We start from the raw sequence: 1,135,000 nt of genomic DNA on the forward strand, positions 1-1,135,000 counted from the left end.
TCCCTGTTTGTCTCCCTCTCGCTCCCTTTGTCTCACTCACTGTTTGTCTCCCTCTCGCTCCCTCTGTCTCACTCACTGTTTGTCTCCCTTTCACTCTGTCCCCTCCCTCTCTCTCTCTCCCTCTGTCTCCCTCCCTCTCCCTCTCTCCCTCTGTCTCCCTCCCTCCCTATCCCTCCCTCTGTCTCCGTCTCCCTCCCTCTGTCTCCGTCTCCCTCCCTCTGTCTCCCTCCCTCCCTCTGTCTCCCTCCCTCCCTCTGTCTGCCTCCCTCCCTCTGTCTCCCTCCCTCCCTTTGTCCTCCCTTCCTCCCTCTGTCTCCCTGCCTCTCTCTCCCTCCCTCTTTTGGTCTCCCTCTCTCCCTCCCTTCCTCTCCGTCTCCCTCCCTCTCTCTCCCTCTGTCTCACTCACTGTTTGTCTCCCTTTCTTTCTGTCCCCCTCCCTCCCTCTCTCTCTCCCTCTCCCTCCCTCCTTCTCCCTCCCTCTCTCTATTGCTCTCTTTCCCTCTGTCTCCCTCACTCTGTCTCCCTCCCTCCCTCCTCCGTTGTCCCTCCGTCTCCCTCCCTCTCCCTCCCTCCCTCCCCCTCTGTCTCCCTCTCTCTCTCCCTGTCTTCCCCCCTCTCCCTGTCTTCCTCCTCTCCCTGTCTTCCTCCTCTCCCTGTCTTCCTCCTCTCCCTCTCTCTCCCTCCCTCTTCCTCCCTCTGTCGCACTCTGTCTTCCTCCCGCTGTCACCTCACCCCCTGCTCTCACTCCCTGCTGCCCTCCATCACCTCACCCTGCTGTCCTCTGTCACCTCACCCCTCGCTGACAGCTTCCAGGGAACGCACACGGCCGCCGCACCCAAGTACTTCACAGGTCTTTTAAAGGCCATTTACTTGTTAATGAGGCTTTGTTGTATTTCACCTCTTCTTAGCGCCCCTGCATCTCCACTCATTCAGAGGGGAGATGCAGGGGCGCTAAGAAGAGGTGGAATACAACAAAGCCTCATTAACAAGTAAATGGCCTTTAAAAGAATCGCCCGGCCTCACAGCTCCGCGCTGCTGTAACCGGCGGTGTTCGCTGACAAGCACAGTGCACAGGCACTATGTCTGCAAGGTCCGCGGGCCGCCAAGGAAGGCTTGCCGGGCCGCTGACGGCCCGCGGGCCGTACTATGAGTACCCGTGGGTTAGGACCTGTGTTGGGGCTTGCTTCAGAACTATGGGCTCTGTGGTTAGTAGGGGATAAAGTGGATTTAGATAGATGTGGGCTGTTACTCTTAGCTTCGGAGATTCTGGGTTCCATTTTCGCCTGTTGGTGCTCTGTAACAGTGATGATTTCTATCTTGGCAGGTTGATTCTTGTGTGGGGAGATTTATTATTTGGCAGGTTTTTTGAGAGAGGGCTGTTGAGAACGTGTTCTTTTAAGGTTGAGAAATATTCGTCGAAACGTTCCAAATCTTTGTTGGCGGCTTGTGTGAGAATCGTGCCGTTCTTGTAGCATGTTATATTCAGTGTAGCTCTTAGTTTTTTCAAAGGTGTTGTTAGCATCTTAATGCCGTAAGGAATGTTTCTCACTTCCTGTACCTGCGCCATTTAGCAATTTTAGTAGTGAAAAATATAGGTCGTTAATAATGGCGCCTTTTTTTATATTGAAGGAGGGATCTGAGATTAAGTTTTCTGGGTTTTTTCTAAGTAAGTTATGTTTAAAGGATTTGGTGGCGTTTTTGGAAAGATTAGGGGGGTATGAGAATGTATAGGAGTTCCTTCCTTCCAATTTCAGATAGTTCCCTGTCATGATTATGAATAATGATTATGGTCTTTATTATTCTTGAGTCCTCTAATACTATGTCTGTTTTGTAGCAGGAGGAAGAATATAAGGGTATCTTCGATTATATATTTCCTCGGTTGTTGAGTGTTCTGTGATGTGGGATATACACTATAAACTGGTACCTCATTGAGTGGGAGCTAATCCAACAAGCCTGTCTTAATGTTGGTGCTTGAGGCATAGCTCTGTTTTAATCTTCATTGGTTGTATTTGATCTCTCCGGGGCAGGCCTGTTTCAGTGATCATCTGGATTCCTAAGGGCAAATATGTTCTTTCTTGATTAGTCTTATTGCGGTGTGTGGTTGCTCTTAATAATGTGGGAATTGACAATTAGTGACCAATCCAAGATGGCTGCCATCCTTATATGAAGATTGTCCCCTTTTCCTATTTCCGTGGATAGTGAGTTAAATACCAATCCAAGATGGCTGCCATTTTTGGAAGAAGGTTGCACCCTTTTTATATTTCCAAGGATAATGTGGTGAAGATCCAGGGAAGAGGGCATAGGTCACCTCTTCTATTTCTATTAGCGCTTTAACTCCCAACTGGACGCTCACAAATGACAAGTTTAAAATGGGCGCCTGTCCCTGGCAAATCACATGTTTAAAATGGGCGCCTCTCCCTGGCGCACAATTCACCTTAGCCCCACACGTAAAAGCGCACTTCAGTCCACAGCATCCCCGCTGTGCACAGCCGGAGGGATCCAAGTTAGGCTAGCTAAGTAGCAAACCTGTGAGGAGACAGGGAGGCAGCACATAGTTTTCCCCAACACGCTCCAATGAGATCGAGTAGCCTCTGCTCAATTATTCATGACCGCGCGATGCAGGCACCAGAGTGGCTCCTGAGGGGCAATGAGCACTCAACCCCCTAGAGTCGCAGCACTTGAGCACCCATCAGCCCAGCGGCCCTTCCAATATTCCTCAGCATAGGTGTGAGGAGACACAGCCCCTGGCGGCGGTTCCCGACAATGAGAGATCCGTAGCCTCGAAGCGGAAAGCCTCACCTTTGAAATTGGGAGTTGTGCCTCCATTCACTCACCAGGCAGAGGGGGATGGCTCCGCAGCAGCAGTGCCAAAGGTCACAGTGGTGGCACTGCCCTACAGGAGGGATCCGCTGGCCAGAAGCGGATCGCCTCGACCTCCTTGGATGGGAGCCGCTCTTCCACTTCAGCTTGGTCCAACTGGCAGCGCGGCAAGCAGGGCAACCAAGGAAGTTCCAGCCCCAGCTACAAACACCTCAACGGCGCCCCAGCACGCACAGGGCACTCCGCCAGGTCGCAGGGGGTCCGACACCAAAGACCACCAGGATGGGTCAGCGGACTTCGGAGCACCAGAATCCAGCGTCAGATGAAGAACCCGAGATACAGGTTCCAGCCTAGCGGTGAGAGGAAGGTGGGTGGATGGCTTGGGCATTTAGAGATATATACTAAAATGTGATTCCTGCCCTCAAGAGCTCACAGAGAAGCTCCCTCTCGATCGGCCATCTTGTGTGTGTTCAATCTCTTCTTCAGGGAGGTAAGCCTCCATCAGGCTGTCCCAGACTCATGACGTGGATCTATAATCCACCCAATTTTTAAAAGGGGCAATAGAGGTGACCCACCCACTTATCGATTAGTAGCCCGACTCGACATTGATTCCAAGCACTTTGCAAGTCTAGTACTGCACTTATTCTGTGGAACCAAATAGGATTCTGTATCGGTAAGGGTACATTCTGAAACCTGGCAGCCTTAACACGCTGTATTGAAAAGGCCTTAATTGAAAAATTAACACTTCATATTTGTTTTGTTGATTTTGTGGCGGCATTCGACAGGGACCCTCAAGACCTACTTTGGGAGAAACTCGAAAGTATTGGGACCCCACTGAGAATAATGAGAGCTATCCAACTTCTTTACACTGTAGCTTGGTCACATCTCATACCTGTAGATGGTATCAAACTTTCTTAGAAAATCCACACTTCAGTTGGATTGAAACAAGGGTGTGTTCTTGCCCCCCTATTGTTTAATATCCACATTTTAAGCATGTGAACAGAATTGGAACTCAAAATGCACATCCTCCAAATCTAGTGGACCGCCTCCTTACTCACATGCTATGCAAAGGTGATTTGCTTTTGTGAGCATGTAGATGGTACCAAGCTTTCTCAGAAAATCCACACTTCAGTTGGATTGAAACAAGGGTGCGTTCTTGCCCCCTTGTTGTTTAATATCTACATTTTAAGCATGTGAACAGAATTGGATCCCAAAAATGCACATCCTCCAAATCAAGTGGACCGCCTCCTTACTCACATGCTATGTGTCAGTGATTTGCTCATGATGAGCATGACCCCTATAAGATTTCAATGGCTTCTAGATGTCCTATCAGGCATCACAAAGTGGCACAAACCTGAAATCAATAATAAAAAAAACAAAAGCTGTGAAATTCAGCAAGAAATTATATACACCGGTAATGTATTGAATCAAAATATAAAAATCTTAGGCTAGTATTAGATTCAAGAGGCACATTTACTCCACATATGGACGTAATGAAATCTAAGGCCTCCTCCTTGTCTACAGACTCTCTTTAGACTTCCAATTTATACATCGCAGACACAACTCTGCCTAGAGCTGATTTTAATAAAACAATAACTTGCCATAAAATATTCTTTTCGAAATATGTGCCACAGATTCAGACTGGCAGAGAACAATTTATTAGCTGCACACACCTGGCTTAAAAAAAAGTAAGCAGAACTCAAAATCAATATTACGACACTGCTTAGACGATGCTCTGCAGGCACTGCAAGCCACTGATTTATGGATCACTAAGGCACCAACTGCTAAGTTAAAAAAATCTTCAAGAGAACCACCAAATCACTTTCCATGCAAATAGATAAAGTGACTCTGCCGAAGCATGCCTAGGCCAGGCAAGTCATTAATACCAACAAGTCTCTAAAACCACAACCCTACTTCGACTTTGGATTCTATTCCATATCAGGCTCAAGCTTATGCTTCTCTGCCTAGGAATCCAACCAACTTTGGACCAGTTACCCACCTAAAATCTGCCAAGACAGAATGCAGACTCTGCGGTGTGGAGAAGGAGACTCTCTTACACATTATTTGCTTCTACACGGCAATGTTATCTGACCGTAGAAGCATGTTGTGCAGTGCTTTCATTCAGGTCACCATTTGATCATGTAGGCAAGTCCTTATAACTGCACTCAACCTGGATCCTACATGCCTAAGCATCCAGGTGTTAAAGTCCATAGAAATGTTCAAAGCAAGAACAAAGGCCATCATGGGCAAAAGAAAAAGCACAAAGGTCCTAATGGTCACTAGCATATAGTGGGACACTGGTAGCTACTAAAAGCAATGTCACTGTAGCAAAATTTCCACGCCGGCTGCTACCAACCTATCCACTTGAAACCTGGAAATGTATAGAGGGATGGCAGCTTTAGGCCTACATGACATCAGGAGGATGACAGTGACACTGCGGTCAGTAAGAGTTGTGTCTGGGCACCGACACAAACAAAGTTTTGCACAGCCACGCCCACAGCAGAGCACTGGCATAGCCTGGCCCACGTCCTATTATCTTTTTTGGAGGCTAATAGCCGTGCTGCAATCATCATAGGATGCTGCGGCTGAGCATTGACACTCTAGTAAACTTTACAAAGCAATGTCCACGGCCGAGCAAGGAAACTTTATTATAATGTACGCACCACAGCCCATGATTAATTATCTATTGAGAATATGGTGAATTTTAAATAGCATTTTGGGATGTTTTCATTCAAGCAAATGAGTAATTATCATGCATTTGACTACAGTAGTCCTGAATATTACTAATTGTATTATTGTCTCATTGCTTGAAGGTGCAATGGCTTAAATTAACTATGCACTCTAGAACTAAACTTGAACTTAAACCTGAACTTAATAAGCTGTAATTTCTAAATGGTTAGGTAACCAGTTCATCTATGTTGTCTTTAGAATTGTAAAATTCTATCTTATGGTGAAGTCAGATTTTGAATTACAATTTAAAAAAAAACACTTTTAGAAAGTTGGCATGTTCCTGCCGTAACCATTTGGTGCCTGCAGCCTGTTGCTGGGTCACATGACTAGGTGTAGTTGACAGTTGGGCTTTGTGTATTCCTCCTAGACAGCCACATACAATACAGAGCATAAGTTTGACTGGATAGACCATCACAGGCAGAATGGGAGTCTGGAGCTGGGCATAGCCCTACTTACACTTGATTAGGCTGTGTCCTGCCTCCACACAAAGAGTTGCATACCCTTTGTAGTTCATCTGGAACCAGGGAAGGCAGGTAGCCGGTGGACTTCGAAGAGAAACCTCTAGAAGCTTTTCCCACTTCAAAGGGGTATAAATATAGGACTGCGGACACCAACTCTTCAGTTCACTTCTGGCCTGTAGAATACTATGTCAGGAAGAAAGACTGCTGTGCTGTTGAAAGGACTGCCACTCTGCTATACTGCTGCTTTAGAGGACTGCTGCCCCGCTGTGCTGGCCTGCTTCCTGCTGCCCTCTTGCCTGGTTGGGAAAGACAGGACCCACATCTGTTGAACCCAGGACCCCAAAGTGCCTCCCAGGGCTAGTTGGCTGGCCTCCTGACTACAGCCTCAGGGACAGAAAGCTTCAACATCTTTGCATCCAGCACCTGGACTCTGCCATCTGTGAGGCCTACCCTGGCAAGTGGTGCTGCCACAGTCTTAGGCCTTTGGAAGTGGTCTTGAAGGTGACTGCCAGCCCATCTGTGAGTCCAGCAGATCTGACACATCTCTACTGAGCGGCACAATTCAAAGCAGAAGCGACTCATGGTCTCTGCCATGAGGTTTCTCTGAGTGCAAGGACTCCTCATCGACCTTGCAGCCCCCATTGGAACCGCCACTATGGAAAGCTTCCCTGATGCAGGGCTTCACAAATCTCTCATTCATGGCAGAGTCGATGAGGACACAGGTTCTCGCATCGCAGCCTCATAGCTCCTTGGAACCAACTCATCACCTTGATTCTACAAACATCCTCGAGGCTGACCCTCTTTGACTGGATCCTCAGCGAAGATGCACAACCTCACATCACAGCTCCACAGAACCGATGTAAAGTCTAGGCCGTGAGGTGCATCCTCAGCGCAGGACCTCACAATGCTTGGACACCAGAATTTAATGTACTCTTTTTCAGTGGGCCAAACTGATTCGTTGAATGTGGCCTGCACTCCATTGCAGTCCACATTTTCCCGGTCCAGTGTGACCAGATATTCACAGTTGGCGCATAGTGCTTTTGGGTGCTATTTCCACTAAAATCTTTAAAATTGAATATATATCCGGTTCTACTGATTTTTTGATTTCTTGTGGTTTTGGTTGTTTATTAAAATCTACTCTATTTTTCTAGCCTGGTATAGGATCCTTTCGCTGTGTGTTGCTTATAGGGATCATGTTTAATCTCTATTTTAATTTCCCCTAACTTAGCAGCTTTTTATGATGGTGGTTTGAACATGTTTTTCACTAACACGAGAAAATGTCACGAACACATTTATTTTTGGTAGACAGTGATGTTCTTCACTCTGCACTGTTAGTTACAGGGGCACACACACTAGAATGAAATGTTTGTGCTTTATTTTATGTTTGTGGGAAGCAACTCTTTTTCCATTGACTAATTAAAGTGGTTATTCTGGATCTTCAGCAGAATGCGATAAGATCAGTGTTTTTATTATTTAATCAGTGTCCATTTGCAATTCGGTAAGAGGCACATCTCATTTGAGTTATCATGATTGCTGCAGAGAGCTGTGAACGAGAGGTAGCTCTACAGGCCCTGACACACATCCTAAGAAGGAAGATAGCTGTGCAGGCAGGGATGTGGGCAGGCTGCACACTGAGATGGAGAGCATTTGTTAATGCACTGAGACTGGCTTCCTGAAATAGTACACAAAGGTATAGGATTATATCATTCCAACTGGGTATGGCCAAGGGGTACTCCCATCATGCTCTCGCTAGAGTACGAGTATCAGTGATAGAGTGGAGTAACATTAGGAACAAATAACATGATTGAATTGTTTATTTTTCATCATTCTAATAATGCTTATAACAATGGTGTGTCTCATCTGTCTAATTATTGCAGTTTATGTTTTACTTACAAGGATTAGATGTTTTCAGTAAACATTTGAAAATCTACAATTGTCTCTTCTGTTTGTAAAACTTTGGGCATACGAAAGTGACAAGCAAAAGGGTTAGATCTGTTTCCACTAATTCCTTTGGCATGGTTGAGGTTGCCAACAGCATCTGTGACTCTGGAGGTTTAGATGCGGTACTGTGAGCTAGCCAAACCACCATTTACTGAAGACTCAGTCTTTGTATTATGAAGTTTTGATGATCTAATACACAGTCCTACTAAATTGTTAGGAACCATATAACATGGTGACACCAACATTTTAGGTTTGGTACCTGTTTAATGGGTCTCCTGAGCAGTTTCCACAGTGTGACAAGGCTCCTTTATTGCCTTTATATGGAGACATCTGTGGGGATAAAGGTTTATCCTCCTCAGTTTAATAGAAAGTACCTATTTATTTCTGTAGGTTCATCGAGCTTGGTCTATTAAAAGGATAATCCCCTATAGTGTTTCTTTCTTTGAATGCCATTCATTCATTAATATAGCTCAAACAGTGGTTATTGCTATTAATTGCAGACAAGCAGCAATTAATCATTTAACTAGTTAGTTGATGGTGGTGGTGGTGATAGTGGTTATGTTACCTTTGTGGCTGCGGCTCATGAAACATATAAATGCAACTTTTTGATATTCCTGGGTTGATATTCCTGCAGTAAATGCAAATTCACAAACATTTCACACATATACTGAGGCTACTGTTCCAGCTGCATATAGACCTTATGAGCATTTAGGAATCCCATGAACTTGCCATGAGCATCATAATTGGTTCCAACGCACCATCCCACATACTCAAAGGAATTTAAGAATGAGCCGTCTGTATAATGAAGGGGCTACTTGGCCGGTCTTACCAGGCGTTACGCTTTATCCAGATGCCTATCGTTTAACACAGTAAGAGACGCTTGCTCTCTTGAATAATTCAGTTAGACTGCATCAACGTCTGATGCAGTTCATAATGCGTACCTTAAATACTGCATCGGACTGAGAGCTGGAGAGATGTCTTTTCACCAGATCATGTAAAATTACTCGACTGGCTTTAAAGGATTTAATCACCTGGCAACCCTCCCAGAGGTCAATTCATACCGACCTTCGTTAATTAGAAGCCCAATTCACGCGCAGTGATTGAATTTTGCGCAGGGCTACACTTCTACCCCTTCGTCCCGAGGAAGACCCGCCGTGACGCTTTTTAAATTTTGCGCCTAACATAGGGTCGAAACGTCGATGTACACTATGAGTCCACACAACGTCTCAGTTCCAAAACCAATTAATACATGAACAGGATGCGTATGTGATCAAGCATATGGACTCAATCATCAAAAATTACTTCTACCCAATCGTGTTTGTTATATTAAGTGTATTAAGTGTATCGTTTGTATTCACCTTTACATGTCCCTTCTTCTTCACATTTCTATCAATTGTATTTTTGTAGCCCTAATTATTCATTATTCTTTCTTAAAAATATCGATTCAAAAGTATTGCTTGGGTGTTTTCATTCCTTTTCCTAAATCATGGATACATGTTACATGTAATGCATTTATATTGTGAACATCCCAAAGCAATTGTAATTCCCCGACAGAACCATTGTATCCATATAATAATTAAATACTGTCCCAGCAAGAGTTTCTCAAGCAGGACAGGCACTGCTAGCTATACCTGCAATTGGGCCAGTTACTATTAATCCCATTATGGGTAAGATCCCAGTCAAACGTGATAAGATTGCATTTTGGATAGCACAAAAACCAAACCAGCTTGAGACAGTTTTTCCCTATACGGGACAACAAGATAATTTTAGAATTCTCACTATGTGTTTTCCACTTGGTATGATTACCCCAGTCGAGGAGTGTAATGCGTGGGGTACTGTATTTGCTTGCCTCTATACCATTACTCATGGTATTCCTTCAATTGCTATTTTGCCTGAAGTGCTTAAACAGATTCAAACTGAAGATGAAGCCGTCCCTGCCCTAGATTTGGGGATGAAACTCATTGGAAACCTTGCTACAGTGTTCTCAGCTATTTCACGTAATATTCCGGAGGAGGCAGCTTTTTTGGCGATACGCCAATGGCTAGCTTTAGTTCCCACTACAGATCAGGAACGCAAGCTACCTAAAATATTTCTGAAACCTATACTTCTATAGGTCTACAAAGTTTGGGGACCAGGCCTAAAAAGCCACAATTTAAAGGCAAGTCAGAAGCTAAAAATACCAAGCAGACACCAGGGTCCTCTAGAAAAGCACTGGGATAATATTAAAGAAAAAACTGCAACTAAAACATGGACTGTATCTCCACAATCTGGGTCTTCCCTGAACCATTAAAATTTACATGGCCATAATAAAATTAAACAGCCTGATAGGTATCAGTATTCTTATACTCGTCCTTCTCATTTCTTGCAGGACTCTTCAGAGACAAGCAGTCAGAGAAAGTGGGTCAAGGCGATCGCAGATAGGAAGAGTATGTGAAACCAAGGACGGACTCACAACGCTCCCCTGGAGTCATTCAAACTTCCAAAACTAAAAGCACAGTTTAAAAAGAAGCAGGTGGCAGGTATTTCCATTATAAATGCAAAAAAATGTCAAAACTCTTCTTCGGAATAAGACGTGGCTGAGAGCTCTTCTCGACAGTGCAGCAGAGGTCACAATAGTTTGCCATATTCTTCAAGAGTTTCGGGTGGCAAAACCAACTGAAAAATATGTACAAGTTGAAACTCCTGATCAGAGGCTTAGCCCTCGAGATAGAATTTATGATTTGGACATTCAAATTGAGGACAATATACTGCATATTAATAAAGTAATATTCTGGCAGAATTTGACTGCCAAATATGACATTCTCTTGGCTGAGATTGATTGGCTGCTGGAGTTTGTTAGAAATGATTTACAAAGGGAGGATATAATCATACCTTCCTTTTCTGTTCTTGTTCCAGAGCTGGTGAAAGCAGCATATGCTGCAGAATGGGCTCCTGTGCAATCCCCAGCTTCATCTTATTATGTTATACCAATAAGGTCAAGCCCGCAGGTTCAGGCACAATATCCTATTAAACGTGAAGCTAAACGCGCAATGAGAGAGATTCTATCACAATTAGCATATCAAGGTGTGATTAAGTCTCCCCTATGATTAATCCATTATTTCCTGTGATTAAACCTGCTCATTGTTTTCTTATAGTCTTAGAATATCGCCATTTAAACAGTCATGTAAGGGCTTTGGGGCTTAATAAATAATATAGTTTGCAAAAAATGCAAAACTACAATAGATATTTCCAATGTTTTTTTCTGTCAAAATGTAACTCCCGTAAGCTGGAATTTGCCCACTTTCTCAGCATTGGGAACACAACAAAGGTTTTATCACCTCCCACAAGGCTATAGGAACAGTCCAGGTCTGTTTGCTGTCCGAGTGATGTTAATTTCACAAGAAATTGACTCAGGAGCATTGTCTTACGCTGATGACATTGTCACCACGGACAATGATTTAAATGCACATTTGGCCACAGTGGATCGCATTATTTAGGGGTCGTTGAACATGGCTATTAATTTAATTTTCCTAAAATTAAAATTGCTATTCTCAGTGCCCTCTTCTTGGGATGCGAATTATCAAATAACAGCAAAAGCTTAGCACCGCATTTCTTAGAGAACCACCAAATACCTTAAAAAGCTTCAATCGCCAATAGGATTTCTGAATTTTGGTAGAACATATATACTGGATTATGCTCAATAGGTCAGACCGTTGTGCAAATTAATTTGTCCAAAATTTTCTAATAAACAATATGGGCCATATATATCAAGCAAAATTTCGGCGTCTGCGATCGCAATTTTGCTAAGTGGTATGTATGAAGGCACATCTGCGTGCAAAATAAGGAATCACAAAATTTGCGATTCCTTATTTTGCAATTGCATTTAAGGAATCTCAAATTTTGCGATTCCTTTAATGCAATGTAAGAAGCACCAAAAAAGGGCAATTTGGCCTTAAGGAATCGCAAATTACCACCAACTACAGGTTGGTGGTAGTTTGCAATTTCTTTCAAAAATGCATATTTTTGCATTTTTCAAAGTGGCATGTGGCGCACACACATGCCCTTAGGGCATATATGTGCGCCACATGTGCACCCATGCTCATTTCAGGGGTGCAACAGGGTGTCCTTTTGACATCCTGACACACTTGAAATTGCATTCTCAATTTGCGATTCTCTAATTGAGAATGGCAAATTGAAAATGTCTTCCCATTCATTCCTGTGGTCCTCTAGGCCCATATGAATGAATGGGGAGGTATTCCTTAATTGCGAATTGCAATTTGCAATTCGCAATTAAGGAATAAGTAGGATTCGCAAAATGTATTGCAAATCCTACATACATAGCGTTTTGCGATTCTCAAATAGCGATTCCCAGAAATTCGCTATTTGTGAATCGCTAAACCAAACATTGATACATATGGCCCTATATGTTTTATTACATGAAGGAAAACAGGGTTGATTGCTTGTACATCACATTTATATTCCAATGCAGAAATGAATTTTGCATTGAAAGAATATTTTTGGACTGCAGTTTCGAGCGGCTGCATTGAAGGAATGCCCATTGGCACAAGTAAGACATATAATTGTAGTGTCTCCTGTTACAGCTTTAGAAGCCGTCATCAAGGCCAGTATCCCAAATGAGAAAGTCTTGAATGCTAGATGGATCCAGAAGGCCTCTCCTTGACAGCTACTGAGGCAGATTATATTTTTGACCCTAAACACAGGAATTTCTCCAGTATGAACGGCAACACTCAATGTCTCTTGGAACTTTGTCTGCAGATTAATATGCTTTCATAATCTATACTGATAGTTCAGCCCAGTCAGCAGTTGGTACTAAGTGCAAGTACTCAGCTGCATGGCCTGCAGTGAAAGGGTCATGAAAGATGGTGTATTTCAAGCACAAAAAACATATACAGAAATGTGAGGTGACTGTACCGCTCAGCTGGTTGAATTGAAAGCTTTGGTTCTGAATTTGCAAAATACGATTCAGAATTCTCCACGCGTTTAGTGTGTGATTCCTATTACTATGTCTAGGCCTTCAACAATAACTTATCTTATCGGTGCTTAAATGGATTCAGTGATTCTAAAGGAAATACTTTTAAGCGTACACTGCTTTGGGGTAAAGTGGCAGCTCTGAAAGATGCTTTGTCACAGGCTGATGTGATTCCTACATCAACGTCTTGGTGTACATGTTGCAGGGAACTCATTGACTGATGAAGCTGTCAAGGCAGCTGTTCAGACTGTATATGTGGTTGTGATTACTCATTCACATACGAGGCTAGTTGATGACATTATGGTTCAGCCACTGCCTCGACTGGTGGCGAGCCCTTGCCTAAAGTCTATTCAGATTAAAACTCTTACCTATTGAGTCCTCAAAATGTTCCCTTTGCCTGCATTCCTGGGGTGGGAGATCGAGTGATATCCAACTGGGACCATAGGTTAATAGCTGCTCATGAGGGTTTGGTGTCTGCTCTGTTTTTTTACAGAAATGAAATTGGTGGTACAGTCTTCAAACGCAGACAAGAAAGTTTGTAATTTCTTGTGACACTTGTAAACAAATTAAATTTTACACCGTTGCACGCCTACCGCAGACAACGCTTTTATTATCAAATGAGTTATTACAATGTGTCTATTTACATCACTGTGGACAACTCCATAAGCATGATGCCTTTAAATACATATTAGTGGCTGTTGATACTTGTTTTTGATTTCTATAGGTGTGGCCACAGTGATAGGCTGACACTCAAACTGTCATTAAAGATTTGCAAGTCTTTATCGGTACATATGCAGTGGCAGCATTCCACTTTTACCATGGCCCTGCTTTGCCCTCCTAGAATACCAGGGCACTATGGGCGCCCTCGGTGTTGCTGTGCATTATTCTGCCCCCTATCATCCTAAAAGAAATTAGATAGTGGAACGGAAGAACCATGACTTAAAGCAGTCCTTAACAGATAGAGTATTACGTTTAGGTCATAGTTGGATACATTACCTGCTTGTGTACAGAGATCTTTAAATATTCTGCCAGACCTATGTTGGTTGATCAGACTACAAATGAAATAATATTTGGGTTCCAAAGTTTGTACCAGATCTTGATAACTAACAGTGGCAGAGGATGCGACCTTTGACATCAATCAACGTATCACTGTCTTACAGGAATTACAAGACTTCCGAGATGAAAACTCAAATTTAAGTTCTAAACAATCTGCCACTGATGAAGTGAAGGTACAGCAAGCAGTTTCTGGCTGGATTCTTAAAGTTGGGGATCTAGTCAGAGAGAAGATTGAAGATGAAAAAGAGTTTGTCCCATCCTATCATGCACCGGTGCCTGTCCTTCCCATCACATGTACTTGAACTGAGATTTTGCCACATCTTGCTGGTTGTAAACAAAAATGACAAGGTTTGATTGCTTTGTTACAGTTGCACCATGTGACTACCTCTCCACAAAAGGTCATTAAGGTTTCTAGGTAGTTCAATGTCACCTCTCTCTTCCCTGCATGAAGTTCATCTACATGCAATTAGTAGTCCTAATCCTGCAACTAAAACATGGACTGTATCTCCACAATCTGGGTCTTCCCTGAACCATTACAATTTACATGACCATAATAAAATTAAACAGCCTGATAGGTATCAGTATTCTTATACTCGTCCTTCTCATTTCTTGCAGGACTCTTCAGAGACAAGCAGTCAGAGAAAGTGGGTCAAGGCGATCGCAGATAGGAAGAGTATGTGAAACCAAGGACGGACTCACAACGCTCCCCTGGAGTCATTCAAACTTCCAAAACTAAAAGCACAGTTTAAAAAGAAGCAGGTGGCAGGTATTTCCATTATAAATGCAAAAAAATGTCAAAACTCTTCTTCGGAATAAGACGTGGCTGAGAGCTCTTCTCGACAGTGCAGCAGAGGTCACAATAGTTTGCCATATTCTTCAAGAGTTTCGGGTGGCAAAACCAACTGAAAAATATGTACAAGTTGAAACTCCTGATCAGAGGCTTAGCCCTCGAGATAGAATTTATGATTTTGACATTCAAATTGAGGACAATATACTGCGTATTAATAAAGTAATATTCTGGCAGAATTTGACTGCCAAATATGACATTCTCTTGGCTGAGATTGATTGGCTGCTGGAGTTTGTTAGAAATGATTTACAAAGGGAGGATATAATCATACCTTCCTTTTCTGTTCTTGTTCCAGAGCTGGTGAAAGCAGCATATGCTGCAGAATGGGCTCCTGTGCAATCCCCAGCTTCATCTTATTATGTTATACCAATAAGGTCAAGCCCGCAGGTTCAGGCACAATATCCTATTAAACATGAAGCTAAACGCGCAATGAGAGAGATTCTATCACAATTAGCATATCAAGGTGTGATTGAGTCTCCCCTATGATTAATCCATTATTTCCTGTGATTAAACCTGCTCATTGTTTTCTTATAGTCTTAGACTATCGCCATTTAAACAGTCATGTAAGGGCTTTGGGGCTTAATAAATAATATAGTTTGCAAAAAATGCAAAACTACAATAGATATTTCCAATGTTTTTTTCTGTCAAAATGTAACTCCAGAAAGCTGGAATTTGCCCATTTTCTCAGCATTGGGAATACAACAAAGGTTTTATTACCTCCCACAAGGCTATAGGAACAGTCCAGGTCTGTTTGCTGTCCGAGTGATGTTAATTTCACAAGAAATTGACTCAGGAGCATTGTCTTACGCTGATGACATTTTCACCACGGACAATGATTTAAATGCACATTTGGCCACAGTGGATCGCATTATTTAGGGGTCGTTGAACATGGCTATTAATTTAATTTTCCTAAAATTAAAATTGCTATTCTCAGTGCCCTCTTCTTGGGATGTGAATTATCAAATAACAGCAAAAGCTTAGCACCGCATTTCTTAGAGAACCACCAAATACCTTAAAAAGCTTCAATCGCCAATAGGATTTCTGAATTTTGGTAGAACATATATACTGGATTATGCTCAATAGGTCAAACCGTTGTGCAAATTAATTTGTCCAAAATTTTCTAATAAACAATATGGGCCATATGTTTCAAGCAAAATTTCGGTGTCTGCGATCGCAATTTTGCTAAGTGGTATGTATGAAGGCACATCTGCGTGCAAAATAAGGAATCGCAAAGTTTGCGATTCCTTATTTTGCAATTGCATTTAAGGAATCTCAAATTTAGCGATTCCTTAAATGCAATGTAAGAAGCACCAAAAAAGTGCAATTTGGCCTTAAGGAATCGCAAATTACCACCAACTACAGGTTGGAGGTAATTTGCGATTTCTTTCAAAAATGCATATTTTTGCATTTCTCAAAGTGGCATGTGGCGCACACACATGCCCTTAGGGCATATATGTGCGCCACATGTGCACCCATGCTCATTTCAGGGGTGCAACAGGGTGTCCTTTTGACATCCTGACACACTTGAAATTGCATTCTCAATTTGCGATTCTCTAATTGAGAATGGCAAATTGAAAATGTCCTCCCATTCATTCCTCTGGGCCTCTAGGCCCATATGAATGAATGGGGAGGTATTCCTTAATTGCAAATTGCAATTTGCAATTCGCAATTAAGGATTAAGTAGGATTCGCAAAATGTATTGCAAATCCTACATACATAGCGTTTTGCGATTCTCAAATAGCGATTCCCAGAAATTCGCTATTTGTGAATCGCTAAACCAAACATTGATACATATGGCCCTATATGTTTTATTACATGAAGGAAAACAGGGCTGATTGCTTGTACATCACATTTATATTCCAATGCAGAAATGAATTTTGCATTGAAAGAAAATCTTTGGACTGCAGTTTCGAGCGGCTGCATTGGAGGAATGCCCTTTGGCACAAGTAAGACATATAATTGTAGTGTCTCCTGTTCCAGCTTTAGAAGCCGTCATCAAGGCCAGTATCCCAAATGAGAAAGTCTTGAATGCTAGATGGATCCAGAAGGCCTCTCCTTGACAGCTACTGCGGCAGATTATATTTTTTACCCTAAACACAGGAATTTCTCCAGTATGAACAGCAACACTCAATGTCTACTGGAACTTTGTCTGCAGATTAATATGCTTTCATAATCTATACTGATAGTTCAGCCCAGTCAGCAGTTGGTACTAAGTGCAAGTGCTCAGCTGCATGGCCTGCAGTGAAAGGGTCATGAAAGATGGTGTATTTCAAGCACAAAAAACATATACAGAAATGTAAGGTGACTGTACCGCTCAGCTTGTTGAATTGAAAGCTTTGGTTCTGAATTTGCAAAATATGATTCAGAATTCTCCACGTGTTTAGTGTGTGATTCCCATTACTATGTCCAGGCCTTCAACAATAACTTATCTTATTGGTGCTTGAATGGATTCAGTGATTCTAAAGGAAATACTTTTAAGCATACACTGCTTTGGGGTAAAGTGGCAGCTCTGAAAGATGCTTTGTCACAGGCTGATGTGATTCCTACATCAACGTCTTGGTGTACATGTTGCAGGGAACTCATTGACTGATGAAGCTGTCAAGGCAGCTGTTCAGACTGTATATGTGGTTGTGATTACTCATTCACATGCGAGGCTAGTTGATGACATTATGGTTCAGCCACTGCCTCGACTGGTGGCGAGCCCTTGCCTAAAGTCTATTCAGATAAAAACTCTTACCTATTGAGTTCTCAAAATGTTCCCTTTGCCTGCATTAGTGGGGTGGGAGATCGAGTGATACCCAACTGGGACCATGGGTTAATAGCTGCTCGTGAGGGTTTGGTGTCTGCTCTTTTTTTTACAGAAATGAAATTGGTGGCACAGTCTTCAAACGCAGACAAGAAAGTTTGTAATTTGTTGTGACACTTGTCAACAAATTAAATTTTACACCGTTGCACGCCTACCGCAGACAACACTTTTATTATCAAATGAGTTATTACAATGTGTCTATTTACATCACTGTGGACAACTCCATAAGCATGATGCCTTTAAATACGTATTAGTGGCTGTTGATACTTGTTTTTGATTTCTATAGGTGTGGCCACAGTGATAGGCTGACACTCAAACTGTCATTAAAGATTTGCAAGTCTTTATCGGTACATATGCAGTGGCAGCATTCTACTTGGACCATGGCCCGGCTTTGCCCTCCTAGAATACCAGGGCACTATGGGCGCCCTCGGTGTTGCTGTGCATTATTCTGCCCCCTATCATCCTAAAAGAAATTAGATAGTGGAACAGAGGAACCATGACTTAAAGCAGTCCTTAACAGATAGAGTATTACGTTTAGGTCATAGTTGGATACATTACCTGCTTGTGTACAGAGATCTTTAAATATTCTGCCAGACTTATGTTGGTTGATCAGACTACAAATGAAATATTATTTGGGTTCCAAAGTTTTTACCAGATCTTGATAACTCTGGCACAGTGGCAGAGAATGCGACATTTGACATCAATCAACGTATCACTGTCTTACAGGAATTACAAGACTTCTGAGATGAAAACTCAAATTTAAGTTCTAAACAATCTGTCACTGATGAAGTGAAGGTAAAGCAAGCAGTTTCTGGCTGGATTCTTAAAGTTGGGGATCTAGTCAGAGAGAAGATTGAAGATGAAAAAGAGTTTGTCCCATCCTATCATGCACCGGTGCCTGTCCTTCCCATCACAGGTACTTGAACTGAGATTTTGCCACATCTTGCTGGTTGTAAACAAAAATGACACGTTTTGATTGCTTTGTTAAAGTTGCACCATGTGACTACCTCTCCACAAAAGGTCATTAAGGTTTCTAGGTAGTCCAATGTCACCTCTCTCTTCCCTGCAGGAAGTTCATCTACATGCAATTAGTAGTCCTAATCCTGCTACTCCCTATCCGTGGTCTTCAGATGCTGAACATTTTATCCTTCAGATTGATGGATTTGCCGTTTTCCACTGTTGCTCCTTGCAATGAAGTTCTGTATTATCAACCTCCTGTGGAAGTGCCTGCTGGATCTCCTTCACATGATGAGGTCCCTGTTTTTTCTCAGACTTCTTCTGGTTATTTGGTCAACATTGATGGTATTTCATCAGACCCTTCACATAATTCCTTGCATGGTGTGGTGGACTATTCCTTTTGTTGAAAAGGACATATTTGATTCCTCCTTGGTACTATTGTTGGATTTTTCTTTCATTATGTTTTCTTCCTTTGGATTTTATTTGTTTCACTCTTCTTTTTACTGCTAAATGGACAATATATCCCTGATTGTACTCCTCCAGAACAAGTAGCTGAGGTGCTTACACCCCATTCTTCATCACATAAGGTCCGAAGATACTTGTCCCTTGTGAACATTACTGCATTCCCTGTTAATCATGGTATTGCATGAGATAATGTCCCCTATGATATTTGTGGTCCTACAGAAACATTGCAAATTCTGTATGCATTTAAAGTTGCTATGGATGACATTATTATCCCAGGTTCCATTTCTGATGAATGGGACGTTATGAGTGTCACTAAAATTCTATATGATTTAGAATTATACCCCATATTTGAAAATGAGTATTTGTGTTTGAATTCTGCAGATTATGGTGAAATCTTTTTTATTACCATCATTATGCCCATCATTTTTTACACAGAGCTAGATTTCCTCATTCTGTTTTTAATTATACCCAGTTGGAAAACTGTTTGACACCACCTGCAAGTAGTTCGAATAAATATTTGAAAAAAATCTTTAATTTTCTACTCATGTTCCTACTGTCCTTTTAATATTTTTACCACCTTATGCCTACCGAAGAAAAACATGGTCATGGAAACAAATTTGATGTACTCTGACTAGTTTATCTCACATTGAAAAAATAATATTGAGCTTAAATCTGTTTAGGGAGCATACAATTGGCAGGTCCAGGGCACTGACTCTTTATTTAGAGCTTGTCTGATCCCTACACAAATACATTTTTTAAACAAAACAGTACATGTCTAGGATTAGGTGGTGTTTAAAGCTTCATGAAATTGTGCAGAATGGAACATACAATTCTTCGATTTCTGGTTCAGATGGGTGGTTATTATGGCCACTTGATACCAATGGTTGTAATGCTTGTTTTTTTAACTCTTCTACAAGTTTAAGGCAAAGGCGTTAAAGTGAATTGACTGAGTATGCCGGAGTATAGTCAGTCACTTTACTCTGGGATTGTCACTACTTATATTGTGGGTAACCTGTGCCAGCAATATTTAGAACACTCAACATTGTCAGCAGTTAAAAACCACTTATCCCTCCTTTCTATGAATATGGATTTGCAGGATTTTATGTTGGAGCTTAGATCTCCTCAGCCTAAACGTTTTATGTATGCCAATATAATTAGGGCTCCTGGTTTTATGGTATTTATTTTTTAACATTTCCATCTGTATTCATCCATATTGAATTTTTGACCATTTTACTGGTATTTAGCCATATTTATTTTATGTTTTGAAAATAACTGGAATTATAAAATGGTATATTTCCACATTTAACTGATAAACATACATTCATACTTTGATGTCTGTCACGTTTTAGCAAGTTAAGCAGCCAAATATACCAAAACATTACATCAACGGGTAAATATTAGCATTATATACAAATATATGTTGACATGCCTGCATTTAAGGGAATCTCATCCTGTTTTAAATCCCCATGGTGTCTCTCTGCTTAGCAGATAGTCTGTAATTCATAAAGAACAAAGAAAGTCACACACAAGAAGCACAATTTTCTGCATTTTTCCATATTTAAAAATAAGTACAGAATAGATTGTTTTCTGCTTATATTAATCTGTAAAAATCGGTTAAAACTGAAAACTGGAAGCCTTAATTATAATTACATTTGGAAAATTTCTCAACAAGAAGCTGCTGAACATTTGAGACAAATTAATATAGATAATTTGGAAAATGGTTTGGCTGTTGTTGATAATGGGACAATTGCATTGTCAACTTGTATTTATTCATTAAATAATATTGTTTCATCTCCATTTGTCTCGATACAAAATGACATGTCTATGCTTCTACATGGCTAGAGTCAGTTGAGATCAAATTTGCAATTAAGTTGGACTTTGCAGGTTTTAAAACTGAATAGAGTGTCATAAAATTATTTCAATGCAACTGAGTTGTTTCTGCCTTATCATTTGACACGTATGCAGAGAACAATGGCTAAAAAATAAGTCACTTATACAATGCTTAGTATCGAATGTTTAGAAAACGTCCACTTTTTGGTTGCTGAAACTCCCTTTGCTGTTTAGTTAATTCACGGTTTAATTTCTCATCCGATCTCCATGTTTCATTTCAAATCATGTCTGAGGCATTTTCTAGTAGGCACATATGTGGAGATGGGTACACATTTTTTACACAAAGCTTGGTTCCTTCCTTTGCAGTACAGATGTGTGCACAAGAACAAAGAGGCTTTTTTTATTGTACGTGAGTGTGGGGTTTCCTTATGTCACTCATTGGTCTGAAGTGAGATTACACACTATGGAGTTTGTAATGCTCTGTGGCTTGGTATTTGAAAGGTGTTCCCAGAGAATTCGTCAACCCAGATTTTTATAACTTTCTAATGGAAGCTATCTAATTTTAATTGATCAAATATGTGATGGAATGAAACCGGTGTCCTGTAAGTGGTTGCTGTTTCCAGGGTGGTAACTTGCTGTACACATAACATCCTCCTACACATACCACTGGAGAAGTTACTTTGGGGCCCAAGGTCCCAGTGTATGCCATCTGCTTTGATAGATTAAGCCGACTCAAAGCCTTGTTGCTTCAAACTGATGTGGATTTTACATCTGCCCAAGAAACCTTTGATATCTAAATAGCATGTTTCTCATCAGAAGTGCATTCTGTTTCACAATTCAATTGACACATCATTTTGGTGAGTGTGTACACCGCATTTTTATTGCTTATAATGCAGCTGGAGTGACACACTTTTATAATGTGATTGGGTCTGAAATGGTTTCTACGTTCCAGATTTTACTTGAAATTATTCAGTCCTTTCTATAGTCCCTGTTTTCAAGCGTTTTTGGAGCCATTATGATTGTATTATTTCTCCTTGTTGTGTTTTGGTTCTATTTATATTGCTCCGCAATGGATGTCCCACAATAAAGCTAAATAGGAATTGGACTACCACAAGTCATTTTGTACATCCCATATTACTCAAACTGAAAGAGAACTGGTCTTTGTCCTTCTGGCTTGCAGCCTGCATTTTGTTGTCTATGGAGCTCATTCGAGTGTGAGCTCAAGTCATGTTTTGCTAAACAATTGTCGCAGTTTCCTGATGTAAATCTGCTTGTGCATCTCTTGTAGTCGCATCGGCTGTGCTGTCAAATGATGCTGCTTCCTTTGCTGCAAGATGACTCCTACGAGTTGCCTTCATCCATGCCAGATGCTCCTTCAACTTCAGCTTTCCTGCCATCTAGGCACTCTTCTGATGCTGCACTCCTGGCACTGTCATCTTTGCCATCTGCTATATGGGCTGGTGATGACTGTTTCCCTTGCTTAGATCTTGATCTTCAGGCCTCCTTCGATGTGATGTCTGGGGTTACAGGTTCCCTCCTGGACCCTGCTGCCATTCAGGAAATGGATGTTGTGGACATTTAGGCAATGCTGTCCTCCACTTAGGATGCCTCTTAGGTTCCTAAATTATCATTTTTTGAATTTGTCTTTTCTTTTTCATAGTATTGTTCATTTTTATTTGGCAATTTATACGGCCTTTGAGTCTGCTTGTGCTGTTAAAGTGTTCTTATGAAATGCAATGCTTTTTATACAAACTTAGTGCTATTGCTATTTTCATATAGTTGTATCCTCCCACCACAGGGATGGTGTTACAGGGATTATATATGGTCTTCCTTTAAGTTTTTCTTTTTAACTTATTCTCTTTTTAAGATGGTGGCTTGAACATGTTTTTCACTAACACAAGAAAAAACACACACATATATTTTTTGTAGACATTGTTGTTCTGTAGTTTGCACTGCCAGTTCCAGTGACCCACATACTAGAACGCATGTCAATGCTTTATTATATGCTTGTTGTAGACAGCTCTTTTTCCCCAGACTATGTAAAGTTGCTTATGTGTCTTTAGCAGAATGCAATAAGTCGGGTGTTTTATTATTTAAACAGCATCCGCTGTGAATTCGGTGAGAGGCACTTCACACTGTAGTTATCATGAATGCTGCAGAGAGCTATAAATGAGAGGCAGCTCTGCAGGCCCGACACATCCTAAGAAGTAAGATAACTACGCAAGCAGAGATGTGTGCAGGCTTGCACACTGGGATGGTAAGCATTTGTTAATGCGCTGAGACCGGCTTCCTGAAACATTACACAGAGGTAAGGGATTAGATCATCCTAACTGGGTCTGGCATAAGGATACTCCCAACATTCACTTGCTACAGTGGGGGTATCAGTGATACCTAGGAGTAATATTAGGAACATTTAGCATGGTTGAATTGTTTGAGTTTTTCACCATTCTAATAATGTTTATAGCAATGATGTGCCTCATCTGTCTTATTATTATAGTTCATGTTTTACTTACAAGGGTTAGATCTTTTCAAAAAACGTTTGAAAATGTACTATTGTCTCTTTGTAAAACTGTGGGCATGCAAAAGTGACAAGAAAAAGTGTTATATCTGTTCCATGACTTCCTTGGGAATCAGAGTAGTCATGTTCTATGTTATATGTTTAGATGCGGTACTGTGAGCTAGCCAAACCAACATTTGCTGATGATATAAGAAGACACAGGAGTATATTTACTGCGATTTAGCACTGTGTATGCATCACAAAAGTCATGCAAATCAACACAAAATCTTTTTTTTACTAATTTACTTTCCAGCGCTGGGAAATCACTTGAAAGTTGCATGAAACAGCACATAGTTCTGGTTTACATTACTTAGCGTAAAAGTATATGTACCTTTTGGAAACCGTTCTGGAGTCACTACTTCATACAACACAAATATACACATCCGTACTTACTCAAAACCACACTTCACTTAACATGTTTGAAGCACTTATCAAAAGACAGATTTATATAAAATATATATATTTTTAATAAATAGCAATTTATATTAAACATCAAAGCATCAAAAATAAGAACAATACTGATAAAAACACAATTATTCCCGCATGGAATCAATTATGTACCTAAAAAGGAGAATACAAAGAGACAAACCCTGTGTCATACATATGTTAATTTGGGTACACACTAGACGGTATCAGGCATAAGTCTCCAATCCCTGTCTATGGCTAACTAATAGCTAAACCAAATTTAACTGCCTACAAAAAGGGGCGTCAACGCGTTTCGGTGGCAGAAATCCCAATAGGGCCACCTTCTTCAGGACACAATAATATTTCTCTTTAAGATGTATATAGAAATATGGCACCAGTTCCACCTGTTAAGAAGACATATTTATATATATGTATATACACATAGTGATTTCATTAAAATTCACTTGATTCAATGCATACAACTCATTATTCATCAAAACGTTCAATGATCATAAAGATGTGTTATATCTAAATTAAAATCATAAGTGCTCCAAACATTCCAACACAACCATTATAAATTTTAGAGCGAATACCCCCTTCCTTTAAATCTACATTCATTCACCATTCAGCCATCTTGCATGACAGTATAGGTTTTTTTTTTTAAAACTCACCGGTGCAACTGCACTGTGGTAAGAATGTCTCCTCGCACTGGGAATATATGTATGGTGCTTCAAAAGAAGCAGAAATGTTACATTAATAGCTGAAATGATAAAGCAGTAGGGCCAAATACTTTAACTATTATCAAACTTATACTGACCAGAATGACCTATATCTAATTACACATTTTTTAAATTTTATCGTTAAGTCAGGGATATTTCTATTAATAATATTAAGCTTCTGTTTCATTCTCATACTTTGCATTCCTATTATTAAAGAGGAATTGTGTCCAATGCAGGTAGTTTTTTGTTTGTCCCACATATTAACTTCCTATTAGTGATAAAAATTATTTTACATCAAATGATAACTATATATCTATATTTGTGCTGGGGGGTTATACCATATACTTTATCTATGAAACCCACCTTATTATTGATGAATGGAGAGTTCGTATTTATTTCACAATGATTATAATGGCCGGATTCGATCTCGGTCTCTAAAAAAGTATAATCAATAAGATAAAACCATATGATTCCTATTTATGATGTTTATAGCAAACTCCTCTAAGCAGTACCCCTTGATAAATTTCCCATTGTTAAATATATCTCACTTTTTTTTTTTAATCAAACGCAATCGTTCTTTATTTAAAACAATTTTTTCCAGAACAAATCTCGGTACCTAAAATGTATAATAGATTTATTAGAACCACACCATTCCTATTTATAAAACTTTATAGAGAGAATAGCAAGGTACCCTATAGTGTATCTCACCTTGTTAAAAACAGGAGCGATCATTCAATATATTGTCTCCCTGGATCATCTACAAAGCAGAACAACAAATGTGTATATTAACCACTATATTTCTAATTTTCTACGTTACAATTACTTCATTCACCCAGTAGTTCTAATTCTATAACGTATTCATTATCCCAGGCTGTCATTGTACACCGGGTTCTAAGCTGCTGTATTATAAGTTTCCTATGTTATGGCGACTTGATTTACCTAATAGTGATCATTCTATGACTAAAGCAATGTGCCCCCCACTCTCATTATACTTCTGTTTGTTGTGCGACTATTTTAGGGTTCCCAACGTCATTTCTTACTTATAGGTGCAGCTTATCTGTTTAGGTTTTAGCGTATGGTCGTAGTGTATATATAAACGACCGACAACTGATAATTCACGTTCTATAACTACTTATTTACCCCCTCCACCCAAAATAATACCGTCATAGAGCAGGCTATTTAGCAACTGTATCCCAGTACCCAGGGTCACTCACCGATCATAGGCACAGCCTTTCTGTCCCGGTATTTTACGTCTGGTCGTGATGTGTGGAACCGACCAATTCAAAATGTCTCCATTTTATCTTGTGACGTTGCGTCACGTTCCGCTGTATCTACTCTCTGCGTGTTTGTCACCTGATCTTGGCGTACATCGACGCCATATTGGGTTTGGTATCTGTATATTGTATACTAATTACGGTCTAGAGTACGTCGCCGCCATATTGGGATAGGTATCTGTATATTATATAGTGATTGCGGTCTAGAGTATCACTATGACAGAGTCTATCTAATGTTGAAACCCGGTCCAGTTCCCCATTATCTATAACTTGCGATATAATCGCCTGAAGTTGGTATATGTCTTAATTGCAAGTTTACAGATTGCATAACCACTAATCCTAACTAGGTTGTAACCCCTTGTTGATACAACAAAGTATCTGTAGGAGAAAAAACTTAAAAGAATTCATCACCTATCGCTGTCCCATTATTGACAACATGTTCGGGTCTATACCACAAAAATCAGGCAGGTAAAGGAGGTTCTATGCAGCAAGTTTCATCCAATCCTCTTTAGAATTGAGTCCCTTTTGTACAGTGTCTAGGGTAAAAATGTACCATTGCTCCCTGTTTTTTCTTTTTACTTCAAAGTTCCCTCCTCTTCTGTTTATGGTTATCCGTTCTATAATGAACCATTCAAACTCTGTATATTTATGCTTCAGTGCATTATAGTGATCTACAAGGGGGGCATTTGGTTTGTTGGTTTTTAGGGCCGATCTGTGTTCTAACAGCCTTAATCTTAATTCCCTTCCTGTTTCTCCCACGTATGCCAGCCCACATGGGCAGCGTAATAGATACACCAAATTCTTGGTTCTGCAGTTATTTAGATGTTTAGAGACCATTGTGTATCCATTGTGGGTTAAGGTTTTGGTAACCAAACAGTTATTGCATATGAAACAATTACCACATTTGTGGTTACCCAGAGCCATATTGCCTTCGATAGTTTTCTGTATCAACGAGCAGTCACCAGGCTTTTCTGTATGTTGTCATTTCGTTTAAAGGCAAACAATGGTTTTGGTAACTTGGTTTCATTGCCTTCATTTAAAATGCACCAGTTGGAGTTGACTACATTTTTTAATGTATTACTTATTTTGGAAAATTGTGTGACAAACACTATTTTATTTTCTGTGCCTGCTTTCTTTCTCTCTTTGTCACTTGCATTGGGATTCAAAATGCTGTCAGGGTTATAGAAGCTAGCCCGCTTAAATGACCTTTTTAAAAGTTTTTTTGGATATCCTCTATCTAATAGTTTACTTTTTAAGAAGTCAGAGTGTTTATAAAAATCATCCAAGGATGAGCAGTTCCTCCTTAATCATAGGAACTGCCCAAACGGGATATTATCTCTCTGTGTTTGAGGATGGTAACTCGTATAATGGAGCAGTGTACTTTTGTCCGTGGGTTTCGTAAATAATTCCACTTCTAACACTCCTTCATTCACCTTGATTGTTATATCCAAAAAATTGACTGCATTGTTGCTATAATTTGCCGTAAATTTAAGGTTGGTGTCACCCAGGTTCAGCCATTCTAAAAATTCAACCAAAGTCGATTCTTCGCCTTCCCAGATTAAAAAAATATCATCAATGAAGTGACGCCACATACGAATATTCTCAAAGAAGGGCGCCGCCTCATTGAAGATATGCCTGTCCTCAAATTGCCCACGTACAGGCATGCCAGGCTGGGAGCACAGGTTGATCCCATGATGGTCCCTTTGCACTGAAGGAATAGGTCCTCTTTGAATAAGAACATGTTATTAGTAAGTACTAGAGTGACACAGTCCATGATAAACTCTTTATTCGCACCTCGAAGGTCATCCTCAGTTAGAATATCATTGATAACCTTGATGGCATCTGGCTGGGGGATATTAGTGTAAAGTGCCTCTATGTCGAGGGTCACCAACATTTGATTCCTAGTATCGAAGGTGATACCCTCGATCATAGAGATAATATGGGCTGCGTCACGTACATACGACTGCTGTTTATGAACTAATGGTTTTAAAAAAACATCCAAGTATTGACTTAGGGGTTCTAACAATGAGCCTATACAGCTAACTATAGGTCTCATTGGTGGGTTCCTTTCATTCATATGGACTTTAGTCCATAAATCACTGGGGTAATTGCATTATCGTTGTTTAAGAACTTGTATTCAGCCTGACAAATCCACTCATTCTCACTGGCTTTTTTCATAAGTATCTCTACTTGGCTTTTTAATTCCTCCATTCACGAATTGGGAACTTTCATATAATTTTCTTTCCCCTGAAGGAGTGTAAACATCCTCATCTCGTAATCTTTAGTGTCAAAGACCACGATTCCGCCGCCCTTATCGGCTGGCTTTAGAGTTAAACTCAGGTCATCTTTTAATATCTTCATGGACATTCTATGTTCATGAGACATGTTATTCACATCAGGATGTGCCTCTCTTATAATTTTCCTGACCTTTGATTCTACTACCCGTTCAAAAATTTCCACGTTCTTACATACTTGGGTAATGGCTGGGGTAAAAGTAGATTTAGCCTTCAGGCCTGAAATATTTTCTGGTCCGTTATATTCACTATTCTCAAAAAACCTATTTAATCTAATTTTTTGAAAGAAGGCTTTCAGATCCTTTTCCAACATAAATTTATTGACCCTTGCTGTAGGGGCAAAAGAGAACCCTTTTTCTAAAATTTCTATTTCTGTTTTACTCAAATTGTGTGAGGAGGGATTTATAATGGGAAATTCTTTCTCCAATCTAGGGGCTGCGGCCAGTTCCTCTGATTTCTCGTTTTTAGATATTCCTGGGGCTGGTTCCACTGATGTTGACCCCTGCCCTGATTCTGATTTGGATTTTGGTTGGGTCTTGCTCCTCTCCTTTGGCGGTGGTCTAAAAAACCTCCACCATAGTTACTGTTTGAGGCATGCCATCCCTGTTCACCATTAGATGGTCCTTCCTCCTCACTGCTGAATCCCGAAGTATCCGAGAATGTAACCCTCTGTCTCCCACCCCTCGAGGATATCGATTTTTGGTCATAGGGTCTATCTCCTCGTTGTTCCCTAGGTTGTGAAAAATAGTCTTTATTGGTGTATGGATAAACCAACTCTAAACTAAATGTGTTCATATCCTTCTTGAGTTTTATTGTTTTTTTATTTACAAGGTACTCTTTATAACCATTTACTTCCTGGTTTAGTTCTTCTAAACGTTTTTTAGCGTCTTCAAGTACTGACATATCTTTTAAAGCTTGTTCTAACGTTTCAGTCTCTTGTTTTTCTAGGATTACCATTTCTAAAGCTATCTCAATAATCAACAGGATCCAGTCCTGACTACACCTATTTGCAATGTGGGTCCATAGTTCTAGAAATTGTTTATTCTCTACAAAGAGCCTGGTTCATTACGGACTTGTAGTCCAATGGGGATCACACCTGCCTTGACATACTCAATCAAAAACTCGACATGTAGCTCGGTTCCTATTAATTTTTTCTTCAAGTTAAGGGCTTTCCCCCATTTATCTTTATTTCCTGTCACAACCGTAATTTTACTCCCTGTTTTGGACGAATTACCAATAAGTTTGTGAAACTGGTCTTCTGTGAACCCAAAGGTTTTGAATGGGTCCATATTAAGTAATTTATATTCGTTATTAAGCGTCGTTAATTAACGATCAATGTCAGAAATACTCTCCAACCCGAAGGTTGTACTTAAACCTTGAAACCAAGGAGAGGGGGCTCTAAAGTCCAAAAGGATGGAGCTACATTACTTAGCACCAAGGAGGGTGCTCCATGGGTGATGCATGGGCATTCCCATGCAACACCCAAGGTTTCTGATGCAAAGCCCTATTTACTAAAAAAAGTAGATAGCGTTTCACGTAAAAAAATAGCGCCCACTTTAACCAGGCGCTATCATGGAGAAATGCTTTCATTTCTCCTTACTTTTCTCACTTTGCATGTGTGCTGCACTATACAACACACATACAAGGTGGAAAATGTTTTAAGTTTAGTCTAAGCATGGAATTTAATTTTGTACTGTAAGTATATCCTTCCAGAACAATACCTATGCTAGACTCATGCAGACACCCTTGCAATATGGTGCAAAGGTGTGTGTGTGGCATTTGGCAGCACATTCCTGAACCGGCACTTGGGAGAGGGAAGGAGAGTGCCATATTTCTGTAAATATGGTGCTCTTCTGCTCTCTCTTGCTCACACACCACAGAGCCGCATTTGTGACTGCTGCTTTGCACTACGTGATAATTTAGTTAATCTGAGCCATAGTCTATGTATTATGAAGTTTTGGTGATCTAATACACAGTCCTACTAAATTTGTAGGAACCGTATAACATATTTTCACTGTGTTACTATTTGAAGTGTTGAAGTCTGGGGGTTGGGTTTTTAGTGCAGTCAGGAAGGATGGCGCTCGGTCTAGTACACATAGTGTTATATGTGAGCCTGATTAGGTACGGTACTGCCAGGTCGGGGGAATTACCCAGTAACCCCTGGAAGTGTGTGAGTTGGAGGACCCACACTGAGAAATAAGCACAGTCCCTGGCACACGTAGTTAGGGTATAAAACAGGTGTGGAAGTCGCATGTGGATCACAATTGTGAAGGTCGACACCAGTATACAGTTGAAGAGTTATCTAATGAAGCAACGGCTGAAATAGAAACAAACAACCAGCCGACGTGTTTCATCACTAGGAGTGTTCCTGTGACTCTTCAGGGCTGTATGGCGTTTGTGAGGATGAGTGAAGCAGGCCCCTGCACAGAAATAATGATGAAGTCAAAGTTAGCTCAGGGGCGGAGATAATGAGTAAGGAAGAAGATAAAGCGGCAGTCAATGGCGGGATGAAACAATGCTCACCATGTAGCCGGTGATAATTCCAACCCGGCCATGGTATGCAGTGAGATGCAATGAGGGGGGTGAGGCGGTGCTCTTGTAGGTGGACAGGCACGGTATGCGTGCCTGATGGTCACGGGTGGAAGGGGTGGTGGTAGGTCCGCGGGCGGTTGTAATCCCAGTAGGTGTGGTGAGAATGGTAGATAACGAGGCGAATGCGCCGTTCTGGAGGTAGAGGCGGGTAAATAAATAAAATGCTACTAGTAGGCACACAGCTCTCACTGTGACACCCACTTAAGTAGCCCTTCAAAACATTCCTCAGGCCTGCAATGACAGCCAGTGTGTACAGCTTGAAACTGTCAATTTGACCAGGCCTAAACCTTCCTTTTTAATACATATGCATTACCCGTAGAGTAGGCCCTCAAAAGCCCATAGGGAAGGGTACATTGTACTAAAAAAGTTGGACATGTACTTTTAAGTTTTACATGTCCTGGTAGTGAAAAACTCTCAAATTCATTTTTTACTATTGCAAGGCCTACCTCTCCCGTAGGGTACCACTGGGTTACCTTATTACATTTAATAAGTGGTAACTTGTGTTTGGGAGCAGATAGAAATATCATGTTAGGTGCCTGAAGAATTGTAATTTAAAACCCTCTTGAATGGCAAAGTCAGATTGTAAGTCACAATTCTGAAAATGCCACTTTTAGAAAATTGCAAAAACAGCAATTGATGGACAGAATGCAGATCCATGTCATACATTCACCCCAGTACAGAGATCTGGGCCTACATCCATCGTTCTTTTGCTCACCATACCGTTACAGTTTGAACCCAGCCATATGCAAATCATCATGACCCTGTGCCCAATGGGAACAGTCCAGCCTGAACTGCCAGGCCAGGTCTTCCCTGGACTGGAAACAAGCATCCTAGGACCGGTTTCGGGGTGTCACCCCTCTTCAGCCAGGATAGCTTAACTCTAGTGGCATGGAGAGCACGGGACCCACGTCTGGGCATACCCGTTCCACTCGGGGTGACAAATGCAAAAACAATTGATGGACGGAACGCAGATCAATGTAATACATTCACCCCAGTACAGAGGTCTGGGCCTAAATCCATTGTTTTTTTGCTCACCATGCCATTCCAGTTTGAACCCAGCCATATGCAAATCAGTCTTGACCCTGTACCCAATGGGAACAGTCCAGCCCGAACTGCCAGGCCAGGTCCTCCCTGGACAGGAAGCAAGCATCCTAGGACCGGTTTTGGGGTTTCACCCCTCTTCAGCCAGAATAGCTTGACTCCAGTGGCATGGAGAGCACGGGACCCATGTCTGGGCATACCCATCCACTCGGGATGACAAATGCAAAAACAACAATTGATGGACAGAATGCAGATGAATGTCATACATTCACCCCCGTACAGAGATCTGGGCCTAAATGCATCGTTTTCTTGCCCACCATGCCATTCCAGTTTGAACCCAGCCATATGCAAATCAGTCTTGCCCAATGGGAACAGTCCAGCCTGAACTGCCAGGCCAGGTCCTCCCTGGACTGGAAACATGCATCCTAGGATCGGTTTCAGGGTTTTTTCTTGTCCTAGACATTTGGTGCCTGCAGCCTGTTTCATGGGTCACGTGGCTATGTGTAGTTGTGTATTCCTCCCAGACAGCCTCACTATAGAGGACCTAGGGACTAGATATTGGCAGAATGGGGGGGGGGTGTACAACCCTACTTGCACATCAAAGACACTGCCTCAGCTCATGCACAAAGACTTCACACTAGCCTGTTGTGACTGCAGACAGACTGGGACCAAGACAGGGAGGCAGGAAATTCCAAACACCTCTGTGGGGGGAACTCCCCAAAAGCTTCTCCAGTTTCAAAGCTAGCACCAGGTATAGAAATGGGACCCTGAGGCTCACTCTTCAGTTCACTGCTGGACCTGTGGAAGACTCAGAAGAACTGCTCTACTGCTGTAAGGACTGCCCTCCTGCCCTGCTGCAAGAAGGACTGCCCTGTGCCTGAGAAAGGTAGACTGGACCTTCTACTTGAATTCAGAACCACTAGAGTGACTCCAAGGGCCAGCTGACTGGACTCCTGTTCTGAGCTACAGGGACTTAACAAGCTCCAGAGACCTGCCCTGCACCTGCCAAGACTCAACTGGACCTGCCTTTGTGCTGTTACTGGCCTTTGCTGCCCCACAGGTCATAGACCCCTTGCTGGCATCAGAGTGGCTTCTGACCTTGGCTGGCCTTCTGGCCCAACTGTGGGTTTCCTCAGAACCAATGGAACTCAAAGCAGCGGAATGCAGTACCCCACATCGCATCACCTCACAGCTCATCGGAACTGACACAGTGCAACACCAACTCAACACAGGTTCTCGCATTATAGCCTTCGCAGCTACTCATCAGAACCAACGCTGCGCTACAAAAGTAGACGCAGGCCCTCATATCGTAGCTCCTAATAGGAAGCGATGCAACCCAATGCAGCCCTCTCAGCTCCTCACAGAGACCAACGCAACGCTCTGCATCTGGGACATAAGATGCAATTCTCAGAGGGATTAACCTGGTCCCTGTATCCCGCCTGCATTCCATAGTGGTCGGTCTGAACTTGTGACTTTGTACCGGTCCAGGCCAATCAGATAACCCCAGTTGGCACTTTGCGCTTTTAGGTCCTATACTTACCTTCAAATATTTAGAGTAAAGTCTTTAGTAGCACCAGTCTTTCATCTGTGTTTGAAGAAACCATGTGCGTGTGTGGAGCTACAGAGCTTGCTGCTCACTGATCTCTCTAGGGAGCACCGGAGAGGCTTGGCTCAGCCCAGGGTACAGGAGGCTTGGCTTGGCCTAGTCTGGCTTGGCTTGTCCCGGTAGGCTGTCTCGCCATCATCCGAAGACCGTAGAGAAGAAAGCCATGCACAGATGGATGGGCTGCAAAACAGGAGCATAGCGAGAACGGGCGTGCTGAGGTCATGCAGCAATGAGTTAATTAGGCAACATGCCCCCAGGAAAGCGTGGAGGTGGCCAATTTGGCTGGTGTGGCTTGCGTAGACTGAGGGACCTGCACACCCACTTGTACGACACTCCTGCCAGCTAGCTTAAGCACTTTGCTGTGACCAAACTTCATCCTTGCTAAATACCCTGCTTCATCACTGCCACATTCTTGGATTGTCAGCTCACTTTCTTTTCCAATTATAACCAGACCCTCACCCCTGCTTCCTGTTGCAATTTGCCTGTCTGCATACTCCTGGGCCCGGGTGTCACATATCGCCTACTGCCTACCAACTAGTTATGTTATTTAGATTTATAAAGCGTGTTATTGCCCTGAGGCGTCTAAGCGCTGTAACAGATTATGGATGCAAGTGTCAAGAAGGGGTAACAGGATGTGTTAAATCCTGAATAACCAGGTTTTTACCACTTTTCTGAAAGCAAGGAGGCTGGGCGCTCTTTTTATAACGAGAGGAAGTGAGTTCCATGTTTTAGAGGCTTCAAGCACTATGCTTTTACCTCCCCATCGTGCTTGTTTTAATCTAGGCGTTTTTAATAATTGTGCCTTTGCTGACTGAAGATTTCTGGCAGGGAGATACTGTTTAAAACTTTGCTTCAAGAAATCCGGACCAAGATCATGAACTGCCTTGTAGGCTAGACATAGTGCCTTAAAGGTAATTCTTTGTTTGACGTGGAGCCAGTGTACATTTTTTAGCTCTTTAGATACTGATAAGAATTTGGGAATTTCCAACAAAATTTTGGCCGCAGTATTTTGCAGGACCTCAAGTTTGTTAATATTATACTTATCAGTGGTCAGCAGCAAGCTATTACAGTAATCTATCTTAGACATGATTAGAGAAGTGACTAATGTCTTTTGCAGATATAAAACATAACATTTTAAATAGTTCTGAGGGTGTTAAACGCAGAGGAAGTATGTTTGTTCACGTGATCAGAAAAGTTGATTTCATTGTCAATAATGACTCCCAGGTTTCGGGCCTTTTCCAATGGAAGGGGGATGGGGCCCAGATTCGCTGGCCAAACTGACAGACCCCAAAAGGATACTTGTGGTCCGAAAAGTAAGACTTCAGTCTTATCTGCATTTAATTTAAGGCAGTTGTTATTCATCCAATCATGGACAGCCATCATGCAATCATGGAATCTACTTCCTGTGTCATTGTCATTTTTTTCCATGGAGACAATTTGAGTATTATCGGCATAGGAGGTAAGCGAGAAACCAAAACTTATCACGTCTGCTAATGGGGAGACATAAATGTTAAAAAGAGTGGGACTCAGCGAAGAACCCGTGGAACTCCACGTGGAAGAGAAAATGGGTGTGAAGTAAAGTTCTCCAACTTTACTATTTGCTCTCTGTCCTTTAAATAGGATTTTAGCAGATTCCAGTCCTGATCTGTGACCCCACAGGTTGTTAATTGACTTAGCAGTACTTCATGATTTACCGTGTCAAACGCCGCCGAGAGATCCAGCTGGATAAAGGCAACCCCTTATCCATTATCTAAAGCCTGCCGGATCTCTTCGGTTGCCTTGAGCAAATCTGTCTCCGTACTATGCCCCTTTCAAAAACCAAACTGGGTAGTGTCAAAAAGTTTATTGGTTTCGATAAAGGACACCAATTGCTCATTCAAGAATTGCTCAGCTATTTTGGCTGGTAGTGGGAAACAGGAAATTGGACGATAATTACTCGGATCATTCTTATCCAGTGAGGCTTTTTTTTAAAAGAGGTATCAATGCTGCTTTTTTCAGATATTAGGGAAGGTGCCTGTTTCACACATTACTTTATAGATGGGTCTTAGTTTGGATGCGATGACTTCTGATGTTAACTTAGTTATGTTAGGAGGACAGGGGTCATATGGTGAACTTGAGGTGGTAGCTTCTAGTAAATTTCGAATGTCTTCAGCTGATGGGGCACCAAATTCAGCCATTAATTTATTTACCTTCAATGGCAGTTGAGTAATAGGTACGATTAAGATAACATAGAGCAAGGGCTGGCAAGGCATGGGTGGAGATTTGACAGGCTAAAGTATACACCTGGAGGTGGATTAAAATCAGCGAAGGACAGAAGAAGCCTTTATAGTCTCTTGGAGGTATGAGGTACGGATCTACAGAGCAAAAAGGAAAGGAAGCTGGGCCTGGTATGGACAGGTTAATCAACTAAGACAAATAGAAAGGAGAAGAAGTTAAATAACTTGGCCCAAAAGGATATCGTCACTCACTCTTTGTACGTACTACGCAATGCATCGTTAGAGACCATAGACCATAGGACTGGGGAGGTTCCAAGACCAGGAGTGCTCGTGCGCCGTGATTGTTCCTCTTAGAGGAGGACGGGAAGGGATTCCACGTGAAGGCAGCCCTGAGGGGGAGAGAGGGTTTGAGTGATGCAGTGGTCACAGATTTTAAAACACTACCTTACTCTATTTGGTGGCATACGGTAACTGGGTTGTATTATTCCTCTAGTGAATTTAGTCTGACCCAAGCGTTTTCCCGCCATTAAGAACGAAATTCAGTACTCTGTTATAATCTTAGTCATCAAGTTCAGGGTTTTCATCATGAAGACCAGATCTCGTAATCTGGTCTTCTACTGTCGTCATATTGCTCTTTTGTTGTGCTATTCGTGGTACTGTAATTTATACCTATGTCGCACCTGGCACACCACTTCTCACCTTAGTTGTAAAAATAATAAAATGTCTTTTGAAAAAAAACAAAAAAACAGAATCCCATCATAATCAAGTCCCTACTGAGGCAGCCAATTCGACTTTTGTCCACAATACCACTCTGAAGACAAACATGAGGTTTTGAATAGCCAAAACATAGTGAAACTGATAGCTGCCTTTGATGATCTCAAAGGAGTCACTTTGTGGGATTTATTGAGCATACACAATCTAAGCAAAATGTATGCTTTTCATTTGACAACACACGTACAACATGGAGATCACAGGAGCTTGCGGATTTGATTTGGTCGAAGGAAAGACATTTTGTTGATTGGGACAATACACTCAAATCGGTTGTACAGGAGAAATGCCCATCTTTTTTGAGGCACTCAATTCCTGCATATAGTGTGTCAGCAGTAAAATCTTCTATGGTTAGTAATTCATTAAACACAGTTGTTAAAAATGGCTCTTTTTGAGGAGTTACCCCAAACTTTTTGCCTTCTTCCTCCGCTGTTTTTGACTTTGTTTTTGCTGGCTACAGGACTCTGTGTACTTTTTTACTGCTGACCTGCGGTAAAGTGCTTGTGTTTTGTGTCTAAAAAGTAATGGTATTTGATTTTCCCCTGATAGGCATATTTGATTTACTGATAAATCCCGAGTTCAGTATCTTACATGTGACTAGGACCTGTAAATCACATGCTACTAGTTGGCCTGCAGCACTGATTGTGCCGCCCACATGAGTAGCCCTTCAAACTTGTCTCAGGCCTGCAACCGCAGAGCCTGTGTGTGCAGTTTTAAAACTGCAATTTTGATCTGGCAAGTTCACCCACTTGTCTGATCCAAACCTTCTCTTTTTATACCTCCAAGTCACCCCTAAGGTAGGCCCTAGGTAGCCCCCTGGGCAGGGTGCAGGTAGGACATGTGCTTTTGAGTTTTACATGTCCTGGTAGTGCAAAACTGCTACATTTATTTTTCACTACAGCAAGGCCTACCTCTCTCAAAGGTTAGCATTGGAGCTGTCTCGTAACACTTTACAAGTGTAACTTACAATTGGAAAACAATAGGAAGAGTAAGTTTGGTGTCTTAGGACTCACGATTAAAAAACAAATATTTTAGGAAAGTTGTAAATTTGCAGGTCTGAAAATGCCACTTTTTGAATTTGGCATTAATCTACTTTTACAATCCTGTCTCTGGAATACAGGTCTGTATTGGATGACAGCAGGACTTTGTGCATTCCCTCTAGAGTCTAGAGTCTATACAGTCACAATCAAAAATATCTGAGGTGTGCCCTGCATATCCTGATGGTCCATCACCAGGCTGATGGATATCTCTGAGCTAGAGTGAAATGGAGGAGATGGCACTTTCACCTGAATATGACTGTGGCTGTCCCCACACAAATAGTTGTGTACCTCTCTATAGTGTGTCTGGATTCAGGGAAGGGAAGGGGCAAGTCTTGTGCACTAGAAAAACCTTTCTTTGAAGTCTCCCTGCTTCAAAGGCTAAAATGGGTATAAGTACTGGACCTCTGACACCATATACTCAGAACACTTGTGGAACTGTAGACTTTCTACCAGGAAGAACAGCTGTTGTGCTGCCAGGAGGGAGTGCCACTTTGCTTGTTGTGCTGCCAGGAGGGAGTGCCACTTTGCTGCTTGCTTTGCTGTGTTGGCCTGCTGCCTCCTGCTTTTTGCCTGGGAGTGAGAGGCCTGGACTTCACTCTCTACATCCTGCATCTCTTAAGGTTCTCCAAGTGCTTGTTGGGCTTATCTCCTGTTTCTGAAGTCTTGGGGATATCATAGACTTCACCTGAATTGTGCTACTGGCACCTTGGCTCCTCTACTGTGGGTCCTGCTCAGCCAAGTGGTGCCAAAGCCAGTTCTGGGCCCTTGGAAGTGAATGGTTGATGTTACAAACCAAGAAATCAATGCATCGACACTGATGGGTCATTCAGAATTGGCAAACTTCTCTGAGATATTGACTCATCTCCGCTGCATGCACCAAAGCCATGAACACCACTCACTGACATCTTGATGCAACGACCTCGAATTACAATGCAGCCCTAGCTTTTCCAATGCAGCATCTCTGAATCACTGCTGCGTGAATCTCGGACACCCCATCGCCGACGTCTGCAACGCACCATCCCCAAATATGATGCATTTATGGCCCTGTATTGCTCCGTGCCAATGCATCGCCTACAGCCCAGCGGTTTGACATCGACACTTTGGAAGAGACACATGGCGCTCTTGACATTGATGCATCAATGACGCCCAACTTTGGAACTGACTCATCGCCTTTGACAGCGACGCTTCCTCTCTGTTTTTCAAAACATCATCCCTGAGCTTTGAGGAATCCAAGGTACTGTCAGCTGGTCTGTGAGATTCCTGTATCTGGCCCATGCTCCATCATGGTCAGACTGAACTGAATTTGACATAGTCAAGCGCGACCAGCTACCCCTAGTTGGAGCTATTGACTTCAAAGCACTGCATTTTGATTTAAACTTACAAAATGCAGAGTACCTTTGCAGTGTTTTTACTCTGTTATTTTGTGTGTGTGTGTGTGTATGCACACAAATACTTTCCACATTGACTCTTTAGTGTAGTCTGACTTCTCTGTGCCAAGCTACTGGAGGGTGAGCACAGGTAAGCTTTTAGTGTATACTACACTTACTCTGATTAGGATTGTGGTTCCTGTTTGGACAGGGTGCATACTTCTGCCAATCAGAAACCCAGCTTCTAACAGCAGTGCATAATTTAAAGATACAAATAGCTAATGGAGGTCAATCAGCAAGAGGAGTTATACTCCCATCTAAAGCAGCTTCCACAAGTGTGTGGCCACTCTGGGAAACATGAGAAGTTGCACCCATTAGTTTTCAGTCATATTCCTAGAAATCAAATCTCACTCAGGAAGTTATATGCAAGAGAACTAAAACTATGATTGAAGAATATTGCTGATCTAAATAGCTCAGAATAAGTGGAGTGGATCTTCTCAACTTTCTGAATCAGCATCATATAAATTGCTTAAAAGAAACGTTTGATAGACACTAGTTTAACCTTATTGAATTATTGTGTTTGATTGTCCTGCAACAGAATCTACCAGAAGCAGACCAAGAAGAGCACAAGCTACCTCAGAAAGGAGTGATTTAAAAATCATTCATATCAAAATTATTCAGATGTCTAAATACTTTGTTGCTACCTCTATTAGATAACACTTTTAGCCTCGTGAATATTTATATACCACCTAACTCTATCAAGGCCCAGAATCAAATTCCACAATTTATCTCAGACTTTGAAGTGGTAATAGATTACTTCTGTCATACTTCCTCCTTTTAATATGAAATTTTAACTTTTAACACAAACTTGCATGCAGTTAGAACAAGAAGATTTTTATCATATTCCCACAGCAGGTTGCTGTTTGGTATGGCGGGAAACTTATTCAGAATGCATAATGGAACCTTGGCTTTCGACAATAAAATGGAAGATTTAGCTCTGACCAACCTGTAAATTATACATTTTGTTCTGCAGGCAACTTTACAGTTATTGACTATACTTTGATTAATGTATCAAATTTCCATCCCTGCTCAGATTTTCAAATTACTAAAATGTCGGAGAGTGACCATGACCCTCAGAGTGTTCTCTAGCCTTGGATGTCTGCCTGCATAACAACAGGAAAAGGCTTGAGGATAATACTGAGTTAAGGCAGAGAAAAACCATCTGGAGTTATAACTTTTCAGTTCGCCTAACTGAAATTTGGAATGAATACAACGTCCTGGAAGCAATGATAGTGATTCTTTCCTCATTCCCATTTGACATAAACTAGAGTAAAAGATGGGATGCATTATGGTCTACAATCTTTTCATTTCTATCCTCAGTGGTCAATCATAAAACATGAAAAATATAATGATATTGGCAGGCTGTATGTGAATGAGAAAAGGTTATATTAGGAAACTTAAACATTGGGCCGAAGTCTGACTGGCCTTACAGACGGCAATTAAAACCAAGAATAGTTATACATTTTGGTCTATAATAGCATTGGGCCTAAAGCAATGCAGTTATAACTCTGAGTATCCCATACCTTGTGGCAAATGGGAATCCTTCCATACATCTCTTGAAGGCCAAACCCCAGATATAACCTTGAACTCATCTGGACTGAAGGACTTTGAGCCTATGATCATTACTGCTAAAGGTGTAGAATCACTCATTTTGAAAAGTGGACATTCTAAGGCTGCTGGCCCCAATAGCATTCTGATGACAGCTATTAAATACAACCCAATGCTTTGGAGACATATTCTGGCGTTGCATTTCAATGAATCTATCCTTCAGAGGCAAGTTCAAGCGACTTGAAAAGGCTATAATATTCAAACCATTTATAAGAAAAAGGTCTTACATTAGAGGCCAGGGGTTATTGGGTTATTGCACCGTTAGACGCTGATGACAACTTATTTGCCAAGCACCTCTACAAAATGTTATGAGCTTAGACTAAGGGAAGCAAACATCTTCTGGTTAATCAAACTATCTTTGGACCTACTTGCTACACTATGGACAATATATGTGTTTTAACCAATTTAATTCATCGTATATTGAAATTAAAAAGAACTAATTTGTTTGTCTGTTTTGTGGATTTTTCTACAGCTTTTGATAAGGTTCTAAGACACAGGTTATGATTAAAGCTGACACAATGGGCAATTGATGGGGCTCTTCTGCAGTTATTAATTGAACTCCATACAGATACCTGGATCCAAGTGAAGTTAACCAGAGCCCATGGGTTAATATAAAAGATACAAGCCAATAATGGCCTCAAACAAGGTTGAATATTGACACACCTGCTATCTGCAATTTATATTGCAGACCTAACTCCAATACTCAGTCAGTATGACAGGAATCCTCCAAAATGTGGCAACAAGAACATTTCACACTTAATTCAAGCTGATGAGCTTGTTCTAATTTCGACGACCTAGGTGGGTCTCCAGAAGCAGTTACTATGACTAGGAAAACATAGAACAGATAACAGTTTACCTACTAGTTACAACTAAAAGAATGTCATTTGGTAAACAAATCAAGATCCATCTGGAAATTGCACAAGGTAATCAAACAGGTCACAGAATACTCATATTCAGAAGTGAACTGCGATCCTAAACTCACATGGTCATTACATCTGGAATGGATCAAGAATAGATTAAAATCTACTGCAAGAGCCATTGTATGTTTTGCACATCTATATGTAGAGTCCTCAATGGGTTTGATGACCATGGTGTTAACAATGAAAATATATGTAATTATTTTCAATGAGGCAATTGGATTTTACAAAAGTACTGGGAAGGTTTTAAATATACCTTCAATTCAAATCATATGACAAATATTTACCTTCCAGTCTTCGACTCTACATACTATGATCAAAAGGACAATTTGATCTTACTCAGCTTACTGTTTTAAACAATGTAAATATGGTTAAATATTTTTGTGACAGTCAAAATTCATCATTGATCTAAAGGGTCGAAACAGATAGGATTTGGAAATGTACCCTGCTGATCAAGTGATCGCAATGGATATGGAACTAAAACGTCTACCAGAAAATTATCAGCTTCGTAATATAAAAAAACCTTTGCGGCAATTGCTAAGATGACCCGTAAACTGCTAATTACAAAGAAGATGAAATTGGTATCGTATGAAAGTGATCTACTTGCCTTGGGGAACAACCTTTACAACGCAACTTTTACAACGCACTACACTTACAACGCATTTTTTACAACGCAAAATCCATTACAACGCATTCCATTACATAGCTTGACACTACAACACATTTTTAAAAACTACCTTTACAACGCATTCCATTACAACGCATACTACCTTTACAACGCATACCATTACAACGCATAATATTACACTACACTATCCAACACTTACCCTACTGTTGCACCCCCTGGAGTTAGAATAGTAATTTTTACCCCTATACTATCCAACACTTACCCTACTGTTGCACCCCCTGGAGTTAGAATAGTAATTTTTACCCCTATACTATCCAACACTTACCCTACTGTTGCACCCCCTGGAGTTAGAATAGTAATTTTTACCCCTATACTATCCAACACTTACCCTACTGTTGCACCCCCTGGAGTTAGAATAGTAATTTTTACCCCTATACTATCCAACTTACCCTACTGTTGCACCCCCTGGAGTTAGAATAGTAATTTTTACCCCTATACTATCCAACACTTTCCCTACTGTTGCACCCCCTGGAGTTAGAATAGTAATTTTTACCCCTATACTATCCAACACTTACCCTACTGTTGCACCCCCTGGAGTTAGAATAGTAATGTTTACCCCTATACTATCCAACACTTACCCTACTGTTGCACCCCCTGGAGTTATAATAGTAATTTTTACCCCTATACTATCCAACACTTACCCTACTGTTGCACCCCCTGGAGTTAGAAAAGTAATTTTTACCCCTATACTATCTAATACTTACCTTAAATGCAATTTAATATTATGCGTTGTAATGGTATGCGTTGTAAAGGTAGTATGCGTTGTAATGGAATGCGTTGTAAAGGTAGTTTTTAAAAATGCGTTGTAGTGTCATGCTATGTAATGGAATGCGTTGTAATGGATTTTGCATTGTAAAAAATGCGTTGTAAGTGCATGCGTTGTAAAAGTGTGCGTTGTAACGACATACATCCACTTGCCTTAACTAAATGAAAACATTTTCATTATACATGTGCAACTTTTATAAATGAGAGACAAACCTATTTGATTCCAATATAAATATGTTGGTAAAAAAGGCTTTAATGCTTTGGACTGTTTCATATCCCATTTCTGCAGTTTGAGGGGTCTTTGAATAAGATTGCGTATAACGAAAGACAATGCCACTTGTGCAATCTATTCCAAGAAACAGTAGAAGACACCCTTTGCTTATATCACTCATCCAGGATTTGAGAAATACATTTTTGAAACCCCTTTTTTAACAAGCAGGTATAGAGACAATTAGGGACTCTATTATCTATGTTTTGCCGGGTGCTCCACTAAAAGCATTGGATGTCCTACTAAATGTATCTCTTTAGTAGAGCTGCAACTGAAGGCCCAGATTAAATTAGGGGCAACGGACACAACTTCATGACTTTGAATTTTAATGGACGATTGTGTGCAATTTTAAGGATGTCTTATTATTATTTAAGTTATTGTACTGTATTGATTAGCAAAATTAATTACACAAAACATTTTTTACCTACCTACCTTAAAAATTTTAAATTGCATGGGGCGCAGCCAACCAGCTTGGCCAAATGGAGCTGAACCACGCAATCTCTGCGGCATTCATCTTGGAAATCAAGGCAGCAAGGGGCCTCTCTAGTTAAATTGAACAAATTTTGCATGCCACAGGAGCCGTGACATGGAATCGGTGTCCAGAACTAACCAAAGCGTACTGGTCAGCCTCAGTAATGGTCCAACCATCCGATGCAAGAGGAGAGTGCCACAGCGACCACTGCACTGCTCAGCAAGCTGGCAGTGAGTGGAAAGCTGTGCATATGAGGCTTTGGGCCCCTAACCTTCCAACTCACCTCTGCGTCAACTGGACAGCACTGCACCCTATGGCCTGAACAGGAAATGCATTTGTCCCCCAGAAACAGAGTCAGGCAGGCTTGCCTGAGTTTAAAATGAAAGCAGCAAGGAACATTTACCCAGAAACAGAGTCTGGCATGCTTCCCTGACTTTAAAATAGGGCCGCGAAGGACATTTCCCAAGGTAAAGAGAAAGATGCAGCTCACCGACAGGCCTACTCAGGATAGATGTTTTGAAGGGCCTTGAACAATGCCTCAACATGGGCCTCAGTCTCCCATAATGCCACTGACTGGCTTTGCCTGCCACCCAGCTCACAACAGAGCAACTGAAACCCTCCATCAGCATACGGCCCATCTTGAAGAGGCTATCGTTCCTACAATACTGGAAAGAAACCTCAGAGGAATAAGGACTTCAACATTGGAAGCACTATTCCCCCAGCAGATGCTCATCATGGGCTGCCCTAGCTGGTGGACAACCTGAACTGGTTGTGAGGCTTTGAATAAGAATACAGGCCTAACATTAACCCTGGGCGTAGTTCGCGAAGTAGCGCTTCACGTAGCTATGCTAAGTGCACTTCGCACTACGCGAGCTACGCGTAGCACTTCGCGAACTGCGTAGTACCTTGTTCGCACTGTGCAAGATGTCGTTTTCAATGATTGCACAGTGCGGATAAGCAACCGGCACTGTGCAATCATTGAAAACGGCATCTGGCACAGCGCGAGCTGTAGTTTTCTGCTGCTCGAGCATATTTTTACTCGAGCAGCAGATTTCTCAACGCGGACTGGTAGTTTCTCATCGCGAGCGGTCGCGAGCATACGCGGCCACTCGCAATGAGAAACCTGACCTCCTCGCATTGGGAATCTCGCTGGGAGGTTTATTTTCCATGCTCGCGATCGCCAACTTGATGTTGCTGATCGCGAGCAAGGAAAAAGTCTCGCCGGGATGTCATTTTGCTTGCTTGCGGTCGCGAACTTGACGTTGAGGACCGTGAGCAAGCAAAAAATGACCGCAGCACTACGCAACACTACGCTACGCGTGTTTGCACTGTGCTAAGTGCAATTCGCGTAGTGCGAAGTAACGCAAACTTCGCAAACTACGCGAGCGTAGCGTAGTGCTTTGCCCAGGCCTACCTAACATCTGTTTGATTAGTGGTGGATGGCAAACTTCCTGACACACCACCCCAATTACTGCATCAAGGTATTTTGAAGAAAGCTGCACGTGAGGATGACAGCAACTACAAGGGCTCCTAAGCCTTTGTTAGCCCTCTTCAGAATGTGCTTCAAAGCTTTACTCTACAACTTACCTGCCTAAGTCCTTGGCCGCTACATACACGCCTCCGAAAGAGATGCAGCAGACGCAGCATAACAGTGTGCAGCTACTTCCAGCCGACGTGCCTCAGTGACATGCACCCTCCCACCCCAAGATACGGTGCCATGGCGTTTACCAAGAAAGACCTCTTGGCCTTACTACAGGACTTCCAGAGAGAGCTACGTGAGAAGCTGAAAGCGGACCTGTCCAGCTCTCTAGATATTGTTTGCTTGGATCCCACTACCAGGCTTTTGAACCTGCAGCAAAATCTAGACTCTGTAGGCGTCCGCACTCTGAACCAAGAAAGGAAATGCCAATCCCTAGAGCACCAAGTGAAGCTGTTGGAAAGCTCCTCTGCCCAACTCCAGGACCAGCTACAGGCTACGCTCTTAAAATGTAAAGACCTAGAAAACTGCTCCAGATGGGATAATATTTGTCTATGGAACCTAGAGGAAGGAGTGGTGGGTCAGACCTGGAAGCTATCATGGTGAGTATGTTCTCCAAGCTTCAAGGGGATTAACAAGCCAAAGTCAAGGTAAACACGTGCATCGTGTAGGTCCACCCATAACAGGTGAAGGCAAACGACCCTGAGATGTTCTCTCTAAGCTGCACTTCTTGAAAGTGGAAGAAGCTATCTTACAAGTGGCAAGGAAAATCTCCTTTTAAGGGGCAACATGTTTTGTTTTCCAAGACATTGCCCCAGCCACCTTAACCAGGAGAATCAAATTCCAACCAGTTACAGATAAACTGCGCCACCATCGCACCAAATACTGATGGACCTACCCCTTCGGCGTCGTGTTCAACTACCAAAATAAATCCTATAATTTCACGGAAGTGACAGAGGTGGGGACACTAATGGGTATACCACCCCCTACCAGTAGAGATGCCGTGAGCCCCCGAGAGAGACCCACCACAGACTCCGAGTTGGGAGCTGAGAAAGGACAGTGGCTTACACAGACAATCGAGCTGACTGGAGAAACTCTGGATCAGGTCTGATTCTGGTCATCCACCCTGATAATCGAAGGAATGCCATTATGAGCCTCACATTGCAATACCCTTTGATATGTTTGGCCTTCATTATGGCCCATCAATCATCTAAAGCCCTTTACTGAGGCAGTGTTTCTTCATTCACTCATAATCTCTAACTGCTCCATTTGAAAATGATTGTTCACCCCCTGTGAAGGGGTTACCTTACCTTTAAGTAGGCGATATTTAATACTGCCATTATGCCTTGTATTAATATCTACATTACAGGAATACCAAAGTGGTAAATGACCTATACGCCAATATTGATGCAAGTTAAGCCTACTTTCTACCACAGTTCGGTAAGTAGGTTCACAAATGTTCCTGTTTGTTTTCTTTGTTTGATATCCATGAGTGGGGTTCCTTTGACTTGTGCTGGGGGACGAGGATCTGGGACTGAGGAACAAACAGCCTTCTATTGTCAAACCGGGGGGACTGATGAGGCTGTGGAGTGCGGGGACCTACACCTATGTCCCCTAATTGAATACACCAATCACACATCGTCATGGTATTAACAACATTAACTTGAAATGTAAAGGAACTGAACTCCCCAATTAGGCTTCATAAATTTTGGAAATACACCTAGGCAAGAGGCATGAAATGGTAGCTTTGCGAGAAACCCATCTTAAAAGGAGCAAAGATCACAGACTACGCAATGAAGCATACCCCCGATATACAAATCCTCAGCCCTTCACAAACACAATGCGGTAGCCCTTGTCTTTCACTCATCTGTTAAATTCCAACCTACCAGCTGTAAATCTGATAAAGAGGGTAATGTTAATGGTTAAAGGTCGAATGAACATGATAGCTATCATCTATGCCTCTAATAAAGCCCAGACAGCCTTTCTAGAATCATGCCTCATTCTTCTTGGGGAATTTGCTGTAGGGGTACTAATCCTGATGGGAGACAACATCCTTATATAGCACCCAGATTTGGCCAGCACAAATCCACACTGGGCCTTCACTGGGAGCTTTCCCAAAGTCCTGAAACAAACATTCCATTCCCCTGGCCTTATAGATTCTTGGAGAACCACCCACCCAGAAGCTGGAGACTACACTTTCTCTTCCAATTCGCACTGCACATACTCACTTATCGACTATGTCTTTGTAATTCAATCTTAGAACACTCTATATTACATTCAAAAAATCACCCTATATCCCTCTCAGTCCATGCTCTAATGGCTTTGACATTGGAGTAGGCCCCTCTGACACCCAAATACCACAGGTGGTTCTTCCCCAATGCACTTCTACGAGATACCCTTTTCTGAGACGAACTGCGCAAGTCTATCAAAGACTTCTTTAATGTAAATGACTCATGTGATACTGACTTATGTATTAATTGCGATGCCTTTAAAGCTGTTATTAGGAGGAAATGAATTTCCCTCTTGGCCACTTTAACCAATCAAAAAACCCAGGATAGGTTAGCACTGGAGGAAGAACTACGACAAGCAGAAAAGGCTCACAAAGAAAATCCCTCCTTATCTCTGCAATGGAAAGTTACCGCCTTGAGGGGCAAGTTGAACGTCATATATATGAACAGAGTTGAGTTCACTCTGCTCTGTTTCAAATTTGGGACCTTTGACCAGGGAAATAAGGTGGGAGCGTGCCTCGCTCGCCAATTGCGAGTTAAACACCAAAAGTAATACATTTGTCACCTCAGCCTAGACGGAGGGAGAGTGGCAATAGATGATGCAGACAAAGCTGCAGCCTTATGCGGTTTTTATAAACAAATGTACACGGCTGAGTCATCTGTGACAACTGACCAACTAAAATGCTTCAATGCTATAACTCTCCCCCAGGTGACCGAGGACCAAAATTAGACTCTGCGATGTCCGATTAGGAACAATGAGGTCTAGACCACCACTTCTGCCCTTAAACTTCATAAATCACCCGGACCCGATGGCTTCATGGCCCAATTTTTTATGACTTTCAGTTTCAAGTTGGTACCCCACTTGACTACACTCTTTAATCATAAAGCCACCTCTCAAGAGGTTACACACTTGGTGAGTGAAGCCCTAAACTCTGTCTTGCCAAAGCCTGGGAAAGACCTACTTTTTTGTGCATCCTGTCGGCCCATTGCTTTACTAAACTTGGACTCAAATATTTTAGCGTCAAGACTAGAGGACTTCATGCTGGATCTGATTAATCCAGATCAGTCTGGCTTTATCAAGGGGAGACAAACGCATGATAATTTTAGAAGGGTGATCCAACTGGCTAAAAAAGCTACTAAAAATGTATTTCGGAAGTTTTTACTGGCACTAAATGCTGAAAAAGCATTCAACCAGGTGGATTGGCCCTTCCTTTTTCACACTCCCTGGAATTTTGGTATGTGCGAACAATTTATAAAGATGGTCAGGCTAACTATGCAAATCCACTCTTGTGAGTATTTGTAAATGGGTTGGGGACTGACCTCTTCAAATTAGAATGGGGAACTCGGCAGGGAAGCCCCCTCTCATCGCTCTTATTCGACCTCAGCATAGAGTCCCTTGCAGCCAAGGTGAGAGAAGAAAGAGCGATCCAGGCCGTATCCTTTGTATCTATAGACCATATAATGGCACTGTTTGCAGACGATGATCTGCTCTCCCTGACTTGGCCCACGACCTCCCTGGCGGTCTCGCATCAAAATGAACACTTTTTGAGAAAGTGTCAGGATCCCGTATTTATCTCCATAAATCTTTCCTCTTAAATTCGACTCTATCCATCTGAGATGGAGGCGCTAGCAAACAATACCCCCTTCCTTTGGGTAAAAAAGGAACTTACATACTTGGGGATTAAAATCACTCCTAAGAGATCTGACCACTGTAGAGCAAACTACCCTCCACTTTTCCAGCAATTTAAAACAGACCACAAACAGTGGGCTCCCATGTTGCTGTGGTTCTTATATCTTTTTCAAGGCCTTCCAATTGAAGTATAGCAAGGATGCTTCACAAAACTTTGCTCACTGGTGATTAAATTTACTTGGCAAGGTTGTAGAGCCCAACTCCCATATAAACTGTTGCACCTTTCTAAGGAGAGGGGTAGACTGGTCCTGCCAGACTTTCACTCTTATTACAAGGCACCTCAAAGGAGAGTGATCTCCGAATGGTCTCTGAGGGAGTCAGATAAACACTGGCTCCATATGGACCACGCAATGGTGGACCAATATATTTGGGATCTACTATGGAAACTGAAATTGGGCTGTCCTCCCAAATGCGTACATTAGCACACCTACAAAAACCACTCTTAAAGCCTGGGACAAGGTGAACCATTCCACAGCCTGGACCACATTTCCTTCCCCCATTCACCCACATTCATTTTAATCTGCCCTTTCCCCCAGAATTTAAGTCAGGCCCTTTTGATCTCTGAAGGGAAGGTAGATGTCTCACTGTTTCAGATTTGTTCCCTGGATGGGATATTCTTACTTTTGAAAACTGTCAATGCAATTTTAACCTCCTGAGCTCAAGGCTGTACCCTTACACACAATTGAAATACTGGGTACTCCAACAAGATGTGCAAGAGCCACCAGAGAACTTTCTCCAGTTGAAAAATGTGTATGTCAAGCGGAGGAATTAGACCACAACATGTGTATTAGTGGGGGTCTTGGAGGACGCTATCCCTAAGAACAATTACAGAAACTATGGTGCAACATACCTAGGTTTAGCCACTCTGTGAGGATGAGAGAGGCTCACTACAAGTTATTATATGATTGGTGCTTGTACCCTTTTAAACTCAAAATCATCTTTCCAAACACAACTGACCTTTTCCGGAGAGGGTGCGGGCTGCCAGGAGATTTCCATCAGATTTGGTGGGATTGCCCAATAATATGTCCATTCTGGTCCAAAATCTTAGCACAAATTAAAGACATACTGAATATCTGATCCCTTTACACCGGGATTCGTCTTATTGAGGCTCCCAGACAAGACCCTTACATACCTAAAAAAAAGGTGACCGCTCAATCATATGGCAATGTCTAGGAGCAGCTAAGACAGCACTGGCAGCCACGTAGAAAAAAGACAACACCTCCCTCAATCACTCAGTGGCATGCTTGCCTCTGGCAAGCTTTGACAATGGAACAAATGGCTGATAAACTCCTAGACAACTTTAAACATGTTGAATATATCTGGGGTCCTTTGGTGTCCTTCTTGTCCACTGGCCTAACACTATGGCTTGCCCAACTTGAACATACATCTTTTTCAACTCTAACATCCTGAATGGGTGAATGTACTGTTGGAGACCCTGAGATTCACTGGCACCCTGGGGAGAGCCCCCTGGACCGGGCTCGCCTATGCCCACTTTACAAGCCATGAAATTAATGATCTCACTCATGTTTCTATAGTTTTATAGTTTACAATGAGTTTGTTGGGGGGAAAGGAGATCGCTGTTGGGCAAGACTTCAGATTTTCTGGAACAGACAACTCACAGACAGTGTTATCATTGGAGTTCTTGACCACTATAATGGTGTATCAGTATACATGGGAAACTGCTTGTCTCCATAATGTTCTATTGTGGATTACTGATGATTCTCTTGCTAATTGCTGACACTGTCCACTGATGTGCTCTATTAAAACTCAATAAAGGAAATCGGACAAAAATAAACTGAAATGTCATATCTACTGTTCTATCATCTAGATTTCTGTTGTTTTGGTGCCAAATAATTTATTCATTCTACTCTATTTTTCTAAATTGATGTGGGATGTTTCTTGTGTTGTGTGTTCACTTTATTACCGTTTGTGTGCAGAATAAATACTTTGCACATTGCCTTTAATTTAAACCTGACTTTTTTGTGCTAAACTACCAGAGGGTTACGCACAGGTCAATTTAGTGACTGTTTGTGGTTCACCCTTACAAGGATTGTGGTTGTTACTTGAACCCCCTCAACCAACAACCTAATTCCTCACAAGCCTTAACAAAATTGCTGACTATACTCTTTAAGTCCATGGGCTAAGTAAGTGGTGGCTGTGTAACTTGGTAAATGCAGTTAAACGAATAAAGAAATATAAATCATCATTTTATTTGAAGCAAGATAATTCTGAATTTTATATACAAGACTGAAAGTCAGTTCTGAAATGTACTAGAAACTGTGTGAGGATCCTGCTGCCGGTGCTTCTCTTTACCTGGTGATGTACCTGAAATAAAGTCTGGAACTGAGCTGCTGCTGAGCTTCTTGGATTGGCTAGACAACCTACTGAGTGGGGAACTGGCGGGATAAAGCATATCAGTCCAGTAATGGAAACACCAATTTCTCTCTCCATCATGTGCCAACCACATTAGGTACAACCGTCTTAGCAGAGGCCTTCTGATGACACATGTTGCACAAGTAAGACATTGTTTTTCTCTTCCACCTAAAGGGTCTTGCATGCTTCTGCCTCGTTTAACGATTATTTCCTTCAATGGCTCTTGCTTGCCCTGCCATTTGCCACACGTTAGGTCCTGTACTCATGTTGGCTGCACCCTTTTCAGTAGGCTGGGAACCCAGATGCCCCTCTCTCCTCACAACCATTCATGTAGTCAGTCAGCCCTGATGGCTGAAAACTATCCAAACAGCTTCTGATTTACCTTAGATCTTACAGACTCTAATGATGTGGGCACGTATCTACTTTACTGTACTATTATACTTTAACCTCCATATAGGTGCAGATAACAAATCCTGTTTACATTTTCTTTACATGGTTTAGTTTTTGGTTGTCCTTTTCTAGTTCATCCTACCTTGGGGATAACATACATATTTTTTATTATCTAACGCCAAGTTTATATTCACCAAAAGTAGAAGTTCAGAGCCTGTAAGAGGGGCGCCTTATTTATTTTCTGCATTATCCTATATTACTTTTTCTGTTGTTTTGTCTAACAGTTTTGCACTGCCTCAGGGTTGCCTTCCTTATGAGGAGTCTGCAGATTCCTTGGGCCTTAGCTACTTTATCTCAAGTTAGGAACACTTCACATATCCAACACCAGGGTTGAATACGCAACAATCTCTCCTGGAGGCATTATTCTTTCTGTTCTTTCTAATCCTTTCTTCACTCCCCTATCCTTCTCCGGGCCAAGCGTTCCCCAACGAATGCCGAGAACCTGCATGCCACCTCTGAAATCATTAACATAGGACATATGAAAGAATAGAGGAAAGTTTAGGAAAAACAGAAACAGCATGACACGATAATGGACAGAATGGTGTCTAGAGATGTGCTTCAGCCTAAATGGAGGAAAGCTATTTTCAGAACTTTGCGAAAAACCATGTCTTTACATGAAAGAAAATGTTTTGTCCGTGTAAAGGGGAATACTTTTGACAATTATTAGGGGATGGTGAGGATTTTCATCATTCAAAATTAAATAGCTGATGAAATTGAAGAAAATGGCTCAACAGATAGATTGGTGCCTAATGCAAACTTATATTATTACAAAGTAAGTTTGCAGCTCTCAGCTTAGTCTCGACTATAGAATGGGACGGTGACAATCCCCACTAAAGCCTTGGCTGCAGATTAGAAATCAAAGGGACAAAGGACTATTTTCAAGGTCATTTCTTTCTCCATTCATCTCGATGATGAGCAATAGAAAGCGTGGTGAATCTGTTTGACCAAAAGCCACAAGAATGCAGTCAATGGGAAACTACTACTGTATGTGAACTGTGTGTGTGCCTGCCCACCTATGGCCTAGAGAGCCATCTGTATTCCATGCTGTTAGGTAAATGCCCCGGTTACTTACCGGTAACCTTCATTACTCCGAGTATAGTTTTCTTCGCCACATGACTAACAAGGTGAGCTTCAGCTCCACACCAGAACCCTCCAAAGCAAAAAGTCAGCCTCCCATGCCTCTCATCCCTTCCCAATATGGCCGACCTATTACACCCTGACCTCTATAAGAGGCGGGTCAGCCCAACCCATCAACCTGAAACTACCAAGCATAAACATGAAGCCTATAGCCAGACAGGGAGGGAGAGATGGGAACTCATGTGGCGAGGAAGACTATACTCGGAGTAATGAAGGTTACCGGTAAGTAACCGGGGCATTACCTCCTCGTTAGTCTTCCTCGCCACATGACTAACAAAGTGAGCACATACCAAAGCCAAGCGGCTTCATGGAAACTCACAAGAAACCAACAGACCAGGATGGGACCCCCACGGAAGAGGGCAAAATCCAACAGGCGAGCAAGTGGAAGAACCACCCAAGAGAGAGGCAACCACGAGCAGGAAGAACCAGCCCGAGACAGAAAGACACCAGGAGGGCCGAAAAACCAGACCCCAAAGACACGAAGTGCCTACAGAAAACGTGCCCCAACCAAAAGAACAAAGGAGGACAGAGAAGGCATGGCAGCAGACCACACGGATCCAAAAGGCAACCGCAAACAGGCCCTAAAACAGAAAGCAGCAAGCTGGTCCAAAACGCCAAGACCGCCCAATGGACAGCCCAAAGCGAGAGGGGAGCAAAATCCCAAACAGTTCATGAGTCACCGGAGCTCCATAGGAATTGAAGAAACAGAGGGCAACCCCATCACAGTGACCCAACAAAAAAGGCTACAGCAGCAAGAGACTCAGTCCGACCGAAGCCCATCCGCGCGCACGGTGGACCACCAACAGCGAGAGAGTCGAACCACCCCCAAACCAAAGACCGGAGGGGAGAAGAAAACAAAATCCACCAGATCCGGCGGCAATCAGGGGCAGAAGCAAAAGGAACCTAGACCAGCAGGAGCCGCAAGAACGAACGGAGGCACAGAAAAGGAAACCAGCACCTCACCCGAACAACAAAAATAAAGGGCACCCAAGCCCCACCAGCAAGGAGAGGCAGGTGGGACACGGACCACAGCCGCCCAAAGGATCCCTGGATGGGAGCGTAACAGCAACGAGAGAACCCAGGCAGGTGCAAGGCAAAACAGACCCCGGGGGCCGCAGGAAACCACAGCAAAGTGACCCCCTCATCAAGGTTAACGAAGAGGACCAGGACCAAGGCCAAGCCCCAAACAGGAAGGCGAACACCCACCAGGGGACCCATGCACAAGAAAGCATAACGGACCCAGAAGGAAGGGGAATGCAGAACGAACGAGCAAGACAGCCCAGCGCAGAGGACAAGCAAAATGCCCCCGCAACGTTCCACACGCAACAAATGAGCCACCGAGGCAAGCACCCAGGAGGCAAAACCAACAAACCTCGGGACACAAACTCATGACCCTAGGAGGAAGAGACTGCTAACCGAACCACTAGGCCACAGTGACTCATACCAACACCCAGGACCGACCCAGCCGAATAACGGAGATCCGACAGGAACTGGAGTGAACACAGGGGCAAGGTCACAGGCAGCAACCCACCAAAGGCGAGAAAGACAGAAGAGCCGGGCGGAATGAGCCCGAGAATGGCCACACCCCCAGGGATAAAACCCGAGCCAGAAGAACCCAGTACCCCCACCAGGGAATAAGAAGAACAGGATCCAAACCGCACAGGAAGCGTCGGGCCCCGACCGGGGAAGAGAACCAGGAAAACCAGCAGCACCGGACAATCACAAGCACAGCGTGAACAAAAAGTCCCAAGGGGTAATAAAAGACCGGGGCAGGATACAAAACCCCAGAACCGAGTGAGCCAGCGCCCACAGAGGCACAACAAGGACCACTGAGCAAACCCAGAGCCACAATCCGCAGAATCGGTAAGCACCCAGGCGAGCCCCACCAACAGGACAAACATCCCGGCCAGGCCAACAACCCAGGCGCGAAGCTGGGTACCCAGACAAGAAGGCAGGAAAAGCCAGCACCTGGGACACAAACCGGAAGAGAGTGACCGAGGCAAGAGCGACAAGAAGCCCCTGCGAGGCAGGGGCAAAAACAAGCCAGGAAACGGCCAACAGAAGGCAGACGAGAAACTGCCAAAAAACGGGACAACTGACCCAGCGTAGACCCAAGCAGGCCCCATAGGTGGAGAGGTCGCCAACACCCGGGAAGGGTAGACAAGAACACAAAGACCACCGGCTGCACTGGCAGACCGGGAGGGGAGCCATTTTTAGAGTTAGGGGACACCCGGATCTGAACCAGGGACCTTGATCTGCAGTCAAATGTCCTACCTGAAGGGACACCCATGGGAACAGGCGAAATCTGGAAAACCCACAGAGCACCGGGACCAACCAGACGGGGAGGACCCCCAACAGACAGATCAGGCAAGCACCAACAGTCACCCAGGCACAAGGAGCCCAAAACCCACCCTACGGAAGGACATCATCAGGATAGACAACCCAGACATGAACAGCCGGGGGCCACACAAAACTAGATGAAGGGGGACAGCCCCACAGGTAGGAGATCAACCACAGAGCCACAGCACGTGGGACCAGACCCATTCAGCCAGGAATGCAGGAAACCAGTGGCAAGAAGAGCACGGAATACGGACAGAAAGCAGAACGACGAAATACATCCACCCCAGCACAAGAGAACTGGGACTAAATCCACTGTACACTTTTGCACACCATGCCATTCCAGTGAGGAACAGTAAAAATACCACCAGGTAACACCTGCCACAACTTGTGCATGGGAGCGTGTGGGGAATACAACATTGCACACTACTGGCAAACTGGTATCACCAGAGCCCTCGGAAGGAGTCAGTAGAAGTGAACACGCACCACTTGCACCAGCTGATAACCATGAACACACGACGAGGAGGAGGGCGCAAGGGACGCCCACTGGGCCATGGAGCAGGAGGAGGAGGGGACACGACCGCCGCGGCCCATGGAAGACAAGCCAAACTGCAACAACAGGAGCAGAAGCTAAAAGCCTACCCGGAGACCAGAGAAGCAGCCCGAGAAGGTAGAACAGGAGCAAACAGAGGACCGCCCCCATCAGACATGCAGGCGCCCACAGCCCCCGGAAACCCCGAAGGACACACCAACCAGGACCGACCAGGTACAACAGTGGAGAGCAGGCGGGGACAGGAGTACACAGGAAGGAAGGACCGCCGGACCAAAACCCGGAGGTGATGCCTGGGAAAGGGAAACACACACCCCACCGGGCCAAAAGCCCAAGAATGCGCGAACAACTAGCACATACATGGCAAAACACACAGCTCAACAAGAGGAATCGAGAACCACCATGTCTACAGCACCTGGTACTCCCAGGCGGTCCGCCATCCAGGCACCAACCAGCTCCGACCATGCTCAACGTCTGAGAACAGACGAGATCAGGAGCTTACAGGGTGGAATGGCCGCAGGGCCACGGCGGAAAGACAGATCGCTCGGAAGGGCCCAACACTGTGTCAAGTAGAGCACGTAATACGGCATCAAACCTGGGAACCCGACGAGCACGGACACATAGAAGGAATCTGGGCACCAAAGAACAGAAGACCACTGCAACCCAAAGGCCCACAATCAACTCCCACAGACGAAAGAAACGCTGAGTGGCACCAAGAGAAGAGCCTGAGACCCAAGGACACAGGCCTCCACAGCGAAAGGCAGAGAGAGAACACCCCAACAATGACCCACCATACTGGGAGAATAAGTGAAGTGCACAGAGACACGGAACATCGAGCGCTGGAACCGAGACTGGAACCCAGTCTCACAGCGACAAGGATACCCAACGCAGTCATCACTTAACAAATGAGCGAGGCTCTGTCACTGTAAAAGAGTGCAGTTAACCACTCCCGTCTACCAGTGTCAAACAGCGCAAACTTGACCCGAAGGCAACAAAGCGTTTTACACCAGCCCAGGGAGATGCAGTGAGTTGCCCAGAATCACAAGATGACGAGTGACACATCACAATGAATGAAAAGCCGGGAGGGAATGGAGGAATGAACATAGAACACTCACCAGAGGAAGCGTACTCGCCGTCCAGCACAGGGCCACTATGACCCTAAAAACAACGTAATCATGGGGCCCCTGCACACCACCACTGCAGCCACAAATAAGGCAGTCCGGGTTGCCGGACACGCCAAACCTGATGGAAACAGCCCCGAGTGAAGTGCACAGAGACCAAAGCCGGGGGAGCTAGGACCCGTCCCTCGGAGGCGGACCAGCGAGGAACGCCCACTGCCAATGGCCAAACCAGGAGGAGAAGCCAACAGCCCGGCCCCATCCCACAGAGGTCTCGGGAAACGGCACCCGCCGTGTCCGGCACCCGCCGTGTCGCAGACCCCTGCAAAACTCCCGAGCGGACCCCAGAGTGCCGAGGAATGCACCTGCCTCGGCACCCGAAGGTAGGCTGTGGAGACAGGGACAAGAGGGCGCAGCTGCGAAAATGGAGGTGCGCCGCCGCCAACAGGAGGACGCCATGCAAGGGAAAACCCCCCAGGAGATGCCTGGGCCGTAAGTTTCAAAGGCTCGCTTGCATCCAAATACAGTGAACCTAATGGCAGTTCAGCTGAGGGAAAGTGCCGGGCTTCCAACCCGTCATAAGGCAGCAACCCGGCCCGCTACACAGCCCAATCGAGACGGGCCGAATGGATCAATAGATGCCGGGGAGAGAAACCCAGACGGGCAGGCTGGGGCTTCAGACACCCAAGCGTGCGCCCAACCACAGCAAAGGTGGTAGTAGAAGATAGCGCATAGTGCCAAGTAGAAAATCAGGAAGCGTAAAACCAAAAATGCAGGGAAGGGCATGATGCATAAGTTCTAAGAGACAGCAAACGCCTACCCGGAGAAGAAGCGAGTCCTAAAGGAAGCCCGCAGCCACCTGGGAGATGAAAGCACACCCCGCCAGAGCCCGTCAGCCGTCCCACTCGGTGACAGCAGGGCCCGAATAATAAAGCCCGCTAAAGCAGGGCAGAAAGCAAGAAATGGAGGGGGCGCAGGGCAGAACTCCCAAGAGCCCGCAAGCACCAGGAGCTCACTAAAGCAGAGCTGAGAACCCAAAGGGTCAGTGCGAGGGCCAGAAGGTGGGGGAACCAGAGAATGAGCCCGCTGGAACAGGGCCTTCTCCTCAGGGCACCGGGACCTGCTGGAGCAGGACCTCAGCGCAACTTACCTGATCAGACGCTCTGGAGAATCTCCAGCGCAGAACTAAAAAAACACAGGAGGCTGATGGGTTGGGCTGGTCCGCCTCTTATAGAGGTCAGGGTGTAATGGGTCGGCCATATTGGGAAGGGATGGGAGGCATGGGAGGCTGACTTTTTGCTTTGGAGGGTTCTGGTGTGGAGCTGAAGCTCACTTTGTTAGTCATGTGGCAAGGAAGACTAACGAGGAGGTAATAGTATATCCAGGCTATTCTTGCCAACAGCAACCGGAGTCTGCATCTAATCAGTGGGTTAGCATGAATGGACAGGAAGTCAGCATACTTACCATATGTTACCTGCGACTAAATGGGGTGTGTAAATAATTAGAAATCAAGAAATACTTAATGCCTTTTTCTATACTAATCTTTCTCTAAAGCATAGAGGAGGAGGGGACACGACCGCCGCGGCCCATGGAAGACAAGCCAAACTGCAACAACAGGAGCAGAAGCTAAAAGCCTACCCGGAGACCAGAGAAGCAGCCCGAGAAGGTAGAACAGGAGCAAACAGAGGACCGCCCCCATCAGACATGCAGGCGCCCACAGCCCCCGGAAACCCCGAAGGACACACCAACCAGGACCGACCAGGTACAACAGTGGAGAGCAGGCGGGGACAGGAGTACACAGGAAGGAAGGACCGCCGGACCAAAACCCGGAGGTGATGCCTGGGAAAGGGAAACACACACCCCACCGGGCCAAAAGCCCAAGAATGCGCGAACAACTAGCACATACATGGCAAAACACACAGCTCAACAAGAGGAATCGAGAACCACCATGTCTACAGCACCTGGTACTCCCAGGCGGTCCGCCATCCAGGCACCAACCAGCTCCGACCATGCTCAACGTCTGAGAACAGACGAGATCAGGAGCTTACAGGGTGGAATGGCCGCAGGGCCACGGCGGAAAGACAGATCGCTCGGAAGGGCCCAACACTGTGTCAAGTAGAGCACGTAATACGGCATCAAACCTGGGAACCCGACGAGCACGGACACATAGAAGGAATCTGGGCACCAAAGAACAGAAGACCACTGCAACCCAAAGGCCCACAATCAACTCCCACAGACGAAAGAAACGCTGAGTGGCACCAAGAGAAGAGCCTGAGACCCAAGGACACAGGCCTCCACAGCGAAAGGCAGAGAGAGAACACCCCAACAATGACCCACCATACTGGGAGAATAAGTGAAGTGCACAGAGACACGGAACATCGAGCGCTGGAACCGAGACTGGAACCCAGTCTCACAGCGACAAGGATACCCAACGCAGTCATCACTTAACAAATGAGCGAGGCTCTGTCACTGTAAAAGAGTGCAGTTAACCACTCCCGTCTACCAGTGTCAAACAGCGCAAACTTGACCCGAAGGCAACAAAGCGTTTTACACCAGCCCAGGGAGATGCAGTGAGTTGCCCAGAATCACAAGATGACGAGTGACACATCACAATGAATGAAAAGCCGGGAGGGAATGGAGGAATGAACATAGAACACTCACCAGAGGAAGCGTACTCGCCGTCCAGCACAGGGCCACTATGACCCTAAAAACAACGTAATCATGGGGCCCCTGCACACCACCACTGCAGCCACAAATAAGGCAGTCCGGGTTGCCGGACACGCCAAACCTGATGGAAACAGCCCCGAGTGAAGTGCACAGAGACCGAAGCCGGGGGAGCTAGGACCCGTCCCTCGGAGGCGGACCAGCGAGGAACGCCCACTGCCAATGGCCAAACCAGGAGGAGAAGCCAACAGCCCGGCCCCATCCCACAGAGGTCTCGGGAAACGGCACCCGCCGTGTCCGGCACCCGCCGTGTCGCAGACCCCTGCAAAACTCCCGAGCGGACCCCAGAGTGCCGAGGAATGCACCTGCCTCGGCACCCGAAGGTAGGCTGTGGAGACAGGGACAAGAGGGCGCAGCTGCGAAAATGGAGGTGCGCCGCCGCCAACAGGAGGACGCCATGCAAGGGAAAACCCCCCAGGAGATGCCTGGGCCGTAAGTTTCAAAGGCTCGCTTGCATCCAAATACAGTGAACCTAATGGCAGTTCAGCTGAGGGAAAGTGCCGGGCTTCCAACCCGTCATAAGGCAGCAACCCGGCCCGCTACACAGCCCAATCGAGACGGGCCGAATGGATCAATAGATGCCGGGGAGAGAAACCCAGACGGGCAGGCTGGGGCTTCAGACACCCAAGCGTGCGCCCAACCACAGCAAAGGTGGTAGTAGAAGATAGCGCATAGTGCCAAGTAGAAAATCAGGAAGCGTAAAACCAAAAATGCAGGGAAGGGCATGATGTATAAGTTCTAAGAGACAGCAAACGCCTACCCGGAGAAGAAGCGAGTCCTAAAGGAAGCCCGCAGCCACCTGGGAGATGAAAGCACACCCCGCCAGAGCCCGTCAGCCGTCCCACTCGGTGACAGCAGGGCCCGAATAATAAAGCCCGCTAAAGCAGGGCAGAAAGCAAGAAATGGAGGGGGCGCAGGGCAGAACTCCCAAGAGCCCGCAAGCACCAGGAGCTCACTAAAGCAGAGCTGAGAACCCAAAGGGTCAGTGCGAGGGCCAGAAGGTGGGGGAACCAGAGAACGAGCCCGCTGGAACAGGGCCTTCTCCTCAGGGCACCGGGACCTGCTGGAGCAGGACCTCAGCGCAACTTACCTGATCAGACGCTCTGGAGAATCTCCAGCGCAGAACTAAAAAAACACAGGAGGCTGATGGGTTGGGCTGGTCCGCCTCTTATAGAGGTCAGGGTGTAATGGGTCGGCCATATTGGGAAGGGATGGGAGGCATGGGAGGCTGACTTTTTGCTTTGGAGGGTTCTGGTGTGGAGCTGAAGCTCACTTTGTTAGTCATGTGGCAAGGAAGACTAACGAGGAGGTAATAGTATATCCAGGCTATTCTTGCCAACAGCAACCGGAGTCTGCATCTAATCAGTGGGTTAGCATGAATGGACAGGAAGTCAGCATACTTACCATATGTTACCTGCGACTAAATGGGGTGTGTAAATAATTAGAAATCAAGAAATACTTAATGCCTTTTTCTATACTAATCTTTCTCTAAAGCATAGACAAATGCCTTGACTATTAAGCGATGGGACTAAAGAGTGGTATTTGCAGCACTCAAATACGGCAAATACATCTTATGCCAAGGCAAGGTTTGACACTGGAAAAGAGAAGTACTTAGTGCACCGAAATCCACATTTTACTCTTTTACCAGGCTTTTACCCCAATAAATTCTGCTAGGTGTTATCCTGAGAAATATGTCAGAGTAAAAGGGCAAGGTGTGATAATTACCGCACAACCCAGAATTCTGACCGGTGGGCATTAATGAGAGCGTGCACGTGTGGTGTGATTTACTTCTGTGGTACCCCTTACCTCAGCAGAGTAATCCTCCCATTCTGATCAGAAGCTAATGTTAACAGCATGTAACGCTAATTAAAGCACACCTGGGCATGTTTTGAAAAAGCAGCAAGACAGACCACTAGGAAACATTCATCATGTTTAATTCACACCAGTAATAAAATTGCAATACATTTTCATAAAATAAATGTTCCAGTTTATATACAGAAAACAGACTGTACAGACCCCTCCCGAGTTCCCCCAAAAATCACAAACATACAGGCAAATGCAGTGCTCAGCTAAGCAGGCACAACTGTACATCTAAAAGTGTAACTTGCTTTGTGTTGGAGGGGGAAAAAGTACTACAATGTTAGCAGTCCTTTGCGGACCGAGACTTAAAAAAATATTGCAGGCAAGCCAACAGACGCTCCTCGCTGCTTGTGCGCAGAGCACCCGTCCCGCTTTGCTTCCGGCAGGCAGGGCTTTGTTATTGAACCTGGGAATCAAAACTTCCGTTCAGCTGTCCCTCCTCATAGTCCATCTGACACAAGATCATGTTGTTCTTCAGAAAAAATTTATCTCCGACGCAAAATCTGGAAGAAAAAAAAACAAGTGAGTTTAAACGTAAAACTGGTAAATAGTCCACGCTATTGCTTTTTGGTACTAAGACATAATGTTTAAAGTCAAGCAAAATATGATAGCCCACATCACGACTCCGATGTTAATGGCGTTGCGGTAATACCACACGCCATATTATTGATACAGCAGGTATTGGTAATTCCAGGGTTCTGTATTACTGTGGGCCACATATGGAGCAGGGAATGGACTGCTGAAACTGATTTAGCTGCACCCTTTTCCACAGGATATTTCTGACCTCCGGGCCCTTTGGAACAGGGTTGGATTGGGATGCAAAATTGGCACGGGCACCCTAAAAAAGAGTGGCCCACATTTGCGGATTGCGCACTTTCGCAAAACACTATCATTATGTGTCCCTCAAAGCACCCCATCACTGTGTGTGCATGAGAGCTGGGTGTAGGATACCTGACCGACTTCTTAGCTCTCCGCTCATTGTTTGGTTGGGGTAGACTGCATTTAACAGTCCGAGAGATGCAAAGTGGGTGACATCAGGGTGAAGAATAACTTTCTAGAAAGACGATACTTATATAGAGAGGAGTCTGAATTATTGAAGCCCACCGTTCGTAGATATATGCAGGTGACAGCGACACAGTGGACGGAGCCCTACCTTGCCCTAGTCAAAAACAATTACGAGAGATTTTTTCTTACTAGGTTCAGTTTAAATTTTCTGCATCTATTGTTAGCGTTTCCCAGAGGATGTTTTGACCCGGAGTTTATGGGTCCCTGAGGCTGCGACAATGTGTCCCCGGAGGACTCACTTCATTTTGCAATGTTATGTAAATGTTTTATTGAACCTAGACAAACTTTTATCATTCCGATATTGAAGGATAAGGGATTTGTACAAGTTCACCCCACCCTCATCTTCTTACAGATGTTACCCGATGAATTTTTAATTTTTAATGTTGCATGTTTTTTAAAATCAATCATGAGTCTTAGAAACTTGAGGAAAGATGACCTGTTGTTTAGACTTTTAACTCGCACCTTCTTAGGGGCATATTATCAAGCCAGGCGATAAAATTATCGCCGCTTTAGCGGCAGAACACTGCCGCTAAAACGGCGATAATGGGCTTGATAATATGCTCTATGGAATTCCAATTGAAGCCCATGTTAGATGTGAAGGACATCTAACATGGGCTTCAATTGGAATTCCGTAGAGCATATTATCAAGCCCATTATCGCCGCTTTAGCAGCAGTTTTCTGCCGCTAAAGCGGCGATAACTTTATCGCCTGGCTTGATAATATGCCCCTTAGTTATTTGTTCTGTGCCTTGTGATTTTATATTTCATGTCTCAATGTTTGCACTTTTATGGATTGAAAAGATTCAGAATAAAGATATTTAGAATTTGAATTTCACTGTTAACTTTGTAATTGTCCATAAAACCTTTTGCAGATTTCACTTAAAATATATAGTGATTCATTACCAGGGTGCGCCTGCTCCTCTATTCGATCCTGGAAGACCTTGGGCTGAGAGTGGAGCCCAAGACCACATGGATGGACTGGCTTCCAGCCCTACTAACACTGCTATGTGATGGCACAGGAGCCAGCATTCATATTTTCCTTCCTGTGAATGTGTGAATGGGTGGTGATGGCGGTGCGAGTGCCGTTCACACCAGACACAGGCACGGGAGCAGGGAAGGCATACTGTGGTGCTCTCTGGCCCTGGGCTCCCTGGGAGCCCATGCTGTGGGAGCACGGTGGCACTCAAATCTCTTTCTGTTCTGTACAAAGGAACTTGCATCAGACCACACCTCAGGGAGATTCATGAGCTCCCTAACCAGAAACTAGCTCATTTCACACTCCTCACACAGATGCAAAGCACTACACAACTTAGGCCTTACTTACCTGATCAGTCGTATCCCCTTCCATCAACCATCCAGAATACTCTTACTCGTACACATCCCACGCAAACACAGAACCAGATCAGGAGGACAGGTGTTTTCTTACATCGCTCCTAAAGCCTGGAACGACCTACCACTCCATGTCAGAGCTTCTTCTTCTCTCAGTTCTCGCTGAGGACTTGGCTTTTCAAACTGCCCTAGGCAGGGCTAAGCACATATCTGCAAAACACACAAGATGATGGACGGAATGTTGCACATTGGCAAAACATTCACCCCCAGTCACAGATCTGGGTTTAATCCATCGTTATTTTGCTCACCACGCCTTCCCAGTTCAGACATGGCCATATGCAAATCAGTCTTGACCCTGTGCCTCATGGGAACAGTCCAGCCCGAACTGCCAGGCCATGTCTTCCCTGGACCAGAATCAAGCATCCTAGGACCAGTTTCAGGGTTTCACCCCTCTTCAGCCAGGATAGCTTGACTCCAGTGGCGCAGTGAGCACGGGACCCACGTCTGGGTATACCCTTCCCACATAGGGCGAACAGCAAAACACACAAGATGATGGACGGAATGTTGCACATTGGCAAAACATTCACCCCCAGTCACAGATCTGGGTTTAATCCATCGTTATTTTGCTCACCACGCCACTCCAGTTCAGACATGGCCATACGCAAATCCGTCTTGACCCTATGCCTCATGGGAGTGAGACGGGTATGCTCAGACGTGAGTCCCGTGCTCTCCATGCCACTGGAATCAAGCTATCCTGGCTGAGGAGGGGTGAAACCCCCGAAACCGGTCCTAGGATGCTTGGTTCCAGTCCAGGGAGGACCTGGCTTGGCAGTGTGGGCTGGACTGTTCCCATGAGGCACAGGGTCAAGACTGATTTGCATATGGCTGGGTTCAAACTGGAATGGCATGGTGAGCAAAAAAACGATGGATTTAGGCTCAGATCTCTGTACTGGGGTGAATATAGGACATTGTTCTGTATTCTGTCCATCAAATGTTGTTTTTGCACTAAGCGCATATCTGCTTAGCGCCAGAATACCCTTGCAGGTGATGGCACAGTGTAGAAATACACATATTACAAATGTGATTTAATCCAAGGCATTTATTTGGTTACTGTACGAAAACATTGATTTCTTCATTTTCCTCGTGGTGTCAATGTACAGAGCTCAAGTAATGGTGTGGTATTGGAAGGTGCACACCTAAAGCGCAAGAGGGAAAATTATTACGCTGTCCATTGATCCAGCGATTCATCCATGGAAAATACACTGAATAAATATAATTCACCTCATCACTGACCAACGACAGGAGACAATCCAGAACAGAACACACATTTAGATTCTCTCCTTCCTTACAAACGCTGCAAATAAGGCACATGTTTTCCAGCACAAGGTTCGCTGTAATCAAATTATATTTGTTTGCAAAACAAGATTGCATTTCAATTACACATTTATTTGTGCTTAGCGATTAAAAGAGAACCGGAATTGCGACTTCCCTTGCACTTTTCTCAGAAAACCTAAATGTAGGTTGCAGTGGTTAGACTATAGCCATCTGCTGTAAATAGACACTGGATAGGAGGCATTAGGAAAAGCTGCCACCGTCGCCTCCTGCAGTTGGACCCAAGGGGTATAATAACAAAGGTGCATTTTCAGCAAGACATTAGTCTCTAATCCAGTTCTTCTAGGAGCCCTCAATTATTCTTTTTTTAAATAGATGGCTCTGCTATCAATGGGATATTAATCAGTGAAACTGAAAATGAATAAACCTCTGAGAAATTAAGATCTCATTTGAATTAAACTGGCAATATCCTCGTGGATGATATTTCCCATTATCTCCTACATGAGGTACTGTTCTCCATCAAAAAATAGCTTAATTCATTGTGCTAATTACCTATGTAATGAAAATGGTTCTAGGTGCATGCAGACCACCGCAAAAGACTTCAGAGTAATTCACGATGAAGCCGGTATGTGGTGAAGGGAGGCATGAAAACCCCAATCAGCATTTAAATGATGGCACTTCGGGGACATCAGCAGGAGACTGTATTTGACAGGGAATGTTGTAAGGCGCCCTATCATCCAGGCAAAGACTATGCGAAAACATTATAAGGTACAACAGGCTTTGATAGGAGTATTTTCTAGGGAAAGATTTGCAAGATTGTTATAGTTGTAAAATGAAAAGAGCAACAAAGACATTGTTAAATGCTTGCAACTATTGAACAATATAACATAAAGACAATATAAAGCTTCCGATGACCTTACAAATTCTTGTCACAATAAGAAATATAAAACTAATCGCATTATCATAATTTTGACAAGCCATGGTGATCACAAATTATGGTACATTCTTGCTTATAAAGTAATCCGTCCTAAGGGCATGGACAAACTTGTGACCTGATAGTAGCTAAAGTCTGTTGCTAGAGTCACATTATTTGATCTCTTTTTAGGTCGCAGCCCTACAAGACAGCGCAGCTGTGTGGCATCCTTGGGAGCTTCAGAAAGTTGACCTGGGAATGCATTATGCCCGTTGCTTGCCATTGGCTTTGTGGTTTGTAACTCACATTTTCTGGCTTTCAATTTGCTGCCTTTATTTGCTTTAGGCTGTCCAGCTCGAGTTTGTACCTCCCCATGCTAAAGCTGTGTTTTCAGTAATCTTCAACAAACTCGTTTTTTGTACAAACAGGCCTATAAGTGGTCTTAATGCATCACATTTGTTTTGCATTAAAACACCGAGGTCAAATGTCAAGCTCTCTCTTGGTGGGACCCTGGTGATTATTTTGCTTTTGGCTTACTTCAGAGAGCATTTACAGGAAAGAGGAATGCAGTGTATTTTTTCCATGGAGCCTGCTTGTGCCATTTTTATTTTAGACATCGCCATCTCAAAAGGTATCTTGTTTTTCAGCAACACAAAACATTTGCCGTTCATTCGATGGCCATGAAGTTCACTATTGGCATTGTCTGGGTGGGTGGATCCACAAATGTGTCTAAAATAATGTTTGAAAACTAATACAAAAAAAATCCTGCAATGATTTAGTCTGATGTACTAGTTACTTGTTTTCTTTCACATTGATTAACTGGTAAATATATGCTTGCCCGTTATCAACTGGGTGTCACGTGCAAAAATCAGGAGGGAGCATGGAGACTTCACTGATTTAGTCTGATGTGCTAGTACTCCTAATATGAAACAGCCCTGCATGTGAATGAAATACATTTTTGGAATTTTTGCAGAGACTTTTTCGTATTTTAACATATTTTGTACAACCTTTCTCTTCTTTGGTGAGATCATTTCATTTGTGAAACTGCCTATTTAGGAATAAAGTACAAAACTTTATTTCAGTCTCAGCCTAACGTATGGCGATCTTGGGTAATTTACACTCTTTATAGCCTATTCACTGCCAAGCACAGGATAAGATCTTTTCACAGGAAAAAGCCAGCCACATTCTAAAACAATTTAATAATGTTTGGTTTTCACTTTGATGTGTAACGTATATGTATTTGGACATCTGTGGCAACTCATTTTGGAGAAGTTTAACTCCTTCAGTGCCCATGACGAGATGGTCTCGTCATGGAGCGCGGTTGCGCTGTGCCCATGACGAGATTATCTCGTCATGAACCCCGCCCGCTAATGAAAGGCCCGGCACAGGGCGGGGAAAGGGCGGGGCACTGAAGGGGTTAAAGGCACTTTTATGAAAGCTTCTGTGTTTATGTTTGCCTACATAATAATTATGTATTCCGTCTGCAACTGTGCCTTTTTCGGAACACATATATTACTGGATATAAACAATTTCCTCATTTATCACTGCAGGCACTAGGGTCATGATGTAAATGTGCAGTGGCCCAGGGGCCAAAATGTTTAAGGAACTCACTGAGCACTGATTATTGCTATATTTTACTACTATACAAGCAGTCACAAGTGCGGCTACCTAGCAAGCAGTAGGGTCATGATTTAAATAGTGCAGCAGGTGTATTGGCACAGCAGCCAAAAGGTCTAGGAAACCACTGAACACTGTTTATGGTTACCTTTTACTACTAAACCAGCGGTCACAAGAGTAGTTACCTTGCAGGTACTAGGTTTATGATGATTTGAATGGTGCAGCAGGTGCAGTGGCACAGGGGCTAACAGCTCTACGGACTCCACTGACCACCGATTGCTGATATATTTTACTACTACACAAGCAGTCACAAGTGCAATTACCTTGCAGGCACTATGAGCAAGATTTGAATAGTGCAGCAGCTGCAGTGGCTCAGGGGCAAAAAGCTTTAGGAAACCCACTAAACACTGATTATTGCTACATTTTACTACTAAAAAAGCAGTCAAGTTCTTTTACCTTGCAGGCACTGTGGGCAAGATTTGAAAGGTGCAGCAGGTGCAGTGGCACAGGGACCAAAAGCTCTAGGAACCCCACTGAACACCGATTGTTGGTATATTTTACTACTAAACAAGCAGTCACAAGCGCACAGGAGCCAAAAGGTCTAGGAAACCCACTGAATACCAATTATTGCTATCTTTTACTACTACCCCAAACCATATCCAGCGCTGGGTGATATCTCCCCGCCCCCTACCGACCACTTGTCGTCCCAGTGCTCCTGTGGTGCAGTGTGAGCTCTGCCTCCTCCACCGCCACTGCAGCGCTTCCTAATGCTTCTTCGATCCCCTCATAAGTACTGACCTCGCAAGCTTCCTCTTCTTCTCGCCTAGGACACTGGCACACCTTGAAAGTGTATGGATCACCTTTTTTCACAGTATGGCCAGCTTTTATAAAAAGCACCTAAAAGTTCTATAACTTACTCCAGAGCTTTATAAGAGCACCAGTTATTTTGCACAAAGACACCGTTTTTATGGTACTGGGTAGATTTTATGATTTGGCCAGGATCACTGGATGTTGAGCCACGCCGATGCTCCAACCCAGTTCCCCAACCAAGCAGATCTTTCTGTTATTTCACATCTTTATTATAGTCATCTGCAACCTGTACAAAAACAGTGACAAAGACAATAGATTTCACATAGGCAAAACCTATTGGCTTTGCCAATGCTTGCTCTTTATTATTATATATAATACGATCTTGAAATACATACCTTCAGGATATGCATTGTACAAAAACATCTCCAACATTTGATTTTACTAAAATGTTGTCTATGTAGAATAGCAATCCAGGCCATCCAAAGGGGGCACATAATTGTCTTCCTCTAATTTCACTATTGGCATTGTCAGGGTGGGTGGAAGCATGAACGTTGTGGGCCATCTCTTCCATTGGGGGCTGTGTGTGTTTTACCCATTGCATAACAATTTACTGTGACTGAGGTTACCCACTCTACCCCCTGTTATTTCTCCTTGCAATGGAACCTCAAGCAGCATCAGTGTGCCAATCAGATCGGATAATAGGTATTCCAACGCCCAGAGGTCCCTGGACATTGTATCTATATGAAGATTACATTTAATTACCTTTTCAGCCTTTCCCTCCTCTATCCCTGTGGTGTTGGAGACTATCGATGACTTTTCAGCAGTATCCGGCTACAAAGTGAACTGGGGAAGGAGCGAGGAATTACCATTGCTGCAGATCACCACCTGTGCTGTCATAGCCGACTACCCATTTCAGTGGAAGAATTCCCACATTATGTATCTGGGCATTCTAGTAAATAGGGGCCTAAAACGCATTGTGGCGTATAATCTGGACCCTTTTAATGGAGCAAATGCGACTGGACTTCGCGAAGTTGTCCCACTGAAATCCCTCTAACTGGAGACAGACTCAAGCTGTGAAAATGGTTATCCTTCCCTGAATCACATATGTATTAGCCATGCTTCTCCAATTAATACCCCTCTCGACCCTCCGTCAGATAGATAAGGCCATTGAGGCCTTTATCTAGGGCTCAGAGAGACCTCGTCTGGCAATTTGCAAGCTTATTGCCGACAAATCAGCAGGTGGATTAGGTGTGCCCTCTGTGGAACATTACTGTTTAGACCTGCATTTAGCACACATGGCATACATGCACCCCCAGGCCCATTACCATCTGTTGTGGTTTATCATAGAATGTAGACTCCAGTAGGCATCAATTCGATTACAAGATCCCAACCTACCTAGGGCTACGACAAAGGTGCGTACTAGCCACAACTCTTTTCAACCTTTTTTTAGCTGACCTGCCAACCAGCTTAGCCTAAGTGAGCTTCTATGCACTGAAACTGGGAAATGCTATACTACCATGCCTTATGTACGCCGATGACCTGATATTGCTTAGTCAGACATACATTGGTCTTCAAAGGCTTTTAGATACTACAGCTCAATATTCTACTGCTCACACAATGCCCATCAATTAAAAAAAGTTAAAAACAATGTCACTCAAAGTCTTTGTGGCACTTTAATCAGTGGCACTTTAATCAGTGGCACGTGGGCGTCAACAAAATTGAGGACATACAGGGATACAAGTACTTTGGCGTGCTTCTGGACAGTAAAGGTACATTCAAACCACATTCAAACTACATCTAGAGCTGATACAACAGAAGTCCGTCTTCCTCACAGCTGTATTAAAGCGCACTAACGTTGCCACCAGATGCTCTACATACTTACTCTTGCTGAAAATAATTCAGGCAAAACTAATTCCCACCATTGTATATGGAAGTGAAATCTTGAGGGAAACGGACGGCATCTATCTGGACCAAGTTATTACTAGACTCTTGAAATCACTGTTTTCTCTACCAGCCTACATGTCTTCAGCCCAAATACGACTCGAGTTTGGCCTAGTCAATCAATAGCAAGGGAGGGCACTTTCATCAAGCTTTGTTACAGACTAAAGGAGGCACCTTTTGCCATACTTTTCTCGCTCCTCTGGATAGATATGAATGGAAGTGCCCACTTCCCAGCCAGGTCATACCGTGGCAACTCCCTGGCATCCTTAGCTTTAACAGACCAATGAGAATCCTTCAGCACCTACCACCAAATTAAAGCAACAGTAACAAATCAGCCAAGATTTGCTCGTTGCTTGTGGACAAGGAGGACTTCGCTAAAAGGAGGCACGCTTGGCTCACACTGTCGTCTTACACTGAATTAGTTCACCAGCCATACTTGGGCACAGCAGTTAAAGCGCAATTGAAAACAGCTTTCATGAAATACCGAATGGGCTGCATGCCGACACGTTGGCGTCTCCCAACGGAAGCATGCAAATAGGACTGGCTCTGCCGGCTCTACAGGTGAGCCCCTGAGACGCTGATCCACCAGATATGCATCTGCAAAGGCAACATGGAAGATCAAAAAAGTATACTGCCATCCATCTGGAACCAGAAAAGTTTTCGCAGCTGCAGGCCAGCAGTTTTAGATTGCTTTAATGGGAAGGACATGCAGCTCAGCTGCAGACTCACAAAATATGTGGTTAAACTTGACCAGAAAAGGTCAATCGCTGCAGGGACTCTGATCATAACAGACCACACCACTTCAGAAGGATCTCTTTGTGCCACAGACGTGACAACGGCCATCAACCATCATGAAAAATACAAGAGACTGTAACTGAGTTTCACACAGGCACGCAACACCCATTGGGCAGAACGGGCTTCAGCCCCCTTGTCAGCTGCGTCGGCTGGGCTGTTCGGGCTGGAGTTGGTGCGTGCCAGCCACACCTTCAAGTTGATAGGGTGACCAACCATCTGTAAATTTCAAGGACCGTCCGTGATTTGGATCTCACGTCCGTCGTCTGTGATGATCCCTTTTATGGACGCCTTTTGTCTGTATTTTGTGCATTGGGGAACAGCACTGTTCCCCTGCGAGAAGCCTCAACTCCCTGATGAGGCCGCTTCACACTCATCCTCTGAGCACAAGAGCAGCCCCACCCCGCCCACTGTCATTCTGTATGCCGGCTGTTTGTCACATACAGAATGACAATGGGCCAGTCTGGGCTGTTAAAGCATGTGGTGGGCCTCCTCCTGCCTCTGTCTAGGTTAGGGCATTCTGTTTTAACTGTACATAAAGAAAAATGTTGCACCTCACCAGATGGAAGGAAAGTACAGAATCCAGTTCATGTATAGTTCTTTCACAGCCTCATCATTTTAGAACTGATACATTTTCAATATTATATACAAGGAAGACATAGTTGCTGCTTTTTTATTTTATGCAACTAACAACCATTGACAAAGCCAATAGGCCTGGCTTGTTGTAGGTGTGATGTATTATATGGCTGGATGCAATAACAGAAGGAGCAGAATATCAGTCGGCGGAGCATACTATGCTAAGCACAGATTTTTAGCTACTGTGTTTTAAGCCACACCCCTAATTACATTTAGCACGCCCTTTGGAGAGACCCCTAAGTTTTTTCAACTACCTAAAGCCCTGGAAACAACACCATGTCACAGTCACCTCAGGTCCTGGAACTAGGCATCATGCATGGCTTATGACTTCCACATTTTCAGATTGCCTATGTGCTGGGGCATAGTGAAATGGGTAAATGGCTTGGTGGATTAGTGAAGGGATGAATGGATGAGTGAAAGGGTGAATGGATGGATAATGTGCGAAAGGATGGATGGATGAGTGAGTGGAAGGATGCATGAGAGAAAGGGTAAATAAATAGATGTATGGGTGGAATGGTGGATTATTGGGTACAAGGGTTGATGGATGGGCAAATGGGTGAATGGATGGTTAAAAGGGTGGATGGATGGACAAACAAAATATTAACGTCAAAAATAGTTACAAAACTAAATAAATAAGTAAATATATGAATATGTTAAAATTGAAATACAAATATATTGAATATTAGACATTTTAAAAAAACATATCATAATGTTAAATGCATATGACACAGACCTACTCATATTATATAAAATTAAAATAATTTTCAAACAAATAAAGATTTTTAATTAGAAATTATTTAGAAACAAAAACATTAACTATTACAGAAATTAACTTTTTTTATTTCCTACTCTATAACACCACACAATTCACAATCCACATCTAAATTAAAAAAAAATATGTACTAAAAAATTAACATAATTAATTACCATTTAAAGAATGATTATTGATTAAAACAATAATTAGAACTCACAAAAATTATTAAACTTCCCACACTTTACCCCTATAATCCCCACAAACCACAGCTAAAATTAATTACACAATTTCCATAATTAATTTTCAATTAATTCATTAGTATTAATTAACAACTTAATTAAACATAAATTACTTCCCATCCTTTATGCCTATAAACCCCAAAACCCACAACTAAATTAATTACACAATTTCCATAATTGAGTTTCAATTAATTAATTAATATTAATTAAAAACGTATTAATTATTTAAAAATAAATTACTTCCCACCCTTTACCCCTATAAACCTCACAACCTGTACCTAAAAAAATTACATATTTACCATTATTAATTAATTATTAATTGGCTGTTAATCAATATTAATTAATTGCTAATTAATAATAATTTAATTCCCAAAACGTAACACTATAAAATGTCAATTAAATAAATATTAATACATAAAAAATAATCATTCATTTATTATTATTAAATTAGTTCCCACCCTATTCCCCTATAAACCCACAACCGGCTACAGAACTAAAAAACACAACATTTAATTAAAATAAAATTGATAACTACAAAAGATTTAACACATATATTAAAAAACAAACAATTCTTATACAAAAAATACATCACATACATCTAAAATATATACTAAAATACATAACACTAATTAGAAAATCGATATTTCAAACAACTATATTTTTGCAAACGATACTAATGACTTCTATAATTTTTTTAACAATATTTCTTCCCTTAAAATCGATATTTTTGACCACAATATTCTTGATGTCGATATTTCTGACGGACTCGATATTTCTGTTGGTAGACATTTCCAACTCGATATTCTGTCTGCACACCATTTGCATATATGGAGATCTGTGTTTCTCTGATAACCAGTCCGTCTGCCTGGTCTCATATCAGTTTCCACTTGTTGTGAACCTAGGATTTCCAACTGACGGCAGGCTGACACTGGTGCCTCAAGTAGATGCCCTTATCAACACTTGCTTTTTTCACTTGAAATGTCCAGGCAGATCTTTCCCCACCCTCACAATTCCCATGGAAAGTCATTGTCACTGCTCTTTAGTCATTCACTTGCACTACTGGTTTAAATATTCTTTGGAATGTCAGGTCTATTTATTCCAACGAAAGCAAAGACTGCAAAATGCAGTCTCCATCTTCAAACTGGTTTTAAGAGGAGTTCCCTCTTGACTGAGCTCCTCGGGGCCATCCTAAGTGAAATGCACATCACTCTCTTGTGCCTCATTACATATATTTCAGGTCTCACGCATGTCAAGTAGGCTTGGATTGCCATTGTTCTAAAGTGTGTAAGTGCCCCTGCTAGATTTCCTAAAATCTGCATCAATCTCACTAAATGCCGTCTCAGTCACCAAAAGCCTCCTTAGATCAGGGTCTTCACACATGATACCTCGAAGTGCTTTAATATCCCAGTCTTGTCCTGTGCAGCAAGAGGTGCCTTTATAGATGGATATCTGACTTGCTATAACAACGAATGACATGAGAGACATATCACTGGACATATCAGATTGGAACATCAGACGCTATGTGCTGCTTTGCATACAGAGAAGGCTGTGTAGGCTTGACAAGAGTTGAGGGTGGCATGGTCTTCGTACAAGGAAGAAGGGTATGTTCCACATCAAGGGATTACACTATGGTGCATGAGTACTTTGTAAATTCTTAAACTGTACCATTCATTTTCTAATTTGAATCTTGTAAATGAATTCTAAACACCACATATGGACTCTTCTATGTATCATCTCCTTAAAAGTTTGTTAAATCCATTTTTCCATGGTAGGTTTTGGAAATGTCCACGAGTTGCATTGTAAGTACAAAAAATACAATTTCACATGATGGCACTTTTAGAGACCAGAATAAGTTCAGACCACAACTCAGATCCCAACACTAGTAAAAGAGAATTTGCAATAACTTATTTTCATGAAGAAAAGAGTGCTTTGCAAGGATTCCTCTGTAGACACTTGACTTGTATATCACAAAAGCCAAGGAGATTCAGGAATGTGTAAAATCCCATATTCCAACAACTCACACAATACAGCAGTGTTCATACCCGATGTCACTGAGAAGTAGATTGGCAAAAAGAAAGTTTATGGCTAGAAATTTGCCAACTCGGCCTCCCTGTGACAGTCAGCCTGGCAACAATGCTAAGGTGCCACTTATCATCCAGCAAAACTGTGAACTGTCCTTGGGTTAGCCCAATAATTTTCTTCTTCCATCTTTTAGAGCGCTTACAGAGCCGCCACTGAGTCTTCTGAAGCCCTCTGAAAGACTAGTCATATCTTGTGCAGGAATGAGTTTCCATTTGAGATCTACGGCAACCCTGTTGACAGTGAACAACATATTCTAGTCTTAAATCAACAAAAATACTGATGGTGACATTAATACTTGGGAGCTCATTACGATGGCGGGCATCAGTCCGCCCGCCAACATAGCGGTGCTGGGACCGCCTACCAGACGTGCGGCGGTCCCACCACTACAATTAGGATGCGCCCCCCATCCTGGGCTTTTAACATTGAGGACGGTGCTGCTGTCTGCAGCACCATCCGCAATGTTAAAAGTGCTAGCACTGCATTTCCCTGCACCACGTGGCAGGTACCAAGCGGTGCCTGCCACTTGGTGCATGGAAATGCAGGGGGGTACCATGGATACCCCCCCCCCACACAGAGGTGGCCCACAGCGAGCCCCCAAATCCAGCCTCTGCTTGTCTTTTGTGGCAGGATGACCGCCGCAAAAAAACAGGCGGAAAGGGATTCCGTTATCCCTACGGCGGTGCCTTCAAGGCACCGCCACAATGCTGCCCTGTGCCATGGTTCCACAAGGCGGGCATAAAAGGACTGCCTTGCGGAACCGGGGCGGACGGACCGCCGCGTACACATTAGGATTCCCACCTCCATCCTAATTTGGAGGTGGGAATTTCCTGTGTGATGGCGGAAGGACCGCAACCGTCGGCCCGGCTGTGGCGGTCCTTCTGCCATTATAATGAGCCCCTTAGTATTGGAAAAAATCCACAAACGTATCTGAAACCCTGACCACATACTTAGAAGGTCAAGGGTCAACAAAACAGAGGTTGGGCTATTTGCACTCTACTTTTCGGTGCCTAGTCTTTCTCTGTATGCACACCACTCTTTAGAACAGTGACAGTCGCCAATGCTTTTTCAGTATTTTTTATGCGCCCATTTCGTTTTGTCTTAGCAAAATACCCTGTCAATGGTAAGCATGCTTACCTCCACTCCTTGGTTCAGGGATGTATCCCTGTAATGATCTGCTCCTGCATCTCTTCAAGTGGTCAGTAACCAAGCTCTTACGCTGCCTTGGCACGAGGCGGGGCGCTGTGGTACTGTAATTTGAATTCTCATTGGCAACGTTGCGTTGATACCATCTGTGCATTAACCTCTGACCACGTGGCTCCTAAACTCCAAGGATACGAGCCACTTCTTGACTGACACTACAGTTCCACACTGCTGCTTCTGAGGTAAAATGCCCAAAAGAATGTTTCGGTAGCTATGACGAACTGATTAACACTAAATTTAGTGTGCCCAAAAGTTGACTGAAAAACAAAGCTCTAAATAGCACAAAATGTAAATAGTGCGTTGTAAAGTAGCTTTATTTACAAACAGCGCTCACAGCCCAGAGGTCTGGCGGTCAGAAACGTATCCCCAAAAATGTTGGGAGAAGATGATTTAATGCACCAACTCCGTTCCCAGAATAGGTAAAGGAATATGCTTAATCCCCCTGAGCTATTTCGCAGTAAAGCTATTATTCAACGTGCTATTTTGATGCGTCGCCATTTTATAGAAGCTATTTTTCAGTGAGCTATTTTGGGTAAGTTCCTAAAAGTGCACTCCTGTGCAGATGTGAATTAAACACACAGGAGGAGGTTTTCGCCCTAAATTTATTAGCGCTGTGAGCATGCTGTTCCCACCCTGGTGATATGCACTTTCTAAGGTAAAACACTTTTCATGTACAACCCCCTAAAACACAACACACTTCAGCCCACTGCCTGCCGCTCGTTGTGCACCATATGCTCTTCAAACACCGCCTTATATTCCCTTCAGAAACATGCTTAGAAAGAAACCCTGCCTGCAGCTAATTAATCATCCTATAAGCTCCCAGCGCCATATCCTTAAGTGCAAGAGGCAGGAATAAAAATAAATTCCCTTGTCATGGAAAACACTGCACAAAACAATGGAGCCAAATAATAAAGTAAGGGCACTTAATTGTCTAAACTAAAACCCCTTCAGATTGAGACGCCTCGCGCTTAAACGATTTAAAGGGCACAGTTTAAGGCACAGCAGAAAAGCATCTCGCGGCTGAAGAGTGAGTTATTGATTTATAAAGTGCTAAAAATGGACACCATGACTCTCCACTCTAAATGTTAGAGCACCGAGTCGAGATGCTAATGGAAGGCAAGAGTGAAATGTCTTATTGTGGCCTTCAGATAGAGTTGGAGTATTTCGCTTGTCATTTGTCACCTGGGGAGAAAGACACTGCAGTTTGCTTGGGCCACTAGGAAAATGCACATATTTCCACAAGACACAAAATGAAGTACTTAACAATTGATGTTTGTGCCTTTACGTTGTAGGACATACTCTACGAGCTCGCCAAGTTCTGCAGGGAATCCCCATCATATTGCGTTACGTCACTGGGAGTCCACGGCATTTGTTCTGTGGAATTGCATTGTAACATTTATATAGCGCTTACTACCCCTATCTGGGGCACTGAAGCACTTCCCTACATGAGTTACATGCTACACCCTGAAGTGTGCATGGTTGGCAGCGTGTTGTCTTTGTTTTGATCCCATGTGGCAAGTGTTTTCATGTCGTGCGTGATGACCACCGAAATGCAGTAAGCGTATTGTTTGATGAAACGCTTAGCAGAGTGATGGATGAAGTGTGAGAGATAGGCGTACGGTTTATGTTTGTTTTCAGTAAGCTAGCAGCTTTGAGCATCTCTGCAGGTCCCTTTATGGTATTTTTATGATCCTAGTCCACTTGGATGGTTACTGCACTAGGTTGCCCATTCTGAGATATTTTATGTGAAATTTATCACCCTGAGCAGGCATAGGTTGGCAGAAGTTGTCGTGGAGTGATCTGCTGGGATGAACCTTCTTAATATCATCCTCTATCTAAGTGTCATATTGAGATGTTAAAAGCGGTTCTATTATGTGGGTTTTTCAGACCTGCAGCTGTGAACTAAATTCAATTCCTCCATTGGCCACCCGCATGTGGTAAACCTCTTCAGTTATTCCATGACTGTTCAGTTGGTGGCAGGTGGTGTAATTGTTGTGAACTAGTACAGTACTGGGTGATGAACATGACCTGTAGCATTTTTTCCTTTTCCAAGTGTGTTTGTTAAGCAGTGTAACAAATTACTATGTAGCCTGCATGAACTACAATTGCCTGACCTGCTGCAGAGTGTCATGGCATTAGTAAGAACGTGGACAAGGACGGTTATATATTGTATTGACTTGTAGTTGCAAGCATATAGTGCTTACTACCCCTGATGAGGCATTGAAGCACTCTATGACAGGCAGAATGCTGCTCCTGAACACAAGGTTAGAGGGTTTTTCCAGCCGTAATTACTTTCCGATCTGGCAGACACCATCAACCCCGAGGTCAACTATTTGGTCAACCAATCGCTTAGGGAAGCTCTTGTTCCCTCGGCATGGAAACATGCTCTAATTCTGCCACTTCTTAAAAAGCCCTCCCTTGATCCTCTGCTCCCAGAGAATTATCGTCCTATTTCACTCCTGCCTATTTTGGCCAAAGTGTGTGAGAAGGCAGTCACGTCTCAACTGACTAACCATGTTGAGGTGGCTGGCATGTTTCATTCTGCGCAGTCTGGATTCCGGCCTCCTACAGTACCGAATCCGCTCTGCTGGAGGTCTCGGAGCCGATTCGCGAGTGTCTGGACGCCGGCGGGAGAGCGGCACTTATACTGCTGGATCTCTCGGCGGCGTTCGACACGGTGCCCCACGCCAAGCTCCTCGACCGCCTCTTGGACATTGGAGTGTCAGGGAATGCGTTGCTCTGGATCAGGTCTTTTTTGGAGGGTAGGCTTCAGCAGGTCTGGCTCCCTCGGTGCGCTTCGGTTCCCCTGAATGTCACCACGGGGGTACCACAGGGGTCGTCACTTAGCCCTCTGCTTTTCAATATCTATGTGACTCCACTGGTTTTCCTGGCGGAGTCCCTGGGGGCTAAAGTGATGGCCTACGCCGACGATACCCAACTGCTGTTTACCTGGAGCAAAGCAGATGACTCGGTGGTTAAACCTCATCAGTGTCTGTCCTCGGTATTTCAGTGGTTGGCCAATGCACAGCTAAAATGCAACGAGGCTAAGTCAGAAGTTCTGCTGTTCGGCTCTTTTCCCTCCGAGTTTAGAACAAGACTTTGGCCCTTGGGCTTTCCAGGCCCCCCAGCGATCATTGGAGCCGTTAAAAACCTCGGTGTTTGGTTTGATGATAACCTGAACTTTGCCTCGCATATAAAAAAACTTGCTGGCACATGCTTTGGGCTTTTGCGGAGTCTTAGGAAGTTTCTCCCCTTGCTCCCAGACAGGGCTAGAGAAACGGTGGTGCGCGCTTTGCTTTTATCCCGTTTAGACTATGCCAATGCCCTCCTGGTAGGGAGCCCTGGTTACCTTGTAACGAAATTACAGGTGGTCCAGAATTCAGCAGCTAGACTTCTGGGCGGATTGTCCTCCCGGCAAAGTGCCCGGGACCAACTGCGGGCACTTCACTAGCTCCCCGTTCAGTCACGTCTTAAATTTAAAATGCTGTCAATTGTACAAAAAGCCCTTTATGGTCTTGGCCCCAAGTATCTTCAGGTCAGATTCTCCTTATACATCCCTAGGAGACAGCTGAGGTCTTCCTCACTGCTGCTTATGCAGACCCCTAAATTTGAGCGGGCCCGCTTGGGGGGCAATTCCTTCGCCCGTAGAGCTTGCCTTGCCTGGAACGCTCTTCCCCTGTCTTTGAGAGCCATTCGTGATTCTCTCTTGTTCAGGAAATCCCTGAAGACCTTGCTGTTTTGATGAATTTCGTGGGATGGTTGCCTTTTTCTGTTGTTAGCGCCGGGACACTCCCGAGTATCTGTGAGCTCAATAAATTTAAATAACATAACAATTGTTGGTTACTGGGATTAGACAGTTTTCTATGCATGTACTTCAGTTTCTTTGTGGTGGATTAAATTAATGAATCAAATCTCATGATTACCCAATATGGTTTAGGATATCAGTGTTCATAATCAAGCTTGAGGCCACACATCGTTCCCTTCTCACTAATAGATAAAAAGATGTTTTAGGATGGTAAGTGTGTGCTGATAAAGTGTGCCGCCTTCAAACATTCAAGTCCTATCGCGACTGTAGTGCAGTATGTGCTGTGTGCATTGTTTTAGAAGTGATGGACATGGCAACAGCACATTAGCCAAGAGTTGTAGCCGACCACCTCATTCAATGGAAATTCTGCCATCTGGAACACAGTGGGCAAAACTCTACCACCTGGAAAGATGAGGGCAGATAAAGAAAACTCAGATAACTAGGATGAAATAGTAAACTGTTATGCTTTTAAGGCATCTCATGCCTTGTTTTCTATGAACTATGTCATTTGGAGCCTCATGGTGCGTGGATTCCATTTGTGTCAGTTGGATCTGTGCTGGCAGGAGGGAAGCTATCGGCTAGCATGAGTTGAGTGGAGTGCGAATCAAGAGGAGTGTGCTACCGGCACAATCAGCCAGCGCGAGTCACGAGAAGCGCCTGCACTAGACAGAGCATGGCCACAACAGCTGTTTCAGCGCAAACCACTTACAGCCTTTGAGAAAGGCACAGCAACCCTAGCCCGGCACAAGACTGAGCGCTGCCGCAACCTTTATTGAAAGATCCGCTTGGGGGGCATCTCAAGTTTGAGGTCTTGTGGCTAGTGCCTCCTGCTCATGTGCGGCCTGCAAATGATTTTACTATATGTAAAATACATTGCTGGGAAGTTCAAATAAAGAAAAAAAATTAAAAGGGAAAATAGGGAGCAAAAGGAATTAAACTCACCAGTCCAGCTCTCATCTTGTTTTGGATTTTTGATTTGAATATTCTTACAAAGGGAGGAACAGCTCACAGGAAGCTCACAGCACAGCCCACGGCAGTGGACCCCACAGCTATCAATTAAACATTAGAGGAAAGTACCTAAGAAACCTTATTGGTAGTGACTAGAGAAGAAGTTAAAGGCATTATGTATATGGAAGCCAATTCCATAATAACGCCTCCAATCTTTCTGGCACATCAAGGTTCACCTCCAATATTGTGAGAGGATTTGATAGCTAGCTTTGAAAATGACTTGTTAGCCCCGGATGGTCAAAATTCTAGGGCGGAAAGGAAAAAAGCATTGCTATTGGGTGTGTTGGAAAAGGAGGGTCAGCACATTTTCAAGTTTTTGCCTGATGTTATAGATGCTGAAAATCATCCTCTACACAATGTCTTTAAAGAAGCAAAGTTATGTTTCGAGCAAAGGTGTGCTAAAAAGACTAATATAGCAATGACAAGATACATTTTTATACCCACTTGCAGAAACCAGAAGAATCCATTGATGACTTTGTCAGAAGATTGAGAAGGTTACCTAATAAGTATCAATTTGGGCAGATGACAGATAAACTAATTAGATACCAATTGATAGTGCAATGTAAGAGTAAAAAGAGTCAAGAGAGGTTGTGGATAGCAAAATATCCTTCATTGAAAGACGCAATTCAAATTGCAGAAGTAGTAGTAGAATCAGAACTTTGCATGCTTGAAATGAGTAAGAGAGATATAGCAGAAGGAGAGATAAGAATGTCCACTGTACATACGAATGAAGGGGAGCTTAAGAGCTTGAGGGTGTTGAGTACCAATGGAAAAATTCAAAGAGATTTTAGAAAGAACTATAACTCAAAACAACCAGCTAAAAGTTGTTTTAGGTATGGTAGTAATTTCCATTAATGAGATTCCAAATCCTGCTTCACTACAAACAGAGTTCATGAAGTGCAGAAGTAGAGGGCACTATGCACACATCTGCACAGGTAATGTTAGGTTGAGGGTAGTAGTGACAGAAATGGGAGAGTTCTCTCAAGAGAACTGCAAAAATCGTATTATGAGTTGGGGGTATGATGGACGTGACCCATTGCTGTGTTTCAGATCATGAGTAGAGAGGTGGAACTTATGGTGGATTCATGTTCCATGTTTACTATAATTCCAAAAGCATTATTTCAGGAAAAGTGGCCTGAGGTCATACTGTTGCCTAAGGATATTACTACAATGAGATATCAGGGGTAATCATTGATATTCTAGGGTATTTTTCTGCTCTGATAAAGATTGAATCAAGAGAGGTGATGGTCAAAATTTACATAGCAGAAGAGGCTCCACTGATTTTAGGATGGATTCCACAATATGACCATCATATTATCATAAATCCTAGGGTGTCCAACAAGGTAATGGTGGTGGAAGAAGTTGGTGTTGAGGGAATACTTGAAGAAGCCAAGGAGGTGTTCAAGAAGGAGTTGGGCCAATTGAATGGTTATGTGCATGAGATCATACTCAAGAAGGGAGCTATACCAGTAAAACATGAATTGAGGAGCGTGCCTATAGTGATAAGGAGTGAGGTAAAAAAATGCTGTATGACATGCTCAGTGAAGGGATAATGAAGCCGGTGGAAGCAACTAGTTGGGCGTCACATGTGGTTATCATGGCAAAGGCAGATGGATGATTGTGGTTTTGCATATATTTGAACCATGAAATAGTTACTGACAGTTTTCCATTACCAAACATAACCAAAATTATCTTGTTATTGAATGGGAGAAAAGTTCTCTAAATTGGACCTTAAAAACGCATACCATCAGATTTGCTTACATGAGAAGTAAAAAAACCTTACCGTGTTCATAACTATGGAGGGAACGTTTCAATTCACCAGGATGCCTTTTGGCCTCTCCTCGGCTGCCTGTGTTTTTCAGGAAATTATGTCAGAAGAATTCAAGGGAATAAAGAATGTCATCTATTTTCAAGATGACATTCTGTTTTTTAGCAGGACAGAAGAAGAACATAATTGTGTTCTCTAACAAGCTTTGATAAGGTTATCTGAGCCTGGTCTCACCTTGAGAAAAGATACATGTGAATTCCTGGTGCAGGAGACCGAGTATCTGGGGCACACTATAACTAGTGAAATTGTCAGGTCAATAGAGGACCTTCTCAAAGTTATAAGAATGGCTCCTACTCCATGGGACATGGATCAATTGTATTCCCTTATGGGTGAACAAAGCAAACACAAGGAGATGATGGACGGAGCGCTGAAACTTTTCAGGCACTTACCCCCAGTCACAGATATAGGTGAATCCATCATCGTTCGCCACCCCAGTTCAGACACAGCTATATGCAAATCAGTCTTGACCCTGTGCCTCATGGGAACAGTCCAGCCTGAACTGCTAAGCCAAGTCTTCCCTGGACCAGAAACAGGCATCCTGGGACCGCTTTCCGGGTAACACCCCTCATCAGTCAAGCTAGCTTGAATCCAGTGGCAAAGTGAGCAAGGGACCCACGTCTGGGCCTACCCTGGCAACTTGGGGCGAACAAAACACAAACAAGGAAATGATGGATGGAGCGTGGAAACTTTTTAGTCACTCACCACCCCCCCTCACAGATCTGGGTTGAATCCATCATCGTTCTTTAGCTCACTACGCCACCCCAGTTCAGACACAGCTATATGCAAATCAGTCTTGACCCTGTGCCTCATGGGAACAGTCCAGCCAGAACTTCCAAGCCAAGTCTTCCCTGGACCAGAAGCAAGCATCCTGGGACTGGTTTCCAGGTAACACCCCTCATAGGTTAGGCTAGCTTGAATCCAGTGGCAAAGTGAGCAAGGGACCCACTTCTGTGCATATATTGCAGATTTAACAGTGGATGCTAGTGCATCTCCCATTAGGGTCATCCTGTCCCATTTTCAAAATGATGTAGAAACAAAAAATAGCATTTGGCTCCAGTTCCTTAACTAATACACAACGCAATTACTTAGTGATAGAGAGGGAAGCATCAGCTGCCGCCTGGACTGTTGAATACTTTAGAACATATTTGTGGGGTTTGAAAATTATGCTTCGCATTAATTACAAACCCTAACTAAAGGCTTTGACACCAGGGGTGTAGGAAAGGGATATGCGAGGCTAGTAAGGCTAGCGGCAAGACTACAAGTATACTGACATAGGGTCGAGTACATTCCAGAATGGAGGAACGCTCAAGCAGATTGCCTGTCATGCCTTTCCTTGGATTGGTATGATATAGATAAGGGAGCAGTAGAGGCTAAGGAACAAGAATGAGCTGTAGCGTGGTTGGCACATATTGAGAAAAACAGCGATGGGGCATTTACAGTGGAGGAGTGGAAGAAGGAAATGGAAGGTGATGAAGGGTTAAAGGAAGTGATAAAAAATATTGTAAAGGGAGGTAGAAGAGAAAGCAGTTGTCCCTAGTGTGAGGCCTTTGGTGAAGATTCTAGATGAATTGTCTCTATGTGGCCAAGAGGTGGTGATGAGAATAGACACACACAAGGCATGAGGAAACAGGTTATAAAACTGGCTCAATAAGGACATCTGGGGCACACTCTGATCAAAAGGAGAATTCCAGGAATGGTTGAGGAAGTCACAAGTTAGGTAGTTGGGTGCCGGTAAGCACAGAGAGCAAGAAGAGATTGAGGGCTGGGGTTACCATCGGAAGGAGTTCACATTGAGGATCCTAGAAAGCCATGGTGAAACGTTTGCATTGATTTTATAGGGCCCATGCAGGGGGTGAAATCTGATTTGAAAAATGCTCTTCTTATGATTGATGTACATTGAAAGTGGATGGTAGTTAAATTCATGAGGGAGGTGACAACAAGAAGTACAATATCTGTGCTAGAGATGGTGTTTAGAGAAGAGGGATTTCCCACGATACTCATTACAGACAACGGCACTCAACTTATGTTGGACCTGGCCCTTTTTGCAGGATTATTTCCAAACTTTTTGCCTTTGTCCACCAATTTATTCTGATCTGTCTTTATTGGCTTTAGGACTCTGTGAACTTTATCACTGCTGATCAGTGCTAAAGTGCAAATGTTCTTAGTCTAAATTGTGATTATACTTGATGATTGGCATATTTTATTTACTGGTAAGTTGCTATTAAAGTGCACTGTGTTTGCCCAGGGCCTGTAAATCAAATGCTACAAGGGGGTCTGTAGCACTGATTGTGCCACACACATGAGTAGCCCTGCAAACATGTCTCAGGCCTGCCACTGCAGTGTCTGCAAGTGCGTTTTTTAACCAACATACGTCACCCTGGCAAGGGCACCCTCTTGTCAGGGCCAACCCTTCCCTTTTCTTACACATATGGCACCCCTAATGTAGGTCCAAGGTACCCCCATGGGCAGGGTGCAGTGTATATGAAAGGTAGGACATGCACTGGTGTGTTTTACATATCCTGATAGTGAAATACTGCCAATCTTGTTTTTAACTATTGCAAGTGAATATCTCTTCCATCTTACAAGTGTAACTTTCGATTGGGAATGGATAGAGCGATGGAGTTTGGGATCCCTGAGCTCAGAATTTAAAAATACATCATTAAGTGAAGTTGGTTTTTAAACTGTGTGTTTGAAAATGCTACTATTAGAAAGTAGGCATTATCTTGCGTTACCCTCCTGTGCCTCTGCCTGCCTGTGGAATGAACGTCTGGTTTAGACTGACAGCTGGGTTGTTTGTGCCTTCACTCGAGATAGTCACCTAAAGGGAGCTGAGGTGAGACCTGCATATCCTGATGGTCCATCACCAGGCTGATGGGCCTTCCTGATCCAGGGGCAGATTTACAAGCCCCTTGCGCCGCTGGTGCATCACGTTGCGTGACGCACCGGTGGCACAGCCTGCTAAGCGATATTTACAAGAACAGATAAAGTCACCCTGCGTGACTTAACCTGTGCTTGTAAGATTGCCACTGTTCATGTAACACTTTGCGTGTTAGGGACGTGACATGGGTGTTGCTGTGGGTGTTCCCTCGCAACACCCATGTCCACTGATGCATTTCCAGATTTACGAGAAAACGAAAATCTGGAAATGCTTCAGAGGTGCAACGAGGAGAAATGTTTTAATTCCTCCTCGTTTCTTTCCTCTTTCAATGCGTGCTGCATTCCACAGCACACATTGGAAGAGGAAATCACCTCAATTGATTGTTTTTGTGCAGGAAGGTGCCCCTGTCTGCACAAAAACAATCTCCCCATGTCACAGGCATCCTTGCACCATGGTGCAAGGGTGCCTGCGCAGGCACATGGCAGCAGTTTGTGCACCAGTGCAGGGGGAAGCACAGATGCGACATATTGTTGTAAATATGTCGCATCCCTATGCTTCAAAACTAATGCAGCGCTGTGCAGCAAAATGACTTGCGGCACCGCGCTGTGTTAAGTTTCTTGTAGATGTGCCCCCTAGAGTGGTGGAAGTTGTTGTCACTGACACTTGAATAGGGCTATGCTGTCCCCCCGATTTAGTGTGTCTGGAGCCAAGGAAAGGCAACGCTTTCCTTGGAAGTATGCCTACTTCAAAGACCAATAAAGTATAAGTATTGGACCCAAAACCCCAGACTGTTAGAACACTTGTGGACTGAGGACTCTGTCAAGAAGAATAGCTGAAGTCCTGTCAGGAGGAGTACTGCCCTTTTGCTGTGTGTTGCATTGCTGGATTGGCCTACAGCTGCTGCTTCTGTCTGTAAGCAGTTAAAGGACTGGACTTTGCTTTCTGAAATCCTGCTTTCCAAGTTCCTCCAAGGGCTTGTGTGTGCTTGCCTACTGTTGGAAGTCTCAAGGTCAGCACAAACTTCCTCTGCAGCACCTGGACTCCATTGCTGGGTGTCTTGAACCTGCCAAGAGGTGCCAATTCCCGTTCTGAGCCATTTGAGGTGTTTGTTGACCTGTAACTTCAAGAAAAACATTCCCAGTGCCTTTACTGATGCCTGTACTGACGCCAAGGTCACCACTCGCTGGATGAGAGCAGTACCAAACTCGACGACATCACTGCCCTTGTCTCACTGACAACAATGCTTCTCACTGACATCCACACCACTGCCTGCACCATGGCCGTGAGTACCCCCTCGTTACACCGACTTTGACTGTACCACAGCATTGGTCTCACCAATGACAACGCCTAAGCGCCATTATTGACCAATGCACCTCACCGCACTGCCCTCGACGACACCACAGCCTTTGGTTGGTGACGACAGTCATCGACTCCGACCCCAGTGCTCTGCACCAACACCACACCAATGTCTGCACCAAAGCCACGGACACTGCACTGTGAAGTGTGCAACGTACCAACCACGACAACACCGCAGCCCAGGCACTGCTGGCGTCAGCACTCCTAACTTCGATCTCATGTAGTGTGATTTGCAATGTGTTTGGCTATAAGGACTCCCATGGAGTGTGATTTGCAATGTGTGTGGCTATAAGGACTCCCCGACTTCTGCACCGACTTGCAGCACTGACGCCCGTGACGCCTCACCACGCACTTCACAGCAATGCCCTCGAAGCCTCTTCAACTCTACTGTACTGTTTGAAGTTCTTCCCAGACGCAATAGCCTGTCCTATACTCCACCAAGGTCAAACTGAACTGTTGATTTGTTGGCCATAACACCGCGATAGCCCCGGTTGGCGCTATCAACTTCAAGGAACTGTATTCTCAAGATACTCTTTTAAAATGTATATCTTTACTTGTGTATGTAGGATTTTGTCATTTTGGTCTTGTTTTGATTAGATAAATATTAGATATTTTTCTAAACTGGTGTAGTGTCCATTTGGAGTGTTTTCACTCACTGTGTTCTTGTATGTTTTATGTACAAATGCTTTACACTTTGTCTCTGAGATTAGTGTGATAGCTCTTGCCTAGCTACCAAGGGAATGAACAGGGGTTAGCCTAGCTGTGTATTCCCCTTACCCTGACTAGAAGGAAGGGTCCCTACTTGGACAGGGTGCAAGTCACTGCCAACTAGAGACCCCCATTTCTAACAACTTACATCACATGAGATGAAGGTATTTTTAGAAAGGTGTGGCATCAAACACAGGTGTACTGCTCGATACAACCCAAAAGCAAATTGTCCCATGGAATGGCTAACCTGACTTGTACAAGGTACTATTTTGATGGGACTCCAGAGTGGAGAAGATGTGGAGAGAATGGTTAAGGAGTTAGTGTAGGAATATCGCTCTGCGGAGAATGGGGCAGCGAAAATGTCTCCCTTGGAATGCATGCGGGGAAAGAAACTGGGTACCACGTTACTTCCAGCATGGTTGAAAATGCATAGGGGTATGGTCAAGCTTGATGATTGTGGAAGAATATCATGAAGAACAAGGTGAATGCAGGTGATTGGGTTAAGATCAAGAAAGGATGGGTGGAGGCAGGATTGTTTAAGTTTTCGAGACACTTTAGAGCTAGGTCAGTCCACGAATGGCATGCTGTACTTGAGAATGAGGATATATGGAATAAGAGGAGAGTTGAGTTAGACCAGATGGGTGGCTAGTGTGATTCCACCACGTGCCATAACAATAGTGGCATTAGTGGTTTTATGATGATGGAGGATGGAAACATGATAGGAAGCAGGAGAGAGGGGAGAGGGAATGGTTATGGTGGCGGTTGCAGAGAAGGTGAAGAGGAAGCATTTAGTAAAAATTAGAGAATTCACAGACTGCAGTTGCACATAGGGACTATTTAAAAAAAACATAAGTGTTAAAGAAAATCTATGTTTTTATTGTCACTTGAAATTGCAATGAACTTTTATGAAGTTTTTGTATTGTATTGGATGTTTAGTTCTGTGCATCTTCTCGTGTTAGTTTATAGAAAAGTTTGGTTTAATAATTTTTCCTTTATCTTTTATTTGATCTTTTAAATTTGTGTTTTCTCTCTTCATCTAATCTTGGATCTTTGTAAAGGAGGGAGCATTTCATGCCTTGTGTCCCATGAACTATTTCATTTGGAGCCTCATGTTGCATGGATTCCATCTGTGCCAGTGGGATCTGTGTGGTCAGGAGGGAAGGCACATTCCAGGCAGGCTATGAAATAAAGCTCAGTCTCTTCCTTAGCTGAGACGTTGTTGGTCTCATCACTACATAAACAAATGCATGATTGTTTTGAGAGGTGCATTGAGTGACATTGAGTGACTCAATTTCCGACATTTAGCATAAGAGGAATCAATGAGGAAGATGATTGAGAAAATGAAATGGAGCCTAGAACATCACAATACACTCAGTGAAAAGCTGTCAATTAATTAAATGTTTTCATATGTAAATGCATATTTAACTCTGTGATCTAGATATGAAATGGTGCCACTAGATGTCACTCTACCCTTAGCATGGAGTGAAACCTTTTTTTTTTAGAATTAGATTTATCACTATTTCCAGTGTACTGTCAGAAAAGATGCCATGAAATGCTGTGCAAATGATAGGATCCTATTCAAATCTTTCTTAATTTGTGACATGTCTATGGTTACAGAACCTAGAAAACTTGCACATTTTTATCAACAGAACTTATTTTAAAGCTTAGTTTGAGCAAGTTGGCGCAAGCAAACCTAAACTCTAATACCCGTTTCCATGCTTGACCAATTTCAGTGATCCATAATGTTAGACCCGACAGCCTTGGAGCGGTATTTCCCCAATTTTTTGCCTGCCTCCCTCCATTTTTCTGTACACATTTTTGCTGGTTTTAGGAATCTGGGCACTTTACCATAATCAGTGCTAAAGTAAATGTCCTGTTTCCCCTGAACATTGTAACATTAGCTCATACTCAATTGGCATATTTAATTTTCTTATCAGTCCCTGGTAAAATGCACTGCATGTGCCCAGGGCCTGCAAATTAAATGCTACCAGTGGGCCTGCAGCGCTGACTGTGCCACCCCCATATTTGGTCCCTTAACCATGTCTCGGGCATGCCATTGCAGTGCCTGTGAGTTTGCAGGTTACTGCTAATTCGACTTGGAATTTAAAACTATTCGCTAATTTTTTTAACTTCCCTTTTATTACATGTCACCACTATGGAAGTCCCTTGGCAACCCAGAGGGCAGGCCGCTATGTAAGGAAAATACAGGACATGTACTTCTGTAGTTTACATGTCCTGGTTTTGACAAACAGCTAACCTAATTTTTCATTGCTGTGAGGCCTACTCTCATAAGTTAGAATTGGGAATTCCTTAAAATAACTTTAAGCTGTAATTCCTGATCAGAATAGGAGTAGCATTTTCATGTTTCCTATCTTTGGAAGGGTAAAGATAAATCTTCTTTACTGGTAAGGTCGGATTTAACATTACTATTTTAGAAATGCCACGTTCAGAATGTGGACATTTCTCTGCTCATACTGCTCTGTGTGCCTTAGAGCTTGTCCCTGAAACACATCTGGGATAGGTGACAGATCCCTTTGTGCATTCCTTCTAGACACCCACAGACACAGGAAAGGGCTGGATGTGATTTAGCACCCATTTACATTCATTGGCATTCCGATGGGTCTTACTGAGCAGATGGGAGGAAGAGACTCACCCTTACCCTTCAAAGGGTAGTGGCATGACCCCATACAAAAGACTGATAAACCCCCACTGGTATCTGGAGTGAGGGCTGGGATTTCAAGGGATACTTGTGCACTTCAAACCCCCACATAAAGGGCCCAGTTGGGTATAAATCAGAGACTTTCGTACCTCCACAGAATGTCAGTCAGAAGCAGTGGTGGCTCTTACGCTAAGGCGGAGGAGTGTCGCCCCCTGCTTTAGGCAATGTAAAAAAAGGAAAAATAAAATGATAATAACTCGAGGTTATTATCATATTATCATTTTATTTTTTCCCGTTGCAGCATCTTTGTGGGGTGGGCCTGCTCTCAGAGCAGGGGGATGAGTGGTTTACACTCCCCTAGTGAGCAAGAGTGATTGGCCGCCCTCTCGGGCCGCCCAAGACACTCATGCGCACATAGCATGTTATCCATGCAGGTTGCATTACAGCCTGCATGGAGAACATGCTGACCCCTCCTGCCCCTAGCTGAGCGCTGTGTCATGGCACTCAGACCAATCACAACGCATTGGCTGCGTGGAGCGTGGAAGCTCTGGTGCTTCCTGCTTCCCAGAAGAAGCCAGGAAGAGGATGCAGGAGAGGCAGCAGCCCGCCAGCCGGACAGCCGAGAGGTAAGTGATTTATTTTTTTCCTGATTTCTCTTCCCCTGCCCCTTCCCCCCACACTGCCCCACTGCTGCTTCAAGGTAGCAGCCACCGCTGGTCAAAAGAACTGCAGTGCTGGAAGGACTGTGTTTGTTGTGGGCCTTTATAATGTTTATCAGATATTTGCTATGTTTGGATCATGTTGTGCCATGGTATTGCCAACGCAAAACCATAATAAAGATCCCGATGACATCGCACTTTTTTTTTGGCAACAAATTTTCATTCGTGCTTTCTGACTTTAGCTTAACGAATTCTACAGAAATTAAAGGAAAGCAACATTAACAGTAGCCAAGATGGACTGCCTCTTGTAAAATGACAGTAGCTCTGAAGTACAGAACACATCACAAAGCAACAAAGGTAAAGATACCGCACTAGGTGCGTGTGCTGGAACGTACGTAAAAAGATGGTAACCAGGCTGTGAACATCCGTTCACTCCCAGAACAGCAGGACAATTTTCAACAGTTTCTCCACCTCCGTTGTCCTACAAACAGCATCAGCAGTCCTAGATTGGCTTGGAAGCAGATCTTTTTGTGTGCTTTTTAAATACTTATTTAGGCATGCCGCTGCTCCTTATGCTGTGCTCTCCATTTTGCATGTTTTCTATTTTCCATCATCTGAAGAGGAGGATCTGAAAATTCCTCCCTAACTACATAGAGATATGCCTCTAGTAGGGACGCTAGGTGGTGCACTAGCGAATGGTCGCCTTCGTGTAAGGCTCCCGCAGTCCGGCGACATTTATCCTTCATAAACTCCTTAAATGGCGACCCGGAGGGCTGCAATCACACTCATCGAATACCTGAGAGGTCCGGTGCTGGCTGTCCAAGGTATGGCTTGCTAGCCACTACAGTGGGGAAGATACGAGCTTCGGATGCCCTGGCGACCTGTGCGGCTGGAGAACAAGAGACGGCCTGCTGGGGACGCCTACTAGGCGAGATCGGGGCTGCAATAACTGCCGCAGGCCGCTGACGGGCGAAGGGCGCAAAGCGGACTCCGACGACCGGCGCTGGCGAGGAGAACGGCGCGAGCCCCCCCCCCCGGGGTCAAAGGTATTACCGGAGAGACAGGCGGAGACCCTTCCCCCCCCCCCATCGGAGACGTGGTAGCGGAAGACTATCTGGGGGTGGCAGCTGAGGGCACCCCGGCTGACTGCGAGCTGCGGGGGGGAAGCGGACATTGGCAGAAGGACCGGGTGGGCTGAGAAGGGGCCCCACTCCGGCTCACCTCTCGGGCGGACCTGCAGCGACGCACAGAGGCCAAGACGGAGCACGAGTAGGCGGTGGAGGGTACCGCTGACGTCCGTATCGCTGCCGGGGGGGGTCAGGAGGCAGCGCTGGCCAACTAAGTGATGCCTCTACCCAGGCTGTACTGCCGGTAAGGGGGAGCCGCTCGCTGGGACAGGAGGGCTGTGGGTCCTTAGAGGCCGCCTGCACGGCGCTTCCCGCTGCATTAGACTACCTACCAGCTGGAGCTGGGTATTGGCGCGAAGGGGCGCAGCAGTGGCGGATCACATGCCCTGCCTCTGGAGAGGAGACTGCGCCACGTGCAAGGTCGCTGGTGGGGGCCACCGACTGGACCGGCCTGGGCACTGGAGTTGCTGCCGTCAGGGAAAAGCTGAGGCCTGACGCGGGGACACATCTGGGGGTTGGTTCCGGCACTGGCGAGGTGCCCCCGTCTCCCCCTTGCACGAGCCTTCTGATTGAAGCGGGCCTGAATCTGAGGCGGAGGCGACTGTCGAGCGGCCGGTGTGACGTCCTGTCCTGCCGGCAGATCGCGATGGGCAAGACAGACGCGAGACAGCCCAAGCTGTCGTTTGAATCCGGCAAAAAGGGGAATAAACCTTTGGAAGCGCCGCACGTCCTGAATGGAGCGAATGGAGCTGCGGGGGACTCCTCGGCTGCGTCGGCGGACCTGCAGGAGGTGCTGCGTGAGATGCGCCAGGGATTTGCGACGATCGCTGACAAAGTGGATAGGATATCGTCGAGAATGGATGCAGTGGTGCATAAATTAGATGCGCACGAGGAGCGACTGAAGGGTGCGGAACAACGGATATCGGACACAGAGGACACTGTTTCGCAGCACACCTCGCAGCTCACCAGAATGGATAACCTGCTGCGCATCATAGCGTCCAAGAACGAGGATTTGGAGGCGAGAAGCAGGCGCATCAACGTTCGCATCATAGGGATACCGGAGACGACCAATGTGGGCAAAATGGAGGAGTATGTGGAAAGGATGCTACGCACAGCGATTGGTTCGGATGTGTTCTCTCCCCACTTTATAGTGGAGAGGGCACACCGCTCCCTGGGCCCTAGACCGAAACCGGGAGCGACTCCCAGGCCCATCATTGCCCGGTTACTGAACTACCGGGATCGGGATGCGGCTCTGAGAGCAGCGAGGGGCACACGGTCTCTCTCTTATGAGGGCAACTCATTCACGATGTTTCCGGATTTCACACCAATAGTCCAGGAGGAGCGCAGGAAATTCATGGCGGTGAAGGCCAAGCTGCGGACACTGCAACTGGACTACGCACTACTCTACCCAGCGAGACTGCGGGTCACATAGCAAGGCCGCCAGCTGTTTTTCACGACTCCGGAGCAGGTGGAGGACTTCCTCAAACACTACAAACGTGCCCACAAACCGGGTGCGGAGGTGGACGATGAGCAGGTACCGCTACCCGGGGAGAGGCTGGATGGCGAACTGTAAGTAGAGCAGATGAACAATATACACTGTCCTCTGGGGGCGAGTAAGTGAATTGTTAAACCACTTGATGTGGACACTGCCTTGGACTGGGTACTCCGTGTCCCTCTTCAGGGCTGCAGGGAGGGGAGACATGGGGGGGACCGCGGAGAGGGTTGCAGTTTTGCATGAGATGTTTGTAGAGAATATAGATGTGTTTCCTCCATAAATTGTGAATTGCGGTGGGGCTGGGTTAGCACTCTAGGGTTGCCAAAGCTTATAACACCGGACACCCCCTCTGGGTCCTCGAGTCAGACTACCATATTGGTGGGAGACTGGAGTAGATGAGGGGGAATTAGTGGTGCCACCTAGACGGATTCCCCGAAGGGAAATACCCGAGAATTCATGGGGAGCTATGGGAACTGTTTTCGCCCTTGTTCGGGGGGTAATTGGGGGAGGGATGGGGAGGGGACATGGCTGGCAGGTTGGGGTTTGCTTCAGTGGGTGGGGGGAGGGAGTGGGGGGGGCGGTGGGGAGAGGTATGTTCAGAGTTCGAGGTTGGGGGAGGGAGGATTGGGGGTGGAGGGGGTATTTCGTTCATGGAGAGTACTTGGGACGGAGTGGTTGAGGATGCCTGTGCTGCTTGCCCTTTTGGGGTTGCTGCTGGTGCTGCGGTGGTGTGATTGGCTGATTACACAAATGCATGTGAAGGAGCGGTGCTGGGAGTTGGGATGCTGCCGGGAGAGTGGGTGTGGGCCGAAAGATGACTGAGACGACCAGGAGAGAACGGATCACGGTGCTCTCGTGGAATGTTCGGGGCTTAAATGACGCTAGAAAATGTAGAAAAGTGTTGGCTTATCTAGAACAGCACCATGTACAGATCGCATTGTTGCAAGAGACACATCTTGCCCCCCGACCGCACTATACGCTGGCTGGTAGATGGGCGGTGGTCCGCAGTTTTTCGTCCTACTCAGGGTATGCTAGGGGGGTTGCGATTTGGATCAAAAAGACGGTACCTTTTGTGAAGCTTGGTGAGCGCGTGGACACGGAGGGAAGATTTGTGATGCTATGGGGCAGGCTGGGCACCGACACCATCACGATCATGAACTGTTACGGCCCTAATGTCGACTCGCCAACGTTTTTCACACAGTTATGGGGGCAGATGCTCCACATTGGCTCTATGCACATTTTATGGGGAGGCGATTTTAATGTGGCGCTGGCCCCGGGATTAGACAGATCGGATGGCAGTTATCACTACAATAGGAAAGCGCGAGATGCGCTGGCAGGTATCTTGGAGGAAGGGAACTTAATAGATAGCTGGCGGTTCGTACACGGTGGGTTGCGGGAGGGCACGCATTTTACAGCGTTTGCTAACTCATGGGCTAGACTGGATTATTGTTTTGTGTCCCGGGGCATAGCGGTAGATTTGGGGAAGGTTGTGCACCTGCCTCGGACGTACTCGGATCATTGCCCGGTCCTTGTCCAGATAGCACTCCCGGGGTATGGGGTGGTGGCCACAAGATGGCGTATGCAGCCCACAGCCCTTTTGGACCCTCTATTTCAAGCAGAGCTGGGGGAGGAGATTGCAGAGTTTTTTCCCCGCAACAAAGATTCGGTGGATAGTGTGGAAACCATCTGGGAGGCATTTAAAGTGACGGTCAGGGGCTACTATATTGCGAAGAGCTTTGGGGTCTTGAAAGATATACGAAAAACGCTTGCGAAACTAGAAGAGGAACTTAAAGGGTTGGAGACCAGGATGAACCAGGGGCCGATGGGTCCCCTCCATGGGGAATTCAGGGGATGTCTTACACAGTATGAAAGAGAGGCGGATAGGGAGGCTCGATTCTGTGGCAAATATTGGCAGGCTCGCAGATTCTGCGAGGGGGAGCGACCAGGGCGCGCACTAGCGGAAGTTACTCGGCCGCCGCGTTACAAGACACACATATTGGAGATATGCACGTCGGAAGGGGTTACAAGTCGTGATACCAAGGGTATTTTGGAGCAATTCACTGCACATTATAAAGATCTTTACACGGCACGCAGCGTGGGCGAGGTGGATTTTGGGGGGTTTCTCGATGATGTTGCACTGTGCTGGTTGAGTGATGACCACAGACAGTTTCTAGGGGCACCGTTCGAATTGGATGAAATTCGGGAAGCCATTATGTCTCTTAGCAACGGTAAGGCGTCGGGCCTGGACGGGCTGCCGGTGGAATTTTATAAAAGCTACATTGATATTATGGCCCCTGTTCTCAAGGAGGTCTACGAGGAGTCTCTGGAAGTGGGAGTTTTGCCTGGGTCCATGAGAGAGGTGTTGATCACCTCGTTGTTGAAACCAGGCAAGGATCCTACTGACTGCGATGCGTATAGGCCGCTCTCACTGTTAAACTGCGACGCTAAAATATTGGCGAAGGTGCTCGCCAATAGATTATCGCTACTGATGCCCAAAATAGCTCTCCCAGACCAATCCGGGTTTATCCCGGGGCGATCCACGGCCAATAACCTGCGTACTCTTTTCTCCCTGATGCATACTATAGCGCCGGAGTTGCCTGTGGCTGCTATATTTCTCGATGCTACCAAAGCATTTGACTCCGTGGAGTGGAACTATCTATTTGCTATTCTGTATAGGATGGGGTTTCCGAAAATATTTGTTGCCTGGGTGCGATTGCTGTATACGGACCCGAAAGCGAGAGTCTTAATCAATGGGGAAATGTCGCGCCCGATTTCATTGACCAGAGGCACCAGACAGGGGTGCCCACTGTCCCCGTTGTTATTCGCTATTGCGATTGAGCCATTGGCCTGCCGTATTCGACAACTAAACAAGCAAAGCGCTTTTAAATGCATCCAACGTCAGATAGACGTGTCATTGTATGCTGATGACTTGACTTTGTATGTGGTGGATCCGCTGGCGCATCTCAACCCATTGCTTCGGGAGTTCTTGGTTTTTGGCCGGATATCCGGGGTACAAATTAATTGGCAGAAGTCGCAGTTCTTTCCCCTGACCCCTGCGGTGCGCCGCTTCTCACTGGATTATCCACTCGATTGGTGTGATTCCGATTTGCGGTATTTGGGGATACAGATATCTAAGAATAGGGAGGAGACCCTGCGTTTAAATTATGGTACGGCCATCGCTAAGCTAACAGAGGATGTGACACAATGGATTTCCCTGCCTTTCACCATGGCTGGGAGGGCCTCACTTATTAAAATGGTAGTGTTGCCTCGGTTTTTATATTTGTTCCAGAATGTCCCTTACTATCCGGGCGCTTTTTTCTTCCGTACACTCCGCACGGAATTGATAAGATTGTTCAGGGCTGGAAAGCAGCCTCGATTAGCATGGTCCATTATTACCCAGCCCTATGGGAAAGGGGGATTCGATGTCCCTGACTTTTTGGCCTACTACATTAGCGCTCAGGCCCACTTCGCGTACCACTGGTTTGCGCCTACGCCATTTATGCCGCAGCTGGCTGTGGAGGACTGGATTGTTCGGCCGCTGCCACTGAAGGGCATTATCTACGGTCCAACCAAGGTGCTCGACACTCCAGCTGCAACGGTCACGTGCACGTTGGATGCGTGGCAGCGGATCCTCCGCAAAATTGCGCTCCCGTTTTTATACGCGCCAAAATTGCCACTAGCTTATCACCCAGATCTATCCCTGTTGCGGGAGAAGGGGTTCCAGGAGATGTGCGCTGGTCTGGGGGTTAGCTCCTGGGGAGACCTTTTCCTGGATGGGCGGTTTAAGACGAGGGAGCAGTGGTTCCATGGGGTTCAGCACACCCCGTTGGAGGTCTTTTATTATCTTCGGCTGAGGCAGGGACTGAGGGCCATCCTTCCGCACTTTCCAGAGGAGCCTGCGGTGGTGTTGCCTCTACAAGTGGTACTCACGTCAGAGGATGGCAAACATCTGGTCTCCCACTTGTACCGAAGTATTCAAGAGCATAGTGGTGGCGGGGAATGCAGAGCGCTCAGACAGTGGAGTGCGGATCTAGGGAGGGACATAACGGAAGCGCAGTGGGCGTACTGCTGCGGGTTGACCTCACAGATAGCAGCTAGCTGCAGATTACGAATGATTCATTATAAATTCCTGCAGCGAATGTACTACACGCCTGCGAGGAAGCTGCGGTTTCGCTTGGCAGAGGATGACAGGTGTGAGCGTTGTCGCATGGAGGGGGCGGATTTTTTACACTTGTCATGGCTGTGTCCGGCGGTGGCGGAATATTGGACACAGGTCCACAAGGCGCTAACGGTCATGATAGGAGACACGGTTGACTGTGATCCGCTAATGATGCTGTTGGGCTATACCATGAGTCTGCCTAAGGCGCATCGGAAATTCGGGGATATCGCACTTTTGATGGCGAAACGGAGAGTTGCTTGTTGGTGGGGAAGGGGCCGTGCGCCGAAGTTTAAGGAGTGGATCGCCGACCTACTACACTGTCAGGAACAGAGTCTACTATACGCAGAAACACAACCAGCGCGTAATAGGGCCAAGGACATTTGGGACCCGTTCAGAGCATATTTAGCGGCTGAGGGCACTTCAGGGCTGGACGGAACTCGGGAGGCGGGCGGGGCGAGCCCGGGGACCGCTGTGTGCGGGGCGAGATAGTGTGGTTTGGATTCGATGGGATGACCGGCTTGGGTGGAGGACGACTGTTGACAGGGTGGGCTGTGCTTCTAGCGGAGGACCTTACAGCTGCGAGATGAGAGACACTGCTGCGGAGATGGCTTGGTGTGCTGACCAGTATGGAGATGCTCTAGGAGTGGAGGAGGGGAGGTCTCCTTACGCGGCTGTGGCAGGAGGAACGCTGGCATGATGGTCCGGTATGTGAGGGAGAATGGTTAGGTGGTGGTGATTGTGGACGCACGGCTGGCAGGGAGGCCTTTCCTTGCGACTCAATACTGGGGTCGCTGTGGCGGGAGCTGCGGAAGAGTGTATTGCCGCAGGACATGTTCACTCGGACTAGGGGGAGAGCACTGCTATGTATCATGCATAACTATGACGAAGGTGCCTTCCAGGTGCCAGTAGACTATTGACCGGATTTCCATTAGACGGACTCTGCCGGCCCTGCACAGGGTGGACATGCGAGATTAAGCTAAGTGCACCTGTACGACCCCGAGCTTAGTAGGCACAGGACTGAACTGATGCGGGAGATGAGTTGTAGCTTCTCGCCACCGGGCCTCCGGGCTGTCGGACAAATGGCTGTGTACCTTACAGATGATGGCTAGAAATGTGATGGACAACAGCCGGCCCGAGGGGTTGTAGGCGTGAGGCTGTAATGTTGATGTACTCTCTCAAATAAAGGTTTTGAAAATTAAAAAAAAAAAAAAAAAGAGATATGTCTCTAGTAAATTAAAACCAGCTGCAGGTGTTTTTCAGTGGTCTTTTAAAGGCATTCCCCCTGTCAAGATTACTTGATTACTTCTCATTACTCCTCGTTGGAACCCTATTCAACATCGTATCAATTTATTTCTTTATTTCTACCCATTGGTACTCTTCAATATTCCCCCTCAACGGCTTCATTATCTATTATCCTGTTTTGCACCTTCAGCATTCACCATAGATCTTCAAACACCATCCACATCTAAGTATATTACGGCTCCCATTCCATCAACTGGTCCTAGAATATAACAATCTGAACACGTCAACAAGAGAATTGAAAATGGCCCGGTATCTAAGTGTTCTTTGCCTCTTACATGGGACAACCTAATGAAGGAAACTAAAAGCTTGAAACCTTTTGTAACGGAAACAAATGTTTCTCTTCAAAGAATAGAAGAAAAATGGTTCAATCTGGACTCTAGAGCAGGGATACTCAAAGCGGTCCTACTAATCTTTAATTGCAGCCCCCTGGTGAACAGCAGCACTGGACTACTGTTCACTAGACAGAGCTGGAACATTCAGAAAATTGTGAAAGAAATGGGTTTCCTTTATTCACATGTTAACTAAAGTAACGGATAAGAAGGTGTCCTGGACAAGTTATCTTTGGGAACAACTTTAATTTTAAATACATTTTTCACTAAACATGTAAAAACATGATAAACTCTCTGTAAACGTTAAAAAAGTGTATTTTATCAACATGCATCAACGTTACTTTGACTTTAATTCTTGGTGCATGCGAATAGATAGTTGGTGGCAGACAAACATCGCATGAAAGCTCGATTTGTTGTCTAGACACCATGCATCTGTTTCAGGTCCCTCTACCTTTCATCACACCAGACCGATCCTTGCCCTGCTGGCATTGGTGCGGCCCTCTGGCATGCCACAGACAGTACTTTGCGGCCCCCCGGGATATGTTTGGAGGAGTACCCATACTCTAGAGTATCTGATATTGAACAACAGATTAGTGATGGTCAAGATGTTGCAACACCTGTGGATCTCATGTCTAAGGAAACACCGCGAAGATTTGGAAAATTGTAATCAGCAAAATAACCACAGAATCTATGGCCTTCCAGAAGGTCTACATGGATCAGACATGATCAGCTTCCTATAACTTTATATTACAGAAATCATGGGTCTAAAGGATTGCTCCACCCTCAATATTCAATGAGCACATCGAGTTGGTCCACTATCGAAGTCCGCGGCCGTTTGTCCATGAGGTATCATTGTCTATTTTTTGCAGTACTGTGATCTAATGGCAGTGCTCTCAGCTTCTAAACAAAGCAAGAAAATTATGTTGTATAGTCATAGGATTTACATCACCCAGGAAGTAGCTCTCTCAACGGCTCTCAGAAGGAAAGAATTTCTTGATTTACGCCCTGCTCTGAGATATATGAACGCATGTTATGGTTTTATAAATTCTTGCCTCTTTAAAGTCACATATAAAAACAGGTCAAATACTTTTGAAAATCTGGAAGACTAGGGAAAATTCATTCATTTGCATAAAGGAGAGGCTAATGATCTCATCAAAGCTTAATCCACTTTGCCATATTATTATATTGACATATATGTTCACTAATGTTAACTTGTCACATTGAGTTCTGTTATTTATAAGGATGTAGGTCGTCTTCTTCTCTTTTACAGGTTTCATATATGATACAGATTCTGGACAGCTGTGTTCTGTGGTCCCTTGTCTTATCAATCCCATATGTTTACAGTAAAGAGTGTGTATGTACTCAATTGTTGTTTCAGTATGTGTTCATATCTTTTTTTATTGTTATGTTCACTTTGTATGTCTTGTTCCCCTCTCTTCTCCTTCATTCTATAGTATTCTTTAACATTAAAAGATTTGCCCTCCTTATCAATACTGCCTCATTTTATGTTTCTCCTCTAGTCCAGGAGTACTGGCCCTGGCTGGTCCTCCGCTCTTCCACTAGGCTACTTGTATTGCTTTTTGTCTTTATTCATAGTTAAAATCCTTGTACTTTTTACCATCTATTTTGCAGCTATTATGGGGACTTGAGTGCTCCCCTTTGTTCCCCTCTTCCTGCTTGCTCTCCTTGATGTTTCCTTCTTATGTCTTTCTCCCTTTTCTTCATCTATTTTTCTTGGTTCTTTCCTTTCCAGCCCATTCATCTGGTATTTTGTATGTATACAATGTTTATCGGGCGATCTTTATCTGTATCATATTATTGACCTCTTTTTATTTTTATTTTTAGTATACTTATTAAATGTATATATAAAAAAAGAGCATTAACTAATTTATCTAGTCTGAAATGTCACACTATGTTATTACTGGAAACTCACCTTCTCCTGCTACTAATCATAAAAATTGTGTTATTATTCTAGTTCATATCCTTAACCCTAGATGACATAGCTGTAGTGAAAGATGAGAATAGTGGATAGTTACTTCAGACCCATCAAAACTAATAATGATCTTCTATTTATATGTAATGATTATGGTCCATCTGGAGTGAATTTCCAATTTTGTGACAATTTTTCTGCTTTACACCAAACACGCTCGCAAGTTAGTCTTATTGTGAGTGGGGATTGCAATCAACTCATGAACCCTTTTATAGACCGTCATTCCATATCCAGATATGTCCCTAAAAAATACAAAAATCCTTTATGAAAGCACTTCATTCTAGAGAGCTTACTGATCTCTGGAGGTTTCTTCACCCGGATAGAATGGAGTTTACTTCTATTCACCTACTTACCAATCCAACTTCAGCATACACTTCATATTTGTGACACATAATATTTTACACTTGACACAGGCTAAAATTGGCTCCATCATCATATTCGAACACACTCCTGTCATTGTTTACATAAACTTATTCCTTAAAACATATGCTTGCTAATAAATGGAGATTCAACAACTATTACAAAATAGTACATTTGTAGACAAATTCGAACAAATCTCGACTGAATTCTTTGCTCTTAATATGACCGAAGATGTTCAAATTAGTTATATCTGGGACGGTCATAAGGCAGCAGCCAGAGTCTTCATCACTGTTTAAATCACCTCTAAAAAACAATACTCCTTCGCTTTGAAGCACATCAAAGCTTTGGAACATGAATATTTTACTTCTGAACGTCTGGACACATTATCACATCTCATCACTGCTACATTTCAATTAAATAAAACTTCTATTGAGCACGCACAAGGTTGCCTCTTAAGAATCTGTGCCTAATACCATGGGCAATGTAATAAAATGGTAAACTTAGCCAATTATTTAAGAATCTAAAATCTAAAATTATCATCAATGAAAAAGACAGAACAAACCACCATAAAGACCTCAACATTTTAAAATGCTTCCAAGACTTCTACACTAATCTTTATAGTTCTGACATCTCCCCAAAACAGAAAACTTTGATACATTTTTGCCTCTATTCCTAGAAATCAAGACAAATCTATTGATCTTTCCTCCCTGTATAAGGATCTTACAGTTGCTGAGCTCCTTGGTGAGTTATCAAAATTAGTCAAGGATAAAGACGCTAGCCTGGGTGGATTTTCAGTAGAAAGTTACTCTAAATATTTTAACCTACTTATTGCTAAACTCCTCTTACTTTTCCAGCACTTTCTCTCTGTTAAGAAAGCTCAAAGATACTTTCTCAAGGCTATGCTTTGTTTTATTCCTAAAAAAAGACAAAGATTTAACACTGGGTTGAAATTATAGACCAATTTCTGTCATTAATAAGGACTGCAAGATGCTTGCAAACTGCTGGCTTTGAGCATTAAAACATAATCCAAGACCTTATTGGCAGGGAAAATTTGGCTTTGTCAAGGAAAGTAATATTACGGACAAGTCCAGAACTTTCTTAAATATTATACAACTCACCTCTAAGTTCACAATCCCAGTTGCAGCCACCTCCCTTGATGAGCAAAAAGCATTAGATCGGACGAATTGGGATTTTATGTTTCGAGCTCTCAACTAGCATGGCTGGGGCCAGCTATTTTATAAAATACATATGTTTGTTATACTCCTCCCCTTCCACTTTTATTTTTCTTAATGGCCATCAATTCTCTTATTTTCAATAGCATAGAGGACCTCGACAGGTTGCCCTTTTCCCCTTTTCCCCTTTTATTGTTGATCCCTTCTATTGAATCATTTTTGATAAAGATGCACCAAACAAGTTCATTCTCAGGCTTTAAACTTAAAGACACTGGGGTCACGTTTATGCGTACGATTTCCTTCTTTTCGTTTTTGATCCTATGCAAACTATTCCAGACTTTTTTTACCCTATTAAAGGAATATTCATTGACATGAGGTCATAAATTGAACATTGATAAATCAGAGACACAACGCCTTAATACATACTGTCTTATAGGGATGTTTACAGACTCTAGTTGCACTTGGTGTTATACCTCTATTCAATGATTATGAATTAGATACCTCCCTACTTTACATAAAACTATACGGATCAACAAGTCAACAGCTAAGCAAAAATGCTTAACCTCTCAGAGCAATGGTCACCATATTTTTATCATGGTGGGGCTGCTTAGACACTATTAAAATGATGATGCTGCCTATAATCAACTTCTGCCTATCCATGTTGCTGGTGAAGCTCCCTCGGTCATTTTTGCAATCTATAAATAGCTCCATGAGAAATGTTTTGGGGAAAACAGAAATGACACATTTCCACGCTCAAACTCCAACAGCCCAAAGATCTTGGTGGAGTGAATTTCCTCAACTTTCAATCACTTTGCTTATACTCTCAAACAGATTTGGACCTCTTTACATTCAAATTCTGGCTCCATCACAAATATTTGGCAACTGCTAAAAAGTACTTTTTATTCCACCCTTTCCTTTCCATCATTTGAAATGTATTTTACAACATCCCAAATCTTTCTCTTGACCTCTCATTACTTTCTCTGTCTCCCTAACAAAACAACTTATCACACATTCAAATTCGGACAGCAAGAACTATCCTTTGCCCTCCATTTGGTATAACAAAAATATTAAAATAAAAAATAGAGGTTTATTTTGAAGGGACGGTTCCAGAAAGGTATCTTTATGGTAAATCAGATATTTTCTAACTACGGTCTTCTCCCTTTTTTTACACTTCAAATTAAATTTGGTTTACCCACTTCCTCCCTTAAAATATAACCTGCTTAAGGACCATTATTTACAATCACATTTATTCACTATAATCTCAACGCAAATTCCAGACAATAGTCCTATAAAATTCGATATTACAATTTCAACAAAGGCGTCCTTAATTTATAAAAACGTTGATCGTTATCTTAACAACTTCTCTGACAGGCCAAAAAGTAATCTCGAAACCCAAGGGGAAGCTTATCTCGAACAATTTATCTCAGTTCAGCTATGGCACAAACTTTGGGCTAAAATACATACCCGCTCATTCTGCCAGCACCACATAGACATTCTTTTTCTTGTATAACAGGGTATTTCTCACCCATCCTCTTTAAACAAGTGCAAACTATCTATTGATAACCACTGTTGGACATGTAAAAAAAGACAATAGTGATCTTGTTTATATGTTTTTTTGACGGCCTTTCAATTAGCCACTTTTAGTCAAAAACATGGGCCACCCTCATTAACATTTGCTCAATCTCCTTTCCATTTGATAAACTACATATTTTTCTGGGTGGTTCCTCTACTTTATGGAATAACTCTGTTATGCTGGGGAAATTTGTTGACATGTCAATTGTAGTTACTTTACTGGTCATCACGTCTAGCTGGAAGAATGATCAGGAAGTTACCTTCATAAAATGGTGGAATGTGCTCTGCAACCACCACAACTTGACTATGTTAAAGCCATTAAATCAAAACAACTAATTAAATGAGATTTACTGTAGATGTCACTTTGCTCTTTTCTTTCACAACAATTGAACACTTCCCCTGCTGTTCCTCATCAGTTAGACCCCGATAATAAATTTTGACTTCCTGAGATGTTATAGATCGTCAATATACAGCTGTACCTTATATGCTCCTTTTCTCTCTAATAGGCTTTTTATTTTTCCTCCCTTTCCTTCTCTTCCCCTTTCTCCAATCCATTATAAAAACTATGAAATGCTGCGTTATAATAATTTATTGTTCACTAGAATATCTAATTGCAGGATTTGCATATCGTTTTAAGTTATCTGAGTTATTAATATCGCACTTTGTTAAGGTATAATGATACTTTCACTTACTCTATTCTAGTGTGTTTTATATCATTCATGTTGTACTTATACTGATGTAAGTTTTGCCACTCTTCAATAAAGCATTTTTAAACTGAAAAGAAACAGCACTGCACCGGTGAGACCAGGGGAAGAGGGAGGGAGATGAAGGACAGCAAAAGCCGCAGTCACATCAACACGTGCAAACTCCCCCAGAGTATGGGCCATGGTGTCTGGCACACCAGAGGAGGAAGGGGGGCAGAAGGGAGACAGAAATGCAGGGGAGGGTGGAGGGAGTAGCTCTTTTAATGCATGTGCAGATGGTGCTCAGCAAGGCTAACCAGAGCAGTCATCTACCCTGCGGGGAAGAGGTGATATGTCAACAGAGCAAGATAGCCATGTCAGGACCCTACATCCCATCAACGGAAGTGCCAGACAGCACATCTGATTGTACAAGTTGGGATAGATTATGCTACTGGATGGTGGGGCTAAGGTATCGCAACCAAATTTGTGACAGTTGAAAGGATAGTGTGATGGATAGCTCTATTTTAGGGGTGTAAAGTTCCAAAGTACCATCTCCAAGTATTTAAATTATACCAAGAAAAGATGCCTTTGTCATTGACCAGACCGTGAGCTGTACAGCATCATGTTTATTCTCTATGATTCCCAAAAATGTCCCTAGATGCGATCAAAGAAATGTACCTGGTTACTGAGGTTGTAAATCACCCTCTCACAGGATGCGATGCGTGACATTTCCATGAGTCATTGGTCAATAGTGGGCAGTATGTGGGATCTTTAATGTTGCGGAAGGCATAGCTTTGCTGCTGGCAAGGACGTTGTTATCCCTTTAGTCTGTGATTCGTCATGCTGGTCAAGTCACAGGTATCATGAAGGAGCTCTAAGTATATCAATGAAACTACAGGCAAGTCAGTGTTAAGAGAAGCTCTTACCAATTGGCACTCCAGTCACAGGATATTCTGTGGAAGGTCCACAGGATGTGCAGCAGGTCACAGTCAATATGCTGACACTATCAACATTTGGTGTTGGCAATAAATCCACCCTGCACAGCTTACGGGAAGTCCAATTCAACATACACAGCATTTTAAAATGAAGGAACTTGGGGCCCGATTCACAGAACTAATCTGAGACAAAATCCTAAACTTACTACTTTTGGTATTCACAGAAGGCATTTAGTAGTAGTAAAGTTAGGATTTTGTCTTAAGTCTGTCTTAAGTTAGTCTTAAATTTGTCTTAATCAAACTGAAGACAAAATCCTAACTTTACTACTACTAAAAGTAGTAAGTTTAGGATTTTGTCTCAGATTCGTTCTGTGAATTGGGCCCTTGGACTCAAAGATACACCTGTCTTGGGCATCTAGTAAGACTGTTGAGGCCTCAGTATAGTCTGTTCATTGATGTCTGCCAAAATATTCTAGAATTCCATAACGTCTCACAAAAAAGATGTTCAGTGAGCACACTGAATAGTCCAAAAGTGCCCCAGGTCATAATATACCGTAGAATTGGAGATTCAGGCAAGAACAAATGCGTTCTCTGGAATGTAACGTGTATGGAGGCAGCTCCAGGCATGGGAGCAGGTGCACTTAATTCGATACAGCCTATGCCACATAATATGTATGCATTTGCAGTGGAATCTTCAAGCAGCCTGAGGAATTTCAGTCTTGGTCAGGCACCATTCCATACGAATGACCGAATGTCCCCATAAATCTGTGTCATCACATAGGGACGTATCAGGAGAGCAGTGTGCCAAAAACAAAACTGTACATAGTTGTATCAGGGTGCTACAGTCATCTTCAATATTTGGATCCTACCCCAGATAGAAAAGTTGAAGTGAGTCCACAGTAGCATGCCATTTTGTTTTTTTCTGTCTGTCAAGAGATTCAGATTGTCCTCCACTATAGACTCCTGTTAAGTTCTATCTCCAGGGATGAGATACTCTTATCCTGTGTACACTATGCATGCCAAGGCTGGCTTTGTTAGTGATTTGTGATATGGGAAAGTCCTCACACTTTCCTCATCATATTCAATATCCTAACAAGGTTGAGAAGAAGTCAATCGCCACCATAAGTATAGAGCATTGCCTCAAGTTAGGTGACTGTGAGCAAAATATCATGTCAATCACTCTTATATCATAAGTCATATGTATCATGAAGGGCAAAGGTCCAAGAGCCAAGAGAAACAAAAATGAATGGTAGCCATGCATCATGCAAACTTTGATCAGGAATGGTTAATTTAGGAACCCTATGCAGTTGACCTCTGCCATAGGATTCATGTAAATCCACCAGACTTTGGAGATGAATTCTTTTTCCACTCCCGCCATTTTCTTGTTGTGAAAGAGGTACCAACACTAAGGCCGGTTGGAAGCTTTCTTTGCATCAAGGGAGACTGCCAGCATTTCCACAGGACTACACTACCTTGGGTTGACATGAAAGATGGTCACACGACTATAGATGGTTTCTATACCACTGACCTGATGCAAATTCCTCTTGCATATTGCATATACGGGAAGGAATCACCTTTTGGATCCTTGCTGGAAAGACGTTGGCCAAAATCTTGACATCTGTGTTTATTAAGGATATGGTATGGTACCTCCCACAGTAGAAGGAGTCCTTGCCCTCCTTGGGTAACAAAGAGATGATTGTCCTTTTCAAGATGTGGATCAAACGGCAAGTCCATCCAACCTCTTAATATGCCTCACACAGTATGCGTACCAGCAAGTCTTTGTTTTATAAAACTTGCCTGTGTACCTATTTTCCCCAGGGGATTTACAATTGGGGAGACCCGCTATGGCTTAAGCAGTTTCTTCAACAGCACTCTCTCCCTCTAAGAAGCTCATCCATTCTGGGAAGAGAATGGGGATTTTCAGGTGTTTCTGGAATCCTTCCTTCGCGGCTGTGGTATCCTCTTTATCAGATTGATCTAGATCCCTACAGGCAAATGTTTGAGATTTCCATCAGGTGTGTTTGTAACAGGTGTCCAGGGTAACTTATAACTGCCACCGGTATTTGGGATCCACACCGTCAGAGATGTAGTGCCAATAGTGTCTCGGCCTTGTAGTTCCTTCGGTAAAGGCACAGTTTCAGCATCACAAATGCCTATTCAGCTTGAGTTAAAGTGCGCATTCAGAGATTATTTCATGTTCTCCAGATGGCAGCCAAGTGCTGGTGATGCATCAGTACTGCAATGTTTTCCATAATGCATTAATTATCATTAGCCATTTCTAATTAGCTTTCCTAGTTACCCATTACAACTGGGCCAAAGATAAAGAGCCTAAATTGTCTGCCTTTTATCTACTAATGTGGAATCGAAGAAGCTTCTTAGATTCGGTCTGTTTAGATCTGTTGGTGCATTTGTCATAAGGAAGAGGAAGGGTACAAATGTCCAAATTCCAATTCAATATCCATGGAAGCGAATGATCAGAAAGGCACAACTCCAGCATATCACAAGAGGATAATGCCAGAAGTAATGAGACTCAGATTGGGAAATCTAATAATCTAAGCGTGAAGTTAGACCATGAATACCAGAAAAGAATGTACAGTTGTGATCGGGCTGGTGTAGTCATCGTCATATATCTAAGAGGCCATGGTCTGTCATAACATAATTAAGGGTGATGGTGTCATTGTCAGTGCACTTATCAGCTGGGCTAACCTTATTTAGTAGGCCAGGTGTCAGGCCTGACATTCTTAGCATGCTTTTCCTCCAAACATTTTGCCTTCCCTCTTCCTTTTATGCTCAATTGGTTTTGTTGGCCTTAGGACTCACTCTGCACACTCTCCCTTTGCTAAATAGTGCTGAAGTGCTTCTCATCATTCCTCTCAACATGGTTAAATTGGCTCACACCCAATTGGCACATTTAATGTACTTGTAAATGACTAGTGAAACAATACTATATGTAACCAGGGCCTGTAAATTCAATGCTACTAGTGGGCCTCCAGCACTTGTCATGCCACCCACTTAAGTAGCTTTGTTAAACATCTCTGTTGCCTGCCATGGCAGCCTGGCTGCAGTTATAAACTGCCATATAGACCTGGAAGGATAATAAAAAGCCTAAGCCCTATTTTCAAATCATATATGTCATCCCTAGCTTAGTCCTTAAACAGTCCATAGGGAAGGGTGCATTGTATTTAAAAAAGGGACAAGAACTGTTAGTGTTCATATTTCCTGGAAGTGAAAAACTCTCCATAGGATGACATTGGGTTACCATATTAAATGTACTATTTGGAACAGGTAGAAGTGTTGTTTTGGTCTAATTTAAAATCGTCTGTAATGGTAAAGTCACATTTTAAGCAACAATTCTGAAATGGCTTCTCGGGGGACACCATGGTGGCCATGGAGCAAGGGCTAAGGGATCACGGTCTGGGATGAAAAATATATCTTAAGGAGAATGTGTAGCATGGTTTTCCAGAAAGGACAGTGGAATAGACACACAGTGCAAGGAAGTTGATTGATCACTAAAGACAAAGACTGTGGTGAGAAAAAGCAAACAATTAAACTTAGAACTGTCAGTAAAATGGAACATGGAGCGAAACAGGCATGGTGCTAGAATACACAATGTATATCAGTGCAGTAACAAGATAATTATCTCCCCTAAGGAAACACTGAGCAATGTTACAGGATTGCGTAATTTAAGGTATTGAATGAATATCCTATGTGTTGAAAAATCCAACAAAACTGTTATCCGTGGGCTACTACCCAGTACCAGAGATTGATTTAAGCTGGGCACCAAACCAATAAAAAAATTAAATGTGATCCCAAGGCAAATGGAAAGCCAGTAGTTGAACAAATCTAGGAAGTAGCAGTGGAGGAACAACAGGGGCTGTTTGAATGGGGGGTGGTCATACTGGGATGAGTATGACCTATTAAGGGGTGCAAGAAGATGTTGCAATCATGAAACCCACAGTAGAAAGGGTTGCAGATTTTGCCAAACAAAGAGCCAGATTTAAAGTCTACAGAAAGGTTTTCGAAAACATACATGAATGTCAGAACACTTAGACGTGTCAGATATATCAAAACATTACTCAAAGCAAATAGCTCATGTGGGTGCTGCAGGGGGAGTAAAAGAGTAGGAGTATAACATATGGAGAAAATGGATGCAGATGATTGAATAGTACAGCAAATGGTCTGCAGGCAACAGAAGACATTTGGAGACACCTAATTTAGGCATGCTGCCCATGTATCCCAGATGGACAGAGTATTCTCTCCTCCCTCGTCATGAAGTGGGAGTTCCGAAAGGAACGACATCGGGTAGAAAGTATGTTTGGGATGGTTCTCCAGTCAGACAGCATTAAAAAGAAGAAAGTGAAAAGTGAGAGTTCACTCAGCTTCCGATATCAATGTCACTAATCGAAAAGGAGCGAGCAAGCTACCAAGTTCCTTAAAGATATCCCTCACAAAAAGAGTGTGAAAAAAACAACTTTAGGCTTTTTGAAAAGACCCCTCAGCCACCAACCTGTTTGGTGGTATGCTTTGTCATTGAAGTCCCACCCAAGACATGAAGCCAGCCCGTCACGGTGTGTTTCGATGCCTGTTTACAGCAGAACAGGTATTTTTGGGGATGTTTCTATACCTCAAATGAGACAAGAGAGTGAATTTAAATTGTCTTCTTGGTTGCCCACCAACATGGTGTAGTATTTGTAAAATAATGGCACCCTTAAACAAGGAATTAAAATAAGTGGTGGATGTGTGGCGAGGAATTAGTGACCTCTTACATCCTTCATAAAGGTCGACATGTTTCAGCTATAATGTTTATATCACCCTAGGGGACCAATATGTCTTTCCTCAGGGCCAAGATTGTGTGAGCACTAAGGCAGGCAATAGTTTTACATTGCGTAGCTTATGGATTTCTGAATTACTCCATTGGAGTTCCTGTGTGAAAAAAAAGGAGAGAGACACATCATTTTGTACTTTCGTAGAAAATACAAACAAGAGTTAAAGACTAAGCACTCACTGCGCACTTACACCATCATGCAAATGGTCCCATTATAAATGAAACTTATGTGCCCTTGAATTGAAATGGCAGCATGCTTCTGTACATGAAGTGCTCTGAGTTTAAACTGTCCCGTGGGGAGCAGGGTCGAGACAGATTTGCATATGGCTGGGTCAAAACTGGAATGGCATGGTGAGCAAAAGAAATGATAGACTTAGACCCGGATCTTTGTACTGTGGATGAATGTTTGATAGTGTTAAGAATTCCGTCCATCAACTGTTGTTTTTGCATTTGTCACCCCGAGTGGGAAGGGTATGCTCAGACGTGGGTCCCTTGCTTTCCATGCCACTGGAATCAAGCTATCCTGGCTGAAGAGGGTTGAAACCCTGAAACTGGTCCTAGGATGCTTGTTTCCAGTCCAGGGAGGACCTGGCTTGGCAGTTCAGGCTGGACTGTTCCCACGAGGCATAGGGTCAAGACAGAATTTCATATGGCTGGGTTCAAACTGGAACGGCATAGTGAGCAAAAAAACGATGGATTTAGGCCCAGATCTCTGTACTGGGGTGAATGTATGACATTGTTCTGCATTCTGTCCATCAACTGTTGTTTTTGCATCTGTACATGGTTCTGCATTAACTCTCATGCAGACTATTCAAATGTGCAGGTGGTGTTTCGCAACGTGATACTTTTTGTGCAGGGCCTAGTGACTCAACATGCACTGCTATATGTCAGCACGCATTATGTCTGTGGCATACATTGATTACAATAACAAGGCTCATAAATAGAAATTAAACAGTGATGTACACAGTGGTAGCTCCTCCGCTACGGCGGAGGAGCTTTGCACCACTGCCCGCAAAAGCAAACTAAAAATAAAATGATATAAATGCAGATCATTTTATTTTTCATCCTGTGGCCCAATCTTGGGTCCTGGGCCACAGCACTGCAGCAGGGGTAGGAGGAGTGGAGGGCCTTGCTGTCAGTGCGCATGATGGTTTGGCTGGCCATCTTAAGATCTGTGATGCTGGGTGGAGAGGCCAGCAGGCACAGGCTCCCAGCTCCCAATGGAGCCCAAAACCAGTGCGCGCCACCCAATCCCTATGCTGCTCTCATGGTGAGAGCAGCATTTGGTATTGGCCGCAGGGAAGCTGGGAGCTTCAGCCTGTGCCCAGGGGAGGAGAAGACCGGCAAGTAGAGCGGCGAGCAGGAGGCTGGCATGTATTTTTTTTAATTGTTTTAGCTCCCCCTCCCACAACCTGCGCTGCCCCCCCACATATTCCTGACACCAGGTGCTACAGGATGTACACACACATTTCAGCAGAGATAAGAACACACATCGTGCTGTTTTTGCACAGTGCCAGGTGAAAACAACATACACTGCTATGTATCGGCAGGGAGAGGTTTGTTTTCTGCCCTGCTTTTAGTAATAAGGCTTGTGATGAATGTTATAACTGTGATAATCACACACAATGCAATATATTAAAAAGACTTGGTTAACATACTTGTCATTGAGTAGTCTCTTACTACCTGGATACTCAGAGGGTGAGACGTGCAGTCAGACACTTTCGAAATCACACACCAATTAGTGATCCCAATCAACATTGACGTATTGTCAGAAAAACGGCACCCCTGTTAAGCCTCCTATCACCGGCACTTACTTTGTCAAGGGTGATCGCCCAAATCCAAACCTACATTGAGGCCTCCACAGCTCTGCATCTTCCCTCGGCCCACAGTCGGTGTCGACTAATCAGTCAGAGAGCAGTGGCCAAGCCTTACAGTGCAGGTGGGCATGTTGGCTGCGTCCAGGGAGAAGCCTTCCAGCATGCCTCACACATTTGGGAGCAAGGCTATGGCGAAAGCAGCACCATGAGAACGGAGGCGGCCGAGAGCTGGAGCTGCAGCATGTGTTTGCAGCTTGTGAAAAGCACAGTGGAGACGAAGGACATGGTTTAGCTGTTGGCGGATGGGTTACTCTGTCACAGCGGTGATGGATAGTTTGTATGCCAAAATATAAATATCATAGTCTATAATGGGATTTACACTTCGGTGGATGGGATATCCGTCACCGCTATGATGAAGTAACCTGTCTGCCAATATCTAAACCAGGCCCTAAGAAAAGACTACGTTTGAACATTATTTTGTACATAACTGTAAAAAGAGAAAAATATCAGCAAACTCCTCCTTGAGGAAATATTTCCATCATGCTGATGCGGTTTGTATAATTGACATGTTTCTTCATAGTGTGCCAAGGGAATCAGGTATAGTGAAATATGTCCCCCCAGATTAGACCATTACAGGGTAGGGTGCATAAGGCAAATTGTGTTCATAAAGAGGTACTATCTCAGTATAAGCTCATTCGAGGCTCAGAACATTGATTCTGGAAAATGAAATATATCATGTAAGGATAGACCATTAGAGAGCAAAAGATAAGAGGCAAGTTATGGTCAGCGGGAGACATTATCTCGGTGTAAGCTCCTTGGAGCCAAAAAGCACAGATCAGCGTGTGTTCCCATTATAGTTGGACACTGTTTCATGGGATGTTGTCATTCAGACCTGTTATTTGCGTGGAGAGTCGATAAATCCAATGCTGTTCCTTTTCAAACCATTTCCTTTCAGTGTTGACTTTGTTGCCTCCAGTTGTTCAATTATGACCCATTTCATGTCTTCAGGGGTGTGGCCTTCTTTCAGAAAGTTATCAGTCATCATTCTGACAACCTTTTTACTTATTCAGGACTGCCAAGGAAAACCTGGCGAGCCAAAACATGAAAACTATTACATTACCCTCACACACTGGGAGCAACATTCAGTGTGCCAGGCACATTTGTTTTTATTCCTAGGTTTGTAAAACAAACAAAGAAACGTTGATGTGCATGCATGTTGAAGGTGGTGCTCATACAGCAAAGCTGCAGTGCTTTCAGCGTAGCACTCGCAGCCGCGGCTCCTCTGAAGGCATAGAAGTCTCCACCAGGTAGGTGGAGAACTGTAAATATGTGGGCTGTAGTCCATCAGACCCGTGGAGTACATCCCTCCACTCCCCTCGTGTAACAGGTCCTAATTGTTGGTATAAAAGTAATGTATGCTTTAATCAGACATCTAATACAGAGAGACAGTTTCGATAGTTGAGTAATAGTATCCTCTGTTATTTGCCCACAGTGTTCCAAGACCACTTCGGTGTCAGACAAATAAATGATTATTGTTATTACTATTATTATTATTAGTAGTAGTAGTAGTAGTAGTAGTAGTATTAGGCTGTTCAGAAGAAAATCAATTTGTGATCTTAAGCGCTATATTTTTCATTTGCATTTGAGGGTAAGGGCGCAAGCTTGTGAAACTCAACCAAGCACTGGTCCTGAGAGAGGGGGCTCGCTGGGCATGCACATTTGCAGTGTGAACCTTTCTGCTGATAGCCCGTGCCTTTCACTGCAGCACTGCACATGTGAACAACAAACTGAATCAAGTTCAGCATGTGTCTGAGCATCAGTTTATTTTTACAAACTATCACACAAATGACACATTATTTTCATGATGGAAGTTCCTAATGACAGGTTTGTTTTGTATATAGTATAGGGGAGAGGAGAGACTATTTCATTCACCACACTCTTCATCACTGGATGATGATGCTAGATCTATGGTGTGAAAGGGGGAGTGAACCATGAGCCTAGTAGTACATTCCACCACAGATTCTAGCTGTTTGGATTTTGAGGCCCATAGAAGGATCACACTTCTTTATGGAATTTACTAATTGGTCCGTTAGGAATGCTCATTGTAACCCATATCATTTTCCAAGCAATCGTTATGTTTCTGCTTTTTTCAGCTTTCAGATGAGCTATGTCTTGAGGGTATAATACACACTAAAGAGTAGCAGTAGCAGCTCACACAGGCAAGAGCGAGGAGGTGGCGGGGCAGGGTGGGTGGTGGGAGGGTAGTGGAATTTGACAGATGACAGGATCAGTAATAATAAATAAATAAATAAATAAATAAAAACACATACTTTGCACTCACCACATCCCCGCGTCGGCGATCGCCAAGAAAGTGGTTTTATTTATTTATTTGTTTAATATTACTTATCCCATGGTCTGTCGACTTTCAATACCTCCCACCCCGCCCCTTCCCCGCCTCACCGCTCTTACCTGTGCGAGCCACCACTGAAGAGTAGGCACAGGTGCTTTTGTGCACCACCTGCATCCTGCAGCACCTTCAAGGAATTGATGGCAAGATATCTTACAGAACGGAAATAGACATGTCATTAAGGTGTGGCTGGGGTTGCAACAGAGCCTTCCATGGTTCACCTTTGGCTCGGTTGCCTGCCTATTATTGGCTTTTGTATATTTTAGAAAATATTCACCCACTTGATACATACTGTAGAATTTTAATTTAAACCTTCCTATGAACTGTTCACGGTCAAAGGCTGTTTGATGTCACTTCATGTGATGTGATTAGGATCACAGTTAGGATCACAGTTGATGGGGTTACCCTCTGTGACATCCTCCGTGTCCGCAGCTGTGTGAGGCGACACCTTATTCTGGGTAAATGAAGACAGGGAGGAGCTTTCGAAGATATGAATATCGTCCTTGTCTTTGTCATGTTTAAAGGCAGAATTACCGTGTAATAGTGATGGCCCTGAGGGACAGCTTTACACCGCCCGCAGGAGCGCAGCCTGGTCACTGAGCCCAGGGGGCGAGAGCTTCAGATTTTTCAACAATCACTCGGGCATGGAATGTTTAAAATATCTTATAGACAAGGAGGACTCATGAAAGGGGCTTTAGAGGCAGTGGAAAGAGAGAAGAATACTGAATGGTAGGGGAAATAGGTGGGAGAAAACACAATATTTGGTAAACAAAGCCAAAACTTCTAAAGACAGAGGGGAGTGTGTATGCATTTTTGTCTGTATTTCTGTAAAAAAAGTCCTTGTGAAATCCGACAGAGTCCTCGCCATACCGTGCTAAAGCACCTGTAGCCAACTAATTACCAGAAAATACATTTGTGCAGGTGCGGGTGGGGGGATAAAACCTCAAATACCCCTCCCTCCCCCCCCCCCCCCCCCAACACCTCCTTGAAGCTACGCCACAATTGATCCACGTCAGCATTTCTGTATCTTGCCAATGTGCTATATGAAAAGGGCTCCCAGCAAAAGACATGTGGAAACACACGTTGGTTAATATGATAATGGGCTGCATATAGCACTTTAGCCCAAGTTACAATGGGGCTGGGAAATTCTGGCCGCTGTGCAAACCCCTGTGTGCACTGGGGTTGGAATTGTGAGCTGTGCAGAATTTAGCACATAGACGAGTACCGAGCGTGATAAATGTCGCAGCCCAGCGATTTCCTCGTGTGCATACAGCAGGTCAAACCTGACACATTCTACCGAGGTAAAAAGCTCGGAAAATACTGGAATATGCAGATTTTTGGTACAGAAGTCAGCAAAACCTCCATGTTATACACGATTCCGAATGGCTTAGCTTGTAATATGCAACAGTTGTGGCCGCCGATAAATACTGAGATCGGCTGTTGTCGTTTGTCATTAATTTTAATGTCGCATCCGCCCCCGGAGCACTCGTAATCAGAGACACGCCTGCATACTAATCATTTAAAGATGGCTACAACTGTATATCTGCACCGCATAAGCAATGAAATACGCAAACATTCTGAGGTGTGGGAAACTGAAGGTGACCTTCGTTCTAGGTTTAGCACAAACAATCAGGCTATGATTTGCATTGGAAAATGCCCATCTATAGCAGGTGTGTGTTTAAAGCCCTGATCTCCACAGGCTCTGGCTAATGGCCTGCACGTGGGCGATCGGTTTCCGGTTCCTGCGGGTGACAACATAGGCTCGTTCTTGTTTTTGAGCGGGAGTGGACCTCGGCGTTCTCACCTCTGGTTGCAGAGCTGGCAGGCGAAGCAGTCCAAGTGGTAAACATTATCTCTGGCCCTCATCACCATCTCGAAAGCAGGGATCAGTTTACTGCAGGCTGCACAATTCCCAGTGGTACCGAAGAGCCTGCCAAGAAAGCATATTCATTAGAAACAATTTTAATTAAATGGTGGAAAGACTAATTAAGTATAATTAGCAGCATCAAATACTGTATTCCAGTAATAGGCGTAGCAATCTCCATTTTGCTGACCAAACTGAAGGGTGTGAGGAGGGGGAGGAGAGTTACAGATTAGAATGCACCACTGTGTAGCTTGAACACCATCATAACATCTATTTTGTCCAGCAATGAGCTGCAGAATAACATTTTAGAGGTGTCTTATAATAAATATCGTTTATGAATTGTATGAGACGGACTGGAAACAGTTGCCACATTCAAGCCTCGGTCCCATCTTTTGAATTTTACGGATCAGATCTGTGCCGCTTTCGAAACATGGTGCATTTTTTGGTTGTTTACTGTATAGTGCAATGGTCTGTGGACTACACATTCTGCCTCCACCCCCAACATAATTCCACCTATCAGAGCCCTGCTTAGCACCATCACATGACATGGGTGCCCTGCTTCTCCTTCCACTCACACGTTGTCGCTTACCCTCCCAGAGGGCCGCTCCTGTTTCTTCTCCTGTCCTGACATCTTTTAATGATTCGCAAAGGGCATTCAGCTTGGGTGTCCAGATAACGGACGCGGAGTTGAACTATGTGTTACTTGTATTGACCTACCAGGTTCTGGAAAAAGCCTATGGCCATAACCTCTGCATGGACTGCTCTTCTGGGCTTCTGGGTGAATACTAGCACATTAATCCTGCCTGCATGAAACCAGTGCCCGGTTTGGGTTGTTCCTCTGCTGCTCTTGGGTGGATCCTACAGTGATTTATCCTAGCTGTCTGTAACAAGCACATGTCGAGAGCTGTTCTTCACGCTCCTGGATGGACCCTGACAGGCATAGTCTGAAATCCACTTGCCACTGCTAAATCTCGATGATATAAGGATGCTTGCTTAATGTACCACCTGGCCATTAGGTCGTAGTCTCCTAGATCTGCGACTTTCCACATTTGTGCGTCTTGTTTGTATAGACTATTTCTTAGACGACCTGCACATCGGGCGGTGGCGTTTAGAGCCCTGGCTGCTTGTAAGCTGTGCATGCCTGCGGATTACCCCTCTATTGCGCCTGGGTAAACTCTAAGGTGCATTCCCTCTGGCTGAATTGCCCCCATGTAATCCTTAAACTACTCTTCAACTCTCCTGGAGCTGGGATGGATGCTTGTATACAGTGCATGCCCATAGTTTGTTCTCCGATCACTCCTGTATGGAACCGACTGAATGTTTACCCCATCTACCTGCACCCAGCGCATTCCTCTCACTCACTCCCACTTCCCCGCTAGTAAGCTTGTACTACAATTGTGTTCTGTAAATACCTGTGGGTTACTCCTTCTCACTCCTGAATGGACGCAGATCATTTACCATGGATGGCATCATGCAGTGTTAAAGGCCCGAGCCCATGGCAAGGGCCTTTAACAAAGAAGCAGGCCTTTAATGGCATGTAGAGCTTGATATGGAAGGCTCTCAGGCTATTAGAACATTCCATCCGTAGAGGTCAGAATGTTCTAATTTGTAAAACAAAGGCCTCACTGAGCCCGAGGGGATTGAAATCCGCTCCTACTCCGTGAGGCCTTTGTTCACAGCATCAGCTGTGAACAAACATTGGAATGTTGATGCTCCAGGCTTCTACTGGCCATTAGAAGCCCGGAGCACTCCATGGTCTTCAATAGAGCTCCCAACATTCCAATGTTCTAATGTATGGTAAACACAAGACATGTAAGGGATGTAACAGAACGACACAGACTACAGTGCATGAAGTAATCATGGATGAGTTGCGACAGGTGTTTACTCTTTGCGTATTCCCAATTAGTTCATCCTCATTGGGTATGGAGGGTACATCTAGTGTTCATCCGCATCACAGCTCTGCTGAGACCGCTCCTGATGAAACAAAATAAAGAAAGCCCAGACACAACCGTTTGCACTGTAATAAATCTCTTTCCCGAACCCTGCACGTGAAAATGCTCGGCTAAAAGGAAACTGCGCCATTAACTATCCAAACAGTCACCCCAAGACCCATAAAAAGGATGGCAGGGGCCGTGTACACGAGGTATTTGGGATGCAGGGATGCAGCGTGCACAGTGGAACAGCTGGCAATGTTTGTTTGAAACTGAAACCTTGTTAGTTTAGGTAGGTGGACAAAAGGACCTCTTCTAAACAATACCCGCTGCCCCATACCATGGCCTAGATGTCAAAAAGACGCATGATCACTCTCAGCTCACCACCTGCTTCTTCTTTGTCCAGTGTGCAGAGCTCAAGGGCCGAATAAAGTTGCTTAGCGCAGTGTTATTAAACTGGGGGGGCTTGGGGCCCGATGCGCTGTTCTCGAGTCAAAGTACCCGCACTTTATGCACAGTGATTAGCTTGCCACTCAAGAATATGTTTGCTCTGGGACAAATATACTGATCCGTCACAGCGTAAAACTGATATTTGCAAGGGCTTTAAAATATAGTGCCTCGTGCACATTAATGAGGCCAGAGGAGGCCGGTGAGCACCTGCAGAGCTCCAGTCCTCTATGAGCCTTTGCAAAATGGTACAATTGAGCCCTTGTCCCTTAAGGAGACACTGAATACCATCACAAAAGTAACCTGCAAAAACTACAAAACAGTGGAAGGAATGCTCAAATGAATGTCAGCCACTAGTGATTGCCCCGGGCCGCATTTCAGACAACATTTTTCACCCACTGTGCCATTCTAGACAGATAACCACTTTGTGCAAATCTATCTTGGTCCTGCTCCAATGGTATTACAAATACCTGTCATAATTCAAAGGGCATTGGGGGGAGCATGCAGTAGCTCTTTGGACAGCTGTGCGCCCCCCCATGCACACAGCTGAACTTCAAAAAGTGGAAACAGTCCTCATGATCATCTTATACTTTGTGTATGTATACCATCCCCTTTCAATTATGGACATTCCAGTAGCAGTGATGCACACTGTCATAATTTGTGTTAAAGGTTAATCCTTCAAAGATGTTCTTTCCATTACAGATGCAGTCAGTTTGGACGAGACCCCACTGATGCCCTGGCTCCCAGGATATTGCAGACTTTTCCCCACTAACTTGGTGAAAGTGGTTCTTCCCTCACACCAGAGGGTGGACAGGCTGTCAGCCAAAGTATAAATATGGCCAACTGACTATCCAAACGCAGTGTGCAGCAAGAGTGCAGAGGATTTCAGAACCAGGGATACAATAAGATAAACAATGTAAGTCTGGCTGAGAAACCCAATGGTGTAAAAAGAGCTGTGCTTTTTTCAGTCTCCTAATACTCATGACTCCCATTCATCTCATAACAAACTGATTCCTTTAGGTTTTATCCTGTTTCCAAAGTAGCCGTAGGCCACATAGTCATGAAAATTAAGTCAAGAAATGTTTAACTCAATAAAGCTCAAAGATTAATCTTGTACTCATTCCATAAGATGTTCATACTCGAATTTATTTCCCAAAGTGTCACATCTTCATGGATTCTACTTTGAAACAAGCCTTTACCTTGGTAAATTTAACTAAAATCAAGAGAGCCCAGGTAAATATTATCCAATTGCTGGGTCAGCTCTGTTGAATCAATTCCTGCAAAATGTTCAACCTGCTCAGTCTTTTCTCCATGCCAGTCACGCTGCAGAAATAGCCCCCTTTGATATAAAGCTCAAAGCTTTTGTGACCATTGATAATGGAGATATATCTACAATGATCATACTGGGCCTCTCCACCATGTTTGATCAGGAAGTTTCCCACACACTACCTGATCTTCTCCAGTCATTCTGATAAGCGCCAGGGATATAAGTAATGGAGTTTAAACATTTTCCATCTTTTATGGCAGATCAAACTATCATGACTCCTGTTGTCCATGTCTAATCTTTGCTCAGCTGGTACAATGCTCATGAAAAGGGCGTTTCTGGGTACAGAGGCACATGAAACTAATTCAAACCAAACTGGGCAATGACAGCACCCCAGCTGTCCATAGGCCTCCAACGCTTCCTTTGATTTCCAGTGGGCAGCACTGTCAGGATGAAATCAAGCTAAGTTCTACAAACTCAGCTACATATTGAGAGAGGGTGAGGGATTTGATAAACCTGAAAAAGCTCCAGACAGATGATTTGGGTTACTGGTTGAGGGAGGTGTAATCCTACTAAAGCAGCAACCACACTCTCTCTCAGGGTAAAACACAAGCAAATCCCAAATTAACATGTGCTTAACCCTCTGGTAACTTGGCACAAAATTAGTTAGGCGTAACGCAGAGGCAATGTGCATGCAGCACTTCAAACAGTAATAAAGTGAAAACATAACACAAAAATAATCACACACTAATTTACAAAAATAGAGTAAAATTTCATAAATTATTTGACACCAAAATGATAAGAATCCAATAAGTAGAACCGGAGACATGCAATTTAAAAGATTTCAGGTAACTAAAGTGCCTAAAGTACAAAGCGGGTAGAAGGGTGCCTTCAAGGGATTTGTTTGGTGAATAGTTTGTATAGTTTTGATTCTTAATTGAAGGTAGGGTAGTTATATACCTACCGATTTATTAGTTGTCACTTTTTGAATACTTAAATCAGCTTAGTTTGTCAGAGTCAGGATTGATTAATGTGCGAATGAATCATCACATATTAGCCTGAATACAATAAAATCAATAAACCAAAAGGAGGAGATACAAGCGGGTGTATATGTAAAAATTGAATTTATATTTCTAGCTCAAAAGGGTACTTCAAATTACAACAATTATTAATAAGGTTCGCCGTCTAGACGTGTATGCAAGACTCAAACCTTCAGAACAGCCAGATTAACTCGCTGACATCTTTATAACTACTTGAACATTTAACGGTGTCGGTAAACAGACACAAGAGTAGGTCCGCCACACAGAGTTTTTTGAGATCCAAATAACCCACAGATTAAGACGTGGGCTTTTTGACAATCATCTGAACTTTATTGACTACGATATACCGGGCAGTTACGAATTGAGGACTCCACGTCCCGTTTGATTTTCATTGGATAAAATAACTCATAGTGATTTGAGATAAACACTACAATATTCTTGGAAGAACGAAGCAAAAAATTCTGACTCTTTGCACTGGGATATTGTCAAGACATTAAGGGGTCAACCTTGTAAATAAAATTGTCCGGAGGATGGTCTTGGTAAAGAAAACCTAAAGACCGAAACGTCGACAATCACACTGTTTTCCAGAGAAATGACTATATATTGTTGTGAAAAAGTGTTTGATCAATTTGAAAGTGAAGGCATCAAATATTGAAATATTTCCTTTCATTGTATTAATAATTGTTGTAATTTGAAGTACCCTTTTGAACTAGAAATATAAATTCAATTTTTATATATACACCCGCTTGTATCTCCTCCTTTTGGTTTATTGATTTTATTGTATTCAGGCTAATATGTGATGATTCATTCGCACTTTACTCAATCCTGACTCTGACAAACTAAGCTGATTTAAGTATTCAAAAAGCGACAACTAATAAATCTGTAGGTATATAACTACCCTACCTTCAATTAGGAATCGAAACTATACAAACTATTTACCAAACAAATCTCTTAAAGGCACCCTTCTACCTGTTTATTCATATTTGCCCGAGCCGTCAAGGGTATATTGGGTTGTCCACTGCACTTACCTTAAAGTACAAAGCGGCACTCAAAGTTATCTGATCGTGCAAGACCGGGTTAAAATCACAAGTTAGGGCCGACTGCGATGTAGCTTTGGCCGAACACAGGGACCAGGTTAGTTCTGCTGAAAGGGTTACCTTTAAAGTCCAGAGCAAAGAGTTCCATTCATGGTAGAAGAGAACTCTTTGCTCTGGACTGGACTGTCATTGCTGGAGCATCACATTGGGGGTTACCGTGAGTTGTGGATGCTGTAGTTTGAAGTGCAGATCTTGCATATCAGGGCGTCGCTGGCAGTCACTGTGACTCGAAGAATTGGGTTCACTAGAGCTCCGCGTTGGTGGGCAGCAAGATCCTGGCGCAAATAGGCCCATTCGAGAAGAGCCCAAAACCTCAGGATTTCTTCTTTTCACTGAGGAGAGAGCCAACCTGAGCCATACCAAGGGTCTAGGACCTGAGGGGCACTTTTTTGGGGTCAGGAACTCACTTCAGTAGAGGCCAGCAGGGCTCAAGCAGGCCCAGTTGCAGGTCCAGGCAGTAGATCAGTTAACCAGCTGCAGGTAGCCTCTGGCGCTTGTTATGTCTCTGAAGCTCAGAAGAGAACATGAGGTCAGTCAGCTGAGCATTCAAGCCACTTCAGCTTGGGATGAAGGGTGCAGGTCCAGTCTTCCTTCCCAGCATGCAGAGCAGCAGGCAGCAGAACAGCAGAGTACCAGAGCAGCACGGTGGCTGTAGTCCTTGCAGCAAAGCAGCACAACAGTGCTTCTTATGCAGTATTCATAGGTTCAGAGGTGTACTTAAGAGTGGGTGTCAGGGTCCAATATTTATACCTGGTGCCCACAATGAAGTAGGAGAAGTTTCTAGAAAATCCATTGAAGTTTCCTGCCTCCCCTGTCCAGGCTGGATGCATGAACTATGCAGTAGTGACAAGTCATGTGTGTGAAGGCAGGGCACAGCCTATTCCGTTGCAAGTGTGGCAGTAGCCAGCTCCGCCATCCTGCTCCCATACTGTCAGGTGATAGTCCATCCAGGCACACCTAATCTCTCGATTGTGTGGCTGTCTGGGAGGAATAAAAACAGTCAAACTGCAAAGTAAACACAGTCATGTGACCCAGGAACAGCCTGCAGGCACCAAACAGTTAGGGCAGGAAAAAGACAGCTTTCTAAAAGTGGCATTTTCACAATTATAACTTAAAATCCAACTTCACCATTAAAGAAGATTTTTAAGTACAGTTTCTCAGACACCAAACATGAAAGGTTTAACTGTTACCAATCAAGTGGTAGCACTTATTAAATGTAATACAGCAACCCAATGTTGTCTTATGGGAGAGGTAGGCTTTATAGTAGACAGTAGTGAAAAACAAATTTAATTTAAGAGTTTTACTTTACCAGGATATAAAAACTTAAAAGTTAATGCCAACTTTTTAAATACACTGCACCCTGCCTCCTGGTGTGTAGGGTCAACAGGTCAAAAGGGATGATTAAACCACACATACAAACTGCAGTGGCAGGTCTGAGATGTTTAAAAAGGCTATTTTAGTGGTTGTCACATTTAAAGAGGACGGCTTCCTAGGATCATTTAATTTACAGGCCATGGGTGCATGTAGTACCACTTTACTGGGGTTTTACAAGTGAATTAAAGGTCCCAATTGGATGGAATCCAATGTCCACATGTTTAAAGGAGAGGGCAAAAGCACTGTAGCACTAGTTAGCAGTGGTAAAGTGCTCAGAGTCCTAAATGCCATGAAAAACGGATTCCAAAAATAGAGTAAAGGCAAATGTTTGGGGATGACACTGCAGAAAGGACAAGTACAACACTGACCAGCAAATGTTCCTGTGTTTTCTAATGAAATATTATTAGCAGTGAACTTTAGATGGTAATGCTGTGAAAGTCTGATGTGCTCACCCAGACTGTAACAAGACAAAACAAAACAAGAAACAGATGCCGGACACGTTGCCAAGATACTGACAGGTCTTCTTTGCTAATATACAATCTTGCAACCTGCATAAATCCGCACACAAACCGCATCACAGACAAACGTACAACAGGACTCAAATATTTTGACTATCTGTAAACAATGTATATTGAGTAGCAATCCAGCCCTTTTGCATGAAACTGTGTTGGTTTACCCACCAGGAGTAAGAATGTTTATTGGTCACAATTTCAAGGTGGTAGAAATTGGGTTATTAGTCAAGAGGGGTGAGATCCCCAGTCAAGTAATAAACACAATCCTTGTTAGGGTGAATGTCAGAAATGGGGCTCTCCAATTGGCAAGGGTTTGCACCTTTGTCCGAATGAGGACCCTTCCTTCTAGTCAAATTAAGGGAGTTGCACTCTTAAAATAACCCCTGCTCACCTCCTTGGTAGCATGGTATGAGCAGCCAGGCTTATCTTAGAGGCAGTGTGTAAGGCATTTGCACATTCCCAAGTGTAATACAGTGAAGGCACTACAAAAGGACACCACACCAGTTTAGAAAAATATCCAATATTTTATATATCCAAAACAAGACCAAGAACCCTAAAAATCCACCATACAGTTCTCAGAAATCTTCAGTAATCAAAGTAGATATGAAATTCAGTTCCTTGAAGTCAATAGCTCTGTCTGGAGGTATCACAGCATCGTGAACAACAAATCCAAACAGTTCTAGCTGACCGCGGCATCGCAGGCCAGCTACGGTGTCGGGAAGACCCGTAAAACAGTACCTTTAGAAGTGCAGGGCATCGTCGACCTCTCGATGAGCCACGGTTCCGGAGGTCAGTGCAGGAGTCGTCATGCCCTTGAAGTCACATGTGTTGCAGATAGAACTCCTCGCGGTTGAAGTCGGGAGTGCTGGCATCGGCAGGCATCGGGGTGTGTTGTGAAGTGCAGCGGTGCGGCGTGTGGTGCCCTCAGGTCACGGTGCAGGCAGCGGCTCGGTGACGGGCATCCAGCGGCGTCGGTAAAACCCGGGTTGTGGTGCGAAGTGATGCTGTGCTCGTCACGGTGCAAGCAGCGTCGTCGTCGTTGCTGAATCGCTGTCTTTGGCTGACGAACTGGAGTCAATGGTGCCGGAATCGGTAGGCCAAAGCTGCGGTGCTGGGTGAGGACAGTGCATCATGTAACTAACGAGCGGTGTCCCCGAACCACGGTGCACGCAGCAGCGTCGATGTCGGCATGGAGCGGTATCGTTGGAGATACCAAGGCGACAAGGTGAAACAGGTCGCGGTGCAAGCAGCGGCTCAGTGGTGGAGTCAGGTGGCATCGACGGTGAGACCAGGGTTGCGGTGCAGTGTACGGAGGTGCCCTCTGCAGTGCCTTCAGGACACGGAGCCAGCAGCGGCGTCGTAGACGGCGTCAGGTTGCTTTTTCTTCTGTTGCAGCACAAAACACACAGTCCCCAGTGCTGGTGGCAGAAGAACTTGAAGTTTTTGCTGTTCCCGAGACTTTTTGAACAGGGGGCAAGCTCTACCTCAAGCCCTTGGAGAAACTCACAAAAATAAATTGCAGGAAGTTGAGTCCGGTCCTTTCACTGCCCAAGACAGAAGCAGACACTGCAGGCCAGCACAGCAAATCACACAGCAAAGTGGTAGTCCCTCCTCACAGCTTCTTCAGCTCTTCTTCCTGGCAGTCTTCTTGGTTCCAAAGAGTTCTAAAGTTCTGGGCCCCAATATTTATACCCCAAATTCCTTTGTCCTCTTAGGCAGAGAGTGTCTGTGCTTAGTCCAAACCACTTGGGTCCTCTCTGACCCAGCTTCCCAGCAGGAGACAGAGACAGCATTGTCTGCTGAAGACAAGGCCCATTCTGATGCAAGGAAATCTCCTTTTACTACTCTAAATGCAGCCCAGGTCTATACAGTCCAGCCTCGACTCATCCAGACTCTCTGGAGCTACTGCACATCCCCAGGCGCTGTCACTCCAAAACAAGACAGTCAATGCACATCCTAGCAGAGGCACAGAGGATGGCTAAGGAAGAAAATACCTACTTTCTAAAAGTGTTATTTTCAAACACAGAATGTAAAAATCACCTTTACCAAAAGATGAATCTTTAGATTCTGAGTTCAGGCATACTACATTTTATTTTCCTATCTGGTCCCAATGGGAAGTAATATTTATAAGATGTTATAAATTAACTCCCATACTTTCCTATGAGCCAGATAGCCTTTCAATAGTGAATAACTAAATTGGCAGTATTTCACTATCAGGACATGCCACACATATCAGGGCATGTCCTACCTTTCACATACAATGCACCCTTCCCACAGGGGTACCATGAACCTACCTTAGGGGTGACTAATATGTAAGGAAAGGGAAGGGTAGTGCCTGGCAAGTGGGTGCACTTGCCAAGTCGACATGGCAGTACTAGACTGCACATAGACACTGCAGTGGCAGGTCTAAGTTACCATTGAAAGGCTGCTTGCAGGGGTGGCACAACCAGTGCTGCAAGCCCACTAGCAGCGTTTGATTCACAGGCCCTGGGCACACACAGTGCACTGTACTAGGGACTGAATAGTAAATCAAATAAGCAATCATGGAATCACCAATCCATAACAACAATTTACAACAGGAGCACTTGCACTTTAACACTGAACATCAGAGAGAAAGTACAAAGAGACACTAAACCAGCAAAACAGAGTCAAAACCGGGAGGTCAGAAAGCAAAAAGACAGGGGAAACACGGCAATGATGCCAAGTCTAATAGTGAACCACAAAAGTTACTAAATAAACCTGTGCTCAATCCTCTGGTAGCTTGGCATTAAAGCAGTTAGGCTTAACATAGAGGCACTATGTGAAGTATTTATGCAGCACTTAAACAGTATTAAAGTAAAAATGACACACCAGAAAAATCCCACAGCGATTTAGAAATATAGAGTGAATTTTAAATAATTACAATGTCACTGAAATGGCATAATTCCCATAGGTAGAACCAGAGTCCTTACTTTCTAAAATTTTAGGTAAAAGTAGCACTAAGCACAAATTGGCACTTGCGGTTATCTGGTCGTGCTGACCAAGTCAAAGTCGCAAGTTCAGGCAGACTGCGATGGAGTGGGAATCAGATTCTGGGACCAGATTAGTCCCAGTAAAGAGTTTATCTTCTCACACAGTACATTTACACGCAAGGTGGGTCAATTGTTGCTGATGCGAGCACTGGCAGGAAACGCGGGTGGCTGTTCACAGTAGTGAAGAGCCCAAAACGTCTGGATTTTCACCTGGAGTCCAGTTCTAGCAGTTTTGAAGCAGGAAGAGTACACTCCGACACCAGCCAAGGGTCCAGGACTTGTGGAGGGACCTCCTCAAGGTCATGAGTCACTCCAGCAGAGGCCAGATGCAGGGCTCAGGAATGTCCAATTGGTGATAGCTAGCTGAGCATTTGCAAGCAAGGCCTCAAGATGCTTTTGGTGTCCCAGTAGCTTAAACAGAAGGTCAGCCAACTGCCATTTAAGTAACTTCTGGGGATCCCAGGTTCAAGTCCTTCTACTGAGTCTTCCACAGGTCCAGGAGTGTTTTGGTGAGAGGTTCTGAGGTAACCACTTTTATACTCAGTGCAAGCCTGTGTATGACGATCCCTTTCTTTGTCAAGCAGGGTTTGGCTCCAAATTGTCTAGGGGAACAAAGGGCAGGCAAGCCCATGTGTCACCTACATTTGCTAATGACAAAGCTTCAGCATCAAAAGTTAGGGAGGGGGTGACTACAGCTCTCAGGCTACCCTTTGAAGGCCAGGAAGGGCTGAGTACAACAACCAGGCCACCCTGCTCAGGAGTGGAACACCCTTCCAAACACCCAATTCCCTTTTGTCCCCTGTCTCGAAGGAATACACATCACACCACAGGATAGCCATTAAAAGTCATGTAACTCTTGTGGCTTCACAGGCACATTTTGGTTAGGTAGAAAAATGTCAACCTTCTAAAAGTGTCAAAAGGTGGGAAAATTTGATAGATTTGGAGGCGGGTCCCACTCAGCCTACACTGCCCTTGGGGCAAGGCAGGTGATGTGAAACCCTCTCCTGAAGTCCACCATCTTGGGATGGTGGACAAACAGCCTATCAGGAATACAGTAGTGACCCTTCCCACTGGAAGTGGTCACGAGAGGGTGAAGACACCCCAAAGGTAGGCATCTCATTGGCTACTACCTGTCTCCTCTTGTAACACCCCTAAATTCAGCATTTAGGTGGCACGAACATCAGATTTGACGGACAAGAGAAGGAAAAGGACAAAAAGAGCTGCTGCCTGAAGATTGATGCCATCCTGCAAAGGAAATTGGTGCCAAAGCCTGCCTGCTGCATGGGAAACTCCAAGAAACCTAAAACATCTGCAGCCTTCAAGAAATCACCAAGATACTCCCTTGGAGTGAAGGTATCCCTCTCCTGCACCCCGCAGGCACCAATCCGTGAAGTCCGGTTAGTCGACTTGCTACTCCTCGACAACCTCGACACAGTACCGAAGCAAAAAAAGGTACAACAGCTCCCAGCTGTCTCCTTAACAAGATTGGAGACACCAGGACCGACCGGAGCGGCGGAGTACCAATACCCGGGTTATCGGACCCCCAACAGCAAGCACCGAGAAGAAGAGTCAGCTTTGGACTCCAATGACTCCATTGAGGGATGTTGAGATCCTTGAGACCCACTTTGTGAGTGGCCCAGTTGTCCTGAGATCGCCTCTCCAAGTTGCCTGCTCCTGACCGCAAGGACCTCAAGATGCACGATTCCCGGCTGGCCTATATACTCTGCACGTGGCCCCACCAGCCCCGGTGACAACGATCCAGCTATGTTCCCTTGGTCCCTGGACTCTTGCAAACCCTCCATCCAAGGAGACCCATCGGACTCGCCTGCAAGTCCTCCTGTGCAGTGTGTTTTCAAGTGGCCCGCTTGGTCTTTAAACGCTAGCTTCCAAGAATCTCAGCACTCTACTGAACCGGAACACTCCAGAACTTCTCCTGCTGGAACTTTGGACCTGGTCCAGAAATTGACCAAAAACAAGAAGGTGAACTATGTGAAAGCATTATCTGTTTTTATATGCATTTTTCAGTTTTTTTGACAATTGTTTTTAATGGTGAGTAATGGTACACAAACATGATATATTTTCCCAACTTTGGAAAAGTGTAACTCTGAGAGTAATTACCTCGGAACTGTGTCCTTGGTCTTAAAAATTACATAATAATAAATATAATATTTATAAATTGGTCTCGGATTTATTCTTGAGTGTGTGTCTCATTTATTGACTCTGTGAGTACAACAAATGCTTAGCACTACTCTGATAAGCATTAAACTATCACAAAAAGAGCATGAATATTTTGGAATTTTGCCTCTGTGTACCAGTAAGGCATCCCCTGGACTCTCTGCACAGTGGACTTTGTTTTAGTACACTATATAGGGAGCCAGCTTCCTACAAAAAGGATTTTTATTTACAATTCAAATAAGTGGAAGAAGTATGCCTCTATCTGCTCCCAAACTGAAGTTATAATTACAATAAGGTAACGAAGTGTTAGTCTATAGGAGAGTTAGCCTTGCTATAGTGAAAAATGACTTGAGGAATCTTTCACTTTTAGCAGATGTACAACTTAGGTATATATGTCCTACTTTTAAACAGCATGCATCCTGCTCCATGAGACTTTAGAGACTACCTTAAGGGTGAGTTAGAAGTATTAAAATGAAAGATTTAGGCTAGGTAAATGGTTTATTTGCCTGGTCGAATTAGAAGTTTAGAACTGCACTACAGGCTGCAATGGCAGGCCTGAGACATGTTTTACAGGGCTACTTTAGTGGGTGACTCAATGAGTGCTGCAGGCCAACTAGAAGCATTTAATTTACAGGCCCTGTGTACAGGTAGTTACATTTACAAAGGACTTATAAGTAAATTAAATGTGCCAATTAGATGTATACCAATGTTACTAGGTTGACAAGGGAGAGCACAAGTACTGTACCACTGGTTAGCAGGAGTAAAGTGTGCAATGTCCCAATGGCCACAAAAACGTCTTCAGCATAAAACATATGGTAGTGAAGGGAAAAATCTGGGGAAATAACATGCAAAAGATTTCATTTCATCTTCAACACAAGGCCATTACTATCGACCTACACATAATCAACTCCAGAATATCAGCTGCCAACATATCACTAGGTAGGCATAAGGAAGGAAGTATAGATTTGCTTTTTCTAAATTCAGATTTACTTAACTTGACTGTATGTTGACAGTCAATATTGTGGAGTAGATAAATGTGCAGGTCTAAAACAAAACTTTGATTTTATGGTAGAACACTATACGGAATTACCATCAGTAAGTTAATTGTGCAGATATATGATGTAACCAGCAGCTGATCTACAAAAGATAAATAATACTATTTTCTGCCATGACTGGGGCATCAGCAGCCCATGCAGGTAAGAACGGTGGGCGGTGTGGCCGGGTGGTGTGGGGATTTCGACAGATGATGACGAGGGTAAATTAATTATTTATTTAATTTTTCCTCGGGGTCATCTATCGAATCCCCCCCAACCTGGCCCCACTGCTTTTACCTGCACGGGCCGCATCTGGGCTGGGGTAATCCAAAACTGCAAGAAAAACAAATTGTGTAAAAATAATAAACAGCTTGCTCACTGTTTATTATTTGAAAAGCACTACAAGTTTTACAAAGATGGGATAGTGTAGCCACATAAACGGAGTCTTTTGTTCCCCTGTCGTACACAGGAGATCACAAAGGTTTGTAGAAGCAACAAACAAAGAACCAACCTAGAGAGGCTGACAATATCAGGCAATCATTCAGCAGCAGCTATAGAAAGATAACTTTTGCCAAGAGGATTTGATTTCCTGAATTTATCCTGATGACCAAAACAGCACAAACACTCTTGTGAAGTGCTTTTGCAGAAGCTTTGAGATTATTCCACTTAAGCTGTTTTTCCTCCAGAAAAGAAATCAAATCTGACTGTAATTTTACTCAGAAGGCCCCAGTCACCACCTCTATGTGATGACCTGCACTCGTGAGTCAGTTTCATTTCTGCCAAGATTCCCTCGAATGACCCGGTTTGAATGTCATTTTTTTCTGTTTTTTCCCATAGACTTCCAATGGTTTTGTGGGAGCACATACTGACGGCTGCTCTAACCGACTTATCTAGGTAAGTGAAACTGATTTTTCCTTCACTTTTCACCAGATTTATTCAGCATAAAAGCTAATTTCTTTCTAGTTTTTATGAATGTAGTTTTGCCATATTTTCTTTTTTGTTTTTTTATGCTGTTGAGTGGTTGAAGACTAGTGTAATTCCTAACATTTACTGAGAGAAAACACTTCACCCCAGACACTTTACAAATGAGTGACGCTATGCATATTGTAAGGAATCTTTTGTTTGTGTCAGGAGGACCACCCTGAATGGGTTGTTGTTAAAGATCCGGTATATCCTTGGCTATCCTCTTGCTTCATCAGCCAGCAAAGAGTATTTGTTACAGTTAACTCTAGTTTTCAAGTGAGTCTCATGTGTAAATATTCACCTGTATTGCTGAATGTGTCTCACGTTTTGCCCAGATGACTTGTGATATTGCACATTGTTTTGAAGTGCAACGGACAGGCACTTAATCTCGTTTCTCCGATATAGTTTAGAGATTAGAGTATTTACAAAATTGATCTCTGTTGTTGAAAGCTGAGCAAGCAGGGATGAGCAGCATGCGAACTGAGGCAGAATGGATGGGGTAGAGGGAAGCATGCCTTACATAGTTCTGTAAACTATAAAAAAGCTGGGTGGAATTGTTGGGCTGGCAAAAGGGGAAAATCTGTATTAAAAGACCAGGCTAAAGTTGAATTAAAAGCCTAGTACTGGTGACCAGGAATCACAATAAAAAAGTGTACATGTGGTATTGGAACAGGGTCCTCTATCAATGGATACAAGAGCATAGTTTTGGCAGTATCTTAGTACAGTCATTGAACTGTGATACCTAGGTGTCTGGGGCTTTAGCCGTAATGGGCGTGCAAGAGTTTTTTTGTAGTTAACAGAAAAGTCCGCTAGGTCCTGCTTGGTTTCCTCTCTAGCTATGTTGGCAGGTTATTCCGCTCTTTTAAAAAGCTTTGAGGATGAAGCTGGGCTTAGAATAACCTGATATCATAAACATTCTAGATAGAAGTGAAAGACGAGCTTCATAAGGACATGGGTTTCTGTCCAAGTGTTGGGTAACTGTGTAGAACACCCTGATGCACAACAGCAATGTGCGACACAGCACACTGAACTTCAATTGGACTACTGAGAAAAAATACTCTTTAGAAGGTACAAAAAGTGACATGTTATGCATGACATACCACCTCATGGTTATGGACAGAACAATACGGATGGTCTTTTTGTATACGGAAGGCTAAGTACCAGGCACCATCCAAGCGTCACCATTACCAACTTCAAAAGTTAAACTTGATACACAGGACACGAATGATCATAAGTTTGCACCTTCTTGATCAATACAAGGTCTTATACCCTAAGAATGCCAAGACTCACTGATCCCTTCGGCCAGAATGGTATCTTCTCCAGCTCGCATCACACTCTGGTTCTCAACGTTCCTTGGAAAGCGGGCCCTCACAGTAACAAGTGACATCCATTCCATTACTTTTAACTAAAAAACAGCACCATAACTGATGACCAATGGCGGTTGGCACTCAGTGTGCCGTGCAATACACATACCATCACCGTTTGTTCATCCCATTACAGCCCAACTGGTTTTTCTAAGTATGCAAGATTACATATCAGTAGCAACACATTTTATTTTGTTAGCATGATTTTTCCATAGGTCCACGAGAATGTAATTTCTTGTCTATTGAAGTTCTGCCACTGTAATGCAACAAAAAATGTCTATGCTTTCCTATAGATCCCCAATAGTTGATCGTATACTCGTTAATGTAAATAAGTCAAAGTTTTAACAAAAACAGTTGCTTGTGGTGATAATACCACTAGAGAACTTCTTTTTTATTTAAAGATGAGGTTTTTCAGTGAGCTGTAGGGACTATTTTAAAGTTTGCCTCCGCACTTCATAAGAATGAGGATAAAAAGCGTGGTGACCTTTTTATGTATTGTAGATTCGATCGGAATCATTAAGTAGTGTTATGCTAGAAATACACCTCTCTGCAATGATGCACAAAACATATTTCCATATTCGTGGTGAAACGATATGAATTAATTTAAGCACAGATATGCGCTTATGTGCTTCTCAATATTTTTAACGTATGGCTAATCAGGGAAATATTGTCTTCATCTCTCATTGTCAAGCAGAAATAAAAACATGCTCATGTGACTAGTATCCAGGATCGTTTGCTCCATAATTTAAATTCACATTTTTCCAAAACATTGTTAGGAGTGAATATGTGCAGACATTGTAGGTCGCCAAGAATACCATATTCAACAGAATCTCAGCATATATTTACACATATGAAATGGGAAATAACTGCATGGACCCAGATTTACTGTGCAATATTCCGTATGGTATTCTCTTTTCTTTTTAACATGCCCATGCCTTGTCTGAGGATCATACATGTTCCAGGGAATGGGTCTGCAGGGGAGCAATTTCCTGAAGATGCTCCTGTACATGGGCAATCTGAGTGCCGCACAAGAGTCCACTCACGATTAAGCAGAGTGTAATTCAACAAAGGAATTCCACTATGTTTAACTCATAATCTGGGCCTATCAGTGTTATTTAGAGTTTACCAGATAGGAGACAAGCTGTAAAAAGTATTGGTGTCAAAACTATTTTAAGTGTTTATGCAGGGAGACACTCGGAATACGGCAGAAGGTATATCTCCCAATTTTTTGCAGAAGTCTTGCATCTTTTAAACTCAGAATAAACCCCTAAAGTTTGGAAGAAATTCACAGCTTCTCTAATGGGGGAAATATTTACATGTGCACATCTTTACCTGCGGTGATATTCCTCCATTCAGTTAAATAGTGAGCCTTGCAGAGACTGCATGTTATCGATCAGACAGTCTCACATCACATACAAAGGAAATAGGTAAATCTCTTTAATGAGTGATTGCTTCCATCTATGGAATGGTGTTTCCAAAAAACGGAATCCTCAAAAGTGATGAAACTTAATTCTAATTATTTTTTTCCATCTAGAGATACAGATCAGGCTAACCAGTCCAGCAAAAATTGAAAGCTATGAGCTGTATGTGATGGACTAGTCTAGCAAAGGTTGACTCTGAATTTTAACGTACTGGACAGACAAAAGTAAACACTTGCTGCGTTTCTGGATGAAAAAAGTAGCCTGGCAAAGTATCTATCCAGTGAGGGACCTTCCTTGGGTGCAAATTTCAAATTCCTCCCACTCAGAGCTTTCCCACCAAAAGTCCGCAAAAAGTCAATGGCATCACCGGGACATCATCTAGTGGCTATTTGATGACATAGAGTCCTCTTTGGCCACAGACTACTGCCTTGCCTGCTGAGGATTTTTGACTTCCATTTTAGAGACTAAGTCTGAAGGTAAAACTTCTGACCGTGTTGAACCTGGTTTCTGTATCTTCTCTGTGCCCCATCTAGTTCAGCCTTACCTAGCGCCTAGGTACAGGTCAAGCCAACCAGATGACTGTGGATGGCTTTTGGCACTATTTTTACATTTAACCTTTAAATGTTCATAACTCCAGTTTGCCTTACTGGATTTTTTCCATTTAGGTGTAATATTATTTATTAAAATGTACCCAATATTTCTAAATTTGGTGTTTTGGCTTTATTACTGTTTTGGTGCTGCATAAATACATTACACATTGGCTCTTATTTAAACCTATCTGTTCTGTGCCATAGCTAGCTTACGGTTGAGCTCAAGTTAATATAGTGACTTTACTGCTTCACTCTGGCAAGGGTTGTGCTTATTACTTGAGATGGGTAGGCACCCTCTCAACTAATACCCTAATTTCTTACAGCCCCCAAATATTTACCCAATGTTTAATACTGTGCAGATCTAAAACAAAAGTTGATGTAATGGAAAAAATGAACAATTAAACTGAGAAAGTTTTTCTGTGAACCATCATTTGACAAGAGAAAGTGATCTGGAGAGTAGCAGTATTAAAAGGCACTAAATCATAGACTAATTCTTGTTTCCAAATCGATGTCACCCAAATGTTTAGTCAACCTCTAGTTAGCACTGTTAAGACATATATAGATGAATTGTATTTCTCCTTTAAATGGGTCCACCTCATAGCTGTCTAGTTTTTAAAGGTAAGCAAGCAGATAATCGCCAGTGAATGCTTATGATCCATCATCCTCTAATGTATATTTGGCAGAAATGAAATGTCTGGCAGGCCAACCTGCAAAGTGATCATCATTTGTCGTAGTCAATGATGGTAAATGGCACACTTGGAGCTCCATTCCGTATGTAAAGTGTGCAAATACTGACAAATAATGGAACCGTTGATAGGCCCTTTTTTCTGATGTTCAACTGTCACAGAACTACAACATAAGTGCATCAGTGCAGATAAAATTGGCCATGACTGTTTCCTGGCACTCAGGTTTTATTGATATGAACAAAACTCCTGGACATCTACATCATATCTGTCTGCTAGTACAGTTTGCGAATCTTCCCAACCTGTAGTCTGCTATCTTAATTTTGAAGTTTTTGAAGTTTAATGGAAGTACAAGAAGGACCTCCACCGTAAATAAGGATTTGCACCATGCCACGTGTCATCTTCTCATCTTTGTTCTATGCCCCGCATTCTTCCCTCTGGAGTTGTCAGTATACATACACAAATATTTACTGAAATCCTCTAGAAAACCTGAGCAAATGTCATGAACATTGCAAAAATACACCAGCTATCTATATTTATAATTCATTCTTCAACGTAGTTTAGTTCATGTATGGCTGTCCCATAAAGTCATATGCTTGTTACAGATGGAGACATGTAGACAAAATACATTGTTCTGGTACACTGGGAGCAGGATACACATGCAGAGAGGAAATAACATATCTGTCCCAAGCCGGGTGCACTGCAGTTCGCTAAGAAGACCATGTGGGAGTGGTAAGGTTGAAGTTAGTGCACATGGAAAATTAGGGTGCTGTCACATAAAGTGAGCACTGCATGTGCTACTTTAAGACATGGTCTCTGCCACTGTTTTCCACTTAGTGGGGTCTTAAACAGTTGAAGAGCTGGAGTATTATGATTTTATCACCTTAGACAATGGTAAATGGTTGCTCGTCATGGGAACTTTAAAGCATAGTTCTGCTTTTGGCATTAAATGTTGCAACATTTGTTGACGTGTCTAAAGTAAACAACAGAACATAACAATAACATAAAAAGAGCAACATAACAACAAGATAAAAGAATAACAAGGAACAACACAGCAAAAACATTCAAAACAAAATGCAACATGATCATATTAAGACACAGACATCACATGACTATAATGCACGACAAAACACAGCAACACAAAAACCAACAGAAGAGACCACCACGACAATCAAAGGCCACGCAGCAAAAAGCATGAATGTTCTTATTGCATATTAATGCTTCCACAAACCTGCTTTAAGAATATGGTGGCAAAAGATGTCCTCACCAAGTACTGCATCAATTTACCAGCAAAGACATGACATTATGTCAATCAAAAATGATTTATGATCCTTCCCATTCAGCCTGGTCTGAATCTCCTGTTGGACTTAATAATTGAACATCATTTGCAGCAGGCTGCTTTTTTTTCAGCATGCCTGTACTCCTGCTGCACATGGGTCAGGTTAGGAGGTAGATCTTGTCCCACTTTTTGCTTCAATGAGTCTCCTCAGTCTTGCCAGCTGTGAGGTATCTGTCGCCACATGGTCAACTGTCTTTTTGTGCTTCATGTTCAGATTCTATGATCATTGATGTGGTATGGATCAAGCTCACCTAATGTTCAGTGTTTTTACAATGTAGCTACGCTTCATCAAAGTGTGCCCACCAGGAATCTCTGCGGAATTCTGAAAGCCATAAATGAAGGTATTTCTGGCAGTAATCTTATATTTATGTTGAATAGGGCACACAAAGTGTACTACAAAATTATCAAAACTATTTTTTTTAAACTAGAATAGACAAACTTCAATAATAAAGTATCAGAACAATTGATGGAAAACTTTAACAAAACTAATAAAATATCCAACCAAGCCAAGAAGAGCCACATCATAGCATCTCCATACTCAACAACATCCTCTCCCTACTTGAAGCTACCACTGCTTTAGCAGAACCTGCAACGAAGTCAGAGGTCTCCAGATTGGCACTGAGGATTAAAGCAATAGCGTTCTAGATTTTAAACTGATGTCCAGCCTTTGCCAAGGATTTTGGTCCAGCATTCATTCCCAAACTGGTTAGATGGAAGTTAGAAAATTCCCACAAATTAGCATTTTAGTGTTCCCAAACTTTCAAGGCAAACTTGCCTGGGAACGTTCATTTCCCATCCCTCTAGTGAGATTTACTACTACAGATTTCACCGACATCGTGTCGGAGAAACTGGCAATATCAAATGCATTTACACCTGCCATGAATACCTTTAGGAGCTCCTAGCAGGAGTAAAGGTAGATATTTGTGTACAGACATGTTTCTTTATGGTAAAAAATACAGCTGTGAATAAAGCCTGAGTGCCAATAAAAAAGCAATAGTAAATCTCACTGAAAGGGTGGGAAGTGGGTGTTCCAAGGTATGGTGTGCCTTGGAAGTTTAAGAGTACCCACACACATGAGCATTCCCAAAATCATGTCTGACACCTTTCCACTCTGGCAATAGTCATAGATTGGGTGACTCCTCTCGTAGGATCTGAATGGAAACATATCACCCCCAGATTGATAGGGGTGCTGGGGAAGATCTGCTGTTATCAATGCAGTGAATAAAACATGCATGTGCACAGGAGTCGAGTTCCATTTCCATATCTGGACTTCTACTCAATGTAGAACTCCCAGAGCAGAATATGAGCCTTGAGATGTCACATTATATCCTTTTTTTTTTTTTTTTTTTTCAGTTTCCAAAAACCTTTATTAACAAATATAAAATGGACATATCAATACACCGTGAAGTAACAAAGCCATCAGTTGGCCCCACTAATCAGCAGGGGGGGACGGGGGGGGTGCAGTCATCGCTCACACAGCCATTCAGCCGACATCCCGGAGGACCGGCGGCGCTTCAGGAGAACCCTCACCGGTGGTGAACCCGTCGTCTTACTTCTGTAATACAGTACCTGCACCTGACCCCATACCGCACCCCAGCCCGCTCTATCTTAAGGCAATCCTACCCGTGCCCCCCAACTCCTGCGAACCTGGTCTAGTCCCTGAGAGTCCGTAACCATGTCCCAACGCCCCCCACCCCCCCGCCCCCCGCACACACGTCATCGCATCTCTCTCACATCCACTTGCCACCTTTCCACAGTCCCTGCATCTAGCAGTGAGCAACCATTGCGGCCCTCAACATTCAGATCGCCGGCGATCCTGCAGCACTCCGTCGCCGTCCACCCAATCACCTAAGGGGCGTACCCAGCCCCCCCGGTCAATCCCCAGCTACCACCTCCACGCAAGGGCGCACCTTCAGACTATCACACCAACATCTCATCCGGTCTCGCATCCAGTGGGTCGTGATCCTGTGCTACCCTTCCCTCCGTCCCACTGTGTGCATTGGGTACGTCGCCCTGTGTCTCCCCCTGGCCGGTCGATTCAGCAGCCCCTGCAGACAGGTATGTTCTATACAGCCCCCAGAAGTTCTTGGGGCGGCTCTTCGGGGGTAACAGTTCACTGTAGATCTCCGCTTGTGTGCTGCAGTACAGCATGTCCCTAGCCCATTGTTTCTTTGTGGGAAGCGGCCCCCTCATCCAGCAGGCCGCTACAACGCGCCGAGCCACTAACAGCGCCATGTCCGTCAGACGTCTCAGCGCAAGCGGGAGAGGTCTGGAGTAGCCCAGCAGCGCCAGCGCTGGGTCTGGCTGTATGTCGGTTTCCAGCATCTGGCTCAGTTCCCGAAACACCCCTGTCCAGAACCGAGCTATACCCGGGCAGTGCCAGGCCATGTGTATGAAATCCGCCACCGGAAAATGGCAGCACTCGCACTCTGCCGTTGGGCGAAGCCCATACCTGTGCAGTCTCTCCGGGGTGTAATAGACCCGTTGCAGGTACTTAAAATGTGTCAGTCTATGCCTACCGTTCAGAGAGATCTTCTTGGTGCTGGAACAGCAATATTTCCACATCTCGTCCGTAATTTCCATGTGGAGGTCAGCCTGCCAGCCGCTCCGTGCCGCTTAACACTGGGGCGCCCGGTGCGAATCCCCAAGTTTCTTGAGGGTCGTCACCAATTTGGCCAACGCCTTTGTTTTAATAACATAGGTGAGTTCCGGGATGTCCGGGGGTTCTACCAGTCCCGGCCCCAACAGGGCCAACAGTGCACTGCGGACCCTGTGGAATTGAAAGCGCTGGAGCAGAGTAGCTCCAGGTCTGGTCGAGGCGAGCTGCTCCCATGTCTTAACGATCCCGTCTTGAAACAGATCCGCCATCGTAACGACCCCCAAAGCGTCCAACGCCTGCCTCACCCCTGTTTCTCGCAGCGGGGGGAGCCAGACCGCCCATTCCACTCGCATCAGTGGGGAATACAGCAGGTCGCAATCCTGTGCCCTCCGCAACGCATGCCACGCATGATTCGTGGCTTTAAGGGAATCCAACGCACCCACCCGGCGGTCCACCGGCTGGAACACTGTCGCTGGGAGTGGGAGTGGGAGCGGGGCCGCAAACAGCCGCTCCATCAACACGTGAGGTATGTCCGGGTTGGCGTGCACCCATGTGTGCAGGTGGGCCGCCTGCGCCACCCTGTAATATCTTTCCAGGTCGGGGGCCCGAGCCCTCCCATCTCATAAGGGAGCGTTAGGACCTTCCATTGCACTCGAGGCTGCTTACCGCCCCATGCTAGCCGCACCAAGGTCTGAGTCAGCCGCGCGAAGAAGGCCCTAGAGAGCACTATAGGGATGTTTTGGAAGAGGAACAAAAATCTCGGCAGGACCACCATTTTCATGATTGCCACTCTGCCCATCAACGACAGGGGGAGTTTAATCCACACCTCCACATCATCGACGAGACTGGAGTAGGCCACCCCGTAGTTTTCCCGGAGCAGGACCTCTGGGTCCTTGTGAAGCCGAATCCCCAGGTATCGAATTGAGTCAGTCGTCCACTGTAGGGGGTATTCCATTGGGAACGGCTCCGTGACCGGGGTCAACGGGAATGCCAGCGACTTGGTCCAGTTCACCTTGAGACCCGACAGGGCCCCAAACCGGACCACCTCTCTCAAGACTGAAGTGAGATTCTCCTCCGGGTTGCGGACATATAGCAGAGTATCATCCGCATAGGTGGATATATAGATCCTGTAGGAGGGGAAATTAATACCTTCGAATTTGTGATACTCCCTCATCGCGCACGCCAGCGGTTCCGCCACCAGCCCGTACAGGAGAGGGGAAAGGGGGCATCCCTGCCGGGTACCCCTAGAAATCTCAAAGGCGTCCGTGACTCTATCGCCTATCCGCAACCTGGCAGTAGGTCGGAAGTACAGTGCGCCCACCATCTGCAAGAAGGGCTCTCCCAGCCCGAGTTTCCTTAAGACTCTCACCATGAAGGGCCATTCCACAGAGTCGAACGCCTTCTCCATGTCGAGGAAGATAGCTAGAGCCTTACCCCCCGGACGCACGTGTTGCATGGCCCCAAGGACCGTGCGGATATTGTATGTGAGGTTCCTGGACGGGATGAAACCTGCCTGTTCCGGGGCTACGAGTTCCGGCGCCAGCAACGCCAGCCGAGTCGCGAGGACCTTTGCATACAGTTTGGCATCTACGTTGATAAGGGAAAGCGGCCTGTATGAACCGCACAGGTCCGAGGGTCTCCCGGGCTTTTGAATGGTGACTAACAGCGCTTCTCGCATCGTGTCAGGCATGCTGCCCTCCTGGCAGATATCATCGAAGAGGGCCATGAGGTGTGGGAGGAGCTGATCCTGAAAGGCCTTGTAAAAGGCCACCGTCAGCCCATCCGAGCCGTGGGCAGAACTTGCCCTCATGCTCCCCAGGGCCTCCAGTATCTCGTCCTTCTGTACAGGCAGCGCCAGAAATTCCCTCTGTGAGTTAGACAAGAACGGCATTTTTATGTAGCTAAGGTAGTCGTCTATTTCCCCTTCCATTTGGGAGGACTAAGATGTATAAAGTCTAGCGTAATAGTCCCGAAATTCGTCAATTATCTCGGTCTCGTCAGTGATCACCCCGCCAGAATCAGTCACAAGTTCATCAATAACCAGGGGCCACCTGGCGTTGCGAAGTATCCCCGCTAGTAGGGAGCCCGGGCGTTCGCTCTCCCCGTAGGAATGAGCCGTGGCATACTTGCCCATATGCTGCACTTCCCTGTCTGCTTCGCTGTTGTATTCCGCCACAAGCGTCTGTATCTGAGCCGCCACCTCAGGGTCCGCAGACCTCCCATGCCGCTCCTCTAGCTGTGCTAGTTGCGTTTCCAGTGCCCCCATACGCCGCCGGATGGACCTCAGGACACCGGAGTGCTTTGCCATAGCCACGCCACGAATAAATGCCTTAAACGAGACCCATACCGTTTGAAAGCTCTGAACCGACCCCAGGTTGGCCGCAAAGAAAGTGTCGATCTCGTCTGCTAATTCCCCCCGGAACACCTCGTCCAACAGGGAGTATGGTGGCATCCTCCACGTGAACGGAGGCAGTCGCCTGACCGGGGAGGCCAGCACCACAAGGAGGGGGGAGTGGTCCGACAGGGTGCGTGGCAGGACCTCGCAGCCCCTGACAACCGCCAAAAGCGTCCGGGATGCCAGCCAATAGTCGATCCTGGTATGCTCATCGTAGAATGCAGAGTAATGCGTAAATCCCGCCCTCCCAGGGCTCCTGTGCCGCCAGACATCCACCATGTCCAGTCTGGTTAGTTCCGCCTGCATACACGAGGCAGCCGCCGCCGGGCGGCGGGCCCGCCCCGAGGAGCGGTCCAGGTCTGGGTTGAACGTGAAATTAAGGTCACCGCCCCACACCATACGGGCGTGCGCGTATTGCCTGCACTGTGCAGCAAGTGCAGTATAGAACTCTGGGGTGTCGTAGTTGGGGCCATAAACATTGACTACAATGAGGTCATGTCCTTTCCCGGCACACCGGGTAATTAGGTAGCGCCCGTCCGGGTCCGCGGCCAGCTTCTTTAGCGTCAATTTTGATCGTGGGTTTACCCAGGTGATCACCCCTCTGGAGTGCGAGGTAAATCCCGCCGCCCAACTGTTACCCAATAGCCCTTTGGATGACAACAGTTTACCGGTGAGAGGGAGATGGGACTCCTGTATGAGCGCCAAGTCAATGTGGTGTCGTTGCAGGTAGCTCAGCACCTTCCTCAATTTGCGGAAATCATTCAGTCCTCTCACATTCCACGTCAGCGCTCTAAGGGTCACCTCGCTGCTATCATCATTCATCTCGCTAGGCTCGGGCATCCCTGCATTCACACTCCGTAGCTACAGCGGGCAGTGGCCCATCATCGGACTCCCCCCACCAAGAGTCGCCAAGCAGCGGACCTCGGACATGCAAGAACAAAGCAAGGGACGTGGCGGTCCATAAATCGTGCGTTTCCCAACCTCCAACCCCTGAACAACCCCTTAACTGCTCAACCCCCCTCCCACAGCCGACCGCCCCCAACCTGGCCAGACAGGACCCCATCCCACCCCCCCTCCCCTGATCACAACAAACTAAGAAAACCTTAACCGAACCTGCCCCCAAGGGGGCGATCTGAGCAAGGCAGCGCTGGGGCAGAGGCCACCGGGCATCCGGCGCCCTGACCGTTTGGGGGACCACTGCACAGGCGTGCCCCCGCACAACTTCCTCCATGCATCAGTACAGCTAGAGCTGGCATCGTCTCTCGTCTTATAGGACAAAGGGAGAACCCCACCGTCCCCCCGCAGGGGCATGACGCTCTATCCGGGAAGACAGGCAGGACTGTCCAGGGGAGCTCCCACATAACCATCCAGTTCAGCGTCCAGTAGGAGCAGAAAATCGACCCACACAGTTAAAACAAGTAATCACCCCAGGGAGGACTCCTCAGTGATGGAGCCCCAGAGGTAGGCACCGTCAGCGGCGAGCAAGTACAGGTTAGCCCCCCTCCCCGAGCCCCTCCCGCCCAGTGTTGCAGTGTTAGGGTGCCCTCAACAAATCAGAAAGGCCTCACCCAGCATCAGCCGCGCCATTCCCAGGAGTAGTCGTCTCCTCCTCCACCAGAGCGTCAGTCCAAGCGCCAGTCCACCCGCAGGGCAGCGGGCATCCCCGCGCGGAGTCCGCAGGTTCAGTCGGCGCAGCAGCCCGCAGAAGCGGGCCGCCTCCTGTCGCCTAATCCTGCCCATCCAGATCGCCGGTCTCAGTGCCACGGTCCGCGTGGTCCCGCAGGCCGCCCCGCTGCCCTCTGGTCCACTCCTTCAGGGTGCGTTGCAGTTCTCTAGGATCCGTGAAGAAGTGTGAGTGGCCCTGCCTGTTGATCCGAAGTCTCGCCGGGTACAGCATAGCATAGTCCAAACCCAGATCTCGTAGTTGTTTCTTATAGGGTGCGAACTGCCTCCGCTCCTCTTGGACCTTTGCCGTGAAATCCGGGTAAATGGAGATGTCCATTCCTTCGAACTGCAGCTTCCCTTTTTCTCTAGCTATCCGGAGGGCAGTGTCTCTGTCTCTATAGTTCAGCAGCTTTGAGATAATGGGTCGCGCAGGGGCACCGGGCCGTGGGCGGGGGCCCAGCGAACGATGGGCCCTCTCGACGACGAACATGGGGGAGAACACGTCCTCACCCAGCAGGGTGTGAAGCAGTTTTTCCACGAAGGGTTCCATCCGCCCTGTGTGCGTCGACTCAGCCACGCCCGTGATGCGGATATTCGACCTCCTAGAACGGGCCCCTAAGTCCTCCGACTTGTCCTGGATGACCTGCAGCAGCTTACTGAATTGCTTACGGTCTGAGTCCCACGCCGTCTGCGCCTCCTCCACCTGCGCTATTCTTTTCTCGGACTCGTCGAGCCGCTCCGCGTGCTTGTCCACCCGCTCCGACATGCGATCCACGCGATATGAAAGCGCATCAATCTTGGTGCCTATCGCAGCCAGGCTTCCCTGCAGCCCCTTGTCCATGTTCACTAGCATTTCTTTGAGGTCAGCACACGTAGTGCTTTCCGAGGCGGCCGCGACATCGGGCCCATTGCTCTTGCGGGGGTCAAACGACAGTTTGGGCTGAGTCTTGTCGCCTTTGTCCATGGCAGCCAGCCGGGGGGGGGGGGGTACCACCACTCCCCGTCAATGTGCAATCCGCTGGGCTGACCGGTGTGTCCAGGCTGCAGGGGGACCGGAGCCCCCGGGTCCAATCCGCAAGGCCAGTCCCGGTTCTTCGCTCAGATTCTACGCCAAGATGGCCCGCAGGAGTGCCGCCCAGGTTTCACCCCCAGAGGATCGCGGCGACCGCCCCCGCAGGGCACTCCACGTCTCCCCACGTCTTCCGCCGCTGTCCAGCTCCCCGGGGGCAGCAACAGGTCTCAGCCGACAACTAGGCCTCAAAGCGCAGGGCAGGCGGCATCCACGCACCACTGTCGATCTGGGCCCCCGAGTGTCCACCTCAGCTCGCAGCCAGAACGGGCCCGGCTCCGCAGAGGGCTCAACTCAGAGGGATTTGGCAGCCGATACTCTCCCCCCAGCGATCCACACGGACCCGCAGCGGGGGCCAAACGAGGAAGTTGTAGTCTTTGCCGAAGGGGGGGGGGGGCAGCTCCGTCCACCGTCGTCCTGCAGCCGCCTCCCGAAAGGAGCACCCCTCCCACATGTGGCCGCCGACTGATACCCCGCCAGGTAGGGCTCTCCAATAGGCTCCGGGGCTCAGGGGGCCCGCCCGCGGCCGACCACCGCTGCCGGGCAGCCAAGGGCACGATCCAGCCGGGGAGGGGGGGGGGAAACCCCGGTGCCACACAGCCCCCGCCTCCTCAGGACACACGCACCTCGAGTCTGCCCGCTCTTCGTACGGCAGACGCTGCTTTCCACCAACCGGGTCCGCCCCCTCACAGGCGTCCGCACGTCTAGTGACGCTCGCCGGCCAGGTCCACAGGATAGGGTGGGGATGACGGCCCTGCACGCCGATCGGAGCGTCCTCCGCGGCACCGCCGCCTCTCTGCGCCGCCGGGCGCCGCAAATGCTCCCCGTTGGGACAGTCGGGTGCACGGGGGGATCTCCTTGTCAGTGTGCCCAGATACTCAGCCGTGGAGGATATTTGAACGGATCTTTGGAGGAACAGTGCAGGGAGCTCCTCGCTCACGCGTCCGCCATGATCCCCGGCAAGCTCCGCCCCCCCGTCACATTATATCCTTAGACGTACGCCAAGAAGCCTGCATATGGCAAAGCTTTCCACACTTCAGGAAACGTTTGTCTACCATAAAAATACAAACTACGTAATAAATGTAAATGTCCACACAAACTTCTATGTTGTTTTTTTTTTAAACAATCCCCTATTTATTTTGAGCTGGCTCCTATTGACTCCAAACTTTAAGCAACGGGACTGGTACTCCAAAGTAATGCCTAATCTGCTTAGGTGAACTAATTCTGTATTACACTATGTGAGGATGCTTTGTTTTCTAGATTCTCTTAAACCAGTGTTACGGGTGTATGGTATTAACGTTTCATTTATAACTAGCGTTAAAGAGTTAAACAAATTGGTTTCCCATGGTTTTCCATAGACTGTGCTGTAGATTTATAGTATCTCTGCCCTGTTTCCTACCTTGAAATAAATGATTAGGCCAACCTCAACTTGATAACAATGAGGTGTAATCCATATTGGGAATTATCAGAGGTCAGCTTGCACAGTTTGGGTATGTTCAGTGTAAATATTATGCTGAGTGTGTGGGTGATAGGGTCCAAAAGGCCACTGAAAATGTGGGAGAACCCCAGGGCACTGCGATTCTTCCCTGGATCATTCACTCCCTAATTTCCACGTGTTTTCTGCTCTCTGTGATAGGGTTTGTAAAGATAATGCTAGATACAGATTTGAAAAAATAAATTCTTGCCACAACCTTGTCAAAGCCTGATGGCAATATGGTAGTTCAATAACCAAGGATGAAATGGGATCAAAAACACATTAAACAAACCAGGTACATGCGATTGCATGTCATTCCAGCCCCCTTGCCTTATTCTGTTAGTCATGGAGCTGCTCTGAGTCCTTATGAGATGTTCAATGCAAGTCCAGTTTTCAAATGACCATCCAGGAAATGTTTCTCACGGATACTTACACCAAGCCTAACTATGAAAGGCTGTGGTATTTCTAAAAAGGCTTGAAGGTTCATCTTGTGGTGCATGTCCCTGAAGAACAAACATAGTTTCTGTAGCAGACATGACTGACCGAAGCTGCACATATTTCTATGGTACAGGGATTTTAAAATTCTGATACTGAAATGCCAGTGTAAACAATGTGCCTAAGAGATTGTGAAGCTTAAAACTGGCGCGATAGGTTACAGTTAAACGTGCATTGCACATTCGCAGGTTTTGGAACGATTTTCAGCTTTGTTGTTTAGACTGCCGCGATGCAAGGTCAAAAAACAACTCTTTTGTGTAGCATTTTCTGCTTCTTTACATGTTTTGATACAAAATATTTCCTTTGTTACAGCCCATTTGATTCAGTTTGCATCTCTCTAGGTCAACTCTATTTGCTGTTGCCAATTTATTGAATTCTAGTAGACAAAGCTTCCCTTGTTTAGCTGTACCCAGATAGAAAACATTTGTGCAGAAATTCAAAAAGCTATCGAATGCTAAAATCCTGCCGAGGGGAACTTGAAAAGTATCTTTTCAGAACACTGTGATATGAATTGGCATCGAAATCAGCCCACACAGATGAAGTGGAGTTTACAGAAGTTATGGAGGACACAATATGCTCCCTTTGTCCATGACTCTATCAGATCCTCAGCGCAGTGAGTGGGCTATAGACATCGTATTTCCCTGGTATATCCATACACAGATGTAAAGAATATGGAAGAGTAGTGGCGGAGACACTTCCAGAGTCAGCACTTAATGGAAACTAAACAACCAAGAGGATTTCCTTCACTGGCAAAGCTGAACTGGAGGCCGTGGCCTTTATAGTTTTCACCAGAAAAAACAAGTGTGCTTTGTTTGTAACAAGATGACAGTACTAATCCAGGAGGAGTCTTTTTAGAATATATGACGTTGCAACGCATACCTTTACAAAGCATGCCTTTACAACGCAACTCATTACAACAACTTGCTGTAGGGGGCGCTGGAGTTTGGAATAGTATAATTTACTATTCCAACTCAAGTCTGTGGAACAGTAGGGAAGGTTTTGGATTACAAATCCAACACCTAAACCCCCCACAGCGTCATTATAATGACTTGCTTTTTAATGGTATGCATGGTAACAACGCGGTCAGTGTACCAACAGCGTTGTAAATGCTGTTTCCCATCTTTTTAGAGGTCATTTTGTGCCCATATCCCCAATGGGTGAGCTCAGATAGGATCACAGGGATAACAGGGACGGGGTAATGTGGATCTTCGAGCAAAGCTCAAATGAACTACAGGCCACCAGGGTTGGAAGAAAGCAGCATTCATTAAGGCACATAGCCAAACTGTTTGTCTTGCTTGGATTTCCTACTGTATAAAAGTACAATCTTTGTTATAAATCGATTAAGCTGCATGTACACATTCACCACTCATGTCATTCTGCAAAGGTTGCAGCTTTTCTGGCAGTGAGCTTCATTAAAAGTAAATGGACGTCACAAGCATGTTTGTGAATAAAAATCTCCGGCTTGACTACTGGAAACGGTCTCCTCCCTGGTGGCTCCCAGAAATACATTTCTGGCCCTGCCTATTCAAATGAAACCAAAATAATGAATTTATTAAAGTAAAAACTTCAGGAAAACCTATGCTCATGAAAACATGAAAAGTTTAATACAAAATTTGGGGCACATGGAGCATTTGCAAATATGACCTACAGATGACTTGAGAAATAATGAAGGCCCCTCTGCTGACGTATTTTGCCACAGATGACAGCGAAACACCCATGCATTATAATTCATAAAGATTTGCCTGGCTCAACATTTTCTCTCTCTCCCTGTTAGTTTAACAAATGTCATTGACTCTCTCACTATTTCTGAATATCTTCTGCTATTATCCTTTTCAACTTCCCTCTGGAATAAAACACATCTTAGAGAAGCTTTGCTTTGATGAAGTGCTCCGAATTTAAACAGTCCCGTGGGGAGCAGGGTCGAGACAGATTTGCATATGGCTGGGTCAAACCTGGAATGGCATGGTGAGCAAAAGAAATGATGGATTTAGGCCCAGATCTCTGTACTGGGGCTGAATGTTTCACATTGTTGAGAATTCCGTCCATCAATTGTTCTTTTTGCATTTGTTGCCGGAAGTGGGACGGGTGTGCCCAGATGTGGGACCCATGCTCGCCATGACACTAGACTCAAGCTAGCCTGGCTGATTAAGGGATAATATCCTAAAACTGATCCCGGAATGCTTGTTTCTGGTCCAGGGAGGACCTGGCCTGGCAGTTTGGGGTGGACTGTTCCCTTGGGGAGCAGTGTGGATACTGATTTGCAATTGGCTAGGTCCAAACTGGAATGGCATGGTGCACAAATAAACAATGGATTTAGGCCCAGATCTCTGTACTGTCGGTGAATGTTTGACATTGTTCAGCATTCCGTCCATCAATTTTTTTTTTTTTGCATGTGTGGCCCTAAGTGGAACGGGTATGCCCAGACATGGGTCCCGTGCTCGCCAGGCCACTGAAGTCAAACTAGCCTGGCTGATATGGGGTGATACCATAAAACCAGTATCAAGATGCTTGCTTCCGGTCCAGGGAGGACCTGGCCTGGCAGTTTGGGCTAGACTGTCCCCATGGGGAGCAGGATTGAGACTGATTTGCATAGGGCAGGGTCCAAACTGGAATGGCACGGTGATAAACAAAACAACAGATTAGGTCCAGAACTTTGTACTGGGGTTGAATGTTTGACATTGTTCAGCATTCCGTCCATCAATTGTTCTTTTTACATTTGTCGCCGTAAGTAGGACAGGTATGTCCAGACGTGAATCCTGTGCCTGCCATGGAACTGGAGTCAAGCTAGTCAGGCTGATGAAGGGTGATACCCCGAAACCAGACTCAGGATGCTTTTTTCCGGTCAAGGGAGGACCTGGCCTGGCAGTTCAGGCTGGACTGTTCCCATGGGGAGCAGGGTCGAGACTGATTTACATATGGCTGGGTCCAAATTAAAATGGAATGGTGAGCAAATAAATAAGGGATTAAGGCTCAGATATCTGTACTGGGGGGAATATTTGATATTATTCAGCATTTTGTCCATCAATTGTTCCTTTTGCATCTGACTTTAAACACAGTGTGTGGCCCAAGCCCTTAATATGGTCTCTTATTGTTCAGAAATCCTACAGTGAAATAGGAAGATTTAGGCACTTTGCTTCTTATATGATGTCCTTGATACTCTCCCAATTAATCCACAATGCTACCATCTTTGTGTATAGGCAGGTGGGCCCTCACTCAAGTAGTCACAATGGAAGCCTACCTTCAGACCTGGAGCATTGGTAGCCTAGCCCAAGCCACCATGGGATGTGTCTCTTTGCCTAGCCCTCAATTACAGACATTTTTGCATGAAGACATCTCTGCCCTCATGCAAAACTCATACTTTATACAAATGGGAGTGTTTCTACCCAGGCGATCCATAGTCCTGCCTGTTCTGAACATTCTCCAATGTTTGGCTCTGCAGATAAATGTATTGATTTGGGAGCGGTACAAAAACTGTCTTTTCTTTGTTGCCTTCCTGGGCAGCAATAAACATTTAACTATACATGCCCAGGACTGAGAGACTCTTAACTTAAACACTGTCATGAGTACACTGACTAGAACTGGTTGGAAAGGACAAAGAGTTCAGCTTAGTCAAACTAAATAAAAGAAGCCCCCCAGTATTAAGCGGACTCAATACAACATAAACTTTCTTTCTGAAGTTGAAAAAGGCGAGAGGACACTGCAAATAAATGTGTTGCAATAATCAAATACATATTTTGCATAACAATACCCACAATGCCCGTTCGAAAACAAGGAGAACAGCAAACATCAAAGTTAAGCTGCAGCTGATTTCACACAAGTTTGTGTGCCCAATTCTCTCAGAGAACCAACCAAAACTGGCACACAAATCTAAAGACACCCATTGATTGAGTTGGTATGGACATGCACACCATGGTTGAAAGATGTCTGTGTAGAAAAACATAGAGGTGAACTAATACCACTATAAATTGAAAGGTCTTATACAAGTATACTAAGTGACTGGCTCAATCACTCACTCACTCTAATAATCACTCTCTCGCTCTGTTATTTTCTCACCCACTTCCTGCAGACAATGTTCATGGTTATGGGGAGCATATAGATAGCAAAGGTTTGGATTTCCTACTTCCATAAGAACCATGGACATGTGGAGCAAGGAAACACTAGGTTAGCAAACATAAAAAACTTCCAGGTCTGACAGAACTCTGAGATTAAATGTAAAAATAAAGTGGAAGGTCAAGTGATCAGACCCTCCAAAGGATGACTCCACGGAAAAACAACTATTAACCACCCACTCTATGACACTGATTAGCACAAAAGGGCCTTAGAATTGGTGTATCTAAACTGATTTACATAATGTAACAGGCAATTCAAGCATCGGAGCACCATTGTGTTTAGACAGTTACTCCACTGCTTTTCTACAAACTCAATAACCTAATTGGAGAAACCTGGTTCTGCTGGCCTTGTCACTATAGTAGATCCTAACTGATCTTTTTCAATAATTTCCATCCTTGGACACCAAATTCCATTATGAATTGCGAACTTGATGGTTGTATTATCAGGATGTATAGTAGGTACAGTTCAGGGTGGCCCTATAAATCTTAGGGGCGGTAGTCAGAATATAGCACAATTTAGGGAGAGCTGAACCATACTTAATTAACATATTCTATACAATGGAGTATGTTCCATTAATTATACTCTATTTTTAGTTCTCCCAGACAGCTTTAGCTCTTTGTTGTCAATGACATATTGCCTATACAACAATAAAGTAATAACGAGAGTAGACTAAGTCAATAGATTATGATTGGATATTGGATAGTTATCTTTTCTATTACAATTGTATGCTCTTTAGTCAGTAGCTGTCCTCCCTATTCTTGTGTTTGTCCCTCCTCTTGAGCATATCTTCTTTACCATAGTCTTCATTTCCACTGCTGACAGGAACTCATTTTGTGTTTCAACACTACAAAAAGAGCATGTCTTTCCTAGCTCCCTCCCTGTCTGCTCACTCTCCCATACATCCTCACTCCCAAGCTCTCTTTACAAGTTTTGCCCCTCCTCTGGTCCTGTCCCACAGGGCTTCTGCTTCCAATACTGCATGGGATTTTTTCTTTATTTTTTATGATGCCCCAACACCTGCACACTACAACTGAGCTGCTTGCTTCTGTTTGTTTGTGTGGTATCACATTTATATTTATTTTTTATGAATACATTTAAAATGGGCAATAGTCAATTTGTAACAGTAAATAAAGTTTACAAAAATATGACAAGATAGCTGCCAATACGTCATGATTCCTGCATGTGCGTGCACGCGCATTGGGGGCCATTTTAGAATGCCTTTTCTTAATTTGAAAACCATTAAAACATGGTTTCCCAAGTGTATGCATGCATCATGATGCATTGGTGGACATATTGAAATCATTTTTCTCCTATAGAAATGTTTTTCTATGATTGCAGCCCATGCCTGCGCATGCATCACAGCACAGCAGGAGCCATTATAGGTGTTTTTTTGCAAATGGAAAACAGCAAAGCCATAGTTCAGGAATCACCTTTAAAAGGTGAAACATCAGCTTGGACAATGCTTATTCACTTAGGTGACGATTCCGATCCGTGTCGGAAAGCGCTCCAACCGAGCCGGATCCGGAGTGTTTTCCGACCGATCCGGAGTCCTGCAGTCCGACCGAGCGAGTACGATGCAGCCGTATGCTGCCGGACTCGGTTCGGTCGGACTCCCATTGAAGTCAATGGGAGCCGGATCTTACGACGCGTACATGTGCTCCCATTGACTGAATGGGTACGTCTCGCGCAAGGGCACCCCCTACAGTGGGTACGCGTCAGTGCCATCCATATCGTACATGCCTGTGTTGGGGAGACTCTTGGGTCTCCCCCTGTGTCCGAGACATAGGGCTGCGGGTGACAGGGGGTCCGACGCGGACCCCCAAAGGCAACCACCCAGACGTTTTGCTAGCTGGACACTCCGGCTCGCACAGGCTGTCCGACGCGTGCATCGTACTGACTCGGTCGTAAATCGCATCCATTGAACGCCACGGTTAGCTTACGACCGAGACGTACAGAGCGGTTCAGAACCGGAGACGACTCGGTCGGTGAATTCCGCGTAGTTCGCATCGTACTTGCTCGCTCGTACAGCTGTACGAGTCGGGCGGAAAACACGCGTGTGCGGCTCATCGTTTTTCCGGCCGGATCGCGTTCGGTGCCCTTCTGACCCGGATCGGAATCGGCCCCTTAATGTTATACCTACTTCTTATCTTGTTTCTTTGTTTTTCATTTCTCCAACCATGGTGGTTAACAATAGGCAAAGCACATATTAGTCGACCTGCGAGTAAAAACTAGCTCAAAAGAGCCAAAAGCATAATTAAATGCATTAGCTGGAAAATAATTTACCTTACCGCTAGCAGCTAGGGTATTAGTGTCTGCATGTTTCCAAATTTTTGTATCTTTTTTCAGTCATACAGATTGGAAATTAAGTGTTTCCAATCTGTAAGTATCCAAACATAAACATGGAACAGCGAAACCCCTAGTCATGGGCGTGACGGATGTGTATGAAAAACGGATTATTATTTTTGTGTTTATTTCGTGCATGTTGCAACTCAAATCATCTCTAAGAGAGCGCGAAGGAAGAAAACGAGAACGAAGACCGGAAATTCTAACTCGAGTTGCATTTGTATTTAATTCATAGAATACATTTGACCTTTTAAAGAGCCCTTTTAAACACCTCATTCATTAAGATTCCGTTTGTTTTTGCCAGAGAATAAAAAGTGTTAGGCTCCATTAGACGCAAAAGCAGAGAGAAGATATGCCCTGTACAGTCTTGTTCTATTTGTTAAATGTTATTAAAAAATGGACTAAACTTTCGAATTCATTGAACACAGCCAGGCAAGAGGAAATGCTACCAAACTGTAATCTCCGCACAGATGTTTTCAACTGGCTCAGAAAAGCTGCATATTTTGTTTGGAATAAACATCACTCTCTTTGCAGAATCCTTTTTGCGTTCCAAAGTAGTCACTTATGAATACCGGAGCCGCATTCAATATTACTAATGGACCGCTGACAGGTCAGCTCAAGATTATGGTAACTTTGGCACACGAATGTGCTCGTTTAAGAACGAATCTCCAAGAGTTCCAACGGCGATGGGGCTCTTGATTGTGCGCCATTTGCTATTACCAAGACGTAAGAGCCTTTTCGAAAGGGTTCCAGTCAGGTAATGTGCTGTAGCACATCTGCTTCTGAGATTATATGGGAATGGAAAATGTAGGCCTACCAAATTTCAGACTTCTTTTTTATGTTAGACTGCTACTTCTCAGCAACTCTGTGCCTGATGAGCTGAGATTTTTATAGCTCTGCTTCCCTCGCTTTATTATTGTACACATTAGGGATGATTTGGAATGCACCGTGTTGTTTAGTACAGCACTAGCATGACTTTTCAAGCATGCAACCACTTTGGAGCCTGGTGAGAATGCCAGTAGTCAAAACCCCTCCGTTCGAAATGTGTGTGAATAGATTTTGTATTTACAGGACTGTAGTGGTGATTAGAGCATCAGGTTCACTGGCACTGTGTCTTTATGTACTCAAAGGAGTACAGAAAGATGGGTGCATATTTCTAGCTAACATTAGGACCCACCTTAACACGCTATGACATTGTGCAGTAAGGAATTAGGGTAAAACATAAATTACTCATGAATAGGGCACATGCAACGTCTTTCGGGTGTTGCTTGGAAGTCATTTAAAGTTTTCCTCAGCATCTTCAGTGTGTGGAAGCAGGATGCTGTGACAGCGTTGCCATGAGCGGTCATGTCCCATCTGTTCTCAATGGTTTCTAGTGTGGGTGGTAGAGGAGGGTGTGGATCCAAGCTCAAACTGCCATCAGGGTTTGTCCCATGATGAGGTGTTCTTGCCGAAGATTCGGTCTGATTAGTGTTGAGCTTTGAGCAGTTGGACTTCATCCAGTGGGTGAGTTCGGTCATGCAGGTGGTGAATTTGTTTCTAGTGCTGGAGGTCTTCTGCGTGAGGGAAATTATGATTTGTATAACGTCAGCATAGGGGAGAATGTTGATGGTGTGTGCATGAATAACGTTGACCAGAGGGGTCATGTAGGCGTTACAGGGATTGAATTGAGTGATGGACCTTGGTGCACTCCACAGATGATTTTGATGGCTTCTGAGGCATAAGGGGCCAGGCTGATGGCTTGGGTTCTATCTGTCAAGAAGGTGCAGATGCAGAGAAAAGCAGGTCATTGGATACTGATCTCATGCACGTGATAAATGAGGATGTGTGTGGGACCATGTCGAATGTTGCTGAGAGGCCCATGAGGATGAGGGCCACTATCTCTCCTTTGTTCATGATCATGCAAATGTCATCAATGGTGTTGATGAGTGCTGTTTCTGTGAGGTGGGTGGGCTTGAAGCCGGACTGCATTATGTCGAGGAGTTGGTGGCTGCTGAGGTGGTCAGTGAGGCATCTGTTGATGAATTTCACTGTCGGCTGAGAGTGATGTTGTGCTCCTTCTCCGAACATTTTGGCCAGTGCAAGCCTGAACTCCCTAGCTTGTGAACTAATTTCCACTCGGGAGACAGTAACTGAGCACTGATTCTCTCCTCATACCTTGTAGCTGGCGTAAGCCTGATGTTTCAGGTTTTAGTAGTGGGTGCAACACAGGAGGCTGACTTCCTCAAGCAACCCTCATGCTACTCGTTTGGCAGTCCACCTTCCAAATAGGATTCAATTATCATTGTGCCTTTTGTTTTTGATGTCGGCACTCAGTAAAGTGTCTGTTGCATTTGTACCCTATACAATGCATTATCTGCACTTTATGGTCATTACTATATGCACCACTTATGAACAGGAGCGGCTGGTGCAAATAAGAGCGGTGGGCGGGATTCAAATTGCCATTAACTCTTTTAGCGCACACTTTAATGTTGGTTCAGTATTAGGAATTGATGTCATCTGATGCATTCCATGATTTACGTGAGCTTTGGAAAGAATAAATGAAAGTGTTTCTATACAATTTGTGTATTTCCACGTTTATGTGGTTCCGCACACTGGGACATCGTGCACAGTCTGCTTGTCCACCGGTTTATGTATGTATGTATACTGTCATATGATTTACGCTTTTGATATTTGTTTTTAAATTATGGTCTACATTAAATCATCACTTGTGCAGTAGTGTGTCCTGTTTTTATAACATTTAGTTTTTGCCAAAATGTGTTTGGCCCAGTAGTAATAGGGATTTAAATTAAATCAAGTAGAACCACTGTTTTATGTGAGCTCAGGTTCTGCTGATTCGAGGGCAGCTTTTGCTATGTGAACTGCCTAGTGAAGCGTTGGCCTACATAATTCCATTGTTATTTCTCAATGAGGAGTAAAAATGAAACAGGATGAATTTCCCTGGATGCTCACTTTATAGGCCCTACAGGAAAATGCATTCACACAGCAATGATGTTGGAGAGCCCTCATCTTGTTGACATCCGCAGGCCTCTGTCACTCCTCATAAGATTCATGGAAGCCAGAGCACAGCTGAAATGACAACAGCTGCATTTGGATGCATGAATGGCCAGGCTGTATAACAGGTGTACATCCTGCCAGGACCTCTCATGTCCGATTTCTGAAATGGGAGCTTTAAATGTGAAATAGTTCACACACATGAGATAAGGAAACTGGTTGTCACAAATGTTCATCTTCAATTACCAAAATCTTGGCTATTGTTTCAAAGCCATAATTATAACACGTAAAAGAAGATGTATAATTTGGAAAGATAAGGGTGATCACCATCCTCCCCCCGAAGGTTAGTAGATATGACTGTGGATTGAGAATTTACAATTGGAGTGGGTTCCCACACAGGATTCTCTCTTCATCTGGGTGAGTAATAAAGAGGTCATAGAGGAGTATTTTCCCTCCTACATGGCATTTCCACTCAATCATTGAGTGGACTGCTGGGTGGAGAAGTCACTGCTTGGTGGAGGTGGGCAGTGTGATGTGTACAATAGGGAACAGGCCTGATACTTCTTCACCTTTGGAGAGAGCGAAGTCCCCAATGCTAGCTTGACTCGAGACCCTGTGAGCTCCTTGTGAGACAGACATATGCACCCTCGTAAGAGAGCTCAGAATATGAACAGCAAAAGCATGGTCATATTCGGCAGCGTTTCTCTACGCACAGCTGGGCTTGAAATTCAAAAAGATATTGTACTGCTGACATCCAAATATGTGGCCCTCTTTTGCATAGAAAGTCCCACTTTCCCACCCAATAACATAAGGTCTGTTAGTGGATGGTAACCCAACAGAGTGGTCTTCTAAGAGATTTGTTTACTGCTGGTTGGGCACTCTGCCTAGTATCATGGCCCCCCTCGCAACCATTGTCAGAAAACACAGGCTCAACATAGTCTCATACGCTGCCGACACCCAGCTCATCATTTCCCTCACCAAGGAACCCAACATCATCAGGTGCAGTAGATGAGAAGGGATGAAAGACGTCCTATACTAGATGAGCTTCCGCTGCCTTGAGCTCAGCTCGGAGAAAACAGAAGTCATCATCCTCAGCTCCACACCCTCCAGATGAGACAACACCTGGTGGCCCCACACCCTCAGAAACCCACCCACCCCAACGGACCGCGCTTGCTCCTCGGCATCATACTCGACTCTTCACTCACCATGAACTGCCAGATCAACGCCATGGCCTCCACTTGCTTCAACACCCTCCGCTTACTTCGCAAGAACTTCAAATGTATTCCCCCAACATCAGGAAGACTGTCACCCATACACTTATCACCAGCAGGCTTGACTACGGAAACGCCCTCTATGCCGGAATCATCAAAAAACTCCTCCGCGAACTCCAGACAGTCCAGAACGCCACAGCCAGACTTATCCTCGACATCCCACGACATGACCACATCACCCAACACCTCCACTGGTTCCCCGTTGAAAGAAGAATAACCTTCAAACTGCTCACATGCCTACAAAGCCCTCCAAAACACTGGACCCCAACACTTCAACAAACAAATCTCCTTCCACGCCCCCAAGAGAAAAAGCGGGTGGCAGATCATCTCCTACCTCGCGGTTAAGCCCTGGAGCAAACTCCTCCACCGCATCCGACAAAGCACCAATCAGAAAGGCCCTCAAAACCTGGCTCTTCGAATGACTTCTGGAGCTGCTCACACCCCACACCCCAGCACCTTGAGACCCTCATTGGTGAGTAGCGCGCTTTAAAACTCCTTATCGATTGATTGATCATTGGTTGTTCTTTAATGGGCACTATTACCATTCGCGGCCCGGGAAAGTAAGAGCGATGGGGTGGTGAGGCCCGGTGTGGGGGGATTTCGACGGATGATGAAAAGGGAAAATTAAATAATTAATTTTCCCTCGTCATCATACGTCAAAATTCCCCCCCCCCCACCGGGCCCCCTGCCCAGCGTTCTACCCTACACGGACCGCGGCTGACTATTACCAAGCAATATCTTGGATCCAGCAGTAGGCTACTGCCCTTTCTGCCTTTAGTTCAAGAAATTTGCTGTAGTTGAGGGACTGAAATGTGTGGGTCTATTGAGATTAATTCAGTGTAAAGTTGAATTTTATTTTCTTGAACATGCACAAAATATTAAGTGGTAGCGCTAGATTTACCTTACTACAATATTAAAGTCTTCTTGACACATCTGGTGATATCTCAATCAAGACTACATTCGAAATAAAAAAGTCACGTAGATCTTTGACTTGTTCTAAGGGAGAGCCTGTGTTTGTACAGATGAAAGAGATCCAATATGCATCATTCAATCTCTTTCACAATATGATATTTTGAGGGCACATGTTTCCCTGGCATTGAATATATATACCCAATATTGATGTTTTTTGTACTCCACTCCTTAGAAGATTTCCCTCGATCTTGAGGACATTCACACAACCTGCAGCTCCTCAACTTGCACATTGCACAGAAAAGGCTTCATTATAGCCGATGTCAAAGCTTGGCTCAACTGAAAGTGTGTCTATGTGCATATGTTAAAGTTGCATGTGGTACGTTCAGTACATATAGATGCACATTGTACTATATCAATATTTTATGGATAAGCTTTGCACATATAGCTCATACAATTTCCAATACACTTGTGCTCCCTTAGCCTAATAATTCAGCAGAGGTTTATTGATTTGCTATAGGTTTATTGATTAGGTGAAGGTAGGGTTTGTCGATCTATATTTAATTAGTACATTTTGGTAATACTTATGTGCTTAAGTAATTTAAATATTTTTTTTTTCTTAATAAAAGATTAAAAGTTTTGTTTAGTTTATTTACATTTATTATTAACCTTTTAAACTAACAAAATTGTGATTTAACTATTATATATCATTATATTTAACATATGTAAGATATACACACACACACACATATATATGTGAGCTTCGTGGAAACCTAGGTCTGGTTAAATATGACAATTATGAACTGCCCAATAAAAGACATTGGTTACTTGTAAATGGATAGAATTGGAATTTTTACACAGAAAGTATAAATCAATATGGAGTGTGTTTTTTAACAACGACAAAGATATACCTAATGTCAGAGATGCTACATGTACCAGAATTCCCGCTCAGGGATATAAAAAGGAAGTAATCAACGTGGTAATTGTAAGATGTCATATAGAAGGAGGGAATATAGAGAGGCTATTGCCTCAGTTGAGGCGGACCTGACTAGTGCACAGGCTGACATTGATGCCAACTTGGCTTCCACAGAAGCTGTTTTAGCTCCTTTGCGGGTTAAACTATTGACCTTAAGAGGCCAACTGACCTCGATCCTTAACCGGCGGCTTCAGGAAAGATGGGAGGCCAGTAAAATCGCACATTTTCAGTATGGGGAGTGTGCTGGTAAATTATTGGCATGGAAAGTAAAAACTGATCAGGTTCGTAACAACATCAACCAGATCTATGTAAATAATGTCCCTCTTTCTTCTGATGCAGATATTAGAGCAGCATTTAAAGATTACTATCAAGATATTTATCATGAAGATAAGAAATTGGATACTGATATGATTAATGAATGGCTTGGGAAAATAGATCTACCAAAACTCTCTGTTGATCAGTCAGCAATGCTAGATAGTAAAATCTCGGAAGAGGAGGTAAGGGAAGCCATTCGGGATGCCAGGAAAGGCAAGGCCTCTGGGCCTGATGGGCTGCCTGCTGAAATATATAAATCTTTGGAGCAGGAACTTGTTCCTTTCCTGGTTACATTGTTCAATCAGATACTGCTAGACGGAGTACGACCACCTGTGTCATGGGATAACGCATCCATAACTGTTATTTTGAAACCAGGGAAGTCTCCAACCGCCTGTGGCTCCTATAGGCCAATCTCTGTTTTGAATGGAGACTATAAGATCTTTGCCTCCATTCTTGCAAATAGATTGGCCTTGGTCACTCCTTCCATTTTACATGTCGATCAGAAGGGATTTATTAAGGGGCGACAGCTTTTTGAACTAACTTTTGATTTGATTGGGTCAATGGATATGGCATGTTTGAAGTCTTTGCCCTTGGCGGTTCTCACGCTGGACGCCACCAAGGCCTTCGACAGAGTTAATTGGTTGTATCTGTCGGAGGCCTTGGCAAAGTTTGGCGTGGGGGGTAGATTTCGTCAGGCGATTAGTCTTCTTTATAGTAACCCTAGTGCCCGTGTCTTGGTTAATGGTATACTCTCTGACTCATTTGACATCTCGAGGGGTACCAGGCAGGGTTGTCCTCTCTCCCCGCTCCTGTTCGATTTATATGCTGAACCCTTTGCCCAGATTTTGAGGGATAGTGTTAACATCAAGGCATTTGCGTACAGGGGCTGGGAGAGAAAGGTGGCACTTTACGCCGACGATATTCTCATTTTTACCTCTGACCCGCATGAGGCCCTCCCAGCAATATTCAGGCTGGCATCGGAGTTTGGGATGGTCTCTGGATATGAGATTAATGCTCTAAAGACTGAGATGATGACCTGGAACATCGATCAAAGTACCTTCGATTCGGAAATCCGGCCGGCGAGTCGGATGAGATACTTAGGTTTGGATATTGTATCTGACCTCGATCAGATTACTATTATTAATTTTTTTTAAATTGCAAAGGATTGTCGTAGGTTGCTCCAGTCCTGGGCCCATCTTCCACTCTCCCTACTGGGCAGGGTCAGCCTTGTCAAAATGTCCATCTTGCCTAAGGTTTCTTTTTTGTTTAATGCGATACCTTTATGTTTTGATCCCGCCTCTATCAGGAAATTACAGTCGGATATTAGCACCTTTATTTGGAATAAACATCTGCCAAGAATCTCCTGGAAAAAAATTAGGAGCCGTAGGGAAAAAGGAGGGCTTGCTGCTCCTGATCTCCAGGCTTATGCCTGGGCTTTCCAGCTTTCACGTGCCAGGATTCTATTAAAAAGACCAGTAGGGGTTGGAGTGGGTTCCCTCTATTCAATGTTATTGGATGTAGAAGGTGTAAGTCAGTCAGGGTTTCTTTTTAAATTTGGAAACCCCAAGTTTTTCAAAAAAATTAAATTGAAAATTTTAAGGGGTATGGCAAGAATGTGGGCCCAGATGTCTAAAGCAATTAAAGTTGGTTACTATGGAAGTAGGACACCGTTGTGGGGCCTTCCTGATGGTCCAGCATGGTTAGGGGATGCACTAGCTACACCTATGAGAGAGGCAGGGCTGGAGGAGTGGGGTAACCTATTTGTTGACGGGGACTTGTTACCCTGGGATTATCTTTGTACAAAAATCGGTCCACACTTCTCCAGGCTTAAATATCTTCAGATGTTGAGCTGGTCTCGTGCATACTCTGTTCAACCTCCACATGGTGTTAAATATCCCTTGGGCGCATATAGTTATCTTATAACGTTTTTGGCAGATAAGCCACCTGCCAAGAAGGAAATTTCACTGTGGTATAATTTAATCTTGGAGGAAATGGACGGAACTTTTTCACTGCCAGAGGATCTTTGGTCTCAACACGTCATCAATTCCGATTTACAACATCTTTGGAATTCGTCTTGTAAGATGTTGTGGGATATTGTCAAGCCTGCTTGGTTACGCAGGAACCATCTTTTCACCATTCATCGAGCATACTACTCACCCCTTCGTCTTTCTAAATTTACTGAGGGGAGTAGTGTGGCCTGTGCGAAGTGTGGTTTGGTGGCTGCTTCTGACACTCATATGTTCTTTGATTGCCCACATTTGTCCCCATTTTGGGATGCCATTAGTAAGACTCTTTCACTTTCTGTTGGAGTTAACATTACCCTAGATTTAACATCAGTAATTTTTGGTTGCTACCAAGGGGTCCCCTCCTTGGCAAAAAAGCTTATTTTTTATGCTATCCTGCTAGCCAGGAGGGAGATATGCAGAAAATGGAAGGATTCTTCATCTCCTTCTATTAATGACTGGTATGCTTCTACTTTGCTGGTCTCTAAGCTAGACCTGGCTAGATCTGGTAATCCAGATACAAGATCTTTCTGGCACCTCCTGAATTGGGTTCATTGAACATCTGGGTTTTTTTTTTTTTTTTTTTTTTTCCCCCAGGTCCAATGATTATGCCATCAACCTCATTCCGGGGGTTACTTGTTTCATGGTGCTAAGTTTAGTACCTTGGCTGGACTTTAGCAATTGCCTGTCTGGTAGCAAATTAGTGATCATTGTAGGTTGAAACATGTTGCTGAGGGGTGAGCTTTCCGTTCTATTACTGCCCCAACCAGTCTTGGCTACTGAGGCAGCACAATGTGTGTAAACCTACAAGATTGCATATTGAAACTTGCCTGGCAGATGAGGACAAAAAAAGAAAAAAAAAAAAACGTGGTAATTGTAAACAGATTTTCCACTATGACCAAGGCCGCAATGACTGAAACGCGTAGGTGGAACAGTAATTAAATGAATCTGGGACCCGAAGCCCGCGAGAGTGCAGTGTCGTTTTTTCTTTGTTCTGCAACTATCTGTGGGCGCTGGTCACACCCCAAATGCTGGTACCAGAAGTAAGAGCACGCCGCCTCGACCGCTGATAGATAGATAGATAGATAGATAGATAGATAGATAGATAGATAGATAGATAGATAGATAGATAGATAGATAGATAGATAGATAGATAGATAGATAGATAGATAGATAGATAGATAGATAGATAGATAGATAGATAGATAGATAGATCCCTCCCATGCGCCCAACCCCATGCCTCGCATGGCCGAAGGCTGTGCACGGCGGCAGTTGGCTACCCACGGGGGTGGTGGTGAGCAAGGTAATGAGATCTTACATTAAATTAACATTTTTAAAAAACTGAGAAATTCACTGAAAATCTAAAGGGTAACATGACGTTTTAGTTCAGTATGGTATTATTACCTTACCTTGCATTATAGTCTGGTGAAAATGTCAGTAACATTTTAAAATAAAAAAACACAGAAATTCACAAGTTACAGTCTACTGCACTAACTAGAACTTGCACCCTCACCATGCTCTGCTTATGCCTTCACAGATTGTATCCCTCATGACATATCCAATAACAGCATTAATGACAATACTCGGCATAGTGGAGGCATAGGTTCTAGTGAGCTCAGTAGACTATGATTGGTGAATTTCCATTTTTTTGTTTAAAATATTACATTGTAACTGACCATGAAGATATATAACTTTCCTGATGTTATTGAGGCCTTAGACTGTTAATCATTGTACAATGCAAGGTTGAGTCAATTAGAAATGCTGTAACAAAGTGTGGTTGTATCTATAGTTTTAAGGATGTACATGTTTCTTGTCATCTCTGCAAAGTGTATTTTACCAAAAAATGAAGAGTTCTCCATACAGACTGGCTGGCGGTGCCTTCTCAGGGACAACTACATACATGCCAACTTCTTCATTCAAAATGTGGAACTCATGTGACATATCTAACACACTAATTAATGTGAACACAAAGTTATCAATTTGTAGGGTGCTGATTTAAAAGGTGGGTGACCCCACTAGTTTGTGGAGGCATTTTGTTTCTTAGGTAACTGAATATCAGTGACTTCCACCAAATGTGGATGAGTTCACAGATGTTCTGCGTGCTAACAAATGTTACGGCTATTTTCACTTGATTTATGATAGAAAATTGGGTAATTATGTACTCCTCAACACCCACAGCACTTGTCATATTCACTGTTAGAAATTGGGTTTCTGGTTGGCAGAGGAATTCACCCTGTCCAATGAGGAACCCCAATCACAGTCAGGTAGGTTGGAAACACACCATAAATTAACCTGTGCTCACCCTCTGGTAACTTGGCACACAGCAGGTAGGCTTAACTTTGTGCAACACTTCAAACAGTAAAATAGTGAAAACATCACACAAAAAGATTACACACCTAGTTAGAATAATAGAACTTAATTTAATGAACAAAACAATACTGAAATGACGAAAATCCAATAAGTACAAATGGAGATCTGGATTATTAAAGATTAAACTGAAATGTAGTGCTTAAAAGCATAAAGCGCCAACCGGGGCTATCTGGTTGAGCTAGACCAGGTCAAATATGAAAGTTCAGGCTGATCACGATGGAGTGTGGGTCGTCTACAGGGACCAACCTTGTGCGACTGCAAAGTACCTTGCTGCGTTATAGGCGAGGGACCGATGCCTGGAGCAGAGGAGGCGATGCGTCATCATCGATTCCTTTGGATGTAGGCAATGCGTCGCTTCCGAGTCGTGCATGTGGGAGCTGCATCGTCATCGAACCCCAAGGAGTCACGCTAGATGAGGATGTGTCGAGAACTTGGGGCGATGTGCAGTACAGTCGGCGTTGTAATGTTTTCGGTGCTTGGGGTAGCGGTGAAGTGCTGCTGTTAACAGAGATGGGTCGGTGCCAAGCCACGCAGTGATAGTGATACATTAATTTTCACTGAAGCAGCACTTTTTACCCACTTCTAAGTGCACAGGAGTGGATTGGAACCACTTGGCAGGGCTAGACTCTCAGATGGAAAAAGAACTATTGATGGACAGAATGCAGAACAATGTCATACATTCACCCCAGTCCAGATATCTGGGCATAAATCCATCGTTTTTTTGCTCACCATGCCATTCCAGTTTGGACCCAGCCATATGCAAATCAGTCTTGACCCTGTACCCAATGGGAACAGTCCAGCACGAACTGCCAAGCCAGGTCCTCCCTGGACTGGAAACAAGCATCCTAGGGCCGGTTTCGGGGTTTCACCCCTCTTCAGCCAGGATAGCTTGATTCCAGTGGCATGGAGGGCACGGGACTCACGTCTGAGCATACCCGTCCCACTCGGGGTGACAAATGCAAAAAGAACTATTGATGGACTGAATGCAGAACAATGTCATACATTCACCCCAGTACAGAGATCTGGCCTAAATCCATCGTTAGACTCTCAGATGGCACAGTCCGGGTGTTGTAGGTGGATGTTTGGAAGTCTTTGATGTCCCTATGACTTCAAAACTGTACTTCAAAACAGACAAGCTCTTTGAGTCACTTTGGGTTTCCGGGTTGGCAAGATGCAGGTACATTCCTTCTCACTCCCAGGCAAGAGGGAAGCAGGCAGCAGATGAGCGCAGCGCATGTAGCAGCACAGCAGTCCTTTTCCCTGGCAGAGTATCCTCAGGTGCAGAAGTAGGCCTGGGTGGTGATCTTCGCTCCGTTCATGGAGATGCCCACACTCAACAAAGCAAAGTGGACTTTTTCTCTCACTCATGCTAACATTAACTTGGTGAATGCAAGCGAGGAAAAACCAATGCTAGACAACCTCCTAGCAAGATTTCTCAACACGGGGAGTCGCGTATGGTTGCTACCGCTCATGTTGAGAAACCATCTATTTCTGATTGAGGAAGCTTATACTTGAGTAGAAAATCTACTCAAGCACAAGAAAGAAGCAGCACCCCCTTGTGCTGTGGAGGGTGCTGTTTATGCTGCTTTTCCAGGGTGGGACTAATACCTAGCGCTAAGAATCAACACAACTGGCACGACTTGGCGCACTCTGCATAGAGCGGTTGAGTTTTTGGGTCATTTCGCGGAGTTCCGCATAGAAGACCTCCGCAAACTCCACCCAGGCTTTCCAGAAGTGTACGGAGTTGGTGATATCAGAGTCCAGTACTTATTACCCAGTTGTGCCTTTGAAGTGGGAGAGACTACTAAGAGTGGCCTTTGAAGTGCACAGAGTCCCGGCCTTTTCTGCCCTGGCTCCAGACTCACCAGTACGCAGGGGTATGCAGCTCTTTGTATGGGGACAGGAAACAGCATATTCAGGTGCATTTGTCAGCTCCTCCATCCCATCCTGCGCAGGATGGCCCATCAGGATGTGGATGGCCCATCAGTCACACCTAAGCTCCCTTTGTGTGTGGCTGTCTAGAGAGAATGCACAAAGACCATCTGTCACCCCCCCCACATGTGTATTCAGGGACAGGCAGATATCACCAAATATGTAATTTAACATGAATGAGATTGTGTAATATGTTAGGTTATAAGCAGTGCATGAGCGAGGCACAAGTCATAGTTAGTTGAGTAAACTATAACTGGTAAATTTCTGTTGTATTTCATTTTTTAAATGTTAGTTGTTGTCTCACTTTGTCACCTAACTTGAGTGTCAGTGAATGTATATGTGTTGCTATAGTTAGGACCATTTTCCATAGAAAATTAATCTTCTGATTTGCTAACTCGTACCTTCCCCAAACACTGCTTATTCCTTATCATATTTCATCACTTTAAGCATGTTTAATCACAGCATTCATAAGAACAGCCTTGATATCCAAAATGACATCCTTTATGTGAAGTCTGTGCATGATAGAGGAGAAAGTTATAGTTATTGTAGTGCGGTAAGTGAGATGACAAGACTCTGTGTGAGGTGCGCAAATTATACTAATTTTAGGCCTGAGATTAAATTATAAATGTAAGTTCTAACTATAAAGGTATGACTATAACTTTTAAATTTTTATGGTTTCTGTAGGTTTTTTTTGTCCTCATATCACTATTATCTGCAAAACCAAGCAATTTCTGTGATTCCTGTCCCGACCTCAGGCCTATTGCATGCTTTCGCTGACCCTGCTGACCCAGTCCAACCGTTTACCTGAATTCTGGCTTCGCCCAGGTGTAATCATAGGACCCATCTTTAAATTGTTACCACTCCACTCCATCTTTGGAAGTCGACATACATCCTACTTCAATTGCCCCTCCCCCCCCCCGGGCCTACAGACAATATCCATTTTAAATATGCATCTTACAGCCAGGAGCCAGTCCAGCGGACTAGGGGGTACTGGATCCGTCCAGCTCTTGCAGATCTCCCTCCTAGCTAAAAGCATCAGATAAAACAGCAGAGCCCTTTGCGGTCTTGTTAGAGGTTGACTGGGACAGGCTTCCACATCCATCATAACTAGTGTTAAACTTAGAGTTATATTCACCTCAAAGATGTCCTTAACCTCATTCTCCACCTCCTGCCAATAAACCTTTATCTCTGCACACCTAAAAAACAATATGTTGGTCGTCAGCTCTTAAAAGACCGCACCTACGGCATCAAAGATTTGGCGCTTGCACAAACTTTGCTATCTTTTGAGGCACCCGATACAGCCTGTTGATGGTAAAAAAGTGGTTACGGTAATGGTTAGCTGATTTTGCCACAGAATACAATAGTTTTAAGAAGTTTTGCCATACAGTTTGGAGCTCAGTCCCCTGAATGACTCCTTCCCATACAGAATACGGTGCCTTCAGTTTCCTGTCCTCAGCATCATGCAGCATCCAATACCACAAAGCGCCCTCCTTATTCCTAGGGGATCCATCCTGCAGTTCTAGCTCGAATTCCCATGTGCCCCCAATCTCCTGTGCATTAGCTCTAACCCAAGAAGACAACTGGAGATACTTAAATCTGGGGAGGGAATTGCCAGTCTTAGCCGCTAATATTTCCTAGGGCAGCATACCCTGCACAGTTAACAAATCCCCCCCTGACTTCTATCCTAGCTCTCTCAACCCATCTTTAAGAAACTTTGAGGTGCCTGGCAAATCGCAGATTGGGGAGAAATCTGAGTAAAAGACCCTACTCAAAATCCTTCTAACTCCAAGCCAGAGGGTCTATGCTGCCTTTAGGATCTTCAGCCGAACTTGTTTTTAAACTTCCTTCCGCCAAACTTGTACAGTCCCACTCCCTTACCATTTCTTCCAGCATGCCTCCCCAGGTTAAGGGTCCCGGTTTACCTAAGAGCACCCTACAGTTTTTAAACTGGAAAGTCATGCAGTACAGATTTAGATCTGGAAAAGCGAAACCATCCTCTTTAAGCCTACTCCTCAGTTGTTTTTTTCATGCAAGCTGAGCTCCTCTAGATGCCCAAATAAAGCTGACTATTTTCCCCTGGATCTTATCTATTGCAATTCTCGGAAATGCCAATGGCATACAATTAAAAAGGTATGCCAATTTGGGAAGTATCACCATTTTAATTAAATTTACTCTCCCAAATATTGTCAGGGGAAGGTTCTTCCATCTGGCAAGCAAAGGTTCAACCTTCCTTGCTACCTTCTCTAAATTATTCTGCGGTATTGCCTCGGAGTTTAAAATAGTAATACCTAAGTGCCTAATCTCAGTTTGAAATTCTCCCCTCCAATCTGTTATGTTCCAACACATCACCCAGACTTCAGATTGTTTACTGAATGGCCTAATAATGCCCTAACTTCCTTCACTAAAATTTCCACCGTGGGGATAGATTGGACAGGATCCAAGTAAATATCAATAAATCATCTGCATATAATGCAATTTTATTTTTATAATAACCCGATCCAAAAGGGATAACCTGACCATCTCCCAGAAAAAGCTGGGCAAGCGGCTCAATATATTTGTCAAACAATAGTGGGGTAAGGGGACAACCCTGCCGGGTGCACCAAGTGACAGAAAACCTCATTGTAAGTGAACCATTGAGGAAGATCCCAGCCCTTGAATGCTCATACAGCCCATTTAACCTTGAGATAAGTATCGCCAACACCTCCCACAAATAAACCAAGCAGACGTGGCCAAAAGGCTCTGCTACGTCTAAAATAGCGACAGCCAAGGTATTTGACCGAGCAGAGCCAAGATCTATACTACCAATCAACTGCTGGATAAGTTTGTGGATATGTCTCCCTGGAACAAATCCCTTCTGGTCTGGATGTATAGGCTGAGGGGCTAGTTTGGCCAATCTCCCTGCTAAAATACTTGCAAATACCTTGTAATCTGCATTTAGCAGGGTTATTGGATGATATAAGTCCACCTTCCTATGAGCTTTTGCTAGTTTTAGGATCAATACTATAGTAGCTTCCTTCCATGACCCGGGTATCTGTGTCTTTCCCTGATACACCATATTGAACATGGTCTCCCAGACAGGAGTTATTTCCTCCTTTAGGAGTTTATACAATTCCGAAGGAATAGCATCCAAACCAACAGCCTTCCCACTCTTAATACATGATACAGCCCTTCTAATTTCCTCCTGGGTGATCCGAGCTTCTGTACACTCTTTTCCTTTTTCTGTAAGCTCAGGAAAGCCAATATCACCCAACCATTCTCTAATCTATGAGGCTACGGGAAGATCTCTTTCTTACAGAGTGTATCAAATAAGGAGCCCATATGCCTCTGCATGTCTTCTAATTTATCTATTACATCCCCCTGGGGACCTACTACCAGTTCCTTTATCATGTTCCTAGATCTATTCACCCTTGCCTTCCATGCCAATAGTGCCCCGGCTTGCTTCCCATACACAAACTGCCTCATACTCCCAGACTGCCACCTCTCCCTACACTTCGAGTCCAGCTTGATTTTGTAGTTAAGCTCTGCCTCTGCAAGCAGTTTTAATACCATTTCCTTATCCTCCCTTCCACTCTGCATCTGCAGGGAAGCTTCCAAAATGCCTATATCTTGCTCCAATTCGGCCAATTCTGCCCTCTCCTTCCTATTCTTTAAACAACCCCGACTGGTTGTGTAGTATACGTTTTTCTATAGATATAATAAATCAGGTTTTCCTAACTATAATTAATATTTAACCTTTGTTTTTTAATTAAATTAGATGTTTTAAAAAAGTTTTTAATCATATAATGTTGTTAATTATGGTATGAAATTGCGGTTGGTCAAAGTTCTTTATGAATGTCAGCTTTGTCTGCATGATCGTTGTGCTATTACTTGTGGTTATGTGAAAGTACTGCAGTAGCTTGATACATTCTTTTAATTATATTTACACCAAATAGTTATATTTTATTTAAATTATGGATTTTGGGTTTCATGCCAAGTTAGGTTTTTAAATCATATATGTGTTAATATTGAAACTATAGGTTGAGGTTGTGAGCTTTACTGGTACCGCAATAGTATTGAGATACTACTGCTATACTTTAGCTTTTGTTAAACCACATTTCATTGGCTTCAAACTCTATCCATAGTAGGAAACAGAAGTGTACTCCCATTTTCCCCATTTGAATTGAGATTTTCAAAGGTGAAGGTTGTACTCTTTCCCAAAGGGAAAACTGTGTCTTTGCAAGCCAGCTTTGAGATTTTGCTGCACTGCAATGGTTGACCAACAAGATCTCTTTCCAGCTGTAGGAGGAGGAAGAAGAGTTGGAGTGTAGGATGCAGGAGGCAGAGCATAGGAAGAAACTGAGGGATTCAATTGTGTGGGAGTTTTTCTCATTGCCACCTAGAAGGAAAAATGTGAACTCCAAATTGGTAACCTGCAACCTATGCAACAAGGTGATTTCCTGTGGCAACATCAAACAGTACTCATTTGGTACGACAGGAATGAGAAACACTTGCAGACGATCCATTCTACCAGATTGATCTGGGCCAAAAGAAGGCATCAGAAGGAATTGGAAGAGGCTATAGCAGGAATATTGACAGCAGCCACTTCTTTGGCTACTGCAACAACTTCAACTTTTTCAGTGTTGTCAGGTCCTCTACCAACACCCACTGCATTTGTTACTCCAGCACCAACTTTGACTTCCTCAGCTCCATCACCACCTCCACCATCGCGCGGTGCATCTGTCCATCCACCAGTACCTGCGCCTGGTACCACAGTGCCTGTCTCAAGAGACAGAATAGAGAAATTATTATTCAGTATGGCAGTATATCTGTGCCATACTGTGTTTGTTGAGGGAGAGAGAGAGAGATCTCACCAAACACTGGAAACATGTCATGGCTCACCAGTGTCCTCCCCAATAGCCTTAGTTGTTTTCCCTTTTTTCTCCTTTTGTTTTCTGTTAAGACTTGTTTTGTTGGTTGGCCATGTTGAGTTTAGAGGAAAAAAAGAAAACCTACAGAATTTTTTTAACAAAAGTTATTTTCAGAACTAACCAAATATCTAAAAAATTAAAGAGCTTCCACCAATATCACCCATATTTTTTCAGGTATCAGAAATAGAACTTTGTAATTAATATAGAGATAAATGGTAAATGAAAGGTAAATTATAGTGGCCTCATAAGAGATGGTAAGTTATAATATGCTACAGTAATATCTGATTGTATGTATAATGCAGTACACTGTTGTAGAATGGAGTGGCATAGAGTGGAGTGTTGTAGAGTGGAGTGGTGTAGAGTAGAGTGGAGGACAGTTTCATCAAGTGGAGTGTTGTAGAGTGGAGTGCCGTAGAGTGTGGTAGGGTGGAGTAGAGCACAGTGGCATAGAGTGCACTAGAGTGTTGTAGAGTGAAGTGGTGTACAGTGGAGCAGAGTGTTATAGAGTGTGGTACGTGGAGTAGCATATTGTGTTGTAGAGTGGAGTGGCACAGAGTGTAGTAGTGTGTCATCAAGCAGAGTGGAGTAAAGTGGCATGGAGTGGTGTACAGGGAGTTGCATAGAGTGGAGTAGAGTGTGGTAGAGTGGAGTAGAGTGTGGTAGAGTGGAGTAGTGTGTCGTACAGTACAGTGGTGTGGTGTCCTATAGTACAGTGGAGTGGCGTGTCAGAGTGCCGTAGAGTGTTTTAGAGTGGAGGGGAATAGAGTGGCGAGGAATAGAATGGAGTGCCATGTCATAGAGTGGAGTGGTGAGTTGTTTAGTGGAGTGGTGTGTTGTAAATTGGAGTAGGGTGTGGCACAGTGGAGTGGTGTGGAGTGTTGTAGAGTGAAGTGGTGTGTCGTAGAGTGGTGTGGTGTATTGTAGAGTGAACTGGTGTTTCGTAGAGTGATGTGGTGTGTCAGAGTGGAGTGTGGTGGAATGATGTGCGGTGTCGCAGAGTGGAGGGAAGAGTTATAGATTGGAGTAGGATGGAGTGTTGTAGAGTGTAGTGAAGAGTTGTAGAGTGGAGCGGCGTGTTGTAGAGCTGAGAAGAGTAGCATAGTGTGGAGGGGCACAGAGTGGAGTAGAATGTTGTGGAGGGGAGTGGAATAAAGCAGAGTGGAGCGGCCTGTTGTAGTGTGCCTTAAAGTGGAGGGGCGTGGAGTGGTATTTTAATAAGTGGAGTGGCATGGAGTGGAGTGGCATGGAGTGGAGTGCCATGGAGTGGAGTGTTGTACAGTGGAGTGGCGTGTCATCCAGTGGTGCGCCATATATTAAGTGGAGTGGTGTGTCATAGAGTAGCATGTCGTAGAGTGTTGTGGAGTGGAGTAGAGTGGAGTGGCCTCTCGTGGAGTGGAGTGGCATGTCACAGAGTGGAGTGGAATGGCATAAAGAGGACGGCCATTAAGTGGAGCAGAGTGTTGTAGAGTGGAGTGGTGTAGAGTGCACTGGAATCTCGCAGAGTGGAATGGCCTTTCGTAGTGTGGAATGGTGTGTCTTAAAATGGAATGGCGTGGAATGTTTTAGAGTAGAGTGGCATGTCGCAGAGTGGAGTGTCGTGCCATAGAGTGGAGTGGAGTGGCATATCAGAATGTCTTAGAGTAGAGAGGTATATAATGGAGTAATATAGAGTGGAGAGGCATGTCTTAGAGTGGAGTGGTGTGTCATACAGTGGAGTGGAGTGACGTGTTGTAGAGTTGGAAAATTTGGAATTTAATGGACTGGATTGTAGAGTTGAGTGGTGTGTCATAGAGCGGATTAGCATCTTTAGAGGTGAAGGTGATAATGTTTAATTTCTAATCTCTCTGCACTGTCTTTGAAGATGTAATACAGCTGTATTGCTTTCCAAAAGACTCTATGGTTGTTGGTGCTATTTAGTAGTATTGGCATGTGTTTATAGTACACTTTCTGTTAATAACCAATCACCTTATGCTTTACTTCTTCATTGCATTTCTTATCTACTATTCAGTTATTGGTTTGCATAGTCATGTGACCAGAAATGTGTGTTTCTGTGACTAGTTTATTTTCTTACCTCATTTTGGGTTTTGGTTGCATTGTGCTACATTAGTTCTCCAAATTGTATTTAAGCCAATAATTGTTCTCCTTTCAAAATAAGTTTTTGATATAATGTACTCTCCTAATGGCCACTCATCTAACTCTGTATATATTTGTTTGTTCGCCTCTGTGTTCCTCATTTTTATATGTCAGTCTATCTGCAAGATATTGATTTTTTGGAACCAGAGAGCATGCCAAGAAAGCAGATGTTGAAAATGATTGAAGTTTGAAAGGAGTTGAAATAACATGGATTGGTTAATGAGGTTTGATATAGAATCAGTTACTCCTACTTTTCTCTGTTAGTGAATGTGACCATCTCCACTTTATGGTTATCCACTGTGGTGACAATGATATACGACACTTAACTGGATTTATATTGGAAATTGAGATGACAGAGACATTTTCCACCTGAATGTCTGTTTCTGAACACACATTTAGTGTTCTCAAATGTCTGTCAGAGACAAAAGTGGCAAATGGTCTACTCAAAATGCTGCTAAGCTTGAAAAGACGTAAAGACATGTCAATAAGCCAGTCTCGGCATTCCTTCGAGATCATCAAAACTCTTCCTTTTGACTATCACATTTTACAATGCAGCACTGTATCGTGCTGATGGGGTACATTTTGCAACTTATTTAAGCCATTGTTTTCTTTCAAACCTAAAAATTTGGCTTGACAAACATATTTAAATGTGTTTATTTTAAAAAAAAAGTCTCTTTTTAGAGAGACCATATATTGTGTTTAATTTTATTTTATTTAAGGTTTTTATTGTATTTCAGTAAGTTCTAGTGTACGTTCAATAAACATTTGCAAGAGTAACAAAGTACTCCATGAATGCTTTAAAAAACAAATACGTCGATAAAACTACTCTCCCTACCTCTACAGAATTTGTTAACAGACTCATTCCTTCCTCAACATTAAATCAATAGTAATAACCTATATTGTAAATCAAAACACAGAACAAAGGTAATGTGTGGTCTAAACATTATGACTGCCTTTTCATTTTTCAAGGGCTTTCATCAACAAATCATACTTTGTTTCATCACTGCCAGGTACTGCGGCCCAAAATATTTCGCTAAGTTTTTGTCCCTTATTAATTGAAAACAACTGAACCAATTTAGATCAAATAACAAAAGGACCCTATCCACACCATAATGTATATTCCTACCAAATTTCATGAAAATCCATTCAGCCATTTTGCGCTATGTCTAAAAGGTCTATGGAAAATTAATTTGTGGAAAAACATATTTCGAGATCCCCCTTTTTCTTTGCACCCCCTTAACTAATCACCACAAAACTTGATGAAGGAATAGGTCTGCGAAGGAATAGGTCTGCAAAGTTTTGGGGAGATACGTCCAACAGTGACAACGTTATTACCAATCAAATAGTTAAGGAATTCCTATCTCTCAGGATCCTACTCCAGAGTGGCGTTATCTATAACTGCCTACCGGGACACTGTTAAGATTTATTGTGAGCAGATGCACTTTGGCATGTTGCCTTCCTCAGTAGTCATCAAAACGGCACCATGAATTGCACATGCTTAAATTACATTACACGTTCTTCCATTAGATGATTCGCACTGCATGTCCATCAACAGGGGACTGATAGTGTTTGTGGTTCAAATAACAGTTAAACTGGCTGCCATATTAGTGTATCTTTTTCACACTTACAACTATTGTCTCTCATTTCATTTTTCCATGATTTTAGAAACACTTCTCAGATGGATGAATATATGTAGCAGTTTGTCTTTGCATAGACAGGAAAATGAAATTGTCTGATGTAACATACACCGGCGAAGTCTCTTAGTCCTCTGGAAAACATATCGCCCCTTTCCAAAAAACACTGCTTTAACAACAGTTTCTCTTTGTCCCTCGCCGCTGCCACAATATAGAAATTTCAGATAATCACTGCAGGTATTGGTCTGTATGACTGTTCACCATCAATTAAATAATTGACAACTTTTTCAGTCGACAGGATAATGCTTACATTCAAAGTCCAGCGGCTCTGGCAGTAATTCATACAAGCTCCAAAGTGTGACCCAACTGCCGCACTCTGGACGGTTGCTTTACTCCGCATTATATATCGCTGAACGGTATTACATCAAATATGGAAGAAAGCTAGATCTTGGTCCAGAAAGATCTCTTTTTGTAATTTGATGTAAATCTGTTCAACATTTTGAGAGTTATTAAAGAAGGACATTTATAGATATCTAGGGACTCGGATCCTTCGTGGATCTATCCGCGGGGGATTCCTGGGTACACATGGGGAATCTGGGGATCCAGGAAAAAACGCAAGGCCCTAATTGGCCAGCTGCAACCTGAAAGAAAAGTTGCAGCTGCCATTTTATTTGTCAAACTAAAAAGTGTCAAAACACATAAGGGGTCAGTATACAGGTATCCTGACCCAATTGGACACAAAGAGGGGTCCCTGTGACCACTAGTGGGACTACATTGCCCAAAAAGGTTTTTGGGGCCTGATTCAAGGATCCAATTGGAAGACCAATGGGAAAAAAAAACACACACTATACCCGAGACGTTAGGGCACGAGTCATAGTTTTTTAGATAAGTATAACTATAGCTATAACTGACAAATTTCTATGGTTTTGTGTGGGTGAAAGGTGAGCCTAACTATAATGTCCCTGCAACCTTTGGCTTTTATCAGTGAATATATATTTATAGATTGACCTCCTCCGGTTTATTGGACCCCCTCTCCGCAAGTTGGCTCAGTGGCTGGTGGTCTAATTCTTCCGGGAGCTTCAGCATACCGGCGTTGTCGGGTCCGGCGTCGTAAGGTCCGACGGTGGAGTTGCGGCTGTATCCGGAAGTCTCTTCAAACAGTTCCGGGTCGGGAATCCACAGAGCCCCCTGTGCGTACGGAAGACAAACGCAACGAGGAAAACCAGCCGAAGGTGTCGTGTTTAGTGGAACAGTTCTTGGACACGCCAGCAGTAGCTCGGACGAGCATAACCACGTTAGAGACTATCCCTGAAGACGCCCGACGATAAAGGTACCATTACTGCGTAATAACTATCGCACGGGTGTGGGGGTGTCAGCTGTAGTTTTCAGCCCCTGGGACATCCCGGTGGGCTGTAGGCAAAGCATGCAATTATAGCATTAAATCAGCAATCACCATGTCAGCCGCAGCGCTTAGAGACCGCGAGTCCGCAGCGGAGGAAATGTTTATGGACAATCCTCCCCAAAGGCAGCAGTCAAAGGAGCATGGGGCCATGGAAATAACGACAGGCATAAAAGGACTAAAAGAAAATTATAGCACATTAGAAAAATTAATGCGACAAGAAACTGCAAAATGGTGGGAGGCTAAATCCCTCCAGAAATATTTGGATGCCGGTAGAATACTGAGGGGACTAAGAATTATGTTAGCCCCTAGTTATGATACCCCCAACCCACGCATGATGGCAGAGTGGGCCGAATGCAACCTCGACTCCTCCCGCAGGCTAGTTCAAAATCTTGTAAAATATGTGGAGGTGGATCAGGTAGAGCTTCAAAGCAAAATCGAGGCTCTGAGTGCAGAAATAGAATTACAAGGGGATACACAACAAAGGAAAAAATACCATGAGGAGATGTTATCAAGGCTAAATAAGGAAGAGGATAAGATAAAACAAAGGAAAATTTACAGTTTCCAAAGAGACAAAGATGACTACGTCAATGGGCAAATATTTACGTTTGCTCGTAAATACGATGCCTTCAGAAACAAACCAACTAGGGGCAATAGATTTTTGCATGAACGCAATGAGGAACAGGGAGGAGCGACCTCTACTTCAGCATCTGACCTCAGCTCGGCCATTGAGAGTGAAACAGATGAGGAAAACACAAGGGGAAGGCCAGCTTTGGGAGGAATAAAACCATCCCTAGGAGAAGAACTGGACTACCTGAGAAGAAGCCGCAGGGAGACCCTCAGACCGAGGGCTGCCAAGCCGTCAAACAACAAAGGACAAAAAGCAGGCGGCAGCGAAGGAGGGCTGCAAGAGAAAGGTGGCAGCAGTGGCAACACAAAGCCGGTAAGAGAACGGGGGCAATGGAGAAGGAAATAGAACCAGGCCCTGACGGCCACGGGGCCATTGAAATAGACAGTATAACCAATGCGAATAATACCATCATCAACTTAACAGATATTCATCTAGATGCATCAGAACAACAAATCCTCTCATTAGGATTTTCATATTGCCCCGAAACAGACTTCGATTACACCAATACCTGTGCAGACGTCTATAAGTTTGTTAGAAAATTGAAACTCCATAAGTTCCACAAACTGAAGGCTAGATTACAAGGGACAACACAGGCAATAGATGAACATAGTCAGCCGATGATTGAGACTGGAGACCGAAGTTTAACAGTGGCAGATCTTAGCGCATTAAAAGACTTATATAATTTAGGCAATGAGGGCATAATTAGCGATGATTCAAACACTGATCAAGGAGAATGCCCGGAACTTGAAACACAAGATCTCCTATCTCCTAGATATGAAACATGTGCAAAACCAATTACTAACTTCAAGAAAAAATCTAAATTTATACCCATTATGCCCCGTGACTCCCTAGATCTATTTAATGAACATGTGGTGGCGGAAATCAAACAACTATATGTGGAAACCAACAAAACCCAACGCAAAATCAAGAATCAAGAACGGAAATATCAACAACTGATGGAAAAAATTAGCAATAACAAACAGGTTGTAGTGAGAAATGCAGACAAAGGGGGTAATGTAGTGTTATGGGCCTTAAAAGAATACACGGAGGAAGCAGCCAACCAACTCAATGATGTGGATTGCTATCGACAAAGCTCAATGCAGAAGTTCAAACAAGTTCAGGACAACTTCTTTGGAAAATTATTGGCGTGGAAAAGTTTGGGCCTGTTGAACCTACAGGAGTATAAATATCTTAAAAAGGAAAATCCAACTATTTCCCTTCTATATTTTGTTCCTAAGGTGCATAAATCAATGAAAAAGCCGCCAGGCAGACCTATCATCTCAGCCTGTGATGGACCACTTGAGAACATGTCGGTTTACATGGACTCCTTTTTGCAGGAACACGTGACAAAACTTAACTCATATGTGCAAGACACCAGTGACTTCATCAGAAAAATTGCAGAAATCAAATGGCAGGAGGGCTACTGTCTTATAGCCCTGGATGTAACAGCCCTGTATACCTGCATAAGAAATAATGATGGAGTAAAAGCAGTGGATCATTTTCTGGCCAACAGACCAATGAGTTACGCCAAACATAATCAGATGTTGATTGATTTTTTGACATTTTGTTTAGAGAATAACCTGCTTTTATACAAAAACCAAGTGTACCGAAAGATCCAAGGTGTGGCAATGGGGGCCAGCTTCTCTCTAAGCTTTGCCTGTCGCTTTATGGGTTGGTGGGAGGAGCTGGTCCTCATGAAACAATATGCCCACATTTTCTCTGAAAAGATCATTGTTTGGTTAAGATTTATTGATGATCTCTTTGTTGTCTGGAATGGGTCAGTTCAATGTGCACAAGAGTTTATCGCAGACATTAACACAAATAACCTGAACCTTAAGTTTACATATACCATCAGCTGTGAAACAATCATATTTCTAGATACACAAGTATACATTTCCCACAACAGTTTGGCAACCTCACTTCATATAAAACCAACAGCAGGAAATTTGATACTGCACGCATCAAGCGCACATCCACCCCACCTTATACGCAGCATCCCCTATTGGGAGATGCTATGAATAAGGAGAATCTGCAGTGAGGATCATGACACCCAAGTCAAACAACGTGAATGGAAGAACAGATTCCTCCAGAGAGGATACAATATTCAAACCATTGAAGCGGCAATATCTAAATCCAAGTGTAGAACGAGGCAGGATTTGCTTCAATACAAACCTAAGCCCAAAGCTCCAATTGGCATAACCCCCCAATGAACCAACTAGGCTGATATTAGGGCACCCCAGACAGGCAGGACAGATAAGGGCCATTATACGCCGCAACTGGCCAATTGTACTGGGGGACCCCGTTATTGGTGGCTCCACACCAAAACAACCTGCTATCACCTTTAGAAAAACTGCAACCACGGGTAATGCTTTGGTGAAAAACAATCCAGAAGAAGTTGATTCCAGTACATGGCTAACATCCAGAACAGGCTTTTTCAAATGTGCCAATTGCAAGGCGTGTCAATTTGGCATCAATACGAGGACGTATCAAACACCATTCAGCCAAAAGACATATTCCATCAAGAAATATCTGTCCTGCAAAACTGAGTTTGCAGTGTATGTATTAGCATGCAGCTGCAATTTACTCTATGTCGGCAGTACTAAACCTGCAGTGCACAAAAGAATTTAGCAACATACACGTGCTATTGTCAATAATGATCCAAGCTACCCTGTGGCAAGGCACTTTAAGGAACACCACCAAAGTAGTCTCAAACATTTCAAGTACTATGTGTTAGATTCTGTGCCTGCTAATAAAAGAGGGGGAAACAGGGAAGCCAAACTTAGACGCTTGGAAACTATATACATTCTAGAGCTGAACACCAAGCAGCCAGGGGGTTTGAACACCAATGAGGATATGTATACATATTTGTGAGAATCTCTACTAAATAATTACTTATTTATTTATTTATTTGGAGATATCTTCATGATTAATTATCTACTGAACATGGGTTTCCACCCATATCTATTTATTATTAATCATGGATATGGTGGTATGGTCTCGAGGAACATGCTAATCCTATCCATCAGAGATATAATGTTAACAATTGATCCACACTACTTATGAATAGTAATCACTACCTCGTGATAGAATACAATGATTTTTAAACAATTTTATAAATCATTAACATTATGAGTTTTTAGCTAATTTATTGGGATATTAGGTTGAAATGATTTTATACAATTCTTATATTGTGTATTCATTTGTGGGTATCAACCTGATGATTTTCTCAGGTATTAGCCAATGAACCTCATCTCCTTGGTAGCAAATAGTACAGCTTCCTTATCCATAGGCAACAAGTATTTTGGCGCTCACTCAGAAATAGGCATTCGCCTTTATTATGTGGCTGCCAGCAACTCTTTGCACATAGGATATATTTTGCACATTTAAGGCACTGGTTTGCAGTTGCACAAACTTGAAACTTCTTTAGAGGGACTTGCACTTTAGGAAAAAACATAAGAGGGGATTCATATTATACACTTATCTCCTTTCTATCACTATAGCAGCAAGATCGACTTAGATCCACAACAATGATATGTATATTTGCATTAACAAAGGATACTTGATGTATTTATACAAGTATTTATTCCTTATTTTATGAACATCGAATTTTAGGTTAATGTATTTTACTGTGATTTATTTACCCTGGATGATACATTTTTAAACATATTACTCATTATTTATTTATGCATTATGCCATAAATTATATCATCAATGTATTATGTTTACTATGTCTATTGCTGCCATCACTAAGCACTTGCACTTTAAAAAGAGGTAATCCTGCCCAAGGCACTGACATGTGATCAAGGCCGTTCTTTCCGGCTGAAATGCGTCATGGCGACATGGTGATTGTTGATTGCTTATTAAATCATCATTGCAACGAATATGGGTCTACTCTTGCATTATTTCATGCGGAAGTGAATTGGTGGGCAAGTTTGCAGTCATATATATATATACACACACACACACACACACACACACACACACATATATAAAATTAGGAGAACAACACTATTGTGCCTTAATGAGAGAACAAAGAATGAGATACACATGATCACCTGTTACAATGCCTACAATGCCTACCATGGCAGGGTGAGAGACTGCCTAAGTAAACATTGGCACCTGGTGAAAAGGGACCCGATACTCAATGGTGTGATTCCCCGTAGGCCACTAATCACCTTCAGGAAAGCCAGCTCCATGAGGCAAGATCTGGTAAGCAGTAGCCCAGAAGTAGGTTCTGCTGAAGGATGGCTGAGAGCCAGCCCTTGGTTTTACAAATGTTCAATATGTAAGGCATGCAAGATCGGGCACAATACGTTATGTCACCTCTAATGAAAAGCCCATGGAACATAAGGAGCTTCCTGAACTGTAAATGTGACTATGTAGTATACATATTACAGTGCACTTGCCTGAAGGCATATGTGGGCAGCACCATACACATGGTGCACATGAGAATACTGCAACACGTAAGGGCAGTAAAAAACAATGATAAGAGTTACCCTGTGGCGAGGCACATAAATGAAGTACATGGGGGAAATGTCAATGATCTTGTATACTTTGCAATTGATCAGGTAGCCAAAATGAGGAGAGGTGGAAATCATGAACCAAGGTTGGGAGAGGTAAAGTCAAGGTATATTCTGTTTAACACCAAAATCCTGTTTGGCCTAAATTCAGAAGAGAATTTATATGTACATCTAGAATTCTAGGTGTTCCTACTCTATGTTTTCAAATTTAATTTTTAACTTGAGGCTGGAACCACATGTCGTAAGCATACGAATTGATTAGGTTGAGAGGCAGAGGGTTTGGGCACCAATGAATCACAATCGACTTGTATTGTTTTTTATGGAATTGGAAACCAGTGAGGCAGTCAAGTTTTGAAGTGAATGTAACTTGTCCTTAGGAAAGAACCTGATCAAATAATGATTCCCATGCAGTGAAGTGAAGTGACCAGGTCTGTCACTCGACAATATGCGTACTACAGTGGTAGCTTAGAACTTGACAACATATGTAGCAGTGGCATAATAAACACTTGCGTTTTACATATTGAGAGTCAAGCCACTTGGTTAGAGACAATGCTGCATACCAGATGATGAGTACTAGAAAAGAGTATTGCACTTGCACTTTGCACTTAGGCACTTTATACTCAACCTTCCATTACTGTGGGCAATTCTGAGATTATATTAATTAGCCCTTGATATGCCACTGGTTCTTACAATTCAAGTTGTGTGGGTTATAAGCTGTGTCGTACTGCACTTGCACTTTATGCCGTGAATAATCGACATCCTCATCAATGTGGCACATAGTCTCAATAATAGGCAACTGAAAACCGGAAAACTATACATGCAATAGGAAATGTTTTTTTTGATTTAAAGTTTAATTATATTTAACTTTGTGATTGTTGAATTATAATCAAGCACTGATGTAAGTTATCATTTGTGTCTTTCCGAGTGAGGGAGACTTGTGAAATGGAACAGTCCCCTGTAGGAGCGAAAGGTATTGAGTCTTTTTTCAGTACTTACTGAAATAGAGAATCATGTGACCGGTGGTTTTGGTATTTTAAAAGTAGCAATTCAGTAACGCTCTTTGTGTGAGCAAGGCAGAAATGCCGGAACGTGTTACAGCGATGAAATAAACACGCAGGCGTCTGATCTCTATTGGGAGAGTCGGAAGTGAGGTGCTGTAATAAGGTCCACACAGGTGAGTAGGGATCGGCCTCAATTTTATTGAAGAAACAGCGGTGTCAAACAGCAGACTGTCTCGCCATAATTCCATGTCCTGCCCAACGCGTTTCATGCACTGGAGCACTTTGTCAAGGGCTGCGGGCATCTCCCAAGCATACAAAAGCATGGCAGTTTCTTGGAGCACTTTTGAATATATTATCTCCGCCCTTGTGGGCGTGGCCGTCAACGCGGCCCGATGGTCCGTGTAGTGCCTCTCTCTTACTACTGTGAGTCACCAGCCATTGGGCTCAAATAATGTCATTAAAATCCCAAAGTGGGTTGCGGTGAACACTCACGCCATTAGTCCTGCACATTACTTTCTCCAAAGGGCTTCACCCGTCCTTTCAGCTGCGCCGCCGTGGGGCGTCACATAAGGGCTGCATCGAGACACATCTCGTGGCTCAGGCTGGGCCGCTATAAACAATTCAACAAAGTTGCCTGCTGTAAGAAGGTCCACACAGGTGAGTAGAGTTCAGCCTCAATTTTATTGAAGAAACAGCGGTGTCAAACAGTGGACTGTCTCGCCATAATTCCATGTCCTGCCCAATGCGTTTCGTGCACTGGAGCAATTTGTCAAGGGCTGCGGGCATCTCCAAAGCATACAAAAGCACGGAAGTTTCTTGGAACAATTTTGAATATATTATCTCCGTCCTTGTGGGCGTGGCCGTCAATGCGGCCCGATTGTCCTTGTAGTGCCTCTCTCTTACTACTGTGAGTCGCCAGCCATTATGCTCAAATAAGGTCATTAAAATCCCCAAGTCGGTTGCGGTGAACACTCATGCCATTAGTCCTGCACATTACTTTCTCCAAGGGGCTTCACCCATCCTTTCAGCTGCGCCGCTGTGGGGCGTCACAAAAGGGATACATCGGGACACTTCTCGTGGCTCAGGCTGGGCCGCTATAAACAATTCAACAAAGTTGCGTGCTGTAAGAAGGTCCACAAAGGTGAGTAGAGTTCAGCCTCAATTTTATTGAAGAAACAGCGGTGTCAAACAGCGAACTGTCTCGTCATAATTTCATGTCCTGCCCAACGCATTTCGTGCACTGGAGCACTTTCTCAAGGGCTGCGGGCATCTCCCAAGCATACAAAAGCACAGGAGTTTCTTGGAGCACTTTTGAATATATTATCTCCTCCCTTGTGAGCATGGCCGTCAACGCGACCCGATGGTCCTTGTAGTGTCTCTCTCTTACTACTGGGAGTCACCAGCCATTGTGCTCAAATGATGTAATTAAAATCCCCAAGTGGGTTGCGGTGAACACTCACGCCATTAGTCCTGCACATTACTTTCTCCAAAGGGCTTCACCCGTCCTTTCAGCTGCGCCGCCGTGGGGCGTCACAGAAGGGCTGCATCGCTGCAACAGGACACTTCTCGCGGCTCTGGTTGGGCCGCTATAAACAATTCAACAAAGTTGCCTGCTGTAAGAAGGTCCACACAGGTGAGTAGAGTTCAGCCTCAATTTTATTGTAGAAACAGCGGTGTCAAACAGCGGACTGTCTCGCCATAATTCCATGTCCTGCCCAACACGTTTCGTGCACTGGAGCACTTTGTCAAGGGCTGCGGGCATCTCCCAAAAAACAAAAGCACGGCAGTTTCTTGGAGCACTTTTGAATATATTATCTCCGCCCTTGTGGGCGTGGCCGTCAACGCGGCCCGATGGTACTTGTAGTGCCTCTCTCTTGCTACTGTGAGTCGCCAGCCATTGTGCTCAAATAATGTCATTAAAATCTCAAAGTGGGTTGTGGTGAACACTCACGCCATTAGTCCTGCACATTACTTTCTCCAAAGGGCTTCACCCGTCCTTTCAGCTGCGCCGCCGTGGGGCGTCCCAAAAGGGCTGCATCGCTGCAACGGGACACTTCTCGCGGCTCAGGCTGGGCCGCTATAAACAATTCAACAAAATTGCCTGCTGCAAGAAGGTCCACACAGGTGAGTAGAGTTCAGCCTCAATTTTATTGAAGAAACAGCGGTGTCAAACAGCGGACTGTCTCGCCATAATTCCATGTCCTGCCCAACGCGTTTTGTGCACTGGAGCACTTTGTCAAGAGCTGCGGGCATCTCCCAAGCATACAAAAGCACGGCAGTTTCTTGGAGCACTTTTGAATATATTATCTCCGCCCTTGTGGGCGTGGCCGTCAACGCGGCCTTATGGTCCTTGTAGTGCCTTTCTCTTACTTCCGTGAGTCGCCAGCCATTGTGCTCAAATAATGTCATTAAAATCCCCAAGTGGGTTGTGGTGAACACTCACGCCAGTAGACCTGCACATTACTTTCTCCAAAGGGCTTCACCCATCCTTTCAGCTGCGCCGCCGTGGGGCGTCACTAAAGGGCTGCATCGCTGCAACGGGACACTTCTCACGACTCAGGCTGGGCCGCTATAAACAATTCAACAAAGTTGACTGCCGTAAGACTGTCCACACAGGTGAGTAGAGTTCAGACTCAATTTTATTGAAGAAACAGTGGTGTCAAACAGCGATGAAATAAACACGCAGAAGAATTGAAAAGAGTCGTGTCTTTGTGTTGGCGTCTGATCCCTATTGGGAGATTCAGAAGTGGTGTGTATGTGTGTATATATATATATATATATATATATATATATATATATATATATATATATATATATATATATATATATAATCTACTGGCGGTCGCCAGTAGATAGTTATAGTTAGGACCGAGTTTCCATAGGAAATCTCAAAATTCTATTTTGAATAACTTTGGCGCCGATTGATGAATCTTCGCGAAATTTTCAAAACTAATGGGGCGCTCCGCTCCGCTCCTACCCTGAAAGTCTCGGGGTGATTCGCCCATAGGGACTTTAGTCGCAGCTACAGCCCGAACGGCTGAACAGAATTACGTGAAATTTGGCAGAGAGGTAGCCATAAGGTCCGTTTGGTGCCTTTTGCAGGTTTGGTGTAAATCTGTTCAGTATTTTCTGAGAAAATATCATTTAAATCAATATATATATCTGTACGCGCGCAGCGTGCGCGCAGAGTGCGCGCACTCGGCCGTCCGCGAGCGCACTTCTGATTGGTTGTTACATCTTAGTAAACATTCGAATCGGTCGAAACCAGGAAGTGTCGGTCGCCATTTTGTCTCTCGCACTGAGAGGGTGTTGAAACATAAAGGAGAAAAACATGTAAAGGGGGCAAGCTGAACAGTTCCTGACCCCCTAGCAGGGGTCAAGGGGTCCCAGGAGGTCCCCCTAGGGCAGTTAAAAAAAATAATTTTTTTCGGAAAATCGCCGAGTGCGCGAAGCGTGCGCGCACTATCGAAATGAAAAAAAATCTGCAAGGTTCGCGCAGCGTGCGCGCACGATATATATGCTTTAAAAAAAAATGTCAATATCCACCCCCCCGTGTGCACATGCTGTGTGCAGCACAGCATGTGAGCATGGCTTAACGTATCAGTAGCAAAGTATACCACAACCCTTAACAACAAAGCGTATCATGTGTCCTCCTTGTGCGGATGGAGCGCGAAGTGCACCGTGCGTACATGGCCCATTAAGCGTAACGTGGGCGCGCGGTGCGCGTAGCGCACTGCGTGCCCACCGTGCGCGCACGGTGCGCAAAGTGCACCGTGCGTGCACGGCACTAACTGCGTAAAGTGGGCGCGAGGTGCGCAAAGCGCACCGCGTGCTCACCGTGCGTGCACGGAACGAACTGCGTAAAGTGGGCGCGCAAAGCGCAAAGCGCACCGCGTGCCCACCGTGCGCGCACCGTGTGCGCACGGCACGAACGGCATAAAGTATTTTAGCATTTAAAAAAACGTACAAATTCACTGAAAAAACCATAGGTTTCACACACGTTATAGTTAGGAATTAGCATTTAAAAAACCTTGCAAATTCACTTAAAAAACCATAGGTTTCACACATGTTATAGTTAGCTGGGCATTTTCCTCATGAAAAACCAATGAAATTCCCCCGTTATAGTTAGTGCAGGCAACTATAACTCACGCGACCGTAATCCGCTGCTGATAACGTCAGATATTACATCACTGATGACATATGTGTCTTTCTGAAAAAAAAAAATATATATATGTATAGCTAAAAAAAAAAGGAAGAAGACATGGGTATATAAATGTGTAAATACAGTGATGTAATATCTGACTTCATCAGCAGCGGATTACGGTCGTGTGAGTTATAGTTGCCTGCACTAACTATAACGGGGGAATTTCATTGGTTTTTCATGAGGAAAATGCCCAGCTAACTATAACATGTGTGAAACCTATGGTTTTTTAAGTGAATATATATATATATATATATATATATATATATATATATATATATATATATATACACGTTTGACCAAGTTCCCTCGACTGCTGCTGGTTGACAACGGGACACGGACACCAGTTAAGTGCAAAATTGCTTCTTTATTAGCGGACGCTCAGCATAGCACATCACGCGTGTCGCCCATCAACTGGGCTTGATCACATAACGAGATAAAAATCCATTGTCGCTTTTAAGCACCTACACCATGCATACAGCACATGATTGGTGAAAATGAAAAACATACTTATATTCATATATTCCATTGTTGTTTGGGCAATCATAATTTGTAATATTTCATTCATATTTGTAGCAGCAAGGACTAAAATATACAAAAATAATTATGGGTTAAATCCATTTTAAAATTTAAACCGCAAAGTGCAATTTGACAACACATAAAACTGGTAATGACTCGTCTGAATACAAATCCGGATATTCAACAGATTACAAAAAGGAATTGTAACCATCCCAAATGGTTGTGCATGATTTTCAGATACATTATGTCTAAGTAACCTAAAACCTGATCATAAATACAATAAATATATCAATTGGATTCCTATTGGTAAATGTAATCCAATCCTCAGGTCCATCCATAGAAAATATAAAATCTACTATTTAATAAAGATATATATGAAAAAACCACATCATTGAGTACTGTCACAATCTAAAATTATAATCATATAATTTAATGCTGGAAAGTGCATTAAATAAATACATACAATAAAACATAAGTGTTAAGAGATTGAGGGGCGGTATCTTATTGATAGTCTGTTTCTGTCTAATAGCTTGGTGTGAATAATATCTAATATTCATAACCTTAGATTAACTAAATTTAGGTGGATACAGTTCGGGATTCGTTTAAGAAAAAGGAGAACTGGATAAACAGCCATAATATTGTGTTTGAAATGAAACGGAGAACTAGATAAACAGCCATAATATCGTGCTGATAATGTTTGTCATGAATGATCAATTTGGGGGACCAACATCAAATCGATAAAAACATTTGAATTAGAGACAACTTATATAGTGGGGGGAATTCTAAAACAACGTTGAAATCAATCATATATATATTCCATAAATATCCATAAATAATTATAAATATCTATAAAAATCTATAAAAATCACAAACAATTGTATAATTCTTCCCCATTGTTTAAATCATTTGGTGTGCAGGCGTCTAATTCAAGTATAAATTTGGCCTCCAACTGTCTTAAAGCCTTCTCCCTGTTCCCTCCCCTTCTCATCGGTGGTACTACAGATATGACAAAGTATTTCAGATCATCGAGTTTGTTGTGGTGCACTGCCTTGAAATGTCTGGCCACCGGATAGTTCATGTCTGAGTTGACGATGGCTCTGAGATGCTGCAGAATGCGCACATGAACCTGAAGTTTGGTGCTGCTCACGTATTGAAGCCCGCAGGTGCAGCTCAATACGTAGACAGCAAATTCAGTGCGACAGTTGTATCTGGCTCTCAGTTTATTTGATGCAGGGCCAAAAACAGTAGTGTATTGGGATGTGTTGGCCCCAAACTTACACGCTCTGCAAGTATTACACTTGATAAATCCATTGCGAGGTGTTAACCACATTGAGCTAGGCTGAATTACAATGGAAATCAAGTCAAGGCTGGACTTTACAAGGGCATTGTGCATCGATTTGGACTTTCTAAAACTCACTGCTGGAGAGGTTGGGAATAATTGGTTCAATATCATATCAGTTTGAGCAATAGGCCAACGTTTATTGATTATGGTCCTGATTTTCTTGTGTTGGCTGCTAAATGTAGTTATAAATCTCATCTCAATGTTAGCCTCATCTAGGTTTGAATGGGCCGGATTCTCACTAGGGGATGGAGTCTTTCTAGTCATAAGTAGCTCCTCCCGGGACTTAATTCTGACTTTAGCCAAAGCTGAATTAATGATATTATTGCTATAACCCCTTGCTGTGAATTTGAGCTTGCTTTCTTTTATACAATTCTCAAAAGCTGTTTCAGTGCTACAGATTCTACAAAGCCTTAGGAACTACCCGTAGGGGATGCTACTTATCAAGTGGGTGGGATGAAAACTCGACGTATTATATATATATATATATATATATATATATATATATATATATATATATATATATTCAATGAAAAAACCATAGGTTTCACACATGTTATAGTTAGCTGGAAATTTTACTGATAAAAAACCAATGAAATTCCCCCGTTATAGTTACTGTAGGCAACTATAACTCACGCAACCGCAATCCTCTGCTGATGCTAATACTGTATTTAGACACTTATTTGCCCATGTCTTCTTCCATTAAATTTTAGCTATACATATATTACAAATATTTTTTTTTCATAAAGACACATATGTCATCAGCAGAGGATTGCGGTCGCGTGAGTTATAGTTGCCTACAGTAACTATAACGGGGGAATTTCATTGGTTTTTTATCAGTAAAATTTCCAGCTAACTATAACATGTGTGAAACCTATGGTTTTTTCATTGAATTAGCAAGGTTTTTTAAATGCTAATTCCTAACTATAACGTGTGTGAAACCTATGGTTTTTTCAGTGAATTTGTACGTTTTTTTAAATGCTAAGTTACTTTACGCCATTCGTGGCGTGCACGCCCACTTAACGCAGTTCGTTCCGTGCGCGCATGGTGCGCTTCGCGCACCGTGCGCGCACAGTGAGCACGCGGTGCGCTTCGCGCACCGCACGCCCACTTTACGCAGTTAGTGCCGTACACGCAAGGTGGGCACGCAGTGCGCTACGCGCACCGCGTGCCCACGTTACGCACCGTGCGCACATGGAGGACATAATATGCGCTTCCTTGTGATAGGTAATCTGTTAAATTTAATTTGTAAGTGATGACAATAATATGCCATGCACAGAGAGTGTTTTTTTTTTTTTATTAAAATTTTTAGCGTAAGCGCACCGTACGCGTACGGTAAGCGTAATCGGCGAAATTTTCAAAAAATAAAAATTTACCGTTTTTGGCCTTGGGGGATCTTTGAGGACTCAAATAACATGGCTATGTGCATGGGCGCTGTCTAAACAGCCCCTTTATATGTTTTTTGCCTTTGTTTACAGCCCCCCCCTCAGAGTGCGAGAGAGAAAATGGCGGCCGCCGCTTCCTGGTTTCGACCAATTCGAATGTTTACTTAGATGTAACAGCCAATCAGAATCGCGCTCGCGCACGCCACCGTACGCGTACGGTAAGCTCACGGTAAGCGTACCGTAAGCTGGCTCAGATATATATATTGATTTAAAGGCTATTTTCTCAGAATCTACTGAACAGATTTACACCAAACCTACAAAAGGCACTTCCTTGACCTGAGGACTACCTCTCTGCCAAATTTCTAGTAATTCTGTTCAGCCGTTCGGGCTGTAGCCCTGTCTAAAGGTCCTATGGAAAAATGCATGGGAAAAACGCGTTTTGGGACCCCCCTTTTATCTCAGCCCCCGCTTGACGAATCCCCCCGAGACTTTCAGGGTAGGAGCGGAGCGTAGCGCCCCACCTATTTTGAGAAATTCGCGAGGATTCGTCGACCGGCGCCAAAGTTATTCAAAATAGAATGTTGCGGATTTCCTATGGAAACAGGGTCCTAACTATAACTACCTACTGGCGACCGCCAGTAGGTAATATATATATATATATATATATATATATATATATATGTATATTCCATAAGACACCGAGTCACTGGGTTTCCCAGCCGTTTGGCTGTAGTGAGTGTGCGGCGGAGGTAGCGAACCCCTATGTACACCAGAATTCCAATCCCCAAAAAGATCCCCCATTTCAGAGGGTAAGAATGAGCTGGGTCACCACTCCAATGCAGTTAACCAGCATGTATTTATTACCACAAAGTAATGTCAGAAAACAGCCCAATGCGTTTCGGAGACCAAGTCTCTTCGATCATGTGTCAGGTTTCGCTTTGTACCATAGAGTTTAAATACAATCATATGTTCAATTACAAAATTTCATGAACAGTGAAAGCAGACTTTCCATTGGAACCTTAAAATACACTACATACCTGTCCCTCATTGTACCTTCGTTGGCACTTGGCACACAATGATATCATCATTTCCCTTTAGGATCATTTAAATGCATTTGTTCATGACAGAGTCCACACCCAACCATCAGCAGACATTAGTACCACATTGAGCATTAACCCCTTCCATGCTGGGCGGATTCCCCTGCTGTGCTGATCTTTTCCTGCGCGGGCGTGGTCATGACGGAACGGTTCCGTCATGAGCACAGCTCAACCGACGCTCATGACGGAACCGTTCCGTCATGAGCGTCGAAGGGGTTAATGAAACATAAAGCCTTCTTTGCATGCAATTCACACATGTCCCTTATGTTCACTGTATAAAAGTGACAGTAAATCAATGGTGTCTGTTTATCACATCAGAGGCACACAATGCATTCTATTCATACAAAGTTGAACACTAAGAGCTCCATAATTCTACACGTCTCATAGTGTAAACATGTAGTCAAAACATCCTAGTGTGATACAATCATTTCACAGGAACTGTATATGTATTTCTTTCCTTGTAAAAAAAATCATGTCTTGTTCGATTTGGTTTATCACCTCACGTGTTAAAGTAGATTCATATTATAACTGAATCTCTTGATCACATCATTCTGACATGCCACATTGGCAGAATTGGCACTTCAGTTGTGTTTCACCCTGAGCATTTCACCGTAAGGAATACTAGCTTTAATATGTTTAAAGTGAAAGCTTGATGCATGCAGTGTGGTATCTTCTGCAGTCTCCTTCCCATATAGCTTTGTCTGTATCTTTTTGTCTTTGACTGCCAGATCTAGAAAGTTCACACTAGTGCTACTTTTCTAACGGGTGAAGTGCAGGATCAAATTATTGATGTTTATCTCATTGACAAATCTTATAACACTTTCATTTGAGCCCCTCCAAACAACAAACAGATCATCAATGAATCGTGACCAAATATCCATATGCTCGTTACACATTGTTTTGTGGTCATTGTGGGGCAGCTGTTCCTCCCACCAGCCCAGGTGTAAACATGCATAGCTGGGAGTAAACAGGTGCCTATCACTGTGCAACGCATCTGGTGAGCTAATTAATTACTAAATGGAAAATAATTATATGAATCATGGTAATCAACATATGTGTGTGTTTATACAATACAAATGGGTGGCCTTTCATGAAATGCCGTACTGCACGCAGACCATCACGAAGGTAGATGCTAGGGTACAGAGTTGTTATGTTGAGAAACATTAGTAGATATTGATTGTCCCATGGAATGTCATAAACCAATTTTAGAAAGTCACTTGTGTCACAATGAGATAGCCATGGGCCCATATTATCGGTCTTCCTGGTGGCATATCTGGATTCTTGTGGATCTTTGGGATCGAATAATTATATATATATATATATATATATATATATATATATATATATATATATATATATATATATATATATATATCTACTGGCGGTCGCCAGTAGATAGTTATAGTTAGGACCGTGTCTCCATAGGAAATCTGAAAATTCTATTTTGAATAACTTTGGCGCCGGTTGACGAATCCTCGCGAATTTTTCAAAATAGGTGGGGCGCTCTGCTCCGCTCCTACCCTGAAAGTCTCGGGGTGATTAGTCAAGCGGGGGCCGAGAAAAAAGGGGGGTCCCAAAACGCATTTTCCCCATGCATTTTTCCATAGGGACCTTTAGTCCAAGGTACAGCCCGAACGGCTGAACAGAATTACTTGAAATTTGGCAGAGAGGTAGTCCTCAGGTCAGAGATGTGCCTTTTGAATATCTGGAGTCAATCTGTTCAGTAGTTCCTGAGAAAATTTCAGTTAAAAGTACATATATATCTATAAGCGCGCACGGTGACGTGCGCGAACGCAATTCTGATTGGTTGTTAGATGTCAGTAAACATTCGAATCGGTCAAAATCAGGAAGTGTCGTCCACCATTTTGTCTCTCGCAGTCTGAGGCAGAGAAAAACAAAGGTGGAGAACGTGAAAAGGGGGCAGGGTGGACAGTTCCTGACCCCCTAGCCTTTGTCAGGGGGTCACTGAAGGACCCCCAAGGGTGAAAAAAACATTATTTTTTTTTACGAAAAAGCGCGGGGTGCATGCACCGTGCGCGCACGGGTCACGCACAACGCATCGTGGGTGCTCGGTGCGCGAAGTGCACCGAGTGCCCCATGCGCGCGCGGTGCGCGCACGGTGAAAAACCTAAAAAAAAAAAATATTATTAAATACATAACTTAGCATTTAAAAACCGTACAAATTCACTTAAAAAACCATAGGTTTCACACACATTATAGTTAGGAATTAGCATTTAAAAAACCTTGCAAATTCACTTAAAAAACCATAGGTTTCACACATGTTATAGTTAGCTGGACATTTCCCTCGTAAAAAACCAATGAAATTCCCCCGTTATAGTTAGTGCAGGCAACTATAACTCACGCGACCGCAATCCTCTGCTGATGACGTCAGATATTACATCACTGTATTTAGACACCTATTTACCCATGTCTTCTTCCATTAATCTTTAGCTATACATATATTATAAATATTTATTTTTCAGAAAGACACATATGTAATCAGTGATGTAATATCTGACGTCATCAGCAGAGGATTGCGGTCGCGTGAGTTATAGTTGCCTGCACTAACTATAACGGGGGAATTTCATTGTTTTTTTACGAGGGAAACGTCCAGCTAACTATAACATGTGTGAAACCTATGGTTTTTAAGTGAATTTGCAAGGTTTTTTAAATGCTAATTCCTAACTATAACGTGTGTGAAACCTATGTTTTTTTAAGTGAATATATATATATAATTAAAATGTAGAATTTCTTAAGTATCCCTCAAGCCCTCAAACGCCTTATTACTTTTCACTAAAATCCTCCCATGTAAGAGAGATCTCCGTCATTGTGGCAGAGATCTCGGCACAGAAAAGATAAGAAGAGATGGAGGTTTCCGCATGTTGGTTAGTGAGTAGCATTTTGGAGTGCTTGAGTAGTGCTACTGTAGCGCTACTTTACGCTCGCTGCCTGGCCTGATGAACTGAGATCACCGCCTAAAGTATCGAAGGAAGTAAGAAACCTCGGAATGACCATGGACTCCAAGCTATTGATGTAAGCCCAGGTGGACAAACTAGCAAGATCAAGCTTTGTTACTATAAAAACTCTGCAACAAAGCTTCCCCCATTTGGGATTTCCACACAAGGTCAAAGCTACCATCTCCCTTGTTCCATCAAAACTCGATTACGCCAACAGTCTTTACCACGGATCACTTTTAGCAACCATGATAAGACTACAACAGATTCAGAACTCAGCTGCCAGACTACTCTTACATACTTATAAACAACAGGGGTCCCTAGGCATGATTTGAGTAAAAAAGGGGGAGTAAATAAGGACCCAATCAGTTCTTATTTTCAGAGACTTGTCCAGCCGGACAGTGGTCATAAATTTTTACTAATAAGGTAATGTAAACAACACAATACAAAAGAATTCTCAAAGTAGGACACAAGCCTGTGTACCGTACAGCAGATAAGGAAGAAAGTTTTTTACAGAAAAAGCTGTGCAGGCGAAAAAATGTTTGTGGCAATGAGAAAAAGGTTAGAGAATAAAATTAACAAACATTACATAGAAACCCTTATGTACATAGTATGATATCAATAGGAACATATAGGGTATATGCAATTGTCGACGACGTTTCGATCCTCACACATAATACTGGGATCATCATCAGGACAACATAATCAAAGCCTGTGCATATGACCGGAATCGGAAGGATTGGATCCGAATATTAGGGGTCCAAGGATTGGCGCCGAGTCAGCAGGGCAAATTGGAAGGAATGGGTCCGCAGAGACAAACAGTATTAGACCTAAATAGGATTAGTTAATCAATAAGGATTGTCTCGTACGCTCGGGAAGGCGCGCTCCTAGGGCTAGGGAGGGGACACAGTAGTGCTAAGGATTTAAATTAAAGAAACGTGCTCGGCGAGTAAGAGCTGGCAAAATGGGTTGGTCCGCGGCAATGCGCTGGAGGCGGATGATCGCGGGTCCGTCAATGCGTGAGGCAGAGACCGGCAATATGGCAGCCGTTGTTTATAAGTACTTAATTCCCATGGTCCCTAGTCGACCTTAGATGGGTGCTCTTGTTGTGAATTACATATAGACTACTCTTACATAGCAAACCGCGAGACCACATCTCCCCTGCCTTGAAAGCCCTGCATTGGTTACCAGTTGCCAGAAGACCCACATTCAAGTTGCTTTGTATCACCCACAAAGCAATACATGGAACGGGACCACTCTTCATCAGGAATAAAATCACCAAACACATTCAAACAAAGGAACCTCTGCTCTAGAGTGGCACCTCGCCTCAAAATCCCAAGATACAAGAAAAACAAACATGGGTGGCACAACCTTCTCTGTTTAAGCAGCCAAACTATGGAACTATTTATCCCCAACATAAGATCAATGGACAACCATCTTATCTTCAGAAAACTACTCAAGAATTGGCTCTTCCCACATAAGCACCATAAGAAAACAGATAGAAATATACAGCATATCCCTCTGTATATAAGCATTTATTTGTACTATACATAAGTACATATATATATGTATTGCTTTGTATAACCGTGTATAATACTTATGTTTCAAAACAAATAAATAAAATACATTTTTAGGTACAACAACATTTGAAAGCCTGAATTTATTTAATGGATCTTTAATCTTTGGATACTTACTTCTTTTATACATCTATATATCTTTCATGTACTTGGATCTATATATTTATTACTTTTCTGCTAAATTACATATCCACGGCACTTCCCTATTTCTCACCCTATACCTCTCTAAATATATATCCTCTACCTCAACTCTGACTTATCTGAAACCTCTTTCTACGACTCTTTCCAATGCACTACCCGAGTTCTCACCCTATACCTCTAGCAATATATTTAATCAACATATACTTACTTTCTTTATGCATCTATATATTTTCTATGTACTTATAGATCTATATATTTATTACTTTTCTTCTAATTAGGCATATCCAATGCACTACCCTATTTCTCACCCTATACCTCTATAAATATATCCTCTACCTCCACTCACTCATTCATCCCAAACCCCATACCACTACTATGATCCCCAAAATAACCCTTTCTACACTCTTCCCTACTCTACCCCTCCTTGCATCATCCTATACCCTTTTTACTATACTGATGCCCCAAAACAAGCCTTTCTAAACCCTTCCCTCTGACTCTTCCCCTCCACATCCCTTTTACTCACCCCAAGCCTCCTCCTACTGCTATGAACTCCAAAACAAAACAAGTCTAAATCCTTCCCTGTTCTCTCCTTCCACTATCCTCTTCAATTCAAATAACAGACTAACATGTCCACCCATATTTCACAATACTAATCCTTGATAGGTTCCAGAGTATCGTGCTACTTGACGAAAAAGCACTTCAAAACCTCATGAGGGGTAGCAAGCGCTATATAAATGCAAACCTTTTTTGCTCTTCCATTCCTCCGCTAACCTTCTCAATCCAAATAATTGACTAACATATCCACCACTCAAATTACTTTCATATTTCACTATACTAATTCATCACTAATCCTTTATGGGTTCCGGAGTAGCGTGATACTCACCAAAAAAGCGATTCAACACCCCATCAGGGGTAACAAGCGTTACATAAATGCAAACCTTTGTCCCTCTTCTATCCCTCCACTATCCGTCTGAATCCAAATAACTGACTAACATTTCCACCACTCAAATTACTTTCATATTTCACTATACGAATTCAACAATAATCCTTTAGGAGTTCCAGATTATCGTGCTACTTGCTGAAAAAGCGATGTGACGCCTCGTCAGGGGTAGTAAGCCCTATATAAATGCTATTATAATACCATACAATACTTCAAAATGCAGTTTGAGAATAGGCCCCACAGCAAAGGAAAAAAGAAGAGTGTAAATAAATGTTGCAATCTAAAGACTAAATTACATTGTTTTGAAGGAAATCTCTAGACAATATGTTCCAAACTTCTAAATCAAATTTACAAGTGTCCCACTGTTCACCCCCTGCTGTCCGGTACTTAATGTAAGAAATAACTGAAGCCCCATATAGAGAAACTGAACATTTTAAGTTGTTTTATGGGCACTAGAATGAATTTCATTGCTGCTCTAATGGTTTTATCCCGCTCAAGCATTACAAAATATAGCTCCAAAAATATCCGCCTGAAGGAAGGTTAACAAAACTCGAAACGCTTCGTGACGGAGCCTGCTACGTGTGCGAGGCAGTAAACGTGGGCATGTGTTTGATAATGCTCTTCGAGGCATTTAAAAAACACCTCGTTGTCGATTCTTCGAGGGCGCGCCAGCAGCACAAAGCCATGCCGCTAATAGACAAGGATAAAAACGCACTCACTGCCGAAAGGTCGCTAAATGCTTTCGGCGGCACAAAAAATCGTGTGGTAAACACAAGGCCCATTAGGTCGTGTCTCCGAAGAGCCGTTTGGGATATTTCGCGTTTTATACTTTATATGTGCATTTTAATGATTCCAAAAAAAATCCATGTTAGAAGCACCGCTACACCGTAGTTGTGATGTTCTACACATACGAGCCTTTGAAACAGAAACGAGACAGGGCTTTGTGTCTGACCCCCCAACGTCTCGCACAAGTTTCAAGGGAACATCTACAATGTTCATTTAGATGGAGAAAAAAAAGCTTGTTCAGGTTGAGGCTAGTAAAGGTGTGACCGAACCAAAAGGAGCCGGATGAGTAACTTTCTCCGATGCGTCACTAGTTTAAAAACAAACGGGAGAATGAGACATTCTTTTTCTCAAAAGGGAATAATATTCTTCCACAATGGCTTAGGAGCGGAGGAGAACAAAGATGGCCCGAATCAGACGTTTCGTGCGCACAATGCCGTAGTCGAACTCACGTGGTGCCGGGAAACAACGCATCAACCACTTTACCGACACACACGGCAAATACAATTAGCAAATGTGAGGGGCATACTGTTTCATTGCAAGGCCCCTCCTGTGACCGCCTCGGGTTCCCCTTCCTAAAAAGGAACACCCAGGCAAATATACAGAGCTGGTAATTGCATTCCACACAAGCTAGCATCATTAGCCTAGCGACAGGCTGGGGCAATGTGCTGCCGTGTTAATGTGTGCTGATAGACAGAAATCAATATGGTGCCACCCAGAAGGGGTACAATGGGAGCTACTAAAACAAGAGAGGGAGGCGCACCTGCGGATCATAAAATGAACTCATAGGGAGTGAAAGTAGCCCCGATCCTATGCGTCTTGGGTGAGTTTGCCAGTGAGGCTTGCAGGCTAAGTAGCACAGAAAGAATCAGCCAGTGGTAAACACACACAAACGCCTGTTTCCCCTGCACCACTGCAGTCCATGGATATGTTAACCTGTTGTAACCACTTTGCATACGTTTTAATATTTATGATTTATTTTCTAAAATAAATTTATACACTTTTGGTGTTAAATATTCACTTTGAAATCGTCCCGATAGCTGTAATTGCACTGCCTAGTTGTATGTGACATCTGTCTGTGACCCATATTGTTTTAATCTTTTCCTATAGGGTGGGTTTGACATAGGTGATGGCACATCTGTTCAGAAATTGGTGCAGGCACCCATTAATTTTTTGTAGTGATTTTTGGAAGATACTTATCAGCTTGATAAAATTGGCACAGCCATACCTTCAACACACATTGCTTAACCATTCCTTCAGCAGTGCTGTGTTTACTGAAGTCCCACCTTTGTGTTTAGTACTCTGGGTGTCTGTGAGAAACAAAGAGAAAGGGCATTTTCTTTTTCGTTTTCCTTCATCAATTTGTCCTGATGCTTGCCAATAATTTTGAAGTAAATGGGGTTCAATAAATTACTTACAGAGTAAATGTTTCCAGGGAGCACTTGCTTTTCATCTTCTCATTCTCTTGTCCCGATCAACATTTTGGGATGCTTCAGTTGAAATAATCTACTGAGAGAATACCACTAGATCTAAACCCAATAGGTGGGTTTTCAAGTTTAATTAATGCTCTTATCCTGACTTTCCCCATTTTTGGGTCTACGAAGACTGTATTAAGGCTGCTTAAACGTTAAAAGGCTATTAACAATAACAACTTCCACTTTGTCTACTTTAAAAACAGGCAAATTCAGTAAGTGGATTACCCTCCAATCAGTCTCCAAATGTTAGATTAGTCCATATATATTTATATTCTCAAAAACATTATCAACAGACACATTGTTGTACTGTGAGATTTAATCTCTTTGCATTTATATAATGTGGCATAGTCCAATTGTTGGACCTGACCCCTTCTGCAAGGTTATTCCCAAACTTCTTAGCTTCCTCTGCCTGTTTTTCTGACATTCTTTTTGTTGACTTTAGGACTCTGGGCACTTTATCACTGCTAATCAGTGCAAACGTGCATGTGCTCTCGCCTCTAAGCATGGTATGATTGGTCTACACCTTTTTGGTATATTTAATTTACTTGTAAGTCCTTTGTAGAGTGGTTTCCTCTATACCCTGGGCCTGTAAATGGAATGCCACTAGTGGGCCTGCAGGACTGCTTGTCCCACCCACAGAAGTAGCCTTTCAAACCTGTCTCAGACCCGCCACCACAGGGCCTGTGTGCGCAGTTTACTGCCACTTTGATTTGCCATTTAAAACTACCTGCCAAGCCTTAAACTGCCCTTTTATTACACATAGGTCACCTGTTGGACTTGGCTCTTTTTGGCAAAAGTTCCTTAAACTTTTGCCTTCCTCCTAGACCTTTTCTGACATTATGCTGCCGACTTAGATACTTTGGGCACTATGCCACTGCTGGTCAATGTCAAAGTGCAAGTGCTCCCTGTATAAAGTGTTATGGTAATTGCTTGTCCGTAATTGGCATGTTTGTCCTACTGGTAAAGTCCCTAGTAAAGTGCACTATGTGTGCCAGGGCTGGTAATGCAAATGCTAATAATGGGCCGGCAGCACTAATTGTGCCACCCACACAAGTAGCCCTAAAAAGAGATCTCAGGCCTGCCACTGCAGTGCCTGCGCACAGTTTGTTAACTGCCTTGTTGTCCTGACCAGTGCACCCACTTGCCAGGCCTTACCTTCCCTTTTTATGCACATCAGACACCCCAATAGTATGCCCAAGGTACCCCCTTGGGCAGGGTGCAGTGTATGTGAAAGGTGGGACAAGTACTGAGGTGTGTACCATGTCCTGACAGTGAAATACTGCCAATTTCGTTTTTCACTGTTGCAAGGCCATCTTTCCCATAGGACAGAATGAGCAATGCTGTGTCCCATGTTTCCAGCATATCTTCCCATAGTCATAAGATGGAGGGATGGAGTTTAGTGTGCCTGAACTCAGAATTTAATAACACATCTTTTTGTGAAGATGGTTTTTAAATTGTGTGCTTAGAAACCACGCTTTTAAAAGTGGTTGGTTTCTTGTCTTAAACCATCCTGTGTGCCTCTGCCAGTTTGTGTATTGGCCATCTGGGTTTGGATGCCACAGGGTCTGGGAAGTGTCCTGACCCCAGGGAGGAGAAGGTGAGACAGCAACAGGCTGGCCTGCATTTGATGTAGGGGGAGGAGTAGACCCCTGGATGTGAAGAGGGCTGTGTTGCTGCCACAAAAGGATGGCTCCACCTCCTGCTGAGCGTCTGGGCCCCAGACCCCCACTATCAAAGGAAGAAGGTGTGCCCTGGCAGGAAGTCACCCAGAACTGGTTTGGACCGGGGCACAGAGCCCCCTGAACACAAAGACTTCAAAGTCATTTAGGGATATAAATGAGAGCTGAAACCCCTGAACTCAAGACTGAAATCCAGAATGAAAAAGTATTTAACCTACTTTGTGATCAAGAGGAACCTCTGCCAAAGAAAAACAGCTGAAGAGACTGAAGAGACTGAAGAGCCCTTGCTGTGTGTTCTAGGGCTGGCCTGCAGTTTGCTGATTTGACTAAGGACAGGCCAAGGGATATTGCTGTGTGCTGTGTCCCCCTGCTTGTGAGGACTTTGCTGTGTGCTGTGTCCTGAAGTAGTGTGTCTCCAAAGGCCCCAGGAGAGCTGGTTCCCCGTTGTGGAAACTTAGGAACATAAAAGTTTCCAACCGTGATCGCATTACCCCGCAGCGTGAAACATCATCCACGCTGCTGTATTGCTGTTTGTGGCCCGAGCCGTCATCGTAACTAAGGCTGTGAGTAAAGATCACCGGTGCAGGCCCGAGCCGCAACGTGCTAAAGGATTTCTTGAAGCTAAGAAATCTAAAAGTGAAAGGGATCGTGATCGTTGTTCACCAAGATGAATCTGTCCAAAATCGTCAACGGAGAAGTCAGCGCCATAACCCGTCTGGCTACAGCGTCGCCTAACAACGGAGCTGCAAAGTCATTGGGGCCCAGCAGGACGTCCGACGAGTGGGAAGAGAGAGAGAGCGAGGCAGCGCACACCCCCAGGTAAGGCTTGGACTCCGGTCAGGAGCCGCAAGCGTGTGTGGCCTGGAAAGGTGTGCAGGAGCAGTACAGGAGTGCTCCAAGCTCTCTCCCACTGCACAGCGTTAGATGTACTGAGTCCCCGAGCGGCCCTTACCTGCCCAGCAGTACCGGGGCCACCCCTTCAAGCTTATGACCGTTGTCTCTGGTGTTGGGGCCTAGTGGGGGCCCAAGTTGACCGCGCAGATTGGCGTACTGCATTACTCGTACATTACGAACTACCTGATTCTTGCATTATGAATCGCATTACTCCTTGCATTACGAACTGCCTGATTCTAGCATTATGAATCGCCTTATTACTGCGTTACGAACTGCATTAGTGCGTGCATTAAGGACTGTGTTATTACTACATTACGAACTGCATTACGAACTGCATAGCATTGCATTAGGACTGCATTAGATCATTGTGAACTGCTCATTAATACCGCAAGAACCTATAAGTGATTGTTGGCCTAATAACCGGCAAAGTGAGAGATTATAAATACGCATGTCTTGGATTTCTATTGTTTGGTCTCATCGTATTCCTTTTGATAAAGATACTGCTATTTTTATAAAAACCAGTGTGGTGTCCATTTGTGGTGTTATCACTTTGTTACTGGGAGTGTGGTTGCAAATACTTTACACATTACCTTGGAGATAAGCCTGGCTGCTCGTGCCAAGCTACCAGGGAGTGAGCAGGGGTTATCTAACAGTGTGTCCCTCCTTACTCTGACTCGAAGCAAGGGTCCTTATTTGGACTAAGGTACTTACCTCAGCAAACTAGAGACCCCCAGTTCTAACAATATCCATTCCTTCAAAAAACATAATCGTGAATAAAAATGTAAACATAAATGTAAAAAGCTCTCCATTTGCACGAATCACTAAATATGCACACAAATAAACCTTCGACACTCTTGGTCTCCTTTTTACGTGGGAACTGGTTCCCTTTTGCGTTGTTGCTCCTCACTGCCATCACCCTCACACATTCTGGACCATTCCTTTCCTTCCACCTCTCCACAAATAGCCACTCTCCTGGTACTCCACCATTTACCATCTGATAATTTGAGGGTGTTTCCCCTCACCTCAATCACAGTCTATGGGGAAGAGAGTTTGGAGCATCCCTTCTTTTACACACCACCCATGTATACTTTGATCAACATTCCCAGGGTAAACATATTATCATTTCTATTAACTCGTTTATTGTATCTTAGTCTGTACTTAGCCTGATACTCCTCCACTTTGCTACATATACTGTGATAGTTAACCTTGGGTGGACCAGCCCTAGCCATCCAGGCTGGAACCGCCACAGTACATGGCACCCTGCCCTTCAAAAGACAGGACCGAATTTCCCCCGCCGTCGAATGCGCCGTGGTGCGATAATTCCTCTACATATCCCTCACTTACTTCTTCCAAAATTTGTTACTGGGAATGGCAATTTGAATGCTCTACCCCAACACATGATTGAAATGTTCCACTAAATCATTGCCCCATAGATAATAAACTGGAGTCTTGCAGTGATTGATACCCCACTTTAAAAAGAATGAACTAAATTCGAAAGACACGAAATGGGGACGATTTGACATTGATATTGCCACAGGGCAACCCTCCTTTCTGAAAATGTCTCCACAAAAGGTATTACATTGCCAGATTTCACTTCACTCATAAATGCTACTTCAGGCCATTTCCAAAAGTAGCCTATCATCACAACAGCATACCTTTCACTCACACCCAATCCCTTGAATTACTCACAGACTTTCATCGCAACCTTTTCCCATAGGCGTTTTGGCAAAACCACAGGATTAATTTGTTTCAGACATCACATGTGATTTGTCGCTACAAGCACTAGAGATGCAATCACAAACATACCTTTCCAACTGCTTATCCATGCTTGGCTACCAGAAATTGACACGGGCTTCCCTCTTCATAGGTGACATTCCTCTGTGTCACTCGTGAAGCAAGGTCAGCAACTTGTCTCATAGGTAAACTGGTGCCACCAGACTCTCATTCTTCCTGATGATACCATCCTCCACCGACAACTCATCCCGTAGATTTAAACATAACCAGATCGTCCTCACTGGCCCAATTTTGTGAGCATGGTAGGGCCTCTATCAATTTTACTAAATTGGGATCGGTCAACATGGCTTGCTTCCACTCTTCTTTTCCAACAGAACCATAAACATACGACACCCCTGCCACCATCCATTCTTCATCATCACCCTCATTCACACCATCAGTCGAAAACCTGGATAAACTGCATTAATATTCCCTGTACCAGGAACGTACTTTACAGAAAACACATAATCTTGGATGTGCTACAACCACTTAGCAATGAAGGGTGTGGCTCTCTCAGCCCCTGCTTTTGTGCACAGATACATCAGCAGATTATGGTCTATACTCAGTTCAAAATGTATTCCCAAACAAAAATTTGAAAGTGTTGTACACCCCACCAACAGGCCAGAGCCTTCTTCTACACCATTGAGTAGGTGCTCTCTGCTCCTTTCAAGGTTCATGATGCAAAGGCCACCACTCTTTCCTCCCCCTCATGCACCTGCATTAGCACAGCATCCAAACTATGATTGCTGGCATTGGCCACAATTATACTTTTGTCACATGGATCAAAAGGTCTGAGGGCTACCACCTTTACAATTGCTTCTTTCACCCTTCTGAACGCCAACTGGCACTCCATGAAACAATATTTCACCCCTTTTTCATTAATTTACCCAAAGCATTCAGCATGTCTGTAAAATGGTGAACAAACTTTGCATAGTATTCTGCAAGACCAAGGAACAAACTTAATTGATCCCTGTCTTGCAAGCAGGAGAGTTCTCATTCGCCTCTCAAACCCACGTGTGACCCAAGTAATCCACTTCCTGTGTGCAAAATTAAAATTCTTCCAAACCTATAGTGAGCCCTGCATTCTCCAACCTTTGCAACACCTCTTTCAAAATCACATCATGTTGGTCCTTGCCCTCGCCCCACACCAACATATTATCTTAGAACACCAGTACCTTAGACATGTCTTTCAACACACCTTGCATGGCCCTTTGGAACACCACGGAGGCCAACCCGAAGGGCATAGTTATTACTGAAAAGCCCCCTCCGGGGTTATGAAGGACGTCAAATGTCTGGATCCCATTTGCAATCGTACTTGATGATAAGCATTGGACAAGTCCAGCATGGTGAAACATCTACCCCACTTCACGCTCGCCAACATTTCACTTGTGCGGAGAAGGGGATGTTGGTCGACCCAAATACAGACATTCAGGTCCTTGAGGCCCATACACATGCAGATTTTACCACTTGGCTTCCTTGCGATTACAAGCAGACTTAACCACTCTGAAGCCTCAATGGGTTTTATCACACCTTTACTGCATAGCCTCACCAATTATTCTTTGAGTAAACCTCTTAGAGCCAGAGAGACATTCCTCACCTTATGCACCTTAAGTAGGGTCTAATTCTTCAACACAATCCGGTGCTCAAATTTCTTCAGACACCCTAACTGCTTTCTGAATAACTTTGGAAACATGCTAACCCAATCATTCTCTACACGAGAACCAGTCAACAATACCTGCCTAGGATGATTAGGATCTAAAATCATCCCAAACACATGCTGCCCATTCCAACTCAACAGGAAACTTCCCTTCTCCACAACACACACATTTCTTTCAGCTTTTCTGTCTCAGAATCCATGTTCCATACACAATACCCTATGACCCGTAATTTTTTCCAACAGTAACTTTCAGGTTCTACATCTGCCGGCACAACTTCCCAAGATTCAATTCATCCCATGTGGTTTTATCAATCAAGGTAAATGGGGAACACAAATCTGCCCACAATTGAACCTCCTTCCCATTTAGGATAATACAACATTTAGGGTGCCAATAAGCTTTCTCCCTAGTCTCCACTTTGCTCAGCAAAACTGGCAATTCTAGCCCGGAGCTCTATTTGGATCCTGGCACTTGGAGCAGGCACTTCTCACAGTTATATTCCGACACTGTTCACCATATGCCAATAAAACTTTTGTAAATCACATATGGGATAAGTTCTCTTGAATCGTCTTGGGCTGTATCACACATCCCTTACTTTTGTCTAGAAGAGACAAGGGTATCAATAGAGCAGTAAAGCCAAGAAAAGCCCCAGGCCCTAACAAATTACGATGTGACCTTCTGAGACATGACAAGGCAGTATGGGTACCTTAAGTAAATTTGCTCTGTAACCTGGAGGCAGCAGGGTCCCAATACCTGAAACGTGGAGAAGAGCTGAAATAATCCCTATCTTTTACAGGGGCAATCTGCAAGATCCTGTCAATTATAGACGGATTAGCTTAATAGACACTCTGAAAAGGTCTACGCTTAACAGGTCTTAAGTAAACGTAACTGGATAGATGAAAACAATATCCTCCCACAGTACCAAGCAGGGTTTAGAGTAAATACAAGCACGATAGCCCAGGTTTTAACGCTGCTGTGTATAGTGTGGAAGTACACTAAATTGAAGGGAAGGCATCTGTACATAGCCTTATTGATTTGAAGACCACATTTGATCTTCTTTCCAGGATTTCTCTGCCTGGTGCAGATAGTAAGACTCCATCAAGATAACTATGCCAGAATTAGATGTGGGCCTGGCGGTGAACTCATGGAAGCAATTCTGATAAAAAGGAGAGTAAGACAGGGATGCTTTTTGGCACCCACCCTTTTTTCATTCTACGTAAATGATGTTGTGCAATACCTTTGGGGTTGCAAACAAAACTCCCAAAATTAGGAGGGGTGCCAATACCGGCATTACTATTTGCAGAGGATACCATCCATATCTCCCAGACACCAAAGGGATTACAAAGGCTACTGGATTGTTTCAATGCAGTTTTCACTGTAAAAGGCCTTGAATCAACTCAACTAAGACTAAGTATATGGCCATAAAACCACACACGTTTTTTAAGAAAAACATCTGTGTTTAGGCAAAGAGTTTGGGGATGACCCTGCAAAAAGAGCCAAGTTCAACATTGAACAAAAAAGAGAAAAACATAGGTTTTGGGCAAAGCCTGATATTACAGTGCAATCTGGTTTTGCATGAAATCCTAACCCCAAATGAAAGCATGTGGAAGCAAGGGTTCAAAAGAGATGTCATCCGATACACCAACACGTAACATGTATACCATACCCTAAAGCATCTTAAATTCACAGTACAAATCCTAAATTTAAAAACCCTGATTGGCATAGCTTTACACAGAATAGCCATTTGTAGCTCAAATGTGGATGGAGATATCATGGGCCGACAATTCTGGCCAATTCTGGTACTGCAGTATATTTTGTCCTTTCTACCCTTCAAATTGTCTCCAGCACTTGCAACATCCCCATCAACTACCCTGGAATCTAGGTTATTCTTCAACTCAGAAATGTCCTCGGTTCCACAAATCAGTGTAGTGATCAGAATGATCAAACAGTGGATTTCCATGTTCTTTAAAATTCTTCCACTATTTCAAACTGACCATGGGTTAGAACTGGACATAAGATTTGTATTGTTTTACCTGGACTATTGCAACATCGTATACACAGCCTTCCCTCAAGCACACGTAGCCAGGTTTCAAACCCAGGAAGCCAAAATGTTTTTAAAGAGGAACATATCATGTCTTTTCAGAAAGACCTTCACTGGCTACTGGTCAAAGCCATGATCAAATTTCTGCACCAGCCACAAAGGTTTCTGGAAAAAGAGTCCCAAATACTGGCAGAAACCATCCACATGCTATTCCCCAGCACGGAACATCTGATCATCAGCATCCAATCTGATCTAGCAATTGTCATACAAAAGGACGAAACATGGAGTAAGGTACATGGGTGCGCAAAGCCCAAAACTGTGGAACGTGCTTCACCCTGGTTTGAGAGCCCAACCCAACCATATTCATTTCAGGAAACCCCTAAAAACCTAACTGTTTATATTCTAATTCTAATGCAAAAGACAAAACAAATAGGGGCATTTCATCACAGAACACCTGCTATGGAAGATTTACCCTACCTGATCGATCACTCTCTATCCTTCATTTTCTCTGTGTTTCACAGTTTTTCAGTTTTGCACTCTGAAGTAACCAAAAGATTACACTTAATGCACAAAAGAATCGATGGATAAATAAATATATAAAAACTCGATAGCAGGCAATGAATCGAAGACTTTATTGTGACAGTGCCAAGCACACAAATGACATAGCGCTTGGCAAAGTATTGCCCTACAAGAAGCTAACCAAACAGTTCTGTTTTGAGGTGCTAACAAATCACACGAACACCTTCCTCACTTTAGAGGTTTTTTTCCCGTTTCCCTCTACCATGCGAGCTTTTCTAATAGCCTCTTCCATTTAAGCACATCTGAAATTCAGGTATAACAGACTGCTGCCTCCATGTGTGCTCTCAAGGACTTTTTCAAGTACTACTAATTGAAGAAACGTGTTTCCGACAATTATTTGACCACATGGCAAATGGAGGAATTGTGTACCAGAAAATAAGTCACTCTTTCGCCGAGTGTCCTCTCTGCTAAATTATTTATGGCAACCCTGCATTAGCGCGCGCTTCTGAGTGTGGGAGCCACTTTAAACTCACGAGCAGAAGAGCTGATTTCATCACGGTTTGATGGGAAAAAAAAGTTTAAAAGCGTGTGATTGATTCATAAGGTTGTCTTTAATGTTTCATTTGATACTTTAAAACGTTTGCAAATAGCAGCGAATAGAGTGGCCCTGGGCCTCACAAGTGTGACGGGATGAAGTTAAAATACTGCCATGTTAACACAGCCCCGCAGGCAAGAGCACAAGCTGCCCAGGGCACGCACGGCCTTACACACAAGACGCCATTTTTACAAGATGTATGACGTCTTCCCACACTGCAGCCTCTTCCCTGTCTCTCTGCTTTGCTGGCTGTCTCTCTGAGTGCAGGAGCTCGTACATTAAATGAGTCCACTCTCTTAGATTGTTTCCTCGTGACCTGTCTATGTAGCTCGTGAAGGATGTCTAATGGCTGTGGCAGTGGCGTAACGAAATTTGAGGAGGGCCCCTCTAAAGAACCTGGAGGGGACCCTCATGCTTTGCACTCAGTCAGGATTTCTTAGGCCAGGGGTCCGCCGCCCATGCACAGTGCCAGGGATGGGGGTTTGGGGCGGGGAGGGGGGTGAAGCTCCAGCCTCCAGTCACTGCAGGGGATGTTGTTACGCAGCTGGGTTGTGGGTGCAGTAACAGACAGCTTTCTCAAGATAATTTATTTCCCATGGCGCTTTTGCGAAGGAAAAAAAAACATTTCCTGAAAATTCAGAAAGAGCAAAGATTTTAGGAGAATTTCCCATTATCATGAAAGCTACAATTCATAAAATATTCAAACACAAACATTGAAATGTTTGTGATGTAGTAGGATTGAAAAAAGCTTTGTACATAGTCATAACACTTTTGAAATGGAATTGCTCCTTTGCTATATAAATACCATTAGAGACATTAATGCAAAAATACGGCGAATGGATCTCTGTTTAAATGCACACATAAGAACTGAACAAAGACAGTTTACAAATGGCAACATCGTCTGAAAGTTGTACTTAACACGGAGGCACAGGAAGGGACAGTCACAGGGAGCACCAATGAGGCTGCCCTAAGAGAGGGGCCACCTTAGTGCACATTAGGCATGACCCTGTCTAGAGTCATGGACCCCCCATGGGTCCCTCAAGTCTGGCCCAAATTCATGCAACATTTCCAGTGCGTGTGCAGGCGGGGGCATGGTACTTATACCATCCCCCGCCCATCTAGCCGTCCTTTTGGTTCCTCCTGGTCATGCCGTCTTCCTCCCTACCGCATACCTGGAGTGCTGGCTGGGGTGAGTAGCCAGGGAACGAACATGTTAACTTGTTAATTTGTGTTGCAGGTGGAGTTACAGGGCGATCCGGAGGCTGAATGGTACATAGGGGTACCCTCTTCAAGAGCACAATATGGGTGCAGAAGCCAAACAACACCAGGAGTCTTTACGGCAGGCCCATGGAGGAAAGAGACAGCGCCCAGCTAGTCCTTCGGGCGAGTGTAAGCTTGAGCAATCAGGGGCTTGCCTGGACACGCGCCACCCCACAAAATGCTATGTCTCCATGTTGGGGTGAGTTGCCTATATTGGCATTAAGAGTCACAAGTACAGAAACAATGTTGCACTAGAAGATGGGGTCATAAATTGGCACACAACAACATACACAGAGAGACGAATAGGCCAGCAATCCCGCACAGGCAATCAGCAAACACCCAGATGCACGACAGAACCAGCAATAAGGTAGCTTTACACAGGCTATAGTCACCCCAAAGTGCCAGACAGTCCCATAAACACCAGTTGAAGACAATCAAGACAGTCAGCAACGGACAAGATGAACAATCACACACACTTCAGAGACCGGCAGTCACATTCAATGGAGATTAGCAGCCAGTTAGGAGCCAGATTCAGGCAATTTACAGTCGAAATAAAGATCGGTGCAAATAGACTAGAGGCAGGTGGTTTCTAAGAAGTCACATGCAAAACAGTGACACTCCTAGGTTAGTTCCTTATAAAATTGTCATAACAGTTGTTGTGTAAAACAAAACTGGTTGACCAATGGTAGCATAGCAAACATTATAGAGTTGCCTTATAGGCAATGCTTTAAAAATCAGCATCACTGATCATGCCACTGCACATTTATATAATATCCTTCATTTTTAGGTTACTCATTTCACTTCCAGGCATTGAGTTCCACCCCAGATTACCACTTTGGTCATCTTTTCCTTGTAGGCCGGGGACACTTCCAGAACTGGTTGGAGGTCAGTTATGCGGTTGTTCAGTGCCTCCTCAACCAGCAATGAGCTGGCGTATCATCACACTCAGCTCACTGAGCTCAGCTTGAGCCAAGCCAAGCTCTCACCAGCCTCTCCACCTCAATGGAACGCCAAGACGGTTGGGAATTGAACTGCAACTACTTGTGCGCATTATTTTGGTGTTTGCCCTTTATTGTGTATGACCTCAACTATAACTCACTCAAGCCTAATGGGTGTCTCCTGCTGACCAAAGGCCTCCTCTATATCTGTTCTGTTAGTAGATGTCCCTCAAAGGCAGCCTCCTTCCCCTACTGCTATTAGGATACGCAAGAGAAAAAAAATGATTTATTGCATTTTGAAGATGAACACCAAAAGGCAAACTTAGTTCATTAGGGGGTCATTCGGATTGGCTTTCAGAGTAGAAGCCCTGGTGGTAGATGGTTTCTCTGTGATCAGGGACAAGTAGCTCCTGAAGGAAGATAGCTCTGAATAATTACTGCTGTCTGAGACTTTTCCCCAATCAGTTGGATTTGTGAATAAAATGTTTTCAAATTAAACCAGTCCCGGAGAAAAATTGTTTCAAGGTCTCTCTCATTTTATTATTTTATTTGAAATAAGTAAAACAATTAACAAGCCAACTAAAAATGCACTGTATCTATGAAGACACTACAATCCGAAAAATTAGAGTTAACACAACCAATGTCTGAATTATTGACACAGCAAACCTGATAACACAAGACATAAGATATTTGAAGAGTAGCTTACATATGTTCCACTCAAGAAGCAACAACGGGTGCTGTGAAAAACCTAAATGAGTCATTTCTGGCTGTTCAGCACATTACTGACCGAATTATTCCCAGACTCCTTTAGTGACGATGACTGCCATTGCCAAGACTTAGGCCTGTCTGATAGAGCATCAGCGCAACTATAGAAGCAGACAGAGATGCAGTCAGCATCATTCATCAAATGGTGACAATCAACCATGTCTAAGTGGAGATCAGTAGTTGAGGACAATGAAGAAGCGGGCCTGAGTAAAATGCATTCTGGTAGGAATTGTTGCACCATAAATGCATCAAAGAAGGAAAGGAAGCACCAGCATGGAAGTCATTAAGGTGATGCTAGGCCAGGGGTCGCAGCTGTGACTCCTGACTAACCCCCCCTTCTACACCTGGCACTGCCTTTGTGACCTCTGGCATCAGAGACATTTTAAGGCATGGGCAAAGTGGGCTGTGGCCCAATGCCACAACCTTTCTGCCTCCCCCCCCCCCGGCCCCCCCCCAGACAGAGCCAGCTCTGTTCTGCAGAGAATATTTCCCTGATGACCTTGAATAATTCTTAAACAGATTGTTTTAAAATGTTGTTTTCCTTTAATTTATTTTTAATGTGGGCGATATGTGAAAGTCTAATACAGACAGTGAAATGTTGTGTTTATGTTTCATGCCTAATCATAGAAAAGTTTATTTTATATCAAAACGGGAACTCGCATATAAGAAATGGGAGGGGAGGTCACTGAGATCATTTGCAGTAATATTGGCGCGCTGCTGCTGTGTTCCAATATTGAAAACACACTTCACTGTCCCTGAATATTAGATGGAAACACATTTAGAATTTGGACCAGGGTGCCTGTGCACTGTCAGTGTTCTGGCCAAAGAGGGCTTGAAAGAGCTGAAACTGGAACATTAATTCAAAGCTGCTCCGAACAGGGGCCCTCAAAATACGTGGTTCGAGGCCCCCACAATCCTGAGGATGTCCCTGCCTGGCATCAGATGTCCTAAAGGCAACGCAACACAAATTAAACAGGCGGCTCTTGTGAGTCCTGTTTACTTTCAGTAGCCAGCGGTTATTTAGACAGACTGTTTATGAGAATAAATGCGTGGATAAGCAGAACACTCGGCTACTGTGAAACAAAATGTTTCCATGTGAAACTTGACAATGGCACCATCATTCGTGTGCTGCGCGTTCTGATCTGAGGTGCACCTTCGCTAACTTTGCAGTCCAGGAAAGCATGAAAAACAATCTCATGGCAGAAAGCAACAATTTTGCGATTTAATTAATTCATTTTCCTGGTGGAGAGACCCGAGGTAAAAAGACGTCTCCATGTGTTTGGCTGGCTGGAACTCATGTGGGGGGAGAAAAAAAATCAGTGTATGAGAAAGTTGAGAGAAAAAAGATAGTGAGAGACTGAATGAGAGAGAGAGAAATAGGGGCAGATGACCAGGAGAAGCAGAAAGAAGACAGGACGAGGACACTGCAGAGTGGCAGATTAGTGAGAGAAAGACAAAGACAGGTATCTGCGTGTGTGTGTGTGTGTGTGTGTGTGTGTGTGTGTGTGTGGGTGTGTGTGTGTGTGTATCCAAGAGAGATAGTCAAGAGACAGCTGACAGACAAAGAGAAAACCAAATGCGATAGCAACAGACATCAACACCTGAAATAGAGATTGAGAAAGGCGAGGGAAAGACACAGGCTATAACAACAGATGATTGAGAGACAGTAGAAGTGACAGAAAGAGAGGGTGAGACAGGTGTGATAAAGACGTGATGGAGACGGATGGATGAGAGAGACATGCAAAGAAAAAGATGGCTGACAGATCATAAAGAGACAATTCAAAGAGCAAGAGAAGGGGAGGCATGGGAGGTGATAAAGATGCAGAGTGGAATGACAGATATCTCAGAGAAAGAGGGGAGAGAGGTTAAAGAGGGGATCTAATGAGACAAAGAAGAAAAAGGGTGAGATAGATGATAAAGCAGTGCAAAATAGACAGGTGAGAAAGAAACAGCAACTGTATGAGGTGGGTGAGATAGGGGAGAAGTAGAGTTATGATAAGAGACAGATGCAGGGGAGAAAGAGACAGATGAGGTTATAGGACAGAAGTGGGAGACAGGCAATAGAGGCTATGAAGAGGTAGTCAGGAAAGGTCATATGATGTCATTTTCTGTTATGCCATTGCAGACAAAGGGCATGTGATGTAACTTCCACTATCCATGTCATTTTGGTGAATTGATGTCTATGAGCACCAGCAGTGTGTAAACAGACGAAACACAGATTTGGGGACTTGAGTGAGGTTCTCTTTTATGAAATTGTGCAGAACGTTTACTTCTGCAAACAGTAACCGTTTTAAAAAGTATAAAACTGTGTGACAAAAAAAAAAAAAAAACAAGTCCCAAAGGATCCTCACAAATTCTGCTTTTGCGACTGAGAGTTTCATTTGATCACTTCTGGCCACATATTCAATGGTTCGGTTATAATTTGGTGGGATTTGAAAAGAACTGTGCAATGTTGTTATTGTTATGTTTGGGAGTTATTCAACCAATACAAACAGATGTATATGGTGTTATGTATATCCATCACAATGTATCCTCCAGGCCACGTCCCGGTATATACCATGTAAAATCAATAAAATATATTGTTAAAAAAAAAATCCTGCCTTATGAAAATTCTCAGTAGAAGTGTGGAAATCACTTAATCATGAGTTATGTGCAAGGTCTTAGCTAGTTGAGAGAATGTTGAGCACTGTGAAATATTGGACACTATTCTAAGAACAATTTATTTGACCTTTTAGAAAAACTGCAGAGAATCATGTATAATATGTCAGTTAACGTCCGAGATTTTATACATTTAATGTGATATTTATCTAACACCAGACCTGAGATTTGTGTAACTCTCTAATTATGAAGCTTGTTTTTAGAAATGTATATGACACTGACAGATTGCAAGGCAAAAATTCATATCATGACAATGAATATTTAAATTTAAAATACCCCCTCTCTTGGGTTGTGTAGTGTTAGAATAGTGTATCTAAAGTATTTGTTTAGAAGAATTAATCGGTCTCCCTATCCTACACATGAAACGTATAATATCACATACTGGAGAGCTATTTAGAACATAATTGCATATGGACTATCGACATATATGTAATATTAAAAAGATCTGCAATAGTTCCAATTTGCTATGATGTATCATTTAGCAAATATAATTGACCGTGAAATTGACCAAAATTTAAATTGAGACTATATCAGCATCAATTTGTATTTTTTCTGTATCATATGCCTTAGCTGATTGCATCTGCGGTTGTGTTATAAAGCAGAAATTTAGCCGTCTTTACAGAGCACATGCCTTTGTCTTCTGCAAGTGAATGAAAACATGTCCAATGTCAAAAAGCCCAGACATTGATATAAATGACAGAAGACAATCCCCGAACTATGAAACTTAAATTACAATAAAAACACCATATGCAGCCACTCATCGGATATGGTATTCCACTTACGGAAGTCACATATTCCTCAATAAAGCAAATATGACTCAAAGCAATGTGTCCTGTTGTGGTTAAGGAAGTTAAAATAAGTTAATGGTTAGGTTGACTTACATTTGTGTTCGACACTTGTCATGCCTCCATATAAATTTAGAAAGCTGCACTCAGATTAGAAAGAGTTGAAGAGAAGAGGCGATGAAATGAGGAAACTATCTGAGTGCTGCATCATGAGGTGCTTGTGATTATTTCACATGGCTGCCATCCCCTGCTCCGCCACTAGGAGTATATTGAACACTTGTCAAGACGAGATGTACATAAACTGTCCTACATCAGCATAAGTAGATATTCAACAGATTATTTCACTGACACTACGCGTCCACCTTCAATAACAGTAGGATATCATGGGCAAGATGTACAAACCTACCACTTTGCGAGTTGCAAATTGCAACATTTTGCGACTCGCAATTTGTAACTCGCAATAGGAATGTACAACAGTGTCTAAGACACTGTTTGCGATTCCTAATGGGGTCACAAATTGCATGCCTCATTAATAATCATGTGTCAGGTGCAATTTGCGAGCACATTAGGAATGGCTAGCACTCCTAGGGAAGGTGGACTGCTGGGGTTAGCAGACCACCAGGTCTGTGACTGCATTTTAAATAAAGCTGTTTTAAAAAGAAAATCCTTAAAGGAAAAAGGAATGCATTTAAAAAAGAAAAATGAAACGTTACTGTTCATTGTTCAAGAGTAGGCAGTGGTGCATGGGACCACTGCCTGCTCTTAAAAAATATTTTCAATGGCAGTCACAAAGGATAAGGGGGTCCCCTGGGGATCTCTTCCTGTTTGCGGGTGGGTTGTCACCCATTTGAAATGGGTGGTAAACTGCAAGTGTTTTGCGGCTGCAATTGCGGCCGCAAAACAATCTTACTTTGAAGTGCGAGTCGCAATTAGGAAGGGACGCCCTAGGCCCACCCCTTCCTAATGTCGAGTCGCAAACCCAATTTTTGTAATAATCATACAATAAACATTCAATATTCACGAATTCCTATTAATAAAAAAAAAAAAACTATTTTGCGAGTCAGTAATAGGTTACCGACTCGCAAAAGAGGGCTTGTAAATAGGGCTGACCTATTATTTGGTCGCAGTACTTTTTGCTTCACTAACATGGTCATGTCATATATACATTTTGATCAGTCTCGTTTATAGTAAGTGGATACATGGACGGATCTCATTGAGACCACCACCACTCTGACTGACAGGTAAGGTATGCTTGTTAAATGTTTGCATGAGAGTCCACCCAAGCATTCACCACTTTCATGATGAAAGCTCTTGAGGCCCTATTCAACTTTCATAGCTAGTTGACAATGTACATAGTGGAATAGTACTATACGGCAACATCCAAGACTAGTTCATGCTAAGATGGGATATGGGCCAAAGTCAATCAGTTTGGCATGTGTCTCGTAGGCAACAAATAAAAATAACTTGTAGGCTGTGGTCAGTATTTCAGAAATGGTTACACATTCAGAGAGGAACTAAATTGGTTTTGAGGATAGATATGGCCAGTCACGTGACCATCCAGGTGCTTTGGTGTCTGAAGCCTTGGGAACAGTAAATGACAGCTTTGTAGAGTGTGATAATGCAGGGGAACGTACTTGTAATTTGTGTGCAATACTGTTGCAGCTGTAGAGTTATTCTGTGATTAGTTTTTATCATTAAGCATTGTGGTTATAGAAGTGTGAAACAGCACAATTGTACACATATTTTTTTTAAATGCTTCATTTATTGAATTTGTGTATCAAATTGTCAATTTAATTCTTAGCAAATTACTAATCTCATTTACAAACTGTGTATTGCATCCTGCAGGCTATGCAATTTATATCATGTTTATTGAATGCAGCAGCCGCGGCCTGTCCTAATGAGCTGAGGGGCCATGCCCCCCTCACCTTTTGACCACCATCAAGAGAATCTGCCAGGCTGAGCAAAGGTCAGCTTGACAGACACTCCTTATTTTGAGGTTTGGCAACCAGGAGCTAGACAAGAGCTAAATGCACAGACTCATGGCTGAACTTTGCCAGGCTGAAGAAGTCACATCTCCTGTAGGCGTGACCTCTTTAGCTAGGCAAAACACTTCAAGGCCCTCCCCCTCATGATGAGGGGGATCGTCACTGATTGCCTCAGACCTGGGCGCTTCAGTTGTAAGCCCTGAAGTGCCCAGGGCCGATTGTCAATCACTGACACCTTGTCACAGAGAAGGGTAGGGTCTGCAGTCTCACTGACCCCATCCCACTCTGTGACGATTGAGGGACTGCTGCCTTCCCTCAATGGCTGACCAGCAAATGACAGTGTTGTCATTGGCTGGCCTCACTGGTCAGCCAATGAGGGAAGGCAGCAGTTCTAACCCTCCTGGGATCTCTGAAGCAGAGCTGCGCAGGTATGATTTTATTTTTAATGTCTGGTGTATGCGTGCATGCATGAATATTTGGGAGTGTGTGCGTGCGTGTGTGAATGCATGAGTGTGAATGTTTAGGTTTGCCTTTGTGCCCCCAACAGCCCCCCTCCCTGCTAAAAGTACAGTCCACCACTGGAATGCAGAAACAATATTTGAGGTAAATGGCATTAGTGACATTGCAAGTTTATCATGGGCATTAATACAAGTAAGAAACATTCCACCACCCGAAGTCCGATAGTGAATGATAGCCATGTTTATGATGCATGGCCCTTCTCACACATAAACCCCTGTGCTGCCATACCTGAGCACAAATTACACCTAACAATTCAGCCTACTTTTAAATTATGTTCATGTCACCCACTTTCAGCTGATAAAAGAATACCACTTCCTGTTTAAAAAAACTATTTCAATCTGCTGTCGTGATGATGGGGACATTGCCCAAATCAGGGATAGGAAATGTAATCTAAATGAATATTTTCAGTGAGTAATCATGTAAGGATTTAGATTCTGGCCAGCCAGGTCCCTCCAAGTGATTCCAGACTTAGTAATAACTAAAGTTTTCGGAAAATTGTCACTAATGATAGCGACAGTGAAGATGTACTGTAGCAAAGGTACAGCTTATTTAAGAACACGCCTTGTAGATAGTCCTTTACACCTCCCTATATAGGACAAAAACTATCTGGGTTAGATTAAGTCAGTTAACCCGCTAATAATGTCATAATTTAGTGAACGTCATGAGAGTGCACCATGAATGAAAATCATAATAATAGTAAAGAGAAGATAGAATGGGGTGTTTTCCTTCCAATTGTATGCCTTCTAGAAGATTTAGGACCAAAGAGGGGCATCTGTATGAATAATTGATGGTCCTAGGAAGCAGGAGAATGCATTCACCACTGACAAAGGAGGCGTCTAAATACTGAGGACAAACAATATAAGTCGGACATGTTATCTACAGTTTCCACTCAGCTTGAAGCCATCCTACCAAGGTGCCTGAATAGAACACCATTTGATCTGCATTTGTGCTTGATGTCGGTACATACTAGGGGCCTGATTAGGAGTTTGGCGGACGGGTTACTCCATCACAAATGTGATGGATAGCCCTTCCACCATATTATGAGTTCCATTACATTCCACTGGATATAATGGAACTTGTAATATGGCGGATGGGATATCCGTCACATTTGTGATGGAGTAACCTGGCGGCAAAACTCGTAATCAGGCTTTAGGTGTGGACCAATGTTCCTTATTCATCGCAATGGCCACCAATGACCATTACATGTAACTAAGATTATGCCCAAGTGTAGAAATCATATCCTTGATGTGGAAGGGTGTTCAGGATCTATAATACAAGTAATTGCTTTTGGAGGTTAGCATTAGGGGGTACCCTGAGGTGAGGGATCTGGGGCTTCATACTGTGCACTATCATTTTCTAGATCCCCGACCACCCCTGGACTCTCTCAGCAACATCGCTGCATCATAGCAAGTCCAGTTCTCGAGTTCCTTCCGCCATACTGCCACCCAAGGGCCTCTCTGAGCTTTCCAGTTTTCAATAATCTCTTGTTTTGCCAACAGGAATGCAAGGTCTTGGAATCTGCTTGTGGCTTTATTTTTAGCTGCATACGGGAACCAGTCAAGGAGGCAGTGTCTTGGGGTGCATGGGACCTGTTTCTCAACAATGGCAGTGAGTGAAGCATTTATGTTTTTCAAGTAGGGTGTGTGTCGTGCAGGCTAGTTACATATGCATAAAGTCAGAGCTCTCCTCCCCACATCTTGGACAGCCGGCACTGGAGGTATCAAAATATCACTTAATGTGTACCAGCATCAGATATGTTCTGTGGAGTATGCAAAAATTTATCAATTTTAAACAGGCATTTCTTGCCACCTTAGGTACCCTTTCTAGGATTTCTGTCCAGTCTCTATCAAGTTTGGGGCATCCCAGATTCATCTCCCACTTCTATGGAAGGATTGTCAAATGCAGTAGCATATCTCCCTGCACTGTCCTATATAAACAGGCAATCGCTTTAAAAGTGCAAGCTGGTGTAACAATGTATTGATAGGTGTTGTGTCCCTTTAGTTATGCAACTTCTGTACCCCAGTGCTTACAAACTGCTTTCGTTGCAGCCCTATGCAGCAAGAAGTGCCCTCTAGGCAGATCATACACCGTACGGAACTCCTCAAAGGGGAGGATTGCCTAACTTTTTAATAAGTCACCCAGCCTGGTTGCTCTTGCCTCCACCGACTCTGTTAAACCCCTCCAATTCTCACCATGAGGTGGTACATCCAAGTATCGCACAGGCATGTTCAGCACATATGGAGTTTTTGTCTTAATCTTCTGTAAACAACGAACCCAACATCGGTTCAGTACCCTAAACTCCTTTGAATCCCTTGCGTTTGAGCACTTAAGAGTTATAAGCACCTTAAGGAGTGTGCAGGCGTCTGGTACATCGGGTCTATTGATACGTCCAGTTGTCAGTTTCCCCACCATCCACGGTGATAGTCACTGTAGCTGCGCTGCCAGATAGTAAGTCTGCCAGACCTCCGTCAGCTACTGGCCTCTGCAAGGTGTGTAAGGCCACTTGTTGGCAGCCTGTCCCCCATACGAAGGCTGTAGCGATGGAATCTATGTTCTGCAACATAGTCCGGGATAGCCATATTGGCAATACTATGTAATAGAGAACCCATGGAAGCATTATCATTTTCAATAGCGCAAACTTACATGGAACTGAGAGGGGTAGCATTCCCCATAATTCAGTGCTCCTTCCAAGATCTCTAATCACCTTCTTTATGTTGCCTTGCAGCAGGTCTGCACTGTCATGAAATATTTTGACACCTAGGTATTTGAAACACCGGGATTCCCACTGCAGTCCCAGCACATCTGGTGGCTGGCTACAGTCCGCTATAGTCATGAACAGTTGTGATTTTTGTCAATTAACCCTCAGTCATCAGTGCTGCTTGAAGTGATCTAAAAGCTTGTGGGTGCCCACCAGCGTCGTTTGAGGTATCGTGCAAGAATATAGGGAGATTTTCAGCATATAGGGCAATATGATGTGTCTCACCTCCACTATCAATGCACCTATAGGCACTTCCCGGTTTCCCCTATAGGCACTTCCCATCCTAGCATGGGTGGTGAGTAGTTTACTCGCTAAAGCAAATAGTAAGGGAGAGAAGGCAACCCTGTCAGGTCCCTCTATTCACCTGATAACACTCCGAGACACAGCCTACTGTACACACCCAAGTCACAGGATCCGTTTACAGGCGATTAAGTTGTCACCTAGCTGAAAGCGTCTCATAACTGCGTAGAGATAGGCTCATTCCAGCCTATCAAAGACTTTCTCTACATCTACCACGAATGTTGCTGTCTGTGTATGATCATATGTGTCATCATCTAGTAGTGTCAGCAGCTGTCGTATATTAGTCGCGTTGTTCCTGCCTGGAATGAACCCCACCTGGTCTGTGTGTATTAGCGTGCACATGCGGGTAGGTCACCTAGTAGCAAGTATCCTGCTGAGTATCTTGTAATCTACGTTTAGCATTGAAAGGAGGTGACTATAAGTGCTTCACAGGTGGAAGGTAGCAGTAAGCCTGCGACCTTGACCATGTTACATAGGTCCACCAGTTTGGGAGCCAATTCTTCCACATAAGTGGCATATAGCTCCACTGAAAGGCCATCAGTGCCCGATGTTTTTTCTCTGGCCAAGGCTTGTATTGCAGCTCAGACCTCCGGTAACGTGATCTCCCTTCACATGAACTCTGCCTCTTCAAAGAGCAGTGTTGAAAAAGTCAGGGGCAACAACAAATTTCTATGTCCATCACAGAGCAATTTAATGAGCTGCGATTGAGTGCAGAATGATAATCCTGAAAATTGTTATCAATATACACTTGCCTGTATTGTTTGCGACCAGTATCGGATTCGATTTCAAAAATCACGGAGCCTCGTTTAACAGCGTTTACCAGCCAGGCCAGTAGCATACCGGTACGGTTTCATACTGCATGGGCTCTGATCATATAGGTCTTGTCATCGAAGCGCCAAAAGCACTCCACTTGCTACGCCACTTTTTCTCTGGCTTCTAATAGTTTGCACTCCCGGATTACCTAGTGTTCTTAGACAGAGTTATGTGCACAGTACAGAAAAACTCTGTCCTCCTGCCAGAAAGTTGGCAAGATCTAAAGGGCAACCTCTTATTACTGTATGTCTTATATGTCTTAGTGTAATGTATTTATATGGCTGAAGTACTAAATATCTTGCCAGAATTCAATTTAAAGCATCTGCCTGACGTCCTTCTTCTGTGACAAATTGTTTTACATAAATGTTAATATTTTAAATAAATATAATGTTTATTTTATTCTTTGAAAAGTATGGGTTTCTATTCATTATCCACAACCACTGTTCAAATGGCATCTAAGGTGTGAATTTCTCAAAGTGACCCTTAAAAAGCACCACAGCACACCAACTAATCTGTTGCAAACACCAGTATGAAAACCGATTCATCAGTACAGGCAATTTGGTGTGAAATTTGTTTCCAGGGGATACCAACATATCTCCAGTATGTGCGTTGCCATACAATATGTCAATATTATGTCAATACAATTAGGCATCTATTTAGGGCCCTATTAGGAAAGGCAAATTTAGTTATTAGTTTCAGTTTTTAACCAAATTGACCTGTTGTACTATTGCAAGAAATTAACAAAGGGATTCCTGGCAGAATTAAACTCATTTACGGTTGCAGAGATCAATATCAATAGTGCAGAGTTCTCTGCACCTGTAAATCCCACTCAAGGGGTGGGAACATGGGAAATTCAGTGTGTTCCAAGGTCAGCCATGGAAGTTTGTGAACACCCAGAAACAAGTACAATTGTTGGGCATCCACTTACTCCTCTCATTCCTCTTTCCACCTTGAAAAAGGTCAGATTCTTGAACCAGTCAAGAGAATCTCTTTACAAGTTGGCAAGGCAACCCTAGAGTTGTCCAGGATGCTAGGGGAAGGGGGTCTCCACAGGCAAAAACATTGTTTGCACAGTGAAAACATTTGTCCTTTACATAGGCAATATTTCCCGTGTGGAGTTCTCCACTATGGAGAACTGCACAGAAGGGAATATAAGTTTGAGAGCAATGTCACACAACATTGTATTGTACAATATTGCAACATTTATATAGCCCTTACTACCCCTATGTGGGGCGCTGAAGTGCTTGCATGGATTGGTAGCATGCTACACTGTGTAGAGTGTATGGTTGGTAGCGTGTTGTCTTTGTTTTGATCCTATGTGGGAAGTGTTCCCATGGTACGCTTGATTACCACTGACTTGCGGTTATCGTGTGATCAATGCAGTGCTTAGCAGTGTGATGGATGGAGAAGTGTGAGCGAGGCACACAGTTTATAGTTTTCAGTAAAGCAGCTTTGAACAGCTCTGCAGGTCTCTTTATGGTATTTCTTATGGTCGTAGCTCACTTAGCAGGTTACTGCACTAGGTTATTTTGAGATATTTTGTTTAAAGTGTATAATCCTGAGCAGGCATTTCACATTCCCAGGAATCCACCTGAAAACCTGCACCTGGCTTAGCTTTCCATGTAGTATACTGGGAATGTTTGTGAATCCTCGAAATTCATTCATTTCCCATTGCACATATATTTAAATCTGCCAGAGCAGACTTACAAATTACTTATGAATTGAGCCCATCATTTCTTTCATTGAGGCCCTTACATTAATATTTAGTTATTTAATATTTTACATTCTCTGCGGCACAATGATACCATCATCCCTCCTTTCCAGACTCTTACACATCCTAAGATACAATTTAAATAAAATGCTTCTAAATGGAATTCACTAATATATAGTGATAATCCTGTAAGCAAGGTATGGATCCAGCCCCAATGCAACCAGAATCTCCTTGTGCCTTAGGTGCATTGTATTTATTCCTATACATGTTTGAGGAAAAGGATAAATAAGCAATGATATTACCTAAGTCACACTGGGCCACAGTGTTACAGGAAGAATCATATTTTAAATGTGATGCACACAACCCGAGCTACCTTTAAACACTGCCATTCTATCACGCTGGTACATCTTTTATAAATAGATTTTTACTTGTAAAAGCACATTTCACAGTATGTGGGTCCTGCCTCTGCATCCAAGTTGAATATCCGTTCAATTTCCTGCAAGTCACCGCAAAGCAAAATGCATAGCCAATGCCGTCTCTGAGATTGGTTGCCTGCTGCCTCCTGACCAAAACATTTTAGATCCGGAGAGAATTACAATTGTTTCACAACAGTAAACTTAGTATGTCATCTTCTTAGACTGGACCTACCTTAAGTAATCTCTGCGACAGAGAATAAGATTTGCTTTTGTGTACAGAGTGGACCCAACCTCTCCAAGACGGCAGTCGCAACAGGCGCATTTTAGACAGTCTTCATGCCAGTACTTATCCAAGGCCTTCAGCAGGTACCGGTCCTTGATCTTTCGGTTACAGCCAGCACAGCCCTTCTGTTTGCCTTTTGGCTGTACAGATAACATTGGCACACCTAAAAGAAAAATATTATATACCTTGAATGTTGGGTGGAATTAGCTTCTCTAAATTGATGGCTTGACATGAAATAAAATCATGCTTAATCTGCAGTCATTCGTGAGATCCGTCGGCTCTATAGAGTGTAAAACGCTCACATGTCTTATCCACAAACTAGAGACCTTGTGTGAAGAAAATCAATGGTAGTGGCAACATCCAAAACTAAAAAACAAATACATTTTAACTATGGTGACAAAGGCCAACTCAAGCAATGTGTGTCTCTGCTACAAAACAATTTCTGAAGATAGGATAATTATAATAGACTTCTATGCATGGAGGTATGTCAGAGATATTATCTCACATAAATATCCCATATTAAATATAATTTACAACACATATCTTCCCATTGGGTGTAGAGTTTCTAATATCAACCTTCCAGGGGAGCTAGTTTCACACATGATATTTGGGAGACAATATTTATGTCAGCTGATATTCTGATGAGGATATCCTGATACCACACCATCACAGTTTTTACATTCTCTAAGCACTCTAAACAAGTTATCTTTGGTAACGTTCTTTCTGGTAGAGATTATAGCTAACTGCAGAATCCTCATCTTTTGAATATTTCCCCAGAAATCAGACTGTTTCTGAAAAATCTTTAGCAGTATTCCTTCGTATCAGTAGGTGGTGCTCACGGCTCCCCACCAATGTCGCTACGCACCATATGAGACATGTGTCTGCCTATATAAGCACCACCTATCTGCGATGATAGTTACTTTTTGACTCATCCATGCCCACAGATGCATAGCTAAAATCAGATCAATCATGACCAGTGTGCACTTCTCTAAAATGGAATCTTATTATATGAATGAACCCAATTGACAGACCAAGGATGTGAGGGGAGGCGATTTGGAGTCTGCAGTTAGAGGCTCTACCAGAAAGAGCATTACTGAAGGTGAGTAACTTGTTCTTCTGATATAAACGCAGATTCCTCGCCTTCTGAATAGATACCAAAGCAGTACTTTCCAGGAGGTAGGTCTGTAAACTGGCTCAAACAGAAAAAGTCCTGAAGGACCAGGCAGGCAAAGACCCCTTCCCGATGGACCTGTCTGTCTAGACAATTGTGCATGGTGACTATATGGAGTGACACCAATGTACCAGTTTGGCAACTGTCCAGAACAAGCACCACATGCACAACTCAGTGGTAGCAGCCTTGGCTCTGATAGAATGAGCCTTCAATTCTTCAGGGGCCTGCTTTTGGGCAAGTGCACAGCAGATCTTACGTGCAGAGCAAGGCAGAGATGTTTCCTCCCAGCCTAGCCTTTCTTTGATCTATTGAATCTGATAAAGAGCTTATCATCTTCCCATTGTTCTTTAGGGCGATCAATGTAGATGCTGAGCACTTTTCGGATCCAGCTGGTGAAGTCTCACCTGCTCCTTAGAGGAGTAACGTGGAGCAAAGAATGCCGGAAGAGTGATGCTCTGGCCGACATGAAAGGGAGTTACTACCTTTGGAAGGAAGGAGACCTAAGTTTGAAGAGCCAGCTTGTTTGGGTAGGAAGTGGTGTAGGGTGGGTTGACCGACAGAGCCTGTAACTCAATCACCCATGACTCAGATGTTAAACAACTACAAAAACTGTCTTGAGGGTGAGGAGCTGAAGAGGACAGCTGTATAGGGTCTCAAAGGGCACACATGAGAAATGTGAGGACTACATGTAAATCCCGTTGGGCATACCAAAAACAGAGAAGGAAGAACAGAAACTGCAACTCCTTGAGGAAGCGCATCGCAACTGGTTATTTGAACAACAAGGGCTGGTCTGGCACCTTAAAAAGGCTAAGAGAGCCAACAGATACCTTTTCCAGTGCCCAGAGCAAGACCTTCCTGGGCTAGGGACATCACGACAATAACCCTTCAGATAGTCTGCCATGTAGTGAGTCGATGTTTAGAACGGTACTAGGCCACAAACATATCCCAAAGGCAGGCATATACAGATTTGGCTAAGGGATGCCTGCCTGCCAGAATTACATTGATGACTTCGAGAGAAAGGTCAAAATCAATCAGCTGCCGCTGCTCAATCTTTATATTATTAACAAACAAGAGAACCCAATAAGATTGATCAGGGACAATGGGTACAAGTATGCTAGAAACAGAGTGGTCCCTCACAAAAGGAATAGGAGAGAAACATTAACTATAGAAATACTATGAAATCTATATTGTGTTGTCCAGCCGGACAAGAATACTTTTAATATTAGGAGAATTTATAACACAACAATAAAGTCGGAACACAATCTCTGCATCAATCAGAGTACAAACAAACAGAAAGGCTCAGGCATATTTTAATGCTTGGAAAAGAATTCCTCAAATTGGCAAGCATAAATGAAGAAAAACACCATAGCACATTAAAATGATACATATGATTGTGTTAAGGTGTCAAGGAGTCGATAACGTTTCGATCCCATACATGAAATAGGGGGATCATCATCAAGACATAAAGTTACATGCCTGAGGTAAATGCCTGTGGTAAAAAGAAAAATAGGGGACAGAAAAAGAGATGGGGGAAAAAACATAATAATAAGTACAAAGGTAAGTAATTTAAAATATTCAAGAAGTTGACCATATAGTTTTAGAGTCCACGAAGACATGCAACTTGAGTGGTTGTGGGTTCCTCTGGTTAAAAATGCATACCGGTCGTGTGATATGGGGATTATATCCTAAGTCAGATTACCTAGAAGTGATCACTACAATTGCGAATGAATCTAGGACTAAGAACGTCTGACACGGGTGGTTAATTGGAATTCTGGAGCTATGGTGCGCTCTGTGGATGACGGAAGAGAAGGTGAAGAACTAGGCGAAGTGAAATTGAAATGGCCTAAGGGATGGTCAAGGTGAACTTACCAACTGCAAGGTCAGCGGGACCTACAGTGGATCGGTTATAATAGGAGGTGAGCAGTTGCTGCCCGCAAGCCTAGAGTGAGAAAAAAGGAAATTGCGGGTCAAGGACGAATCGGATGTGAAGCTAGATAAGGGCTTACTGAGAGGGCGTTTCCAGGTGATGTGAGTTAATTAACTCGGATAAGCGGTCTGTGGGTAAAAATGACAGGCGAACATTAGGGGAAGTGAACAGGAGTTGACCTTATGTGGACGAAAGCCAGAAAGGGAGACTTACCAAATTGGAGTACAGGCGGAGATAATCACGCCTCGGCGCTGGCCGCTGTGATATCGGCTTGATGAATTCGGCAGCCGTGTGGGAGATGAGTGCAGGAGTGATCGTGCTAAAAGAAGGACTATGTGAAGCGTCATGTGACCACAGTCACTAGGTGTGTATGATAGTGCATGCAGTTTGAGGGGATTAGGGGAGTCAGTGGCAGTCACCTTGGCTGCTCAATCATTAAGCATGGAGATGTTGATTGCACAGGTTCTGGTGCAGAACCCTGCCCTGCTGCTGTGAAAGAAGATTCACCCAAAGGAGCAGCCTGCTCAGAGGATGGATACTCATGCCCTTGAGTTAGGGATACCATACTCCCTGAGCCCAATCTAGGGTCTCTAGAATGACTTGTGCTCAGTTGGTCCTGATTGCCTTTGGAGCATGGGACAGGAGAGTTATCAATGGAAAAGCAGACAGAGTCCTGACATCAACTCTACATGGAAAGTGTCTCCGGGCAAGAGACGCTTTGGAAAACCTAGTGTGAAAAAGTGCTGACACTGTGCATTCTCAGCAGTGGAAAAAAGATCAAGGAAGGGTTCTCCACATTCGCGGAAAATATTCAATGCCACCTCTGAATGTAAATGCTATTTGTGATCCACAAGGCATTGATGGCTTAGTTCATCTGCTCTGGAATTCAGGGAATATGCCAGGTGGTGCGTCACCAGATAATTCTTTGGCAGTCTAGCCATGTCCAGAAAAAGAGGTGTGAGATATCCCGGGATAGTCCAAGTTTAGTGGGTAATATTGGAGAGAATTGTGATGCTCCAATGAGGAACCTAACACATTAATGCAAAATACATAGATTGTAGGAAGGACAGAGCTGGATATCTAAATCATCTTGTTTATTCTGATTTCAAAAATGGATAGAAAAGTCCAGAGTAGCCAATGCTTGTTTATTATAATAAGTTTGTTTCTCTTGTGGTTGAAGAAAGTTCTGTTAGAAAAGAGAGCCAACACATGTTTCACCCCTTCATGACATGCAAGTCTGTCCAGAAACACAAAGCCTCCTGAAACAGGGTCCGTGACCCCAATCCACCCTGCTTGTTGTAGTACCTACCACATGACCACCAGCTTAGCAGGAATAACAACCACAACCAACTCAGTTGACCCATTACTTAATTTATTAACCTTAGAAAAATGAGAGGCTGAGTAGCCTTTCCAGAATTTGAACATGTAAGCTTCAGGTCAAAGCAGATATCGTAGGTGAACACTTAACTCACTGAGGCATCTTTCAAGCCAGGAGCATTGTGTGAAGTTTAATAAAATACTCCAAAACCCTATCTGTTCAGGGGGAGGACTTACAGAGCCTTAGAGATGCTGATGAACCTGACTATGCTGCAACACCAAGCTCTATAACCACTTGTCTCCCCAACTTAGCTTATACAAACCTCTTATTCAATCCCTCTGAGAGTTGGTAACAGCCTGGGAAGGCTGCGGGCAAAGAGTTTGATGAATACTCCCATAGCCCAGTGACAGTTTTGACTTTTATAATTCAGATTTACAAAAACAAATTGTACTTGAGACAGGATGGTAGAAGCTAAAAACCCCTAGCAACCATTGTCTGCTGGACACTCATTGCACCAGACATGGCCATTTGATTTTTCTCCTGAGTGGGACATCAGACCTTGCAACAACAGGCCTATTGAAAGTATGGTGAATGGAGGGGAAATTGCTTGGAAATGGCCATTTTATATTTGCCATTTTTGTCGTCTGCAGAATAAACTCTGCTCAGAGAAGCAGAAGAGAGAGATTGTGCAAACTGACTCCACGTAAGACTTATCAGACTCAAACGCTTATCACAGCCTCTTTATTGATTTAAAATCATAGATGGAATCATATTGTCCTTCAAAGATATGAAGTTCAGGTTCATAAATGTATATGGTCTTACTGACGCTGTCTTTCGTCCATATCAAGAGTGAAAGAAGGCTCACAGGGTAATTAGCAATATTACTCATTTGAAGTGAGAGAGGGAGAACAATATAGAGGAAGAGAGAGGGCAAAAGGGAAAGAATTACAGAGAGTGAGAGATCGAGAGAGAGAGAGAGAGATAAATATTATAGCCACTCTTCTAGACTGACACATGAAACCTGTATTGCTAGAGGTACCAAATTAAGGGTCTGATTAGGATGCCGCCATCCTCTCGGTGACGGGACCGGCCACCATACGTGCGGCGGGTCTCGCACTGATAATTAGGATACGACCGCCACCATGGCGGTCGCATTCCGCATATTTGACATTGCCATGCACAACGTGGCAGGCACTGCACGGTGCCTGCCACCTTGTGCATGGCAATGTAGGGAGGTATGCAGCCCCCCCACCCCCCAGGGGCCCGCAACGGGCCCCCAAAGCAATTCCCTGCCAGCCTTTCCATGGCCACGAAGCCACCATGGAAAGGCCTATGACACCCTGCATCCTCATATGGATGGCGGTGCCTGCAAGGCACTGCCACCATATTGAGGCCCAAGTCTGCCCGGCCGGCAATCGGAACGATTGTCGACCGTCGGAGAAGCGGCGGACGCACTTTGCATCCGCTGCGATACCCCCGTCATCATAATATGGCAGGGGGTATTTTGGGTTGGGATGGTGGGCAAATCGCCAGCGGTGGCGATCCGCCCGCCATCCTAATGACCCCCTAAATTGGAGACATGGGCTGGTCAGGAAAACCAAATGCCCCGGATAAACAGGTGGTGTCAAAGACTGGCAATCAGAGCAATTGATGGCACTTTGCAGAAAAGATTAATGAAACTCTTGTCAAAAACTTATGAAAGCACTTCTAAGGTCAGGCCATAGAGTGATGCTCAGAGGTGATCAATTGGAGACCTGTAAGGAACTGACAACTACTTGTGTCATTGACAGCTACTGCTGATCCTAATGCTTTCAAGAAGGTGCCAAAGAGTTTATCCTACTGAGTAGAATTTTCCAAACTGTTAGTCAGGACTCACTGGTGGTGTGCAAGCTGATTTATGGTTGGCCGCAAAAGTACTAGTTTATATGTAAGTCGTATTTTAAAAGATAAGCCCTATTTGTGCACCAGGGCACGACTGCTGAACAATGTGCCTAAGTGCAGTTTTAAAACAAACTCTTGCAAGTATTCCCAAGCAAGTCTTCAGGTAAACCTTCCATGATTGTTGCGCTGTTTATTTACTTTACAAAGCCATTACAACATGGAAGTGTGCTCCCTATACATGATTATGTACAACCCAATCCCTTTTGTATGACTTTCACCCGTGAATTGTAAAATATGGATGTGGCCTAATAGCCAGAGCTGATGACTTTGCATTTGGGGAACCAGAATCAAGAGCAGCGTTAGTTCAACATCCTTTGATTCTGATCCAACTACTTAATCGCCTACACTTATTATAAAATGAATCTGACCTTGTCCAATGTAAGCATGTACTCACGTAAATTCCAATGCCCCTGGGCCATGTTTGCTCTATATAAAACTGGAATATATATATGGCTCCTGAAGATTAAGGCATCTGATGAAGGCCGATTGTGGCCGAAATGCATTATGCCGCCTCAACTCCAATAAAAGTGTTTCCTACTCGTCCCCCGCGTGGCCTCCGCTCTTTCCTTGGGAGGAGGTTTTTTTGGATGTCATTCACGCTTGTCAGCGGCGTGATACGGAGGGCCCTGCTTCAACAAGTGGCCACGGACTTTGCTGGCTGCTGCTTCGGCAGTTTCTGTTTGTTGGTTCGAGGGATCGAATGTTCCGCGGCCCGCCACTACAATCCAGGACACCAGAAGACAGCGAAACGTAGGGCTGGATGCATTCACACTCTTGCCTATGCCTTCTGTGGTACCTGGAGCGAGGGGCAGAAGCGGAGTTTGGGGACTCGAGGAGACGCTGGGATTTTATTTTTTACAGGAATTTGGCATAATTGCACCACAGTATGTCCAGCATCCTGCCATTCCATTGGGACAGCATATCCCCCTTGCAGCACCTACCAGGATTACAGATGTATTCTGGGACCCGTAGTTCCGATGAACTTCGATCTGGTGAGCAAGCATTCAGGGAAAGGGGGCGGAGCGGGTTCCCACCTATGGGGAAGCAGCTGGACTTACTTATTCAAGTGTGGCAAATGGCTCCTGAAGATTAAGGCATCTGATGAAGGCCGATTGTGGCCGAAATGCATTATGCCGCCTCAACTCCATTAAAGCGTTTCCTACTCGTCCCCCGCGTGGCCTCCGCTCTTTCCTTGGGAGGAGGTTTTTTTGGATGTCATTCACGCTTGTCAGCGGCGTGATACGGAGGGCCCTGCTTCAACAAGTGGCCACGGACTTTGCTGGCTGCTGCTTCGGCAGTTTCTGTTTGTTGGTTCGAGGGATCGAATGTTCCGCGGCCCGCCACTACAATCCAGGACACCAGAAGACAGCGAAACGTAGGGCTGGATGCATTCACACTCTTGCCTATGCCTTCTGTGGTACCTGGAGCGAGGGGCAGAAGCGGAGTTTGGGGACTCGAGGAGACGCTGGGATTTTATTTTTTACAGGAATTTGGCATCATTGCACCACAGTATGTCCAGCATCCTGCCATTCCATTGGGACAGCATATCCCCCTTGCAGCACCTACCAGGATTACAGATGTATTCTGGGACCCGTAGTTCCGATGAACTTCGATCTGGTGAGCAAGCATTCAGGGAAAGGGGGCGGAGCGGGTTCCCACCTATGGGGAAGCAGCTGGACTTACTTATTCAAGTGTGGCAAATGGCTCCTGAAGATTAAGGCATCTGATGAAGGCCGATTGTGGCCGAAATGCATTATGCCGCCTCAACTCCATTAAAGCGTTTCCTACTCGTCCCCCGCATGGCCTCCGCTCTTTCCTTGGGAGGAGGTTTTTTTGGATATATATATATATATATATATATATATATATATATATATATATATATATATATATATATATATATATATATATATATGTGTATATATATATATATATATATGTGTATATATATATATATATATATAGTCACTGAAATAAACAAAGGTTACAGGGACATTATAGTGAGGTTCAGATTTTACACACAAATCCACAGAAATTCAGCAGTTATAGTTCTTTAAGTAACTATGACTCGTGCCCTAAGGTAACTCACGCCCCCGCCATGAACCGTTTTCTCATCAATAAATTTGCTGCAAATGTTGCAGTGATTTTATCAACAATGTCATAGAAGATGTCATGAGTAATCTAATATGTGGGGTAATTAGCAGTGCTTGGCGAGGGTGTGAGTCATAGTTGCCTTAGTGCATGAGTTAAAGGTACTTGAGATAACTATAACTATAGCTGCTGAGTTTCTATTGTTTTGTGTGTAAAATCATAACTATATTGTCCCTGCAACCTTTGGTTTTATTTATTGAATTTCTAAGGATTTTAAATTTTATTTCCTAACTATAACGTCCCTGTAACCGTTAGTTTTTTCAGCAAATTTATAACGTTTTAATGCTATTTCCTAACTAAAATGTCCCTGTAACCTGAGTGTGTGAGGGTGAGTGAGAGTGGGTTTGTGAGTGGTTGTGTGGGTGTATTAGTGTGTGGTGGGTGTGTGAGTGCATGTGTGACTGGCTGTGTGAGTGGATGTGGGAGTGGCTGTGTGAGTAGATGTGTGAGTGGCTGTGTGAGTAGTTTTGAGGGTCTGTGAGTGAGTGTGAGTGGCTGTTTGTATGTGAGTGAGTGGGTGTGTGAGTGGGTGTGTGAATGGGAGTGTGAAAGCTGCATGGGTGTGAAAGTGGGTGTGTTAGCAGTTGTGTGGGTGTGTAAGCTGGTGTGGGAGTGAGTGTGTGAGTAGGTGTGTGGATCTGAGTGAGTGTGTTTTTTTTATAATTGGGGTCTTTATCCCCAGATCCACTTGAGTCCACCTGAATCTGGGAGGATACGGGGAGGATAAGCTGATTCTCTCATGACAAAACAATTAGATTTTTAAACAATTTCAGGCCCATGGGGGTCCCTCACCACCCCCTCCACTAGTCCCATGGGGCCAGGGTACCTCTACCCTGACCCCTTTTATCACTTTTTAACTTATTTTCCCTACTGGGAACAGAGTACCAATGAACAAAATGGCAGGTGCAACTTTCCTCTCAGGTTGCGGCCAGTCAATCATGGCATTGCTGTAGGTGCTTGTATCTGTGAATCCTAGGAGGATCTGTGTCCCTAGATATACAGATTTGGATTTCAGTTCATATTTTAAAAACTACTGAACAGATTTACACCAAATCACAAAAGGTTGCTTTCTGGACCAAGATCTACCCATCTACAAACTTTGGTGTAATTCTGTGCAGCAGCTCGGGCTGTAGTCATGTCTAAAATCCATATGTGAATTAACATGGGAAACACACTTCCCCCTCTCTCTTTTCTAGGCCCCCACTTGATGGATCACCCCAAAACTTTCTATGCATAACTAGAATCAGTGCCGACAGTAGGATATATAGATATATTTATACACATACAGATATACATATGTGTATATACACATACATAAACAAATGTATATGTGTGTCTATATATATATTTACTTTTTTAGAAGCCTTGTGATTTTAGTGAATGAATACCACAGAGCAGCACCCTCCTCTCTGAAAAGTGTTCCAGCTCCAGACTCCAGTGCAGTTCAGCATCTTCAATTTTTTGGGCCGATCAATATGTTTCCCACAATCCAATATTTAAGGGCATCGTCAGGGTTATGACCTTTACAAAAAATTGCTGTCATAATTTTTTTTTTTTTTAAATCATGTGGTTGTAGTTCCAAAAAGTTTGGAAAGCACTGCTACAGAGAGTTTGAGTTACTGTTGCAATAGAATTGGTGACAATAAAACTATAACCTTGAAAAGTATTTGGCGTCTTGAGCATATGTGCTGAGTGAGAATAGGGAAAACTGATGGTCAAACAGTTGCAATTGCCATCTGGACTATGCACACACGATTTAATCAAGGCTGAGGAAGAAAATGTGGGGTCAGGAGTATGTTGAATTGATGAATGCATTTAATATATAAAAACCCAAATACAAAAAGGCACACAATTGCAAGTGCTGTGATCTTCATTTATTACACACATTTTTCATAACACAAGCTTTAATCAATATTTATTTGAAAAACATATTGTCAAATTCCATAGTTAACAATTTTTGTAAAATGCTCCAAAATATGTAAAATTAAATTTCATATGGTACGTCAAAGTTATCAACATAGTTTGGCGCATACTATTTTAATTTCCATAGACAATATATTGGGTTCAAATTATTTCAGTTTCAGGGATAAAATCGATTATGATGATGATCATGAGCTTGTGAATATTTCTCTGAACAATCCTAACTTTTAGTTGCCTATTCAGAAAATGCCTTTTCTTGTAATATTTACTAGTACTACAATAGTACTATTAACATACTAAAAAATGTTATTCATGAACCACTTGCGAAGTCCCCACCTCCGCCTCTCCTACCTTTTATGCGTAGATCTTTGCCTGACTGCAGAGGTCTCCACACACATATGTATATGTTTTAGCAGTAAATTTAACAGGGGAGCGGCTGGAAATGAAGAAATATTTATGACTAAAGGTGAGGGGGGTTGGAAGGAGTAAGGAGGAGCTATGGGAGGGCTAGAATGGTGTATGGAGAAGGACATGCACCCACCCACAAAAGAGCGATCTGCTTCCTATTAATCAACTTCACTTCTACAGTTACTACGATCAAAAAAGACAGCAAAACAGTTGTAAATGTCCAACAGCACTCTGGCCACTCAGAGGTACTGCAACATTATCCCATATAAAATTAAGGAGCTAGGAACGTAAAATAACACCCCATATGAAACAATGTTAAAATGTATTTCTTTTTTAAATATATAAATTACAAAATAAACATTTTATTGTAAAATAATTTAATTCATCATGTTTTCAATTTTAAAATAAATGTAGCATTGTTTATAAAATAAATAATGTAATTTTATACATGCCTTTCTAATACATAAAAAATAAATATAAATATCTCACTTTAGGTGGGTGTTACTTTTTAAAATAAAACTTTAAAAAATCATTTCGATTTATTTTACTATAATTACATCAATTATTTTTTGTATTTCAAATTTTGCTAATTACTCTGTTGTATTTTAAATAATCTACACTTAAAATACTTCCATATAAAATTAATCTATATTAATATTCAACTAAAAAAATGTTTTCTTTACCATACGTAGATCTCCTCTTTGATTGCGAAGGTGTCCACCAGGTGTGTGCAACTTTAAATATGGTTGCAAAGTCACTACACCAAACGTTGCTGTCATATGACTTTTTTACTGACTTCCACCCCCCACTATTTATGACTAAAGGTGAGGGGGTTGGAAGGAGTAAGGAGGAGCTATGGGAGGGCTTGAATGGTGTATGGAGAGGAACATGCACCCACCCACAAAAGAGCAATCCCCTTCCTATTCATCAACTGCACTTTTACAGTTACTACGATCAAAAATACCAGAAACCAGTTGTAAATGTACTCCAGCTCAGAGCTGGAGTAAGTCCAACAGCACACATTGCCACTCAGAGGTACTTCAACATTATCCCATATAAAATGAAGTGGCTGGGAACTTAAAATAACACCCTATATGAAACAATGTTAAAATTAATTTATTTTAACTTTTTAACAAATACATATAAAATTAGTTTCATTCAAAAAAATATATAACTTACAAAATAAACATTTTATTGTAAAATAATTTAATGCCATGTTTTCAACTGAAAAATAAATGTAGCATTGTTTATAAAAATAAATAATGATACATACATACATACCTTTTTGATACAATATTAAATATAAATATTTCACTTTAGGTGAGTGTTACTTTTTAAAATAAAACTTTAAAAAATCATTAGGATTAATTTAATATATTTGCATCAATTATTTTTTGTATTTCAAATTTTGTTAATCACTCTGTTGTATTTTAAATAATCTACACTTAAAGGGCCTCATGTAGGTAAATAAATGTTACCGGTTCTTAAATACCGAGCCGTACCGAATCGGTAAATTAGAATCGGTAAGTTATATGTAGGTAAAAATTCGGTAACAGTTACCGATTCGGTAACATTCGGTAAATACGAATCGGAATTCACCGAATCGGTAAATACCGAGGTGATAATTACCGATTCGGAAAATACCGAGGTGGTATCTACCGAATCGGAAAATACCGAGGTGGTATCTACCGAATCGGAAAATACCGAATCGGTACGTACGGATTCGGTAAATAACATCACATGACTTGACGAAACAGCTAATCCTGTGCAACGACAGCCCACCCAACCAGGAACTGCCCACACCCAGGCAGGTGTACACAAGTAGCCGAAGTGGCCACACCCAGGCAGGTGTACATAATTAGCCGACCCTGGAGAGGCTCGGAGTGCAGAGGAGAGGCAGGGAGCAGTTGCATGTGCGAGCGGGAAACGAACAGCATGTCCAGCCAGAGCACACAGAAAGACGGAGGGGAAAGGAGGAGGAAGCTCAAATTCAGCCCCAAGGAACTCCAGGTGCTGGTGGAGGAGGTGGTGAAGCAGCACCAGAAGCTGTTTGGGAGGCAATCCCTGCAAGTGCCTGAGGCCGAAAAGCGCAACATATGGCTGGCCATCCAGGCGCAGGTCAATGCTGTGGGAGTGACCCACAGGGAAATTGAGGTCCTCAAAAAGCGCTGGTATGACCTGAGGATTGTGACCAAGAGGAAGATGGGCGACATCCAGAAGGAGGCCAGCCAGACCGGAGGTGGAACCAACAGGGCACCTGCCCTCACCGAACTGGAGGAGCTGGTGGCGGCCACACTCGAGCAAGAGAGCGTCGTGGGTCTTGGGGACGCCGACAGCTCTGCCAGAGCCGCAACACACCAAGGTAAGACGAAAGCACAGCAATGTAGCCGCCCCTACCCCTATCCCACATCCCCCATTGTGAAACGAGAGTCACACTGCAGTCCACACGTGTCAGTGCAGACAGGCAATGCATTCCGGGAGATGTAGTCAGGGCAACACTAACCATGACGTAAATGTCACAGGGCAACAAGGCATGTCACGCACTCGAGGCACAAGGAGACAGAGGACAGATTGGAATGTGAAATGATTTATTGTGACGCTTGCAATGCAGCCCTTCGGGGACACTGAGCCAATGTTGTTTTTCTGTCCACAGATGTGACATCATGCAGTACAGGGCATGCTGCAGGGGAGACGGCACACCGGCCACAAAAATCACCTCTAGCCACCACGAGTTCAGACCAGGGAGCAGGCCCACTTTCAGCCGCACCACCTACGCAGCCAGCCGCGCCGCACACAGAGCCACCATCACCTCACCGAGAGCCAGCATCACCACCACCAGAGCCAGCATCGCCACTCATGTTCGATTCACCGGCCACATCTCCGCTTGCAGGTGTGAGAATGAGGAGGCGTCCAGCAGCCAGGCTACGAGCCTTCGACACCTCGTCAGACGACAGCATGGGCCCAGAAGACCGCACCGGGCCCCAGGAAGGGAGCCATCCCACTGTGCCCCACACCTCACAGGCAGCACAGACGGGAGCAAGAGGGCGCCGCAGGTCGCGTGTCCAGAGTCCACCAGCACCCACTGACGGCCATGGTGTCTTCTTGGGGCTCGAGGGCCAAATGTTGAAGCAACAGCGCCTGCAATCAAAGGCAGTAATGTCAGTCCAGAGGCACATGCGGGTGATGAGGACAAGCTTAGTCAACATGGACACAAACATTGGCGGCATGGCTGCGGGCATTCGGGACATGTCCCAGTCAATCCAGCAGTTGTGCAGCAAATTAGATGCTGACATCGAAGCACGGCGCCGGGAACGCCAGAGAAGGGACACTACCAGCAGGGCACTCAACCGTCTGGCAACTGCGACTTCCCTACTTTGCCGGCGCTCTGTGACGATGCAGGAGGGCCTAACACAGTGCTGCAGCGACCTGTCACGGGGGATGGTGCAGGTGACAAGTGCACTAGGGGTGCTATTGACAATCAGGCGTCGACAACTGCTGCAGGGGATGCTGCGGAGAGCATCGACACCAGCAGCAGCATCACACCCCCCGTCCCAGAAGCACGCAGGAGCAGCAGGCGGCTTGGGGTTGGCTCTAGTGAGGATGCACAGGCCGTGCAATCCACCACTGCAGCGCGTATGCGCAAACATTGATGTGGCCCTGCTTATCCACTTGCCATTGGGTGACGTAACCCTGGACATACTCATTGTATAGATGGCATATTGCCAGATTGGCCTGTTCATGTGTTCATAGCGTGGTGCCACATTAAACTACGTCATGACTTCTCACGACTCGCTGTGTCCCCTCACTTACTCAGAAATAGTTGCATGTGATCTCTGCCCGTCTCTCTCTCCCATCGATTGCAGTTGGCACTCTAGCTGCGCTGCCCTCTGGCTGGCCTGACTCATCCTCGTTGTCCTCAAAATATGTTAGTTCCACATCTGTACCTTTTTTCGTGGCAAGGTTGTGCAGCATTGCACAAGTGGCAATGATCTTGCAGCAGGTGATGGGTTTGTACTGGCGTGCACCTCCGCTCTTGTGGAGGCAGCGGAACCTGCTCTTCAGCAGTCCAAACGTGCGCTCCACCACATTGCGTGTAGATTTGTGGGCCACGTTGTATCGTCTCTCACTCTGGGTTGCTGGGTGTAGGTAGGGAGTGAGGATGAATGAACGGCATGCATATGCACTGTCGCCTGGATGAGTAAAAGGGAACCATCAGTTACATGCCTCTATACACTCTGATTTGCAGGTTTCAAGGGGCGTCACTGTTACTTACCCAGCAGGTATCCCTCTCCGAATTCTCCGGCTCTCAGTCGTGTGTAGATCCCACTATTCTGGAAGATGTAAGAGTCGTGGGTGCTCCCAGGAAACTTTGCAACAATATCTGTGATGATGTTCCCTGCATCACAGATGACCTGCACATTGATGGAGTGGGTGGACTTCCTGTTCCTGTAGATGTGCTCTGTGTCAGCTGGAGGACAGATTGGGATGTGTGTACCATCAATACAGCCGATGACATGGGGGAACTGTGCCATGTGATAAAAGTCTGTTTTTGTTTTCTGCAGTGCAGCCTGTGTGTTTGGGAAGCTTATGTAGTGGTGCATTCTCTGCATCATGGCATCCAGGAACTTCCTGAAGAAACGTGACAGGCAACTCTGGGATACCCCACCCACCGCAGCTATCACCACCTGATAACTGCCGGATGCCAACAGATGTAGGCTGCAGAGCACCTGCACATGTGGGGGTATGGCGTGCGCCCTTCTTATTGGCTGGTCCAGGAGTGGGTGAAGGTCCCTGATTAAGTCCATGATGGTTTCGGGGTGTAGCCTGTACCTCTCATGTATCTCTGCATCAGTCAGCTGGAATAGTGTGATGCGGGATTTGTTCCTCCCGTAGCCACACCCTCAGTCCTGCTGCCTGTAGACGTAGGCGCCTTGCAATGACGTACATGGCGGCCATGTTGTCCACGCAGTTGCATTTTGGGATTGCTTATGTGCATTGTTGATGGTTACCACCTGCTTTCCATCCGTGTTAATTACCGACTCTTATTTACCGATTTTCCTGGATTTCTTAATTACCGACTGCTCCTACATGTCATTTTAAATTTTTACCACTTCATATTTACCACTTCATATTTACCGATTCGTTAATAATGTATTCGGTAAATATGAATCGGTATTTTAGAATTCGGTAACTATGAATCGGTATTTACCGCCTCATATTTACCGAAAAGTGGTTTTTGGACTCCTACATCTCACTTGTCTGAATACCGGTCGGTAACGGGATATTTACCGAATTTCGGCCGTTACCGACCGGTATTTGGCTACCTACATGAGGCCCAAAATACTTCCATATAAAATTACTTTATATTAATATTCAACTTACAAATATTTTTCTTTACTATATGTAGATCTCCTCTTTGATTTCGAAGGTCTCTACCAGCTGTGTGCAACTTTAAATATGGTCGAAAAGTCACTACACTAAACTTTACTGACATATATGACTACTTTACTGACTTCCACCCCACCTCCCTCGTTTTAGTGGATGTAGACATGTAAGTTTACACTTTTGAGCAGGCGCGCAACACCCATTGGACTCAAAGGGCTTCAGCCCCCCCCCCCGTCGTGAGTGGCAGCCCGGGATGAGACAGCTTCCCGGGCACCCACACAGCCGCACCCGAGCACTTCAAAGGTCTTTTAAAGACCATTTGCATGTTAATGAGGCCTTGCTGTTGTTTCACCCCTGCTAAGAGCCCGTATAGCTCCACTATGCCTATTGCTTAAAGATTCAGCCCCCCCCCCCCCGAAATCAGCTCCACTCTGCCTATTGCTTAAAGATTCAGCCCCCCCCCCGAAATTTTTTCTTAGCCCCCCACCCCCCGAAATTTGGCTCTAGTTACGCCTCTGCTTTTGAGTAACTTTACACTAGGTAACTAGACAAAAGCAGTTATTTTGTTTAGCTCAAAGACCTTTTCCTCATTACTTGGCTTGTTTTTCAGCTCCTTTTCACCATTTCCTGACATTGCTTTTACCTACCTTATGCTTCTTTTCCTTACCTATTTTCCATTTATAGTCCTTTGCCTTCCTCCTTTGTATGGTGGTATATGATATCTTCCTAATTGGGCTTTCTCACAAATGGCAATCATCAAAAAACATGTTCAATATTTCGTTTGCTTGCTCTTTGAATTTCTATAATAGTTTTTTCCCCTATTAAAGTACATATTATATTTTCACCCACTTTACTGCACAAATACTTACACATTTACGCTAAATGAGTGTTTACCTAATTTAGCAATATTTGGGGACTTCTGGAGTTATTTGGAAGGATTATCAAAGTACCTACAGTAAACAATCATCGCTAGGGTTGTTTTAACACAATTCGGTAAGTGGATTTTATGAACATTACTTAATGATAATTAGATGTTAACTTCTTTTTGTATACACGTGTATGGTGGGAAATTTGGAATTCCTGTCATACAGGTAGTGGATGTAGTTTCTCGAGTTGCACACAACTACGCAATGCATAGCTAAAAAATGCTGTTGCTGTTCTACCCAGCACCTATATAATGTCCATTAAAAAGTGCAATCTCCATGCCTGCAAAAATAGTTTGATGACATCCTTGAACAAGCAATAGTGGAAGATGAAGTGGGAGTACCTGTCTTCCCTATCCCCCATTTTCCAGCATCAATCTGGGCGATCAGGTTGCATCCTCTCCTGTAGCATGGGACGAACCTGGGCATGATAGTCCAGACTTCTGTGTGTGGGGTAGAATACAGAAAGGGTGGGCAGGGTTCACCTAGGCTGTTGTTAGCTGCAGGCAGCTGGGCAGTCCGAGCAGAAGTAGCTGGTGCAATTTGGGAAGCTTTTGTGCCATCTACCCACAAATCCCCATATAAACGGGTGAAGGGCTAACAACAGTGGTCACGGTAGAAAGTGACAAGTGGCAAGAATACACCAAGTGCCCCAAATTGGCCCCTCATTAAAAAAACATAGCTACATACTTTGCTTATTTATCCAGAGGTTGTATTAAAGTATGCAGAGTTGCGAGCCGTAAAGCTTTGAACATGCAAACACTCTTGGTGGTAGTATGTCTTACAATAATCGTTCACTGCAGTATGGGCTGATCTATAAGAGGATTCAATGCAACAAGATAGCCAGTAAACAACAAGGCATGTATCGCAGCCCCACGTACACACAGCAATTTTTACACATTTTAACTGAAATTGCACTCTGCTCTTCCTTGCGAAGGTGACATTGTCATTTTCATTCCTTTTTTCTGTTCATAGACCAAGGGAAGGAAGTCAGCATTACCAGTGCTTTAAATGGGCTGGTAGTGCCTGGTACGGAGTCCCGGTACTTTTTTATTTTGAGAGGGAGAGTGCCTACTTTTAATTGGAGAGTAACGGCACTTCTCAGAAAAGAACAGGTACTCTGGTACAGAGTACCTGCACTTCTATTGTTTCGTTTCAAGTACTGTTTATTACTGAATAACAAATCCACATAGAAGTCTGAAGGGAGAGAGGAACTTATGAAGGTGAAATGTAAGGTCATAGAGCCACAACAACCTGGCCATTGTGACACTCCAAAAGCAAAGCAAAGATTTCATAACAGATTTCTTCTGTTAAGAGGTGTTTGATGGGAGCAGGGGTGTCTGAACAAATGCAATACTAACGACAAAAAGAAAAGAAAGTAATGTCCAAACCATTCCAGAACAGTAAGAGGAATGAACGAACAAATAATCGCAAATGTTCAGAGGAAAATCGATATAGGGGATGTTAATTTAAATGATAAGCCATATTCATGTCAATGGAAGAAGATATTAAAATGTCCGCACCTGGAAGTAAATGAAAAATACATGGAAAAAGTAAAATTGGAGAAAAAAAAAACATGTGCAGAATGAGAGTTTGGTTTCCCTAGCGCTTTACATGGGATGAAAAAGTGGGTGGGGTGTCTCTGAAAACGGTGTGCTCTATGTAATTAAGGGTGTAGCTTAAACACTAAACTTCAACACACTAAAAGAGGAGATACCCTGAGTTTTTCAGAAAGTGCATGTATGTAGTGCGTCCAAAATCGGTAAGTAATGGCACCCAGGTAAATCGGTGCTCATCTTACATTTATCTCAGACCTATTTGTGAGACCTATCTGTTTTTAGATATAGAAAAGAGTTTTTATGAATACATATATAAATGTATATATATATTACTAGGGTCCTCACCCACAGGTACCACCCGTGGCATGCTTTGGACCCTCACTCACACATATAAAATGTGTGAGTGGACTCAACACATTTGCAAGCGAAGTACTATGGTAACTGTGATTGTAGGCAGGGAGTGACGGTGTGTTAAAATAACCTCCTAAACCTAAAATAATTTTTAATGGTATAGGTTGAGGGGCTAGATTAAAAAAGAAAAATTGTGACATTCTTAGGTTTTGATAATCCTAGGTGTCTGTTTGGTCGACATGTTTCAGCCAATTAAACTGCCTTGAGAGGTCAAATGGCTTTCTTCAGGACATTAGTTTACCCTGCTAATTATAGTGAGCAGCTTATTAGCTATTGTGCAATTGTATTATATTCAAAATTCAAAAGGGATGCAGATTCATATACAGACCAAACATGAACCTTTTTCTCGTCTGGTCAAAGATGTCTAAGTAGGTTTATCAACATTATAGGGAGTTTCAGGGATGGTCCGTCCCTGTAGTCACACATTTGTCAAGGGTACAGGTCAACTCAGCACTTGAATCGTGTCCCTGTCTCTCTGCATGTTAAAAAACAAAAAGACCTTGTCCCTTTCTATCTCAGCGTAGATGGCACTGTGCTAATCCTACACTTAAAGACTTTGATAGAAAAGCAGACATTTGAGGTGAGCAAATTTAGAGTGTCACTGGTATTGGGAGTGCTTTATACTGGAGCTGCTTTTCACCTAAACTTGAAAACTACCCAGAGTTCTCTGCTTCTTATTTTTCATAATTTATGCATCACTCTATGCCTGAATGGGTTTTGTTTTTGACTTATACAGGGTGCTCCCTTCTGTCTGGACAAAGCTATACCTCTCCGAAGAGCTCTAATGAGAGTGAAATACATGTCAGGGGTTGCTTTTAATAATTTCAGGTTGGCTTGGATGGTATTTTACCAATCCAAAGCTGTAATACTGTGCCTGGAGAGGTTAAAGGCTCGGCATGGATAGCACTGTGCTAATCCTATGCTTAAAGAGTTTGCTGTAGAAATGGCAAAATACTTTCTCCCTCTCTATTTCGGCATGGATGGCACTGTGCTAATCCTACACTTACAGACTTTGTTAGAAAAGCAGACATTTGGGGTGACCAAATTTAGAGGGTCGCTGGTGTTGGGAGTGCTCTATACTGAAGCTGCTTTCCACCGGAACTTGAGACCTACCCAGAGGTATCTGCTTCTTTTTTTGCATAATTTATACATCACACTATGACTAAAAGGGCTTTGTTTTGATATATATATACACATATACATATATATATATACATATACATATACATATACTTATCTTACTAATACTTGCCATAGTTAGACTGATAATGCATGGAAATGGCATGCAAGGTAAAAGCATATGCATGCTAAAACAATGTGAGATAAAACAGGTGTTGTAAAGGCATGTAATGTTTTTACCTGCGTTATTCCATCATACAACTCTTTAGACTCACATCTGGGATTACATCAAGGAAGGTGCTGGGTGGGAGACAGGAGATAAGGGTGCTCTCCACTCATACAATCAGTCAATCAAATAATCCCCCCTGCTTTAGCACAGCACTCAGCTATTGCTTACTTCTAATGCCTGCCACAGTTACCTTCTTCATCATGTCACATCCCTGCTCAGTTGTGTTTTTTTGTTCCTCTTTTCAAAGACATCCTACACTTTCTCTTGTAGGAGTTTTAAAATGTGTGACAGAAATCATCTATATTTTCTTTTTGATATGATACTTAAGTGTATGGGTAAAAAACACTTATTCATGTTACAACCTGTGAGTTACATCTGGCTAGCATGTTCCATTGGTGCATCTCCACATGCCACTTTCATCAGGGCCATAGGACCAAAGTATCCTCCGTAGTCCACCACATCCCGTCTGTCAGCCGGGTGAAAGCCTACCGGCAGAGAGCTTAGTCACTGTTTTAATTGACCACCGGTGCCGGTGGTCTCCGGCAACACATTTGCATGGCGTGAGAAAACATATGAGCATGAGCTCATGAACTGTCACGGAAGATGGTCAGGAAGTCTAGGTCTAGCTGACTATGTATGATGAGCAAAAATTCTTATACATTTTTGTTACGGATTGTTAATGGTTGTTTCGTTAAAAATTGGTTTTCAATCGTATCCTCGTTAACAATGTTTTTGAATAAATGTGGCTTAGGAAGAATTTTTACCAACCTCAGAGAATGGTCTTGCCTCAGAGTGGTTTGTAACTGCTACTTTCCCTGGTCGCCTCAGCACTCGACAGGTCTCCCCCCCTATCCAATAGAGGCACTAGCTACTTTTGCAGTCCATGACTACCAGTGTGATCATTCTGCAGTGAGAACTTGTTACGAAAGACCAACCAAATAATAGGCCAAGTGGACTGAAGACCAGGGAGAGCTCTTACATCTAATTCTTCATTATTGCCTCTGGTTTGTGGATATAATTTTTTCTACTTCCTTGCATTTTGTATTTCATCAGTCACAGGAGCTGGAATTCTTCGTTTAGCATAGGTGTGGGTGCTGCCTACATCTGAAGTGGGGCAGCCTGACCCTGCCTTTGTTTATTCCACACAGGCACATTTTGATCTAGGCCCAGGAGCTATGATTAAAAGCAGGTTGAAAGCAATTGTTTTAATTTTGTTTGAGTAATGTACCCTAAATGTACTTCACAAAGCACAAAAGATACTAAACAATGCTATCCCTGCCTTCTGGGACTCGTGTTCTACTTTGCTATAGATGAATGAACAAGCACATGGAGACCTAATTGGTAACCAAGTTTCCACAGTCATTACCTAAGAATATATTTATAAGTCAGTGACACATATACTGGTGCTTTTGCACAGGGACTGTAGGTTCCATGATTCAAAATTTATCTGGCTTCTGTTCATGAAAATACCTGTTCGCAAGCACTTATAAAGCTGGTTACAGAATTAAAATAGGAAGATGAGAATGCATGATTTTTTAAACATATCGTCTCAAATAAATGCAGAGTCAAAGGTAAGTTTGTGGATAGATGTTGCAACCGTTCTGGTAAGAGTAAAAAAAGAATACAACGGTGTAGCTGTTTTTTAGCACAAGTGCATACGAAATGAAAACAAGAAATTCTTTTTTTTCTCTATGAGTAAAACAGATTTCCCTACATAGAAAGCTTTTCTCATACACCCCCAACAAATCTGGAAGAGGAGTTACTACAGCCATTATTTGTAGCAACCCTCCGACCATTTCGACGGTGAAAAAGGATTAGATCAAAGTTTGAATATGCCCACAAACGTACGAGTGTATGGGCAATCTCAAACCTACAAAGGCTAACCCCTCTTTGTTCCCTTTTCCCCTTACATTGGATTTAGTGGTGTGGATTTCTCTGCACTCAAGGCGGCGGGGAAATCTGCAGTAGTAAAAGCTTTGAAGCCTGCCAGGAATCCCTTTGTGATTTCCTGGCAGAGGTTTTTCGGCCACAACGGTACATGTACATTCCTAAGAGGCATATCAGCAGCGAGGCGATAGGAAGTTATCGCCGCTTTTGCTGCCATTTTCGGCCGAAAAGCGGCGATAATTTTATCGCCTAATTAGCAAGGTCACGCTAACGCGTGAAACCTTGCATTAGCGCACGAAATCTTAACGCCCAGCGTTGCATCTCTAATGAGATGCAAAGTGGGCGTTCCTGACATAACATGACAGGAGAAATGTCGCTAAGCAACATTTCTCCTATCATCAAGCCCCACGCTATGAAGCATAGCGGCAAGAAAAGTAGCGATAACCCCTGTTATCGCTACTTTCCTTACACCTGCTTCAGGACTGATTTAGCCATGATATCCGATGGAGGGTGGATATCATGGCTAAGTTTGTGAGTCCCTATCAACAAGCTAACGCCACATTTCGTGAGATTATCGCTGGGTTTCCAGCGATAATCTCACGTTTGGCAGTTAGCCCTAGGATTTTTATTGCTTTTGATAGAAGCGTTGCTAATAACACGCTATCTCAGCAATAAAAATCCACGCTAGCCAGCGATAATTATCCTAGCGCTAAGTGCGCTTAGCGATAATTATCGCCGGTTGTTGTTGATATGCCCCTAAGTGACTTGGCCCCAAAGGGTTCCTGAATGACGTGTGCTGAAGTCATGCAAAATTAAATATGTGAATCCAACACAAAGCACCCTATGGAGGGCATCTGAGGGGTTGTTAGATCATGGCAACTCAGGAATTGCTGCACCTATAGAAATCACAATTTAATTTGGATATCAGCCTCCTCCAGTACTCAATCACAGAATGTGTGGGTTTGTATTAGAGTTGCGTAGATCACAACTAAATGTACTTGTTTATTAGAAAGACGTATTCCCTTTACTTCCCAACAGTTGGTTACTTTTAACTTGTGTCTCCAGGAAATTTAAACATGAACTGCAAATAGTTGATTTCAATTAAATAGCAAACACAAATTTTTGGTTCCCAAACCCAACTGGCACTTTAACACCTCTATATTCTTATCCTAAGGGAGTCCAGGGCAATTCTCTAAGAAGTCGTTAATTCCAACAAAGTTGATTTTCACTGCCATGTTCATCACTATGGTGAAAAATCACTTTCACAGATTCACAAGGGACTTACATCATCTCATTTATCGTGATCTCAGAAAGATCACAGGCGGTTTAGCAGCTAATTCCTGTTTAGAATATATAGACTATTAGTCTGCAATGGGTTAGCAAAAAAGTTTTTCTGGCTTTAAAAGGCATAGAATGCAGCTGCCGGGCTCATCTTAGGCCTATGAAAATGAGGCAAATTTAGTAAAAATGTACGCAGCCTCAGTTGGCTCTCAGTTCTCAATGTCTCTGTGGCCAAGCTCCTTTGTACAACAGTACTAACTAGAGATCCTCCCAACAGACTGCATTCATAGCCCCACCGACAATTCTGCTGTGTGCCCAGGGGAAGTGGAGCAACAACCATTGTTTGCCCCATCCTTTCGAACTCTATGCTCACTGGCCAGGAAGCGGCCCATCTGAAGTTAATAGCCACTCAAACCTTGTCAAGATCTCTTTGGGTTAAATATTCCTGCAGGAAGCAGTAGCATGTAAATCCAACAGATTCCTTTCTTGAGTCTCAGTGAGAAAATCAGGGTATTTTGCGTTCCTCTGTAACCAATGACCCACTCATATGCCTTGTTAGTCAACATGAGGTGCCTCTTAGCTGTCCAGGAAAGCAAAAGCCAGTCCACCAAGACTAGACAGGCATTTTAGCCAAAATGACATGCTGCCCCATAACCAATAGGACTGATCGGAATACAGCGGCCATTTCATTCCGTCATAATTAGTTAACACCTCTTTGAAACTTGCTGCACTGGCTGGCTTTCACTCAGGGCATCGCCTCGTTAACAGACATTTGTATCTGGCCCAGGCAGAATGACATCAGGAAAGTCCGAATACTACCAAAATCCACCTATGTCAGGGCACTCTCGTCGCCCTTTGCCTCTGGAGCAGTTTAGATGAACACTTTGATATGGGATGAACCAGAAATCTGTCATTATTCATTAAGTTTACCTTCTGTCCATGCTTCAGCCCACCTTGTGTCAGGCCATCCATCCATCCATCCATCCATCCATCCATCCATCCATCCATCCATCCATCCATCCATCCATCCATCCATCCATCTATCCATCCATCCAACTCCCACCCAACCCACCCATCCAATCATCCCTCCCTCCCTCCCAAGAAATAGGCAAGGCATAGGTTCATGAGCCACCTCTGTGGTTATTTAATTGATACTATATTCATTCAGAAACAGGCTGCCACTTGTGTTCCTCTCACAGAGATGTGTGCGCGTGCGCACTTGTGAGAGCAAGCATGCATGTGCACGTGTGAATGTTCCTTTTTTCTGTCCATGTAAATGTATGTGCCTGTGTGAACTTGTGTTTTTCTTAAGCTGTGGATGCAAGTGTGTGTGTGCACATGTATGACTGTATTTCTGTATGTTTTGTGCGTGGCCCGCTTGGCCTATTATATGTGTGTTAGTGCGTGAGTGAGTGCATCCATGCATTTGAATGTGTGTGCGAGTGCATATACACCTTTGTTTGTATGGCCATATATATTGGGTGTATATTTATGTGTGTCCGAGAGCCTGCGTTTATATCTAGCTGTGAGAGCGGAGTGATTAAAGAGCGATAAAGTTTTCCATGTTGCGGCATCGACTTGAGTAGTTGCAAAACTGCGCAGCTCATTAACTTGCCAAATGTTAAATTGACCTTCATAAACGGCTAACAGAATTTGCATTTGCGAAGGGACCGTGGCAATTACATTATATGGCCAGCAATAGTGGTTAAACGCATCTGCTGCCAGGTCTAAATGGAAGACGTTTTAGAACATTTTAAAGTTTCGGTCTCCTATTCATTATGCCAATTCTCCGTCAAACACTTTATTTATATTTTATTGCGGGGGAAGGGGAGGGAGCTGGAGAAAAAGAATGCTGTAAATTCGTTTGGTGTCATGCAACTTCCTGTCTAGATGTTCTTTTCGGACCCTGAAAGGACAAATAAAGCCTATTTAATCACTGCAGTAAACACTAATAGACTCTCTCGAATTGACATTTGTAGTTCTGCCAAAAGCTACCATAGAGCTGCTGCTACCACATACCCGCACACACCACACGCCATCGGGCTGATGCTACCACATACACACACACTGCCATCGGGCTGCAATTACCACATACACACTGCTTACCCATGCCAAGTTGGATTGGGAACAAAATTAGGCCCTGGCACTGAAAGAAAAAGTGGCCGACATCTGTTGTTATGACCTTTCATGACACGTTGGCTTTGTATCAGGAGTAATTTTCAGAGAATTCTCTGATAAATTAAGCTTTCTAAACTCGTGGGGTCAGTAGCATTGGCCAAGACTAGACGCACCACTAGAAACACCATTATTCCACTGCAACTCACCCATCGGACACCTCACCTGATCTTCAGGCCTTTACCTTTCTCTACTTTGGGTGCCTGAATGTTAGTCATCTATGGGTCCCTTAGTCTGTGCTCCACCCCAAAGATGCCTGAATATCCTGTATTATATCAGGCCATGAGTCAGAGAACTATCCACATCCTTCGTGCCTGGAGGTTTCTGTTCACGCTCAAGGAACCAGGGGTCTTCCTCTTTTGGTTGTCTTTGGAGCCTCACTGCAATCGATGTCTTTGGGGATTGCATTCAACTTCGGACTTGATGTCTTTTGTATAGTGGGTAGACTTTGAAGCAAGAAAAACTGCAGGAATTCACTCCAAATGCCTTTCTTTTTTTCTGTCTCTATACCCCTTTCTTACTTGCTCTGTGCATCTCTCTCGTTCCCCCTATCACTTTTTACCCCTCTCTCTAGTTCTTCCTTTTTCTCTCATACTACTTCTTTTCCTCTACTTGGTGTCTCTCATTACACGTATGTGCTTCACTCAGTCTCTTACATTCCACTATCTCTTTTTCTCTTTCTCTCTATCTACAAATCCTCCTCTCTCTCTGAATCCTGTTTTCCCTGTGGGCTCTTTATTCAGTTATTTGTATATCTCTCATTACTCCTGTCATTTTGTATCTCTCCTCAAAGTTTTATTTCATTTCTCTGTGTTGCAAACCTTTCCCTTTTCTCCTGTCTTGCTCTCTCCTGTCAGCCTCTTTCGCATCCCTCTGCCCCCTGAATTTCTCAGTACTATTTCTAATGTTATATTCTTATGTGTCCCCTTTATTGCTTTGCTGCAGACAGCAACGGAAAGTCCTCCTGTGCCTGGAGGCAGCGTGAAAACCAAAGGAGAATCTACAGGTAGAATTTCCTTTACCATTCCATCCCTTTGATGAAGGGAATTCCACTGCTGGATTGTAATCTACATTTAGCACTACCTCCAGTAATGCCCACAACCTCTAACCTATGCCCTAGACTGAGGGAGAAGATTAGGATAGTGCATGTGAGGTAGTGTTAGCGCCCAAGGATTGGCCAGGATCAGGTCCTAAGTCAATCACCCCAACCTTACAACTGGAATCCTCAATATCCTGTGGCGCTTCATCATCAGGTCGACAGACCTTTATTACCATTTTGGAATGAAACTAAAATAAAGTACAAGTCATGCATCATCAACTGCCATATTCTTAATTAGCAGTCAATGACGAGAAATTAAAGAGGTTTCTAAAACCTTTATTTATCTTTAAAGGGTTAGTATGGTTTAGTCATTTTTATTCAGATTGTCTAATTACAGAAATATTGAGAAAAGGCTTTGACTAGTGACAGCATAAATCAGCAGAGTGTTCCATGAAGGAATCAGTCCCCATCTCATCTAAAGAGCCTAACCTAAGCCACAGAATCCCGTGAAGAGTCTCTTCTGGAAAAAGAAAAAGATTAAAGTTAAAGGACTGAATTTCCCATAAGGTGTAGTTCTGGAAACTCAGCTGAGTTCCCCACAGCTGTACTAGCAACCATTAAACTAAGATCAGAGATAGAAGAATGATTGCAGCAGTAGCATTGATCAAATGAAAAAAGAAACTCTTCCTACACAAAGAGTGAGGGTAAAGGAGGGTAAAATCAATGAAAGCAGTAGCTTTCAGTAATAAGGACAGAGGACTGAATGGGAAAAGAGAAAATAATTTTCCTCTCTAGCTAAGAACACTCGATTATAATATGAAATACACAAATATCGTATCGAAAATTAGTAGGTTTAGATCATCTTCGACCAATGGACACCACTCGTCCGATGTGGTGTCGCCAACCGCTGTTTCTCCTCCTGTTTTCCATGGTAAACATTCACACTGTTTCATAGTTAAACTAATGTTGCAGTTTTAGGTATACGGGAGAAAGTTCTCATAAGAACCTTCATGCTTAAGCTGTTAGCTGCTTCAAATATCCCATTGTGAAGACAAAGGGCTAGTCAGGTGTAAGGCAACAATTCTAACAGCAGTGTCCTAGTTAAGCATAAACATTATACATCTAATTCTTTATTCATTTAAACAACAGCGAATAAATTGTCAAAGCAGGGTGAGTTAATGTGGTGTGATGAAGCAAAAGAATACGATCTTAAACTTAGCACATTCTTGGGTAGGGATGCCGGTGCTAGGCAAAGAATTCTACAGAAACATCTATTTAGCTTTGAGCAAGAGTCGGAGAAAATATGCTTTGGGCCCAGTTACTGAAGCACATTGAAAATGATAGCATACTGCATTTTATTTTTTTGTGTTTAGTTTTCCTACACGTTATAAACAAGCAAATTTCCCACATGTGTTTATGCCGTTTTTTTAGCAGTGTTTTAAAAGTATTTTAAAGTTAAATTCCAATACGTTTATGCAAGTCTCGTTTGATTGTTCATTTATTTCTAACAGTAGTAACGATCCTTCTTTTTTTCTCATAGACCAGGAAATGTTTGACACCCTTTTCAGCTTTCCTCTTCTCTCCATTAATTCCTTTGTCATTCACTTTTGTTTGTAGTTTTATTTAAGCGCTTTACATGGACACATTCTTTTTTTTTTTAGGCACGAGGAGATCAGGTAATTTACCTAGAATCACAGGATGTTGATCCAACACTGAGACTCAAACCTGGATCCCAAGTTCCAAGGTCGGCAGCTCAGGCTCTTACACCACATCCTCAACCACTTTCCTGTCTCCCTCTTCTCCACTTTTGATTTCCAGCTTTCTCTTTTATGCCCTTCTCTCCACTGTCTTCCATCACTTCTTCTCATTAATCTCTTCCTCCTCACTCCCTCCATCTGTCTGCATCTCTAGCGTTCTTATCCTCTCTCTTCTACCTTTCCTTTCATCCTCACTTAGGGGCTCATTACGATGGCGGGCAGATTTGATCCACCCGCCACTGTAGCGGGGATTGTGTCCGACCGCCATGCATGCGGCGGTCTCACCTATTCAATTATGATGGGACCGCCACCGCTGCAGACGGATTCCGGACCTTTAACATTGTGGCGGTTGCTGCTGACAGCAGCACCGCCGCGATGTTGAAAGGAGCATGTGTACATTTCACTGCACTACGTGGCAGGCACTACACTGTGCCTGCCACTTGGTGTAGTGAAATGTAGGGGGGTACCATGGGTACCCCCCTAGAGCACCCACATCTCCCCCTTCCCTTTGTCACTTTGACCCAGAATGAACGTTTTTCACAGTAAAGTTTAAAAAAAATTGTTTTGTGTAGTCAAAAAGAGTTTGCTTTTTGCTCATTTTGGGTGTTTTGTATTTTATTTTCGTTCAGTGGTGAACCCGAGTCCCCTCCCAGTTTTTAGGATGACAAGGTGGCAGCAGGCACCTGGGACTCATCCTTCTGCTGCTGGAGACAAAAGTAGAGCCTTTTCAATGGCCACCACACGTAATCTGTCTCCCTGCACACAGCCCCATTTTACCTCAACCGTAGGTAATATTAGTGCTGGCTCTGATGCTCAAAAAGAGCACAGCCACCTGGGAGACTCAGGACAGAAGGAGAACCACCACATGCTTTGCCTGCTAAATTTTGCCCATTGTCCTACTGTACAAGACAATGAGTCTGCCATTCCCTGTACTTGGTTATAATGAGCTACGATCTTCGCTCTAAGGCTACAGCAGCCTTTAATGTCAAGCACCAGCGACCAAGCCGACCCAGGAAATGTGATTTTACCTACAGCTGAAAAACACAGACCACTAACTTGCCTTTGCCTCAGGCGCCGAGGGCAATGGCCAATTGCCCGCCCTACCAATGTGACGTTGATCCATGTCACGCCAACACATGCTCGCACGGACCGTGCGCATATGCAAATTATTACAGTAATAACTGCCCTGCCTGATCTGAAAGCACATGACAACAACACTTAATACTGTTTCACACAAACTGTAATGTATTGATCCAATTTGATAACAAATAGGCTTGTTCCACAGAGACAGGCCGAGTCACATATTCAAAAAAATCCTTTCAAGGCTTTCCAAGGGTCTTACTCAAAAGCTTTTGTTCAGCAGAGTTAAGGCCTTGGTGTAGTGTTCTTTCATAACTGGTGTTAGCAAAGCATTATCTTCTGGAGATGTTTCCATCAGCGGCATAATTTAATATGGTGTTGGGGTGCATCGGGATTTACCAATAATTTAAACAAATAACCCTGGAAGTATTTACCTCAAATCTGGGCAAGACCCCCCCTGTGCGCACCTGATCACTAACGGCCAATGCACCGAAAGCAGGTCCAGTCGGCTGCTACATCTTAAATCTCCATCAAGCGCTATAATCCATCAGAAATAAATATTCTTTGAAAATTATATTATATGTAGTACACTCCTCTCCCGCCGCCATCTGCTGTTGCTGTGCACTTCACAATGTATGAAAAAAAATCAGTAAAAACCCATCGAAAGCAACTGTTCATTGTTTTTTTCTGCATGCAATTAATTGAAAAATTACTGAAAAAGTAATAATCATAACAGGAAACAGTTGCAAAGAGAAATTTCTTCTAGTATTACAGTTAAATGGAGAATAACTGGACCCTTTATTTTGAGTGCCCGCAAAGTATATTGGTGAGATAATCTGATTAACACATATTCAGTACCAAGGGTGTATTTAAACTAATTCAGTGTTACTATGTAACAGATGCGGCAATACTGCTTAGTCTATGAAAAAACAGGCAGATGAATAATTTAAAATGAGTGGTGGTAACTACTTGCACATAAAGGCATACCTTTTCCAGAAACCACTTTAGGAGAACATAGTCCTTAATCATAAAGAAAATTCTGGATATGGGGTAAAATTGTTGACCGTGAATAGTTTTATCATTATAGCATTGTAGTACTTCCCGTGATTTAGAACGCCAGTCTAATTGAGGGTCTTCCATTTCTTGGTTACCATCCCCCAGCCAGTAACACAAAGAAGAAATCAACAAGGAATTCATGAGAATCTCTTGAAAACGAATATTGCATCACGCAAATTTACAGGCACATCAATGCTGCGGAAAACCTTGACGATGTTTAGTTTGATTAGGAACAACTTCCCAATGGCCAAGTGCTGGGGGTGAGAGATTAGCTCATACTGAAAAATACTTGACTGAATCAAATTGTTGCATATATATGTTTTTGACTAGGCTATACACAAAGCATAATATAGAACTTTTTTAAATGTACGGTCATGGAACTAGGAGCCAAAAGTAGCCCTGGGCAATTGGTAATTCCAGCCCTATCTGCAGCATGCACAAACATATATCGAGTTGAACCCTCACCAGATGGTTTTGGAGATGTCTGATTCTCTGAAAGAAGTTTTTTTTTGTAAAAACAAAAATAGGGCCCGATGACTACTTTTACGGCACGTTTTTCAAATATAGTCCATTTGAAGGCATATACTTTCCAGGCTGTTTTAAAGAGGAAGCCATAAAATATCCTCATATCCTGCGGTCTGGCAAAGTACCCAGGTGTAGGGTCTTGTGTGTTATAGGGCACGGGACCCCTACGGTAGCTAATGGACTCCGTAGTCTTATGACATAAGTGAGTGAGTGTGGTTAATAAAATTCACGATGCAGTACGTGCCAATTAACGGTGACACTGAGAAATTAAGACGAGTAATACTGAGCTCAGTGTGTGGAATAATTCATTTGCATGCTACAGGGCTGGAGAGGATGCTACAACTGGTGATGAGATAAGGTATAGATAAAACCTGAAGAGCGGAGAGTGCTCTCCTAGAGAGTTTGCCGATGCGCAGCAAACTGCTCATGTGTGCCACGTGAGCCTCAGTCAAAGTGAAAAATCGATGGTAGCCGTATGTGGAGTCAAAGTGTTTCTCCAGCCAGTATGAGGCCTTCAAAGAAAGTGAAGACCCCATGGAAAGTTTCATTTATCATTAATCAGAAAATTGGTAATATGACCAAGCTAAGAAGTGCGATGCCACAACTTAACACAGAGCAATCATTCATACAGTATGGTAATGCTAAAGCCGGTGACCGCTAGGTGCAGAAAGTGCAACAAGTGGTAACAGCCAGATGCACAAGAAGGCTGTGAGGGGAAGCAGATAAACACAAAGAAAGGCTAAAGGCAAAGAAAGCCAGGTACAATCCAGAAGTTTGAGAGTGGTGAAGAACAAGAGACAAAACCGCTACTCACTATCAAAGAAGAAGTTGGTGCCTCACCACCTTCGGTTGGGCATGACAGTCCAAGCACTAGTCAGCAGGCTGATGCTTGCAGTGGTGACATCGGGCCAGAAGACGCTGTAGGTCAAATGTGCCTGAACAGCATATAATCCTGGCAACAGCTGCAGAAAACAGCACAAAGTATGATGTCACTGTTTTGAAGCAGTCTTGGCGCTCGAGGGACTGCTTGGACAGAAACCAGTGGGTTTGGGTGCGATTCTTGCCAGACATAGTGGACATGCAAATGCCCAAAGGCGTATTGTAGCTTATGCTAGCCAAAGTCTGTCACAGACTGAATCAGCTTACTCACAACCTGAGAAGGAAAGCCTAGCTGTTGTGTGGATTTGCAAACATGTTCATGTGTTTCTGTATGGAAAGCCTTTTACTGTTGTTTATAATCAGCAAGCGCTGCTCACTATTTCTGGCAATCCAAAAGCCAAGATGCCTCCTAGCATTGAGAGATGGGAAGATTGACAGCAAGACTATGACTACACCATTGCACTCCAGCAAGGGAAAGGACAAATTTCTGCTGACCACTATTCTGGAGTGCCCATACAGTGTTAGGGTACCCCTTATAAAGTGGCAGAGGCCTACATTAACTTCATTGTGAGATCCAGCACTCCTGTAGCTGTGTCTGCGGAGCAAATAAGAGCTGTTACCAATGCAGGTAGAAATATGTTCATCCCCAAAGACATTATTATGCACCTATCCTGAGGAATACATGATCATCCTCTTGATAATGACAGTGAAAATCAGAAATTCAATAATGTAGACAATGAACTGTCAGTTTCACAAGCAGGGATTATCTTGCAAGGGTCGAAAATTATCATTCCTGAAAGCCTCTAACAGCAAGTCATTGAAGTGGCACAAGAGGTACGTTGTGTATTTGTTGCCACAAAGCAAGCTCTCCGTGAACGTGTTTGGTTCCTTCATCTTGATGAGCGAGTTGAGAGAGAGAGCTCCAAACTGTATATCTCCCAAAACAACACAACATCCTTTAAACATGTCAGATCTTCCAAAACACTTCTGGGAGAAGATTGTAGTTGACTTTTTTGGGCCTCTTGAAAATGTCCATTACCTCATGGTAATCAAAGATGAATACTCACAGTTTCCTCTAGAAGACCTTTCGTCAATTACTCATAATCGAGTATTGGAAAGTCTAGAAGGCCAATTTTCAACCTGGGGTGCTCTGTCCATTAAAAAATCTGACAATGGTCTGCCATTCAATGGTCAGGAATTTAAAGAGTTTCTTACTCATTTGAATATCAGGCATCAAAAAAGGATACATCTATGGCCACAGACTAATGGCATTGTTGAAAGGTTAATGAGCACACTGAAGAAGGCTGTCCAGCTCGCTGTGCTAGAGGGACTTGAGCTCAAGTTAGTTCTTCATTTTACCCTTCATGCCTACCACCCTAATCCCCCTCCCCCCATTCTACAACTGGCCAAAGCCCAGCCACTCTGAGGTTCGCAAAAGCCATGGGCACCAAGCTGCCCCAGTGGACCACTGAAAGAACAACTAATGCCAAGAAAGTTTGACTCACTGATTCATCTCACAAGTCCCAAATGAAGACTTATGCAGACACGTATCAATGTGCTTGAGACATAAGGTTACAGAAGTGAGATAAAGTGGATTTCTGTTGCATTACCTCCCCCACAGTATTCGCTTCTTTGACTGAATGTGCACTGGGTTCCTACTTACCAGGTTCCCAGTGCTTGTGCTCTTTCGCAAAAGTGTACCACTGTTTCCAGAATTGGCACACCTCTGGCTCACATATATATCCCTTGTAAAAGGCACCAGTGGTACCAAGGGCCTTTTGACCAGAGAGGGTCTCTGAGGACTGCAGCATGTATTGTGCCACCTTAAGAGACCCCTCACCAAACACCGCCATACTTCCACTGCAGCCTGCGTGTTTTGGTGCAGATAAAAGTGAAAAGTCAACCTGGCACACATCCCTGTGTGCCAGGTCTACCATCACTGCAAGAGGCATAGGTAAGTCACCCCTACAGCAGGCCTTACAGTCCAATGGCAGGGTGCAATATACCTCATGTGAGGGCAGATATGCCCCTATAGTGTCTAAGTCCATTTTTAGATATTTTAAGTGCACAGTGAAGTCATACTGAATCCATGGGCTGGGAGCTTGTTATCACGAGTTCCACAGCTCCATGATGGCTTCACTGAATTCCAAGATGTTTGGTACCAAACATCTCAGCTTAATAAACCCACACTGACACTAGTGTTGGGTTTATCAAGAGATGCACCCAGAGGGCACCACAGCCGTACCCCCTGAAATCCTACCAACTCACTAGATTGTGCCTGACTGGTCCCCACCAGCCTGCTACGTCAAGGCATGTTTCTGACCCCCTGAGGTGGGAGCCTTTTGGTCTTGTGGGTCAGAAACAAAGCCTACTCTGGGTGGAGGTACTTCCCACCTACCCCCAAGCAGGATCAGCATAGAAAGGTGGTGAGCCTCAAAGGCTTCCCATCCTTTGTCATGCTAACGAGGGCCTCTCCAGCTAGTGGAGCTGGCCGTTCCCCTGACCAAGGCCGATTTTTGGCGGCAAGGTCGTAGGAAAAATTAGTAAGCAGGAGAGTTGCGCCCCTCTTAGCCAGGACCACCCCTAAGGTGCCCTGAGCTGAAGTGCCCCCCTCCTTTTAGACCCCTCCATATTGTTTTGAAGGACTCTAGCCAATAGGGTTAGGGATTTGCCCCCTCCCAAGAGGGATTGGGCATACAAATGTTATATGCACCCTAAAGGTAAGAAGTCCATTGGCTACTACATTCTGACCTCTGTAACACCCCTAAAACTAGTATTTAGGGGCACCCCTGAACCTTAACCCTCAAATTACCGATGACCTACGAAGAAGAAGACAAAGAAGAGCTGTGCAGCAGCGAAGATTGAAGACATCAACTGACTTTGCCTCAGCCCTACTGGCTCGTCTGCAGCCCTCAAAGACCGTGCTGAAGAAGATTGACTCGCTCCGCAGTCCAGCATCCTCCAAAACCCTCGGAGGACTGCCTGCCTTCTAAAAAAAACTCCCAATCTCCAGTGGACAGCGGACCTGTACAGAAGAAAAACAACTCTAAAAACAAAGTGCTCCGCCTACAGAAACGTGAAACCGACCACTGCTGCAACCGACACTCACTGCTTGAGTTCCAGTGGCTCACCAGTCATGTAAAGGTTCCCCAGCACTTTTGAGCAAGAACACACCATAGGCTGGTCCCTGCCAGATTCCACGTCGATGCCTGCAGCTTGTGCACTATGTCCCCCCAAACGCGACCTGCCGTGGTAAGCTGTTTTCCACTGCCAAAGGACATCCCTGCACCCGAAGCCCCTGGGACTTGGGGAGATCAACCGATGGTGACTCAATGCTCCAGCACATCCCAACTTACCTGTGCAGCTGTAGGTCTCCATTGATTGGCCTCCTGGCCTGAGCCTGCAGCCTTTTTACGACTTCGAGGTTACCTATTGGTTTGCATTGGGTGCCCCGACGCTGTGTTGGCACTTTGCAACTGGCCACCACTGTGTCACTGGAAGTGTAAATTTGGTGTTGCCTTGCAGCTCCCCTGTGCTTACCTTAACCCCCAGAGACTGGGTTACAAAACTGTGCTACTTACCTCTAAGTAATACAACATTGATTGCCCCCTTTCTCCATTAGAACCAGATCCTGAGTTTGACCACTGCACCCGGCTGCCCCAGTGCTGCTCGTGGTGCAATTTTGTCACTTACCTGAACCTTACCTGTTACTGATTCTTTATCCAGAAACTCAATATTGTAAATCTTACCTGCATATTGCTGATTGTGTTTCCTCCCATAGGATAACATAGTGTTTTTGAAAAATGCACTTTGTCCACATTTTACATTGAAAGTCATTGATATTGCAAAACGTATTTACATGCAACAAAGTATCTTTGGTTCTATAAAATTAATATACTAAAAGTAATATTTTTACCAACCATTGGTCTCGGATTTATTCATTGAGTGTATGTAATCATTTCTTGCCTGTGTGTGTACAACAAATGCTTAGCACTGCCCTCTGATAAGGCTAACTGGTAGCCCACACTACCATAAAAGAGAGCATTAGTATTATCTACTTGAGCCTCTGTATAGCCTCTAGGGATCAACCTATGCACCCTATACCACATTTTGGGGTAGTATATACAGAGCCAGCTTCCTACAGTGTCCTTGTTCTGCAGAAGCAAAAACGGAAATCTGATGCTCCGTTAGATGCAATCCATCGCAAGTTGTGACTAGTAAGAGACATATAGTGACATCTGACCATCCTGGAAAGTCAATTGCGAGGAATTCTCCTATTTCAAGCACCTGCCTCAGAGTTTAGACATCCAGAGTGAGAGTTTGTCATGTGAGGGCCAGGACAGCCCCAGGACTGAATCAGTATCTAGATCACCAGTGCCTGCTGCAGTTGTTTTGCCTGTGTTTCCTCACCCTCACACCACAAAATCTGTAAGAATGGTTTGAGCACCTCGATAACTCATTAAGGAACTATGATGTACATATATACCTTTTTTTGTTTGTACTTTATATTTAACAAAGAGGGAGAAGTATTGTCTTGTGCAATATAGAGTGCAGGACCTCTATGGTCCCTAACAGACTCAGTAGACTTGTGATGTAAGTGATTGGGTGTGGTTAATAAACTTTGTGACACAGTATGTGCTAGTTAACGGTAACACTCTGAGAAATAAAGATGTGTAATACTGAGCTCTGTGTGACGTCGTACATTTTCATGTTACTGGGCTGGGGAGGACGCTACACCAGGAGCATTCTTTCTCTGCCACAGTAAATTATGCATGTCCCTGTAAGCAAACTGTGTGCTGCTCCCTGAGTGCCGGTATGGCTCAATGACTAAAGGATCATTTATCGCTAAAGGCAACGCCTTGTCTTACAAATTACCATAAGTTTTTACCCTGTACCTCAAAGTGTACAACACAAGATAAGTGGGAGGATATTGAGATGGGATGTGCTGGTCACAGATACGATTTGTTTGTGTTGTCTAATTTCTGACATGGCTCTCGGGTTTTTGGCTTTGGTGCTGGAAGGGGTCTGATGAACTACAGTGATTGGAGGAATTTGCTGGTCAGTTGGAGGAATGTGACACCCCTGAAATATGGCAAAGTCTAGTTTCAGAGTTCTCTCATGAAAGCAAGAAAATGTGGTTTGTGGAGTGACCTTAATTTTTTGTTTGTGTTGGAATCGGAGTTTGAGGGTCAAATCAAGGGGACAGAACAAGAAGCTCAAAAGGCCTGAGACAAAATACTCTGTTCTGGTGGCTTGCTTCATTTCAAGAATAATGCCCAGACCTGCTACAACTGTAGCTGAATGTGCCGTGGGATTCAAAACAGACGTCATCTAGTCTACCCTATCGTCCTGGGAAAGAGGCACCACATGCCTTATTCAATGCTTTATCATAAATAAGATAACAGCCTTGTGTTCTTTTCAACTGTTACTTTAAGAATTGCATTGCTTGTATTTCCCCAGTGGTTAGATCAGCGCCAAGTAGAAAGATGTGGACAGAGAAGTCTAGTGTAGCACAAATATGGGACCTAAATGGTTATCTTTATTTCCATAAGAGTACTCTGTTCTAATCCAGTTTCCTACCAGGCGCGTTTGCAAAAAACACTGGAAAAGCATCCAAACCAGAAAAGATATTCCATATACTTGGGTATCAACAAAACACTTTCCACTAAAAAAATCAAATTAAAAAATATCAAACACAGCATATTAGAGCGACCATACCGCACACAACCAGCTCTTTCTGTACTGATATGGCATTTATTTGGCATCAACATGATCTGAATACCATTTATCTTTATACTCACCAAGCCGGACTATCTGAACAGCTTGGTCAGCAGAGACTTGTGTAGAATTATGAATGACAAAATGGTGGGCCTCGCTGGTCAACAGAAGACAGATTTTGCCAAACAGGAAAAATTGCAGCTCTCCATATGGAGCAGGGTTCAGGGTTCAAACCGTGAAGGTAGTAGTGGCTCCGAGATTTATTTACACTTTCAGCATGTCACCAGTCATGATCTTAACCTCCACCTTAAATTCGATAGGCAAACAGATAAGCTAGTATGTATATGATCCAAAACCAGTGAGATGTGTAATATCTAAACTATTTGCTCCCAGCACCTCTGGAGGGCTATCTCTGCCCCATATGGAATTTTACTACATGGCCCATTACCTCATCTAAACCATTTCACGTCTGCTTGTTTTGCAACCATAAGGATAAATTCTCTAGAGGTTTGAGATCTCCATTTGCAAGCAAGAGATGAATATCTAATGTTTGTATCAGGACAAAAAAAGGTTTCGAAGACAGGGTATGCTTGGCTAGAGATGTGGAGTACTGGCACAATTCAGCATTCCTACTCTATGCCGGCAGTTTTAAATCCCATCCGGTGGTGCTCAGGACTCAAACTCCAGGGACACTCAGACTCTCTAGTTGAAAAGGTTTGACGGCTACATCAGCTTAAGGTTTGAGTCACAGTTAGAGAAGATTTGCAAAAAGTTACCTATGTCTAGAGTTTAATCCATTTAAGGGCAGGCCAGCACATTGAGAAGTTGTGAAACATATTGACAGCCTTATTTAGAGCTTGGGATAAGTAACTTCCACCCCCCCTTAGTGTGCTTACAGCATCCATACACTCTAAATAAGGCAGACTGGACACCCGTCACTATTTGATGGATTGCCCGCATCCGCTAAACTCTAAATAAATTGCTTGGCTTCACCTAATACTAGCCACGATTCGAGTGCTGATTCACAACCTCAGCATTATGTATGATCAAAAAGGGTAGTTACATTCTCCTTGATCTCATACAAGTAAAATACAATCATTTTATTTTAAAATGTAAGCTTTGCTGTATGCACATTATTGACACTTAAAATAAATATGAAGAAATAATGACCTCAAAACTCTCAAGGTCAAAATTATAACCAAATTGATAGTAATGATTGATTCCTGGCCCTGGTTTTATTTTGAATCCATCCTAATTTTGATGATGTTATGGGTCACCATCACATTGTATATGCAGTATGCCCAATATTAGAATTAGTCTTTAGGACTGAGTAATTGTCTACTAGCTTCACAAATGCTGATTGATAAATGTACAACAAACCAATATGGGATCTGTCTTGAGTAACATTCCACATAAAGACCAAGTTTGACTTCACTCTGTTCAGCAGGTTTTGCTCTAGCAAAGACCAACATTTCTGATGGTAGATACTAGCAGAACCAAATCAAACTTCCAATGCATTGGGCCCAGTATGGACCTTGGGGAGACGAACTATAACGGGTTGCTCAATTTTACACAAAGTCGTGAAACAAGGTGAAAATGATCAGTAATCTAAGTATTCTTCTCCTGTGGACAAAGCATGTCAAACATAATCACAGAGTCACTACTGTCATCTCGGCAATCCCTGGATAGTCTTTATTTGAAGCGGTAGAAACGTTGTGATCTCAGATGTAAAACAACTAAAGTGTGTCTGTTATGGTTAGGAAAGCAAATAATATTGTCATTCACATCTTGTTGCTATGCCAGATGACAAAACAAATTAAATCATTGCGGTCATCAATGTTGCAGTATTAAATTAAATTTTTTCAAAAGGCCTTTGTCCATGTCAGGAGTAAGTTACATCTGGGTATAGGTTGTCTGTGTGTAGGGTGTAATGGGCGTGTGTGTAACAGATGCGGGCATAGGGTAGCTGTGTGTAGTACACAGAGAGCACGTGCCTGTAAACACAAGAGCTTAGCACGCAGCCAGTGACTGAGTAGTGTATGATACTCACAGAAGGAGTGGGCTTTGGCCATGCTGAGTGAAAGCAAAATAACAAAGCAGCTGATACACCCTCATATAGAGCACACAGCATACGGCCTTTAGACAAACAGAGGACTCCATGTACAGGAAACGGATTGACTCACTGATGATGTCACTGGCTACCTATGGGGTGGTATAGTCCATGTCCTTGCTTGGCTTCTTCTGAACATAGCCTCTGAGGGCATATTATGTGACACAATCTATGGCCATCCTCCTCTTGTTCTGGGCCTAGCCATAACAAGGCAAAAACTCTAGTCCGAATGTAGCCACCTTTTTAGATAGCTGTATGAATTTTCAACACAAACAACGTACAAGCAGCACAGCTTTCTTCATCCTAAACTGGGTGATTTATTCTGCAATTTTGTTAGCAGCCTTGACTACATTTTCTTTTTGGAAGCTTGAGTAAGAACGCAACTTCGAGTTTAGAAAGGTGTGTGCAGAACCCTCAAACAGCGAAGTTATAAGAGATTCAGGGGGCATATGTATCAACCGATTTTGTATTCGCAAACGCTGCCAATCGCAAAAAAACAACGTTTGCGAATACAAAATCGCAAAAGGAGATGTGTGAGGCATTTCAGCCTCGCAATCTTAAGGAATCGCTAAATTTGCGATTTCTTAAGTTAGCGTAAGCATTTAAGAAATCGCAAATTGCGATTTCTTAAATGCAATGTAACACGCACCCAAGTTGTTCGATTTCTCCTTAAGAAATCGCAAATTACCACCAACTTCAAGTTGGTGGTAAATTGCGATTTCTTTGAAATATGCACTTTTTAGCATATTTCAAAGTGCCATGTGGTGCACATACATGCCCTTAGGGCATGTATGTGCGCCATATGTGCACAGATGCTGATTTCAGGGGTGCATCAGGGTGTCATCATGACACCCTTGCACCTTTGAAATTATTCTCAATTTGCGATTAGCAAATAGCGAATCACAAATTGAGAAGGACTTCCCATTCATTGCTATGGGCCTCCTGGCCCATAGGAATGCATGGGAAGGTATTCCTTAATTGCGATTTCGCAATTTGCTAATCGCAATTAAGGAATTTTAAGAAATACCAAAAGTTTTGCAATTTTTTAAATACATCCCGTTTTGCAATTCTCAAATAGCGATTCTCAAAAAATCGCTATTTGAGAATCGCAAATGGAGATGTTGATACATATGCCCCTCAAACAGCTCTCTTTCAATGGTAAATGAGACTGAATCGTAACCGAGGGTGCAGCTGTCAATGGTGCAGCAGGTGCAGTGGCACTGGGTCCCGGAATCCTGTGTAGCCCACTGAACCCTGATTACTTCTGTGCTGTACTATCCTACCAGAGGTCAGGGGTTAGGGTAATTTCCTTTCTTGCAGTTGCACAGAGACCATGGCACCCATTTCTACGCCACTGGCGTAACGGAAATTGAGGGGGCCACCCTGCAAGGTACATGGAGAGGCCCTCTCTGGAGTTAAAGCAGCTCTACGGCCAGAGTGCAGTTATGAGGGGGCTCTCAAGCTCCAGATAGCCTGTGTTACGCCCCTGTTCTACGCCACATAACTGCATTGCCGCTGTTTTACGTTTGCGTTAGCAATACCAGCCTACTCCAAATCTCTCATCTTCCTGTTCTTTATCTTACAGCGGAATCAGAGGTGCGTTTTTGTTCTTCCCCTCCCTGTAGCTGGTATTGATGACTTTCTTTTCACAGCATCGGGGAGCAATTTAACCTCGTGTGGTCAGTTTTCAGCGGGGTGTCCGAGTCGGGGAAAAAAACATCTAGCGTCCAGAGATTAGAGGACGTTCAAAGCCGCGGTTCCCACTGAGGTAATAACGAGCGAGGTCAGCACGCGCCGCTCGGACTCGGGCGCTTTGAAATTACGCACCGGACAGGGTGGCTTTCATCCCAGCCACCCCCGCCAGTCCGCCGAGAGAACAAATACAACTGCACAAAGTTTTAATTAGCTGGCAGGGTGGCGTGGCAGGTGAGGTGCAAAACAAATTTGAAGCTGCCGAGCCCGGCCTGCAGGGGGTCGCAGTGTACCTGTCATGACGTTTTTACAAAGAGAAAATAGCATCTCCATAGAATTATGGCCCTGACGTGAAATCTCCGGAGGTGAACACGGCCTCATACAAACAGAACTGAAGAATGCGTTTAGACTTTCTTTCACTTACAAAGAAATCAAAGCGCTCTGGTTCAATAGATACAAATGTCATCCGTATATCGCTTGCAAAGCGAAGGGTCCCTTTGAATTGATTCAGGGGCAGTTTCCGAGTTTATTGCATGGTTAGAATGAATGCATCACGAGAAGAGGGGAGAGACCGAACAAGAGTCTTCTCCTCAAAATAGAAGGCTTTCCACCGGACACAGCGGGAGTCAAGACTGAACAAGTGTGCCAGTGGTACTACTATCTTGTGCACTCAAGAGGCCTCTTTTTGATCTTGGCTGCAGACAGCTGCAGCTGTTTGTTGGCAAACAGAACTATTGCATGTTACAATATGGAATTGGAGTGAGCATTCTGTCCATCCCATGCTCTTGACTGGCCATATTTATGGTCTATCTCACTTCCTTGACCCTGGTTCAGTGGCATTTATTTGTATTTGCGTGTGTTGTTCCTCCCGAGGGGCACTTAGATCTCATCGTGTTGTCAGAGGATTAATGTATTCTTCCACTGCTGACTTAAGACCTTGGTTGCCCTAGGGACTATTTTCTCCCCCTCAATTTGTACCTCTCCGCTCAGGCCTGCTTCTTTTCTCACCCATTCCCTTTATTAAAGAATGAAGCCTCTTGCCCCATCAGCTGAATGTCTAACAACCACCTGGTGCTCTTTGCAACACCCGATCCTCTATTGAAGGGTGGCCATCGTTAAATGGCTATTTAATCATTCCAAGATGGCCATACATGTGTGTGCATGCATGTGTAGCTGCCATCTTACAGTGGCTTTTCTTTTAGTTTAAGAAAATCCATTATAAGTTGGCAAGCCACACGTGGGTGTATGCATTGTACATGTGGGTGAGACCACAAATTACAGGGAGAGCCGAGCCAGAGCCAAGCCAATGACCGGCTCTGACTCTAAAAGCCCATGCACCAGCCAAGCCTTGTAAATATTGAAAAAACATGTTAGAATATGAGAAGGTGTCTTTAGTATTCACAAAAGTGTACTTCTTGAACACGCTGAAGCATTTATGTATCTCAGCATTGGGAGTCATTTATTAGAAGGGAGAATTTTAAACATGAAGTGAGAGCATGCCTGTCCCCTCTGTAATGACCATGTTATTAGTGAACTAGGATGCAAGACAGTTGTCATGTGTACCCTATGCTTGGCCTAGTATCACCTTAAGGATGGAGAAGCCTTACAGGCTATTAAATCAAGCACACAAGAGATTGTTGTACAGCACACTACCTGAACTCACGTATTTGTTTGTGTTCAGAATACAAGAACTGTGCAGTATGCTGAAGTGCAACTTTGTTGTTAAACTACACTGTTAAAGTCAAACGTTTTAAGAACCTAATGTTAAGTATTTCGAATAGTCGCCTCAGCAAAATATTCGCTGTTCCTAACACAAGTCAAAAATGGGACCCCCCACACGTCAGGGTGGAAACATATGTGCGATCTGACGGGGTTAGGTGCTACTGAAAAGACAGAAACACACGTTCCCATAGGCTGATCATAGAACTGCTAATCTAAAAGTTTTGTATTTTGTGGGAGGATACAATTAACTATTGATAACAATGTTTTTCATCTAGCACTTCGTGCCCCACGTCGGCTTTTTAACAGCTGTAAATAACAGGTGTCACTCTCACCCAATGTAACTGTACCCATGGGCAGGGCTGGCTTTAGGGCTGTGGGACTGGTGCGGTCACACTAGGCGCTGACCACAGGGGACACAGGCACTGTGTTGAGCAATAACTCATGATTGGAGAGACGAGGGGCACTTTTACCCAGTGGTAGTGAGAGAATCCGGGGATGCGGTCATGGGTGGTGTGGGCGCCAAAAATGATGGTCGCGCGGGGCGCCACAGCACTAAAGCCGGCCCTGCTCATGAGAGTGTTCCATTAAAACGTTCTGTCCTTTCAGAGTCACAATCTAGCTTTAATCTTTTTAATTGCACACAGTCTAAAGCGATGAAAAGAAGAGGGCCGTCCTACCTTTACTGCTGTCTTTTCCTATGCAGGCCGGTAGAGTTGCACTTGCTGCGGAGAAAACAACAAAAAGACACAGCAATGTTACTTAGAGCGCATCCGAAGTCTCTGTGTCAATCACACGTTATTTCATAGTGCCAGCTCCTAGTAGGATCTCGTGCAACAAACAAACAAAAAATACTTCAAGTATGAAATAGGCATTCATCGAAAAACAACGCTCGCTACAGACCAATTTCTATCAAACTATGCACTTGAACAAAAAAAAACATAATCCAGATATTTCTTTAATTTTCTACTGTCTTCTAAAAAGATATATACATCTACGTATGAGAGTAATTTACGTCTGTCATGAATATTCATGTGCCTTCCCTTTCGATGCATGCCTCAACTAAGCTCGTCACCGTGACACAATGTACATACATTTTATGTATGTTACTCACACACTCACATTAAGCTTACCAACGACACAATATATATAAGAATAGTATACCCCAGCTTGTCACACAAACACGATGTGCACATGTGTAAGCCGGATACTCCCATCCTCACACATATTGCTAACATGCGCCTATTACCCATTTGGCCATTTATTGCACCGCCGTGAAACATATTTCAACACTGCTCGATGAAAGCTTTGGGAGGAATATACTCCCGCATCGTGTGATATGTTCCCTGATACTCAGTGGAGCAGGGCTTTAAGTGGGCCGGGTCTGTCCGGGTCTGAGCACCGGCAGTTTTTTTTTGGGGCCCTCGAAACGGGTCTCTATCGGGCTCTATTTTTGTGGCTACTAAAGGTAGTCCGTTCTTTATTTTTATTTTTTTCGGACCCGTTTTGAGGGCCCAAAAAAAAACTGCCGGCGCTCAGACTCTGCCCACTGTTGCTACATTGTTAGGCAGTGCTTTAAATGGAAAAAGAGAAGTGCCGGTACTCACCAAATTGATAGGGGTGAGCCTGGGAGGTGCGTGTCTGGGGGCGTGGCTTCAAGGCAGCCTTGAACACTATCAGCATTTTCTTCTTCAATGTTCAAAGTGCCTTTGGCCAAGTTCTGCCCATAGCTGCAGGGTGTAATTAGCGTTTGTTGTAACTATATATAGCGTGAACTTAGCCCGAGGGCATTAACATGAGAAGCAGAAGTTTTACGCGAAAGCAGACTTTTTTTTTTTTCAAGGCACTCTGACAGACAACGGATCAGCAAACTTTCCCTATAACTCACAGCGCGACAGTTCCAATGTCGAGACCTCTAGCTTAGAAAAACACAGGTGTCTTCCTGTCCTGTTGCGCTGTCAGGGTGTGAGCAGGGCCGGCCTGTTTTAACACCTCATTGTCCCTTTCTTCGCGCTCCTTTCACCGTCTCACCCCTGCTGATACACACACCAACAGTCCCATCACCGTGAGGCAGCTAAACTATCGGTGATTTAGGTGAGCTGGGGAGGTCCCGAGGCGTTTGGGTTCAGGGGGCAGTCACTGCTTAGCTCAACTCAAAAAGGACCCCCTGCTGCCGCATTTCAGTCTCTATTAGCAAGGGCGTCAAATTTCTCTCCGCCTAAGGCGCTATCTTATCAAATGCCGGCTCGGAGTGTAGGGCTGCAGCCGCAACCTAGCGCCGGAATCCACCCGACATTAACTGTCAAGCACCCATAACCTAGAGACTGACCACAGCATGCCACTAGGAGTACCGGTACTCTCTTAACACAAGGAGAAGTCCCGGTACTCAATGGGAGAACACGGAGAAGTGCCGGTACTCATGATTTTCTTAAGCACACAGTGCTAGTTATTTTGATTTAGACCACGCCCCTAGTCGGATAGGCCACGCCCCTTCAATACATTAACCACGCCCCTTTTAGAGCACCCCTAGTTTTTTTTTCCCACTTAAAGCACTGCAGTGGAGTAATGACGGCAAAATGATGCCCCGCCCTGCACAATATGCAGAGGGATTAGCCTTGGTTTAAATTGTGACCCCATTGATGTTTTATGGGTACCTGAAGTTAACCCCTTGCCCTCACACCCAGCCAGAGCTGCAGGGGGGCCTGCCCTGCGCCCCTGCTAATGCTGTCGCTCTGCTGACGGCTAGACTGAACCACGCCCACTTAAGAAACCAGTGCTGTGGGCGGGTCTAATTTTGGCCAGGGTCTCTGCTCAATACGTTCTACTGGTTTAGGCAGAGGTAGGCCACACAGAGGCAGCCTCGTTCCTGTAATGCAACTGGAAAGGTTAATTAGTCCGCAGGAGGACTGCGAGGGTTTGGCTAATGACATATGCCTTAAGGCTTCCTTCCCTATGCTGCACGCAATCAAGCCCAGAGCACAATGCAGGCACGTCGCGGGCCACCACCGTTCCCGAAGCCCCCTGCCTCCACACCCCGCACATCATTCTGAAACGGCTTCACATTAGAGTAGCGATGGCTGAAGGCAGTTCAGTTCCACCTGCATTTCATGCCTTGTTAGAAGGGGGCCGGCTAAGTGCGGCAACTCCGCTGCTCATTACCATGGCAGAGAGCTAAAAAGAGCCCTAATGAGGCGAGGGTGTGCGAATGTATGGCGCGCGCGAGGGAGGGCCGGCCCCCTGCGTTCCCCAAGGGATCCGGCCAAAAATCTTCAATTTGCCATTTATGACAGCTAATTAGTTATTCTATTCAAAAATCTTTGCTTTAAATAAAAGAACTAATTACACACAAAGGTCAGCCCCCACCTCCTGTGAAGCACACATAATTGGCTTATTTCCCCAACATTGTGTGTACTGTATGCTTACACAATGCTCCTGGGCAGATGGCGTTAACTCTTCACTCGGAGCAGTTCTTTTTAAAACTTTTTTTTCCCTCGTTGCGCAGTTTATCAACGCACTGTTGACCTTTCTAAACAAAAACTCCTGAAACAGGATCTAGGCAGGCACTGCTTGGGAGTCGCGCATGCCTTCTGCTCAGAATCCACCCCGTTGTCGTCGTCTGAAGCACCCGGCATAGAAATTAGGGCATTATTTAAACACATCAATCTTGTGTTCAGCATGTGCACGTTTCACCTCGTGACATGGGCACAGCTGACGCTAAAAAGCAATGATGAGCATGATACATCTAAGTCCCGTCTTGTAAGGGTCTCTGAACCGCACATCCTTATTTACAATGAACATTTTGTACACAGGAATGAAGGGAGGCATTACAACACCACACCTCTCGTCACTCAGCTGTCTTCCTTTACAGACTCTGTATTATGCCCTGAAGCAAAAGCGCCTCGGCTTCAAGTTGTCCTGCAGTAGCCACAAATCTCAGGCAGTGAGTATCTGACACAACGACCCAGTCCCTAGAATCAGTGGTGTTTTAAAGATGACCCCCCTCGCAACGCCGCATATTTTATGATATATGATCTTCCAGGATTGTTATTTTTGTGCTTTTGTGAAACTCCATAGGGATTCAATGCACGCTAAAGGGGGAGTTGTTATAGCACGTTCTGCTGATTCAAGAAACAGGATGGCAGCAGTTTCAGCTCCAGTTCTTCGGTCAGTTATGAGCAGCACGTTGTGAATGATTTACAAGAAAGTGGGAAATCAGCCCCTTTGAGATGCTTCTATATTTGGACTAACAACAGTCCACCTTTCTGGGCTATCACAAATAATTCAAGGAACGAAACTGGGAAGCTGAAAATGTTGCAACTTTTCATGTGAACTAACATCGAAAGAAGAGAATGCTATTCATTAGCGCATTTGTACTTCCTAAAGTTTTTTAAAATCTTTTTTGCTCAAGGGAAAGAATACACTTTTCCCTGTAGATAAACCCCCCGTCCAACGAACCCTTTTGGCTCCAGATGGACTCTGTAGAACTGTGATGTAAACCTTAGAGCAGAATGCATTGAACGCTGATATTATTACTATTATTATTGCGGTTTTATATAGCGCGTAGCTGCCCAGAGGGATTCCCAGCGCTTGGCAGAAGGCTAAACAACTTCAAGAGTGGTAAAAGGGTAGTCCAAGTTTCAAGCATGTCAGCATGGAGAGGAGGATTGAAGTAGCCACGTTGTTAGCTTTCTGCGGAAGGCAAGTAGAGAAGACCAGCGTTAAATAGATTGTGGGAGACTTCAGTTGGTGGGGAGAAACACCTTTCATATGAGCCTTAGTCGAGACAGGGATCCTGGCCCCGGCCCAGGTCAGACGCAGACCGGCATAGATGGGCTTGCCTTTGGCACTCCTTTGGCGTGTCCACTGCACATCAGAACCAGGCTGCCATTCAGTAGTGCAGGCTGAGCCTCAAAATGCGGATCAGCTGCACCACAAGCCGTCTAAAATAGCGGCTGCCAGAGAGCTAGGAGAGAGCAGAGTGGAGCAGGAGGGTGCGGACCTGCAGAGTGTCAGGTCAGTTTCAAGGTTTCTGTGCTTTGCTTTTTATCAGGGAAGGGAAGAACCCAGCAGGAAATAAAAGTTTTAAAATAAAGTAAATGCCAATTTTTAAAAAGAGGAAAGATTCCCCATGTGCCCATGCACTCCTGATAAGTTAGTTTATAGAGTAGAGCCATTCCTTGACGAGATATTGCCGATCTCTGCGAGAAAACTGTATTTACAGTTTAGATACGGTACACTCTCACTAAGGGTTTTCTCATGTAAATGGTCCAATGATAAGTCCATGGAATGTCCGGCTTGTGGGGGTAAGGAAGAGTCTGTAGCCCATGTTTTTTTTTTCTGTACTGGATAAAAACTCATACGACATCGCTGGCTTATTCCACCTTGTAGAAATCTTGGGGTCAGTAATTATAAACAGGCACTCAGAATACTACAAACTAATACTTCCACACCTATAGTCTTCTCGATCTCACGTTTCATTAATGCCATGTGGCGCAGGAGAAAATCCTTTTTATAAACCCATAAGATCCATCTTTTTTTGCTGTTTACTCATGAGGAATTATTCTTCTGTACCTTTTTAAACTTTTTATTTTATAGTTTTTAACTGTAAATAATCTGTATAACACAATATTTATATTCTGTTTTTATCTTTCTCTTTTGCATTTGTACCCTATTTGTCTGAAATTTTGTATCTTTGAGGGTCTATGACCGAAATAAAGATTATTTGATTGATTGATTGATAAGTTAGGAGCAAAGAGGCTGACCCTGCGTGAAGAATGATAAAAACAATGTAAACGCTACCGGAGCATGCACTCACATATAGAATGTTGAGTTTGCGGTTACACACAGAAAAATAAAGACGTGTATTACTAAGATCCATGTGTGGCATAGTCCTTTGCGGGAACCCAGGCTGGGGAGGACGCTACGGCGGGTGACGACTTAAGAGATAAATAATCAGAAGATTGAAAATTCTCTCCCAGCGAGTTTGCCATAGTCCAAGCCAACTGCTTGTGTATGCCACAAGTGAGGAACTGACACATCATATGTGGAGTCAAAGCACAACTCCAGCCACCATAAAGAAATTAACATTTACGTAAGCCTTGCAAAGAAATCTTCATATTGATGACCGAGAACTTGCTAGTCAGATCATACTTAAAGGTACTGTGCTGCTAAGCAATATCCAGTCTTATGCAAACTGTAGCATGAATGCCGAAAGCAGATACAACCAGATTTTCAAAGAGCAGCTATTGATAATCACAAAAAGCAAGAAAATGTTACAATTAGATATGGGACTGATTTCTATGAATTACAACATGATTGTTCACCACAAAATAGTAAGCCAGTTTCCTTCACTTTTTCATGGTTTGGGAAAATTTAAGAATATGAAAATGAAGATAATGAAGTTGCATATTAATGAGGACTCTGTCCTGTTGCTCAAAGACCTAGACAAATTGCTTTTCATTTGCAAGAAGCTATTGAGAAAGAACTTGAATTGTTACTTAAGCATGCTATTATTGAGCCTTCCAATGGCCCAGTGCCATGGGTTTCTCCCATAGTAGTAGTGCTTAAAAAGGACAGGGAAGGAGATGTATGCATATGAGTTGACCTGCATCAAGGCAATTGAACGAGAACGACATCCTAAACATTGCTGAAATGATAATGCAATTAAATGGTGCAAAGGTCTTCTGTCATCTTGATTAAAATAAAGGTTATCATCAGTTAGAACTTGAAGAAGATTGCAGGTACATCACAACCTTTTCTACACATGTTGGTCTGTTTCAATAGAAAAGACTGTGTTTTGGTGTGTCATCTGCTGCAGAGCTGTTTCAAGATGTCATGTTTCTCCTCAGTCATCCCACATCGTCTCTCCGGTTAGACCCAGGAAGCACACAGGCTACCTCCCCTAAGCCAATCACAACATTGCAATGCAGCATTGTGATTGGTCTAACTGCTGTTTCTCTGCGCTCAGACGGGGAATGGAAAGCTGGGCATGTTCCCCACTAGGCTGTACAATGCAGCCTAGTGGGGAACAGGCAAACTGAGCAGGACTGTTTGGCTGGCCCGAGTGGGCCGGCCAAGCAGTCATGCACACTTTGGAGTGCAGTAACCACTCCTCCTCCCGGACATCATGGGTGCCCAGCCCGCACTGCCCAACCTTACTGACACCAGAAATAAAATGATAATAACAGAAATAACTTTTGTTATTATAATTTTCTTTTTTTCTTTTACAATGCTCCAAGAGCAGTGGGGCGATGCTCCTACGCCTTAGTGGAGAAGCCAGCACTGCACATGCATGTGAAAAAAGCTTCAAGAAAATTAAACAAGCCCTTTAGAATGGTACTGAAATGGAATATTTGAATCCGAAACTTCATATAGAAGATGTTGTTGCTGCTAGCCCAGTCAGATTAGGCGCTCTCCTTGCAGAGCACAGTGGACACCCGAATGCTTGAAGGCATATTGTGGCCTATGCAAGTAGAAGTTTGTCTCAAACAAAACTGGCTTACGCACAACCTGAGAAAGAAAGCTTAGCTTTGGTATGGGCTTGTGAACATTTCCATGTATTCCTGTATAGAAAACCTTTTATGGTGGCAACTGATCATCAAGCTTTACTAATTATATTTGGAAATCCAAAGAACAAAATGCCTCCTCACATTGAACGATGTGGATCACGGTTACAAGAGTATGATTATACCATTGTGCATTGTTCAGGGAAGGATCAGAATCCTGCTGACTACTTTTCCAAAGTGCCTGGACATGGTCACGGTACTCCATCCAAACGGCTGAGGCCTATATCAACTTCATTGTAAAATCACACACACCGGCTGCTATTATGTTGGCCCAGATTATCACTACCACGAGCCATGATAGTGACATGTTAATGCTGAAGGTTATAATTACCCATCAGTCATAGACCCAACACACTCAACCAATCACCAGTAATGGAGACTATCAAAAGTTCAAAAATGCTAAGGATATACTGTCCATAACTCAGGAAGTAGTTATATTAAGAGGGTCAAGAATCCTGAGTCTGGAGAGTCTGAAACAGAAAATATTTGAGTAGCCCATGAAAGACATCGTGGAACTGTTGCCACAAACGAGCTCTCCGAGATCAAGTTTGGTTTCCTTACCTTGATGACAGGGTTGAAAAGGAATTAAAGGCCTGTCATTTATGCTACTGCCTTTCTACAAAAACTATTCATCACACCTTATGTCAGAACTTCAGGAGTATGCATGGAATAAAATAGCCATTGACTTTTTCGGTCCACTTGACAATGGGCATCATCTACTGGTAATTATGGATGAATACTTGCGACTTCCACTAATTGAAGTTCTTTTATCTACAAAGAATCATTGAAAGACTAGATGGCAGTTTTGCGACATGAGGCGTTCCTGCCACAGTGAAGTCTGACAATGGATCACCTTTCAATGGTCAAGAGTTAAGAGATTTCTTGGAGCAAAATAAAGCATCAAAAGCGCGCACCTCTAATTGCCACAAGCCAACGGATTTGCTGAGTGTTTTACGAGTAAGCTAAAGGAAGCAGTGCAGCCTGCCACTCTTGAAAAGCTCAATTTGAAAACTGTATTGAATTCTGCCTTGAAAGCTGATCGGTCGACACCTCACTCAACCACAGGTGAAAGTCTTGCAACTCTGTTGTTGGGGAGAGCATTGAATTCCAAGTTTCTTTAATCAATCAATCAATCAATCAATCAATAAATCAATCAATCAATCAAGAGAATGATAAGCGCACCACTCACCCTTGAGGGTCTCAAGGCGCTTGGGGGGTCCGCAGTTCCGAATCAGTGGAGGAGCCAGGTCTTTAGAGCCTTCCTGCAGGTGTTTAGGGAGGGGACACGTCTGATGTCGGTGGGGAGCTCGTTCCAGGTCTTGGCTGCAATGTAGGAGAAGGATCTTCCCCCTGCTCCGGCTCTGCGGATGTGCGGGGTTTCAGTGAGGATGAGGTTGGTGGAGCGGAGGTTTGGTTGGGGTACGTGGAGGGGGAATCTGTCGTTTAGGTATTGGGGTTCGGTGTTGTGCAGGCATTTGTAGGCGTAGGTGAGTATCTTGAAAGTGAGTAGAAAATGAATGATTGTGCAGTTCCTAACATGAAGGAGAGTTGAGGAGAGTTCAGGTCTCTTACGGATTGCCCTCACACACCCCGAAGGATGTCATGCTTCATCATAGGGCTTTTGCTCCTTGCCGGGCCTGCGCTGCAATGCCCGACATGCACCCACGAAGGGGCTCTTTGCCGCAGATCTTTTCTGATGAAGCCGTTGGGCGTGTGAGGGTATGTGGTCAGGGTAGTGAGTGAGTGATGTGAATTAAAATAGGTCTAGTACTGTCCTAAGTAATGGATTTTATTCAGAGGGTGTACTAGCCTAACTAAAAATGGGTGAGCCCTGCCTGGAGGTAATGAAACCACCGGCTCAAATTAAGCGGAGTACCAGAGAGTGAGCGTGGACACTGCAATATAGCAGGAACAAGTGACAGGGAGAGATCAAGGAAAGTTATGCAAAAAAAAAGGGTCAGCGGTGGAAGATTACAGCTCGTCTAGTAAAAACACCGTAATATCGAACTGCTCCTAGGTGGGAAAAGGGAAGGAAGCTATTGAATCAAGAGCAGAGATCTGACACAGATAACAGTGCTTTCCAATCATGAGATAGGGTCTCACCCAAAGCCCACTCTATGAATAAGTTAAGCAGTGAAAAGTATATGTCTGAAACAGACATCTGAATCTGTCTGTAGCCAAGTAAGCAGCCAGAATGCCCTCATTTTAATTAACTTTTTTGTAGTCTTATGTAGTGTATTGAAGCAGGTTACATGAGCACCTGTTACATCACACAAGGTTAGATTCATTATATGTTTTTTGGCACGGGCGATGAAACATTTTGTCTAGAATCACAGGATGTTGAGCTGATGCCACAACACAAACCTGGTTGCCCAGTTTCAAAGACGGTAGCTCTGGCCCTAACCCCATAATGTCACACCCTTTTCCACCTTCATGCTCTTAGCCAATCTACATGGTGATAATTTGGAGGGTCATTATGCAAAGTGATGGGAAGCACGGGAGGTGGTCGTTAGACAATCTCTCAAAAAGAGCACTCTGACTTTAGGCAAAGCTTCCTAATGTTGTCAAATATTGCACATCATTCACTGGGTTATTTTTCAACAAGGCCTCAATGTCAGATGTGGGTTTACACACATGACTTGCTGTTCTGGTCTGTGCCTACTTTTATAATTGGTTTAGCTCAATTTTTGCTATGCAGTGAAACTAAATATTAGCCGTGTGCGCATTAATAAAATGTGCGTAAGGCAAAACCATGTAAAATACCCTGCCTCTGGTTTGAGGGGATAAATAAATATACATTATGCAGAATAGAAGGGCAGGAGAGTTGCCTCTCTAAATAGTTCACACGTCTAAATCTCACACTCACAGTAGAAATGATCACCTACTCATCTTAGTCATACATCATCACTCAACACAAGCGCAGACAATGAGTCACATGGACTATAGCTGCGGATATCTGCGGGAAGCCATATAGTGCAAGAAATGGCCACCGCCACACTGAAATAGCAAAGTACTGACACCTCAATCCAAACATACATACTCCTGACCATTTATTGCCTCAGTGGTTTACCGCGAGGCTCCTTATGCCTTGCACCCTTAGCCATGGGCAAATAAATTGATCTGGAAAAAAGTGATTCATTCCTTTAATAAGTTTGTTCCTTAAGGTAAGCGCCTGTAGTGTAAGTCATGCACACCCATACACCTCCTTCCTGGCAACTACTGATGATTGGTCAGGATTGTATCACAATCCTGTGCCCAGCCACACTGCGCCACGTCACCGAGATCAATTGAGCATAGAAGGTGTATACAATTGTGTTGTACTTCCTTGTGTCACTTTACATTTGGTGGTAAGCTGGGAGCATTAGTCCCACCCCCCCATACATCCAGCTGCTAACGTACAGATGGAACACACTGCAAGCAGAATGGGACCATCCAGACTGCGGGAAGCAGGAGCGGAACTCCCACAGTGCTCTACCATGCCCGTAAAGAGCCTTAGATAATGGAATTACATAACAACATCAATAACTATTACAACCAACCGCAAAGGAGCACTTCTTACTGCATCAAACAAAGTAAAACCTAATTTGTTTGTTTTTAATAGTTTTGTAAATTAAATGCAACCTAGCCCTGGTCACGGACCAGTGTCTCCATGCGTGGATTCATTGTGATGAGCACAGCTTTATGCCGGTGCTCTCAACGTGGACATACCCTTTGTTACTGGAACTGCTCTCGTGCTGACAGTTTTTCGCTGCTCGCATCTCCATCTCAACCCATCTTCCCACACCACAAAACCAACTTTCGACAAAATTAATGTTTCAAAAATGAACTGGATTGAATGGCATTTCTTCACTTGCATAGCAGCACTAGGGTTGAACAATAGAACTTTCAAGCAGCATATGCAAACGAGCAGCACTTAAAACATGTTAATTGCAGAAAATTACTCAATGGAGGGCAATTAAAAATCTTTCAAGATCCTGAGTGCACTTTAGTGACTCAGACACTGGCATCCAAAGCTGTTCTATATATCTTCAAGCCCTTAAAATAGGAAGAGGGAGGCAAAAAAGTGCAGGCGGGAGAAGGCGGCGAGAGACAGTACTCTGTGCATATCATTTCTTTTACTATGATGTGATTTAAGAGCTTGTCAAAAAATTGTCAAATACTGAGAGCATCCTGATGTATCTTATTTAGACTGGGTTGAGGGACTAATACATGGAAATGTTTCTTCGCCACTCAGAAAATCCTCTATTGACTCCCGTCCCACTTTAAAATGTTGATTGCTAGTCATTCATCTAGTTTGTGGGAGACAACTCAGACTTTAGAGAACCAATTGCCACAGCGTACACTAAATCTCTTTTTTAAAATGTTTTGTAATATGCAGTTACATTATTACTCCATTGTTGTAGCATTTAACCAAACAATATGCAAATCGTCTATCTTTGCCTACTCTTGTGGGAGACGGCAACAAACTATGTATGTGGTATTCTTTAATTAGGGTCCGGAGTGGGGGATACTCAAGTCAATTTCGATCGCCTTAGGGGTTCAGGTATAAATAAAGCAGCTCCGTCAGGGATTCAATGATTTTTCACATAACCAATAAATGGGGGACAAACTCTCTACTCTTCTAAGTGGTATCATCGACAGTTGTTACTGACTTTTCCTTAATGTAAACATTCCATATTTTAATCTTCATGTACCTAAAACATGTGTGCTAATAGTTTCCTAGAGGCATTGTGAGGGGTTACAAGTGTTCATCTCCCATACAGCCCTACAAACAGTCAAGATGGAAGGTTATACACTCATTCTGAAATATTGTGGATACTTTCAATATGTCCTTTCCAATCTTTTGTCGTTTCTATGGGCGTTGCATGTCTCTCTTCCTCTCTACGTGCCCCCGTGTTTGGTCAGTGTGATAATTGCATGAGTTTACACCTGTATCATGGAGATAAATCTAAGAGTACTTCACACGCTTCTCCATTAAGTACTTCCCCTTTCAAGTACAGTTCGGTCACTCTGAGGGGGTTACCATTACTCGCTGCCTCGAATAGGAGATCCACCACTCTGAGTACAAGTCAGCATTCATTGGTCCTAGCTATAACTGTGCAGGTAAGGAGGTTATTGGGGTGCTTCTAACTATTACATCCCAATATTTCAAACGTGTGCCTATGGGTTGTCATTTTAACAAGCATGAGAGATGTGTGTGTCTCTGCTGATCAGCTATATTGTGACCAAACTTATCTCTGCCATCCCTCAGGGGAGGGAGCAGAGAGGGAGTCATGAACTTCTCCAGTTTTATACGAAATGACTGAATAGCCAGACTTTCAAATTAACAATAAAATAACAGTAAAACAAGACAGTAAGAAAACAGTGATTATCATTTGACCCTCCTACCACAGTTAGATACCGTATCTTGTGTTTATTTGTACAAAAAGTGCAGGCTCCCAAGCTTTCTGAGAAGCCCAGCAGCAACACCGGTGAATGCCGGGATACCTGAATACCAAGGCTGCCTAGCCTCGTCTTACTTCTCACCTTTTCTCTACCTCCCTCTTGCTCTGGATCGAAGTTTGATGATGAAAAATCTTTGCTGGTCCCCAAAAATGAGTTGTGGTGCCCCCCGACCAAAACCCCAGGCAGAAACTAAGACCTGACCTAATATTCAGTTGAAGAAGATATTGTCACACTTACACCTTCTGGTGTAACTGTCATTAAGGTGCAGATGAAGTGTGCACTCACTTTTGAAGGAGAGCAAGGGCATCTAGGACAGGTACTAATCAATTTGTATTTCATGGTTATCCAACATATCTTTTGTCTTCTGGGCAAACTGTTTGCATTTTGTGAACAAACTTTATGATGTGAAACTTTAACTTTCCAGTAAGGAGTCCTAATAGTCGGCTGCATGCTAGCACATGAAACCTGCATTGAGAAGCCCACACACTCAGCTGCGTACTACCACCGGAAACTTTGTACTTTTTATCATTACTAAATGTGCATGCTAAATGGACCTATGCCAGAGGGTGGCTTAGGCAGTGGGCAATGTATGTGTTTTATAAATGTCAAGGATCTCTAATTGCAGGAGTTCACAAAATGTATCACTTTCCTTCTTTTACTGAAAAAGATGAGGAAATAATGACTAAAACCATCTTCATGTTCCACTGGATACTGCAGGTGAATGTTAAAAGCTTGCCTTGGCTCTATGTGACTGCATAAAAAGCACTTAGTGCATATTTAGTAATCCTAATAGAAGTTTTTTGCCCATTGCCAAATGACCATTTGATGTTTTCTGCGGAAAAAACAATTTGTCATGGTTCCTACTTGGGCAATCTACTACTCAGTAGCCCAATGCTTTTAGATTTAAGTGCTTGCTATTTTATATCTCAAGACCTTTAGGAGCCATAATAAATAGAGTGTCAAAACACAGTGCAGTTAAAACACTTGGTCCATTTATCCTTCTCACACTTACTTGTTTCTTTTACCTTCTATGTAGGTCTTGCCCCTCCTGCAGCCCTTCATTTTCCTCTTTGCATGATCCATAGGTCATCACTTAAATGGAACCTTGCGTGGGCGAGAACTAAAGCATTGCATGCTTCTAACCATGAAGAGAACAAGGTGAAGGACCACATGAATTGTAGCAAGCAAACATATCTCACAAAGCACCAAAGGAGACATCTCCCTTTAAAATCAAGGCAGCGATTCTCTTGAAATTTGAGCATAACTAGGCTGCCAAGCTTTACCTCATGTTACCCTTAAGGAGTTGTGATGCCTTTGCTGATGGGGGCTTATTTTGTTTATTTTAGTCTAAAGTTTGCTAAAGTATGAACAAGAACCCCTGCCTCTTTCTACACATGGTGGCGGAAGGGGGGATTAAGGAAGCTGAAAGTGAGAACCGCGAGCATTATCCAATATATCAAGCGGAAAGAACACAGGCAACATGGCTAGATTTCACACTTATGGATAGGCATTTTCCAAAGAGTAAGGTACATAATTAAAATGTCAGTATGGTGGGGGTGGGGGGGTAATAGAAGGATTCTGCTGAGAAAATGTCGAGGGACCTATTGTAGACTTGAAGAGTAAGAGTAGGAATATTAGATCATATTTCAAGCCATCAGCAAGCTGCAAACTAAGGATGAGCTGGCCATGGGGGCAACGTGAACATCTAGCAGTTTAAAAGAGTGTCTTCTAGACAGTGAGTAAAAAGAACAGATGATGGATGGAATGCTAAACACATAAAAAATTCAACCCCAGTCACAGACAAGTGTTAAATCAAACTTTTTTGCTCGCCATGCCATTCCAATTGGGGCCCAGCCATATGCAAATCAGTCTTGACCCTGCTCCCCATAGGAACAGCCTAGCCCAAACTGCCAGGCCAGGCACTCCCTGGGCCCGGAAACAAGCATCTTGGGACTGGTTTCGGTGTATCACCCCACATCAGCCAAGCTATCTTGAATCATGTGGCATAAAGAGCACAGGACCCATGTCTGTGCATAACCCAGAGTTGATACCCCGAAACCGGTCCCAGGATGCTTGTTTCAGGTCCAGAGAGGTCTGGTCTGGAAGTTCAGACTGAACTGTTCCCAAGGGGAGCGGGGTCAAGACTGATTTGCATATGGCTGGATCCAAAATGGGGTGGCATGCTGAGCAAAAAAACAATGGATTAAACCCTGATCTGTGACCCGGGGGAATTTTTGATTTGTTCAGCGTTCGTCCATCATTTGTTTTTTTTCATTCTAGACAGTGAGGGCATGGACAGCATTTGAAGGAGTTCGGAACACACACAAGATAAATAGAGATTAGTGTGTGCAAGAGGCGCTAAGCGTATACTAAACAGGGTGGTGAATCCAAAGGTATATCGGAGGGAAAGAGCTACTTTGCTGTAACAGTTGCTTATTCTGCTCTAGTGTGTAGGTTATGCATATGTTGTGAGAGAGGTGTTGGTGTGAAAAATATGGAGGTTGGTTTGACTTTTTAAATGTCATGTCCAAGAGAAAGTTGCCCGAAATAAATCCACAGTCAAGCAGACAATGCTCACTTTATAATGTGCCCTCATGTACACTACAACTGCTGCAAGACTTAATAAAGGCCAACTACCAGCAAAATGCAGCTCTTTAGGACACAACGTTCTGCTTCGGTGGTCTTGTATGTAATATTGTATTGTACTGTATTGTAGATTTCTGTACAACGCTGATGAGCGGTGTCAACGTGCATTTTCGAATGGGTAGCACGAAACACTGCGGAGAATGTGTTGTTGGCAGAGTGTTATGCTGATGTGATCCTATGTGGGCATCATTTTTGTGTCACATAAGAGTGACCAAAGAGGTGGTGTCATTTTGCATTCAGTTGCAGTGTCTAGAAATGTTGATGTAAGAAGTTGGGTGAGACATTGGTGCACCTATTGTAATTCTAATTATCTGGAGGTTCTAATTTACCAGCAGGTTCCCTGCTATGTTTCATGGTTTCTGTTATGCTAGTAACAGGGGAAATAGTTATAGATCTACCTAAATGGTATGTGTTATTGGTGGTCCAGTTGGCATATCCACAACACCGAGCACCAGACCTAACCAGAGGAGCAGCTGGGTGCTGCTTGTGTATACACCGTGAAGGCCCAGTAATCCATATGGAACCAAATGCAAGGCAGAGATGTTGTCATTTGGGTAAAAACAATGCCAAATGGCCCTGAGTGGAATTCTGTGACATAAGCAGAAGCTAAGTACCTTTTTCAAAGGCATGTATATTACCTACTGCTGTATAAATACACCTCATGAACGAGGAAAGAAGCGGAAGAGCAATCATGGCTGGCAACCTGAATAGAAACTCTATGATAATGAAAAAGCCCAGATTCTATCTCCCCGTGCTAGCCCGAAAGAGACCAGCTTTTTTGGCAGCAGATTGTTTGCACACTAAGCCTGTTTCATTCTCCTGAAGGCTTCCAAAGGTGGACGAGCCCTACATGGGACCATGGTTCAAATCCAAGCCAGACTGGCACCCTGTAATGTGAAGGGGAGAGACAAAGCACTTGGTAGGTTGCTGACCTGGTAGCACAAAAATTTATCGACTCACCCCCTATCACCTCTCCGTCCTCAACTCTCCACTTCAGTCCAATACCTTTTCTTAAATATGAGAGACTCTTCCTCAGTTTATATGAAGAGGCTTCCTCCTGCCCTTGTAGAATATCCCCCCAGACAACTTCCACTTGTAATATTAGTAGACAATGAAACAGTGCTTCCATCGTTTGACCTTTGAGGTCATGAGCAATGCATGGAGGGGACGCAAGTTATAGTTAGCACACTAAACTATACCTAGAGAATATAATTGTTTTGGGGGTTTTTAACCATGAATTATTATCTTTTTTAAGAGTGATATCAATATTTGAACCGTAATCGTTGTTTCTGAACCTCAGTGCCTCGACATGTAGGTTCATGATGCGGTATTCATTTACTTTAAGACACCACAGGTGCTGAGAAGTTTCTCTCTTTTTTTGGGGATTGAGATTCTCAAGGCCATTGACACCGGCCCTCATGGTGCGGCTGCATTACAATAATACTAGGCAGCGGCTGTAGGCGCCATCATAAGGGAAGGGGGTACCTAGCTACTGAAACACTATGTGTGGTCTTATTGCCAGGCAAGGCAAGATCTCATTTGTAGTGCCAGAAACATTGCACTGGTACTGACTGCACTCAAAATCACGGGTTATTAGTACCGGCTACAGAACCCCATTTCAAGGTACTGTTCAAATATCTAGTACCAAAAAAACCGATGTATTATATGCTGCACCCAAGGCCAGTCGCTGAACTTTCAGTGGTGCGGAAAGAAAGGCTAGCCCCTACATGTTCTAGTTGGATATCTAAAGTTAACTTTACTTTCAGTTCTTTAGCCACACATATGACTTGGCCCCGGCCCCGGTACCACTGCACCGACTGCACTGAGGGTAGCTGCGATCCTGGGAACTTTCCAAAAATGAAACACTAAGCTGTATCCTGAAGGGAATGTGGAGTGCATGTGTTTATGGGCGTCTTGTGTGCACCTCGATGTCACTGCATTATCATGACCTTGTTAAATGAAATAGTTTTCCTGGTGCTTGCTTGGAGCCTGATAATACAGCACCTTCAAAAACGTGCTTCTGTGGAAGGTGTTTTCATAATCAATCTATGGAGCTTCATTTGAATTGTGCATCAGATACAACTGGCCCTGGACTTTGTTTATCACTCAGAAATGTTTTAGAAGTTTATTTCCCCTGACTTAAAGGCCCTTCGCGTCTGCAGGAAGCCTGCACACTCACAGAACTGGCGCTATTAAGACAGCACGAACACATTTGATTTCTAGCCTCCTTTGTGGAGGAAAATGCACATTCATCACGACAATATGCGCGGCCTATTTGCATGCTAAGCTGTCAGACCGTGCACTTTCCATCAAAGAGATAGCATCCCTTTTCATAAGCCCATTTGGGACCCCTTTTAGCGTTATCTAAAAATCATATCTACGTGGTAATCCTTTTAATGTGCTCTTGACTTTTAGAAAACAGCTTTATGTTCCTTCAGGAAATGTTTTAAACCATTACCCGGTAATTACTATTCGTCCATGAAAACAGTACGTGATCTCTCGTGATGTATAATCAGCGCGTGCTGGCTTAATCCAGGCGAGACAGCAGCCCACTTAAACGTGGGGGCGGGGGGAAATAACCCCGAGCAACAAAGATGCCCAGCGCCAATGGAACACCAAGGGTACACTAGAAATAATGGAAAAAAGTCCCACGTGTGCTCAGAATGCAGGCAACGTGCTTTGAATCCGGGACCGCCCCTGCACACTTCAGTTGACAATAAATCAACATGCATTCCTTACCACAGGGCGCATCCAATGCGTGGCACAAAATGGCTACAAGCGCCTCACCGTGATTATCGGCCACGACGTAATAACCGGTTTTCTCAGAGTTCAATTTTCCAGTGGCTCATTTACAAGGAACTTTTGATCGTTTCGTCCAACTTATTTTTCGCGTGCTCCGTTTGATGTTTTGTGTGGGCCCTCAACTCTTCCAACATATAATCACTCGCTTTGGGTTTGCGCCATTTGTGTTTCCCAGTTGAAAGCTTTCTGAGGTTTGCAAAAGCATCCCCGCTTAGGTCTTTGGATGGGCCTCCCTCGCGCCGGCTAAGCTCGCCTTTGAAAGAATATTTATCCTGTAGCTGCAGAACAGAAGCTGGCTTGGTAGAAACTGGGCGTAAGTGGCAGGTTGAGACATCAGGAAGGAGCGAAATTGTGACACACAGAGATAGATTTAGTGCATTTTGCTGCCAAGCACTGCAAGGGCAGAGAGCTGACTTTAAACACGAAATGACCGTCTGTGTTGGAAATAAAACATGCTGCAAAAATGGAGAACAGAGGACACCTGGCGCCCTTATGAGGATTGCCCAGGCCCATAGGTTGTCATCTTTATTTTGCAACAGTCTTAACTATGACTACAAAATATTAGTACTTATTTGTTATACGGCTTACTCTTCATTATACATTTTTTAAACTTATGTTTTTTAGGGTTGTTACACAACCTGGACCTGGCCCAGAGGTGGAAATTAGCTCTTCGCATGGAACAAAGGAACAGAGATAGGAACTTTACAGAGCAGGTGCTGAGTGCAGATATAAAACAAGTAAGGAACATGCGGGATGCTTAATGGGGTACAGTGTGGAAGATGATTTCACAATTTAGTAAGGTTGTATGAAAGGGTTTACACAGCACGGACCTAGTTAGAAGGCGATGGAGCGCTGTACGCAAGGAGAGCAGTGCGATGGCAACAGCAGACAGAGACGGGTCTAACTGGAGCTGCCAAGCTGACGCAGTGAAGCCAGTGACCAATCAGACGTTATCTGAAAAAGAGAGGTTTCAGCTTCTGTGAGTTGGAGTAGGGTGGAAAGCCGTCCACTCCACACCGGGATACTGCTCCCGATTTGTGAGCCGCAATGCGATGCGGTCAGGCGCGAGGAGCCCGTGGAGTTCTTTGAGCGTGGATGTGATCGTGTCAAATTTCCAGAATCTTTTAATCAGGCAAGCTGCAGTGTGGCCAATGCTCTGGGACGGGATAAGGTGGGATTTAGGCACACCGATGAGCAGGGTTTACCTCTGCGTACATGCAGCGTATGTACACTGGTCTGCGCATGCATACACTGATGGTCTATGTCTATCGGTTGACAGATTCAATATGGGGATTAATACACATGCTACCACTGAGGCCTCTTCATTTCTTATTTTGCACCACCACATGTCTTAGTGCATATTTAACCAGTTTTATTAATATTTATCTATTTAACTGCATTTCGCCAATATATTGAAAACTATGAATTCCCTTTCCTGATTCCGTCCTTCTTGTTTTGGAGCCTTGGGGTAATCTTTCATGCAGAATGTCCACCTTGTAAACAGCCATTAACCGCCACATTAATTCCCACAACTCAGTCCTGAAGCTAGAAGGATAAAGGCTCTTGTTGCCGTCAGAGTTGCCCGACATTTGCGTCTTATACAGCTATGGAAACAGGGCGCGATGAGTAGTGCACACCGTCCTTCAGCGAGAAGAAGAAATCTTGCTGGTCCATTATTCACGCCAAACAGCAATTTGCTAGATCTAGCAGCACGCGGGTTCATTCTAAGCGAGGGAGCATTGCAGAAGCATCATGAATTTAAGCAGAAACTCCACCAAAATCAATAAATTATGAGCCCGCCATCAGTTTGAAAGCACAAGACAATGCAACAATTTATGCAGGGAGTTGATTGTTCAGTCCCCGCGATTCCTAACTCATGAATACCAAAACTGACGGGCCCTTCAGTGATGGAATGCTACTATATTAAAGGAATACTTCTGACAGTTTTCAGGCAACTCAATACATATTCAAAAGCCTGAAATCAATGGGCGAAAGGGTGACACAGACTTAGTGCCTGACGGTTTTCACTATCTATTTAACTCCTTTGACACATCAAGCAAACAGAATTATGCATCACTGCTTATTTTAGGCATCATAATTGTCTTTCATGATTTATCATTAGCAAGGCCATTTGAAAGTCAAATCTTAATCCAAGCGAGGTGCTCCATGTGGAATCCTATGCCTTTGGAGGCAAGTCACATCCTGCTGCCAGCCTGCGTTTTATGAAGCATTAAAGGATCCACGTATTGTGCCCTGCAATCGTGTGCTCACAAACTGGGCCAGGCAATGCACAGAAAGGCATGACCCAAATACAAGGGTGCGGTGGTGTGTGACCCAAGAGAGAAGAATTCAGATGGGCATGCAGTCTCTTGGCCAGGCTTTATTCTAATTTTTCATCAAAGCCATCGTTTTTTTGTTACTGAGTGAAAAGTATAGCTCATGAGCGTGGCGTCAAGGGATAAGCAACCACTTGCCTTATCACCCTTGAAGAGTACCCACTTCCAGCTCTATATAAGCCTCACTTAGCATCTTTCCTCTTTCCAATGTAAACCATTGCCTGTGAGTCATATCCCTATCGCCAGTCCCTCTCGGTTTACTTCAGCACTGCAAACTCCTTCTCAAGTACAGAACTTTGATTTTTATCTAGGTTGGCATTATAGATTGCCATACCTTTGGCAAATGTATTTTGTTTCCCTCCGATCTAGAGGAAAATAACCAGTATCCTAAAAGAGTATTTACTTTCACTTTCACATTCACAATTTGGTCTTACGATGTAGGCTTAGGTTAAACAAAAGTTTATTGGTACTATTGTCCATAAAACATACTAGAACAATGGAGCAACTATACATTATAATGCAGAAGCCAATGGAAGGTTTCGATTCTGCCTATTTTGTACAAGATGACTTGAGATGTCAGTGAAGCTCTCACTTCTGGGCTGAATATAACATACCTAGACATTGAGTTTGTTTAGGGCACATCAAACAGTTGAAAATGAAGGAGAGGAGCATTAAGGGAGCTATTGTCCTGGCAGAGGATGCCAGGGACCTTTCATAGCGGCTCATAAGTCCGAGTCCCAGATTTACTAAGGTTTTGTGCCGGCACAAAGTCAAGCAATGTGGCACAAAGTGGTGCACACTGTTTACTATCTGGCACAAAAGGTGTTTTGTGCTGAAAAGTTTCTCTTGTCTCAGTGCAAAAACAGATTTGCCCACCTTTGTGCTATTGAGATGGGTCACCCATAGGTTTTGTTGCCAGACAAGAATTACTAAATTAGCCAGATTGGGCTTGCATCAAAAAACTATTATAACCTTCTTGAAGTAGGTGCAAACAAGGGGGTAAGTTCCTTTCACGTGAAAAGATGCATTTCATGTTTGCTGCAGTGCACTGCAGACTCATCACTGAAGATGAGGGTTTCCCACATCTCCCCACGTGGCCTGAGCTGCTACAATCATTACATATAACCTGGCCCAATATGGGAACATATATGAATAAATACACCAAGTAACCTAATAGAGTTGCATTTATTCCATTGGAGAGTAACTTATTTACAATCTGCCAGTTCCAATTCTTCAACCGTCCTCCCCAGCTCAGATTTAAGCCACGCTTATATATTGTTATCTAACAGCTGGTGCACTGTACATAAATGCAACTTTTCATTTCTTTCCTCATTAATGTTTCTACATACAGCTGTATACGCACATTCGTGCATGCCAATGTTTGTTAAGTTATGTTCACCTGTTTGTTAGGAATATATGTGTATATAGCTACATGTAGAGAGTTGTTTAAGTTTATGCTTATTCTGTTGTCATGCATAAATGTGTATGCACAGCACACACCCACCTACTCTGTAGGATCCTATATGAGATTGTCTACACCTAATTTGTGCTGGGAAAGTATGATTCAAGTCAACTGAACCGTGGCACTAGGTTTTGCATCTCACAAGGCAGCCTTTTTTGAGTACCAGCACAGGGATTGGCAGTCGGCGCAGCAAATTTGGATGGTGGGCTGTGTTGGGTGAAGAATGATTAAATCAGGACCTGAATCGGGATGAGAAATCCACGGGGAGCCTATTGTTGAAAGGATGCCTGAGAAGTCTCTGTCTCAGTTCCTCACACTTGCACCAACACAGGTGCCATTCCAGAGATTGCAGAAAACTTTTTTGCTTCAAACATATTTAACTAGTTTTACTATGATCATTTTTTTAATGATGTCAATTGATTTCTTTGTTTTTATAAGTACATCTTGGAAAGATTAGCAGTACATAAAAATGTAAACAAATAATTAAGGGTGAAAGGGGCAGAGCCGAACTCCTGGTAGTAGTGGGCTAGCTTTTGACAGAGAGAAATGGAATCTGATGTCAATTTCTTAAACTCTGGCAACTCCTCCCAGGGTTTTCAAAAACTCAAGAGTCAGAAGCAAAACTGATACTGGGGAAAATCATGTAGGACACCATTTCCAGGAGGAAACTCCTCCTGCTTCAAGTCAATGCTAAGATGGGATTTGTCTCACTCGTACATGTACCCGTGGAATAGTCATCTAATACTAGCTAAACAAACTAAAAAAAAAATAACCTAGGACTATTACTGCATAAAACACAATCATTCCCTCAATATTCTGCAGCTCAATGGGAGTTAGGTATCTCAGCGGCTAAAAACTTCAGCTGTTGAACACTAGTGTGTCATGGGCCCTGGTGCAAAGAAGGAAAATGGGCCCCATGGCTACTGATTGAATTATAAAATACAGCAATAATAAGGGTTCAGTGGGCCCCTCAGACCTCTGGGCCCCGGGGCCTCTGCTCCTGCTGCATCAATGGAAGCGACACCCCTTCTATCAAGTACATTACCTGCTCCTACCTACACTTAGGAAACCCACAACTTGTTCTGGGGAAAAAGTCTGAACTCTCTGTTTCTGAATTCATTTAGGTGCCGATCACAATCCGGTAAAAACCGGGTACGAACCGTCGGACGGAGCATATTCTCCGTCCGACGCGTACCCGGTCGTCAAAATATACAAACATGGAATTACGATTCGCACGGGTACACCATTACCGTACGAATCGTAAAAAAGACCGACCGAACAAAAAACACCTACCAATGCGATCCGGGAAAGCGCCGACCTGACGTCGGGACGCACGCAGCCAGCCATTCACGACCCAGGAATCACGATTCGCACCGACGTCACCCCGCACGGTGAATATTTTGCGGCACCCAAAAACTGCCGGAAAATCAGGACGACGCGAACAAGGACCACCAGTACGCGACGGACAGACGGCGACGCGAACAAGGAGGACCAGTACGTGACGGACACACAGGACGACGCCACCAAGGAGGACCCGTACGCGACAGGACGACGCGATCAAGGAGGACCCGTACGCGACAGGACGACGCGAGCAAGGAGTACCAGTACGCGACGGACAGACATGGACCCGAACCTACGAGTCATCCCTGCCCTCATAGCAGTACACCTCCTCTACAGGTTACGACGCAGACGCCGCAGAAGGTCAGAATAACTAAGGGAGGGGGGAAAGTGGGGTGGGGTGGGGGTGGCACTACCAGGGCAGGCCACAAAACAACCACATGAGTGACACACTACACATGGCCTGGACATACCTGACTCCCATGCCCTGGTCACCACGAGGGGGTGGGGGCGTGTCCTGATAATCCAGCGACCGCCACAACGGAAGTCCGTCACCACGCGAATCGGCAACACAACCAGACAGGTACGTCCCGTACCCACGCCTGAAGAGCGTGGGTACGAGTCGGACCACGCCCACACACGTCACCCCAACAATGGCGGGACGGATCGCACCCACGTGGCAAAGGCCTGGGTACGGGCCGCACAAACATCACATAGCGTGGGGACGGATATGTACGGACCCTACCCCCACCCCGTATGCAAGGAGCGTACCCCCCAGCCCAACAGTGCAAGTACGACCCGTACCCCCACCCGCGGACGTACGGAGCGTACCCCCAGCCCAACAGTTTAAGTACGACCCGTACCCCCACCCGCGGACGTACGGAGCGTACCCCCAGCCCAACAGTGTAAGTACGACCCGTACCCCCACCCGCGAATGCAAGGAGCGTACCCCCCTGCCCAACAGTGTAAGTACGACCCGTACCCCCACCCGCGTATGCATGGAGCGTACCCCCCATGCCAACAGTGTAAGTACGACTCGAACCCCCACCCACGAATGCAAGGAGCGTACCCCCCTGCCCAACAGTGTAAGTACGACCCGTACCCACACCCGCGGACGTACGGAGCGTACCCCCAGCCCAACAGTGTAAGTACGACCCGTACCCCCACCCGCGGACGTACGGAGCGTACCCCCAGCCCAACAGTGTAAGTACGACCCGTACCCCCACCCGCGGACGTACGGAGCGTACCCCCAGCCCAACAGTGTAAGTACGACCCGTACCCCCACCCGCGGACGTACGGAGCGTACCCCCAGCCCAACAGTGTAAGTACGACCCGTACCCCCACCCGCGAATGCAAGGAGCGTACCCCCCTGCCCAACAGTGTAAGTACGACCCGTACCCCCACCCGCGTATGCATGGAGCGTACCCCCCATGCCAACAGTGTAAGTACGACTCGAACCCCCACCCACGAATGCAAGGAGCGTACCCCCCTGCCCAACAGTGTAAGTACGACCCGTACCCACACCCGCGGACGTACGGAGCGTACCCCCAGCCCAACAGTGTAAGTACGACCCGTACCCCCACCCGCGGACGTACGGAGCGTACCCCCAGCCCAACAGTGTAAGTACGACCCGTACCCCCACCCGCGAATGCAAGGAGCGTACCCCCCTGCCCAACAGTGTAAGTACGACCCGTACCCCCACCCGCGAATGCAAGGAGCGTACCCCCCTGCCCAACAGTGTAAGTACGACCCGTACCCACACCCGCGGACGTACGGAGCGTACCCCCAGCCCAACAGTGTAAGTACGACCCATACCCCCACCCGCGGACGCACGGAGCGTACCCCCAGCCCAACAGTGTAAGTACGACCCGTACCCCCACCCGCGGACGTACGGAGCGTACCCCCCATGCCAACAGTGTAAGTACGACTCGAACCCCCACCCACGAATGCAAGGAGCGTACCCCCCTGCCCAACAGTGTAAGTACGACCCGTACCCACACCCGCGGACGTACGGAGCGTACCCCCACCACACCAGTGTCAGTAGACACGTACCCTCACCTCTAATGCAGTGTGCGTAACCCCACCGTGTATGTGCCAAGCGCACATATCCAGAAATCGGAGGTGTGTGTGCAGAGTCCACCCAGCAGTGCCCTGAGACAGGAGGGGTGGGTGCAGAGTCCTCCCAGCAGTGTCCAGACCCAGGAGGGGTGGGTGGTGAGTCCTCCCAGCAGTGCCCAGAGACAGGAGGGGTGGGTGCAGAGACCTCCCAGCAGTGCCCTGAGACAGGAGGGGTGTGTGCAGAGTCCTCCCAGCAGTGTCCAGACCCAGGAGGGGTGGGTGGTGAGTCCTCCCAGCAGTGCCCAGAGACAGGAGGGGTGGGTGCAGAGTCCTCCCAGCAGTGTCCAGACCCAGGAGGGGTGGGTGCAGACACCTCCCAGCAGTGCCCAGAGACAGGAGGGGTGTGTGCAGAGTCCTCCCAGCAGTGTCCAGACCCAGGAGGGGTGGGTGCAGAGTCCTCCCAGCAGTGTCCACACCCAGGAGGGGTGTAACACATGTGTGTGATGCCACAATTACCCACATCCATACTGCCTACAAGGGAACATGTCCCCATGAACTCATGTCAACTGACTCCACACACAAGTACAGTGATCACCAAGGATGCCACGATTGTTGCAGGTGGAGACATGGCCATGCATGCATGGCCAAAGTAGAAGGGCTCCGTCACACACACAGCTCATGTACACACAGCTCTGCGCTAAACATTGGGAACACCCTGCAGGGAAGAAACTGGGTACACAGAGGAAGGAATACACCCTGGGACAATTGAACCATGCAGTAACTGCTGACATGACCTAAGGAAGTTAGCCAACACCTTGTGATGGCACACAGATCCTAGGGTGGCCCCAAAGAGCAGAACACTACTACAAATCCCACACACCCAAAGCCTTAAACACCACCCAAAACAATGTAGCAGCCCCACCAACACCAATACCACCATAGCAGGAGTGTGATAATGAAAAAAAAAATAAGCTTTAATCAGCATGAGCACAATGTCCGTGGATCAACGGCAGTTCAAAGTCAACAAAGGCCATAGGGCAGTCAATTATTCCCAGCTGCATGGGGGACACAGTGGGATGTGTGTCCCCTACCTTGCCTGCACAGTCAAATGCCATCGTCTTCCATACTGGTGAGGGCATCAGGGGGGGGGGAAGCAACAGGCACCGCAGGGACATCAGGGCAAAGGGGCGGCGTTGTGGGTGCAGGGATGGAGGACTCAACCACAGGGGGTGTGTCATGGCCAAAGGCGGAGGCCAGGATGGCACTACACACCTTAGCAAGGTCCTCCAGGGAGTCCCCTGCACCCGAAGTTACCTCAGGCCCCAAGGAGGGGGGGGGTTCAGAGGGATGGGTTGCAGCGCCACCGGGGGAGGGTGGAGACAGGGGGGGAGACTCAACCACCCTGACCGAGGACTTCCTTGACCGCTTGCGTGGTGGCGTAACTGTGGGGCTCAGGGACAGAGCGGCCATGAAGGAGTCCTTGGGGGAGATGTGGCCAGGAGAGCTGAGGGGAGGGGATTTGGAGGGAGTGGATTGTGTGGAATGCGGACTCCCACTCTGGCTGCGTGTCACACGTTTGCCCCCCGACCCAGTGGGTGTGCCTATCTCACCCTGTGTGTGCGTGTCAGGAGGAGTGCGGTGGACCTTCCCTGCTGGTGTGGTGCCTGTGTCTGTTGTGGTGGGTGCATGCCGACGTCTGGGTGTACGTGGGACAGGCATGGAAGTGGGAAGTGTGGATGGGGCAGGGGTAGGTGGGGGGAGGTCGCGCTGCAGGAGACCCACTGCTGCAGTCAGTGTGGAGTCTAGGGACCTCAGCAAGTTGCGTTGGTCAGCCTGCAAAGAATGAATGCCCTCCAAGAATGCCTCGATGTTGGTGAGGGTTTTCCCGTGGGAATGGAGGACATTCAGGATCGCAGCCTGACCAACCTGCATTTGCCGCTGGATGTCCATAGACTCAGCATTGGCGGCAGCAGTGGAGACAGGGGCAGGGGGTGCGGTGCCTGGCAGGAATGAGACATGCGGTGACCGGGCACGCTGGGAAGGGACACGAGCAAGTGGGAGGCGGTTGGTGGGAACTGAGGGGGCGGTGGCAGGTGTTGTTCCACTGTCAGCTGCTGGTGCAGCCTCCGCCAACCCTGAGACATCCTCCTCGGATTTGTCAGCTTCGTAGTCTGATGTGCCAGTCGACAGGTCCTCGGCCACACTATCCTCCGCCTCTGTCCCACTCGATGTGCCAGCCCCGATGTCACGGCTGCCACTGGTGCTCGGTCCCTCCGCCTGGTCCGTGTCCATGTCTCCCTCTGTGTCCCCCGACGATGCTGTGGGCAGGGTGGAGAGACAGAAATTAATCAGACACCTGTACACATCTGTCACATGAGTCCAATCTACATAGTCAACATTGCATAGCCTGAAGAGGCAGATCCCTAACATCTGCAAAACAAGGTACCGATGTAGGGCATGAAACACAGTTGGTTGAGCCACCATGCCACTGAAATACCATGGAGAGCATGAGACAATAGCTGATGACAGGAAACGGAGTCTGACATAGCACCCAGGCCCTGGGGACAATCCTGCACTGCCTCTGCACCACACAGCGTTTGTGAAAATACCTATGACCAGGGACAATATCCATGAACTTGAGACACATGCTGCATAGGTAATGCTGCAAACATGCCCAACATAACTCGGTCACTGCACCTTGCGTGTGTGTCCAGTAACATCACACACTGTCCAGACCCAGCAATTAGGAATCAGGATTTGACACATAGGCATTGCCCGCCCCAAGCAACCCCCACACGATGCTAATTGCTGAGACACAGGTGGCACCAACATCTCATAGTCTGGGTGATAAACACAGTGGCAGGCAAAAGGCTAGATTGGACGCAAAACAGCAAAGGTGCGCCTGTACAAATAATGAGGTACCAGTGCCCATCCTCAGATGAGTATAACAAGACACACAGGCACTGGCAACTGTGAGTATGAAGAGGGACAATCAGGTCAGGCTGCACAGTGGACACCTGTACATAATAGCACGTCTATATACATGGTGACAGGGGACAATGGCACAGAGCACAACCTACGCTGTAGACAGTGAGAGTGTCCACGTTGATGATGACACAAACAACACTGAGGATAAGGTGCCCCAGGGGACAGTATTGGGCACGCAACTACATGCTACTGAATGGCTGAATGGGAATGACTGCTACACACGTCACCATCCCTGCACTATGCGTAGCGCACACTCATGCACATCATGTCACAGGCCACTACATAGGACATGCGCGCTGTAAGGCATGACACATGAGAGACCAACTCCCATGTCTGGAGCCAGCATCAGTGCCAACTGACATGGAACCCACATGCAGTGAACTTGACAGTTCACAGGCAAGGTCCCACAACCTGTTACCCACCACCACCACCCATGATGCTACAGTCATTGTTCTCGTGGACAAAGCGCCAGCCTACATTACCTTGTGAAGGAGTGACTACACACAGACCAGGGAACACATTGCAAGGAGGGGAAGGGTGGCAGGGGCGCAGCGCTACACTTGGGCAAACTGGATGGGCACAGCACCTTTAAACCCTGCCAGTGAATTAATGCCACTGTGCCCTTACAAATGCCGGTGACACACAACAAACGCACATGTACCTACCCCCTTCCGCCTGCTGCATCGCCTGTAAGCGCCTCTCCAGGTCTGGAAAGACCACCGGCAGCACACGCCTGTGGAGGTGGGTCAGACGGCGGCGGCCGCGGTTCTTGTGGCTCTCAGGTGAGTCCCCCAGCAGGAGCCGTGCAATCCTCCGCGTCCAGCACCGGATATCCTGCCAGCGTTTCCTCACCTGGGACAGGCTCCGCCTCCGACCATCCACACGCCTCACGGCACTGACGGCGGTCAGCCAGATCTGCTCCTTGGCAGAGGCGCCTACCTGTGAGGAAGTACAAGTGACACCACATCAATACACCAGCCACATGTCACAGAGAGACATATGTGAACATAATAGCTGGTTACTACATGGCATGTAATGCAGACAACGCATTGCACCTCTGTCATAGGGACATCATCCTCTGGTGAGGGAAAAGGCAGTACGTGCCATAGTGGGTACTCAGGTGGAATGATGGCAATGTCACAATCAATGATCAAGGCTCACACTGTGCATCACACCCACCCCTCCTGTCTCAGGGCACTGCTGGGAGGACTCCACACCCACCCCTCCTGTCTCAGGGCACTGCTGTTAGTGATAGGTCCCCACCCCTCCTGTCTCAGGGCACTGCTGGGAGGACTCCACACCCACCCCTCCTGTCTCAGGGCACTGCTGTTAGTGATAGGTCCCCACCCCTCCTGTCTCAGGGCACTGCTGGGAGGACTCCACACCCACCCCTCCTGTCTCAGGGCACTGCTGGGAGGACTCCACACCCACCCCTCCTGTCTCAGGGCACTGCTGTTAGTGATAGGTCCCCACCCCTCCTGTCTCAGGGCACTGCTGGGAGGACTCCACACCCACCCCTCCTGTCTCAGGGCACTGCTGGGAGGACTCCACACCCACCCCTCCTGTCTCAGGGCACTGCTGTTAGTGATAGGTCCCCACCCCTCCTGTCTCAGGGCACTGCTGGGAGGACTCTGCACACACCCCTCCTGTCTCAGGGCACTGCTGGGAGACATCAGGCACCCCCCCCCTGGTACCCCCCCGACAGTACATGGCATGTGTGTCACACCGGGTCACAATGCCTGAAGACACAGTCACAACATAGGGACAGTCTGTGGCAGTGGCCTATGCACTCACCTGATACCCTGGTCGCCCATACAGCATGGGGTACTGTGGGAGGATCACATCCAGCAGAGCCATGTTCTCCTCCAGGGTGAATGGCTGTGTCCTCTCCACAGCCCTTGACATGGTTCCAGGGAATCAGTAGCAGCAGCTTGGTCGACAAATGCAAAGATGTGCAGGCAAGTAATCCCTCATGGGACCTGGCTGCCTTATATGTGGCCTTCTGCCCAGTCTCATGCACAGGAGTACAGAGTGATTGGTCACTCACATTTGCATCCTATGTTTCCACCAATCCCTTCAAACCTAGCAGTCTGTGGGTTCTCTATCGGTTTCATTCTCCTGCATGATGTCAGCCCCACAAACACATTGCAACAAAGTAGAAGAATTCCAACTGACTTCTGCTGTGCACCTTCCAGAACAAAATCGAAATTTGAACCTGGTCGCCATGACAACCAGCATGCATGTAGGCCTTAATACTTGTCCCCTATGTAATTAGGAGAATCACACACAGGTACGGTGCGTTTCCGGGCCCTAGGGCACCCCAAATGCATGGCAACGGCCCGTACATGCATGCCGACGTTCAAAATCACTATGGGTCTGCACGCGTATGCGTACACGTAGTGGTACGGACCGTACACACGCATGTACGCTCACTATCACTATGGGTCTGCACGCGTATGCGTACACGTAGTGGTACGGACCGTACAAATGCCTGTACGCTCACTATCACTATGGTTCTGCACGCGTATGCGTACTCGTCGTGGTACGGACCGTACACACGCATGTACGCTCACTATCACTATGGGTCTGCACGCGTATGCGTACACGTAGTGGTACGGACCGTACAAATGCCTGTACGCTCACTATCACTATGGTTCTGCACGCGTATGCGTACTCGTCGTGGTACGGACCGTACACACGCATGTACGCTCACTATCACTATGGGTCTGCACGCGTATGCGTACACGTAGTGGTACGGACCGTACAAATGCCTGTACGCTCACTATCACTATGGTTCTGCACGCGTATGCGTACTCGTCGTGGTACGGACCGTACAAATGCCTGTACGCTCACTATCACTATGGGTCTGTGTACCCGTAGTGATAGTGAGCGTACATGCGAGTGTACGGTCCGTACCACTACGTGTACGCATACGCGTGCAGACCCATAGTGATAGTGAGCGTAGATGCGAGTGTACGGTCCGTACCACAACGAGTACGCATACGCGTGCAGACCCATAGTGATAGTGAGCGTACAGGCATTTGTACGGTCCGTACCACAACGAGTACGCATACGCGTGCAGACCCATAGTGAGAGGGCCGTACACTCGCATGTACGCTCACTATCACTATGGGTCTGCACGCGTATGCGTACTCGTTGTGGTACGGACCGTACAAATGCCTGTACGCTCGCCATCACGATGGGTACACATACGGCAGCACTCCCACAGTGATTGGGGAACATACACAGGCCCTCTTAGCAGCAGTACGCCGGTTTGTACACATCACTGTGGTGATAGTCGACACACAGGTAGGAATAGGGCGGACATACTTGTCCATGGATGGACATACTTGTCCAGGAATGGACATCAAGGCATCGTCTGTGCATTACTACATGTGTGGGGCACAGGTGTGACAGGCTGTGATGTGGAACATGCCTCCTGAGTGGAGGAGGCACCAGATGTATGATGAGATGTGTACAGGTGTACTGTGTGAGGGTGCAATGTGTGCCAGGCATGCCCTTGACTCCTTTGACATGTGTGCATGTCGTACTGCGCACTTGGGGTGAGCGTCACTGGCATGGCACGGACACCAACACACGGAAGTGTCCCATGATGCCCGGTACAGGGGTCATGACACCTGACTTGTCACTACCCACAGTGCACAATGTGACTATGTCATTTATGTGTCCGGGATTTACATCAGGTTGATGTTGTAGCACCCTCAAAAGCTGCAGCCGTTGCAGCAACCAACATGTGTCTGTGTGTAGATTGTCATTGCACACTGTTCCGCACACCATGCCACATGTGGTATCTGATGTGAGGTGCACATGTATGCATGGGACACGGAGTAGCGTGACAAGGCCATGTCAGCATCCTCACAAGGAATGTGTGGTGAGTCATGACATGTGCACCTTCATGGCAAGGTGTGTGGGCAGGCCTAGTGTAATGTCATGTGACCTGTGGCTCCGGTGTTCCGCTACCAGTCTCTACAATCGGCATCCTACTTCTGCTGATGTGTGTGTGTATGTCACTTCTGTCTTGCGTCGGGCTGTTCACTTGCACTGGGACACAGCTATTCCCATGGCGTGGCATGGGGAGGTTCTCAATCACCGTGTGTAGCTGGGTCTTGGAAGGAGTGTCACCTTGCATCCATACGTGTCCTGGGCATGTAGCACATGCCTGACTCCCTATGTGGCATGTGTGTATTGGCAGATTTACATGTGCTCAGTAGACATGAGTTGTTCTCGTAGTGCACTCACTCTTCCTTGTCACTTCCAAATTACTGCAGAGCGCCTCCTGTTGCCCGAAGAATTCCAGACTTGGCCACCATGCAGGAGAATGACAGGATCCGGCTCTACCGCTTCACCCAACCGTTGATTCTGGAGCTGACGGCGAGACTGGCACCACACCTGCAACCGCAGCACAGGTATCCTACGGCACTGACACCCCAGCTGAAGGTAATGGCTGCCCTACATTTCCTTGCCACGGGTACCTTCCAATATACCATAGCCCATGTTGGTGGCATGTCCCAGAGCATGTTCAGCGGTGTGCTGCATGATTTCTTGGAGGCCATGTTGATTCACCTGGATGACTTCATCAAGTTCCCAACCCCTGAACAGATGACTGAGGTCAAACGTGGTTTCTATGCCCTGGGAGGGATGCCCCATGTCATTGGGTCCATAGATGGGACACATGTAGGTTTGGTACCACCACACGCATGGGAGGTGGCGTACCGCAATCGGAAGCACTACCACTCCATCAATGCCCTTGTGGTGTGTCTGTCCAACATGGTGATTTCACATGTCTGTGCTCGTTTTCCAGGATCAGCACACGATGCCTACATCATGAGGCGTAGCGGGATGCCTGATATGATGATGCAGCTGCGCAACGAACGTGCATGTGTTGTTGGTGGGTACAGTCTGTCTGTCCTGTATTCTGTTTGGCCGAGCAGCACTACCGCTTCGCCAGTTCTAACGATATCCATGTGCTTTCCATTTAGGGGACGCTGGCTATCCCAACATGCCTTGGCTGCTGACACCTCTCCGCAACCCCATCACGCCGGCCCAGCTCCGCTACAACACCGCCCATGGCCGGACAAGGCGAGTGATAGAGAGGACGTTTGGCATGCTGAAGAGCCGATTCCGGTGCCTCCACAAGACCGGCGGCGCACTCCCATATGCCCCGGCGAAGGTCTGCAAGATCTTCATGGTCTGCTGCATGCTGCACAACATGGCAGTTGAAAGAGCTGTGCCCCTCATCCTGGATCAAGATGACGAGGACCATCCACCCGTGGAGGACGAAGGGCTTGGCAATGGGGCTAGTGATGTGGAGGATGTGGAGCCTCAAGAGGACATCCGGACTCGGCTCATACGCGACTTCTTTGCTTAGTGGTGAGTACCAGGGTCTGAGTGTGCACGCATTGGTCCACGTGTGGCATGCGTTGTGATGTGTGTCTCCACCTGCATGTATGGCACGTGGGTCAGAGGTGTGTGTGGGTGTGTCACTGGAGTGATGGTGGCAGTGATGGTAGTATTTCCCCAGACATAATTGTGACCTAGCATGTTGTCATACATACATGTGTCGAGTACATGCACATGCAAGTGGCTGTGCTTCTTGTGGCTGACTTCTTGTGTGTCTCTCTTCCCCAGGTACCTGCGCATGCCGTTTGCTGGTTGCATTGTTGTGGCACTGCTATTCCTCATGGACATGGCATCGTGGGCTGACTCAGCGTTACAGGCACGGACACGTTTGGAAGTCTCCATGGGGTAAGGGATGCATCTGGGGTGTATTGGGTGTGGCAGTTGTTCACGATGTGTGCACACTGCCCCGGTCGGGGTTTGGGTCCTCTGCAGACATGTGGCATCCCCATGGGACACGACATGCAGCTGGGTACACCTGAATAGATGGGCTGCCTGGTTGTCAGTCATCAGTGATGGGATGGTGGATTGTGATGAAGGCATCAATGTGTGTGACACTGCCCTCGGACACATACGGTTAACATTGTCTTGACATGGCGTGGGACTTCCACATCAGCGGATGTATGGTGTATGGCAGGCTCTCCGTGAGCAGCTGTGGGTATTTAGCTATTATCCGACACTTGTGTGCCAGTTCCATGGCTATCACGCATTTGTGCTGCAGAGTGGGGTGCCAGTGTTGGAGCCACATGTTACTCCACATGATGTGTTCATGTGTACTTCAAGTTGCCTCTGCAATCCCAAACACATGACTATTAAAGATGTCCCTATGCCTCCAAGGTGCCTCTTCTCAGTCAATGCTGGTGTGTTGGCACGGTGCATCCTGCATGTCTGGCATGGTATTCCCTGATTGTGGCTATGTGTCAATGTGTCGAGTGGCAAGATGCAAGCTGTGTGTGTGTGCTGAGACTGTGTAATGGGCATGATGTCCATGACTGTGTGGGTATTGTGACATGTGCCATCCCCATGCATCCAACGTTGTCCATGACCCCATTCTCTGCATCCACCGGACTCAAGCTTGCAGGACATGGTTCTGCCACCTGTCTACACGTACCTGGGTGCCCCCCAGGACACGGGCCAGGATCCCTGACCTCTGCGCATGACTGTTGCTGTACTCAATGTGTCTGTCAGCACGGTTGTTCGGCCACCCCCTCAGCTGGTTCTGACCATCACGGGTGTGTATGGTGCTCCATGTCTGTCTTGCCTAGAAAACTGTGACCCATGTGTCCTGTGCCAGACTCAGGCCCCAGGGTGTGGATGGTTGAAGTGAACAGATGACTCAGGCATGTTTAGACTGTACAAGACACATGTTAGGTAATAATGCTACCAGCAGGCATCAACTCATAATAGTGTGATTTATTATTGGGGGGGGGGCCAAGTGAGGGCCTTTCCGGGATTAGGGAATCCAAAGTTCAGTAGGGGAGTTGGTGTCCTTGCCATTGGAAATCCTCAGAGTCCATGCCACAGTCTTTGTCAACATTGGTCAGCCAGTGACCAGCAGGGCCATGTGGCAGAGAATGTCTCTTGATGCTGTGATGCTGTTGCTCCAGTGGGCCAGGTGCCAGGCCAGGTGTCCTGGGAGATGGTGATGTAGCAGCCACCCTCACGGTCCTTTCCGTGGACGACCCGGCTTCCTGCGGGGAACCTCAGCAGCAGGCCGTGACGACGTCTGGGATGCTCCGTCGGATGTTTCCTCCTCCTCCTCATGATCCCTCCCTGTGGGTGGTGATGTTCTCCGCCTTCTGGCACAGGGAGGGTCGGCCATGGTGTCGGCCATCCGACGGAGTTCAGCGTGAATCCCCTGGGACGCCGTCACTTGCTCAGCCTGTCTGTCCTCCATCCTCCGTTGGTGTAGCTGTAGACAGGCTATTAGCTCCGCATGTTGCTGGGCCTGCTGGACCTTGATCCCCTCGAGGACGGACACAACCTGGGCCATGCCCGTGGTGTCCTGCCGGTATGAGTCCAGGATGTTACGGACATGTGAAAATACCGGATCCCCAGCCAACTGGTCAGGCTCGCGCCTCCGCCGCTCTCCACTCCCACCACCCCTGCCCACTTGCGTCTGGCCTGCACTTGTGGGCACATGGGGTCTCCGGGACCCCTGAGGGGTGGCATTGGCGTTGTCGCCTGCCTCCTCCTGGGTGCCCGGGACACCGTGTCCCTCCTGGCGAGCCTGGCTGCATTGTGGTGTTGGGGCAGGGATCCTGGGTGTCTCCTGGGATGTGGCAGGAGTGGGGGTGGTGGTTGGCACGGTTGTACCTGACGCAGGTGCTGCAGGTGGTTGGACACCAGAGGGGCCAGGTCGGTCGGGGTCGTCCGCAGAGTGGTGAGAGTGGTCGCTGCCGGTGGGATCGGTCTCCTGCAGATCCGGGTCCTGTGAGTGTTCCCCCCCAGTGTTGGGGGGTGCAGCACGACGTTGACCTGTGTGTGAGAGAGACAATGTTACTTTTGATCCATGCAACATCCATGTTGCATCCGTTACAAAGTTGGCACATTTCCTCTTGGAATTAGGATCTGTCTTGCATTCCACTCACAGTGCACTTGTGCATGTGTGTGTCCCTTGGGCACCAATTTGGCCCCTTTAACTATGTGTGGCACAGTCTTACTTGCTGCGTCAAGTGTGACTGCAGTCAGCAGTGGAGTGTGCATGTGTGCCGAGCTATGCGTTTGCGCCTTCCTTGTAGCACTGTACATGTGCACATGGAGTGGATCCACACACTCATATGATGCAGGTGGCTGTCCTTGTGCTCGTGTACAGGTTGTGACATGGCCCTGCGTTTTGCCATGATGAAGAGGGGGGGTTCTGGCACTGGGCACCCTTGTCTACATGCACGCAGTCCACCTGCTGACGAGCAGACATTCCCACACACCAAAGGACTGATTTGCTCTCCCTGTGTCTCCCTCCTTCTCTGTCCCCCTCTCCCTCCCTCTCTGTCCCCCTCTCCCTCCCTCTGTGTCCCCCTCTCCCTCCCTCTGTGTGTCAGCCTCCTCCCTCTGTCCATCTTCCTGTGTCTCCCTCCCTCTGTGTCCCCCTCTCCCTCCCTCTGTGTGTCAGCCTCCTCCCTCTGTCCATCTTCCTGTGTCTCCCTCCCTCTCTGTCCCCCTCTCCCTCCCTCTCTGTCCCCCTCTCCCTCCCTCTGTGTGTCAGCCTCCTCCCTCTGTCCATCTTCCTGTGTCTCCCTCCCTCTCAGTCCCCCTCTCCCTCCCTCTGTGTCCCCCTCTCCCTCCCTCCGTGTGTCACCCTCTGTCACCTTGGCCCAGCTTCCTGGGCACACACTGTTAGCAGATCTTTGAGTGGCCCTTGGCCTGTTGATGTGAGTTTGTTTCTGATCTCCAGGCACCCATTTTGTCTGCTGTGTGTCTGTGCGCTGCTGCTGTGGTGGTGTGTGCTGCCACTCTTTCACACTGTTGGCTGTTCATTAGCTGCTGGCATGTGCAAAACAGTGCCTTCACCCCCATGTGTTGATGCAAGGCATCCGCCATTTGCTGGCAAGTCATTCCTGTGTTGGGACACAGTGTTTGTCTGGCTGTGACCTAGGCCATATGGGCAGAGGGCATTGTTGTCTGCTTTGGAGTCGCACTATGTGATTCTTGGTGCCCACACTCCCGCCATCCGGGTTACCGTGTCATGTGTTGTTGTCTTCTGTGGCCTGTGACTTGACATTGTCCAGCTGGGTGCATGGGGCATGGTGGCAGCAGTGGCATGTGCCTGCTCATGGAGTGTGGTTGAGTAATGCGATGGCTTGTGGTGTTTGCGTGCCTGTTATTAATTTTGGTTGTGGTTGGAGTTCCCCCCATGTGAGGTGCGTTGTTTGTGTACTCACCCGGGTCTCGGAGTCCTTCTACTCCTTCAACTGCCTCCACCGGCAGTATGGCCATCACCCTCTCCTCCCAGGGATGGTACTGTACGGGTCTGCGGGAGGGCCCTCCTCCGGTGGCGTTGGCCTGGTCATGTTCCTCCTGTCTCTTGGCTCTGACCCTCCTCCGCAGATCGTACCACCTGTTCTGGCAATCCTGCTTGGTCCTCCTGGTGTCCGCAACAGCATTCACAGCATCGACGATGGTCTGCCACATGGCTGTTTTGGCTGCCTGGCTGGTGCTTCTGACCAATGTTCCAAAGATCTGTGGCTCGACTCTGAGGATTTGATCAACAAGGACCTCCAACTCTCGGTGACTGAACTTTGGATTCTTGGTAGTGGGCATGGTGAGGGGTGTGGGTGGGGATGGTGTGGGTGTGGGGGGTGTGTGGATGTTGGGGGGGGGTGTGGATGGTTGTGTGTGTGTGTGAATGTGATGAGAGGGTGTTTGTGAGGGTGGTCGTGTGAAGGTGTGCAAGTGTAAGATGTGGTGTCGCTTGTAGTCTGGTTCTGTGGTGTCTGGCAGCAGTGGGTCTGTTGCAAAGGCTCATGGTTTGTGTGTGTGGGCCCTTTTTATTGGTCCATGGGTGGGTGTGGCAGTGTTTGAATTTTGGGTGGGTGTGTTATAAGGAGTGGTGGTGTATTGTGCCTCTGTTTGTTTTTGACAGTTGCAGGTCAGTGATTGTGTTATTTTAGTGGTTGTTGGCCATGTTTAGTGGCTGTGTGCCTTTCGAATGGTGTATTGTTGAGTTGTTTTGTTTTGTCCTTGTTGTGTACGTGCGTTTTGAGCGTGTGTACGGTGTGTACATGGGCCATTTGGTTGTACGATTTGGTCCTTGTGTGTGGCTTTGTACGACTCGTACATGCGGTTGTGATGTTGGGGCATGGGGTGCGCTCCGTACTTAGAAGGTTGTGTTGGGGGTGCGCCAGGAACGTACTGGGGTGGGGGTACGACTGGAACGTACTGGGGTGTTCATAGACGGTGGTACGACACGTACAGGGGTGGGGGGGTGTACATAGACGGTGGTACGACACGTACTGGGGTGGGGGTACGACTGGAACGTACTGGGGTGTACATGGGCGGTGGTACGACACGTACAGGGGTGGGGGGGTGTACATAGACGGTGGTACGACACGTACAGGGGTGGGGGGGTGTACATAGACGGTGGTACGACACGTACAGGGGTGGGGGGTGTACATAGACGGTGGTACGACACGTACTGGGGTGGGGGTACGACTGGAACGTACTGGGGTGTACATGGGCGGTGGTACGACACATACAGGGGTGGGGGTACGACTGGAACGTACTGGGGTGTTCATAGACGGTGGTACGACACGTACAGGGGTGGGGGTACGACTGGAACGTACTGGGGTGTACATGGGCGGTGGTACGACACGTACAGGGGTGGGGGTACGACTGGAACGTACTGGGGTGTTCATAGACGGTGGTACGACACGTACAGGGGTGGGGGGGTGTACATAGACGGTGGTACGACACGTACTGGGGTGGGGGTACGACTGGAACGTACTGGGGTGTACATAGACGGTGGTACGACACGTACAGGTGTGGGGGGGTGTACATAGACGGTGGTACGACACGTACTGGGGTGGGGGTACGACTGGAACGTACTGGGGTGTACATAGACGGTGGTACGACACGTACAGGGGTGGGGGGGTGTACATAGACGGTGGTACGACACGTACTGGGGTGGGGGTACGACTGGAACGTACTGGGGTGTACATAGACGGTGGTACGACACGTACAGGGGTGGGGGGGTGTACATAGACGGTGGTACGACACGTACAGGGGTGGGGGGTGTACATTGACGGTGGTACGACACGTACTGGGGTGGGGGTACGACTGGAACGTACTGGGGTGTACATGGGCGGTGGTACGACACGTACAGGGGTGGGGGGGTGTACATAGACGGTGGTACGACACGTACTGGGGTGGGGGTACGACTGGAACGTACTGGGGTGTTCATAGACGGTGGTACGACACGTACAGGGGTGGGGGGGTGTACATAGACGGTGGTACGACACGTACAGGGGTGGGGGGTGTACATTGACGGTGGTACGACACGTACTGGGGTGGGGGTACGACTGGAACGTACTGGGGTGTTCATAGACGGTGGTACGACACGTACAGGGGTGGGGGGGTGTACATAGACGGTGGTACGACACGTACAGGGGTGGGGGGGTGTACATAGACGGTGGTACGACACGTACTGGGGTGGGGGTACGACTGGAACGTACTGGGGTGTACATAGACGGTGGTACGACACGTACAGGGGTGGGGGGTGTACATAGACGGTGGTACGACACGTACAGGGGTGGGGGGTGTACATTGACGGTGGTACGACACGTACTGGGGTGGGGGTACGACTGGAACGTACTGGGGTGTACATGGGCGGTGGTACGACACGTACAGGGGTGGGGGGGTGTACATAGACGGTGGTACGACACGTACTGGGGTGGGGGTACGACTGGAACGTACTGGGGTGTTCATAGACGGTGGTACGACACGTACAGGGGTGGGGGGGTGTACATAGACGGTGGTACGACACGTACAGGGGTGGGGGGTGTACATTGACGGTGGTACGACACGTACTGGGGTGGGGGTACGACTGGAACGTACTGGGGTGTTCATAGACGGTGGTACGACACGTACAGGGGTGGGGGGGTGTACATAGACGGTGGTACGACACGTACAGGGGTGGGGGGGTGTACATAGACGGTGGTACGACACGTACTGGGGTGGGGGTACGACTGGAACGTACTGGGGTGTACATAGACGGGTGGGGGTATACATATACGGGGGGTACGTGTCGGACGTACGGGGGCTGGGGGGAGTGTTGGGCGCGTATGCGGGCACATGTCTCCATGGTTGCTATTGGTGTTCGGTGCGGACGGTGTTTTTTCCATACGGTTGTAGGCTCGGACGCACGGGATGGATCGTGATTCCTCGGTCGGACTTGGATTTTTACGTTTGTAAGGTAAATCGTCCGAGGACGTGTCGGACACATTTTCCGACCCGAGGACGTGTGGGGAATGATTCCCGGTGCGGGTCGTATGGACTTTTTACCATGCGAATCGTGATTGCCAGTTCGTACGGCACTTGGACGATTCGTACGGTAAAAAGACCCGATACGAGTCGCACGGGGGAATTTTTTACCGGATCGTGATCGGCACCTTAGTGTACACGCCGTAATCTTGGAAAAAGTGCACTGCGGCAATTCCTTCCTCAGAATCAGAAAATGGAGCTCACTCATGCACTCATTTGTGTACTAATTTGCTTGAACATTATCCTTCAACTAATTAATTCTAGGGGTGGGCGGAATTTGCGAAATTCACTTTTGCAAATTATCGCAAAAATGTTAAAAATCTCCGCAAACACGCGGAAATATCGAGAAGATGCAGAAGTTTTTTTCCCGCCCGTTCGCAGTATTTTCTGCGTGGTCGCGGCTCGCCAACTTACCCATGCGGTTGCTCACGGACGCGGCCATCTTGTTTTCACTTGTTTCGCGGTGCATGATCGCGAGAAGAAAGACATGATCGCGCGACGAATGACGTTACTGCGGGCGCGAACTGTCGCGAGACAGCGCAAATGGCTACCAACAATCCAACATCTCGTGGAGAACGCGACCGGATCGGGAAAACTTGCCGTCGAACGTGGGGATTCAGGTAAGGCGATCGCGCGCACGCGAGAATGTATTATTTTACAGCACGAGCAAGCAAAACATTTCCGGTAAAATGCGGATTGTGGAAATTTTGACATTTTCGCCCTCTCTGCGGAACGCGAAAATGTCAAATTATCGCAATTTCCGCGAGCGGAATGGAATTTTAGCCCAGGCCTAATTAATTCATTCATTCATTTATGCATTCCCTGTCTTATGACAGTCCCTCATAAATATCTGTGCTGCGAACTAACGCCATTATATAGCATGTAAATATTGGTGAACTAGCCCTGCTTTAGGATAGCAAATGTGTAAACTGAAGATATAAGTTTCCATTCAGAGTGACTTTTAAAACTTTGCAGACTGTCATTTAATAGTGGCGATGATGCTGAAACAAAAAAAACATTAGACTTTATAAATGTGATGTTTCTTTGTGATGATATGCTCCTTTTTGAGACAGAGAGACATTTTTCAAAAGTGTGTTATACCTTTAATTTCTTTAAAGGACATTGAATTTCAAAAAGGGGTTTTGAGCATCATCACTGTCTTCAGCACCAACAGCCTCTACACCTAACTCTTGGAGCTAAACTACTATGTGCACAACTTGTACGGAGAAAGGCCTCATCCTCAGAAGATGCCTGTGGTATTATGTTGTGGTTGGTACAACAGTTATAATCGTAGGCAACGGCAAGTATTGTCGATTATTATGTAGCAAAGTCACTATCTCAAGATTAGACATACCTGATAACATCAACAACCACATCAAATATCCTTCCATTTGAACAATAATGGCTGGGTTCTCTTCAGGTAGAGGTAGATTTCCCCGGTGGCAGCTGGCACGGCTCACGAGTGGCGAGGCGGGCAAGGTGTGGGGGTGACAGCGGGGGCACATTGTTACATAAAAAAAAAACATTTACCTTGCCGCTGGGTCCAGCATCTCAGCTGTGCTGCAATTCGGACTCCAGGAAACAGCCAAGCTCCCCTGACCACTCACAGTGCTGCAATTCAGCGTTGTGATTGGTAAGCCCACAGGCTCCCCTGACCAATTACAATGTTGCAATGCAGCGTTGTGATTGGTCTGAGTGCTTTGGTTCGGGGCTCAGCCAGGGACTGTGGGCCTGGGTATGTTCTCCATGCAGGCTGTAATGCAGCCTGGATGGAGAACAGGGAAAGTGCGCATGACTGTTTAGGGCGAACAAACAGTCATTGCGCACTTAGGAGGGTTCTACCACTCTTCCCCTGCTCGGTAGCCCCTCACCGCCCCTCACACAAAGTTGCTGCAGCAGGAGGACAAAATAAAATGATAATAACATTACGTTATTATCATTGAATTTTTTCCTTTTTTTACTGCTGCAAGGCAGTGGTGTGATACTCCTCCGCCTTAGCGTAGGAGAGGCCCCTGTATTTCCCACACATTTGCCCTATTGAATGCAATTGTTCGGAACCGTTCTTAGGTCTGAGTTAAAATGAATTCATGTAAATTAATGTATTCAGCCACCATCAGTGCACTGATATATCAACTTTCCAACTAAGGTGGTTGCCGCTCTTGATCAGTGTGTGAGAAAAGGGGAATGAATGTGGAAAATATATTTCTTGCAATTGATTGGTCTTGTAAGAACTTTGGTGAATCACCTTTAGTGTAACAAGCACTTCTTCCCCAGAACCTTTTTAGTAAATGTATGCAAAGGTGAGTGTCATACTGCTGTTCCCGAATATGTGCCTAATCAAATTTAGCCTCAGTAATAGCAGTGTCAGGGAAAGATGTAAAGAGATACCCAACATTGGTCCATACTGGGAATATGGATACATCCTTGCAATTAATGGAGAGTACCTGTTGCACTTACAAGGCCCATTTGTGCCAGCCTTTAATCGTGCAAATCGGGCTGATAAATGGCACTATTTGCTGTATACCACACCCCCTGCCAAACAGGCACGGTGACCTGTTCAAATAGGAATGAGGTAACACAGATACCACAGATCATCTGCTACTGAATGTATTAATGTAATTATTCATTTTCATATATATTAATGATGATGATAACTTTACAGACTAGAAACATAGGGCCATATGTACAAGGGGTTATCGCCATCAGGTGATATCCCCTTCTCCTTATTTACAAAGCAGTGTTAACCCACTTAACGTGGCTTAACTCCACTTTGTAAATAAGACCCATTTTCATGCTTCACTGAACGTGAAAGGGGCATGCAACAGGTGTTGCAGTGGGCGTTCCGCTGCAACAGCCATTGCTTTTTGACACTGCCCCATATTTACAAGGCTGGGGGAGAACCAAAAACAAAGACCAGGAGAAGTTATTAATTTCACCTCGTATTTTACTCTTTCCATGACTGCACATAGAAAGAGCAAATTGCCGTTCAAGATTATTAATGTGCAGGAAGATGTCCCTTCCTGCACATAACATTCGCCCCTGCAGAACAGGCACCCTTGTAACATGGCGCAAGGGTGCCTGCACTGGACAGATATTTTTTGTGCCAGCACTAGGAAAAACGCAGGCGTACACCATATTTTTGTAAATATGGCGCATCCCTGTATTTAAAAAATGTCGGAGCACAGCGTTACCAATTTTGGCGTAACACCTCGCTCCGATATTTTGTTGTAAATATCCCTTATAGTTTAGCATCAACTGAAGATAGCATAGTCCAAGAAAGCAGAGTCCATAAACAACATCACCAGATATTTTACTGTTACACCGTAAAACAAGTCAGTGCAATATTTATTTTGTGTTCCCCTGTGCATGGATAAGGTCACAAACTAGTACATATCTAGTGAATACTAGTTCCTTAGGCTTATCTTGAACTCTTTTACAAAGTGGTTAGGCGTATAGTTCTTGGGAGGAAGTTCCACATTTTACTACCGTGGACCGGAAAGAAGTATTTCAAGGTAGATCCTTTCTTGCATTTGGCAATTTCAAGTCATAGAGATGATTTCCTTATTAGAGCTCTGTTCTGCCAGAGATGACAATCCTGCACTAATAGAAACATAGCCCCTTCAAAGTTTTGCTGTGGCTATTCATGTACTCACTCATACACATTTCTCCCAAAGGTTGTCTAGCATGTACAATGTTAGGTTCATCGTGGTGTCCAATAACATACTCAACTGTTGGTGTGGCAATGTAGGCATGGCAATTTGTGGGGGATAGTAGCAAAAAAAACATTAATGCCAATCCTAGAGACTGATACACACAGTCCTAAGGTCCTGAGAAGTGAGACCTACTCCTTCACATACAAATAAAGCTACAAAAAGCAGAGCTTTCCCCCAACACCCCTCTCTATCATGTAATGTTGATTAGCAAAATACTTTGAAGCTACTTGCATTGTTTCGCCTTTCAACAATATGTCGTGCAAGAGCTTCATATAGCACAGGCAACAAATCTTTAATAACACTGTTTCCCAAAATTCTCAGCGTTCTAGCAAGATCATTTAAAGAAGGCTAACGCTCCTGCACCTTTTGTTAGCGATTCAGTGTGGGACAATTTAATAAAGTACTCGAAAGGCTTTCAAAACATACGATATCCTCTCATCCATTTTGCTTCCAATCAAGCGATCGTAGACTGACTTTGCTGGAGTTCTGATTCTTTTGTGAACTAAATCTATTTATTCATTATAATCTTATCCTACACTATAACGTCCATTATGCCATTATTCGTCTCGTCTGAAACTTCAAAGGAGACAAAAGTCAATGTCCTTGATTTGTCTCACACAGCACATCAGTAGAAACATTTTCATTATCTCTTCCCCAGCTTCTAAAATACTCATGTTTCTCACACGTACCTTAGCAATTAAGGGTAACCTCCTCTTTATTTCTTTAGATGTTCACTACAATAGAAATTACCATTAAACCGTTCAGCTATACTGCTGTCACAATGGTGGCAAACTTGACTTGCCTCACTTCATGTCGAGGTGGCCGTATTATCTAAACAAAACTAGTTTTGAATATCAAGAGCTAATCACTCTTATCTGGTGTACCACGGAAAAGAGCTGCAAGGTTTTAGAATGCTTAAACTGTAGAACTTGTTTCATCTGAGAAAAGATAGCAACATGAAAGAAAGCATTTAGCGCACAGGGATTTAATTATGTTTGCTCCTCACTGTGCACTTAGTGGTTTAGTAATTTAGACAGATATTCCCTATGCTTACATGTTGTTCCTTGGTTAGAGGACCCAGCCTGCCCTGGGACAAGCGCAACTGCCAGGGAACCGCTGTGCACTGTGTATACTTTAGAAGACCTCTGACTAAGGATCTGCCAATTTTGGAGAGATAGAAATGGTGGCAATGCATTCTATATCCAAATTGCCATCGTTTGGGAAAACGAGCAGTCTTTATCTGAATAGGAGAGGAAAAGGACCAAACGTGTATATCGTGCATGATCAGTATTAAAGCTGATGAGTTTTACATTTTTCACAGAAAGACATGAGGAGTACTTTACAGAAGCAGGCAGGTGTAGGTGAGTTTTTTAAAATCGCTTACGACATGCCACTTTTTGGGATAAACTTCTCTCAGTTCAATAAACGCTCTTAAACACCAGAGTTCTACATTCCCTCTCTCATACTGGCACAGACTGCAGTAAATTGGCTGGCTGCTAGAGTACCACGAATTACTTCAAAAGCCTGTAATAGTTTTATTTTATTTTGTAAACCTCTATTCTGCCCAACTTTAGGAGGTACAGGCTTTGATTTTGGCTAGAAGATCTCTAGGTCCATCTCCCCACTTCTAATTACAATCATATACCGCAGGGGATGGGCGTCTTTCTTCAGTATCACCATTTTGACGCTGTCACATTCTTTCTGTAATTTTAAGGAGAAATAAGAAATATACATTTTTAAACTTTATTTTCATAAGCTGACACTGTCATGCCAACTTTGCTACCTGTATTTCGGTCGAAACGTTTTTCCAGGGAAGTTAATGGGATGTTTACGAAGCCTATAATGTTTAATTAAATTACAACTTCATTAAAGAAGGCATAGCTACTGACTTGAGGAAGCCATATCCATTTCAGTTCTCTAGAACTGCATTGACTCACCTACTGCTGTTTATAAATGAGGAGTATAATTTCCATAGTATAAATCTCATGCTGGTCATGGTTGCCAACAAGCCAAAGTAATTAATTAGATGGAATACAAAAACAACAATCTATTATTAAATATTTGATGCTGCACTAGACCAGAAAAGTAGTCACTTGTAGCTAGATCAAACTGAAGCAGAAATTTACCTTTTTGAATACTAGTTTACACCCAATAAAATCATTATACTCTAATGGTACAATGTAATACAAGTTGTATTTAAAAAAAAAAATGCAACTGACCTTTTTTACTGAAGCATCTGGGTTACATGTTGCAATTTATGCAGGCACCTTCAACCCTAAAAAGGAACAATATACTTAGGCCATTATTTTTGACACTGCTGTTCACCAATGTCTATCTATGTTTATTGAAATTATTATTCTGTGTGCATCATTCGAAATTAGACCAGAATGCCATAAAAACTTAAACATTCAACGAGTGTTTCTATTAGCAAAATTGTTCATTCTTATTTATTTATTCCAGTGTCATAAAGTCATTGGCCAGCCTGTTTCTGCTTCATGGATTGACAAGCAATTTGCACGAAGAAATGGTATCTGGAGAGCGAATGTTTACTTTCGGTTTCCATTCATCCATTCTTACACTAAAGTTGCTACTGCTATGACCGCAGGATTGTTAAGGGACTTCACATTACTGATTCATAACACCTTTGTAGCCCCTCCGTTCCTCGGTTTGTCGTACAAATGAACATTCAGAAAAGTGATCTGTTTAAAATTTCGACTCACAGAGGTAGTGGACAATGCAAATCGTGAGTGGTAAAAAGATTTGCCCTGTTCCACTTAAAAATGTCAAGTAAACTTTTGGGGGAGTGGTAACTGATAAATCCAACTAGTTAAAATTCATCAAACAGTTTGCGATTTTTGAACTCACTGATCCTTTTTTACAACCCCTGAGGAAATGTGAGGCTTAACACCTTGTTAGGTAATTGGTACATTTCTCTAAATATATAGAAGGATTACACCAAAATGAGTAAACACAATTCATCTGATCTTTCCTAGCATTCTAAGGAACTATGGATTAAACTTCATGAAAGTAGAAGGTCAAGGCCTGAAGGTCAAGTCCACTCAGCTATGACACATCAGTAACCAGAAATGTGCATGTACAATTCATAAAGGTACTTTATATTACAAAGAGTGAAAACTACTGCTTATAACAAGAAACCATCGACATAAAAATAAACTGAAGTTATCATGTGCAAGCCACTTCACAAAACGCCAATGGTAAAAATCCCCATTCAAAAATTCCAAAAGAATTGCAATTGATGGGAATATTTGGGCCATGATTCAAAGACCTCCGAGAATGTTCCCACCTGAAGTAACCCAAAGCTACCCTCAGTTATGATTTGTCCCCTTTAAAATGGGGAATAACCCATGCAGTTTGGCGTTTTCTGCCCAAATAACTGCATGTATTTACCAGACCTTTTTGCCCATCAGGTTAATCTTTGCAGAATTTAGCGCAATTGGTAATTGCTGGGTATGTTAAACTCCAAACAACTCATAATTCTTACCCCCACATAAACTGGGGTTTGTATACAGGTAATAATTGTCCAGTCCAGCTGTAATTAGGGCCTTGAAGGTATAATATGGGAAGTGGGAAAATAGATGCAGACTTCAAATCGAATATTGTGACCCATTTATATCCTAAAGGTTCCAAGAGAGAGGCCAAGATGAAAACTTAGATACCATGAAATACTTGCTTTCATGGAAAGAACAAACTTATGAAAGGCATGGCACATGATATATTCTATTCAATAGGTAAATTAACTCCCTAAAGCTAGGGACACTGGAATGTTGTGGCAAGGGAGGAACACATTATGTAGGAGAGTCCAATACATTATGCACCCTGAAAAGGTAAATTGTGCACTCTAATTTGGCACATTTTGAAACAGCATTACTTCACTATTTTCTCATTTTTACACATGTTAACATAGTATGGGGAAGGTTTCATATCATTATTATCAGTGTAACACCTAAATACAGTGATCACCAACTGAAAGGTAACCTGCCTTTATGTAACAAAAGGTATGCCACTACATGGCAACACACGTAGAAGCGTTTTTAGTAACTTTTGATCCACTTGAGCTAGAAACAACCCTTGTTTTGCTAAAATCTGCAAATTGTGCAGAAGATGATGAGTTATTTGGTAAATGCAGTAAATCCTTAATTATGTGGAAAACACAGCACGCCAAAGAATGTCATAATTTCAGTGGACCTGCCTGATGTGGATATAATGTACTCTCTTGCCAGTAGAGAAGGTAACCATCAATGTCAATTCAAGGCCATACCACTGCATGGATGCCTTTTGGTTCTAATGATGAAATAATTTAATTTTCACAATATTGAAAACTTTACAAACACGTCGCCAGCAGCTCTTATACCCACTTTTAATAGGATCACCTTCGTTTCCAGGATTCTGTTAATAAAGACTTTCAATAGCTCACTACTCCAGGGTGAGAGATTCAAGGAATCGCAATGCCCACTAGGATTTTAGAATATCAATATTATTCAATAAAGCCCGTTGGAAATGGAGAACATGTTATGTGCTTGTTTAAGATAACCGAATAGGAAACAAATTAAGAGCAAAGGTCATCAACAGAGCTCAATGTCATTGCTTGTAGAGATACAAACAATACCCACCGAGACAACACGTATACAACAAAGCCCAATATTACCAAACCCTACCACTTTAAAAAGCCCAGGGGGCAACTTCAGTTACACCATCCAACACTAACATTTAGCATCACATGGCAACAACGTTCGAGGAACTTGATGCTTAATATAAAAAATGCAAAGGTGAGAGTAGGTCAGATAAGATGAGATAAGAGTGACTGAGTGAAGATAAGATATCAGTTACTAGTGAGGCATCGCAGAACAAAGACGAAATGTGTAATAAAAGTATGCTTTGTTACCATATGTGTGAGAAGACATTAAATGTATTATTGTAAAAGTAAAGAATTATAATGAATTTTAAGTAAGAATTATGCTTTATTTCTAAATGAGGCAAAGAGATAGTTTCGATAAAAACCAAGAATGAGATTTATATAGTTTCAAATGTGAAATCCAGTTTTGCGGTCATTCTCCTATCACATCTATAGAAGAAGTGAAACATGACTTGCTAACTTACTTTTACTTTAAACATATGTTTATTTATCATTTATAAAGATATATAAAGCTGTTTAAAATAAGGGGATAGTGTGTGCGTTTTTTATGAAATATATCCATTTTCCTGCACAGAAGCTAAAAGGTCTCTTCTCTATAACCATGAACACATTCCCTTTTGCTTTCTTCTCTCTTTCCCCCATCATAAAACCTTTTAATCAAAACCAATATCCCCTATAGACATAAACTCTGTGTTGATCCAGAAACATTGCTGGCACTGGTGCCTTATTTTGTCATCTTGAGTGTTACATTTTGCTCCATATCTTGTATCTTGCTTAACAGTCATGGCTTATCCGTACCTTCATTCTGGACAAGTACCTCCAGGTGATGGACTAAAGCAAATTAATACCACTTATGATGAGTTTTTCTAATTTTCCTGGGGTTGTTTGTTGGATTATCTCCTGGTAGGTCAGGCTTCTAATACTCTGTGGTTGTCCTTTGGGAGTTTCATACATTTGTAGGGGTTCTTTTCTAGGGCTATTTACGTGGTCATCATTTTCTCTTGCCCTGATTTAGAGTTTGGCAGTTTTGAGACATATATAAAAAATTAGCATATCTCCTGTCTGACTTATACAAATGTATACTCTCTAATAGCGTGAGCGGGACAAATGGATACACTCTTGTAGGACATCCACCAAACAATAAATTAGGGCTTCTAGGTTTTCTACCTTTATAATCAGATATCCATTAGCGAAGCCTGCAGGTGCTGATGCTCTGTTGGTCTGACCTCATGAATGTGGATGCCGCATTGGTGTCCTTGGAGAAGGATTGTTCAACCGTTCATGACCCTCGTAAGGGCTCAAAGCGTAACTCAGGCTTTCTCTTCTCAGTAGCAATGTAATTCAAAGTGATGGGGACCATTTTCAAAATATGATGTGTGGCTCCTAAAATTACAAATATTCATGACATAACTTCATCCATGCATTGGCCATTCTGCTACTCCAGCATTCCCATGGTAGGCTGCAGGCTAGGGGACTGTTTCAGTACATGTAAGGCTGCCATGTCCCAGCCATGCACCATTGACCCTATTCTAGTTCTAGCTTCTTGTAGGGTGGGCCCAGTTTCCCCATTTTGCCAGGGCTGGGATTGGTTTCATGTCAGACTTTGTACCCATGAGCAAGCCATTTCCACAAACGTCAATATCAATAAAGTGTCATTTCTCTATCAGTGCTTGAGAACCTTTGTTTTACTGAGGTTCTGACCTCAGTGCATTGCACAATGTGGAGGTGCAGACGAATCAGCATTATTCCAGTACCCCAGCATTAAATACCCAGTCGGGAGTTCCTTTCTCTCTTAAAATGCTTCTGCCTTGTAGTAATTTAAATGGCATGCCACACACAAAAAGTGCATTGAATCATTATTCTCCTCATCAGACAAACTGTGCTACTGCTACGTTATTACAGCTTACAACCTCAAAGTCAGCAGGACGGATCTGTGAGTTGAACGCTCCCTTCTCAAACGTGCAGTGATCTTCAAGTCACACAATTGAATCCTAGGAAGGGTAATTCAAGTTTCCATCCTCCTGAGGTCAGTACATTAACATTAAATTGGATTATAGGAACATCTGTTGTAAGAGCACATGGACATGGCTGAAATGCAATATAAAGCTTCATTAACAAAACAAGTTTCTATTATAAGGCACAATGTTAAGTCATGCTTGCTGCATGAAAGTACTTCATGCTATATGGCTGTCGAAGAGAGTGGCTCGAAGAATACAGTAGATAATATCTGTAGGGCGTGTAACAGGAACAATACTATTTTCAAGATTGTATGTATTCTGTATGACTGATGACAGTTTACTAAGATAGCACACACTATTTTTCAGAAACTGCACAGGCACTTCATAAAGCCTTCATCTTTTTAGTTTCTTGAGGCTGGAAGCTTTCTTGTAACATATGCTGGTATCTTGAATATGGTCGTTGACTCACTCAGAATCTTTTAAATATTAGAATAAAGAACCAGGAAGGTCTTGAAAGACATCTGATGTGCATAGTTTCAAACTGAGGCTCTAATCTTGTACTGCGAATTTTAGTTAATGTTGGGCAACCTTGAAGGCAATCCCGCAGTGTGAACAATCCAGAAGACTTGAGTGGCTCTGAAGCCTTGTTATAGAACAAGATTGTCCATAAAAGCTGCAATTACACAATCATGGGTCAGCCGTCATGACACATATCATCTGACATAAATTCTGATAAGGATACTTGCCTGGTTTCTAACCTTCCTATGTGACAAATGCCAAAAGTGGCTTTTGGGAACTTCACTGTTGTGGGGCCCATAGATTCCCCACCACTCAGTCCACACCTATACAACCATAAACTAGCGACCCCAAAATCTGCTCTGTGGTCTTTAGCGTCAACTGTGGTTTCTTGAATCTCACTTCAAAGTAAGCTTGTTTGAAACAGTCTAGACCAACCCCTGAGAAAGACTCTAGTTGTCGATTTATGAAATCAAGATTAAAGTAGTGACGTCCTAAAAAGTAAGTTGAGTAGCAGTCTGTCAGTGAGCAGGAAGACATTAGCTCATGCATGATTCTACAAACAGATGCTGAGGCGGTGGGGTGGAAGCATACAGTGGGAGTGGATGAGGTGGGAAAGGTGATGTTAGTTGAAGGTGGGGAGAGTGTAGTATAAGTTCCATATTTTTTCACTTTATGATAGTATGTGGTATTGAATAACTTCGCACCACTCAGTAAAAGAAAGAGGAAAAATGCAATGTCTGAGAATCTGTTTCTGTTCTTTTGGCAAACCAGAACAAATCAGAGATCTGACTGTATTTCAGGAGCACAGAGCTTGGTGTGTGTTTCTTTGTGACTGGATGATAAGCTCATGTTTCGGATGGCTCGTGATTGCGCCTGTGGACAGTCAAGGTATTGCTCTGCGATTAGTCAGAGAAGACATTTGTCATGCAGGATGGACGGCTTAGGTCTATTTTCACCTTAGAGGCTAACATGGATACTTCCTCCATGAGAAATGAGTTGAAGGACAACAGAGGCCATTTTTAGATTCTCAAAAACAAAGAGAATAAGCCAATTAGGGAAATGTTGACCCTCTGTAGGACAAAAGCCTCACAGTAGCTTGCTATGGCACTGCGTTATGGGGAATGGCTAACCATGTTGCACTCCAGACCCAAGAAAATATCTTCCTAAGAAGATTAATACCTGTTCCTAACTCAACTCCCTCATGCATTGTACATTAAGAGCTAGCAGCTCTTTATATCATTGATTATATCAGCATAGCAGCTATTACTGTTTGGTATGGGAGCAAAGATGGAACTAAATTCACACAAGAAATTATAAAGGATTGCCTTGCCCTGGAGTACAATAAAAAAATTCCATGGTTAATTTATATCAATAACCTTTTAAATGAGTGCGCCAAGAACACTGACTTTAACGACCCCACACAAATCCTTTGTTACAGCAAAAAAGATCTGAAATCTGGACTCATAGAATCAAGAGAACTGTTAAGAAAAACTCATGCAAATTCAAAACAGTTGACCAGGGCTTACTGTGAAATGCCAATCGCATCAGGCAAACAGCGATATTTATTCCAGGTAACAAACTTAAACATAGGTTTTACCTCACTAGGCTGAGAGTGGGTACTCTCCATTTTTTAATAGCTTTTCAAATTATGGGTAAGTGGAAATGAAATCTTCTAAGGTGCCCTTGCGACAGGAAATCACTACAGACAACCCTACATTTTATCCTTTTTGTAATTGTCATAGAGATATGTAAAAAAGTGTTTTATGACTACTATTTCTAAATGAAAAATTGTACTTTTAAAAACCTGCTTTAGATTTTATGTGTTGCCTAGTAAAACAAGAAAGATTGTAATGCAGTGGTTGTCTATACCCAAATGGCGCTCATAAGAAGAAAGTCAAATTCACATCTCAAGACTTTTGTCTATGAAGGAAAATAGGATATACACTGATTGATGTCCTTTAGGAATGTCATTCTCTACCTGTATATCTTGATAATACTTTTATTTAGTGTCCCGTGTGCACATTATTTCATGTATCTTTCACTTCTGGCACTGATTAACAATCATATTTGACCAACTCACCTATGGAATAATTTTAATGCTTTCATGTGTTTTATTGTACCAACTATTTCATGAATTTTGAGGAGAATATCCTATTTTAGAATGCTTTCATGGTTGTGCTGTTTTAACCGAATAAAGTTTAATTGAATTGAGTTGAGTTGAAGGTGGTGACAGATGATATAAGTACATGAGTGTTACCTACAGAGCATTGAGATGACTCAGGGTTATTTACCCAGACCTTAAAATTTACTTTTCGTTTTACTAGCTACTTATCTATCTTTTTCTTTGCAATCGTTTACCTACTTCCTTTTCCGTTTGCACCATCTAAAGTAGAGCGAGAGGTGTCGACACGCTATGTGCTGTGCTATATTATGTCCAACTGACATTCACGCTTAAATCTAAAAGAGCAAATCCATCTTTTCACTGAATATGTCCAATCTTCAGTGAGGCAATATTCAACGAAGGTTAGCTCTGTTCGTAAGCAGGAGACATTTTTTCTATTTTATGAGTGTCTGTGAGTAATAACTCTGTGATGCAAACGTTTACTTCCAATCTGATGAATAACAAAAAAATAATTGTGAATCAATCCTCAGACATCAAAGGGGCTGGTTTTGTAAAATCAGCACAAATGGAATGTCTAAACCTCAACTGTGTGTGGGAGGGATATAGCAAAAATAAAATTAAGTTCTTAGCCTGGTCATCTCAGTATCTTGATTTTAAATGCTCTGTAAATATTTTCCACTAATGCGTCAATTATGACACATTATAATGAGAAAGAAAACAGAACAAACAAAGTTTCATTTAGACAGTGCAATTAGTTATTCTGTAACGCATGGTACATGGATCTCATACATCAAGTATGACCAATAAAGAATAAAATATCCAAAACTGCTATTTATTAATTGGTATGTTACATGCATTTACAATTTTACTACAGGAAGAACTGAACTGTTTTAAATAGCAAACTAAATAGATGAACTTTAAAATGAAAAACTATTGGACTGCTTACAGAACAAGCATTTGTCAATAACATTAGGTCTGGCTTTAAAAGAATGTTGTATGGTAATGTGAAACCTACAAGTACATAGCTTGGAAATAGATATGTATTTGTTTGGAAGCCAAAGAACTGTAGATTGGCGTAGGTTGAAAGGTTAGTAGACAGTTGCACTGTTAAGCCTGACCTAAAAAAAATCCATGAAGGTTAATGTCGACCATCCTCCCATCTGTGCTGAAGCCAGAGAAAACACCATCATTTATCTTGTTAAATAAGACACCTTAGTAGCATTACAATGTCAAGTATGTGCTCCTAAAAGTTTAACCTCAAGCAGCTTGATAAATAAAAAAATTGAGCACTTTTTTGTGGCAGCACACAACTCCTGCATAGTCAAAGCAGGTACTCCTTCCTCTCAACATGTGGGCAGAGCCAGATCCCCTCTCTAGAGATACCTACATAACTGTCTTTGTCTGGTGACAGCTGCGCTGTGAAGCCAGGCCATAAAAACTGCACATTGAAAACATTCTGAGCCAGGGGATGGAAAGAATTTCTATCCTGTGTAACGATAAGACACCAAAAGTTTAGAATTATAGGCTGCAGTAACTATGCCCTTCCAGAAGACAGCAGAAAGTAGTAATAAGCAGCACCAATTTCCATCTCCTTTGCTCCTGGGCAATGTTTCCCCACTTATACAACCTTCTTTGGAGTCAAATTCCATGTAAACCATCTAAGCTTGGCATCGCCTCATCACAAAACGAATGAAAACAAAAACGGTCTGTGTGAAACTTCCAAGGGCTCACAATAGAGAGACAAAAACTAAGCAGCACACTGCTCAAAGTCAGTCCTATACACCAAAAAGCAATCTTGAATTCTTGATTAATCACAAAAAAACTGCACAATACAACTACAATGTGAGTTCCTGAAGCTTGGTCCTACCTACCATTTGTACTAAGAACACATTAATGCTGCCTGAACTTCTCAAAACAGCTAAAGATTGTCTCCTGTGCCAAATCTTTAGAAAGCCAGAGCTCACTGGCTGAACCCCATTCATTCTTAGTGGCACCTGAAATTGTGGCATCCTTTGACATCATGCCTGCCATGCTCTAACTTAATCTGGCACCAGCTGAGAGGATAACTGGCCATCAGGGCATTTCTTTAGTTGTGTAAGTAGTAGACCCCAAACAGCTTGCTCTGGGCAATAGACCACTACAAGAAAAACATAAAATGAAAGATAAATAATATATGTAAGAAAAAAAGGTTTTGTTGTGATGTACACTTCAGAAAATAAAAAAGGCCCTAGTTAGTGCAGTGAGTGTATGTTTTCATAGCTGAATCTCAGAACTGACAGTCAGGAAGTGCAAATGGCTCATTTCACCAATAAGCAGGGTGACAGTAATGGTGGCATCTGTGAGCGTTGGGTGCAGGTGCAGGGCAAAGAGTAGCAGCAGGAGTCCTCTACCCCTTCTGCCAGGCTCTATGGCGTGTATGACAAACATCGGTGAGCAAAGAAACCATAGGAGTCTTGTGACCCCTGTCTCTGATCCCAGCAGCAGAAAAGAACAAGCATTGGCAATGCCAATAGGTCTGGATTTCAAAGGATGTCATATGGTAATGTGAAGTATTACAAGCTGATAGTATACAAATGGATATGTATCTGTGTGGAGGCAAAGACATGTAGACAAATATTGGTGTAGATTAAAAGGACAGGTGACAGTTGCACTGTCAAGCCAGACCTAAAAATCCATGTAGGTTAATGCTTGCCCTTCTCCCATCTGGACTGCTGCTAGAGAAAAACACTGTAATTTATCTAGTTATCAGAAACAATTTAATAGCATGAATGAGCTCCTGAAAGTTCAAGCTCAGTCAGCAGGATAAATAAACAAAATGTTCACAGCTGTGTGGAGAGCAAGCGCTTTTTTGTTGAAGCGCACAGCTTCTGCCCAATCAAAACATGTACTCCTGGATCCTGATATGTGGGTGGAGCCAAAGCCCTCCCCTGATGTTCTCACATTATTGTCTGGCGACAGCTGCGCTGTCAAGCCAGGCCATAAAAGTGAAAAGCATAATTTCCCACTAAGGATGTGCAATAATATTGCAAAACATAATACCGTTTGTGATCACTGCAATCCAAATCGAACAATCAGCAGGTTGAGGTTAATCACGATTTTTTATTTTTAAATGGATATTTAATGGCAATAGTTTTATTTTTTTAAAACAGCACGATTTCAGGAGCTGGTAAACATTTCACCCTCCCTCCCAAAATGCTACTAATAACAGATGAGGGAAAGCATCACTCCTAAAGTGTGCAAGTATACTATAAATGTGATTTTTGTTATTTTTGTTATAGCATTTTTATTCAATCGTGTTTTATAGGTCTGGATAGTAACAAGGAAATAGATTGCTAAAAGCCACTTAGCATTCTTATAAACCTATCATCTAGTTTTCTTTTATCTTATAGTCAATTTATGGGGCCTTTTTTTATAAACTTCGACACTGAAAGGGGACCTCTACTGAGCATTGGCAAGTCTGACTCCAGAGCCTTTGTGGCATGCATCTTTCATCAGGAAGCGAATAAAACTCATTTTGAAAGCTGTTTGTCCTTCTTTGCTATATTAAGTGGTAGTTTATATAAGGGATTATACATTATGAGGATATTGGACGTCACAGAGGCGTTCCATAACCAATTGCCGAGTTCCTTTGTAAGACTATGGAATTCCAAGGTGGCTTGCAGTATCCTTATCATGTAAGCCAGGTGGCACGTTACCCCATATAATACATAGTCACACCATCAACTTTCCCACAAACCACTTAAAATCTTGGTGTGTAACTCTTTCATATGAAAGTGCGAACATGTTTGCAAACATTAGGAAAAAATATAAAACTTTTAGTGAAAAATTAAACGCATCAAAAACCTGTTAGATATTCGTTGCAAGGAGATATTAAAAACTGTTTCAATACAAGTCCATTTTAAGAACACAAGATGTGTCTCTCTTATAGCAATAGAGGAAGGAGGAATACCTTCACTGGATGGTACATCAAGGGTCAATTTATTCTCATTTTATTGACCATTATCAGCCTGCAAACCTGACAGCCCAGAAAAATTATGAACTATGTTCACCTTCTGGGAACCCACTCTCTGATTGATGCGATATTGGAGGAATTCCTTCTTGCCAGAGTCAACGAGCCAAGCGGAGTAACTTCTTTGTGTGGCAGGTGAGCTTCTTTGCTTTAGCAGTCCAGCTGCTATACTGGATTTGTTAGGCAAGCAACATTTTCCATTAATATTGGTCTGAGACAGCTTTTTTTATTGTCTATATTAGCCACTTTATGGACGATCTGTTTTTTTCAATTGACAAGGTGATTCCTTGAATCGAAGATAAAGGTTGACCCAGAATATCTGGTATTGCTACTCTATTCTTTTCTTAATGTAGTGTGTACAAAAAGAGTAGCACCAAAACCTTGAGGTCAGTCTGGAAAAAAAGTAGTAGGACAATATAGATGTGAATGTCCGGCACCTACGGAAGCCCCACCTCACCAAGACAGAGATACCGTGATTTATGATGAACAGCAAGCAATAACTAGTCCAACCCTGCCTCAATTGCATAAACATTGACAACTTCATCCCCCACCTTTTACGCAATGCAAAGTTACATCCAAGAGAATAAAGATAGCATGGTACTAGCTTTCTCTAATAAAGTGAAACCATAATTCGTAAATCGTGGCTTCAAAACGGTTGTTCGAGCCCTCATACTCCAACATCTGGATGATGGCAAGGCCCTCATTAATGACCTCTCAGACTCAACACTAACACCCTGGAAACATCCTCATCCAGCGTTTGAATAAAAATGGCCATGTAACCCCCATCCTGATGGAACTCCACTGGCACTGCTTCCTGGGCCACACTCTCTTCAAAACCAACTGCATCATTTGCAAAGCGCTCACGAACAGCACCGCACTATTTTGCTGGCAAGCTCACATCTCTGGGGGTTCTCAGCACACCCACAGCCCCGACACCATCAGACTATATGCAAGGAAGGCTAAAAATGAAAAAAAAACAAGACAATTGGCCTAGTATGCACCCAGGATCTGGAACAACATTGCTTTATCAAGATCATTGCTCTAAACCTGCTTCAATTTAGGAAAGAGGTGAAGATGCATTCGTTAAAGAGCATTAGATAATGATGTAGTAACAGCTCGCATCTGCTCTCAAACCTAAGCTACCTCTTCAATCATTTTGCTGACTGTATCTTTGCCTTTGACACTGTACAGCACTCTTCTGTCTTCTGGCTAAGTTAAGATCCATACATAGATAAATATAGACAAATCATTAGCAAGAGAGGACCAGCAGCTTCTGTCATGGTTACCAGCAAATAATCATTCCGGGTGAGACTGTAACAATGCACTAAGAAACTACATGTTCCCAAATGTACTGTAATGTAACGTTCATACTACTAACCACTTACAGAGCCTAGCTGGAATAGCACCAAATCATACCAAGGCCCAGAAAAAGAAACATTGGTTCCCAGACTGAGGTTCAATTGCTCCTAACTGGCTTTTTAAGTGTGTGTGCATTTGTAAAGTTGACAACCAACATTCATCAGCAATGTTCAGAGTATTTCCAGGACTTGATGGCCAGTACTGATGATCTATAGCTTCAGTTCATTGTTACAGTAGTTACTTTTGCAACTAAGTACCCTTTCCCGACTGAAGGAATTAGAAGAGAGTTATTCATTTCTAACCTTTCTTTCTAAATTTAGCTTGTTTTTTACTTGTGGGTTGGTGCATTTCCAGGGCTGTAGCATGCACTTTTTGTTGATCTACCTGACCATTTCAGCTACACCTTCAATCTGGTTGCCAGCTTTCCAAATTTTGAATCTAAAATGTGCAATGTCTTGCTTAACCATGAGGAAACTGTGAGCCCCTCGTGCCTTCTTTCCTTTGTACCTGCTATTTCTTTAGAATTCAAATTAATATTAGCTACTGTGTATTTTGCATTCGACGAATATTGAGAAAAACTGCTTATTCCCTCTGCCTTAGTTCCCTTTCCACACATTATACAGCCTGGTTTCCATCTCGTGCCTATCTCTTAGTTTAGTAATAGACTGGCTTAAAGCGTAGTTAGGTTTCTAGGTAGTCAATTGTTCCAGCATCATTTTTGTATTTTTGTCATATGTTCTCTTGCATCGTTTGAACATGGCAGAGTTGTTTTTTTAGTCCTTTTGTTGAACAAGTTGTTGAAAAACATACAGTATGGCTGGGCACAGCAACGAAAACCTATGCACCATCATGGTTATAAAGTGTCGATGACAACAACAAGGTAATACATGTTATGTCCGGGTGGCTAGCATATCAACAAGTAGTTTGATACCATCTAGAGTACAGCAAACATTACAAAGAGAGAGGCAAGCAGGTGCCCACCAATACTCAAGTGTACATAAGGAGCATACCAAGCATAGTGACTGTGATCATAAAGAATTCAATTATCGTAATCAAATTACAAGCATAACAGAACATCCCAGCGACAGTACTCATCACCTCCCTCACTCATTTCCCACTTCTGAAATACCCTTGCTCTCCAATTTTCCTGTGTCCTTGCCAATTAGGTAAGTCTGATAGGGTCCCCAGTGGGCTCTGGGGGGGAACGGGGGGGGGGGGGTTAGTTTACTATATGTGTCAGATTGTGTGTTACATGTCAGGATGCCAATCCTTTAAGGTCGGGAGTGGACCTCGAGCCCATCTCATGGCCGCACGGCGTTTTGCAAGCAGCAGTCTAATAGCAACCAACTGCTGACTCTCCCCATCAACTTCCTTATCATATCCCCACAGCGCCAGCATTGGAGCAAACTCCAATGTGACAGCAGTGATAACCTCCAGTTCACAGAACACTGACCGCCAAAACGTGTGTACCCCAGGGCAGCTCCAAAAAAGATGTGCAAACCCAGCTGCTCTCTCTACACAGCGCTGGCAGTCCGCACTCATGTAGTCTGTATATATACATATAAAGTTGCTCTGGAATGTAATATACCTGGTTATCATATTTAAAGTGTATCAATCTGTGTCTGCCATTTAATAAAATAGCTTTAACTCCTGAACAACAATATTGCCATTGATTGTCACTTATAACTATTCCCAGTTCCGTCTGACATTCAAGCCGAGCCTTACTCAGTCCAGATCTGAGCACCTCCTGTGTAAACGCATATAGTTTTGCCTGCAGTCTGTTAGGGAAATCGACCTGCAACAGTAAAGACAATTCAGGCATGTAAGAGGACTACAGGACATCGTCGCCCAACAATCCCCATAATGTGTACCTCACTCTGTAGTAGTGGTATCGAGTTAGAGCTGCTGGCCTTTCACCCCGTTCCTGAACCGCCTCCCATGTGCACATTGTGCCGTCTCGAAAAAAGTCCCCCATAGTTCTGATGGCGAGTGCTTGTAAGGCTTGCATGACTCTGCGCTCCTGACTGATAGGGAACCAGGAAAAGCAAGTCAGTGGGATTTGTGGTGAATGTAGTATAGAACCGACTTGACACTCCAGAAGTCTGTGCCAGGCATGGACTGTGACATTAAATGAATCAAACATGCCGTTTCTGGGTTCTAAATAGGGTTTGTGGCAACATGTGTGGATATGTGGCATCCCTCTTGAGCTGCACGTGGTTCATGAATTCAATATTAAGCAACCATACTCTGCATCACTCTATAATAGGTCTCCAAGTCTGGGGCATTCCGGCCTCCCATGTAGTACAGGAAGGTAAGCATCTCCCAACGTACTCTTGGTTGCTTACCAGCCCAAGCCAAATTTTCATGATAGACCTTAGGTTGTCAAACACCATGCGAGACAGCAACATTGGGATGTTTTGGAATAAGAATAGAAATCTAGATAATCCTACCATCTTCATGATAGCTATACACGCAGTTAGCGATAGTTGCAATCTAATAAAGTTCTCTGCCTTCGAGAGTCGCTGTGTTGCCCTACGATAGTTATCAAGTAGCACCACCGCTGGGTCTGTAGGCTCCTGGATCCCAAAGTAATGCACTGAATCCATCATCCATTGCAATGGGTATTTGTTGGACATAACCTCCTTAGGGTAAATTATACCAAAACTTTCAGATTTTTCCTCCTAGTCTTTGCTGACTCTCTCTGCATAACCTTAGGAAACTGTGCACCTTTTTCCTGTACAGCAGAGGTAAGGTGCATGTGCCCACCTTGCCCGTCTTGGGCTGGGGTGTGTATATGTTGGGTTTTAGGTGCCATACCTCTGTGCACCCGGTAAACAGGTACATCGCATACCTGGGGCGGGTACGGCACTGGCTAGTAGTGGGACGTAGCACTGAGTGTGCCATCCACAGGATAGCCGTCAACCCTATCTCAGGTCTGCCATAACAGGCCTGTGGGGAGCCATTCCACCCCTGCCTAGGTTGGAATCGCTTATACCTCTGTCAACCCTGAGTGGGTATCCCATACCATGAGGGCAACCCTCTTGTGCTCTGATGGGCACAAGGGGGAGGTAGGCTGAAGGCCGGGTGAGCGCATATGGATGTTCCCTGCTCTGGTAGTTAGGAACCACCAAATGGGGTTTACCCTGCCTTGAAGTTTGACTCTACCCATGGATACTCCAGGGGTGCTGCCAATTGTCTGGAGCTCCTCTCTACCTTGTGCAGGTCCTCACTGTCAAAGCTGTGTGGAAGTGCATGTGCCTCCCTACACAGATTAGAAAGAGGCCCTGACAACCTGTTCCAGAACATGGGCTGGTCTACCAATGCAAACCGGGGTGTGCGCACCGGCCTGATGATGATTTGAACACATGTCCCACCTGCAGTGGCAGGCTAGAGAATGGGTCATGGCACCTATGGCATTTTGGATAGGTGCCAAGCCTGCCATTGCGGGCTGATGAGAGTACACCTGCATTACTGGTGTTCTAATCTCCGGGTCGGGCCTGCCAGGGCCGGCCTATGTCTGCATGCTTGCATCGATGGTGCTAGCAGCAAGGTGCCTGGTCCACTGTCGCTGGCCAGGAGTGTGCAATCGCACCTGAAATGGGGTCTCCCCATGTCCGCTTGGCCCGAGCAGGTTGGTGTGCGAGCCCCCGCACCAAAGGTTCTAGGTCCTGGATAAGCCATGTGCCCGGCCTGTGGTGTAGCCACACGTATTTGTGAGACCTGTGTCCAGTCTGCTGTGCAGACTCAGGAGTGCACACCTCCACCACTGGTGCTGGGAACAATGTGTCCTTCCTGCCATTGCAGGTCGGTATGAGAAATAGCACACATGTGCCCAGGTAGTGAGGTATACCCATGAGGCCTGCTCTTCCCATAGGTTAACATGGGGAAGTGGTTGACATTACTTATGACTTCAATAGTGGATTGCAGCGGAGCAGCCTCGTGATGTGTCATATCAATTGATTCGCAGTGCCAAACCCTTTCCATTGGTAATGTGGGTTTTGGCATGACTCGCTTAGAAATGAGAATGATAGAAAATGGACATTCCTATGCTCCAAGAGTCACAGGACCTTGGTGTCTGGCTCCAGTGGACACCAGGGATCAGGGGAGCACATCTGTGCATTGTCCAATCGCCATCCATAAACTATGGGCATCCCACAGGAACAGCAAACCTCTGCCATTTGAGGGCCAAATGGGATAGGACTGCCCACCATTGGTTGATTTAGAATTGGCCGCCTGTTTAGAGACAGGGCCTCAGAGGTGCTGCACTATGTGAGTGTCATTCAGGTCCTTTGACTCGAGGCTTCCAGCCTGGAGTATGTAGGTGGGACCTGAGAAGAGAACCCTCATGCTGCATATAAGAGACATCATTTTAAGAGCTGCTCTCAGTGGAATGGGAACATTTCTTACCGATAATGGTTTAGTTCAGCAGGAATTTCAAACTCTGCAGTGAAAATCTAGTGCGGACACTTTTTGCGGGACAAATGGTGGTAGCCCTAGTTGTAGGTGAATATTCTAGGTGTTTGATGGCGAGGCATGACAGGCTGGAGGCTGACCAAGCTAGTCCATTGTTCAGCTGGAGAAACTACCTATGGATTTATCTGGTCAGCATGGCTGTTATTTTTATTTCAAGGCCAAAAAATGGAAAAATCAGAAAAACTTGCATTTATTTCTTCTTTGAAATATTGATGTAAAACATCAAATACAAGACGAAATCACTTTAGAAGTATTTTAGAGATGTCTACACTAATAATCCTAAAAAATATTAACACAAATAGAGATAGAGTTAACGGGGCGTGGCTTGAACGCCGAGGGAAGATGGCGGACCCGGCTTGAGCTCCGCGTCGTCGCGGGATTCGGAACCAGTTATTGTCGTCTTTCTGGCAGTAGGGCTGCTTTGAGGGACGGCGGATTGATGAGGACATCGCGGTGAGTCTTTCAACCGCTTCCGCTCTAATTTTCTACGCACTTTGAGACTTTTACTCGCATCGGCGGTTTCTCCTCATCAGAGATGCGAGCGGCCGCCATTTTGTCCCGTTTTTTGCAGCGCTCGCTCTCTCCTCATCAGTCTTTGTCGACTGCTCAAATGAGGCTGTGTTGCCTCCAACCAGTTCCTTTGTGATGCCTGAAGCCCACCTCTGGATGTCTTATTGATATTTTTAACCGTTTTTTATTTCTCTTCACCTCTGCCTGATACTGCAATGCTCTGGCCCACCTCCTACTTCAATATGCAGTGTTTCAACCGCTGCTGCCTTTACCAGGTGCTCTCTGTCTATAATTGATGGACTTTTTGCATTCAGTCTTGGGTACATTGTTTTTTATTTCATACATCAGTGCACTGTCCCTGGGGTACCTCGGTCCTGTTCAAGCCTAAGCTCAAGTCCATTTCCAGTCGTCACTCCCTGAGTTGAATCAGTGCACCTGTGTGAGTGGCGCACTTACCTCCCTACATTGCAGTTCCGTCAAAATTTTGCTGCTTTGGTCTCACTTTCTCGTTTTTCTTTTTTAGTTTGACTGGCTGTTGTTTTTGATGATGGCTAGCGAATCCCACTTGTCCAGACCATCGGTCTCTGGCACAAAACCGAAAAGGCACAAAAATGATCCACCTTCACCAATTTTGTCATCGCAAAATCCGATCCTGGATACTATTTTGGATGAGGTTCGTGGCCTTCAGCCATTCATGACTGCCACCAATAACAAGCTTAGGCAAATTGAGGAAAGATGGATTGTTATGGAAAGTAAAGTTCTTGATCTTGAACAACGAGTTAGTGACATTCAAGATATCTCTGCTAAGATTCCTCATCTTGAACAAGAAATTGCGAAACTAAAACTCCACACTGAGGATCTTGAAAATCGCAATCGCAGAAACAACTTACGCCTTTTTGGCCTGCCAGAAAATGTTGAAGGGTCTGACTTGGTTTCATTTTTACAGAAATTTCTTCCAGAACTTTTGGACCTTCAGTCATTGTCTAATCCTCGCAACATACAAAGAGCGCACCGCTTGGGTCGGCTTCAGCCATCTGCTAATAAACCTCGTGGTATTATAATGTTGTTCTTGGAATTCACCGAACTCATGCAAGTTTTGAAGGCTGTCAGATTTAAACGTCGCCTTACTTGGTCTGGTCATAACATTTTCATTTCTCAAGATATATCTAATGCTACTAACGCCAGACGCAAAGAATTCCTTGCTCTTCGGCCTCAAATGCGACAACTCAACATTCAATATGGAATTCTTCATCCATGCCTCGGCAAAATCACTCATGAGGGTCGCTCTCGCTCTTTTGAGGATCCGGATAAACTCAGACTTTTTCTGCAGAACTTTTCTTCGCATGGCATGGACACTGGCTCCTGACTTCATTTACATTATCGGATTGTTCCTGCTTTAATTGTTTTCTTTGACTTGCCTGTTTTCTTATGTTGATTTCATGTCCTTCTTTATTCTTGTGAGGCTTATAGCCCATTTCTTATTTTTGTCCTCTGCCACTGCTTTCATTGTGGTCCGCGTCCTTCGGTGTCACCACGTTTCCCTGCTCTCAGTTCTTCTTTCTTTTTTCAGATCTGGATGTTCGTCCTTGGTCTGTTTACTTTTCTCTTCTTCCCCCTTTCTCATCTCCTTCCTCTTTCTCTTCCTCCTTTCTATTTTTCTTTTTTTCGTTCTCCCTCATTTTTACTCTTGTTTTCTAGGTCTGGCTTATTTCATAAGATTTGTCTTCATGTTTTACTGATTGTAACATGTCTTCCCTTTTTTCCTCTTGTCAACCCTGCAGTTTTATGGTCCTATGTTCGTACCTTCCCCTGGTCCCGGAAATATGGTTAATGTTGTGTCGTGGAATGTTCGTGGTCTGGGTCACCCCGTCAAGCGTCAAAAGGTATTGTCTCATCTAGCTAACCTTAACACCCAGGTTGCTTTTTTACAGGAAACTCATTGCAATGATAAAGAATCACTTAAACTTAAACGTCAATGGGTCAATCAGATTGTTTTCTCTCCTGCTAGTGACCGACACGGTGGTGTCGCTATCTTATTTCATAAATCCATTAATGCACAAATCATATCATCTGAGTGTGATCCGAATGGTCGTTGGGTATTGGCTGAGGTTATCATTAATAAACGACAATTGACTTTTTTCAATATTTACGGACCTGTTAAACCAGACATTGAGTTTTGGAATTCTGTAAAATTGAAATTATTGTCACTTCCTAATTCTAATATTGTGATTGGTGGTGATTTTAATAATTGGTTAGACCCGTTCACTGATAGGCAATCCAAATGCAAGTTCAAACCTGACAAATCCCACAAATCCTTTCAAACAGCCATTTCCTCTCGCCCGCTATTCGATACTTGGAAAACTTGTAACCCTGATACCTCAGAATTTACTTTCTTTTCACCTGTACATCATACTAGATCTCGTATTGATTATATTCTTGTTTCCAAATCACTGCTACCTTGTCTCCAGTCATCTGAGATTGGATCTATTTTTATTTCTGACCATGCTCCTGTCTCCACCCATATTGACTTATCCCTCACCACTTTCAAACAAGGTAGATGGCGTTTCAATAACTTTCTTTTATCAGATCGCACTTTTATTTCAGAAGCGACCGCTTTTATTAAGGAATTTTTTTCTTTTAATAAATCCTTAGATACCTCCCTACACAACAATTGGGATGCTTTTAAAGCATCTTTCAGAGCCTTTACTATTGCCTATTCCTCAAAGAAGAAAAAATTGCTGCATGCTAAATATAAAGAAACTTTAACCCACATAAAAGCGTTAGAGCATAAGTATTACTCTTCCAAATCCTCATCATCTCTACAAGAGTTAATCAAAGCCAAATCCACCCTGAATAAGATTGCCACAACGGAGGCCTGTAATATTCTCCTCAAGGTTAAGTCGAAATATCACGGAGGCCAAAATAAAGCCGGGAAAATGTTGCCAAACTACCTAAGAATTAAATCAGAACGAAAAGCCATTGGCCCAATCCATTCAGAATTTGACGACTCTCTCCTCTCATCTGATTCAGATATTATTGACACATTTCAATCGTATTATAGGCTACTTTACACAGAAACCACCAATCCCTCTGAAGATGATTTTGCTACTTTTTTCAGGGATATCCCTAAGCATCAAATTTTCCAAGATATTTTTCAACCCCTTGAAGATGAAGTGTCCTTACAAGAATTATCTGATGCACTTAAATCTATGAAGAAAGCAAAAGCTCCTGGCCCGGGTGGTTTTTCAATTGAATTACTTTCTGCTTTCTCCTCAATTTTTGCACCCAAATTATTAGAACTTTTTAATTCTTTTATCTCCAATTCCCAAGCCTGTGGTTCTTTTTTGGAAGCTCTTATCATTGTAATCCCCAAACCAGATAAAGATCCCTCCTATTGTAAAAATGTTCGTCCTATTTCATTAATTAATTATGATTGTAAAATCTTTGCAAAAATATTGGCTTCTCGTTTAGAGAAAATTATTCCCCATCTCATTAATCCTGACCAAGTTGGTTTTGTTAAAGGTCGCTTGGCCTCTGACAATGCCAGAATGTTTTCCAATATCCTTGCTCTTAGTACAAAATATCCCTCCCCATTAGCGGCTTTATCCCTGGACGCTGAAAAAGCCTTTGATCGTGTTAATTGGGAATTTCTGCTTCACACCTTACGATGGTTCGGCTTTGGTCCAAAGTTTATTTCTTATGTTAAGTTACTATACACCAACCCCAAAGCTTGTATTTTTATTAATGGTCTTTTCTCCCCTTATTTTTCCCTTCAAAGAGGTACACGCCAGGGCTGCCCGCTTTCTCCATTACTTTTCCTGTTATGTCTAGAACCATTTCTGGAACGTATCAGAAGTAATTCTCTCATTACTGGTTTCAATCTTAAATCTCAACAAATTAAACTGTCCGCATATGCTGATGATGTGCTTATTTATATGTCTAACCCTGTATCCTCCCTGCCCCCCTTTTTGAAGGAAATTGCATCGTTCGCTAAGGTTTCAGGTTACAAACTGAACTTCTCTAAAACTGAGATTTTACCCTTAAATCCTTCATGTTACAGATATATGTTTGAATCGTCTAATTTCACATGGTGTCCCCAGAAAATAAAATACCTTGGTACATGGTTTACCCCCACCATTCGTGATACACTTGTCCAGAATTTCTCTGCCTTAAAACTTAAAATTACTAATTTGTTGAATTTATGGTCTCCATTGTTCCTTTCTTGGTGGGGCAGACTTGATACAATCAAAATGATGATTGTTCCTCAGATTTTGTTTATATTATCTATGTTACCCTTCAAAATTCCTAAATATTATTTTTCCCAGATTAATTCGCTATGCACAAAGTTTCTATGGAATAACAAGCATGCACGTATTGCTCTAGCTAAATTGATTCGTCCTAAAAATGAAGGAGGTGTAAGATTCCCTGATTTAAATTTGTATCATAATGCATTCTTGATTCGTCAATTTTTTGCCTTGTCTAGGGATTATCAAGACTTGCCTAAGCCTGCATGGGTTAATGTTGAATGCTCCTTGCTTAATGAATTTTCAATACGAGATGTTGTACACATGTCTAACTGTACTTTTATTTCTAAATACCCTATTTTGAAACATTCCCATATGTTGTTGCACACACTTTTCTTTAAGAACATGAATAACTATGAATCTTTTCTAGCGTCATCTCTTTGGTTTAATAAGTACATTAAATTTCGCCACAAGTCATTCTATTACAAACAATGGAAAGAAAAGGGCCTTCTTTTTGTACATCAGCTAATTGTCAACAATGTAATTCTCTCTTTCCATCAGTTACAAGTTACCTTCAATCTTCCTGATTCCTGTATTCTGCAATATGATACGCTAGTCCCAATTCTGCAGGAGTGTCTACAGAAATTCTCTTCTCCTCCAACTCCTCCTTCTTCTCCTTCTGACTCTTCATTATTTCACACTTCTTCCGATACTACTCCTAGTGCCTCTTGTATCTATAAATCTCTATCTACTTCTATCTGCACACGGGTTAAATCTAAGGTGGAACTAGAGTGGGAACATGACCTTTCCTTGACTCTATCAGTATCACATTGGGATAAGTTTTGGCAGAAACTTTTCAAAACCTCCAAAGCTGCAAATCTCACACAGTCCCTCTTTTTTATTTTTAATAGAGTCATCATTACTCCTCTTTTGCTTCATAAATTCAATCACTCTGTCACACCATCTTGTTGGTCTTGCTCTAATGCTGAAGGCTCCTTAGTACATTTATTGTTTTACTGTCCTAAAGTTTATGCCTTTTGGAAGGAGATTTGGTCAAAATGTACTCGGATCTTTTCTAATAATGTACAACTTAATATTCATAATGTATTTTTGGGCACTGTTTCACCAGATTTTGATCTAGTCACTCCTTCCTCTCCGTTGTTAGACTTATTCCTTGCTGTGGCCTTTAAAGTCATACTCGCTTGCTGGAAAGATAATTCTAAATTATCCTCTCTTCATTGGTGGAATTATATTTGTGATGAACATAGAATTGCCTCTATCCCTCAGTCCTCCATTCACGTACAAATTAAGTCCGACCTACTATGGTTACCCTTTACATCCTTCTTATCATCATCATCATAGTCTCTATCTATTCTTAACATCTTGTTCTTCTCTCTTTTCTTTCTGTCCTCTCTCTTTCCTATACTTCTCTTTTCTCTCTCCTCCTATCCTTTTTCTTTTTCTCTTTCCTTCTCCCCTTTTTCATAAAAATGTTCACTCGTCTACTTAAATTGTATATCTGCACTATTACGTTTTTTAGGAGTTTTATACCTCTTGGTGATATATTATGCTTTACCTATTATTGACTGTTCTTAGCCAATTGTTAAGTTTTTTCACTGTTTATATTGCTTAAACTCTGTTTCCTTCCTCCGTAGTATTAGCTTATTGTATAGACATCCTCTATATTTGCTGACATGTTTTACAATTTACTTACTCCTACTAGCTTAATTTGTATTGCTTATCTTGTGTGCGTTTATCTTCAATAAAAACTACTTAACTAAAAAAAAAAAGAGATAGAGTTGACAGTTAAAAAAAGACACAGATGATTTTTCACATAATCCTATTTAGAAATCAGCTACTTGCTGTTAAAGGATTTCAAAAACACAACCAATTGCCAGTATTTTTCTCAGCGGATGAAATCCTTCTTCTGGAGTACAGGAATATATGTGTCAGCCCATTCAGATGCATAAAAAAAGTCATCAATAAATAAAGTCAACGGGAAGTTTTGCATTTAGCCAATAAACTTCCATAAGATGTGTATGGAACTTGAAGGGGTGAAGATGAAACAATCAAAGGACAAACAGAAATGTAATCACAAAACAATATAGCGTGTGTACACTGGCCATGCACTGGTTTGTGTGATTATAAATTTACTTACTATGGAGAAGGAAAACATCTGCAAGAAATAACTTCTCAGCTTTTGTACACTCAAACTTGATTACATTGCTGTAGAGAAACATGCTGTCCTTTCACAGGCAGTACCAGAAATGCAGAGTTGTTGCTTTATAACTACAGAATTAAAGATCTGTAGGGCCCACCTTCTGAAATATAAAGATATCCTTTTTGATATATCTAGTGGGTGTTGTAGTACCTGCCACACCCCTACTTGTAGCACGACTGGCTTCCCTTCTTAATTCTAATAACTCTGGTGTAGGACTGCTGGTATTAGTATTATAGGTTCCTTTATTCTAGCATTACTTGAATGCTAGCCATGCTAGCCTTTCCATCCTGTTTCTAATACCTTTGAAAGAGCACTATCAATAAAAAACAGCAGATGAAGATAGCTTTGGCACTAATCACTGTAATGTAAGTGCTCCCAATTTTCCCCTGCTCCCCTAATGTCAAATGACAAATGTTATTGTTTTCCTAATTGAGTTCACATTTTAGTACTGGATTAAGGTCTCGTCTACAGACAGCTTTAGCTGTCTCCTGGCCGACCTTCTGTTTTCAGTAAAGCATATACTTAGAGTGGGTTTGGGTCAGCCTCATGCTCAGGACTGGATTGCTTTGTTGTCTACCTCAAGTGTCTGCTCTTGATTTTATTTTCGGCCCTATTCTTGTGTTTGTCTCACCCTGGAGCATTTAGGTCTCACAGTATCCTTCTATCCTTCCACTCAAGACCTAATATGACTCTTTTGTTTTCAATTTGGCGCTCCATGCACCATGCATTTTCTTTTACTCCACCATTCGTTTTTACTCCTCTAACCAGTCCGCCCAACCCTGCTACCTGTCCCACTCTCCCTGTTAATTTTTTTTAAGTCTTGCCTAGGCAGAACTTGCGCTGTCTCTTCAAGGCATGCTGTATCTAGGATATGGGCTTGAAAAAATGCCCATCTTTTACATTGGTTCCTGTTGCTGTCCTTTAGAAAATGCTGTCTTTTCATTGGTGAATACTCTTAGTAGTCCCTTCTTTTGGAATTGTGCATCCTTCCATGAGGACTGCCCCTCTTACATGTCTTATTAGTGTTCAGTTTATGTACACTTAGAGAAAACTCTTTATTTATTAGGCCTGCCTCTTTGCTTGTGAACTGCTCTATTTATTTGTGCAGTGAAACTTCTAGTGCATCATTTGCTTGCTTGCTTGCCCTAGCTTTGTCTCCCTTGCATCCCCTCTCACCCCTCCCACAACACTGCTTTGGTTGCTTCATATCCCTTAATCTCCCCATGCTTCCTCCTCACCCCTCCCGAAACACTGCTCACAGGCCCCCACTCCCCTCCGAGGCCACTGCTGTTTTGCTCAGTTTTTTTGTTACTTTACACATTCTTATATTTATATAGTGCACCTAGCCATGGGCTTGGGGAAATTAAACAATCAGGGGCATATGTATCAAAGGATTTTGTATTCGCAAACGCTGCGAATCGCAAAAAAACAGCGTTTGCAAATACAAAATCGCAGGAGGATGTATGAGGCATTTCAGCCTCGCAATCTTAAGGAATCGCTAAATTTACGATCTCTGAAGTTTGCGTAAGCATTTAAGAAATCGCAAATAGCGATTTCTTAAATGCAATGTAACACGCACCCAAGTTGTGCGATTTCTCCTTAAGAAATCGCAAATTACCACCAACTTCAAGTTGGTGGTAAGTTGCGATTTCTTTGAAATATGCACTTTTTTGCATATTTCAAAGTGCCATGTGGTGCACATACATGCCCTTAGGGCATGTATGTGCGCCATATGTGCACACATGCTGATTTCAGGGGTGCATCAGGGTGTCATCATGACACCCTTGCACCTTTGAAAATATTCTCAATTTGCGATTCGCAAATAGCGAATCGCAAATTGAGAAGGACTTCCCATTCATTGCTATGGGCCTCCTGGCCCATAGGAATGAATGGGAAGGTATTCCTTAATTGCGATTTTGCAATTTGCTAATCGCAATTAAGGAATTTTAAGAAATCGCAAAATTTGTGCGATTTTTTAAATACATCCCGTTTTGCAATTCTCAAATAGCGATTCTCAAAAAATCGCTATTTGAGAATCGCAAATGGAGATGATGATACATATGCCCCTCAGTCCATTATCACAAGATGTTAAGCCTGACAGCAGACTGGAACCGGGAACCCCAGCTCACCAGTTAGCAGCTCTCACTGCTGTGCCATACATATCGATTGCCTAGTCATGTTGCAGGGTGCAGTACCATATGTGGTCAAAAGAGGACCCAAAGACTCCTAGTGACAGCCTGTGGTACTGTACCCTCACAACAATCCTTGTTTTAAAGTGGAGTCGGATCCGCCATTTTCACTCCCAGCTCTATGTCACCATTGCAGGTTTACTACATAAAAAGGAAACACAACAGAGTTCTTTATTTTATTAAAGTGGGGGAGGGCATATCTACTGCATAGGTGAAAAACGCTGGCATTTATAATGCCAATAGCTCCAACTCCAACAAATGCAAGATCTATTGCATTTCCAATGCTTGCTACTCTTATGTTGCCAGGCCACCATTTAATTGCACTGGTGCCCAATCAGTTGCTTCAGGCTGTCCCTACCCATTACATATTCTTTTGTACATATATATATTTTTTGCAGGCCAGGCATCTGCGAGGCCTGCTCGCTACCACTTTAGGTGCTGGTGTGCACTTTGTTTTCCTTTCTTTAACTTTTAATTTACCATTTTAACATAGCCATCACTTATGTTAGAACTATAAATTAAAAATAACAATATGCCCAATGTGCAGACACTACTGCGTTAGGATAGGTGCATGTGTACTGACACACCCACATTGTGATGCAGGTGTGTGCATCAGTGGTATCATCGAATGGGGTTTCTTTAATAGACAGCCCATTCCAAAAACTGTGGCCATGAGTGCCCATGTGTCTAATGCATGCACTGGCATGCAAATGCCACTGTAAAAAACACTGGCAAACCTATTAGCTTAGCCTTTTACTACTGAGAACTATCAGCTTTACCAAAACTTGCTATTTTTATGCCTACTCCTAAAACTGTTAGATATCTGATCCACTTTGTAAAAAATTAAGCTTTTAATTCCATATTATTTTTTTATTAATCTGTTTGCATTTTCAAAAACTGCACTAACAGCATAAAACAAGTACAGTTTCACGTCACTATGGAGGTAAAAGTTTCTCCTAATCGGTCCATTCTTCCCCTCTCCCCTCTGACCTCTACCTAAAGATGTGTTTATAAATTCACCATCTGCTCGCACAGCTACCAGGTGGTACCAAGTCACAAAGCACACCTGCAAATTCATTATTCCGGTACAAAAAGGCAAAAAAAAGAAATGCCATTCTTTTGTAGAAACTTTGATACGTGTGCCTTTATTGCACGCGCTTTCTGGAGTTTTGAATCCGCACCATTAGTGAACAATGACTACCTACAAGCTGGCTACAAGGGGAGACGGGTGATTGATCTCCGGTGTTCAAAGCAGGACAACTCCTGCTGCTCACACATTCGACATCAACTCTAATCTCGTGGAAATGAAAACCTGGCAACTTCACATGATGATGTCAAAGTAATGAACAAAGACGAATGAAAACAGTTTGTCTGATTCTTTTAGTGGGGTCACTTCTGTCAGTACTCATTTCGCAGCCGCTGGGAAGGCCCAATATCTGGTGCTGCTTCCGGCTGGCTGCCGCTCCAGAGGCGGTGGTCTCCTGTTGCTTCGGCTGGGTCGGAGTTATTTTCAGGCATTGTTGGCGTCCACGGAGGGGACGGTTCACACCTCTTTGTGCTGGCGCTTGTTCCGCTAGGACAGATCGCACTGGCTGAGCAGAACAAGAATGTGTTCATGGGGCTGGAGAAAAGAGAGTTGAACTCTCTACTGGCTGGGCCTGAGGTAATAACTTGTCTTTCCTCAAACAGCAATCCTGGCCCTTGCCATCATTGGTGCTAATTGGGAAATTGGAGCTATGCTTCCTGAAAGTCCTTTTATTTTAAGGGAAAGTCTGGAAGTATGTAGATGACGCAGTGTGAATGATAATGACGCGTCTTCTGAAGCTGAAGACCTGAAATGTTGAACCTCTTTTTTTCATCAATTCCAGTTTCCATTTTGACCACTAATGGAAGACGCATCAATGAATTCTGAGGTGTGGGGTAATTTTGCCTGTGAAATGACTACACCCTTCAGATTTTCAGGGGACATATTGGTTGCTACACTGACATCTACAGTAATTACCCCTTCCAAATCCGACAACTCGGAATTCTAAGGTCATTTCACATCATTCTCAAAACGACCAATCTCTGATGCATCTTGTGCAAAATTAAATGTGACTTAATATGACATTTTTACACTGTATCTAGCACTTTCCATTATTATCCTATTTATACTCAATTCATCAATCGAGAAGGATGAAGTAATGATTCAGCCCTGCCAGGACTTGAACGAATAACTCGAAAGGCACACACAATGACAGCAGAGAACACAATGACAGCGGGGAACCCTTATCTCACTGAGCCATCCTTTCAATGGAGCTGGAAGCAGTGCCATTGCCTCAGGGGGTTAGCCACAGTGTATTCAATACATTATTTTATAGGACAACTCTATTGCATCCAGCACAAGTAACTCACCACTACATCGCAATGTAAGTAGAGGTAAATATAGTAAACAAACACAGTAGTCAATAGGGTTAGTTAGGATTATGTAGAAGGTGTGGAGTTAAAATTAAATATAATATACTTATAATAATGATGTAGTGGTGGCCAATGTATTCGGTGCAAAATAATTGTCGATTGCTAGTATTGGCTCAATACAGTGTCTCAAGCACAAATGTGTATCAGAATTGCCATTAACATATTTCTTTTTTTGCCAGTCTGTGTTTATTCCTTATTCACTAACACTAAAATCTATCCAATATTCAATTGATTTGCTTCCCAATATACATTCTTTGTCATCTTTAGGCCTACAACATGGCCCAGAGAAGCCTCAAAGTGATGTTAAAGGTTTTAAATAAGTTGGTTCTAAATTTACTAAAAACGTAAGGAAATACATTTACTTCGGAAAGTCAAAGCACATCACCATCCAACAAAATGTTCCTTCCACTTGGTAATTTGTGAGTCGGGGAGGATTTTATTTTGAAATACCTCTCCACCAGAGGTTGTGTTGTTAAAGTTCTTCTAACCTTTGTAATGTCTGCTGGCTCATTCCTACCCTTTCACAATATGGTTTTGCAGGGCCACTGATGCAGCCCTGTCAAACCACTCATAATAAGACCAGCACAATGATTATTCCAGACAGTATATACTGTTAACAATGTTTTAGCAAAGATTATCACACCTGTGGTGGTGGCAGCGGGTGAACCTCACTTGCCCGTGGTGCTCTATCACAAAACTAAGGATTGCTCGAACAGACAGAAAGTGACAAAGTGTTATCACTAGTTTAGGAGTCTACTGGGTTGCAATATGGGTGGTAGCTACTCCCATGAAATTAACCAGGATTACTTCTTGCAGTATGGTGTGCCAATTATGTAACCACGGCTATGAATTGCTTGCCACTGAATGCATCGAAAGTTCTAAAAACACAACTTGACATGGTGTTAGAGTTTTCCTAGGGCCAGTACATGAGCTATGAATAAAAAGAAGATGTCAGGGTAAATTCATTAAGATTTACAAAAACCTGCAGAATTCATATACCATGCAATGGCCGAAATTCTTCAAAGGAGATTGTGCATTATTAGTGACCTGGCTGCTTAGGCAGTGCTCACAGTCTCAAGCCCAGAAGCATCACAGGAAGGGTCCAGCTCCTTCCTATAGGTTATTCGCTTCATCATCTGGGCCACGTTAGGCTTTGAGGCCTGGTGTTCCCACACACCTGTGCTCTGCACATTTGCTGGCCCTCCCAGGATATCCATGACAAACGCTGTACTATGAACTGAAAGTCCACTCGCAGACACTGACCGAAAGCTTAGTCACTTCACTTTCTTTTGCAGATGGAATGACTCTCTGACAAAATACGTATGCCCAACAGGGGGGAAACTGCAAGGTATCCCTTTGTGGATAGGGCCATGGTGATTGGGTACACACACATCCAACAGCTGCCCCCTTCTTTTTCTGCACAAGCCAATCATTTGAAACAGGGTCTCGTATGGATGCACTTCACCACAGAATCGGCAGTCACAGACTTTTTTGAACAATTAATTAGCGCTACTTGTCTAAGCCTGTATCAAGGATGCCAGTGTTTTGAGAATTGATTGCAAAGGATTTAAAATATTGTAGGAATTATATTAAACAGTATATGGGGACGTTGTAACTAGATTATGCCCATAAAAATGCGAAGAAAGTGCTGACATGTGATGACTATGCTAGTTTCCATCTCTAATTGTGTTTTTCCAACACTTTCTTCTTTAAAGTCAGGGGAAGAAGGGGTGCCAGCAGGAGAATCCATGTGGAATATACATCGAGCCACCACCTGTAGCCGAACGAAAGACAATAATACTTGCATGAACGTGCCAAATGGAGGTCACCAATATTGTTTAGACTCCCTGGGTTCCTTTTGGTCTCAATAAAGATTCGCACACAAATGTGCATTCATTATCAATGAAGCAAACCATAAAAGAGACTATGCTATGGTTTTTAGAATGCACAGAAATTATGCTTCATAGATTATATTTACTACTCAGAGAACGTGTACGAACATAACCCGAGAAATCGCCAGTAAATACATAGTAAATATGTTTTAGTCTCTCTAGGCATTTACATGCGTTTATTCAATATTTACGATAAAACGGGGCATCTCTGACTAGATATTTTTGTGACTGATAAAAGATTAAAGGGTCTCTGTGCTCCGTGGATTTGAGCAAGCGTACAGATTACACCAAGGGCTGCGTGCTCACACAGGCTGCCACTGATCCTACTACGGGCCTTAATATTCAAGATACGCATATCTTTTTAGAAGATGGGCACGAGCAGTGTTTCATTGTAGGTCTGGCCAAAGACAGTTTACGCGTCTGTAGGACCTAATGTGTTCAAATCTACACCACATTATAATGCAGAAAAAGAGTGGGCTTCGAGCCAGCCCCTCTCAGGAAGAATCACGTGTGCTTGAGCCCCCTTCAGGCCCGGGCTCGCGCCGTGGTCCAGTATGCTCTCAGCATTTGGAGAGTGGGCTTTGAGCCAGCCCCTCTCAGGAAGAATCACGTGTGCTTGAGCCCCCTTCAGGCCCGGGCTCGCGCCGTTGTCCAGTATGCTCTCAGCATTTGGAGAGTGGGCTTCGAGCCAGCCCCTCTCAGGAAGAATCACGTGTGCTTGAGCCCCCTTCAGGCCCGGGCTCGCGCCGTGGTCCAGTATGCTCTCAGCATTTGGAGAGTGGGCTTCGAGCCAGCCCCTCTCAGGAAGAATCACGTGTGCTTGAGCCCCCTTCACGCCCGGGCTCGCGCCGTTGTCCAGTATGCTCTCAGCATTTGGAGAGTGGGCTTTGAGCCAGCCCCTCTCAGGAAGAATCACGTGTGCTTGAGCCCCCTTCAGGCCCGGGCTCGCGCCGTTGTCCAGTATGCTCTCAGCATTTGGACGATGTTTACGTTTCTTGCGGCACACTTTTGTGATGATTTTAGTGACTTGTCTAAAACCTGTAGTCCCCGAGGCATGTCGCATTTTGTAAGTGCCCACCATATTACTGTCAGGACGACTCTGGAGAGGGAGTTCTGAGCAGCAGCATGAAGCCGCTGAGAGAAATGTCAGCCTGTCACGGAGGGTTCCATGGTTTAAACATCCCCAGAAAGAACAGAGGGCATTCACTTTAACAACATACAATTCTGAATCGAGGAAAACTTGCAGCTCTGTCCACCTCAGTCAGACACAGCGACTGACACCAGAATTTCCCTTCCTTTCCTCTCCTATTCATGTGTACATATGATAACATGAGACCGCAGGCGGAGATGACAGGCACGTGTGACCCCAGGGACATCTGTCAAGCCAGTGCCAAGCGGCGAGCCTTTCTCATCCAAAATGGCAGCAACGCTAGAGTGCCTGGCCTCCTATGGCAGCGCAGGGCACTCTGAGGCATCTGTCCCCTCTTCGGGCACACCAGCCTTGAGATGGCGCTGCAGCCAGGAGTGACCTGGTGGAAGTGCCGAGCGAGTGGAAGTGGCAGGTCTGGCGATCCTGGTCTCCTCTTCCACTGGGTCTGTGCCCAGTGTGGGTGCACACAGCTCCAAGCCAATATCTCCCTGCAATAACTTTGTCTCCTGTGACCCTTTATATCTGCATGAAATGCCTGTAGGAAGTAAGACCTCAGGAGAAGCCACCAGATCACTACGCCCATTCAGCATTATCAAAACATATATAAACATAGCAGGCATGATATGTGCGATTAGCACACATCCTTTAGCAGAGCTGTGACTTCATAAAACAGTCTGTGTATACAACTTTTTCACAAGTTTGAGGAGTCCGACATCAGCCAGGAACAGCCCCTATCCCCATAGGTATGGGTTGGGTGGCAAAACCCCTGATCTGCATGTATGTTGCTATTTAGTGAGCTGGTATTCATAGATGACAGCCATGTGGGATAGCACAGTCGAACAAAAGGATTGTGATTGCATTGAATTTTTTGGCTATATTGGGACAGGTGAAACTACAAGTCCAAGAATTCAATCCATGAGCAATATATACATATTGTGGCTTGAGCCACGCAAATGGCTGTCAGACTAAATAAAAAGATTACTCTAGCTAAAGTAAGAAGATTCACATGTATATATGTCATTGTTACATGTCCTATTCATACACCATTTCATGGCAGTTACATTTTCTGTCACATTCCCTACAGATGTAACATCCCCTCAAACAAGCATTGGCAGAGCACATGCAGCTTATCATTGAATATGCAAACCTACAGGCTTTGTCAAGGCTGGTTAATCATTATTTTAGAATGTCCATTAATTGTGAAGTCTTTGAATATATATAGAGACAGACCTTGTGACCTGCACATTTAGTGCACTGGCAGTACAGGCTTAGAACACACGCTCTTTTGGAAACAAAATAAAGAGGAGGTGAAGATTTTAATCCGGACAATAACAATACAATAAACACTTCATAGTGTATCTTGGCTCTCTTATTGTACAGGGCGCGAGGATTAACAGATTAACTAAACAATAGTTGGGTCAATGCCTTAGATTTAGTAAATCATTCAAACACATTCAGCAACAACTGCATTGCTCTTGAGTTCACCAATTTTAACAATGAATGTTGGGTATTATTATCGAAATTGTGGTCATCTCATTTGCATACCGGTACTCCATCAGCAGACGTAACAGTGCTATTGGTGCTGATCGATGGGGTGCTTTAATACTTAATGGACAGGATTAAACATACTCGATGTATCATTTTGCATTGTTTTACAAATGAATGAATCCATTGGATAATAGTAAAGCAAAACCACACCAAGGTATTAATTGATTCAACCACTGTGAGATATGGGGTCTCCAGTTGGCAGTGGTTTGCACCCTGTACAAGTAGGTACCCTCACTCTAGGCAGGGTAACGGAGTCACACAGCTAAAGATACCAGCTAAGATAACTGCTGCCCACCTCCTTGTTTGCTTGGCATGAGCAGTCAGGCTTATCTCAGAGGCAATGTCTAAAGTATTTGTAAATATAAACACAGTAACACAGTGAAAACACTACAAAAAGCCACCCCACCAGTTTAGAAGAATAACCATGATTTGAATAAAACCAGTTCAAAATGACAAAAATCCAACCAACACAAATCAAGATATCACTTTTAAAAAGTTCTAAAAAGTTCAGTCTATAAGAAACCACGGATGTGTCCCTTTTAGCACAAACTAACTGGGATGCGTCAAAATCAAAGACGGAAACAGGTGCAGCAGAGGTGAGGTGCCGGCAAAGCAAAGAGTCAGTTCTGTACTGCTAAAGGAGGTGATGGATTGGTTCCTTACTGCCAGGGGAGGTGATGCATTGGTTCTTTACTGCAGCACAGGGAAGGTGAAGCGTCGGCTCCTTACTGTGAGGGGAGGTGATGCTTCGATCTAAGGACACGCGGCCTCAGTTCCTTACTGCTGGGCCACGTCGACGAAGAACTTGGCACACGAAAATGCGGGCGTTGCGTAGATTTCTCAGCCATGAATCAGGTGATCCATTGATTTCTTCAGCAGCAAAGCAGAGCCCGCATTGGAGCGTGCGCCAAGCCACGGAGGTTGGTGACACAGTGCTTGGGACTTGGGTTGCAACGATCTTTCGGCCTCGTGCAATCCCCCCCTTAAGTAATACACAAGTCAATGGGCACCCCACAAGGCTACGCTTCTGTCTTTGTTTTTCAGCACATCCCTGACTCAATTGGTGAGATGAATTTAGCCGACCTTTTAAACCTTTGCAGATGACAGGCCTGTAAAACCACCTGTGGGAAATACTGTTACCACATGACCATGGTCTCCTGGATGCTTTTACCGGCTCATTCAATGTCTTCCCTCTCAAATGGAAGAATACCTCATGGTATCCAACTCCCCACTGTTTTCCCCACATAAATTCCTCCAGATAATATCTACAGCGGTTACTCAGGTGCAAGCACAATCTGCCTTGAACTCAGGATATGCAGTATCACCATTACAGGGTTGCTTGAAGTGAGAAGGTACTGTGCTAGCGGTCAACTGGTGGAAACTCTAGACTACCTTATGAAATCACACAAAGAAGCCACAGGTGGTTTATAAAACTCAGTTGCTAGCAAGACAGTGATAGGACTGCTCACTCTCCCCTGAAGGACCAGTCACTGTAATCTCATGTTTTAAACGATGAAACACCCACAGCAACAACCCAGGGGCCCTTTAACGTAATTGACACTGACAATATTAGTATTAATTTCTCGTTTTAGCACTCATTGACGTCAGTAATATTTCACAATCAGTGGCAGACCCATTACGTGAGCGTGCATATTGCACATGGGCAACATAGAGAAAGCATTATTTAATGCGCATGTGGCAAATGACATGCATTAAAAGCGATTTGCATGTACCAGATTACAGGCAGCGCAAGAGATGCGTTTCCCCACACTCACATGCCATAATATAAACATAGCCGCACAGGCAAAAGTCAGACTAGGGGACATACTAAGTACATCATCGGGAGGGCATCCATCTGGAGGGAGCATGGAGTATCCCGTGAACCTCCCATGGACTTGACAGTCACAGAATGGCGGCAGATCCATGGACTACCTCCAAAGAGACTCAGTGTGGCCGTATGTGCATGGACACCCTTCACTTTGGAATCTGAACAGACTGCCATTGCATTGGGCTCTCACCTTTCCTCCCTAGAACTCTGGTTTGAAGAGAGTCAAGGAGTAAGATTTAAGTACAACAGACCAGCAGCCACTTTAACTTTGGTCTCTCTCCAAGTCTGACGTCCTTTGGGTAATTCAGTATATTGACATTTGAAATTAAAAACTAGGCTTGCAGGAAAAAAAAATGCCTCCCTGTGATCGGTACAAATATAATACATGCCTCAAATCACTCTGCCTGCCTTAAGTCAGGCTGCTTCTTCCTCAAGCGTTATTAAAAACAGGTAGATTTCACCATCTCAGCAGGCGGCCATCGTCGAATCTACTTTGTACTGATTAAGTTACACCCTCTTGAACATTTGCCAGGACAACCAATCACCAGAGGGTCTCGAGTAGGGATGAAATGTGTATTTCTAGTGAGATTAATTTGCCAGTAAACCAGCTTATAAATGAGAACTGTGCTCGTGCCATATGACAGGTGAAAGTTTTAAGAAGCAAATCGTTCATTACCATCAGAGAAAAGACGTCCAATAAATCAATGCTGTCTCGTACAAACGCTCATGCCAAGTTGTCCTGAGTTATGCCCAGTCACCAAACAATTCATTTTGTGGAAGACACGAAGAACAGGCAATCCTGTTAAAATACAATTTGTAACTTTACAGCTGCCCCTACTATTGCCGTAGAGCGGCCCCTGCCACAGCTCTTTACTCACCCACAGTTTTGTTTTCATGGTATAAAGGGGCTACCCTACTTGAAATGTTCTGAAGGATGTGTTTTACCTGGTAAAGTGTCTGTGAATTTTAAGAAAATTGCTTTAAATACGAACTATTTTCCGGTGCTTGAGTTACAGGGCTAGCTCATTAACTTCGAAAAGTTAAGCAAATAATCACAAGTTGTATTTTTTCTCTGGAATGGTTCTTTTTCTGCAGCTGTGACTAAAAGACTTTCTCATAACAAATATAAAATATGAAAAGTGTACAAGACATTACAATTTTGAAATGCAGGATTGGTATGTTCTAGTACTATGTGAAGATACAACAACTTCTATTTTTATTCCCATGTAATTTATAAACTGGGTGTGCTTTTTTTGGGAAGAGTTTTAAGGAACTAGCCTATAACATGTTACATGACTTGACCTCATTAGCCAGATTGAAATTCATAACCCGATGCAAAACCATAAAGGACAAATGATTTAGACCTACTACCAATTCATAAACAAATACCCGTTTTGCCCAGTAAAGTATTATTACAGTGAACAGTCTTTAAAATGGATTGAAAACCAAAGGGAACAGACCTATGGTTTAGTTGTGCTGTAAGGTGTATTCCTTCTGTAGGACATTACGAGATTTCTTATAAAAATACATTCTATGCAGTTGGGACTGAACAAAAGTATATACATTCTGTGTCTTCACTGCTTCGGGTCTTACAAGAATTTTGGGGACGCAGAAACCCTGAATTTGATGGAGAAAAGAAAGCACTTATGTGCTTTCTTGAATTTCGAAATATTTTTTTCCATAAGATGCACGTTCTAGATTTTGAGATCCGGGACAGAAAAGTTATTTCCCGCAATTGATGTCAGTCTTAATTACTGAGGAGAAAGTAGAAATTGTGTACTCCATGTAATTTACTTTCTGGCTGAATGTGCCGTTATTTTTACTGCACAGACATGCCAGCCATTTTGTTTTTAATTACAGCCTATACAAGCAATGATTGCATTAATTTACATTAATTTAATATGTGACTATTAGACTTATAATAAGTATCCTTTATTTGACTCTTTAAGGATTTGTTATGAAAGTTCTGGCCTGAGTCCACGCTGTAAACTCTTGGCCAACTCTTTTTTTTCTTGAGATTTATTGCATACATCACATGCATTTGTCATCAAGAAAAGAAAACGAAAACAAGAAAAGAATTTCAGCCCATACAAGACAACAACCTGTGCAGTACAGTGCCCGATGCATCACAATAATATTACTTAGTCTTTCAATGGAGTGTGTTACCCATTCCCACCCCTGCCCAACAAGAACATAACATACCCACATAGCTATACTGGGCTACTGCACGTAATTTAACATTTATATCATTTCAGGGTGTTCTAATAAGAATACTGTAACTGGGGCCTATATATCCTTAGGTCTAGAAGAAACAAACAGGTAATTCCTCTGCAGAAATGTCCAATTGTTCTCTACAATAGACAACATCTTTGAGCCATCGTGTCACCCTATGAGCCATTTTTCCACCATACTTTTTTGCCACCAGTCTTTTGACCAGCAGCACAGTGATGGCCACCAGCTTGCGATTACATGGCTTTAGCGATTTAACAAGCCCCAACAGGCACAGCTGCGGAGTGCACCTTACCTCTTCATTATCATTTGTGATAGAATTTGTGTCACCTGAACCCAAACTTCGTAAATAAGCTTACAGTTCCAGGCGAGGTGCAAAAAATCAGCCATACCATCGCCACATCGCACACACCGGGAATCCTCCCGCAGTCTATATCGAAGAAGCTGTGCACAAATGTAGTATGTTTGTTGAATGAATTTAAAGTGTTTTATTCTAAGGTTGCAGTTAGCTGTGAGGCATCCCGTGAGGGCACAACATGACTCCCAATCCTCCCAAGACAGAGGCGCCTTAAGCACACCATTCCATATATATAGGGCAGCAGATCTAATTTCTGGATTTTCCCTGAGGGATGTGTTATATAGTTTTGTTATCAACCCCATCCACTCTTCAGTAGTCAGTAGCAGCTGTAATGCTTATAACGTCCGAGGCTCACTCTGGAATTCAGAATATAGTGTCCTTACAGCAGCTAATGTAGACGAATCCTATCATTCCTGCAGTAAGTGCATCTAGTGTCACAAATTGCCCGTCAGTGTATAGATCTCCCAGTGTAGTCCATCCAGTGCTTCTCAGGATTCCTAATGCTCTGCTTTTATGTGTGACCGATATATGAGGTTGTGCCGCCAGGGGCAATGCTGGTGCATATATACGTTTCTTGCCCGCCCTGTGGCTCAGTGCGCTCCAAGCTTTAGAAGTGCTAGCAACAGTATTTATCTCCGGCTGAAGCCTCCTCTCCCATACAGCTTTGTCAGGATATCCCAGCTGCATCTGGGTAGCTTGCCTGCCCATGCTAGTGTCAGCATGCATGATTTGATGGACTGAAATAGTGCCTTACTTAATGTTATGGGTATATATTCACAAACAAATATAACAATTTTGGTGGTACCATCATTTTCATGATTGCAATGCGATCCGCCAATGATAGTGGGAGACGTATCCATATGGCAACCTGGTTCGTCAGTTTCCAGATAGCATTTCCATAATTCATACAGACCACTACCTCTAGATCCCTATGCACCCAGATACCTAAGTACCTGACAGGTTCTGGTGCCTAAGCCAACGGGAACGCTAGATCATATGGGACGGTGCATTGTGTGAGGGGAAATATTGTAGATTTATCCCAATTGATCCGTAGGCCAGATAATCTCTTGAATCTCACATATTCCCTGTTAGTTAGACCTGGCATCTCTGGCGTGGTTTCCTCTGACCTTTTGCCTCTACTTCTGTATTTTTGATGCTGTGCTGGATTTAATTTTTGCTGGCTTAGATGCTTTGGGCATTTTGCCACTGCTGATCAGTGTCAAAGTGCAAGTGCTCCCTGTGCACATTTTTGTTACAATTGGTTGTCCCTGATTGGCATATTTGATTTACTGGTAAGTCCCTAGTAAAGTGCACTGAAGTGTTGTGGTAAATAATTTAATTACCGGGACTTAATTTGATACAGAAACATAATAAAAATAGCTCAGTAAATAAGAGGCAGAATCCGTGGTATTAGAGGTTCGGAATGGGCTTTATTCCAGTGGTCGATTATAATCGGTTGCTCCAGGTTCCATCACCACGAAGGTTCAGGAAGTGAAGTACATACGTTATTGACAATCAATTACTTTTATACAATAGGCATTACAGTGAGGCCAATACAAGAGGCGTAACAATTGATAGTGGTGATAATATATTCATACGTAGCAAAAATAGGCGTAACTGGGAGTGATGAAAGAACGTCATCAGATGTGATGTCATAAGAGGGTGGTTACATGAAAGAATTTCGCAATGTCAGCAGAAATACTTGGCAGATATGCGCGTGCAGCAGTATGACGTGTGATTGACGTGCAACTAGGGGGTGAAGGGGACTTGAAATTTAGCTCTACATGTGGCGACAGAAGTCTGGAGGGTCAAGTCAACCTAATCCCAAATCATATCTAACATCCTATGTTTAAAGAACTATGTTATCCAAAAGAGAGGTCTCTTAGAGTAGAATCTTATTCTATACTGACTATACTGACTGTTAGTGCGTGTACAAGCGTCTAAGTGTCTACACTAGATGCGAGGGCGGAATCTTCCATAGTAACAGGGCTATGAATTACTTGTATGAAGACAGAGAAGTCGGGCCTTTGCTTGGTAGCTGGAAGAATGTTTACTTAAGCTACTAGACAGGAATGCATTGGGCAGGGAGCGGAGCAGATAATTTTCGAAGGTGAAATACAGTTCTTGGCAGGCAGCAAGCTGATGTCAGGCTTCGTGAGCCGCGCAGAGAATGAGACAAAGTTCATGGTCACAGATGCAGGCTCGAACTGGAGCTTCAAAGACAGAAAGCAAGAAGAGTTCGATGACAGAATCAGGGCCTACTTGCCTGGACTGTAAAAATGGCATAAGTGAACCATATAAAGGCGGTGGCCTTTCGTACTTAGGAATGGAATATCCGGCCCATTCATGGCGGATCAACAGAGGACATGTTAACGGTGGACGCACATGTATTTGCGTCTTCATAACTGGAACTGGAGGGAACATACATGTACTTGTAACATGCACATAGAACCGTTGGGGTCCAAGATAGGGGACATAACTGACCAGAAAAATCCATATTTCCACATTCCCTCCTTGTCCCCTACTTGCCCGTCAAGAGATATCAATCTTCATTAATCCATTGATCTGTTCATATAGCATCATTTGTTCTTCTTTCTTCTTCCGGGATCTTGAATGAAAATCTTGATGTGGAATGCACGATGTGGCACACAGACCACAAATCGCTGGTCCACATTGCAGGCATAAGCAGCAACTGAATAATATGAGAAGGCCAATACCTAGGAAGGATAGAACTCTCCATCCCCAGGCTGATAACACGCTCCAAAACCAACCGGACCAAGTCCAGGTGCCTGGATTCTGGTGTATCTGGCTTACAATCTTATGAAGGCGGGTTATGGCTTTATATACAGATGGCGAATTTTCTGGTATGAATATGCAACAGCTTGATCCGATGACCCTACAAGCTCCGCCCCTATCGGCCAGGATGACGTCAAGGACAAGACGATTTTGAAGCACAACAATCCGCATAGCAGACTGCTCTTCTGTTAAATTGCCTAAGGCGGAAATAGTTTCGTTCACTACTGCTTCAAAGGTTCTAGTCAATCTACGTATCAGCTTACTATTAGTAACGGTACCTATATAGGGAAAGAGACCTTTATTGAAATCTGTGTATTTTTCCCATGCCGTTTCAGTGTAATCGACTATTGGGAGATCTCTCCTTTCTCTATTGTGTACTAAATGAGTATTTCTGTGATAATCAGGAGGAGCTAGGAAAACAGGTGGCAAAAGGAATCCAATGTAGCAGGTACCATCCCAATCTAGAGGCAAACGTACATATGCCGTCTGACCACATATAAAATAGGAATGGCGGGAAGCTCTAAATGTAGACTTGCCTTGATCACTAAATTCTACTACAGTGGTGCATCTACTATGGCCCATATGTATGGAACCATTCTTTCTTACACATAATTCACCTTTTACTGGAAATATTGACATAGCGGGCAAAATTGGAGTAGCTTCGGATTCGACATTTAGGATCATAAGATTAAGCGTAAAATTACCTAATCCATATACTTCATTTTCTAGATCAGTTCCTGTTCTTTTGGGAAGTCCCTCCTTGTTAGGATAGCAGACCTTAAGTAAAACTAAATTCAAATTTCCCCATACCCAGTTATCTTGATAAACTGCAGAATTCGAATCCAGAGAATTAATTAAGCTAAACCATGCTCCACAGGAGCCGTTGTGTGTGAACGGGTATGTAAAAAGAGGTAGAATTCCTTTATAGTTCTGATAGGGAGGGAGTCGGCCACATATCCAACAATTTGTAGCATTGCTAACCTGATGGGAATGATGTAACATACTAATAAAAGTGTTATTGCGCAGCGCAAATCTGTATGACAATTCAAGCGGAGGTAATTCACTAAAAGAATGTTCAGCAGTAACATTGTAAACATGTCTAGAAATAGGATAATATATGTGCAACAATATACTTGCAGTAATTATTAAAAGACTTGAGAAAAACAAAATTAATAACGTCACTATGCAATGACTACGCAGTGATTTACAGTACGCCTGTCGTTTCAACATTTTTCGGGTGCTTTCTCTATTCAGGTCCAAGGGATACATGTCAGAGACAATTCAACCGCTTCACCTTGGAGAGGACTTAAACAATCAAATTGCTCGACTGATTGGGCCTGAGCTTTAATTTATAATGTTCGGAATCACTTTTTTCCACAAAAGGAAGTTTTGAGTCAATGGGTGAAGACACACAAGGTGTGGTATTCACATCTGATTTCAGTCCATGAAATTTCTTGATATGACTTGAATGAATCCATCCTTTTCTGCCTTCGATCTTCACGGCTGTTCTTGTTGTGAGCAACACCAGCTGAGGTGACCTCCACCTAGGTTCCAGCTGAGTCTTTCGATCAAAGTTCCTCACGAGGACCAAGTCTCCCGGAACCACGTCATGGGGTTTCACCTCAGTGTTGTCAGGAAAAGCTGCAGCTACCTGTGAACGACAAGATTGTAGTGCAGACATCAAGGAAGCCAAGTAATCTGTCAGCATGTTACAGTCAATATCAGTTATTTTGCGTGGTATAGGCGTCCCCCACATATTTGGTGGTCTGCCGAAGATCACTTCATACGGGGATAGCCCTGTTCGAGAGTGTGCTACCATTCTTGTGTAAAAGAGTGCAACTGGTAATGCTACTACCCAGTCGACACCTTTCTCTCTGCATATTTTGGATAATCTTATTTTCAGAGTCTGATTATGTCTTTCTACGAGACCTGCTGCTTCGGGGTGTCGGACACAGTGGAATTTCCACTGATAGCCTAACAAAAGTGAAACGTGTTTCATTAATTCGGATGAGAACGGCTGGCCGTTATCTGAGTGAACAACACGTGGTAAACCGTATCGTGGGAAGAATTCTCGAACCAACTGTTTGGCAGTAGTCGGGGCAGTGTAATCTGAAACCGGGTATGCCTCCGTCCAACGGGAAAGAGCACACACAACTACGAGAACATATTTGAATCCTCTACATCGTTCCATCTGGATATAATCCATCTGGAGGACTTCAAAAGGGTGATCAGGAGGCTGAAATCCACCCTGTTCTACGGGAACGCTTTTTCCTGGGTTGAACTGGCAACAGATCAGACAGGTACGAACCTTTTGTTTGGCTGCAGCTCGTAAATGCTTGTTGAACCAAATATGTTGAATGCTGTCTAGCATAGCTTTCTCTCCTAGATGCGCTGGACTATGGATAGTGTTAATAATGACTTGGACCATTGAATCAGGAAGGAACCACACAGACTTTTCCTTCATCAACCATCCTTGATCCGTTTGGATCCCTCCTAATTCAGTCCATTTCTTTATTTCTTCTGGTGTAGCATGTGTCTGTATATCAATTACGTCAAGAGTAGGATCTTTAACCGTCATACAATGTGTTGGCGTCGGGACTATTGTCTTTGTCATGTCGGATGTTTGAGTTTGAGCAGTCTGTTTAGCTGTTCTATCAGCTAAATCATTGCCTTGAGAAATGATATCAGTAACTTTCGTATGTGCTTTGCATTTCATAATCGATATTGCAATGGGTAAATGTATTGCATCTAATAAGGCATGAATGAGGGGTCCGTGCTGAATGTGGGCACCGTGAGAAGTTAAATAACCTCTCTCTCGCCACAGCACGCCGAAGTCATGTACGACTCCGAATGCATAACGTGAATCAGTGTATATGTTGACTTTTTTATTTGTGGCTTGAATACAGGCTTGTGTCAGAGCGACGAGCTCTGCTGCTTGAGCGGACAAGGTATTTATGCAATTTGTTTCAATGATTTCAGTATCTGTTGTGACTGCGTAAGCGGCCACTAACTCTCCTGTACTTGTTCTCATACATGAACCATCTACATACAACGTCAGGTCTGGGTCTGACAATGGGACATCTGTCAAGTCTTGTCTGGGTTTCGTCGTGATTGTAATAACATCAATACAGTCATGGGCTAGTGGGTCTGTTCCATTTACAGGTAAAAGTGTGGCAGGATTCAATGTGTTACAACGTCTGATTTCTATATGTGGCTGAAACAGTGTTAGTTCATACCCTGTAAGTCTTGCTATAGTCAAATGTTGTGTTTGCGTTCGATTCACAAGAACCTCCACTGCATGTGGTACTTGTACTGTCAATGGATGTCCTAACACTATGGCATCGCTTTGTCTGATTGCTAAAGCTGTCGCTGCCACTGATTTCAGACACGCAGGCAGAGCCTGAGCTACGGGATCTAATGTACTAGAAAAATAAGCACATGGTTTGTGTGCTCCTGCTTGTTCCTGTGTGAGTACTGACAAGGCAGTACCTTCGCGTTCTGTAATAAAGAGTGTAAACTGTTTACTGTAACATGGTGTTGCTAAAACAGGTGCTTGGCATAGAGCTTTCTTTAAGCTTTCAAAAGCTTGTGTATGTTCCTGAGTCCAAGGGAGAACAGTCGATGTGGCTGCCTCCTGTGTTGTCAACTGAATGAGTGGTTTTGCTAGAAATGCATACTGAGGGATCCACTGCCTACAATATGAAGTGAGGCCTATGAAAGCCCGTACCTCCTTTTGTGTCTTGGGTATTGGCATGTTAGCTATTAACTGAATGCGGTCGGGTGTAAGCTGCCTTCCCTCCTTGGACAGCGAGTGTCCAAGATAAACAACTCGCTGGACACAGAATTGCAGCTTAGAAGGGGACACCTTGTGCCCCTTTTCGGCTAGAAATTGTAAAACTGTCAGTGATGCTTTCTCACATTCGGGTTCGCTTCTAGCGGTGATCAACAGATCATCGACATATTGAAGCAAGGCAGTGTTAACTGGCATGTGGATACTGTCGAGTTCTCGTTTCAGTGCTTGGCTATAGATGCTGGGGCTTTCTGTAAATCCTTGAGGTGCGCGTGAGAATTTAAAGCTACGTCCATTTAAACTAAATCCGAACAAATATTGGCTTTCCGGATCTATTGGGACGCTGAAAAAGGCATTTTTGAGATCAATTACAGTAAAGAATGTTGCTTCGGAATCAATAGCTGTCAGTAATGATGAGATATCGGGGACCACAGGGAATTGTGGCACAATGCACTTGTTTAATTCGCGCAGATCAATAACCAATCGATATACTGGCGGGGCCTTCGGATCTGTTCGTTTGAGAATCGGAATTATCGGTGAATTACATACATTGGAGTCTGTTTCTACAACCACTCCTTGGGCAATGAGTTCGTCAATGATTTGCAGTAAAGCCACTACAGCATCTGGTGGTAACTTGTATTGTCGCATTCGTGGTAGTACCACTCCTGCCTTTAGTGTGACTCGATATGGTGTAATATTCATACAACCAACATCAGTAGGGCCTTGTGCCCATAGATGTGTAGGTAAAGTCTGCAATCGGGGATCCATGTCTCTAGACACATAATGACCTTTAAAATCACGTAAAAACAATCTTACTCCTTCCGGAGAACAACATATTATAGCTCCTAGAGCCTTCAGTGTTTTTATTCCTAACAGGTTTTCTGGACATGATTTAGTAAGCAATAAATCTGTAGTTCGGGTCAAAGGTCCTATCGTAAGTGGAAGAGGTTGTGACACTTCATTAACAATAGGTTTTCCTGAAAAACCAAGGGAAATATTCTGTGAGCCTGAGAGGGGTGCCCCTGGAACTTCACTACGTTTTATGGTTGTTCGACTTGCCCCTGTATCGAGTAAAAATTTCCTGTCTTGGCCTAATAATTCACTATGTACATAAGGTCCTTCTTGATCTACAGGGATCTCGATAAGGGGTAAGTCAACTTCCCTCTCTAGGCTGGTTCATGCATATCGTTGATAATCAGGATAGTCATACTGTGCGGTCTGGTACAGTTGTCGTGTCGTGGTTTGCGTGGCAGCAACAGGCAGCGCTGGTGCAGCTGGCACAAACTGTACAGTCTGTTGTGGAGCTGGCATGGACTGTGCATGCTGCAAGGCTCCTTGTTCATTCTGATCCTGTCTAAGTGGCCGTGGTCTTTCTTTTGTAATGCCCGTGGCGATATTACGCTTCAGGACTGGACAATCGTGTACATGATGACCTAGTTGTTTACAATAGTTGCATGTCCCTTTTACAGGTCCTGCTAAATCGCCAGAATGTGTCGTACCCTTTTTATGTCCTTCAACTGGAACTGTCTGGGAGACTAGCATTTTCATTTTCGTGTCTTTCATGCGTCTTTGTTCATGATCTTGTTCCTCTCTAATTCTATTGTGATGATACTGTAACATTTGTAACATTTGTGATGGAGTGTTACCTTGCCAGGTACTCTCGAATTTTAATACTCTGTTCTTCACTTGGGGCAAGGAATTTTCAACTAATTTTGTCACAAACAGATGTGGGTATGATTCGCTACTTGCTTTTATACCACTATTTATACCAAAACATTTTTCAAATCGTGCATAGAAATCACTAGTGTCTTCATCTTGCTTTTGTTTACAGGCTGAAATTGCACCCCAGTCTTCCTTTTTCGTGGTTAATAAACGTGGCAGTACCTGTACTAGTAGACCTGGTAGTGCTTTAGTTTTGTCCCCAAGCCCCGAACCTGGACCTCGGGCCTTTTCTTCTGCTTCTAATGCTGTCCAATCTATCTTTTGGTCTCCTACCTCCCACTCTTTTTCCTTGAGTTTTTCATAAATGCCAGCAGGCATCAATACCTTTAATATTGTCATAATGTCGGGATAGGTATACTCTCCCATGAGTAACATGTCTTTAATTTCTCGGTGGAAACCCGCTGGGTCTTTGTCATGACTGGGTACCACTTTCTTCATTTCCAACAATTCTATTTTCGATATGGGCGTATATACATATACACGTTTAAACTCATTGTCCTCGCCCTTTATTGGGTGCACTTCTCGTAAGGGATTCTGTCTGTCCATGTAATACGTGGTTCTTTCCTTGATGGGCAGTGAGACATGTTCTGGGCATATAAAAAGAATGTACTGCTTTCTTGATTCTAGTATTTCTTTAATTAGCTTAGTACCTGAACCTCTCCATCTATTCGTGAGTAATTCGGTCAATATATCAGGTAAGGGACCAGGATCTGAATGTTGGCTTTTATATAGTATAAGAAGTTGTTGAATCATATAAATCCCAGCTAAACGCTGTTCATCTGGGGTGAGATTCAAAAAATGTGTGTGCTACTGTATCATCACTATACTTCCCGGGACTGTCAACCCAATGGACAGCTGACCTGGCTAATTCTTGTTCATCCATAGAATCGAGAAAATGATAACCCCTTCGTTCTCGGAGTAATTTATCAGCTGCTTGGAATGAATGCTCGTTAGACCTTATATTTATTATTGGTGTTTGAAAATTCCTGTTATTTTCTAGACATATCGGACGTATCGGATCAGTAAGACATCTAGTACTATTACAAGATCTTCCTCTACCTACATAGGCTATAGTTTCTGACTGTCCTGTGGGCAGTCCTGATGCTTCTTCCTCGCTTTGTTCGAACTGGTCTACCGCTAATCTTTCTTCGTGTAGGCGTTCTATTTCTTTACGGATCTTTCGGCACATGGCTATTATACAGTTTTGCTTATCATGTCTCCCTTCTGATATATTCTGGCTCCATCTGGTAAGAATCTGCATTGCTTCCGGGTCTACCCCCGGTCGGTCTTGATTTCTGATCACACAATTTATGAGGAAACGCAACAGTTCCCCCTGTATTTCCACTTTCTGGTATTCCATAGCTCTGTTAATACATTCAGAATCTCGCCCGGTTTGGACAAAATGGTATATATTATCTAGATGTGCAGTCATTCCTGGTAATTTCCCTAAATACACTGCGGCTCGTCTGATACGTAATGATGCTAGGGTAATTTCGTCCTCTTTTCCGGGCACAGGGTCATATCTACAATCTATAAGAAGTTCCTTAAGCGTACGGGCATTTATGAGTTTGGGGGTACGTGAATGTGCTGACTCTTGAAAAGTAAGTTTATTTATTCTAGGTGGCGTAGAAAAGATATTGGTAGCACCTCCGGTAGCCCCGTCTGGGGTATCGGGTGTGAAAGGATTCGTTGAACGTGATACAGCAACTATAGGTGTGGATACAGCTATAGAAGTAGCTGTAGGAACAGATGCAGAAACAGATGTGCTTGCCGGAACTTGTGTCAGAACTTGTTGCTGTAGGGATACGGGTACTGGATCTTGGCGTTGAACCTCCCTGGCAGGCGGTCTATGTGGGGCGGGATTAGCATACTCGGGAGCTGCGTCATCTAAATATGAGGAAAGAAAAACATCTTCTGCGGTTCTAGGATGCCCCTTAGGATGTACCTTTATTGGAAATAATGGGGTTGGCAAGTCTTTTGGTATCCCTGGAGTAGCCTTAGGTAATCCTTCGGCCAGAAGGGGATACATACCATTCATAAGGGCATTTCTTTGTCTGTCTACTTGTTCTGATTTCACTCGTGCACCTTCTTCAATTAATAGATTTTCTCGGACTTCATTGGAATTCTCTTTACTCTTCTCTTCCTGTCTACGTGCTTTTTCTGTACGTCTATATGATTCTTTACGCCATAATTCAATGGCGTCTTTCTGTGATTGTCTAGCTTTCTTTTTCCATAATTCTTCCTCTACTTTCACGATGCACTCTGCATCCCAGGTCCCCGCTACGGGCCACCTCTGACTTTCTGGTAATTCCTTAGTGTAGTCTACCCATAAATCAAGAAATAATATAGCGTCTAAGCCGTGTTTATGATACATGAAGTACCCTGGAGTGTCCCTAGGAGGAATAGGAACAGCTTCTTCGAGTACCCCTTTTCTAGTTGTGATCTGTCTTAATTTCGAAAAGAGCGGCATATTGAGAACTGATCTGATACTTGATCTTGAACAAACTTAATACAGTAATCACAATAATGAACAGTCATTCATACCACAATTTGCAGAACGTACTAAAAAACATTTAACATTTAACATTTTAACTGAGCAACAATAATGATGACGATCTAAAGAAAACTTAATCACTAAACATAATACTCGACTTGAACTGAATTATTCTGAATTTATATACTTGATATACTAGATATACTGCTAAACAGTACAGATACACTGCTGAAACAGTGCAGACCGGATTTGTGTACCCAAACCCGTCTGGACCGGCACAACTTATGTGCACGCCAGAACGCCTCCCCAGTAATGGTACTCACCGGGTAGCTCGGAAACGGAAGGCCTCAGAAACTGGACTGAACTTGAACCGGACTGGACTCGACTCGAACGCTTCGGACACTGGACTCGACTTGGGACTTCGGAAACTGGTGGGCCTCTGTATACCTCGGATCTTGCTCTCCCAGCTAGGCTCTGGTCGGGATACTTCGCACTTCTCACCGCCTCGTCTGGGTGTTGATCGCAGCCTCAGTCGCCCCCGCTTGACCGGAGGGAGATACAGGAAATCCTGCTGGTACGCGTTATTGTCCGTCCAGCTGTGGCAGGAGACCGGGCCTGCAACGCACCGCCGGCGCGTGAGATGAGAAAGTGTCCCTGTTCGGGCGCCATTCATGTGGTAAATAATTTAATTACCGGGACTTAATTTGATACAGAAACATAATAAAAATAGCTCAGTAAATAAGAGGCAGAATCCGTGGTATTAGAGGTTCGGAATGGGCTTTATTCCAGTGGTCGATTATAATCGGTTGCTCCAGGTTCCATCACCACGAAGGTTCAGGAAGTGAAGTACATACGTTATTGACAATCAATTACTTTTATACAATAGGCATTACAGTGAGGCCAATACAAGAGGCGTAACAATTGATAGTGGTGATAATATATTCATACGTAGCAAAAATAGGCGTAACTGGGAGTGATGAAAGAACGTCATCAGATGTGATGTCATAAGAGGGTGGTTACATGAAAGAATTTCGCAATGTCAGCAGAAATACTTGGCAGATATGCGCGCGCAGCAGTATGACGTGTGATTGACGTGCAACTAGGGGGTGAAGGGGACTTGACATTTAGCTCTACATGTGGCGACAGAAGTCTGGAGGGTCAAGTCAACCTAATCCCAAATCATATCTAACATCCTATGTTTAAAGAACTATGTTATCCAAAAGAGAGGTCTCTTAGAGTAGAATCTTATTCTATACTGACTATACTGACTGTTAGTGCGTGTACAAGCGTCTAAGTGTCTACACTAGATGCGAGGGCGGAATCTTCCATAGTAACAGGGCTATGAATTACTTGTATGAAGACAGAGAAGTCGGGCCTTTGCTTGGTAGCTGGAAGAATGTTTACTTAAGCTACTAGACAGGAATGCATTGGGCAGGGAGCGGAGCAGATAATTTTCGAAGGTGAAATACAGTTCTTGGCAGGCAGCAAGCTGATGTCAGGCTTCGTGAGCCGCGCAGAGAATGAGACAAAGTTCATGGTCACAGATGCAGGCTCGAACTGGAGCTTCAAAGACAGAAAGCAAGAAGAGTTCGATGACAGAATCAGGGCCTACTTGCCTGGACTGTAAAAATGGCATAAGTGAACCATATAAAGGCGGTGGCCTTTCGTACTTAGGAATGGAATATCCGGCCCATTCATGGCGGATCAACAGAGGACATGTTAACGGTGGACGCACATGTATTTGCGTCTTCATAACTGGAACTGGAGGGAACATACATGTACTTGTAACATGCACATAGAACCGTTGGGGTCCAAGATAGGGGACATAACTGACCAGAAAAATCCATATTTCCACAGTGTAACAGGGCCTGTAAATCAAATGCCACGAGTGGGCCTGCAGCACTGATTGTGCCACTCACATGAGTAGCCCTGAAAAGTTAACTCACACCTGCCACTGCAGTGTATGTGCGCAGTTGTTAACTGCCATGTTGACTTGGCAAGTACACCCACTTGCTAGGTCCTAACCTTCCCTTTTCTTAAATGCAAGGCACCCCTATGGTAGACCCAAGGTTCCCCCCTGGGGAGGGTGCAGTGCATGTGACACGTGGGACATGTACTAGTGTTTGTGACATGTCCTGAAATACTTTCAGTTTAGTTTTTCACTATTGAAAGGCTATCTTGCCCAATAGGATAGAATGGGAAATGCTTTGTAACATCTTACAAGTACAACTTTTAGAAAGTAGGCATTTTCTTGTGTACACATTCTGTGTGCCACTGCCTGTTTGTGTATTAACTGTCTGGTTTTGGAGTGACAGGGGCTGGGGATGTGTTTTCACTGTAGGCAGCCACTGGGGGGTTGGCTCAAGGCTGAGCTGAATAGGCCTTAGTTAAATTTAGAGTAGTGGGAGGAGATTTCTTCGCACCTGACTAGGGCATGTCTCCCTTACACAATGCTGTCTCCACCCCCTGTGGTCATACTGCACTAGTGAAGACAGAATTGGTTTGGACTGGGCTCAGAGACTTTTGCACAAAGAGAACAAAGACATTTTTGGGTATAAGTATTAGACCTAAAAAATCAGACATTTAGACTACTTCTGGAATCAAGAGGAACCTTTGCCAAGCAGAAGAGCTGGAGAAACTGGAGGAGGCGTACAGCCCTTTGCTGTGTGCTGTTTGGGGTTGGCCGACAGTATCTATTTCTGCCAAGGAAATGACAAGAACTTTGATGAGTTCTGTGTCCCCCTGCTTGAGAAAGATCTCCAAGGCCTTGAGTAGAACTTGCTTCCTGTTCTGAAGTCTCAGGAACACAAAGACTTCACCCCCAGCTCCCCTGAACTTCCTTGCTGGGAGTTCTGACCTTCCAAGAGATGCCTGTGACTTTGTGGAGCCTCTGGAATTTGTTCCTGCTGTCGGGAGCTGTAAAGGCAACGCAACTACAAGAATATCAATCCATTGCTATTCTTGTGGCTGTTTTTCCTACGCAGCACCGCTGTGCAAGAAGAATCTCCATACAACACCGCGCTGCTGCTGAAACTGAGGCAGCGCCGGTCGCAGCCGCAAGGACTGATGCATCAAGGGATCGCGGCTGAAGAAACCAACGTAGCGCTGCTCGATGGCGCCATATCGATTACTGACGCATCCTGGATTTCCACACATCTTACCTGTGCGGCAAGTTATCCCGACGCATCACTTGCGTACCAGAACCGTCTCGAAATCGACACATCACTTCCCCCCTACAGACCGGATTTGATGCATCACTTCTCCTGCGTGCAGCAGAACTGTCGCATCGCCTCCCTAAGGTCTCATGAACTGATGCATCTCTTTTTTTTTCGACGCTTCCCATCTCTGCGGCTGTGTGACCTTGTAAATTTTGTCGCAATTACAGGTACTTTGAGAGAAATCACGCATCCATAATTTTTTAAGGGCCAAGTTGTTTGAAACCTTTTTAAAGTCATATTCTTATTATATGTATGTTGGATTTTTATCGTTTCGGTCTTGTTGGGTTTAGATAAAGGTACTTTATTTTTCTAAACTGGTGTGGTATCCATTTGTGGTGTTATCACTGTATTACTCTATTACAAATACTTTACACATTGCCTGTGGGATAAGTCTGTCTGCTCGTGCCAAGTCACCCAGGGGGTGATCAGGGGTTATCTAAAATGTGTATCCCCCTTACCCTGACTAGAAGCAAGGGTCCCTATTTGCACAAAGGTATCTACCTCTGCCAACTAGAGACCCCCATTTCTAACATTACCATATAAGGGGCCCCAGATGTTCCTTGGGCTCTCTAACATACAGAAGCATATCATCAGCATACAAGGATATGGCAAGTGGGCGCTGACGGAACAATAGTGCATCATGTGCATGTCCCTGCCTGATTTGACATGCTAGGGGTTCCAAAACCAGGGAGAGCAGCATCGGGGATAGTGGGCACCCCTGCCTAGTACCCCTACAGATCTCAAGATTTTGGTATCAATATTTATCATTGATAGTGGCCTATAGGACTCGTATCATCGCAGGTCCTCATCAGGCTTCAGGAGCATGACTATAAGGGCCTCGCGCAGAGTGGGGGCAATACACCCTGTTTTATATGCTTCAGCGTACACAGCTAGCAGTTGTGGGGCCAAACTATCTGTATAAGCTTTATAAAACTCACTAGGTAGCCCGTCCACCCCAGCCGTCTTCCCACTTGGTAATGCCAGAATGGCATCCCTCACCTCTTCCACTGTCATAGGTTGCGTTAAGTACTCTCTTTAGCTCAGAGCCAGCCCAGAGTGACATCTTCCAGATAACTGGCCACCTCGCTATCAAATTCATCGGGGCCTAGGCCCGCAGAGCTCAGTATAGAACTCCGAGAAGGCTGTCATAATCTCTGGTGTCATGTAACGTGGGACGAACTCTCGGCCTACTATCTCTACTATGTGATCTTGCACCTTTGGTTCCACTAATTTTGAGGCAAACAAGTGCCCTGTTCTACCCCCATCCCCACATGCCCTCGCCTCCCATCATCTAGACCTGTGCCAAACTTCTTGCTCAGCAAAATCCGTGTGCTCTGAGACCAACTCCCTCACCTGAGCTAATATGTCATATGTGGGTCTTTGGTCGTATCTCCTCTCCAGGGTGTGTAACTTTCTTTCAATATCTTGCAATTTATTGCACAACGATTTTGAAATCCCTGCTTGCACCCCCATGCACTCACCCCGGTCTGTGACTTTGAAGACCTCCCGCAACATCCCAGCACCCTGCACCGATCCCTCATTCTCATGAAATGCATAATAGCAGTGCCTATAATGCCCAGTAACACTGTGTCCGGCAATGATGAAGGCTGCAGCCTCCATTGAAACGGGGTTCTAGCATGTGTGGGTATCAACATCGCCAGGAGCACAGGGGCATGATCTGACAGTGTCCGAGCTAAGTGCAAACCTCCCACCACCTATGTGCATATCTCTCTGGAGACTAGCCATTAATCCAGCCGGGACCATGTGCCAAGTACTGATGACACATACGTCCCCTCCTTGGAGTCGGGGTTCCAGAATCTCCATATGTCCACCAGCCCCTCGGCTTCCATAATTTCCCATATTATTCTGGCTGCCTGTTTCACATGCCAATCTGTAGTGGCGGAACGATCAAATATAGGATCCAGATATACATTTAGGTCCCCCCCCATATCACCATGGAAGGAGGAAGAGTCCCATATGACTCCAAAGCTCATTGTAAAATGTAGGATTGTCCACATCAGGGCCATAAGTGTTTACCACAGCACTCTCGACCCACCCAAGCAACCCTGTATCAGCAGGAATCAACCCTGTTCATCAGTCTCCCTGTGAGTGAGAGTAAAGGGGGTCCCCTTTTTTACTCGTAACAGCACACCCCTGGAGTAAGTGAAGTATGGTGAGGCCGCCCTAAATGCTGCTCACCTCTTCCCTACGTTCTGTTAGGTGAGTTTCGTGAGATGCGTTTCTTGCATCATGCCTGTCAAGGTATGCCAGCACCCGCCTTATTTTTCTGGGGTTATTGAGACCCCGCACATTCCATGTTATCAGTTTGATTAAGCCCCCCTGCCCCGGCATTTCGAATGTATGTCTTTGTTGCTTCAGTGAGGTGTCCCACCTCCCCCATTGGGAAGTTCTAGAATGTTCATTATACATGACATGAGCTGCATCTGCAACGGAGAACGAACATTCAAAACCCCCATCCACTTCAGCACCCCCAACTTGCTAAAGCCATCCCGTTTTATCAAACACGTATACAGAGATAAAGCAATGTCCCACATCTGTCATAGGGGTATACCTGACGGGGCCTGAAATCCCTCCCGTTGATAGAGTAGGTGGCCGGGTGTACCCATTGTTGAGGTATATTGAATATACGTTAAGCGTGAGGGAATCAAAACTCATAGCGGCAGATGACCCCCACTTAAGACTCAATCCAGTTTGATTGAAGAGCCTCTATATCAACTCCATCTTCATCCTGCAGTAGGCAGCAGAGACTCACCGCCAGTGCGATAAACCTTTACGGCAGTCAGCCAGTTAAGGTCTCACATGAAAGGGACGGCCCTTAATGACAAGTCTTACCACCTTCTAGCAGCTGCACTGTCTGGTTCTCAGCAACAGCTCCCCAATCTAGTCCCTGTCAGAGGAGTTGCCATCCGGCTTTTTCCCTTGATCGCTCCGGTTCTTTAAGAGTGATTTGATGTACTCCATGGTCGTTTTAGGTGAATTGAAAATCTTATTCTTTCCCCTGACCTCTATATGCAGGCGGGTCGTGTATAGCATTGCACATTGGAGATTATCAGCCTGCAGCTTCTTTTTAACTGGCTGGAATTCCCATCAGGCCACTTGAACGGAGGCAATGAAATATGGGTAGAAGGCAATGTCATTCGCTTTGTAGTTAATAATCTGTTTGTCCCTCGCAAGGCGCAACACCGAGTCCCAATCTCGATAGTTGAGCAATTTTGCAATGAACGGGACTGGCGGGGCACCCAGGACAGGCCGCGCCGCCAGCGACCTGTGGGCTCTTTCAACTATCAGGACCGCAGACATATTTTCAGGCCCGAATATCTCTCTGAGCGTCGTCTCAATATACAGCTCCAGTCTGCCCATGTTTGTCGACTCCAGCAGCCCACTAATTAGGAGATTGTTGCGCCGTGACCACGTCTCTAAATCCTCATTCTTAGCCTGACTTACTGCCAACACTTTTTCCATATTCAGGCATTTAGAAGTGACAGTTTGTAGGCCATCTCTCTGGATTGGATTAACGCTGTTCAGCTTCCCCCAGCCTGGCGCCCTGCTTGTCAAATTTAGCCGCCAGATGATCCATTCACAAGTTTAGCGCATCAGTTTTTCCGTATATTCATTGCAGGTTGTTCTGCATCGCCATGAGTGTTGCCTCCAGCACTGTAGCTGCCTTTTCCGGTGGCTCCTGTTCCGAGTCTGAGAGCGCATGCTGCTGTGTCCTGGCCGGCTTTTGTGCTTCAAATGTGCTGTTTGTCCATTTTCCCCAGAATGCAAGTGAAACCAGATTCCACACAGGCCGACCGCTCTACTGTTATTATAGCAGCGTCGTAGGGCCCAAGCCTCCTCCGTACCACAGATCACTCTTGCTCTCCTGTATCTGATGCTGTTATTTACTTTAGCACCACCACACTGGCGCTCCTTCCCGACGTGCAGCCCACTGATCCACCACTGTGTTATTGCTTTAGCGCCACCACACTCACGCTCCTTTCCAATTAGCAGCTTTTCTGATCAACCCAGGTGCGATTTTAGGGCCAGGCTCTGCAATCCTCCTCCCCTTGTCAGACTCAGTTTACACCAGCAGGGCAGGGCCTTCACCCGTCCAACTTTGGACAGCTATTGCCAGCACAGCCCACCAGGGCCCTAAGTGCCTCGGCCCAGCATGGTCCCGGTTTTCACTTATGGGCCTGACAGTGGCCGCGGGTCTTACGGCCTTGTTAATTGTTCTGTAACTGCTGCTTCAGTGCCATACAAACAATCACTCTCCGTAATCACGGCCCACCACACTTCCAATGCTCACAGCATCCTATATACCAAGAGTTGATCACCCGTGGCTGCCGGATCACGGCTCCGTGCAGCCACCCGTCTTTCTTCACGGCACAAACAGCTGAGCCACACCAGCCCGCAGCCCAATACCAGGCCGTCACTTATCTTCGCGTCTGATGCAGCCGCTCACCGTACTTTGCGCGTGGTGGGCATCCACAGCGACTGCAGGCTAGTAGTAGATTTTGTGCAGCTGCACCCCGGGTCTCCAGGCCTATTCAGCTTTGTCGGGTCGCTGCCATTTTGCTGCCTCACGGTCCACCAGGGCAGCTACTCCGATGCTGGGTCACGACTCATGGCATCAATTTTGCAGGGCTCAGCAGGCGGCTCCTATTCCTGACAGCTTGTTAATGAGGGTCCTCCAACACTCCTATACGGATGGCATACCAATCCAAGGATTTTGGTTGGATCTCTGCAGCCGGCAGAGCTGCGCTAAGGCTTAGCCATCTTCCCACCGGCCCTCTAGAACCCCCTCAACTCTTGGCCAGATCAACACTGAAATTCGTGGCTGCCTGTTGTTTCTTGGTATGAAGAGGGGTAGAATGTTTAACTTCTTACAAGATGCCCCTTTGAGAACACAGACTGTAAAACTGGTCCTTTGCACTAACATCAAGGGGGAAATTAAGGGGTAAAGAAACCAGGCAATTAAATGGCTGGGTGGTTCTCCAGGCTTGGTAGGGTTCCTGAAAAAGCATGGTAAATTGTCTAGATATAAACAAGATGAGATGAAGTTGTAAAATGATGTCACTCAATTTAAGTGGGGTAAAAGTCCTTATACTCAGCCACCTGACTATGCTTTTATTTGTTTTATAATTTGTTAACAAATATTAAGCACTAAAACCTAGCTGTCTAACTGAGGATATGTTTAAGCATTGATGTGGAAGTGATACTGTTTTGTTCTGCGAGGAGGTGTCGTTCTTTGGGAAATCTGAAGCAATCTTGAAGGTAGGGTGAGCTGTAATAATAATGTTGCCAACTTTATGTAGAATTTCTGGACTCCTTACTCCTATCCTCTCATCTTCTCTCATGAGCTGTGCAAGAACGGAAGACTCGAAGGTGGCTAGGATTTCTGGACTCCTTACTCCTATCCTCTCATCTTCTCTCATGAGCTGTGCAAGAACAGAAGACTCGAAGGTGGGTAGAATTTCTGGACTCCTTACTCCTATCTTCTCATCTTCTCTCATGAGCTGTGCAAGAACAGAAGACTCGAAGGTGGCTAGAATTTCTGGACTCCTTACTCCTATCTTCTCATCTTCTCTCATGAGCTGTGCAAGAACAGAAGACTCGAAGGTGGCTAGGATTTCTGGACTCCTATCCTCTCATCTTCTCTCATGAGCTGTGCAAGAACAGAAGACTCGAAGGTGGCTAGGATTTCTGGACTCCTTACTCCTATCCTCTCATCTTCTCTCATGAGCTGTGCAAGAACAGAAGACTCGAAGGTGGCTAGGATTTCTGGACTCCTTACTCCTATCCTCTCATCTTTTCTCATGAGCTGTGCAAGAACAGAAGACCCGAAGGTGGCTAGAATTTCTGGACTCCTTACTCCTATCCTCTCATCTTCTCTCATGATCTGTGCAAGAACAGAAGACTGGAAGGTGTCTAGGATTTCTGGACTCCTTACTCCAATCCTCTCATCTTCTCTCATGAGCTGTGTAAGAACAGAAGACTCGGAGGTGGCTAGAATTTCTGGACTCCTTACTCCTATCCTCTCATCTTTTCTCATGAGCTGTGCAAGAACAGAAGACTCGAAGGTGGCTGGCCCCTTAAGTCCCTGCTGGGCCCTTGAAGTCGGACTCGTCCCTCTGCTACTCCCGAATCTTAGCCCCTTTAACTAAGGGATTGGTCCTTCTGTAATTGATGCCTAAGGCAACTGTATGGAAAGTAATACTTGTACTTTCAATTCACTTGTTCAGTTGTATGATTTGTTGAAACAGATGCTTCTATTGATTTATGTCGTTTAATTGGTGTATATTTTTCCTAATGGTTTGTAAACTATGCTCCCCTTTCTAACCACACGTTCCACTGGCTCGCGGATGCTTTCGCCACACACAATTTATTCCAGAGTAGTTATATCACTTTAAAAAATGAGGACATTTTTCCTAAGGGAAGCTTTTTTCTAACATTGGCCGTGTTGGCCTGCTTTTGCTCAGTGTAAACGCTATTCCTGAAAAATCCTGTCAAAAGTACAGGGAAATCAAATTCTGTAGACAATAAGTAAAGCCATCGCTTTTTAAAAAGAGGAAGTAAGCACTAAGGGGCAAATAAGCAAAGGCAGAATCACAAAAATCAGATGACAACGTCAAGCAGCGTTGCACCAAAATCCCTTACTAATCCGCAATTGTTGACAAACAATTTTGAAAACAAGGTAGATGCTTGCACATTAAGTGGGTGGTAGGCGGAGATTGCACATTAACCACAAACACTGGTTAGAGCCCTCTCAACATGGGAGCCATCATCCCCGAAAGTGGCATCTGTTGTCTAAAAAATAAAGTAGCTTACCTTGGCACCAGCATCCCAGGCACGACTACACATTTGTAGCAAAACAGATACCAAAAACGCATCTAGTAAGCAACAAACACCTGATATAGGGGCTGGTTTCAATGGGAGTCGGACGAGCGTCCGACCACCATTGTTTCGGGATCAGGAATGCCTGACAAGTAGGGAGCGGTCCCTACCTACGAATTATGATCCGACCGCCATGTTGGCAGGTGGAAACATGATTTTTTGCATTGAGGCTTCTGCTGCAGCCCAGAAACGGGCCACAGCACAAGCCTCAATGCAAAAAGTCATGTTCACAAACATCCCTGCACCGTGTGCCAGGCACCAGGTGGTGCCTGGCACAGAGTGCATGGATGTTTTGAGGGGTACCATGGGACCCTCCCGGGTCCCATAGCTGAGGCCCAGGGGGCAGTGACCTGTTAGAGGCCCCCAAACTTGCTTTCAATCTGCCTTTTCATGGCGGCTGGACAGCCCTGAAAAGGCCGAGGGAAAGGGACATCGTAATTCTGATGGCGGTGCCTGCTCCGCCGTCATTCAGGGATTACCTGTCTGACCGCTGCCCAGGTGGCGGTCTTTTTCCCCGCCCGCAGCGATCTGACCACTGGCATCATAATAAGCATGTCAGACCACGGCCCTGGATGTCGGGCGGACCGCCACCGACGGCCTGTCAGAAGCAATGGGCAGTATGAACATAGCACAGATTTCCTAGCTAAATAGAGGTCGAAATAAAGCCTGAGGTAATAGTCATCCTCACCCATGTAACACACATTATAACTGGACAACAGCAAAAGGAATTTCCATGAAAAACCTAAACTAGTTGTATATAATGACTAGGAATAGAGAGAGTTCTCAGCCAATCAAATTGTCTAGAGGGGTATGCCAGGGATGTATTTTAGCACCCATACTTTTTACCCTGTACATAAATTACCTTAATGTTCATTCGTCCCAAAGGGGACAGAATGTCCATCGGACTGGTAGTCTCCATTACCTGCCCTACTCAATGCAGACGGTGCTCTTTTATCCGCTCGGACTCCACTGACCCTTGCAGCTTCTAAATTCTTTCGCTACTTTCATGACTAATCTGGATATTAATTGTAATAAGTCTCATCGTATATTTTGCAGTGGTAAGAAGCTTCAACTGAGACCTATTAACTGGAATGGACATGCTTTGTCAGTGGTGAGTTGTATCCTCTATTTGCAGGTACATTTTGACTAATCTGCAACATGGAATACCAATCTTGCTTCCCGAGGCCTCGAATAGGTTCAGTCAATTGGCGCTCTTTTTAACCTCATATCTCGTTTAAGGGGAAACTCACTTTACCTGTTATGAACATTTATAATACCCAGTGCATACCTGTGGCACGTGAGAGTATTCTAAGGTAGCTTGTCTTCAGATGGAGTAAAACCATTTCTGTTTTAGGTTACTGTCTCAACCACCTGGCTGCCTGTATTTTGTGTGCCACAAGGAGCTTGGGCTGAGCTATATTGAAGATATCATGAAGCTTGCCCACTCAAACTTTGTTTGCAAATTTGGAATAACCCAAAAGCATTTTTCCCCCAACTCATAATACAGAATTAATTGAATTACGAAAAGGGAAGATAGATACTTTGGCTTGCTAATATTAAATCAAGCTTTTTAAAGTTGAGGGATGAAGTGGAAGTAAAAAAAACCTATATTCAATAATACCTATTTTGTCCTCTACAAATGGTGTAAAACCATATTGGCTGTCCACACCCAATTTGCGGAAAAGTGGTCTGTTGATGAAATTTAGACTTGGATCTATTAGAAATGTGCACTGTTTTCCGTTAGGTCAGTATTGGGTAACAAATGTACCTGTATGCTAATGCGATAATACGTCCCCTCACACGCTTTTACATTTTGTGTTGTTTTGCGCTTATTATATCAAATATACCAGGCAATTTCTTCTTTCTGTCCTGAAAATGCATTAGTTTAGACAATGCAGACCTGCCTTGCTATTTTCGCACACCTTATGTATATGTATAGCAGTTGGTTCCATTTTAAAATGTGCAGTCCGCAGTAGATCTGGTATGCAACCTCCTTGTTCTTTGTAATTTCATTACTGATCCAGTAATTTTTGTATGTATTTTGTATTCTTGTCTAACTTTTAAAGGATGACTTTAGGAGTTGAAGCAGCGAACTTGCACTGTCTGTCACCGTGATTTTAAGACTGTATTTTGACATGCCCCATATGATTTGTATTGTTTTGAACAGTAATTTTATTAATGTTTGTCATTTTAAAGTCTTTAATAATCTGAGATTAAGATGTCATTGATGATTGTGTGGTACTTTTATTGTTGTCTTAAAACTTAGTAAAGCTATTCTGACTGACTGACTAGGAATGTCTGTGGAGAGTTCAGTTTGTGGGAACCAAAGCATCCTGCATCGGATGGGGCTGAAGATGAACTTATTATTTAAGGGTCAAGGATTGGGCAGGAAGAAGCATTTCCTATCCCTAAAATGTTGCTACCTAACTGGCTGTGTGTGGCGGCCTCACCAATGAGGAAAGGAGGTCCAACATGGAGAGGACTGTTACTGGACCAATGACTGTAAATGACAAGGAGACAGGCGTGGCCTGTCCTTAAGGACAAAAGGGATTGCCCACTCACCTTTTAGTAGACATAAAAAGTGTCTGTCAGGCTGAGCAAAATTCAAACTAACAGACACTCTTTATGTTTAGGTCAGGCAGCCAGGCGTTATACATGCACTAAATGTGCTGGTGCCTGGCTGGCTGAGCTGAACTTTGCCAGGCTGAGGATTTCACAGCCATTGGGCCTGAGCTCCTCTGCCATGCAAAGCACCTCAAAGTCCTCCACCCTCATAATGAGGGGATACGTCACTGATAGTCTCGGACCTGGGTGCTTCAGTTTTAAGCCCTTAAGTATCCAGGGCCAAGCGTCAATCAGTGAAGCTTGTCCCAGAGTGAGGTGGGTACAACAATTCTCACTGACCCCATCCAACTCTGTGATGAGTTAGGGACCTTAGGTAAGTAAATGAGAGGAGGCAGGAGTCCCAACCCTGTACGTCCCTCCAAGGCCTTCCTCCCGCTACCTGAGATCACTACTGCAGTCTGGTAAGATTGTCTTTTTAGGTCTCGCCTGACTCAGCGCATGCGCTAGTCTGGTGAGACTTATTGAGAGGGCTCCAAAAAGTGCTACCAGGCCAGCACAGAGCTACAGTGCATGTGCGCGGGCGCGCGCGCCCCGCTTGACTGCGATTACTTTCACTTTTGCGGCCTTACGGCCGTTTGGCATAGGCGATAGGTCTCGCTTTTGGGACCTTATAAATATTTCGTTATGCAACTGTTGCATGGCTAAACACTTATAAGGTCCCAAAGGCGAGACCTATTGGCTATGCCAATGCTTGTTTTAAACTATCTTTGAGTGTGTTAGTTATAAACAAAAGTCTGGATTGCCACTTTGTCCCGGCACTCATCTATAGGGATGGATAGTAACCTAAAAAAGCATTGGCATAGCCAATAGGTCTCGCCTTTGGGACCTTATAAGTGTTTAGCCATGCAACAGTTGATGCTGTTGTACCAATGATATTGTGCTGCATAACTAAATACTTATAAGGTCCCAAAGGCGAGACCTATTGGCTATGTCAATGCTTGTTTTGTAATGTTCTGTGTGTGTGTGTGTGTGTGTTCACGCATGCATGCTGTGAGTGCGTGTGTATATGCCTGTGAATGGTGTGTGTATGTGTTCATGCTTGTGAACGTATGAGTGTGAGTGAGTGTGCATGTAGATGGGTGAATGCGAGTATGTATGTGTGTGCATGTGTGGCCAACCCACCTGCTCAAATTACAGACCACCACTGGGAGAAGCCTCCCCTATTCTGACAGTCCAAGTATAAAAGGTGCAAAACTGATAGAAGCTTGTGGCCTGATGCCCATTCACAGCATTGTTACTGCAAAAGAGGTGGCTTTTAAAAGGGTTAGGAGTCCACCCTTCATGTCCTGGTGGGGCACCCATCATTGTAATTCAGTTGTCATTTTTATTACCATATGTTCATATTTGTTAAGGAATGTGGAAAGATTGTGTCATCAGACACTTATTTGAGAGTTTGTGGTAGAGGGCATACATACATCTGTCGATCTCCTATATATCTAAAGTAGATTCTACACGTGAAAATTATCTCTTATTTCTCCACTTGCTTGATTGCTGTCCTGCCTATTCTTGTTTTTTGCATTACTAGAAATTTTGCCTCTCACTATTCTGTGGATGTACTTGAGGTGGTTTACTTAATTTCCCTTGTAACAATTTGTCTCCATTACGAGTGCGATATTATGTTATAACCTACAAAAATTAAGCTGTGACCTAGTGACGAAAGAGTGATGTGGCTTTAAGATCTTTGATGTTTTAGCACCTTTCGCTCCGGCTAAAACTTTTGAGACGGACGGATATTAATCCAGCAATACAGTTTAAAATAATTCACATTTGCAGATTCCTTGGTAGTTACCCATTGTTCTCTTTAATGCTGAAACAGTGTTTGCTGTGAAGATAGCTTTTTTCTAAGAAAAACAGAGCAAGTCAATTTGCTTCATCATTACAGCCATGGATATGCAATTTCATTTTTAGTTAAAGCAGTAAACTACTATAATAAAAGTGCACCTGGGGAATATTTAGAGAAAGCACTAATGATTTTTTCCCTGGTGGTTAATAAATCCCCTTCCAGATCAATTTGTTCGTGATAGAATTTGAGAGTATAAACAGTTACGCCAGTGCATTAATGGAGAATGTCTCTTTCAGTATCAGTGATTTATTGCAATGATTAGCAGCTCATAAACAATTTACAATACAACTCTAATTAGTTTTTTGGAAAGAAAGGTGGGGGTGCTCCGTGACATTTTTTCCGCATTATTCTTTACTTTTCTCTGCCTACTTTTTAATTAAATCTGAGTGTCAGCGAAAAAAAATCAAATGTTTTATTACCACTCCTACTAAGTCATGCAAACACCAATTATATTAAGCCAGATGTAGGTTTACAAGTGACTACAGGAGGCAGAAGGGAGTGTGTAGCCCTTTTACCTTTTATTTGACAACAATTTCTATGAAGATTTACATTCCAGGGCATTTTTGGCAAGCGTTTAACACTTTATCCAGACATGTAGGTGGTCTGTATTCTTCAGATTCCATCGTTAGCAACAGAGTTCATTTATAGTTTTAAATCTATGTTTAGAATTCCAATGTAACCCTATCATTAAATGACTGCATAAATGGAAGCAGCTTTTAAACAGTACATTGATAATATTTTATTCTTGCAGAAATCAGAATTTCTGTCCTACTGTACCGTCTGCACTGGAGTTAGTCTGTAAACACGGAGTCTTGAAATAAAGTAAAGCCACCCATGGATCACACTGCATGCCATATTATTAAAGAGATGCAGACACAAAATCCTCACAGTGAAGAAAAGATACTTGGAGCCATGACTTACTGCTGCAACAGCCAAACTTGGAATCTAAAGCAGCCCCGCAAAAATGTTCTGACCAGCCCGCTCACTTCCTTCCCTATTGCTCTCCATCCATACATTCCCTCTCTCTCACTTTTCTCCCTCCTGCTCTCTCTCGCCTCCCCCCCTCTCTCTTCCCCCTTCTGTGCCTGCTACAATAAACCGGAATGTCTTTTTGAAGTCCCAGTCGTGGCTCTGGGCCTTCAAAAACCAACGTCCAATTAGTCCAGCCCCCTTGGGAAATACCACAAGTGAAAATGACCAAACCAGCCAATTGATGCTGAAATCTCCTCCAATGTCTGGAAACTCTTCCTAGAAGGGCCATCTTATTACTTACTTGCCCCTTCTCCAACTACATCCCAAGAAATACGTGTATGTATGTGTTGATATGTATGTGTAGTGCGCAAACTTAGCTCAAGACCAACAGGGTGCTGAACAGTTGGCATGGCCCTCAGGATTTGTGTCTGCAGCTTTCTCTCTGAATTGTAGGTGAACTGCTGCTGATCTGCTGTAGATAGGGATGCTTTTAAAGATCCTGGAGCAGAAGCATAGAAGATTTTGTTTCTAATCTGGTGATATCCTGGCTCCAGGTCTGGAGTTGTCCCCAAGAAAGGGAAAGTTTGCTTGCCAGATAAGCTGGGATCTTGTTGTTGATGATTTTTTAAGTGATGCAGTTTCACTTTAAGATCATCCACGCAGGATAGGGGGCAGTGTAGATCATTTAACATGGAGGTGATGTGGTTGAATTTCTTTGAGGCCTTGATGAGCAGTGCACTGCATGTGTTATACTTTCCAGGATTGCAAGTTTGGTATTGGGGAGAAGCCTGAGAAGGGTGTTGCATCCATCCAGTTGGGAGAGGACTTGTGAGGAATTGGGTTATTGGTTGTGGGGGGAGGGGGGTGAAACCCTACTCAAACAGCAACCACAATCGTTGTAAGGGTAAGGCACAGGCAGACCACAAATTAACCTGTGCTCAACCCTCTGGCAGCTTGGCACTGAAGCAGTTCGGCCTAACTTGGAGGCACCCTGCAACATAAGAAACATCCCACAATTTAGAAAAATAGAGTAAATAATAATAAATAAAACAAGACCCAAATGACAACTTCCTATCAGTAGAACCAGAGATATACAGTTTTAAAGATTTTAGTGAAACTAGCATCACAAAGCACCAACTGTTGATATCTAGTCACACTGAACCGGGACAAAGTTCAGGCCGACTGAGATGGAGTATGGACCAGCTACATGGACCCAGTTAGGCCCACTGAACAAGAGTACCTAAAGTCCTGGTTGCAGACCGTTGCGAGATCCCGTGCCAAAGATGCGTCCCGCAGCCAAGGAGAAGGCTCTGTTCTGAGGAGCTGCAATGTAAGGCTGTGCACCGTCATTGAGGATCCTGTTGACAAGGTCTTGCGATGCAAAGTGCGGCATTGAACATGCATTGCACAGCCGGGACGATGCGTAGATTCTGAAGAGCTGCGATGCGAGATCCTGTGTTGCCATCAAGGCTGCCATTGACAAGAGATTTATGATGAGAGAGCCTGCGTCGGGGAAGCTGTGCTCAGTGTCGGTTCCGATGCGGGCTGCGAGGTCGATGTGGAGTCCTTGCTCTGAGAGCATTCGGACAGTAGAGGCGATGCATCAGTTCTGCTCGGAATTGTGCCGCGCAGCAGAGGTGATGCGTACATTCTGCTGGTTCCACAGAAGGGCTGGCAGTGCATTTTCAGGTCCACTTCCAAGGATCCAGGTCTGGGGTGGCACTACTTGGCAGGGTAGAACTCACAGATGGCCGAGTCCAGGTGCTGGGTCCAAGGTTGTTGGAGCCTTCTGTACAGAGGTCCTAGTAGAGAGGTCAGCCAACTAGCCTTTTGGAGTCACTTTGTAGTCCTGAGTTCATCAGATGCAGGTTCAGTCCTTCTCACTTAGGCAAGAGGGCAGCAGGAGGCAGGTCAGCATAGCAGGGCAGTAGTCCCTCAGTGAGCAGTCCAGCACAGTGGAAGTCCTTTCAGCAGCACAGCAGTCCTTTCTGGCAGAGTATCCACGGTCCAGAATTGTACTGAATAATTGGTGTCTGGGGTCCAATAATTATACCTGGGCCTTCCTTTGCAGTGGGAGATGCTTCTTGAGGTTTCCCTTTGAAGTCCATAGGCTTCTCGCCTTCCCTGTCCTGGCACCAGACTAACTACAGGGGGTATGTAGCCCTTTGTGTGGAGACAAGACAGGGCATAGGAATTTGCCGGGCTCTGCCCTCCCATCCTGCCAACGATGGCCCATTCAGGCACTCTAAGCTCTCTATTGTGTGGGGCTGTTTAGGAGGAAATACATGAAGCAAAACTATCAGCTACACCCAGTAATGTGACCCAGAGAAATGCTGCAGACACTAAATGGCTAAGGCAGGAAAACGCCCACTTTCTAAAGTGGCATTTTCAAAATTGTAATTTAAATTCAGACTTCACCATGAGAGAGGATTATTCATTACAATTTCAAAGACACCAAACATGAGCTGGGTGCCTGCTCACATTTGCAAATTAACACTTGTTAAATGTAATAAGGTAACTCCAAAGTTATCCCACGGGACAGGTAAGCCTTGCAGTAGTGAAAAACAAATATAATAGTCTTTCACTACTAGGACATGTAAGAGTCTCTCACTACCAGGACATGTAAAACTTAAATACGCATGTCCAACTTTTTTATGTTTTAAATAGACGGCAACCTGTCCCCTGGGCTGTCTGGGGCCTAGTCTAGGGGAGACTTATATTTATTCAAAAGGAAGGTTTGGGCATGGCAAAAGGCTTGTTTTACTGGCAGTTTAAAACTGCACACATAGGCTGCAATGGTAGACATGAGACATGTTTAAAAGGCTACTTAAGTGGGTGGCACAATCAGTGCTTCAGGCCCACTAGTAGCATTTATTTTACAGGTCCTGGGCAAAAATAGTGCCACTTTACTAGTGACCATCATTAAATTAAATATGCCAATTGGGTATACACCAATTCTACCATGTTTTAAAGAGAGATCAGAGGCACTTTAGCACTGGATAAGAATGGTAAAGTGTGCAAGTTCCTAAAGCCACCAAAAATGAAGTCAGCAAAACAGGAGAGTTTAAGTAAAAACATTAGATGGAAAACCACACCAAGGATGCTAGGTCTAACAGGCCTGTATGGATGCTCTGAGCCACCTTTCAGAAGAAACAGATACACTTACTTCAAAAGGAGTACTAGGAACCAACCCGTCCTGATGTTCCTAGCGATGTGTTGTTTGTCATTGGTAAACCCCAGAGATTTTGTATGATTTTTCAACTGGGGAGTGAAGCCTTGTAAGTTTAGGTTGGAGAGTCGGCTTTGAATCTGGGGTTATTTGGTGCTGTTTGCAAACAGAAGGAATTCCGTCTTTGGGGGCGGAGAGGAGCTAGCTTCAGGCTGATGGCTGACATCCATGATTGGATGAGTTCCAGGAAGGACTTGAGTCTGTCATTGGATGAGGATATTTTTATGTAGAGTTGGTTATCATATACCTGTTAGTTGAGCTTGATACTACAATGTAATAGAATGGATCTAAGAGGTTCCATGTAGAGGGTAGATATGGTGGGTAAAATAATGGAGCATGGTGGAGCTTTGCAGAAGACTGGGAGAATCTGTGATCTTCTGAACCCTATTTGCATGAACTGTTGTTGGTTGATGAGGTAGGATGCAAACTATTTTAAAAGGGTGTCTGCAAATTTCAAGGTGTTGATCAGATGTGGATGGTCAACTCTGTGAAAGGTTGCAGAGATGTCAAGCAGGAACAGGAGGCAGAGGTTGTCCCTGTCACTGATGAGGAAGGAATAATCTATTACTTGAAGTGTGGCTGTCTCAGTTTTGCAGCATGACCCGAAGCCTGATTGGAAGACCTGTTGAAGATTACTTCTGGTGATGACTGTTTTCTTGATTTTCCCACTGAATGGAATTTGGGTAATAGGGTGGAAGTTGGACAGGTTGGCAAAGTCTAAGTATGGTTTCTGTAGCGGGGAAAGTATCTGACTTGAGTTAAGGCTGTGTGGGAATTTTCAGTGGCAATGTGGAGAAGGGGTGTGAGAACTTCTCCTTGGACTCATTTGATGATGGAAGAAAGAAGGGTGCTGTCTTAATAGGAGGTTGCCTCAGCAGAGTTCAGAATGTGTGACGTCTTGATTTCCTGCTTCAATTTGAAAGCTGAAAAACTCAGACACAAAACTCTACTGTCAGCTGGAAACAAATGGTCTTCTTGATGACCACTATCAGGATTCTGCCTGAGTTTTGGTACTTGAATTCTTGTCATAAATAATTGCTTTACATTTTACTATAGTATGTAAATAGAGCTTCACACCGTTGAGAATCAGAACCATGCCTGTGCACCTACCACAACATTTGGCACTGAGGAGCAAGGTATCCTTCTCCATTGTTCCCAAAAATAGATGGGCATCTAGGGAGCATCCGTATGATTTTTCAAATTATTCTTAGCATCCACTTCTCATCAAGTGAAGCACACCTTGTTTCTGTCATTCTCCTCCTACATTGTATGCCTGGTAGCACAGCGTTTGCCCTTGTAACCACCTTGGCACACTACTCAGACCTACTTGGCAGCTATCAGCACTGCTCTCAGACTATCATGACATTTCCCATCAAACTAAATGAGGATGAGAGTGAAGCCCACCAACCATCAAACTGACTTTTGAAAGTCAATCCATGAATGTTGTCAGTCTGGCTGCACCACAACCGCCTCAAAGACTGCTATAGTACTCTTTAAACAAGTAGATATTTAGCCCCTCCTGTCAGCTGGCTGCCCTTCATATGTTTCATACTCACAGAAGATCTGTGAGATTGGATTAATCCTTAATGATGTCCTCATAATTGAACCATATTTCAAAAAAATGTGTTTCACATTGTCTGCAAGTCATGCATGGTATGCCTGTCCTATTTCGCCCAATCCAATGGTTGATCTTTTGCAATGCAGTGATAATGTCCCATATTATTAACTCTAATGGCTTTTACGTGGGCCTCACCCCAAAAAACACTATAAAAAAAATGAATTTCAGAAGAACCCTGGAACAAATCTGTTTAGATCGCCTTATGACTCTAGTCACATTTGTGGACCACAAACAATTTCTCTCTGTTGGGGCTATATCTATAGACTCCAATATTTTCTACCTCACTCCCCTTCCTTTGTCTTTAGTGCTATTATCAATGTTCGGTGTGGTGTAGGCACAGTATCAATCCAATAAATCACTAAATAAGTCAAAGTTTAGAATGGAAAGCTTGTATACCTTCTCAATACAAATTAAAGGTTATATATGTAGTTAGCAATAAGTCACATGGCACTGATGAGAGTTAAAAGTCCAAATAAGTAAGAGGATGGATTTTCTGTTTTGTTATTGGTGCTGCCATCCGTGGTCATGAGGTTAGATCATTTAATGTCATGTATAGGAATCAAGTTCTGTGTTTCATTTTCCTGTAAACACTGCCCAGAGACAGGTTCTCTGGGCAGTGTTTACACTGCCCAGAGGTCTTCCCCGTGTGATGTTCCCTGTCTCTGTGTCTGCCCAGAGACAGATACAATTTCAAGTGTGGTCTTCCCCGTCTCTGTGCCTGTACTTCTAGCTTATGACTGTTCCCATGAGGCACAGGGTCAGACTGATTTGCATATGGCCATGTCTGAACTGGGGTGGCACAGTGGGCTAAAGAACGGTGATGGATTAAACCCAGATCAGTTGACTGGGGGTGAGTGCTTGCAATGTTCAACACTCCGTCCATCATTTCCTTTGGTTTTTGCTTTGTTCGCCATAAGTTGGCAGGGTATTGTCAGACGTGAGTCCCTTGCTCACTTTGCCACTGGATTCAAGCAAGCCTGGCTGAAGACGGCTGAAATGCCAGAAACCGGTCCTAGGAAGCTTGTTTCCGGTCCAGGGAAGACATGGCTTGGCAGTTCGGCTGGACTGTTCCCATGAGGCACAGGGTCAGACTGATTTGCATATGGCCATGTCTGAACTGGGGTGGCAGAGTGGGCTAAAGAACGGTGATGGATTAAACCCAGATCAGTTGACTGGGGGTGAGTGCTTGCAATGTTCAACACTCCGTCCATCATTTCCTTTGGTTTTTGCTTCTAGCTTTTAAGCCAGATGACACATTAGGCAAAGGGTTTTGAATACCTTGTAGTACTTGTAACTAAATCCGTTTTTACACACTCTAGCCAAATGTGTATGGCACTAGAGTCCTTTAAGGTGGCCACCCTAGTAAAGATGTGTTATAAAGTAGCCCATGTAAAGGAGGTATATGCTATGCAAAAATTTCCATAGATAGAATATAAATTATTATGTCGTCATCCTCTATTGCTTGTCCAAACAACAATAGATATCACTCTGTGGTCTGCATTCGATATGTACTTCAGTATGACCTCTGTGGATCCTTTCTTAAACCATGGTGGTGTGCTAATTTCAATAAGGAACTTACTTTGAAACAACACAAGCTCATACTGAGCAAATGTTTAGGTGTAGCAGAATTTAATAAGACTTATTGAGAATGTCCAGCACAATCTGGGACTTGATTTATCCAACTATACAATCCTGCCACTTCCACTGTGTAGAAAAGAATACACTTTTCAATAGGCATTTAATCAATTCAAAGAGTGATCAATGAGCGTGGGTGTGAGCGAAGGTCTGTACCATAGTAAGAACAGTATGTAATACAATTTTTGGAGGGTAAGGAGCTATATTTTACCGAGGTGATATGCACAGCAAAGACTAGAGCAACAGTGCATCTATGGCCCTCCCAGAATATATGCCATCTTTTCGAAACATACTGATCACCACTGGCCAGAAAAGGGGGCAAAAATGTGTTACAAGGCACCTCAAAAGAACAAAATAAGAATTATAATAATGTAGGCTCTATAATTAGAAAGGGCACTCTTTCACATCATAAGGGAACATGTGCATATCAGGAGCAGGGAAAATGTGTTCCCCATGGAGACAATTAATTGATATTGATTGTTTTAGCACCAATATATGTTACTGTTGTAACACATCCATAAACTGCAACAAAGGCAAAAGTTATAATTAGCTGGGTTGCTAAAACATATGACGCTCCTGCAAAAGTCAATATAATTACAAGAACCTATGCTGTTCAACACATATCATGGACTGAAAACACAATTTTTTAAATATATTATGAGAGTGTCGATGGTTCAATACAAGCTAAAATACAGAGGTACAGAAGTAGCAGTCTAAACTATGTTTTGTTCCTCCTAACCACCTGCTGGATTACAATACTGATGTTTCAACCCCTTATGATGGAAAATAGGAGAGGGTCTTTGTCAAGGCAAAATACATTGATTCATAGGAATATTTTTCACAGTTCATAATTAGGGCTTTCACATGTCGATATAAATTAAGTGCTATTTTGCAGATGCGCTCGTGCTGCATCAGTTTGAAACTTCTTTCTGTTGAACATTGATTTATTCAGATTGATTAATGGTAAAAAATCATCTACAGTTGTATGCTTCTTTCTAATTGTCACTCTCTAGCTGGTCTGGATTCCTTACATTTGATGCGTTCTACATTTTATTTTTATCTCATCCCCGTCTTCTGCTCCTACTTTCCTTTATTGTACCAAAATTTCCAGTCCTGACTACTGACCTCAAATCAGGTATCTACCGCTGCTCTATTGTTGGAAAGATCCTTGTATTTACTAGGCTCTTTTCTCATTCCCTCCATTGTTCATTAATTTTTGGAGTCTCCTCTCACCCCTAGAACTTAGGTATGGCACTGGAGAGGCATATCGCAGTCGGGAGCCCACCCACCACTACAGATCATGCACGGAACCTCAGCATCATCTTTGACTCCTCCCTCACCATGAACCGCCAGATCAACTCCGTCGCCTCCACCACTTTCAAATGCCTTTGCATCCTCCGAAATACATTCAAATGGTAACTCCTCCCCCTAATGCAGAATGACCGTCACTCACACACTCGTATCCAGCAGACTGGACTACGGCAACGCCCTCTACGCCGGAATCAACAGAACCCTTCTTCACAAGCTGCAAACCATCCAGAACGCCGCAGCTAGACTCGTCCTCAGAACCCCACGGCACAAACACATGACCCAACACCTACGAGACCTCCACTGGCTCCCTGTCGAGAAGAGAGTAACCTTCAAACTTCAAATCCCTCCACAACATCGGACCCAAGTACCTCAACGAAAGAGTCTCCATACGTACCCAAAAGTAACTTCCGCTCCGCCGAGCAGGTGGAAGAGCCTTCTCCTACATCACAGCCAAGACCTGGAACGCTCTCCCAGTTAACATCAGGCACTCCCCGACCCTGCACACCTTCGGGAAGAACCTAAAGAACTTGCTCTTCGACTGAACCGGAGCTGCTCCCCCCTTGAGACGCTTAGGGTGAGTTGCGCGCTTTATAAACCCCTGATTGATTGATATACATGCAACCAACATAACAGTACATATGTCTTTTGGTGAGCCATGTCAGATTGGGTGTGACCATTGGGGTAACGTGTCCGTAGATATGTTGTTCGGTCTGCATATTTGCATGGACATATTATCTCTGTCAATAAGCGTGTGAGTGGCATGTGTGTGTGTATGCATGCACAAAAAAAAAAGAAAATTATTTCGACTTTTTCAAAGCTTGTTTACGATTTTACAGCTTGACATATGGTATGTAAAATTAGGACCTTTGTAAAAGTTTGGCCAAAGTAGGAGTATTTGTGAAGAAAGGTATGCGCCAATATATAGCTACTTTCACTTCAGAATTAATAACTCTGAAAAACCAACTAGATTTCTTAACAAGCGCTCGTAGTTTGCTTCTGTTACTCCATACATTTAATCGAATATCATTTACAGTGTTCCATGTATTTGACGTAATACGAGCATTAACTTACGAAAATGTAAGAATATTTTTTCTAAGAGGGTTTGGATTTCTGACATTTTTTCCAAATAAAAGCTGAAGTCAGACTTGCAGAGGAAAGCACATAAACACGCACGCACGCACACAACCTCTCAAAGCTCAGGGTGCCTGAAAATAAGAGTGCTGGAATAAACCCAGCAGCACTATAAAATGGCGAACAATTTGGTTTGAGGACATCTAATAATGGATCTTACTCACCCATGCTACGAAGAGCAATTCAATTTGAAGTCCACTAAAACACAGGCGGGGATTGCGGCTTATGTGGTTGGATGCACATGTGCGACTTATTCTGAAAATAACTGTTTTTATTTTACATTTATAGATTGAGGTTCTGCAGTGTGACATGTCCCTCTACTCAGCTGATCGATTCTCAATTAAAAGTGGCTTTCCAGGAGGCTAGGCAGCAGAGTGGTTAAGCGCATTAGCCTTTCACCTCTGAAGACCTGGATTGCAGCCGCGCTCGGTCCCCAGTGAGAGGAGTTTTGTGGTCTCGTGCGCACAGCCTGCTCTTCACTTTGACCCGGTATATATTGTGTGACATTCTTTCAAACTCAGAGTCACCACGCATTGCTGTGTATTTACCTTCAGAGATAAATATGTCACCCATCACATGCTCCATTCATTTTTTATTTTTAGTTTTTAAAGAAACAGTGTACACAGATTTGCCAATCCGTCGCATGTCATTAGGGGCAGCCATTTCTGTTTCTGACTCAACAGCGCTGTGCGTGCTTGGAGCTTCATTCTGATCCGGGCGCAAGTGGGTGTCACGGACTTTATCAGGATTACAACATGTAACCACGTTTTGTACCTTGGCCCTTATTAAGAGCTGGGCAGGGATGCACTCCAAGTGGAGATATTGCCCCACCCGAGTATGAGAATGTTACAGGGAAAATAAACTTTTGAGAGGACATTTTCTGCTCCTTGAAAGAAAATGAAAAATGTCTTGTGAAAAGGCGCTGGAATCAAGAACCACATGTGACAAAGGACATGGTATTTCCGGGGCCGGCATGTAAGTCACCGTTCTGCGGCTGAAAACTTGTCATGGTGCAGAGATACCGGTTGAAATCATTAACCAGTTCCAGACCCTTAGCTTCCATCCCCAATTGTCAGCAACTCGAAATGAAGGGCTTGGTGTTTTTCTATTTGCAGAAACTTTTCCAGTACATTTGTGCAGGAGCAAAAACATAGAACTACAAGTATTGCAGTTTGTAATGGGGAGAGGAGTGAATAGGCATCATTACAAGATCATCCAATGTTCCTTCCCACCCTTGGCCGGTTTTAGGAAAGTGCGACCAGTGCGGCTGCACCTAGCTTGGGGGCGCTGTTCATATAAATAACATGGGCTTCAAAGCACTTGCTGCACAATTCCTAGTATATCCAGCCGTTTCCAGATAATAAAAAATATCAAATTAACACTGGTGTTTAATGCTCCTAAAGGAAACTGCATTTTATGTGGATAGTTCAGTGGGTTACTGCTTTTGTCACAGAGATCCTTTTGTTTATTTGTTACAATGCTAATATAGCACAGTGACCTATGAACTGTCATCAAGAAGCTGCATGCAAAATGCATGGAATAGGCCAGAACGTTATGATTTTTTCCCTTGTCTTTCATTAACCTAATGTTGCTAAAAAAGGGTTTGTGTGGGTAGAAATACATTCTCGTATTAGTAAAGCCAACCCAACCACTGAAGTACCTGTTAAATCCTGAGTTTGTGCTTCTGCAGACCAAACACAACTTACTTCCTACTACGATGAATGGCGTGTGATTCCTACATCTTGTAATTCTCATTGTCACATGTAACCTACTGTAGACTAATTTACACACAGTGGATTTTGTCTCTGTATAATATTTGTGATTTAATGTGCTCTGACACCCTAAGCTGGCATAAGTAGCACTATAAAACAAATGAATGCATGTGAGAGAGGGCTATGGAGAGATGAGGGGCACTGTTGGAGGGTGGCAATGAGGAAATCCGTGGAGGAGGTGGTCATGGGGGTGGGGGAGGCAAAAACATTGTCGCACTGGGCACCACCAGCACTAAAGCTGGCCCTGTTCTCACCCACACAACGCATAAATCGAACGCACTCAGGAAATAGTGCATCCTGCTGCATCATCTACAGCAGGTCTAGTATTAATCTCCCACATAGGGTGCTGAGGAGTAGGCCCTAGGTCTTAGAGCTTTGTATTCCTTACATCTACATATGGCAATCTTATCATGTTAAGTGATGTCGGCAGAAAAGACAAGTTAAAGGTATTTTTGTCATGTAATGGACCTTGCTATTCTTAAATGAAGAACCACATCCGTAAATATCCACTATAATTCGTAAACATTCACGATAATTAATAACAGTCTATTAAAATTGACTAAGAAAGACAGTGGTTTCAAAAAAATGTACACAATTCACATAAAAATGGTTATACAAAATGATTATAAACATATTTATTTGATTGTAATTACAGTTCACCATGTGAGGTGTGAAGCAAAGCGTATTCTACTACTCTTGGACATAAGTTCTAGTGAAGTAGCGATGGGGGCATTTGGGGACTTGTCTGGTTCATTGCAGCCCATCCCACTCTAAATGCAGCTAGCTAGCCTGCAGCCTACTGGGAAAGTGCTAGCGTGGCCGAATGGCTTGCCCAGCCCTGCAAATAGCATTATAAAGTGTTCTTTTGGATACATTTTGCACACAGTATTATTGCTACCACACAAATTTGCCTGTACAATATTCAGGTTGGACCTGAACGTACTGGACATGGTATAATCGGAAGTTAGCGTATTGCTCAGAATGTGTGCAAAGTGCAAAATTTGGCACAAAAAATTGCACCCCATTTAATTTCGTGCACAATTTAGAATGAGACTAGGAAAAGCCCTTTTTAGGTCTCGCCTGACCCAGCGTATGCGCTGGTCTGGCGAGACTTATTGAGAGGGCTCCAAAAAGTGCTACCAGGCCAGCCTAGAGCTACAGTGCATGTGCGCGGGAGCGCGCGCCACGCTTTACCGCGATTACTTTCACATTCGCGGCCGCACGGCCGCTTTGATGTTTGATCGTGATCGCGATTGCGATCACTTTCGCTTTAAATAGCCAATAGGTCTCGCTTTTGGGCCTTATAAGTATTTAGTTATGCAACTGTTGCATGGCTAAACACTTATAAGGTTCCAAAGGCGAGACCTATTGGCTATGTAATAAATCCAAGAAGTACTTTCAATGGTGTAGAAGAAAGGCTTTATTTGTACAACCACCGACAAAACAGCTCAGCAAGTCATCTCTCCAACGCCTCCTTTGCCAGAATGCCGATCTCTTACAGAACCATGAGATCTGCATTCTGTCACCAGGACAACTCCAAGCTTCCAACATAAAGCACATATAAAAGCAAATTACAACACATCCCCTTTACATCAAAATAAAGAAATTAATGAACAGCTTCTATGAAGCATATAATACAATTGCATAAAAAGGAAAAACAACTTAACTAAATTCTGCACACATTACTAACTCTAAAAACTAATAAATATCAGCACTAACATAAAACATAATACCCAAATTTAGTACTAATAAACACTAGTACTAATACAACACATAATCCCCAAACTTAGAGGGAAAGGATCTTTGTCTGTTGGACTTTGTAACACCACTGTTAAAATTTTCAGGAACGTTGGTGAATCTTTGTCTGTTGGACTTTGCAACACCACCATTAGCATTACCAGGAACGTTGGCTGCACCACCCTTCACCCCAACAAACTTAACCAACCTAGACATACTCCATGTACAGCCTTTGTCCAAAGTTACAACATTTTTCCTAATATTTGTGATGACAAAAGGACCTGAAAGATTAGATAGTCCTTTATGACAATGTCTCACTTTCTTCACCCAAACCTTATCACCAACATTCCACACCCTCTTCTTCACAGATCTTTTCTCATCAAAACGCACCTTGTATTTTCTATGATACTCCACAAGTCTAGACTTCTTCACAACTTCACTGACACCTTTGCTCTTCCACTTTGGAAGCCAAACAGGGTTTAATTTAGAAGCTGCCAATCTCCCTCTCAATGCCTCAAAAGGAGATTTCTGAGAAATCACATTAGGAGCTGTACGATGCGCCCACCATGTCTCCCTCAACACCTCCCTTAAAGGCACTCTAGTATCCACTGCCCTCTGGACACAACTCTTGACCACCCTGTTCATCCTTTCCGTGAGACCATTTGCTTGCGGAGAATATAACGCAGTCTTCTGATGCACTATGCCCAGACCATCAAGAAAATCATGCATCTCTTGTGACACAAATTGCACCCCATTATCCGTCACCAGAAATTTGGGTACACCTTCTGAAACAAAAACATCTTTCAAGAACTCAATCACTGCCTTAGAATTAACTGTACCCATGCACTTAGTAATCACCCACTTAGAAGTGTAATCCACCAACAGTACCACAAACCTCTCTTGGAAAGGCATCAATTCCAAAGGACCCACAATATCTAATCCCAACTTAGTCCAAACAACATCCGGCACCTCCACCGGCGATAAAGGGACCTGATTAGTCACATGAGACTTGTCGTTGATAGCACACAAATGGCAATCCTTCACCACAGACTCCACCATCTTATCCATCCCTGGCCACCAGTACCTTTCTCTGACCCTAGCTTTTGTGAGGCTCCTACCAAGATGCCCTTCGTGAGCCAAATTTACAACTTTATCCCTAAGAACAACTGGCGGAACCAACCTATCTCCTCTCAATAACTTGCTACCACAAAAAGACAAGTCGTCTTTTACACACCAAAATGGTTTCAACACAGGATCCAGACTCTGAAAGTCAGGCCAACCCTTAGTTACAATCCCTTTCAAAAGCACAAAAACCTCGTCTTGAGCAGCACTTGACAACCACTCTTCTTCAGAGAGCGGTCCTTCCATCACCCAATTCACAAACACCGGTTCCTCCCAAACCTCATCTTCACCTACCGGCAACCGAGACAAACAATCAGCTGACTTGTTGTTTAGTCCCGAAATGTAATGAACTCGGAAATTGAATTCCTGTAACCCTTCACTCCACCTCTTAAGTCTAGGAGTTAAATGATCACCATGATGGCTTGATTATATCTGAACAAGAGGACGATGATCACACTTTACCTCAAACGGAATCCCCCACAGATAGAACTTAAAATGGTGTATCGCCCAATATACACTCAACGCCTCTCGCTCAATACAGGAATAGTTTACTTCTGCATCCCTAAGAGCCCTAGAAGCAAAAGCCACCACTTTCTCCTCCCCATTTTCCACCTGCGAAAGCACTGCTCCCAAACCTTTAAGACTGGCATCAGTTGTCAAAATGGTCTTCAATCTTACGTCAAAATGACCCAAAGTCGGCATTGCTCCAATCTCAGATTTAATCAATTCAAAAGCTTTGCCACATTCCGGTGTCCAATCAAAGTGTGCACCCTTTCTCAACAACATCCTGATCGGTTCAACTACACTGGCAAACCCCCTCACAAACTTGGAGTAAAACTCCGCCATCCCAAGGAAAGATCTGACCTGCTCTTTATTTCCTGGAGCAGGAGCTTCCATAATACTCTCCGCCAACTTAAGCTTTGGCTGTATCCCATCACCAGAAATGACATGGCCTAGATACGTTACGGACTTTAATCCTACCTTACATTTATCTTTTTTTAGGGTGAGTCCTCTCTCTCTCAATTTACACAACACCAATCTCAACACCTTTTCATGCTCACTCTCACATTTCCCATAGACTAGAATGTCGTCTTGAAAAAATAAGACATTTTGTATATCTCCTAACACCATCTTCATAATTCTCTGGAAACAGGCTGCTGCCGAAGCCAACCCAAAAGGCATTCGTAGGAACCGGTAAGCCCCCAAGGGTGTAACAAACGATGTTAGGTGTCTGGAGCTCTCGTGAAGTTTGATCTGATGGTATGCAGACGACAAATCCAACACACTGAAAATTCTAGCCCCCTTCAGCAAACTAATACACTCCGAAATGTTTGGCAAAGGTTGTCGATCCACCCAGATCCATTCATTCAATCCGCGCAAGTCCACACACATCCTCACTGAAACCCCCCCATCCTTGGGCGCTAAAACTACCGGAGATAACCACTCAGAAACCTCAATTTCTTCAATTACTTCTAAATCCAACAGTCTCTTCAATTCTAGTTTCAACGGCTCAATCATCAGATAGGGTATCCTGCGTACCTTATGTACACAAGGTTTGGCCCCATTCTTTAAAATGATTCGATGCTCAAAACCACTTAAACAACCTAAAACATCAGAAAACACATCTGGAAATTCCTTGACTAACTCCTCATTGACATTCCCTCCATCAATAGCTGAAACTTTCATACATGTACATTCATACTACTCACCCATCAACATAACCTGGTTCCTTGGGTTGGTGGCATTGGGATTCAAAATTATTCCCAAATCACGTTGATGCCTCCACCCAAGAAGATTGTCACCCCTGACAGCAATATTCACCTTTCCAGTTACTTCTTTCTGCTTAAATATGATCTTAGCAGTTGTATATCCTAAAATATCCCCCATAGCTAAAAGGAGCAATATCCGGAAGCTGTAGCTTCACATTCTCCAACCCAACCACTTCATCCCAAATCTTATTACCTATTAAGGTGAATGGCGAACCAGAGTCTGCCATGACAGTGAATTTATCATTATTGATAGTAATATCACAAAAAGGCATAAAGACTTTTCCAGAATCCACTTCCTCCTCTGTTGCTGAAAGATTGGATATAACAAGTGTACGAATTGTGTCAGGTGATTTCTCAACATTGTGGTTCTTTTTAGCAGACTTGCAAACCCTGGCATAATGTCCCTTAACCCCACAGTTCAAACAAATTGCGTCTTTAGCATAACAGTTGGGAAAACTCGAGGAATGAGAAAAACTCCCACACCTAAAACAACGTACTCTCTTAACATCAACATCACTTTTCTCACGCTCAAAAATTCGTTGTTGACGAGGATCACGCTCACTACGTGCTTGAAAATCCTTGTCCTTATTATTTGTGAAGCGTGATTGAGTATTTCGCCAAGCACTTTTATTCTTTGCTCCCAACGACACTTTAGCAATCTCTTCTGAAAAATCATTCTCATCATCACACTCAGACATGGAGTGAACATTAGTCTTATCTTTCTTCGCATTCTCTCCAGGAGATGGGTTACTGTCTACATGGTCCTTCCTAATCTCTTTCACCCAAGAGGAAGTGTTTTCTATTCCTTCTACTATTGCAACAGCTTCAGTCAATGAGGGATTCTTAGAAAGTAACTTCCCTTGCACCCTTGAACTATTGGTGCATCTTACAAGCTGGTCTCTCACCAATGAATCTGATAAATCAGCAAAATCACACGTGCGTGCCAATGTTTTCAAAGCAGCAACGTACGTGCCAACCCTTTCTGTAGGACCTTGGACCCTTGTAAAGAATCTGTGACGCTCTAAAACAACATTAATACGCGGTCCAAAATATTGTTCCAGCATCAACATCCCATCCTCGTCGCCAGTAATAAATCCAAGAAGTACTTTCAATGGTGTAGAAGAAAGGCTTTATTTGTACAACCACCGACAAAACAGCTCAGCAAGTCATCTCTCCAACGCCTCCTTTGCCAGAATGCCGATCTCTTACAGAACCATGAGATCTGCATTCTGTCACCAGGACAACTCCAAGCTTCCAACATAAAGCACATATAAAAGCAAATTACAACACAATGCCAATGCTTGTTTCAGTTGCAAACTAAGCGGTACAAAAGGGGGTGGTGATGGACAGAGCATCAGAACCAATCAAACACTCACACCCAGTCAACAGATCTGGGTTTGATCCATCACCGTTCTTTAGCCCACTCTGCCACCCCAGTTCAGACATGGCCATATGCAAATCAGTCTGACCCTGTGCCTCATGGGAACAGTACAGCCCGAACTGCCAAGCCATGCCTTCCCTGGACCGGAAACAAGCTTCCTAGGACCGGTTTCTGGCATTTCAGCCGTCTTCAGCCAGGCTTGCTTGAATCCAGTGGCAAAGTGAGCAAGGGACTCACGTCTGAGCATACCCTGCCAACTTATGGCGAACAAAGCGGTACAAAAGGGGGTGGTGATGGACAGAGCATCAGAACCAATCAAACACTCACACCCAGTCAACAGATCTGGGTTTGATCCATCACCGTTCTTTAGCCCACTCTGCCACCCCAGTTCAGACATGGCCATATGCAAATCAGTCTGACCCTGTGCCTCATGGGAACAGTACAGCCCGAACTGCCAAGCCATGCCTTCCCTGGACCGGAAACAAGCTTCCTAGGACCGGTTTCTGGCATTTCAGCCGTCTTCAGCCAGGCTTGCTTGAATCCAGTGGCAAAGTGAGCAAGGGACTCACGTCTGAGCATACCCTGCCAACTTATGGCGAACAAAGCGGTACAAAAGGGGGTGGTGATGGACAGAGCATCAGAACCAATCAAACACTCACACCCAGTCAACAGATCTGGGTTTGATCCATCACCGTTCTTTAGCCCACTCTGCCACCCCAGTTCAGACATGGCCATATGCAAATCAGTCTGACCCTGTGCCTCATGGGAACAGTACAGCCCGAACTGCCAAGCCATGCCTTCCCTGGACCAGAAACAAGCTTCCTAGGACCGGTTTCTGGCATTTCAGCCGTCTTCAGCCAGGCTTGCTTGAATCCAGTGGCAAAGTGAGCAAGGGACTCACGTCTGAGCATACCCTGCCAACTTATGGCGAACAAAGCGGTACAAAAGGGGGTGGTGATGGACAGAGCATCAGAACCAATCAAACACTCACACCCAGTCAACAGATCTGGGTTTGATCCATCACCGTTCTTTAGCCCACTCTGCCACCCCAGTTCAGACATGGCCATATGCAAATCAGTCTGACCCTGTGCCTCATGGGAACAGTACAGCCCGAACTGCCAAGCCATGCCTTCCCTGGACCGGAAACAAGCTTCCTAGGACCGGTTTCTGGCATTTCAGCCGTCTTCAGCCAGGCTTGCTTGAATCCAGTGGCAAAGTGAGCAAGGGACTCACGTCTGAGCATACCCTGCCAACTTATGGCGAACAAAGCGGTACAAAAGGGGGTGGTGATGGACAGAGCATCAGAACCAATCAAACACTCACACCCAGTCAACAGATCTGGGTTTGATCCATCACCGTTCTTTAGCCCACTCTGCCACCCCAGTTCAGACATGGCCATATGCAAATCAGTCTGACCCTGTGCCTCATGGGAACAGTACAGCCCGAACTGCCAAGCCATGCCTTCCCTGGACCGGAAACAAGCTTCCTAGGACCGGTTTCTGGCATTTCAGCCGTCTTCAGCCAGGCTTGCTTGAATCCAGTGGCAAAGTGAGCAAGGGACTCACGTCTGAGCATACCCTGCCAACTTATGGCGAACAAAGCGGTACAAAAGGGGGTGGTGATGGACAGAGCATCAGAACCAATCAAACACTCACACCCAGTCAACAGATCTGGGTTTGATCCATCACCGTTCTTTAGCCCACTCTGCCACCCCAGTTCAGACATGGCCATATGCAAATCAGTCTGACCCTGTGCCTCATGGGAACAGTACAGCCCGAACTGCCAAGCCATGCCTTCCCTGGACCGGAAACAAGCTTCCTAGGACCGGTTTCTGGCATTTCAGCCGTCTTCAGCCAGGCTTGCTTGAATCCAGTGGCAAAGTGAGCAAGGGACTCACGTCTGAGCATACCCTGCCAACTTATGGCGAACAAAGCGGTACAAAAGGGGGTGGTGATGGACAGAGCATCAGAACCAATCAAACACTCACACCCAGTCAACAGATCTGGGTTTGATCCATCACCGTTCTTTAGCCCACTCTGCCACCCCAGTTCAGACATGGCCATATGCAAATCAGTCTGACCCTGTGCCTCATGGGAACAGTACAGCCCGAACTGCCAAGCCATGCCTTCCCTGGACCAGAAACAAGCTTCCTAGGACCGGTTTCTGGCATTTCAGCCGTCTTCAGCCAGGCTTGCTTGAATCCAGTGGCAAAGTGAGCAAGGGACTCACGTCTGAGCATACCCTGCCAACTTATGGCGAACAAAGCGGTACAAAAGGGGGTGGTGATGGACAGAGCATCAGAACCAATCAAACACTCACACCCAGTCAACAGATCTGGGTTTGATCCATCACCGTTCTTTAGCCCACTCTGCCACCCCAGTTCAGACATGGCCATATGCAAATCAGTCTGACCCTGTGCCTCATGGGAACAGTACAGCCCGAACTGCCAAGCCATGCCTTCCCTGGACCGGAAACAAGCTTCCTAGGACCGGTTTCTGGCATTTCAGCCGTCTTCAGCCAGGCTTGCTTGAATCCAGTGGCAAAGTGAGCAAGGGACTCACGTCTGAGCATACCCTGCCAACTTATGGCGAACAAAGCGGTACAAAAGGGGGTGGTGATGGACAGAGCATCAGAACCAATCAAACACTCACACCCAGTCAACAGATCTGGGTTTGATCCATCACCGTTCTTTAGCCCACTCTGCCACCCCAGTTCAGACATGGCCATATGCAAATCAGTCTGACCCTGTGCCTCATGGGAACAGTACAGCCCGAACTGCCAAGCCATGCCTTCCCTGGACCGGAAACAAGCTTCCTAGGACCGGTTTCTGGCATTTCAGCCGTCTTCAGCCAGGCTTGCTTGAATCCAGTGGCAAAGTGAGCAAGGGACTCACGTCTGAGCATACCCTGCCAACTTATGGCGAACAAAGCGGTACAAAAGGGGGTGGTGATGGACAGAGCATCAGAACCAATCAAACACTCACACCCAGTCAACAGATCTGGGTTTGATCCATCACCGTTCTTTAGCCCACTCTGCCACCCCAGTTCAGACATGGCCATATGCAAATCAGTCTGACCCTGTGCCTCATGGGAACAGTACAGCCCGAACTGCCAAGCCATGCCTTCCCTGGACCGGAAACAAGCTTCCTAGGACCGGTTTCTGGCATTTCAGCCGTCTTCAGCCAGGCTTGCTTGAATCCAGTGGCAAAGTGAGCAAGGGACTCACGTCTGAGCATACCCTGCCAACTTATGGCGAACAAAGCGGTACAAAAGGGGGTGGTGATGGACAGAGCATCAGAACCAATCAAACACTCACACCCAGTCAACAGATCTGGGTTTGATCCATCACCGTTCTTTAGCCCACTCTGCCACCCCAGTTCAGACATGGCCATATGCAAATCAGTCTGACCCTGTGCCTCATGGGAACAGTACAGCCCAAACTGCCAAGCCATGCCTTCCCTGGACCGGAAACAAGCTTCCTAGGACCGGTTTCTGGCATTTCAGCCGTCTTCAGCCAGGCTTGCTTGAATCCAGTGGCAAAGTGAGCAAGGGACTCACGTCTGAGCATACCCTGCCAACTTATGGCGAACAAAGCGGTACAAAAGGGGGTGGTGATGGACAGAGCATCAGAACCAATCAAACACTCACACCCAGTCAACAGATCTGGGTTTGATCCATCACCGTTCTTTAGCCCACTCTGCCACCCCAGTTCAGACATGGCCATATGCAAATCAGTCTGACCCTGTGCCTCATGGGAACAGTACAGCCCGAACTGCCAAGCCATGCCTTCCCTGGACCGGAAACAAGCTTCCTAGGACCGGTTTCTGGCATTTCAGCCGTCTTCAGCCAGGCTTGCTTGAATCCAGTGGCAAAGTGAGCAAGGGACTCACGTCTGAGCATACCCTGCCAACTTATGGCGAACAAAGCGGTACAAAAGGGGGTGGTGATGGACAGAGCATCAGAACCAATCAAACACTCACACCCAGTCAACAGATCTGGGTTTGATCCATCACCGTTCTTTAGCCCACTCTGCCACCCCAGTTCAGACATGGCCATATGCAAATCAGTCTGACCCTGTGCCTCATGGGAACAGTACAGCCCGAACTGCCAAGCCATGCCTTCCCTGGACCGGAAACAAGCTTCCTAGGACCGGTTTCTGGCATTTCAGCCGTCTTCAGCCAGGCTTGCTTGAATCCAGTGGCAAAGTGAGCAAGGGACTCACGTCTGAGCATACCCTGCCAACTTATGGCGAACAAAGCGGTACAAAAGGGGGTGGTGATGGACAGAGCATCAGAACCAATCAAACACTCACACCCAGTCAACAGATCTGGGTTTGATCCATCACCGTTCTTTAGCCCACTCTGCCACCCCAGTTCAGACATGGCCATATGCAAATCAGTCTGACCCTGTGCCTCATGGGAACAGTACAGCCCGAACTGCCAAGCCATGCCTTCCCTGGAACGGACACAAGCTTCCTAGGACCGGTTTCTGGCATTTCAGCCGTCTTCAGCCAGGCTTGCTTGAATCCAGTGGCAAAGTGAGCAAGGGACTCACGTCTGAGCATACCCTGCCAACTTATGGCGAACAAAGCGGTACAAAAGGGGGTGGTGATGGACAGAGCATCAGAACCAATCAAACACTCACACCCAGTCAACAGATCTGGGTTTGATCCATCACCGTTCTTTAGCCCACTCTGCCACCCCAGTTCAGACATGGCCATATGCAAATCAGTCTGACCCTGTGCCTCATGGGAACAGTACAGCCCGAACTGCCAAGCCATGCCTTCCCTGGACCGGAAACAAGCTTCCTAGGACCGGTTTCTGGCATTTCAGCCGTCTTCAGCCAGGCTTGCTTGAATCCAGTGGCAAAGTGAGCAAGGGACTCACGTCTGAGCATACCCTGCCAACTTATGGCGAACAAAGCGGTACAAAAGGGGGTGGTGATGGACAGAGCATCAGAACCAATCAAACACTCACACCCAGTCAACAGATCTGGGTTTGATCCATCACCGTTCTTTAGCCCACTCTGCCACCCCAGTTCAGACATGGCCATATGCAAATCAGTCTGACCCTGTGCCTCATGGGAACAGTACAGCCCGAACTGCCAAGCCATGCCTTCCCTGGACCGGAAACAAGCTTCCTAGGACCGGTTTCTGGCATTTCAGCCGTCTTCAGCCAGGCTTGCTTGAATCCAGTGGCAAAGTGAGCAAGGGACTCACGTCTGAGCATACCCTGCCAACTTATGGCGAACAAAGCGGTACAAAAGGGGGTGGTGATGGACAGAGCATCAGAACCAATCAAACACTCACACCCAGTCAACAGATCTGGGTTTGATCCATCACCGTTCTTTAGCCCACTCTGCCACCCCAGTTCAGACATGGCCATATGCAAATCAGTCTGACCCTGTGCCTCATGGGAACAGTACAGCCCGAACTGCCAAGCCATGCCTTCCCTGGACCGGAAACAAGCTTCCTAGGACCGGTTTCTGGCATTTCAGCCGTCTTCAGCCAGGCTTGCTTGAATCCAGTGGCAAAGTGAGCAAGGGACTCACGTCTGAGCATACCCTGCCAACTTGTGGCGAACAAAGCGGTACAAAAGGGGGTGGTGATGGACAGAGCATCAGAACCAATCAAACACTCACACCCAGTCAACAGATCTGGGTTTGATCCATCACCGTTCTTTAGCCCACTCTGCCACCCCAGTTCAGACATGGCCATATGCAAATCAGTCTGACCCTGTGCCTCATGGGAACAGTACAGCCCGAACTGCCAAGCCATGCCTTCCCTGGACCGGAAACAAGCTTCCTAGGACCGGTTTCTGGCATTTCAGCCGTCTTCAGCCAGGCTTGCTTGAATCCAGTGGCAAAGTGAGCAAGGGACTCACGTCTGAGCATACCCTGCCAACTTATGGCGAACAAAGCGGTACAAAAGGGGGTGGTGATGGACAGAGCATCAGAACCAATCAAACACTCACACCCAGTCAACAGATCTGGGTTTGATCCATCACCGTTCTTTAGCCCACTCTGCCACCCCAGTTCAGACATGGCCATATGCAAATCAGTCTGACCCTGTGCCTCATGGGAACAGTACAGCCCGAACTGCCAAGCCATGCCTTCCCTGGACCGGAAACAAGCTTCCTAGGACCGGTTTCTGGCATTTCAGCCGTCTTCAGCCAGGCTTGCTTGAATCCAGTGGCAAAGTGAGCAAGGGACTCACGTCTGAGCATACCCTGCCAACTTATGGCGAACAAAGCGGTACAAAAGGGGGTGGTGATGGACAGAGCATCAGAACCAATCAAACACTCACACCCAGTCAACAGATCTGGGTTTGATCCATCACCGTTCTTTAGCCCACTCTGCCACCCCAGTTCAGACATGGCCATATGCAAATCAGTCTGACCCTGTGCCTCATGGGAACAGTACAGCCCGAACTGCCAAGCCATGCCTTCCCTGGACCGGAAACAAGCTTCCTAGGACCGGTTTCTGGCATTTCAGCCGTCTTCAGCCAGGCTTGCTTGAATCCAGTGTCAAAGTGAGCAAGGGACTCACGTCTGAGCATACCCTGCCAACTAATGGCGAACAAAGCGGTACAAAAGGGGGTGGTGATGGACAGAGCATCAGAACCAATCAAACACTCACACCCAGTCAACAGATCTGGGTTTGATCCATCACCGTTCTTTAGCCCACTCTGCCACCCCAGTTCAGACATGGCCATATGCAAATCAGTCTGACCCTGTGCCTCATGGGAACAGTACAGCCCGAACTGCCAAGCCATGCCTTCCCTGGACCGGAAACAAGCTTCCTAGGACCGGTTTCTGGCATTTCAGCCGTCTTCAGCCAGGCTTGCTTGAATCCAGTGGCAAAGTGAGCAAGGGACTCACGTCTGAGCATACCCTGCCAACTTATGGCGAACAAAGCGGTACAAAAGGGGGTGGTGATGGACAGAGCATCAGAACCAATCAAACACTCACACCCAGTCAACAGATCTGGGTTTGATCCATCACCGTTCTTTAGCCCACTCTGCCACCCCAGTTCAGACATGGCCATATGCAAATCAGTCTGACCCTGTGCCTCATGGGAACAGTACAGCCCGAACTGCCAAGCCATGCCTTCCCTGGACCGGAAACAAGCTTCCTAGGACCGGTTTCTGGCATTTCAGCCGTCTTCAGCCAGGCTTGCTTGAATCCAGTGGCAAAGTGAGCAAGGGACTCACGTCTGAGCATACCCTGCCAACTAATGGCGAACAAAGCGGTACAAAAGGGGGTGGTGATGGACAGAGCATCAGAACCAATCAAACACTCACACCCAGTCAACAGATCTGGGTTTGATCCATCACCGTTCTTTAGCCCACTCTGCCACCCCAGTTCAGACATGGCCATATGCAAATCAGTCTGACCCTGTGCCTCATGGGAACAGTACAGCCCGAACTGCCAAGCCATGCCTTCCCTGGACCGGAAACAAGCTTCCTAGGACCGGTTTCTGGCATTTCAGCCGTCTTCAGCCAGGCTTGCTTGAATCCAGTGGCAAAGTGAGCAAGGGACTCACGTCTGAGCATACCCTGCCAACTTATGGCGAACAAAGCGGTACAAAAGGGGGTGGTGATGGACAGAGCATCAGAACCAATCAAACACTCACACCCAGTCAACAGATCTGGGTTTGATCCATCACCGTTCTTTAGCCCACTCTGCCACCCCAGTTCAGACATGGCCATATGCAAATCAGTCTGACCCTGTGCCTCATGGCAAACTAGGCCGAAACATTTGCTCTTCTGGTAACCCGTTTCTTTTCTGTTGCTGTGTTTTCCTCCTCTCCTAAGTGATGGTCAGAGTCAAGCGACGGACTGACATTGTTATTCGTACCGTATACGCAGGTTTCGTCCTCTTTCTCTCTAGCTCCATGGTCCAGGCCGCATACTATGTATATGAGTCTCTAATAACATCCCTTGACAACATTCTCTAACATATCCTGTGTTAATCCAGGGAATATGTGATGGATTATAGGAGTAATCAGTAATGTTTATTAAGACCATCTCCGTCAAACATACACAGAATAAACATTGATATAAGTATTAGATATGAATGACAATTATGCATTCAAATATTTGACTTTTTACTTTGCACAGCACATTTAAAACTCACAAACTATAAAGAAGGCCTTTCTAGGAACACCAAGTTAAAAAGTATTCTTGGAAATGGGGTTGTCTGTTTTATCCCTGGATATTTCAACCGTAGAGCTGCATATGACGTCGTACCCCAAGGGGACATATGGCTGAAGAGTCCCCAAGGCAATAAACTTCCAACCAGCAAAGCTTCGCACTTCATGGTTGTAGGTTCTACACTTTTCTTGCTAATAATCAATGCTGCTTTAATTCAGCGCCATGATTAATAGGACATTCATTTCTGATGTCTACTTACCACACAAGGAGAAGGAAATATGCATCAGGGACAAGTTGCAGAACAGCATTGGGGTAGAGAGTCTGGCTCCAGCACCGCATGGCAGACATCTTGGTAGAGGAAGGTTTGGGGTCTGGGCATGCGTGAAGTGGGATATGGATGGTTTGAAAGTTCTTGGGTAAACACGAGGCGATGCAAGGGCACAGTGAGGATATTGGGATAGTTTTGGAGTGGGTTGACAGGAGATGTAGGCAGTTATTAGGGTCTGGGGGAGGGTGAAGGGGTTGGGGAATTTGCACAAGCTCTAATTCTGGCTGTGAACAGAATGTTAGGTGGCGAATGATAAAAGGCCTTGCATGACCTGGTAATCACAAGTCGCAATCCATTGTATTGGCAGTGATTACCGACAAACCATAATGGGGTCAACAATTACAGCCTAATTGTCTCACGGTTGAAACGATTGAATGATTTAACCCTCTCCATTGTTTCTTTTTTCTAGATAGATGAACTGCTGCAAGGAAAGTGGGAAATGTGAATATATTATGAACAAATTTCAACTATCTCCTCTACCTCATAGAAGACACCTTGTTCCCACTAAGTTGGTGTGTTTGGGGATGGAAAGTCTATTTCTTGTATTTTGATGAGTTCCTTCTTGGTCAGTCTGTGATGAGCCAAGTCTGTTATATTTTCTTTCATTGATAACTGAGATTATTGGTCATCGATGTACCTTTAGCTTTCCTAACTGGCATGCTGAAAATATAAATAATTAAAGCTGGATTAAATTTCTCTTTAATGTGGCGAACCCTGTTTCCTGAATTATTTTAAAAATAATATCCTTTTCCTGCATTTAGAACCAGATCTGTCTTGACTAAAACAAACAATTCGAACTTCCATCTTTACTGTAAAAATCCACTTTTACTTCTGGCACTGCAGTGAAACCCTTTGTTGTCATCATTTGACCTGCAGTCCCATGTTTCTTTTGGTGTGCTTGCCCTTACATTGTATCTGACGCTCTTTGCATGGTTTACTGGGATTTAGCAATTCCAATTTGTCCAAGGGTACATAGGTAGAAGTCCCTCTCCAACCTTAATTTATGTATTTCTGACTCCCCTTTCCATACATTCTATAACACAGAATATGGAAATAATTATTAATAATAATAATAAATGTTAATAGGGATGACATCATTTGCAAAATGACCTTTTGATTTTCTGGCATGTCCTAGAACTCCATTTACATCAGTATTCCCTTCCACTTTTCCCTGGTGATTTGGACTATATGAGACAGAGGAGGAGACCCGAAGGAGCGTGGTTTTGGAGCAGTACATACAATACCCTGTATTTATTATGTTACTTACAAATTTGCAGCTGCTGCAAGCAAGCCCTCTTCTTTGTGGTTATGATTAAAGTCATATTGAGTGTGCGGCTTGGGTTGAGTGTTGCTAGGTGGAGCTTGGCTAACATATTCAAGAACTCTCTCGGCGTTCCACCCTTGTGTACCTGCTGTAAGGATGCCTAGACAGGGGCCAATTGTCCCTGAGTGAGTGCAAGGTCAGTGCAAGTTAAATATCTACCTCATTCTCTCTTGGTAAGTTATTTGTTTAGTGCAGTGAATTAGATGCGAACGCAAACCTTTTGGGCAGAATAACCCTTTTTCTTTTTGTCCTATTGGAATGGACTCGACTAATGGGACTGTGGGGAGGCTTGAAAATTATCAGTCACAGAATCCTATTATATTAATACAGATTCTATATGTTGTTACCAGTGGTGTTGGCTGGCATCTACTGGGAGGTGGTGGTGGGGGGGGGGGGGGGGGGTGGTGGCTTGTGTGAGGAAGTGCACATAAAAGAATAAAAAATGAAACCCTTACCAAGACACACCGGACCTCTTCCTTCATCTTCTTTCTTCCTCTGCAGCCCAGCCACCAGGAAACTCACTTGACCAATCCTGGCTCAGCTCTCATACCACGAGAGCAGCACCCTGATTGGAGGGAGTGGCCTCACTTGGGGCTCCACAGTGCTCTGGAGGCCTGCCCGTGCTCTAACCCAGATGTTTTAAGACAGCTGGGTTAGAGATGTTTGAGAGAAATTTGCACTACAAAGGGTCAGAGCTTGACAGATCCAGCACTAAACGTTTATATTAGTCCGAGCCTATCTTATTTCAGTCACTGTGCGTTGGGTCTGGGATGTGACCCATATGCATCTCACAAGGTAATTATAAATCACCACTTAACAAAAAACAAAAGTGACCCTGCACCGAGCACAAAAGCATATATGTATCTCTCTATGATATTACTCAATATCCTAGTATGTCATAACAACAAAGTTCATAATATCTAAACAGATTGCTTCCCAAAAAAACAAGTTTGACAATCGCACAACTTGATTATAAACAATTTATTCTTTTTAGACTCTCATTTGAAGACATTTTATTCTTTTAAAACATCATGAAATTGCTTGCCACCAACACGTTTCATCCCTCATGGGACTTCTTCAGGGCTTGTTCGAAATTTTTTGAGTGACGGTTCATGCCATACACGAAAATAACAGCAATGACAGAACCAATTATTGGTAAGACAGATATAAGGGTTTGTGTTCTTCACAATCTAGAATCTCGCTATTAAACCGCAATGCCGTCCAAAAATCTGTTCCCAATGACTCCGCAATGGTAAGACGATCGGATTATTTGTAGAGACGAAAAAGCATCCAATATTGTCAGCAATGAAACCTGTACTGGGCATATTCTTCCTAAGCATCTCATATCACCATACGTGATTGGCCATAATAAGGTCCATTGGTAGTGAGCATATCTCGTGTCCTACCCGGCGCAAACAGTCCTCCGATTTCGTGCAATTGTCAAACTTGTTTTTTTGGGAAGCAATCTATTTAGATACTATGAACTTTGTTGTTATGACATACTAGGATATTGAGTAATATCATAGAGAGATACATATATGCTTTTGTGCTCGGGTGCGGGGTCACTTTTGTTTTTTGGGTTAGAGATGTTTCCAGTGCATATGTGTGGCTGGCCTTCACAAGACGGCTGGCCAAAAAGACAAGTGTACTTTAAACAGTGCACTTGACTGCCCACCCACCTCACTGCTGCTGTCACTCACAGCGGCACCATCCCGATGCCTTGTCCGGAATGGTGGATGAAAAATAAAATGGTAATGAATTACCATTTTAGTTTTCAGCTCTGGAGCTTTGGGAGTGATGTAAGTGGGGCAATGCTCCTCCCCTCCAACGGAGGAGCCGGCCCTGGTTGCTACTAAGTCCAACAGGAGATTGTCTCCTAAATCAGCTCAAGAACTGTGATAGTTCTTTTTCATGGCTATGGAAGTTGTCAGGGCAAAACGTGTCTGCCTCCTAACTTACTTGCCTGGGCATGTCAATCAACTGACACCCATCACAACTGCATAGCAGTCATTTCTCCCCCACCAGAACCCTCTGGCTCATGGAGTAGAAAGGGGACACTCTTTACGGGCCCCAATATCATGACTCCTCGGCTGTGCATCAGAGTAGGAGCCACTGCCATTATTAGTCAATGGTAACATGAGTGTCAACAGCGTCAATGGCAAGTCCTGAAAGAAGGGTCCTTCTACGGTTTTGCCATGACTGCACCTGGCAGCCCTAGACTAGGCGGAGTGAGGGATGGCCGACTGAGAATAATTGCCTCTGGCAGTTTCTGGCACACAACAAAAATTGGTCTAACAGTTATAGGCTGCTGTTTACGTTTGAACATGCTTCCGCTGTTCCCTATACATTTCGCTGGAGCCGGTGGTGAAGAGGACAAGCGTGAAAACAAAAGTTTCTGAATTCCCAGCAGTTAATTCTTTATGCCAACTCAGACGATCATATTCAAATCTCTTAACCGTTGTTTTTGCCTGTCTGAGCTCCCTGAAGCTCAAACACGCCCTGCGGATGCTACAGATAAGATGAAGACAGGGCAGTGTTCCTCGGGCTTGGTTCACAACTGTGAGGTCTCGTGTTTGAGTGCTTTTAACCATTTGGATTTTCTCCAGCTGGAATGCAGCACTTCTCTATTCTTTGAAGGTTTCATATTTCTTAGAATGGTGCCCCAATCCTCCAAGGATTCTCTCAAATGCACGAGTTGTTCTCTGAAATAACTTCTCCATTCACCAGTCATTGCAAAGTAGTAGCAGTGCACCCTTACCTACGTTTCATGATTCTAAAGGATTGGGTTCAAAGAAATCGGCCTACATGGGTACAGCTTCTGAGCAATGAGCACAGACTAGTAGGTTCAATTGCTTCTCAAAACCCAGCCTAGCTTTAGGGCTGTGAGCACAGAAACCCTCTTGTTCACTTTTTTCAGGGGACTCCTGTTATGTCTCTGGCTCATTTATATCCAGGACCGCATAACCACCTGGCAGGCACAGAGTAGCCCAGGTGCTTTGTATCCAAGAACCAGTTAGGCTGTGCACTGAATACCTGGGACTCCACTTTACATAGGAGGTAATCAGTGAATGTATCAGTCCAGTACTAATAAAAGCCTTCAGCTCATCACAATCTATAGATAAAAGAACAACTCTCCTCATTAGGTCGAGCCTAGGCCGCGCATACGCTGCTCTGCGAGGCATGCTGTAGTCGAGTATGTACTTGAAGCCCCGCCCATATTTGTCATTGACTTGTGCCATTGTCCTTCGTAAATGCTGGCTTCTGATTCGTTAACAGGCTTGTTAGTCCCTCCTTAGTACTGCCTTGTCTTAATTTGTAACCTCCCATTAGGACTGTCCCTTTTACTTGTGTTGTTACACGGTAGGTCTTACTTAGTCTGTAAGCACTATTTTCTTTAATGAGTTTCTCCTAGTGCAGGCACGACATGCTTTCCTCTTCCTGCAAAATTCTGCGCGCCATCCACGCTTTCACTTTCCAAGCAGCTCAGGACAATGGCGGCTACTTCTTGGAAATTAAATAGGTCTCACATTTAGGAGAGTTTGAGCTATTGGCATTGTAAATGACAATGTCTTTTATTTATGTGTTGATTATCAAAACAGACAAATAAAATGCATTGTCATTTACAATGCCAATAGCTTAAACTCTCACAAATGTGAAACATATTGAATTGTAAATGCTTGTTTTTGACACAAGGATGCATAAATCTCTCTCCCCAAGACTTGTAAAATGGTTGGCTCATTGACATGATGTCTACACTTTGAAGGAATAACACTAGTTTTATTTGACCTTTGATCCCATTCTCTCTACAACAATGGTAGCATCACTGGCGAGTCAGATGGGAGGCTGTTGCGAGAGCATTTACTGGCGAGGGTACATATTCAATGTTTGCACAAGCAATCTGATAAACATGGTTAGTTGTGCACAGTATAGAATTGCCCAAATGTTGGAATTGTGGCCATCAATCCTCATTTGCCTTCTTAGGACACACAGCAAATTAATGCTTTACTAATTCATCTTCGGTATGGCCAGATAGCAAATTCCACTGAGGTTATCTCATGGAGGTCCTTATACATAAGGGAACGTCTGTGCCAGACAAACTAAGAAATGTACTTCCATAGATACTTGAATTGATTCAGGTACAATAATATTTTTGTTCTGAGGATAACATATTAGTTACAAAGACGAGCTATCCAAACTGATTTCACAATCAGAAATTCCATTAAAAAAATATAAATAATTTATTGTGTGAACTTCAATGGCACATGGCACATGTATCAGCAAAACTCAACGCAAATACAAAAAAGCACATGCAGCAGGAATTATATTTTTCCCTTCCTATGCTTTCAAAAGTAGAACACTACTTGTGGGAGCTGTGGGCTACATTGCAGAAACACAATAATAAGGTACACTTTTATTCAAATTGATATTCCATATGTAGGCAAGTATACCACACTGGTGTCAGTCCACATGTCATCTACCTGTAAGGAAGGACTATAGAAGACTGAAAGGCGCTGGCCAGCACAAAGCGGTTTGAAGCAAAAACACTGACCTCCTCGGTGCCAACCAAACCAAGCCGATGGGATAATTTCAGGTCCTTTTCTTCACATGCCTAAAGTTGAGTGTGAATACCTCAAAACCTTGACCTGAAATCGTTCTTGGAGCATACTTTGGCTATCCTTTCCTGTCTACTCAAGGCAAGTTAGGGTCAGTACTTTTCCATGGTTCAGTATCAGAAGTAGCTCTCGTGGTTAGATAAGATGTTGATTTCATGACCTCCTTCCACCACATTAAAGTTTTTCCAAACCATTTTACATCCACTTCATTGCCAACAATATATGAAAAACACCACACAAAGTGTAAGTCAAAGGCCTCCAGTTACTTACCTCGGGCAATGCAGGGCCATACTCAGAATCCTCCTTTCATGACAGCATACGCAAGAGTCTTTTAGAAAAGTAAGCATGAAAGAGTGCTGCTCCCAGACAGCACAAAAGAAGAAGAGGCTACACGAAGATCAACACCAAAAAGCACTACATTCGTTCACTAAAGAATGTTGATCTAAAACAAGGCGACATGAATAACGAGAAGGACCAAGTTAAGTATAGTAGAATAATGACTTAGAAACTTCTCAAAAGCAGAGTTGTTGAAGTACACGTTATGAACAACAGGAAAAGGATCAATGGAGACCATTCCGACTGAAAGCCTCAAACACACAGGTGAGGGCAGGACTGGCCGTTCATTCCATAAAACATTTTCCTGCATGCTGGAATGATTGGAGGCGGGAAATTGAAGGCCGCTGATGAAGCTATTGTCATATTCTCCAGCCCCCTTGGCTTAACTGCTGCAGACCCACAGGGTGGTGGAGGAGGTTGGATGAATGTGAATGGTGGAGGGGGAGAAGAGAGATGGAATGGGGATGGTTTACAGTCCAGCCATGCCACCATAGTCATTCAACGAGACAGTTCAAATGTATGCCTTCAAGCAAAGCCTTGCCTGATTGAATTACCATCTGTACCAAGCAAGAATAATGACACTGGCATATGTTTAGACCTCCGAAAGCATTAACAGTCCCACTCTCAAAACTTTATAGCTACTTGGGTAAGGCCAGAACTCATTAGCTTTAAAGCTCCTTGAGTTAGGCCAGAACTCATCAGCTTTAAAGCTCCTTGAATTAGGCCAGAACTCATCAGCTTTAAAGCTCCTTGAGTTAGGCCAGAACTCATTAGCTTTAAAGCTCCTTGAGTTAGGCCAGAACTCATTCTCATAATAAAATTAGACACAATTGTGCTTTGTCAAGGACCTCGATATACTGCTGATTCATTCATTGTAACATGTATTGTCCTCTTCCGAATGCTGCCCATTTAGTGAGTAATCATGGAAACTTTCATAGTGGTACCATACAGCATACAACATATGGCATGAGACGTACGTGGTGTTTGTTTCTTGCTCCTTAGCAGATTATGACTCAAATTTCTACATATACTTTCCAACTTGTGCTATTGTTGATGTATGTTGTTACAAGAAGCAGTATTCAGAAACTAACATTATCCATTTCCATAAGGACACAGCTGGCTAGGGGGTACATTTTTTCCACATGTTGCCAATACTTTGTTTTTTTATTTCTCATGATCAGCCGTCAGAAGGTTAAAATACGATCAGTAAGCAACAGTGATTATCATTATCAAACTAGTTCATAAACTGTGAGGGTTGTGTGACAGAACCACGCATGCGATTACCACGCATGCCGGTTCTACGCAGTCTGAGCCACGCAAGTCTTACCCACGCATATGCCTTTACCACGCATGCCTTTACAATGCAACATGCATTGTTAAAACATGTATGGCAAAGACATATGCGTGGTTAAGACTTTTCAGGTAAGTGTAAGTATTCTGATCGCTGCCCCCAGCTCTGAACCCTATATCGGCCCACTAAAGTTCTCGCCATGTCACCTAAAGCTAAACTCTTCCCAGAAAGCACTAAAAACGTCCCTCTCCCCAAAGGCCTAAAAAGTACAGCGATTCTGCTCCCTGCCCTGAGCCCTAAAATGGTCCCCCAAGCCCCGGCCCTGAGACCTAAAACTACCCCCTCCCTCCTGAAAACCAACCCGCGAGCCCTAAAAACTTCCCTGTCCCCCAAGCCCTAAAAACTACCCGACCTCCTGAACCCTAAAAACTTCACCGACCCCACTCTAAGCCCTAAGCACTACACCTAAAAACTTCCCCAACCCCACCCTAAGCCCTTAAAAGTACCCTGATTCTGACCCCTGTCCTGAGCCCTAAAACGGTCTCCCAAGCCCCTGCCCTGAGACCTAGCACTACCCTCTCCCTCCTGAAAACCAATCCTAAGCCTTAAAATCTTCTCTGACCTCCCCGAGCCCTAAAAGCTACTCCGACTTCCTGAGCCATAAAAACCTCCCCCTCCCTGAAAACAATCTCGACCCCCTGACCTGAAAGCTACTCCCCCAACCCTTAAAAACTACCCCCATTGCCCCAAAACCCAGCCTCAGACCCACTTACCTCACTGCGTCCTCTCCCGACCCTTCCTGCTTTCACCCGTTCCGGGAGCTACTGGTTTAGGCATATGCGTGGTTAGGGCAAGCGTGATAGCGCTTGCGTTGTTGCGAGATGCATGGCTCTGCTTGCTCTGTTCCATCTATTTCCCAGTGTGAGAGATGACTCTCCTGCAAACGGGAGCCTTTTTAAAGAAGTGAGTACAATCACCATGAAAAGAGCGGCAACGCAGGAGGCTAGACAGATCTGTCGCATACCGTAGTCAAATGGAAAGATCAAGTCTCAAGATGTTTATATGAAGTCGAGTGAAGTCAATTAAAAATAATAACTTGATAAAGCTATATGAATAGGAAACGAAACAGGAATAATTTACTCTGAACACACACAATTTATTAATTTATATACTGAGTCATTTCCTAAGGAAGAGTTCGTGAACGTCAATGACTCAAAACACATCATCTACGTCGGTCTATTGGATATTTACCGAGTTCTTGTAGAAATACATCTCCACGCGTCGAACACGTAATTGTGTGAGAAAGAGGGATTTTTAGTAGCCCCCCTATATATTATTAGCTAAGCTGGTTGCTTGAGTGTAAAACAAAAGATGCCTATGGGTACAGCATGGCTGGAATCACAGCCAAAAAACCCACGTTTGTTAAACTCTCCAAGGATTAAGATTTAAATGGTGGAAAAGATGGGAGGAAACTAAAAAGAAACGACGAATTTAACATTTATAATTATTACAACCAAAACAGATCTATAAATTCTTTTACATAAACTTTTAAATCAATGTGTTTATTTTACGAACAAATGCAGTAAACTGAGTTTCAAATACCATAACCATTTGGTGTTGGCTTCACCTGTTTTGGATAACAGCTGAATTCTCCAGTTACACTGGAATATAGAGTCTGCCTCCATCAACACCCTCAAAATCCACTTTATTTTTCTTGTATTAAATTTTAGGCCTTTGCAAGTTTGGAGGTCATTTAATAAAGCAGCTCTGGGTTCAAATGTAATATTTTCGACTGAGCCGAGGAGGCCTCTTGGGAACAGCTAAGCATTTTGAGCATCACAATTCTATCTTTGGCAAATGTAGTGGCAGGAGTAGTAGCAACTAAGCTGATCTCTCGATCCACAGATGTAAACAACACCTGAAGTAATAGGCCTGAGGCGGAAAAGTCATTAGGAACCCGAGGAGTTAGATTTCAACATGCCCTTCTCCACGGTAACGAACCGCTCCCAAAAACCTCATCTCGCTCCTGCCATTCAGACCAACGCCACAAGGGCCAATTCAGTTTTACAATTTGCAGAATCAAATTTGAAGACTGGACACTATGCATTTTCTCACCGCGGTTTCTTAGAAAACCAATCCTCCATCCTCAGTAGAATTTGAATCAAAGTAAACTCAATTATTGGTGGCCTAAATTGTGTCAACACACTGGCTCTTTCATTTCAAGAAGGCAAATAAATTCTTTCGGGAAATCCCGTGTCCTCTTTAATTATATTCCCAAATGGATTTAAATAGATGGTACAGTGCAATTTTCAAAGCATGGCGCTAGTGGACTGAAGATTACCTTTGATCTACCCAATTATCTGGCCTCAGCAAACGCATTATGCACTGAATCACGAGCTATGAAATCTGGAGTTCGAGACATCAAGCTAAGGCAGCGAAGAGAAGGTTAGCGAGAACATTGCTGCGGTAGTAACTGTACACCACATTACGCCAGCATGCTGACATTGATTTTGCTCGGCAAATGATGGTTTGTAGTCCATAATAAAAAAAAACCTAGCCATGTTTGGCATGAAATTACAATGTTCGTAAAACAGTAGGTGCCAGAGTCACTCTCGTTATGTCTATGTCTTTTATAGCACTGTCTGGGAAACAGCCAACTTCTTTTCCCATAATTACAACCTGTGTTTGCATTCAGGACTGTGGTATATTTATATGAAAGGCTTTTGCAGGATTTCTTCAGGTGAAGGGAAATTGCTCAATCAAGGTCAGCTTTGTTTAAGGGATTGTTTTATTGAATCCTATTCTCAAAATTAAGACATTTATTTGTTTACAGTTTCTAATAAGACAAAAAAAAGTTGAGATGTACCGCAATTCTTTGTGTAATGCAGTGCTTTGGATTTCTAGGTGGAATTACTTCACCCTGAAAACCAACAATTAACATAATTAGCACCATACATATTGTGCAAGGTAAACAACGAAGAGATGTATTGTAAAATGCTACTTATACCATTGCTGAGTGAGGAGAGGCCCGTTACTCCGGAGAAGCGAAGACTTTCATAGTTTGTAAATATGATTTAGAGTCTGAGAACTATGCCACAGACCCAACATGAGTTTTATAGTTTATGGTCTCTATACAGTGTGTGTGAGCTTCAGAACATGATCGGGGACATCTATGCCTGTTGGGGTTGTCAAACTCTGTTAGTTCTCTAACCCCGCAGTAAAAATACATTTTTCTTTCATTTAAAACTTTTAGGATCCTTTTTGTAGTGCTTCCGCCTAGTCCTAAGGGTCAGGGAATGCCCATCATGCCCGATTGTAATGCATTTTATGTTTTTTGAGGACGTGGGGACCATGACACGCATTCAGAAATGGTGGCCACAAGGGGAACATTTTCTCTTTCGATAAGACAATCAAGGTGCTTGAGTCCACAAACTCAACTTTGAGTTTGTGGACCCTAAATTCAGAAAGGCAGAAAAGGTTTCCTTTACCAATTAAGTCTCTACTTTCTTTTAAATTTGTGTACGAGAACTGTCTTTGAACCCAGGTCAAGGTTAGTTCACGAGGAACATACTTGATATCTTTAGCTATTAAACATTTAAAGGTAACCCAACACATTTCTGCAATGCTAATTTCTCAAAAACAACCGAATAGATTTCAAACAAATCAAGGAAAGGTTCCAGTAGGTACTAAAATGAGAAACACTGCTTTTTTACCCCCCCCCCCTTTATTCACCTCCTAGATGGATCTACAAAAACCTTGCTATGCTGAACCTAGACTGGATTTACTTCAGTTGAAAGGTTAGTGCAGATGCGCCACACAACGCTAATGTTATTAACAAGGTAAAGCATGGCTTTCAAAAAAGAAATTGCAGCTTTGTAATTTATCATAGATTAATATATTTGATCCAATGTCCCGGTAGCCCCGCATTTAGGTCACTCTACACCTGATGAGCACGTGCTATCCAGGAAAAACACTAGAATCTTCAAAGCCAGAGTTAAAACCTAAAAAGGCTAGTCATGAAAGTTGTTGTTAGAACTGGGTGTCTCAAATTGGCAGAAGTAGGTACCTTTGTCCAAGCAGGGACCCTTGCTTCTAGTCAGAGTAAGGGGGATACAAACTTTAGATAACCCCTGCTCACACCCTTGGAAGCTCAGCACGAGCAGACAGGCTTATCCCAAAGGCAATGTGTAAAGTATTTGTACTCAAAACACACAGTAATATAGTGAAAATATCACAAATGGACACCACACCAATTTATAAAAATAAAGTATCTTTATCTAAACTCAACAAGAACAAAACAACAAACATCTAACATACATGTAGTAAAATAGCACTTAAAAACAGTTATTTCCAAAAATAAGCCTGTAGAAAACAAATAGCTCCATCTAGGGCTATCACAAGGTCGGTGTCGGGCACAGAGTCAAAAGGACCCCCAAACAAACAGTACCTTGGAAAACAAAGTCTATGATGATTGTTAGATTTGGGGGTCTCTAGTTGGCATAGGTAGGTACCTGTGACAAATAGGGACCCTTGCATCTAGTCAGGGTAAGGGGGTAAACTCCTAAATAACCCCTGCTCACCCCCTTGGTATCTTGGCACGAGCAGACAGGCTTATCACAGAGGCAGTGTGTAAAGCATTTGTGAACACGTACAGTAATCAAGTGACAACACTACAGATGGACAACACACGAGTTTAATATCAAAAATAAGTATTCTTTATATAGACGTATCACAAGACCACAAATGACAAAAATCCCCAATACTGTACTTTAAAATGGTAGAATTAGCTTAGTTCTCTTAAGATGGTAAATGCGACACTCAGAGTTCAATGTACCTTAAGACACGTAACGCAAGACAACGAAAGTGTTGCAAGGACGGTGATGCGTTGAAGATCTGGTGCAAAGAAAGAAAGATGGCGCTTTCTTCTTGATGCGACATGCTTCCCGGTGATGCGGCGGCCTCTGCTGCAACGTCGATCCTCTTCTCTGGCGATGCGAGATGCTTCCACACGATGCGAGCTGCGACAGGCCCTGCGACACTCTTCCCGGGGATGCGGCGGCATCTGCTGCGACGCCGATCCTTTTCTCCGGGGGTGAGCCGTGACAGGCCCTGCGACACGCTTCCCAGAGATGTGGCGGCGTCTGCGGCAACGTCGATCCTCTTCTCCGGTGATGAGCCGCGACAGGCCCTGCGACACGCTTCCCGGTGATGTGGCGGCGTCTACTGCAACGTCGATCCTCTCCCCTGGCGAAGCGAGGCGTTTAGGTGGACCTGCGATGACTCAACCATTCTTCTGTGACATGCTTCCCAGTGATGTGGCGGCATCTGCTGCAACGTGATCCTCTTCTCCGGCGATGCACGGCGCTTTGTGTTGTGAAGCGGCAGCGGCAGTTTGGCGAGACACTTCTTGTTCGTGAGTCGCTCTTCCAGCTCCTTGCGACACGCCGTTCCTCAGAAAGCCTCGCAAAACAGCAGGCACTCCCAAAGAACTCTGTCCCTGAGACTTCAGCAGGAGGCAAGCTCTTTTCCAAGCCCTTGGAGATCCTTCACAAGTTGAATAAAGTGCACACAAAGTCCTTTCTCCTTTCTTTGGCAGTCAGGCAACCACTGTAGGCCAATCCCTCAAGCTTAGGGATAGTCTCTTCTCGGTCTCTCTGGTTCCTCTCCTCAGCAAAGGTTTCTTCTTGTTTCCCAAAGTGATCTAAGGTTCTGGGGTCTAGGTCCCCTTTTTATACACAGTTTCTCTTTGTTCTCTGAAGGCAGAAAGGCCTTTGTCTAGTCCAAACCAGTTCTGGCCAGTCCTGGAGCACTTTGTTGACATGACTCCTTCTTTCCTTTCACAGTGCAGGGCAGAAACATCAGACATACCACAGGGGGTGGAGCCAGCCTTGCGGAGGGAAGGCACAGCCCTATTCAGGTCCCAGGTGCAACTCCTCCCCCCATCTACATGGAGATCTCTCTATTCAGCCCTGTGCTGACTCACTCTGTCTCCGGGAATTCCCCAGCCCCCTGGAATTCCCCAGCCCCTGTCACTCAAACTCCGGGCAAGGAATATACAACCTAGCAGAGGCAGGCCTGGATGGTTAGACAAGAAAATACCTACTTTCTAAAAGTGGTATTTTCAAACACAGAATGTTAAAACCAACTTCACTAAAAGATGTATTTTATCATTCTGAGTTCAGGCATACTAAACTCGAATTTCCACCATGTTCCCTGAGTCAATTAGGATTTAACCCCTTCTGTGCCACGCCCTTTCCCCCTCCTGTGCCGGGCGTTTCATTAGTGGGTGGGGTTCATGACGAGATAGTCTCGTCATGGGCACAGCGCGACCGTGCTCCATGACGAGACTATCTCGTCATGGGCACAGAAGAGGTTAAGATGTAATAATCAAACTGCCCATTCTGGCCTATGGGGAACAGGTAGCCTTGCAATAGTGAAAAACAAAAATGGCTGTAATTCACTATTAGGACATGCCACACATGCCAGGGCTTGTCCTACCATATACTTACAATGCATCCTGGCCTTGGGCCTACGATAGGGGTGTCTGATATGAAGAAAAGGGGAGGTTTAGGGACTGGCAAGTGGGTGCACTTGCCCAGTCAGCATGGCAGTACCAGACTGCACACAGGCCCTGCAATGGCAGACCCGAGACACACTTTTACAGGCTGCTTCTGTGGGTGGCACAAAGAGGGCTGAAAGCCCACTAGCAGCATTTGGATTACCAGTCCTGGGCACTCGTGGTGCACTGTACTAGGGTCTGACAGGTAAACCAACCCAGCCAATCATGGAATCACTAATTCATACATCAATTTACAATAGGAACAGCATATGCACTTTAGCACTGATCAGCAGTGGTAAAGTGCCCAGAGTCATAAAACAGCCAACAGCAGGTGAGAAAAAATAGAGGAGGAAGGCCAAAAGTTAAGGGATGACCCTGCAAAAAGGCCAACAATGATGCACAGCCTCATGGAGGTGAGGCATCGGTGCCGAGGTTGAGGCCAGCTCCCTGGATGCCACAGGGGAGGCGAGGCGAGGCGTAGTGCCCACGAGGAGGTGACGTGTCAAATTCAGGCCAGGGAAGTCGGTTGCGTCAGCAGTGAGGCGTCAGTACCGGTGCGGTGAGGCGAAGTTGGCGAGTTTGGGGAGTCACCCTCGGTGGTTATTGGCACCATGAGAACAGGATGCAGGCGCTGCCGATGACGGAGTCGTTATGAGTGCTGGAGTCAGGAATGCCGATAACTTCAGGAGTTGGCAGGCATGGAAGGGCGTCGGAGCTGCGGTACAGGCTGGTTGGTGCGTCGTGCACTTCACGAGCCGTGTCCTGGCCTCGGTGCAGGTCGCGGCATCACAGCGTCATCGCTGATGGCATCGGAGATTGCTTTTCTTACTTCTCTTAGGTTCTTCCTGCTCCCAACAGCAGGCCCAACTCCAGAATCCCAAAACTGGAACAGGCAGCTCCTGGCAGGTTAGACCTCTCCCAATAGAGTTCAGTGGTTCTGGAGGTGAAGTCTTTTGTGGCCCTGAGACTTCAAAACAGGAGGCCATCACACACAGGCCCTTGGAGATTCTTCTTCAAGAAGGTTGTTTAGCAAAGTTCCAGTCCTTGTCACGTTCCTTGGCAGAAGCAGCAACTGCGGGCCAACCCCACACAACAAAGACGCAGCACGTCTCCTCACAGCTCTCCAGCTCTTTTCCCTGCCAAAGGTTCCTCTTGAGTCCAGAAGTGATCTAAAATTCTGGAATTTAATGTCCCCAAATTATACCCTAATTTGCCTTTGTTCTTGTTTGTGCCAGGATCCAAACCAGTTCAGTCCTCAGTGGTGCAGCATGACCACATAGGGGGGAGACAACATTGTGCAAGGGAGACAGGCCCTATTCAGGTGCAAGGAAAACTCCTCCCACTACTATAAAAACAGCCAAGACCTATTCAGCTCAGATCTGAGTCATCCAGGAAGGGGCAGTCACACCTCAACCCAGCCAGTGGCTGTCTACAGTGAATGCACATCCCCAGCCCTTGCAACTCCAAAACCAGACAGTCAATCCACAAACATGCAGAGGCACACAGAATAGTTAAACAACAAAATGGCTACTTTCTGAAAGTGGCATTTTCAAACAAAACTATTTTAAATCCTTCTTTGCTAAAAGATGTGTTATTATTGAGAGAGCCTAAACTCAATTTCTCTATTTTGTCCCAATGGAAAGTTATACTTGTAAGATGTTACAAAGTGACTCCCATGTTAGCATATGGGGCAGATAGCTTTTCAATAGTAACACACTCAATTGATAGTATTTCACTATCAGGACATGTCACACACATCAGTACATGCCCTACCTTTCATAGACACTGCATCCTGACCATGGGGGGTACCTTGGGCCTTCCTGAGGGATGTCTAACATGAAAGAAAAGGGAAGGTTAGGGCCAAGCAAGTGGGTGCACTTGCCAGGTCGACATGATAGTTTAAAACTGCACGCAGACACTGCAGTGGCAGGTGCAAGATACATTTTCAGGGCTACTCATGTGGGTGGCACAATCAGTGCTGCAGGCGCACTAGTAGTATTTGATTTACAGGCCCTTGCACACTCAGTGTGCTTTACTAGGGGTGTACCAGTAAATCAAATATGCCAATGATGGATAACCAATCACATTTCTAATTTATACAGGGAGCACTTGCACTTTGACACTGATCAACAGTGGCAAAGTGCCCAAAGCATCTAAGCCAGCAAAAACGAAATCCAGCACAGCATCAAAAATACAGGAGGTAGAAGCAATAAGTCTGGGGAAACCATGACAAATATGCCTAGTCAAACAGTTGTAGTTTCAAAACATTTTTGCTACTAACATATTTCACATGCGAGCATCAATGTGTGTGGGTAATCATGGGATCTTAATTAATATACTGTGCATGACCGAGTTTTTTTGTTGACTCCAATCAATGCATGCTGGCAATTGTAGCTTCATGTCATCACTTTAACAAGATGCCAGTGCTTATCATAATTGAAATTGTCCTTGCTTGTGCTCTGTTTTTACTTTGTAATTGAAATACAAGTGCTGGTGTTACAATCAATGTCCAACACGTTCATATTGCTATTCATTTTTAATGCTTGAGTTGATTGAGATTACACTAACTTTTAAATAGTTTTATAATTTTATATCTGCAAAGTAGATGTAAGAAAGACTTTTGGGTAAATCATTTCTTGTATTTATAACATTAATGCCATGAGCACGTTGTACACATGTCAAGGAAAGGGCCTCTTCAAATGTTTGTGTAAGATATGCGTATGCATTGGAGAGAGTATATTGTACAGAAGAGTGCAGGCACTTCTGCAGAGAACGGGATAATACTGAATGACACCCTTTCACCCAAAGATGTCATTTATGCTGCACTTCATAGAATACATTTTTTTATATTATTCCTGAACAAGAATTTTTCAATTCTATTACGGACATGGAAGTGGAGATTATGCCTTCTCCTCTTTGCTTTATTAATACTGCAGCTATGTAAACAAAACATCACAAAAGACTGTTCCATTAGAGAAAACTTCAAATCCAGAGTTTTAAACTTAAAACTACAAAACCCAGCAATTGTCAATCCATTAAGCAATCAGAGCGTAAGACAGTGATACTCATAGTATGGCCAGAGGGCCGCATGCAGACCTCCTGACCTTTACATTCGACCCCCTGGTCAACAGCAGCACTGAGCAGCTGTTAACTCAACGGGGCACTAATATTAAAAAGATGTTAAATAAACAGGCAATCATGTATTTGAAGGTTAATTAAAGCTAAAGAAAGGAAGAAACTAGGGTGTACTGCACTGCTTAACTTTAGAAATACCTTCATTTTTAAAGATATCTTGCAGCTTAAGTGGAAAAGTATTATAAAGTCTATTCAAAATTCTAAAAGTGTATTTCATTAACATGCAGAACTGTATCACCTTAGTACAGCAGATAATATCAGTGCATTGCAGAGTACTTTTTTTGAAGGGGTAGTTTTCAAATATGAATTCAGTAACATTCATTCTTCCACCCCCCCCCCCTTCCCAGACAACAATGTCAATAGTAAATCAATTGTAATATGCACACTTTGGGTGGCCTGTTTTCCTATTATACATCAACAACATCATAGTTTATTAAATCAAACACTGGAGAAGTTTTGTTCAGTACACACCCCGAGTTATATATTTCAAGGTTCTCTTATATGTGGTTGTGAAGAAAGAAGAGGGAAAGTTAAATAAAACATTTGCATAGGATCCCACAATTTAGTTAAGTGGAGAAACCGGGATTAATCCCAGGTTTTCTGGTTTCATGTTGTGCAGTTCAGCCACCGATTGTATATGCTTTGCTTTCCCTACACCCACCTTACAACCAACCCCCCACATCCCCAACCGCTACCCTGCTGGCATCAGTGCAGCCCTTGGCCACATCACAGACCATACATATTGCCCCCTGGGAAAATGTTTGCGAATATCCATGGTCTAAGATGTGCTATAAACAGACTGAGCAACATAAGCACCACCCCTTCTTGCTGTGAGGAACAATCCATGAATGATAAATCCATGAGACTCATTATTCTTTTTGATCTGAAACTGAAAGAATAACCATATTAACTGGGATATCAGCTGAGGAGCAAAACAATCCATTTGACACAAACAAAACTTTTCCATGATTTGGGAAAAAGGTATGGATGTAGTTTCCGTTTTGTTCTAATCTTTGAGATAGGGAGAGCTCCACTCGGTCACTGCATTTTATTTGCCCAGGAGATGAAAAACTATCACTGAGATCTGATGCTGAAGGCAAGTGTTACAGAAATTCTTGGCGATCACTGCACAATCTCGTCCTTCCTTGGTGGTTGACATACTGAACCACCAAAACACTGCCCATCCTCAATAGGACTCAACAGTGAGTTTGTTCAGGAGAAAAAGAGCAAATCGTGAAGGAACCTTCCAGTAATTCCAGATAATTGATGTGTAAGGAAAGCTTGTGTTTTGGACTATCTGCCCTCAGTAGTAAGATTCCTCACAGTGAGCACCCAGGCCTAATGGGTGGTGTTGTATTCTTTCACCATGTGTAGAATGAGGTCAAAAATAGCCTTCACGCTCCATGCGTCCAAGTGATTGAGCCACTTGACACATTTCTGCAGTCAAATGCAATAGGATAGGCCTGTCTGTAAGTGAGATATTTTGAGACATTGAAGAGCATAATAATGGAGAGAACCTTGGACGATTGCATGAATGGATGACACCAGACACCCAACCAGTCTCGCTAGCCTGCAAAGAGTAAGGGATTGTTTGTGACTGTTCCGCAGATCTCCTTCTGTATGGCCCTGATCTTTTGGACTAGAAGGGCTAGGGTGGCTGAGATTGAATGTTTGGAGAAGCCAAGAAAAATCATTTGTTGTGAGAGGAGCAGGTCAGATTTGTCGAAGTTTATGAGGAACCCCAGTGATTCCAGAAGGGAAATCTTGAGCTGTAAGTGTTGTTTGAGTGAGTTCAGGTTTTGTGATATCAACAGGAAGTTGTCTAAGCAAACAATTAATTGAATACCTTTGGGTCTCAGATACTCCACTACAGGTTGAAGCAACTCTGTAAAGCTTCAAGGAGCAGAGTAAAATCCAAAGGGCATGATAAAGAATTCCTAAGAAAATTGTGTCCAATGAAACTGCAAGAAGCGTTGATGGGGAGGAAAGATAAGAACTGTCAAATAGGGTCTTTAAGTCTAAACGAGCCATGAAGTTGCATTCTCTTAGGAGGTCTCTCAACAAATGGATACCCTCCATTGTGAAATGACTGAAGAAGACCTGGGTGTTGAAATTCTTCAGAGTGATAACCAAACAGTAACCTCCACCCTTTTTGTTCACCAAGAAGATGTTGCTCCTGAAGATGTTTGGATGGAGAATGGAGGGAGCTATAGCTTACTTCTGAATTAGCGATGCAGTCTCTTGGTCTATGAAGAGTTGTTTTTGTGATGAGAAATATAGTTGAATTGAGATAATGGACTCAGATGGGGTAGCATACAATTCCAAACTGAACCTTGCACTGTTTGAAGGACCCATGCATCTTGCATTACCAGAGCCCAATTGTACAGCAAATGACGAATTCGGCCCCCTAGTACTGGATGGGAAGGAAGGGAATGTCTTACCTTGGTAGCTGGATTTAGCTTACGTACCATAAAAACTTCTGCTGTGTAAAGCGCCCTCTGTAGCTTCTCAAGTAGGGAAAGAAGGGGATTCTCTCTGGGGGTTGGTCCAACTTGAGGATCGTGCCTGGGTTGTCCTCCAAAGGAGGGGCCTTTCTTTTTTTTTGTTTAAATTTGTTTATTGGGTTTTAGCATTTTACATACAATTTGGCAATTTGTGAAACAGAGTACTGGTATGTATTTGTTAACAGCTATAGGTTGTCAGAGTCGTGATAGCATTTCATACAATACATAATGAACAATTATCATTATTACATTCCAGTTGCTATCTATTTGTTTAAGTCCATTTACTTCATCAGTATGTTTTCAGTAACATCCGTGCGTTCCCTTTGAACTAGCACCGGCTTCTGAACTGCCGGCTGATGTCGCTAACTGCTAACTTTGGGATATAAACAGGGGGAGGTATTAGGGGACAGCGGGGATATGTGTCGGGTATGGCTTTCGTGTGGTTGTTCATATTGTGACACCCGTGTTTGGTTGCGTACATGTGGGGGATCACATTGGGCGTCCCTAGATTAGGGTGTGGTACTATCAGATGGGACCGTTGTGTTGTGTCTACCTCGGTGTGTCTGGCTTGTCCTGTTATGTTCTTCTAACAATCCTGGCGGGGGTAGATGTAGCATCTGGGGCTCAGATGTCACGGGTGGTTCAGCATGTGTGGTTTCTTGTTTGAATTGGTGTAGTAGCTGTGACTATTCCATAGATATGCGGTGTTTACGTATTACCCTCATTTCTTCGTCTCTCAATACTTCTTCTTCTGCTGCTCGACATTTCTTCAGCGCACCCACCCAGACCTCTTCCGGGGCTCCTTTCGGGGTCCGCCTATACATAGCCAGACCTCTCTTCGCCAGGAGAATAGCATGAGATGCGAAGCGGCTCTGCACTTTGTCAGATTTTCTCCGTCTTAACTTAATACCCCGAGTGCACATGCCTCCCATTTATATATATCCGTAGATTCGTTGTTGCTCAGATTTTCTTGTGTATGTTATCCCAGTACTGCTGTATTGTGCGGCAATCCCAGAACATATGCTTGAATGTCACCTCAGGGGCCTGACAACGGGGACATGCAAATTGTGTGTCTGGATAGAAACTTTGGAGGCGTTGGGGCGAGAGATAAGCCCTGTGTAGAATGTTAAATTGTATGTTTTTAAATCATGCATTTCTGGACACTTTTTTAGGATATTCTAAGGCTTTTTCCCATTCCTTATCATTGAACAACCTCCACACTTCGTCCTCCCATGTCTGTCTTAACAAGTATAGAGGCTTAAGAATCAGTTCCCGGATGGCTTTATAAAGCCATGTGATTATGTGTCTACCTGCTTCCATATGCCGGATCGTGTGTATTACCGGATGAGTCGGTGGTTCCCCTTTGGTCAAGTCCCAAAATTGACGACTGCTGTCCAAGAGTTGTCCATGAAGGAGGATTTGACCCGGGGGAGGTCATATTCCTCCACTAGTTGGTCATATGTCCGCAGCTGTCCGTCTTTGAATAATGATTCCACCGCGGTCATTGAGTGCTCAGTCCATACATGCAGAGCTCGAGAAGTATAGTATTTTTCCTTTCGAGGGAACCCTACCAGTGGAAGTAGTGGGGAATATAAGGGCCTCTCTCGTGACATACGGTGTATCTTCAGCATGCACCTGCGTGCTATTGATACCTGCTTGGGATAACTGCGCATTGGTCTGGTGCCGGGAATTAACATACGACGAATTGCCGGGAGTGGTACCCGTCCTTGGTCAGCAAATGTTGCTCCTATGTGGTGCTCTGCTGTCCAGTGCGATAGCCATTGCAGCTGCGCTGCCAAAAAGTATGCCTAAAAGGACGGTGCACCCAATCCTCCTTGGTCTGTTGGCAAATACAGAGTAGCCAGGGCTGCCCTATGGCATCCTACTCCCCAAATCAGGGAGGCGAGCAACGCATCTAGCTCAAGGAAAAAGGGGCACAAGGGTATAACTGGAAGGTTAGTGAAGTGATATAGTAGTCTGGGGACTATTATCATTTTGGCGAGGGCCACTTGTCCTATTGAGGCTGGGGGTAATGTTTTCCAGAAACCCACCGCCGTTCATATTCCCACAAGCACTTTGCAGTGATTTCCTTCATACAGATCTCTGGGGGAGTGGTACAGTCTTACCCCTAAGTGTCTAGGCGCTGCATCATTCCAGGCGATTTTCTGATCCTCTATTGCTATGTCGAGGGGGACAAATGTGGGCTCAGCGGATAGATCATGGATTTGTCCCAGTTAACTTGGAGATGTGAGGCCTCTACGAAGTCTCTTAATGTTGTCCAGATTGGGGTGAAGTCACTAGTAATATCGCGTAGATAAAGCAGGAGGTCATCTGCATACAATGACACGCAGTAGACCGCCCCTGCTATTGGGATACTCCATGTCTCGCCCTCATGGCGCAAAAGTATCGCCAGTGGTTCCACTGCCAGGGCAAACAATAGTGGGTAGAGGGGGCACCCTTGTCTCTTGCCCCTCTCTATCGGAAATGGGGCAGACATGATTTACCCATTCTCACCCTTGAGGTTAGGCCCGTGTATAATAGCTGTGTGTACGCCATCAGGGTAGGACCCAAGTTAGCTCTGCGGAGGACTGCAAATAGATACGGCCACATAAGGGTGTAAAAGGCCTTTTCTAGGTCTAGAATCAAACATGCTGCTTTGGGGAACTGAGAGCTCGCTCTATCTTGTACATAATATAAGGAAACTGCTGGTAGAGCGATCCCTGCCTCAACCAGCTGTACTGAAAAAGTGTGACCGAAAGACTTTCTTATGAGCAGACTGTGCCTTATCTAAGGATGTAAAGGTACTGGAAAAGCAAGCTCCTCTTTCACAAATGGGTCAAAAGTAATCCTTCGGCAGAAGGACTGGGATCGTTCATCACCAACTCACATAATTTGAGATCTATCAGAAGAAGAATAGGATGCCGGCATTCTGAGGACAAGGTACATTGCCCAACAGACAGAAGGCAAGGCCTCTTGACCCAGCCAGCCAAAACATCGGGGTCATGGGTGTACCTTGATCTTTTGCTATGAAGGTCAGGTCCAGCGGGCCCAAAATGCCTAATAGTTTCTACTTGCATATCTATATATCCCTTTTTTTGAGTCTGTGACACATTTCAACAGAAAGATGGACAATTTGAGGTCTATGTCTGGGGTCAGAGCCACCTTACCCAGCAGGTAAGGTCTTTGGCAATCTGCCGATAAGCGTTTTCTAATTTCTTTGAGGAACATTTTATGTAATCTGCTTTGGACTTACACTGCCATTTTAAGTGACTGTATCCATTCGAAAAAGTGAGGATGAATGATATCCTCCAGATCAAAAGTGTCCTGAAAGAGGGGAGTTTGCGCTTCAGAACCCGAGGGACCTTCTACCATATCTCTCTCTCTTTTGTGGGGCTGGAAGCCAAGAACTAATGCCCTCACTATCAGAAGTGTCTGTATTCATCATGTTTCTGACGCGTCCAGCCTGACGCGTTTTAACCACGTTTCCGCGGTCTTGATCACATGACGCGCTGGACCAATGAAAACAAACTTATATTGTGCACAACATACAATCACCTCCCACTGAACTATTGCAATGGTAGAAAGACTTATTGGTTAAATGTATTGCCCACATTGGATAAACAAATTTCACCATAATTATCCAACATTGTCAACAGACATAACTTCTAGTATAAATAAATATGAGACTGCTAAAAGATGTTAAAACCTGGTATTTAGGCAAATGTGTATAAACAGGATAAAAGACATGGATAAAATACACCTAGTGTAAGAAATCGCAACCATAATGGTCAACGTGCCCTGTCCTGAATTGAATACAGTTCTATCAGTCAAAATGCATAATTAGGCCTAACTGAATGTAACCAAATAAATCAAATGTACCATTCTTGTGAGCTTCCCATAAAGTGCAAATAGGTAAAGTGCAAGTGCAAATATGTGCAAAATTGCTTAAACAATGGGCAAAAAATACCATATATTGAAGGCCAAAGTATCGACGTCCGTCTAAGTTTCCGACTGATAAAGTGCAAGTGCACAGTAAACATGATGACTGAGTGCAAAGAGGCAATATTTAGGCACATTAATATATAGCTGCCAACAATGATAAATATGCAATACAGAATAAATATAGGGGTATAAAACAGGGTAAAAGAGGGTAAAAACCATGAGATATTTTACAGCCAAAACAGGGACAACCTGATAACAGGTCCTGTGGAGTTGGAGAAGCTATGCATGTTAGAGGCATGAGTTAAACATTGTCATGGACCCTTCATAAAAAATTGTGAAGGTCTTTTCCAGTATTGAGACCATTCGGCATGCGGGTATCAAGTAACACGATAAAATGTGATTTGAGCTGGCGCAAAAGTTTCTCCCTATTTCCACCACAAATTGGCTTTGGTACAGAACCAATTACAAAGCACCTCAGATAATTAAGATTGTTATTATGTACATGTTTAAAGTGCCTGGCTACTGGGTAGTTGGGATCTTTTACCACAGCAGGGAGATGTTGGAGAATACGGTTGAAAACCTGAAGCTTAGTGCTCCCAATGTAAAGACGGTGGCAAGTGCACTCCAATATATATACTGCAAACTCTGTTCGACATGTGAGATGACCCTGGATTTTAATAGGGTTGTCGTCAAATGCTGTGGTATACTCTGTCATGTTTTTCCCAAACTTACATGCTCTGCAAGAGCTACACTTAAAAAGTCTGACCTGGGTGACAACCAAGTGTCAGATGTGTTTACCTCCGGGCTATTTTTGACTAGCGCGTCCCTCATCGAGGGAGCGTGTCTAAAAGTGAGGGTAGGAAGTTTAGGCACAATTTGTGATAGTGTCTGATCTGATAATACTATCGGCCAATGTTTGTAAATTATGGATCTGATTTGTCCCTCCTGGCAGCTGTAAGATATTATTAGCCTGACAGGATCTGGAGTGTTGGTTGACTGGAAAGTAGTGGTAGAGATGACATTGGTGGCAGCCTGTTGCCCTGTAAGAATTCTTCCCTGTTGTGTGTGTTGGCCCTATTCAATGCCTGTTTCAACTCCCTGAGTTTGCAACCCCTAGCTAAAAATCTCTGAAAGGCTTCTGCATGGCATTGGTCTAGAACCACATCCGAGCTACAGATTCTCCTAATCCACAGAAATTCTCCATAGGGGATACTGCAGATTAGGTGGGGTGGGTGAGCGCTGCTGGCATGAAGCACTGAATTCCCCGCAGTGCTCTTCCTATGGAGTTTGGTGTGAATGGTACTGTCCTCAATGTACCACTTCACATCTAAGAATTATACACTACTTTTACAGATATGAGCAGAAAATATCAAATTCAGATTGTTAACATTCATGTCTCGGACAAATTGATGTGTAGATTCCTCAGACCCCTTCCAAATGACGCACACGTCATCAATGAACCTCTACCAGTGGAGGACGTGCGCGTCATAGGAGGCCCTATGATCAACCCTGAGGACATGTTCCTCTCACCAACCAACGTAGAGACACGGATAGCTGGGGGAGAAACATGCCCCCATGGCTACACCCCGTAGTTGTTGGAACAACAATCTGTTAAAGAGAAAAAAGTTGTTACTGAGACATATCTCTATCATCTTTAAAATCATCAAATTGTGCTCATAGAGGTGATTATTTCTGCTGCCCAGATAATATCTAACTGCATTGATATATATATATATATATATATATATATATACACACACACACATGCCCACACACTCACATGCATATATACACAGTTCATAGAGCAATTGTGCTGCTACAGCCACCAAAGTAAAGGAAAGATGAGCAGCCCTCATACACTAGCCTCTTGTCAATTATTATTACCGACCCTTTGTCCTATGGGCTTTAAACAGGTAATGTTACTTTCAACACTCAAAGCAGGGTGTTCGAGGGAGGATTGGAGTTGCGTAAGGCTGGCCAGAGAAACAAGGTGGGGCCAAGGAGGCATGAGGTGACGGTCCCCAGAGGAGGCATGACTAAGGAGTGGAGCTCGCTCGAGAGAGGAAACAGAGAGCCAAGATTGAAACGGCTCCAGAAGGGTCTTTCGAGCCAAAGTGGGAACGCAAATGACAACACTTGCTTGGAGCGCCTCTATGACAGTCAAGTGAGTTCAATCAGTCTATAAAAAGGAGGCGGCAAAAGTGCTTTTGGAAGGTGCCTGACCAGCTGGGAACAACAAGAGTTACAAAAAACAAACGCTGACAAAGTCAAGGTGAACAATGACAATAAAGCATGAAAACTATATTTAAAAGTGACCACTTTTACAATTACAAATTTATGTGGAAAAAAACGAGGTACTTAACATGGCCGCCAAGCAGCAAATAAGAGGAAGTTCTTATGTTACTCAGCCTGTTTATAGGGCATCCTAGGCTCCGATTGTGTAAAGGATGGACTATTGCTGGGATTTCTAATTCTAAGTTCAGAACTCTGGGTTTTGTAATTTTCTCTATGATAACTATCTTTTCAAATGTTTTTACAGAGCTGCTGTTTTAATAAAGCAAGGAGGAGAATGCCTTATCTAACGCTTCTGGTCCTGTCAGTGTTCTAGGGAAAGCGTACAAGACATAAAACTTGGCTGAGATTAATATGATGGTAAAGAGCAAATGGACCTGGCCCCAGAATGTCTTACTCTTTATTTGTAGGTTTGGGCATATTTTTTAGTAGGTGTGAAGAATGAACATAACACACAGCCACCACTGACTCATTGTATGCAGGGTTTCCACATGGTAAGCAAGGTAGACCTGTAGGAATGATAGGGGGTGAAACATCATTATTGAAAGTGATCAAGACATGATAATCTACATACAAAACCTATTTTAAAGCAAACAAAAAAGACAGGCAAATCTTGGGATGACCATTCATGTCATTCTGTCATTTCAACCATCTACATATCTAAGCAGACATGGCAGCTTCCGAATGAATTCTTGCATTTCTGTATGCAAAAACAAGAATGCTACTGATGACATAATGACAACTGAGTCATTTACAGGTGTATACATTGTGTTATGTTTTATTGTAATGTAATTGTAACAAATCTGCATGTTGTGCATGGTTACTTTATATTTTTGGCCATTTCCTAGATCCTATTTTTTACTGATCTTGCTGGTATTATGGTTCTGCACACTGTGACACTGCAATTGAAGTAGTGTGTGCTCTCTGACTCTAAAACGGCATTGGTAAAATTGATTTCACCCAGTTGATCTTTTTATCTTTCCTGCAATACTATGGTAGATGACACAGAAACTGCAGCAGTGGCATGGAAGTTAAATGTAAAAAGTGGGCTTCAGTGTGTATGTACTCCAACTACATATTTATGACACAAAAATATAGCTGCCAGTAGCACCGCAGTGCTCTGGCTGAGCTGCAGTTTAAAGGCAATGCAGTAGCACATGGCAAAGAGGAATGCATTTTGCAATGTAAGGAAACCTATTTTTTTATATTAATCTCACCCCTACAGTGTGCCGTGTAAGCCTACAAAGAAGAGAGCCCAATATGTTAAAGATGGCACATTATACATTCAAACAATGTGCTCTCACAGTGACTGATAGCCTAAAAGCTATTTCCACTGTGTAGGGTCAACTATATTTTGCTTAAGGCGGCCTAGGTGTGAATACAATATCTAGTATGTATCTTCTCTTGGGAAACTGCTAAGGAAATATTTCATAGCTATATTCTACGTAATTCTGAATATCTCATTTATTGGAAAATTAACTTTTTAAAAATGTACTTTTGGCTTCTTGAGCTGTCACTCATCAAACCATAATTGTTGGAATATACATCCTTGGAAGGGAAAGTTAACAACTCTGGTCAGAAGAAAATAGGTAGAGCAGTGGAACAGTGTGCAAAATAGATACCATAGTGCTGGTGGAGATAATTAACTGAAATGACAATTAATCAAGTAGTCGGGACAAACATAATTTGTTAATTAAAATTGCCTGCTTGAATATGCTGGTCAAGTCCCAGTTATTAGGCATGTGGAAAATGACAACATAGCTTCTGGTCTATCGCTTTCTTAGTTGGAATAATCCACAGCATTAAGCTCAGAAGCTCCTGCATGTTTAACAACACTGTAGGAAAAGCAACAGGGGCATGGTAATAGAGGATTGTTTAGTTATTTATGAACTCTTAGAGCAGTGTTGCATGATATACATGCGGCAGTATAGCCAGAATGCTACCCTGCAAGTTATAGGGCGGTAGACAGGATGATGTTCCGTAGCAAAACTTACTTAGCTTAACAGTGAAGTACACAATACATGCCCTGCTCACGATGAAGGGGAGGCCATCTGAGATATATTTCTTCAGAATAACAAATTAAAGGGCAGTGTATGGCTGAACAAAGCAATTAAGGACAAACAATACAGAGGAGATGGTAAATTACATTAGCTGTCTTAGATGGTCTTTTGGGGAAATCGAGAATTGATTACCTGGAGTGCTGTTTGCTGTAACCTTCTCTTATACCCTCTGGATGATAGAGGCAGCGAGTGATGGCTGATTGAGATCATTCTACAGTGAACTGGACTTAGTGCTCATACACTTCTGTGCTGATCAACTAGGCAAAGGGTATCTCTTCCACCATCCAGGATATCTCTAGAATGAAAGCGGAGTCTGATGAAGGCCTTGGCAAGTTGTTAATAGCAGGTGTAGGAAATAATTGATGGCCATTCTCTAGGAGTGAGAGCAGTGTCAATGAAGACACTAAAGTAGTGGTGAAGAATCTGGACGTAAGCATGTTTGTAACTATAAATCAGTTGAAAATGTAAAAGCATTTAGGATGCAACCTAACACCCTTGTTCGATAAAACGAAGTGTGATTACACTTATAATAAATAATATAGAGTTGTCTTTCATTGAGACTTTGCGTCAAAACAAAGTGGATCTATAAAAAATAGTCTCAATTATACATGCCTTCCTAGAGATTAAATATTTTATAAGAATTTTCAATGTCATACATTAACAGCAAATTAAATTAGATGAATTAGAACATTCATCGCCATATATAACTACTATCAAGGAGACCCGTGTGCTACAAGGCTCAACATTTTTATTCAATTCCTGGCAAAAATTATCACACCAAAGTGACTAGGCTGTAATACTGTAATACTAAATTGTCTTAATTAATAAAACAATGGTCTAATAATTAAACAGCAATCACTATATTCTTTAGAATAGTACTCTGAACACCATGTTGCAAAACCTGGTATTAAGACAAAGTGAAGATTGCACCTGTGAAAAAGTGAAAGCTTTTGCAGGGTAATATTTATATTGGAGGCATGACTGTTAGGCATTAAGGCAGAAAAAGGGACATGGATAGTGCTTACATATGAAATAACAGCGATTTATGTGGCCTATTAGAGTGAAACAATATTGTTAATGATGTTACAACTCTTAGAAACAATCAATACCAGTGATCATACATTTCTGATCTAATTACAGAAAGAACCAAATTAGCGGCGGAGGGGTTAGGTAAGTCTGTTAAATGGCTTCATTCAGTCCTCAATAGCCAAAACCGTTTTGCTTAGAACAATTTACCACAACAATGCAAACTAGGATAAATGTGGTTCTCTAATGTTCTCCATTTTTGCCTCAGCTTTTTGTTATAAACTATTGGCTTTTGTTGTTATATACTATCAGTTTGTCAAGTGAAAAACTTTTCATACCTACTCAAAGGACACAATTATTCCTTTTTAAATCAAGAGACCTGTGTAAAATCCTATTTTCTTTCCACTGAACAATGAATGGACCAAAGGTAGGCCAAAAATCCTCTCTAGCAATACAAATGTTGAAAGTTTTCAGTATCATTCTGTCTCTGGGAATTCTACTCATGGTTGTGACTCCTTGAGAGAAAATAAGTCAACAACGTAGGAGGTAGTAACATAGGAGGCCATTTAGAGTTTAACGGAGTGGTAGCCTCACTGTGAATCAGCAGAACACTTGCACTACTGAGCTTACAATTCTTCTGGGGAACCGTGTCCTGACTGTGGGCAGAGCCCCCACCAGCTCCAACAACAGATAATCGAGGGCACAGTCCATCTAGCACAGGGCTGCTGCTTTAGATGCATCTGGACGACCGACCCAAGGTTAATTTCTGACAAAAGTGTCCAGTCGTGTCTGCCAAGTGACTGGATCAGAAACAATCAGTCAAGGCAAGGAGAGGGAAAATATTAGCTAGGGTGTAATGTGTCTATGAGGTGGGTGGAGACGAGCGTCCATCACCCAACTGGTCTAGGCGTACATGCTGTTTTATTTATAGGCATCTGGGTTCTGCCTCTGTAGTGCTGGATTAGCCACAAATCAGGTGGTATATGATGCCAACAACTGATAAATTTGCCACCTACAGACGCATAACACTATCAAAACCTTTCTAGTAACTTTACCAAGATAATTCTATGCCAGAGCCCACCAACCTCTTTATATTTCACATTTGGTCGTTTATAGAGTTCCTCTCCTTTCCGTGGGCATATCATTGCATGTTCCCTGTGAATACTACTTGCCCACTTTTCCCCAGCACCACAGAACACGCCAAACTAATATCAATGATGTTTCACCTATTTTTCTAACCTTTCTAAATGAATATCGAATGAAAAATGCTTCTAATTATTTCACTAATTTATCAAAAATATATATATTTAATCACAATTTGAAAGCATGCACATCATTAGTGCAACACATTTTGGACACTCTCGTCAGTTAATTTGCAATCCCAAATCACAAAAGAAGAAAGCAAATGTTTATTACTGATGCAGCACCTTATTAAATCACTGTGCCATCATATTTTTCATGAATGGGATGAACTAGACTTCACCATAAATTTATTAGAGGTTACGCCAACTCAAAGTATGTTCATAAACTTAAAATTACTCAAAATTGACATGCCCATTAACAGTGGTGAACTTCTGCTTGACATGCTGCCATGCCATTCCCACTGGAATATTGATGGTTGCCCTCACCCCATGGCAGGTACTCTTGACTTCCGCATATATTGCAATGTCTACTTCAACAATGCTGTAAAAAAATGCCAAACTTGATCATACAAATTTTGCTTTCTCTGGGAAACCACGCTGTTTCAGCTACCAATAAACTCTACTCCTTCAGTCAGACCATTGTTTTATCTCTCAGTCGGATTGCTGTTCTCTCCCACATCAGTGGTTGAAATGCTCATTCACCACCCTCTAGGACACAGTTCTGGCTCTACTGAAATCCATCCTAATCGCAGCTTTCTACCTAATCAGCATCAGTGGAAACACACTTGCAGCATCCGCACTATAAGATAACCCCATTGGTTCCCACTGCCAGCCCACGTCACTATCATGTCCTAATGGGTGATTTCCAAAGCCTTCAAGCTGGAAATACTGGATAACCTTGTGGTCTAGCACCACATCTGTGACAACCTTCACACAACTGGCCCTGCTATCACAAGTCTTCAAACAAGATAGTCTGCAGTAACGTCCAAGGATTCAGCTTTCTTTGTCTACAAAACAAGACTCTGTGAGAAACTATATCTCAGACTCTCATCCTCGACCTGTAAAAATTCAGGAGGGAACACAGAACCCGACTTTTCAGCATGTTCCTACTATAGAATGAGCAGTCGGCTGTGACCCACTGCCAACCTCGTCAAATGAACTCAAATATCTCACCAAAGATTTATTGTTTTCAAATATTTTGACCCCTTCCAATATGTAAATGATCTAGAGGGCTTTTTGTACCCATACATGGTGAGCACAAACCTCAATGTGTTATTAATTTCCACAAAATCTGACCAAACATACATTAAAAAGCATCTCCTTTATTCAGAACAGGAGAAACTAATGCCCATGATGCATGGGGCACTAAGCAAGAGAAGCCAGAATTAATGGTTGGCAATTCTGAAGCTGAGATGGAGGGCTATCCTGCATCATAATACTGGAGTGTATACAATGGAGGGATTAGGAAATCGCTGTACAGGTTTTAGTGTTTGTTATCTTTTTCCACTCTCCTGACACTCGAGGAAGGTGCTCAACAGTGTGTACTCCGATTGATTGAATGAATGGATGAATAAATGACATGTGCATCAGATCACATCATAGTGCAACACACTTTTCATAAAAAATACCTACTTTTCTATTTATATAAATATAAATCCATCTCCCTGTGTACAGATATATCACCTAAGCTATTTACTTTGTGAGTTGTACACAATTATGCCATTTACTATGTGAATTGTACAAAATTGATCATTCCTTTAATTGTGTGTATAAACACTTTTAGAAAGGATAATCCGTGCACACCGTGGATACCACAAAGTTGCTGGGCACAATGATATGCTTTTGGAAAAGCAGCAGAAAAGTCTTTGTATTTCATAGGCGTTCCAAACTGAAGAATAATCGAGTCACGGTAATGCTCAGGCAAATACAATAGTCCAACATTTAATTATTAAAATTCATATCCTGCAAGATAAATGTCTACTTTTCTTTCGAAATCAAAGAAGGTTGTAGGCCTCACATTCTGAAATATTCAATGTCAGAGTTTAAGCTTTGTATTGGTTTAGTCATAAGTTACCACGACATATTGATGACATATATAAAGCATCCCTTCAATTATTAGGCAAAAATTGCACACTGTAATAAATTGATACACCAAGACATAGACCAAGACAAAGATGTCATTTCGATATCTCAAACAGCAAGTATAATTTGAAATAAGAGCAAACCAATAAGCTTGGAAAATAGCAATGTGCGAGAGCAAAATTACACTGCTTGAAAAAAGTCGAAGGATTTAAGAAATTTATAAAAGTAATCTCCAAGTGGAAATTAGAAATCAACCCCTAGAAACAGAATAACACAAAAGAAATATTACTGTCCACTTTCTAAATCAATATAACACTGCTACACGACAGAATTACCATGGAAACTCAAGTAAAAAGCATAAAGCAATTCTTATTATTTCAAAATAAAATCACAGCCTCAAGCCCGGGTTTTATTACAACTGCTGATAGATCAGTGGCTTGTATTTATCTGAAATATTGCTTTTCAATCAGTCGCTTTATGAATGTACAAATTGCACTGAGCAGCCTACTTTACCCGCATAAATCTAAGAAGAAATGAATTGATTATACCTTGATGTATGGTGAGGAACATATAAGAAATAATAGAAGTATATTTATGCATTTTGAAAACCTGATCGTAGACTGCCCGCATTACATTATATTTTCATATAAAGTGGATTTTTGAGTAATGAGAAACTGAGAGAAAAGATTAAAGCTGGTTGGGTCTGAGACAGGTAAGTGAGACCACAGACGCCCAACACTTCAAGAAGATTTGCTCAAGAGCTCTTATAATCACGCGCCGAGTACAGTAGACCACAGCCCCTTTCGGGTCAAGTATCCAAGGTGAAGTTGAGAGCAGACGCTGATTAAAAGAGCTTCCATGCCATGGTGAACTGGCAAGTCTCCTTGCAGTGACTGGTTTCATTTCTTGTGGGAGACTTGCTGCAACAAAGTGGATGAGCAGAACCAACATTGCTTGTTTTGGGGGTGATGTGTAAGCTGTATACTTAGATAAGAGACAGCTTCACAACCTCAAGACCATCATCACCATTAACTCCTTAGAAGGAATGTAGGAAAGAAGCAGTGTTAGTTCATTATATTCAATATCACCTCTCAAATGGGACTAGGCCTTTTTTTCCTGACACAGCACCGCTGTGTGGCTGAACAACCAACGCATTGCCACAGTGCGACCGAAGAATTGACGCAGAGCCTGCCGTGCATCGGAAAGATTGCCGCAGCCTGAGTCCAGAGCCCAGTGGCACCAACATCCGTGGCACCCGCTCAGACTCCAACGCAGACCCTGCTATGCGGCTGAAGAAATCGATGCATCACCGGCTTCCGCGGCTGGAAAATCAACGCAGCGCCTGTTTTGCCGTGCGCGGCATCAAACCAGCGTGTCCAGATTTTTGATGCATTGCACCTGTGCACCAAATTCTCCATCGACGTTGCCCACAGTAAGAAACCGAGGACGCATGTCCTGAAACTGACTCATCACCTCCCCTCATATTAAGGACCCAACACATCACCTCCCCTGACAGTAAGGAACCAATGCATCACCTTCCCTGCGCTGCAGTAAGGACCGACGCATCACCTCCCCTGGCAGTAAGGAACCGATTCATCACCTCCCCTCGGAGTAAGAAACCAATGCATTACTTTGTTTTTACTGCGCCTCACATCCACTGCGCCTGTTTTCATCTTTGATTTCGACGCATTCCAGGAACTTTGTGATAAAAATGACATATCTATAGTTTCCTATGGACTGAACCATTTTGAACCTTTAAAAAGTGATATCTAGATTTGTGTATGTTGGATTTGTGTCGTTTTGGTCTTGTTTTACTCAAAATAACATTGGTTATTTGTCTAAACTGGTGTGGTGTCCTTTTGAAGAGTTTTCACTGTGTTACTGTGTGTGTGTGTATGTATAAATGCTTGACACATTGCTTCTGAGATGAGCCTGACTGCATGGGCCAAGCTACCTAGAGGATGAGTAGGGGTTATCTTGGGTGTGTAATCCCCTTACCCTGACTAGAATAAGGGTCCCTACTTGGACAGGGTGCAAGCCACCCCCAATTCTAACAGCATGGAGCATGAAGTAAATGCTTCATAATGCATAAAGAAATCAAATGGATTCACGTGTCATATGATTTACTGAAAACGGTAATCAACCACTAACTCCACCTATATGGGCTCTAGAGTGGCTGATAGTAGAGAATCATTAATTCCCATTATTATAGGTACTTTGGGCCTGATTTAAAGTTTGATCGCTGGGATATGGTTTCAAAAACATCCCGGATATCCCATCTGCCGTATTACAAGTGCATTACATCCTATGGCACTTGTAATATGGCGGAAGTCATATCCGCCCCATTTCTGATGGAGATTCTCATCTGCTAGACTCCAAATCAGCCCTTCATGTCTACTAGGCAAACTTCAGTACACAGATAGGAGTTCAAGGTGACTCATATAAATATTATTGTCACATGATATATAGTCCTTTTATTTTCTCCACATAACAACTGACACACACAGAAATGTTAGTGTGATTCTGTTAATCATCATCATGAATGAGTGACCACCAGGATAGGCTAATCAAATCCATATTCTGCTTCAGACTTGACTTTGATGGTGAGATCCTATTGCTGAGTTGAAGACAAGCCACTTTGTATGATAATCAGCAATATATTCCAACAGATGCTACAAATGCAGAGTTTAAGGTGATCTCCACCTTCCTTGCACAACCTGCTTGCTTCTTCAGTACAAGATTTCTTATGACGCCTTAATGTAAAATTTCTGAAAACACTGCTTTGATGGTCATCTGAGGAAGACTGCATAACTGAAGGATCAAGGAAGGCAATCTTTATTTGGTTGCTGAGAAAAGGTCCTGCAAAGAAGATAGCAGTGGACTTGCATTAGATATCCAGTGGAGGTCACAGAAGGGAGGGCTTTCAGCATAATTTGAAGTCATCGAATAAGTGTCTGTGGCATCTCTAAATTCTGAGACCAAAACCATTACTGACTTGCCAAAGATAAGTTAGTTTTAAAGTACTAGACAGACACCCAGTAGTATTATCCACATCTGGGAATGCATAGAGCAGAATTGTTTCTCTAAAATTTCATATTTTATTTTGAAATTGCAAAGGTTTTTTTATTTTTACTTTTTTATTTGACTTCATTGATCATCCACCCCAATATCTGCATGACTGGTGTCTGAGTTGACAAAATCTCTTCTTTTATAATTTTGTGTAACGGCCAGTTGCTGAAGGATAGCAAAGAAAAGAAATGTCACGTGGCCCTTTCACCGTTTCTTTGTATCTATATTCGAGAAGAATTGTTCTTTTTATATTCTTTTTATATTGAAAAGACAACAGATCTGTTCAAAGGAAAACACTGCCAACAACTATAATAGTAACATCAAATAGCTATTGAATTCAATAATGACTTGAGACAATTTTCAACAATACAAAGATGGAGCTGGTATAAAGACAAGGCCGCCGCTTGTTCAGGCATCTGTGCTAGAGAGATATTGCAGATGAGTAACTATATATTCTGTACAGTGATTGTACAATAGCCTCTCAAAGCATGCCTTTGTAAGTTACAGTACATACTGTGACCGAATGTTAGGAAAAAGTAATACAAATTTTAATAATTCAGCCTAAATATCCAGTTAACGTTTGCCAAGCAGTGTGAAGACTACGTTAAATCTGGAATGCCCCACAATTTTCCAGTACATTTGTTGTCAAAGATGTTTGTGCTTGCCTGCACTATACACAAGAACAATCTATGCACTGAGTAAGATTTTTCAGGACCGGCCGTAAGATGTTTTGGGACAATAAACTGCTCCAAAATCAATTCTTTACATAGTTCCTAGATGTGAATCAATTCAAGATAGTAATTATTAAAAGACCATAGAGAGAGCAAAAATTTGAATATGGCTGTCGTTCTCAAGCTCAAGTGGAGAACCTTTAGGAAATGTATTTGCCATATGTTAGCAGACAAGAAGAATCATCACAAATAATATAATAATGTTCATCATCAACTATGGTTCTGTGTTGATGACATTAGACGTGTTTATTGGGCAATGAAGGCTTATGTGAACTGATGCTCAACTCAGAATCATGGCCCATTCTCATCTCACTTGTATACAAAAATGCACCTCAGGATAAGTCCCTCATGTTCTCACTTAGGATTCAGCACTGTGGGAGCACCCAGCACAAACCGCATATGCAATAATGTAACCTGTTGGAGAACTTTGCAGTTTCTGAGAGATTCTGCATTTGGTGCTACCACCACTGACAGCAGTGACTGACAGTAAACCCAAGCTCGAAATCTGGAACATAAAATGTTCACATCCATTTTGCCTTCAATTGCCTGATAAAGTGTAAAAAAACATAAGGAAAATCACAGCTCAAACTTAGTAGCACTGTTATCTGCACCATCCTTTTTAGCAGACAGTTTTTACACTAGACTGTAAATGGAGCCTTACACTGATGTGGTGTGTGGTGAAGTGGTAGAGCTGGACTTTTCTCATCACTGCAACTTCTCCCAAGAACGCTTTCTATACTTCCCAACCAAATAGCCATGTTTTGTTGCACTTCACTCAGAGTTACTGCAAATCATACAGGCACATAGTTGAAAATGCCTCAATCAATGTGTCAGAATCTCCTGCTGATTTTCAGGAGAAATGTACCTAACTCAGATATGTTTGAAGCACAGCAATGACAAGCTTTCAACCATCTCAGATGAGAGGCTGTTACGTCTGTCAAAGTGCATTGCTAACTTCAATGTTTTTCCAGATATCTCAAATAGAATCCTTTGTTTTACATCAACCAATTACCTTCTATTATGGTCAGCAGCCTTAAATGTATTCCTGATTGTCTGGAGACTACTTTAACAGATAATTCTCCAGTAATATGAGCTTGGAGACATCAAAACAGCCCTCAGTTTAGGCCTTTATGGGAACTACCCAAGAGCACCTGCTATGTGTTCAGAATGTGGTTAAAGGGACAAAATCATTTAACAGAATGTTTACTTGGGAGTTTAAAGTCAGCCTGCTTTAGTAATACATGTCAGTGCTAGGTTTGTTTTATGGTATTATTTCTTGTACATGCACCATACATAAAAATGTGGAACTCTGCTGTAAACTGCATGGTGAGGCTTTGCCATTTGGTTTGACATCAATTAAATCAATTGTGCATTATGAATTGTTTGCATGGCCCCAGTTGGACAATACATGGTTTTTGATGATGAAATCTGTACTGCTGGCCATTCTTTTTGCCGTCAGTGAATGTGTGGACGATGAGATGATAAAATCATTGGTCTCACTCCCACACTGACCGTGCTTTAGTGTTTCTCTCCGCGTTTAACTGCAACAAAGCAGTATGTAATTATAATTACATGAAACAATACCTGCTAACATCACTCTGACCGTTAGATTCAGTGCCGACATGCAATAACTGACTCCTCTGGATCCCTAGCATGAGCACATGGCCAGCACAATGGGGCATAGTGACTTTTGAAGGTGGCATTGGGTATCCTTGATACACAGCTCAGAAGGTATGAGTAGAATGGGTCACAGAATGGTTTTCCATAACTTATAACTATCAAGTCGAAAGCGCTGATACGTACTTTGGGAAGGCAATGATGATGATGGACTTTCCCACTCGCTTCGATAATGATTGAGAATTCCCATCAAGTCTCTTAACTGACAGGGCATTGGGGTTACACTTGTTCTTCTTCCAATGATATGCAAAGGTGATGGGACTGAGTTCCATGATAAGGAGAACTTTTGTCAAGAATTGAGTGAGGGATTTGTTGAATTATCGCTTTTCGTCGGTTTCATCGCTCTCCATGCTCTCACATGAAGCATTAGGGTAAGAAAGGTTGTTTGTTTATATCATCCTCTTCATTGCAGCATAGTCAGCTTAAAAGATAAACAACATCTGGTAACACCGGGAGAAATCTGCTCTGATAGCATTACTATGGAGACCATGCCTCATGGTGGGAGTGCAGCTCTGATGGTAAACCGAGCATGATTTCATGTACCTCTGAGCTTTTAGTGACCCGGGTCACTCGCAACTACCTCTCAGCCTTCCATACAAATGAAGAGTTGGTCAGACAGCAGAGAATACAAACCGAATATATTTATTCAGATACACTCGAGTGGAGCCCAGTCTGCCCAGTCTGCCCAGTCTCTTAGGAATGTTGCAGAGGGACTGACATCAGCAAACATAGAGATACATTATGTACAATTCAGAACCAATGAAGACACACCCATAGTGGAATTTTCCAGGCTAATGCAGTTAAACAAAGAAGTACAGAAGGATAGGTTTCGATTCTGAGGCCGGGCACACACTATCTCCTACCCAAGGTCACTCTGTCCTCGCCCGGCACTAAACTAGTGGGGGAAGGCCTCTATCTAGTGGGAAAGGTATGCGTTAGCAAGAACAGTATTCATTAGCACAGCAAGGCCCAACCTTGGAAAAAACAAAACTTACCACAGGCTGTTTCTCAAGAGGAAAATAAGGATTAGTTTTGATCATGGTTCAAAATGGCGGCCGCAAATGCTAACTTACACAGAATAATACACAGACAAAATAACAACAAAAAATGTCATTCCAACAGGTCTCATTCAACTCTTTAGACATGTGCAGTGGATAGTGCAGGCAATGTCGGAGGCTACGCAGACATCAGAATCCAGTGTTTCATTCCATTGATAACCTTCGAAAATGCTTAAGCTAAGCTAGCTTTAGGCAATTTCACGTATTCATAAGACATGGCTGCAGCTTTACAATGTAACAAGGAATTTGTTTTTGTTAGGTTAATTTTGTGACTGCCTCTTGCTATTCATCTACGTTTCATTTACTGCGTTTGCACTGTGATGACCATTAGGAAACAAATTGCATCCGACTCTATGCATCTAAATACTCATCCAGTGACGAGGTACATACAGTAAATTTTTAAACAAAACAAAATACTATATATTTCTACATTACTTGGGTTCAATTCTGTGTCTACAAGAAGCATTGGCAAACATGTTTCCTCAGTCCTAATTTAAGTTCTGATTAATGTCTGATTTCAAGAGGTAAATTTAGCCAGGGAAAATAAACAAGTCCATTTACTAAACGATAAAAACAAAAACCCACACAACCACTCTTTCCATTTCCTGTTTCCAGAAAGCAGCTATGAAGAGGTAAGAAACACAAGCCACCAACACAATAAGTAATGCATGCAAAGCGGGTGTGCTGTGATCTTTGTTTGAAGGAAAGAAGGTCCCAGGAGAAGCAAGGACTCTAAGAGGACTTCATGAAGACTGAAATGTGCATGTGCTAAAAGCACCGCAGTGACAATACCTCCCAGCAACTTTCTCGGCTCGGCATGGCGGAAAAAGCAAGTGAACGCTTGCTTTGATCCCAGCGCATAAAGGGTGAAGCTTTTAGGCAAGGAGCGGCAGGTGATCTCAGCTCTTCTGCAAGTCCTAATGCTCCTAAAAGCCACTCTTCCAGTTTCTGTAATTGGGCATCAGTAGTTAATGTAGTATTGACTGCATTACATGCTCCTGTGCATCCTCTCTCACTAATGCCAATTGCATCACCTTGTACATTTACCATATTGCTTAGCCAATAGCTGTTAAAAGCAATCCAAATCATGAATCATATAGGAAACTTTTAGCAAGACACGACATCCAAAGGAGACAATTTACAGTTGAGTTAATCTGGGTACATTAGCGAGACATGGATTCAGGAAGACAGACCAATTTATGTTACTTCAGTTTTACCCTTTATTGCTTTGTATAGACAAACGCGTGGAAGGGCGCAGAGTAAAAACGGATAGAAAGGAGCCATTTTCCAAATAGAGCACCATTCTATACAAAGAGGTCAGAAAGGTTTAAGATAGATGCCTGCTCTATCATTTCAGCCTCATGGCAGAGTACTTACTCACGGCTGAGTGTCCACGCGCCCGGGAGATGAAAGCCTGTAATGGCTCATGCAATGATTTCTGGATAGTGGTTTTTTCTAAATATTTCAAACAATATGGAATACAATTCCGACCATAGGTACAGACGGGCGGCGAGTGCTTTGTTTTGCATTTGTTTTTGTTCTTCCATCCCCTGCACTCGGAGTTAAGTATCAATTGCTTCGGTACTTGTGTCCTTTTGCACAATGTTTGACCTCTTTCTGCACAAAAGGAGGGGTACAAACATGTATATTGCAAAGCATGAAAGGACGGCGGACTACAACAGATGTTTCCCTACAACTACTGTTCTAAAGCGTGAGCCTCAGTCTATGAGCCCAGGAAACCTGATTCGGGCACAGACGGGAGTTTGCATCTTAATCAGGATTACAAAATTGCACAAATTTCGCATAAGGCTTTTTTTTTAATTACGAAACCTGTCAAAAGTGTCTGCCTCAATTAGAAGCACAGGATTTCGAGATCTGCATCTTGGAAGGGAGGCAAGTTGGGCCATTGAGGCGTTTGTCCCCATGTCAAACTGCAGAACTTTTAAGGTGGAAGTAATATCACACCTGAAAAACACTACACGCAGCGGTATTGGTATCTACCTCGCGCCTAAGTACCCAGGTACTCAGAATAAAGCCTTTCAAGTGTATGTTTAGGCCCTATTATGAACCACCTTTAATCCTCATGGGCTCGGTGATGGGAGTTACCATCCCCAATGGAATTACAAGTCCTTCAGGTCAGGGGTGTTGCACCTGGACACTTTGCCTGCTGAAAACAGGTGAAACAACTGCGTGCAATACCTGTGGGTAATAATCCTAGGATCTGAGTGTGTTGTACATGTTTCCCACAATAATTCGCCATTTCTCGGAGGACCCTCAGGGACCACTTCATGGCGCCTCGTTACTCTCATCACCCCAAAATCATCGATACCCACAGCGCTCAATTTGAGCTGGTGGTTTCCGGTGCTCGGCACGGCACTTAATTGTGGACACCAGCGTATATGATGGACTGCCATATGGTGGCCTTTCTCTGGAATTTAGAGATGAGCAGAACAACAGCTGTTTATTAAGTCAATAAACATTGAAAACTATTAATTCCTGACACCCAAACCATTCTTTTAGCTTTGGTGGCCTGGAATTGCCTAAATAATCACACTTGTAGGAGTTTGATGGTTGGTAGTTGCATAGCTATTGTTGTAGGAAGCACTGCCTAGGCAATGGGTGGTTACAGCTGCAGTGGCCTCCCCAGGAGAGCCCTGGCACACATTTTATTACAAATTAATCACGGAGTATAAGTAACTCCTGGAGAGGGCAAGGGTGAACAGCAGCCCTTTGTCTGGTCCTTCATAACAGCCTCAGAAAATACCTCTATGGTACATAAAATACATCTATGTGCATGCATTGTGAAGTTGGCCATGTGTACTGGTTTTATGTTTAGAAAACAATAGTTATAATTGTGCTACCAGCCTCAGATAAAATGACAAGAAATCATTGATGTGATGTCACCAAAATCTAAGAGGTAGCAGAAGTGACACCACTAACAGCTAACAAAGTCACAGACGTTCAACCATGTGCCCATCATAGTGCATTTGATTCTGTGGACATTGCGCCTGTTAATCAGACAGCCACCTACTAAATCTGTGACAGCAAATGTGCACTTATGTTCAACTCATCTGCTGTGTTTAAATGATTTACATTACAGGGATTGCAAAGCAGGCAATAGTGTGAACAGGCCACAAGGTGAGGGCAGTGGATCTAACTCCTAGATACGGTTAAAGCGCAATAATTATGAACAGAGCAAACAGAGTAAAAAAACAGAAAAACAAGCATCGTGAGCTGGGATAATTTTGGCAAAAATATCTAACATCTATATACCGCCACGATAGGTCACCTAATGTACCGCTTCGACAAAAGAAATCTGTAATCTCATCTTCAAAATAACACAAACATCAATAAATGGACGGGGTGAAGATACCGGGTCAAGCTTCCAGCAAGCAGAGACACTGGTGTACTGAATACTGGGGAAATTAGATGGAACCCCAGACCCGTGGGGAAGGACGCTCCCAGACTGATGACCGCCCCGAGAAACCGAAGAAATGCAGGAACTCTTATACACATACTGATAAACCAACATCGCTTACAACTGCAAAGACATATGTTAACAGGTGCATCTTTCCATACTTTACTTTGTGATTTAATGGAATGCATTTTGCAGTGTTTAAAAGAAGCACTTACGTCTCCATCATTGTGAGAAGTTGGCCTGGTATATGCTGGTCACTAGTTAAAGTGGCCACTTTGCACCAGTACAATTCGACTCTTATGGTAGATAGGTTTAAGACAAGCTGTTAAAGAAAGCTATCCTAGTGGTAGCTGTGGAGAGCAGCCTTCAGGCCAAGTCTTTAGAGGAATGTAAAGCAGCTTGTTTTACCTTATAATCTCTTGAATCACTAAATGAAAGGACACCACACAGGTAAATATATATAAAATATATATGTATTTATTACTAGACACACTCTACTAATCTCTTTATGAGATTAGAAGTCATGGACATATGCACAAATCAACGTTTCACAACAAATTAAGCACTTATATGACTGGGGCCCTAGGGGCGTACCAGACCATATACTATAAAAGAGATATAAGAATATCGACTTGAGAAGAGACAAAGCCTAGGGCCTTCAGAAGCACTGGGGCCTCACTAATCCACTCAAGGCAGGTAAGTAAAGGACCCACGGGAGACGCATGCAGTGTGAGAACACAGCCGCGGATCCCAATAGACTTCAATGGAGCAAGTCGCAGTTGAAATTTTAAAGTTTTAGGGTACTTCGGGAGAGTCTACAAGCAAGTCACTTACAGGGTAAGTAGTTCTAGAGCCAACACACACAGGAGCACCGTAGTACCCGAGTTACCTCACCCAGGGAAGTCGGGTGCATAGGTGTCTTTTGGTGTCGGGTCGCGGCGTCATTTTCAATGGGAGCCAAAGAAGACTTGCTGCTTGTGAAGACAAGAGAAGTGTCCGGTAGAATCCAAGGCTGGATTCAGAAGAAAGAAGACCTGAAAGCAGAGGAGACAGTGTTCAAAGACACTTGCCAGTGACCCAGGAAGCTGGATGCCCACAGTAGTCGGGTGATTTCAGGTGATCACGGGTGACTTGACTCTTCAGCCACGAGGTCCAGAAGGTGTTGATGATGACCAGGAGCTGGATTCGGCGTGTCCCACAAAGTCTGCAGCTTACTGAGGTGTCAGCAACTGGATTGGAGCCAACAAACTTTGGCAACAGCAAGTCTCGTGGAAAGTGAAGAAAGTCAGCGGTGCAGACCAGCAAGGTCTGAGGGACTCACCCACCAAAGGTAAGTCAGGACAGGCATGGAGCAACCAGGGGAGCCCTTTGGTTCTGTAGAGAAGTCTTCTGGGGACCCACAAGCCAACCGGCAAGGGATCGCGAAGACGCCTTGGGAGGATTCACTCACCAGAAGCTCACGTTCACTCGGGATGAGGTAGGCCTCTGATCTTCAGAGAAAATCCTGCTGGAGGCTTGGACCACACGTGGGCCAAAGCACAAGTTCATAGAACGTCGTGAAGGGGTTGCACTCGACAATAGTGCACGGTACCCGGGTATTGCTGTTCATCATCACTTGTGAGGTCCACTTGCCTCAGCTTCACTGGGGACTAACGATGGCCTTGGAAAAGTCAGGAAATCCACTTCTGGGGCTGCAGGAACTTCGGACTCCGGCGGGAGCGGGAAGGTTTGCGACCGTTGATGCAAAGTTTTGGTGCCTGCCAAGCAGGGGAGTCACTCCTTAACTCCAAGGGAGATTCTTCAGTCTTCCAAAGGTAGTGGAACGTCGAAGGTCCAGAGTTCTTCTTCAGAGCGTCATCCAGGGATATCTAGTTTGCAATGGCAAGGGTTCCCTAACTTATACTACAAGGAAGGGAGGGACTAGCTCTATGACCACTCCTATGGGAGGGTCAGGGGAGTGGTTGGCTACACCTACTTCCCTTTGTCCAGTTTCTTGCCAGAGCAGGGGCTGGTAGCCCCTGAACCAGTTTGAGCTGGCATATGCACAGAGGAGCCTACTGCTCCCCCAGTGCAGGACTTCAAAGCACTCTAGGAGTGCACCCTCCCAGCCCCAATACACTAAATCCTGTCTGGAAGGTGGTTACACCTCCCTGTGACAGGATGCCTATTGTTGGGCCTCCTCCACTGCGAGTTTCGGTCAGCAGCAGGAGGGCAGCCCAGTGTCTGTGCTGGTGGCATCCATTTTGTGATACCAGGGCTCTTCAGGATTCTACCGTGTTTCCACAGTGGGTACATGTCTATCCCTCTAGAAGGGTGGGATCATACTCCCACACCAGTTACTGGTGTGGGGGTATGATTCCAAAGCGTTTGACACCAAACACGACATGTTTTGATGCAGCCATCCCAAAGTTAGAATTTACCGCTAGGTTATAATGCACTTAAGAGTATATGGTTTAACCGCATCCACAAACAGCCACAGAGAATGGACTCTGAGAGCTGCAGAGGGGCCCTGCTCAGGCAGAGGCACCCCCTCCCATGGAAACCAAGCACCCTGCCCTCAGGATTGATAGGGCCTACCTTAGGGGTGACTGATAGGTTTATATGTGTGTGTAAGGTGAGATATAGGGAACCTATACCTCAGTGAGGAGTGCCAACACTACCTCACCCGGGCTGCAGTAGCAGGCCTCTGGTGTCAGATTTAGTCTGCTTCCCAGGGGTGACATAATGCATGCTTCAGCCCCTGGTAGGCCTGTGAAGTACCTATGCCCTTGGTACCTAAGGTACCATATACTAGGGGCTCATAAGGTACCACAGTATCCAATCACTAGTGCATCTAATATGCACTCCAAGTTGTTTAGAGAGAACAGAGAGGCTGGGGCGCTGATTAGCAGGGACCCAGCCGGACTATAGCCTGAAACCAGTGTAAACATCAGAAAAAAAGTGGGGGCAACATAAGTGCAGATCCTACTCTCCTACAATCATTCTGTCACAATATTTTTGTAGGATGGAGGTGTCATTCATTTTGATGGCTATTGCTCTCCAAGGGTGAAGAACTGCTTGATATGCTCATTTTTAACACACCTGCAGGAATGTTTGGATCAAAAACTGGACAGAACTGGGAACTTTGGTGAATATATTGCCTACAGGTCTTAATATTGAGGTGGCAGTTTTCCCACATTGTATTATTTACAATTTAGGAAAAGTCTTATTTATAGACCTGTTTGTGTCATCTATAAAAACATGTAAGCAAGATTCCTTATCTGTACAACTTTTACTTCCTGTATGTATAATTATTGCCATTCAAGCATTTTTTTAAAAAGGAATTAAGCTGGAAGGAAACGTTTGCCAATAGTGCATGTCAACACTTCCAATATTCAGGCTGAAGGGATGGCAGACAGAGGATCAGAAATGAAATCCTGAAAGTCAGAACGGAAAATAGTTGCGGTTATATGCACTTAACCAGTATTTGACTTGTGGCAGTGGTGGCAGCTACTTAATGGCGGTGGGGGCAGGATCTGGAGGGGGGGATCACGGAGGTGAGTGGGAGGGATTAAAAAACGTTTTTCAAATCACTTACCTGCCTGCCAGCCGCCACTACTTTGCCTCTTTGCCCGCTTCCAGGACTCCAGGGGCAGGAAGCACAAAGGCTCCCTTAGCCAATCATGATGCTGCGTTATATCAGCATTGTGATTGGTCTGAGCGCCGTGGTTCGGTGCTCAGAAAGCGGGTGGGAGCCTGTACATTTTCTCCACCTAGGCTGTGCAATACAGCCTGGTGGAGAACATTCAAAGTGCTCTTGACTGTTTGGCCAGCCCAAGACAGCCGGCCAAACCATCATGCGCACTTAAGAGAGTGCTCACCACTCCTCCCCCTGCTCCTCTGTGACAGCCCAGCCCCGCCATGCCCCTAACCAGCTGAGCAATGATGAAAAATTAAAATAACAATTAGTTATTTCTATTTTAGTTTTTCCTTTTTAACCTGCTCACAGAGCAGTGGGGCGACGCTCCTACGCCTGACCGGAGGCGCCACCCCGGGCTTGTGGTCAGTGGGACAGGAACTTACTTTTATTCATCACTTTCACCCGCAGCAAGAGGCAGAAAGGTAGAAAAGGGATAGCGTAGAAAGAGACAGACAGAAAAACTGTGACAAACTGATGAAAGGGAACCAGTAAGAATTACACGTTGGGTAGTGGATCAATCAGGCAGGAAGAGGAATCAACATTAGGTAGGCTTGGTATTGGGCAACCTCAGAATTCTTCCACACCACCTACGGGCTGCTAAGAAACACTTTGGACCCCTGCACTTTGTTTTTTTACATATTAAACACAGCACATGGAGCTCTTTCATTTGCTAAAGAAATGGCCAGGCCATCACTAAAAGTGCCTGTCAAAACCAGAAGTGGAGTATGTAAAAGCATTATGCCTATATTGAAATGCCATGTATAAATAAAGACCCATTTTTGTCTAAAAAGGTATTTCACTAGCAAGTTAAGAGCAAAGGAAGGAATTTGTCACAAGCCTATTGCTTTTAACTGCTTTTCTGTAGTGACATCTAGACCACAACACTATCATTAACAATTTACAAGGCTACATTTGCTATTCCCGTTGTATTTTCTATCTATGCTTTTATAAAAGATAAAAAGGCTCTCCCGCATAATCCATTTCTTCACTTGAATAATGAAAACAAGCCCACAAAGAAGCACCAACATCTCAAGATTTGACTAAATGCTTGTTTGATAAAGTGATGCCTGCTGCCTTTTGTCAGAAGTGCTTCGGGGGCGCTTTTTGAAACTGCGTCGCATTCACTTTGCACCTTGTACCCCCATGTGGGACACTCGGTAAACTATCCTAAAATGGGTAAGGAGTACTCACACTTCCGGGATACGAGTTTAATTTTTTGTTTTCCGGCTGAAAGATAATGCGAATAAGCAAGGGGCTGGATACTCTCTATGCCCAAACAAGTGAGTGGTAGGAATGGATAAATGTTGAAAATGTGGCGGTTTTTGCAACTGACCAGGGGTAAGCATTACAGCTGCACAAGCAAATAAGTTATGTCCAACTTCAAATTATCCCTAGAATGTATTAACTTTGGTCAGGGCTTTAAGTGGGATGAAAAAACTGTGGGGTCTCTCAAAGGGGCGTGGCCGATGTAATTAAGGGTGTGGCTTTAAAACAAGTAAGCTAAAAAACTGTGCTTAGCATAGTGTGCCGCCCGACTTGCATTTTGCTGTTTCTGTCATTGCATCCAGATATATGATACAACAAGTAACATCATCCCTACAACAAGTCAGGACTATTGGCTTTGTCAATGGTTGTTAGTTGCATAAGATAAATAAGCAGCAACGATGTCTAGTATATAATATTGAAAAAGGTTCCACTTAAAGCCCTAGTGACACCACGACAATGTTGCTGCTCCCGAGTTTCAAAAAGAGAAGGGAAATCCAGAGAGAAAATGATACTCTTTAAAGAAATTCCCTTTTCCTACAACGCTCACCTGGCATGACATCATGCCCTAACTTCTCCACTAGAGAGAAGTGAGCAGTGTGAGCAGCGCACATTGATGTGTGTGCTGTCACTGCAGTCTGGAAAACAACGGACTGCCTGTGCCAGGGCACAAAACAGAGCCCGGTAAAGACCCGTTTCTAGGCCCCCTTTAAAAAACTGCCGGTGCTCAGACCCCGTGAGACCCGGCCCACTTAAAGCCCTGACTTTGGTTTAACTCATGAATGTGATTATCTAAGATGTCCTTCAACATTTTTCTGGCACCAAAAATAATGATGTATTAAGCTAGAGAAGAGGGAGAAAAGTGATAGCGATGGAGAACCTTGGTGCATAGTTAGGTAGTGTGTTCGTGGTGCTGGTAAATAATCACAGAGAACCCCCCCCCCAGTTTTATTATAAAAAAAAGAACATAAAAATAAAGTTTTCACTCAATTATAGGGCTTATATGAGTTATTCATGTGCAGCTTCCGGCTCTGATAATAGAATGGACAATGTGTATTGTGGGAAGAGTCACAAATCAAGATGCTGTATTTAACTGAATTTTACTGACCCTTGTGAGACATCATGAAGCAAGCAAAGTGGTCATGTAAGTTGATTAAGGTAGGGGGAGACCCAGGCTGAACACTAATGCAGATGTGGTACCTGAGAACGTGAACAGAAAAGCTGATGTTAACTGTTAAACATCACAAAGGTTATCAGTAAAATTAGACTGACAATTGGACTTCTAATGTTGGTGAAGTGGACACCATTTATGTGCCGATAAGAGCTATTCAATGGCAGGCTAGAGAAAGAATAGAGATCAGAGGGATAAAAAGATGCTAAAACAAAAATTAAGGCCGGCTATTCATGAACTTGGGGCAGCCAAAGGTTGTTTAAAATACCACTCGCCATTGCTTTTGGTAGCTTGGCTGAGCTCCAGGCTTAACCCTGCAAGAACTGTTGAGTTTGAAAAACAGCAACGACAAAGAACAAAGTTAGGACGTAATGAACATATGGTCTAGATAGAAAATATGTATATGACCTCATAAAGTGTATTAACTACCAGTAAACAATGAGTGAGTAGTGAGTCTATAAGGATAAAAGCTAAGCGTGTTAGGTTTTATGTTTGATAATACATGCTTATTATACTGGCTTTATTGTGGTCGCTAATTTTTCGAAAAGTTTTTTGAGGACTCAACAGTTTTTCTGAATTGCTGCACAACAAGGGTAGTTTAAGCCACGCGTGGGCCATGTCAATATGTGATAGAGATTCAGACATCTATGAAAGATTAGCTTCACAACTATAGCCCTAACTTCATGCAAGAATGTGTATGCCGCAAACAGCACCAGAAACATGTAAGATCAGTTTGCGTTTAAGAGAGAAAAAAGTTCCTGGCTACAAAAGACGAAAAAACACTCCAATATCTAGGTGCCAGGACTTAATCTTGAAACCCGTCTGAGTTAACCCTATTAGAACAAGCATTTTTTCCTCGGAAATTACAAAGAATGAGCCAGCTTGTCATCTGCATATTTTTTAGATATAGGAGTAAGGAAAGCATTCTGCATCATGCACCAAGACTGATTCACAAACCAGGATGTGCAGTTTGAACACTTACTAGTTTATGAATAGGGATGCAATTTGCAACGTGCTCTAATTGGTCACATCACAAACTGTACTGACAGAGGGTCAAAGAATGACCTGCCTAATGAATATTAATTAGGTGGGTCACGATTTGCAAATTTCTATAAATGGTGCAATGCAGGGTGAAGGACTGCAAGATACTGTGAACACAAATCTTTGTCTTTGCTTTCTAAATCCAGACTGTTGTTTTAAAGGACTGCATGTTCTTTAATAGGATATGTGCTGTTTAAAAAAAGTATGTTTCCCAGTTGGGGACAAGCTGGGAGGAGCATCCATTGATCCCCTTGACAAGCGTCTTCCCCCCTCCCCCATCAGTCTGCCTGACTTGAGCCTCAAAGAGGAAGCTGCCCCAAGACAGCTTTCCCCTTGCAAATGGCTTACCCCCTCCGATGACATGTTGGGGACTTTCAATGGTTTGCAACCACAATTGCTGTCAGATATCAGTGATATTTGCCATTGCAAACTGCAGTTAGGAGGGGATGACGCTTTCTCACCGCTTCCTAATTGTGATTCCTAATGTTCTCATAACCTTTTTCGAGGTGTCAATCTTTTGTGAGTGGAATTGCTGTTGGAATCTATGGATGCACAGCACTGCAAATCACAATTAGGCATGAATACCTCTTTCTCGCCCACTCCCTATTTTGATTTGTAATGCTTTGCAATCCCCCCCCCCTTAAGGTGTCAGTAACTTTTTAATGTTTTCTGGCCACAAATGCGGCCGGTAACCATTGATTCATTCCTCTGCAAATCTCAATTGGAAGTGAATGCCTCTTTTCTGCCACTCCCTATTTCGATTCCTGAAAGGATGTGCTGACTCATACAGGGGTTTAGTACATAATCCAACACCCTTTTGCAATTATATACTCCAGTTTTGCGAATCACAGGGTTTATGCCCGCTGAATGGGTTCGTACATCTGGACTAGAATAAGTTGGAAAATATTCACAACCCTGATATTACTTTTCCTTTGAGAAACACTTTTTGGAAAAACTTTAAATGCAATAAATGTAATTACACATTTTATTAGCACTTGTGTCTGTGGGCCAGATTTTACTAAGATCCTTTGGTGCTACCATTTAATGAAGAAAGGCAACTTTATTGTTCTGTGCGATGCTTACCTTTGCCAGTAGGTACTTGTTTATTATCCCTCTGCCTCGGTAGTAGGATAGTAACAAAGCGCGAAACCTTTTAAGCATTTAACCTAGATGGTTTCTTGGTTGGTGATGTGCTACCCTTGCCTTCATTTTCCTAACAAAATATAATATATGGGGTTTCTACTTAAACTAAACAAATGTTGTTGTGCCAAAAAAATACAGGGTAAGCAATCGTAACTAAATTCAAAAGAGGCAGAGTAAAACAACATATGTTGGGGTTCACTAGACACCTCTTGTACAGAGGTGGAGAGGAAAAGTAAGTTTCAAGGAAGACACAGAATTTTAAAAGTACGTGTAACTTCATTTAAACCATGCATTTTGAATGCGTTCAAGTGTGTTCCTCTTCAGCAAAATTCTAATTAAATGGTTGTTCAAATATGTGCACAGTACTGTTTGGCTCTTGCTAGTAGTGACCATTGAATAGTGTCACGTCGCCACTGTTGTCCTATGCTTCCAATACATTGCTTCATGCTGATGACACCTAGTTTTGGACCAGAGCAAGTGACAGATTGATGCTACATACATACAAATATATTCTGTGGCCCTCCTGGAGTGGTGCAGCGGAGCGGGGGCTTGCCAGAGGCAGTAGGGTCTGTGATTTACCTGCCCTTACAGGGTACAGACACTTTATGCTTCACAGTTTTTTAAGGGATCCTAAATACAAGTATTGGAAACACATACACAAAAAACTAGAAACTGTACATTTGGCTGTATGGCCTATGGCCTAGCGCTGTATTAAAGCTCCTGCCATGTATTGTCGTCCATTTTGTAATCTGTTCAAGATTGATATTGCCACATAGTCCCCACTGGGACAATTGTTCTATGTGAAAATCATGTATCAACAGTTTAATAGGCACATATCTTATTTTCGCATTGCAATCTGTCAACTGCCTGACACCTTCATTTCACCCAGTCGGGGGTGGGGGGGGGGGGGGGGGGGGGGTTGGTCGTGAAGGGCCAGTTTGACATGGGTTGGATATACGAAGACAAACTCCAACCTCCATTGAATATGTTCCTGCACAGTAGGGTCCGGCAGGTTGGTGGGGCATAGAGCAGGCCATACCTGCATCTGCTGGGCCTGACCCATGACGTACTCTATAGTGCTTTGAGATAGTCAGGCCACATAAATGTGCTACATAAATGTTCTTTTCATGTTTATCCCCTCTACTATTTTGCAGTGATACTTACGTGTTCGATTCTGGATCTATACCAAAAAGGGAAGACAATGAAATGAAGTAACAAAGGTGAAAAAAGAAAGTATATACATTGTTGGGAAATAGGTACCCATATGCATTATTTTTAGAAGTAAGTCATGTGAATGCTCAATGGTAAACTTCTTTGAAGTCCAGAGCCCTGACCTCTGCGACAGTGAATCCTTAGGTACAGGGCATGTTCTTGGACATACTGTGCATGGATAAATCAAACGCGGGAACCCGATTGACAGTGAAACATTTGAAGGGCAGTGCTAATCGACGATATCGGATTTTATTCTATAGAACAATGTCGTAAAATTGCTTATTCACAAATGTGCGTAGGATACAAATGCTCCAAACATTTCCTTGTGTAATTTCATTAAAAATGAGGCAACTTATTCAAACGTCTTTAAAAGGGAAATATTTTGGAAAATCAAGTCAAATGGACGCCCCCTGCATGATTAAAAGCATATCAACTGATGAAGTGATCCCTGAAACATTTAGCTCTAAACTTGGCAGGGTTGTCGTTTTCTGAAAAGCAGCACTAGACTGTCGTTTATAAATCATTTGTTAATGTAGTAATTTTCTTTATAAAGCAACACGTTTGCAAAAGGAGAGCTATTGTAGGAAAAAATTGAAAATGAATTTGAGGCAGAAACCAACTTTTCAATACAGTTTTCACCATTTCATAGGTGACTGTGTTGCACTTACGAGCTTCTTTACCTCCTGTTGACTTTTTGTAACTTATCCTTATTAGTTTTCGTAAACTTGTTGGTGGCTTCCTACCCCGATCATTGTTTAACAACGCAAGAAATGAGGGATGCTTTTTAGGTCTTGCCTGACCCAGCGCATGCGCTGGTCTGGCGAGACTTATTGAGAGGGCTCCAAAAAATGCTACCAGGCCAGCCTAGAGCTACAGTGCATGTGCGCGGCCGCGCGCGCCGCGCGATTACTTTCACTTTCGGCCCCACGGCCACTTTGATGTTTGATCGCGATTACAGCGATCACTTTCACTTTTGCATAGCCAATAGGTCCCGCTTTTGGGACCTTATAAGTATTTAGTTACACAACTGTTGCATGGCTAAACACTTATAAGGTCCCAAAGGCGAGACCTATTGGCTATGCCAATGCTTGTTTAAAGTGCTATCGCCAGCATTTGACAGATGAAAGGTCAACAATGATGTCAGCAAAGTGTCCGGCTCTGTGCTTCGCCCTGTTTTAGAAACATTTGATTTGCTTGACAATTTCTAGAGCACGACACTTACCCACAGGCATCAAGGCACCGTAGTGGGCTGTTCAGATAACCAATTTTAGCCTATAAAATTCTGAGGGAAGTCTACAGCGTATACAGCCAGGTCTTACATGCTTTCCTGAATGGCAACAGTTGGGTGATAGCACCTCAGGCTTTGCGGGAGGGAATCCAAAAGTCTGCTTGCTGACATTGAGAATGCTCTGTCCCCCCATTTCTTCTTTTTAGTTCTATGCACCATGAGCTGATTTTGATGTACTGAGCGCAGGATTCTTCCTGGATGGTACCAGCGGAACATATTCTTGATTCTTGCTGGACTGAGAGGGAACATGGCCTTATGCACTATGCAAAGAGATTTAATAATATTCTTTCTTTCTTTGCCTTTATTTCGGTCTCTTGGACCATAAAAGAATTACAGAAATATTAAAATTGTTAGAAATGATAAAATAATAAATTACAAACAATTGACCAGAATATAAAACAATCATTCAATTGATGATAACTTAATACATTGGTTACGACTGTGCCACATTGCTGTTAAAAATTTTGCAACTGCAAATACAATTGGGGCCGACAAATCTCTTTTTAAAATCCTGTATGCGGGAAGATACCGCCTAAAGCCCAAGTTTTTAAGTAGTGGAACAAGCCAATAGTTCCTTGCTCTTCTGTATGCTGGACAGAAGAATATTATGTGCAAGTCACACTCCCTCGGGTAGGCACAGGCTGGACATTGTGATGTAGTCTCGGAACTTGTCCAGCGAGCAGTATGCGCTTTGAGAGGGAGGGTACTATACCGCCTTTGCATGAAAAGCTTTCTAGTAAGCGGGGGGCCTATGTTATCATATACAAGCTCTAGATGGTATACGTCTTTTGACCCCAAAAATTTTCCCGTTAAAGACTTCTCCTCTGTATTAGCAATGTGAGCGCATAAGTGATACTCGTAATAAGCTTTAGAGAGAGACTTTCGTGGGGTTCTGGAGCAGGTGTTTTCAGGATCCGACCATAGATTCTGTCTACCTAATGCCTCGCATGTTTGCTTGATATAACTCAGCCAAGGAATCCGTGCGGGATTACAAAGCCACATGATCTCCTGAAGCTCAGATCTATATTTAGACAGTTCTGGCGTAGACCATAGTTTTCGCCAATACATTAGGGGCTTAAGGCCCAGCTCTTCTGTAATTGGTCTAAGGCCTAGATCGAGTCTAAGGGGTAGGAGGGGGGTACTAGACGGGAGGCCTGTCAGTTGCCTAACAAAGTTATTCTCAGTGACCTGCATGGTCTGGGTGGTAGTATGCCCCCATAATTCTGCTCCATAGGTCACTGCCCCTTTTGTCTGTGTTCTATAGATTTGTAAGCGAGGGGAGAACGGCTGAAAAGTCAGTCCTCGGGTCATCCTTGATAATCCTCCTATCATTTGGGTCAGTTTCAGATTCGCCCTGGTACGGTGGGAGTCCCAGGTCATGGACTGGTTTAGTGTTACCCCCAGATATTCAAATGTGTGGACCCTCTCCAGCCTAGAGGACCCAAGGGTAGGATTGGCGTGTGTTGTCGAAGGTGGGTTGAAGATCATATACTTGGTTTTAGAAGCATTGATCTCCAAGCCACGAATCGCGCAAAAATTCGCGAATCCATCAAGGATCCGTTGTATACCCATGGGGGACTTGGAAAGCAACAGGGTATCATCCGCAAAAAGAATAGCGGGTACCCTCGTGCCTCCAAGCCTGGGAGCATCAGTGTCTTCTAGGGCGTTCAGATGACTGATCACCCCGTTGACAAAGAGGCAGAAAAGAGTTGGTGCCAGCACACAACCCTGTCTAACCCCCCTGTCAACGGGGAAGCGGTCTGTGAGAATCCCTCCTCTCCCACACCTTACCCTTGCAAAGTTCCCCAAATGCAGTCTTCTCAAAATTACTAAAATGTCAGTTGGAAGCCCAAGGTCCTCCAGAACAGCCCACAGTTTGTCCCTGGGCACTAAGTCAAACGCGGCACGTAAGTCAACAAAGACCGTGTATAGTGTGCCGCCCTCTATTAGCACAGTCTTCCAGTGAATAAAATTTAAGCGAAAAATCTGGTCAATAGTAGAAACACTTCTTCTAAAGCCAGCTTGATATGTACTCATAATTCTTGATTCCTCAATCCAGTCTTGTAAATGATTGAGAATGAGTCTTCCAAATAATTTTTGAGGAACATCAATGAGACTGATTGGTCTATAATTGGCTGGAAGCAGAGGCGAACCCTTTTTAAAAATTGGGACAATCTCTGCGCCCAGCCAAGTATCAGGTAACTCCATGCCCTCCAGGATGGAATTAAACAGAAGCGTGAAATAGGGTGCCCAGACTTCTGGTTCCTGCTTGAATAGGTCTCCCGGAAGGCCATCCAGGCCCGGTGCCTTTCCTGACGCCAGACCCATCATGGCTGTTCTGACTTCTTTAAGTGTAAATGACAGTCCCCGCGAATTAGTAGTTTCTACCTGGACAGGATCAGCTCCAGTCCCCACAGGTGACATGTATAGGGACTGGAAATGGTCTCGCCAGGTCTTGGCTGAGATATTAGGTTCTACCGCGGAGACCAGCGCCTCTGTGCCTGTATTTGCACAGCGCCAAAATTTTCGTGAATCTCCACATGCCAAGAATTTCACTAGTTTCTCCCATTTATGGTGCTCCCATTCAAGTTTTGCGTTCTCAGTTAGGGATTGATATGCCAATCTTCTTTCCCTAACTTCTGCCCGACCCTGTCCTGTCTTGATTGCGATCAGAAGATCACTTTTGGCCTTCCTGCATGCAGAATTATACCAAGAGAGACCAGGAATAAACTCGTTAGCCCTTTTGGATTTGCTGGTAAAAATTTCTGATGTAGATGTGATAAAGTCTGCATGTAACTGCCCCAGCTGATTAAATATTCCCGGAGTGCTACCTTGCATGTTTAGGGCTTGAGCCTTCTCTAACATGGGAATAAGTAGGGCATATAACTTGAATATCGGCCCTTGTTTGGCTGCTAAGTTCTCCCACTTTATTCTGCGTCTGTTGTTTGAGAGTAATAACCCACAATCGGGTGTCTCCCTATTCTTCTCCCTAGACTCCGGACCAGAGTGATAAAGCTCAAGCTCCAGAGCATTATGGTCGCTATCTTCTCTTGGTATTACCCAAAAGTCACTTATGTGTGACCACAGGGCCAGTGGGACCAGAATATAATCTAGTCTTGATGTTTTATCCTCTCTATGGAAGGTACATCTTGGGGGGATATCCGAAGGTAACCTTCCATTGCAAGCCCTAAGCCCATGTTTTAAAGTAAGGGATGTGATTTGTAATGCCAGAGGGGACCATACTCTTGGGGCCGGTAGATGGGACGATGGTATGGACCAAGCGAGGTCCTCCTCCTGAGCCAAACCATCCAATGATCCCAGGAGTGGCTCGAAATGACAGTTCAAGTCACCTCCTAATATATAAGGGGTACCCTCTGGGATTACATTAAGGGCAAGATCGAGCTCAACAATGGTGCAGGATTCTTGCGAGATATTAACTGGCCTCGAGTAGACATTCAATACCAAAAGGCAATGCGAATCTGGCCACTCCAATAATACAGCCAGAATATCATCCGAATTTAGTGGAAAAGGAACAGCCCTACAACCTAGATCTGTGGCGATCCAAATTGCGAGACCCCCCCGAAGGGCGGCCTTTGCCATCCCATTTTGCATTTTTGGAGAAAACGGCAAAGCCAGTACGAGTAGGGTCTTCCCTCAGCCAAGTTTCTTGGAAGAGGCATATATCCTTATCCTGTACAAAAGTATTCCAAGTCGGGCAGTTCAGTTTGTTAGACAGACCCGCCACGTTCCAAGATAAAATATTAAGAAGGGGCAGTTTAGTTATTTCGGATTTGGGAGATGATAATACAGTGACCATGGAATGGGCCTTCGAGTTGACAGTCAATTCATCCTGTGCTGGTATCGCCAATGATACAATGGTTGATGAAATAGGGGCCGCCTCACAAGGTTCCATGTTGATTAATATCTGCTTGGCTCCATTGCTCTGTATGGGGATATCTAGCTGTACATCATGTAGTGAGGGCCTTTTGTGGCCCAAAGCCTCACCTGGCCCAAGCCTGCCCAGTCAATCTACCATATCTAGATGGCTGAACCTGTTATATGTGGGAAAATAATCATCCGGAATAAATCTGGAGTTAGGGTACACTTTCATTTCGTTAGGCCTCCACCTGCGGCCCCTTCTAGGCACGAGTTCCCAACCCTCCTCTTCTCCCTCAGACCCCACCAAGGGGTAGAAAAATGACAGGGGGAGGGATTGAATGGGCGATTCGTACAGTAGCGGGGTCCCTGAAGTTAATCACGACACAGTCACCCTGGATAGACTTCCTAGTGGTGCCTACCCAAGGGGCTCTTCTCACCATAAGGACCTCGCTATGTGTGCCCTCTGGAAGGGGTCTGTTGATGGACAGCCAGTGAATAACCTTGTTTTTTAGTGCCCCCACAGGTTCTCTAGCAGGAGGTTTTAATTCAGGAATGCCAGCTAGAATCACTACATATGGAATGGCCTGAGGTGGTAAATTAACTCTCCTATGCAGTGGATCCATCGCCAGTCCCCCAACTGGGGGTGCAGCCAAATCTTCTTGAGGATTTATATTTGCACATGTTGGATTACATATTGGTGGAATTTCTAGTGCAGGTACAGGGAGTTCTTGCGTTGAAATAAGCTGGGATAGAGGTAAACCTTTTTTAGGCAGGGACATAGATTTAATCTCGCTCTCCTTGTTAATCGTGTCACTGGGTGTCTGTTTCACCTCCGCTATATGTGTAAGTCCCTTATGAATTTCAAATAGGAGTGATTCCATCTTGGACATGCGATCCTCCAAGGGATTAAAAAATTCCCTTAGGAGGATTCGGATATCCAATAGGGTAAGGGACTCGTTCCCTGATATAAGATTTAAGCTGGGAGGTGACTCAGGCAGGGTTGTGGTTGGTGGCAGCCTATTTCTCCCAGGTTGGTTCGGCAACTTAGTTTTAAGTATCTGATGAATTGGCTTCTTTTTAGAATTGCATTTGGGAGCATTCATCTTACGCCCCCCTGTGGGGCCAGCCTTTGTTTTTCTTTTGGAGATAGCTCCCTCCCTCTCCCGCCGTGGCGACTGAATGTTAGAAGTAGCTCTCTCAGTAGTTACACCACTAATGGGGAGGGTCATTATGACACTAGGTGGGAGCAAGGGGGGCTTGACACAGGGGAGAGGTAGGATACTTAACTCCGTGATGGCAGACATATCGCAGTCAGTGGTAATTGTAGTGGGGCTGCACAAGTCAGCTGAATCAGGAGTACCATTTGTCCCCCCAGTGTCTGGCAATATGGAAGCGCCATTATGTCCAGGCATAGTAGCAAGTGCAAGGGGGCCTAGTGAAGATCTCCTAACCCAGTCAATCTCTTGGGATATTCGCCTTTCCAGGATAGATATTTCATCAATTATAAGCGAACCAGCTTTGGTAAAATAAGTGTCTAAAGTACCTTTAGCCACCCCTGCGGCCAGCGTGGTTTTGCTTCTTGTTTCTCTAGCCGTCATTTTCAAGTGTCTCTTCTGTGGAACTTGGCGAAAAGGGGGGGCCCTGCCTCGCCCGTCCTCGAACGGCCTCAAACGGCCCGCTCTTAGCCCGGTCTTCGCACCGTGCTTCGTTCCGCGCGCGTTCCGCTAGCGCGAGTGAAGAAGGCAATATTTGTGAGGAGAGAGAGCCAGGGGAGTGGCTGGGAAGAGGACCCAGCTGCGCCGATGGTGCTCAGGGCGCTGGGGAAGCTGGTCCTCGCAGTCCCGCCCTTGAATGGATGAAAGGTCTCTTTCTGGCGTGCAGGCGTGCAGGTACAAAGCAGTGATCTTAATATTGCGTTTTCTGATGGGGAGCCAATGTAAGGCCTGTAGTCCCCTGGTGGCTGACTGACGCATAGGAATTTCAAGGATCACTCTGGCCAGTGTATTTTGTACCACCTGGAGTTTGTGCTGGGTGCTCATAATAGCATTCAAATATAGCGAGTTGCAGTAATCTAGTCTGGACATGACTAGGGCAAGAGTGACTTGCCTACGTGCTGCCTGCTGAATGAGCGGGAAGATTTTCGTGAGCATCCTAATAACTTAGATGCAGGTTGCCACCGTTTGGTTATTCTGGGCCTTGAGATTGAGTTCCATATCTAGAAGAGCTCCAATGCTTTTGGCATTCTTCCCTGGACTAGGACAGGTGCCTGGTGTGTCTGGGCACCAGCTGTTATTCCAGTTGGATAGCCTGTGCCAAAGAGCAGCACCTCAGTTTTTTCCCCCATTCAGCTTTAAAAAAGTTTGGCCATCCATTCTGCTACTGCTGACCTGCTTATTGAGAAATTATCTGCTGTAAAGCACAAGTTCTTGGGAATTGACAAAATAATCTGTGTATCATCCACGTATGATAGTACCTCCACCCCAAATGCCTGAATTATGGCTGCCAAAGGGGCCAAATAAAGGTTAAAGAGCGTGGGGCTCAACAATGAGCCCTGTTGCACTCCGCATGGCAGAGAGAAAACCTCTAAATAGAAGTGTTGTAGTTTCACTCTTTGTGTATGATCTGAAAGGAAAGTGGGCAGAAGGGACAAAGCTTGATGAGTGATACCCCGGTCTTGAAGACGATCCATCAGCAGCAGAGGCGAGATGGTATCAAACGCTGCTGATAGATCGAGGAGTATCAATGTTACCTCCTGTTCTTCATCCACTAGACGCCGGCTGAAATTAACGCGGTTTCTGTCCCATGATGTTTCCTGAACCCGAACTGAGAATTATCCAGTCCGCCCTGCTGTTCCACAGATTCCATCAGGTGGATATTGTGATGTTTTTCCCAAATCTTTGCTGGACAGGGAAGCAGTAAGATAGGATGATAGTTTTTGCAGTCCATGTTATCCAAGTTGTATTTCTTTAAGAGGGGCCTGATAATTGCCTCCTTCCATCTCCAGGAGCAATGTCTGGATATTATCACCTGGTTCATTAATTTTAAAAGGGGTTGGGCTATGGTACTAGCTGCCAGGTGGATAACTGAAGGTGGGCAAGTTTCAAGGGGAGACCCTGAATTCGTGTTAAAAAGGTATTGTTCCACCAACTTACTAGTGCGAGGTGGAAAGACAGACAATGAATTGGTCTCCTGGTCTGTTTCAGCAAAGGTCTTCCAAGAAGCAGGATGTGGCCTTCTGGTTGGCTGCGTTAGGATCTGCTGCTTTGAATCCTTTATGGATATCTACAATCTTAAATTGAAAAAAGTTTGCTAGCTGGTTGCAAAATAGTTGAGAGCCCTCCGAGTCTCAAGTCGTCAGCGGGTTAGCGATTTGTTGCACTACCCTAAAGAGCTCTCTGGTAGATGTGGCACTTTCAATTTTTTAGCATTTTTTGCATGAATCTTTTTAAAGATAGAAAATCTCCAATTTTCAGCTGATGATTGATTATATGGCAAGTGTGAATAATCTATTTTTGTGTGCAAATCTCATAATTCCAATGGTGCTGCTTATTTTCTGCATCAGTTAGAGGGAGGTGGACATATAAATATTAGGGGATTATGAATCATTCCCCAACCAGACCTTGATTTTGGGCCTTAAACCATGATCTTTTCTCAGGTCCTCAACTTAAAAATATATGACAAATAAACAATAAAACGCACAGGTCTTCTTCTCCTTTGGTATGTACTAGCAAGTTCTCAAAGCTGATAATGGACACGTGTGCTACATTCAAAGGGTGGTGGCCGAGGACCTCTGTCCCATCTGGAAAGGAACTGATCATTTCAACGTTTTTTTAGCCAGGTTTGCTCTCGCACCAATGTTACTTTATTTGTAGTGATTGCACAATCAGGATCACGTTAAAGATATGGGGGCCCTGGGCAAGATATTTTATAGGGGCACCTGTCCGGAACAACTTTGCATTTTATTACCCATTTTTTTGCTAATTCAGGTCCAGCGACGCCAATCACTATTGAATAATACATTAAACGGTTGAGATGGAAAAATAGATTGATGTGAGTTCACTTTTCCAGTGGCTGCATTAGAAAGTGGGTACCCTGGGCAGTTGGCCACTTTGCCCATGCCTTAAAACATCACTGTGCACAATGTTTCCTACACTTGATAAGCAAATGATTCTGAAAATAGGTCTGAATTATATTTTTACCCGTATAGAAATACTCAAATTTGAGTAATGTGCCGATTTCTCTTCAATGCCTTTAGCAAATATAAACCTCATGGTCAGTTCTTAAGAAATGTAGAAAGTAATTATATAGCCCAATGCTTATGTTTTGGTAAAAGGTACATGCATGAAACTAGCGCCGGAAGAGCGAGTCATATATTTAGTTTACTTTTCAAAAATCGCAAAGTGTTCTTTTCCTCTAACTGAGGATACCTGGATGGCTACAACTGAAATTTAGAAGTCAACTTGGAAGATATGTTAATATTTTCTTAATACTATGAAAATATAATATTCAAGTAGTCTACTGTCTGTATTATAATTTAATACAAATAGTAAGAGAACTCAAGAAAGTAACAAGCTCTTTGCAGAAATCGGTTTAACCTGTCAATAACATATCTGAATGTTGACATGCTTAACTCAACATCACATTTCAAATTTGTCTTGAAAATCAATCTCGTACCACTGGATTTGATTTTGTGAGCACCTGTTATTTACATCACTCTGAAAGATCAGAAATTTAGCACAGTACAATCCTGGTTGCTGGTAGAAGTGTAAACTCACATAAGCATATAGCGATGTAACATCACATGACTATTTCTGAGGAAACGCTGAAACCATTGTGCTACTCTTTAAAAGTATTTTATAACATACAAAGCAGTACAGCTCAAAGTGTACAAAATAGCTGCCAGCAAGCATGCATCTATATCGGCAAGCATAACCCTCTCCAGGGAAATTTAAGCTGTGGGTTAATGCCAAAGACATTTTTATTAAAAAGAGCCCCAAAATGTATATTTTACAGTATCAGGTTTCAAATACATTGGCACAAAAGGAACTTGCAGGACCCAAGATTCTGACACTGCATTCAGAAGTACTATGACTATGCTACAACAAGTGATGCGGGCTGCTCCAACAATTATGGAGTGATCCAAAACATGTGATGCACATGAGCCAAATTTGTGCCGTGAGAGAAGCAGAGCATATCAGAAGTTGAATGCCCACCGCCCCATTAAAAATGATCATTGAAAATTGTTTAGAAAGGGAAATACCTCAATTCTGTGCTGATTGTGGGGCTGCAGTGTTTTTCGAATAATTATAGATTTGCAGCAGTTGTCACACAATCCCTCATCTGCTGCAAAATCTGCAGATTTTAACAACAACAAAAAAATTCTCGTCAATCAGCTCAAAAGTTACTAAAAAAAGAAGTGACGCATGTTGCCACGCTATGGATGGCCCTCTGCAAAAGTTGACTGGTCATCTTTCTGTTGCCTGTTTCTATAGTTTGATGTTAGACTGGTAGTAATGAGGAGCAACCAATGCCCAGCCAGTGTTAACAAGTGTAAAGATGACAAAATAATGAAGTAATATTGTTAGAACATTCAGCCTTAGGGTGATCTTCCACCCAACTTTTTGCCTTGCTCCTCCATTTTTACTTGACCTTGTATTTGCTGGCCTTAGGACTTTGTGCACTTTACCTTTGCTAACCAGTGCTAAAGTGCAAGTGCTCTCTCCTCTAAACAACATAACATTGGCTTTCCTCCAAATGGCACATTTAATTTACTTATAAGTCCCTAGTAACAAGGTACTACATGTACCTAGGGCCTTTAAATTAAATGCTACTAGTGGGCCTGCAGCTCAGGTTGTGCCACCTACTTAAGTAGCTCTTTAAATATGACTCACGCCTGCCATTGCAGGGCTTGTGTGTGAAGCTCTAAACAGCCATTTTGCCCTGCCAAAATAAATATTTTGCCAGGCCCAAACCATCGTTTTTAATTCATATAAGTCACCCATAGGGTAATCCCTGGACATCTTAGAGGGGAGGGTGAAATGTATTTGAAAAATAGGATAAGCACTTTTACGTTATATATGTCCTGATATTGGAAAACTCTTTAATTTCGTTTTTCATTCTAGTGTAGACTAACTCTCCCATAGGATAACATTGAATTACAGAATTACATTTTAGAAGTGTGATTTTCAAATGGGAAAAGATAAGCAGTTCTAGTGTGGTGTCTCTGTGTTAGAACTGGCCCCATTGGCGTGGATCTCCCTTCCAATTTTTGATTGATGTTTTTGCTGGTTTTAGATGCTTTGGGCACTGTGCCACTGCTATTCAGTGCCACAGTGCAAGTGCTCCCTATGTTAAATTGATGTATGGATTAGTGACTCCATGATTGGTTTATTTAGTTTACTTGTCAGACCCTAGTACAGTGCACTGCGTGTGCCTAGGGCTTGTAAATCAAATGCTGCTGGTGGGCTTGCAGCACTGATTGTGCCACCCACCGGAGCAGCTTGTAAAGTGTGTCTCAGGTCTGCCATTGCAGAGCCTGTGTGCAGGCTGGTACTGCCATGTTGACTTGGCAAGTGCACCCACTTGCCAGTACCCAAACCTTCCCTTTTCCACATATCAGACACCCCTAAGGTAGGCCCAAGGGCAGGGTGCATTGTAGGTAAGGTAGGACATGCCCTGATGTGTGTGTGGCATGTCCTAATAGTGAATTACAGACATTTTTGTTTTTCACTATTGCAAGGCTACCTGCTACCATAGGCCAGAATGGGCAGTTTGATTATAACACCTTATAATCATAACTGATCCAGGGAACATGGAAGAAAAATGAATTTAGCATGCCTGAACTCAGAATGATAAAATACATCTTTTAGTGGAGTTGGTTTTAACATTCTGTATTTGAAAATACCACTTTTAGAAAGTAGGTATTTTCTTGCCTAACTATCCAAGCCTGCCTCTGCTAGGTTGTGTACTTCATGTCTGGTTTCTGAGTGACAGGGGCTGGGTGGCTCCAGGAGACAGGGTGAGTCAGCACAAGGCTGAATAGACCTTTCTGCATGAGGAGTGGTGGGAAGAGAAGTACCTGGGCCTGAATAGGGCTGTGCCTGCCTTCCACAATGCTGGCTCCACCTCCTGTGGTGTGTCTGGAGACCCTGGCCCACACTGACAAAGGAAGAGGGTGTACACTGGCAGGATGCAACCAGAACTAGTTTGGACTAGGTATAGACACTCTCTGCCTTCAGAGACAAAGGATTTTGGTGTATAAAAAGGGGGACCCAGACACCAAAACTTTAGATCACTTCTGGGAATCAAGACAAACCTTTGCAGAGGAGAAGAACCAGGAAGCTGAAGGAGGAGACTTTCCCTGTGCTGTGTATTTTGGGGATGGCCTGCAGTGGTTGCTTCATTGCTAAAGAAAGGAGAAGAGGACTGAGTGTGCTTTTCATCAACTTGAAGAAGACTCTCCAAGGGCTTGAACGTTGAGCTTGCCTCCTGCCTGAATTCTCAGCGATACAAGTCTTCACCAACCAGCTCCTCCCTGAATTCCCTTGCTGGGAATTGAAGTGCATGCTGTTGTGCTGGGACTTCTGAGAGACTGCGTGTCACTGGGAGCTGGAAGCGCGACTCAATGACGAGAAGCGTGTCGCCGCCGCAGCAGTTGCCATCGTATCGCCAAGGAAGTATGCAGTCGCTGCCGCTGTCTCCATCACATCACCAAAGCGTGTCACATCAGCGGAGAAGCGTGCCGCCAACACAGAGATCGCCCTCGCATCACCGGAGAAGCGTGTCGCAGGGCCTGTCACGGCTCAGAAGATCATTGAGTCGCCGGACGGCCGTCGGGCATGCACACATCGCATCAACTTTGTTGCATCGTAACCAAGACGCCATTTTGTCGTATTGCACCGGAGAGAAGTATCGCATCGAGGCGCCATCCTGTCGCATTGTACCAGAGAGCAGTAAGAAACCGACGCATCACCTCCCCACACAGTAAGAAAGCGAGCATCAACTCCCCTGCGCAGCAGTAAGGAACCGACGCATCCACTCCCCTGAGTGTAAGGAACCGACGCATCACCTTCCCTGCGACCCTTTTGTTTGCTTTGCGTTATGCATCCAAGGTACTTTGAGAGTAAAGTGTCGCATTTACAATATTAAGAGAACTGAGCTATTTCCTACCATTTTAAAGTCTATTTTTGAGTACAGTATTGTGAATTTTTTGTTGTTTGGTCTTGTGTTAAGTCTATATAAAAATACTTATTTTTATAATACAATCTGTGTGGTGTCCATCTGTAGTGTTGTCTCTGCATTACTGTATGTGTTCACAAATGCTTTACACACTGCCTCTGACATAAGCCTGCCTGCTCGTGCCAAGCTACCAAGGGGGTGAGCAGGGGTTATTTTAGAAGTGTAGCCCCTTACCCTGACTAGACGCAAGGGTTCCTATTTGGTCAAAGGTACCTACCTATGCCAACTAGAGACCCCCAAATCTAACACTCTGGAATCACAATTTAAAATCCTCACTCATCCTCATCACTCATCCTCACTCATAATGAAGTCGGATTTAAATTGCAATTCAGAAAAATTTCAGTTTTAGAAAGTTGGAATTTTCCTGCATTTGCCATTTATTGCCTCTAGCCTGTCTCTGGTCACATGACTGAGAATAGCTGACAGTTGAACTTTGTGTATTCCTCCTTTACAGCCACACCCAATAGGAAGATTAGGTGTGCTTGGATGGGCCATCATTGGCAGGCTGGGTGGGAGGAGCTGGGCACAGCCCCACTTACACCTGAGTAGGCTGTGTCCTGTCTTCACACAAAGGGCTGCATACCCCTTGTAGTAAGTGTGGAGCCAGTACAGTGGAGGCAGGATGCCTGGGGACTTCAAAGGGAAACCTCTGGAATCGTCTCCTCCACTTCAAAGACACAACTGGGTACAAATACTGGACCTCAGACACCACCACTTCAGTAAACTTCTGGTACTGTGGATACTCTGCTAGGGAGAAGGGCTGTTGTGCTGCTGACGGACTGCCACTCTCTTGAACTACACTCTGCTGGAATTTGCTGTGCTGCCCCCACTACCTGCTGCCCTGCTGCCTGGGTGAGAAGGACTGGACTTGCATTTCTTGAACCCTACACCCAGAGTGACTCCAAGGACCAGTTGGCCAGCCTCCTCATTTGAAGCCTCGTGTACATATCAGGCTTTCTACAACCTTGCTTCTGCACCTGGACTCTAACGTCTGTAAGTCTACCCTGCCAAGTGGTGCCACCTTAGTCCTGGGCCCTTGGAAGTGGGCTTAAGGTGCTTTACCATTCTAGTTGGATCCAACGGGACCAACCCATCTCATCTGCTGCACAGCATAACCCTAAACAGAACTGACGCATCTCCGCTGTTGTGTGGATTGGACCAATCGCAAAAGACCCGATTTGCTGCCACCACCGGTGTTTGGAACTGCCATTGCTGATGCATCCACAGCACCAGACTTCCCATCGCATGCCCCATCGATGGGATCCTCGATGTGCACGCTCTCATATCAGAGCCTCGCCGCATGTCGGAAATGATGCATTTCTTCAGCTGCGTGACTCATCTTCAAAGTGGATCTACACAATGCTCCGCAACCCAGTATTTAGGGTACTTTAGTTCAGCAAGTCTAACTGGGTCCATGTAGCTCTCCATCGCCCTTAGACTGAACTTGTGGCTTTGTCCCAGTCCAGCACAACCAGATATCCACAGTTGCCGCTTAACACCTCTTGGAGCTATTCTTACTAAGAACTTAAAATTCACTACCTATGGTTCTACTAATTGGTTTTTTGTCATTTTGGTCGTTTTATTTATTACATTTTGCTCTATTTTCCAAACCTTGTGCGGAGCCCTCATTTGTGTGGTGTTTTCACTGTTTTACTGTTTGGAGTGTTACACAAATACTTTACACATTGCTTCTTAGTTAAGCCCTATTGCTCTGTGCCAAGCTACAAGGGGGTTGAGCAGAGGTTAATTTGCAGTTTACTTGTTCTTTACCCTGAGAAGGATTGTGGTTGCTGCTTGACCAGGGCTCACACCCCAGTCAACCAGTAACCCAATTTCTTACAAATAGTATCCCAAAATGTGCCACATTTTGCTGGATCATTTGCCTTTCCTTGCTGCATAATATACTCAACCCTGCCACATACTTTGGTCTTCTCGTGCCGCATAATTCCAGTGGCCCTGGTTAACAACCTCGGCACAGGTAAACGCAGTGGGGTGGGCAGGGGCGGAAAGGGAGGATGTCTACAGACGGCGGAATAGGTATAGTTAAATAAATAAATAATAAATATTTCGTCATCTGTCGCATTCTCACCCCTGCCGCACCCTGCCCCGCCCCACCCTGCTTACCTGCGCCGACCACCGCTGGTTAATAGTCTATCCAAGAGTATGGGTATTAATAATTTGTGAGCAAAGAAAAGTACTGCAAAAGAACAAAAGGAGCTGATTGCAATGGGGAGTGGATGTAGCCTTATGGCTAAAGCGGTTAAACTCAAAGCTGGAGGACCGGGTTCGAGTCTCGGCAAGAACGCTCAACATCCTGTGATTCTGGGCAAATCACTGTGTCCTTCTGTAACGAAACTGGTGCTATGTAAGGCGCTCTGATACCTGATGTCTCGGGTCTAGTTCGCGCTATATAAAACTCTCAAATTTAAAAGAAAAATGGGTAGAAAATAAACAAGCATTTGCAATGCAATAGGTCTCGCATTTGCCAGAGTTTAAGCTATTGGCATTATAAATGACAATGCCTTTTATTGATCTGTTTTGCTGATTAACACATAAATAAAAGGCATTATCATTTACAATTTAAATAGCTCAAACTTTTGTAAATGCAAGACATATTCAAAGAAGCGGCCACCATTGTCCAGGGCTGCTCAGAAAGTGAAAGCGCAAATGCTGCAGGAAAGCATGTTTGTGCCTACAGTAGGAGAAACTCATTAAAGAAAATAGCGCTTACAGACTAAAAAAGACGAACTGTGTAACAACCAAAGTAAAAGGGCCAGTCCTCATGGGAGATTACAAATTAAGACAAGGTGGTACTAAGGAGGGACTAACAAGCCTATTAACAAATCAGAAGCCAGCATTACTTAGGACAATGACACAAGCCAATGACAAATATTGGCGGAGCTTCCATGCTATACTCCAATAAAATATGTTGCAGAGCAGCGCATGTGCTGCCCAGGCTCGACCTTAAAACCTTGGCATTTGTAATGCCAATTACTCATCTCCAACAAATGCGAGACCTGTTGCATTTGCAAAGCTTGTTAATGTACTTCCACCGCTGCATACAATCCTCACTTAGTGCATCTGTTGGACTACAGTTAACAAGCAAATCCTGGGACCTACCGAGACTATACAAGTACCGCCAATGTGTGCACACACGCTAAAAAACCAAAACTGTCAAAAGGTGTTGCAGGCCCTAGAGTGGTGTAACGCAAAATAATGGGCCCCCCTCAGTAGAATGTAATGAGGTGCTCCTGCGTCTCCCATAATTTACAGATTCATTAGCCTTGGGTTTAACGGGGGGCCCTGAAGTATTGGGGGGCCCCTGAAGGTCCGCCCGCCTGCATCGTTGGGGATTTAGGGGCCTGTGCTACGCCCCTTTGCTCATGGACACTGTTGATGATATTGCCTCTTTATATTACGGAAAAATAGACACGCCTATGTATATACTCAAAAGTGAAAATATGAGTTCAAATCACACACAAAATGCCAGAGTATCTGGAGATCTTTGTCATTAACCAGCCTTTGCCTCCCATCACCAATATTCTAATTCAGTATTCATTTTAAGGATGCTAAGTCTGCATGACAGCCTCCTTCCATATTGCTTTGCTCAATATTGTATATGGGGGAACGGGATGTGAATGCACACAGAGGCAGTCCGGGCTCCCCTGAACTCTATGCAGTCGCCATGTTTGAGGAACCATCTCTGGTGCAGATCTGTTGACCATAGAACTACTTGAAGTGGTTTCACTAGTTCACAGTTCCTTGAGCCACATTACAACTACACCAAGTACTTCAAACTGACTGACTATTGTAATCTCGAAGTGGATGAAAGTATTAATGAGGAAACATTGTGCTGAAAGAATCATGTAAAACATACCACATCTGAAGACCATCACAACCGATCACTTCCACTGCGCAGCCCCCAAGAGAAGACACAAATACACGCTTCTCTCCCAAAAGCTCTACGCAAATGGCTTTACCCAAATTGTTCCCAACTTGTGCTACTGAGGCATAGCTGGAAGTCAACCCCGCTGACATGTTCTGTTCTCATGTCAGTGGCATCACTTCACCACTAGCGCCATTACAGCAGCGCTGTGCTTCAGGAGGTAACGAAGAGCGCGACTCTGGTTGGACAATTGGACTCTAACAGAGAAAAGGGCTTAAACCAGCTGTATTAAGGGCACCTGGATATAGATTCGTCATTGCGTAATAAGTAAGCCACACTGGTCTCTTCTATAGCCCTTAGGCCATAATAAGGATGCTTCAAAGCACTAGGTATTGGAGGAATGTGAGAGGGAGGATTAGGAGTCTTGCAGTACTCTGAAACAGGATTTGGGTGGCATAACCTTTGCAAGAACACCCAAAATGGCATTTTCCTATCTACCCTATTTCCTGTTCCTTCCTTAGAATGTCCGGTCTCTCCCAGTGCTTCGAGGCAGCTCAAGCACTATTTAACATTCAAAAGTGACAATGAGAAAGACTACCCGCAGTGAAATCTTCAAACAAATTAGATTCATAGGGTAGATGGGAAAAGCAACAAACTTCCAATGCATTATAATTATAGGGTTAAAAAACACTTAAAGCCATCTCCCATCCCATAATTGTAATGGGGCAGAGAATAATGGAAATATGCACAATGTTATGAGTTATGCTCTAAAGCCAGCATTAGTGAAGCCTGTTCAAATTCAACAATTGCCACAACGAGCCATGGTCCTGGTTAATAATAATAAAGAAATAAAGAACAACTCGGTGAAATGCCCCAACTAAAACGGCATAAACACAAAAGAAAGCAAGAGTGGCACAAAAACGAAAACATCTAAACACAAACTGCATCTTGTAAACTTTAATAAAACTCTTTCCTCATAGTTCGAGATGTCTGTTTCAAGGCGGATGTGACGCTATTAAGGTTACCTACCACATCTGAAAGACAGTGTGAGGTAGGCATTTATATTTTACACATTGAAGATAAATATGGCTGTTTTCAGCAGGAAATATGTAAATTCTGACAAACCAAAGGCCCCAGTGTCTACTAAAAGGTACAAAGGAGACCATAACAGACTCTAATCTGTAACAAGCTGCCAAACAACGGACAGCGGGAGGGGGGCGGCAACAAAGGGAACGGGGAAACAGACAGCGGGAGGGGGCGGGAACAAAGGGAACGGGGAAACAGACATCGGGAGGGGGCGGGAACAAAGGGAACAGGGGCACTGACAATGGGAAAGGAGGAGAGGATGGAGAACACACTCAACGGGAGGGGGGGCGGAACAAAGTGAACGGAGAAACGACAAAGTGAACGGAGAAACGGACAGCGGGAGGGGGGCGGGAACAAAGGGAACGGGGAAACAGACAGCGGGAGGGGGCGGGAGCAAAGGGAACGGGGGCACTGACAATGGGAAAGGGGCGGGAGGATGGAGAACACTCTCAACGGGAGGGGGGCGGAACAAAGTGAACGGGGAAACGGACAGCGGGAGGGGGGCGGGAACAAAGGGAACGGTGACACTGACAACGGGAAAGAGGGCGGGAGGATGGATAACACGACCAAAGGGAGGGGGGCGGAACAGGAAAAGAAAATGCCAACACTTCCAAACTCAGCAGCTAGTGGTGAACGGCGGTGGAAAATAAACAAGGAAGTAGTCCCAAATTGAGTAGATAATGCGGAGCAGCGGAACTAAACTGTAGTTGGTCAGTGCTGCTTCCTGCTCAAAGGAAGCAAAACGGAAGTGACGTTTCGGACCACCAGCCAATACATGAGCTACATAAAAAGAGCAATGCCAGATGTAACCAATGGCAAGTGACAAAACAAAGTGAGATGCAATGGGTGGAGTTTCAGTAGTAATACTTATTACTTAATGCCTCGCAGAGGCAGCGCATGCGCTGCTTTATGCGAGACCTAAAAAATGGTCACTTATATACTTATGTGTAGCAGAGCGATGCTCAGCTGTTCAAGGGTATTCTTGGGCATGGCCAATACTATTAAGGGACTAGTGTAGTATTCTGGCCGTCTGCTTATCATGCAAATTGTCAAGAGGGGTCATTGAAGTTCAAATAGGCTAAGGATGCTCATTGGGTCAATGAACGAGGCTAAGTGGCTATTGATGTTGCTACCGCTTTTGCTGAAGGTGATTCTGTTTACTACTAGCACTCAGATTACTAATATTATAGAAGTATGCAGCATCGTGCAGGTAATGTCATGATGCCATTTATTTTCAATGCTGTCTCTTTCCACGCCAGTTTGCAGAATGCACTAGCATACAAGGTAGAACCATATCCAGTCCATTATCAATGTTTGTTCGGTATTTAAAACCGCAAATTATTAGGGTCAGTGCCTCTCAGCCCCAAATATGGATAACACCATCATCTAGGTAGGATTTCACAATGACTAATATATAAACCACCACAGCCAGGATTGTTTTTACAGTATGTCAAGTATCATAGCTCAACTACTTTCACATTGCCCCCTAATGTGAGGCACTAAGTCAGGCCACTGTCATTAGAGTTCCAGTATGTAAAGCCCAAAAGCCAATATGCAGTAGTGTCTACAGAAGTATCATAGCCAGGCCCCGGGGCTTCAATGCAGCACAATTTTGAAAAGTAACTTTGTAAGAAGGTCAGTGTTCACACTGTTAGAGACGCCAAACACTGCCCCCAGCATGAATCTGGGCCCCGGCCACAGACAGACCAGTTCCAAATTGCTCTCTATGGGACACACCACAGAAGGTCACTGTTTCCAATCCAACCCTGGTATGACTGAGAGGGAGCCCTGCTTCCCAACATCTCTTTCAGAGCAGAGATGGTCCAGGGCACAGCCTTGCGCTCGAAGGAGGACATCATTTGGCACGTGTTGGATTATTTAATTTAAAGAGTGCAGTCATTTTATTGTGCTCTGGTCGTGCAATGATTGAACAAGATGTCATTGGATTTTGTTTGGTTGCATCAAAATTGAAAATAAAGTATTAAAAACAAAAGTATGCAGTAATTTAATGGACGCAGTGAGTGGTGTTTTGTTCAAGCATCCTTGCTCACCTGGGTGGCGCTAGTGATCTAACGACTGTACTGCCGGAAGGGCACGGAATCGGATTTGCAAGAAGACCCAGTGTGGTCTGTCAGAGACATCAACAGCCCCGGTGCAGCTCCTGCTGTCTTCCAGGGAGTCATTCAGCGGATCAACTGCAGCTGGATCGTGTGATGCAATCAGTTATAGCTCAAGAAATGTGTAAAGTCAGTCAACACAAATTAAGAGAACATTTAGACCCCAGTTACGAGTCTGGCAGGCCACAGATCACTAGACTCGCGGGGCGCAGTATTTATAATATGGGTGATGAGACTGCCACAACCCCTGCGCAGCCACCAGGGAACCGCCCTTCCCTGGCAGTGTTGCAGCTGTGTAGAGGCATCAATATGCTTGGTGTGACCGCCATGGTCCCGCCAAGCATATTAGGAGTTCCCTCCCCGCCAGGGTTTTCATGGCGGTTCTTCCTCCATGAAAACACTGGCAGAGATAACAAAGGGGTCCTTACAGGGCCCCCTGGTCCATATGTACCCTGTGGATGCACAGCGGAGGGTACAACATGTGCCCCCCTGTACACACCAGTTCCTGCACGGCATGGACTTTTCAGTCCATACCGTGCAGGAACTGTTGTTGGCATTCCCATTGCAGTGCCTGTTTTTAGAGGCATCCCAGTGGGAACCCAAAAAAAAGCCCATCAGACATAAGGAAACTCCTAATCTGGGGGGCTGCCCGACCACAGCTTTGGCGATGCTGCAGTGGGACGGACCCGGCGCCGCACCGCAAAAGTCGTAATCAGGCCCTTAAAGTGCTTCACTAGAATTCACACTTGCTTAACACTTTCTTCAATGGGCAGCTAAATATGAGCAAAGTTACCTAGACTGAAAATGTATAGCGTAACACCATAATAAAATATCCTACACCTGTGGTGAATTCGACAATGCATTTGACACCAATCGAAGTCTTTTCTCAGTTAAACAGTTCTCACAGAGTAACTATTCTCAGTCACAGTGGTAGAAATGCATGCAGATAGCTATGGATGCAGCAAATCATGAAAAGCAGACAGCAATATGAATGCCAGGAGCTTGTTAAGATAACTACGAGGGCGATTGTCCCTTTAAACGGCACTGATCTGGCACGCGCTTTAAGTTCTAAGCGCTTATCGGATATATGTTTCACTGGACACATTTGTAGTCTAAAGGAGCTAAACATGTCAAGAGTTTGTCGTAAGCCGAGGCAGGGAATTGTTTTTGAAATCTGTTTATTAAGCTGCACTTGTCCTAATGCCACAGTACGATCAGTCTTTTATGACATATTTGCAGATGGGGATATCACTTAAATCCATGTAAGAACAGATCCATTTTTCCAACTCTTAGCTTGTTGGCAGATTGATTCATACATAAACCAAAAATAACAGGCATATTAAGCCTTCAGAATAGGGAGTAGATACTTAGAGTCTGAGTGCAGATAAGGTCCACCAGGATCAAATAACAGTATCAGGGGTGGTCTGCATCGATGAACAGAGGTGTGCATCGGTAGACGGTTGTCTGCATCGGTGAACAGAGGTGTGCATCAATAGGCGGTTGTCTGCATCGATGAACAGAGGTGTGCATCAATAGATGGTTGTCTGCATCGGTGAACAGAGGTGTGCATCAATAGGCGGTTGTCTGTATCGATGAACCGAGGTGTGCATCAATTGGCGGTTGTCTGTATCGGTGAACAGAGGTGTGCATCAATAGGCGGTTGTCTGCATCAGTGAATAGAGGTGTGCATCAATATAAAAAGTGCTCTACATTCAGCGAACATAGGTATGCATCAGTGAACAGAGGTGTACATCAATAGACGGTTTTCTGCATGGATGAACAGAGGTGTGCATCAATAGATGGTTGTCTGCATCGGTGAACAGAGGTGTGCATCGGTAGACAGTTGTCTGCATCAGTGAACAGAGGTGTACATCGGTAGACGGTTGTCTGCATCGGTGAACAGAGGTGTGCATCAATAGACGGTTGTCAGCATCGGTGAACAGAGGTGTGCATCGGTAGATGGTTGTCTGCATCGGTGAACAGAGGTGTGCATCGGTAGACGGTTGTCTGCATTGATGAACAGAAAAGTGCATCAATAGGCGGTTGTCTGCATCGATGAACAGAGGTGTGCTTCAATAGGCGGTTGTCTGCATCAGTGAACAGAGGTGTGCATCGATAAAAAGTGCTCTACATTCAGCGAACAGAGGTATGCATCAGTGAACAGAGGTGTACATCAATAGACGGTTGTCTGCATTGATGAACAGAGTTGTGCATCAATAGATGGTTGTGTGCATTAATGAACAGAGGTGTGCATCAATAGACGGTTGTCTGCATCGGTGAACAGAGGTGTGCATCGGTAGATGGTTGTCTGCATCGATGGACAGAGGTGTGCATCAATAGACGGTTGTCTGCATCGGTGAACAGCGGTGTGCATCGGTAGACGGTTGTCTGCATCGGTGAACAGAGGTGTGCATCGGTAGACAGTTGTCTGCATCAGTGAACAGAGGTGTACATCGGTAGACAGTTGTCTGCATCGGTGAACAGAGTTGTGCATCAATAGACGGTTGTCTGCATCGGTGAACAGAGGTGTACATTGGTAGACGGTTGTCTGCATCGGTGAGCAGAGGTGTGCATCGGTAGACGGTTGTCTGCATCGATGAACAGAGGTGTGCATCAATAGATGGTTGTGTGCATTAATGAACAGAGGTGTGCATCAATAGACGGTTGTCTGCATCGGTGAACAGAGGTGTGCATCGGTAGATGGTTGTCTGCATCGATGAACAGAGGTGTGCATCAATAGGCGGTTGTCTGCATCGGTGAACAGCGGTGTGCATCGGTAGACGGTTGTCTGCATCGGTGAACAGAGGTGTGCATCGGTAGACAGTTGTCTGCATCAGTGAACAGAGGTGTGCATCGGTAGACAGTTGTCTGCATCAGTGAACAGATGTGTACATTGGTAGACAGTTGTGTGCATCGGTGAACAGAGGTGTGCATCGGTAGACGGTTGTCTGCATCGGTGAACAGAGGTGTGCATCGGTAGACGGTTGTCTGCATTAGTGAACAGAGGTGTGCATCGGTAGACGGTTGTCTGCATCGGTGAACAGAGGTGTGCATCGGTAGACGGTTGTCTGCATCGGTGAACAGAGGTTTGCATCAATAGATGGTTGTCTGCATCAGTGAACAGAGGTGTGCATCGGTAGACGGTTGTCTGCATCGGTGAACAGAGGTGTGCATCGGTAGACGGTTGTCTGCATTAGTGAACAGAGGTGTGCATCGGTAGACGGTTGTCTGCATCAGTAAACAGAGGTGAGCATCGATAAAAAGTGCTCACCATCAGAAAACAGAGGTGTGAATCAGTGAACAGATGTGTTCATCAATAAAAGGTGGTTTACAACAGTGAAGAGAGGTGTGCTCAATCAAAAGTGCTTTACATCAGCGAACAGAGGAATGCATCAGTCAACAGATGTGCGCATCAATAGAAGGTTGTCTGCACCTGTAACCAGAGGTGTGCATCAATAGCAGGTTATCTGCATCAGTTAACAGATGTGTGCAATAAAAAGTGCTCTACAACAGAGAACAGAGGTTTGCATCAGTGAACAGCTGTGTGCATTAATAAAAGGTGGTCTGCATCAGCGAATAAAGGTGTACATCAATGAGTAACAAACGATTTACAAAAAGAGGCCTAGACTCTAGATACCGCACCTATCAAGCTGTAGGGTATATTAAAAATGAGTGGTGCTCAGATCAAGGGAAAGCAGCCTCCTAGGTCCCCATACGTGGATATAATCCACACACTTGTACACCAAATAGATCAGCACTCACTATTTATTGTTTTACCAAATATTGTCTTTTCTGGTCAAAACAAAATTAATCAATTGCAACTTTGAATTTTGAAGTGTTGTAATAATACTTTGAAGCAGTATGCTCTGTGTTCTAAGCTTGTGTAAATATGTTTTTTTAGTTGTATATGTCACCTGTGTCTTGTAGCCCTGAAGAAGTCTCGAGAGAAGGGACGAAACACGTTGGCTACGTTGGTGTGAATATCTTGCGTATTGTCAATAAATAATTTTTCATCACACAAGCCTGAACGATTTTGAATGAATTTGTGAAATATGGATGTAAATCACTTCAAAATTCAAAGTTGCAATTGATTAATTTTGTTTTGGTGTACATCAATGAATGTTGGTCTGATAATCGAATAGAACAATACTTCAATAAAAAGGTAGTCTGCATAACCAAAAAGAGGTGTGGATCAATAGAAGTTGGACTCTATCAACATAAGGTGATCTGAATCGGCGAACAGAAGTGTGCCCCAATAAAGTGGATCTGCATCAGTGTAAGGTGGTCTCCAACAGCAAGTGGAGGCCTGCATCAGCGCAAGAAGATGTGCATCGATTAAAGGGTGGTCAGCATTTGCGAACTAAGGTGGTCTTCATCAAGAAATAGGAGTCCATCAACAAATGATGGTCTTCATTGGGAAACAGGTGTGCATCAATAAAAGATGGTCTTCATCAGGGAACAGGTGCGAATCAAGAAAAAGGTGGTCTTCATCAGGTGACAGGTGCACATCAATAATAGGTGGTTTTCATCAGGGAACAGGTGGGCATCAATAAAAGGTGGTCTTCATCAGGGAACAGGTGCACATCAATAAAAGGCAGTTTGGATATTCGAACAGAGGTGTGCCTAAACGAAAGTAGACCTGTGTCAGCATGAAGTAGTCTGCACGAGCTAACAGAGGAAGGCATCAATAAAAGGCGGTATGCGTAAGTGAACAGGTGTGCGTATATACAAGTTGATCTGCATCACTACAATGTGGTCTACATGAGCGAGCAGAGGTATGCATTAACACAATGGCTAGGTGGTCTGCTTCACAGAACAGAAGTGCAACCCTGCAAACGGTGGTCTGCATCAGCAAACAGCTGTGTGCATCAATGGAAGGTGCTCTGCATCAATATAAGGGGATCTGTATCAGCTAAAGTCTGCTCGTGCCACAGATGCAACACCTGTAACAGTGAGAGACAATCGACGGACTGTGGTGTTGCTCTACTTTCGATTGCTTATACGCAAGTCATTTGTTTGGAACGCGTATTCACTATGACCACCCCTTCGACAGCACCGAAACTTCAAGCTGGCAACAGACAGTCAATCAATCAACCTCACTTCATGTACTAAACAGTAATAGCCAGGTAACTGCTTTGCCCCCAATGAAACAAACTGTACAGGTTCTGCAAGACCACTTCTCCAACAACAGCAGAGCTAAAGACTGCACCCAACAGGTCACCTTTCACTCACTGCAATCCTTAACACCCTGAAAACTTGCTCTCTGTTCTCCTTTTTAATTTCTGCCTGGCATAATTGTATTTTTTCAGTTGTGGGAGATTTTAACCACCATTGGAACATTAGTGTTATCAATTCTTGAGAACTACTTGCCGCTGATCAACCATCAACTTGGAAAAATGTGCTTGTTGGCCACCGCTGAGACGTTTCCATCTCAGCCACACAAGTCCTTCTTAATGTCGGTGATCGTAATGCACTGCCTGCAGCGGGCAAAACCCTTACGAAAGGGCCGTTATTGGGAGTTGTGACTAGTATATGAATATACTTTTTTACATTAGAAAGACTAATGATTGAGAAAAGCAGTTAGGGTTAAAGATTAACGGCGATCTTGGCCTAAAAATATTATTATTTTTTAAATCGATATTTAATTTAAAATAGTGGCAAATTAATGTTGACTGCGATTATAGACGCCTGTTTTTCAGTCACAGGCCTTACAAAGCATGTCAGGGTATGAGCACTACGTTGAGGTTTGAGAGTGGATTCTTGAAATTTGATATATTAATCAGATAATCACCTCCAAGATCTTCCTTGAAGTCGTCATAATATATATATATATATATATATATATATATATATATATATATATATATATATATATATATATATATATATCCAATTGCCACTCCTGTGTGCATTCAAGCATGGCGAGAGAAACAGACAACATGATGTGCTGATTTGGCCAATGCAGCGTTTATTTTAAGTTAATGGTGCAGTCGATCATGACGCGTTTCGGCTAACACATATATACATATATATGGAACAAAGCAGAGCTTCATTTCCACTACATGGTAGAAGCAGTGCTTCCTGGACGTATCCAGGAGCATTGGAGACAAGAGCATAACGCAGAGAGATTCAAAGGATGGGACAACACACCACATTTATCGTCCTGAAAGAACAAATTGGCTTTAGCACTGCAACTGACCACAGAGTGTGTTTACGAGTTGTGTGAGAGCAGATGCTAGTGGCTTTTTTCTGTATGACGATTTTGATACATATATAACCAACAATCGAAGCAGACGGAAGCAAGACGCGCTGTTGTGCATGTGTGGGGAGCCGGAGAGAGGCTCTCGCTGCATACCTGGCAATCAATGATTTTGAGCGCATTAAAAGGTGCTCGCTCTCTCCACTTGAAATCATTATCATTGACTGTATCACTAAGAGCGTTTCAGAATATGACACTTCCATTCAATATCCTAATATTAGTTTCAAAGGAAATCCCACAAAATGCCATTTTGATCTTCGTATAAACAAAACAGGAGAAAAAACAAGTGTCCCGATGTCCTCCCCCGGTTCACTGCACCTGACACAGTGTCCGGCCTTTCAGTGAATCGTTTGCCTTCTTCCTTGGTAACATCCTGGCAAGTGCTGTGCTGTGCTGCCATGCTAATGGCCGACTAAGTGCTCCTAAGTGCCAACTGACACTGTCCAGTGACCCGGTGGCTGGGGTGGAGAGAACGCATCACACCAGGTCTAAGCAGAGCCTATCAGAAAAGGCCGCTTACGGGGAGAGTCGGGGCAAGTTTCAAAGCAAGTGAAAAGCGCCGGTCACCAACGCCAAGCTTGAGAAACAAGTGCAGATCACCAGGAAACACAATTCAAAGTCAAGTTCGGCATTTGAAAGGAGTCGCGCAACACTTAAATTAGACAACTTGTAGCTGCAACGCCATCTGCCCAAACACACAAAATACAATGTGTGCACTTTACTTAAACTCCAGGGAAAATGGATGTCTCCAACAGGTAAACATCCTGAAGCTGCAGCGGCGATTGAAATGTCATCTCCCCAGTGAAGCAGTGCAGCCGCCATTGGTGCAGCAGGTGCAGTGGCACCGGAGCCCACGGAACCCTGTTAATTGCTGTATTTTACCACCCCGCGTTATGCTCGTTATCCATGCTTGCACCAGGACCCGTGCCAACCTTGCTACGCTAGAGCAGTGCAGCACTATTGCACTGTCCAAAACCGCTTCAGAACTCCTGTATGGGGACCTGAGGGGAAGGGTGCGCTCACTGTACTCTCTATCCAGCGGGCACTGCACAGGCCTTCTATGATACAGCCCCTCCCCCCAATCTGAGCAGCAGGACACGTCTCCTAGAATCTGAAAGCAGATTTTGCAAACGGTGGGACTTTTTTGAAGTAACTAGAAATAAAACTGAAACAGCAAATTAAGTTATCAGAGAATCTAGCCATGCTTTGAAAAGAGCCGGCGCCTCGCAGCATTTCTTCTCTTAAAAGCGCACAAGAACAGTTATTACAAGCAGCACATCAAGGGAGGCGAGCTCATCAGGTTTTTCTTAATTGACATTCTGCTGGCCTCGCTCCAAGGAGAAGAGCCGTTCGAGTACCGTTAAATTAGGCAGTGGTAGCACCTGCTATTCACGATGCCTAGAAGCCGTAAAGCGCCTTAGAATGCATGTTAATAAAGTAAAGTTGCATACAACATTTCTGCTATAGTCGGACTGCCTCGAAGGCGAGAGAGGAGTCACGCCAAAGCCAGCTCACAGCAGCCCCAAAGTTGGTGAAAGCATACTGTGCCACAGTGCTGGACAGCGGACTGTACACTTGTTACCACTTCGTTAGAATGTGAGGCACAGAAACGTAGTAAATTAAAGCCAAGGTCCCAACTTTCCTGGGCTCCCTGTCAGCGATGTAGGCACACACTTTCAGCAACATTCAAGTCAAAATGACTTCTTTATCTCTCCTCAAAAAATAGCCAGCATATGGCATGCGTAAAGCAGCACTCTGCGTCCACTCTCCTTCCTATAGTCGCTTCCACACTGGGGGACAGGATCTTACAATAAGCCGACACACTCCGCAAAGCACTTTAGCCAAGCTGCGAGCCTCTAAAAGCAGATTTACATTCACAGAGAAAGCAGAAACAGATAAAGAACCAACAAGCTTAACCATTTAGCTAAAATCACTGGCAAGTACGATAAAGTAAAGCCCAGAAACAGACGCATTTCCAAACACCTGAGAAGAAAACAAATAGCCTCCGTCCACATGCGAGGTCAGTCGACACAAACGACTCCGGCATTTACACTGGTTAGCAACAAAAAGCGAAGAAAATCAATCCATATTCACTTAAGGACGGGAAATGATAGGCACCCTGTGTCGCGGAGGAGAGTAAACATGCCGTGGAGTGGTTGGGGGCAGGCGCCGGCTGGGTGCGGGAGGGGGGGGGGGCGGATGCAGGACCGGCCACGAGCCACTCAGGTCACACATGTACGCACGGCGGCCGGGACGCGCCGGGCAGCCTCGGCACACCTACCGTCTTCCTTGTCCAGCACCATCATCTCCGGGGGCAGGCGATGTTTGGTCCCCAACAGGCGCTCCACTCCAGGCGGGGGCGAGGTGGGGGCTGCTCCGAAGAACAGTGCCGGCTCCCCCGTGCTCCGGTGAGCTACAGTCGACCAAATTGTCCTGCAGCAGCGAGTGAGCTCTAATTACCCCGCCGCTCGGCCGGCTTTTAACCCAGATTGCACTCAGCTACAATTACACTCCCAAGTGAAGCACTTTGCGATATCAAACGCAGTGTCACCTACTTCTGTGCCTTGGAATCAAAAGGAAGTAAAACTGCACTTTAGAGGAGACGGATCAGATCGGAGGCGCGTCCTCGCTTCTCACCTTCCGAGATTGTTCAATTTGCACAGTGTAATCGGTTTTAATGTAATTGCATCTGTTCGGTCTCTGCTGTAACGACACAGTTTCAAAGCTTTTTTTCGAGCCTTTTTCCCCTCCCTCGTTCTAATCTGTCTCTCTGTCTAAATGTTCAGCGAGGGGACACAATGCACGACTCCCGTCTGCTGCCGCTCTTCCTCCGAGTCTCGATTTCTGAGCGTGTGCATTATTCCTACAGAATAAATTCACCACGTATTTCCCAGAGAACCCGCTTGTTCCTGACAAGGTTTGATGGTAAATGCAAGAGTTTTCAGCTCACTTGCGCCATCTGCCGTTACTCTCGCAAATGTACGACATTGAGTGTTAATAGCAGAGCGAAGGCAGCGTGATTGTCCACAGCGTTATCCGAGCTGGCATCTTTGTATGACACACAAATATTCACGAGAGTTTTTTATTCCGCAAAAGTCTCAATTTCGTATTTGCAACATCTCCTTTGCCACCGCCATCACTAACTCTTTCCTCAACTGTTGTGTTTTTTTCGTGCCAAATCGTTAGAAAGTTTCATTCCGCTATCAAAACGTGCGCCACATGCTGCCTTGGTCTGCAGGTAGATACTGTAAAAAGAATAAACGCTTTAATGATAACAGAGGGCGGCCTTTACAGTGAAAGAATGTTGTATCGGTGCATCTCGGCGCGTGAATACTCATACAAAGAACTATATCAGTTGGAATCAGGGCCATATTGTTTGCTTTTTTATTTTCTGCAAATATAATTTGTTTGCATGATTATTTCGGTAACTCTATACAATGCATTATGATAGCCCAGTTGTTCATGGCTAAAGCGCACACTAAGGGTTCTCGTATGCCCTGGCTCTTTAATGTTTTGCTTTTGCAGTTTTATATAGCAGTAATTGACCCGATTGCACCAGAGTGCTTTATTCGATCACAAACTCTTATACATGTTTAGGCACGGCGACATTATGTTATATAGCCAGAATCGCAGGATGTTGAGCCGAGGCTGAGATCTTAACTTGGTTCCCCAGTGCCAAGGTTAGCATCTCCTCCTGCCTGGAGTTTCACGAGCCAACAAATTAACAGGAGACGAGTCAGAGCCGGAGCCACGGACCTGGCTCTGCTGGAAAAGCTAATGTACGAGCCGAGCCCTGAAAATATCAGGCATAAAATAAATATCATGTTCAAATATGATAAAGTGTCTTAAAATCCAAAAGTGTATTTCTTTGATATGCAGTTGGGTGTCACTATAGTACATCTGATTCCATCACTGGGGGGAGAGGCATTATATAAAAGTGATAGTTTTTAAGCAAAAGGCTTAGACACATTCATGCCCCCACCCCACAATGATGACGATGCCACAAATGAGCTAAGAGGCAAACACGCTGCCACCCTTACCCAATACGGGCCCTAGATTCTTATTATATTTGGGGCAATATTACTATCAAAACAAACAGGGCGCATCCTGAACTCACATATTAGAAGGTAGTCATCCTATGTGAAAATGAAGAAAAAGGAGGCCTGGTAAAAAAAAAATATTTGCCTAGGATCATACAAATTGGTCGGGGTGGGGGATGGATTGATCCCAATGTTTCTTGTTCACATTTTGCAATTCAGTCTCTATATCCATATCACTTTCTATTTCACTATGTACATCAAAGTTCACTGTTACATCTGTAATGTGGCTTAGCATGGGCGACAGCAGAAACCACATGAAAGCTCGGCTCGTTTTAGGCTCGAAGGTCCAAGATGACCCCCAGATGAACCAGAGGTAGGCTTCTGGCTTGAGCCTGGCTCGGGCTTTCTGTGACTTGCTCTCCTCTTCCTATGCCCTCCAGCTCCCGGTCCAGAGACTGCCAGCGTTGCATCCTATGAGCTTTCCCTCTGGGTTTGTGCAAAACCTTCACCTTAGGCATTTTTTTTTGTCTAAAACGGTTAATCCATACCTCATGGCCAGTCAGGACACCAAGACACATTGTTTTCTATTATGAAATAAATACATTTTCTATGCCACACAAATATTATTTGCTTGGTTGAAACACTCGATGATGTGGAGGCAAGTATTTGTGTCACAGAAGTGACAGGGCCTGTCTATACTTATTGCTCAGCAGAAAACATTGCTACGAATCTACAATGACACTGTGCTAGAGGCAAAACCCATTTCAATATGTTTCCCATGTCCACTACATTTCTTATACATATGAATATCCAAACAATCAGAATTCAGGTTAATAAAAATGGAAAGCCAAAACACCTATCAAGATAGTTATGGATGCTGCTTACATATTTTAAGTGGGCGCTGCCTTCATCGCTGCACTGCTCAATAGGACTCACTCTGGGCATACATTGCAGGATACAGCTAAAATGGCCAAGGATGTTGCTAATACAATCAAGGTGCTGCAACCTCTGTTATTGGGGCAGGTTGCTCCTGTCCTATTCCCCCCCATGCTCCAAAACTCTTACCTTAGTGTTCCACCAATCATATCTAGAGATCGAGAACTGGTTCTGACTAACAATATGAATAGAGTGTGAAGTCAATGAGCCTTGCTTTGACGAACCCCCCACGGCTAGAAGAGGGAGTACAACCACTTATATTCTAGTTGTGCTGTTGGTCGCTTCCCCACTGCAGTGTTTCTTGTGTAGGTTGGTAGTCCTAAAGTAGATAGAATTCACAGATTCAGTCTGTTGGATAGCACTATTTTCACTGTGGCTCATACAAGTAGAAGATGGACTTTAATAGATATTACCTGTCAGTTTGTATTAGATAAATAGTGGGTGGCCCAGAACCAACCAGGGACTCTTAGCCAATTAAAATACCCGAATCTCAAACAAAACGAACCTATCTATATATATATTTTTGAGTCTTAATTGTTGTTGGACCTAGCCCTTTTTACAGTTTTTCCCCTGACTTTTTGCCTCTTATTTTTCTGATCTCTTTTTGTTGGCTATATAATTCTAGGCACTTTACCAATGCTGCTCAGTGTTAAAGTGCATATGCTTTTTGTAAAAATTGTAATTCTGATTGGTTCTTCATGACCGGCATATGTTATTTACTGGTAAGTCCCTAGTAAAGTGCACTTGCGGTGCCCAGGGCATGCAAATCAAATGCAACTAGTGGGCCTGCAGCACCAGTTGTGCCACCCACACAAGTAACCCTTGTCTTAGGCCTGCCATTGCAGTGTCTTTGAGTTTCGTTTTCAACTGCCATGTCAACCTGGCACCCACTTGCCAGGCTCTAACCTTCCTTCTTACTACAAATAAGGCACCCCAAAGGTAGGCCCAAAGTACCCTCATGGGCAGGGTGCAGTGTATGTGAAAGGTATGACATGTACTGGTGGGTTTACATGTCCTGATAGTGAAATACTGCCAATTTAATTCCTCACTATTGCAAGGACTATCTCTCACATTGACTAGCATTGGAGCTGCTGTGTAACATTTTACAAGCGTAACTTTCAATTGGGAACAGCTAGAGATTTGGAGTTTGGGCTCTCTGCACTCAGAATTTAAAAATACATCTTTAAGGAAAGGTGTTTTTCACATTGTGTGTTCGAAAATGCCATTTTTAAAAAGTAGGATTTTCTTGTGTTGTGTCTTGTTAGGCTGTGATGCCAGAAACCGGTCCCCGGAAGCTTGTTTCCTTTCCAGTATAAGAATTGGCTTGGTAGTTTGGTTTGCCCTGTTCCCATCATGCACTGGGACAGGTACAGACTAATTTGCATGTAGCCAGGTTCTGAGCTGGGATGGTGCAGTGAGCTAAAAAACGGTGATGGATTAAAACCATGATCTCTTGACTTGGTAAGAGTATTCTGCATCATTCAGAAACTCTGTCCATCACCACCCCCTTTTTCCCAAATCGGATTTTCTTGTGTAAAACCTTTTCCAGGAAGTTAGTAGATGACAGACCTACAAATGAAGGTCCCAAGAGCTTATTGTTCCCCACCCTAGCACGCTGAATGCACAAAATGAGAAAATCCTGCATAGCAGATACAAGGGACCACTGCTCAGGGCTGGACTGGCTGTAGCGAGCACCAGGCGTTTTTCCAGTTGGTCGGAAGGGCGGGAGCCAGTTTTGTTACAGCAGCGGTGCTTCTCACTAGCAGCCACCACCCAGCTCCTGGGGCCAGTTTAACTCATTGCTAGGGCTGGTTGCTGTTCCCAGTCTGGCCATGCCACTGCTAGAAAAGTGAAGGCAAAGTTTCTTCAGTCAGCCAAACTCCTCTGTGACCATACACAAGAAAGAACACATATTTTGGATCCTTTTATGGAGCACCAAAAATAATATTTAAATTAGCATCACTGAGCCACTCTCAACTCGGAGGAGAAACGCTGCCATCCATCACCTGCCTGCCTACCTGCTATCAGCAAGCGGAGCCCTGCAGTCGTGGTCGCACCCGCCGCCGTGCCTTTACACCGCGCGGTCGCGGAGCGGTGCGGACCACATTTCCCAGCTTGCCCTGCGACTCCGCCCATTGCCTGATTCCCGCGCCGGAGGAGCTGAAAAGAGGGCAGCCCCCACTGGGGAGCGGGGAAGCATCACTGAGCCACTCTCAACTCGGAGGAGAAACGCTGCCATCCATCACCTGCCTGCCTACCTGCTATCAGCAAGCGGAGCCCTGCAGTCGTGGTCGCACCCGCCGCCGTGCCTTTACACCGCGCGGTCGCGGAGCGGTGCGGACCACATTTCCCAGCTTGCCCTGCGACTCCGCCCATTGCCTGATTCCCGCGCCGGAGGAGCTGAAAAGAGGGCAGCTCCCTCCGCCTCGCGGACGCGCGCGGGCGGCGCAGGGCTGAGCCCGGGCAGAGGGCGGGCCGTCTGTGGCCGTCCGGGGCTGGCCGAGGCTGGGCTGGGGCCCCCCCCTAAGCTGTGAGTGCGGGTAAGTGGTTACTCACTGTAGAATGATGGAACACGCGACCCCCCCGCCCAGCTCCGATACTATCGTTCCTATACGTGGAAATCTCGTCACACTTACCACCTCATTTGAGCATATGTTGGAGGATGCTGTAAACAGAGTTAATAAGGAAATCGAGATTACTGAGAGGAGGCTCTCTATGGGCTATATACCCCCATATCAACAACAGCAAGAGGGCTCTAGCGAAAACGAAACTGAGACTGTGATGCCTGTACCATTAATCCCTACTGTAATTATTAATAAACCAGCACATCCTGGAACTACCAGCGAGGGCCACATATTGACTGATGCTGTAATCACCATTTCTGATTCCCAGCAAAGTCCTAGAACCACAAGTGATAACAACTCCATCGCAACATCAGTAAAAACCGTGGGAGAGAAAAGGAAGAGGGGCCCTGGTAAAACCACCAAAAGCAAGAGGAAACAGCCCCCTTGCAACAAACTTCAACCAACGCCTATGAGTATGTGGTCACGAAGCTCGGATGACCCTGGTAGGGCTCCTACTGATTCCATCGTGCACCCAGCAATAAGCACCCCTGATCTTACAACTTTGACAGCGGGCCGTACCTCCACTCTTACACAAACCGAGCCCGTGCCAAGGAATTCCCCACTTGTAAACCCGAATGGGAATCTAATTGACACTATAGTGGACTCCACCTTTAACCGATTGAAGGACCTAATGGTAAACCAGTTCAATGTTATTTTTAAAAGACTAGACAGACTGGAAAGCATTATAAAAAACGAGGAAACCAAGATAAAAGGGTCCATGACCATTGATCTAACCAGAGGCGAAAAGCATCTAAAGGATCTCGACGCTCTCCATAACAGACTGTTAGAGGGCTTGAGCAATAGTGCTCTGCCTGGTCCAACTAGCGTGTGTAACGAATGTACTGGGAGGGTTAATCTAAATCTACCATCAATCAATCATACTCACAAGGCACACACTCTGAACAACCCACCCGGTATCCTGCCCCCCCCCTCTATTGTACCAACCGTTATAGCCACATCCGGACCCGTAAATCTAGTCCCTAACACAACCAACAGACCTTTAGCCACCCAACAGGCACATAAATGTATGGAAGTTACCCTTCAGCTGCCTCCAGAAGCCTGTCCCTATGTAACAATATTAGCTGGCGTACCCCCGCTAAGACCTAACCAGACCGAGTCGTGGGATGAGCTTAAAAACAAATGCCTGGACTGGATACATAAATACAAGGGTGTCGGGTGGGAGATCGCTAATGACATCCTAATGGTTCGTAGGGTGGCCTGGGTGGGACCTTCCACCAAACACATCACGGGAGACTGTATAGTTATATCCTTAAGGTCTCCTTTATTGGCCAAATGGCTGTTGAACGCCCCATGTGATTCATTTACCAGACCCACTAATATTATTCTTGTACCATTGGGTTTCTTTTACAGACCCCGAGCAACACCATATAATAACACTAATCTGGCACCTCAGTTATTTAATAGGTTTAGCACTTTATCTGACTTGGATAACCAGGATTGACCAATACATAACCCTATTATTACAGAAACATCAGTATTGAGCCCCAGGTGTGACAACCCTGATATAGCCGAACATAGTCCCACTGATAATCCGTTGGGATCACGGACGGTCGAACCTGCACTAGTCACTTTCTTTACGACCACTGTTCCCAAACCTTATGATCAAAATTTGAATATACTCAGTTGGAACATTGCAGGCCTGAAAGCGAAGTTGAATACAAATGATTGGGTCAATATGGTCAATCGATTCGATATCCTGATGTTCCAAGAAACCTGGTGCACTAGTAACCTATTACTTGAGGGCTTTTCATGCTATAACAAACTTGCATCTATCCCTAACTCTGGTAGGCCAAGCGGGGGTTTATCGATATGGATAAAAATCACTGAAGGTAACAGTATCAAACCTATAGATACTAACAATGATAATGTCCAGGCCTTGATTTACACGCATGGAATTACGGTCTGTCTAATTAATTTTTATAACAACGACTTTACATCTGTGCCCAACAAAAACTTTATCGGGTTATTTGAATTCATCGATACCCTGACGCAGGATGGAAAATATGGTAAATTAGATGGCATTTGCCTGGGGGGTGACTTCAATGCCCATCTGTATAACAGTACACACACATTTGCCACAACCAGTACTGGGAAAACTCCTTGCAGCAGAGGCAATGAATTGTATAACTATTTATCTACTTATGATTTAGTCGATGTAATGGTAAAAGTCGGCCTCGACCCAGTTAACCCCCCACTGCCGACTTATAGAGGACGTGGCTGCTCATCCACCATTGACTATATCTTTATTTCAGCTTCACTCGAAAATTTTTTAGTTAAGGCCGAAGTTTTAGGTACTAGCTATAGCGATCACAATCCAATTTTTACCATTATTAGATTTTTTAACAAATCCAGAAAACGTAAAGAAATAGGGGCCAAAGACCTGACACTATCCACTGACAAGTTGAAAGTCATGTGGAGGGGGATAGACAATAATGCATTACTGGCCCGTATTATAAAATCCCACCGCCCATCTATAGAGACATGTTTGTCTAGTACTTGCCCCGGTGCAGACATCATTAAGGCTTTTACTACGTTGTGTGCTGGTATAAAATCAGAAATCTCGAAGCCAGTGAGGACCCAGAGCATGAGCCCCAGATGGTTCGACAACACTTGCTCTAGTGCAAATAGGTCCTTACGTGACGCTCTAAAAACCGAACCCAGGGACGTGGCATTAGTTAAGCTCCTGAGAGCGCGTTATAAGTCCGCAATTAAAATCCGCGCAGAGATGGTGTTAAAGGAACGGTGGGATTCCCTCGCCCGCGCTGCAGCCCTCAAAGACGTAACGGGGTTCTGGAGAGAGGTGAAAGCATTTAGATCCTCAGGCTCAAACATCACTCCCATAGGCTGCAATATACCTAGCAACGTATGGGAAGAGCACTTCTCAAAAATTTATTTGGCCAATCAAATAAGCTCTGATTATCTCCCCTTACCTCCACACGTATCTATATTACTGTCTGAAGTTGAAGATGCCATACACGAAAGCGCAGGGAATAAAGCACCCGGCCCAGACGGGCTGTCTATCGACCTCATTAAATCTCAACCAGATCTATGGTCCCCTCTTTTATGCAATGTTTTTAATAATCTGATAAATTCTCCTATCCCAGAAACATGGACCACAAGCATAATAGTACCCATTTTTAAGAAAGGGGACAGATCCAACCCTTGCTGCTATCGCCCTATATCCTTGATCGACAACACCCTGAAGATCTTGGGGCGAGTCGTTTTTAATAAAATCCGGAATTGGGCTGAAGAAGAACAAATTTTAAACTGTTGCCAGCTGGGCTTTAGGAGCCACGTTGGCACGGTTGAACAGTGTCTAAATCTAAATCTTATACTGGGGAAATATACAGTAGCAAAAAAAGTACCCTTATATTTGGGTTTCATGGACCTAACTTCAGCGTTCGATTTTGTCAATCGCTCACGCCTATGGGAGATCCTTTTAAACTATGGATTGGACAATGCACTTGTACACTTTCTGGCATATCTGCATAGAGACTTGAAAGCACGGGTGAGGATTAATAACGATGGCGAGGTTTCTAGGGATATCTTAATCGGCAGAGGGGTCAGACAAGGGTGTGTCTTGGCCCCTCTGCTTTTTATTCTTTATATTAACGAATTGAACAACTCTCTGATCAAATTATCTAGCGATGTACCTAAAATTAACGGCGAATTGTACCCTGCACTTTTATATGCAGACGATGCGGTCCTTATGGGCCGCACACCTAAAGTTTTACGTATTTTAATCTCTGGTTTTGTATCTTTTATGGGAGATTTGGGACTATGCACCAATTTTAACAAATCATTCATAATGTCTTGCGGACCTAAAAAATACAGTATAAAGAATATAAGGATCGGAACAGATCTTTTAAAAAGCACGAGCACTTTTCCCTACCTTGGTTTAGTCTTTTCTGACACAGGCTCATGGAAATCGCATGTAGCCAGAGGTAGAAATAAATTAGGTTTGGCAATCAACTCTATAATGAGTCTGGGACAACCAAAAAAGGCCGATGTTGTGACCCCTCTACTGCAGATCTATAGAACCCAATGCCTGCCTACTGCGACTTATGGCTCTGAAGTATGGGGGTTCACGGACTGCAGCGGGATACAATTAGAAGAAAATAGATTCTGCAGAAGGTTACTTGGGGCACAAATCTCATCACCTACCTTTTTGTGTCATAAAGAATTGAATCTACATTATGTAGAAGATTTTATCAAATCCCGCCCCGCCTTATTTTGGCTGAAGATATGGCGCAATCCTGCAGCCATTTTAACACAACGAATTATAATGGACTGCTTGAGTTGCGATAGGGGCAAACATATACCCTGGCTTAACGCCGTTCACAAAAGCTTGTCCAGTATACGTCTAGAACATAGCTTTTCCCTTCCCCTTGCTGCCGAAAACATAATCTTAAAATCAGCAAGGGATGCACTATATGCCCTATATCGTACTGATAGAGCAAAGGCAGAGTTTAGTAAACCTTCTATCATTAGATATATGTCCATCCCGAGTACAGTCGACACTAACTATTCAAAACCACAGGAATATTTAAGGAAAATTATTGGGAGATGGAACAGGCGTCTGCTCTTTCGCCTTAGGGACAACAGTGTAAAATATTTCCTATGTTTCCCTATCGGCTACAACAAAAATCTGGAGGATACAGTCTGCCCATGTGGCAATGGTTGCAAACAAACCTTACTACATTTTTTGTTTTTCTGCGGATTTTATGTAAGGTATACTAAGCATTACCTCATCCCCCACTTTAAAGCTCATGGGACGACTAATTTTATCTCTGCATATGAAGAAATACTACAATTGGGCAGTGATGATATGATTTTTCGTGTTAGCTCCTTTTTATCAGCAGCCATAAAATCTAGAGCTTCTATGCTTTCCTGATGATAAATGTTATTAACTATTAAAAGGCGCCGACTATGGCTAACCAAAATATATTTATTTTGTTTAAACAAGTCATTGTAATTATCCATCTGTACTATAACTATGTCTACATGCTTGCCATTTTGCACAGTAATGATGAGGTTTTCTCTACAGCTTATTTTAGATACATTATCGCCTATTTTTATTCAATAAGACTATAGTATACAGGGTCTACAATGACAAAATTCTGATTCTATCGTTGGATGTTTACAATTTGCTTATTTGCACAGAGTCTAAAAGTTTACATCTTGCGTCTTTGCACAGCCTGATTGATGGACAACGTACATATTACTGGTTAAACCCATTTCTCCCTTTTAAAAAATCGCCTTTTTTCTTTTTCGCTATGTATTTGCTTCACGACATTTATTTTTATTCTTTATGTTTTATTTTTCTCGAGTGAAGAATGTATGTCATATGTTTACAATGATGTTGTACTTTTATGGATCTTTACTGAATCCGAATAAAGTTAAACTGAAACTGAAACTGAAAATATTTAAATTAAGAGAATTATGACAGAAGCTCCAAACTCAGCCTTTCCCATCAGCCTACAACTGATCTACTCATTGCTCAATGAAGGAAAACTACCTAAGTTTATAAACATGGTATTGTCGCATGCATTTCAAAGACGACTACAGTGGATCTAGAGATGTAGAAAATTACAAGCGGGCCACAGCCTTGCCATGCATTGCCGAACAAGCTTAAAACCATAGTTACTGAGCAAAATACAGCCCTGGTTGAGTAAAATGGTCTTGTGAATTACTGCCAGCTAGGATTCTGCCACAAACAATACATGAAAATCATCCCTTTTAGCATCAGGGAAGAATCCATCTGCATCAGGGACCACAGGCAGTAAGCTTTATTTATTCCATGTCTTTAAACCATTTTATTAAGTTCATTATTTAAATGTTTGTATAGTACATGAAAGATACCAGGGTTGTCAGAACGCTTTACGACATGATGAGAAAAACCATAATTACGTTTCAAACCAACAATAAAAGTACTTGCAGGTGTTCACAGGGAGTGAATCTGTTAAAATGCCACTCAATATCAATATAAATCTACAAAATGTTTCATACTCCACTTATATTCTGATAAACATTGTTAGACTTAGCCCTCTCTGCAGGGTCACCCCCAAAGGTTTTGCCTTCAACTCTCCTGATTTTCAAACCTATTTTATTGGCTTTTAGGACTCTGTGCCCTTTACCACTGCTAACCAGTGTTGAGGTGCTTGTGCTCACTCCTTAAAACATGGAAACATTGTTTTGCACTCAATGGGCACATTCTATGCACTTATAAGTCCCTATTAAAGTAGTACTGCCTGTACCCAGGCAAGGACTTCGCTAGCTTGCTCCCTGCTTCTCCTGACACTTCCTTTGTGACCCCTGCTCTCAGAGGGGGCAAACGTTTGCCTCCCCAGAGGCCAGTGGTCATAAAGGAAGTGCCAGGAGTAGCAGGGAGCAAGCTAGAGGTCACAGCTGTGACCCCTGACTACCTCCAAATGACGTCCATGTAACCAGGGCCTGTAAATTAAATGCTACTGGTGAGCCTGTGTCACTTATTGTGTCACTAACTTATGTAGCCTTTTAAACATGTATCAGGTCTGCCATTGCAACCTGTGAGTGCAGTTTTAAACTGCCATTTCGACCTGGCAGAATAAACCTTTTGTCAGGCCTAAAACGTTTTAATACATATAAGTCACTCCTAAGATAGGCCCTAAGCACCCAATAGAACAGGTTGCAGTGTATTTAAAAAGTTGGACATCTACTTTTAGGTTTTACATGACCTGGCAGTGAAAAACTCCCACATTAATGTTTCACTACTGTGAGCCCTATCTCTCCTATACGATACCATGGAGTTACCTTAGTACGTTCAATAGGTGATAAATGTTGTTTGGGAATAGGTAGATATGTCATGTTTTGCATCTAAGGAATTGTAATTTACAAATCCTCTTAAATTTTTAAAGCTGGATTTTCAGTCACAATTCTGAGAAAGCACTTTTAGAAAGTTGGCATTTTCTTGTACTAAATATTTGGTGCCTGCAGCCTGTTCCTGGGTCACATGACTATGTGTATTAACAGTTGACCTTGTGTATTCCTCCCAGACAGCCTCACAGGGGACTGGTTTTGGCAGGATGGGGCATCCAAGCAGGATGGGGGGGCGGAGCTGTCCACAATCCCACTTTCACTTCAAAGACACTGCCTCAGCACACATACAAAGAACTTCACACTAGGCCATTGTGACTCCAGACATCCTTGGACCAGGGCAGGGAGGTGGGAAATTCCAGACACTTCTGTGGGGGAAAACTGCAGAAGCTTTTTTCACGTCAACAGTGGCACCAGGTATAAAAATATGCCACTGAGACCCATTCTTCAGTACACTCCTGGAACTGTGGACACTACAGAAGAAGGACTGGCCATCTGCTAGAGGACTACCCTGCTGCTTGAGGCCTGCCCTGCTGACTGAGAAGGAAGATTGGACCTGCTCCCTTCATCCCAAGCTACCTGAGTGACTCCAATGGCTAGTTAGCTGGCCTCCTGTTCTGAGCTACAGGGACACAACAAACTCCAGAGGCCTCTTTGCAACTGCCCAGCTGACCTGCTGCACTGGACCTGCCTAGACCTGCAACTGGACCTGCCTGAGCCCTCCTAGCCCCTACTGTAGGGAATTTCTGACCCACAAGATGTGCCTCCCATGTCCTGGACCCTTGTTTGGCATCAGTTGAGCTCCTCCTAGAAGAAAAGGAGACATTCTGAAGTTTTGGGATGTTCACCGACCACAAATGGGCCAGTTGAAACCAAACTCTTCTTGCTACAGCGGCCAACAGCCCACGGTGACTGTCAACACAAAGTTCCAGTAATGACCATCCTTGATGCCTGACAAGATCTTCACGCTACCGCGATGACTGTCCACAATGCCTGGCCTGCGCTTTGTGCTACAGCGACAACCATTTGTGACGCTCTTCCTGATCCTCGTGGTGTCCTCCTTCATAAACTGAACCCTTTGCACCGGACTTTGAGAAGGTAACTTTTTCAGTGGGACTAACCTGGTCACTATATCTGGCCCATGCTCCATTATGGTCGGCCTGAACCTTTGACTTTCATATGGTCTCTCACGACCAGATAACCATGAGTGTCACTTTGGGGTTTTAGGTGGCATACTTACCTTAAATATTTGAAACTGCATATCTCCAGTTCGAATGATTGGATGTTTGCTGTTTTGGTGTCAAATAGTGTATTACACTTTACTTTATTTTTCTAAATTGGTGTGGGATTTTCCTTGTGTTTTCAGTTTATTGATGTTCAAAGTGCTGCGTAAATACTTTACACATTGCCTCAAAGTTAAACCTTACTGCTTTTCTGCGTGGCTAACAGAGTTCATTTAGAGACTTCTGTGGTTCACCCTGAAAAAGACTGTTGCTTGAGAAGGGCTCATACCCCACTCAACCCACAACCCTATTTCTCACAAACTTCATAGTGCAGAAGTGCTGGTGGTCATTAGAAGCCTGCAGCTTGCATGCCTTTAATTCAGACCAGGTGCACAGAAATAGAAAGCACTGACTATCATTCAGTGCCAATGTTTTCAGTGCTAATGTACAAAGGCACCTATGGATTCAAGTATCTCCCCTTTGGGGCATCATTATTATCTTAAGATGTTTTTGTAAATTTCTTTTTAAAATTAAGAATTAATTTTTCTATGACTGTTAAAAATATAATCTTAAAATACAGTTTGTAAACAATGAAACTGCTCATTCAAAAAGAAATACCCAATAATAATCCATGACAATATCAGAATGCCAACTATTAAGCAAACTTTCCTTTTCTGAGCTACAGCACCATTTTTCAGAAACCCCACAATTGATATAATAAATTAAATTTACAATTCTAAATGTTAGAAAGCGAAATAGCTTCAGGCTTCCCTCTTCACAACCTCATCTCTCTCTTGTCTCCTGTTTCCCATTTTCCCATTTCCTATGATTTCTTTTGCACATTCAACAAGCATCAGATAGTAAGTAAGATAATCTTTTGTAAATTGCTAGTAGCCAAAGGCAGAAATGATATGGGGTTGGTTTACCAGTGTTTCAGAAATATCACACTTTTTCAGAGTCATTTAAAGCACCAAAACCAGAAATAAGTTCACCTCCTGTGTTTCAAAGTATTTCTACTTTTTCCCTCCATCACTGAACTATTGCATCGAGCATCATTTAAATTGTAATAGCCACAAATAATTTTAATACCTATGTGTTTCTAAAGCGTAGGAGCAGTTTTTTGTACTTCAGAAATGTGTGCATGGTGTATTCAATTGAGTCAAGTCCCCTGTTGTGAAATGACAAAATCTTATTTTGAAATACCATGGGGCCTCATTTACAAGCCCATTACGTCGCCAGTGCTTCACTTTTTTTGACGCACTGGTAGCGCAATGGGCTTGCCATATTTACAAGACCACGTAAAGTCACCCTGCGTGATTTTTCATGGTCTTGCAAATATGGGCCCCTTTCATGCATTACTCTGTGTAAAAGGGGCGTTCCATGGGATTTGCTGTGGGTGTCCCCACGCAACATCCATGGAACCTGACACGTTCCCAGATTTACAATGTTTTGTAAAGCTGGGAATGCGTCAGAACCCTATGCCTCCCCAGGGAAAGGCGTAGGAGTGGCGCAACTAGGAGAAATACTTTTATTTCTCCTCATTTTTCCTCTTTCTATGCCTGCTGCATTCTGCAGTACGCATAGAACGAGGAAAATGCCATTAATATTTGTTTTTGTGCAGGAAGATGTCCCTTCTTGCATAAAAACAATCATCCCCGCAACGTAGGCACCCTTGGAAAATGGCGCAAGGGTATCTGCATTGGCGCACGGCTGCTCTTTGTGCGCTGGTACAGGGGAGAATGACAGGCATGCGCCGTAACTTGTAGATGCAGCGCATTCCTTCCCTTTTATTTGATGCCTGGCAGCAGGAAGGCTTGCTGCGCTGCTGTGCGTCAAAATATAGTAAATCAGGCCCCATATGTCAAAAGGGTGGTTTGTTTTCCCCAGATTTCCAGTTGCACAAAGTACTTAGGGAGGGCTACTAGTCTGCAGTTGGTGTTCATTTGCCATTTTGAATTTCAAGCGAGCATCATTGTGAATGTGGGTAAATTGGAAAGCACTGTTTTTTAGATTCCACCTCAAAATTGAATGATACTAAGAATCTGTTCGAATTTAAGTATTTAAACCGGATAGGCAAAACCAACACTTATTCACATCTGTGTGAATACGTGGTTATAACTAGAGGTCCTAAATGCAGAAATAAAGCATTATGGCAAGAGCAAAAGCAAACCCCCGACTTAAAATGAGGGGATTAGTAATTAAAATCTTGAATTTACAAGTTAGGGTCTTCCAGGTGTTGACCTGTGGACTGCCAAGAATCGTACTGGGAGAAAAGTCAAATTGAGGAAATGTTGAAATGGTAACACAATCTTAAAGCAATTGAACTGCACTGATATTGAAGTCACAAGCAGAGGGATCAATAAAAGTCTGCAGAGGTCATGGGAGTCTGACTCCCATGTCAGTTCTCACTCGAGGGAAGAGGCCGATGGAGGAGGGGACAGATGGTAACAGTGGGAGGGGGGCCACATGAAGTTGAGATGTTGAGGGAGCAGGGATAGGATATAAACATTTGAGGGAAACAAAAATCAGAACAGGAGGAGAGCCAATGATGGTGACAGTGTGGTGAAAAGAGCAAATATTTAAAAAAGTGTCTTGGAACAGAAATCTGGTACGCAAGGGATAAGTAGGAGATAGCCGCAGAACCCTTGACCCAAACTAAAAGGATTAAAGACGGTGGCCCTCGTAAACAAAATGCTTTTCACATCAAACTATGGAAGCTCTCCTATCCTCCGTGCATTGCCCCTTTAATCATTCCTCTCTCTCTGGTGAAAATAATTCGCTCAAACTTTTTTTCTCCAGAAATCTCAGACACGAGGAGCAACCGAGTAAAAATACAACCAAGTAATGCCCATCCTTCTGCAGCTATCCAACCCCTCCCATAGATTCTGCCACACTCTCTGTTTTCTCTCCCGTCTCCCCATGAAGACATTTCCCATTCAGCAATCTGTCAACTCCTTGTGTGCCACATCTGACCCTTTTTGTCCCCAAATCATCAAACCAGTGGCACTCTCTTTTCACTTACATCTTTGATAAAACTCCACTACTGCAACTTCGGCCCCTGCCAACTATCTCGTTCTTGTAAAACATCTGGAATGATTAGGTTATACCGGTCTCGCCTCTTTACTCGAACCTCTCAACATATTTGGCCTCTTTCAGTCAGGCGGATGTGTGTTAAACCCAGCTGGATCCCCCTTCCTGACGTGTCCATCTTCCTTCACTCACTGCAGCCACCGGTCTTCTATCCTTGCACCTCTTGACTTCCCTTTGGCATTCGATCACTTCTCTCTAGTATTCATCATTGCCCAGCAGGAGAACACTGATTATGCACTCAACTGTTTTCATCCTTTCTATCCGATCTTTCTTTCTCAGACTCCTGGTACTCCTCACTCTCCACCCCCAATGCCTCTACTACTGGTAGGCATCCCACAGTGCATAGTCCCTGGCCTGTTCTTCTCCCCACCCTTCCCACAACACATCCTCTCCTGGCATTTCCATCACCTCTTTCAGGTTTTTCTATCACATCTATGGAGACGATTTACAAATAGGTCTTTCGTCCTTCACGTCTCATCTCCAAATATGGATTACAAATTGCTTCACAGCAAATATTAGAAAACAGTCTGCTCATGTTGTCTATCTCTTTTCAAAATTGAAATAATCTTTTTTCCTGCTGCATCTATGCACACCGCCTCCCACTTACCCACGGTTCTCCAAAGTCGGTCCTGGAGGGCCCAATCCATGCCAGATTTTTAGGATCACTATATTTATCCTCCAGGACTAACCTTGGAGAACCCTGCATAAGCCCATCCATTTTCTCCCAGATATTATTACAACAACATCTTCAGCTAGAAATTCTGGGGTACACTTCAAGCCCTCAGTGATCCCAGAGACATATGTAACTAACACAGGTGGACAAACTCAGTTTAAACTACAGAACATATGGAAATATCAAGCAAGTATTTCATTTCACAAGGCCAAGACACTGATCTCAACATTAGTTCCAAATAAACGCAAATACTGTAATGGTATACTTGTAGGTCTCGCCCACATTATTTTACAGCAATCTACAAGAGTTTAAATTATAAAGGCGTTTTACAGCTTTTCCATGCACACTCCAGTCTTTCAGTATTGTAACCAAGCTGGTTAACTGGCAGCTAAAAATGGAGCTATTTCAAGCTATTCACTCTTCTCTTCAAAACCATTAGTGGCATATCCTGAAACTGCATCTGCCTTACAAATATTTTCTTTTTGATTAACAGATTTTATTGGTTTTTAACCCCTTCGCCGCGGCATGAATTCCGCCGCGGCGCTAGGGGGGGGTCTGGGGGCAGCGCGTTGGCGCTGTGCTCGTGACGGAACCGCTCCGTCACGAGCCACGGTTGAGACGTCACGTCTCCGCCCACTGCGCTAATCGCCCGCACAGGTGGGGAATTAGCGCCGCGTGGGCGGAGCGGCGGCCAACGGCCGCAGCATGACGGAACCACTCCGTCATGAGCACAGCGCAACCGTGGCTCATGACGGAGTGGTTCCGTCATGAACGGGGAAGGGGTTAAGCAAACACATGACATTTCCACAACAGAAAACATTAAGTACCAGTAAAGACCCACATCTGAACATCTTAAAGACTGTAATATTCCCACATTTTCCCCACACCATGGCATGCTTCCTTGGGCACCCACTGGACCGATATATTGTTTCTTCCAGTTTAGCACCCTTGTCCCTGGCGATCTGCCAGTTCTGCAGAGAATATGCCAATGGGGGTTCCAGTGCTTTGCAAGGTCCTTCTTGGCTAGCACTGTTCCAGTGCCCACTAGAGTCCGGGGTCCCCGCCTACCCCTAAAATCATTGACTATACCTAACAATCTGACTATGGAGGAAAAATTCACCAGTTTGCCCAACATGCGGGTGAGGGTTGAAAATATTTCCTCCCAGTATCCTAGGGAATTCCCAAACTACTTGAAACAAATGTGCTTCCTCAGCTTGATAACGTGGGCACGTGCGGGTCAGCAGTTTGTTTGCCCACCACAGTCTAACAAGTGCAAGGTAAGTCATATGGAGGATCTATAATAGATATGTCTGAGCTCTCAGCTTACACTCAAAACTCCCACGTACCCTCACCCAAACCTCAGCATGAAGCATGGAGATGCAACTATTCTACTTATTGGGTCCAACGCTTTTTTTTAACTGCGCTGCATTATATCTCTCTTCTTTCATTGCTCAAAATACTGCTCAAGAAATACCTCCTCTTATATAAAGCATCTTAACTAACTTAAATTACACCCTCTGGGGGTCCTTAAAAGATGGGACAGTGGCCTTCCTTCCTCCTTTGTGGCAGAGGGCTTTATTTCCAACTCGTGAAGGACCTACAGATCAGATTTGAGGTTGTTTTGGTGAAAGTGCTTCCACTGACACGGTGTGAACACTTTCATTGGAGCTGTCATTCCAGAAAGGCTGCCATGTCAATGCAGACCCCTTGCATTATTTTCGTTTCTCAGAAAGAACTCACCAAATCTGGGGTTTATGTCTGAGATCCGAACAATCAATGACTCTGATGTGCAGTGAGTTTTCTTCCTGTCTGTGGGGGGCCATGGCACTGATTGTATTTTACTTTTAGGATCTCCCTGCCTTGCATGGGGATCCTGAGCAAGAAAAAAGTATGTTGGTGGCCTAACCTAAGCGGACCAGGCCTTCTAACGGACCTGACAGTCCAGGGGCAGGTGAGCTGCTGGGGTAGATGTTTCCCAGGGCAGAGTTAGCTGAGCCTGCACCATTAAATTTGAGGCAGGGGATGAGCAAGTTTGGTGGGGAAAAATGCTTGCTTCCTTCCTTCCTCGCATATTTGGTATCTGTATATATTGTCATATTATTGATTAACATCCATCATACTGCTAAAGCCATCACCTTCTCTATGTAGCCATAGAACATTGCTAAAGACATATTCATTGCAAATCTCTTGCTATCTAGAGTACATCTTGTCAAAATGTGCTAGTGCCATTGAAGAATATGTCACTTTACTTCGCACGTGTTTACAACGCGTGCCATTACACTGTATTTGTTACTCCGTAAAATCTTTTACAACACAGGGCTTTACAACGCATTCCATTACAACGCATTATCCATTACAACGCAAATTACAATTCTAACTCCACCGGGGAGTTGTAATGGGGAATGCATTGTAATGGTTTGCGGTGTAAAGCCCTGCGTTGTAAAAGATTTTGCAGAGTAAAAATTGCGGGGTAATGGACTGCGTTGTACAGGATGTTTGCCGCTGTTGAAATAAAAATTCTAAGCATAATTCATGCCACAAATAAATCTTGCATGTCACACACTCATGTCCAGATGCATGTCATGCACATGTTTCACACATTGTACTCATTTATGTAGAGGCTCAAAAGTGAGCAGAAACCTTCCAAACAAATTATGAGCATCAGTTAGATGTCCCCTGAGTAGGCATTCAGCACACAATGTGCACCAGAACCATGAGATCCCGCCATCCTTTCTACTTCATCCCAAAACCTGATGGCCAGTAAACCCTTCACTATCTACAGTAGCCACCACCCCTACAACAACAAATCACTGATCTCTTTCTGCATCCTGATTTCAACAACAACAAAAAGACCCCACTTCTTCTTGACCACAAAAATGTCTTGTATCTATCTCCAGCAGATCAATCTGACTCCACCTCACTACCTCTGCTAACTATTCCCATCCCTCTAATAGCGCCTCAGTGGCCCACCCTGCTGCCAGCGGTCAGTACCCCGCACCGCATCAAGCACCACAGCATACCTACAGCTCCTCATTAGCACCCAAATGCCTCTGCCCCTCTAAGACATCCTTGGAAAATTGGTCTGGACCCCATGCATGTTTTTCTAACGCAATTAAAAGTAATCATTTATTGTGGTCCTATAAAGCAGTCACCGAGGAGTTCTAGTTAACCCCTTCAGCGCGGCGCGGATTTCCACGCCACGCTGAAGATTCCGTGCGCGGGCGGGGCCATGACGGAACGGTTCCGTCATAAGCACAGCCCAACCGACGTGCATGACGGAACCGTTCCGTCAAGCGCGTCGAACGGGTTAAATAACTTTCATTTCTTTCTCTAAGTTTTATATAGCGCGAACTTGACCAGAAATCAGGTGCTTGCTCTGGGTTTTGTCCCCTTATGAGTATGACCAAGATTTTATCTGATGACATATTTATTTTTGTACACGCGAAGTTTTACCACCTTGGATGCAATTATTCTACTTATTGGGTCCAACGCTTTTTTCCAACTGCGCTGCCTATCTAGATCACCACTAGATCTGGCGGGACCATGTGCTCGCACTAAAGAATAGTGGTAGGTAGGAACTCCTCCACCCACCACCATGTGTAGATAGTTGTTGTATACAGGTCCTGATGAAATGCAGAGTATTATTTTTGAACACATTGCGTGAAACATGTCGACCACCTTCTTAGAGATGAGCATTGCTCCACTGGACTATTGAGCCAGCGAGCAGCCACTCATTTGTAGTTTTTAATAAGGTGGATAACCATCCCATTAAATTTCCCCCTTCTTTTTACCGTCTGTCTGGTACTTTATTGACACGGACTTCTTCATACACTGCTTATAACTGGCAATTATTAGCGTCTGATACCCAAAAAACACACTCCAAGACGGCCGCCACTTTGTTTGAGCAGATGTACACTACACGCTTTGGACGCCGGAGCCACCACATGACTCGACGTGACGTCATGCCGACTTCTGTCCCTCATTGAGCGCAGGCAACGAGTAAGCCGTGTATTTAAACTCCGCTACACCGGCATCCTTGCTCTCCGGTTTCTCGGCTCGGCGCGTGGGGTAGATTTCCGGCGCGCGTCCGGACAGGACAGGTGCGTGAACGGGCTCAGCAATATGTTATGTTTATATTGGCGGTGCAGTGGGACTGAATGGGTCCCTCCCTTTGTGGTGTTTTCACGCCCGGCATTTTCCGGGGCTCCGGGCGCTTTCAGCAGCACGGTCTGAAGACTACTCTGGGTTGCTGGCAGCAGTGGCTGGGCTTGGCGGGGCTACCCCTACAGCATCTCCACCCTCTGTGGGGTCTCCCGCCACCCTGGCCATTGGTCACTTGTTGCCTCACGATGGTCATCAGGTACACACGCTTACTGCGCTAGCGTATGGGTGATCTCTCAGACGCCCGATTACCAGGTTGGGACCTGCCTTAGCCTTACGTCACCATAGTGGGTCTTCTGGTGACGACAGTCACTACGCTTTATTCTATCCCCTACTGTGCAGGACACCATCAACTGAGGTGTCAAGAGCGGAGAAAACCTCATGAAGCAAGTGCTATCATCTAGTTAGGTGAGGCATCCCACTATGTACTTGATCCTTTTCAATTTTCGTTTTCATCCAGTCATCCTTCGTTTTTAATTGTGTTTTTAACAATGAGTGCATTACAGTATCACAAATGCACTGACTTGATGGACACTTGTGTGGGGCTGTGAGGGTGACTATTCTTTCTCATATAGACCACTATTTCTAGTTTCCTTGTTTTTTGTGATCCCTATCTAGATCACCACTAGATCTGGCGGGATCACGTGCTCGCACTAAAGAATAGTGGTAGGTAGGAACTCCCCATCCACCACCATGTGTAGATAGTTGTTGTATACAGGTCCTGATGAAATGCAGAGTATTCTTTTTTAACACATTGTGTGAAACATGTCGACCACCTTCTAAGAGCTGAGCATTGCTCCACTGGACCATTGAGCCAGCGAGCAGCCACTCTTTTGTAGTTTTTAATAAGGTGGATAACCATCCCATTAAATTCTTTTTTTGGATTATCCAACCATTTTTAATATCACTCACTCACGTCACATCTACACCTCCACCTAGGGCCCTTACACCCACGACACTATACGGCAGAAACATAAGATGTGGGGAGGGGATGTGGTCCGTCGGCTAGACTGCCGACTTTGATGCTGGAAACCAGGGTTCGAGCCTCGGGGTCGCGTCCACATCCTGTGACTCTGGGCAAATCACTTAATCTCCCCGTGCCTGAATATGTAATGTAAATACGGTGCTCATGTACAGCGCTCCAATACCTTCGGGTCAAGTTTGCGCTATATAAAAGATGCACAAAAAAAACCCAATCTCCACTAAAGAGCCCCTTTATGGGTGCCCGTCGGGTATTGCACCGCCGACCGGACGAGGAACGAGTCCATATGCTGAAGCATGACACCTAGTTTGCTGGGTGTGTGAGGACTCTAGTTCCGACAAGGAGGATCCCCCTCCTGGGCCTCCCCACTAGTTGTCCACCCACTTGGGGAGCAGCGTACCCTTCCTATTTTACATGCACATGTTTCACACATTGTACTCATTTATGTAGAGGCTCAAAAGTGAGCAGAAACCTTCCAAACAAATTATGAGCATCAGTTGGATGTCCCCTGAGTAGGCATTCAGCACCAGAACCATATTTGAGATCCCGCCATCCTTTCTACTTCATCCCAAAACCTGATGTCCAGAAAACCCTTCACTATCTACAGTAGCCACCACCCCTACAACAACAAATCACTGATTTCTTTCTGCATCCTGATTTCAACAACAACAAAAAGACCCCACTTCTTCTTCACCACAAAAATGTCTTATATCTATCTCCAGCAGATCAATCTGACTCCACCTCACTACCTCTGCTAAGTATTCCCATCCCTTTAATAGCGCCTCAGTGGCCCACCCTGCTGCCAGCGGTCAATACCCCTGCCCCACATCAAGCACCACAGCATACCCACAGCTCCTCATTAGCACCCAAATGCCTCTGCCCCTCTAAGACATCCTTGGAAAATTGGTCTGGACCCCATGCATGTTTTTCTAATGCAATTAAAAGTGATCATTTATTGTGGTCCTATACAGCAGTCACCGAGGGGTTCTAGTTAAAAAACTTTCTTTTCTTTCTTTTTCTTTCTCTAAGTTTTATATAGCGCGAACTTGACTGGAAATCAGGTATCAGAGCACTTTACATGAGCACCAGTTGCGTTACATGAGGACACATTCATTTTTGTTAGGCACAGGGAGATTACGTGATTTTCCCATCAATCACAGCATGTTACAAATCTGGGAACTAGTGGAGGGGTGGCTTGCTCATATGAACAGGATACCAAGAAGTAATTCTGGCAACATAATACCATGTTATCCATTATTTGCATTTCTATTGCATTGTGATTTTGTTTTGCAATTTTTAAAGATTGAATATCTGTAAAACACGTTTTAGGGCACAGTAAAAGAGGTTTTAAGCCACTGCTATACATTCACTAACTCACTGGCGCAGGATGAACATGAAAGGGCACATTGATAATGTGCAAAAATACTCAAAGGTTGTCTCAATCTTTCTTTTGAGACCAAGGAGGTGATGTGCTTTTCAGAATTGACCACTGATTGTGGGGTAGAGTCAGGTGACTATGCAGACAAGCTTTTCTGTTCAGAGGACCTCTGATTGTGAGGCAAATAGATTGGAGAGAAGTTTCTCCCGATTTGTTTAAAGTTGTTTTTGTCATGTTTTACACGGTTTCAAGAGGCACTTGCACAAAGCTTAAGTGCAATTTTAAAATACGTTTTCGATCAAATCCATTGTTTTCCTCCCAGAAGAAATCAGGTCGCTCATATTCAACTTCAAGCAGAAATAATTTGAAATGCAAATGTCTTGGAACAACCCTTCAATTATTGATCAATTTATGATTGTTTTTCTGCACATTCTCGCACCTTTTCCATGTCTTAACAGATCCCACACTTACCCCAGCGTGCCCTGGCTCCTTTTTGTGTTTTGTTTTATTAACAACTCGGTTTCTTGGCTAGAGAGCCTGGAACGAGCGCTAATTTCCTAATGTGTTTTCCATTTACTTCAGCGGCTTTGCCCAAATATACTCTGCTAATGACTATCGCATTTCATATTTTAGCTTGTTTACAGTACACTGCACCAGATGTTACAGTACATAATACAGGCCCTGCATATAATACGAATGCCGCCCTGTTTGCTTCAATTATTCACAATCATTATTGTCACTGTGGATTATGGGAAGGCTCTCATCAGAAATTAGTGCGCTTTGCATGCTAAAAGGTACACATAATTTTTAAACATCTTTAAAATTAGAAAAGTGATTTGGGAGATTAGCGTCTCCTGCGTCTCCATGGTGCTGGGAGACAGGTGCAGAGAAACAGTTGCTGGGAGCTAATATGAGCTAATATCTTCTTCCCCCTTCAGGGGGTACGTGTATCATTTCCATTTCTTTCATGTTAATATTAAAAAACATGACTTTATGGTGACAATTTAGTGATAACCATACCCACTTTTTGGACTGCGCCTACAGTAGACTTTAAATACCTGATACTTCACTGGAGATTTCTATTCTCAATACCTCGGTTTAATTAGATTCCTCGGCCTCATCTCATAGAACCTCTTTCCCTTCATTTTGAATACTTAATCCGAGCAGTCCTTGAACACACTTGATATTCAATATATCATTTTACACACAGCCATTTTCCTCCAGGATTTAAGAATCGCCTTCTCTTGCAGAGAATTACTTGCAGCTGTAGTACATTTTGAACTTTTTGCATCACTGTGCATTCATCTTTTATGACAGCAAGCCAATACCTGATAAGAAATATTATGCAAATACATATGTTATAATGTCAAAAAATATACAATTGAAAAAAATAGTTCAAATTAGGAGGGCGATGAGATCATAAATGTGTGACGTTTTTTTAAAATATGAAATGTTATAAGATAAATGCTTTTTAGCCTGGCACTCCAGAAAAGAGCAGTATACAGAATAATAACGTGTTTGCTGCTTAGAACTGAAAGCATGTTTCTGCTGTTCTGTTTTGCTGTAAATAACAGATGTTAATAATACTCAACTTACTAAGCCTCAATTGTTTGCATTGAGCGTTTCCAGTTGTGCTGTCAAACGGAGTCACCCTAACTAGCATAGATACTCCCAGATACGGGTTATAACCACAGCGTGTTGTAAGACTCATGTCACACCTCGCTGGATAGGCCAATGAGGCCAAAAGTCATCATGGGCCATGTTACACAAAGTGTCACGGGGTGCAATGGGCGTATGCACACACTTTCTGTGGATCTTTGGTATTACAGAAGGGCCGATAATACCTGTAAGGCCTGATCTCGTATACTGATCATACCGGCACTACACGTGTGCCACAAAGATCTCAAGGATGCACTCCCTGATTTGCATGGGGCACTGGCAAATGATGAAACACTTTGACTCTGCCAGCACCATATTACAGACTCAGGTGCTGAGGCAAAGGAGCTGTTAGGAGGCACACTAACTGTGCTCCACAAGGAGGTAATGCTCAGTCCATGCACCTGTCCGAGGGTTACCCCTGAAAGGGGAAAGAGGAAGTCCCAGGGACTCACTGGCCTTACCTGCAGGTCAATATCTGCCCCCCTTTGTAATGCACGTCGGGTTGCTACCTGCAAACTGACAAGTGGTCCAGCTGTTTTATCCAGCTGGTCTGCCTTTCACTAATGATGCACCACTGATGTCTCAGGCACTGGGAGAATATTTTTGGAGCACATGGCTGCTACGGGGAGCCCCATTGTGCACCGCAAAGATCCCCAGACTTACACTGTGCAGGAGATTTACTCTGTTCCAATCAACATGGCATGCAGCTGTATACATGTAGATGTTGCTTAGACCAGTGTTTTTCAACCTTTTTTGGGCAAAGGCACACTTGTTTCATGAAAAAAATCACGAGGCACACCACCATTAGAAAATGTTAAAAAATGTAACTCTGTGCCTATATATTGACTATATATAAAGTAATTCTCTTGAATAGGAATCAAATAAACACAAAGAAAGTATTTCATAATTACTTTATTATGAAATAGTAAGTAAACAGAAATATGAAAAATTATAAAACACTGGTCTTATTGATCAGTGCGCAACCTGGGCCTGTTTGGCTGAACACAAAGCTGATATTCTGGCTGGAATCGAAGAAAGACACACACGTAGCTCTTCGTCAACAGCTCTCAGTCTCTCTCTGTATTTAGTTTTTATAGCAATCATGCTTGAAAAGCTCATCTCACACAGATATGTAGTGGAAAATGGGAGCAATGTCAAAATAGCTTTGTTTGCCAGAAGGGGGAACTCCTTGGCAGTATCCAACCAAAAACTATCCAAAGGTAGATCAGCAAATCTTAGCTTGAAACCACGATTTTGCCTCAGTTCAGTTAGTTCCTCCTGCTCCTGTAAAGTCATGTCCTTTCCACCAACTGATGCTGAGCTATAAGGGTCCCTAACCCAGTCAAGGCATTCAGTGGAGACTGAAGAGAAATAAAATGACAACCTCTCCTCGAGAGTTTTTAAATGTTTAACTATTATCTCACACAGTGCAGCAGTGTGAACGCCTTGCCATTGCTTGGTGAGTGTGAACATTTCAAGATTGCCACTTTCCACGTGTTGATGCCAGAGTTGCACCTTTGAACGGAATCCATTTATTTTATCTGTACTTGTAAGCAGGTTTTCATTTCGGCCTTGCATTCGTGTGTTCAGTTCATTCAGATGATGAAATATATCTGCCAGGTATGCCAGCCTTGCACACCACTCATCACTTGCAAGCAGCTTTGCGTAATCTGGCCTCTCATTTGTCAGAAACACTTTAAGTTCCTCCCGCAGCTCATACACACGAACCAAGACCTTGCCACGCGACAACCACCGGACGTCCGTATGAAACAGCAAGGTTTTATGCTTCGCTCCCATCTCCTCACACAAAGCTGCAAATATGCGACTTTTCAGGGGTCGTGACTTTACAAAGTTTACCACGCGCACAAAATCATCCAACACATGAACTAGGTCTGCTGGTAAAGTCTTGGCTACGAGGGCCTCACGGTGTAAAAAACAATGCGTAACAATCACATCTGGATTTCTTTCCTTCACTCTGCTTACAAAGCCTTTGGTGCGCCCGACCATGGCTGCAGCTCCATCGGTGCAGACACTTGTGCAGTTTTCCCAATTAAGTCCTCCTTGTTCAAGGTATTCTGATGTGACCCGAAAAATTTCTTCTCCTGTTGTTTTTTCTGGCAATGCCTTGCAAAAAAAGAAGTTTTCTCTAATTGCATCACCATCAACAAAACGCACATTGGCCAAGAGTTGAGCATGTCCACTGATATCAGTAGACTCGTCAAGTTGCAATGCAAATTTCTCACTGATACGGATCTTTTCCAAAACCACACTTTCAATGTCTGCAGACATGTCATTAATACGTCTGGAAATTGTGTTGTCTGAGAGAGGGACTTTGGCTATTTCCTTAGCTGCTTCAGGTCCGAGCATCTCCTCTACAATAGCTTTGCAGGCAGGAAGTATTAATGTCTCTGCCACAGTGTGCAACTTTTTTGACTTGGCTATAAGTTCAGCAACTTGATAGCTAGCTTTAAGAGCTCTTTCATTTACCTTTGTGGTTTTTCTCATGAAAGTTGCCTGTTTCTCCGTGTTTTCGCGCAGGCAAACAAAATAGTCCGCTTTCTTGTTTTGAAGCGAAGGGTGTTTCGTTTGGAGATGGCGTTTAAGTTTGCTTGGGACCATAGCACTGTTAGCTAGCTTTTCACCACACACCACGCACAGTGGAGTTGGTTTGTTTGCATCTCCGGTGACAGTAAATCCAAATGAAATATAGCTTTCGCTATATTGCCTTGTGCCAGAGAATTTGCTTGAGCTAACCATCTTTGCTTTCTTTTGATCCCCACTCATACTTGGGCTCTCATCCGGCTCCAAATTTTGTTCAGAGTCCAGTTGTTTCCTTTTCAAAAACGTGTCCATCACTGCAGTATCTCACTGTCACTCAGTACTAGGCATACACAAGGACGCTGCACCTGCAAGTTAGCTATAAAAGAAATTTAAGATTTGTATCTATAAGGAGCAAATTGTGACTGGATGGTTTCTCAGACTCCGAGAGCCCTTGATGCCAATTTTAAGGTTAGCACGTGCTTTACCTACAAACGTTACGTCTGCCCAATTCATTATTAGTACTCATTGTATAATAAAGACTGATATGAACCACACAGTACTAGTATAACGCTTGCTCGTCTCTCTAGTCTGGAGACAAAGGTTAGTGCTGCTACAACCCATGCGGAATTCTCCAAAGATAGTTAATTTCTGCAACAGATATTGGGTGACCATGTAAATTTTTATTAAACAGACACTTTTGTAAATACATCTTGCCTCAAGCATCACTCAAAACAGCCCTCTACCCACAGACTCCCTAGGTGCGCAATAGCTTTCCTGGACCTTGATACATGCAAGCTTATGATCACACCAAAATCCATTCCACAGGAGTGAAAACCATGGACCACATCACAGAAGCACATCTGGAACTCACTCAAGGACATGCGCTGAACCCCTCATACTTCAGCTTTAACCTAAGTTTCCACTTAGTGGTAATAAGTTATTATAACAATCGGCTCAGCCAATCCACCCTGGTAGGTAGCCTGCTAGCTAAACCCCTTGTTGAAAAGAACAGCCCTCCATACTGTACGTGGCTGCCCGGTGACATATGCCATGGGGCTGGATTGAAACCTTTGCCAGGGCTGTTCTCACCTTCAGGTCCAGCCTTGATTGATGATGAAGTTAGATGCATCGAACAGCACAAAAAGCGATAGATAGGATTATTCAGATTAATCTCAAGCACTGGCACTTAATCGGGGTCTCAAGCAATGTTGTCGTTTTTTAGCTGGCCTGGGCGTTACAGGTAAGGGCCCAGCGTATGCAAATGAGTCTTGGCACCAAAACAGGTGAGGGATGTTTATGCCCCCGTTCAAAGTGTACATGCATTTCACTTGGGACCATCCCTTTTAGGGAATGATTTCCATATGAGTGTTCCTTTACTAGAAAGTCATAAACCGACGGAATGGAATGTGGCCCAGCATAATTAGCAGTGAATGACATTAATTCAAGCTTTCCTTCCACCATTTTTTTGCTATATAAATAAATCCACGAATCAACCAGTCCTTAACACCGCACAAAAGGTATGCCTTGTTTCTGAGCGCGTGTGTACTAATGACAGCGTTAATAAAAACACCAATTTGTTTTGGAGTGCCGGAACAGGTGGCAGAGGCTGCGCACGGATAGGAGAGCTTCGGAACAGATGTGTTGGGTCCCCGGCGGCCTCAGTCAGTGAAAACACTGAAGCACCCTGGGACGCGGCACTCAGTGCCTCCCGCCAAGAGGCGCAGTCCCCACGCTGTCTATCTACTCTGGAGTGCTGCTCGCAGGGCCCGAATGTGTGAAAAGGAAAGTGCCAGCGTGCGGGAACTGCTGGGAAGAAAGCTTTTAGGGAGGGGGGATGAACAAGGGAGCGAAAAACCTGAGAAAATGTTCTGGAGCTGAGAAAAACGAGGGAGACGGGGAAAAGGTGACGGAGGCCTACACACCAACACGCATACCGAAAAATAGATGCAAAAACGTGACAGCAATACTGACTTTGAGGACAGTGCATATTGTAGTTTCTGAGTCACAGTGATGCACACACCCATGTGACGTTGTATTCAATGGCATAACGCAAAATGAAGGGGCCGCTCTAAACAAGAATGTGTTGTGGGGGCCCTGAGAAGCTCATATGTCACAGACATACATTGTCCTGATGCAGAAGCCCCCCCTCCCCCCCCTTGAAGGTAGTGGCTGCCTTAAGCCTTAAATTATGAAGGGGGGGTGCAAAATGTGAAGGGTGGCCCCTGAGTCTCCCATATCTCATAGTAGTAGGTAGTGATTGGCCTTAGAGCGGAAATGGACCCCTCAATGGTTAGAAGCATAAGAATACTCTGGAGGAAATTAAACATTAAATACCTGCGGCCTGGTCTGTATCCGGATGCGGTCTCTCAGTCCTGGTCTCCGTCCGTCAGTCCTCCTGCTCCGGTCCTCCTGGTGACGTGACGTCTTCTTCTCTCCGCTGCTGCGCACACTGCGCTCGGGCGGGAAGGAAGTCGGAAGATACTGCTCTGTGATAGGTCCAGGCTGGAGTCTGGACCAATCACAGCCCGGACATCCGAGGACCCCACCCCCCCATACCCAGGATACAGTCCGGTGGCCACCGCCCGGCCACCCTAGTGGGGGAAAATTTATTTTTTTTAAAAATTTTGGGAATGTTTCCATTTTTCCCACGTTTTCCCACGGCACACCAGGCAACATCTCGCGGCTCACTAGTGTGCCGCGGAACAGTGGTTGAAAAACGCTGGCTTAGACAAACCACCCAGGATATTGCAGTATGGATTAGCATTTTTTGTGGCACAGTTACGGGCATTTTGCAGCATTTGTGCAGCACTCTATTTTGCTATTATTTCAGAACTAAACATGAATTTTCTATCAAGGTTTGGGGAACTTGATAAAAATAAATGTCCCTTTGGCCCGCTGCATGCTTTGTGGGCCCTAGTCATTATAAAAAATGCCCCCTGCGCCCGTTGCGTATCCTTTGGGTTGCGGGCCTGATACATTTAAAAAAAAAAGAAAAAAGGCCCCCTGAGTCCACCACATGTCCCACGGGCAGCAGGCCCTAATCATTTAAAAAATGCATGCCCCCTGGGCCCGTCTCATGCCCCGTGGATGGCGGGCCCAAAAGTTGAGGGTCTGCTTAGAGTTTTTTGATAGGACGCCCAACACAAGATTACTTTTCTTTCTCTGGCCTTAAGGAGGCCACAAATTGTCCTGGCTGAAATGCGTCAACCTTATCAATTGGAGGAGTCAATGGACTGAAAAGAGTTTCAGACTGATTTCAGCAAGGCAGAAGTCCTTCAGACAGATTACTTTTATTATTCAGCTTTGCTTTCTTGTTGACTACCTCCCGATGGATCAGATTTTGAAATGAAGAATGCACCAATGAAGACCTAGAATAGAACGTTGAGAGACAAGACATGACATATAATGTGTATAATGGGAATATGTATACAGAGATTGGATTATACAATTTGTGTTTGCATCTATATATATGTGTTCATATGTCTAAAAAGCTGTTGAATAAGGGAGGAATTATTCAATTGTAAGATATTGTTTGTCCTGTACAATATGTCCTTTTCTAAAAATATATTAAAGCGATGTATGGCAATTGATTGCAATTTACTGCCACTCCCACTGGTTCTCGCTTCAGTCTCATCTCTTTCAGCAGCCAAGACCTTACCAGAATGTACCTCCTCCTCCCACAAAGCAACAATAACTAATCCTATTCTAACCCTCCTGAAGCATGCTTCTGTTTCCCCTGCTGCAGACCATGTGCCTTTTAAATATGCATGAATGATAAATGCATGTTTTTATTAATATAGATATCACTTATCACCCGTCATACCTGCCACATCTGCTGTCACTCACCCAAGATGTTAGCAGCCTTTGTACAGCTATTTTGTGGATATGTATAGCATTTCTTGTTGAACTGCTCCTGCTGCGCAGTAAAATAAATAAGATAGGGTTGGTTGTTGTCTGTAATGGGAGAGATAAAATAAAAAACGATGGAATGCAGTGCTTCAAATACAATCAAGCACTTCAGTCAATTGCTTTGAGCTATTTATGCGCATTGAACGAGTTGTGGGCCCCAAATTAACTGTGCAATAGATCTCAAGGTTCACCTCACAGATGAGTTCCAATTAGAACTGCCACGGCTGTGTTTCTGTTCAACTAGTTTGGGATTTGTGGCAGGAATGTCTATTTAGGGTCAGGAAAAAAAAAGTTTTGCATATAATTGTTGCCTATCTGAAACTGCAAAAACGAGCTGAAATGACTGAATGGACTCAGAGTAATTTTCATTAATTCAAATTAATTTCGACATTTCCTTCAACGCGTTTGCATGTTTGTCGCACTACACTGGCTTGAGCTCTCGCTGCACCTTACAGACCAGGCTCGATCGAAATGAAAAGCACCCGGGGGTGGGGGGAAGGGGTGGCAAGGAGGGGTGTTCATCTTAAGAAACGACAGGACAAAGCAGACAGGACTGTCTCTTTTGAGGCAGGGGTAAGGCTGACTTTGTATGATTGTCTCGGAAGGATGAACGGCTAAATTAGCCTACCAGAAACTGAAACTGTGACCTAAAGCTCACACACAAACGTCAGCATAAGATTCTCCACTATCCGAACCATTTTCCTAGCTATTATGAACCGGGGATAACTTGGTAAGGCTATCTTATCCAGTCTGACCGTGTGCGTTCTGGACCTAGTGGAAAGAGGCGGTCAAACATAGTTTTGTAGTTTTTCCAACTTTCCATTCAGTTTTAAGTAAACATATTTACATGGGTGAAGAGCAAGAGAATTGCACACACAACACTATAATGAATTTAAGGAGTTTTGTTTCACTAGCTTCTTGGTAAAGTCTGCAGAACTTCAAATCAGACCTCGGCCTGACTTCCTTTTTTAACCTATCACTAATTCAATCAAGATATGTCAGGATATAATCAGAGAAGTGAGACATCTGCTGTTGCGTGTTCACTAGGATTAGGGTTAAAGAGGAAGGTCCTAATAGGGCTCTGGAAACACGATGAAACTTCATTGAGTCATTAGTGCTCAGAATTCCAGCTATTCTTAACCCGGGACCAATAGCTCACTTGATCCCGCCTCCTTACCCGGGCGCTTTGCCCCAGTCACTCTAACGGGCTAGAATTTGCAGTATTATGGGATACACAGCAATAAAGATTTCTCTATAGAGCTCCAAGCTTTTCTTGAACTTGACTTTCTGTTATCAGAAGTGACTTTAAATGAACAGAACAGGCACAATCTATAGAGCAGCAAAGTTGTCAAGCTTTGCCCAAATCCCTGCAAGGCTTCATCAGATTCTGAGTCCTTCCTTGCTTTATAATTTTCTCTTTTTAATGAAAAAACTCTAAGGTCCACCCGAGCTGCTACTGTGTTTGCTGTCACAATAAGGTATCCACTGCACCCCTGGGTCCGTATTACTGAAGTGGGGCGGAAACACAGTAGGTATTGTGCCGGAACATAGCGCTCCTAGGGTACTCTATATCAAAGAACGAGTCGTAGATGTAGGACTCCTTCTGTCATGCGCACAGGACTTGTGCAAATTTTTCATCGATGCAATGTAAGGTTGTGGTCCCTTATTTCTATTCGAATGTGGATTCAACCAAGCAATTCTTTGCTGGACCTGCACAACATTACACAAGAAGGTAAACCGGCTTAAGGGCCATTTGGAGATGTGCTGTGTGTACAAAGAGGCAGGCAGTTAGTCAACATGGGAAGGTTTTTAAAGCGTGTGGAATCTCAGAACGTCATTTTCCAGTTTTAGATGTGGTTGGAGTGAGTTTTAATAAGAATGATCCCAGGGTGTGAGAAGGGACCTTACTCCAAACATTTTATGTTGGAATCAATGGATCGACACCAAATTTCGGCTCATGGCTCTGACGCTTCTGGATGGAAAGTAGGGGATGGATAACTGGGACAACTGGTTAGGTGATCTGCCTTGTAGAGCTCTTTGAATCTGGCAGAGGTTTTGAAACTTTGAAGTTTGCCAGCAGATTGTTCAGGCAGATTGCTGTACAAGCTGTAACAGTAGTCAAGGATTGAGACCAAAAAATTAAGGATTGCTGCAAATGTTTGAGGATTGCGTAGGAGAGGAATTATGTTTCTTAGAAAGCATAAGTGACAGAAAGCAGGCACAGTTTGTATAAAGGAGCTTATCAACCTGCCACAAGAGACAACTACGCGGTTTGTGTTCACTGACAATTATGAGGATCTCAGTTTTATCTCAGTTTTATTTCTGTTGAAGCATTGCCAGTTTTCCTGCATCCAATAGTGAACGAGGGAAAGATAATGTGAAAAATTATATGTGTACATTAGATATATTAGTTACTTATTAGGTTCACCATTAATCCTTTTTTATTTTCATGGCCGTGTTTCTATTATCAAGTAAATCTCTCTTAGTTCACCATTAGTTCAAAGGGATTAGTATTCAGAGCATCCCAGATTCTAGCTGATTTACCTCTTTCTTGTCACTAATGCCAATCCACCTCTTTTTACACATTCCACTTAACCTCATTTCTGCTTCGATCTTGCCTAAATTCCAAATGAATCCATCCCTCTCCTTCACTCAAAAAATAATTTCTATTGCCCTCTAAGCATTTAACTCTATTTTTCACCGGTGGTGAATTTGTAAAAATGATCCCTTAACACAACATTACCTTGATCCTTTACTGTACTGCAATATCTTTTATTTCCTTAATCAGATTTATTTCTCTCACCCATTCTCCATCTACCTACATTCCTTTCTGAAAATGAATCCAGTTTCCTCTCTTTGTTAAGATTTTATTTCTAACAAATAGTCACTCTATTGCCTTGTTCATTTAGCAAAGGATTGCTGTAGGAAGCCTTATGACACAAATTGACACTAATTTAGGGTTGCGGAGAGCATTTCACACTATACTATGTTGTACTTTTTTCTGTTTACTTTGCATTTTCATTCAAACAATCCCATACGGATCACAGGGATAATTAAGAGGCCCACCTGGGTCTGCTTATTTGGGTCAACACGGGTCAACATGGGTCAGCATAGGACCGTATGGGTTTCCTGGGACTGCCCCCATGGCCCAACAAAATTGCACTCCAGCAGGAACATAGCTAAGCATTAAAATAGCTATGGCTATGAGCAGAGCTAGTGGAATTATGCGGTTGTGCGGCAGTTGAACTTTTCTGCATAGTTATAGAATTGACGCATTCGCTACATAATTCATCATCTGCTGCATGATCTGCAGGTTTTAGCAAACAAAAATTGTTTCTAGCTCAAACGGTTCAAGCGTTACTAAAAGCACAGCAACAATTGTTGCCGCGCAGTGGAAGACCCCTTGAAAAGGTACACTGGTCATCTTCCTATTGCTTATTGCTATATTTGGGTGCTATAATGGGACTAATGAGGTGCAACCAATTCCCAGACAGTGTTAACAAGCATACAAATGACAAAATAATCAAGTAATACTATCAAAATGTGCCGCATTACACCGCGTAATTAGCCTTTTCTTGCCACATAATTTACTCAATGCTGCAGCATAATTGGGCCCTCACCTTCTGCATAATTCCAGTCTCCCTGGCTATTAGCATAGTAAGACAAAAAAGGCTCAAGATGAGGCACTCACAAGGTTCTACATGGAAGCAAAACTAAGGGCCAGCAGGGACATCAGCATTATGTAGCTCATGGAAGTCTGGAGGATTATATTCTACACGACTGAGTGAATCTCAATCACTCTTTTGGGGAACAGCATACTGGAAGTAGGTAATCAAACAAGGTAGAGTGGCCCTTCACCGGTATTGTGAAAGAAAAAGCCTTAAAGAAACAGTCAAAGCAATGGCTGTGACAGAAAATTACCAACTCAAATGGAAAACCAAAGATGGGAAAAACATTTTGGAACTGAAAAACATAATGAATGGAGGTGCTTATGAAATTCCTCAAAGCTAATATCTGCACGGTACGTTATAAAAAGAGTTATGTCAATAAAGGGGAGAAATTGTAATTCTAAGTAACAAGAACATTAAGCACAATAGCCAGTATTTGACACAAACCTAAAGCCAAAAGGATAGGCAAGGAAATAAATCCTCAAACATTTCCTGAAGGAAGATGATACACTAAGGTAGTAGTATGGACAAACATCAAGAAATATGCCGGGTGCAGAAACAACAAATATGACAAAAACATATGAGCCCAGCAAAGTAGCACAAAGTCAGTGTTAGATCTGGGGGTCTCTAGTTGGCAGGGTAGGTACCACTGTCCAAGTAGGGACCCTTGCTTCTAGTCAGGGAAAGGGGGATACACTGTTAAGATAACCCCTGCTCACCCTCTAGGTAGCTTGGCCTGAGCAGTCTAGGCTATCAAAGGCAATGTGTAAAGTATTTGTACCAACACTCACAGTAACACAGTGAAAACACCACAGATTTACTCCACACCAGTTTTAGAAAAATAAGGTATCTTTACTAAAAACGTCACAAGACCAAATACTACAGAAAAACCAACATATAATTAAAAAGGTTACTTTAAAGATAGTTCAAGAGTTTGCAGAAAGTACTCCAGGATGTAAAAATCAGTGTCCTGCATAATGCTACTCTCAATGCACAAAATGCGACACTCTCGTGCCCAACAGTACCTGTAGTTGCATTAAGGTTCCCGAAAGCTATAACAAGGAAGATGGCAAAGGCGATGCGATACTCCTGAGATCTTGGGGAGGCTTTGCAGCAGCCCTGCTTCATGCAGCAGAGGTGGATGCGCCGGCTCCGATCTGTAGGGGGAGGATGCGATGACTTTGGCTTTCGTTGCGTAGGTTTCTTAGGGGGAAGCTTCACGCACAGGTACGATGCGACGATCTTCGATGCGGCGCGATGCGTGGCGCAGCGCTGACTTCTGGCGCTGCCACCCTCGATGCGTTGCGGTGCGCGGCGCGGCGTTGACTTCTGGCGCCGCAACCCTCGATGCGTCATGGGACGGGACTCTGCGTCGACACACGCAGAGACTGGATACTTTCACGCACCGGCAGTGGTGCGGCCCGCAAATTGGTTCTGCGACGACCCTCGCAGCGTCAGGAATCTTCACGCACCGGGATGATGCTCGACGCACTCGGCGATGCGGGGACTCCGGGTGCTGCAATGACGCCGCGATGAAATTCTCCTCGCACTCTCGCTCTTGCGACTCGCAATCGGATGATGCGTTGGGTACCAGTTACTTTAGTTCACGCTTCTGCTTTCCAGCTCCCAAACACAGCAAAACGACCTCCTGAGGCCCCAAGATTAGCCAAGCACTCTAAGGCAGGTCAGAACTCCCTCAGCAGAGTTCCAGGGGAGCTGGTGGTGAAGTCCTTTTGTTCCTGGGACTTCTTAACAGGGAGCCAGCTCTTCTCAGGCCCTTGGAGATCAGAATCTAAAGAAGGGGACACAGCAAAGTCCTTCCCCTCTCCTTGGCAGCAAAGCAAAACAGCAAGCAGGCAGTCTTCTCCTCTTCAGTTCCTTCCAGCTTTCTCCTTGGCAGAGGTTCCTCCTTAGTTCCACAGTGATCTAAAGTTTAGGTGTCTGGGGTCCTCTTCTTATACCCCTCCAAGTCTTTGTCTCTCTTTGTTTCAGTGGGGGGATTCCCCTGCTCAAACCGGTTCCTGGGTGTGCTCTGCCCTGGAGCACCTGGTTCCTTTCAGAGTGAGGGGCAGGGTTGTTAGAGGCTCAGCAGGAGGTGGAGCCTTCTTTGTGCTGGCAGAGGCAGAGTCCTCAGCCTGGCCAGCAGGTGGTGGAGCCGACATTGTGCTGGCAGAGGCAGCCCGACTCAAACCCAGGGGCTACTCCTCCCACCCATCTAGAGCAGATCTCCCTATTCACCCTGCTGCTGACTCATCCAGACTCCTGGAGCCACCTAGCCCATCACATGACACCAGTCAGCCAATCTGCACACAGGCACACAGGAAGGTTAAACAGGAGAATAGCTACTTTCTAAAAAGTGCTATTCTCACACAGTGAATTTAAAAACCATCTTGCTAAAAAGATGTATAATTAAATTCTGAACACAAAGATACCAAACTTGGATTTTCTATCTTGCCTTTAGGGGAAGATAGGCATGTAAACAGCCTCCCCCATTCTGTCCTATGGGCAAGATAGCCTCTCAGCAGTGAAAAACGAAAATGGCTGTAATTCACTACCAGGGCATGTTACACACCTCAGTACATGCCCTACCTTTCAGATACACTGCACCCATCCCAGGGGGGTACCTAGGGCCACCATAGGGATGCCTGACATGTACAGAAAGGGAAGGATAAGGCCTGGTCAGTGGTTGCACTGGCCAGGTCGACATGGCAGTCCTGGACTGCACATAGGCACTGCAAGCAGGCCTAAGACATCATTTTAGCGCTACTCCTGTGGGTGGCACAATCAGTGCTGCAGCCCACTAGTAGCATTTGAATCACCAGCCCTGGCACACTCAGTGCACTTTACTAGGGGCTGACAGGTGAAACAAATATGCCAATCATGGATAACCAATCAATATAACAATTTACCTAGGAAGCACTTGCATTTTGACACTGATCAGCAGTGGCAAAGTGCCCAAAGCATTTAAACCAGCAAAAACGAAATCCAGCATAGCGTCAAAAATACAGGAGGTAGAGGCAAAAAGTCAGGGGAAACCACGCCAAACATGCCAGGTCTAACAGTCAGCCAACTGGATGAGAAAGCACATCCAAAAAGAAAGATCAGTTTTCCAGAAGGAATATCCCATCCCCAAGCAAAGCTAAGCATCACATGGAACTGTTAATCGTGGATCCCATCAGCATCACAGAATGGTCACCAAAGCAAACAAGTTTGCACTGAGAAAGACTGAACTAATGCATAAGTTAATAAATCTACCTGCCGAACAAGGAGACATCCTGTAGAGATAGCTCAGAGACCACACACATCTCACCATCTGCAACAAAACAAGCAACAAAGCCAAAGAAGGGAGAGTCTCACTAACAAAGCACTTGGATGACTAAAAGAAAGGAAGTAGTAGAAAGAAATGAGGAAGTAGTAAAAACAAATGACCTCCAAACTGAAAAAAGACAAATTGAATGAAGCAAAAATGAATAGCGATTTGACCCTCATGGGCACAAGAAGGTCAAACCTTTTGGATTACATGCTGGAGACAAACTCACTTAGAAACTCTCCATCTAACTCTTGAATTGCTCTCCAATGAAGCAATAACGGAAGAAGCAGTAAAGAAAAAGAAAAAAGACCAAATATCACCGAATCATACATCTGCTCCAACATTACACACGCAAAGAAAGGAACAGACTACATGAGCACAGATGGAGGCTAACTAGCAGCCAGACACAAAAACAAAGGGCCTTCGTTGTCAGTGTGTTGGAAATAAACCACCATTCTGTCATGGAATGTGGCCAGCATTCTGCAAAAAACTGGGCAATCCAGATCTGACAGACTTCATGACGAAACAGGAAATCCTGGTTCTGCAAGAAACATGGACTTCTCTACCATTGGAGATCCAAGGATACCACTGGAGATACAAGGATACATTAACTACACCAAATGTGATACACATGTTGAGGAGAAGCATTTTCCCTTTTCTTTTTCTCTTTCGTTTCTAACAATGACTTTACATCATTGTCACTTTTCTCAGATTCTATACTTCACCCACAGAGGCATTGGTCCTCTGATGGACCTTGCTTTGTCACAGTGAGGGGTGAGAAATCAGAGTGTTGAATTGTTGGCCACCTAATTAGGACCAATTATTAGTAGCCAACTCACAAATTGGTGATCAAATTTAAATACACTACTCTCAGTACTATGCTATAGACATGGAATATTGCAATTGGAAGACCAAACCTCCTAAAGAAGTTCCATCTAATGAGAATCATGCATACCAGAAGTTCTGCTGTGGCTACACAGAACTAGAGCAAAAAGAACTTGATGTTCTGAAAATGATCTACGCCTCTCTGTGTCATGCATTAGAAATCAGAGAATTGTAAGAACAATTTCTATATAAATAATATTAAGACACATATAATAAAAAAACTCAGACAAATTTTAGATATTTTGTTATTGTATTTAAGGTTAAAAAACATTGCATGTAAGTAACATTTTAAGCAGTTCAGTCATGAATCTTACAAGTACATAGTATAAAACCACACATTTAGTCAAAGTAAATCTTTTGTGGACTAAAAGTATACATTAAGAGGATAGTTCAGATTAGAGTTTCCTGCCACCAACAAAGGCAGGAGGATGGTTCAATAGAGTTCTCTTAGCATGGGCAAAAGGATCAGGTTAAAGTGCACTAAGGAAAGGTTAATGGTCATGGGCAAAGGGAATGGAGACATAATCAGGAAGGATCAAGTCTGGCCTCTAACCAAAAAGCTCCAAATTGTCTAGCAGTCAAGTCCATCAGCAAAGGGAAAAAGGACAAGGGGCATGCAAAGTCCGACGCTTTGCTAGGTAGGTAGAAAACCAAGAGAGAGAATCCAATATTAATATCCCTCCTCCTTGGAAAGTTACTTTTTATACCCCAAAATAGTTCATTTGTGACATTAAGGTGCCGATTCTGATCCTGTAAAACCCGGGTACGAATGGTCGTACGGAGCGTTTTCTCCGTATGACTCGTACCCGGGAATTCCACCTTACAAACCAGCAAGTACGATTCGTACAGAAATACCATTTCCGCATGAATCGTAAAAAACACCGTACGGCTAAAAAATACATGCAATTCTGATCCTGAACAGCGCGTACGCGACGTCCGCATGGAGTCAGGCAGCGTTTTACGGACCAGCAAGTACGATTCGTACCTACAGCACTCCGCACGGCTATATTTTTACGGGAGCCAAAAAGTGCCGGTAAAGCTAAGTACGCTGCGATGCACAATGAAAAGGGGGCCCGCTACGCGACGTACACGCCATCACCCACATCATACGTGTCATCATGTACGGTGCGTACCCCAACATTGCATATGTACAGACAGTACCCCCGTTTGTACAGACCGTACCACCCACCCCCGTACGTCCGCACTGTGCCCCCGTACGTCTGCACCGTATCCCCACCCCCCTGTTTTGTACGGACCGTACCCCCACCCGCATATGTCCGCACCGTACCCCAGGCGTACCCCCCCACCCGCGTATGTCCGCACCGTACCCCAGGCATACTCCAATTCTCGCGTATGTACGGACCGTACATACACGAGGATTGGGGCACGCCTGGGGGTATGGTGCGGACATACGCGGGTGGGGGGGTACGCCTGCGGTACGGTGCGGACATACGTGGGTGGGGGGTACGCCTGGGGTACGGTGCAGACATACGCGGATTGGGGGTACGGTCCGTACAAAAGGGGGGCTGGGGGTACGGTGCGGACATACGCGGGAGGGATGGGAGGCTGGGGGGGCGTACATCTCGTACCCCGGGCACAAGTGTACTCGGGGTAGGGGTCGTACAAAGTTCGCTCCGTACGGGGCCTTTTCCATGCGCTTGTGTTTTCGGACGGGCGGTACGGATCGTACTTGCGCGCTCGGACTTCCGTTTTACGATTTGTATGTAAAACTGTCCGGGGACATCTCATAGACTTTTCCCGAGGCGATTCGTATGTATTTTTCACGTACGAATCGTACTTCGCCGTTTGTACGGGACTTGTACGATTAGTGCGTAAAAAAATACGGATACGAGTCGTACGGTAATTTGTTTTAACGGATCGGAATCGGCAACTAAGTGTCACTATATGATGGTCTGATCATCATGTGACCTTTCTTCCACTCAACAGGTACAAAATTGATACTCCAACATATTTTCCCATGTTTCTCATAAGAAACGATTGCCCATTCCATCTCACAGGGTAGTTGACATAGAGCCTATTTACTTTGTTGCTCTTCATGTATTGAGTTGAGAATTCATGTTCCCATGATTTCACTCACAACAAAGTTCTGAAAAGGTGTCTATTGATTTAAGAATGTTGCATTGAAAGGACAGACAAAGCACCGTTTGAGGAAACGTGACAAAATTCCATTACCAGGCTATGACATAATGCAGCCTAATGAAAGGGCAACAAAATAATACAGTCTTAAGTTAGCATTTCTTATTCAGTAAAATAACCTCATAATTAAATTCAAGAATAATTAAATAAATCAAGCATATCAATATAAAGACACAATTGTAACATTGTCAATGATTATTGCATAGAAACGTCAAACTATAAATATGGCCTACTACCACAATTTTAAAAGTACATAAATGCAAACTATTCTTATAAATCATTATAATAAAAACATTTTAGGAAAGCTAAGACTCTAATAATATCAAGTATTTATGCTGAAAGTTTTAGTCAGATACAATGTAACTATTTTAATTTGCGCCAATTTTTCATTTGCTATGGTGCTTTACAAAGAAGGCAGTAGAGATGCTAAGTTTCATCATTAAAATTAGCATATTTGTGTGTAATACTCATTTGTTGCATAGCTATACTGCTTCATATTAATAATGTGTTATTTTGCATCATAGAAAGCTTTCCATCGATAATCTTCTCATTACGACTCGGTTAAAGTAATAAGGCAATCAGTTAATAAACATGTTAAATACCTACAAAATGTGATAAATAATATCAACAGCATTTTGCACAAAGAAAGCGCTACTAATGCTCTAAAGATAAAAAAAAAGTTACCCAACCAGTTGCTTACAGTTGACAATCCCTTTCCTATAATTTCCCAGGCACTATTACATTTTAACTCTTTGTTTGAGTCAGTAATGTTTTTTATGTAGTTCTCTAAATCCCTTCTCTTATCCGGTATGTAGGTGCAACATTATTGGACCTTTAATAACTAACAGACTCCACCCTCCTTCTCAAGAAGGCTGTCTAGGGCAAGTCAATAGTAGAAAGCTTTCTAATTTTATGTGAGTTTAATGCTGCTCCTACAGAAGTATTAAAGCTATAAAAATATCACCCACTATCTCATTTATAATCTCTCTTCATTCTCACATTCTGCTCTTTTAATTCTCCTTCAATTTGATATATTTTTAGAAAAATAATTCCTAAGTTACAACTTCCAGACCATCCTTTCGGCAATTTATAAAAAACATTCTTTCTACAAATATAATACACTCCAGGAAAGATAGGATATGCTCCTTTTAATTATCTTCTTCAGTTCTTATCAATATCAAATGCATGTTCACATTCACTAAAACTTACAAACGTTTTGTTAATATTAGACCTTTTTCTATATGTACAAAGCTTTCCTTTATGTTGCCAGTCTGCAGATAATGTAGCCAATGAATCTACTATTTTATGTTCTTCTTCCGGCAAATTCCAAAGAGTTAGTTTAGGACGTGCAGTAGTTTTAATTGTCACATTATCTCATCTACTTTCTACTAAATCTATGATTTGTTTTCAGCTCTCTCTAGTTTACGTATTAGGATATTTGTATGTCCATAAGCCATGTCCAAAGATTGAATTAGTCTAAATAGGTAGCCGATAGTCTCAGCTAGTGAAGCTTCAGGGTGTAGATTTAAGTTTTTTAGTACAGGAAGTTCAGAAAAGATCAGATATTTATTTGAATAATAATAATGTAAATGATCAGCACCGTAAAATAAACTAGTTAATAGACTGCAAGAAATTTCAAAATTCCATATGTTAATGGTAAACTATGTTAGGTAACACCTATAGCAACTGATGCAGGTAATTGTATACATATGTAGCAATCACTAGCATCCATTGTGTCAATGTACTCAGTGTAGACATTTAGTGAACAATCAGTTTTTGGAAAATCAAGACGCAATAGAATCAGTGCTATTAGTTTGCCAGTTTTGAAAGAAGTTGTAGGTGTAGGATCTTCAATGGGTACATAATGTGGCAAGTTAAAAATAATAAGTAATGCAACTAATATCAAGACAATACCAGAAAAGATTCCTGCTCATACATGTTTTATCTACGAGCGATTTCAGAGTTAGGCTTCATGGCTTTTCCTGATTCAGACAGTTTGACCAAAATTATTTTTTTATATAGCAGGCAGTGGTCTAAGCGGATCAACAAAGTCCAGCACAAAAATGCCAAAGCACAGTTCAATAGTTCTGTTCAGTATGGAAAAATATGAAGATACAATTAGTTATTGAGTATATTTAGGATACATTGTGTCATTCCTTTAAATGGTACACCAAGATTGAAATTCAAATCCACAACAAAGTTCATTTCAAGGAGGTTCAGGTGGACTCATATTGATAAAGCAAAAGGTAAAGAATTCTCGTTCCCATTCATTTGCTGCCAGTTAAGTCAAATCAGGAGATGAGTATTTTTGGCTGAAGACTCCTGCTCTTTTTGATGTCCTTGCATCTGTTCACTCATCATCACTGTCAATCTTATCAGACTGCTCAGAGCTTTCAGGAATGGTTTGTGGTGCTTGTCCTTCCATCAGATAGTTTGTCCGGATCTCACCTCTTCTGGGACAACAGTCTCCAGTTACAACTCACTTTCCTACTGTACTAAGCCCTTAGTTAGTATATGTGTTTCTCATAGTCAACTCTACTGGCTGGAACCCTTCGGTACTGACAATAGTTGACTCTCCCAGACCCCGCTCAGGCCAATTGAGTGCTATCCCATCTGCTTGCTGCTCTCCAGCAGCTTGACTAACCTGCTCCCTCTGTCTCACTGTAACCACCAGCACATCAGGAACAGGTGCAGTTGTATCATCAAAGTGACATGGGACTCTGCGACTATGGGTGGTGTGTACCCTATTCAGAATACCTCCACACTACACAGCAGTGTTGGTGACCAGGATCACCTAGTAGGGTCCTGTCCAACGGGGTTCCAAGCACGACTTCGTACGTGCTGCTTCACCATTACCCAGTCACTAGTACTGAGGTCATGGCACTGCTCCTGTTGAGTTGCAATGACAGCCTCTCTGAACTGGTGAGACACAGAACGTACCACATCAGCCAGACCTTTGCAGTACTCTAACATTAAGTGATCTGTGGTATTGACGAGAGTGTTTGCCGCAACAACTGGTCTCATCACTCTGCCCATGATGACTTCATGGAGTGACAATCCTGCCCTTCAGTCTGGTGTACTTCTCAGGCTCATCAGCACAAGAGGCAATGCAGGGGGCAACTTCAAAGACATTGAAGCACACGCCTTTGCCAATATGGATTTCAATGGGCATTAATCTGTTCCACTAGTCCAGAAGCCTCTGGACGCTAACTGCAGTGGAGCTTCTGCTCAACTTGTAATGCTGCACTTAACTTTTCAGGACCTTATTGTTAAAATGAGTTCCTCGGTCTGACTCAAGAGAAGTCAGAAATCCAAACCTTGGAATCAACTCCCTCAACTACAACTTAGCTGCTGTGAGACAGTCATTTCTTCGTGTTGTATAAGCTTCCAACCATTTTGAGAAAATACAAACAATGACCAAAACCTATCTCAAACCATTGAAAAGGGGCATTTCTATGACGCCCATTTGAATTTGGCTAAAGAGACCTCCCATTCTCTCTACATGGCTCATTGTAACTTTTGATTTTGTTTCAGTGTTTTGCTGTTGACATGCTGCACATTGATGGCATAGATTCTCAGCAATCAATCTGAATCTGGGATTGAACTACACCTGTCAAAAGAGGTGCATCATCGCATCTCTTTATACATGTGCAGGGCCATTATAATGTCTAGCCATAGGTGGGAAACAATTATCAGGTAATACAGGTCTGCCATCCATGTAAACCTAAACTTCATCTTCCCTCTTGATGCATCTAACTCACACCCAACTTTGCTGTTCAGTTTCTGTCACTTATTCCTGTAATCTCTTAAACTCATCCCATTTGTCTATAGCAGTCAGTAACAGGTTGCAATTTGTGATGTCTCGTTGATCAAATCCCCATTAAAGGTATTGTCATTTAATGCAAAATATTTGGCAATCTCGTTGCCATATCTATTGCCAAAGGTCACATAGTCAGTGCCTTACCTATGACCTCTGCACTTAACTAGTGAAATTTAGCCAGGCAATTGTAGGGACTGCAAAAGGTTCCTCACACTTTTTCCATTTCATATAGGCGATCCTGAGGAAGTCATTAAGCCATGCTGTGACCACATTTGCCAGAAGTCATGTACCACTCCAAAGCCATACTGACTATTGGTGAAGATTGTCACCCTGAGTTGTTCTGAAATGCTGTAAGCCTGTGTCAAGGTAATAAATTCAGCAACCTGTGCTGAATACACTCCTTGCAACCATAACGCTTCAACAGCACCTACAACTGTACAAAAGGCATTGACAGCTTTTGAATTTCCTTCATTGTCTCACAAATAGGCACCATTGACATACAACACATTCATCCTGTATATCAGGTTGGGGCTTTGCACATAACTCAGTCTCATCCAAGCAATCATGTTCAACTTTGTCGTTACAGTTTAATTTCTTGGCAGTGGCAACAGAGTGGATGGATTTAGAATTGTGCACCTTTTAAGGGTTTCATTCTCTGTGCCCAAAAGTATTTGCTCACATTTTGTAAGTCTGCTATTGGTGAGGTACTGTGCCTGAGTATGGGTCAACATTATTTCCACTGAATGGGGTACAAATACAGTCAGTGAGTGTCCCATGACTATGCTTTCACAATGTTCAAGACTCACACATGCAGATGCAACTGCTTTCAAACATCCAGGCAATGCCACAGCAACAGGGTCAAGAGTCACTGAAAAATAGACAATCGGCCTGCGACTACTTCCATCCATTTGTGTACTGTACTGAAAGAGTGCAGCCTTCCCTTTAACTACAGAATAATATAAAGCCCTTGTTATAATCAGGCATTTCCAGAGCTGGTGCCCTACAAAGGCATTCTCGCAGCTCAGTGAAGGCAGTACAAGGTATCAGATCAGACACGTCTTTGTGTGTCAACTTCTGAAGAGGTTTCGCTGGTAAGGAAAAATTTGCAATCCATTGTTGACAGTAGCCAACCATTGCTAGGAACATACTGACTTCCTTTTGGGTAGTTGGAGGACTCATATTTAGAATCGTAGAGATTGTATCTTGTGACACTTTCCATGCTCCTTTTTCAATGTGGTGTCCTAAGTACAGGACTTCAGTTTGGCAAAATTGTATCTTAACTGGGGATACTTTGTGTCTATTTTTAGCCAGATGATTTAAAAGTGCAACAGTATCAATCTTACAAGCTTCCTTAGTATTTGACACCACCAGCAGGTTGTCAATATACTGTACTAGCACTGAATGATTTGGCATTACCAGAGACTCAAGATTGTGTTTGAGAATATGATTGCATATTGAGGGGCTTTCCGTATACCCTTGTGAGACTTGGCACCAAGCAAAAACACGATTGCCGAAATGGAAAGCAAAAATGAACTGGCTATTCTCAGTCAAAGGAATAAAGAAAAAGGCCGGGCATAAGTCAATAACTGTAAACCATTCGGACTAGCATGGAATCTGAAGCAGTCTCTCAGCTGGATTGGTAACCACAAGACAACAAGGGACAACAATAGGATTCACTTTCAGTAAATACTGCACAATATGATACTTGCCCATTGGACTCTACAAGCCCATGATGGGAGAATTACATGGACTCCTCACTGTCTTCTTTAGGATCCCTTGCTCAATCATTGAGTCAATCACAGAAGTGATACCAGCAATAGTATCTGGGGTCAAACTTTACTGTGGGTTTCTTGGAAATTCCACATTTGGTTTGACAGTGATACAGACTGGTTCGACACCTTTAATTAGACTGATATCCTTACCTGCAAAGTCGCAGACTTTAGTCAAACAGTGTCTCTCAATTCAATGGGCAGATCATCTCTCATCAAGACAGGGTACTTTCCCATGTCAGATCTCACACGGGCTAGTTTAAAAATAAAATGTTCATCATTTGTATGAAATTCGATACCTTTTGCAGTGCAATAGATGGAACAATTAAGCTTGCAGAATAAGTCACATCCAAGTAGATTAACCACACTTGGATCACACACTACAAATTGATGTCGATCCTCAAAGAACCCTATTTTAACAGGAACTGCTACATAATACAATTTGAAGCCATTTTATATGCCGTGAAGAAAGTAGCCATTTCAAAACTCTTTATCATTACTGTGTGCAATGACTTCAATAGCAAGATGAGGGAATAGAGAAATAACTTGGAGTCGACACTTAGACTGAATAACGCACTTGGGGGTTGATTAGGATGGCGGGTGGACCTGAGTCTGCCCGCCATCCTCGAGGTGTTGGGCCCGGCCGCCAGACATGTGGCGGTCCCACACCGCAAATTAGGATGCGACTGCCACCCTGGCGATCGCATTCCTCAGTTCAACATTGCGGCGGGTGCTGCACACCCGCTCTAATGTCAAATTGCCATGTTGTGCATTTCCATGCACAACGTGGAAGGCACCGCGTGGTGCCTCCCACCTTGTGCATGGAAATGGAGGGGGAACCATGGGCACCCCCTAAGTGCACCCTCCAACCCCCACCTTCCCGGGGGCCAGCAACAGGCCCCCAAAGCAACTCCCCGCCAGCCTTCCCATTGCGGCATCGCCGCCATGGAAAGGCCTTTCTCCGCACACATCCTAATATGGATGACGGTGCCTGCTAGGCACCGCCACCATATTAGTGGCCCAAGTCCACCCGGCTGGCAATTGGAACGATTGCCGACCGGTGGAAAAGCGGCAGACGTCCTTTGTGTCTGCCGCGATACCCCCGCCCTTATATTATTGTGGGGGTGTTATTCGTTACGATGGCCTAACGGTCACCACCGGCGGCTCAGCGATGGCAATCGTTACGCCATCGTAATGACCCCCTTGGTGTCCACTTTCTGCTTAAAATTCACATGAAGCTTTGATGTAATCAGTTATATCCTAATAAGAGGGAAAAAATGGTACTAATTCAAAAACATTGGACTAACGTGGAGATTGGAATGTAGAGAATGAAACACATGAACCCTACAATCTGAAAGATATATGGGAGCTCAACTCTGGAATAAGGGTACATTGATAGCAGGCCATGGGATCAAAAGTGCAGTGACATAGAAATTAAAGTAATACCATCAAATCTGACCAAAGCGTTTAGCCAGTTGAGAAACTGACTCCCAAACTATGAGAACCCCCTAGCGTCAGTGAAACTCACAGTCACAATTGATCTGAAGTCAAAAGATCAAGGTGCCCAAAAAAACCACAGCATTTTGCCAGGTTCAAATAAAGGAAGACCTCAAAGGCCTAGTTCATAATGGTGAACACTCAGAGGAAATCAACATGCCCAAAAAGAGGCACAAAACCTTAATCAAGAAGAAGCAATGCATAAGAACTGGAATACATTGGAGAAAGCCACAATGAAAAAGGCCCCCATACCTTATCTAGAAAATTGGAGAAGTGCTACGTACTGGGAAAGTACTAGAGGTGAACAGAAGACAACCAGATACATTTCTTTGCCAAGCGGTTCAATGCAGCAAACACATCATGCAGTAAATCAAAAAATAGGATTTCACCATTAGTCCCCTCAAGGAATGTAAACACACCTGGAAAACACAAATTGAGAAGAAATTATGAAGTCATCTGCATGAACCAGAATGTAAAAAAGGCAATCAGTGACCTTATCAAAGGAAATGCTCTGGCCCTGAAGATCATACCTCCAATGTGTTCAAACATCAACCAGAAGGGTGGGCTCACATTCTAGCACCTCTCTTCATCAAGATACATTTTTTACACAGAATATAAATACAATACAGCACAAATAATGCTGCTATAATCAGCATTCTTGGATTTTATGCCTGCCTTTGATTTGGGATCTGCAGATAAACTATGGAGAAAACGAGAGAACGTGGGTTTCAAGCTTGCTCTCCTGTCGCTTCTAAGAATTCTGTACAACCTGCCAAGTAAGGATCAAAGGGGGTGCTCAGCAGACAGGTAGTAACTAAAGGAGAGCAAAACAAAGCTGTTAGAAATTGGGTTTCTGTTTGGCAGAGGTATGCACCATGTTCAAGCAGGAACCACAATTCTAAGTACGCTAGAAACACACTAAAAGATAACCCGTGCTCCCCCTCTGGTAGCTTGTCAGTCAGGCAATCCAAAGAGGCAATGGGTAAAGTATTTGTGCAACACATACACACACACAGATACACACACACACTAACACAATGAAAGCACCACAAAAAGACCCCACACAGGTTTAGAAAAATAGACAATCATTTTATAAATAAATCTAGACCAAAATGACAAAAATCAAATCAGTAGAAGTTAAGATGTGAATTTTTAAAGATTAAAAAAGAGTTCTAATGCTTAGAAGCAATAAGCACCTATGTGGGTTATCTGGTCGTGCTGGACTGGGGCAAAGTCAAAAGTTCGGGCCTCCTGTGACAGAGCACAGGCCGGCTATGGGACCCACGCATGCCCTGGTGAACAAAGTACCTTATCCTGGTCACAACAGCGTGATGCGCTGGTCGAGCGATGCGTCGATGTTGATCCTGCAGGCAAGGTGCTGCAGCAGCTTTCTTTACACAGTGGAGGCGATGCGTCGGTTTTGAAGACGGAGAGTCGAGATGCATTGGTTCGGAAGTGCGATGCGTCGGGTTTCTCCATGCAGTTGTGGTATGCATTGACCTATGAAGACCGCTGCGGCAACGATACATGGTTCTGATGAGTCGAGATCTGGAGGCGATGCATTGGTTCCAAGATTGATACGCTGATTCTACTCTCACAACCGGGTCGATGCATCAGTTCTGATACACACAGACTGAAAATGTGCCAATTTCCAGAATGCAAGTATCTGGGTCCACTTCCAGTGAACTAGGCACAGGAGCAGGGGTACTGACTTTGATTCTCAAGTGACAGGAGGCAAGCCAACATGCCCTTGGAGATCACTTCAGTGCAATACAGAGTCCAGCTCGTCTCAGAGAGCAGCAGGGAGCAGGGCAGCACAACAAAAAATCAAAACTACCAGGGCAGCAGTCCAGCAGAGTGTCAGTCCTTGATGGGGCACAGCAGTTCTTCTGACAGGGTCCAGTTGTGGATCTAGAAGGGTCTGATGTGGTGGGGTCAGAGACCCAGTACCTATACCCAAATGTGCCTTTGAAGTGGGGGTGACTTCAAAAAAAGGTCTTTGAAGTGCACACGTATCCTTTCTTCCTCAGCTCTGGCTTCAGACTATCTGTGGGAGGTAATCAGCCCTTTGTCGACTACCTATTCAGATGTGTCAGTCCCTCCCTCCCCTCCTGCCCAGTAAGAGCCATCAGAATGTGCCTAGAGTGAATAAACGAAGTGTAGGTGTCAGCCATCCCAGGCGTGTAGTGGAGACAGGTTGAAGACACACAGAGTAGTAAGAGTATGTACATGTCCTACCTTTTACTTACACAGCACCCTGCCCCATAGGCTACCTAGGGCCTACCTTAGGGGTGGCATATTCATAATAAAAGGGCAAAGGGTTTTAAAGGCCAAGTCGCAGTGGCAGTAAACTGCTCACATAGGGTCTGCAGTGGCAAGCCTGAGACAGGTTTTAAAGGCTACCCGTGTGGGTGGCACAATCAGTGGTGCAGGCCCACTAGTAGCATTAAATTTACAGGCCCTAGGTATGTGGTATACCACTTTACAAGGGACTTACAAGAAAATTCAAAATACGGAACATGTGTAAACCAGTTATACCATGGGTAAAGGAGATAGCACGTGCAATTTAGCACTGGTTAGCAGTGGTAAAGTGCTTATAGTCCTCAAGTCAACAAAAAGTAGGTCAGGAAAAGAGGAGAAGGAAGGTAAAAAGTTTGGGGTGACCCTTCAGAGAGGTCCATGTTCCAAAAAAAGGCTCTAAGCTTGCTTCACTTTTTTCACTTCACTCTCACATCTACAACGAAATTTTGCAAACCTCTCAAGACTTGTCTGCATGGAAGACTTTCGAGTGCCAATGCTACTCTAAGCCAACAATGTTATCCTCATTGCTCGTACCCTAAATGGATACTGGGACCAGGAGCAATGTGTGGCTAAAATCAGACCTTATCAAAGGAATTTTTGGAAGATACTGTTCATGCCCCTGGCAGGGTTCCTCACCCATTCATTGCAATCTAATGGCAGCTACAGGCCCTTCCTTCTTAGGTGCTGATTATCACCATTAAAATATGTGCTAAAACACTGAAAGTCTGCCAAAAATTAACTAGTCCATAAAGCCCGGAAGAAGAATTTTACCCCATGTCCACCTTCTAAATACACATCAGCTTGGAAAAGTGAAGCATCATTGGATGTCTTTGCAACAGAAATGCTAGAGGTATGCTTGAGACCCATACAACTAAAAAGAGGAAACACTAGGCTGGGTTCTAGCACGGAGGGCAAGTGGACCAGGCTCTCCCAAGGTAGCCTCCTAGCCCTCCCAAGGCCCATTTGCAAGTAGATAAACATATTTTGCATTTTTCTTGATGATTTAGGTGGGCCTGCAGCCTCACTTTCTGAGCCTAAATATTAAACTTCCATGACAAATACCAATACGGTGGCTATTGAAGTGCCTAGGGACAGGAGTGAAATCCATGGGAATGGTGGCTATTAACAGGCAGATGTGAAAAGCAGGTGTAACTGTGACACATCTATTGTACCAAACGTGGCCCCCAAGCCTCAGTTACTCAGTACTTAAGAGAATACATATGGCCAGAACCACTGGGTTTTTGTGATTCTGTGGCTGTGGTGATTTCTGCAAAATTATTGATTGGCCACACTTGATACATAATCCATCGTCTTCTGCATATTTTGCAGATTTTAACAAAAAAATGTTTCTAGCAAAAAAGCATCAAATGTTACTAAAATCACTACCACATTTGTTGGTGCGTGCAGTGGCAGGCCTTTTGTCACGAAGAAGCAGATCATCTCTCTGTTGCTGATTGCTGTATTTAGGTGTAAAACTGATATTAATAAGGTGAAACCCTTGCCGATATAGTGTTAACGTGTGTAAAAATGAGTCAATTCTGAATACTGTTTCAAAATATGCCACATTAGCCCACCTATTTTGCCTTTTTTTGTTGCATAATTTAGTAAACACTGCTACATAATGTTATCCTCCCATGGCAGATAATTACAGTAGCCATTCATCTGGCAGCAACAATCTGATAGGATTTTGGCATCCCAAGAAAAGTCAATTGATATATGTGGACAATGAATTCATATCTTATTAGAACATTGGAATGTGGAGCAATCCATTGAATACAATGGAGTGCTCCGTGCTTCTACAAGCTGGTAAAGGCCCGCAGAGCAACATTCTAATGTTGCTTTTGTTCACAGCTATTGCTGTGAACAAAGGCCTCTCTGAGCTCGAGGGGATTAAAATCCCATCGGGCTCCGAGACGCCCTCTAGTGGCAGATTGTTCTAATAGCCTTATAGCCCTCCGTAGCTGGGCTATTAAAGTTCCGCTCCATTGTTAAAGGCCCTCGCCTTCGGCTCGGGCCTCTAACACTGGAACGGGCCTTTAATAGCCGGTATAGCCCGCTACGGTGGGCTATAAGGCTATATTTGTTTAATTTTCTTCCTTATGTTCCTCTATTTTTAACTTGTGGCACTATATAAAAAACACACTGCTAATGGCGCGCTTTTCCAAGTTTCACTAACAGAACAGAGATACAGCATGGGTGGTGAAGTACAAGTTCCCCTCATCAAAATAATGGTCTTAGACCTGGTATTTCTTGGCATGGTTACCCCAGACTTTTTGCCTCTACCTCCTGTATTTTTGATGCTGTGATGGATTTCGTTTTACTAGCTTAGATGCTTTGGGCACTTTGTCACTGTTGATCAGTGTCAAAGTGCAAGTGCTCCCTGTATAAAGTGTAATGGTAATTGGTTGTCCATAATTGGCATGTTTGTCTTACTAGTAAAGTCCCTAGTAAAGTGCTCTATATGTGCCAGGGCTGGTAATACAAATTCTACTAGTGGGCCTGTAGCACTAATTGTGCCACCCGCATAAGTAACCCTGAAAAGAGATCTCAGGCCTGCCACTGCAGTGCCTGCGCGCAGTTTGTTAAAATGCCTTGTTGTCCTGACAAGTGCACCCACTTGCCAGGCCTTACCCTTCCCTTTTTATGCACATAAGACACCCCTATGGTAGGCCAAATGTACCCCCTGGGCAGGGTGCAGTGTATGTGAAAGGTAGGACATATACTAAGGTGTGTACCATATCCTGACAGTGAAATACTCTCCATTTCGTTTTTCACTGTTGCAAGGCCATCTTGCCCATAGGACAGAATGGGGGAGGCTGTGTAAAAGTTTCAAGACTATCTTCCCATAGGTTTAAGATGGAGAGATGAAGTTTAGTGGGACTGAACTCACAATTTAATGACACATCTTTTTGTGATGGTGGTTTTTGAATGGTGTGTTTAGAAACCACACTTTTAGAAGTGGCAGGTTTTTTGTTCTAACAATTCTTTGTGTCTCTGCCTGGTTGTGGATTGCCTGTCTGGCTTTGAATGTGATAGGATCTGGGGAATGTCTTGACCCAGGGGAGGAGTATGTGAGACAGCCATGGCTGACCTGCATCTGGAGTGTAGGGGGGAGGAGTAGCCCCTGGGGGTGAAGAGGCCTAGGCTGCTGCCATACAACAATGGCTACATCTGCTGCGTGATTGAGGACCCAGACCCCCACTAACAAAGGAAGAAGGTGTCACTGGCAGGGAGACACCCAGAACTGGTTTGAACAGGGGTCAGTGCCCCCTGAACACAAAGACTTCAAAGACATTTCGGGGTGTACCTATGAGAGCTGATACCCCTGAACTTTAGACTGATCAAGACTGAAAAGGATTGAAACTACTTCGCGGCCAAGAGGAACCTCTGCCAAGGAAGAACAGCTGAAGAGACTGAAGAGAAGGACTTACCCTTGCTGTGTGTTCTAGGGCTGGCCTGCAGATTGCTGATTTAACTAAGGAGAGGCTAAGGGACTTTGCTGTGTGCTGTGTCCCCCTGCTTGAAAGGACTTTGCTGTGTGCTGTGTCTCCAAGGGCCCGAGGAGAGCTGGCTCCATGTTGTGGAAACTCAGGAGCATAAAAGTTTCCAAGTGTGTTTCAGCGGCACTGTGTGTGTGTGTGCTTCGTGCAGCTTGAGACCTTCGTAAGAACTGCCCCATGATCATGTGCACCCGAAGTCCAAGTGACTCTCAGCGACGCTGTGTGCGTGTGCTTCGTGCAGCCTGAGACGTTCTTGAGGATTGCCCTGTGATCGTGTGCACCCGGAGTCTAAGTGAGTCTCAGCGACACTATGTGCGTGTGCCTTGTGCAGTCTGAGACCTTCGTGAGGATTGCCCTGTGATCTTGTGCACCCGGAGTCCAAGTGAGTCTCAGCGACGCTGTGTGCGTGTGCTTCGTGCAGCCTGAGACCTTCGTGAGGATTGCCCTGTGATCGTATGCACCCGGAGTCCAAGTGAGTCTCAGCGACGCTGTGTGCGTGTGCTTTCTGCAGCCTGAGACCTTCATGAGAATTGCCCTGTGATCGTGTGCACCCGGAGTCCAAGTGAGTTTCAGCGTCGATGTGTGCGTGTTTTTCGTGCAGCCTGAGACCTTCTTGAGAATTGCACCGTGACTGTGTGTCCCGGCGCAGTCTTGTTCACTGCTTCGATCGACAGCGTGACCAGAAGTGCTGCAATCGTCATTGCCATCGGTCCGGACCGGCATCCCCAGAGGAGCTGTGAGGAGTCACCGCCACCAGCCCGAGCCTGCCTTTGCCAAGGAGAGACCTCAAACCATCACCATCGGGCGTCCGAGTTCCACTGCCCAAGATCAACGAAGTCACACCGGAGCCCAAGCCGCGAGGAGACGAGAGTGAGATTACACCCCCCAGGTAACGCTCACCGAGCGTGCGTGTGTCGCCGCCTGGGGCGGGGTGCAGGCTACGAGAGAAACGCTCTTGGCCTTTCCCATCTTTGCAGCGCAAGCCTCTGCTCAAGTCCATATCACAGCCCGTACGTGCCGAGGAGTGGCAGTACCGGGGCCGGAGTGTGGAACCGCACTTTGTTTTCCATCATAACAGTGTTGGGGGCTTGTTTTGGCAGTAGCTGACCGCGAGTCAGTTAGAGTGGCATAGAGATCGTCCAGAGCACCGCGATCGGTGCCGAAGTATATTGTTTTTGCATTACGAACTGCCTGATTGTTGCATTACGAAGTGCATTATTTTTGCATTACAAACTGCCTGATTGTTGCATTACAAAGTGCATTGTTTTTGCATTATGGACTGCGTGATTGTTGCATTGCGAATTGCATTATTTTTGCATTACGAACTGCCTGTTTGGTGCATTACAAATTGCCTGATTCTTGCATTACGAACTGGTTAGCATTGCATTAGGACTGCATTAGATCATCGAGAATGGCTCATTAATACTGCAAGAACCTACAAGTGCTTGCTGGCCTAATAACCGGCAAGGTGAAATATTACAAATACGCCTATGGTGGATTTTTATCCTTTGGTCTCATCGTCTCTTTTCTTTATAAATATATAATTGTTTTTATGAAACTCGTGTGGTGTCCATTTGTGGTGTTATTACTGTGTTACTGTGAGCGTGGTTGCAAATACTTTACACATTTGCCTTGGAGATAAGCCTGGCTGCTCATGCCAAGCTACCGAGGGGGTGAGTGGGGGCTATCTGAGAAGGTGTCCTTCCTTTCCCAGAAGCAAGGGTCCCTATTTGGACTAAGGTACCTACCTCAGCCAACTAGAGACCCCCATTTCTAACAAATGGTATTTGTAGCTATTCTGTGGTAGCACTTGCAAGATGTACTACCATTGTTCTGCCTACTTCCAATCTCCAGGGGTGCTAGCTGAGTCTAAGATAATTAGAAGGAACTTAAGGCATAGACAGCAGCCTTTGGGAAGCAGTGAAGTATGCATTTATTCACTCCCAACATTTCTTCCTTAATGTCACATAGATAGAAATGAATTACAGGGCTGAGGTAACCCCTAGGTTCTGAACCAATAAGAAGATATATTGGGCTATTGCTCTTGCTGCCAAGATGTTCCTACAATCTGTGGGTTCATAAGTGCAAATATCGCTGCTCAAGCTTTTATTTATGACTCAAAATTAGGACAGGAGGCGCTGTAAAACATTTGTATGTCGTGCCATCAATATAAACATTTTAAGCCTTTATGTGTCCCAGAACCCCGATAAACAACACAGTCATTTGAGCTTCAAATAATTGTGTTTGACGTATTTTGAACGGCAGAGCACATAGCCCGGTTAGACCACTAATGCTATGAACGATTCATTAACTCGCAGCTGTGGATGTTGGGGTGGCCTTTCATCAAAAGAAACGATGAGGGAAAGGAAAAATAGAAGGATAAGGAAAAAGAATAGAAAGGAAAGATATGGATGAAATAAGAGTAAAATAGTGAGTACAAGGGAAGAGAAGAAATATGATAGAAGGGCTGGTTAAAAAGAGGTGTAGGAGAGTGATGTGTGTCGTAAAGTAGAGAATATGAGGAAGATGGTGTCAGAGGTGGATGAATGAGGATATAACAGGAGAACGAAGAACAATGTGGATGATGGAAATAGAGTGACTGATAGACTTGAACTGAGAATGGGACGAGAGGTGAGTAGAGGGAGAGGAGTAGGGAAGGCTGAAAGAGGATTATGATGATGTGAAAGGATGGTAATCAGGCAAGAGCATAATGAGTAAATGCATCATTGCAAAATCAAACATCATCCTACTACAATCTATCACCCCATGCGATTGGTCTGATCATTATTGCATCCTCTTCTCCATCAATATTGAAGCTACTCATAAAAGGGGCCAACCCTCAAAATCAAGGCAATGGAAACGGAATTACAAAATATCAACCCCATCTCCTTGGTAAACCGTTGCAACTCTGCTCTGACCCTCATGACGGACATAACTGATGTACATGACCTCACAACCTTCTACAATGCCACGTTACTCGAAATCCTGGACTCTACAGCGCCCCTCCAGGAAAAAAATGTCTCCTCTAAGATTTCTAAGCCTTGGTTCAATGATGGCTTGAACTTGGAGCGTAGACATCGAAGAGTTGCAGAGCGTCTATGGAAATCGGCTCCTAACACTGATAACTTTGAGCACCTTAGAAGGTTAAGGAATTCTTACAATAGGAAGATTCTCAAGGCATAGGCAGCCTTTTTAAGAACTCATCTGAACCAAGTTATCAACCGGCCCAAAAAAACTCTTTGAAATCGTCAAGCATCAATCATGCAATGCAACTAACTCTAGGGAATTAAATGACCTGGCCACACCTACCTGTGACGTGCTTGCCAATTTCTTCCACGAAAAGACTAAGACCATCGAGCTAGACATCCAATCCAAGATGGCCCTCCCGCAATCTATGGTCCAAGATCCTAAATTGGGCCCTCTATTCGAAGTACATTTTAATAATCCAAGGGAAGTCACAATGCCTCTTGGCACACCTTCTCGCAAATCTCTCAACAAATTATCGACAACACTCTTCAAGCAATCAACCCCTCCAATCATTTCTCTGACCCCTGCCTCCTGCCCTGTTCAAAATTTTAAAAACATCTATCCTACCATTATGGGCTAAAATTGTAAACGCCTCCCTGAGTCAAGGTGTCATTCCGGACTGTCTTAAAATAGGGCAGGTCACACCTATACTAAAGAAAGCTGACGCCTCTCCATCTGATCTAAACAACTACTGTCCTATAACCAACATCCCGACTTTGGCGAAACTATTGTAGAAATGTGTACAAATTCAATTATGCAACCACATTGAGAACTACAACCTCTTAGACACTCACCAATCGGGCTGCCGCCGAGGACACAGCACAGAATCTGCACTCACACATTATGGATGATATACTAAAAATGCTTGACCGCAATGAATCATGCCTATTGATACTTCTTGATCTGTCCTCCACCTTCGATAAGGTCAAGCATGACAACCTTCTGTCCCTATTGGAACGTAGGATTGGCCTCTCGGGCACAGTGTTGCAATGGTTCTCCTACTTCCTGAATAACAGATCTCAAAGAATCAAGATGAAGAATTCATTCTCGCAACCCTCCATGGTCACACTTGGTGTGCCTCGGGGATCTGCCCTATCACCCATTCTTTTCAACCTCCTAATGGAGCCTTTGGCGAACGCACTGAAATCAGCGAACATTCTATATCACCTGTACGCGGATGACACCCAGCTGTATCTGAAAATCACCTCGCCAGATGACTTCATTACCCTCAACACTATTCTACTGAACACGCAAAGCTGGCTCACTAACAACCACCTGATGTTGAATACCAAAAAAAGGGAATTCATTCCCATCTCGCCACCAAGCCACACACCAAAGCTAGACATATGGTTAAAACACCTAACCTCCTTTGACTGTGTCCCCCTCTTCATTGACTCAGCAGAATCCCTAGGAATCTCCATAGACAAACATCTGAATATGCAGTCGCACATCTCTATAGCCACCAAGTGAGCTAATCATAAGATGAGTATATTAAGGAAACTCAAACCCTTCCTCCCTCAGGCAGATCTAAAAATTGCAGTACAAGCCCTAGTGCTACCAAGATTAGACTACGGAAGCACCACCCTATGTGGTCTCCCCAGATACAAGTTGGCTCCACTGAGAGCAGCACTGAATGCTGCGGCAGACTGGTATCAGGAACCAAAAGAAATAGTCACATCACACCAACCTTGAAAGCACTGAATTGGTTGCCTTACGAGGCAAGAATACACCTTAAAGTGGCCTGCATGACGCACAAAGCAATTCACAACAATACACCCAGTTACTTGGCTCTAAAGCTGGAAAGGTCTGGAGGCTGCAGACAACTACGAAGTGCGAGCACTTTCCTTCTGAAACCTCAATCCTTCCATAAGAGGAGAACTGGTTGTAGAGCTTTCGCAGCGATTGCACCAACGATTTGGAACTCTTTACCTACACTAGTGCGTGGAATCACTTCCTTTACTGCATTAAAAAAGGAAGTAAAAAGACTACTAATGAACAAATTCATGTCCTAAGTTTTAATTATAAGATGTCACCGAGTCATCTTTAAGATCCTATTACCATTGCCTATCTCAGATGGATTGGTCGAGTCTACTGTATGTAAGACTTATATCACAGCCCTTTTTTGCTCAATAATTGTATGTAGTCTAAAGCTTAGTTGGCTGTGGGTCCCCCTGGTCATCTATACATTTTATATCAACTGTGAATCGATAGAAGTTATAATATGTATGTTTGCTAGCACAATCACCTAATATTCATTAACTGTCTATTGTACAACGTCCTGCAGAATCACGGTCCTCTATGTTTTTTATTCATATATTTTATATTTCTTTTGTACAAATTGACACATTTGAATGCGTGTATAGCACCTCAACCATTTATGTTCTTATACTGTAAAGCGCTCTGATACCCTTGTGGGTCACGTTCGCGCTATATAAAACTTTATAAATAAATAAATGCTAAATTGTATTGGGGCAGAGAAGGAGTGTTAAGAAGAGGATGTTAGCACGTTGTTCCTCTTAAAATAATTCTACTCAAAGTACTGACAGATGAACATTGGTTGAAAATCTAGACACCACATTACAAGTCCAGTCATCATCCTCAGAACCTATGCTCATTGTACAGTGGGAAGATAAGAGAAGAAACAGGCTCACATTTATGGTGCTTGACCACTTGCCAACTTTGATTCCTCTTTCAATTGTTAGTACATTTATTTGAAGTAAAATGGACAGCAGTAGTCACTATCAACAACTTTAAAAAGTCACACAGCCTTTTACAACCCCTTTAAAATATGGGAGTACCATAGTCTTGGTAGATCTTCTGCATACACGCAATGTATAATCCAAGCCTTGATGTTGCCGCTCTTTAAAATGTTGAGGGCTGCCAGCAGAGAACAGGTACAGGGCAGCAGGATGGCAAGGTCCCCATTTACGCACACCCACACAAGCACCACCACTTGTTGGGAAGCAGTTCAAGCTTCCTTGGCATACACAAAATGATTGCCCCATAGGCAGCAGCAGTGAAGGTAAGGCTGACAGAAGAGGGTGAGATGGAGAGAGTTAAGGATGAGCTGGAGAGACAGGAGGTTATGTTTCAAAGAGGAGATGTTGAAACAGAGTGATAGGCAGGAGCATGGACATAATGAAACTTGACGGCCCCCCTGCAAAATACATGGAGAAGGCTCCCACGCTCTGGACAAAGTCAGGAGCTGTTAGGCTAGGGGCCCACTGCCCATGCACAGTGCCTGAGGGGCCCACTGAAGCTCAGGCACCATGCGGGTTGCAAGGGCTATTGTTACACCACTGGTTAGGAGTGTAAGAGGGCAAGAGATTAAAGGTGAGGCAAAGAGAGAAAAGATAGTGTGTAAGAGAGAGTGAGGGTGGCAAGGTGAAGGAGGAAGGTAGCGGGTGAGGGAGAGAGTGAAAATAAGGCATGAGTGAGAAAGAAGATTGAAGTGGAGACAGAAGAATAAGGTGGAATCCCAGTGGGATGGTGATAGTGAGGAAAGAGAGAGAGGAGATTGAGGCAGAAAGGGATGAGGGTGAGGTGAGAAAGACTTTAGGGTGAGGTGGAGAGACAGAGAAAGAGGAGGTCACTACAGTGAGGCAGAAGCATGAGATGGCGTAAGGAGGGTGAGGCAGAGAAAGAGAAGGACATGATGAAGAGATACAATGATGCAACAGGAGGACGTAGAGGGTGAGAAGAACAAGGTGAGGTGAAGACAGAGGAGGGTGAGGCGGAAAGTAAGAAGGATGAGACGCAGAGAAAGGAGAGTGATACAGAAAGAGCAAAAGAGATAAAGAACTTAGATACAGAACAAATCCTTGCAAAATGAGTTAAAACTAGTAAGTACGACTCCGCACAGTATGCAGAGTATGCAGCTCATCCCCCTACAAGACCATCCAGCATTCCCAGATCCTGGTCTCAGGGCCCCGAGACATGCTGTGCAAAGTATTCATCATCACAGCCTACCAATGCTTCTTCATGGCCCTCCCAGGTCCCGAATCCAGGAGCCAGGCCTGGCAAACACCAGGATGAAAAAGCAACTTAAAACGCTTCAACAAGAAAAAAAATGAGCATTATAGACAACGTTCATCCTAGAGGTCAAAATGTGATATTTGATGTCTCACAATAGGCCCAGCCATACCTGGTGAACATGACAAATCCCAAAGTGAGGAAACTGTTTGCCATGTCCAGATGTGGATCCCTTCTGCTAGGCACATATCTAAGCAAAAGAAACCTCCCACAGCCAATTGTGCATGTGACCAGAAAGGGAAACCTATACCACCTCATCCTGAAATGTCTAATGAACCTCAAAATCAGAAGAGAAGCTAGCTTGCGCGTAACAGCTACAGAACAATAGGAGTGTTACATCTGGTTTTGTACCATGCATCTTCCCTGGTACTCTTGTTCTTGCTGGCCAGTATGAATGTGTTGTGCAGAATGTTGCTGTGCATGGCGATGCAATGAAATGCTTGGATGCCTGTGAGGTTTCGTGTGTCAGTTGGAGTATGGGTTGAGCAGCGGGGAGGCTGCTCCTGGTGGGGCTCACTATAGAGCGTATTATTGGAGCTTACAATTTACCTGCAACTAAGATAAATAAATCATCTTATGGAGCTACACCAGACTCCGTTTATTACAACAAAGAGAAAAATGAAGAATTGTTGTTTGACTCGCTCACTGACGTGCCTGATGCATCAAGGCTGATGGGTCAATTCCTGGCAAGGGGTTGGGCGGCAAGAGATAAAACAATCAATGGAGCGGAGGCATAGACTCACTGGCCTAACGAAAAGTGAGGGGGCCTCCCCGCACGGTATGTAGAGGGGCCCCCTCCGGGCTCAATCAGGAGCTCTCCGGCCAGAGTGCAGTGCAGAGGGGGCCCCTTGGAGCTTGGGGCCCCCACACCGCGGGGCTGCGGGGGCCGATTAGTTAGAACATATATAAATAAATACAGAGAGGACGGCTGCCCTGACGATCCTCAGAACCCGACAGTAGCTACCTTTCTAAATGGGTTCGCTGCCCCATAGGCCCCCAATTCTTCCATTCTAATAATTTTACTATATCTCCTTTTGCATTCAAAGATGAAGTTATATGAATCTGATTGACTTGCGAAAATCACTTGTACCTGAAGCACTAAAATAAGCTTACCAAACATGTCCTGCGGAAATCTGTTTTTCAGAGTTATTTTCAGATTGAATTTTGTTTGTTCTCAACTTTATAAAATGTCTGGCATTCATGATGATTGCAACTATTTGAATTATACTATATTTCAAAAACAGAGAAATTCTAATGACATAAAAACATCGACAGCACTATGTCATATAAATGGCCTGAAAGGGATGTATGTGAGTGACAGAGTGAAGCTACTGGGCAGTAGGAAGTCAAATGTACACTTTAGGCTGTGGGGTCGGGCTTGTTGCTGCGGAGAAAGATTTAATTAATTTTTGGCTGATTGACGATAGTACCATATATTCTGACAGAAAATTAGTTAATATATTTTTTTCCTGCAGTTCTGATAGAAAATCCACATGATTTTTAAGGTAGATGTGCCATCTAGTGGTTTTTGAAAGACAAATGGAATAATCAAAATAGCAATGTTAACTTGGAGAGAGGTGAGGGGGGTTTATGGTCTGCATATTACAAAGTACAGACATAGCTAGTAATGTACTCTTTTCTTAACTGATGAAACATTGAAGGATGTTAGTGGTTTAGAAACATTGTTGAAAGCAATAATAATCAAATTCAATAATTAATGTCCTAAAGTTGAAAAGTTAAAAATAAGTTTTAGAATTTCATTTATTGAGTTTAAGGCTAACTCATTGGCCAATCACGTGACTGGTATGACTAGGGATGGTAAAGTCAGCTCATTTGTGTTTTGTTACGAGGTGCCTTTGAAGAAGCTTCCAGCATGAATTCTTTTTTTTTTTAAATGTGAATAATTCATTTTGGAAAATAAAGGCAAATTAAACTTTTCCTTAATGTTCTTTTTTGTTGCATATTGCCAGCTTTATGCACGCAGACACATGACTAATTGTGGTTTAATATTTAAAAAAGGACTGGATGTCAATGTCCAAGTAAATAGTTAAACTTATCTTTTGTGCCGGAGGTTGGCAAGCACCCAGGATAGCCTAACCCACCCCATACATGTTTCAAATTTAGACACTGATGGTGTGCCTCGTGTGGATCTCACTATTTTTGTTATCCGGAATGCCCTACGAACATTAAACTTTGGCCTCAACCACAGGGGTTTCTGCATATATAAGAATCTACAAGGAGCCAAAAAAAATAGCACCACTCAACATTTTCATATGTCGCCCAATCAATACAGTACCCCACTTAGGTAGGCGGGCCAATTGCCTGTTACAGGAACAGCCCAAAATGAAGCGTGGAAACATCTAGATTTTGTGTTCTAATCAATCATTCTGGGGATGAAGGTAGCTGGGCAAGGGTAGCCTACTTGTATGGAGTCCACTACTTGTTTTTAACCCAGAATGCCCTGCAAACCTCAAACTTTGACTTAAATCACAAAATATCAAAACATTTCTGTGTAGGGGATTTCTGTAAAAGTCCTTCCAACCAGCTATGGTGTTTGTTCCTGTGATTGGCAGATATCCAGAGTAACATTACAACCCCTGCCATTTTTGAAAAGTGAAACCCCAGGATGCCCTGGGTGGTGTGGAGTGTTGATCTCAATACACTTTCTTGCCCTGAATACCTTAGGAAAGGTCAGTACTATGCCTAAAATCACCCACATTCGTATCACTATCTATGGAGGATGGCTCCAGTGTTGGAGTCCAGGAACTGCTGGCACCCATGAACCCACCAACTAAACCAACCAACTAACCATACCAACCTTGGGCCTTTCTGAAAAATAAAACACCAGGAGGAGCCAACCCTCAGCCCATACTTTTTAAAATCTTTTAGGCTGATGATCTTGCTATGGCGGAAGAGCGTCACCCAACTGCTTTCAAGCAATGTGAGAAGTAAAATCATAAAATGATAATAACTTTTAGTTATTATCATTTTATGTGTTTTGGGCGCCTTTGTGGGCGGGTAGGTGGACAGGGCTGCTTGGTGGACAGGGCTTCTCTGAGAACAGGGCAGTGGAGGAGTGGTTTTCCCACTCCTGAGTGCGCAATGACTCTTTGGTCGTCCCTCTCGGGCCACCCAAAACAGTCATACACACTTTCCCCTTCTCCGTGCAGGCTGCATTACAGCCTGCATGGAGAACATGCCCACCCCACCAGCCCCCGGCTGAGTGCCGTGTCACGGCGCTCAGACCAATCACAACGCTGCATTGCAGTGCTGTGATTGGCTTAGGTGAGGGAACCTGGCTGCCTGCTTCCTGTTCCTGTGTCGTAAGCAGGAGAGCAGGAGCAGAAGCGGCAAGGTAGGTGATTTTTTCTCCCATCCCTCTGCAAATGCGACATCCAGCACGACCTCCTGCAACCCCAACACCGGCCCCCCCACTTGCAAGCCGTGCATGCTGTGAATGTGTTCTAGTGGACTTTGTCCCCTCCTTTGTTCCCTCCAGGGGGTAAATAGACAGTAATTCTCCAATCCTCCCCACCAGAGGGGTGCAGAAAGTCTGTCTTGGATAGGAGTTGTACGGTCCAGTCCAATGCCATTCCTGTTCAGACATACACGGCATATATAATAAAAAGGCCCACACGACATATATAATAAAAAGCAGTCAAGTAATTCATGGTGTCTATTTGTGCTTTCTGCCCCCTTGGTGGGTAGATTGGGGATAAACTCTCAAATTAATTTCCCTCCAGGGGGCAGAAAGACTGTGTGGGCCCCTGGGGAGGAGGGGTGCGGACCAATGCCAATGTAGGTCACCTCCCACCCGAACCATAAGAAAATAAATGAATCTCTGGTGTGAAGTTGTGCTTTCAGCCCTGCCCTGAGTGAACAGATTGGGGATAAACTCCCCAATATGTCTTCTAGGAGGAGCAGAAAGTAAGTCTGCACCCCTGTGGAGGACGGGTGCAGACCGACTCCAATGTGGGGCTCTCCCACCCCCTAGTTGTACAGATTGGGGATAAATTCCCCAAATTCACTCCATGGGAGGCACAAATACTGTCTGGCTCTCTAAGAAGAAGGAGTGCAACCCCATCGAAATAGGAGCCCCCTCCCACCCATCATAATAATAAAAGTAATCCCTGGTGTTGGGTGGTTCTTTCTGCTCTGTGATTGGACAGATTAGTGATCGATTCCAAATTCTGGTTCCCGGGGGTAAGAAAGAATGTGTGGGCCATGGAATGTGGGGTCATCCCAACGCCAGATAGGCTCCCCCTCCAACCCATTCTTATTTTAATGTACTTATCTTGGTATCTAGTGATGAGCTTTCCACAAACTAAAATAATAATACCATAATAAAATATGAATAAGGTCCTTAAAGACCATTAGAATAGAAGTGTTTTTAAACATTTAGAAGAGAGAATAGGAGAGGAGTGACCACAGAGAGAGCTTGTTATTAAATATGATCTTGTAAAAGCAAGAAGTGTCCAATCACGGAAAATACTTTACAGATCATCTTCTTCTAACTCGAGAACTGCTGAGGATCTGAATCTTCTCCACCGGATGCTTAGGATGGGAAAGGACAAACGACTTGTGGGCGATGTCATAATTTTTAAACTGGATGCTAAAACTTCTGCAATATAACCCAGAATGAGGGCAGCGTGCTCAAATGTATGTGTACTAAACATCATATGTACTCCAGCGGTCAATAACAGGACACAGCAGTTTTAGCTATCTCCTACCTAACTAACTGGCCAGGGTAATATTAATATTTTGTTGAATTACCAGGAAAGCCTGGTTGTACATGCGAATGCACATGTGAGCCATGGAAGGCCAATAAGAACGGCCTTTTGCAGTTTTGTCGTGAAATAACAAGAGCAGGACAACACAACGAACTCCTCAACGAACACAAATCTTGAGACTTTCTTAAGAAAGAAAGTTAGAAATAGCATGTTAGTGGCATATTGGACATCTTCAAGTAGAAGGATAAAGACAATCAAAATAAAATACTAAGAGAGTATTCAAATGATGTTCAAAGGGGCTTGACACCTAGGGAGGAAAGTATAGATAGCCAGGATTGAATCAAGCGAGAAGAATGTGGTAATGATTAATGCAGAAACTCCATAATTTCAAAGAAATCATAAGATAAAAAAGAGTGTTATACGTGCCCTGCTGAATTGAGAGTTTTGATTGTTTTTAAAGGGACAATACAGAAGAATGAACGCAATTGAAATCAAAGCTATTTTTCTCTGTTATTGTGCTTCAGAAAGATTTAAAAATGTATTATTTATTTGAATATTATTGTGTTCTAATAGAAAATATACTATCTTACATGAATTTTCATCCACGGTTCTCCATCTTTTTCCTCCTTATATTCACAATATGTTCCTCATAATTTTGAGAGTAGGCAGTATACTTTGTCTCCCTTACAAATCCAATTTTGTTAACAATACTTTCACACACACTACACCTACGGAAACAGTGATGCGAAGGGAGCTGTACTTTTCGAGGGCTTTCCTCCCCTTTGGCCGCTTCCAAATCTCCTCCCTGTTTCTGCTTTCTCTGTGCGATGATCATTGCTCTTCTGTGTAGCTGGTGATCCCTGCAGCTGCCATAAATGCAGAGATATGGAAAACTGCGATGGAACTGTAGCTCAGTGTTCAATTTATTTTACATCGATATTTTTCTTCAGTACCGGGGGTTCAAACTCAAAAGTTTGTTTGCTTATTTTATATCATTTCATTTTCATTTTGAAGATTCTGTATTTTTGCGTCTTTCTTACTTTGCCGGCATGTTGTGGTTCTTGGAATGGGAGGCCACTTAACACCTCCCAGTGCTTGAGCTATGACTCCTAAAACATAGTGAGTACTAATCACAACTGGAACATTTGGCAAGTAGGTAAAGTCACAGTAAAAATGGGCAAGTACTGAACAAGTGACATAATAGTCAAAAGGTCAAGTGTGGCATGTTGGCCGTCTTGTGGTCTCCTACATAACAGAGAGTTTAAAAACCTAAGCATTAGGGCCGCCCCAGGAGACCTGAGCTGCTGTAGGCCATGCTACAGCAACCATATCATAATAAACCTGTTTGATGTGTTCAAAATCCCATTACTACCACTACTACCATTAAATAAGTCACTTATAGATATCTCCTGGAGTCCAAGAGGCCTAGGGGCATTATGTGTAGAGATGAGATAAGCATAGCTAGAAACTGTCTCTGCGGTAAAATATTCAAAAGTAATTATGTGCAGACTACATCAGCCTCCCTCTTGCAAATTCCTGGTTTATGTACAAGATCCATAAATGCCTAACTTGATTTTGCTAGTTATTAAAAATCTAATTTGGTGGTGAACTTATATATGTAGTACAAATGTCAGTAACATGAGTTTTAGAAAAGTTGTTTATCTCTGCCTAAGCTCTTATTGCCCACAGCCCAACCCTTGCCATGGGAATATGTGAATGACTATTGTCAGGATCTGACTGGAGAACAAATGTGCTTCCCGGCACAGCTTCTCTGCTGGGAGATTCGTATCAACAGGACAAAAGAAATATAATTGAAGGAGCTCACACACCCAGGAATATCTTCCTGCACATATCATTAGCATTTGAAGTAAGGGAAGTTTGGCCAAAATGATACACGTAAAGATCAGAAAGGAACTTCTTGAAGCCACATGTTTATATCAAAGGAAATGCATAGCATGAGCTGTCTTCGCAGCCGGGGGCAGTTTGAGTAAGTTTTCCATTGGTGGAGAGAGGGAGGTACTTTATTCTAAATGTTAGAAACAATCTAGGATATTTCTTTCTAAAATGAATTGTGCCGTATATATGGAAATATGGTGCAGGGTTGGAAATGGTTCGGCACGGAAATGTGTGACTATTGGTTCAGGGTCATGCACCAACCACTGCTGAGTTACCTCTATATTTTCACATTCCTGTAACCTGGAAATCAGACTATTGCATGCAACTCAGAGATACTAAGGGGAAGAAGACAGTAAGCTTACCAGACTTCTGGCTTACCTGAGGTAGACCTGGGGCCTTGGGTATGCTCCTGACATTTATAAGGGAATGAAGAAGAGGAATAATGAATCAGTAAGCCCAACGGGACTGAATTTCTGACTGTGGCCCTGAGAAAGAAGGGGTGGAAAAGCATGTATTCCCTTTGGATCCATGGCATTGGTCCAAGCAGCTAGAGCTTGGGAAAATTTAAGAGCATTGCAGCTTCCAAGAAAAAAAATTATTCACTTTTGGAAAGTAGGAACCTAAAGTACTTTTTCGATCACTGAAAGATTGGTAAGAGATTTCATGTTTTTTTGACAGTGGTGCAGTCTTGATCGGCAATATTTCATAGTCCTGAGTGTTAAACCTGGCATCCTTTTGTATGGTTTCCCCCCTAACTTTTTGTCTTCGACCCATTTTATGGAGCCTTGTCCAGGTGCAGCTCCTTGCCAGCTGGAGGATTTGGGGCTCCAAAAAGTGATTTAGGGCTCCATTAGAAGGACATCTGGAATGCTGTATTGATATTCCCACTCTTGAAGTTACCAGACTGTGATTAATATTAATTTCAGGAGGTAAGAACTGCTGCAGTATTCTGACTTACACATCGCCCCCCCCCCCCCGCAAGTGTCCCAAGAAATTGGGAAATCCATGGGTACCAGGTGTACCACATCTGACTCTCAAACTTACTCTGTATTTTTGGTCTTTTCCCCACCTGGTAATTTCACCAACTTTCAGCTAATAAGAAGTCTTAGTAGAGAACATGCTATTGGCCAATTCAGAAATTACAGTTCACTCATGAAGGGGATTTCAGTCGAATCATACAGCACAAGAGGGTGAAACTGTGGTCATACCATTAACAGGACATCAGCTACAATTTTTTAAGTTGTCCAACTTGGAGCATTTGGTACTAAAATTCAAAGCTTTAGCTGGACCTAGAACTTGACAAATCCGGTCATGTAAATTTCTCAGTGGCCAATGTGTACTGCTTAGCTCCACATACAAATGTTGACTTCCATTGGAAAGACTAAACCAGAAGATAAACTTACTTGAGGGGTGAAATATTAGGCTTTACCAGATTGTGCTCCATCTTCGTTAGCCTGAAAAGGATCCTAGGACTAGGGATCCTCACCCCGTCATCGAGCATTAACGTACCCCTGCCATGCTGTTTCCTATGGATGTGTTGTTGCCTTTTCCTAACTAATTCACAACTTGTATCCTCTTCACCAATGTTTAGCATTTTAGTATAATTTTAATCACTAAACTGTCTTCCTTCTTGCTAAATTCATTTGGGAATTTTCCTGTTTCTTTTCTTATGTTTAACATTGTTTTGGTTCTGTTAAAATACATTCTTCATATTTGCTCTCATGGGTCTCTCATTTTCAGCCACAGCTACCTGCTTTTCGCTTTTTTGGCTATTGGGTTACTTCACTAGGTGGGAGCTCAGTAAGGCTCTACCCCAGACATTCAAGTTTCTCACAGTTGGTTTCCTTGAGGACAGACCTCAATCAGAACATACAAATACGCCACCTGTGAAATATGACAGAAAAAGGTGTCCTAAACACTTGTTAAACAGAAGCAGTTTTGGTCTTTCCAATATTGTGACCATCAAGAAGTCTTATTGACGGACAATCACTTTTATCAAAAGGAATATGGGAATAAGTTTTGTAGGAATTTCAGTGTGCTTGGTTTTTTCCATTTGTGGGAAATGTATCAGCCTCATTTGTTCCCCATGAATTTTTGCTATTGGGACTACTTTTTGGGCTCTAGCCTCAGGAGCGGCTCGTGCAGGTAAGGTCGGTGGGTGGGGAGGGGGGACTCGACAGACGGCAACAAGGGAAAATTAATTATCTATTTAATTTTCCCTCTTCGTCGTCTGTCAAGTTCACCCACCGCGCCCCACCCCACAGCCCCACCGCTCTTACCTGTACAAGCTGCTCCTGTGAAGCCTGATGTCAGGCTTCAGCCATACATGTTCTCTTTAAATGCTTATTGCTATATTTTTCACTTAGTGCAACTATTTGACTGCATGTCTTGTCAGACGGCTAACTGTGAGGGCAGTACAAACTAAATAACCTAATCTTTGCACTGAAGATATAATCCCTGTCCTGTGGTATTGTGTCTAGTTGGTAAGCTGTAAGGGTAAACTATTGCTGGCTCCTCTTTTCTAACATTCCATGAGGAATGGCTGCTATGCAATGAGTACTGGGTGTTAGTGAAAAGTCTTTCTTCTGTATGAATAGACTTTGACCTGAAGAGACAAATTCTGAAGTCAGATTCTGATAAACTAATTTAATGTTGATTACTGTTAAATATATAACCTTGCATGACCAAGACCAACTAAATTGGCTTTATTTGTTTACAATATGTTCTGCTGGACAGAGCCCAGAACCCTCTCTCATGTTCCAGATCTCCTTGTCAAGAGATTTTTTTTTAGTATATTCAAAGGTACTGTAGCCAAAACTCTATTAAGGCGTTACGATCATTGACTCTGCCAAGAAATAATGTGAATTGAACAGTATTATCATGATCAATGCCAGAGATGGTCTTTTCTAATGCTCTAAAGCTCCACTGGATGTCATAGAGTGCTTGAAGAAGAATAAACAGGCCAAGAATGAAATTTGCTAATGCAATGTGCCTCAAAGGGGTGGGAAATGAGCTAAGGGGAGAGATAGTAGTGACATTATAATGAAAGGTAATCGGTTGGATGAACAGTAGAATTTCTATTATGATTGGGCTATACTTATTATCCAGTTGCATTCTAAGGAGCATTTAAGAACGTTTGCACATGCCCTTCCTTTGAAACCAACTTGTAAGCAGAAGAAGATGGAAGGCTTCCCTATCTTTTGTATGGTCTGTTCAAGAAACAGCTAGAAATAATGTTCCTAACTATGACTCTCAGGAATTGATTACTGAGGAGGACGCCATTTTTCAGATTTAGTATCCAGAGACAGAGAGGTTGAAGTCTGCTTGAAATATTTCTGGAGACAGTCAGAGAGAGAGGGTGCCTCTTATAGAATGCAACAGTGGCTAGCAACCACCTTTAAGTCAACTAGACATTGAGGCATGTGCTGACAAGTCCAAAGAAACCCAGATCTCTGCTATGCTTCTGGAAGAACTGTGCAAATAATTTCATCAGTTATTGTGGGCTTTGACCTCAGCTGCTTGAAGACCACAGCCACTGCTATAGACTAAGCCTTCATAATGAAGTCTGTATATTATAATTGTTTTATTTCTTGCAGCATTTTTGTTTGGTTGCTGTTACACATTTCACTCTTATACATTTTTCTAAGCATTGTCCTTTGCTCAAGCCAAGATGCTAATAATTACACAAAAATGTGCTCTCTGAAACACAAGGACACTGCGGACATTGTAAGCACTCTGTCACAGATCCTGTGATAGCAGTAACACTTCTCTTCAAGGGCATACCGGTGCAGTTTCTCACTTAGTGAATACAGTGGGATTGTGCTTAACAACTGTAGGACAGTCTTTGCACTACATGTAATAAATTCTATTCGATTATGGGTTGCATTTTTGTTTTTTGGAGGCTGCCTACCAGGCCTGAAGACCCCAGGTCTGAGCGTATCATAAAACAAGAGAAGTCTTCCTCATGTCTGTAAGAGGAAGAGCGTATGGCTGGAGAAAGCAATTGAAGCCAAGAAAGAAGTGAAACAAGCAATGAAGATGTCCTTAATAGGTTGCAGATTTCCCTTTGAGGTGTAGGAGAAACCTTCAGAGGATGACTGCAAGAGTGAAAGAAATTCCTTTTGGCTCGGGTATTTCTGTGTGCAAGCATAGGACCCAATTCACAAACTGCATTTTTTAGCACATCAAGAAGTACTTATGTAGTACTACTTATGCTATAAAATTTAATTCATAAATCGACAGCAGGAAATCTCCTCACCCATCTTTTCTGTGTGGACATCTTGGCCATGTTGGTGGAGATCTCTGTACACATAACTATACAATTTTGTAGTAAATATGGCAGGACCAAATGGACTGATGGGAGCATGGGGAATACTTGCTCAAAACAGGATTAAATGTACTCCTGCCCGCACCACTCATGGCCAACCACTGGAACTGCACCACTATCCCATGAAAAAAATGGGGGCAGGGAATTCAAATGATGGCCCATAGAAATTAATATTAATTTTATTAAAATAGTTTGACAGTGCTCTATATTGGAGCTGCTTTTCACCTAATTTTGAGAACATCCCAGAATGCTCTGCTTCTTTTTTTGCATATATATACATATATCCAAAGAGAAAAGGGTAGTGGCATGTTGGTGTGCTGCCAAATCGCTGGTGGTGTTGGAAGAGCATTGCCAGTGCCAGTGCTGAAAATAGACAAAAGTCCTCACAAACTTCATTGCAAGAAAGGGAACCCGCACTCAAAATCAGGGGCACTAGACCTGTTTATTGAGTCAGGTCACCTCGGGCACTGGAGTTAATCAGATTGATGAAGGCAGTGTTACTGCTGAAACGTGTCTCTCTGATTTTCCAGTATAGTAGAAAGTTATAGTTAGGTCTGCTTTTCCATCCACAGAGTGTTATTTGGTGTACTAATAACTTTGGCCCCGTTTGTTGAATCTCCAAGAAACTTTCCTAAAAAAAAGTTCATCCACCTCAGCTCCTTCCTGAAAAGTTTGGTGTGAACCAGCAAACAGCGGCTGAGAGTAAAGAGGGGTCCCAAAACACAAAATCTCCATGCATTTTTTATCAACTTCTTTAAGAGAGATTTTAGCAAAAACCGCTGAAAGGAGTTACACTAAATTCGGAAGGAAGCTAGATCTTGATTCGCAGAATATGCTTTTTGTGGTTTGGTGTAATTCTGTTTGGTAGTATTTGGTATATTAAGGGTAAAAAATAATTGTAGATTTTGGCACTTGGGCTTGTGAGAATCCCACAAACCTCCTGTAAAAGTTCTAAATCAAAAATGGAGCCCTGTGATTGGTCGAGAGGCACGTTTTTCCCGTGAGCCATCATACTCTCATGGGATTGAGAGGCTCCCATGAGTCTTGCAAGAGCGAGCGCTCTGATGCGCCGGCAAATGCTAGAAATGAAATAGCCGCCATTACTGTTTACTGTGAAAAATTGTGTGTGTTGTGGAAATGAAGAAAAAACGCTATATAAAAATGCAGAAAGGCATGCTGCCTCTCTAGATTTAGCGAGGAGGTGTCTAAGGGATACCTACTGTGAAGAAAATAAACGTATATTGTTTTAAAATAATTTTCACAGTCTCACGGGACTCCAGAAGTTTTGTGAATAGTAAAAAAAAAATAGATGAGTTCTCAATACACTCTATTTGTAGGAATACATATTGCGGGCGTTGTTTTTGAGAGGATGGGGGTAAGAGATAAGGACTGTGATTAGATAGATAAATCTTATTTTTTTAAGCTACGAACTTGTGAGACTCTTGCGGGCTCGTGAAATGTAGGAAGGAGTAGGTGATGTTTGAATACACTCTGCTATGCACACTTGTTACTGTATGAAGGAGTCTTACTGGAGACTATGTTTATGAGACTCCACTAATGCTCACTGGTTTGAGAAGAGTTGTGACTAGAGCTAAGGCTCATGCAACCAGCCTACTATGCACACCCATCATCTGAGATAGAGGTCTGAAAGGAGAGCCCAGTCCCCCCTCACACACTACTATGCACACCTATCATTGCAGAGAGAGGTCTCAGCAGAGATGACAGCCCCTCTGCACACCCTACTAGGCACACTCATAATCTGAGAGGGAGGCTCGAAAGAAGAGGGCAGTCCCTCCCCACACCCTACTATGCACACCTGCCATCTAAGCAAGAGGTCTGAAAGGAGAGGTCAATCCCTCTCCACACTTTACTACATACACCCATCATTACAGAGAGAGCTCTCACCAGAGAGGTGAGTCCCTCCACACATCCTTCTACACACACCTGTCATCTGAGAGACAGGTCTGAAAGGAGAGGCCGGCCCCTCCCCACACCATACAATGTGCACCTATCAGTACAGAGAGAGGTCTCTGCAGAGAGGCCAGTCCCTCCACATACCCTACTACGAACACCTGTCATCTGAGAGAGGTCTAAAATGAGAGGGCACTCCCTCCACACACCCTAATGTGCACACCTGTCATCTGAGAGAGAGGTCTAAAAGGAGAGGCCAGTCCCTTCACACACCCTACTAAGCACACCCGTCATCTGAGAATGAGATCTACAAGGAGAGGGTAGTCTCTTCCCACACCCCACTATGCACACCACCATCTGAGAGAGAGTTCTGAATGGATAGGGGTGTCCCTCTCCCCACCCTACTATGCACACTCATCAGTACAGAGAGAGGTCTCAACAGAGAAGCCAGTCCCTCTACACACCCTACTACGTAGAGCCATCATTGCGAGAATAATGACACCTCAAAAAAAGCTTGCTGGTGACATGTCAGAGTTACAATAACTGAGCAAATAAATGATTTCTAATGAATATGTATCTGTTTAATACTCACACACGTTACAAAGGTTTTGCAAGCTTGAACCATATCCTGTTTTGTCACAATAAAAAATACATATTTTACTAAAATAATGTCAGAATCAGTGATGTCATCATCAATATAATTTGACATGGCATCAGTGATGTTATAAATGCAGTCAGAAAACATGTCATGAGTGATGTCATATGTGAGGTCATAAGGAGTGCATGGCAGCGGTGCGAGGTAGCACTACTAACTATGAATTTCTGTGTCCTTTTTTAGTTCAAATCGTTAATGTTTTTCATATCTGTGTGATAAAAAATAAACATATCTATTGATTGATTATATTAAGTTTGTATTATTTAAATTGAATTATACACATATTTAAAAAACGGAACATTTTAACGTATTTTTTCATGCAAAAAGTATTTAAATTAATGAAATACATTAATGTCGACCGAAATTACTACAAATTAAATAACAAGGTTAGGCGGTATTTTTGAAATTGTTGTTTAAAAAATGAATATGTATTCATTCATGTAATATATTTAACTTATTTTATTATTTAACACACAATTGATGTGCTGCAACATTTTAGTTTTTTATTTTGTCTCCAGTTAATATTAATTATTAATTATTTTACAATTATATTTTACCTTATAATTAAGGCTCCTCTTTTTTTCCATTTTTTTTTACAGATAAATGCAGAAATAAACACATTTATTTTCATGCCTGTATTTTTTAGATATGGATACAAATGAAAATTAAATCATTTTTAGGAGGCTCTAAATGCTATCAGTCAAGACTGCCAGGTGAATAGCTTTGGGGACTGACACGTAAGAAGGTGAAAACAAAGAGTTTTCTCTAAAGAGGTTTAAACAGCAGTATATATGCACATAGTTGATACTAGCATTTGCATGTTTTCATATAAGTGCATTGATTTATCATCTGCAGGTGTGCATACCTTTGAAACCTTTTGGGCATTCAAGTAAGAGTGAGCATTTAATGTTTAAATAAATGTGTAAATATACAAGTTTCAGCTTCATTTTTCACAAACCCCAAAATAAATGTGTATAAATAGAGGTAAAATTAGCAAAAAACGAAATATGGATTAACTCATTCATACATTTCAGACAAATAAATACCATCAAACGGGCAGCCCAATTTTTTTTATTTTATTTTTTAAGCAAGAAAGATAAACATTATTGTATTTCCCTATTATTTCCAAAGGAAAATCTCTACCCGAGTGGTGGAGATGTCCACCAACAGGTGAAAAGGTACTATTAGTAACTTTACGCTTGTAAATTCTTTTGTAAGAGGTTCCACCCTTTCATTGGAGTTGCTAGAGACATGTAAGTCTACAGTTAAATATACATCTCCATTCAGAAATGGTGATTAGCAAAAAAGTGGAATTACGTCTAGGTTTAGTAGCAGATCTGCATGAGTAAATAAACACAATTGTGTATTTACCTTTGTGAATTGGCCCTATAATATATAATGTACTACACTATATTCCCAATTACTTCAGGTTTAGCCTACTAAAAAGTGCATACGCTGTCTGATGCAAGGCATATTTTGGTGTACCAATAACACTGTGGAGCTTGGAGCCAGCCCCATTAGTTACAATTGATTGGCTTTCCTATCACTCTACTTTGCTTACTTGTTATTCATGTCCTAGCTTGTCAGTCTTGCGTTTATCCCTACCACCTGTTTACCTTCACTTGGATTGACTGACATCCCTGCTTGTGCTGCTAGCTTTTCAAGTACCACTTTTTTTCTTTTAAGCTCTCATTTCGAGTGCATGTGTTTTCGTACCATATCCCCAGTTTACTTTTCTCCCCATGCAATTGTGTTGCTCTCTGTCACCCTAGAGCTTCTCCCAGCAAACCTCCCTAATGTGCTCCCCACATGCTTCTTCTCATTGCCTCCTGTGTCCTCTGTGTTGCTTCCCCCTACCCGAGCCCTCCTTCTCTCTGTTATTCCTTCCCCACCAACACTGATGTTGATTTCCGCCAACCCGTTATTACCTCCCTGTTACTCCCGCCTTCGCCTGTGTTGCTTTTGCATACCTGCCACTCTCCCCTGAATTGCTTTAACGACCCTCAATCCTGCCCTCTGTTGCTTCCATTGCCAATGCATTTTCTCTAAGCATAGACTTTTGCTAAGTCCAAGCTACCAAATGTGAGGCTAAATGTACTTTTATTGCAACTGGTTTACCACTGCAAGGGGAGTAAAGTGAGTAGTGCATAAGCTTGCACACCGTTCAAATCAACTTTTTGTCGTATAAGTTGACAGTATTGTTCCTCACAGCAATGGTGTAATGTTGACTTTTAGGAGTGCAGTTCACTACGAATCCGAGAGTACCAGGAAAAAATTGTTTGTTTTATTGAGTCATGTTTACAATATGAAGGCTATTCAGGGTTTAGGCTGTCTTCTTACTGAATTAAGGTTTTTCAAGGTAGGTCTGTGGTCTGTCTTAATGCAGACATGCGAGGTATAATTGTTATTGGGCTGAGTAATCAATTGTTGAGATACACTATATTTGGTGATAGTTGTGTATTTTAATATAATTGTAGGTATGACCCGAAGTACTTAAAATGTATTTATGTAATTTATTGCAATTCCAGGACTTTATGTGCATAAACGATCAGTTGGACCATCCACTTTCTAGAGTCACAGCAGAGGTGACTAATTCTCAGAAAGGCATAGTTTTAATATGCTTGGTGTTTTATTAGACCAGAAACAGGAAACATCTCAATTGTAAAATCTGAATAAAAATTGTGAGTGGAGCAAACTGCTCTTAGTTGGCTGAAATAGTCACCTTTTTTTAAAAACCTTATGGCCCACGTGAAGGGGAGTGGGAATATACAGTGAAAAAGTATTCCTCGTTAGCAGCTAATTTAATCTTTGTTTAGAGGTCTTATTGTGTACAAATATCACAAAATATTTTGGCTAAAGATTCCATACGTTCACATAAAGTATTCCTTGTTAGCAGCTAATTTAATCTTTGTTTAGAGGTCTTATTGTGTGCAAATATCACAAAATATTTTTGCTAAAGATTCCATACGTTCACATAAAATTGTGAGTGTTATTGTCATATGGCAACAGACCATGTTTCTCAATTGTCTCCAAAGGTACAAACCATGTTAGTTTTTCAATGTATTGCTTGCATTGTAAATCCTGCAAGTGAAGTTTAAGTGAGAAACAAATGTGAGCATATTACTCGGATTAACTATGAAAACTATTTTCTAGCCTATTATTGACAGGCAGAAAACTAGAGTGGTTTGTGACATACATTGATAGAGGGGTATAGACACAGTATTCATATTTTCATGGTATGTAATATGTAGGCTGTTAAGACAGATAATCACTTCCAAAACTCAGAAATGCACAGAAATGTAGATTTTAACAGTCTTGCTTGCCATTTTTACTGAAAATCGCAAGCAAACCCAATCCACACTGAAATAAAAATAACCACCTATTAAAATAAATATTCTTTATGTTTGACACAACTCTTGTTTTATAAAGCTTAAACCATAGTGATTTTGGAAGTACAAACCTTTGTTTTATTTGGGAACTTTCCATGTTTCATTTGTTTGAGTTTAAAGATCACACATTAATATTTATAATAATAAGGCATAAGCAAAATATTGTCATGTATTTTGATTGTTTGGAAACATTTCAAATAAAACCACAACACAAACTTGTTTCTTCAACTAATCAATATCTTGATTAAAAAGAGGGTGTCATGCTGACCCAGGAAAATGTCAGAAAAAAACTGTTTGCCATAGGTTTAAAGTGACTATGTAGAAACATCCAGCAATGTCTTTGCACTGCTGTGTAAAACTTTCCAGCATTTAAACAGTTAAAGATCCAGCTGCAATCTCTAATAATGATCATAATGATGGAAGCCACGGATTCTAACCCTGACAACTCAAACGTTCATTTTCTTCTGGAAACTTTTCCACATGGCTAATGCTATTTGCATGGTAGGTGTACAAGAAAGGTGCACATCCATGTGGTGGGTTTAAAAACTTTCAAATGAGGCTATACCGAATAAGCAAACCAATCACAAAATAAGTCCTGTCAAGGAGATGCTATACCATATAATTATTTCTTTTTTATGCTTCTAAATTCACCTTGTGAGCCACTGGCACGGTTATCATTTCATCCTTTGGTTTGCATGCTTCTCTGATGAAGGGCGCTGAGAAGTCTCTTGATTACGGTGGGCGCCAGTTTCGCTTTTAGACACCACTGCCATGCTCTCACGGAGGATGTGCGTTTAATGATAGCTCCTGCAAAGCTTAAAAGAATCCAAACATTCCACTCCACCCCTATTAGGAAACTGTCCTCAGATCTCAGCCTTTCCTCTCAGCTCACCTGCTTCACTAACTTCTGCTGCTCAGGAAGCATCCTGCTGTTAGCTTGCCAATCAGATTGAAAAGATATGGGCTGCCAGGAACCCTCTGGCAGGACTTAAAGAAAATGTCACCCTGTTTGTTATGATTAAAAGAGGGCTTTAAACACCAGAGTAAAGCAACAGCATTCAATGACCAAATCAATTTCGATTGCTTTTTCTAAGGTTTGCCTTATCAGCAAGAAAGGAAGGAAGAACACAGGCACGCCGAGGAACAACTTTTATTCTCAGGAATAGACTTTTTATTTTCTTCAAACATGAAAATAGATAAAAGCAGTGCATGTCTCTCCTTTCCCCTAGAATTTTTCATTGGTAAGTGACAAAGTCTACTTCCTCTAAAAAACAATGTCACTAGTTTGTGAAATGACATAAGAACGTTGTCTTTGCACATAATCAAAGGCCAGCATTAAGTGCGCTGTTGAGAGTGGGCATGTTAGTGTGTTGTTGAGCATTATAATAGGTATTTTGAGAATCTGCCATTTTAGCTGATTTCAAACCTTGGCGGCTCTATATGTATTTATGCTGTTGCCTATGCTGCACTGACCAGCAGTAAGGTATCTGTATTGAAACAATAACATAAATCAAATATACTGTTTAATCTGGTTCATGTTTTGCTGTTTGTCCCTAAATGTAACATGTTTATCAATGGCGCCATCTTGAACAGCATGTATAAGTCTCCAGTTCAACCTACCCCATCCCAATTCAAATATCACATGTCTTTGTAACCACTTTACCTTCACAAAAAGTGTAATTGGCAATGATTTAGGGAAGGGGGCATCTAGTCTAGACAAACTGGTCCTCAATGGCTGAGTGTACCTAACAGGGACACAGAGAGATCAAGAAAGGATAACAACTAAATAAGCAGGAAGACCAATCACTGTTACTAGAAAGTGAAAGCAAGCCTGTTCAATCACTATCAATAGAAGGTGCAAGCAAGCCTGTTGCTCAAACTTTGAGGAATTCTGGTTACAGAATAGTCTAATTTTTTTTTAAATGTAGAAACCCCTACGACTTGTTTCTCTGTCCTCAACTACATTTTATCCACTTTAAAACTGAGGAGAAGGTATGCTTTATAAGGATACTTATTTTAGCTCTGATGAGAATGGAAATAGTTTTAATGAGTACTAATCACTAGGGGTGCCAAATATATAATTTTATATAATTTTTTTTAAGTTTATATAATTGGATAAATGTCTTATTTAATGAGGTTTTAAATCTGCTTTAACCAATTGTAAAAAGCTCTTTAATAATTTATGAATCCTAATAACTAAATGTATAATGTACTTTTCTTTTGTTTTTTTATGTCCATTGTTATGGCCGATCAAAGACTATTTAACTAAACTGAGTCTATACCAAAATGTTCATCCGCCCTGTCCCATTTAGACGACTACTCAGCCAAAGTCTATACAGAAGGGGCTGCTCTCAGTGTCTATCTGCAGTGACTATTACAACAATATTATCATTCAGGTGACACAATGTTAGATGCAACCATCTGCACATGATTAGGCAAAAAAGAAGGAGATGGTTGGCGGTACTGTTAGGAAGAGATATTTTTGGCGCTCTCAGATAGGTATTGCACCCCTGTGAAAGCTAGGAGCCATGATCAACCGCCAAACCGAGTGTGCCCACCAAGCACTCCGATGGGCACACTCTGCACAGGTGTTGGACATAAGCCAGGGCAGAAGTGCACATTCATGCCCAGCTGGAGTCTCAGTGTCATTGTGGGCACTGTAGGAGCATTTCAGACTAGGATTCCCGTGCTACACTGGCCTGCTTTCTGTTCATCATCCGCGTGGGCATGTCTGACTCCTGTATTAATTGCGTTATAGAAGGAGCTATTTGTTTCCAAATGCAGGTGTATCTTTTGGGATAGAAGAGGTACATGCTGAAGTGAGCGATCTGGTCTTACTGCTGCACAAGTACTTTACAACACTGCCCAAAAGTGGTTTGAGAAGAACTCATTACCTACTTTCAGTATTTGGTACATTTGATGGACGTCTTTCAAAGCATACATGCAGCTGCTCCGCAGTTCGGGCTGGACTGTTCCCACAAGGACCAGGTCAAGACTGATTTGCATATGGCCAGGTCTGAACTGGGGTGGCATGGTGAGCAAAAGAATGATGGATTTAATCCAGATCTCTTGACTAGGGGTGAATTTTTTGATTTGTTCTGAATTCCGTCTATCAATTGTGTGTCTTTTGCACACTCGGCTGAGCAGTCTTGTTGCACGAAATATTTTAGTAAGGGTGCGATCTATAGGCACAACTGGTACGCTGACTATGACTGGTATCTGTAGGCATGTATCTTGATCTAGAGCTCTAAAGTGGCCACCATTCAGCATCCGGGTCCAGATGAACGCCAATAAACACCTGGATCTATGCACATGCGTAGAGTTACCTCCCTAATAATATTAACTTATTACTCTACAGCTGCTACAGACGCACACCAATATTACAGCAGTCTGTGCTCTCGTTACAGCGCCGGTATCGTCTTCGAGCACTTACAGTGTAATCTGATCTCTTCTGAAGCTGATGTTCAAGTCAGAAGAAACGTCTCTGAAGAGTTGTGTAGGTTAAGACGCCCTTCCCTACCGGCCTCCTCTTTCTCACCCCTTTCCACGGCGTATTTTAGTCAGGACCACAATGCTGTGTCAAACACCCCGAAGAATGCCAGGCCAAATTTGTACTGTTCTTTCAATTACCATATTTTAATCTCAAAAAGACAAGTGATGCGATCTGACCAACAGCTGAGCACACCCCTAGCAGCAGCAAACTAAAGCGGGGGCTGCATTCTGTTAGTTGCTTTAAAACGCACGTCCTTTAAACGCAGAACATTAAGTGGTCTGGTGTGTCCTCCTCACACGAGAACCATCTGAAAATCCCAACAGATACAGTAGTCTGAGAAACGCTGCGCTAACCGATAGAAAGTTGGCGACAGTCTGCGCATACGTAGAGGTTTTGGAAACCTGTTGCATGGTTTTATCTCTCGATGAGAGTCAATCGTGTCATCTCTGTTGCTTTAGTGAAATGCCCCCAATTCCTTCTCACGTGTAAAAGGGGGTAAAGGCAGGAGTGCGCTCTAGACACCTAGGAGTCTTTCAAACTGCTACCCTGGGGACACACCGCCCTGCCCTTTACTTGCCAAGACGCCACGGGGCTCACGTGAGGCGAAGCCCTGCTGCCACGCACTTGTAAACACCGCCTGCCCGCTCATTTCAGAGAGTGCTCACGCGCACCACCAAGCCCTTCCGACTCACGGACAGCCAAGATCGGCATTCAATCATGGTGGGGTTAGGGAGTTCACCGATTGTCAAACTTGCTTTTCATTGACTCCTGGCCTTCATTTGAAGACGGGAAAGTAGGTCGTCATTATATGAAACCAAACCCAAGACCTGTTCACAGTCGGCTTATGCCTGCAGCTCCCACCTCCTCTCAGGTCAGAGGTGTACTGCGCAGAGATGGGTGAGCGCAGGCAGGAAAACAATGCAGGCACGAGGAGCCAAACAAAAACATATCCAAGGAACGTCTTCAAAAAACCATTGAACACCCAGCTATCACACCCATCCCCAACCAACTTCAAGCACATGACATGCCCTGCAGTGGCGGTGCAATAAAACAACGTCCAGTCGCACATATTCAAAGAACCACAAACCAAATTTCTAGCCATTTAAAGATATGCCCGCAGCAAATAAGCTTTCTTTGAGAAAGATTCGTTCGCCGTAACCAGCATGCCAAACACAAACGCCTTACCTGCAGAAAAGAAGGAGGGATATTTCACTGAACTGCACTACTAACAATGACTCCACACCGGAATGAGAAGCACACGCCGCTGCTAAGCAGTCACAGCACACACAACCGGACTTTACGCTGCTCAGTTGGCAGACACGCAACACCGGACTCTACCTGCTCAGAGGGCAGACACAGCACACAACCAAGGAGTGTACCTGTTCAGAGGGTAGACACAGCACACACCACCGGACAGTGCCTGCTCAGACGGCAGACACCGGACACATCACCGGACAGAATGCTGCTCAGAGGGCTGACACAGCACACACCACCGGACAGTGCCTGCTCAGACGGCAGACACCGGACACATCACCGGACAGAATGCTGCTCAGAGGGCAGACACTGAGACACAGCACACACCACCGGACTTAAACTGCTCAAAGGGCAGACACCGCACATGTCACCGGACAGTATGCTGCTCAGAGGGCAGACACAGCACAAACAACGGGACTGTACCTGCTCAGAGGGCAGACACTGCACACATCACCGGGCAGTATGCTGCTCGGAGGGTACCACAGCACACACCAGCGGACTGTGTCTGTTCAGAGGGCAGGCACAGCACACAACTCCGGACTGCAGTGCTCAGAGGGCAGACATAGCACACACCACCGGACTGTACCTGCTCAGAGGGCAGACACAGCACACACCACCGGACTTAAACTGCTCAAAGGGCAGACACCGCACATGTCACCGGACAGTATGCTGCTCAGAGGGCAGACACAGCACACACCGCCGGATTGTACCTGCTCAAAGGACAGTCACCACCACCGGACTGTGCGCTGCGCAGGGGCACCGTCAGAGCAGAGGGGATTCGGCAGGCACGTCTCGCGCAGCGCAAGGTGTGAGATGGAGGAACGTCAGGCACCTACCGTCCTCCTTGTCCAGAACCATGGTCCCAGGGATGCAGGGCGGTCCGGATGTTGACGCTCCTTCTCCCCCGGCAGCCAGAGGAGCGGATTCCGTTGAGGCAGCAGCGCGGGAGACGATGAGCCCTCTGTGCACCACACCGACGGCTGCCTGAGACCGTCCTCTGCCAGGCACCGAGCGGGCTACAATTACACGATTGCACGACTTTTAACCTAGATTGCTCCGAGCTAGAATTACGCTCAGAAGTGAAGCGCTTCACTAATGCAGACCCAATCTCGTTCCCTTTTGGGCGCTTTGGACAGGCATCAAAAGGAATTAAAGCGGTGGTTTAAAAGGTGGGAAGGCAAGGTGTCCTTTGGTCCGGTCCCCAAACCGTGCAATTTTCCGAGCAAAAATGTGAGTTAATGTAATATTATGCGATGGCTTATAACCCTGGCGGATGCGACTGGAGCTCTTTTCAGGCGTCTAAAGTGCTTTTTCTCTTCAATTCCCTCTGAATCTAAAATTATATTTGTCCCAGCGTCAGAAAATATGCAAGCCTACTCCGGAAAGGAAGGTCTGCTCGCTCGCTGCCCGCCCCCCTCAATTTATGTGGTTTGCGCTCTCCTGCTGTTGAATAAATGCACACATTTCCCAGGGATCCTCCGATCCCCCTGTTAATTAAATCAATTCATTATGCTCAGATCTGATTAGCAACCCTTCCCCCCACTTTGAATCAATTATTCAATACACAAACATAATTGCCTGTGCCAGAGGTGTCTAAGTATTAGCTTATTTAACTCCAAGGACACTAATTACCCCTAGGGCAATGGAACTTTTCTCATTAATTCTGACAAAACACATAACCACAGTAGAACGGTGCGCTATGTGCGTGCGTGTGTGTGTGTGGGGGGGGGGGGGAGGGGGGGGGGTCGTGTGCATGCTGGACACATACACATACGTGCTTACACTTTTGTGCATGTGAGGCACACACACATGCACACACGTGACGTGAGCTCATACACACACACGCTCGCGTGCATTCACAAACTCATGTATACACAAAAACACGCGTGCACATAAGCATACCGCACACACGCCTCCGCACCCACACAACTATGCGGACAAAGCAACTCACACACCAGGGGACACACTATATGATGTGCTGAACAAATGATATTACTTTGAGAACATTTCACCATACATATATCCATTAACATGCTTGAGGGTTTGAATGACTATGACAGGCTAAACAATATACGCGCAAAGCAGCTTTGCCCAGCTCAAAGAAGACTGCAGCAGAATCTATTGGGCTCTCACAGGTACGGCTAAACGGGGACTACATCTCGGCCTGGACAACAAGAGGTTCACATTTGTGACTCGTGACTTGCTACAGTGCTAGTCTATTGCTGGCAGTGGGAGACCTGTCAAGGAGGGCAAGAGCGTGTGCAAACGGGGTGCCCAGTACGATCCAATGTGGCAAGCAGCACTCGGCCCTGGGTGCCCCGACCCTACACAGAAAGAGCCAACTGTAGAGGGTAGTCTGCTGTGCAGGTAAAGCCGGAAACAACCTCCATCACATCACACTGGGAACATGTAAAACACACTGATAGTAGTACACCGTACAGGGCCGGACTGGGACCCAAAACCGGCCCTCTCAAAGTGCTCGACCGCCCCCCCGGGGCTTGGGGGTGCCGCCGAGCTCTTTGCCAGGGCCGGTTTTCGGCCGATTTTGTTACAGGGCCGATTTTGCAGCTATGCTGCAAAAACGGCCCTGTAACAAAAACGGCCCCCAGGGGCCCAAAACCGGCCCCCACCCGTGCGGCGCACCGGGGGATTGCCCGGTGCCCTCCACGGCCTGTCCGGCCCTGACACCATACAATGCCAGTGTTAATCACACAATATTTAATCGACAATTTGATTTAAAAACATATCACAAATATTAAATTTGTGCCTCTGTTCGTTGTGTTAATAACCACACCTTTCTTTTTTTCTTCGCTTACATGAGTTGTGGTAATATCGTTTCTTTCTCATGTTTCACAAACTACAGCATCTCTTTCCACAGTGGTCGCACCGGTATGTGTTTCACATTGGCAGGAGAAAAGCATGGGACTTTTTCAAAGCTGGAAAGTTGTTATGTGAAGATTGTTGTAGCATTAATGGGCGTTATAGACAGCTACTCACAATAAGGAGTTAAAACACCATTTGGCACCACTCACTGGTGTGCATGGTTAATGTGAGTCACACAGAAAAAATATTTAGGGTGAATGCCATGATGACTAGTGCTCTTGGTTGTCCTGATTGTCATGACTATCTGCGTCAAACGTGTAGAAGTAAACAAGCAGGTCTGTAGGGAATGACCATGTTTCTCGTGATGTGCCACCATATTTTGCCCTATCTGTTGTTGCTGGCCTAGATCTTGGTGCAATTTAACCTTATGACCCAGCTGTAAATTGCACGTTGTCCTCCTTTCAACAAGATGAAATTAATAATCTCTTAATTGGCATACTTAATTTTCATAAAAGTCTCTAGTATATGATTCAGAATGTACCCAGGTCCTGTAAGTTGAATGTCACTGGTGGACTGCAGCACCCATTGCCCCATCCACTATCATGAAAGTGCAAACTATGGTTCCAGGCCAACCATGGTAGCCTGACTGAAGCAGTTTTCAAACTGCAATTTGGCTTGTCAAAATAAACCCTTCTGACAGGTCTAAACCTTTGTTTAAATATAAATAAGTCACCCCTAAGTCTGCCAATAAAGCAGGGCACATGGTATTTAATAGAAGGGTATTTAGAAATTTAATGTTACGGGGCATGGCTTCGGCGCCACTCAAGATGGCCGCCTAGCAAGGAAGGTCCACCGCACGTCAGGCAAGTTGCATTTTTTTACGCTTATAGGCGTCTTTTCGACGGACCTCAAGTATGGATTATTGAAGCGGAAGACTCCAGCACGCGGAGGCGCTGGTTTCTTTCCCGAACTGCAGTGCTGCTCTCTGCATTTGTTTAACATCGCGGCTGCTCCTTCAGAAGCGGCGCCATTTTCTTTGCAGTTCACATGTCTGTAAGAAGCTTTCTTTTTGTAATGCAGCCCCCTTAATTATTTTTTTTTAAATGTGCAGAGACTTCCTCCTTGGTCTGGCTGATTGGTGAAGACTTCAGTGCAGTAGCAGTCCGTGGAGGGAGTTCGGTGGGGCAGTGAGGTGGGGCGGGGGAGGGGCAGGGTGGGGAAATGTAAACACCGGAATATGGATGAACGGAGGTAAGTACACATTTAAATAAATAAAACAAATTTCGTTGTGCGCGCTGCATCGCTTTTTGTGATGCAGCGCGCGCAAAGGAAAGGTCACGACTGATTTACATATAGCTGGGTCTGAACTGAGGTGGCAAAGTGAGCTAAAGAATGATGCTGGATTCAACCCAGATCTGTGACTAGAGGTGAGTGTCTGGAAAGTTTCAGAGCTCCGTCCATCATCTCCTTGTGTTTGCTGTGTTCGCCATTTTGTACATAGCGCTCTTCTCATTTTTTAAATGCAGCCTCCTTAATTTCTGAGACATGATGGGACACCCTCCTTGGTCTGGCTGGCTGGTGAAGACTTCGACAGTGTGCATTAACTGGCTTGATTGCTGTTTAAAGCAGAGCTTTATTCTTGTCAGTCTCTGAAGGCCTGTGTTATTCTGAGATATTTCTCCCCTTTCTTCATACTTGTGAGAGGAGCATTGGTATCACCATTCCATTTTGTACTTTTAGTCTATACTTAGTTTATGGTGCCATTTTATGGATAAATTACGGAAGCCACTATTTGTTTTTACCCCTAAAGGTCATTCTTCCGTTGGTGTGTCCACCAACCTTGTGCAGCAATCATTAACATGAATTCAATCATTTGCTGCTGGAGAAATGGCGAATTCACGCTTCCGCGCAATACCTCTTTGCAATCTGTGTCTAGCAAGACTTCTCCGCCCTCTTACACATCCAAGAGGTTGAAGCAGGACCCTCCCTCACCTGACAAATCTGTAGCTCCTATTTCCTTAGAGTTGTTGTTGGATGAAATTCGTGCATTGCGCCCTTTTGTAGAGGAAACTAACAAAACAATGCAACATTTAGATGACAAATAGTTATCAATGGAAAATCATGTATCTATGGAGGTAAGAGATGAAACCCATAGAATTCACTCTTTGGAAAAGGAGGTGCACAAGCTCCAGAAACATACAGAGGATCTAGAAAACAGGAATAAGAGAAACAATCTCCGTATTGATGGACTGCCTGAGGCCTTGGAAGGGGATGATCCTGCCGCCTTTTTTACCTCTTTCCTGATGAAATTGCTGGACATTCCCTCTTCAACCTCACTCAGTATCCAGAGAGCCCATTGACTTCGACCTCATCCTCCACTTTCCGCATCTTCTACTAAACCCAGGTGTGTTATTACTCTATTTGTGAAATTTACCGACTTGTTGTTTCTTTCTGTAACCAAGGTTAAGCGTCAAGTCTCTTGGCTAGGTCAATTAGTGTTCCTCTCTCAGGATGTTTCTAACGCCTCTGCAGCCAGAAGAAAAAAGTTTCTCCATCTTCGAGTGCCCCTGCGTTCACTTGGGGCAAGATATGGTCTTTTTCACCCTAGCACTTTTAAAGTTACTTTCCAAAATAATACTGTGACGTTTGAGGATCCAGCGGAACTTATAAAGTTTATTCAATCTCATACTATGACTAGTATGGACACTGCTGGTCCAGCTAATGGTTGAATTATTTGTTTTTGCTTTTTAGTACTTTTATTGTTGGGTTCTTGAAAGAAATATAATTGAATTCTTTTGTGACTCCCTATTATCTCTTGATTGTGTATCTTCGTATGTTTTAATGTTTATGATATGTCTTATGTTCTTTTTATCTCCCTGCAGATTCGTCTGATGAAATTCAATTTGTTCGGTCCATTTTCCTAAGTGTTCTTGGTCCTGATGTGGCTTGACCTCCTTTCCCCACGGGCGTGTCATCCTTTTAATGTGTCATCACTACCCCTTTTCCTTTTCCTTTTCGTCTTGTTTTTTAAAGGTATGCCTCTTCAGTCATCCTTTATGGATATGTACTGTCTCCTCTTTTGGCTTTTTTGATTTTCTTCCCTTCTATCTTTCCCTTTCCTGCTCTTCTCTTGCCTTCATTCTCCTCTTCTTTTTCTTCTTCTGAGCTCATCTCTATATTGCTCTTCCTTTTTTTATTATATATTGGAATTTTCATTTATACCTCGTTGTTCTCCAATAACTATTTTCTTCATTGTTTATAATTCAGAGTAATCACATGGAATATTAAAGGATCACTTAATCCGATCGAACGACAGAGAGTGTTATTCCATCATGGTAAATCTAATCCTGATCTGGTTCTTCTCCACGAAACTCACCTTACACAATCTGAAGCTTTGAAATTTAAGCGAGTCTTGGTTGGTTATGAGTTTGTTTCCCCTTCAGTAGATAAGAAGAATGGGGTTGTGAAATTGGGTAAAAAAATCCCTGAATGTTAAAATGGTCTCTCAACAAATGGATGGTAAGGGTAGGTGGGTTATAGTAAACCTTATTATAGATAATGTCCCCCTGACTATTATGAACTTTTATGCCCCGACACAACCAGATACTTCTTTTTGGCCCTCCATTGCACAGAAATGTACACAATTTCAGGATTCTTACTTTATTTTAGGGGGAGATTGTAACCAAATAATGGACTCGTTTTTGGATAGACAATCCCCAGTTCATTTATCGCCCCATAAATTGCATATACAATTTCATTCTGTTATCCATGAGGGAGCTTTGGTGGATTCTTGGAGATTGTCCAACTCAATTGCTTGGGAGTATACCTTTTATTCTACTTCTCATGGCTCACTTTCACGACTGGATCATATATTTCTTTCCAAGTCGCTTGCTCAGTTTATTATACAGTCACATATATCTCCAATTGTGCTCTCTGACCATGCTATGGTGATTACGGATTTGGATTTGGTCCCCCCATCCTCCTCTGCACAAATGGAAATTTAACAACCATTTATTACAAGATGCTCAATTCTCTAGTTCATTTATTGATTTTGCTTCTGATTTCTTTATTTTAATGATAATATTGAAACTTCCCCTTTCTTGATATGGGATACATTGAAAGCCTCGGCTAGAGATTTCATTTTAAATTATGCACCCGGGCAAAAGAAGATGCGGTTGAAAGACCATACTAAACTTCTCTCATCAATCAAATCTTTAGAAAAGAAGAATTTCTCCTCTAAATTGCCCTCTGACTTTAATGCTCTGCTCAAAGCCAAATTGCATTTAACTCTACCTCTACTGAAGAAGCCTCCTCTGTACTTCCTGGGAAAAGCGCACTTTATTATGGAGGAATAAATAAGGCTGGTAAGCTCTTAGGGAATTATCTCGAAGGAAAGAAGGAGTAGCACATTATTGATTCAATTTCCTCATCAATGGATAAGTCTATTACTGATCATCAGGCTATTTTAGAAGAATTTGTCATGTTTTATAAATCTCCTATACGCCTGAATCAACTCCTCCTTCCTCTGCAATTGGGGACTATTTACATCACACCCCTCACTCTGATGAGCCTGATTTGGACTTTGATTCTTTAGAAAATGATCTTTCTATTGAGGAAATTGCTGTAGCCATACGAGCCCTTAAATTAGGAAAAATGCCTGGTTCTGATGGTTTTACAGTAGAATTTTATCTTCACTTTTCCAACATCCTTCTTCCCTATCCATATTGCTTATTTAATCATTTTACTATATCTTCTTCTACTTCTGGTACTTTCCAAGAAGCTATAATCTGTCTTATTCATAAAGATGGCAAAGATCCTCAGGAATGTAAACACTTTAGACCTATCTCCTTATTAAATGTGGATTATCACATTTTTGCTAAGCTCTTAGCTCTTCATTTAGAGTCTTTTCTGCTCCACCTTATTGGGAAAGAACAATCAGGATTTATCAAGGGAAGGCTTATATCTGACAAAGCAAGATTGTTTTTGAATGTTCTCTGTAAAGCTCCTTCTTTTAAATCTTCTCTTGCAGCCATTTCAATCGATGCTGAAAAAGCATTTGACAGAGTAAATTGGGATTTTTTATTTCATTCCTTAAAAGGGCACAGGTTAAAATGATATCTCTTATCTCCCTCCTATATCATGCGCCCTGGGTGTCAGTAATGGTCAATGGCATATCTTCCTCATATTTTTCTCTTAATAAGGGGGGTAGACAAGGTTGCCCACTATCTCCTTTATTTTCAGTTTAGCCCTTGAGCCCTTTCTTTCTCAGATCTGTCTCAATCCTTCTATTTCGGGCTTTCGTTATGGAGACCGGCAGTACAAAATTTCTGCTTATTTAGATGACATTCTTCTCTTTATTTCATCTCCTGACGATTCACTGCCTCCTCTATTACAAGAATTTTTGCTATTTTCTACTGTCTCTGGTTATAAAATGAATAAGTATAAAATGGAGATTCTCCTGCTTACTAAATACACTTTCAGTAATTCTTATTCTCTTACTGGTTATCAGTTGAAACGACTCACAAGAAAAACGGTAAAAAAAAACAAGAAAAGGGGTCAAAAGGGGCCAGAATAGAAACACCCTGACACCCTAGGCCTGCGCAGAGGACGCCACAGGGACGTAGAGGGCCAAAAAAAAGCATTAAAAAAAAATATTTTCGGCGGGATTCTCGTGTGGTCCGCGATTTACGCGAAAAAAAAAATACGGTCTCCCGTGCTTTGTTTAATTAAGACCCCCGGCAGGCTAGGTGCCGGGGGCATTGCCAACATGTGATGCAGGGCCCCCACAGCCCCAGGGACCGCCTTCTACCAGGGGAAATCTTAATGATATGCTGGGGGCATGCAGCCCCCCTGCAGACCCAGGGACCGCCACCTCCCCAGGGCTGCCCCCCATACTGTCCCAAGGACCACTATGTCCCCGGGGCAGTCATTAATTAAGGGTGGGGGGCCTCATGGGCCCCCAAACCCCGGGGACTGCCATCTCCCCATGGCTTCAATTTTTTAAATGAAGTGTGGGGGGGCTCCTGCTCCCCACACTACCTCGGGGACACCACCACCCCGGAGCATGAATTAATTAAAATACGAGAGTCCATAGCGGAACCCCAGCCCCAGGGACCACTACCTTCCCAGGGCTTTAACCCTGTTGGGAGGGGGCTGCGCGGCTCCCCTCCGGTAGCCTTCCATGGCCCTGGGGACCGCCATGCCCAAGTGCTGGATTCAGCAATGTCCTAGGGTGCCCACCACTGGGACATTGCAGTTTGCTATGGCAGGGCCAGAGCACTGCTCCCACCATGCCATAGCAAACTTCTGCTTCGGTTCATTTAAGCGAGAGCCGGAAAACTGCTCTCGCTTCCCTGAAGTGAAGCAGTATTGCTTTTGGGCAGAGGGAGCTGCATGTCAGCAGCTCCCTCTGCCCAAAAGCAATGCTAGCTCCCGCAGGAGGGGGGAGCCGGCAGGGTCCATGGGCCATTGTGGCTCCTCCGCTGTCTCCAACGTGAGGCCAGGCGCCGGGGGGGATGGGGTTCCCGGGGCCAAAAACATCCCAGGAGGGGGGCCACTCCCTTGTTTATTTTTATGTAAAAAACCCCCATAAGGCTGGGCCCTGGGGGATGGGGTCCTCGGCTCCAAAATTGGCCTCAGGAGGGGGGCCAAGCAGCCCCCTCCACAATATAAAAATCCCCCTTCGATAAAAAAGGTTTTTGCCGGGCCAAGGGAGATGGGGTCCCCTAGGCTAAAATCGGCCTGGGGAGCGGGGGCCACACGGCTCCCCACCCCTTTAAAAAAATAAATAAAGGCCTTGCCCCAGGGGTGTAATCTGCCTCGGGAGGAGGGCTGTCCGACCCCCTCCCTTTACAATAATTTTTTTTTATGGCTTAGGCCCTGGGGGATGATGTCCCTGGGGCCCAAAAGATTCAAGGGAAGGGGGGGCCACACAGCCCCCCTTCGTAAAAAAAAAAAAAAACAGCAGCTCGCTGGAGGCCCCCCTCCCTTCACCACTCTGCAAGCACGCCTTGTGGTGCGCTCTGGGCTGGAGGATGAAGTCCTCTTCACTGGCGAGGGTCCTTAGGGGCCCACTAGATACCTCCAGTAAGCTTCACACAGTGGGAAAGATGAGAGGTGGTAGGGCGCCACGACCCTTTTTACACCACTATTAGCGCTCTGCTGGTGGGGCGATGAGGTCCCCTTGTGTCCTGAGGACCTCAGGACTAACGTGGACTTTATCCCCCACGCAGCAGTGTGCCAGATGGTACGTTTGCAGAGTGGTGTAAAAAGGGGGCATATCCTCTGACCACTCTCAGCAATCCAGCTGTGTGGGGCTTACTAGAGGTAACAGGAGGGCTAGTCGGGCCACAGGGACCCTCAGGAGGCAAGGGGACTTCTTCCTCCAACCAAGAGCATGCCAGGAGGTGCATTTGCAGAGTGGTGGAGAAAGGGGGCATGGCCTGTGTCCACCTCTTAGCAATCCCACTGTGTGGGGCTTACTGGAGGTAACAGGAGGGCTAGTTGGCACCTAAGGACCCCCAGCAGCAAAGGGGACTTCAATCCCCTCTCAAGAGTGCGCCAGGGAGCATGTTTGCAGAGTGGTGGGCAAAGGGGGCGCGGCCTGCTATGAGAACTTATCAATCCTGCTGTGTGGGACTTACTGGAGGTAATAGGAGGGCTAGTTGGCCCCCAAGGATGTCCTTGAGGGCCAACTACCCCTCCTGTTACCTCCATTAAGTCCCACACAGTGGGATTGCTAAGAGGTCTTCAGAGGCCACACCCCCTTTCTCCACCACTCTGCAAACGCACCTCCTGGCATATCCGTTCAGTAGTTCCTCAGAATCTGGGGACCGCGATGGATCCGCGAATCCTCCCGATCTCGAGCTTGACTCTGATTGGCTGCCAACACTTCAAACCAGGAAGTGTTGGCAGCCATCTTGTGACTCAGTTGGGGGATAAAGTCCAGTTTACTCCTGAAGGACTTTGGGGGCCAAGAATCCCTCCTGGTACCTCCTGTAAGTCCTATGCAGTGGAATTCCTGAGCGCTAGTCGGAGGCCCATGCTCCCTTTCTCCACCACTCTGCAAACACGACTACTAGTTAAAGAAGCATTTGCAATATAATAGGTCTCGCATATGGGAAAGTTAGGGCTATTGGCATTGTAAATGTAATATTTTTTTGCAACTGTTTTTTTGGAGTGGAGTGGATGTACATTGTGTATAGTGGAATTAAGTGGTATGTTGTGCAGGGAAGTTATGTTGATAGAAAGTATGTGGTATTTAGTGCATAGGAACTATATGGAGTGGGATTATGTGTTCTGGAGAATTATGTGACATGGTAGTCTGTGTTGTGGAGTGGTAACCTCAGGTCTAGTCTTCCTCATTTCCATGGAAGCTAAACTATAAACTCAGTGAGACAAAAAAAGAAGGGACCACTGAAGAGCACTTCTAGACCTAGTCAGAGGTATGAGGAGGGCCACTGGAATTATGCGACTGTTCGGCTGCATCAATTTTCGCATATTTATGCATTTTCAGCATCTGCCACATAATCCATCATCTGATGCATAATCTGCAGATTTGAACAAAAAAACGTTGTTTCTAGCTCAAGCGGCTCAAACATTACCAACACTGCAGCGACAGGTGTTACAGCATGGTTGTAGGAGAGTAGGATCTGCTTCACATGGGTACCCCCACTTTTTGCTGGTGTTTCACTGTTTTTTCGACCTTAGTCTGTCTGTGGCCCGGCTAATCAGGACCCTAGCCTAGCTGCTTCCTCTCTAAAATGGTTTCAATGTACACTAGGTACACCTCTAATTGGATTCTGGAGTGCCGTATAAGCCCCTAGTATATGATATACTATGTACCTAGGGCATAGGTACCTCAGAGGCCTACCAGGGACTGAAGCATGTATTATGCCATCCCTGGGAAGCACTCCAAAATGATACCACAGGTCTGCTACTGCAGCCTGGGTAAGGTGGTGCATGCACCCCTTACTGTGGTATAGGCTACCTATATCACTACCATTGCACACCCATATAAAACCTATAAGTCACTCCTATGGCAGGCCTTGACAATCCTGAAGGCAGAGTGCTTGGTTTTTATGTGAGAGGGTGCCCCTGCATGAGAAGAGCCCCTCTGCGGCGTTCGGAGTACCTCTTCTGATGCTGTTTGTGGTGCAGCCTGACCATGTACTCTTAAGTGCATTATAACCTTGCGGTAAATGCTAACTTTGGACTGGCTGCACGGAAACATGTCGTGTTTGGTGTCAAACGATTTGGAATACTAACCCCCCACCATTTCTGGCAGCAGGGTAGCATTCCACCCTTCTGGAGGGAGAGACATGTTCACACTGGTCTACCCAATAAAGACTTTCTAAAGCCCTGGCATCACAAAATGGATGCCACTGCCACAGACACCGGTCTGGCCTCCTGTTGCTGACCGAAACTCCGGCAGGGGAGGCCTGGACAATAGGTTTCCTGTCCCAGGGAGGTGTAACCACCTCCCCAGACAGGCAGATGTGTATTGGGGTTGGGCGGGAGCATTCTCTGGTGATTTGAAGTCCTGCACTGGGGGTACACTTGGAGTCCCTGTGCATAGTCCAGTTCAAACCGGTTGCAGGGACTACCTGCCTCTGCTCTGCCGTGAAACTGGACAAAGGAAATGGGTGTAACCACCCCTCTTTCCAAATCCTACCATAGGTGGGTCCCTAGAGTATGTCCAACCCCCAAACTTAGTATAAGTATGGGAACCCAGTCCTTGAGAATTTAGATTACCCTGGACAAAACTCTGCAACATATATCCTGGACCTTCGACTTTCTATTTTCGCTAGAAAACTGAAGAAATCTCCCTTGGGGTCAAGGAGTGACTCCCCTGCTTGGCAGGCACCAAAGAGGTAACTGTCTGGTCTGCAGCTCTGAAGCTCCCGCCGGACGCCAAAGTCTTTGCATCACCAGAAGGAGATTTCCAGACTTACCCAAGGCTGCCCTGAGTCCACAGCAAAGCTGAGGCCTGTGGCTATCGTGGGTGATGTGGAACTGTGACCCCTAGACATCGTGATCTTTTACCAGTACATCATCTTCCTAGTCTTCCTCAAAGTTGTACTTTGGACTCTCAGTAGCCCCAGCCTTGGGCATCTACAACACCAAAGATCTCTGGCCTCCATTTCATGAGTGACCCGTGGACCAGTTTCCAGTGCAACTGCTTGAGGCTCCTTTGCGATCGCTAGCCCGTTGGCTAGTGGGTCTCCACAAAGGCAACTTCTCTTCTGATTGGGCTTTTCTGATTGCTCCAGACATACCCTGACTTACTCTCACTGGGTGAGTCCCCCAGACCTTGCTGGTCCGCACTGACGTCATTCTTCTATTTCCACTTGACTTGCTGTTGCCAAGGCTTGTTGGGTCCATTCTGGTGGCTGACACCGCAGCACTCGACAGACTTCATGGGACAGCTGGAATCCAGCTCCTGGTTGTCGTTGACACCTCCTGGACCTCGTGGCTGAAGAGTCTAGACACCCATCAACTCACCTGAAGCACCCAACATCTGTGGGCATTGGACAATTCGTGCCCCTGGTCACTGGTAAGTGACCCAGACTCTGTCCCCTCTGCTTTCAGGTTCCTTCCATCCTCGATCCAGGCTTGGATCTCTTCGGACACTTCTCCTCTTCACGGCACCAGCACTTCTTTGCCAGCTTCAATTGAAAATGACGCCGCGACCCGACACCATTTGACACCCATGCACCCGGCTTCCCTGGGTGAGGTAACTCGAGTACTCCAGTGCTGCAGTCGGTGTTGGCCCTAGACACCTCTAAGTCCAAAAGGGTTTGCTTGTAGTCGTCCTCTAAGTGTCCTTAAACTCTTAATTTCCAACCGCGACTTTCCCCCTAGAAGTTAACGGTGATTTGTGGCTGTGTTCTCACACTGCACGCGTCCCCCATGGCTCCCCTGTGTCACTACCTTGGGTGGTTCCTTGTGGTCCAAGCCCTTCTACAGGCTCTAGGCCTTGTGTCTAGTTCAGTCGCGGTTCTTATACCACTTTATTGGTATATGGTTTGGTACACCCCTAGGGTCCAAACATGTATTTGTGCTTTTACTGTTGAATACTGACTTGTAACTTGAGTACTTCGAACTCCAGCCTCATAAAGAGACTAGAGGGATGTGTTTTATCTTAAATACATATATTTTAAATATATACCTGGTGTGGTTGTTCTTTCATTTGATCTTTCAAGAGATTGTAGACTGGTAAAACAAGCTGCTTTACATTCCTTCAAGACTTAGCCTGAAGGCTGCTCTCCATAGCTACCACTAGGATAGCTCTCAATAAAGATTGTCTTTAACGTATCACCTTAAGGGGTTGTTTGGACTGGTACAAGGTGCCCACTTTAATTAGTGGATAGCATATACCAGGCCATCTTCTCACATTGGTGGCAGCGTGTGGGATTCCAGCTTGCTATTGTTATACCAGATCATCTCAATTGAATTGATCAACTGAAAACCACTAATGTTACCTTAGGTACATATAATATCAAGCTTAGTATACAGTAAGTTCTACTGAACTTAGAGTTGTGTGTCAAGGGCTTAGCACACCCTTTCTACAACTCAAGAGAGTTTAGTAGGCCACACTAGTGTAGGTAGTGCAATACACCACACCACACTAGTAATGTCTAATCAGCCAGGAGCCAGTGGGCCTCTTCCCTATAAGTATGAGGATCTCACCTTTGCTCAGCTTAGGGCCTAATGTTCTATTAGGAAGCTGAAGACAGGCAAAAGCCCAACCACCCAGCATCTTTTGCAGATACTCAGGCTGGATGATCTCTCAGGGCCTAGTGGGCCTGAAGGGGTAGGCAGAGTGGGCGGGGCAGCAGCTGAGGGTGGACATAGGGGTGGAAACTCCACTGACCCCACCTCTACTGCTGATGACAATGATCAGGATCTGGGAGACCCAGCTCCCCTGGATGAGGATGATGAGGATGAGAACAATGCTCCCCTCTTTGTCTCTCCAGGAAGAGTTGAAAGTAGGGTTAGAAGGGATAGATCTCTCTCAAGGGAGTATGTCCAGTCTACCTCATCTGTAGGGACCTCTATTTCTTCTCACCAAGGGAGGGAAACCTCCCAGGAGAGGAGAGAGAAACAGCTGAAGTATGAGCAAGCTCAGCTTCACCTCAGAAAGCAGCAGATGGCCCTAGATAAGGAAGCCCTAGAGCTCTACAGAGCTAGAAAAAAGGAGGGACTAGAGTCCCTTCGTGGCAGCAACTTCCCTAGAGATAGAGAGAGGTCTATGACCATAGAAACCTAAGTAAGATTGTCCCTCCCTGCCAGAGTGGGGATGACATCCACAAATGGATAACTGCCTTGGTGAGGGCCTGTAAAGTACAGAGGGTCCCCCAAGGGCAGTGGGCAGCAATCTTATGGCTTTCCTTTGCAGACAAAGGTAGAGATAAGCTCCTCACTGTAAAGGAAGAGGATGCTGATGATTACCAGGTCTTGAAAAATGCACTGTTAGATGGGTTTGGCCTAACCACTGAGAAATACATGTTAAAGTTCAGGGATACCCAAAAGGCACAAAATCGAGACTGGGTGGACTTTGTTGACTGTTCTGCTAAGGTTCTGAAAGGTTGGTTATTGGGCAGTAAGGTGTGTGACTTCACAGGATTGTGCAATCTGATAATGAGATAGCAGATTCTTAATAACTGTTGCACCAGTACCTGGTAGACTCTGATCTGACCTCTCCCCAAGAATTGGGAAAGAAGGCAGACAAATGGGTCAGAACCAGGGTGAGGCAGAAGGTACAGAACCAAGGTGGTGACGCTAAGAAGCAAGATTCTAAGAACTCTGACAAGGGTGGGGAGAAGGGTAATGGCCAGAAGCCTTCACAAGTGCCCCAAAATCTTCTTCAGGTGGGGATTCACAGTCCAACAAAGGGAAAGGCCAAAATAAATCATGGTGCAAAGTCTGTAAGCAAAAGACACACTGGACCAGTGATTGTACCAATTCCAAAGAGAATACTCCAGCCCCCACCAATGCCCCTAAGGCACCTGCTCCCCCTAGTGCAGTTACAATTGGTGGTGGGAATACACAAGCCAAGGGTTTAATAGGGTTGACCCTGGGTACTGAGTTGGGCTCTGGCCTAGTCAGAGAAACCACTCAGGCTGTTCTTGTCTGTGATGGGGGCATGGATATGACCCCCTCTTTGAGTCCCAGTCACTTGGGCAAGTACAGGCAACAGCCTTTAATCAATGGAGTACAGGATTTGGCATTCAGGGACACAGGAGCAAGTGTCACTATGGTGACAAAAGATCTTGTGGATCCTGGGCAGATTATACTTGGTGAAATGTACCAAGTGACCAATGCTAGCAATGTCAGAACAGACCATTCTCAGGCAGTTGTTAACTTCTCCTGGGGAGGGGTAACTGGCCTTAAGAAGGTTGTGGTGAATGCAGACCTACCAGTCGAATGCTTGCTTGGCAATGATCTAGAGACTTCAGCTTGGGCAGAAGTAGAGCTCAGGACTCATGCAGAAATGCTGGGCATCCCTGCAGATGTGTTTGCTGTGACCAGGTCACAGGCCAAAACGTCTGAAACTGAACAGGCCTTGGATTCTGGAATAATTGACCAAGTGCCATCCAAGAGGAGGAGCAGAAGGGTTAAGGTAGAGCCTTCCCCCCTGACTCAGAAGGAGGATAAGTCTCTTGAGGGATATGATCACAGTCCTGAAGAAGGAACTGTCCCAGAGGAGCTTGAGACTGATCAGCCTGATCAGGTTGAGTTCCTGGGGACAGGGGACCCTTCCAGGGCAGATCTGAGCCAGGAGCAGCAGAGCTGCCACTCTCTTGAACCCCTCAGACAGCAAGCTGCTGCTGAGGCTGCTGGGAGTGCTATTGGTCCCCATAAGGTGTATTGGGATGATGGACTCCTGTATTCAGAGTGTTGAGACCCCAAGCCTGGAGTCACCAGGAGGTTGGTTATACCTCTGAAGTTCAGGGGCTTCCTATTGACTCTAGCCCATGATATCCCTTTAGCAGGTCACCTGGGCCAGAACAAGACTTAGGACAGACTTGTCACGTTCACTGGCCCCACATGTCTAAAGACACAACGGTGTTTTGTCACTCCTGTGTAACCTGCAAAGCCAGTGGCAAAGCAGGTGGCACTACAAAGGCCCCCCCTGATACCACTACCTGTGGTGGGGGTGCCCTTTGAAAGGGTGGGGATTGACATTGTTGGTCCCATGGATCCCCAAACAGCATCTGGGCACAGATTTATCGTGGTGGTAGTGGATCATGCTACCAGGTACCCAGAAGCTATTCCCCTTAGGACCATTACAGCACCAGTGGTGGCAAGGGCCCTGCTGGGAATTTTCTTACAAGTGGGTTTTCCTAAGGAGGTAGTATCAGACAGAGATACAAACTTTCTGTCTGGTTACTTAAGAGCAATGAGGAAGGAGTGTGGAGTGACTTACAAGTCCACCACACCCTATCACCCACAATGCAATGGTTTGGTTGAAAGGTTCAACAAAACCTTAAAGGGCATGATTAAAGGGCTCCCAGAAAAGCTCAGGTGAAGATGGGACATTCTCTTGCCCTGCCTTTTGTTTGCGTACAGGGAGGTGCCACAAAAGGGGGTTGGCTACAGCCCCTTTGAACTTTTGTTTGGTCACCCTGCCAGGGTTCCATTGCGTTTGGTGAAGGAAGGATGGGAGTTACCCCTCAAGCCCCCAAAGCAAGACATAGTGGACTGTGTACTCCAGGATGGCTGAGTACATGAAAAAGGCAACTAAAAACCTTGAGGCTAGCCAGGAACTGCAAAAACCCTGGCATGACCAAAAGGCTGTACTGACTGTTTACCAGCCGGGACAGAAAATGTGGGTGTTGGAGCCTGTGACCCCAGCAGCTCTCCAATACAAATGGAGTGGACCCCACACTGTTGTTGAACAGAAGGGAGAGGTTACTTACTTAGTAGACCTAGGAACTCCCAGGACTCCCCACAGGGTTCTCCATGTCAACAGGCTAAAGCCATATGTAGACAGGGCTGAGATGGGCTTGCTCATGGCTACTGATGAGGGACAGGAGGAAGAGAGTGACCCACTCCCTGACCTCCTCTCACAGAACCCTGATGATGGGACAGTTGATGGTGTGGCCTTGGCAGACAGCCTCACTGCCCAGCAACAAACTGATTGCAGACAGGTGCTCAATCAGTTCAGAAACCTGTTTAATCTGACTCCAAGTCAGACTACCTGGTGAACTCATGAAGTGGACACTGGGGACAGTCTGCCTATTAAAGATTTATAGGCAACCTGACCATGTCAGGGACTGTATCAGGACAGAAGTTCAGAAAATGTTGGATTTGGGAGTTATTGAACCCTCCGATAGCCCTTGGGCTAGTCCAGTGGTCCTTGTGCTAAACCCTCACACCAGTGGGGGGAAAAGAGAGATGAGGTTTTGTGTGGACTACAGGGGTCTCAATGCAGTCACTAGGACTGATGCCCATCCAATTCCAAGGGCAGATGAACTCATAGATACTTTGGCCTCAGCCAAGTACCTTAGCACATTTGACTTGACAGCTGGCTACTGGCAGATCAGACTAGCTGATGATTCAAAGCCAAAAACTGCATTTTTGACCCCCAGTGGGCATTACCAATTTGTGGTGATGCCCTTTGGTTTGAAGAATGCGCCTGCCACTTTCCTAAGTTTGGTGAATACAGTTCTCACAAGTCTGGAAGCCTACAGTGCAACTTATTTAGATGATATTGCTGTCTTTAGCTCCACCTGGGAGGATCACCTGGTCCACCTAAGGAATGTCTTAGAGGCCCTGCAAAAGGCAGGCCTCATTATCAAGGTCATCAAGTGCCAGATAGGGCAGAGTCAGGTTGTGTACCTGGGCCACGTTGTAGGTGGAGGCCAGGTTCAACCACTGCAGAGCTGTAGGAGAGTAGGAGCTGCACTTATGTTGCCCCCACTTTTTTCTGATGTTAACACTGGTTTCTGGCTATAGTCTGGCTGGGTCCCTGCTAATCAGTGCCCCAGCTTCTCTGTTCTCTCTAAACAACTTGGAGTACATATTAGATGCACTAGTGATTGGATACTGTGGTACCTTATGAGTCCCTAGTATATGGTACCTTAGGTACCAAGGACATAGGTACTTCACAGGCCTACCAGGGGCTGAAGCATGTATTATGCCACCCCTGGGAAGCAGACTAAATCTGACACCACAGGCCTGCTACTGCAGCGTGGGTAAGGTAGTGTTAGCACTCCTCACTGAGATATAGGTTCCCTATATCTCACCTTACTCACACATATAAACCTATCAGTCACCCCTAAGGCAGGCCCTATCAATCCTGAGGGCAGGGTGCTTGGTTTACATGTGAGGGGGTGCCTCTGCCTGAGCAGGACCGCTCTGCAGCTCTCAGAGTCTATTCTCTGTGGCTGTTTGTGGATGCGGTTAAACCATATACTCTTAAGTACATTATAACCTCGCGGTAAATGCTAACTCTGGGATGGCTGCATCAAAACATGTCATGTTTGGTGTCAAACGCTTTGGAATCATACCCCCACACCAGCAACTGATGTGGGAGTATGATCCCACCCTTCATGTACCCACTGTGGAAACACTGTAGATTCCTGAAAGAGCCCTGGCATCACAAAATGGATGCCACCAGCACAGACACTGGGCTGCCCTCCTGCTGCTGACCGAAACTCGCAGTGGAGGAGGCCCAACAATAGGCATCCTGTCAAAGGGAGGTGTAACCACCTTCCAGACAGGATTTATTGCATTGAGGCTGGGTGGGTGCACTCCTAGAGTGCTTTGAAGTCCTGCACTGGGGGAGTAGTAGGTTCCTCTGTGCATATGCCAGCTCAAACCAGTTCAGGGGCTACCTGCCCCTGCTCTGGCACGAAACTGGACAAAGGGAAGTGGGTGTAGCCACCCACTCCCCTGACACTCCTATGGGTGGGGTCATAGAGCTAGTCCCTCCCTTTCTTCTAGTAAAAGTTAGGGAACCCTTGCCATTGCAAACTAGATATCCCTGAATGACGCTTTGAAGAAGAATCCTGGACCTTCGACGTTCCACTACCTCTGGAAGACTGAAGAATCTCCCTTGGAGTCAAGGAGTGACTCCCCTGCTTGGCAGGCACCAAAACTTTGCATCAATGGTCGCAAACTTTCCCGCTCCCACCGGAGTCTTAAGTCCCTGTAGCCCCAAAAGTGAATTTCCTGACTTCCCCAAGGCCATCGTGAGTCCCCAGCGAAGCTGAGGCAAGTGGACCCCACGAGTGACGAGGAACAGTGATACCCAGGTACCGTGCACTATTATCGAGTGCAATCCCTTCACGCCGTTCTACGAACTTGTGCATTGGACCACGTGTGGTCCAAGCCTCCAGCTGGACTTCCACTGAAGATCAGAGGCCTACCTTGTCCCGAGGGACCGTGGGCTCCTGTGAAGGGAATCCTCCTGAGGCGTTTTTGCGATCACTTGCAGGTTGGCTTGTGGGTCCCCTGAAGATGTTTCTACAGAACCAAAGGGCTCCTCTGTTTGCCCCAGGCCTGCCCTGACTTACCCTCTCTGGGTGAGTCCCTCAGACCTTGCTGGTCTGCACCGCTGACTTTTTACACTTTTCACAAGACTTGCAGTTGCCAAGACTTGTTGGCTCCAATCCCAGTGCCGACACTGCAGTAAGCTGCAGACTTTATGGGACACATAGAATCCAGCTCCTGGTCATCGTCAATGCCTCCTGGACCTCGTGACTGAAGAGTCAAGACACCCGTGATCACCTGAAATCACCAGACGACTGTGGGCATCCATCTTTCTTGCCCCGGATCACTGCCAAGTGACTTTGAACACTGTCTCCTCTGCTTTCAGGTCTTCCTTCTTCTGAATCCAGCCTTGGATTCCACCGGACACTTCTTCTGTCTTCACAAGCAGCAAATCTTCTTTGGCTCCCATTGAAAACGACGCCGCGACCCGACACCAAAAGATACCTATGCACCCGGCTTCCCTGGTTGAGGTAACTCCTGCACTACGGTGCTCCTGTGTGTGTTGGCTCTAGAACTACTTACCCTGTAAGTGACTTGCGTGTAGACTCTTCCGAAGTATCCTAAAACTTTAAAATTCCAACCGCGATTTGCTCCATTGAAGTCTATTGGGATCCGCGGCTGTGTTCTCACACTGCATGCGTCTCCCGTGGGTCCTTTACTTACCTGCCTTGGGTGGATTAGTGAGGCCCCAGCGCTTCTATAGGCCCTAGGCCTTGTCCCCTCGCAAGTCGATATACTTTTCTAGTATATGGTCTGGTACGCCCCTAGGGCCCCAGCCATATAAGTGCTTAACTTGTTGTGAACTGTTGATTTTTGCATATGTTTCTGACTTCTAATCTCATAACGAGATTAGTAGAGTGTGTTAGAAATAAATACATATACATTTTATATATATACCTGTGTTGTGTCCCTTCATTTAGTAATTCAAGAGATTATAGGGTAAAACAAGCTGCTTTACATTCCTCTAAAGACTTAGCCTGAAGGCTGCTCTCCACAGCTACCACTAGGATAGCTTTCTTTAAAAGGTTGTCTTAAACCTATCTACCATAAGAGTCGAATTGGACTGGTGCAAGGTGGCCACTTTAACTATTGACCAGCATATGCCAGGCCAACTTCTCACATTGGTGGGCAACGTATGGGATTACAGCTTGCCATTGTTTTACCAGAAAATCTCTATTTGAATTACTAACTGAAAACCACTAAAGGTACTCAAGGTACATATAAAGTCAAGCTTAGTATCAATAAGTTCTACTGAACTTAGAGCTGTGTGTCAAGGGATAGCACACCCTTTCTACAGGTCAAGCTAGGATCAGTAGACCACAAACTAGTGTAGGTAGTACAACACTGCACAACACTAGAATGTCCTTAAGGGCTGGAGCCAGTGGGTCCACCCAACCTCAGTATAAGGACATGACTTTCTTTGACTTGAAAGCCATGTGTGCTGAAAGGCACCCGAGGATAGGACAGAGTCCCTCCACACTACACCTGATAGATCTGCTAACAACAGATTATTTTAGATTAGCTCTAGGAGCTAATAGGTCTGAATCTGGGGGTGGGTCAATCATAGTCTCTGGGTCAAATGATGAAAATCAAGATGACCTGGACTCTGTGGTTGAAGGGCCAGATCCACAGGGACATGTAAAGGCCAGAGGAATGCTCCCTAAGAGAACTGACAAAGTGGAGGAGAGACCTAGATCCCCTTCAAGGGAATCTGACCACTCCTATCATTCTGGCAGAGAATCTGTCCAGCAGAGGAACTTATACCTTCCTAGAAGGGAAACCCCCTCTGAAAGAATGTACAAACTGCTGCAGTATGAGGAAGCAAGATTTGCCCTCAAAACCAAGCAGTTGGCATTAGATAAGGAAGCCTTTGAGCTCCAGAGAGCTTCTAGAAGAGAGGGGTTAGAAACCCCTAGTGGCAGCAACAGTGTCCCTAGAGTCAGAGAATACATTCCAGACCATAGGAACCTGTCCAAGGTTGTTCCTCCCTACCAGAGTGGGGATGATATCCATAAATGGATAACTGCTATTGAAGGGGCCTGTAGAGTACAACAGATCTCCCAAAAGTAGTGGGCATCAATCATCTGGCTCTTCTTTTCAGATAAAGGTAGAGAAAAGCTCCTCACTGTCAGAGAAGAGGATGTTGATGATTATGAAGTCCTGAAGAGTGCATTAATAGTTGGGTTTGGCTTAACCACTGAGCAGTACAGGTTGAAGTTCAGAGACACCCAGAAAGCACCTATTAAGGACTGGACTGACTTTGTAGATTGTGCAACCAAGGCTCTGGAGGGTTGGCTGGTTGGTAGTAGAGTTACTGATTTTAAGTGATTGTATAATCTTATGATGAGAGAACAGATCCTTAATAATTGCCAGAACCAGTTGTTGCATCAGTACCTGGTGGACTCTGATCTGACCTCTCCCCAAGAACTGGGAAAGAAGGCAGACAAATGGGTCAGAACCAGGGCGAGGCAGAAAACCCAGAACCAAGGGGGTGACACTAAGAAGCAGGATTCTAAGGGCTCTGAGAAAGGTGGGGATAAGTCAAAAGACCAGAAGTCTTCACAAGGGCCCCAAAAATCTGCATCTGGTAGGGAGTCACAATCCAACAAGGGAAAAGGCCAAAAGAAGCCCTGGTGCAAATTCTGTAAACAGAAAGGGCACTGGATTTCTGACTGTAACAAGTCCAAAGACCAAACCACCACCACTCCTGTCCCTAAAGCAACAGTTCCCCCTAGTTCAGCAACTGGTGGAGGTGGTAATCAGAATAAGGGTGTAGTAGGGTTGACCCTGGGTTCTGAAGTGGACTCTGGCCTAGTCAGAGTACCCACTCAGGCATTGCTGATTTGGGATGGAGACATTGATATGTCCTTCCTAGTGAGCCCCAGTAATCTGGGCAAATACAAACAGCAGTCTGTAATAAATGGCAAACAGGGTTTGGTATTTAGGGACACAGATGCTAGTGTCACCATGGTGGCAGAGGATCTTGTGGACCCTGGACAGATCATCCTGGGTGAGATGTACCAGGTTACCAATGCAAGCAATGTCAGGACCAACCATAGTCTGGCAGTTGTGAATTTCTCCTGGCAAGGGGTAACTGGCCTCAAGAAGGTAGTAGTCAGTGCAGACCTCCATGTAGAATGTCTATTGGGCAATGATCTAGAGACTCAAGCCTGGTCTGAAATAGAGTTATGGACTCATGCTGAGATGTTGGGCATACCTGCAGGAGGTATTTGCTGTGACCAGGTCACAGGCCAAAATGCATCAAACTGAACCAGCTCTGGATCCTGAAAGTATGGACCAGGTGCTACCCAAGAGGAGGAGCAGTAGGGTTAAGGCAGGGCCTTCCCCTCTGTCTCAGATCACAGATTCCCCTTCTGAGGGAGGAGAAGCAGATCCTGAAGAAGGAACTGCCCCAGAGGGACTTGACCCTGATCAGGTTGAGTTCTTGGGGGCAGGGGGACCTTCTAGGGAAGATCTGAGTAAGGAGCAACAGTGCTGCCCCTCGCTCGAGCCCCTCAGACAGCAGGCTGCTGCTAAGGCTGCTGGGAGTGCTAGTGGGTCCCATAAAGTTTATTGGGATGAGGGACTCCTATATTCTGAGGCTAGAGATCCAACCCCTGGAGCCACCAGGAGGTTGGTAATACCTCAGAAGTTTAGGGGGTTCCTCTTGACCCTAGCACATGACATTCCTTTAGCAGGACACTTGGGCAAAAACAAGACCTGGGATAGGCTTGTTTCACATTTTAATTGGCCACATATGTCAGAGGACACCAAGGAGTTTTGTCGCTTCTGTGTCAATTGCCAAGCCAGTGGCAAGTCAGGTGGCACAAAAAAGGCCCCCCTGATACCACTATCTGTAGTGGGGGTACCCTTTGAAAGGGTAGGAATTGACATTGTTGGTCACCTTGACCCTCCAACAGCATCTGGGCACAGATTTATCCTGGTGGTAGTGGATCATGCCACCAGGTACCCAGAGGCAATTCCCCTGAGGACCACCACAGCCCCTGTGGTGGCAAGAGCCCTCATTGGAGTTTTCTCCAGAGTGGGTTTCCCAAAGGAGGTCATATCTGACAGAGAGACCAACTTCATGTCAGGATATCTAAAATCAATGTGGAAGGAGTGTGGTGTAAACTACACATTCACTACTCCGTCTCACCCACAATGAAATGGGTTAGTTGAACGTTTCAACAAAACCCTAAAGGTAATGATTGAAGGCCTCCCAGAAAAGCTTAGGCGAAAATGGGACCTTTTACTTCCCTGCCTTTTGTTTGCTTACAGAGAGGTTCCACAGAAGGGGGTTGGTTACAGCCCATTTGAACTTCTGTTTGGGCATCCTGTAAGAGGCCCATTATGTTTGGCTGGGAGTTACCTCTCAAACCTCCCAAACAGGATGTGATGGACTATGTACTTGATCTCTGCTCCAGGATGGCCGAATACATGAAGAAGGCAACTAAAAACCTGGAGGCCAGCCAAGAACTTCAAAAAACTTGGCATGACCAAAAGGCTGTGCTGACTGTATGCCAGCCAGGACAGAAAGTGTGGGTGTTGGAGCCTGTGGCCCCAGCAGCCCTCCAGTACAAATGGAGTGGCCCCCATACAATTGTTGAACAAAAGGGAGAAGTCACCTACCTGGTGAATCTTGGAACTCCCAGGAGCCCCCTTAAGGAGCTCCATGTCAACAGATTGAAACCATATGTTGACAGGGCTGACATGGGCTTGCTCATGGCAACTGATGAGGAGCAGAAGGAGGAGAGTGACCCTCTCCCTGACCTGCTCTCACAGAACCCTGATGATGGGTCAGTAGATGGTGTTGCTTTGGCAAACAGCCTCACTGACCATCAGCAAACTGAATGCAGACAAGTTCTGCAGCAGTTTAGACATATGTTTAGCCTGACCCCTAGTCAGACTTCCTGGTGCACCCATGAGGTGGACACTGGCGACAGTCTGCCTGTCAAGAGTAAAATCTACAGGCAACCTGACCATGTAAGGGACTGTATCAGGACTGGAGTCCAGAAAATGTTGGAGTTAGGTGTAATTGAGCCTTCAGATAGCCCTTGGGCTAGTCCAGTAGTCCTTGTGCCCAAACCTCATACCCAGGGTGATAAGAAAGAAATGAGGTTTTGTGTAGAGTACAGAGGCCTCAATGCAGTCACCAGGACTGATGCCTATCCAATTCCCAGGGCAGATGAACTGATTGATACTTTGGCCTCAGCCAAGTATCTGAGTACATTTGACCTAACAGTTGGCTATTGGCAGGTCAGGTTAGCTGAGGATGTCAAGGCCAGAATAGCATTTTCGTCCCCTGGTGGGCACTACCACTTTGTGGTGATGCCCTTTGGTTTGAAGAATGCACCTGCCACTTTTCAGAGGTTGGTGAATAAAGTTCTGACAGTGATGGAAACTTATTGCTCAGCTTATCTAGATGATATTGCTGTCTTTAGTTCCTCCTGGCAGGATCACCTGGTCCACCTCAGAAATGTTTTGGAGGCCCTGCAAAAAGCAGGCCTCACTATCAAGGCCACTAAGTGCCAGATAGGGCAGAGTCAGGTTGTGTACCTGACTGGGTACTATAGGAGGTTTGTTAAGGGATATGGATCTATAGTGACCCCCTTAAATGATCTTACCTCAAAGAAAATGCCAAAAAAGGTTTAGTGGACAGCTAGCTGTCAGAATGGCATTTGAAGACCTAAAGCAGGCCATGTGCATCTTACAGAGCCCAGACTACACCAAAAATGTCATTGTCCAAACAAATGCTTCTGAGCTGGGTGTGGTAGCTGTACTGTCTAAACTGAATGACGAAGGTCAAGACCAGCCAGTAGCTTTTATAAGCAGAAGGCTGACCCCTAGAGAGAAACGTTGGTCAGATATAGAGAGGGAGGCCTTTGCTGTGGTGTGGGCCCTGAAGAAGCTGAGGCCATACTTGTTTGGCACTCACTTCATAGTTCAGACTGACCACAAGCCCCTCCTATGGCTCAAACAGATGAAAGGTGAAAACCCAAAACTTTTAAGGTGGTCCATTTCCCTACAGGGGATGGACTACACAGTGGAACATAGACCTGGGACCCAACATGCCAATGCAGATGGACTCTCAAGGTATTTACACTAGGCCTGGGCGAAAATTTGGTTCCGTTCGCGGAAATTGCGATAATTTGACACATTCCGCAGCTTGGTGATAATTTGTTTCTTGCTCGTGCTGTAAAATAATACATTCTCGCGCGCGATCGCCTTACCTGAATCCCTGCGTTCGCCAACAAGTTTTCTTGATCCGGTCGCGTTCTCCATGAGATGTATTGTTTTTAGCCATTTGCGCTGTCTCGCGACAGTTCGCGCCCGCAGTGACGTCATGCATCGCGCGATCACGTCTTTCTTCTCGCGATCATGCACCGCGAGACAACTGAAAACAAGATGTCCGCGCCCGCGAGCAACCACATGGGTAAGTTGGCGAGCCGCAACCATGCGGAAAATCTCGCGAACATGCGGGAAAAAAACTTCCGCATCTTCGCGATATTTCCGCGTGTTTGCGATAATTTTTAACATTTTCACGATAATTTGCGAAAGTGGATTTCGCTAATTCCGCCTGTGAGAAGTTGGCCTGATGTATGATGTCACTAGTTCTAGTGTACACCTTATATCAGTCCAAACAACCCTAATGGTGATTGGTTGTAAAGTCAACCTTATAGACCAGCTATCCTAGTGGTAGCATGGACAAGAGCAGTCTTAGGCTAAACTCTGAATGGCATGTGAAGCCAGCTGTGATACCATATATAATCCCTTGAATACCAAATGAAAGGACATCACAACAGATATATATATAAAATAAAGTGTATTTATTCTAGTCAAACCCTCAGCACTCTTTATGAGATTAGAGGTAAGTACAACACAGTCTTATTTAAGCATACATTAAGTCACACAGGTAAGTAATACAGTTAGGCTCTAGGGGCCACGCAAACCATATACTAAGAAAGTGGTATAAGGACCACTGTTAAGAAAATAGGATAGGCCTAGGCCTAGGGAATCGCTGGGGCTACACTACACTAGCAACAGTTAGGAAGTGGGAGGCCCACGGGATTCAGGTGCAGAGTGGAAACACTCACGCGTAATGCGTAAAAGTCGATAGAATCACTAGCAGTTAGAAATAAGCAGTTTTAGGACACTTCTGGTATAGCTAGAAAGTCGAGACTCGGAAACTAGACCCTAGGATAGTCAATACCCTCGTGAGCACCGAAGTACCCAAGTTACCTAGCCCACGGGCTGCGGGTGCATAGGTGTGAACTTGCGTCGGGTTTCGTCGTGGACTTCTATGGATGCCTGAAGGAAAGTTGCTGACAGGCAGTCAGTGAAGAGTGTCCGGTGGATCCCAAGGCAGGGATCAAGAAGAGAGGAGACCTGCAAGCAGAAGGGACAGAGTCAAGGTCACTAGCCAGTGACCACATGGAACCAGGAAGGAACCAGGCGATGTCGTGAAGATTGCAGGTGAAGGTGAAGCTTGTCGCTGCAGCCACGGGGACCAGGAGACGTCGAGGACGACCAGGACCAGGAGGCGAGCTGTCCCACGAAGGCTCTTGCTGTCGGCGGTGTCGAAGTTGAACTAGGACTCACCAAGCCTTGGCAAGCGGAACCCACGAAGAACGGAGGACTTGCTTCTGGTGCAGACCAGGAAGGTCTGGGGTGCTTCTCTATTGCAAGGAAGCGGGAGCCAGTCTGGAGGAGCCAAACCAGCGGTGAAGATTTCAGGATGCGTCGTCACAAAGGCCACTAGCCAACGGGCAAGCAACCGGACAGACGCGGCAAGCAGGAAAATGCAGAAGGGCCCCACGCAGGACTCGTGGAGTGTGGGGGGCTGATCTTCGGTGCAGATGGTGCTTGGGGTTGGGGCTTCTCAATCCCCGGTGCACAACTTCAAGGGTGCCTCAGAAGCTGCGCTGAAAGATACTAGCCACTTTTCCCAGGTAGCCGGTCCCACGTCTCTCGTCGCCTCCACGGCTCTCAGCTCGGCTGTGGATGTGGATCAGGGTCGGAGAAGTCTGGAAGTCAAGGCTCTGGTTGGGCTCTGCAGTCGGTCCCTCGTAGAACTTCAGCAAAGCAAAGGGTAGTCTCTTGATGGTGCCTGTTTGCACAGGGTAGCCACTCCTTGGCCACAAGGGAGATTCTTCAGTCTTCTTCTTTCGTCGAATGTCGAAGGTCCAGAGTTTCTGTTCAAGTTGCAGGTTCAGGATAATCTAATCTCCTGGGGCCCAGCTACCACTCTTATACTAATCTGGGGGGCTGGGTTACCTGCTAGGTCACGCCTGATGGGTGGGACCTGGGAGGGGGGTGGTTACACCCCCTTCCCTTTGTCCAGTTTCGCGCCAGGACTGGGGCTGGAGTGCCCCAGCACCGGTTTGAACTGGACTATGCATTGGACACCTTGTGTGCCCCAGGCATGTCTCATTCCTTTCAGCCCTCCCTGCCCCAATACACTAAAGTCTGTCTGGGGAGGTGCTAGCACCTCCCCAAGCAGGAAACCTATTGTCCAAGCCTCCCTTGCCGGGATCACTCCCAGCAGCAGGAGGTCAGACTTGTGTCCGTGGCAGCAGCATCCATTTTGTGATGCTGAGGCTTTGATTAGAGTTAAACAGCAAAGTAGGATTTTAACATGTCTCTCCCTCTAGAAGGGAGGAATAATATCCTCATCACCAGAAATGGTATGGGGGTATTATTCCAAAGTGTTAGACACCTTACACGACATGTTTTGATACAGCCAAACCATAGTTACCATAACCGTTTAAGATTATAAGGCACTTTAAGAGTATATGGTAGGCTATTTCATAGAACAGCTATAAGGAGATGGTTCCGAAAGCTGCAGACAGGCTCAGCTCATGCTAGAGCACCATCTCACATGTTACCAAGCACTCTGCCTCCAGGATTGTTAAGGCCTGCCATAGGAGTGACTGATAGGTACACATGTGTCTAAATATAAGGGTAGATATAGGCATACTATATCTAAGCAAGGGGTGATTACACGACCTTGCCCCAGCTGAGTGATCAGCCAGTTGTGTCTGATTGGAAGGCCAGACCAGGGGTGGCATAATACATGCTGCAGCCCCTGGGAGGTCTAGGGTACACCTATGCCCTGGGTACCTAGGGTACACTGTACAGGGTCCAATAAGGTGATCCTTACCAATTGGGAATGTACCTAGGGTACATGGAGTCCATTTTAAAGAGAGAGCAGACAGCTTGAGACCCTGAATGGCAGGATCTCAGGCCAACTAAGTCGAAAAACCAGCTAGACACTAGGCAAAAAGTTGGGGGTAACCATAGTCAGATATCCACCTTCCTACACCGCCCACCCCTAATTTACACTTAGAACACGAAGACTCAACTGGTCATGGTTAGTTTAGTGTCCCTGCATTTGGGGGGGGGGGGTTGTGTAGGAGAGTAGGATCTGCACTTATGTTGCCCCCACTTTTTTTCTGATGTTAACACTAGTTTCTGGCAATAGTCTGACTGGGTCCCTGCTAATCAGGGCCCCAGCCTCTCTGTTCTCTCTAAACAACTTGGAGTACATATTAGATGCACTAGTGATTGGATACTGTGGTACCTTATGAGCCCCTAGTATATGGTACCTTAGGTACCAAGGGCATAGGTACTTCACAGGCCTACCAGGGGCTGAAGCATGTATTATGCCACCCCTGGGAAGCAGACTAAATCTGACACCACAGGCCTGCTACTGCAGCCTGGGTGAGGTAGTGTTAGCACTCCTCACTGAGATACAGGTTCACTATATCTCTCCCTGCACACACATATAGATAAACCTATGTGTAAATTTAAATGTAAATGTGCAGATATTTATATAGCGCAAATCACCAACCAGTCTCTAAGCGCTTGCTTACGGAACCCGTCCTGGTATTCCCCTGTGAGATAACCCGGCAGGGCATCCACAAGGTGAAAGCCAGGCATCCCGCCGCGAGGGGCCATTGTGGAGATTAAGCAAGCTATTGCCCAGAGTCGCAGAGTGTGAACCCATGAATCGAGTATGCACAGGAGCGAGAATTATCGAGTCCATGGACAATTTATGGACTCAAGACCCAGCCGAGCCGGGAATTGAACCCTGGTCCCGGGCTGACCTCTGCTTCCAGGTCTGCCTACTCTAACCAGTGAGCCACACTTCTCCACTATCAGTCACCCCTAAGGCAGGCCCTATCAATCCTGAGGGCAGGGTGCTTGGTTTCCATGTGAAGGGGTGCCTCTGCCTGAGCAGTGCCCCTCTGCAGCTCTCAGAGTCCTTTCTCTGGGGCTGTTTGTGAATGAGGTCAAACCATATACTCTTAAGTGCATTATAACCTTGCGGTAAATGCTAACTTTGGAATGGCTGCCTCAAAACATGTCGTGTTTGGTGTCAAACGCTTTGGAATCATACCCCCACACCAGGAGTATGATCCCACCCTTCTAGAGGGATAGACATGTACCCACTGTGGAAACACGGTAGAATCCAGAAGAGCCCTGGCATTACAAAATGGATGCCACCAGTCACAGACACTGGGCTGCCCTCCTGCTGCTGACCGAAACTCGCAGTGGAGGAGGCCCAACAATAGACATCCTGTCACAGGGAGGTGTGACCACCTCCCAGACAAGGTTTAGTGTATTGGGGCTGGGTGGGTGCACTCCTAGAGTGCTTTGAAGTCCTGCACTGGGGGAGCAGTAGGCTCCTCTGTGCATACACCAGTTCAAACCGGCTCAGGGGCTACCTGCCCCTGCTCTGGTGCGAAAATGGACAAAGGGAAGTGGGTGTAGCGACCCACTCCCCTGACCCTCCCATAGGTGGGGTCATAGAGCTAGTCCCACCCTTCCTTTCAGTATAAGTTAGGGAACCCTTGCCATTGCAAACTAGATATCCCTGGACGACGCTCTGAAGAAGAATCCTAGACCTTCGACGTTCCATTACCTCTGGAACACAGAACAATCTTCCTTGGAGTCAAGGAGTGACTCCCCTGCTTGGCAGGCACCCAATCTCGCAATCAGTGGTCGCAAACTTTCCCGCTCCCGCCGGAGTCCAAAGTCCCTGCAGCCCAGGAAGAGGATTTCCTTACTTTTCCAAGGCCATCGTGAGTCCCCAGCGACACTGAGGCAAGTGGACCCCACGAGTGACGAGGAACCGCAATACCTGGGTACCGTGCACTATTTTCGAGTGCAACCCATTCACGACATTCTACGAACCTGTGCATTGGGCCACGTGTGGTCCAAGCCTCCAGCAGGAATCCCTCTGAAGATCAGAGGCCTACCCCATCCCGCGTGACCGTGGGCCCCTGTTGAGTGAATCCTCCCGTGGCATCATCACGGTCCCTTGCTGGTTGGCTTGTGGGTCCCCAGAAGACTTTTCTACAGTTCCAAAGTGTTCCCCTGGTTGCTCCAGGCCTGCCCTAACTTAACCTCGCTGGGTGAGTCCCTCAGACCTTGCTGGTCTGCACCGCTGACTTTTTATCCTTTCCACAAGACTTACTATTACCAAGGCTTGTTGGCTCCAATCTGGTCACCGACACGGCAGTAAGCTGCAGACTTCGTGGGACATGCCGAATCCAGCTCCTGTTGTCATCGACTCCTCCTGGACCTCGTGGCTGAAGAGTCAAGACACCCGTGATCACCTGAAATCACCCGATGACTGTGGGCATCCATCTTCCTTGCCCCGGGTCACTGCCAAGTGACTTTGAACACTGTCCCCTCTGCTTTCAGGTCTTCATTCTTCTGAATCCAGCCTTGGATTCCACTGGGCAATTCTCCTGTCTTCACAAGCAGCAAGTCGTCTTTGGCTCCCATTGAAAACGACGCCACGACCCAACACCAAAAGACACCTATGCACCCGGCTTCCTTGGGTGAGGTAATTCCAGCACTACGGTGCTCGTGAAGGTGCTGGCTCTAGAACTACTTACCCTGTAAGTGACTTGCTTGTCGACTCTCCTGAAGTATCCTTAAACTCTAAATTTCCAATCGTGACTTGCTCCATTGAAGTCAATTGGGATCCGCGGATGTGTTCTCACACTGCATGCGTCTCCCGTGGGTCCTTTACTTACCTGCCTTGGGTGGTTTACTGAGGCTCCGGCGCTTCTGAAGGCACTAGGCCTTGTCCCCTCGCAAGCCGTTATTCTTAAGTCTCTTTTTTAGTATATGGTCTGGTACGCCCCTAGGGCCCCAGCCATTCTTGTGCTTAACTTATTGTGAAATGTTGATTTGTCCATATGTTCCTGACTTCTAATCTCATAAAGAGATTAGCAGAGAGTTGTTAGTAATAAATACATATATATTTGATATATATACCTGTGTGGTGTCCTTTCATTTAGTAATTCAAGAGATTATAAGGTAAAACAAGCTGCTTTACATTCCTCTAAAGACTCCACAACTACCACTAGGATAGCTTTCTTTAAAAGGTTGTCTTAAACCTACTACCATAAGAGTCGAATTGTACTGGTGCAAGGTGTCCACTTTAACTAGTGAATAGCATATACCAGGCCAACTTCTCACAAAAATGAATAAAGAATAATTGAACCGAGATACTTTCATCATATGCAGTGATTTACATCATGTATTACGCTTCCAGATAAACCTTCAGTACAATTCATTGGGGAACATATGCCAAACTCTCACTAATTGGATTTATTGCTCCCAATATTGTGAGTGCTGGAACACTAGTGTTAAATTAAGTTTTGAAAACTGATTTCAAATTGGAGTAGAGAGGGGTTGTACTCCGGGTTGTGTGCACCACATATAGATTAATAACTTGCCTAACTTATTTTGCTGTTAAGTGCGGTAGTGTATTGCCCCGATCCCTGTGTATATAGCTGTTTCACTAAATCACAATGTATTAACTGCCACAGTCCAGCATCCTCTCCCATTGCTTGGCAACTTTATGCGTGTCTTTGACCATGTACAGCACTAAGCTGCCTTATGGCTCGGCTCACTCTATAGAAATAGTGTGTACATACATCCATGCATGCATACAATGGTTATGAAATATAAATGAAAAACCCTGAAAGTTCCTTTTTTTTATCGTTAGTTTTGCAAACCATAGCTTGCAAACCTGTCATGCAAACTATAACTCAAACACTAAGTGAAATGCTCATGACCTCACCTTTGATGACTTGATGGCATAAATGATCTCATTAGTGGCACAGCTTATCACATGACCATTAACATTATGAATGACTCGACTGTTAGTGTATTATGATCTCTGTGTGTTTTTGTAATTGAAAGATGTGGTGTGATATTGTCATATTTATTGCTGTAACCATAAATGTAAACTTTATATTAACTGTTTTAATATGTAACTATACCTAGGGTCCCCACCAAGAACAGTCTACTCACCTATGTTGTTATTTCAAATCTTGCATTGATATTATCATACAAGGTGTCAAGAGTGATGCAATATGTTGGATAATTAGCACTGCATGGCGAGGGGATAGTTTCCTTCAGGCATGCATTATAATTACTTTAGATAACTATAACTATGTATCACTGTGGGCAGGGAAACTGATCTGAAGTCCGCTCCCAGCTGGCAGGAGCATTGTTAAAGCTACCCCCTACGCATATATTTAAGACCAATGTCCCCAAAGTTGCTTCTTATGCCAAACATGAAGGCGAGGACTCCCTGTAAGAAGTTCATACATTGGATCCGCCATAAAAGGGGATGCAGTCCAGTAATAAGACACGACATCCTAGGTGCTAAAAGGGTAATTTGCCGTAATAACCAGACAGACTATATGTAACATACTTTGCAGATGGAAATATGAACCCTGGTTTGGTAGCTCTTGAAGCTTGAACAAGCTCCCCCACTCCTTCGGGTATCCAACTCAAGTATAAACCTCTCCAGCTCCCACCATTAATCACTTCCCAGCATCGGGGCTCTCACTTGGGCTTAGATTCATCTCTTGCAAACATTGATTCACTTGCACATTCTGCTATCCCTGATGTCATGATTATACATACATAATACAAAAGATTATCTATCTGGCAATTTATGTGCTGCTTCCCATTAGCAACCTGAGACCAAACTTTGGAATGTGTTGATCTACATAATTTATTATGTTGATTCTGTAAACAATTTTTAAAACATATTCAAGTAGTTAATTTTATGACAGATCAAGATTACACCTCTTGCTTACAGACATACATAAAGCAAAAATAACACAATCAACAGAGTAATTTCATGTGACAAAAAACAAAAATAACAACAGTTTTTGAATGTTAGACCAGTCAACTTTTACACAGCAACCCTACTCTTAAGTTCATTGCCAAAATTAGACCACATTCGAAGGTTGCCAACCAAAGGGAATAGGGATTCTTGCCAACAGGGTAACATATTCAATGATGATTCCCCTGTAAGGCTCTCTTTATTTGTCAAAAGGCTTGTTTTTTCCTTGGGTAATGCGCTAATATACATACGGCACACTTAATCAGACGGTATTGTACCGATGCGATCAGTGATGCCCTTGTGCAGCAAAGTCTTATAAAAAAGCCCTAGCACATCAATTCTGAGTGGACAGTTAGGCTCCCGAGCCAAATATCTGGGCCTAAGGAGGGAGCCCATTCTGTGATAACATTCTACCCAATAGTACATAGACATTCCAATGGAGTGGATACTCAATTAAAACCAATTCCTGGCCAGAAAACATTCGACAGGCTGAAGCTGGTGTCATGGAATGTGGCAGGGATGATATCCAAAGTGTCTCTTCTTCACTGGGTCCAATTTATGGAATTCTTTGATATATTCATTCTCCAGGAAACCTGGAGCACCACCCCTATCGCCCAGCTAGCTCTAATAAACCAGGCCGGCCTCCAGGGGGACTGATAATTTGGGTAAAAATTGCGTTAGTCCTGTTATCTTAGCAGTTCAAATTAGGGGTGGAAAGGGCATACTCCTACACATCTACAATATTTATGTCCGAGGATCCATAGCAGGAAGACGATCGCCAACTTTACAAGAGCTGGAAGACCTATTTCACGTTAGAGATACCGAGCCCTACCAATTGTAGCAGGTGACTTTAATGTCACCTTTGAGTCACTAGCCAAGGAGGACATTTGCGGGACCAGGGAGGAGGAAGAGCTGTGGCATGTTCCCACTCTTGATCTACCTCCCCTAAGAAAATGGTCACAGGTAGCACTACAGCTTAATGCTCTAACTCTTGAGTATGGACTAAGGGCAACCAATGGCCATACTAGGTCAGGTACAAGGGGGGACAGCACTTTTAACAGAACCACCAATGTAAGCTGTATTGACTATGTTTTGTTAGATCTGCGATTGTGGCTGATGATGGGTGACGTGGTTGTGGGGCCCACCACAGACAGTGATCATAATCCTCTAGAGCTCTCCCTGGTATCTCGCTGGGACAGGTGTACGAACTCAACCTACCCTATTCTTACAACGAGGGAGGTATGTCCTTCCAATGATAGGAGATGATTCAATTGGGCCAGGGAATCTCTTGATGCAGAGAAACTTGAAGTAATTAAATCTAATGTCCTTGACAGCATCTTTAAGATATCTAGCTGCAAACAGGAGAAGCTGGGTTAAGCCACGAGTTGCCATAGCCACCTCTTTAGTCTGCTGGCCACCCTCTTTAGAGAACCGTCACTCCCCCAGGACACTAGTAGGCAGACCAGGTCACAATTTGCCTGGTTTAACAAAGAGTGCAGGAGCCTTAGACCCCAACTAGTGGTTTCCATTAGGGCACATAATGTGACAGAGCTGAGAGAAATAAGTAGTGCGTATAAAACAGCTCAGGCCAAAGCAAAGAGGGAATGGGAGGCAAATCGATGGTTGTCAATCAGGGATACCTGTAATAGACATGGTTCAAAGCAATTTTGTCTTTAGTTACTAGGGGTGACGCCATTAGGCCCCCGGCTTCGACCAATAATATTTCAATTGCAGCCCAGCAAGATCATTATTCCGCATTATACTCTGAGCCTCTTAATCCTGATAGTAGAGCCTGTACCATTGACCATCCTCATTGATATTCCACTGATTTCATTATAGGAGTTAAAATCAGGTCTAGCATAAATTCCATCACAAGGGCCATGGCAGCGGGACCTGATGGCATTCCGTGTGATCTTTTTTTTTAACAATGTTGAGAACTGGACTACCTATATTATAGCACCTGCAAATGATATTGCAGCTGGTGACCCTATTCCACCTTCCTGGAAGGGAGCTGAGGTAATTCCAATCTATAAGAAGAGCGATCGATCCCCACCTTCTTACTACAGGCCCACCAGTTTGATAGACTGTGTTCAGAAGTAGTTACATCGCGCCCTTCTTATGAAAATACAGTCTTGGAGTAGTGTTTGCAATATTTTCTCCCCCTTCCAGGCTGGGTTCAGGCAAAAGACCATTACTATTGATCAGGTATTTTGCTTCCTTCTATTGGTATGGAAGACAGATGTCATAGGCCAGCGAAGCCTCTATGTTGCTTTTATCGATCTTAGGTCCGCCTTTGACCGGGTCCCAAGACATAAGCTCCGGTCTTCCCTAAACGAGATGGGACTTCCACCTGACATCCTATCACTAGTTATCCGCCTCCATGAGATTAACCATGCAAGAGTTCGCTGGGGCAGCCAAGGACAGTTAACATACCCGATCTAAGTTAACAAAGGGATTAGGCAGGGGTGTGTACTTGCCCCTACATTCCTTTTGCTTTTTGTCAATGGTGTCATCCAATATCTCTCCGATATTCCTACGGATGTATCTAGCTTACGGGGTTCCACATTAGCTACACTTTTGTATGCCGATGATATGGTGTTGGTGTCTAAAACCCTGAGTGGGCTACAGACGCTCCTGGCTCACTTTGAGGTCTTTGTATCATGCGTGGGTTGGAGATTAACACTTCGAAAACCAAACTGCTAATGATTAATCCCCACAATTCTTTTAATGTCAAGCTCACACAGGGGACGGGGGTCACCTTGAGAGAGTGAATACCTAGAGTATTTTAGGATCACCCTCTCAGACAATCAGTGATGGAAGCCCCATATAGTGAAGCAGATTCTGCATCACATACAGATTACTGGGGCCCTGATTAAGGAGCACAGGACCTCTTCTAGCAGACCTATTGCAGCTCCGCTTCACATTTATGACGGCAAGGAAGTTGGCTCAGCACTTTATGGTGCTGAATTGTGGGGGTTTCAGAACTTGGATGGCCTCCTAACCATGGAGAGCCCTGGTTTCACTCCCGCAGAGTACCACCCTCCATCTGCTCGGGCTGCACATGGGCAGAACCTCTACCGTTGAGAAGGCTTAGCTTCCCCCCTTTTGTTCTGGTTGCATCTTAGGAGTACTCCCGAGTTGCTCCCATATGCTGCTGCTCTATCTGAGTTAATTGCCCATGATCGTTTCAAAAAAATTGGTTGGTTCCACAAACTGAAAAGTCTGCTTACCGCAATAGGGCTAGAGGGTCAATGGGTTGTTAGGGATCCTGCACTGCTTCCCAGTAAGGCACTAATTAAGAAACAGTACTGGCAGTGGGTAGCCCAGTCTTTTTTAATTTATCACCAATGGGGACGTCTTGCATCGGATTTTCTTGAGATCAAACTGATAGGTAAATTTGAGCAGTATTTGGAGGCTATAACAATTCTACTGGAAAGAAAGCTCTATATGCAATTTAGATTTGGCTCGATTCCGGTCAATTCCCTCACAGCCTCCTGGTGAAAGTCTCCAACTCATTTGCGGTTTTGTCCAGGATGTCCCTTAGCTGTTGAGTCGATAGTCCATATATTCTTTGCTTGTCCACTCAATAGAACCCCAAGATCAAGATGGTTAGCCCCTCTCTGTAAGTGCCTCAGTACCCGTTGCCATCGAGCTGCACTGTGCATCCTAAAATCTGACACCAGCTTGCTTATAGCTTGCGCAGTTGCTAAGTTCCTCAGCAAGATGTGGGCTACCAGAATATCCTTGCTGAAAATATCTAATTGATTATCTTTGGTGGATGTATATAGAACTTACTGTTTTAACTCTTTCAATTATCACTCAGTTTTAATCTTCCACAGTTCATTTATTCTATAGAACAGTCAATGTGTTATTGCACTGTTCTGTGTGTACCTGCACTTTTCACGGTCTGTGGACCGGGGAACTACGATGGGGCTAATGCTATTCGTACTTGGATATCCCCCCATACTGTTTTACAGAGTGCTTGATAATAGAGCTATGTTATACCGAGAGGTTTTAATGAGCATAATGTAGAACTGACCTAAATTGGATATCCCTTGGGTGTTCGGGTATCTTGAATTTTTGTACTTTATCTCAAAAGTTTAACGGCAATACCTCTGTGTATACATGTATTTTATGCATTGCATGTTTTTATCTAATAGATGTCGTTTTTTATGAATTCCTGCCGATATCCACCACAGGTTTACTTTTGTAGTTTTAAAAAATGTACATTGGTGATAAACAGTGAATGTGGGAAACTTTTATGGCACTCATGCCGAAATAAAGTATTTGATTGAGATATATAGAAATATTTTACACAAAGTTTGAGTCTAGCTGTTTAGTAACATTTTGGTTTAACTTTATTTCAACAACACATTTGTAAAAAACAACAGTTCCCAAACATAACTTTTAACATCGTAACTCACTAATAGAACATAACTACTAAACACTCATCAAACTACCCATTGTCACCCAAACTGATTTTGAAAAATTTGCTGGTTTTAAATTCTTTTGGCTATTTCTACAAAAAATAAATGGCATCAGAAGAACCAGAGGAAAACCTACAACTAGTTGAAGGTCTTGAACACCAGGAGGACATGGTGGCTCATGAACAGTCTTCTGATGAAGAATCAGCAATGAAGAAACAAACCATATTTTGGGATTTATTCTCTATTATATCTGGTAAATCGAAGAACACAACTAAATTGGTAAGGTGCAGCATACGTGAGAAGACATTATGTCAGGTCACAGCAAAAAAATATTCATGTGGTACAACAAGCATGTTGTACCACTTGAAAACATACCAGGAGAAACAGCATAAAATTACACAGAGAAAATAAAGGAGAGGGATTATCAGTCTCCAGACTTCCAGGCCCTGCTCCTGACAACAAAGTTCCAGCTTAAGTGGAGAGAAAATGTGGTTAAATGTCACAGGAGCTAAAGCATTTTCCTACCTTCTGCATGAACTTTAACACCATCATAACAGCAGGGGCGCAGTCTGTGGATGTAAATTTTCAGATTGTGAAAAACCATATTTGTTAATTCTTTTTCCTTTTTTAGAGTAGAAGTTCAGGCACTGTGAAAAAATTTAAACAAACAAAAATATTTTAGGATTCAATTTTGAACATTACACAACCAAAACAAGATACAATGGTGAAGTGGAGAAGAGACTTCTTAGATGCAACATAAGGCTGCTGGTATTATAGTACCTCCATTTAGTTTTTATTTGTAGTAACAGAATGTAGTCCTGTAATGTTTTATAAATTCCTTACCTCCAGTTAAAAAGAGTCTTTCATTTCTAACAACTCGCTGTAAAGAATAACCCGAACAGGCCGAATAATGTCTCAGAAACTCATAATTCATATACATGTCAACACAATACCACATTTTGTTATCCTAAATTGTCCTTAGAACTTCAGTTCTAGAAATGGCAGATATAAGTTTGGTAACTTTCTATGTAGCCTTGATTTGAATGACATTTCTTTGTCATTGCACTTTGTCCATCCTCTTTCACATCTTAAATAATTTGAGTAGTGTGTGGAGGTTATCTTAACTCCTACATGAAATATGATTGCTATAGTTGTGAAATGGAAATTTGTCCAGCTACAAAGTTTGTAATTTCAGTTTCTAATTTAGTACCATCCAGTCTGCATCGTTGTAGCAAGACTATGACATATTTCCTATTCCTTTGTAGTAACAATGTACACCTAGGTTCGGATGAGCAGTTTGGACAAGTCATTTCTTGATGGGCGTTTTTGGTTACATTTTCAAAAGCCACAGCTTTACAATCTGGTAACGTCAAGTAGAGGAATCGTTACGAATTAATTTCAGTGCTAGAGGGGAATTCGCAGTGTTTGCAGTTAAGGTTCCATTTATGAGTTAAACCAAATAATTCATTGATACTCACATCTTCTTCCTTTAATAGTCCTAGCATTACCTTTTTTTTTTTTGTGTGAAATCTTTTTTTATTTTATCAAATATAACATCATCAAGGCAGAGTTTTTCCATATGTTGGACATACATAGTATTAAACAATAGACCCAAATCCCAGCACTTTGCTGCGTTAAAGCGCAATACATCAAGTTCATACCCATTAGCACACCTTGAACATCCTCCTACCTCCTTATTGGTCCCCATCAGAGCTCTCATCCGCCTGTTCTCTTGGCGGGTCACAGATGTTACCCCTATATTTATTCCACGCCCCCCCGATCTTGTTCCATTTTTTAGGGCAGCCGCGGTTAATGAACACTGTTCTCTCTGCTACCATAGCCGTGTCCATATCTTTACACCATGCGCTAAGCGACGGCAGCTCCTCCGCCCCCCACTTCTGCTCTATGTTGCGTTTAGCCATCATGACCCCCAATGTTGCCCAGTCTTGCGCCAACTGTGTTAAGTCATTTGGTTCCCATACATTTAGCAGAACACTCTTGGGCTCCGGCAAGAGGGACACTCCCTCTGCCTGCGAAATCGTCCTCATCACTTTCACCCAATAGACCCTAATCTTCGGGCATTGCCATATGGTATGATAAAAGGTACCCTCCTCCCCACATCGCCTAAGACAATATGGGTGCGAGGCTCTACCCATCTTAAACATGATGCACCTGATGTAATAGGTTCGGTGCAAAATTTTGAGCTGCACCAATTTGAGTCTCGAGGGTATACCCACTTCCCTTGGTGAGGACAGTGCCTCCTGCCACGCTGTGTCATCCAGTTCACCCACGTCGCGGATCCATTGGTCCCTAAGTGGCGTTGTGGGGTCCGGTAGGTTGTTAACTAACTTGCGGTAAGTAAATGATGTAGCCCGCTTATGCATGTAGTCTGTCAGTAACCTATCCTCCAGAGGGGAAGCTTCCGGGACCGCAGTACCAGGCGGCAGGGCCGTTGTCAGTGCATGCTTTATCTGTGTGTATCGATAGATTTCAGTGGGCGCTAACTCGTACTGCTGCTGGAGGTGCTCGAAGGTGGCCACTCCCCCCTTATGCCACATGTCCCCCACCGTGGATATGCCGATGGCATCCCATTGATCAAAACCCTTACTATTCCTAAGTCGTCCCAGTTTCCCTGTGTCCCATAGAGGAGTGAGTTGGGTTATGACCCCTTGCCAGCCCAGTTTTGCCTGTGCTGCGTGCCATATGGTAACTGTGTGTTTCGTGGGCCCTATTAATGTACGAGTTTGCTTCTTAATATAGAGGGGGGACAGCATACTTCCTGTTCCTAATAGAAATCTGTCAGCCTTAAATGCAGGATCCGCTTGTGCTACGTGTACCCACTGATTAATCACCTTCAATTGTGTCGCCCAGTAATATAGTTGTATATTTGGGAGCGCTATCCCCCCATCATACCACCCCCGTACTAGCTTGGCCTGCGCTATGCGTGCCGGTTTGTTTCCCCACATTAAGTTGGAGACCTGGGCTGCAATTGCTTTAAAATAGCTTGGATGTACCAGGAATGGGGCATTTTCCAACACATATAGGAATCGAGGAAGCGCCATCATTTTAAAAAGCGCTGCCCTCCCCAGAAGAGTCAGCGGCAATAACCCCCAGTGTGCTGTATCCCTTTTTAGGCGCTCTAGTGGGGGCATCAGGTTTCTTTTGAAGAAGTCATCAGAGTCAGCCGTGATATAAATATCTAAATATTTAAACGTGTCGACCGTGATCTGCAGCGGGCAATCTATAGGAAGTTGTGGTGGGGGGCCGTGTAGTACATACAAGGCGGATTTGGACCAGTTAATGGTGTACACGGACACCCGTCCGAAGAGATCACATATATTGAGGAGGACCAGTATGGAACGCCTGGGGGACGCCATATATAATAAGATGCCGTCCGCATATAGAGAGATGCCGTCCTCCCATCCTGCTGCCCACCTGAGTCCTCTTATTGTTGGCTCCCACCTGATCCATGCCGCCAATGTCTCCAGTACCAGGGCAAAGAGCAGTGGGGACAGGGGGCAGCCTTGCCGTGTGCCGCTCGCTAGACCTAGCATTACCTTTAAATGTTCTTGAGCCTCCTGCCGAACAGTTTGAGAAAACACTAGTAATCCAGTACACTACTCTACCTTTTAGATATTTCTGCAGCTCTGTTGGTGGTATATTGCATGCCTTTGACTTCATACGGACTATAGTCTGAAATCAAAGTATACTTTGGATAAGAATTGACTCTTAAACATTTAAACCTTGAAGCGGTTCTGGTATGGGAACCAGGACAAACTTCTTATGCACAGCTCTAGCAGGCATTTTATTATCCTCTAATTTATTGGACAAGACAAAGTGTTCCTCTACAAATAAGTACACAGCAAACTTTTCTTAGATAGCATTATTTTATGTTTCACTTTTTAAATACAAGTCAACAGTCTGTGTTTCAATCTTGTAGTGAGTGTGTCGACAACATCTACAAACATACTGTGGATTTTTGAGAGCACACTTTTAAACTCTTCTTCAAAGCTATCAACTATAATACCTGTGTCCTGCTCTGCAACTCCTCTGGACAAAAGAAATAAAACTGCACATCAACCCAAACTTTTTCTACCACTACCACAGTACCATGCAAAAGTATTCTATTCATTTATCCTAAACATAAAGCAGGAGTTTTCACATAGTACAGCCTCCTAACTAAAGTTTGCATTGTTGAGAGCTGAACAGCTTCCATCCTGAAATGATGAAAGGTTCTTTGGCACGCTTTCTTTGATAAACAAGGTAGGGAGCAGCCGCAGCCCGTGGACGGAGGTCCGTGGGGCGGTAAGGCGGGGCGGGGGAGGGGCAGGGTGGGGGGTTCTTAAAACCGGAATGTGGATAATTGCAGGTAAGTAAACAATTAAATAAATAAAACGAATTTCGTAGCTCGCGCTGCATCGCAAAATGCGATGCAGCGCGCGCTACGAAATTCATTTTATTTATTTAATTGTTTACTTACCTGCAATTATCCATATTCCGGTTTTTAGAACCCCCCACCCTGCCCCTCCCCCGCCCCACCTTACCGCCCCACGGAACTCCCTCCACGGGCCGCGGCTGATAGGGAGTGTCCCTCCATATTTGTATGCTTTATAACCTCGGAAGGATCCAATCCTTGTAAAGTACTTATTTTGTGTGTTAAACTTTGCCTAGAAAAGATATGTAGAATGGATTTTTCTTAGTATATCAATGGATTGCTATTGAATACTGCAAACACTACCACTATTCCATTTGTTCACAGGGCCTGACTATGCCTTCCCTGTACCTCTCCTGCAATAACTTATTCTCTAGATACAATTACCTCTTTCGCTATAGGAGTGTCATTTTTCATTTCATTACATCGTCCTCTTTCATCAACAGTGTGAACTAATGTGTTATCCTGGAGATAGCTTTCTTCATTAAAGATAGGCTCTATAGTAGAACTTTGCGTCCATTCTACACTAGAGATTGTACAAATGTTACTTCTATTCACTAATCTTTTCTTGTGTTTTTTCTCCTCATGTACAACACCATTTTGTAAAGAGTCTTCATTCTATTTATAATCACAATAAAACGCTTTTTCTTCAAAGTAAAGGCCTTATCAATGACTCCCTAAACATGTTCTTTCTGTTTCAATGCCACTCTTCTTCTTCTATACTTCTTCATATTTCTCACTATATTTACAACCCCTCTACTACGAAACATACTGTCCCCGATTTGCTTAAACTGTTTCTGTCTCCTGGTTAAGGTGTGTCCATCTTTGTTAAGAATCTTTCCTGTTCTTGTAATATCAATTTTTCCACTCTTATTATTTCCCATAGTTTTCTTTTTATAGTCATTGTTTTGTAATCTGTGCAGGTCTCCACATATATTTTTAAGAAATGACTTTGTCCTCTTACCGGTAGGTCTTTTTTCTTTCACCACTTTTACTGGATTTTCTCCCTTTTGTGTCTCAGTTCTGCAGAGGTACTATAGTTGCTTCTGTTGCTTTTTCTCCGACCTTTTGTAGGTATTCTAACTGTCTGCAGTTATGTAGATATTATTCTGCAAAAAAATGTGTATATTTTAATTTTAAATCTATTCAACATTCCAACTATTTTACTATTGATTTACACATAATACATAATCATTTTTTATTTTATGTTACAGTTTTAAATTTACAGATAAACCTAACTATATAACTACATGCACTAACTTCAATATATCAAACCCAAACCAAAACACAATAAGTAATTTATTAGGTACCTTTTAACATGATAGCGCCCGCCCCTACAACACAGTTGCAACATATTTCAGTTCTCACTTATACATGGTTAAAGGCGACTTTATCCCTTCATTAGTAATTTTTTAAATGAACATCAACCAAAGTGTAGATGTACATAAAGTGTCTCAATACTGTAAATCCCAAAAACACAACATAAGAGCTGTTTGTGTGCCCCGCTACCACTGTGTCACTGGTGGATTTAGTGCCTCATTACTTTTCTACTTAGATGCATCAGATTACAATTTTGGTAAACGGTGCATATAAAAACCTGCACATTAATCCCTAACAGAGCATAGAGCTCACTAATTCTTCTGAGTACATGCAAAAAGTGTGTGACAGGTTGCATATATAATTCACCAGATGGTTGTAAAAGACTACATATTCATCACTAAGGGCCTGATTACGATGGCAGATGGACTTCTGCCCGTCTGCCATCATCCCGGGAATGGGGACCGCCTGCCTATAAGGCGGCGGTCCCACATATGCAATTATGACGCAACCGCCACCGCAGCGGTCACATCTGCCATATTTAACATTGTGGCGGGTGCTGCTAGCTGCAGCACCCACCGTAATGTTAAAAATGCACCTTTTAATATTTCCCTGCACTATGTGGCAGGCACTATGTGGTGCCTGCCACATGGTGCAGGGAAATGTATTGGGGCACCATAGGTGCCCCCAGTGACCTTTACCCTGGCCCAGGGATTAAGGGGCCCCCGCCATGGGCCCTCAAATCTGTTTCCAACTGCTGTTTTGTGGTGGGTTGACCACCCCAAAATGACCGGGGGAAAAGGGATATCATAATCCCGACAGCGGTGCCTGACAGGCACCGCTGCCATGCTGGGCAATGCGGCTACTCCAACAGGCGGTTGTAAAATGACTGTCTGTCAGAACCGTGCGGTCGGTCTTTCCGACTGCCACATTTCCCCTGCCATAATAATCTGGTGGGCGGAGAACCGCAGTACGATGGCAGAGGGCCCGCCACTGACAGACTGTCAGTTCGGGCCTTCCACCATCTTAATCAGGCCCTAAAACTTGTAAATACATGTTTGTAGTTGAGTACATCAATACTCCCTGGATGATTGAAGGAATGCATAGGTAGTGTCTAGGTGATTCCCTGAGGATACAGGTAGTGCCTGGATGATTCCCTGAGTATGTGAGAACTCCATGGGTCATTCCATAGCTGCTTAGATACTACCTACGTGTTTCCATGAGTATATCACTACTATCTGGGTGTTTGGATGAGTTCATCAGTAGTCCCTAAATGATTAGGTAAGTACATAAATAATGCCTCAATAATTCAATACTTGAATAGATAGTAGTTTGATGATTACATGAGTGCAACCTTAGTTCCTGAATAATTGCAGGAGTGCACAAATAGTATATAGGTGAAATAGAGTACATGGATAGTGCATAATTGATTGTTTAAGTGCATGCATAGCACCTAGCAGATTGGATGATTGCATTAGTAGCGTTTCAGTAATTGGATGAGTACATGACTGCTGCCCATGCGTTTTTGGTTGAGTGAACAGGGATTGCCTGGTTGTTTAGATAAGTAAATAGGCAGTGCCTGGATAATTGAATGAGTGCATCAGTTGTGCCTGGCTGATTAGATGAGTGCACAACTAGTGTCTGAGTGATTGCATGAGTCCATTGTTAAAGCGTGACTGATTGAATGAAAGCAAGTGTACTGCTGGGGTGATATTATTAGTTCAAGAGTATTGCCGCAGTAATTGAATGAGTGCATAGGTAATGTAATGGTGATAAGTTCGCTGCAATGGTGCTCCCTTTCTTAGATGAGTGCATGAGTAGTGCCTGATTGTTTGGATGAGTCAATAGGTTGTGCCTCAGTATTTTGCTGAGTGCATGGGTTGTAAGTGGGTGTTGGATGAGTGCATGAGTTGTGTTTGGATAAATATATGGGTAGTGCCTGCATAGTTCAGTGACTGCATAATTAGTGTCGTCATGATTCTATTAGTGCATGTGTTCTGCGAGGGTAATTGAATAAGTGCATAGATAGTGTGTGAGTGATTTGATGACTGACTGAGCAGTGACTCAGTGATTGGATGAGTGCCTGAGTAGTGCCTGGCTATCTGTGAACGAACCTCCATTGCTGTTAGATACATAACAGTTGTGATTATATATCTGTGACTCATTGTTTAAGTCCTTCTGTCAGTCTAAATCTACGTGTTTTAGTGTAGCTTTTTTTCTGAGCTATGTGTGAGTGAAGTCTAGATCTCACATTTGATATTTTTTTTTTTTAATTTTTGTTTATTCAGGTTAGCAAATCAATGACATTACAGTTGCGTACTTTCACGGCGTCATCAAACACATGTGAGCTCAAAACCACTTTGACACTGTAAAATATCACGTACACAAATATCGGTTTTCTTTTACACCCAAATTCACTTTTAGATGAACAGAAACAAAACAAACGATGGTACGAACGGAAAGCAGCAGAGGATAAACCAAACTGATTTCTCTAGCAATAGAGGGTCAACACTTACAAAGGGGATATCCCAGAGTTAGTATGTGGACACGGCCGCAAAGAGAAGAATACACATATAGACTTGACTGCGGTACAGTTCAGGAGGCGCAGGACTACGCACAGTTGAATCCGGACTCCGGGTCAGGCATGTCTTGGCAGTGCACACCCCAGACAACGAGGCATGAGCCAAGTCCCACCGCCCTCAGAGGGTGTCAATAAAATGTGGAAGTGCACCGGGCTCAGCGGCACAGGCGATCGCAACCCCCCGCCCGACAGCGTCAACCCCCGAATGTGTGGACTTAGGGGAGCTTGCTCTTTCTCGCGACCACTGCAGGAATGGCTCCCAGATATCCCTGGGCCGGGAGGCAACTGGCATCAAGTCCCAATATCGCTCGAGTTGTGTGTTACCATACGTTACATCCTTCACCCACTCAGAGAACTTAGGCAGCGATCTACGACCCCAGCGCACCGCCACCTGCCTCTTAGCATAAAGGAGCAATAGTGCATGTAATTTCCTATTCTTCGGTGCAGTATCTTGGACGTACCCCAATAACCCGTGGTGTGGAGTTGGCGTGTCGGCTCTGAGTAAAATTTGATTAATAGCCACAAAAATGTTTGACCAGTACTCCTCGAGCCTCGGGCAGCTCCATGCAACATGCATAAAAGAGGCATTTTCGGATCCGCATTTCCAGCACGTATCGTTTTCCCTAAGACCCATGCGGTGCAACGACTTTGGTGTACGATAGTATCTGTGTAAAAACTTGAAATGCACCAGTCGCAGCCTGTAATTAGGCGATAGTTCCGTTAGCTGTCTGCAGCAGAAGGTCCACTGGTCTTCCGACAAGGGATCTTCCAATTCCGCATTCCATGCGTGCATGGAAGAAGGTACAACAACGGGGGACTGTTCCTGCATACAGTTATATAGCCGGGACACAAGTTTTTTGGGAGATGCCCTCGAGAGCAAATTTTGTAACGCTAGGAGCTGTGGGGGTTCTTCTGGAAACTGAGGCCACAGTGCTTTAAAGGATTCTTTGAGCTTACAGTAAGTGAAGAGGTCAGAAAAGGACTCGGGTGGATCTGCCCCTCCAGAACCGGGCTCCCTGAAGGTGCCCTTGGGGCAGATGTCGGCGAAAGTGTGCAGGGGCTTCCCCCTAATAGTGATGTCACCCCCGCTGTCCTGTAGGCAGGGCATCATTGGATTGCCTCGCAGGGGAATGGCCGGCGCATACAGAAGTGGGAGTTTTGCCCTCCTCTGCAGTTCCCGCCATGTCCATCGGAGCATGGCCACTGTGTCCACATCTTTTGATGGGCGAGGCGCCCTCCCGTACAACGCCACACTCAGCGGTAACGGAGCCGCGGCAGCCAGCTCCACCGCAACATGCGGTTGACAAGGGGTGGGAAAAGCCCAAAAATGTAGAAATTGTGCTTGCGCACATAGCGAGTATAGTTGCATATCTGGGGCCCCCAGTCCACCCTGCCTCAACGGGAGTGTAAGCAGCGCCCAAGACGCTCTCGCCTGACCACCAGCCCAGACCAGCGTCAACAGCAGTGCCCGCACCCGGGCGTGAAAGTGCACAGTCAGGGGTATTGGAAGGTTTACAAATAGATATAAGAATTTGGGAAGGACCACCATTTTTGCTAGGGCTATCCTAGCGACCAAAGACAGGGGGAGCCTGTTCCACAGTTCTATCTTTCCTTCCAACCAGTCCACCGCCCTGCCAAAATTCAGAGTCCAGAGATCGTTTAGGTTGCGGCTGATCCAGACCCCCAAGTATTTGACGGCGTCAGCTTCCCAGCGCAGGGGATAATCAGACAGCACCTACGATGTGGTATCCGTCAAAAGGAACGCGACAGATTTGGACCAGTTGATGGATACCCCTGCTAGACCTTCGAAACGGGCAAACTCCCTCAACAATGGGTTTAAGTTCTCGGCGGGGTTGGTGACATACAGCGTGACATCATCCGCATATAGGAAAATCAGCAAGCTGCGGGAGCTGAATCCGATGCCCCTTGCCGTGTGATGTTGTCTGACCCTGGCCGCAAGAGGCTCCATGGCGATGGCAAAGAGTAATGGGGATAAGGGGCAGCCCTGCCTAGTCCCGCGGGAGATAGCAAATGGCTGGGATATCAGACCGTTCACACACACTCGCGCCCTGGGCGCATCGTATAGCAGTCTAATCGAGTTGATGAAGAGGGGGCTAAAACCCATCCTACCGAGGATCCGAAAAAGGTAGGGCCATTCCAGCGAGTCAAACGCTTTCGTAGCATCTAAAAAAATGACCGCCGCCTGTATGGAAGGATGTAGATAGTTTAATATTGAAAATATCGTTCTAAGGTTGTGCGACGTTGCTCGGCCAGGGATAAACCCAGATTGATCGGGCAGTGCCACCAGGGGGAGCAGGGGCTGCAGTCGGTCCGCGATGATTTTAGCGTAGATTTTAACATCAACGTTAATTAGTGATAAGGGGCGGTACGAGTCCAACACCTGGCTATCCTTGTCCGGTTTCAGCAGCGTTATTATTAATGCTTCGCGCATAGAGTCGGGCAGGGAGCCAGACTCCAGGGCCTCGGCAAAGACAGAGTGAAGTCTGGGGGCCAGTTCTTTAACATAGGCCTTATAAAAGGCCGTCGTCAGGCCATTCGGACCTGGAGCCTTGTTTGCAGGCATACTCATTATTACCTGAGCTATATCCTTGGCAGTAAATGGGGCATCCATATACCGGCGATGAAAGTCGTTAAACCATACTATGGCTATTGAGTCCAGGAAACCCTCTAGGGATTCCGGAGCGGTAGCCTGTCTTGAGGTATATAGAGTCGAGTAAAACTCTGTAAATGTGCTAAGAACCGCTTCCTGTCCAACAATGAGTGTCCCCTCTCTGTTTCTAATGGAGTGAATATAGTTTGATTGTGCACGTGGAGATAGGAGCCTCGCTAGAGTTCTGCTCGGTCTGTCCCCCTCCCCGTATGTACGTGCCTCTGCGCGCTTGCCCAGGAATATCACCTCGCGCTGTGCCTCTTCGCTGAATGTCAGCAGTTTGGCCTTCATCTGGACCGCCAATTCGGGTGAAGGATCATTGAAGAAGTGCACGTCTAACTCTTGTAGCTCCCTCTCCAATTTGCCGAGGGTCTGGCGGATTGCTTTTAGGACACCCGCCTGTCTCGAGATGCACTGGCCACGGATCACCACCTTAAACGCGTCCCACAGGACGGCCTCGGTGGACACCGACCCCGCGTTGTCTGCAAAATATTTCTCTATGTCTGCCCTGAACTCTTCAGTGAAGGCGGAGTCGGTGAGCGCATGAGGGGGTAACCGCCAGGAGAAAGCGCGCGTAGGGGCATCTTGCACTTTTATCTCCAATAAGCAGGGGGCGTGATCTGAGAGCGACCCCCCACCACCCAGGAAGCCACATCTGGTGACACCAGCCAGTAGTCCAGGCGAGACCAAGCTGCATGTTGACTCGTTATGCATGTCCCCACAGTGACATTGGGGTGTCTGGATCTCCACACATCTGCCAACAGTCCCTCTTCCATAATATCTAAGATAGTCTGACGGGCTCTAGTGTGCGTGGGCCCCCCAGCGCCTCTACGATCCAACGCATCATTGAGCACCACATTGAAGTTCCCACCCAGGATAACTGTCGAACAATCTAGTAGCGTGATCTGGGCCCATACAGCTCTGAAGAATTCTGGGTCATCTACATTAGGGCCGTATACGGCCACCAGCACCAGTGGTCTCCCCTGGAGTGTGCCATGTGTTATAACGTATCTACCCTCTTTGTCCAATATAGTGCGGTGTTCTGTCCAGTCCAGCCCACTGCGAATGAGGATCGCCACCCCTCTAGAGTAGTTAGAGTAAATGGCGGAGTATACCCGTGCCCACCGTGAGTGTTTCAATCTAGGTGATGGAACGGAGTTAATATGTGTTTCCTGGAGGAAGCATATATCTACCTTATGTCTGGAGAGGAACCCATGCATTAATCTAGCCTTTTTGTAGTCCCCGAGACCTCTAATGTTCCATGTCAATATCCTAGCGCCCATCATCACACCTCCCGCTCCGAGTAGTATGTACAGTGCTGCTGTACATCATAGTGTCCACCAACTGGGATGTGCACCCTGTGCAAGGATAAAGCGTAACCCTGACTCGGTGTAAGAAACCAGTTCCATCGTACCAATACATGAGTAACTTGAAACTTCTCAACTCCCCCCCCCACCCGCACCAACCCCCCAATCAGGTTGTGGCAAATCCCCCCCAAATACACGCATAGCGTGTTGGCACCCTAAACACAAAAACAGTGGGAGACACCCCATGGGGGCGTGGTGCTCCTAGCGTACACCCCCGTTTGCACAGGGTGGCTGCACTATAACAGTCCATTCACAGCATCAGCGTTGGTCAATACACCCAGTTCACAACCCACACCCCGGCAGAGCCTCACACTGTTAACTTATTCCAGCAACAGATCACCAAGAGCAGCACCATCATCTCCGCGCCCCCCCGGAATCAAAAACAGGCCGTATGGGCAACTGCGGGTTGAAGGGAGTCTCGAGTTGACCTTCCGAGGGATACAGCCTATGGGTATATTGCACTCCACACATTCACAATGTGATCAGTCATTGTCACTCAGATGTCCGGCTCCTTCCTCTACTCTTGGTGACTTCCTTCTCGCCCCAGCACCCTCAATATGTTTTGCAAACTTCAGTGCCGATTTGGCGTCCGTGAAATGATGTGTGGTGTCTTCATGCGACACCCTCAATTTTGCAGGATAGAGCAGTGAGTACTGAACGCCTGCTTGAATTAACAGCTTTTTGGCAGGCAAGAATTCTCTCCGGGCGGCCTGCACCAGAGGCGTAAAGTCAGGGTAGAAGGAGATGCTGTTGTCCCTGTGCGTTATCTTTCCTTTCTCTCGGGCTAGGCGCAAGATAAGGTCTCTGTCCTGGAAATTCAGAATCTTTACAAGAATAGGGCGTGGCGCCGCTCCCACCGGCGGCTTCTTCCCAAGCGACCTGTGCGCCCTTTCGACCGTGAAGACCTGTGAGAGCGCAGGGTCAAAGAGTTTGTGAAGCAGGTCGGACACATACACCTCCATTTTGCCAGTGTTCGTTGTCTCTGGAATGCCTGTTATGCGGATGTTGGATCGACGAGAGCGTGGTTCCAAGTCATCTGTCTTAGCCCGGAGGAACTCCAGCTCCTTCTCGACAGCGGTAAAAGTTCTTTTGGTATCTTGTTGGAACTCGCAGCACTCAGTGTGCCTGTGTTCCAGGCAGCCCAGTCTGGTTTCGTGAGTGTCCACCTGCTTTTTAACCGGTTCCAGTTGTGAGGACATGGCGTCCAGCTTGGTGTCGATGCTCTTGAGGCTCGATCGGACCTCCAGCATCAGAGCCCTGAAGTCCACATCCGAGTCAGTGCCCTGAGAGGAGGACTCCGCCGACTCCAGGTCCGCCGCGTGTTGTTTGGCATGGCGCTTGTGGTCAAAAGTGAGTTTGGGCTGCTTGGCATCGTTCTTCCCCCCCATCGCGGCGCCTCAGGCGTGCCCACTGGACGGATTACACTTTAGGTCCAGCTGTACACCAATGCTCGAGTGTCGCCTATCTCGGTGGCACTAGGTCCCTCAATGGTATGTGTGGCAGCGGCAGGTCGCCCACTCTCTCGGCCACCAGGCCCGGTCAATAAGGTGCAGATGACTCAGCACCCAGTGCCACAGGCTCGACTCTGTGTGCCACGGCAGGTCAGCAACGTCCGCGCCGCTGCAGGATCGATTAGCAGTGTGCAGTATCGCAGCGCCGTCCCCGGAGCACCCGCACACAGGCGCCCCTCGAGGCCCGTGTCCCAGCCCCGCTGCTCCCTGGTCATACAACTCGCATTTGTGTCCGCAACCTCGGTCAGCCTGCAGTAGATGTATACGCCTGCCGCGTCTCCCGCATCCAGTAGAATGATGCTGCGCCGCACAGCACTCGCTCTACATGGCATAGGCGCCGTTCTCAGGAGGGAATCAGGGGTGCCTCCGTGTCGTCCCGTCTATGTTAGGCGTTCGCAAGGCACCGCTCCCAGCCAATGTATCGTAGGTATCAGAGACACGCGCCTGTCATGGCAGGTACACAGTGATGTTTCCAACGATAGGGCAGACGGAGCACAGTCAGCAGAGATCAACAGTTCGCCCAGCCCCGGCCGGCAACAGGAGCACGTTACAGAGGGGACTCGATCTCACCCACAGCGGGGCGGGGATGGGCACCGCGCGGTCCCCCCCGCACAGGCGCCGCTCCCCTAAGCCAGTCGCTGAGCAAGGGGGGAATGTCGCACCCGCGCCCCCCGCTCTCACCGTCAGGTCACAGATCTCGGGAGGGCACCCGCCTACGGCAACCGTCTGTCCGGGTCCACAACAGCGCTTTACATGCTTTCCCCGCTATGTGTGTGCTTCACTTCGGGGCCGTTCCTAGGCCCGAAAGGATAGATCGCCTTCGCGTGCAGCCGCCATCCAACCTCCGAGCTCCCACTTAAAATGGCGGCCTCGCCTGCAGAGCTCACCCAGATTAGGCCCGCTGGAAATCTCTGATGTCCGTGCTCGCGTTGGATGGGTGTAGCACTCCAGTGGCCCGCCAGTGCTGGTCCGGGGCGCTCCGCACACGCAGCTCGGCTGGTGAGTCGCGCTCCGGCGCCTGCCCTCAGGCCTCGCCTCCCGCGGGCCACAGTAGCCGCACACTCCCGCCTCGGGCTCCAAGGCGGCGGGCCGCCGACTCTATGAAGACTCGGCTCGGGCGTCCAGGCACACAGTTCAGCTCCCTCTTGTCCGGCCGCCTCCAGAGTTCGCTCGAAGAGGCACCGGGGCGTCCGCCGCCAACTGGTGTGCAGAACGGAACGCAGTGTGTGTCCGGTACAGGATTTTTACAGGATTACTGAGTGCAGCCGGCAGAGCTTGCTCACAGAGCGGCCATCTTGCTGCCCGGTTGGCCACACCCCCCCTCACATTTGATATTTAATTGGAAACATGGCTATCTAGGAGCATACATTGCACAAGCATCAGTGAGCTTCTAAAACTGAAAACAACAATTATCCCTTTTTCAAAGCACAAAACCATTTTTTTTCTTCTTTTTATTAAACCATCAAAAGTCAACATTACATGGCACTGAAAGTGTATACATACTTCGAGTTTAGAGCATTTATAGGTACAAGTATACAGGTATTTTCAACTAATAACAATGATTATGGTGTAAGTTGGTCATCTGAGACAGGATCAAGTGTGGAAATACAGATACTTCCACAATAGATATTCCATGTATTCCATATAAAGGGCCATTTCCTGGGACATCCATGGGAAACATAGACCATTTTTTTCTCTGAACATACACCGGTCCATGTAGTTTTTCCAGGAGTCAGTCCACCCTGGGTGGCTCCTCACAGCTGCGCAATGTTCAGTTTGGCTATCATTTGGCCCAGAGCAACCCAGATTTTATCCTTACTGTTGAGGTCGGTGGGCTACCAAATATTCAAGAGACATCTCTTAGCTTCTGGCCGTAAGACCACCTCCAACACATGACTCATACATTCATGCACTTGTGACCAATAGGACTGAACAAGTAGGCACTCCCACAATATATGCATAAATGAATCAAGCTGCTCACATCTGTGCCTACAACTGCCCTCATCTACCTTTCCCATTTTAACCAGGGTCAATCTGGAAACATATACCCGATGGAGGATCTTTAGCTGGACCAGGCGCAATCTGGAAGAGATTGCAACCCCCTTTGGGGAGGCCAGAGCCTCCTGCCACTCGTCGTCGTCCAGCTCCAGCCCGTCTCCCTCCCAGCGTCGTCTCAAGAGTGTCAAAGGATCTGGAGTGTTATTCATCAGTTTTTTATACGTCAAAGATATAACTCCATCAGGCAGACATCCATCTAAGAGTCTGTCCTCTAGCGGCGCAGCATCAGGTAGGGAGGTGTTTTTGGGTAGGTTCGACTGTAGTGCATGTCTGATCTGTATATATCGGAAGTACTCCGAGTCTGCGAGCTCATGGCTCTGCTGCAGAGCGGTCAACGTGATCATCTCGCCGTTTTTCCAGAGGTCTCCGGTGGTAGAGATCAGGTCTCACTTGTCAGACCCTCTTGTGGTACCCATTGTGCCTAGTCGCTCTGAGTCCCATAGGGGGGGTGGCCAGGGTGAATTTCTTATCCCACCCCATACTATTGCTAGCAATGTGCCAAAGTGCCACTGAGTGTTTGGTCCGTCCAGTAAGGTGATATCTCTGGGGCCTGGGGTAGAGAGCTCTGTAATAAGTACCTCCTGGTAGCAGCCATTTGTTCATTCTATATGCTGGGTCATCTCCCTGTCGATATATGCAGTGGTTGATTGTCGCCAAATGTGCGGCCCAATAGTATCATTTTATGTCAGGTAGACCGATACCCCCATCATACCAACCCAGGACCAATTTCTGTAGTGCAATGCGAGGCTGTCCATCCCACAACAGATCTCTCTGCAGGTTCTCCTTCTCGCCAAAGTATCTGGCTGGGACTAAATCAAGGGAGTTTTGCAGTGCGTATAAGAAGCGCGGCAATGACATCATTTTCAATATTGCCGCCCTCCCTAATAGTGAGAGCGGGAGTTTCTTCCAGGTGGCGACGTCACATTTAAGTCTGTTGAGTGGGGGGAGTGGATTGCGTTCGTATCAAAGTTTGGGGTCAGCCGTAATAAAGATGCCTAGGTAGCGGAAACCCTCCTTTGCTATATGCATAGGGCAGTTGCCAGGCAAGGGGGTCGGATCACCAATGAGAACATACATAAGGAACTTACCCCAGTTGATCCTATATCCGGAATATCTCCTAAAGACAGTGAAGATATCGAGCACGATTCGTAGGGAAGACTTAGGGGAGGCCAGGAATCACAAAACCATTTCTTAATTGCATACCTACATAATTTCTCAAATATTTCTTGTGTCTTTAAAACATCTATTCAGTATTTTTCAATGAAACGTTGCACACCAAGTGAATCTGGCACATTTTGCAATATTAACCCTCCTCAATTTTAAACACAGCATGTTTAAATCCACCACCCTCAACATATACATGAACGTTTCAACAGCCTTAAAGATATACAGGCACATGCATCAAAAAGAGAGTTTGCGAGTCCTTATTTGCGAATTTTAAGGAATCGCAAATAAAGACTCGCAAAACACGATGCAACAAAAACATTGCGAGAATATTGCGAATCGCTAAAAATCGCTAAATAAATTGCGATTTCGGCATTTGCGAACTCGCTATTAGCGATTTCGCAATTAGCGAAATCGCTAATACCGAAGTCGCTTTTTGATGCATCCTGATGACATCACAACCAGGAAGTGAGCAGCACCAGCCTCATTTCCAGTGCACAGTGTCAGGGAGAGGAGGGAGCTGGCTCTGGGAGCAGAACAGGAGTGTGACAGAGACAGAAGAAAAACTTGTGATATCAAATGGAAGCCTCACAAACAGCAGAGGAGAGCCAAACAGGCAGGAAACGCAAAATTAAATTTGCAGAAAAAGAAATTGACACCCTCATTGAGGGAGTAGTCCACAGCCATGACAAGCTGTTTGGAAAGGCATCATTGAAAGTGGCAGAGCAGGAGAAAAGGAAAATCTGGCTCCGGATCCAAAACAGGGTCAATGCCATTGGGGTGACACACCGCACCATTGAAGAACTCAAAAAACGATGGTACGACTTGCGCAGTCGGGCTAAGGTGCGCATAGCTGACCGCCTGAAGGAGGCAAAGAAGACAGGAGGGGGAACACCAACAGACACTGGGATCACTCCCATGGAGGACTTGATTGAATCCACCATCCAGCCAGAAGCTGTTGTTGGTGTGACCCAGCTGGACACGTCCGGAGCAGCAAACACATCTGAAGGTAAGATGAATGTATGTTTTCTTAGTGTTACAAAATGTAAAGGTAGAACTCGACCACAGCACAGCCCAAGTGCAGACCCTGAACATCCAGTACACAATGCATTCAGTAGGTGAGGGGCATTATGGGAGATGTAGTCAGGTCAAGCAGTTAAAATGTCAAATCTCAGAGTAACAACCCAAAAAAGCTTAATAGAGTATAAAATCATTTACAAAGGCAGAAATTTATTACTGTGCAATTAATATCACAGACATGAAATAATACAGTGTTGCACTGTTTCACCTCACAGATGCACAACGTGTAGAAGATGTGGATAGCGATTCCCCAGACATGCAGGACACCAGCGCAGGTGAACAGATGGACACACCTGTGGTGCAAATAAATCCCTCACGTCCAACAAAGTCACGCAGGGCTACTGTTCCATCCCTAGTCACCATGGAGTGTGAAGATGATGAGGCTGATGCAACACCAGGTGGCAGCCATGGCCAGACAACTTCCATCACACAAACACAACCACAGGTCCCCAGAACTAATCACAGAGCCCGGCGTAGGAGAGGAAGAGCACTCAGGACACAGCAGGAGGAGCAACCAAGTGATGTCTGGGGTGGTCTTGAGGGACAGATGCTCCGTATGCAGCGCCTGCAGACAAAAAACACACGATTAGTACAATTGCAAGTTGGCAAGATGGCTAGCAACATAGCAGTACTGTCAGAAAGTGTGCAGCAACTGAGCAAGGTGATGCATGAGGGAAATGTATCCCAGAAGAGACAGCATCGTCAACTAATGCTGCAATTGAAAATGTTTGCTAAATCAAACAATAGATTGGCCACGACAACTGCACTGCTGGCACGTAGGTCTGTGACCATGCAAACTGAAATGTGCCATTGGAGCGGCGATGTGGCTAAAGCACTGGACCAGGTCACAAATGCAGTTGATTTGCTAAATGCTTCCACAATTGCGGCCAACAATTCCACGCCCGAAGAGGGTAGTGAGGGTGGCTCAAGCCTAAGTAGTGTGGCAGTTCCAGTCCGCACTGCAGGAAGACGCAACACACGCAGCAGTACCCCCGCCGCTTCCAACATAACGGATGACAATGCTGGGTCTGACAGGCGTCTGGGTGTTCGTGGGAAAAAGCGCTAGACTGGCATGTACAAGTGCATTCCACTATGGTGACGTAACCATTTATTTGGATTTGACTTTTCACAGTGACAAGTGAATTGACATTTGCAAACCACTTATGTCCATTGCACTGGTCAGATTACAAGTGTGCTTGAACACTCATGGCAATTTTATTTAATTAAAGAATACTCTGATAGCAATAGTCAGTTTCTGTGTCATCATTACTCACCTCAGAAATAATTTTGTGTGATGTCAAATCTTCTCCTACGCCCTTCTGCTGCGCCTGCCCCTTGTGCTGCATGGTGTTGTGGCACTTGCTGGTTCCCATCCTCCGAATCGCTGTCAGACACCTCGATGTCCATTCCTCCCCTTGTCGCTATGTTGTGCAGCATGGCACATGCCGCTACTATCTTGCAGCATTGTTCAGGGTTGTACTTCAGTGCTCCACCGGTCTTATGTAGACATCTGAATCGGCTCTTCAACAGCCCAAATGTGCGCTCTATGATGTTCCTTGTCGAAATATGTGCTGCATTGTACCTCTGTTGATTGGCAGTTGTGGGATTGAGGTAAGGCGTCATTAGGTAATTACGCAAGGCGTATGCGCTGTCACCTACATGTAATGGAGCAAAGAGTCAGTGGCAGCTTCACATTGACATACGTACAATGACAGTGATAAACTATAACACATATTTACCAAGCAGATGTCCCTCTCCAAATTCTCCCCTGACAAGACGGGTGTGTATGCCACTTTGCCTGAAGATATAAGAGTCATGTGCACTCCCTGGAAATTGCGCAACAATGTCAGTGATAATGTTTTTGCCATTGCAAACAACCTGAATATTGAGGGAATGGTAAGATTTCCTATTTCTATATATATATTCCTGTGTTGCAGGGGGACATATTGCAACGTGGGTGCAATCAATACAACCCAAAACATGTGGGAAACGAGCTATCTGGTAGAACTCCTGTTTGGTTTTTGCAAGGTCAAGCGCGGTGGTAGGGAACTTGATATGAGACCCGATCACGGCCATCATGGCATCAAGGAATGCTTTCAATATTCTTGAAAGTGCGCTTTGTGACACACCTCCCGCAACAGCAATGACCCCCTGAAAACTGCCTGACGCCAGAAGGTGTAGGCAACATAGGACCTGCACATGCGTTGGGATGGCATTGGTCCTACGTGTCTGTCGTTGCATTATGGGGTCCAATTCATTGATTAGGTCATGGATCATTGCTGCATTGAGCCTATACTTGTCGTATATCTCATCCTCTTGCTGGCCTAGCAAAGTTATGCGGACTCTGAAGATGCGCTCATTCATTCGCCTCCGTCTCTGTGCGGCAGCCTGCAGCCTCATCCTCCTCGCCATCAGGTAAATCCCTGCCATTGTGAACAGTGCTGGCTCATTCTGGGTGTGTTTAAATGGGTTTCAGTTGGTTTTCACCTGTCTGTGATTTGCACTCATGATTACCACCTGGTTGTGATCCTTCTTATTTAGCGATCGCTAATTTGCGATTTTCATGGAAATCGCTATTTGCGATTTGTCATGCATACATTTTGCGATTCGTTGTTTGCGATTCGGTAATTGGGACACGCTAATACCGATTCGCTATTTGATTCGCAGAATGTTTTGCGATTCCTTATATTTGCGAAAAAATGGATTTTCGCAAATATACAGTTGATGCATTTCAACACTGACTTTTGCGATCGCAAACGGCCTATTTTTGCGATTCGCACCCTTTGCGATCGCAAAAAGGTTTGATGCATGTGCCTGATAGTGTTACAGCAAACAAATGATGGACGGAATGCTGAATGAATCATACATTCACCCCCAGTCAAGAGATCTGGGTTAAATCCATCGTTCTTTTGCCCACTACACCACCTCAGTTTGGACCCAGCCATATGCAAACCAGTCTTGACCCTGTGCCCAATGGGAACAGTCCAGACCGAACTGCCAGGCCAAGTCCTCCCTGGACCGGAAACAAGCATCCTGGGACCGGTTTCAGGGTATGTTACCCTTCTTCAGCCAGGCTAGCTTGAATCCAGTGGCACAGTGAGTAAGGGACCCACGTCTGGGCATACCCATACCACTTAGGGCGAAAAGTGTTACAGCAAACAAATGATGGACGGAATGCTGAATGAATCATACATTTACCCCCAGTCAAGAGTTCTGGGTTAAATCCATTGTTCTTTTGCCCACTACACCACCCCGGTTTGGACCCAGCCATATGCAAATTAGTCTTGACTAGGCCTGGGCGAAAATTTCGTTCCGTTCGCGGAAATTGCGATAATTTGACATTTTCGCGTTCCGCGGAGAGCGCGAAAATGACAAAAATTCCGGTTTCCGCAGCTTGGCGATAATTTGTTTCTTGCTCGCGCTGTAAAATAATACATTCTCGCGCGCGCGCGATTGCCTTACCTGAATCCCTGCGTTCGCCGACAAGGTTTCTTGATCCGGTCGCGTTCTCCATGAGATGTTATATTGTTTTTAGCCATTTGCGCTGTCTTGCGACAGTTCGCGCCCGCAGTGACGTCATGCGTCGCGCGACCACGTCTTTCTTCTCGCGATCATGCACTGCGAGACAACTCAAAACAAGATGGCCGCGCCCGCAAGCAACCACATGGGTAAGTTGGCGACCCGCAACCATGCAGAAAATCTCGCGAACATGCCGGAAAAAAACTTCTGCATCTTCGCGATATTTCCGCTTGTTTGCGATAATTTTAAACATTTTCGCGATAATTTGCGAAAGTTAATTTCGCAAATTCCGCCCACCCCTAGAGACCCTGTGCCCCATGGGAACAGTCCAGACCAAACTGCCAGGCCAGGTCCTCCCTGGACCGCAAAAAAGCATCCTGGGACCGGTTTTAGGGTATGTCACCCTTCTTCAGCCAGGCTAGCTTGAATCCAGTGGCACAGTGAGCAAGAGACCCATGTCTGGGCATACCCATACCACTTAGGAGGAAAAGTGTTACAGCAAACAAATGATGGACGGAATGCTAAATGAATCATACATTCACCCCCAGTCAAAAGATCTAGGTTAAATCCATCATTCCTTTGCCCACTACACCACCCCAGTTTAGACCCAGCCATATGCAAATCAGTCTTGGCCCTGTGCACCATGGGAACAGTCCAGACCGAACTGCCAGGCCAGGTCCTCCCTGGACCAGAAACAAGCATCCTGGGACCGGTTTCAGGGTATGTCACGTTGGTCCGATGCTCTCCATGACACTGGAATCAAGCTATCCTGGCTGAAGAGGGGTGAAATCCCGAAACCGGTCTTAGGATGCTGGTTTCCAGTCCAGGGAGGACCTGGCTTGGCAGTTTGGGCTGGACTGTTCCCACGAGGCACAGGGTCAAGACTGATTTGCATATGGCTGGGTTCAAACTGGAATGGCACGGTGAGCAAAAAAACGATGGATTTAGGCCCAGATCTCTGTACTGGGGTGAATGTATGACATTGTTTTGCATTATGTCCATCAACTGTTTTTTTTGCATTTGTCACCCTGAGTGGGACGGGTATGCACAGACGTAGGTCCCGTGCTCTCCATGCCACTGGAATCAAGCTATCCTGGCTGAAGAGAGGTGAAACCCCGAAATCGGTCCTAGGATGCTTGTTTCCAGTCCAGGGAGGACCTGGCTTGGCAGTTCGGGGTGGACTGTTCCCATGAGTCACAGGGTCAAGACTGATTTGCATATGGCTGGGTTCAAACTGGAATGGCATGGTGAGCAAAAAAACGATGGATTTAGGTCCAGATCTCTGTACTGGGGTGAATGTATGACATTGTTCTGCATTCTGTCCATCAACTGTTGCTTTTTTAAAGATATAGATCACCATGTAAACATATATGTGATTTCATAACAGATACGCACCTTCAGGCCATCTTTCCAAAAATATATAGTTCTCTACATCTTTAAGTAAACTCAAGAGTCTTATCGTACATGTAACTATCTGCAACTAGAAAAACATATCTCATCATCTAAACATATACAAACTGGTCATATAAGTTAAAAAACATATTGATAAACACTTCCTAATATATACCTAACAAGCATTATTACTTCATAATTCATATACAGGCACAACACATTTTCTTATCTTTTATCTTAACTTTTATTCATGACTACACTACTCCTGTTAAATAATGTGACAAAAAGTACTCCAATTCTGCGCATGATGCTTAGACATTTAAAACATTGTCATTTTTCTTTCTACAGTACTAACATCTTAAACGAATACTCTCTGCCAGATACAGTTCATCGGATATATTTTTTTCATATCACTGTGATAATCTTTTTTTATCAAACTCCCATATGCATCTTCATTTCTAATGTACATTTTTTAAATAATGAAAAGTTAGGTGCATACCAGTGAATTGTGTTTGTAGATAATATTGTTGTTTTAGCTCTTTCTGGATAGTTTTGACACTGTTAAGTTTTGTAAAATGTAAGCACTAGAATGGCACACTACTCTCATACAAAGAAACTATAAAATGGGAACCTCTTCAACTTTCCACTCTATGATCATGAGAAAGGCAGCAAATTAAATCATGTCTTTCATTTTAGACTACTCTATCTGCACTTTTGACTGATTAGCATCTGTTTACACTTTTCCCTTCTTTCAAAATGAGATTTGCATGCATTTTTGCGATGTTTTTGCAATCATCGTGGAGACATTGCGAAATAAACCAGAGTCCAACCCTATATTTAGCTTCAGCTTTTTAAAATTTGAATACTGCACAACAGTTTATTACATAATCCTGGGTTGGAAATTAAAGTTTATTATTACTTAAGTTGTGTCATATCTCCTCAACTTAAAAAAAAAGTTATGTCTCTTTAACACCCTTTCTCCCCAATACACTCTCAGCTCAGTGTATCCAGCAACCTAGTGAAACCAGTAGGTCAAGAGTTCACAGAACATTCTAGAAGGAACATGCTACTTCCAAATGAGATACAGCAGGTGTGGTTAACTCCACAGATTCAAAAGCATATAAATCTCTGTATTACATTTCTTTTTTTAAATAACAGACAATAAAGGACTTCTTGCTAATGCATCCAAAACACTACTTAATTGTATTCACTAACATGCTGACAGCATCCACTGAAAAATATATTTTTTTTAAATACGAAAACACGTCCATTTCAACTGCTTTTCATTTGGAAAACTTCCTCATTCACCTCTAGCCTTCTCCTGACTGCTATTGGTTCTTCACTTCAAAATGCTTAAGCATGGATTGTTGGCCACAACTATGTCTGTTAAGCTAAAGAGTCTGCAAAAAAGAGAGGAATTGACAGGGACTTGGTTTTGCCAAATGTGGAGATTACTTGATTTGGCCAGAGAGGTTTAAAGTTTCACCAGTTGCTGGCTTTGTCTAAAACCATTGTGGATTGCCGAGCTCCTCACCTCATGACTGTTCACTGTGGTGGCAATGACCTAGGCACAGTGACTGGGACAGGGCTGGAAATCCTAATGTAAGATACCGTTGCAAAACTGATGTCGCTGTTCCCTCACACTGTCTTGGTGTTCTCTAATACATGCCAAAGACAGAAATTATGTCCACAGATTGACAAAGACAGAAAGCAGGTTATTAACCTGTTTCTGCATTCCTCAGACACCCTATTGTGGGCTAAATCTATAACAACTACCTGTGTTTTGACCTGCGTGGAATTTATAGAAATGATGGAGTGCAATTTACAGACAAAGGAGCAAGGTGTTTCTAAGTAACCTGAAACTCTGCATCTGGTTTTATGTGTAGCTGTCATTTACACACAATCAATACAAAGGATCTTGTCAGAGCCACCCTTGTACCTGAAATATTGTTCATTTTATTGTGAAATATATATATATATTTTTAATTTGCGACAACGTCGCGAAATCACAAAACAAAAGCAGACATTAAATGGCCACCTCCACATTCAAAAAATGTTGCTTAAAAAATTAATTCTAAGCATTACAATACACACATTACTAAATACATCACTGCTTAAAAAACATGTTTGCACACATATTTTTCTAATAAGATTTTTGAAAAACTACGTTTGACCCCAATTTACCATCTTCACGATGACTTCGTTAACTGCGCCGATCAGTCTTTTTAAGAAGTGTAAAACACATATTTCCACACATTTGAAAGTATTTCAGACACTAAGGGGTCTATTAGTATGGCGGACGGATCGCCACCGCCCAAATGGCCAATTACCCCCCACCATATCAGTATGGCGAGGGGTACCGTGGCGGACGGGAAGACCGTCTGCCGCTTTTCCGCACGGTCGACAAGTCGACCGGGTGGAAAAGGGTTTAATATGGTGGCAGTGTCTGCTAGACACCACCATCCATATTGGTATGCAGGCGGAGAGCAGCCTTTCCGTGGCGGGAAAGGCATGCAGAGTTCACAATTGGGGGCCCATTGCGGGCCCCCAGGAAGTTGGGAGGGTTGGGGGTGCACATGGGGGGTACCTATGGTACCCCCTGCATTTGCATGCACAATGCGGCAGGCACCGTGCAGTGCCTGCCACTTTGTGCATGCAAATGCACAACATGCATTTTTACCATTGCAGCGGGTGCTGCTGAAAGCATCGCCCGCCGCAATGTTAAAAATGCGTGATGCGCCCGCCAGTGTGGTGGGCGGATCCTAATCTCCCCCACAGGACCGCCACACATATGGCGGGCAGTTCCGTTTTCCATCAGGATGTCCGCCTGCCATCCTAATGATGCCCTAGGGGTTTATTACTGCACTGTTTAAAGTCATATTTCTGTAAGGCGTTTGTATAAAAACAATCTTATAAAACGATTTACTGTTTTTGTGATGATGCCGGGCACCTCAATGATATCGGTTTCCACGATCACCGCAAACACGTTGTGAAATTACAGAACAAAAGCAGACATTCAAAAGCCACCACCACATACAAAACTTATAACTGCAAAATGGATTATAACCAACACACTAAACACATTACTATCTAAAAGACTCTATAATTGCATATATCCCTCCCTTAATATTTCTATCACACAGTGTTTAACTCTCTCAGTGGAACCTGTGATTGCATACATCAGTGTATCAGTGAGTCTCTAATTTACTGTGGATCTGAAAGACGGTGCATCAGTCTATTAATGGTTCTGTAACGAGCTGTTGACTGTCTCAGTGCATCTATGACTAGGTTAATCAGTGTCTCAATGGATCTGTGATTGGTTACATGAGACTCTCAGTCAATCTATGAATAGGTGCATGAGTGCTTTGGTGTATTTGAAATTAAGTATGACCTTCTGACTGGATCTGCGGGTCGATACATGAGAGTCTAAGTGGATATCTTAGAGGGTGGGTGAGTGGGTGCATGACTGTCTGAGTGGGTCTGTGAGTGAGTGTATGAGTCTCTCAGTGGATCAATGACTGGGTGCATGAGTGTTTGAATGGTTCTGTGAATGGGTGCTTGGGTCTCTGAGTGAGACTGAGTGGGGGTGTCAGTCTCTAAGTATATCAGTGACTGGGTGCATAAGTCCCTGAGTGGGTCTGTGAGTGGGTGAGTGAGTGAATGTATGGGTGTGTGAGTTTGCAAGTGGGTGTATGAGTGTCTGAGTGGATCTGTCGGTGGGTGTATGAGTGTCTCAATGGGTATGTCAGTGAGAGCATAAGTCTCTGAATGGGTGAGTGAATATATCCACACATTTGATAGTATTTCAGACACAAAGGGGTCTATTAGTATGGCGGGCGGATCGCCACCGCCCAAACGTCCAATTACCGCCCACCATATCAGTATGGCGAGGGGTACCGTGGCGGACGGGAAGACCGTCCGCCGCTTTTCCGCCCGGTCGACAAGTCGACCGGGTGGAAAAGGGTTTAATATGGTGGCAGTGTCTGCTAGACACCACCATCCATATTGGTATGCAGGCGGAGATCAGCCTTTCCGTGGTGGGAAAGGCATGCAGAGTTCACAATTGGGGGCCCATTGCGGGCCCCCAGGAAGTTGGGAGGGTTGGGGGTGCACATGGGGGGGTACCTATGGTACCCCCTGCATTTGCATGCACAATGCAGCAGGCACCGTGCAGTGCCTGCCACTTTGTGCATGCAAATGCACAACATGCATTTTTACCATTGCAGCGGGTGCTGCTGAAAGCATCGCCCGCCGCAATGTTAAAAATGCGTGATGCGCCCGCCAGTGTGGCGGGCGGATCCTAATCTCCCCCACAGGACCGCCACACATATGGTGGGTGGTCCCGTTTCCCGTCCGGATGTCCGCTCCTCATCCTAATGATGCCCTAGGGGTTTATTACTGCACTGTTTAAAGTCATATTTCTGTAAGGCGTTTGTATAAAAACAATCTTATAAAACGATTTCCTGTTTTTGTGATGATGCCAGGCACCTCAATGATATCGGTTTCCACGATCACCGCAAACACGTTGTGAAATTACAGAACAAAAGCAGACATTCAAAAGCCACCACCACATACAAAACTTATAACTGCAAAATGGATTATAACCAACACACTAAACACATTACTATCTAAAAGACTCTATAATTGCATATATCCCTCCCTTAATATTTCTATCACACAGTGTTTAACTCTCTCAGTGGAACCTGTGATTGCATACATCAGTGTATCAGTGAGTCTCTAATTTACTGTGGATCTGAAAGACGGTGCATCAGTCTATTAATGGTTCTGTAACGAGCTGCGTGACTGTCTCAGTGCATCTATGACTAGGTTAATCAGTGTCTCAATGGATCTGTGATTGGTTACATGAGACTCTCAGTCAATCTATGAATAGGTGCATGAGTGCTTTGGTGTATTTGAAATTAAGTATGTGACCTTCTGACTGGATCTGCGGGTCGATACATGAGAGTCTATGTGGATATCTGAGAGGGTGGGTGAGTGAGTGCATGACTGTCTGAGTGGGTCTGTGAGTGAGTGTATGAGTCTCTCAGTGGATCAATGACTGGGTGCATGAGTGTTTGAATGGTTCTGTGAATGGGTGCTTGGGTCTCTGAGTGAGACTGAGTGGGGGTGTCAGTCTCTAAGTATATCAGTGACTGTGTGCATAAGTCCCTGAGTGGGTCTCTGAGTGGGTGAGTGAGTGAATGTATGAGTGTGTGAGTTTGCAAGTGGGTGTATGAGTGTCTGAGTGGATCTGTCGGTGGGTGTATGAGTGTCTCAATGGGTATGTCAGTGAGAGCATAAGTCTCTGAGTGGGTGAGTGAATGCTTGCATGCATGAGTGTCTGAGTGGGTCTGTGACTGGGAGGGTGAGTGTCTGTGTGGGTCTGTGAGTGGAGGTGTGCAGATAGAATATTGACCAAAAAATATCGAGTTGCACAAATATCAAATAAAAAATATTGTGGTTCAGAAATATTGACAGCAAGAATATCGTGGTCAAGAATATAGACTTAAGGTAAGTAATATCGCCTTTGAAAAGATCAAAGTGTTTAATATCCTTTGCAAAAATATCGGGGGTCATTACGATTGCGGACGGATTTCAGAACATCTGCCATCGTTTCGGATTTGGGAGCTGCCGCCTATGAGGCAGCCTCCCCACAATCCTCATTCAGATGCGACCACCGCCATGGTTAGCAGCCCCGCCACAATGTGAATAAGAAAGGCACTTGCATATCCCTGGACTGGCGCCTCAATGAAGTTCTGAATCCTGCTGATACTATAAGGGATCCTCCTACAGTACGTAAGGCACCACAAGATTCAGGCAGTAATACAGGCTCTCTGGCATGGGATTATTCATTTTCAGGACAGCCTACGGACCAACCTAATGTTCAAGATCCCGCTATTCAGGATTTAGTTTCTAACTCTAATTTATATCCTCCACCCATTGAGATGACTCTGACAATAATTTATCAAACAATTAAGGGACACCGGGAAGAGACCAGACAAGAGAGCGCACGGGCGCAAGGGGCATGCCGCAGGGTCCAAAACTCGCTACGAAGAGTGAATAAATCATGTGCAGATATTGCATCTAGGGTCACTGAGGCTGAGACTCGGATCTCGTCAATGGAAGATGACTTAGTGACCCAAAAATCCACCATAGATGCAATTCAATCCCAACGGGACGATATCCAATGGAAATTGGTTGACATAGAAAATCGAGCCCGAAGAAACAACTTAAGAGTTTTGGGGATCCCCCAGGGTAAAGAAGGCATGGACACTCGTCAGTTCGTGATTGAACTATTCACCGAGGCGTTCCCTGAGGTTAAGGAGTGGGATTGGCTCGTAGAAATTCAGCGTGCTCACCGCTTCCCTTACAAGCCGAAGAAACGCTCAGGCCAAACAGCAGACAGACCTCGTGCTATTTTGATATGCTTGCACAATTTCTTAGCTAGAGAGAGGATTTACGACCTAGCTAGGCCTGATAGACAAAGGTCAGCGAAGGGCTGTCAGTTCTTTGTAAGGCCTGACTTCTGTTCAACCACAGTTGAACGGAGGTGGCAGCTCCGCCAGCTTATTGTCCCCTTTCAGGCAAAAGGAGTACAGGTTTTTTTGCTTTTTCCTGCTAAACTCAAGGTCATTTCTCAAGCTCAGACAAAATATTTTGAATCAGAAATTTTGGCCAGAACTTTTTTGGACTCAATCTAGAAAGCAATTATAATTAGACTTTAAAGTTTTAGTTGTGACCTACCTGTAGGCGTATGATGTTTATGAGAGGAGGCAATGCATTATATGGGGTGTAATATGTTTAGCATATTTATGCAATGTTTGCTTTTGTTTGTTTTGTTTGTCACCTCTAAGGCAATGCCTCTTTTATAACGTTGAAGATAGCGGTAGCATTGGGGCGGGGGGCGTTATGGCCTATACCGACTTCTCCATCACTTGGACCTTGGTCCTATTGTCTAGGATGGGGGGTTTCAATGGGTTGTGGGGGGCTGTTAGGCAGGGGAGTAGGGGGTCTAGGGTTAAGGGTTAGGGTAGCGCTGGGGGTGGGAGAGGGGGAGGGTTGGGGGCACAGTTAAAAAAAAAAAAGCTTGGAAAAATATTTTGGTTTTTTATTATGTTAAGTTTCCCACTATTACAGTCATGACTCTGGTTTACATAGTTATATGTCGAAATGGCGTTGGCTAAGATACGAATAGCATCATGGAATATCTGTGGTCTCAATAATGGTAAGAAAAGAGCGCTATTTTCAACCATTGTCCATAAGTTATATTTAGAAGTGATATGTTTACAGGAAACCCATGTGCCCTGGAACAATCGCGATTGTTTAAAAATCCCTGGATTTGACCTGATTGGGTGTTCTCGACAATCCTCGATGATAAGAGGGGTGGCAATTTTATTAAGGCGAGGGGTGGGATCCTGTGTTAAGACCTCACAAGATAATGGGGGGCGCTGGGTCATTGTCGAGCTTCTAATTAGGGGCACTTTATTTACCATTTGTTCAGTATATAGCTCTAATGTCGATGACCCTGAAGTCTTAAATTATTTAAATGTTGAGTTAGCATTGTGGCCCCAACCTCTATGTCTCTGTGGTGACTTCAATATAAATCTTGCGGCTGACTTTAATCTCATGGATGGACAAGGAAGGTACTTGGGCAAGAAACCGACATTACAAGCATTAGTCCAGGAACATTCTATGATTGACCTTTGGTATTACCATTTTAAATATTTAGATGGTTATACATTTTTCTCTGCTCCACATAGAAAAATGGTGCGGTTGGACTATATTTTTCTATCTGATCAGCTTGCAGATTTCACTTCAATTTCAATTTTACCCCACATTATCTCAGACCACAATCCGGTGGTTATTACCCTTACTCTGAATAGTATTGCTAAGCCTATTAAATTATGGACTTTTGAGAGAAAGCTTATGACAGAACAGCTGTATTTAGATCATATGAGGCCGTGGCTGTCTGAATTCTTAAACATTAATAGAGATTCTGCCCCTAGTAAAATTGTCTTGGATACACTGAAAGCAGCAATTCGCGGTGAAACTAAGAGTTTTTCATTTTTTCATCGTAACCAAATTCAAGAGCAGATTAAGACTAGGATTGAAGCTTTAAACTCTGCAGAAATCCATCTTACTGACGCAATCAGGGAAGGTCGGGATCTTTCCTATAGTCAAACTCAGGTAGCTAATATCAGAGCTTCTTTGCTTGAGTTCTTTGGACAGGGCCTCGCAGCTAAATATATTCAGTACCGTTCGACGATGTTCGAGTTTGGTGAACAGTCGGGTAAGGTCCTGGCTAAACGATTCCAGCAATAAGCTATGGCTAATCACATCACTAAGATTCAGGACATTCATGGCAATATTCAAGACACTCCAGAATCTGTCTTATCTGTTTTTCCTGAGTTTTACACATCCCTCTATACGGAAGATATTAAGGACCCAAATGCAGATCATGATATTAGTACCTTTTTAACAGAACTCAACACTCTCAGAGTAACAGACCAACAGAAAATTATCTTGGCGGCACCCATAGAATGGGATGAGGTGGAAACTGCATTGAATTTATTGGCAAATGGCAAGGCTGCAGGCCCGGACGGAATTCCTTTGGAATTTTATAAAATATTCCGGTCCGAGATCCGTGAGGATTTTCTGAAGATACTTAGAGAGGCACAACTAGGTCAGATTCCAGACTCTTGGCGCTATACAACTATAATTCTTTTTAAGAAGAAGGATAAGCCAGAGCTTGAGCCTGCATCATTTCGTCCGATATCACTAATTAATACTGACAATAAAATATTTGCAAAAATTCTGGCAACAAGGCTAGCATTAGTGATATCACCATTAGTTTCCATCCGCCAACATGGATTCATTCCAGGTAGGGACACGACGGATCATGTCTGTCGTGTTATAGCACTCTTAGACTGGGCCCAGGCCACGGGTTCCCCCCTTGGTACGATCCTGCTGGACGCCGAAAAGGCGTTCGACAGGGTTGCCTGGGGGTTTCTCTGGCGGGTCCTGCATTGGAAGGGGGTCTGTGCCAACTTCATTCATGCCTTGCAGTCATTATATACAACACCTCGGGCAACCATATCTATATCTGGAAAGGTTTCAAGGTCTTTTGCAATCAGCAGGGGTACTAGACAAGGTTGTCCTTGCTCCCCCCTGCTGTTTGCCCTGTATATAGATCCATTTTTGAGTAAACTTGAACTTTGCCCGAATATAGCTCCTGTTAAGATCAATACAGTTGAATTCAAAGTCCTAGCATATGCAGATGATATTATAGTGTTAACCAGAGACGTATCCGCCTCATTCTCAGCAATTAAAGAGGCAGCTAAACATTATGGCCAGTACTCGGGCTATAAACTTAATGCTCAGAAAACCCAGGTGGTCCAAACGGCTGCGATGGGCCCTTCTACTGCGCCGGTGGTCCAGAGTGCACGATACTTAGGGATAGAAATAACAGCTGCGATTGATAGACTGCCTGATATGAACATCTTGCCCATTATAGACAAAGTCAGTTTTACACTACGTAGATTAGATAATCTACACTTGTCTTTGTTTGGAAGACGTAATGTTTTAAAGATGTTGATACTCCCGAAATTTCTTTATGTATTTAGGACTATCCCATTGGAATTTGCACAGTCAAGCCTTGTCCGTGCAGAGAGATGTTGCAGCAGGTTTTTATGGGGCTACCGTCAGCCGCGTAGGGCTGCAAAATGGATGCAGCTACCACTGGAAAGGGGGGGGGGTGGTCGGTTCCCAACTTGCTGCTATACAGTTGGACAGCGCTGATTCAACATTTTGCTGTTCCGCTGTTTGGGGACAGAGCAAATCTCCCACCATGCAGGGCGCCATCTATTTTTGAGATAGGCTTAGGACAGGCTGCCAAGGGGATATTAACGTCAGTACTCGAACCTAGTTACTACAAAAAGACCAAATTTAAAGTTATTATTTCTATGTACTCAGTATGGAGGAAGGTTCGACGTAGATGGTCAATTTCTGGTATTAACTTCTATACCCCCTTGCCAGCAGCCAGATTGCTTCCTTGTATTTTCCAAGACAATGTTACAATAAGATGGCGGTCACAAGGTATCAAGACAGTAGGGGATCTGGCTTATGATGGGAGTATGGCTACCTTTCTCTTTTTAAAAGACAAGTTTACATTAGATACCCACGAATTCTTTAAATATCTACAGGTTCGCAGTTATCTTTCCAAACTTCTGCATAATATTCCAACTTTATTTTGTAGGAACACACTTATGGATTTAATTCTGAAAAATTCACGAATTGGGCCTATTTATAGAAATTTATTATCAGCTCTACCTGACGATATACTGATATATAAAACTAAATGGGAAGCCAAGCTTTGTAAGCCTGATATAGATATTGTCCAAGCCTTAGAACTCTCTGGCAAGGTTTTAATCTCAGGGAGCTTACGCTCCCAAAGTTATATGGCTTTGTACGACCTTTATTATACCCCAGCTAAAATATGCAAGTGGGGAGGCAGGGGTGGCCACATCTGTCCTAGATGTGGCATAATAGCAGCTGATGACGTCCACATGTTCTTTACCTGCCCCAAGCTGGCCCAATTCCTTCAAGATGTACAAACATTCATTAATATAAGCCTTAAAATTCCCTTGGTTTTGTCAGCTGAATTAGTAATATTGGGTTGTGAAACCGATACATCAATGAATAGAGCGAGTCACATTACTGCTCTAATATTCATTGCAATGTCGCAAATAAGATTATGCATTACATCGGAATGGATAAGCCCTGCCGCCCCAACTTTCGCGAACTGGAGAGCAAGGATCTTCGCCCTCCACAATCTGGAGTCAGCTGTGTTTATAAGGGGGGGCAGGAGAAGACGGGAAAGGGGCACACAAACATGGGCCCCATTCACACAATGGCTGGAAAGCTAAATGCTATACAATTGGGCTGCAGTAAGCCATTTCAAATGTGTACTATTGGTATTACTGGTATTATAAATAGTAATTGTATGGCTTTTTTTCTTGGGGAAATGAGACCCATGGGTCTGTCTTAGTTTTGTTATGAGTTAAGGTATGTTTGAACGACATATAGGCAATCATGACTGTAATAGATATAACAGATGCTAATGTCAATTAAAAAGCTATTTGATTTGTTTGTGTTTCCAAGCTGAAATAAAAATATCTAAGAAAAAAATGAAAATATCAAAGGGTTTAATATCCTTTGCAAAAATATCGGGGGTCATTACGATGGCGGACGGATTTCAGAACATCTGCCATCGTTTCGGATTTGGGAGTTGCCGCCTATGAGGCAGCCTCCCCACAATCCTCATTGCGATGCGACCACCGCCATGGTTAGCAGCCCCGCCACAATGTGTAAAAGAAAGGCACTTGCATATCCCTGCACTACGTGGTAGGCATAATGCGGTGTCTGCCACATGGTGCAGGGATATGTAGGGAGGGCCTAGGAATGAAGGGTGACCTGCTACGGGCCACCAAATCCATTTCCACCTGCCTTTTTGTTGGGGGTTGAGCGCTGCGAAATGACCGGCGAAAAGGGATATCATAATCCCAACAATGCTTGCCAATGTTGCTGCTCCGACAGGCGGTTGTAAAAGGTCTGCCTGTCAAACCGTAGTGGTCAGTCTTTCCGACCACCACGCTTTCCCAATGTTTCCCCCGCCATCATAATATGGTGGTAGGAAATTTGTATTGCAATGGAGGTGGGCCCGCCACCGACAGGCTGTCCCATAGTTGTTAAAAATATTTTATAATTAATGTTATGTATTTTAGTATATATTTTATATGTATGTGATGTATGTTTTTTCTATAAGAATTTTCTGTATTTTTAATATATGTGTTACATTGTTAGTAGTTATTAATTTTTTTATTTGAATTTTGCGTTTATAGTTCCGTAGCGGGTTGTGAGTTTATAGGGGAATAGGGTGGGAAGTAATTTAATTATAAAAAGTAATTGATTACGTTTTATTTATTAATATTTGTTTAATTTAGATTTTATAGTTTTAAATGTGTTAAGTAATTTATTATGAATTAATCAATAATTGGTTGTTAATTAATTTTAATTAATTAATTGGTAATTAATTATAATAATTGTGTAATTAAATTTAGGTGTGTGTTGTGGTGTTTATATGTGTAAATGGTGGGAAGTACTTTATTATTAATTTATGAATTAAGACTTGGTTGGCAATTAATTTTTTATTAATTAATTGGCATTTAATTATGGTAATTGTGTAATTAATTGTAGGTATGTGTTGTGTTGTTTATAGGTGTAAAGAGTGGGAAGTCACTTAGTTTTAATTTATGAATTATTCATTGGTTACTTGGTTTTAATTAATTAATTGGAAATTAATTATGGTAATTTTGTACTTAATTGTAGGTGTGTGTTCTGGTGTTTATAGGTGTAAAGGGTGATAAATAATTTAATTTTAATGTATGAATTAATATTTGGTTGGTAATTAATTATGGTAATTGTGTAGTTAATTTTATGTGTGTTTTGGGTTTATAGGGTTAAGGGGTGTTAAGTAGTTTATTTATTTTTTATTATTATGTTTTTGTTAATTGATATTATTTAAATAAATTACAATTATCATGGTAATTGTGTAATTAAGTTTAGGTGTGTGTTTTGGGTTTATAGCGGTGTTAAGTAGTTTATTTATTTTTTAATATTAAGGTGCCAATTCCGATCCGGTAAAAAAATCTCCCGTACGACTTGTAACCGTATATTTTTACGTACGAATCGTACAAGTCCCGTCCCACCGGTGAAGTATGATTCGTACGTGAAAAATACATACGATTCGTATCGGGAAAAGGTCTACGAGACGTACCCGGACAGTTTTATGTACAAATCGTAAAACTGAAGTCCGAGCGCACAAGTACGATCCGTACCGCCCTTCCGAATACACAAGCGTATGTAAAACGTCCCGTACGTAGCGAACTCTGTACCACTCATATCCCGGGTAAACTTGTGCCCGGGATATGAGTCGTACAGCCCCCCCTCCCCCCGCGTATGTCCGCACGTACCCCCGTATGTCAGCACCATACCCCCCCGTATGTCAGCACCGTACCCCCCCATGTCCGCACCGTACCCCAGCCTCGTACTTGGACGCACCGTACCCCAGCACCGTACCCCAGCCCCGTACTTGGACGCACCGTACCCCATCACCGTACCCCAGCCCCGTACTTGGACGCACCGTACCCCAGCACTGTCCCCCAGCCCCGTACTTGGACGCACCGTACCCCAGCCCCGTACTTGGATGCATCGTACCCCAGCCCCGTACTTGGACGCACCATACCCCAGCCCCGTACTTGGACGCACCGTACACCAGCACCGTACCCCAGCCCGTACTTGTACACACCATACCCCAACCCCGTACTTGTATGCACCGTACCCCAGCACCGTACCCCAGCACCGTACTTGGACGCACCGTACCCCAGGCCCGTACTTGGACGCACCGTACCCCAGCACCTTACTTGTACGCACCGTACCCCAGCACCATACCCCAGCCCCGTACTTGAACGCACCGTACCCCAGCACCGTACTTGGACGCACCGTACCCCTACACCGTACCCCAGCCCCATACTTGGACGCACCGTACCCCAGCACCATACCCCAGCCCCGTACTTGGACGCACCGTACCCCAGCACCGTACCCCAGCATCGCGTATGTACAGACCTTACAACAACATTGCGTATGCGAGCACGGTACAACAACATCGCGTATGTACACACCTTACATACGCGAAAATGACTCGTACTGAACCAGGACACTGTAAAACAGCACAAGGAAGGTCAATTCGACTCGCACAACACCACAAAACACGTCTACAGTAGAAAAAACATCAAAATGACTGACCTGGCACATCTAAACAGGCAAACAGAGGCCCAAACTCACAACCACATCTTATAACACACCTACCAAAATTTCAAACTCAGGCACACCCACAAATGGACCAATAAAAAGGGCCCACACACACAAACCATGAGCCTTTGCAACCGACTCACTGCACACCCCAACAACTGTGCCCATACACCTTAACATATACACCTTCACACAAACTCCTTCACACATACCCCCTCTTCACATTCCCACACACACCTTCACATTCACACCCACACACCCACAACCATCCACACCCTCACCCCACACCATCCCCACAGACAGAATTCAAAGTTCACAACGGAGGAGCTGAACATCCTTGTCAACGAAGTCATCAGAGTCGAGCCACAGCTCTTTGGAACATTGGTCAGACAGACCAGCATAGCCGAAAAATCATGCCTGTGGCAGAGGATCGTCGATAGGGTGAATGCTGTTGCACCCATCAGAAGGACCAGGAATGAATGCCAAGCCAGGTGGTACGATCTGCGGAGGGCAGTCAAGCGGAAAATGAACGAGGACTACGCCCAGAGCAACATCACTGGAGGTGGGCTGCCCCGCAGACCGGTACATTACCATCCCTGGGAGGAGGAGGTGATGGCCCTGCTTCCGCAGGTGGGAGTACATGGACTCCAAGGAGTTGCAGAGCCTGGTGAGTACACAAACAACTTACGTAACATGGGGGTAATGGCATCCACACCCCAACTATACCAAATGCATGCAACTACCCCCAAGCCCTCACCGGACACAACCTCACTCAAAAACAACGCTCATGCCACTAACATGTGTATGCCCCTTTCACAAAGCAAGGCCATGCCATGTCCCAGGCTACACGAAGCACTAACCCAAGACTGGATGTCCGGGATGCTGGGAGTGTGGGGCTCACAAAACACATTGTTCAACTCTGAATCAGACACCATTGCCCTCAGCCCATATGGCCCAGGGACATACCCATGCACCATGCTCAATGCACAGGGACTGGCAAAGTACTGACAAGGTAGCTGACACTTGGTCCTGCTGTAGGCAGCACAAGGCCCTCCTGTGACCACTGCAAACTCAAACACCAACACAACAAGCTCAGATATCTAGGAAAGGAACTCACACTCACTGTCATGGCAGCATGCTCCATGGGGGGACAGATACATCACCTGGGAGACCCACTGCCAAATCACACTACACCCACCAGCAGGCCCTGTCACACACACCCCTTACACAAGCACACACCCCCGGGGCAGGCAATGGATTTATCCACTCTCACAATGGACATGTGACACAACAAGATCAATCCATAGCCAAAGAAGCATCCAAGCCAAAAATCTACATGTCAAACACTGAGGAGAACATATCAATCTGTCCCCCGCAACATACCCATCCACAAGTGAACATTGAGGAGAATGCTAGGCACATACAACTACCTGGAGGAACTATGCCAACTTGAATATGTATGAAACATGGATGTCGCATGAAACAGCATTAACATTGTCTCTCTCTCACACACATGGCAACCTCATGGATCTCCCCCCAACAATGGGGGGAAGAATCACAGTCCTAGGCTCGGGAGGAACCTGAGCCCACCGGCAGCGACCCCTCTCAACACTCCGCGGATGACCCCAACCCACCTGGACCCTCTGGTGTTCGAGCCCCAGCAGCACCTGCTTCAGGAACATCTGTGCCAACCACCACCCCCATTCCTGCCACATCCCAGGAGACACCCAGGAGCCCTGCCCGCAGTGAACAACTGAGCCAGTCTGACCTGGAGGGACAAGGTTCACTGGGCACCCAGGAGGAGGCAGACAACCCCACAACTGCCATCCCTCAGGGGTCCCGTAGACCCGATGTGCCCACAACGGCAGGCCAGGCTCATGTGTTTAGGAGTGGTGGGAGTGGAGGCAGGCGGAGGCGAGAACCTGACCAGCCAGCTGAAGGGACCGGTATGTCACACATACGCAACATCATGGATGCATACCGGCGTGACACCAGGGCCATCAGCCAGGTAGTGGAGACCCTCACAGAGATTAAGAACCAGCAGGCAGAGCAACACGCCAGTCAACAAGAACACCAAGGACGGATGGAGGCAAGACTGGCTGAGCTCCTGGCGGTGCAATCGGACATAAGCCGTTCACTCCGTCAGATCGCCGACAACATGGGTAACCCTCCCTGTGCCACCAGGCGAAGACCACCCTAAGAGCGCTGCACTCCATCCCTTGGCCACCCCCCCTCCGTTGGCCCTGGGGTTTCTTCCGGTGCAAGGGTTACCCTGGACGCCCTGGCAGCAGTGTGCAGCGTGGAGCTCACCTCCACCTTTGGCGCTGCCCCACCCTCTGTGGTGGAGACGTCCACCCCTGCACCCACCACACCTACCCTTCCCCCTCCTGTCCCTGCGGTGCCTGGTCCTTCCCCACATGATTTGCCCCCCCCGGTCGACGAACCTGAGGATTCCACTGTGCAGGCAAGCTAGGGGAGACGCGTGCCCACGTGTCCCCCCAAGGACTTCTATTATGGACTGGCCATTGGCCTTTGTATATAGTGTGATTTCATAATTTGTTTTTTATGCTGAATAAATCATTTTATTTTTACTTTGAACACTATTGCATTTCAGGTATTGATGTTGGTGCTGAGGCTCCAGGAGTTGGTGTTGTGGTAATGTGTTATGGATTTGAGAAATGTTCTAGTCTGATGGTCATGAGGTGGACCATGGTATCTGCGTGCCATCACAAGGTCTCTGCAAATAATCATTGGTAGTGTGTGTTATTTTGGTTTTGAGACATTGTTCCAAGGAGTGTTCCTTCCTCTGTGCCACCTGACATCTTCCCTGCAAAGAGTTGCACAATTGTTGTGCTGACCTTTGTCTACATTTCCTTTATTGGTGACGGATCCCTTCAACTATGGCCATGCCTGCTCAGCAATGTCTCCGGCTGCATCGTCTGTGCCATCCTTGCTAGTCACTGTACTTGTGTATTGAGTATGTTGAAATGCCTTCATGGAGAAATTCTCCCTTTTCAGCACTATGCATGTGTGTACTCCCGGCCTAGCACACATATGGTACTTGTTCTGCAGGGTATTTGGGCACCTGACTCACAATTGTGGGCATTGTATCTGTGGGAACTCCACCCTATTCCTCCCATGAGAGACAACATCTTGGTGGCTGGCCCAGCACCTGTACATTCCTATCAGTCCTGGGATGTGCGTGACAGTGTGTGTTCCCTTTGGCTCTCTTAGTTTAGTAGGCAGTGACATGACTATACAGTCTTGTGGCATGATCTCAGTGTGTGTATTGTGCTGCATCCGCCAGGGGTGGGTATGCATGTGTTATTTGTCCTCACACCCACATGGTGTGTCATGCAGTGGGGGAAAGACATCCATCCTCCTGGGAGTGGGACACTGCTGTCAATGATGTGTTGTTATGGCACTATCATCATTGTCCAAAGTTAGGGATGCATACATACACCCATGGAGTTGTGGTCATCTGATAATGATGTACAACCCCTATGTCTCTGTCCACTGCTGGGAGTCCTCTGCACCCACCCATATATGTCTGTCCACTGCTGGGTGCCCTCTGCACCCACACACATATGTCTGTCCACTGCTGGGAGTCCTCTGCACCCACCGCTCACATGTCTGTCAACTGCTGGGAGTGATATGCACCCACCCCTCATATTGCAGGCCACTGCTGGTAGTCATTTACACCTACCCCTCACATGTCTGTCCACTGCTGGTAGTGATATGCACCCACCCCCATGTCTCTGTCCACTGCTGGGAGTCCTCTGCACCCACCCATATATGTCTGTCCACTGCTGGGAGTCATATACACCCACCCCTCACATGTCTGTCCACTGCTGGGAGTGATATGCACCCACCCCCATGTCTCTGTCCACTGCTGGGAGTCCTCTACACCCACCCCCATGTCTCTGTCCACTGCTGGTAGGGATATGCACCCACCCCATGTCTCTGTCCACTGCCGGGAGTCCTCTGCACCTACCCCTCATATGTCTGTCCACTGCTGGGAGTCCTCTGCACCCACCCCTCACATGTCTGTCCACTGCTGGGAGTGATATGCACCCACCCCTCATATTGCAGGCCACTGCTGGTAGTCATTTACACCCACCCCTCACATGTCTGTCCACTGCTGGTAGTGATATGCACCCACCCCCATGTCTCTGTCCACTGCTGGGAGTCCTCTGCACCCACCCATATATGTCTGTCCACTGCTGGGAGTCATATACACCCACCCCTCACATGTCTGTCCACTGCTGGGAGTGATATGCACTCACCCCCATGTCTCTGTCCACTGCTGGGAGTCCTCTGCACCCACCCCCATGTCTCTGTCAACTGCCGGGAGTCCTCTGCACCCATCCCTCATATTGCAGGCCACTGCTGGGAGTCCTCTGCACCCACCCCTCACATGTCTGTCCACTGCTGGGAGTGATATGCACCCACCCCTCATATTGCAGGCCACTGCTGGTAGTCATTTACACCCACCCCTCACATGTCTGTCTACTGCTGGTAGTGATATGCACCCACCCCCATGTCTCTGTCCACTGCTGGGAATCCTCTGCACCCACCCCCATGTCTCTGTCCACTGCTGGTAGGGATATGCACCCACCCCCATGTCTCTGTCCACTGCTGGGAGTCCTCTGCACCCACCCCTCATATTGCAGGCCACTGCTGGGAGTCCTCTGCACCCACCCCTCACATGTCTGTCCACTGCTGGGAGTGATATGCACCCACCCGTCATACTGCAGGCCACTGCTGGTAGTCATTTACACCCACCCCTCACATGTCTGTCCACTGCTGGTAGTGATATGCACCCACCCCCATGTCTCTGTTCACTGCTGGGCGTCCTCTGCACCCACCCATATATGACTGTCCATTGCTGGGAGTCATATACACCCACCCCTCACATGTCTGTCCACTGCTGGGAGTGATATGCACCCACCCCCATGTCTCTGTCCACTGCTGGGAGTCCTCTGCACCCACACACATATGTCTGTCCACTGCTGGGAGTCCTCTGCACCCACCCCTCACATGTCTGTCCACTGCTGGGAATCCTATGCAGCCACCCACCCACCCACCCACCCCCTTGGTGCAGTACACTGCTGTCCTGGGCCTACACTCACACCAATATAAAGGTAATATGCTGCACCAGGCCGTAGGCCAACATTCGTGGCGTGTGTACGCCTTGTATCCCAAATGTACTGGTGCCGTAGGGGTACGTGTGATACGGATCGTACCCCCGCATTCATAGGGTGTGTATGGTCCGTACCACGCGTACCCCTATGGCCCCAATCCAATAGTGATACGGCCCGTACCCACGCTATGTATGTGTGGGTGCGGTCCGTATCACTATAGTAGTGGTGCCGTAGGAGTACTCGTGATACGGCCCGTACCACGCGTACCACCTACGGCACCACTACAATAGTGATACGGCCCGTACACACGGTCTGAGGGCGTGTATACGGTCCGTACCACGCATACCCCTACGGCACCACTACAATGGTGATACGGACTGTACACACGCTCTGAGAGCGTGTGTACGGTCGGTACCACGCGTGCCCCTACGGCACCACTACAATAGGGATACGGACCGTACACACGCTCTGAAGCATGTGTATGGTCCGTACCACGCGTACCCCTACGGCACCACTACTATAGTGATACGGGCCGTACACACGCTCTCAGAGCGTGTGTACGGTCCGTACCATGCGTACCCCCACGGCACCACTACTATAGTGCTACGGACCGTACCCACGCTATGGATGTGTGAGTACGGTGCGTATCACTATTGTAGTGTTGCCGTAGGGGTACGCGTACACGTCCACTTCCGTTGTTGCGGGACGCAGGGATTGGTGGACACGCCCCCCGGAGTGACCAGACCCTGGAGGTAATTTATGTCCTCAATATTGTAGGTTTTAATTTGGGTAGGGGGTATGTTTCCTGCCCCTCACCCCCCCTTGGACCCTGGGTGTTGTTCTCACCTTCTGCGGCGTGTGTGTCGGGTTCGGTGCACCAGGTCGTAGGTTAAGAGGGCCGGGATGACACGTAGGATGGGGTCCATGGCTGTCCGTCGCGTACCGGGGCTCCGTTTTTGCGTCGGACTCAATTTTCCGGCATTTTTGGGATGCCGTAAAAAAATAGCTGTGCGGAGTGACGTAGGGACGAATCGTACTTGCTGGTCTGTAAAATGCTGCCTGACTCTGTACGGACGTCGCGTACGCGCTGTCCAGGATCAGACTGGTAGGTATTTTTTAGCCGTACGGTGTTTTGTACGAATCGTATGGAAATGCTATTTCTGTAGGAATCGTACTTGCTGGATTGTACGGTGGATTTCCCGGGTACGAGTCGTACGGAGAATACCCTCCGTACAATGAATCGTACCCGGGTTTTACAGGGTTGGAATCGGCACCTAAGTTTTTGTTAATTGGCATTAATTAATTAAATTGAAATTGTATTATGGTAAATGTGTAATTAATTTTAGGTGTGTGTTGTTTATGGGAGTAAAGGTTGGAAAGTAATTTGTGTTTAATTAATTAATATATAGTTGGCAATTAATGTTAATTATTTGACATTTATTTTGGGTAATTGATTATTTTTGTGTGTGCTGTTTTTACTTTTAGAGAAGTAAAGGGTGGGTATTAAATACATTTTTATTGCTTTATTATTAGTTGTTAATAGTAATAGTTTTGAATTTAAATATAACTTTTAATTGTGTTTTGTTATTTTATATTTTAATTTAGGTTTGTGTTGTGGGTATTGTAGTGTTAAAGTGTGTGTAGTCAATTAATGTTTATTAGTTTTTTTATTAAGAATATTTTTCAATTGATTATTAATTATTTCATTTATGCTAGTAAATTTAATTTAAAATGTTGAAGTGTTTTGTTTTTGGTGTGGTGTTATAGGATAGGAAATAAAATAAATACATTTATGTATTGATTAAGTTTTTTGTTTGTAAATATTTTCTAGTTAAAAACATTGTTTCATTTATTTACTTATTATTTTATTTTATATCATATTCATAGGTTTTTGTTATATATAATTAATATTACAAAATGTTTTCTTTTTATATATTTAATATATTTGATTTTTCATTTTTCAAATATTTTTTTTATTAATATTATAATTTTTTAACATGTATATATTTTTTTAATGTGTGAGTGGGAATAGTAATTTTTACCTCTCCACTATCTAGCACTTTCCTTACTGTTGTACTCACTGGATTGAGCATAGCAATTTTTACTCCTCCGCTCTACAACACTCTCCCTACTATTGTACAGAAGTCCTCGGGGTGTTTTCTAAGTGAAGAAATGGCGCCCTCCAATTATACGCTATTTTCTGTCAGACTTATTATTGCGGTGCAGAGGTGAGGGAGACTAACATCCTAAACCCTCAATTGTGGACCCAAGACGAGGTCCACTACAGACAGAAATATGATCCTGTGCACACGCTATTTGTTTCACAAGTTATGGCGTGATTCTGCCACCTTTATAAAACAAAACTATGGGGCCGATTCCGATCCGGGTCAGAAAGCACTCCGACCGAGCCAGATCCGGAGTGTTTTCCGACCGAGCCGGAGTCCTGCAGTCCGACCGAGTGAGTACGATACGGCCGTATGCTGCCGGACTCGGTTCGGTCGGACTCCCATAGAAGTCAATGGGAGCCGGTCGTACGACGCGTACATGGGCTCCCATTGACTGAATGGGTACGTCGCGGACAAGTGCGTCCCCTACAGTGGGTACGCGTCGGTGCCATCCACACCATATATGCCTGTGTTGGGGAGACCCATGGGTCTCCCCCTGTGTCCAAGTCGTAGGGCTGCGGGTGACAGGGGGTCCGACACGGACCCCCAAAGGCAATCACCCGGACGATTATCGAGCCGGACACTCCGGCTCGCACAGGCTGTCCGACGCATGCATCGTACTGGCTCGGTCGTAAAACACATCCTATGCACGCCACGGTTAGCTTCCGACCGAGACGTACGTAGCGGTTCGGACCCGGAAACGACTCGGTCGGTGAATTTCACGTAGCTCGCATCGTACTTGCTCGCTTGTACAGCTGTACGAGTCGGGTGGAAAACAAGCGTACGGCTCGTAGTTTTTCCGTGGGTGGGGCTATCATTTCCTTGGCTGGCCTTGGAAGCATGGAGAAGAACCTTCTTAATGATTTAAGAGTGCCAAAGCAAACTCCGGTGAGTTTCTTAATTTGCACCGAAAACCGAAGGTCTTCTCCAAACCAGAACCCTAAGTTCTAAGTTGGGTCGAGGGAAGTCTGGTGGCCACAAAGTTTCTCTGAAGGCAGGCGGAAACTGACCATACAGAAGGACCTCAGACTTGTCCTCGTTGCACTTCAGTTGGGCATGTGCAAGCCACTGAAACACAGACGAGAGACAATTCTGGGCAGTTTCTGTCGACAAGTCGGAGTCCTTCCAGGTAAATAGGAGCTGGGTGTCATTGGCATAAGCTATTATTTTTGCTCCCAGCTCCTCTGTCAGAAAAATCAAAGGCGTCAGATAGATATTAAAGAGCAAAGGGCTCAAGGTAGAACCCTGTGGGACTCCAGTAGGCATTTTACTGGCAGCCGATGAAAAAGGTGGCATCCAGACCTGCTGATTGTGTTCTTCCAGAAAGGATTTCATCCAATCCCAGGCAGGGCCAACGATGCCAATGTTTGAGAGTCGAGTGAGAAGTAATTGATGGGGCACCGTATCGAGGGCGGCAGAGAGGTCAAGCAAAATCAAGGCTGCCCTGCCGCCCATGTCCAGGCATTCCATAATCGCCTCAGCCATTTCCACCAGTGCATTCTCGGTGCTATATGACGCCCTAAAACGGGATTGCGCTTGGTGGAGAACACCGGATGCTTCAACATAGGCCTCAAGCTGTCGAAAAACCACCTTTTCACAAACCTTAGTCAGTGCCGGAAGGAGAGAGATGGGACGATAACTAGCAAGTTTCAACGGATCTAAAGAGGGTTTTTTTTAAAGTGGCAAAAACTTTGCCTGTTTCCAATTCAGAGGTACAGTAGCAGTCTGTAAATATAGATTGATAATCGTAGTTACTTCTGGATAGACCACCTCAGCGACTCCAGCCAGAACTCTAGCTGGACATGGGTCTTTCGGGGAACCCGACTTAAGTGATTTGAGGATGGTCAATGTATCCGACTCAACTATGGGCAAAAACCTCATAAATGGAGAGGCCGCTGGGGTAAGAGCTAAAAGGGGCAAAGGAGAGGGATCCCTCGGCACCCGGGAACGCATCCCCAGGCAATCTAGAATGATCTGTATATTTTCAATAAAAAAAGAAGACAGCTCCTCACACCATTCCGATGAAGCTGGAAGGGCTGCTTGTTCAGCGCAGGGTGCCAGAAAACTTCTGACAATGGAGAAAATCTCCTTACTATTGTTATTAGCCTTGGCAATCCGTTCCGCATAAAAGCTACTTTTGCCTCCCTAATGGCTGCATAGTACTCTCTCTGGGCTTTGCGAAGATCACTTTTGGCCAGGGTACAATACTCCTGACACCAACATCGTTCTAGTTTTTTTACATCACTGGAGTTAGAATAGTAATTTTTACCCCTCCGCTATCCAAAACACTTTCCCTATGGTTGCACTCACTGGAGTGGGAATAGTAATTTTTACCCCTGTGCTATCAGGCACTTTCCCTACTGTTGCACTCACTGGAGTGGGAAAGAGTTAATTTTACCCCTCGGCTATCCAACACTTTCCGTACTGTTGCACTCACTGGAGTGGGAATAGTTAATTTTACCCCTCCGCTATCCAACACTTTCCCTACTGTTGTACTCACTGGAGCTGGAATGGTAATGTTTACCCCTCTGCTATCCAACACTTTCCCTACTGTTGCATCACCGGAGTGGGAATAACATTTTTTACCCCTATGCTATCCAACACTTATCCTACTGTTGCATTCAGTGGAGTGGGAATAGTAATTTTTATGCCACCACTATCCAACACTTTCCCTACTGTTGCACTCTTTGGAGTGGGAATAGTAATTTTTGCCCCTCTACTATCTAACATTTTCCCTACTGTTGCACTCACTGAAGTTAGAATAGTATTTTTTACCCCTCTGCTATCCAATACTTTCCCTATTGTTGCACTCACTGGAGTTGAAATAGTAATTTATACCCCTCTGCTATCCAACACTATCCCTACTGTTGCACACACCGGAGTGGGAATACATTTTTTACGCCTCCGCTATCCAACACTTATCCTACTGTTGCATTAATTGTAGTGGGAATAGTCAATTTTACCCCTCCGCTATTCAACATTTTCCCTACTGTTGCACTTACTGGAGTGGGATTAGTTAATTTTACCCCTTCGCTATCAAACACTTTCCCTACTGTTGCACTCACTGGAGGAGGAATAGCTAATTTTACCCCTCTGCTATCCAACACTTTCCCTACTGTTGCACTCACAGGTGTTGAAATAGTAATTTATACCCCTTCGCTATCCAAAACTTTCCCTACTGTTGCACTCACCGGAGTGGGAATACATTTTTTACGCCTCCGCTATCCAACACTTATCCTACTGTTGCATTAATTGTAGTGGGAATAGTCAATTTTACCCCTCTACTAACCAACACTTTCCTTATTCTTAAACTCTTTGGAATGGGAATTGTAATTTTTGCCCCTTCACTATCTAACACTTTCCCTACTGTTGCACTCACTGGAGTTAGAATAGTAATGTTTACCCCTCTGCTATCCAACACTTTCCCTAATGTTGCACTTACTGGTGTGGGAATAGTTAATTTTACCCCTTTGCTATCCAACACTTTCCATACTGTTGTACTCACTGGAGTTGAAATAGTAATTTATACCCCTCCGCTATCCACAACACTTTCCCTACTGTTGCACTCACCGGAGTGGGAATAATTTATTTTACCCCTCTGCTATCCAACACTTATCCTATCCTATCCTATTTTCACTTTTTGAAGTGGGAATAGTAATTTTTACCCCTCTGATATCAAACACTTTCCTTACTGTTGCACTCACTGGAGTGGGAATAGCTATCTATTTTGACCCTTTTGCTATCCAAGATTTTACCTACTGGTGCATTAAATGTATTCTGAAAACTAAGTTAAAATATTTTTAAATAGTTATATTTTATTTTTTTATGTTATTTTAAACTTTTAGCGTAATAAATTATTATATTTGTGTGTTTAACTTTTTTTATTACATTTATTTGTTATATCTTATTAAAATGGATATTACATTTATTTTTATTTTGTTAAAATCATATTTAATATTTAATATATTTAAAATATAATATTTTATTTTATATTTATATAAAGTTCATCTATATTTTTACATCAATATTTTTTGTCGATATTTTTGTACTTACCTGTTTAAGTATAGGAGTTGATATTTTTGTTGTCTATATTTTTCATTCAATATTTTTAACATCAATATTATTTACATCAATGTTGTGTCTGTGAACTGTGAGTGGGTGTGTGAGTCTCTGAGTGTATGAGTGAGTGACTATGTGCATAATTCTCTAAGAGAGTCTGTGACTGAGTGTGTGAATGGTTGTATGGGTGTGTGAGTGGGTATATATGTGTCTGACTGGATATGTGAGTGGGTGTATGAGTGTTTCAGTGGGTCTGTCAGTGGGTGTCGGTGTCTCAGTGTATCTATTAGTGGGTGCATGAGCCTCTGAGTGGGTCTAAACATGGGTGCATGTATCTCTGAGTGAGTCTGTAAGGGGGGCATGAGCCTCTGAGTGGGTCTGTGAGGGGGTGCATGAGTGCCCAGGTGGGTCTGTGAGTGGATGTAAGAATCTCTAAGGGGCATATCAGCAAGCAGGCGTTAAAAAATTATCGCCACTTTTGCCTCCGTTTTCGGACGAAAAGCGGCGATCATTTTATCGCCTTATCTGCAAGGTCACGCTATTGTGTGAAACCTTGCCTTATCTCCATTTCCGTTAATGCCCATCTTTGCATCTCTAATGAGATGCAAAGTGGGCATTCCTCCCCAGGATAACGGGAGAAATGTTGCTAAGCGACATTTCTCCTATTATCAAGCCTCACGCAAAGCAGCATAGCGACAGGAAAAGTAGCGATAACCTCTGTTATCGCTACATTCCTTACGCCTGCTTTGAAACTGACTTAGCCATGATATCCTATGGAAGGTGGATATCATGGCTAAGTATGTGAGGCCCTATCAGCAAGCTATCGCGAAACTTCGTGGGATTATCGCTGGGTTTCGAGCGATAATCACACGTTTGGCAGTTAGCGCTAGGATTTTTATCGCTTTTAAGATAAGCGTTGCTAATAGCACGCTATCTCAGCGATAAAAATCCACGCTAGCCAGTGATAATTATCCTAGCGCTAAGTGCGCTTAGCGATAATTATCGACGGTTGTTGCTGATATGCCCCTTAGTGGGTATAAGACGAACACATAACTTGTGTCACTAACACCTCCATTTCTCAAACATGGGGTCATAGTACCTCCACTCTGACCCTGTATGTTAACTGTCACAGAAATTTTCAGCCCCTGGAATCATTTCTGATTGATAAAATGGCGGGCGCAACTTTCTGTTCAGGTTGAGTACAGCCAATCGCAGCATTCCCGCTGGTGCACTCATTTGCGGTATACCGCCGCATAATATGCATGACCTGAGATATAACTATATTCTCCCTTTTTAATTTCTTAAAAACTACTGAACTGATTTGCACCAAATAATAAAAAGCACAATCGGTGTAACAACATCTACCTTTCTGCCAAATTTAGTGTAATTCTGTCCAGAGGTTTGGGCTGTAGGTTTGACAATGCGTTCCTATGGGAATTAACATTACAAATGCACCCTTATTTGGCACCCCTATTTCTTGGTCCCCATTGCACGGATAGTCCCCAAACTTTCCATGACACACAAAACTTACTTTGGCACTTTCCATGTAGATTGGTTAAACAATGCCAAAGTTATAGGCAAGTCAAAAAATGTTTTTCCTATGGAAACTAGGTCCTAACTATAACTACTTAAAATGGAAAAACATTTTTTGTGTTGCTAATAACTTGGCCCCGTTTGACAAATCTCCACAAAACTTTCCAAAAAGGTGCTACTTTTTGACTAGTTTATTTATGAAACGTTTCGGTGTAATCCATCAAGTGGGGGCCAAGAAAAAAGAGGGGCCCCAAAAAGCAAAATCCCTATGCATTTTCAAAAGACTTCTTTAAGAAGGGCTACCGTAAAAACTGTTGAACGGAATTGCACCACATTTAGCAGAAGGATTGATTTTGGTCTGCAGATTGTGCTTTATTGAATTTGGTGTCAATTATTTCAGTAGTTTTTGAGAAATTAAGGTTAAAACATAATTGTCTTTCTAGACAGTTAGGTCCATAAGAGTCTCAAGAGACTCTTGCAGGTGCACCATTTCAAAAATAGGGCATTCTGAGTTGCCCAGGGAAGCTGTATTTCCCTTGAGCCATCTCGCTCCCATGTGAGTCAAACTTCAGAGGAAACAAGCGCTCTGATTGGCAACATGAGAAAAATGTTGCTGGTAGCCATTACAGGACTCAGGGACTTAGTCTGCATGTCATGAACATGTTAAAATAAACAATAATACAAAGGGGCAGAGTAGAGATACCCTGATCCTAGACCCCATGGGGGACCAACAAAAAATATGGCAAAAATTGCAGCAAGACTCCTGTGAGATCATAAAAAAACAAAATGGCAACCAGGCCGCATTGTTTAATTATAGGCCCTGGGGAGACCACCCTCGGGACCCTATTCAATAAGGACAGGAGGGCCACGTAGTCCCCCCTCTACAAGCCATTATAGGCCCTGGGGAGCCCATGCCTGGGGATAAAATTATCAAAAAAGGGGAGGGGTACCAAGCTGCCCTCCTCCCCATGACATTAAATTCCCTAGGAAGCCCACTCCAGATGAAAATTGTATAACAGGGGAAATGAACCACATGGGTCCCCTTCCTGAGCCACCAGAGGCCCTGGGGACCCTAAACCCTGGGGCCAAATTGCATTAATAGAGGGAAGTGGGCCATGTGGCCCCCTCTCCCTGAGACATTATAGGCCCTGGGGAGCCCACTCATGGGGGTGAAATCATCAAAAAGGGGAACGGTACTGAGTGGCCCTCTTCCCCAAGCCATTAAAGGACCCGGGCGCCCACTACAGCCGAAATTTGCATAAAAGGGGAAGGGCACCACATGCCCCCCCTTCCTGACCCTCCAGAGGCCCTGTGGACCCCATCCCCTGAAGCCGATTTTATTAATAATGGGGAGGGGGACCGCACAGCCCCCTACCCGAGCAGTCACAGGCCCAGGAGATCCCACCTCCAGGGCCAAAATGTTATAAAAAAGGATGGGCAGGCACACATCCCCCTCTCCCCAAGACTATAAAGGCCATGGGGACCCCATCACCCTGGGCTGCTAAACTCTTTAAAAGGGAGGGGGGCCACACAGCCCCCTTCCACCAAGCCTTCTATGGCTTTCGGGGTTGGCTAACTAGCTATGCCTCGGGGAGCCCACCTCCGGGACATAGCGGTTTCCCTGCCTACAATGGCATGGGCAGGAAAATCTGTGTTTGCTCCAACAGGCGGAAGCATTTTTTAATCTTTCGCTAAATGGGAGCAATCATACAGTCTGTTCCCAGCAGACAGGAGCTTTGAAAATGGCCCCCCTGCCATGCACTGCTTATGACCTCACATATTACATCATTAATGACATGTTCTATGACATCCTTTATGACATTACTGATGACATCTCCAACAAGTGTGTTATCTTGTTTTATAGTTTACATAGTGATGGATAGCTACCATATTACTTTTCTGCTTAATTTTGTACAGCCCATGGGCGACATATTTCTTTACTCATTGCTAAGCTAACGCTTGTCTGTAAATTGCCATTTTTTACTTTCGTTTTGCCAATCTCAGAAAATCACTCAATGTTAGATATTTATACGGCAAAATCTCAGTTGAGGCAAATCTTATTCCATTTACTCGGTTTCATTATTGCGGAGAGGGTCCTGGAATCTCGAGTTTCAAATACTGTGCTACAAAAACATAGTAGCAAAAATATTAGTAACCAATCTAATTACATTGTAAGGCTATATAGGTAAGTGAGTTTCACTATGTTTAACTCCACAAATATGCACCTTGACTATATATGTATCTTCAAGGTACATAGATGATATTTTATTGTTCGGTATTTTGGTTGCAATATTTATATAACTCAGTATTTCTGTAGTTGATATTCTGACATACAACCTTAATTCAGATGTCCCCTTCCACCTGCACATTACGTCCCGTGGAAGTCCTGATTCCTAGGTTCACAGGTTATAGCCTTAACCTCCCCCTAAGCAGAGTTCATATCCTCACCTCCCCATGATGACTAGGAGTGGGCGGAATTTGCGATATTAACTATCGCAATTTATCGCGAAAATGTTAAAAATCTCCGCAAACACGCCGGAAATATCGCGAAGACGCAGAAGTTTTTTTCCCATCTGTTCGCGGTATTTTTTGCTTGATCGCGGTCGCCAACTTACCCATGCGGTTGCTCACAGGCACGGCCATCTTGTTTTCACTTGTCCCGCCCTCTCGCGATGCTTACTTCCTGTTCCGGGTCGCGCAATGCATGTTCGCGCCTGTTCGCGGTCGATATTTCCTGTTCGCGACCGCTTTAACTTGATCGCGTTGCTTGTTGCTTGCTCGGGGAGAAAATATCGCGCAAACTTGCGCACGTGGTCGCAATGGGCGCGGCCATCTTGTTTTTCACTCTATTGCATGGTTCTGGGGCCTGATTTTGAATCCTCCAAAAATCTTTTCAATCCTTTGTTTATAGTCACTTTTTTGGGATCTTTCTTACTTATTATTTCTCTAACTATTTTCCTGCTTCTATATTTTTGGTTTTGTCTACTTTTTTTTTGTTTTTTAGCTACTTTTTCTCTCTTTCTATTGCCTGCTATTTATTTCCTTTACTCCTTTATTTTTTTTACCTTTTCTTTCCCGCCCCGTCCCCAGAACCATGTCTAAGGGTAGGGCTGTTCGCCGACGCAGCCAGAGCCGCGACCGCCTTCCTTGCGGAAGGCGGCGCCCACAAGGGGTGCAGGCACGGGCCTTATTTGGGGAGGTGTAGTTAGCTGCACTAATTTTCTTTGTGCAGCGCCACCTCCCCTCAACCCTGGCAGCAGGTGGCAGGCCTGGGTCCGGGTATGGACTCCGGGAGCGTCGGCTGCGTTGTGGGAAGGTGCGCCGGGCAGTGTCGCGCTTCTCTGGCGTCCAGGGCACCCAGGCGCAGCTGACGCACCGGTGGTCCAACATCCTGGACCGTGAGCAGGACCTGCTGGACCTGCTAGGAGTGGAGGTCCCGGGGCTTGGTGAGTGCCTATTTAATTATTACAACATTGTGTCTGTTCTTCTGCTCTGTGTTATATATTGCGAATATCTTTTTTTCCTTCCAACCAGCTAGAATGTTGCTGCTTACAATACATTCCAGGTTAATAACGTTTAAAAGTCTTCTGTGATTATGGCACAGGTGCTCTTCTGCGCTACTACTAATCTTACTTGTTTGCAGCTTTGCGTTTGCGCTTGCTTAGCGTGATTCTTTACGAGTTTATTTTAGAGAAATTAAGTTACGTAATGCTACAGTGACTCTGGTCCACTCCTTACTTTGTCCTGTCACTAATAGATAGGGGCGGATTGATACTTAGGTTTAGGTAATTTGTATGAGCTTCTAATTTGTTAGTGGTATGCGTGATGCCCCCTCACTCAGTTACGTGACGTGCTGCTAGTACGGCAGTCTTTATTAGAACCTTTTCTAGTTTGTTCAATGAGTGGTGGTAGGCTTAGCAGTTAGCACTAGCAGATCAGCATCAATCAAACCAAAATTTGGTGTATACAAAAAATGTAGTCATGTGTCCTCCATGATTTGACCATATGCATTGTTGAGGAATACAGTGCAAATGCATACTTAATGTACAATTGGCATGCCTGGAATAGGTGGTCTAGGTTGGGTGGTACATTGTACTTAGGCTTAGTTGTAACTTAGTATTTTGGAATCAGAATGGAAGACTGGATTACTGTTGATAAATAGTAACTTAAGTAGTCGAACTTCGAATCCCCCGATATTACTTGTTGACCAGATGAGATCGGTCAATTTAGTTATTGCAATTGTTGTTTACATAAGTGTTTTTTGACCGTTGTTGCAAAATATTGTATTTGTTTGACACCATCCATCAATGTTTGTCTCTTTCTTATATCTTTCCTGTTCATCAGCACCCAGGGGCAGACAGACAGGGAGTGGGCAGTCGGCGGGACAGTCAGAACACCACCAGGAGGACACCGCTGAGGGCTCCTCTGCTGGCCCCAGTAAGTCTTCTTGTTTTTAATAATATTTCTTATTCCATAAGTTTTACTGCCCCATATTTTTCACGAACTATTGTTTGTTTCCAAATGCTATTTTTTTACCACCAATTATCCTTCGATCTGTACGGTTTCAAAAATCTTATCCCTGCCTCCGCTATGATGACTCTCAGTACTACTACTACTACATACTATCAGTCTGTCTGTACTGTAGTAGCTAGTCTTGCCCAGTTGGCCAGTGCCACTCTTTATGTGAAAGGTTGTAATATAAAACTCATATTCACCAGTAGCTCGAGCCATTGAGTCCAATCCTTTGGGTCGTCGTCTTGTACTACTTTTACTCTTATTGATCTTGAGTCTTTGTTAATCTTGAGGCTTTGAAAATTCACAGCAACAACAGCCCTACCAGATTTATTACTATTTTGATATGATAGCCTATAGGACATACTACTGTTGTAGGGACCTTGCACATACACAGACATTTGCACCAGAAAATAGGATGTTGGTGATGGTAGGTTGGACCTTCCTCGCACACCTCAATCAGAAATTCCGCACCCACCACAATTCCACTGCTTGACTATAGTACTGTCTTGTCATAACTATTAGGTCTCGGAACCCTCCCCCCAAGATACCCAACAAGTAGACAACCCAGAACATAACACACCCAACCTCTCAGTCGTGGAAGCAATGCACATGCACACCCTTACTTTAATTTGCTCACTCGTGTAAGTTAGTCCACACCAAATACCACCAAGTCTATGTAAGTTCAAAATGTTTATTTCAAATTGAGAAGCTCGGTACACTGTTTTATTATAAAATGTAGCACCAACCGGAAAATCAATAACATTAAAACAATATACATTGTTACACTTATACAGTTGGGGATTAAATCATGATAACTGAACAGTGGTGGAAGGCAGCACCACCATCCCCAAGGAATTTAGTTTATATACATTTATAAATGAATATGTGAGTGAAGGGACCCCTCACCTTAGAAGAACCTAGTACTGGTAGTTGTTGCATCATTCAGAAGCTCTGGTTCGTAGAAGGGAATCTTCCGTCTGTAATGTGAAAAATGAAATGGTGTGCGTTAGTATATTGCAACTTGCAAGCATTTCTCAGCCGTGCCAAAAAGTGTAGCATTTATGGATAAGCAATATGGACTAACAGTAACAGTAGTACACCAGTACTTCCTAAAAAAGTGGCTTGTTAATGTTTTTGTTGACCGCTTGTACGCAGCGCGTAGACTAGACAGTAGCAGTGTGAGGCAGGTCATGTGGGCTCAAAGGTGTCTTATACAAGAAGCTGCAAAGTTACGTCACATGTGCAAAAATAAAAGACACAAAGGTAAAATGGTAGCATGGCTAGGGCTAATTAAGCAAAGGCTACAATGATCATATATAACTATTAGTGTCTACTCTACTACTACCTAATTTGTACTAATGATGTATGTTAGTATTAACTCATTTTTTAACCTTGCTACTGATCAATAGGGGGGAGGTGTATATGACGCCTAATAAATGTGTAATGTTTTCTAGGCGCACTACCGACCACCATTGCCGGGGCCAGCGAAGGCGGCGCGGAGGGTGAGGATGCGGCAGTTGCTGCAGATAGCAACGGAGCAGTAGGGGGAGTGGCAGCACCAGTGGCAGGCGGTTGTAAGTTAGATTCATAATCCTTAACTATTGTTGAATTTGACAGTACACTCACTGCAAGGGTGTACTGTATGTATATGTATACTGTACAGTTGTGACTTAGGGCCCCATTAGGATGGTGGGCGTATTGCCCCCGCCGGGCCGGCTGGAATTCACTGCCGACACCGCAGGGGCAAACCTCCCGCCATCCCTGTAGACAAAATTCAGACCCCCCACATGTCGACCAGGCGGAAAAGGGTTCAATATGGCGGTGGTGTCTCTCTGAACACACCGCCAGCCATATAATCTGCATTTTGGAATGCCTTTGCGTGGCGGCATTGCCGTCCGCCACGGAAAGGCATGCAGACATTGCAGAGTATGCTTGGGGGCCCCCATGGAGGTTACATACCTATGCTATGGTACCCCCCCGCCTTTCAAAGCAAAACGTGACAGGGTCCGTGCGGGGCCCGTCATGTTGTGCTTGGAAAAGCAGCACAACATGTACTTTTAGCATTGCTTTCGGCAACGCCAAGCAGAATGTAAAAAATATAGGATGCGCCCGCCACTGTGCCGGGCGCATCATCCTAATTAATTGTCCCCACGGGACCCCCACCCTTTTTAGCATGAGGATGGCGGGCGGACAAAGTACACCCGCTATCCGATGTCGTAAGTAAGTATGAGTTGTTGGTGACGTTTGAAGAGTGAACTAGAAGACTAGAATTCCCTTTAATTGGCATAGGAGCAGGAGTATTGAGTAACCAATGGCCTCATCTATCTGATTTCAACTCCGCTTTGAAAGTTTTATGGAGAAGAGCACCTGGTGCACTGTTCAACTAAAAAGTGAAAGACGGGTGGAAGGAAGAAGGACGGGTGAGATTTCAAATGTTATGTACTACTGTGCTTTATAGTGCTACTCTACCATGCCACTATGTGTATAAATAATTAACTTGTCTTACTGTTTTTCTAAGAGTATATTTTACAATTGTCTTGTTTTTTTCTTTTTGATACACAGCTACTCCGAAACAAAATCGAAAGGAGTTGGCCGTCAAGGCACGGCGCCGGAAGCTGGAGGCCATCCAGCGGGAATACCGGCGGCTAGTGGTCTTAGCCGAGGAGGAGGAGGAGACTGCGGCAGCAATTGTTGAAGCCTCCTCCAGTGCCCCGGGCCCCAGCCACCGCCCTCCAGCGGTACGGCGCCACCTTCTGGTGGCTGCCCGCCGCCACCGTAGTGCCATCTCCGGTGCCCCCCCACTGTGGCTGCAACTGCCGCGCCCTTAGACGCCGCGTCGCCTCTTTAGAGGGCCAGATGCGCCAGATGCGTGTCCTCCTTGAGTCCCGCCCCACCACTTAGTCCCTGTCATCCTGTTCTGCCCCTTTTTTAATTCTTGTTTGGGTGGGTGGGTTGGAACTTGTTTGGGCGTTATGGACTTTTTTCTCCAATGGACATTGGTTGGGGTTAGGGAGGGGGGTGGGTCAGCTTTTGTGGGTTTAGTTTATTTTTGTTAGGGTAAATTAAATATATTTTTCTATGTTACATGCAATGTTGTTAATGTTTTGTAGGTGGGGTAACTGTTTTACATCACACTGTTTCCTTGCTGGTGCATGGCCGTCCATAGCCTGTGTTTGATTTAAATAATTGGCTGCCTGTATAAGACACAAACAGATAGATGCGACACACCTCACTCATTGACTTGTCCTTCTAGTACTTTCAGTCTGTCCTCTAGTCTATGCATTCTTTGTACTGGTGTGTGAAAATGAAATCATTGACAACATGTCCATTATTAATTCTGCCTCCCCCAAACTTCTCTCTTACCGGTGCTTGATGTTTATGTCCAACTGTGGCACAGCACTGGCTGCATGGTGAAGATAGTTTCCTTTTTCATACATGCCATGATTGGGGTGGTGGTGGTGGTAGCATAGTAGTAGTAGTAGACACTGGCAGGGCGGCAGCATTTGCAAAAAAAGAAAAAGAGACAGTCAATCGCCTTTGAGAGACTGTTAGAGGAGTAGTAGAATGAAGTACAGTACAGAACTTACCGAGCAACAATAATATGCTCAAATATTTGACAAAAAAACATAATGGTGGTTGGGATAGCCTACTAGACAGAGTTACAAACTATAGTTGTGTCGAGTCACTTGACTAGGCCTACAGCCTAACAGTTAGTGCTGTATATGAGGAATGACAACAAACAAATCCAATCAATGCCGGCAATTCATGCTGAGGTATATGTTCCTTTGTTAAATAAGATAACCTCTGAAATATCCTACTCATGGGTGGGCAAGCAGAAGAAGATCATCGCTCTGCCTTGAAATTGAAGTAGTGTTGCTTTTACCACATCCGCCCCAGCAAGTGTGTGATTAAGTATTGGTGTACATTTAATTTAGTTACACCTCGACAATAAGTCACACAGCCCGGGGGAAGAGGGTTAGGGTTTGTTGAATGGATGGGAAGGGGTTTTTTGGGAAAGGTTTGACATAGAAAAACAGTATGCATACATAGACAAACAAACGACAATCTTTGAAGACTACCATATCCATATGTTAAGGGAGAAAAAGGCAATGCATGCATGATGATGAGAGACCCGGATTACATACACTTTTAGTTCTTGTTCTGTTCCGGCCTTAATACTTTTACAGATAGCAAATAGAAATTTTAAATATTGATAGGGAAGAATCGTAAACACAGAGCAAACCTAATGATGATAACAACAACTCCAAGAACACACTGTTGTAAAGATTTTATACAAAATATTAATCAAATTATTTAAAAGAAGATAAAAGTGGATACTGTTACTGTGTTATCCTGGTCAAAAATGTGGACTGGATTTGCATCTCAGCATTCCTCTTGCTCCTCTCGTCCATCAATCTTGGGTGTGTCGCCTCGCCACTCGCCACTGCCCGGCTGGAAAAAAAAGGTGATTTATTGGTAAGGTAATAATGCATTGTAATGTTTTACAAAGTTTAGGGCAAGGCCCGGCCTGTAATTGTAGATGGAAAACCAAAGGGGATATTGAGAAAGAAAGTTAAAACAAATGCACAAGTTATGGTGTAGTGCAACAAGAACACTTTCCGAGGTGGCATGTATGCATCATCTCTACTACTCTAGTCTGTTTCCAGCATTGACCTTCAACAGTAACAGGAGAGAGCAGGCCCACAGTGCTTAGCAGTAGCACATCCTACGTTAACACTTTAGAGTCCTTTTTTTTTCTCAAAGAGTTGGACAAACGCAAAGCACATTATCCATTCCAAACATTGCATTTTACAGTTTCAGTTAGTAAAATCAATGCACTGCAGTCATCCCACCGCTACACTCTATTCCACTTCTACACAGACATTTGTGTCTGCTGTGGTTGTTGTTGACGTGTTTACCTTTATGCTTTTCCGTTTTATGCCACTCATGAAATGTCCTCCTGACTTCATCATCATCTCCGATACTTTTACTGACTGACTGTGAAGATCGGCCTGCAGTATAAGTAAAATTTTTATGACACAACAAGAGTAGAAATATAAATATTACTGACTTCAGTCATTCTATATTGTGTACAGAAAGATAGATTACTAGTACACTTTGACTTCACTTTGTGCACAACAAACAAACAACGAAAACACAAAGACCAATCGCTCTGAGTCAGGTGTCCAATGCATGCCATTTATTGTCATTACCTGTTCCTTCTCATCTTAAGTTAACGGGCCGTCTATTTTGCCATCATCATGATGGACGGGTCTGTTGTGTCAACCATACTCATTGCGCAGATTGAGTGAGTCCCCTTCCTGTATTGAATTAAAAGCAATGTATCACCTAGCTGTAGGAGAAGTACAAATTTTATATTTGCAATAAGGGGACAATTGAATTTACCTTGCGTTAAGTTTAGTGTGTTCTGTAGAAAGTTGATTAGTGGCAGTGCACAATTACATAAATTCATGCACAACAAACACAACAAAATCTAAATCATTCAGTCTGCGACTCTGCGTCCAATGCATGGCATCAATCATTACCTGTTCCATCTTATTTTCAGTTAATGGCCAGTCTCTCTCGGCTCTGAAAGGAGGACAGCTATAGTAGTCATCTGATTCATGCTCCACTTCTTTTGGAAGGACTAGGAAAGTTTGAATTTGTTGTTACCATCATCCAATCATCATTCATGAGGGAAATGGAATTGAGCAGGAGATTCAGTATGATGGAGCGGAGGAGCTGGATTCGGAGGACTGTACTGTCAAATAGCAGACACCTGAAACTTGTATATTAAATTAGAAGAGTAGAAGACGGTGGTAATGGATTTGTTGTGATTCACAAGTTTATAACCGGAACGACAGACACATAAACAAAGGGGGAAAAAAGGAGGAAGACAGTAAGTGCGAGCCTAATTGTCAGGGAAGTATAGCTCGTCCTCAAACTCTGGGGGTTCAGCCAGTGTAGGTAATCATCTGACTTCCGTCACCTGAGCCGCTGTCCTCATCTTCCTCCATTACTTCATGTATTGTGTAATTCGGTGGTATGAAGTGCTGATTCATTTTGATCATTGTTAACCTCTCCACGTTTTTTGGCGATAGACTGGTCCTTCTCAATGTTACAATGGAACCAGCAGCACTGAAAACACGTTCGGAAGAGACACTTGCGACAGGGCAAGCCAGATAGCTTATCGCCAGCCTGCTGAGCTGTGGCCATTCAGATCTTTTTCTATACCAATACTGCAATGGGTTTTGATCAATGTACACCTCTGTTGGGTCGTCCAGATAGGCCTGGACCATCCGCTCAATGTTGAGGGTTGCTGCTGGTAAGCTTTCATGCTGTTCTTTCTGTGCATCAGCACTGTGCTTATTAAAGCCTAACTTTAGATACCAATCCTGTAATGATAATGATTGTACTCGGCCTAATGATCCAGTTATTGTTTCTGTGGTCGATAGTGATGGTGAGTGTTGTGATTGTGATCCAAACGCACTTGCCCTCAGCCGACGAAGTTGCACTTGATCCTGCATGGCCTGCTTCAGTACTTCTTGTGAGTTGATCTTGCGGGCTTTTAATTAGCTGCCATTCGTTTTCCAACTTCCTGGCTGCTTCAGCTATACAACTTTTGTAGCGGGCAACATCAATGTCGGAAAAAGCAAAGAATGTCTTCAGTGCTAATTTTGCACGTGGATCCAGAATTGTGGCACAAATGTAATGTTCTTGTGACAACATTTTATTTTGTATCCTTACATTTTCAGCTAAGCGCCGGGATAAGCTCTCCACCAAGTCATGCTCTTTGAAGAACCGGGATTTAAACCCAGCGGCGCAGGGGACATGCCCGAAGTCTTCGGGTCCACCTGTCTTAGAGTGCAGGGACACGGGATTCTTCTGTTGACATCAAAGATCAATTTTATTAGCTGCAGCTGGTAACAGAGGTCCTAGAAGTACAACACGGTGTATGTTCTCAGGAGACTGCTCAACATAATAGAGCGGAGCATCGTCTTTTATGCCAAAAACCACGTTCCTGGCTAGCATCAATTACTCACAAATTTGACCAATCAGAGGATGATATTTACAGAGGCATCACATAACGACAAACCCACTTTCAGTTATCCAACCCATCGCTAATGACAAGGCAAAAATCCAGCATTCTTGCTCGAACAGGCCGGACGGGCCCATCATAAAAGACCTCAACCCAAATCAATGATTAGGCCATAAGGCCATAAAAGGAAGGAGCAGAAACAGATGAAGAGCAAGATAGAGGGGTGTGTGCGTGTGCCATAGAATCAATAATGTCCTGCTCTTTGATCTCTATCTGACCAGCTGCTTAACAAGGTACTGGTTCAACAAGTTTAGCCTCGGGCAACAGGGTCAGTTGACTCAGGTCAAACAGGAGTCAACACAAACTCAAGCTAAGGTGTACGCGTCCCTAGAGGCTCGCTTGGCCACAGTCATCCTGTAGTCATTAGCCTATGTGAGGGCAACCACAAAATGGCGGTTATGCACAGAATGAAACCCAAGGGTGCAGACTAGATCGTCACATATCCATCGGTGTAGCATGACGAAAACGCTTACGCATACCGCACATGTCAGTCGCGGTTCGCTGATACCAAAATCATCACGATACGACAACCTTCATTGAATGGGGTCAGAATTCACGGAACCACAGACCCTCCTTTTGCCCTTACATAGGCAATAACCTAAACTCACGTCAATCTGAGTCCAGGTCTATATTCATCAGATCATTGAGATGTTGCTGTAGCATCATCCTGGTACTTAGTAACTCTCTCTGGACAGGTTTCCTCGAACACGAGGTAGCAAAAAGGCCACAGATAGCAGGAGCACACTGTATACAAAGACAGAACAGGGAAACGGTAGCTAATACCGTCCCAATGTCCATCAGAATCTTCCATCCCCAGGTGGATAACAATTCCCAGAACCATCCCATTAACGACCAATCTCCTTCGTCCACGTGTACGGACTCGGAGAGCTTATGTAGCTTGGAGATGGCTTGGAAAACTGTCGGAGCGTTGTCTGGAATGAAAACACAACAGCTTGATTGGATCAATTTACAGACCCCTCCTCTATCTGCAAGTATGACATCTAACGCAACTCTGTTCTGAAGAGTCATAATGCGATCCGACTGGAGCTCAGTAGTCAAGTTACTAAGGGCGCCGGCAGTCTCGACCATGGTGGACTCAACTACTCTCGTCAATTGCCGTATGTTCCTGCTGTTAACCATAGGTCCCCAAAACGGCAGAAAACCCTTCGAGAAATCTCCCAATTCTTGTCCTGCGGTATCTTCCTTTCTGAAGACACCTCTAACGACTCTCATCTTGTGGTAATCTGCCGCAGCTGTAAATGTAGGGGGTAACAAGAACGAGACAAAACATGTGCCCGAGAAATCAGGGGGCAACCATGTATACGCTCTGTCATGGCAAATGAAGTAGGTACCCTTAGCTGCTAGAAACGGTGGGGAAGTCTGGGATGCAAAAACATATGTCTCAATGCAAACACTCTTCCCTAACTGAGCTCTAGGATTCTTGCCATTACCTTGCAGACAGTAATGACCCTGATGGGGTACTATCCAAATCGAAGAAGATCTCTTCGCTCGCTGGTTCCCACTCAGACTAGCTCCATATCCAGTAACGTTCCATCCAATATACGCTAGCGTCTCATCTCTCGGGATAGTCTCATAAAAACCTATTCCTCTAATCGTGTTGACTATTCCCTTGACCAGAGCACTATTCTTCGGATTATCCTTCACAGAACATAAGGGGTTGACTTCACGGGCATAAATGAACATTGTTCTGTATGCCCACACAGAACCATTGTAGCTAAATGGCAGGACCAGGTAAGGAATACCTTTATCGGTAGTATGGGGCATAAGGCCACACACCCAACAATTAGTTGTGTTCACTACTAGCTGGTGTTGGTGCAGAAGCTGAACAAAGGAATTATTAGCGAATTCCACTCTCCTAATGGACTCATGTTTGGGCAGAGGGTGAAAAGAATGCGAAGAAACAGTAGGATGAGGCATGGGTTGTGCAGTGGGCATGAATGTTACTTGAATAGAGAATGTCACATATCCAATTAAAAACATCATTAAACTAAACAGTATAAGCAGGCATAATATTAAAAAAGTTTTCTACTCATTATTATACACATTTCGTTCTTGAAGCTCATTCTTTTAGTAGGTCTCTTCATCCCGAAAAACTCCATCCTCTAATCGTGCTGCTCGCGGCGGATGGGTGTTCCGTGCTAAGGAATGCGCCTGTCGGTCCAGGGAACGCCCTTAGATCAACCAGAACCGTCGACCTAACGTCTTCGGCTTGCACTCTAAGGACTTGGCACCGCGACCCTACAGCTGAACCCGGATGGTGGTTCGAAAAACAAAAATCAAAATAGTTTCTCGGAGGGGAGCTAACCTTAAAAAAAAAATTGCAAAGAAGGAACTTAATTTGTTATTTGTCCCGCGACTCTTGGTCGCAAATTATAACGCTCTTTGCCAGGCAATGTCTGTTCTCGGAAAAGTAGCTCAGGTTTAACAGTGTTCAAACGGTTCGATGGAGGCACAGCTTCTTGAAGAAGATTATCGCTTTCTGGCTCAGTGTTTGTTCCAATCAAATGGGCATCGCTGAAAGGCAGAAAACGAGGCACGGTCTCAGTCTCAGAATCAGGAAGTCCTTTTTGGACCCACCGGTCGTACGGCAGAGGCAAAGGGGCCCTCTTACAATGTACGCTGTGAATCCAGTTCTTTTTACCGTGCACTCGTACCGCAGAACGGGTAGACAATAACACTAGGTAAGGTCCTGTCCAGCGGGGCTGCTCGTTCTTGGTTCGCTGAAAATTCTTCACGAGCACCCACGCGCCCGGTTCAATGGTGTGCCCTGGATCTTCAGAAACCTGTGGCAAAGTATCATGAACCTGTTGATGCAGAACACGCAATTTAGCCGTCAATTCGTACAGGTAGACAAGCAATACAGGGTGTTCTATCTCACAAAATTTTGTCGGCCGCGGCACTCCCCAAATATTTGCCGGGCGACCAAACACAACCTCATAAGGACTCAGACCCATTCGCGAATGCACAGTCATTCTTGTGGACAGAAGGGCTAACGGCAAAGCATCAGGCCATTGTAGACCAGAGCTTGCTTGAATTTTGGCCAATTTCAATTTTAACGTGCCATTGTAGCACTCAACTAGACCAGCTGACTGGGGATGATTGGCAGCGTGGAACTTCTGCCGGATTCCTAACCCATCACACACTCTCTTCATCACTTGACCCACAAATTCGCTCCCATTGTCACTCCAGACCATTCTCGGCAACCCATACCTAGGGAAAAATTCCTTAATAAGGGCTTTAGCTGTGGACAAGGCAGTATTGTCCTTCAAAGGGTAGGCTTCCACCCATCTAGAAAAAGAGCAAACAACCACTAAGACATACTTCAGGTTGTTGCACCTCTCCATGGGGATGAAATCTAGCTGCAAAGCCTCAAACGGATACGTGGGAGGAGCAAAATGACCAGCTGGAGTTGGAGTTCCCTTACCAGGATTGTACATCAAACAAACCATACAGTTCTTGACCAAATTCTCTGCACACTTAGGAATTCCAGCATTTTGCCATACTGGAGCCAACAACTTACAAATCCCTTTCACACTGATATGGGCCATTCCATGTGCCACCGTAACCACTGGAAGTACATACGCATCAGGCAACAACCATCGCTGATGTTCTGACAACTCAACCCAACAACCATTTGAGTCCAATTTACCCTTGCTTTCTCTCCATTCATTCAACTCTTTCTCTGTAGCTTCAGCTTGGATGGATTTCACACTCTCAATCGTATCTTCACACATACTTCTATCTGGAATCCATCTCGCCGAACCCGCAACATACATTCGACTCATCACATCTCTCGCAGTCTCTTTCGCGACTTCATCTGCAAACGCATTACCACGACCAACATCATCTGTGACTTTCTTATGCGCACTGCATTTCACGATCGCAACTCGCAACGGCAGAGTAAGAGATTCAAGAAGTTCATTCACCAATTGACCATGTTGGATCTTGGTCCCATGTGAAGTCAGAAACCCACGTTCTCTCCACAATCGTCCAAAGCTAAGAGCAACACTGAACGATTACTGGCTGTCAGTGTACACAGTCACTCTTTTCCCTTTCGACAACACACACGCTCTTGTCAATGCAATCAACTCTGCCGCTTGTGCTGAATTATGTGGGATACGAGCAGCTTCAACAATCGTATGCAAAGTCGTAACCGCATATGCCGCAGTCGTATCACCATTCGGAAGCTTGAAGCATGAACCATCAACCCATAAAGTACCAACACATTCCGCAAGAGGAGTGTCCCTAAGGTCTATCCTGCCTTTCGTTTCTTCCTCAGTCCTAAGAAAACAATCATGCTGTTCGGTATCATCTGTCTCAGTTGAGATCGGCAACAACGTGGCTGGGTTCAACGTGTTGCATCTCTTTATATGTACATGACTTGCTAACAAGGTCAATTCGTAACCTGAAACCGAGCACTAGTTAAGTGCTGTGTCTTGGTACGGTTCAACAAGGTATCCACTGCATGTGGAACCATCACGATCAGTGTATTGTCCATCACCAAACCAGCAGACTGTCGGATTGAAACGGCCGCTGCCGCTGTAGCTCTCAAGCAACTCGGCAACGCTCTAGCTACCGGATCCAAAGTCGACGAAAAATAAGCACATGGACGTTGCTTATCGCCAAACTGTTGAGTCAAAACTGACAATGCACATCCCTCTCTCTCGTGGACATACAATGTGAAGGGTTTACTGTAATCGGGAGTACCCAACAGAGGAGCAGAACACAGCGCATCACGCAATTCTGAAAAACTCTTCTGACATTCGTCAGTCCAAGGAATAGGATTCGGAGTATCCTTAACAGTAAGAGCTATCAAAGGTTTTGCAAGCAACGAAAAATTAGGAATCCACGGTCTACAGTACGATGTAATACCTAGAAACGCACGCACTTCTCTCTGTGTCGTAGGCACACTCATTTTCGCAATCACTTGAATTCTTTCTGGGGTCAATCTTCTTCCCTCCTTCGATAAGAGGTGACCTAAGTAGGTAACTTCTTGTCGGCAATACTGCAACTTTGAAAGAGAAACCTTATGATGGAAATCAGACAAGTGATGTAACAACGACAGAGTAGCCTCTCTACAAGTCTCTTCATTGTCAGCAGCAACTAAAAGATCATCAACATACTGAATAAGGGCAGCACCATCAGGTAAAACCAACAAATCAAGTTGCATCTTCAAGGCTTGACTATAGATCGATGGACTCTCACAATAGCCTTGAGGAGCGCGTTTAAACCGGAAACTTTGGCCTCCTAAAGAGAAGCCAAAAATATCTCTACTCTCCACGGCAATTGGGATGCTGAAGAAAGCATTCTTCGGATCAATCACCGAAAACCACGTGGCTGTGGCCGGAATCAAAGTCAGTAAAGCGGTGATATCAGGCACGACAGGGAATTGCGGAACAACGATCTTATTCACCTCGCGAAGATCGATCACAAACCTATATACAGGAGGCTGAGAAGAATCGGTTCTCTTCAGAACAGGCAAAACCGGACTATTGCACACATTACCTCTCGTTTCCTCAATCACACCTTTCTCAATCAGCTCCGAGATGATCGCCAAGAGTGCTCTTTCACCATCACTTGAGATACGATACTGTGGAATGCGTGGCAATCTAGCATTCGCCTTCAATGTCACAACATATGGCGGAATCTCCAAAAGACCCACATCATTAGGACCAGTAGCCCAAAGAGAATCAGGAAGAGAAGACAATTTAGCTGGAAGTTGGTCTTTAGCCAAATACATCGGAGAGATCACTCTCTTTCCCAATGTAAGCTGTACTCCTGAAGGAGAACAATAAAGCGTCGCATACAATCTCTTCAACAAGTCCAATCCCAACAAGTTCTCACCACAACCTGTCGTCAGAATGAGGGGTGCTTCGAATTCACAAGGTCCGACAGAAAGAGACAAAGGACTAGAAATCGGATTTCTAACCGGGGCGCCAGAAAAACCTACTGAAACATTCGTTAAGCCAGACAAAGGTGCGCCAGGGAGTTTAGAGTGCATGATAGAACTCTTCGCAGCACCAGTATCCAACAGAAAAGGCTCTGACACACCTGATGCAATCACTTCAACATAAGGTCCACTCTGATCTACTAGAACTGAAACGACTCCCTCTCTTTGTCTGTGGCTGTCCTAACAATCATTACCTTCCTTATCCTCTCCTTCAATGTAATAATCGTCCGCATAATACTGAGCCGTCCTACCAGACGCGCCATTCTGTTGATCAAAACAATTCATCGAATTCTGCAGAGGCAAGGAACGCGCAATCTGAGACATACCACGTCCTCGACCTCGCGGAGCTTGTTGAACACCTCGACCTCTCATACCAGAAACACCATTCGTGCGCTGTAATAAAATCGGGCAACTATTCTTGAAGTGACCCTCTTCTTTGCAATACGCACACTGATTAGGACCTACAGGAAAACGCTGTTGAGAAGACTCGAACCTTTGCGAGTTTCTCTGATATTGTTGGGGTTGCTGATAATCACGCTGGGTGTTGCGAGGCGGGATGCTTGCTGTAAAAGAACCTTAGTCTTCAATTCTTTAGTCTTTTTATCCGCTTTCTCTATCTCATACTTATTTCTATTCTCATAGTACTGGGCAGTAGCCAATATCTGTGCTGACGAAGAAACAGCCCAGGCACTTTCAGAATCCTTCAACCTATTGCACAACTCGGGAAGCAAATTATGCACAAACTTGTCAATGAACAACCTTTGACCACCTTCTGTACTCATGTCTTGACCACTGTTGTCTGCAAATGTCTCTTCAAATCGAGTGAAAAAGTCGGACACAGTTTCGTCTTTCTTCTGCTTGCATGCAGACAACTTGTCCCAATTGACACGCATAGCAGGCATCAAAGTCTTCATATAATCAATAATTCTACCAGGGAGATCAGCAATCACATTCTCGGGTTTAGCACCACCTATTTGTCTTTCATCTGCAGTTCTAAGGTTATTCCATGTATCACCTAATTCCTGCGCATGATCCGTATGACGAATCTTACTCCATATAGGCTGTGGAACAACGTTCCCAAATAACATATCTATATCAGCCAAATTCATAATACAGGAACCCGCAGTTTGAGATAGCTCCTTATAAAACCCCGCAGGATTTTTACGTGGATCAGGCAGAGTCTGCTTTAGAGCTAGGACTTCGGCACGCTTCCATGGAACATGTACCCAAATGCGCTGGAAATGTGCCAGAACAGGTGGATTAGCATTTGCATCAACAGGTCTCCAAAGGGGAGGAACCTCACGCATCGGATATTGACGCGCCTTTCTCCTAACTGAAGAATCATGCTCAAATAATGACCTAGAAGGAAACTCACTCCTAAACTGCTCTTTCAACATCAAGACCCACTATAGTTCCTTTCGCAAACTCGGACCGCACACGGAACAACTCAGGCGGAGTCTGCCCTACCTCGCTATCTTCCCACTGTTCACGAAGGAAAGAACACATCACATCAAATACGTATCTCTGTTTCGGTGCTTCCCACTGATGGAAAACATCCATAACACCCTCAAGATCATAGTGCGAAGGAAAGGTAACCCATTTACACGCCAAGTGATCTAACACTGTCCGTTCATCAGGACCAGGCAATTGACTACGCAATTGCTTACGCTCTACAACAGGAGACATACCCAATGAACCCATTAGAGGAGAAAAAAGACTAGCAACCGCATCAGTCATTCTCCGTCGAGCAGAAGGAGAAGGTGACAAGAGAACAGGAGACAAAGCAGAATGAGAAGGAACCAAAGTCGGAACAGTAACAGAGGGAACAGACAACACAGGTATAGGAGTAGCAGACGAAGGAGGTAGCAAAGACGGCGGCCCTTGAGAAGGCTGCGCCGAGGCAGTAGTAGCCAGTATAGGGAGAGCTGGCTGTTGAGGAACCACTGGGGGTAAAACAACCGGGGGTTGCGCAACTACAAGTGGCGGAGGTGCGGTAGCATTCTGAGCATAAGGGGGTGGCGAACTTAATAGATGCGACATTAAAGGATCTTTCGCAAGATCTTTCTTTTCTTCTTGCTGTTGAGGCGGCAAAGCTGGATAACATTTGTCCACCGCTAATTGACGTTGCCTAAACATCTGTTCGCTTTCTTGCTCCTCCTCATTATCCCTAAACTGTATAGCAGCCTGCACCATCGACATACCTTGTGCACGCTTATTTCGTTTCGCTAACTTAATTTCCTTCTGTTTGGCTTCTTTTCGCCAAAGGCGGAAAGAGTCAAACATTGCCGGCAGGGCTTTTTTTTTTAAGAGTCTAACTTCTAAATTATCTAAAATCTCTGTGTCATAACTACCATATTGGGGCCATTTTAGGACACCATCCTTCCTAGTATACTTAATCCATACATCATTCTACGTGATGGGGCCCACGCCGTGTTTTAAATAGAGCTCATAGGTCGGAGTTCCAATCGGAGGCGCCGGACACGAGTCCTCCAATCGGGAATCCCTATTACAACCATAACAAAATATCTTTCCAAGTCTGCTAAGACCAGGCATCTTCGCTCACTAGTCTAGCTTCAAACTTCAAGGGAATATCAAAACGATAGCCTCGTGAATACACGAGTCCCTCGGCTTTTGGGCCTGCAGGTACCAAATCAAAGCGATCCCGAAGGATACCAAAACAAACTAAGGACTGGGAGACGCTCCACTCATACTTAACTGAAATATCGATGACGTCGCCAGAAGACCCGTCTATCGTCTCGCTTTACAAGTCATCAAAGGGCTCCAAGACAGGGCGACAGTCAGGGCAGCAGTCCTTCGTAGCCGTCGGAATGCGGGGAACTTCGCAGCAAAGACTTTCGGACCACAACGACATACAGGGGTCGATGAAGTGGTAGGCCTCCCTCCAGAATTTTCACACAAAGCTCCTCACGATCTTCAGGCTTGGACCGGTACCGCTGAAGTCGCCCCACGCTGGGCGGCAACTGAAGAACCGGGATTTAAACCCAGCGGCGCAGGGTTCACGCCCGAAGGCTTCGGGTCCACCTGTCTTAGAGTACAGAGACACGGGATTCTTCTGTTGACATCAAAGATCAATTTTATTAGCTGCAGCCGGTAACAGAGGTCCTAGAAGTACAACACGGTGTATGTTCTCAGGAGACTGCTCAACATAATAAAGCGGAGCATCGTCTTTTATGCCAAAAACCACGTTCTTGGCTAGCATCAATTACTCACAAATTTGACCAATCAGAGGATGATATTTACAGAGGCATCACATAACGACAAACCCACTTTCAGTTATCCAACCCATCGCCAATGACAAGGCAAAAATCCAGCATTCTTGCTCGAACAGGCCGGACGGGCCCATCATAAAAGACCTCAACCCAAATCAATGATTAGGCCATAAGGCCATAAAAAGAAGGGAGCAGAAACAGATGAGGAGCAAGATAGAGGGGTGTGTGCGTGTGCCATAGAATCAATAATGTCCTGCTCTTTGATCTCTATCTGACCAGCTGTTTAACAAGGTACTGGCTCAACAAGTTTAGCCTCGGGCAACAGGGTCAGTTGACTCAGGTCAAACAGGAGTCAACACGAACTCAAGCTAAGGTGTACGCGTCCCTAGAGGCTCGCTTGGCCACAGTCATCCTGTAGTCATTAGCCTATGTGAGGGCAACCACAAAATGGCGGTTATGCACAAAATGAAACCCAAGGGTGCAGACTAGATCGTCAAATGCACAGTGAATCCATCGGTGTAGCATGATGAAAACGCTTACGCATACTGCACTTGTCAGTCGCGGTTCGCTGATACCAAAATCATCACGATACGACAACCTTCATTGAATGGGTTCAGAATTCACAGAACCACAGCTTGCCTTCTGTCCTCTACACCTTTGTATGATTCAGACACATTATTCAGCTCATGCTCTAGCATTTGCAATAATGGGATAGCTTGGCCCATTGTACAGTCCTCCTTGCTGACTTCACGTGTGAAGACCTCAAAAGGAGACAGCATCTCAGTCAGGCATTTAATTAGTGTCCATTGATCCATCTCAAGGTTCATGCCTTTAACACTAGCATCCCTGCTTCTGTTCTAGATATATTCATGGAGTGACCTGTACTGTTCGTACAGACGATCAAGCATGTAATATGTTGAGTTCCAACGTGTTGCCACCTCCTGGATGAGTGCCTTGACTGGCATCCTTTGTTCACGTTGGATGATCCTCAGCTGCTTCCGAGCTTTAAAAGAATGGCTGAAATGAGTGCATATTCTTCGGCAGATGGCCAGTAAATTGCTGACTATGGGTTATTTTTTAAGAAAGTCTTGAACTATAATGTTTATGCAGTGCGCCAAACACGGAACCCTGAAATAGGAACCAAGTTCCATGGCCTTAAGTACATTACTGCCATTGTCTGTGGCAACAAAACCAATACCAAGCCCTCTGGGCCGCAGCCATTCCAAAACCTTGGTGCGAAACTCGTGTAAAATGTTTTCAGCCGTATGAGATTTCTCCATGGCGAACATGGCTACAGTTGCATGTTTCCGAGTACCTTCAAAAATCGCAGCTGTGTCAACAACACCTCGTGCAGATAGCTTATCTCTAACCCCCACAAAAGAGATCCAGTGTGCAGTGATGCACATGTAATCTGTGGCTTAGCAACTGGTCCACATGTCTGTTGTCAGGTGGATATTGTGCACAGCACTCTGCTGCAAAGCTTGTCCAACCAATTCCAGCACATCATGATGTAGTGCCGGAACAGCAATTCTTGTGAAATAAGACCGGCTGGGAACCTTCCATTTAGGGCAGATGGCAGACACAAATTCAAGAAAACCCACCCCTTCCACAAATGAAAAAGGAAGAAGGTCCAGCGCTAACATTTTAGCAAGCTTCGCATTGTACAATCGTGCCGTTGGGTGGTTGCGTTGGAACTGCCCCTCCAACCTAAACATGCTCTCAATGGTAGGCTGGATTACTTTCCTTTGTGGTGCTGTTTTCATTAAACCACTAAGGCTCAATGACACAGATTGTCTCATTGAGGTAATCGGTCGCCTTGGTGTCTCACCCTGACTCTGAGTATGGCTCTTACTGCGGTGCCACTCTAATGTTACTGAGGAGGATGTGGGCGTTACCACTGCACTACTGGGGACAGGGCTAGAAATGCCTCCCTCTTCTTCACCTGCCACCACAATAATATTGCTCCCTGATTCATCCTGACCAACTTCAATAGGTTGAGTTTTTCTACTTTCTTTTAACTTAAGTAGGTGATCCTCCCACACGATAGTGTGGTGTATTCTTAGATGACTTGCTTGTCCTCCGGTACCATCGTTTGTACCAAGCTTACCACGCCGGACACCTTGACGACAAATTGAGCAGATAGCAACGTTCTCCTCCTTGGTGCTAACAGCAAAGAAGTCCCAAACTGGGGAGGAGAACTTTCTGGCACTGCTGGATGTTCCACTTTCAACACCAGATGAACTGGAGGGGGTGCTTGAAATGTGACCCTGTGCACCTAGACTGTGACTTTTACTACCACTGCCTACTGAGATGCTTGAGCTGGATGTAGGTCCCTGCCGGGCCTTGGAAAATATGGCAGCTGGAGGTAGTGGTGGTGTAACCTGTGTTGGTGATATCCGTGCTACATCCCGCTCAGTAGCAGCCTTTCTGGATAGGGTGAGAATGTTGGTCTCCAATCCCTTTGGGGCGGGAGTAATGTGCGTGATGACTGGCTCGTCTTCATCAACATCATCACCCCCCTCTTCTACATCTACCTCCATAACTCAAAGTTTTTCTGGGACCTTCCTTTTCAGAAGCATTGTCTTGTGGCGTATATCACTCTCAGACTGAGCTGGGGGTAGCCAAGTGGCATCACGATCATCAGAAGCGGGGCTTGAAGAAGAAGATGATGGACTAAGCCTCCTTTTCCTTGCTGGTGGTCTGGAAGACAATAGATCTTCTGAAACAGTGGTTTCACTTTGCTCCACTTTGTCTGCAGGAAGCTCGATTTCCTGAAATGCCCCTACGTCAGGAGCAACAACTACTATGGTTGGCTGTTGCGGCGGCTGCTGCTGTTTTTGTTGCTGCGGCTGCTGCTGCTGTTCTTGTTGCGGCGGCTGCTGCTGCTGTTCTTGTTGCGGCGGCTGCTGCTGTTCTTGTTGCGGCGGCTGCTGCTGTTCTTGTTGCGGCTGCACACTGATCTGCTGAGTTTGCGCCTGCGTTGAACTTGATTGTGTACTACTTTGCGGTAATGACATTTCTTCAACATCGCTGCTCGTTAGTAGACTGGCTACCTCTGCGACACTAAAGCCCTTGGGCCTAGGTTGGTGGGGTTGGACCGCTGTGCTGCTCCCAGCTTGGTTCCCGGACAACGCTGCTGCAGGCGTAACTTTTTTGGTGCCAAAAAAAACATTGGCCGGCACACCACCAGTCGTGGTTAATGGCACTTCCTTTTTCTGTTCCTTCTTCTCACCGGCAACTTTCTTGGTACTGGACCTGGTACCTTTCTTTGGGGCCATCTTCTTCAGATTTCAGGCAGGATGCAGATGCACAACAAGTTCTGGTCACACGTGGACGTGATACGCAGCAGGACTTCTGTCTGGCTGGCAGTACAACGGGTAGCCGGGTGATGCTGATGACACCTCCTACTCTGTCTTTTGTGCACCTAAAAGCAAATAATCCAGGAGAAGAACATCAGTGAAATGTTGCATTTGTTGTTGTGGTTCAGTTACTTCGTACTGTACTAGTGCAAACAAAAGATAGTCTAGCCATTTATGACTTTTTTTTAAACTAGGGCTATGTTATACTACTGTGTACAGCCATACACTACACTCTCAGGAAGGATAGGAAAGTTAATAATAATAACCACCAAAATAAAAATGTAATGGAAGTGGGGTGGACCCTATTTGCCAATAAATTATTTGAGCATCTCAGCATCCATGGAGCTGCTGCTGGCAAAGGGGGTGGATGGATGGAAGCAGTAAGCCAAATAGCCAATAGGAAAACCATGCAGGCCTATGGCAAAAGCAGGGCACTAATAACTCCCAGTTCAAACACAAAAAAAGGCCACCACCCACATGGACACTCACAAATCACAAACAAGCCGGGGACCTGGGAAACACCCTGAGCTGACAAAAGGCCCATAAAAACCAGGTAAAGGATGCATGCTAAAGCACACTGCTCTGCCTTTTTAATGCAACAAAATGTAAATACGAACATTCACAGGCCCCAAAAAGGTCTGCAGGGTGCATGCATTGCACACCAACACACCAGTGACCAGACACATACAACAAAAGCATGTCTTTAAGACAACCAACATCAGAAAGGCCACCCCCAAAAAGCACACTTCCCCAACTCAATCCAATGCCATCCATGCCCTAAATGAAGTCTAAAATAAATTCAACAGACCACGCAGAAAACACTTGATTAATAAAGCTGTGGCTACCTGCTCTGATCCTAGTGGATGAAAGCAGGCCTGTTGGCAGACAAGGCCAGGCAAGCTTGCAGGCCTAGGCTTCAAAATGGCCACCAGCCACATGGCCAGGCCCAACAACATCAGAAAGACCACCCCCAAAAAGCACACTTCCCCAACTCAATCCAATGCCATCCATGCCCTAAATGAAGTCTAAATTCAACAGACCACACAGAAAACACTTGATTAATAAAGCTGTGGCTACCTGCTCTGATCCTAGTGGATGAAAGCAGGCCTGTTAGCAGACAAGGCCAGGCAAGCTTGCAGGCCTAGGCTTCAAAATGGCCACCAGCCACATGGCCAGGCCCAACAACATCAGAAAGGCCACCCCGAAAAAGTACACTTCCACAACTCAATCCAATGCCATCCATGCCCTAAATGAAGTCTAAATTCAACAGACCACGCAGAAAACACTTGATTAATAAAGCTGTGGCTACCTGCTCTGATCCTAGTGGATGAAAGCAGGCCTGTTGGCAGACAAGGCCAGGCAAGCTTGCAGGCCTAGGCTTCAAAATGGCCACCAGCCACATGGCCAGGCCCAACAACATCAGAAAGGCCACCCCCAAAAAGCACACTTCCCCAACTCAATCCAATGCCATCCATGCCCTAAATGAAGTCTAAATTCAACAGACCACACAGAAAACACTTGATTAATAAAGCTGTGGCTACCTGCTCTGATCCTAGTGGATGAAAGCAGGCCTGTTGGCAGACAAGGCCAGGCAAGCTTGCAGGCCTAGGCTTCAAAATGGCCACCAGCCACATGTCCAGGCCCAACAACATCAGAAAGGCCACCCCCCAAAAGCACACTTCCCCAACTCAATCCAATGCCATCCATGCCCTAAATGAAGTCTAAATTCAACAGACCACACAGAAAACACTTGATTAATAAAGCTGTGGCTACCTGCTCTGATCCTAGTGGATGAAAGCAGGCCTGTTGGCAGACAAGGCCAGGCAAGCTTGCAGGCCTAGGCTTCAAAATGGCCACCAGCCACATGGCCAGGCCCAACAACATCAGAAAGGCCACCCCAAAAAAACACACTTCCCCAACTCAATCCAATGCCATCCATGCCCTAAATGATGCTTGGAAATGAAATACATTCAAAAAACACCAAAAGGAACAGTTGCTTCATCATGCACACACCCATGAGGCCATGCCCATGGCTAGCTCGGGCCTACTACTACTACCCACAACATTTAAAAAAAAAAAAAGGAATGATGATAGTTATCAAAAATAAATTGTAGTTACAACAACTGCAATGCCCACAATCAAACAGACACAACAACCACTTACTTGTAAAATATCCTATTCCAAAAATCCTCAAATCCAATTGCAATGATGCAGCAGACAAAAAGAGTGATCTTTCCAGCTCCAAATCCAAAGGCAGAATGAGCAGGAGATGGACAAAGCACTGGGAGGAGCCTGCTGGACAGGAACAGGAAGTTGGAGATTCTGTGTAACTTCCTCCCTCTCCCCACCTTTTTAATAAAGGACTCCTTGCACAAAAAAGGACAGCCAAATGTCAATGTGAGGAGTTGTTTTCATCCAAAATCAGCATTTGCTGAAGGTTTCATGCTGCTAGAGCTGATATTCCTCTCCAAATTGAAAATGTTACATGTTCGAGTTCTCGTTCTTCACATTACTTCCGCCGGCGTGTCGAAAATGACATGATCGCGTTCTCTTTGTCCCTGTCGCGTTGGATATGACGTGTTCGGGGTCTCTTTCTCCTGTTCGTGTTCGATTAGACGTGCCCGCGTCCTCACCCTCTCGCTCGCGGTGTAGAATGACGTGTTCGAGATCTCAATCTTCTCATACTCGCGCGGTGCATGATCGCGAGAAGAATGACGTGTTCGCGCAACAAATGACTTCATCGCGCGACAATGCGAGCGCAAACTGTTGCGAGACAGCGCAAAATGGCTACCAACAATCCAATATCTCGTGGAGAACGCGACCAGTGTCGGGAAAACTTGTCAGCAAACGCGGGGATTCAGGTAAGGCGATCGCGCGCACGCAAGAATGTATTTTTTTACAGCGCGAGCAAGAAACAAATTATCGCTAAGCTGCGGAATGCGGAAATTTTGACATTTTCGCGCTTTCCGCGGAACGCGAAAATGCCAAATTATCGTAATTTCCGCGAACGGAACGGAATTTTGGCCCAGGCCTAATGATGACTACTACCACCTCTGAGTCCATCAAAACAATTCCTAAAAGTGCATTACACGTACATAATAGAGCATAGAACTACTTTAATTTTTGCAACTACTCTTTCCTGTATCTCATCATATGTGGTACACGTTTTTTAGCCCCATCCATACAAATAGCCAAGATAAATAACTAAGGGGCATATAATCAAGCAGAGCGTTAAAATTATCGCCGCTTTAGCGGCAGAAAACTGCCGCTAAAGCGGCGATAATGTGCTTGATAATATGCCGCAGAGAATTCCAATAGAAGCCCATGACACCAGAACATGGGCTTCTATGAGAATTCTCTGCAGCATATTATCAAGCCCATTATCACCGCTTTAACTGCAGTTTTCTGCAGCTAAAGCGGCGATAATTTTAACGCAGTTTCTTGATAATATGCCCCTAACATTGCTTCAATATTAGTCTTGTTAGACCCAGTACCCGCAAGTGGAAACAGCTGTGGACCATTATATTCTTGCAAATATTTATTTTTGTCCAGGCAGCGTTTTGTAGATCTAAGAGTAAGTTTCAGCTACAACTAGGGAACCAATCAGCACTTTCTCTCCAACAGCTCCCCTCCCTGCACTGATTCACTAGCTAGACCTGGGTTACATATACTACTAGCAGAGATTCCTTTATGGGTAGTGATAACCTTATGTCAATTGGCATCTGTTCAAACAGAAAACCCAATGGACGTCTGTAAATCGAATATATAGCATTATTTGGCACTTATCTTTGATTCCTTGCTCTATAGATTGTCCAATTTGCTGTCGTATTTTATAAGGAAATCAGTGGGCTTGTTGTAGTTCAATTTTCAAGTCCCACTGATTTAGCTCTGGGAAAGCTTCTGAAAACAGTTCTATAACAAATTGACGGATGTCAGCACCTTCGGCCCCCTCTGGAATACCAAGAATCCGAAGGTTATTCCGTCTCATCCGGTTTTCTAAATCAGAAAGTTTCCAAGCCGCATCATCCTTCTGTTCTCTAAGTGCCTCTGTGAGCCCCTTTTGCACAGCCAGATCATCTTCAAGCATGGAAATCCGCCCCTCTGCCTCACCAACCCTGGCTGTGATATCTGAGCATGCCTTGGCTACCCTTCTGATGGAATTCTGTAGCCTACGGCAAGCCTCCGGGTCCGAGCACTTTCCAGCCTTGTCTCAGCAAGGTGAGCCATAATAGTCTGGTATATCGTGTCCAAAGTTATCTCTTTTGGAAGATCTTGAGCTGGAGTTGTAGTAGGCACAGCTTCACCGACTTCTGCCAGTAGGATATTACCAACCGGATTAGAAAAAGAGTAGTCCCAAACCATGGAACCTACAGACCCCAGTGCATTACTAGGAGTACTATCTTCATACTTTCACTGTTCTTTAGTTCTACGAACGGTTCCTGTCTGGAATGAGGATGAATCTTCCTGACTTCCCCTACCGGACGGCCAGCCAGCACTATCGGTCTCATAGTCTGCCAAGTCTTTACTCAAATGTTCATCCTCAGAAGATGAGGAGGAGTCTGATAATGAATAGAACTTATCCAATACATCAATTTCTCTGCCAGGATCAGTTTGATGCCCTTCTTGCAGATTGGATTGATCCATGCCAGTTTTTCTAAAGCACACACCATTAACCTCCGAAACACCATCTCCCTGCGAAACGTTTAAGGAAACTACAGGACCCATAATGCCACAGCTGGGTAACACATCCTTCTTACTGAATTCAACCCCTTCAAATGCCTTGCTTTGTGTTGGTGCAATTTTAACAATATCTGCGCTGTCCTCAGGACCCGTCATAACAGCAGTCTGCCCAGATCAATTTTCTAAACTTTTTCCCCCCACTGTCATAGTAGATGGTGAAATCAAACCTGGGCTCGAACCAGCTGTAGACATACCGGTAATAGATGCACCAATATTCTCCTTTCTCTTCATTTCCTCCCCTCCGGTCAAGGATTTCTTTTTGGCAGTCTGAGTTTTAAAAGTGGAGGGTACGGTCTGCTCCCCCCGGTTTGATGCCGTTTTTAAATTCGGGTCATTTTGACCGCTGCTTCCCAATGACAGATCTTTCCCCTCTTTTACCGGGCTGCCGGAAACACCCGTAGTTCCACGGGTCCTAACATTATTCGGCACTTGCTTCGGCGCCATTCCACCGTCCGTATGCCCAGAGTGATTAAGCAGCAAAGCCACAGAGAAACATCGCGGTCAAGACCATTGATGTATCCACAGTGAGTCCTTCTGTGCCAGCAGCGCGAGCCTCCAAATCATTCCGATCGCATCGACATCATAAAGCCTTCAATCCCAGTTCCTCAGACCCCTCGCAATTCATTCTCCAAAATGAAAATGTAAGAGACTACGGGAGGCTGCGGGAGGAGGTATCCAGAGGAGCGCTCAACACCAGCTCACTCGGCTGGCTGACCAGCCGCCATCTTGCTGAACCAATCGCCTCAAGCCAATCTATAGAGCAACCCCGGGCTATCTTGATCTCCCTAAATAATTTTTGGGCTCGAGAAGCTTTATTTGATCTGGCCAGGCCAAATAAGAAAAGAGTAGGGAAGGGATGTGACTTTTTTGTAAGGCCAGACTTTTGCCATGCGACAGTTGAGCGTAGGTGACAGCTTTGCCAACTGATCTCTTTGTTTCAAGCAAAAGGTGCACAAGTATTTATGCTCAATCCAGCAAAATTAAAAGTGCTGTAGCAGGGGCAGACAAAGTTTTTATTTCCGAAGTTCAGGCCAAAGAATTTTTGCACTCAATTTACCATGCCATATAGGCAGCTGTTTAGTAATTTTGAGCCTCATAGCTCCTCTCTGTTACCTATTTGCAGGCCGTACCCTTTTGGGTTCGATTTAGGTTGATTTGGGTTATGAGTTGGTTCATGGCATTGTAACGAATTTGAGCTGATTTTCCAATGATTTGTTTTTTCATTGTCTTTCTTAGAGAGGGGGGTTTCCAGCGGGGCCTCCAGCTCCTCATCACCAGGGACCCATGGTCCCTTTGCCGTGTGAAGTGGGTGGGGGTGGTGGTTGGGGGGGAGTGGGTGGTGGGGGTAAGGATGGGGGGGAGGGGAAGGGTGGTTTGGGGTTGTTGGGGGGTTAAAGGAAAAAATGTCCACAATATCATGCTTTATGAGTAAAATTCTTTTTTTTTATTATGGATCTGGTACATTTCAAAATGTGGATGCTGCTGCTTTATCTATGGCCAATTTAGGTTTGCAAATTTGCTCCTTTGATGTATGTGGGCTTAACAACTACAACAAAAGGAAGAGAGTCTAAGCTGAACTTAGGGCTATCAAACCCGATATAGTTTGTTTACAGGAGACTCATCTCCCCTGGGTGAAGCGGCAGAATTTGACTGACTTAGGGTTTATCACATTAGCAGCATCTAAGCAATCTAATATGGTTAGAGGGGTCACGATTTTGGCTAGACCCACTGTGGTGACAGTAGGCCGCCAGTCTGTAGATATTCAGGGCCGTTGGGCTGTGTTTGAGTGTCTAGTCGGGGATGCAAGATTTACCTTATGTACTGTCTACGGCTCTAATTTGGACGAAGCTATGGTTTTGGAATATTTGAACAGGGAATTAGCACTATGGCCTACACCACTAATTTTATGTGGGGATTTCAATATTAATTTGTCCGGCAATATGTTACAATTAGGGATCCAGGATTATAAGGGCAGAAAGCCCAAAGTTTTTAAAGCACTAAGCCAGTTACTTTTTGATCATGGACTAGTGGATGTTTGGGCTACTCTGCACACTCAAGACCCTGGATTCACCTTTTTTTCTTCCCCTCATAATAAGCTGGTACGATTAGATTATTTCTTTACATCTCCTGTGTGGGCTTCCGATTCTACAATACAAGTTTTTCCTAGGGTGACCTCTGATCACGCTCCAGTGGCAATTAGTATCCCTAAACTAGTGACCTTTAAGCCCGATAAAATTTTTTCCTTTGACAGGAAGCTTTTATTGGAGCCTTCATTTGTTTCTTACATGAAGGGCTGGATAAAAGATTATTTTCAAATAAATACACGGTCAGCCTCGTGTGATATGGTTTGGGATTCGTTTAAAGCTTGTTTCAGAGGTGAAGTGCTGAGTTATGGCCTTTTTTTACAAAAACAAGCTAAGCTTACCTTGTTGATTTTATATAACCAACTAAAAATAGCAGAAGCGAGTTTGTCCCGTGGCATAGCAGCCGGTAATGACCTATCTGATGTATTGGATAATTTGGCACTATGTAAATCTAATATAAATTGTATATGGTCTCAAGAAATTGCTTATAAATATCAGATTTACAAGAAGCAATGCTACGAATATGGTGAAGCTACGGGTAGGTGTCTTGCCCAGAATATTAGAGCAAGAGAAGCCCAACAGAGAATACAAGCTATTAAAAATAGCGGGGGCCTAACGGTCCATGACCCACAAGAGATTTTGAAGGTTTTTCATGCCTTCTACTCAGCTCTTTATACAGAGCAAGGGCCTGTGGGTCTTCCCTTAGATTTGGGACTCCCCCCCTTGCCTTGGGAACAGTTGGGCTGTGAGGGTATTGAGCTTTTGGATAGTCCTTTTACTAGCGAGGAGTTGGAACAAGCCCTGAGTACTTTGACAGGGGGTAAAGCCGCAGATCCTGACAAACTCCCTATGGAAGTGTACAAAGTGATTTTTCAAGATCTTAAGGAAGATATGTTGGTCACGTTTCAGGCAGCTCGTTTGGGTTGTGCGCCTCGAACCTGGCAGGAGGCTCATATAATAATTTTTAAGAAGAAAGATAAATCTGCTGAACTTCCTGGGGCATATCGTCCAATCTCGCTGGTTTACTGCGATGGCAAGCTCTATGCGAAATTGCTTGCTAACAGGTTGGCGAAGGTCGTGTCTCCCCTGGTTTCGAAACGTCAACACGGCTTTATTCCAGGGCAGGGGACTGTTAATCATATTAATAGAGTTGTGACCCTTCTCGACATTGCGCAGGTCGAGTCCAGGACCATGGGGCTTGTCCTGATCGATGCCGAGAAGGCTTTCGACTGTGTGGCCTGGAATTTCCTATGGGGGGGGGTTCTAGAACACATGGGATTTGGTCAAGGGTTTGTTCGGGCTTTGAAGGTTCTGTATCAATCTCCTACAGCTAAGATCTGTACAATGGGGTACTATTCTAAGGACATTGTAATTTCTAGAGGGACGCGACAGGGGTGTCCGTGCTCTCCGCTCCTGTTTGCGTTATATATTAACCCTTTTATAAATATGTTAGAGTTAAGTCATCACATTCTACCCTTCATGGTACAGCAGGAGCATTTCTCTGTCTTGGCGTATGCAGATGACATTGCGGTCTTAACAGCTGACCCGGATGCAGCTTTGCCTGAAATTGAATATCTAGCGGGGAAATTCGGAGCGGTCTCAGGTTATAAGCTTAATACAACTAAAACCCAAATTATCTGTACAGATCGCACACGGGTTAACGATTATAGAGTGGTCGAGGAAGATACCTATTTGGGTATCAAAATCAGACCCTGCTTAAACGAATTAGTTCAGCTCAACTGGGACCTTATTTTGGGAAAGACTAAAGCTGCATTAGAGAGCTGGGAGAGACTGCACCTCTCATTAGTCGGGAGGGCTAACCTTTTGAAAATGGTTATTTTGCCTAGGGTGATGTATTTATTTAGAGCAGTGCCCTTAGAGATACCCAAACCTCGGATTCAATATCTTCAATCACTCTGTGCTGGGTATCTCTGGGCCCCGGGGAAACCTCGGAGAGCGGTTAGATTTATAACTCTGCTTTTTGACAGGGGTGGCTGGACAGTACCCGATTTCATTTTTTATCATTTGACCTGTCTGTTGGCTAACATGCGTATTTTATTGTCTGGGGAAGAAATTAGCAATCCGGCAGAGGCACCTTCCATTTATCAAATGGTTCTTGGCCCTGCGACCTATAACTCTTTCTTTAGTAGGCTGGATGGCAGCTATTATAAGAGGACACGCTTTAAAGTTTTGAGGGCTGCTTATGGGGTATGGAAGACTGTTAGAAGACTTTTTCATATCCCCAGGGTGTCGTTTTATACACCAATATCGGCGGATTTATTACTGCCTTCTATTTTTTGGGATCATATTGTCTTGGAATGGAGATTAAAAGGTATTGCATGTCTGGGGGATTTTTTTCATTAGAAGGAGTGTGTGTTTCATTTAATAGTTTAAGGGATAAATATAAAATACCGATCAAACAATTCTGTACGTTTTTACAGATTTGGGATTTTCTTAGTAAACATGCCCCTGCCCCTTATAGAATAGTCGATGCTATCAGCCGTAAGGAAAGGATTGGGTCTTTGTATCAAATACTGTTAACCAGCAGGGCTGATGACCTGGATTAAGTTAACTTTAGGTGGCGAGATACTTTGGGAGACAATACGGTTTCCATAGAAAGGTCGATTGAAATTGCTCGGAAAATTTGTCTTTCAGCTTCACTGAGGGCGCAGCACTACAAAACAGTTTTTAACCTGTATCGTACTCCAGCCATAATGATGAAATGGGGTGGTGCTGGGAATAATGTAAACGATGGGAAATGCTTTCGCTGCAGGACTGACAATGCTGATATTTTGCATATATTTTTTTTATGCCCCAAACTATGTCAGTTTGTGGACGATATAGAAAGCTTTTGTTATTAGTTACTAGAAGCCCAGTCAGAATCTCAGCCAGTATGATGCTATTAGGGATTGGGGAGGAATTAAGTGATGGGCAATCCTTGTTTAATTTTCGTTATTTCATTTTTATTGCAACAGCAGTAGCTCGACTTTGTATAGCTGCTTCTTGGCTGAAGGGTGAGGCACCTCCTTTCGAATTGTGGCATGCAAAGTTCTCTAATATTTTTAATTTAGAAGTTAGTTTATACTCTGTTAAAAGGCCTAGTAGGCGGAAACTTGGCCTTACTATTTGGAAAGTCATGATCAATCATACTGGGGTGTAGCTTTATTAACTTTTCTGTTTTTATTTATGTTTTTTTTCCTTGGTGTAGTGTTTTTTTTCTGATCGAATGTACCTTATCATGTCATATCATTATGTTTTCCTCTCTTTTTTGTATTGTCTTTTGATACTGTGGTTTCAATAAAAATATATATATATATCTTTGATTCCTTGGGTTTGATGCTTAGTTTTCGGTTCCCTACCAGGTGTACAGTCTGTGTGTAACAGAACAGTGGTTGGTGACGTTTGATCCCCCAATGGGAAACTGAATCGGTAGACTGCAAAAGGAATTTGAAAGGAGATCATGTTAAGAGACAAAAAGTGTGCAGGTGATTCCCTTTACTGGTGCCTCTGCTCATGTTTTCCTCTTTCACTTTACCTCCCCTTTCCCTTGTTTTCCCCCCTTTCTGTCTTTCTCTCCTTTGCCTTTGTCTCTTTCCTACCACCTCCCATGTTTTCCACATGGAGGGCTTCTAATGCCTTTTTGTAAATGTTGTGATTTGTTATGATAACTAAAGGATTAGCACTATTTGCTGCATTATGTGTGCAATATATATTCCTTTTGGAACTGTAAATGTATTTTGTCTTTATTATCAGGTCCTTGTTTGCAGCAAACCTTTAATAATAATGACTTAAATACACATTTAAAATTAAATTAGTTCCCACTGTAGACAATCTACCTATAGTAGACCTTCAGATGTTCCTTCTCCACTTAAATCATAATATAATTATGTCCCACAGCTTCCAGACAATAAAGGGCATTCAAACTCCATATCTACCGTGAACATCTTCTAAACTTTAGATTTGGGACATGCCAATATATTTGCGGTAAAAAACTGGGGCTTTATTTTAGGGCCTAAATGTCAATCATCTTGTTCCCTCTCTCTATGTCAAACTACATTTGCTCAAGAAACTATGTTTGGCCCCTTTCAACTAATTCTTTGCCTCTACTTTGGCAAACCAATCATGTAGGCTTAGTGTTAAGAATGTATTTTCCAATAGCAATCCTTTTCTTTATCTTGTGTAAACATTTCTGGTCCACTATCTTCAATGACGTAGTTGTGAGAATAGTACACACAGCTGGTCTTCAAGGTAGATATATAACGGAAGTAAGACAACTTAGGGGTCTTGTCAAGGCTTCATCATCCATATAATTATTGTAGGAAACTCTAAAGGATTTACCATTGCCACCTTATGGATTTGTAGTCTCTTTCCAGTTTGGATTTAGGCACTAGTTTGCATTTCCATGCCTACTGTTTGTTGTGAAAGGGGAGACCTCTTTCTTGCAGAACTCTTTGTAACCCAAGGTCTGGCAAAATGACCTTATTAACTGTCATTCAAAAGTTTGTTACAAAAATGTCTGCATTTGTCTAAACGTTTTTCTTCACTGCATAGTACTTTCAGTATCTCCAGTGATGACTCACCAATGTGAAGTGACTGATGGCAAAGTTTAAGTCAAAGTGAAAATAGAACACTGTAAATCCCTGGATTCACAGACAAAGGTGGGTTAAATGCCTTTGGTACTCCGTTAGCTAGCCTGGCTAGGTTCAAAGTGTAACTTCTCGAAAAGATTCCGGTGGATAAAGTATAGGACAAACATAAAGAGAATACTGTCAAGGGATCACACCATTAAAATACGGAAAACAAACATGCACATAATAAAGGTCATATTAAAACAATAGGAAAGATCTTAATCCGGAGTGGAGGAAACTAGGTAGTTTCCCATCAAAATGGGTAATAGCTGACTATATCATGGGTTCATATATGTGTTAGGGGAGATGCAAATGGTCTTCTTCTCATGTAATTGTCATTATGGATGTTTTACTGGCACTTGAATTAGGAGGTAGACTGTACTGTGAGTTTATTTGGTCAAATTGCAAGTGAAGACCATTGTGAACTGCCTTTGGAGAGTGAAAAAAGGAGCAAGGACCAGGATCATAATGATGGGAGAACTCAAACAGACTTGAGGTGAAAATGAAGCTAAAAGGGGTTGAAAACACAATTGAAGACTGAATCTCTGGATATCTAGTCACCACTGGATACACTGAGTAGGTTTATCCTAGTTACTTCCCTCCAAGATCGCCATTAACATGTAAATAAGGAAGAAGAAATCCTTTAAATGGGAGAAGGTCAACCTTGGTTAGTTCTCCTTGAAAATTGATCTTTGAGATAATGCCCTTTTAAGTGGTCACACTGAAGCCCCAACTGAACACTATGGAGTACAAATGACTTTTCAAAGTATGTTGCATGCAAGTTATAGAACAGAAACAATGGCTAGAAAACTATTTGACAGTGATTTCTGAGATCAAATATCAAATATAGTTTATTGTGCTTTATTTGAAGGTGTTGAATGGCATACCCTTAGATGTCACTGTCTAATCTTGGAAATCAAGATGGCCGACGGAAGAGGAGCTCACTAGGACAGCTCCTCTTGCTTGGGATCACCCTCCGTGATATCCCTGTTAGCCCTATCAGTTGTGTTACCGAAAATAGAGGAAGATTTGAGGAATAACAGCACATGTAACTGGAACAAGTAACAGGATCATCCAAACTGCTTACCTCTGCATCGTTGGAGTAGATTGCAGGATCCAACATCAGCGAACATCTCCAGCTCGTGGCGTTACAGACCCTGGAGTTCAGAGACATCGAGGGGAGTGTTACGATCCCCCTCAGAGCTTAAATTGCGGGACGGTCCCCCTCGGAGCTCCAACTGCGGGAGCGTCGCTGGCTGGGGAAGCATACCGAAGACCGTATCGCCTGCCGCAGGAGAGGAGAGCTCGGCGATTGAAAGGATCCCCCGCAGAGCTCCAAATATGGGACAATCCCCCTCGGAGCTCCAGCTACGGGACGTTGCTGGCTGAGATTGAGCAGATTGATCGATAGGCGATGATCAGTACAGTCATGCCAGGAAACATACCGAAGACCGGATCGCCTTCAGCAGAAGTGGAGAGCTCGGCGATTGAAAGTTTCTGGACGTGGACATCTGATTGGGGAAGCAGGCGGCCTGCGCTAGAATTTTCCGGGCTGGCTTCCCGGTCCCAACCCCCCCCGCCCTCATCGCGTGAACCAGGGGAGTGAATAAAGAATAATTACGGACGGCGCAGAGCACCTCCTTTCCCTAGCGTACGTGTTTAAAACAGGGGCACCGGAAGATCTAGAAAAGTACAGATCGGGCACCTCCCCCACCCCTCTAACAAACGTGCATAAACAAAAAACATGCCAGGATGAAAGCACTGGTCAACCCACAAGCACAGCGAACGAGGTCACTTCTGAACCCACTATCTAAGGTTAGTCAAAGTACCCATTATAAACACAAATAGGCTTTTTAGCTATGCACATATCACATTGATCAGGTGTAGACGGGTATTGATTAAGTGGCAAATACTGGACCTCCAACCCTCGTTTCTATAACTGAGTACCACAGTACATGCCAAACGGTCTTCAGTCTATATACACTTGACACATTGCAACACCTTCACCAATTGTAACCAATCACTGGGGCACATAAAGGTATGATTGACTCTAAGGATTTACTGGTTTTTCCATAATATGATGACCAAGGGACAAGTAATCCATTCTAGAACTTCATACACTCGTATTGGCAGAAATACATCAGTTGTCTCTACAAAATTCGCAAAATGGCTGAATTGACCATAAACAGAGATAAGGGACTTTACTCATGGACTGAATTGAAAGAAACATAGGACTCCTCCAGAGCATTGACTACTGGGAAATAAATAAAGGACCAAGCCCCACCTTCTTGACTAACAGAGAAAAAGGACCACACCACAGGAGGACCCCTATTGGAAACAAAAAGAGGACTACAATGCAAATACAGATCTCAACAGTAAAATAGAGCGGCCATCTTGGGCTGATACATCCATAATGGATGAGCATCTAAAGAACTCAGTTCAACAGCTTCATCCTCCAACCAGGCATTTGATAAGGAAGGACACCGCACATCAGACCTAGCACCACCACTCCCCTATAGTGCAACCCACCACATTCACACCACCCTGGTAGCCCCCCTATTGCAACCACTATCCCTTACTATGGAGCGCACGGGCAAGCACCTACTCTATTAACTACCCCCCCAACCTTACAAAAAAAGCAGCTAAAGGATTTAAACACAGCATTCTAAAATCTCACCCGGAAACCCCAATTTCTGATCCCTACTATTCAATGAACAAAGGGATCATTACTACTGACATTATATTCTATACCAAGAGAAGAGCACAATGGAGAAAAACCTTTCTCGCTCTTTTTTAGGTCGCCAACATAAGGAAAACAGCGCACAGATACTCATTATCTATCCTCCCATCCCCATTCTATAATGCAGCAGCTACAATCACAATCTATCATAACGGGATCATCCTCATGCAAGCATCTGACCGCAACCTAAATCTACTAGTCAATATCTTTCCGCTCATCAAAGAGAAAGCTATAAGAACACACCCCCTCACCAGACAACTACAGCTTAATTTCCAATTCCCAAGCTGACTCACAAATAATTCATGATACCCAGCTGTCCCTTTCCCCGCATTCACCCACCCCTGACCCAACCGACACCCAGGCTATCAACACATACCACCTCATACCCCTTTCCCCCACTAACACTACCATTAGACACACTATCAACACCCACCTCGCATTACCCCACCCTCTCCCCCACCTTTACTTCCAGCGCCCAGCTCCCACCTCTCAGCCAACCCGTCCCTCAGCTCGCCTATTCATACCCCTCACCCAAAAACACGACTAGCACATGGTCCCAACCACACATATAACCCCCTCCTCCCATCAGCCCGACATCCCAACTGTTCCCTCCGTCCCCACTAACACCAACATAATTCTTTACATAACCCACATCCAGTCCCCTCCACACCCTACAGCTACACTCCCACTCTCCATCGACATCCCCTCCTCCCATCAGCCTGACGTCCCAACTGCTCCCTCTCTCCCCACTTATATCAACACAGTCCCCTATATAACCCACATCCAGACACCACCACACCCAACCTCTTCACTACCACTCTCTGACATACTCACGGAAAGAACTCAATACAAGGATCCCGAATATTACTCCCCCTCAAACTTCTCACAAGGCACAACTACTACGCCTCCACCCATAATCCACACATCAAATAATGCAACGCTTACTACAGACCCCAGACTTAACGAGATACTAGCATCACTGCATCAGGTCAAAGCTGACATCCAATCCCTACATGACCTGATTCTACACCAATCCAAGCTCCCGTGCCCTAAGCACGATGCCAGAACATACCCACACATCTCAAAATCTAAACACACCCATCATTTACACGCAAACGTTCAAAATCTCAAGCCCCCAAGGTGGAGTACAGTGCCTCACCCAAATGCCTTATACCACCCAATCAGGATGAAAAATTCTTTATCATCTTAAGAATTAGGTGCCTTACTCCGATCTTACGAGCTATCGTACCTCCCACACAATTCTGTACACCCACATAATTTACATATAGACTCCTTCATCCAGTCTATCCCTATCCACTCACACAGAGCCACAAGACACAACCCCAGAGGCATAGTTGAAAACAACCTCACACGAATCCCTCTTACATCCGAACCCACCATTATATCCGACAAGACGCATCTAAAATGTATACTCTTAAACTGCAGGTCCTCATCTAGACACGCGGTCGATATAGCTGACCTTCTACTCACTAACGAACCAGACATTCTAATCCTGACGGAAACATGGCTAAAGGATTCATCTACTCCTATCCTCGACATACTAGTACCCCCTTGCTATGACATTACTAGACTGGACAGAAATGATAGGCCGGGGGGAGGGATCGCTTGCATATATCAGAGTAATCTAACAGTGGCCAACTCCAATGCCCCCGCACCATCTTCCTGTGAATACCTTTGCTTAAACATCTCTAGTAACAACAAACAAATATGTTCCCATCTCCAGACGTGCTGCATTTAACCTTGTGCGGGTTAAATGGGGGACCTACTCTCGAACTTTTCAATGTCTACGTTAGGGGTACCCAAGGAGGCTCTAAGTCCCCTATTGTTACCATCTTAGAAGAGAAACTTTCCTCCTGTCCCCCAAACTCCCTCATATTGGTCGCTGGAGATTTGAATTGCACATTTGAACCTCTTGCCTCTGAGGATATCATGGAAATTGCAGATGAAGATACTAGATGGGGTATACCATCCCTGACTGTCCCCCCAGTAACAAGGTGGACACCAGTGACAATTCAACTTAATGCCCTGGTCATGGAATTTGGGCTGCGAGCTGCTAACGGTCGATTACCCTCTGACCTCCATGCAGCCCCTACTTTCAATAGAATCTCTAGCCCGTCACGTATCGACTATATTTTAATTGACCGTAGACTCTGGCATTATGCCGAGGATATGGTTATTCTTCCAACTGTCGATAGTGATCACAATCCCTTGTGCCTGACTATAAAGAGTATATGGACCTCAGACCAACCAACCCCTGACTATCGCTCGACAATGCTCACAAGGGATGTCATTCCATCTAATTGTAAAAAACATCTCAAATGGCCTAAAATTGCAGTAGATAAACAAAAACTGTCCTCTATTAAAGAAATACTGCTAATAAAAATTGGCGAACTTAGGCAAGCATGTGTAGATGCTAACGCGAATTCAAGGGCCGTGTCTATTCATGCAGACACTATTGAGTCAATTGGGTCTTTTTTTACATCTTTCTCTGCTGACAATCCTCACAAACAGAAAACTCCTGGTTCCTGGTTTAATTCTGAGTGCAGGTCCAGCAGGAAAATGCTTGCAATCGCTATTAAATCTAAGGATTGCACTTTAATTAAAAACGCTAGGTCTGCTTACAAGAGGGCTGTAGCTAATGCAAAAAGTACATGGGAAGAATCTCATTGGCTGGCTTTAAAAAACGCTAGCCTAGCAAGGGATGGGACCACATTCTGGAACCTTTGTAGATACTCCCTAGGCCAAGAACCTGATACAATTCCTAATCACATTACCAACCATGAATGGTTTACCCACTTCTCGAAACTTTACTCGGATGACATTATGCAATGTACTAGTGTTTATTCTCCTCCCATCCCCACAGATCTAACTCTGTCTAACACTGACCCCTTTACTGAAACGGAAGTTATAGCGGCCATTAACAAATTGGTCCCAGCCAAAGCTGCAGGCCCAGACGGCCTGCCGGGAGACCTGTTCCGCTACGACCCCAAATCTTGGGCAGAGTATTTTACCATCTTGCTTAACGCCTTCCTTAAAGGGTTTCCCATCCCCGAGTCATGGAGGGGGGCGGAGGTCATACCAATATTCAAGAAGGGCCATAGGGAGGACCCGGCTAACTACCGACCTATAAGTCTTATTGACGTTAGTCAGAAGGTGGTTGGCAGGGTTCTGTTAGAGCGAAATCTACTATGGGCTACTGACAATGATATTCTGTCACATTATCAAGCTGGGTTCAGGCCATTTACGAGCACGATCGACCAGGTCTTTAGGCTCCTACTGCTACATTGGAAAACTGTACTGATTGGTAGGGGCAATCTCCATCTAGCCTTTATCGATCTAAAATCGGCCTTCGACTTGGTCCCTCGTGATCGCTTATGGTCTGTCCTCCATGACCTAGGTCTTCCGCCTTACATCCTTGATCTACTGGTACGCCTCCATGAGGGGAACTTTGCCAGGGTGAGATGGGGCAGTCAGGCCCAGAGAACCGACAAGATCCCAGTCAACAGAGGAGTCCGCCAGGGCTGCGTACTCGCGCCCACCCTTTTTTCCCTTTTCGTTAATGGAGTGGTGCAATTTTTGCTTGAAGTCCCGGCAGATGCTCCTGTTTTGGCGGGGGAAAAAGTCCCCACTCTTTTATTCGCGGACGATACCCTGCTGATTTCTAAAACACCAGCAGGGCTCCAGAGGCTGATATACAGATTTCACCTGTTCTGCTCAATGAGAGGACTGGTTATCAACACTTCAAAAACCAAGCTCCTCTCCTTTAAATCTCGGAAATCACCTAGTGTACCCATCATGTCCGATGGTGTTCCCCTAGAATACGTCAAATTATTTGACTACCTAGGCATTAGGATCTCCGACACTATGACCTGGAAGCCCCACATCCAAAAAATGCTGCTCAACCACAAACGAGCCACGGGGGCAATAGCCAGAGAACACCGCTCCTCGAGGAGCAAGCCAATTACCCCTGCATTAATGATTTATCAGGCCAAAGCAGTAGGTTCAGCCACTTATGGAGCCGAACTCTGGGGCTTCGAAAACACAGAAGAGCTCTCCCTGTCCGAGAATACATTTTTAAGAGAATTAGTTACAAAGCCAAGAGGTACTCCCCTGAAACCTCTCTTTAGTGACCTGGGTAGGCGCCCACTTAAAGATATTGTTAGGCTACGCCCCTTGCTATTTTGGGTTCGCCTATGGCGCATCCCGGAGCTAGCCAAATTTACCGAGGGCTTGAGAGAAATCATGAGTATAGCCGGCTCCCAAAAAATAAGCTGGCTTCGTAACATTAAAAAATCCTTTAGCCAGCTTGGCCTAATTGATCTTTGGGAGCACGGAGCTTCGATCAGCAAGATGGATCTCAAAAAAGCATATTGGGCCTGGATTGATAACCGGGATCTTGGTAGCTCAAGTTATGGAAGATTAACCGAAGATTTTTTTACTTTTAAGCCGACAGTTAACTTTGAGCCTTTTCTCGAGTTTATTCAAAAACCTAGAGACAGATCACTGTATTTTCAATTCAGACTCGAGATCCTCCCTACTCGTGAATTTACCAGTAAATGGAGGCCTCCACACCAGACCCCTGCCACTTGCCTGACATGCCCCGAAAAAGTAGAAAGTATAGCCCATATTATGTTCGAATGCCCAGCGCACAGTAATCCGAGAAAAAGATGGCTAGCTCCTGCTTGCCGTCTTCTGGGCATTTCGAACTATCGTGTCGCCCTACGTATTCTTCGTACTGACACAAGTTTGGTGCTAGTCTGTGCTGTGTCCAAATTTTTGGCCTGGTCCTGGACTATTAGAAATAAACTTAATAGCTGCACTAGTTGAATTAATGAACTGTTTTTATATATGTCTTTTTAAAATTGCAATTTTAACTCTATTTTAAATCAGATTCTTACAATGTTTTTTTAAAAACCAGCCATTAAGCTACCATTATGATTTATTGTAAAATATGTTTCCTAATGAACTTCTATTTTTACTATGATTCTTCTGTACATGCTTTTATGATAATTCTTATCAAAATAAAGCTTTTTGACTGACTGACTGAATATGTTCACTACACACATTCTACCATCCGCCAGGCGATAACATCACATTCATTGAACAGTTCATGGACATTTTAGCTACCAATGACGGCCAACAAAATATGCAAATATTTCTGGGTGACTTCAACCTGCATTGGGACGACCAGAACGACTCTGATGTCAACAGCCTCAAAGCCTTCCTCTCAGACCTTAATCTTAACCAAATCTGTAACAGTCCCACACACGACAAAGGTGCAACCCTCGACTTAGTAATCTCCAAGGCTGATGCCACTCAGCTCGACTCGATCCTCCCCTGTGATTGGTCTGACCATCACATCATTACATTCCAAGTCTTGGTATCAATTAAAAGACTTTCGATACAACCTTTGAGAACAAAGATCTGTAAGAGAAATCTGAAAAATGTCGGTGCCAACCTACTAGCATCCCCTAATCCAAACATCCTAAATCCACCGGAAGACTTAGTCGATGTTCAAGGTCTGACCAACCACTACTTCCACTCCATGAACAGCCTACTAGACAAAATAACCCCTCTACAATGGGAAAGAACCACCTTAAAAGTCTCAAAACCTTGGTATGATGGTAGTTTAAATGAAGACAGACGCTCACTTGGAGTAATTGAACGACATTGGAGATCTGCACCCTCAGTTGACCACCTCAAGCTATTAAGAACTACCAGAAACTCCTATTTTAGAAAGATCAAAAGATCCAAAACCGACTTCTTCAGGAATCAACTAGACCAAGCCAAAAACCGTCCCAAGAAACTTTTCGATCTAATCAAAGCCCAAACCAAGAGTGCACCCAACCACTCCAAAACTATACCTGATAATCTACCCAATTGTGAGGAATTTGCCTCCTTTTTTACAACTAAATCGGAATCCATAAAGACGGACTTTCAAAATGACCTTTTGTCCCTTATGGACATGCAAAAGAATGCCACACTGCCCTTGACAGATGTCCCAGGTAACTGCTCCACAAAACTCAACCTTAAAAACAAGGCAACCTGGTCATACTTCAACATTTACAGTGAAGATACTATACTAAAAACGCAAACCGTCCTGAACCCCTCCAACCACTTCACAGACCCACTCCTGGCTAATTACTTAAAAGACTTCATTCCATTGATACTACCTCTCTGGACCAAGATTATAAATAGCTCCCTCCTTCAAGGAACCATCCCAGAAAGCTTGAAAACAGGGCAGGCAGAAGCATATCAGCGCCTCCACAAAAGGAGCAAATTTCCACACGAACACCCTGCGAAAACTGAAACCTTTCCTACCTGCTAATGATTTCAAACAAGCAGTTCAAGCCCTAGTAATCCCAAGAGTGGAATATGGGGCGGTAACCCTCGTCGGCCTCTCCAGGGAAACAACAGCTCCTCTAAAAGCAGCGATCAACTCCACTGCGAGACTCATCACAGGTTCAAAAAGAACATCGCACATCTCTCCTGACCTTAGAGCACTCAACTGGCTACCTTTTGAAGCTAGAATACAGCTGAAGGTCGCTTGTATGACGCACATGGCACTACACTACAATTCTCTGAGCTATCTAGCTGAAAAATTGGTACTCAGCTGGGAACAGAGCCTCCAGAAGTTCCAAGAATCTTCTGCTGAAACCACAACGTTTTACCAAGAAAAAAAAATACAACCGGCCCTTCTCTGGAATGGCTCCCAGGATCTGGAATGCTTTGCCTACAAAAACAAGACTGAACCCTTCCACTGCTTCCTTCAAAAAAGAAGTGAAAGCGATTCTAATGGCGAAATTCACGTGAATTATTTACCTTCGACTGGACGTTAAGCTTTAGTAGATATTAGTGAGCACTGTATTTAATTACTAGTTTGTATTATGGAGCACCCTATGTCTGAATCACCTATAATTGTACTTCTTTATATGCTTATACTTGTTGTCCAACATATGACATGTAAAGCGCTCTGATACTAGTAAAAGTCTTGTTTGCGCTATATAAAACCTTCAAATAAAATAAAATATTAATAAACCTATCTGAGCATTTGCAAAATAGAAATTAATTTGGGAAATATAATTCTCATTAAAAAGTGTAATAGGCATTATGTCTACTGGGAATTTGGCCCCATAGATGGGACACCCATCGATGACACTGTCTAGCTTATCTGAGCATTTGTGATTATTTGAATTAAGAGGAGTAATACCCATTACTGACGCTCCTCCCTCAGGTACTCAAATACACCTTGGTTTATTGCATTTATGTAATAAGTAACAAACATTTACAGTAATTGCCAGGGTGATGATTAAGTGCAAAAGGGTTTGCTTTCCAGTCTTTCATTTCAACCTGGTTTATTGCATTTATGTAATAAGTAACAAGTATTTACAAAAAATTGCCAGTGCGATTTTTAGCTGCAAAAGGGTTGCATTCCAGTCTCTTGTTTCATCACGTTCACAATGCACGTGACGCAACCCTGACGCGCAGTGCACAAACGCGAAGCCCAGGCATTCCCAGCTGGGACTCCTGGGCTCGCACGAGGTCAGCAGAGCAGCGCCATTACTGACGCTCCTCCCTCGGGGAACTCGTTTCACCCTGGTTTATTGCATTTATATAATAAGTAACAAGCATGTACAACAATTGCCAGTGCGATTATTAGCTGCAAAAGGGTTGCATTCCACTCTCTCATTTCATCATGTTCGCAATGCACGTGCCATGATCCTGACGTGCAGTGCAGAAACGCGAAGCCCAGGCATTCCCAGCTGGGACTTCTGGGCTCGCACGAGGTCAGCAGAGCAGCACCGATCCGAGCGCACAGCTGACTTGGGGCCCAGTTGTTCCCAGGCAGTCTCCGATGGAACACCGTGGATTGCACACGTGTTTCAAACACTGGCAGTAAATGCGGCAATCCACCGAAATGCATTTCTCTAACGCAAAGATCAGGCATTTGATCACCAACATTCAGGCTCTTTTCCGGACACTGGAAACAAACCTGCGTACACACGTGCTGCCAATTTACTGATCAAGGGACCTACTTAAGGTTAAAATCCTGCGTCCTTCTTTCCACATCAGGGAAGAGGAGCAAACAACAAGGCGCAAGGTGAGAGATGCACCTTGATGTAGTAAGAGTATGAGTGGTGGTGTGCATGCGTGTTTGTGTGCAACTTTACCATCCCCATTAAGAAATTCTGAATTTTAAAAATTCCCAACCACTTTGAATTTTAATTTTAATTTTTCTCCCAGAGTGTGACTACAGGGGTCTCCTTCACACTCCACCCATGGGGTGTTTAGGAACCTTAATTAGGGTAAGGGTGTGAGATGGTCTCACACATCTGTGCAAAAGTCAACTGTGTGTGTCTCACGTTTGCAGTGACACGTGTTTCACACAAAAGCCACTATATGTATATTGATGCATGTGGGGCTGTTTTCAAAGCAATTTTCACTGTGCTTTGACCAAATTTCTATCAGATTTATCTGTCTTTGAGTGCAATCTCACTTTCTTTACATTTACAGGTTTCAGGGAACTCTTTTAGGTAGAGTTTGACATAGGTCAACCTATCCAGTGGTAATTCCGAACCATCTTTTGGTAAGATATGAGCCCACATTTGATTTTTCCCCGTCCTGATTAATGGCGTGGACCCTTCGGGCCATTCGGGCAGAAACATGTCGACGACTTTAATCACTACGGTAATATCAATTAGTTACCTGTTAAAATAAATGCATTTTGGCAATTAAATTGGTTTTTAATAATCACTCACTTTCAAGGGCCCCCACTTAGATTTAGAAGTGCCTCCCTGTCTCCAGGTGTAGGCCCGCTCTCTACCAAACCAAGTTTCTAGAGAGCAAGGACTGCCAATATTGAACCATGACACCTGGTGGTGTGCGAGGACAATTCTTCACTTTCTGTGAGATGACAGGTACTCTACCAAGTACCTTTTAACCCTCGGTCATTTTACATTCAGGGTAGCTTCTTTTCTGTATACATGTTTAGTATCGAGGCCAGCTCACCCTGAATACGCCGTGCCTCTAGTTTCCTACCCTGGGACTCCCCAGGGTTAATGTGTTGCAAAGCTCTAACCTTACCATTATTTGCATTCCTCTTGTTTGCCCTACTCACCCCCTAAAGCTTTGCTCTTTTTCTAAAGTTCTGTTGAATCCAAAATTTCCTTATGCTTCAACCAGTCCACCTTGTTAATACGTAATACCCCTAAACTCTACTAATATCTTCCTTCAGATATTTTTAGTGTGAAGAGCTAAAAGATTTGAGAATACTGTATTGGGGATTAGTGATATTTATCAGGTACTTTAGAAGATGAGCAGATTGTTTTGGTTAACCTGTGCGCTTTACTGTGTCCTGAGTATTACTTAGTGTTCATTGTGTGGTTCAACAATGAAACAGCTTACAAGTATAGTTGAATGTATGATTTATAGCACAAGGTGTAATTCACAAATGTACTAATGGTGTGCTATCTGTCTTTCTCCCACCATTTCCACAGATGGCACCAGTAACACAGGCAAGGCATAGCAGGCAGAAAAAGAGTACCTTGGCTGGAGCCTGGGCACCCAGCACCTCCAGCACCACTGATGAAGAAAAGACGGGGCAGACTTTGATACTTGTGAATACAAAAGTTAACCAGTGCAAATCTCTACGAGGAGGATATACATCAGATGATGGTCCTTGGGGCTTCAACATGACACAATATGAAAAGGGGTCTAGGCTCAACCGCCATATCACCTGAGCTCACGTCTCCCATCCCTCCTCCTCCATCAGCCAGTACTCTTATTACCAAGCAGCAGTGGCCGATGGTGCATTTTGCTGCTCATTTGCCACGTATCTCCTGAGGATGGTAGTGGCTGGACAGACTTCCATCCTGTTGGCCCTGGAGAACGGGTGCTGTTGTGGAGAAGGATTTAATGGCAGAAAATGCAGTTTGCCTACAACCAAGACCTAACCTAAGTCTTGTCCTCCAGACCTTTCTCTATGTCTTTTCCCAGGCAACCTCATTTCTCCTTCCATGCTACGTCTGTGAGTCTCCTTACACCACCAACTTATTTCCTGACTCTGTGTGTCTTCCAAATCAGGATATGCCTTGTCCTGGCCTTCTATTCAAAAAGATAAAATCTGAGGAGGTGGTACAGCTCACTGACATGTTGAAGGGTGACAAGGAAGTCGAGGAACAGGACCCCAATTAGTATTGTGCCAAATATTCCAGCAAAATGCTAAATATACGTGAACTCATCCTGCCAAGGAATTATGTGTGCAGAACAGTTCTGTCACATGTTTTGTCAATTGTGTAATTCAGCAGAGTTTCACAAGTTTGCCACTTTTGGAAAGTGTTGTGAATGGTTCAACCTGTTTTACTTAATTTGCAAACCTCAATGAAATGCCAAAATGTTCACAGACTTTTTTAGGTTAATTGCAAATAATTTATGTCTTTTCCTTCTATTTCACAGAATGTGAGAGGTAAGTTGTACAAACCATGGCTGTTGCACTACAGCAAACCACCCAAAAATTCTAAACTCCCAGATCTAACTCAGGAAATGGACAATACTACCATATCAGAGTTAGCAGTCTGGCTTTGTTTTCAACTTCCTCATTTATTTGGGATATGATTTGAGTGTACCTTTTTAACTTTTTTGTATGAATTTATTTTGCTTGTCTGTTTTCACAGACTTTGCTTTGTGATCATTTTTTTTAAATTCTTCCCTTCATCAAGTTGCAGATCACTCTATGGATGAGGAGAGTATGTCTGCATGTCTCTTTTCAGGTACAGACTTGGCTCACGATCAGTACACATCCCTTATATGATGCCCACTTATCTTTACCAATTCATATTTTTGTTCATCAATGTATTTTTGTAAAGGTTGTCACTGTGTAAGCCTTCTTTGTTTTCAGCCTGCTTGAATGTGTCTGTTGATGTTACAGTGATTGTGTTGTTGCCGTTGTTTTTAATATGTGTATGCATCTTCAACACATTTCATAACATACTACACATATACCCATGTTTAGATCCAAGTGGGCATTATATGATGGACAATGTAAAGGTTAATGCAATCCTTGTTCTTGTTACATCAAGCACAAGTTTATAATGAGAACCATTATGTGTTTGTGATAGATGTATATATTGGAACAGGTGTTGTGACTGACTGTGTTAACAGTGAATGGTTTTTGACATAGTTATAGGGGTAGGGAGTGGTTTCACATAGTAGTATCTACGTCCCAGATGTACCACAGACTTGACTTGGGCTTCCTGGATTGACTGGCGTGGTGTCAGCAAGGACCCAAATGAGTTGCTCGACATCAACATATCATACTGGCATACTCTTCACTCTCCAAGCAAAGATGTTCCTTACATAACTCAAGAAACCCTGGCAGATATTTCCATTTCTCTAGGAGCAGGTTGTGACGCACCATCACACATTTGTGGTCCTTGCTGGTAATAATTTGTGCCCCCTGTGCATGTTGAGTTCGTGGATACATCCATGGAATCATTTCCTTTTTAAAATGTTTTCTTTTTTTTAATTTAAAATTCACAGTATCAAAACATCAATAAATACGGACAAATCTGACATCAGAGCATAGTAACAATTCAAATAATTCAACTATACCAAAATTATTTCAACAGGTCATATGATCAATTATCGCCCCCCATACATACAAACCTAATTTAAGTTTTATTGGTCCTTTGACAAAATACAAGCTAAACTCCAAACTAAGTATACTATAAATCCGGGCACGCCACATTTCATAAGATGGTGCTTCAGACTGTAGCCACGAAAATGCTGTACACAACCGTGCTACTGCCGTGGCGATGAAGAGCAAATACTGAAATTTATGCATCGGGCTCCCTTGCCCCAGATCTTCACAAATCCCGAGTAACATAATAGAAGCGTAAATTTTAATAGCAACACCAGTGACCTATGTCTAGGCTGTCCGGTTTTAGGTTTAAACCTATAATAACTGATTAAACCCCACTGATGGAGAAACAGCCCTCACCAGTGAAAACATATAAACACTGAAAAAACACCTGCACAACCACAAACTAAATGCCATTCAAAGAAAGGAAAGAGAGAGTGAAAGAGTCATTTTTTTCTTCCTGAAGGGGCCAATACAATGTACCTTTGTTATACTAGCTAGTCTGGGCTAACATTATTCTGCTTGAGTTTTGTTGTTTAGGGATGCCACTAAAATATTGTTTCTTCTTCCTTTTGTTTTTTCAGTTTTGTGGTCTTTGGTCTAAAGATGCAGGGTTTAGAAGCATGTTTTAGGACTTGTTTAATTATTTTATAAACTGTAGAGGATCAGGAAACATCACAATCATATTTGATATTTTGGCTGTGTTTGATTCTTTAACTGATAGGTAAAATGGCTGGTTTCATAAGAATCTTTCCAAATATGTGTCATCACATTTACCCACAGAGAATAGTTAAAAACCCTTAATACATCAGCCCCAAATTTCTGGTGATTCAGTATTGATAGTAGGCGAATTGCCAACACCTCAGGCTTTAAACATTCAATGCAAGGTATAGTGACAAGAATATGTGAAAAGAGGGCTATCACCAAGCATCTGGGATAGTGGTTAAAACATGACACCAGACTTTTGGAAAACACAGAACGCAGTGTCACATGGAATGCTCTGCAAAAAAGGTTATTTCAACAACTATTAGAGTCTGAAAACACCCTTGTCTGCCAAGTGTTCAGCATAATTGGTGTAGATGTGAAACATCTTCTTGAGAGTAGACTAGGCGACACGTTTAGTGACTTTGTCCCTGCAACACATTCCATGTTAGAGTGCTTGCCACTTGGTAAGCAAAGTAATGGTGAAGAGCAATTCAGGAACTTTTATGTTACAATGTATGAGAAATGGCTTACAGTGATGCATAGAAATGTCCCTCACCACCAATGGCAATTGAAGTCAATGAAACCTCACTGTGGTAGTCTGTTCTAGATCCCTTCCATAAAGGGGAATTTCTTAGGTAGTTTCAAAAGTGCTGCTTCATTTTTGACCGCCTCAATATCTCTGAGTGCACAAGCGCCCAGATCAGCGCAAATGTTGCTGAACCTGCCCTGAGAATCGCAATTTTCAAATGAACCAGTCTTGGCATGGAAAGCCATGTCAGTAGCCAGAGTTAACAAATTGTGTACTGGCTGGTTTGGGGTTACACATCTCAAGTGCCAATTTCGAGAGGGCCTTTTAACAGAACTTTACATGGGAAGGAAAGAGAGAGCGCACTTGACCAAAGACTCACTGAAGAAGTATTGTATGGTGTACTACAATAAGTTTAATTTGCAAAAATCTATTTGGACATCATATACACTATACTTACACTGTCTATATACCTACGCTATCAGTGCAAAAAGCAAGCAATAAAAGCAAAACGTTCCATAAACACCGGAAAAGCACTGTTTCTGTAGTTTTTAATGGTGTGAAAATGTGTAACCACTGATAACCACTGTTTTTTTAAAGTATTGAAATCACTTTAAAACACTGAAAAAACCCCACCAGAATTTACCAGAAATAGAAACTGAAAACAGGAAAGCCTACCTATGTCAAATACTTCTCAATATGTTCTATATATAAGGCCACTTTAGCACATGAATAATATATATGAGAAATATCAGCGTTATCTGCACCACACCGAAAACATTTACCGCTGGTCACACCCCCCCATTTCATCATTTTGGCTGGGATGTGGTAGAGATTAAACATTGTTTTATAATGCTGGGCATTAAGATTCGGAGGTAAAAAGATTTTCCGAGCAATAGTAATCGCCTTCTCTAGAGACACCGTTTGTTCTCCCAGACAGTTCGCCCATTTAAGGTTATGCTTCTCCATATCATCTGTCTTAGAAGCTAGGAGAATTTTATAAAGAACCACAATTTTTTCCTGCCGCCTAATGGCTTCTACTAACTTATGAGGTATCATCAAAGTAGGCTGTTTACCCAGGAAATCGCAAATCTGTAATCATTTGAAAAACTGATTCTTTGGAAGATGATATTTGTCTGCCAGGCTTGAGAAAGAAGAGTATAGCCCCACAGCCTCATAAATATTCCCAATTTGGGTGATGCCTTTGAATCTCCAGCTAGCAACCACGTGATCCCAGAAAATTGAAGGCAGTATCCCCGTGGCAGTGGTAGGTATATAAAAAGTTAACCCCTCGATCTGGAGATTTCTTCGCACTATGTTCCATACCTTAAAAACTGCACCCGGGATTTTAAAGCGCGTTTTTTAATAGTAACTGCCATCTATTCTTTTAAACAAACAATTTTCAACCTCAGTTTCTAGGACCATCTGATAAATTGAAGGGGCCGCAGCCAAATTACTCACTTCTTCTCCAGTTAGTAATATGCGTATATTAGATAAGATTCACGCATAATCCTTGTGGTATGTGGAACAGCTAGGTACCCTAAGGACCTCAAAGGGGTTTGAAAAATGGGTTTTAATTGGGATTTCAAAAATTGGTGACCTCTGGGTGAAGGACGAGATGATAACATTTGCATCGCTGCAACATGAATACGACCCAGAGGATAGAGTACTTTAGATATTTGCAAGTCCGGCACGCGCTAGTGTCATGCCTAAAGAAAGGCCCCTCTCCCCCTGAATCCTTCCCATTAGAAGACAGGCTGCTTGACGGATACTTGCCAAACAAAGCAATATCCCTGACGTATGAAAAACGGATTAATAATACCTCCAACCCCCTTATGCAGACAAGAGAGTGCTGGGAGAGAGATGGGCTGGAACTCGATGACGAGGAATGGCAGGAGGTGGTGGCATCCCTGCGAGAGGTAGCGATCTCTGCTAGGTTTCACCACGTTCAACTTAAAATATTGTATATCTCGGGGCCCAATCTAGTTTGAATGGGAAGGGTTGATGGAGGAGAATGTAGAAGGCGATGGGGTCATGCTGGCACATCTATGCATATTATATGTGTAGGAGAGTAGGATCAGCACTTATGTTGCCCCCACTTTTTTTCTGATGTTCAGACTGGTTTCTGGCTATAGTCTTGCTGGGTCCCTGCTAATCAGGGTCCCAGTCTCTCTGTTCTCGCTAAACAACTTGGAGTGCATATTAGATGCATTAGTGATTGGAAACTGTGGGACCTTATGAGCCCCTAGTATATGGTACCTTAGGTACCAAGGGCATAGGTACTTCACAGGCCTACCAGGTGCTGAAGCATGTATTATGCCACCCCTGGGAAGCAGACTAAATCTGACACCACAGGCCTGCTACTGCAGCCTGGGTGAGGTAGTGTTAGCACTCCTCACTGAGGTATAGGTTCCCTATATCTCACCTTACACACACATATAATCCTATCAGTCACCCCTAAGGCAGGTCCTATCAATCCTGAGGGCAGGGTGCTTGGTTTACAATGTGAGGGGGTGCCTCTGCATGAGCAGGGCCCCTCTGCAGCTGGCAGAGTCTATTCTCTGTGGCTGTTTGTGGTTGCGGTTAAACCATATACTCTTAAGTGCATTATAACCTACCAGTAAATGCTAACTTTGGAATGACTGCATCAAAACATGTCATGTTTGGTCTCAAGCAACTTGGAGTCATACCCCCACACCAGTAACTGGTGTGGGAGTATGATCCCACCCTTCTAGAGGGGAAGACATGTACCTACTGTGGAAACACAGTAGAAATCTGAAAGAGCCCTGGCATCACAAAATGGATGCCACCAGCACAGACACTGGGCTGCCCTCCTGCTGCTGACTGAAACTCGCAGTGGAGGAGGCCCAACAAAAGGCATCCTGTCACAGGGAGGTGTAACCACCTTCCAGACAGGATTTAGTGTATTGGGGCTGGGTGGGTGCACTCCTAGAGTGCTTTGAAGTCCTGCACTGGGGGAGCAGTAGGCTCCTCTGTGCATATGCCAGCTCAAACCGGTTCAGGGGCTACCTGCCCCTGCTCTGGCGTGAAACTGGACTAAGGGAAGTGGGTGTAACCACCCACTCCCCTGACCCTCCCAGAGGAGTGGTCATAGAGCTAGTCCCTCCCTTTCTTTTAGTATAAGATAGGGAACCCTTGCCATTGCAGATCAGATATCCCTGGATGACGCTCTATAAGAAGAATCCTGGCCCTTCGACGTTCCACTACCTTTGGAAGACTGAAGAATCTCCCTTGGAGTCAAGGAGTGACTCCCCTGCTTGGCAGGCACCAAAAACTTGAATCAACGGTCGCAAACTGTCCCGCTCCCGCTGGAGTCCGAAGTTCCTGCAGCCCCGGAAGTAGATTTCCTGACTTCTCGACGGCCATTGTGAGTCCCCAGCAAAGCTGAGGCAAGTGCACCCCATGAGTGACGGGGAACAGCAATACCCGGGTACTGTGCACTATTGTCAAGTGCAACCCCTTCATGACGTGTGGTCCAAGCCTCCAGTAAGATTTCCCATGAAAACCAGAGGCCTACCTCATCCTGAGTGACCATGGGTTCCTGTGAAGCAAATCCTCATGAGGCGTCTTTGCGATCCTTGCCGGCTGGCTTGTGGGTCCCCTGAAGACTTTCTCATCAAACCAAAGGGCTCCCCTGGTTGCTCCAGGCCTGCCCTGACTTACCTTCACTGGGTGAGTCCCTCTGACCTTGCTGGTCTGCACTGCTGACCTTCTACACTTTCCACAAGACTTGCTGTTGCCAAGGCTTGTTGGCTTCACTCCGATTGCCGACACCTCAGTAAGCTGCAGACTTCATGGGACACTCGGAATCCAGCTCCTGGTTGTCGTCGATGCCTCCTGGACCTCATGGCTGAAGAGTCAAAACACCCTTGATCACCTGAAATCACCCAACTTCCGTGGGCACCCATCTTCCTGGCCCCGGGTCACTGGCAAGTGACTATGAACACTGTCCCTTCTGCTTTCAGGTCTTCTTCATACTGAATCCAGCCTTGGATTCCACCGGACACTTCTCCAGTCTTCACAAGCAGCAAAACTTCTTCGTCTTCGATTGAAAACGACGACGCGACCCGACACCAAAAGACACCTATGCACCCGGCTTCCCTGGGTGAGGCAACTCGTGCACTCCGGTGCTCCTGTGGGTGTTGGCCCTCAAACTACTTACCTTGTAAGTGGCTTACTTGTAGACTCTCTAGAAGTACCCTAAAACTTTAAAAATCCAACCGCGACTTGCTCCGTTGAAATCAATAGGGTACTGCATGTGTCTACTGTGGGTCCTTTAGTTACCTGCCTTGGGTGGATTAGTGAGGCCCCAGCGATTCTACAGGCCGTAGGCCTTGTCCCCTTGCAAGTCGACATTCCTAAACCTCTTTTTTAGTATATGGTCTGGTACGCCCCTAGGGCCCCAGCCATATTTGTGCTTAACTTATTGTGAAACGTTGATATTTGCATATGTTCCTGACTTCTAATCTCATAAAGAGATTAGTAGAGTGTGTCTATTAATAAATACATATATATTTGATATATATACCTGTGTGGTGTCCTTTCATTTGGTAACTCAAGAGATTATAAGGTAAAACAAGCTGCTTTACATTCCTCTGAGACTTAGCCTGAAGGCTGCTCTCCACAGCTACCACTAGGATAGCTTTCTTTAAAAGGTTGTCTTAAACCTATCTACCATAAGAGTCGAATTGGACTGGTGCAAGGTGGCCACTATAACTAGTGACCAGCATATGCCAGGCCATCTTCTCACAATATGGGATTGTGGGTGCATCCAGCGATACTGGAAAAAGATACATGACGTTATGAGTACTGACAGTTGTTATTCACCCTGAAGCTAAACAATGCCTTCTGAACGTATGTGAGCCAACAGATCTAAATAGCAAAGACAAAATATGGGTCACGCTGGGTCTAATGGTGGCAAAACAAAACATTGCACGGCAGTGGGGAGCAGTGGTATCACCCAAAATCGAGGCTTGGAAGGGAGATATGGACTGGTGTATGTTCAGGGAAAACACAGTGTACATAGCACAGAGTTGCCCCAAAAAATGGTCCTCTATATGGAGCAAATGGAATGCCTACCGAGGAAATATATGTATCCCTCCGACTGTTCACTTAATTGATGAACCATCTACACCGTGAACGTTGTATCCCCGGATGCAATTTCGTTGTGACATTTGAAAACTGTGACTATGATTTTATCTTTGCACAAATTCCTCTTAATTTACTTTGACATGTCGAATTTCTCATGTTTAATAAAAAGATTTATTAAAAAAAGATACATGCATAATAATAGAGTGTGAAGTCGGGGGCTGACCAACCACTCCTCTCCCTAGGAAGAGTCATAAAACGCAAAGCCCGACGTGGTTTACTGGAGCCCATAAAAATTTAGCACAAAGTGCTTGTAAGTATTGTAATTGACCACGAGATAATTCCAAAGGGAACGGTCTAAAAAAATACAGAACCTTAGGGAGTATGTTCATTTTAAGAACGTTGGATCTACCAACCAGGGAGAGTTGTAGACACTCTCATCCCTCCAGTGATTGCTTCACAATGCCAATGATGGCCCCCCAATTGACCTCAACCAACTCTTTCAAACACACCTGGATCTTTATTCCCAGATAAGTGACCTCCCTAACCACTCTGGGGTCATTAGCCATAATGTGGTTCGTACAGAGGATATGAGTTTTAGACGTGTTCAACTTATAGCCTGACATAGATCCACACTCATGGGCCAAGCGTTCCATTTCAGGTACAGCCGCAACAGGATCCGATGTCACAATAGCTATATTGTTGCCATATGTAAGGACACAAAAATGGTCCTTCTGAACAAGAAAAGATTTAATCTGGGGACTCCTCTTCAACATGTTTAAAAAAGGATTGATGTATAAGGCGAACAGCAAGGGGGAGCAAGGACACCCTTGCCGTGTGCCTCTAGATATCTGTATAGGGTCCAATACAAGCCCCATTGAAGAGATCCTGGCCACGGGAGATCCATATAATACCTGCAGAGCCTGAATATACCTCTGGCCAAACCCCATCTGCTGCATGACCCCCAGAGGAAGTCCCAGGCAACACAATCGACTGCCTTTTCAGTGTCGAGGAAAATCAATCCTAAATCCCTGGACTGCACCTGAGCGATATCAAATAAAGTCACTACTCTTCTAATACGATTCACTGTCCTCCTGCCAGGAATAAAACTGTGTTGTTTTGGGGAGACCAGAGAAGAGATGATTTTAGCCAATCGATTCACCAGAATTTTGGCGTAGATTTTCCCATCACAGTTAACGATGGAGATCGAATGATAGGACCCTGGCAGATCAGGTGGCTTGTCTTTCTTCATAAATATAACAATGTTAGCCTCATCCCAAGATTGGGGTGTGCCCCCAGTCTGTGCTGCTTGAAAAACGGCCAGCATATACATTTTGAGATCTTTAAAAAATGGTCCTATAGACCTCTGAGGAAAGCTTATCTGGACCAGCCGCCTTACCAATCGTCATACTATTAAGATCCTGTTCTAATGCATACATAGTAATGGGACTGTTCAGCACCCCAGCCTCCTCCTGAGCCAACCGCTCCACTAAATGTTGAAGCCCAAGGTCCCTGATGTGCTGCCCCGAATTATGTTCTGTATTCAGATCTTCATAAAAGTTATAAAAGATCTTAAGGATTTCCTGGGGATCATGTACCATGATGCCTAGAGCATTCTTCATACCATCTATTCTATGAGCGGCCTCCTTTGAGCGTAACCTTTGAGCTAAGCAATGCCCTGTGGCCTCGCCATACTTGTAACAGTCCTTTTTATGCACCAGATATTTAAGTGCGATTTCCTTACTCCATAGTAGATTAATGTTAGCCTTATATCTAGCCACATTAGTTTGTAAATCAACGATGTTGTTATTGAGCGAGATCCCCTGTGTGAGACTTTCTTCAGCTGCTTTGAGTTTGGTGTAAAGTTCTTGAACTGCTAGGTTGGCTCTCTTTTGTTTATAGCGTCCATAGCTCAGAACCTCCCCTCTGAAGCAAACTTTAAGGGTATCCCACAAAACCCTCACCGACGTGGAATGCCTATTATTTCGAAGGAAGTCCTTAATCCAAACCTTCATGTGAGCAATAAAATCATTATCAAGAAGAAGCTTCCAATCGAAAGTAAAAACCTTTGGGGTTATACAAAAACCCAGTGCGGGGATATCCAAAACTACGCAAGTTCTAAATTTATTTGTTCCAGGACGAGGGCCTCATCAAAATTAGAACCATACACAGTACACAACATGAACTTTACTCCCCCAGAATACATTCCAGAATGGCCCAACGCCCCTGATTATCTACTAAGACACGTCCTGATGTTTGTACTGCTGATTTAGCTAAAACCGCCACCCCCGAGTCATTGTGGATTGCTGTGAAGCAGCCAATTACACATAGCCCATTTCAGATATAATTTTCCGCTTTCCCCAAGGTACATGTGTTTGTTGTAAACAGACCAAATCAGGATGAATCACGCGGAGTTCTGCAGCAACCCTTTGTCTCTTGCTATAATTATTTAAGCCACAAACATTTAGGCAACAGATTTGAAGCCCAGATCTAGCCATTAAAAAAATAAGGAAATGAGCCCTTGCTCAATTCTTTACAAAAAGAAAACATTAGGTCTATCAAATTCATAAACTTAACAATACTGTAGATTAATTTTCTAATTTTACTCCTGCTTAGCTCCCCCCTCGAAATCCCTACCTACCAAATACCCCCCGAACCTTCCCAACCCTTCAAAGAGGCTTTAGGATTTATGGTCTCTTTGATGACAAGCTCCCGCCTCCCGGGTGTTCCCCCGCCTCTAACCCCACCCTATGCATAACAAAAAGCAACAATAAAGCAACAAAAGGACCAATATATCATGTGAATGTTGCTAGTACCATAAAAATTTATTTTATGCATACAGACAAAAAATCCGCAGAGGGTGCAATAATACGAGGAAGAAGGAGGAGGTACCCAAGCCACAACAATACATCCCACAATCCATCTAAGAAGGAAAGGTAGAAAAACGTTTAATTACAACTCCGCACACAGAATAACCTGACTTTAACCAAACCAACTGGTGTATCAGAAGCCTGGGACAGTTAGAGATATTCTACATAGATTGTAAAAACTCTTTTGCTTGCACCTCAGAAGTGAAAAATCTAGTGTGTTATTTGTGTATAACTTTCAATTTTGTTGGATTTAATAGAAAACCTTGAGCCCCTGTGGCCTGAAATGGTGCAATAAGCTGACGTAACTGTCATCGCTTTTCCACAGTAAAATGGCAAAAGTCAGGTCTTGCGAAAATCTCCAACCCTCTTTGTGTCAGGACGTGCCAGCAAATATACATCATCCCGAGCCAAAAAGCTATTGAAAGATATCAATATTGCTTTTGGTCTAAATGAGGTTTGACCAGATCTAGGGCAGAGGGAAAACGGGAAGCGGTGTGCTCTCTCTATTTCTCTCTGCCAGTCCCACTGTGTCAGTTCTGGGAAGGCGTCCGTAAACAGATCGATGATGAACTTGCGAGGATCCTGTCCTTCCATGCCCCCCTCGGGAATTTGCAGAACTTCGAGATTATTCCTGCGGGCCAAATTTTCCAAATCAGCTAACTTCCATTGAATATCATCTTTTAAGGATCACAGAGTCTCTGTCATAGCCTTCTGTGCTACCAATTCATCTTCAAGACATGAAATTCGAGCTTCCACTTCATTAAACCTGGATGTAAATTCTGTACAGGTGTTGGCTATACGTCGCACTGAGTTCTGCAATTTACAGCAAGAGCTCTGCGCTCTATGACTCTCTGCCCGTGTCTCCTCTCTGTGAGTCATGATAGTTTGATAAATCAGGGCTAATGAGATGTCTTTTGATGAATTGGCTGGACTTTCTTTACCTGTCTCAGGACTGTGACCATTACCATTGTCTATGTCAGTTGAACAAGAGTAGTCCCCTTGTAAAGCATTGCTCCCATTACCAGCATCCACCAACATGGCTCCTTCTCTAACGTCCAGTCTCTTACAGACTGTCTGAGGGCTACCATCTGATGTATGCATAGTGTCCTCCAGGTGTAAACTGCTACGGTCACTGCCACCATCACCATGCATACCAGTCATAGCCTGGGCCTTGAAGATTAATTCTAAGTCATCACTAGATGAGTTTGAGTAATCCGATAGAGAGTAGAAATAGTCCCCAGATTCTATCTCTTTTGAGCTTAAAGTATCCGTCCTCGCGCCAGTGCTAGGTTTTGCAATATTATCAGCCTTTGAAGCATTTAAGGCATGAATTGTCTCCGGGGGATCGACGTTTGGAGCACTTTCAAGTGTAGAAATACTACATGAAGTATCATGCGATCTACCCCCCCTCTAAAGCATCTTCGATCGCTTGAGATTCATCAAATATAGATAAGGATCCTGAGTCATTTCCACATCACATAGAGTGCGACTGGTCAAGTCCTGTCCTTGTCCCAGATAGCAAACCTTGCCAAAGGCAAAAGCTCAGATGTGACAATATTGCTCTGCAGCCTTGTTGAATGGGATATGGAGTAATGCTCTCTGGGTGATGCAATATGAAAAGTGTTGTATAGTTGCAACCCACTTCTCACCTTGGTAATCCTGTTTTGGTGATGGTAGAGAGAACATTGAAGTTGCACCTGGATGGGAGGGTTTAACTGGGGATGTATCAGGGGTACATATGTGGAGGTTGGTGGGGTTTGGTGAGTCCTGCATAGCCAAGACAAGCATCAAAGACCTAGGTCATTGAGTGTATGAAGGTAGATCAACAAGGGAGACTAGAGTCCTGGCAGTGAAGTGTGATTGATGGTTCAACCTGTTTGGGCCAAAAATCTCCTCATCCAATACAATGTTGTGGACTCTTGAGATGGCAGAAGCAGATGGTTACCTTCTGCAATTAAAGTGTGGCCTCTGGATGAAGAATCATCATCTGGCTAATTGTCTCCACAGGATGCAGAAGACTCGTAAGTCCATGGAGGACTGGTAGGGTGGGTATGAAGAGGGATACATACTGCCATAAATGGCATGGTGTGACTTGGTGATGATTGTTAGAAATTGAGGTTTTAGGTTGGCAGAGTATGCACCCTGTCCAAGCAGGAGCCACAATCCTAGTCAGTTTAAGTCAGATACACAACCTCAATTAACCTGTGCTCACCCTCTGTTAGTTTGGAATAGCAGTCAGGCCTAACTTAAGAGACAATGTGTAAAGTATTTATGCAACACTTTAATTACAGTAACAGAGTGTAAACACACAAAAAGACTCCACACCAGTTTAGAAAAGTAGAGAATATTTATCTTAGTAAAACAAGACCAAAATGATGAAAGTTCAATAAGTAGAAGTCTAGACATGAATTTATAAAGATTAAATCCCCAAAAGTTCTTAATAGTCAATAGCTCTAACAGGCTACTTGAGGTTGTGCTAGACTGGGCTAACTCAAAAGTTCAGGCCTCCCGCAATAGAGGGCAGGCCAGCTACAGGACCCATGCAGGGCCCGCTGAAAAAGTACCTTCGTCAACATCGGAGACTCGATACGTCGATGTTGATTCACGCAGTCAGGTCGAGGCGTCGAAGTCGAGCCTCGCAGCTGTGTCTTCGGATCGGCACTGCGCCTTCATTCAAACCTCACAGTCTGGACCTTGGGTCTGTGCTGCTCATTTTCGAACCTCACAGGCAGTCGATGCGTCATTGTCGGCAGCATAGGGCAGTCTACAGCAGCTCTTCTTCCAGGCAGAATGTCCTTGGCTCCAGAAAAGTTCTGATTTGGTGGTGTCAGGGGTCCAGGAATTATACCCAAATGTGCCTTCAAAGTGGGGGAGACTTCAAACAATGTCTTTAAAGATCACAAGGTCCCTGCCTTTCCTGTCCTGGCTCCAGACTCACTACAGGGGTGTATGCAGCCCTTTGTGTGGGGACAGGCAAAGCCCTATTCAGGTGCAAGTGTCAGCTCCTCCCTCCCAATCTACCTCAGGAAGGCCCATCAGCCTGGTGAAGGGCCATAAGTATGCTAAATTCACACACTAGCTCCCTTTGTGTTACTGTCTAGAAGGAATGCACAAAGCCCAGCTGTCACCCAATCCAGACGTGTATTCAGAGACAGAAAGAGGCACAGAATGGTTAAAGTAATAAAATGCCACATTTTCAGACTTACAATTTAAAATCTGACTTCACCATGAACTGTTATTTAAATTGTGAGTCCAGGGGCACCAAACTCCAAGCCTCAATCCCTCCTTCCTAATTGAAAATTTCACTTAACAGATATTTTAAGGCAATCCCAATGTTAACCTATGGCAGAGATAGGCCTTTCAACAGTGAAAAACTAATTTAGCAGGATATGTAAAACTCAAAAGTAGATGTCCTATGGAAAGTAGGTTAACTTGTCAGGTCAAAATGGCAGTTTAAAACTGCACACATAGGCTCTGCAGTGGCAGGCCTGAGCCAGGTTTGAGGGCTACTGTAGTGGGTGACACAATCAGTGCTGCCGGACCACTACTAGCATTTAATTTACAGACCCTGGACACATATAGTGCACTGTACTAGAGACCTACAATTAAATAAAATATGCCAATTGTGGATAAGCCAATGTTACCATGGTTTGACTACAGAGCATATACACTTTAGCACTGGTTAGCAGTGGTAATGTACCCAGAATCCTAAAGCCAGCAAAAATGAAGTCAGCAAAACAGGAGGTCAAAAGGCTAAAAGTCAGGTGAAACTACACCAAGGATGCCAGGTCTAACACGTGTCCACCCCAGTTGAAGATGGGGAGAGCTACCCAACCCCTAGGGAGTTTTCTTCACTAAAGCTGAAGAACCTGGAGAGACAATCAGCATTGGCGTGGTCTGTGCCAGGATGGTGTTCCACCGTTAAGTCCATTCCCCTTAGGGAGCTGGAACACCTCAACAGTTTGGGATTCTCACCCCTCATCTACGTGAATCATCTGAGGGGCCTGTGGTCTGTGTGAACCCGGAAGTGAGTGACAAAAGGTATGGCCTTAGTGTATTCAGCGCCCAGACCACAGAAAAGGATTCCCTTTCAATTGCGCTCCACTTCTGTTCCCTGGGGAGTAGCCTCCTACTGATTAATCCTACAGGCTAATCCAGGTCCTATTCATTTAGCTGTGAGAGCACGGCCCCTCTGACTTGCTCTGAGACCTCCATCTGCACAACAAACTCTTGGGAGAAATTGGGGACCTTGAGCACAGGTGCCATGCACATAGTGTCCTTCAGGATGTCAAAAGCTTTCTGGAACACCTCTGTCCAGATCACCTGACATGGCTGATTCTTGGAAGTCAGCTCTGTCATAGGGGCAACAATGGTGCCAAACCCCTTGATGAATCTCCTGCAATATCCACTGAGGCCTAAAAAGGCCCTCACTTCTGTCTGGGTATTAGGGGGTTACAAAGCCAGAATGGTCTAAATTTGGGACTACAAAGGCTGTACCTTGCCACCTCCTACTTGGTGTCCCTAGTACACCACATAACCCTGCCCTATCTGTAACTTACTGGCCTTGATAATAGTCAGGCCTGCACTCTGCAGAGCCAAAAGCACTTCCTGGAGGTTAAAGGGGTCCTCCCAACTAGAGCTGAAAACCACAATGTTGTCAAGGTAGGCGGCAGTAAAGTTCCCCAACCCAGCTAGGTCCTGATTGACCAGCCTCTGGAAGGTGGCAGGTGTGTTCTACAACACAAAAAAGCATGACCCAGAACTGGAAGTGCCCATCTGGTGTTGAGAATGCTCACCTCTCTTTAGCCCCCTTGGTCAAGGTAATCTGCCAGTACCCAGATGTTATGTCAAAAGTGTCAAGGAACTTGGCAGCTCCAAGCCTGACGCACACCCATCCCCATCAACTCTGGGGATGGGTGTGCGTCAGTCCCAGTGACTGTGTTGAGTCCACTGTCGTCCACACAGAACCTAAGTTCAGGTGCGACACCTGGAAGGACAGCCTTGGGAACCAACACAACTGGGCTGGACCTTGGGCTGTTTGAGTGCTCAATAACCTCTAACACCGGTATCATGGAGACCTCCTCCTTGATGCCAGCCCTCGCCTTATCAGACAGCCTGTAAATGTTGTTCTTCACAGGTGTGCTTTTCCCAGTATCCATATCATGGGTACACCATGTAGTGAGTCCTATGGTAAGGGAGAACAAGGATGCAAACTGCCACAACTGGCAGCAGTCTCTCTTTTGATCTAGGGTAAAACCCAACCTGCTCCTTGGAAGATAGGAGGTCAGGTAGAGCATCACTCTCCTCTTCCAACACATCATCAGTGACCAGGAACATGGTAATCTCAGACCTCTCCAAGCAGGGCTTGAGTCCGTTCGCATGCAGAACATTCAAAGGGTTCCTGAAGTCTTGAAGTCCACCAAGTTGGTGACATCCTTCTTGCGCTCCTTCACCTCATAAGGCCTAGAGCAATAGTCTTGCAGGACCCGGGGGTCCACTGGCATTATCCATAATTTTTGACCAGGCTGAAACTCAACCAGAATGGTATTTTGGTCATACCATTGTTTAATTTCCTCCTGGCCAGATTCAGGTTCTCCTGTGTGAGCTTCTAGAAGCAGGGTGTCTGATTGCGTAATGCAAGCATGTAGATAACTACATGCTGGGATAGCTTTCTTGGGAGCTTGCTCCCAGGCATCCTTGACCAGACTGAGAGGTCTTCTCACAGGGTGTCCAAATAGAAATTTAAAAGGGTTGGAACCAACCCCCTTCTGTAGAACCTTCTTGTAGGCAAACAAAAGGCATAGCAGGAGAATGTCCCACTTACACCTCATAATCATGCCTTTGAGGGAACAGTTGAGCCTTTCAACCAACCCATTGGTTTGTGGGTGGTAAGGACGGTGAACCTATAGGTCACCTCACACTCTTTCCACATGGCCTTCATGTAGTTGGACATGAAGTTGGTCCCCGGGCAGATAGCACCTCCTTGGGGAAAGATGCCCATCAGTGCCTTGGCCACAGTCGCTGTCTTCAGGGGGAAAGCTTCCAGGTACTGGGTGGCATGGTTCACCCAGACCAGAATGAATCTGTTCCCCCATGGCTATCTTGGGATCCAGAGGCCCCACAATGTTTATGCTAACCCATTCAAAAGGGGTGCAAATGGCAGGGAAAGATTTCAGGTGTGCCTTGCGCTTTCCCCCTGAGTTGCCACTCGCCTGGCTGGAAGGACAGGACCTACAGAACACATCTGAGACCTTCTTAATTTGAGGCCAATAAAAGTGGTTGCAAGCTTGTCAAATGTGTTGTCTTGCCCCAAATGACCTGCCAGTGGCACATCAAGAGTAGGCCTGGGTAGAGCTTGCAGGGCGCGGAGATGCTGAAAAATTGTGCTCAATTCTGTGGAGTTCTGCATGATGGCGGTGTATTGCTCGGACACCCTAAGCAGGCTCAGGCTTCACTCATTGCTGCCAGTAACCAATGAGTACTGTGCCTGTTGAGCCAAATTTGAGCATGCGCTGGTCCCCATGGCATACTTGAATATGTGTTCAAGCATGAAATGGATAACAGATTTGTGAAATACACCTTGAGCAAATCTGTGAGAAATTCAAATATGGTTCGGAACTATCAACTCAACCATTCATACCACTGAGGGTGTAACATGAGAACAAACAGTTGAACTGAGTACACGCATCCCCTGCTGTACAGCGTAGCTAAACCACAAGACTGTGAGCAACCACACAAATACAGGTTAATATTCAAAAGAAGTGAAAGTGAGTGTCTTAATCACAACATGCCAGCTCCTGGAGTCGCTGCAACTAATTGAAGAAGTTTCATGTATCGCGACTCGCAAGTAGACAGCCCGAGAATGTGCAGTCAGGTTCTTCTGAGGTGTTTTAATCTTGACAAACCCGCTGCCACTACAGTTTGACTCTGTCTCCCCTTTGCTATTTTTTCAGTATTTTTCATTATGTGCCCTAACAGCCCATTTCTTGGCAGTATGACGTGGTAAAATGTGACCATAGAGCAGCGTCAAATTGAAAGCAGGCAAGACGGTCACTGTGTTTGTTTCAGGATGACTCCCATCTAGAGGTTGGATGTAGATCTGTCATATTTGCTGCATAGCGTCCCACAAAGTTGGTACAATGTGACCATATTACAAAGGGAAAATAAGTAACAGACGTTACTGGGACAGGAACATACAATTTGCGGCCAAAGAACAAGTAGTAGGTGAAAACTGTAGAGGCGTCTTGGGTTTCCCTCCTCTTTTCTGTGCACAGGCTGTTGCTGTGTCACTGAACAGGTGGTGGGGCACAAGGAGAGCTGCTGACATCACAGGATTTTGTATAATGCTAATCCAATGCCAGAGCAGAGGTCAGTTGGAGTTCCTGTGAATTAGAGGCTGTTGAACCTCTCACAATACGTCCAACTCTCGAAGATGGAACGGATTCATAGTACAGTTTAGGCTGCGCTGTGGACAGCACAGAGCGGTGCAATAGTAGAGTTAAAAGTGAAACAGCCAAGAAGAGCATTTCCAACTGCTCTCTTCACCACAGTGATTCCACCAGCAGTCAGCATCACCATTTTCTGTGCCAAGGTTTGGAATTCATCCCGATATTAATCATTGCAAAGATGATTTAGTGCACAAAAAGGGGTGGGCAACAGTAAAACTCCGCCACGCAACGGAGGCAGAGTTTTTTTCTAAAACTCCGTGCTCAGAGCAGAGCACGAAGTGGGAAAAAACTCTGCAAACTCCGCCATTAGGGCGGAGTTTGCTGCCCACCACTAATGATGACCCAGACCCAGTAGGAAGTTCCTAAAATGCTGGGGTACCACCAACACACATGTTGCACCAGGCTCAGGGACCTTAGGTTCACTATATAGGCGATCATTCTCCCAGTAGATCAGGTGCTGCCTTTAGGGATCACTTGCTGGCTGAGCCTCAGCCTACTGCCAAAGACCTAGAAAAGTAGGGCACTCCTTCTGCTCCTTGCAGAACTCTTCCCTGGAGGGCATCCCTTTCCTGCTGCAAGTTGGTCAGCTCATGCAGGTTCCCCCATTTAGCCACTTCTTCCCCGCTAGGTAGGGGGGCATCCCCCTCCGGTTCCCCCTCCTGTGGGTATTACCCACCTCACTGTGGGTATTTCAGGAACAGGATTCCCATGCAAATACTTGGAACATTTTTCCAGGTTCTAGGTCCTTCAGACCACCCTCTCAGGCAACCCCATAATCTCCAAGTGTGACCTGAGCTGCACCTCCTTATAGATGGTGCGCTCGAGGTCATTGCCCAGCAGACAATCTACAGGCATTGATGGACTCACAACTATCTTCAGCAGACCTGAGATTCCCATCCCCACTTGAAGGGAACCAGAGCCACAGGATAGTGGTTCCCACGGTTGTCAGCAGAAACAACTTGGTGGAAAGTATTAGGGACTATCTGCTCTGAAGATACCAGACGACACTTGACAGTTGTCAAGCTGACTCCTGTGTCTCTCAGAACTTTCACCCTCTACCCAATGATGGTTTCCTAGTATTGTGAGGCATGTGGACTCTCTGTACCACCTCTCCATCATTCAAGGACACTAGGGTCAATTCTACACTCCTCCAAAAACTATCTGGGGCAATCTCTTCCCCATGCGCCATACTAGCCAACCCCAGTGACTACCTATTTGTGGGGTGCTGTGTCCACTTTGGACACTTAGCATCCCCTTTATAGTGCCCTTCCTGCTGGCACTCATAGCATTTAATTGGAGCCTTCCCTGCAAATGTATTCTCAGGGAACCATTTCTTCTTTTGAACAATGGGGAAGGGAACCCTGACCCATAGATCTGGTTTGGGGCCCTTTGGAGTATTCCTCACTCTTTTTGTCCCCTGTTCCTTATTCTGGTGTAGACCCTGCCCACTCTTGTGGTGATCTCCCCAAGATGCCTTACTATGGACCCTGGTGCTGACCCAGCGGTCCGCCTCCTGAGTAAGCTCTCTGGGGTCAGAGAGCTTACTATCAACAAGGTGTTGGCAGAGATATTGAAAGCAAAGACTGAGCATATGCTCGGTTGTATAGAGACCCTGGGAATCTTTTACCTAACTGCCCTTCACCCAACCATCCAGTGCCTTATAAAAGGAATCCATATATTCCACCCAGGTCTGTAAGGAAATCTTCTGACTATCCCTGAATTTCTGTCTATATTTCTCTGGGGTCAAACCAGACTTCCTGATTATTCTTCCTTCATGGGGGCATACCTCATCATGTCACTCCTTCTAGGGCCAGTAGAGTGTCCCTCCCCTCACTAGGGATATGTCTTCAAAGAGTAGTCCCCCAATATGCTCAGATACCATGTGCATTTGTATAGCAATTTCATAGGCCTTAAACCATCTGTCTATGTTGTCTCCTACCACAAAATCAGACACTAGACCCTTGAGTATATAGATCCTCCTGTCAAAGGGCACAGAAGAAAAGCTGCCACAATCACTGCTGGACTCCCCCTGTCTGGCCTCGATGTCCAGCTCTCTCGGGTTCAACAACTGAGCCAACATCATATTTTTTTCTTCTGCAGCCAATATCTTTTGGTTCTCCTCCATCTACAAGGCTAGCCTTTTCTCTTGAATAACATCTCTTTCTCCAATTTGAGCTTAGCCAGCTCCAACTTGAACTTTCTCTCCTCCCTCCTGTCCAACAGCTCCTCTGGGGACAGGTCTTTGGATGACACTCTGCTCTCTGCCCTGGATGGAACCCCCATTCCTGGAAATAAGTTACCCTCCTCCTCCTCAGTTACCAGCCAAAGGCCTTTCTCCTAGAACCTGGTCCAAATCATCCTCCTCATCCAGCTCTTCCTCAGCTTAACTTTCCTTTGGAGTCTCATGTATTGTAGCATGGACTTCTGATCAGGCTCTCAGTGCCTTTTGCAGCCCCACCTTCTTGGTGGTGCTCTTTACAGGAAGCCCAAACTCCATGCAGAGATCCTTGAGCTGGGCCACACTGTAAACCTCAAGTTTGACCCGCTCATTCTTTCAGGTGCAGATGCAGTATCTCTAATCAGAGACATGGTTTTAGGAAAACGCCAAAATACAATAAGGGAGAATTTAAACATTTTAAATGCCAATTGAAGAGAATAGGAAAAAATGCCAATGAGGATCAGAGACAATTGGTTCAAATTGGTCTAGATGTGGGTAGTAGTGTAAACCAAATTACTGTAAGGTACTGCACAAACACAAGTCTTATCTTCACCACTGATCACCTATGTCAGATATTGGAGGTTTCTGGTTGGCAGATTGTGCACCCTGTCCAAACAGGAGCCACAATCGAAGTCAGAGTAAGTCAGATACACAACCTAAATTAACCTGTGCTCACCCTCTGGTAGCTTAACACAGAGCAGTCAGGCTTAACTTAAGAGGTAATGTGTAAAGTATTTGTGAAATACTTTAATGAAAGTAGCACAGTGAAAACATTACAAAAAGATTCCACACCAGATTAGATCAGTATAGGATAGTGGCCAAAGTGACAAAAATCCAATGAGAAGAAGCCTAGATATGAATTTTTAAAGATTAAATCCAAAAACAGTGCTTAAAAGTCAATAGCGCTAAAAGGTTACTTTAGGTCACGCTAGATTAGGCTAAATCCAAAGTTCCAGGCGAGGGCGTAACACAGGCCCCCGCAGCCCCTGTTTTGCAGGGGGCCCCAAGCTGTAAGGGCCCCCTTAGCACAGTACTCAGGCCTGAGATCTCCTGATTAAATCTGGAGCGGGGCCACTTTGTGTACCTTGCCCCTTCAACTTTCGTTACGCCACTGATCCAGGCCAGTCCTTTGTATGGAGCAATTGTTGATGTGAGAGACTCGATACATTGGTTCTGATTTACGCTGTCCAGTCGATGCGTCGAAGTCGAGCCTCGCAGTGGTGCCTTCGGATTGGCACTGCATCACCGTTGACCCTCACAGTCAGGACTTTGGGTCAGCGATATGTTGTTGTTGATCCTCACAGTCAGGGCGATGCATCGTCATTGAGCTGAGCAGGGATGTCCTCGGATCGGCTCTGCGTCAGCATTGGAGGGCAATGCATCGGTTACGATCGGCGCAGTGGTAACAATGCTTTGATTTTTGCAGAAACAGCTGCAGAACCCACTTCTGAGGCCCAGAACTAGAGGAGGCACCACTGGCAAGGGTAGGACTAACAAATGCCAGAGTACAGCAACACCAGCAGAGTTGCAAGAAGTCTTTTGTGATCCTGAGACTTCAAAGAACAGGAGGCATGCCAACAAGCCCTTAGAGAAACGTGGGTTCAAGGATGTAGAGAACAGGTTCAGTCCTACTCACTCCCAGACAAGAAACAGCAGGCAGTAAGTAGATCAACACAGCAGAGCAGGTAACAAAGTTGTAGTCCTTGGCTCCAGCAAAGTTCTGATTCGGTGGTGTCAGGTGTCCAGTACTTATAATCAAATGTGCCTTTGTAGTGGGGGAGACTTCAAAGAGTCATTTGAATATCACAAGGTCCCTGCCTTTCCTGCTTTGGCTCCAGACTCACTGGGGGGAGGGGGTATGCAGCTCATTGTGTGACAACAGGCACCGCCCTAGTAAGGTTCAAGTGTCATCTCATTCCTCCCAATCTATCTCATGAAGACCCGTTAGCCTGGTGATGGGCCATAAGGATGCAAAAGTCATGGCCCACCTCCCTTTGTGTGACTGTCTAGAAGGAATGCAGAAAACCCAGCTGCCACCAAACCCAGACGTGTAGTCAGAGAAAGGCCGAGGTACAGAATGGTTAAAGTACGAAAATGCCAACTTTCTAAAAGACTTACAATTTCAAATCTGATTGCACCATCAGTTGCTATTTTACGTTGTGAGTCCAGAGACATCATACTCCAAATCTCTATCCCTTCCCAATTGGAATTCACACTTATAAGATGTTTTAAGGCAATCTCAATGTTAACCTATGGGAGAGGTAGGCCTAGCAGTAGTGAAAAACAAATGTATCAGTTTTTCACTACCAGTACATGTAAAACTCAAAAGTACATGTCCTACCTTTTAAATACACAGCCCCTTGCTCACAGGGCTCCCTAGGGCCTACCCAAGTAGGTGAACTTGCCAGGTCGAAATGGCAGTTTAAAACTGCACACACAGGCTCTGCAGTGGCAAGCCAAAGTCATGTTTCGGAGCTACTGTAGTGAGAGGCACAATAAGTGTTGCAGGCCCACTAGCAGCATTTAATGTTCAGGCCCTGGGCACCAGAGTCTTATATGTGTGGAAAACCCCATGATGTCTCTGCTCTCTGATGGTGCAAAAAGATAGTTGAGGGAATGTGGGCCTGGATGGTAAATGTAAATCTGTATTTGTAAAGCGTGAACTACTCACCCTTACTGGTCTCAAGGCGCTGGGGGCCATTGTGGAAATTAAATGAGCTATTGCCCAGAGCCACACCTCTCCACTGTGCAACTGGTGCAACTGTCAATTTGAAAATGGTGACACTTGAGTAAGTGGACATATAATAACTGCTGACATCTAAGTTTGTAGCGATGACATTGGTTCAAGGCAAACAGATATACTTCAGGTTGAACTACTGACCAATGTTTTTGTACCTACAAATGTGACTATTTTTCGGGTGATCTGGTGATTAAGATAGTCAAACTGTTCTGTGTAGACTCTGGGGGGGAACATGTGTACTGACTAATTGATGGCAGATTTGGTGTCCAGCTTGAAGAGCATTATCATGACAGGATCCAACAATATGTTGCAGTAGAAACAAGTTCAATATGTTTCATTACTTTGGAAATGCTAGAAGAAGAGCCATCATTATCTAGCTAATGCTCCTGGCATCAAAAAATCTGCTCCTCTTGCGAATCTCCTCTGGATCTTCGGGCATAAAAGACCCACATGAAAATGCTGTTGTTGCATTGCAATGCAAAATCGTCTTTGTATGCTTTCCATTTGTCTGTTGCTCTTGTTTTTCATTGGCACCCTTAGAGTATTTTAGATACTTTTTCATTTTGTGGTTTAATTGTATTACACTGCACACACTCTATCAGGTAGCTGAGTTACTGTGAAAAGAACAGAAGGAGTCTTCTCCAGTGATTTCTAGCCTTTTCTACATCCCTTAAATCCTAGTATACACTTTCTTTGCTATACTCTTTTTTTTTTTTTTTTTTTTTTTTTTTTTTTTTTTTAAACCTTTATTCGTGCATCTTAAAAGAACAAATACGGGCCTACAACCGTCAGGCCGGCCACGATACAGTAAAGCACTGATACCCACATTACAGCCCCCGTGCATCAACGGTCAGGATTAACAACAGGTTATGAGTCACATACTGGAGATATCTTTGAAACCCGGGGAAGGAGAGGTGAAGGTTAATTTTAAGTTTTTTGATAATTTTATCAGAGAAAAAAGTCAATGAAGGATAAGAGCAAAGTAGATTCGAGTCCGCAAGATAGCTTCACCACACGGGCGAGCAGCAACATCAGTAAGAACAACAATGGGAGTAAAATCTCAATCAGTGAGGCGGTGCAGAGATATATCAGGATAGTCACATGAGCAAGTACGCGCCCCTCCAGAGCCGCCCCCACTCGATCCACCCCACACCCGGACCCCGAATCGAAGAAAGTAGAGCACAGAGACATAAAAGAAGAAAGGCCCATAGAACTAATTGAGAACAGAGTATTACCCCCCCACCCTACACCAATGCGGAGGCTACGGCCTACCCCCCCCCAGCATAGTGCCTGTCGCCCAATGAACCCGAAATATAGAGAAGAGAGAAAGTAGGAACAGAGTAAAGAAGGGAAGAAAACAGAAAAGAAGGTGGGGAGGAGCCCACTGGACACCAGAGCGCCCCGAACCATCAGCCAGTTATGGCCCCCACACACTGAGAGCCCTCTACGCCAAAAAACGGCATGCAAAGATACCATGGCACCACAGTTTAAGCAAGGGATACAAGTCGCGACGAGTGCGCGCAAAACATACATACAGTCCCAGTCCCAGGCCAGCCCGTCCATAAACCATAGCGATAGAAGTCAGTCTAGCCCTGGCCCGATCGCGGGCTTGGGATTAAACCAGCTCCTGCGTGAAGGCCCCGTGCCCCGAGCAGACAAAGACAAGATGGCCGCTTGTGAGAGGATGGTGAAGTAGGATCACGAAATGGCCGCCGACCATCGATTGAGGTCCCTCGTTGCACCACATAAAATCCAAACCTGGCAAGTAAGGTACAGGAGTTCCACAAAAAGGCAGCAGTGGGCCACCGCGGACGGTCCCTCGAAGCCGTTAGGTATCGCTCAGCAGGATAGCCTCGCGGACGCGGTGAGGCAGGGAACAATGGAGCAGGCAGCCATGACCAGGGGGACAAAGTATCCGCAGTTGAGGTGGAGAGCGGTGGGCCCTGGGCGCCGGGAGCGCTAGATGAAGGCACCAGTGTAGCACAATCATACACCGCCGCTGCGTCCCCGCAAGAGGACAAGAGCACCGGAGGACCCACGCCCTGTGGATGACAAACAGTGCGCTCACGGCCCGCAGCCGACAGTATGGGGTCAAACCTCTCACTCAGCGCCTGCAGGCCAGCGCACATCTGTAGTTGAAAGTCCCGCAGGACAGCCAGAACGGAGCCGCATGTCAGCGGAAGCTGGGCCCCAACATCGGCAGCAATCCGGGACGGCACTGTGGAGCTGGTGTCCGGAAGAGGGAGGGCGAAGTGGGCAGCGGGCGAGACCGGAGTATCACCCCCCAGCCGCGAGCAGGCACTCAACGCCATGTTTTGCCGCTATACGGTGCAATGGCCAGGGGGGGGGGTCGTGGCAAGGGGTCAATTCCCCTCAGGTCTACGCCGCAACAGGAAAGGCCGACAGTCGCTTATCTTCTCGCCGGTCCCCCTCGCCGCTGGCTAGGCAATAGGCAAAGGGGGCAGCAGCCCCCCACTGCTCGGTCCTCAGAGCGGGGCAGGAGACTCACCGCACCGGGGCCCACCCCACAGCTCCAGCCCGTCAGGCACAGGGTGCAGAAGGTGTCCGGCCGTCTCTCCCCGGGCTCATCCGGCAACGATCCATGGTGCGAGGCGAGATCGGGACCGCGGGGCTCAGGTTAGCGCTAGCTGGTCCGGTAACTGCGGAGCTTCCAGGAGGCCGGCAAAGGCCGTAAGGGCGCAGGGTTTCAGTGCCGAGGACAAAAGCACCCAGAACTCGGGCATCCGGGCGGGTTGAGACTCCGGGAAAGCAGCAGCGCGGTCAGCGCGTCTTCGCACACGGTGCACCTCGAGAATCGGCGAGGATGGGCATCAGGATAGTAGTCCGAGGCCACGGACCGACGGAGCCGGGCGCTCAAGCGTCTGCTCCGGTCGCCATCTTGGCTCCTCCCCCCTTTGCTATACTCTTGATTTGTGGTAAAGGGTTGACAGAACGAATAGATTCGAGATTTCTTTTTTTAAGGAAATTCTGTAGTGAAGAAAGGATCTACTATGAGATGATGCAAGGTCCTCCCACATAGTGTATTTGATTCCTGTGGAACTCCTTTACCCAGCTTGGGGGAGTTGCTTAAACAAAGGATGTTTGAGACTGACCAGCAAGACCACACACCCGAGGGAAAAATTGATGACTGATTTTTTACATTGCTTTAAATGTTTGTTTGGTAGCTTTCTGTAGTAAGAAGGTTCACGCAGGAAGGTTGTAGTTTAAGTTGATTTACATCAAGGATAAATTCAGTACAGCAGGTAGATAGGTTCTGTAGAGCAACCTCACCAGGAGAAGCCTGCATGCTACTCTGCCTATTCTCAACTGTCGCTTCCTACCTCTCAGGCACCCGACATTCCAATCGCAGCATCACTCCAACATTCCATACAGAACACACACAAACACACTGGCTGAGCAGGGGATGGAAAAGGCATAACAAGAACATGAGTAGGATACTACACTTTCCATTAAGACCCTGTCACATTTGGAGCTGGAGTGAGGAATTCATTTTCCTAGTCCCTCAATGGATTTAGAGTCTTATCTGCTTGACTGTCACAAACAGAAGCGGAAAGTGATTTTAGAAAGGAATCTCTTGGATTTCTTCCTTACAGACAGATATCAACACAAAGACGATTGCAAAATATATCCCACTTTTATATTTTGCAATGAGGAGGAGAAACATTTGTGGTTGACTGGACATGTGACTCCCCCCTCCCTCTGAAAGAGGAGTGTGTTTTCAGTGATATTTTGTGGATGATTTTCCTCTCTCCTGTCGGAATAGTTTAATGAGCAAGGTAGGCCCATGTTTATATTTCCATGTATGTCTTGTGTGGAAGTAAGTATATTAGGCACATTTGGACTGCGTTACATACACATTAATATTTATCACCCAAATAGAACATGTCAGGTGATTAGTTTTAGAGATACATCTGGCAACTCTGATTTAGTGGAAGATATCAACCGAAGTGTCACATCCAGATGCAGAAATACGTAATTTATTTTAATTTCAGATGCAGCATGTCTTAAGTAGGTGGGTATCCATGTGTTTACTTGAAAATAGCTAAAACTGTTATTCTCACTTCCTGTCACTAAGCATTTTTAGCGTTTATTTGCCTCAACCTACCCTGTGAAGGGAAACTAGACATGCTAATATATTTGTAATATGTCTAGGACATCCATAGTCAGGCACATTCAAATGAACTGGATCACCCCTTTCCACTTTCAAGTGTGTCAAACCTAAGGCAGCTGTCAATTAGTATATCTTGGTATATCTTGGTCACTAATCTTGTCTTAGTACTTAGTGAAAGGCTAAGTGGAATAGCTCATTTTTACGAATTTCTGAATTCCAAGTAACTGTTTTATGTTCAAGCTCGGTTTTAGAGCACTACAGAGTTTTGGGCCTCAGTTTTCAGATCTCCAGAATCCTTGTTGGTTGATGTAGGGTGATGTGGCTACTGTGGGTTCCTGAATGAGATGTGTTCTGTGTTCTTCTCTTTTTCCATTGTTTTAGTTACAGCACTAGAAATTTCGAACTTCATTCTGTCCGTGAAACCGGGGTTTCTTTGGCTTCCACACAGTTTTGAATCTTCAAGGATGAGCCAATTGAAATCAATGGGATGAAACGTTTTTTTGGAAGCTGGGGAACGTGTCAGGGTGGGTGGTCATATTCAAGTCCACGGGAGGCATTTTGCTTGCTTGAATGGTGAAGGTGAGTGCAAAGAGGGTGAGTGGAAAGGTGTGCTCTGTAATGTTCAATAACACACTAAATGCGTTATACTTGTTAAGTCAGGAGATTTATTATGAACACCCTATCCATCGGCAACGCAGGAGCAACTGCCGACCAAGAACACACATCGTCAAAGTTCCACATTCCATATGACAAGTATAGAAGAGAGAGAGACATGTGTAAACACCACACATCTCCTTTCTTTAACAAAAGAGAACATTTTACATTCTATCAAAGATAAAACAATATATGTAAATACTGCTATACAGAATCAAAAGAAAAACAAAATCTAACCATGAATATGCAACACATATTAATATGCAACACATATTTACCTTATATAATCTTTCAGATAAATAGGTTGATTTCTTTTCCGAATACTAGACCTCAAATGAGAATTATTAGATGCAGTAGAATCAGTAACCATTCTACGCTCACAATTATTTTCCGAAGAACCATCTTTGAGAATAGAAACACGATTCAAATTCCAAATTTTGCCATTTTCCAATTTCACAGAATTTCTGAAACATTTAACAACTCGCATAGGAGCAGAATAATGAGACCAAGATGTTGCTCCTACTGGAGCTTTCACTCTCACCATATCACCTATGTTGACAGAAATATCTTTCACTCTTTTCCTTTCATCAAAACTCAATTTGTTTTTCAATTGCAATTTTTTTTCCTTAAGTCTCCAAGCACCTATACTATTCTCCTTGACACCTTTCCCCCAAGTCATCCAACTTGGACATAAACTTGTATTAGAAGTTCTTGCATTGAACAACTCAAAAGGTGTCCGCCTTGTGGACATGTGTGGAGTGTAACGATGTGCCAAAATAATTTTTTGCAATTCATCCTTCCATTTCAGAGAATTGACTCTAGATAACTGAATATTCTCCTTAATGACTCTATTTAACCTTTCTACTGCTCCATTTGTTTCAGGATGATAAACTGAAGATCTTTTGTGAACAATTCCACAAGATGACAAGAAATCTGACATCATTACAGAACAGAATTGTGGTCCATTATCAGACAAAAGTGTTTATGGAAACCCTTCTCTCTTAAAAATCTCTTGAAGAAAAGAAATCACACAAGAGGATGTAATATCTGAAACAGAAGATATCTCAATCCATCTGGAGTACAAATCAATTAAAACTATGAGATAAGGAGTACGATGCTCACCATTGATGGGACCCACAATATCAATTGCAATATCCTCCCATGGACCTGTAGGAAGATTGCGACATACCATAGGAGGTGTACGAGTAATAAGAATTTTATCACTTATTTTACACTGTAAACATTCCCTCACTTCACGCTCAATTTCAAGATCCATACCAGGCCACCAAAACGAAGTTCTAATTCTCTCTTTGGTTTTTACAATTCCCAGATGACCCTGATGAGCTTCAGAAATCAGTCTTTTCCTAAGAGCATCAGGAGGATTTAATTTAGTTCCTCTTAACAAAATCTAATTCTCAACAGATAACTCATCAGCTACTAAATGCCAAACTTTAGACACAGAATTATCAAAACTGGATTTATTCAAAATCATATTCATGACTTTAATAATCTCACTATCAAGTTTAAGACAATTTTTTCACTCTTCTTCTTGTATAACACCTGAGGTGACCTCACACACACTAACCTCATCCTCTAAAATCTCATCATCACATCTCTCCTCCGAAACATCACAAACCAATCGTGAAAGACAATCTGCACTTAAATTATCCACACCAGGAATATGCTCTACCACAAAATTAAAGTCCTGTAAACCAATGACCCATCTCCTTATTCTTAAGGAAATGCAATCCAAACCTTTCTTAGAAAAGATCTCCTTTAACAGCTTATGATCTGTACACACTTTGAAACTCAAACCCCATAGAAATTTTTTTAACTTTCTCAGAGCCCAGAAAATAGCCAATGCCTCTTTTTCAATCACTGAATAATTAATTTCAGCACCCCTTAAACTCCTAGATGCACAAGCAATCAACTTTTCTTGCCCTCCACATCTTTGATCAACAAAGCACCTAAACCTTTTGAGTTTGCATCAGTTACCACAAAAGTCTAATCATCCGGAACAAATGCTTGTAAATTTGGTGCATTCACAAGATCATTTTTAATCTCAATAAATTCATTTTGACATTCCTTCAACCAGTTAAATTCCTTGTTTTTACCCAATAACTTCCTCATATTACTTGACTTGTTTGCCAAATTCCGTATACATTTTCCATAATACTCAACCATACATAGAAAAGAAACTACTTCCTCTTTATTTTTAGGGGAAACCAAATCTTGAATTGTATTCACCAAATCTTTTTTTGGGAAAACACCTGAGGCTGAAATACAATGCCCCAAATAATTTACCTCATGCAGAGCAAATTTACATTTTTCTTTTTTTAAAGTAAGACCAGCACATTCCAATTTCTTTAACACTGATCTCAAAGTTTTATCATGTTCCTCCTGATTAACACCAAAAATCAAAAGATCATCTTGATAACATTCTACAGATTTTATACCCTTCAAAATTGAGGCCATCACCCTTTGAAAAACTGACGCAGCAGACACAAGACCAAAAGGCATTCTTCTATATTTAAATGCACCCATAGGAGTGATGAAAGCAGTCAGATCTTGAGACTCCTGCGTCAATTCAATCTGATGATATGCCTGTGTTAAATCCAATGTCGTAAAAACTTTAGCATCACCTAAAGAAGATAACAATTCATCAATATTCGGAAGAGGAAACTTATCTACTATTACTTCCTTATTTAAAGCTCTCAAATCACAACAGAGCCTAATCTCACCATTGGGCTTGTTGGCAACGACAACCGGTGCCAACCACTCTGACGCTTCAACTGGCGTAATAATCTCTTGTTTACTCAGTTTCTCAAGTTCCTTTTCAACTTTTTCTTGTACAGCAATTGGAATCCTTCTAACTTTTGCCGTGACCGGTACCAATTTTTTTTAAAATTTAATGACTGACTGACTGACTGACTGAAGTATTTGTAGAGCGCACGAATGCCGCGGCGTCTTGGCGCTAACAGATCCAGAAAAGCGAGAGGCAGAGGAGGAGGGTGATCTAGACAAAAAGCCAGGTTTTTAGATCTTTTCTGAAGGGCGTTTTAGATTTTTGGGCACGAAGAGCTGGGGGTAGCGAGTTCCAGATTTTTGCCGCTTGGTATGAAAAGGACTTTCCCCCCCACCGGGCTTTGTTTATTCTGGGTTGACAGACGAGGTCAAGGGTGGATGACCTCAGTACGCGCGGGGGGATGTATCGGGGCAGTAGGTTATTGAAGTCGTCGGGTCCCTTGCCGTGGAGAGATCTGTGGACCAGGCAGAGAGCTTTGAAATGGATGCGGCGCCTGACTGGGAGCCAATGTAGCTCTCGAATAGCCTTGGATGTGGGGTGGCGTCTGGGAATGTTTAGTAGGGCTCTGGCTGCCGCGTTTTGGATTGCCTGAAGTTTAGACAGCTGTTTTTCTCCTGCTCCCAAATAGAGAGAGTTACAGTAGTCAATACGGGATAAGACCAGGGCTCCCATTACCGTTTTCCTAAGGGTGTCTGGGATATAGGGAAGAACTTTCCTGATCAGCTTGATGTTATGAAAGCAGGCTGAGGTCACCTGGTTCACCTGGGCTTTGCAGGAGAGTTCTTTGTCAAATAAGAAGCCAAGGTTTCTGACCTTGTCTACGGGAAGAGGGCAAGTTCCTGCTTCGGGGGGCCACCATAGGTCGTTCCAGATGGAAGTTTTATGGCCGAACTCGATGACTTCGGTTTTATCCGTATTCAGTCTTAGGAAGTTGTTGCACATCCAGTTCTTAACCTGAGAGAGGCAGTTCCTGAATCTTTCTGCAGTGGCGTCGATAGATTGGGAGATGGACACTATAATTTGTGTGTCGTCGGCGTAAGACACCAGTTGTAGGCCGTGGGATCTGATCAGGGCAGCTAGGGGAGTGACGTAAAGGTTAAAAAGGGTTGGAGACAGTGCTGAGCCTTGGGGGACTCCGCCCGGAAGAGAGAATTCAGCGGATTGCAATCCATTCCAGACCAGTTGATTAGTACGATTGTTTAGGAAGGAGGCAATAAGGGCCAGTGCGGAACCGGTGAAGCCGAGTGACGTGAGTCTTTTTAATAGGACGGCGTGATTCACAGTGTCGAAGGCCGCTGTGAGGTCTAAAAGTATCAGGGCCGATCGCCCACCTTCATCCATGGTTTTGCGAATTTTTTCAGTGGCCATAATGAGGGCTGATTCTGTGGAGTGTAGGGGTCTGAAGCCGTGTTGAGACGGATCGAGTAGCTTTTTTTCCTCCACATGACACATTATTTCCTGGTTTATAGCTTTTTCCAAGATTTTTGAAGGTAGGGGCAGGCAGGAAATGGGCCGGTAGTGTTTGGGTTCAAAAGGATCAAGGGATTCTTTCTTGAGGATAGGTCTAATGCAGGCCATTTCCCAGTTTTTTGGAAATTCTCCTTGGGAGATGATTTTATTGAGCAAGGGAGTCAGGGTGTTTGCGATGGTCTCGGGAATTTGATGAAGCACATAGGGGGGGCATGGATCCAAAGGAGAGCCGGATTTGATCTGGATTAGTAAATCATGTACTTGTTGTTTTTCAAGTGCAGGGAAGCTGGGAAAGCAGGGGGGAGTTATGTCGGTATGTCCTTCTATGTTAGGAGGTATGGTGGATACCATGGTGCTAAGGTCATCATATACTGATTGTACCTTTTCTTGGAAGAAGGTGGCCACTTCATCGACGAAACTCTGATCAGGGTTAAATACTGTGTCTCGCGGGGTTTTTGTTAGGTGGGTCACAGTTTTAAAAAGTTCCCTGGAGGAATTGGCCGATTTCTGGATTTTTCCTGCAATGCAATGCAATGCTTTTAGACACCCAGGCTCTGTTCTAAATAACTTAGAGAACTCATTTACAAATGTATTATTTTCATCTCCAATTTCTTGAATTTGTACTTGAGGATCTGCATTTGGATTTAACATGACTCCCAATTGGCGTTGATGAGGCCAACCAATTAAACTATCCCCTACTTTAGAAACATAAATTTTCCCAACAATCATTTTCTTTCCCATTTCAATACATGCATTAAAATAACCTAACATATTTATAGGTTGACCTCCATAACCACCTGGATTCACATCTATTTTCTGAAGCTTGTTGTTCTTTTTGAAAAAACAGTCAAAAATTTTCCCTTGAAATAATTGAAATATGTGTGCAGGAGTCAAATTTCATATCTAACTCCATATCATCAACCTTCACCTTTCCTACAGGATGATCCTTACAATTCTTGTCCTCAACTTGACAAATAACCTCTTTTATTTCTTTCTTAACCAATTTCTTTTCTTTAAATTTACAAAATTTTATGAAATTATGCAAAAGTTGGTCGCACACTGCTCGTCACACCAGCAAGTTGCCCCAAAGGACTGTGGTAAATGTAGTGGCGACGGCGGGTACGCCTATGCCACGATGTGTAAAAAGAACAGTATGTGTTGCGTTAGCCATCCCTGGACACGTGTTTCGAGGTAGTTGCCTCTCGTCAGCAGGGAGCAGGTCAGTGTAAAGGGGTGCCGTGTGGACTGCCAAAATGTAATTAAAACAGGTCAAGTACCTCTCATGGCGCGCAGGTGCAGATCCAAGGCTCGTCAGCCCGTTGGCTCAAGGGAGCCGTAATAAATTATGCAAAAGTTGGTCGCACACTGCTCGTCACACCAGCAAGTTGCCCCAAAGGACTGTGGTAAATGTAGTGGCGACGGCGGGTACGCCTATGCCACGATGTGTAAAAAGAACAGTATGTGTTGCGTTAGCCATCCCTGGACACGTGTTTCGAGGTAGTTGCCTCTCGTCAGCAGGGAGCAGGTCAGTGTAAAGGGGTGCCGTGTGGACTGCCAAAATGTAATTAAAACAGGTCAAGTACCTCTCATGGCGCGCAGGTGCAGATCCAAGGCTCGTCAGCCCGTTGGCTCAAGGGAGCCGTAATAAATTATGCAAAAGTTGGTCGCACACTGCTCGTCACACCAGCAAGTTGCCCCAAAGGACTGTGGTAAATGTAGTGGCGACGGCGGGTACGCCTATGCCACGATGTGTAAAAAGAACAGTATGTGTTGCGTTAGCCATCCCTGGACACGTGTTTCGAGGTAGTTGCCTCTCGTCAGCAGGGAGCAGGTCAGTGTAAAGGGGTGCCGTGTGGACTGCCAAAATGTAATTAAAACAGGTCAAGTACCTCTCATGGCGCGCAGGTGCAGATCCAAGGCTCGTCAGCCCGTTGGCTCAAGGGAGCCGTAATAAATTATGCAAAAGTTGGTCGCACACTGCTCGTCACACCAGCAAGTTGCCCCAAAGGACTGTGGTAAATGTAGTGGCGACGGCGGGTACGCCTATGCCACGATGTGTAAAAAGAACAGTATGTGTTGCGTTAGCCATCCCTGGACACGTGTTTCGAGGTAGTTGCCTCTCGTCAGCAGGGAGCAGGTCAGTGTAAAGGGGTGCCGTGTGGACTGCCAAAATGTAATTAAAACAGGTCAAGTACCTCTCATGGCGCGCAGGTGCAGATCCAAGGCTCGTCAGCCCGTTGGCTCAAGGGAGCCGTAATAAATTATGCAAAAGTTGGTCGCACACTGCTCGTCACACCAGCAAGTTGCCCCAAAGGACTGTGGTAAATGTAGTGGCGACGGCGGGTACGCCTATGCCACGATGTGTAAAAAGAACAGTATGTGTTGCGTTAGCCATCCCTGGACACGTGTTTCGAGGTAGTTGCCTCTCGTCAGCAGGGAGCAGGTCAGTGTAAAGGGGTGCCGTGTGGACTGCCAAAATGTAATTAAAACAGGTCAAGTACCTCTCATGGCGCGCAGGTGCAGATCCAAGGCTCGTCAGCCCGTTGGCTCAAGGGAGCCGTAATAAATTATGCAAAAGTTGGTCGCACACTGCTCGTCACACCAGCAAGTTGCCCCAAAGGACTGTGGTAAATGTAGTGGCGACGGCGGGTACGCCTATGCCACGATGTGTAAAAAGAACAGTATGTGTTGCGTTAGCCATCCCTGGACACGTGTTTCGAGGTAGTTGCCTCTCGTCAGCAGGGAGCAGGTCAGTGTAAAGGGGTGCCGTGTGGACTGCCAAAATGTAATTAAAACAGGTCAAGTACCTCTCATGGCGCGCAGGTGCAGATCCAAGGCTCGTCAGCCCGTTGGCTCAAGGGAGCCGTAATAAATTATGCAAAAGTTGGTCGCACACTGCTCGTCACACCAGCAAGTTGCCCCAAAGGACTGTGGTAAATGTAGTGGCGACGGCGGGTACGCCTATGCCACGATGTGTAAAAAGAACAGTATGTGTTGCGTTAGCCATCCCTGGACACGTGTTTCGAGGTAGTTGCCTCTCGTCAGCAGGGAGCAGGTCAGTGTAAAGGGGTGCCGTGTGGACTGCCAAAATGTAATTAAAACAGGTCAAGTACCTCTCATGGCGCGCAGGTGCAGATCCAAGGCTCGTCAGCCCGTTGGCTCAAGGGAGCCGTAATAAATTATGCAAAAGTTGGTCGCACACTGCTCGTCACACCAGCAAGTTGCCCCAAAGGACTGTGGTAAATGTAGTGGCGACGGCGGGTACGCCTATGCCACGATGTGTAAAAAGAACAGTATGTGTTGCGTTAGCCATCCCTGGACACGTGTTTCGAGGTAGTTGCCTCTCGTCAGCAGGGAGCAGGTCAGTGTAAAGGGGTGCCGTGTGGACTGCCAAAATGTAATTAAAACAGGTCAAGTACCTCTCATGGCGCGCAGGTGCAGATCCAAGGCTCGTCAGCCCGTTGGCTCAAGGGAGCCGTAATAAATTATGCAAAAGTTGGTCGCACACTGCTCGTCACACCAGCAAGTTGCCCCAAAGGACTGTGGTAAATGTAGTGGCGACGGCGGGTACGCCTATGCCACGATGTGTAAAAAGAACAGTATGTGTTGCGTTAGCCATCCCTGGACACGTGTTTCGAGGTAGTTGCCTCTCGTCAGCAGGGAGCAGGTCAGTGTAAAGGGGTGCCGTGTGGACTGCCAAAATGTAATTAAAACAGGTCAAGTACCTCTCATGGCGCGCAGGTGCAGATCCAAGGCTCGTCAGCCCGTTGGCTCAAGGGAGCCGTAATAAATTATGCAAAAGTTGGTCGCACACTGCTCGTCACACCAGCAAGTTGCCCCAAAGGACTGTGGTAAATGTAGTGGCGACGGCGGGTACGCCTATGCCACGATGTGTAAAAAGAACAGTATGTGTTGCGTTAGCCATCCCTGGACACGTGTTTCGAGGTAGTTGCCTCTCGTCAGCAGGGAGCAGGTCAGTGTAAAGGGGTGCCGTGTGGACTGCCAAAATGTAATTAAAACAGGTCAAGTACCTCTCATGGCGTGCAGGTGCAGATCCAAGGCTCGTCAGCCCGTTGGCTCAAGGGAGCCGTAATAAATTATGCAAAAGTTGGTCGCACACTGCTCGTCACACCAGCAAGTTGCCCCAAAGGACTGTGGTAAATGTAGTGGCGACGGCGGGTACGCCTATGCCACGATGTGTAAAAAGAACAGTATGTGTTGCGTTAGCCATCCCTGGACACGTGTTTCGAGGTAGTTGCCTCTCGTCAGCAGGGAGCAGGTCAGTGTAAAGGGGTGCCGTGTGGACTGCCAAAATGTAATTAAAACAGGTCAAGTACCTCTCATGGCGCGCAGGTGCAGATCCAAGGCTCGTCAGCCCGTTGGCTCAAGGGAGCCGTAATAAATTATGCAAAAGTTGGTCGCACACTGCTCGTCACACCAGCAAGTTGCCCCAAAGGACTGTGGTAAATGTAGTGGCGACGGCGGGTACGCCTATGCCACGATGTGTAAAAAGAACAGTATGTGTTGCGTTAGCCATCCCTGGACACGTGTTTCGAGGTAGTTGCCTCTCGTCAGCAGGGAGCAGGTCAGTGTAAAGGGGTGCCGTGTGGACTGCCAAAATGTAATTAAAACAGGTCAAGTACCTCTCATGGCGCGCAGGTGCAGATCCAAGGCTCGTCAGCCCGTTGGCTCAAGGGAGCCGTAATAAATTATGCAAAAGTTGGTCGCACACTGCTCGTCACACCAGCAAGTTGCCCCAAAGGACTGTGGTAAATGTAGTGGCGACGGCGGGTACGCCTATGCCACGATGTGTAAAAAGAACAGTATGTGTTGCGTTAGCCATCCCTGGACACGTGTTTCGAGGTAGTTGCCTCTCGTCAGCAGGGAGCAGGTCAGTGTAAAGGGGTGCCGTGTGGACTGCCAAAATGTAATTAAAACAGGTCAAGTACCTCTCATGGCGCGCAGGTGCAGATCCAAGGCTCGTCAGCCCGTTGGCTCAAGGGAGCCGTAATAAATTATGCAAAAGTTGGTCGCACACTGCTCGTCACACCAGCAAGTTGCCCCAAAGGACTGTGGTAAATGTAGTGGCGACGGCGGGTACGCCTATGCCACGATGTGTAAAAAGAACAGTATGTGTTGCGTTAGCCATCCCTGGACACGTGTTTCGAGGTAGTTGCCTCTCGTCAGCAGGGAGCAGGTCAGTGTAAAGGGGTGCCGTGTGGACTGCCAAAATGTAATTAAAACAGGTCAAGTACCTCTCATGGCGCGCAGGTGCAGATCCAAGGCTCGTCAGCCCGTTGGCTCAAGGGAGCCGTAATAAATTATGCAAAAGTTGGTCGCACACTGCTCGTCACACCAGCAAGTTGCCCCAAAGGACTGTGGTAAATGTAGTGGCGACGGCGGGTACGCCTATGCCACGATGTGTAAAAAGAACAGTATGTGTTGCGTTAGCCATCCCTGGACACGTGTTTCGAGGTAGTTGCCTCTCGTCAGCAGGGAGCAGGTCAGTGTAAAGGGGTGCCGTGTGGACTGCCAAAATGTAATTAAAACAGGTCAAGTACCTCTCATGGCGCGCAGGTGCAGATCCAAGGCTCGTCAGCCCGTTGGCTCAAGGGAGCCGTAATAAATTATGCAAAAGTTGGTCGCACACTGCTCGTCACACCAGCAAGTTGCCCCAAAGGACTGTGGTAAATGTAGTGGCGACGGCGGGTACGCCTATGCCACGATGTGTAAAAAGAACAGTATGTGTTGCGTTAGCCATCCCTGGACACGTGTTTCGAGGTAGTTGCCTCTCGTCAGCAGGGAGCAGGTCAGTGTAAAGGGGTGCCGTGTGGACTGCCAAAATGTAATTAAAACAGGTCAAGTACCTCTCATGGCGCGCAGGTGCAGATCCAAGGCTCGTCAGCCCGTTGGCTCAAGGGAGCCGTAATAAATTATGCAAAAGTTGGTCGCACACTGCTCGTCACACCAGCAAGTTGCCCCAAAGGACTGTGGTAAATGTAGTGGCGACGGCGGGTACGCCTATGCCACGATGTGTAAAAAGAACAGTATGTGTTGCGTTAGCCATCCCTGGACACGTGTTTCGAGGTAGTTGCCTCTCGTCAGCAGGGAGCAGGTCAGTGTAAAGGGGTGCCGTGTGGACTGCCAAAATGTAATTAAAACAGGTCAAGTACCTCTCATGGCGCGCAGGTGCAGATCCAAGGCTCGTCAGCCCGTTGGCTCAAGGGAGCCGTAATAAATTATGCAAAAGTTGGTCGCACACTGCTCGTCACACCAGCAAGTTGCCCCAAAGGACTGTGGTAAATGTAGTGGCGACGGCGGGTACGCCTATGCCACGATGTGTAAAAAGAACAGTATGTGTTGCGTTAGCCATCCCTGGACACGTGTTTCGAGGTAGTTGCCTCTCGTCAGCAGGGAGCAGGTCAGTGTAAAGGGGTGCCGTGTGGACTGCCAAAATGTAATTAAAACAGGTCAAGTACCTCTCATGGCGCGCAGGTGCAGATCCAAGGCTCGTCAGCCCGTTGGCTCAAGGGAGCCGTAATAAATTATGCAAAAGTTGGTCGCACACTGCTCGTCACACCAGCAAGTTGCCTTTCTTTCCACAACCGTGACATACAAAATTCAAAGCAGGACAACTCTTTGAATTTGCTTTATGACCTGATTTGCCACACCTATAACACACAAAAGTTACATTAGTTGAATCATCTTTAGCTGACTCTTTCATAGCAGGCTTCACATCTTTAACCTGACATACCAAATCCTTTACTTCTTCAACCACAGGTTGATTTTTAACCTTATGATCTTTCAGCTCATTTATACATTTCAGCATATGTTCAACTTTCTTCGCAATACCTACTACCTCTTCCAAAGGTGGCTCATCCTTGAGCCAAAGCTCTTCTCTAATTTTGTCTTCCCTACATCTCAAAACAAACTGATCCCGAATCCTTTCCTCAATAGCAACCCCAAATTTACAACTTGCTGCCAATTTTCTCAGAGCTGTTAAATATTCTTCTACAGATTCCTCTTTACCCTGTTCCCTTTTTCCAAAATGATACCTCTCCATTATCGTACTAGTTTTTGGTAAATAATGTTTGTCCAATTGCAAAAGACAAACCTCATATTCATCTAAACCCCTTTGTTCTTGCGCAGATAAAGCTGGTAAATTTTCCAATACCTCTTGCCCTTTCCCCCCTAAACAATGAAGAAGAAGGGAACATTTCCTTTCTGCAGTCAAAAATTTTCCCTTGAAATAATTGAAATATGTGTGCAGGAGTCAAATTTCATATCTAACTCCATATCATCAACCTTCACCTTTCCTACAGGATGATCCTTACAATTCTTGTCCTCAACTTGACAAATAACCTCTTTTATTTCTTTCTTAACCAATTTCTTTTCTTTAAATTTACAAAATTTTATGAAATGACCTTTCTTTCCACAACCGTGACATACAAAATTCAAAGCAGGACAACTCTTTGAATTTGCTTTATGACCTGATTTGCCACACCTATAACACACAAAAGTTACATTAGTTGAATCATCTTTAGCTGACTCTTTCATAGCAGGCTTCACATCTTTAACCTGACATACCAAATCCTTTACTTCTTCAACCACAGGTTGATTTTTAACCTTATGATCTTTCAGCTCATTTATACATTTCAGCATATGTTCAACTTTCTTCGCAATACCTACTACCTCTTCCAAAGGTGGCTCATCCTTGAGCCAAAGCTCTTCTCTAATTTTGTCTTCCCTACATCTCAAAACAAACTGATCCCGAATCCTTTCCTCAATAGCAACCCCAAATTTACAACTTGCTGCCAATTTTCTCAGAGCTGTTAAATATTCTTCTACAGATTCCTCTTTACCCTGTTCCCTTTTTCCAAAATGATACCTCTCCATTATCGTACTAGTTTTTGGTAAATAATGTTTGTCCAATTGCAAAAGACAAACCTCATATTCATCTAAACCCCTTTGTTCTTGCGCAGATAAAGCTGGTAAATTTTCCAATACCTCTTGCCCTTTCCCCCCTAAACAATGAAGAAGAAGGGAACATTTCCTTTCTGCACTCAGATTTGTCCCACAAAGTTTCGCATAGTGTGCAAAAATTTTTTTCCACTTACTCCATTTTACCGAGGGTTCACCTGGATCACTTAAAAAAAATGGAGGCGCAGTAACATTCTGCATGTTGAATATACCTTAGCTTCTAGTTTTCAACCTGAAGATTTTTTTTAAATTAAATTACATCAAATTTTGTGCACAACAACAGTTTTTTCCTTATCAATATTTTCTCTATCAATAAAGTTACTTAGAACAAAAAAAACACTCTATACATGTATTCTAACTTGTGCTGACTCTAGTTACATCAACCAATCCTATTCACTTCCTGATGTGTGTGTCATCGACGACGTTGATCTGGATATGATGACACACCAACTGAGCCAATGAACATCCACGTTTTATGAGAAGTAACAACCATGCGCAGACTGAAATCCTGCAAGGAAACAGGTAACACGATGTCTCACTTCAATATGTTTCTTTTAGTTCCTTCGTTTTATTTTTTCTTAGAACACCTTGGACCGAAGAAAACAAAGTCTTTTTAAACCTGTACACTGTTTAAACGTTGTTATCACGGTGATGCAACGATCACTTTTAAATACTTGCACAAAATTCTTCCCATCGTCACCCACGCTAGACCGATGTTTAAAATAACTCGCGCTGGCACACTGTCCTGTTTCCTTTGTTATACGATCTTAATCTCCAACCGCTTAGTCACAATACGTTTCCATGGCAATGAGAAGACTAGCGCGTCTTTCTTTTCACAACGTAGCCGTAATACACTTCAAAAACTCAGATGTTGAATCTTAACCTTAGAGATATAATACACATAACACCTCCTATGTGTATACGACGATGCTCAAACAGCCTTGAACCAATTGTTCACGGTTTCCGACTATTTTATTAATCCTTCAATGCCAGGAATCAAGTTCGTTCACAACACCATCAGAATTACGGCACGTTCAACCAAGAGCCTTTAAAACTTCACACCTATCACTTTCACAGTGCCTTTAACATCTTCGCTCAAGGTTTTTAACATCCCAAAATCTTTAAATATTACCTCACGGTTTCAAACCAACCAACGTTTCTTTGGTAGAGTTTTCTTGTTACGCACTTCTCTTCCTTTTCCGTGAGACGATGTTAAGGTGTTGACTCTCCTTCTCTTTAAATCCCTTGCTCGTTGCAAGTGTAATGTTCAATTACACACTAAATGCGTTGTACTTGTTAAGTCAGGAGATTTATTATGAACACCCTATCCATCGGCAACGCAGGAGCAACTGCCGACCAAGAACACACATCGTCAAAGTTCCACATTCCATATGACAAGTATAGAAGAGAGAGAGACATGTGTAAACACCACATGCTCCTCTACACACAACCACAGTCAGGGCCATATTGGTCAATTTACCCCAGAAGGGCAGAGTCATTAGATCAAGTTTTTAAAGGCCCAGGACTGCTAAAACGGCGTGCATCATCAACCAAGCCTCATTGCTTTTGTGTTGCTATCCGGGTCAGATATTACGAGGATGGAAGAGAGAAAAATGTACAATTTAAAACTATGACAAAAAAGGGGCAACAAAGAGATTAGCAATATATTTGAGGTCTCTGTGGAGAAAATCATGAATTGCCGCCAGACATGCCATGTCTTTAACATGTCTCCATTAAATAGCTCGGATCAATAAACTTAAGATGATGGCTTTTTTAAAATGTGCCCTTTTGTGGGCAGATAGAGTTTTATTTATTTCAGCTGTACCCTTTACAAATTAGCTCTGCAAAGTGACAACTTGCACTCTGTAGTTGCCCAATAACCTTTGTTCAAAATTGTTAACATGTACGTTTATATATTATAATTGTGTTCACCGCAAATGAGCAAAGAATATGGCACGTGTTTAGGCAGAGTTAATAAAAACTCATGCCATTGGCACTATTCATTGACTTGTGATCAGCAATTATCGCTCAAAACTTTAACTAATATTCTGGAAACGAATGATAGACATAAGGGCTTAAGCCCCTATTACTATGTCGGTCGGAGTTGCCTCCGCCCGACACCGTCTCGGTGTAGCAACCGACCAACCGTAGGTCGGCGGTTCTGATTACCACATTACAATGTGACCGCACATAGTGCAAACTCCCATTGCTCTATGGGAGCTTGTGGTGCAGGCGGAAACCGCCCGCAGTACAAGCGCCCATGGAGAAATGGGAGTTTGTGTAAATCCCTGCACTGTGTGGGACGCACCTCACAGTGCCTGCCACATGGTACAGGAATTTTCAGGGTAGCACTCTAGGTGCCCCCCAGGCCCACAACCAGAGATCACAGGGAGAAGGGGTCCCTGCTAGGGGCCCCAAAGTCACTTTCCGACAGGCTTTCGATGCCGGTAAGCCCAACATATAAAACCTGTCGGAAACCAACATCATAATCCCTATGGTTGAAATGCTGTCAGTTAGGGATTATGTGTGGCTTCCGACTGGGCGAGGGGATCCTTGAGCCCATTGGAAGCCAGTCGGTTTAACTGGCTGGTTTAAACTCCGACTGCCGTCTTTGTAATAGGGCAGTCGGAGTTTAAACCTTGGATGTTAGTCGGAAAGCCTCTGACCGACATCCAAATATACCTTAATATGTTTTAGAAACACCTAATTAAAGTAAATAACTCTATCAAAGTCTGATGAGCGATGTGTTGTAGTCAGTCAGTCAAATTACTTTATTCGATTAATACAAAATTAATCATAAAAGTTCAAATATAAATCATGGCTAAAAATCAATTTATATCAGCAAATGCACAATTTCCTCGTTCTCAAAGACAGACATAAAATGGAGGCAATACTACAACAGGTTAGAGGGTCAGGCAACTTTCGTAAAAAGTATAAGGCCGGGAGACATTGTCTAAAATTATGCTTATGTAAAATTGGGATTAAAAACATTTTCCAATGATTAGAATAAAACTTACAAAAAAAGAAAATGTCCAAATCAGTTTGACGCAAGAAATAATCTCATGGGCAGCAAGGGAGATCATTAGTAGAATAGATGCCATCATGGTGGCCCAGCATACACGGAATGTAATTAAGGCGAAAGTTTAACAGAATAAATCTGTGCTGGGGGGATTGTTACAAACTCCAAATAGTAAGGTATCCCCTCTCCCTGCAGTGGACCCTCAAGGTATTCTCTGCATGTAGCTTTTATCGATTTAAGGTCCGCTTTTGACCTAGTACCTCAAGACAAGCTCTGGACTACTCTTGAAGAAATGGGTGTTCCCCCCATGTTTTTAGCACTAGCCATTCGCCTCCACGAGTCTAACTATGCAAGGGTTAGTTGAGGCAACCAAGTGCAACTCACTGACCAAATTAAAGTCAATAAGGGTGTCCAGCACGGATGCGTACTGGCACCCACACTCTTTTCTCTATTCATAAATGGGGTTGTCCAGTTCCTTTCTGAGGTACCTGTGCTGGAGTGAGGTTTTCCCTAAGAATCGTATACCTTCTCTAATTTATCATTTTAAAATTAAAACGAATAACTGATTAATATTAATAGTATTAATGGTTTGCTGTGTTTGAATAATCAACATTACTAATTAGAAAATACACGAGGGAATCGCATTTGCATGGCCTGATACGTAAATTAATTTTCGTATGCATACTAATATGAGATATTTAGAATTTGCATGTTATATGTTGCCTTTGTGATGTAATTTGTGAATCGTGCTTTAAAATTGTGAGTATAAACCGCAATGCATGTTGCTTTTGCTAGATAAATACACACACATAAAGGGTTTAGAAAGAGAATAGCATTTTAATAGTCATTTCCATGTATTAATTACGTTTTGTGTCTTTTTGCTTAAGTTGACCTTTCTGGAGTGGCCACAAAATGGCTGCTATTCCTATTTTGACGGACAGACGAGATACAGAAGTCACTGAGTGAAGTGCGCCTGCGCTAAAAGATGAGCAACAATAACCTCTTCCTGACCCCAGGCAGACTGTACTCGTGAAGTTCGCACCGGGAGGAGTGTCAATCCTCAGACAATGGACTTCCTTAAACTAAGAACTGTTATAATTGATGACACCATGGACACAAACCCGTATGGGAATCAACATGCCCTGAATGGACTAAGAAACTGTTGCAAATTATTAATAAATTGAAAACTACATCTAATGAAACATTGAACGCATGGGAACTAGGAAGAATGATCCTGGTTCCACCAATGAAATTTGTCTAAAAACATGTATTGTAACATTTTGTTGTTGATTTTACTGTAAAAGAAGTAGACTAGAGAGGGTTATGGATTGATGGATGAGTCGCTTTTACCAGATTTCCTGACGTTATGCTGACGGAGAGGACGGTGACACTGCTGGACAGCTGCTTGCCAGAGACTCTGACGGACTGATCAGATGCCTAATTAATTTACGAACTGATTAATCGATTTATGGGCATAGAGACGAAATATCTGAATTTGACATAGAGGACGTCATTTAGCCAGATTAGGTAAATATGTGAATCAAAATATTGAATGCTTTATGATTTTTCTTATGCTTTATTTGGATAAATATTTCAATTCATTATAAGAACTGTGTCGGGTTATTATTTAGAAGTGTATTGAAGTATATTTTTTAGAAGAATTAAGTGTCGCTCTACCCAGCAACTAAGCTGATCCATGGCCTAACCATGGGAGGAACTGCTAGGTTATAAATTCAAGACCCTGGTGAGGTAGGGAGGAATAGGTGAACTTGTTACTCATCAGGGATTTGTGTATTTCCTCCCATTCCAGCCTATGGAATAGAAGGGACCCCCTCTCTCTCTCTTTCGAGGACCATTGATCTAAAGTAGAATGAATGATCGGTGTTATGGGCCCCACCAGTGAATGAAGGAATGAATGTGGTTGTTGAAGAAGATCTGTGGTCTGATGACGTAGGGAGGGGATTTTTGGTATTCAGCGCTAGAGCAGTTTTTCTGGTAGCAGAATGATGGTTAGCTATTGTTTTGGGTTTAGTGACGATTGCTTGTAAATAGCTTATTGATTATTGATTGGTATTAGTTTATGTACTAACACTCTATGTTGAGTCGCGTCGAGTTATATGTTGTTTGCACGGCTTCTGGGATGTAGGAAGTCAGAAGTTTGTAACAGTTCCGTAGTAGAGCAGAGGTAAGCGCTGCTCTCCGGAAGGACGGAATTGTTGTTTCCCTGTAGGTACACAGGGGAAACGTGTAACAATTGAAGTTGCACGTCGCATTGTTTGGGTCCGATTCGGTAGCATCGTCGTGTGTTGCCAGTAGAATATTTTCTGTGTAAAAGAAGTGTGTATGATAGCGAAGGTTACCTGTGAAATTTTGGTCTTTAAGTACCAGGAAACCAATTGGCATACCGATAACGCTTATCACTGAAAAGGTAGCAGGTATTCTCTGAGCTTGTTAGAAGGACGAAGTAGAGGTAAGCGCTGCTTTGTTAAAGTATGTCATAATTCTGTGGTAGGACAGACTGTTCGCTGTTCTCGGGAAAGACAGGATTCTGTGCGAATGTAGTACATTTTCCTTGTGTGAAAGTGAGTGAATGAAATAGCATTTGGGTTAATTGTGAAACTCTGGATTTATTTCTTAAATATTAGAGAAACAGTTAGCTAGTGCTTGTTAGAAGGGTAAGGTAGAGGGATGTGCTACTTTATCAACGGAAGTAATGATTCCGTAGTAGGGCAGAGGTAAGCGCTGCTCTCGGGAAAGAGGGAATTCTCATGAGAAAGGTCTTTTGCTATTCTTTGGTTAGCGGAGCAGACAATGGAGATGTTTTAGTGTTGTTACTAACAGAATTGTAAAAGTTACAGTAAGAGTTCACGGAGCAGTCTTGTAAAGGAGGGGTAGACGAGAGCAGAGCAGAGCTGCCGCAGCGGCTGCTGACGTCACAAGGACCGCGCTGGGATTGGACAGTAGATTGGAGGTGTAAAACGCTCCGGATTGGTGCAAAACGCTCCGGATTGGTGCGTTAGTGTAAAGCCGCGCTAGGAGTGGAGAAATACAGTGTGACGTAAACGCTCCCTGATTGGTGCGTTGGTGTGAGTCGCGCTGGGATTAGAGGACAGAAACAGTGACGTAGACGCTCCTGATTGGTGCGTTAGTGTGAGTCGCGCTGTGAGTGGACAGTATTGCGGTACAGTTGTAGAGAGACTAGCGATACATGGAAACCGAGAAAATGTATTACCAGCAGCTAGATAAGGAGAAAAAGACGTGGTTTGGTAAAATAAAAAAGTAGTTTAAGAAAGACAAACAGGTCAAGACTAGGGAAGGACAGTTACTTCCTCCACCGAAAACACCCGCATCCACAATGATTGCAAAATATGCGTATCATACTTGTATTTGGTTGGATAATTGGGTAAAATACACCAAGGACGATGGAGTCCTGGCGTTTCCAGAACATGGTTCCTTTAATTTGGCTGTTTTGAGGAATCTCCGAGACAAAATGATGGACTTAGAACCAAGACCTAGACGACGCAGTTTGAGGCATTGACAGAATGGGAAGACGAAATGCATGAACGAGAAAAGCAGAGAAGTGGTAGGGGTTATCGATACATGTTCGGTAGATCATACGGACATGAGACACATGATGACAGGATGAAAAGGTGGCGGAATGCAAGTATGACTGAGGGTATGTATCCTGTGAGAATGTTAGGAGAAAATGAAGGGAGAAAATGCACTGAGAAAAGGCGTAATGTGGATTTGAGTGGGTATGAAGTGAATGAATCAGAAGATGATGTTCTTGATTAGGTGTTTTACAAAAACCCACCACCGTATCGACCAGAACCAGAGGCATTGTCACCAAGTGCCCCAATGAGAGAAACATTACGAATAATTAAGACAGAGACTATGTCACCGGAATTAGGGAAAGGTAACTCCGCAAGAGAGATAGAAAAACAGACAGAGAGTAGGGTAAATGGGGAAAATTCAGTAGAACTGGCCAAAACGACCCTAGAATTAACCAAGAAAATGAGAGAATTAACCAAAAATCTAGAAGCTGTAACAGTTCCAGTAACGATAGGTCCAGTAAAGCCCATATTTGAGAAACAAAAAGATACTGAACATTGTTTGACAGTGCCGTATAGAAGCCAAAATCTAATTGAAAATGCTGAACAGAGTCAAATTGACAATCCGTGGGGACCGGCAATGAATATGTTTGAACCGAGTGTTTCAAATAATCCATTTGTAAATCAAATTTATGCTGAAAAGAGTAGAATGACGGGAGAAACATTATTAGAACCACAGAAGGCTCCAGAACAAAATAATGTAAATAACCCAGTAGGGCCCTCTGTAGAAGAATTAAGCGAATGGCTCAGAGAGTTACAGAAAAAGGATCAAGAATCCCAGTCAATAGATGTGGCCAAATTACGAATGGTATTAGAAGAATTAATAGTAGGAACTATCCCTACTGAAAAATTGAAAAACTATCAGGATGAGGAATTATTGTTTCTCTGTAAGAGTGCAACGTGGAGAGCGAAAAATTTGCATGAAAAATTAGAGGAAATTGCAAACGAAATGGGAATAGATTTTGACAAAGTAAAAGCACTGCAAAAATCTTATCGAGTTGATTTCACTGAGAAGGATATAGAGAACATGAATACTACAGGAAGGATAGGTCAAATTAAGGACATAATCGGTTTATTGAGAAAATGGGGAGAGGTGGACAGATGGAGAAGTAAGTGGTGTAGAAAACGTGATAATATCACAGAAAAGACAGTTTCAGCATTTCCTGTTAGAGAGAAAGAAAAGGTAACAACAGAATACCCCATGAGAGAGATTCCAGGAGGAGGGTATGTCCATGTTCCATGGACAAGACAGGACATTTTGTCTTTCACAAATGATTTCCCTCGACTACGCGAAAAGCCCGTCGAGTGGTACCGGCAGGTAGACAGATTTGTAAAATTGGCAAAGGTATTATGGATAGATTTGAATAGTCTATTCAATATAATAGTACCAGCAGATTTGTGGACAGAGTGCAAGCTGATGATAAATTGGCCCACTGAGGAGTATCCTAGGGATCCTAAGACGGGAGCTCCCGACCCAGAAGTAATGAAGAAATATGAGCAGGTTATGGCATTTCTGAAAAATAAGGTACCCCCTAAAGAGACTGATTGGGTAAAAATTGACAGAACCCAACAGGAAAGCAAGGAGTCAGTACATGCATATTATGAGAGGCTAATTCAGGCTTTTAAACAGTTCAGTGGAGACGAGAACCTGAGTGATAAAGATTTGAGTCATTTCGTATACAAGTTTGTATATGGTTTACGCCCAGAAATTGGTGATATGATAAAGCAGCATACAGTTGATTGGCAAAATAAGAAAATAGATGAAGTATTGAGACATGCAAAATATTTCAGCGATGAGATTGAGGCAAAACAGCTAAAACTGAAAGAAAAGGCAATGTGGGCACAGGTAAAGGTAGCAGAACGACAGGAAGCTCAGTTGGTAGAACAAGCAAACAATCCAGGAGTAAGACCAAGATTTGGTACAGGGAAAGGGAAAGGTAATATAGAAGAAGCCAAAAAGAAATTCCCATGTCACAATTGCGGTGAGTTAGGGCATTGGAAATCTGAGTGTAAGAACCCTCCAAATACTAATAATGAAAATCGATCGTTGAATCCACAGGTGCAGAAAGAGGTGGGTGGTCAACTGCAGCAACAGCAGCAGGTGGTTACCTCCCAGAATCAGGTGCCAAAACCACCTTTCCCACAGAACAGAAACCCACAGAAGTATAGTATGGAATCGGGATTCTACAATGAAGAACAGGTAAATAAACCATCACGCGCTCGCACTGTTTCGCAGTATTGGCTGCAACATGATGAGAATGATTCAGAAATGGATTATTGACGGTGCCGAAGGGAGGAAGAAGAGTGCGTACTTGGCACAACTCTAGAAGTAGACCAGACAGGACCATTTGTAGATGGGAAGATTAATGATGATAACATTATTTTCCTAGTGGACACTGGGGCTACTCGATCTATTGTTAGATCAGCCGATGTTAAGAATCTTCCTCTTTCAGATGAAACAATCCAAGTAGTTGGTGTATCTAACCAACAGTTAAAGACATACCTTACAGAACCCGTAAAGGTTAGTATAGGGAAATTTTCTGAAATGTACCGATTTGTGGTGTGTGACACTAGTCCTGTGAGCTTGCTAGGTAGGGACCTGTTGTGCAAGATGAATTGCACTATATTTTGTACTCCAGATGAAATAGCTTTTGAAACACCAGATGAGGAAGTATTGTATAAAATGACCATAGCTAACAGAGAATGTGAGAATATTGGAACATATGCAGTATTTAATCCAGATGAACTGCCTAAAGAATTGAAACTGTCTGTAAAAGCAGAGGTTTGGGATTTCACCGGAGAAGATGTAGGGCTAATGAGAAACGTAGATCCAGTAAAAATTACTGTCAAAGATGGAGTAAGTTATCCAAACATTCCTCAGTATAGATTGACACCTGAAATAATTGAAGGAGTAACTCCAATAATTGAGAAAATGATCAAGCAAGGAATTCTGAGAGAGATAATGAGCAGTCCATGTAACTCACCCATTATGGGCCTGAAAAAGCCAAATGGGAAATTCAGAATAGTGCAAGACCTGAGAAAGGTAAACAAAATTGTTGTACATGCTGTCCCATTGTACCAAATCCATCAGTGATTTTGTATCAGATTCCCCACGATGCAGAATGGTATACAGTAATTGATTTGTGCCATGCGTTCTTTTCCATTCCATTGCATCACGACAGTCAGCAAATTTTTGCATTTCGGTTTGGAGACCGTATTTTGGCATGGTGCCGAATCCCACAGGAGTATACAGAAAGCCCCTCAATATTTAATCAATTGTTGAAAAAGTCATTGGAAAGTCTGCAAATGCCCGAGAGTTCAGTATTAGTACAGTATATCGACGACCACCTTGTGGCGTCGAAAACTCGTGAAGCTTGTGAAGTAGACACTATAGCTTTACTAAATCACCTGGCAGATGGAGGACTAAAAGTGTCCCCAGCTAAACTGCAGTATTATAAGAAGGAAGTACAGTATTTGGGACATAACATTGAAAAAGGATTGAGGAAAATAACAATAGACAGAATCAGAATCATAAAAGGAATGAGAGCCCCCATGACTCAAAGAGAAGTGAGAATGTTTCTGGGAATGGTAGGTTACTGCCGCCAGTGGATCAGCAACTTTTCGTTGATTGCAAAACCTCTGGTACGGCTAACAAGGAGTGATGTAAAAGATCCCCTTGAATTGAACAAAGAAGAATTAGCAGCATTCAAACGATTGAAAGATGGATTGTGTGAAGCCCCAGCATTGGGTATGCCTGTTTCTGAAAAAGAATTTGAGTTATATTGCAGTGAAAGAAATGGATGTGCACTTTCTGTGTTAATCCAGAAGCATGGAAGATTGAGGAGACCAATTGCATATTATTCATCGATGCTTGATCCAGTAGCAGTAGGCTTACCTGGTTGTCTGAAAGCAGTAGCTGCAACATGTCGAAGTTTGGAGCAGAGTGAAGGAATCGTGATGGGATATCCTTTGAAAGTGTTTGTACCTCATGATGTGGCGATTCTTTTAACAAGGAGTCGTACTCAATATATGACACATAGTCGGCTAAGTATGAGAAAGTCATATTAGGTGCAACGAATGTGACCCTTGCGAGATATGTGAATGTGAATCCAGCAACGTTGTTACCAGATGCGGAGAATGTGGAAGTGAGAGATAAAGCAGATCATGATTGTTTGGATGTGCTTGAGTATTGTACGAAACCGCGACCAGACATAAAAGATGTACCTTTGGCAGAAAATGATTATGTAATGTTTGTTGATGGGTCATGTTTGAGAACAGAAGAAGGGGTGTTGAGTGCAGCATATGCAGTGTGCACGGTTTCAGCAGTGATGGAAGCATCCTATCTAAAAGGGGTAAAATCTGCTCAAGTAGCAGAATTAGTGGCTCTGACTCGAGCATGCAAAATTGGGAAAGGTGTGAGAGTGACTGTGATAACTGACAGCCAGTATGGCTTCGGAGTTGTCCACGATTTTGGCCAGTTGTGGCTACAAAGAGGTTTCCTAACCTCAAGTGGAACTCCTATAAAGAATGCTGAAGTGGTTGGAAAGTTGATTGAGGCGATACAGCTGCCTAAACAATTGGCTGTGGTGAAATGTGCTGCCCATAACCAAGGGGAGGATTATGTGACTGTCGGCAACAGATATGCCAATGACATGGCACAGTACTGTGCCAGAAATCAGTATTCAGTCAATCGGGCAAAGGAGAAAGAAATGACTTCCTATTCCTCAATGTTTACTAACGTTGTAGGGACATGGGAAGAAGTGAGACAATTGCAGGAGGAAGCAGGAGATGAGGAAACAAGGCAGTGGGTAAAAGCAGGATGTGCACCAAGGGAAAAGGATCATGTGTGGGTCTATCGAGATGGAAGACCAGTCATGCCTGATAGCATGTTGTCTACCATGGCACGGATGTATCATGGCCAGGGACACATATGGAGAGATGCTATGATCAGGTTGTTTAAACAGACCTGGTACAACCCAAATTCAGAATTATATCAGAGAGTCTGTGTCAGAGATGTCTAATTTGTCAGCAATACAATCCTGGGAGAAAGACAGTGGTGAGCCTAGGAACTATAGGCCGAGAAGGAGGGCCTTTTACCAGAATGCAAATAGATTTCATTGAGATGCCAACATGTAACAGATTGAGGTATGTTCTGGTCATAGTCTGCCTATTCTCCAGGTGGGTAGAAGCATACCCAACAAGGGGAAATGATGGATTGACAGTAGCAAAGCTGCTTTTGAGAGAATTCATCCCCAGGTTCGGGTTCCCAGTGACCCTTGAATCAGACAGAGGAGGGCATTTCTATAATGAGATTGTGAAATTGGTCAGTGAAGCATTAAATGTACAACAGAAACTGCACTGTGCCTACCGACCAGAGGCTTCTGGTGTGGTTGAGCAAATGAATGATACAATCAAAAACAGAATTGGGAAAATGTGTTTAGCAACAGGAATGAAATGGCCTGATTTCTTGCCTCTAGTTTTGATGACCATACGTGCAACCCCAGATAGAACTACAGGGATAAGTCCTCATGAAATAATCATGGGACGTGCAATGAGGCATGCATATATATCAGTCTACAAACTGATGACGATTTCTGATGACATGGTGTTGGAGTACTGTAAAGGCCTGGCTGACGCAGTTCATTCTGTGTTTCATCAGGTTGGAGCGGATGCCACCACCCTTGAAAAGAAGCCAGCCCATGATCTAAGCCCAGGAGATTGGGTGAGGATAAAGGTCCACAGAAGAAGAAACTGTTTGGTACCCAGGTGGGGAAAACCAAGACAAGTCATTCTGACCACGACAACAGCTGTGAAGTGTGCTGGACTGAAAAATTGGATCCATGCCAGCCATACCCTGAGAATACCAAATCCAGTGGATTGCAAGGAGAAAAAGTACTATGACGAATCAGAGTCAAGTACTAAATCAGATAACGAAGAACCATAAACACAAGAAAATCCTGAAAGGGGAGAAAACGAACCAAAACAGATTTTAGTTCCCAGAAGTGTCTCTCTGAGAAGAAGATTGCAGATTTCAGACAGCTCAGACTCTGAAGACGAGCAAAGGAAGAAAGGTCCTAGAAAAGAACCTAGAAGGAAGGAAGGAAAAGACAAGAAAAAAACAGTAAAAGAAAGTCAATGAAAACAAATCCCAGATGAAAAATTTAGAGAAATTCCACCTGAATTAATAGATTTGAATGAAGAAGGGACAGATACAGAGAGAAAGGGACAGATTGCGGAAGACCCCCGAGGAGGTGTAGGGAACTGCAAAATCCAGCTAGGTGAAGGGACAAGTAGTCAGAAGGAAGATTGCGTGTCGGAGACCCAAGAAGGGAAAGAAGTAGGGAAACCAGAACAGGTGGTGGATAAAGAGACTGGTGAAAGGGAAAAGCAAGTTGGGACCTAGTCAGAAGAGAGTGAAAACGAAATACCTGAAGGTCGAGTTCTGAGAAAGAGAGCTTGGAGAGAAGAAAAAAATGAAAAGAATGTCAAAGAAAGTAAATTGAAAAGAACTGTAAAACCAGAAGTTTGGCCAAACAAAATAAAAAGACTAAGATATCGATTGTCTCGAGTGAAATCACCAAGAGCTGAACAGGTGAATGAAGTCACGAGTCAGGAAAAATCAAAGGAGGGAGAAACAGTTGTAACCAAAGAGTCCGGAAGAACAAGAAAACCTAACCAGAAGTATAAGTCGCCGGAATGGACGTATGTGGCCCTGCCTGAAGAACCCCAAGAGGCAGACAGTCAAGGAAATCCAGAGGAGGCTTTACTGAAAGTGGTTAAAGAAGAAGAAGAATCAGAAATCCTGAGAGTTCTCTTGTCCGACATTGGAGAAGAAGAAGCGGAGATTCAGGAAATTCTGTATCCTGATTGGGAGAAGACGGCAAAGGACGATGAGATGACAAACTGAATAAGCAAAAGAAGTTGTTGATGTGGAAAACCAAAATAAAAGAAAAGAAGCAGAAAACTAGTGGAACCAAGTGGAAGCTTAGAAGCTTTGAGTTAGAAACTGGTCATAAAGTAGAAGAGGCTAAGTCAAAAGACACAGTCTATTTTAGTACAAATGGCTAACACAGAGGGTAGTAAAAGTAGATGTACATTCATGAAAAGATGGTGTAAAACATTTTGCTGTTGTACAGGATTATTAATGCTTTTATGGAGCATCCTAGCTCTTGTAGTATCATTTAAAGTCACAATAGATACAATAGAAGTACAAGATCAAAACAAAACTAACATAGGTAAAATTTCAAAGGTAGCACCGACTGTAAAAACAAACATTCATTTGCATAAAGATAGGTCTATTAACGATTTTTCTAATAATGTATTTTCAAAATTATTGTATGAATATGTACAGACTATGGACGTAAGGGACTGCTACGTCTGCATGCAGTTACCTGCTTCTGTGGCAGAGGGAGTGACTTATCATCACCTTCCAGCTACTTATGGAATAACATGTTGTGTAATAGCTAGCTCATTTTATGAGTTAGGGAAATTAGACTATTATTTTTCAGATGTAGATAACATTTTTGCATTAGTGCCTGTTAATAATAAGCTAAATTAGGTAAGACCTGCTAAAGTTTTAGGTGAATTTTTCCTAGAGACTAGTGAACTAACATTAGAAGCTGTGTTTAAATATAATTTGACATGCAGTTTGCAGAAAGAAGAAAAGACATTTTTGAATATGGTTGAGGAAAGAAGACATAAGATGCATAAAAAGGTATCAGAAGGAAAGGTTGAGAAAACGGCTTCGGATATAGAAATGGAAAAACATCTGACAAAAGGAGAGTCTACACCAACAATAGCTTTGGATAGGCCTCAGAAAGGAAAATTTTGTATAAGAAGGAATCAAACTGCATATGATAATCTTTTTGTAGGTAATAGTGTGTGCCATGATACATACCGAATCATGGGTGGATGGGGATTTAAAGGAGGAAGAGATCCAGTATTTCCTGGAATATATTTTATCTGTGGGAACAGGGCATATTATCGTTTGCCAGACCATTGGTATGGCACATGTTATGTAGGCCTGGTATTTCCAAAAATCTTTCACATGGACAGAGAAGAGGGTGTAAATAGTTTAAATAGTCATTTAGTACGTAGAAAGAGAGAATCTTGGGCAGAAATTGTGGGTGACATCTTTTGTGCATTGATACCGGCAGTGGGAATAACTCTGAATGCAAATAAAATTAGAAATTTGTCTACAGTAGAGGACCGTTTGTCAACAAGCACTGCTCATGGATTCTTATTGGTTAATACTGAAATGGTTGCCATGCGTGCTATGGTAATGCAAAATCGACTTGCCCTTGACATTCTATTGGCAAAAGAGGGTGGAGTCTGTGGAATGCTGAAAGTTCAACATTGTTGCACTTACATTCCAAAATCAGATAGGAGGGAGAAAGAAGGGGCTTTGGTCCACTCAGCTTCCTTGTCTCAATATATCAAAAAATCAGTAGTAGAGTGGATCACTGGTCCTGGGAAACCAGGGTATTGCATGGTTAGTACTTTGTACTGTTTAAGAAACCCTCATTCACGTTTGGTTAAGGATCGGGATTAGCGGTATATCTTGATTCTCCGCTGGATTTGGTATTAACGTGATCGCATAATCATTGGGTTAATCCAATGCTTCCTCCACCCGGAGGCTTTTACCACTGGTAATCACAGTAGTGATCGTGAATAAAAAAGGTGAGGTGATTGTGGTGAGGAAAAAAATTGTTTAAAAATCTCGTAAAGCCAGTAGATTTCTTTATTAGTACTGGATTCGGGATAGGTTAAAAAGAGTTTTTTAGTTGTGCACGTATCCGACTTATTATGGTCAAGTGCACTTTTTAAAATTGTGTCCAAAAAAGGTCGTCATGTTTCAGCCCTCGTCAGCCCCTAGGGGTCAAGTGGGCTTTCTTCAGGACCTGGTGCAAAACAGAGTGACCTTAACTACAGGCACCCTTGTGGATGTGCAGGAATATTATTTCCTTCTTGGTTGCACATTCAATTTAAAACCATTGAGAGAAAAAAAAAAAAAAAAAGAGTGTTCGTGGGGGGGTGGGGGGAAGAAAGAAAGAAGGAAAAACACAAAAATCATTGTGAATCCATTCAATACATGTGCAATCATAAAATGGCAAAACTTTGTTTGAGTGAGACCCCCTAGGTGGGGAAACACTTGGTATGGCAAAGTTCGTCCCTCCTTTACTTGTAAGAAACAGACCCTATTCACAATCCATTTTGTCATATTCCCAGAGTGGTGATAAACCAAATCTCCAAGCATCTCCTCATTAACAACACAAGAAGTGCGTGCTCTGTACTCCCTTATGAGCTGTTCAGGTTAAGGGGTCGAGAGAAAAAACACTTCTAGATGTTCATCGAGGGTGACTGGGATCTTGGTCATCACGTGGGACCATATTGTAAATCAGAATGAGGCTGTGCTCTTTTGAAGGCTTGTAAATAGATACATTTCTGGACAATAACGTTTTTTCAGACAGACTAAGTTCAGCGACTTTCGTTTGTGTTACTTCCATGGGATCACATTGTAAATCAGAATGAGGCTGTGCTCTATTGAAAGCTTGTAAATAAATACATTTCTGGACAATAAAGTACTTTTCAGACAGACGCCGCTAAGCGACTTTCGTTTGTGTTACTTCCGTGGTTAAGTGTATCGGGCTCTGAGAGATAATGCCCTCTAGTGTGAAATAGAACCTTGAATTTGAAAAATCATGCGTTATTGCATTCTTTTCAGTGGCTTCTAAGTCGCGTAAAGCGAGTAAAGTACACGACAGAGACAGAAGTGTAGAAATTGTCGTGGTTACCTGGTCTCCTTCGTTACAGGCCACAACGGGTACTCTAGGGGGGACGCTTCATGCTCTAATGGTGTTTGAAGAAAAAGCAGTGCTTCAAAAGAAAGTAATCTTGGGAATACGTTACGTGTTGTGCTCTCGGCGCTCTGGATCTCCTTCCATTACCTCTTTGGCGTCGGTCTGTGACCTGTGCTGACTCTGCCTCCTAGGACCCGGTGAAGACAAAGGTTCCGGGTCGGCTAGCTCTTTTGAAGGCAGAGTGGTCATAGGCATGGGGAAAAAGACTCGCTCTTTTCATAAAGATTTTTTCTGATACACAACTCGTTTTTGTAGTCGCCTAATTCTCATGTTCTAAAAAAATGTTATTTGTGGAAGATAGTTACAAAATTTGTATAAAGTGAGTTCTTGTATGTCTTGCCATAAATATTCGTTAGTTAGTTCAATGTTGTTTCCTTACCATGGGATATCTGATACCATGATCTTTTGGAGCAATTGGTGATCACGTTTATTAACTGGGATCAACTGCATTGGTTTCATTAAGTTCAGGTTAGAGCTGGAAAGCGTCAGGTGGGTAGATAGGTCATTTGCACATCTACTTACTATGGCAGATGGAAGGATATGGCCGCATTGTCTCATTTCTAGACAGAAAGGAAGAGATATCGGTTTCGGAATAACGCTAGATTTCACAGAAAACTTCACATTAATGGATGTTGATTTGTCAAGTGTTCTTAAGGCTGAGCCATGGGATATTATCGTTCAGACCTCGTCTGTGTGTTTGGAGACGATATACCCATCTTTGTTCCTTTTCGAACAGTGTTCTTTCGGCATTGAGGTTTCTAAAGGGTAGAGTCTCTAAAATTACCCATTGCAGATCATCCACAGTGTGTCCTTGCTCTATAAAGTGACAACTCATCTTTGTAGTCATTTTTTTGCATTTCACATTGCTTCTATGCTCACATAGTCTCGTTTTAGCTTTTCGTGTGGTCATGCCAATGTATCTTAGGTTGCAAGGGCATGTAATCATGTAGATTACATGGGTGGTGTTGCAGTTTGTATGTGATCTGATTGTCCATTTTAAATCAGGCAGTAGTTGCAATGTTTTGGTCGCTGTAGTTAGGTGACATACTGAGCAGGTGCCACATGGATAGTGTCCTGTTATGGGCGAGTTGTTCCATGGACCGCGTGGGATTTCATTGATAGTTTTCTCTGGAGGTCTTGTATGGACGAGTAGGTCTTTTAAGTTCCTAGTCCTTCTATTCGAAAACCTTGGTTTAGGCCATTTCAGAGATCCAGAGGTGAGGATCTTCCAGTTCTTGTTTACAATTTTCTTGATGTTATTGGACACTGTACTGTAGGTACTTACACAGGTGATGAGATCTGGTGTTGGTTCTTTTATGATGGTTTCGAGTAGTACTTCTCTCTGTTGATTTTTGGCCCTCTTTTGGCATTTTTCAATGGTCTTGACTGGGTAGTCTCTTGTACGAAGTTTCTCACTGAGGTCCCGGGCTTGACTTTTGTAGTCTCTCATCTTACTGCAATTACGTCTTAACCTTAGGAATTGCCCATAAGGGAGATTATCTCTTAATGGGCGTGGGTGAAAGCTCTTGTAGGACAAGAGACTATTCTTGGCGGTTGACTTAAAGAACGTTTTAGTGTGTATTGTATTGTTTTTGATGAATATAGTGACATCCAGGAAATCAAGGCTGTTTGAACTTGCTGTATATGTGAATTTTAACCACGCATCTCTCTCGTTCAGCCAATGGTGGAATTCAGTCAGGGTATCTCTATCCCCTTCCCATATTAGGAGCACATCATCGATGTAGCGTTTCCAAAAGACGATTTTGTTTCGAAAAGGGTTAGAGATGTCAAAAATATGGTTCGTCTCAAAGTCACTGACATACAGCCCTGCCACACTCGGCGCGAAGGTGCTCCCCATAGATGTTCCGTGGCACTGTTTGTACATTGTTTTGTTGTATTGGAAGTGGTTCTCAGTTAGTGCTAGTCTGCAGCATTCGAGTACAAAGTGTCTCGGTGTATTATGCTCCCATTGTTGGTTGAAAAGAAGTGTCTCTAAGGTTTCTAGGGTCTTCTGTTGAGGCAGGCTTGTATATAAGCTTTCAACGTCTAGACCAACCAAAAGCATCTTATCCTCAGAAAATTGTAGGTTCTGAAGAAGGTTCAAAAGATTTTTCGTGTCCCTCAGGTAAGTGGCAGTCTGTTGTACTAATGGTTTTAGATAATGATCGGCAAATTGCGATAGTGGTTCAAGGATAGACCCTATTCCTGAAACAATAGGTCGTCCTGGTGGTGGTCGTTTTTCCTTATGGATTTTGGGAAGGGAGTAGAAGTACGGCATCCGGGGCACAGCCTCATTCTGATTTACAATATGGTCCCACGTGATGACCAAGATCCCAGTCACCCTCGATGAACATCTAGAAGTGTTTTTTCTCTCGACCCCTTAACCTGAACAGCTCATAAGGGAGTACAGAGCACGTACTTCTTGTGTTGTTAATGAGGAGATGCTTGGAGATTTGGTTTATCACCACTCTGGGAATATGACAAAATGGATTGTGAATAGGGTCTGTTTCTTACAAGTAAAGGAGGGACGAACTTTGCCATACCAAGTGTTTCCCCACCTAGGGGGTCTCACTCAAACAAAGTTTTGCCATTTTATGAGTGCACATGTATTGAATGGATTCACAATGATTTTTGTGTTTTTCCTTCTTTCTTTCTTCCCCCCCCCCATGAACATTTTTTCTCTCAATGGTTTTAAATTGAATGTGCAACCAAGAAGGAAATAATATTCCTGCACATCCACAAGGGTGCCTGTAGTTAAGGTCACTCTGTTTTGCACCAGGTCCTGAAGAAAGCCCACTTGACCCCTAGGGGCTGACGAGGGCTGAAACATGTCGACCTTTTTTGGACACAATTTTAAAAAGTGCACTTGACCATAATAAGTCGGATACGTGCACAACTAAAAAACTCTTTTTAACCTATCCCGAATCCAGTACTAATAAAGAAATCTACTGGCTTTACGAGATTTTTAAACAATTTTTTTCCTCACCACAATCACCTCACCTTTTTTATTCACGATCACTACTGTGATTACCAGTGGTAAAAGCCTCCGGGTGGAGGAAGCATTGGATTAACCCAATGATTATGCGATCACGTTAATACCAAATCCAGCGGAGAATCAAGATATACCGCTAATCCCGATCCTTAACCAAACGTGAATGAGGGTTTCTTAAACAGTACAAAGTACTAACCATGCAATACCCTGGTTTCCCAGGACCAGTGATCCACTCTACTACTGATTTTTTGGCACTTACATTCCAGACAAGAGTAAAGATCTAAAGGTTTACATTAAAAATATTACTGAATTGCATGATGAACTTGTACCACTGGAGGCTGAAGATCTATGGACAAGAATTGGAAAGAAAAAAGCTGCTATTACATTTTTTTTAGCTAAAATAGGTAGTTATAGGTAAAATTTTGTTTCCATTAACATGTGTGATAGTTGCAGTATTAGTGATAAGATTCGGGTGTATGTGTTGCAGGAAAAAGAAAACAAATAATACAACAAAAAGAGATACATTTAAGAGAAAAGGAAAAGATCCAGAAAAGGATTTAGAAGAAATAGCCTTAGATGAGTGGAAAGACAGTATGTATAAAAAAGCAAAAAGAGATGAATATGAAGAAACTGAACTTTGAGCTATGAGTAAGAAGTCATTTCAAATTTCCGTAAAAGGGTACTAAATTTGGGTGTTTGTGGTGGTAAAATCACCAAAGGGGGGATTGCTGGAGTGAGGTTTTCCCTAAGAATCGTATACCTTCTCCAATTTATCATTTTAAAATTAAAACGAATAACTGATTAATATTAATAGTATTAATGGTTTGCTGTGTTTGAATAATCAACATTACTAATTAGAAAATACACGTGGGAATCGCATTTGCATGGCCTGATTGATACGTAAATTAATTTTCGTATGCATACTAATATGAGATATTTAGAATTTGCATGTTATATGTTGCCTTCGTGATGTAATTTGTGAATCGTGCTTTAAAATTGTGAGTATAAACCGCAATGCGTGTTGCTTTTGCTAGATAAATACACACACATAAAGGGTTTAGAAAGAGAATAACATTTTAATAGTCATTTCCATGTATTAATTACGTTTTGTGTCTTTTTGCTTAAGTTGACTTTTCTGGAGTGGCCACAAAATGGCTGCTATTCCTATTTTGACGGACAGACGAGATACAGAAGTCACTGAGTGAAGTGCGCCTGTGCTAAAAGATGAGCAACAATAACCTCGTCCTGACCCCAGGCAGACTGTACTCGTAAAGGTCGCACCGGGAGGAGTGCCAATCCTCAGACAATGGACTTCCTTAAACTAAGAACTGTTATAATTGATGACACCATGGACACAAACCCGTATGGGAATCAACATGCCCTGAATGGACTAAGAAACTGTTGCAAATTATTAATAAATTGAAAACTACAGCTAATGAAACATTGAACGCATGGGAACTAGGAAGAATGATCCTGGTTCCACCAATGAAATTTGTCTAAAAACATGTATTGTAACATTTTGTTGTTGATTTTACTATAAAAGAAGTAGACTAGAGAGGGTTATGGATTGATGGATGAGTCGCTTTTACCAGATTTCCTGACGTTATGCTGACAGAGAGGACGGTGACACTGCTGGACAGCTGCTTGCCAGAGACTCTGACGGACTGATCAGATGCCTAATTAATTTACGAACTGATCAATCGATTTATGGGCAGAGAGACGAAAGATCTGAATTTGACATAGAGGACGTCATTTAGCCAGATTAGGTAAATATGCGAATCAAAATATTGAAAGGTTTATGATTTTTCTTATGCTTTATTTGGATAAATATTTCAATTCAATATAAGAACTTTGTCGGGTTATTATTTAGAAGTGTATTGATGTATATTCTTTAGAAGAATTAAGTGTTGCTCTACCCAGCAACTAAGCTGATCCATGGCCTAACCATGGGAGGAACTGGTAGGTTATAAATTGAAGACCCTGGTGAGGTAGGGAGGAATAGGTGAACTTGTTACTCATCAGGTATTTGTGTATTTCCTCCCATTCCAGCGTATGGAATAGAAGGGACCCCCTCTCTCTCTCTTTCGAGGACCATTGATCTAAAGTAGAATGAATGATCGGTGTTATGGGCCCCACCAGTGAATGAATGAATGAATGTAGTTGTTGAAGAAGATCTGTGGTTTGATGACGTACGGAGGGGATTTTTGGTATTCAGCGCTGGAGCACCCACAGATGGCCCATCTCTAGGAGGGTATAAAGTGGTTACCTTGCTGTTTGTGGACGATACTTCCAGAGGCCTGCAATTGCTTCTAGACCGATTCAAGGCCTTTTGTGACTCTCGGGCCTGGGAATTAACACATTTAAGATAAAGCTCCTTATGTTGAACCCATACAGAGGGAATTTAACACTGGGCGGAGACTCATTAGAGAGAGTGAGCACCATCAACTAGCTAGAGATCACTCTCTCTGACGATATGTCCTGGAAGCCCCAGATACTAAAGCAAACTCTGCAGCATAGACAGATAACTGGGGCCTTGATTAACGAGCACAGGTCGTCTCACAGCAAACCAGTAGCAGCTCCTCTCCTTATATATGACTGTAAGGCAATAAGCTCAGCATTGTATGGAGAGGAACTGTGGGGATTTGAGAAGATGGAAAGTTTGTTGACCACTGAGCGCAAGCTTTTGAGGGCCTTAGTCTCGCTCCTGCAGATTAAACCATCTGCACCCGTTAAGGCTGGATATGGGACGAGCTACCATTGTCGAGAAGGCCAAGTTACACCCTTTGTTATTCTAGCTCCGTTTAAAATCAACTTCAGAGTTATCATCATATGCAGCTGCCCTTTATGAAGTTCAGGCACTTGATTGATTCAAGAAGATCATCTGGCTGCAAGAAGTGACATTCCTGCTTACTGCTATTGGCCTAGATGGACTGTGGGAATTGAGGGACTGCGTAGGGCTGCCTACAAAGGAATTACTTAAGAAATATTATAGGCATTGGGTGGTCCAATCTTCCCTTTCATACTTGTCCTGGTGACACCTAACTACTGAGTTTATGGAGTTTAAACAGCTTGCTTCATACGAATATTACCTGAATTCTATTACGACTCCAGAGGACAGGAAGCTGTTCATGCAATTCAGATTTAGTTCCCTTCCAGTGAACGCTTTTACAGCTTCTGGGCGTCCATCTTCCAGTGATTTACAATACTGTCCAGGCTGTCCTCATGCTGTGGAATCGATAGGCCATATATTCATTTCCTGACCATTGTACAAGCGGGCGAGAGCCAAATGGCTCGCTCCCATATGTAAACGCTTTCGTATTCAGTGCCATTTAGAGGCGCTGCGCTTCCTAAAATCTGACACTAGTTTTGTAGTTGCCTGCACTGTGGCAAAGATCCTTGTCACCATGTGGTTTATTAGAAGGTCTGTCTTGAAGCTAGAACACTAAAACCTTGGATATTGCTAAGATATTCTCCTTTAATGTACATTTTTACCCAGTTTTCATATTCTTATATATGTCTATTTTGTGATTTTAATTTGCAAATCATGATTTTACGGTCTTTACTATTCTAGGTCTACTTAAACAATGAATTATTTTTTTTATGATGCACCTTGTTATTTATTGCTCTGTCATTATGGGCCCTAGCTGTATTTTTGTGCTTCACTGATTTGTACCGTTTGCATTTTTTAGCACTAATTTTAACTAACTTTCATTGTATTTTTAGCGAATCAGTTTTAATGAAATGTCTGTATTTCTACGTTTATGGTCATACGTCTGAAATAAAGTTTGTGTTTGAGTGACTAGTATTTACAATACTGTGCATTCATTCTCTCATCATTAGCAGTTGATAAAAAACAGGGTTTTAAAACTTTTTTCGAGAAAGATACACATTGTCCTGGTGATTCAAATAAGCCCCCTAGATCTTTAACCATTGGATATTCTGTGCGTGTTCTAGGGATAAGCAATCCATTATAATTTGTTGGGTAAGGGTCACAGTATCTCTGCACCATATTGAATGCAAAGGAGAATGGGTGCTACGTTTATTTGATCAGTTATGTAGGGGATATTTAGCTCTTGATGTAATTTAATGTTGAAACAACTTATAGTGAGGCTCATCATTGATTTCTAAAGGCAATCCTCTATTGTTTGTATCCCCTTCACATTAATGTGGTACCACACTCCGGCACCATATGCAGCTAGATTTGACCCTGTAAACCTTTCTTAAAATATCTGGATTTCTTATACCCAACTTTTTTTTTAAAACAAATGAATAGCATTTGTACTCTTTTCAAGCATGATCCCACGATTCGGCACCATATTCATCCAGGTTGCTCTATAATCAAAAGTCACCCCTAGATAAGAAAATAACTCTGTTGGCACCACTTTATGATTTGAAATAAAAAAGGACAGGGGATTTTTCAGCTTTTGTCCTGCAATTAAAACAAATGAATTAGATTTGTTTGTATGAAGATCCAGGCTTTTCATAAATTTTACATAGGTATTAAATAGTTTCTGGAGTGACCTTCCTGTGCGCACAATTAAAACTGCATCCGAAATTAAAACTGCATCATCTGCATACAATAAAATTGGGATGTGCATCTTATTTATTCTGGGAACATCTATGGCTGATTCTAGCAGTTGAGGATCCACCCCATTAGTATATAAAGAGAACAAAAAAGAGGTGAGAACGGACCCTTGGCGGACTCCTCTAGTAACTGAGAACCATCTGGTGCACTCACCCTGGTGGCCATACCTTACACACGCTTCGGCCTTCGAATACCATTGCCTTATGAAGGTAATTATTTCCTGGTCTACCCCCATTTCCCTCATGATCCTCCATAGATGGGAATGGGTTACGCAGTCAAAGGCCGCGCTAAGATCCATGAAGGCCATATATGTTACCTTGCTTAGCGTGGGTGTACTTCGCTATAAGCAGACTCAGGTTCAGACACTGATCTTGAGTGCCTCTACCTTTTTTGAAGCCATATTGTGCCGGGGTCAGGATGTTATTTGCCAGTGCCCATGCCTCCAATCTATTTATTAGCACTCTGCCCATGAGTTTTGCCGTGCTATCAAGAAGGGAAATTGGCCTATAGTTTCTGGGGTCTAATTTGTCTCCTTTTTTGTAAATTGGTATTAAAACTGCTTTAGGCCAAGAAGCAGGAGGACCCTCTTTAGCTATGGCATTAAACATGTTAGTATGCAAGGGTTCCCAAAGTTCAAGGCAATCTGTAAATAAATCTATTGGGGTGCAATCTATGTGTTGTAATTTTAGCTAGGTCTGGCAGTAGAATGGGTACTTGACACAATTGGCACCAGGTGGCAAAAAAAGTAAGTCTGCAGGAGAAAATAAAACAATTAAGAACTTTACAACCTCATTCACTGTGTAGGAAATCTCATGTTTGAGCACATCTGTATTGGTTCTCATTTGAAAGTCAATCAGGTTATGTCTACTGAAAATGGTGGCATAGGAGTGGCTAAATTAGCAGTGGTTAGAAGAGAAGTGTAAGTAGAAAATATGAACTTGTAATTATGGGCGTTGTGTGACAAAAGGCACATTCCAATATGTTCTCTAGATTTATTGAGATTGAATTTATAGACTCCCTTGTACTAAGGACCTGATTATGATTATGAGTTTGACAGTCCAAAACCCACGTGGCGGTAACACTGGAGGTCCGACTGCCGTATAATGACTTTGGTGGTTGGACCGCCATAGGACCACTGCTACCAGTAGGCATCCACGATGCCTGGCATTCTTGCAGCAGTCTGAGGCTAAAATATGCTGGCAGTGCAGCTGCTGCACCGCCAAGCATATATCATGACTCTCTTCACTGCACTCATGGTGGTAGGCCTGCCATGAAAAGGGTGGCGGTGAGGAAACTAAGGCCTCGGTGCAAGGGGGTGCATGCCTTGCTGAAATGTGCTGTGGCGGTCCCACGGCACTGCCTTTCGAAGGCTCTCCTTTGAAAGGCAGCGCCGTGGGCCAGCTGCCACAGGACAACCCACCTAATTACAAGTTGTAATCCAGTAGGCGATTGGCAGGGGAGTTTGGCGGTGTGGGAGCAAGGTGGTGGCGTGCCTTCCCGCTCCCACACCATCAAAATCATAATCAGGCCTTTACTCAATCCACCAACTTGATCAGTTGTACTGTAACCATTCAAAAACCCACTGAGCAATATTTGAGTGAGTTGTATAAGTATCAAAAGTATAATAGACAAAATTATATTAGTCCCATCACTATAATGAAAGCTACAAAAATATTGTGTCAAAAATATTTGTTATGAGAATATTGAGCAGAAACAGGTAAAAATATTGATTTCTTAATAAATATCGACTTGGTGTATTTAAAGTAATGTATTATTTAAAAGCTATTGCATATATATTTTGTAAGTTTATATATACATGTATCTATTTTACTAAGCATTTATATATATTTTAAAGTACACATATATATATATGCAGACACAAACACACATATATATATATACATGTGTATATATATATATATATATATACATATTTCAACACACCCGTTTGTAAATCAAAAACAGGTTCCAACACGCTTGGGCTTGCTTATAATCAGCTTTATTGTGGCTTAAGGTAACGCGTTTCAAAACCCCGTATTTCTTTTGGTCTTATCCACCAGGCGAAGTCGGTTCAGGGCAGGGGGGCACAGGACCCCATATAAATCAACAGCATACCAGTGCAGCAGCGCAAGTAAGGCCCGCACTCCAGAGAGGTGTTATAAGTGAATTTATATCCACAATAAATTCACTTACAACACCTCTCCCGAGTGTGGCCCTTACATAAGCTGCTGTGCTGGTATACCGTTGATATATATATATATATGGACACAAAGCATTCATCGGTTTTCTCCAGGAAAAAAAGAATGCACGAACTCCTCTTCGTCGGTAAATACTGTTGTTTATTTTAAAGTATTGAAATCTCCCTTATGTCATGACGCGTTTCGGCCGACGAACGGCCTTGATCACATGAGACAAACTTTGCGTATGACGGCGTTTAAAAATGCTGACACCCAAATCACATGATGGACAGAAATGGAAGAGATACTATCAAATCAGAAATCAGTCACCTGCACAGAACAACAACGTAATAAGTATATCAAATGAATACATAATTGTGTTTGTAAATGTACTTAAAATAAAATAAATCCATTGTTTCCAATCTAACCTGTCCGAGTTATATGCTTAATCCCCAGTCTAAATACTGTGCATAATTGTAAACTCAAACATATGAAACCAAAATAGCTCCCAAGTTAGATCGTGTGGAGAAGATAGGCAATCTACACATTTCCTCCAAAACAGGACGAATAATATTAAATAAGCAGATTGTGTCAATGACATATTACGATTTAACACATAAAAAGCAAACAAACTGTCATCTGGATAAAATCCGGCTTGCAGGTACCTCATGTATTTGATACAATTCTAAAGATGTCCAATCAATGAATGAATATTGTGTGACATTTAATCGGTATGTATGATATTTTTTCTCTAAAATGTATGCTTTTTTTTGGGATAATATGTATGTTTTCTTATTTTTTTGTATAGGTATTTTTGTCCTTTAATATAAAGTGCAAATAGTGCATATACGTGCAATTTGATAATGTGCAAATAGTGCAAAAGTGCAAATCAAGCATATGTGCAAATGCGCAATAAATGTGCAAAATGTAAAACTTTGGTAGAGTACAAACATTAAAATAATGCGAACCGATTGAATCCTAATGTCACTATGAATACTATAATCCAATTATCTCAATGTGTGGGTAGTCGTGAAGAGCATGTTTTTTATCTATTCTGAATAATAGCCAAGATAGTGAGGTTACAGAAATCTCTCGATGAAACACACCGGGCTTAAAGTTGGATGGGCATATTATCCACTTTTCAAGCATGTATAAATGCAAAGAGCTCAGTATGGGCACAAACAAAGCGTCATGTATGAATATAAAAAAATATATATATCCGAAATACTCAATATCTATTAGTTAATCATGAAGCTTTATAAAAAATTGTGCATATCTTCGGTTGTATTGAGCCCAAGAGGTGTCTTGCTATCTAGTTCAATAATTAACCGAGTCTCCAGTTGCCTGAGCATGCGCTCTCTGTTTCCCCCATGTTTGAGTTTGGGGATTGCGTCTATTACATAATATGAGAGGCAGGTTAAGTCATTATCATGAACAGCTCTAAAGTGACGGGCCACAGGATAAGTTGTGTCATTATTTACAATGGCCCTAAGGTGTTGTAAAATGCGCGCATGCACCTGCAGTTTGGTGCTGCCTACATACTTAAGACCGCAGGTGCACGTTAAAACGTATACTGCGAACTCAGTACGGCATGTGTAATGCCCCCTAATTTGTACTGGAGTGGGACTAAAGGGAGTGTTATACTGTGAAGTATTCACTCTGAATTTACATGCCCTGCATGAAGCGCATTTGAAGAAACCTTTAATGGGCTACAACCAATTTGTTTTGGTGGAGGTTTCTATGTGTTTAGACACTAGCTGGTTTCTCATCGAAATTGCCCGTCTGAAGGTGATAGTAGGTGTAGATGGCAATCTGGGTGCCAGTACTGCATCTGTTCTTAGTATTGGCCAGTTATGATTAACTATCCTCCTAAGCTGGTGATGTTGTTTGTTGAATGTGATAATGAGACGGGGTGCACTGATGTTGTCATGGCTGCTTGTCAGTGGTACTATGGTGTCATTATTGGGGGATAAAAGGTCCTCTCTAGATTTGAGAGCCACCTTCGCCTGGGCTTGTCGAAGGATATTATTTTTATATCCTCTTTCTTTAAATCGGGACAATGCCTGTTCAGAGCATTTGATATATTCCCCCTCTGTGCTGCAGATTCGTTTCAACCGGAGTAATTCCCCGTAGGGGATGCTCCGTATCAGATGGCGGGGGTGAGCACTGGTCGCGTGAAGAGTGGCGTTTCCTGCTGTAGGCTTCCTGAAAAGTGTTGATTCTAGACGACCCTCATGAATGTAAATCTTAGTATCAAGAAATGGGACCTCAGAGGAGCTGATCGATGCAGTAAACTTAAGGTTACAGATATTATTATTGAGTTCATCGATAAATAATAAAGCACTCTCGTGGTCACCCTTCCAAATAAAAAATACATCGTCTATATATCGATGCCAATGTGAAACGTGTTTGTCAACCACCCTAGCCAGAGTGCCATGGAGGGTCTGCTCCTCCCACCAGCCCACGTGCAAGCACGCGTAGCTGGGAGAGAAGCAAGCCCCCATGGCTACACCCCGCAATTGACGATATACTGCATTTTCAAACATGAAAAAATTGTTAAAAAGACACCATTTAACCATCTCTAAAAGCATGATATTGTGGTTATAGAGGCCTAAGGGTCTATTGTCCAAATAATGTTTGACAACTGTAAGACCTGCATGATGGTCGATGCTGGTATATAGAGACTCAATGTCCATTACCACTAATAATGAATCGTTCTCCCATTTGACATTTTGAATTCTGTTTAAGAAATCCCCTGTATCTCTAATATAGGATGGCAGTCCTTGTACAAACGGTTGTAGGAAATGGTCCACGTATTCGGTGATGTGCTCACTCATTCCCCCAATCGCCGAAATTATAGGCCTGCCTGGTGGGGGATGAATTCCTTTATGTATTTTCGGAATTAGATACAGGGTTGGGATGATAGGATAATCATTAAGCATAAAGTTCAGTTCTTGACTGGAAATCAGCCCCTGTCGTTTCCAGTTCATAAGCTCTTTCTTGATGTTATCCTTAGCTTTGTGATATTCAGTTACCGTGGTTTTTAAGTAACATTCTGTGTTGGACAATTGTGTCTGAGCCTCCTTTATGTATTCTGCCCTAGGCCAAATGACCACATTGCCACCCTTATCCGACATATTGATGACAATGTCTTTTCTGTCTCTCAATTTACGAATAAGATTCTCATATTGTATGTTCTGATGTTTAAGTCTAGCTTTGTTGTGGTTGGTCCTGTAGTATAATTTTTTGATATCATCAATTATACGTTCATGAAAAATGTCTATGGCGTCCTTGGGCATCATAGGGTAAAATTTAGATTTGACCTTAAATGGACTGAGCCCAGCACTGGACTCCGTGAGATTGTGTAAGCCGAGTCTTTCCTGAGTGGAATATTGGCTGATATTTGGAACATTGGTGAGACAATTTTCATCATTGAGTTCACTGATGGTGAGCATGATTGATGCATCAGATGCTGCAAGATTTGGTTGGTTGGTGGGGTTAGCAGTACTTAAGTTGCCCGGTAGGGTGGATGTTGTATTACCCTCTTTGATGGTAAAGAACTTTTGTAGTTTCAGCTTCCTGATGTATTTAAAGATATCGATACGTGTTTTTCCATAATTGAAGCTGCTCTCCGGGCAAAAAGAAAGGCGAGTGCTAGAATCTGTGTCTCAGCTTTAGTAAGTACAAGTTGTGATAGATTGACAACAGTGTTGTTGTTAGTCATCATCTGCTGCGCCACTGCCTTCTTGGCCTGCCTTTTCCTGCATTTGCGCCTCTCCCGGCGACGTTGATTTTTCGTTGCTTGCTGCTTGAGGCTGGTTCCGATTTCATGGTCGCAGCGTCTGTAGGCGGTCCTCTGCTAAAAAATTAAGCTCTTCAGCTGGACTAAGAATATTCACCTGTTCGCCCACCGTTTGGCCTCTATTCATGCCATCATCAGATTCGTATTCGCTCGTGAGTGAGCCTGTTTCAGAACTCAATTCCCCTCTGTCATTACTGGTTGTTGCTGCTTCTGTGTTAGATACCACATTTTTGTGAGTTGTACGTCCTGATACATTTTTCTTAATGTGGTCATATTTGCGCGAGAATGTGAATATTTGGCCCAACTCATAGTCGGTTTTATCTCTTGCATATTTAAATGCCTTTCGTGTCTTAATTCTGTCCTCGTGCTTTTTCATTCTTTCGCCAATTTCTTTCTTTGTTTTAATGATGTAATCAGTTTGTTCCAGTTTATTAAGTTGCTCGTTGATGCTTTCGATTTCTTTTAATAAACTCTCCCGATCAATCTTGGCGTATTTAATTAGAATGATGACCATATTCATTGATGCTGCCAGATTATTTGCAGCCCATTCCTTTAACATATCAGGGTTGGGATTCTCGTAAGATGGTGCTACAAAGATTCTTAAACCACGGGGCACTCTTCCCGCCTCCTCGTACTTTTGTAATGACTTGTGTTCCCACCACTTTGTAATCTCATTTTTCATGCTTTTCTCCAGACGTTTAAGCAAAGATGTAACATCAGAATTGTTTGCAGTTGTAACTGTGCTCGAATTTTGTGCCGCTGAACCGGGTGTGTTGCTAAAGAGAGCGTCAGCTGCTGCCTCACGATCTCGCAAAGCGTCCATTGACATGTTCAAACTATTGGTGGGAGCCCAGCGCCAAAGCAATCCGGCGGCACTGGGAAAATATGTATAAGCCGACACCTCCCCACCTGTGAGTATGCTCAATCCCGCTCACCGCTTACATCCGACGAACTCTGCTGCCGGCGCGTCCTCCGACCCGTCTGCTGCCGTGTTCGCCGATTCGGATGAGGAAATCTTGTCACAGGGGGCTGCCGTTGTTGAATGTCCTCCCGGACCGCTTCTCGAACTCGTTGGCTGATAACGGCTGCCTGCTTGCGTGGAGGGGGTTCGTAAACGGAAGCAGACCCACTTCCTGGTGATACGAATATGGACACAAAGCATTCATCGGTTTTCTCCAGGAAAAAAAGAATGCACAAACTCCTCTTCGTCGGTAAATACTGTTGTTTATTTTAAAGTATTGAAATCTCCCTTATGTCATGACGCGTTTCGGCCGACGAACGGCCTTGATCACATGAGACAAACTTTGCGTATGACGGCATTTAAAAATGCTGACACCCAAATCACATGATGGACAGAAATGGAAGAGATACTATCAAATCAGAAATTAGTCACCTGCACAGAACAACAACGTAATAAGTATATCAAATGAATACATAATTGTGTTCGTAAATGTACTTAAAATAAAATAAATCCATTGTTTCCAATCTAACCTGTCCGAGTTATATGCTTAATCCCCAGTCTAAATACTGTGCATAATTGTAAACTCAAACATATGAAACCAAAATAGCTCCCAAGTTAGATCGTGTGGAGAAGATAGGCAATCTACACATTTCCTCCAAAACAGAACGAATAAAATTAAATAAGCAGATTGTGTCAATGACATATTACGATTTAACACATAAAAAGCAAACAAACTGTCATCTATACACATATATATTTATATATATATATATATATATATATATATATATATATATATATATATATATATATTGCTGCTTCGTTCGCTGCCTTCGTTGCCGCACTCTCGAGCGGGTGCCCGGTCCAGCGGTGGCAAACCGCTAACATATACGGCTCCTTTCTCAAAGTAATTTTAGACCAGCACTCCCGATTTTATTGCGATAAAATAAATCAAAAAACGCGTTTCGGCGTCAGCCTTCGTCAATGTCGACGGGCGCCGTTACTCTGGCAACTTAAAACACCTACAAATTCATTGTGATAGACAGAGGACTAATGCAATTTGTCGGGCGCCATCTTGTAACATGTTTCAAATTAAAGAAATTTCAATCTATTCAAGTAACTGCAATGTGTTGAAATGTTTTTTAAACGCTAGTAACATTTCTATGATGTATGAATAGATTGAAAATTCTTTCATTTGAAACATGTTACAAGATGGCGCCCAACAAATTGCATTAGTCCTCTGTCTATCACAATGAATTTGTAGGTGTTATAAGTTGCCAGAGTAACGGCGCCCGTCGACATTGACGAAGGCTGACGCCGAAACGCGTTTGTTGATTTATTTTATCGCAAAAAAATCCTAGGGTGGATTTAACCTAACAGGAGTGCTGGTCTCAAATTACTTTGAGTAAGGAGCCATATATATATATATATTCAGTGAAAAAACCATAGGTTTCACACATGTTATAGTTAGCTGGACATTTTACTCGTAAAAAACCAATGAAATTCCCCCGTTATAGTTAGTTCAGCTAACTATAACTCGCGCGCCCGCAATGCACTGCTGATGACGTCACATATTACATCACTCATGACATGGTCAGTGACATCACTCATGACATCACTGATGACATCTCAAATGACATCACTGATGACATCATTCAGTGAATGTGTGTTTTTCTGAAAATTAAATATGTTTTACATATGTATATCTCAAGGTCGATGGAAGAATAAATGGGTATATTACTGTCTAAATGGATGATTTCTTTTTGAAAAATTGATTGTGTAACTGACTGATTAAGTGTATCATAGTGAATACATGGCTTAGTGAGTAATGTTTAAATATATAAATATCTGTATCAGTCTCTCACTTTGTGTATAAGTGGCTGCATGGGTTGGAGAGTAGCTACATGGGTGTCTATATAGGTTATTAGTTGGTTTTTTGAGTATCAGTATGAGTGTCTGCATGGTTCGGTGGGGGGTATGACGTAGTGCATAGGTGCATGAATGAGTGACTCACTGTTTGTATGTGTTGAACAGAGCATGTGTGCAGGACTGCATGGGTGGATGAGTGTGTGTATGGGTGTGTTAGTGAGTGAATGACTGTCTCAATAGTGTCTTTATGAGTAACTACATATGTTTAAAACTAGTATATGTGACTATTGGTTTATATATGTGAGTATATGTGAGAGTGAGAGATTGAAAGAGTTCCTGTATGAATAAGTATGTATTTCTATAAGTAATTGTTTAAAAGACTAAGTATGTGTAAGTTTCCATAGAAGTAAGTGTGGTGGTGTGTGTATAACTGTATATGCAAGTAAATGTATGTTTGATTCTTTATTAGCATGAGTGACTATGTGTGTGAGTAGCTCTATGGATGAGTGGCATTGTGTAACAGGATGTATAGGTGTATGAGTACATATGATAAGTGAGTACATGTATGAGTGACTGTATTGGACTGTTGGTGAATGAGTGGATGTGTATGTGGATCTTAGAATTACTGAAGAGGTTGTTGTAACTGTTATTGGTATGTCCATTGTTTTGTAAATTTTAGTCTCTATTTTTGAATGTGTGTATCAAAGGTTTTATTAGGGGAAGAGGAGGTCTGCCACTCTATCACAAGGATGATGTCATCAGTGAGGTCATCAGTGATGTCATTTGAGATGTCATCAGTGATGTCATGAGTGATGTCACTGACCATGTCATGAGTGATGTAATATGTGACGTCATCAGCAGTGCATTGCGGGCGCGCGAGTTATAGTTAGCTGAACTAACTATAACGGGGGAATTTCATTGGTTTTTTACGAGTAAAATGTCCAGCTAACTATAACATGTGTGAAACCTATGGTTTTTTCACTGAATTTCTAAGGTTTTTTAAATGCTAATTCCTAACTATAACGTGTGTGAAACCTATGGTTTTTTCACTGAATTTCTAAGGTTTTTTAAATGCTAATTCCTAACTATAACGTGTGTGAAACCCATGGTTTTTTCAGTGAATTTGCAAGGTTTTTTAAATGCTAATTCCTAACTATAACGTGTGTGAAACCCATGGTTTTTTCAGTGAATTTTCAAGGTTTTTTAAATGCTAAATTTTTTTTTTTCTTCTATTTTTTCTAACATATTTTTATTTTAATTTTCTTACCTTTTATAAAGACTATGATTAAATTTTTAAAATTCTTTAATATGTTTTTTTTTATATATTTTTTAAAATAAACATGTAAAATTTATTTGCAGTAATTTTTTTCTATTTTTTTTTTATTTTTTTAGTACGCGTACCGTAAGCTCACGGTAAGCGTACGGTTTACGCAACGTCCGTAATTTTCCTACGCTGCTTGCGTATAGTTACGCAATTTGCGTAGCCGCGCGTACTCCGCGTGGGACGCGTACGCGTGTACGCTACACGCGCACGTTACGCGGAAGTGCCGGGAGTGACTGTTATGCGCATGCGCGCAAGCGCGTGTCTTTTTTACGCGCATGCGCACTTTTGCCGTAAGCGTACCGTAAGCGTACCGTAAGCGTACGGTAGGTCATGTGATCATGAAACACAACTTTTGATTGGTTGAAACTACTTTCAGTTCTAGAACTCTCCTACACCACACCCATTCCCCTCATTTCTGCTTGTGATCCCTTGGGAGAAGGAGCTGGTTTGTCTTTGGGATACGATGGCAGAACAGCAGAGCTCTTCTGAGAGTGAGGCTAGCACTAGCAGCACTGTCTTGAGGCAGAGATCGAGGAAACAAAAGCCCTCTTATGTATGGGATTATTTTACTTTTCCTGAAGGCCAGCAAAAGGTAAATGCACCCTTAGTGACTTGTAAGCTGTGTAAGCGTGTACTTTCTAGAGGTAATCCTAACAGGAAGTATTCCTTTGGGAATCACACCATGAAGAGACATCTCCAGGATGTACACAGAAGGACACATGGTCATCTTTTTGGAGGTAACTCTTCAGAAAGACAAGCCAGTACATCCACAGCAGCTCAGCCTGGACCATCATCTGCAGGGCTGACTCCTTCTTCTGCAGGTCAGGTGAGCCCTTCATCTGTGGGGGGAGAATCTCCTTTTGCTGGCCCTCTGGAAATTAACCCTCGGTTTGCGAGGGTTGAAGTACGGTGCGCCACTTGTCACGATCTAATTACTTATAGGGACACCAGTGTTTCCCTAGTGAACAGTAAAATAGATCAGCACACTTGTCGTACCGTCTAATATTCCCAATCTTTCTTTCCTCTGTCCCTGCATGAACACAACGGTTCTTTTAAGAGCCAACCTTACCTTTCATCTATTTTTTATATATGTTTTTAAAAACTTTTTTTTTTTTTTTTACCGTACGGTACGCGTAATTTTTTTTTTTTTTTTTTAAAAAACACTAAAAATCAATTATCACATTACAAGGTCCTTGAGAGACTACAATTATTATTATTGACTTACCATACTCACTCAAAAAAATATTTATTCATTTGTTTTTTTAAAAAATAGCTTTAAAAATGGTTCTAGTTTTCGAAAATTTTCTATATAAATCTGAAAAAAAAGAAAAAAGTATTAATATTTTTAAAACATTTTATAATACAGTACACATATTTACATTTTTTTCCCAAAAATATTTTTGCCTTATTTTTGCTGTTTTCAGAATATATTGCATTTCACTATAAATTGTGAAAGCAATTGCATTCATCATTTTACAGCGGGCAAAAAAAAATAACAATCACAAAGATTGTAATAAAAAAGCCCAGAATCTCTTTTTACTTAAACTTAACATTATAGAAATGCATAATATTCTAAAAAAATATCATCTAATACCAATACTTATTTCTTTAAAATACCGTCTGATATGTTTGTTTCAGAAATATAATCACAATATTATATCTCAAATAACTCCAAAATACATCTGATTTCATTTCCTTTAGACCAAATAGTAATTTTAAATTTTTTTTTGGAATAAATTTCCAACGGTAATCCAATAAAATTCTAAAGTTTAATTTGTCCAGATCTCACCGATTCTCTGTAACATTTTGGTTCACGAAAATTTTTTGAATAATTTATTAAGTCCACAATAGAATTGGTTACTTTTCCGGCCAAATAGTAATTTTTTAAATCATTTTTGAAAAAATTTCCAATGGCAGTCCAATAACATTCCAAAATTTAAAATGTGCAGAAGTTACCGATAATCTCTAAATTATTGGTTTTTCAAAGTTTCATTAAAAATTTAAAAAGTCCACATTACAATTGGTTATCTTTCCATTAGGCCAAATGATAATTTAAAAAATCTTTTTTCTACAAAATTGTAATGGTAATCCAGTAAAATGGTAAAATTATTTTGTCGAGATCTTGCCAAATCTGTCTAAAATTTAGGTTTCAGGAAGATTAGATAGGAATTTGCTAAATCAAAAGGCAAACGTTGTTTGAAAATCAATTGGGAATCATTACACAGTGTCCAGCCTTTTTCACATTTAAGGTAAACTGTGTAATGTCCAGAAGTAACAATAGGTCCATCATGGAAAATTATTGCAACAGTTACAAAAGTTTTTCCTGAAATTGATAATTGCTGTCCTGTAAACTTCTTTATTAAAGTATCCAATTTTGAACCATCAGCTCTACATCGTTGCATCATTAAAATTACATACTGTCCGTATTCCTTTAAAATTAATGTTGAAAACATGTCAGAATTACACTCACTACATTTCATGCTATGATTAGCATCTTTAACTAATTTTGCAAAAGTGACTGTTTTACTCTCTGGCAATGTCAAATAAATAAATCTTTCATTATCAACAATAGAGCCACATATATTATAACAATTATCACAACTATGTTCCCATTTATAAGAGAGACCAAAAAAAATGTCAATGGGAACTCCTTCTTCTTCCACTACCTGAAGAAAATACATCAAAAATTCATGTGCATCTTGCTGTTCATTTTGAGAAAACTGTGTTCGTCCTGAACATACATCTAAAAGTTTTCTAATTTCAGTAGCACTTTCTATTTGAGTTTTATCTTTACTCAGCTTTTGAAAAAGGAGACTCAGCTCTGAACAGAATCTTTTTCCCTGATTTACTATTATCTGCTCTTGCAAACTTTTCAGATAAAATGCAACATTCAGCACTACATTTGCGTAGCAGTTGACACCAGAGCTATTTTCAAAATGACATCCTACAACCTGTTCTTCATTTTCCTTTTTCTTTTTGCTTGCAATTACATCACTCCTCTTTTTTTTCCTCTTCTCTACATCTTCATTACAGATATTCTCATTTTTTCTTTTACGAGAAACTACACGTTTCTCCAACACAGGATACTGACCTAAATGAGGAGCATAGCTTCTTCTTAATCTATTATACTCCTTTACACAGTTTGTATCAGCACTAACTTTTGAGTCATCAAAGTCTATCATGAATAAACCTGATAATGTTTTCACTCGTGACAAAGCTACATATGCCATACCTTCTTTGAACACAGTTGAACCAATGTTCACAAATGCACAATCTACAGTCAATCCTTGAGACTTGTGAATAGTTACAGCATATGCTAGAGAAAACGGAAACTGCTTCCTACGTACATATAAGTCTTTCACAAGCATAAAACGTACTGTACAACGACAAATATCTTTAACTTCTTCTATCTGATCAAATTTTATTTTTAAACATTCAACTCCTTCTTTTTTCTGGTAATTAATAATACCCACAACTCTTCCCATCGCTCCATTAACTAAACCTTTTTCAACATCCAAATTTCTCCTTAAAAATACTCTACAGTTCATGCAAACATATAGATTTTTTTCTAATCCAGCTGTTTTGGAGATGTTCTTCTCTAGTGAGTCCAATTTATTTTTCAGTTTGCCTGTTACTGTGACACTAATTCTTCCATCCTCAATTTTGTCCACTGCTTCCAATTTCCTGATCTCTTCCTTTTCCAATTTCAAAAGCTCCTCATTGAATATTGAGCATTCACGTAGAGTTGGCATTAAGCAGATGACACTTTTGTTTTCTGCAATGTTCTTGTATATCTTCTCTGCAACTATTTCTTCCTTTGGAAATAAATTATGTAGCAGCCGACTCTGTAATGTTTTTTTGCCAACTTCTGTGAGTAGTCCAATCCTGATATCTTTCAGAATACTTCCATATTCTTCATCGTTTGCTTGCCTCATATTAGTAGTAAGTTCCTTGTACTCAAAGAAGGACCAAATATTTGTATTTCCGATGCTTCCCAATGACTTCTTCGTGTCTTCATGTGTGACAGTATTAAACACTGGTTGTCCTTTAACTGGAGTAAGTTGCAAAAGATCTCCAAAAACTATGACGTGTTTTCCACCAAATAACATGTCATAGTCTGTCTTCAAAATTTGCTGCATTCTTAAATGCACAAAGGCAAGCATTAAGTTTGATACCATGCTCACCTCATCAATAATGAGAACTTGCATCTTCTTCAATACTCTTGAAACTTCCAAGGATGCTTCTCCAGTTAGCTTGTTGAATTGTATTTTGTTCTCATGCTCCACTGGTAACATTAGCAAATGATGTAAAGTGATTCCTTTTATGTTATATGCTGCTAACCCAGTTGGAGCAGTAACCACACAAGACAAAGTAGAATCCGTTTTTTGCTTTAGGTAGCTTCTGATGACTTTTATTAGGAAACTTTTTCCAGTTCCAGCTTGTCCGCTTACATACATCCTGATTGGATGAAATGATGTGCATGAGCACTCTTTTTTTTCATGTAGAAATCCGTGATCAATTTTGTTTTTGATCTCTTCATAAATTTGTTGCTGCTCTTGATTCAGTTGTCTTTCCAAATTTTCTAAGTCTATAAATTCTTCTTGAGCTTGAATCATAGCCGTTTCCACTTCATTCATGGCTATTGATGCTTCATTTTCAATGATTGGTTGTCCTAGGGGATCTTGACTGAGTGTTCCTGAACTTTGGCTGTCCTGAGAACTATCTCTAGCGATTTCTGCTGCAATTGTAGTTTCCTGATCAATTTCTTCATTTAACATTTGCAGATAAGTTGAGAATGTACTGCATTGTATGCTGTCTTTGCAAGCATTAAAAGAATCTTCATAGCTCTGGAATTCTCCCAGTAGTTCATCCTCTGTACGCCATGGTTTAAACAACTGTAAAAGAGCCAAGTAGTAAAATTCCTTCTTGTCAGTAGTGTCGCAACTCAGCTTCCGGTGATTTATCAAACTTCCTTTTGTTTGCTTCACCAAACATCCTTCTTCACCAACGACTTTATATTTTCCATTATTGATGTCTTCTGTGGCTTTCCGTGAATAAATGTAGTTCTGCAGCACTTCATAGAGACACATGTTCTCCAGATGTTGACTTCTCTTGGGATAATATGTGTCCAACATGTTTGTTTTCAAAATATCTGTACTTTCTGGGTCATTCTCGGCCAAATATTCAATTTCTCCTACAGATTTCAGTACCCGATTTCTCATTGCTGCAAGGCCTAAACTTGCCCAAATTATTCTTCTTGACTTCGAGTAGAGACTTGCAGAAGATAACCTATCTGAACATTCGTAGGATCCAATTTCTCGATGCGATAACATCTTCAAACTGAAACTGTACAGCTTCTTACTGACAGTCTTCTCGTGAGAAATCTCTTCCCACATTTCCTTCAATTCTGTTTTTTCTGATTTCGTAATGTAAGACGTTACATATCGAGCAACAGCAATGGAATTGTCAGCTACATACTGTATATCCATGTTAGCGTTCCACATGGATAAAATGACTGGGTTGTAGTCATTTATATTTTTTGATTCTTCTTTTCTTTTTAGGTTGTAGGTATTCTTAGGTGATTTTCTTGTGATAGTATGTCTCACAGCTGACATAAAACTGTTGACTCTTCCATTTGAAAGAACAGGTCTAGGAAATCCAAATCGACATTTAGTGTAGTATTTTTCTTTGCTCTTGTATTTCCGTCGACAGTATTTTCCACACCGATGACTTTGGAAACGTAAAACTTGCTCCTTTAACTTGTTCTCTTCTGTGCTTTTTGGTATAGCACATGTTGCATATTCTTCAATGTAAGATAACACTGCTTCATCAGCATCTGTTCAAAACTTTGGGGCATCCTTGATCAACAACAGCATATGAATATGAGGAGCACCTCTTGCCTGGTACTCTTTTCTCCAAAAGAAATCCACTACTTCTCCAAGGGGTGGATTTTTTTTATTGCAGATGAAGGACATCATAGCCTCAAATCTATGATTGAAATATCTGCAAACATTAACCGGATCCAATGAGCACAGTTCTCCTGCTGTCTTGTATTCGATGTTTTTAATGTTTGAATTGGCCTCTCGTAGAAAATCCAGTAAATCATCCCAAGCGTACTCGGCACAGCTTAGGGTAAGGAACCATGTTGGTGTTCCTAAATTCCGTAACATGCATTTTAGTTCACCATGGCGTCGGTACCAATATTCATTTGTCCCACGCTGACAAGCCATCAGATTGATCAGTTGTGTTTCCAAATGATCATCTCGGTGCTGCACTTTCTCCATAAAATCCTTAGCAGACACATTTTGTAAATGTACTCCACTTTTTAAAATGTGATTTACTGCATAAGACAGTGCAGACAAGTCGCTTTCAAATAAAAGATGGAACAAATAAGGAATACTTTGTCGAAACTGGGATCTTCTGCATATAGTCTTGTAGTCCGATACTCAGAAGCTGGAATCTGTTCTGGACGTTCATCGTATCGTCCTCCTTTTCCTTTAGGAAACAGCTGGGGAAAACATCGAGCTTCCAAGCTCTCCTCCCATACACTCACGGGAGTTCCTTTTGCTTTCTTCATCTGAAAGAGATCAATATTGTCTCCCATAACTTCTTTCGAATGAAGAGGATGTATGCTAAAATGTTCATAAATTTCTTCTTCCTTTGACTTGTCCACTTTTTCAATTTGTCCAGTTGGTATTTCTGTGTCTTCTTGTAAATCTTCTTCTTCTTCTTCTTCTTCTATATAAATTGATTCATACCATTTGTTATTTTTTTTCAAATACAAATTTGCTCTTTGTACTTTCCGCACATCTACCAGCTCCTGCCAAATCTTCTTATTCTTTGTAGGTACACCATTAACCAGAATAATTAATGGTTCAGTTTCCAAAGTATCCGCATCAATAGTTTCCATATTTTTTTTCAAATCCAAGGGCAAATACACCACTCTACCTTTTAAACCTCTCAGTAAATCTGAAGGAGGTAATTTACCAGTTTTGGGCTCCATACGTACTATGGTCTGGAACGGATGAACACATTGAATGAGTATAGACTCATATGTATTTAATTCAGAAAGTTCAGCAGGAATAGCATCCAATTCTAAATTATTATGTACAGCTCTGGTCAGCATTCTATTTTCCTCTAACTTGTTGTAACAGTATTTACAAATACGCTGATCTTCACCCAATTCAAAACAATTTTCTAGAAATATATATGTGGCAAAATCCTTCCACTTATAATTATCTTCATTTTCACTCTTTCTGTAGAGATCAACATTCCTAGTTTGTTTTCTATAATGAGTTCTGCGGCAACAAATACAAGTAAAATTTGGTCTTTCATTAGAGACTATTGCAAATTTTGTTATGTGATCATTAAATGTGTTACTTACAGAGGGTTCTACATTCTCTTCCACTTCTTCCTCATTTACTGTGTCCTTCTCTGCACTGTTTTGTTCAGGACCAAAGTAACAAAACTGAATTTCATCAACAACCTTCTCTACATCTGATACTGTTCCTCGGAACAGAGCCCTATTCAATTCATTTAACTTTATTGCTGGACTTTTGGCAAAATACAACCGTCTCACAAACTTTCTCATTTCAGTATGATGAACAGCCAGCATCCTAAAATGATGGAAAACACTATTGCACACTTTTCTAGATAGACAAGCCAGAGAATGACCCTGCAAACCAGTATTCTCTCTCACTCTGCATGGATCCAGACTTTGAAGCACCTTAATCTTCTGTTTTACACTTTTTTTACTATATTCTCTTAGAAACTCTCGAAATTTGTCAATAGATTCCTGACGCACAGTGCAAATACTACTACAATTCCAAGTGTACACTGGGGCTTTAGGACGTCTCCCCATTGCCTCATCTGCCATCACTTGTACCTCATCTCTTGGAACCATTATCTCCTTCTCCATTATGCAACCATTTGTTACTTCATATGAACGACCTCTGGTGTCAACTGCATGCAGCAAACTATTACTTTGAAAATAGCTCTCTTCATTAAAAAAAGGTTCACTACTTGAACTATGCATCCACTTTCCTAAAAACACTTTACAAAAGTTTGTTCTGTTCACTACTCTTTTCCTTTTGCTATGTGATTTCAGTACATTAACCATTTTGTCTAATGTACGCATCCTATTCAAAATTAATATGAATAGTTTCCTTTTTAATTCTAATGCCTTTGCTGCAATGGCTTCAATTTCTTTTTTTCTCTTGTAATATTTTGCCTTTTGCTTATATTTCTTCACATCCTTTATCAAATTGGACATAACTCTTCTCTGAAACATTTTTCGACGTATCTCTTTAAACGCTGTTTTTCTGTTTATGTAAATCTTTTCAGTTGCAGAAGGTATATTTGCATTAACTAAATTCTCAATTTTTTCCTGTTCTGTTCGTTTCGTAACATTCTTTCCAGTACAGACATTTTGTACATTTTTCCTTGTTTTGAATATATTTTTAAGAAATTGTTTTTTCTGCTTACCAGAAGATTTTTTCTTTTTCCCAACATGAGCATCTTCTACTAACTTTGGTCCTCCAGTTGTCTTCAAATATATTTTTTTTTTAGCGTTTTTTGAACTCTGGATTTTGTAGGCATCTTAAATTTTGTTCACTGCTCTTCAGCAATACCTGAAAAAAACTAAAAAAAAATTCCTTTATTGTATTTAAATATATTACTACATTTCTTTTCACAATAGTCACAAAACGAAATTTCTATGCCAATTTGAATGCACACTAACTGCTCTTTTTTTTGGCCAAGTGAAAATCACTTTTACAAACTGTCACATTATGAAACCACTTTTCAGATTTTTTAAAAAGCCCATGTCCAGACTGCTACACTACAGCAAGGGCAACCAGCCTTAGTGATGCTGAATGTATTTGCATTACAGACTGAAACCTGAAAACCCCACTCGCTTGTAAATACTGTGCATGATTATACATGGCAAGCACATGGGTGTGTGCTAAGAGTCTGCTTCTTCCCCCAAAAATTCGCTCCCCCTTTCCATCTAATGCAACTGTGAAATCACCAGAGCAATACGCAATAAATCTCTGCCTATAATTCCTCCCTGCACACAGAGTCATGTTTTCACATTAGTCCCAAAACGAAATTTCTTTGCCAATTTGAAAGCACACTTACTGCTCTTTTTTTTTTCGGGGCAAGTGAAAATCACTTTTACAGACTGACACATTATGAAACCACTTTTTTTGATTTATTTAAATGCACATGTCCAAACTGTTTTTTCAGACCACCACCATGTGTATTCTCGGTGACTGCCTACACTCCAGCAAGGGCAACCAGCCTTAGTGATGCTGAATGTATTTGCATTACAGACTGAAACCTGAAAACCCCACTCGCTTGTAAATACTGTGCATGATTATACATGGCAAGCACATGGGTGTGTGCTAAGAGTCTGCCTCTTCCCCCAAAAATTCGCTCCCCCTTTCCATCTAATGCAACTGTGAAATCACCAGAGCAATACGCAATAAATCTCTGCGCACATGGGTGTGTGCTAAGAGTCTGCTTCTTCCCCCAAAAATTCGCTCCCCCTTTCCATCTAATGCAACTGTGAAATCACCAGAGCAATACGCAATAAATCTCTGTTTTTTCAGACCACCACCATGTGTATTCTCGGTGACTGCCTACACTCCAGCAAGGGCAACCAGCCTTAGTGATGCTGAATGTATTTGCATTACAGACTGAAACCTGAAAACCCCACTCGCTTGTAAATACTGTGCATGATTATACATGGCAAGCACATGGGTGTGTGCTAAGAGTCTGCTTCTTCCCCCAAAAATTCGCTCCCCCTTTCCATCTAATGCAACTGTGAAATCACCAGAGCAATACGCAATAAATCTCTGCCTATAATTCCTCTCTGCACACAGAGTCATGTTTTCACATTAGTCCCAAAACGAAATTTCTTTGCCAATTTGAAAGCACACTTACTGCTCTTTTTTTTTTCGGGGCAAGTGAAAATCACTTTTACAGACTGACACATTATGAAACCACTTTTTTTGATTTATTTAAATGCACATGTCCAAACTGTTTTTTCAGACCACCACCATGTGTATTCTCGGTGACTGCCTACACTCCAGCAAGGGCAACCAACCTTAGTGATGCTGAATGTATTTGCATTACAGACTGAAACCTGAAAACCCCACTCGCTTGTAAATACTGTGCATGATTATACATGGCAAGCACATGGGTGTGTGCTAAGAGTCTGCTTCTTCCCCCAAAAAATCGCTCCCCCTTTCCATCTAATGCAACTGTGAAATCACCAGAGCAATACGCAATAAATCTCTGCCTATAATTCCTCTCTGCACACAGAGTCATGTTTTCACATTAGTCCCAAAACGAAATTTCTTTGCCAATTTGAAAGCACACTTACTGCTCTTTTTTTTGGGGGCAAGTGAAAATCACTTTTACAGACTGTCACATTATGAAACCACTTTTTTCGATTTTCTTAAATGCACATGTCCAAACTTCTTTTTCAGACCACCTCCATGTGTAACCTGGGTGGCTGCCTACACTCCAGCAAGGGCAACCAGCCTTAGTGATGCTGAATGTATTTGCATTACAGACTGAAACCTGAAAACCCCACTCGCTTGTAAATACTGTGCATGATTATACATGGCAAGCACATGGGTGTGTGCTAAGAGTCTGCTTCTTCCCCCAAAAAATCGCTCCCCCTTTCCATCTAATGCAACTGTGAAATCACCAGAGCAATACGCAATAAATCTCTGCCTATAATTCCTCTCTGCACACAGAGTCATGTTTTCACATTAGTCCCAAAACGAAATTTCTTTGCCAATTTGAAAGCACACTTACTGCTCTTTTTTTTTGGGGCAAGTGAAAATCACTTTTACAGACTGTCACATTATGAAACCACTTTTTTCGATTTTCTTAAATGCACATGTCCAAACTTCTTTTTCAGACCACCTCCATGTGTAACCTGGGTGGCTGCCTACACTCCAGCAAGGGCAACCAGCCTTAGTGATGCTGAATGTATTTGCATTACAGACTGAAACCTGAAAACCCCACTCGCTTGTAAATACTGTGCATGATTATACATGGCAAGCACATGGGTGTGTGCTAAGAGTCTGCTTCTTCCCCCAAAAAATCGCTCCCCCTTTCCATCTAATGCAACTGTGAAATCACCAGAGCAAAACGCAATAAATCTCTGCCTATAATTCCTCTCTGCACACAGAGTCATGTTTTCACATTAGTCCCAAAACGAAATTTCTTTGCCAATTTGAAAGCACACTTACTGCTCTTTTTTTTTTGGGCAAGTGAAAATCACTTTTACAGACTGACACATTATGAAACCACTTTTTTCGATTTTCTTAAATGCACATGTCCAAACTTCTTTTTCAGACCACCTCCATGTGTAACCTGGGTGGCTGCCTACACTCCAGCAAGGGCAACCAGCCTTAGTGATGCTGAATGTATTTGCATTACAGACTGAAACCTGAAAACCCCACTCGCTTGTAAATACTGTGCATGATTATACATGGCAAGCACATGGGTGTGTGCTAAGAGTCTGCTTCTTCCCCCAAAAAATCGCTCCCCCTTTCCATCTAATGCAACTGTGAAATCACCAGAGCAATACGCAATAAATCTCTGCCTATAATTCCTCTCTGCACACAGAGTCATGTTTTCACATTAGTCCCAAAACAACATTTCTTTGCCAATTTGAAAGCACACTTACTGCTCTTTTTTTTTGGGGCAAGTGAAAATCACTTTTACAGACTGACACATTATGAAACCACTTTTTTCGATTTTCTTAAATGCACATGTCCAAACTTCTTTTTCAGACCACCTCCATGTGTAACCTGGGTGGCTGCCTACACTCCAGCAAGGGCAACCAGCCTTAGTGATGCTGAATGTATTTGCATTACAGACTGAAACCTGAAAACCCCACTCGCTTGTAAATACTGTGCATGATTATACATGGCAAGCACATGGGTGTGTGCTAAGAGTCTGCTTCTTCCCCCAAAAAATCGCTCCCCCTTTCCATCTAATGCAACTGTGAAATCACCAGAGCAATACGCAATAAATCTCTGCCTATAATTCCTCTCTGCACACAGAGTCATGTTTTCACATTAGTCCCAAAACGAAATTTCTTTGCCAATTTGAAAGCACACTTACTGCTCTTTTTATTTTGGGCAAGTGAAAATCACTTTTACAGACTGACACATTATGAAACCACTTTTTTCGATTTTCTTAAATGCACATGTCCAAACTTCTTTTTCAGGCCACCTCCATGTGTAACCTGGGTGGCTCCTACACTCCAGCAAGGGCAACCAGCCTTAGTGATGCTGAATGTATTTGCATTACTGAGTCCAACCTCAAACCCTTAAACTATTCTTTTTTTTTCCAGTACACCTTAATTTATTGTGAAAACATACTCCATATTATTTTACATGTTCCTCACATTTAAATTTCTCCCAAAACAGAAAATGATAAACGCAACTACAACAAAAACAATTTCCATTTCTATTATTCATTTCTTAAGTTACCACATACATCCCCTCTCAAACTGTAAACTCACCTTTAAAATTAGTTAGTTGTGAAAGAAATGTGACACTCAAACAGCAGATTATCAGAGCCAGGATCTCTGTTGTGTTCACCTCTCTCCTCTCAGCAGAACCAGATAATGGCAAACTTTCCCTCTATTTTTCCACACATATACATGTAAGTTTCAAATCTCAGTGCTTCCCCCTTTTTTTCAAATGTAATCACACATTTCTATTGGTTGAAAACCAACCCTTTTCCAAAAGTACCCTTCCCCCAACTTGACTTCTGCCTAGTACCCTTCCCCCAACTTGACTTCTGCCTGCTACCATAGCAACAGCTCATGGAACACTGCTGTGTTGAGTTAGGTCAGAAGTTCGCCAAACAATGTTTCAATTCCACAGAGCAAGAGTGCTTGACTTTTCAAACCTAACAGCAAATCCATAGTACTGTTCTTTGGTTACACTTTTTTTGTACCAATACAAAACATGCTTCTATTAATTTACACATACAGCCTAGTTTTTATTCTAGAATGGTATGAAACAGCCAATCAGTTCTTTTTGTTTTGAAAAAAATATGTATGCCTCCATTTCCAAACTGTCTTTCTTTTCATATTGCCATTCTACTGAAAGACACCTCCTGAGTGCATCCAGATCTCCTTTGAAGATGTTCACAGTGTGGATTGTAGGGCACAGCTATGTCTTCTGGAGTGAAAAGTTTGCAGAGAAAACAGATATGGTGAGAGACCTTGCTTTGCCAAATGTAGACATTAAATGGATTGGTCAGAGAGGGTTAAAGTGGCACCAATTGATGCCATTGGTGAAATCCTTCATGCAAATCCAACACCCTGACCTCATAATAGTGCACTGTGGTGGCAATGACCTAGGCACTTTGACTGGGGTAGGTCTGGAAATGCTTATGAAGGACACCTTTGCACAACTGTTTTCACTTTTCCCTAAAACTGCCTTTGTGTTTTCCAACATATGCCAAAGGCAAAAATGGAACTGGTCCAATCATTTCTGTCCACAGATTGACAAAGCAAGAAAGCACGTCAACAAATCTGTTTCTGCTTTCCTCCGTGACTATGGTATGGGTGCCATTTACCACAACAACTTGCGTTATGACATGCAAGACATTTATAGAGGAGATGGTGTGCACTTCAATGATGAAGGGAACAGAGTCTTCCTTTTGAACCTTAGACTCTGCATCGGTACTTACTTGTAGGTACCACTAAAAAAATGACTTCATAAACACAACAGCTCTTTTTAGAGCTCCCTAATATCTAAACTCTTAAATCTGCTTTTCATTTATTTATTTTTATTTTTTTTACCGTACGCTTACCGTAAGCTTACCGTACGCGTACCCCGTGATTTTTTTAAAAATCAATAAATGTTTTTTTTGTACTTTTCTGTCCTTCTTTGACCCCCTTACAAATGTTAGGGGGTCTGTAACTCTCCTCATTGCCCCCTTTTCTTGTTTTCACTCTTTTTTTTCAGAGTGAAATACACAAAATGGCGGTCGCCGCTTCCTGGTTTCGGCCGATTCGAATGTTTACTAAGATCTAAGAGCCAATCAGAATCGCGCTCGCGCACGCCACCGTACGCTTACGGTAAGCGTACGGTAAGCGTACCGTAAGCGGGCTCAGATATATATATTGATTTAAAGGCTATTTTCTCAGAATCTACTGAACAGATTTACACCAAACCTACAAAAGGCACTTCCTTGACCTAGGGACTACCTCTCTGCCAAATTTCGAGTAATTCTGTTCAGCCGTTCGGGCTGTAGCTCGTTCTAAAGGTCCTATGGAAAAATGCATGGGAAAAACGCGTTTTGGGACCCCCCTTTTATCTCAGCCCCCGCTTGACGGATCCCCCCGAGACTTTCAGGGTAGGAGCGGAGCGTAGCGCCCCACCTATTTTGAGAAATTCGCGAGGATTCATCGACCGGCGCCAAAGTTATTCAAAATAGAATGTTGCGGATTTCCTATGGAAAAGGGGTCCTAACTATAACTACCTACTGGCGACCGCCAGTAGGTAATATATATATATATAGATATATATATATATATCTATATATATATATATATAGATATATATATATATATCTATATATATATATATAAATATATATATAAATATATATATATATATATTTTTTCCATTTGAATTTGTGTGACAAATAAATTTGCAAACTTACATTGCCATTGCCAGTGCGTGCCTCGTTTCGTGACTTATGGGAAGGGAAGGTCACATGTTGGAATATATATATATATGAAACCTTCACGGCATTAAATAACTCATTTTTAAAATAGTTTAATTTTAAATATTAACAGTAAAACAAATTAAACATTAATATAAATATTTTGAAACCCCAAAATATTTTAAAGAAATAAACAACATTAGCAAAAATACTAAACATGTTCTCTAAGAAACATTGGTGAAAGTGATGGACTTTGGAGGCGTTTGGTCTACGATACCCACTCAAGTTTAAGCAATAGGGAAAGCATTGTTCATCAGAGGTGTTGGATTTACTATTCCCACTCCAGTCTAAGCAACAATAGGGACAATGTTGGACTTTGAAGAGGTTAGATTTAATATTCCCACTCCAGTCTAAACAAAAGTAGGGAAGGTGTTGGACTTCGAAAGGAGTAAAAGCAAAGTCCTAATCATTTACAAAAATTATTTCTATACCTAATACAACATAAATAAATTATAGTACATAGTCAAAATAAATAATATATTATTTAAGAAAAATATGAACACATTTTAAAACATGAATTAAACATTGAAATTATGACATTCACCAGCATAACTAGAAACATTGACAAAATTGTAAAATAAATGCTAAAACAATATAATTTAAATATTACTATCAGACAGAAAAAATATAAGAACAGAAATCAATCCATAGACAAAATTTAAAATACCCTCATAATTGAATGACTTAATAATTCAAATAAAACAAACTAATTAACATAACAATTACAACCATAAAATGATACTTAATCAATGATTAATAATCGATCACATATAAAAACAAAGTCATTAAAATACTATAACCTAAATTTTCCAGAAAAAAACACCACTATTAAAAAAGACATGCATAAAATAAACATATCAAAATTAAAATGCACATTCAAAAAAGTAAAACACTTGGGGCCATATGTAGGTAAATTACATTTACCGATTCTTAAATACCGAATTTTACCGATTCGGTATTTATGAATCGGTAAATGTAATGTAGGTAAAAAAATACCGAATCGGTAAGTTGCGGTATTTTAGAATCGGTATTTACCGATTCGGAAATAGCTACTATCTTCCCATTCATTCCTATGGGCCTGGAGGCCCATAGGAATGAATGGGAAGCCAGTAGCCATTACCGAATCGGTAAATACCGAATCGGTAATGGGGGAGGCATCATCATGGGTGGCAGGGTGTCACATTGACACCCTGTTGCACCCCTGATTCGTCCATGTGTGCACATATGGCGCACATACATGCCCTAAGGGCATGTATGTCAGCCACATTGCACACTTCAAAGTGCACAAAAATGCTTTTTTACACCTATTCGTCATTTACCACCAACTTTTAGTTGGTGGTAAATAACGAATCCCCACACCCACGACACACTCCCCCTACATCTCATTTCAGGATTCGGTATTTACCGAATCGGTAAAATTACCGATTCGGTAATTTTACCGATTCGGTAAATTACCGAATCCTGAAATGATCCCCCTACATAGCAAAAGCCTAAATACTGGTCGGTAACGGTATATTTACCGAAAATCGGCCGTTACCGGCCGGTATTAGGCTTCCTACATATGGCCCTTCAAGAGTTAAACATTTATAAAAATAAGCAATTTACATAGTTAGTATTTAATTAAGATAACAATTATTTAATTAAAACACATTGTATCTAACTTCCTACCCTATTGCCCTACAACCCAACATCCAGCTACTGAATTATAACTTACTAATATGAATAATAAAGATGGGTTCCAGAACGAGCAAATCAGATTCGAAGCCTATGTTTCTGACCGAATCGTATCCCATTCCGAACGACCAAATACGATGCGAACATCTCCCACGCGCGAACCAAATAATTTCCGAACCCAATCCTGTCAGTCCGAGTCGTTCGGTGCCGAATCGTGCCATGCAATGGGCCCGGCTTCCAAACGAGCAAGTACGATGCCCAAATCTGACAGCCGTACGGACTCGGTTTGGGCGAAACAAAACATCTTTGGGAATCAGACTTTGGGGGGGCCCCCTTTACTCGGACCCTCTGAATCAGTTGCAGTGGGTGCCCATGGATCCCCCCGATCTAAGCATGCACAGTGTGTCGGGCACCATGGGATGCCCACCACAGGGTGCACGCTTTTCTCTACCCACCCCTTTTTGCAATGAGAGCCTGTGTACAAGTTTGGTAGACAGGCTCCCATAGAGTTCAATGGGAGTCCGTGCGAACAGAGTCCGTCACTATACGGATGCATCGGAATCGGTCGCACTGACTCCCGGGGCTCGATTAGCTTGGAAAGCTCTCCAGAACCGAGTTGTTAGGAGGGCTTTCCTAATGGGAACAGAATCGGGCCCTAAATATAATATAACAATTAAACAATAGACATAATTTACCAATTAAATATTCTACAATAAAAACCTAATTACATTACATTTTTTATAATTTAACTTCCAAGCCTATATCTCTACAAACCCAACAAACCGCTACTACACTATAAATAACAAATTGCAATTAAAAATAAATTAATAACACACTTAAAATTGCAAACAACTAATGAAAATATTGATATTAGTAACACCTAAAATTATTATATTATCTAAAACATATTCAGCTAAATACAAAACAATATATTTTACAATTAAATTAAAGAAAACAATATTAAAAATAAAAATATTCCTGAAAACAATATTATATACAAAAGAAACCAAAATTCTATCCCACAATATTTTTGGTAGTAACAATGTTTATTAACAATATTTATGCCCCATGTTATATCAAACTTGATATTTTATCAAAAGACCTTTCTAGCTAATGATCAATCACATGAGATGTTACAGGGACAATCAGTGGAACTCAAAAGCTTCTTTAATTAACGAATAACACACTCAAGAACACTAGAACACAAACGATATATTTAAAATATTTATTTTAATATCAAAATTCTAGTATAGTGCACAGAATATGAATTGTAACCACAATGACGATAAATATTATGGCAGCAGCAACGGTTACTGAAACCCTGAATAATTGATACTAATCAAATATGATTGCTTTGATTAATCTATAGCAATCCTGCCCTCATTCTTCTCCTTCTAAGCACTATTCTATTGTTAGAAAAGCAGATAACCTATTGCGAATTTCATTGATGGTACACATGAGCATACCTGTTTGAACAATAAAGTTTGATGTTTAATAAGAAGCAAGAGCTGCTACTCTTGCCTCACAAGGCTGGCTACACTGATAAGTCATCAAACATAGGCTAAGTGCCTCCTGTTCTGCTAGCCTTCAATAGGAACTGGATATATGGGGCAGGATGTTCTAACACTGGGAATTACGACTTCCAATTTGAGATTTTGTCCGAATTACAATTAGGAAATTTCTATTCCTAACGTATAAAACTATAAATGTAAACTTTTCGATTCCTAGTGGGTTCCAAATTAACCTACCGTATGAATAATAATGAGGTAGCTTGCAATTTGAGACTCACTAGGAATTGCTGCCATCACATGGATGCTGGTCTACTTGGGTCAGCAGACAACCATGTTTGGACTGCTTTTTAATAAAGCAATGTATTTTTTAAACTGCAGTTAGTTTCTCTTAAAAGGAACTGGACTGCATTTAAAAAGAACAAATATTTCTTTTATCTTTGTTTAAGAAGACACAGGGGTCCCGTGGACCACTTACTCCTCTTACTCAAACTTTTTTTACAGTTACAAAGGAGAAGGGATCACAATGAGCCCCCTTACCATTTGGGAATGGGTTACCACTACATGTTTTTAGTTGGTAAGTTATTAATGTTTGAGACAGGATTTCAGTCACAAAACATTAGTATATATCATTACATTTTCAGTATTTGGAAGGGATGACCCTTCTAAATACAGAATTGATATTTAGTGAAAAATATACATTGAGATTCAGTAGCATGTTATTGTATCCTAATTTGATGTTTGTACATCCGAAAAGGAACTTTTGCAATCACAAACATCCCAATTCTGTGAATCGGGCTGTATGCAACCGCAAAAAAGCATGGTACATTTTGTCCATGATTCTGTGCAGCCTGACCTTGTGCCACCCGGTGTGAAGGCTTGACTCTTTCCTTCTCCATCAATGCTTGACATTAATAACATAATATCGCTGTTAAAAACTTAGTAGAAACAATTAACAGCAAGTAGCCTGATGCCCTTTCACTTATTTTCATTCTATGAGATTGTGTTCTCTTGAATAACAAAAAAATCAGACATGTAGTTGTCAGCCAACAAGAAACTCTTGGAAATCAATAACATGCTAAAGTAAAATGAAGCATTCAGTATATTAGATTAAATTCTGCAAATATGTTTTTGATTATGACATTGCAGTCCATATTAATGTAAGCTAAACTTACATCATACGAATCATACGCATTCAATATTATGATTAATTGACTATCACATGTAACTCAAATAGGAGAATGCCCAGAATAGAAAAACACAATATTCATAACAAATCCACACAACAAAATATGGGATTTAATTTACTTGAAATACAACCATTTGAGGTACCCAGTGGTCTGCATTGTGAAAACATGCAAGCAAATGGTATCCCAAAACCTATGCTTAGAATAATGAATCACAAATGTGGTATAATTGCAGAATTGCACTCACCACAATTTAAATGTCTGTGGGTATATAAAAAATACCCCAAAACATTATTTGGTTGATAGAGTTCAGTAAAATTGTCATATTCAGTGTCTCACAAATTCAAAATTGATGCTGCACAAAACATGGGCAATAATAAATGCATAAATGCAAGGGCCATGGACTGTGTGCTGTAGTCAAAGCAGTGTCTAACAGGAGAGTGTTACCTTAATTGTTTTACTTTAATGTTACGTTGTGGTAACACATTCCAAACTAATGGGATAACCCTAAAGGCCAAAGGACTTGGGTTCAATTCTATATAAGCAATAATTAGTCCTATTGGCAAGGATAAAGAACAAAAGACAAGGTACCCAATACCGAATTTGCATCAACATAAATGAGAGCAACCAAAAAGTAATTATCGATTGCATGTATTTTCTTGATAAGAAAATAATTGAATTAATTTTCACAGTTCATTGTCCATTGGATTACTCTCTCTCTCTCTCTCTCTTTCTCTCTCTCTCTCTCTTGCTAGCTCCCTCTTTTTCTTTTTCTCATGAATCAATTTATGTTCATGTAAATACGGTATTGAGGGTACAGTGTCTTGTCAATAGGACATTGTGGTAACCAGCACATTCTATATGAAAAAATAAGTAAATATAATTTTTTATAAATAAAGTAATAAGCAGTCACTGTGATGAAATTCATACATTACCACAATGCATGAAATCATTAATTCAATCATATGGAGGATCACATATGCATGTATGAATGTAAGTGTATGAGTTTCTCGGTCCAAACATTTTTTTAGTTTATATAGTTACAGGAATGTATATCTCCTGGTGGATCTAGCTCAGTCACAAATAAACTTTGACTATGGCAAGCACATTGGTATTGATTTTCTTGCTCAAGGTGCAAGATATGCACTGGCTGAAGATTAGCGCAAGGTACCTGATGATTCCTTGTTTGATCTTACTCTGCATAATGATGAATAGAGAACATGACTTAAACCTCATCTTCTCCTTTGCACACATTTTCCAGCAATGCCTAATTCTCTCTACCTTGTTGACCCAATCTAAGCTGCCTCTTTGTCCATTCCTTTATGCCCTTCCAATGTTTCATTCACCCTCACCATCCCACTATTTGAGCTTCTGCTGCTCATTCTTATGCCCCTATATCCTCATGGCAACCTTTGCCCTCATTAACAACTATGTTTGAGCCCCTCTTGAAACTTCACATATTACTGCAGCCACCCCTGCCCAGCTGGGCATGAAGGTATGGAAGAGGAGTTTGCAGAAATGTGTGTTTATTTGAGACTTATCTTTGAGTATACTAAGGGCATTTTGAGGCTACACCTAATTTCAATATTGAAACATTTAAGTGAAAATTACAGTATTGATGTAGTAGAAATGGGTTTACAGGCACAAGGGCAGTTTTTGGAGGAGCAAGATATGCTTTTAGTATGCTGGCGAGAAGGGGGTTTCAGTGGTTAAGTCTGTAGAGTCATACACACAAAAGGTGATGGGAGAAATGCTTGGAATTTGTCTAACCATTGGCAATTGCTCGAAGTAGCATTCCAACCCAATTTTCTTTTGCTCACCATGCCATCTCAGTTTTGACCCAGCCATATGCAAAGCAGTTTTGAACCTGCTCCAATAATAACAGTTCAGCCTGAGTAGCCAAGTCAGGTCCTCCCTGAACCAAAACACAAGCAGCCCAAGATAGGGGCTCTCCACTTGGGTGTAGCTTGGTTCCGTGGCAGAGTGAGCAGTTGGTGCACTTGATCACAGATGGACTGTTGAGGATGATAAACGAGTTCAACCAGGATAGCAGGGAGTATGCTTGTCTGATTTAAAATAAACCAGTATAAAACTAATAAAAGACATTTGTTTGTGTGTGTTTTCATCTGAAAAAATGTTTTCGTTTATTCTAACTCTGTGTGTATTTCTTTAAATAGCCTTTCAATTGATGGGGAACTATGGTTGATGAAATAGAGTTTGTGTGTTTTAAAAGACCACCAATCTGGCTTAAGATCACACTCCAGCAAGGAGGTATTTGTTCTTCAAGTAATCAACAACACTCTCCGTCATCAGTGGTAGTAAAGAGCCCTGCCTCCTTATCCTGTTTAACCTCTCTCTGCAGTTTTCAACACAGTAAACCACAGTAAATTAGCATGCATTGAACCACATCCAGGAAAAATGCAGCGACCCCTATGACATAGTCTTGTTATGGCTTACCTCTTACCTTGGCAACTACCATCAACTTATACAGATAGCAACCACTAGATAAAAAAAAAACTCCAGTCAAAGGGCTTTGTCTTCTCCCCCATCAACTTTTACATCTACATGGAACCTGTCAGAGTAATTAAAAAAGGACTGTAGAACAACTAGCCAAAGCTCCTCCTGATAAAGATTCAATTCCATTGTTAGCCAATGGTATCAACGAGCTACAGATTCACAGGCTCATTGACATCAACCTTGATTGCTTTACCCCCAACTATTATAACAATGTAAAATCACTTGGATTTATCTTCACTGCAAATGCTGCTTTCACATTATGCATCACCAGAATAATCCAAGATAGCATGGTACTAACTCTCACTCCAATAGAAACTCTTTCTTTCGGAAACTGAAACCAGAACAACTCTGAAGGCCCGGTTCTCTCCCACCTGGAAGGAGGTAATATTCTGATCACTGATGTTACACCTGACAGCCTTAGGGTGGTCTTCCCCCAAACATTTTGCCCTACACGTCCATTTTTGCTAATCTAATTTCTGTTGGCATTAGGACTCTGTGCACTTTTAAGCAGTGCTAAAGTTCCTGTGCTCGCTCCTCTGAATATGATCAAAGTGGCTTACACCCAATTGGCACATTTCATTTACTTGAAAGTCTGTTATAAAGTGGTACTACAGGTACACAGGGCCTGTAAATTAAATGCTTCTTGTGGGTATGCAGCACTTATTGCGCCAACCATTTAAGCAGCCCTTTAAATTTGTTCAGGCCTGTGATTGCAGTCTGTGTGTGCAGTTTTAAACTGCCATTTTGACCTGGCAAAACAAACATTTTGCAAGGCCTAAACCTTCTTTTTAATACACATATATCACCCTGTAAAGTAGGCTCTAAATAGCTCTAAGGGCAGGGTGCCTTGTATTTAAAAGGTTGGACATTTTACACTTTTTACATGTCCTGGTAGTGAAAAACTCTTACATTTGATTTTCACTGCTGCAAGGTCTATATCTCCCATGGGATAACATTGGACTACCTTATTTCATTTAATAAGTGATAACTTTAAATTGGGAACAAGAAGGAATGTTGATTTTGGTGTCTAAATAATTGCAATTTAAAAACCCTTTTAATATTAAAGTCAGATTTTAAGTCACAATTCTTAAAATGACATTGTTAGAAAGTTGGCATTTTCTTCTCCTAACCATTTGGTGCCTGCAGCCTGTATCCAGAGACTTATTCTACTCCAAAGTGGCATCAGCAATTAATAATGGACCCTCAGACCCACCTCTTAAGTAAACCTCTGCACCTGTGGAATTTTCACAAGAACTGTTGTGCTGCTCTGCTGCCCTGCTGCCCTGCTGCCTGAGTGAGAAGGACTGGACATGCATCTTGAACTTAGGACCACTAGACTGACTCCAAGGGCTAGTTGGGTGGTCTCCTGATCAGAGTCTCAGGGACGGAAAAGACTCCAACTGTTCAGGGTCTGACAGGGTAGGATGTCAGGCGACTAATTGGGTGAGATGGGGACAAGACTGAAAACTGGGTTCATGTTTGGTCTCTGAAGGGAATTCAAACAAGAAAATACCTGAAGAGTGGAAGGAAACAGTACGGAAGCAGAGGACTAAATCAGAATGGAATACACAGTGAACAGGAAACTGGAAGTGTGCAGGGCAAACACAAGTACAAACAACTGGTAGGGTAAGCAGGGAAATGATAGACACACTATCATAAATGATAGCTTGTCTGCTCCTCTGAAATTACCTATCTGAGAGGTGAAAAGATCTCATATGACCGCAAGGAGCAGATCAATCTCACAGAATTCCAAGAGACACTCAGCATCTCATATGGATAAGGAGTGCAGGGTGGTACTCTGTGTCAAGGGCAAAAGCCTCATAGTCTCACTGGAAGCTAAGACAATCAGAATCACAATATAACCACAACATAGATCAACAGGGAACAGAACAAGAAACACCAAAAACTGGACTCAGTAAAAGCAGGACTTGAACCAGGTTGAGGAAAAAAGGACTAGAATACACAGATCTGAAATACTGAAAACAAGGCTATGAAAGATCTACACTCAAACAAGGCAAGACAGGTATACACAAACAAACAGGAATAGAGATCACAAGGCAAGGAGCCTGCATATAACAGGGCAAATCAAGAAGAGTGCAGACAGAGACTATGATCAATGGCTAACATAGACACAGAGATGCAGGAAAACAAGGGACAGAAATAGATACTACAAATACCCAAAAACAAGGAAATGGGTAAAAGGCAAAAAGGTAAAAGGATTGAAAGATGATGCCTATAATAACAGCAGCAGGAACACAACAGAGCTGGCCTAACTTGGTTCCTGTGTCCGCCCCTTGCTCGATCACATTATGCTTGGAACAACACATTTATTGGATCTATTGAAAAAATTGGAAGGGTGCAGTGTTTTTTCAGATTATTCCCTGACTCCAGTGCTTCTGGAGAGGTCAGCCTGTACCAGCATGTGCACATGTTGGAGTACCCTCAGTACAAAAGGAGACTGCCAAGCAGGCAGGATTATATACACAGTCAGTGGAGCAGAAGGAGGGGCACTGAGATTAGGCATAAGAGGTTGGGTATAGGACATAATCGTTAAGGTGGGTAGAGGTGGGCACTGGGTATGGGTGTTACAGGTGTGGTCACTGACACCGCAGGTGATGCGGGATCTGAACAGGTACCAGCATTGGAAGGAGTTGCAGCCATGTTTACTTAGCATACAGTATAAACACTAATCAGGTGGGAGGAGAGCTCACACGTTTGAATTATTGTATTCTATTTGAAGTAGCATTTATATGTCAGTTTCTACCCTTGAAGAGGAGCACGGTACTGCTGCTTACACATTTGAGAATATCTCATATTTCTGAATATATTGGAAAGAATTTGAATTTATAGCTTTGAAATTGAGACCATAAGCTGGAAAGAGATTGCTTCTAAATTAGATAGATATCATAATTTTCTTTGTAGTGACACAGATAACGGTGACAACAGTGCAAATAGGATTGTAGGGAGGGGGTTGGAAGGCATATACTGGAAGTTTTCATATTTATAGGAAGGAGAGGGAAAACCCATCAATGACAAAGCACAAACATGACCCCTCTTGGAGGATCAGTACGTCATTTTGAACTCTGTGTTGGAGCAAACAGATACTGTTTTACTACTGGAACCCTAAACACATTCACCAATGCAATGTTCAAGTTGGACCAGCATTTACATTATCCAAGGCAGACAGAAATATCTGCAGAAAGGTCAGGGGCTGGAAGAAGGAAGAGGCACAACTGCAAGAGGTATTTCCTGCTATAGCCCAACAAGCTTCAGTTTGAAACATCCCAAATATTTGATTTATTGACAACGTTGGATGTGTGGGATGTGGTGCTATAGGAGTTGCAAGCTATCTATGGTCAAGAACAATTGAGGGAGTCACCTAAAGGCCACGCCAGAGCCTAAATAAAAGACAGCCGATCATAACTCAAATACAGGTAACACCCAGAGATCTGATTATCTCCCTGTAACATATATGGACATCTCATGTGAATCTAATGGTAGAGGAAGGTAGTAGCTCTTCTCATGCTTGCTCAGGATACGTGACCTGTGCTACTCCTCCAATCACATGATTGCATTGTTGTCTGGCCAGGGTTTTCCTATTTTTTTCTAGGAAGCATTGGTGGAACCAATGGACATTTATTATACTGACTGAGCAGGTGAAGGGTTGGATAGTTGTTAGACCTGTCAGCCTTAGGTTGGACATCCCCCAAGTATTTTGCCTACTTACCTCCTCTTTTTCAAGATTCTCTTTGGTGGCCTTAGGACTCTGAGCACTTTACCACTGCTGATCAATGCAAAAGTGCATGTGCTTCTCCTCTAAACATGGTCACATTGGTGTATCCAAAATTGGGATACTTAATTTATCTGTAAGTCCCTAGTAGAGTGCACTACCTGTGCCCAGGGCCTGTAAATTAAATGCTACGAGAGGGCCTGCAACACTGATTGTGCCACTGACACTACAGAGCCATGTTAACTTTGCATTTAAAACCCCTTGCCAAGCCTGAAGGACCAGTCTCTCGCCTCAAAATGTGGAAAGATTGACTATGAGTAAAAAGGAACCAACATTTGATACCACACAATTACATCGTTCCTGAAACAGCTGCACAGTAGGAAGAGGACGGTAATTGGTCCGAAATTGAACCAAATGTGTTAGCTGACCAACTTCTTGGTGAACCACCTGAGTTTGAGGACGAACTAAGTAGGCCAGTTCCCCCTTACAACTTAAAAAAAAATTCTCGTTGAACTTAGTTCTCTCTTTGCAAAAAAAAATAATAGCTAGAGGAAGATTATTATTTTTGTATCAGATTTATGCTGCCCCACCTTATTTATTAGTCACATATAAATTGCCTTTTTGCTTTTGCACCAGTGTGTTTTGAAGAAGCCTCCACAATTTATGCATGACATCGGGGAAAATGCCTGGTCCCCTCGCATGCCTATTGCTGTCACTGAGCACTAGAAGTGCTGTCCCATAAAATCCTTTATTATCTACAAGACTGCCTGACAATCCCAAATTTCAATGTGTTGCCTGCATCAAAGATGATTGAATACGTAATACCTGAACAACTTGTGCTTGGATTGGATGAGGTAACTTTAACTATTGCAAGGGTGAGTGACTGATTGTGTGAGTGATGATTTAAGTTGATTGATGATTCATGTGGTGGCAGGCAGTGAGGAAGGGTGTTGAATTGTAATGTGAGAACTTGCACAAGGTGACTGATTTGCAATGTTTGGGGCCTGATGGGTGGGTGATCATTTTTCCCCTGGAGGTGATTGGCCTTCACTAACTTACTTAGCAAAAATTAATTAACCTCTATGGTCTGCTCCTGTGATCCTTCTGTTTTTTTCATAATCTAGGATGGCTGACCCAGACAATCGTTTTAAAGACTGCCAAATTCCAATCTGTTGCTTGCATTAAAGGGGATAAAGTGTACCGACCACTCTGCTTGGACTGGAACAGGTAACTATTGCACCAATGAGTGATCATATTATTGGGTGACTGTGAGTGATGATTGATGTGGAGGCTGAAAGTGAGTTTTTTTTAAAAACTATAATATGTGGAATTTCTTAAGATGATTATTGATTTGCATTGTTTGGGGCTTAAGTGATGGGCGTTCATTTTCTTTCCCTGTAGGTAATCAGCCCTTTCACACTTTTCTGGTTCTTCAGAGACCACATCAGTCACTTTAGTTAACAAACAAAAATCTATGCAAAATACTGCAACTATGTTTCTCTACTTGTTCTTCAACAGCAGTGCACTTCACGTCTATCTTGCTCGGGTCATTGTGATTCAGGATGATGATGATTGGTCTGGGACAGCGTTACTCGGAGTCAGAAGGAGTACCATGGAAGAACTCAGGGCGGGAGCTGAGGACTACCTCATCAACAGCTAGAAGCAAGAAGTTATTGAGTACAACTTCAGTCAAAGGTAAACCAAGAGTCTGAGGCCTAGTACTCAGCTGTGTGGAATAGAGAGAGGTACGTTTGCGAAATTCTGCTGTGTGTGTGTGTATGTTTGTGTGTTGGACTTGTAGAAAAAGTTATTCTCTGAGTGCCCTTTTGTTTTTTTTTTGCTCTGCCGCTGATGCTTCTTGATATACTACTCATGAAGCTTACCTCTCTTCCGTCCTTCTCCTTGACTCTAAAATACAGTTTCTCTTTTACAATTTGCAGGCCTTTTTCTAGTCTCCTTCATGAACGAAAGGCGAAAGCTAGCTTACCTCAACAACACTCCTGCTTACCTACCGGACCAGTGCAGACAGGCCCCAAAGAGTGGACATTCCTGAGGAGAATGAAGATGCACCACCCAATTTTGCAATACAGTCTCATTTTTCTTTTAACACTATATTAGCTAAGAGAAGTTTTCACTCCCCAACCTAGAAGACAGAACATTAAGATATCTGAAAAATTTGGTCTTGGAGGCAGAATAACTATTTGCAATGCATTTATTTGTACTCTGTCATACTCACTCCTTCGTTTCCCTCTAACAACAGATTGATGGTGAATGGTGATGTGCTGCAGCTTATAGCCCAGGTGAATGTTGGCCTTGTGTTGTTGTGTTTTTCTTTGTCAAACCTTTCCCCAAAACCCATTTCCATCCATTCATCAAAACCCTAATCTCTTCTCCCAAGCTGTGTGATTTATTGAGGTGTGGCTTAAATTACACCATCAATTGATCACACACTTGGAGGGGCAGATGTGGTGGAAGCAACAACAAATTACTGTAGAATCTTCAAAGCAGTAACCCACACTAGCCCATTACCAACAGAGGCACTAAAAATAATCCATATTTTAGATATAAAATGAAGAACATGTGTCTTCAGCAGCATCATTTAGGCCTTGTGTTGCCTAACTGTAAATTACTAACCTAAGTGTGTCCCCTCCAGACTTTAAGCCCACTTTTTATAACTTGGGGAGTTCACAAATAATACTGCTAGCTCCTCATTAGCGAAATCTCAGTAGTATGGCTATTTTTTCTATTTTAGCAAAATCAGGCATTCTCGTTGTCTCGTTGTGTTCTTTGTAAATCTTTGATAAATATTTAACCCACTTACTCAGTCTTTGTACTTCCATTTAGTTGCCTACAATGGATAACCAATCAATCATTCAGATCAATCCTATAGTTGGAGCACACTTGGGTGGAACTGGAAGTGGGACCTCAATTGGGAAGTTGTGATGCCTCCCCTGTTATTGCTGCATGTATATTCATGTAAGGCAACTAGTTGGATTAAATATAATTTAGTAAGAAATACATTAACTGCTAATGTTTTTTATCTAGATAGTTGTACACAATATAGTTCATCATGGCAAGATAGTTAGAGAAGTATAAGCCTAGACTCTATAACTAAGTGCTACGCTCTCTCTTAAATTACTAGCACGTAAACAGGCTGTGTAAAAGTACTTGAAGGTAGCAGTGTAAAGTAAAAGCAAAAGAAACTTCTTCAGGCATACATTTAGATTTAAGAAAATAGTTTTTTCCTTCATTTATTTACAAAGAAACCCACCCTCTTCACCAATACAACATGCCCACCCCTCTCCCCAAACAAAACTGACCCAAGCACCAAAACTCACAATGTCCAAAAACAAGTCTCTCTAGTCCCAACTCCCTTCCTATCCTTTCCACCCATCCCCAATAAACAACAAATCCCTCCCACCACAACAAAAAATGTAAAAAAGGGCCAGGAGAGGGCATTATGGATGTCGGTCCGGAGCTGGTCAAGTCTCTGCTCCATCATGGTGAGCCGGCCCTCGATGGTGTCCAGCAACTGCAGGATGTGGCGCAGCAATGACCTGTTGTCAGTGTGGTGGGGGTGGCAGCAGTTGGCTGGGGGTGCCGCCGGCGATAAGATGGCTGGGAGGCTAGAGGCTGAGGGGGACCGGCTGCACTGGGGCCCGGCTGTTGTGAGTTAATTTCCTTCTCCTTTCTTTCAAGGCCACCGGCTACCGGTATTCCTGCTGGATAGGCTCCAGCATCTGCAGCCGCAAATGGGCTGCTATCTCCTGCCTGTTGGGTGGTCTGGTTGAACCAGCAGGAGCAGCTATATTGAGAAAAACAAAAAAGACAAATTGTAAATAATGCTCTGTGCAAACAGTTGTTTTAAATTACTGGGTGACACAGTAGCAGTAGATTTCTGGTCCCCCAGGGCCATTGAAATTTATTTGATGTGATTATGATCAGGAGAGTCACAAGGCAAATTTTATGTTTTACCCACACATGTTGCACTGACTGTGTAGAAGAAAAGTATTAACAGGCAGTAAATAATATCACAGGATTAAAAAAAATTGTGATTTGATTAGTTTTTTTCTTCTACAGGCTTTTCAAGTAACTATAAACAGAGTCAGACACTTTGGGGTCGATTCCGATCCTATATATTTTTTTCCGTACGACTCGTATCCGTAATTATTTCCGTACGAATCGTACACAAGTCCCGTCCGACCCGTGAAGTACGATTCGTACGGGAAAAATACATATGGATCGGCCTGATCCGTACGAATCGGATCGGGAAAAGTTGTACGAGACGGACCCGGACACTTTTCCGTACGAATCGTAAAAACTACAGTCCGACCGTACAAGTACGATCTGGACCGGCTTTCCGATTTACAAATCGTACGGAAAACGTCCCGTACACGGGGAATGACTTTACCCGCTACGAAGCAAACTTTGTACGACTCGTATCCCGGGAAAGTTGTTCCCAGGGTGCGAGTTGTACCGGGCTACGAGTCGTACAGGCCCCCCATGCATATGTACGCACCTTACAACAACATCGCGTACCGTACATACACAACGCATGGGGGTGTATGCCTGTATGACTCGTACCCCTGTATGACTCGCACCCCTGGGAACGTGTCGGAGTACGACTCGTACTGCAGAGAACGTCGCGTATGACCGAGTCGGACACACAAAAAAACAGAAGCAAATACAACGAAACGAGTCGTACTAAACCACAGACACTGTAAAAAAGCACAAGGAGGGTCTATTCGACTCGCACAACACCACAAAACACGTCTACAGTACACAAAACATGGAAATGACTGACCTGGCCACATCCAAACAGGCAAACAGAGGGGCAAACTCACACCCACCCCATATAACACGCCCACCAAAAATTCAAACTGAGGCCCACCCACAAATGGACCAATAAAAAGGGCCCATTCACACAAACCATGAGCCTTTGCAACAGACTCACTGCAGCTAGAGAGCACACACCAACTGCACCCATCCACCTTAACATATACACCTTCACACAACCTCCTTCACACATACCCCCTCTTCACATTCCGACCCACACCTTCACATTCAGACCCACAACCATCCACACCCTCACCCCACACCATGCCCACAGACAAGATTCCAAAGTTCACAAGGGAGGAGCTGGAGATCCTTGTCAATAAAGTCATCAGAGTCGAGCCACAGCTGTTTGGAACATTGGTCAGACAGACCAGCATAGGCGAAAAATCACGCCTGTGGCCGAGGATCGTCAATAGGGTGAATGCTGTTGCACCCATCAGAAGGACCAGGACTGAATGCCAAGCCAGCTGGTACGATCTGCGGAGGTCAGTCAAGCGAAAAATGAATGACGACTGCGCCCAGAGCAACATCACTGGAGGAGGTGGGCCCCGCAGACCAGTACATTTCCATCCATGGGAGGAGAAGGTGATGGCCCTGCTTCCGCCGGTGGGAGTACATGGACTTCAAGGACTTCCAGAGCCTGGTGAGTACACAAACAACTTATGTAACATGGGGGTAATGGCATCCACACCCCAAATAAACAAAATGCAAGCAACTACCCCCAAGCCCTCACCGGCCAGAACCACAGTCAAAAACAACGCTAATGCCACTAACATGTGTATGTCCCTTTGAGAAAGCAAGGCTATGCTATGTCCTATGCTTCACGAAGCACTAACCCAAGAATGGATGTCCGGTATGCTTGGAGGGTGGGTGTCACAAAACGCATTGTTGAACTCCAAATCAGACACAATTGCCCTCATCCCATATGGCCCAGGTACATACCCATGCACCATGCGCAATGCACAGGGACTGGGAAAGTACTACCAAGATAGCAGACACTTGGCCGTGGTGTAGGCAGCACAAGGCCGTCCTGTGACCAGTGCAAACACAAACACCATGACAACAAGGTCAGATATCTAGGACAGGAATTCACACTCACTGTCAGGGCAGCATGCTCCATGGGGGGACAGCTACATCACCTGGGAGCCCCAGTGCCAAATCACACTACACCCACCAGCAGGCCCTGTCACACAACCCTTACACAAGCAGACACCCCCGGGACAGGCAATGGATTTACCCACTGTCACAATGGACATGTAACACAACAAGACCAATACATAGCCGAAGAAGCATCCAAGCCAAAAATATACATGTCAAAGACTCAGGAGAACATATCAATCTGTCCCCCGCAACATACCCATCCACAAGTGAACATTGAGGAGAATGCTAGGCACATACAACTACCTGGAGGAACAGTGCCAACTTGAATGTGTATGAAACATGGATGTTGCATGAAACAGCATTAACATTGTCTGTCTGTCACACACAGGACAACGTGATGAATCTCCCCCCAACAATGGGGGTGAAGAATCACAGTCCCAGGCTCGGGAGGAACCTGATCCCACCGGTAGCCACGCCTCTCAACACTCCGCGGATGACCCCGACCGACCTGGACCCTCTGGTGTCCAAGCCCCTGCAGCACCTGGTTCAGGAACATCTGTGCCAACCACCACCCCCATTCCTGCCACATCCCAGGAGACACCGAGGAGCCGTGCCCGCAGTGAACAACTGAGCCAGTCTGACCAGGAGGGACAAGGTGCGCCGGGCACCCAGGAGGAGGCAGACAACACTGCCACTGCCATCCTTCAGGGGTCTCGTAGACCCGATGTGCCCACAACGGCAGCCCAGGCTCATGTGGGCAGGGGTGGTGGGAGTGTAGGCAGGTGGAGGCGAGAACCTGACCAGCCAGCTGAAGAGACCGGTATGTCACACATACACAACATCATGGACGCACACCGGCATGACACCAGGGAGTTCAGCCAGGTAGTGGGGACCCTCACAGAGATAATGGGGACCATCACAGAGATGAAGAACCAGCAGGGCAAGCAACACGCCAGTCAGCAAGAACACCAAGGACGGATGGAGGCAAGACTGGTTGAGCTCCTGGCGGTGAAAAGGGACATAAGCCATTCACTCCGTCGGATCACTGACAACATGGGCAACCCTCCCTGTGCCACCAGGCTAAGACCACCACCAGCCACAGGGAGGGAGGAGGAGGAGGATTTGTCCGACGGAGTGTCCCAAGCATCGTCAAGGCCTGCATCTGAGGGTCCCCCGAGGAAGGTGGGTTGTCCACAGAAAAGACCGTGAGAGGCAGCGGCCCATCCACATCTCCCAGGTCACCTGGCCTGGCACCTGGCCTTCATGTGCGACAGCATCACCTCATTGACTGACATTATCTGCCACATGGACTTGCTGGTCACAGTCTGACCAATGATGCCAAACACTTTGGTCTGGACTCTGCTGACTTCAAATGCCAAGCATCCCATCTCCCCCTGTGAACTTTGGATTCTATGGTCCCTGTATTGCACCTTTTTCTTTGCACAAATCACGCCCCAGACCTATAACACAAAAAAGAATAATTGAAATTGTATGTTGCAGTCATTTAGCATGAGTCCACAACATACGTGTGGGGATATGTCAAAGTATGCCTGAGTGTGGAACTAACTCCAGCCATCCGTACACTGGGATCTGAGTCTGGTCGAGGACACACATGGATCACAATGTATCATCAAATACAGACATGGAGACCAATACTCACCCGTGATGGCCTCAAGCTGCTGAGGGGGGCTTGCAATACTGCTCCGACAGACCAATTTGGAAGAGTATCATGAAGGCGTAGAGGTCATGGGTCATGTGGAGGTGCCCGGGGAGGGAGTCCCAGGTCTGTTTGGCGAGGTGGGAGAACTATCTCCTGCATGCAGTTGTTCTGTGGATGTGATGAATGGTGGCCAGGGCAAGGTTGGCTACAGGGAGTTGGGCCAACGGGGGGTTGGATGACAGATGTCCAAGGTCGGTTTTGGGTCTGGGGTTGTGGACTGCCTCCTGAGTGTGGTTGAGGAGTTTGAAGGTGATCCTGCAGCAGACAGTGAGCCATTGTAGCTATCTCAGGTGGACGGTGATGTGACTGGGGTGGGGGATGTTGAAGATGAGGTGTGCGGATGCACCCTGGATGTGGACAAGTTCTCCTGCAGTTTTGCTGTTGTTCCTCCGTAGAGGGCGGTGCTGTAGTTGACCCAGCTGGTGTCGTGGACCTGGGGGACGGTCTGTCTTGCCTTGGAGTGGATCTATCTGTGAAGATCGTCACGCTGAGAGATGAGCCCTGGGGCATGGGCCAGATGACCCCAGTGTACCACATGCTGAAGGGTGGAGGCCGACTCCCTGGGCCTTGCTGGTGAGCTACTTATTGATTTAATTCTGGGCCCTCCTCTGGATACCAGTGTTGGAGATGTGTGAGCTGACAGTGTGGTAGCACATGGTGTAGAATGCCGTTGAGAGGTCAAGGGGGGTGGTCTCACCATTGTTGAGCAGGGCAAAGTTGTTGTTGGTGGTGGCAATGATGACGGTTGCAGTGGTGTGATTACTGTGGAAGATGGTCTGGTGCCGGTTGCCTGGAGCTGTTTGCGTGGAGGAAGTTTGTCAGTTGCTCATTGAGTGTCTTCCTGATGACATTTTCTGGGTAGGGAAGCAGGGTGATGTTCCAGGAGATCCTGCGGTACTACCGTCCGTTGTTTAAGAAGGGCCTGGGTCTGCATGCCTCCAGCTCCCATGGAATGTGGCAAACTCAAAGGAGACATTCATGACGCACAGGACGTGGGCTTCAAGGATGGGGAATGATGTGGTTGAGATGTTGTGTGGGAAGGGGCCTGATGGAGAGCCAGAGTGGATGGTGCACATGAGCCAGGTGGTGTATTTGCTGCTGACGGGAGTCCAGAACCTGAGGGGGGTTTGTCCCGCGGATAATAGTGCTGTCTGCCTCTGTGTGCCAAGACTGTTGTGTATGTCCATGAGCTTGCAGTGATAGAAAGTTGCAAGGGATTTGATCTGCCTTGCAAGGGTGGGGTGTCTTTTTGATGGAGAGCTGCTGTTAGTTCACTCACAATGCTGATGAGCTCCTTGATGACGCCCTATCTGAAGGATCTCCACTTGTCCTTGCTGATGATATGGTGATGGCTGTGTGTGGTGTTTTCCAGGGCTGTAAGGTAACTGATGGTTCTTTGTGTTGCAAGGTTTGCACAAGAGTCTGGCTAGATCTGTATGAGTCCAGTAGGTCTGCCTTGTCCCAGGTGGCTTAACTGTTGTGGTGCTTCACAGGAAAGTCCGTCAATGTGGCAAGATTGTTGGATCAGTTGCTGATCCAGTGTGTGAGGTTGCAGGGTGTGGCGGTGGTGTTGGTTCGAGTGTCCAACACAGCTTGTCTGTGGTGACTTACATCAAGCATCTCTAGGGGATCGGTAGCGGGGTGTGGGGCAGTGTGTTGCTTGTCAGAGACGTGGATGCAAATGTTGATGGACCAATGATGGATGGTGGTGTGGTTCTCCTTCAGCAAGAAGTTACTGGGCCCCAGCCACATGTAGCCTGTGGAGGTGAGGGCGTGCGTGCAGATGTACGTGTTGATGGCTTAGCGGAATTGTGTATGTAGGCCTGGAGATCTGTAGATGAGTGTTACTCTGAGGGTTGCCAGGGGGTTGGTGCGAAACCGGATTTGTAACTCTGAGGGTGTACTTGTGAATAAATTGCAATTCATCCTCCGGAATTGTTGGTGCCATCCCTGTGGGTGATCTTGTATCCGTCTGAGATGGCAATGAAGAAGTTGTGTGCTGAGGATGCTTTTATCCAGGTTACTGTCATGAAGGTGATGTTGTTGTGTTGAGGAGGTAACAGAGTCCAATGGTGTGCTGGTGGACGGAGCGGGTGTGGAGTAGGAGGCACATGACCTGGTTGTTCTGACAGGGTCTGGTAGGCGGGGCAGCGCTGTGTAGGGAGTTGGAGTTGCACATTCAGCATGCGAAGGTGTCGTGTGTGCGCTTAGGGGTTGCCTGATAGCCGGCGGTTGATTGTCTGGAGGACATTGCTTGGAGGGTGGCTGCAGCATGAGCCTGTTGTGTGACGTGGGTCATGCAAGGACCAGAGGGTCGTGCACTGTGCACGTTGCAGGCACAGACGATCCTGCCTTTGGCACGGCTTTGGCGCAGCAGTGGCACAGACAAGCTGCTGGCTGCATTAACCCCTTGTGTGCCCTTTCCACGCCCTGTGCCGGGCGTTGAATTAGCGGGCGGGGTTCATGACGAGATAGTCTCGTCATGGGCACAGCGCAACCGCGGCCCATGATGAGACCATCTCGTCATGGGCACTCAAGGGGTTAAGAATGGGTGGAGGGGGGAAGGGAGGAGCATTTTGGAGGCGTGTGGGTTGCAGAATCAGGGCACTCAGTGGGGCGGTGCCGCAGGTGAGGCAGCAGCAGGCGGAAGGGGTGAGAAACTAGGCAAAAAGTAGCACACAAAGACAAGGGGGTCAGAAAGGCACAGTGCAACAAGTGTATGTAAAGGAAGGAGCGTCAGGTTACTCATGGGTCACTCCGAGAAAATGTATGAACAATCACCAAAAATGACGGCCACATGATCAGGCAACAAAATGCAGAGCTGCGCACAGGAGACACACCGTCAGCAGGCGTTGACGTCCCGTTGTGGGGAGCAACTTGCACAAATACATACACAACCAGGTACTTCATGCACAATAGAGATTATTAGCCATGAAGAACTGCATGCATGTTGCCGAAGAACACATACACTCATATGCTCAATCTTTGATAATTATGCCATAGATGACGCATGCAAACTGGCAAGAGATCTGCAGTGACAGAGATGAGGCACTTTGGATTGTGGTGAACACCTTTATTACACAAACTCACACAAAGGGAAATGCATCCATATGAACAGACTCACAGGTCAGTTGACATAACATGTGGGACATACGCTGGACCCCCTCTTCACAACACGGATGTTGTAAATCCCAATGAACTGGCACACAAGTTAAGGGGATGAGCCAAACACATCCTGCTGCACACGGAGAGGCTGCAATTCCCCATAGAGCCTGTTGTTGTGATGTCCCACACTATGTCCACCCGTTGCATCCGCAATGTTTCAGAGGCAAGGTTTACACACATTGATGCCTTCATCAGACTCCACACTCCACTACAGATGACTGTCAAGAAGGGTGACTATCATGTCATGGGAGTGATGCTACATGTTATATACTCCATGGTGAGAAGACATGTATGCATGGTACCACAACATGCACAGAAGCAGTCCCCACACATTCCCAACCCGTACCCCCACCAAAAAGCCTTGCTGCAATCCTTACCCAAACTGACATTTTCACATGTCCGTGCATGGAACGCTGATTCAGCACACGTTGCAATCCTCATGAGGAATAGCAGGAGGACAAAGATGACATGAGCAGACAGCAGGCACAAAAACCTGGGAATGACAAGAAGTCACCTAAAACAATTCTCGCCACACACATGGTCAGTTACGAAACATGAACAATGTTGGACACATGCAAATTTCAAAGAAAGTCTCTCCGCAAAACTGTGTGGCATGACATCATCACTTGAGTGACACATCAGAACACATATCAAAGTCACTTTGCATTCAGTCAGCTGGACACACACATTGCAACACATGCCACTCAATGCTACAAGCTTGTACACTCATGCCCTGTGACTCACCATTATGAGAAGAAGTTGCGTATGAGCTGACTCCGGATATCATCCTCCTCCTCATCACTTGCCTCGTGACCAAGCCCTTGATCCTCCACGGGTGGATGTTCCTGCTCATCCAGATCCAGGATGAGTGGCACTGCGTTTTCAACTGCCATATTGTGCAACATGCAGCACATGATGAAGATTTTGCAGACCTTCTCCGGTGCATATGGGAGGGACCCGCCTGTCTTGTCAAGGCACCGGAAACGGCTCTTCAGGAGGCCAAACGTCCTCTCAATCACTTGCCTGGTCTGCCCGTGTGCATTGTTGTACCGGTGATCTGCAGCTGTTCTTGGGTTGTGGAGAGGTGTCAGTAGCCATGGCATGTTGGAATATCCAGAGTCCCCTACATGGAAACATCATGTAAATAAGTGGGTCAGGAGATGCCGTAAGGGCCAAAGATACCGCAACACACAGGACAAACAGAGTATACCCAACAACAAGACATGCTCGTTCGTTGTGCAGCCGCAGAATCATTTGGGGCACCCTGCTACGCCTCATGATGTAGGCATCGTGTGTTGATCCTGGAAAACATGCACAGACATGGGAAATCAGCATGTTAGCAAGACACACCACAAGGGCATTTATTGAGTGGTAATGTTTTCGGTTGTGATAGGCTTGCTCCTGTGCCTGTGGTGGTACCAAAGCCACATGTGTCCCATCAATGGACCCAATGACATGGGGCATCCTTCCCAGGGCATAGAAATCACCCTTGACATCTGTCAACTCCTCAGGAGTGGGAAATTTGATGAATTCATCAAGGTGCTCCAACATGGCTGCCAAAACATCACGCAGGACACGGCTGAACATTGTCTGTGACATCCCACCAACATCAGCTATGGTCAATTGAAACGTACCTGTGGCAAAAAAATGTAGGGTTGCCATCACCTTCATCTTGGGGGTCAGCGCAGTAGGACACCTGTGTCGCGGTTGGAGGTGTGGTGCCAGCTTGTTAGTCAAGTCCTCAATCAACTGTCGAGTGAATCTGTAACATCGGATGCAGGCACGTTCCCTCATGGCAGCTAAGTCTGACATTGGTCTTGGGTCAGGCGGTGCCCTGCAGGACATTGTTTGGAATAATGAAGATTGAGAGTCTGCCAACATCAGTGTCAATGAACATAGCGCATGCTAAACTGCTACTAAACATCAGGTAACTGTGGAGTCTGGTATGTGCAATACATCCAGGACACATATGCCAGCTTGCTGGCACTCCTACGAAAAGCCAGATACACCTGTTGATTGTCAAGTCTACATGACATGCCCTGAAATGAGCTGGGGGCCAGTCTGAGTGAACAGCCAGAGATATCACCGGAGAGACACACATCCACGTAGCTGCATTGGAAGGATGTCATCTCATCCAGACAGCTGACTGCAAGGCACACGCACAGGTCACATGGAATGTCAAATGTACATATCAAACACATTGCGATGAAGGGGTACACGTGACAACAAAAAAACACAGCCATTGAGACGACGCAGACATGTATGCCTGGGAAAATATGATGTCCGATGCACACAGACCCTACAGCCGTGGGAATCCACATGTGGCATTGTGTGCGTAGATGTGTGCCATGCCCATCTCCACACAGAACCATGTTGGATGCACCAACAGCAGATGCAGTTGACGGAACACTAACAGCAAGCTCATGGGAACACATGACACACACCTGACATAGTCACATAGGGGCACGCTGATCGTGACATGTCAGTTGATAGAGTGTCCCTGTCCCTGGCACAGGAGACAGGTGCGGGTGTTGATGACTGTGCCATCCCACTGCTACTGTGCATGACACAGTTGGACTACAGACACACGTGGCAAGGTGATGTGTGCCACATAGTGCCCCATCACACATGACATGTGTCCACAGGTCATCACACATCAATTGTGCAACTAGATGAGATGACCTGTGCAATATCACTGGCTGCCACACCTAGGACCTGCACATGAAAGTATGCAATGACAAGTACTTGATGGACATCCTTGTGCGACTCGTAGCCCTCCATTCCTGGCGTGTGTACGCCTTGTATCACCACTGTAAGCGTGTGAAACGCACAGTACCCCCGCTTTCATTGCGTGTGTACGCCTCGTATCACTATTGTACTGGTGCTGTACGGGTACGTGTGAATCGCACAGTACCCCTGCATTCATTGCGTGTGTATGCCTCGTACCACTATTGTACTGGTGCCGTACGGGTACGTGTAAAACGCACCGTACCCCCGCATTCATTGCTTGTGTACGCCTCGTATCACTGTTGTACTGGTGCTGTACGGGTACGTGTGAAATGCACCGTACCCCCGCATTCATTGCGTGTGTACGCCTCGTATCACTATTGTACTGGTGCCGTACCTGTACGTGTGAAACGCACCCTACCCCCGCATTCATTGCGTGTGTATGCCTCGTATCACTATTGTACTAGTGCCGTACGGGTACGTGTGAAACGCACTGTATCCTCGCATTCATTGCGTGTGAACGCCTCATATCACTATTGTACTGGTGCCGTACAGGTATGTGTGAAACGCACCGTACTCCCGCATTCATTGCGTGTGTATGCCTCGTATCACTATTGTACTGGTGCCGTACCTGTACGTGTGAAACGCACCGTACCCCCGCATTCATTGGTGTATACGCCTCATATCACTATTGTACTGGTACCGTACGGGTACGTATGAAACGCACCGCACATGTGTGTGGATTTCAAAATTACATAGGGGACACATAGGGGACAAATATTAGGCCCAAAATGCATGCTGGTTGTCATGGATACAGAGTTTTCAGTTGCAATGTGTCCATCAGGTGTCCTGGAACAGTCAGTTGGCAAAAAGATACAATGTTGCAAAGTGGTTGTTGACTTGACATGATGCTCAAAATTTGAACGATGCGAATGCGTGTCATTGGTGTATGTTTAAAGGGATTGGAGTAAACGTACGATGCGAATGAGTCTGACCAATCACTATGTACTCCTCTAAATGAATGCCCCTCAGCAAGACAGATATAAGGCAGCCAGAACCCATGAGAGGGCACTTGCCTGCACAACTTTCGAGTCGACCACACTGCTGCTGCCTCTGCTTCCTCTGGACCATGTCGCGTACTGTGGAGAGGGCCCAGCCATTCACCCTAGAGGAGAATGAGGCGTTGCTGGACTGCCTCCTCCCACAGTACCCCAAGCTGTATGGGAGACCAGGGGAGCAGGTGAGTGCTGACTCCACTACCTTTGCCTATGCACCTATTGTGTGACTGTCAATATTGTGTCCAGGTGGGACAGACATGCTATGTGAAACGAAGCGTACACCTGCATTCATTGCGTGTGTACGCATCGTACCCATGGTGTCGGTTAGAATCGTATCACTGTTGTAATGTTGCCATAAGCGGTATAAAACACTACCTTTGACTGTGCACCAGTTGTGTGACTGTGACTTCTGGCATTGTGTCCAGGTGTGACAGACATGCAATGTTGTGTAGAGTGGGTCCCAGGGGGACACACGCTTATGTCTCTCATGCAGAGCATGATGTAGTTCCTGTGTGCACTCCTCACTTGCATTGTGCTTACTGTGACATTCACTGCATAGTGCATGACACATTCAGCCTGGCAAATCCTTGGTGGCTTTTTTTCCTATTGTCCTGAGGTGATTCAGTGGTCCCCCCGGTGTGACAGGTGACTGTACCCACAGATGTGTATGAGTTGAGTGGACCTGTGGTGAGAGTGTCCAAATGATGTGTACGACCTCATGGACATTGATGTGTGTGAATGTTCCTTGTCATGTGGGTGAGTGTCTATGTGAAGGGTTGCACCGCAGCTGCATGGAGGAGGCAACAGTTTTACCCATCTGATGTGACAAGTCAGCCGTGCTGTGTGTCTGACTTACAGAGCTAGCACGACACCTGTGACACCCCACAGGCAAGTGGCACATGTGCAGAGTGAGGGTTGTATCCGCTGTTGTCACTGACAGGCGAGTGATCTGCTCCTGGGTGTGTCTGTCTAGTCTGCTGAGGGTGCGTCGGTAGAGTGGGACATGTGACTGCTTGGCACGTGCTGTCCATCAGCCTGCTGTTGCATGTGCTGCACAGTGTGTCCCATGATCAGTGAGTGTGTCGCACCCCTTATGCCACCTGTTGACTTTCAATGCCATGTAGTGCATTGGGGCTTGCACACAGGCCAATTTCTCATTGAGAATGATGCAATTCCTGTCAGCATCCTATGCCCTGTTCAACATAGCAAAGATGTTCAAATGTGTGTCTCTGGAACATGGAGCAGGTGTAGTGATGTTGTCTCACTTTGTCATCCTGACAGGTAACTGCCTACGAGAAGATGTTGATCTGGCAGGACATCGTCAGGGCCGTGAGATCGGCAGGGGATCATAGTCGGCGCCTACCACAGGTCAGAAAAAGGTGGCAGGATATCCGGTGCTGGACCCGGCAGATCGCCCGGGTCCAGCTGGGTATCGACCCTCCTCGCCCCCACGGCGGGCGCCGACGCCTGACCCCCCCACATGACCCGTGTCCTGGCGGTGGTCTTCCCTGACCTCGATAGGCAGTTACAGGAGAGACTGCAGCAAGGAGGGGGTAGGTACATGGCTGTTTGTTGTGTTATGTGTCACCAGCTTTTGGAAGTGCTCTGTAGCCTGGATACACTCCCAGAGTTTATATGTGCAGTGCATTTTTCTGTTCCCAATGCCACCTGGTGCTCTTTTTCATCCCTTCCCCTCCTTGACATGTGTCCCCTAGTCTGTGTGTAATGACATTTGCACATGGTCATCTAGGGTGCAAGAAAATCAAAGTGCACATTGCTTTCCGCATCATGTGGGAGGGTGGTCTGTGACTTGTGTTGGAACCTTGCCTGTGCCATGACCTGTTCACAATGTTGGGGGTCCATATTTGTTGGCACTGATGATGATACTCAACATAGGAGTGTGAGGTTTCAACTGAACACCCTTGCACCATGCATGACCAATGTTGTGGCCTCAGACATGATGTGCATGAGTGGGAGATATGCATAGTGACATGACGGTTGCTCATGGTACAGTCAGCTCATTCCAGGAACACGGAGCAGTGTGCCCACTACAGTCCCTTGAGACACCTTGGCCTCCTAATCATGTGTGTCATCCAACACTGTGCACATTATCTGTGGGTTCAGCATAGGTCTGCCTCTGTGGCATTGTTCCCTGGCCTAGTTTGTATTTTTCCAATGTGTGCTACATGTGTCCACTGGACAGGGATACACCATTTGACTTGTGCATATTCACACTGGGCAGTGCCTGTGTGGCTATACACAACAATCTGTTGATGGTTGTTTGTCACAAATATGTGCTGCCAGCCCCACGAGGTGATGCTGTGTCAATGTAGCAATTGTTGCTGCAAAGTTTTTGTAACCCTGATTAAGAGATGTCACTTCTTGATCTGTATCAATCACATTGACTCAGGTATGGGGGGGTTGTGCGGGAGAGGCCTACATGGGCACCCCTGATTTTTCCTTGCCAAGTCTGACCTGTGTGTGAGAATTGGCTGTACAAAGAATCACCGTGCAGTGCCCCTGTGATGGTGGCCAGTGCTTAATGTTCATGCTTTGCAGCCTGTGTCAGTTTATTAAAAACATGATTCCTTCTCATACATTTTTGCCACCTGTGTGTGGTTCAGATGCAACGCAGTTTGGTCTTTGTGTGCTGACGTCTGTGTGGACATTCTGGCTTGCCATGAGGGTGTCTCCACAGTACAGCTATGCTTTTTTACAACCCAATTGCAGGCCCATTAGCTTATGCATTCTCCTGGGTTTGGACGTGTGTGCCACTCCACATGACAGGCAGTAGGTCATATGTGTAGCCAACTGTGTCATCAGGTAACGGATGGCCATGTGACAACTGACATAATTCAAGTTGTTAGTCAAAAAAAATTGTACCTTGGCACTCACAGCACTAGTCAACAGTTCTTCATGTTTTAAATGTGGTAATTTGATGATTTGTGTTAAGAATAGGCCTGGGCTAAATTTCCGTTCCGTTTGACATTTTCGCGTTGCGCAGAGAGCGCGAAAATGTCAAAATTTCCGTATTCCGCAGTTTAGCGATAATTTGGTTCTTGCTGGCGCTGTAAAATAATACATTCTCGCGCGCGATCGCCTTACCTGAATCCCCGCGTTCGCCGACAAGTTTTCCCGATCCGGTCGCGTTCTCCACAAGATGTTGGATGTTGGTAGCCATTTGCGCTGTCTCGCGACAGTTCGCGCCCGCAGTAACGTCATGGGTCGCGCGATCACGTCTTTCTTCTCGCGATCATGCACCGCAAAAAGAGTGAAAACAAGATGGCCGCGCCTGCAAGCAACCGCATGGGTAAGTTGGTGAGCCGCGAACACGCAGAAAATACCGCGAATGGGCGGGAAAAAAACTTCCGCATCTTCGCAATATTTCCACGTGTTTGCGGAGATTTTAAACATTTTCGCGATAATTTGCGAAAGTCGCTTTCACAAATTCCACCCACCCCTAGTTAAGAACACTAATGTGCCTGCATGAAAGATGTCTCCCAAGGAAGTGCACACTAAACGACATTTCCATTTTCAGGTAACACGCTGGCACCTTTTCAAAGAAGCCACTGTTAGAATTAAATGGTGTTGCAGATTCTCCATATACATGTTCCCACAGTGGTCTTGATTTTGTGAAACTCCTTTGTTGTTGGTGATACAAACTAACGAGTGTCAAGACATCAAGACGTCCGTGGGCCCATGTATATGTACTTTCTGCAACCCCATTTATTTCTAACAGTGGCTTCTGTGAAAAAGGTGCCAGTTTCTTCAATGACAGTGTAAATGTAGTTTTGTGTGCACTTCCTTGGGAGACATCTTTCATGCAGGCACATGAGTGTTCTTTTCACGAAATGGCGAATTGCCACATTCAATACATGTCAATTGTGTAAAGTATTGTGAGTCACAAGGTACCAACATTTTTTCGTTTTGTGTTCCAAAGTACTTACAGGTCTCTGAGTGTGGTGACACCTTGAGTATTGAGGTGTGTTAGTTTACCTTGGGTGCACCACTACTGTTTCTTTCAGGGTAAACAAGAGGTGGCTTGACTTCATTGTATTGCTGTGCTCACCTGTTCACAGACACTAGCTTCTCAGTGTATTTCTCATTCAAGTTGTGGCCTGGTGTGTTCTTTTTTTCCTTGTGTCCAAGTGGCATAGTGGGTCTACCAACTGGGCAGTACAGGGCTTACATATGTGCGGAGTAATCTAGCTGTTACTCATGATGCATTGCCTGATATGCACTGTGACCTATTGTTTTTGTGCTCATGTGTCAGATGTATACAGGTGACTGATGCATTTCGGTTTCTTCTCTTTGCCCACAGCATCATCATCCGAAACAGATGGAGACACCTGCACGGACCTAGAGGAGGGACCCAGCGACAGTGCCACCATTGCTGTCGAGTCCGAGGGAGCCAGTGGCACGGAGGGCGAGGGGAGTCAGTCCGAGGACCTGTTTGGAGGCGATACCACCTACGACGCCGACGGGTCCGACGCTGACTTCCTCGAGGAGGCAGAGGCTGCTACACCACCTGGCAGCTACCCCACATCTGTCCCCACCTCCTCCGTTACCATCTCCGCCCTCCCAGTTGCTCCTGTCCCTTCTGTCCGTGCAGAGGCCTACCATGTCTCCTTCGGCCCAGGCACCGCACCCCCTGCCCCTGTCACCCCTGCTGCCCTCAGTGAAGAGTCTGTGGACATACTGCGGCAGTTGCAGGTTGGGCAGGCATTGGTGCTGACTGTCACCCATGGCCACACTAAACTGCTCACACAGATGGTGTCGTTCATGGAGGGCATGTCAGCAACGATGTGTGACCAACGCAAGATTCTGCGGTCCATGGACTCTTCCCTGACGGCAGCAGTTACTCTCCTGCAGCGCTCCGTCCCCCCTACCCCGGACCCATTGACACTTCCCTCTCCCATACCTGTCCAACGCACACCCAGACAGTCACGAGCACGCACCCCACCAGACACAGGCAGCACACCCCCAAGTAAGGCGAAGCACATACCTCCTGGCACGCACACTCAGGGGGATGTAGGCACACCCACAGGGTCTGGGGACAGACGACATACACGCAGCCACAGTCGCAGTCCCCAGTCCTCACAACCCTGTCCCTCCAAAACCACTCCCCTTGGCTCCCCTGCCAAACGCTCACCCGCAGCTCTTTCTGGGTGAGCTGGACTTCGCCCCCGCTGAGCGACCATCCCACAAGCGGGTGAGGAAGTCCCCGGGCACGGGAGTTGAGTCCCCCACCACGTCGACCCCTCCCCCAGGAGCTCTGCACCCCATCCCTCGCCCACCACACCCTCCCTTGACCCTGGGGAATCCTTAGGTGCAGGGGTTGGGCTGGACGTACCTGCAGCGGTGTGCAGCGCCGAGCTCGCCTCCACCTTCGGCGCTGACCCACCCCCTGTGGTGGAGACGTCCACCCCTCTCCCCACCACACCTACCCTTCCCCCTCCCTTCCCTGCGGTGCCTGGTACTGCCCCAGATGATGCCCCACCCCCGTTTGATGAACCTGGAGGTTCATTTATGCAGGCAAGGTAGGGGTAGACGCGGTCCCCTACGTCCCCCCTTGGACTTTACATATGGACTGGCCATTGGCCTGTGTAAATAGTCTATTTGTTGAATTGTTTTTTTTGTGCCGAATAAAGCCTTTTGTTTTACTTTCAACACTATTGCATTTCAGGTTCTTGATGTTGGTGATGAGGCTCCTGGAGTTGGTGTTCTGGTAATGTGTTAGGGTTTTGAGAAATGTTTTTGTATGATGGTCATGAGGTGGACCATGGTATCTGTGTGCCATCACAATGTCTCTGCAAAGAATCATTGGTAGTGTGTGTTCATTTTGTTTTGAGACATTGTCCCAAGGAGTGTTCCTTCCTCTGTGGCACCTGACATCTTCCCTGCAAACAGTTGCACAATTGTTGTGCTGACCTGTGTCAACATTTCCTTTGTTGGTGACGGATCTCTTCAACAATGGCCATGCCTGCTCACCGATGTCTCCTGCTGAATCATATGTGCCATCCTTGCTAGTCACTGTACTTGTGTTTTGAGTATGTAGAAATGCCTTCAGGGACAAATTCACCCTTTTCAGCACTATGCATGTGTGTAATCACGGCCTACCACACAAATGGTACTTGTTATGCAGGGTATTTGGGCACCTGACTCACAATTGTGGGCATTCTATCTAGGGGAATTCCACCCTATTCCTCCATGAGAGACATCTTGGTGGCTGGACCAGTACCTGGACATTCCTATCACTCCTGGGATGTGCGTGACAGTGTGTGTTCCCTTTGGCTATCTTAGTTTTGTAGGCAGTTACATGACTATACAGTCTTGTGGCATGATATCTGGGTGTGTATTGTGCTGCATCCGCCATGGGTGGGTATGCATGTGTTATTTGTCCTCACACCCACATGTGGTGTGTCATGCAGTGGGTGTAAGACATCCATCCTCCTGGTAGTGGGACACTGCTGTCAGTGATGTGTTGTTATAGCACTATCATCATAGTCCAAAGTTAGGGATGCGTCCATACCACCATGTAGGTGTGGTCATCTGATAATGATGTACACCCCCCCATATCTTTGTCCACTGCTGGTAGTCATATGCACCCACCCCCATGTCTCTGTCCACTGCTGGGAGTCCTCTGCACCCACCCCATATGTCTGGATACTGCTGGTATTCATCTGCACCCACCCCTATATGTTTGTCCACTGCTGGTATTCATCTCCAGCCACCCCCATATGGCTGGACACTGCGGGTATTCATCTACAGCCACCCCTATATGGCTGACCACTGCTGGGAGTCCTCTACAGCCACCCCTACATGTCTGGACACTGCTGGTATTGATCTGCAGCCACCCCCATATGGCTGGCCACTGCTGGGAATCCTCTGCACCCACCCACCCTTGGAGCACACACACCAATATGAAGGTAACATGCAGGGCCAGACCATAACCCCACATTCGTGGCGTGTGTACGCCTCATATCCCAAATGTACTGGTGCCATATGGGTACGTGTGAAACGCACCGTATACCCGCATTCATTGCTTGTGTACGCCTCGTATCACTATTGTACTGGTGCCGTACGGGTATGGGTGAAACGCACCGTACCCCCGCATTCATTGCGTGTGTATGCCTCGTATCACTATTGTACTGGTGCCGTACGGGTACGGGTGAAATGCACCGTACCCCCGCATTCATTGTGTGTGTACGCCTCGTATCACTATTGTACTGGTGCCGTACGGGTACATGTGAAACGCACCGTACCCCCGCATTCATTGCGTGTGTACGCCTCGTATCACTATTGTACTGGTGCCGTACGGGTACGGGTGAAACGCACCGTACCCCCGCATTCATTGCGTGTGTACGCCTCATATCACTATTGTACTGGTGCCATACGGGTACGTGTGCAACCCACCGTACACGTCCACTTCCGTTGTTGCAGTACGCAGGGGTTGCTGGACACGCCCCCCCAAGTGACCAGACCCTGGTGGTGATGTATGGGCTCCATATTATAGGTTTGGCTTTGGGTATGGGGTATGTTTCCTGCCCCTCACCCCCACCCTGGCCCCTGGGTGTTGTTCTCACCTTCTGCGGCGTGTGCGTCGGTTTTGGTGCACCAGGTCGTAGGCTAAGAGGACCGGGATGACACGTACGATGGGGTTCATGGCGTGTACGTCGCATACTGGGTCTCCGTTTGTAGGACTCTGCTTTTACGGCTGTTTTTGGCTCCCGTAAGAAAAGAGCCATACGGAGTGCCGTAGGGACGAATCGTACTTGCTGGGCCGGAAACCGCTGCTTAAATACGTCCGGACGTCGCGTACAGGCTGTTTCCGGATCCGAATCGTTGTTTTTTTTTACCCGTACGGTCTTTTGTACGATTCGTACGGAAAGAGGCTTTCTGTACGAATCGTACTTCCTAGGTTGTAAGGAAAGTTTACCGGGTACGAGTCGTACGGAGAAAACGCTCCGTACAACGATTCGTACAACCTTTTCCCAGGATTGGAATCGGCCCCTTTGTGTTGAAAATATAAATGACTTCTCATTAATGAGTACGGCCTTATGCACTATATGGAGTACAAGTTGTGTGTGGTGTTAAAATAATGAAACCATGATCATTGTTAGCCAGCACCTTGGCTAGATTGCTACTCTCTACATCTGTAGTTGGCAGTTATCTATTTTTGATTCCAATGGACCTGTTCTCGTCTACCCTGTCACCAAAGTGGCAGATGAATAATAAATAAGATACTATGTCACACACCTCATGTATTAAATGCAGATAATAATATATTATCCTGTCTGCCGTAAGTAGACTTTTGGAAAATGAATCTAATGGAATGCACTACTAGTAAAGGAACGGGCTATATAGATTTTCTTTGGCATGTTTTTCACTTTGTATCCCATATGCCAAGCTTGACATCAAATCATACACCTACTCCCACTTTACTCTCTGGCCTTGCCCCCCGCCACGTATTTCAAACAAATTCATTTTCTGGGCAGTAGCCAAGGAAAGGAAACTTGATTTTCTCTACTGCAGGGGTATGGCAGAGGGATTAGACAAGTAGGGTAGAGCTTTTTATATATAATAGAGGGGCCACTACACTGATCATCAATTCATCATCTTTGGCTTATTAAGTCACTGTACAATTTGAGAGGGAAATATCTGAAAAAGTGTAAATTAAATCTGTTATGGGAAACCATGAACTATATTCTGGAATCACTTCACATGGGTATCTCATTAAATGTGGCACATGCCAAGAATGGATTTTCCAATTTGGTAGGCTGGGACGGAAGAACTTAGGAAAAGATAAAGGAGCAAAGTACTAAGAGGTGACAACACACCTTGTGTGTTCGGTTAACAATCTATTGAAAACATTGTAAATGATGTATTAACTGAAGCAGACGCACATTTTACTAAGGTGCATCACAAAACAACTGACAAAAACTCCCTGTTGCACTATAGGTCATATCATCCCAGAGCACTTACCTGTGGGCCAGTTTTTAAGATATCGCCGGAATTGCTCTAACCTTCGCCAATACTCTGAACAGTCTAATGTATTAGCCACTAAGCTGGAGAACTGAGCATACCCTAAGAAAGTAATCAGGCAGGCGAAAAAACGAGCATACAACACGCCTCGCGCGGCTCTCCTGGAAAGAACTCCCAAGCAAAATGGCGAGTGTATTCCTGTGGTCACTACTTTTGGCCCTCTATCTACTAAAATTAGGCAGATCATCCGTAGACATTGGCATCTGTTAAGTACTACCAACATGCAAATGCCTCCACCACGCTTTGCATTTAAACGATCGGCAAACTTACGTGATCGACTGGTACATACCAGACCCAAATCAGACCCACGGGAAAATAACATTCCGCAAGGACACTACCCATGCGGGGGCTGTTCCGTATGTAGGCTTGCAACAGCCACTAAAAGTGTCACTCTCGCAAACAACCGAATGTGGTTTTTAAACAAATTCAGTAACTGCAACACATCCAACGTTATTTATAGATTGACTTGCCCTTGCGAGCTACACTATATCGGCCTTACCACCAGAAAGGTCAAAGTTAGGATTCAAGAACATCTTAGCACGTTACGTGCAGGAAAACTGAGTACAAAACTTGTTCAACACTTTCAACATCACAAACATGATTCTAAAGATGTACGATGGGTAGTACTAGAAAGAGTGATGGGGGACCAGTTTAACATGGAATCCAGACTGAGCAGTAAGGAAGCCCGTTGGATTTACCAGGAGGGTGTAGACCAAACTGGACTGAATGATTCCATTGAGTGGAATAAGGTCTATACATAATCCATTTACCATTCATTTTCCTTTTTTCCCCCTTCTGGTTGATATGAGTCCAGCTAGAGGGGTTACTGTATGAACATAGCGAGAGAGGGTGCGGTATGGTAGTGCTTCAAGTTTGTGATAAACAAGGACCATACAGCGTGATACCTAGGGGTACCCGGAACCACTGACATTGTGTATTGCAACATTGTCAGATACAGGTATTTTTTACATCACATACGACTTTTCACATCACTTACGATTTAAGCCATCTGTCACAAGCAGAATACCTAGGTGGTGGTATGCTCGCGCATAATGATATGTAGATTGCCCTGCAGATGAAAGAAATCCCACACATCACGTTTAACATTCTAAGATGGCGCGTTTTGACGGCTAAGCCAATATGTGAACGACCTGAAATGGGTGGGATGATCATAGCGTGGTCACGTGAGCTGCGAGATCACGCTTTTAGTCTTGGCTGACAGCTGCTGCGTTGTTGCAGTGCTGAGTGAACGCCGGACACGGACGTAATATCGGTGAGTCCTGTTACACGTTTCCTGTAAAGTGGGGTAATTTTAAAAGCAGGGCACACCACAGACTAAGGGATACCTGTACTAGATAACTCGGCTCGGCCGGGGGTTCCAAAAGGGGCACGTCTTGACCTGATATGAGAAGTAATTTTTCAGTAAGAGACCGGCTCCACCAATCAACAGTAGATACACTTTGTATGAGCCACTCAACAGGCACTAAGTGTCGTATCATGAGCGGGACATATGAGGGACAATACCCCATGCGGTGGGGAGAACTAGATATGAGCAACTCCTTTGATTCAAGACCGGCCCCCGCAAAGCAGTAGCTATACATGAGGAGCTACACAACAGCGAAATTGGGATGCACCAAGACTAAGAGAAGTAGCAGTCTATGTCACAGGGAGCGGTGGGAACTCGATACCCGTTTCCCTTAAAACCTTTTAATTCAAACCTTTTAATCCAAACCTTCTGATTTATGTCTTCCATTATGTATTTACAGACTCACGATAGGAGTCGAGGGGATGAGCCCTGAACAAGTGACCGCTGCCACATACACACAAGCACGAGGGTAAAGGTATGCCCACGATGGGCAATATACCGGTAAATATTATGGGGGATACTCAGGTGGGAATGGTGTATATACAACAACAGGCCCTTTTGAACCAGAAGCCAAATATTTTGGATATGTGTTGTTTGTCTGTCTTTTTTCCAACAGAACTGCTTTTAAATGATCAAGCGAGGCTAAAGGGTGAAATGACAATACCACACGCCCTGAAGAAGTTGCCGTGAGTTTTTCCAAATGGCAATGAAACATGTCGGCATTTTATATATGAGTGGTCACACAGCATAGAATAAAAAGTAGAAAGCCAGTGTGAACCAACTCCATTTTGTGTACATACACTGTGGGGTCTATTACGGTGCACGGTTCTCTGCACAGCTTTTTTCCTTCTTTCTGTTATACACCCTAGCAGTTTTACGTTTTGGGTTAATACCCAGTCCCTTGTCTACACTTTCTCACACACATTTTCTTTCTGCGGAGTGGTGGCAGCTGATGATGAGATCTTGAGGTAGCAGGCGAGTACCTTCCTGCTTTATCCTCTGTGGTGTTGCTACCGTGAGGCGCCATCACTCCTTTCTCACACTTTTTTTCACATGTGGGTGTTTGTAGATATTATTGTTGGATAAAAATACAGTCTTTTTCTTATCTCGTTTGAATAACCTTTGTCTTTCCTTTGAATAGTGAGCCATACCTAGAAGTAGCATAGATGACATTAAAACACTTGCTCTACAGTTTGTCTAAAATCAGATGACAACTGCAATGGATACATGAACGAAAAGCTCACTGTGGGAACAGGTCCTTTATTGTATACAGATTTCTGAGTGGGGGATGACCTGTTCTCTGCCCCTCCAGCTCCTTTTTGTGATTTGGCACATTTTACGCAGCCAACACTGCAGTCACGCATTGATTGACCCATACAGCACTTCAGTCATAGTTGGCAAAAATGCCATGAGTGAGGAGTGGAGATGATGGATGATAGGTAGGATAGTTGTGCCTCAATTAATACAGCGAGTCAAGGGAGTAGAACAAAGAATACAAATAAATAACCCCCACTTAGGAACCAAAGCTTTGAATTATATTGATAAAACGACATGACCAAGTAAACAATTTAGGTGAGCTCCTCATGAGAAGAGCTGCCTTGCTTATTTATCCAAACAATCCAAATATTCATTCTTCCTTTCATTCTAATTCACCCATTGCCACCATGATTAACCTTTACTTTCTCCCATCCAGTCTTTCTCCAAAATTTCTAACAAATGATCCCCCCATTCAATAGCAATCCTTTCTTCAAACCATCCTTTCACCTATCCCTCCCTTTACCCACACACACACTTTCACCCACCCACCCTTTCACTCATATACCATTTCATCTCTTTTAAGTTACCTTCAATTCTTTTGTGTCTCCCTCCAGGCATCAAAGCTCATTATGTGATATTTTGCTGCGTTGCAGATAGAACAGGCCATAATAACTCACCTACCGCTATGGCTGGCAAAGCTGGGGGTTCACTTTGCTGTAATTTTTTATGACAACAAGCGAGGCCATGGCAATAGCTTGTGAGCATAGTAATTGCAAGATTTTATGTTACTTACCAGTGCCCATCCGTGCTGCTGCTTCTTCCCTTCAACTGACCCATCTGTTCCTTCAGTGGCACTGGAGCCGGCATCACAGATGTTCGGTGTGGCTAGAACGAAACAATACACAATATTTATATCCCAGATACGTAACCCCAAATAAAACTGCAATGCAGCAACACAGCTCATTCAGCATGTCAGTATCTTCCAAATCTCACACTGGGCATTTGATTGGTTGGTTCCCAAAGTTAGACAAACCAGGCGTGGAATAATGGTCAATGAAAGACATGTGCTGCTGGTTGGCAAATGCAATGTGAGTGGGACCTCATACTTTTTTCCCAGTCTTGCTGCACTGTCATGGGAAACTGCTAGTATACTGTAACTATAAATTAACAAGTCTGCAGCACACTACATTGGGGTGGGGTGGACAATGATGACCATGGCCACTGTCTCGTGAACTGAACTGTGCTAGAGCTAGGAATAAGCAGGCAAAGGAAAGCCTTCTAAATATGGTGATTTTATTTAACAGAGGAGCTTACTTGGGCCTGCTATCTGAATCTTCATGATAGACAGCACCAACATTTCAATATCGCAAGATCATACCCTAAGAATTCCACAACAATGATAAAGGAATTACTGGGATCAGCAGAGCCCTCCATAGCGGCGCTGGTGGTTGGCTTCGGCTGAAACATCCCTCTTCTTGCCCTTGGGTGCTGATGAAAGAAATTAAGAAGATAAATAAAAATTGCTTAGTGATTCAGTTAATAATCTCCTCAAAATGTTTTATGAAAAGCAAATGCAGTCTCTAAAACAGATCACCTATAGTACTACTAGTTTCGAATTGAAACTATTAACTGTTATTAAATCCATATTCCAAATTTCCTTAACAAAACTTACATTCGAATTAATGTATCGCAGTGAATGATCTTTGATTCTATCTAATCCCACACCATACCCCAGCACCGCCAACAGTCCTGCAGAGGGTAGCTGCTACCGGGCCTGCCACCTGCTGGCAGCATGGAGGGGAGGTGGTGCTGCACAAAAAATACTAGTGCTGCCACCTCCTCCACTCCAAAGATAGCCCGGGGCTGCACACCTGGGAGGCGGTGCGGCCCGCAAGGAAGTCGTCCCTCTGCCATGGTACTGGGTGAGGTAGAAATAATAAGAAGGAAAAGGAAGGGAAAGTAAAGAAGAAACAAATAAGGGAAGAAGGAGAAATAAAGTCAAAAAGTCACAAAATAATTTTTTTTACACAAAAACTTAAAATACACAAACAAAACACAAAGACCCATACTATTATAGAAAAGATATTAGGGGTAGAAAAGTAATAATGGAGGAGAATTACAAAGATTAAGGACAGATAAAATTTAGACCCAGCACCACAACAGAGAGCTAGGCGTGCCCATGTGGATCGCGTGGTGCTGTTCATGCTTGATTTAGAGCACGGGAACACATTTGAGAACCACGTAGTGCCGTTCACGTGCTACTTTGGAGTGCGCGGAAGCACTCCGCCTTCACTACGCAACGGAAATGGGCACGCTGGCAACTGAAGCCCACAAGCGGAACACAGTTTAGCGAGTCAGAGTTTTTTTACTCTACCGAATTTCACGTAGTAAGACTCAGCGAACTCCGCCCACCCCTTGTGTCAATGCCTAAATGTGCAGCATCCAAGCTCAGAGGGTATGGGCCTTACATAAAAAGATAAACCCACTTATCACTCTTTCCAGTGCAGCACTGACCATCTAAGCCTAAATGCACTTTTCTTACCCTCTATCACATTTTTAAAAGCTTCTAATGCAAGCTAACATGTGGAATCATACTATGGATTAACAAGGAGAATGGTATACCAAGAAAACATTCAAAAATTACATTTATTTTCTGCAACGCAATTCGTTTTTAGATGAAAAAGTTACCGTATTTAGTCCTCTGATGTAAATCTATTTCCATGTACTCATTTTACAATATATTATGCAGCCCAATATCTAATGACTGTAGATATTATGACAACGAAATCTAGAGTCTCATTTATGTAGCATAAGATGTTTTGACCTAGAAACGTCTCATTTCAAGGTTGAATGCTTTCTATTCATTAGCGTCGTGGGATTCTCTAATTTGGCTCTTTCATGTTGCACTTGAAACGCAGGAGCTCATAAACCATAATCTACATCTGAGAAAAAAAGACATTATACACATTGGTTTACAGTTCCTTCTGCATGTTCATGGGATATACATTGAGTTTGCTTGATGTCATGAAAATGAATAGCTTTCTTGCCTTCAGTTTCATGTGAAGGTATTCGAGAACTTGGAAAATGGAGGACTTGTTCCAAGAACATTTAGAGGTTTTCCGCAGTAGGATCCTCCGCCTCAAAAGAAGGTCTTATCTAATGATATATTTAACAGCTTTCTTTCATACTTGTACATTATTTGTGATGCCAGGACACAAGGCTAGTGGACAAGGTATTTCAAAGAGGAGGATGAATTATTAATAAACATCAATGTTAACAGTTTTCGTTTTAACGTGTTAGTTATACCTGAATGAAGAGTTTTCATCAGACAATGTTATAATAATATGATTCCATATAACAAAGATCTTTATAATGAACGTTTTGTAAAACACGTTGAACCAACTGATTTTTTTTTACATTGTCACCCACAGTAGATACATCTGATTGAGCGATCAGTGATCAAATCAATGATGTACCCAACTGGACATATATCAGGGAATCCTGCAGAGAAATATTTTTGGTTTGGCCTGTGAAAAAATGAAGAGATAATCTGACTGCTTGTGGAGATGAAATGCACCTTCTAAGGAACCAACCCCATTCCCATCCAAGGAAGAAAGGAAAGTGGCCCAGTTTATTAGAGATTGTGCATGGAGAAGCTCTCAAAAGACCAATGTCAGGCGTGGCCAAGATGGCGACAGAGTGAGACGCGTCTCTCCTCCGCTCTATCTCAACTGCACCGGAAACCTCCTTCTGCCCTCGGTTCAGCCCTGTCTTGACCAGATTTAAAGATGAGGAAATCAGGATGACATCCAGGGCCACTGAATAAAATAAAAAGTGTGGAGCCGGCAGGCAATCGAAGCGAGCGATGCTGGCTCGAGGGTGTGGCAAGGACGGGACCGACTGCAGGCACAGAGCAGGTGGCCAGAGGCAAAGGGTGAGAGCCGCGACCGCTGAAGTCTGACCCTGAGCACGGTGCCTCGGCATCACACAGGTGCAGCGCCAGAGCAACCCTTCACTGCTGCACAGTAAGACACACCTTGGCAGGTGTGTAACATAGAGGCTGCAGGCTTGGCAGTAGCTCGCAAGGCCTAACCTCGAGGCGGAGCGACCCGCATGAGACACCCTAGAGACGTGTTGAGGTCCCAAGAGCCAAGCAAGAGGCCCAAGCAGGAATCAGAAGCACTTCTCCACTGAACGGTGGGCTGGACACTGACTTGGACCTGGGAGGCCAGTACTAGTCTTCCAAGAGCGAGACCCTGAACACAGAGATAGGCCCGAGGGGAGGAGATGCCTACAGAAACCCCCGACCAGGGAGAAGGGACCGTGCAGGCCACCATTGCCGGCTCATCGCCCAGACAAAGGGCATGAGATAGACTGGCCAGAATTGAGAACAGACCCCAACACAGAGGCCTGCCCAAGTGCGAAGTAGAGTTGGGCCTAGAGGGGCCCTGTGACCTGGGACTGAGAACAGAAATTTGGACAACGTGGAATAGGTGGGGAGATTGGCACCAAGAGACACACCTATCGCATTTAGCCACGGATCACAAGAAGCGAGCACAAGCTCTGCGACAGAGAGACGGCTAGCACTCGCTACCTCCACAATTTAGCAAGAAACACGCAAGACTGGCCCTGGAGGAGAGTGGCGGACAGTGATCGGTCACTGCAGAGTTAAACTCAGGCCTGGGAGATCTTGATAACCTAGACATCCAGACACCAGGGACAAAAGGACCTGAGGTACCACTGCACTCTACACGCCTCACTTTGAACAGGGAGGCACTCAGCAACTGCAAGAGAAACGAGAGTAGGAGATCTAGCAGGGACAGAGCTATGAGGCCCCCTGAGAGCGAATACACCCACCCAAGTGGCGGAGCACCAGCTACTAATACGAGACACCTGAACGCACCACTCAGAACACCGCACAATGGAGTCCGGAAGAACGAAAAAAGGGGGCTCTTTTAAGGATATATTCACTAAATCGAGGGGCCCCCAGGAAGGCAAGAACAAAGGAGGACAAAGCTGATCTTCTTCCCTATTTCCAGATGACCCAGAAACACCAGTCAAGCGACCATATCTGGAGGCCATATTCCTAGGCCTAAGGGAAGATTTATTGGCATTTAAAAAGGACATAGCGAGCGATCTACAAGCAGTCCTAAAGGAAGGGACGGACATTGGAGAGCGAGTAGCTAATTTAGAGGAAAGAGGCCCCTCATACAACGAAGAAATAGAATAATTGCAACAGGAAGTCATACATCTGTCGGAGCAACAACTAGACCTCCAGGCCCATGCAGAGGATCTGGAAAATCGCTCAAGGAGGAATAACATCTGCATCATAGGAGCCCCCAGGAATGCAGAAGGAGAAAGCATTGAGGTGTATGTAACAGAACTTTTCACACTACAGAAGAGACAATTTGTCTGGACGGGACCCATAGAGTGAGGAGCTGAAAAGGCACGTACACTGGACATTTTGATGTGTGTGTGTGCACAGTTTCACACTCAAAGAAGCGATCCTGAAAGGAGCCCGTAGGTTGCCTGCTATTCAGTTCAAAAGCCAGACCCTCCACTTATAGCAGGACATAGCTGCCTCAATGCTCCTGAAAATACAAGAGTTCCGACCCATCACTGGCTTCCTGCGTGATCAGAAATTGTCCTACTCATGGGGTCACACATTTCATTTGATATTCAAATGGCAGGGCCAGCTTCGGCAGCTGCTCTCCCTATCGGAAGCGGCGGAGCTACTTCAGATTCAGCTACAAGAGGAACGTCCACTTCAACAACCAGTCACAAGATACCATGGTGAGATGGATGAAGGTACCTGGGGGCAGCCGGGGATCTGGGCCAGATCCTAAAACAATGACGACTTAAAGAAAGGCACTCCTAACCCAGCTAACAGAGGACACCGGCAGCAATGATCAATCAATCAATCAATCAATCAATCAATCAATCAATCAATCAATCAATCAATCAGGGGTTGGTGAAGCGCGCTACTCACCAGTGAGGGTCTCAAGGTGCTGAGGGGAGGGTAGGGCAGCTCCAGGTCAGTCGGAAGAGCCAGGTCTTGAGATCTCGTCTGAATGAGTGCAGGTTAGGAGAGTGCCGTATTCCTAATGGGAGAGAGTTCCAAGCTGTGGCAGCGGTGTAGGAGAAAGCTCTTCCTCCTGATCTGGCTCGGTGGATGTGATCCGGCTTGATGTGACATAGCACATGAGAGTGGGGCAGAGGGGGATGGGCTTGAGGCAGAGCAGAGAACAGCATGGTGTGCTACACCACACCACACTCCAGATTTCTTGCTGGTATGGAGATGGCATGCTAATGGCTGTCCCCAGTCCAGACACTTTGGTTAATTAATGTTCTACTTACGGGTGCCTGTCAGTTAACCAACATATTTACTTGCTCTCGACTCATGACAGACTCTCCCGGATATTGGGCAAAGGTGGGGGGTACTCACAGCAGCCAATGTAAATCACCTTAGGGTATTGACATGGTGACGAACTCACAGGCTCTATGAGTAGTGACGCTCAACGTTAAGGGGCTAAATAACCCAGTTAAGAGGAAAGCGATTCTCTGTTACTTAGAGAATACACAAGCAGATATATGTATTTTGCAGGAGACACACCTGTTGCGCAGAGACTGGCACAGACAAATATCCAGAGCCCTCTTACAACAATTTGTCTTATCACTGACATAGAAATCTGAAGGAGTGGCAATGCTGTTCTCACGGTCTTTTCTGGGGAAGATAGGGGTAAAAGAGACAGAGATCAAGGGCTGCCTCTTGGGGCATTGCATACACTTAGGGTAATATGGGGGGGCGACCTGAATCTGGTGTTCCATATTGACTTAGACCTCTCAACCCAGAGATATGTGATGGCAGGGGCGATCAGCGACGGGGGGCCCGGTTTGCTCGAGAGCTGGGATTGAGAGGCCGCTGGCAGGAGCTTCATCCTGAGTCGAGAGATTACACGTTCTACTCCCATGGGCATAGATAAAGCGCAAGTCTAGATCACTTTTTAGGCTCTAGAGAGGTGCAGTTGGCTGTACGTTCAGTAGAAATAGAGCCTAGAACTTTATCAGACCATTCAGCAGTCCAATTGGGAAAACTACCGTAACAACGCGGTCATTACATTGTGTTACCTTTACAACGCGGTCTTAACAACAACTGTGTTGTTACATCGCAGTACATTACAACACAAGTCGTTACAACGACTTGCTCTAGATGGCGCTCTAAACTAAGGAATAGTGTAATTTACTATTCCAACACCTTCCCTACTTATGTACACACTGGAGTTGGAATAGTAAATTATACTATCCCTCCAGCGCGCCATCTAGAGCAAGTTGTTGTAATGACTTGCATTGTAATGTACTGCGATGTAATAACGGGGTCGTTGTAATGACCACAGTGTAATCGCATGCGTTGTAAACGCATACAATGTTATGGTATATATTTGTCTCTCACCCTCCCACCCCAATACTGGGTTCCCCAGGGCTGGTGGTTAAGGGAATCGCTACTCTGTCACATGGAAACGATCCAACAGGTAGAGAAGGTGATTAAGGAATATTTAGAGATCAATGACTGCCCAAGAACTCCCCCACAATGGTATGAGATGCCTCAAATGCAGTGATTCGAGGGATGCTGATAGCTATCTCAGTCGCCGAAAAACAAGGCCAGACAAGAGAAGCGCACGGAGCTCCAGATGCAGGTTCGGTAGCTTGAATGCATTCACCACAGCACTGGTGCCCTACGGGTCTGGAGACAATTGGAGCCCATGAGGAATCAACTAGCAGGTCTAGAACTAGATCACGCCGAGTACTCGATCCTGCGCCTTAAACATACTTATTATCTAGGGTGTAATAAGTGTGGGTGACTACTTGCTACCAAACTCAGAGGGTAGCGCCAAGCAAATACGGTGGAGGGGTTGAGAACCAAAACGGGTGAAATGATAGAGACAACGCGATAGCAGCTAGATTTGGAAAATTTTACAAAGAACTATACGCAGCACAAGACATCCACCCTAATTTGATCGCATCCTACTTAGAGAAAGCCACAGTAACCAAATTAACAGATGAACAAGCATCAACTTTAGATAACCCTATTAGAATAGAAGAGGTTATAACCTCAATACCGTGATTGAAACCCAACAAGTCACCGGGCCCTGACAGTTTCCCGGCCCTGTTCTATAAAATATATTGCACCCTATTAGCACCCTGCTCACCAAAATATTTAATGCGTCTACAAGCATAGACACACTTACCCCATCGATGCTCAAAACTTCCATCATAGCAAAACCGGATAAAGACAAGGCAGCATGTGGGTCTTACCGACCCATTTCACTCTTGAACGTGGATGCAAAATTGCTCACAGGAGTTTTAGCAGCTCGACTGGCTCCACTAATGCCTTGACTGGTCACCCCTGATCAGTCAGGATTCATTCCCAACAGGTAATGTTTGGACAACACCAAACACCTTCTTCATCTAATTGACAAAGCATCTCTCTCCCAGCGGGAATTGATGCTCTTTTTGACAGACGCAGAGAATACCTTTGATAGAGTACATTGACCTTATCTAGTAGCGGTGTTGAGACACTTTGGGTTTAGGGACAACTTTTGTGAATGGGTGTTGAGCAGACATGAGAAACAACGAGTGTCGATAGGGGAAAATGGCAAAACTTTGGAGAGCTTCCAGATTGAGCGGGGTACACGGCAGGGGTGCCCCATCTCCCCATTGCCCTTTGCATTATAAATGGAACCATTTGCACAGAGAGTGAGGGACCTCCCAGACGTGTGAGGCATCCACTTTGGAGGCTAGGACCACTGCATTACACTCTATGCAGACAATGTTATTGCCTCCTTAGATGACCCAAGAGTGTCACTCCCAGGGTTCCTAGCCAAGGTTGAACAATTCGGATTAGTCTCTGGCTTTCGCATCAACATATCCAAATCACAGGCATTGAATCTGACTGCTGCTCCTGATACACAAGAACATCTTAAGCAATCGTACCCAATCAATTGGCAAACCACCGTCCCATACCTGGGGATCCCCCTTGTACTGAGAATTCAGGAGATCACAACGATTAATTACAAAGACTTAGTAGGCAAAACAAAATCATCACTAGGTGGCACCCATATGAATTGTCATGGCTAGGGCGGGTTGCAGCTTTAAAAATGAGGGGCCCTGTAGAGAATACTGTACGTATTCCTGACCTTACCTGTGTGGCCTCCACCGGGAGCACTTTGGACTTGCAGGGTACCTTTCACTCTTTGTATGGGCAAACAGACAGCCAGCATGAGACAAGAGCTGAGCATGTCCAGGGGAGGAAGGCCTAGGAGTGCCATCCATAATATATTATTTCCATTGGGCCCAACTCAGATTCATGGTGGAATCGTCCCGCTCGGAATTGGAGAATAAGTGGCTATATATGGACAGGGAATTGGTGGGCACTTCACTGTGGAGGAACTACTTCCTGGAAAAGGCTAGCCGTGCACCCAGCCTCTACCAATCATGGCCCCCATGCTTAGGGTCTGAGACACGGTGGGTGTAAAGAGAGGTCTCACATCATTCCCACCTTCCTTGACTCCAGTAGTTGGGAACCCAGCTTTCACACTAGGGCTGAATCGCAAAGAGTTCGACACCTGGCAAAAACCAGAGTGCAGCTCAATAGCTCACCTATTAGACAAAGAAGGCCCGACCAGCTCACCTACCCACTTGCATTGAGGAGAGGCAAAAATATAACCTTAGCACTTAGTGCAGCGCACCAAGCCATACTAGCTTTATGGAGTACTCAGAGAATCTCGACGAGATTAGCATGGCTACATCATATCTGTGATCTACTGGGAATGGAGCGGCTCAGCTCAATGCTTGGGTAGGAGGGAGAGGCTTTGCGGGAGATTTGGTGCACATTTATAACACTCTTATCACAAGAATTTACTGAGTTCAGATGCCCTTGATACCTTAAACTACTAAGACTAATGGAGGACCTCACTCCGCAGACTCACCTGGTGATCTAGTAATTAAATAGTATTGTAAGATGAGATGAAGAGATCAGTGGATACAGTCACCCGGGGGGGGAGGGGGGAGGGAGGGTAGGAGGTTGGGGAGTTTTTCCTTTTTCTTTTTTTCTTCCCTTAATTCCTCTGTGTAATAAATGTTGCATTAAAACCAGCAAGGCCAAATGTTGACGCCAAGTTGGACTTTACAGAGCTTTTCTACAATACTATGGAAACAATAAAACAAATTTAAAAATAAAAGACCAATTTCACCGATGAACAATGAGATTCCAGCAGCCCAATTACAGCATTAGGGCTACAAGAATGACTTCATTAAGAATGAACCCTTTTTCTTTAGGTGATGAGTTTGGGGCTTTAGGATTTTTTTATGAGACACCATTTGTTTTCTCTTGTGTTCTGTCCAGTTTAGAACATAAACTTGTACCAGTATAGGAGTTTACTCCACTGTACCCACATCTTTATTCCTTGGACAAACCAAAATCCCTTTTTGGGAGAAATTCCTTGCAAGTAGCAAAAGACCTATTGAATTTCACAGAGCCTTATCAACACAAGGGGGGGGAATGTTATGGAAACTCTAGCGCCTTGCAAGAGGAGTAGACATCGGAGACTGTATCTCACCTGCAAACAGGACCGCAACCCGTTTGCTCATGCATAAACCTAAATGGCCATGTACTAGCAATATTTTGCGATTCACACAAAATTGCGACTCGCAAAATAGTGTTTTGCGACACCCTATTAGGAAGGGGCATTCCCTTCTTCATAGTGACTCACAAGCCAAGTATGAATGTTTTGTGACCTCGATTGCGGTCGCAAAACACTCGCAATTTACCACCCTCTTCAAGAGGGTGGTAATACAGTCGCAAATGGGAAGTGGTCCCGAGGGGATCCCTTCCCCTTTGCGAATGCAGGGCAAAACATTTTTTTAGGGGCAGGCAGTAGTGCCAGCGACCAATACCTACCCTTAAAAAACTAAACGAAAATGTTTTATTTTTTCCTTTTTAAATGCATTCTGTTTTCCTTTAAGGAAAACACGCTGCATTTAAAAAAAACTGCTTTATTGAAAAGCAGTCCCAGACATAGAGGTCTGCTGAGCCCAGCAGGCCACCATCCCTGGGAGGGCCACCCATTCCCAATGGGGTTGCAAATTGCGAGTGCCTCATTAATATTCATGAGGCTCGCATTTTGCGACCCCATTGGAAATTGCAAACAGTGTCTCTAACACTGTTGTACATTGGCATTAACGACTTGCAATTTGCGGCTTGCAATTTTTCGCAAATTGCGAGTCACTAATGTACATCTGGCCCCAAGCTCCTGTGTTTTTATTATTGGCAGATAGGAAGGTCCAGATAGGAAGGTCAATGTCCCCCATCTGAATGACACCTTGCTATAACCCCATGTTTCATGACAGAGCAAGCTTGGCTGCTGGTAGCATTGCCTCACCACCGTCTAGGCCTAAAGGAATTTTCATCCCGAAGAAATGGAGAATATGCACATTAACAGGGATAGCAGATAAGAACAAGTTCAGGGCTGACTCTACAAGGAACACGATGAGATTTACTCCTCATCTATCAAATGGCATCAAATCCTTAAGGCTTGCATTGCAACACCAACCTGAGCACAGAAAGCCTGGAACCATTTATGTCCCTCTCAATTCCCACATTTCATCCTCATTCTCAGTCTCATCCCTCATTCCAACCTCTTTTCGTTTTTCCCTTCCTATGCTCTTCCCTTCCATTTCCTTCAACAAAACTATCCCCAGGAATCGAAGGCAACTGTCAACAATTGCAAATGTTTATATTTGTGATACTGATTTTATCACTGAAATATGTGTTTTGCTTTGCATTTAAAAAAAAATTGCAGCTGCTGTCTAGCGATGCACTTTCAATAAATACCCTCTGGACAGGGATGTAGTGTTGAGGGGATGTTTGGGGTGTTACACTCCCCATAAAATGTATTTTGTAGCAAATAGTTGAGTACACAAGCTTTCAGTTGGGTATGGTGTGGTGTCTGTCAGATTTCACTCAAGCTTTTTACATGCCCCCGCTGACAAAAACACATACACTCTGGGGCCTATTCTTAAGGAGCTATAGCCGAGTTAATGGCACTTTAGCGCAGCCAAAGTCGTGATAAATCCTTAGCCCCATTCACAAGCCGGTGCAAGCTGCCTATACCACCAGTTTCCCTGCGATAGCATCCTCAAAAAACATCGCCACGGATGAACCCGGCAACTATCGCTAATGAGATGCAGATTAGGCGTTCCCGAACAAAAAGCCGTGACAACACCATTTACGCAACATTCTCAATGACCAGCCACAACGGCGATAAGATCACAAAACATGCGATAAGGTGTGATAGCAGAAGGAAACTAACACCTGCTCCGACCTGGTGCAAAGTCGGACGACAACCGGCAACAGAAAAGGGAGCCAAGAGCAGAGCCACACCTGAAGACCAACAGACGCCATGGAGCCACTGATCATGCAGCTCGGAGCCCCAACAGGGACACAACACCCCCCACCACCACACCCAGGACAGCCACCCCTCCTCAGACCACCCTTCACCCCCAGGCCACCACAGAGGCAGCGCAGACAAACACAGCGGACCCCCAGGAAACGCACCAGCCTCACACATCCAACACCTGACAATGACATTGCACACGACAGGCTCGAAAGGACAACCATCCACGCATCCTGACCATCATCGCCCAACATGTTGACGGCACCAACGCCGCGGACAACCAACATCCCACATCAGACAAAGCTGATGGCTGTGCTGCACCTGTTGGCCACTGGTATCTCCCAACCAACACCCGCCAGAGTCGGCGGAGTCTCACAGCCTGCCACATCCGAGTCCCTCACACCTGCATGGGATGCCACCATCAGCCTGGTACCACAATACCCATACGTCCACCACAATGCACTGGAACCGCTGGAGACCAAGCAAGGACCATACGCCATAGCGTGAAGCACGCACGTGTCGCGGGCAATTAACAGCATACATGTCCCACTTGTGCCCCCTGCCAACACAGCACATAAGTACCCTAACAGAAAGCACACGCCTCCCATCAATGTGCAGGCAACATTCCAACACCGTTGAATCGCCACCAACGTTGTCTCCAACTACCCAGGCAGTGTGCATGAGTAGGGGTGGGCGGAATTTGCGAAAGTGACTTTCGCAAATTATTGCGAAAATGTTACAAATCTCCGCAAACACGCGGAAATATCGCGAAGATGCAGAAGTTTTTTTCCCGCCCGTTCGCGGTATTTTCTGCATGGTCGCGGCTCACCAACTTACCCATGCGGTTGCTTGCGGGCGCGGCCATCTTGTTTTCACTCTTCTCGCGGTGCATGATCGCGAGAAGAAATACGTGATCGCGCGACCAATGACATTACTGCGGGCGCGAACTGTCGTGAGACAGCGCAAATGGCTACCAACAATCCAACATCTTGTGGAGAACGCGACCGGATCGGGAAAACTTGTCGGCGAACGCGGGGATTCAGGTAAGGCGATCGTGCACGTGCGAGAATGTATTATTTTACAGCGCGAGCAAGAAATAAATTATCGCTAAGCTGCGGAATGCGGAAATTTTGACATTTTTGCGCTCTCCGCGGAACGCGAAAATGTCAAATTATCGCAATTTCCACGAGCGGAACGGAAATTTAGCCCAGGCCTATGCATGAGACCTACAACTTCCGACAGTCCTACATCAACCAGCGCTTCCAGGATTGCACCAATGGAAATGCACAGGTGTTGGCAACTACCAAATGAACACCCCACACACCTCAACTCCACAACCATGCAACTCACAACTCTGGCAATGCACATGTCACAAATTCACATGCAACATGCCAAACAACATGCCCACCCCCCAGACAAGACAGCACAACTTACCATGGTAACCTGGGCTAGCCATGAATATGAGCCATCAACGTCATGGCACCCCAGCCACATAGCGGAATGTGCAGAGAGGTGAGAACCAGGCATGTGTGAAGGATGCAACAGACCCATGTATGGGAAAGTACACAATGCCAAGTGTGGGGGAGATGTGCTGGGCAGACTGCAGTATGCAGAACACACCCATATCCATGGTGACATACACCGCTGGTGTATGGAGTGTAGGGGACAGTAGACGCAACCACGTCACCACAGCCAGTGGGGGAGTTCACGGAAATGTAGCCTGTTACTTCCCCCCCGTAAGCGTGTGCGGAGTGGACTGGCTCAGCGTACGCCAGGCCAGCGTAGGGGTGTGAATAAAAAGCATGTAGCCCAGTGCGTGGTTCTCTTCCGGAATGCCCAACGTCTCTGCCAGGGCGGCGCCTCTCACCGACGCCGTCATCGTGTGCGGAGTTGCCTGCGATCCCCTGCGCCTGCTGTACCCCAGGCCGCTGGACCCCGAACCCGTCGGGCCTTCCCCTGCACAGCCAGGCCACACTGCCCACCTGCCAACACCAGCGTGTGTCAAAGAGGGCCTACCACGTGCCGGTGCAAGCTCCAAGCCCGAGGCCCGCGACCTTAACAGCCTCCTCAGACCATCACGGCCTCCACGACACAGGCCTGCTTTATTCCTTTCTCGTTGACCTACTCTACTGCTGCCTCCGGCCTGCACTACAGTCAAGTAGGTCACACATTTGGAACTGAGTCTTGATTATGCAATGGCCGAGTACACACGTCATGCCTGAGTCATAGCTGTGTTCTCCCTTCTATGTTGGGCCACCAACTCTGTGCATAGCATTCGAACGACAGCTGTCTGTGGTCCCTTGCTGACTACTGCCTTCGGCCTACACTGAGTCCGAGTAGGTCACACACTTGTAACTGAGTCTTGATTCATGTATGCCAGAGTCCATATCATTGCACGCAAGGAGAGGTGTAAGAGGAAGACACGTTTCAGTCCAGAGGAGAAAAGGAGCATCGTTACAGAGGTGATCGAACACTGCCGACAACTACTCTGGTGACACTGACTCTGTGCATCCGCTGTCATTCACATCACTCCCCTGAGTCATTACATTGGGTGATACTAGAATCCCACACACAGATTTCCAAAACTTCTTTATTCAGGATTGAACAGAGGTGGGTGCATAGACTCTCATGTGACACTTTAGGCCTTAATGATGACATCCCATGGAGCTCCATACCATGATTACATGTTCACGCTCATGGGGTGGAGTTACTTCAACACCATGACACACAGGCCTTTAAACCATCACTGAATATGAATTTATAGGCTCATCCTAACTGTTCTGCCTCCACGATACAATGGAACTGCTAAATCTGACTTAACCATCAACCTAGGTATGTGGATTGGGAATAGCCAATTGCCCCGAGACTATGCACTAGTTTCACGTCCACGGCAGACCTGATACACATATCTTTGATGTACGTGTGTCCCCATTGCTTATACTGTATTAAGTGAGACCTTGTATAAATCATGTGAAAATTGACGCTTACTATTGCGCGTCTCCCCCTGACATCATCTATGTCCCAGAGACTGTCTCCTCCCCCAACCTCTTTGCAGCGCGACACACGCGTTCATGTTGCTTAGCAACGCACCACGTCTCGAATGACGGTTTCGTAACACTCCGTCACACCGCTACGTTTCCTCTACCAGAGCGTCTCAGGCCATCACCTGGCAACTGCTGACGTCATCGCGCCACACAACGGCGCTCGACTGACACGTCACTATCAATTTCAGTAACACTATAATTACCCGTAGCGGCAGAAGCACTTCACCACCCCGGTCCCTGGCGGTTTTGGGTAGGTCGCCGGGATTTACGTCTACTGACGTTGGTGAGTACAATCTTCCATTGTTCTGTGAGCTACGCTACACCGTTCTCCCTCGTCCTCTACCACGCTGGGAACCACGAGCCAAAACAGACCTCAGATTCTGTGCTCCGGGCTAACTGGGTCCGTTACCATTTCTGTTGTCATGATGGACAGTATGTTCCATTACTACGCCAAAACGCCCCAATATGTCCTGCGGCATCATGGCAGATCACGTGGATTAATTTTGACGAACTGACTTTTTCTTATGTAACTTTTCTTATTGTAGGACCCAATTGGTGTCCTCTATAACCGCCAGCACCGTTGCTAGCACATCTAGTCAATTCACTAGGTGAGTGTACCCCTGCTTGTCCATGAGAGTTTCACTAGCTTATCATTAGTAATTATAGATCTACACCACCACCCCTTTCACTGGTTTTTAATAATAATACACCCATTATCATGTTGTATTTTACACGTTTTTGCATGGTGATTTGTACAACACCACCCTTGACTAATAATGTACTAGATAAAGAGATGATGTTTATAAATCTATTTTTTTTCTTCTTCATGTTGTCACTTTATCTCCATAGGGCAGCAACCTAGGACGTGGTATGTAGAGTCCACATTACCACTTTTATGTAGACAGCTTTATGATCCTGAAGAATTGCCTTGATCCTCCAGACAATTTTTGGCAAGAAACATGTCGATATTTTAGAGTAGAGCTACACGTCTAGACACCTTAATTCTACGACTTAGCCACTCTACACTAATTTTAATAGGAAAGCCTACCTTCAGAATAAATACATGATTAGGACTGACTAACCCTTTTTAAACATCTCCATTTTCTGCTACATCCATTCCACTAGGCCCCTCACCCCCAAGCACATATCGGCAGGAACAAAAGATCCCCGTTAAAGAGCCCCGGTTTCGGGAGCCCGTCAAGGATTGCAGCGCCGACTTGACGAGGGGCAGTGCTCATATGATGAAGCATGACACCTAGCTTGCTGGGTGTGTGAGAGCTCTAGTTCCGCAAAGGGCACTCCCCTGGCCCTCCCCTTATACCTTTCCTTACAACCAATTGGTGACTGACTGGGTCTCCTCCTGGTCCGCATCTCTCTTCTTCCTGTACTTGAGGAACTCCGTACCCCGTTTTGAAAATAGGCTTCTGGGGCATGTACGTTGGACCTCCTTAAATAAAGCCCCTTGTCCCTCCCTTTGGACTACTGATTTTGCGCGGGTGACCCCCGTGGGACATTAAAAAAGGTTACCAGTGGTCTAGCAATTCTAGCCACCTTGGACCATTAACTTGTCCCCCCCACCCCTGCCTCCCCCTCCCTCTCTATGGACAACCAAGGCCTCAGCTTCGGAGATGAAGCAGTCTCCGACATTCTTGATAGAACTCCTTCCCTCTTGGGAACAGATGGGAGTGCTGCATCTGGGTCTCAGTCTGATGACTGGAACTCTTTGACAACGCTAAAAAGAGAGTGGCTAAAAATAACTTTACATGGCGCTCTAATGACAGAGTATTTGCGTGCCAATATCGCACCAACAGGGTTGATTGTTAATAATTTCCCTAGACTTTTCCTTGATGACGCCACCTTCAAAAGGGAATGGTCCCTGATTGCATGGAAGTGCACCAGGGACCTCCTAGTTCTCATTATTAACACAGCGAGACGCCTGGCAGATGCTCTCCTGGTGAGAATACAAATTGCGGAAGGGGCACTTAAAACCACCATCCAGATCTCTTCATACAAGAATAAACTTGCGGAGATCAATGCTGAAATATCTGAGAACAAGGATTACCTTATGAAACAGAAGATAGCTAAATTGCAAAAGGATATCCAAAAGTTTGATAAAGAAAAAGTGTACCCATACCTTAGGCCGGACTACACATCAGCTAAGAACAGCTATTCTTCTGATGACAACTCGGATAGGAGAAGTTCTTCTGATAGCAACTCTAGTACGGGAAGCTGGGGCACCAATACTGGCCGTCACAATCAACCTGCCAACTACCACTATAATGTTCCTACCTTTCAGGGGCCACCGGTGTTTCCAGGTCCCCTTCCACCACCCCCCTATTGGCAATACCAGCCATTCCAACAAGGACCTCCCCAATTTTTCAACAATGGCCCCCCTTTTTTAGACAGAGGCTGGGGCAGAGGAAGAGGGCGCAACAGAAGAGGGCCCCCGAAACAGGTTCACTGGCAGGACCCCCCTATGGGAGGGATGGACACCAGGAGCAAAACTCAGAACAAAAAGAACTAGTGGTTAATTTATCGGAACGTGTTCTGACAGACATGGAGACATCTCTACTACAGAAGGGGTTAGGCTTTGTTCCCACTCCCAAAACTGATAAATTTAGAGATGTATTCGAGGTTCAGAAATTGTTCCGCAAGATTAGACTACGATCTTACTTCCTGGATAAGCCAATCAATCAGGTGGCAGACTCAGGATTGAGTAACCCCTCCACCTTTACACCGCATAATGCCATGACCCCCATCGAGATCTTAACTTTTAACAAGAAAGAAGCAGCTTTCTTGAATGCCACAGAACCAAAAACCCCGTACTTTTATACCTTGCCAAAAATACATAAAGGTATTAGCCCGGTCCCAGGGAGACCCATAGTTTCAGGGATCGGCTCTATCCTTGAGCCCTTATCCCAGTTTGTCGATCATTTCCTCCAACCACTGGTGATGAACATCCCGTCCTTCATCAGAGACACCACAGATATCCTCAAAACAATCGACTCAATAGAAGACACCAACTGCATTGATTTACTCATAACCCTTGACGTAGAGGCCCTCTACACAAACATCCCTCAGGGTGACACCCTGGCAGTAGTAGAGACGGCCTTAAACTCATTGGAATGGTCTTCTCCCACTCCAATCACGTTTATAATGGACCTAGCCTCCATAGCACTGACTGAGAATTTCTTTGAATATCAGGGGCAATTATACCATCAGTGCCAAGGAACTTCGATGGGGAGCACATTTGCTCCCAGTCTGGCCTGCCTCTATATGGCATCTTTTGAGGAACAGATCATCAATACTGACCACAATCCTTTTCATCAACATCTAGTTCTTTGGAAACGATTTATTGATGATATTCTCATCTTTTGGCAGGGGCCTACTGACATTTGCAACACCTTTGTGCAGTGGATTAACCAGCAGAACCCTTTCCTTAAATTCTCCCACACGATTTCAGATACAACAGTTGCATTTCTGGATCTAAATATTAAGCTATCGGGGGTCAACTTTCGACTAGCTTATTCAAAAAGCCAACAGATCGCAACAGCCTTCTGCTATACCAAAGCTACCACCCAAGAGCCCTTCGAGATAACCTTCCAGTGGGCCAATTCTTACGTATAAGACGTAACTGCACCTCAACCAAAGATTACAAAGTGGAATCCAAGTCCCTAGCTACCAACCTTATGACAAGGGGATACCCACACAAGGTGATTAAAGACTCCATGAAAAGGGCTCTCAATAACCCTAGAGAATCTCTTCTAGAGGTACACCTTAAACCACCTGTAGATACCTTGACATGTGTGACCTCCTTTACACCTAACTCAACCCTGATCAAAAAAATCATCTTGAAACATTGGGGTATCCTCAATACAGGAGAATTACAGATACCAAGACCGAGATTTGCCTACAAAAGGACCTGTAACCTACGGGATATGTTGGTTCACACTAGGCCAAAGAGAAAAGTTACCCCTTCACAGACTACACTTTGGGGCCTTCCACCTGTTAGAGGTCATTTTCCCTGTGGTACCTGTACTGTCTGCGACTTCACCACCACTACCAAAGAAGTAACTCTACATGCCAATTTTAAATGGATTATCAAGAAACACACTAATTGCAACACCAAACAATGTGTTTATTTGATCACGTGCCCTTGTGGGTTACAATACATTGGCATGACTATGCGACCAGTTAAAACCCGCATAATAGAGCACAGAAGCAACATACGTTGTCAACGCACCACGACCAAACTCTACAGACACTTTTTAGAGACACATCACTCCCCTGAGTCATTACATTGGGTCATACTAGAATCCCACACACAGATTTCCAAAACTTCTTTATTCAGGATTGAACAGAGGTGGGTGCATAGACTCTCATGTGACACTTTAGGCCTTAATGATGACATCCCATGGAGCTCCATACCATGATTACATGTTCACGCTCATGGGGTGGAGTTACTTCAACACCATGACACACAGGCCTTTAAACCATCACTGAATATGAATTTATAGGCTCATCCTAACTGTTCTGCCTCCACGATACAATGGAACTGCTAAATCTGACTTAACCATCAACCTAGGTATGTGGATTGGGAATAGCCAATTGCCCCGAGACTATGCACTAGTTTCACGTCCACGGCAGACCTGATACACATATCTTTGATGTACGTGTTGTGGAAATATGGATTTTTCTGGTCAGTTATGTCCCCTATCTTGGACCCCAACGGTTCTATGTGCATGTTACAAGTACATGTATGTTCCCTCCAGTTCCAGTTATGAAGACGCAAATACGTGTGCGTCCACCGTTAACATGTCCTCTGTTGATCCGCCATGAATGGGCCGGATATTCCATTCCTAAGTACGAAAGGCCACTGCCTTTATATGGTTCACTTATGCCATTTTTACAGTCCAGGCAAGTAGGCCCTGATTCTGTCATCGAACTCTTCTTGCTTTCTGTCTTTGAAGCTCCAGTCCGAGCCTGCATCTGTGACCATGAACTTTGTCTCATTCTCTGCGCGGCTCACGAAGCCTGACATCAGCTTGCTGCCTGCCAAGAACTGTATTTCACCTTCGAAAATTATCTGCTCCGCTCCCTGCCCAATGCATTCCTGTCTAGTAGCTTAAGTAAACATTCTTCCAGCTACCAAGCAAAGGCCCGACTTCTCTGTCTTCATACAAGTAATTCATAGCCCTGTTACTATGGAAGATTCCGCCCTCGCATCTAGTGTAGACACTTAGACGCTTGTACACGCACTAACCGTCAGTATAGTCAGTATAGAATAAGATTCTACTCTAAGAGACCTCTCTTTTGGATAACATAGTTCTTTAAACATAGGATGTTAGATATGATTTGGGATTAGGTTGACCTGACCCTCCAGACTTCTGTCGCCACATGTAGAGCTAAATATCAAGTCCCCTTCACCCCCTAGTTGCACGTCAATCACACGTCATACTGCTGCGCGCGCATATCTGCCAAGTATTTCTGCTGACATTGCGAAATTCTTTCATGTAACCACCCTCTTATGACATCACATCTGATGACGTTCTTTCATCACTCCCAGTTACGCCTATTTTTGCTACGTATGAATATATTATCACCACTATCAATTGTTACGCCTCTTGTATTGGCCTCACTGTAATGCCTATTGTATAAAAGTAATTGATTGTCAATAACGTATGTACTTCACTTCCTGAACCTTCGTGGTGATGGAACCTGGAGCAACCGATTATAATCGACCATTGGAATAAAGCCCATTTAGAACCTCTAATACCACGGATCCTGCCTCTTATTTACTGAGCTATTTTTATTATGTTTCCGTATCAAATTAAGTACCGGTAATTAAATTATTTACCACATGAATGGCGCCCGAACAGGGACACTTTCTCATCTCACGCGCCGGCGGTGAGTTGCAGGCCCGGTCTCCTGCCACAGCTGGACGGACAATAACGCGTACCAGCAGGATTTCCTGTGTCTCCCTCTGGTCAAGCGGGGGCGACTGAGGCTGCGATCAACACCCAGACGAGGCGGTGAGAAGTGCGAAGTATCCCGACCAGAGCCTAGCTGAGAGAGCAAGATCCGAGGTATACAGAGGCCCACCAGTTTCCGAAGTCCCAAGTCAAGTCCGGTTTCCGAAGTGTTCAAGTCGAGTCCAGTCCGGTTCAAGTTCAGTTCAGATCCGTTCCGAGGCCTTCCGTTCCGAGCTACCCGGTGAGTACCATTACTGGGGAGGCGTTCTGGCGTGCACATAAGTTGTGCCGGTCCAGACGGGTTTGGGTACACAAACCCGGTCTGCACTGTTTCAGCAGTGTATCTGTACTGTTTAGCAGTATATCTAGTATATCAAGTATATAAATTCAGAATAATTCAGTTCAAGTCGAGTATTATGTTTAGTGATTAAGTTTTCTTTAGATCGTCATCATTATTGTTGCTCAGTTAAATGTTAAATGTTAAATGTTTTTTAGTACGTTCTGCATATTGTGGTATGAATGACTGTTCATTATTGTGATTACTGTATTAAGTTTGTTCAAGATCAAGTATCAGATCAGTTCTCAATATGCCACTCTTTTCGAAATTAAGACAGATCACAACTAGAAAAGGGGTACTCGAAGAAGCTGTTCCTATTCCTCTTAGGGACACTCCAGGGTACTTCATGTATCATAAACATGGCCTAGACGCCATATTATTTCTTGATCTATGGGTAGACTACACTAAGGAATTACCAGAAAGTCAGAGGTGGCCCGCAGCGGGGACCTGGGATGCAGAGTGCATCGTGAAAGTAGAGGAAGAATTATGGAAAAAGAAAGCTAGACAATCACAGAAAGACGCCATTGAATTATGGCGTAAAGAATCATATAGACGTACAGAAAAAGCACGTAGACAGGAAGAGAAGAGTAAAGAGAATTCCAATGAAGTCCGAGAAAATCTATTAATTGAAGAAGGTGCACGAGTGAAATCAGAACAAGTAGACAGACAAAGAAATGCCCTTATGAATGGTATGTATCCCCTTCTGGCCGAAGGATTACCTAAGGCTACCCCAGGGATACCAAAAGACTTGCCAACCCTATTATTTCCAATAAAGGTACATCCTAAGGGGCATCCTAGAACCACAGAAGATGTTTTTCTTTCCTCATATTTAGATGACGCAGCTCCCGAGTATGCTCATCCCGCCCCACATAGACCGCCTGCCAGGGAGGTTCAACGCCAAGATCCAGTACCCGTATCGCTACAGCAACAAGTTCTGACACAAGTTCCGGCAAGCACATCTGTTTCTGCATCTGTTCCTACAGCTACTTCTATAGCTGTATCCACGCCTATAGTTGCTGTATCACGTTCAACGAATCCTTTCACACCCGATACCCCAGATGGGGCTACCGGAGGTGCTACCAATATCTTTTCTACGCCACCTAGAATAAATAAACTTACTTTTCAAGAGTCAGCACATTCACGTACCCCCAAACTCATAAATGCTCGTACGCTTAAGGAACTTCTTATAGATTGTAGATATGACCCTGTGCCCGGAAAAGAGGACGAAATGACCCTAGCATCATTACGTATCAGACGAGCCGCAGTGTATTTAGGGAAATTACCAGGAATGACTGCACATCTAGATAATATATATCATTTTGTCCAAACCGGGCGAGATTCTGAATGTATTAACAGAGCTATGGAATACCAGAAAGTGGAAATACAGGGGGAACTGTTGCGTTTCCTCATAAATTGTGTGATCAGAAATCAAGACCGACCGGGGGTAGACCCGGAAGCAATGCAGATTCTTACCAGATGGAGCCAGAATATATCAGAAGGGAGACATGATAAGCAAAACTGTATAAAAGCCATGTGCCGAAAGATCCGTAAAGAAATAGAACGCCTACACGAAGAAAGATTAGCGGTAGACCAGTTCGAACAAAGCGAGGAAGAAGCATCAGGACTGCCCACAGGACAGTCAGAAACTATAGCCTATGTAGGTAGAAGAAGATCTTGTAATAGTACTAGATGTCTTACTGATCCGATACGTCCGATGTGTCTAGAAAATAACAGGAAATTTCAAACACCAATAATAAATATAAGGTCTAACGAGCATTCATTCCAAGCAGCAGATAAATTACTCCGAGAACGAAGGGGTTATCATTTTCTCGATTCTATGGATGAACAAGAATTAGCCAGGTCAGCTGTCCATTGGGTTGACAGTCCCGGGAAGTATAGTGATGACACAGTAGCACACACATTTTTGAATCTCACCCCAGATGAACAGCGTCTAGCTGGGATTTATATGATTCAACAACTTCTTATACTATATAAAAGCCAACATTCAGATCCTGGTCCCTTACCTGATATATTGACCGAATTACTCACGAATAGATGGAGAGGTTCAGGTACTAAGCTAATTAAAGAAATACTAGAATCAAGAAAGCAGTACATTCTTTTTATATGCCCAGAACATGTCTCACTGCCCATCAAGGAAAGAACCACGTATTACATGGACAGACAGAATCCCTTACGAGAAGTGCACCCAATAAAGGGCGAGGACAATGAGTTTAAACGTGTATATGTATATACGCCCATATCGAAAATAGAATTGTTGGAAATGAAGAAAGTGGTACCCAGTCATGACAAAGACCCAGCGGGTTTCCACCGAGAAATTAAAGACATGTTACTCATGGGAGAGTATACCTATCCCGACATTATGACAATATTAAAGGTATTGATGCCTGCTGGCATTTATGAAAAACTCAAGGAAAAAGAGTGGGAGGTAGGAGACCAAAAGATAGATTGGACAGCATTAGAAGCAGAAGAAAAGGCCCGAGGTCCAGGTTCGGGGCTTGGGGACAAAACTAAAGCACTACCAGGTCTACTAGTACAGGTACTGCCACGTTTATTAACCACGAAAAAGGAAGACTGGGGTGCAATTTCAGCCTGTAAACAAAAGCAAGATGAAGACACTAGTGATTTCTATGCACGATTTGAAAAATGTTTTGGTATAAATAGTGGTATAAAAGCAAGTAGCGAATCATACCCACATCTGTTTGTGACAAAATTAGTTGAAAATTCCTTGCCCCAAGTGAAGAACAGAGTATTAAAATTCGAGAGTACCTGGCAAGGTAACACTCCATCACAAATGTTACAAATGTTACAGTATCATCACAATAGAATTAGAGAGGAACAAGATCATGAACAAAGACGCATGAAAGACACGAAAATGAAAATGCTAGTCTCCCAGACAGTTCCAGTTGAAGGACATAAAAAGGGTACGACACATTCTGGCGATTTAGCGGGACCTGTAAAAGGGACATGCAACTATTGTAAACAACTAGGTCATCATGTACACGATTGTCCAGTCCTGAAGCGTAATATCGCCACGGGCATTACAAAAGAAAGACCACGGCCACTTAGACAGGATCAGAATGAACAAGGAGCCTTGCAGCATGCACAGTCCATGCCAGCTCCACAACAGACTATACAGTTTGTGCCAGCTGCACCAGCGCTGCCTGTTGCTGCCACGCAAACCACGACACGACAACTGTACCAGACCGCACAGTATGACTATCCTGATTATCAACGATATGCATGAACCAGCCTAGAGAGGGAAGTTGACTTACCCCTTATCGAGATCCCTGTAGATCAAGAAGGACCTTATGTACATAGTGAATTATTAGGCCAAGACAGGAAATTTTTACTCGATACAGGGGCAAGTCGAACAACCATAAAACGTAGTGAAGTTCCAGGGGCACCCCTCTCAGGCTCACAGAATATTTCCCTTGGTTTTTCAGGAAAACCTATTGTTAATGAAGTGTCACAACCTCTTCCACTTACGATAGGACCTTTGACCCGAACTACAGATTTATTGCTTACTAAATCATGTCCAGAAAACCTGTTAGGAATAAAAACACTGAAGGCTCTAGGAGCTATAATATGTTGTTCTCCGGAAGGAGTAAGATTGTTTTTACGTGATTTTAAAGGTCATTATGTGTCTAGAGACATGGATCCCCGATTGCAGACTTTACCTACACATTTATGGGCACAAGGCCCTACTGATGTTGGTTGTATGAATATTACACCATATCGAGTCACACTAAAGGCAGGAGTGGTACTACCACGAATGCGACAATACAAGTTACCACCAGATGCTGTAGTGGCTTTACTGCAAATCATTGACGAACTCATTGCCCAAGGAGTGGTTGTAGAAACCGACTCCAATATATGTAATTCACCGATAATTCCGATTCGCAAACGAACAGATCCGAAGGCCCCGCCAGTATATCGATTGGTCGTTGATCTGCGCGAATTAAATAAGTGTATTGTGCCACAATTCCCTGTGGTCCCCGATATCTCATCATTACTGACAGCTATTGATTCCGAAGCAACATTCTTTACTGTAATTGATCTCAAAAATGCCTTTTTCAGCGTCCCAATAGATCCGGAAAGCCAATATTTGTTCGGATTTAGTTTAAATGGACGTAGCTTCAAATTCTCACGCGCACCTCAAGGATTTACAGAAAGCCCCAGCATCTATAGCCAAGCACTGAAACGAGAACTCGACAGCATCCACATGCCAGTTAACACTGCCTTGCTTCAATATGTCGATGATCTGCTGATCACCGCCCGAAGCGAACCTGAATGTGAAAAAGCATCACTGACAGTTTTACAATTTCTAGCCGAAAAGGGGCACAAGGTGTCCCCTTCTAAGCTGCAATTCTGTGTCCAGCGAGTTATTTACCTTGGTCACTCGCTGTCCAAGGAGGGAAGGCAGCTTACACCAGACCGCATTCAGTTAATAGCTAACATGCCAATACCCAAGACACAAAAGGAGGTGCGGGCTTTTATAGGCCTCACTTCATATTGTAGACAGTGGATCCCTCAGTATGCATTTCTAGCAAAACCACTCATTCAGTTGACAACACAGGAGGCAGCCACATCGACTGTTCTCCCTTGGACTCAGGAACATACACAAGCTTTTGAAAGCTTAAAGAAAGCTCTATGCCAAGCACCTGTTTTAGCAACACCATGTTACAGTAAACAGTTTACACTCTTTATTACAGAACGCGAAGGTACTGCCTTGTCAGTACTCACACAGGAACAAGCAGGATCACACAAACCATGTGCTTATTTTTCTAGTACATTAGATCCCGTAGCTCAGGCTCTGCCTGCGTGCCTAAAATCAGTGGCAGCGACAGCTTTAGCAATCAGACAAAGCGATGCCATAGTGTTAGGACATCCATTGACAGTACAAGTACCACATGCAGTGGAGGTTCTTGTGAATCGAACGCAAACACAACATTTGACTATAGCAAGACTTACAGGGTATGAACTAACACTGTTTCAGCCACATATAGAAATCAGACGTTGTAACACATTGAATCCTGCCACACTTTTACCTGTAAATGGAACAGACCCACTAGCCCATGACTGTATTGATGTTATTACAATCACAACGAAACCCAGACAAGACTTGACAGATGTCCCATTGTCAGACCCAGACCTGACGTTGTATGTAGATGGTTCATGTATGAGAACAAGTACAGGAGAGTTAGTGGCCGCTTACGCAGTCACAACAGATACTGAAATCATTGAAACAAATTGCATAAATACCTTGTCCGCTCAAGCAGCAGAGCTCGTCGCTCTGACACAAGCCTGTATTCAAGCCACAAATAAAAAAGTCAACATATACACTGATTCACGTTATGCATTCGGAGTCGTACATGACTTCGGCGTGCTGTGGCGAGAGAGAGGTTATTTAACTTCTCACGGTGCCCACATTCAGCACGGACCCCTCATTCATGCCTTATTAGATGCAATACATTTACCCATTGCAATATCGATTATGAAATGCAAAGCACATACGAAAGTTACTGATATCATTTCTCAAGGCAATGATCTAGCTGATAGAACAGCTAAACAGACTGCTCAAACTCAAACATCCGATATGACAAAGACAATAGTCCCGACGCCAACACATTGTATGACGGTTAAAGATCCTACTCTTGACGTAATTGATATACAGACACATGCTACACCAGAAGAAATAAAGAAATGGACGGAATTAGGAGGGATCCAAACGGATCAAGGATGGTTGATGAAGGAAAAGTCTGTGTGGTTCCTTCCTGATTCAATGGTCCAAGTCATTATTAACACTATCCATAGTCCAGCGCATCTAGGAGAGAAAGCTATGCTAGACAGCATTCAACATATTTGGTTCAACAAGCATTTACGAGCAGCAGCCAAACAAAAAGTTCGTACCTGTATGATCTGTTGCCAGTTCAACCCAGGAAAAAGCGTTCCCGTAGAACAGGGTGGATTTCAGCCTCCTGATCACCCTTTTGAAGTCCTCCAGATGGATTATATCCAGATGGAACGATGCAGAGGATTCAAATATGTTCTCGTAGTTGTGTGTGCTCTTTCCCGTTGGACGGAGGCATACCCGGTTTCAGATTACACTGCCCCGACTACTGCCAAACAGTTGGTTCGAGAATTCTTCCCACGATACGGTTTACCACGTGTTGTTCACTCAGATAACGGCCAGCCGTTCTCATCCGAATTAATGAAACACGTTTCACTTTTGTTAGGCTATCAGTGGAAATTCCACTGTGTCCGACACCCCGAAGCAGCAGGTCTCGTAGAAAGACATAATCAGACTCTGAAAATAAGATTATCCAAAATATGCAGAGAGAAAGGTGTCGACTGGGTAGTAGCATTACCAGTTGCACTCTTTTACACAAGAATGATAGCACACTCTCGAACAGGGCTATCCCCGTATGAAGTGATCTTCGGCAGACCACCAAATATGTGGGGGACGCCTATACCACGCAAAATAACTGATATTGACTGTAACATGCTGACAGATTACTTGGCTTCCTTGATGTCTGCACTACAATCTTGTCGTTCACAGGTAGCTGCAGCTTTTCCTGACAACACTGAGGTGAAACCCCATGACGTGGTTCCGGGAGACTTAGTCCTCGTGAGGAACTTTGATCGAAAGACGCAGCTGGAACCTAGGTGGAGGTCACCTCAGCTGGTGTTGCTCACAACAAGAACAGCCGTGAAGATCGAAGGCAGAAAAGGATGGATTCATTCAAGTCATATCAAGAAATTTCATGGACTGAAATCAGATGTGAATAGCACACCTTGTGTGTCTTCACCCATTGACTCAAAACTTCCTTTTGTGGAAAAAAGTGACTCCGAACTTTATAAATTAAAGCTCAGGCCCAATCAGTCGAGCAATTTGATTGTTTAAGTCCTCTCCAAGGTGAAGCGGTTGAATTGTCTCTGACATGTATCCCTTGGACCTGAATAGAGAAAGCACCCGAAAAATGTTGAAACGACAGGCGTACTGTAAATCACTGCGTAGTCATTGCATAGTGACGTTATTAATTTTGTTTTTCTCAAGTCTTTTAATAATTACTGCAAGTATATTGTTGCACATATATTATCCTATTTCTAGACATGTTTACAATGTTACTGCTGAACATTCTTTTAGTGAATTACCTCCGCTTGAATTGTCATACAGATTTGCGCTGCGCAATAACACTTTTATTAGTATGTTACATCATTCCCATCAGGTTAGCAATGCTACAAATTGTTGGATATGTGGCCGACTCCCTCCTTATCAGAATTATAAAGGAATTCTACCTCTCTTTCCATACCCGTTCACACACAACGGCTCCTGTGGAGCATGGTTTAGTTTAATTAATTCTCTAGATTCGAATTCTACAGTTTATCAAGATAACTGGGTATGGGGAAATTTGAATTTAGTTTTGCTTAAGGTCTGCTACCCTAACAACGAGGGACTTTCCCAGAGAACAGGAACTGATCTAGAAAATGAAGTGTATGGATTAGGTAATTTTACGCTTAATCTTATGATCCTAAATGTCGAATCCGAAGCTACTCCAATTTTGCCCGCTATGTCAATATTTCCAGTAAAAGGTGAATTATGTGTAAGAAAGAATGGTTCCATACATATGGGCCATAGTAAATGCACCACTGTAGTAGAATTTAGTGATCAAGGCAAGTCTACATTTAGAGCTTCCCGCCATTCTTATTTCATATGTGGTCAGACGACATATGTACGTTTGCCTCTAGATTGGGATGGTACCTGCTACATTGGATTTCTTTTGCCACCTGTTTTTCTAGCTCCTCCTGATTATCACAGAAATGTTCATTTAGTATATAATAGAGTAAGGAGAGATCTCCCGATAGTCGATTACACTGAAACAGCATGGGAAAAATACACAGATTTCAATAAAGGTCTCTTTCCCTATATAGGTACCGTTACTAATAGTAAGCTGATACGTAGATTGACTAGAACCCTTGAAGCAGTAGTGAACGAAACTATTTCCGCCTTAGGCAATTTAACAGAAGAGCAGTCTGCTATGCGGATTGTTGTGCTTCAAAATCGTCTTGTCCTTGACGTCATCCTGGCCGATAGGGGCGGAGCTTGTAGGGTCATCGGATCAAGCTGTTGCATATTCATACCAGAAAATTCGCCATCTGTATATAAGGCCATAACCCGCCTTCATAAGATTGTAAGCCAGATACACCAGAATCCAGGCACCTGGACTTGGTCCGGTTGGTTTTGGAGCGTGTTATCAGCCTGGGGATGGAGAGTTCTATCCTTCCTAGGTATTGGCCTTCTCATATTATTCAGTTGCTGCTTATGCCTGCAATGTGGACCAGCGATTTGTGGTCTGTGTGCCACATCGTGCATTCCACATCAAGATTTTCATTCAAGATCCCGGAAGAAGAAAGAAGAACAAATGATGCTATATGAACAGATCAATGGATTAATGAAGATTGATATCTCTTGACGGGCAAGTAGGGGACAAGGAGGGAATGTGGAAATATGGATTTTTCTGGTCAGTTATGTCCCCTATCTTGGACCCCAACGGTTCTATGTGCATGTTACAAGTACATGTATGTTCCCTCCAGTTCCAGTTATGAAGACGCAAATACGTGTGCGTCCACCGTTAACATGTCCTCTGTTGATCCGCCATGAATGGGCCGGATATTCCATTCCTAAGTACGAAAGGCCACTGCCTTTATATGGTTCACTTATGCCATTTTTACAGTCCAGGCAAGTAGGCCCTGATTCTGTCATCGAACTCTTCTTGCTTTCTGTCTTTGAAGCTCCAGTCCGAGCCTGCATCTGTGACCATGAACTTTGTCTCATTCTCTGCGCGGCTCACGAAGCCTGACATCAGCTTGCTGCCTGCCAAGAACTGTATTTCACCTTCGAAAATTATCTGCTCCGCTCCCTGCCCAATGCATTCCTGTCTAGTAGCTTAAGTAAACATTCTTCCAGCTACCAAGCAAAGGCCCGACTTCTCTGTCTTCATACAAGTAATTCATAGCCCTGTTACTATGGAAGATTCCGCCCTCGCATCTAGTGTAGACACTTAGACGCTTGTACACGCACTAACCGTCAGTATAGTCAGTATAGAATAAGATTCTACTCTAAGAGACCTCTCTTTTGGATAACATAGTTCTTTAAACATAGGATGTTAGATATGATTTGGGATTAGGTTGACCTGACCCTCCAGACTTCTGTCGCCACATGTAGAGCTAAATATCAAGTCCCCTTCACCCCCTAGTTGCACGTCAATCACACGTCATACTGCTGCGCGCGCATATCTGCCAAGTATTTCTGCTGACATTGCGAAATTCTTTCATGTAACCACCCTCTTATGACATCACATCTGATGACGTTCTTTCATCACTCCCAGTTACGCCTATTTTTGCTACGTATGAATATATTATCACCACTATCAATTGTTACGCCTCTTGTATTGGCCTCACTGTAATGCCTATTGTATAAAAGTAATTGATTGTCAATAACGTATGTACTTCACTTCCTGAACCTTCGTGGTGATGGAACCTGGAGCAACCGATTATAATCGACCATTGGAATAAAGCCCATTTAGAACCTCTAATACCACGGATCCTGCCTCTTATTTACTGAGCTATTTTTATTATGTTTCCGTATCAAATTAAGTCCCGGTAATTAAATTATTTACCACAGTGTGTCCCCATTGCTTATACTGTATTAAGTGAGACCTTGTATAAATCATGTGAAAATTGACGCTTACTATTGCGCGTCTCCCCCTGACATCATCTATGTCCCAGAGACTGTCTCCTCCCCCAACCTCTTTGCAGCGCGACACACGCGTTCATGTTGCTTAGCAACGCACCACGTCTCGAATGACGGTTTCGTAACACTCCGTCACACCGCTACGTTTCCTCTACCAGAGCGTCTCAGGCCATCACCTGGCAACTGCTGACGTCATCGCGCCACACAACGGCGCTCGACTGACACGTCACTATCAATTTCAGTAACACTATAATTACCCGTAGCGGCAGAAGCACTTCACCACCCCGGTCCCTGGCGGTTTTGGGTAGGTCGTCGGGATTTACGTCTACTGACGTTGGTGAGTACAATCTTCCATTGTTCTGTGAGTTACGCTACACCGTTCTCCCTCGTCCTCTACCACGCTGGGAACCACGAGCCAAAACAGACCTCAGATTCTGTGCTCCGGGCTAACTGGGTCCGTTACCATTTCTGTTGTCATGATGGACAGTATGTTCCATTACTACGCCAAAACGCCCCAATATGTCCTGCGGCATCATGGCAGATCACGTGGATTAATTTTGACGAACTGACTTTTTCTTATGTAACTTTTCTTATTGTAGGACCCAATTGGTGTCCTCTATAACCGCCAGCACCGTTGCTAGCACATCTAGTCAATTCACTAGGTGAGTGTACCCCTGCTTGTCCATTAGAGTTTCACTAGCTTATCATTAGTAATTATAGATCTACACCACCACCCCTTTCACTGGTTTTTAATAATAATACACCCATTATCATGTTGTATTTTACACGTTTTTGCATGGTGATTTGTACAACACCACCCTTGACTAATAATGTACTAGATAAAGAGATGATGTTTATAAATCTATTTTTTTCTTCTTCATGTTGTCACTTTATCTCCATAGGGCAGCAACCTAGGACGTGGTATGTAGAGTCCACATTACCACTTTTATGTAGACAGCTTTATGATCCTGAAGAATTGCCTTGATCCTCCAGACAATTTTTGGCAAGAAACATGTCGATCTTTTAGAGTAGAGCTACACGTCTAGACACCTTAATTCTACGACTTAGCCACTCTACACTAATTTTAATAGGGAAGTCTACCTTCAGAATAAATACATGATTAGGACTGACTAACCCTTTTTAAACATCTCCATTTTCTGCTACATCCATTCCACTAGGCCCCTCACCCCCAAGCACATATCGGCAGGAACAAAAGATCCCCGTTAAAGAGCCCCGGTTTCGGGAGCCCGTCAAGGATTGCAGCGCCGACTTGACGAGGGGCAGTGATCATATGATGAAGCATGACACCTAGCTTGCTGGGTGTGTGAGAGCTCTAGTTCCGCAAAGGGCACTCCCCTGGCCCTCCCCTTATACCTTTCCTTACAACCAATTGGTGACTGACTGGGTCTCCTCCTGGTCCGCAGCTCTCTTCTTCCTGTACTTGAGGAACTCCGTACCCCGTTTTGAAAATAGGTTTCTGGGGCATGTACGTTGGACCTCCTTAAATAAAGCCCCTTGTCCCTCCCTTTGGACTACTACTTGGGTCCTCAATGCCATGTGTCTGTGGCCCTGCGCTGTCCGCTGCCTCCGGCATCAGCAGCGGTTCAGCAGGGCTCACACATCAATTCAAGTCATGACCGGCCTGTACGTCTTATCATCACAGGAGGCACACACCACCACCGCCAGGACCACCTCCAGACGACAACAGCCAGAGTCGTATGTGTCTTACTGCCAGGCTGTCAGAGTTGGTCTGACCTGTCGTGGATGGCATCATCTGCCTGAATCCCTGGTCAGCACTCGAGGTGCCACTGACTCAGAGCACTACGACTCATGGACCATTTCTGATTGCGTCGTGTACTGTGGGGAGATCACGCAGCAATGTCACCCCAGGCAGTGTGGGAGACCGGGGACGATGTTGATGGACATGATGCAGGTGTGACACGCCCCACTGCAGCTGCATCAGGTATTTACCAAAGGGACACAATCCTTGACATTTTCTTCACATGAGCGAGCTTAGCTCTGATGCCACAACATCGGTGCACTGCAACTCACAGACACATCTGTTTGCATGTTGTTTGACCTCTGTACTTCCTCCGGCTACCAACTTGATGCTCCGCAGTTGTCTCTGTAATGCTGATGTTTCCTGTTTTCGTTTCCATGGTGTTCACTGTGCAAGTTATTGCCAGCACCAGCAACTCCTTGCTGGCTGGCTTACACTCACCCCACACACATCCAGTACAGGCATCCCTGTACATGTGTCCCTGCCAATAAAGGAGCCGGGCGCTTGTGCCCATGGCCAGTTCCACAGACTATCTCAGTGAGTCTTTGCTCATGATGTATGCATGAGGGTCCCTGGGCCTACTACATTACATTGTGCTGTGTACATCCTGCGCAACCATGTTAACTTTGGCAGTGGGTAAGACCTTGAAGATGCAGCTTTGTCATCACGTGCTCAATGCATGGAAGGAGTTGACTGGACTGTCGTATGGAGGTCCAGCTTGGGGGTGTGTATGATGATTCCTGGGCTCTGGGCGTGGTTCTTTGCAGGAAGTATGCATGTGTCTCTGTCGAGGTGTGGGTCTCCTTTGTGGGGTGTGGGTGGTCCCTGGTGGGACTTGAACACCCATGTGTGTGCTCTCGTTTGGGTTCCATGTGCTCTGACCCCCCCACACCTGTTTGACCAACTCCTTTTGGCAATCTGACACCTGGCGTTGGAATGCGATGTGTGCCGAGGTGGGGTGTCGGTAGACAGACGTGGAGGCATGTGCTTCCTATTGTGTGGTCTGTGTAGGAGTTGGTGTCTCCTCTATGTGGCTTGGCTGCACTGCTCCTAGGGTGGGCCGCCTAAGATGTCCATCGGCTGTTGTAGGGCATCGGTGTCGAAGGTGTGGTGGTCCTCTCCAGCATCACTGATTAGTAGTCTCACCTGCGCATTTGTGGACCCAGTTGTGTCCTCTTTTCTGCACTGTCGGTGTTGCACTTTGTACCACATTGTCATGGGATGTGCTGTTGTTGCTATGTGTGTGTGCTGCAGTGTGCCACGGGGATCAGGGACATGTTCCAGGGTCATTGTGGTTGTGCAGTGTGCTACACATTTGTGTGCCATTGTGCCCATCTCCCCCCGTCCCCCCAGTCCCTGGTCGTTGCTCACCCGGTGGATGTTGTGTCAGTTCCTATCGAGCTGTGTCCGGACTCCCACCTCCTGTCGCCTTTGCTGCCTTCCTGTTGGTAGTGGATTTGTACTTGGTTTGTCTTTTCACATCATGCCAGCGCCTCTTGTCCTCCTCCATAGGCCTCCTTGACACTCCGACTGCATTCAAGTTTGTCATGTTGACGTTCAGTGAATGGTGGTGTTCTGTCACCTCCGTGACGCTGATCTTGTTTTCCCACCGACTGCACCCCGTCTTCCTCTTCCTCTTCTCCTTGCTCTTCCCCGACCCCGAGGTTCCTTGGTGGTGTTCTGTGGGGCTTGTGGGGTTCGTGTTGGCCTCTGAACTCAGTCCGGGAGCATTCATGGCGCTACGCAGTTTCTATTTTTTATCCTTTGTTTTTTAGTTGCTTTTATGGCGCATTTTCCCACATGACGTGTGGGTATTGCATGCCTGTCGCTGGTTATCGCTGATTTCTGTATCGCGGTTGGCCTCATCGCTACTTTTTTTGCGTTGGTGTTTCGCATTTTTGCGGCGTCGCGTTGACTTTATCGCGGACATTTTACACGTTGTCGTGGGACTATCGCATGATGCCTCCGGCTTGTGAATACCACGTTACCATGGTGTTGCTTTTCCGCGATAGACTGCAATATGCAAAGTTGCGCTACGCTAAATTTACGATGGTTATCACACGTTCTTGAGAATATACCCCATTGTGTTTTAAGTACCCTAACAATCCACACTCCTCTCTCTATCTTTCCTCTGGCTCTTAAACCCGCTCGTGTCCTGCTCCCATAACAAGATATGCCAGCGGGATTATTGGGAAATGTAAAGCTTACACTCCCCAGTTTTACTGACCAAGCTATGCCCTGTCTCTGGCTGTTAAAAACTCGCAACTCTTAATTGCAGTCTTCATCAATTAGCGTTATTTGCCTCTATTAATGTTCAGCATTCCGCATTAAGTTCAAAATGCTGAATTGCATTCAGCAGTGAGTAGAATGTTACAAGGAACAGGCGCGATCTTTAGAAAATGATCCCCCGTGACACGACATTTGAAGACCTATGCCAATTGCAAGTTTAAAGATAAATACAATAATAATACAAAGTGAATAATGACACTTCTATCAGCGTATGTGTCGGCAGGTTATATATCCTTAATTTATAGACTAGAGCTGATCTACATTCCACAAAGCATATAATTATTCTGAAAGAAATTATTTTTGCTCATAACAGATTTGTATTTCTTACTTGCCTTCGTTAAGTTTAATCATTATTTTCTATTCGATGTATTGAGTTGTTTAAATACGTAGCAGTATTTTCACTATCGAAATAGAACATATTTAATCTTGGAATTTTTTCTCATTCCAGACACATCACACAACTTACACACTTTAGGACTTCTATTATCAGAATTTCCAACTTGCCAATGCTACCTACTATCTGCAGGAAGCACCTTGTGAGTCCTAAGCCTAAACCTGGCAAGTGAGCAGACATTGTGCTATATTTCCCTGATACCCAAACCCAAAAATCCAATCAGCTTTGCAAACAAAAATCTCTATTGTTAATTTTACGTATTTACAGAACACAAGCAATATTTACCAGTCAGACCCTGCGTTTTACATCCATGTCCAGCAATATGAAATTGTACAGCATGAAGAACGTAGAAACGAAAACAATATCAAGGGGCAGATTTATATCGGACTTGTGCCACTTTTACGCCGCCGTTGCATCACTTTTGTGACGCAGCGACGGCGTAAACCCTGCGCCATGTTGTGCCCCATTTACAACGTGACGCATCTAGTGAGATGCGTCACGTTGTAAATCTTGCGCCACATGTGGGCGTACCTGCACAGGGGGGGGGCGTTCCGGCGCAGGAACGCCTCCGAAAAGTGGCTGAGTGAAATCTACAAGATTTCACTCAGTCACTTTTCCGGCCATGCTGCGTCAAAACCTTGCGCCTGCTTGAAGCAGGCGTAAGGATTGACGCAGCATTGTAACGATAGGGCACCCCCGAGCCTTGCTGGAGCTGCGTCGCGCTTGCGACGCAACTCGAGCAATGCGCCAACCTTCCGCCATCAGATGCGTCACGCATCTGTTTATCCTTGCGCCACGATGCGCTGCATTGTAAATGCGTTACAACAAACAAATGATGGACGGAATGCTGACAATGCAGACATTCTCCCCCAGTCAAGAGATCTGGGTTAAATCCATCGTTCTTTTGCCCACTACGCCACCCCAGTTTAGACATGGCCATATGCAAATCAGTCTTGACCCTGTGCCTCATGGGAACAGTCCAGCCCGAACTGCCAAGCCATGTCTTCCCTGGACCGGAATCAAGCATCCTAGGACCGGTTTCTGGCTATCAGCCGTCATCAGCCAGGATAGCTTGACTCCAGTGGCGTAGTGAGCACGGGTCCCACGTCTGGGAATACCCATCCCACTTAGGGCGAAAAGCGTTACAACAAACAAATGATGGACGGAATGCTGACAATGCAGACATTCTCCCCCAGTCAAGAGATCTGGGTTAAATCCATTGTTCTTTTGCCCACTACGCCACCCCAGTTTAGACATGGCCATATGCAAATCAGTCTTGACCCTGTGCCTCATGGGAACAGTCCAGCCCGAACTGCCAAGCCATGTCTTCCCTGGACCGGAATCAAGCATCCTAGGACCGGTTTCTGGCTATCAGCCGTCATCAGCCAGGATAGCTTGACTCCAGTGGCGTAGTGAGCACGGGTCCCCCGTCTGGGAATACCCATCCCACTTAGGGCGAAAAGCGTTACAACAAACAAATGATGGACGGAATGCTGACAATGCAGACATTCTCCCCCAGTCAAGAGATCTGGGTTAAATCCATCGTTCTTTTGCCCACTACGCCACCCCAGTTTAGACATGGCCATATGCAAATCAGTCTTGACCCTGTGCCTCATGGGAACAGTCCAGCCCGAACTTCCAAGCCATGTCTTCCCTGGACCGGAATCAAGCATCCTAGGACCGGTTTCTGGCTATCAGCCGTCATCAGCCAGGATAGCTTGACTCCAGTGGCGTAGTGAGCACGGGTCCCACGTCTGGGAATACCCATCCCACTTAGGGCGAAAAGCGTTACAACAAACAAATGATGGACGGAATGCTGACAATGCAGACATTCTCCCCCAGTCAAGAGATCTGGGTTAAATCCATTGTTCTTTTGCCCACTACGCCACCCCAGTTTAGACATGGCCATATGCAAATCAGCCTTGACCCTGTGCCTCATAGGAACAGTCCAGCCCGAACTGCCAAGCCATGTCTTCCCTGGACCGAGATCAAGCATCCTAGGACCGGTTTCTGGCTATCAGCCGTCATCAGCCAGGATAGCTTGACTCCAGTGGCGTAGTGAGCACGGGTTCCACGTCTGGGAATACCCATCCCACTTAGGGCGAAAAGCGTTACAACAAACAAATGATGGACGGAATGCTGACAATGCAGACATTCTCCCCCAGTCAAGAGATCTGGGTTAAATCCATTGTTCTTTTTCCCACTACGCCACCCCAGTTTAGACATGGCCATATGCAAATCAGTCTTGACCCTGTGCCTCATGGGAACAGTCCAGCCCGAACTGCCAAGCCATGTCTTCCCTGGACCGGAATCAAGCATCCTAGGACCGGTTTCTGGCTATCAGCCGTCATCAGCCAGGATAGCTTGACTCCAGTGGCGTAGTGAGCACGGGTCCCAAGTCTGGGAATACCCATCCCACTTAGGGCGAAAAGCGTTACAACAAACAAATGATGGACGGAATGCTGACAATGCAGACATTCTCCCCCAGTCAAGAGATCTGGGTTAAATCCATCGTTCTTTTGCCCACTACGCCACCCCAGTTTAGACATGGCCATATGCAAATCAGTCGTGACCCTGTGCCTCATGGGAACAGTCCAGCCCGAACTGCCAAGCCATGTCTTCCCTGGACCGGAATCAAGCATCCTAGGACCGGTTTCTGGCTATCAGCCGTCATCAGCCAGGATAGCTTGACTCCAGTGGCGTAGTGAGCACGGGTCCCACGTCTGGGAATACCCATCCCACTTAGGGCGAAAAGCGTTACAACAAACAAATGATGGACGGAATGCTGACAATGCAGACATTCTCCCCCAGTCAAGAGATCTGGGTTAAATCCATCGTTCTTTTGCCCACTACGCCACCCCAGTTTAGACATGGCCATATGCAAATCAGTCTTGACCCTGTGCCTCATGGGAACAGTCCAGCCCGAACTGCCAAGCCATGTCTTCCCTGGACCGGAATCAAGCATCCTAGGACCGGTTGTGGGGCACAGGGTCAAGACTGATTTGCATATGGCTGGGTTCAAACTGGAATTGTTACGAAAACCTGAACCTGAGTTCATCCCTGGTCAAGTTCATCCCTGGTCAAGTTGGTATGAGTTCATCCCTGGTCAAGTTGGTATGCATAGAGAATTCTGACCATTCATGTATATATAGCGCTTGACATTACTAGCTTAAACTTGTGTAACCTGTACTTTATTACACTTCTCTAATCCTGTTTCGCAGCATATTGTAATTGCAGGTATCAATGTTTGTTTTCTGGATAGTATTAGCAAGTTATACTCTTTGCACGAGTCTTGACACATGTTGTGCACGTGTTAACTGTTTCGCTGTACTGAAGTCACTAGGCACATGCCCAGCACGTGTAAACTGAAAATCGCTCCGTGCTTATGCTAATTTAGAAGTCACACCCAGGACACGTTTTAGGAGCCTTCGCATAATCCCCACCAAAGGTATTTAAGCCCCCACCCGCTTATCCCCGATGCTTCGCTTCCTGCTGGCAGAACTCAACTGACTCCGTCCTTGAATGCAGCTCCAGTCTTCCGATCCAACTCCAGGGCAGCAACACTTCCTGATTCCTCGAGGGCGCTCAGAATAAAAGGTCCGGCTGGATCTTCTTCCGCTTTTACGGCGCTCTTCTTCCGATTCTTCAGCACTTCGCCTCCGGTTACCTAAAGAGACAGAAGAAGGAACAATAAACAAACCGGCGCCTAGCAACCTTCTTAACACTCGGGTAATTCTAAACGCGAGGTAAGAGTTTTCATTTCTGTTTGAACATTCAAGGCTTTAAAGACTGAGGCAGATTATTTCGGCAGAAGGAGCTTTCAAATAACCGAGAAGTTTAAGACTGAACTTCCTAGTGATTTAAAGAACAGTATTGATTAAACAATCATTCCCATATTGAAAAAGACTTGTTTTCAAGAACTGAGTGGACAATTGTTGCGCAACAGTGAGGACAATATTTGCGCTTTGAAGATGTCATTTTGTTTGTTTTAAACCTTTATTTGTGAAACAAATTAGACAGCATGAATATGGTTGAAATTTTGTAATGTTAAATAATTGTTTTAATGTATAAAAAGCGCTGCAGTATTGAAAGCATCTAGAAAAAGACCCTCTGCCGGAAATAGAGATTACCTCTGGAACCTTTCTAATGTAGATTCATCCCTCGAGTTGTGTAGATAACAAGAACCAGTTGCAGTTTCCAGTGGCGCATGTATAGAGAATAAGTATTCCAATCACTTCCTGTCCCTGAAGAATACCCAGAAGAGGATTAAGACGCGAATCCAGTGTTTGTCTTCTTCTTTCTCTCTCCTCCAATTCCCCCCTTCCCCCTCGGGGGTCCAGCTGGGTGACAAGTGCCAATATCTTGTTGCCTCGGTGGGCTTCAGAGGGAGTTGGGAACAAGCAGCTCAGCGAAGGAACAAACCGGAGTACAGGTGGGTGACTTCGTAACAGAAAGCGAAGCCTCCAACACCCGTTCCTTCGCCGATCTTGCATTATGGAGTACGAAACCGATGCTCTAGACCCGTCCCAATTAACCGCATTGGTTCGTAGATTGGTATGCGAAATGCATGAGTTAAGACAGGAGAATCAGGCCCTTAGATTAGAGCTAGATAGGACCAAAACAGGTTTTACTAATTGGAGGGATCCACGTTCAGAAGTTAGTAAACCCCTTATCGCTCCATCTAAATTTAATCCTCATGTTAATAACCCTGCCCAACCTTCAGGAGCCAATTCCGATCAAAATCTCCAAGTCACTGTGGCTTCACCCAGCCCTGTTCCTTTGGCCAATCCTGAACGTTTCACAGGGGATAGTAGTCGCTTCTCCACTTTTATGAGTCAATGTCAACTACACTTTTTATGTAAGCCTCAGATTTTTACTTCAGACACTTCTAAAGTAGCATTCATAATCTCATATTTGGGAGGAGTGGCAGCTAGCTGGGCTATGCCCTTGGTTGATGTTAATGACCCTTTACTGCATGATTTAAACGCTTTCAAAACTGCTATGTCAGGATTATTTGCCAAACATGTATTTATACATGCTTCTGATAATGAGTTATTGAATCTCCGCCAGGGTTCGAAAGACCTCATTACTTATGTCACCACCTTTAATCGATTACTGTCCGAGACGCATTGGCCAGAAGATAAAAGGGTATCTCTTTTTTACCGAGGTCTTCGAGATGACCTAAAAGACTCCTTGGCACACATTGTAAATCTTCCCCAAGATTACACAGAATTCCTAGATTTAGTGGTGAAATTAGATCACCGATTGGGAGAGCGTAAAAGTGAAAAACCCAGAGGAGATTTCAGAGCCTTACATTTTAAGGTAGAAAAGAAAGAATCAGAAGACAAAAATGCTCACGTAGAACCAATGCAAATTGGGGGTGTAAAAGGGCCACTTTCCTCAGAGGAAAAGGAACGCAGACGAAAAGGGAATCTTTGTCTTTATTGTGGCAAAGCAGGGCATTATGCCAAAGATTGTCCAGTAAAACCCACTAAAAAGAAAGGGATTGCGGCTTTAGATTCGGTTCCTCAAGAGTCGGAAAACTAGGGTTCTCGAAGAAAGACGAGATCGGTTCTTCGAGACCATTCAGACCACAGATCTCACATTACGCTACAAACGTTGTTACTCACACACCCAAACATCTGACTATTAGATTGACTTTCGTTCTTACTACCCAACAAAGACATTGTATAGCTGTCATGATTGACTCAGGAGCTACAGGAAACTTTTTTGATCTCGAATTAGCTAAACATTTAGGTGTAGTTCGAATTCCGAAGGCTGAACCGGAAATTGTTAGGGCAGTTGATGGGTCAGCCTTGTCTTCAGGTTTAATCAAGTTCCACACAAAACCACTAACTATTATTGCCGAGAATGGACACACAGAAGAAACAGTTTTTGATCTTATTGATACTCCGACATTTGGTGTCATATTAGGTATCCCATGGTTAGAACAACACAATCCTCACATAGATTGGGTAAAAAGAACTGTGACCTTAGATTCAGTTCACTGTAGAACTCACTGTTACCAAGAATTGCAAGATCCAATATCTCCATTATGTTGCTCAGTAGTAGACTCAGTAGTTCCTCAGACACCCAGTGAGTACCTAGACTTCTCTGATGTTTTTGACCCAGTCCAGGCAACACGGTTACCACCACACAGAATTTATGACTGCAGAATTGATTTGATTCCAGGAGCAGCCTTACCCTGCAGTAGAATTTATGCTCTAACTGAACCTGAAAATGAATATCTTAAAACTTACCTGGAAGAACTCTTAGAGAAAGGGTTTATACGACACTCCACGTCGCCAGTCTCCTCGCCGCTCTTTTTCGTGTCTAAAAAATTCCGGCGATTTAAGAGCGTGTATTGACTATCGCGCAGTGAACAAGGCTACGATTAAGAATCGTTACCCCCTCCCTTTGATTCCAGTTTTGTTAAATCAAGTGAAAGGGTCAAGCATATACACCAAATTGGATTTACGCGGTGCCTACCATCTGGTTCGCGTAAAGGAGGGCGACGAGTGGAAAACCGCATTTCGCACGAAATACGGTCTTTTTGAATATACAGTGATGCCTTTTGGGCTTTGTAACGCCCCGGCTGCGTTTCAGTACTTCATTAATGAAGTATTGCATGATTTTTTGGACGTATGTGTCATTGTATATATAGATGACATATTAATCTTTTCCAAAACTGATGAGGAACATGTTCATCATGTTCGCTCAGTACTACAAAGGTTAAAGGAGAATTCTTTGTATGTGAAACTTGAGAAATGCGTTTTTCATACTAAAAAGGTTGAATTTCTGGGTTACTGGCTTTCCCCAGAAGGCATAACGATGGATAAAAAAAAGGTAGAAGCCATTTTAAATTGGCCCAGACCATCGTCGGTAAAAGAGATACAACGAGTTTTAGGCTTCGCTAATTTTTATCTGCGTTTCATTTCAAACTTTTCCGACATTGTGACTCCTATTACACAATTACTTCGGAAAGGAACAAAATTCCAATGGAATTCAGATGCTGAAAAGGCCTTTGCTACATTAAAGCAAGCGTTTACGTCTGCCCCTCTTCTGATTCACCCTGATCCTGATAGACCGTTTTTTGTGGAGGCAGACGCTTCTCAAACGGCTTTGGGAGGGGTTTTAAAGCAGAAAGATCCAACAACTGGACGTTTGCATCCCATTGCCTTTTATTCTCGTAAACTCTTACCAGCAGAGCAAAATTATACGATTGCTGAGAGAGAATTATTGGCAATCAAGGCGGTTTTTTTGGAATGGAGACACCACTTATTGGGAGCCAAGCATACCATCACAATATTTTCGGACCATAAAAATCTACAATTTTTTACCACAGTTACGGCTTTAACTCCCAGACAAATGCGCTGGTTGTTATTTTTTAGTGAATTTGATTTTATTATCACATATCGTCCCGGGCAGAAACAACTATTGTCCGATACACTGTCTAGATTAGTTTGTGATAAACAATCAGAAGAAAGGATAAACGTTCAAACTATCATACCATCAGAAAAAGTGGTCGCATTCACACAAGTAGACACCTTTCTCACTCAGTTAAAACAGAGCTTTCAGACATTAAATCAACAAGACTGGCTTTCACACAAACTGAACTCCATACATGAAGGCTATTTTCTACATAACAAACGATTGTTTGTACCCCCAGGGGAATTAAGACAACAGGTAATAAACTGGAATCACGATTCTTGTTTTGCAGGACATTCTGGAATACATAAAACTTTAGAGTTGTGTCAGAGACACTTTTGGTGGAACAACATTAGTAAGGATATTCAGCAATACATAAAGTCATGTCCAGTATGTGCTAGGCAGAAATCTGATCATCAGTCACCTGCCGGTCTCTTGCAACCATTGCCGATACCTCCATCCCCCTGGCACACCATTAGTCTTGATTTCATCACCGATTTACCCAACTCACATTCTTACACTACTATTTTGGTAGTTGTGGACCAACTATCAAAAATGGGACATTTCATTCCCTTAACTAAATTACCTAATGCAAGTGAATTCAGTGACATTTTCATTAATCACATAGTAAAACTACATGGCCTGCCCAGTAAAATCGTGTCCGACAGGGGCCCCCAATTCGTCTCCAAATTTTGGAGACAATTATGTAAAAATTTAGGAATAGACATTGCGTTGTCCTCAGCGTTCCATCCACAGACGGATGGCCAGACAGAGAAATTAAATCAGTACCTGGAACAGACTCTACGCTGTCTGACGTCTTCAGTGTCTGCAAGTTGAGATGAGGTCTTACCCTTAGCTGAATTTTCATACAACAATAGCCATCATGCAGCTTTAGGTTGTTCACCTTTTTATTTTCTTACTGGTATGCATCCACGATCCCTTCCGACCTTTTCCCCAGATTTAAAAGATACTGTACCTGCAGTCACAGAGCGTTTACATAAATTGAAAAAGTTACAAGATCTAGCTAAACAGAATTTAGCAAAACACAAAATGAAAATGAAACTGGCTGTGGATAAACATAGAAACCCAACTCCACCTTATCAGGAAGGAGATCTTGTTTGGCTTTCAACTAAAAATATTCAAATGGATAGTCCAAGGAAATTAAAGCCAAGATACATTGGGCCTTATCCAATTGAAAAAATTCTGAACCCAGTTTCCGTAAGATTAACCTTACCCAAAGAATTTGTTATTCATCCTGTGTTCCATGTTTCTTTACTTAAACCACTCGATCCCGCTACTCGACAGGATAATCCACCTCCACCAGTAATTGTGGGGGATCATGTGGAATACGAGGTTAATCGCATTATAGACTCTAAACGCATTGGTGGCCGTTTACACTATCTGATTGATTGGAAAGGTTACGATGCCTCCGAAAGATCTTGGGAACCAGAAACGAATGTTAACGCCCCACGCCTCATTCGGTCCTTTCATGCCTTACATCCAGATAAGCCCCGCCCGATTAGACGACCTTTGGGGGGGGGAACTGTTACGAAAACCTGAACCTGAGTTCATCCCTGGTCAAGTTCATCCCTGGTCAAGTTGGTATGAGTTCATCCCTGGTCAAGTTGGTATGCATAGAGAATTCTGACCATTCATGTATATATAGCGCTTGACATTACTAGCTTAAACTTGTGTAACCTGTACTTTATTACACTTCTCTAATCCTGTTTCGCAGCATATTGTAATTGCAGGTATCAATGTTTGTTTTCTGGATAGTATTAGCAAGTTATACTCTTTGCACGAGTCTTGACACATGTTGTGCACGTGTTAACTGTTTTGCTGTACTGAAGTCACTAGGCACATGCCCAGCACGTGTAAACTGAAAATCGCTCCGTGCTTATGCTAATTTAGAAGTCACACCCAGGACACGTTTTAGGAGCCTTCGCATAATCCCCACCAAAGGTATTTAAGCCCCCACCCGCTTATCCCCGATGCTTCGCTTCCTGCTGGCAGAACTCACCTGACTCCGTCCTTGAATGCAGCTCCAGTCTTCCGATCCAACTCCAGGGCAGCAACACTTCCTGATTCCTCGAGGGCGCTCAGAATAAAAGGTCCGGCTGGATCTTCTTCCGCTTTTACGGCGCTCTTCTTCCGATTCTTCAGCACTTCGCCTCCGGTTACCTAAAGAGACAGAAGAAGGAACAATAAACAAACCGGCGCCTAGCAACCTTCTTAACACTCGGGTAATTCTAAACGCTAGGTAAGAGTTTTCATTTCTGTTTGAACATTCAAGGCTTTAAAGACTGAGGCAGATTATTTCGGCAGAAGGAGCTTTCAAATAACCGAGAAGTTTAAGACTGAACTTCCTAGTGATTTAAAGAACAGTATTGATTAAACAATCATTCCCATATTGAAAAAGACTTGTTTTCAAGAACTGAGTGGACAATTGTTGCGCAACAGTGAGGACAATATTTGCGCTTTGAAGATGTCATTTTGTTTGTTTTAAACCTTTATTTGTGAAACAAATTAGACAGCATGAATATGGTTGAAATTTTGTAATGTTAAATAATTGTTTTAATGTATAAAAAGCGCTGCAGTATTGAAAGCATCTAGAAAAAGACCCTCTGCCGGAAATAGAGATTACCTCTGGAACCTTTCTAATGTAGATTCATCCCTCGAGTTGTGTAGATAACAAGAACCAGTTGCAGTTTCCAGTGGCGCATGTATAGAGAATAAGTATTCCAATCACTTCCTGTCCCTGAAGAATACCCAGAAGAGGATTAAGACGCGAATCCAGTGTTTGTCTTCTTCTTTCTCTCTCCTCCAATTCCCCCCTTCCCCCTCGGGGGTCCAGCTGGGTGACAAGTGCCAATATCTTGTTGCCTTGGTGGGCTTCAGAGGGAGTTGGGAACAAGCAGCTCAGCGAAGGAACAAACCGGAGTACAGGTGGGTGACTTCGTAACAGGAATGGCATGGTGAGCAAAAAAACGATGGATTTAGGCCCAGATCTCTGTACTGGGGTGAATGTATGACATTGTTCTGCATTCTGTCCATCAATTGTTGTTTTTGCATTTGTCACCCCGAGTGGGAAGGGTATGCTCAGACGTGAGTCCCTTGCTCTCCATGCCACTGGAATCAGGCTATCCTGGCTGACGAGGGCTGAAAGCCCGAAACCGGTCCTAGGATGCTTGTTTCCAGTCCAGGGAGGACCTGGCTTGGCAGTTCGGGCTGGACTGTTCCCATGGGGCACAGGGTCAAGACTGATTTGCATATGGCTGGGTTCAAACTGGAATGGCATGGTGAGCAAAAAAACGATGGATTTAAGCCCAGATCTCTGTACTGGGGTGAATGTATGACGTTGTTCTGCATTCTGTCCATCAATTGTTGTTTTTGCATTTGTCACCCCGAGTGGGAAGGGTATGCTCAGACGTGAGTCCCTTGCTCTCCATGCCACTGGAATCAGGCTATCCTGGCTGACGAGGGCTGAAAGCCCGAAACCGGTCCTAGGATGCTTGTTTCCAGTCCAGGGAGGACCTGGCTTGGCAGTTCGGGCTGGACTGTTCCCATGGGGCACAGGGTCAAGACTGATTTGCATATGGCTGGGCTCAAACTGGAATGGCATGGTGAGCAAAAAAACGATGGATTTAGGCCCAGATCTCTGTACTGGGGTGAATGTATGACATTGTTCTGCATTGTAAATGCGGCGCCTCTTTTGTGGCGCAAGGGTAAACTTTCGTGACGCATCTTTCCTGGCGCATCCCTGCTGATTTGCCCCCATGTGTTTAACGATATGTGGTTCGTTTAAAAATAAAAAAAAATAAAAATATATATATATATATATATATATATATATATATTATCTACTGGCGGTCGCCAGTAGATAGTTATAGTTAGGACCGTGTTTCCATAGGAAATCTGAAAATTCTATTTTGAATAACTTTGGCGCCGGTTGACGAATCCTCGCGAATTTTTCAAAATAGGTGGGGCGCTCCGCTCCTACCCTGAAAGTCTCGGGGTGATTAGTCAAGCGGGGGCCGACAAAAAAGGGGGGTCCCAAAACGCGTTTTCCCCATGCATTTTTCCATAGGGATCTTTAGTCCAAGGTACAGTCCGAACCGCTGAACAGAATTATTTGAAATTTGCCAAAGAGAAAGTCCTCAGGTCAGGGATGTGCCTTTTGAATATCTGGAGTCAATCTGTTCAGTAGTTCCTGAGCAAATTTCAGTTAAAAGTACATATATATCTATAGGCGCGCACCGTGCGCATACGGTAAGCATACCGCACGGTGCGCGCACGGTGCGCGCACGGTGAAGAACCTGAAAAAAAAAGAATATTAATAAATACATAACTTAGCATTTAAAAAAACGGACAAATTCACTTAAAAAACCATAGGTTTCACACATGTTATAGTTAGCTGGACATTTCCCTCGTAAAAAAACAATGAAATTCCCCCATGAAGATTAACGAAGCAACAACAAGGTTAGTGTTCGTAAACCACTGGAGGCTTGAAAATTACCCACTGGAGGGATCAAAGCACTACAACTCCCAGCATGCTGGAAAAAGCACTCACCTGTGAGCAGTATGCAGATTAGGAACTTTAAAAAGAGTTGCAATGCTGACTGCTTCTCCCTATGATTAAGAGGCATGCTGCCTCGAAACGCGTCAGGGACACTTTTGAAAACATTTCTGTCTGGAAGACTGTTGACAATCAATAAAGGTTTGTGAGAACTAATCTTCTTTGGAGTGCATTTTCCAAGCTCAGGGCAACCTTGGAATATATATATATATATTTTCACTTAAAAAACCATAGGTTTCACACATGTTATAGTTAGCTGGGCATTTCACTCATGAAAAACCAATGAAATTCCCCCATTATAGTTAGGACAGATAACTATAACTCGCGCGACCGCCACTCTATCACAAGGATGATGTCATCGGTGATGTCATGAGTAATGCCACTGACCATGTCATGAGTGATGTAATATGTGACGTCATGAGCACTGGATTGCGGGTGCGCGAGTTATAGTTATCTGACCTAACTATAACGGGGGAATTTCATTGGTTTTTCACGAGTGAAATGCCCAGCTAACTATAACATGTGTGAAACCTATGGTTTTTTAAGTGAATTTGCAAGGTTTTTTAAATGCTAATTCCTAACTATAACGTGTGTGAAACCTATGGTTTTTTCAGTGAATTTGTACGGTTTTTTAAATGCTAATTTATTTATTTATTTATTTTTTTAAGTATTTTCTTCGTGCGCGTACCGTGCGCGCACGGTGCGCTTTGCGCACCGTGTCCCACGTTACGTAGTTCGCAGAATTTTTTTGTTTCTACCGTGCGCGTACGCTACGCGCTTTCCGCGATTTTTCGTAAAAAAATTCAAATACATTTTTGCCCTTGGGGGTCCTTCTGGGACCCCCTGACCAAGGCTAGGGGGTCAGGAACTGTCCAGCCTGCCTCCTTTTCACGTTATCCAACTTTGTTTTTCACCCCCTCAGACTGCGAGAGACAAAATGGCGGCCGACACTTCCTGGTTTCAACCGATTCGAATGTTTACTAAGATCTAACAACCAATCAGAATCACGCTCGCGCACGGCAGTGTGCGCGTACGGTAAGCTTACGGTATGCGCTCGGAGCGCGCCCATAGATATATATATTGATTTAAATGCTATTTTCTCAGGAAATACTGAACAGATTTACACCAGACCTGCAAAAGGCTCATCCCTGACCTGAGGACTACCTCTCTGCCAAATTTCAAGTAATTCTGTTCAGCCGTTCCGGCTGCAGCTTGGACTAAAGGTCCTATGGAAAAATGCATGGGGAAAACGCGTTTTGGGACCCCCCCTTTTTCTCTGCCCCCGCTTGACGAATCCCCCAGAGACTTTCAGGGAAGGAGCGGAGCGGAGCGCCCCACCTATTTTGAAAATTTCGCGAGGATTCGTCAATCGGCGCCAAAGTTATTCAAAATAGAATGTTGCGGATTTCCTATGGAAACACGGTCCTAACTATAACTATCTACTGGCGACCGCCAGTAGATAATATATATATATATATATATATATGGTTTCCAAAGTCCTTCAGAATGCCCAATGATACAAGCAGCAGGAACAGACCACTCCGTGGCTATAAGGTAAAGTGCTTTATTTTTCGTACAACAGCATGACGCGTTTCGACCGGAGAACCGGTCTTGATCACATCATATATATATATTAGTATTTTTACAAAATTTACTACAGGTTGACACACATTTTCTACCAATAGGAAGAAAATTTGACTTCAATGAATACGTAGCCTCTTTTGTGTCACTGTATCTTTTGTTCAGTACACTGTCTAGTCTTTTATTTATATCATTGCTCAGCAGACTTTCAGAGTTGTGGATCTGGGGTCCTGTTTCATAGGATTTGGTCAGAAAAGACTATTTTGATATTTATTAAAACTATATTGTAATTGTATTTAAATAGCACTTACTAACCCATATGGTTCATTGGAGAGCTTTTTGACAAGTAGCATTCTACTGCGGAACCCAAAGGTGGATTTGTGATGGATTAGTAGAGGAGGAAATAAGTTTAAACTGGACGTGTTAAACATGTGAGTCGGTTAATTGGATGAATAGGATAGGGGATGGATAGAGGAGGGAAGAGTTTAGAATTTTTTTGGGGGGGTTCATATTAGTAAAAGAGGTTTATGATGAGTCAGAGAGCCTGTTAGTTGGATAAATAGGATAAAGGATGGATAGAGGAGGAAAGAGTTTGGAAAGAGTTGTTTGGGAGTTCATAGTAGCAAAAGATATTTGGGATGAGTTAGAGAGTGGAGGCAGGGGATATTTTGGAAGAGGAATATGATGAGTTAGAGAGTGGTAATTTGATGAGGTTTCAAGAGATTTGTTAATTTCTTTTCTTTGCATGGGGAGAAAAATATATGAATATGTACGTACATGACCACACAAGAGAGCTGCATAAACATAGAGATTTTAACATGATATGGATATGGGAAGAAATTAGGAGATACAAAATTCTACCTGGATAAAGTCCCATATGTACATGCATGGATAAATATTTACAAACAAACACTTTCCTGTTTTGCTATAAATTAATTGTTCTTTTATTTTATTAATTGTTATGTTTTTTTCTTTCTTTTTTTTGTTCTCTTCTTATATTTGTCCCCCAATACTTCAGTAGTTAAATACTTATAGATACATGGTCGTTAGGTTTAGTTTTAGCGTAATTTGATATTTATAGATTTTAGGTTAGCATTTATATGAAGTAGGTTAGTACAGATTTGGTGGTTATTTATCATCAGACCAATATGGGAGTGCTGGTTTATTGGTTTATCTTTATTTTGGTGGTTGTAGTAAAGTCGAGGTATATTCAGTAATTGTATATTTGTAGATTTTAGTTATCTCATGATAATTGTTGGGCACAAGTGCTGTTTTAATGTTGCAGGCATAGAAGAGCTCCAGTTTAGGATTCGTACTAATTCTAATTATGTGTTTTTCAGAAGAATGTGCTGATTTTTTTTAGAACGCTTTCACATTGTCTTCTAGTTTTTGCTTTACCTATATTACTTGCCTATTTTTTGGGTGGTCTCATTGGATTTGATATGGAACTTTATTTCTGGATCATAGTTGTCTTTTTTTTTTTATAAACCTATTTTACATTTTATTTTTGGATATCCTTTCGGTATTCCGCTCTTTTGGGGTATGCACTACTTCTAGTCTCTACAACATTAGAAAAGCACTTTCATTCATCTTATTTCTATTGCACTGCAGTTTGACCAATTTTTAGCTTATTGCACTTCTTAGGTTGTTTATATTCTGACTGTTTGATGGTGTACCGTTTAATAACAAATAGTAAATATGTGTAGTGTAAAGTTCTCTATTCTTTACAAGTGTGTGGGTATGTTGCAGTATTGAGATGGTTGTACTGTTTATAATATTTATTGTTTAGATTATTTCATTTTTATATATTTTTGGGGAAATATATTATACAGTTTTAAAGTTTTAATGTGGATATGTAAATAGCTTATCCAGTATTTGCTTTTTCCTTTACATGCTAGGACATGCAGTTCTAAATTTAGCATAGGTTTAACAGGAGCATGGGGCCAAAATGGAAGGGAAAAACATAGACTGGATAAACTAAGGGTTTTGAAAACAATGTATAGTTCTAGTTTTAGGATTCGTTTTTGTTTGTGTTTTGGATTGGCATGGCAAGTTACTGTTAGTGTTAAGTCGATTTTAATGTTTTGGTTACATTATGGTGTATGCTATAAATGTCAAGTGAATTAGACCTTGTATGGTTTCAAATAGAAGGGTTTTGTTGCTAGCAGAGAAATCATTTCTTTAGTCTTTCAGAAGCCAGTGAAACATAGCATTTCCATAATGTAGAAACATAATAATAACATCAACAGTAACGTATAGGGGTGGGCCTATATATATCAGAGCATTCGCATTGTTAAACAATACAACTTGAATACTACAAAGATCAACATTATGTGTCCCAAGTATCATGTCTCTGAGGAAGGCGTCCCTAAAGGTCGCACCTAAGGTCATGCAGAGGCCCATTTGGGTATCTGAAGAGAATCTAGTATAGGTCTCACCTTAATTAAAACGAGAACAACAACCCTGAATCAGGCACTCAAATGCACTCCTTGCCTCAGCCATAAAGACTCCACACACCCTTTCAAATACTTCCAATTTGCTTTGTAAGTAGTGCACTCTGTGAAGCTATATGAGCCATTCGCCATTCATGGACTGTGGGAGCAGAGGCCTGGTGCCAATGCCAGATAATACAGAGTTTTGGTATCACCAATGAGGTGGCTAGCCATCTGTGCCTATGAGCATCTTTTTAAAGATCAACACCGAAAAAACCGAGGTTCTAGAGTTTGGCCAACTATCAGCAGTATGGAGCCAGGCCTGGTGGCCTCCTGAGGCTGGCAGTTGTCCGGTCCTTGGGCCCGATTCACAGAACTAACTTAAGACAAAATCCTAAACTTACTACTATTTTGGTATTCACAGAAGGCACTTACTCATTTTGGTATTCACAGAAGGCACTTACTCATTTCGGTATTCACAGAAGTTAGGAGTCCTGACTTTAGGACTCCTAAATGCCTTCTGTGAATACCGAAAGTCTTAAAATTAGGATTTTTCTAAATTTAATAGTAGTAAAGTTAGGACTCCTAACTTTAGGACTCCTAAATGCCTTCTATGAATACCGAAAGCCTTAAAATTAGGATTTTTCTCAGTTTAGTAGTAGTATAGTTAGGACTCCTAACTTTAGGACTCCTAAATGCCTTCTGTGAATACCAAAAGTCTTAAAATTAGGATTTTTCTAAATTTAGTAGTAGTAAAGTTAGGACTCCTAAATGCCTTCTGTGAATACCAAAAGCCTTAAAATTAGGATTTTTCTCAGTTTAGTAGTAGTAAAGTTAGGACTCCTAACTTTAGGACTCCTAAATGCCTTCTGTGAATACAGAAAGCCTTAAAATCTGGATTTTTCTCAGTTTAGTAGTAGTAAAGTTAGGAGTCCTAACTTTACTACTACTAATCCTAATTTTAAGACTTTCGGTATTCACAGAAGGCATTTAGGAGTCCTAAAGTTAGGACTCCTAACTTCTGTGAATACCGAAGTGAGTAAGTGTCTTTTGTGAATACCAAAATGAGTAAGTGCCTTCTGTGAATACGAAAATGGTAGCAAGTTTAGGATTTTGTCTTAAGTTAGTTCTGTGAATCGGGCCCCTATTGCCCAAGGCCAGGAAACTTGGATTTGTGCTTGACAAGAACCTCAAACTTGCCTTGCAAATAAATCAAGTTTCCCCCGCATGCTTTTTTACATTAAAAGTCCTGAGGAAAATCTTGCCATTCATTCCTTTATCACTTAGGAAATTAGTGGTCCGAGCTCTAGTCTTGTCCAGAGTCGACTATTGTAACACCCTGTATTTAGGGGTTGATAAGGGACAGATCACAAAACTTCAATCGCTTCAGAATGCAGTGGCCCGGGTTCTGCTTGGGTTACCTAAACACCACCCCACATCAGCGGTGATCAAGCAGTTACATTGGCTCCCAGTCCGTCAGAGAGTGAATTTTAAAGCCCTGTGCCTATTGAGTAAGGCTATATATGGAGGAGGGGCAGTGGACATTCAAACCCTGTTTTCTGTATATCAGCCCCAACGCTGTCTTAGGTCTGCCAACACAGGATTGCGATGTGTTCCTAGAATATAAAGAGTTAGATCGGGGGAAAGGGTTTCTCTTACCAAGCATTCGTCTTATGGAACTCCCTTCCGTGACTTTCAGGTAAGAATCCAATAGGGCCTTATTCAGGAAACTGATAAAAACCTGGCTCTTTACAAGGTCTTAAGATCCATCAGCTGCCGGCATCATACCCACCCAGCGCCAAGACGCCTCGGCAAAAGTACGCTTTATAAGCTTTTTAGTCAGTCAGTCAGCATCAAGGTCCCAAATGTCAGCTGTGTCAAGTAAGAAGGCCAGGTGCGCTGCTGGTGCAAGAGTAACACAACTACTGTGGAGGTGTAGACATCTCCATACTGCTGGCCAGAACATTTGGAGGACTAAATAACATGGTGCAGACTGCCCTCGTCCTGTTTCAGTGGCTTGAGCCAATAGTCCTTGCAAATACAACCTGTGAGTGTGATTCCTGATGGCCCTTATCACTAATACATTGGCAGGGAATATGCATGCAGGGCCACATCCAGCACTGCTCAATTACCCAAATCTGAAATCCCCTACAGACTGTGACATGAACCTTGCCTGAGGCATCCCTAGATGTGTCAACCACCTCATGTACTGCCTGATGCGAAGCCTCCTCCCAAACACGGCCAACGTTTTAAAAAAACTGCCGGATCCTATTTCGGATGGATCTTTTTCATTTGTTTTATTTATTTCTTACTTCAGTGCATAATGTATTCAGAAAATTCAGCAAACATTGTTATTCGCTGCAGACGTTCGAGGTAGTGTTTTCGGTGGAACAAAGGGTGAGCAAGATACTTTCACCATAGAACATTGGGTTTAACTACCCCACGGTTTTGTCGATATATCTAGGGGGTTGTGCCTATAATATAGCCCCCTCCGTCAGCCTTAAAGCCAGTGTGAAAAAATGTACAAAAAGGTGCATTTTTGTGCCCTTGTGTATTTGAGAGATGTCTGAAATGAATCCATCATGGTTGAATTGGGCCTTTGGTATTTGATAAAGTAGTTGTACTCTCATGATGATGCTCGGCGTAGCCAAGTCTGTTCAAGGGGGCATATTTACAAGCTCCTTGCGCCACCCGTAGGTCACGTTTCCCATGTTAAAAATGCAAAAAGGGGCAAGAGGCTTGTAAATAAGCCCCAAGGTGTCTAAATATGTCGTCAGATGACATTGCAAGATACTTTGTGTGGTGTTGCGGTCTAGTCCGCAGCGCGCCCGGCGCGTGACGTCACCGGACTTCCGGCGGCGGCCATCTTGGAATCGGCATTAGCGCGCCGATTCGAATAGCGATCGGAGCTCCAGATCGGCGCTCCTGCTGTGTATATGTTGATCTAGAATAAACCCTTCTACCACACCCAGAGAGTTGTCTTCTGTGAAGGGGGGCACTTCAGGAAGGAAGGGACAACATTACAATGGCGACGAGGAGGTGAAACGGCCCAGCGCTGCCTCCACGGAGTGTGCCTCGTGGTTATCGCGCAATCTACATCCACGGTCACACCCCCGACCAGCAGGAGCGCGGCAGTGTCTCGGAGAGATGAGGAGGGCGCGCATCTAGTCCGACGGGTCACTCTTGAGCAGCCCAGCGGAGCGGAACGGCGCCAGAGAGAGTCCGCGTGGCGAAGCGCACGCACCCACCGTGGCGGGGGTCACAGGACGCAACGGGAGAAGCGGCAACTCCGACCGAGAAGACAACCCCGGTGAAGGCAGCCCCGACAGCACCCGGGGGTCGACGAGCAAGAGCCCAAGACCGCGGCGAACGGAGGCAAGAATCACGATGAGTGCCACATCGACAGGTTTGCCAAACCCGGTACGTTTCCTCACGAAAGCAGGGGTTCCGGATATGCCGTGGGAGGATTGGAAGCCGTACTTCTTGAATTTCTTGTTCGCGCTAGAAGGGGAGAGCGGAGCAGAGTTCCCAAGCACGCGCAGGAAGAGGATACTGCTACACCATTTGGGCCCGGCAGGCCAGAGAGTGTACGACGATTTGGTGAAGGTAGTGCGGCCCGCGGCAGACGATAATGTGTTTCAGCACGCGATCGACGACATGGACGCCCATTACCGGCCAACCGTATGCGTAGCGGTCGACACGTACAACTTCTACCACAGAGCACAACAGAAAGGGGAAACGATTGATCAGTATGTGGCGGCGTTACAGAAGCTTGCCTTAACGTGCAAATTTGGAACATTCCAGGAAGAGTTGATCAGGGACCAAATTGTAATGCATGCAGCGAACGCGTCCATCCAGGACAAGTTGTGGGCTAATGGAGATGAACCCCTTAAGACCGTGGTAGCCATGGTGAAGAAAGCAGAAATGTCCAAGAGGTGCGCGGAGACAGCAAAGAAGGACCGACTCCCAGAACAAGCGGTGTGCAGGATAGAAGACAGGAAAAGCCGCGAGAGACAGGCGGCAGAGCAGCACAACACGCGACAGTACAGGAAGCCCGTGGCCCGGGGCGCGAAACAGCAGACACAGGGACAAGGGAGCACCAACACGTGCTACAGATGTGGCAGCGAAAGACACGCCGCTAACGACAAGGGGTGCCCAGCATTCCGAGCAAAGTGTGCATACTGTGGTCTGATGGGTCATTATGAAAGAGTGTGTCGAAGGAAAACGTCAAGGCAGCAAGTGAAGTACGTAGCACAGGAGTTGGGCAAGGAGGAAGAGCAGGAATGTCAAGAGGAGGACGATGAGATCTTGATGATTGAAGACCAGATCCTGGGGATCGACGGCGCGGTCGACAAGAAACCGAAGTGTGACATGACCATCGGGGGAGTGGGAGTCACCATGGTCGCCGACTCAGGTTCCCCCTACACGATCATAAAGAGAAAGATATGGGAAGAGGATTTCGCACTGGCTAACACCCACCAACTGCGCCCAACGGACATCCATCCGGTGACATTCACCGGGGAACCCATACCCATGGTAGGGTACTGCCCCCTAACATTTGAGTTCAAGGGCAGAACGTGCGAAGGAAAGCTGTACGTGGCAGAAAAGGGACCCTCGGTGTTGGGATGGAGAGATCAAGGGAAGCTGGGAATAAAACTGAACCCGGGAGGCCGTATACAGGTACTCATGATGGAAGAAGACCCCGGAGTGGGAGCAAGGCAGTGGAAGGAGGAGTTCCCAGAAGTCTTCAGAGACGACATAGGGAAGCTCACCAAGTTCACGCACAAAATTAACCTCAAGGAAGGAGCCAGACCGGTGTCCCACAAAGTGCGAAACATCCCGTTCCGTACCAGGGAGGCAGTACAGGAGGAACTGCAGAGATTAGAGGACAACGGGATCATCGAGGCCATAGACAACGCGGAATGGTTGGCCCCCTTAGTAGTGGCGCAGAAGCCGAACGGGAAGGTGAGGTTGTGTGTAGACCTCCGAGAACTCAACAAAAACATCGTGGTGGATAAGTTCCCGCTTCCCCGCATCAACGAGATGTTAGCCAAGACCAAGGGTGCCAGGTGGTTCTCCACAGTAGACTTGACGTCTGCGTATCACCAGATCGCACTCCACAAATCGAGCAGCCACCTCACATCGTTCATAACACCGTTCGGGTGCTACAAATTCCTACGGATGCCGTTCGGACTTGCCTCGGCAGCGGCAGTCTTCCAAAAATTGATGTACCGCCTGTTCAACAAGATGGAGGGAATCCAGTTCTTCCAGGACGACATCTTGGTGATGGGCGCCTCCAAGGAAGAACATGACCGGAGGCTAGCAGGCGGCCTGACAGTACTAGAGCAGAACGGGCTCACGGCCCAGTAGGACAAGTGCAAGTTTGGACTGGAAAGTGTCACGTACCTAGGGCACGAAATAAGCCAGGAAGGCATAAAACCCAAAGCCTCCAACGTGGCAGCCATCAGGGATGCACCCACGCCCGCAAGCAAGGAGGAAGTACGGACATTCTTGGGGATGGCCGAGTTCTATAGCAAGTTCGTTTCCCACTTTGCATCGAAGACATACCACCTGAGATCGATCCTGAAAGACAAAACAGCGTTCACATGGAAGGAGGAACAACAGATGGAGTTCGAGGGGATGAAAAGAGAAATATGCGAAGCCATACCCATTCAAGGATTCGACCCAGCAGCCCCCACGACTCTGACCACAGACGCGAGCGACCGAGGCTTAGGAGCCGTGCTAACGCAAAGGTCTGCACAAGGAGTGACAGCGACGATCAGCTTTGCGTCCCGCACGTTGGCAGACAATGAATGCAAATTCAGTGTGATCGAAAAAGAAATGCTAGCCGTCGTGTGGGCGGTGGAAAGGTTCCGACAGTTTTTGTGGGGAGGACGGTTCCTCTTACGAACAGACCACAAACCCCTAGTAAAGGTCCTCACATCCAACGGCCATGAGCACGCTACGCCAAGGATCGCAAAGATGACGCTGCGGCTCCTTGACTACGTGTACGACGTAGAGTACATCCCAGGCACCAGGAACCGAGTGGCGGATTACCTGAGCAGAGCGGCCGCGAAGGAATCAGCAGAAGCGCAAGACGCAGAAAATTGGGCAGAGTACGCAGTGGCGTTCATGGGCGATCACGAAAGGGCCATCAGCAAGCAGGAATGGGAAGAAGAGTACGAGTCTGACGAGAAAGTGAAGGCCGTCAAGACATATGTGACGCAGGGGTGGCCGGAGAAGAGGTTGCTCGGAGAAGAACTCAAACAATACTGGGAGGTCAGAGAGGAACTGTCGCTGGGGGACAACCCGTGTTTCCTGTTCCGGAGCAACAAAGTAGTACCCCCGTTGGCGCTGCGACCCAGAGTGGTGGCCTTGGCACACGAAGGTCATTTGGGAATCGTGAAAACGAAGGGAAGAGTGAAGGAGGATTATTGGTGGCCTGGGTTGGACCTTGCCGTGGAAAGGCACGTCAGGGCGTGTGAGCAATGCAGCAATGCAGACAAGACGCAGAAAATGCTACGTCCACCACTGGGACACTTCGACTGCCAGGAAAACCCGTGGGAAGAGATCTCTATAGATGTTCTGGGCCCCATTCAAGACGCCAGTGGCAACCAGAAGTACCTCACTGTGGTCGTGGACAGGTACTCGAAGTGGCCGGAAGTCCATGTGGACGAAAAGCAGAGACTGATACTATCTTGGGATTCCTCACGGAGGTGTTCATCAGAGAAGGAATCCCCAAAGGTATCCTCAGTGACAACGGTCCACAGTTCACGTCGACAAAGTGGGAGGCCTTCATGGACAGAAACGGGATAACAGTCAGGCGCACGCCTGTGTACCATCCGGCGGGGAACGGAGCCATAGAGAGATTCAACAGGGTGATAATGGGGTCAGTGCAAGCGGCCATCGGGCAGGGAGCAAGCTGGGAGAAAGAACTCAAGCGCCTGCTATGGGCTTACCGGATAACTCCCTCGTCCACAGGTTACAGCCCATTCCGCATACTGAGAGGAAGAGAACCGTTCACCCGAGACAATGTGGCTTGGAAGAAGCTCACTGTGCAGAGTCGTTGGTCACCGGCTGTGGTGCGCAGGAACTTGGAGAAGGCGCAAGCTGTGTACACTAACTAATACGACGCAAGGCATAACACCAAGGAAGTCGCCCTGGAGAAAGGAGAGTGGGTAAGGGTGAAAATGCCGGCACCGGGTAGGAAGGGGGACAGCAAGTTCACGCCCCCATTCCAAGTGGTGGAACCCTATTCCACATCAGCCTTACTGAGCGACGGGAAGATATGGGCACAAGACCGGATGGCTAGATGTACCAGGGCCGATGAAGCCGAGTTGAACATGGAGCCGGACAGCAGGGCAGGAGCTGAGTCCACACCGGCGGGAAAGGGGGAGTGTAGGAGACCGGAGGGAGAAGCAGGAAGCGTTCCCAAAGGAACCTGGAGTCCAAGAAGTGGAGGTGCCGAGACTCCAGGACTAAGTGACCGAGGGACAGAGTTGGGTGGTCTTGAACCACGAGAAGCGAGTGGGGAGGCGATCCCGAGTGGGGGGAGCAGCACCCCTACCGCAGGCGCAGGAAGCAGGAGGACACGCTGCGGAAGGAGAATAATGCTACCACGAAGATTCGAGGAGTTCAGCCTGGACCACAAGTAAGACTGTTCTGGTTTGAAACTGAGACTGAGACTTTTGTGTTTGTAAAGGAGGGAGATGTGGTGTTGCGGTCTAGTCCGCAGCGCGCCCGGCGCGTGACGTCACCGGACTTCCGGCGGCGGCCATCTTGGAATCGGCATTAGCGCGCCGATTCGAATAGCGATCGGAGCTCCAGATCGGCGCTCCTGCTGTGTATATGTTGATCTAGAATAAACCCTTCTACCACACCCAGAGAGTTGTCTTCTGTGAAGGGGGGCACTTCAGGAAGGAAGGGACAACATTACACTTTGCCTCACATTTCCATAACAATTTCCACACTGTTTTGAGGCCTATGACTGCGTACGGAGTGGGGTCGGAATAAAAGTGCTGGATTAGGGCTGCAGTGAGGCTTTTTGGAGACTCAATGAAAAAAACAGAATATGCGCACTCAAATGTTCGGCGGGTAAACTGTTGTAAAGGATAAGTAGTTGGTGCAGACGAGTATGTCCCCCCGAATTGGGAATTCAAATATGGAAAAGTCAGCACGATCCTGTGAAGCAAGTGTCACTCGTGTTGCACTCGTAATGAGAAATGGCTTCTCTTTGTTCGTAAAATAAATTCCACAAAAAACTGTATCCGAGGTCAGTTTAATTTATTAGACCTTTTCTTCAAATGGTAGTGTAGAATTGTAATCATTCATATACAATCAACCATTACTCCGGATGCCCAATGCATTTCGGGCTGTTCGAGCCCTTCATCAGGGGCGGCACTCTGGAGGGAAAAGTCAGGAGTCAGTAACAATATCCAGACATGCTGTAGCAAATAATACAGGTAAATTAACAGACGAATGGAGTGGTGTCGTGGTAGTATAGAGGAAAATTACCCAAAGGAGACTGTGAAAGTGAAAAAGAAGGCGTGGAGGTTTCCGAAGAATTCTGTGCTCCCAGTCGCTAATGGTGAACTAAAAACGGGTAGATGGAGGATAGTAGGGCTCACGAAAGGGTAACGCGAAGGTGCTCCGCTCAAACGGTGTGAATCGGTAGTAGGGTCGAGACTGACATACTGATGGGTGTTGGCCTTCTGGCACCCTTCCTCTCTCGCCCTCCAACCTACTTCAGCTCCCAGCGACCGACAGCACAGAGGGACCAGAACCCCTGGTCGGTTAGTAGCAATCATTTAAAATGTCAGAACCTCCCATTACTGCAGAGCTACTGATGTCAGCTAAACAGTATGGTGGTAACTTAGTTAGGTTGGTTGAGGTAGAACCCTTTAGCATTTGCACCCACAAACAAATGTCAAATCTTTCAGGTTTGCTGCTAGTTTGCAACCAAGCACTTTAAGGTACCGAATGGCGATACATTTTGTCCCGGTGTTTTGTACAGATTGCGTGTAGTTCTACAAATGAAGCAAACACATCAACGATTTCTGCCTCACTGAATTCAGGCCCGTGTATTTTATGCGCTTGCTAGCTGGAGTGCAGGTTTGGCCCTGAGCAAATCTCGGTGTGATGTTCATTTCAGGTTTGGCTGCAGCCCCGCTGTAGGATACGAAAAACGTACCTGATGGCTGGAGCACTTCTCGTTTTTGACAGGAGGACCTGCTGCACACAACAGAACCTAGGAAACAAGAAAGAGAAAGTGAGAAAAACATTTTTTTTATTCTAAATGGGATAGAAACAGAGAAAGTAAGGAAAGAGGATACAATGCAAAGAAAGACTCTTCAGCATTGTCTTCCAGGAAGCTGACGCAACCCCGGAAGGAGACAACCACAAAGAGAGAGGGGAGAAGGAGAAGGATTCAGGAAGGGGAGGGACCCCAACACAGAGAGAGAGAACCAACCTGGGGGCCAAAATACCTAATGCCATTAGAGACCTGGAAAATGACCCCGCACACCGAGAACGATAGAGGAAGCCGTCGGAGGAAGGGGACAGCAAATATCATCAGTTAAGTGCCTCCTGATCCAGGAAGGGAGAGAGGACTTGTACTTGGCTTCCGGCCAGGTCCCCAAGGTACAGGGCTTACCCAGGTTATTGCAAAGGTGCAGGGATTGGTTGAGTAGCATAGCGTGGGGGCACACAAAAAGGGTACAGGGAAATTATTAAAAAGGTTTGGGTGTTTTGTCCAGCTTCTGGTTAAATAATAGAAATTATTTACTATTTGGCCGGCATCCTTAACAGTGGCAGAGAAACGTCACAATTTAACCGGGCACTGGCTAAATAATAGAGATTCTGCACTGGTTGGCCATCAGCTGGTCAAATAACAAGGAAACTTCTCTATTTATCTGGCCACTGGCTAAATAGCAGAGATTTTGTCCTATCTGGCCAGGAGTTGAGCAAACAAAAATATTTCATTCATTACCAAGCTGCTGGAAAAATAGCAGACATATACGAATAGACGAGCAGCCAAGCAAATAGCAAATACACTTAAATATTTAAGTAGCTGCTAGTTAAATTCAAGAAATTTTATATTATTTGACCAGTAGCCTGGCAAGAAGCCAATACATTTTTTAATATGTACCTGGCAGCTGTTTAAATAGCAAAAATAATGTACTTTATTGCTAGTGGCCTTGTAAATAACCTGAAAAGAAACTTCAGTATTTACTCAGTAGCAGACTAAGTCTTAGAAAGTGTGCATAACTTGACCAGTAGCAATGCAAATAGCACACAAACATCACTATTTACCCAGCTGCTGTCTAAACAGCTTAACGTTTGTTTTATTATGCCTTGTGCAGATTTCAACAGGTACTTATACCTAGTAGAACTGCAAAGCAAGGAGTGAACACAGTTAGCATCTAGCTGATTATGAAAGTTAGGGTCCTGCTGCATTAATATTTCATTCACAAAAAGTGGTAGCAAATTGTGCACATCATTTTTGCAAATTGAATAGTATTTTGCAAACCCACCTATGTATTGTTCAGTTGGTTCACAAAACATTGAATCGCAGGGGGTTGCAGAACTTTGGGGAGGTGCCAGTTTGCAAACCTCTGTGATTGGCTGTAATCACAGAAAGGATGGCCTGCAAGAGACAGCACACCATCATCTCTATGACTGCATTCCAAAATGGAAACCTTGGGGGCGCTAGAGGGCGCACGGCAAGATGGCCGCACCCTAGTGTTGCTCTTCTCGGCCGAGCCATAATCCGACCATAATCTGCCTCAAAATCATCAGATATGTACCCGTACCTGAACTGTATGATGTGCTGTCCTCCTGCAGGTGCTGGGGATGATTTGTAGAGTTTTTGACAACTGCAGCGCTCTCAATCTGGTCTGCCAGCGGATTTGGCGTGCTCTCGCAAAAAGGCGACCACCGAGCGCTCTTGAGACGCTGCACGCTGACTGGTGCCTTCTCGAGCGTCCTACAGATCGCTGCAGTGCCCTGAACAGCTGGGCTGTCTTTGAGGCGGCGACACAAGCTTGGACGGACGCAGACGCGCATCTACTGGAGCCGGTTGCGTGATTTCTGCAGGCATAGCGGCGAGTGGAGGAAGGCGGCTGCCTGATCGTGTATCCTGTGCATTGGACTGGGCTGTGAGCGACTGGCTGCCGATCATGTTGCCCCTGGTACCGGCGGTGGTAAGTGGGGTGCGGCGCCTTCAAGGCCCGTAGCTGCGGAGGTGGGTGGGGGCCCTGGGCCGGTGCTGTGCTCTGCAAGCTGCTGTAGGGGCCGGTGGGAGCACACGCTCGGCGAAGCTGCTGGCTCTGTGTGCCACGCAGGGCTGGGCCGCCACGTCGCCTAATGCTGCCAAGCTGCTGGGGGCATCTCCGGGCAGTAAGGGTTGGAGCCCATTCCTGGCATGTGACACGTGTCACTGTCATGTGGCATATGCCACAGTTTATGTGACATATGCCACAGATTTTTGACATGGTCTTTCATGATTATCAGTTGATGATTTCCAAAGGACTATATTTCACTCTGCTAAAATAAATAAAATATTTAAAAAAAGAAAAACAAAATAAAAAAAGAATTTCCCAGCTAGGGTTTGAACCCTTGTCAAAAAGCATGCATAGCCCCTGTCACCTACCACTGTACCATCTGTCCTGGATAGATTTTTTCTGTCCCAAAGCCTTTGTGTCTTGAAAAAGGGTGATGTCCTTCTTCTGTTTCCATGCCGTTTTTCTTTTTACATGCCACAAATATACACTTGATTTTCGTTATTTATAAACAAAGAGCCCTTCCTTCCTCTAACCCTGGAACTCAGCCCATGCAATTAGTTTTCTTACACAACCATTCCCAAAGTCTCATTTAAAAAATTAAGGGATTTCTTTCATAGCAAACCTTGCCCCCCTTCCACGTGCCACAGCATGTCAGAAATGTCTGACATGCACTGGCTTGACTAAAGAGGACACAAATCTCCCAGACACTGCTAGGGCTGATTTACAAAAGGGCATCTTTCATTTCGGTAAAATAGAAAAAAAAATAGAAAAGAATATAAAAATCGATTTTCCCCAGCTGGGGTTTGAACCCTTGTCAAAAAGTATTCATAGCCCCTGTTACCTACCACTGTACCATCTGTTATGGATTGGTTTATTTGCCCCACAGCCTTTGTGTCTTTGGAAAAGGGTGATGTCCTTCTTGTGTTTCTATGCCGTTTTTCTTTTTACATGCCACAAATCTACACTTGATTTTCGTTATTTATAAACAAAGAGCCCTTCCTTCCTCTAACCCTGGAACTCAGCCCATGCAATTAGTTTTCTTACACAACCATTCCCAAAGTCTCATTTCAAAAATTAAGGGATTTCTTTCATAGCAAACCTTGCCCCCCTTCCACATGCCACAGCATGTCACAAATATCTGACATGCACTGGCTTGACTAAAAAGGACACAAATCTCCCAGACACTGCTAGGGGTGATTTACAAAAGGGCATCTTTCATTTCGGTAAAATAGAAAAAAAAATAGAGAAGAATATAAAAATCGATTTTCCCCAGCTGGGGTTTGAACCCTGGTCAAAAAGGATTCATAGCCCCTGTCACCTACCACTAAACCATCTGTTCTGGATAGATTTCCTCTGCCCCAAAGCCTTTGTGTCTTGGAAAAAGGGTGATGTCCTTCTTCTGTTTCCATGCCGTTTTTCTTTTTACATGCCACAAATCTACACTTGATTTTCGTTATTTATAAACAAAGAGCCCTTCCTTCCTCTAACCCTGGAACTCAGCCCATGCAATTAGTTTTCTTACACAACCATTCCCAAAGTCTCATTTGAAAAATTAAGGGATTTCTGTCATAGCAAACCTTGCCCCCCTTCCACATGCCACAGCATGTCACAAATATCTGACATGCACTGGCTTGACTAAAAAGGACACAAATCTCCCAGACACTGCTAGGGGTGATTTACAAAAGGGCATCTTTCATTTCGGTAAAATAGAAAAAAAAATAGAGAAGAATATAAAAATAGATTTTCCCCAGCTGGGGTTTGAACCCTAGTCAAAAAGCATTCACAGCCCCTGTCACCTACCACTATACAACTGTTCTGGATAGATTTTCTGTGCCCCAAAACCTTTGTGTCTTCGAAAAAGGATGATGTCCTTTTCCTGTTTCCGTGCTGTTTTTCTTTTTACATGCCACAAATCTACACTTGATTTTCGTTATTTATAAACAAAGAGCCCTTCCTTCCTCTAACCCTGGAACTCAGCCCATGCAATTAGTTTTCTTACACAACCATTCCCAAAGTCTCATTTAAAAAATTAAGGGATTTCTTTCATAGCAAACCTTGCCCCCCTTCCACATGCCACAGCATGTCACAAATATCTGACATGCACTGGCTTGACTAAAAAGGACACAAATCTCCCAGACACTGCTAGGGGTAATTTACAAAAGGGCATCTTTCATTTCGGTAAAATAGAAAAAAAAATCGAAAAGAATATAAAAATCGATTTTCCCCAGCTGGGGTTTGAACCCTTGTCAAAAAGGATTCATACCCCCTGTCACCTACCACTGAACCATCTGTTCCGGACAGATTTTCTCTGCCCCAAAGCCTTAGTGTCTTGGAAAAAGGGTGATGTCCTTCTTCTGTTTCCATGCCGTTTTTCTTTTTACATGCCACAAATCTACACTTGATTTTCGTTATTTATAAACAAAGAGCCCTTCCTTCCTCTAATCCTGGAACTCAGCCCATGCAATTAGTTTTCTTACACAGCCATTCCCAAAGTCTCATTTAAAAAATTAAGGGATTTCTTTCATAGCAAACCTTGCCCCCCTTCCACATGCCACAGCATGTCACAAATATCTGACATGCACTGGCTTGACTAAAAAGGACACAAATCTCCCAGACACTGCTAGGGGTAATTTACAAAAGGGCATCTTTCATTTCGGTAAAATAGAAAAAAAAATAGAGAAGAATATAAAAATAGATTTTCCCCAGCTGGGGTTTAAACCCTGGTCAAAAAGCAGTCACAGCCCCTGTCACCTACCACTATACAACTGTTCTGGATAGATTTTCTGTGCCCCAAAACCTTTGTGTCTTCGAAAAAGGATGATGTCCTTTTCCTGTTTCCGTGCTGTTTTTCTTTTTACATGCCACAAATCTACACTTGATTTTCGTTATTTATAAACAAAGTGCCCTTCCTTCCTCTAACCCTGGAACTCAGCCCATGCAATTAGTTTTCTTACACAACCATTCCCAAAGTCTCATTTCAAAAATTAAGGGATTTCTTTCATAGCAAACCTTGCCCCCCTTCCACGTGCCACAGCATGTCACAAATGTCTGACATGCACTGGCTTGACTAAAAAGGACACAAATCTCCCAGACACTGCTAGGGGTGATTTACAAAAGAGCATCTTTCATTTCGGTAAAATAGAAAAAAAAATAGAAAAGAGTATAAGAATCGATTTTCCCCAGCTGGGGTTTGAACCCTTGTCAAAAAATATTCTTAGCCCCTGTTACCTACCACTGTACCATCTGTCCTGGATAGATTTTCTTTGCCCCAAAGCCTTTGTGTCTTGGAAAAAGGGTGATGTCCTTCTTCTGTTTCCATGCCGTTTTTCTTTTTTCATGCCACAAATCTACACTTGATTTTCGTTATTTATAAACAAAGAGCCCTTCCTTCCTCTAACCCTGGAACTCAGCCTATGCAATTAGTTTTCTTACACAACCATTCCCAAAGTCTCATTTCAAAAATTAAGGGATTTCTTTCATAGCAAACCTTGCCCCCCTTCCACATGCCACAGCATGTCACAAATATCTGACATGCACTGGCTTGACTAAAAAGGACACAAATCTCTCAGACACTGCTAGGGGTGATTTACAAAAGGGCATCTTTCATTTCGGTAAAATAGAAAAAAAAATAGAAAAGAATATAAAAATCGATTTTCCCCAGCTGGGGTTTGAACCCTTGTCAAAAAGGATTCATAGCCCCTGTCACCTACCACTGAACCATCTGTTCTGGATAGATTTTCTCTGCCCCAAAGCCTTTGTGTCTTGGAAAAAGGGTGATGTCCTTCTTCTGTTTCCATGCCGTTTTTCTTTTTACATGCCACAAATCTACACTTGATTTTCGTTATTTATAAACAAAGAGCCCTTCCTTCCTCTAATCCTGGAACTCAGCCCATGCAATTAGTTTTGTTACACAACCATTCCCAAAGTCTCATTTAAAAAATTAAGGGATTTCTTTCATAGCAAACCTTGCCCCCCTTCCACATGCCACAGCATGTCACAAATATCTGACATGCACTGGCTTGACTAAAAAGGACACAAATCTCCCAGACACTGCTAGGGGTAATTTACAAAAGGGCATCTTTCATTTCCGTAAAATAGAAAAAAAAATAGAGAAGAATATAAAAATAGATTTTCCCCAGCTGGGGTTTGAACCCCGGTCAAAAAGCATTCACAGCCCCTGTCACCTACCACTATACAACTGTTCTGGATAGATTTTCTGTGCCCCAAAACCTTTGTGTCTTCGAAAAAGGATGATGTCCTTTTCCTGTTTCCGTGCTGTTTTTCTTTTTACATGCCACAAATCTACACTTGATTTTCGTTATTTATAAACAAAGTGCCCTTCCTTCCTCTAACCCTGGAACTCAGCCCATGCAATTAGTTTTCTTACACAACCAATCCCAAAGTCTCATTTCAAAAATTAAGGGATTTCTTTCATAGCAAACCTTGCCCCCCTTCCACGTGCCACAGCATGTCACAAATGTCTGACATGCACTGGCTTGACTAAAAAGGACACAAATCTCCCAGACACTGCTAGGGGTGATTTACAAAAGAGCATCTTTCATTTCGGTAAAATAGAAAAAAAAATAGAAAAGAGTATAAGAATCGATTTTCCCCAGCTGGGGTTTGAACCCTTGTCAAAAAATATTCTTAGCCCCTGTTACCTACCACTGTACCATCTGTCCTGGATAGATTTTCTTTGCCCCAAAGCCTTTGTGTCTTGGAAAAAGGGTGATGTCCTTCTTCTGTTTCCATGCCGTTTTTCTTTTTTCATGCCACAAATCTACACTTGATTTTCGTTATTTATAAACAAAGAGCCCTTCCTTCCTCTAACCCTGGAACTTAGCCCATGCAATTAGTTTTCTTACACAACCATTCCCAAAGTCTCATTTCAAAAATTAAGGGATTTCTTTCATAGCAAACCTTGCCCCCCTTCCACATGCCACAGCATGTCACAAATATCTGACATGCACTGGCTTGACTAAAAAGGACACAAATCTCTCAGACACTGCTAGGGGTGATTTACAAAAGGGCATCTTTCATTTCGGTAAAATAGAAAAAAAAATAGAAAAGAATATAAAAATCGATTTTCCCCAGCTGGGGTTTGAACCCTTGTCAAAAAGGATTCATAGCCCCTGTCACCTACCACTGAACCATCTGTTCTGGATAGATTTTCTCTGCCCCAAAGCCTTTGTGTCTTTGAAAAAGGGTGATGTCCTTCTTCTGTTTCCATGCCGTTTTTCTTTTTACATGCCACAAATCTACACTTGATTTTCGTTAGTTATAAACAAAGAGCCCTTCCTTCCTCTAATCCTGGAACTCAGCCCATGCAATTAGTTTTCTTACACAACCATTCCCAAAGTCTCATTTAAAAAATTAAGGGATTTCTTTCATAGCAAACCTTGCCCCCCTTCCACATGCCACAGCATGTCTCAAATATCTGACATGCACTGGCTTGACTAAAAAGGACACAAATCTCCCAGACACTGCTAGGGGTAATTTACAAAAGAGCATCTTTCATTTCGGTAAAATAGAAAAAAAAATAGAGAAGAATATAAAAATAGATTTTCCCCAGCTGGGGTTTGAACCCTGGTCAAAAAGCATTCACAGCCCCTGTCACCTACCACTATACAACTGTTCTGGATAGATTTTCTGTGCCCCAAAACCTTTGTGTCTTCGAAAAAGGATGATGTCCTTTTCCTGTTTCCGTGCTGTTTTTTTTTTTACATGCCACAAATCTACACTTGATTTTCGTTATTTATAAACAAAGTGCCCTTCCTTCCTCTAACCCTGGAACTCAGCCCATGCAATTAGTTTTCTTACACAACCATTCCCAAAGTCTCATTTAAAAAATTAAGGGATTTCTTTCATAGCAAACCTTGCCCCCCTTCCACGTGCCACAGCATGTCACAAATGTCTGACATGCACTGGCTTGACTAAAAAGGACACAAATCTCCCAGACACTGCTAGGGGTGATTTACAAAAGGGCATCTTTCATTTCGGTAAAATAGAAAAAAAAATAGAAAAGAGTATAAGAATCGATTTTCCCCAGCTGGGGTTTGAACCCTTGTCAAAAAGTATTCTTAGCCCCTGTTACCTACCACTGTACCATCTGTTCGGGATAGATTTTCTTTGCTCCAAAGCCTTTGTGTCTTGGAAAAAGGGTGATGTCCTTCTTCTGTTTCCATGCCGTTTTTCTTTTTTCATGCCACAAATCTACACTTGATTTTCGTTATTTATAAACAAAGAGCCCTTCCTTCCTCTAACCCTGGAACTCAGCCCATGCAATTAGTTTTCTTACACAACCATTCCCAAAGTCTCATTTCAAAAATTAAGGGATTTCTTTCATAGCAAACCTTGCCCCCCTTCCACATGCCACAGCATGTCACAAATATCTGACATGCACTGGCTTGACTAAAAAGGACACAAATCTCTCAGACACTGCTAGGGGTGATTTACAAAAGGGCATCTTTCATTTCGGTAAAATAGAAAAAAAAATAGAAAAGAATATAAAAATCGATTTTCCCCAGCTGGGGTTTGAACCCTTGTCAAAAAGCATTCACAGACCCTGTCACCTACCACTGTACTATCTGTTCTGGTTAGATTTTATCTGCCCCAAAGCTTTTGTTTCTTGGAAAAAGGGTGATGTCCTTCTTCTGTTTCCATGCTGTTTTTCTTTTTACATGCCACAAATCTACACTTGATTTTCGTTATTTATAAACAAAGAGCCCTTCCTTCCTCTAACCCTGGAACTCAGCCCATGCAATTAGTTTTCTTACACAACCATTCCCAAAGTCTCATTTAAAAAATTATGGGATTTCTTTCATAGCAAACCTTGCCCCCCTTCCACGTGCCACAGCATGTCACAAATATCTGACATGCACTGGCTTGACTAAAAAGGACACAAATCTCCCAGACACTGCTAGGGGTGATTTACAAAAGGGCATCTTTCATTTCGGTAAAATAGAAAGAAAAATAGAAAAGAATATAAAAATCGATTTTCCACAGCTGGGGTTTGAACCCTTGTCAAAAAGCATTCATAGCCCCTGACACCTACCACTGAACCATCTGACCCAGATCTATTTTCTCTGCCCCAAAGCCTTTTTGTCTTGGAAAAAGGGTGATGTCCTTATTCTGTTTCCATGCCGTTTTTCTTTTGACATGCCACAAATCTACACTTGATTTTAGTTATTTATAAACAAAGAGCCCTTCCTTCCTCTAATCCTGGAACTCAGCCCATGCAATTAGTTTTCTTACACAACCATTCCCAAAGTCTCATTTCAAAAATTAAAGGATTTCTTTCATAGCAAACCTTGCCCCCCTTCCACATGCCACAGCATGTCACAAATATCTGACATGCACTGGCTTGACTAAAAAGGACACAAATCTCTCAGACACTGCTAGGGGTGATTTACAAAAGGGCATCTTTCATTTCGGTAAAATAGAAAAAAAAATAGAAAAGAATATAAAAATCGATTTTCCCCAGCTGGGGTTTGAACCCTTGTCAAAAAGCATTCACAGACCCTGTCACCTACCACTGTACTATCTGTTCTGGTTAGATTTTCTCTGCCCCACAGCTTTTGTTTCTTGGAAAAAAGGTGCACCTGATTTTCGTTATTTATAAACAAAGTGCCTTCCTTCCTCTAACCCTGGAACTCAGCCCATGCAATTCGTTTTCTTACACAACCATTCCCAAAGTCTCATTTAAAAAATTAAGGGATTTCTTTCATAGCAAACCTTGCCCCCCTTCCACGTGCCACAGCATGTCACAAATATCTGACATGCACTGGCTTGATTAAAAAGGACACAAATCTCCCAGACACTGCTAGGGGTGATTTACAAAAGGGCATCTTTCATTTCGGTAAAATAGAAAGAAAAATAGAAAAGAATATAAAAATCGATTTTCCCCAGCTGGGGTTTGAACCCTTGTCAAAAAGCATTCATAGCCCCTGACACCTACCACTGAACCATCTGATCTGGATATAGTTTCTCTGGTGCACGTTACTAAATTGTCATTAACAAGTCTTTTCTCCTGGAGGTGTCAACATCCATCCTTGCACAATACAGCAGGCAGAACACATAATGGGGGGTTTGGGAGGGATACTATTTACCTACGGGTTTGGGCTGCCGGTATGGGTGGGGGGGCGGTCTTACTTTTGATACACAAAGCGGTGCTGCACAGATTAATACTGAGCACATACAAATACAAAAGCATAGAGAACAATCCATACAAACTCACCATGGCAGAACACATTGACCCCTCCAGTCCCAGAGAGGACAAGACAGATATAGCGGAGCCAAGAGCAGACAACCCACGTCTACACTTCCTGAGATGGAACATTTAAGGACTCCAAGACCCTGGCAAACGCAGGCAGATCCTAGGATACTTAGACAGACACCAAGTGCAGGTGGCTATGTTGCAATAAACACACTTGGACCCTAAAGCAGCACCCACCTTTGGAAAGAAATGGGCAGCACACAGCTGCTTCTCCTCCTACTCGACATATGCTAGAGGTACAGCAATCCTCACTAAAGATAGCATAAGATACTGCACAAGATAGATACACTACAAGATACACAGGGCAGATTCATCGTGATGTGGGGCAGGTTAGAGGGACACACAGCAACCCTTGTTAGTTGCTACGCCCCCAACATTGATGATGCCAGCTACTTTGACAAGGTATGGGGTCGCATATTAGAAATAGGTTCCACTTTCATTTTATGGGGAGCTGATTTCAACTTAGCTCTAGACTCTCTTTCCGATTGCTCACATGACACCTCATTCTCACATCCGCAGGCAACCAAACACCTCCCAGGCATCATGACAGATCACCAGCTATTTGACCCCTGGAGGTCCCTCCATCCATCATGAGGGGAGGGCACCTTCTAGTCTAGTGTGCACTCCAGCTGGTCCTCAATAGACCTATGGTTGCTGTCGAAGGGACTTAACACTTGGATCCAGGCTGTGACACACTTGGCGCAAACCTCCCTAGACCATCCCCCCCTGCTCATGAGACTAAAGCGCCGGACAATGAATCTCCATATCGTTCCTGGCGACTCCAGCCCACAACCTTGCTAGATAGAGCCTTCTGTGAAGAAATACATCAGGAAATTCTTCAATTCTTCCCTCACAATAAAAACAGTGTCTTAACACTTGCATGTGTATGGGAAAGCTTCAAGTCACCAATCGGGGGCTATGTATAGCCAAAAGCAGAGGGATCCTATGTTCCATCAGGGGAACACTAAACAGACTATAAAGAGACTTCAAAAAAACATAGGAGCTCATAACTTCCGCCCCTAGCCCAAAGAGAAAGGTTCAGCTTAAAGATCTACTAATTGATTATTCCAATGAGGCGGAACATGAATCTAAATTCCAATTTAAATATCATGTGGCCAGATCATTCGGTGAAGGCAGGCATCCCGGCAGGACTCTGTCCGAGGCAACCAGGCCCCCTAGATTCTCTAATCAGATTTTGTAAATAATAGAGGAGGAAGGCACTACGCATATCGAATCGCAGGAGATCCTTAATAATTTGACTGCTGACTATGCAAAACTCGCACGCATAGAAAAGTACCTCCAGACATAGCGTGCTACTTAGAGGGCACTGCTCTTGGGTGGACCAACGACTCTCGCAGAGAGTTTCTGTCTGCCGATATATAGCGGAGGATGAAATCCGGGCCGCAATAATGGGCCTGCATTCCGTCAAGGCCCCGGGACCCGATGGGCTCCCGGTGGACTTTTATAAATGTTACATAGACAAGCTAGCCCCCTTCCTTAAGCAGGTCTTCAAGGAGGCCAGAGAGATTGGGACTCTTCCCATGACATTGCGGCAAGCCATGATCACATCCCTGCTCAAACCAGGCAGAAAGGCCAGCAGCTTTGAGGCCTACAGACCCCTGTCACTCATCAACTGTGACATCAAGATCCTAGCTAAAGTCGTCACAAATAGGTTCACATTGCTGATGGAGGGCCTGGTCCTCCCAGACCAGGCAGGTTTCATACCTGGCAGGGCCACCTCCCATAATCTGCGCACAACATTCACATTACTGCATGACATTGACCCGGAGATCAGCGCAGCAGATATCTGCTTAGATGCCATTAAAGCCTTTGAGTCCCTGAAATGGGATTACATGTTCATAATATTGGGTAGAATGGGCCTTCCCCAGCCATTCCTGGCATGGATAAAGCTGCTGTATGTCTGGCCTAAGGCCATTATACAGATTAACGGTCTATACTCCAATCCAACCCCCATTATGCGAGGCACACGCCAGGGCTACACTCTGTCCCATTTGCTTTTTGCTCTCGCCATCGAACCCCTCACGACCAAGGTACGGCAACATCATAGAGAGCATGGTATACCATACCCCCCACGTCAGATACTAATATCATCATATGCCGACGGTGTCACCCTTTATTTACTGGACCCATAGATTAGCCTCAAACCGATCCTAAGAGCGTTCATCAGATTTAGTTTCCTCTTCGGGATAGGGATCAACTGGAGTAAATCGCAGATTTTTCCCGCTCAAGCCCAGCACTGTTCAGTTCCCATTGAAATGGTGCAAAATGGAAATAAAATATCTAGGCATGATAATAACAAGAAATAAATAAGAAACGCTTCGAGCAAACTGTGGCACTGTGCTTGAAACCATCACTAACTGGGTGTCTCGATGGATAACGATGCCATTCTCATTGGCTGGCAGATTGGTCTTGATGAAAATGGTCCTATTACCTAAATTATTGTATATATTCAATAATATACCCTTTAACCCGGGACGCCCCTTCTTCGACACCCTCCGATCAATACTCATCAGACTAGCATGGGGCGAGAAACAACCCCGAGTGGGCTGGCGGACGGACCATGACGCAACCATGCCTCAATGGGGGTTTTGAGGCCCCAGATATGGAGCTATATTTTCTGGCTGCTCAAGCCCACTACACAATATATTGGCTCCATCCGCCACCCTTTATGCCACACCTGGCCATCGAGCAGGGATATATGGCTCCTATGCCCACAACCTACTTTTTGGGAACACGCGTCCCTCGAGTAGCCTATCACACAGTAACCTGCACTAACCAAGCCTGGGATCGCCTAGCTAAAATAGTGGGCTGTATGCCACAAGATGCTCCGTAGGAGAGACCTAAACTGCTGGGGTGACCTTTACCGGGGGGTGCGTTCGGGGTAAGGCAGGAGTTAATGACTGGAGATAATGTCACTCCATTGGAGATATTTCTTTGCATAAGACTGAAACAGAAACTTAGGGCCAATGTCCTGGGATTTCCTCAGGAACCCCCAACTCTATAAACACTACACACCCTATTCAAAGTGGCTGGACCGGAGCACGCGATTTCCTGCATATACTGGGCCGCACTGCTCGAGAGGACACAGCCAAAACACGGGGTCAGGGAGGCATGGGATCATGAGCTGGAGCTGTCATTGATGGACGGGCGGTGGATACATTGCTGCACACAGACGTAAGCTATTACAGCAAGCAGTTGCGTACTAATCATACACTTCAAATACTTGCATCAAACTTTCTATACACCCACGTGGCTCTACAAATACAAATTGAGAACTGACGACCTATGTGAGAGATGTCGTCATGCGGGGGCCGGCTTCTTACACCTTGCATGGCATTGTTGCGAAGTTCATGGGTATTCGCATGAGGTGATTGCTGCTCTGTCCCAAACGATAGACACCCCTCTTGCCGTGTCCCCCCTACTCGCACTTCTGGGCTACAAAGCTGAAGTACAAACATACAGAAAATTTGTAGCAATGAATCTGTTGCTGGACAAACGGAGGGTGTCGTGCAGTTGGGGCAGAGGGTGGATCCCCAAATTTAAGGAATGGCAAGCAGGCCTTATTTATTGTAAGGATCAGTTAATGAACTATGCGGAACTCCTGCCAGCCTTGTCTCACCCAAGAGACATCTGGGAGCCCCTGGTGGATTATCTGAGGGAACAATCGATCTGAACCTGTGTGCTTTGGGTTTGGGTAAATGAACTGGACATTCAGCTGGGGGCCCTGTGGGTGGGGAGGAACGCACAATAAGTGTATTTCATTTGTCTGTCTATGTCTACTTAGGAATGTTGTGCCCATATCATAGTGAAGGTCTGTGCTTAATTAACAAACGCCTGTTAAAATGATATTAGAATCCGCTGTAGATACTACATTGCAGAATTACCTCTAGCAGTAGGTATGCTTATTGTCCGTGCTGTGCATTTATACACTGCATTGATGTATGTTATGTTTCTATGTAAGTTGAAGAACCCAATAAACACAGGTAAAAAAAAATGGATTGGCATAAGTTAATAGGCCACAAATTTCTCTGACATTGCTCGGGAGTGTTTACAAAGACATTCACTTTCACATCAGGAAAGTAATTAAGAATTTAAAAAATAGATGAGAGGCTAGGACCCTGGTCAAAAAGCATAACGGCAAACTGAGGGCCCTTTTGATAAAAAAGAGAGAGAGTAACAAGGGGAAATGACACAAGAAGGACAAAACAAAACTCAGATCTTCCTTGGAGGGTCAAAACGTTTCATTATAAATTGGATTTTACATAAATGTAGCAGTTTTATAATGATTACATTCTAGCAAAATGTGCTTGAACAGACTGTAGTATCTTGTGAGTTAATAGTGACGGAACCCTTTTGGGTCCTGATTGTCTCCCTAGAAACGTGAATGTACTCATGCCCCTGGCTCCTGGGTGATCTATAGTTCCCTTTCTGAGGTAAAGGGAGGAAAAACAATGCACGGGAGACTTAGGTTTCGGGGACTTTTGGAGCCTTTTATTTTTAATCCAAAAAGAGAGGGGTGGGGGGGAGGTTTTGGCTCTTGGTATTGATACTTGGTATAGTTATTCCGTAGTCCCAGGATGAGCTCGGCGTTTTTCGGATTGGAGAAACAACATAAAAAAAAAAAAGCCCTGCTGCCAGACAACAAGTGGGGTTCTTTCCTTAAATGTCTCTTGTGAAAGTTTCTTGGTCAGTAGATCTCTCTCTCTCTACTCTGGGTCCTTTGCTGTGGAGTCGCTCCGGATCTGGTCAGCTTCTGGGTTCTGGGTGTCCGTCTCCTCAATCAGGGAAGCAAAGAAAGAATAAACAAAAGTATCAGGGCTCTCTCCCTCGGACAGAAGGGTCAACAGGGATTTGTGCTTCCGCCACCGGGTCCTAGCTGTGAGGTGTCTAAGTGAGGGAAGGCGGTATTGTGTCTTAGTGTGTCGTGCCCCGTATTTCCTCCCACCAACCCAGAAACCAAAAAGAACCCGGCACTTGCCTGAACCCACGACCCTCCTGGGCCGTGGGGAGGGGAGCCTTAGCCTCCGCTTCCCTTGCTGAAGTACCGGACTCGAGGGCGCTGCTCCTAGAGCAGTAGTCTTTTCCGTGCTCCTCTTCCGATTCCGGCAGTCTCTCGACAGCACCATAGCCATGACACTAAGGGGCCCATTACGACACGGCTCCGATGGTGAGCCACATCATAATGGGCTCCTTGGATTCCTTTCCAACCGCCTCATTTTGATGGAGGTGGTCGGAATGGAATCAGACCGGTCATTCCGGCTGGCTTCCGACTGGCTTGGAGAGCCCGTCTGCCAGTCGGAATGCGGCATGCAATCTCAAGGTTGGCTCTTTTCCACCTTGTGATTATGATCATGGTTTCTGACATGGTTTCCATGCTGGTCTGTCGGAGATGGAAACCATGTTGCAAAGCATGTTCGGGGGCCCCAGCAGGGCCCCCTTTGGTGCACGGCCTCCCATTTGAGGCTGCAAGGATCTCTTGAGTTGCCTAGCAGGGGTTCAGGGATGAACATAGAACTTAACTACTGTTCCTTAGCGGCTTTATTGACACCAATCCATCACATGCATCACCAGGTAGGTGACACTGCCAATAACAGGGGCTGGGTGCACAAGTCTGGGGCAAGTTTCATGATGTAACCTGTGTCACTTTATTTACTAGCATATGGGTTGGGGGTCGACAACACCATAGCCATGACACTAAGGTTCCCATTACGATACGGCTCGGATGGCGAGCCACATCATTATGGGCCACTTGGATTCCTTTCCAATCGCCTCATTTTGATGGAGGTGGTCGGAATGGAATCAGACCGGTCATTCCGGCTGGCTTCCGACTGGCTTGGAGAGCCTGTCTGCCAGTCGGAATGCGGCATGCAATCTCAAGGTTGGCTCTTTTCCCCCTTGAGATTATGATCATGGTTTCTGACATGGTTTCCATGTTTGTCTGTCGGAGATGGAAACCATGTTGTAAAGCGTGTTCGGGGGCCCCAGCAGGGCCCATTTTGGTGCACGGCCTCCCGTTTGAGGCTGCGAGGATCTCTTGAGGTGCCTACCAGGGGTGCAGGGATGAACTACACCTTCCATTTTACTACGGGTGCATGCATTACGGCTGGTTTACGGACAAAATGCATGCTCCCATAGTAAAATATAGGAATGAGACAGAACAGTGTTTGGTCGCATCCTAATGGGGTGGTCGGGCCGATGACTGGGTGTCGGTCCCATATCTGAGTCAGTGTCAGGCGGAAGTGATAACGCCCAACATTCTCATGAGCCCCTATATCTTTTTGGAGTTTGGTGGGTGGCCATCAAAAACAATGTCCGCTGTTCACAATGCTTTTTGTACTTTCATAGGACCCATTGTGACAGCTGTTCCTCTAAAGGTACAGAGAAGAGATCATTGCTGGGCTGGAGGTAAACTCTAAATCTGGTGTGCTGTAGTTCATCATAGTGGCGTATGTAATTTTTTCCACCACCCTGACTGACAGACTACCGCCTATCAAACTATGCATTGGGCCCTTAAAGCTCAAAGATCTTTCACTAGTCCTGTTCTGACATTATGCGACATTTTAGTTACATTTGTTCTGTAATGAAAGACACAGTCATCAAATGAATACAATGTAACCTTTTCAGACAGGATACAACCAATATTCTCTCTGCTCTCGGACTAATACTTAATTCTAGGTGTAAACCCTGAGCTTTGAAGAACTTGTAATGTGCGCTTGCATAAAGTTTTGGAGCTTTTCTCTTCCTTGTTGTTTTGCAGAAGAGTTTAAAGTTGCTGTGTGCTGGTGTGTGTAGGCAGGATTTAGGACAGCCTATAATAAACTTTCACAAACTCTGAGATTGTTGACAACTCTGAAAATCCAACAGTTGCATAGCAGGGTGAGAGAATGTAGTGTAAATAAGAACCACATAGAGTACATGTAAGACAATGAATTATTACTTTTGAGTTTGTAATGGGTCAGCAAAGTAATAAAGTCACAAACATTTTTGGTTCAAGCTAAGGTTTCAGTAATTTAAACCTAAACTAATCCCCTGGTAGATATAGCACGAAGCAATCAATGTCAAATCGAATGTGCAGGAAAGTGCATGCAGAAAGTGCCCCCATGCATGCATCCCATGGCCCTGGGGGAACCGGGGGCCCTGTAACACCCACCAAGTTGCCTCACCACCACCCTTTATATGGGGGGGCTCACCGCCATGAAAACTTTGGATGTGAGGAAACTAGTAATATGCTTGTCGTTGCTGTAGAGGTACTGTCAGCTTATTGTGGTCCTCAGGCCACCGATCAACCACCAGGGATCGCGGATCTCTGGTGGTTGTGGCGGTCCTATGGCGGTCTCACTGCCATCCTTATAATACGGCAGTCCAACCACGGGTGTGGCGGTTACTGCACTGCCACCATGAGTTTGGCGGTCCATCTAACCACCAAACTCATAATCAAGCAATAACAGCAACCACAGCACAGAGACCGCCCTTCTGTCACCAGACGTCACCTTCCTCACAGAAAGTTTGTTGCAGAGGTCCTGGGAGGGCGTGACATCTGAGGCTTCGCTAGGGGGTTTGGTGAATTCCTGTATGATGTTGAGGAGCTCATTGGAGTTGCTGGTGTTGACGAGGATCTTGTCCTGAATGAAGTTCCTTTTCGTGGATCTGATGCGTTGGTGGTATTCTGTCATGGCGTTCTTTAAGCTGGTCCATGCTTCCAGGATTTTGGTGTTTCTCCAGACTTTCACGAGACGTCTGCAGGTGCGTCTGGATTTTCAAAGGTCGTTGGTGAACCAGGTGGCCTTTGTGGGTACTGTTTGTTGGAGTTACTTAGGGGATCAGTCGGTGATCCATTTTTGGAGTTTGTGGGCTGCAGAGTTGATGTTGGTCGTAGGGGGGGGGAACGTGGTTGAGGGTGGAGTTGAGGTGTTCTTCGGTGACCTTGCTCCAATTCCTGCATGGGGGCGTGGTGTAGGTTTGTGTGCAGTGGGTTTAGAGAAGGAGAAGTGTACGCAGTGGTGGTCCATCCAGAGGAGTTGCGTAGTGTGGCTGAAGGGGATGTTGTTCACTTCTGCGAAGGTGGGGGTTGAGGGTGGGTCCTGCCTTGTGGGTGGGGGTGGTGACAAGCTGCTTTAGTTCGATGTTGGCAAGGTTGTGCAGGAGGGCGGTGAGTTTGGGGTCGCTGAGGTTGTCGAGGTGGAAATTCAGGTCTCTGACCAGTATGTAGTCCATGGAGATGATGGTGTGGGGCACGATGAGGTCAGTGATGGTTGCGCCGAACGCAGTTTGTGGTCCAGGAGGTCTGTAGGTGAGGGTGCAGCATAGGGTCGTTCTAGGGTTGGTCTGGATCTGGAGATGGATATGTTCTGTGGGGGTCCTGGAGTTGTTTGTGATGGATGTGGTGAGCCGGAGGGAGTTCTTGTGTGCAATGGCGAGTCCTCCTCCCAGCTAGGTTGAGAAGGTCCTTCCTTTGGATCTTGTGTCCGTTGGGTATGGCGGTAGTGGTGTCTGAGGGGTTAAAATTATTATTCCCACTCCAGTAATTTCAACAGTAGGCAAAGTGCTGGATAGCAGGTAGGTAAAAATTACTATTCCCACTCCAGTGAGTGCAACATTAGGGAAAGTGTTGGATAGCGGGTGGGTAATAATTACTATTTGCGTGTAACAAGAGGGAGAGAGAGGACTAGAAAGCTAGTCCATGTCCCCGAGGGATTTATATGTGATTAAACAAAGAAGACTAGCTTAAGTTGACCAAAGTGATGCAGTACTCAAAGTAGTTCTGTCACAGACACCTTGTAGGTGTATTCATGAAGCCCTCACCCACCAACCTAGTTGGTGGCATGCTTCATCATCGGGCCCACCCAGTGACACCTAGTATGTCCCGGGTGTGCTACGACGCCTGATTACAGCGGAGCTGGTATATTGCTGAGAGTGCAGTGAGGTTGGGTGAATTGTGATTTAAAACGGCTTGATGGTGGTCCCAGTACCCAAGGGTAAATTAAATTTTAATAACTGGGCCGACACCAGCGGTTAAAAGTAAGGCTACAGGACGTGTAAGGGTGGAGAGTTACTGCCCCCTGCGTCCTTCAGATGGTCGACATGTTTCAGCCAGTGCCTTAGAGTATTCTGGCTTTCCTCAGGACCGTTTTTAAAAGGGTGTGGTGAAAATAAAACAGACTTAGTGTTGTGGTACAGACTATGTGATACACTCACTAAGGCGTTTTTCTATGTGTGAGAGGGGGATTCCCTTCTCATGCATACCTGTACAAACAAACATTAAAAACAAGGACAAAACATTTGTAGAGAGAGTCAGTAGTCAATTTAGACATCCGGTCAACAATGCTTAGGTGGCCGGCACTATAGTGCATGGTGAGAGGACTATAGTCGGCTAGGTGTGATGGTACTGGTGGTGCCATCAGAGTGAAAGTACGCAACTATTAATTACTATTCCCACTCCAGCGAGTGCAACAGTAGGGAAAGTGTTGTATAGTGTAACTGTGAAAAATAATATTTGCACTCCAGAGAGTGCAACAGTAGGGAAAGTGTTGGATAGTGTAGGGGTAAAAATTACTATTCCCGCTCCAAAGAATACAACAGTGGAGAAAGTGTTGGATAGCATAAAGGTTAAAAATAACATACTTAATTTTTAATTTTTTTTATAATTAGATAATGAATTATTAATGAATTAACAATACATTAATTACAAATACCAATAAATAAAAATGTATTATTACTTTAATAACATTAGATTACTTCCCACCCTATTCCTCAATAAACACACAACCCACTTCACATAAAGGTGCCGATTCCGATCCGTTAAAAACCATTTGCGTACGACCCGTATCCGTATTTGTTTACGTACGAGTCGGAGAAGCACCGTACAAACGTCCAAGTACGATTCGTCCGTGAAAAATATCTACGAATAGCGTCGGGAAAAGTCTACGAGAGTGCGTCAGAAAGTGTTCACGTCCGAATATCGTCGAGAAAAGTGTACGAGAGTGATCCGGACATTGTTAAGTGCAAATCGTAAAACACAAGTCCGAGCGTGCAAGTACGATCCCGACCGTCCGTCCGAAGACACAATCGCACGTAAAAAGTCCCGTACGGAGCCAACGCAGTAGCACACATGTACACGGGTAAACTAATGCCCGTGTACGAGGCGTACAGCCCCCCCACCCCCAAATATGTCAGCAACGTACAACACCCTGTCCGCACTGTACCCCAGCCCCGCAACTGTACGCGCCGTAACCCCCATGTACATGCCGTACCCCCCATGTACACGCCTTACCCCCCTGTCCGCACTGTACTCCAGCCCCGCACCTGTACGCGCCATACTCCCCATGTACGCGCCGTACCCCCTATGTACGCGCCTTACCCCCCCTGTCTGCACTGTACCCCAGCCCCGCACCTGTACGCGCCGTACCCCCCATGTACACACCGTACCCCCCCATGTACGTGCCTTACCCCCCTGTCTGCACTGTACCCCAGCCCCACACCTGTACGCGCCGTAGCCCCCCATGTACGCGCCTTACCCCCCCTGTCCACACTGTACCCCAGCCCCGTACCTGTATGCGCCGTACCCCCCATGTACGCACCGTACCCCCCCATGTACACGCCTTCCCCCCGTCCGCACTGTACCCCAGCCCCGCACCTGTACACGCCGTACCCCCCCATGTACGCCTGTACGCACCGTACCCCCCATGTACGTGCCGTACCTCCGCATGTACGCGCCATACCCCAGGGCCGCACGTGTACGCATCGAACCCCCACCGCATGTACGCGCCTTACCCCCCATGTACGCGCCGTACCTCCGCATGTACGCGCCGTACCCCAGGGCCGCACGTGTACGCACCGAACCCCCACCGCATGTACGCGCCGCACCCCAACACCGTACCCCAGCACCCTCACCCAGCATTGCATATGTACGGATCGTACCTACGCGAAAATGACTCTTATAGAACCAGGACACTGTAAAACAGCACAAGGAGGGTCAATTCGACTCACACAACACCACATAACACGTCTACATGACAAAATACATCTCAATGACTGACCTGGCACATCCAAACAGGCAAACAGAGGCCCCAAATCACAACCACCACTTATAACACACCCACCAAAATTCAAACACAGCCACACCCAAAAAAGGACCAATAAAAAGGGCCCACACATACAACCCATGAGCCTTTGCAACAGACCCTCTGCTGCCAGACCCCACTGAGAAACAACTCCACATAGAAACCACTCCATATCACTCATACCTCCACTACACCTTCACTCACACACCTTCACACAACCTCCTCCACAAACATCCCCCTTTTCACATTCAGACCCACACCGTCACATTCACACCCACACACCCACAACCATCCACACCCACACCCCACACCATGCCCACAGACAAGAATCCAAAGTTCACTACGGGGAGCTGGACCTCCTTGTCAACGAAGTCATCAGAGTCGAGCCACAGCTCTTTGGAAAAATTGGTCAGACAGACCAGCATAGCTCAAAAATCTGCCATGTGGCAGAGGATCGTCGACAAGGTGAATGCTGTTGCGCCCATCTGAAGGACCAGGCATGAATGCCAAGCCAGGTGGTACGATCTGCACAGGGTAGTCAAGAGGAAAATGAATGAAGAATATGCCCAGACTAACATCACTGGAGGTGGGCTGCCCCGCAGACCCGTACACTACCATCCCTGGGAGGAGAAGGTGATGGCCCTGCTACCGCCGGTGGGAGTACACGGAGTCGAAGGAGTCGCAGAGCCTGATGAGTACACAAACAACTTACGTAACATGGGGGCAATGGGGTCCACACCACATATACACCAAATGCACGCAACTTCCCCCAACCACTCACCGCAAACAACCACATTCAAAAACCACGCTCATGCCACTAACGTCACCATGCACCCTTCACAAATCAAGGCAAGGCCATGTCCAAGACTACAACAACCACAAACACAAGACTGGATGTCCAGGAGGCTGGGAGGGTGGGCCCCACACAACACATTGTGAAAATGAGACGCAGACACCAATGCCCTCAGCCCATATGGCATAGGTACATAACCATGCACAATGCACAGGGACTGGCAAAGTACTGACAAGGTAGATGACTCTTGGCCCTGCTGTATGCAGCACAAGGCCCTCCTGGGACCACTATACACTCAAACACCAACTCTACAAGCACAGGTATCTAGCACAGGAACTCACACTCACTGTCATGCCAGCATGCACCATGAGGGGACACACACATCACCTGGGAGACCCAATGACAACTCACACTACACACAACAGCAGGCCCAGTCACAACCCCCCCCCAACACAGGCACACACACCCGGGGCAGGCAACGGATTTACACACTCCCACAATGGACATGTGACACAACAAGACCGATTCGTGGGCCAAATAAGCATCAGAGCAAACAATCTATAGGTCAAACACTCAGGAGAACATCCCAATCTGTCTCCCGCAACATACCCATCCCCAAGTGGACATTGAGAGGAATGCGAGGCATATCCAACTACCTGGAGGAACTGTGTCAACTTCAATATGTATGAAACATAGATGTCGCATGAAACACCATTAACATTGTCTCTCTCTCACACACAGGGAAACGTCGTCGATCTCCCCCCAACACTGGGGGGGAAGAATCTCAGTCCCAGGCACCGCGTGAAGACGATCCCACCGGCAGCGACGACTCTCACCACTCCGTGGATGACCCCGACCAACCTGGACCCTCTGGTGGCCAAGCCCCTGCAGCACCTGCATCAGGTACATCTGTGCCAACCACCACCCCCATTCCTGCCACATCCCAGGACACACCCAGGAGCCCTGCTCACACTGAACAACAGATCCAGTCTGACCAGGAGGGACAAGGTTCTCCAGGCACCCAGGAGGAGGCAGGCAACCCTGCAAATGCCATCCCTCAGGGGTCCCGTAGACCCGATGTGCCCACAAGTGCAGGCCAGGCTCAAGTGGGCAGGGGTGGTGAGAGTGGAGGCAGGCGGAGGCGCGAACCTGACCAGCCAGCTCAGGACCCCTGTATATCACACATACGCAACATCCTGGACTCATACCGGCGTGACACCAGAGGCATCAACCAGGTCGTGTCAAGACTCTCCGAGATGCAGGGGACCCTCGATGACATTAAGAACCTGCAGGTCGAGCATCATGCCAGTCATCAACAACGCCAAGGATGGATGGAGGCAAGACTGGTTGAGCTCCTGGCGGTGCACAGGGACGTGAGCCAATCACTCCGTCAGATCGCCCAAAGCCTGGCAAACCCTCCCTGTGCCACCAGGCGTAGACCAAACCAACAAAACATCTTGTCCAAACTGAGACCTATTAGACAACAATCCCTTTTCAGCAAAAACCTATCATGAAGTGAAACAGGAAAGGAAGGCTTTACGAATTGCCTATTACTCAGAAAAACATTTATTATTTATTTAACATTTTTCTTTTTTGTGTGATCCGCAATTATTCATTGCACATTTGCATTTTACAAAAAACGATACAGTAAACATACAAATATATTCAAACAGAACGAAACAGGACTATAAATACCCTAGGGTTTTTTTGTTAAACTACATTCATTCATCAAGCATTCTTGGCCAATCCATTCATATCTGCAACTGACATACACTACACAAAACGGTCCTTATGACACCTCTCCCTTTTGAGATGAATTATTATCCACGCTTTATGTGTGTTACGACATTTTTATCTTTTTTTCATATACAATTAAAGCACCAAAAGCACGTTTAGGGCAGAGCTTTCGAAATGGATGTACAAAGGACCGACTGGTCGACGCGTTTCGAACCTCTATCTTTATGAGGTTCTCCTCAGGACCAACCAATTTCTGTAATAAAAAACAAGAAAACGAAAAAACCTATTTAGATAGGTGAAAACAACTTAAGAACTCACGCCAGCCCCCACCAGCGGCTTAGCACACCCACCTTACGAAAGTGTGTCAGTATGGAACCTTAACCTTCGTTGACCTTCAAAAAAACTCTAACAGCTTGAACTGGAGCTGTGAAAACAAATAGATAATTCCCACTCGTATTGTCATTCTTCCTATGATATGACAAACATAAAAGACATCACACCAGCTAAATTTCCATTTTGCTCACCCTGGATTCCTCCTATAGTCTGACTTGATATATGGGCAGATGAAATATTTCCGTCCCGACGTGGTCTCTCACTTTTGCAAGTTTGCTGGGTACTAAGTCGTGTCCCTTTTCTTTCTCGTGTCTTCAACTGAAACCGAAGGTAAAAGACGTCGCCATTAGTTAAATTCGGCTTTTTCTAACGACGCAGTTGACTACGATGTGAAAAAGGATCCGTTTCCCGCTTACCGAAGTTTTCACTGTTGCGGCATGCCACGATCACGAACTGGATGGAGTAACGATTGAATTCTCCCGGGTCAAGATGCTGCCATTGACTCATGGGAATTGTAGTTTCTTCCAACAAAAAGGTGGGAGATGTAGTTTCCTGCTGGAATGATGCCAACCTGGCGTTTTTTATACATAATAGAAGGACAACGGCATTACTCTATTAAAGGATTCACTTGGTGAAACGGAACCTGAAATGCTGCGATGGTTTAGTGGCACAATTCTACGTATTGCATGTAAGGACAGCCAATACTAAGGGCATCTTCATGTTGTGATTGGTCTGAAAATCTCTGCTGTCTCATTAAGTCCGTTAGTTGTCGTGTTAAATTTCATAATGAGAAAAGCCTCTCGTTGGCTCAAGAGCCTCTCCAAATCACCCCGCGGGGGTCTTTCTCAATTTTGGACAGCACTGTCCATTTGAAGTCTTCCTCACAATGTGTTTTTGAGACCCAGTGACTTACTAGCGGAGCATTTTCCACTCTCCGTCGAATCCTCGACTTGTGCTGAGTGATGCGCTGCCGAACTTCTTGAGTAGTCTTTCCAATGTAAAGTTTTGGACATGGGCAAGTTACTGCATAAACGCAATAAATTTGAGGTAGATAAAAAGAATTTCTCATTGGAATCCACCTATCCTTATCTAAACAAAGATTTTTACATCAATAACGACTCGAGAAACTATCTCCAGAATTACCGAGGCCGGTCACGAAGGAAATTTATTACCTTCTCGGAAACATCATCCTCGTCTTCAGGTGGAGAATCGGATGTTAACACAGGTACAAATCAAAATCCAAGATTAAAACAACAAAATCAGGATCAGCAAATATCAAACCAAGGGGCACATTTTTTAGCGCGAGGCCAACGGCAGGGCAGAGGACGCCTACGTTATTCCCTACCATGGGAAATGCGAACGCGCCGACAGTATTACAGGAGCTAGTTCCCTCACCGGTGTTTAACTTGTCTGAAAAAATCCTAACAGAAGCTGAATTGTCTATATTATCTAAAGGACTTAGTTTCATGCCATCTAGACCAACCGACTTTGTGAAACTAAAGCTGGAAACAATTGAGTTCTGTCGGAAAATTCGGCTTAAAACGTTTTTTCAGGATTCCCCCGAAGCCACTACAACAGAGATAACAGGATTGAGGAGGAAATCTTCTTTTTGTCCATCAGGCCCTAAAATCCCCAAGGAAATCAGTACCTTTGAAAAAACCATTCTATCTGGGATACAGGCAATGGAGAAGAAAAAAGGCTATATTAAGTACAACTTAGCCAAACAAGAGAAAGATGCTTTGATGGCCCTTAAGAATGATAGATCTGTAGTGGTCAAACAGGCGGATAAAGGGGGTGCTGTGGTAATTTGGGACGTGAATAAATATAAGAAAGAGGTGTTGCGCCAGTTGGAAGATGCCGACTGTTACCGTAAAATCTCCAAGGATCCAACCAAGGAATTACAAAATCAACTTTTTCTAATCATCGAGGAAGGGTTCACACAAGGTTTTGTTGGCCCAAAAGAACGGAGTTTTCTACAGAATAAGAACCCTAGAACGCCTGTCTTTTATGTTCTGCCTAAATTACATAAGAGTGAATTGGACCCCCCTGGCAGACCTATCGTGTCGGGGTGTGAGTCACTTATTGAACCAGTTGCTCAATACATTGACTTCTTTTTAAAACCTTTCATCAGTGAAATTCCTGCCCATCTTAAAGACACTACAGCCTTTTTAAACAGAATAACATCGGTCAGGTTTGACAACAAAAGGCAGTTGATGGTGACACTGGATGTGGTGTCGCTTTATACCCAAATACCCCAAGATCAAGCGTTGGAGACATTAACGTGGTTCTTAGGCAAAAGAGAACAGCCGGTTCAAGTTCCTACGGAATTTATCCTGGCACTTGCCAAATTTGCATTTTCTAAAAACTATTTTACATTTGAGTCACAGTTTTTCTTCCAAACAAGAGGCGTGGCGATGGGGTGTCCTTTCGCCCCAGAATTAGCGGTGCTATTCATGGGACTTTATGAAAACAATTTCATATACAACAACAACCCGTATTCGGCAAATATTTCCAGCTACATGCGGTACATAGATGACATCTTTTTAATTTGATCTGGCACACAACAACTACTAGACGAGTTTGTAGGATGGCTTAATGAACGATCGAAAGACATCAAATTCAGTTGTTCGGCATCAAATCAATCAATTACATTTTTGGATGTAAAAGTGGAGAAATTGGAGGGTCAGCTAGAAACTACACTTTTCAGGAAATCAACCGATAGAAACAAGGCGCTCCATTACACCAGCAACCATCCTCGAAGTTTGAGACAGAATTTGCCATACGGTCAGTTCCTGCGGATCCGCAGGAATTGTTCAAAAAAAGAGGAATATTTTGCTCATGCAAATAAACTAAAAGATCGTTTAATGGAAAGGGGGTATCCGAAAAAATTACTCAAACACTCCCTCAAGAGAGCATGGTGGACTCCAAGGGGAACACTGTTGGAGCAAAAAACAAAGAAGATGGTCAATAGGCCAGTTTGCGTCACAACGTTTTGCCCGAACACACACCAACTTCGCAAACTGATCCTTTCAAACTGGCACTTGATTAAAGACCTCCATGAGGACTTTTCTACACCACCCCTCTTTGCGTTCAAAAAAGAAAAAAGCATAGCCAATTTCATCGTTAGAGCAGCTTTACCGAAACAGCAGACCCCTACTTTGAGAGGTTTGCTAGCCCTGCCGCCAATCGTAGGGCATCACAAATGCGGGACTAGTATATGTTGTGAGCAAACCATAGAAGGAGATGTCTTTACCTTTAATAACATCAATTGGAAACACAACATATTTACAAACTGTAGAACCAAGAATGTCGTTTATGCAGTAACTTGCCCATGTCCAAAACTTTACATTGGAAAGACTACTCAAGAAGTTCGGCAGCGCATCACTCAGCACAAGTCGAGGATTCGACGGAGAGTGGAAAATGCTCCGCTAGTAAGTCACTGGGTCTCAAAAACACATTGTGAGGAAGACTTCAAATGGACAGTGCTGTCCAAAATTGAGAAAGACCCCCGCGGGGGTGATTTGGAGAGGCTCTTGAGCCAACGAGAGGCTTTTCTCATTATGAAATTTAACACGACAACTAACGGACTTAATGAGACAGCAGAGATTTTCAGACCAATCACAACATGAAGATGCCCTTAGTATTGGCTGTCCTTACATGCAATACGTAGAATTGTGCCACTAAACCATCGTAGCATTTCAGGTTCCGTTTCACCAAGTGAATCCTTTAATAGAGTAATGCCGTTGTCCTTCTATTATGTATAAAAAACGCCAGGTTGGCATCATTCCAGCAGAAAACTACATCTCCCACCTTTTTGTTGGAAGAAACTACAATTCCCATAAGTCAATGGCAGCATCTTGACCCGGGAGAAATCAATCGTTACTCCATCCAGTTCGTGCTTGACGTGCCTTACATGGACTGACGGGATCGTGGCATGCCGCAACAGTGAAAACTTCGGTAAGCGGGAAACGGATCCTTTTTCACATCGTAGTCAACTGCGTCGTTAGAAAAAGCCGAATTTAACTAATGGCGACGTCTTTTACCTTCGGTTTCAGTTGAAGACACGAGAAAGAAAAGGGACACGACTTAGTATCCAGCAAACTTGCAAAAGTGAGAGACCACGTCGGAACGGAAATATTTCATCTGCCCATATATCAAGTCAGACTATAGGAGGAATCCAGGGTGAGCAAAATGGAAATTTAGCTGGTGTGATGTCTTTTATGTTTGTCATATCATAGGAAGAATGACAATACGAGTGGGAATTATCTATTTGTTTTCACAGCTCCAGTTCAAGCTGTTAGAGTTTTTTTGAAGGTCAACGAAGGTTAAGGTTCCATATTGACACACTTTCGTAAGGTGGGTGTGCTAAGCCGCTGGTGGGGGCTGGCGTGAGTTCTTAAGTTGTTTTCACCTATCTAAATAGTTTTTTTCGTTTTCTTGTTTTTTATTACAGAAATTGGTTGGTCCTGAGGAGAACCTCATAAAGATAGAGGTTCGAAACGCGTCGACCAGTCGGTCCTTTGTACATCCATTTCGAAAGCTCTGCCCTAAATGTGCTTTTGGTGCTTTAATTGTATATGAAAAAAAGATAAAAATGTCGTAACACACATAAAGCGTGGATAATAATTCATCTCAAAAGGGAGAGGTGTCATAAGGACCGTTTTGTGTAGTGTATGTCAGTTGCAGATATGAATGGATTGGCCAAGAATGCTTGATGAATGAATGTAGTTTAACAAAAAACCCCTAGGGTATTTATAGTCCTGTTTCGTTCTGTTTGAATATATTTGTATGTTTACTGTATCGTTTTTTGTAAAATGCAAATGTGCAATGAATAATTGCGGATCACACAAAAAAGAAAAATGTTAAATAAATAATAAATGTTTTTCTGAGTAATAGGCAATTCGTAAAGCCTTCCTTTCCTGTTTCACTTCATGATAGGTTTTTGCTGAAAAGGGATTGTTGTCTAATAGGTCTCAGTTTGGACAAGATGGGTTGTTGGTTTGGTTAATTTGGCTCAGTCCAGCTGAGTTTTTGAGCCAGAGCCCAGTTTTGGTTTATAACCAGGCGTAGACCAGCACCAGACACAGGGAGGGAGGAGGAGGAGGATTCGTTAGACGGAGCGTCCCAAACATCGTCAAGGCCTGCATCTGAGGGTCCCCCGAGGAAGGTGGGTCGTCCATGGAAAAGACCGTGAGAGTCAGCGGACCATCCCCATCTCCCAGGTCACCTGGCCTGCCACCTGGCCCTCTGGCGCAACAGCAGCACCTCATCCAATGACATTCTCTGCCACATGGACTTGCTGGTCACAGTCTGACCAATGATGACCAACACTGTGCTATGGACTCTGATGACTTCCAATGCCAAGGATACCATCTCCCCCTGTGAACTTTGGATTCTATTCCCCTGGTACAGCACCCAATTGCATCTACCAAACCACTTACCCCACCGTAAATAAATATTTCACTTTGGACATGAGACGTTCTTGTCATTTTGCATCATTCAATGACATATGTGTGTTGAAATGTCAAACTATGGCCGAGTGTTGAACCAACTCCAGCCATCCATACACTGGGATCAGAGTCTGGTACAGGACACACATGTGTCACAAGGTATCATTCAATGTAGGCATGGAGCACAACACTCACCTGTGATGGCCTCTGGCTGCTGAGGGGGGGCTTGCTAAACTGTGCGGAGAGACCTATTTGGGAGATCATCATCAAGGCGTAGAGGTCATGGCTCATGTGGAGGTTTCCCGGGGAGGGAGTCCCAGGTATGTGTGGCCAAGTGGGAGAACAATGTCCTGTATGCTGGAGTACGGTGGATGTGAAGAACGGTGGCCAGGGCAAGGTTGGATGCACAGAGATGGCCCAACGGGATCTAGGATGACAGACGTACAAGGTTGGTTGGGGTCGGGGTTGTGGACGGCCTCCTGAGTGTGGGTGGGGAGTGTGGAGGTCACCCTGCAGCAGACAGTGATCCATTGCAGCTATCATTGGTGGACGGTGAGGTGGCTGGGGCGCAGGGGTTTGAATCTGAGGTGTGCAGATGCCCCCTGGATGTGGACAAGTTTCCTGGGAGTTTGGATGTACTTGCTCCGTAGAGGGCAGGGCAGTATTTGACATGGATGTTGTCATGGACCTGGGGGATGGTCTGTCTTTTCTTGGAGTGGATCTATCTGTGGATCATGTGCATAATGCAGAGGGCGTTGCAGCATGAGGTACAGATGCTGTGGACTAGCATGGCAAATGTGACCGAGCCAAACATGATGCACACCATCTTGTGTGTGTGGCCACTGGGTGCTTGTGCAGGGCTCTTGCGGGTGGGACACAGGCACTTTGTGGAAATGTGGATTTTCCTGATCAGTTATGTCCCCTATCTTGGACCCCAACGGTTCTATATGCATGTTACAAGTACATGTATGTTCCCTCCAGTTCCAGTTTCGAAGACGCAAACATATGTGTGTCTACCGTCGACATGTTCTCTGTCAGATCCGCCATCAATGGGCTGGATATTCGATTCCTAAGCATGAAAGGCCACCGACTTTATATGGCTAAGTTACTCCATTTTTACAGTTCAGGCAAGTAGGCCCGATTCTGTCCTCAAAGCCTTTCCCTGCTCTCTGTCTCTGACAGCTTCAGCTTGAGCTCGCATCTGTATCCATGAACTTTGTCCTACTCCCTGTGCAGCTAACGGTGCCTGCCTCGGCCAGTTTTCGCCTGCCTGCCAAGAAGCTGTATTTCACCTTCGAATTATCTATTTTGCTCTTCAGCCGATACATTCCTGTCTAGTGATTTAGGTAAACATTTCCTTTAGCTCACAAGCAAAGGACTCAGCCTTTCCGTCCTCCTGCAAGTGATTCATAGCCCTGCTGCCATGGAAAGCTTTCTGCCTCTCGCTTCTCATATAGACACTTAGGCGTTTGTGCACGCACACAGTCAGTATAGACTAGATTCTGTCCGAGAGTCCTTCCTTGTGGATAACATAGTTCTTTAAACATAGGATGTTAGATATGATTTGGGATTAGGTTGACTTGACCCCTCAGACTTCTCGTCTCCACATGTAGAGCTAAATGTCAAGTCCCTTCACCCCCTAGTTGCACGTCAATTACACGTCATGCTGCTGCGCGCGCATCTATGCCAAGTATTATCTTATAGATCCACCTATGTCTGATAATCCTAACCAATCATGTTTCTTTTATTCCTTATTACGCCTAGTTTCGATTACGTACCTGTCATGTCACTTTTCTTATCAAATGTTACGCCTTCTACATTCGTTTCATTGTAATGTACTTATTATAAAAATGCATGTCTGTCAATAAAGTATTGTACTTCACTTCCTGAACCCTCGCGGTGACGGAACCTGAAGGCCGCGACTCGAGTCGGCCATTTTGAATGGAATAAAGCCCATTTAGAAACTCTTATACCACGGATTCTGCCTCTTGTTATTTTGAGCTATTTTACTTTATTTTAAGATCCCGTATGAAATTCAGTCCGGTAAAGAAGATTTTATTTACCACATAATGGCGCCCGAACAGGGACACTTTCTCATCTCACGCGCCGGCGGTGCGTTGCAGGCCCGGTCTCCTGCCACAGCTGGACGGACCATAAACGCGTACCAGCAGGATTTCCTGTAAGCTCCCTCCGGTCAAGCGGGGGCGACTGAGGCTGCGATCAACCCAGACGAGGCGGTGAGAAGTGCGAAGTGTCCCGACCAGAGCCTAGCTGAGAGAGCAAGATCCGAGGTATACAGAGGCCCACCAGGTTTCTCGAAATCCCGATGTCCAGAGGGTCCGCTGTCCGCAGTCATCGAGTCCTGTCCATTCTCTGAGGCCTTTCGTTTCAAGGAGCTACTCGGTGAGTACCATCGCCGGGGAGGCGTGTTGACGCGCACATAGGTTGTGCCGGTCAAGACGGATTTGGGTACACAAATCCGGTCTGCACTGTTTAGCAGTGTATATGTACTGTTTAGCAGTATATCAAGTATTCCGAAGTATTCAGTTATTGTCAAGAATTCAGCGTGGTGATTAGTTAGGCAGACTGTCATCATTGTCGGTCGTTGTTAAAATGTTTAATGTTTAATGTTTAAAGTGTTCAAATATTGTGGTATGAATGAGTGTTCATTGTTCACTGTTCATTATTGTGTTTTTCGTATTAAGTGAGTTCAAGAGTAAGTATCAGATCAGTTGTCAATATGCCGCTCTTCTCGAAGTTAAGACAGATTACTACCAGAAAAGGGGTGCTTGAAGAAGCAGTTCCTATTCCTCCTAGGGACACTCCAGGGCATTTTATGTACCATAAGCATGGCTTAGATGCCATATTGTTTCTTGATCTATGGGTAGATTATACCAAGGGATTGCCGGAAAGTCAAAGGTGGCCCGTAGCGGGAACCTGGGATGCAGAATGCATCATGAAAGTGGAGGAAGAGTTATGGAAAAGAAAGGTCAGACAATCACAGAAAGACGCTGTTGAGTTATGGCGTAAGGAATCTCATAGACGAACAGAAAAAGCACGTAGGCAAGAAGAGAGGAGTAAAGAAAGTTCAAATAAAGTTCAAGAAAATCTATTAATTAAGGAAGGTATCCGAGTGAAATCAGAACAAGTAAATAGACAAAGAAATGCTCTTATGAATGGTATGTATCCCCTTCTAGCCGAAGGACTACCTAAGGCTGCTCCAGAGATGCCAAAAGACTTGCCACCCCCATTATTTCCAATTAAGGTACATCCAAAAGGGCATCCCAGAACCGCAGAAGATGTTTTTCTTTCCTCATATCTAGACGACGCAGCTCCCGAGTATGCTAACGCCACACCACATAGACCGTCTGGCGGAGGGGTTCAACGTCAGGATCAGGTATCTGTCCCCGTGCAACAGCAAGTCCCGATACAAGCTTCGGCAAGCACATCTGTTTCCGCATCTGTCTCCGCAGTCGATCCTACAGGGGTATCGACACCCATAGTTGCTGTGTCACGTTCAACGAATCCATTCACACCCGACGCCCCAGATGGGGCCACGGGAGGTGCTAGCAGTACCTTTACACCACCCAGAATAAATAAACTTGTTTTTCAAGAGTCAGCGCATTCACGTACACCTAAATTCGTAAGTGAACGTACGCTTAAGGAACTCCTTGTAAATTGTAGATATGACCCAGTGGTTGGTAAAGAGGACGAAATGGTCCTGGCATCATTACGTATCAGGCGAGCCGCAGAGTATTTAGCAAGGTTACCAGGAATGACTACGCATCTAGATAACATATATCATTTTGTTCAAACAGGACGAGATCCAGGATGTATTAACAGAGCTATGGAATTCCAGAAAGTAGAGATACAGGGGGAACTGTTACGTTTCCTCATAAACTGTGTGATCAGAAATCAAGACCGCCCGGGGGTAGACCCGAATGCAATGCTTATTCTTACAAGATGGAGTCAGAATATATCAGAAGGGAGACACGATAAGCAAAATTGTATAATAGCCATGTGCCGAAAAATCCGTAAAGAAATAGAGCGTATTCATGAAGAAAGATTGGGAACAGACGAGTTTGAGCAAGATGAAGTGTCCGAATCAGGGAATTCCGCAAGACAGTCAGAGACCATAGCCTATGTAGGCAGAGGAGGATCCTGTGATAATGCTAGATGTTTTTCTGATCCCATACACTCAGTATGCCCAAATAATAGCAGAACGTATCCGACGCCTGTAATGAATCTGAAGTCTCCAGAACATTTGTTTCAAGCCGCAGATAAAATACTACGAGAACGAAGAGGTTACCACCTCCTCGATTCCATGGATGAGCAAGAATTAGCCAGATCAGCCGTTCACTGGATTGACAGTCCTGAAAAATACGGTGATGAGACCGTAGCACACACGTTTTTTAATCTCAGTACAGATGAACAACGTTTAGCTGGAATATATATGATTCAGCAACTCCTCATATTATATAAGAGCCAACATGCTGACCCTGGTCCTTTACCTGATATATTAACGGAACTACTCACGAACAGATGGAGAGGTTCTAGTAACAAGCTAATTAAAGAGATATTAGTGTCACGTAAGCAGTATGTCCTTTTTGTAAGTCCGGATCCTCTCTCGCTGCCCCGCAGAGAAAGAGCGCCGTACTATATGGATAGACAAAATCCCCTACGAGAAGTGCACCCAATAAAAGGCGAAGACAATGAGTTTCACCGTGTATTTGTTTACACACCCATATCAAAAATGGAATTATTAGAAATGAAAAAAGTAGTACCTAGTCATGACAAAGACCCAGCGGGTTTCCACCGAGAAATTAAAGACATGTTACTGATGGGAGAGTACACCTTTCCTGATATTATGACGATATTAAAGGTGCTTTTGCCTGCTGGCATTTATGAAAAACTGAAAGAAAAAGAGTGGGAAGTGGGTGACCAAAAGATAGACTGGACAGCATTAGCAGAGGAAGAAAGGGGCCGAACTGCAGGTTCAGGGCTCGGGGATAAAGTTAAACTGTTACCAGGTTTACTAGTACAGGTACTGCCACGTTTATTAACTACAAAAAAGGAAGATTGGGGTGCAATCACAGCCTGCAAACAAAAGCAAGATGAAGACACAAGCGATTATTATGCTCGATTTGAAAAATGTTTTGGTATAAATAGTGGTATAAAAGCAAGTAGTGACTCATATCCACATTTATTTGTGACAAAATTAGTGGAAAATGCATTGCCTCCAGTAAAGAATAGAATATTGAAATTCGAGAGTACCTGGCAGAGTAACACTCCGTCGCAAATGCTACAAATGTTACAGTATCATCACAATAGAATTAGGGATGAACAAGAACACGAGCATAGACGCATGAAGGATACAAAAATGAAAATGCTAGTTTCTCAGACAGTACCAGCAGATGGTCACAAAAAGGGTGTGACACATTCTGGTGATTCTGCAGTTCCTGTAAAAGGAACCTGCAATTACTGTAAACAACTGGGCCATTATGTACACGATTGTCCAGTCCTGAAACGTAATATAGCTACAGGTATTGCAAAGGAGAGACCACGATTAGTTAGACAAGATCAGAATGAACAAGGAACTATGCAGCATGGACAGTCCATGCCAGTTCAGCAACAGTCCATGCCAGCCTCACAGCAACCCATACAGTTTGTGCCAGCTGCACCACCGTTGCCTGCTACTGCCACACAAACCACGACACGACAAATGTATCAGACTGCACAGTATGAATACCCTGAGTATCAGCGTTACGCATGAACCAGCCTAGAGAGGGAAGTTGACTTACCGCTTATCGAGATTCCTGTAGATCAAGAAGGACCTTATGTACATAGTGAATTATTAGGTCAGGATAGAAAATTCTTACTCGATACAGGGGCAAGTCGAACAACTCTAAAACGTAGTGAAGTTCCAGGGGCACCCCTCTCAGGCTCTCAAAATGTTTCCCTTGGTTTTTCAGGAAAACCTATTGTTAATGAAGTATCACAGCCTCTACCACTTACGATAGGACCTTTGACACGAACTACAGATTTATTGCTTACTAAATCATGCCCAGAAAATCTGTTAGGAATTAAAACTCTGAAAGCACTAGGAGCCATAATATGTTGTTCTCCGGAAGGAGTAAGGTTGTTTTTACGTGATTTTAAAGGTCACTATGTGTCTAGAGACATGGATCCCCGACTACAGACTTTACCAGTACATCTATGGGCACAAGGCCCTGCGGATGTTGGCTGCATGAACATTACACCCTATCGAGTCACACTGAAAGCAGGAGTGGTACTACCACGAATGCGACAATACAAGTTACCGCATGATGCTGTAGTGGCTTTGCTGAAAATCATTGATGAGCTGATTGCCCAGGGAGTAGTTGTAGAAACAGACTCCAATGTATGTAATTCACCGATAATTCCGATTCTTAAACGAACTGATCCTACTGCCCCACCAGTGTACCGATTGGTTATTGATTTGCGTGAACTAAACAAGTGCATTGTACCACAATTCCCTGTGGTCCCTGATATATCATCATTGTTGACAGCAATTGATTCCGAAGCAACATTCTTTACTGTAATTGATCTCAAGAATGCCTTTTTCAGCGTCCCAATAGATCCGGAAAGCCAATATTTGTTCGGATTCAGTTTAAATGGGCGCAGCTTTAAATTCTCACGCGCTCCCCAAGGATTCACAGAAAGCCCCAGCATCTACAGCCAAGCACTGAAACGAGAACTTGACAGTATCCACATGCCAGTCAATACAGCACTGCTTCAATATGTCGATGATCTGCTGATCACCGCGAGAAGCGAGCCAGAATGTGAAAAAGCTTCTCTGACAGTTTTACATTTTCTAGCCGACAAGGGGCACAAGGTGTCTCCTTCTAAGCTGCAATTCTGTGTCCAGCGAGTTATTTATCTTGGTCACTCGCTGTCCAAGGAGGGAAGGCAGCTTACACCAGATCGCATCCAGTTAATTGCTAACATGTCAATACCCCAGACACAAAAGGAGGTGCGGGCTTTCATAGGCCTCACTTCATATTGTAGGCAGTGGATCCCTCAGTACGCATTTCTAGCAAAACCACTCATTCAGTTAACCACACAGGAGGCAGCCACATCGACTGTTCTCCCTTGGACTCAGGAGCATACACAAGCTTTTGAAAACCTAAAGGAAGCTTTATGTCAAGCACCTGTTTTAGCAACACCATGTTATAGCAAACATTTTACACTCTTTGTTACAGAACGCGAAGGTACTGCCTTGTCAGTACTCACTCAGGATCAAGCAGGATCACGCAAGCCATGTGCTTATTTTTCCAGTACATTAGATCCCGTAGCTCAGGCTTTGCCTGCATGCCTGAAATCAGTGGCAGCGACAGCTTTAGCAATCAGACAAAGCGATGCCATAGTATTAGGACACCCATTGACAGTACAAGTACCACATGCAGTAGAGGTTCTTGTGAACCGAACACAAACACAACACTTGACCATAGCAAGACTTACCGGTTATGAACTGACATTGTTTCAACCACACATAGAGATCCGACGGTGTAATACATTGAATCCTGCTACACTATTACCTGTAATTGGAACAGACCCACTAGCTCATGATTGTGTTGAAATCATTGAAATAAAGACGAAACCTAGACAAGACTTGACAGACGTTCCATTGTTAGATCCAGACCTGACGTTGTATGTAGACGGATCGTGCATGAGAACAAGTACAGGAGATTTAGTGGCCGCGTATGCAGTCACAACAGACACTGAAGTTATTGAGACAAATTGTATAGATACTTTGTCAGCCCAAGCAGCAGAACTTATTGCTCTAACACAAGCCTGTATTCAAGCCACAAATAAGAAAGTTAATATATACACTGACTCACGTTATGCATTCGGAGTTGTACACGACTTCGGCGTGCTGTGGCGAGAGAGAGGTTATTTAACTTCCCATGGTGCCCACATTCAGCACGGACCCCTCATTCATGCTTTGTTAGATGCAATACATCTACCCACTGCTATATCGATTATGAAATGTAAAGCACACACGAAGGTTACTGATACCATTTCTCAAGGCAATGATTTAGCTGACAGAACAGCTAAACAGACTGCTCAGAATCGCACATTAGACATGACAAAGCCAATAGTTCAGACACCAACACAGTGTATGACAATTAAGGATCCCGCACTTGACGTAATTGACATACAGACACATGCCACAGCAGAAGAAATAAAGAAGTGGACTGAACTAGGAGGGATCCAGACAGATCAAGGATGGATGACGAAGGAGAAATCTGTATGGTTTCTCCCTGATTCCATGGTTCAAGCCATTATAGCTACAGTTCACAGTCCAGCACATTTAGGAGAGAAGGCTATGCTAGACAGCATTCAGCACATTTGGTTCAACAAACATTTACGAGCAGCAGCTAAACAAAAAGTTCGTACCTGTATGATATGTTGTCAGTTTAATCCAGGAAAGAGTGTTCCCGTAGAGCAGGGTGGATTTCAGCCTCCTGACCATCCTTTTGAAGTCCTCCAGATGGATTATATTCAGATGGAACGTTGTCGAGGATTCAAATATGTTCTCGTAGTTGTCTGCGCTCTCTCCCGTTGGACAGAGGCGTATCCCGTATCAGATTACACTGCCCCGACTACTGCCAAGCAGCTAGTTCGAGAATTCTTCCCACGGTACGGTTTACCACGTGTTGTATATTCAGATAACGGCCAGCCTTTCGCATCCGAATTAATGAAACATGTCTCACTTTTGTTGGGATATCAGTGGAAATTCCACTGTGTCCGACACCCCGAGGCAGCAGGTCTCGTGGAACGACATAATCAACTTTTAAAAATCAGACTGTCTAAAATATGTCAGGAAAAAGGTGTGGACTGGATAGTAGCCTTACCAGTTGCGCTATTTTACATGAGGATGGTAGCACACTCTCGAACAGGGCTATCCCCTTATGAGGTGATCTTTGGTAGACCACCGAATATGTGGGGGACGCCTATACCCCGTAAAATAACTGATGTTGACTGTAATATGCTGACAGATTACCTGGCTTCCTTGATGTCTGCACTACAATCTTGTCGTTCACAGGTAGTCGCAGCTTTTCCCGACAACACCGAGGTGAAACCTCATGACGTAATTCCCGGCGATTATGTTCTCGTCAGGAATTTCGATCGGAAAACCCAACTGGAGCCAAGGTGGAGGCTTCCTAAGTTGGTCCTGCTGACGACCAGAACAGCTGTGAAGATCGAAGGGAGAAAGGGCTGGGTGCATTCCAGCCATATAAAGAAATTTCATGGACTTCCTCCTGACACAAACAGTACTCCCCGTGTGTCTTCCCCCATTGACTCAAAGCTACCTTTGGCTGAAGCCAGTAGCACCGAACTCTATAAGCAGAAACTCAGGTCCAGATCCAAACTGTCGGACGATTTGATTGTTTAAGTCCTCTCCAAGGTGAAGCGGTTGAATCTGTCCCGACATGTATCCCTTAGGTCTGAATGATGTAGAGTCCAGAATCATAATGAAACGACATGCTTATTGTAAATTACTGCGTAGCCACTGTATTGTGACTTTATTAATTTTGTTTTTCTTGAGTTTTTTAATAGTTACTGCAAGTATATTGTTGCATATGTATTATCCTGTTTCTAAACGTGCTTTCAATATAACTGATGAACATTCTTTTAGTGAATTACCCCCACATGAGTTGTCCTATAGACTTGCGCTGCGCACCAACACCTTCATTAGTATGTTACATCATTCCCATCAGACTAGTAATGCCACCAATTGTTGGGTGTGTGGCCGACTCCCTCCCTATCAGAATAACAAAGGAGTTCTGCCTTTCTTTCCACATCCGTTCACACACAATGGCTCCTGTGGAGCATGGTTTAGTTTATTAAATTCCATAGACCCAGACACAGCAGTTTATCAACAACATTGGATATGGGGAAATCTGAATCTAGTTTTATTCAAAGTCTGTCACCCTAATAAGGAGGGTCACCCCAGTAGAACAGGAACTGATTTAGAAAATGAAGTGTATAAATTAGGTAATTTTACGCCTAATCTTATGATTTTGAATGTCAAATCCGAAGTTGAACTAATTCTGCCCACTATGTCAGTATTTCCAGCTAAGGGTGAATTATGTGTAAGAAAAGTTGGTTCCATACACATGGGCCATAGCCAATGCGTTACTACAGTAGAATATAGTGATCAAGGTAAATCTTCATTTAGAGCTTCTCGCCATTCTTACTTTATATGTGGTCAGACTGCATATATGCGTCTGCCTCTAGATTGGGATGGTACCTGTTACATAGCATTCCTTTTGCCACCTGTTTTCCTAGCTCCCCCTGATTATTATCGAAATGTTCATTTAGTACACAATAGAGAGCGAAGAGATCTCCCAGTTGTCGATTATACTGAGACGGCATGGGACAAGTATGTAGATTTCAATAAAGGTATCTTTCCCTATATAGGTACAATATCAAATAGTAAGCTGATACGCAGACTCACCAAGACTCTTGAAGCTGTAGTAAACGAGACTATAGCCGCCCTAGGCAATCTGACAGAGGAACAATCAGTGATGAGAATTGTTGTTCTCCAGAATCGTCTTGTCCTTGACGTCATCCTGGCCGATAGGGGCGGAGCTTGCAGGGTCATCGGATCCAGCTGCTGCATATTCATACCAGAAAATTCGCCATCTGTATATAAAGCTATAACACGCCTTCATAAGATTGTAAGCCAGATACACGAGAATCCAGGCACTTGGACGTGGTCCGGGTGGTTTTGGAGTGTGATATCGGCCTGGGGATGGAGAGTTCTATCCTTCCTAGGTATTGGCCTTCTTATGCTCTTCAGTTGTTGTTTATGCCTGCAATGTGGACCAGCGATTTGTGGTCTGTGTGCCACATCATGCATTCCATATCACAGTTCTCGTTCAAAACACCGGAAGAAGAAGGAAGAAGAAATGATGCTCCATGAGCAAATCGATGGAATGATGAAGATTGATATCTCTTAAAGGGCAAGTAGGGGACAAGGAGGGAATGTGGAAATGTGGATTTTCCTGATCAGTTATGTCCCCTATCTTGGACCCCAACGGTTCTATATGCATGTTACAAGTACATGTATGTTCCCTCCAGTTCCAGTTTCGAAGACGCAAACATATGTGTGTCTACCGTCGACATGTTCTCTGTCAGATCCGCCATCAATGGGCTGGATATTCGATTCCTAAGCATGAAAGGCCACCGACTTTATATGGCTAAGTTACTCCATTTTTACAGTTCAGGCAAGTAGGCCCGATTCTGTCCTCAAAGCCTTTCCCTGCTCTCTGTCTCTGACAGCTTCAGCTTGAGCTCGCATCTGTATCCATGAACTTTGTCCTACTCCCTGTGCAGCTAACGGTGCCTGCCTCGGCCAGTTTTCGCCTGCCTGCCAAGAAGCTGTATTTCACCTTCGAATTATCTATTTTGCTCTTCAGCCGATACATTCCTGTCTAGTGATTTAGGTAAACATTTCCTTTAGCTCACAAGCAAAGGACTCAGCCTTTCCGTCCTCCTGCAAGTGATTCATAGCCCTGCTGCCATGGAAAGCTTTCTGCCTCTCGCTTCTCATATAGACACTTAGGCGTTTGTGCACGCACACAGTCAGTATAGACTAGATTCTGTCCGAGAGTCCTTCCTTGTGGATAACATAGTTCTTTAAACATAGGATGTTAGATATGATTTGGGATTAGGTTGACTTGACCCCTCAGACTTCTCGTCTCCACATGTAGAGCTAAATGTCAAGTCCCTTCACCCCCTAGTTGCACGTCAATTACACGTCATGCTGCTGCGCGCGCATCTATGCCAAGTATTATCTTATAGATCCACCTATGTCTGATAATCCTAACCAATCATGTTTCTTTTATTCCTTATTACGCCTAGTTTCGATTACGTACCTGTCATGTCACTTTTCTTATCAAATGTTACGCCTTCTACATTCGTTTCATTGTAATGTACTTATTATAAAAATGCATGTCTGTCAATAAAGTATTGTACTTCACTTCCTGAACCCTCGCGGTGACGGAACCTGAAGGCCGCGACTCGAGTCGGCCATTTTGAATGGAATAAAGCCCATTTAGAAACTCTTATACCACGGATTCTGCCTCTTGTTATTTTGAGCTATTTTACTTTATTTTAAGATCCCGTATGAAATTCAGTCCGGTAAAGAAGATTTTATTTACCACAACTTGACCCAGCTGGATCGGGACAATCCTCAGATGTTCAGCTCAGTCCTGTACAAGTCCAGCCTCAGGTGGCTCATGTGCAGCCATTCATCAATAGATCTCATGCATACTTGAATGATGGAACTGCCAATGTCTGTGTCTTTGTTGAGGGTGAGGAGCACCTGGCTGTCAATGGCATACGAGCTGATGATGAGGTGCTGTGCGCATGTGATGGTGGAGAGGGGGGTCCTGGACACTCTGTAGATTGACATGCTGAGAGATGATACCTGTGCCATGTCCCAGACGATGACACCATACTACATGCTGAAGCCTCGAGTCCAACTCCCATGCCCTTGCTGGGCTACAGAGCCGGTGGGGAGCATTAGGGACGTGACCTGGTTGGTGTGACAGGGACTGGAAGGCGGAGCAGCGCAGTGTAGGCCGTTGGAGTTGCATACTCAGCATGCAAAGGTGTCGTGTGTGTGCCCAGGGTATGTCTGACAGCAGGCGTTAGATGTGCGGATGGACATAGCTCGGAGTGTGGCTGATACATCAGACTGTAGTGTGATGTGGGCAATGCAAGGACAGGATGGTGGTGCAATGTGCACCTTGCATGTGCTGATGGTCCAGCCTTTGCCACCGCGTGGTGCCAACAGTGGCATAGACAAGCTGAGGACAGCAAAATGAATGGGTGGAGGGAGGAAGTGAGGAGCATCCTGGAGGCGTGTGTGTTGCCAAATCTGGATACTCTGTTGGCCCTTGCTGCAGGGGCCACAGCAGCAGGCGGCATCTCCTTGCAAAATGACAGAATTTGCACACATAGACTAGGATGTCAGAAGGACAACTGCAACAGGCGCGTGTGTAAAGTAAGGAGTGTCCAGTGTCACATGGCACACCCAGACACAATGCATGCACAATCACCAAAGAAGCATGACACCGGATCATGAAACTGAAGGCCGACCTGCGCACAGGAGACACACCCTCAGCAGCTGTTGGTGGCCCATTGTGCGGACCAACATGCCAAAAAACATACACTGCCATGTACTTCATGCCCAATAGGGAGCCTACCCCATGAGCAACTGCATGCATGTTGCTAAACTACACATGGCCTCCTATGCATAATCTTCCACAACTATGCCAGATATGCCGCATGCAAAGTGGCAAGAGACCTGCATTGACAGAGATGAGGCACCTTGGAGTGTGACAAACACCTCTATTACTCAGCCTCACACTAAGGGAAATCCATCAATTGGAACAGACTCACAGGTCATTTGGGTGACCATGTGTGACCTACACTGGACACCCCCTAAAACACACAGATGTGTAAATCCTACTGATCTGGCATGCAAGTGAAGGGGTTGAGCCTAACACCCCTTGCTGCACATGGAGAGTCTACAATTCCCCATTGAGCCTCATATGGGGATGTCCCACACTATGTCCACCATTATCATCCCGTATGTTCCTTGGAGACGTTATACACACATTGATACCTTCATCAGAATCCACACACCATTACAGATGACTGTCAGGAAGGGTGACCATCAATTCAGGGGAGCCATGCAACACGTCATGTGGCCCATGGTGAGTCGACATGTATGCATGGTAACACAACATGCACAGGAGCAGTCCCCACATATCACAAACACGTACCACCCACAAAATGCCTTGCTGCACTCCTTACCCCAAATGACTTTTCACCATGTCTGTGCATGTAACTCTGATCCAGCACACGTTGCAATACTCATGAGGAATAGCAGGAGGGCAATGATGACATGAGCAGACGACAGCCGCAAGAACCTGGGGAGGACAGACACACAACAATTCAGCGAAGAGCTAGTAATCCGCAGACATGTACATCAGGAATGATGTTGTCACCATGCCCTCAACAAATTTAGTGTCCGTACACGCGTGAGTACGGCCGTACACACTTTGGCCTACGGTTACACAACTATAGTGTGTACGGCCCGTACTCACGCGTGTACGGTCCGTACACGCGTGAGTACGGGCCGTACACACTTTAGTTGTGTTACCGTAGGCCATAGTGAGTACGGCTTGTACTCACGCGTGTACGGGCCGTACATGCGCGAGTACGGGCCATATCCCTGTAGTGATCGTGCCCTAGGGGTACGTGTGAAACGCACCGTACCTGTGTGGGGAATTCAAAATTACAATGGGGACACATGAGGGACAAGTTTTAGGGCCTAAATGCATGCTGGTTGTCATGGATACCGAGTTTCAAGTTCAAATCTTTACATCATGTGATCTGAAAAAATCAGTTGGCCACATTTAACATTGTTGCAAAGTGGTTGTTGACTTGACATGATGCTAGAAAATCGAAAGATGCAAAGGCTGTCACTGGTGTATGTTTAAAAGGATTGGAGGAAACGTAGGATGCAAATGAGTCTGACCAATCACTCTGTACTCCTGTAAATGAAATAGGCCAGCAAGGCAGATATAAGGCAGGCACAACCCATGAGAGGGCACTTGCCTGCACAACATGTCAGTCGATACCACTGCTGCTGTATTGTATCCCTCTGGCACCATGTCAAGGACCGTGGAGAGGGCCCAGTCTTTCACACAGGAGGAAAATGAGGCCCTGCTGGATGTGATCCTCCCACTGTACCCCATGCTGTATGGTCGACCAGGGGAGCAGGTGAGTGCTGACTCCACTACCTTTACCTGTGCACCTTTTTTGTGTCTGTCACTTCTGGCATTGTGTCCAGGTGTAACAGACATGCAATGTTGTTTGGAGTGGGTCTCAGGGGGGGTGGGTGGCTTATGTCTCTCATGCAGGCCTTGATGTAGTTCATGTGTGCACCCCTCACTTGCATTGTGCTTACTGTGACATTCACTAAATAGTGCATGGCACATTCAGCCTGGCTAATCCTCTTGGGCATTCTTGTTCTATTGTTCTGTGGTGATTCAGTGGTCCCACCGGTGTGACAGGTGACTGCACCCACAGATGTGTGTGAGTTGAGTGGAGCTGTGGTGAGAGTGGTGAGAGTGTCCAAATGATGTGTACGCCCCCTGGACATTGATGTGTGTGAATGTCCCTTGTCATGTGGTTGAGTGTCTATGTGAAGTGTTGCACCACAGCTGCAAGAAGGAGGCAACTGCTCTACCCATCTGATGTGAGAAGTAAGCCATGCTGTGTGTCTGACTTGCTGAGCTATCCCCACACCTGTGACCCCCCCTGGCAAGTGGCACATGTGCAGAGTGAGGTTTGCATCCGCTGTTGCCAATGGCAGGTGATTGATGTGTGCCTGTGTGTGTCTGTGTACTCTGCTGAGGTTTCGTCAGTGGCCTGGGGCATGTGACTGCTTTGCGGTGCTGTCCATCAGCCTTGTGTTGCTTGGGATGCACAGTGTGTGCCATGATCAGGGATTGGTTCGCACCCCTCATGCCACCTGTGTACTTACTATGCCATGTAGTGCATTGCTGCGTCCCCAGGAGGTCTCTGAGTGTGGGGACACCTTCTGCATTCTCATGTGGTATTTGGCCTTGGGTGCGACAATACTGTTTGTTTCCCAGTGAACAAGAGGTGGCATGCCTTCATAGTCTTGCTGTGCTCAACTGATTCCAGACACTAGCTTCTCAGGAACTTGTGAGTTCAAGTCATTTGCTGTTGTGTCCTAATTTTCATTGTTTCCAAGTGGCATGGTGGGTCAACCAACTGGGGAGTGCAGGCCTTACATATGTGGGGAGTATTCTAGATGTTACTCATGATGCCTTTCCTGATATGCACTGTTGCCTATTTTGTTTGGACTCATGTGTCAGATGTATACAGGTGACTGATTTTTTCCTGTCTCTTCACCTTGCCCACAGCATCATCGGAGGACACCGAGGGAGACACCGGCACGGACGTGGAGGAGGGATCGAGCAGTGGTGCCACCACTGCTGAGGAGTCGGCGGACTCAAGTGGCACCGAGGGCGAGGGGAGTGAGGCGGAGGACCTGCCCAGTACCAACACTGACTACGAGGCTGACGGGTCCGAGGCTGAACTCCCTGAGGGGGCGGAGGCTGCTCCAACAGCTGTCAGCAGCACTCCATCCGTCACCGCCCCCTCCATTCCCATCACCGCCCTCCCACTTGCTCAGGTCCCTTCTGTCCGCGCTAGGCCACACCGTGTCTCCTTCGTGCCAGGCACCGCAGCCCCTGCCCCTGTCCCCCCTGCTGCCCTCACTGCCGAGTCTGTGGACATTCAGCGGCAGTTGCAAGTTGGGCAGACATCGATCCTGACTGTCCTCCATGGCCACACCACACTGCTGACCCAGATGGTGTCGTACATGGAGGGCATGTCATCAGCGATGTCTGACCAACAGATGTTGCTGAGGTCACTGGACTCATCACTGACGGCAGGGGTGAGTCACCTGCAGCGCTGCGTCCCCTCCCTACCTCTGCACCATCCACAAGTCCCACACCCATGCCTGTCCCAAGCACACAAAGACATCCCCACACACGCACCCCAACAGACACAAGCAGCACACCACCACGTAAGGGTAGACGCACACCTCCTGACACGCACACTCAGGGGGAAGCAGGCACACCCACTGGGTCTGGGGCACACAGGCAGGCACGCAGCCACAGTCCTCGTCCACATGACTCACTCCCCAGTCCCTCCGATGTCACTCCCCTCAGCTCCCCTGCCCCAGAATTGGAGAAGGAGACCTACTTGGCTGGGCTGGGCCTCAGCCCCACCAGTTCACCAGGGCGCAAACGGTCAAGGCACTCCACGGGTAGGGGAGTAGAGTCCGCCAGCCTCTCCACCACCTCCCCCAGTAGCGCTGCAACCCATCCCTCTGACCCCCCCCTCCTTGGGGCCTGTTTCTCCGGGTGCAGGGGAGACGAAAGCAGAGCTGGCAGAAGTGTGCAGCGCTGAGCACACCTCCACCTTTGGCGCTGCCCCACCCCCTGTGGTGGAGTCGTCCGTCCCTGCACCCACCACACCTACCCTTCCCCCTCTTGTCCCTGCGGTGCCTGGTCCTTCCCCACATGATGCCCCCCCCCCCAGTCGACGAACCAGAGTCTTGAGATGTGCAGGCAAGCTAGGGGAGACGCATGGCAATGTGCCCCCCCCCCCCCCGGACTAATGAACTGTACTGGCCATTGGCCTTTGGACATCTTTGTGTTTACTACATCTTATTTGTTCACGCTTATTCTCGTTTAGAGAAGTCTTGCATTTCATGTATTAATGTTGATGCTGAGGCTCCAGGAGTTGGGGTTGTGGGAATGTGTTATGTTTCATGGAAATGCTGTAGTCTGCATCTCATGGGGTGGAGCCTGGTATCTGTGTGCCCTCACAAGGTCTCTGGAAAGAATCTTTGGTCGTGTCTGATCTTTGTGTTTGGAGACATTGTCCCTAGGAGTGTTCCTTCCTCTGTGGCACCTGACATCTTCCCTGCAGAGAGTTGCACAATTGTTGTGTTGACCTGTGTCTACATTTCCTTTGTTGGTGATGGATCCCTTCAAATCTGGCCATGCCTGCTCAGCAATGTCTCCAGCTGCATCGTCTGTGCCATCGTTGCTAGTCACTGTACTTGTGTATTGGGTATGTTGAAATGCCTTCATGGAGACATTGTCCCTTTTCCGCACAGTGCATGTGTGTAATCCCAGCCTAGCACACATATGGTACTTGTTCTGCTGGGTATTTGGGCACCTGACTCACAATTGTGGGCATTGTATCTGTGGGAACTCCACCCTATTCCTTCCATGAGAGACAACATCTTGGTGGCTGTCCTAGCACCTGTACATTCCTATCAGTCCTGGGATGTGCGTGACAGTGTGTGTTCCCTTTGGCTCTCTTAGTTTAGTAGGCATTGACATGACTAAACAGTCCTGTGGCATGATCTCTGTGTGTGTATTGTGCTGCATCTGCCAGGGGTGGGTATGCATGTGTTATTTGTCCTCACACCCACAAGTGGTGTGTCATGCAGTGGGGGTAAGACCTCCTTCCTCCTGGGAGTGGGACACTGCTGTCAGTGATGTGTTGTTATGGCACTATCATCATTGTCCTAAGTTAGGGATACGTACATTCACCCATGGAGCTGTGGTCATCTGATGATGATGTACACCCCCCCATGTCTCTGTCCACTGCTGGGAGTCCTCTGCACCCACCCCTCATATGTCTGGGCACTGCTGGGAGTGTTAGGCACCCACCCCTCATATGTCTGGGCACTGCTGGGAGTGTTAGGCACCCACCCCTCATATGTCTGGGCACTGCTGGGGGTCCTCTGCACCCACCCCTCATTTTTCTGGGCACTGCTGGGAGTGTTAGGCACCCACCCCTCATATATCTGGGCACTGCTGGGAGTGATAGGCACACAACTTGCGCCCTTGCTGTGATACACTGCTGTCCTGGGCATACACCACCCCCAATTTACAGCTGATGTGCTGCACCAAGCCGTACACCTACATCCATGGCATGTGTATGCCTTGTTTCCATCATGTAATGGGGCTGTAGGGGTACGCGTGGTACGGCCCGTACCACCATTGTAGTGGTGACGTAGGGGTACGCGTGTACGGACCGTACCCACGCTCTGGGGGCGTGGGTACGCTCCGTACACGCGTACCCCTACATCACCACTGCAATGGTGGTACGGGCTGTACCCACGCTCTGGAGATCGTGGGTACGGGCCGTACCACCATTGTGGTGTTGATGTAGGGGTACGCGTGTACGGACTGTACCCACGCTCTGGGGGCGTGGGTACGGGCCGTACCACCATTGTGGTGGTGATGTAGGGGTACGCATGTACGGACCGTATCCACGCTCTGGGGGCGTGGGTACGCTCCGTACACGCGTACCCCTACATCACCACTGCAATGGTGGTACGGGCCGTACCCACGCTCTGGAGAGCGTGGGTACGTCCCGTACCACCATTGTGGTGGTGACGGGTACGCGTCCACGTCCACTTCCGTTGTGGCAGGACGTGGGATTGGTGGACACGCCCCCCGAAGTGACCATGGAGGTAATTGATGTGCAGGATGTATTAGTATTTTGTGGGGTGTGGGTTATGTTTCCTTCCCCTTGCACACCCCCACCCCCCCTTTGCCCCTGGGTGTTGTTCTGACCTTCTGCGGCGTCTGCGTCAGTTTCGGAACACAAGGTCGTAGGCTATGAGGGCCGGGATGACGCGTAGGTTGGGATCCATGGCTGTCCGTCGCGTACCGGTGCTCCTTGTTCGCCTCGTCCTCAATTTCCCGGCAGTTTTTGGCTCCCGTAAAAAATGGTACGTGCGGAGTGACGTCGGCACGAATCGTACTTGCTGGTCCGTGAAACGCTGCCTGACTCCGTCCGGACGTCGCGTATGCGCCGTCCAGAATCAGATTTGTATGTATTTTTTTGCCGGTCGGTGTTTTTTACGACTCGTACGGAAATGGTATTTCTGTGCGAATCGTACTTGCGAGTTTGTAAGGGTTTTACAGGATCGGAATCGGCACCTTAATAATTTCTTAATTACAATTAAACTACTTCTCACCCTATTCCTCTATAAACCCACAACACACTTCTAAAATATTAACAAATTAATTGTTAATAATTAATAACTAATTAATATTTTTACACACTAAACATAATTACCAATACATTATCAATTTATAACTAATTAATAATTAACTAACACAATTAACAATATAAATTAAATACAGAATTATTAATGAATTAATTTTTTAATTAATACATTTAAATTAAATTACTTTCCACCCTATTCCCCTATAAACCCACAACCTGCTACGGAATTAAATTACACAAAAATTAATTAAGTTCTAACTAATTAATTCAAAAACATTCTTAATTAATATATTATAATTAAATTACTTCCCACCCTATTCCCCTATAAACACACAACCCGCTACAGAACTAAAATACAGAAAAATAATTTAACATAAAATTCATTGTTTAAAAAAAATTCCAACATACATTACAAACATAATGTAAACTTTTAACACATATACTAACACTTAAAACACCCCCCAAAAAATCAATATTTTTAAAAACTCTATTATGACTGTCGATATTACTAACTTTGATGTTATTTAAAACACTATTTCTTATCTGCATTTTGATATTCTTTACCACTATATTTTTGTAAGTCGATATTTTGGCAACTCGATATTTAAAATTGGATACTTTGGCAACTCGTTATTTATAGTTCGATATTTAGACTGTTCACCCTTTTGAATGTGATATCTTTACTTGTATATGCAGGATTTTTGGTGTTTTATTCTGATAAATATTGGTTATTTTTCTAAACTGGTGTGGTGTCCTTTCATAGTGTTTTCACTGTTACTGTGTTTGTATGTACAGATGCTTTACAAATGCTTTACAATTGCTTTGACTGCTCCAGCCACACTACCAAGGGGGTGGGCAGGGGTTATCTGAGCTGTATAATCACCCTACCCTGACTAGAGTGAAGGTCTTTACTTGGACAGGGTGGAAACCACTGTCTAACATTGTGTTTCTTAACACCCCAGTACCCTGTGGATTTCGGCTCAAGACCTCTTTTGCACTGTTAGTATTTAAACTTTAACCAAAGAACTGAGGACCCATGTCTTATCATCTGTGTATGTTTATGTATGTATACTTGCAAAGCAATTAGAAAACCAAAGCTTTTCTTCATCCTATAGTGATTTTGCCGACTGTAAGTCTGTTTCATCTACCAACATACACTGATTCTTTATCTCACTCTTGCAGGTTCCATTTCATATCTGCTTTCTCTCTTTCCCACTATTTTCTGTCTTTCTCTTCCTTCCTTGGGTTTTCACCTTTCTCTCTGGGCCAAAACCCAATTAAAAATATTTTCCCTTTCACCAAAAAGAGAGTCGCTTGATGCCCCACCTCGTGCCACAGACTTACAATAAGCACCAATGAGCACATTTCAGTGTTCGTTTGACAAAGTGTCTTTGATAGGATCACATTTAGGACATTGACATATTACACAGTAACTACGTGGTGATTTGGAAGGTTTTGGACAGTAATCTTAAGGCCCCACACACCTTGATCCAGGCCTATGCTTTTGCTTACCCTATCTTAATGGCACAATGTGGAGTGGCAATGTCAGAATTCAGAAACCACTGCCTCTTTCTTTCTTCTCTCCTCTCTTGCTTCTTCCTGCTATCTCTTTTCCCTCTTCGTCTTGACACCGTGAGGGTGACATATTTGCACCCCGGGTTTAGGAACAGTGTCCTCATTGATTTTGGATTATCTGTGGGTGCACGGACACTGGACCATAATTAGCTCCTGGTCCCCCTTTCTTTTGTTTTGATCGAGAATCCTGTTTCTGTCAGCAATTCTCCAGGATGAGTGACACAACCTGCATATGAAAGGTGGCACTTTTCATTGCTTGAGCAGGTAGAAGTGGTAGTTGATGAGGTAGATTATTCCACTGTATGGCAATATATTTAAAAACAACCTCACAAAATAACTGGAGCTAAACAGGGGTGTCACATGGCATAGAGGAAGGCCTATCAATGAATTACCCTAATACTTGAAATAGAAAAGGGACTGCAGTTTTTTTAATTTAGAGATTTATAAAGCGTGCAGCTACCCAACAGGGTTTCCCGGTGCCGACAGCGGAACAAGCAAGATAGAAGCTCAGTTGGCATTAGGCCTGGCTAAAAAGAAAAGCCTGGAGTTTTTTACGGAAGGCAAAGAGGGATTGACAATTCCAGAGTTCTAGCGGGAGAGAGTTCCACAATTTTGGTCATAGGAAAGAAAACGAACGGCCACCCATCCGGGCCAGCCGTACTCTAGGGACTGAGAAAAGGAAAAGATTAGCAGATGTTAGATTGCAAGAAGGTCAATAGGGCTTGACAAGATATGGTATGCATGCGGGGGCCAGGCCGTGCTGAGCTCTAAACATGTAGCAGAGAGCCTTAAATTCGATACGCTTGCCAACCCTGAGCCAGTGGAGTTGATAGAGCAAGGGGAGATAGAGGCGTGGCGAGGCAACCTATAAAGTAGGCGGGCAGCTGCATTCGGAATGAGCTGGAGACGGCGTACAGAGGTCTTGTCCCCACCAAGATAGAATACATTACCATAATCGAGCCTGGAGATCACCAAAGACTGCAGGACAGTCCACTGAGCAGCAGGTGGAATTAGCCAGAGAATTTTCTTTAACCTCTTGAGGACCACAAAGCAGGCCGAGGTGACTCCTGAGACCTGAGCAATGAGAGAGAGCTTGCTATCGATGGAAATTCCAGGTTCTTAACCTTAGGAACCGGGGTGGGTAAAGGTCCCAAAGATACAGGCCAGTAGTTGTCTCCCCAAAGCTCAGGATTGTTCCCCAGGATGAGCACCTCCATTGTAGAACCATTCAGCCTGAAAGCTTTGCTGGACATCCACAAGGAGATGTTACACAGACCATGTTTAAGTGAAGAAGGATCTTGATGTTGAGCAGATGATAAAGAAAAAATAATCTGCGTATCGTCAACGTATAAAAAGATGGTCAACCTAGATTTTTCCACAATGTCTGCCAAAGGGCGACAATAAAGATTAAAAAGTGGAGGACTCAGGATCGAACCCTGCGGAACTCCAGATGTCAAGGCAACAGAGTTAGATTTCACGGTGTGAGAAAAGACTTGAAAGGAGCGAACCTCCAAAAAAGAAATCAGCCACTGCAAGGCTACACCTACAATACCAAAGCTTACGAGGTACTACACCAGAATGGAATGGGATACCGTATCAAAAGCAGCGCTCAAATCCAAAAGGATGAGCGCTGCTTAGCCCCCACAATCAAGCTGCTGCCTAAGGTCCTCCATGACCCCCAACAGAGCTGATTAGGTACTGTGACCAGGACGAAAGCCAGACTGAGATGGATGAAATAGCTTATGTTTCGCCAAATGTGCAGAAAGTTGAGAGTTAATGTGTTTTTCCAATATTTGAAAAAGGTGGAGAGAAGAGATATAGGCCTGTAGTTAGACCAGCAGAGGGGATCTAAACCAGTCTTTTTCAACACTGGAAGCACCAGAGTGTGCTTCCAACTGCGAGGCAACTGGCCCAGAGTTAGGGAGGAATTGAGTAGCTGAGCAATCACCTCAAGTGAAGGCTCATCCAGGCATGTGAGCTTGGAAGGAGGGAGAGGATCAAGTGGGGAGCCAGACTTGATGTTTCCAATTAGATTTATCAAAGGAATTCAATCCATTGGGAGCCAAACCTTAACTTGACAAGATTCATCAGATGCAAAATCAGGGGGAACAGTCACAACATTGTCAGAAAGTTGAGTAGTGGGAAAGATGAAAGATGAAGTTGTCATGAGAAGAGGAATCCATCTCAAGCTCACGATGAATAGTCACAACTTTATTATGAAAAAACTGTGCGAGTTCATTGCAATGGTGTAATGGAAGAGAGGGGGATGGCAAGAACATATTGGATGCAGAAAGTTCGGTCACAACTTTAAATCGGGTTTTCTGACAATTATGGGCGGATGTAATGTTATCCGTATAGAAGGAGGCACGAGCAGATCTGCAAAGAGCATGATATTTTTTTTGTGCCTCCAGATAAGTGGCTTTGGCCTCTGGCGCATAATGCTTTCTCCACAGTCTATCCTAAACTTTACATTGTTGTATTCCAGCTCTAAGGGAGTCAGTAAACCACGTAGCAGGGGGAAGCACTCTAGATTGGGATTTAGTAGAAAGGGGAAGAATGGAATCGATAGCCTCAGACAACCAATGATCGACAAGTAGCTTGTCCTAGTCCAGTTGAGAGGAAATGGAAGGAACAGTCTGCCAAAGCAGCTCATTTAGTGCCTTCAAATCAAGTAGAGACCAGTTCCGAGTTTTCTTTGGCAAGGCGGAAGGGCGAGGAGAATAAGCCAAGGAGAAATCAATAAAGAAAGGAATGGCAAGGTGATCAGACCAGCCTAGCTGAATAGGAGGAGCAGTGGACACAGTAGGAAAATTCGAAAAAATAGGGTCCAAAAAGATGACCTCCTACATGGGAAGGTGAGGAATTGATGAGTGAAAGATTCAGGGTCAACAGATTGTCCAAAAGAGTTCGAGCAGATTTATTACTAGGATCATCAAAATGAAAATTCAAGTCCCCTAGCACAGAAAATGTGCCACACGAAGAACAAGAGGGGCAAGTGATTAGGTCAACAGGGAACCCCACTTTTTAGATGGACAAGGGGGACGGTAAATGAGGTCACCAGAAAAGGTAAGAATTGTGGAGAATGGGATAGAGAAAAGTAGGGCTTCACAGTTGGGAATCGTGAGTGCCTCAATTTTGCAGTTATAGATTACTTTTAAATAGTTGCAATTCCTCCACCAGTTTTCAGAGGTCTATTTATACCTAATAGAGCAAAATTCTGTGGTAGTGCCACAATCACATCTGGTATGGACCTGTTGTGGAGCCAGGTCTGTGTTAAAAAACCACATCTGGATCCATGTCAACTAGGAAGTGAAATGGGTGCAACTGGTGTTTGGGAAGGGAGCGACAATTGAGACTAAAACAGCGGAAAACCCTAGATGAATGTGAGCCTGAATTGTCAACTCTAGAAAGGTGGGAAGACTCTCCTTCGAAAGAAGGGTGGGGGCCAGGCCGGGAATAAGTGGGGAAGATATTATCAAATAAACAATGAGAGCAGAACTGATGCTGGCATCAGGGGCAAGACGCTGACAAACATCATTAGGGTGAGTTTAAACTCCTAAGATCTTGAGAGAAGAAAGTGAGTTGAGGCTGCAATCAAAAATGAGCAGGGATTCTGGCCCCTGGTCCAGGCCGGACGCGGACGGGTGCATACGGGCTGGCCTTAGGTACGCCTTCGGCGCACCTGCGGCGCACCCGCCATGGCATGGGTTTAAATAGAAAAAACCCGGAAATGCTGTGAAACGCGAGTCTGGCTGGTTCGGGAATGCGCTCCACCCAATCGGCACACAGCCGCGGCGAAACGGGGCGGAACCAGGAAGAAAGAGAAATTCCCCAGCGTGTGGAGGTGAGAGCCCATCAAGTAAAAATACAAAAGTACACAGTTAAAAAGTTAAAAAGACAACGTCATAAAATCAAACAATGGATAGCATACAGCAACAGCGCAACTGACCTCACTCATGTTATTGGATGCAAGATCCTTTAGGCAAAATACAGGAACTAAGAAGCTGCTTGGTTGTTATCCAGGGTTCTAGACTGACCAGTAGAATGTTTCAAATGCACTCTTCTTACATAATTGAAAATATTTAGCAATCCTATTATAGAGAACACACAGAGAAAAATGAATAGCTATTTTGTGGCTAACAGTCTTGAAAAGTAAAAGTGTTTTGAGGCATGCAAAATACATATGAAATTGTGGCAGAAGCTATACACAAAGGGCCTCATGTAGGTAGCCAAATACCGGTCGGTAACGGCCGATTTTCGGTAAATATGCCGTTACCGACCGGTATTCAGACAAGTGAGATGTAGGAGTCCAAAAACCACCTTTCGGTAAATATGAGGCGGTAAATACCGAATCATATTTACCGAATTCTAAAATACCGAATCAGATTTACCGAATACATACTTAACGAATCGGTAAATATGAAGTGGTAAATATGAAGTGGTAAAAATTAAAATGACATGTAGGAGCACTCGGTATTTAAGAAATCCAAGAAAATCAGTAAATAAGAGTCGGTAATTAACACGGATTGAAAGCAGGTGGTAACCATCAACAGTGCATATTAGCAATCCCAAAATGCAACAGCGTGGACAACATGGCCGCTATGTATGTCATTGCAAGGCGCCTACGTCTACAGGCAGCAGGACTGAGGGTTTGGCGACGGGAGGAACGCATCTACAGACAGCGCATCACACTATTCCAGCTGACTGATGCAGAGATACATGAGAGGTACAGGCTACACCCCGAAACCATCATGGACTAATTCAGGGACCTGCACCCACTCCTGGACCAGCCAATAAGAAGGGCGCACGCCATACCCCCACATGTGCAGGTGCTCTGCAGCCTACATCTGCTGGCATCCGGCAGGTAGCAGGTGGTGATAGCTGCGGTGGGTGGTGTATCCCAGAGTTGCCTGTCACGTGTCTTCAGGAAGTTCCTGGATGCCATGATGCAGAGAATGCACCACTACATCAGCTTCCCCAACACACAGGCTGCACTGCAGAAAACAAAAACAGACTTTCAACACATGGCACAGTTCCCCCATGTCATCGGCTGTATTGATGGTACACACATCCCAATCTGTCCACCAGCTGACACAGAGCACATCTACAGGAACAGGAAGTCCACCCACTCCATCAATGTGCATACCGATTTGAATGATTTTGTTTAGGGGCCTGTGGGTGGCAGAACCAAAAGGTGGGCGTATGCTATTAATTTGACAGGCGAGGAATGTACCACAACACCAGACCATTCCTTGGTATGTAGGCACATTCAATTACACGGCGCATGCAATGTACAAGCCCCGAATTTGGCGTGCGTCCTACGAGGTATCCCAGTGCCTGTGATTACACCTTCATTCACGCTGCTTGCAAACGGTAGTCATTCAATTTTGAAAAATGAAGCTTGCTGCGGGATGTTAGTGGGAATCCCGTACATAGTAACTGTCTCGCAGAAAGTTGTCTGCTGCATTAATGTTCTTTTCCACCCCCGCATGGGCGGCTGGATGTTTCCATCTGGCCTTAGATTCCAACCTTGAAAGCAGAGTTCAACAAGTTGAGCAGAAGAAGAGCGCCATTGTCCCAAAAAGAGGTGCCTTTGACTTCCTCTCGTGAAACATTTGTCCTTCACGTTGCTAATACGCGCACTGAGGTACAGGCGCTTCTGAATACTGACCTCCCCCTGCCTTTCGGCTCTTTGATCCAAACAATTTCCAATGCCTCGTCCACGACCGGCCTGGCTCATTTTTTTAAACTTGTGGGCTCGGGTCTCGTGACCTCTTTCCAAACTATTTCTGGTGTGATTCCGGCATTTTTTCATTCACTTTTCTCGAGCATCTTTGGAGGTGTCCCGCTGCTTCTGGCGCTAGTGGCAGGTGTGCTGCATTTCCTTTTTCTACTCCGGAATGGCTGGTCCTTCTGTGCCACACGAGCACCTGTCCCGTCTGCATCTTCTTCGTGATAGGATGCTTGACTTTTATGGTACTCTGCCATTGGCGACTTTAAGCCTGGCATATGGATTATCCTTCAGGTATTCCTACTTCACCTGCGTGCAACCTGTATTTCACTGCCTGGATTGTCCCTTTGAATGGCCTCTGGATTTGTGCCTGACCAACACGGTGTCTCCGGTGCCGGATTTCGATCGACTGATGAGGCCCTTAGTGTCTCACGAGTTGGCCTGTTCTGGTGTCCGGATTATGGCTTGTGGTGCGGCGCATGGTATCCTGGGTAATTGGGACATCGCAAGGGCTGCCTACGACTTCTTGGCTATGAGCTATTTAGAGGAACATTCCGGGTGCCCTCTGATTGTGCTAGAGGCTCCGATGGTTGAAGAACACGTATGTTCCTTTTCTTTACTTAATTGGATGGCTGAGACTTTTAGTGGCCCTGCAAACGATTTGTTGTTGGAAGCAGTGGCCACATATGCTGCCTATACATTCATGGATTAACTGGACTGTCGTCCATTGCGCCTGTGCTACTGGACAGCACCCTGGCGCTACATTGATTTCTTTTATTTCTCTTTTTTCTCTTCCTGATGGTCGTTTTGATTTTTTTTATATACTTGCTTTTTTTGATAGAATTCTATGCTGCTATTTTATGTAGTTTCGGACTTTGGCATAGCATTGGTTACGCCTTGTTCTGCGCTGACTAAACTGAACTCTGCGTTCTCTCTTTTCTTGCCTATTAAATGGTGCCTCGATCAAGGGGCCGTGTAGTGAGTTCTCCCAGAATACGTACATACATTGTTCAGTTAGCATGACCACGTTAAATGTTTGAAAGCCATCTTTTTGTCTTTGCACACGACACTACGTTTACATGTTATTTCTTAAATAAACTGCTGACTCGAGACTTGCTTCACACGAGAGCAATCTGTTATTCCCATCCCAAGCTCTGCGCAGCGACCTTGGTCTGTACATGGTGTGACAAACAGTCTGGAATATTACACAATGCATGTTTTCCACTCTAGGTTGATCGACCCACTATTTAGCCATGACACACGCGCAGCTGCAAACACCTGGAAGTTGGTGCTTTTAATGTCACAGACATCATGTTTATTATTCAGACCGAAGACGAGCCTTCCTGCGAGAAGACTCCTGATTCTCCTGTGATGTGATTTCACTAAGCTGATCTTTGAGGTATGGGGTCCCCTATTCAAGCCTGAGAGACCTTCTATTAGCATGGTACTAATTTTAGCTTTAGTGAAGGGAAGGTGGTAGTATCCTCGGTATTTTCCGATTCGGTAAATACCACCTCGGTATTTACCGATTCGGTAAATACCACCTCGGTATTTTCCGATTCGGTAAATACCACCTCGGTATTTACCGATTCGGTGAATTCCGATTCGTGATTACCGAATGTTAACGAATCGGTAACTGTTACCGAATTTTTACCTACATATAACTTACCGATTCTAATTTACCGATTCGGTACGGCTCGGTATTTAAGAAACGGTAAAATTTATTTACCTACATGAGGCCCAAAGAGTTTGCGAGAAACATATTTATGGGACTGGTCTCAGATTAAAAGAGAAGGAGGGTTATTTATTTATAAAGCATGAAAAGCAAGTGTGGATGAAATTTTTTAGAGCCAACGCATCAAGAATTCTGTTAAGGACACGGAGGTGAGGAATATGCTTCGCATTTCTTTACTACTAATTTCAGCAGCCAATCACAATAAAGTAAAACACAAACTACATTATCCATGTTTCCCTGTACCTCCCATGTCACATGCTCCAATCATATATGAGCTACCCATGTAACTGTGGAAGTCACCATTTTGTGCCCTCTTTCTTTGTTAGATTAGTCCATAAGAACAGAATATTCCAAAGGGAAACAGGGTAAAAGTCACTAAAGATCCATACAGCCCAACGTGGACTCAAAACTTCCAGTTGATCCAACAGGGATGTATAGCCTCAACCACAGCCCGTGACTGAACTCTGCAATGGGATTAAAATTGCAGTGAGTCAACACGCCATATATAACTCCTCTCAAAGGAAAGAATTCCAAAGCAGAGTGCACCTCACAGCTGTTCTGGGAGTTTCCTAAAATAGAGAGAGATCCCCAAAGTAAAATCTGGCATCATAAATATAAAGCATAGACTATTGCCAAAAATCACCAGGTGGGAGAAATAAGACAGAAACAACTCAATTTTGTATCAACATTAGCAATAACAATACACTTTTAACAATTGAATTATAGTTCAAAATCAATTGCATCTAAAGGGTGAGCCACGCCTCTGTGTACTTAATAGAATTCGAAATTCTTGATGCGTGATCTAGACACAATTTCATTCTATATCAGGACCGGAGGCTCCGATTATGCTAGTTTAAAGTCATGTTACCACCACAGATGCCACATCTACAATAGGTTTATAATAGTATTTCTTACATGTAGACTCAGAGATCCAGTGTGCCGCTCTTATGATGTCTTCTACATGAGAGCCGAGTGCATATGATTTGGATGCCATGGCTCCTCTGGCAGAATGCGCCACAAAGACAGAAATGTTGACGCCTGCTTCTGCCAGTAGCCATTTCATCCACCTGGCTGAGGTAGCTGCAAACACTGGTTTTTTAGAGTTTTTGTAAGGCAATAAGTAGTTGTCCTCCAGCCTCCTATCTCATATCACAAGTAGCGATTTCATAATCCTTTAAGTATTGCACCACACTTAATTTACTACTGTTTGAGAAACTTGGATAGGTTACCAACATGGAAATAGATTTGGTGCGGCGTGTGATAGTACAGGAAATGCCATCTGGAGAGAATACTATATCTGATAGATCCAATACTCGTAAGTCCAATACCCTTTTATAGGAGATCAGACATAATAACATTGTGAGCTTGGCCCGAAAGCTGTTTGCACGACAAGTATTTGTTTGCAGGCCATTGCTCCAAGAATTTGAGAACAACATTCACGCCCCAAATGGGTGTATACTTGGGTCTCGGAGGGTTGACCATACAGATAACTTTCATCCATTTGCAGACTAGAGGGTGTTCATCTAATAGTTTACCCTCTACTGGGCGGTGTACTGTGGAGATTGCTGATCTGAAGTTATGAACTGTTTGGTATGCTAAACCTGAATATGCTAGTTCTGATAGAAATGTTATTACTATACAATGTTGTGCCCCCACGGGATCAACACTCCATGTGTTGCACCAAGCACACTATCTCCTCCGAGCTAAAGAATATCTTTTATGGGTGTTTTCTGGCCAGGCCTGCCTGATGAAGGATGCAGCTTGTTGTGAAATGCCTTGGGTATGCCATTTTTGCCTGAAACCATCCAAGCCACCAGCTCGAGTTGACCTGGTAGATTCAATGGGTGAGGAATACCTTCCGGGTCTAGGAGGAGATCCGACTGAACTGGGAGCAGAACTGGAGGCGCACTCGCTAGAGTTAGAGCTACTGAGAACCAAGGTTGCGCTCTCCAGTAAGGTGTTACCAAAATGAATTCTGCTCCTTGTCAACTGATCTGTGACAGGACACAGGGAATCATCAGGAATGGGGGAAAGGCATAGCCTCTGAACTGATCCGAGTCCTGGATAAATGCATCTGTCACCTGGGCTTCTGGATCTGGGCGCAAGCTCCAAAAATGTGTCAGATGCCGATTGGGTCATGATGTGAACAGATCTATTTCACACGGGCCCCACAATCTGTTCAGAGCTTGGAAAACTCAGATCCAGTCCCTGAAATCTTGTAAGTGTCTGGGGTTCCAGTAGGCTATGGTGTTCCTCTTGCGTGGTAGGTGCTCCACTATGAGGGAGATGCAATGATCGAGTCAGAAGGGACAGAAGTCCTTGGCAATCTCGTCTTGTTGACGTAGTGGACTGCTGAGATGTTGTCCATTCTCAGTAAGATATAATAGTCTGTCTTTATCGGGGAGAGACTTCTGATAGCGAAAGAGCCTGCCAGGAGTTCCTGGCAATTTATGAGGAGCCTGAGCTCCGCCTCCGACCACCACTTCCCTGTCGACATCGTCCCGCACCTCACTCCCCAACCCAACCGGCTGGCATCCAATTCGATCCCTATTTCTGGCGAGGTGCCGAAAATGGCTCGACCATTCTAGGATTCCATGTGGTCCAACCACCATGTTATCTCTGTTCTGGCTTTGCCCATCAGTGGGACTTGTTCTGTGTAAGATAGACCCTTCCATAAGTGTTGGATTTTTTATATCTGAAGGGGTTCTGTAATGGAGGGGACCTGGAAATATGGCTTGTATCAATGAGGCCAGGAGTCTCATGATTCTGGCAATCTACCTCAATGATACAGTCTATTTGCACAACGCAGACCTCAATTCCCTCTTGATATTGCAAATCTTTTGGGTTGGAAGGAGCAATTGTGTTCGGGCTGAATCTATCTGGAAACCCAGAAATGCCATTTGCTGGACTGGCGATAGGAATGACTTCTGGGAGTTGATCAGGAATCCCAGCCTCTGAAGAAGTTGTATAGTCCATGATAAATGAGTCCTGAGTGTCTGAAGGTCCTGGGCCATCAACAGGAGGTTGTCTAGTCAATTAGACATACTCCTCAAGCCCTCAGTGCGTCTACGACTGGTCTCATCAATTTAGTGAAACACCACGGGTCTATGAGAGACCGAATGGAAGGGATTTGAATTCCATGCACTGTCCTCGTCATATGAACTGTAGAAACCATCTGTGAGGTGGGAATATGGGGAAAGAGAGGTAGGCATCCTCCAGGATCAGACGGACCATCCAGTCGCATTCCTGTAGAATATCTCTTAGCAAGAGAATTTCTTCCATTTTGAAATGTCTGTACATTATCCAGACATTGAAATTTTTGAGATTTAGGACTAGTAGTGACCTCTGCCCTTATTTTCAAACAGAAAGATGGGTCCCATGAACCCTTTGGGGTGTGAAGTTGTCAGGAATATTGTCCCTTTGTCTAGGAGAGTTTGAATATAAAAACTTGTTGTGTTTGGAAAAAATACATTTGTCTTGGTGGGCCAGACTGAGTTGGAGATTCGTAAAATTCCAGTTTGAAGCCCTGATTGTTCTCCAGTACACATGGGTCCATAGATATGCATTTACAATTGTGGTGAATAGCAACGCTCTTCCTCCCAATATCACTTCCGAGAAGGGAATAACTCATACCAGTATTAGGCCTGGGCCAAAATTCCGTTCCGTTCGCGGAAATTGCGATATTTTGGCATTTCCGCGTTCCGCGGAAAGCGCGAAAATGTCAAAATTTCCGCATTCCGCAGCTTAGCGATAATTTCTTTCTTGCTCGCGCTGTAAAATAATACATTCTCTCGCGCGCGCGATCGCCTTACCTGAATCCCTGCGTTCTCCGACAAGTTTTCTTGACCCGGTCGCGTTCTCCACGAGATGTTGGATTTTGATAGCCATTTTGCGATGTCTTGCGAGAGTTTGCGGCCGCATTAACGTCATTTGTCACGCGATCACGTCATTTGTCGCGCGATCACGTCTTTCTTCTCGCGATCATGCACCGCGCGAGTATGAGAAGATTGAGATCTCGAACATGTCATTCTACATCGCGAGCTAGAGGATGAGGACGCGGTCACGTGTAATCGAACGCGAACAGGAGAAAGAGACCGCGAACACGTCATATCCAACGCGACAGGGACAAAGAAGAGAATGCGATCATATCGTTTTCGACACGCCGGCGGAAGTAATGTGAAGCTCGAGAACTCAACAACGTAAAATTTACAATTTGGAGAGGAATATCGGCTCTAGCAGCATGAAATCATCTGCAAATGCTGATTTTGGATGAAAAGAACTCCTTACATTGACATTTTTGTGCAAGGAGTCATTTTTTTTAAAGGTGGAGAGAGGGAGGAAGTGACACAGAATCTCCAACTTCCTGTTCCTGTCCAGCAGGCTCCTCCCAGTGCTTTGTCCATCTCCTGCTCATTCTGCCTTTGGATTTGGAGCTGGAAAGATCACTCTTTTTGTCTGCTGCATCATTGCAATTGGATTTCAGGATTTTTGGAATAGGATATTTTACAAGTAAGTGGTTGTTGTGTTTGATTGTGGGCATTGCAGTTGTTGTACTTGTAACTACAATTTATTTTTGTTAATTAATTAATTATCATCATTCCTTTTTTTGTTTTTTACATTTTGTGGGTTGTAGTAGTAGGCCCGAGCTAGCCATGGGCATGGCCTCATGGGTGTGTGTGCATGATGAAGCAACTGTTCCTTTTGTTTTTTGAATGGATTTCATTTTCAAGCACATTTAGGGCATGAATGGCATTGGATTGAGTTGGGGAAGTGTGTTTTTTGGGGTGGCCTTTGTGATGTTGTTGGGCCTGGCCATGCGGCTGGTGGCCATTTTGAGGCCTAGGCCTACAAGCTTGCCTGGCCTTGTCTGCCAACAGGCCTGCTTTTTCATCCACTAGGATCAGAGCAGGTAGCCACAGCTTTATTGATCAAGTGTTTTCTATGTGATCTGTTGAATTTAGACATCATTTAGGGCATGGATGGCAGTGGATTGAGTTGGGGAAGTGTGTTTTTGGGGGTGGCCTTGCTGATGTTGTTGGGCCTGGCCATGTGGCTGGTGGCCATTTTGAGGCCTAGGCCTACAAGCTTGCCTGGCCTTGTCTGCCAACAGGCCTGCTTTTTCATCCACTAGGATCAGAGCAGGTAGCCACAGCTTTATTGATCAAGTGTTTTCTATGTGATCTGTTGAATTTAGACATCATTTAGGGCATGGATGGCAGTGGATTGAGTTGGGGAGGTGTGTTTTTGGGGGTGACCTTGCTGATGTTGTTGGGCCTGGCCATGTGGCTGGTGGCCATTTTGAGGCCTAGGCCTACAAGCTTGCCTGGCCTTGTCTGCCAACAGGCCTGCTTTTTCATCCACTAGGATCAGAGCAGGTAGCCACAGCTTTATTGATCAAGTGTTTTCTATGTGATCTGTTGAATTTAGACATCATTTAGGGCATGGATGGCATTGGATTGAGTTGGGGAAGTGTGTTTTTGGGGGTGGCCTTGCTGATGTTGTTGGGCCTGGCCATGTGGCTGGTGGCCATTTTGAGGCCTAGGCCTACAAGCTTGCCTGGCCTTGTCTGCCAACAGGCCTGCTTTTTCATCAACTAGGATCAGAGCAGGTAGCCACAGCTTTATTGATCAAGTGTTTTCTATGTGATCTGTTGAATTTTTAGACATCACCTTCTAGTAGTATAACATAGCTCTAGTTAAAAAAAAGTCATAAATGGCTAGACTATCTTTTGTTTGCACTAGTACAGTACTAAGTAACTGAACCACAAAAACAAATGCAACATTTCACTGATGTTCTTCTCCTGTCTTCTTTGCTTTTAGGTGCACAAAAGACAGAGTAGGAGGTGTCATCGGCATCACCTGGCTACCCGTTGTACTGCCAGCCAGACAGAAGTCCTGCTGCGCATCACGCCCACATGTGACCAGAACTTGTTGTGCATCTGCCTCCTGCCTGACATCGGAAGAAGATGGCCCCAAAGAAAGGTACCAGGTCCAGTACCAAGAAAGTTGCTGGTGAGAAGAAGGAACAGAAAAAGGAAGTGCCATTAACCACGACTGGTGGTGTGCCGGCCAAGGTTTTTTTTGGCACCAAAGCGTTGTCTGGGAACCAAGCTGGGAGCAGCACAGCGGTCCAGCAACCCCACCAACCTAGGCCCAAGGGCTTTACTGTCGCAGAGGTAGCCAGTCTACTAACGGGCAGCGATGTTGAAGAAATGTCATTACCGCAAAGTAGTACACAATCAAGTTCAACGCAGGCGCAAACTCAGCAGATCAGTGTCAAGCTGCCGCAACCAGAACAGCAGCAGCCGCCGCAACCAGAACAGCAGCAGCCGCCGCAACCAGAACAGCAGCAGCCGCCGCAACCAGAACAGCAGCAGCCGCCGCAACCAGAACAGCAGCAGCCGCCGCAACCAGAACAGCAGCAGCCGCAGCAACCAGAACAGCAGCAGCCGCCGCAACCAGAACAGCAGCAGCCGCCGCAACAGCCCACCATAGTAGTTGTTGCTCCTGACGTAGGGGCATTTCAGGAAATCGAGCTTCCTGCAGACAAAGTGGAACGAAGTCAAACCACTGTTTCAGAAGATCAATTGTCTTCCAGACCACCAGCAAGGAAAAGGAGGCTTAGTCCATCATCTTCTTCTTCAAGCCCCGCTTCTGATGATCGTGATGACACTTGGGTCCCACCAGCTCGGTCTGAGAGTGAAGTACGCCACAAGACATTTCTTCTGAAAAGGAAGGTCCCAGAAAAACTTAGAGTTATGGAGGTAGATGTAGAAGAGGGGGGTGATGATGTTGATGAAGACGAGCCAGTCATCACGCACATTACTCCCGCCCCAAAGGGATTGGAGACCGACATTCTCACCCTATCCAGAAAGGCTGCTACTGAGCGGGATGTAACACGGATCTCACCAACACAGGTTACACCACCACTACCTCCAGCTGCCATATTTTCCAAGGCCCGGCAGGGACCTACATCCAGCTCAACCATCTCAGTAGGAAGTGGTAGTAAAAGTCACAGTGTAGGTGGACAGGGTCACATATTTTCAAGCACCCCCTCAAGTTCATCTGGTGTTGAAAGTGGCACATCCAGCAGTGCCAGAAAGTTCTCCTCCCCAGTTTGGGACTTCTTTTCTGTAAGCGCCAAGGAGGAGAACGTTGCTATATGCGCAATTTGTCGGCAAGGTGTTCGGCGTGGTAAGCTTGGTACAAACTATGGTACCGGAGGACAAGCAAGTCATCTAAAAATACACCACAATATCGTGTGGGAGGATCACCTACATAAGTTAAAAGAAAGTAGGAAAACTAAACCCTTTGAAGTTGGTCAGGAATCAGGGAGCGATATTATTGTGGTGGCAGGTGAAGAACAGGGAGGCATTTCTAGCCCTGTCTCCAGTAGTGCAGTCACTGCAGTGGTAACGCCCACATCCTCCTCAGTAACATCAGAGTGGCACCGCAGTAAGAGCCATACTCAGAGTGTGGGTGAGACACCAAGGCGACCGGCGAGTACCTCAATGAGACAATCTGTGTCGTTGAGCCTTAGTGGGTTAATGAAAACAGCACCACTAAGGAAAGTAAGCCAGCCTACCATTGACAGCATGTTTAGGTTGGAGGGGCAGTTCCAACGCAACCACCCAACGGCACGATTGTACAATGCGAAGCTGGCTAAAATGTTAGCGCTGGACCTTCTTCCTTTTTCATTTGTGGAAGGGGTGGGTTTCCTTGAATTTGTGTCTGCCATCTGCCCGAAATGGAAAGTTCCCAGCCGGTCCTATTTCGCAAGAATTGCTGTTCCGGCACTACATCATGATGTGCTGGAATTGGTTGGTCACGGTTTGCAGCAGAGTGCTGTGCACCATATCCACCTGACAACAGACATGTGGACCAGTTGCCAAGCCACAGATTACATGTGCATCACTGCACACTGGATCTCTTTTGTGGGGGTTAGAGATCAACTATCTGCACGAGGTGTTGTTGACACAGCTGCGATTTTTGAAGGTACTCGGAAACATGCAACTGTAGCCATGTTCGCCATGGAGAAATCTCATACGGCTGAAAACATTTTAGAAGAGTTTCGCACCAAGGTTTTGGAATGGCTGCGGCCCAGAGGGCTTGGTATTGGTTTTGTTGCCACAGACAATGGCAGTAATGTACTTAAGGCCATGGAACTTGGTTCCTATTTCAGGGTTCCGTGTTTGGCACACTGCATAAACATTATAGTGCAAGACTTTCTGAAAAAAGAACCCATAGTAAGCAATTTACTGGCCATCTGCCGAAGAATATGCACTCATTTCAGCCATTCTTTTAAAGCTCGGAAGCAGCTGAGGATCATCCAACGTGACCGTAGGATGCCAGTCAAGGCACTCATCCAGGAGGTGGCAACACGTTGGAACTCAACGTATTACATGCTTGATCGTCTGTACGAACAGCACAGGTCACTCAATGAATATGTCTGGTACAGAAGCAGTGATGCTAGTGTTAAAGGCATGACCCTTCAGAGGGAGCAATGGACCCTAATTCAATGCCTGACTGAGATGCTGTCTCCTTTTGAGGTCTTCACACGTGAAGTCAGCAAGGAGGACTGTACAATGGGCCAAGCTATCCCATTGTTGCAAATGCTAGAGCATGAGCTGAATAATGTGTCTGAATCCTACAAAGGTGTAGAGGACAGAAGGCAAGCCCATGACTTGGTGGAGAGCTTATCCAGGCGCTTATCAGAAAATGTAAGTATACAAAATAAAATTTTGTCACAAGAACATTACATTTGTGCCACAATTCTGGATCCACGTGCAAAATTAGGACTATTCCGTTCTTTTTCCGACAATGATGTTGCCCGCTACAAAAGTTGTATAGCTGAAGCAGCCATCAAGTTTGAAAACGAAGGGCTGCTAATTAAAAGCCCGCCACATCAACCCACAACAAGTACTGATACTGAAGCAGGCCATGCAGAATCAAGTGCAACTTCGTCGGCTGATGGCAGTGCGGTTGGCTCACAATCGCAAAACTCACCATCACCATCGACTACAAAAACAATAACTGGATCATTCGGCCGAGTACAATCATTATCAGATTGGTATGTAAAGATGGGCCTTAAGCACAATGCTGATGCACAGAAAAAACAGCACAAAAGCTTACCAGCAGCAACCCTGAACATTGAGCGGATGGTCCAGGCCTATCTGGACGACCCAACAGAGGTGTACGTTGATCAAAACCCAGTGCAGTATTGGTATAGGAAAAGGTCTGAATGGCCACAGCTCAGCAGGCTGGCGATAAGCTATCTGGCTTGCCCTGTCGCAAGTGTCTCTTCCAAACGTGTTTTCAGTGCTGCTGGTTCCATTGTAACCTTGAGAAGGACCAGTCTATCTCCCAAAAACGTGGAGAGGTTAACAATGATCAAAATGAATCAGCACTTCATACCACCGAATTACACAATGCATGAATCAACAGAGGAAGATGAGGACAGCGGCTCAGGTGACGGAAGTATTGTGTCAGATGATTACCTACTACTGGAAGATCCCCCAGAGTTTGAGGACGAGCTATACTTCCCTGACAATTAGGCTCGCACTTACTGTCTTCCTCCCTTTTTTCCCCCTTTGTTTGTGTCTGTCGTTCCGGTTATAAACTTGTGAATCGCAACAAATGCATTATCACCGTCTTCTACTCTTCTAATTTAAGATACAGGTTTCAGGTGTCTGCCATTTGACACTACAGTCCTCAGAATCCAGCTCTTCCGCTCGATCATACTGCATCTCCTGCTCAATTCCATTTCCCTCATGAATGATGATTGGATGATGGTAACAACAAATTCAAACTTTCCTCGTCCTTCCAAAACAAGTGGACCATGAATCTGATGACTTCTATAGCTATCCTCCTTCAGAGCCGAGAGAGACTGGCCATTAACTGAAAATAAGATGCAACAGGTAATGATTCATGCCATGCATTGGCCGCAGAATAGCAGACTGAATGATGTAGATTTTGTTGTGTGTGTTGCGCATGAATGAATTGATGTAATTGTGCACTGCCACTAATCAACATTCTACAGAACACACTCATTTTCCCCTTCTTGCAAACAAGAAATGTGTACTTCTCCTGCATCTTGGTGATACATTGCTTTTAATTCAATACAGGAAGGGGACTCACTCAATCTGCCCAATGCAAATGACTGTGACTTAACAGCACCGTCCATCATGATGATGGCGAAAGAGACGGCCTGCAGCGTTAACGAGATGAGATGCAACAGGTAATGATTGATGCCATGCATTGGCCGCAGAATCGCAGACTGAATGATGTAGATTTTGTTGTGTGTGTTGCGCATGAATTGATGTAATTGTGCACTGCCACTAATCAACTTTCTACAGAACACACTAATTTTCCCCTTCTTGCAAACAAGAAATGTGTGCTTCTCCTGCTTCTTGGTGATACATTGCTTTTAATTCAATACAGGAAGGGGACTCACTCAATCTGCGCAATGCAAATGACTGACTTAACAGCACCGTCCCTCATGATGATGGCGAAAGAGACGGCCTGCAGCGTTAACGAAATGAGATGCAACAGGTAATGATTGATGCCATGCATTGGCCGCAGAATCGCAGACTGAATGATGTAGATTTTGTTGTGTGTGTTGCGCATGAATTGATGTAATTGTGCACTGCCACTAATCAACTTTCTACAGAACACACTAATTTTCCCCTTTTTGCAAACAAGAAATGTGTACTTCTCCTGCATCTTGGTGATACATTGCTTTTAATTCAATACAGGAAGGGGACTCACTCAATCTGCGCAATGCAAATGACTGTGACTTAACAGCACCGTCCATCATGATGATGGCGAAAGAGACGGCCTGCAGCGTTAACGAGATGAGATGCAACAGGTAATGATTGATGCCATGCATTGGCCGCAGAATGGCAGACTGAATGATGTAGATTTTGTGGTGTGTGTTGCGCATGAATTGATGTAATTGTGCACTGCCACTAATCAACTTTCTACAGAACACACTAATTTTCCCCTTCTTGCAAACAAGAAATGTGTGCTTCTCCTGCTTCTTGGTGATCCATTGCTTTTAATTCAATACAGGAAGGGGCCTCACTCAATCTGCGCAATGCAAATGACTGACTTAACAGCACCGTCCCTCATGATGATGGCGAAAGAGACGGCCCGTTAACTTAAGATGAGAAGGAACAGGTAATGAATGACAATTAATGGCATGCATTGGACAGTGGACTGGACACCTGACTCTGAGCTATTGGTCTTTGTGTTTGCGTTGTTTGTTGTGCACAAAGTGATGTCAAAGTGTACTAGTAGTAATCTATCTTTCTGTACACAATAAAGAATGACTCAAGTCAGTAATATTTATATTTCTACTCTGGGTGATTCATAAAAATTATACTTATACTGCAGGCCGATCTTCAGTCAGTAAAAGTATCGATTCAGAGATGATGATGAAGTCAGGAGGAGGATGTTTCAGGAGTGGCAACGGAAAAGCCTAAAGGTAAACACGTCAACAACAACCACAGCAGACCCAAATGTCTGTGTAGAAGTTGAATAGAGTGTAGCGGTGGGATGACTGCAGTGCATTGATTTTACTAATTTTAACTGTAAAATGCTATGTTTGGAATGGATAATGTGCTTTGCGTTTGTCCAACTCTTTGAGAGAAAAAAAAAGGACTCTAAAGTGTTAACGTAGGATGTGCTAATGGTGGTAAGCACTGTGGGCCTGATCTCTCTGGTCAATGCTGGAAACAGACTAGAGTAGAGATGATGCATATGCATACATGCCACCTCGGAAAGTGTTCTTGTTGCACTACACCATCACTTGTGCATTTGTTTTCACTTTCTTTCTCAATATCCCCTTTGGTTTTCAATCTAAAATTACAGGCCGGGCCTTGGCCAAAACTTTGTAAAACATTACAATGCATATTAATTACCTTACCAATCAATCACCTTTTTTTTCCAGCCGGGCAGTGGCGAGTGGCGAGGCGACACACCCAAGATTGATGGACGAGAGGATCAAGAGGAATGCCGAGATGCGCAAAACCAGTCCACCTTTTTGACCAGGATAAGACAGTAACAGTATCCACTTAACTTCTTTTAAATAATTTGATTACTATCTTGTATACAATCTTTACAACAGTGTTTTCTTGGAGTTGTTATTATCAATCATCATTACGTTTGCTCTGTGTTTACGATTCTTCACTACCAATATTTAAAATTTCTATTTGCTATCTGTTAAAGTATTAAGGCCGGAACAGAACAAGAAATAGAAGTGTATGTAATCCGGGTCTCATCATCATGCATGCATTGCCTTTTTCTCCCTTAACATATGGAATGGATATGGTATGGTAGTCTTCAATGATTGTCGTTTGTTTGTCTATGTATGCACACTGTTTTTCTATGTCAAACCTTTCCCAAAATCCCCCTTCCCATCCATTCAACAAACCCTAACCCTCTTCCCCCGGGCTGTGTGACTTATTGTCGAGGTGTAACTAAATTAAATGTACACCAATACTTAATCACACACTTGCTGGGGCGGATGTGGTGAAAGCAACACTACTTCAATTTCAATGCAGAGCGATGATCTTCTTCTGCTTGCCCACCCATGAGTAGGATATTTCAGAAGTTATTTTATTTAACAAAGGAACATATACCTCAGCATGAATTGCCGGCATTGATTGGATTTGTTTGTTGTCATTCCTCATATACAGCACTAACTGTTAGACTGTAGGCATAGTCAAGTGACTCGAGTCGACAAAACTATAGTTTGTAACTCTGTCTAGTAGGCTATCCTCATAATAACCACCATTCAGTTTTTTTGTCAAATATTTGAGCATATAATTGTTGCTCGGTAAATTCTGTGATGTACTTCATTCAACTACTCCTCTAACAGTCTCTCAAAGGCGATTGACTATCTCCTTTTCTTTTTTTGGAAATGCTGCCACCCTGCCAGTGTATACTACTACTACTATACTACCACCAACACCACCCCAATCATGGCATGTATGAAAAAGGAAACCATCTTCACCATGCAGCCAGTGCTGTGCCACAGTTGGACATAAACATCAAGCACCGGTAAGAGAGAAGTTTGGGGGAGGCAGAATTAATAATGGACATGTTGTCAATGATTTCATTTTCAAACACCACTCCAAAGAATGCATAGACTAGAGGACAGACTGAAAGTACTAGAAGGACCAGTCAATGAGTGTGGTGTGTCGCATCTATCTGTTTGTGTCTTATACAGTCAGCAAATTATTGAAATCAAACACAGGCTATGGGCGGCCATGCACCAGCAAGGAAACAGTGTGATGTAAAACAGTTACCCCACCTACAAAACATTAACAACATTGCATGTAACATAGAAAAATATATTTAATTTACACTAACAAATAAACTAAACCCACAAAAGCTGACCCACCCCCCTCCCTAACCCCAACCACTGTCCATAGAAAAAAGTCTGGAACGCCCAAACGAACAGGACTGGAGGAGGACACGCATCTGGCGCATCTCCTCCTCTAAATGGGCGACGCGGCGTCTAAGGCCGCGGCAGTTGCAGCCACAGTGGGGGGGGGCACCGGAGATGACACGGTGGCGGCGGGCAGCCGCCAGGCGGTGGCGCCGTAACGCTGGAGGGCGGTGGCTGGGGCCCGGGGCACTGGAGGAGGCTTCAATAGCTGCTGCAGTTTCATCATCCTCCTCGGCTAGGACCACCAGCCGCCGGTATTCCTGCTGGATTGCCTCCAGCTTCCGGCACCGTGCCTTGGCGGCCAACTCCTTACGGTTGACTTTCGGAGTTGCTGTGTATCAAAAAGAAAAAAACAAGACAATTGTAAAATATAGTCTTAATAAAACAGTAGGACAAGGTAATTATTTATACACATAGTGGCATGGTAGAGTAGCACTATAAAATAAAGCACAGTAGTACATAACATTTTAAAAGGCGCCCGTCCTTCTTCCTTCCACCTGTCTTACACTTTTTAGTTGAACAGTGCACCAGGTGCTCTTCTCCATAAAACTTTCAAAGCGGAGTTCAAATCAGATAGATGAGGCCATTGGTTACTCAATACTCCGGCTCCTAGTCCTATACCAATTAAAGGGAATTCTAGTCTTCTAGTTCACTCTTCAAACGTCCCCAAGAACTCATACTTACTTACGACATCGGATAGCGGGCGGACTTTGTCCGCCCGCCATTCGACTGCTAAAAAGGGTGGGGGTCCCGTGGGGACAATTAATTAGGATGATGCGCCCGGCACAGTGGCGGGCGCACCCTGTTTTTTTTAATTTAAATTCTGGTTGGCTTTGCTGAAAGCAATGCTAAAATGTTGTGCTGCTTTTCCATGCACAACATGACGGGCCCCGCACGTTTTGCTTTGAAAGTCGGGGGGGTACCATTACCATAGCATCGGTAGGTACCCTCCATGGGGGCCCCCAAGCATACTCTGCAATGTGTGCATGCCTTTCCGTGGCGGACGGCAATGCCGCCACGCAAACGCATTCCAAAATGCAGATTATATGGCCGGCGGTGTGGTGAGAGAGACACCACCGCCATATTGAACCCTTTTCCGCCTGGACATGTCTGAATATTTTCTACAGGGATGGCGGGAGGTTTGCCCCTGCGGTGACTGCAGTTCCAGCCGGCCCGGCGGGGGCAATACGCCCACCATCCTAATGGGGGCCCTAAGTCACAACTGTACAGTATACATATACATACAGTACACCCTTGCAGTGAGTGTACTGTCAAGTTCAACAATAGTTAAAGATTATGAATCTAACTTACCACCGCCTGTCACTGGTGCTGCCACTGCCCCTACCGCTCCATCGTCGGTATCGGCAGCAACTGCCGCCTCCTCTCCCTCCGCGTCGCCTTGTTCACTGGCCCCAGCACTGGTGGTTGGTAGTGCGCCTAGAAAACATTACACATTTATTAGGCGTCATATACACCTCCCCCCTATTGATCAGTAGCAAGGTTGAAAAATGAGTTAATACTAACATACATCACTAGTACAAATCAGGTAGTAGTAGAGTAAACACTAATAGTTATATGATCATTGTAGCCTTTGCTTGATTAGCCCTAGCCATGCACATGTGACGCTACCTTTACCTTGCAGCTTCTTAAGACACCTTTGAGGCCACATGACCTGCCTCACACTGCTACTGTCTAGTCTACGCACTGCGTACAAGCGGTCAACAAACATTAACAAGCCACTTTTTTAGGAAGAACTGGTGTACTACTGTTACTGTTAGTCCATATTGCTTATCCATAGATGCTACACTTTTTGGCACGGCTGAGAAATGCTTGCAAGTTGCAATATACTAACGCACACCATTTCTTTTTTCGCATTAGACGCAAGATTCCCTTCTACGAACCAGAGCTTCTGAACGATGCACAAACTACCAGTACTAGGTTCTTCTGAGGTGAGGGGTCCATTTACTCACATCTTCATTTATAAATGTATATAAACTAAATTGCTATGGGATGGTGGTGCTGCCTTCCACCACTGTTCAGTTATCATGATTTAATTCCCAACTGTATAAGTGTAACAATGTATATTGTTTTAATGTTATTGATTTGCCGGTTGGTGCTGCTAAGAAAACAGTGTACAGACCTTCTCAAATTGAAATAAACATTTTAAACTTACATAGACTTCGTGGTATTTGGTGTGGAGTGGACTAAGTTACACGAGTGAGCAAATGAAAGTAAGGGTGTGCATGTGAATTGCTTCCACGACAGAGGTTGGGTGTGTTATATTCTGGGTTGTCTACTTGTTGGTATCTTGGGGGGAGGGTTCCGAGACCTAATAGGTATGACAAGACAGTACTATAGTCAAGCAGTGGAATTGTGGTGGGTGCGGAATTTCTGATTGATGTGTGCAAGGAAGGTCCAACCTACCATCACCAACATCCTATTTTCTGGTGCAAATGTATGTGCAAGATCCCTACAACAGTGGTATGTCCTTTAGAGGGTATCATATCAAAATATTAAGAAATCTGGTAGGGCTGTTGCTGTGAATTTTCAAAGCCTCAAGATCAATAAGAGTAAAAGTAGTACAAGACAACGACCCAACGGATTGTACGTGCTACTGGTGAATATGAGTTTTATATTACAACCTTTCACAAAGAGTGGCACTGGCCAACTGGGCAAGACTAGCTACTACAGTACAGACAGATTGATAGGATGTAGTAGTACTCAGAGTCATCATAGCGGAGGCAGGGATAAGATTTTTGAAACCGTACAGATCGAAGGATAATTGGTGGTAAAAAAATAGCATTTGGAAACACACTATAGTTCGGGAGAAATGGGGCAGTAAAAGTTATGGAATAAGAAATATTATTAAAAACAAGAAGACTTACTGGGGCCAGCAGAGGAGCCCTCAGCGGTGTCCTCCTGGTGGTGTTCTTGTCCCGCCGACTGCCCAGTCCCTGCCCGTCTGCCCCTGGGTGCTGATGAACAGGAAAGATATAAGAAAGAGACAAACATTGATGGATGGTGTCAAACAAATACAATATTTTTCAACAACGGTCAAAAAACACTTATGTAAACAATTGCAATAACTACATTGACCGATCTCATCTGGTCAACATGTAATATCGGGGGATTCGCAGTTCGACTACTTAAGTTACTATTTATCAACAGTAATCCAGTCTTCCATTCTGATTCCAGAAAACTAAGTTACAACTAAGCCTAAGTAGTAGTACAACGTACCACCCAACCTAGCCCACCTATTCCAGGCATGCCATTTGTACATTAAGTATGCATTTCCACTGTATTCCTCAACAATGCGTATGGTCCAATCATGGAGGACACATGAACATGACTACATTTTTTGTATACACCAAATTTTGGTTTGATTGATGCTGATCTGCTACTGCTAAGTAACTGCTAAGCCTACCTCCACTCATTGAACAAACTAGAAAAGGTTCTAAAGACTTCCGTAATAGCAGCACGTCACGTAACTGAGTGAGGGGGGGCATCACGCATACCACTAACCAATTAGAAGCTCATACAACTACAAAGTCCCTAAACCTAAGTATCAATCCGCCCCTCTCTATTAGTGACAGGACAAAGTAAGGAGTGGACGTGAGTCACTGTAGCATTACGTAACTTAATTTCTCTAAAATAAACTCGTAAAGAATCACGCTAAGCAAGCGCAAACGCAAAGCTGCAAACAAGTAAGATTAGTAGTAGCGCAGAAGAGCACCTGTGTCATAATAATCACAGAAGACTTTTAAACGTTATTAACCTGGAATGTATTGTAAGCAGCAACATTCTAGCTGGTTGGAAGGAAAAAAAGATATTCGCAATATATAACATAGAGCAGAAGAACAGACACAAAGTTGTAATAATTAAATAGGTACTCACCAAGCCCCGGGACCTCCACTCCTAGCAGGTCCAGCAGGTCCTGCTCACGGTCCAGGATGTCGGACCACCGGTGCGTCAGCTGTGCCTGGGTGCGCCGGACCCCAGAGATGCGCGACACTGCCCGGCGCACCTTCCCCCACCGCTGCCGACGCTCCCGGAGGCCGTACCCGGACCCAGGCCTGCCACCTGCTGCCAGGGTTGAGGGGAGGTGGCGCTGCAGAAAGAAAATGAGTGCAGCCAACTCCACCTCCCCAAATAAGGCCCGTGCCTGCACCCCTTGTGGGCGCCGCCTTCCACATGGAAGGCGGTCGCGGCTCTGGCTGCGGCGAGCCCTACCCTTTGACATGGTTCTGGGGATGAGAGACGGGGTGGGAAAGAAAAGGTAATAAAATTTAAAAAGTAAGTAAAGGAAATAAATAGGCAATATAAAGAGTGAAAAAGTAGCTAAAAAACAAAAAAAAAGTAGACAAAAACCAAAAATATAGAAGCAGGAAAATAGTTAGAGAAATAATAAGTAATAAAGATCCAAAAAAAGTGGCTATAAACAAAGGATTGAAAAGATTTAGGGAGGATTGAAAATCAGGCCCCAGAACCATGCAATAGAGTGAAAAACAAGATGGCCGCGCCCATTGCGACCACGTGCGCAAGTTCGCGCGATATTTTCTCCCCGAGCAAGCAAAAAGCAACGCGATCAAGTAAAAGCAGTCGCGAACAGGAAATATCGACCGCGAACAGGCGCGAACATGCATTGCGCGACCCGGAACAGGAAGTAAGCATCGCGAGAGGGCGGGACAAGTGAAAACAAGATGGCCGCGCCCGTGAGCAACCGCATGGGTAAGTTGGCGACCCGCGATCACGCAAAAAATACCGTGAACAGGCGGCAAAAAACTTCCGCGTCTTCGCGATATTTCCGGCGTGTTTGCGGAGATTTTCTGCATTTTCGCGATAATTTGCGGAAGTTAATTCCGCAAATTCCGCCCACCCCTAACCAGTATATCTTGTGTCCTGAAATGCATTCTATTGTCTGTGTCTGGATCTGTGGCAGAATCTGGGGTGGCCACCTCTGGGTTGAGTGGGATAGAATGTGGGATCTGGTTGGTGTCCATACCAACCACCTTTGCCGTAGGCATAGTAGCTTTGTTGAGAGCTTTGATGGGTTCCACAGCCTGGCGCACCCTCCATGGCACCCGGCCCTGACAAAAAGGCCTCTCCAGAATACTCTTTTTAGCGACATTTGGACCTTGTATATAGTCAAGTAGGTGGCACAAAATCTAGACAGTTCCTTAACAGAGGAGCCCCCGAATAATAGGCTGCCGGCCATTGGGCTGGCTTACGAATTGGATAGATCATTCAGTTTAGGATCTATTCTCATCAGGATAGATTTCTGGCGCTCCGTATACATGGTGCAGTTGGTGTTTCTTAACATGCAGACTGCTCACTGAGCCCAGCCAATCAGATCGTCAGTACTTACTGGGGAGTTGGACTCTTTGCCTTAGTATGCTAAGTCTAAGATCTTAGTCAAGATTCCTCTCAGTTCAAGTAGTTTATCTTGGCACATCCGACATGAGCGATCCAGGCCCTTTTTCAGATCCCTTGCGTATTTTTTCATAAAAGTGACCATGATAGGATCTACCTCTGGTGTGTCTGCAACCTTACCCGCCAGGTCTGGGCGGGGGCACTCCATGTGGAGGCATGCACGTACCTCTTTATCAAAGCTCTGCCATAGATGGGTGTGAAGGTATTCCGCAACCCCTGGAGGGGGAACCCACCCTACCGGAGGCAGCCCACCCTCATGCGACAAAGTGGCTGCTTTCTTTACTGAGAAATCAAGGCTTAAAAACATTGAACTCACCTCCAAGAAGGAGCTTCTGCCATCTGGGTCTGTTCCACCCCTTGACCTTTTAGAAAACCGCAAACCTATCAGTCTGATCACCAAGAACAATGCATCATGGGGCACCTTTACCCCTTTCAGTGAAAAAGACATCAACAAGATTCTTCAGACTATCAACCCTTTTAGCCATTTCAGCGGCCCCCGGCCCTCTTCAAAGAAATCAAGAAAGTTCTCATCCCTACCTGGACAAGGATTGTAAATGCTTCACTGTCACAAAGCATGATCCCAGATTTTCTAAAAGCAGCTCAGGTATCAACGATACAACAAAAAAAACTAACGCAGATAAAGCTGACCTCAATAATTTCCGCCCTATCTCCAACATCCCCACCCTAGACAAACTCCCAAGAAAAATGCGTACAATCCCAACTTTGTGCTCACATTGAGAATTTCAAACTCCTGAACCAGCATCAATCTGGCTTTCAGAAGGGGCACAGCACTGAATCGGCTCTCACTCACGTTATGGATGACATTTTAAAAATGCTTGACCAAAATGAATCCTGCCTCCTAATCCTCCTCGACCTTTCCTCCGCATTCGACACGGTCAATCACAACAACTTCCTATCCATTCTGAAGAACAGCTCTCCCAGACCTCCCCAGTTCTCATGGGTGTACCCCAAGGGTCCTCCCTATCTCTTATACTCTTCAACCTTTTCCTGGAACCATTAGCAAACTCACTAAATTTCATGAACATTTTCTTATATATGTATGCGGATGATACACAACTCTATTTGAAAATCTTCCCCCCGGATAACATCATCTCACTCGACTCTACCCTATCGTCTACTCAAAATTGGTTAACTGAGAACCATCTCCTACTCAACATCTCAAAAGACCTTTGGATGAATCACCTCACGACTTTCAACTGCACCCCCCTCATTATAGACTCAGCCAAATCTCTCAGAATCACCCTGGACAAGCACCTGAACATGAATAATCATATCAGCAATATGCGTAGAGGAACAAATCACTTGATGAGGACACTTAGAAATATCAAACCATTCCTTCCACAAACGGATTTGAAGAGGTGGTTCAAACGCTCGTCTTACCGAAATCAGACTATGGCAGCGCTATGCTCTGTGGCCTTCCCAAATACACCATGGCTCCACTAAGCGCATCACTGAATGTTGCGGCCAGACAGGTTACTGGTACCAAACGAAATGTGCACATTTCCCCAGTCCTAAAATCTCTGAAGTGGTTGCCCTACGAAGTTCGAATCCAGTTCAAGATTGTCGCTCTGGCGCACCAAGCACTACACTTCAAAACTCCCAGGTACCTAGCGCAAAAACTTGAATTATCCTGTGGGGGAGAGCCTCAAGAAGCACTAACACTTTCCTCTTGAAACCTCGAATCTTTAGGAAAAAGAGAACTTGCCTGCGAGCCTTCTCCGGTGCCGCCCCAAAGATATGGAACTCTCTGCCACCGGAAATACGCAGAATCTCCCTAACGGTTGCTTTCAAACGGGAAGTCAAAAGATTCTTAATGAGCACATTCCTACCTTAATTGGGTTAGGGTCACCTGCACTAGGTCATTGATCCTACAACCATTGGACCATCTTTGGATGATGCTCTTCTTAATCTCATAGTGTGCCCCCCGTTTAGTCCGCTATGTACCTGCTTACTGTATTATGCTACTTTGACCTATTCTTCTTGTAATTATGTGATTTTTTTTGCTTTTATTCCTACTTAAGGTCAACATTGTATGTATTACCCTCCTTCCATCCTTCTTGTAAAGTGCTCAGATATCCTTCAGGATACTGTTCGCGCTATATAAAACTTCATAAATAAATAAAAATAAATACATTGACTCCCTGGGGTGAATTACTTCGGTGGGCTCGAATTGGAGCACCCGAGGGGTATGGACTGGAGACCATTTCCTCTTACTGGGTCTTGTCTTCTCACCCTCATCACTGTCCTCAGTGTGGGAAGAGCAGTCTGAGTCTAGGGCCTCTGCATACTGTGAGCTGTGAGACTGAGAGGACTCTCCCTCTGGGTTGGCGCTATAATAGTGTTTAGTCTGTCTCTTGCGCCTTAGCTTTTCAAAAGCCTCTCCGTGTACCTCTGGCTGTGATTTACTCTTGACTTTGTTCTTTTTTGATGGGCCCACCTCATTGTTGGCCGGAGGAAGTTGGGGTTGCCAGCCTTGTTGGCATGCAAACTCACACAACTGGCCCGTGAAGGGACCTAGTGCCCGTACCAGGGGCTTAATCACAGATCGCTGTACACTGCATTCCAGTGCATCCACAAAATCCTGCTCTAGCTGGTCATCACCTTCTTCATGGTAGTTGATTGCCGCCACCATATAGGGCTCCCATTGTGCATTTCTCTCTGCATGCACACACAATTTACTGGGAGTTGAGAGAGTAAGGGGGGAGTGGAAAAAACCCTGCCAGGCCAAGGATTGTGCCTTAATTTAAATGTGAAGGGAGCTGCCTGCACCAAAAAACCCACTCTATTCAGAGCCTATGCAAATGTATATAGCCCTGCACACACTTGTGAGAAAGGACTCAGGGAGAGCATTCACCCTGCCACCACATACAGAGCCGGGTCACGTTATATGTAGAAAAAGCCAGCAAACGCTCTAATCAATATCCCTGAGCATCGCGTTCGATTTCTGCACATGCGTGTCGTGTGGTCCTTGTTTACAAGTAAAAGATGCTGCGCACATCAGCGAGACGTGCGCTGTCCTCTCCCCGCTCCACTGAGGCAGCAAGCAGCGTCGGAGTCCGACCGCCGTAAGTGTTCAAAAAATGAAGGCAGAGTTCCAGAGCTGTAGCGCACGCAGTGGGTGATTGGTAACCTTACCACTCCTGCCCTCATATTACCGCAACACGTAGAAAGCATGACATTTACAGCAAATAGATGTATGAAATACCTATAATTACGGCATTACAAACATATAGAAAAGAAACATTCTACGCAATAGAGATATGAGATATCTATAATTATGGCAGTACAAGCATAAATAATTAAACTGCACTTATCTGGCTGTGGAGCAGCAAAGAAAGAGGACACACAATGGTGACGTGTACAGTTATATGGGTAGCTCATATATAATTGGAGCATGTGACATGGGAGGCACAGGGAAACATGGGTTATGTAGTTTGTGTTTTACTTTATTGTTAATGGCTGCTGAAATTAGTAGTAAAGAAACGAGAAGTATAATCAGAGCCTCCGGTCATGACATAGAATTTGTGGCATGTAAAAACAAAATGACATAGAAATAGAAGAGGGATGGCAACACTCCTTCGATGACAAAATGGCTTTGGGCCAAAACATTCTTTTAGGACAATAGATGGTACAGTGGTACCTTTTAGTGTGTATGAGAGCTTTTCAACAAATGTTCAAACCCCAGCTGTGAAAATTCGATTTTTATATTCTTTTCTATTTTTTTCTATTTTACCCAAATTAAAAATGTCACTATGTAAATCACCCCTATCAGTGTCTGTGAGATCTGTGACCTTTTTAGTCAAGCCAGTGCATGTCAGACATTTGTGACATGCTGTGGCACGTGGAAGGGGGGCAAGGTTTGCTATGAAAGAAATCCCTTAATTTTTTAAATGAGACTTTGGGAATGGTTGTGTAAGAAAACTAATTGCATGGGCTGAGTTCCAGGGTTAGAGGAAGGAAGGGCTCTTTGTTTATAAATAACGAAAATCAAGTGTAGATTTGTGGCATGTAAAAAGAAAAACGGCATGGAAACAGAAGGACATCACCCTTTTTCCAAGACACAAAGGCTTTGGGGCAAAGAAAGTCTATCCAGAACAGATGGTACAGTGGTGGGTGACAGGGGCTCAGAATGCTTTTTGACAAGGGTTCAAACCCCAGCTGGGGAAAATCGATTTTTATATACTTTTCTAGTTTTTTTTCTATTTTACCCAAATGAAAGATGCCCTTTTGTAAATCACCCCTAGCAGTGTCTGGGAGATTTGTGTCCTTTTTAGTCAAGCCAGTGCATGTCAGACATTTGTGACATGCTGTGGCACGTGGAAGGGGGGCAAGGTTTGCTATGAAAGAAATCCTTTAATTTTTTAAATGAGACTTTGGGAATGGTTTTGTAAGAAAACTAATTGGATGGGCTGAGTTCCAGGGTTAGAGGAAGGAAGGGCTCTTTGTTTATAAATAACGAAAATCAAGTGTAGATTTGTGGCATGTAAAAAGAAAAACGGCATGGAAACAGAAGAAGGACACCATCCTTTTTCCAAGACACAAAGGCTTTGGGGCAGAGAAAATCTATCCAGAACAGATGGTACAGTGGTAGGTGACAGGGGCTAAGAATGCTTTTTGACAAGGGTTCAAACCCCAGCTGGGGAAAATCGATTTATATATTCTTTTCTAGTTATTTTTCTATTTTACCCAAATGAAAGATGTCCTTTTGTAAATCAGCCCTAGCAGTTTCTGGGAGATTTGTGTCCTTTTTAGTCAAGCCAGTGCATGTCAGACATTTGTGACATGCTGTGGCACGTGGAAGGGGGGCAAGGTTTGCTATGAAAGAAATCCCTTAATTTTTTTAATGAGACTTTGGGAATGGTTGTGTAAGAAAACTAATGGGCTGAGTTCCAGGGTTAGAGGAAGGAAGGGCTCTTTGTTTATAAATAACGAAAATCAAGTGTAGATTTGTGGCATGTAAAAAGAAAAACAGCATGGAAACAGAAGAAGGACATCACCCTTTTTCCAGGACACAAAGGCTTTGGGGCAGAGAAACTCTATACAGAACAGATGGTACAGTGGTAGGTGGCAGGGGCTGAGAATTCTTTTTGACAAGGGTTCAAACCCCAGCTGGGGAAAATCGATTTTTATATTCTTTTCTATTTTTTTTTCTATTTTACCCAAATGAAAGATGACCTTTGGTAAATCACCCCTAGCAGTGTCTGGGAGATTTGTGTCCTTTTTAGTCAAGCCAGTGCATGTCAGACATTTTTGACATGCTGTGGCACGTGGAAGGGGGGGCAAGGTTTGCTATGAAAGAAATCCCTTAATTTTTTAAATGAGACTTTGGGAATGGTTGTGTAAGAAAACTAATGGGCTGAGTTCCAGGGTTAGAGGAAGGAAGGGCTCTTTGTTTATAAATAACGAAAATCAAGTGTAGATTTGTGGCATGTAAAAAAAAACGGCCTGGAAACAAAAGAAGGACATCACCCTTTTTCCAAGACACAAAAGCTTTGGGGCAAAGAAAATATATTCAGAACAGATGGTACAGTGGTAGGTGACAGGGGCTGTGAATTCTTTTTGACAAGGGTTCAAACCCCAGCTGGGGAAAATCGATTTTTATATTCTTTTCTATCTTTTTTTTCTATTTTAAAGAAATTAAAGATGCCCTTTTGTAAATCACCCCTAGCAGTGTCTGGGAGATTTGTGTCCTTTTTAGTCAAGCCAGTGCATGTCAGATATTTGTGACATGCTGTGGCATGTGGAAGGGGGGCAAGGTTTGCTATGAAAGAAATCCCTTAATTTTTGAAATGAGACTTTGGGAATGGTTGTGTAAGAAAACTAATTGCATGGTCTGAGTTCCAGGGTTAGAGAAAGGAAGGGCTCTTTGTTTATAAATAACGAAAATAGAGTGTAGATTTGTGGCATGTAAAAAGAAAAACGGCATGGAAACAGAAGAAAGACATCACCCTTTTTCCAAGACACAAAGGCTGTGGGGGAAAAGAAATTATCCAGAATAGATGGTACAGTGGTAGGTGACAGGGGCTGTTAATGCATTTTGAGAAGGGTTCAAACCCCAGCTGGGGAAAATCGATTTTTATATTCTTTTCTATTTTTTTTTCTATTTTACCCAAATGAAAGATGCCCTTTTGTAAATCACCCCTAGCAGTGTCTGGGAGATTTGTGTCCTTTTTAGTCAAGTCAGTGCGTGTCAGACATTTGTGACATGCTGTGGCACGTGGAAGGGGGGCAAGGTTTGCTATGAAAGAAATCCCTTAATTTTTTAAATGAGACTTTGGGAATGGTTGTGTAAGAAAACTAATTGCATGGGCTGAGTTCCAGGGTTAGAGGAAGGAAGGGCTCTTTGTTTATAAATAACGAAAATCAAGTGTAGATTTGTGGCATGTAAAAAGAAAAACGGCATAGACACAAAAGAAGGACATCACCCTTTTTCCAAGACACAAAAGTTTTGGGGCAGAGAATTTCTATCCAGAACTGATGGTTCAGTGGTAGGTGACAGGGGCTGAGAATTCTTTTTGACAAGGGTTCAAACCCCAGCTGGGGAAAATCTATTTTTATATTCTTTTCTATCTTTTTTTTCTATTTTACCCAAATGAAAGATGCCCTTTTGTAAATCACCCCTAGCAGTGTCTGGGAGATTTGTGTCCTTTTTAGTCAAGCCAGTGCATGTCAGACATTTGTGACATGCTGTGGCACGTGGAAGGGGGGCAAGGTTTGCTATGAAAGAAATCCTTTAATTTTTTAAATGAGACTTTGGGAATGGTTTTGTAAGAAAACTAATTGGATGGGCTGAGTTCCAGGGTTAGAGGAAGGAAGGGCTCTTTGTTTATAAATAACGAAAATCAAGTGTAGATTTGTGGCATGTAAAAAGAAAAACGGCATGGAAACAGAAGAAGGACACCATCCTTTTTCCAAGACACAAAGGCTTTGGGGCAGAGAAAATCTATCCAGAACAGATGGTACAGTGGTAGGTGACAGGGGCTAAGAATGCTTTTTGACAAGGGTTCAAACCCCAGCTGGGGAAAATCGATTTATATATTCTTTTCTAGTTATTTTTCTATTTTACCCAAATGAAAGATGTCCTTTTGTAAATCAGCACTAGCAGTTTCTGGGAGATTTGTGTCCTTTTTAGTCAAGCCAGTGCATGTCAGACATTTGTGACATGCTGTGGCACGTGGAAGGGGGGCAAGGTTTGCTATGAAAGAAATCCCTTAATTTTTTTAATGAGACTTTGGGAATGGTTGTGTAAGAAAACTAATGGGCTGAGTTCCAGGGTTAGAGGAAGGAAGGGCTCTTTGTTTATAAATAACGAAAATCAAGTGTAGATTTGTGGCATGTAAAAAGAAAAACAGCATGGAAACAGAAGAAGGACATCACCCTTTTTCCAGGACACAAAGGCTTTGGGGCAGAGAAACTCTATACAGAACAGATGGTACAGTGGTAGGTGGCAGGGGCTGAGAATTCTTTTTGACAAGGGTTCAAACCCCAGCTGGGGAAAATCGATTTTTATATTCTTTTCTATTTTTTTTTCTATTTTACCCAAATGAAAGATGACCTTTGGTAAATCACCCCTAGCAGTGTCTGGGAGATTTGTGTCCTTTTTAGTCAAGCCAGTGCATGTCAGACATTTTTGACATGCTGTGGCACGTGGAAGGGGGGGCAAGGTTTGCTATGAAAGAAATCCCTTAATTTTTTAAATGAGACTTTGGGAATGGTTGTGTAAGAAAACTAATGGGCTGAGTTCCAGGGTTAGAGGAAGGAAGGGCTCTTTGTTTATAAATAACGAAAATCAAGTGTAGATTTGTGGCATGTAAAAAAAAACGGCCTGGAAACAAAAGAAGGACATCACCCTTTTTCCAAGACACAAAAGCTTTGGGGCAAAGAAAATATATTCAGAACAGATGGTACAGTGGTAGGTGACAGGGGCTGTGAATTCTTTTTGACAAGGGTTCAAACCCCAGCTGGGGAAAATCGATTTTTATATTCTTTTCTATCTTTTTTTTCTATTTTAAAGAAATTAAAGATGCCCTTTTGTAAATCACCCCTAGCAGTGTCTGGGAGATTTGTGTCCTTTTTAGTCAAGCCAGTGCATGTCAGATATTTGTGACATGCTGTGGCATGTGGAAGGGGGGCAATGTTTGCTATGAAAGAAATCCCTTAATTTTTGAAATGAGACTTTGGGAATGGTTGTGTAAGAAAACTAATTGCATGGTCTGAGTTCCAGGGTTAGAGAAAGGAAGGGCTCTTTGTTTATAAATAACGAAAATAGAGTGTAGATTTGTGGCATGTAAAAAGAAAAACGGCATGGAAACAGAAGAAAGACATCACCCTTTTTCCAAGACACAAAGGCTGTGGGGGAAAAGAAATTATCCAGAATAGATGGTACAGTGGTAGGTGACAGGGGCTGTTAATGCATTTTGAGAAGGGTTCAAACCCCAGCTGGGGAAAATCGATTTTTATATTCTTTTCTATTTTTTTTTCTATTTTACCCAAATGAAAGATGCCCTTTTGTAAATCACCCCTAGCAGTGTCTGGGAGATTTGTGTCCTTTTTAGTCAAGTCAGTGCGTGTCAGACATTTGTGACATGCTGTGGCACGTGGAAGGGGGGCAAGGTTTGCTATGAAAGAAATCCCTTAATTTTTTAAATGAGACTTTGGGAATGGTTGTGTAAGAAAACTAATTGCATGGGCTGAGTTCCAGGGTTAGAGGAAGGAAGGGCTCTTTGTTTATAAATAACGAAAATCAAGTGTAGATTTGTGGCATGTAAAAAGAAAAACGGCATAGACACAAAAGAAGGACATCACCCTTTTTCCAAGACACAAAAGTTTTGGGGCAGAGAATTTCTATCCAGAACTGATGGTTCAGTGGTAGGTGACAGGGGCTGAGAATTCTTTTTGACAAGGGTTCAAACCCCAGCTGGGGAAAATCTATTTTTATATTCTTTTCTATCTTTTTTTTCTATTTTACCCAAATGAAAGATGCCCTTTTGTAAATCACCCCTAGCAGTGTCTGGGAGATTTGTGTCCTTTTTAGTCAAGCCAGTGCATGTCAGACATTTGTGACATGCTGTGGCACGTGGAAGGGGGGCAAGGTTTGCTATGAAAGAAATCCTTTAATTTTTTAAATGAGACTTTGGGAATGGTTTTGTAAGAAAACTAATTGGATGGGCTGAGTTCCAGGGTTAGAGGAAGGAAGGGCTCTTTGTTTATAAATAACGAAAATCAAGTGTAGATTTGTGGCATGTAAAAAGAAAAACGGCATGGAAACAGAAGAAGGACACCATCCTTTTTCCAAGACACAAAGGCTTTGGGGCAGAGAAAATCTATCCAGAACAGATGGTACAGTGGTAGGTGACAGGGGCTAAGAATGCTTTTTGACAAGGGTTCAAACCCCAGCTGGGGAAAATCGATTTATATATTCTTTTCTAGTTATTTTTCTATTTTACCCAAATGAAAGATGTCCTTTTGTAAATCAGCACTAGCAGTTTCTGGGAGATTTGTGTCCTTTTTAGTCAAGCCAGTGCATGTCAGACATTTGTGACATGCTGTGGCACGTGGAAGGGGGGCAAGGTTTGCTATGAAAGAAATCCCTTAATTTTTTTAATGAGACTTTGGGAATGGTTGTGTAAGAAAACTAATGGGCTGAGTTCCAGGGTTAGAGGAAGGAAGGGCTCTTTGTTTATAAATAACGAAAATCAAGTGTAGATTTGTGGCATGTAAAAAGAAAAACAGCATGGAAACAGAAGAAGGACGTCACCCTTTTTCCAGGACACAAAGGCTTTGGGGCAGAGAAACTCTATACAGAACAGATGGTACAGTGGTAGGTGGCAGGGGCTGAGATTTCTTTTTGACAAGGGTTCAAACCCCAGCTGGGGAAAATCGATTTTTATATTCTTTTCTATTTTTTTTTCTATTTTACCCAAATGAAAGATGACCTTTGGTAAATCACCCCTAGCAGTGTCTGGGAGATTTGTGTCCTTTTTAGTCAAGCCAGTGCATGTCAGACATTTTTGACATGCTGTGGCACGTGGAAGGGGGGGCAAGGTTTGCTATGAAAGAAATCCCTTAATTTTTTAAATGAGACTTTGGGAATGGTTGTGTAAGAAAACTAATGGGCTGAGTTCCAGGGTTAGAGGAAGGAAGGGCTCTTTGTTTATAAATAACGAAAATCAAGTGTAGATTTGTGGCATGTAAAAAAAAACGGCCTGGAAACAAAAGAAGGACATCACCCTTTTTCCAAGACACAAAAGCTTTGGGGCAGAGAAAATATATTCAGAACAGATGGTACAGTGGTAGGTGACAGGGGCTGTGAATTCTTTTTGATAAGGGTTCAAACCCCAGCTGGGGAAAATCGATTTTTATATTCTTTTCTATCTTTTTTTTCTATTTTAAAGAAATTAAAGATGCCCTTTTGTAAATCACCCCTAGCAGTGTCTGGGAGATTTGTGTCCTTTTTAGTCAAGCCAGTGCATGTCAGATATTTGTGACATGCTGTGGCATGTGGAAGGGGGGCAAGGTTTGCTATGAAAGAAATCCCTTAATTTTTGAAATGAGACTTTGGGAATGGTTGTGTAAGAAAACTAATTGCATGGTCTGAGTTCCAGGGTTAGAGAAAGGAAGGGCTCTTTGTTTATAAATAACGAAAATAGAGTGTAGATTTGTGGCATGTAAAAAGAAAAACGGCATGGAAACAGAAGAAAGACATCACCCTTTTTCCAAGACACAAAGGCTGTGGGGCAAAAGAAATTATCCAGAATAGATGGTACAGTGGTAGGTGACAGGGGCTGTTAATGCATTTTGACAAGGGTTCAAACCCCAGCTGGGGAAAATCGATTTTTATATTCTTTTCTATTTTACCCAAATGAAAGATGCCCTTTTGTAAATCACCCCTAGCAGTGTCTGGGAGATTTGTGTCCTTTTTAGTCAAGTCAGTGCGTGTCAGACATTTGTGACATGCTGTGGCACGTGGAAGGGGGGCAAGGTTTGCTATGAAAGAAATCCCTTAATTTTTTAAATGAGACTTTGGGAATGGTTGTGTAAGAAAACTAATTGCATGGGCTGAGTTCCAGGGTTAGAGGAAGGAAGGGCTCTTTGTTTATAAATAACGAAAATCAAGTGTAGATTTGTGGCATGTAAAAAGAAAAACGGCATAGACACAAAAGAAGGACATCACCCTTTTTCCAAGACACAAAAGTTTTGGGGCAGAGAATTTCTATCCAGAACTGATGGTTCAGTGGTAGGTGACAGGGGCTGAGAATTCTTTTTGACAAGGGTTCAAACCCCAGCTGGGGAAAATCTATTTTTATTTTCTTTTCTATCTTTTTTTTCTATTTTACCCAAATGAAAGATGCCCTTTTGTAAATCACCCCTAGCAGTGTCTGGGAGATTTGTGTCTTTTTTAGTCAAGCCAGTGCATGTCAGACATTTGTGACATGCTGTGGCACGTGGAAGGGGGGCAAGGTTTGCTATGAAAAAAATCCCATAATTTTTGAAATGAGACTTTGGGAATGGTTGTGTAAGAAAACTAATTGCATGGGCTGAGTTCCAGGGTTAGAGGAAGGAAGGGCTCTTTGTTTATAAATAACGAAAATCAAGTGTAGATTTGTGGCATGTAAAAAGAAAAACGGCATGGAAACAGAAGAAGGACATCACCCTTTTTCCAAGACACAAAGGCTTTGGGGCAGAGAAAATCTATCCAGAACAGATGGTACAGTGGTAGGTGACAGGGGCTAAGAATGCTTTTTGACAAGTGTTCAAACCCCAGCTGTGGAAAATCGATTTTTATATACTTTTCTATTTTTTTTTCTATTTTACCCAAATGAAAGATGCCCTTTTGTAAATCACCCATAGCAGTGTCTGGGAGATTTGTGTCCTTTTCAATCAAGTCAGTGCGTGTCAGACATTTGTGACATGCTGTGGCACGTGGAAGGGGGGCAAGGTTTGCAATGAAAGAAATCCCTTAATTTTTGAAATGAGACTTTGGGAATGGTTGTGTAAGAAAACTAATTGCATGGGCTGAGTTCCAGGGTTAAAGGAAGGAAGGGCTCTTTGTTTATAAATAACAAAAATCAAGTGTAGATTTGTGGCATGTAAAAAGAAAAACGGCATGGAAACAGAAGAAGGACATCACCCTTTTTCAAAGACACAAAGGCATTGGGGCAGAGAAAATCTATCCAGAACAGATGGTACAGTGGTAGGTGACAGGGGCTGAGAATTCTTTTTGACAAGGGTTCAAACCCCAGCTGGGGGAAATCGATTTTTATATTCTTTTCTATTTTTTTTTCTATTTTACCCAAATGAAAGATGCCCTTTTGTAAATCACCCCTAGCAGTGTCTGGGAAATTTGTGTCCTTTTTAGTCAAGCCAGTGCATGTCAGACATTTGTGACATGCTGTGGCACGTGGAAGGGGGGCAAGGTTTGCTACGTAAGAAATCCCTTAATTTTTGAAATGAGACTTTGGGAATGGTTATGTAAGAAAACTAATTGCATGGGCTGAGTTCCAGGGTTAGAGGAAGGAAGGGTTCTTTGTTTATAAATAACGAAACTCAAGTGTAGATTTGTGTCATGTAAAAAGAAAAACAGCATGGAAACAGAAGAAGGACATCACCCTTTTTCCAAGACACAAAAGCTTTGGGGCAGAGTAAATCTATCCAGAACAAATGGTACAGTGGTAGGTGACAGGAGTAGTGATTTCTTTTTGACAAGGGTTCAAACCCCAGCTGGGGAAAATCGATTTTTATATTCTTTTCTATCTTTTTTTTCTATTTTACCGAAATGAAAGATGCCCTTTTGTAAATCACCCCTAGCAGTGTCTGGGAGATTTGTGTCCTTTTTAGTCAAGCCAGTGCATGTCAGATATTTGTGACATGCTGTGGCATGTGGAAGGGGGGCAAGGTTTGCTATGAAAGAAATCCCTTAATTTTTGAAATGAGACTTTGGGAATGGTTGTGTAAGAAAACTAATTGCATGGGCTGAGATCCAGGGTTAGAGGAAGGAAGGGCTCTTTGTTTATAAATAACGAAAATCAAGTGTAGATTTGTGGCATGTAAAAAGAAAAACGGCATGGAAACAGAAGAAGGACATCACCCTTTTTCCAAGACACAAAGGCTTTGGGGCAGAAAAGATCTATCCAGAACAGATGGTACAGTGGTAGGTGACAGGGGCTGAGAATTCTTTTTGACAAGGGTTCAAACCCCAGCTGGGGGAAATCGATTTTTATATTCTTTTCTATTTTTTTTTCTATTTTACCGAAATGAAAGATTCCTTTTTGTAAATCACCCCTAGCAGTGTCTGGGAGATTTGTGTCCTTTTTAGTCAAGCCAGTGCATGTCAGACATTTGTGACATGCTGTGGCACGTGGAAGGGGAGCAAGGTTTGCTATGAAAGAAATCCCTTAATTTTTTAAATGAGACTTTGGGAATGGTTGTGTAAGAAAACTAATTGCATGCGCTGAGTTCCAGGGTTAGAGGAAGGAAGGGCTCTTTGTTTATAAATAACGAAAATCAAGTGTAGATTTGTGGCATGGAAAAATAAAAACGGCATGGAAACAGAAGAAGGACATCACCCTTTTTCCAAGACACAAAGGCTTTGGGGCAGAGAAAGTCTATCCAGAACAGATGGTACAGTGGTAGGTGACAGGGGCTGTGAATGCTTTTTGACAAGGGTTCAAGCCCCATAGCTTATGTATTTGAAATTTTTTATTATGTTTTTGTTAATTTTACCCAGATGGAAGATATATCTTTAAACTATTCCACTAGCACTTCTGGAGGGTTTATAACACAATTATACATCAAACAACATACCCACAAAATGTGACATGCTGTGGCATATGTCATGGCATATGCCACATGCCAGACTTGGGCTCCAACCCTTTCTCTCTCCGGGATCTCTAATTCTGCTGGAGTGCTATGTCCCCTGCGGGCCTGCTGTGCTTGGGAGTCGCCGCTCTCGATTATTGCCCGGCCGACCCTTGCCTCACTGTACAGGCATCTGGCTGTTGTTATTGTCGAGGGAGGTGCATGACGAGATTGATCTCCTCAGGCTTTCTGTCGGAGTATTTATGCCACTGCATTGGCTGTGAAGATTGGCACTGGATGGTCTACTGTGCCTGAAGATCTACGCTGTTCTCCTGTGTGGTGGGACTGCCTGGTGTCCCCCCCTTCCACGTGCTGTTAGTGGAGTGCTGTGTGGTCCCTTGGACTAGGTGCTGCTCGTTGGTGGGCCCCTGGCCGCCTCTGGTCTGTGCTGAGCCTTCACTCTCTGGCGCCTGTCTGGTATACCCTCCCTGTTTCTGGAGTGCTCCGTTTTGGGTCCTCCTGCCATATGATCCTACAACCGATTTCTGGGCTTGTCAGTGCGCGCTTCCTCACATTTTCGCTTTGCCACATTGAACTAGGGGGTGCACCTGGTTGTATCTACAATAGGGAGAACTGACAGAACACAGCCTCGCCTCACATTTGAGGCTAGAAAACCTGCTAAATCATCGCAAAAGGCTGCCTCGGAATCGGAGGCGGATACTCATAATGATGCCCCCCCACGCTGGAAATCACTCTATTGGCAATGCACAGCAGCCTTCAATCCATTGAGGGCACAATGGCGTCTGTGAACCATCATCTAGATCATTTTTCTGCACAGTTAGAGAAGCAGAATGCCTGCATGGGGGAAGTTGAGCAATGAGTCTCTGCGACAGAAGATGGGCTGAGTGATTTCGCTGGGAAGGCACTCAATATGGAGAAGGTACTGTCCCTCATTCAAGCCAAGAATAAGGATTTCGAAGCGCGGTCCCAGCGTAATATCATCAGGCTCCCAGGGCTGCCAGAGTTCACAAATGTGGGGAAAATGGAGACTTTCCTAGAGAAACTCATTAAAGACATCTTTGGAACTGAGCACCTCTCCAACATGTTTATCGTCGAGCGGGCTGATCGCTCTCTTGCGGCGAGACCTGTTATGGCGCCCCTTCTCTCCCCATCATAGCCCGACTTTTAAACTACAGAGATCGTGATACTATTCTGTGACTAGCTAGGGACAAGGGGACTATTGACCACCAGGGTAACACTGGCTTTCTTTCTTGATTTCACTGTGGCTGTGCAGTCTGCTAGATGGGAATTTAGTGCAGTGAAATCTTTTTTGCAATCTGAAGGGGTCCCCTATGCAATGTTATATCCTGCTCGTTTACGCATAGGTCCAGATGGTGACTCTAAAGTTTTCTCCAACCCCATGGCTGCCCTCGAACATGCTAAACAGTTGAAACGCAGGCGACGTGTGTCCAGCACGGCTCGATAAGACGAGGACTAATGTGGGGATGTGTTGATTATTCTCTAACTTATAGCCTCACTCTTCAATTCAGGGTTGTACTATGCACACAATCTTGCAGGCCATATTAGTATATGTTTACAAATGGGAAAACCCGCACTTCAGGGGGACAGTGTGCTCAAGTTATAATGGGCGTTGTGGTGGATGAGGATCCACACTTGGCACAATCACTAGATCTGCTCGGTCACCTCCTACTGGTTGGGAGGCTAGTAGCACTCTGCGCCCTCAAATGAGTGTCCCCAAATGCAAAATTCTCAGGTTTTGTTTTGTTCGGGGTGGGTGTTATTGACTTTGGATGGCTTTGGCAAGTTTGGGACGCTGAAGTGGGTGGGGTGTGTGGAGTGTGTTGTTGGGAAGGGCAGGTCGACATTGCATTTATATTGTGAGTTAGCTGTAAAGACATGTTACGGTGTTTCAGACATACATGGCGTGCTATATAGTGCAGGTATCAATTTAATGATGGATAGACAATATGAGAGGTTATGATTAAGTTCCTCACTTGGAACGTGCATGGACTCAACTCCCTTAAATAGTATGATCTGTTCTGGTATACTTAGATAGAATGGAGGTGCAAGTAGCCTTACTCCAAGAGACATACCTCACTAAAGAATCAGCACAGAGAGTGGGTGTACGCTGGGCAGGTGCAAGAATTGCCTCTTGCTAGTCTACTATTCTAGGGGCTTGATGACCCTTGTTAAAAAAGGGGTCCCTTTTACTGTGGTTCGGACTGACATGGATGAGCATGGGCGAGTGGCAATTGTGCATGGGCAATTAGGTGGCATGAGTGTGCTGTTGGTTAACGTGTATGGGCCAAACATTGATGATCCGTCTTTCTTTACAGATGTGTGGCGCCGAATTTCTGGGTTCCCCCCAGCTGAGATAATTTGGGGAGGTGACTTCAATGTTTGTCTAGATGCCACCATAGATAGGTTCAGTAGCGAAACAGTGAGGCTTAAGCAGGCAGTGGAGACGCTATTGGGGATACTGGATGCTGGCCAACGACATGATATCTGGAATCATCAACATCCTGGGGGTCGGGCGAGCACATTTGTATCCTCCGTACATGGGACATGGTCCCGTATAGATTTCTGGCTTGTCTCCGAAGTTGTTTGCACTTGGGCCGTGAAAGTCGGGCATATGGCTCGTACACTCTCTGATCATTCCCCTGTGGTTCTTGAGTTGCAGATAACCACATGTGAGTGGCCGCCCTTTACATGGTGACTTCAGCCGACTGAGCTCATTGACCCGTTTTTTAAACACACTATCGGCGAGGCGATTCGTAATTTTTTTCAAGAAAATTAGGGATCGTCGAGAGTGCCGGAGTGCTGTGGGAGGCGTTCAAGGTGACTATCCGTGGGGCTTGCATAGGGGTGCAATCGGAAGTGTTGCGAGACCTCCGACACAGGATACATAAATTGGCGTCTGACATCTCCACACTTGAACGCGACTATGAGAGAAATCCCTCTCTACAGTCGTTAGCTGCAATATGAGACCTTGTCACTGACTACAATGATACAGCTGATCAGGAGTTGCTACACCGCTCTAGACGCAGTGCTGCCCGTTATTATGGGGAGAGGGGCCATCCCAGCAGTTCCTTGTCACAGAAGCTAGCAGCGCCGCGTAGTCAGAAATGTATTAAGGAACTCTTAGATGATGATGGGGTTGCACATTACTCGACTTTTTATATTTGCGATATAGTATTACAGTTTTACACTAAACTTTACTTTACACTAAACTGTACGTGGCTAGGGGTGCGCCACCTATGGCAGAGATAGATTTCTATCTTGAAGACGTTGCACTGGGGTGGCTCTCAAATGCACACCGGGAATATCTAATGCAGCCCTTCAATATTGAAGACGTTAAATTAGCTATAATGTCATTGCCTACCTGTAAGGCCGCAGGGATGGACGGGCTCTCCAGCGAGTTTTATAAGGCCTATGCAGCTGATCTTGCCCCCAGGCTTCTTGCTGTCTATGCGGAGGCCTATGAGGAGGGGAGACTTCCACCTACTCTCCAAGAGGCCTTGCTAGTGACCCTGCTGAAACCAGATAAGTTCGTCAATCAGTGCGAATCCTATAGACCTCTCTCAATTATTCATATAGACGCCAAGATCCTGGCAAAGATGATAGCCACCAGGCTTCAACCACTGGTCCCTCTCCTGGTCTTACCAGACCAGTCTGGATTTGTGACTGCGCGCTTTACGACTCATAACCTGCGCACAGTGTTCTCCACATTGCATTACTTTGATCCAGATTTTCAAGCAGTGGCTCTGCTGCTTGATGTGGCAAAAGCTTTTGATTCCCTCCAATGGGATTTTATGTTTACGGTTTTAAGTAAAATGGGCCTTCCCCTGTTCTTTCTCCAGTCGATCAAAGTGCTATACATGGAACCGGTCGCTCGTGTGCCTGTCAATGGATGGGTATCTTCGGTGTTTCCTATCGAGAGAGGCACGCGTCAGGGATGCCCCCTGTCGCTGATGCTTTTCTCGCTGGCGTTAGAACCTCTGGCCTGTAAACTTTAACAGCGGCTACGCTTTCGGCAGAGACCACTTGTGGTCTCCTTGTATGCGGACGACATGCTATTATATGTTCGTGATTGTTAGACCTGGCGATTTCCGGTTGGCTAAAGCTTGCGCCAAAGTCAGGCAGAAACCACCAGTCTAGTCAGGGCAAGGAAGTTACACGCCAAAGATAACCCCTGCTCACCCCCTTGGTAGCTTGGCACGAGCAGTCCGGCTTATCTCTGAGGCGATGTGTAAAGCGTTTGCGCGCGCACCCAGCAACAACACCCAAGGCCCACCACAAAGGAAACTCCACACAAGGTATTCTATAAAAATAGCCTTTGTATTATAATAAAACACATTAGATAAAAATACACACTTTACAATGTGCCAACAGGCACGGGCAGAATTTACAAGGGATTATGTACAAGACAGGGCCACCTGGACCACTGTCAGGAATTGGCACTTTTAGGTATTTAGCACATAAATATATAAAATCACTGTAGCACAAAAATAAACTGTATAGCACACAACCAGTACTCACTGGTATCGGGGAAGTCCCACCTACGTAACCCTAACTACTTTAGGAGACTGTCACGCAGGGGACTAGAACCTCACTAGCACCACCTGTACTAGGAGAAAGCAACAACCACCTACGTATCACAATACCTGTAGGGGTAATAGAACGTTACACATGATGCATCACATTCAGAGGTGTATGGAAGGAAAAACACATGATGCCTAAAAACATTCAGAGGTGTAAAAGCAATGGCACATGACGCATCAAAACACATTCAGAGGTGCAAGTAAGGAACACACATGATGCATAACACATTCAGAGGTGTAAAAGCAATGGCACATGATGCATCAACACACATTCAGAGGTGCAAGGAAGGAACACAATTGCGAAAAACTCCTATGCCACCACCTGTGGCAGTCCCTGGGCCAACTGGCCTGGAAGGGGCTAGGACGCCCTGTGTTCAACAAAGTTAAGCTGCGCCAGCTGCGCAGACTAGAACAAGAATGGTCTCCCACCTAAACGTGGCAGCTGCCCACTAAGTGCTGGGCAGCTGGAAAACGGACTTCAGGCACTCTGCGCGCCTCTGGAGCCCTCTCTGGGCTCTGACCACCATGTAAAATATGCCCCCTAGAGCCTTCGTGGCTCAGCACAACGTTGGAGCCTCACTGGGCTCGAGAAACCACAATCCCCACGTTGGAGTGCTCCGAGCGCTCTGAACACCCAGCTGTGTTCACGTTGGAGCGCCTCGCGCTCTCACCGAAGCATGCCCCCAAACGTTGGGAGCCTCACGGGCTCAAAGAGACAAGGATCGCCCTCTTCGCTGGAGTCCCCCTTGGGGCTCGTAAGCACGGCCCGGGTGCCTTGCACAGGCACGACCGAGATGCCCCCACTGGGGGAGCCTCACGGGGCTCGTGGATGCTGCCCCCGCACCCCCAGCACATGCGCGGAGTCCCCCAGCCCTCGCAATCACTCACCAGGCTGTCTGCAGGGGACTCCCGCGTTGGCTGCTCTCTCGCTCGGCTCAGACAGACGGGAGGACTCTTCTCCACGCGGAGGGGCAGGCACCGACAATGTGCCTCGCGCCCCCTCCGCACCGACTCCGGCCGCCGGGCTCCTCCTCTCAGTCCAGCGCGGGGTGGGCTCCCGCCTGGATCGTACTTTCCGGTCAGACCACACCGGGGTGCAGGGTAGGCTCCTGCCTGCTCCGGGGCCCGGAGCAGCCGCGACGCTGCAGTAGGAGGCGGGGTAGGCTCCCGCCCTCCTTTCCTAAGTTCCGGTTGTCCCGGAGGCCCGCCCTCAGCCGCCTGACTTCCGGTTTCGAACCGGGCCGCAGTGGTGATTCTCCTTCACAGCGGCAATGAGGGGTAGGCTCCCTCGCCAATGAGTATAACGGCGGGGTGGGCACCCGCCGAACTGGGCAAAATAACGGCAAAATCGCGGGGTGGGCACCCGCCAGCGAGATCAAAGCGCACACAGCGCTACAAGGTCACGCACAGCGCTCCCAGCGCTGGAAAGCCCCACAAGCGCTCCCAGGCGCTACAAAGAGAGCAAGTCCAGGAAAACAGCGCGCACAGCGCTACAAAGTCTAGGAAGCGCTCCCAGGCGCTATAAGCAATGTCCAAGAACAAAAAGGTCCTCCAGAGAGCAGGGGGGCAAAGGCTGGGCCCAGAGCCAGCTCACAGGGCCCTCCAGCAGGGAGGCAGTCCCCAGTGGCGGTCTCTCCTGGCGCCCAGCAGCAGCAGGCCCCCCCTCAAGTGGATCCTGCAAGAGAACAACTTCTGTGGGGACACAGCCCCATTTTTATACAGTGAAATCCTTTGTTCTGGGTTCAGGGTGAGGGGGAAAACCAGTCGCAGCTGGTTGGGGAGCACCCTTGATGTGCTCAGCCCCTCACTCTATTCACTGGCAGGGCTAGGGTCATTAGACGCACCACAGGGGCCGGCGCCAGCATTGTGTGGGGGAGCCCTGTCCTATTCAGGACCCAGGTACACTCTTACCCAGCCATCTACATGCTAATTCCCCATTCACCACTGGGTGACTCCTCCTGACTCTGGGGAATTCCCTGGTCCGTCACCTGACCTCACCAGCCAATCGCCAGACAAGCCACACATTTCAGACTGCACACTGAAGTGCCCACTTCTAGAAGTGGCACTTCCACACCAGGTACATGCACGCTGCACACATCAACGCGCAGCATTCACTCCCACGAGTCCGCACATACCAAACACGGGCCTGCACACCCCACGCATCAGGAACTACCGGGACACATACATTCCCCCATGCATTCCTATGGGAGGGCAGGCCAACCTCACAACACGCACGCACTTTACCCTGGAACACAGCGGTAAAGTGCGCCGAAGTCCATAAAATCACTAAACCACGTCACAATATTAAGCAAAAAGTTTCGGGGTGAACCGGCCAGAAGGGCCAAGTCCAACAGTGATCCTGCCACTTTCTTGCCAGAATTGCTCCGGGAGTATGTTAAATTCGAGCGGCATTCAGGCCTAGGGATTAACTTGGCAAAATCGTTTATGTTCCCGCTGACAGCTGGTACGAGGAAGGTGGAGCTGAATTTTCCACTAACATGGACTCATGACCCTGTGTGATATCTATGGGTATGGCTGCACAGAGATCCGGATAAAGTGAGATCGGAAAATTATGGTCAAGCCGTCACACGCATCACTGAGCAGGCAGAGAGGTGAGCGCACTTGCCCCTCTCCCTCGCAGATCGTATAGCAATTATAAAAATGGCTTTCCTACCTAAGCTGCTTGTTTGTTAATATCCCAATCAAGTTAAATATTGCGTTTTTTCAGATGCTCCAATCGGTAACACTCCCATTTGTATGGGGCGGAAAGAAGCCTAGATGCAGTTGGGAGGTCCTGGTGCAGCCATTTGACCGGGGTGGGTTTGAGGCTCCTGACCTCCGTCTATACTATTTGTGTGCGCAGGCGCAGTTCTCGCACTATTGGCACTTTCCGCAACGGTTCCAACCTCATATTGCTATTGAATCCGACGCTGTCCTTCCAATGGGGCCAAGACGGCCTTAGGCCTAGCCACTATGCCCAATCGGCAAAATGGCATCTCATACCCCAGAGACTCACTGCTTGCCTGGAACCGTGGAAAACACCCCCAGTGCAAATACATCCACAAGGAGGACACACCCTATGTAGGATGCACCCTCTGTAATAACCTCGAGGAAACGGAATGCCACCCAGGTCTCCGGCTCGGTCTTCTGAACTGCAGATCCCTGGTAAAGCATGCCCATGAAATCAACATCCTTGTCCAGGACTCGCGGCTAGATCTGCTATTTTTGACAGAAACTTGGCTAACCCCGCACAACGACTTCGATGTGGCCAATGCAACTCCCCCCGGCTACCAAATATGTTGCCTAAATAGGCCAATCGGTAGAGGCGGAGGTCTAGCCATACTCTTCAAAGATCACCTCAAATGCAGAATCGAGACCGGTTCTGTTAAAGACTGTGAGAACTGCTACTTCACAATCCAGATCTCTCCTTCCACCTCCCTTTCCGGAATACTTGTGTACCGACCCCCAGGATCCCTAGGGGAATTTACTAGCACTCTGATTGACCATATCCTACTCAAGTCCATCTCGGTCTCCAATTTCCTCCTCTTAGGGGACTTTAATATTCATTTCCTGGACCCCACGAATAACACCGCAGCAAACCTGCTTGCAGATCTCACCACAGCTGACCTCCTCCTGCAAAATCCTAAAGCCACCCACGAGAAGGGCCAACTCCTAGACCCCATCTTCTCTAACATTGCGAACCTGTACGCCCAGGACCCCACCCCCCTGCCCTGGACAGACCACATGCTGATTCCCATGCACTGGCCACTCGACACATCTCCAGGGCCTTCTTATAAAACTAGGGTACAAACCAGACGATGGCATAAATTAGTTCCAGAGGAATGGGAAGCCAAACTACGCAATACCATCTCCCCTTTGTCCACGGACCCTAATACCGCGGACAGAGAACTCATGGATTGGCTAGTCCAACCTCTAGACAGCTCCATTCCATTGACGAGCTCGCTAAAACACATGAAAAGAATTAGTCCCTCCCCCTGGTACACACCCGCCCTTGCCTCTCTCAAAAAGCATTGTAAAAAGACAGAACGCCTATGGAGAAAACACAAAACAGCTGAAGAGAAAAGCGTCTACCTCTGCTCCATGAAAGCTTACAAACAAGCCCTTCATGACGCTAAAAGGACTTATTTCGAGGAAAAGATAAAAAACTCTGCCTGCTCATCCAAGGAGACCTTCTCCATTTTTAAAGAACTCCTCCGTGTCCCTGCCCCCCCCCAGAAACCCCTGGACCCCAAAGAAGCCGAGGAAAAATGCGCCATGTTGGCCTCCTTCTTTGATGAAAAAATAAAAAAAATACTCTCTTCCCTCCCACCTGCCAACTCCAACATCTCAGAAAGAGCCAAGGAGCAGACGCCTCCCGTAGACAAACCCCTTCTAGAGTCGCTCGGCCCGGTCTCGGAAGAAGAAGTAAGAACCACATTGGCCTCAACCAAGAGCGGAGCCCCTAGCGACCCGGTCCCCATACGTTTCGCAAAAATTATCATGCAGACCATAGTCCCTCAACTGACTGCCCTGATCAATATCTCACTGGAACACGGAGTGGTCCCTTCCACCTGGAAGGAAGCCGTAGTCAAAGCGCTTCTCAAGAAACCGTCGCTTGACCCCACTAACCTCTCCAACTACAGACCCATTTCACTTCTCCCCTGGATAGGCAAAGTCGCTGAAAAATTAGTTAACAAAAAGTTGTCGCAATATCTCGAGTCAAACCATCTTCTCAACAACTCGCAGACTGGCTTCAGACCTGGCCAAGGCACAGACACTGCACTCCTTGTGGCAGTGGAAAGAACCAGGGAAATCATCGACTCAGGAGGATCAGTGGCAGTGGTCCTCCTAGACCTAAGTGCGGCCTTTGATACGGTCAGCCACCAGGTTCTAATCCACCGCCTCGGGACTGTTGGAGTTAAGGGCAAAGCCCTGAAGTGGCTCTCGTCCTTTCTCTCCCGACGCTCCTATCAAGTATGGGAAGGCGAAAGCCGCTCCTCTTCCATCCCCCTCCAGTGCGGTGTGCCACAGGGCTCTTCCCTGAGCCCTACATTATTCAACGTTTATATGGCCCCACTGGAGGAACTTGTCTCACCCTTCGGAGTCACCATCGTCAGTTACGCCGACGACACGCAACTGGTGGTCACTCTTTCCCACCCCAAACTCGAGCCCTCCAACCTCCACGACTGCCTTACCAGCGTATACTAGTGGATGAGCGACTCCGCCTTGAAGCTTAATGGCTCCAAGACAGAGATCCTGGTCCTCGGACAAAAAACCACTAACATCCCTTCCAACTTCTGGCCCGCCTGCATGGGCGATCCTCCCACTCCCAAAAAGGAGGTCAAGAGCCTTGGCGTGTGGCTGGAGACCGACCTTACCTTCTGGACCCAGGCCAGAAAGACGGCCGGAACCTGCTACGGGTTACTTAAATCCTGCAGGAAAGTAATCCCTCTCCTACCCTTCCAGTCGCGCCTTATGCTGATCCGGGGCTTAATCCTATCCAGGTTGGATTATAGCAACGCCATCTACCTGGGCGCCCCGGAATCCACTTTCCAAACTCTGCAAAAGGCTCAGAACGCCGCCGCCAGACTCCTAACTAGCACCCCGGCCAGATCATCGGCCAAACCCGCTCTTAGGAAGCTACACTGGCTCCCGATCAAAGAAAGGGTCACTTTCAAGGCCCTCTGCCTGGCCCATAAGGCTCTCCATAACACCGGCCCCCCCATACTAAACAACTGGATCACCCCCTACAGACCCACGAGAGCGCTTCGCTCAGAGCACGGAAACCTTATCACGATCCCCATGGTGAAAAAGGCCCGGATAGGGGGCCGCCGCTTCTCGGTAAACACCGGACTCAAGTGGAACGCACTCCCTCTGAACGTCAGAACAGAGCCCGATTTACTTCGGTTCAAAAAACCCTCAAAACTCTCCTCTTCCCCTAATCCGGTCTCTTACCTAGCCGCTCCCCCTCCTGAGCAACAAGGTTCTAGCGCTGGGATACCCTCGTGGTGACTACGCGCTCTACAAACTCTAAATAAATAAATAAATAATGCCCCTGCAAACAGCGACTCTTTCTGGGGGTTTGGGAGGTCCTAGGACTGAAATTAACCCTGTACAATGCACTGCATGGGCTTTGAAGATGCTGGCTAAAAGGGCGCAGCTCCCGTACTTACATGCCCAACTGCTGCCATTGGCCTCACATCAAGACATTTCTGCGGCAAGGGAGAAGCCCGCACTGCGGGAGTTGGCGGCCATCGGTATCTCCCAGATAGGGGACCTATATAAACAGGGCCAGTTTAGGTCACTACAAGATGTACAGGGGTATAAAACTTGTGGATTCATGTTGATTTTTACCTATGTTAGAGTCTGACAAGCTGTTAGAACCATTTACCCGAATTACCCGAATGAACCTACAACTCTGCTGGCGCTGCAGGCGATGCTGGGGAGGGAGGAGCGAAAGGGCCTAATCACTAAACTATATAATGCCTCCCTGAGGGAGAGGGAATTAGGGGACCACCCCTCATATCTTTGATGGCACGCTGCGCTGGAGCCCATCCTCACACAGGATCTTTGGAAGGCTTGCTGCGAGCTCACAGGTAGCCTCACGTCGTACTGTAATCTTCGCATTATCCACTTTAAATACCTACACCAGCTATATTATACTCCTCTACAGCTCTGTAGGGATGGTTTGCGCCACTCTGCTAGTTGTGTGAGGTGTGGGCAGGCTTACGCTGACATTCTGCATGTGGCATGGCTGTGTGCAGGCATATTTGCTTTTTGGTCCAAGGTGGTGCGTGTGATCACTGATGTCATGCTGGAATCGGTGCATTGCACTCCTTAAATCTGCCTCCTTGGATATGTGAAAAATGTTAAGCCTTGTAATAGATGTATAGTTGCAATCTCGACTCTGTTTGCCAAAAGAGTGGTCGTGCAGTGCTGGGGAGCAAAAACCACTCCAACTGTAAAAAAATGGATCCGTGATTTACGTTACTGTAGAGATCAGCTGGGGGTCTATGCTGAAGAATTACCCAAAGCTTCATGCCCCAAGGATTTCTGGGCCCCTCTTAGTGCATACTTGCTGACCCACCCAGATTTGGTATAGCCTGTATCGTGTATGCCACTTAATGTCTGTGTGATTGTCGCCTCACTAAGGGAGTCCTACCATCGAATGTATTAGTGCTACTATGCTCATGTTTGTCCATGATGTACAAGATATTCCTCCAAATGCACAGTGTATTGTCGTCTGCTCTGTTGGGGGGGTGGGACAAGGGGGTTTTTCACTTCCTAATATTGCTAATTGTCTCACATTTATTTGTTTGTCAACATGCTTGTTGAAACTAATAAACATATTCAAAACCAATGCTCCTTTAAACTTAAAAAATAAACATTTCGTCTTTGTTAAAACTTTTCCTCCTGAGGCTGCCAACATGATTCTCATAGAGAAAAGAGTACTAAGCAAACTCCTTTCCCTTTTCAAGGTAGTTACCACCCCAACTCGGGGATTGTTTGTGACAGCACTTGCAGTCACAAACTATCAATAAATTCCTTACTGTATTTAAAAGAGGGAGGAGGCAAACCCTTTCATGAGCCCTACTAGTTGCAATTCAGAAACGTTTGCAAAAACGTTCTTTTACTAGACAAAATAATTTTCCAACTTATGAACAGGGTTTTGGATATAATGAAAAGCACTTTTTGTAGTCACAAAGCCTGTGATTTTGCAACACAAGGCCTTAGTGCTAAAACTGTCTTAGATGCAGGCACTAACCAATAGGTTCCAAATGTTGGAATGTTTAAAATTCATATTGACAGACATGTCACAGAATGTCACTCCATTACACCATGGGCCAAGGCATAGTGGCCCCTTATGGTGCTGTCTCGTGCTTCACAAATGCTCCTACTTCCTTCTGTTTACCTGCAGGGATGACTAATGATAAAGATGATTAGAATCTTTGCAAGAATAATTAAACCTGCTTAGTCTTCTAAAGCTATGTACTCACTTTTACTCACAAAGCCATGAAAATGTTCTAGGGCCAGAAATAGGTTTTTCAAAAGTCTCCATGTTATCTTTTTGAGCAGAAAATCAGTGCATTCTGGCAGCATTATTTACAGTCCAGTTCAATTAAACAAATCAGAATAAAACACCTGAAAACAATGATTTGTAAAAGAAAAACCAAAACTGGAAATGTTATATCCCATTGACATAGAGCCATGTAATATTTAGATTAATTTTAATCAAAATAGAAATAATTGCACCGGGCCCCTCACGAAGTGACCAGAACAGTATATTTGAGAGGTTTCATTCCAATCTCATGACAGAATCAAGATAACTATGGGCCTGATTAGGGTTTTGAGGATTGAGTTAGCTCCGTCTGGATGGCAGAGGACAATACCTCGGCCATTCTCAGGGACCTCCATCCACCATATTTGGAGCTGTCCACTGGCCCTGTTGACAACTATGTTGGAATAAAAATGTTTAAGCTGAAGTTATCCATGCATTGTATGTTTTAGGTAAGCATTTGCAGCACTGTTTTATGTTCAGCCGCCATTTTGAGCCATGATTGAAATTAGCTTCTGTCTTTCTCACTTTCTGCCCAAGCTGAAAGCAGCTGCAATAGTTTTAGTTTCTCCAAGGTTGAGCTTCGCTGTAGTAATGAATACTCTGTTTTTGTCAGTACATACCTTTCCAACTAGATAGGCCTGTTCCCACCCTTGGAGCGGTGGGCGCATGCAGGGTGACCTGATGCTAAGCTAGCATATGCCGGGTCTCAGGATCGAAACCCATCCTTCTGTATCTCCTTTGTTCAACAGCTACCAACTGGAAATGTCCAGCCGGGACGGGCTTTATTGGTTCCGAACTATACTTATTGTATTACCATGCTTGCTGAAGTCAGTCCCTCTGCAGCAATCCGAAGAGGCTGGTCAGACCGGACTCCACTCGCGTGTACCTGAATAAAATATATTTGGTTTGTATTCTCTACTGTCTGACTGACTCTTCATTTGTATGGAAGGCTGAGAGGTGGTCGTGAGTAACCCAGGTGGCCCTAATCGGGTCACTTCCTTCAATCAATCACTCAATCAATGTGGCACTTGTAAAGCGCATAGCTACCTCCAATGGAGGTGTCCCGGCGCTGAAATACACAGTTTTTATCTGTACATACCTTTCCCACTAGATAGGCCTGCTTCCACCTTTAGAGCAGCGGGCACAGGCAGAGTGACCTTGATGCTGAAATAGCATGTGCCCGGTCTCGGGATCGAAACCCATCCTTCTGTATCTCCTTTGTTCACCAGCAACCAACTGGAAATTTCCAGTCGGGGCAGGTCTTTATTGGTTCTGAACTATATTTATTGTATAACCATGCTTGCTGAAGTCAGTCCCTCTGCAGCAATCCCAGGAGGCTGGTCAGACCGGTCTCCACTCGGGTGTACCTGAATAAAATATACTTGGTTTGTATTCTCTACTGTCTGATCGACTCTTCCTTTGTATGGAAGGCTGAGAGATGGTCGCAAGTGACCCGGATGTCCCTAATTGGGACACTTCCTTCAGTTGGTGCCTGAACAGGGACTCTATCGGGTGACACATCCTCCCCCGCGGATGGGTGGGGAGGTCGGGCCGCGTCGGGTCAGACGGGGGGCAGGGATCCCTGCATGAGAGAGTCCTAGACTCATAGCTGCCCCGTCTGTCTGACCGGTCGGTGCCTCGCCCAGTGATCATCCCGACTGGGGTCCTGAATGACAAAACCCTTGGATCTGACCGTTTGGTCCGAAGAGTCTGCAGTGGAAAATAAATTTGTTTGACCTGTGTGCACCAGGTGAGTTTGTTTTTGCTTCCTTGTGAATATGGTACCATTTTGGTTTGGATTTAGTGCGGTTTGGAGACCGCCTTTGGATTTGGTGCACTTTTGAGGACCGCTTTTGGCACAAAGTGTCTGTGAACACTTTGCCGGGCAACATAACTAATTTGGTATCTTTTTTTTTTTAAATGCCCAGGTGTAGTACATTTTGGGTTTCCTGTTGTCGTTGTTGTTCCGCTGATGCTCGACTGGAAGAAAGTCAGCCGGCGCCTCTGGAAGGCACTCCGAAATTTGAAATGTATGTAAAACATGGCATTGACCCTATTATTTTCGGTACGTTATGGCACAAATATATGAGGGACAATGCCGAGTTACAGTGGCTTTTGACAGGCACCTTTGATGAACAAAAAATTCGTTTTTTACAGGAGAAGTTGTTTGCGAAAAGAATTAGGCAGTCGATGTTTGATTCCCTCAGAACATGGCAAAAAGAGGCTAAACAGAATAGAATGAAAGCAGAGAAAGAGGCCCGAAAGGGGAGGACGCAAACATTGACTCAGAAAGCTGTAGCACATGATAGAGAGATGCAGGAGGTAGGAATTGAATGTGCAGGTAGGAGATTTCGACTGAATACTGATTAATCATATGTAGCCGGAGAGGAAAATGACGCTTTAGTGGAGGAACTGCTTGATGCTTGACCCCCACCTCTGTATGCTTCACAGAGGATATATCCCGACCTTCCCCAACAGGCCCAGCTACCCGGTTCTTCTGTCTTTGCTGTTTCTGCTTCTGTTACTGTTGATCAGACTCGGTACCCCCTGTCCTTTCTTTTTCTTTACCGTCTGTGGCAATTGTGACTGTTAGTATTCCCTCAGCGCCTATTTCCTCGATGTTGTCAGAAACCGTGCTACCATCAACATGGCGTGTGTTATTTGTCGCCATTCTCATGGTACTATGTTAAATCATGTCTTGATATCTTCCTCCATCTCCCCATAATCATGCTTTCACCCTTGGTTGTACCAATACTTAGTGTACAAATTCCTTGTAAACATTGTACATTCGGCTATGCCAATGCTTAGTGTTTTCTTTGTATTGGCACAGGTGATTGATTCATTTAAATATGTGCTCAAACATTTCCTGAAAGCTGCTCAGCATGATTCATGCATAATTCATGAATCACTTTGTTTTGCAGTTGCTGGCACCCTGCAGTGTGTCAACGCCCAGTCAGCTAAAAATAGCTGCTCTTGGTTGACAACGATGCTTGGCTTTGTTTCCTTGACTTCTCTGAGACCATGTGTGCTGCTCAGGACTCCAGCTGAATTTCCAACACTGCTGAAGCCGGTTCCTGCAAGCGGATTTCTTCTTGTTGCCTTTCATAGAGGAACTGAACTCAAAGGAGGCAGCTAAGTACTTTCAGCTGTTTTCTTCATTTTTTCTTTTGTTTTTCTTTTCTTTTTCGGACATTGTGTTTTCGGACATTAGAGAGACTGTAGTATCAATGTGTATTTAGGTGCAAGCGCTATTATAAATGAGTATCATTTATTGAAAGCGCGTCAAGTGCTAATTCGTATAATTTGTTCTGATTATTGGTGCAAAAGCATTCCCAAACTTTATTGATGTTATATGTCATTTGATGCAAGCATTCAAGGTGTTACCTTGCTTTGTGTTTTTACTTTGAGCATTATTACCATTGCAAAATCCAGTTGTTTATTGGCATTTTGAGACTGTGTCTCATTTTCTTATTGGCACTTTGAGTTTGTTTTCATTTTAATGTGTTTATTGAAGCTCTAGGACTGCATCTTATGTCCAGGATTGTTTCTGGATGCTCTGAGACAGTGTCTTATACCCACGTTGATTCATTGACGCTCGGAGACCGATTCACATTGCAAGATTGTCCATTGGCATTGAGTACTAGCACTAAGACGTTGTTCCTGGGTTATTGAAAGGTGAGCTGGAAGCTAGATGAATCCACACCTTTAAGTACTAGTATGGGGACAGCGTTCTAACCTGCTCTTTGTTCTTCATTTAGCATTCATGAGAAAGAACCAAAAGAAATACATGCACGCACGAAGTGCCAAGTTCCAATATAGAGGTATATGATGTTATATAATTGAACTGCTTATTGATGCTTAATGATAGGGTAGCAAGAGCAGTGGTTATATTTCCTCCTTGTTATTGTTTTATAGGCACACCTCGCAAGTTCCAAACAAACTGTGGCTGGTCCAGGTGAGGGAGCTGTGCAGAGTCTTTTTCTTGTTTTTCTTTCTCTGTCCAATCCCCTACCCCCTCGGGGCACCTGCCAGGGCTTCTGTTTAATCAGCAGCACTGAGAGTTGTTCCGGAAGGGTTGGAGAGCTATCATCGCCCCTGCAGACGTTCCTGGTTTTCAGGTGAGTGCCTTGGCATACTCTAACAGACGTCTCTCTCTCCAGTTCTTATACTCACTGCGCAACCGACAATGAGGTTGGTGCCTGCTCCCTCTGTTGTTAACCCCTCTGTGTTCCTCAACTCCCTGACATTACTGAGTAGTAAGACACCGATGCGCGGCCCTGATGATAGAGAGTGGATGACATTTAAAGAGAGCATGGGATGGACATTAGTCTGATCAGATGTGGGAGATGCTGAGAAACAGGTGGTGGGAATGAAAGGATTGGTCCGTGACATATATTTAAAGGTGCGAGGAATCACAAACTATCTGCTGTGTGTTGTCAAGGCATCCAACACTTATTATAAATATCATATGGCGAAAAATATGTTTTTCTTAAATGCATACAGTTAATATAAGGAACTCTGTGTTAGAGAGACAACAGCGTGACAAGAGACCAATGGCTAGCATACAATTAATGTCAAGGAAAAAGGAAATAAAGGGGCAGAAAATCCAATTGCAGTGAATTTATTTCATATACTTAAGAGCACTTTATGCATTTGTAGTCATAGTACCTACTAATCCAATCCTTTTATTCCCGCATTGTACCCAGGTCCGGCGACGATCATTGGGTTACCCCATTATTTTGTAATGAGAAACAGGTGGTGGCTAATTAGGAAGCACAGTGGGCTCGTCACCCCATTCACAGCGTGGAAGATGCGTGGAGTGTGATGAAGGATTATGAGCCTTTCATACAGCAACATGCACTTAAGCACATGTCGGCTACTCTGATCGGACTTTGGGAGCAGCATTTTAAGGGTGCGGCACCGCAGATCATATACGATATTAGGGATCATGTGTATGTTACTGATATGAAGCCTGCTCATGTCTTTGGTAATGTTGCAACACTGGTTGCTTATCGGGGAAGGCTACTGGAGAAGAGCCCCACCCGGTTGTCCCAATACCCGATACCCGATGAGGGAAATGCATCCCATATATCATCCTCAAGTTCCAGAGCTACAGGATCAGCATGATGTTGTTATCAGACCAGGGGTAGCGGCCCGTTTCCAGGAACAGTGGGTTTATACTCCATTGAAAAGGAGTGAAGTCTTGTCCCTTAAAACTCAGCTATCTGAGCCCAGTAAAAATCCTACTGCATATTATAAAGAATTGACTGAGGCCGCTTCATCAACGGTGATGACGCTTGCGGATATTGAAATGTTCTTTGGTTTGTTAGTGCCCGATGGAGGCAGGTCCGTACACAGGATCACGTTGCTGAATTGAGTGGTACCTGGTATCAAATTAAGGAATGGGACCAGGAAGGAAGCCTGGTGAGAAGCCTAAGGCAGAGATACTTGCTCTGCCTGGCCGTATTATCACTTAAATGCATTCTCTTGTCCCGCCCGAAAGATTGATTGGGACAAGCTATCGGCCTGTCATCAGAAGAAAGATGAGAGTGTGTCTAATTTTTTTACTCGGTTTGAAAGTGTATGTCTGGATTTTATTGGGCAGGACTTGTCGGTTGAAGGTGGTATGTGTTTGTTTGTTAGTAGATTTGTTTCAAATTTACTCCCCCAGATTGTGACTCATTTACAGGCTTCCAAGAGCACCTGGTCCACCTCTTCTCCTTCTGTTATCTTGAACATGACGCAATACAACCTTCTATCCCTTTAAAGTTTTTCTGTTGAGACCTAGCTTTTGACCGATGTCCGGTGGAGCTACTTGATAGCTGAAGAGGAGATTAGCTGCGGATTCCCCCTCGGCCGTCACCTACGCAGCTGGACCCTGGGCGGACTTTCCCTTCGTCTCGCCATCTTATATAAAGGTGTTTTTGCAGTAGGCTTCTCGAAGAAATTGTAGAGGACATGGTGGTCCAGCCCGGCAGCTTCCTCGTACTAGCAGGAATACTATGCCGGTAGGGCTGAATCAGTGTACACATTGTAATGAGGAGGGACACTGGTGCAGCGAGTGTCTGGTGCTTTTGGAAAAGGCGGTCCCAAGGGAACGAGGTTCTCGTGGACGGGGTCATGGAGATGGTGGCCAGGACAGGGCGCAGACGGCTGAGACAATGCAGTGTCGTACTGATCAGAGCTACTTTCACGACCCTCGAGGCAAACAGTACTACCATGATGACTATGATATGGATCAGGTGAATGGGATGTCTTAAAGCTAGGACAGCTGGGGCCAGGGTGAGGGACCAGTTTTGATACCTGTAGACCAAAGAGGTCCGTACGTTAGTGCTGACATGCATGGTTGAACTAAGGAATTTTTGATGGATACAGGTGCAACAAACAGCTCTATTTCTCGTTCCTTGGTCCCTGGGGCGGCTCTGTCTGGCCATAATAATGTTTCAGTAGGATTTTCGGTTGTGAGCCCCATCTCCAAACCTCTTGCGTTGACTATTCGTCCTTTTGCTGTGGGTTCGCCATTTATTTTGGCGTCTAATTGTGGAGAGAATTTGATGGGTCTGGATCTAATGAAGAAATTGCTTCCCACAATATATTGCTCCCCGGAGGGTGTCTACATGACGATGGATAAGGATGCATCTCTCCCTGCAGAGTTTAAAGATGTGCCACCCACACTGTGGGCGACAGGCGACACAGATGTGGTTTTGTTGCAGATATCGCCTGTTTCAATTTGTGTCAGGGAAGGTGCTATTTTAACCCGTATTCCTCAGTATAAGATACTGCAAGCAGGTGAGCGAGCTCTGATAAAAATGGTGCAAGATTTGATTGAGAAAGGAGTGATTGAGGAGATGACTGCTAATGTCTGTAATAGCCCTATTCGTCCCATTCTTAGAAGGACACCTTTGGGTCCCTCTCAGTATCACAAAGATGTTTATCGCTTTGTGATTGATTTGCGTGAAGTTAACAAAATAGTGATTCCTCAGTTTCCAGAGGTCCCTGACACTACGACTCTCTTGACAATGATTCCTTCTTCTGCTAAATTCTTCTCTGTCATTGACTTGAAAAATGCCTTCTTCAGCATCCCCATTCATCCTGATAGCAGGTATCTGTTTGGGTTCACCCTAGCTGGTAGAAGTTTTAGATTCTGTCATGCTCCTCAAGGCTAAACAGAGAGTCCGAGTATCTATAGTCAAGCATTGAAAAGTCTGCTGGATTCATCGTCGCTCCATTCAGGTAATATATTACTCCAATATGTTGATGATCCGCTTATCGCTTTAGACACAGAACAAGGTTGTAGAGATAGCACGGTTCAATTGTTGCTCCATATAGCTGACCATAATCATAAGGTATCTCTTTCCAAATTCCAGTTTTGTTGACAGGAGGTCCCCAATGTAGTCACCTACTGTCGAAGGAGGGTAGGAGATTGACCCCTGAGCGCATCAGTGCCATTGTGAAAATGCCTGCCCAGCAAACCCAGAAAGATGCGCATGCTTTTATTGGCATTACTTCTTATTGTCGTCAATGGACCCAAACTATTCCCTACTAACAAAACCGCTGCTTACACTAATCACTAAAGATATGCATAACCCCTGCCTTGGATGCCTGAATGCCAGAAGTCTTTTGAGCAATTAAAGATTGCACTTTGCTCGGCTCCGGTGCTTGGTTCTCCTAACTATACCAAGCCATTTGGGCTGTACATACACGAGACGGCTCGTGGTGCACTTTCTGTTCTAACCCAAAAATGTGGAGATAAGCAACAGCCGTGTGCTTATTTCTCTGCTGTGTTTGACTCTGTCGCACGAGCCCTTTCGAGCTGTCTAACAGCGGTAGCGGCTGTGGCTGTCTCAATACAACAAGCAGCAGGACTCGTACTTGATAACGACCTCACAGTCATGGTACCCCATGATGCGGGTACATTTCTTAATAAGACAAGAACGCAGCACCTCATCAGTGCACGTCGGACCGGTTACGAGCTAACACTCTTCCAAAACAAATCATGATCAAATGCTGTGCCACTCTGAATCCAGCCACGTTACTAGCTTCCCCATACATGATTGCATTTTTCGGACGGAGGAAGAGACAAAGGTATGGGTAGACCTGACTGATGTTCCCTTATCTGACCCCCAATGGGAACTATATGTCGATGGCTCTTGTTTCAAATTGCCGAGTGGCACCAACACTGCAGCATATGCAATTACTACACTTCACATGGTAGTTGAAACATCACAAGTTCCTTATCAGTCGGTCCAAGCTGCAGAGCTAGTCACCCTTATTCGAGCGTGTAAGCTGAGTGAAGGACTGGTTGTTAATATTAATACTGACATCCAGTATGCCTTCAGAGTCGCCCATAATTTTGGGCAGCACTGGGCAGAGAGAGGGTTTCTTACTGCCCACGGGACACGCATCCAGCATGGCTCCCTTATACATAGGCTCTTGTCTGCTTTGACACTCCCCAAGAAATTGGCAATTGTGAAGTGCAGTGCTCATAAAAAGGTTACTGACAAGGTGGGTGAGGGGAACGCTTTTGCAGATCAGATAGCTGAGGAAACAGCCCGTACAAAAATGAAGAGAATATTTGTAGCAGGTCCAGCTAGGTGGGTGCCTGAGTTCTCCATGTTTGAGGATACACTAGAAAATGTATTGGAGATCCAGAGTGAGGCTATGCCAAAGGAATTAGCGGTGTGGCAAGAACGTACAGCAAATTTGAATGATGAAGGATGTTGGATTGACAAGTCAGGGAAGCAGAGATGGATGTTGCCAGATGCATATGTTTATCCTGTAGTGACAATGGCCCATGGCCCAGCCCATATCAGTGCTAAGGGTATTTGCAAGTTTTTAGACCCCTAATGGCAGAATGATAACATCTCCAAGACAGCCGCCCATCTAGTGAAGTACTGCATGGTGTGCATGATGCAAAATCCTGGCAGAGGTACCCCTACACCACCTGGTCATTTTGCACCTCCCATTTTCCCTTTTGAGATCCTTCAAATGGACTTCATCGAGATGGACAGGGTCAATAATTTAACGTATGTGCCAGTAAATGGGTTGAGGCTTACCCCACTAAAGAAAATACAGCCATTGCGACTGCAAAGGCACTCCTGAAGGAGTTCTTTCCTCGCTTTGGCTTTCCCCACTTATCTGGAGTGACAATGGAAGTCATTTCAATGCCAAGGTTATCCAGCTAGTTTGTGAGGGACTGCACATTAGACAGAAGTTTCATGCTGCGATTCACCCCCAGTTAGCAGGTTTGGTTGAGAAGTACAATGGTACTCTCAAACTGAAATTGGCAAAGATTCAGGTGACCACAGGGTTGCAGTTCCCAGATGCTTTACTATGATATTCGGCCCGGCAACTTCGTTTTACTGAAAAAGTTCCAGCGGGGGAAGAGTTTGGAGCCCCGCTGCAAGGAACCTGTCTAGGTCCTCTTTGCCACCCGCAGAGCCGGAAAGGTCGCCGGCTGAAAGAACTGGATTCATACACATCATTGCTGCAGAGTACCCCTGCCTTTTCCTTATGATCAATGGGTGAGGGATGGAATAGGGGATTCGGAGAGTAAGAAAGTTCAGCGATTCATACCTTTTTCTGATGCCATGCTCACGTGGACCCAAACGGAGGCCAAGAATAATGAAGTACTAAATGCGGCAGTTTATCCGGAGATCAAAGCAATTAAGGAGCCCTTTTCCACTGCCATTGATCCCTCTGTGCCTCACCCCCTTTTTCCGACCCTTCTGTGCCTGGAGTCACTAGGTACAATTTGCACCCCCGACGGAGGGGCAGTGTACCAAAGGAGAAGTCAGATTAGTCAGGATGTACTTGTCAGTGGTACCAGCAGTGTTAGTTTAGGGTGAGGAGAGATTGGTGCATTGTTCCGACACTGGACAGGATACATTGAATGTGCTCTCCTGGGGGTGGGTACATTAACCTGGACAAGGTGGGATTCATTGCAAGTTAGGACAGAGCAGCTCCACCGCCGGTGCTCAAGAGCGCCAGCGTTGATGAACAATAGGAGTTTACCAGTGAGGCTCAGACGGACACTGGGAACACATGCCCCTTGCCATCAGTTTATTGCATTCTCTTTCCCTTGTTCATAATGTATCCATTTGGTTGGCCTGTTACTGAGGAAGAACAGCCATTTGCACCTCCGCGTCCAGTGCGGGGTTGGTCCACAAAAAGTAAAATAGTCTTTGTGTCAATAGTTGCGATTGCACTAATAATTGTAATGGGAATATCCTGGTTCCTGGAAGAGACGTGTCCCTTACATTCTTTGGTTGGTACAACACCGATTCCTCCTGAACACATTTTTGTCACTTTGGCCCCTCACAAAAGAGAGCATCGAAAGTCTTAAAGGGAAAATGTATTTATACAAATGTTGCATCAGGCTCATGAGGTGTCTAATATAACAAAATGTTGGGTTTGTGGATTACTTTCCTCAGTGGCTCATAAAAGTGATATCTTGTTGTCCATGCCACTGTAGTACATCAGTAGTTGTGAGGGTTGGTTTGCACTGCTTAGGATGGTGCGTCCCCATCCCCAATTTGATACTCTGGCCAGGACACTTGCTGATTCTCGCACTGTGGTACAGAATGTTCATTTACATCATGGGGGTTCCCCCGGTGGTCCAACATGCCAAGAGGCATTTGAAAAGTTGTTTTTAAGGATCTGCATGAATGCATACATAAGTGTAAAGAACGGGACGTGGTCTCAAATGGAAATAGCTGCCTTCCAGGGGTTCAACACTTCCATTCTTTCCAATCCTGTAATGTTACTGAGGACAAGCCAATACCCGGGTTAGTGGTTTACACAGCAGCTAGTTTTTGTGTCCAAGGGGCCGGGAGGATAAAAGTAGGGGAGAGCAGATGCAATTTCACATATGAGTTGAGAACGTCTAATAGTCCACCTTTGATACCACCCCCTAATGTATATTTTGTTTGCGGATCCCAAGCCTATGTCTGACTCCCGGAGGGATAGTCGGGCAGGTGTTTTCTCTCTTTTCTCTTCCCCCCTGTGTATATACCTCCGTCCACTTACCATAAAGACCATCAGCTACAGTGTAGGAGTATACACTTGTCCCGAATCAGAAGAGTTGAATAAATGAATGAATGAAAAAATATTTAGTAAGGCCCACTGTGGCCAAGCGGCTTCCTGGCGCTGAGAGCTCTGGCCATCAGTCACAGAAGAAGCCCAGGGATTTAGCAGGAGTACGCCTGAGAGAACAGAAAGGTTTTCAGCGATTTACGGAAATGGGAATAGATAGGGATAGAACGCATAGACAGGGGAAGGCTGTTCCAGAAACGGGGGGCCAGGACAGAAAATCTGGTACCTCCCGTTCTGGACTTGCGGAATCGGGGGACATTGAGGAGGGCCAAAGTAGAGGAGCGAAGAGTGCGGGTGGGGGTGTGAGAGGAAATGAGAGAACTGATAAAAGCCGGGGCAGAACGGGCATGGGCCCGAAAAACTAAACAACCCAATTTAAAGAGGGATCTCTGATGAACGGGGAGCCAGTGAAGGGACTCGAGTACAAGGGTGATATGATGGGTTTTGGGGAGGTGAAGGATGAGACGGGCAGCCTGGTTTTGGATAGCTTGTAGGCGACGTATTTCATAGGCTGGTATGCCCACATACAGGCTATTCCCGTAATCAAGACGGGAAGTGATCAGGGCCGTAATGATGATTTTGAGGGCGTCAAAGGAAAAAAAGCGAGACATTTTTCGGATAAGCCGAAGAGATAAAAAGCAAGAAGATACGATGGAACTAACTTAGGCGTGCATAGAAAGGTCCTGGCTAACCCTAATGCCCAAGGTCCTAACAGAAGAGACAGGTGCAGGAGAGGGACCAAAGCTAGGGGGCCAGAAGGCAGAGGACCAAGGGCTAGATGAACCACCCGTCAAGACCAGCTCAGTCTTGTCCGGGCTGAGTTTAAGATGATTTAAACTCATCCACTCAGAAATGAAGACCAGGGTGGAGCGAAACTTTGAGAGGGACAAAGAAGAGGAGGAAAGATCAAAGACGAGCTGGAGGTCATCTGCGTAATTATACACAGAGACCCCCAGATCGAGAAGAGAAATGATAAGAGGATAGATATAAAGATTGAAGAGAAGAGGGGAGAGAGAAGAACCTTGAGGGACCCCACAGGAAACCAAACGGGTGGGGGCAGAGAAGCCGGAAAGATGAACCGCTTGAGAACGTCCCTTAAGAAAGGACGCGAGCCAGGAGAAAGCGGAGCCCCGGATGCCCGCTGCGCTGACACGGTCGAGAAGGATGGAATGGTCAACCGTGTCAAACGCAGCGGACAGATCGAGGAGCACCAAAGCTTGAGGAAGGGTGGAATCGGCTTTCGATTTAAGCTCATCAAGAACTGCGAGGACCACCGACTCCATAGAGTGACCCGGGCGAAAGCCCGCTTGATGGGAAGCCAAAAGGTGGTTCTCCTCGATATAGGTGGACAGGCAGGAGGTGACGTGACTTTCCAGGATCTTGCCCAGGTAAGGGAGAAGGGAGATGGGCCTGAAATTTGAAGGAAGGGAGGAATCTAAACCAGGCTTTTTAAGGATGGGCAAAACAATAGCGGATTTAACGGATGAAGAAACTGAGCCCAGGGAGAGGGAGGAGTTGAGAAGGGAAAGGGGAGGAGTAGGGCAATTAGTGAATAACACTCTCAGAATACGTGCCGGGGCACAGTCGGCCGGAGAGCCGGACTCAATATTAGTGAGCAGGGCAAGAATTGAGTCCAAAGAAATAGGCGAGAAAAGGTCAAGGAAAGAAGAGGGCGCAGGAAGAGCAGGAGAAAAAGAAGGAGGGGATACAGAAGGGATGTTGGATTTGATCCAGAGGAACTTCGTCAGATAGAACAAATATCGGTCCTATTCAATCAAATGTTTCGTTTCTGGAGAAGTCTCCATGCCGACCGTAATACGGGTCCACTCGTGGCGTCTGAAGCAAAATCGTGTTCTATCGTCGAGGAGTATATGCATCCCGTTATATTGGGAGATCAACGACATTTTTAGCCTTAAATATCAGGAAGCTTTAAAGAAACCGACAGATAGGAATTGTTCTCAAACGGATAAAAGCCCTGACGAAGTTCCTCTGGAACGAAATGCGTTGGCTGTGCCGTACTGTAAAAAGAAAATAAAGACTGTGTCACAAGACTGAAACTACGCAATTTGTGCTATATTGTGCACCGTCCTCATTTCTTAAAACTTTGTATCTGCGATTGCAGTGGAGCGTAAGTGTAGCACGCTCCGGACGTCGCGTGCACAAACCAGGACTTCACTAAGTTACTTTGAAATGGGATGTGCTTAACCATGGTCAGCTACACTGTTTTTGTCGATTAATGTTGGATTTGATCTTAACGATCTTCTCAATGAAATAATCGTTAAGTAAGGAACAGAGAGCCTGAGAGGGGATGAGATTGGGACTGGTGTGATCTGAGATCGCCAAGTTATGAACCAGAGAGAAAATCTCTTTGGATTTATTAGCGGAAAGAGCAACTTTCTCTGAGAAGTACTTAGTTTTGGCCGAGAGAACGGCTCTCTTATATTCATTTAAGAGGAGTTTGTATTTGGCCCGGAGGACAGGGCAATAATTGCGTCTCCAGTGACGCTCAGAACGTCTGAGGTCCAATTTGAGAGCTTTTAGCTCGGTATTGAACCATTTATGGGCATCATGAGGACGGACGGCCTTAATTTTCCTGAGGAGAGCAACCCCATCGCAGGAGGAGGACAGCCAGGTGCTAACCGCGTCAGCTTGGGAATCAAGAGAAAGCTCAGAGAAGTCAGGAATAGAAGAAGCAAGGGAGAGTAAAAGGGAATTCAAATCAGCCCGGTTCCAACTACGTGCAACAATGTTTTTAGGTAAGGGAGGTTTATCAGGGGCACCAAGATTGATAGAAAAGGATATGAGAGAGTGGTCGGACCAGATGCAAGGGAGGATGCTGCGGGAAAAAAACGTGCAGCGTGATGACCAAATTTGGTCAAGTATATGACCCTGGTCGTGGGTGGGGGCAGTAACATGGGCCGAGAAGTTAAGACACTGAAGGGTGGCCGAAAAATCTTTGGAAGACATATCTTCCTTAGGATCGCCCGGCCAAAAATTAAAGTCTCCCAATAGGAGGACCGAGGAGTTATTTACCACGAGCGTGGCTAGAAGTTCCTGCAGGGTGGCTACAAACAGGGGCATGTTCTGAGGGGGTCGGTACATAAGGACAACCGTGAGGGGAACTAAAAGGTTAACTGAGCGGGCCACCAGAAAGTCCACGCTGGGTATGGAGGAATAGGGAAGGAGCTGAAACTGCAAGCTGGAGCGGACAAACATGGCCACACCCCCACCAACCTTGCCATCAGGGCGATCTGCTCGGAGGGCGTAATAGGAATCGGGGAGAATGGCCAGGACGTCAGGAAGTGAATCGGTCGAAAACCAAGTTTCAGTAAGAAACAGAAAGTCAGGGGACTCGGTGTTCAAGAGGTTAAATAATTCCAGTTGATGCTTTCTGGCCGAGCGAGTATTGAGGAGGCAGGCAGAGACAATATAAGGAGAGAAAGGGGATGAGTGGCAGGAAGGGACCCCAAAGAAGGAGGGGGGAAGATAGACGAGGCAGGGGGCATGGAAAAGGACAAGGTGCGGAAATGCCAAGAGAGTCAAGGCGCTGCAACAGGGGAGGGGGAAGTGGTAGGTTAACTGAGTGGGACAGCAGTTGAGCAGAGGAGTAGACCACTAAAGGAACAGGATCTGTGGCCCCTGGTCCCGGCCCGTCGCGGACGGGCGCAGACGGGCTTAACTTTGGCGCAACTTTGGCGTGCCTTCGTCGCGCCCGCTGCGCACGTCCGCTGCGCTGCCGGGGTTGGGGTGCCATGAAATAGAGTACACAAGAAACACAGTATGGGCGTGGCAGGGGGTGGAGGGACCAAAAGGCTGCACCGCCAACCCCAGAGCAGCCCAAGATGGTGACCTCGCCCGTCCCCGCTCCAATGACCTGACCGGCAAAGGAGGAGAGCAATCAGCGAGAGGCGCTCTGGAGCGCGTGCAGGTAGGGGGGCTTAAAACAAAGTAGTGCGCAAAGTCCAGAGCGCAGTCACAGGGACACACAAAGTTCTGATTAAAAATGCAAGGAAGGCAGGTAACGTTGCTCCCGGTAAGCGCCTCGGGAGATCTGCAGTGCAGGTCAAAGCTGGGCGTGGATGTTGCCGTGCGCCGGATATACTTGCCAGGGGGGGAGGGACCAAAAGGCTGCACCGCCAACCCCAGAGCAGCCCAAGATGGCGACCTCGCCCGTCCCCGCTCCAATGACCTGACCGGCAAAGGAGGAGAGCAATCAGCGAGAGGCGCTCTGGAGCGCGTGCAGGTAGGGGGGCTTAAAACAAAGCAGTGCGCAAAGTCCAGAGCGCAGTCACAGGGACACACAAAGTTCTGATTAAAAATGCAAGGAAGGCAGGTAACGTTGCTCCCGGTAAGCGCCTCGGGAGATCTGCAGTGCAGGTCAAAGCTGGGCGTGGATGTTGCCGTGCGCCGGATATACTTGCCAGGGGGGGAGGGACCAAAAGGCTGCACCGCCAACCCCAGAGCAGCCCAAGATGGCGACCTCGCCCGTCCCCGCTCCAATGACCTGACCGGCAAAGGAGGAGAGCAATCAGCGAGAGGCGCTCTGGAGCGCGTGCAGGTAGGGGGGCTTAAAACAAAGGAGTGCGCAAAGTCCAGAGCGCAGTCACAGGGACACACAAAGTTCTGATTAAAAATGCAAGGAAGGCAGGTAACGTTGCTCCCGGTAAGCGCCTCGGGAGATCTGCAGTGCAGGTCAAAGCTGGGCGTGGATGTTGCCGTGCGCCGGATATACTTGCCAGGGGGGGAGGGACCAAAAGGCTGCACCGCCAACCCCAGAGCAGCCCAAGATGGCGACCTCGCCCGTCCCCGCTCCAATGACCTGACCGGCAAACGAGGAGAGCAATCAGCGAGAGGCGCTCTGGAGCGCGTGCAGGTAGGGGGGCTTAAAACAAAGGAGTGCGCAAAGTCCAGAGCGCAGTCACAGGGACACACAAAGTTCTGATTAAAAATGCAAGGAAGGCAGGTAACGTTGCTCCCGGTAAGCGCCTCGGGAGATCTGCAGTGCAGGTCAAAGCTGGACGTGGATGTTGCCGTGCGCCGGATATACTTGCCTGGGGGGGAGGGACCAAAAGGCTGCACCGCCAACCCCAGAGCAGCCCAAGATGGCGACCTCGCCCGTCCCCGCTCCAATGACCTGACCGGCAAAGGAGGAGAGCAATCAGCGAGAGGCGCTCTGGAGCGTGTGCAGGTAGGGGGGCTTAAAACAAAGGAGTGCGCAAAGTCCAGAGCGCAGTCACAGGGACACACAAAGTACTGATTAAAAATGCAAGGAAGGCAGGTAACGTTGCTCCCGGTAAGCGCCTCGGGAGATCTGCAGTGCAGGTCAAAGCTGGGCGTGGATGTTGCCGTGCGCCGGATATACTTGCCAGGGGGGGAGGGACCAAAAGGCTGCACCGCCAACCCCAGAGCAGCCCAAGATGGCGACCTCGCCCGTCCCCGCTCCAATGACCTGACCGGCAAAGGAGGAGAGCAATCAGCGAGAGGCGCTCTGGCGCGCGTGCAGGTAGGGGGGCTTAAAACAAAGGAGTGCAAAGTCCAGAGCGCAGTCACAGGGACACACAAAGTTCTGATTAAAAATGCAAGGAAGGCAGGTAACGTTGCTCCCGGTAAGCGCCTCGGGAGATCTGTAGTGCAGGTCAAAGCGCAGGACACGAAAGATATAGATCAGACAGATACCACCTTACAGCAGTTTGAGGATGCTATGAAGGGTATCGTACCTTTCTGGGGCCCCATGGCTAACTGCCTTCAGCTTCGTCGGCGCACAAGAGTTGTGGAAGGGGTTATTAATACAACAGTAGGGATACTGACCAACATCACTGCTGAGCTCCAGGCTACGAGGATTGTCACATTACAAAACAGGATGGTGTTAGCCGTCATCCTTGCTGATCGGGGAGGGGCTTGTAACGTTGTAGGAAGTAGCTGCTGTGTGCACATTCCTGACCATGCCCACAATGTGTATGCTACCATACAGAAGCTACATAGACTTTCATCTGACATACACCAAGAAAATGGTACTTGGACCCTCTCTGGGTGGTTCTGGGGTACGTTCACTTCGTGGGGTTGGAAGATACTTATCTTTCTAGTTGCAGTAGATGGTATAATCTTTACATGTTGCCTTTGCATACACTGACTCCCAGTGTGTTGTGCTCATTGTGTAAGTACTCTGATGCCCAGGCCAAAGACATCCATCCATGACACTAATGCAACAATTATGATGATGAATGATATTAGTGACATTATGTGAATTGATGAAGGTATCTTTGAATATTGACCGCTCACACATCGGCTTGTAGTGGTAGCTATCATCCTCTGTAATGTGTTATCTGCTTTTAGGAAGTAATAAATTGATTTAGCGAATGCTAAAAGGAGGGTCTGTTGGAATTAAAATGTTTTTCAGCTGAAGTTATCCATGCATTGTATGTTTTGAGTTAGCATTTGCAGCACCATTTTATGTTCAGCTGCCATTTTGAGCCATGATTGAAATTAACTTCTGTCTCTCTCACTCTCTGCCAGGCTGAAAGCAGCTGCAATAGTTTTAGTTTCTCCAAGGTTGAGCTTCGCTGTAGTAATGAATATACTGTTTTTGTCAGTACATACCTTTCCCACTAGATAGGCCTGTTCCCACCCTTGGAGCGGTGGGCGCATGCAGGGTGACCTGATGCTAAGCTAGCATATGCCGGGTCTCAGGATCGAAACCCATCCTTCTGTATCTCCTTTGTTCAACAGCTACCAACTGGAAATGTCCAGCCGGGACGGGCTTTATTGGTTCCGAACTATACTTATTGTATTACCATGCTTGCTGAAGTCAGTCCCTCTGCAGCAATCCGAAGAGGCTGGTCAGACCGGACTCCACTCGCGTGTACCTGAATAAAATATATTTGGTTTGTATTCTCTACTGTCTGACTGACTCTTCATTTGCATGGAAGGCTGAGAGGTGGTCGTGAGTAACCCAGGTGGCCCTAATCGGGTCACTTCCTTCAATCAATCACTCAATCAATGTGGCACTTGTAAAGCGCATAGCTACCTCCAATGGAGGTGTCCCGGCGCTGAAGCGAATCCTGCAGAAAAGGAAAAGGGGGATGGACTACCTGACAGGCGAACAGCCAGGTCTTCAAAGCTTTCCGAAATACTTGTTCAGTCTCTGTCTTACGAAGGTGGTCAGGCATGGAGTTCCACAAAGATGCAGTTCTCACTGAGGAAGCTCTACCACCAATCCTGGCTTTAGAAAAATGGGGGATCCTAAGAAGTTGCTGAAGATTGGATCTCAAGGCCCTCACCTGTTGGTATTTCCGGAGTCTCTGTCTCAGGTACACCGGGCCCCTATCTCTGGAAGCCAATGAAGGCTCCGCAGGTGGAGAGAGATGCGATGATGAAACGGCACATTTCGAATGAGTCTGGCTGCCTCATTCTGAATAACTTGCAGTCTTTGAGTCATATAGGCAGGAAGACTCTGGTACAGGCTATTGGCATAGTCTAATTTTGATGTTGCCATAGCGTGGACTACTGTCTTCCTACAATCCATTGATAGAAAATGCAAGAATCTCCGCAAGGCTTTTAATTTTCAGAAACAAGCCGAAGAGACTTGGCAGATATAGGCTTTACAAGAGAGGTGCGTATCAAATTTGAAACCAAGATTCCTAGCCAAATCGACTGGGATAGGTGGAGGGTTTAGCTCCGATGGTCACCAGAGATCAGGGATTGGAGGGCAGGGTTGATTAAAAACAATACCTTTGTTTTGTCAGTATTTAATTTCAGGCAACAATCTGTCATCCAGGTCGAGATGTTGACCAGACAGTTCTTGAAGTTGTCGAAAGCTGCCTCTGAGTGCTCTTTAAAAGAGAACACCAGCTGAGTAACATCAGCATAGGAGACAGCTTTCACTCCCCATTGCTCAATGAGAGAAGCCAGTGGGGCAAGATAAACATTAAATAAGGTGGGGCTCATGGCTGAGCGCTGGGGCACCCCACACATAAGGGGTTTAGGTGAGGAACAATGGGTGCGAAGGAATACTTGCTGCGACTGGTCCTCTGAAAACGAGCAGAACCAGGCCAGCGCAGTACCCATCCCTCACTGGTGCTCAAATCTCTCCAATAAAATTTGGTGAGACACCAATTCAAATGCTGCGGACAAATCTAACAGTACAAGCATTGCTGAGCTGCCCTGGACTTAGTCTTCATGTAGTTTCTGCTACTTCCAGGAGGGCAGTCTCTGTACTATAACTCGATCTAAAGGCTGATTGAGAGCATGCAGGCAGTTGTTAGACTCAAGGAAGTTAGATAGTTGCTTCTGTACTTCCTTCTCAAGGATTTTGGCCGGGACAGGCAAGAAGGAAATAGGCCTAAAATGATTCAGTTCCGCTGGATCGGCATCCGCTTTTTCAGGATCGGCAAGACATGGGCCGCTTTCCAGATGAAAGGGTAAATGCCCGTCATCAGGGCAGAGTTCCAAATAGGGTTAAGTTGCCGATTGAACCCATCAGCCAACAGTTACTTACCTGGGCAAGGATCGCCTGGTGAACCTGATTTGCATTTACTCAATTCTAGCAGAGATGCATCAGGGCTAAACGGGCTGAACTCGGACCATATTCTATGCTGGTCTAGAGTAGGTTATGGCGTGATAGGAGACCCAGCTTGGAACAAAGAGGAGTAGATGGATTGCACTTTCTCCTGAAAAAAAATAGATAGGTCCTCACAAAGGGAAGCTGAGGGAACGATGGTACTATCCAGTAATAAAGTCTTGGACAATCTTAAAGACTTCTTTGACTGAATTGTCAGAGGACTTTAATTGGCTGGCGATATAGTCTCTGATGGTATTATGTTTTAGCCTTTGGATTCTTTTAAAGCTGTTCTGGAAGGCCACTTAGCCTCAGAATCATAGGCTTTGCGCCACGCACGTTCCTACTTCTTACATAAGCTTTTCTCTACCCGGAGGTCCGAAGTAAACCAGGGGCAGAAGGTTTCATCCTGGCTAATTTCATAGTCCTAATCTGGGCAACACTGTCCAAGGCTGATGTGACCCAGCAGTTGAAGGAACATGCATCCCTGCTGGGGTCACCCGACAGCTCAAGTGAGGCAGACTGTAAAACGGGACCCAAATTCCCAGGGGAGATCTTTGTCCAGTCTCTCCTTTCTGAAATGAACTAACCAATGGTCTGACCAAGTAAGAGGTAGCAGAGCCTCCACTTTCAAGGTGGGATCATTCGTAAAAATAAGATCCAGCATGTTTCCCACTTTATGGGTGGGTGCGCACACCTTTTGAGCCAAGTGTATGCCCTTAAGAGTGTCTGCCAGCTGAGTGGCCAGGGAACAGTTACTATTGTCCATATGGACATTGAAGTCTGAGAGGACTATAAAATTGGCATGCCTCAGAGACATGTCTGCAATAGTGCCACATAGCTCAAGCAGGTGGCTGGTGGGAGTATCTGGGGTTCTATAGACAAGCAGACCTGCAATGGAAGATGCAGGGGATGTTTTAATACAGAAAGGCAGTACCTCAATCCTAGCATGAGCCATCAATTCTCTTGCTCAAGATTTGCCAGTCATCTCTCAAAATCACAGCAAGCCAGACCCCCACTTTGTTGCCAGCTTGATTGGCAATGACAATCCGAAAAAACCCCGGCATCAAAAAAATATCAGGATTGGAACTATCTTTTAACGACGTTTCAGTTAAGAACAGAAGGTCCCATGTATTGGACTTCAACGCAAGCCAGACATCATCTGCATGTTTTGATAGAGATCCACAGTTTATCAGGCAAGCCTTAAGTTCGGAGCTCGTTGCCATATGATGTATTGTTGGTGTCAATATGAGGGGGTACATGTATTTTCCGCCCCTCTTTGTTCCTCAGAGAGAAGGTGTAGCTTCTGACCCAGCCTATCCTGGCAGTTCGCGTCGACGTAGAGAGGCCCAAGACACCTCGATTTATTCATGCCCAAGAGCTGCTCCCTAGTCCAGGCTAAACTGGCTGAAGGGACGAAAGGTGCAGCGTGGCTGGCGCTGGCCGCGGTCCAGACGTGGATGGGCTCAAACGGGCTTGCCTTAGGCGCACCAGTCGGTAAAACAGTTACAGCTACAGGTCCTATATTAAAACCTACTGCTCCCTGCAACATGCAGTAGAGCAGAGTATAAGAGAAAAATTAAAACTTTAAAAATGGGTAAGTGCCTGATAAAAACAGTAGTGTTAGAACAAAAGTAGTGAAAGCCCACCAGAATCTACAAGAGTCCACTGTGCGTCCGCCACGTGGGTGTAATTAAATAGAAAATCTTTAGGTCGAGCTGAAACAACTAGACCGCCAACCCCAGATGGTGCTTGTGAGTGTCCAACTAGGCGGACTGAAAATGGCCGAAATGCAATGCGATTACTGCAATTCTGGCGGAGAACGCTGAGCAGGGGCAGAAGAGAAGCCACGGCCCAACAAAGTCCCAGGTAAGAGGGGGAGAAGCAGAGTATGGCCCCTGCACCCTGCAACACACAGAAGTGCACAGCAGCTGAGTAAAGGGATCTAGCAGCGAAGCCTAGCAGCAACAAAGCAACAGTCCATAAAAAAGTTACAGCTACAGGTCCTATATTAAAACCTACTGCTCCCTGCAACACGCAGTAGAGCAGAGAATAAAAGAAAAACTAAAACTTTAAAAATGGCTAAGTGCTTGATAGAAACAGTAGCAGTTAGAACAAAGGAAGTGAAAGCCCACCAGTACCTACAAGAGTCCCCAGCCCGTCCGCCACGCGGGTGCCATTAAATAAAAGGTATTGAGGTTGAGCGGAAACAACTAGACCGCCGACCCAAGATGGTGCTTTTAAGTGTCCAACTAGGGGGACCGAAAATGGCTGCAATGCAGTGCCCGCAATTCTGCCGGAGAACGCGGAGCAGGGGCAAAAGAGAACCCACCGCACAACGAAGCCCCAGGTAAGAGGGGGAGAAGCAGAGTATGACCCATGCACCCTGCAACACGCAGAAGTGCACAGCAGGTTGAGTAAAGGGATCAAGCAGCAAAGCATTGCAGCAACAAAACAACAGTTCGTAAAACAGTTACAGCTACAGGTCATATAATAAAACCTACTGCTCCATACAACACGCAGTAGAGCAGAGAATAAAAGAAAAATTAAAACTTTAAAAATGCCAGTTTTTCAAAAGCAAACTCCCAAAGCAAGAGTTAAAACATTTTTTAATGGTCCCACAAGCTGGGAATTTTCTCCCAGGGTCATTGTGTTTTTTTTCCTCTCCCTCACAGCCAGGCTTTACCCTAAATATAGTAGACAGTGTAAAGTCCTTCCTTCAATGGCCCCTAATTGGTCGGGCCAGCAGAGGAAGTATTCCTTCAAGGAGTCCCAAGCAAAGGAATGGGACTATAACTAATTGAGCAGAATGTCATTGGAATATGAATGAATTTCCCTGGTAAATCAGAGAAAGAAATGAAAAACATTTATATAGCGCGATTGCTACCCTGAGGCATCCCAGCGCTTCAGACGAACGCAGACAGACAGAGAAAGTCCAGTAGTTAAGTGCAATTGTTGAAGAGCGGAGTTTTTAGAAGTTTATGAAAGGGCAGCAGATTAGGCTGTGCCCGTATGTGTGGGGGAGAGCATTCCATAGCTAGGTGGAGTTATAGGAAGAGGAGCGCCCGCCACATCTAGCTCTCTTTATTCTTGGGAGTAGGGCGAGGGAAGAGGATGCCGAGCAGAGGTTTCTGCTAGGTTGGTAAGAAATTATCATACATCGGCTGATTGCTGGGCCATTCCTCCAGAAGGCCTTGTGAGCAATACACATGACTTTGAATTGGATTCGCTCCCTAACAGGCAGCCCGTGAAGGCTCATCAGTGCCGGTTTAGCGGATTGCCGGTAAGGAGTCTGGAGGAGCGGCGTGCTGTGCAGTTTTGAATGGTCTGGAGCTTGTGTGTAGTGGATTGAGGGGTTCCTAAATAAAGGGCGTTCCCATAGTCCAAGTGGGATAGAATGAGGGCCTGGACCATGAATCTTTTTGCCTGAAATGGGAGAAGAGGGAGTATTTTGCGTAGCATCCTCAGCAGGCCATAGCAAGTGGCTGATAGTTTTGCCACCTGGTATTTGAAACTAAGGGAGCGGTCCAGCCAGATGGCGAGGTTATTGATCTGGTCTTTATGATCTGGAGCAGGGCCAAGGTATTTAGGCCAAAGTAGCTCAGGATTGAAAAAAGGAGAGTTACCGAGGAGCATAAGCTCGGTCTTGTCCCCATTGAGATTTAGGCAAGAGAGTTCCATCCATTTGGCTACCTCCTCTAGGCAACTTCCTAGGTCACTGGGTGACTTCTCTGGGTGGTTTAATGCCACCATGAGCTGTGTGTCATCAGCATAGGTAATGATTTTTATGCCAAATGGACGGACAATCTCTGCCAAAGGACTTATATAGATATTGAATAGCATGGGGCTCAGGGAGGAGCCCTGAGGCACACCACAGCTGAGGGGCATACGTTTGGATACCACATCTCCTTCAAAGACCTGGAAAAATTGTTCTCCTAGGAAAGACTGCATCCAGGTGATGGCACTGCCTGTCACTTCCAGAGTCCTGCGTCTAAGGATCAGTGTGTCGTGGTTGACAGTTTCAAATGCAGCACTGAGATCAAGAAGAATGATCGCTGCAGTGCCCCCTTGATCCAAAATCCTTCTGGACTCCTCAGTTACTGCAATAAGGGCAGTTTCGGTCCCATGTTGGGGACGGAAACTGGTCTGTGAAGGATGAAGTAACTTGTTGGGTTCTAGAAACTCTACCAGGACCGAGTTGACGTGCTTTTCCAAAATCTTGTTCAGCCTTGGAAGGAGGGAAATAGGGCTGTAGTTCCCCAAGTTGTCCTGGTCAAGGTTAGGTTTTTTTAAAAGAGCCTTTACCAGTGCGCATTTCCATGCAGGGGGGACCTCTCGAGAGGAAATGGAGGCATTGAGCAGGTCAAAGACTACTGGAAGTATGTCCCCTGACTGGGTTCAAAGCTCGGGGAGGCGCAGGGTCTGAGGGGGAGCCCGATTTTACCCGGGCCATGATAGAATGTAGAGTTACGTGGTCCAAAGCGAGGAGCTCCAGTACAGCTTGAGTTACATACACTGGTACAGTAGTGGGAGCCAGGGTTTGTTAGTTCTGAGTGGATGGAGAAGTCAAGTATATGTTTTGTATTTTCTGGTGGAAAAACTCAGCCAGGTTGTTAAAGCGGGTATGGGCATCGTCCATGATTGGTTGTTTCTGGGGCAGTTTTGAAAGGGTTTTGGCAATCCGGAAGATTTCCTCAGGGGAGTTAGAGGCTGAATTAATTTGTTCCTCATGGAAGAATGCTTGGGCAGCTTTAATTTTGCCTTTATAGGTTTTTATTGCCTCCCTACAGTTTGATTTGCTGGATTTTGCATAGTTCTGTCTCCACTTCCTCTCTAACCTTTTGCAGAATTGTTTGAGTTCCCATAACTTCGGAGAGAACCATGGGGAGATCTTCGACCTACATTTTTTGTGGGTAGGTCTCTTGGGGCGTACGTCATCTAAGGAGCTTTGAATCAAGTAGTTAAATTTCTCATTGGTCGAGATGGGGTTTGGGTCCCTGGCTGGCCAGGTTGCTTCCAGAACTGAAATCCATTGTTCTGTAGGAAGCCTAGACCAGTTACGTTCCAAGCGGGGAGCTGTGTTGGAGGAAAAGGTAGAGCCAGAGATTTCCCAAGACAGGGGGATCAGGAAGTGATCAGACCAGGGAAGCGGGGACGTTGCTCCTACTGTGAGTTCATTCGAGTCACTGAAGACTGGATCGAGTAGGTGGCCTTTAGTGTGGGTAGGTTCAAGTACTCTCTGTTTTAGCTGAAGTGCGGAGAGGTTCACGATCAGCTCTTTTGTGATATGATAGGAGGGGTTGTCTAGGTGTATATTAAGATCCCCTAATACTGTGAAGTAGGACTGCGAGCAGGCTAAATTAGCAACAGTTACCTGGAGGGTGTTGAGGAATTGTCCTTGGGCCCTGGTTGGGCGATATATTAGTAGCCCAGAAAAGGTGATAGTGGGGGAGAAATCTATGGAGAAAGCTAGACTCTCGCAGTTCGGTAAAAGGTCTGCGGAGATGAGACAATTGAACTGGTCTTTAAAAACAATTGCTATGCCCCCTGCCAATCTTACAGTCTACCCATTGTATAAGGGAGCCGTGAGGGAGGGTTTGAGTGAGGACTGAGTCGGACTCATTGTTGGGCCAGGTTTCTGTCAGGAAACAGACATCAGGGTTTAGTGCCTCCAGTAACATGGCGATTTCAGTGGCATGTTTAGGAATGATATACAGTTCAACAAGAACATCTTTAGTATAGAAAGTTTTCCAGGGGGGTCTGAGCCTTGATAGCCGGACGAAGATTACAAACTCAGTGTGGACATTTAAAGTGCCCTTCAGCGACGTTCAGAGAGCGTAGAAAGTTGCCAATTGCCTTTCCTCTTAGATTGTGGGCTATAAAATTTGATATTTGTCGGGGAACAGACAGGGGTTGTGGCCCCTGGACCCGGCCGGACGCGGGCGGGAGCAGACTGGCTTGCCTGTGGCAAGCCGCCGGCGTGCCGGCACACCCGATGCGCGTGTCTGCTACGTGGGGAGTCTGGCATGTGTCCTAAGTAGGAGGATGAGGCTCCGCCCCCTCCGGTCCCCTGCCTGGAAGTGAGGGAAAGTTGTGGCCGAATACTCCCTCCACGCAAGTGAGAAAACCCGTGGTGGACCGGGGAGCAGTACGGTTTGTGGCGCAGTCAAGGAAAACACAGGTAAGTAAGCAAAAGTCAAAAGTGCAGAGCGCAGTCACTTTTAAAAGAAGGATAATGTTTGTTGCTTATTTAAAATTGGTAGTTAAAGCACTTAAAACACTTAAAACACTCAGGCTTGCCTTGCTGCCTGTGCCTGTCCACTGCACGGGGAGTTTGGCATGTGTCCTAAGTAGGAGGATGAGGCTCCGCCCCCTCAGGTCTCCTGCCCGGAGGTGAGGGAAAGTTGTGGCCGTATACTCCCTCCATGCAAGCAGGAAAACCCATGGTGGTCCGGGGAGCAGTGTGGTTTGTGGCAAGGTCAATGAAAACACAGGTAAGTAAGAAAAAAGTGCAGGACGCAGTCACTTTTAAAAGAAGGATAATATTTCTTGCTTATTTAAAATTGGTAGTTAAAACACTTAAACAAATTTAAACACTCAGGCTTGCCTTGCTGCCTGCCTATAGGCAAAGAAGAATAGAAACTCACAGAGATTTGTAGTCTTTGACTTTATTACAATTACTGTAAGAAACCAGACACTGAATTAACAGAGACATTTTGTTACCCTCATTTTTGTGACCTATGGATCAATCATTTTACAATTTTATACTTATTTTCCAGACAAGCGATTTGGATCCACTAATGAGGTTTCAGAACTGATTTGAGGTGATTCTCTATCAGCAATCATATTCTGGCTGCAGCTCAGATGCAGCTTTTGTGCTAGGTGATGGCTCTCACAACAGTATCACTAGTGCTGGCTCCAAGCAGAAGTATCCAAAACAAGGACATAATAAAGCATAAGATCTCAGCACCTGGCTGTCATCAGCCTTCCTGAGCGGTCATCAGGCACAGACCAAAGGGCAACCCTGCTTAGAAACTCTGACACTTTCAATAACAGAAACATATGATCTACTCCTTACTCTTACCATCTACCCTATCTCATCATTCAGGGTGAACTGATCAGCTGCTGTTTCCTAAAATGGACCTTACAGAACGCCTTTGGGTTGCCTTATCTCCATTCTCTATTTTACCTCACTTCAGATCTGGGTCTCAACTCTCCATCCAAAGGGATGCAGTCAATATACACCCACAGTGTAGGGAAGCTGTATCTACTATCCATCATGTCATGCAGAATGCATCCCACTGGTCCTTGCAAATATACTTTTTTCATACAAGGTGTCTTACTACTACGTACTTGCTACATACCCACCGCACATATACGCACATGGAATATCAGAACAAAGATATGGGGGTCACACACAAGCCCTTTTTGGACCATCTAAGTAAATATATTGTGAGCTTCATCACCACCTCTTCTGCTCATAAGAGCCCTCTTATGACCCCAAGCAACCTTTTGCTGATTGTCATAGCCCCTTGACCCCTTTGTTGGCCATTAATCATTTTTCCTGACTTCAGCCACCTGAGTTTCTCAAATCCTTTCTGGTATCCGTCATAGACCACACTGATTTTCACTTGTCCACCTTCAAACTTCTCTGCCACATTTCAGGCCCTATGCCCTCAGAATTACCCTCAGACTGCTGTGCCATCATCAGACAGTGTCCATCACTTACAGGACAAAGTGTAAAATTCCTGGCTTTTTAGTCACTTTGAGTCGTCTGATTTTTCACAAATACCAGTTCTAAATTAGGCTGAAGGGGTGGGGGTTTCTTGGAGATGGCAGCATAAGAATCATGAATAAGAATCATTTATAAAATGGGTATCCTAATACATGTGACCTAGTCTCACATAGGTGCCCTTCTGCTCCCGGTCTTCTTCCGTCTCTTCCAGGTCCTTCTGTGCCTTTAAGTGTTGGTTTTCCTCCTAATCCTGTTACAAGTCCTCCTTTTCTGGGCTACTGTGGTCCTCCTGATCCTCCTCCTGGCCCTGGTCTAACTATTTCTAGTTTCCCTGGCACTGGTATCTTGAATTTGGTGCTCCTACTTGAAGTCCTTCCGGGCCCCTGCTTCTGACTTATCCTTGTCTTAGCCCTTCTTGGGACTCCTGATCCTGGTACTACTCATCCGCACCTCGATCCTGCTGGTAAAATGGGTCCTTATCCACCTTGCTCTGTTGTCCTGGCTCTCCTAGGGCTGGCACTTCTAGTCTTCCTGGTTTGAGTCATCCTGATTCTCCTTTCCCTGGTCTTTTCCCTTGGGATCCACCTGGCACTGCGTTCATTGGTCCTCCTTATTAGGACTTAATGGACCTGGTCATTTTTGCCTTGGCCTGGTCCCATTGTTCCTCCTGGTTCTGATTTTCCTGGTTTCCCTGATCCCCACCATCATGGTCCATATACCCCAGTTCCTAGTTCTCCTGCTCCATTTGGAGCATCAGGCCCTGGTCCTCTTGGTTCTGACCTCTTTGGTCTACTTAGCCCTGTTTCTGATTAATCTGATCCTTCTAGTCAATCTAATTGTCCCCCAACTGGTCCCTGGTCTTAATGGCCTTAGTCCACCTGCTCCTGACCTGGCTAATTCTCTGGGTCCTCCTCCAACATGTCATGATACTCTAGGTCATGGTTCCCCTGCTCGTTGTCATCCTGGACTAACTTGTCCACTTTGTCGTTCTCCTCCTTGTTCCTCCACCCGGCTTGGTCATCATGGCTCATTTCATCTTGACCTTCCTTGTTCTACTTTTACCCCTCCCTCTGGTCCTGCTTGTCCTCGTATGCCAGGTACTGATACTTCTGGGGCTCTGTAACTTGACCTTCCTTTTCCCCGTGGCTTTAGTCCCACTGGTCCTCCTGGCCCTGGTCCTCTGAGCACTTGTCCTTCTGGCTCTGTTGCTTGACCATCTCCTTTCAATTCTTTGGGCCTTGTTTTCCTATCCTTCCTCACTCTCAGTCCAGTTTTCATAGCAATGGTCTTCCTATTCCTGGTTCCCACAGTCCTTGTTCTCTTCTTGGTTTTGAGCCCTTTAGACTTGATCGTTTTATTTCTGGTCCTCCTTGTTTGGGTCTTTGTATGTCTAATCCTCTTGGTTCTGGTCCTTCTGGCCATCCTGTTCCTTTCAGGCCCCTTCTCATAGCTCTTCCTTTTCTTTCCGGATCCTCTTGGCCTTTACCCTTTTGACTTGGTCCTACTGATCATTCTCACCCTGTGTAGGAAGCTAGCTGTATGTATGGTAAACCACTAAGTGGTTATACAGAGCACAGACTACAGAGATTCCCCCAGATGTGTACAGGGCTCAATGCAAACCCAAAGTGCTCTATTTGTGGTAGTGTGTGCGAGCAGACTTAGGCCAAAAACAGTGTAAGACATTTGTTGTGCACACAATGACCAATAAATGACACGACTCAAAAGGAGATTCACACCAATTTTATAAAAAATAAGCTTTTCTCAATATGTATTTTAAGACCAAGATTATCTCAAAAAGGTACGTACATTTTTAAATAGAAATTCTTTTCAGTTTCAAAAGTGGACACTGCAATTTTCAGTCTTTGCAATGTTAACCTATGGAGGAAAACAACAATGCGGTTTTGCAGGTAAGTATCCAACTTACAATTCCAGGCTTCGGATTGCATGGCCAGCAGAGGGCAAGGTTCAGGTAAGCACAAACACTGCACCACCAGCAGCACTGGGAGAGCCAGGTGCAGAGGTCAAAGTTGAAGGTCAGACATAATGTTACCCAATGGAGACTGGAGGTGCCTGAAGATATGCTGCTTGCAGGTAAGTAAATCGGTTGTAGGGATCAAGCTTCAGAGGTTAAAGCAAGCACAGGGGCTACAAGGCAGGACCAAACATACACCACCAGTGGCACAGGGGCAGCCGGGTGCAGGGTGCAAACATGGTCTCAGGCGCCCAATGCAAGTGAATGCAGAATCTGGGATCGGAACACAGGCTGCAGGCGTCGAACCGAAGGCTTAAAGAAGAACACCAGCAACAGCAGAGGTAAGTTGGGATGTTGTAGGTCACAGGGACACCATCAGTCGAGCTCCTGAAACCCCAGGGGCTTTGGGTGCAGGGGTGACCTTTGATGTTGGGTTTCTCTTACAGGAGCCGGTTGAGGGGGGCTTTGGATTCACACTTCAGGCATCGTCGGGAAGTCCAGGAGGGATAGGCCAACACTGAAATTAGACTCAGGATTACTGGGGAACCTTTTCTGGATTGGTGGGCCACCTGGACACAGGCCAGAGGCATCAGGTGCAGAGTGGTCAGGGATCGCAGCGGGCCCCTGGAGAGCATCTGAGTCCTCTGTGTTGCTTTCTTGTGGACAAAGCTGTTGACCTTGGGAGTTCTGGTCTTCTTCAAAGACAGACAGTCATCCCAGGGGTTTTGGAGGTCACTGTTTGCAGGACAGGCATTGATTCTTCGCAGGATCTTCGAGGGCTGCAGGCAGGCAGGTAGGGCTGGGGCCAAGTCAGTGGGCATCGATAGTCTTCTCTGCATGGCATTGTCTTTATCCTTTTTCTTCTTAGGTCTGCAGGAACTAACTTCAGCATCTTGAGGAGCCCCCTACATACTAAATTTAGGGGCATTTTAAGGGAGTGACAGGTAGGGCCAATGAGCACCTTACTGGGTTGTCTACACCCTCAATTATGCCACCCTCCTGTGGGAGGGGGCATAGTTCTTGCCCTGATTGGAGGCGTCCCTCCATCTTAGTGATGGTAGGGACTGAAAGATGTGCTGCACCTTGCCTCCTACACCTTAGAGGTGGAGTTGGCAGAGGTGGTCACACCTACTCTTCTTAATTTTTCCCACTGGTTTTCCCACCCAAAGTGGGGGTCTAAACCGGAAACTGCCATCTGCTGCTAGCAGCAGAGGCTGACAGTCGCATTACAAAGGTGGCTGGCCTTTGAAGCCTCCCTCTTGAGCACTGTGCCCATCCTGGGGAGGAGGTGTAACACCTCTGCCCAGGGTCCAGAAACATGTCTGGGGGTGGCAGGATGCCTAAAGCCAGTCTGTGACCACACCAGGGTTGGTAGGTTTTCAGGGGGCACCTCTGAGTTGCCCTCTGAGTGCACGATTCAATGAATCCCACACTGGCATCAGTGTGAGTTTATTGAGTGGAGTAGTTTGGCACCAAACACTCCTGTGTTCAGAGACGCCATCGTGGTGCTGCCCATGTACTCGCTATGGCTTCCCTGACACATACAATACCTAAGAACAGACTTAAGTATTGTAGGAGGGGCATATCTGCTAATGCAGATATGCCCACACCTGTGATATAGTGCACCCTGCCTTAGGGATGTAGGGCTGCTAAGAGGTGACTTACCTATACCTTAGGCAGTGCTAGTTGGCATGGCACGCAGGCAGTGTGCCATGTTGACTTTGTTGTTTTGTCTGCACCAGGGCATGTATGCTGTAGTGGCAGTCTGCACAGCCTAAGTGAGGGTTCCCAAGGGGACGCTTTTCAGTCCCAATGCCCTGGGTATCCAGGTACAATTTACTAGGGACTTTCATAGGGCCTGAAGAGCCAATTTTGGAACAGTTTTAGGGAAGAAGTTCTGGCACAGGAGACCTTTGGCAGGGACCCTGTGCACTAAACCCGAAACCACATCATTTCTCAGGCAATATGTGGGGGGCTAACCATGCCAAAAGATGCACTTTCTCACACTCAGGTCATCTGTTTCCTAGGAAATCCTTTCCTGGTCCTGCTGGTCCCCTCGGACTACCTGACCTTTTGTGTCCTGGTCCTCTTAGGCCTTGCCCTTGTATCCCTTGTTTTCCTGGTTTGTATCATCCTTGTCTTCCTGACCCTGACCCTTTTTCTCATTGTCCTTTTTGCACTGACGCAACAGTATGGACCCTCTTGGTCTTGGTACTCTTTGTTTGGTTCTTCTGAACCTCATCATTTTGGTCCTGGCCCACCTGGACATCTAGGTCCAGATTCCTTAGTCCTCCTGGTTCTGGCTGTTCTGGTCCTCCTCACCTTCTTCAGCATGGTCCTGCTTCCTCCAGGTCCTTGCCTTCTGCTCCACCTGGTGCTCTGGGCCCTGGTCCTATGGTCATGGTCCCCCTGGCACTCCTGGGCCTGTTCCTTTTTTGCTTGGTGCTGATCATTCTAATCCTCCTTGCCCTGGTCCTGGTTCTCCTGCTCTGTTCCTCCTGGTCTGGCTACCTCCAGGTCCTTGCCTTCTGCTCCACCAGGCACTGTGTGTCCTGGTCATATGGTCATGGTCCCCCTGGCATGCCTAGGCCTCTTCCTGGTTCTCTTGGTGCTGATCCGTCTAATCTTCCTGGCTCTGGTTCTGCTTATTCTGGCTCTGGTCCTCCTAGAATTCTCTGTACTGACCCCCTCATGTGACTTTCTTATTCTAACTCCCTGGTCCTGTTGGGGTGCATCTGACATTCCTGGATCTGGTCCTGATCCTTCTGGTCCTGTTCTTCCTGATCCTTGTCTGTGTACATTTACACAAACTTATGATGGTCTTCCTTTACATGGTCCTCTTGTGCCTGGCCATCCTGTTGCTTATATTCCTGACCATCCTGTTTCTAGCCCTGTGGCCTGGACCGCCAGGCTTTGATCATCCTGTTCCTGATTTCCATGGTCCTGATCCTCCTTATGCTGGTCCTCCTGGTCCTGGTAATCAAGGTCCTGATCTTCTTTGCTTTGATCTTCCTGGCTCCCCGAGTCATTTGCTTCCTGGTCCTCTTAGAACTTTTCTCTCTAACTTTGCTTGTCTGTGTTCCTGTTATCAACTACCAGGAACTCCTAGCCAAGATCATGCTATTCATGCTTTTCATATTTCTTGTCTGTCTCTAGATTATGTGCTTTCTGGTCTTCCCTCTCATGTCCTAGCACTCTTGGTCTTTGTCCTCCTGGTTTGGGTTCTCCTGGATCTGTTACTGGCCCATTTAGTCCTACTACTGCTGTAGCCATTGACCTAGGCCCTCTTGATCAAGGTTCTCCCTGTTTGGGTCCTTCTGTGCGTGGTCATTCTGGTCCATGTCCTCCTGGTCACCAGTGTTCAGTCCACTTGGTCTTCCAGATTCTGATTGGACTTCTTACATCTGATCCCTCTCCTCCTGGTCCTGCTACTTGTAATGATTGCTCTGCCCCACTTGGTATTATAAGCCCTGGTCCCTTAGGTCCTGATTTTCATGACCATCTTAACCCTGTTTCCGGTTACCCTGGTAATGATCCTTTTAGTATTCCTAGTCCTCTTCCTCTGGTTTTCTGGTTTCTCTTGGTACTGCCACCTTTTAGTATTCCTAGTCCTCTTGCTCTGGTTTTCTGGTTTCTCTTGGTACTGCTAACCTAGTCTTCCTAGTCCATGTCCTACTTATCCTAGTATCCTGAACATAATGGCCATTGCTCTCTAGGTGCTGATCTTTGAAGTCCTATTCAATCAAGTCCTGATTCTCCTGGCCCTTGTCCTCCTGCCCCTTGCCCGCTTGGCTTTCCAATAACTGCCCTGGAACAGATCATCATAGCCTTTTTTCTAATTCTGCTGGTCCTTGACCTCTGGTTCAAGCTAGTCTAAGAACTTTCTGCACTCCATGGTTCTGGTCTGTTTGTCATTCCTATGTACTCCTGCCTGCTTCTTGGATTCTGGGTCTCCTATTTCACGGCCTCCCATCCTGGACCTTTTTATCCTCCTGACCCTAACTCTCATTTATCAGTCCTCTACCATGCACACTGTTCTCACAAATGATGTAATTGGAGATGCCTTAAGTGTTGTTATGAATGGTATGATTTTACATTGTATAAGTGGTGTAATATGAAAGGGTATAGGCATTGCATTGTAAAGGCGCGGGTTATAGTTAATGTACTATGGTTAATGAGTTGACAACACCGTTTGCGGAGGTGCGTGAGTTATAGTAATTTGAAGGTGGTGCGTAAAGTTTGAATTTAAGCTATAGCTATAACTTTTGAATTTCTAATATTTGTGTAGTTTAAGGTGTGCGTAAATTATTAATTTAAATTATAACTATACATTTCTAATTTCAAATCTTTGTGCAGTTTAAGTTGGGTTTGCATTGAAAGATTCAATAATGTTTTCCCAGCAAAAACGTATCCTTAACATTCAGGTTTTTCATTGCTTTTCAATGGTTTTTATTTCGTAATAAAAATGTGTTTCATATCGTAGAGTGGAGTGTTTTAGAGTACAGTGGATGAGAGTGTCATACAGTGTAGTGTTGTAGAGTGGAGTGTGATAGAGTGGAGTAGAGTGGAGTGGCATAGTGTACAGTGGAGTAAAGTGTTATACAGTGGAGTGGTGCAGTGTGTTGTATAGTGGAGTGGAGTATCGCAGAGTGGAGTGGTGTGCTGTACAGTGGAGTGACATGCAGTACAGCAGAGTTGAGTGGGACCGGAATATCGTTGAGTATCATGGAGTGCAGCGTCATCAAGTAGAGTTTTGTAGAGTGGCATAGAGTGGAGTAGAATGCTCAAGAGTGGAGTAGCATAGAGTGGAGTACAGTGTCATAGATTGGAGTGTTGTTTAGTGGAGTGTTGCACAGTAGAGTGGCATAGAGTCTCATACAGTGTAGTGTCGTAGAGTGTAGTGTTGTAGAGTGGTGTGTTGTACAGTGGAGTATGGTAGAGTATTAATACAGCTGAGTAGATCAGAGTAGAGTGGCGTACAGGGGAGTAGAGTGTTGTAGAGTAGAGGGGCACAGAGTGGGGTAAGGTGTTCTAGAGTGGAGTGCCATAGAGCAAAGTGGTGTATCATAGAGTGCAGCAGAGTGTCACAGAGTCACTGTCGTAGAGTAGAGATGAGTACAGTGATGCACAGTGCATTGTACAGTGGTGTGATGTTCAGAGAAGTGTCGTCGAGTGCAGTGTGGTTCAGTAGAGTGTTGTTGAGTAGAGTGTCATAGACTGGCATAGAGGGCAGTAGAGTGGTGTAGAGTGACGGTGCATAAAGTGGAGTAGGGTGTTCTAGATTGGAGTATCATAGAGTGAAGTGGCATGTCGTGGAGTACAGTGGAGTGTCTTAGAGTGAAACAGACTGTCATAGAGTAGAGTGTAGTACAGTGTAATGTCGTAAGATGGTGTGGTGTTCACAAGAGTGCGTTAGAGTGGAGTGTCATCGAGTGGAGTGTTGTAGAGAAGACTGTTGTAAACTGGCATAGAGTGGAGTAGAGTGTTGAACAGTGGAGTGGCATAGAGTTGAGGAGGGTGGAGTAGAGTGTTGTAGAGTGGAGTGTCATCCGGTGGACTGTTATAGAGTACAGTGAAGAAGAGTGTTGTAGAGTGGAGTGGATGGCATTAGAGTGGAGTAGAGTGGCATAGAGTGGCATAGAATGTAGTAGAGTGTTGTAGAGTGGAGATGCATACAGTGGAGTAGAGTGTTGCACAGTGGAGCAGCATAGAGTGGAGTTTTGTTCAGTGACATAGAGTCGGGTAAAGTGTTGTACGGTGGAGTAGTATGGAGTGCACAGCGTAGTGTAGCGTAGAACGGAGTAAAGTGTCATACAGTAGAGTACCAGGTCATAGAGTGGTATTGAGTGGATTAGAGTGGAGTGGTAAAGTGTAGAGTTGAGCAAAGTGTCATAAACTGGAGGGGGGAGTAGTACAATACAATGGAATGGGGTGTCATAGAGTTTTGGAAAATGTTATAGAGTAGATTGTCCAAGCAGCTATCTTGTCAAGGCTGGACTACGCCAGTTCACTCTACTTGGGGGCTAATAAGGCTGAGGTCACACGTATGCAAATAGTTCATAATGCAGCTGCCAGAGCCCTGCTTGTGCTCCCTAGAAGCTGCCCGACAACTGGTGCCATTCGATGGTTACATTGGCTACCTATGGCCAAGCATATCGAGTTCAAGGCCCTTTGCCTGGCCTTTAAAAGTCTGAAGACCTCCTTCCTGGGGATCCTGTCCAATCTGTTAGTGACTTATACACCTCTGCGCCCCTTGCACTCCGCAGGGCAATGCACGGTCACCGTCCCTCGGGGAAACGTACGCATGCCGGTGGACGGTCGTTTCGCAGCCTAGCGGCTAAATTTTGGAACTCCCTTCCTTCCCTTCCTTCCCAGATTCGCTGTTTGGACAAATATCTGATGTTTCGGGAAGCTATCAAAACCTAACTCTTCCCCCACGGCTTAGGTCTTTGCCTCTGTGTCTTGCTGCTCGCAGCGCCGGGATGCCTCTTTGATGAGGCAGCTGTTGCGCTATATAAGATGGGTTAACATAACATAACATAACTCCCGTTATAATTTCAAATCAAATGTGGCAAGCCGAAATGAGGAAAAAAGTCCTTCGGGAGTACCTTTGCAGTCATAAAGGCTTTATTGTCTTTAGTGGGATAAGCTTTAACGCATTTACTGAAAGCACAAACAACCACCAAGACATACTTCAAATTATTGCACCGCTCCAGTTCTATAAAATCCAACTGAAGGACTTCAAAAGGGAAAGTAGGTGGTGCAAACTTGCCGTGTGGGGTAGGAGTACCTTTTCCAGGATTGTGCAGCATGCACACCATACAATACTTCACTAAATGTGCAGCAGTCTTTGAAATGTTATCATTCTATCATACAGGATCTAAAAACTTGCAAATACCCTTAGCACTAATATGGGCTGGGCCATGGGCCATCATAACTACAGGGAGAACATATGCATCTGGCAACATCTATCTCTGCTTTCCTGACTTCAATCCAACATCCCTCATCATTCAATTGTGCTGTACTTTCTTGCCATAATACTAATTACTCTATTGTGGCCTCACTTTGTATCTCCTTCACATTCTCAAGTGTATCCTCAAACATAGTAACTTCAGGCACCCACCTAGTGGGACCTGCCACAAACATTCTTTTCATTTTGGTCTGGGTTGCTTCCTCATCTGTCTGATCAGAAAATGCACTTCCCAAACCTACGTCGTCAGTGACTTTCCAGTGGGCAAAACACTATCACCAATTTCTTAGGGAGTGTCAAGGCAGACAAAAGCCTCAATATGATGGGCCTGTGCTGCATCCTAGTGTCATGTGAAGTAAGAAACCCTCTCTCTGCCCAGAGTCACACAAAGTTATGTGCGACTCCAAAGGCGTATTGGCTGTCAGTATTAATATTGACAACCAATCCCTCGCTCATCTCGCAAGCTTGTATCAAAGCAACAAGTTCTGCAGCTTGAGCCGATTGGTAAGGAACTTGTGATGTCTCAACTATTGTACGCAGTGTGGTAATGGCATATGCAACAGTTGCAGTGCCATCTGGTAGTTTAAAACAAGAGCCATCGACATATAGTTCCCCTTGTGGGTCAGATAATGGGACATCAGTCAGGTCTACCCATCCCTTAGTCTCTTCTTCTGTTTGGAAGCTACAATCATGTTTATCAATCTCATCATTCTCAGAAGGTAGGGGCAGTAATGTGGCTGGATTCAAAGTGGCACATCTTTTATCGTGATGTGTTTGGCAAACAAAGTTAATTCATAGCCAGTCAGATGTGCACTGGTGAGGTGCTGTGTCTCCGTTTTATTCAAAAGTGTATCCACAGCATGGGGTACCATGACCGTGAGATCAGTATCAAGTACAAGTCCAGACGATTGTCTGATAGATATGGCCACAGCCACGACCACTCTTAGACAGCTCAGGAGGGCTCTTGCTACAGGGTCGAGAACAGTAGAGAAATAAACACACGGCCATTGCTTATCTCCAGATTTTTGTGGAAAAACAGAAAGTGCATAGCCAGCCATTTCATTGACGTACAACACAACCTTTTTTTATAATCAGGAGTGCCAAGCACCGGAGCCGAACAAATTGCTTAAAAGACTGCTGACAGTCGGGCGGCCAAGGCAGGGACTCATGCACATCTTTAGTGGTTAGAGCAAGCAAAGGTTTAATTAGTAAAGAGTAGTTAGGTATCCACTGCTGACGGTAGGAAGTGGTACCTATAAAAGCGCGCACATCTTTCTGGGTTTTTGGAATGGTCATCTTAATGGTACAGATGTGCTCAGGGGTCAATCTCATGCCCTACTTCGGCAGTAGGTGACCTAAGTTGGTGACCTCCTGTTGACAATATTGAAATTGAGAAAGAGACACCTTATGTCTATATCGGGCCAAATGCAACAACAATTTAACTGTACTATCTTTGCAACCTTGTTCAGTGTCAGAAGCCATGAGCAACATACTGCACCAATACAATACCTAAGGGAAGCGATAGGGAATCCAACTGACTTTTTAAAGCTTGACAATAAATACTTGGACTTTCAGTATAGCCTTGAGGAGCTCGACAGAAACTAAATCTTCTAGCAGCTAGTGTAAATTCGAACAAATATCTGCTATCCGTATGAATAGGGATACTAAAGAAAGCGGGCCAGATGTAGGTGGCCAAATAGCGATCGGTAACCCTGAAATTAGCAGAATTTCAGCATTTGCGATCGCTATTTGGCTGCGAGCAATGTAGGTGAGTTTAAACCTACTAGCAAAATAAGGAATCGCAAAATTGTGATTCCTTACTTTGCTCTTGCATTTAAAGAATCGGAAATTGCGATTCCTTAAATGCAATGTAAGTAGCACAAAAGAAAGTGCACTTTAGCCTTAAGGAATCGCTAATTACTTCAAGTTGGTGGTAATTAGCGATTTCCTTTAAAAAAGCACTTTTCTGCTTTTTTTAAAGTGCCATGTGGCACACATTCATGCCCTTAGGGCATTTATGTGCACCACATGTGCACACATGCACATTTCAGAGGTGCAACAGGGTGTCCTTTTGACACCCTGGCACCCTTTAAATAGCGCCTGCTATTTGCCAATCTTTAATAGCGAATCGCAAATAGTGAATATCTTCCCATTCATTCCTATGGGCCTCCTAGCCCATAGGAATGAATGGGTAGGTATTCCTTATTAGCTAATCTCAATTTGCAATTAAGGAATTGCTAATATTTTAGCGATTCCTACCTACATTCAATTTTACGAGTCCTTAATAGCGAATCGGTAAAATTCGCTATTAAGGAATCGGAAATTTGATTTTACCTACATCTGGCCCAGCATTTTTCAGATCAGTGACAGAGAAAAATGTGGCAGTAGAGGGAATCATTGTCAAAAGAGTGGTAATATCAGGAACCACTGGAAGCTGAGGGACCACTATTTTATTAACCTCATGCAAATCAATCACAAAACGATAAAAATCTACATGGTCATCAGGGGAACCTGAGGGCATCCTTTTAAGAATTGGACAAATAGGTCTATTGCAAATATTAGCAGATGTCTCTACAACCACTCCCTTCTCAATCAAATCCTGTATAATTTGCAATAAGGCTAGCTCTCCTGCCTGCGGTATTTTATACTGAGGGATATGGGGCAAAATAGCACCGTCCTTAACCTGTATCGAAACTGCGAGATCTGCAACAATCGCACATCTGTGTCGCATGTCGCCCACAGAGTGGGTGGCACATCTTTAAACTCAATAGGAAGGGGTGCATCTTTGCACAATCACTGCTTAGCACGTGCTACAGCTGGACCCATTGTCATATAGACACCCGCCGGAGAACAATAAATTGTGGCATGCAATTTCTTCAACAAATCCAAACCAATCAACAAGAATTGCGAATCCACAGTGAAAGGACCAATAGTCAATGCAAGAGGTTTTGAAATGGGGCTTACAACCGGTACACCAGAGAAACCAACCAGCACATTATTATGGCTGGACAGAGCCACCCCAGGGACCATATTTCGAGATACAGAACTTTTTGTGGCACCTGTGTCAACCAAAATGTACTTTGTTGAACCTTGCAGTTCTGCTGTTACATAAGGACGACACTGGTCTGCAGGTATCGGAACTGGTCCCTTACTCTGCCCCTGGCTGTCCTAGCTGTAAGTCATCCCTGTCAATTCCTCCATATCATAATCATCATGATAATACTGTCCATCACAAGGGTTATCAAAGTAATTATTATCAGAACGACCCTGTGAGGCTACAGCATTCTGAGTCCTATCTGCCCTACCAGCTCCACGACCCCTTCCACAAGAACTTTGTCCTCTCTGGACCGGTTCCTACTGCAAAAGCACAGGATGCCAATGTCCCTCCTCTTTACAATACACACACTGATTCGGACCCAAAGGCATAATTATGGTTGCCTACTAGGGCGTGGAAGCTGTCGAGCAGGACCACCATGTCCTGTCACATTCCTTCTAAACGCCTGCTGTAACAACACCTTTGTCTATAAATCCTTGTGTTTCTTCTCTGTCCTCTCCTTTTCCTCATTATCCGTATGCTCATAATACTGTGCCATATTCAAAATAACAGAGGGAGAGGAGGTGGACCAGGTACTCTCAGAAGCTTGCAATCGAGTCGCAATTTTAGGAAGCTAGTTAGAAACAAATCTATTGAGAAACAACGACACACCTCCCTAGACAGACAAATCCTGTCTACTGTAACCCAAAAATGTGCCTTCAAATCGTGTGAAAAATCAGACACACTCTCATGATTCTTCTGTCGATAGGCCGACAATTTATCCCAATCTACCTTTCTTGGCGGAATAAAAGAATGCATATGCGTAATTATGCAACCTGGCAACGCTATAATCTCCACTTGAGGCTCATCACGGGTATCCTTTCCTTATCCCATGCCTTGATCCCAAGTACCATGAGCATGATCTTGTGTATGAACCTGTCTCCAAATATCGACCGGAGCAAGAAGACCAAAAAACATTTCTATATCAGCAAGAGTCATCACCCTTGAAGCTCACTCTTTATAATAAGCAGTGGGATCCTTCCTAGGATCTGATTAATGAGCTTCAAGAGATAAAACCTTACTTCTTTTCCACGGAGTATAAACCCACTGCTCATGGAACCTGGCCGCCGCTGCTGCTCGAGAAACATTACCACAACCATCTGTCAATTCCAGTATCTCGGGTGATATATGGGATGCACCTCTCTCATCAGAAACTGATATACTGACATGAGACTTTTCTCATGTAATCTTCCCTGTATAGGCAACTATTGTCGTAACTTTAGCAAAAACTTGTTCTGGCCCCAATTTAGTAATATACACTCGATCTCTTATGTCGTACAAAATTTGAGGTGCTTCCGCTTCAAAGTGCTGTTGCCAAAGACCAATCAAAGTGGCAGACATGTGTTTAAGGGCATATGGCTGTAAAAAGGGCTCAAAATCTTCAATAGTCGCCCAGACGTCTTCTACACTATAAATAGGATTACGGCCCCACTGTGCAGCCTGATTAGCAATTACTCTCTTTTCTACATCAGATCTCACTAACTGTCCCATGCACTCCTTACATTTAATCCAATCCTTGTCCTCAATTCCACACACCATGGTCCCGCTACTTGCTAATGTTGGAGGATGAAAAACCACAGTGAGAGACACAACAGAAGCAACAGGGACTATCGTCGGTGGGAGCTGTGTCATGGGGTGAAGAACTGGCAGGAGAGTAGCTGAGACAGTAGGTATGGCGGGAGTACTAACAGTCACAGTTGCCACAGACAGCGAAGAAACAGAAGGAGGAGGAGAAGGAGTAGCCGAAGCCAAAGTCGTTGAAACTTCAATAGTAGATACAGGGACGGAGACAGTGAAAGCAACTGTAACAGGTGACTGCGAGGGCATCAGAACAATGGGAATTATTATTTGTGGGGCATATGGAGGCAGGGGTTGGATATCTATTAATTCTTCAACAAAGGCATCATCTCCTTCCTGAACCACATACGATTTAGCAATGTGAAATCAAAACCTTCTATCTTTGCATTCAACACCTTTTTCATGTTTCTCTCTGTCATATGCTACTGCCTTCTGAGTAAACATCTGCATGCTTCCTTTCCGGGCCTCCTTTTCTGCCTTCAACCACTTTTGTCTAGCTGCTTTCTGCCACGTTCTGAGGGAATCAAACATAGACTGCCTACTTCTCTTCTTAAACAAATGTTCCTGTAAATGCTCAATCTTTTGTTCATCGAAAGTGCCCGTCAGCGGCCATGGCAATTTGGCATTGTCCCTTGTATATTTGTGGCATAATGTACTAAACATGATAGGGCCATGACCATGCTTCACGTATGTATCAAAATTTAGAGTGCCTTCTGGAGGTGCCAGCTGACTTTCTTCCAATCGAGCATCAGTAGAACAACAAGGACAGCACAAGACAAACAATTTACTGAAACTAGGCATTTTCAAAAGAAAACAAGTTCACTATTTCATGGCTAGCAAAACATATGCAATTGCTTTTGCCCCAAAGACGGTCTTTAGACCGTACCAAATACAAACCAAAATGGTACCATATCCACAAAGAACCAAAACAAACTCATCTGATATATGCAGGTCAAACAAATCTATTCTCCACTGTCGACTCTCCGGAGCAAATGGTAAGATCCAAGGGTTTTGCCATTTAGGACACTAGACGGGATGACTGCTGGGCGAGGAACCATCTGACAGGTCAGAAAGGGCAGCTGCGAGTATCAGGAACTCTTCGTACAGGGTTCCCTGATTCGTACATCCAACCCGACGATGCCCTCGACCTCCCCCGTCAGTGGAAGGGTAATGGCCACCCAACCGAAGGAGTCCCTGTTTGGGCACGAACTGAAGGAAGTGGCCCTATTAGGGTCACTCGGGTCACTCGGGACCACCTCTCAGCCTTCCATACAAATGAAGAGTCGTCAGACAGTAGAGTATACAAACCAATATCTTGTTTATTCAGAGTACACTCAGAGCGGAGCCCTCTCTGCCCAGTCGCTAAGGAGTGCTGCAGAGGGACTGACATCAGCAAGCATAACAATACATTATGTACATTTGAAACCAAGGTAAGCACACCCACTATGGAATTTTCCAGAGAGATACAGCTGGACAGTAAATTACAAAGGAGTAAGTTTCGATTTTGAGGCCGGGCACAAATTATCTATCTTTCAAGGTTACTCTGCCTGTACCCACCACTAGGCAAGTGGGAGAAGTCTTACATCTCAGAAGAAAGGCATGCGCTAATAAGAACAGTGCTTTCATTAATGTGGCAGAACTCAACTCCAAAGAAACATAACCTAGAGAAGGTCGTTCTCGGAAATAGCAAAAATTAGTTTCAATCTAAAATAGCGCCTACACCTAAATGGCGCCGCGAATCCTAACTTACGGAAAATTGGCTTGTTGTAGAGTGGCATGGATTAGAGTACAAGTGAGTGACATATTATACAGTGGAGTAAAGTGTAAAAGAGTAGAGTGGCATGTCATACAGTGGACTGGAGTGGCATGTTGTAGAGTTTCCAAAAGTGTCATAGAGTGGAGAGCCATGGACCACTTTGAGATGTAGAGTGGAGTGACGTGGCGTGGAGTGAAGTATAGGGTGGTAGAGTGTGTTAAAGTGTAGTGACGGAGAGTGTCATAGAGTTGAGTGGTATCCAATAGCATAGAGTGGTTAGTGGAGTAGAGTGGAGTAGTGTGTCGTAGAGTGCAGTAAACTGGGGTACAGTGGCATAGAGGGAATTACGTTGAGTGTCATAGAGTGCAATAGGGTGTAGTACAGTGGCATAGAGTGGAGTAAAGTGTCATACACTGACATTGACTGAAGTAGACTGTTGTACAGTGGAGTGCTATGCAGTGGACAGGGGTGTGGTACAGTGAAGGGGTAGTGTAGTAGAGTGTTGTAGAGCAGAGTAGAGTGGAGTGTCGTGCTGAGGAGTTTCATAGAGTGGAGTGGAGTACAGTGGAATAGCATATAGTGGAGTGGGGTAGACTGGAGTGGCATAGAGTAGAGTAGCATGTCATAGAGTAGAGTTGAGTAGTATAGAGTGGAGTGGCATGTCGTAGAGTACAGTGGAGTGCCGTACAGTGGAGTGGCATAGAGCAGAGTGGCGTACAGTGGAGTTGTGTGTCGTAGAGTACAGTTGGATGCCATAGAGTAGTGTGGAGTGGCTTAGAGTGGAGTGGCTTAGAGTGGAGTTGCGTACAGTGGAATAGCATAGAATTAAGTGGTATGCAGTGGAATAGAATAGAATAGAGTGGTGTACAGTGGAATGGGGTACAGTGGAATAGCACAGCATGACTTGCTTACAGTGGAGTGGCGTACAGTGGAGTGGAATATAATGGAATAGTATAGAGTGGAGTGGCATGTACTGGAGTAGAATAGTGTGTGTTACATTTGAGTGGAATTGCGTAGAGTGGAATAGTCCAAAGCTGAGTGTAATAGAGTGAAGTGGCTTACAGTAGAACTTTGGACAGTGGAATAGCATACAGTGGAGTGGTGTAGAGTGGTGTGGCAAAGAGGGAATAGCTTAGCATGTAGTGGCATAGAGTAGAGAGGCATGGATTGGAATAGCATAGAGAGTAATGGCGGATACTGGAGTGAAGTAGAGTAACCCTGGGCATAAAACTCCACTCCACTCGCGGAGTTTGCGGAGTTTTGGTAACTCTGCGGTCCGTGTAGAACACGCAGTTGCCGAAAAACTCCACACTCCACAACAGAACAGAGTTTTTGACGTGTTTTTGTACCTGACATGCATTTTTGCGCACAAGGAAGTGACTTACCGGGTGCCTGCTATCAGCGACGAGATTCCCCAAGCCCTTCACGAGCACCACAAGATTTGCTAGACGGCTGCATAGTCCTGCGAGAGTTTGCAAATGCAAACACATCATTTGAGCACACCAGCGAGTTTACGCATTTTGTTTTTAAGATTGTGATCCCGAACGCACAGGATCGACCGCAACTACAGTCTGGAGAAGGGTCTCTCACTGAGCAGCATCAAAACCTTCTCGAAATGACAGTTTGGAGTAAAAAACACTCCTCAAATTGACATTTGGCTATACTTTTTAGTGCAAGGAGTCCTTTCTTTTTTTCCCCGAGAACAAGGAAGTGCCCCAAAGTCTCCAACTTCCTGTTCCTGTCCAGCAGGCTACTCCCAGTGCTTTGTCCATCTCCTGGTCACTTTTCATTTGGATTTGAAGCTTGAAGGATCACTCCTTGTATCTGCTGCATGATATATATAATTGGATTTGAGGACTTTGAATTTGAGATTTCACAAGTAAGTTGGAAAATTGATGTTGTTTGTTTGATTGGGGACATGCACCTAGATTTATTTGTACTTTTCATTGTTTTTAAAAAGTTTCTTTGTAAGTAATTTTTCTTCTTTTATAAAGGAAACATGTTGCACAGTTCACTACATTCTTCTCCATGTTTTGAAATCAATTTGCAATATTTATTTAATTCACTATATAGCCCAGTAGTCTGCCAAAAATAGGCATTTCTCAGCCAGTAGGCCCAGAGCTACTCATCATGGGTGCATGAAACAGCTGTGTGTGTGGTGTCTGTTGAATGTAAACATCGTTGTGGCCATGGATAGCATTGGATTAAAAATAAAAATGTGTTTTTTTGTGGTATTTCACCTCTTTTTTTCATGTGTGTTAAATTAAATGCCTTTGTTGGATGTGTGTGTGGTTGTAACTTGCAAACCTTTTTAGCCCTGTGGATTTTTGTTTTTGGCATTGTTGCATTAAAGATGTGTTGTTTAGCATGTCTCCTTTGTCTGGCCAGTGTGTGGGTGTGTTCATAATAGTGGCCAATATTTTCCTTGGCTGAGCCTCCCCATGTGGCCAGGGGCCATCTTGTAAAGTCTGTGTCCATATAGGCCTGCTTGAGTTCATTGTTTTCCAAGCCACTTGCTTGTTGTTGTTGTTGTGGCCATGTGGCTGGCGGCCATTTTGTGAAGGCAGCCAGTGTGCTTTTGTCATAGGCCTGCATTGTCTTTATCACTTGTTGTTGTGACCTGCGGCCATTTTGTGAAAGTAGCCAGTGTGCTTCTACCATAGGCCTGCATGCCTTCTTTGTGGGGACCATGTCTACTTGCTGGTTGTTGTTTTGCATGCAATGTTTTCTTCTTATATTCAGCAACAATATAGCACAGTTTTCTACATTTCTCCATGTTTTTAATACATTTGCAATATTGATTTGAATTGATTCACTGTGTTGCCTAGCCTGCCAATGGGTTTTCCAACCAATAAGCCCAGAGCTACTCATGGGTGCATAAAACACCTGTTTGTGTGGTGTCTGTTGAATTTAAATATAATTTTGGCCATGGATGGCAATGGATTAAAAAATCCAAAATGTGTTTCTTGTGGTATTTCACCTTTTTTTTTCATGTGTGTTAAATTTAGGGGCACATGCATCATTGCTTTTTGCATTCGCAAAGAGGCAGATTTGCAGAATCTGCCCCTTTGCAACCACAATTTTTGCATTTGGGATGCATCCTCCCAAATGCAAAAATCTCTATTTAAGTAATCGCAAAATTTGCGATTACTTAAATTGCGATTGCTTTAGGGAATCGCAAATTGCGATTCTGTAAATGCAATGCAACAACAACAAAAAATTAGCGATTTCGCTATTAAGAAATGCAAATTACCATCAACTTAAAATTGATTGTAATTTGCGAAAACTTTGAAAAATGCACAAACATGCATTTTTCAAAGTTCTATGTTGCACACAAACATTCCCTTGGGGCATGTGTGTGGGCAACATGTTTTTTTAATTGCGCTTTCAGGGATGCATCAGAGTGTCTTTTTGGCCCACCCATCACCCTTGAAATTGCATGCGCAATTTGCGAGTACCTATTTGGTACTCGCAAATTGTGCATGTAATTCCATTTGATTCCTATGGGCCTAGGGCCTATTGGAATCAATGGGAAGCTATTCCTTAATTGAGACTTGCAATTTGCGAGTTACATTTAAGGAATTTTAAAGAATTGCATTTTTTTTGCGAATCCTTCATGCATTGCATTTTGCGATTTCTAAATAGCTAATCGGTAAAATTTGCTATCTAGAAGTCGCAAAATGCGGGATTGATGCATGTGCCCCTAAATGCCTTTGTTGGATGTGTATATGGTTGTAACTTACACACATTTTTAGCACCGTATATTTTCGTTTTTGGCATTGTTACATTAAAGATGTGTTGTTTAGCATGCCTCCTTTGTCTGGCCAGTGTGTGAGTGTGTTTGTAAAGTTGAGCCAGCATTTTCCTTGGCTGTGCCCCCCATGTGTCCACGGGCCATTTTGTAAAGTCTGTGTCCATAAAGGCCTGCTTGAGTTCATTGTTTTCAGGCCTCCTACTTCTTGTTGTGACCATGTGGATGGTGGCCATTTTGTGGAGGCAGTTAGTGTGCTTTTGCCATAGGCCTGCATATCTTCCCTTTTAGGGTTATTGCATGTTGTTGTTGTGACCATGTGGCTGGCTGTCATTTTGTGAAGGTAGTTAGTGTGCTTTTGCCATAGGCCTGCATGTCTGTCTTTCTTTTTTTCCCCTTGGCTTATTGCTTCCATCCATTGCCATTTGTCAGCTGCAGCTCCCTGAATGCTGCATCCCACGTGATGCACAATGCCAAAACGTTACATTCGTATTTTTGTTGTTCTTCTTTCCTATCCTTCCTGAGTGCACTGTACAGTACACCAGGAAAGCCCTTGTTGTTGTCAGTCTCACAAATAGCTACACTGTATTGTTAATTGTTTTAATAACTGAGGTAATAATAATATTAATAACACTAACAAGGGTGACCACACACTAAATTATATTATATTTGTTTGTACTAGTAATTGAACCACAACAATGCCACGTTTCACTGATGTTCTTCTTGCTTCTTTGCTTTTAGGTGCACAAAGGAGGAGACAACATCACCCATTGTACTGCCAGACAGAAGACCTGCGCATGACGCCACTTGACATGTGACCACAGACATCTCTTCAATTTGTGCCACTGTGTGCTAACTGACATCTTCAAGATGACCCCAAAGAAAGGTACCATACCCAGTCCCAAAAAAATTGCCAGTGAGAAGAAGAATGCACTGTCACTTACCCCTACTGGTATGTTGCCTAAGCCCTTTTTTGGGAAACCAAAAATTGCACCTGCAGCTGTGTACGGGGAGCAAGCTGGGAGCAGCACCCCTGCATTAGTGGACCCACCCCACCAACCTAGGCCCAAGCCCATTTCTGTCAAAAAGGGCAGCCAGTCCAATCACGACCACCCCGACTAGCAGTGATGTTGAAATTGACTTATCGTTATCGCAAAGTAGTACCCAATCAATGCAGGAAACTCAGATAAGTGGGCAACAACAGCCGCAACCACCACCAATAGTAGTTGTTCCTCCCGAAGTAGGGGCAGTTCAGGAGATTGAGCTTCCTGCTGAGAAAGAAGAAGAGAAAGCCACTCTTTCAGAAGATCCATTGTCTTCCAGATTCCCAGCAAAGAAAGGGAGGGTTAGTCCATCAACTTCTTCTGCAAGCCCCCTTTCTGATGATCTAGGTGCCACTTGGATCCCACTTCAGTCTGAGACTGAGACACACCACGAGACAAGGCTAGGGAAAAGGAAGGTTCCAGAAAGCCTTAGAGTTATGGAGGCAGATGTAGAAGAGGAGGATGATGGCGAGCCAGTCATCAAGGACATTAGTCCCACGCCAGTGGAGACCTACATTACCCCAGCCCAAATTGCTGTGAGGGGTGTGGCACAGATATCACCAACACAGATACCACCAACATCACTTCCAGCTGCCATATTAACAAAGTTACGGCAGCGACCAACATCCACCACAACCACCTCAGTAGAAGTAGGTACTGCAGAGAGTCAAGCATTCACACCCACCTCCCAGTCAATCCGACATCGCAAGTGGCACTAGCAGCATCAGAAAGGTGACCTCCCCAGTTTAGGACTTCTTTTTGGTTAGCAGGAAGGAGGTGAATATTGCTATATGCTCCATTTGTGGAGTAGGTGTTAGTAGGGGTAAGCTTGGTACAAACTATGGTACCGGAGGCCAAACAACTCATCTGAGAAAACACCACTTGTTCCAGTGGATGGCGAACCTTAGCGGCCAAAAAACTACAAGTGTTGTTGGTGAAGGGGATGAAGAAGAGGGAGACATTTTCTCCGGTACAAAAGGCAACCTTCTCCCCAGCAGTGCAGTGGTTCCGCCCACATCATCATCAGCAACATCCCAATGGCACAAGAGTCAGGCTAAGACATCAAGGGCTCCAAGGCAAGACAGTACCGCAATGAAAAAACGCACACTGAGCCAAACAATATCCGGCCTCAAGAAGTTACCTGCATCAGTGACAGCAAAAAAGAAAAAAATCCAGGCTACCATTCTCAGCAGGACGAACGCAACCATCCAACGGCACGTTTGTACAACGCAAAGCTGGCTGAATTGTTAGCGTTGAACCTCCTTCCTTTTTCCTTTGTGGAGAGGGTGAGTTTTCTTGAATTTGTGGCAGCCATCTGCCTGAAATGGAATGTTCAAAGGCAGTCCTATTTTGCCAGAGTTGCTGTTCCAGCATTACATCATGACGTGCTGGAATTGCTTGGACAAGCATTACAGCAGAATGCTGTTCACACTATCCACCTGACAGCAGACATGTAGACCAGAAGGCAATCCACTTATTACATGTGCATCACTGCACACTGGATCCCTTTTGTGGGGGTTAGAGAAAAGAAATCTGCTGCAGGTGTTCACAATAGTGACATTTTTAATGGTGCTCAGAAGCATGGAGAAATCCCATACTGCTGCAAACATTTTGTAAGACTTTAACATTAAGTTCTTTAAATGGCTGCAACCAAGAGGGCTTAGCATTGGCTTTGTTGCCACGGACAATGGCAGTAATATAGTTTAGGCCATGGCTGATAGTGGCTATTTCAGAGTCCTGTGTTTGGAGCATTGCATTAACATCATTGTTCAAGACTTTCTGGAAAAAAGAAGACCGAGTCAGCAACTTATTGACCACCTGCAGAAGAATCTGCATACATTTTGGCCATTCTTTTAAAGCCCGGAAGCAGATGAGGATCATTCAATGTGATAAGAGAATGCCAGTTAAAACACTAATCCAGGAGCTGCCAACACATTGAAACTCAACTTATCACATGCTTGAATGTCTGTTTGAGCAGTACAGATCAATCCATGACTATGTCATGCAAAGAGGGGATACTAATGTGAAAGGCATTATCATTGAGCTGGACCAATGGGGTCTAGTTAAATGCCTGACAGAGATGCTACTTCCTTTCGAGGTCTTCACACCTGAAGTCAGCAAGGTGGACTGTACCACAGGCCAAGCTCTCCCATTGTTGCACATGCTACAGGAACAGCTAAAGAATGTTCTTGGAATGTACGCAGGTGAGGAGAAAAATAAAGAAGCATATGAGTTGGTGGAAAGTTTAATCCTTTGCTTATCTGCAAATACAAGGGTGCAAAGAGGCATTGTGTCATCCAACCATTACATTTGTGCCACAATTCTTGATCCACTGTACAAATCGTTACTGAACACTTTCATTCCTTTTTCAGACTGGGATGTTGTCAACTACAAAATATGGATAGCTGTGCAAGCCAGTCAGCTAGAAAAAGAACGGTCGGGAATTAGATGCCTGCTCCTCCAGGGCATAACAAGTACTACAGGGCAGCCTTCAAGTTCACCTACAGAGCCTGAGGGCAGTGCAGTTGGCTCACAGCAGCCAAAACCACCAACAACACCAAGAACAACATCAACAACAACAAGAACAGGAGGATCAGCCATAAAAAACAGCATAGGAATGGTTTCTATGGGCAGGGCTAAAGTCCAGTGCTGAGGCAAAGGCAAAAGAGGTCGAGCAAAGCAGAGCACCCATGACCATTGAACGGATGGTCCAGCCCTATCTTGATGACCCAACAGAATTCGACTTTGATCAAAACCTGTGCTGTATCGCTATGGGAAAAATGCAGCAATGGCCAGTGCTCTGCAGGCTGGCGATAAACTATCTGGCTTGCCCCGCAGCAAACGCCTCTGCTGAGAGTGTTTTCAGTACTGCTGGTGCCGTTCTGACAGTGACCAGTCTCTCGCCCCAAAACGTGGAGAGGTTAACCATGATCAAAACGAATCAGCACTTTATACCACCGGAATACACCATGCCTGAAGTACCACAGCAGGAAGATGATGACAGAGACTCAGGTCATGGAAGTAGTGTGTTAGGTGAACTACTTTTGAGTGACCCACCAGAGTTTGAGGATGTGCTCTACTTCTCTGACAACTAGGCTTTCACGTTACTTTCTTTCTTCCTTTCACGCCCCCCAAAAAAGGCCCAAAAAATGGTATAGCTAAGGAACATTATTTACTTTATTATTTGTGTGTGTCCCTGTCTTTCTGGTTCACAAATCCATCCCTACCATCTTACTCTTTTATTGCCAGATTGGAGTTGCAGCTGTGGGCTGTCAGTGAAGAAGTAAGTCCACTCCTATCTCGCCCTAAAGCCATTTCCTTCGAGCCAGATATTTGATGGAGAATACAAAAAATGTGAAATGTGTGCCTGCCTCCAGACCTGGGTCCTTTCCTAGCCTAGAGGTACTGCCCCGGAAGAACAGGTAAATGATGGCATGCATTGCACGCTGAGTGATTGTTTTTTGTTGTGAACAATGTCTACTATTTTACATACAAAAAAGTGCCTCAAGTCAATCTTTCCTTTCTTGTTGTTCAATAAAAAAATTGTACTACTGCACGCCGATCCATCGCATTTTTGAGTCAGGACGAGTCTGGACTCACTCGGGACACTGTTGGTACGGAGTTGGAAACCATACCATACTCGCAGTCAGAGTCAGGAGGATCAAAGATGTTTGATGGAATAACTCAAGGTGTGAAGTGGCCTAAAGGTCAACAACAACACCTTCTGCAAGAGCCCCAAGACCTGGCTTTTTGGCCCATGTGGAGACCACCCCAAACGCTGCAGTCGGCAGTTTGATCTGCATGCATCTTAATACGGTGGGGGTAATTTCATGGCCTGGGCAGCCGGATTCAGACCACAGCCATGACGGTCGTAATGTCAGTTTGACCATCATCGTAATCAGCCCCTTAACATTCAGGAGCTTCTGAAAGGTAAATGTACATTTCTAAACATTGTTTTTCCTAAATATTTATTAAAAATCAAATGTTACCATGGATTTGTCTTTTAATAAATATTAAAAAGCATTGGCATATCCAATAGGTCTCGCCTTTGGGACCTTATAAGTGTTTAGCAATGCAGTACATTATTCCCCACTGGCATGCCCACACACTGCGAGCCTTAAATAATATAGTGCCACGTACCTCAGAAGTGCGCCTAGAAGTCTGTTTGTTGCCTCCGCTAGGCTCGACCTATTTGTGCAGACACATAAAATGGGGGTGGTTGTGTTTGGTGGGGAGAGGGCTGTGCCAGGATAAATCAAAACATTGCCTGATATTGTGGAGTCTTAATCGGCGGGCTTCGAAACGGAGGCTGTATGGAGGGCGGGCACAGGTTGTGCTAAGAGGCAGGCATGGTGAGTGAGCCCGAATGACCCCTTTTGTGTGGGGTTAGGTGTCCCAATTTGCACCATGATGTTTCCGAGTATGTCGCTGGAAGAATGTTTGATGTTGTGGGAGTGTGTCTATGGTGGGGTGAGGGAGAAGGGTGTCGGACCTCTGCCTAAAAAGTGATCGCCGTTTTGGCTCCAACCCGTATGGTGAGAGGGTTCAGGGAGCAGCTTGTGTCATTGGATGGCGTTTCAAAGTCTGGTCTTCATGCCTAAGCTTTTCATCCTTCTGAGGCCGGTGGTTCCTGCGATCTACATTGCAGATAGTGTGGTTTGCATGAGAACCAAACAGGATGTTATGTGAAGGGGAGGTGGTTGCACAAGTAGGCACGATCGGGTGGTTTTTGGAGTGTGGTGGGGAGGGCGTTATCAATGGGGGTCAGGTATGTGCGGTGCTGGGAAATCGCAGAGCAGCAGTTTCGGCGCTATGCACAAGAGGATGGATGTTTTTTGCCGGGCTCGGGCCACTGACATGTGCCCAGCTGGGGAGGGAGGGGACGTACTACAGGGTAATTTAATGTGCGAGGACTACGGGGGGGTTGGGTTTGGGTGCAGGTTTACATGGGTGGATGGTGTGGAAGTTTGTACGCTATATGCTTTTAATTACCACACGCGCCACTGCTCGCTCCCGCAAGTTGGATGCCAGCACAAGCACGAGGGTGCTTGAACAGTAACAGACCAATGGCTAAAGGCCCTCCTAGAGTAGCGCATGCGCACTGCCTAGGCGAGACCTAAAAATAGCGATTGAACTATTTCTCTAACTTGATAGCAGAAATTATATGTTGAAAATTACTCTAGGTTCTTGTTTTTTTAAATCAGACACATCAAGCCTTCCACAGTGAAATACACTTTTTGGTGTTATCACTGTAAGGACATGACAACATTACATTTCTATGTGCCCCATATTCAAATATCAGAAACTGTATGTTGTGGGCTAAAATGCATGCATAGGGGAGACTTATTTATATTTAAAAGGGAGGTTTTTCCATACAAAAGTGATATTTTGGCAGGTCGGACGGCAGGGTTCAGTTACAGCAGTCAGGCTACATTGGTAGGCCGAAAGTCGTGTCTTCCTTGTCACATTAATGGATGGTAAAATAAATGCTGCAGTCCCCAGGTGGCATTTAAATTGCCACACCATAGGAGTTGTTCCTATACCACATGGGAGATTTAGCTATGCCATACTGGTATTATTCCACTTTTGCATGTTTATGGGTCAGGCACATGCAATGGGCACAAGTCAGCAGTTGCCCATTGCTTAGAGTCTAAAAACTAGCAATAAAATCATTATACACAAAGGGGACCACAAAAAAAGGAGCATTTTTCATGCCTGACCTGAAAGAAAAATATTTAATGATATTATTTCAAATAGATTAACTCCTTTCCTAAACTGATCAACATAGGGTTTTTTAAAAAAAAAGCTTACTTAATATTATAGCTGCAATCCCATATTTTATGTTTATTCAAGGAACTATTGCTGGTTGAAGTGATCAAAATAAATATTCTTCTCTAAACCCATCCTCATTAGGGAGGGTGTTTAATGCTGGGTTAGTGTTGTGTAGTTCCTAATAATACATAGGATCTGTGTGTTTAGACAACATAAACTAAGGGATTGGTGTACAGACTGAATCCAGACACCCCCACAGGATATGTTAACCTTTAGGCCAGCTAGCTCGCAGTGCCACCATGAGCCCCCTAACTTTACCAAGGAGCAAATAGTCTCTGGCAACTATCAAGCACGACAATCCATGATCCTTCAAGGATCGTGGAAACAATGCAGAACTTTTCACTCCGTCAATCGTGCTCACTTAGTCTCAGAGCGATTAACAGAATAAATAATGAGGACTTTTCAATGAGCATTTATTGAGCCAGCGTCATCCTAGTATAAAACATGTTTGCTGTGACAAATATTAGGCAGAAACAGATATATAAGATTACAAGCACTGGCAGAGAAATTAAAAGGTGGAATTCTACCATGGTGCTAAAACAGGAAATATATGCAGGCATATCGATATATGGCAGTAATCATGTATACTCCTACGATGCAAACCCTATCTAGTGCACCTAACATGTATGTGGGTGTAAAGCCAAGAATCCCCTAGGAAAGAGCCCACCCTATTACCTGATGGCAGAGAACGAAGGATCCCATCTTGGTCTTGAGTTGGAAACCCCGCACGGGATGTGAGACCACTGCATGCTGGAGCTTCTGCAGGCTGGAACCTCAGCGTCTAGTGTCAGCGTGAAACTTATCCTCTGTCTATCAAGTGTTGGTATGGGTCTTTTATACCTTAAGGATAGCCTTGGGGTACTTTACATAATATTGGACACCAAAAACACACACAAATTCTATGTTCAGTACAAGCTGGCATGCTAGCTTTTATATACTCACACACTTGGTACCTTCGCAACATTGGTGATCCATATAATAGCGTGTGCATCAGGGTACACCTATGTCACATTCAATGAAGGAGACTCTGTGCCAATATCATATAAATTGCATTTATACACCAATACAGTGATATATTTTGCACTGACACAAACGATTTTGACGACAGCACAGACTGCTGTAGTGAAAGAAAGATCCTTGGCTCAGGGGAAATGCATAATTGTTGTGACTCCGGTCCCTGCCTTAGAAGCTGTGACGAAGGCCAGCGTTCCAAACGTGAAAGCTTTACATCTAAGATGGACACAATAGGCCTACTCACTCACAGCAATGGATTAGATTACATATTTGACTCTTCCCTATAAACACAAGCATACCTGCAATATGAAAACAAATATCCTATGCCTGATGAAGTAATGCATCTAGATCAGTATGTTTACATCATTAATACTGATGGGTCTGCACAGCCTGCCTTAGGGACAAAGCACCAATACTCTGCAGTGTGTGCAACTATTAAGGGTAGCATGGAGGATGAAGAATTCTGCCTTCACAAAACCTACAGGTAGTCACTAGGTGATTGCACAGCGCAGCTGGTTGAGCTAAAAGCTCTAATTATGGCACTTGATAATATGGATCCCAGATTCCCCACATATATTGTGTGTGATTGGTATTATTGTGTCCAGTCTTACAATGAGTGCTAAACTATTGCAAAATGGGTTCAGAGATTCCAAAGGGTACACAATAAAGCACAAACCTCTTTGGAGACAGGTGGCCAAACTAAAAACATGTTTGCCACTGACTCATGTGATACGCACATCAAGTCATCAGCGTGTAGGAATACATGTTGCAGGAAAATCCATGGCTGATTAAGCCACAAAGCAACACTGCAAACTGCTACAGTCGCTGTAATTTTTCGTTCCAAGACAATGATAGATAGAGCCTTTATGATGTCTGTCAATATTGCATGCAATGAGAAACACTTGCTGAAAGCATTTCCACTCAAATACTTGTACCAGTTGAGTGTGCAAAACAGACCTTTCACTCATATTCCCAGAGTGGGGGATAGAGTAATACCAAATGCAGATCGCTGGTTAGGGTTAATGATGGCAGCACATGAGGGCCTAGCATATGCTCTCACAGGCAAGGCAGCAACAAATTCACTGTTGCCGCATTGCTAATGGTGGCCAAGTCTATAGACACAGACCAAGGGCTTTGTTCTTAAATGCAACGTCAGCCAAGAGATGATGGTTTCCACAATTGCTCGCCCATCACAGACACCTCTGTTTTGTGTTTATTTGAACCACTGCAGCCCTTTGCAATAAGATGGGACTAACAAATACATTCTGGTAGCAGTGGATTCCTGCTCTTGATTCCTGTGGGTATGGCCACAGCATTCGGCTGATGCCTGAACCATTATAAAGGACTTGCAAATCTTCATCGGGACACACACAGTAACCACATTCCATTCGGACCAGGGTTCATCATTCGCCTTTAAGGCTTTCAGGTACACCATGGGAAAATTGGATGTGACTGTGCAGTACTCCTCCTCTATCATCCTGGGGGAAGTGAGGTAGTGGAGAGGAAGAACCATAACTTAAAGCTGTCTTTAACAGCTAGGGTATTAGGTTGAGGTCACAGTTGGGTACACCACCTATATAGGGTTCAGAAAGCCCTCAACAATCTGCCTGGAAAATCCCTGGGTGGTTGGACTCCATTTAAAATCATGTTCAGGGTTAGGATGTGGGTTCCACACCGTGACAGTCCCAGTACAGTAGCAGCAGAAACACCATTTGACATCAATAAATATTTGGATGATTTATAGGAACTGAACAGCTTTTGAGAAGCTCAGAACAAAGTCAAACAGAAACATTACCCCACTGGTGAAGTGAAGGAAGCACCAGCAACTCCTGGTTGGATTCCAAAGATCAGGGATCTGGTCCGGGAGAAGATTGTGGAGAAGAAAGAATTTTGGCCACCCTACTGTACTAGCTGTTGAAGGTACAAGATTTGTACTTCTACTGACTCTTGCTATAATCAGTGATTAAATTTCTTCTCCCGGCTACGGACAGCTAACAGTGAAGTATCACTTATACCTGTTACACAATTAAATGCCATGCAAACAACATGTTCGGAAACACAGATTTCAGTACTGCAAGCAGACAAATATGGTATCTACCGCAACATACCACCATACAAGTCAACTACTAATTCCACACAGCCCCCAGAGAACCTTAGTCTTCATCACACAACGTGTGAAGAAACCTTTCCCTGGTGAACATTTCTGCTGTTCCAGTTCCTGATGGAATTGTGTGGGATAAGGTATCATATCATGTATTTGGACCAACTGAAACTCTTCAAATTCCATATGTATTTCTTTACAGGATGTTTTTATTCCTATTACTATCTCTGATTGGGATAATGAAATGCTAGATGACCTTTAGCATTTTAGAATTCAACTGTTTTTAGTCCTGATGAAATCAATTTTTATATATTTATTGATGATGGCAGCACCAATTAAAATAAAACGTTCTGTTTTCACCATTATAGTCACCATTTCCTGCATAAAGCACATACTTAACACGCAGTATTTCATTACACATATTGGGAACACTGCTCTACACCACCATTGGGTAGCTCAAAAGTATCTGCACAGACATTGGCAAATGTTTCTGGTCACACTCCAGCTGACACTAAGTCCTATTATTACAAGCTAACACCTTCGCAGGCTAAAAACTATGCTCAGTGACACCAATCTGATGTAGTCTGCATCTTTCATTTCTCAGCTGTCTGTACAAGGTTTGACCTTTGGAAGGACAATGTTGATATAAAATCTATATGGGGAAGTAGAGATCGCCAGGTTCAGGGGGAACGAGGCTTTATTTAGAGCATGTCTTATACCATGCCAAATGATTTTCCTGAACTAAACTGTGCAGCAAACATCCTGCCTGGCCAAGATAAAAGATTTAAACACATCACAAATTCCAACATTTGCACGTTTTAAGAATTGGCAACAGTTAACAAAGGAGGTATGGTTAGTGTGGCCGTTAGATACTAATGGATGTCAGGCACATTTTCTTGATGACACCAGAGGGTTTAGAATCAATAGGCCAGATCCATGTACATGCAGACACAACATTTGGGGTGGTGAAAACTTACAGCATCTGAGGTTGTGCCTTGATTGGCTTAAATGCCCCACGTCATTCTTTCTGATGACATAAGATTACAGAACTTTATGTTAGGTCCTCCAAAATAACGTCAAAAGCGCTTTCTTTATGGTATATACATTGACGTATTAAAGGTGTCACAGCAGGAAGCTGCTGAGAGACTGCGCGAAATAGCCAGGGCAAATTTAGAAAGGGCTCTGGAAGTACTAGACAAGGGCATGACTACTTTAACTACCAGGATATACTCTCTGGGTAACATTGCGTCATCTGCTATCAACATCATACAGAGTGACATGCCTTTTTTATAACATGGGCAGTCACAAGTTAGGGCTATCTTGTTATTGAGTTGAACTCTATGGACACTTTGTGCTGGTCGCATTCCAAGGAAACACCTTAATGCCACTAGTTTGTCTTCAACTTACAAAACAACAAACCATCTTGGCAAAGAACGAGCAACATACACCTTGTTACATATAGGGAAGTTAGAGAAATTACCATTCACTGTTGCATAAATACCTTCAGCAGATTGGATAATCCCCATGTTTATTTATCTGCCAATTTCAACCTTTAACTTCCAATAATGCTTATAACACCATCAAGTGGTCAGATATGAAGCGCTAGGAGATGGATGTGTACATTTGTCATGGGGGTTACCTTTCAAATTCCGATGTAGGAATGGTGAGACTGAGGTTTTTCTTAGCTGGACTGACTGTGAGAGTACTTCGGGACATTCCTTAGTTTACAGGGAGGCTTCCATCTATGGTGCATGTAATGCATCTAAAGCTAACTTGTCATGTTATTTGAAGGGTTCTCCAGCTGCTGTGATCCATCCGGCTTTCAGATTCCTCTCTAATGGGAGTTATTAGACATTGAATGATCAGGGATGCTGGGAGATAAAACTAGGAATTGCCTATCTGGTAATGGTTTCTGTGGACGTGACCTATTGTAACCAAGTTACTCAAGATTTAAACTGACTGAAAGCCAATATTGTTTCAGAAGGATGAGGCCTTAACATCTGCAAGAGAAACATTTGATCTTCAAATTACAAGGTCTTCTGAGCTAATCGCTGCCCCATACTAATTCCCACACCATTTATGGGAACTGGTTCACCACATTTTTAACATGTCTAGTACTGTGGGGTAGCACATTTTTAATTAGCTCGGGTTGGTTTGCACCTTCCTGACGGTCTTTGGAGTTATTCCATAATTTATACACTCGCAATGGATGTTCCATCACATGGCCAAATGTGAAATGGCACTATCACAGGTGCTCATGTGTTGTGAAGGCATGATACAGTCCTATGGTGCACTCCAACTCCAGGAACTAAATGACCACTGGTTCTTGTCCTTCTGGGCTGTCTGGCTACATTGACGGCAGCCTGTTTTTAGCTGTTGCTGTGCGCTTTCAAGTGTGCCCTGGACATATGCCTTCGATTAGGCTCACTTGTATCGTTGTCCTTTGCACTTGCCGTTGCTTTTAAACACAAACCATGAGCCTTCATCAGATACTTTGGCTCCTGGTGATCTAGATCCTGACTTGTCTTCTGTAGACTCAGCATTGGTGTTCCTCCCTTGGCTGCTGCTTAGGTGGGCAGACTGGAACATTTTTGCTCTATGGACCTGATGCATTGGATGCCTCTGGGAACATTATTTGCAGTTGCATGGAGCACTAATGTTTCACCTACTCCTCAGAAAACATCAACAATCTGGCAGTTCGATTTATGGGAACTTTCAATTCAGCAATGCTTTTTCATCCTAAATTATTTTAAAATTGAACCACTTTTAACCTGCATTTTAAATTCTCTTTTTAAAATTACATTTTTAACTTTGGCTTTCTGAATACCTTTTTTTCAAATATCACAATGCTTTTTATGGTCTTAGGGTTTTTATACCTTTACTTATATTATTAGCATTGTTTTAGGGAGCTGTTTAGTCATCTCACGTCTAAGGAGTGGGTATTATGCAGTCGCATTATAGGCCCAGGTAGAAACATCACCATTTTGCACGCTCACATTGTTAAGCTGCCTTCTTTTTTAGACATGGTGACATTTGACACACATTTGTTTGTGTACCTGTTCAGGATAATTTTCCCTTAACTGAGCGTTGCTTACATTTCCACATCATACGCTCATTATCAAATACCTTGAACAAGGGATGAGTTCACTACGCAAAATGTTGTTATTTTTTTTGACCGCTCAGCGACAGAGGTCTTAAAATAGCAAAAACAATAGCGGCCTTACTGGAACTTTGGCATGGTAACATGGATGATGTTTATTATATATAGTGCATTATATCAAGGGTACCCCTAATTTAGTTTCCTATATCAGGGTCTAAGGTAAATATTTGACAATATATATATAGGAAACTTATTCAAACAAAAACAAAATATTTTTTAGACAAACTGACAAAAACCCATTTATGTAACTGTGCGCTATGTTGTCATTATGACCAAAAATAACCCTAGAAACGACTTGATGATTTCTCTATTTTTATTTTCTTATTATGTCAAATTTCTTCTTTTATGTACAGATATACAAAATATACAAAAAATCTATTCTTAGCGAGCAAGAACTAAATTATCGCAAAGCTGCGGAATGCAGAAATTTTGACATTTCCGCGCTCTCCGCGGACCGCGGAAATGCCAAATTATCGCAAATTCCGCGAACGGAACAGAAATTTTGCCCAGGCCTAGTCTCAAATCAACATATATGTAATATACATCCCTAAATGAAGTGTGGTGGGGAGGGAGGGGGGGTGAGAAAGGAGGGGAAAAGAAACAGGAGGGGAAAAAGGAAAAAAGGGGAAAAGAGGGTTGGGGAATGTTGATGGTAATTTGAAGGGAATTTAGTTTTAGTAAGGGAATACCAAAATGCCCTAAATAATTCGGGCCTACAGTTTTGCCAGTTTTAGTCAGGAAACACCAAGATGCCCTTAATGATTCGAGCCTACATGTGTGCCAGTTTCCAATCGCTATCCCGGTAATAACCCCCTTTGGTTTATGCAGCCTTCCACATCATGTTCAATTGTATATTTTGTGTTTACAACTGACTTAAAGCTGACATACCTTCTGGCTATGATTCTAATGTAGATGTGACCCGGCAGTGGGCTCAGGAGTGCAGCGCGCTCTTTGCCCTCTGTTTTTTGGCGCGGGTTGACGGCGGTCTATGTCCACATCTATGTGAGTAGAAAATAAGCTAATCAGATACAAGTCCGTTAGCTATAGATCTGGCCGTAGGAGCTCAGTGTGTAAACAATCTAGGGTGCCATAATTATATACAACACATGTACTTTGGTGTATTTCGCTAAACCAAAAAGAACACCCAGAAAGAAAGACCAGAAAAAGAAACAGATTACCTAACGTTTTGCAGTTTCACGGGCTCCTGGATTTAGTTATTTAAACGAGTTTTGTGGCCCCCTTCCAGCTGAGTTTCTTTCAAAATTTGTGAAGAGTCGCAAGAATTAACGTGGGGGGTGTTGCATGATTTGTAGCCCCGATATCTAAGAGACTCAATGTCGGGACGTAACTGAAAAAGATCCAAAGGGGACTGGTTACGTTCAGAGTATGCGCAATGATCCAGAGAAAGCTAGTTACATTCAAAGAGTTAGCAGAATGCTAAGGGCTATTTCAACAACTATCCGTGAGTGTAGATACAATAAATACATATGTACTTACTGATCGCTGCTACGATCGCCCAGAGCTATGATATCGAAGTGCTCACAAAGTGCTTCGTTTAAGAGCCGCAATGTTTGGTTGGAGTATCACTTCACAATCTACAAGGAAGAGCATGCGTTTGAAATGAATTGATGAAATGCTCCAATATTTAACTAATTAGTGTCTCACATGTAACGACGCCGGCCTCAATGCTAATGAGTGCTCGGTTTGAATTACCGTCTGGGTTCGCCATGGCAAGAAAAACAAGCATAGTCTAAACTATGCATAGAGTGAAAGCCGACTCACCTAGTTTGTCAGTGTTGCTGCGCACTCGTAGCCACTGTGTCCGCTTCCGTAACAAAGGTAGCAACAGGACCGTGTACCTGGCCCTGAATATAACCTTTAAGCTCATTGGTGATAGGCTGAAGGCCACACGCCTTCGTCTATGGTGCCAATTGCTGCTAACTATAGAAGACTGATGTGGTTGTTATTTTCAAAGTGAGTGGCTCGTTTCACGTGGGGGCCGTGTTTTTGCCTCCCCGCCGAGGTCGGGAGAGTACTTTCACTGCAAGGACGCAGGTGTGACCCCCAAACGCAGACACATAGGTACTGCAGATGGCGTGCTAAGCGTAATGAGTCATGACTTCAATCCACCGAATATTATATTGATGTTCTAAATACCTAGGCCGCAAAACTACTCTAAGTGTACTTTACATCTCCGTTTCAAGTTCAAGTAAGAAAAATAGTAGCACAACGAAAATGAAAACTCGCTGTTACAAATATGGCCTATACGGTGTAGATGCTTGAAATATAAGATCCACATTGGCAAATATTGATAACCGGTCAAATATTAACAGTGTGACTCACGAAACATTCTTATGGTTCTTTGTTGTTATCAAGAATATTCCACTCTCAATTGTTGAAACGGATCGCTTGACTCCATGGAATTTCGTTGTTCAAGCCTCTTTTGTATGTGTCAAGGGAAAATATCCAAAAAACCTCTCTCCTTTTGCGAATTTCTGTTCCTTCTGATCCATTAGTGTTGATCTTTTCTAGAATCAGCCAACGTACGTCTTCTGTTGTGTGGTTGAATTCCATGTAGTGTTGGACCAATGGTGCTTGTGACTTTTTTGTTCTGATTGCTGATCTATGCTCTGTTAAACGTGTTGCCATTGATCTTGATGTCTCACCTACATATGTTTTGTTGCAGGGACATAGGATTGCATAGATAATATTTGCTGTTTTGCAATTGGTTAGACTTTGTAGGTGTACAGTGACCCCATTAATGGAGTATTGTTTGACTTCTAGAGCAAATGTACAAGCTGTACATGTCATGCATTTGAAGTTCCCATTCAGCACGGGCAATCCATGTATGGTAGTTTGCATCATAACCGATGGAATTTGTCGCATCCAAGATCTTGTTACGAGGTCTTTGAGATTTTTATTTTTACGGTATGCAAAAATCGGTTTGGCCCAATGGTCTGTTTTGTCTCTAGTGGCATTTAGAATGTGCCAATTTGAATTTACAATCTGGCGTATGGTTTCATTCATCGTCGAATGACGTGTAATGTATACCAGCCGATCGTGTTGCTTGATGGTTTTGTCACTGAGCAGGTATTGGCGATCATAAAACCGTGCTCTCTTATAGGATTCCCGAACTAATCTTTTTGGATATCCTCTAGCTATAAATTTAGCCTTCATAATTTCAGATTGCTTATCATAGTCAGACAAATTGGTGCAGTTTCTACGGAGACGTAGAAACTGCCCGAATGGAATAGTTGTTTTTTGAGTCTTAGGATGATAGCTAGAGAAGTGCAACAGCGTGTTGCGGGCAGTGGGCTTCGTGAATAGGTCAACTGAGAGTTTCTGCTCCATCGCTTTGATGGTGACATCAAGAAATTCGACCTTTTGCCTGTCACTCGTTGCTACAAAACGAATGTTTGTGTCACAGAGATTGAGCCATGATACAAAGTCTGTGAGATCCTCTTCATTTCCTTGCCAGATGTAAAAGACATCATCAATGAATCTAGACCAGCTTGTGATAGATTCACTGAATGGGGCAACATCATTATGGATGTACTTGTGTTCATAATGTGCCATAAAGATATTTGCCACTGTTGGGGCACAAGAAGCCCCCATGCTGACTCCCTTGGTCTGCTGGAAGAGTGACCCGTTGAATTCAAAAGTGTTTTCTTGTAATACAATGTGTAGACAGTCCAGAAAGAATTTGGTCGGACAATCAATACCAAATGATTCAATAAACCAGCCAACAGCCTGTAATGCAGCTACCTGAGGAATGTTGCTATACAAAGCCTCTATATCCATTGTCACTAGTATTTGCGTGGCCTCATAAAAATGCAACTGTTCAACCTTGTTAATAAAAGCTGTCGTGTCCCTAATGTACGATTTTATTTTAGGGACATGTGGACGTAACAAGGAATCTATATACTTGGACAATGTTTCGGTTGCTGACCCAATTGTTGTGACAATTGGTCTGTAAGGTGGGTTGGTAGTGCTTTTATGGATTTTGGGGATCCCATATATAGATGCCATCTTGGGTTTGGAAACATTCAAATATTGCCACTCCTTCTCACATATGATCCCTTCATCTAATGCTGTGTTGGTTAAGTCTGCTATTGCTGTGGAAACTCTTTTAGTAGGGTCTTTGAAGATGGGGGTATAGTGGTCTTTGTTAGATAACATGGTGAGCATATTGGCCACATATTGGTCAGTTTCCATCAACACAATGCCCCCACCCTTGTCACATCCTTTGATGGTAATTTCTTTGTTATTCTTGAGACTGCTTAAAGCTTCATGTTCTTCCCTGGATAGATTATACTGAGGTGCCGGAATGAATTTAGTGGCAGTGGTTAGTTTTTTGTACACCACATGTTCAAAAATGGCAATTTCCGCGCTAACCTGTTCGAGCGTGGGAACAAAAGTAGATGGAGGTGCCAGACCTGATTTATTTGGGATGGATACTTCTTGGTGTATCTGGCCTTCGAAGAATGTACGCAATCTAATTTTCCGAAAGAAAGAAATTAGATCCTGAAACATTTCAAACTTGTTGGCTTTTGTATGAGGAATAAAGGATAGGCCTTTAGTTAATAAGGACTCAGTCTGATCATTAATCTCATGACCGCTCAGATTGAATATCGGTATTTGCTTTATTCGCGCCAATATTGAGCATGTCTCATTACCAAGACCTGGTGATCGTCTTGGTAAAAATTCTGTCCCTGTGGGTAATTGTGTGTTTGTTGGTAACCCCGTTGACGTCGTTGGTATCTCGGGCGCCATCTGGATCTCTGCGTCCCGCGCCTGGCTAAAAAACCAGGTCGTTCACCCCTGCTATTATTTGGCATTTGGCGCCCTGGGGTATGAGCCTGATATTGGTTATAATTTTCGTCCTCGGAGTCTGACGTGTCCGAAAAAGTAACCACTTTTTTGGCAAATCTCTCCGTAAAGAGATGGTTCAAGCTCTAGCAGATGAGATACATGAATTGGAAAATAAAATTAAAAACAACCAGGCAATTGAAGAAGCTAAAAAGAAACTCGAGGAAGTAGAGACAGAAATGTTATCATACCATGAGTATCTAATTAAACTTAAAACAGACAAACTCAAGAAAGATGTGAGGTACACCAGTCAGGAGAAAATGTACCCTTATTTGGCAGACAATTTTTATCAAATCAAATCAAATCAAATCAAAGATAGCTTTATTCGGTATTTGACAAACACCATATAAGCAAACATTACAAAAATACGATTAAAACAACGTGATTTAAACATTTACCTACTAAAAGGAGATTACTAAGAAGAAATACATATTCATTACCCTAGTCATTCAAGTAATCTAATATTAAAAACCCTTTAAAAAATTTTTTCTAGAAAGCGATTGATATATGTATCGTTACATTTGCATGATAGAAGGGTCGAGGTAAATATGACATATTTATGTATTATATGATGTTATTAGGCACAGAATAATACTTCTACAAACCCTCAACCTACTAATCGCTTCTCATAGACCCTCTACATTTTATAATAAACGACAGGAATTTTATCATCACTCCAATAGTACATTCGTCTTGAAGCAGATACAATCTGTGGAGGGCTGCTTTACAGCTTCTCAGGCCCCACAGTTTTAACAGAGGCAATAGATGTTTTTTCCTACCCCATTGATAGTACTTGCAGAACAGTATGCAATGTATGTTAGACTGAGTGGCTACTCCGTCACACGGGCAATTAATCATTTTCACTGACCAATCATTCGGTGTAGGGAACGTTATTAACCTGAAGAAACAGTCTGTCCTCAGACGGGCCAACAGCATTCTATGGTAAGGGGAGATATTTGGCGCCAGATAAGGATGTAAACCATGTTCATGCAAAATCTGGCGGTGGGCTATAATGGTGGACTTATTCCCATCTAAATAATATCTCCTCTCCTCCAATAGGCCAAGACACGTCTCTTTTAGTGCTTTTTTGGGGATTTGGGCGCATGATATTGGGTCTGAAAAGAATTCTGGGTTGCCGATGGAGTTCAGGAATTTTTTAACGTAGGCTAGCCAAGGTTGTTTAGCGCCATTTCCTTGCTGCAGGCAATCCTGAATTACCTCCCTATTGAAGGTTGTGTCCTCGCATGTCCAGATCTTATGCCACAACATAACTGGCGCTATCTTTATAATGTCACTAATGTGAGATCTATCCAGTTCGTTGTGGCAGATAGTAGTAGATGTGGAACGCGGGACTCCTAAGAGGTACCTCAGGAAAGCATTCTCCACCCTTTGAATTTCCGAGCTATCTGCAAGTCCCCAAATCCCCGCCCCATAAACAGCTGTGGACACACATTTAGCTGCATAGATCTTAAGTAGTGTGTCTACCGGTTTCCCGCCCTGTTTTTTAGCAAATTGCTTAACCGCCCCTATTGCGCGGGCAAAAGCCAGGTTTCGGGAGATAACCGCTGCAGACCATGTCCCCCTATTATTAAAAATGATACCCAAGTAGGAAAAAGTTTTCGACATCGCTATCTTTGAATTATTAACAAAGGTTTTGCAGTCTGGTACTTTTTTTCTCGTTGTGCATGACATCGTGAAAGTTTTCCCCACATTTATTATAAGGCCTCTAGAGCTCATGAAGGTTGCAAAGCCCGTTAGTGCCTTTTGGAGTCCCCGCTGAGTGCGGGCCATAATCACCGCATCATCAGCGTATAACAATAACGGGACTGCGAGTCCGTTTATCTTGGGGTAATCCACCTCCAGGTCATTCATCGAGTCTGCTACCTCGTTTATATACAGATTAAATAAAAACGGTGCAAGGATGCAACCCTGGCGAACGCCCTTTGCAATTGGGAATTTTCTGGTTTGCTCGCCGTTTTTGCCATATCTCACCGTAGCTCCTGCATCTCTGTAAAGTTCCTGGATAAAAGTTAGGATGTTTTTATCTATCCCCATATTAGTCAGGGTTTTCCACAGGGTTCCATAATCCAGACAATCGAAAGCCGAAGTTAAATCGACAAATGTCAGGAACAAGTTCCCTTTTTTTGATCCAATATATTTGTTTATTATAAGGGACAGGTTTAAACCCTGCTCTATGGTTCCAACCCCCGACTTAAAACCATATTGAAATTTTGAGAGTATCCCGTTAGTCTTGGACCAAGTTTGTAGTTTGGTTAGTAGCACCCTGCCAGCAACCTTCATTAAATTATCTAACAGAGAAATGGGGCGATAACATTTTGGGTCTTGTCTATCTCCTTTTTTAAATATTGGAATGACTATCGCTTCCTTCCATGTGTTGGGGAAACCTAATTTAGTGTAAGCATTTAGGACATTTGCCAGTAAGGGTGCCCAGAGATCTACATTCCCTTTAAATAGATCAATGGGTACACCGTCAGGCCCTGGAGCTTTTAGGCTTGCACTCTGAGAAATCGCTTGTTCCAGGTCTGCAGGGGTGAACATTACTTTTAATGGGAAATTTCCCTGTGGTTGTAAAAGGATCTCACTCAATTTTTATCAACAACAACCTATCGAGGAGGATCAATATCAACCCTCTACGGAGAGATTTGCCAAAAAAGTGGTTTTCTTTTTCGGACACGTCAGACTCCGAGGGCGAAACTTATAACCAATATCAGGCTCATACCCCAGGGCGCCAAATGCCAAATAATAGCAGGGGTGAACGACCTGGTTTTTTTAGCCAGGCGCGGGACGCAGAGATCCAGATGGCGCCCGAGATACCAACGACGTCAACGGGGTTACCAACAAACACACAATTACCCACAGGGACAGAATTTTTACCAAGACGATCCCCAGGTCTTGGTAAGGAGACATGCTCAATATTGGCGCGAATAAAGCAAATACCGATATTCAATCTGAGCGGTCATGAGATTAATGATCAGACTGAGTCCTTATTAACTAAAGGCCTATCCTTTATTCCTCATACAAAAGCCAACAAGTTTGAAATGTTTCAGGATCTAATTTCTTTCTTTCGGAAAATTAGATTGCGTGCATTCTTCGAAGGCCAGATACACCAAGAAGTATCCATCCCAAATAAATCAGGTCTGGCACCTCCATCTACTTTTGTTCCCACGCTCGAACAGGTTAGCGCGGAAATTGCCATTTTTGAACATGTGGTGTACAACAAACTAACCACTGCCACTAAATTCATTCCGGCACCTCAGTATAATCTATCCAGGGAAGAACATGAAGCTTTAAGCAGTCTCAAGAATAACAAAGAAATTACCATCAAAGGATGTGACAAGGGTGGGGGCATTGTGTTGATGGAAACTGACCAATATGTGGCCAATATGCTCACCATGTTATCTAACAAAGACCACTATACCCCCATCTTCAAAGACCCTACTAAAAGAGTTTCCAAAGCAATAGCAGACTTAACCAACACAGCATTAGATGAAGGGATCATATGTGAGAAGGAGTGGCAATATTTGAATGTTTCCAAACCCAAGATGGCATCTATATATGGGATCCCAAAAATCCATAAAAGCACTACCAACCCACCTTACAGACCAATTGTCACAACGATTGGGTCAGCAACCGAAACATTGTCCAAGTATAGAGATTCCTTGTTACGTCCACATGTCCCTAAAATAAAATCGTACATTAGGGACACGACAGCTTTTATTAACAAGGTTGAACAGTTGCATTTTTATGAGGCCACGCAAATACTAGTGACAATGGATATAGAGGCTTTGTATAGCAACATTCCTCAGGTAGCTGCATTACAGGCTGTTGGCTGGTTTATTGAATCATTTGGTATTGATTGTCCGACCAAATTCATTCTGGACTGTCTACACATTGTATTACAAGAAAACACTTTTGAATTCAACGGGTCACTATTCCAGCAGACCAAGGGAGTCAGCATTGGGGCTTCTTGTGCCCCAACAGTGGCAAATATCTTTATGGCACATCATGAACACAAATACATCTATAATGATGTTGCCCCATTCAGTGAATCTATCACAAGCTGGTCTAGATTCATTGATGATGTCTTTTACATCTGGCAAGGAAATGAAGAGGATCTCACAGACTTTGTATCATGGCTCAATCTCTGTGACACAAACATTCATTTTGTGGCAACGAGTGACAGGCAAAAGGTCGAATTTCTTGATGTCACCATCAAAGCGATGGAGCAGAAACTCTCAGTTGACCTATTCACGAAGCCCACTGCCCGCAACACGCTGTTGCACTTCTCTAGCTATCATCCTAAGACTCAAAAAACAACTATTCCATTCGGGCAGTTTCTACGTCTCCGTAGAAACTGCACCAATTTGTCTGACTATGATAAGCAATCTGAAATTATGAAGGCTAAATTTATAGCTAGAGGATATCCAAAAAGATTAGTTCGGGAATCCTATAAGAGAGCACGGTTTTATTGATCGCCAATACCTGCTCAGTGACAAAACCATCAAGCAACACGATCGGCTGGTATACATTACACGTCATTCAACGATGAATGAAACCATACGCCAGATTGTAAATTCAAATTGGCACATTCTAAATGCCACTAGAGACAAAACAGACCATTGGGCCAAACCGATTTTTGCATACCGTAAAAATAAAAATCTCAAAGACTTCGTAACAAGATCTCGGATGCGACAAATTCCATCGGTTATGATGCAAACTACCATACATGGATTGCCCGTGCTGAATGGGAACTTCAAATGCATGACATGTACAGCTTGTACATTTGCTCTAGAAGTCAAACAATACTCCATTAATGGGGTCACTGTACACCTACAAAGTCTAACCAATTGCAAAACAGCAAATATTATCTATGCAATCCTATGTCCCTGCAACAAAACATATGTAGGTGAGACATCAAGATCAATGGCAACACGTTTAACAGAGCATAGATCAGCAATCAGAACAAAAAAGTCACAAGCACCATTGGTCCAACACTACATGGAATTCAACCACACAACAGAAGACGTACGTTGGCTGATTCTAGAAAAGATCAACACTAATGGATCAGAAGGAACAGAAATTCGCAAAAGGAGAGAGGTTTTTTGGATATTTTCCCTTGACACATACAAAAGAGGCTTGAACAACGAAATTCCATGGAGTCAAGCGATCCGTTTCAACAATTGAGAGTGGAATATTCTTGATAAAAACAAAGAACCATAAGATTATTTCGTGAGTCACACTGTTAATATTTGACCGGTTATCAATATTTGCCAATGTGGATCTTATATTTCAAGCATCTACACCGTATAGGCCATATTTGTAACAGCGAGTTTTCATTTTCGCTGTGCTACTATGTTTCTTACTCGAACGTGAAACGGAGATGTAAAGTACACTTAGAGTAGTTTTGCGGCCTAGGTATTTAGAACATCAATATAATATTCGGTGGATTGAAGTCATGACTCATTACGCTTAGCACGCCATCTGCAGTACCTATGTGTCTGCGTTTGGGGGTCACACCTGCGTCCTTGCAGTGAAAGTACTCTCCCGACCTCGGCGGGGAGGCAAAAACACGGCTCCCACGTGAAACGAGCCACTCACTTTGAAAATAACAACCACATCAGTCTTCTATAGTTAGCAGCAATTGGCCACCATAGACGAAGGCGTGTGGCCTTCAGCCTATCACCAATGAGCTTAAAGGTTATATTCAGGGCCAGGTACATGGTCCTGTTGCTACCTTTGTTACGGAAGCGGACACAGTGGCTACGAGTGCGCGGCAACACTGACAAACTAGGTGAGTCGGCTTTCACTCTATGCATAGTTTAGACTATGCTTGTTTTTCTTGCCATGGCGAACCCAGACGGTAATTCAAACCGAGCACTCATTAGCATTGAGGCCGGCGTCGTTACATGTGAGACACTAATTAGTTAAATATCGGAGCATTTCATCAATTCATTTCAAACGCATGCTCTTCCTTGTAGATTGTGAAGTGATACTCCAACCAAACGTTGCGGCTCTTAAACGAAGCACTTTGTGAGCACTTCGATATCATAGCTCTGGGCGATCGTAGCAGCGATCAGTAAGTACATATGTATTTATTGTATCTACACTCACGGATAGTTGTTGAAATAGCCCTTAGCATTCTGCTAACTCTTTGAATGTAACTAGCTTTCTCTGGATCATTGCGCATACTCTGAACGTAACCAGTCCCCTTTGGATCTTGTTCAGTTACGTCCCGACATTGAGTCTCTTAGATATCGGGGCTACAAATCATGCAACACCCCCCACGTTAATTCTTGCGACTCTTCACAAATTTTGAAAGAAACTCAGCTGGAAGGGGGCCACAAAACTCGTTTAAATAACTAAATCCAGGAGCCCGTGAAACTGCAAAACGTTAGGTAATCTGTTTCTTTTTCTGGTCTTTCTTTCTGGGTGTTCTATGTGTTGTATATAATTATGGCACCCTAGATTGTTTACACACTGAGCTCCTACGGCCAGATCTATAGCTAACGGACTTGTATCTGATTAGCTTATTTTCTACTCACATAGATGTGGACATAGACCGCCGTCAACCCGCGCCAAAAAACAGAGGGCAAAGCGCGCGCTGCACTCCTGAGCACACTGCCGGGTCACATCTACATTAGAATCATAGCCAGAAGGTATGTCAGCTTCAAGTCAGTTGTAAACACAAAATATACAATTGAACATGATGTGGAAGGCTGCATAAACCAAAGGGGGTTATTACCGGGATAGCGATTGGAAACTGGCACACATGTAGGCTCGAATCATTAAGGGCATCTTGGTGTTTCCTGACTAAAACTGGCAAAACTGTAGGCCCGAATTATTTAGGGCATTTTGGTATTCCCTTACTAAAACTAAATTCCCTTCAAATTACCATCAACATTCCCCAACCCTCTTTTCCCCTTTTTTCCTTTTTCCCCTCCTGTTTCTTTTCCCCTCCTTTCTCCCCCCCCCCCTCCCTCCCCACCACACTTCATTTAGGGATGTATATTACATATATGTTGATTTGAGACTAGGCCTGGGCAAAATTTTTGTTCCGTTCGCGGAATTTGCGATAATTTGGCATTTCCGCGGTCCGCGGAGAGCGCGGAAATGTCAAAATTTCCACATTCCGCAGCTTTGCGATAATTTGGTTCTTGCTCGCGCTGTAAAATAATACATTCTCGCGCGCGCGCGATCGCCTTACCTGAATCCCCGCGTTCGCCGACAAGTTTTCCCGATCCGGTCGCGTTCTCCATGAGATGTTGTATTGTTTTAGACATTTGCGCTGTCTCGCGACAGTTCGCGTCCGCAGTGACGTCATGCGTCGCGCGTTCACGTCTCTTTTCTCGCGATCATGCACCGCGAGACAACTGAAAACAAGATGGCCGCGCCCGCAAGCAACCACATGGGTAAGTTGGCGACCCGCAACCATGCAGAAAATCTCGCGAACATGCCGGAAAAAAACTTCCGCATCTTCGCGATATTTCCGCTTGTTTGCGGAGATTTTTAACATTTTCGCGATAATTTGCGAAAGTCGCTTTCGCAAATTCCGCCCACCCCTATTTGAGACACCACGAATTTCAGAAATGAAATGTATATAATCGGGATTAATGTGTAAATAATGTATGATTAATAGAATTATGTGTTCCCTTTTTGTCTTTTTTGTTAATTGTGCATCTCAGTCAGTTGTTGTATATAAATGACCAAAAGTTTGTCTCTTCTTATCATATCTTAGGAGCTAAAGAATCATGGCTGCCTGAGGAAGGCTGAACGCCGAAACGCGCGTAGATCTAATAAAGCCATGCTTTCGATGAATATCTCTGTTGATATCAATTATAAAGCAACTAATCAACTCATGTGAATGGAGCCATATTGTAATAGGTTTCTCTTTGGCCAAGATTGAAAAGAAGGAAGTTGTTTGAATAATAACGACTCAGTAGTCATTAGAGTAGTAGTTTGCATAAGAAAGAGCATAAAATGAAATAAGAATAGATTTTTTGTATATTTTGTATATCTGTACATAAAAGAAGAAATTTGACATAATAAGAAAATAAAAATAGAGAAATCATCAAGTCGTTTCTAGGGTTATTTTTGGTCATAATGACAACATAGCGCACAGTTACATAAATGTGTTTTTGTCAGTTTGGCTAAAAAATATTTTGTTTTTGCTTGAATAAGTTTCCTATATATATATTGTCAAATATGATGTTTATTATATAAACAGCATCACTTCCTTGTTTATTTAAAGAAGCCTTTTGCTGGCACTGAAAGTTCAGCCCATGGTGGAATTCCAGCCCAGCTGATTCCTATTTACTTCATGCGAGAGATGCGGCCCAGCTTTCCATCAAGAGAGGCACCCTGATTACACTTACCCACAGTTAACAGGGAGTTAGCTCACCCTACAGGGATTTGGCAGATTTAGCAGCTTCCCCCACCCTAGGTACATGAGATTGAATAGTGCCAGGTAAGAGTACCATATAATACAGTATTTATATGCATGCATATATTCTCTGTGATATCAAAATTGTTGAACTGTTTTTCTTTTTCACCATTCTCATTGTTCTAATCATTTTATTGTGTTTCCTGCTATTAATTATTGCATCACACATATTTTACTGAAGAATCACAATGCTTTAATAAATATTTAAACTGCATGTTGTGTATTTCTTATGTACCTCTTTGGGGATCATCAAACATCTTAATTTGTCGAGGGATAAAGTCTTTAACTCTGATTGACTCACTTTAAAAAAAAGCAGACATTGAACCTGCGAATATGGTTACTAATGAGTTGGAAAATCTTGTATATACCCAGACATACTGATGCACTTTATTGTGAAACTGTTTTTAATTTATATTTTAATAATTTTTAGTGTCATGCTTTATGGTTGTAAAAAACCAAATAAAGAATAAAGTTATTATATTATTATTATGTACCTCTTTGGGTATGCATCAGTAACCAAATGAAAGGTTCTAGATCTGTTGCCACGATTTCCTTGGGGAGTCGGGGTTCTCATGTTCTGAGATTGCACAATCCATTTGTTACCTTGTCTGGTTTGGGGTACAGATGGTGCACTGTGAGCTAGCAGGACTAAGGCCAACATATCCTGATGGAGTGCTCAGAATCAGTCTTGCACAGTCATGGAGCTTATGTTGTCCAACAAATGCACAGTCTTTAATGAGAAAGCATAAACCGTACAACTCCCTTGCTTAGCTTTGAGGACATTTATGGGCCGATTCCGATCCGGGTCGGAAAGCACTCCGACCGAGCCGGATCCAGAGTGTTTTCCGACTGAGCCGCAGTCCTGCAGTCCGACTGAGCAAGTACGATGCGGCTGTATGCTGCCGGACTCGGTTCGGTCGGACTCCCATAGAAGTCAATAGGAGCCGGTCGTACGACGCATACATGGGCTCCCATTGACTGAATGGGTACGTCGTGGACAAGTGCACCCCTACAGTGTGTACGCATCGATGCCATCCGCACCGTACATGCCTGTGTTGGGGAGACTCATGGGTCTCCCCCTGTGTCCGAGTTGTAGGGCTGTGGGTGACAGGGGGGTCCGACGCGGACCCCCAAAGGCAAACACCCGGACAATCTGCGAGCCGGACACTCCGGCTCACACAGGCTATCCGACGTGTTCATCGTACTGGTTCGGTCGTGAATTGCATCCATTGCACGCGACGGTTAGCTTGCGACCGAGACGTACGGAGCGGTTCGGAACCGGAAACGACTCGGTTGGTGAATTTCATGTAGCTCACATCGTACTTGCTCGCTCGTACAGCTGTATGAGTTGGCCGGAAAACACTCATACGGCTCGTAGTTTTTCCGGCCGGATCGCGTTCGGTGCCCTTCCGACCCGGATCGGAATTGGCCCCTTAATGTTTGAAGGGCTGTATGACAAGGACTATCTTGTTACTGGAAGTACTGTTTATTTCTCTGAGGCATGCTAATAAAAGATGGATGTAATGTATTTCCAAGGCATGCTTGAAGGATGTTCTGTATACTTCTGTGCATTAAATAACTTTAGGGATTAAGTCTTCATTATGTCCAATGCCCCTTGCACTCCAGTCTGTTTTTTCTTCTTTCATTGTTACACGTTGCTTGTTTTTGTGATTGCATTTTCCTTCTTTTGAATTGCTTATTTTTTATTTTTTATTTGCTTTTATTGTTATGTTTTTTATGTCTTGTGTTTATGTCTCTCCTAGGTACCCTCTGTACATCCTGGCTCCTTTACCTCTGATCTTCTTTTGGGTACCATTGACTAGCATCACCTTTCGCTCCCTTAGTCACTCTGGAGGACAGTGTTTACATTTTTATCCTTGCTCCAGACTCCAGTGTAAGCTAAGAGAGGGAAAACAAGCCATTCACACTGGGTGGATATTGATGATTTAATCACAGGTTTTACCTTCCCACATTTAACTTGGACAATGTTTATGACCTTGGTCCAGCCTATAGAATTAGAGACAGCTTGGGCTTCAGTTAAAGATCTTCATGAAAAAAAGTGGCTTGGGGTGGGCCTTTTTCTTTTTGTCTGACTGCCTCATATCATTACTCAGTGCAGATGTCAATGTATTTGTCAAACTGCTTGTATATGGATTAGCTCCAATGGTGCACGTAACGGTCTGCCTGCTAACATGTTTTATACCACAGCATAAGAACACACCGAGGGGCATATTTACAAAGAAATTTGGAGTGGGGTGCTGCACCAAAATCAGCAGCACGACACTTCAACATTTTTAAAATGAAGGGATGCACCATATTCGCAAGAACAAGGTGCACATCTGTGTTTCCCCTGAGCTAGCACAAAAAAATCTGCCCAGCACCAGCACAGGCACCCTACCACCATGTTGAATGGATGCCTGTGCTGGCGCTAAGCAGCTTTTTTGGTGCAATTGTTCAGGGGCGATGGTTTATGTACAGGATTGTTTATGTGCTTGTCATGGAGAAGAACAACATCCAGGTGTCATGGAGAAGAACCACATCCAGATAATGTATAAACTTCCTTTAATCACAACAGGTAACGGCAAGATGTCCGGCAGGCGGGAAACCGCACCAACATTCCCGTAACGTCCTGCGCATGGAACTCAAGCAGTGTTCCAATTCCATGCTCAGCACGAGGCGGCATTTAAAGACTTCCACATGGCTTTTCCCTATAGAAAAAGCATAAGCAGTATTACAATACTTTTAATAAATTAAAGAAGATACCAGAAATAAATTAACTAAACAGAACATAATGGCAAAGGGAAATTGAAACATAATACACTTTATAAAATGGCACACCCACCCCTAAAATAAACAAGAAAGTAATACGGTTGTAATTGACATTACCCCAGAGTAGAACAACACTCCAAGGTTAAAGCACTAAGGGGAGAGAGTTAGACAAAATCGCGGAACTTGCTAGGAAAAGTAACTATCCTTGCACTGTGTCTCAATTTAACATCCTTAACTGGATCACTAGAAGTGGATGGTACTTCATCTAACCTAGAAAAATCCTCACAACACACAACAGTGTGAAAACACTCACTTTTCTCAGCCTCATTCTTCTGCAAATTTGCATGCCCATGTCCAATCCAAACCACTGTCTTACCCTTCCACCATTGCCCATTCTCAACTTGCACATTATTTCTATTCACCTTGATGACCCAGACTAGAGGTCCAAACTTAGTTTTGCCTTTGTTGGTGTGAACAGGTTTACCAATGCGAACTAAATCGCCCACCTTTACTTCCACAACCTTGACTTTGTTTCTCACATCAAAATTGTGTTTTTGTTTCTCCTGGAAGGAAGAGACCCTTTTCCTGACAATCTCATCAGAAACCAGGTCCTTCTTGGGCCCTACCCATTATTTCATCCAAGCAGGACATGGTGTTGATCATCTACCATGCAGCAATTCAAAAGGAAAGACACCGGTTGCCGGGTGGGGAGTAGTACGATAAAAACCACAATATGCTCTTGACAGCATTTGCAATGACACATTTGTTTACAATAGCCCACTGAATACACGCTCTTCACACTTTGTTCATTCTCTCTACCAACCCATTAGTTTGAGGATGATAAAGAGAACTTTTAAGGTGTTTAATGCCACTGGTCACCAGAAATGTTCTGAACTCATGGGAGATGAACTGTGACATGTCTCTAAGATCTCTTCCAATGTTATCCACCTCTTCTGCTTCACAATCATCAATGATGCATTTGTTTGCTGCCGTCTGCTTGTTCTTTTGACTTGTTCTTTTGACTGTGGCACACCTTGGCAAAGTGTCCACATTAATTGCGCGCTATACACACAACACTTCTTGTTGGACACATTCCGCCACCCCGACATGGCTTCGATTTCCACATCTGAAACAAATCTCTTGTTGTGAAAAAAACGTTTATGTCTTTCTTGCTGTCTAATGTCCTTCTGTATTTCACTGTAATTTGTATTAACAACACACACTAACCCTTCTTTCTTGGAATTCAGCTCTTTTGTCGAAAGTTTTGATGTTTCTATACTTTTAGCTACTTTTAATGTTGCTTCCAATGATGGGTTTCCCTTTGAAAGTAATTTCTGCTTTACTGATTTATCAATGCAATGACCAATTAATTGATCCCTGACCAACTGGTCACACAAATTCTCAAACTGACACTCTGACGCTAATCTCCTGAGTGCCGTTATATATGTATCGACATCTTCACTCACTTGTTGTACCCTTTTAAAAAAATGTATGTCTCACACCACCAGGATGGGTTGAACATCAAATCACTCTTGTAACTTCCTTACAGGTTATTGGTAGTCATTTAGTTCCTCATCGTCAACATTCCTTTCAGCAAAGTGTTTAAAAATTGCCCTACCCTCAAATCCCAAAGAATTTAGTAGCAGGTATTTTTTCCTTTCTGGATGGTAGCGAATTGCTCCAATAGCACCCAGATACGTTTCAAAACCGTCAAACCATTCTTTCCATATGACTGGTGGATCACCTGGTGTCTGTATAATTGGTGGTGGAGGTACAGCCTGCATTGTTCTCCTTAGTGTTGAAAATACCATGGATTCTTGTGGCAATAACTTATGCTAAAATTCCGAAACTCTTTTGTTTACAGCACCAACATTTTCAAAAAAGCAAGTAATGCACATGTTTATAGATAAATGCTGTGCGTGTCAGCGCATTGTGATAATAAATGACACACAATCATTCCCTTACAGCTTGCTTTGGACAGTACCATACTCTAATTGCAGCACTCGTGGGGCTGTGTGCGCACAAATGAACGTATTTTAAAAATAGTTCACACACAGCTTCTCTGTTATTTTTTCCTGTACCCCACTGTAGAGTCTTTGCAGCGTGTACTAAAGTATTTACATACAAGTATGCTGTGCGTGTTAGCATTATGCAGTGCGTGTGAGAATTCATAAAATATTCTCTAACAGAGCACAGGACATGCCATCAACTTCAGCCGTGCATGTCAGTGATGAAACTTTACTTCTGCAGATTAAAACTCTTATGAAGTTAACTATGTGCGTACACACTGCAGACTTTTTGCCCGATCTTTTCAACCTAAAATGGCCACCGCGTATGTTCCGCACAACAAACGCATTGCATTTCAGCGTGCCATGTGTGTTTCACTGCCTGCCTGTTCTCGCAGTCTTGTGCATATGCATTCACAATATACTTAATCTAGCTTCATGTAGTTGGATCCTCATTCACACCTCGCCGGAAAAAAAAACAATTAAATTATGTCCATATGGCGATGGGTTGCTCCCTCGATCACGTGACCGGATTAACTTGGTTTCAAGAGACTCCTTGCACAGCCTTTTTTTGTGTGAAAATCTTCATGCTGGGTCCATGTGGACAGCTCGTTGACTCGTCACCAAATGTGTGTTGCAGAATGCAGCATACATGGAAAGAATAAAAACCGTGAAGAAATCATTGATTTCTCCTCATATTGCCATTTTAATATCTGATAATCCATGGTGTTAGGATGGCACTGTTTTGGTGCTGCCTCAGCCTTGTAAATCTGGGGCAGCATCAAAAAGCAATGGGTGTTGTGGTGGAATGCCCACATCAACACCCATTGCATGCCCCTTTGCGGCAGAGGACTGCGGCGGAAAGGGGCATATTTACAAGGTGGTGCTAAGGCATGTTAAGTGGCTTAGTGCCGCCTTGTAAATATGGGAAATAACGCTACGCCACTGGAGCATCAAAAAAAGTGACACTCCAGTGGCGGTAGGGGATTATACATTTGCCCCAGAGTATCAAATGGACTATTATCTTGTTTGAGGCAGCAGTTCTTCTATTGGAATGATTGCACTGGATGAGATAAATGAGTATGAGATAACATCTTTTGCAATATTTATTTCAACTAAGTCACTACTTTGATATCGATAAACATTTCAGGAGCTTCATGTAAAGTAAGCAAGTTTGTATGATGGGGCATTATCCTTCAAATTGTTAAAGGTCAGAAGGTATAAGACAAGGATTCAAACAGGTACATGCATCAAGGTAGGATTTTGAGAGTTCTTAATTGCGATTATTAAGTAATCGCAATTAAGGACTCGCAAAAGCCTATGCATGTAGGAATCGCTATAAAAATAGCGATTCCTAAACATTCCTTAATTGTGACTTGCAAATTGTGAGTCGCAATTAAGGCACGGCTCCCCATTCATTCCTATGGGCCTACAGGCCCATAGGATTGAATCGGAAATTGTGCATGCAATTTCAAGCGTGCAAGGGTATCAAAAGGACACCATGTTGCACCCCTGAAATTGTGACCTGCACCCATGTTGTGCACACACATGCCCCAAGGACATGTGTGTGTGCAACATGAAACTTTAAAAAATGCACTTTAGTGCATTTTTCAAAGTTTTTTAAAATTACCGACCAGTGTAATCGCTCGGTAATTTGCGGCCCCAAATAGCGAAATCGCAATTTAAAAGTGGTTATTGCATTGCATTTAAGGAATCACAAATTGTGATTCCTTAAATGCAATCGCAATTTAGGAAATCGCAATAAATTGTGATTACCTAAATTGCGCGTCCCCAACACTTTTATGCATCGCAAAAGGCCATTTTGCGATTGCAAATGGCTGATTTTTGTGAATCGCACCGTTTGCGCTCGCAAAAACCTTTAATGCATCTGCCCCATAGTCTCTCCCCTCCTGTTTGCTCATTTGTCTTAAGCCATGTAGTCCTATGATACAGCTGCATGGGCAGATGACAATAGCAATGCATCTTCTAAGCCCACTGTCTACACCAAATTTCACGTGGTTTATGCTACCAACCCAATCACTGCATTTCATGTTCTTTAGCCCTTAGCAGTACAGTTTGGTAGTGGACCATGGTATAAGTTAAACGATGAGAAGACACATGTGATTGCAACAATTGGACATGAACCTGCCTTCATAAACAGAATACCTTGATGTTTTGCTCAGAGTTTCTGTTCCTATAATTGTTAAGAATAATTATAAACCCCTGCATAAGAACTGCAGCAATCTAGTGAGGTAATAGGATCATTGATAACTCTTGCTAATTGGACATTGTAAAATGATAAAAAAACATTATTTTCCCAGAATGCCTATAGTGGTTTCAGTCTACTTCTTTTTATGAACCTATCACGTTTTTAAGCAAGCTAAATCCTTCTATTTGTAATCTGATATACAAGCCTGGTTTGGTGCTATGCTCTATTAAGTTTACACTTGAAGACGATGGTTGGGGAGTATAAGACTTTAATTCTGACCTCTTTTGGGCTGTTGTGGTTAGGCACGTAATGCACGTTATTAGAGGTTGGGTGTTTGACACACTGCAAGGGTTCTTATGATAGATGAGCAACGGCAATTTCTACTCAAACATGATTCAGCTGAATATTGAAATAATTTACATTAAAGCCTAGATTTGGATAGGCGTGCGGCAAACAGATGACATAGTATAGAATAAGAATTACCCAACAATCATGCTCTCACATAAACCTTTTTATGTGCCACAGACAATCAATGGAAAAGTGCTCGTATAATTAAGCCTGGGCGTATTTCGCTGAGTTTTATTGTAACTTCGCGGAGTTTCACGTAGCAAAACTCAGCGAAATACGCCCAGGCTTAATTATACGAGCACTTTTCTGTGAGTGTCGGAGTGCAGTGCGAACTGCAGTTTGTGCTGGTATTTCTGCTGCCCGGATAGAAATTCTACCTGAGTGTCAGCTTGCGCTCGTGAACTTACCGTTCGCAATCGCGAACTTACCGTTCGCGATCGTGGTGAATAAACTCTGCTGCACATCGCGAAGCAGAGTTTTTTGCACTCTGCAAACTCCGCGGAGTGGGGAATGCAGAAAAACTCTGCACTCCACGAACGGAGTGAAGTTTACCGCCCAGGCCTACGTATAACACCGTTGGCACAACTAAAATGCCTTAACTGACCTTAGGGCCAATAGCCTTTGACCGTTTGACCATCCACCACACTGTCATTGGCTAATTACATCATAAGGCCTTTTCTGGGACCCCTCTTCATTAGAGGTTTTAAGAAATGTCAACTAGGGGAACTGAATATTTTTGGCAAATGTCTTAAAATTTCCCTTGCTTGAAAGGTTGATGTTGGTAGCATGGAATGTCCCACCTACTTTTATTTTATATTACACAGTGAAGGTGCACAGTATAGATGGCTTTCCATTTTGTGTGAAAGTGCTCCTTACAGTTCCAAAAAGAATTTTGATCTCTACGGTTTAATACATTTATGCTGAGCAGAAGTGTATTTTTGTGGTGCTTATTTCAGCATTCATGTTGAAGACTGGTCTTTGAAACTCTTCAATTAGTAAGGGATGGTTTGGAGAAGAGGGGCTTAGAGGCAGTGCCAAACCCACTTACCTGTGATCTGAATAACCCCCAGTTTGATTCCCTCACTGATAGTTGCCAAATCTTGTAGACTTCAAGAACGTTTGGAATAATATGTATAAGGACATTTTATATATTACAAACACGTTGATCTACATTTTCAACTTATAAAACACCAGAAAAAGGCATACAAGAGAGGTTTACAAAGTTTAAATAAAACTTTGATTTCAGCTCTATCTACTGCACCACTCCATAGATGGCTTATTGTCAGAGTGACAGACCTGCTCCTTTTGCATAAACCTGCCACCAACTGGGTTAGTCATCTTGGTCTGAGGGGTAAGCTTTGCATTAGAGTCCTGTTAAATAGTACATTTTCAATCAGTCTGAGTTCACATCAAGATGTGCACCGTCAAAGGCTTAATAACATTCAACACTCTAGGGCTCCATAATGGAATAGCTAGGATAAACCATAAACAACATTTGTGTCAGGTATTGGACTTACAGCAAATGACTGTTTGAGTGTTTCACCAATGACCTACATTCTCTCTACTGAAATGCTCAAGGCAAGTTTGAGTTCTGATTTCCCACATCTTAATGCTTGTGTAATTGCTTCATAAGCTCTCAATTTAGTAAAGAATCTGTAGTAAAGAGTGATTACATTTGAGTCCCATTGTCAGTGAATAGCAACCCAGTGAAGATCTTCAAAGTGCAGAACAAATTGTCAAACCCAGAAAGCACAGAAGCTTTGATAAATAAAGAATGGACAAGGTGATAACACGCCTGATTAAGTTTTCTGGAATCTCTTGACATTTCAAAAGGAACATTATGCAGCATTATAATGATTCTCAGGAATACACTAGAAACAACATTGTCTCAACTAACCAAACAATCACTACCATGTTCCACAACAGCACAATTCAAGTACCAATCTTGATAGATTCTAGAGCAGCAGGACATTTCTCAGATTAAGGATAATTTAGAGAATCGGGATAACGGTGGGAGGGAGAGTTAGATAGAAAAGGTAAAACAGGGGATCACTTTCGCACTTCGACCTATAGTGTCAGCATAGTAGTGTCTTTACGTCTAAGATTGCCCAGATTGATATAGGGACTTTGGTCTAAACAGTGCTCTATTAGGCATGCTTGCTCAATGTACATAATTTGTTTATCGATTGGAGAGCTTGAACTTTGTAGTTGAATTCCTCCTTCTGCTTAACACACATTTGCACTGCAAACATCTCTCACTAAAAAATGAGTCCATTAAAAACTGTGTTCTCCTGTTTTGACAGTCACAAAGTCACGAAATAGAAGTCATCGACGTTGATCTTTCAAAAGTATACAAAATAAGGTAAACATGTTATCACCACTATGACATTAGACTGCCAAATTGATATGGAACATGTAGCAATACAATACATTGATCCAAAGGCCAATGGATTTATTAGCCATCCCTCATTGTATATACCTAAGGGGGATGAATGTATTTATGAATGTGGTATTTGTATAGAATACAAGTGATCTTTGGATGTGTGTCCTTTAGTGAGTAAAATTGCTATCAAATATCCGTAACATTTTAATTTCTACATTTTATAAACAGTTAGAAACTGCACAGCTGTTGAGAAAGTTTGATCTATGACTCCTTCAGTAAATGTAGTAAATCTATGGCGCTCATAATGAGGCCATCAGTATGCCTGAATACCACACAATTCCATTTGTGTTATGTATTGCCCTATTAGCAGAATGAGGTATATATAGTGCAATGCATAGTTGGATTATATATGAATGCTTTTGTGGAATTTATTATGATTTGCTGATTTATTCACATGATATTTTCTTTGGCTGTCTCATTATTTGTACTCAGGATTTGTAAAGTGTGGGTAATGATCCAACAAGGTATTCAGGTGCTTGCAGGTCCCGGACACTCATTTGAGCAGCCAGGTATTGAGGGTCCTTTGGAATTCCAGGAGTGAGGTGGTGGTCCAGAGATGCGTGGGGAGGTTGCACAAATCTCGGGGAAAAGCAACGAGAAGCCAAACAAAAAAAGGGGGGTGGGAGCAGGAGAAAGCAGCAAGAATGAAGGAAAAGCAGGGAGAAGGCACACTAGAAAAGTGGGATAATGTCAGTGGAAAGCAGTGAAAACTTGGTAAAAACAAGGAGAAGGCACACAGAAATGGGGGAAGCAAGGAGAAAGCAGTGAAACCAAGGGAAAAGCTAAGAGAAAACACTGAGAAGGGGGGATGCAGAAAAGCAGGAGAAAGCAGGAAGAATGAGGAAAAAGCAAGGAGAAGTCATTCAAAAAATGGGGGGAAAGGAAGGAGAAGACAGGATCAATAGTGGGAGAACAAAGTAAAACCAAAGGGGATGATGGACAGAGTGTTGAACATGGCAAGCACTTACTCCCAGTCAACTGATCTGGGTTTAATCCATCATCATTCTTTGGGGGAGATGGGCCTGGGACCTCCTCCCTTTCTCCGTGCATGACAGATCTCAATCCTAATCCTCTGTGTTTTTCCCCATATCCTCTGATTATGTTTTCTCTTTCTTCTCAAATCAGTACAAAATGTGGTCTTCACCATTTCCCTACTAGTATTGCTTACATTCCATTACCCCCTCATCTACATCCTACTCGTCCCAGTCCTAACATTTGAGTAATTTCTGCCTCTTACAGAGATTTCCACTCTAGGGAACGTAGATTCCTTCAGCTAAAGCTGTCTTCTATCTCTATGATAGAAGTATAAAACAACTCCCCCCCCACCAATTCTCCTGTATTTTCCTCTGTCCTTGTGAATGAAAGGTAAGCCATGCTATGTCTTTTATTTTTATTTTGCATTGACATTTATGTGTTTACTTATGTGATATATTACCGTCTTCGTTGTTGGGCGTGAAGGGTTGTGTCCACTGCAAGCGGCGGCGTGTTCCCTGTCTTTGTGCTGAGCCAGGGACAGGGAGCTTAGGTCTGGACTGCGCTGGCCAGAAGGCAATTGAGGAGCAACGTTGCGGTGCTGAAGCTGGGACCGGTGTCGGGTGTATGCGCAGTCCTGGAAGGCTGCATTCTATCTTGTTTGGTAGCAGTGTCTTGCGGGAGTGAAATTTCGTTGTCAACCAATGCTATCAAAGCAGGTAGGAAGCTGCTTTAGTGTGTTCGTTAACTGCTTCCGTTATGACAGGGAAAAAGCTCTCAAGTAAAGAGAATCATGTGGAGCTGAATCCAGAGGAAGAAGTGGAGGAGGTGCTCCAGATTTCTCGGTCTGAGCTACAAGCTCTGATAAAGGATGCTGTAGATTCTACCATTGGTGGAATCTTATTCTTCAAAATGGGCAAAGCTAGAAATGGCAGATGAATACATTGATTCTGATCCTAAAAGAAATTATATTCAAGGTTCTCAATTAAAGACGTCTTGGGATTTGATGAGAAACCCCAGCTGGAGCAGGAGTTTTTATTGCCAGTATAGTGCAGTTGAATGTAATGACTTGCCGATTCATGAAGTAATAAGGTCTATCCTTTACAAGGAGTGGAAGGATCCTGATAAACAGTCAATCCCCTATTTTTTGAATAAGCAAAATATGTTGCAGACTCCAAAAATGAACACTGTGTAGGCCACTATCACTTCCACTTTGAGCTTGGCATCTGAAGATTCAACGATGTCTGATGTGGTGGATTAGAAGGTTCAAGCTACCCTTAATAGGTCCTACGCTGCTGCTAATTTTTCTATAAGAGCCAGTTCTTATGCCGCCTATCCCTCATACACTTTGCTTTAAGACTTTCAGACTTTGTATGATGTGCTGCAGACCATCTAATTCCAGTGACATCTGCAGTCAGGGAGACTTTGAGGTGGTGGGAGTCAGAGACTAATCTGTCATGAGGCATGCCATTCAGCTATTCCCCTCCTGTGTCTCTCACAACAGATGCCAGTGTGTGGGGCTGCAGGGCTGTGTTCAAGGATCAGGAGAACAAGGATTCCTGGGAAGCTTAGGAAGCAATTCAGTCCTCCAATTGGAGGGAATTGTCAGTGATCTGGCAATCCCTATTGATATTTTCTCCTGAGTTAGTGAGGCAGAATGTAGTGGCTGATACAGACAACCAGGTGTCCAGATGTTATCTGAACCGACGGGGGGACCCAGAGCAAGAGTCTGAATATCATTGCAGCTCAGATATTTGCTTGGGTGGAATCTCATATTCTAACTCTTTCTGCTGTATATGTTCTGGGGTCTCTCAATATTCAGGCCAACTGTTTGAGCAGGCACATGCCATCTTCGGTTTTGTATCACATCTTGTACTAGGAGTTCAGTCAGGTATGTGCAGTGTTTGGGACTCCATGGCTGGATCTGCTTGTGTCTCCACACAATGCGATGGTTTCTCTTTTTTGTTCAGAGACTCCCAATCCCCAGGTGTGGGCGGTCGATGCCTTTTCAGTCCCTTGGCCCAAGGGGATTCTCTATGCATCCCCTCACATTCCCCTTCTCCCGAGGGTGCTGCAGAAGATTCGGGAGGAGATGACCACAGTCATGATGATTGCTCCTCTTTGGCATCAGTGACCCTGGTTCCCACTGCTGTTGTGTCTTCTAAAGGGGTCTATCTTCTGCCTCTTCAGCGTTCTCCACTCCAGTTCTCCTCTCTTCCAGAAGCACACCTATGTCATCTTCAGCTGACGGCCTGGAATGTGAAAGGACAGGGTTGATGGGTCTTGAGTATTCTAAGGTTACAGCTCTCAACATTCAGGGCCCTTGTTAACTTTCTATCTTTTAGTCACACAAAAAACACTAGGGAATTTTTTTAAAGTAATGCTTTTCTAAATATTTGGATCCCCTCACCTTGGATGGTTTTTCTATTCTAGATTTTTTGCAGGATGGTTTCTTGAAGTGGCTGGCTCCCTCCACTCTTTGTGCTCAATGGGCCGCCGTTAGGGCCTTTCATGTGCAAGGGGATTTTTCCAAGGTTTGACCTTTGGTTTCTCGACTTCTAAAGAGCTTCAGATTTAATGCGTCAGTGTTCTCCAAATCTGTTCCTTCTTGGGATTTGTCTAAAGTTGTCAGAGGTCACCAGCTTGCTCCCTTTGAACACTTAGAATCCTGTCCATTGTCCTGGCTGTCAGCTAAAACCTCCTTTCTGGTGACCATCATGTCTGTAAGGCAATTGGGTGAACCAGGGGCACTTTTTTCCTCTTTTCCCTTCTTGCGCTTTTTTCCTCAGGCTAGATCTCAATTTTACTCCAAAGGTCTCCTCCTCTTTCCTCTTGAACGAGAATATTGTCTTGCCAGATTTCTCTCTTAGGTGGAAGGGATTCTACCTACCCTGGATGCGGATCGGGCACTGTCTATCTCTCTGTCTAGGACCAAGGAGTTTCGTAAATCATTGAGTTTGTTTGTCTCGTTTCATTCAGTCAATCACGGTACTGAGGTTTCTTCCCCGTTACAGTTTGTGGACGAGCTTCCTCTGTCCACTGTCCTGGGGCATAACACTTGGGCAGTGGAAGCTTCCTGGGCTGAAGCAAGTGGCACTTCCATTCAGGAGATCAGTCATGCTGCTACTTAGTCTTTCCAGCTAACTTTTGCCAATTATTATCCTCTTGATTTGTCGGGTGCAGAGCATTCTTTTGGAATGTCTGTTTTACAAACTGCAATGAAGTAATTGTTGTTTTCAATTAAGGCACTGTATCTAATTCTGTGTCGGTGTACTTCTTGCTTGGTATCTCCTCGTAAGTTAGGACTGGGACAAGAAGGAAGTAGATGAGGTGGTGATGTCCCTTTTACGTACCAGTACAATTAACCCAATTCCGAATCCTCCCTGTCCCAGTCCACATGTCTTGTGCACCTTCACAAACTTCTCTTGGACGGGGAAGGAGGAGTTTTATAGTTCTATCATATAGATAGAAGAGAGCTTAAGCTGAAGGGATCTACGGTCGCTAGTGTGCAAATCTCTGTCAGAGGCAAAAACACCACACAAGTTAGGGCTGGAACGAGGAGGATTCTGAAACCGTGTAATGAAGATTACTGGTAATTAATATGGCCATCTACTCTACTTTCTTGGCTTGCACAGATGTTATCATTAGGTTTTGAGGCTGCTACTTAATCCTTAGCTTTATCCATTTCATATACCTTATTTATTGTATTTTCTTTGTAGGAACTAAAAAGGTGACTTCACAACAATGGTGCTTTCCTTTTGTCATTTCTAGGCAGGCATCAATCCATGAAACAATGTCAGTAGCATAAAAATAAATCTTTGACCAACCTAGCAGTTCTTTTGTCTTGACAGTCTTTACATTAACAAGAACCTATAACTGTAAATGAAGGGCCTTTTCACTGTTATGTGTTCTTGCTCTTCAAATGCTTCAATATTATTATGAACTATCTACTGATAGCTCTTCCAGTAGAACCCTTTTCTCTCTGTAATTTATTTATCTTTCACCTCCTATTCAACAAGTCGATGCAGTTTCTTTGTTCTCACTACACAACTATTCATTCTATTTATCTACTTCATTCACTGCTGAATCGCTAGATGCCTTATCACCATCTCCATTGTCAGCTTCCTGCATTGTATCAGACCTTGAAGAAATTTTGTATATCATGTGACAAGCTGGAAATCTCTTTTCACTCTAACTTCATTTATGCACTACTAATGTGAAATATTTAACTTCTATAAAATGCTAATTTAGAATCAAGTATCTTCCCTTCTTTGAAGACTATTCTTGCTGCTCATTTTTAAATCAAAATAGCACTTGAATCCTGCTTGTGTCTAACTGTTATCTAATTTCATTGTACACTGAGTGCTGAAAAGTATAGAAAGGATTGTACACTTTCAAATCTCTTATTTTCCACTCTGATAATCAGATTTCTCCATTGCAATCTAGTTTATGTGCAGGATGTTGCACATGGGAAGCGGTTCTTTTCATACCAATCTTAATTTTTCAATAGTTTTATCAAATACTCTCACTTTATCTCTTCAGTTAATTTACTGTTTGAATTATCTACTAAATTGGATATTAGTGACTACTCAACTATTTCATCCTTCTGTTTCAGCACTAAATTGCTTTCACTTTAAACCTTATTGCCATACTACTTTGCTACTTCAAAGGGATCATTCTCTTCTTTGCCATTGCTGTGGTATCGAGCTGGATGGACCACAGATATTATTTTTCATTTTATAGATACATTTTGCGTAATTTGGAGGTTTTGTGTTTTGGACCTGGTGGTAATTTGAATTATTTCAACCAAATCTTCCAGCCTCCATAAAGTCCATATAGTCCCCTTGGTTCCTGGAAGGATCCAAATTATTATTGTTCACCTTATAAGATTATTTTCCTAAAATGTCTGCTTTTGCAGTTTGTGAGGCTGGTAGGTCATGGATATTATTTATAATTAATACAATTAATTTCATTGGTGCTATCATATGAGCCCCATGGTCCGAAAGGACCCCTGAAATTGCTCGTTGTAGAGAATTTAGATTCTACATTCTCCTCTGGTGTGCTTTGAGGATAGTTGTTCTTCATTGTTATTTTTACCAATGTGATCATTTGTGCTTGATACTTCGATGCTTTCCTGTGAGCCCTGTGGGCCTTGCATTGATCCAAGATAATATTGGCCATTGGGGGGGGTCGGCGCGTACATACGGGGGCTGGGGGGGGTCGGCGCGTATGCGGGCACATGTCTCCATGGTTGCTATGGGAGTTCGGTGCGGACGGTGTTTTTTCCATACGGTTGTAACATCGGACGCACGGGATGGATCGTGATTCCGCGGTCGGACTTCACTTTTCACATTTGTACGGTAAATCGTCCGAGGACGTGTCGGCCACATGTTCCGACCCGAGGACGTGTGGGGAATAATTCCCAATGCGATTCGTATGGACTTTTTACCATGCGAATCGTAATTGGCAGTTTGTACGGCACTTGTACGATTCGTACGGTAAAAAGACCGGATACGAGTCGTACGGGGAATTTTTTTGCCGGATCGTAATCGGCACCTTTGTGTTTTGGATCTGGTGGGCCATGTTTATTATTTTTATTTCATTTAATCATTTTTTGTCAGTCTCCCTGATACTCTCATTTGGGTCCCCTGGAACCTGAAGGATCTCAACTATTATCATTGTCCATTTTTTCTAAACTTTAGGGTACTGTTTCTCTCATAAGGGATGAATATCTTATTGCTGCCTGTGTGTGTTCCTCTCTGCTTCAGAAAGAGCCTTCGTTTTATGGAGCTGGTCTTTGTACCAGGTACCTTATCTCTACCTCTGTACCATAAACCTCTTTGGGCATGGGGCTAGGTTGTCAGCCTCATTAGTTATAAAGCATGAAGACTGTTTTTCATATTTATTAACTACTATTAGTATATAGCACACATTAAATTATTGTTATTATGTCATGTATAGCATTCACTACAATCACCAAGTCTAATGGTCTGCCTTCTTATTGCCTACGGTTAGACAAGACTGTGTTTAAAAATAGAGGGTGATAAAACTCTCTTCCCCCTTAAGATGAATTTGCTAACTGGGTAGTTGTGGGCCTTTTGCTAACCATTTGGAAGTAAAGAAGAAAATGGCACCTAAAGAAGCTGTTCCTACTAAGAAAGAGGCCAATGAAAAGAAGCATTACCTTGCTGGAAAGAGTATCAGCACTGCACTTTCAGTATAAAACCTGCTTCCCTTTTTCAGAAAAGTGTGCAACCCAACGTACCTTCAGTTCGGTTTTCTCGGCATGAATATGCTGGAAGCACTTCTTAGTTCATGTTACCACAACCTAAATGTAGGCCCAGTTCTCTCACTTCTGTAGTGGTGCCAGTCATTATTCATACTTGTGGTAAGTCTGAATTGGAATTGTTTTAGCAAACAATCTTCCCAGCAGACACAGCAGCACCTAGAGTGCATTGTTCCTGAGCCTCCTGTGGTAGGAGCAGAGTAGGAAGCTGCACATTATATAGAGCAGGGTGTTGTGATGGCTGCACAGCAGATTGTTGTACTTGCTCTTTTGTCATCACATCACGTTTTTCTCCATCTCCTGTCCCATGAAAGTTCCTGAGCCCTGTCCTGGAAGGCAATGCAAAAGGTTGGTACGAGAAAGTGCTGTTGGAAGGGACGCAGATGCATTTGTTGATGTCAAGAGTGAAACTGAGGAAGTGAAAATCCCCTCTATTCTGGCCTCTCCTGTACCACCACCATCTGCCTCAATATTTTCAAAAGCCAAAACACAGCAGTATCAACAACTCCTGACCGAACCAACCGCAATTTGGTTCTATCAAAGTTTTGAGTTTGGCATGTAAACTAGATCTCCCATCCCGTTTGACATTTGCAAACTAGAAGGCTTAATGAGGAACTGTAAGAAATTGGGTTATTGGTTGAAAGAGGTGGAAGCTCCACTGAGGCAACAACCACAATATTTAGTGGGGTGAGCAACAAAAAGTGCTTAATTAATCTGTGCTCAACCCTCCGGTAGCTTGGCAGAAAAGCAGTCAGGCTTAACGTAGAGGCATTGTGTTAAGTATTTATGCAGCATACACACAGTAATAAATTGAAAATGCAACAAAAGTAAATTCTAAAACCAATTCAGAAAAATAGAGTACATTTTAATAAATAAAATGGTGTTGGGACAAAATACTGTTTTAAATATATTGGGAGACAGAAATATCAAAAATTAAATATCATACCACAAAAATACCATGATGCACAAATTTCATTAACAAAAATATTGTTTTTTGAGGTAAGTATTATTGGTGTAATTATGCTGATATTTTTAATATCGTTTTCACTAATATAGTAGTTACAATATATTTTGGTAATTATTTTAATGTGTTTTAGTTGCTATATTAATTTTATGCAGTACTATTGTTTATACAAATGCTATTAACTGTTTTCAAAATACAGCTTGTATTTTTAAGTAATTTAGAATTTTTATTAATTTTTAGTAGTATATTATCATAGCAGTTTGTTGGGTTTGTAGGGGATAGGCTGGGAAGTTAATTAAGTAATAAAAAATGAATAATTATTTAATACATTTTATCTGATTATATGATTGCTATTATGTGATTTATGTAATACTGACTTATTGTAATATATTATTTGCAGATTAATTACGTCATCATGTATGAACAGTTAAGTATTAATTGTTAAATTATTATTTAATAGATTTGGAATTATGTAATTTATGAAATAGTTATCTATTTTACTTATATTTTAGTTGTGGCCCACTAGGTTTGCATGGGTGCAAGGTGGGAAGTTACTAAAGAAATAATTAATTAAAAATTATTTTTATTGTTAAATAATATCTTAATTGATTTTTAGTTATGTAAAATATGGAATACTGATTTACTTTACTTGTATTTTAGTTGCAGGATGCTAGTTGTGTAGGAGTATAGGATGGAAAGGTAATTAAGTAATAATTAATTAACTATTTATTATTTGCAAATTAATTATTTAATTGAATTTTAAATATAAAAATTGTGGAATACATACGTAATTTCATTTTATTGTAGTTGGGAGATGCTAGGTTTGTAGGGGTCTAGGGTGGGAAGTCGATTGAATAATAACTAATTAACAATTAATTATTAGGTGGTAATTAAACATTTAATTTATTTTAAATATATAAGTTGTGGAATAGTGTTTTTTAATCGTTTGTTAGGTGCAGGCTGGTAGGTTTGTAGGGGTACAGAGTTGGAAGTTAATTAACAGATTACTGAATGTAAATTATTTAAAAACTGATAATGTTTTTATTGAATATGAACTATGTATATTGATTCATAGTTTTTTGTATTTAATTAGGGCTCCTGGTTTTATGGTATTTATTTTTTTGCCTTTTCCATCTGTAATTATCCATATTTCTTTTTTGTTCATGTTATCTGTATTTATCCATATTTATTTTGGGTTTCATGGAAAAATTAAGCTGAATTTAGGATATTTCCACATTTATTTAACCGTTAAATATGCACTCCTGCTTGAATGTCTACCAGGTTTCAGTGCCGCGAACACCCACAAAAGATAAATCAGTGCACTTATATGAAAATATGCACATTTCAGTATCAATCTTGTGCATATCTACTGCTGTTAAAGCCTCTTTACTAAAATTCCTTTATTTTTTAACCCCCTTATCTATCAATCCACACATCTATTGGCCTGACAGTCATGGCAGACAGTATTTAGAATTACTCAAAAAGCAACTGAACATCCATAAATACAGACAAGAAAATTAAGGTTTTCTGTCCGTATTTATCTGTAAAAATCATCAGTAAAAACGGAAAACAGGGAGCCTTATTTTTAATACATATATGTATTTATGTTAATTAATACTTTTTTTATTATTAGTTTAATATTTTTTCTACATTCATGGGGTTACTCATATATGTAATGTGTTTGAAGTGAAGTCTTTCCCCTCCTCATGCTTAGATTACGGTAGAAATAGTAAAATTAACCTCTTTGCAGTTCAAAATGTTTCTTACTGTTGAGCTGTTTGGAGTGGGAGTAGAAAATGTCACGCCTCCAAAATCCAATGTTTTCCATACTGTTCCAAACACCGGAGTGGGAATAGTAAATGTTACTCCTCCAAAGTCGAACACTTTCCCTACTGTTGTGCTGACTGGAGAGGGAATAGTCAACTTCACTACATCAATATCCAACGCTTTCCCTGCTGTTACACAGACTGGAGTGGGGATAGTAAATGTTACCCCTCCAAAGTTCAACTCTTTCCACTACTGTTGCTCTGTTTGGATTGGAAGTAGTACATTTTAGCCCTCTGAAATCCAACACTTTCCCTACTTTTGCATTTTACCCTTCCAAAGTTCAACCCTTCCTTACTATTGCGCTGACTGGAATGGGGATTGTAAATGAACCCCTCCGAAATCCAATGACTTCCCTACTATTGCCCTGTTTGAAGTGAGAAAAGTAAATTTAACCCCACTTTTCTTACTGCTGTGTTTTTTTATATGGAAACTTTCACCACTTAGAAGTCCATCACTTTTCCTTCTGTTGCACAGATTGCAGTGAGAATAATACATTTCACCTCAGTGAACAAGGTTAAGGATAGGCGAAACGCATTTGATATGAGGTAAAAATTACATTTTTAATCCCACTCGTGTGTCGTTGCTGTCCTTGGAGGCGTTCAAGGAGGAAGGGAAGCTATATCTGATGTTCAGAATGCGCCCAGCCTGTTGAGTCAGAGCTTGTCAGCGAACGTCACTCGCTCAATATTTCCAAAAAGAAACACACACTCCACCTCAAGTAATGTGAAAACAAGCCCACCAGCCAATCATAAGTGACAGACTTTTAATAATGGCAGTAGATGCAGCATGATGTGCTTCGACTCCTCAAGAATCTTAATCATATGCAGTCACAGCGTGGTCAATTGCTTTTTCTTATATTATCAAATAAACAGTGAAGAAGGACCCATGTCAGCTGATGAAGTGCTTTCACAATAAAAAACGGAATCAGAATGGAAATGGGTTAATTAATAGTTCAATTGAACTGCATAATGAAAGTCAGTGAAGTTATAAACAATTTGATGCTCTGATTAATCAGTTCCAATTTGTAACACTTTTGCATCCAAAAAACCATTTCACTGAACTTTCCTCCCATATTATTGGTGACTCAGGGACCACAATCCCTATAATGCTTTTCAAATGTGTATTATGTCCTTCATTATCACTGCTTTCGATGTTGTACAGCCTTTGAATTTACAGATGAAAACATACCCTCTACTCACCTCAAAAGGATCCGATTCCATATAGGGTAGAGCGGTATGATGTTGTACAAAGTATCCAAGGAAATGCCACTTCTGTTTAAAAACCATGTTGATTTATAATTCCTCACTCTGCGGCCACCTCTAAAATCCATTCATCATGGCGTGCAAGGGAAAGTACCCCCACAAACTCTGGCTGCCTTAAACCACTCCCAAGTACAAAACCGGTGAGCCTCTTGTACACACAGTGGCCCAGCCTTGAATTCACTAGGTCAACAATTCAATTTACAGCCGGCGGACAGCAGATGTCTATTTATCAGTGGTGGCTCCTCCGCTAAGGCAGAGGAGGATCGCCCCACTGCTGCCAAGCAGTGAAAGAAAGAACAAATACGATGATAATAACTCAGGGTTATTATCATTGTATTGGTTCCTGTTTCGCCGCTTTGCGGTGCAGGCAGGGCTGCTCTGCTTAGAGAGCAGGGGAGGAGTGGTTTGCCCACTCCAAGTGGGCATGACTCTTTGGCCGACCCTCTTGGGCCAGTCAAAGAGTCATGGGCACATTACATGTACTCCATGCAGGCTGCATTTGGGCCTGCATGGAAAACATGCCCAGTCCCCCATTCCCTTGCTGAGTGCCGAACTACAGCACTGAGACCAATCAAACTCTGCATTGCAGCATTTTGATTGGCTTAGGGGAGGGAGCCTGGCTGCTTCCTGTTCCGGCCCCAGGGAGGAGAGGAGAAAAAGCAACGACGTGGAAGAGAGCAGGAGAGCGTTGAGGAGGTGTGTTTTTTTAGGTAGTTATAGCTAGGACCTAGTTTCCATAGGGAAAGTGTTTTTGATTTGCCAATATCTTTGGCGCTATTTGATGAATCTTCATGAAATTCTCTAAAAAATAGGGTTGGACCGCTCAGTTTGTGTGTTGAAAGTTTCGGGGTGATTCGTCAAGAAGGGGCCAAGAAAAAAGGGGGGTCCCAAAGCGCATTTTCTCCATGTTATTCTCCATAGGAAACTTTATTACAGGCTATAGCCCGACCTGCTGAATGAAATTACACCAAATTAAGAAAAAATGTAGGTCTTGGTTTAGACTGAGCTCTTTTTTTTAAATGGTGTAAATCCATTCAGTAGTTCCTGAGAAATGTAAAAAAGAAAAATATTGATGTCTGAGCACTGAGGAGGGTTCGCCAACCCTCCCGGGCACGAGATTCACTCTGATTGGCTTCCAACACTCCAAACCAGGAACTGTTGGCAGCCATCTTGTGACTCGGTAACCGAGTCACAAGAAAAAGGGTAAAACAAAGATAAAAAACATGAAAAGGGGGCAAGGTACAAACACCCAGACCCCCTAGGCCTGCTCAGACAGTCCCAAAAACAAGTACAATATCCCTATATATAATTTTCAAAGGGGTAATATATCCACATATTTATGTAACCCACAGACAAGTAGTATAATCAAAAAAGATACATTTATAACAAAAATTTTGTGTAATATATAACATTGAGATAAATGACACATTCAGATTACATAGAAAATTAAAAAGAGGTATATATCAACAATTATGGAACCCCATAATCATAATCTATAGACCAAAAAGCAATATATAATTACAAAACTTCAAAACAGAACACAAACACGAAACAGTAAATCAGGTGCATGAGAAATGACTAAACAAGAAAACATAATATCATACACAAAACTTGTACTCTACAAATACATACAAAGACACAGAAAATTCCCCGACGCGTGTTTCGGAAAAGTAGACTAGTTTGCAAAGTCCTTCATCAGGGCGCTGTAATATCAAGTAGGGTGGTGGGCAATAGCCATCCTGGGTATAATTACTGTTCCTCACTGTCCTATAAGTGGGGCTCAATAAAGATGCATACTACACATGTCTGTGGGAACAACAAAAATAGAAACATAATTGTACAATAGCATAATGGAATAAAAAATAGATTAGAGCATATAGAATAAGAAAAAGAGAACCAAAGTGTTAGTGAAGAGCAACTGCCATGTTGACACATAGTCCCATAACCATATAGAGCAAACCTATAGTGATGCTATAATAGAGTGAATAGAAGGAAGCAGCTAACTTGCTAAAAACCAGTGTGGAGGAAGGTGATGTGGAATGAGAAATAAAACCACATACTTGGTAGTAGTGATGTCATTTGGAATAGCAGGTTGTTACAGGGCAATATCGGAGGTGCCTCTCTCCATATAAGAGGATACTACAAAAAGCTACGCTGCTAAAACACAAAATGCATGAGAAAATACCATAAGATGAAGTAGAGAAGCGAGGGAAGACTGTTGTTGAAAAACTAGAAGAGAGAATAAATAAAGAAACTAATAGATACTCTCACAGGAATGAGTGTTCAGGCATAGTAGACCAAGTATAAGGGGGCCTCCACAGGGACACGATAACTAATGAGACGCTTACCCTTAAAGTAAAAGAGCAGCATGGGAGGAGGGACAGTGGTGCACAATACTAGTTAGGAGCGGCCACACAAGAGAGAATCTAGAAAAGCAAATTCCAAACACAGAAGTAATGAGTAAAGCAGACTCTGTGTGGGCTATAAAGAAAATGAAAAATAATGGCTGACTTACTTGATGGGCACACTGCGGGCTAAAAGTCATGGGGGCTGAGTGCCAGTGAGAAAATGAGGCAACTATAGCAGCCTGGAGTACGAAGACGCTGGTGACAGACGGGGAGCTCCTGGGGCCCTCGATGGCCCTGGGGACCTCCACCACCCAAGGCCAGCTCCTGCAATGTCCCGGACATTGCTGTTTGATTCCGCCCTGCCATAGCAAACTCTGCTTAGCTTCATTGAAGTGAGAGCAGGAAAACCTGCTCTCGCTTCAATGAAGCAAAGCAGAATTGCTTTTGAGCAAGGGGAGCTGCATGTCAGCAGCTCCCCTTGCTCAAAAGCAATGCCGGTTGCTGCAGGAGGCGGGGAGCTGGCGGGACTGTGGGGGCCTTGGGGATCCCCCCACAGTCCCAATCACAGAGGTCAGGCCCCCGGGGATGGGGTCCCCGGGGTCAAAAGTGGCCTGTGAGGGCGGCCCCCTCCCCTTTAATAAAAAATTTTTTTAAACGAAAACGCCGGCCCTGGGGGATGGGGTCTCCGGGGCCATAATTGGCCTGAGGAGGGGGGCTATGTGGCCCCCTCCACATAAATAAATAAAAATATTTTAAAAAGTCTGGCTATGCCCCAGGGTATGGGGTCCTCAGGGCCAAAATTGGCCTCGGGAGGGTGTCACGTGGCACCTTTCCCATTACTTTTTTTAATAAATAGGGGTCAGGCCTTGGGGGATGGGGTCCCAAGGACCCAAAAAATGAAAAAGAAGGGAGGCCACACTGCCCCCTTTGTAAAAAAACAAATGAAACTAAAAACCGGCATCTCGCCGGAGGCCACGCCCCCTTTCTCCACCACTCTGGAAAAACGCCCCCAGGCACGCTGTTAGATGGGGAAATTATTCCCCTTGAATACTGAGGGTCCCTGGGGGCCAACTAGCTCACCAGGTACCTCCAATATGCACCACAGAGCTGCATTGCAGAGAGGTGGTCCGAGGCCATGCCCCTTTTTACACCACTCTGCAGACGCACTTCTTGGCGCACTGTTGATGGGGCGATGAGGTCCTCTTGTGTCCTGAGGACCTCCGGATACAAGTGGACTTCAGCCCCAGAGCAGCAGTGATGTCATCAGTGATGTCATGAGTGATGTCACTGACCATGTCATGAGTGATGTAATATGTGACATCATCAGCAGTGCATTGCGGGCGCGCAAGTTATAGTTAGCTCAACTAACTATAACAGGCTAATTTCTCTCGTGTTATATGGGTCAAATGTTCAACTAACTATAACGTCCCTGAAACCTATGTTTTTTTTAGTGAATTTCAAAGGTTTTTTAAATGCTAATTTCTAACTATAACGTCTGTAAAACCTATGGTTTTTTCAGTGAATTTCAAAGGTTTTTTAAATATTAATTTCATATTTTAATATGTATAAAACCTATATTTTTTCTATTATATTTTTAAATATTTTGGAACTCTATTATACTTCTTGCTTTTAACTTTAAAAATCATGTAATGTTTTATATCTTCCCAAAATAAAAAAAATTAATGTTTTTTTGGGGGGGAGAAAACTGTACTCCCATACCGGTAGCGTACCAAGCTCCATCATCACACGAATCTTATCCACCATATTGCTAAGCTCGTAAATGATGTGCATTTCGTATCCGACGAGTTTGTGGCACCGCGTCTCGCGTAACATCATATACGCATGAAGTCACCCCATGTACTACTTTGGTCTCCGACGGGTACACAGTACCAAGCCACGCGTTACGACATGTACGTATGGTATCGCGCCTGCTGCGCATTGCGTATTCGACGAGTACACGCGGCCAGGCCAAATACATAGAGTATCGCACTGGGTACGCAATTCCCTTTCTTTTTTTTTGTCTCAAAAGTATATCTAAATAACTTTAAACAGAATATGAGAGCACGAGAAAATCTAAATTATTTTAAACATTTATATATTTCTAACTGTAATAAACTTGTATTATGATAAATATATTTTGTCAAAATCGCGTCGGGTGCGGCCTCCTTGCGAGCTCCGTGCGCGATTGCCATGTGACCTTAAAAAAAAGCATTTGATTTGTTCATGACATTTCCCATTGTAACAGTTGTACGGCCCCACCCATTTTACTCATTCTCTCTACAGCGTTTGATGAGAGACACCTCTTCTGCTTAGAAAGCTTTTTTGAAAAATGTTTTCCTGTATACACATATCTTATACTACACACAACATGCAACGATCATCTTGATCAATATTCATGCTCTGTACATTAGCCTTCCACGTGTGATTGCCATGCATCTCAAACGTTCCATCAAAAAGCAAATATGTGTTACACGATGCCCCTGGTGTGTGTGTCTGCACATTATTGTGCTGCCTTTCGGCCTGGATATTGCTGGCTCTAAGGAGCATCATCAGCCACGGGCAGACTGCACATCCTAGATCATATGCCATCTCATTAACGATAGTTTCGGCCCTCCCGACACATGCTACACTAATCTAAATTGCACACTCTGCGAGGTCAAAACTACAAAAGAAACACACATAAGTACACTTCCTGGCCAGGCAGGAACTGAACAATGCCCAAGTCCCTGGAATAATTATTCACACCCCTATGCTGGCCTGGCGTACGCAAGCCCAGCCCACTTTGCATACGTATAAATAGGATAACCACGTTGCCACACGTCCCTCTTCTTCCACACTACCTCAAATGATTTGCCTCATCCACCTCGCATATCACAATGCGCAATAAAAAAAAGAAATGGATCCATGAGGTGTACTCCGTCCTGGCAATCTACACGGGCTCTAAATTGTGAGCCCTACTGCCCATCGTCTACGAAAGGGATCCATGAGGTGTACACTCTCCTGCAATCAACACTCCATCTGAATTGTGAGCAGTGCTGCCCGTAGTGTTTGCTCACACAACAATGACAGTAGGTAAGCAGAGCGGCCTAGGTGCACAGGGCCTCCAATTGAGCGCGCTGCGGTGAGAGGGGTGGGGTGCTTCAACCTAGCTTACCAGGTCCGAACAAATTGCAATGTGTTATGATGTGATATTTGACCTCAAACAGTCACATCTCTGTTTTATTTTAAAGACATGCTGGGCTGTACTGTAGGCCTGAGCCAACGGGCAGCGCTGCCCTACAGACACCTCTTCAGCGCGGTGCTGCGGGAGGGATGGGATGCATCAGCCAGACTGCGCACGTGCGAATAAGCGATATTGCCATGTGTTATGATGTGATCTTTGACCTCATTCACTCACATCTCTGTCTCATTTTAAAGACCTGCTATACCATAAGGTAGGCCTGAACCTACGGGCAGCGCTGCCCTACAGACACCTGTTGAGGGCGGTTCTGCGGGAGGGGTGGGGTGCATCACCCTGAGTGTGCACGTGCGAAAAAGCGATGTTGCCGTGCATAATGATGTGATCTCTGTCCTCATTCAGTCACATCGGTCTAATTTTAACAACCTGCTGGACTGTACTGTAGGCCTGAGCCAGCAGGTAGAGCTGCCCTACAGACACGTGCCGTTGGCTTTTAGGACACTGTAGTGAGCTCCTACTAAGTATACATGCACACAGGCTCCCGCCACTGCATTGCACGTGCACATTATGCTTCTAGCATGCGCTCTGTTTCTTTGTATGTGAACGTTGGCATAACATTATTATTTAACCTTGTGCATTCTCGTGCACTCCAACTCCTCTTTGAACCACGATTACCACTAACAGTTGGTAGATCGTACTTCAAAAACGAAGGATGCACTCAACTCTTATTTTCTATCAAGCTTGAAATAAAACTTAATTTACCTCCAGACGTTTCCACCATTAAATTATTTCTCCCTTTTGAGACATTCCATTGGTTGCCACAAGAAGGGGGAGCGGGAGCTGACCCCGCAATGATGCCCTGGCATTCTGACACCTTCCATCGTGGTATCAAGACACCCTCCCCGACCGGAGACCTGGTCTATCGGACAAACATACCCCAGACTAGGAGCTTGCACCAACACGTTGTGGGACACATCAGTGCTGGCAGGTGAGCAGTGAAGCCTCAGTGTGCAAGACCTACCATTGAGCACAGTGTGGGGGAAGGGGTTGGGGTGCAGCACCCTGGGTGCACAGGTGAATGCAAGCGATTTTCCTGTAGCTAATTATGTAGGACTATATTATCAAACAACGGCGATAACATTATCACCACTTTAGCGACAGGAAACTGCCGCTAAAGCGACGATAAGGGGTTGATAATATGCCCTTGTAAATTCCCATGGAAGCCCAGATTCACACCAGAACCTGGGCTTCCAAGGGAATTCACAAGGGCATATTATCAACCCCTTATCGCTGCTTTAGCGGGAGTTTCCTGCCGCTAAAGCGGCGATAATGTTATCGCCCTTCCTTCATAATATGGCCCATAATCTCTGGCCTCATGTATTTAATTTTAATGACTTGCTGAACCACACTCTTTCTCGCAGACCCCAGCGTCCTAGACAAACGGGTGACGGAGGGTAAACACTAAGGACTGGGTGCAATAGGCCAATGCTCTGTCTCCTCCTCCCTCTCTTCTTTTGACTCTCCCTCCCCTTCTCCCTTCCACCCACTCCCCCTCCCTTCCATTCTCACTATGGTCCTTTCATTCGGGCAATCTTTCTTTACCTCTTCCACATAGCACACATACTTATGTTTCATTTTTGTCTTGCAGGTTTCCTACTCTGCTTCCACTGGTCCAACCCACGTTTTTTTTATTATACTGTTCAATTAAAGTTACATTTCTATTTATTTCTGTTTTAATAAAGGTTACTTATTTTTTCAAATAAATAACAGAGTGTATAGGTCTTCTTTTTCTGACGACACTTGTCTATTGTTTATTGTGAAAATCATCTGTTTATAGGAGATTTTAAGGACTACATTATTTAATATTAGAGTGCACCTACCAAACATAATCTAACTGAGTATTAGGCAAATGAAGCCTGGGTAATTGTACAACTGCAAGAGTTCTATGAGTGTATCACTTTATAACACCATAAGTACTGCCAGTGTGATTACAGAACAAATAAGGCTCTGTCTAGGACTAGGCCTGGGCTAAAATTTTCTTTCCGTTCGCGGAAATTGCGATAATGTGACATTTTCGCGTTCCGCGGAGAGCGCGAAAATGTCAAAATTTCCGCTTTCCGCAGCTTGGCGATAATTTGATTCTTGCTCGCGCTGTAAAATAATAGATTCTTGCGCGTGCGCGATCGCCTTACCTGAATCCCTGCGTTCGCCGACAAGTTTTCTTGATCCGGTCGCGTTCTCCATGAGATGTTGTATTGTTTTTAGCCCTTTGCGCTGTCTCGCGACAGTTCGCGCCCGCAGTGACGTCATGCGTCGCGCGATCACGTCTTTCTTCTCGCGATCATGCACCGCGAGACAACTCAAAACAAGATGGCCGCGCCCGCGAGCAACCAGATGGGTAAGTTGGCGACCCGCAACCATGCAGAAAATCTCGCGAACATGCCGGAAAAAAACTTCCGCATCTTCGCGATATTTCCGCTTGTTTGCGATAATTTTAAACATTTTCGCGATAATTTGCGAAAGTGGATTTCGCAAATTCCGCCCACCCCTACCTAGGACCACTGAGGATTCAGGGACTGCCGAGGCCCACCCTGCATATTTAAATAAAGACCCGGAGTGTGACAATCCTTGGACTTCAGTTGGCCTCGAACCCCCCGAACAATTAGTAAACAATACCCGGGAAGGTGCCGCTCCCCTAGACTTCAAAACGTCTCTGTGCCCTTCTGCACCGGGCCTAATTTACATGTGACATTAAGATCCCCAGTCCTACACAGACACCGCAATATAATAATTGGATTGGCCGCGGAACATTACCCACCCACCAGGGGCATCATTTAAAAGAACGGGTGAGACCATGCTTTTTTTTTTTTTGTTCTTTTCTCTCCATTTTTACCATCCGCATCCCCTCTATTACAGCGATACAAGGTTTTCCTCCTCTCGCTTCAAGTAGTCGAGCAAGTATTTGCTATCACAGGGTGGAAGCCATGTCCAGCGAATGCTCACCCAGGGACATTGTATGAGCTGCGCCTGAGAGGTCGCCCTCCCTACTACCATGATGCATTTGTTAGTATAAATGCATAATAACACTACTTACACAAGTATAGTACAGCGACCAGAATGTAGTGAAGAAGCAGAGGAAGCACAAAATCTAAAAATATCAATCCTACCAAAAGTCAGATGACATAGTTCAATGAGCCGACGACCCTGGCATGAGTAGAAACAGCTACACAAACAAAACGGGTCTTCAGCACAACGCCAGCAATTTTGAAATATTGCTGAGTGGTGCCTTCTTGTTGCCTTCTCCCACTCGTCGCCAAATTTATCTAGTGAAGAGGCAGACAGAAGTGAATCCAATAAGTAGATTTATTACAAGAAAACAAGACACCTGAAACAACCACCAACAGGAGCAGACAGCAAAGCAATCGTCTAATCCAGCACTGTGTACAAACTCCGCAAGGTTCCCCTCATGACAGACCTACATTCTAACATTACATACTGAGGGCCATATTATCAAGGAATGGCGTTAAAATTATCGCCGCTTTAGCAGCAGGAAACTGCCGCTAAAATGGCGATAATGGGCTTGATAATATGCCATAGAGAATTCCAATAGAAGCCCATGTTCTCGTGTTAACATGGGCTTCTATTGGAATTCTCAACGGCATATTATCAAGCACATTATCGCCATTTTAGCGGCAGTGTCCTGCCGCTAAAGTGGCGATAATTTTAACGCTGTTCCTTGATAATATGCCCCTTAGATTCTAGTAGAATTACATACTAACATTCTACTATGACTTACAATGGAATACTACACAGAGCACATGACTTTACAGCAATGAGCTCATAGTTTCATCCACGAGTCTTGACACCGGTAGGGGTAAGACTTTCGCTTCCCACTCCCTATATTGTATAAACGCAAACTAACACTTCTTCCACAAATATGCTACAGCGGCCCAGAGCACAGCACTTTACAGCAATGAGCTCATAATTTAGGCTCACGGTTTAATCCCAGAGTCTTCACACCAGTAGGGATGAGTAGTTCGCTTCCCACTCTCTATATACTATAAACGCATACTAACACTACTTACACACTTATACTACAGCGGCTAGTATCCTACACCGCCCAGAGCCCATCACTTAACAGCAATCAGCTCGGTTTCATCTCCAAGTCTTCACACCGGTAGGCGTAACTACTTCACTTCCCGCTTCCGGTATACAATCAACACACCGTAGCGGTCAGTAGTTTGCTTCCCACTCCCTGTATGGTATAAACAGCTATTAACACTACTTGCACACGTATGCTACAAATAGGGGTGGGCGGAATTTGCGAAATTAACTTTTGCAAATTATCGCAAAAATGTTTAAAATGATCACAAACAAGCGGAAATATCGCGAAGATGCAGAAGTTTTTTTCCGGCATGTTCGCGAGATTTTCTGCATGGTTGCGGGTCGCCAACTTACCCATGTGGTTGCTTGCGGGCGCGGCCATCTTGTTTTGAGTTGTCTCGCGGTGCATGATCGCGAGAAGAAAGACGTGATCGCGCGATGCATGACGTCACTGCGGGCGCGAACTGTCACGAGACAGCGCAAATGGCTAAAAACAATACAACATCTCATGGAGAACGCGACCGGATCAAGAAAACTTGTCAGCGAACGCAGGGATTCGGGTAAGGCGATCGCGCGCGCGAGAATGTATTAATTTACACCGCGAGCAAGAAACAAATTATCGCCAAGCTGCGGAAACCGGAAATTTTGACATTTTCACGCTCTCCGCGGAACGCGAAAAAGTCAAATTATCGCAATTTCCGCGAACGGAACGAAATTTTCACCCAGGCCTAGCTACAAACACCAGACCACATCACTTTACAGCAATGACCTCACGGTTTAGACTCTCGGTTTCATACCCGAGTGTAGCACCATATCATATCACCACCATGCCACTCTGAGCAACACCGCACTTTCATACCGTTAACAGTGATAACTACCTACTGTCGACCGCCAGTAGGTAATCCAGAACAAATTACAATAGTTCCTTGATTCTTTTATCTTTCAAAAATTCTCTCTATTACTGTCTTTCTACTTTTCCATATAAATAGTTTTTTTAATATTCAAGTACACATCGAAGTCAGAAATGCAACGTATTGTATCAACACACTTTCTAGAACATTCTACAACATGTGGAGGTTAAAAGTTCATCAATTTTGTTTAAACCTAACAATATTTTTTTTGCAACATTTTCTCGAACATTTAACGGCATGTGCAGGTTAAAAGTTCACGATTGATTTAAGTTCGAACAGTGCCTTCCAAATGCAAGTAGCAGGTGTGGTTGAGTTGAGCAAATTTTATCCTATGATATGTACTATAATATGTATGTGCAAACTGCTTTTTCTTAATCAATCACAAACATACTTTTCCACAAAACGAATGTGCACCCTACTTTTAAAAAACAATGTATCTCATCTCGCAATCAGGTACCGTTTTGTATGCAAAAAAAAAATAGTTCCCCATCTTTAAACATATCTTTTATTCTATGGAGGAACTGCATGAGCTACAGACATCTATCTATACCGTCCAGCCATACCTTCAAAATGCTAGTGTGGATCATAGGACATAGCTATGTTTTCTGGTGCAAGAGGTATGCAGAACAGAGACGTATTGACTTAGACCTAGGTTTACAAAATGTGGACATTAAATGGTTTGGACAGAGAGGATTGAAGTGGCACCAATTGTTGCCTTTGGTTAAAACCTGTTTGCATCGCCAACACCCTGACCTCATGATTGTGCACTGTGGTGGAAATGACCTAGGCACATTGACTGGGGTAGATTTGGAAATGCTTATAAAGGACACCTTTTGACAATTGATGTTACTTTTGCCTCAAACTGTCTTTGTATATTCCAATATATGCCAAAGACAGAAGCGGAAATGGCCCAAACAATTTTGTCCTAAGGTTGAAAAATCTCGGAAAAAAGTCAACAAAGCTGTCTCTGCATACCTCAGAGACCACAAAATGGGGTCCATATACAACAACAACATACGTTTTGATATGGCGGATATATACAGAAGTGATGGAGTACACTTCACAGATCAGGGAAACCGAGTTTTCCTGAATAACTTGAAGCTGTGCATCTGCACTTATATGTAGCTCCAACTAATGAACACAAGGGCTCTTTTTAGAGCCACCCTATAACTTACAACTTAGGCCCGCTATTGTAGGGCCAGATAACACCACCCCCGCACCCTTGCACAGATGTATTCTCCACACAGCTGTGGCGCAGCGGCCAGACATCTCACTTTGCAGCACAGACCTCTTGCTTTGAAGAGGTGTGGCGCCGCGGTCAGGGCAACTGACTCCGGAATCTGGGGATCACGGTTCGATCCCCGACGCCGGCAGCAGATTAGCCCAGCACCATGTAACTCTGGGCAATAGCTTGCTTAATCTTTCCGACGGCCCCCAGCGCCTAGACACCCTTACGGGGGATTGTTCACGCTTTACAAATGTGGATTATTATTATTATTATTATTATTATCCCCAGCTCTACTCACCCATCCAAGTACCTATAACTACATGCTGACACTACTTGCACAGATGTGGCACAGCGGCCAGAGCACATGACTTCACAGCATATGACACACAGTTTGGGCTCACGCTTTAATCCCTGACTCCGGCAGCAGCTCAGCTTAGAAACATGAGACTCTAGACAATACCTCACATATATTCCGTACCCCAGGACTTTCATACCAGTACGGGTCAGTAGTTTGTCCTAGTAGTTATAAACACATCAGGACACTACTTCCACAACTGTAGTGCAGCCGCCATGGCACATGACTTCACAGCATAAGACACACAATTTGGGCTCAAGCTTTAATCCCCGAGTCCCGCACCAGCTCACCTTACCCGCATCAGACTCTACCCAATACCTCACTGAATTTCCGTAGCCAACCACGTACACACCGGTAGGGGTAAATACTTTGCTTCGCACCACCTCTATAGCACACCCTAAACACTCCACAGAGGTTACAGTGCTCCTACCCTCCTATTTCCCACTTTTCCCCCCCTTTTTTCACCTTACTCGCTTCAACGGAATCACAAAATGGCGCCCAACACTTCCTAGTTGCAACCGCTCACACCACTCGCAGCCAATCAGCAACAAGCTCGTGCTCGTAACTCCTCAGCCAATCAGATGGCAGAATTCCCAAATATCGATATCTGTAAATTTCGATATTTCTCAAAAACTACTGACTGAATTTACACCAAATAAACAAAAGCGTGCTGTCAAGACTAAGACCCTTCTCCCTGCCAGATTTGGGGTAATTCCATTCACCCGTTCGACCTGTAGCCTTGTCTAAAGTTTCCTATGGAAATTAACATGGAGAAAACACGTTTTGGGACCCCCTTTTTTCTCAACCCACCTTGACGAATCACCCCCAAAGTTTCAACATAGGAGCTGATCTCAACAAAGAATTAGTTTTGAAAATGTCGCGAAGATTCGTCAATCGGTGCCAAAGTTATTGGGAATAGAATGTTATAATCTACTGGCGGTCGCCAGTAGATAGTTCTAGTTCGGACCTATTTTCCATAGGAAATCCGCAACATTCTATTCCCAATTAGTCTGGCGCCGGTTGATGAATCCTCGTGAAATTTTCCAAACTTTTGGCCAGATCCGCTCGGCTCCTACCCTGATCCGTCAAGCGCGGGCCACGAAAAAAGAAATTTCCCATAGGATCTGTTGTTGCAGCTATAGCCCGAACCGCTGAACGGAATGACACCAAATTTGGCAAAGAGGTAGTCCTCAGTTCAGACTCATGCCTTTTGCATAAATGGTGTGAATCTGTTCAGTAGTTTCTGAGAAAATTAGGGTAAAAAAAGTTAGTGATATCTATGGCCGGTTAGGATCCGCGGACCCTACCCGCACCGTAAGCCCACCCTCCCCGAACCGAGCGCGCACCCTCCCGATCGCGCGCTGAATGCTAATTGGCTGTCGAGTGTCTCGCTACATTCGATACCAGGAACTGTTGGCGGCCATTCTCTGCCTCGGTAGAAGCGAGGCTGAAGAAGCAAGGGAAATAAGTGTGTAAAACATATAAAGGGGGCAGAGTGGAAATACTCTGACCCTCTAGAGGTGCTTAGGGGGTCCCAGAAGGACCCCCTGGGGCCCCCTTTTTTTTTTTTTTTTTTTTTTTAAACAGCGAAATGCGCGCAGGGTGCACGCATTCTAACGCGTTGGGTGCACGGATTCGCTCGCATTGGGTGCGTGGATCCAAGGATTTTGTTTTTTAAAAAGACAAGAAATCATTGTTTGCATGACAACTTTCTACACTGAAAGGTAGGGTGTATATTTCTGTTTTTTAAAGGCATGATTCTTATTGGTTAACAAAAACTGATTGTAAGGAACATTATATATGATAAGCTGATATGTTGAAAAGTCAAGCACACTTGCTGTCTTGTTCAGCAACATTGTGTGCTGAACTTGTGACCTGTGTGCTCAGTGCAGTGTTCTATGACCTGTTTCTATGGCAACAGGCAGAAGGCAGATTGGGGGAAGGTTTGAAATGTATTTCATTTGGAAAGGGTTGAAATGTTTAACCAATAGAAATGTGTGTTTGCTTTTGAATTTATGTGTGAAGGATTGTGATTTGATGTTTACATGTATATGTGTGGAAAATGAAAGGGAAACTTTTCCATTCTTTTTCTTTGCTGAGAGATGCACAGTGCAGAGATTCTGTAAAAGAACATCTGGTGTGTGGCTGATATACTTCTTAATCTACAAAACAACTTGAAAGGTGAGTTATTTAATTGTGAGGGGATGTATGTAGACTATTTCTATTTTAATCAGGCTAACGTATTTCTCCTGCTAAAGTGTAGGGAATACTTTTTTTCTCTACAATCTTATTGACAGTATGTGTGCATGTAGAAACCATTCTGTGATAAGCATTTGTGGTTTTCATGTGTTTGCAGACAGATAACTGTGCTGTTTTTATATTTTGGTAGAATTAGAAACCAGTCATTGTTTATGAATTTGTGAAATGAGTTATGTTTCTATACTAAAATGTAGTGCTCCTTCTAGATGAAGAAATGTGTTTTGGTTTATTGCAAGGGATAGTGTTGTTTGTCTAGAATCACACAGTGAGTATGTGTGCATTTGGGAACCACTGTGAGAGAAGCATTTGGTAACATCGTGTATTTGCTGACAGATAACTGTTTTAAAACCTGTCATGTTGTCAAGTTTTAGTAGCATTAGAAGCCAGTCTTTGCTTATGCATTGATAAAATGAGTCATGCTTTGACACTAATGTGCTGTACTTTAATATGTTGATTGTGTGTAGTCTCCTTACCCCTTGCACAGTAGTGAATGAGTTTTTGTAAGCTTCTAGGGATAGTGTTGCTTGTCTAGAATCACACTGTGAGTCTGTGTGCATTTGGGAACCACTGTGAGAGAAGTATTTGGTAACATTGTGTATTTTCTGGCAGATAACTCTTTTAAAACCTGTCATGTTGTCAAGTTTTAGTAGCATTAGAAGCCAGTCTTTGCTTATGCGTTGATTAAATGAGTCATGCTTTGACACTAATGTGCTGTACTTAAATATGTAGATTGTGTGCAGTACCCTTACCTCTTCTAGACTAGTGAATGAGTTTTGGGAAACTCCTAGGATAGTGTTGCTTGTCTAAAATCACACTGTGAGTCTGTGTGCATTTGGGTAAGGATTGTGATAGAAGCATTTGGTAACATCGTGTATTTGCTGACAGATAACTGTTTTAAAACCGGTCATGTTGTTAAGTTTTAGTAGCTTTAGAAGATATTCTTTGCTTATGCATTGATAAAATGAGTCAGGGTTTGACACTAAAGTGCAGTGCCATCTACTATTCTCTTCACTGTGCCAGAACTGAAAATTTAAAAGTTTTACCCAGGCACTGTCCTAGCAGTAGTCTGATCATTTAGTCAGTTTCCAAGTACTCATGTTGTGAACCATACATTACCACATAGACTGCTTCAAATGTCTATGTAGTATGCATGCAGTCTTCTAACATACTATACACTTGTCTTTCACATCTTCAATTCCCTAGTCAGTATCCATACTGTCCAACAAACTCTGTGCTTACCTTCTATCATTCGCAAGGAATTTTAAAACTGGAAATATGTCACTTTTTGTAACATAGTTATTGCGCAAGACACTCTTTCATATTTACAAAGAGAGGAAAAGGCACTCTGTCCACTTTTTATACTCCATGTAAATACAACCGCATTATGCACACCAGTTTGCGTTGAAAGGGTGTTCTATAAGTGTTGCTGTGCATGATTGCACTGAATACTCATAGAACAAGACACATGTCTAGATTTGTCAGAAATTATAAATTTCGATATGTGTGTGAATGCTGCACCATTCTAAAATTGGTGTAGGAAAGCACAACAAGGAGAATTGTTTTTATTTCTCCACATTTTTATATCTTCAATGCATGCTACAATGCTCAGCATACATTGAAGGAGAAAAATGCCTTTACTGATGTTTTTGTGCAGGAAGGTGTGTCTTCCTGCACAAAAAAAGCAGCACATGACAACGATATCCTTGCACTATGGTGTAAGGGTGCCTGTGTCACCACATGGCTGCAGTTTAAGCAGCCGTGCAGAGAGAAGCATAGATTTGCAACATATTTATGTACATATGTTGCATCCCTGTGCTTCGGAAGTACTACAGCACACTGCAGTTAAAGAGGTTACTGTGTGATGCTGCAGCACTTCCTCATAGTTCTGCACTTATACATTCGCCATAGCTACTAATGCATTCATTCAGTCAATTACGTACTACACATACATTCATCTAAACTTTCACACACTAACAAAGAAATTTAGCTCTTTTTTTAAACCAGGAAAGTTAGTTCTTACAAGAACTTTTTTTTTCTTCTTTCTTCTTTTATATTTTCTGGGGGGGGGGGGTTTCTGAACAATGTTTAATTTTTGGGGGGGTTTCTGCAAAAAAAACAAAAAAAAAAAACAGGAGGAACCAAACAATGAACTTCAGGGAACAATAAAAAAATAAATAAATAAATAATTAGCAAATGTGACTTTCTTGCCGGCGGCAGATCAGATCGATCGACTGCTCACCGTAGCACAAAGTCGCAGAGCACTTTTAAATAATGAAATTGAGGACGGATGTCCAAATTTTGGGCTGATGGATGCAATCTTGAAGTGCTCGGCTGCGATGAGGTGGAAGGCGCAGGAGTGTTTCTCATCCGTTTGCACTCTTCTCGTGCAAGATTGTTTGGATGAAGGGTCCTTAGGTGCTTCATCATACTAGCCATGCCGCACGAGTATTTCTTGTTAGGAATCGGATCCCCTTGCGACATCACTCTTTTGCAAATCTTGCATGTGACCAAGGTGGCATTGGTCTTTGTTTGCCCCTCGGGAAAAGTAAAACATTTCCACACCACTGAAGAAAAACGTTCTTTGTGTGGTGCCTCCTCCAAAAATTCATCCTCAGATGTATGAGGAGATGCAGGTGATGCCTGCTGCCCTGAAGCCATTTTTAGTAGAAAAAAGTTAGAGCTAAGTGCAAACTTCGTCTAAAAAAATCTTCTTCTCTGCAAAGAGATGCTCCTCCAAAGAAGGTCAAAGAAGAATGATTGAATTGGGTGGGGTCTTTCAATAGTTAGAAGAGGAAGTGTAATGAACCCATCAAATTTATTTTTTTGCAGGTCACATGGGATCCGCGCACCCTGCGCATAGGCAGCACGCACCCAGCGCGCATCCGCAAAATTGAATTAAAAAAAATTATAGGATTAGATGTAAAAATATATTAGTTTTAAGACTAGTTTAGAGTTTGTCTTCAATTAATATTCACATGAAATACATACATATATGTTTCTTTAAATGTTAAATATTTCGCGGGATCCGCGCACCTACCGCGTCGTAGACGCAGATGACGCATCGCGGAAGCGCGTAAACGTCGCGTTACGTACATCGAACGTGTCGCGTATAGGCTGGGAGTCACGTACCGGTTGCATTGTGATCGCGCACTAAACACGTACCCAACACATACCATGCACGGATGCTATCGCGTAGGGATCGAGAACGGTGCGCATAGGGTGCGCAGATCCAAAAACATGGAAAAAATATATATAAAATAAAGTTTTGAACATATAGTTAAAAAAATATTTTTAAAAATATAAAAAAATATGTTTGAAAAACCCAATAAAAACAAATAATATTTTTTAATTTTTAAAAGAATTAATTGAATTAATAAGTTTAAAAAAATGGTGATAAAAAGAATTTCAAAAAAACATAATTAATGAAATTGGCACAGAAATCCAATGAAAATCATTAAACATGATATCTTTAGAGATAAGTTATAGATAGGAATTAGCATTTAAAAAACCTTTGAAATTCAATGAAAAAACCAAAGGTTTCAGGGGCGTTATAGTTAGGATTTGGCATTTAAAAAACCTTAGAAATTCACTGAAAAAAACATAGGTTTCAGGGGCGTTATAGTTAGCTGGACATTTCCCTCGTACAAAACCCTAGAAATTCCCTGTTTTAGTTAGTTCGGCTAACTATAACTCACGCCCCCGCAATGCACTGCTGATGACGTCACATATTACATCACTCATGACATGGTCAGTGACATCACTGATGACGTCACTGATAACGTCATCCATGTGATACATTAGTGAATCTTCTCACACCCTTTGATATACTCAATCAAAATTTCAGACGTCCATTCTCAAAACCATAGATACTCCAATACCAATAACTACATACCCACTCATTGACTCTTAGATCTACACACACATCCACTCACTCACCTGTACAGTCACCCATACTTACAGTCACTCAGTACAGGACTATCATATGCATTTATACACCTACATAGACACTCACACACCACCAATCATCCATAGAGGTACTCTCACACCTAGTCTGTCATGCAAATAATTAATCACACTCCCATTTACTCACCTATGCAGTTATACACACACAAGTTCACTTACTCATAAAAATAGTACCACATTCTTACGCTCTTATACAATCACTGATACAAGCACACACTCATCCATACAGCCACTCTCACAATCACACACTCTCACATATACCACTTATATACTCTTACACACATATAAACTGCCTTTCACATATGTAGTTACTCACACATGTACCACTGAGATATACATTCAATCACTAACACACCCATACATACACTCACCCAACCATACAGTCCACCACAGATGCACTCTTAAAACCATGCACCCATAGAATCACCCACTTACACATGTATGCACAGAGTCACACACACCCTACCCACACAAACACTCAGGCACCCATACAGATACTCAGACAACCAATCAATAACCCATAGAGACACTCATATAGCTATTCACAAAATCATGCAGCCGCTTATACACCAACAGACAGACAGATACAGACATTCACACAGTTTAGTCACTAGTCTGCAGTAATATACATTTAATGACTCACTCATAGAGAGACAGTCACGCACCTACTAAATCATCCATTCACACACTTATACACCCACTCATTCTTCCATAGGTTTTTCCCTATATATATATTAAGCATATTTAAAATTTACAGATACACACACTCACTGGATGACGTCATCAGTGATGTCATTTGAGATGTCATCAGTGATGTCACTGACCATGTCATGAGTGATGTAATATGTGATGTTATCAGCAGTGCATTGCGGGGGCGCGAGTTATAGTTAGCTGAACTAACTATAACAGGGGAATTTCTAGGGTTTTGTACGAGGGAAATGTCTAGCTAACTATAACGCCCCTGAAACCTATGGTTTTTTCAGTGAATATACATATATATATACATCCACTGTGATCGTCATTTTTGTTGGGGAGAGAGGTACCAACATTGACTGTGGGATGGTGTCTGTAAAGGAAACCTACCATCAATGCCTCCCAAATAGACTGTCCTGCAAGTTTTGTGTCCGTGGCCAGCTCTGTTGGGACACCACTTGGTGTGCGGGAACCTAATCACTGTATGTAGGTCTCGCAGCGGCTTTTGCAAAACCCGGAGTGGACAGCAATTGGGACCTGCGCCTTCTGTAACGAGGGAGAATGTGCGTAAAATCAAACTCCTATCGGAGTGGACTGCCATGTATTTAATCTGGCCCCCAGGAGAGATGACAACGCGGAAGTGAAACAGGCACTGAAGAAAGGCGAATGCCTGAAACGCGTCTGCCCAGCGTTTCACTGCTGTAATTGTTCATGTTGTGCGCTGATGGAACTGGCACATTAAAGCTTCCATTCTCTCACCGAGCAAGTGTCGGCCCCCTCTGTTTCTGGAGTAGTGGGACTGGTTTGAATGTTATTCTCGGGTTTGCAACCCCTGAGTATCGGCACGCCCTCTCGTTCTGGAACTTCGTGCCTGCTTGCTAAAGTGTGGTGAAGTATTGAAAATACAGCGCGACGCCCCCCCAGCGAGATAAAACATCCACTGTAATCGTCATTTTTGTTGGGGAGAGAGGCCCCAACATTGACTGTGGGAAAGGTGTCTGTAAAGGAAACTTACTATCAATGCCTCCCAAATAGACTGTCCTGCAAGTTTTGTGTCCGTGGCCAGCTCTGTTGGGACACCACTTGGTGTGCGGGAACCTAATCACTGTATGTAGGTCCCGCAGCGGCTTTTGCAAAACCTGGAGTGGACAGCAATTGGGACCTGCGCCTTCTGTAACGAGGGAGAATGGGCGTAACATCAAACTCCTATCGGAGTGGACTGCCATGTATTTAATCTGGCCCCCAGGAGAGATGACAACGCGGACGTGAAACAGGCACTGAAGAAAGGCGAATGCCTGAAACGCGTCTGCCCAGCGTTCCACTGCTGTAATTGTTCATGTTGTGCGCTGATGGAACTGGCACATTAAAGCTTCCTTTCTCTCACCGAGCAAGCGTCGGCCCCCTCTGTTTCTGGAGTAGTGGGACTGGACTGGTATATATATATATATATATATATATATCTATATTATAATCTACTGGCGGTCGCCAGTAGATAGTTATAGTTAGGACCGTGTTTCCATAGGAAATCCGCAACATTCTATTTGGAATAACTTTGGCGCCGGTCGACGAATCCTCGCGAAATTTTCAAAACTAATGGGGCGCTACGCTCCGCTCCTACCCTGAAAGTCTCGGGGGGATTCGTCAAGCGGGGGCTGAGAAAAAAGAGGGGTCCCAAAACGCGTTTTCCCCATGCATTTTTCCATAGGACCTTTAGACACAGCTACAGCCCGAACGGCTGAACAGAATTACTTGAAATTTGGCAGAGAGGTAGTCCTCAGGTCAAGGATGTGCCTTTTGTAGGTCTGGTGTAAATCTGTTTAGTAGGTCCTGAGAAAATAGCATTTAAATCAATATATATATCTGTAAGCGCGCTCCGTGCAACGTGGGTGCTCGTGGCGCGAAGCGCACCGAGCACCCACAGCGCGGGCACGGTGCGCGAAGCGCACCGTGCGCGCAGGTTGTGCGCATAGTGAAAAACCAGAAAATAAATAAATAAATAAATACATAACTTAGCATTTAAAAAACCGTACAAATTCACTGAAAAAACCATAGGTTTCACACACGTTATAGTTAGGAATTATCATTTACAAAACCTTGCAAATTCACTTAAAAAACCATAGGTTTCACACATGTTATAGTTAGCTGTACATTTCACTCGTAAAAAACCAATGAAATTCCACGTTATAGTTAGATCAGGTAACTATAACTTGCGCGACCGCAATCCACAATGTGTAATTTCAGATGTCATCATTGATGTCATGAGTGATGTCACTGACCATGTCATGAGTGATGTACTATGTGACGTCATCAGCAGTTTATCGTGGGCGCGCAAGTTGTAGTTACCTGATCTAACTATAACGTGGAATTTCATTGGCTTTTTACGAGTGAAATGTACAGCTAACTATAACATGTGTGAAACCTATGGTTTTTTAAGTGAATTATATATATATATATATATTTATTATCTACTGGTGGTCGCCAGTAGATAGTTATAGTTAGGACCAAGTTCCCATAGGAAATCTGAAAATTCTATTTTGAATAACTTTGGCGCCGGTTGACTTATGTTCGTGAAATTTTCAAAACGAATGGGGCGCTCCGCTCAGCTCCTACCCTGAAAGTCTCGGGGTGATTCGTCAAGCGGAGGCTGAAAAAAAAGGGGGGTCCCAAAACGCGTTTTCCCCATGCATTTTCCCATAGGACCTTTAGTCGAAGGTACAGCCCGAACGGCTGAACAGAATTACTTGAAATTTGGGAAAGAGGTAGTCCTCAGGTCAGGCATGTGCCTTTTGCATATATGGTGTAAATCCGTTCAGTAGTTCCTGGGAAAATCAAAAGTAAAATCATATACATATCTGGGCGGAGCCTAACCACACATCTCATTGTGAGATCTGATTGGCTGTCAGCACTTCATCCAAGAAGTGTTGGCAGCCATCTTGGGACCAATATACATGATAACACTTCATTAAAAAGCATTGCAGTTAATAGAAGGTTTTAAGACTTTAGTTACATTATAAATCATTTGTTGATGGTACCATACTCATTTTAGGAATTGTGGTATGTTCTAAGGTGATTTTACCATGTGAAAAAGCCTTCTGCTGGGATATCATGAATCATCTTTGAGAGAACTATTTTCACATGCTTTTCCCACAGAGGTTTGGAAGGTGATCTATAAACTAAACTGAGCATATTTTCTGTAAATTCACATTATCTTTCTCAGTCATGTGAGAATGAAGTCTGACATTCTCAGTAAAACATGTACATCCAACAAGGGCAGAGACTGTCAGTTGATTCCTTTGTGTTCTACTGCAGCTTCCCAGAGTGTTCCAAAGAACAGCTAGAGCGCTAACAGTCTTACTTATGACAAAGGTATGGCACACCTGAAGCCATCTTGATTGGAATAAAGTGGTAACATTTAAAAATTTAATTTAAAAAGGAACAAAATGAGAGGGTTCATTTTGCCATAGAATGTATGATTAGTGCTGCAGAAAGAAAAATTAGGGCACATTTTGAGTGACTTCTCAAATCCTCTTCTATTTCATTAAAGAATTCTGACATGCAGACTGAAACATGCACTTTCAATACCAGCAGCAGACTTCCCTGGTGAGCAGTAGCTTTACTACAGTGATCTAATGAGCAAGTAGAGTGCTAACATTCTGAATTTATGGCAAATGTGTGAAACATCTGAATGCCTTCTTCATTGAATCAAAGTAAAAAACTGACAGTATGCCTACCGAGGAGACTGCAGTAAATGAGGAAATTAGGAAACTTCATAACAAGAGACAAAAGAGCCCAAATGTAGCACAAATATCACCGAGATGTAGCCCAAGTATAGCCCAATGACAGAAATCCCAGAGTGTTTTAAAGAACAACTAGAGCGCTAACAGTCTTACTTATGACAAAGGTATGGCACACCTGAAGCCATCTTGATTGGAATAAAGTGGTAACATTTAAAACATTTAATTTGCAAAGGAACAAAATGAGGGGGTTCATTTTGCCATAGAAATTATGATTAGTGCTGCAGAAAGAAAACTTAGGGCACAGTTTGACTTCTCAAATCCTCTTCTATTTCATTAAAAGGTTCTGACATGCAGACTGAAACATGCACTTTGAATACCAGCAGCAGACTTCCCTGGTGAGCAGTAGCTTTGCTACAGTGATCTAATGAGGAACTAGAGTGCTACCATTCATAATTTATGGCAAATGTGTCACATCTGAATGCCTTCTTGATGGAAACAAAGTAAACAAGCATTGAAAATGCAATAAGTCTCGCCCTCGTTTAAGTTAAAGCAATTCTGTTTGTAATTAGGTGGCTTTTTAGCTTTTCTTTTCTTAGTGTTCTTCAAAATTTCATGTACATAACATGCATATATGTATATGTATGCATGCATTTATATTTGTATTTATATAGATATGCAGATTATATATATGTTTATATATGTATGTATATATATATACACATACATATATATAAATGCATATGCATATATGTGCATATGTGTGCGTGTAGACTAGAGAGAGGTAGAGAGGTAGAGACGTAGAGGTAGAGACGTAGAGGTAGAGAGGTAGAGGTAGAGAGGTAGAGAGTAGTAGAGAGAGAGGTAGAGAAAGGTAGAGAGGTAGAGAGTAGAGGATGAGTAATAGAGAGTAGAGAGAGAGTAGTAGAGAGTAGTGTTGAGAGTAGCAGAGAGTGAGTAGGAGAGAGTAGTAGAGTGAGTAGTAGAGAGTAGTAGAGAGTAGTAGAGAGTGAGTAGTAGAGGGAGTAGTAGAGAGTAGTAGAGAGTGAGTAGTAGAGAGTAGTAGAGAGTGAGTATTAGAGAGTGAGTAGTAGAGATTAGTAGAGAGTGAGTAGTGGAGACTGAGTAGCAGAGAGAGAGTAGTAGAGAATGTGTAGTAGAGAATGAGTAGTAGAGTGAGTAGTATAGAGTAGTAGAGAGTAGTAGCGAGAGAGTAGTAGAGAGTGAGTAGTAGAGAGTGAGTAGTAGAGAGTGAGTAGTAGAAAGAGAGTAGTAGAGAGTAGTAGAGAGTGAGTAGTAGAGAGTGAGTAGTAGAGAGTGAGTAGTAGAGAGTGAGTATTAGAGTGAGTAGTAGGGAGTAGTAGAGAGTGAGTAGTAGAGTGAGTAGTAGAGTGAGTAGTAGAGTGAGTAGTAGAGTGAGTAGTAGAGTGAGTAGTAGAGTGAGTAGTAGAGAGCAAGTAGTAGAGAGTGTGTAGTAGAGAGAGAGTAGTAGAGAGTAGTAGAGAGTGAGTAGTAGAGAGTGAGTAGTAGAGAGAGTAGTAGAGAGTAGTAGAGAGTAGTAGAGTAGTAGAGAGTGAGTAGTAGAGAGTGAGTAGTAGAGAGTGAGTAGTAGAGAGTGAGTAGTAGAGAGTGAGTAGTAGAGAGTGAGTAGTAGAGAGTGAGTAGCAGAGGGAGTAGTAGAGAGGGAGTAGTAGAGAGGGAGTAGTAGAGAGTAGTAGAGAGTGAGTAGTAGAGTAATAGAGAGTAGTAGAGAGTGAGTAGTAGAGAGTGAGTAGTAGAGAGTAGTAGTAGAGAGTGAGTAGTAGAGAGTGAGTAGTAGAGAGTGAGTAGTAGAGAGTGAGTAGTAGAGAGAGTAGTAGAGAGTAGTAGAGTAGTAGAGAGTGAGTAGTAGAGAGTGAGTAGTAGAGAGTGAGTAGTAGAGAGTGAGTAGTAGAGAGTGAGTGGTAGAGAGTAGTAGAGAGTGAGTAGTAGAGAGTGAGTAGTAGAGAGTAGTAGTAGAGAGTGAGTAGTAGAGAGTGAGTAGTAGAGAGTGAGTAGTAGAGAGTGAGTAGTAGAGAGTGAGTAGTAGAGAGTGAGTAGTAGAGAGTGAGTAGTAGAGAGAGTAGTAGAGAGTAGTAGAGTAGTAGAGAGTGAGTAGTAGAGAGTGAGTAGTAGAGAGTGAGTAGTAGAGAGTGAGTAGTAGAGAGTGAGTAGTAGAGTAGTAGAGAGTGAGTAGCAGAGAGAGTAGTAGAGAGGGAGTAGTAGAGAGTGAGTAGTAGAAAGTGAGTAGTAGAGAGTGAGTAGTAGAAAGTAGTAGCGAGTGAGTAGTAGAGAGTGAGTAGTTTAATTTAAAAGGAACACAATGAGGAGGTTAATTTTGCCATAGAAATTATGATTAGTGAGGAAAAAAGAAAAATTAGGGCACATTTTGAGTGACTTCTCAAATCCTCTTCTATTTCATTAAAAAGTTCTGCCATGCAGACTGAAACATGCACTTTCAATACCAGCAGCAGACTTCCCTGGTGAGCAGTAGCTTTACTACAGTGATCTAATGAGCAACTAGAGTGCTACCATTCAGAATTTATGGAAAATGTGTGACACATCTGAATGCCTTCTTGATGGAATCAAAGTAAACAAGCATTGAAAATGCAATAGGTCTCACCCTCGTTTAAGTTAAAGCAATTCTGTTTGTAATTAGGTGGCTTTTTAGCTTTGCTTGTATTAGAGTTTTTCAATCTTTCATATACATACCATGCATATGTATGCATATATGTATATGTATATGTTTGCATGGATTTATATTTATATAGATATGCAGATTATATTTATATGTTTATATATATGTATATATATATACACATACATATATATAAATGCATATGCATATATATGCATATATATATGTGCATATGTGTGCATGTACAGAGAGGTGGAGAGGTAGACGTGTATAGGTAGAGGTGTAGAGGTAGAGAGGTAGAGGTAGAGAGTAGTAGAGAGAGAGGTAGAGAGGTAGAGAGTAGAGAGCGAGTAATAGAGAGTAGAGAGTGAGTAGTAGAGAGTAGTAGAGAAAGTATCAGAGAGTGAGTAGTAGAGAGTAGTAGAGTGAGTAGTAGAGAGTGAGTAGTAGAGAGTGAGTAGTAGAGAGTGAGTATTAGAGAGTGAGTATTAGAGAGTGAGTAGTTGAGAGTAGTAGAGAGTGAGTAGTAGAGTGAGTAGTAGAAAGTAGTAGAGAGTAGTAGAGAGTGAGTGGTAGAGAGTAGAGAGTGAGTAGTAGAGAGTGAGTAGTAGAGAGTAGTAGAGAGTGAGTAGCAGAGTGAGTAGTAGAGAGTAGTAGAGAGTGAGTAGTAGAGTAGTAGAGAGTGAGTAGTAGAGAGTGGTAGAGAGAGTAGTAGAGAGTGAGTAGTAGAGAGTGATCGTAGTAGAGAGAGAGTAGTTGAGAGTAGTAGAGTAGTAGAGCGTGAATAGTAGAGAGTGAGTAGTGGAGCAGTAGAGAGTGAGTAGTAGAGAGTAGTAGAGAGTGAGTATTAGAGTGAGTACTAGAGAGTAGCAGAGAGCGAGTAGCAGAGAGCAAGTAGTAGAGAGTGTGTAGTAGAGAGTGAGTAGTAGAGAGAGTAGTAGAGAGTGAGAAGTAGAGAGTAGTAGAGTAGTAGAGAGTGAGTAGTAGAGTGAGTAGTAGAGAGTAGTTGAGAGCGAGTAGTAGAGAATCAGTAGTGGAGAGTGAGCAGTAGAGAGTAGTAGAGAGTGAGTAGTAGAGAGTGAGTAGTGCAGAGTGAGTAGTAGAGTAGTACAGAGTGAGTAGTATAGAGTAGTAGAGTGAGTAGTAGAGAGTGAGTAGTAGAGTAGTAGAGAGTGAGTGGTAGAGAGTAGGAGAGAGTAGTAGAGTGAGTAGTAGAGAATAGTAGAGAGTGAGTAGTAGAGCGAGTAGTAGAGAGTAGTAGAGTAGTAGAGAGTGAGTAGTAGAGAGTGAGTAGCAGAGAGAGTAGTAGAGAGTAGTAGAGAGTGAGTAGTAGAGAGTAGTAGAGAGTGAGTAGTGGAGAGTGAGTAGTGGAGAGTGAGTAGTGGAGAGTGAGTAGTGGAGAGTGAGTAGTAGAGAGCGAGTAGTAGAGTGAATAGTAGAGAGTGAATAGTAGAGAGTGAGTAGTAGAGAGTAAGTAGTAGAGAGTAGTAGAGTGAGTAGTAGAGAGTGAGTAGTGGAGAGTGAGTAGTGGAGAGTGAGTAGTGGAGAGTGAGTAGTAGAGAGCGAGTAGTAGAGTGAATAGTAGAGAGTGAATAGTAGAGAGTAAGTAGTAGAGAGTAGTAGAGTGAGTAGTAGAGAGAGAGTAGTAGAGAGAGAGTAGTAGAGAGTCGGTAGTAGAGAGAGAGTAGTAGAGTAGTAGAGAGTGAGTGCTAGAGAGCAGCAGAGAGTAGTAGAGTGAGTAGTAGAGTGAGTAGTAGAGAGTAGTAGAGAGTGAGTAGTAGAGAGTGAGTAGTAGAGAGAGAGTAGTAGAGAGTGTAGTAGAGAGTGAGTAGTAGAGAGTAGTTGCGAGTGAGTAGTAGAGAGTAGTACAGAGTGAGTAGTAGAGTAGTAGAGAGTGAGTGGTAGAGAGTAGTAGAAAGTAGTAGAGTGAGTAGTAGAGAGTGAGTAGTAGAGAGTGAATAGTAGAGAGTAGTAGAGAGTGAGTAGTAGAGAGTAGTAGAGCATGAGTAGTAGAGCGTGAGTAGTAGAGAGTGAGTAGTAGAGTGAGTAGTAGAGTAGTAGCGAGTGAGTAGTAGAGAGTGAGTAGTAGAGTAGTAGAGAGTGAGTAGTTGAGAGTGAGTAGTAGAGAGTGAGTAGTAGAGAGTAGTAGAGTAGTAGAGAGTGAGTAGTAGAGAGTGAGTAGTAGAGAGAGAGTAGTAGAGAGAGAGTAGTAGAGTAGTAGAGAGTCAGTAGTAGAGTAGTAGAGAGTAGTCAGTCAGTGTCAGTCAATGTCAGTCAATGTCAGATAGTCAGTGTCAGTCAGTCTGTCAGTGTCAGTCAGTCAGTGTCAGTCAGTCAGTGTCAGTCAGTGTCAATCAGTGTCAGTCAGTGTCAATCAGTCAGTGTCAGTCAGTCAGTGTCAGCTAGAGCAGCTCTGCTGACCTGGTTCTCTGGCTCTAAAGCAGCTCTGCTGACCTGGTTCTCTCTCTCTAAAGCAGCTCTGCTGACCTGGTTTCTCTGGCTCTACAGCAGGTCTGCTGACCTGGTTCTCTGGCTCTAGAGCAGCTCTGCTGACCTAGTTCTTATGCTACAGAGCAGCTCTGCTGATCTAGTTCTCTGGCTCTACAACAGCTCTGCAGACCTGGTTCTCTGGCTCTAAAGCAGCTCCGTTGACCCAGTTCTATGGCTCTGAAGCAGTTCTGCTGACATGGTTCACTGGCTCCATAGAAGCTCTGCTGACCTGGTTCTCTCCCTCTAAAGCAGCTCTACTGACCTGGTTTCTCTGGCTCTGCAGCAGCTCTGCTGACCTGGTTCTCTGTCTCTAGAGCAGCTCTGTTGACCTGGTTCTTAGGCTCTAGACCAGCTCTACTGACCTGGTTCTCTGGCTCTAAAGCAGCTCTGCTGACCTGGTTCTATGGCTCTAAAGCAGCTCTGCTGATTTGGTTCTCTGGCTCTAGAGTAGCTCTGCTGACCTGGTTCTCTCCCTCTAAAGTAGCTCTGCTGACCTGGATTCTCTGTCTCTACAGCAGCTCTGCTGACCTGGTTCTCTGACTCTAGAGCAGCTCTGCTGACCTAGTTCTTAGGCTCTAGAGCAGCTCTGCTGACCTGGTTCTCTGGCTCTACAGCAGCTCTGCTGACCTGGTTTTCTGCACTCACGACGCACGCACCCGACTTCGCGAAAATATATTTAAAAATAATATAAGTTTCTTATAAGTACAAATATATTATTTTGATGAATATCTTACATAATCTCTTGCCTTAATATGTATATTAAAGACACATACATATCATTTTGGAACATACATTTTTTTTGCGGGAGTCGCGCACCCAGAGCGCCCCAGCACGTATATGTCACGCGGGACCCGCAAGCTTGCAAACATCTCGTACCGTAATGCGCATGTGTCGCGAATGCGCAGGAGTCGCAGACTGGTCGCATACCAATCGCGCATATCACGTGATATTAAATGTATATGATGTAACTGAAAAACACGCAGCCGTCGCACACCATACACGGATCCTTCATGACTTTTCTAAAATGGCGGCTAGAATGCGCGCACCCACCGTGATGTGTACACTTTGAGTGCGCGACTGCGAAAAAAATTGGATTTTTTTTTAAAGAAAATGATATAAATATATTAAAATGAAAACAAGAAAATTAATCAATATTTCAGTTTTAATTAAAAAATGTTTTTTTGTAATTTTCAGAAAAATATATAATGTTATTTATTGAATAAAATATTTATAAATAAACAGTTAAAACACTGTAGAAAATCAGTACAAAAAATAGATATAACTATTATCACACTTAAAAGTTAGCATTTAAAAAAGCTTTGAAATTCACTGAAAAAAAACATAGGTTTCAGGGGTGTTATAGTTAGCTGCCCATTTCACTCATACAAAACCATAGAAATTCCTCCGTTATAGTTAGTTCTGCTAACTATAACTCACGCGCCCGCAATGCACTGCTGATGATGTCACATATTGCATCATTCATGACATGGTCAGTGACATCACTGATGACATCACTGATGACATCTCTAACTATAACGGAGGAATTTCTATGGTTTTGTACGAGTGAAATGGGCAGCTAACTATAACACCCCTGAAACCTATGTTTTTTTCTGTGAATTTCTAAGGTTTTTTAAATGCTAATTTCTAACTATAACGTCTCTGAAACCTATGGTTTTTTTCAGTGAATATATATATATATATATGTATATATATATATATAACCCACAAATCCCAGAAGTGCGGAGCTTCAAGCACGGCGGTCCTGGATGGGCTCCGGTAGCCCCATAAATCCAAAACGCTACTTTTCGAGGGTCACGAAAAGAAATCCAGGACTCCCAGGAATGCTGTATTCAAAATTTTAATCCAGGCAAAATTGTAGCCTTAACCAACGCGTTTCGCAATAAAGCTTGTTCACAGTATGGCTTGCAATACAAACACATCCTCCTTACATATGCGCATTCAACAGAAATAGAAATGGGACTAAGGAAAGAATATGCTTTCAAAGTCTGAGCGCCATTTTACAGTGGTGTAAAACAAAGTTTGTTGCAACCCAAACATGAAATTTGGAATGTACATTTCATGTCAATATCTACTGTATCATTAATTCTGAACAATAGTAAAACAGACAAAAATCAATCTATTTGCAAAATCGTATGTGGTCTTAGCATCAATAGAATATATATACACACTCTGAGATACAGACCTAAATGCCCCAGTGGGCAGATACTAATAGTATGATAGCGTAATTGATGTTCAAGCGATAAACTTTATTGAATTAATACACACTGAAAATTTCATTATGTGAATCAACATATTAGCCCAAGTGGGCATTATCTGTATTCTACAGTCCATAGCATGCCTCATACGAATATAGGGTTTAAGTAAAGGTTGTATAAAAAATCCACTTGGCGTTTCCTCACGCACAGTAACTCCACGTCAAATCAGTTTTAGGAATGCTACATCAAGGAGAACAAAAAAGAAAAGGAAGGGAAAGAAGGGAAGCAACTGAAAAGGGAGTGGGGGAAGGGGAGAAAGGGGGAAGAGAAAAAGAAAGACAAAACATTTGATAAGTCTTTCAAATACTCGTATCATATTAAACTTCTCCCAATCTACAATATAACCTGCCACAGTAAACATAAAAAACATTGTTAAAATAGTAAGCAAAATCAATAACAGATATAATCCACTGATAATATTCATCTCATTAGATCACAAATGTACAGCCATCTCTTCACTTGAGTTCAACCCTATGGGTGTAAGTGTATCAAAGTTTATTATAAACCTTGATTCCATCCGTCTTAATTCACGCTCTCTATCACCACCTCTCTCGAGTCTTGGGATGGTATAGAATACTGCAAAAGACAACAATTTTTCATTTTGATTGTGTTCCCTAAAGAAATGTTGTGCTACTGGATATTACACGTCATTTTTCTTAATTGCACGTAAATGTTCCAAGACTCTTTTTTTTGCTCGATGGATGGAGCTCCCTATGTACAATTTTCCACAAGGACAGCGAAGACAGTAGATATAATAGTCAGTTTCACAGGAGAAATTCCCTCTAATTTGATATCCCCTGTTGTCATTGGGGAGTATTAGGGTCTTACAATCTCTACTGTTAGCACATGCTGTTTGCAAGTTTTAAAGCCGTCAAAATTTGTATTACTGACCACATCCGTGAAAGAAATAGCATTTTTGCATAATTCATCTCTAAGAGATCTGTTTCTGCGGAATGTTATCTGTGGTGTAACATTAAGACACTTTTTCAAGGTGATAATTCCCTGATTTTAAAGGCACTGTTAGAAAAGGTGGTAATAAATCTAACATTATCATTATGTTCATCACCTAATGCTTTAGGTCTCAAGAGTTTAGATCTGACAAGCATGTCTGCCTTCTTCTCGGCTTGTTTGATTTGTTGATGGCTAGAGCCATCAACAAATAAAATCAGGAAATTATTTAATCACAATTGGCATATTTTACTTAGTGATGCGACCTTGAAAAAGTGTCTTAATGTTACACCACAGATAACATTCCGCAGAAACAGATCTCTTAGAGATGAATTAGGCAAAAATGCTATCTCTTTCACGGATGTGGTCAGTAATACAAATTTTGCCGGCTTTAAAACTTGCAAACATTGTAAGAGATTGTAAGACCCTAATACTCCCCAATGACAACAGGGGATATCAAATTAGAGGGAATTTCTCCTGTGAAACTGACTATTGTATCTACTGTCTTCGCTGTCCTTGTGGAAAATTGTACATAGGGAGCTCCATCCATCGAGCAAAAAAAAGAGTCTTGGAACATTTACGTGCAATTAAGAAAAATGACGTGCAATATCCAGTAGCACGACATTTCTTTAGGGAACACAATCAAAATGAAAAATTGTTGTCTTTTGCAGTATTCTATACCATCCCAAGACTCGAGAGAGGTGGTGATAGAGAGCGTGAATTAAGACGGATGGAACAACCATTTATAAATATTCAAATATGTCACTGAATATTGGTGACTGTCACCATGAATTTTTGACATTTAAAACACATACCTATTCGTTGAAAGACCACAATTGGTTAAACAGGACCACAATTTCATCAGTGTCCATCTCTTTCCCACATATCCGCATAAATGCATGTATTGTTGTCCATAAATATTATTCACAACTACTGTTTTCCTGACAAATATACTTTGTAAAATACTTGTTTTGTTTATACAGAAATATAAAACATGGCATATGAAAAATTATTATTCCAATTGGGTCATCCCTTTAACGTTTGGTATCATTATTCTGTTGTTACTAGCTAATCCATATATTCCCATTTCAGTCACTATTAATTAGTGTGTGCCAATGTTAGGACCCACTTACATGGTTGTGTTGAAGTTCTTAATACAGTACATGACATGTGCAAAGTACGCTACAAAAAGTGCTGAAGTGCTTGTTTATCAAAAGTGACACCATATTATAGTGCAAAAGATTTTTGTCTAGAATTTTACTGTATACCATGAGCCCATGGTACTACTAATAAAAACATTGGGTATTATAACAAGAAGGAGGGGCATATTAAAATATCCTGATATATTCACAACATGTGTTATTATTATTCTTATTTCTAAATATAGAGTCTTAAGTTTAAAGCCAGGTGTACAAGTCTTCAGTGGTATTCAAACCGTGTGGATTCTTACATTCTAGTTCTAAAATTTATTTAGTTTCTAGACGTCTGAGAATTGCTTCCCTATTACCACCACGTCAATGCAGCCAGTGAACAAGAGCATGAATATGCTCGAAACGCGTATGGCATGTTTGAAAGGCTTGTGGCATGCTGACCAACCCTGCTGCCTGTGGCGTTTTGTGCTTATACCCTTCCTTGTGTGGTGACTTCCAAGGGCAACCTTTTTGTGTGGATTTCATTGCGGCTGGTCCGGTCGCGAAGTTGCCCCACCACTGCTTCGGCGGATCCCTTGTGTTTGGTAAACGGACACTTTTGGGAAAGGAGGGGGCCTCAGCTACAGGTATATATTGGCAAGATGGCAGCAGAGCACACAACACTCTTCACCCAATCGGGTTTTGACATTTTAACGTTGAAGGAGGTAGCGTTGCCCACTTGGATTGATGGAGTGAGCTTACATGAACTACTGTGACCATAATGCCTGGGTTCATGATGCCCACTAGGGCGGGGCTTGTTTTTCAATAAAGCAACTGTTTCCATCAGCCCGTTTTCCTCGTCAATGCAGCCAGTGAACAAGAGCATGAATATGCTCAAAATGCGTATGGCATGCTTGAAAGGCTTGTGGCATGCTGACCAACCCTGCTGCCTGTGGCGTTTTGTGCTTATACCCTTCCTTGTGTGGCGACTTCCAAGGGCAACCTTTTTGTCTGGATAGTTTTATATATATATATATTCACAGAAAAAAGGTTTCAGGCACGTTATAGTTAGGAATTAGCTTTTAAAAAACCTCAGAAATTCACTGAAAAAAACATAGGTTTCAGGGGTGTTATAGTTAGCTGGACTTTTCACTTGTACAAAACCATTGAAATTCCCCCGTTATAGTTAGTTCAGCTAACTATAACTCGCGCGCCCGCAATGCACTGCTGATGACGTCACATATTACATCACTCATGACATGGTCAGTGACATCACTCATGACATCACTGATGACATCTCAAATGACATCACTGATGACATCACTGATGACATCATCCAGTGAATGTGTGTTTTTCTGAAAATTAAATATGTTTTATATATGTATATCTCAAGGTCGATGGAAGAATAAATGGGTATATAAGTGTCTAAATGGATGATTTGTTTTTGAAAAATTGATTGTGTAACTGACTAAGTGTATCCTAGTGAATACATGGCTTAGTGAGCAATGTTTAAATATGTAAATATCTGTATCAGTCTCTCACTTTGTGTATAAGTGGCTGCATGGGTTGGTGAGTAGCTACATGGGTGTCTATATAGGTTATTAGTTGGTTTTTTGAGTATCAGTCTGAGTGTCTGCATGGTTCGGTGGGGGTATTACGTAGTGCATAGGTGCATGAATGAGTTACTCACTGTTTGTGTTGAAGACAGCATGTGTGCAGGACTGTATGGGTGGATGAGTGTGTGTATGGGTGTGTTAGTGAGTGAGAGATTGAAAGAGTTCCTGTATGAATAAGTATGTGTTTCTATTAGTAACTCTATGGATGAGTGGCATTGTGTAACAGGATGTATAGGTGTATGAGTACATATGATGAGTGAGTACATGTATGAGTGACTGTATAGGACTGTTGGTGAATGAGTGGATGTGTATGTGGATCTTAGAATTACTGAAGAGGTTGTTGTAACTGGTATTGGTATGTCCATTGTTTTGAAAATTTTAGTCTCTATTTTTGAATGTGTGTATCAAAGGTTATTGAATTGAATTGAATTGAAGAAGCTCTTATACAGCGCATGGCTACTCGAAAGCATCCCAGCGCTCAACAAAGGTAACCCAAGGAAAAATAGAAATGCCATTAACTAGACCAGAAAACAGCTTAAGTCCTCGGGAAGAGCCAGGTTTTCAACATCTGCCGAAACACAAGCAGACAAGGCTACTGGCGAAGCATCAGAGGGAGGGAGTTCCAAAGTTTGAAGGCGTTTAGTGAAAAGAGACGCCCACCAGAACGGGATCTCTTAATTCGAGGGATCACTACCAAGTTCTGATCATTGGATCGAAGATTTAGAGGGGATTTGTGAGGAATGACCAAATTTTCCAAGATGGGAGGACCTTTCCCGTGGATGAGTTTATGTGCCATACACAAAGATTTAAAGAAAACCCGCTCTTTCACCGGAAGCCAGTGAAGAGATTTCAGAGCGGGTTTAGCTGATGTACGGTGATTGACACCCATTAGAAGTCTTGCCGCCGCATTCTGAACGACTTGAAGCCGTTTGGTCGTGGAGGCTGGTGCTCCTAAATACAAGGCATTCGCATAATCTATCCTGGAAAGGATCAGAGATTGTATTAGGATTTTTCTAGCCCTTTCCGGCAGCTGTGGGAGGATTTTTCGCATAGTTTTTAAAATCCCAAAACAGGTGGCAGCAACCTTCCTAGCCTGAGTTCTGAACGTTAGCTCCGCATCGAGCCAGAGCCCAAGGCTTTTAATTTCTGGTTTAGAAGTAGGGCCCGGCCCCATACACAAAGGCCAAAAGGTCGCGTTGTCAAAGCTAGCCTGCCGTCCCAACAACAGCAGGCTCTGTTTTCCCGCCATTCAGTTTGAGGTGGGATTGGTCCATCCAACATGCCACAGCTTCTAAACAGTTACGTAACTGCAGCGGAGACTGTCTGAACTGATTCAGGGAGAACACCAGCTGAGTGTCATCGGCGTAACTCACAAGCTGGACCCCAAAGGGGACCACTATCTCCGCCAAAGGGGCCATATACACATTGAACAATGTGGGGCTGAGGGATGACCCCTGCGGAACCCCACACTGTAAAGGGACCGGACCAGAGCAATGATCATCCTCAAAGACCGTAAAAAATCTGTCCTCAAGGAAGGATTCCAGCCACTTAAGAGCCTGGCCCGTGATTCCCATATTGCTGAGGCAGGAGACCAGAATGTGATGGTTAACTGTGTCGAAGGCGGCACTGAGGTCCAGGAGGATAATGGGTACGCTGCCACCACCATCCTGAATCCTCCTGGCATCCTCCACCACCCTCAACAAGGCAGTTTCTGTTCCCTGTCCTTTCCTGAACCCAGTGTGTGATGAATGCAGGTTATATTAGGGTGAGAGGAGGTCTGCCACTCTATCACAAGGATGATGTCATCAGTGATGTCATCAGTGATGTCATTTGAGATGTCATCAGTGATGTCATGAGTGATGTCACTGACCATGTCATGAGTGATGTAATATGTGACGTCATCAGCAGTGCATTGCGGGCACGCGAGTTATAGTTAGCTGAACTAACTATAACGGGGGAATTTCAATGGTTTTGTACAAGTGAAAAGTCCAGCTAACTATAACACCCCTGAAACCTATGTTTTTTTCAGTGAATTTCTGAGGTTTTTTAAATGCTAATTCCTAACTATAACGTGCCTGAAACCTATGTTTTTTTCTGTGAATTTCAAAGGTTTTTTAAATGCTAATTTCTAACTATGCCTACAGAGATAGGACATGTGAAGAAAGAAGAAAAAATGCACAGAAAGAAAAAAAAGAAATGCAGAAAGAAGCAACAGAAGTCCTCAAAGACGAAGAAAAGTGCAGGAAGAAGGATAACGTGCAGAAAGAACAAAAAGAAGAGCAGAAAGAAGCCTTGTTGCAAAATCATCCTGTACCCTCAACTTTTTCAGACGGATACTGGTGGTAACTGAGTCTGACTAACCAGTCCTAGAGCCAGTGCTATGTTAAAAGACACTTAGAATACAGTGAAAACACCTACATACACTAGGGAACATTATGCGTTGGGGTCCCCCTGTGATTAGCATGACCTCCTCTGTAAGCCCCTAGTATATAATAGGGCAGGGGGATTAAAACTACCTCTTAAAACAGGCCACAGGGCGTTTTTGCACACGTTAACTCAGGCCCCGTCCCCTCCCTTCACCACTGTGTAAACACGCCCTGTGTCCGTTTTTAGTTGGGAGATTAAGTTCATTTGAATCCTGAGGGTCCCTAGGGTCCAACTAGCCCACTAGGTACCTCTAGTAAGTGCCACAGAGCTGCGTTGCAGAGAGGTGTAAAAAGTGGCACGGCCTGGACCACCTCTCTGCAATGCAGCTCAGTGGCGCTTACTGGAAGCACTTGGTGGGCTAGTTAGCCCCCAGGGGCCCTCAGTATTGAAGGGAAATTATATCCCCAATTTAAAATGTGCCATAGTGCGTGTTTGCACACGTAACCTCAGGCCCCGTCCCCTCCCTTCACCACTGTGCATTGTGCCCTGTGGCTGTTCTAAGTTGAGAGATTAAGTCCCCTTGAATCCTAAGGGTCCCTAGGGTCAAACTAGAACACTAGGTACCTCCAGTAAGCGCCACAGAGCTGCGTTGCAAAGAGTTGTAAAAAGGGGCTTGGCCTCAGAACACCTGTCTGCAGCGCCGCTCCCTGGCGCATACTGGTGATGCCTGTTGGGCTAGTTGGCCCTCAGGGACCCTCAGTATTGAAGAGGAATTAATTCCCCAACTTACAATTCGCCAGGGGGCGCGTTTGCAGAGTGCTGCAAGGAGGGGGCGTGGCCTCCGGCACGATGCAAGTCTTTTATTTATTTTAATTTTTTAAGGGGGGCTGTGTGGTTCCCCTTCTTATTCTAATTTATTGGCCCTGATGACCCCATCACCCAGGGCCTGTCTCCTAATTATATTTTTTTGACCCCAATCCCCAGGGCCGGCCACTGTTTTTTATTATTTTTAAAAAATATATATTTATAGACACACCTAGGACATGCTGGACAAACCGTACGTACCTATCACCATGACGATTTGCGTGATATTCATTAAAAGGCGACTATGCATACAATGAATCCCCGTGGAATGTATTTACACCACTAGTGAAGCTCTGACATGTCTGATGCCCTACCGTGCCTAATCCCGGTAGACACCCTTGTCGTTTATTTATACAAACATGGGTAGCTATTGACGGGCACATTTAATACACATGCACACCAAGCCATTCAAAGGGGATTCGACAAACATTCGACCAAAACTATGCAAGAAACCCCCCTCACGGTTAATAAAACACACATCCACTGCCGGATGTGTAATACTTTTTATTTTACTCTCTGGAAAGGGGACGAACATCACTTGAGAGTCACAGCGCGCTCCTGGCAGAGCCCAATGCTGTGTTACACCCACCATTGCCCGCTGAGTGCCACACACCTCTGTGTTGTATTCCACTAGCTAGTGCATATGCTATGACACTCTCTAGCCCATGTGCACTGTAACACCACCCCGTGAATATGTCATGCCACACTTGTCTTCGCACGGGTTATATTGCCCCATCTAACGTGCCTTCCTCGATGCCTATGTTATAACGCACAGTGCTATGCCATACATATTACAATCTGGGATCCATATCTTTGTCACAGTGCATATGCAACGTTACACTCCCCAGCACATATTTTATATTACAACTTTAGAGACTAGTTAGGTTACACAACACTGCCCTGTGCATATTACACTCCAAGGCGCATATCGCATAGCACGCGCTAGTGCCTGTGCTATCTCGCGCTCTCCAATGAATCTGTAATTGCGCACAATGTATTGCATAATATATTTCACGCCCAGTTCATCTTATATCACACTTTTTGGTGCATAGTTTATACCATACACTATATATAGTTTTCATTTTCAATCGTGCTCTCAGGACTATGTTCTATATAACACTGTGTTCACCTACCCTTTTCACGGGCATTACATTTTGCGATAGGGGGTGGAGGGTCAGGGGGTGTTTCTGCCAAGTGAGCCCGGAGTCACAGTCACAAACGTCCTCTTCTTCCTGAATAAAAGTGAGATTATGCTGCATACTTGTTCATATTTCCAGTAGTTCGCACAGACACACGTTTTAAAAACAATAAAGTTCCTAATACCCGCCTTCTCTGAACAGTTAGCTTGCTGCCCCATCCCCCTCCTCCCTATCCTCTGTTGTGTGAATCCATGGACTAGCCTCCTCCCTCCTGCCATGCATGGTCTGATGTGCTGCCACTGCCCTCAATTTAGTATGATGTACCAGTCCACTCCTCCTGCCCTCCATTGCCCAATTCTATGCCCCTTCATTGACCTCCTGCTTTAACTCTGTGCTTAGCTTGCTGCCCCTATTCTCCTTCCCCCTGCCCTCCGATGTCTTTGTGCGTGCCCCTGCTCCATCCTTTTTGCCCACCATGTTCCATGGACCTGCCACTCCTATCTACTCTGAGTGTTCTGTTGAGCTGCCACTCCCCTCCCACCTGCCTAGCATTGTCAGATGACTGTAACCTGTCCCTGCCACCTCCACCCTGCCTGTCCACATGCCATGCCCCTATCCTCTTCCTCCTGTCCTACATGATCCATTGTACTGCCACACCCTTCTGCCCTCCCTGGTCTGTTGTGCTGCAACTGCTCCTCCTGCCTGCCCCGTGCGGTCTGTTGTGAGGCCCCTTCCCCTGAACTTTCTTGTCTGTACACAGGTCCTGACCCTCCCTCCATCGTCCTTTGTGCATGCCCCTGCACCCTCCTTCTTGCCCATCATAGCCATTGTGCTGCCACTAACCCTCCCACTTGCCATGCATGGTCTTCTGTGCTGCCATGGCCCCTCCCACCTTCCCCGTGTGGTCAGTTAGCTGCCCCTGACCCCCTCCCACCTTCCCTCCATGGTCTGTGTGTATGCCATCACAGTCTCAGTGTTGCTCTTCATGGTGTGTCTTGCTTCTAGTGCCCATCCTGCCTGACCTCCATGGCTATCTTGCTGCTCCTGCCCTGCACCCTTGCCCCCAGCCCTCTGTTTACATGTGTAGACCCCTACTCCCTCCCTCCTGGCTTGTCTGTTCCATTGTAATGCCCCTGATCCGTCCCTCCTGCCCTTTATGGTCTGTTATGCTGCAGCTTTCTCTCCTGTCTGTCCATTATGGTCGGCTAGCTACCATTGCCTCTTGCCCCTCTGTTCTCTGTTGTCCATCTGCATGGTCCTGTCCCCTCCCTCTTGCTTTCTATGGATTGTTGTGCTGCACTCCCGCCCGCATGCCCTGTGTGGTGTATTGTGCTGCTGCAAACCCTGATGCCTGCCCTGCAGGGTCAGTTTGGTGCACCTCTCCATGTCCCTCCTGTCCTCTGTTATCCAAGTCCATGTCCCTACCCCATTTCCTTCCATGATCCAATGTACCATACTTGTGAACATTTTGAACTTGGTAAGAGGGAGATTTTGAAAAAAAACTGGGGTATTGATTTTCCCCTTTGAGTTACATTGAAAAAGACGAGATTGTAGACCGGAGACAGATCAAATAAAGCCCATTTGAGCTTAAAAACATTGGACGTTTCCTGGCTGAATCGGGTCTGTTGGCATGTATGGTTGTACTACCATTGCCTCTTCCTTCTGCCCACAATGGTCTATTACATTGCCACAGCCTCTCTTGCAAGTCCTGTATTGTTGGTTTGTTGCCCCTGCCCCCCTTTCCACTGCCCTCCATAGTCTGTTGTGCTGCCACGGCCCTTCCTGCCTGCTCAGTGTGGTTAAATTGTTGGCTTTGCACCCTCCTACCTGCCTTCAATTTTCAGAGTCCGTGCCCCTGGCCTCTGCCTCTCAACAGTATCCTAATGAACAACTAGATTGCTAACATTCTATATTTATTACAAAAGTGTGGAACGCCTGACGTCATCTTGATGTAATCAAAACTGTAATACCTAGAGCATTTCCTTTAGAAATTACATATATGAGAGGGTCTTATTGGCATCAAAATTATGGTTAGTGCTCTAAAAGACTAAAATAAGGACATATTTTCTGAGTTTTCAAATAGCGACAAAGGACTTTTAAATTATTTGTTATCTTTATGTTTTTTTATCCAGTTGACCACTTGATTAAATGTTGCACTTAGGGGAGAGGATGTGGTGTTACTTCCAGAACTGCAGACTTTGCAACTGGGGAACCCGGTTGGAGTTTCTGCTTCAGCTCGACATTCTGTGATTCTGGTCAAATCACTTAGTCTCCCCATGTCTACAACCAAAATGAATTTGTTCTTGTGTGATGTAACCAATGCTCATGTAAAGCACTCCAATACCTGACAAGTCTGCACTATATAACACTGCAAAAACACAAAATAATAAGTGTTTTGCACACTTCTGTCATTGGGCTATATTTGGGCTACATCTGGGTGATTTTGGGCTACATTTGGGCTCTTTTGTCTCCGGTGGCCATCTTGGGAGATTTATTTGTTATGAAGTTTCCTAATTTCCTCATGTACTGCAGTCTCCTCAGTAGGAAATGCTTTCAGTTTTTTACTTTGATTCCATCATGAAGGTATTCAGATATGTCACACATTTGCCATAAATTCTGAATGTTAGCACTCTAGTTGCTCATTAGATCACTGTAGTAAAACTACTGTTCACCATGGAAGTCAGCTCCTGGTATTAAAAGTGCATGTTTCAGTCTGCATGTCAGAAGTTTTTTAATGAAATAGAAGAGGATTTGAGGAATCACTCAAAATGTGCCCTCATTTTCTTTCTTCAGCATTAATCATAATTTCTATGGCAAAATGAACCCCCTCATTGTGTTCCTTTTTAAATTAAATGTTTTAAGTGTTACCAGTTTATTCCAATCAAGATGGCTTCAGGTGTGCCATACTTTTGTCATAATGAAGACAGTAAGCGCTCTAGTTGTTTTTAAGAACACTCTGGGACATTCTGTCATTGGGCTATACTTGGGCTACATCTGGGTGATATTTGGGCTACATTTGGGCTCTTTTGTCTCTGGTGGCCATCTTGGGAGACTTATTTGTTATGAAGTTTCCTAATTTCCTAATTTACTGCAGTCTCCTCAGTAGGAAATACTTTCAGTTTTTTACTTTGATTCCATCAAGAAGGCATTCAGATGTGTCACACATTTGCCATAAATTCAGAATGTTAGCACTCTTTTGCTCATTAGATCACTGTAGTAAATCTACTGCTCACCAGGGAAAACTGCTGCTGGTATTGAAAGTGCATGTTTCAGTCTGCATGTCAGAATGTTTTAATGAAATAGAAGAGGATTTGAGAAGTCACTCAAAATGTGCCCTAATTTTTCTTTCTGCAGCACTAATCATACTTTTTATGGAAAAATGAACCCCCTCATTTTGTTCCTTTTAAAATTAAATGTTTTAAGAGTTACCACTTTAATCCAAGCAAGATGGCTTCAGGTGTGCCATATGTTTATCATAAGTAGGACTGTTAGCGCTCTAGTTGTTCTTTGGAACACTCTGGGAAGCTGCAGTAGAACACAAAGGAATCAACTGACAGTCTCTGCTCTTGTTGGATGTACATGTTTTACTGAGAATGTCAGACTTCATTCTCACATGACTGAGAAAGATAATGTGAATTTACAGAAAATAAGCTCTCAGTTTAGCTTATAGATCATCTTCCAAACCTCTGTGGGAAATGCATGAGAAAATATTATTCTCTCAATCATGATATCCCAGCAGAAGGCTTTTTCACATGGTGAAATCACCTTAGAACATACCACAATTCCTAAAATGAGTATGGTACCATCAATAAATGATTTATAATGTAACTAAAGTCTTAAAACCTTCTATTAACTGCAATGCTTTTTAATGAGGTGCTATCATGTATATTGGTCCCAAGATGGCTGCCAACACTTCTTGGATGAAGTGCTGACAGCCAATCAGATCTCAGGATGAGATGTGTGGTTAGGCTCCGCCCACATATATATATAATTTTACATTTGATTTTCTCAGGAACTACTGAACAGATTGACACCAGACCTGCAAAAGGCACTTCCCTGACCTGAGGACTACATCTCTGCCAAATTTCAAGAAATTCTGTTCAGCCGTTCGGGCTGTACTTTGGACTAAAGGTCCCTATGGAAAATTGCATGGGGAAAATGCGTTTTGGGACCCCCCTTTTTTCTCAGCCCCCGCTTGACGAATCCCTCCGAGACTTTCAGGGTAGGAGCGGAGCGGAGTGCCCCACCTATTTTGAAAATTTCGCGAGGATTCGTCAACCGGCGCCAAAGTTATTCCAAATAGAATGTTGCGGATTTCCTATGGAAACACGGTCCTAACTATAACTATCTACTGGCGACCACCAGTAGATAATATATATATATATATATATATATATATATATATATATTATCACCAACACTCGCCCACAATCCGTATATTTTCTTGGAAAGACGAGGCAAACCCAGATTCTGTGTTTTCAAAGATTTATTCCGTGCCCTGCACCGCCGCCATTACGCGTTTCAGCTCCCAAAGAGCCTTGGTCACATGATACACCACATGATTGACGTTACACCATTTAAAGTGACACTGCGCGGGAAGGGAACGGTAGGCTCTGCCGTGTCAAAATCATAGACATAGACAACATACCAGCTTAATGCTTCCTAATTCCCTTTCCACTGTATAGCCCCACCTATTTTGAAAATTTCGCGAGGATTCGTCAACCGGCGCCAAAGTTATTCCAAATAGAATGTTGCGGATTTCCTATGGAAACACGGTCCTAACTATAACTATCTACTGGCGACCGCCAGTAGATAATATATATATGTATATGTATATAGCCGGCGCAAAAGTTATTGTAAAAACAAAAAACGAGCTTCCTATGGAAACTAGGACCTAACTATAACTACCTATTGGCGAACGCCAATAGGTAATATATATATATATATATATATATATATATATATATATATATATATATATATATATATATATATTCACTGAATAAACCATAGGTTTCACACACGTTATAGTTAGGAATTAGCATTTAAAAAACCTTGCAAATTCACTTAAAAAACCATAGGTTTCACACTTGTTACAGTTAGCTGGACATTTCACTCGTAAAAAACCAATGAAATTCCCCCGTTATAGTTAGTTCAGATAACTATAACTCGCGCGCCCGCAATCCTGCTCATGACGTCACATATTAAATCACTCATGACATGGTCAGTGGCATCACTCATGACATCACTGATGATATCATCCTTGTGATAGAGTGGCGGTCGCGCAAGTTATGGTTATCTGAACTAACTATAACGGGGGAATTTCATTGTTTTTTTACGAGTGAAATGTCCAGCTAACTATAACATGTGTGAAACCTATGGTTTTTTAAGTGAATTTGCAAGGTTTTTTAAATGCTAATTCCTAACTATAACGTGTGTGAAACCTATGGTTTTTTAAGTGAATTTGTACGGTTTTTTAAATGCTAATTTATTTATGTATTATTATTTTTTTATATATTTATTTTACAATAAACCACGCAAAATATTTTGGTTTTTCACCGTGCGCGCACGGTGCGCGCACCCCCCGATTTAAAAAAATAAATAAAAAATTCTGCCTTCGGGGTCCTTCAGGGACCCCCTGACAAAGGCTAGGGGGTCAGGAACTCTCTAGCCTGCCCCCTTTTCACGTTCGCCACCTTCCTTTTTCACTCTCGCACTGAAAACAAACAAATGGCAGCCGACACTTCCTGATTTCGACCGATTCGAACGTTGACTAACATGTAACCACCAATCAGAATTACGCTCGCGCACGTTAGGGTGCTCGCACGGTGCGCGAACGGTGCGCGCACCCTGCGCGCGTATAGATATTGATATGCTTTTAAATGCTATTTTCTCAGGAAATACTGAACAGATTTACACCAGACCTGCAAAAGGCACTTCCTTGACCTTATGGCTACCTCTCTGCCGAATTTCAAGTAATTCTGTTCAGCCGTTCGGGCTATAGCTGTGTCTAAAGGTCCTATGGGAAAATGCATGGGGAAAACGCGTTTTGGGACCCCCCTTTTTTCTCGGCCCCTACTTGACGAATCACCCCGAGACTTTCAGGGTAGGAGCTGAACAGAGCGCCCCATTAGTTTTGAAAATTTCGCGAGGATTCGTCAACCGGCGCAAAAGTTATTCAAAATAGAATTTTCAGATTTCCTATGGAAACACGATCCTAACTATAACTATCTACTGGCGACCGCCAGTAGATAATATATATATATATATATATATATATATATATATATGCAATCTCTTTCCTAGAAACCTCTTTATCACATTCAAAAGAGAACCTTCAATGATCAACTCCCTCGTCGAAAGTAGTCCTGAGTTAACAGAAGGTAATAACACCTGGTTGTCACAAAGAAAAGGTTATTTTAAATGTAAAACCGGCCGAGCCTACACATTTGGGGAAAATAAAACGACATATACAACACCCTTTAGTGACAAAGATTGCAAGATTAATAAACTGTTAACATGTAAAATAGACCATGTGATATATGTGTTGGAGTGTCCGTGCAGAATACGCTACGTAGGCAGTACTAAGTTACAAGCACACAAGCGGATACTTCAACACATTCTGGCGATTATTAACCAAGACCCGACCTAACCTATTGCTCGACACTTCAAAGAGAGGCACGACAATAATTTGGAACAGCTCAAATATTATTTGTTGGATTTAGTGCCATTTAATAGAAGAGGGAGCAACGGGGAAGCAGTGTTAAGAAAATTGGAGACCCAATATATTTTGGAACTCGATTCCAAAACTCCAGGGGGACTCTACACTACAGAGGATCTGTTTACATGTCTTTAACTGAGTCACTTGACAGTTGCTAATTCATCAGCATAGTCAGCATCAATCCGATATTCCTTAAAATAATTTTAAGAAGGAGTCAGCAATACTGCTTAAATATCAGAAAAGTTGAACAATCATTTGTATTGAAATATATATATGATCATAATCATTTATGAACAACACACGCTGTTATATTTCCATTGGTTTTAATATTAGCACTATGGCAATTTAGAAAAACAATAAGGGGTTAGGTATTGACGCAAAGCACTTGAACAATACCACTTTAACAGACAATTTAAAAGTATGGCAGTGTGGAATTTAATTGAAGAACATCAGCACAAGTACACATCTTAAAAGCTTTATAAGAAACAACTGGATTTTCAAGTAATTGAATAATAAAAAATAAAAAATAAAAACTTAATTGTTTTTTATAAAGAAATTTTAAGCTTATATGTAAAATGTACTGATTTTCC

At 44.3% G+C, this 1,135,000-nt stretch overlaps 1 protein-coding gene, 3 long non-coding RNA genes and 1 pseudogene across 9 annotated transcripts in view; 1 reads left to right on the forward strand and 4 right to left on the reverse strand.

The window, feature by feature from the left end:
- Positions 1 to 61,541: 61,541 nt before the first annotated feature.
- Positions 61,542 to 568,295, reverse strand: LMO1 (LIM domain only 1). Of its 6 annotated transcripts, none has more exons than XM_085646832.1 (6): positions 567,742 to 568,295; positions 313,627 to 313,682; positions 267,339 to 267,383; positions 223,228 to 223,441; positions 117,071 to 117,196; positions 61,542 to 61,986 (listed from the first exon to the last, which is right to left on the reverse strand). In XM_085646832.1, the coding sequence occupies exons 4-6, from the start codon at positions 223,431 to 223,433 to the stop codon at positions 61,881 to 61,883; spliced, it is 438 nt and encodes a 145-aa protein (XP_085502958.1). In that variant the 5' UTR covers positions 223,434 to 223,441; positions 267,339 to 267,383; positions 313,627 to 313,682; positions 567,742 to 568,295; the 3' UTR covers positions 61,542 to 61,880. The 6 variants fall into 6 exon arrangements, with proteins under 6 accessions (XP_085502958.1, XP_085502959.1, XP_085502957.1 ...); XM_085646833.1 differs by lacking the exon at positions 567,742 to 568,295 and adding an exon at positions 483,830 to 484,040; XM_085646831.1 differs by lacking the exon at positions 567,742 to 568,295 and adding an exon at positions 483,474 to 484,040.
- Positions 568,296 to 624,129: 55,834 nt separating this feature from the next.
- On the reverse strand, positions 624,130 to 625,563 carry LOC146857567 (uncharacterized). Its single transcript, XR_014979590.1, has 2 exons — positions 625,274 to 625,563; positions 624,130 to 624,564 (listed from the first exon to the last, which is right to left on the reverse strand). It is a non-coding gene; the product is annotated as an uncharacterized LOC146857567 (long non-coding RNA).
- A 181,721-nt stretch (positions 625,564 to 807,284) lies between these two features.
- LOC146857568 (uncharacterized) lies at positions 807,285 to 831,696 on the reverse strand. Its single transcript, XR_014979591.1, has 3 exons — positions 831,639 to 831,696; positions 831,020 to 831,111; positions 807,285 to 807,756 (listed from the first exon to the last, which is right to left on the reverse strand). It is a non-coding gene; the product is annotated as an uncharacterized LOC146857568 (long non-coding RNA).
- Positions 831,697 to 968,342: 136,646 nt separating this feature from the next.
- Positions 968,343 to 971,514, reverse strand: LOC146857569 (uncharacterized; annotated as a pseudogene).
- Positions 971,515 to 1,065,879: 94,365 nt separating this feature from the next.
- The window catches only part of LOC146857570 (uncharacterized), a 255,337-nt gene continuing 186,216 nt past the window's right edge, over positions 1,065,880 to 1,135,000 (forward strand). The window contains exons 1-2 of the long non-coding RNA XR_014979592.1: positions 1,065,880 to 1,065,980; positions 1,068,153 to 1,068,368. This is a non-coding gene — a long non-coding RNA (uncharacterized LOC146857570). The remainder of the gene's footprint in view (positions 1,065,981 to 1,068,152; positions 1,068,369 to 1,135,000) is intronic.

This window comes from Triturus cristatus, chromosome 3_2 (assembly GCF_964204655.1).
Source record: "Triturus cristatus chromosome 3_2, aTriCri1.1, whole genome shotgun sequence".
In the NCBI taxonomy this organism is placed as follows: domain Eukaryota; kingdom Metazoa; phylum Chordata; class Amphibia; order Caudata; family Salamandridae; genus Triturus; species Triturus cristatus.

Excerpts from the sequence above, each read along its gene's own strand:
- LMO1 (XM_085646829.1), bottom strand. The coding sequence starts at position 483,498 with ATGATGGTGCTGGACAAGGAAGACG. Across the intron at positions 267,384-483,473 it reads GGTGCTGGACAAGGAAGACG|CAAGTGCAACTCTACCGGCC; the intron begins GTAGGTGTGCCG and ends TTTTCTCCGCAG. Across the intron at positions 61,987-117,070 it reads TGCCAGCTCTGCAACCAGAG|ATTTTGCGTCGGAGATAAAT; the intron begins GTGAGAACGCCG and ends TTTTTCTTCCAG.